At 41.2% G+C, this 1153433-nt stretch overlaps 7 protein-coding genes across 9 annotated transcripts in view; 6 read left to right on the top strand and 1 right to left on the bottom strand.

Moving 5' to 3' along the window:
* The window catches only part of EXOC4 (exocyst complex component 4), a 634255-nt gene extending 523866 nt beyond the window's left edge, over positions 1 to 110389 (top strand). Inside the window, exons 15-18 of the mRNA XM_089676875.1 lie at positions 26444 to 26585; positions 37054 to 37232; positions 51607 to 51766; positions 104455 to 110389. Of these exons, the coding sequence (XP_089533001.1) occupies positions 26444 to 26585; positions 37054 to 37232; positions 51607 to 51766; positions 104455 to 104692 (719 nt within the window). The 3' untranslated portion in view covers positions 104693 to 110389. The remainder of the gene's footprint in view (positions 1 to 26443; positions 26586 to 37053; positions 37233 to 51606; positions 51767 to 104454) is intronic.
* A 29959-nt stretch (positions 110390 to 140348) lies between these two features.
* On the top strand, positions 140349 to 237761 carry LRGUK (leucine rich repeats and guanylate kinase domain containing). Of its 2 annotated transcripts, none has more exons than XM_089676872.1 (20): positions 140349 to 140632; positions 148529 to 148636; positions 157660 to 157741; positions 160815 to 160915; positions 163647 to 163728; positions 167623 to 167747; positions 174232 to 174375; positions 186388 to 186468; positions 192693 to 192779; positions 195144 to 195250; positions 198605 to 198724; positions 211953 to 212049; positions 214405 to 214518; positions 217057 to 217258; positions 217874 to 217984; positions 219931 to 220076; positions 220164 to 220252; positions 220392 to 220526; positions 231229 to 231404; positions 236878 to 237761. In XM_089676872.1, exons 1-20 carry the CDS (start codon positions 140465 to 140467, stop codon positions 237063 to 237065), a joined length of 2463 nt encoding a protein of 820 aa, XP_089532998.1. In that variant the 5' UTR covers positions 140349 to 140464; the 3' UTR covers positions 237066 to 237761. The 2 variants fall into 2 exon arrangements, with proteins under 2 accessions (XP_089532998.1, XP_089532999.1); XM_089676873.1 differs by lacking the exon at positions 211953 to 212049 and adding an exon at positions 199338 to 199407.
* Positions 237762 to 240825: 3064 nt separating this feature from the next.
* On the bottom strand, positions 240826 to 278306 carry SLC35B4 (solute carrier family 35 member B4). Its single transcript, XM_089676874.1, has 10 exons — positions 278140 to 278306; positions 272810 to 272923; positions 272618 to 272720; positions 270732 to 270781; positions 257119 to 257200; positions 255614 to 255674; positions 253984 to 254093; positions 251672 to 251747; positions 249369 to 249444; positions 240826 to 246124 (listed from the first exon to the last, which is right to left on the bottom strand). Exons 1-10 carry the CDS (start codon positions 278214 to 278216, stop codon positions 245878 to 245880), a joined length of 996 nt encoding a protein of 331 aa, XP_089533000.1. The 5' UTR covers positions 278217 to 278306; the 3' UTR covers positions 240826 to 245877.
* A 24368-nt stretch (positions 278307 to 302674) lies between these two features.
* LOC149462378 (uncharacterized) lies at positions 302675 to 443618 on the top strand. The gene is made up of 9 exons (XM_089677007.1): positions 302675 to 302844; positions 307717 to 307749; positions 311858 to 311968; positions 336841 to 337030; positions 359285 to 359485; positions 363791 to 364065; positions 367026 to 367091; positions 369428 to 369590; positions 443193 to 443618. The coding sequence occupies exons 1-9, from the start codon at positions 302675 to 302677 to the stop codon at positions 443259 to 443261; spliced, it is 1278 nt and encodes a 425-aa protein (XP_089533133.1). The 3' UTR covers positions 443262 to 443618.
* Positions 443619 to 449131: 5513 nt separating this feature from the next.
* On the top strand, positions 449132 to 908521 carry LOC149462377 (uncharacterized). Its single transcript, XM_089676871.1, has 102 exons — positions 449132 to 449298; positions 503976 to 504133; positions 505825 to 506008; positions 507940 to 508099; positions 513162 to 513255; positions 513751 to 513924; positions 523876 to 524036; positions 525576 to 525705; positions 528420 to 528536; positions 529993 to 530148; positions 533071 to 533187; positions 558544 to 558690; positions 561368 to 561487; positions 563378 to 563536; positions 565191 to 565313; positions 565478 to 565621; positions 567382 to 567513; positions 570981 to 571127; positions 573147 to 573266; positions 579612 to 579758; positions 581031 to 581219; positions 583012 to 583151; positions 583954 to 584077; positions 584252 to 584395; positions 585796 to 585983; positions 597111 to 597182; positions 597829 to 597846; positions 598079 to 598105; positions 600854 to 600925; positions 609356 to 609436; positions 610639 to 610665; positions 610995 to 611039; positions 614263 to 614331; positions 614523 to 614618; positions 615898 to 615924; positions 616060 to 616113; positions 616719 to 616790; positions 617218 to 617277; positions 617548 to 617583; positions 617921 to 617965; positions 619945 to 619980; positions 631695 to 631739; positions 632439 to 632474; positions 633193 to 633228; positions 640699 to 640731; positions 642930 to 643001; positions 649325 to 649384; positions 651705 to 651740; positions 652647 to 652721; positions 659089 to 659124; positions 659841 to 659885; positions 661253 to 661324; positions 662079 to 662114; positions 666794 to 666820; positions 666901 to 666942; positions 667025 to 667105; positions 667462 to 667500; positions 673670 to 673708; positions 673867 to 673938; positions 674446 to 674478; positions 674768 to 674860; positions 676775 to 676804; positions 683272 to 683307; positions 686542 to 686673; positions 688793 to 688906; positions 690167 to 690433; positions 691354 to 691611; positions 695655 to 695897; positions 697538 to 697579; positions 713048 to 713125; positions 715166 to 715201; positions 715777 to 715830; positions 716214 to 716258; positions 718640 to 718684; positions 719151 to 719186; positions 747577 to 747636; positions 747781 to 747906; positions 750234 to 750305; positions 753510 to 753545; positions 755362 to 755421; positions 764887 to 764931; positions 772515 to 772550; positions 775412 to 775447; positions 775971 to 776027; positions 782830 to 782901; positions 785197 to 785268; positions 791565 to 791600; positions 811880 to 811960; positions 814451 to 814504; positions 841304 to 841357; positions 843672 to 843734; positions 848082 to 848144; positions 848912 to 849028; positions 858638 to 858715; positions 861573 to 861626; positions 868332 to 868380; positions 877109 to 877117; positions 888139 to 888195; positions 898640 to 898831; positions 900382 to 900438; positions 903360 to 903530; positions 908050 to 908521. The coding sequence occupies exons 2-102, from the start codon at positions 504055 to 504057 to the stop codon at positions 908067 to 908069; spliced, it is 8484 nt and encodes a 2827-aa protein (XP_089532997.1). The 5' UTR covers positions 449132 to 449298; positions 503976 to 504054; the 3' UTR covers positions 908070 to 908521.
* An 80555-nt stretch (positions 908522 to 989076) lies between these two features.
* UCN3 (urocortin 3) lies at positions 989077 to 1018560 on the top strand. 2 transcript variants are annotated; one of them, XM_089676869.1, is made up of 2 exons: positions 989077 to 989178; positions 1017650 to 1018560. In XM_089676869.1, exon 2 carries the CDS (start codon positions 1017665 to 1017667, stop codon positions 1018124 to 1018126), a length of 462 nt encoding a protein of 153 aa, XP_089532995.1. In that variant the 5' UTR covers positions 989077 to 989178; positions 1017650 to 1017664; the 3' UTR covers positions 1018127 to 1018560. The 2 variants fall into 2 exon arrangements, with proteins under 2 accessions (XP_089532995.1, XP_089532996.1); XM_089676870.1 differs by lacking the exon at positions 989077 to 989178 and adding an exon at positions 997065 to 997147.
* A 70074-nt stretch (positions 1018561 to 1088634) lies between these two features.
* On the top strand, positions 1088635 to 1149184 carry COPG2 (coat protein complex I subunit gamma 2). The gene is made up of 24 exons (XM_089676868.1): positions 1088635 to 1088761; positions 1096661 to 1096713; positions 1096967 to 1097047; positions 1103035 to 1103106; positions 1103845 to 1103924; positions 1106930 to 1107005; positions 1107247 to 1107339; positions 1107706 to 1107792; positions 1109742 to 1109899; positions 1113386 to 1113519; positions 1118772 to 1118839; positions 1119926 to 1120114; positions 1120284 to 1120379; positions 1123976 to 1124219; positions 1124985 to 1125060; positions 1129154 to 1129257; positions 1129409 to 1129534; positions 1131495 to 1131560; positions 1142723 to 1142862; positions 1142971 to 1143142; positions 1143443 to 1143540; positions 1144915 to 1145053; positions 1145514 to 1145612; positions 1146316 to 1149184. The coding sequence occupies exons 1-24, from the start codon at positions 1088725 to 1088727 to the stop codon at positions 1146444 to 1146446; spliced, it is 2619 nt and encodes an 872-aa protein (XP_089532994.1). The 5' UTR covers positions 1088635 to 1088724; the 3' UTR covers positions 1146447 to 1149184.
* The last annotated feature ends 4249 nt before the right edge of the window (positions 1149185 to 1153433 follow it).

Genomic DNA, 1153433 nt, shown 5'->3' with positions numbered 1-1153433 from the left:
GGTGTGGGAGGCTCATAAATGCGTCTTATGGGGCTCCTTTATTAAGCTCGGGGCTGAGGTTAAGAGGGAACATCAATAGGATATTGACTCTCTCCTGGAGGCACTGCGAATTTTGAGGTAAACCTGGGAGATTATTGGCCCTGGCTCTTCGGGTTACCAAACATAAATCTTACATCCCTATAGTAAGGTCCCCTCTGGGCACTAAACTGCATCATTCTCAAGATATTGCAAACTGCTTCTGAGACTATTACAAGAAACTTTACAACTTACCTAGTATTGGTGCCCCAACCAACTCCCAAACTCAGTCAATCGCGATAGATGCCTATCTTTGACAATCGGGCTTACCTCAACTTTCTGTGACAGGGAGGAAATGGAAGGCTCCGTCATGGCACAAGAGGTCCTAATAGCAATGCAGGGGATGGAGACAAACCGGGCCCTTGGCCCGGACGGCTTCCCCTTGCTCTACTACCGGACCTTCTCTGCCCACCTAGTACCTAGATTGGTGCGGTCTTGTAATTCCTTGCTAAACGGGGAGGCCCCACCCACAACCACTCTTGCTGCTAACATTATCTTGATTCTTATGGAGGGTAAGGATGGTTTGGACTGAGCAAGCTATTGTTCTATCTCTTTGTTAAACGTAGACCTTAAGATCTTCACCAAGATCCTAGCCAATATGCTGATATTGTACTTGCCTACCCTGATCCATAATGACCAAGTGGGCTTCAATCGGGTCAACTAGCTCTTTCTCAGACGCACTTTGAGATATATCAGTTTAGAAGCACATATGTGTAAATCGGTAGATGCAATCTATGCACATTGAACCGCAACAGTAGGGGTAAAAAAAGCCTCGTCTTCCGCATTCTCACTGAATAGTGGCACTCAGCAGGGGTGACCCCTGTCACCCCTGATCTTTGTTTTGATTCTAGAGCCTCTACTCTGTAAAATTAGGGCCCACTCAGACATCAGGGGCTTGCAGGCTGGAGACGTACAGCACAAGGTAACCGCCTATGCCACAGACCTTCTCTTCTTTATTACACGTCCAGACATAACCATCCCCAACCTCCTTCTGGAGCTGCAAACATATGCTGCATTATCAAACTACAAAATAAATGTACACAAATTGGAGGAGTAAATATCAATCTAACTTAGGAAGATTTAAACCAACTCTGCACTAATTTTCCCTTTCTCTTGGGCCCTAAAAAAAAGACTAAAATATCTAGGCATTTACTTTACCCCCTCCACGTCGGAAACATTCAAGGAGAATTTCCTTCCGTGGTTAGCGTCTGCTAGGGCCGACCTGAACTTACCTAGTATTGGTGCCCCAACCAACTCCCAAACTCAGTCAATCGCGATAGATGCCTATCTTTGACAATCGGGCTTACCTCAACTTTCTGTGACAGGGAGGAAATGGAAGGCTCCGTCATGGCACAAGAGGTCCTAATAGCAATGCAGGGGATGGAGACAAACCGGGCCCTTGACCCGGACGGCTTCCCCTTGCTCTACTACCGGACCTTCTCTGCCCACCTAGTACCTAGATTGGTGCGGTCTTGTAATTCCTTGCTAAACGGGGAGGCCCCACCCACAACCACTCTTGCTGCTAACATTATCTTGATTCTTATGGAGGGTAAGGATGGTTCGGACTGAGCAAGCTATTGTTCTATCTCTTTGTTAAACGTAGACCTTAAGATCTTCACCAAGATCCTAGCCAATATGCTGATATTGTACTTGCCTACCCTGATCCATAATGACCTGAACTGGTGGCACCAACAACATTTACGTGGTTTGGTCGCAACAGTATACTGAAAATGACGGTGTTACCTAGACTCCTATACCTACTACAAAACCGTTCCGGGTGCGCTTCCTAGATCTTTTCTTAGAGTGACCAATTGGATGTCTTGATCTTCCTTTAGGGCCACAAAATGAAGTGCATTTCCTACCATCTTCTGGCTTTACCCAAGGAACAGGGAGGCCTAGGGTTCCCAGATCCCTTCAAATATTTCTATGCAGTACATACTTTAGACCAGATCAAACATACAGTTGTGACCAAAATTATTCAACCCCCACTGAAATTGAGTGTTTTGGCCAGTTTGACATTGCTTTTGATCATTCAGTCATCTTGCTTACATTTACATTAAAGAGGCACTTGTAGGTCAGACATATATAACATAACAGTTATAATGAAATAACCACAAATGTCTTTTCTGTGCTCACAGCATTATCAGTTTTATTCAACCCCCAAGTGACATTCAATCTTAGTACTTAGTACAGCATCCTTTTACAGTTATAACAGCTTTTAAACGTGAAGCATAGCTTGACACAAGTGTCTTGCAGCGATCTACGGGTATCTTCGCCCATTCTTCATGGGCAAAGGCCTCCAGTTCAGTCACATTCTTAGGCTTGCGCACTGCAACTGCTTTCTTTAAGTCCCACCAGAGGTTCTCAATCGGATTTAAGTCTGGTGACTGCGATGGCCACTCCAAAATGTTCCAGCCTTTCCTCTGCAACCATGCTCTAGTGGACTTGGAGGTATGCTTGGGATCATTGTCCTGTTGAAAGGTCCAACGTCTCCCAAGCCTCAGGTGTGTGACGGACTGCATCACGTTTCCATCCAATATCTCCTGGTACTGAAGAGAATTCATGGTACCTTGCACACGCTGAAGCTTCCCTGTACCTGCAGAAGCAAAACAGCCCCAAAGCATGATTGACCCTCCACCATGCTTCACAGTAGGCAAGGTGTTCTTTTCATCATAGGCCTTGTTCTTCCTCCTCCAAACATAGCGTTGATCCATGGGCCCAAACAGTTCTAATTTTGTTTCATCAGTCCACAGAACACTATCCCACAACTTTTGTGGTTTGTCCACATGGCTTTTGGCATACTGCAGTCGACTCTTCTTATTCTTTGGAGACAGCAAGGGGGTACGCCTGGGAGTTCTGGCACGGAGGCCTTCATTACGCAGTGTGCGTCTTATTGTCTGGGCTGAAACTTCTGTACCCACATCTGACAAATCTTTTCTCAGTTCCTCAGCAGTCACACGGGGACTTCTCTCCACTCTACGCTTCAGGTAGCGCACAGCAGTCGAAGTCAGCATCTTCTTTCTGCCACGACCAGGTAGCGTTTCAACAGTGCCCTTTGCCTTGAATTTGCGAATGATGCTTCCTAAGGTGTCTCTTGGTATGTTTAACATCTTTGCAATCTTCTTATAGCCATTGCCCTTCCTGTGAAGAGAAATCACCTCTTCTCTTGTCTTCCTGGACCATTCTCTTGCCTTCACCATGTTTGTAACCACACCAGTAAATGTCTAGAAGGAGCTGAGTATCACAGTCATTTTAAAGCTGCCTAATTGGTGCTTATTATGCTTGATTGCTGCTCGGTGACATCCACAGGTGTTTTCAATACCTGATGGAAAGCACCTGTATGAACCTCTGTTCTTCAGAGTGGTAGTCTTTAAGGGGTTGAATAATTGTGGCAATGAAGAAACCACATAAGAACCATTTACTACTGTATTACATAAACAATTGATGTCATTTTAGTTGCATTTGGGTAGTTACAACGTCCTTGTAGGATTTGATTCTGAATACAATTCCAAATGTACACTATAGTCCCTAAACCCCTTTACAGCATTGGGGGTTGAATAATTTTGGTCACAACTGTAGGTCCAAAAAGTGATGGATGGACCTTGAGCTTTTTATGTCACCACTCCCTTTACTGACGCTCCTGAGGCAAACACTGCCTCTCCCTTCAGAGGTCAAACTGCATCCTACCATAGGGACCACTGTGACTACTCTAATAAATGCGGGCTGTTTAAGCTCTGCTGTACAGTCCTTATAGTTAATATCCCTGATCCTAGGGGCTCAGGAATTCCCCCAGGAGTGGGGGACACGAGATTTCGGGCCTTTCTATCAACCAGTCAATTTCGCGTCTGGAACTTTGTGACGCAAAGCAGATGGCAGTTCATCTCTGAGATCCAAGAGATGCTTTTCTCTCCCTCTTAACCCAAGAAGGGCTATGCAAATACGCCACTTTCTTTCTACCATCAAACTGAACAAGGCGAACTTGGGAAGGACTTGTCAATTTGAGCAACTCTGCTCACAAACCTCCCCATTATGTCACACGCTCTTGATGTCCTATTCTTTGATCTCCAAACCTCCGGAAGACTATGTTCTCCCTCTTCTCCAGAAATGGGAAAGGAACATAGCTAAAACTCTTGACTCCTGTGCAGAAAGCTTGGGTTCTCTATTTTGCACACCTGTCTTCCTTGCCCAGCCAATTCCAAAAGTCGGGCTACAAACTGCTGACCAGATGGTATAGGACCTCGGCAATCCTTCATAAGAGAACGGTCTCACCATTGTGTTGGCGCTATCAACAAGGGACTGACAACCTGTTACACATTTTTTGCACATGTTCTGTTTTCTTTCTTTCTCTTTCTTTTTCTTCTTTTATTTATCTCTTCTTTCTTTCTTTTTCTTTCTTTCTTTCTTTTTCTTTCTTTCTTTCTTTTTCTCTTTTTCTTTTTCTCTCTCTCTTTTTCTTTTTCTCTTTTTCTCTTTCTTTCTTTCTTTCTTTTTCTTTCTTTCTTTTTCTTTCTCTTTCTTTCTTTCTTTCCTTCTCTCTCTCTCTCTCTCTCTCTCTCTCCATCACTTTATCTCTCTCTCTCTCTCTCCCCCCCCCCCCCCTCTCTCTCTCTTTCTTTCCTTTCCTTTTTCTTTCTTTCTTTTCTCTCTTTCTCTCTTTCTCTCTTTTTCTTTCTTTTTCTCTTTTTCTTTCTTTCTCTCTTTTTCTTTCTCTCTCTTTTTCTTTCTCTCTCTTTTTCTTTCTCTCTCTTTTTCTTTCTCTCTCTTTCTTTCTCTCTCTTTCTTTCTCTCTCTTTCTTTCTTTCTTTCTTTCTCTTACTTTCTTTCTCTTACTTTCTCTTTCTTTCTCTCTTCCTTCTTCCACTTTCTCTTTTTCTTTCTTGCTTTCCCCCTGTTTCTATCTTCTGTCTATATTTCGCTTTGAGAATTCGCTCTAGAGGCCAAACCTGCATGGACAGGACCCAGGTTAATGCTCTGCAGGAGTGTTAGGCACTTTATCACTCCTAGGCTTGGGGGGAGGTGTAAGTGGTTAACTATACTTTATTAAATAACTTAAAGTGTTACTAAACCCTGGACCGTGCATTTACTATATCTGGTCACCCACAGTACACAGAACATAGAAATGCAATTATTTTAGAAAATATAAACTAATAAATACCTTTTCTCGTTAGCAGTTAGAGCAGTCTTTTGATTTCTATCAGTGTCCAGCAAAGCACTGGTTACAGCTTGGAGGAGGAGTTTTCATTCTCTTGTAGGAGGATGTAGGACCCCTGGCCTTTGTCTGGAGAGTTCCGATCGGTCCTGTGCTGATCGAATGCACTCTTCCAAGAAAACAAACCTCTAGCAATACACACCAAACTGAGCATGTGCAGTTACCCCCCCCCCCCCAGCCAATGTTCTCTCAGGAGATATTTAGGAAATACTGGAAGATGAGAGAAGAGAGGATCAAACATCTTTTTACATAATGTGGAAGATTAACCCCTTAGGTTCCACGGTGAGCATAACAAGCATGCTTTACTGCATATACAGACAGATTTTACTGTTGTGCGTTTAGTATCACTTTAATCCTAATGGCTCCATTCCCCACGCTAACCTCTGCACTTACCTAAGATCAGCAGTTATTATGGTCCAGGAGTCTACACTACATCTGGTGGTATAATTCAGTTGAGAAGAGCCTCCCTGCTATTGCGACTATTGCATTGTCCTTTATGAAGAACTCAGCACCCCTGCCACAGCACCCCTCTTTCTCAGCACCCCTGACACTTTACCCCCCCCCCGTTACCCAGCTCCCCTCACATTGTATCTCGCTACCAGCCAACTACTAGGATGTTGCACCTCCTTGCCACCCAGCATGTGAAAAAAGGTATAGCATCTATTTTGATGACTTAAAGTGGTTGTAGAGGCTGAAGGTTATTCATTGTATGAAGGTAAAAAAAATCTGTGTGCTGCTCACCCCACAGCCCCCCCCCCAATACTCACCTTAGCCCCCTCTTGATCGAGTGATGTGCACTGGAGCCACGGCTGTCTCGGGTATCTCTCTCCTCATTGGCTTAGACACAGTAAGGGGAGCCATTGACTCCCACTGCTATCAATCACCAGTGAGCCAATGGGAAGAGAGCTGGGGGTGGGGCGGAGCCGTGGCTCTCTGACTTATGGACACATTGAACAGGGCTCAGGAGTGAGCATGCCCCAGTGCCCTCATAGCAAGCAGCTTGCTATTGGGGGGCACTGTTCAAGGGGAGGAGCCAGAAGCATCGGCGGTGGAACCAAGAAAAAAGTCTTTATTATCACTTTAGTAAGTGTGCTAGGCTCATTATAATATTGATAAGTATTGATTTTTTTTTTATGAGAAATGCGTAGTTGTCCTTTAAAGAAAACCTGTAACAAGCCCAAGTACATCAGACTGAGCATATGGTGAAAACAATTTTCATTAGAGTTTTCCTTCACTGAAAAGCACATATCAAAATGGATCAGAATCATCCACCTATTGTACTGGTTAAGGAGGCCCTAACATCAGATCAAGGGATGAATGAGAAGGCTTGGGTCAAGTTAATCTTCTATAGGAAAGGCAAGATTTGCATATTAATGTTTAAATATTAGTATCTACCAAAGGTTCTGATTTGAGGTTTTATTGAAGATGACTTCAGCTTATGCAATTTGAAATACCCAGGTTTGTGGCAGGTTTACACTGCATTATTATTATCTTTTTTATTTGCAGAGCTATTCTGCTCTCTTCTAATACATTTAAAAAGTGTACCTATATTTGAATGATTAATATAAGACATCCACAGTACTCAAAATGAGGACGATGAGCTTTTATTTAAATGATTTTCCCCTTCAGTTTAGGCCTTCAAATCCTACATACAGTACTTATCATGATACAATAGATACAAACTAAAAAAAAATGCTTTATATTGTGCCTAATTATTTCCAAACAAGTGTGCATAGTAAGGGTTAAAACAGTGTATCATTTCATGTGACTTGCAGGGATGCTTTATGCTAATTAATGAGTTCCTCTGTCTATAAACTGATCTGCTGTAAGTCACAGATCATTACACACTCAGTGGTATTATATTTCGTTCTTTACAATTAACATTTGAAAATACAAAACACATTAATAATGGATGGGCCATTGGTTACTTTTCTATGATTTCTTGTCAGAATTACAATTTTGTAAATTATATAGAAGAACAAGAATTTAGAAGAAGTTACAAGGACTCCAATTTTCTGTTTTGTCAAAACGACAGCCCTAATATCACTGGGAGTCATACCACTGACCTGTTTGGGGTATTTTTTTTGTATAGGATATTATTTTTGGGGCATCACTGATGCCTTTGGAAAACCCCAGTGCCCTGAGTTTGAGGTGTTATACAGTGCATTGAAAAAATATTCATACCCCTTGATATTTTGCTAATTTTTTCATGTTACAACCAAAAACGTAAATGTATTTTATTGCGATTTTATGTTGAAGACTAACACAAAGTGGCACATAATTGTGAAGTGGAAGGAAATTTTTTTCTACAAATACTGTATCTAAAAAAGTGTGTGCATTTGTATTCAGTCCCCCTGAGTCAATACTTTGCAGAACCACCTTTTGCTGCAATTACAGCTGCAAGTCTCTTTCAGTATATCTCTACCAGCTTTGCACACCTAGATAGTGAAATTTTTGCCAATTCTTCTTTGCAGTATAGCTCAAGTTCTGTCAGTTGGATGGGGAGCGTCTGAACAGCATTTTTCAAGTCTTGCCACAGATTCTCAATTGGATATAGGTCTGGACTTTGATTGGGCCATTCTAACACATGAATATGCTTTGATTTAAACCATTCCATTGTAGCTCTGGCTGTGTGTTTAGGGTCATTGTCCTGCTGAAAGGTTAACCTCCGCCCCAGTCTCAAGTCTTTTGCAGATTCTAATGTTTTTTTTTCTAAGATTGCCCTGTAGTTTGCTCCATTCATCTTCCCATCAACTCTGACCAGCTTCCCTGTCCCTGCTGAAGAAAAGCAACCTCACAACATGATGCTGCCACCACCATGTTTCACGGTGCGGATGGTGTGTTCGGGGTGAAGTGCAGTGTTAGTTCTCCGCCACACATGGCATTTTGCTTTTAGGCCAGAAAGGTCAATTTTGGTCTCATCTGACCAGAGCACCTTCTTCCATACTGTATGTTTGCTGTGTCTGCTACATGGCTTCTCGCAAACTGCAAATAGACTTCTTGTGCTTTTGTTTCAACAATGGCTTTCTTCTTGCCACTCTTCCATAAGGGCCAGATTTGTGGAGTGCACGGCTAATAGTTGTCTTGTGGACAGATTCTCCCATCTGAGCTGTGGATCTCTGCAGCTCCTCCAGGGTTACCATGGGCCTCTTTGCTGCTTCTCTGAATAATGCTCTCCTTGCCCGGCCTGTCAGTTTTAGGTGGACGGCCATGTCTTGGCAGGTTTTCAGTTGTGCCATACTCTTTCTATTTTCGGATGATGGATTGAACAGTGCTCCGTGAGATGTTCAAAGCTTGGGATATTTTTTTATAACTTAACCCTTCTTTAAACTTCTCCACAACTTTATCCCTGGCCTGTCTAGTATGTTCCTTGGCCTTCATGATGCTGTTTGCTCACTAATGTTCTCTAACAAACAACTGAGGGCTTCACAGGACACCTGTATTTATACTGAGATTACATTACACACAGGAGGACTCTATTTACTAATTAGGTGACTTCTGAAGGCAGTTGGTTCCACTAGATTTTAGTTAGGGGTATCAGCGTAAAAGGGACTGTGTACAAATGCATGCCACACTTTTCAGATATTTATTTGTAAAAAAAATTTGAAAACCATTTATTATTTTCCTTCCAATTCACAATTATGTGCTACTATGTGTTGGTCTATCACATAAAATTCCAATAAAATACATTTACGTTTTTGGTTGTAACATGACAAAATGTGGAAAATTTCAAAAAGTATGAATATTTTTCAAGCCACTGTATTACATTGGTTACTCTGAGTATACTGCCATGTAAAAAATGTGCCTGATTTTTTAAATACCCTATGTAGAGATACAAGAAATTCTACCATGCAAGAACTAAGCTATGTTTTTATACTGCTAGGTTACAGAAGAAGTACAAAAAAAGTAGGTAGTTATTAATTAAAGGGGAGGTAACAACATAACAAATGTTTGTTCAGTGAATATGAACCCATTTAAGGCCATCGATTTGTCTTTGTCTGGTTGACTACACTGCAGTCTGCTGAGCTTGAAGACTTGGACCTTTTTCAGCATCCATATGTATGTAAAACTAATACACCTAAATACACATGAGCTATGGAAATGTGTAGCTAAACATGCTAATTAATCATTTGGCCCACAGTATATACACCATTTTAATTCATTGTGTTTAAAAGATTAAACAAATGCTCCTACATATTTGTCTCCATCATTAACCACTTGCCATCCCGAGGATTTACCCCCCTTAATGATCAGGCCTCTTTTTGCTATTCGGCGCTGTACTATTTCAACTGATAATTGAGTGGTCATGCAATGCTGTACCCAAATGTAATTTTCGTCCTTTTTTTCATACAAATAGAGCTTTCTTTCAGTGGTATTTGATCACCTGTGCGCTTTTTATTTTTCGCGCTATAAACAAAAAAGTAAGGGTGCTTTTTTTTAAGTTATTTTGATTTATTTATTTTTACACTGTCCCTTTCATTTTTTTTTTTAATCACTTTTAATGATATCACAGGGAAGGAAATGATCCCCTATAACGTCAATGGGCATTGTCATATATTCTTTTTTGAGAAATCTGGGGTCTATCAGACTCTAGATATCTCCTCTGCCCTTACATTATCTAATCTCACCAAGATTGGTGTGATCAGATGCTTTGCCAGTTTACAAATGGCACTGTTTATATCCTGCAAATCTGAAGTGATGAAATGCTCATAGCTTCCAATTGCTTAGGCTATAGAGATGATTGGCCATTCCGGTCTCCAATCAACTCTATGTTCAGCTAGCAGAAACTTTGGCTGCATTCTCAGGTTCCCCCGAGAAGGCCATAGAAGGCAGCGGGGCAGGGGGGCATCATCTCCCACTGCTTGTAAAAGCAATCCTGCAGCTAATTAGCCACTAGGATTGCTTTTACATGAAAGTTCATCGCCGGCTGAAAAACACGATACCAGGATGATGCCTGCAGCTGTACGCTTCATCCTGGTATAACCATTCAAAGTCCAGTGATGTACCAGTACGTCGCTGGTCCTTGTTGGGCATATATGCTGTTTTTTTTTTTTTCTATGCAGCCTGTGGGCTAAATGAAAAAAAGAGAAGAAATCTCTGCCAGAAAATGTGTGTGGTATGCCCACCATTAGAATATACCGCCCTGCATCCACCCACTTCTAATGGTGGGCACACATAAGGTCGCATGGTGCCACATGCGCCAATTCCAAGATTGTACAAATCTTTAAATAGTGGCATGCTTGAATAAACACTTTCCACGTATAAGTGGTACCCCATGTGGAAAACTATCTTGCCACTACTCCCCATGTAGTCTGGGCATCCGGGGGGCTCCACGTGACTATTTTTTCCCTCAAAAATCTGAAACTTATATGTATAGCCTGTTGCCTTCTCACAGGTCTTATATATCTTGACCCCATATCTGCCACGCTTGCTGGGGAGAAATTGTTTGAATGCAAGGTGGCCAGAAAAATTAATGTGGGACTCATCAACATAGATTTTTTTGCTGGGGAGTATAGACATCTGCAGATTTTTGTTTAAGGTGATTTACGAGGGGACGAATTTTGTGGAGCCAGTCAAATTCAGCGTCACCCCGAGGATGACAGATTGTATTGTTGAAATGCATAAAACACATTATACTCTCATATCTATGCCTGGCCATGGCAGTAGAGAACACGGGCATATGATGAATTGGGTCTGTACAACCAATACAACCGCAATTAATTTTTTTTAGTAGTGCCCGTGTTGAGGATAAAGCCCAAAAAAAATGTAAATTTGGAAACGGTAATGGGTTTCCAGGCGAATGGTCTAGCAAGGTTTGAATTTGGGTTGGCGGCGATAAATTGTTGTGCATATAAATTGCTTTGATCCACAATTAATGCATACAGATCTTCCGTGAAAAACTGCTCCAAAAAATGAACGGGAGTAGTTAAATTTGCTGTTTCCACCTGAATTCTGGGTTGGGCAGTGAATGGGGGAAGTACAGGAGCTGCAGAATTTGTGGGTTTGCGCACTCCCCCACCCGGAAATGCAGAATTCCGTATATATACGTGATCCTGCGCACAGGGGCTGCTGTGTAGCAGTAAATGTACTGTGGGCGGTCCCTATGCGGTTAAGTAATACTAGCCCAGCAGATTCAAGCATACTGGCTGGTATCCTACTACCAAGAGGTTTATAAGTATGCAAGCCTCCTGCTAAACAGAAAGTAGTCTGTCTGTCAGAAAAGAACAGACAAGAAGGTCCCAGGAAATGCATATACAGTTCTACCTGCCCCTGGTATACTTCACTCCTAGCTGTTCACCCAATGCAAAGTTAATTGTAAATAAATATTTATATATATTTAATCTTCATCTTCCATAAATATCACCAAGGTTAAATGTTCTTGGCGAATCTACATATTTCTTAAAGTAGACCACGTTGTAGATTGCACTGTCATTCTTAGCTGGAGTAAGAAAGTGTTGCATAAAATATTAGTGCATTTTTGTGTCCTTTCTTTAAGGCCATATTGGTGCAAAAGAACCAGTACCTAACAGTTATGCTATTTTACAACAAAAAGTAAAAGCTGCAAAAACGTGAAGACTGGGCCTTATGGAACATTTGTATTTGCCAGCCAAATAGTTTTAAATGTGTTAACTTTTTTTATGTAACAAAGAATCTTGTTTTTTGGACTTTAGTTGGTTCATTTTCAACATTAAGAAGCCTTTATCTGCACTATAGAAGGACATTTAGTACAATTTAACAGCTCTGGCCCCAGGATTAAGGGCTAGTATACCCAGATATTTGAGATGGCATTACCATATATTTGCCATGCAATTTCACTAATTTCTATGAAGTAATAAAATCAAAGCTCAAGCTGATTTCAACTGATTCTAAATGCCAGTACCCACTAGCCTTTAGATTAGCAACAAATTGTTTGGTAAGATTGGGGCTTGTGTACAGTCCATCTATCTCAAAAACAAAATGCCCCTACAGTTTTACAAAAATAGATCTTATCTATCTGAAACACTTGATGACTTTGATGTCCACCATCGGTCCAACAGTCCCTGAGATGCAGAAAATGTCAAACATGCAACTTACCTGTGTGACATCCCCTTCTTCTGTGCAGGTCAGTGAAGACCCTATCGTTCCTTGCCTCCGTAGAGGTGTGAATAATCTGGTCATTATATGGCACTGTGCGTATAGCATTTATTAGAACTGCAACACTAGTAAAACAAAAACATAAAAGTTGCCATTATTCTATCATTCAAGGCATTCTCCCTAGAAACAAACTTGATTTATTTGCTGAATTCTAATAATTTGCTTGTTTGTTTGGACATGGTATACTTGGATTTTGCAAAAGCATTTGACACAGCCCCCCCCCCCCCACGGCTAATGTTTAAGGTAAAGTCTACGGGCTTGGAAAAATCAGTATATAAATGGATAGAAAACTGGCTAAAAGATCGTTTTCAAAGAGTAGTGGTTAATGATTCATACTCTGAATGGTCTAGGGTTGTCAGTGGTGTACCCAAGGTTCAGTGTTTGGACCCTTACTTTATAATATATTTATAAACAGTATAGGGTCTGAGATTAAAAATACCATTTCAGTCTTTGCAGATGACACCAAGTAACGTCCTTACAGGATGTCTTCAACTTACAAGCCGACCTCAATGTACTGTTTACTTGGGCAACTATGTGGCAAATGAGGTTTAATGTTGATAAATGTAAGGTTATGCACTTGGGGGCTAAGAATATGCATGCATCATACATACTAGGGGGGGTTACAACTGGGGGAATCAATGGTGGAGAAGGATCTGGGAGTTCTGGTAGATCACAAGCTTAATAATGGCATGCAATGCCAAGCTGCGGTTTCTAAAGTGAGCAAAATCCTATCTTGTATTAAAAGAGGTATAGACTCCAGAGAGAGAGAGAGAGAGAGAGAGAGAGAGAGAGAGAGAGAGAGATTATTTTACCCTGGTAAAAATCATTGGTAATACCTCATATGGAATATGCAGTTCAGTTTTGGGCAGCAATTCACAAAAAGAACATTGGGGAACTGGAGAAAGTACAGAGAAGGGCAACCAAACTGATAAAAGACATGGAGGAGCTCAGCTATGAGGAAAGATTAGAGGAACTAAATTTATTCTCTTGAGAAGAGGAGATTAAGGGGGGGTATGATCAACATGTATAAATACATCCATGGTTCATATAGTGAACTTGGTGTAGAGGTTATTCACCCTGAGGTCATCACAGAGGACAAGGGGGCACTCTAATGTGTGGAGGAAAATAAATTTAATCTCCAAACAGTTTCTTCACATTGAGAGCTGTGAAAATGTGGAATAGACTCCCTCAAGAGTTGGTTCTGGCCAGCTCAGTGGATTGCTTTAAAAAAGGCTTGGATTCTTTCTTAGATACACAGAATATAACTGGATACTAACATTTATAGGTAAAGTTGATCCAAGGAATATCTGATTGTCTCTCTGAGGATCAGGAAGGAATTTTTTTCTCTGCAGGAGCAAATTGTATCATGCTCTGCTTTTTTTTTTTTTTGCCTTCCTCTGGATCAACTGTGTGTATAGGATTATAACTTTTTTTTTTTTCTTTAATGGTTGAACTGGATGGACTTTTGTCTGTCTTTTTTCAACCAGACTAACTATGTAACTATGTATCTATGTTTTGCTGGGGCAGCTCAGTTGTATATTAAATTAAAGCTGCAAACAGTAGCATATACAATTTTTTGCACAAAATATTTGCACATCATACAGCATAGCCAATCAAAAGTATGTAACTAATTTGGGCTAAATAGGGAGTTCAATTTATAGCAGAGCATTCAATTTATAGCAGATGTTTAGAAATGGACTGTTGCTTTTAATAATGCAGTCATCATCACTCAGTTCTGTTGATAATGAATGTGGATCACCCTTCTAGTAACAGAAACAAATTTTGGCCACTATTGTGTCATGGCATAAGTGCTGGAGTCTAGGAGAGATAGGAGAAGGTAGGAACTGCCTTTTGTATATAAATGATAGCCATATTTCAGATCAGGACTTAGATCTGTCTGTACCCTTGGCACATTGAGTAGACATAAAGCATGCAAGCAGTGAGCTTGGCTTTAAAAATCCTTGTTTTTACTGATAATCCTTTTTTATCCTGGAGCTGCAGAATCATAGAAGAACAAAAACACTTCCAGAGGAGTTATGTCCTCTTTACAATGGCTCATTTCTCGTCTGAATTTATGCCTAGAAGCAGAGGCAGCCCAACAGCACTGCAGGCAGTTTTAACGAGACAATTCATTAAACAAGCAGCACACATGGGCCGTAAAAAACATTAATTCAGCAAATGAAAAACTAATAGAGTGTTTAGTGGGCTCTTTATCACAGGTGACAGTCTGAACTCTCTCCATCATCACTGTTTACTGAAGTGATAGTGGGTGCTGCTTAATACTACTCTTATCTAATGGAATCTCCACTGTATCCTGGGCAAGGCTGCTTGCATGTTTGATTATGTTTTCAAAGTGTCTGCCATATTTTGTTTCCACTTCACTTAGCTTTACAAATGTACAGTAAGATTAATGTTGGACATACAAATGCAAATTCTTCAGCATGATTTATGCAACCATACCCGAGGTTCCTCCTGCGTATGGCCAGTTCAACTCCTCTTCAGTGTTGAAAGGATTTAGACAAATTTTCTGCTATGCTGACATTTAATATTCTTCCATATAGTGAATATAACACACAGTTTTTTCGATTTGGGCCAGGAAGAGCAGGATTAGAACCACTTCTAGTTTATTTTTTGCTGTCTGTGTCCCATTGGGGACATTCCCTTCACTTTCTGTTCAAAAGACACAACAGGAAGTTAGAGGGACTCTTTTCTTTCTTTTTTTTTTTTTTTTTTTTGTTAGACCATTTTCCAAGAAGTGGTGATCCCCTTGACAGATTTGTCCTCACTTCTTGTGCCTGTGAAAATTTTGCAAAGTTAGTTTGGTTTGCCATCATCTGGCAATCAGAGAAGTTGAATCTAATCAGCGGGGACACAGACAACAATAAAAACCTAACTGGGTTCTAATCAGTACGCATACTATTAAAAACAAAAAAGGTTTGGCTATACATAAAACGTAGGTAATATTTGAGGTATGCGTGCATGCTGGTGGTTTAAATAACCTGCTAGCTTGTTGTAAAGTATATCTTTAAACACCCCCCCACCAGTTTACTAGCACTGCTTCCCCATATCATGTAGTGTTGCTCCTACAACTGTGGCAGGTGGTATTCAGTTCTTTTGGCATATACTATGTCATCTAACAAAAACATAAATTTAAAAAGCTGTGCATAAAGACTAGAATGTAGAAAGATGCAGACTTGATCTGACTGCCTTCAAGCACTTTTTCAAACCTTCTCTTCCCTAAACACAAACTGCTTCTGTTAATGTTTGTTGGGAAAGCTGGAAAGGAACTCTACAGACATTTCTGACACAGGATTAACAGAGAAAAAAAAATATGGATTTGATGAGGTTTTGTAACCTGTCCAATCCCTGTTCTCCCAGAAGAGTCTTGACTTTGGATCTTCACCTGATCTGGGGCTGTCATCTACTGTACCTTAATACATCTTTATCATGGTAGGCAGGCAAGAGCATGGACTTTGTTCTAGAGAACCCACTTCTCAAGGCCTTCAATTGATTCTGCTTGAGAATCTATTTTTTTTTTTTTACCAAAAAGGTAATTTTTGGTTGTTTTGAAAGACCATTTGATTTAAATACATGGCCACTCAGTGGTTTATCATTAGTTGTATGGTAATAATAATAGATGAAATGTAATGTAAATACAAACATGATTTTTTAGTCCTCATGCACACTGGACATTTTTAAAGCTGCTGTTTTTGGCTTTTGACATTTTTTTCTACAGCGAGTAAACTCCCCAGCATGTTATTCTATGTGTCCATGGACACATAGACTGTAATCACCGTTTTTTGGCAGGGACTTTTTTGGCTGAAAAAAAAACCCAGGACTAGTGGGTTTCCAGAGGAGTTTTTTAGCTGTTAAAATGGCCTACCGCTGTAAAATGCTGCAAACCGACGTTTTGGGGCATTTTTTTGACCAAAAAAATAAATTTTGGGGGGTAAAAAAAGATGCTGAAAACGCAGCTAAATGCTAATGCAAAAACGCTTAAAAAAAAAAGCTGAAAAACTCAAATTTCTAACATGACTTTACACAGCTCTCCTTACCAGCGTTCTCAAAACACCCAGTGTGCATGGAGCCTTAGCTTGTTTTCAAAAGATTTTCCCTTCGGTCTCTTCACTTTCTAAAAACTTTTTCTTACTGTTAGTCATTCACAGTGAGTTCTCTAAATATATCACATTTTATTTATTTGATAACATTCATGCAGCCTGGCTTGCGTAGATTATTACAGCATCACATTACTTATAGAGAAATAAGGAACCTTGACCTGTCAAGGAAAATAACGGAGTTTTCCTGAAACATACTTTTATGGTCAATATAATTGTCTTATGATTATAGGTGACATTAGGAAATAAGTTACACTCCTTTGAACTCTTTTCAGTGTTCATTTGTATTAGATACAATATCTACACATTATATTTTAATCTTTAAGTAAAAGGGACATATTTTCCGTTGTTTCTGGTATTGCTGTGTTTTCCTAAGCAACTATAACAAATGCTTATTTTATGTATTATATTACTTTTACTAGCCTCTTGTGTTATATCTATTACTTTGACCAACACCACAGAAGACGAGCACTATACAATTAGTAATAATGTAAAAAATAAGAGGAGCTTTCTTGATTTTCTTGATAACACCATTCCCTGTCCATCAGCTAGAATGTGGAAACTGAACAAAAAGTTGATCATATACCGTATTTTTCGCTCCATAAGATGCACTTTTTTCCCCCCAAATGTCAGTGCGTCTTATGGAGAGAATATGGAGCGGCCGGTCCAGTATTCCCACCGCAGCCGCCGTGGAAGAATACCGGGCCGGCCGCTCGTCTCTTCTGTGCAGCAGGACCTTACCTATTCCTCGGTTCAGCGCTGCGCAGTCTAACCACGCCGGCATCTTTAGTGTGAGCACCCGGCTGTGACAGCCGGGGTGCCCAGTGCGCATGCGCGAGAAGCGCTGCGCTTTGTGAATGGTAAGGCGTCTTCTGGGACACATGACAGGTCCCAGAAGACGCCGGACCAATCACAAAGCACAGCGATTCTCGCGCATGCACACTGGGTACCCGGCTGTCAGCCTGGTGCCCACACTAAAGGGAGGGCAACTCCGCGGAAGTGGGAGCGGGTACCTGTCAAATTCAGGTACCCTCTCCCCCTCCCTCCCCAAAGGTACGCAGTCTTAGTCATCCCCTGTACTGTCTTCAGTCTCTGGTCATCCCCTGCACTGTCCGCAGTCTCTGGTTATCCCCTATACAGTCCGCAGTCTCCACCCACTGCGCATGTGCAAGCAGCACTGCGCTTCTTGAATGGCCCCATCGTCTTCTGGGATCTGTTACGTGTCCCACAAGACTTCGGGGAGGGAGGGTAGGAGGACAGCTTCCATTTCCTATGGCCTAGGCGATCGCAGTGGAAGTGGGAGTGGGTACCTGTCAAATTCGGGTACCCATCCCCCACCCCCACCCCACTCCCCAAAGGTGCCAATCCTTAATGGGGGCGGGGGAACAATCTTTAAAGCGGAGTTTCCTCCCCTTTTGGGTGGAACGCCGCTTTAACAGCAGAATATTGTTTTCCAGTGGTACACAAATCCTGCCTAACATAAAAAAACACATGCTATGAATAATATATCATTACAGCTTAGAACATCTAGTACTAAAGCTAGCCAGACATTGCATATATTTCTCTCAGTCAGCACACAGGTTAACAAGAGAAATCTAATAGAGTACTCCATCTACACTAAACAGCATGGATGGTGGAATCTCTACTTCCAGCTATTTTACACACAGCGGCTAGTTGAATAGCCGAACTGTAAATGCAACTGGTAGGATAAAGTCACTTCTAGGCTGACCATTTCTCCCTAATTCCTTTGTTTTTTTGATCAAAGTTTTTTAAGCCATGTGGTGCCAACAGGGTAATCTGGCTTACACATGATACAGTACGTGAATGTTTCAAGACCAGTACATTCATTTACTTAAGAATACATAAATAACAAAATTGTAATAGCAAAAAACAATAGGAAAGAAGGCCTGTCTGCACAAAGGTACATACTATAGAGTTGGTATCTATTACAAAGAAGCACTGAAAAAGGTACAAAGGACCGTAACTGATTAGTGTGGTATTGTCTCAACAGAAAGGAGTCGGTGACAGGTTCTTTACCTTTTAGAATGTTTTTGCTGTACCTTGCAAGACTGAGTAAGCTATATACATTGCATGTAGTTTTTGTGAAAGGTCCACTTTAAATAAAGAATAGTGGGTTTATTCTTTGGAACCAAATGCACACTAAGAAAGCATCCACATTTATGTTTGACATTTAGATCAGTGGTACGTTAACTTAAAACTAATTGATGCCTCAGAAAACAGTTCTTAGTCAAGACTGCCAGTTTTTTTTAGCAGATCATATTATAAAACCAGAGATTTTGGAGTACTTAACAAATACAGAACTGACTGGGAGGTACTAACCAAATGTTAGAATCATCACTTGGGATCACATATGACCCCAAACAGGCTGAATACCTGTTTGGATTTATAGATATTAAAAGAGAAGTAAGGCTTTTTCTTTTTTCCCCATTTATACTTACCTAGGTGGATCCAGCATTGGTCTGATGCTGCATCTGTCCCCCCGCTGGCTCCAAGGGTGAGACCTCAGCGATCACATGACCGCTGATCGCTGAGTTCTCACAGCCATTCTGAGCAGAAAGCGATGACTGTCAGTCACCGTTGTCTGCTCTGCCTCTCCTGGAGCGCGGGGCTTTGGAGGCGTAGGGAGCAGCTGGCTGTCAGTGGCTCACTTAGAGGCTGAGCCAAGGGCCACCCCAGACTTTGGGGTGGATGCCAACTTTAAAGTCAGGATCTTCCTCCAGCCTGGACTGATTGAGTGATGTCAGCTCATAGCAGACTTCAGGCCGCTGTCAGCTCAGAATGGATCACCTGCGTACAGAACAAAATGCAGTGATCCACAGGAGAAGTACAGGCAAAAGAGTTTTGGCTGTACTTCTCCTTTAAATATAAGTATAGCAAAGTACTGTGTATCTGGTCATGCATATGTGTTTCATACAAATTATTGCAAAAAAGCAAGCATTTGCATTAAAAACTGGTGGTATGCAGGGTATGTCACTATGGGGAATATTTTTAAAGAATTTAACATTCCCCAAATGTTCACTGCAGTTGAGTCTTTCATGTGTGTATGTTTTAGATATCAGTGATTGATACACCAACCATGAATGTTTGATGAAAGTCACCTTCACTGCTTAATAAATATGCCCCTGCGTGAAAATGCAACTCTGCACAGCTGCACCACCATTTTGCTCAATTTTTTTTCTTTATTATTTTTACAAACAGTGTATTCTAATTTTTTTATTTTCTTCTTTTCCTATGTCTTGAACAATAATTGCATAAAGCAGCTGTAAAGGGTATTAAAAAAAAAAACTAAGTTATACTCACCTGCTTTGTGCAGTGGTATTTCACAAAGTGCCCTCTTTCCTCCTCTTCTTGAGTCCCTCAGTTGCGTATCCGCTCCTCCTTCTCTGTGGATGCCCCCTCAGCAAACCATGTGCTGAGGGAGCACCCCAAGCAGGACTGTGTGCTTCTATAGACGCGCACACTGCTGCTCGGCCACGCCCCCCCTTTCTCCCAACAGGATTGGATTGACAGCAGCAGCCAATCTCTCCCACCGCTCCCAAAGTTTCCTGTGAAACCAGTACATGAGAGCAGCTGAGCCAAAGATAGGGAAATCACTGGATCGAGAGAGGGAGGGGGGTGGGGGAACAGGTGATTGAAGGGGTTTTTTGAGATTAAAGTGTAATTTCACCCTACAGGGGTTTTTTTTGGGGGGAGTGGGTACCTAGTTTTGGTAGTACCTGCTCCCACTTCCCAGCGGATTGCCTAGGAGATTTCACGGGAAGTTCACACCCCCAATCCCCTGCCTGCAGCGTTCTGGGACATGTCAAAAGTCATAGCAGGCTGCGGGACCATTCACACAGTGCAGTGCAACTTGCTCATGCACAGTTGGAGGCCAGCTGTAAAGCCGGAAGGAGTCACAGCCGGTTTCCCACACTAAACATGATGGGGACCCGAAGACCGGGAAAGAACTGGCCCTGGTGAAGACAGCACTGCATCCCTGGACAGGTAAGTTTCCTGTAGGTACACTATTTTTATTTTTCTCAAATAGAGTAATGAAACTCTTTAATGCAGAGAATGTGTTAAGGTAAAAAACCTTTTGCGTTTATAACCACTTTAATTTATTTGTCACAAAATGTACAGCACTATGATAAAATCCTCAAACCATATATTGCTTTTGAATTTGTTTTTATCTAGAATTGTGAAAGATATCATATGGAGTGCCCATGGTTCTTATGATTCATGTTTCATAACAAACCTAATTATTATTAAACATGAGGAATGAATTATGAATTACATAGAACTAGAAATATGAAATGGTTCTGAGTAAAATTTAATTCAAACACAGCTGTAATTAAAAACAAACATTTGCTTCTTTTATGCCTTTGACAGTAGTTTACACTTTGTTCTCACTTCAACTTTTCTACTTCCACTCTAGAGGTAGTCTTTGTTGCTTTTCCTTTTTTTGATTTTTTATTTAGGGCACATTGTAACCCGTTAATGCCTAAACTGAAATCTTAATGCCTGAACCCAGTTTTTCAACTTTGGCATGTGTTCGTTACTTAGTGCAGCCTTTTTCAAACAGGGTGCCCAGCTCCCCTGGGGTGCCTTTTAGGTTTCTTCAGAGGTGCCTTTGCTCAAAAATAACCTTCTAGTCGACTGTGGCCTAACAACCAATGACATCATTAGTTGATAAGGAGGACATTGGGCACCTGCGCAGCATCCTTGTTTGCCCCAATGCATCATCACTGATGTAACTTTAGTTGAATGAGGGAGAGCAACTGAGGGAGAAGAGAAACAGTGGAATACTAGTTGATACTAGTGTACAAAAGGTGCTCTTGCTTTGTAAGGATAAATCACCTCTCATGTTGTGTGTCCTAAGTGTGTGGATGTTACTGTGTTATGTAAAACTATTAAACAACATACAGCACATACATTTGCCTATTTGTCCTGGGCGCAGGTTACTATATATTATGTAAAACTATTATTTTAGCTTTTTTTACATTTAATAATGGGGTGCCTTGTGCATAATTTTAAAGGGTGCTGTGACCGAACAAAAAGTTGAGAAACACTGTCTTAGTGCATGCAGGTAAATTATACCTTAGGTGTTTTTCAGGCTAAATTAGACCTTCCCAGTGATAAATGGTAATAGAAATCTATTATTATTAAAAAAAAATGTCCAGATCAATATTTTTTTTATTTAGCAGCATATTGTTTTCCATTAGCCATTAGACATACCACCAAAAAAAACCCAGAAAAAATTCTCTTAGGCTGGCCATACATTATACAATTATCTGCAGATTTTTGGTTTAGATTTACCAAAAACCATATAATAGGAGGACAAACCTAAACAACACTTTCAGTTGTATCCAATTAGGCAGGCCCTTGCACTACATAGTTGAAGGTAAATCTAAAGGAAATTGGGCAGAAAATCTGCAGATAATTGTATAATGTATGGCCAGCCTTACTCCTTACATTCATGACAATAGCTGATCAGCTACAAGATTATCACCACAGACTGGTAAAGTAAGGAACTTTGGTTACCTTGTTATATTGCTACCTGAAAGTGAGTGGGATATATTATGCATCAAGTGAACATGTTGTTCCTGAAGTTTATGTGTTGAAAGCAGAAAAATGAGCAAGTGTAAGGATTTGAGCAACTTTGACAAGGGCTAAATTGTAATGGCTAGATGGCTGGGTCAGAGCGAATCCAAAACTGCAGCTTTTGTGGCATATTCCTGGTACCGAAAGTGGCCAGGGAAGTAAAACTGGCAAACCAGCGACAGGGTCATAGGTGGCCAAGGCTTATTGATGCATGTGGGGAGCGAAGGCTAGCCAGTGTAGTCCAATCCAATAGAATAGCTACTGTAGCTCAAATTGCTGAAAAAGTTAATGCCGGTTCCAATAGAAAGGATTCAGAACACACAGTGCATCGTAGTTTGTTGCGTGTGGGACTGCGTAGCTGTAGACTAGTCAGGGTGGTCATGTTTTCCAGTGTCCACAGCCAAAAACACTTGCAATGGGCATGTGAGCATCAAAACTGGACCACAAAGCAATGGACTTGGCCTCCACATTCTCCAGATCTCAATCCAATTCAGCATTCTGTGGGATTTGCTGGAAAAACAAGCCCAATCCATTGAGGCCTCATCTCACTACCTACAGTATTTAAAGGGTCTGCTACTGACAGCTTGGTGCCAGATACCACAACATACCTTCAGAGGTTTAGTGGAGACCAGACCATGCCTCAACAGCTCAGGGCTGTTTTGACAGCAAAAGAGGGACCTACTCAATATTAGGTGAGTGGTCAATGTTATGGCCGGTGTGTGTATGTGTATATTATTTGTTGTTTGTACCTGCCGCAGGGCCAAGAATTAATGGTGCATATTTTAAGTTTTTTTTATCCTACATAAAAGCATTGAAACTAACCCCCTCAACACTTTTCTCCCTTGACCTCACTACCACCGAAGAGGTCACTAAGATTTTCTCCGAAGCCCACCTCACAACCTGCCCCCTGGACCCTGTCCCCTCACAACTCCTGCGATCCCCCTCCTCTTCCATCCTATGCTCCCTCACTCACATCTTCAATCTTTCCCTCTGCTCCGGTACCTTCCCCTCCCCTCTAAAGCACATCACTCCCATACTCAAAAAACCCTCCCTGGACCCCACTGACCTGAACAACCTAAGACCCATCTCCCTACTGCCATTTACCTCTAAACTCCTAGAACGCTTATTCTACAATCGCCTGGGCTCCCATCTCACCGACAACAACCTTCTCGACCCATTACAGTCCGGCTTCCGCCCCCTACATTCCACCGAATCTGCCCTACTCAAACTCACCAATGACCTACTAACCACCAAAACCAATGGACACTATACTATACTCCTATTACTTGAACTCTCTGCGGCTTTTGACACGGTTGACCACCCCCTCCTCCTCAAAAAACTGCACTCTCTTGGCCTCAGAGACTCCGCTCTCTCCTGGTTCTTCTCCTATCTATTGCAGCGCTCCTTCAGTGTTTCCTATAACGCTGCCACCTCCCCTTCACTCCCTCTCTCTGTCGGGGTCCCTCAAGGTTCTGTCCTCGGACCCCTCCTCTTCTCCATCTACACTTCCTCCCTTGGCCAATTGATAAACTCCCACGGTTTCAACTACCATCTCTATGCTGACAACACACAAATCTATCTCTCTACCCCTCACCTCACCCCCTCAGTCTCCAATTGCATAACCAGCCTACTAAGTGACATATCGGACTGGATGTCACTCCACTTCCTCAAACTCAACCTCTCCAAACCTGAGCTTCTAGTATTCCCCCCGGACCGTGCCCCCCCCCCCCGACTTCTCTATCAAGATCAACAACACTATCATCAGTCCCACCCCTCACGCCAGGGTACTAGGTGTAATCCTAGACTCCAATATGTCCTTTCAGCCCTAGGTCCAATCACTGACAAACTCATGTAGACTTCACCTCCGCAACATCTCCAAGATACGACCGTTCCTAACCTCGGAAACCAGTAAGCAACTCATTCACTCCCTTATTATATCACGCCTGGACCACTGTAACTCCCTCCTCACTGGCCTACCTAATCGTAGGCTATCCCCACTCCAGTCTATCATGAATGCTTCTGCCAGACTCATTCAACTTACTAACCGCTCTGTATCTGCCACCCCTCTCTGCCAATCCCTCCACTGGCTTCCAATTGCCCAATGGATAAAATTCAAAACACTAACACTGACGTATAAAGCCATTCATACCACTGCCCCTAAATACATCACCGACCTTGTCTCTAAATACCACCCAAACCATACTCTCAGCTCCTCGCAGGACCTCCTACTCTCTAGCTCCCTTGTTTCCTCCTCCCATGCTCATCTCCAGGATTTCTCAAGGGCTTCACCCATCCTTTGGAACTCCCTACCCCAATCTATCAGGCTATCACCTACTCTGCTCTCTTTTAGGTGCACTCTGAAAACCCATCTCTTCAGGGAAGCCTACCCCGACCCCAGCTAATACTGGAATCCCCTACTCCTCCTACCACTCCATCCCCCACAGCTAATTTCCTCTTTTACCACTATCCCCTCCCTCCTAAATTGTAATCTCCAAGGAGCAGGGCCCTCCAATCCCTCTTGTATTGAACTATATTGTTACTGTACTGTCTCCCTCCATAATGTAAAGCGCTGAGCAAACTGTCGGTGCTATATAAGTCCTGTATAATAATAATAATTTATAGTTCAGCTACAATATCAGTCAGTGTTATGGGGCCAGCTACAGCAGTATTGGGGTTATGGCATCGAAATTGAATTTAGAGCCTTGAGAATACCAGTGACATTGGTGTGCTTCCCTGCACTCCAGATCCTGCTCTTTGGGTGGGAGAGGAAACAGAACCTGCGAGGTGAGACCTGCCTACATGAACGCTATGCAGTGAGTATATACAGATAGGCAGTGATAGTGCCCCAGCTCACAGGCAGCTGGCAAAATAGTCCTTTAAAGAGATAATACAGGTGAAGGTTCCTGTAATTCAGCAATATGAAATGCGACTCATCCGTGAATACGTTTTCCAAGTTGGGGTCTATACACAGGTAACAGTGTCTCCAGCTGGGGTTACAAATCAACAAGGAAGTCAACTGAATGCAGAAAAAAGGCAGTCATGTGGACAGTATATTTCCACTAAAAATGCAAGGATAATTAGAACTTCTTGGGTAAACCCTCTGTATGTGTCAAGGAGTCCAGAAGTTTCCCCTGAATTAGGCCTACGTTTGAAGACAGGAACAAAGAGGATACTTTTTTTTTACGTCTAGCACTGGGACCTGTTGTGTTGGTATCTGAGCAAGAATGACAAAAAACTCTGGATATTTAACCACTGCCCTGCTTGAGTCACCTGCCCAGTGAAACATATTGGGGCTGGTCATATATCAGTCTGGAGTAAGATACAAAGTGTACAGTAAATTTTCATTCAAAAGCCCTTAAACTTTCATAGAACCCTGTTATTTTAAAAGGATCCCAGATGTATTAAAAAGGTTTCATCACAATATGTACATTTATTTTCTGAATGAAAATCACATTCACAATGAGAATTTTGTTAGAGAATTTTCTATACTGCCACATTGACTTTGCTCATCGTCTTTTGTTCATGTCGATGGTTGAACCTGAGCCTCTGAACCATTAGAAAATCAAAGGAAGGCTAACATTTTCACCTAAAATCCTACTGCTATAAGGCCAGCTTTAGTCATAAAAGGAGCAGTCAGGATAAAAGAAAAAATATGTATTACATCTTGCAAATACATGCACATTTCTCCATGGTTTATCTCTTTCAAGGCTCTGCAGGTATAGAAAAATACATGTTGATGTACCAGAAATGCACTCCGCTCATAATTTCCTGTTGTAGCTGACAGTGTCTTTTTTTGGTGTCAACCCTGCCCTGTTGTCTCATGGTAAACTGCAGACTCTCTCCTACCTCATCACCATAGGAATTATTTATTTTGTAGTCCGAGAGAGGAACTGGAAGGGCCTATTACTCTCTTTGAGATAGCACAGGCATAGTAAACAGGACAGTGAACAGCTATGAATTTCATACAATCGACAGTTAATTTCCGGCATTTATCAACCAGACCTAGTGACATAGGTTGAAAAAAAGGACAGTAGCCATCAAGTTCAACCAATACCCAACATGACAAAATGCATTCAATTGAATGTTTACAGACTCAAATGGAAATAGGAGAAGTTAATTGTTAGGGTTTATATACGCTTTAATAGATTTTTCTATAGCAGACAAATATGATAGTTTTCACCTACAGGTATATAATGGGTGTGCAATTGTATTTTTTCTGTTTGACGCACAGGCATGCTTTTTTAAGTGTACCTGTTTCATTCCGCATTTAATACTAACATTTTATGTAATTTTTTTTTCTGCATTGTAGCAATGTCTCCTGGTTCAGACAGTATTGCCAGTGTGGACACCCCTGCTGTTTCTGAAATGATATTGCAGACTCTGAATGAGCTGGCTAAATCATTCCTGGATATGTCTGACCGTTGCCTTCTGGTTTTGCACTTGGAAGTCAGGTATGTTTGATTTCTTTACACTAGTTTGTTTAAACCCATACATTTATTTTTAGGTATTTGAAGAGATACAAAAGTCTTCTGCTATTCTATCTGCTTAGCTGTTTTTTATTGTCAACTAATAAATGAATTTGAACTCTTTTATCATTTGTTCGTAGCATTCATACACACTGGGTTAAAGATTCATACCTTCAGGTGATTGGACATTGGCAAAGCTTTTGAGGCCATGCCCCCTGTGGCATTTCCCGTATAACACTGCCTCACTCTGTGAGTCCTCCGTTTTTTGTTAGTGTCCTAAGTTGATAGACCTTTTCTCCCTTGTGGAGAAATTACTCTTAGCTTTTATTACTTTATTATTTTATCTTTGGATTCTTCAGTCAACTTCTCCCTGTCTTGTATATACAGTGGGGCAAAAAAGTATTTAGTCAGCCACCAATTGTGCAAGTTCTCCCACTTAAAAAGATGAGAGAGGCCTGTAATTGGCATCATAGGTAGACCTCAACTATGAGAGACAAAATGAGAAAACAAAATCCAGACAATCACATTGGCTGATTTGGAAAGAATTTATTTGCAAATTATGGTGGAAAATAAGTATTTGGTCAATATCAAAAGTTCATCTCAATACTTTGTTATATATCCTTTGTTGGCAATGACAGAGGTCAAACGTTTCCTGTAAGTCTTCACAAGGTTGGCACACACTGTTGCTGGTATGTTGGCCCATTCCTCCATGCAGATCTCCTCTAGAGCAGTGATGTTTTGGGGCTGTCGCTGGGCAACACAGACTTTCAACTCCCTCCAAAGGTTTTCTATGGGGTTGAGATCTGGAGACTGGCTAGGCCACTCCAGGACCTTGAAATGCTTCTTACGAAGCCACTCCTTCATTGCCCGGGTGGTATGTTTGGGATCGTTGTCATGTTGGAAGACCCCGCCACGTTTCATCTTCAATGCCCTTGCTGATGGAAGGAGGTTTGCACTCAAAATCTCATGATACATGGCCCCATTCATTCTGTCCTGTACATGGATCAGTCGTCCTGATCCCTTTGCGGAGAAACAGCCCCAAAACATGATGTTGCTACCCCCATGCTTCACAGTAGGTATGGTGTTCTTTGGATGCAACTCAGCATTCTCTCTCCTCCAAACACGACGAGTTGTGTTTTTACCAAACAGTTCTATTTTGGTTTCATCTGACCATATGACATTCTCCCAATTCTCTTCTGGATCATCCAAATGCTCTCTAGAAAACTTCAGACGGGCCCAGAAGTGTACTAGCTTAAGCAGGGGGACACGTCTGGCACTGCAGGATCTGAGTCCCTGGCGGCGTATTGTGTTACTGATGGTAGCCTTTGTTACGTTGGTCCCAGCTCTCTGCAGGTCATTCACTAGGTCCCCCCGTGTGGTCCTGGGATTTTTCTCATCGTCCTTGTGATCATTTTGACCCCACGGGGTGAGATCTTGCGTGGAACCCCAGATCAAGGGAGATTATCAGTGGTCTTGTATGTCTTCCATTTTCTAATTATTGCTCCCACAGTTGATTTGTTCACACCAAGCTGCTTGCCTATTGCAGATTCAGTTTTCCCAGCCTGGTGCAGGTCTACAATTTTGTTTCTGGTGTCCTTCGACAGCTCTTTGGTCTTCACCATAGTGGAGTTTGGAGTGTGAATGTTTGAGGTTGTGGACAGGTGTCTTTTATACTGATAACAAGTTCAAACAGGTGCCATTGATACAGGTAATGAGTGCAGGACAGAGGAGCCTCTTAAAGAAGAAGGTGCAGGTCTGTGAGAGCCAGAAATCTTGCTTGTTTGTAGGTGACCAAATACTTATTTTCCACCATAATTTGCAAATAAATTCTTTCCAAATCAGCCAATGTGATTGTCTGGATTTTTTTCTCATTTTGTCTCTCATAGTTGAGGTCTACTTATGATGCCAATTACAGGCCTCTCTCATCTTTTTAAGTGGGAGAACTTGCACAATTGGTGGCTGACTAAATACTTTTTTGCCCCACTGTATTACAATAGAAACAATAACCAAGATTATGTTTAAAATGTATTTCAGGTTCTGTGTTAACTTTTCAAACTTGGCGCTAAAATTTAACCACCTAGAGCTTAGGCTCAGGGGGATGACCAGGTATTGCATCATACTTATGCACTTTACTGCCACACAGCCTGCAACCTTTTGCCCTCTTTAGGTACGCGATGGTCTACAGTGGGGTTATTGTGTTACCATTCTGGGTGCACCTACCCTGTATTCTGTACCCTGTTTTGAGAGTACCCCAAGAAGAAATACCCTCACTTGTAGCAAATGCTCCCAATCCCCTGTGCACAGGCTACTATAGTGTCACATGATCAGTCTGCTGATAAAAAGTTACTTATCTCTGCTATTTGCAAAGACCTTAGTTCTATTGCCATTGACCCCTTTCTGTTTCATCATAACCCGTTGGAGGAAAGAGGCTTGTAAAACCTAAAGACACTTCTCCTGTTCAGAATTGAACAAAAGGGACAATTTATGAAAATTGGTGCAATCCAGGAAAGATTTTCTCTCATAAAAAAAAGTTATCACAAAACTTTATCCTATGGAACCTGAGTTTACTATGAAATGGGTGATGGCTGCAGTAGATCCAGCCATTTTATTCTTGAATAAGCATCTCACTATTTCACCAAAAGGCAGGGTCTGGTATTTCAGAACCCTGCCTTAACAGAGCAGCTTCAACAATTACCCCCTCTACTACTTCATTGTGTAGGTGCTTTAAAACCAGTCATAACGCACATTTTTAGAATGGCCTTTCCATCCACATGCATGGAATTTCATGACTTAAAAAAAAGATACCTCATATGATGCTCTGGAAAATCTAATGAAAGACATCATTGGGAAAAGTGTTATTCCTACACAGAGGGCTTTCTTAGAATTCTCTTCTTTTAAAAGCTTCTACCCCCTTTTTTCCATTCGGGTTGAAAAATATAAATCTAGATTCAACCTTCTTTTAGACAAGTGTTGAAGTCTGACTTGTCTCTTTTAGACACTTCACACACCAGTTTCTTGATACAAGTGGAATTTCCTATGTACAAAAAAGTCTTTTGAGTCAATAGGAGTATTTAGGCAGAAATGGCCTTGGTTAGGTAACTACCTCCCAAGGTCTCAATTCCATCTCCAACTTTGTCTGGAATACTTGGGCTTATCTCTATTCACAACACAGACCTCTTTTAGTACACTATATTTCTGAACACCTACACTTCTCTAGGTGATTATACATAACTATCCCAGTCCTAGATTCCTAGATATGCCCAACTCTGAAAGTGGTTTTAAACCTCAGACATGAAATATGAAAAAGCATATCCCTCTATAGTGTGGCTCAATCCAGACTACTAAGTGTCATTTCTGTCTGCTGCCTCGATCATCTGTTATCAGCATGAGTCACTTCTGGTATGTTTTCTTGACACCAAGAGAAAAAGGGTGAGAGGGGAGGGCACAGCCTGTGACTGACAGCTTCAGCTCTGTTCCTGGTAGTTGTGTGGAGGGAGGTGTGTCTCTTTCCTCCAATCAGCTCTTAGAGCTCCCCACACTGATGTAACTTCAGATCCCCACCCCTTGCTTTTCGGAGTTGAGAGATCCCGTGTAATTTCTGCACTTTGAATGGATTTTGCAGACAAACAGCTGTAGATAAACAAATACAACTTATGTAAGATGATTTGTTTCATCTCTTTGTATCACCAAAGACTAGTCACTTCACTGTGTATGCGCTGATTAACACACATGCGGTGCGGATTGAAGCTCAGGTTTCACAGCTAATTGACACAGTAGCTGTTCCCCGGTTCAGGAAAGGATCAACTCAGGATTTTATCCTGTTTACACATGTGAGGTTTAGAAACGGTTCCCATAGAAGTCAATAGCCTGTAATCCGAACCTGAACCGGACCACACTGCTCAGAAATCATACATGACTCTTACATATATGTGAACGGGCACTGTATGTAAGGGTTTTCTCTATTTCATAAGTTTCTAAGGAATGTTTAATATCTTTTTTTAACCTGATGCTAATCTATAGGGTATATAATGGATCTTAACCTTTTCTGGTCATAGGGGATCTTCTCTGAGATTTCTGGTTCTAACAAACACATCCAGCCCTAGCTGGAGGGAAAAGTTATACTCTCAAATCTATCCAGTAACGGAGTGGTTCTAGGGCAATTATGCCCTTTTTCAGTTAGGCTTTGCCATAGTAGGTAAGCTTTGCCTCTCACGCAACCTAACTTGTTAGATCTTACTGTCCTTGATCTTATAAGACACTGCCCAGTGATCTATTTATGGCACAAATACTGAATGGTTTGGATGACATATTATCCATGTTATCCATCATTATTTCAGGTAGAGGATATAGACCTCTCATCCTGACATAGTTTTTTTTTATATCAAAGCATGTTTATTAAAAAAAAAAAAAAAAAAAAGAAACATATGCCTATTAAAACAAACAGAAAAGTATGTAGTGAGCGCTTAATCCTAAAGCAGCTATGCATTCAAAGCAACCAATATATGCAGTAGAAAAAATAATATAAATTAGTGCAGAGCTAAATTCATATTAAAACATATAAAGGAATCAATAAATTAAAAACAACGTCCATAAAGTCTATGAATTGTGATTGTTAAAACTAGTGAATACTGGTGGTGCTCCTTGGGAAATTATAGAGATGTGCACTCGCCAGAAATAAATAGGGTATGAGCGTTGTATAAAAATACCTCATCGGAGGTCTGGTCAGCTTGGGCAATCCTCCCTTCCGTGTGATGACAGGACTCAGTGAAGAAGAATAAGATCCAGGTAACCAGAGGTTTCCTCAAAGGGGCTGGCTGGATGGAACTGCCTGTTTAGAGGAAATCTTCCACCTCTTGGAATAGTGCCTGGGTCTGAAAATAAGTACTCCATTTCATTTTCAAGGACCTTTACTTTGTGGCCTTGGTGGTGCAGGAAGCTGAATCCAATTACGTGCTGAATCCTGGTCCTGTTAGTCATCACAACTTACAGTTGGCTACTAGGGATGCCTTGTTGCTTCGTTTGGAGGCCTTCCGAAAGGCTATGCTGCATCAAAAACAGCATATTTTTGAACATGATTATAAAGCGGGCCACCTCCTGGCTTGGTTGGCTAGGGAACAATCTGCCCTGTCCAATATTGCTCTTATACAGGCCAAAGACGGTTCCAGGATTCTTGTTCCACTTTCCATTAACTAGCAGTTTGCTGACTATTATGCCAGTTTGTATTCCTCCAGAGCTGTCTTCACGCCACAGAATTTGTCCCGGTATCTGGATCAGGTTGACCTGCCATCTCTCTCTGCGGTCCAGAGGGAGCAGTTGGAGGCACCAATTTCCTTGGAGGAGATCCAGCAGGCGATTGGCACTCTTCAGTCGGGAAAAACGCCGGGCCCGGAATGCTTTCCAATTGCATTCTATAAAACGTACATTGACCAAATAGCTCCCGGTTTTCAAACACTTTTTAACGCACTCCTTGAGACAGGAACTCTGCCTCTGACATGCTTCACGCGGTGATAGTGATGATTTTGAAGCTGCTCATACCGGCCAATCTCCCTCCTAAATACTGATGCGAAGGTACTCGCTAAGGTGGTGGCTGGGAGATTGGGTTCGGTTATCTCTGCGGTGGTGCATCATGATCAGACGGGTTTTATGCTGGAGAAAGGGTACGGATATTAATATATGGATACTGCTCACCCATATTTCTGTGGCTCGCGATAGGGATGACCCTGGGGTGGTGCTGTCCCTGGATGCCGAGAAGGCTTTCAATTTGGTTGAGTGGGAGTATCTATGGGAAACACTACATCAATTCGGATTTAGCCCTCATTTCATTTTGTGGATTAGATGCCTTTACAGTGTGCCACTTGCGAGAGTATGTTCTAACAATATCCTTTTCCCCCCTTTTGCTCTCCATAGGGGCACTCGGCAGGGCTGTCCGCTTTCGCTGGGCTTGTTTGCCCTGGCGTTTGAGCCCTTGGTCTGCCTGATCCGTTCTTCCGATTCTTTACATGGCCTACTGGTGGGCGACTGGGAGGATAGGGTTTCCCTCTATGCAGACAACATTCTCTTATATTTGAGGGACTGTAATTTGTCTGTTAGAGAGGCGCTGAGTCTTATCGATACCTTCGGCAGCTACTCCGGTATTTGCATTAATTGGGAGAAGTCCATACTGTTTCCTCTTGCGTCAGGGCCCTTACCTGATATCTCCTTCGCCCCTATTAGATCTGTCTCTCGCTTTAGGTACTTGGGTGTAACGGTGCAACGTGACTTGAAGAAGTATCTAGTGAACAATCTTCATCCCCTTGTGCAACAGTTGTAGACTAAATGTACTGCTTGGTCTTCCCTTCCGATTAGAACCATCGGCCGGGTTGATCTTTTTAAAATTATATTTTTACCTAAGTTTATCTGTTTTTTTCAGCATACGCCGGTACAAATCCCACAATTAATTTTCTGTCATGTGGATGGATGGTGTCGTCTCTGGGTTTATTTGGGCTGGTAGGGCCCCCAGACTTTCCTACTCCATGCTGCACTTACCTATTGATCACGGTGGCATGGCACTTCCTAAACTGATTTTATATTACTGGGCAGCTGTTCTGGTCACGGTGCAATGGCTGCTCTCCCGGGCTAGGGATAATGCTGCGGTGATCCTGGAGGCAGCAATACTGGGTTTGTATGCTGCATTTCATAACCTAATTCATAGAGGTCCAAAGTCCAACTTGGCCATCACTCTTCCTATGCTGAGGACCCTGAGGTTGTGGAGTCAAGCTAGGGTTCAATTTCGGGTAAATAACTCGTTCTCCCTTCACACGTCACTCTGGGGCAACCCTCAAACACAATCATGGCCTGCCTAACCGAATGTTTTTCCGGTTTGTACAATTACGTCATGCGGTGGCCTCTAAATTTCCTTCTCCAGCGACCATTCAGATGGATCCATTAGAAAACATGTTGTTAATGGAGGATTTGCCTAAACCGTTATCCGCTCTCCATTCCCTGTTGATACCCCTCTCTACCCCTAGAATGCAGGTGCTTTTTGATAAATGGCACCCCGACCTCCCTTCGCTATAGGAGGATGATTGGGAAGATTGTCTTCTACAGTGTCTCCCTACCATGATCTCAGCCAGGGACCGCTTCATATAGCTTAAATTTATCCATAGAGTATATTACACCCCGCGGTGCTTGGCTATGGTATTTCCTGATAGATCGGTCACATGCCCTTGCTGTGATCTGGAGGTGGGCACATGTCTCTATATGTTTTGGGAATGTTCCAAGCTTCTCCCCTTTTAGGTCGGGTTGCTAGATACTATTAATGCTGTTAGTAAACTGTCTATACCCATGGATCCGCTGATTATGTTGCTAGGTCTCTTGGACCTCGTGGAGATGTCTACGCATTATAGACTGTTTGTAAAGAATGCAAACCATTCATGTCCTGGATTCACAGAATATGTACAACGTATTTAGCCAGAATAGCACATAAATTACATCATATGTGAGTAACTAGCTGTGAGCCTGCTCTCGCCACTTACTGCTCCTCAGTCCGCATCTTATAGAATATACAGCTCCACTTCTGCAAACAGACCTCCCTGTTCCAATATGTCTCCTTTGAAGCTATCTGTCAGTGTTGCTGTGGCATGCTGCTATTATGTTCCAAGTACAATTTCTCTCTATCAGGATGATGGGTCATAACCCAACGACGTCACAACCACATGACCTATGACATGAATATGGCCAAAATTGTAGTATTTCAAATACATGTCAATATATTTGGGAAGAATATTTTAAAAATATATTTCAAATATATTTTTCTTCCATATGGGAAATAAACACGAATAGTCCTGGGAGAGAGGATTCAATTAAGGCAAGCTCGAAAACAAAATATAATAATAATCACAAGGACAATAGTAATATTGGTATATCCAGTCCCCAATCCATCTGCTAATAGTACAGAGCTCTAGGAGGCACTCTACACATGCTCAGTTTGGTGTGCATTGCTAGAAAGTAGTTTTTTTTTTTTCCTTTTTCCTTTTTGAGAGGGTGCATTTGATCAGCACAGGGCCAAACAGCGCTGTCCAGACAGAGGGTCAGGGGTCATGCAGCCTCATAGGACAGTCTGGGGAGAATGGAAACTCCTCCTACAAGATTAACTAGTGCTCGACTGGACACTGATAGAAGTCACAAGACTGCTGATGAGAAAAGGTATTTAGCAGTTTATATTTACTAAAATAATTGCATTTCCGTGTTATGTGTACTGTGGGAGACCAGATATATTGACTGCAAGGTCCTGGGTTTAGTAACACTTTAATTAAAATCACCCTTTCAGGCTAGTCTTAGGACGTAGATTACTTTCACCTTAAGTCCATCAGGCTTTCCATTATGGAATTTTACAAAATGTAATGGTTTATCGGGGTCCTTCTTACGTATTTCACCCAAGTGTTCCCCGACTCTTACTCTCAACTGCCACTTTGTTTTACTTATATTTATCTTTATACTGGGGAATGTGATTATATAAATGGTGCTAGTCATTGAGCAGTTGATTAATTCTTTTATCTTGTATTATTTTTATTTTTGGGGTCAGAAAACATCAGAGTTCGATCTACGTAAGGGCATACCTGGCAATGGCCGCAGGGATACATCTCCTGGTTCTGGGGTATGATGACAACCGGAGTTTTCACAAATACCAAGTGCATTAGCAACTTCCCCAAATTTTGTGTCCTGCATGCCACCATTTTGGACTCAGGGGCAACAATTGCAGCTATAAATGGACAGCTGGTAAGGTCTTTCCAATGACTCTGGAGTACATCTCTTACCTTGCCCCATTGCATTCTATATTGAGTGATCAATCTTACCAGTCCCCCCTCATCTCGACAATCCTTTTTCTTTTGGTTGTAAAAGACCTTTCTGATCTCATGATGCTGCTATTTTACGTGCATTTCTGATTTGTGTGAATACCCTCTTTCTCTGAATCTCTGGTACAGTTGTTTCACTTCCTCTTGGTAATCAGACATCTTGGTGTAGTTATGTCAAATGCATAAGAACTGCCCCGTGGCAATGTCATTTTTAGGATGTACTAGATGGAAACTATCTGTGTGTAGCAGCATATTCACTGCTGTTTCCTTTCGATAAGTTTTTGTGACCAGTGTGTTACTTTCCACAATGATTTTTAAGTCCTATCAATGATGTCACTGCAAAACATGGCGGCGCTGGACGAAGCCCTGCCAGAAGAGAAGAGGATCTCAGCTGGACAACGCTGGATCTGCTGTGTGGGGGAGTATCTGAAATTTGCTAGACTAGAAGGGGAAGAGGAGCAATATTTACTTGTCCCCAGTATTATAACCCATGCTTCTCCGAATTTTAACTTTTACTGACTTTACTGGACAAGCATATTTATTACCTTGGCCTATAATGGATGCATTAGCTATTTCATATCTTTGATCTGTAATATCCCTGCATAAACTTTTCTACAGCCTTGATGCAGACCTAATAGTTACTAACACTTTTCTTTACAGTAACTTTAACTTTTTCTTTACATTAAACCCAAAAACAAGAATATGATATATTGCAACTTACCAATCCCAAAATGTGGTGGATGCATTAGTTTTCTTTCTAAGTCTTTTATTTTATTTTCACCTGGAGAGCCAGCACTAACATACTTCCTTTCTTAGAGTGTCTAAATGGAGAAGCAGCGGAGACGCCCGTGGACAATAGCATGTCAATCTTCCACGTGCATGTGTTGTACGTGTCAGTGATTGATTCATCAATAGTGAACCTCTTTCTTTCACTCATTTTTTCTCTCTTTTTCTCTATAATTATGTAATTACAAAAAAATAACATTGTTGTTCTGAACAATTTCACTTACACTTAACCGTTTGGGATAAAGGTTGCAGTCAGCATATTGAGTGCAGTTTGATGCATTTTTGCACGATACATTTCTATTACAAGTTCTATATAATAGGGAGGTCTATGAAAAGTTAATATAGGAAAGCGTCTCCAAAGCCTATGTGTAATGTTCCAGGCTGAGAGGCATCTGACATTTTGTGTGCGACCCGGAGGGTCAGGCTTTCATAAGAGATTTCTCTTTCTTAGTGCCTGAAATTAACAGCCTGAGCAGAGTATACTTTGAAGGCATCAATCACGGGCTCTATTTTTCAGGTGATCTTTGAAAAACTTCATGCAGGTAAATTAAAATCTGTCGTAGCGACATGGCTTGGGTTATGGAAAATGTGACCTCTGGAACGATGTCTTTAAAAGCAACTAAAATGAAATTCTCCTTAAGCTACAAAACATTAGCTGGACCTAATACTATGTTTTATGGGAAATAAGTGTTATTTTGTGCTGCTTGCATGATATTTGCAGCATTTAATAAAATTGTGAGAATGGCATTTGGAAGACAGCTGTTAAGAAGTCAGGAATGTAATACCCTGTAAAACATAATTCACTCACATTTCTATTGTTTGTTCTGTTTCAGAGTTCACTGCTTCCATTATCTCATTCCTTTGGCCAAGCAAGGGAACTATGCTATTGTAGCCAATGCAGAGAGCATGGACTATGATCCACTTGTTGTACGTCTCAATAAAGATATAAGTGGCATAGAAGAGGCTATGGGAGCCAGTCTACAGCAACACAAGTTCCAGTACATTTTTGAAGGTAAATATTTCCTGATTTTGTACTTAAAACAGTCACATTTAAAGAAATTGATTATAATTAAATATAAAACAATCTAAGTACAAACAATGGATAAGGTATGTACCATAATGTCACAGATGACGCAGCATGCTCAGGAGTGCTCTTGGATTCATTGAGGCGCACTGAAGGCACAAAACGACACAGGATGCTCTGGAGTGCACTGTAGTCCTGGGGCACACTGGGGTCATTAGATGACACAGGATGCTCTGGGGTGTGCTGTAGTATAAGGTCATACTGGGGTCACTAGGTGACACAGGATGCCGGGGGATGCACAGGAGTCAGTAGCTGACACGGTATGCTGAAGGGTGCACTGTTAAAACGGGGCACACAGGAGTCACTAGATGACACGTAGATGATCGGGGCTGCACTGGAATCAAAAGGTGCACAGGAGTCACTAGATGACACTAAAATGTTCAGGAGTGCACTGAGCACACTAGGAGTCATGGAGTACCCAGTCGCTTGGCCAGGGGACCGAGGAAGCACAAGGAATGGTAAAGTCCCTGGTCTTTATTTTCTCCTTATTTAATACAATTTAGTCCACAGTAATTAATACAGGGGTAGAGAAGACCAATTTTTTTTCCTGCCCAAGCTGGAAAAGAAGATTTGTGGATAAAGCCTTTTTTGGTATTTCTTGAAGGGAATATATTTGTCTTCTAGGAAGAGTAGTGCCAGGTATAAACTTGATGGAGCAATCGTAGTGTGTTGCAGTGGTGACTTATAGGAAATGGCTAGGTAATCCTTATAGTGAGACATTACAGAGGGGGTAACTTTGGAGATAGCCAATGGAAGAGCCTTAGCTGTCATGACCTTGGTGAGTCACAAATGACAGAAGGGCTCCAGGTAAGTAAGTGAGAGGAGAACTAGTTCAACAATGGGGAGTGTAGGTGGAACCAGGTAAAGGGTCAGGGATGAGCAGGAATGAGCATATAAGTAGCTTGTGGCCAAATGAAGAAGATGGCCTCAAGGTAAAGCATCCCTACAGACATCTTCACTGCTATGGTTCAAGAGTGGATGGGTCCAAAGGAAAGGATAGTGCCATTTATTGTGGAGATTCAAAGTTGACTCAAGGGTAACATTTTTGTCAGGGGAAATGAAAATCAAGTTGCCAATTGCTCAGGAATGTAGAAAGGCTTCCAGTTTGACAGTGGATTTCTTCAGATGCAGCTGCATGGGATTCGTGGAACACTGGGAAGCTGAATGACAAGAATGGGCCAGTTTGCCTCCCCTCAAACTTACCTAAAGTATAAACATACTTTTTATGAATTTTTCTTAAAGACACATTCCACCTTATGAGTAAAACAGTCCATGCAGGCAAGGGACCCTAGTATATTACAATGCACTTGGCCTATTTGCAAAATAGGATGTTTAATGCAATTGGCACACCTGTAGGCCTCTGCTGGCACCCCAAAGCCTGTCTTACAGTCAGGTCCATAAATATTGGGACATCGACACAATTCTAACATTTTTGGCTCTATACACCACCACAATGGATTTGAAATGAAACAAACAAGATGTGCTTTAACTGAAGACTGTCAGCTTTAATTTGAGGGTATTTACATCCAAATCAGGTGAACGGTGTAGGAATTACAACAGTTGGCATACGTGCCTCCCACTTATTAAGGGACCAAAAGTAATGGAACAGAATAATAATCATAAATCAAACTTTCACTTTTTAATACTTGGTTGCAAATCCTTTGCAGTCAATTACAGCCTGAAGTCTGGAACGCATAGACATCACCAGACGGTGGGTTTCATCTCTGGTGATGCTCTGCCAGGCCTCTACTGCAACTATCTTCAGTTCCTGCTTGTTCTTGGGGCATTTTCCCTTCAGTTTTGTTTTCAGCAAGTGAAATGCACGCTCAATCGGAATCCGGTCAGGTGATTGACTTGGCCATTGCATAACATTCCACTTCTTTCCCTTAAAAAACTCTTTGGTTGCTTTTGCACTATGCTTTGGGTCATTCTCCATCTGCACTGTGAAGTGGCGTCCAATGAGTTGTGAAGCATTTGGCTGAATATGAGCAGATAATATTGCCCGAAACACTTCAGAATTCATCCTGCTGCTTTTGTCAGCAGTCACATCATCAATAAATACAAGAGAACCAGTTCCATTGGCAGCCATACATGCCCACGCCATGACACTACCACCACCATGCTTCACTGATGAGGTGGTATGCTTAGGATCATGAGCAGTTCCTTTCCTTCTCCATACTCTTCTCTTCCCATCACTCTGGTACAAGTTGATCTTGGTCTCATCTGTCCATAGGATATTGTTCCAGAACTTTGAAGGCTTTTTTAGATGACGTTTGGCAAACTCTAATCTGGCCTTCCTGTTTTTGAGGCTCACCAATGGTTTACATCTTGTGGTGAACCCTCTGTATTCACTCTGGTGAAGTCTTCTCTTGATTGTTGACTTTGACACACATACACCTACCTCCTAGAGAGTGTTCTTGATCTGGCCAACTGTTGTGAAGGGTGTTTTCTTCACCAAGGAAAGAATTCTTCACTCATCCACCACAGTTATTTTCCATGGTCTTCCAGGTCTTTTGGTGTTGCTGAGCTCACCGGTGCGTTCCTTCTTCTTAAGAATGTTCCAAACAGTTGTTTTGGCCACGCCTAATGTTTTTGCTATCTCTCTGATGGGTTTCTTTTGTTTTTTCAGCCTAATGATGGCTTGCTTCACTGATAGTGGCAGCTCTTTGGATCTCATCTTGCAAGTTGACAGCAACAGATTCCAAATGCAAATAGCACACTTGAAATGAACTCTGGACCTTTTATCTGCTCATTGTAATTGGGATAATGAGGGAATAACACACACCTGGCCATGGAACAGCTGAGAAGCCAATTGTCCCATTACTTTTGGTCCCTTAACAAGTGGGAGGCACATATGCAAACTGTTGTAATTCCTACTCCGTTCACCTGATTTGGATGTAAATACCCTCAAATTAAAGCTGACAGTCTGCAGTTAAAGCACATCTTGTTCGTTTCATTTCAAATCCATTGTGGTGGTGTATAGAGCCAAAAATGTTAGAATTGTGTCCATGTCCCAATAGTTATGGACCTGACTGTATATACTGAGGCTGATGCATTGAGATTGACATTCGGACCTTTCTTCCTGTGATATTTGTGAGTAGCTGCATAGGCATCTCTCTGAGAGGCAAATCAGAGTACAAGGGCAGTTCAAGGTGGTGCTGGAAAGATGACTTGTCTGAGAGCGTTCCTAAAAGCAAATTTGTATTTGTAAATCCTGGGAGACCAGATTATTGAAATTAGTGGCAATCTCTTGTTCAGCCAGTTCATCCTTAATTTGCTCAAGCAAATCCTGCTAGTAATTTGATGATGTATAGCCTGAACACCAAGCCACAAATTGCCTCAAAATTTCAGTTGGCGGACTCAGGAGAGCGTTCTCCTGACTGTTTGTGGCACGGACACTCCGAATGACAGCAATCATTATCTTTAGCAGTGGAAAGAGGTATGATTGCAAAATGTGCACCATAGGTTGGACAGATATTGATGCCTTCATCACTCATGTGTAGGCAAGAGATTTAAAATCAAAGAACTATATAAAGATAACATAGGTAAAATACTATTTGGAGAAAAATTGCTTCTAAAATAGTCCCTGAATGACATCCATCTTATAATTATTAATATTAGTATTATTATACAGGATTTATTTAGTGGCAACAGTTTGTGCAGTGCTTTACAATAAAAAGGGAGAAATTGTGGTTACAATAAAGTTCAACACAGAAGGATTAGGAGGACCCTGCTCATGGTGCTTACAATCTAATAGGGAGTGGGAGGTGGTACAAAAGGTAACAGCTGTGGGGGATGAGGTGATGGCGGTGGTCAATGTACAATTTTTAGGTGGAGGCAGGGTAGGCTTCTCTGAATTAAGTTTTTTGGGAAGCCTAAAGGTGGATAGGGTAGGAGATAACTGGAGAAATTGGAGTAGGAAGTTCTAAAGGATTGGGGCAGTTCTGGAGAGGTCCTGGAGATGAGAATGGGAGGAGATGATGAAGCTAGAGAGAAGGGGGTCTTGGGAGGAGTGGACTGGACTATTTGGACGAGATGAGGTTTGTGGTGTAGCTGAGGGCAGGGTTGTAGATGGCTTTGTATGTTGTATGTAATATCTTGAATTTTATACGTTAGGCTAGTGGAAGCCAGCGGAGGGATTGGCATAGTAGAGCAGCAGTCACAGATTATTTAGTAAGGTGGAGTCTAGCAGCATTCATGATGGACTAGAGGGGGGGTAGCCTTTGTAGATGTAAGCCAGTGAGAAGAGAGTTGCAGGTGTCAAGATGCTAGATAAACGGGGTGAATAAGTTGTTTTGTGGTGTTAGTTAAGAATGGTTGAATTTTGGAAATATATGACTCCAAAGTGGGGAAAAAAAAGAAGGGTGGGACTTTATAGGTACCATCCACTGCACATTTGTATTTCAGAACATACCGCTTTCATCCTAATGAAGACTCTCTATGAGTTGAAACGTGTTGAGGTTCCAAGTTGCCATCTGAAGATTCTTCCTAAAAGGAACTTACATAATGCAGATAACCATTGATGTAGAGGGTTATTTATTGCTTCATGTATGAGAACTCTTTTTAAATCTTGTTAATAAAGCTATATGTTTTATTACAATTCTTTATGATTATTAGTACCTGTAAAGCCCCACCCTTCTTTTTTCCACTTTGGAGTCATGTATGTCTTATAGTATGTGGTACCATGACAGTGTTACTAGTCAGGATTTAGCATCAAATTTATTGTAAATTTTGGAAATGTTATGGTGGTTAAGGCCGCAAGATTTTGCCAGTGATGTGGGGCCCGAAAAAGAAATCGGACTCTAGGATTATAGGATTACACCTAGCACCCTGGCATGCATGGAGGTACCAATAGTTGTGCTATTGAACTCGATGGGGGGGGGGGGAGGAAGGATCAGAGAGGAGCTCTGTTTTAGTTTTTTAAGCTTGAGGAAGAAGTGTGACATTCATACGGATACAGTTAGGTCCATATATATTTGGACACAGGCACAATTTTAGATTTTTCAGGTATTTACCAAAACATATTCAAGCTATAGTTCTATAATGGATATGGGCTGAAAGTGCACACTCTCAGGTTTAATTTGAGGGTATGTACATCCGAATTGGAGGAAGGGTTTAGGAATTACAGCTCCTAAGATTAGCCGTCCCCCTTTTTCAAGGGACCAAAAGTAATTGGACAATTGAATCAAAAGCTGTTTCATGGCCAGGTGTGGGCTATTCCTTCGTTATTTCTTCATCAATTAAGCAGGTAAAAGGTCTGGAGTTGATTCTAAGTGTGGTATTTGCATTTGGAATCTATTGCTGTGAACCTACATCATGCATTCAAAGGAGCTGTCCATGCAAGTGTAACAGGCCATTGTAAAGCTTCAAAAGCGAAACAAATCCATCAGAGCGATAGCAGCAACATTAGGAGTGGCCAAATCAACAATTTGGTACATTCTGAGGAAAGAAGAACGCACTGGTGAGCTCAGCAACATAAAAAGGCATGAACATGCACAGAAGATAACAGTGGTGGATGATCGCAGGATCCTCTCTATGGTAAAGAAAAACCTACTCACAACTTCCAGACAAGTGAAGGACACTCTCCAGGAGGTGGGCGTATCATTGTCAAGTCTACAATCAAGAGAAGACTTCACGAGAGCAAATACAGAGGGTTCACCACAAGGTGCAAACCATTCATAAGCCTGAAGAATAGAAACGCCAAATTAGACTTAGCCAAAAAACATCTAAAAAAACCAGACCAATTCTGGAAAAGCATTCTTTGGACAGATGAAACTAAGATTAATCTGTACCAGAATGACAGGAAGAAAAAAGTGTGGATAAAGGTTGGAACAGCTCATGATCCAAAGCAAACAACGTAATCTATAAAACATGATGGAGGCAGTGTGATGGCATGGGCATTCATAGCTTCCAGTGATACTTCGTCTTTGATGTTGATGATGTGACAGAAGACAGAAGCAGCCGGATGAATTCTGCAGTGTTTAGAGATATACTATCAGCCCAGATTCAGCCAAATGTAGTAAAGTTGATTGGACGGCACTTCACAGTGGAGATAGACAATGATCCAAAATACACTGCAAAAGCAACCCAGGAGCTTTTGAAGGAAAAGTGGAATATTCTGCAATGGCCGAGTCAATCACCTGATCTCAACCCAATTGAGCATGCATTTCACTTGCTGAAGGGAAAACTAAAGGCAGAAAGACCCACAAACAAAGAACAACTGAAGACAGCTGCAGTTAGAGCATCATAAAGGAGGAAACCCTGTCTTTGGTAATGTCCATGGGACACAGACTTCGGGCAATCATTGCCAGTAAAGTGTAAGATAGTGGTAGTGAGCGCTTCTCTATAATAGCAGCTAGATCACTCAGGTAACCAAAAAAACCTTTTGCATAAACTAAACAGTAGTAAAGTGCAGCGCTAAATAAAATCAAATTAAGAACATAGTCCAAGCCCACACTGGAGATCCACGGAGGGGGCGGAGCCTAAACATGGCGGCGTCGGAGAGCACGATGTGAGTGCTCTCCGATAAACCTCCAAAACTAACCTCCGGAGACCCTCATGGAGTGAAGCCCTACCTGCTTGAGGAGGGCTCCAAGCGGGGAGAGACTGGCGCGGGGAGAGGAGAGCGGGCACGGACCTCCGGAAGGTGATCTCGCTGCGGAGACTCCAGTGCAGCTGTCGGGTTGCCGGGGAGACGAAGCAGGGCGGTGTGAGCACGCTGCTCGCCGCAAGGCATCACTGGGAGGCAGAGACGCCGGCCGGCTCCTTGTCAGAGCGGCAGCGACATGACGGCTCCCCCTGTGCTACAGGACTGGAAAGCCGTGCGGCCAGTGGAGGAGTGAAGCAGGAGAAAGGGACCAGCTGAGGAGGACCTCGGAGGGAAAGAGGAGGCTGGTTGGTGCTCTAATTAAATAAAGTGCTGCCGGCTTATAGTTGCCTGCATCCCCCTGGCCGGCTGTTTGATCCTGGGTCAGGGAGACCCATAAATATCAGGACATTTACTCTTCTTCCCCAAGACCATCCCCAAGGAGAGAGAATGGAGGTGGAAAGAAAGAAATAAAGTATCGGATACCCCGAGGAATCCCCCCCAGGACTGAGCAGCAGTGAAGGCCCTCCACATAAGCCTGGAACCACCGTCCTGAGAAGGGAAGGGTGAGTGAAAACTGTTGGGGGCTTATTGCATGGTGAACCCCTGAGTGATACAGGTGTCCAAGGGGTCAAAGAGGGGAGGATTCCCAGGGGATAGAAGAGAAGAAGAAAGGAGGCCCAGGTGTCCCAGGAGAGTAAAGGATATAGGAAAAATTGCAAGGCTATCAAGATATATAGAAGATATGAAGAACAAAGGTCCCAAGGGAGCAGGGCCCAAAGGGGCCCAAACAGGAACAATAAAGAAATTTACATCATATGGAAATACTACGCCAGAAAGGGCCCAAGGTGCAAAGGGGGAAATGGACACTAGTTCAGGAAATAGCCCTAGATTATCATGGAGCACGAACAGCAGCGGTAGCCAACAAATAGTGGAGGGCTTGGGAAAAAAAGAATTAGAAGGTGAACTACAATTACCAAATAAGAAGGAGATGGCAGAAATGTTTCAAAATCTGGAAAAAACGATAAAACATGAAATGACAGCTATTCGAAATGATTTAGGTCACCTTCTATTAAGAATGGAAGAAACGGAGGAGAAAGTTAAAATCCAGGCCCAGAAAATAGATAATTTAAGGGAAAGAATAAGCCAATTAGAAAATAACCAGAAAAAAATGATCTTTAGGATGGAAGTTCAAGAAAATAAAGAAAGAAGGAGTAATCTTAGAATACGAGGAATCCCAGAGACTGCTAAAGGGGAAATAGTATATGAACTAGTTAAAAAAACCCTAAACTCCATAAGAGATAAACCGGAATCTGATGGGATCGATTTGGACGGAGTGATTAGGGTAGGAAAGTTCAAACGGGCTAATGAGAAGGAAAGACCGAGGGACATAATTGTCCAGTTCCAAAATTTTGGGGCCAAAGACGAGATCTGGAAGAAGATCAAGGGAAGATCATTAATTAAGTGTGGAGACTTGACTATCCAAATCTATGCGGACTTAACAGTAGAGACCCTAAGGAGAAGGAGATCCCTGAAACCCCTGTTGGAGCAAATGAGAAAACAGAATGTGCAGTATAGATGGGGTACCTCAGCATTTCTGATTGGCTGGAAAAATGGGGTCACAGCGTATCTGAGATTTCCGGATGAATTAAGAGATTTCTGTGATAGACTGGACTTGCAAAGAATGGAGATACCTGGGTGGGAAGAAGAAAAAGAAGATATAGGAAACATAAATGTTATAAGAAAAGAGGACTGGCAACAGGTCGGGCTGAGGGGGGCCCCAGGGGTGGAGGGGGAGGAGAGGGAGAATTAAGTAGAAAATGAATTTTTTTTTTTTTTTCCTCTTACTTCTCTCTCTCGCCTCTGGCCTTCCCCCTCCGGATGCTGAGACCTGCTTGGAGGCTCCGATTAAGGCAGGGAGGTAAAGAGTAAAGACTCTTGTTGAATCTAGATGACAGAGAGAGGGAATCGGGGCGGCTGGAGGAGAGGTGAACCGTACATAGGTGGAGCTGATGCCCCAAATTTTAAATCAATGGTGGAAATGGACCCACAAATGATTTGTAGGCAGTTTATAGGCCTAAAAACGGGTAGGGGAAAAAGAAGGGAGGATGAGAGGGGTGGTTGGGGGGGGGGGGGGATGAGAGTTGGGTGGGAGGAAGGGAGGGGAGGAGGTATTGGGTCAATACTCTGCAGGACAGAAGGGATAAAGAGGAAGAGGCAATCTGGAAGAGAGATGGACTTAATTGGGAAAGATGGAAGAATTACAGTTTATAACCTATAATGTGAACGGGCTGAGTTGTCCAGGGAAGAGATTTAGGTAGTTTAATGAGTTACATCACAGGGCTACGTCAGTGGTATTTTTACAGGAGACGCATTTTGAGATAGAGGCAAACGTGAAATTGAAATCCAAATACTATCCAACATGGTACTATGCAGATTCTCCAATTAAAAGAGCAAAAGGGGTTGCAATAGGTTTGGCAAAGAACATGAGATTTGAGTTGGAGGATAGAAGAACCGACCCGGAGGGGAGGTTCTTATTTTTAAAAGGTAGACTTCAGGGGATTGAGTGTACTTTAGCCAATATATATTGTCCCAATAAAAACTCGGAGAAGTATATGAAGAGCTTGTTGAAAAAATTAATGGACTTTAAAAAAGGGCGCTTGATAGTAGCTGGAGACCTAAACTTTTGTATGGACCCACAAAAGGATAATACCTCTCCTGTGCAAAGAGAGGGGAGTAGGTCTCTGAGAGCTTTGAAAAAAGTGATGCATGAATATCAACTAGTGGATACCTGGAGAATAATGCATATGAAAGACAGAGACTATACCTTCTTCTCTAATGCACATGAGATATACTCGAGATTAGATTACATCTTAATAGAACATCAACTAATAGATCATCTGGTAAAAATTGACATAGAGACAAGGACGTTCTCGGATCACGCTCCGGTCGTGATGAAGTTGAGATGGGGAAGAAGGTGGACGGGAGGATTAGGGTGGAGGTTAAATGAGGTTCTTCTTCTGGATGAGGATGTAGTTCAGAAAATCGAGAAAGAGATTAAGGTATACTTTAAGGAGAACGAAACAGAGGAAGTATCGATAGCTACAGTCTGGGAAAGTCATAAGGTATTCATAAGAGGAATCTTGATTGCGGCTGGAGCAAGGAAGAAAAAGGAAAGAAGAGAGAGGGTCAGTGGGCTCTTAAAAGAAATATTGGACTTGGAGCAGATCCATAAGAAGAAAATAACAAAAGATACGAGACAGAACTTACTGGATAAAAAAGAGGAGCTAGAGAGGTTGATGGATGAGGAGAAGAGAAGAGTATATAACAGGGTTTTGAACGAGAGGTATAGATGGGGAGACAGACCAGGAAGATATCTAATGAGAGCTTTGAATAAAAAGAAAAATAGGAATTATATAGAAAAGATAAAAAGTTCAAAGGGGGAGCTGGTCCACTCAAATAAAGAGATTATTAAAGTGTTTACGGAGTATTACAAAAAGTTATATAATATTAGCCCCCAAGACCCTCTAAAAGAAGCCCAAGAGGGAATTAAGAAAAAAAAGAAGACATACTTAAAAAATGCGGGATTACCAAAACTAAGTGAAGCACAGTTGAACTCCCTAGACGTAGAAATCTCCCAGGAAGAAATTAAAATAGCATTAAGAAGTACAGGAGGGGGAAAAAGTCCAGGTCCGGATGGCTATACAGTTAGGTACTATAAGAAATTTAGTGAAGTATTGTTACCCAAGCTGGAGAAATATATGAATGCTCTGGGAGGTGGGATGGAAGTGAGGAGAGAATCCCTACAGGCACATGTAGTACTTATTCACAAGGAGGGTAAGGACCCATCGCAGTGCTCCAGCTATAGACCTATCTTACTATTGAACACAGACACTAAACTGTATGCAAAGGTGTTAGCAAACAGGTTGAGAGATCTGATGCCTGAATGGATCCACGGAGATCAGGTGGGCTTTGTACCGGGGAGAGAAGGTAGAGATAACGGCTTGAGAACCCTGATGCTTATTCAGAAGAGTAGAAGAGGGAAAGCCCCGGTGGTGCTCTTGTCAATTGATGCGGAGAAGGCATTTGATAGAGTGGACTGGGGCTTTATGATGGATAACTTAAAAGTGTTGGGGATAGGAGATAGAATGCGAGAGTGGATAAGTAAACTATATAGGGAGCCTACTGCAATCATCACGGTAAATGGGGAGAGATCAGAACCCATTGGAATGTCAAATGGTACAAGACAGGGCTGTCCTCTGTCCCCCCTGCTATATGTATTGTCACTCGAACCTCTGTTGTCAATAATAAGAAATAGTGGATCGGTAAAGGGAATTCAGATAGAATCCATAGAACATAGAGTAGCGGCCTTTGCGGACGACTTATTGTTCTACGTGGGGAATCCCCGAATAACTCTCCCAAATATAATGAAGATTCTGAAGGAGTACGGTGAACTATCAAATTTAAAAATTAATCCAACGAAAACAGAGATCCTGAATATTAATATATCAAAGAATGAAAAAGAAAAATTACAAAAAGAATTCCCCTTTATATGGAGAGAAAAAGAGATAAAATACCTAGGAATAAAACTCACTACCTCATCTAAGCATTTGTATAGATTAAACTATATCTCTTTGATAAATGAGATCAGGGAAGATTTAAAAAGACTAGAAGGAGGAAATCCATCCTGGATAGGACGTATAAACTTAGTCAAAATGGTAATTATGCCTAAAATACTGTATAGATTTCAAATGGTACCAATTAAAATTCCAGAAGCCTTCTTTAAGATAATGAAAAAAATGTTAACGAGATACATATGGAAGAATAAAAAACCTAGAATAGCATATGAAACATTGAGTAGGACTAAAGAGAAAGGGGGATTGGGTTTACCAGATGTCAAGAGATACTATAAAGCAGTGGTTTTGGCAAGAATATATGACTGGACATTTAACCATAAGGGGAAAAGTTGGGTAACAATTGAAAATGATCTTAGTGGCATTAGATTGAGTCAGATGATATGGGTCCCACCACAGTTCAGGGGAACCAAAGAAAGCACAAGTATTTACACTTTAAATGTTTTTAGGGTATGGGACAATTTACATAAAAATATGAAATGGGAATTTAATTCAATATTAATGCCTCTCACGAATTCTGAGTACTTTCCTCCGGGAAAGAACAAGATATCGGGGAGATGGTTTAGAAAGGAGGATACCCAACTGAGAGATGTATTGGTGGAGGGGGAATTGAGATCACTTAAAGAGTTAATAGAGAAGAAGGGAGACATTTTTATTAGAATGGATGAGTGGAAATACCATCAATTGAAAAGTTTTATTGGAAAACTACCGAAACCTTTGAGAATAAAACAGGAGTGGAATATGTTTGAAAGGTTGTTGGAGACACGAAGGGATGGGAAACACGGTATTTCAAAAGTGTATAGAATACTCACAGAATTAGACACAAACACAAAGTTAAACTTTATGACAAAATGGGAAAGAGATATGGGAGTTGGGTTTGATGAAGATAGACAGAGAAAGATGTTTAGATTGATACACGATAATGTTAGTATGAGAGAGGTGGAGGTTAATTATAAGTGTGTGACACGATGGCACATCACACCGAGTGTAGAACACAAGATGAATGGGGAAAGTTCAAATATGTGTTGGAGAGGATGTGGAGATATAGGCACGGTGTTTCACATATGGTGGGAATGTCCGAAAATCCAGGCTTTTTGGAAGACAATAGTCAAGTTGATTAAAGAAATAACGGAAATTGACATAGGATTAGACCCAACGACGTGTCTCCTACACAATGTGGAGACATCTGTAAATAAATATAAAGATTCAGGTATTTGGTACTTCTTGAATGCGGCGAAAGGGCTGATACCCAAGTTTTGGCGGAAAGTCGAGGTACCGAAGGAGGTGGACTGGATTAACAGAGTAAACCAGATAGGTAGAATGGAAAGATCATATCATATGCAGGAAGATAGAATGAGAGTTTATCTCAGGAGATGGGAAAAGTGGGAAAGAGCAGGATTGAAAGAGAAATATAGGAAAACATGAACAACGATGTTAACAAAAAATTAAAAAGCCTCAAGAGAATAGAATGGGTTAGAGTCTGCAGAGGGGGAGGAGAGGTGGGAGGGAGGGGTAGTGGGATGGGAAAGAAAAGAGTTTTTAGTAAGGGAAAGGCAGAAATGTTATAAATGTCTATCTGTATGAGAATTACTTCCCTTTTTGAGTTTTTGTATTAACATGAAAAATTTAATAAATATTTAAATTAAAAAAAAAAAAAGAACATAGTCCAATGCACTATGTAATTAAACAGTTCATAGTGTCAGTAAATGTATCTTTCTTGCGGTATTCCAAGAATGAAAGAATAAATGAGCAAATTATGCGCTTACCAGAAGCCCGTTGGACATGCGCATTAAAGTATCCAAAGCCAGGGGCATCAAGGTAATGTGGTATGCATCCGGGGCATCCGTCTCCAAGTGGACAGCTCAGCAGTAGCTGGATGGTGTGTGTTCCAGAGGCCTCCTTTAAGGATTAGTAGGGTCAGCCACCTCCTTGCTGTTCCTTCACATGTGTGTTTCTCTATAGGTGAGCACAGAGAAACACACATGTGAAGGAACAGCAAGGAGGTGGCTGACCCCACTGATCCTTAAAGGAGGCCTCTGGAACACACAGCATCCAGCAACTGCTGAGCTGTCCACTTGGAGACGGATGCCCCGGATGCATACCACATTACCTTGATGCCCCTGGCTTTGGATATTTTAATGCGCATGTCCTATGCGCTTCTGGTAAGCGCATAATTTGCTCATTTATTCTTTCATTCTTGGAATACCGCAAGAAAGATACATTTACTGACACTATGAACTGTTTAATTACATAGTGCATTGGACTATGATCTTAATTTGATTTTATTTATTTAGCGCTGCACTTTACTACTGTTTAATTGCCAGTAAAGGATTCTCAACAAAATAATGAAAATTAACATTTTATTTGTTATATTCATTTGTCCCATTACATTTCAGCCCCTGAAATGCAGGGACTGTGTATAAAAATAAGTGCAGTTCCTTAAATTTTTACTTGATATTTATGTTCAACCCCTTGAATTAAAGCTGAAAGTCTGCAGTTCATATTCATTTGGATTGTTTTGTTTTAATTCATTCTGGTGGTATACAGAGCCAAAAGTATGAAAATTGTGCCTGTGTTCAAATATATATGGACCTAACTGTATGCCGCCCAGGAAAATTAGTGATATGTGAGTTAATTGAGGGATTTATAATGGTTAACCATCTTTTCTGATAGATGGTAGGCATCAATAATCCTTTTTCCCAACTATTTTTCTGGCTGAAAAAAAGCAGTGCTTGGCGTGTCAAATCCATGTAGAGGTAACGTGCAAACTTTGTCTGCCACTGACAGACAGTCATTCTCTTTTCTTTGGAGAAAAAAGAACAAAGGTCACAGCTCATTTGTAACACCTATTTGACAAACTAAAAATATTGGAGCAGTACAACAATACAAAATATTATATACAGCGAAATTACAAAGCTTGCTTTGTGTGCAATGTTTTGACAATGTTATTCAATAATTATAAAAAATGTAAATCACTTGATGCATGCAGAAATTACATGGTGAAAACGCACATTAATGTTCAACTTATTTTACTATAGCCCTCTACTGTGAGGCTTACTATGAGATTTTATATTTCCTTCAGGTTTAGGTCATCTGATTTCTTGCATCCTCATAAATGGAGCCCAGTACTTCAAGCGCATCAGTGAATCTGGGATCAAGAAAATGTGCAGAAATATTTTTGTCCTCCAGCAGAATCTCACCAATATCACGATGTCTCGTGAAGCAGATCTGGATTTTGCAAGGTAGATTAAAAGCTTTTTCTTTTTTTTTGTTTAATATACTTACTATGTGGATGCCAACATTTTTCTGCGTTTGAGAAAATTCTATCAACTCCTTTTAATAGTGGGTATTTGCTAAAAGTAAAAGTTAACTTTTCTCTTCCTTTTGCTATTGTTATGTTGATTGCTGCATACATGTTAAGTGTGTTACCCTAATGCATTCTCTACATTAAAAAATGCCCCAGTACCTTTCTCTGTCTTTGAGGACATGGATCACCTGCTGATGGCATTGTGGTTCCCAGAGCCAAAGGGCGCAGTTCTGGTGGCCACCAGCTGGTTTCTTCCAGCAGATCTCAGTGATTAGGCTCCACCTGATGCTGGCTGCTGGAAAGGAATATAATTCCTCCCTTCATTTTTAGCTGTGCCTCAGTGTTCTGCCGTTGAGCTGCTTCCCTGCCTGATCCTGTGTTCTGTACCTTGCATCCAGTACACTGCATCCTTCATTCAGTACCTTGTATCCTGTTACTTCATTTCTGCTCCCCTTGTTCCCTGTCCTGATCATGCCTTGTTTATGTGTGCTTCCCTCCATTTTTACATAGTGTATTATAGTTGGGTTGTTGATTTAGATTTGCTTCCCTGACACATATATTTATTTACTTTTGCCTTGTTTATGGTCTGTTGGTGTAGGATGGGTGTTGTGTGCATTAACACACTTTGTTTCAATCATATTATGTCTGATTTCATTTTCTTTAAGTGTAGTCCACTGATCTGGTCATTGCTGCTACCACTGGATACCTGCATTTGGTATCCCTTACCGTGCCCCCTTACCTGCTTTCCATGTTGTAGGTTGCAGAGGAGGGTACTGAGAGCAGCAAAATAATAGGCTTAGCTGGCTGGGAGCATGTGCACATGGGGGTCTTCTTAGCACCTGGCTAATTAAGGAGACAGCCACAAACAGGCAGTGGGTTCCAGTGACTTGTAGACTGCAGGAGATCAGAGGAGGGACTTTTAAAAAGGAAGAATCAGTCTATTATGTACTTTTGAGCCTACTCTTCAAAACGTGAGAAAAGGTAAGTGTTTCATATCAATTTAACCATTCCTAGAAATGATTAAGAAGACAAGACCAGCCTTCCCTTGTTTCAGATATGTTCTTCCATAGGGACTTGAAAGAATGCTACACTGGTAAATATAATCCCAATTGTATTCAGTTATTTTTGTGTCTTGTGGTCTTCTTGCTGTTGGATGTTTCTAAAATACCTGCTGATTCAAAAAAGCATCAGCTCTATTCCACAGCTTTTCCAGATCTTCACATCCCTTGTCCTATTATGGTAGCAAAGCCCAGCAATCTTTTGGTGGGACCTTATTCCCAATACTTGCACACACTCCCTTCAGTGCCAAAACTGTAGGTAAAGCCAGATATGAAGAATGGTAAACTGCATGCATTGTCCAAAAGATTACCTTGCACTACTTTTTTTTTTTATTACATGTAAACACTTTCAAGGCACATACACTATATTGCCAAAAGTATTGGGACGCCTGCCTTTACACGCACATGAAATGTAATGGCATCCCAGTCTTAGTCCATAGGGTTCAGTATTGAGTTGGCCCACCCTTTTCAGCTATCACAGCTTCAACTCTTCTGGGAAGTCTGTCCACAACGTTTAGGAGTGTGTCTATGGGAATGTTTGACCATTCTTCCAGAAGCGCATTTGTGTGGTCAGGCACTGATGTCGGACACGAAGGCTTGGCTTGCGGTCTCCTCTCTAATCCTCCCAAAGGTGTTCTGTTGGGTTGAGGTGCAGGCCTGTCAACTTCCTCCACCCCAAGCTCACTCATCCATGTCTCTATGGACTTTGATATGTGCACTGGTGCGCAGCCATATTGAAACAGGAAGGGGCCATCCCCAAACTGTTCCCACAAAGTTGGGAGCATGAAATTGTCCAAAATGTCTTGGTGTTCTGACGCTTTAAGAGTTCTTTTTACTGGAACTAAGGGGCCAAGCCCAACCCCTGAAAAATAACCCCACACCATATTCTCCCCTCCACCAAACTTTATACTTGGCACAATGCAGTTAGGCAAGTACCATTTTCCTGGCAACTGCCAAACCCAGACATGTCCATCAGATTGCCAGACAGAGAAGTGTGATTCGTCACTCCAGAGAACACGTGTCCACTGCTGTAGAGTGCAGTGGTGGCTTGCTTTACACCACTGCATCTGACGCTTTGTATTGGTCTTGGCAATGTAAGGCTTGGATGCAGCTGCTCGGCCATGGAAACCCATTCCATGAAGCTCTCTACGCACTATTGGTGTGCTAATTTGAAGGCCACATGAAGATCTTTAACTATTGGAGGTCTTTAGCTATTGACTCTGCAGACAGTTGGCGATTTCTGCGCACCGTGTGCTTGAGCATGCACTGACCCCGCTCTGTCATTTTACGTGGCTTACCACTTCGTGGCTGAAATGCTGTTGTTCCCAGTTGCTTTCACTTTGTTATAATACCACTAACAGGTGACCGTGGAATATTTTAGTAGCAAGGAAATTTCACGGTTGGACTTATTGCACAGGTGGTAACCTATCACGGTACCACGCTTAAATTCACTGAGTTCCTGAGAGCAACCCATTCTTTCACAAATGTTTGTAGAAGCAGTCTGCAGGCCTAGGTGCTTTATTTTATACACCTGTGGCCATGGAGGCGATTGGAACACTTGAATCCAATGATTTGGAGGGTGTACCAATACTTTTGGCTATAGTGTATGTCAAATACTGTTGTTTCTTATACATTTACAAAGACATCCTTAATCAGAAAAGCAGTGAAATGTGAACTGGTAGATTTCAAAGTATAGTAACCCATAGCAAGCAGTTTGTTGTAGTCATACAAGAGAGCTTAAGTGAATTTGAGGGCAAACATACGCAATACATTACCCACATTTTTGGTAAAATATAAAAGACGATGTTGCACTGAGTAAATAGTTACCCAGCATGTCAAACTTAAATTTGTGTTCGCCCGTGAAATAGCAACAAACTTCAGTACTGTATATTTTCTATAGGGGGCACTTCAAAAACCCTTACAGGTCATCAATTTAGCATCATGGAGGAGGTCTTGTGTTAGAATTATTGCTCTCACTCCGGCGTGAGCAGCGATATGTAACATGTACAGTTGTGTTCAAAATAATAGCAGTGTGTTGAAAAAAGTGAATAAAGCTCAAAATCCTTCTAATAGCTTTTATTTCCATACACACAAATGCATTGGGAACACTACACATTCTATTCCAAATCAAAATGAAGAAAAATAGATCAAATTTGTGTTGTTCCTCTAAAAAAATTGAAGAAAAGTGAATATTAGACGGTTCAAAAAAATAGCAGTGTTTGTATTCTTTACAAACTCAAACATTCCCTATATAAACTGAAAAATGTTTAAAGATTTTGCTTTCCTTTGTATCACTTAATGAATATTTGGTTGCATAAGCACTGTTTCTGAGAACTGCTGTACATCTGTGTTGCATGGAGTCAACCAACTTCTGGCCCCTGTGAACAGGTATTCCAGCCCAGGATGATTGGACTACATTCCACAGTTCTTCTCTATTTCTTGGTTTTGCCTCAGAAACAGCATTTTTGATGTCACCCCACAAGTTTTCTATTGGATTAAGATCCGGGGATTGGGCTGGCCACTCCATAACGTCAATCTTGTTGGTCTGGAACCAAGATGTTGCACGTTTACTGGTGTGTTTGGGGTCGTTGTCTTGTTGGAACACCCATTTCAAGGGCATTTCCTCTTCAGCATAAGGCAGCATGACCTCTTCAAGTATTCTGATGTATTCAGACTGATCCATGATCCCTGGTATGCGATAAATAGGCCCAACACCGTAGTATGAGAAACATCCCCATATCATGATGCTTGCACCACCATGCTTCACTGTCTTCACAGTGTACTGTGGCTTGAATTCAGTGTTTGGGGGTCGTCTGACAAACTGTCTCCGGCCACTAGACCCAAAAAGAACAATCTTACTTTCATCAGTCCACAAAATGTTGCGCCATTTCTCTTTAGGCCAGTCAATGTGCTGTTTGGCAAATTGTAACCTCTTCAGCACGTTTTTTTTCCAACAGTGGGACTTTGCAGGGGCTTCTTGCAGATAGCTTGGCTTCACATAGGCGTCTTCTAATTGTAACAGTACTCACAGGGAACATTACACCTTCTTTCATCTTCCTGGAGCTGATTGTTGGCTGAGTCCGTGCCATTTTGGCTATTCTTCTATCCATTCGAATGGTAGTTTTTCGCTTTCTTCCACGTCTTTCAGGTTTTGGTTGCCATTTTAAAGCATTTGCGATCATTTTAGCTGAGCAGCCTATCATTTTCTGCACTTCTTTATATGTTTTCCCCTCTCCAATCAACTTTTTAATCAAGGTACGCTGTTCTTCTGAACAATGTCTGGAACAACCCATTTTCCTCAGAATTTCAGAGAGAAATGCACTGTAACCAGCATGTACAACATTTGCTGCCTTCCTTCCTTAAATAAGGGCAATAATTGCCACCTGTTTTTCAAAGAATGAATGACCTCACTAATAGAACTCCACACTGCTATTATTTTGAACATGCCGCTTTCAATTAGTGATTCAATTACACAGAATCAGCAGTATGCATGTCATGACTGTTGGGTCTGTTGGATTTCTATTACTCTACTGCACCTGCTAGTAAATTATTTGCCATGTAGAAATATCATTTCTACCAAAAACAGTGATTGATCAGGTTAGTGATGTCTGACTGCTATTATTTTGAATATGCCCCTTTCAATTAGTGATTCAATGACACAGAATCAGCAGCATGCATGTCATGACTGTTGGGTCTGTTGGATTTCTATTACTCTACTACACCTGCTAGTAAATTATTTGCCATGTAGAAATATCATTTCTACCAAAAACAGTGATTGAACCAGTTAGTGATGTCTGACTGCTATTATTTTGAACATGCCCCTTTCAATTAGTGATTCAATTACACAGAATCAGCAGCATGCATGTCATGACTGTTGGGTCTGTTGGATTTCTATTACTCTACTACACCTGCTAGTAAATTATTTGCCATGTAGAAATATCATTTCTACCAAAAACAGTGATTGATCCGGTTAGTGATGTCTGACTGCTATTATTTTGAACACAACTGTATATCGCAATTCATGTTTTCGCGTGTAGGGGCCCCCGGCTCGTGTTTATATTCATACGTGCGTATATGTGGGGGGCTTCAAAATTTTTCTGTAATTTGTAAAGTTATTTAGAATCATTCAAGTTGCAAAATGATACAAAATATCCCTGGTAGTAAAGGGGTTAAGGTATGGCTACTTAAAAAAGGGTAGCTGTATTTCTGCAGGCAGTTAGAAATAGACAATTAGAAATAGTGTGAAAATATGGAACCAAGTGTCCCAAACGTCTGCAAAGTCTAAAGTAACTGGCAAAAACCCATTGCTATTAAGCAGACAGGAAACTGTCTTTTTTTTAGTTTGTTACTTAGTCCGCAGCTTTATGCTGACAGTGCAAATGAGCAAAGCTTTGCTGACACCTCGGTATATGGGTTAACAGTGTTCTCAATGCCTGGGCCTGATTATGTGTATACAGCAAAATCTGCAACAATAGCTTTTCCATGAATCGATGTTCAAAAGAAAAACTTATGGCCATTTGCAGGGCACATGACAGCACAGCAATTTTAACCACTTAGTTACAAAATTGGGTCTTTCGAACATTAATATATAACACATGTTGAAGACCAAGACCAATCTGGAAACAGTACCAATGTGTGCATTTTTACTTGAGTGTCTTTGAAGCAAAGTATTTTTTACATAACTGATCAGTTTAACCAGTTCAGTGTCACTAATGAAAACTAAATAATTTGAAGAACCTGAAATCATTTGCTGAATATATATATATATATATATATGTAATTTTTTTTATTATTATTATTTTAAGTACAACTGTTGTCACAGATGGGTATTTGCTACAAAGCAAATTTTCCAAGTAAAAAAAGTAGTAAAAGTTAGAACTGGAGTACAGGCATAAAATCCCAGTGAGTTCTACTAATAGTAATGTTTGCAATAAACAAGCTGCTATCAGGTAGAACCAAACCAAAATTATCTTCAGACATGTAACTAATCAACTTACTTTTAGAAACGTCTTTAAAATTCATAAAGTTGAAACAGTGCATATTATGAAGGTCTGAAAGATATTGATAAATAATGACCCTCTCCCCTTCTATTTAGGCTGGGCTCAATCCCCCACGCTTTGCCTGAGCAAAAGCTAGTGTTCCCAGCACCAGGTTTATTTCCAATGGTTCCCTGTGATTCCTATTGGAGAAGTTTCCCAGTGTTTCCTCATGTTCCTGGCTTCCTAGAATATTCTTCGTGACTCCAAGATTCCTCATGCCCCTGGATTCCTGAGAATATTCCAGGTTACCTTACCTCTAGTTTCAGTTTATCCATATATTACCAATGTCACAACCAGTGCAGTGCATAGAAGCAGCATGTCATAATTCACAGTGACACTAATTATTATTATTATTATTATACAGTATTTATAAAGCGCCAATAGTTCGCTCAGCGCTGTACATTACAAAGGGGGACAGAACATGTGACAGAACAATACCAATACAATGTGATACACGAGGGGTTCGAGGGCCCTGCTCTTTCGAGCACTAATGACTCATTATTAGTGAGCATCAACCTCAAGCAAAGTGACAGCATCCACTGTGTACTCTTGACTTGTGGAATTGGTTTGCCCATCTCTAGATGACTGACTGTTCTAGCTATGCAGAACATATGCTGGAAAAATTTGCTGTTGTATTTAATAGGAAAATCGATGGCAAACAGAAGGAAGCAGATCTACAGCAATCAAATGGCAAGCAGCCAAAATGTTTATTGCAGAGATATTACAAAGTGGATATGCTCTTAACCCCTTTTTAACGAGAGCATTATCAAACTTTTGTGCAAGTTTGCAGGTTCCACTGATAAAAACTTTATTTAAATAAAAAATACACTTTTTTAACTTTGTCTTTCTTCTGTAAACATAACATTTCTTAGTCCAGTACATAATCATGGTTATATGCAGTCACCTTGAGGTGATTGGACACTGGAAAAAATGTAAGCTGCAGGGACATTGCCTCCTTCTCTTAGCGTGGCTTAGTTTTTTTTTTTTTGCTACTGTCCACAGGTGATGGACCTCTCCTCTCTGCTGAGAGAAACTTAACTCTTTCCTGCAGGATGGTTCTCCTGTCATGATTCCTGGTTGCACCATAGCCACTGCAGCTTCTTCTTCAGCATCCAGATTGGCTGACTCCTTGGGGGACCATACCAGGACCCCCTTGGATGAAAATATGTGGCTAGCCTGTAATGTTGCTTCTGGCGTGGTGAGTACAGGGTTCGCACACTTTGCGTTCAGAGCTGTTGTATTGGTTTCAGTGGAGCATGTGCGGCGACACTTTAAATGGTGTATAAATAGGAAAAGTCCATTGCCTTCTATATAGCAATTATAGAAAGGTGCTGTGATAAAATGGCAGATGGTACTGGCAAGACATAATGGTGTTTTGTAGCCATGTATGGGAACTCACTCTTTTTTGACAAAAGTCTTTCATATGGGGAGGCTTCACTGGACATGTGATTGCCTTCCTCTTTCTGTGCGTTTCCAGTTGGCATCAGCAATGCTCCTTCCACTGTACAGCACAGTAATTCCTGGATATATACCTGGGTACAGCAGCCTAGAGTGCCTGGCACAGTTTAACGCTTCCAAAGTCCAGTTCTGGAACAAACTTTTCTCTGAAGACATAGTCCTCCAAGCTAGCCAAGTGTGCTATCAAGCCCTCCTCTCAGTAATGGGGTGCCCCAGCTATTCAGACCGGGAGGGGGTATCTATCGTTTGGTCCCAGAAAATCTCAGATGTTTGGATCCAGTGTGTATCATTTCCAGGGACTACGAACTAGAGTTTCATACTCTGCCTCCTCTCCATTTTACTGTTGTTCAGCAGCTTTTCTGTCAGTGGATCATTGCCCCTGTTCCGCATGAGGAACACTTTTAGGGTTTATACTGCTGTTCACAGTTTCCAAGCCAAATGGAGGAGTTCAGCCCATTCTGGATCTGTAAACTCTTAAATTATTCCTATGGATTCAAAAGTTTCCATGCAGTGAGGTTGATCTCGCTAGCTTCTATAAACATTCAGGATCCTTCCTTGCATATTCCTATCTCCTCATGAGATGGGAATGTGCAAAGAAACCATAGGAGCTCTGGGAAAGCCCATCTAGTGCTTCGACCACATATCTCAGGTGAGCCTGCGTCATCCGCAAGGGTTATCTGTTTGTATATTCCAGCTGATCACACATGATCCTCTCTATTGCTACAGCCTGTTGCCCCCGAGGCTGATTAATGTGTAGTGCTCTAAGATCAGACTTGGGGGCTAGTGGATGTAGCAGTAGAGAGCTTTATGAGTGATCAGCTGGAAATAGACAATTATATTCCCCTAGTGGATGAAGCAGGCTCACCTGAGGCATGGGGTTTTCAGCAAAGCTCTGATGGTGAAAATGGGTTTTGCTGCGTGCTAATGACAGGTCACAGTGCTTTGGATTGCCCAGCAGGGAAAGAACAAGCAGGGTCAGGTAACCAATGAAGCAGATAAGGAATAAGCAGAAGCATAGTAGAATAAAAAAGCCAAAAATTTAGTAACAAGTAGTAACTGAATAGGATCAGACGGAAGCAAATTCAATTAACAAGCCAAGGGTCAATGACAAATGGTAGCGAAGTTAAGAGCAGCAGCAGGTATGCATGGAGCAAGATATCGGCTGGAGAGAGCACAATAAGCAGACAAACAGGAACTGCAGACACATGGCTTAAATCAGGAAGTTCATGGGAGGAGCAAAGACATTTTAGTTTCTTTAGGTTTACCTTACTAAATCCTGTCTTTTTCATCTATATTAAATTCATGTAAACCGTATAAAATTACTGGTTTTCCTGCAGAAAACATTTTCTAGTATCAGCTTGTTTGTAGATAATGAAATTACTACTTTATTGGATCATTTATTTTTAATTGTTATTCATGCTTATTCTCTTTCAAATGGATTTTTTTCATTGTCCATTTAAATAATACAAATAGTCTTGACCTTGTTATTTTTTATAGTATGATGGCAACTTCCCCAAGTGCAGCTGGCAAATCTTGTAAAAGGGGGGTGCTAATTGCTGCAGTTTGTCTTGTTATCCCTCGGTGACAATGTGTCAGGAGTCGTATGTACAACAGGAAATGAATTATCCATAGGACAGGAGCCTCTGGATGGGAACCCCTGCTGTTTTTGTTAATGAAAGTTGTTCCACGCATGTTCTCTGCTTGTCTGTGTTCCAGCTATCTTCTGAAAGGCTGCAGAATGCCACAGCTTGCCAATGTAGTACCTCTGAGAGTGAAAGACAAGCAACATAATAAAAGCTGCATTATAACATGCAAGTATATGTTTAGTTAGACACTAAGCTTCATAAATGCACTTTAACACAGAATGATGACAAAAAAAAAATTCAAGTAATTTTGTCATTTTCAGTTGTGGAGTTTACTGCAAAATGTCAGCAAAGCACAGTAAATAAATTCACAACACTGTTTTTATTTGTACTTGCAAAAAGATGTCTGGCCCTTAATGGGAAAGATTAGAGGTATAATAAACAAGCTAAAGAGATGCACTATGAGGCAGTATGTGCGGAATAAGTGTGTGGATGGCTGGTATAGCAGCAGGCAGTATGAGCAGGAGAGGAGAGTGGATGGCTGATATGTTATGACAGCAAGCAGTATGTGTTGGAGAGGAGAGTGGATGGCTGGTAAGATAGCAGGCAGTATGCATTTGAGAGGAGTGCGGATGGCTGGTTTGGCAGTAGGCAGTATATTCAGGAAAGGAGTGTGGATGGTATGACAGCAGACAGTATTTGCAGGAGTATGACAGCGGATAGCATAAGCAGGAGAGGAGTGTGAATGGTATGACATCTGGGGGTTAATGCACATGCTTTTGAAGCTGATAACTGAGAGTAAAATGAACATACACTGCGGACAGGTTACTAATAGGTTAACACTGGAGGTAGTTGACTGAAGAGTTAATCTTAGCTCATTCTGGGGGGGCTGATACATACATATACACTGAAGATTCATCATTGATGGGTGAATGCCCTGCTGGTGTTAAAACTGGCAAGAGAGCTGCGTGTTCTGCAATCTCGCTGCTAGCATCAATATTGTTAAGTGAAGTATATGTGTTGTGGTGGCAGAATACAAATTAAAAAAACAATATGCGTCTTAACACACATACCACAGGCAATGAGAAACAGTGACAAACTCTACTAATACAGATGGGAGGGGGAAAAGACTGCTGATTAAAGTGATTGTAAATGCTAATTTTTTTAATTAAAATTACAAAATGTTATACTTGCCTGCTCTGTGCAATGGTTTTGCACAGAGCAGCCCCAATTCTTCTCATCTCGTATCCCCTTCCGGCGCTTCTGGCTCCTCCCCCCTTCTGAGTGCCCCCAAAGCAAGCCTTTTGGCACTCATCTCTCGCTTTTGAGCCCCTTCCTGTGTGTCTATTGACACACAGAGCATGGCTCAGCCCTGCCCTCGCCCCCTCCTTACTGGCCATGGTTGACAGCAGCATGAGCCAATGGCTCCTGAGCCAATGAGAAAGGAGAGAGCTGGTGCTCTTGTGTACATTGCTGGATTGAGATTGGGCTCAGCTAAGTATAAGGGGGGGGGGGGGGTCTAGGGGAGAGCAGCATGCATTAGTTTTTTTTACCTTAATGCAGAGAATGCATTAAGGTAAGAAAAACCTTCTGCCTTTAGAACCATATTTTTAGCTGAGATTCCCTCTGAGCACTGAACCTCCAGATTGTGTGATTGTCTATCCTCAGCAATGTTTATATGAAGAACATGGACAGTGTTCAGTATGAAATTTGTTTGGTGGGAGTGTGTGATTAACCCCTTTTATGACCCGTCAACCCATATGTGCAGTAGCAAAAGGGGGGTGGGCTTTATTGTCCACACCGGCACATATGCTTCACTGGGCGGCCAATGTTTATGTGCTGAGACTGCACTCACTGTGCGCTCCCAGCACAAAGACTGAGCTGTCGATCAGCCCAAACTAAAGATTGGCAGTGGCACTGGTCACATGATCATTGATCCTTCCAGCCCCCTTGGCATTCAGAACTGTTTAAAGAGATGTCAGGGCATGCAAGAAGAGATTACATAACTGAAGTCTCTGGAGGGGAAACTGGAGATTGAATTCGCTGGGGGAAGGTTACAGTGGATCTCATTGTGTGCAGACCAGTCTGGATACTGCAATTGGGAATGCCCTGGGGAAAGACCAAAGTGTGTTTTTGCAGTTGGATTTCAGGTATTATATGGGATTGTATTTTTGATACAATGACTGGGGGAGAATTGTATTTCCCGGGGTACATAGCATATCATTATTACTATTATCATGGTTTGTTTTTTTATTTCTGACCCCATTTCTTGCATAGTTGCCATCGGTCCCGAAATGCCCAGGACACTCAAGGATTTGTGACAGCTGTCACAGACTGTCATTGTCCTTGGCAGAGTCCCAAAAATGTAGAATTATCATGGACATTGCATGTTGCAATTTTCCAACTCGGCACACTGTGACAGGCAGTGCAGCACAGCCTCGGGTGCAGTGCAGCACAGCCTCGGGTGCTGGCGTAATTTCAGCTGCTGCCTTCGCTCTCCTGACTTCTACACCTGCAGCTGCTCTCCCGAGTCCCAGCCCTGTTTACTCCACTCCTCCAGATGCAAGTCAGATAGCAAGATGGCCTTCCTCAGACTATGAGACACCCCATGAGCCCCCTCCCCTTCAGCCCTTGTTTGGCTGGCAGTGCTAAAAAAAATCCTTCCCACCTGGGTAGTAGCAGAGAGAGGAACAGGAACTAAGCACCTCCTCCAGTCTTGCAGTGTGTGCGAGATGAGGGAGAGCCAGGGGAGGAGCCGGGTGAGACCAGGGGATGGGGCCAGGCCCAGGGCCAGCAGAAGGAACAGGAGCAGCATGAGTGGCATGGCACAGCAACATGGATGAAGAAAATCATCACTGTGTAAGGTAGGGCAGATCACTGATGCTTTTAGCTTTATGATGTCTGAGTCTGACTGGCTGTATTGGCCCTGCCCTCTATAGACACATAATCTGAGGACAGAGAAGGGGACACAGGGATGGAACAGGGATCTGTGCTGCTGTCTGAATGCTTCCAACCGTTCGTAAGTTTAAGGACACTTTGTAAATTTCAGGCACCATGTCTGCAGTCTCTGACCATCACTTGTGCCCTGTACACAGTCTTCGATCATCTCTTGTACCATGTATGTAGTCTCTGACCATACCTTGTGCCATGTCTGCAGTCTTTGATCATCTTTTCTGCCATGTACACAGTCTCTGATCATCCCTTGTGCCAAGTCCGCAAAATCTGATCATCGCTTGTGCCAAGTCCCTAGTCTCTAACCATCCCTTGTGCCATGTACACAGTCTCTGATCATCTCTTGTGCGTTGCCCGCAGTCTCTGACCATCCCTTGTGCCATGTATGCAGCCTCTGACCATCCCTTGTGCCATGTACGCAGTCTCTGACCATCTCTTGAGCCATGTACGCAGTCTCTGACCATCCCTTGTGCCATGTACGCAATCTCTGACCATCCCTTGTGCCATGTACGCAATCTCTGACCATCCCTTGTGCCATGTACGCAATCTCTGACCATCCTTTGTGCCATGTACGCAGTTTCTGATCATCTCTTGTGCCATGTACGTAGTCTCTGACCAACTCCTGTACTACTCCTGCTGTCTCTGACAAACTCCTGTACTACGCCTGCAGTCTCTGAAAAACTCCTGCACTACTCCTGCAGTCTCTGACCATCTGCTGTTCTACCCCTGCAGTCTCTGACCCTCTCCTGTACTACACCTGCGGTCTCTGACCAACCCCTGTACTAACTGCAGTAACCTCTAGCAACCAATCATTGAGAGGTAATGATGTGCTGTAACCTCTAGCAACCAATCACTGTGTGTGGGCCAGTTCTTTGTTTACATTATTAAAGTTTGTCCTATGAGTCTGCATATTCCCTGACCCTCTGTCTGGACAGTACTGATTGGCCCTGTGCTGATCACATGCACTATTCCAAAGAAAAAAAAAAACCTCTCTAGCCATACAATCTAAACTGGGCATGTGAAAAGTGACCCCTAGAGCTTTGTACTATCAGTGTATGGATTGGGGACAGTAGAAGTAGGGGAGGATCAGAGAAGACAGGATCAAACTGCCTTTTTACACAATGTGGAGGATTAACCCCTTAGGTTCTGCAGTGAGTATAACAAGCATGCTTTACTGCATATACAGACTGATTTTACTGTTGTGGGTTTAGTAAGTCAAAATAATTCATTCTTCCTAGTGACTTACGCCTACAATCTCTCAGAAGTGGGTACAGAATATTAACTGAATATTTCTTGCATGGGTAGAAAGATAGCAGAGCCAGTGAACTGATGCAATTTACTGAATCCACCACTCAAGGGTAAATTTACAGTGTTTTTGATACGGAGTTACAGTATGCGAATGGGACCATATTAATGTAAATAAACTTGTTGATGGGCATTAATGATTAACAAATGTTGCTTCAGTGTATAAAGTGTACATATATATGTACTTGGGGGCAACCAGAATTGCTGATTACCTATGCTGGGTCAGCTTCCTGCTTGGAAGTATTGCACAAAGATGGTGCTTTGGTGTAAGTTTGTGCATCAAGTCGCACTTGTTTAAAACAAGAGACTATGGTGCCTATTTACAAAAGATTCGCTGGTAAATCACGTAATAGGGAAAAGACAGCACTCAGTGCTTGTGTTGTGAGTACTCTGCAAAAAGCATTATGTATTCATCCGATGTTCCAGGGACCTAAGGTCCCCCTTTATCAAGGTGACTGTCCCCTTGATAAGGGAGCACTATGTCCTCATAGCATCTGATGGATGCATAGTGTTTTATTGTAGTTTAAATGCAGTGCAATCAGGGAGTGCTACTGTCCGCCATGCACGCATAGAAAACTTCAGTTTTTTTAGGTATGTGTGCATGATGGCAATTTATTACACCTTCAAAACATTTTGCCCTCTGACACTTGATCACATTCTTTAGAATTTCATGCCCACATTCACTTGTTTTAATGGGGAGAATGTATACCAAGGAAATGTGGATAGTCTTTGTCATTTTTACAGGAACTTGTCAAAACAACTTCTAACCAAGGAGGCAAATGCCATCTTTTGTATTCTGTAGTTTGCATAAGAAACGCCTAATAGAAAAAATTATTGGAAAAAAAAAAAAACACAACTTTCCCTCCTCCAAACATAACTAGCCCAGCACAACAGGCATGCCAATCGGTATCCCTCTGACAAGGATATAAGTGAAACCACCCTACCTTGTTGATGTCCAACCTCATGCTCTTCTGCATTTAGCCAAGTGCCTTGAGAGGGCTTCCCCAAAAACGTTACTCCGCCCAAAGCGCTCATGCTTGATGTTCTCAAGCACTATTCTCTTCAGCACACTAGATCTAAATTTGTTTCAACTTGTTAACATCACAGAAAATATCTGCTATTAATAATTGATATTAGCTGTGCTCCCTTTCTTTGCTTGTACTTGAGTACACCAGAAGGGCAGTTTTAGATGTCACAGGAACCTGGGATGCAAGTTTTAGTAAAACTAGCTATATTAAAATATTGGAGTTTTTTGGTTTTTATTCGTTTTTTTAGGTTTTTTTTTTAAATATACTTTTTATGTTTTTATGCATTTACATTATCCCACACACAATAAACTAGTTTGGTGTTCACCAGGGAGGGGACAGCAACCTAGGTGCTCCCCATGGGCTGTGCTACAGGTGGGGTACACCCATTGTTGGGAAATACCTGGTAAAGCACTTTCCCAATTGGGGCCAGTGTCAGTACGGTAGAGGCTATGTGCTATCTTCTCCCTTAACAAGGGGATTCCGGAAGGCATGCCAAGTTTTCAGAACTGGATATTTCTGGAAGGGGAATGGCATGTTTTTTTTTTCAACTGAATTAAAAGCAAAGATTCTGTGCTCTGCACAAGGAAACATTGCATTTTCATTATAACATGCTGTGATTCAACATGTCAGCCCTAGTAAATTCTATTTAAAATTGTGTTCAGTGAATGTGCAAGGAAGGTAATTTCATCCTCTTCTGAATAAGACACACATTGCCTTAAACACCTTTTCCAGTTCAAAAACAGATGTTGTTAAATGTCAGTGATTGTGCATTGTTGCCAGGTAAATGTGAATGAAACTGTAGTTTATGAATAGAGTGGTGCCCAATCAATTTTTGTGATTTTTTGGTGAATGTTGGGCAAATTTTATTTTGCAATGTAGAATTTAGTGTAGAATCCAAAAGTATTAATACCCCTGTTGTGTTTTGCATTTTTTGTTTTCCTGTTGAAGTCTTTTCCTTTCAGTTCCTATCCTGGTGATTCCACAGGAATTAAGCATTTCCCCAACAGTAAAATCCTGAGATGGTTTGTAACAAGGGTTGAAAAAAGATCTGCCTAGGTTTGATTTGCTATGGGTTCAGAGAATCCTGTTTCAATTTCAGTGAACCCGTACTTAGCGGTGAATCCTGTTGAAGTCTGTGGCGGCAGGGTAGAATATTATTAGTAAATGCTGGTCCTTTATTGGACTAATAGGAAAGCTATCATCTTAAAAGGCATGTATATCTGGGCACAGTCATGGGGGACATGTACAGTGTACCAATGCCTTTTCATATGGCTTTGAGGGTGACATGGACAAAACACAAATCCTATAAATTATGGGCTTACACAGGTGCAAGAGCTGTCGGTGACATAAAGGCAGAGGGATGGAGATGGCATGCTGCAGAGAAGAGAGATCCTCAGACATCTACGGCAGGTGTTGGATGTGGATGAAAATTACAGCCCAATCCAATGACCATAATGTGGTATTTTCTATTCTGTATGAAGAAAAACATTCCAACCTGGAGAGTAAATAACCTAATAATATTTATTTTTGCCCCTAATCAGACATGCAGTTCACAGGAATAGCCCTGCATTTTGTTTTCTATAAATACGCCGTCTGGCCATTCTGAAAGTTTTATTTTAATAGTGAAGAGGCTGGCTTTTCTAAAAGTCCCTTTGTTGACTTCCCTAAGTCCATTGGCTGGGGTTCAAATCCTTGCAGTGCATTATGGTTGAAAAAAATGTAGTTAAGCGAATTTGCACATAAATTCTCCAGGACCATGAGTTTGGAATCCCACCGTTTTCACTATCAAGGCAGGCCATAGATGATGCATTTTTCCTGGTTGAACAAAAATGATGTACCTTATATTTAAAGGTGACTATATGTTCTTTGCATATGCACATTGTGCAAAACTGTTTGGGATCCAAGTTCTGCTTTAAGCAGGGAGTAATAATCATGTTTCTCTGATATACAGTTGACCAATAAGAGGTGTATAACAAATCTATAAATAAAATCTAGTTATAAAATAATGGAACAGCAGATATGTAAAAATCTGAACGTTTTTTGAGAAATTCTCTTCAGGTAAATATTGCAGATAATAACTTAAAAATGTGTATTTTCTTAAAAGTGCATTTATTAAAAATATACTGTCCTTTCCTATAAATAGGAGAATATGCATAAAAAGAACTAATTAAAAAAAGCAATAATTTAAAGCAAACCGGTCTCCAAAGCAATATTGCCATATATGGCACCGAGTCTCTGCTAGATTTTGTTATAACATTGCAGAATTTGGTTTTAAAGAGCTGATTGTCAATAAAAGTATTTTCCAGGACTATCAGTTATGACTATAACAGTTTCTTGCTGGTTTCTTGAGCGCACGCTGAGATTGGAAAATCTGTGGGACATTTATTGGTATGCTGTGAAGTTGTCAAAATAATTTGGTCCATTTATGACAAGTTGATTTTTTTTTTTTTTGCGCTCAAAAGTGCCAGATGGTTCCACAAAACGGCAAGTTATTTCTTCTGTTTGAGCAAAGTTATTATAGTTGGACTAGCACAGCTATAGGGCTATGGGGCATGTTCTATATCCACAGCATTCTGAAGAGGATTCCTTTGCTAATCCTGCCACCTAGTGTCAGCTGGGTGCAAGTCCTCTTGAAGAACATAGGCTTCTCATACTGAGTATTTAAACTCTGTTCTTCAAGTCAACGACTACTGTTGTTTGAATCACTTTTTTCACAGTAGGGCAAAAAAGAAACAGTATAGCTTATGTTGTCTCAATAATTGACCAGACAACTGATTTGAGTGACCTATCAATTTTATTTACAGCAGTTCAAATATAACTTTAGATTACTAAATGTATGGGGTATGCTCCAACTTTCAGTGTGTGCAGTAAAAAGATCTCTAGTGTCTTACTATGAAGAGAAGAGCTCAGGTTCATATGGTACAATCAGGAAACTTTCCCGGATAACATGTAGGCAGCCTGCATGGAGATGGACAGTGTAGTAACCATTGCAGTGTAGAGTTACTTATTGCCTAGTTTCATGTCAGACCTCCTGTGTGGTAGCTGGTTGCATAGAGTAGTGGGACGTCCAGTGTTTAGCCTATTGTTTTGAGAACTGTCGACCACACAGGCATAGCTAGCGTGAATGAATGTAGACAAATTAGTTTCTTTAACAAATACATTTGCAGTTTTAAACATGGTCTAAATATATCTTGGGGCATAATGAACTGGTCATTAATTGTATTTAAGGATCTTTAAAGCATTGAGGGATGTCAGCAACATTATATTTACCTTTTCATTTTGATGCATAACATATCACACACAAAAGGCAACAGGTTGTGGAGAATGTGTAATACAGTATGCGTGCAAATCTTTCAGTAAGGATATGTTTTCCAATGTGTCTAATGAAAGGCTACTTGAATTAAGCTTTTTATACCAGTAAAACCTAAGCCTTTTTCAACAAACTCTTTAGAAGATCGTGGTTTTTATTTGCAAAACTATACATCAGTAGCAACACGTATTATGCACTATACAGCTGTCTAGTGTGCTCGCAGGGGCAGATTACAGTAGTCTTCTCAACCAGGGATCCTCCTGGGCTTGCTAGGGTTTCCACAAGCAGATTGATCTTCTACGTACATGGACCACTAATTCAAGGGAACAATTTTCCACCGACCACTTACTCTGATTTCAGCTGTCTTGAGTTTCTTGTTCAGTTTCTTTTAGGATGTTTAATAATAATTGTGCTGTATAGAGCAGAGGGAAGGTAAAATAGTTTTGCCCTGTGTGTCATATATGCCAGTTATGCCACATCATTTTTTTCTTTTATTTATACCTTTTTGAAACGTATTGATCAAACTAATGCCCCATAAGCTGTAGGTATAGTCATTTTAAAGAGTAACTCCACTTTTGTTAAGAAAAAAAACAATCCCCTCTGGGTGATCAATGTACAGCACATTGCAGGAATTTTAACAAACTCTGTTGCAGATTCCTACCTTTTGTTGCTCTGAAGGAAAAGCTGTCTGTGTCAATGTGTACAGTAAATCTGAATAGGTGTGACTTTACATTTACCAGCTGATATTTTGCAGAACTCAAATGAGGAAAATTGCAGTGTCTGTTTCTCTTTAGGCATGATTAACCTTTGGAAGCATCTCTACTAAAATTAAATGTTTGCTGCAGAGGATGCCTAAAATCTGACTGGTATCTTAGTGCAGACATCTGGGTAAATCAGAGAATCAATCACTGGGCAGGAAATTACATTTCTGGGGAGTTCTGTGTACTGAACTCCTCCAGGTTACCATATTTCATTGAATTTTAGGGAAACTTACAGCACTGCAGAGTGAAAAGGAATGGTAATATTTTAGAACATTCAAATACAATATGGCTTGTGTATTTGAAAAAAAATATGCTATTTTTCCCCATGACTTTATTTTTAAAGGGTTCCTCCAAGGTGAAAAGATTGAGAAAGGCTAGACTACAGGAAGGAATATTAGTTGGGGTGAAGCATAAAAAGGAGTTTTTAAGGGCGGACCTCACAGCAAGCCAGTCTTACTCTTTTTGTAACTTGCACCAGCCAATCCTATTTTACTTTATGGAGGAGAAAATTATGTCAATGTGATGTAATTTTCTTGTCCCCCAAATAGTAACACTTCCTGGATGAAGTGTGAAGCTGTGTTGTTTTCTAACAATGAGGGAACAGCATGTTCACAACAACAAATTTGACACTTCTGCTTCTGTGTGTCTGCACAGCTAAGTGTCTGTGAATGACCAGACAGCACCCTTTGCAACTGTATTTCCCGTCCTCTCTCATGTTACTGTCGTTATATGCAGTGCTCATACCTCTCTATTACCAAAAAATAACTGTTCCTTTTTACGAAGATGAAAACTAAAACACAGACAAACGATACTACAAACACTAATGTGACATGATTTAAAAAGAAACCTGTGACTTTGTAAATTGCGTACGTACATCTGCAACGTTTCAATAAATCTTACAAAACTGGAGCCCTGGGCTTAGTAGACACCATCAACACTCAAGTTACAGTGTTCAGGCCTGGCAGTTGGTTGTGCAGGCACAAAGTGCTGCATTGTGGAATGGGGAAAAGGTATCTCTTTCCTCCCTATACTACAGAAGTTGCTTCTGGTGCTCCAATGACATTTACAAGGGATTTATGGAAGAATGCTGGAGGTACAAGTATGCACCTTATTCAGCTTTTGTTTCATTTACATTTTTCTTGTTCCAGCATTTTTATTGAAGGATCAATGTACATTTTTCTGGGAGATATACAGTTTTGCCACAAATTGAGTACCTCCTCGCAGGGAGGATCACACCTTATCAGATATACAGTTGTGTTCAAAATAATAGCAGTGTGTTGAAAAAATTAAACAAAGCTCAAAATCCTTCTAATAGCTTTTATTTCCATACACACAAATGCATTGGGAACACTACACATTCTATTCCAAATCAAAACATGAAGAAAAATATATAAAATATGTGTTGTTCCTCTAAAAAAATTAAAGAAAAGTGAATATTAGACTGTTCAAAAAAATAGCAGCGTTTGTATTCTTCTTTACAAACTCAAACATTCACTATATAAACTGAAAAATGCTTGAAGATTTTGCTTTCCTTTGAATCACTTAATATTTAGCTGTATAAGCACTGTTTCTGAGAACTGCTGTACATCTGTGTTGCATGGAGTCATCCAACTTCTGGCACCACTTCTGGCACCTGTGAACAGGTATTCCAGCCCAGGATGATTGGACTACATTCCACAGTTCTTCACTATTTCTTGGTTTTGCCTCAGAAACTGCATTTTGATGTCACCCCACAAGTTTTCTATTGGATTAAGATCCGTGGATTGGGCTGGCCACTCCATAACGTCAATCTTGTTGGTCTGGAACCAAGATGTTGCACGTTTACTGGTGTGTTTGGGGTCGTTGTCTTGTTGGAACACCCATTTCAAGGGCATTTCCTCTTCAGCATAAGGCAGCATGACCTCTTCACATATTCTGATATATTCAAACTGATCCATGATCCCTGGTATGTGATAAATAGGCCCAACACCGTAGTATGAGAAACATCCCCATATCATGATGCTTGCGCAACCATGCTTCACTGTCTTCACAGTGTACTGTGGCTTGAATTCAGTGTTTGGGGGTCGTCTGACAAACTGTCTCTGGCCACTAGACCCAAAAAGAACAATCTTACTTTCATCAGTCCACAAAATGTTGCGCCATTTCTCTTTAGGCCAGTCAGTGTGCTCTTTGGCAAATTGTAACCTCTTCAGCACATGTCTTTTTTTCAACAGTGGGACTTTGCGGGGGCTTCTTGCAGATAGCTTGGCTTCATATAGGCGTCTCCTAATTGTAACAGTACTCACGGGTAACTTTAGACCTTCTTTGATCTTCCTGGAGCTGATTGTTGGCTGAGTCCTTGCCATTTTGGCTATTCTTCTATCCATTTGAATGGTCTTTCAGGCTTTGGTTGCCATTTTAAAGCATTTGCAATCATTTTAGCTGAGCAGCCTATCATTTTCTACTCTAATTTATATGTTTTCCCCTCTCCAATCAACTTTTTAATCAAGGTACGCTGTTCTTCTAAACAATGTCTGGAACGACCCATTTTCCTCAGAATTTCAGAGAGAAATGCACTGTAACCAGCATGTACAACATTTTCTGCCTTCCTTCCTTAAATAAGGGCAATAATTGCCACCTGTTTTTCAAAGAATGAATGACCTCACTAATAGAACTCCACACTGCAATTATTTTGAACATGCCCCTTTCAATTAGTGATTCAATTACACAGAATCAGCAGCATGCATGTCATGACTGTTGGGTCTGTTGGATTTCTATTACTCCACCTGCTAGTAAATTATTTGCCATGTAGAAATATAATTTCTACCAAAAACAGTGATTGATCAGGTTAGTGATGTCTGACTGATGTTTGAACACAACTGATGTTTGAACACAACTGTAGCTAAGATTGAAGCAAATCAGAGCATCCTTTCTAAATGTAGCTGGAGGCACTTATAACAGAACAAAAGTCCTAACTTGTGATCATGTGCAGAAAAGCATCAAGGTTACTATGTTGACAACTAGGTGTCCTACCCCAGTCATAGCTCGGGGTTTTGTCGAGGACAGCTAGATGCCAGGAATTTACAGCCCTGAAGGGAAGGAGAAAGAAGAAAAGAGAGAATGGAGAGTGGTTCCAGGGGTCGTTGTAGCAGCGACACCAACAAAAGTGATCAGTGGATGAACTGGCCACCCACATCAGAGCTCCAAAATGGATGTGGAAATGTCAAAGCCAGGGGGCAGAAACTTGTCAACCTAGGGTTGCCAAATTTTGGTGTAGTGTCTAACTTTATCCTGTAGGGTTGCTTCACTTTTGGCTTGGATTATTCCTTGTGATCTGATGCTTGGTGGTGAGATTACAAGGTGCAGGTGTTTTTCAGGATCATGCTGGCATTTGTTTCTAACGGTAGTGACTTGAAGGAGGAGTCAAATTGGGTTCTTGTTAACTTCAACGGGTTACTATTCAACAAGGCAATCTGAGAGCCGGGTTGTGTATTAGTGTTAAACAGTTGGGTAAGAATTAAAAAAAATTCTGTCCAGAAGGACAACACCAAATGACAGGTCCATCAGATGTGAAGATATGAACCTGGCTCCCTGCAGCCTTGAAAGCAAGTAGACGGGTGACCAGGGGCATAGTTCACTATTCTGTGTGCTACTTGATACCACCTAGACCAGGGGTGGGCAAACTTTTTGACTTGAGGGCCACAATGGGTTCATATATTGGACCCGGGGGCCGGACCAAGAGTAGATGAATGATGTGTATGTGTGAATTAATATAAATTAAATTAAAATTTGTAACATTAAATGTTTAGATTAATTTAAGGTAGAAAAGCATAAAAAGAGTTATTTTACAAAACTTTTATGCCCTCCACTAGCTGCTGGCCGGCCCAGCCACTAACATGCCATCCATAGTAAGTATAGTAATATTCCCCCATAGTAAGCATAGTAATTAATCCCCCATATAGTAATTCATCCCCCATAGTAATTCATCCCCCATATAGTAATTCATCCCCCCTATAGTAATTCATTCCCCATATTAATTCATCCCCCATAGTAATTCATCCCTCATATAGTATTTCATCCCCCATAGTACTATTCCCCCCCAAGTAGTAAGCCAAGTCCCCCCTGTGTCAATTTACTTACCTTTGTTCCGCGCGTTCCTCTCGCCGTGTTCCCGCGCCGTTCTGGTCTTCAGGGCGGACTGTGAGAGGAGCCTAGCTCCCCTCACGTTCGTCACGCTGCCCCGCCTACACACATCCTGACAGCCAATGTTTGCCTGCCCTGGCTGTTTTTTTTTATTACGCTCCGCGGGCCGGATTAAAAGGTCCGCCGGGCCGTAGTTTGCCCATTGCTGACCTAGACAGTACTTTATGGACCATTTCTAATACTGAGATGTTTAGTGACCACATATGGGTCTCTAGCCAGATATCTACACAGTCCTTGGACATAAGGTCCAATGACAGGTCAGCCGTCCATCTGTCAACATACACAAGGGGCTTTGGATTGAACGATAAGGCCGTGTAAAGTTTAGAAAGCACCCATTTAACATTGGGATCAGATGCAGATAAATGCTCAAAAATGGTCATCGGTTAAAATTATCTGTATGCCCCAATTACTCTACTTTCTTCATAATTCCCCTGTGGTAATCCCCCTATATATATTTTAGATTAGTTAACTCTATTTTTCTAACTTTACTCTGGAAAGACAAGTCCCCCGGAATTAAACTTGAGCAACTACAATGCCCGAAAGATAGGTGTGGAGTAGCTCTCCCCAACCCGTGGCTATACTATCTGGCTGCTAAACTCCAGCACTTCATTGGTGCCTTTGTAATGGATGCGGACCCTGTAACCTGCCAGGCTCCCTCTGCTCACTCTATTATGCAGCACCACATGAAGGCATTAGACATTTCAGGTGCATTAGAATCGTCCTCCTTCCCATCATGTAATAAGGCATTTCCTACTTACTCATTAATTCAGAAGATCTGGCTCAGGGTGAGGGCCCTTCAGAGAGTAGAGGGGTTTACTGATTACAGTCTTATCTGGTACAACCCAACTTATGGGGAACTGGAGCAACTTTCAGTGTGCGGGGCTGTGGAAGTGCTATGGCATCACTCACTTGAAGCATATCTTTGATAGTGGATCTCTTCGACCCCTCGCAGATCTCTGTGGAGCGTTTTGCCTCCCTCCCACACTGCAGTTTTCATATCTCCAACTCTGTCATGTTGTTTATGCACAGGGCCCTCCAACTAATTAGTCTCTCTCCCCCACACACTTCTTTTGCTATGTTCATTCGGTTAAAGACACTTAAGGGTTTTATATCCAAGTGTTATGACATGTTACTCTTTCCATACCCAGAAGGATATCCTTGTAAGGCTAAGGAACACTGGGAATGAGACATAGGCCCTGAGATGAGGAGTTGTGGGATAACGCATTGGAATCTGTCTTGCATAGCTCCATTAATATGGGTCTGAAGCTTTCACAACTATTTATACTGCTCCATGTCCATTACACACCCATCTTAGACTTTTTTTGTATAAGGCTCCTCCAATCTCCTCTCTGTGCTAAAGGTGCAAGGGCCCAGGGAATCTCATTCACCTCTTATGGCACTGTCCTAAATTGAATTGGTATTGGGAAGACATTGTTGACACTATACATTTCTGTCCATATTACTGTCCCTATTGAAACATGCTTCATTTTGGGTATACTAGAGGATCTCCCATTAACAGATTTTCAAAAGTTGATAGGGCCCTGTTCCAAGTTTGCAGGCTTATTCTCATGCATTGCAAAATCTGACCGTGTTCCGTGTGCACAAAGAGTGGGTTGCATATGTGGGTGATACTCTTAGATTGGAGAAAATTATTTTCCAACACAGAGGCTGTCCAGGAAAATTCAACAAAGTATGGGAAGACTGATTAGCAGTTCCAGGCCTTGCGCCTACTGAATTAGTTATGGACCGGCTGTTGATTTAATTGCTTAAGGGTATTATTGTCTTTACTTATATCTGTGTTACCTTAATGCCTTGGAACGCACTTTATTGTTTCAATTTGTGTCTAATCTCATGTATCTTTAATGGATGTACCTCAATAAACGTTATTTCTGATTAAAAATAAAACAAAATATGGTCATGGAACCAAGATCTAAGTGAAACTGTATTTTTAGGGCATAAAATTGCCTAGCCTGAAGGTACTGAAAAACCTCTGAACTTTGAAGAAGACTATGCTGTTCCTGCAGGCAAGGAAATAACTTAAAACCAGTGAAGGTGACCAGATGATGCAAAAGACTTAAACACAGGTGTAACCAGTGTTGAATGGTGGGAGGTGAAACAAATGAAGGGTAAAATGCTGGATTATGAAGGAAGGATAGCAACGGGGCATGTGGGGACATTAGTTTTGGCTCACATTTTATCCAATCCCATAAGGCCAAAGAGTGTTGAGTGAAAGGGTTTAGGGATGACTCTTGATCCTGTGTAGGATGCCAAAGCACATTATCAATAGTATGTGGGTTAGAGTTCACTGCTTCCAAGCTAACCCAAAGGGGCACTTTATAAATATTGTGATATTTTAGGAATGGGGCCAACTGGGACGCTTAATAATATTTGGAGAAATGCAATCTGCCTAGTCCTCCTTCCAGTTTAAGGTGCAGTAAGGTTTACCTAGGAAAGCGATGGCGAGTTGTCCCCTGAATAAAACAAGTGCTCTTTCATTGCAATATGCAAAGAAAATAAGAAGGGACTAGAACTGGAAGGACTCTAAATGAGTAAAGAATTTTGGTCGCAAGGTCATCTTGACCGCCTAGTTAGGAGTTTTGAAAATGATCATTTAGACATTAGGATGGATAAATATGTTCGCATCAAGGGATAGTTCGCCCTATAGCAAGAGTCAGGTTGGCTAGTAAGAAATATGCCTGAATATTTCAAGATATGGTCTGATGATTGATAGGGAAACGACACACGTTAACACTTGACGTCCTGCCACCAATAGTGTAATATTTAAAAGAGAAGTCCCCCCCCACCCCAAATTATACTTACCTAGGTAGATACAGCATCAATTTGATGTTGCTCCTGTCCCGCGCCAGCTCTAAGTGTGAGAACTGAGCAATCACATGACTGCTGATCTCTAAGTTCTCACCACTGCTGTGAGCAGAGAGCAGTGACTGTCAATCACCGCTGTCTGCTCTGCCTCTCCCCCGCGGTCACTGGAGCACTGGGATGTGGAAGGGGAGGGAGAGGCTGGCTCAATCTCTCAGCGGCTCACTGAGAGGCTGAGTCAGGTGTCGCTCCAGACTGTGAGGTGGATCCTGACTTTAAAGTCGGGATCTTTCCCCAGCCTGGACCAGCTGAGTGATGTCAGCCCGCTGTCAGCTGAAATCGGGTCACAGGAGTGCAGAACAAACTGTGCTCCTGTGATCCACAGGAAAAGTACAGTCAAAAGAGCTTTGGCTGTACTTCTTTTACGGCTTTTGATTTGGTGTGATTAACCTAAAGGCCAGGAATTAAAGCAAAATTATCAAGCAAAGGAAGGAGGTTTAGGTTAGAGATAAGTTGAGGCGTGATATTTCTTTCACATTTTTAAAGGAACAGGTTTACATTGAAAGTCAAATGTTATATTTTTTCTTCTGACATGAACCCTGTGTTGTCCAGCTATGATTTTCAGAGGTACAGAATCATGGTACATAATCTCTCAGAATAAACTTGCAAAAAGCCTGTTTTTTTACCTGTTGGTTGAAGATTGTGTTTCATAAAAATCTTACACATACAGTATGTGCATTTATGCCTAGCCAAAGACACCAAGAACTTTACTGTCAGTTTTCACCTTACATTGGTCAGTACCAGAGCTTCCTCAATAATCATTTATTGGTAGGTGAGAGATGGGATCTATGCATATGCAAATTTCAACATTAGCAAGATATATTTGTATATGCGTAATGCACTAAACTACAACAGTGTGAATAGCCTTAAACCTTTTAGCAGCAAAAAGTTTTTAAAAAAAAGCCATCAATTAACTCTCTAGCTGTGTGAACTGTAAAGTTATTCATCCTCAAAGTTCAAAACAGAAACTCTGAAGTTAGTCTCCATCTGATTGTTTACTTATTAGAAGGCTGGGAATGGGGGGCTTCTAAGTTTCTGCTGTCCCAAGTCTGAAAAAAGGAGTTGTGATTTCTGTGCGTCTTGTAAATTTTAATGATGAATGAATGATGAATTTCCTTGTAATTCCTATAGCTATAGCAGTGAATGAGGACTTGTTTAAATTGCTTTTAATGCTTGTTCAGAATACATATATACTTTGATCTGCAGTCTGGGCATGGGTTTACATTGAGTTGCAGTGTGAATGTAAAATAATCCAAATGATATGTTCCTTTTTCCACAGAAGGGAGAATACAGTCCACACTGTAATGCAGCCAATACAACATCTAACAATGAACACCCCAGTAACATCTGCCCCTTCCTATAGAACAGGGGTGTCCAAACTTTTTTCAAAGAGGGCCAGATTGGATGAAGTGAACATGGTGGAGGGCCGAACATTTTTCCAAACATTCTTTGAACCATTACAATTAAATGCAAATAAATTATTTTATGCCAAGTTACCGTATTTTTCGCCGTATAAGACGCACCTGACCATAAGACGCACCTAGGTTTTAGAGGCAGAAAACAGGAAAAAAAAAATTCTGAACTAATGGACTGCAGACACAGTACAGGAGATGACCAGAGACTGCGGACAGCACAGGGATGACCAGAGACTGCGGACAGCACAGGGATGACCAGAGACTGCGGACAGCACAGGGATGACCAGAGACTGCGGACAGCACAGGGATGACCAGAGACTGCGGACAGCACAGGGATGACCAGAGACTGCGGACAGCACAGGGATGACTAGAGACTGCGGACAGTACAGATGACTGCTGACCTTTGGGGAGGTGGGGAGCGGGTACCTGAATTTGACAGGTACCCGCTCTTACTTCCGCAGTTGTTCTTTGATCTTACCTGTTTCTCGATCCAGCCGCGCGCTGTCTTCCCGGCTTCTGTAATGGCGCTCGGCATGACAGCCGGGTGCCCAGTGCGCATGAGCGAGAAGCACTTGCGCTTTGTGATTGGTCCGGCGGCTTCTGGGATCTGTCATGTATCCCAGGTACCGCCTTACCATTCACAAAAAGCACCGCTTCTTGCGCATGCGCACTTGGCACCCGGCTGTCATGCCCAGCGCCCACACTACAGAAGCCGGGAAGACAGCGCGCCGCTGGATAGAGGAACAGGTAAGGTCCCGCTGCAGAGCTGAGCGGCCGGCCCGGTATTCTGACACGGCCGCGGTGGAATTACCGGACCGGCCGCTCCATATTCGCTCTATAAGACACACTGACACACTGACATGGAGGGCCGTATTAAACCGACCCTTGGGCCGTAAATGGCCCGCGGGCCGGACTTTGGACATGCCTGCTATAGAAGAACCACACTACCTAATGTGTTTGTCAGTCACACATACCAGTAATTCCGCTTGTACACATCCCACTCACAGGATATGTCCTGCACTATAGAATGTAACAATATAAATATCCTAAATATAATATAAATTTGCTCTTTTTAAAAAGGTGTAAGGGCCCTTTCACATTTATGCCTTACATTAACAGGGTAATGCTGTAACACTAATGCATGGTTTTACCAGGCAGGCAAGTGCCATTAATGTATGTCACTGCACAGCAGCACAGTGTGGGAAAATACAATTTTTCGCACTGCATAGTATTCAACAAACATCACATCAGCATTGCGGTGTGAACCGTTTTCTATGTGCCCTTAGCTGTGACCTGCGATTGTACAGTGCACAAAACCACAGGTCACCACACATAGTATGAACGAGCCCTAATGCAAACGCATACTATAAATGGGCTCTAAAAGTATGTTAATAACTGTATCCTTGCACTCTTTTTCTTTTAAATCTAGCAACAAGGTGCAAAGATTTTCATTTCTGTGAAAGCAACAACTTTCTTTGACCAGCAAAATGCTTAAAGGCATATTCCATTTGCAAAAAATAAATAAATCCACCAACGATAATTACAAAAAAAAAAGTTATTTTTTTGCATTGAAGCTTGCAAAGAATTGCAGCTGTGATCAGTTTCAGTGCACAGCCACCTGCAGACTATGTGGGGTGGGGGTCCATCCAGGGGTGGTAGGGTTGGGGAGATTCAGGTGAGGGTGGGGAGATTGATTGGGGTGGACGGGGTTTGGGGACATGCATTGATATGTTTGCGGTACATTTTTACATCCAAAATAAATACTGCTGTTAGCTTATGAGGTGCAATATTCTTTTGGTGCTTTTTGTTTGTTGCGCCTGCATACTATGTCTCTAGCCCACACATCCATACTGATATACAGACCTTCTGTCATGGGGCTGGAGGAAGTATCAATGGATGACAAGTGTGGTGAATTCACCATTGTAGTTCAGTAAAGATGGGGATTTTGTTTTTGTGTGGACCTTCAGGTTTTCACTTGCACTTCACCTGACTAATGTCTGCTTGTCTGAAAAAAACTGCAGTTTGAGCTCCGTTCTATCTGAAAGCAAACAGTGACTGCTATGCGTTCTTTAGAAAACCCATTATGCTCTGTAACATACTGTAAGTGTCAATTACACACCTTGTTCTAGGTGTTATTTTGTAAAAAAAAGTATGTAGAATAGGTAAAACAAATATCAAAAGCCTATATTTAATATGGCTCCAAAGTAGTTTTTTGTCTTTTTTTTTAATTTTATTCAGTTACATAGTTAGTCTGACTGAAAAAAGACAAAAGTCCATCCAGTTCAACCAAAGAAAAAAAAAAAGTTATAATCCTATACCCACAGTTGATCCAGAGGAAGGCAAAAAGAAAAAACCCAGCAAAGCATGATTTAATTTGCTCCTGCTGGGAAAAAAATTCCTTCCTGATCCCCCGATAGGCAATTGGATATTCCCTGGATCAACTTTACCTATAAATGTTAGTATCCAGTTATATTCTGTGTATCTAGGAAACAATCCAGGCCTTTATTGAAGCAATCCACTGAGCTGGCCAGAACCAACTCTCGAGGGAGTCTATTCCACATTTTCACAGCTCTCACTGTGAAGAAACCTTTCCGTGTTTGGAGATTACAATTCTTTTCCTCCAGATGTAAAGAGCGCCCCCTTGTCCTCTGTGATGACCTCAGGGTGAATAGCTCTACACCGAGTTAGCTATATGAACCACTGATGTATTTATACATGTTGATCATACCCTCCCTTAATCTCTTCTCAAGAGAGAATAAATTCAGTTCCTCTAATCTTTCCTCATAGCTGATCTCCTCCATGCCTCTTATCAGTTTGGTTGCCCTTCTCTGTACTTTCTCCAGTTCCCCAATGTTCTTTTTGTGAATTGGTGCCCAAAACTGAACTGCATATTCCAGATGAGGTCTTACTAATGATTTGTACCGGGGTAAAATGATATCTCTCTCTCTGGAGTTTATACCTCTTTTAATACAAGAGAGGATTTTGTTCGCTTTAGAAACCACAGCTTGGCATTGCATGCCATTAAATATATTCAATATATATTTGTTATATAGTTCATGAATCAATTTTATTAATTGCATTTGCCCACAAATAGTTAATTGTATTTATTATATTGTTCCTGAAGCAACTTTAATTAATCTGTCCATAAATAATTAATTTTAATATATTTTCCACAAAAGCTAAAGATCTTGTCAAGTCCACAGTTATTATAAGAAAATAACATATGAGGAGGAAAGTTTTGATTGTCATTTGGGGAAGAGAGAAAGTGACAGCATCCGTGTTAGCATCAAGATTGCATATTCATGCAGAGCTGTAAAAATGTAGCGTGTGACTCTGCCAGCCCCATGGGATAATTTGATGGATTTATGCATGTGACAGCAGCATTTCTCAACGTAAATCTTTAAGGATGAACAAGGAGATGTTATAAACATTAAAAAAATGTATATTTAAAATTATATTCAAAACTTACACACTGAATCTTTACATCTTTAGGCTTTTAAAGATTTATGTATAAAGTTGGCCACACATGGTTTTTGTTTTTTTGATCAGCCAATGGTTGAATGGATGCCCCCATCCACAGAAGCTAGGTGGACGGAGGAATTCTCCCCACTGCGCTATTGTATTCCGAACAGCTGGGATTCTTCCGCTGTCAGAGTACACTGATCTGATTGGCTGCAGAACCTGATTGAGCAAAAATTTATCAACAGTCCTGTTTGAGAGACATTGAACAAAAGGTTAACTTCTCTTGAACAGAACCAACCTTTAATGGGTCAAAAATCAGTTGGCCTGTTGAACCTGCCAAATTTTGATCTATCTATGGCCAGAGGGGAGAGAGAATGATTGTGTAACCTGTATTAGGGATGCACCGTTACCGAGTATATTCACTCGTACTCGTGAAAGTGCTTTTGATACCGGAAACTGATACTTTGACAGTTTAGGCTAGATGACATCTGATTGGTCAGCACCGTTCATGTGTCACCCCTGCAAGGAGAGGAAAGAAAGCTGCTGGAATTTCAAATCTCCGCCGCTTTATCTCCTCTCCTACCACTGAGAATATGGAGCATCTGCTTCCATAGTATACATCCCTCCTCTCCAATTCTCTGCTGCGGGAAACCTCCCTGCAGCACTCCTGTGTGCACTCAGACCTATGACAAGCCTGGGTTCACACAGGAGCAGTGGGGAAACCACATGCAATTTGGACAGGAATCGCATTCTTTGCGGTGCAATTTGCGTTTCATGGATTTTTGCCTAGCTACGTCTATGAATCTGACCCTGTAGGGTGAGATCCTTTGCATGTACTATATTGTATTGTTGTTTTTTTTGTATTATGCTTTCTTTCATATATAAATGAAATTTGAAACACTGGCTATTTGGAGTGCTGCCTCTTATTTACAGTATTGTGCAAAAGTTTTAGACAGGTGTGAAGAAATGTAAAGTAAGAATTCTTTCAAAAATATATATTTTAATTGTTGATTGTTATCAATTTACAAAATGCAAAGTGAGCACACAGAAGAAAATTCTAAATCAAATCAATATTTAGTGTGACTACCCTTTGGCTTCAAAACAGCATCGATTCTTACACTTGCACAAAGTCAGGGATTTTGGATGATTAGAATCAGGTGTATAATTAGCTAATTATACCAAGCAGGTGCTAATGATCAAACATATCATGTAGTTTGACACACAGTCATTAACTGAAACAGAAACAGCTGTTAGAGGCTTATGGGCCGGTTCACACCATAGAAACGCTGTCCGGATGCGTTTCCACGTGTGCGTTTTTTATGTGTTTTTTACGCGTTCCAGTGTGTTTTGATCCTTGCCGGTTCATTTTTTCCCCTCTCTTTTTCTTCAATTTAAATAGGGACATGTGCGTTCCAATGCATTTTTGGTGTGTTCTGATGCATTTTACCATGTTCCAGTACAGTTCTGTGCAGGAAAAATGCAGCCTGTTTTACTTTTTTTTTCAGCAACTGGAACGCACAAACTGCAAGCACTGATGTGAACTATGACATTGACAACCATATAAACTACTTTCTGTGCGTTTTGGATGCAGAAAAAGCACAGTGAAACGCATGTAGTGTTAACTGGCCCTAAAACTAGGTGAGGAACAGCCAAATTCTGCTACTAAGGTTGTGTTGTGGAGGTTTCATGTCATAGGTCATACACCATGGCAAGACTGAGCACAGCAACAAGACAAGGTAGTTATACTGCATCAGCAAGGTCTGCCAGAAACAAAGACTTCAGATCAGACTGGGGTTTCAAGATGTGCTGTTTTAAGATTTTTTTGTTAAAAGGGCAACGTTGAGGAATGTAGTTGCTAAAAGAAACTTAATGCAGCAGATGAAAACACATCATGCTTACTTCCCTTCAACAACAGAAGATGTCCAGTAGTAGCATCAGCACAGAAATGGCGGAAACTAGTGGGACCCAGGTATACTAATCTACTGTCTGAAGAAGTCTGTTCAGAAGTGGTCTTCATGGAAGAGTTGCAGCCAGAAAGCCATACCTCTGACATGGAAACAAGGCTGAGCTACTCAACTATGCACGAAAACATAGGAACTGGGGTGCAGAAAATGGCAGCAAGTGCTTTGAACTGAGTCAAAATTTGTAGCAGGAGGAGTTTTCTTGCCAAAGGGCTGGAGAGCGGTACAATAATGATTGTCTGCAGGCAACAGTGAACCATGGTGGAGGTTCTCTGCAAGTTTGGAGCTACATGCCTGCAAAGTTGGAGTTTTGGTCAAAATTAATGGTGCCCTCAATGCAGAGAAATACAAGCAGCTACTTATCCATCATCACCATCCGGTAGGTGCGTGATTGGCCCCAAATTTATTCTGCTGCAGGACAATGACCCCAAACATACAGCCAATCTCATTAAGAACTATCTTCAGCATAAAGAAGAGCAATTAGTCCTGAAAGTGATGGTTTGGCCCCCACAGAGCTTACATTCACAGATCCTTGGTTAGATGTTTGGAACAACTTATCTGTCACGTTCCATCAAAAACTGTGTGCAAGTGTACCTAGAAGAAATTGATGCTGTTTTGAAAGTATAGGGTACTCACACTAAATATTGATTTGATTTTGATTTCTCTTTCCATTTTGTTAATTGATCAAAATAAACTATTAAAACTTCTATTTCTGAAAGCATTTTTAATTTACAGCATTTTTTCACACCTGCCTAAAACTTTTGTACAGTAGAGTATATTATTAGACTTCTTATTATATTGTGTCCTCTCCTCAACTGCATTGCATCCCTGTGTGTATTCCAGTTTGCTGGTATTTTGGGAATTGAACAGAGCCATGTCAGCGCTCCATCTGTCTGTTTCTGTTTGTTCACTCTTAGAGTGAGCTGTGACACCCAGCATACTGAACTTGCAGCTCTGATCTCTCAGTGATCTCAAGAACTATCAGTTTGTTGCAGTCTAGAAAAGATCTGCAAAAGTTTAAGGACTAACTAGTTTATCAGGCCTATACTAAAATGACAGTGCTCTGAAAGGCCCACAAAAGCACCTATTCCCAAGTGATATCACTCTACTGCAGTGAAGACAAATATCTGCAAGAGCCTGCAGAGAATGGCTGCCTTCCAGACCCTTTGTAGCCTTGATGTAGGCTGTTGGTTTCAGGAGCTAACACGCAGCAGTTGGGGGCAGAGGTCAGGAAAGAGGAACCCCCTTCTGTTCAGGTAGAGTATCTCTAGTCTCCTGCTACTACATACTCCCACAGGAAGCTGGCCCAAAGAGCTAACACTCATTTTGTCAGAAGCAAAGCGATTTCTTGAACATCTTTTGTAGCTTGACTGCAAATTTTTGGGAAGCTAACAATACAGAGAGCGGTATTTGTTTTTTGTGGGAGACAACCTAAATTAAGCTGGTCTTGAGGGATGTCTCCGTGCTTAACTTAACTGCTTCTGTTATGAACTCCGCTATGGATCCATTATCAGACATGGAATGTCAGGAATGGACTGGCCAGCAATGGTGGGACTCACCTGCCTTATGGGCTGCAGTACCAGGGCTGGCCAGCGGGTGCTCCCAGCAATCAGAGACTCAACCTTGCAGCCAGCCAAACACCTGAAACTGCTTATACTGGTGTATTTAAGGGATGGCCAGACCTGCAGACTCTGCCTTGGTGTGTGTTTCTCCTGGGCCCTGTATCCTGTTCCTGCTCCCTGTTCCTGTCTGATTCGTTGCTGACCCTGCTCTGATCCCTGGCTTTGTCTGACCATTCTCCTGCTCCTGATCCCTGGCTTTGTCTGACCATTCTCCTGCTCCTGATCCCTGGCTTTGTCTGACCATTCTCCTGCTCCTGATCCCTGGCTTTGTCTGACCATTCTCCTGCTCCTGATCCCTGGCTTTGTCTGACCATTCTCCTGCTCCCTGGCTTTGTCTGACCATTCTCCTGCTTAACCCCATACGTTCTGACCTCCTGTTGATAATCCCGGCCTGCCTGACGACGCTTGCATTGTATGTACTGTTATCTGTGGGTGGTTTGGTTTGGTTCATTTGCACTGTGTATGTTTTAGTATTGCACTGCGTTTATGTATTGTTAGTGTTAATAAATTATATTTATAACATATCTGAAGCCTGCGTTTCCCTGCGTCAGTCACATACCTCTGGTCATACCCTGGAGCCCTGACATTACACCAAGGCCAATCCTGACCAGAAGTGACTGCACAGGGAAGCCATCTTGGTTTGTTGATGGGAAGGATGGATCTTGATGAGGTTGTGTATTTATATCTGCTAGTGTTTGATGACAGAGAATATGCTTATCAGACTCTGAAGGAGTATCCCCGGGATGAACTGCTAGAATGTATACGGCTCGCTCATGTTCTAGTAGATCAGGGCACAGAATTCTCTGAGGTGCAGCCATTGATTCAGGTTTGTGCGGAGTTGGTATCATCTGGTACCCCCGAATGCAGGGATGAATTTTTGCCACCATTTAGTGCCGACCAGGTAGAGTCCCTGGTGTGGTTATTAGAGGATGATGTGGATTACTTTCTGGAGCGTTATTCTGCATGTTCACCACAGATACTAAGAGATTGTATAAACGCAGTGCAGTCTTTGGTCAGACAGGCTTTGTGTAAGCTCAGCTTTGTTCAACCCATACTGCAGACATGGACAGATTTGTTGCACCCAGCCTCAGTCAGCTTACAAAAACCCAGTCCTGCTTCTAATCTATTTCCTCAAAGCTCTATTCCTGCATTCCCAACAGCTCCTCCTGCCCTGCTATCTACCGCATGTCAGTACCCTGTTCCCACTCGCTGCACCTATCCTGCCTTTAACCCTGTAAAAAAGCCCTCTGTAGCAACTGCTCCCTCCTCTGTTCCATCCTCCAGCTTTTCTCTGTCTCCAGCTGCTCCATTCGTTTGCAGACCTGCGTTTTCTTGCAGTGCTCCAGTAGTTAAAAACAGAAAAAAGCGAAAATTCTTTCCAACCAGTACCATCCTGCCAGTATCCAAACCGGTGAGCCTGCCATCTGAGAACCGGCCTTCCGTGGTTCAGCCTGGTGCCTCGGCACCCGCACTCCAGCCTGATGCCTGTACCCAGCCTGATGCCTGTACCCAGCCTGATGCCTGTACCCAGCCTGATGCCTGTACCCAGCCTGATGCCTGTACCCAGCCTGATGCCTCTACCCAGCCTGATGCCTCTACCCAGCCTGATGCCTCTACCCAGCCTGATGCCTCTACCCAGCCTGATGCCTCCACCCAGCCTGATGCCTCCACCCAGCCTGATGCCTCCACCCAGCCTGATGCCTCTACCCAGCCTGATGAACTGATCCAGCCTGATGATCCTATTAGGCCAGTTTACTCGATGCCCGCTGTTGATCAAGACGATCCGGTACCTGATCCGGTGCCCGCTGTCGTGCCAATTGACTCAGAGCCCGCTGTCGTGCCTGGTGACTCGGTGCCCACTGCCTTGCCAGATGACGCGGTGCCCGCTGGCGAGCCAAATGACCTGATGCCTGGTGACCCAGTGCCCGCTGTCATACCTGGTGACCCGATACCCGCTGTCGAGCCAGACAATCCGGTACCTGATGACCGCTGTCGTGCCAATTGACTCAGAGACCACTGTCGTGCCTGGTGACGTGGTGCCCACTGCCTTGCCAGATGACGCAGTGCCCGCTGTCGAGCCAAATGACCTGATGCCTGGTGACCCGATGCCCGCTGTCCAGCCAGACGATCCAATGTCTGACCCAGTGCCCGCGGTCGTGCCAGTTGACTTGGAGCCCACTGCCTTGCCAGATGACGCGGTGCCCGCTGTCGAGCCAAATGACCTGATGCCTGGTGACCCGATGCCCGCTGTCCAGCCAGACGATCCAATGTCTGACCCAGTGCCAGCGGTCATGCCAGTTGACTCGGAGCCCACTGTCGTGCCTGGTGACTCGGTGCCCGCCGCTCCGCTTGGGGGCCCGAGACCTGTCGCTCCGCCTGGGGGTCCGGCGCCCGCCGCTCCGCCTGGGGGTCCGGCGCCTGCCGCTCCGCCTGGGGGTCCGGCGCCTGCCGCTCCGCCTGGGGGCCCGGTGCCCGTCACCCCGCCTGGGGCCCCGTCGCCCCGCCTGGGGCCCCGTTGCCCCGCCTGGGGCCCCGGCGCCCGTCGCCCCGCCTGGGGCCCCGGCGCCCATCGCCCCGCCTGGGGGCCCGGTGCCTGCTGCTCCGCCTGGTGGCCCGCTGCCTGCTGCTTCGCCTGGTGATCCGATGTGCCTCTGCCCAGAGTCCAGCCCGATGTGCCTCTGCCCGGAGTCCAGCCCGATGTGCCTCTGCCCGGAGTCCAGCCCGATGTGCCTCTGCCCGGAGTCCAGCCCGATGTGCCTCTGCCCGGAGTCCAGCCCGATGTGCCTCTGCCCGGAGTCCTGCCCGGTGTGCCGCTGCCCGGAGTCCTGCCCGGTGTGCCAGTCTTTGATATCCCGCCAGTTACCAGACCCGGGCGGTGGAACATTTTGCCCAGCTAGGACTGTTTGGAGCGTCCTGAGGCCGCTCCTTGAGGGGGGGGTACTGTCAGGAATGGACTGGCCAGCAATGGTGGGACTCACCTGCCTTATGGGCTGCAGTACCAGGGCTGGCCAGCGGGTGCTCCCAGCAATCAGAGACTCAACCTTGCAGCCAGCCAAACACCTGAAACTGCTTATACTGGTGTATTTAAGGGATGGCCAGACCTGCAGACTCTGCCTTGGTGTGTGTTTCTCCTGGGCCCTGTATCCTGTTCCTGCTCCCTGTTCCTGTCTGATTCGTTGCTGACCCTGCTCTGATCCCTGGCTTTGTCTGACCATTCTCCTGCTCCTGATCCCTGGCTTTGTCTGACCATTCTCCTGCTCCTGATCCCTGGCTTTGTCTGACCATTCTCCTGCTCCTGATCCCTGGCTTTGTCTGACCATTCTCCTGCTCCTGATCCCTGGCTTTGTCTGACCATTCTCCTGCTCCTGATCCCTGGCTTTGTCTGACCATTCTCCTGCTCCTGATCCCTGGCTTTGACCATTCTCCTGCTCCTGATCCCTGGCTTTGTCTGACCATTCTCCTGCTTAACCCCATACGTTCTGACCTCCTGTTGATAATCCCGGCCTGCCTGATGACGCTTGCATTGTATGTACTGTTATCTGTGGGTGGTTTGGTTCGTTTGCACTGTGTATGTTTTAGTATTGCACTGCGTTTATGTATTGTTAGTGTTAATAAATTATATTTATAACATATCTGAAGCCTGCGTTTCCCTGCGTCGGTCACATACCTCTGGTCATACCCTGGAGCCCTGACATGGAATCTATGTCCTCGATGAAGTAACAATCTTTTCAGGTGAATTTTAGTCTGTCACTAGTACGTTCTACTTTTGACAAATGAACAGTTCCTGCTCACACATTCTATCTTGGATCAATTGTTGCATACTGCTACATTTTTTTCTTCAAACCCTTTAGTGCTTTCACTAACTGAGAATTTCAAAATTAGTCCTCCCCTCCTGGAGTAGGCCCTCTGATGAGACATACAGCCAATAAGTGGTTGAAAGCCCTTTTCAGTTTCTCATCTCCCACCTCCGTGTGTCACTGCAGTTTAGCCTTCAAGTTCTCTCTTTCTAATCAGTGTCATTGCCCCAGTTACTATTGCAGAACAGATTTAGCTTCATATTTCCAACCTGTCCATCATTTTTTTTTTTTCAAAAACAAAAGGTATTCCCCACTATCCTAGATTTCAAAACTCTGAATATTTCTTTTGAATTTTGAGCTTCCCTGTCCTGGAGTCATTCAACTTTCCATTTCTGCAGGAGAGCTCTGTGTATGATGGTAGCTTCCATCAATGCAGCTGAATTTGTAAAGTTTCACTGCAAACATCTGTAGTGCAATATTCCGCCATTGTGAGACAAGTCAGTCAAGTGTTTGGACAGTCCACTTTATTGGTGTTGAGGAACAAGTATTCCATGGCTTAGTATTGTGGTAAATCCTCCTGCGCTGCTTTGCCTACTAGGGCTAGTGAAAAAAGCAGCTTACATCCAACCCTCACCTTTAGATGGAAATGGATAAACTATTATAATAGTGATGTAGCGCTGTATTAACTTAAAGAGCCTTAAGTTAGGTAAAACATTGCTTCTTCAATATGAAAAAAACAATATGCTGTTAATCAGAAATAAACGTATGACATTTGTAGATGATACATGCAGTATAATACAAATATATCTAAGTGATCATATTATCCTTATCGTGAAACACAGTGATACCCTGTGCAGGGGTATGTGTCACTTTAAATAGGTGATCTATATAAGTAATAAAACAGTCCACAATATCCCGTGTCTAACTTGTGTAACAACAGCCCACACACACAATGACAATCTGCATGCATCTGCATCCTGTGCAGGTGGTGAATAATGCTCCTAAATGGAAGGCATGCCCACTCACCTTCCCCCTGCAACCCACAGGGGCCAAAAAGCCTTACGGATCACCCAGGATCCTACACGATCTCTCCACACAAGGATAGGTTCCACCACCTTCAGTAAGCTTTCCTCCACCTTCCACTATTCCTCCATGGTCAGGTAGTAGTATGAACGCTCATAAATAGATATGATGTTTGGGAATCATACAATAGAAACACAGAGATCCTCCATAGTGTGACACTGTATGTATAGCTTTAATATATAAAAACCGCCAAGCACAAACTCACATTTAAGCAGCAGTACAAAACCCCTGTGTCACCTCACATGGGTGTACTGAGAACTCTCTGGTGTACCAAGATGGCGCTGGACTGGAAATACTTCATACGTTGCATCTACGTGTTACGCCACGCCCCTCATCCTGATGAAGCTACGAGGGTCAGTTAAGTAGCAGAGGGGGTTGTTAATCAGTTTCAGCTGCTCTGGTGTTAATGAAATTAACAAAAGGTGCACAATGAGATGATCCCCAAAACAGGAGTGGTGTTACAGGTGGAGGCTACTGACATTTTTTTTTTCCCTATTCATCTTTTCTGACTGTGTTTCACCAGTTTTGCATTTGGCTAGGGTCAGTGTCACTACTGGTAGCATGTGGCATTACCTGGACCCTACAGAGGTTGCACAGGCAGTCCAACTCCTCCAGAATGGCACATCAATATATGCCATTGCCAGAGGGTTTGCTGTGTCTCCCAGCACCGTCTCAAGAACATGGAGGAGATTCCAGGAGACGGGCAGTTACTCTAGGAGAGCTGGACAGGGCCGTAGGAGGCCCTTAACCCATCAGCAGGACTGGTATCTGCTCCTTTGTGCAAGGATGAGCACTAACAGAGCCCTACAAAATGACCTCCAGCAGGCCACTGGTGTGAATGTCTCTGACCAAACAATCAGAAACAGACTTTGAGGGTGACCTGAGGGACTATGTCCTCTAGTGGGCCCTGTGCTCATTGCCCGGCACCATAGAGCTTGATTGGCATTTGCCATCGAACACCAGAATTGGCAGGTGCGCTACTGGCACCCTGTGCTTTTCACAGATGATAGCAGGTTCACCTTGATGACGTGACAGATGTGAAAGGGTCTGGAGAAGCCATGGAGAATGTTATGCCTGTAACATCGTTCAACATGACCTTTTTGGTGGTGGGTCAGTGATGGTCTGGGGAGGCATATCAATTGAGGGACATACAGACCTATACAGGTTAGACAATGGCACACTGACTACCATTAGGTATCGGGATGAAATCCTTGGACCCACTGTCAGACCCTACACTGGTGCAGTGGGTCCTGGATTCCTCCTGGTGCACAACAATGCCTGGCCTCATGTGGCAAGAGTATGCAGGCAGTTCCTGGGGGATGAAGGAATTGATACCATTGAATAGCCCCCACGCTAGCCTGACCTAAATCCAATAGAACACTTCTGGGATATCATGTTTCGGTCCATTTGACCCCGCCAGATTGCACCTTAGACTGTCCAGGAGCAATCTGGGAGGAAATACCCCATCTGTCGTCTCATTAGGAGCATGCCTCAATGTTGTCAGGCATGCATACAAGCACGTGGGGGCCATACAAACTACTGAGTACCATTTTGAGTTGCTGCAATGAAATTTCAGCAAAATGGACTAGCCTGCTGCATAATTTTTTCACTTTGACTTTCGGGGGGGGTTTTGAATTCAGTCCTCTGTAGGTTGATCATTTTAATTTCCATCAAACAATGGGGCGTCCTTACGTTCCTAACACATTGCCCAGTCCATATCAGTTCTTTATTATCTTTGGTAGTAGCATGCCATACTGTATTTCTGCCAATCAAAGGCTGTGTCACACCCCTCCAGCCTGTGTCTATTGTGTGTATGTGCTTAGAATAGGAGGGAGATGATGCCTCCACCAATCAAGGTGTAATATCCCACCCCCATTGTGGTTAGTGGGCATGGAGGAGGAGGGAGGGAGTGGGCTGTCATTTACCACTGTGTATACACCCAGATGTGTGACTCTAGTCACATGAGCTCCTCAGATCTGAAAGGGAGGAAATGCTCAGGGTAGAAAACAAACTGAAAATTGAGCATGTGCAATAGCTGCCAACACTACTCTGCAGAATCCCCAGCTGCAATGGGGACATAGACAGAAGGGGGAGATGGAGAACAGCAGGATCAACCAGCGTAAAACAGCATTTATTGCTAGTTTTTAATAATGTGGGTTTAATGACACTTTAAGCAAGGTATTTTTGTACATGTTACAGCAGTTGAAGCAACAGGATTTATCCAGTGATTGGATGAGGGGCCTGAAGATTAATTCAGAGTCTAGAATCACATCTAGCACCCCGGTGTGTGTGGAGGAACCAATGGTTGTATTATTGATCTCGATGGCAAAGTGGAACATTTATTAAAAAAAAAACATTTACAGTACTGTCTTTGCAAGAGTAAAATAACTAAAAGGAAGAATAGATAATGTGCATTTTTGTATTTTGCCACATTTATACAGAGGAATTTTTGGCCTAAAAGGAAAAAAATTTTAACTTTACTTAATTGTACAATGTTTCATTCTTGAACAGGTTAATGCGCACCAATCAAAAAATGAGTAGTAAAACGACTTAGGTTTAGTTTAGCTCGTTGAGCTTCGGCTCCAGAGACTAATTTGTTAACGTCAATCTATCTTGGCTTCCTGTGGGGCCTGTGAGAGCCTATCAGCATAAACCACTTTAACCCATCGATGTCAGAGCCGCCGTAATTGGCTGCATTATCCTTGTGTTGCAGAAAGGAAGCCTGTTAGCTGTAATAATCAGTTATGTTATCTCATAATTAGCTTGGCAATAAAATTGTAACACTACATTAATTAATATGAGCTTTTATAGGCAGTTTTTACTTAGGCTTTGAAATGATTATCCAAGGCTGTAAAATGCCTGTAGAGTATCACCATACGGGACCACCATAAAGAAGGAACCACCAGGGAATCAAATTACAGACCAGCCATTTTGTGCTTTTACGTGTTTGCACATTTTCATCACATCCCACTGCCTAAGTCTCTTGATCCTCTACTGGCTGTAGAGAATGGCAGGTTAATCATAACTCCCAAAGGATAGCTCAAATCATGTTCATTTTGTGCTGAGGAAAGCTAGCTTTACAAATGCCTTATGGTGAATTGCTGACTCTTCCCTGGCATCCTCTTCTTATAAATACTCCCCCCCTAATTTATGCATAAGATGGGGAAGGACTGAAGAAATAGTTACAAAGTGGCATATGGTAGAGATAATTTCTGTTCCTTATGCAGTAAATATGCAAATGTCGTAGTGTATTTAGAAGAGGTGCCATTAATAACCCTGCCTTTAGATGGGCAGCTGGACTGGTTAAAGCAATCTTTTCAGGAACGATTACCTGCCCATTCTGTGATTTCCATACTCTGAGCCTGCTAAAACACAACACGTAAATTGAATTAAAATGTAGTGATATAAAATTCCACTTATCAACCCAAACCATTAAATTTATTATCAGGACTGCTTTTTTCAGCTCAGTCGGTTATAATTTTCAGAGCTCTTTATCTATATAAATTTAATTAGCCTTGATATCATCACTATATTATAGAACTAATTAAAGATTTAGATAAGTGCTGAGAGAGCTTATTTAATACCCCATAAAGTTCAATGTGGAAAATTAAAAAGGCTGTACTTTAGATGGTTGTGAAGTTTATGAAACCCAGTGCCCGTATCTGTAGGTTTAAAAGAAATATTTGATTTAATTGCACGTAATGGGCTTCTTAATGTTTCAAGTATCAACAATCTGTTTTATCTTGCTGAAAGGAAGCTCTTTGTACTGTATAAAGTAAATACAGGTTTGCGTTGTGAAGCGTATTTATTACTCTCTAGAAAATTAAGTGGTGGGTTAGAGAACAATTTCATCTTGAACAAAAATGTTTCTAATGGATGACCTTTTAGAAAATAGTCCAACTGTTTTTTTTAAAGGGGCAAGCTCCAAGGCTATCATGGTTATCTTTACTGCATATAGAGTACAGTATAATTATGCTTGTTAGGCGTTCAGACTTCACTGGCTGCATGCTTGTTTCCAGTATAATATGTGTCAACATATTATATAGCAACCCGGTACGTAGATCCAGTCAAATCAGTTCCTGTCCTCTGAAGCAGTCTAATATCCCTTCTACACTTGCACACACTGGGGGTCATGTGGGAGGAAGCCAAATGCCCATTACTACACTGCAAGTAGTGTGAATGGGCTCTGAACTACACTGCAAGTAGTGTGAATGGGCCCTGAATTCTCGGAATGGACTGGTTATAACCCTTTCAAACACCTCTACTATCTTCAAAAGATTGGATGAAATTTGAAGACAACCTTTTTTCTAATCTATCAGGATTCAAGGCACCATCTTTGTGAAAATCTCTCATTCCCAAATCCTCCATTAGAATCTGCCACACTGTTTCCCTGTTCATGTTCAAATTCTTCTGCCATCATTCGCACACTCGATCTGAGAGTGTGAGGGTTTGCACTCTGTCCACATTTGCATCTGTCCTTTGCATTTTTTGCTGTCCACTTCTTCATCATTGTGGACATCATCACCCCCTCCTTAAACTGCCTATGCCATTTTGAAAACACTTATAACCCCTGCCACTCCCAGCTAGCCATAATTTTTATCTTTTGGGCACTGGGTCCTGCATGGACGCTCACCTTGGTATGTTGTAAGCAAGCTGCAGGTACTGTACAGGTCCAGGGCTGTATTCCATCATCCAGCAAGCCCTGTCCCTGAAGACCCCTATGGGAAAATACCCATCGAGGAGGACAAAGCCAGGATGGGAGTTGTCTTTAATATCCTACTTCTGAAAGGAGATGATCTGCTGTAGCGAGTCCAGGCTAACAGACCTTACCTGTGTGCTAGGTTCTAATGATATGTGTGCTGTGACACTTTAAACTGTAAAAAATAGAAAGTGTTACGCAACCTACTATGCATACAATGAAACATAAAAAAAGTGCATAGCAAATAACGCATGTCACCAAATCACGCATAAATGCTTATAATAGACAAATATACTGTGATTAGTGTTCTATCCAAATATAGTCTGTGTTAATATATGCAGTGTAACTTCAAAGAAACATTATACAGTAAAGGAAATACAAGTAAATAAAACGCAAAGTGAAAAATATATGTTCTAGTGAACCATAAGTCTAGCAATAAAGTCCCTTTAAGAGTGCTCCAGTTACATGCTGTGCTTTATATGATCTTTCTATATCCTTAATGTGCATGGAAAAAAAAAACATTCACACTCCGCTCTTGCCTGTTTTTGCTAAAATTGATCAGATACGTATTCCCCTTTAAGAGGTTCACTCCAGGGCACCACTGTTCTCCCCTCACGAGATTCTCTTTAATGGTCTTTCTTAATGTATTCCTTAAGTTATTTATCGGGGTTTGTTAAAGACCACCCAGTGTTGACGAAGAGGTAGAGGCTGGGACAGTAATAAAAGGTGATTTTAGCTACCCTGAAATTGACTGGATTAAAGGCACTGATGGAACATTAACAGGGTGGAAATTTATAAATCTATTACAAGATAGTTTTATGGTACTGTTCATAGAGGCAACTAGAAATGATGCTCTGCTGAACCTGTTAATCTCAAACCATGCAGAGCTTTTTACTAATATTTATATAGGGGAGCACCTAAGTAGCAGTGACCATAACTTGATTTCTTTTAATGTAAGCTATAAACAACAAACACGTACTGTAACAATAAAAACCCTTAATTTTAAGAGCACTACTTTTCCAAGGCTGAGGGCTGCTCGCAAAGATTTAGATTGGGAGGGAATGTTGTCATTAAAAAACACAGAACAGACATGGGAATGCTTCAAATCCAAATGTGCCTCACATCCAAAGTTAAAATGGCTATAAATAATACGAAAATATTCAAGAAATAAAAAAGAAACACTATCATTTCAAAGTTAAAGAATATAACAGAATATGTAAAAAGGAAATCAAAGCTGCAAAAATTAAAAATTAATAACAGGTTGCAATAGAGAGTAGGACAAACCCTTAAACATTATTCAAAGTCAGATCTGAGCATGGTAGGCCCCTTGCTGGATCATATTGGTTTGGTTATTGAGGACAAAGAGAAGGCAAATTTATTAAATACCTTCTTCAGCTCTGTGTATACAAAGGAAAATGGGAAAGCTCAAGTCCTTAATGAGGATAGTATTGATTGTAACCTCAAATGATCCACAGTGGCTCAGAATTGACATGGTCCAGAAACATTTAGACAAAATAAAGTTGAATAAAGCACCTGGAGGACCATATGGCTTAAACCCAAAGATCCTCGCAAAGTTGAGCACCATTATATCTAAGCCATTGTTTTTAATTTTTAGAGACTCTTTAATGACTTGCATGGTACCACTGGATTGGCGTAATGCCAGTGTGGTGCCCATATTTAAAAGGGGTAAGAGTCTTTACCAAGTAGCTACAGAATAATTAGTTTAACTTCTATAGCCAGGAAGATACTTGAGAGTATAATAAAAGACCACATATAAGAGGGTATGCTAGAAAATAATATTTTAGCAATAGCCAGCATGGATTCACAAAATACCAAAATTCTCAAACAAATTGATTTCTTTTTTTTTTGTTTACAAACGTTTTTATTTTGTTTTTTGTCAAGAAATTTACTACAAAATGGCAGTACAACATCAAGTGAGATATACAACAGGAACAAGGCATGTCTGCAATGCATATTTCAAATGGTACAACCATGCAAAGTAAAAAGAGAAAAGAAATTAAGTACATGAGTGATATAGGTAGAAGGGTATGCAGAGCTATATAGCTACCAAAAAAATGACTCAATCAACCAAAATATGAGTGGACATTAGTCAGATAGTAAATGCCTGTGAGTTCCCCAGATTTACGATTTTTCTGTCAAATAAGTGCATCTTATCCAATAAAATTTGATTTCTTTTTATGAGGAAGTAAGCAAAATCTTACTAGCTAAACAAATTAGTGACTGTGGATATAGTATACTTGGCCAAAGCATTTGGCACAGTTCCCCACACACAGCTAATGTGTAAATTAAAGTGGCTCTAAAGGCTGTGTGTAACTCCCCCTCAGCAGACAGTTGATTATAAAAGGGTATTACTTAACAAAGAAAACCCCTTCCCATTTCATGCTGTCAGCAATGGCACCACATGGAAGAGAAATGTCACAAGGCTTGAGAAAGAGAAAATAATTTCTTTACACAAGAAAGGTGAAGGCTACAAGAGGATCAGCAAAGCTTCACTAATCAGTCAGAATACTGTAGCAAATGTTAAACAAAAATTTAACAAAGATGGAACTGCAACCATCTCACAGAGACGTCCAGGCCATCCACGGAGGTTAACACCTCAATAGGAGTGTCTTCTGATGAGAAGGGTTGAAGAAAATTGGCATGCAAGTTCAATGCTGTTAGCTAAAGTAGAAAGCCAAACTGGAGTGATTTTCCCTTGCCACAATATGGCATACACTGCAGAGGAATGACATGCATGGGTGTCATCCACGAAGGAAGCCTCTCCTAAAGCCCATGCATAAAAAAGCCCACCTAGAATTTGCCAGGGCCCATGCTGAAAAAGAAGACTACTGGGACTCTATACTCTGGAGCGATGAGACCAAAATAAATGTTTTTGGAACTGTTGGCTTCAAAACTGCGTCGCAATGGTGAGGAGTACTAAGAAAAATGCATGGTACCTACAGTGAAACATGGTGGTGGCAGTGTCCTTCTGTGGGGCTGCATGAGTGCTGCTGGTGTTGGTAAGCTGCATTTCATTGATGGTATCATGAATTCACAGATGTTCTGCTCTATATTGAAAGACAAGATGCTACCATCACACCATGCCCTTGGTTGTTGTGTACTTTTCCAACATGACAATAATGCAAAACACACATCTAAGGTCACTGTTCCATTTCTGAAGAAGAACAGGGTGAAAGTGATTCAGTGGCCAAGTATGTCTCCTTATCTGAACACCTATGGGGAATTCTGAAGAGACAAGTTGAGCATCACTCTCTAGCCAGCATCCAGGCTCTAAGAGAGGACATTCTTCAAGAATGGAAAAAGATCGATATTGCAATATGTGGCCAACTTGCTCATTCCATGCCTAGAAGACTTGGTGCAGTCCTTACAAATCATGGAGGTCATACAAAATACTAGATGGAGTAGTTTTTGTTGTGGGATGTATTCATTTTTGCATCAACTAATTTGAGTAAAACTGTAGATTTTGTAATCCAGGGATCCCTGATGAAGTCACGTGATGTGTGTCGCAATGCATCAGACGGAAGTGTGGTGACGTCATTTCCGGTTAAGGCTACGATTGCCACCATCTTTGTTTACCAAAATACCATGTTGTTTGAGGGAATTTCCAGCTCTTTTCCCTTGTGAGTGCATTTTGTTTGCTTCTTATGTTTTTTTAATAAAAATAACCTTACTGCACTATGAGGAGCCACTCTCTCTTGCTTATTTGTATATGATACCTGCTGTACCGATTTTGGTGATAAGGAGCTCCCAGTGACCAGGATACATAGAGGATTATTGCTGTTTTGATCTATGTGATATGATGTCACACAAGCACATTAAAGAAGAGTCACAGTTTTGTGCTATTCACGAATATGGACTGCTACATTGTACTTTATTCATGATATAGGACGTTGACTTTATTTTATTCACTGTATGCTATTGGTTTAATATGGTTATACCCTGTGCTGGAGGGGGTTCTCTGTTTATGTGGACCTTATTTACACCAGTTATTCTAGTGCAATATACACTGTATTTATTTTTTGAGGACTGTTACGTTGCACTTTATTCATGGTAAATTAAATTTCACTTTATTTACTTCATCCACTTTGTCATTGGTCCAATACGCCATTTACCCCGTGATAGGGGGGTGTTTATTCTTTTTATGTGGAGCTCTTTTTTACTAGTTAATATGGTGTAATATACATTTTCACTGCATTATTTTTATTTTTTATACTATATTAGGGTAGACTACAAGACCTAAGAGATATACTATGTGTGGAACTGAGACATTACCTGGGGACTCAAGTGGTTAAAAGTAATCATCTTTTGTAAATACATAGATCATATCAAGTTCCCTAAAGTAAGAAGGGTTAAATTTCATTCACAGTGGCCACCTGATAACAAAATTCACTGCCAACTTGTGATTCATGCACAAATTGTCAAGTGACACTTCAGATTTTGGGTGACTGACACCCCTCATTTGACCCATTGGGTGAATGTATAACTAGGGCCACCCACATTTAATTTAGTTTTGATGCCGTGTAAGAAAATGATATCTGCGGACCCTGCATAATGTTGAGGTCAGTCTGTAGAGCAGAGATTGAATCAAGTCAAGAAATTACGATTTCATTGTGAGTTCTCTGGATCTTTTTTAAAAGCTCTCCTCCCACTGTGCTGGGTGAAAGGTGAGAATTAGCATTTAAATAGAGAGGTATTAATAGCAAATGTGGGCTTGTGCAGCTCCTTGGAAGATTTTGCTACCTGTTTCTTGTTTTTGAAAAACTGAATGTATCTGATGTTTCTTTTCCTATTACTTTTCCTTCTCATTTTCTATCGATTTCAAAAGCATAATTATTTAGAAAGCTTACATTTCTATACATCATTCATTGAGGACTGTGAAGTCAAATAATGCTGGATAAAAATCTGTGTGGTAACACCATAGTACTTAAATTTTTTTCTACAGGTTTTATTATATTGCATTTTTTACGTGTTCGATAATGCGCCCCAAATGAAATGACACTTTTCCCATTAGCTTTTATCTGTAATCCACATGCCACCCATCTGGACTCATTTTTGAATCATATATTATTGATGCCTAGATGCCCAGGCTAAATTTAGCAGTGGTAGCATGTGTCGGTTAACTTGGCAATAACTGTGACTAATTTGCATACTTAAATTTGTTTTTATAAGAGCATAGAATAGTTTTAAACACTGTTTTATTATTTTGTTTTCTATATTTAGTTACATAGTTAGTCTGGCTGACAAAAGTCCATCCAGTTAAACTAAAGAACTATATCCACAGGTGATCCAGAGGAAGGCAAAAAACCCCAGCAAAGCATGATCCAATTTGCTCCTGCTGGGAAAAAAATTTCCTTCCTGATCCCCCGAGAGGCAATCGGCTATTCCCTGGATCAACTTTACCTATAAATGTTAGTATCCAGTTATATTCTGTTTATCCAAGAAAGAATTCAGGCCTTTTTTGAAGCAATCCACTGAGCTGGCCAGAACCAACTATTGAGGGAGTCTACTCCACATTCTCATAGCTCTCACTGTTAAGAAACCTTTCCGTGTTTGGAGATTAAATTTATTTTCCTCCAGACATAAAGAGTGCCCCCTTGTTCTCTGTGATGATCTCAGGGTGAATAGCTCCACATCGAGTTCACTATATGAACCACTGATGTATTTATACATGTTGATCATATCCCCCCTTAATCTCCTCTTCTCAAGAGAGAATAAATTTAGTTCCTCTAATCTTTCCTCATAGCTGAGCTCCTCCATGCCTCGTATCAGTTTAGTTGCCCTTCTCTGTACTGTCTTAAGTTCCCCAACGTTCTTTTTGTGAATTGGTGCCCAAAACTGAACTGCATATTCCAGATGAGGTCATACTAATGATTTGTACAGGGGTAATATGATCTCTCTCTCTCTCTCTGTCTGGAGTCTTTTAATACAAGAGAAGATTTTGCTCGCTTTAGAAACCACAGCTTGGCATTGCATTTAAGCTTATGATCTACCAGAACTCCCAGATCCTTCTCCACCATTGATTCCCCCAGTTGTACCCCCCCCCCCCGTATATACAGTTGCAAGAAAAAGTATGTGAACTCCTTGGGATTACGTGGAGTTTTGCATGAATTGGGCATAAAATGTGCTCTGAACGTCATCTAAATCACAATAGAAGAACACAGTCTGCTGAACATAATACTACACAAACATTAGATGTTGCCATGGTTTAATTGCACATAACATGTAAACATTCACAGTGGAGGGAAGAAAAAGTATGTGAGGCCCTAGCTTAATGACTTCTCCCAGAGCTAATTGGAGCCAGGAGTGAGCAAACCTTGACTCCAATCAGTGTGATGATATTGGATGTGTTGCTGACAGCTGTTCTGCCCTTAAAAAACACACACCTGTTTTGGGTTTACTGGCTTCAAGAAGCACTGTCTGATGTGAACCATGCTTCGTAGAAAAAAACTCTCAGAAAACCTACGATCAAGAGTTGTTGACTTGCATGAAGCTGGAAAGGGTTACAAAAGTATCTCCAAAAGCCTTGATGTTCATGTGTCCACGGTAAGACAGACTGTCTACAGATGGAGAAAGTTTAGCACTGTTGCTACTCTCCCTAGGCATGGTCGTCCTGTAAAAATGACTGCAAGAGCACAGCGCAGAATGCTGCATGAGGTAAAGAAGACTCCCAGAGTGTCAGCTAAAGACCTACAGAAATCTCTGGCACATGCTAACATTTTTGTTGACACATCTACAATAAGGAAAACATTAAACAAGAATGGAGTACATGGGAGGACACCACAGAGGAAGCCATTGCTGTCCAAAAAGAATATTGCAGCACGTTTGAAGTTTGCAAAAGAGCACCTGGATGTTCCACAGCACTACTGGCAAAATATACTGTGGACAGATGAAAACAAGATTGAGTTGTTTGGGAAGAACACACAACACTATGTGTGGAGAAAAAAAAGGCACAGCACACCAACATCAAAACCTCATCCCCACTGTAAAACATGGCGGAGGGAGCATCATGGTTTGGGGCTGCTTTGCTGCCTCAGGGCCTGGATGGATTGTTGTCATTGATGGGAAAATGAATTTCAGAGTTTATCAAGACATTTTGCAGGAAAACGTACGACCATCTGTCCGCCAACTGAAGCTCCGCAGAGGATGGGTGATGCAACAGGACAATGACCCAAAGCATACAAGTAATTCAACAAAACAATGGCTGCAACAGCACAGAATACACCTTCTGGAGTGGCCCAGTCAGAGTCCTGACCTCAACCCGATTGAAATGCTGTGGAATGACCTTAAGAGAGCGATTCACACCAGACATCCCAAGAATATTGCCACACTGAAACAGTTTTGTGAAGAGGAGTGGTCCAAAATTACTCCAGATCATTGTGCAGGTCTGATCTGCAACTACAGGAATTGTTTGGTTGAGGTTATTGCTGCCAAAGGAGGGTCAACCAGTTATTAAGTCCAAAGGTTCACATACTTTTTCCTCCTGCACTGTGAATGTTTACATGTTACGTGCAATTAAACCATGGCAACATCTAATGTTTGTGTAGTATTATGTTCAGCAGACTGTGTTCTTCTATTGTGATTTAGATGACGTTCAGAGCACATTTTATGCCCAATTCATGCAAAACTCCACGTAATCCAAGGGGTTCACATACTTTTTCTTGCAACTGTATGATGTGTGCATGTTCTTAGCCCCCAAGTGCATAACCTTACATTTATCAACATTAAACCTCATTTGCCACATAGTTGCCCAATTAAACAGTGGATTCTATCTTTTTTATTTTTTGTTTTTTTAATAGCACATCAGATCCTGTCAGTTACAATATTTAATCAATGGAAGCCTGAAGGTGGCAATGTTTTTCTTTAGCAATCATGTCTTCCATATTTCACAAACTATAATTAGGAAGATAAATATGAAGGGAATCTACAGCAACGAATACATGGACCCATGGATTATCATGAGGGATGATGTTCACAATCTGTCCACAATCATTACTTATCCTATATAATCAGTCTACTTGTGGCTGTGGGAATCTCATTCTGAGTGATAGAAACTATTATGCATGCAGGCTGAATGAAAAAAACAAAATCAGATTTCTTCATCCAGGCTTTACAGCGTGGATGGAAAAATCTCACTCTGTGGCTTCTGCATTTTTGACAGCTGGCCCTGCCAGCTTTAAAAATACCTTAACATGATTAGATGCAGCCGCTGCTTGGCCAACAATTTTCTGCTTGGCTCCTTTGACTTTTCAGTTAAAGGATAATGGGCGGGAGTGGGCCGACAGGGCATATTTCAGCCGAGTTTATCATGAACCAGCAAAACTTGTGCAGTGTATGGACTGCTTTCTTTTATTAGCTCTCTATCCGAATATTGTGTAGATCCTGTCCATTGATTTATAAGTTCTGTATCCGAACAATAGGCAGGCCCCACCCATTTGTTCTATATGTTCACAGCATGCAGGTCCCATCAGTAGTTATGAACAATCGCTAGTTTTTTTTTTGTCCTTGACACTGTGTGTGATATGGTTTTTTATCTATAACGAATAAAGATTGAAGAGTGCAGCGGATTCCAGATATTCTTTACATTGTAGTTTCACAGACGAGCTGTGCATGCACCTTCACTATAATGGTCAGTGGATGATCCATACTACTCCCCTGGAGCTGCTTTGCTGTGTGTAGGTCCCATCCCTTGGTTCATCAGTTCTGAATGTGAACAACATGCAGGTCCAATCTCTTGGCTCCTCAGTTGTGTATTGTATGAAAACATATGACAACTCTATAAGGAAGAAATGCAGATTTATATTACACTGTGACTGCAGAAACTTGTGGTATCTCAACAAAATTTACACAAATATCTTAGACAAGATCAATACAAATAAAGTTTGCTAAAAAAAAAAGTTTGGTTAATGAAAAATAGTTTTTTAAAAATGCATTTTTATGTGAACAAGAGTAATGATATTAAGTTGTATGTAGAAAACCTCAAACTTGTCTTTTTTTTTTTACAATGCAGGCAGTATTATGAAATGATGTACAACACTGCCGATGAGTTGCTGAACCTAGTGGTGGACCAAGGAGTGAAATACTCAGAGCTGGAGTACATCAATGCTCTCAGTCTCCTACATCGTAGTCAAACTGGTGTGGGTGACCAAACGACACAGAACATGAGGCTGCAACGACTTAAGGAGATCATCTGCGAACAGGCAGCTATCAAGCAAGCAACTAAAGACAAGAAGATAACCACTGTTTGAGATGATGGATATTATGTTAAATATGCCAGTAACAGCACATATTTGTTGGCTCTGTCGCTTGCCTTGTTTTTTTTCTAAATACGATATTAATGGAACATATTTTTCCATTCCATTAAATGATGATTTACTGGTGTTAGAGTTAAAGTGGAACTTCACTGTCTCAATCAACCTTGACTATTTTGAATCCTTATGCTGCTTACATTCATAAATAGATAGAAAAGTATATCCTATAAACTTGTTTTAAACTGTCTTTTGCATTTCTTTAGTTACTTTCTGCTTTCCAGGCCTAGGCATATAATTTCATACATCCCAGGAGTCTTCAGAAAAGAGTGGAGGGGTTTTCTCAGCTAAGCACACCACCCTCTTGCTTGCATGCCTGAGCTAAGGGCAGATGGATTACAGGAAGTAAATGCTACATTAATCGCCTGCCCTCACTCAAGATGGCCACGGCTAGAAATGCTAGGGTGTTTTTCAAAATGATTTCTCAGCAAAATAAAGCATGGAGACATGGATGGATGGGGGAGTTTGCTTTGAATATTAAAAATTAAATAGCAGTTTTGGTTTATGGTGCTCAGATGCAGTGCAGTTCCGCTTTAATCAAGTTTAATCATGTTGCTACAGTGCATATTGAATGTTGTGCTTTGCAGTAATTTCCCCAAATATGCATGCTCTGTGTTTTAACACATTTTGCATTTTATAAAGTAATGATTACAGATACATGGATTCTATTAATAGAAAGTAACAATACATTTTCTTTGCAGCAAACCCCATGCAGTGCTGGTCTCTGTCTTGTCTGGTTATGTTGGTCTTTTTACAGTTACAGTATCACTTTACTCTCTCTTTAATCATTTCAGTCCCTGAGTCTTTACACCCCGGTCGCACTGGGTGCGGCTTGGCATGCAATTTGCATGCCATGCGACTTGCAAATCATAAGCTAAGTCGCACCCTATCGTCTGCAATTACAGCAGTCAAGTAGGTGCAGTTCCGTCTTAGTTGGAGCCGCACCGATTTCGAGAGTAGTACATGCACTACTTTTCATGCAATTGGCATAGACATCTGTGTCAGATGTCTTGCAAATCACACCTGAAATCGGCATGTCCCCCGACTTTGGAATTGTGCGACTTCACTGTAAGTCGCACGATTTCAAAGTCAGGCTTGATGTGACCGGGGTGTTAACCCTGTAAGGGTGAAACTTATTAGAGAAGAGTAGTCCACAGACAGAAATTCTCCACCCTTGAGACCCAGACCATTTTTCCATTTTGAACACAGTTGTACATCCTACAAATTGTATCTTTTCAATATATTGTACATATTTGAGGGGACAAATAGGGCTTTAAAGTGGTAGCAGATTTGGATACGTACAGTTTTATTCCTTACTTTTAAACTAGAGAACTATAGCGAAAAATGCTTTTCCTGTAATCTTTCATATCACAATTTACAATGTATTTTACACTGCCCCAGATATTTACTGCAAAATATAATCAAGGAAGCCTTCTGATCAAAAGAATATTACATAAATATGGTATATGTAACATAGCAGAATGGTTAAAGAGTATGTAAACCTGAATAATGAATTTCTCTTGTTTGCTTTTTATTGATTTGCTGTACCATTAAAAGCATTTTGATATATCTGCCTGCAAAGTGCAGAAAATCCTGATGATCTGGTCAGAAATTCAGAATTGTTCTGTGTGCTCTCTACACTTCGGTGTTCTTAAAGTGCCCTGCTTGTTTTTGTCCTGGACTACAGAATAATTTGTCACTGTTATGGAGATTTGGGAGTAGGACTGGTCAAATATTTTAAAGTGTTGCTAAACCCAGGACCCTGCATTCACTATATCTGGTCTCCCACAATACACAGAACATGGAAATGCAATTATTTTATTAAATATAAACTGCTAAATACATTTTCTCATCAGCAGTTAGAGCAGTCTTGTGACTTCTATCAGTGTTCAGCTGAGCACTGGTTAAAGCTTGTAGGAGGAGTTTTCTCTAGGAGGATGGAAATCCCCTGATCTCTGTCTGAACAGTGCTGATTGGCCCTGTGCTGTTCACATGCACTCTCCCAAAGAAAAAAAACCTCTCCAGCAATACACACCAAATTAGCATGTACAGTATCTCCACACGATATGTCTTATCAGGAGATAAGAAGTAGACACTGGAAAAAGGGGAGGATCAGAGAAGTCAGGATCAAACAGCATTTTTACACAATGCAGAGGATTAACTCCTTAGGTTCCACAGAGAATAACAAGCATGCTTTACTGCATATACAGACTGATTTTACTGTTGTGGGTTTAGTAACACTTTAACAAAAGATCAGTACATAAAAAAAAGCTATGTTTTGTCTGCCCACAACAGGACTGTGAAGTGCAGTGCATTTCTGGATGATAAAAATGTATTTTCTTTACTTGCAGAGTCTTTAATCATTTTACATACACCTCAAGGAATGTGTGTGTACTTTTACAAACTGTCAGTTTTTTCCTGGAAGTGATTCGTGAGACTATAAAGCAGAACACTGGGCAAGGAAAGATTCAAATAGAGCACAATTCATGCTCCATTAACATAAGTGGAGGACAGGGGAGACTACAGGGGTCTAATAGATGGTCTCTGTGATGAACTGCCTGGCACCCCGCCTGGGTGCTTCCACCAGAGAACCTCACTGCTGGGACACAGGAACAAGGTATAGCTGGGCATTGCACCCAAGAACTAGACAACACTAGCTTAGGTGAAAAACTGGAACTCTTTTGAACAGAAATACAGGTTTTTAGACACTTCAGAAAAAGGAGCAGCCCCCACATGAATAAAAATAAATATTACACATTGGGATAAACACCCCACACTGATTAGGTAAAGTTGATACAAGACTAACCCCATCATGTAGGAACCTCCAGGAGGATTAGCATGGTCAGTAGGCAAGAGGCTAGCTCACAAAAGCCCCTGTTCTGGTTGGGTCTGTCACAGTCTCAATAAATAGAACATGTTCAAGTTAAATGTTATCACATAGGGGGCTATTAGTCCCCTATGTGATACCAAAAAAGGTATGTAAAAAAAAAAGTTTTAAAATTGACAGTCAGGTCCATAAAGATTGGGACATCGACACAATTCTAACATTTTTGGCTCTATACACCACCACAATGTATTTGAAATGAAACGAACAAGATATGCTTTAACTGCAGACTGACAGCTTTAATTTGAGGGTATTTACATCCAAATCAGGTGAACGGTGTAGGAATTACAACAGTTTGCATATGTGCCTCCCACTTGTTAAGGGACCAAAAGTAATGGGACAATTGGCTTCTCAGCTGTTACATGGCCAGGTGTGTGTTATTCCCTCATTATCCCAATTACAATGAGCAGATAAAAGGTCCAGAGTTCATTTCAAGTGTGCTATTTGCATTTGGAATCTGTTGCTGTCAACTCGCAAGATGAGATCCAAAGAGCTGTCACAATCAGTGAAGCAAGCCATCATTAGGCTGAAAAAAACCCATCAGAGAGATAGCAAAAACATTAAGCGTGGCCAAAACAATTGTTTGGAACATTCTTAAAAAGAAGGAACGCACCGGTGAGCTCTGCAACACCAAAAGACTCGGAAGACCATGGAAAACAACTGTGGTGGATGACCGAAGAATTCTTTCCCTGGTGAAGAAAACACCCTTCACAACAGTTGGCCAGATCAAGAACACTCTCCAGGAGGTAGGTATATGTGTGTCAAAGTCAACAATCAAGAGAAGACTTCACCAGAGTGAATACAGAGGATTCACCACAAGATGTAAACCATTGGTGAGCCTCAAAAACAGGAAGGCCAGATTAGAGTTTGCCAAACGACATCTAAAAAAGCCTTCACAGTTCTGGAACAACATCCTATGGACAGATGAGACCGAGATCAACTTGTACCAGAGTGATGAGAAGAGTATGGAGAAGGAAAGGAACTGCTCATGAACCTAAGCATACCACCTCATCAGTGAAGCATGGTGGTGGTAGTGTCATGGCGTGGGCATGTATGGCTGCCAATGGAACTGGTTCTCTTGTATTTATTGATGATGTGACTGCTGACAAAAGCAGCAGGATGAATTCTGAAGTGTTTCGGGCAATATTATCTGCTCATATTCAGCCAAATGCTTCAGAACTCATTGGACGCCGCTTCACAGTGCAGATGGACAATGACCCAAAGCATACTGCAAAAGCAACCAAAGAGTTTTTTAAGGGAAAGAAGTGGAATGTTATGCAATGGCCAAGTCAATCACCTGACCTGAATCCGATTGAGCATGCATTTCACTTGCTGAAGACAAAACTGAAGGGAAAATGCCCCAAGAACAAGCAGGAACTGAAGACAGTTGCAGTAGAGGCCTGGCAGAGCATCACCAGGGATGAAACCCAGCGTCTGGTGATGTCTATGCGTTCCACACTTCAGGCTGTAATTGACTGCAAAGGATTTGCAACCAAGTATTAAAAAGTGAAAGTTTGATTATTCTGTCCCATTACTTCTAGTCCCTTAACAAGTGGGAGGCACATATGCAAACTGTTGTAATTCCTACACAAACACATCTTGTTCGTTTCATTTCAAATCCATTGTGGTGGTGTATAGAGCCAAAAATGTTAGAATTGTGTCGATGTCCCAATATTTATGGACCTGACTGTATAAAAAATATGAAAATGCATGTGTCAGTTGTGACTTCATTCAAAAACTGCAATTTTCTACACTCGATATATATCTCCACGCATGCCAGAATAAGAACAATAATCCTGGGGGTGTTATTCATAGTTAACTAAACTGAAGACCTGTAAGAGCTTTAAAGTGTTGATTATGGATCATTTTGGGTACCAAGGTTTGTACGGTTTCACAGGTATGCAAAAATTATATGGCTTCACGTGTTGAGTGTCCATTTATTTGATGCAACCTCATCTTTTTAGTTTTCCCCAAAAAATAAGCAATATATTATGTGTATATGTACTAAAATTAAAGTGGTTGTAAAAATAATTGCCTTTTCTGGGGTCCTCAGCCAGCGCTCTAGTCTCCTCTTCTGCGGGCTCCACCATAGCAAACCACTTGTTATGGGAGCACATGTGATGGCTCACTCCCAAGGTGTGTTGTGTGGATACATAAACACCCACAGCACAGCTTAGCCCCATTCCAACCCGGTCCCTCCTCACATGATTTGATTGACAGCAGCAGAAGCCAATGGTTCCTACTGCTGCTCTGTGTCCTGTGAGAAGAGAAAGAGAGCAATTAAATCATTGGAAAACATGGCAAAAATGCATAAAGGCACCCATGGTGAGTTTTTGGTGTGTTTTTTGAGTCGCATGTCATGTTAAAAATACACCAAAAACGCAGTAGCGGATCAGTGTGAAAGTAGCCTAAGGCTTTACATTTAGAATAGCTTCTTTCAACTTTTGCCATTACATTGCAAGGGACACAGCAAAAAACTGTGTAAATTGTCAGTGTAATATTAAATATGTCAGGTTGCATGTACAGAAAATAACATCATGGAAACATTTTCACGTTTGCAACCGTTAGCATTCTGAATGACAATGCACTAGCTTATGCAAGATAACATGTTATCCAGAGTATATGTTAAAAAATGTTTTGGCTTTTAAAAAATTTTTTTGTTAATCATGGGGGTTTGTGATCAGGGCTGTAGAGCTGGCGCATTTTCACCGTAACATACTAAAAACTTGCTTATAAAATAATACCACACATCAGGATGCCTCCAGTTTTTCTTTTTTATTCAATAACAGCCAACAGGATACATTTCTAAAGCGTTTTGTGTCATGATGTAGCATTTTCATAAAGATGGGCGCGTAACTCAAGACTTACAGGAATTGTCCCAAACATCAAGGCACTTCTCCTTAAAATACAGTGCAATACAATTGTGTTGTACTATACTGGATCTCTCTTGGCAGCGACACAATAGTGACATGAAAAGACACACTGCCTGAAGAGGAGGTGGTAGTTGAGGATGGAAGTACACTGTTGTTCGTGTTGGAGTAGCTTGAGCCCATTCATCCTAGGATATGTAACAGGGCATTCTTTAAGTTTCCTAGATCAGCCAAGACTTCCGTGTATTTGCTGGTAAAGTCATGAATGGGAATCTGCCTCACTGGAGAAGATTTTTACTCAACCAAAACATTTTGCCCAATAGTATCCCAGTGAAGGATGTTTTTTTTGTAAGTGGACACATCTCGTGATGAATCCTGCTATCTTTTGTCTTAATAGAACCCTCACAATCCCTGTTGAGGATACTTCTGTGTTCATAGACAAGGTAGATGAGAGGTTGTACACTTTATTATAGCACTCTTTGACTTTGCAACCTGCAGTTGTATCTAGGGCAGTTTGTCAGACCATTACCATTTAGACATAACACACAATCCTAGCTTCATTCTTATGGATGTAACTGTCCACAGTCAGTTAAACATTTCATTTACAGCCTTACACTACTACACGAATGGCCTGGCAGATAAACATTTACAAATTCTACAATGTATCTTCTCTCCATGCACATGGGCAGGATTCTCCGGCCCTAATGCTGGTCAGATGATCTACCACACAAGCTACACCTTGTGTGGCTGCTCTTTGAATGCAAACATGTTTTTCTCTTCCTTGAATAGATATATCCAGGAATTCACAAGTGGTAAGAGCATTCTCCCACCTAGAAGAAAAGGGCCTGCACTTGACATGTTGGCCTTCTACTCCTTCAGTTAGGTGACGTTTCCTTTGTCCTTCTCAATGTGCCCATGCCATGTCTCAGACAGGAACCTATTAAGAAGACATGGCTTTCTATCATTTTTTCAATCACTCTTCTTCCTAGGATGTTTAAAAAGTTACCAGAGGAGCTGAGAAAGGTTGCAGTGTTTGTGAAAAGTAATAAACCTCTTGTAAACTCCCCATCATCCTACTCGGGTGACTCTTTCTTGAACCCTTCCCAACAATCCCACTGACACCTGGCACATCCCTGAAAATCTTCACCTACTTAGACTATGTTTCCACCCTTACCCACAACACCACCAATGATTGCTATGGCCACAATTACCCATCACACCACCTCCAACTACCCACCATTACCTACAACACCTCTTCCTATACTATCACTCTGTTGCCACACTCAACCACAACACTGCCTATACTCAAAACATCATTCCCAATCTAGCTCCCTTTACCCACAACACCTACTATACCAATCCACCCTATGGTCCCCTGTGCATACAACATCACTCACATTTGGCCATCTTTACGCAAAACACCACCCTCATTGTGCCATGGGTCCTTGGCCACCCTTACTTGCAAACCCACTTCTTTTTCTGAACTCCTTAAAGTGGACCTGCACTGCAACTGAGCACCACAAACCAAAAATTATATTTAATTCATTTTTAATATTCAAAGCAAACCCATCCATCCATGTCTCCATGCTTTATTTTGCAGATAAATAATTTTGCAAAGCTCCCCCTGGCATTTCTGGCAATGGCCATCTTGAGTAAGGGCAGATGATTCATGTCGCAGTTTATTTCCTGGAATCCATCTGCCCTTAGCTCAGGCATTGGCTGAGCTGAGAACCCTCCCCTCCTGAAGACTGCTGGGATGTATGACATCATTTGCCTAGGCATGGAAGCCAGGAAGTAACTGAAGAAATGTAAAAAAAAAAAAAAAAAAGTTTAAAACTAGTAAATATAATATACTCTATTTACTAAGGCTAGCAGCATCAGGATTGAAAGAGTGAAGTTCCACTTTAGGACACCCTTAGCTACAACACCACCTGCCTTTGTGTACTCTACCTCCATCTGGGCACTTTTACCCACAACACCATCATTCATCCACTGTTACCAACCCTCAGACCATGTTACCGTACAACCCCACGTTTCTGACCACCCTATGGTCAACCATACCAGCATAACCAATTTCATCTAGCCACCTTTACCCAGAACACCACTCCCATATGGCCACATTTACCCACAACACAACCGTTTCTGACTACTATATTGGGTAAATACCGCTTTTTTGTGGCATAATAACTCTTGAGGTATCTATGTCAGAAGTAGTCAAATCATTAAAACATGCATTGATTAACCCTTATGACCACATATATGCAAAGTGGGCTTTATTCCTGGGAGCTGCATTTATGCATGCCTCTGTTTATACTTTAAGTGCACCAAATTGCATACTCCCCGCATTGAGACTAAACTATTATTGATAGCTCCTGGTCATGTACTAATGTCCGTGAGCCAGTAACACTGCATCTTGAACATGTGGTCACTGTGATTAGCATATTACAGTGATCACTACTGTGATTGAGTTTAATGACCCGCCCCATTGTTGTTTCTCCTCTGTAAAGAGGAAAAGATGCATTGTATCTTTTCCTCCTCACTAGAGGAGAAGTCTGTGCAAAAAAGACATTAACTAGGTGCTTGATCTAGTTTAATGAGTGTTCATGTCAGTATGTCAGGTGGCAGTGTAAGTGTCAAGAATTTTAATGTCAGTGCACCAGTCTGTGTCAGTGAATGGCAATGTTGGGGTCAGTGTGTTTGAGATAAGAAAAAAAAGGTTTTAAATGTATTGTCAGTAAAAAAAAAATGCATACTATTGTTTCTTGGTCCTACTACAGGTACAAAGAACAACTAACACACTTGTGCGTTATCACCACAATTGTCAGGAGTTGATTTTGCAGGTCACTTTGGTTGTGGATCATGGTAATTTCATAAAAATAGGAATATGTAACAATTGTGCGCTGCCAAGAATGATATAATAAATGAACTCAGATATAGAAGAGCTGCTGCAAACATGTGAAATGTGTGCTCATCATAAAAAAACTTATAAATATGTGTATAGTGTTGCGCTGCTCAAATAACAAAAACACAAAGTCCAAAAACTGTATATTGTATAGGACGCGCTTGTTGGAGCCCAACCTCTGTAGCTGTAAGATAAAGGTGCTAGATGGATATAAGGGATGGATGGATGGGAGCAGTAACACTGAGGCAGCTCTTCTTAGAGTGGAAGCAAGGCTCTAATGCAGTAACAAGAAAAAGAGAGGAAGGCGCCTCCAAGTGCAGTACTGACAATTTATTCAGTAAACAATGGAAAATTTGCACTTACAAGATAAACGGTTAAAAAGGCTCATCGTGTGGTAATTAGGTCCAGGTGGGACATCCAGCCGTCCAGCAGCAGACTATGCCTATAGGATCAGGAAGTAGAGACCAGGATGTGCCTGTGCATCAAAAATGAAGTTTGGAGAGCAGAGTCAGATGTAGCAGGTGAAGGGGGCGGTAATGCATTTCGGAGCTTGCTCAATAGGCTCCTTCTTCAGACCTGAGCCCCTGTAGAACCCTGACATTTTTATAGTATGAAGGGAATGGGAGGGAGGCAAATAATTCCTGGGTCCTAAGGACCTACATGTTTTCCTGCATCTTGCAAGAATTAATACAAGTATACAAAAGATATAAAAATAGAATAAAAACACACGAGAGAATAGCTCAATTGCTTAAGGGTTAAAAAGTATACGAGTGTATATGTATACATATAATAACATATCTAAAAAATGGCATATTTGATAGAAGGGAAATAGAAAATGACAATTACATCTAAAAATAAATAGAATGGAACAATGGAGGTGAAAATAAATATTAATAATAATGAATAAATCAATGAGGTAGTGAAAAAGGTAGATTGTACCATAAATAAAAAATTAATAGAAATAAATATAAAAACAATAAAAACAAAGTTAGAAAAACGCATTATAATAAATGGGCTTGCTATAATAGTATGTGAATTTTATGTACAGTTGCAAGAAAAAGTATGTGAACCCCTTGGGATTACGTGGAGTTTTGCATGAATTGGGCATAAACAGTGCTCTGAACGTCATCTAAGTCACAACAATAGAAGAACACAGTCTGCTGAACATAATACTACACAAACATTAGATGTTGCCATGGTTTAATTGCACATAACATGTAAACATTCACAGTGCAGGGAGGAAAAAGTATGTGAACCTTTGGACTTAATAACTGGTTGACCCTCCTTTGGGAGCAATAACCTCAACCAAACGTTTCCTGTAGTTGCAGATCAGACCTGCACAACGATCTGGAGTAATTTTGGACCACTCCTCTTCACAAAACTGTTTCAGTGTAGCAATATTCTTGGGATGTCTGGTGTGAATCGCTCTCTTAAGGTCATGCCACAGCATTTCAATCGGGTTGAGGTCAGGACTCTGACTGGGCCACTCCAGAAGGCGTATTCTGTGCTGTTGCAGCCATTGTTTTGTTGAATTACTTGTATGCTTTGGGTCATTGTCCTGTTGCATCACCCATCCTCTGCGGAGCTTCAGTTGGCGGACAGATGGTCGTACATTTTCCTGCAAAATGTCTTGATAAACTCTGGAATTCATTTTCCCATCAATGACAACAGTCCGTCCAGGCCCTGAGGCAGCAAAGCAGCCCCAAACCATGATGCTCCCTCCGCCATGATTTACAGTGGGGATGAAGTTTTGATGTTGGTGTGCTGTGCCTTTTTTTCTCCACACATAGTGTTGTGTGTTCTTCCCAAACAACTCAATCTTGGTTTCATCTGTCCACAGTATATTTTTCCAGTAGTGCTGTGGAACATCCAGGTGCTCTTTTGCAAACTTCAAACGTGCTGCAATATTCTTTTTGGACAGCAATGGCTTCCTCCGTGGTGTCTTCCCATGTACTCCATTCTTGTTTAATGTTTTCCTTATTGTAAATGTGTCAACAAAAATGTTAGCATGTGCCAGAGATTTCTGTAGGTCTTTAGCTGACGCTCTGGGATTCTTCTTTACCTCATGCAGCATTCTGCGCTGTGCTCTTGCAGTCATTTTTACAGGACGACCACGCCTAGGGAGAGTAGCAACAGTGCTAAACTTTCTCCATTTGTAGACAGTCTGTCTTACCATGGACACATGAACATCAAGGCTTTTGGAGATACTTTTGTAACCCTTTCCAGCTTCATGCAAGTCAACAATTCTTGATCGTAGGTCTTCTGAGAGCTCTTTTCTGCGAGGCATGGTTCACATCAGACAGTGCTTCTTGAAACCAGTAAACCCAAAACAGGTGTGTGTTTTTTAAGTGCAGGACAGCTGTCAGCAACACATCCAATATCATCACACTGATTGGAGTCAAGGTTGGCTCACTCCTGGCTCCAATTAGCTCTGGGAGAAGTCATTAAGCTAGGGCCTCACATACTTTTTCCTCCCTGCACTGTGAATGTTTACCTGTTATGTGCAATTAAACCATGGCAACATCTAATGTTTGTGTAGTATTATGTTCAGCAGACTGTGTTCTTCTATTGTTGTGACTTAGATGACGTTCAGAGCACATTTTATGGCCAATTCATGCAAAACTCCAAGTAATCCCAAGGGGTTCACATACTTTTTCTTGCAACTGTATCTCCTTATTATCTCCTGTAATAAAAGGGATCTTAGTTAAGTGAGAAAGGGATAGGAAAGGGATATACCTAAATTAGTTGGAAAAAGTACAAACAGCTGTATAAGGATATTGTGTTGATATTTATAACCACCATTTGGAGGGAAGCGAATGTCTCTATAAAATGGAGCTTATTTCAAGCTCTTCATTTAGGCCACCAGGGGATAACACATCCATGGTGTAGATCCAAAAAGTTTCCCTCTGACAGAGACGCAAAAAACGCTCTGCCAGAGGGAGGTCCTGTGGCATTCCTTCAATGATCCACACATTAAGACCGTCAGTGGATTTTTCATGGCATTCAAGAAAGTGTCTGGGTACGCTATGCTGATCTTTTCCATCCTCTATGAGGCGACGGTGCTCACCAAAACGTTTACGAAGGGTACGTGTGGTTCTACCCACATACAGGTGAAACTCGAAAAATTAGAATATCGTGAAAAAAAGTTCATTTATTTCAGTATTGCAACTTAAAAGGTGACACTAATATATGAGATAGAATCATTACATGCAAAGCAAGATAGTTCAAGCCGTGATTTGTCATAATTGTGATGATTATGGCTTACAGCTCATGAATACCCCAAATCCACAATCTCAGAAAATTAGAATATTGTGAAAAGGTGCAATATTCTAGGCTCAGTGTCCCACTCTAATCATCTAATTAAGCCATAACACATGCAAAGGGTCCCTGAGCCTTTAAATGGTCTCTTAGTCTGGTTCAGTAGGAATCACAATCATGGGAAAGACTGCTGACCTGACAGTTGTGCAGAAAACCATCATTGACACCCTCCATAAGGAGGGAAAGCCTCAAAAGGTAATTGCAAAAGAAGTTGGATGTTCCCAAAGTGCTGTATCAAAGCACATTAATAGAAGGTTATGTGGAAGGGAAAAGTGTGGAAGAAAAAGGTGCTCAAGCAGCAGGGACGACCGCAGCCTGGAGGGGATTGTCAGGAAAAGGCCATTCAAAAGTGTTGGGGACTTTCACAAGGAGTGGACTGAGGCTGGAGTCAGTGCATCAAGAGCCACCACACACAGACGGATCCTGGACATGAGCTTCAAATGTCCTATTCCTCTTGTCAAGCTGCTCCTGAACAACAAACGTCAGAAGCGTCTTACCTGGGCTAAAGAAAAACAGATCTGGTCTGTTGCTCAGTGGTCCAAAATCCTCTTTTCTGATGAGAGCAACTTTTGTATCTCATTTGGAAACCAAGGACCCAGAGTATGGAGGAAGAATGGAGAGGCACACACTGAAAGATGCTTGAAGTCCAGTGTCAAGTTTCTACAGTCTGTGTTGATTTGGGGAGCCATGTCATCTACTGGTGTTGGTCCACTGTGCTTCATTAAGTCCAGGGTCAACGCAGCCATCTACCAGGAGATTTTGGAGCAGTTCATGCTTCCTTCCGCAGATGAGCTTTATGGGGATGCTGACTTCATTTTCCAGCAAGACTTGGCACCTGCCCACACTGCCAAAAGCACCAAAACCTGGATCAATAACCGTGGGATTACTGTGCTTGATTGGCCAGCAAACTCGCCTGACCTGAACCCCATAGAGAATCTATGTGGCATTGCCAAGAGAAAGATGAGAGACATGAGACCGAACAATGCAGAAGAGCTGAAGGCCGCTATTGAAGCATCCTGGTCTTCCATAACACCTCAGCAGTGCCACAGGCTGATAGCTTCCATGCCATGCCGCATTGAGGCAGTAATTGCTGCAAAAGGGGCCCAAACCAAGTACTGAGTACATATGCATGCTTATACTTTTCAGAGGTCCAATATTGTTCTATATACAATCCTTGTTTTATTGATTGCATGTAATATTCTACTTTTCTGAGATTGTGGATTTGGGGTTTTCATGAGCTGTAAGCCATAATCATCACAATTATGACAAATCACGGCTTGAACTATCTTGCTTTGCATGTAATGAGTCTATCTCATATATTAGTTTCACCTTTTAAGTTGCATTACTGAAATAAATGAACTTTTGCACGATATTCTAAATTTTTCGAGTTTCACCTGTAGTTCAGACCACAAGGACAAATTAGACAATAGACCACGTATTCAGAAGAGCATGTGTAAAATTCCTTAATCTGATATGATAGCCCTTTAACAGTGAACTCCTTTTGTCCATGATGAATAAACTGGCATGTCTTACATAAGGGTTTTTTGCACTGATACATACCAACAATAGGGGAAAGGGTGAGAGGAACTGTGTTCTCTTAGTTTTAAGTTTGCTGGGTGCTATTTTCCCTTTTAAGTTGGGAGCTTTCCTGTATGAAAACTTGGGTTGTTGTGGTAAAAGTGATTTGAAGTAAGGGTCTTGGTGCAAGATTGGCCAGTGTTTGCGTATAGTATATTCCATTTGCTTATGAGGACTATGGAACTGAGTGACAAATCTAATCTGTGATGGCATATTTCCAGTAGGATATTCTGATGTTGTAGGGCCATTGGTATAAAGTGTGTGGGCTTCTTCTACAATATCCAAAGGGTAGCCCTTCTCAATAAATTTATTTTTAAGTATTGTACCTTGTGAAATGTAGTTGGATTGCTGGGTGCAGTTATGGCACAATTGACAAAATTGGCTTTTAGGAATGTTTCTAAGCCAACGTGGGTGGTGGCAACTCTTATAGTGTAAAAAAGAGTTTCCGGCTGTGGGTTTGGCCTAGTTCCTGGCATGGATCTGATTGTTGCTGTGATAAATATCAAGATCAAGAAAGGCTAGGTGGTCTTTGTCGACTACATGGGTAAATGCCAGGCCCATATCATTGATATTACAGTAGGATACAAAATCCTGAACGTCAGTAATGTTCCCATCCCAAATAATTATAATATCGTCAACATAGTGACTGTAATACTCAATGTGGGATAGGTATGGGTTGTTATGCCAGATATAAAGATGTTCCCAGTGGCCCATAGTGAGATTGGCATATGAAGGGGCAAAATTAGCTCCCATCGCCGTGCCTTGTAGCTGCAAGTAGAAATCTCTATCAAATTGAAAATAATTGTAAGGCAAAATAGTGTAGCATTGAGAACCAATGTGGCCTGTCTAGGGTTAATGGTAGCATCCTCTGATAAAAAATGTTGTATGGCCCGTATGCCAATATGGTGGGGTATAGATGTATAAAGAGAGGAGACATCAAGAGACAGCCAAAGATATGTAGGTTCCCATTGATAGGCATGCATTAGTTCTAATAAGTGTATACCATCTCGGATAAATTGCAGATTTTGGGCTAACGGTTGTAAAAAAAAATCTACATATTGTGAGAAGCCGCTAGAGACACTGCTCATGGCGGCCACTATAAGTCAGCCAGGCGGATTGGTAGTATTTTTATGCACCTTGGGCATATAATAGAAATATGGCGTGTGGTAAAATTCTCGGATCAAAAATGATATTTCCATTTTAGAAATAATACCATCATTAAATGCTTGGGTGGCTAATTGGCCTCAATACTGAATGTAAGGAGTGGATCACTTTTTAATTTAGTATATGTGTCTGTATCTGATAGTAGTCTATGCGCTTCCAAAAGATAGTCATTACGGTTTAATAAGACTATACTACCTCCTTTATCAGCAGGTTTTATAATTAGATTGTCGTTGGTGGTGAGTAGTTTGAGAGCTTTTTGTTCATCCCTTGTGAGGTTGTGTTAGCTATACTTATTTTTCTTAGTGTTGTTACACATAGAAATGAGGTCAGAATAGACAATTCGATAAAAGGTTTCCAAGCGTGGACCTTTGTACTGTGTTGGGTAGAAGCTAGATTTGGGTCTCAGTGTGGTTTGTCTCATAACTGGAGAGGATAGGGATAGAAGATGTTGTGTAAAGAGGACAGCCTCCAGTTCTGATAGATGATTATATTCAGAATTCTCGGAATATAGTTCTTGTAATACAGTTAAGGCTGTTTGGTCATCGACAGAGACGTTTGGGCTAGTGTCATTGTTGTCGTCTATCTCATAGTCAGAAGGGCCTCTTTTCTCAGCCTTTATGCTGAAGTATCTTTTTAAAGTGAGATTGAGTACAAATCTGTTTAGGTCCTTGAACAATACAAAGGGGTTGCGTGGAATGGTAGGGGCGAAGGATAGTCTCCGGCTCAATAGAGTGGTCTCCTGCAAAGATAAAGGATGGTCGGATAAATTGAAAATCTTTACCGTAGGCGCTGTTTTCTGAGATGAGGGCTGGGACCTACCTCCCCTTCCCCTACAGCCTCTTCTACGTATTTTCTTTTCCTTTTTTGTACTATGGGTGGTCTTAGTGGAAGGGGAAGGCTTTGCACTAAAAAAGATACCGCAAATGTACTAGTGCCAATGGGAGTAGTGAAGTCCCCATACTGTAAATGTGTGGATCATTGAAGGAATGCCACGGGACCACCCTCTGGCAGAGCGTTTTTTGCGTCTCTGTCAGAGGGAAACTTTTTGGATCTACACCTTGAATGTGTTATCCCCCGGTAGCCTAAATGAAGAGCTTGAAATAAGCTCCATTTTATAGAGACATTCGCTTCCCTCCAAATGGTGGTTATAAATATCAACACTATATCCTTATACAGCTATTTGTACTTTTTCCAACTAATTTAGGTATATCCCTTTCCTATCCCTCTCTCACTTAACTACGATCCCTTTTATTACATCACAAAGGGATAATAAGGAGATACATAAAATTCACATACTATTATAGCAAGCCCATTTATTATAATGCGTTTTTATTAAAATGCATTTTTCTAACATTGTTTTTATATTTCTATTAATTTTTTATTTATGGTACAATAATCTACCTTTTTTACTACCTCATTGATTTATTCATTATTAATAATATTTATTTTCACCTCCATTGTTCCATTCTATTTATTTTTAGATGTACAGTGGGGATCGAAAGTTTGGGCACCCCAGCTAAAAATTTGTATTAATGTGCATAAAGAAGCCAAGGAAAGATGGAAAAATCTCCAAAAGGCATCAAATTACAGATTAGACATTCTTATAATATGTCAACAAAAGTTAGATTTTATTTCCATCATTTACACTTTCAAAATAACAGAAAACAAAAAAATGGCGTCTGCAAAAGTTTGGGCACCCTGCAGAGTTAATATCTTGTACTGCCCCCTTTGGCAAGTATCACAGCTTGTAAACGCTTTTTGTAGCCAGCCAAGAGTCTTTCAATTCTTGTTTGAGATATCTTTGCCCATTCTTCCTTACAAAAGTCTTCCAGTTCTTTGAGATTCCTGGGCTGTCTGTCACGCACTGCTCTTTTAAGGTCTATCCATAGATTTTCAATTATGTTGAGGTCAGGAGATTGTGAAGGCCATGGCAAAACCTTCAGTTTACGCCTCTTGATGTAATCCCCCGTGGATTTCGAGGTGTGTTTAGGATCATTATCCATTTGTAGAAGCCATCCTCGCTTTAACTTCAGCTTTTTCACAGATGGCATCAAGTTACCATCCAAAATTTGCTGAAATTTTATTGAATCCATTTTTCCTTCTACTCGTAAGATGTTCCCTGTGCCACTGGCTGCAACACAACCCCAAAGCATGATTGATCCAACCCCATGCTTAACAGTTGGACAGAGGTTCTTTTCATTAAATTCTGTGCCCCTTCTTTTCCAAACGTACCTTTGCTCATTCCGGCCAAAAAGTTCAATGTTAACCTCATCGGTCCACCGAACTTGTTTCCAAAATGCATCAGGCTTGTCTATATGTTCATTTGCAAAGTTCAAACGATGATTTTTGTGGTGAGGATGTAGAAGAGGTTTTCTTCTGATGACTCTTCCATGAAGACCATATTTGTACAAGTATCTCTTTATAGTGGAATAGTGTACCACAACTCCAGTGTCTGCCAGATCTTTCTGGAGGGATCGTGCAGTCAAACGTGGGTTTTGAATTGTTTTTCTCACAATCCTGTGAGCTGTTCTGTCTGATATTTTTCTTGGTCTTCCAGATCTTGCTTTAACTTCCACTGTTCCTGATGACTGTCATTTCTTAATTACATTCCCGAACAGAGGATATTGACATCTGAAAACGCTTTGCTATCTTCTTATAGCCTTCTCCAGCTTTGTGAGCGTCAACTATTTTCAGTTTCAGTTTTCTAGACAACTGCTTAGAAGAACCCATGGTGCTGATTGTTGGGGCAAGGTCAGATGAGTCTGGGCATTTAAAACCTTTGAGATTGACATCACCTGGTCTTCCCAGACGATGATTGAGAACAATCCATGACACTGGCAGGTCTCAGCTTGGCAAAGGGGGCAGTGCATGCTATAAATTCTGCAGGGTGCCCAAACTTTTGCAGACGCCAGTTTTTTGTTTTCTGTTATTTTGAAAGTGTAAATGATGGAAATAAAATCTAACTTTTGTTGACATATATTATGAGAATGTCTAATCTGTAATTTGATGCCTTTTGGAGATTTTTCCATCTTTCCTTGGCTTCTTTATGCACATTAATACAAATTTTTAGCTGGGGTGCCCAAACTTTCGATCCCCACTGTAATTGTCACTTTCTATTTCCCTTCTATCGAATATGCCATTTTTTGGATATATGTTATTATATGTATACATATACACTCGTATACTTTTTAACCCTTAAGCATTAGAGCTATTCTCTTGTGTGTTTTTATTCCATTTTTATTTCTGTTTTTATATCTTTTTTTATACTTGTATTAATTCTTGCATGATGCAGGAAAACATGTAGGTCCTTAGGACCCAGGAATTACTTACCTCCCTCCCATTCCCTTCACACTATAAAAATGTCAGGGTTCTACTGGGGCTCAGGTCTGAAGAAAGAGCCTATTGAGCATGCTCCGAAATGCATTACCGCCCCCCTCACCTGCTACATCTGACTCCGCTTCCAAGCTTCATTTTTGATGCACAGGCACATCATGGTCTCTACTTCCTGATCCTATAGGCATAGTCTGCTGCTGGACGGCTGGATGTCTCGCCTGGACCTAATTACCACATGATGAGACTTTTCAACCGTTTATCTTGTAAGTGCAAATTTTCCATTGTTAACTGAATAAATTGTCAATACTGCACTTAGAAGCGCCTTCCTCTCTTTTTCTTCTTACAAAGTCCAAAAACACCTGTGTGAATTAAACGTGAAAGTCCAAATAAAAAGTCCAAAAGAATTAAAAGAAAAACAACTCTTTAGAGAATCTTGGTGGAAAGAACCATATATCTACTGCAGAGTGAGCCTGCAATCCCGGTGAGCATATGGTAAATATGGACCCTCACCTTCATATATGGACCCATATGCAAAACAGGTCAATAGGGCATCTCCCCTCCTAATGGGGGTAATGTAGTAATCTCTTCTGTGCAAAATCCTCCCCTTATATATGGCCACAATGTCCTCCAACAAGCCCTCTGAACGATCAGGCCAATTCTGAAAATGGAATATAAAGCGACCATAGTGCAGCAGGTCTGTTAAAAGCTCATAAAAATGTATTGAAATGCACTCACATGGTAACAGTACAAAAACCGCAGCAAATAGGTAGTGGTAAAGCTGTATATTGTGTCTCCTACTGAACTGTCGGCGTTCCCGCTCTGACGTAACCCAAGCTCCTCCCCATGTGTATCGTCACGCATCACGTGACTACATCAAGGTTCTTATTAGGGGTGTTATTTGAGCAGCGCAACACTATACACATTTATAAATTTCATCAAAATATACAGATAAAGTTTAAAAATATTATTTTACTATTTTAGGCCAGTTTTCCTTTAATAATAAAACAAAATCAGGAGATATCTATTAACATTTACCATCAAATGAATGTCTAAGGTATAATCCACCTGGATTCACTAAGCACTTGCAATGGTATGTATAGTTTTACCAACAAGCCGGAGTTCCACAATTGGGTTTGGGTGTTTTGATTGTGGCCTTCAAGGACGGTTAATGCATACATTGCCATTTTTTAAAACTTCGTTTAACCTCTGTTTGACTTGGTAATTTATTGCAGACTGGATTTCCCTGCTACAGCAAGACATGAAACATTTAGAAGTGGTATATCTATTGCTGCCAAAACATCCTCCAAAGGGCTACTGGTTGTTAGGGAGCTGGCAGCCACTGGCATCCTAACAACCATGACTCATCACAGACTGGCGCATTCAGCGGTAAGCTGGGGATTCCCAGCCGACAGGTCAATGTAAGCAACGGGGAGAACTTTTTTTTAGCAAAAATAAAAAAAAGCATAGCCCCCCCAATATTTGTACCACACCCTCCATGTATGGTATGGATTTTAGGGAGATTGTCACTGAAAAAACAAGGATGGATTTCCATACCAAACCCTTTTCTGAGCATGCAGCCTGGCTAGCCAGGGAAGTGGGGATGAGGGTATGCCTCCCCTCATCCTTCTGAATCATGCCAGGCCACATTCCCTAAACATGGGAGAGGTACTTTGCTAGGGGGGACACCATGTCCCCATGTTGATGAGCACACTGGCCTTTTCCCCACAACCCTGGCCCTGTGGTTTTGGGGGTCTGTGGGTGTGGGTCTACCTGAAAGCCCCTTTTAAAAATAAGGCAGCTCCTAGATACAGCTAACCCCCCACTGTGAATGAGTAAGAGGTAAATAGTAAATATCAATAAAACACATACTTTTTGACAAGTTCTTCATTAAAAAAATAACCCCCCCCCCCAAAAAAAAAAAAGTTCTAAATATGTAAACCCCCCGTTAATAGTGTCATTGCAATGCATATCCTCATCAATCATGATGAACAATGTCCTCTGACCTACTGAAAGAGAAAAAAAAAGAAACCCGCCAACACAATTCACTCCATATGATGATTTCTAGAAATTATATGCCCTGGTCCCTGGCACAAAATGTAAACAAAGGGGGTGGTCTTCCAAGCAATATGTCAATGGTGGCAAGTGAGCAACAGGGAGCCAACTGTGCAGCGGTCGACAGGGTTTTTTCTTATTTGGTGGGTCGACTGGTAGACGTGTAATTAGTTTCATTTTGGATCGTTTTTCAGATACAAATTTCATTTTATGAAAACCTAGGCATTCAGCCAGCTTCTACAAACATTTGTGAAAGAATGGGTCGCTTTCAGGAGCTGAATGATTTCAAGCGTGGTACAGTGATATGTTGCCACCTGTGCAATAAGTTAATCTGTGAAATTTCATTGCTAATAAATATTCCACGGTCAACTGTTTAGTGGTACTATAACAAAGTGGAAACAACAGCAACTCAGCCACAAAGTGGTAGGCCACGGGGTCAGCTGAAGTGCACAGAAGTCGCCAACTGTCTGCAGAGGCAATAGCTAAAGACCTCCAAACTTCATGTGGCTTTCAGATTAGCACAACAGTACATAGAGAGCTTCATGGAATGGGTTTCCATGGCCGAGCAGCTGCATCCAAGCCTACATCAAGTGCAATGCAAAGCGTTGGATGCAGTGGTGTAAAGCACACCGCCACTGGACTCTAGAGCAGTGAAGACATGTTCTCTGGAGGGATCCAATGGATTTGTCTGGGTTCGGCTGTTGCCCGGAGAACAGTACTTGCCTGACTGCATTGTGCAATGGATTTCAGATTTGCATGCTTTTTTTTTAGTTTGTGCATGTGGTTTTGAAATTGACTTTAGTGATATATCCCACATATCATTTACACAATTTATTTTACTTTAATAAACTGTCTGTTTAATTATTGACTATAATATTTCAAAGAAAAAAATGAATATTGTATGTAATAACCGGTAGTTTATTGTCCCCACTGTAACAAAGTAACTGGGTTTTTGGCCTTCTCTGGATGATCATCCATTTACATCTGTTTGCCTATAGGAATGCATCGTTGTCTGTATTTCATCTGTCAACGGATGGATGAAAAAGGGACAGACGGAACACCCTTGTGAAAGGACCATAAATGGAATAGATTTAAATAGATGGCATCCATCTACATCCGTTCCATTTCTACGTCTCTGGATGTTGGCTGTTCTGGTCCTAACCTGAATGGAGATGGATGTAGGCGGATGTAAACCGATGACCTGTTTACATCCGCCTACCCATAGACACACATTGTGGTTCAGTCTGGATGCATCTGAAAAACTGACAGAAGGATCTAGACTGAACGCCCAAGTGAAAAGGGCCTAACAATGTTTACAGAAACTGCTGTTAAATGTGAACCAATCAGCTTATAGACCTAATGCTTTCTCTTCTGGACATCACCATCTTGTCTTACACAGAATAGCAAGGGTGAAGGCATCATAGCCCATGCAACAACTCTGCCCTTCCTGTGCTCTGTCTAGAAATGTTTAGATCCATCTGTTGGTTTTTCAGACATATACATACTGATCCGCAATGTATGTCTATGGGTGGGCAGATGCAAACGGATGATCATCATTTTACATCAGACTATATCTGTCTCTGTTCAAGTCCATTTGTTTTTTTTTTAAAAAGGAAAATGGTTGCATCTTTTCCATTTAGACAGATCTGAACAATGTAAATGGATGCCATCCATTTAAATCTGATCTGTTTATGTCTGTTTTTAGGAAATACATTTTTTTTTATAAATTTGTCACCTTTGATTGGTCTCTGTAACAACTAAGAAAAACCGGATGTAGACTGATGTAAACTGAACTGATACAAGCTGAATCCATTTTTTTTTTTTAAAAAACATAACTGATCAGATGACGTTGGTGTGAAAAGGGCCCTACTGTTGTCTGCAGTCCGTGAGCATACCCTAGTATCTAGTGGGAGTATTTAGGGGTTCTGGTGAGGCCTTAAAGCTGATTCACACATGTGGGGTGCGTATTGATGCTCAGGTTTCACAGCTATTTGATACAATAGTTGTTCACAGGTTCATTTCAGGTTTACATCAGGTTCTGGACAGGATTAGCTCTCAGGATTATCCTGTTCACACATACTGTATGCGGTTAGAAACGGTTCCTATAGAAGTCAATAGCCTGTAATCTGCACCTGAACTGCACTGTTCAGAAATCGTTCATGACTTTTTCAAACCGCACTGAATCTGCATCACCACATATGAATCCGCACTGGACAGATGTGAACAGGCACCATAGGAAGCAATGTTTTTTTCACATGTTATGTGGAAGGGGTGCGGTTGAAACCGCATCCAATCCGCATATGTGTAAACCGGCACTTAGTGGTTGACCATTGAACAAAAGTCAGAACTTTTTTTGTCTACTTAAAGTAGACTAAGTAGTTTGTACTGCTGATTGTAAGGGTAAGACTATGTTTACATGCTTGGGCAATGGGAAGGACATTTTTTTCCAATTCATTTTAATGAATTCTCCCAGGCTACATAAATAAACCATACAGATATTATACAGAAAAAAAATGCTTGATATGCTTATTATTACTAACTCTTTTCAACAGAATCACAAACATTCTATCCTGTATGGCAGGAATATTGCATAATGCTGAAAAAAGAGAGCTTTGATTATGCAGATTGCTTCTTCTGATGCTGTAAAGCAGTCAGTTGATACTGATAATTTTATCAAGTGTTGTTATCATCCATATCAAGCTTGCCTTACAAAAAAGCTCCTTATTAATCATTGTACTTTTCTGTGGATGTACACTTGAAATATAATAGAAGGTATGCTTGTAACAAAAGATTGCCAAATACAGAATGATTTTGACAGTTATGCAAGGTATACTGATCTATTCTGAATGATTAAAAGCATGTGATTCATTGCCATTGATCTGCAGGGCGAAAAATCAACTGCCCAATGTTACTTTTTAGCTTAGATACAGCTTAAAGTCAGCATAGTTCAAGAACAGAGTTGACACATGCACCATTCCTTTGTATAAACAGATATGAAAACGTGTAATGTTTAAAGTGAGAGCTTTAAAAATCCTTTCCTGCCAGAGCCATTTTTGCATTTTTTTTTCCACGTTTATAAAAAAAACATTTTAGGCCTGAAGATTGCATAAAACCACCAAAACATATAGTGGAAATGCTACATTTCAATATAAAATACATCAAAGTAAACTTGAGGGCACACAAACAAAATAAATTACCCAATTTTTGGTACAATATAAAAGATTAGATTGCATATATACCCAAAATGTCTGAACTTACATTTGCATGTGCCTGCAAAATTGTGACAAACTTCAGTACCCTATATTTGCTATAGGTGACGTGTTAAAAGCCCCCATACAGAGCATCAGTTTAGCGTTGCAGGGGAGGTCTTGTGCTTGAATTACTGCTCTCACTTCTGCATATGTGGCGCAATGTAACGTGTACCACAATCAATGTTTATGTGCATAAGCACCCCAACACATGCATTTACGTTTGTATGTGTGTGTGTGTATTGTATGTAGGGGCCTCAAAAATGTGTGGGGGATTTTATGTGCTTGAATGTAAGTTTAAGTTTTCACAATTCCCGGCCATACCAAGGGTAAGTGAAAGGGGGACCTAGAAGTGACATTATAGATGTTGCTTCCAAGCCAGCAAGAAGGGGAGGAGAGTAGACACTTAACCACCCAGCTCTACCCAGAAGCACCTGTCATGCTGGTCCTGGGACCACAGATGGGCATGCAGTGCCTGGGATACATGGTTGGGGTGCATGAGCGCCTGTTACCGGGGAATTTGGAAGCAATCCAGCTGCGAAGGCACCGGATTGCTTCCATCTGACAGCCAGAAGTCAGCTTGTCAGATATACACACACTCCCAGTGACTGCAGCAACCGGGAGTGTGTAAAACCCACCACTGTCAGGTCTGTGCAACATAATGACTTGGAAGCAAAAGGACAGATAAAAGTATTTGTTTTAAAGCATGTAATCCCTCTGCTCTTAGAATTGGGCAACAGGTGAAAGTTAAAAAAAAAAAAAAAAAAAATAGAGAATGGTTTGGTCTTTGCTATCACTATGACCATGTTCTTCCATATTATTATATGTCTAACATGCTTTTTCTTTTCTGTTGAAGCCGAGCCCAGAAAATGGTGGCAGGTCTATTTTTCTGTTAATTTTCACTCTTGTGTGGGTGACAGACGCTTGCTGGGTATGCTTATGCTGCTCTCTTCTCTGCCCCACAATCCCAACAGCTTCCACAGCCCCTAATATGAAAGTCTCTTCCCCATATGATTGCAAACTTAAAGCGTACACCTTTTTGCCTTGATTTTAAACAGCCGTTAGCTCACTTCTTGTCCTCCAGTGACAACAGCACTGAGAAGCATTGTCACTTTTGGACAAGTAGTGAGTTAAGACTACATAACTCTGGTTAGAACTACATAACTCATCCCTGTCTTCTCCACTTTAGTCCGCTGAGATTGCAGAAAACAATGCTATTTGATAAAAGTCCAGAATCAGAGAGTACTTTTCAGTTCACACGATTTTTTTTCTCTTGCTTGTTGAACAGATATTGTTAAATGCTTTCAGTGGTCTATTTAACAAACCAAAGGGAGCAAATAAGATACATTTATTGTTAGAGTTTACATACACTTTAAAATAGTTTTATGGAAAATTTTGGGCCTAAACACCCCAATTAAAAGGAAAAAGATTCTTTACGATCTTAAATGTTTTAAACCAGATATTGGGGAAATTCAATAAAGTCCTAGGGACACTTTTCTGACAGTGTGACTGTGACGATCGCAGCGTCAGACCCCTGCCCTTCTTACCAAACGTGACTGAAGGACTAGCCAATCTAAAACCGCGATGTCACGTGCGTAACAATGCCATGCTCATCTACACCCTGCACACCGATTTTCCAGCTAATGGACCACAATCTGTGTACTTGCAGCCTGAGCGCGATTGTTACTGGGTCAGGTTAATTACGCAATTAACTCTTCACTCTGCCACCACCTCCTTTTTGTAGAAAGAGGAAACTCGGCAATATCAGCAATACCACTAGGATGGTTGAAATAATCGTCTGTATACCACTGTCACCGCAGATAGGTTATACAGAGGGTTAAACACACATAGTAGTGCTCTTCAGCGGCAGGAATTTGTAAGTTGCATTAAAGAGCTTTAGAAACAGTTTAACACTTTCAGAAAAAAAGATTACTAAAAGGTCAAAAGGGTGCAATAAAAATATTTACAGAAAAAAGATGTAATCAATATATATATAAATATACAGAGAACAATAGCACAGCAAAGAGAAACAGAAAGGAGTTTAAAGGGTTAAAGTATTTGCCAATCAGCCTTGGTTTAAGCAGTTTCAAGTTTTATGAGTTCAAAATGGATTTCTTGTCTCTACTGCTAGTTTCGATGTTAAAAGCAGATCTTCTCTTCTCTCATACACACCAAGCATAACAGCCTTTTTCTAGCAAATCCCAGCAGGGTGTCTCTTTGGAGTAGTAACCAATGGTATCATTTTGGGGAGGGAAGTGTAAGTGGAGATTTAAGTTATAATCAGAAACTCTCATAGCTTATATTTTGGCCCATAACATTTCCTAGGTACATGTAACATCCCACCCACGGGTAGATTAATATGCGGAATTGTCTGCGGAAGATCTACATATGAAATATAACATACCTGCTGGGATGATTAAGGAGATTTTATTTTCTGCTCTCCTGTTGATCTCAGCTAGGGAATGTAATATACCAAACGGTTTGTCTTACCGTGACCAATCTGAAGATATGCCTGTTTTTTGTGTAAGTCCCTCATATTCCAAGATATCAAATCATAGGGGGAAAATGGATTTTTGAATGTGGTGTCTAGTTGATTACTGCTCTGGAATGTCTTTGAACTCAGTGAGGGACTCAGTTTACACTTTTACGATATGCCAGCTTGCACAGTTTCTTAGACAGCTAGGCCCCAGCTCCCTTGGGGGTTTTATAGCTCGGAGCCCTCTGCTGTGTTTTGGCTGCCTGGGACCTCTGCCAACACACAGGCCACATGTCACCCCACAGCGAGGGAGGGGGATGAGAAATCTACAAGATGGAGGGGGCAGCCTGCTTTGGGAGTGAGAAATAGTATAACATAGAAAATTCTTAACAAAATGGAGGGCCGCGCCCTTCTCTGTGTGCACGATTGCTACAATGACCCTTTAGCAGATTTAAAAAACCCTGCCATCTGTTTCAGCAGCTTTACCGGCACATGCAGCAGATTCAGGTACAGTGGGAAAAATAATTATTTGATCCCCTGCAGATTTTGCCCACTTACAAAGAAACAAAGGGTCTAAAATTTTTATCATAGGTGTATTTTAAAAGATAGAGACAGAATATCAACCAAAAATCCCAGAAAAAAACCACAATACAAATGTTACAAAATGAGTTGAAGTTCAGTGAGTAAAATAAGTATTTGATCCTCAAGCAAAACATGACTTAGTGCTTGGTGGCGGAACCCTTGTTGGCAAGCATAGACATAAGACATTTCTTGTAGTTGATTGCCAAGTTTGCACACATCTTAGGAGGGATTTTAGTCCACTCTTCTTTACAGATCTTCTCTAAATCCTTAACGTTTCTTGGCAACACGAAGCTTCAGCTCCCTCCATAAATTTTCTATAGAATTAGGGTCTGGAAACTGGCTAGGTCACTCCATGACCTTAATGTGCTTCTTCTTGAGCCACTCCTTTATTTCCTTGGCGGTAGGTTTTGGATCATTGTGATGCCAGAAGACCCATCCATGACCCATCTTCAGTGTTCTGGCAAATGAAAGAAGGTTCTCATTCAAGATTTTACAATACATAGCCCTGTCCATTGGCCCCGCAATGCGGCAATGTCGGCCTGTATCTTTAGCAGAGAAACCGCCCCAAAGCATAGTTTCCATCTCCGTGCTTGACTATAGAAATGGTGTTCTTAGGGTCATAGTCAGCATTTTTCTTCCTCCAAACACGGTGAGTCGAGTTAATGCCAAACAGCTCAATTTTGGTCTTGTCTGACCACAGCACTTTCTCCCAATCCTTCTCTGAATCATTTAGATGTTCATTTGCAAACTTCAGAGGGGCCTGTGCATGTGCCTTCTTGAGGAGGGGGACTTTGCAAGCGCTGTAGGATTTCAATCCATGGCGGCGTATTGTGTTACCAATGGTTTGTTTGGTGACTATGGTCTCAACTGCCTTGAGATCATTCACAAGCTCCTTCTGTGTAGTTCTGGGCTGATCCCTCAGTTTTCTTATGATCATCTTTCCCCCATGAGGCAAAATCTTGCATGGAGCAGACCGAGGGCATTTGATGGTTATTTTGTATTTCTTCCATTTATGAATAATCAATTTTAATTTAATTCAATTTATGAATAACCAATTTAAGATACAAATGTCTTCATAAGTTTAGGCCAAAATGTATTCTGCGACATGTCTTTGCTAAAAAAAAATCCCAATACGTGTAAATTAATTGGTTTACGTGAACGTTATAGCGTTTACAAATGGCAGTATACATACTGGAATTTTTTCTTTTATACTAGTAATGGCAGCGATCGGCGACTTATGGCGGGACTGCAGTGGGCACTGGGAGGAACTGACATCCCCAGTGACACAAAAACACAGATTAGTGCTGAAGAAAAAAAACACTGACACTGTACTAATGGCACTGGGGAGGAAGGGGTTAACAATGAGGGGCAATCAAAGGGTTAACTGTGTGATGGAAGTGTTTTACTAGGGGCAGGGGGGTGTGCTTCACTGTAAAGCACACTGATCGGGATGGCTTTGCTCAGCCATCCCAAGCAGTGTGTCCAAACTGACAGGGAGGAGGGCTGTTGGTAAACAGCGGGCGCTAGCGGGTAATCACCGGCTGGGACCCGGTGATTGACACCCGGGGCCGCAATCGGCAGCGTGGGTAGGGTGGTCGCACGCCTCCCCTACCTGGAAATTCAGAATCATGTATATATACGAGAGGGCCCACCCTGCAGCAGTAAATGTAGTGTGGGCGGGCTTTAAGCGGTTAAATTATTTATGGGCTTCACCCTTAGCATGGGGCTTATAGAAAGAAAAAAAAAAAATGAAGGACATGCATACTGGTCCACACACCCAATCAACCACATGCCAATTTACTCTGCGGTAATGCCCAGGTCACGTTATGAGAATCATGCGATTCCTTCATTTCAGTGACAAAACTCAGTGCCCTCCCAGAGATCATCCGAACAATGACAAATTATATAAAATTTGCCAGCTTCTTTTCTTCTCAAAGATTTGCTGAACTTCTTGTCCCCGATAAAAATGTATGTGTTCACATCACTGGCCGGCTAGGAATTAAGCAATATATTCCAAGTAAGAGGGCCAGATATGGAGTAAAGCTCTACAAGCTTTGTGAAAGAGCTAGGGGATATTTGTATGCATTCCCCATAAAAAAAAGCAAAGATTCCCAGCTCCACCAACCTGAGTGCCCAACCTACATTGGAACAAGTGGAAAGATTGTCTGGGACCTAGCTTATCTACTTTTCCAAAAAGACTATCACATTTACATGGACAATTTATATACCAGTCTGCCCCTTTTTCCGACACCTGTACCATGAGAAAATCTTGGCCTGCGGTACCTCCCGAAAAAACAGGAAGGCTTCCCACAATCTCTACTGAATACCAGGCTACAAAGGGGGGAATCAGAAAGCCTAAGAAACAACGAAGTGCTGGGTCTGAAGTGGAAGGATAAGAGAGACGTTTACATCTTGTCCACCATCCACAATGACACCTCAGTGGAAATTACTGGAAGATACGGTCCAATTCAAAAGCCTGTGGCCAATCAGGAATATAATCTCTACATAGCAGGGGTGAATTTTAACAATCAGATGTTGCAGCCCTATTTAGCAACAAGAAGGTCCCGTTTCTGGTATAATAAAGTTGAAATCTATTTTATTAATTTGGCTATTTATAATGCATATGTCACCTACACCAAATCCACAGAAAGACCCTCTGCCTTCCTCAAAATTATAGAAGTTGTCATGTCCCTTATCTGTCAGCAAGGGTTCCCCCAGAAAGCATTTGTTACGATTCTGTGAGCAGACTTCATGAGAGCATTCCACTAACAGAAGCAGGTCAAAGATGCCAAAAAAGATGCAGCAGAGGAGAAGTTAGAAGAAACACAAGTGTTCATTGTCCCGTGTCCCTCCCAGCCAGGCCTGTGTATCGGAGACTGCTTCCAACGTTTTCACACATTACTAAAATAATAGTCCATATTTCAAACTGCCTGCCAATTCCGTTTCAATATCTCTGCTGATCATTTGCCTGCTGCCTCAACCAACCATGCCACTGCCTTCTACCTTTACTGACCCCGGCCTGTTTATTGACTATTACTGTAACACAGAACCCCAGCGCACAAAGAGACTCTTTCAGTATAGAAAATTTGCTGCTGTGCACCAGTGTAATACACCAACATACAAAAAATATAAATAAACAGCGCAAATCAAACAACTCATTCAATACATGTTACAAATAAAATTGTAGTGAAAATAATCAATTTAAATAACGTGCCAAAAAATATTATGTTAGTGTCCACAAAAAATATATACATAAAGTCTTTTTATCCCAGAAAAAACATAAGTATAATGATTTCTCCGAAAAAACAGTGCTTCCACCATCCACCAGTGTGAAATCAAAATCAACCGCACTCACCAGATGTTGGCGAGTTATGTGCCTTTTAGAATTTAAGGGATCCTAAACCCCCTCTATATCCTCCAGAACTCCTAAATCGCTTTGCAGGGCTAGATGATTCCACTCACTCCTCATATGAACTCCACCGCAGTCCAAAAAAAAAAAGAAAAGAAAAAACATATACCATAGCGTGATACTGCTATACCTAATGTAGTATTATAAATAATACCAGGCCACTCACATGTTAAAGATAAATAGAAAGCATTGATTTATTGCCTCCATAGGCTACCAAAATATCCAAGGGATCACACTCCAATCCAGAGACCTCACAGCCTGTTGGTTTGCAGAGGATAGAAACCCAGATCCAACAATCAAGATAGCCGCTTGCAGCGCACCCCTCGGCGTGTGTTCCACTCACCGGAAGTGACGTAGGACGTAAGGACGGCAGACCGGAAATGCGTCAACTCGTTTCGCCCCTCCCACAGGGCGTTCTCAAGACCTTTTTGGCACTTTATTTAAATTAATTGAATGAGTTGTTTGATTTGCGCTGTTTATTTATTTATATATATGTTTATTGACTATGCCTTTTGCCTGCCATTTGCACTGTTTATCCGCCATTTTTCTGCCTTCCACCTGAACTGACCCTGGCCTGTTTATCGACTATACTTCTGCCTGCTGTCTGTATTATTAACCACGTTTATGCCTTCTTCCTGGACTGACCTTGGCCTGTTAATAAACCATGTTTTTTGCCTGCCACTTGGATTGATCTTTTGCCCTGTTACTGTAGTAGTGGGATTCAAAATAACACAGGGGTCTCACATATGTGAGGGGCTTCAGAGTAGAGTTCTGAGTAGAGAAAAACAGTTTTTGGTTTTCTCTGGGTTTTGTAATTTCCTAAACCGGGTCTCTTTGTCCAGAAGCTTCGAAGAGATTGGATGGGATGAAGCCTCTACCCCTGTGCCCTGGTCCTATCTGACCAAGGCCCTAAGCCTGATGTTCCTGCCTGCTGCCTGGACCAAGGCTTTGGCTGTGCTGACAATATCTCTGCCTACTGCCTGTACTGACCCAGGACCTTTTATGGGCCATGTTCCTGCCTGCTGCCTGGACCAAAACTTTGGCTGTGCTGACCATATTTCTGCCTGTAATAACCCAGGACATTTTATGGACCATGTTCCTGCCTGCTGCCTTAACCATTAGCTGCCCGGCCAATGGGCGTTTGGCGGCTTCAGAAGTGTCTCTCCGTTCCGGGTACACGCCATTTGGCGTGCTCCCGCACATGCGCCGTTTGCGCTAGTGCAGAGCAGCGCAGCAGTGCGATCTGTCATCGGCCGTGCACCTCGGACACGGCCGATGACAGATCCGAGTACCGGCTCCCGTTGCTGGTACCATGTGACCTGCTGTGACCAATCACAGCAGGTCACATGACAGTTGTATACAATGGATGGCTTCATTCATGATGCCATCCATTGTATACTAGTGCCTAGCTGTGAATGGTCACAGCTAATCACATGCACATGTCATGTGATTAGCTGTGACCAAATCACAGCTAAGCACAAAAAAAAAAAAAAAAAGCTGAATGAATCGATGTCATTCAGGTAAATGCTTGCTTATAGCAAAGTAATTCTTTGCTATAAGCAAATTGTGTAAAAAAAAAAATACCGATCACTTCCCCAAAGTAGTACAATGTTACTATGGTAACATTGTACTATTTTGGTCATAGTAAAATATGAAAAAAAATCTTAAAAAAAATTAAAAAAAATGTAATAAAAAAATGAAATAAAAAAATTTAAAAAAATTAAAAAAATATATATATATTTTTTTTTTTTTCATACTGTCACCAGTCAGTGTCCCTGTTCACCGCCATGCCAGTTATATGATGACGCTGTACTGCACTGGTGACAGTATGTAAAAAAAAAAAAATAGTGAAAATAATTTTTTTCATTTTTTCATTTTCCGAAAAATTATGACAAAAAAATACAACTTCAAAAAACTCGCCATGCCTCTTATGAAGTACGTCGGACTGTCTACTCTGCAAAAAGGGGTCATTTGGGGATATCTGTACTATTCTGACATTCTTGGACCTCAAGAAATTAGATTGGCCGTCAGTACTTCAGGATTGATCAATTTTCAGATCTATACCATAGTTTGTGAACTCTATAACTTTCCTAAAAACTAAAAAATACATCCTAATTTGGGTTATTTTCACCAAAGACATGTAGCAGAATACATCTCGGCCTAAATTTATGAAGAACAATTATTTATTTGTAAACTTTTATAACAGAAACAAAGAAAAATGTGGTTTTTTTTTTTAATTTTTGGTCTTTTTTTGTTAATTTAGCAAAAAATAAAAACCCCAGTGGTGATTAAATACCACCAAAAGAAAGCTCTAGTTGTGTGAAGAAAATGATAAAATTTTAGTTTGGGTACAGTGTTGTATGACCGCGCAATTGTCATTCAAAGTGTGAGAGCGCTGAAACCTGAAAAATGGCCTGGGCAGGAAGGTGTAAAATTGCACGGTATTGAAACGGTTAATCATACTTTGGCTGTGCTCGCCATATATCTGCCTGCTGCCTGTACTGACTCAGGACTTTTTATGAACCTTGTTCCTGCCTGGATGTTAGCCTGCTGCCTGTACTGACCTGGACCAATGCTCTCCTCATACAACTGGTAAACGTTTGTTTACATTGTTTTCTATTCAGTGTTTGTTGATTTTTGTGTTACACTTGTTGCAATGTTGGGCACATAATCTGTACAGACGTTGTAAAGGTCTCACACATGTGGTATCGCCATAATCAGGAGAGGTAGCAGAATGTATTTTGGGGTGTAATTTTTGTTATGCGCGTGCTATGTGTTGGAAATATCTTATAAATGGACATTGTGTAAAAATAATAAGTTTTCATTTTCTTTCCTCATTTTCCAAAAACGTGTGGAAAAAATTATTCATGATGCCTCACAGAAATATACGTTTGAGTGTTTGCTTCTCACAATGGGGTAATTTTATGGGTAATTCCATTTTCCTGGTGCTCCAGGGCCTTCAAAAGTGTAATAGGTAGTCAGGAAATTAAATGTGTAATTTATACCACTAGGTCACCTGACTGTGCTCCTTGCATGTTGGATCTCTATATGTGGCTAGGCTGTGAAAAAGTCTCACACATGTGGTATCCCCATACTCAGGAGGAGTAGCAGAATGTGTTTTTGGGGTGTAGTTACAAGTGTGCATATGCCATGTAGGAGAAATAACTTTTTAATATGACAATTTTGTGGAAAAAAAAAAATCTTAATTTTCAATAGAGTTGTGGGAAAAAATTACAACACCAAAAAGCTCTCTATGCCCTTTACTAAATACCTTGGACTGTCTACTTTCCAAAAAGGGGTAATTTGGGGTATTTGTCCTGGCAGTGTCTCAAGAAATGAGATAGGACATTGGTACATCAGTGATCAGGTGTGATCAATTTTCAATGATTGGTACCATAGCTTGTAGATTTAAGTTATTTTTACCAAAAAAATGTAGCAGTATACATTTTGGCCAAAATGTATGAAGAAAATTACTTATTTGCAAAAATTTATAACAGAAAAAGAAAAATGTGTTTTTTTCAAATTTGTTCGTCTTTTTTTCATTTATAGCCAAAAAAATAAAAAAAAACCCAGTGCTGATTAAATACCACCAAAAGAAAGCCCTATTTCTGTGAAAAAAGGACAAAAATTTCATATGGGTACAGTGTTGCATGACTAATTGTCAAAGTATGACCATGCTGAAAGATGAAAATTGGTCTGGGCAGGAAGGGGTATAAGTGCCCAGTAGGCAAGTGGTTAAAGGGATTAAAGTCCTGTGAATATGATCTATTTCCAGATGGATTTAGTCAATATCTGGCACCACAGAATGTATGAGAGCGGGCAATGGAGGCAATATCTTTTGCTGTTTCAGTCAGCCCTCTAATACAGAAGTTTTACTGCCTAGCACGATTCTGAAGGTTATCTATTTTGTTGTAAGCTTCATCTAGGCGATCTTGCAGGTCCGCAATCATGTTAGAATTTTGAGCCACTCTGAACTTTATCATCAGCTTTAGATTTGATATTGTCCAGGTGATTTCCCAGCTCCCTGAAATCATGTTTCAGGTCAGAGGTCAACTTAGTGGTAGCTTTATGTAGTTCCCTCTGTAATAAATCAGCAAATTGGGCGATGAGTAAAGAATCCCTTGAATAATGCAGGAGCACAGGTGGGAAAGCAGGAGAGTCCGCTGGACCATCATGTGCTGGATCATGGCAGCTGGTTTTGCTAATAAAGATATCCACCATTTCCCTATCCACCAGGAAAGAAGCCTGAGAATCATTGCCTGGGGACAGGGTTATGGCCTGTGAGGGAGACCTAGCAGGGCTAGGGAGGGAGCCATGAGGTGCAAGAAGGTCACTCATGTGAACCAGGGAGCTGAGGAGCCGTTACTTTGAGTCCCAGGACTGGAGGAAGAGGACTTGGCCTTCTGTGGCTGTGTTCCCTCTGCAGCTGAGGAGGCCTGGGAGCCGGCGCCAGATGCCATCTTGCCTCCCCCTCCCCTTGCAGCAGTGTGGGATCCTCCTGCGGACTTTCTAGCTGATCGGGTGGGCATGAGAGGAACCTCCACCCTCTCAGCAGTAGGCCCAGGTAAGTAGCGGGGAAAGATGTGGGCTGGAGCCACCTTAATTCTCCCCGAAAGTGTCGGGAATGTACGGAGCAGTCAGTGAGACATCTGGTTCTGCCGCCCCGTGCATGGGCTCTCAACACTTTTATATGGTATTACATTTTATGAATTTTTTTTTTTTTTCTACACTGTCCCTTACATTTTTTTTTAATAATTTTTATTCCTATCACAAGGAATGCAAACATCCCTTGTGATGGAAATAAGCAGTGACAGGTCCTCTTTATGGAGAGATATGGGGTCAATAAGACCCCACATCTCTCCTCTACAATGTAAAGCCTTGGATCAAAAAAAAGCATTGAACTAGTGCTTTAAAAAAAAAAAAGGCCTTGTTTACAAGGCGCTGACACCGGAAGTGACGTAATGACGTCGCTCCAGTAATCCAAGGGCATAGAGATGAGTAGAGGCCATCTTTCATTCACTGATCTCTATATCCAGCGCTGGAATCATTGAATGGGTTCTCAGGTAAGGCTGGGAACCACCAGGCAGCAGCGAGGGGCGGGGTTGTTTTCAGCACCTGTATCGGTATTTTCATATCGGCCAAAATGTTTCGGCCACCGAAATTTCAGCGCATCCCTAATAGATAAGAGTAATGCGGGAGAAAGCCGAAAAAGCGGGAAAGTCCCACCCAATCTGGGACCGTTTATACACACTTTGGCTATGTTCACACTACTGTGATCCAATTTCAATGTTTTTCAGAGCAGTTATGTCATGTGACTTGGTTGCAACTTGTCTGCATATTCCATGGGGTCAGAAATCACGGTGGAATCACACCAAAGTATTACGGGAACCTTTTCCAAAATCGCACGCTTCTGAGGTGCATCGATGGGCACTATGGAAAACAACGTGACTTCCATTGTCAGGGGATTGTGTGTGATTAAAATTGCACTGGTGTGAACCAGGCCTAACCTCCTTCATCCGCTCCTCACACATAGTGGGTTCAGTCAGAGCACCTTCTCTGACAACCAATCTACTCACTGTTCACTCTGCTGGATGCAACTTCCAAATAGATAAATATGACATTTTCCAGAAACAAAAGCCTCCAAAGACTAATCAAGACAACGTTCGCTTGCCTGAGAAAAGCGCTTCCCAACAGAGCGGGAAAAGATCAGGAAACGGCAAGAAAACCATCCTGTTCCTCGAAACTACACTTCCCAGCATGCACTGCTCATACCTCGCCCGGCGTCGCCTAGTTACCGAGCTGTATACAACATGGCGGCTACTGAATCAGCGTTCTGTCTCCTTGCAGCACAGTGAAGGAAACGCGGCACAAAGGAGTGTGGTGTCCGGCTCTGGACATGGCTGTGACCCTCCTCAGCCCCGGGCTCCGGGAGGACTTCTCCTTTGTTAGTGGCCGAGACCTGGAGGAGAGGAGTGATGGCGGGTGGGGGAGTCCCAGCCCTGACAACTGGAGGGACCCCAGGGAATCTGACTCTGACAGCGAGCAACAGGAGGACAGCATGGAGGTAAGGAGGACAGGCTGTGTGGGAGAACATGGAGGATGATCACTGGATGTGTGCTGCAGGTTAGGGCTGTTCCTGTCACTGGGGCTCATTGTGCACTAATCCAGACCTCTTCTCATTGGTTACCATGGTTACTGGAACATCTGGCCTGGCTGGCACATACATGGTTGCTGGTGATTAGTTGGTAACAAGAAATCTCCCTAAAAAGGGAATTCTAATGATAGAACCATAAAGACACTTACATTGGGAGATAATGTTGTAGGAATGGATTTATCAGATCCCCTTTCCCTCTCTTAGTGTTGCTGTACCTGAGGACAAACTATGGTTCCTAAAATTACTCATGGGCAATGCTTTAAAAGCCGCCAAGGTATGAGGCGTGACTCACAAAACAACGGTCACATGACATTTCTTTATTATTATCCACTATTTCTCGTCTTGTGGAATCCCTCCACAAAGCAGACCTTAGTGCATCTACCCTAGTGAACTCTCTAATTCCCATCGGCAACTTCCTCGCCTCCTAGAGCAATATTCTCTCGTGGCAAGGGATAGGACCCATAAAGTCTATTAAATGTAACAAGCCCTTATCTAGAGTCCTACACCCCAGACCTCCAAGAACATCTATCCCATTTGTTATGTCCTCCTCCAATGTTAAGTTTCATAAAATGTCAGATATCTCTACAGAATTTGGTCGATTCTATTCCTCCTTGTAAAATATATCTACTCCCTTTCCTTCCTCAACTCCTATCACTGCGTCTACTCTACTAGCTTCATACATCCAGAAGATGGCACTTCCCACTATTGATCCTCAACAGGCAGAGGACCTGGATATGCCTCTGTCCATCCCAGAATTTCTAGGCATGATAAAATCCTTAAAAATAGGCTCTGACAGGTTCACGCCCTAGATTATCACCTTTATTACCCGCCATTATTCATACCGACCAAGTCAGTTTTGTCCCTCGTCGTGAAGCTAGAGACAATACGACTAAAACCTTAAATTTAATTTCCTACATTCAGAAACACAATCTTCAATCTTGCATTCTGTCATTCGATGCTGAGAAGGCCTTTGACAGGGTCAGCTGGGCTTCTTTTTACATCATTCCCTTCAACAAATTGGCCTAGGTCCCAACTTTATTACCAAAGTTATGGCACTCTTTTCCTCTCCATCAGGTTTTCAGTAAATGGTACCCACTCTGAGCCTTTTAAGTTCTCAAACGGAATCAGACAGGGCTGCCCCCTATCTCACCTTCTTTTTGTACTAGTCATTGAACACTTAGCACAAGCCATCAGACAAAATGACTCTATATTAGTTATTCCTAGTTTGACTGCTCACAATAAACTTTCCTCATACGCCGAGGCTACACACACAGTCAGAGGGAGCACCAGCCTTCAAAAGTCAGTGTGCCAAAAGACATTGTCCTGTGTACATCGGAAGCTGTGTAACCGATGCTATTCTGGCCACATGCGTTACCTTCTGGCACTATATAAATACTGTATAATAATAATAATATGTGAAATTCTGCGTGAAACTAGGCAAATCTGCCACAGAGATATTTGATATGATTTGGCAAGTTTACGGTGATGTTGCAATGAGTCATTCGAGGTGTTTTGAATGGCCAGATCCCCAGTCCCCAGGCTGCTAACCCTGAGCAGAAAGAAAACCGCATCAAAGTCTGCCAAGAACTCCATCAGCGTGCTGTGGATGACCCATCCTTCATGTCGAGGATCATTGCCGGTGACGAAACTCAGGTGTATGGGTTTCAAGTGTGCTTTTTGTTCTAACTTGCTGTTGGCATATTACAAAGCTAGTCTCAAAACTTTTTGATACCACCTCGTATGTACGCTGACATGCATTTTCCTGTATTTAAATGCAGGTCACTGTTCACACAGCAATGAAGGAAACATGTAGTATATCTGTTTTTCTGCAGCACACTGGATCGCACCGTATGTCACCACACAGCAGCAAAGTGTACCGTGCTGCTGTACAGTGATGTGACTGAAATATCACTAAGTTATCAACAAAACAGAAAAAAAACAAGTGGAAATGTGAATCACACCACTCCTTTCCGGACCCCACTCCAGCACTAGCCTGCATGGTAAAACACTGTATTTTACTGTTTAGGCTAGTGTGAACCTAGCCTCCTGTTTACTGTTAGCACCAAGAGTAGAAGTTTGAGAACATCTCAACTTATGCATTGTAGCCAAAACAGGAATAGAGGGGGATTCTTCCACTGGAGACACTAGTTCTAGTTACTGCCAGGAATGACCTCACTTTGGAGGGATTTCCTCTCACCACCTGTTTTGTCTATGGGACAGGAAGTGAGGGGAAATCTCCCCAATAGGGCACAGCTTACCATACTCCTTTACTCCCTTACTTAGTTTTGCTTTTAGTTCTACTTTAAGAAAAAAGAAAAGGTAAACCGTGCCTTCCACTGGAATAAAGGCACCACCACTCAAAGCCAACATCAGCCCCCTGTTTTCCTTTGCAGGTAGTATGAACAAGCTCTTAGGGCTCATTCACACCTGCAATTTAGGGCAGGATGGCAGATTCCAGGTGTATGGGAACAGCTATCGTTGGGAAGTTTATACAAAGCAATGGCAGGCTGACAGGAGCCGCAAGTGTCTACATGTATCCGCACATTGAGCAATTATCTGCGGTTAGGGACAGATGGCTGCACAGTGGCTAAATGGTTAGCATTTCCGCCTGGCAGTACTAGGGTTGTTGGTTCATATCCCAACCATGGCACCACCTGCATGGAGTTTGCATGCTCTCCCTGTGCCTGCGTGGGTTTACTCCCGGTACTCCGGTTTCCTCCCACACTCCAAAGACATGATGTTAGGTTAATTGGATCCTGTCTAAATTGGCCTTAATATGTGTATGTATGAATATGAGTTAGGGACTTTAGATTGTACACCCCTGGAGGGTTAGGAACTGATGTGAATGTACAATATATATATATATATGTAAAGTGCTGTGTAAATTGACGGCGCTATATAAGTACCTGAAATAAATAAATGTTCAGAAGGCAGCAGGAATGGCAACCTCCATGTATGAATGTGAGTTAGAGACTTTAGGTTGTACACCCCTTGAGGATAGGGACTGATGTGAATGTACAATATATATGTAAAGCGCTGAGTAAATTGACAGTGCTATATAAGTACCTGGATTAAATCTTCCCCGAGTGCATATCTATTGCATTAAGGGCCAATCGTCTGTTCCTTACAGAGGTAAGTGCTCAGTGAGCGGATACATGCACACTGCCACAGCTCCTGTCAGCCTGTCATTGTTTTGTACAGACTTCCCGGCCACAGCTGTTTACATACATTTGTAGTTCCAGTTGCAAGAAACAGCCGTCTGGTCCTAATCAGGTGTGAATGAGCCCTTATACTTACCTCTTCAGTGGCCCCTGTCTCCTACATACCCTCTGTTACTGTTACAGCACTGAAGCCTTCATCAGACACTAAAGCATTCCACACTATTGGTAATGTTGGATCACTTTGTCCAACACACACTGTGGTTTTATCCTACAATCTTTACATCAATACAGTCTTCATTAGGGATGCACTGAAATTTCGGTGGCCAAAACGTTTTGGCCGAAAACACCCCATGCCGATATTTATTTATTTCAGGTACTTATATAGCGCCGTCCATTTACGCAGCACTTTACATATATATTGTACATTCACATCAGTCCCTAACCCTCAAGGGGTGTACAATCTAAGGTCCCTAACTCACATTCATACATATACATACTAGGGACAATTTAGACAGGATCCAATTAACCTACCTGCATGTCTTTGGAGTCCGATATGAAAATAAGAACTTATACAGGTGCCAAAAATAACCACTCAGCCTTACCTGAGAAACTATCAAATAATCCCGGCACTGGGCATAGAGATCAGTGAAGGAAAGATGGCTTCCACTCACTTCTATGCCCTTGGAGGACCGGAGCGACAACACTATGTCACTTCCGGTTGCAGCGCCTTGTAAACAAAGCTTTTTTTTTTTTTTTCGTTTAAAGCACTACATCAATGCTTTTTTGATCTAATGCTTTACATAGTAGAGGAGAGATGTGGGGTCTTATTGACCCCATATCTCACCATAAAGAGGACCTGTCACTGCTTATGTCTGTCACAAAGGATTCATGCATTGCTTGTGATAGGAATAAAAGTGATCTAAAAAAAATTTAATTTACAGTGTAAAGTGCCCCACTGCCCCACTGGGTGGGGGGCCCATGGAACACAGCCCCCTTTAGAGAGGTGGGAAGACCCCTGTCTCAGCTCCCCATATCCCACTTATGTGTAAGTCACCCTGTGCCTGTTAGGGGTACAGGGTGGAATGTCCTGCTAATGTGTAGACATGTATAGGTGGGGGTTGTTCATTTTTCACTGCCATGTGGCTGCATCCCATTGTTCTATTGTGTGTCTTGCTTGGGAGCAAACTATTATGGGATGTGTTTGTGTATTGGCTTGGTGGGGGGTGTTTCTGGCAGCCCTTCCCCCTGATGGGACTGCCTGCTGATGTGTTTCCTGTTACTGAGTGTGTATTTCCCCACCCTGTGTATATATCTTGTATCTATGTTAAAATAAATCTCCTGATTTCCTTCAAGTAAGGTGCTGTCTTGTCTTGTATGGCCAGCGGTGGTGTCCGTGGATCTGTGTTCAGACAGGGAAGCGGGAGGCTAACGGAAATACCCTAGTGCAGTCGGGGTCCGGTTCCATTACAGCCCCCATATCCCCGTGCTGACGCGTAGTGATGAATGCATATGTAGGCCACGCCCACATATGTAAATGGTGTTCAAAACATACAAGTGAGGTATCGCCATGTACGTCAGAGCAAGAGCAATAATTCCAGCACTAGACCTCCTCTAACTTTAAACTGGCAACCTGTAGAAATTTTTAAAGCATCACCCATAGAGATTTTTAAGTACCGTAGTTTCATTCCATTCTACAAGCGTGCACAATTTTAAAGCATGGCATGTTGGGGAACTATTTACGTAGAATAACATCATCTTTCATATTCTACAAAAAAAAAAAATAATCATTAACGTATATTTTTTTCCAAAAAAAATTGCTTTTGAAAAATATAATAATTTTTAAAAACTGTCCATTTCGGTTATAGGCCAAGTGCATCCTGAATTTTCGGTTTCGGCACCAGAATTTTCACATTGTTGCACAACTAGTCTTCATCAGTAACACAGGTTGGAGGGTGGAACCACAATGTGCAGCGGGGACACAGGCATCGAACCGAACACTCTTGAGTGTCTGAATGAAGTAAAGGCAGAACAGCAGGCCACAGGAGCTGCTCCTGCATCATGATCACGCCTCTGTTGCAGGGAATATCTATTTTATGAATGTGTTTTTGAAGCAACTGACGGTCACTTTAAGAAGTAATGGGACTATCGTCTAGCTAAACTCTGCTCTCAGTGTATTTATTTGTTGTGTACATTAGTTGATCTGCTTATCCTGCCAGAAATCCAGTAAACTTGTAATTTCCTCTCTGTTCTCTCTTTTGTGCTGATTGTTACCATTAAGGCACTATTAAGGCACAACTCCAGACTTAGAAGCAAGCAGCAACTAGAACAGTTACCTCTTCTGTAATGTTAACGCTAAGCACTCTGGACTCAGCTACAGTTAGAGAACACCACTTTCCCAGGTGTGCTGAGCCAGTACTACAGAGCCTGTACCAGTCGCCACCAACTCGGCAATACCTGTTGCTTCACTGTCAGTGACATGTCGATTGTTGATACTGGATACAGGAAACTCTCTTTTACTGAACTCCATGTGTGCACTCCTCCCAGGGGCCCATCTGTATCTCCCTCTCCTGTGACTCCCTGCTAGATCCCCAGGCACTCTGTGCCACAAGGTCAATCCCAGTAAGTGGGGAACTAGTTGCTAGTTAAGGGGCCAAACATAACACCCCTTTACTTCTAGAGTGGCTGTCACCTTTGCCTATCACCCATTCCCTGGCTGTTTGGCTGCTTTCGAAAGTGATACATATATGGTTGTTCCTAGCAACAGCAATGAAACAAACAAAGCTAAGTGCCCATGAGATAGTCATACCTGATTTAGCAGCAAAGTCCATAAAACAGTTCTATAGAGACAAGAGTCCATTTAGGCATTAACTCCAAAAAAGGCATCAAGTAATCCCTTTGAGTCCACAATCTGGTAAGAATCCATAAAGGGCAATAAGTTTATAAATGGTTGCTTAAGCCTAGTAGACATGATGAGAATATCGGACGAATAATTGTCTAGGGGTTTTTTTTTTGGGGGGGGGGGGGTTGCATGTTAGTCTCATATTGAAAATGAATAGGTTGCTAAAGTTACGACAGAATACAACTTTGGAATTGATGTATATTAATGTTTTCCTTCATTTCTGAGCATGTGAGGTCTTTGTCACTTAATCTTTTACGGATGATTTAAACGAAAGTTCTGTTATCGTACGAGAAACATTTTCGTGCTTGTCCCTTCGGATATTTTTGCAGGACATGATTGCCTCTCAAAAGCTGTGTACAAACGATCAGACTATCGGATGATGGCTCTGAAAGTGGTATTATTTATCCAATATTCTCATAATGTGTACGAAGCTTAAGAGTCCATGAAAAACCTTAGGTTCCCAACTCCATAGAGAACCCTGACTGGGCCCCTAGATGAGGGCACAGACTGACAGGGTAACAGCCTTCATCATATTAGTGTTTCCCCAACTCTCTTTCTGGGGCACTGAGGAGGCCCTATTTATATTGTATGACCTGCAGGGGGTGGCGAATAGCTGAGAAAAAGCAGGTAAACCCCAGCAATGTTAACCCCTTGCTCCCAGATCCACCAACCTAGCAAGTCAACCAAGGATAAAGGTTGCAGAAAGATACATTGTAACATTTGATAGGAACAAAAACACAGTTGACCTGAGAACCCCCGAACATGAACCAGCACAACAGAAAAAGCTTTAACCCTTTGAATGCAGCTGCTTACATTCTTTGTTAAAGTGAAAGTTACGCTTGTTTGCCTCCCTCCTCCCTCCACTGCCATATGCAGCACTTTTTGGAGGGGGAACGGATACCTGGTTTTGACTGGTACGCACTTCCAATCAGATGTGCCGCAGCAATCTGAACTGGAAGTTTGCCTCCCCCCTTCCTTTCCCCACAGCTTTCTGGGATGCTTCACAGGCCCCAAAAGACTGTGAGACCATTCACAAAGCACAGCACGCTTCGCACATGCACAGTAGGAATCCAGCTGTGAGTCGGCAATGCCTCACTTCCAGTTTCCCTTACTGAAGATGCCTGCTTCTGCACCCGAAGCCAATTGAATAATCGGCTTGGGTGAGGATATCTCTGGATCCCTGGACAGGAAAGTGTCGTTATATTAAAAGTCAGCAGATACAGTATTTGTAGCTGCTGACTTTTAATTTTTGGGGGGAACCTGGAACTCCGCTTTAATTAATTGGAGCAAAAGACAGAGGAAAGAATCACCACTTCTCAGTGCAGTCATTTTATTACCCATGAGTACAAAAACAAATATGCCCACATGAGATTAATGAATTGGTAGCATATCAAATTGTCCAGCAGGTGGCAGACCTCTCCCAATAGGACACAGTTAGTGGTGTTAAGGAGCCACTGTGTATGAGGTCCTGGGGGGGTCGCTGGAGACCGCAGATCAGCATTTTGCTTAAACTACACTGCCAGTGGTGTCACACATCGTGTGAGGCCGTGGCAATGCATTTCAGGCAAGGTGAGTATAAGGGGTCAGGGGATCCTTTGTAGAGGCAGGCAAAGGCACAGTGCCTTTTTAAGGATTCTCAATATGCCTCTCACAACTGTGTATGGAAGTGTGTGTACAATGTACAGTATATATAAAAATTATTATTATTTTTTGTAAAATCTAAATTACTTGATCTTTTGTGCCAAGGAACCATTCGATGGAGTGCTTACTGAAGAAAGGGTTTCTGATGGACTGTCCGTGTTGGGTTGCTCAGCTCTTGGACATGAACAAGTGTATCTGCACCTAACCATACCTGTAAGTATCAATCACAGAGTTTAACTGAGTTGAACAGTCAATTTGTATAGCTGCACATGTATATCAGGGTGGTTTGCCCTATAAACCTGTCTTACAAGACTTTTCTAAGAGTGCTCTTAACCACTTCCCGACCGGCCGTTGTATACAAACGGCCGGGCGGTGGCACTGCAGGGTCGGGTGGCCGTTAATAAACGGGCTGCCTGCACCCTGCTTGTGTGCACAGCACCGCAATCCGGTGCCTGCTGTGTCCTCCGGACACAGTGAAACACCGATCGTTGGACAGGACCTCTGTACGAGGTCCCGATCATGTGATCACTGATTGGCCAATCAGTCATCACATGCAAAGTAGTAAGCAAGATGTCACTTCTGACATCATTGCTTACTACGTTTGAAATCTGTGAATGATCACAGAGGTCACATGGTACAAGGCTATTCACAACAGCCAATCACCAATCACAGCTCACTCAGTAGTTCTCAATTGCTGCAAGAATGCAGACAGAGAGAAAGAGAAATGATTGCTTTTGCATCCTATCTGGGTGTAAAAGCAATCAGTGTGAAAAAAAAAAAATCTTCATCACCCCCCAAAAGTAGTACAGTGTCACCATGGTGACACTGTACTGCTAGAGTGACAGTATGTAAAAGAAAAATAATAATAAAATAAATAATATAAAAAAAAAGTTTAAAAATTATAATTTTTGGTTATAAACTAATTTGGCGTATTTTTTTTTTTTTTTACTAAAAAGATAACGGAATACATTTTGGCCAAGATTTATGATGAAATATTATTTATTTGCAAAATTTTATAAGAAAAACACTTTTTTTTTAATTTTTGGACATTTTCATTTACATAGCAAAAAAAAATTAAAATCCCAGCGGTGAATAAATACCACCAATATAAAGTTTTATCTGTCTCAAAAAAATGGTAAAAAATTCATATGGGTACAGTGTTGCATGACCGCGCAATTGTCATTCAAAGTGTGATAGCGCTGAAAGCTGAAAATTGCCCTGGTCAGGAAGGGGGTAAAAGTGTCCGGACTGAAAATGGTTAAAGGATATCACAGATTTCTGAATGTTTCTGTAATAGAAAATTCAAGAATTAAAGCAGAACTGTAACACCGTGAAGGTCAAGTTAAAGGACCACTTTCATACAGAATGCCTTTTTTTATGATTTGATTTTTTTTTTCTACACATTTACATGCAGACTATGATGTTAAGCAAAAGTGCAGAGCGAGAGGCTTTTGGATCAACTTGAAAACCACCAGGAGTGCTTCCAATGGTCACCTTTTATTCACATGGTTTTATTTCAAAGGGAAAAATAACTTGCTGCAAGCACTCAAGCTCCTCTGGCAGTGTTTGTCCCAACCTATGTCATTGTTATAGATAAAACAGTTCTCAAATATTTTTTTAAAGTGCTATTGGTATTCCAAAATAATAAATTGCACAAAGCAATATTGATAATTGTCACAAATCTCAAAGAAGACGAGAAATAAAGGAAAAAAAGAATACAGATCAAAGAAAGAGAAAATGACTTGTAGCATAGTTTATCATTGTATTCATCCATTAATTACAAACATTAATTATATGTAATATTAAACTGTTTGGAGTTCAGTTTTAAATATACTAAAATTTTAAATTCTTATTAAAATGAAGCTTGGTGTGCCAGTATATAAAAGCAGGGACTTTCATAACATTTTCCTAACAAGAGCTTGCCAAAGCTATTTGTAATGTGTTCTCTGGTGACATTATCAGTGTTCAATAGAAAAGTACATGGGGGATCATGGGATTTATAATAAGCTCCTGCTGTGGCTGTTATTCTGCAAAGAGAAGGAAATCCTTTTTGATGTCTGTAGCAAGGTTTCTTTTCCATGCTAGAGGCCTAGTGACGAATTCTCCTGTCTTGAATAAATCCTTCATACTGTAAAAATACATCAACTTTGATTTATGAAATATTGTCAGCTCACTTCCTTCGGCAAATATCTATAAATGCATTGGTTTGTTTGACAGCCTGCTTGAAAAGCCATCTGGCTGAACTATTCAGTTTAAAAGACGCCTGTCGTGAGGGAAGGGGCTGTCAGTATCATAACTTATTGAGTTATTAGTCAGAACTTTCATGCAGCAAGGGAAGTCGGAGGGAACTCCTGAACTGCATACATGTTCCAGATCTCTGACAAAAGCCGGACATAGATGGTCTGGATCTCAGCCGAATCAGCAAGGACTGGCCGAGGTTCGAACCATCCATGGGCAGGCTGATTGTACGCAATTCGATTATTGTACTACTTGGGTACAACTAGCCTGTTGGATTTTTCACACAATTATTGCCAGCGGCTATAGCCGCTAGCAATACTCACTGTGTTCTCCCAGCAGGGAGCCCAGGGCCCTCAGCCTGGAGAACACAATAGCTCTGTGGGAGGGATTCCGCTATCAACACTGAGTGTGTTGATGGGGGAATCTGGCAATTTTAATAGGTTGCTGGAAAGAAAATGGAATCCTCTATGGCTGAAATAAAATAGTATTGGATACAAACACACTACCAGCACTCGAATATTACAGAGTACAGGTGGACACAACACAAGAAATTCTTCTTATTCACTCATCAAGTTCATATGATGCCTCAGATTCATTCACTGCCTTGCAGCACTTTACAGATCCCGGAAATCTTGAATATACACTAAAACACACAGAATGAGAGTTCACCGGCCTCTTGCATTATCTAAGGCACCAATTTATTTAGAATCCACTAAAATATTATTAAACAAATTAATGTAGAACTGTAGGTAAAACTGTTTTCATTCAGTTTGGATACAGTAAAGAAGGGTTATAACTCCTGTCAGATTTTTCTTTTTTTTTAATCTGAGTTCTATTGAGATTTACCTTCACTTCCTGTCTCCTAGCCAAACAGGAAGTGATAGGAAATCTCTGCAAATTGAAGGAATCCCTTGGGGCTCCCTAGCTCATCAGAACTAGTGTCCCCATTGGAAGATTTCCGCTCTATTTTCTGGGGACAACCAAAAAATTGGGGATTTTTCTTTTACTTTCAATGATCATGGTAAACAGTGCAAATGGAGAGGGTGGGTCTCTCTGATAGAGACACAGACAGGAATAAATACCTAATTGGTGTTATAGTCCATCTCCACTCTATCCAAAACTTAAAAAAAAAGGTTTTGCCTTTAGTTATACTTTAAAATCTCAGGTTTGCATGGCTACTGGATTGCATAAAATGTAAAGTATAAATAAAGTGGTATCTTTGGTAATGGATGAGTCCAGTGCACTCTCCTTTGTGTTTAAGATAGTACTGGACCCTGAGACAGCCAGGCAACTAGCATTTCCAGATGGAAATCATAAACAGCTGCCTAAGTATTTCTTTCAGTACATATCTCTTTTAAATGAAACCTGACATTTTTATTGTTATACAGTATTTATATAGCGCCAAAAGGTTTGCTTAGCGCTGTAAATTTATAGTGGGGGACAGAACATGAGACAATACAGTAACAAAACAATACACGAGGGGTTTGAGGGCCCTGCTCTTTTGAGCTTACAATCTAGAAGGGAGGGGATAGTGGTAGAGGAGGAAGTGGCTGTGGGGCATGGAGTGGTAGGAGGAGTGGAGGAGATCGGCTGTTAAGTGAGGGTGGGGTAGGCTTCCCTGAAGAGATGGGATTTCAGGGTGCTCCTAAAAGTGAGGAGGGTAGGTGACAGTCTGATGGATTGGGGTAGTGAGTTCTAGAGGATGGGGGAAGTCCTGGAGAAGTCCTGCAGTCGGGCATGGGAGGAGGAGACCAGGGAGCTAGAAAGTAGGAGGTCTTGTAAGGAGTGAAGGGTACGGGTTGGGTGGTATTTGGGTATCAGGTCGGTGAGGTAGTTTGGGGCAGCGTTATGAATGGCTTTGTATGTCAGTGTTAGTGTTTTGAATTTAATGTGTTGGGCAATCGGAAGCCAGTGGAGGGAATGACAGAGGGGGGTGGCAGAAGCGGAGCGGTTGGTAAGGTGAATGAGTCTGGCCACTGAGTTCAGGATAGACTGAAGCAGGGATAGCCTGTGTTGGGGTAGGCCGGTGAGAAGGGAGTTGCAGTAGTCCAGACGTGAGATAATAAGGGAGTGAGCGAGTTATTTAATAGTGTCTGGGGTTAGGAACGTACGTATTTTGGAGATGTTGCGGAGGTGGAGTCTGCATGAGTTTGCCAACGATTGGACATGGGGTTGGAAGGACAGGTTTGAGTCTAGAGTGACACCTAGGACTTTGGCTTGCGGGGTGGGACTGATGGTGGTGTTGTTGGTCGTGATGGAGAGGATGGGGGGTGGGCACGGCTGGGGGGAAAATTAGGAGCTCGGTTTTGGAAAGGTTCAATTTGAGGAAATGGAGCGACATCCATTCTGATATGTCTTTCAGTAGGTGGGCGATACGGGCGGAGACTGAAGGGGTGAGGTGAGGGGTGGAGAGGTAAATTTGCGTGTCATCAGCGTAAAGGTGATAGTTGAAGCCGTGGGAGTGTATCAGTTTGCCGAGGGAGGAGGTGTAGATGGAGAAGAGAAGGGGCCCGAGGACAGAGCCTTGGGGGACCCCAACAGAGAGGGGGAGGTGGTAGCATTATAGGTAACGCTGAAGGAGCGTTGGGATAGATAGGAGGAGAGCCAGGAGAGAGCGGAGTCTCTGATGCCAAGGGAGTGTAGTTTGTTAAGGAGGAGGGGGTGGTCAACTGTGTCGAAGGCCGCGGAAAGGTCGAGGAGTAGGAGGATTGAGTAGTGGCCATTAGCTTTGGCGGTTAGCAGGTCATTAGTGATTTTGAGTAGGGCCGTTTCAGTGGAGTGTAGGAGACGGAAGCCATACTGTAGTGGATCGAGGAGGTTGTTGTCAGTGAGGTGGGAAATTAGGCGATTATAGACTAAGCGCTCAAGGAGCTTGGATGTAAATGGCAGCAGGGAGATCGGTCTAAGGTTGTTCAGGTCGGTGGGGTCCAGGGAGGGTTTTTTGAGTATGGGGTGATGTGCGCGTGCTTTGGGGGGAGGGGAATGCGCCAGTAGAGAGGGAGAGATTGAAGATGTGGGTGAGGGAGCGAAGGATGGAGGAGGAGGGTGACCGGAGGAGTTGTGTGGGGACAGGGTCAAGGGGGCAAGTGGTGAGGCAGGCTTCTGAGAAGACCTTAGTGACCTCCTCAGTGGTAGCAAGGCTGAAGGAGCGGAGTGTTGGGGAGGTTCTAGTGTGCGGGGTGTTAGGTGTGGTGGGGGGCAGGGCAGTTTCAAAGACAGGGGATAGGTTGCCGCCTGTTGCCCGAGACCCCAGTCCAGGGGTAGGTTGCCGCCTGTTGCCCGAGACCCCAGTCCAGGGGTAGGTTGCCCGCCTGTTGCCCGAGACTCCAGTTCAGGGGTAGGTTGCCCGCCTGTTGCCCGAGACCCCTGTCCAGGGGTAGGTTGCTGCCTGTTGCCCCAGACCCCATGAAAGAAAGACTGTCATTGCTGTCGTATTCTGAAAATTCTAGTCATCTGGTTTTCTTGCTGATCCAGTGGCTTTAATACTTTAAGTCAATGACTCAGAGTAATATGGCTAAAGGCTTTATCTTGTTCACCAACAAAAAAGCTTAACAACCAAGCAAGTAGCAGGCAGCACAGTGGCTAAATGGTTAGCACTTCCGCTTGTCAGTACTATGGTCGTTGGTTCAAATCCCAAGCACGGCACCACCTGCCTGGAGTTTGCATGTTCACCCTGTGTCTGCGTGGGTTTCCTCTGGGTACTCCGGTTTCCTCCCACACTCCAAAGACATGCTGGTATGTTAATTGGATCCTGTCTAAATTGGCCCTAGTATGTGTATGTATGAATGTAGGTTAGGGACCTTAGATTGTACACCCCTTGAGGGTTAGGGACTGATGTGAATGTACAATATATATATATATATATATATATATATATATATATATGTAAAGTGCTGTGTAAATTGACGGCGCTATATAAGTACCTGAAATAAATAAATGTTCAGAAGGCAGCAGGAATGGCAACCTCAATGCCCCTTGTATGACAGGTTTAATATACTAATATAGGTTTTTGTGTCAAACCCTGAATTGCAACGTATAAGTACTGCTTTTCGATATTTTGGTTCTTTTGGAACTTCTAGTTACAGCAATCTACCACCAAAGGTTTTGTTGGGTCTTCAGTTCCAAGAGACCAAACAATAAAAACTACCAAGCCAACTAATTTGTACCGCCACTGTGTCCTGACCAGGAACCTAAATCAAATTATATACCCCTCAAATTTCATAGACAAAAAAAATAGCCAAACTGCTTACAAGAACACTTAGAGCCCAATCACATTTGTGTGACTTTTCTCTGTGACTTTGGGGTCCAGAGTCGCAACACAAGTCACACCCCATGTTTCCCAAGGGCAATAGACTTCAATGTTAACCCTCCAAAGTCACATAAAAGTTGCACCTGAACTATATAGTACAGTGCTCAGCATAGATGAGTACACCCCTTTTGAACAGTAAGATTTTAATCAATATCTCAGAGAACACGAGCAATTTCCAAAATTGTGACACAATTGAGTTGTATAGAACATTTGTTTAGCTAATTATGTGAAAGAAAGGTTAATAATATAACTAGGATTACAAAATCTTCAGTTTGACTCAAATTAGTTGATGCAAAAATAAATACACCCCACAAAAAAACTACTACATCTAGTATTTTGTATGACCTCCATGATTTGTAAGGACAACACCAAGTCTTCTAGACATGAAATGAACAAGTTGGCGACATATTGCAACATCAATCTTTTTCCATTCTTTAAGAACGACCTCTTTTAGAGTCTGGATGCTGGATCGAGAGTGATTCTCAACTTGTCTCTTCAGAATTCCCCGTAGGTGTTCGATTGGGTTCAGATCAGGAGACATACTTGGCCACTGAATCACTTTCACCCTGTTCTTCTTCAGAAAAGCAACAGTGGCCTTAGATGTGTGTTTTTGATCATTGTCATGTTGGAAAAGTGCACGAAGACCAAGGGCACAGAGTGATGGTAGCATCTTCTCTTTCAATATAGAGCAGTACATCTGCGAATTCATGTTATCAATGAAATGGAGCTCCCCGACACCAGCAGCACCCATGCAGCCCCACAGAAAGACACTGCCACTACCATGTTTCACTGTAGGCACCATGCATTTTTCTTTGTACTCCTTTCATTTGCGGTGCCATACAGTTTTGAAGTCCACAGTTAAAAAAATATATATATAAATAAACATATAAAAATATATATAAACATGTATCTTGGTCTTATCTTTACAGAGTTACAATAGTCTTCTTTTTCAGCATGATCCCTGCCAAATTCTAGGCGGACTTTTTTGTGCTTTGGCTTTAGGAGAGGCTTCCTTCGTGGATGACACCCATGCTTGCCACTCCTCTGCAGTGTAAGCCGTATTGTGTCATGGGAAACAGTCACCCCAGTTTGGCTTTCTACTTCTTTAGCTAACTGCAGTGAACTTGCATGGCAATTTTCTTCAACCCTTCTCATCAGAAGATGCTCCTGTCGAGGTGTTAACTTCTGTGGATGTCTCTGTGAGATGGTTGCAGTTCCATCTTTGTTAAATTTTTGTATCACTTTTGCTACAGAATTCTGATTGATAAGTAAAGCTTTTCTGATCTTCTTGTAGCTTTCACCTTTCTTGTGTAAAGAAATTATTTTCTTTCTCAGGCCTTGTGCCATTTCTCTTCCATGTGGTGCCATTGCTGACAGCATGAAATGAGTAGGGGTTTTCTTTGTTAAGTAAGGCCCTTAACTGTCTGCTGGACATTAATGAATAATTAGACTCCCCTGTAGTTGAATTCATGTTAATTGGGATTTTGTTGTCTAAAATTTAGCTTTGCTCCTAAGACTTTCATTGGCGTGTATTCATTTTTGCAACATGGTCTTGAATGCATTTGTTAGAAAAAATACTTTTTTGTATGTGCAAATTAACACATTTTGATTGCAATCAATGGCCCGCATTTGGTGGAGTATTTTGTAGTATAGTGTCCCATAGAAAATGTTGATTCTGGACGAACGGTAAAGGTTTTCTGACAAATCTGTTGAGGTGTACTCAGTTATGCTGAGCACTGTACATAAAACTTGTGCATGACTTTGTAGAGCACAAACAATCATCCTTGGTCAAAGTCGCACTGTAGAGTTGCAATGAAAATCGCATGATTTTGAAGTCACACAAGTGTGAATGGAGTCTTAAAGCAGAACTAAACCAATTGAGTTAATGGTTTAGCAAAACCGTTAAATTCAAGGCATGCCATGAATGATAACTGTCACAGTTGCTTGTGCTCTCAACCAAGCTGTCAAGCCATCAAATGGCTGGTGTCATAACTTATTACGTGTGCAGCACCATGGCAACTACAGATCAAACAGAGGCCAAGATGGTGGATTCCTTGGCTGTAAGGGCTAGGAGGTTTTAGGTCAATTTCAACTTTACAGTGAGGACACTACAATGCCTGAAAAACCCAGGTTGTTTTCTGAAAAATACCCACAGCCTCCTGACCAGCCAAAACAACCTCCTTCTTTTGGATGTGGCAGGCAACTGGCCTATGTTAACACCTCTGTGTGCTTACTATCTGCACTGGGTGCTTCCATAGTATTGGTTATCATTTATATGAACTGTGTGTAAGGCACATATTAACATCATCAGACTATATAGGGAGATGACCAGGCAATCGGACTTTAACATTCAACACAGCTGATGACTGGGTCAAATCGTTTCCTGGAACAAAGATGCTCTTCTGAGAAGCTGTTTTCTTCTTACTACAAGCACATAAAACTTTATAAATTATGGACATCTTTAGACGGTTGAGCATGTCCAGGTACTATCCAGATAGGCAGCCCACAGACTTCAGGGTATATTTTTGTTTTGTTTTTTTAATAATTTCTCTGATTTATATCCACCCAATGGTATTTAGTCCTTTTCAGTAGTGTTATGACTATATGCATCATGATGGTTTAGTTAGTGATGATATAGAGCAAATGGTGACCAGCAACTTGAACAACCCTTTCTATTTTCCAATTGTAGGATCAGAAACTCAGTGATATCAAGGTTCTTTGTAGTTATGTGCACCTGCAAAATCTTGATGTGTCCAGCAATGAAATCAGTGGTATGTATCAGTAGGAATACATTATATTGTTTTTACATCTCATTTGATTTTTCAGCTGACAGCCCAAGAGACCAACATTCTGATATATAATTATGTTAAATAAATGTACTTTATAGAAATGCTATAAACATTCTGAAATGCATGCATAACCCACAATATATTTTTTGTGTTTGATGTCCCAAAAAAGTTAGACTGCTCTTACTCAATACTGCTAAATTGCCATGCACACAATGAACTGAGCTGCAGAGCTCAGTTCATTGTGTGCATGGCAATTTAGCAGTTGGTTTGATCAACAATTGCCGTAGTTGGTTTGATCAACAATTGCGATGTTGTATTATACTTGCTTTTAGTTGCATAAGTACTCATACTTTGCTGTCCTGGGTATTGGGTCTGACCATCAAGGACATGGCCTGTACAGAATGTTCTAGTGATTAGTATGCTTCTTCTGATTGTCCCCCTTTTTACCCACAACCCTAAAACATAAAAAATGTGAAAACTTGCCATGTTATACAGAACATCTAGAATTATTAATTGACCTAATCAATACCCTGAAACATTTACCTTTTTTTTGTCTTGATTTCATCATGAAAAATAGCAGAGCACTTGCTGGTATGTGAGGGTGCCTAGGCACTCCAATGCTTATAGCCTCATAGCTGTATAGATAAAAACAATAACTGCTAGGATCCTAATATTTGGAGTGGCATTTTATGTCACTACTGTGCTGCATTTTGTAGTGGAATATGTACCTTTAGAAGCTGCAGTGGCTGTATTTCTCTGCTCCTGCTTTATTCATTTTATGGATCTGTCTTTCCACTTCTTTCCTGTTGTACATTTCATACCTTACCTGTCGTTAAATTTCCAGTTTTGAGCTCTGATGGTGGGTAGCAAAGCCGGGCTCCTCTACCAAGATGGCTGTATAGAGCAGAAAGTACATTTTCAGAGTACTGTATAAACAAAATTGACATCCAGTTAATCACCTGTAATATAGCAAATCATCACTTTTTCAGTTCCAGCTTACATTAAAGAGGAACTACACTGAATCTAAACATCACAAACCAAAAACACTATTTAATTCATTTTTATTATTCAAAGCAAACTCTCCCATCCATCCATGTCTTCATGCTTTATTTTGCTGAGAAATCACTTGGAAAAACACCCCTCTAGCATTTCTGGCCATAGTCATTTTGAGTAAGGGAAGATGAGTTCACTTCCTGGAATCTGCAATCCATGTGCATTAGCTGAGAAAGCCACTCCTCTTCTCCTGAAGACTCCTGGGGTGTATGACATCATTTGCCTAGACATGGAAACCAGGAAGTAACTGAAAAAATGTAAAAAAAAAAGGATAAAACAAGTAAATATAATATACTTTCCTATCTATTTACTAATGCTAGCAGCATAAGGATTACAAATTGACAATGCTGATTGTGAGAGTGAAGTTTCGCTTTAAGTACATAATTTTAGTAAGATTTAAATATTGTTTGTAGCAGTAGCAAAGCAGAAAGCTCTCCATATCTAGCAGAAGACAAATCTTTTCACCGAAGTATATTCTGTCTTTGTCATTTCTTTTCTTTTTCTTTTTTTCTGTTTCTTTTTCCTTTCTTTTTTATGTTTCGGACTGAAATCCACAATTTAAATTGTGTTCTCTTTTATTTTTTTTTTTAAGTCTAATAAACATAAAATGCTGCATATTAGTACTATTGCATTTTTTCTTTTGTTCTAGCAGATGGAAGTTTAGATTCCTTTCTATATGTTTTCGTGTATTCTTACCATGTGCAAATTAAAATCCCGTAGTTTACACAGCTCTATAGCTCAAGCTGAACTTTACACATTTACGTGGATCAGTTAAAGCAGTAACTCATATTTGATCAGATTCTTTTTCTGAGGTTTCTTTTACATTCAGCCTACCTAAAAGAAGATGATTAATGCTGCCTTTTTAGCAATCTTATGGTGGTCTAAGAATTTACTGTTTATATAATAAAAGTTTATCTTGAAAATTAAAAAATATATTATATGCATATAGTAAAAATAAAGATGTAAACCGTTTTAAAATGCGTTTTTATTTGTAAGTAATTTCAAATAAAATTCTCCTAAAACCACTATAGTTTCCCTTTATACGTGATAAGACCAGATGGCTTTATCAATGAAAATGTCCACACCTTTGATATACCACGCTACTGCTGTCACAGACATATTTTGTGGCACTTTATTTACACCAGTGCATAGCTCCTGGATGATGTAGTGGAGATCTGAACCTAAGTGAAATGTAGTGTTACTGCAATGGCACATTAGTGAGAAGTATAATTGTAGTGAAGCCAGAAAAATGCCCTACCTAAGCCAGTCCCATTTCCTGCTGTCTTGTGTATGGGGCAAAACAGTACCTAGATTTTTCATGTGCAGTAAAACTCCATGAACTGTCAAATGTTTACACATGGCTTAGATTGTTGCTGGATGATATTCAGACACAAGACAAAAATACTCTTTCCTACAGAGAGAAGTGATCAGCTTTCTGAAACCTCTTGTATTGGATTGTATTGTAACTGTATTGTCTTGTTCTAGTTTGTAAAATACTGAGCAAACTCTTGCAATATCAAATCAATTTGTGTTTTATAGGCTATGCTAAGCAATAACACCAACCTCTGAACATCATACTAAGTCCTCATGCACACTTGACGTTTTTACAGCTGTTGTTTTTGGCTTTTGACATTTTTTTTCTACAGCCAGTAAACTCCCCAGCATGTTATCCTATGTGTCCATGCACACATAGACTGTAATCAACGTCTTTTGGCTGGAAAAAAAAACCCAGGACTAGTGGGTTTCTAGAGGAGTTTTTTAGCTGTAAAAACGCTCTAATGCTGAAAAAACTTTTTTGACTGAAAAAAACCTCTAAAATGCAAATAAAAGCGGCAAAACACCGCTAATACAGACATGCTAAAAAACACTGAATGACTCATGTTTTTAATGTCACTACACAGCTAACATTACCAGTGTTATTAAAACACCCAGTGTGCATGGAGCCTAAAAGTTTTGGAAATTAGCGATTTATGTTATGGTTACAACTCTGATTGTCTTACAGATTTATCCTGTGTCAGCCACATGCCTTATTTGACTGAACTAAATGCTTCCAACAACAAACTGACTACCTTTTTTGATTTTGTTCCTCCAAAAAATCTGAAGGTAAGCTCAGACTGACATAACAAGGCATACTCTTTGTGGCTTATATTTTGTTTTATGTACACTTAGGCTGCCCAAGGATTAATCACTTGCACTCCTGAGGATTTACCCCCCCTTCCTGACCAGGCCATTTTTTATGTTACGGCGCTGCGTTACTTTAACTGACAATTGTGCAGTCATGCAATGCTGCACCCAAATTAAATTTACGTCCTTTTTTTCCCACGAATTGAGCTTTTTTGGTATTTGATCGCCAGTGCAGTTTTTATTTTTTGTGCTAGGAAAAAAAAAACTGACAATTTTAGAAAAAAACAATATTTTTTTCAATTAAACATGTCCAGTTAAAAAAATCTAATTTTGTCATAAATTTAGGCCAACATATATTCTGCTACATGTCTTTGCTTAAAAAAAAAAAAAAAAAAATCCAAAACAGTGTGCACGAACTGACAGGGAGGAGATCCTCCGCGGGCGCCGGCGAGTAATCACCAGCCAGGACCCGGTGACTGACAGCTGTGGCCACAAATGGTATATATACATAATTTTGTGCACCCGTGCCGCCCTGTAGCAGTATATCTGTTATAGGGAGATCAGGAAGTGGTTAATTAGGCTGAACGAAAACAAAAATTGATTCACCCATCCACACAAGTGACGTGGCTGGAGGAATTCTCTCTGCTGTGATATTGTATTGAAAGGGAATCCTCTGATGCCAGAATACCCAGTTCAGTGGCTGTAGCCTCCAATCATCAAAAGTTTCCCAACCTTCCCATTCAACAGAATTCCATCATTAGACCAACTTCTGTTGAGCAATAATGGCCATAGATAGATTGCAGTTTGTCTGGTCCCTGCTGAACCAGCTGAAGTTCAATCCCTTTATGGCCAGGTTTAGACCCCACCTCCGGCCAGTATTTTTCATTTTAGTTGAATGGGGAACTGTTTTAAATTGTCTGTTTGTTTCCTGTGAAGAAGTTCCTTCACGTCCTGTTCTGTCTGACACCAAGGGAACTGCATAGCAAGAAAATTTCAACAGAGGCTCTGCAGAAAGTTAGTTTTGTTGCCAATTGATGGTATTTACTCTCACTTCCTGTTTTAACTGACACCCATCAAACATACAGGAAGCGAGGAGAAATCTCCCAAATACAGACACCAACAGTATTAACTGAGGTTAAAATGTTAAGTTCACCTTTGGAACTCGGTACATTTTCTGCTGTTATTTAGGGTGGAACATGCGACGTGTTCCAGCTCCTGCTGTCTCTCCCCCTTTTCCCCCCTTTCTATTTGACAGCGGGCGGGGGTTCTTCTCCCTGAACCCACTGTCACTTTTTAAACACAGCACAGCTGTACAGGGCTTTGCTGTGTAATTCATTCACATATTCCTGTGAATTAATCAACTAAAATACCAACTTCCACCACTGCAGACAGACCTGTAGTTTCAGTGGGCTGCGGGGGACTGATGTGCACTCTCATAGTACACTGACATGTCCTCCAGTTAAAAACAGAAAACCTGTATAAAGATACAGTCTGAAAGCCAAAAGATATGTCTGCAGGAGCCCACATTGCACCCGTGATCTACTGATCGCAGGTGCGATACTTTCCAGTCTCCTGTTGGAAAAAATAATAAATGCATGCTTTTTTCTGAAAAAATATGTGCATTTATTATTTTTCCTGTAAAGGTGAACTTAGCCTTTGACATAGGTTTTAAGCCTTCCCCATCCTATCCAAAACAAAAAAGATGTTGATTGGAGCCCAGATAAATTGACAGTGTTTTATGTGACTCATCCACCTTACCAACCGCTCCGCATCTGCCACCCCCTCTGTCATTCCCTCCATTGGCTTCCGATTGACCAACGCATTAAATTCAAACTACTAACATTGACGTACAAAGCCATTCATAACACTTCCCCAAACTACCTCACCGACCTGATACCCAAATACCACCCAACCCGTACCCTTCGCTCCTCACAAGACCTCCTACTTTCTAGCTCCCTGGTCTCCTCCTCCCATGCCGACTGCAGGACTTCTCCAGGACTTCCCCATCCTCTGGAACTCACTACCCCAATCCATCAGACTGTCACCTACCCTCCTCACCTTTAGGCGCACCCTGAAAACCCATCTCTCCAGGGAAGCCTACCCCACCCTCACCTAACAGCCGATCTCCTCCACTCCTCCTACCACTCCATCCCCCCAGCCACTTCCTCCTGTACCACTCTCCCCTCCCTCCTATATTGTATGCTCGAAAGAGCAGGGCCCTCGAACCTCTTGTATATTGTTTTGTTACTGTATTGTCTCATGTACTGTCCCCCACTATAATGTACAGCGCTGAGCAAACTTTTTGGCACTATATAAATACTGTAGTATAATAATATAAGTCCTGTTCTGTTCTTTGGCTGATTACAAGTTACGATCCATTACATTATTTTGTTCTGCCGGCAGTTTAGTTTCACTTTAAAGTATCTATTTTACAAAAAAATATTGGATCATCTAAATTGACTACATTTACATTATATACCCATTTTGCATATAAGTCAGTACAAAATATTATATTGGTTATATTGCTCTTTAAAGTTGTTTCTGACTGGCATTATTTGTAGGGTTCTTTGAGGAAATGGAACTCTGTCAGCAAAATATTCAGGATGGTCATTGTGAAATCTTAAATTTGTGAAGAGGCTCTGAATCATTTCTTGTATATAATCTGCATGCATTCTCCCAGTGTAGAAATTGTTTATACATTTCTTTCCAGGTTGTCAATCTATCGTTTAATCAGATAACTGACATGAAGGATTTATCTGCTCATAAGGCTCTGACAACACTCCTATTAAACAGTATCCTTTGCCAAGTGAAACCCTGTAAAATGTACATCAGAATAGCTTTGGGGTCAGGTTTATTGTAGCTGCTTTTTAGGCACTGTATTTACAGTCCAGCAGAAGTGCCATGGTTTAGGACAAACTGCTGGAGCAGTTGCAGCAAATGTTTTTTTTTTAAAGATTTTAAATCGTTTGAATAAAAAAGTAACCTTTAAAAGCACCTTGGGCAGTTATAGTATACAGTACTCAGCATAAAGGAGCACACCCCTTTTGTAAAGTAAGATTTTAATCAATACCTCAATGAACACAAGAACAATTTCCAAAATTTTGACAAAACTGAGTGTTCTAGAACATTTGTTTAGTTCATTACATGAAAGTAAGGTTAATAGAACTTACATTACAAAATCTTCAGTTTTACTCAATTTAGTTGATGCAAAAATGAATACACCCCACAACAAATACTATTCCCATCTAGTATTTTGTATGACCTCCATGATTTGTAAGGGCAGCACCAAGTCTTCTAGGCATAGAATGAACAAGTTAGCAACATATTGCAACATCTATCTTTTTCCATTCTTCAAGAATGACCTCTTTTAGAGCCTGGATGCTCGATGGAGAATGATGCTCAACTTGTTTCTTCAGAATTCCCCATAGGTGTTTGATTGGATTTAGATCAGGAGACATACTTGGCCACTGAATCACTTTCACCCTGTTCTTCAGAAATGCAACAGTGGCCTTAGATGTGTGTTTTTGATCATTGTCATGTTGGAAAAGTTCAAAACCACCAAGGGTATGGAGTGGTAGCATCTTCTCTTTCAATATAGAGGAGAACATCTGTGAATTCTTGACACCATCAATGAAATGCAGCTGCCCGAAACCAGCAGCACTCATGCAGCCCCACAGAAGGACACTGCCACCACCATGTTTCACTGTAGGCACCACGCATTTTTCTTTGTACTCCTCACGCAACGCCAAACAGTTTTGAAGCCATCGGTTCCAAAAACATTTATCTTGGTCTCATCACTCCAGAGTACAGAGTCCCAGTAGTTTTCTTCTTTTCAGCATGGGCCCTGGCAAATTCTAGGCGGGTTTTTTTGTGCATGGGCTTTAGGAGAGGCTTCCTTCGTGGATGACACCCATGCATGCCATTCCTCTGCAGTGTACAATGTATTGTGCCATGGCAAACAATCACCCCAGTTTGGCTTTCTACTTCTTTCGCTAACTGCAGTGAACTTGCATGGCAATTTTTATTCAACCCTTCTCATCAGAAGATGCTCTTGTCAAAGTATTAACTTCTGTGGACGGTCTGGACATCTCTGTGAGATGGTAGCAGTTCCACCTTTGTTAAATTGTTGTATCACTTTTGCTACAGTATTCTGACTGATAAGCAAAGCTTTACTGATCTTCTTGTAGCCTTGTGACATTTCTCTTCCCTGTGGTGCCATTGCTGACAGCATGAAATGGGAAGGGGTTTTCTTTGTTAAGTAACACCCTTTTATAATCAACTGTCTGCTGGACACCTGTTTATTAAATAATTAGACTCACCTGTAGGTAAATTCTTGTTAATTAGGATTTTGTTAAAATTTAGCTTCGCTCCTAAGACTTTCATTGGGGTGTATTCATTTTTGCAACATGGTCTTGTAGGAATTTGTTAGGAAAAATACTTTTTTGTGTGTGCAAATTACCAAATCTCGTTTGCAATCAATGGCCGGCATTTGTGGGAGTATTTTGTAGTATAGTGTCCCATAGAAAATGTTGATTCTGAAAGGAAAGTAAAGGTTTCTGACAAATCTGTTGGGGTGTACTCATTTATGCTGAGCACTCTGTTTAAACCACACTTTTGCTGGATTATTAGTTGCAATTTGCCCACTGTGATATGAGCCAGACTTTGGTATACAACATACACTACAAGTACTCGGTTTATACAAAGTATACACCACATATGTTCGGTAGTTACCCATTTCTTTTTCCCAGCATGCATATGTGCATGTGCAAAGTAGATATGTAAGAACTAAATGAATCAGTAACCACTATAAAGTATGGATCTACTGAATATTCTACTTGTTAACAGTATTTCATACTTGCATCTTTGCAATGCTTCAACAGCATCACAATATTTTAATGTAAACACCCCACTCTCCCACAATTCCAGCTATTAGTAAGCATATGACTCATTCCTCTTCTCCCACGTGGTTGTGCTAGATGTCTAATGATTGGCTAAGCACTGTCACATGGGGCTGAAGAAGTTGATCGTAGCCCTGTGTAAGCTCTCAGAAGTTGTTTTTGGAACTTATTTAGGGCTTGCTTTCTCTAGTGTAGATTACCAATGGGAGCAATGTGGCAGCAATCAAAGGTGACTAAATACTGTTGTGAAGCAGACAATTTAAAGTAAAACTCCAGCCAACCCCCCCTCCCCAGAAAAAGTAAAATCACCCATTGATAGTTATTTTCCACTCAGAACGTTACTCTTTTGTTAAATGTCCTCAGTCTCATGATCAGCATCATTCAGCCTTCTTCCCCTGAGTCCTGGGTCATCCTGGACCCTCCATAGCCTGTGACTGGACAGTGAAAGCAGAAGTAGCGCAGTAATGCTCGTATCTCTCTTACTCTGCTTTGTCCTCCTATCAGTGTGCTTCTTGTTGGCACATGAATTAGTTTTCTCCTTGTACTGTTTTTGTTTCTCACACTCCATTTCTGCTATGCAGGGACTGTAAGAGGCTAATACCAGGTCATATTCAAGTACTTGCACTGCCTGCATTTAAAAACAACTAAATGTCATAAATTTATTTATTTTTTCTTAAAATAACAAACGTGTTATACTTACCTGCTTACCCAAAATTTCCTCTTCTGTAGTCCCCCGCTGGTGCTCTCCTCCTTCTGTGTCTGCCACCATAGCAAGCGAGCCGGGCTGTGTGTGTCTTTTGATACATACAACATGGCTCAATTCCACTTTCTGTTCACAGGATTTGATTGACAGCAGCAGGAGCCAATGGCTCCGGCTGCTGCTTCCCTGTCCTGTGAATGCAGGGAGAGAGGAGAGGGACAGATGTTCACAAAGCTGGGATGAGCAAGGACCCGGGTAAGTATTTAGGGGGGATGAGGGGGGCGATACTACTACTGGGACGTTTTTTTATTTAAAGTGATTGTAAAGCTTCATGTATTTTTTTTTTATTAAAATAACATGTTATGCTTACCTGCTTTGTGCAATGGTTTTGCACAGAGCAGCAGCACTCCTCCTGTTCTCGGGTCCCCCACCAACACTCCTGGCTCCTCCTCTTCATACAGTGCCCCTATAGGAAGCCGCTTCCTACGGGGCACTTGTGCAGGCTCACACCTGAGCCCCTCTGCCTGCATCCATAGATGCAGACAGTGGAGTATGGCCCCGCTCCCTCGTCACAGAGTTTGATCGCTGCTATGGATCTGCTCTGTGAGGAGTGACAGAGCAGAGAGCTGCTGCTCTAATATCACAGTGCTGGATCATGATCAGGCTCAGGAAAGTATGGGGGGGGGGGGGGGAGTGAATCCCATGCACAGAAGTTTTTTTTTACCTTAATGCATAGAATGCATTAAGGTAAAAAACCTTAAGGCTTTAGAACCATTTTAATACATGGAATGGATTAAGGTAAAAAAATGTCTTGCCTTTAGAACCACTTTAATGATTACAGAACTGCATTCATTTGTGTTTTTATATCTGTCTAGAGTTCAATTTTAAGTTTTACTTTTACTTTACCTTGTATAGGCAAAGGAAGGGATCACATTAAATTGAAAAACAAAATAAAAATGTATCATTACTTTGGGTGTATTGTGTATTTCAAATTGCAATCCAACTCTCATGCTTCCTGATTTCTCTCGAACTTTTTTGCCCTTGATACAGTGAACGTTGTTTCCTTGATTGCTTGCCGTTTTCTACAGATAATAATATCCAGAAAATAACTGGCTTGGAGAAATGCATCAGTCTGACACATCTGAACTTGGCAAACAATAGAATATGTAACATCTGTGATTTTGGTAACCTACCAATCAAAACACTAAATCTGGTACGATGCCACTTTTGTTTGGATAATCTCCTTTTGACCTTTTCAACTACCCACTATATTCTTTAAACTGGCCATGCACTGGTAGAGTTTTGTACAAATGTTTATACGAAAAAAATTTTCAATGCATTTGATAATGCCATCAGAGACTTGACAAATGTTGTTCGAAATTACGTAAAAATGTTATTTGTTTTTAACATTTGAAATAGGAATGAATAGAATTTCCCAAAAAAAACCCACATTCACTGTTAGAATTTTCAGTGTGTGAGAAGTTTTAAATCCTGCCCCCTTGATTTATTTATGTATTTATTTTTCTTAGTACGGTGAAAAACGAGCTTCCATTTGATCCCATTAACTATTCTAATATCTAAAAACTAAAAATTGAATAAATATTCTAAAAATAGAACTTTTCTAACAAAATTCTACTGGTGTATGGCTAGCTTTACCCTTCCATGAAAGAGCAGTGTTTTACAAAGTTATTTCTAAAATACTACAAAATAGTATTACTGTTAATAATAAAGAAACAAAAACTAATACCATCTTTTTGAAATTCTGGGGTCAACATAGCTTATTTGTGAAGAAACATTTGTATAAACTTATAAGTAAATTACAAACCCCAGCACCCAGGAAAACCTTACATTAGACCATAAAGGTACAAATATGCTGCTGTGCACCAGTGCAATACACCAATAAAATAAAAATAATATATAAACAGCGCAAATCAAAAGACCTACTCACCAAATAAATACCATAAGTAAACAAACCAATATGAAAATCAATAAAAAATAAATATATATAATTAGTAAAGTGTCCAAAAGAAATTTAAATTAAGGTGTACAAACAAATAAAAATAAAATTAAAAAAAAGTTAAGAAGTCATTTTTTCCAAAATATATAATCAATGTGATCTTCTCCCGAAGAATTGCGCTTCCACCACCCACCAGTGCAAAGTCAACATCAACCGCACTCACCAGATATTGGTGAGTAATACGCCTTTTAGGATTTAAGGGATCCTAAAAACCCCTTTAGATTCTCCAGAGCTCCTTATCCGCCTTGTATGGCTTTATGTTCTCCTTCCACTCACTCCTCATAAGAGCTCCCCAGCAGTGCAAAAAGAAAAAAATATACCATAGTGTGATATTGCTAATACCATATGCAGTATTAAAATAACACCAGGCCACTCACATGTTCAAAGATCATAAAAAGCATTGGTTTATTGCCTTCATCGGCTCACATAGATCCACATAACAGCAGTTCACTCCAGAGACCTCACAGCCTTTTGGTTTGCAGAGGATTACCAGGACACAATTCCAACAACAAAGATGGCCACCTGGAACGCACCGCTCAGCGTGCGTTCCACTCACCGGAAGTTGGTGGTATTTATTTGGTGAGGAGGTCTTTTGATTTGCGCTGTTTATATATTATTTTTATTTGTATAAACTTGACTTTTTCTGCTTGTTGGCGGCCTCCTATCCATCTTCGCATGTCCAACTAGTGTATATAGGTCTGAACCAAAGAAAACTCTTTTGGCTGCAAACACTCAATGTAATGTTTTTGCAAACTGCTGTGTAAGTCAGAGCATACACATAATATGATCGCCTGTCTGGCTCAGCTACAAATGAGTTGCTTTTTGCTTCGAAAGGCCTATGTCAGACCAGCATTTTGTATTATCATTTTGAATTACTCCTCTTAGCATTTTTGTTGTTAGAAAGCAATGAATTGAAAAGTCTATGATTTTTAGCTCAGGCACTGAAGGCTTTTTGCAGTGTTTGGTGTCAGCTACAATATGGTGTCAGTGCTTACATGGCGTGATGAAGTAATTCCCTCCCCACCTAAGTCCTCATGCACACTGGATTTTTTTTTATAACACTGGTGACGTTAGCTGTGTAAAGTCATGTTAAAAACATGAGTTTTTCAGCTTTTTTTAGCATTTTGCATTAGCATTTAACAGCGTTTTTCCATGTTTCCATTTTTTAGGGGGTTTTTTTTACCAAAAAAATTTTTGCTCAAAAAATGTCCAAAAACACAGGCGTTTTGCCGTGTTTTTCAGCGTTAGAGCGTTAGTAGTGGGTAGTAGTGGGTTTTTTTCCAGCCAAAAAACGTTGATTACAGTCTCTGTGCACGGACACATAGGATAACATGCTGGGGGGTTTACTAGCTGTAGAAAAAAATGTCAAAAGCCAAAAACAGCAGCTGAAGAAACGTCAAGTGAGCATGAGGACTAAATGTGACAATGTTTTGGACCTAGCAATTGGCCACTAGGCCATACTGGGGGGGAGGGGGGGCATTTGCGACACATTTATGGTGGTATGTATGTAAGTAGAAGCACATTCAACAAATTAGTAGTTCTTTGTGTGACACTTTTACTATTTGTTGCTATACTTGTGATGAATGACAACAAATAAATGCCAACAATATTGGGGATGAGCAAATCGGAGATACATATTTTCTATTCCATGTTGAAGTAAATTGTTGATTATGTCAAGCAAGTAATTATTGTGTCACATCTTTGAGACGATTCTGCAATTACAATTTGTCTTTAAAGAGGCAGTCTCTATTTAAAAAAATTAAACAGTCAACAGCTGCAAATATAGTAGCTGCTGACTATTTTTTAATAAAGGGTCACTTACTTGTTCAGGGATCCAGCGCCCAGAATGGTTCTTTGCCAGTCTTCAGGTCAGGTGCCGGCTTGTTTAGTGTAGGAAGTCTAAGGTGACTTCTTACGGCTTCACATCTGGCTTCTCACTGTGCATGCATGAGTTGCACTGCACTTTGTGAATGGCTTCGCAGCCTCTTGGAACCAGTGATGTGTCCCATGAGGATGCGACCAAGGGGGTGGGCAAAATGTTCAGCGAAAGTGAGAGCAAGTACCTGCCAACACTAGGTAATCCCCCCCAAAAAAACAAAAAACTATAAGGCCTTTGCAAAGCTGCTATAAAAAACCACTTTCTGTGTGCAATTTACAAAGCACAAAGTAACCAACTGCAAAATTTGCTACAATAGCTGTGAAAGATCAAACTCTTATCTTTACCAGCAGACAAGCACCCTATGCATATCTCATATGTTTAAGCATAAAAAATATAACAGACAGTGCAGTGCTTAGTGTGCCTATAGATATATCGATAACCGTGCAATAAACAAACTAATAAAACTTAAAAATCATTAATATACAGCATTAGTAAAAAAAACTCCTTTATTTTCGAAGAACTTCTTCCACAAACTGTTCCACCTCATACAAATAGACTGAACAGAGTGCTTTATCCCTATTAAAAACTTTTATTGTATCCTTAAGGGCTAGTTCACACTAGATGCAGTTCAGTGCACTTTTTTCTGCATCAAAAATGCATGCACAGTGTTTCCCATGTATTCCAATGGCCCTGGTTCACACTAGTGCAGTCAGCTTCCGGTGCCGAAAAAAAAGAACCTGCTGCATTTTTTTCTGCACAGAACCATACTAGAACATAGCAAACTGCATCTGAACTGCGTGTGGTGTGAACTGTAAGCAAAAATGTGTCCGGAGTACATTTTTATGGTGTGAACTGGCCAAAAAACATAAAATTTACACTCACATGTAATAGTTTCCCTATCGAACCAGATGTAAACAGTGTTCAAAACTAAAGTCATTGGTCCTGTGCAATACCACTCCTACTGCCGATTAGGTGGCCACACTAGCTAACCCAGTAGACGTCATCCGAGGCCCCACGCAGATTCACAGAAGCTGTGAAGTTTTGAACTGAGCCCACAACAGGAGATCAACATGGTCCATTAAGAGACAAAAGGCGTTTATTGACCAAGTATAAATTATGTGAGGTCATATCATGGAGGTGAGCATACGTCTGGTGGTGGTGATGGTATAGCACACAGGTGAATTGAGCACAAGGTGTCACAGCACAAGAATCCATTCATTGAAGATAAAGAACTTTTTACTAATGCTGTATATTAATGATTTTTCATTTTGTTTTATTTTCTATACTGCACTGTTATCAATTATATTTATATGCACACTAAGCACTACACAAACTGTCAGTTGTAGGTGAAAAACAAAACTCCAATATTGTTAGAGGAGGGGAAGAAGAGGATTCTTAAAAGCAGAAATTCCTGTTTAGTTTGAAGTTCTATGTTATGTTTCTCTGTAACTGATGTGATACAGTTACATTACTCTTCCAACTTTTCCAAATAGCTTCTCTACCTTTAAAACTCCACCACTTGGCAGGTGAGATGGTTGCGTCAGTTTGGTCAGAGTTGCAACAGATTTAAATTCACCTTATGAACACATACATGATTCTATTACAAGATCCACCATTTGTCCCACTACCACAGATTTCTAAAGAGTACCTACACCTAATGAATTCCAGGACGTGCCGTGGCAGTATAACTAGGTTTGGAGTCTTCCCTTAATGGGCAAAATTTTATCTGCTGGAAGCTGCCGTTGTCTTACTTACACGTTAGACTAGTAATGAGCTTGGGTGTTACCTGGGTTTGGTCCAGACTCAGGTTTGTCTAATCCTGGCATTAGCTGTCAGTGCTGGGCCAATCAACTGCAGATGGGAAGTTCCCTGCCCTGCAGCTGGCATAGACAAATGGGTGGCGATGCTTGTGATATCATTGACCTAATATGGGCCCATGGCCATATTAGGCCAATGTCATGCAGCTGCAGGGTGGGATATCTCCCACCTGCCGTTCATTGACCCAGCAATGACAGCTAACCTAAAGGTTTAGACCGAACCAAAGCTCATTCCTATACAAGACTAGTGACGAAATTCAGTTTGGTCCAAACAGGGATCAGTCTGAACCCAGAGGGTGGCTTCTTCACTATTCTTGAAATAGCAAGCAGCTTATGAATTAGATAGTGCCACCACCCATAAGGAAGGTATTTAGCTTGGTAAAAAATTTTTGTTCTTTAAACAAGTTTTTTTTTTAATAGTTAAAAAAACCTCTTTTTTAGGGATGTTAGCTAATGAAATTCAATACCATTACCCTGGAAAAGGCTGGTTATAGGTATCTAGAGAGAATATTTTACCATGTTATTTTATCACTTCTGTTTGCTGCCATATGCTATAGATCTGCGTGCTCCGCTGTCATTTCCTGTGCTGTTCTGTGTGGTTAGGTCCCTGTCAGATGGTATTAAATAACAGCAGGTATCTCAAACATGATAGCTTGTATGTTTTCATTTTAAAGCCCTTCTTCAGCCTCATCATCATGTGCACAACTTCTGTTTGATGTCCCTATAAAATATGTTTTCTTGTGGAACAATCTGTGAAATCAAATCCATATTTAGGAAATGATAAATTCCTATGGCACAAATGAGAAAATAGCATAGCTAACTTTTTATGTATTTCTGTTTTAAAACATCATCTCTGTAAATATGATACCAGTTGTATACATTAGCTACTTCTGCTTTAATTACCTCTTTCTCTTCTTGATTGTACTATTTAAAGTGTAACTAAAAACAACTTTTTTTTTCCAAGTTTTGGATAGAGTGGAGAGGGATTAGAACAACTGTTTTACTGCTGTCTTTGCCCCCATTAGGGAATTTACCCTATTTGTCGTGTTTACTGTTATCATCAAAAGTAAAACGAAAAGAAAATCCCAAATTTTGGGTTGACACCAGAACAGTAATATAGGTGAAATCTTCCAATGAGGACACTGGTGACACTCCAGGATTCCCTCACTTTGGGGACGGGGGTTCTTCTTCTTTTTTTGGCTATGAGACAAGAAGTGAAGGGAAATCTCCCCTATGAAACACAGATAGTAAAAAAACTGACAGGGATTATAACAATCCTATACTCTATCCAAAATGAAAAAGAAAGTTTTGCTGTTAGCTAAGCTTTAAACCACATACGTAAAGAAGGCACTTTCTCTGCTCTTTTTTTTTTGCTCTTTTTGTTCATTTTCATGCACCACTTTGCTGTGCAAGCTAGTACAGGGAGCATTGTGATGCACATTTCAGTACATCAAACTGTATTTTTTTTCTTTTATATAACTTTAAGTGTTACATACTGACACTTCATTCATGTCATTGCACAGCAGGGTGGTGCATTGTGCTGCTGTGTGGCGACATGCAGTGCCATCCAGTACTGAATAATGCAGGTGACTGCATTGTGAGTGAGCCCTTATTACCGTTGCCTTGCTTCTCTTCTCTCTAACCATTAACATTGAAATCTCGTTTCCTCTGCATTGGCTGTAGGTGACCTTATGGACTTTCTACCTCACATAGTGTTTTAAATTAAGGCCAAGAAGTTCAGTTTTGGTCTCCTCAGACCAGAGAACCATCTTTTATTATACGTTTGCTGAGTCTCATACTCTACATGGCTATTAGCAGCTTCCACATAGTATTGGATATGTTGTATGGGTACGGTATTTTTTTTTTCTTAAGTAGTAACTTTCTTCTTGTCACCCTTGAAGAAAGCCAGGTTTTTATGGAGAAAAATTATCGTTCGCTAATATCTCTACGGTCAATGAAATTCTGTGCACCTCTAATGTTGCAGGGCTCCAATGAGATTAGGAAGATCAGTGGGTTGGAAAATCTGAAGAGATTACAATCTTTGGATCTCTCATCTAACCAGCTGTCCAGTCTCGAAGGTCTAGAGGGACTGAAACTTCTACATACACTTAACCTGCAAGACAATGAAGTATGTGACTCATCTTGTTCTTATGGTAACCATTATAATCTAAAGTTTAAAGAGTAACTCCACTTTTTTGGGGGAAAAACCCCATTCTCCTCTGGGTAATCTATGTACATTGCAAGGATTTTATCAAATGTTTGTTGCAGATTCCTACCTTTTTTATTCTGAAGAAATAGCTGTTTGTGTCCATGAGCAAAGTGAACGTGAAAAGGAGTGACTTTTTCATGAGTGATCAGGTGCTGGACTTGCAGTCTTCTAATGAGGAAAATGACAGGGTCTGCATCTCTATAGACATGATTATCCCTTTGGGATTATCTTGCCAAAACTGAAATATTTGTTGCAAAGGATGCCAAAAATCTAATTTGACTTTGCAGGCTTTTGGAAAATCAGTGAGCCAATCACACAAGCAGGAAATTACATTTGTTTACAGAACATCTTCAGGTTACCATATTAGATTGATTTTACAGATTACAGCACTGCAAATTTAAAAGTAAAGGTAATTTTAATAATGCTATATTACAATATGGCTTTTGCCTCAATTGTATTTTTTATTTGCAATATTTTTCCCACGAAAGTGGAGTGACCCTTTAAAATGGCATTGCTTTAATAAACTTCCCCAAACGGCCAAAAACTTTTGTCTTCAACCCTGTGACTTTTTATTTTGAAACATTTTAATGAACATGGAAAACATAATGTGAGACACTTTTATATTCCATATATATGTTTATTAAAATGCATAAGGTAACACGTATGACATTTGAACATAGGTCATAATACAAGCGGTTTTCTTCAAGAAAAAACACGAGATTATTAGAAAAATGACAAAGATAGTGTAAACCATTGCCTGATGAACAAGCAGAAAATAAGAATATTCCCAGACAGATGGATGTATGCAAATCAAAGAAGGCAGTCCTTGCTAGAAACAAATTACATGAACCCAGTCCACAAAGGACCAAAAACAGAACAAAATCAATTGGTAGAGGTAATATCAATAGCATAATAAATTTGTAGTATCAGTGACACAACGGGGAAGTATGGGAGAAGGGAGGGTAGTGATAGGTAGAACGTGTGGGGAGAGAGCAAATTAAAGAACCCCATTGTTCCTATGCCTGAGAATATGATCAGGGTGAAAGCCACAAGAGCCCTGAAGTCATTCTAAAACAGTCAACAATATCCAGCAGAAAAAGAAGGAAAAGAAAAAAGTCAGGAAAGAAGAAAGACAAAGAGAGGGTCAGCCCAGGACTCATCAAGGGACTGATATGTATCGGATCCATGAATCCCAAGTTTTATAAAATTTCTGGGTAGTGTTATTAAGGATACAGTCTGTCATTGACCATAATCCAGTAGTTAACTCTTGACATAGTCAAGGGGGACCATCGACTGCTTCCAATACTTGGCAATACTAATACTTGCCGCCAAAAACATATGTGATTAATTTTGTTGACCTCTTGGGAACCACATTAGGGAATTTTTGGAAAAGGGTGGTTTCGGGGGATCTATGGATATGTACTCCCATCACTGAGTAGGACAGATTAAACATCCAAATCCAAAACCTGATCACTACAGGGCATTGCCACCAGATGTGGCACATGGTTCCAACCTGGCCACAACGCCAGAAATAGGTGGGCGATACAGATGGGTGCATTCTCGCAACTCATGTAGGGATGAAGTACCATTGTAATAGTGTTTTATTATTAGCTTCTATTAGGGTTACATTATTAGACACTGGATAAAGCATAAGCAATATCTTGCCACTCAGATAAGTCAAAAGTAAGATTCAAGTCTCCTTCCCATTGAGTCATATACTTGAGTCATATAGGGAAGCTTGGAGATCGGGTCACTGAGGGAAGCATATAACAGATATGTCTCTTCAAACGGCCCTGGGATTGGCAAGAAAGTTCAAAAGTCGTAAGAGTAAGAGGTCCACCTAATAAATTGAGTTTAGATCGCAGGAAAGATACAATTTGATTATATCTAAAGATTTCACTAGGGAGTATCTGTAGCTTATCTTTGAAATGTTGTAAAGAGTATATTTGATCTACGTTAAAATAATTTTTTATCTTGAGTAGCCCTTTATTAATCCATTATTGAAATTATGTGGGTACCAATCCAGGCGGAAACTCTGGGTTGCAAAAGAGAGGGGCTAATGGTGTATGTGGAGATAACAGGGACTTAAGATGGCGTACTCTATCCCAGACAGCTAATGAATGCGATAAAGAAGGACATGTATAGGAGGGCGTAGATGGCTAGGAAGCCACATTAAGGAACCAATGGCCAAGGGACAGCAGGAAAGGGCTTCGATGGAAACCCAATGGGGTGTAGGCCCTGTAGCAGTAGTATAAGCTAATTGGGCAATTTGTGCAGCTTGAAAGTAGGCTTGTAGGTTTGGAAGGCCAATCCCACCTCGTGGCATTGAAGCATATAATGTTAGCTTGTTCATCCGGGGAATGATAGGCATCGTGGAGGGTCTGCACTGTGGATGGGCGCAATGAAACATTGAGAGCTGTTGTTTTTTTTATAGTTCAGGGAGAGGCCAGAGATTTGGAAGAATTGGTACAAAAAGGGATAGCAGATTAGGTAAAGTAACTTCGGGGTCAGTAATGTGTTTCATTTGTGTTCTTGTTGTTCACAACTGACACCGTGAATGTCAGAATGTGAGGGAATTGCCGTGGCCAGCGGTTCAATTGCTAGCGCAAAAATAAAGGAGAGAGCGGACAGCCCTGTCTCGTCCGCATCAAATGGGAAACACTGAAGATCTATATCCTCTGATGGAAACTTGAGCTGAGCGGGAACTATGTAGAGTTTGCAATAAAGAATGAAAGATGGGACCGAACCAAAAGGCCTTCAAGGTAGTAAATAAATATTCCCATGTTAAGCTAGGGAGACACTTTTAAAACCCTGTACTGCATATGTGAATTTTTTGCTGTTATCCATAGCAACAATTAGATTTTTTTTTTATTAATTACCTATAAAATCTATTTCTTTGAGTACATCTCGGGACACAGAGCAGGTTATCAACATAACTATCTGGGTTATGCGCCACCTGTAGGTGAATGGACACTGGCAGACAAAAAACAGACAGGAAGTCTGCCCCTTTATAACCCCACCTACACAGGAAGTCCCTCAGTTTTGTAGCAAGCAATAAACTCCCAGAAGGAGGATGTACCTATAAATCTATTTTATAAGGAAGTAGAAATTTTCTTTATCATACGATGCAGAGCAGACTATAAACATAACTATCTGGGATGTCCCAAAGCAATGTCCTTGAGAGGAGGGAGATACACATCACAGAAAACTGCCACTGGCCAAAGGACCTATTCTTCCACATGTAACACACTGCGGCCAAAGGCAATATCCTCTGTAGCTCTGACTTCCACTTTGTAGAACCTTGTGAATGTATGAACTGAGGGCCAGATAGCAGCCTTGCAAACCTGAGCCACCAACACCAGTAGGCAAATTGCCCAAGAAGATCCTACACTTCTGGTAGAATGCGCTTTTACCCGAAAGGGTGGGGCTTTACCCTTCAAGCTATAAGCCTGAATGATTACCTGACGGATGCAATGAGAAATAGTTGTCTTGGATGCCGCTTGCCCTTTCCTGGGCCCTTCTGGTAGCACAAACAAGGAATTCAACCTTCTGAATTGTGCTGACCTTTCCAAATAGACTCTTACAGCTTCCAAAGAATGCAGGGTCCTTTCTCCTGCCGCCCGAGGATTTGGGAAAAAGGAGGGTAGGACAGTGTCTTGATTCAGTTGAAAATTAGAAACCACTTTAGGCAAAAAGAATGGATGAGAACACACAACACCACCTTATCATGATGCAAAATCAGAAACGGCTGCTTACAAGAGAGCTACCAGCTCTGACACCCTCCTTGCCAAAATGATTGCAATCAAGAAAAACACTTTGCGCATGAAAAGGATTAGCAAAGCATTGCCAATAGGTTCAAAGGGTGGCTTCTACAAGACTGCCAATACTAAATTTTAAGTATTAACAGCACAAGGGTGGTCTTCCACGAGGGACCATATGTAGTAACCCCTGCAAAAATGTCTGAATCAACGAGTGTGAGGCAATCGTTTTTTTTTTGTTTTTTTTAAAGCTGAAATCTGACCTTTTTAATAGTGCCTTAAGGCAACTTCATCTCCACTCCTGACTAGAGAAATTAGAGAATTCTTCCAATCACATATTTCCGGGGATGCCATTTTCTGGCCTCACACCAGACAATGTAAGATTTCCACAACCTGTAATAGATGTTTCTAGAAACCGCCTTCCTGGCGTTTGGAAGTGTAGAGACCACTGTGCCTAAAATCCCCCTATCTCTCAAGATCTGGGCTTCAATAGCCAAGCCATAAAATTTAGCGAACGTAAGGCAGAGTGGAATATTGGTCCCCAAGACAGTAGGTCTGACCGGGATAGAAGAGCCCATGGACAGTCCAAAGCCATCTTCACAATGTCTGCATACCAAGCCCTCCTAGGCCAGGCTGGGGCTACCAATATTACCCAAATTATTTCTTCTTGAATCCTGCGTAAGAGACGTGGGAGAAACTGAATTGGGGGAAAGGCAAAGATTAAGGAGAACTGGTCCCAAGGAACCACCATGAGTGGATCTCTTGTCCTGGGCACACATTTTGACAATTTGCCCAATTTGTTGTTGAACCTGGATGCCAATAGATCTACGTATGGGGTTCCCCAACACTGGCAAATTGCCAAAAAAAATTTGGGGCGCAAAGACCACTCCCCTGGAACTAACTGCTGGTGGCTGACAAAATCTGATTGCCAGTTCTCTACCCCCAGAATGTGTATTGCTGATAGAAAACACACATCTAACTCTGTCCAATACAGAATGTGGTTTACTTCCTCCTGATCCAACCTTCTCCTGGTGCTACCTTGGTGGTTCATATAAGCCATGGTTGTTGCATTGTCGGACTGAATCCTGATCAGATACCCATGCAGTATGATCGTCCAAAATTTCAGAGCAAGGTGTACTGCCGGAAGCTCAAAGATATTGATGGGCAAACTGTTTCCAGACAAGACCACCTTCCCTGGACTGTGGCTCCCTCCAGAACAGCCCCCCAACCGGAGAGACTGGAATCCGTGGTCACTGTTCTCCAAATAACCGGAAGAAAAGATTTTCCTTTTTCCAAATTCCGAGCCACCAACCACCACTTCAGACTCTGTCGAACTTTGGGGTCAGAGATATACAATAACCCAATTATTATTATTATTATACAGGACTTATATAGCGCCGACAGTTTGCTTAGCGCTTTACATTATGGAGGGAGACAGTACAGTAACAATACAGTTCAATACAAGAGGGATTAGAGGGCCCTGCTCCTTGGAGCTTACAATCTAGGAGGGAGGGGATAGTGGTACAAGAGGTAATTAGCTGTGGGGGATGGAGTGGTAGGAGGAGTAGGGGATTCCAGTATTAGCTGGGGTTGGGGTAGGCTTCCCTGAAGAGATGGGTTTTCAGAGTGCGCCTAAAAGTGAGCAGAGTAGGCGATAGCCTGATGGCTTGGGGTAGGGAATCCCAGAGGATGGGTAAAGCCCTTGAGACATCCTGGAGACGAGCATGGGAGGAGGAGACAAGGGAGCTAGAGAGTAGGAGGTCTTGCAAGGAGCGGAGAGTACGGTTTGGGTGATATTTAGAGACAAGGTCGGTGATGTACAGTGAGGAACAGAAGTATTTGAACACCCTGCAATTTTGCAAGTTCTCTCACTTAGAAATCATGGAGGGGTCTGAAATTCACATTGTAGGTGCATTCCCACTCTGAGAGACAGAATTAAAAAAAAAATTCAGGAAATCACATTGTATGATTTTTAAAGAATTTATTTGTCTTGCACTGCTGAACATAAGTATTTGAACACCTGAGAAAATCAGTGTTAATATTTGGTACAGAAGCCTTTGTTTGCAATTACAGAGGTCAAATGTTTCCTGTAGTTCTTGACCAGGTTTGCACACACTGCAACAGGGATTTTGGCCCACTCCTCCACACAGATCTCCTCTAGATCTGTCAGGTTTTGGGGCCGTCGCTGAGCAACATGGAGTTTCAGCTCCCTCCAAACATCTTCTATTGGATTTAGGTCTGGAGACTGGCTAGGCCACTCCAGAACCTTGATATGCTTCTTACGGAGCCACTCCTTGGTTATCCTGGCTGTGTGCTTCGGGTCGTTGTCATGTTGGAAGACCCAGCCACGACCCATCTTCAATACTCTGACTGAGGGAAGGAGGTTGTTGCTCAAAGTCTCACAATAAATGGCCCCATTCATCCTCTCCTTAATACAGTGCAGTCATCCTGTCCCCTTCGTAGAAAAGCACCCCCAAAGCATGATTTTACCACCCCCATGCTTCACAGTAGGGATGGTGTTCTTGGGATGCAACTCATCCTTCTTTTTCCTCCAAACACGACGAGTGAAGTTTAGACCAAAAATTTCTACTTTGGTCTCATCTGACCACATGACTTTCTCCCATGCCTCCTCTGGATCATCCAGATGGTCATTGGCAAACTTCAGACGGGCCTGGACATGTGATGACTTGAGCAGGGGAACCTTCCGTGCAATGCATGATTTGAAACCATGACGGCTTAGTGTTCTACCGACAGTGACCTTTGAAACCGTGGTCCCAGCTCTCTTCATGTCATTGACCAGCTCCTCCCTTGTAGTTCTGGGCTGATTCCTCACCTTTCTTATCATCAGTGATACCCCACGAGGTGAGATCTTGCATGGAGCCCCAGTTCGAGAGAGACTGACAGTCATCTTTAGCCTCTTCCATTTTCTAACAATTGCTCCAACAGTTGATCTATTTTCACCAAGCTGCTTGGCAATTGCCCCGTAGCCCTTTCCAGCCTTGTGGAGGTCCACAATTTTGTCTCTGGTGTCTTTTGACAGCTCTTTGGTCTTGCCCATGGTAGTAGTTGGCGTCTGACTGACTGTGGGGTGGACAGGTGTCTTTAAAGAGGTCAGACAGGTGCTACTAATTTAGATTAATGAGTGGAGTAGTGGTGGACTTTTTAAAGGCAGAGTAACAGGGATGGGGGGAATACTAGAAGCTCAGTTTTGGAAAGGTTGAGTTTGAGGAAGTGGAGTGACATCCAGTCCGATATGTCACTTAGTAGGCTGGTTATGCGATTAAAGACTGAGGGGGTGAGGGGTAGAGAGATAGATTTGTGTGTCATCGGCATAGAGATGGTAGTTGAAGCCGTGGGAGTTTATCAGTTGGCCAAGGGAGGAAGTGTAGATGGAGAAGAGGAGGGGTTCGAGGACAGAGCCTTGAGGGACCCCGACAGAGAGAGGGAGTGAAGGGGAGGTGGCAGCGTTATAGGTAACACTGAAGGAGCGCTGCTATAGATAGAGGAGAACCAGGAGAGAGCGGAGTCTCTGAGGCCAAGAGAGTGCAGTTTTTTGAGGAGGGGGTGGTCAACCATGTCAAAAGCCGCAGAGAGGTCAAGTAGTAGGAGTATAGTATAGAGGCCATTGGTTTTGACAGTTCGTAGGTCATTGGTGAGTTTGAGTAGGGCAGTTTTGGTGGAGTGTAGGGAGCAGAAGCCGGACTGTAAAAGGTCGAGAAGGTTGTTGTCAGTGAGATGGGAGCTCAGGCGATTGAAGACTAAGCGTTCTAGGAGTTTAGAGGTAAATGGCAGTAGGGAGATGGGTCTTAGGTTGTTCAGGTCAGAGGGGTCCAGGGAGGGTTTCTTAAGTATGGGAGTGATGTGCGCGTGCTTTAGAGGGGAGGGGAAGGTACTGGTGGAGAGGGAAAGATTGAAGATGTGAGGGAGCATAGGATGGAGGAGGAGGGGGACCGCAGGAGTTGTGAGGGTACAGGGGGCAGGTGGTGAGGCGGGCTTCGGAGAAAGTCTTAGTGACCTCTTCGGTGGTAGTGAAGTCAAGAGAGCAAAGTGTTGATGGGGTTATTGTGTGAGGAGTGCTAAGTGGGGTGGGTGTCTGAGCAGTGGCGAAGTCCCTACGAATTGCGTCCATCCTGTTTTTGAAGTGGTTGGCGTCAATCCTGTTTTTGAAGTGGTTGGCAATCTCGTGGGCGGTAAGTGAGGTACTTGGTGGAGGTGGAGGCGGAGAAAGTAGAGAGTTAAAAGTGGAGAAAAGTTGGCGAGAACTGGAGGAGAAGGTATTATTGAGGGTAATAAAGTAGGCTTGTTTGGCAGCGTGAAGGGAGGAAGTGTATGTTAAGAAGGCAGATTTATAGCGGGTGAACGCTTGTTGGGATTTGGTTTTACGCTGTAGTCACTCCAGAGCACGATTATGTCGTTTGAGGTTTCTGGTGTGGTCGGTCTGCCAGGGTTGTAGCGGTCGGGGCCTAATGCTTCATGTTGTTGGGGGTTCGAGCGAGTCTAAAGCGGCTGAAAGCTTGGACCCTCTTTTTCCAGACAGATAGAATGTTTCTCTGCAGAGGTCTGGAATGGAACTGCATAAGGACCTGCCTCAAATGAAGACACCATCTTCCCCAGCACCCTCATGCAAAGGTGTACAGCTCTTTCCTTGGGGCAGGAAAACGTTTGCTTGAACCTTATCTAGGATCATCCCTAAGTACTCCAGGCTTTGAACTGGCTCCAAAGCTGACTTTTCGACATTTATAACCCAGCCTAAACTTTCCAGAAACCTTACTGCAAGAAGAAAATTCTGCCTTAGACCTAGAACCAACTGCTCTCTGAGCAATAGATCATCCAAATATCCTAACACCGATACTCCCTCAGTTCTTAGCATGGCCAACACTGGAGCAAGAATTTTTGTGTATACTTGGGGTGCTGTGGCAAGCCCGAAAGGCAGAGCCACAAACTGAAAATGGCAACTTTCTAATGCAAACCACAGGAAACTGATGAGGCTGTAAATTGGCACATGCAAGTAGACATCTTTGATGTCTATGGATGCTAGAAAGTCCCCCGCTTGTAGTGAAGCTACCACTGAGGAGACTAATTCCATCCAAAAAGGATGAACGTTTAAAAACTGGTTCAACACCTTGAGATCTAGGATAGGCCTTACATTCCTGTTCGGGTTAGGAACCGTGAACAGGTTTGAGTGGAAGCCCTTCAACCTGTCACTTAACGGTAGCTCCACAACTCCACAATTACTCCCTGAAACAACCTCGAGTGCTTGAAACAAGGAATTCCTTTTTTGTTGATTTGTGGGTATGTTGGATCTCAAAAAATGGAGAGGGGGCCTTGTCCTGGACCACCACTCTCCAGGCACTTGGACAAAAATAGAAGTCACAAGTGGGGGCGCCCCTTCATAAGAAGGACTTAGTATCTGCCTTAGAGGATTTTTAAACTCAGGGCTTCTTCTGCCACTAGCCTTGCAACTTTCCTCTAGTACCAGATGCTTGTGGGCACCTAAACTGTCCGAAGAACAAAGTACTAATCACCGAGGCTCCAGACCCCTTAAAGGGCGGAAGCTTAGTCTTTCTCTTTAATGCCAGAAGCGCACTCTTCACCCCCCCCCCCCCCGGAGATTTTTATATTTATCCAAATCCTTGCCAAACAGGCATTCCCCATGAAAAGGAAACCCAGTTAGCAATTTTTCGCAAGGCAATTCAGCTGACCAGCTTTTCATCCACAAGATTCTGCGCGTTTGTTCAAGGAAAAGGAAGCAATTTAACCAATCACAAAACCTGCTGTATTGAATCTTACAAGGCAACTACCGCAAAGCATAAAGCACAAGGTAAATCTGCCATATCCTCAGCAGACTCTACTTCCTGCCCAGGAGGATTCCTAAGCAACTGTTTAACACGGTCTTTCAGGGACTGACAGACTCCAATTGCTGCCACAGACGGCTGTGCAACAGACCCATCGAGAGTAAAGGAAGCTTTTTGCAAAGATTCAAACTTATCAGCTGGGTCTTTAAACACTTGAGCATTGTCCACTAGACAAGTCAAATTTTTATTCAGGGAAGAAACGGCAGTGTCCACAACCAGCATGGTCCATTTATTAACACATTTCTCCTCCATAGGATACAGAAGTGAAAATCTTTCAGGAGGTAAAAAAAATCTATCCAAGTTCTCCCATTCTGCACTGATCACCTGCTCCAACAGCACGTGCAGAGGAAAAGCCTGGGAACACTGTGGAGGCTGTAATGACCCCAGAGAGGAGTAGGAAACCTCAGAGGCCTCTTGAATCCAGAGCGGACCATTCCTGTAGAAGGTTGAACCAACAACCTCTGGGACTGAGATGCAGACACTACCTGACCCTCCTAAGGAACTGACCCTTCAGAAGTGGAGTCCTCTGCTTGGTCCTCCTCTAATTCATCAATAGCCTCTTACTCAGCCTCCTCTACCCATTCTTGCTCCAACACAGGAGGTTCAGGGGAGGGGAATCTTTCACGCTTTTTACCTCCCTGTGTAAAAAGAAGCAATCATGCCAGCAATCTTATTCTCTAAACCAGCCAATGCTGATGCTAAAACATCTTTAGTAACGTTAACCGAAGTGGATGCACCAATCATTGCCACAATTTCAGACAATCACAGTGGCTCAGATTGGCCTGTGCCTTCTGATCTTTCAGGGGAAGCTACCATAGTGCAACATCGACTAGGTTCCTCAGGACCTGGTGGAGAAGCACTGCGCCCCTTCCTGCTGTGTTCCCCCCACTCTGCTTTCTGGAAGACATTACTCACTCCAAGTAAACTGCCAATACTGTTATACTTGTGACAAATGATACTTGCTCTCCTAGCAGATTACTCCCATTAGATTTAGGCTGTGAGCCAGCTAACAACAGTGATCACAGCCCAAACTGCCAGAAGCACACTAATTAAGCCCCCAGTCTGGTCTGGCCACCAGTACCATGCACCCAAACTCATGTGACCAGCAGAATAGCCTGCTCTGTGTCCCTCTCCTGCCACTGACCATTCACGTGTATGCAGATACCCCCTAAGAAAGATGGCTTCCTGCCGCTTCCAGCCACCACTGCGCATGTGTGGGCATACCTCATGCACACCCACCGTGGCCACACGCACTCCCGTGACTGTGCAGGTGCCCTGCAGCTCAAATAGCCAGCTACTCCTCCCCTCATCCACTTGCTAATAGCAGCGGTCAACTAGAGAGGTGGCCAAATTAAGCAGATGGGACCGCATAATGGATGTAGTGCAACAAGAAAATGCCACCTTTTAACTTAATTCACTCCACCTAGGAACACAGAGTTGGCTTCTCCGCTTCCCTCTTGTGGCCAAGACTGTGAACAGGCTCTGTGCTTTTGTATAAAAAAAAAATGGGCAGCCATAGTTATAAATGAAAGCTATGGTATAACGGTTTGTCTCTACAACACATCATAAACAAAATATGTTTTCTCCTTAGCTTCATATCTCTCTTTTCCTTTTTCAAGAAAAAAGAAGAGGGAGCAAACTCGCCAACCTCGTCGCAGGATTTTGTCCACAGACAAAAAAAATCCAATTTTCACCCGTCACGGTGTCCTTTTGTCATAAAAGACCCTCATGGACTTGGCCCCCTGTCTTTTCCTGGGGACCCTGCCTCAGACCTGTATAGTACCCTGCCGGAAACACCTTGGTCAGATAACAACTGCACAGCACCGTAAGGCCTTACTACAGCCAATCCCTGAGTCTACCATCTTCTCAGCAGAGTATTTTAGCATCCAGCCATCCGAATGGATCTGATTATGCAGTCCCTTGATTCTTTATTAGAACTTTTTTGAGACTGGTGGTACTCTTACAGAGAGTGACCATCACCTTCAAGACACTGATGAAAAAACTGAGGGACTTCCTGTGTAGGAAGGGTTGTATAGGGGAGAACTTCCTGTCAGTGTTTTGTCTGTCGGTGTCCATTCACCTATAGGTGGCCCATAACCCTGATAGTCATGTTTATAGCCTGCTCTGTGTCCCTTGATGAACAGTAAAGATATACATTTGCTGGTCTGTTCCAAACTGAGCAAGAAAACCGAGTAATCAAACCAACTTGGTTACTGTAGACCACACCATAGTACTTGTCTGTTCTGTAAATGTTTTATCTGACTTCCAAAATATCTATTGATGTCTAGGTGTATGAAATATGCCCTCTATTTTTACAGATTTGTCAGATCAGTGAAATTGCTTTCATTGAAGATCTGCCTTTCCTCCATGTTCTGAATCTTCTAAAGAATCCAGTACAGGTGAGTACCGTGGCTACAAATGTCACAGATTTCCACCAATAGATACTTCTTTTAAGGGAAACCTGTGTTGAGAGAATATGGAGCCTGTTGTTTCTGACAAGAAAATGCTACTTATCTAGCCGTTAAACTGGACCACATAGTCTTTGCCATGAAACAAGCGTTCAAGTGTAAATTGTGAACTTCTGATCTGCATTCCTGTTGTGGGTCAGCAACTCGAAAAGTACTGAAGTCATTAGAGCAGCATGGCAGCCAGGCAACTAATATTACAGTTGTTGAAAACAGGTGTGCACATGGGTAATGATGATGTCATTGATGATTATGATGTACAGTAATTGATGCACCAATGATGATGTAATTGATGATTATGATGCTGTTATCGATGATGATGTAATCGATGATGTAATTGACATGTCATCTATGCATTCTGTATGCAGGCCATCTAATTGGCTGACCAACTAATCAGTAAGCACAATGTATACAGTCCCCCACTCACTCTGATGGGAATACATTAGACCTTGTTTTCTCCCATCTTTGCACTCCCTACAACCTCACAAACACCCCCTTTCCTCTCTCTGATCACAATCTCATCACCTTCACAGTCTCCTCATCTTCAAACACCTATCCCTCCGAACAGCAAACAATTACCCAAAGAAACCTTCACATTTTGAACCCTGCTCCTTTGCAGTCTGCAACTGACCAACTCAATGAAAGAATCTCTCCTCTGTCCTGCCCTGACCTGGCCACTGCTGTTTATAACAGTTCGCTTTCATCCGCATTAGACTCGCTTGCTCCTCTAACAACACAAAGCATCAGGCCCCGACTGTTACAACCTTGGCAGACTGACCACACCAGAAATCTTAAACAACATAGTCGTGCGCTGAAGCGATTGTGGCGTAAAACCAAATCCCACCAAGCTTTCACCCGATATAAATCTGCTTTCTTAACATACAATTCCTCCCTTCATGCTGCCAAACAAGCCTACTTTGTCACTCTTAATAATACCTTCTCATCCAGTCCTCGTCGTCTCTTCTCTACTTTTAACTCTCTTCTCTCCACCTCCACCCAGTACCTCACTCACTGCTCATGAGATTGCAAATCATTTCAAGAACAAGATTGACGCAATTCGTAGGGGCGTCGCTACTGCACAGACATCCATCCCACTTAGCATACATTATACTAAACCTCCCTCAACACTTTCCTCTTTTGACCTCGCCACTACCGAAGAGGTCACTAAGGTTTTCTCAGAAGCCTTTCTCACTACCTGCCCCCTGGATCCTGTCCCCTCACAACTGCTACGGTCACCCTCTTCTTCCATCCTATGCACCCTCACTCACATCTTCAATCTTTCCCTCTCTACTGGTACCTTCCTCTCCCCTCTAAAGCATGCGCACATCACTCCGATACTTAAAAAGCCCTCCCTGGACCCCACCGACCTGAACAACTTAAGACCCATCTCCCTGCTGCCATTTACCTTTAAACTCCTAGAACGCTTAGTCTACAATCGCCTGAGCTCCCACCTCACCGACAACAACCTTCTTGATGCTTTACAGTCTGGATTTCGCTCTCTACACTCCACTGAAACTGCCCTACTAAAACTCACTAATGATCTACTAACTGCTAAAACCAATGGCCACTACTCCGTACTCTTACTACTTGCCCTCTCTGCGGCTTTTGATACGGTTGACCATCCCCTCCTCCTCAAAAATCTCCACTCTCTTGGCTTCAAAGACTCTGCTCTCTCCTGGTTCTCCTCCAACCTATCGCAGCGCTCCTTCAGTGTTACCTATAACGCTGCCTCCTCCTCTTCACTCCCTCTTTCTGTAGGGGTCCCTCAAGGTTCTGTCCTTGGACCCCTTCTCTTCTCCATCTAGCCCTCCTTCCTTGGTCACTTGATAAACTCCCACGGCTTTAAGTACCATCTCTATGCTGATGACACACAAATTTATCTTTCTACCCCTCATCTCACCCCTTCAGTCTCCACTCGCATTACTAACCTACTAAGTGACATATCAGCATGGATGTCACTCCACTTCCTCAAACTCAATCTTTGCAAAACTGAGCTCTTAGTATTCCCTCCAGCCCGTGCCCCCTCCCCTGACTTCTCCATCAAGATCAATAACACAATCATCAGTCCCTCTTCTCATGCCAGTGTACTAGGTGTAACCCTAGACTTCCATCTGTCCTTTCAGCCCCAAATCCAATCACTGTCCAAATCTTGTAGACTTCACCTCCGCAACATCTTCAAGATACGACCGTTCCTAACCTCGGAAACCACTAAGCAACTTATTCACTCCCTTGTCATATCTCGCCTTGACTATTGTAACTCCCTCCTCATTGGCCTACCTCATCACAGGCTATCCCCTCTTCAGTCTATCATGAATGCTGCTGCCAGACTCATCCACCTTACTAACCGTTCTGTATCAGCCACCCCTCTCTGCCAATCTCTCCACTGGCTTCCCGTTGCCCAACGGATAAAATTCAAAACACTAACAATAACGTATAAAGCCATTTATAACTCTGCCCCAAATTACATCACCGATCTTGTCTCTAAATATCACCCAAACCGTACTCTCCACTCCTACTACAAGACCTCCTACTCTCTAGCTCCCTTGTCTCCTCCTCCCATGCTCATCTCCAGGACTTCTCCAGAGCTTCCTCCATCCTCTGGAATTCTCTACCCCAATTTATCAGACTATCGCCTACTCTGTCACTTTTAGGCGATCTCTGAAAACCTATCTCTTCAGGAAAGCCTATCCTACCCTCAGCTGGAATCTTCTACTCTTCCAACCAGTCCATCCCCCACAGTTACTACCTTTTGTACCACTAGCCCCTCCCTCTTAGATTGTAAGCTCCAAGGAGCATGGCCCTCAAATCCCTCTTGTATTGAACTTTATTGTTACTGTATTGTCTCCCGTTATATTGTAAAGCGCTGAGCAAACTGTTGGCGCTATATAAATCCTGTATAATATTAATAATAATACAAATCGTTGATAACTATTTTATAATCTATTATGCCGATCAGTTGTTTCAGCCCTAATGGCATTGTCATAATTATTGATGAAATCATCAATGACATCATTCTCTTCTATGACATCATCATGAACAATGACATTGATGATATCGAAGAGAATTATGTCATCGATGGTGTCATAAACAATAATTTATGATGATATCATCAATGATGATATTGGTGACAATGATATGATTGATGTCATTGATGATATTGGTGACGATGTGATTGATAGTGTCATCAATGACATTGATGATGATGTCATTGATGATTGTGATGAAGTCATCAACGCCGATGATGTAATTGACTTTGAATATGATGACGGCATCAATGATGTCACGGATGATTATGGTATCAATCATGATGATGATATTGATCTTTATGATGTCATAGACAATGTCATTGATTATACCAATATTGATCATGATGGTGTCATTGATGATGATCATGTCATCGATTTGTCAGAGCAAGATGGGCAGCAAACTTGGCAGTTGAAGGGCTGAGACAAACCATTTAACACTGAAAGGGGTGCTTGCCATTGTAAACTTTTATTTCTGTAAACCTTTTATCCCAAAAGGAAAAAAAAAATTGTTGCTGTAGCTTCCCAAATGTGTTAACTGAAGTTGAATTTTTTTAGTCAAGTCCATCTAACACTGCCCTCTCCAGACAAAGGGGCCTCGGTGTGAAAAAAAATAGCCAACAGACAGGATTTTTAATGTAGAAGGCCAGTTTCACACTGCAGCCTTATCAAGTCTACCTGTTAATTTTTTCAGGTGGACCTGATCAGACAGGCCTTTTACCTATATGGACTGGTGGGTGTAAGTGGAGTTTCTTAAAAAAACTAACACTGTGGGAGCTAGAGAGGTTTTTACTCATCTGTACTCATACTCAACTTTTCGTGTGTATACTCATCTTTACTTAAGGTCATTGCACACAGCCTTTAATCAGGATCTTTCTGTAAACAAGATCCTGAGTTTATGCCTCCTTACTCGGTGCTGCTTTACTGGTCTTTACTCAGCAGTGTGCATTGTGTCATAGACAGCAATGCATCTGATTAGAGATCAGTAAAAGACAAGGTGTTATTTTACTCCCATGTGCAAGAGGCCTATTGTCAGGGAATGCCTGAATGATTAATTTAGTCAACTAAATTGATCGAATCGCAGTGCTTCCAAAAATAATTTTTAAAAATAACTTAACTGACTTAATTATTTTGAGTTAATTTTAGCCAATCAGAAGTCTTTTAAATAACACAACAGTTTGGTGTATGGACTGGAGATTATGAAAATAAATTAACCAGTTTGACTGCACAGCATTTTGTTTTGTTTTGCATACATGTAAAAATCTTAGAATATCTCGGAATATTATACCCTCAAAATATTATATATTTTCTGAAAGCAGAGGCCCTGTAGGATAAAACAGTGATAATGGAGGTCTTACTCTCTTTATTTTCCCAGTGTTGAGACAATGGCAAGCTCTGGTCACGGAGGATGTCAGTTGTTTCATCCACAAGAATCACAATGCAGTGGTCTTTCCCAATACAAAAGATTAATCTCTTCTTGATCAAATAGTGTTTGTTAGTTCATAAATATATCTTAGTCTCAAGGTGCTAAAAGATTCTCTCCAGGTGTGTACAGGTGTGTATACTAAACAGTCCATTGTCCAGAGACTACAAGGAATCGGAGCTAAATGGATCAAGACTTCACTTTTTACCTCCGTTTTCATATCTGTTTACATCTGGTTTTTATCCATTTACATCCCCTGACCCACTGTCTGGATAGTGCTGATTGGCCCTGTGCTGATCACATGCACTCTCCCAAGAAAAAAAAAAAACTCTCTAGCAATACACACTGACTGAGCATGTGCAGCTTGCCCCTAAGGCTCTGTTCTGTCTGCAGATGGATTGGGGACAGTAAAAGAAGGGAGGATTACATAGGATCAAAGAGCCTTTTTACACAATGCAGAGGATTAAATCCTTAGGTTCCACACTGAGTATAACAAGCATGCTTTACTGCATATACAGACTCCTTTTACTGTTGTGTGTTTAGCAACACTTTATGTGTCCACAACTTTGTTTGTAGACTAAATTGTTCCAGTTGAAAACAACAGAATATCTCTGATGGACCCTGAGACCTAAAAGTGACCCTGAATCTTAGGGCTTATTTGGTTTTAAAACTTCCATGGTTCAAACAGGGTAAATTATGAAAATACGATTTATTTCCCCCCATAGAAATTCTAACCGCATAATGCTGTTTATGTGCTTTGTATGATGTGTGATAGGATGAGAAGTAAGAGCTTGTTCACACTTGGTTTTCTTTCTGAAGAGTGATCCATATGCAGATCACTTTTCAGAGAGCATTTGAGGCAGTGAGGAGGCTTTGTATCTTCTCCATGCCGTCTTCTTTAACTCATAGAACCCTGCACAAGCACGCCAGGGTGGTTGCAGAGCTGCCCCATTCACTTGAATAAGTCATGTTTGGCGGGTCATAGAATCTGCTATGATATATGTATGCCTCCAGCCACTGCCTCTGCAGCTAATGCGGGTAATGGTTGCGGGGCAGTAAAAGCCATGGTTCAACTGTAGAGTTTTACTACTCCCTAGCTAGTGTGAAGGAGCTCTTAGTCACTTGATTTTGACAGGTCTTGTGACTGGGCTCCCCTTCCTTCATCAGTTAGTTTTATCTTTTTATTAAAAATTATCGTAGCTACACTTGTTTAGAGTTCCACAACCAGCACGGCATCATGCACATTTGTAATGCACAAAGGCATGCTTTATAATTGTGCCAGCTATTTGGCCACATCTTTATAACTGGGTCTCTTAGGGAGCTTCATTATTTGCTTGTTTTTTTGTTGTTGTCAATACCCCAGTGCCAGAAACTAACAGGTCTAGGCTTCCAGGGCAAGGCATAATGAAAACATGTAGATTTATTGATTGGGGCAATCTGGCAGAGATCATTTTGCATAACTTTCCCAGAGTGTACACCCAGTTGTAACAAAGCGATAAAAATGTAAGTACATAGTTTGTTGCAAACTAAGCTTCTTTGAGCTTGATAAAATAGTCTCCTGTGATTAATATGTCTATGTGTTGCTATACATTATTTTGTACTTTGTGCTCTGCTGAACATGTTTGATTTCTTGTATAAGTTTAGCATTTATATCAGTTATCTGTAATAAAATATTTGATTTATCATGAAGTATCTTTGCGTGTCTGTTGCAGGAACAAGCTGAATACTGTCTGTCAGTGCTGTTTATGCTGCAAAGATTAACAGAATTGGATATGAATAAGATCAAAGTTGAGGAGAAGGTATTTATCTTAGCAGCTGCTTTCCACCTGACTTCCCAGAGCAATCAGTGTTGCCAAGTAATTACACTGGTGACTCGGTCCAGGGAATATAGCTGATCCTTGGGGAATTACATGTATGGCACCATGAAAGACATCTTGGCACAGAGTGTATCTACTGAATGTCATTCTTGGCCCAATAATTAAAAAAAATAAAAAATATTGTAATAGGCATTATGTTTATGAATACCCTGCCTTTTCTGATTTTTTTGTTTTGTTTTGTTTTCCTTTTTTTATACAACCTTGTGATTGCGGTTGCGCACATATTCACTCTAGAGCAGTGATGGTGAACCTTTTAGAGACCGAGAGCCCAACCTGCAACCCAAAACCCACTTATTTATCACAAAGTGCCAACACTGCAATTAAACCTGAATACTGAGGCTTTAGTTTATAAAAAAACAACCCATACATTAACATATATGTTTACTGCTGCTCAAGGTAGAGAGACTCCCGATCTCCAAGCACAACTCCTCCTGTAGGTGCTAGCCCAGCTCGTGTGCTGTATAGATGAGAACAAAGAAAGTCCTATCGGCTGTACTCCAGACAATCCACTTTATTGAACCAAGATAAAACCAATACAGACAGTGGAAATACAGTGGGGGACTGGCAGGTAAACACGTTTCACACTAAAGACTGTGCTTATTCATTACCCATGTGTGACCTCCACTGACCACCAGCACAGGGGGGCAAAGTTCCACTGACCACCAGCACAAGGGGGCAAAGTTCCACTGACCAGCAACACAAGAGGGCAAAGTTCCACTGACCACCAGCACAAGGGGCAAAGGTCCACTGACCACCAGCACAAGAGGGCAAAGGTCCACTGACCACTAGCACAAGAGGGCAAAGGTCCACTGACAACCAGCACAAGGGGGCAAAGTTCCACTGACCAGCAACACAAGAGGGCAAAGTTCCACTGACCACCAGCACAAGGGGCAAAGGTCCACTGACCACTAGCACAAGAGGGCAAAGGTCCACTGACCACCAACACAAGAGGGCAAAGTTCCACTGACCACCAGCACAAGGGGGAAAAGTTCCACTGACCACCAGCACAAGGAGGTCAAGTTCCACTGACTACCAGCACAAGGGGGCAAAGTTCCACTGATCACCAAAACAAGGGGCAAAGTTCCTCTGAACACCAGCACAAGGGGACAAAGTTCCACTGACCACCAGCACAAGGAGGCAAAGTTCCACTGACCACCAGCACAAGGAGGCAAAGTTCCACTGACCACCAGCACAAGGAGGCAAAGTTCCACTGACCACCAGCACAAGGAGGCAAAGTTCCACTGACCACAAGCACAAGCTAAAATCTTGTGTTAATAAAAACAAATGTATTAAAACTCCCAGCCAGTCCAATATACTGTATATATCCTTGGCAGCACACTGACCGGCCATGCGAAAGATCGGACGAGTCGTGGCTAATGAGTCGCAGCTCTTGACGTCATCACCTGGCATCGCTACTCCTTTCTGAGCATGCGCATGGCCCCTGGTGAACTGTTATCCGATGCTTGGCTGCTGGGGTGATGCTACGGTGTTTTGGCTCACGTGCAGAAAGATCAGGCTCTGTGTGCCCGCTGCCATAGGCTCGCTACCGCTGCTCTAAAGCCTCAACTCAAAAATAATATTAACCCCTCCATAATGAAGGTAAAACACGTCTTAACATCTGAACACAGCTCTGCAACTTTTTGCAACTACTATATCCTTATGATTTTCTGCCACCTGTTCTGTTCCTAGCAATCATATGTAAAGTAAACCAAGGCATCTTTTGAAGTCATACTGATGCCTAATAGAACAGGTAATGACGATGCTTTTAACTGGTGACGGAGGTATGGGAACATGGGCTGTATTAAGAGCCCACTCACACAAACAAGCTGCTGTTAGTTTTACCATGCAGCAAGGGAACTGCTTCTGTGCATCGCATTGTATGTATGTATGTATGTATGTATGTATGTATGTATGTATGTATGTGTGTGTGTGTGTGTGTGTGTGTGTGTGTGTGTGTGTGTGTGTGTATATATATACCTATATATATAGTTTTTTGGGGTTTTTTTTTATAATTGGAAGTGTACAAAGTGTAGCAATGCATTTTTCTGCATTGCTATGTGAACTGATCACAACTATGTGCCCTTCCAGATGCCTGCAGTGAAGAAAAACGCAGGTCCCTGCACATACACAATGCAACTTTCTTGTAAGATCATAGACTTTGAAACATGTAGTATGTTTGAATACACAAATTGGCAGGGCTATAAATAGAAATGCATACAGGAGTTATCTTTGGGTAGCCTGTTTTATCCAGTATTAATATTGCCCTTCTCTCTGGACATTGCTCAGGTGGCAGCAGTGAATAAGTATGATCCTCCACCAGAGGTCATTGCTGCAAGGGATCATATGGCCAATGTTATGTACAGCACGATCCAGCCACAAAAGATCTTGGACAGGTAATTTCAGTAGTGTTAATATCTCAAATGCTATAATGTGTTATTATTGATTTAATAATAGTGTCTCGTGTTAAAGTACATAGCTCATGAGAGAAATGTCTGTGGTGACATTGCTGTTTTTCACTTAAAATGCTAATTGGTTCTGTCTGGTTTCAATATTTTTAAATCATTGACCCGGGACAAGCATGCAAAAAAATAAATCTAGAAATTTAAAGAGGATCTCCAGGGTTTTTGCAAAAAATAAGTCAGCAGCTACACATACTGTAGCTGCCGACTTTAAATAAAAGGACACTTACCTGTCCAGGGATCCAGCGCTGTCAACACCTGGGCCAGTTCTTCTTCTTCTTTTTTGGTCCCTGGCTCCGGCATGTTTAGTGTAGGAGGTTGGCTGTGACCCATGTGGTTTCACAGCCAGCTTCCTATTGTGCATGCGCGAACCACGTTGTGCTGTAGAATGGTCCTGCAGCCTTATGGGAACTGTGACGCTGCTGGTGGGGTGGGGGGTCGGTGGGCGATCTGATGGAAGTGGGAATTCTGAAGGAATTGTGTCCACAGTAGTATTTGCGTAGGCAGAGCAGAGTAGGACTGGCCATTATTATGTATTGCAATGTGTGTGAACTAAATATCCCTATTTATTGCATAGTTTGCTTGAAAGGGTATATACCAGTGTGCAGAGGGTCCTTCAGAATTTCTAGTGTTAATATGTGGTTACACCCCTGCACATGATGGATAAATGCATGCACTAGCTGTTGGGATTTGAGCACAGGTATCTCTTGTTTGTTTTTCTGATGGAAGTGGGAGCACATACCTACCAAAACTACCTGTCATTTTGTTTTAAATAACAAGCAAGTCTCTACCTGCCTGCATATAGAAATGGACAAAGAGGCCCCAAACCTCCTCTTCTCGGGTCCCCCGGCACGCTTGGCTCCTCCTCTTTGGCAAGTGCCCCCAATAGGAAGCCGCTTCCCATGAGGGCACTTGTGCGGGCTGCATCCATTGACACAGACAGCGGGACTCGCCCCCTGCTCCTTCGTCACTATCTTTGATTGACAGCAGTGAGTGCCAATGGCTCCCACTACCTCAGCAAAGCCTGTGAGACCTGGAAGAGAGGGAAGAGAAGAACTGCAGACATGCACAGCACTGGATCGAATGAGAGCTCAGGTTAGTATAAGGGGGATGAAGGGCCAATACCGATACCTAAACATTTTTTACTTTAATGCAAATAATGTATTAGGGTAAAAAATGTATAGGCTCTAAAACCAAGTCTATAGACTATACCTTTATAGTTGTTCTGGGTCAGCAGCTGGGAAAGCATCAGAGCCAGAGCTTTAGCATGACAGTCAGGCAGCAAACATTCTCAGAAGGCCAGGTCAGCAGTGTCAGCCTAAATATTTATCTCATGACGGGTTGCCTTTAAACCCTCACATAATGTACTGCAATGACAAAACATTTACATTTTCTATTTGAACTATGCAAATATGTAGTCTGCAATGACACACTACAGAAGGTCAGTTTTTAATTTCATCAAACTGTTGTGAACACTGCATTATATATACAGTGGGGATTGAAAGTTTGGGCACCCCAGCTAAAAATTTGTATTAATGTGCATAAAGAAGCCAAGGAAAGATGAAAAAATCTCCAAAAGGCATCAAATTACAGATTAGACATTCTTATAATATGTCAACAAAAGTTAGATTTTATTTCCATCATTTACACTTTCAAAATAACAGAAATCAAAAAAATTGCGTCTGCAAAAGATTGGGCACCCTGCAGAATTTATAGCATGCAAAGCTGAGACCTGCCAGTGTCATGGATTGTTCTCAATCATCATCTGGGAAGACCAGGTGATGTCAATCTCAAAGGTTTCAAATGCCCAGACTCATCTGACCTTGCCCCAACAATCAGCACCATGGGTTCTTCTAAGCAGTTGTCTAGAAAACTGAAACTGAAAATAGTTGACGCTCACAAAGCTGGAGAAGGCTATAAGAAGATAGCAAAGCATTTTCAGATGTCAATATCCTCTGTTCGGAATGTAATTAAGAAATGGCAGTCATCAGGAACAGTGGAAGTTAAAGCAAGATCTGGAAGACCAAGAAAAATATCAGACAGAACAGCTCGCAGGATTGTGAGAAAAACAATTCAAAACCCACGTTTGACTGCACGATCCCTCCAGAAAGATCTGGCAGACACTGGAGTTGTGGTACACTATTCCACTATAAAGAGATACTTGTACAAATATGGTCTTCATGGAAGAGTCATCAGAAGAAAACCTCTTCTACGTCCTCACCACAAAAATCATCGTTTGAACTTTGCAAATGAACATATAGACAAGCCTGATGCATTTTGGAAACAAGTTCTGTGGACCAATGAGGTTAAAATTGAACTTTTTGGTCGGAATGAGCAAAGGTACGTTTGGAGAAGAAGGGGCACAGAATTTAATGAAAAGAACCTCTGTCCAACTGTTAAGCATGGGGTTGGATCAATCATGCTTTGGGGTTGTGTTGCAGCCAGTGGCACAGGGAACATCTCACGAGTAGAAGGAAAAATGGATTCAATAAAATTTCAGCAAATTTTGGATGGTAACTTGATGCCATCTGTGAAAAAGCTGAAGTTAAAGAGAGGATGGCTTCTACAAATGGATAATGATCCTAAACACACCTTGAAATCCACAGGGGATTACATCAAGAGGCGTCAACTGAAGGTTTTGCCATGGCCTTCACAATCTCCTGACCTCAACATAATTGAAAATCTATGGATAGACCTTAAAAGAGCAGTGCGTGACAGACAGCCCAGAAATCTCAAAGAACTGGAAAACTTTTGTAAGGAAGAATGGGCAAAGATACCTCAAACAAGAATTGAAAGACTCTTGGCTGGCTACAAAAAGCGTTTACAAGCTGTGATACTTGCCAAAAGGGGCAGTACAATATATTAACTCTGCAGGGTGCCCAAACTTTTGCAGATGCCATTTTTTTGTTTTCTGTTTTTTTGAAAGTGTAAATGATGGAAATAAAATCTAACTTTTGTTGACATATTATAAGAATGTCTAATCTGTAATTTGATGCCTTTTGGAGATTTTTCCATCTTTCCTTGGCTTCTTTATGCACATTAATACAAATTTTTAGCTGGGGTGCCCAAACTTTCGATCCCCACTGTATGTATGTGTGTATATATATATATATATATATGTTTTATTTTTAAATATAGTTGTATAGACTCAGGTCAAATGTTCTCTACATATATAAAAGATATATATTGCCTATTTACTCTTGTTCCCAAGTTCCTCATGTGCAGTTTCAGTAAAGGTTTGACATATGTCTACAAATCACACTGACAAGCCAACCTCTTGTGTTGCAGCACATTGCCCAATTTGGATACCCCCTATCCCATGCTAGTGCTGACAGGGCCCCAGTCCTGTGGGAAGCGCGAGCTAGCACATAGGATGTGCAGAGAGTTCAAGGAGTTCTTCCGCTACGGGTAAGATATATCCATCTGCCATAGGACACAGTGTGCTTTCAATTACAAGGAGATGTTAAGTGCTTTACCATCCAGAGTAAAATCAAGCAAACCTTGTTAACATAGTGGGCTAGATAAAAAAGGCTTTTGAAGTCATAATCCTAGTCATAAGCCCACAGGATTCACAGTGCTTTATCTAATGTAACAACCTTGCAGTAGTGTATTACACCTTAAACCTCTGTGGGAGAAAGCACATAGAGAATCTTAAAAATTAAATATGCATAAGGTAAGATCCACAAGAGAAATGAAAACCATTATAACAGTGACTATAACTGGATAGTTAATTGTAAAATGGAGAGATTCTATTCGCGCTTAGTTGAAGAATTCCATATTTTTAAATATTTGGCTAATTTTCAGAACCTATGCATATATAAAACGGTTTTGTAATGTGCAGCTTTGTATTCATGTAGTTCATTTCACTCTTTTATGATTGTATATTTTTCAGTATACTTAAATTTTAAAGTGTATGTGCCTCATTTTTTTTAGATGGTGTTGTAAAGGATTAGAACCCCTGGTAAAAGTTTATTGTTGTCTGTGTCCCTCCAGAGTTGATTCAACCCCTCTATTTTTACAGCTGTCACCAGCACAGCAGATCAGGGGGAATCTTCCATCAGGGTCACCTGTTCCAGTACTGTACTTTGTGGGTAAGGGAAACTCATCTTCTACTGTATTTCCAGGACCGGAAGTAAAGGGATTTAAAATATTTAAAGGGACACAGACAGCAAAAAAGAAAACAAATTGACTGCAGTTTTAAATTACAGTAAACCTTTTGGGTTTTTAAAATTTTATTTTAATAACAAATATATAATACTTACCTGATCTGTGCAATGATTTTGCACAGAGCGGCCCTGATCCTCCTCTTCTGAGGTCCCCCGCCAATGTTTTTGGGTCCCTCCCCTTTCCAATTAACCCCCTAGCACACCTCCTGCTAAGGAAGATACTCGTGCAAGCTTGCTCCCAAGCCCCGCTGCCTGCGTCCATTAATACAGACAGCAGGGCTTTGCCCCGCCCCATCTCCTCATCATAGGATTTGATTGACAGCAGCAGGAGCCAATGGTTCCCACTGTTATCAATCTGTCCTGTGAGAGGAGGGAGAGAGCAGAGAGAGCCACTGCTCTCGCGCAGAGCACTGAATCGAGATTGGACTCAGGTACGTTTAAGGAGGGGGAGGGGAAGAGTAATCCTGGACATAGAAGGTTTTCTACCTTAATGCATTGAGGTTAAAAAAAGAAATCTTAAGGCAACAAAAAAAAATCTTAAGGTTTTAGAACCATTTCAATCCTTCCCCACTCAATCAAAAAAATGTTTTTTCCTTGTGTATATTTGTTTTTAATCGAATTTTTAAAAACTGATGACAATTTTGAAAATGGGATCTCTGGCGGATTGCTTTTATACCATGTATATAGATGCTGTTTATTATCATAGAACACATGTACATGCAAAAAAAGTCTGTGTGGTGTGTGTATTATATATATATATATATACACACACACACACACACACACACTGTATATACAGCAGGACGCCATAAAAAAAACAACTGTATACTGTTTCACCTGCCAAAGAAGTTATAATTCTGCTTAGTCAAACTTGTGATCTACACTCTTTTGCCACAAGGCATTGCTAGAGAAGGAACATGCCTAGTCTCTGGTACTGCCATGCAGATTCCTATGTCAGCCCCCTACTTCAAGCCTGCTCACTGGGCAATAACTGAACATCATTACCGCAATGTAATTAGTAAGGTGATTGTCCAGGAAATAGTAGAGCAATTTTCCTGGTTATGCAGTTTGGCATTTATTTATACTTTTGACTGGAGTTCCACCTTACGTTTAAAAACTTTATACAAAATGGTGGAAAACATTTTGTAGGGTCAAATAATATCGCATTTGCTGAAGGTTCCCATAGATCTTGCAGGAGCTGCCAAGTCTGAGAATAACGGTTCCCATGTGCTAAAAAAAATCAGTATGTATGGAAAAGACCAAAAACCTCACTGAATAAACGCATATGTTATAGAACATGAAATGTACACCTAAATATAACAGGCATTTTAATTAAATAAGAGGAAACTATGGCCCACTTAAATGCCTTTAAGTTTAAAATTTTAGCAATGGATATTTGTCTGTTTATTTGGTTTGAAAAACAGGTGAAATTTAAAAAATAAACATTTATTATTGTGCTGTGGTCAATTTCTCTGTAATCCTACTGCAGTCTCACTTTTTACCACAGGGTGGCTCTTCTACTATGATGACCATGTTGTGTGCAAAAAACATTCCTTCCTCTTTTTAGGGAACCCTGCAATAACTTGTAGAGCTATCATTTACAACATTGCTGTCCACAACGTGTCAATGAAAAGATATAGAAATCCCTTCTGCTGTTTGGTAGACAGTGGTTATGTATGTGTGTGTCTTAGGTTTTTTTTCAAAAGTTACACACATTCTTTTTTCCCTTCTGTCAAATTTTCTATATGCAGTTCTAACTACCCATCATGGTTTTTCTAAACTTCACAAAGTTATGAAGACAGCTGTAAAGACCAGGGTTTCACCTTGTTACGTGCACCCCTAAATGTACATTGATTGCTAGCACTTATTAAATGTGTATACATTTTTAGCAAACAATCTGTTATCAGTGTTAACTTTATATACTAGCAGTGAATCGCTCATGGAAAACATTCACAGGGTCTCTGTCCACTACACTCATACAGACATGCATCATAAGCAGAGCCGGGTCACCCACAAGGCCATGTAGGTGGGCGCATTGAAAACAGCAGGCCATTCTATGTCTAGCAAAACTGGTTTGGGCAGCTGTACAGTCACTTAGTTGCTTCTACCTGCCTCCCAGTCACAGCACTCAACGGGTTACTTTGTGAGCCCAGAAGTGCTAACTGGCTGTTTAGGATATAGAGCGGGAAAAAACTGGGGAAATACAGTGCTTGTGGGTGAAAATAGAGATACAATATTAAATCCAAGCAAACACAAGGAGAGCATGCCTGGTGCATGCACGTAGTGATCCTGGATGGCATTAGATAATCCAGCAATAGGGTGCTATCCTAAAAAGATTGCATAGTTACTTTGTAAATATGTTCCTTATTCATTATACTTAGGACCATAAAAAAAAAAAAAAAATTAAATATACATATATGTATTTTTTTTTATGGCTGAGTGGGTGTCCGCTTTCTTTTCTGTTCTCTTTAACTAGGTTATATAATACACTGCTTGGCAAATTTTCTTTGAATCTAGGAGCCAGCTAAAAAAGTTAGGAGCCAGTTGAGGGAGGGGGGCAGCAGGACAAGAGGCAAGCAGCAGGACAGGATGGGGAAGTGTCAAGGGAGGGTGGCAGCGGGACAGGAGGGCGTAGCGTCATGGGATGGGGGTAGCAGGAAAGGTGGGGAAGCAGTGTCACACACACCTTGAGAAGCACCAGTCCTCCCAGCTGTCACCTGTCCAGTAGCAGCTCCTCCAGGTGGTGTCAGTGGAGAGGATCTGGTGCCAAGGAGGGATAGCTGAGCCTGTGTCCCATCTCCACCAGGATCTCCAGTGACAGCTTAAAACAAAAAGCGCGGGTGCTCCTCCATCCTGACCTCCTCCTCTTCTTCCTCCTCCTCTTCTTCCTCCTCCTCCGCAGGGCTCTTCATGACACCCCCTGGCCTCACACACCCCACACAGCCCAGCACACTGCTGTTCCTGACTGGAACCTGCCTTACAGAGGACCCCGACCACTCCCTGCACACAGCTGGGATCCACCCACCACTCCACCCTCCTCTGCATCCTGGCAGTCAGTCTGCTCTGACAGCAGATGCTCCGTGTTAAAGATGACCCTGGTCGGGGCCTTTCAGGATGCCTGGGCCCCCTACTTGTGTAATGGTGGCCCTACCAGCAGTGGGTGGGCTGGAGGGGACCAAGGCACAGGGATGTGGTTTCTGGTCACTGTGGTGACCTGGTACCTGGGATTTGTTGAGCCCTCGAGTAGTGAGATATGGTTTTGTACAGGGGGGTATGGGTTGGGGTATGGAGGAGATGGGGGACCCCTGTATACAGGTAGGTAGGGTGTTGGGGGTATAGGGGCCCCTGTGTACATGTTGTCACTCGCCGAGGTGCAGGGTGAGGTTTATTGGAGTGTGGGTAGTGAATCCTGGCCAGCATGGTCTGGTAATGAAAGTCCCTATCCCTAGGTGGATGTATGGGAGTAGATCACGTATGGTGGGATAAAGCCCCTGTGCAAAGGCATAGGATGTTGTCACTCACTGAGGTGCAGTGTCAGGTTTATGAAGTGTGGGTACTGGATCCCCGGCCAGCATTATAGTATCTACCTGGTTTTTGTAGTCTGTGAGGAAGTCAGCACCATACTGGAGGTGGGGCTGTCCGCTGTCACACATGTGGCAGGACTTAGTTACCCTAGTGACTCCAGTCTGCACACAGTACTCCTCTGAGGGGGGGCACATGTATTGGTGGCCACCACCATCATGTTGAAGGCGTATTGACTAACTCTGGTATACAGCGCTGCGGCCATTCAAGCGCTCATTTATGGCCACCCAGCCACCCTCCAGCAGGACTAGTATGGACAGGGCAATCAGTATGGGAGGCCCCATCCTCTGCTCCATGGGGTCTCTCGGGGGAATCGCTGTGTGATGGAAGGTGAGTCCGTGGTGTCCTCCGTGGAGCCTCCCAGTTCTCATAGGGCTGTGCAGGGAGTTTGGGAAAGTTCTTTGTCTGGGAGAAGTGTGCATTGGACAGCTCTGTCTGAGGGACAGAGGCTCCCGAGACACTGGACTGAGCTCTACTCTATGGGGCTGGAGAGAGTGGCCGGCCAAGATTACGGGGTGGAGAATGGGAGAGCACAAAGCAATGTGGGCTGGCGGGGGCACTGTGCCATCTTGGCGCCTGGGATTTGTTGAGCCCTGATATAATAGATTAATAAATTATAAAACAGTTTAAAAACCTATACATATTAAAAGTACCATGTCCCTAGAAGACACTCACATATGTTTTATATACATTATTTGCTAAAATGTTTAGCTGTTGTTCTGAATTTCAGAAGTATATGTGCCTCCTATTCATCAGTAGTGTCCATCTATTAGAACATAAAAAGGGAGTGCACACCTGTTGAATTTGGTTTGCCCATCTTTCTGCATGGTGGAATTCACATTTTTCAAGATGCTGTATCCACATATGGGTCCACGTAGGAGGCTAAACACATGTAGTACTAAATCTTACACAAGTTCACACAAATACTTAGAGCAGAATTATGTCAAGCTTAGAATTAAATGGCTTTCTTTCCTGCTAGGAAGCAGCTTGAAGCTTGAATGTCTGGAATGCCCAAAATGATGGCATATGTTATGCATTATATTTAGCCAATCAACTTAATGTAAGATGCTCTTTGGCAGTAAAAGCTATAGCCGGGATTTAGTTGTGTTATCTGAAGAAAAAAAAGTGTTTATTAATGTTGAAAAGCCCAGGCTACAATCAGAACCTCTTCAGGACTAGCAGAAACTTCAGTATAATGAATGGGTCAACACACTAAACTCGCTGTTGCTGTTTTTGTGGAATGAGGAGCTTGCTAGACAATGAAGCTGCAATAAAGGACAGGAGAGCTGTTTTTCACATGACATGCCTCAGTCTGGAAAAGTTAGCAGTTTATAATAAGTACATCCTGTATCATTTTTGGAGTTTATGCAATACAAAAAGTTGTTGGGTTTTCTGCCATTATAATGCATCACAGACCATTTTTCTTTTTATGTAAGTTTATGGATTAAAGCTGAATTTAAGGTATGCATATTTTTTCATATTTACACTGATCCAGGTTTGACCAATGTAAATATACATGTGTCATAATGTGGCTGATCCCCGAGCAAGCTGGAAGTCACTGTGGTAGACATCACTACAATGATTGCCTCTGGCTTCCGGGTCCGGGCTGCTTGCTGCTTAGTGAATACAAGAGGTCACTCGCTCGGCATGGGTGCCATTCAGAGAATGCCTTGCATTTTCTCAATGAAGGTGGAGAGGCAGAGCAGGGACATCACAATTTCCTTCTCATCCAAAAGGAGAACACTTTGCACTCATTGAGAAAATGCAAGGTGTTCTCTGAATGGCATCATGCCAAGCAAGAGACCTTCTGGGTTCGCTAAGCATGAGGGGAGCTACTCAGCATGGAACCTGAAAGCCAGGAGCAATCACTGTAGTAGCAGTGTCTACTATAGTGATGCCCAGCTTCCACAGGGATTGGCTAAGTATGACACATGTATACATATATTGGTTCAAAAATGTGCATGCCTGAGTCAGAGTAAGACTGGCCACAGTGTCAACATGAAACCAAATCAGAGAAGGGCACATAAGAAGTTTTTTGTGACTAATAAATGTGATAGCTGGCACCTTATGATGTCTCTTGTTAGGTGGAATGTTTATTTTTATAAATGTATTATTATTATTTTTTTCAAATTTGCCTACAATATTGCTTATTGCTGTATACTTGTTTCAGGACCCTGACTCACTGGGTAGTAACTCTAGGATTGGAAAGAGAGCCCAGGAGCCAGCTCTTTCAGACCAAAATCTTGATTTACTAAAGGAATTGAACATGTTCACTTTCCAAAGTGAATTTTTTAATTGGCTTGGTTAATGTGGAGAAGCTGTGCTATCCTCGAGCGCTATTAAATCCGAAGCAAAAATATAATACATTGCAGCTCTTTTTCCTTTATTTTTACCTGGTGACACTTCCTGTCTTAGGTTGTTTGCACTCCACTGGACAAGCAATGGGGACATCTTTGGACAGCAGCAAAGTCACAGCGGGTGTAATTCCTGCTGCATCCATGCAGAAAAGCATCACAGCTATGGCACCTGTAAACCCCCGGGTTCCTGCCTCTGCAGCTAAAGGGGGAGTGTTTGGGGGCAGTAAAGAACAAGTCAGTTATGGGGTTTTACTGCTCCCCAACCACTAGCATAGATGAGACCCTAAAAGGCTCTTTCACACAAGCATTGAATTTTGAAGCAGTCTTTAACGTGCATTAATACACCTACAGCATTGTTTCAGATGCATTGCACAGGTGTAGGCATTCAAGTCATGTCAGGCAACACTCCTCAATCACCCTGGGAGATTTTTTTTTTTTGTTCACATGGCTTAAGTGAGAAATGATCACTTTTGGTAATTTGCATACTTTGCAGCTGTGCCTTAAACTCGCTGTAAACTCCATAGGCGTGTTTACAGTGAGTTTGCAGGATACCAGTTCATTTCAATAAAAGTGAATTGAGCCATTTGCAAAGTCCCAATGCCTGCAAACCTCTGCAGGCAGTGTTATTTTTGCGTTGCTGTGACGCGAGGCACCACTAATTCTGCAGTTTGTACACCTCCATCTGCTTCCTATTTAACAAATTTCAGTGGCGTTAATCGGCAGTCAGGAAACGGTAAAAATGTAGCCCAACTGCCTAATTGAAATACCTATGGAAAACATCCCAAAGGAAGCTGAAAACTTACTGGCAGGATTAACAGGTGTAAATAAATGGGGAAAAGCCTAAAAACACAAATGCAGCCACCAAATCTACGAACTGGTAAACTGCAACATAATACATTTTTGTTTTTGGGTTTAATAGCACTTTTAATAATCATGTGCAAGCAAAATCTAGTTTTTTCATTTTTCCTGCATGTGATTAGGTATTGTTTGCAGAGTAAATTTTCATCGCATTTACTAAACTGTGCAAAAATTAACCTTGCAACATGAACATGCTTAACCTCCCTGGCGGACTAACTAATCAATATTTTTGAATGTCAAAACGGTACATTGTTTTGCATGGAAATTTGTTGTTTTATATTGTATGCCTGTAACTCTTAGGAATAACTCACTTAAATCTGTCCAAACAAGAGCTTAGTAAACATCCAGGGTATGATAAAGTTTGAAACACGAAATCATAAATTATAATATAATAAATACTTATAAAAAATAATAATAAATTTAATTCAATAATGTAATCAAACCAAAAACACTGACATTTGAAATATAGCGCCAAGTTCGCACATCACTGAGCTTAGTCGCAGAATCATTTTCAGTGTCTGATGAGGAATTTCCCCACAAATCATTATCGCTCAATTCTGCAAGTGATTCTAATTCACTATCACTGTCCTCTAGCTGGTCTAAAACTGCTTTTGGCCTAAAGGGGCACTGTTTGGATGCCATGAACATTCTCAAGTTTCCAGGCAGAAAGAACAGTAAAAGTGCAGGCAGGGCACTGGACAAAATTTAGGTGAAATGGTTTGATACAGTAATGTAATACTAACAGATTACAATGTATTGTGCGTATGTCATATTTTTAATTTTTTGAATTTCCCGTCGGTTTCGCCCCCCTGCATCCCAACGCTCACAGGGAACGGAACCCGGAAGATGGATGCCTGCATTGGCCGAAGGACATGGCCGGAGGACACAGCGGGAGAACATCGCGGGATCGCAGGACAAGGTAAGGATCGAGGGATCTCAGGACAAGCACTGCAGTGTACTCCCGAGTGTGGCTCAGGGTTACCACTTTTGGTACTGTAAATTAACCTCAAGCCACACTTGGGATTACCGCTAGGAAGGTTAAAGTAAACAAAAAAGAAGGAATTAAAAGAAAACTTCTCCCTGCACATTGAGAGCATAGTGTGCTAGTATGCATCTCATACTAGCACATTATGAAAGACTTGCCTGAAAACGAACCCTCCAGCGGAAAGCTGTCATGGATCTTCACATAATCTTCCTCCTAAGTTTGTGGGCAGCAGCCGACTGGCCGAGCCGCGATGACGTCACTGCTGAGCATGCATACAGGAGTTTCAGACGTGGCATGGCTCTCAAGGGATGGCACGCTGCTGCTACAGTAAATATCTCCTAAACGGTGCACGTTTAGGAGATATTTACAGTACCTATAGGTAAGTCATATTAATTACCACTAATGTTAGGAAACACCTTACTTTTACGGTATGCATTTCTTTACTATTATTCATTTAACCACTTCCTGTCCGGACACTTTTACCCCCTTCCTGTCCAGGGCAATTTTCAGCTTTCAGCGCTATCACACGTTGAATGATAATTGCGCGGTCATGCAACACTGTACCCATATGAATGTTTTACCATTTTTTTAGACAGATAAAGCTTTATTTTGATGGTATTTATTCACTGCTGGGATTTTTATTTTTTTGCTATGTAAATGAAAAAGTCCCAAAATTTTGAAAAAAAGTGTTTTTCTTATAAAATGTTGCAAATAAATAATACTTCATCATAAATCTTGGCCAAAATTTATTCAGTTATCTTTTTAGTAAAAAAAAAAAAGCCAAATTATTTTACAACAAAAATTATAATTTTTAAGCATTTTTTTTTACATTTTTATTTTATTTTTTTAATTATTTATGGGTTTTTTTTTTTTTTTTTTTACATACTGTCAACCTAGCAGTACAGTACTACTTGTGGGGGTGATGAAGATTTTTTTTTTCTTCCAATGTCCTCAACTCATCTCCTGATAGAACAAAGCCTTGGGGGCAAGCTGCACATGCTCAGTTTGGTGTGTATTGCTAGAGAGGTTTTTTTTTTTTGGGAGAGTGCATGTGATCAGCACAGGGTCAATAAGCACTGTCCAGACAGAGGGTCAGGGGTCCTGCAGTCTCACAGGACAGTGAGAGAATCAAAACTTCTCCTACAAGCTTTAACCAATGCTCAGTTGGACACTGATAGAAGTCACAAGACTGCTCTAACTGCTGATGCGAAAAGTTATTTAGCAGTTTATATTTACTAAAATAATTGCATTTCCACGTTCTGTATACTGTGGGGGACCAGATATAGTGAATGCAGGATCCTGGGTTTTGTAACATGTTAAGGCACAAATCCCTCATTTTGTTTCCACAAAGTACCATAGGAGATATGACTGCCAGATGGTGGGAATTGCTGCACACTGTTAAATAGAAAAAATAGCTCTCATATCTGGATGTGCTTGTCAGGAGCACATTCAGTTTGCCACACCAAGATGAATTTTCTTTAGACTGGAAATTGCGGCATGTAGAGTATTTTAACATGACTAAACATTGTGATCATAGACTTAGTAACCTCACAGCTGGGCACTGTGCTTAATCATGCTTAGTTTAGAAGATTAGTAAAGAAAACGTTACTTTGAAATATGATGAAGGCCATATGCACCATCTTGATTTCATTTAGCCAAGCCCAGGCATATGACACCGTATGGGAGTCGGGATCTAAACTTTGCTGAATTAAAACCATAATGATTACTTAGCTGAACACGTAACAATCTTTTTCAAGTTATACAGTGGATCTTTGGAATTTTTCTGGTTTACGTTCTGAACAGAGGCATTAATCAGCCAGTTTATGTAAGCTCAGCTGTATTCCTTTTAAGACACATATAGTATCCTGTTGGCAGTTTTTCCATGAAGGTACAGTAAGAGCGTAGTCCCAAGTGGCTTCCTTTAAAGGTGACAACGCTTATGCTTTTCATGTCACTGCTTGTCCTCTGAGTGGACTGCTGTTCTTGCAGACAATGAGGAAATGTGACATGTAAATCTGGCTTTGAAAATAACAGGGTGTGGAAACCTTAGTAGTGAGCAGTATCACCGCAAGTGACGCAAAACTTTTTTTCATATTTTACATATAATTCAGCTAAATGTTGATTATCCTCGAAAATGTGGTTTATTGTTCTTATAGTATTTTTCAAGAAAAACCTTCAGATGATTTTACCCTTAAATTATACTAAATCATAATTTTTGAGGTAAAATAAAAAAAGTTATACTTGCCTGCTCCGTTTAACGTTATTACACAGAGCAGTCCCTTACCTCCTGTTTGACAGTCCCCCTCTGGTGCTGTCGGCTCCTTCTTCTTCCAGATGCCTCCTTAGACAGCCGCTCACTATGGGGGCACTCGTTCTGCTTGCTCCTGAGCCCTACTTTGTGTGTCTATAGACAGACAGAGCGTGGATGAGCCCCATTCTCCACTCCCTGCTCACTGGCCATGATTGACAGAGGCGTCTCGCTGTTGTCTCAGCCAATGAGGAAAGAGAGAGCCAGGAGAGCTGCTGCTCTCATGCACATTACTGGATCGGGATTGTGGGGGGGAGCTGCACACAATGCTTTTTGCATTCATGCAGAGAATGCATGTAGGTTAAAAAAAACAAAACAAAAAAAAACCTTCAGCCTTTAGAACCACTCCTTAAGGTTGCATGCACACAGGCATGTTAAAGCAGTATTAAGCCCAAAAGCAAACATTTATTATATTGCAGGCTACCTATTCTTAGATGTGATGGCTGCACTAGTTTTCTTTTTTATGTTTTCTTTTATTTTAATCTGGTGATCCAGCCAGTAAGTCTGTTGTTTTTCAAAGAACAAGCTGTCCTGCAGATGCAGCAGTTGTAGAGATGTGACAAAACTCTTTTAAAATAGGGGTTCTTACAATGATCAGCTTTTATTTATGTAAAACCTTTATCCCAAAAGGGAAAAAAATACAGTAAGTCCCCTACTTACGAACGAGTTCCATTCTGGGAGTTCATTCGTAAGTCCAATTTTTTTGTAAATCCAACAAAATAAGGTTTATAATACTTTTCACACAAATAATGCATAAAAAACAAACAGAAAAAATACTGTAAAGAAAGGATGTTTAATCCTACAGTACCTTGAAAGGTACAGTAGCACAGTACAGCAGCTGACATACAGGGGCTGGCATGGAGTGATCAGACAAGACCGCTGCTTTTATGCTTGCTTCCAGACATCCTAGACTTCAAATCAACACTGTACTAGTGTACACTATTGTACTATGCAGTAAAGTACACATCAGAACAAGCGCTTGTGCCAGAGGGTGCACACAGCTGACAATGTCCGGCAAACACATGAGCTACTTTCGTGATTTGGCATGTGACTGCATGTTCACATCTTTGAAAGTCAACAACTTAAGTAGAGGATTTACTGTAATTTCCCTTTGGCATTTAATAATTTCCCTTTAAGCTTCATAAAGTATTCTGATTCAGAAAAATTGTTACTGCTTATAAAGTGTGAGCTGGAGTTCAGCTTCAATTTGTAAGTGTATTTAATTCTGCTAATACATCTAATACTTCCCTCCCCCGATTAACAATGCTGCTGTCCAGTTGTGCCCCCTGTGTTCTTTCATCCAGAGTGGGGGTACTGTATTACAGGAGGAGTGTTACTGGCCAGATTACCAGGTGAAAACAGAGGAGAAAAGCATAAAAAGAAAACTAATGCGTCCACTGCATCTAATGATAGGTAAGCTGCAATATACTACATTTTTGGTTTTGGATTTAATGCCGCTTTAAATTTCTCCCATCTATGCTGGATCTTTCTACCAGGAGTTGGCAGGAAAATCAAACAGAAAATATACTCATTTTGATGCCTAATTACACTCATTTATTCATTTTTACAGGTGTATGGCGTTTAGAAGCATGTGCGTGTAAACCCATTCTATTGGTTAGAATTTACACACAGATTCACATGTTTACACTCATATGCACATAAATTAAAGTGGAGTTCCACTCAAAAGTAGAAGCTCCGCATATTTGCCTCCTCCCCCTTCTGCTGTCATATTTGGTCCCTTTTGGAGGGGAGCGGGTACCTGATTTTGACAGGTACCCGTTTCCACTTCCGGCTCAGTTTGCCACAGCAAAGTGACCCAGAAATTCGGCCCCCTTCTTTCTCCCGCAGTCTCCTGGGAACTTTCACAGGTCCCAAGAGACTGCCGGACCAACCAGGGTGCGCGGTGCAACTTGCGCATTGTGCATTGGGCACCAGGCTGTGAAGCCGCAAGCTGTTACAGCTTGGTGCCCACAGTAGAGATGCCAGCGCCGAGAAGGAGAGAAGGGACAGCACAGGTGAGTACATAGCTGGACCCTTGGACAGGTAAGTGTGTGTTTATTAAAAATCAGCAGCTACAGTTTTTGTAGCTACTGACTTTTAATAAACCCAAAAATGGCTGGAACTCCACTTTAAGCAAGTAAGCTGCTCCCCGAAGGCAGGTTTGAGGCATTTTACTTTGTGCTGCAAAATTCTAATCTGAACACCACAATGTGCATGGATGCATTAGCTGAAATGGAGCTGCATTCAGGTATACAAAATGAATAATGCCTCTTGTGTCTTTGGGGCCAATGTGTTTTGTTGAACTAGTTTTTAAATAAAAAAACGATTGTCTCTTATATGCTAAGAATTTCTACATAAAGTGCCTTTTTTATTGTTTCAGCCCCTGTCACACCACCAGAAATCCTTACTTTGGAGAAGAGAAACGGTTTGATTACCATTTTGTTAGCCCTGAGATATTCGAGGATATGACATGCTCTGTAAGAAATTACCTGCTGTGTAGACAGGACTTTTTATGTCTTCTAATAGTGTTCTACACTAGCACAATAGAAAAGTACAATTTCAAACTAAACCTAAGTAGTCTTAAAAATGATCCTTCCCCCCACCAAAAACCAATGCTGACTGACTTTTGAGAAAAAGATATATAAAATTATGATTTTCGGCCTGCTCCAGTCTGCTCATGCGATTCCCCTGTGTCAGCCAATTGTGGCTGCAGAAGAGGAGAGAGCACTCGAAAACAGCGGGGAATACCGACAGCCTTGATGTCACTCATAGGCACCCATGTCCCAACCGTTGTTGGCGCTCCCTCCAAATGACAGTGCTCATGCCTAAAAATCAAAAAAGTACTTCTGCTGTGCTTTCGTAGTGTACAAAAAAATGTGCAGATTCCCATCCATCCACCATCCTTCTCAAACCATTTCAGCTGTGTTTTTGTGTTCTCACTACAGGGAGCCCTTCCTGCCGTGTGAACACAATGATCAGTGTTTCCAGCTATAGCCAGCAGCACTGATCATTCAGGAAAAACCCAACAGGGTGGTTGTACAGAATTCAATTGATCAGTTTCTATAGAACCAGATTGCTCATACATGGATCGAAACTTGGCCTGTCCTTGCTAAAGTGTCTGAATTTCGATCCACGTATGACCAGGTTAAGGGAGAGATATAACCTGTCAGGTTTTTTCTTTGCCATCTGTGTTCCATTTGGAAAATTTCTTCACTATTTCTGTTTAGGTAACAACCCAAAATTTGGGATTTTCTTTCACTCTTGGTCATATCGTAAACAAAACATACAGGGAAGGTGGCTCTATCTAATGGGGAAACAGGCACTAATAAAAACCCAACCATTTCAGTTTCTCTCAACTCTTTGCAAAACTAAAAAATAATGTTGCCTTCAGTTATACTGGAACTAAAGTACAGGAAATTGGTGTTACATTTTAAGCATCATCAGCAAAGGGAAGTGAAGAAACCGCATCATACTGAGTACATTTGTAGCTATTATCCTAATCTATAATTTGTATTGAAAAGTGACTATAATTATAATGTAGTAATGTGTTTTGTAATGGTAAACCACCAGACAATAGGCTCAACCAGAAAGTGTATTCTTAAAAGTGAACACATCTTTTAAGACCAACTTTTTGGCCTGTTTTGTTAGAGTAGATGAAAACCCTAACTGGGCAAAAGTTTATTTTCTGAATCACCATATATCATAGACAATTGCTATGTCTTGTTTAACTCATTACTGTACAATTTTATTTATTCTTTTGACTCTCAGCACTGCTGATCTTGACCAGCCTCTATAAAGCACTTCCTGTCTGCATGCACATGCACCAGTATTGGCTGCACATCCTTGCTCTTGACTGGTTCAACAGTGGACCACACCTGCACAATATAGCTCAACATGGCCACTTGAGTCTCCACCAGGAGTGTGTATCAGGGTGAAAATGCACTAGTACAATTGGAAGACACTCAACATACCCTGTAACCACTTATAGAGCCACTCAAGGTTCTCTGCTAGCGAACAATTTGTTGTCTCACAGAAATGTAGAGGTGGAGGCTGTTTACTGCTTGATCCAGAAAGCAAGGAAGCATGGGGCAATGGGAGATACCGCACACCACTAGCTGATTAGGTGCAGAGGAATGTGAATGGTCTCAGTCTTGAGTTCCTCTTGAGCTTCACCCCTGGTGCATTTGTCCTGCCCACTGGAGCATAGCCTCTATTACTTAGCCTCAGTGGACGGGGAAAAATGCATGAGGAGCGAGGCTCAGGAAGAACTCAAGGCTGAGACCATTCACATTCCTCTGCACCTTTTTAGCCTAGTGATGTTCGATGTCTCTCATTCCCCCATGCTTCACAATTTAGAGACAGTTGTCACTTTATAACAAGAAGTTCTAAATTACCTCCCTGGCAAGATCAACTTCAGTTATTTCAACAAGATCTGCAGATTTAAATTGATTGAAAACAATGTTTGAAATATCTCTGTGATCCCAGATGGTGATCACTGCCATTTGAGAGCAATCATCTGACAAAGCCATGTTTCAGAAGCACTGAGCACCTTGAAATGTGTATCACAGATGGCTCGCCCTGTCAGAAATCTCACTGCTGAAGTACCCAGAATATATAAGACACAGCTGGTGATTGAACACTCCAGCATTTGTTTAAAAAGGAAGTATCTAGTTTGGATGGACTGAAACTTTACTAATGTAAAAATGAGAATATCTGACTAGCAGAAATGTTTCATGTTACTTACTAATTTACATCACTTATACTTGAGTTTAATTTCACTAATTTCCAGTATTATGGTTATATTATTAATATATGGTTCTGTCTTCTTCTAGGGACTGTTTATCCTGACTTTGAAGTACAGTGGTCACTACTATGGTCTGAGTAGAGAGGCCGTGGAGTCTGTTGCTAGAGAAGGTCTTGCTTGTTGCACACACATGGAAATAGAGGTGTTTCTTGCATTGTATATTCATAAATCTAGTTATTCTACAAAGGGTGACCTTTTGTTTATTTTGTTCTGGTACTGGATCATATGGATTACTATAATATTGGAAAGAATCCAGTGCCAGAGATTTTATCCTTCCCTTCCCCCCATCCTCCATAGGCATAAACATGCATGATGAAGTGGTCCAAGCTTGCACGTTTATTGAAAGATCTTTAAGCAATTGGGTCCAGCCTGCATATCTAGCTTTATTAAATAGAGCAGTGCAAAGTACAGTAGCCTGTGCCCACTGATCATATCTCAATTTACTCTGGACAGATCAATATAACATTTTTTATTTACAGTTGTGTTCAAAATAATAGCAGTGTGTTGAAAAAAGTGAATAAAGCTCAAAATCCTTCTAATAGCTTTTATTTCCATACACACAAATGCATTGGGAACACTACACATTCTATTCCAAATCAAAACATGAAGAAAAATATATCAAATTTGTGTTGTTCCTGTAAATAATTTGAAGAAAAGTGAATATTAGACTGTTCAAAAAAATAGCAGTGTTTGTATTCTTCTTTACAAACTCAAACATTCACTATATAAACTGAAAAATGTTTGAAGATTTTGCTTTCCTTTGAATCACTTAATTAATATTTAGTTGTATAAGCACTGTTTCTGAGAACTGCTGTACATCTGTGTTGCATGGAGTCAACCAACTTCTGACACCTGTGAACAGGTATTCCAGCCCAGGATGATTGGACTACATTCCAGAGTTCTTCTCTATTTCTTGGTTTTGCCTCAGAAACTGCATTTTTGATGTCACCCCACAAGTTTTCTATTGGATAAAGATCCGGGGATTGGGCTGGCCACTCCATATTGTCAATCTTGTTGGTCTGGAACCAAGATGTTGCACGTTTACTGGTGTGTTTGGGGTCGTTGTCTTGTTGGAACACCCATTTAAAGGGCATTACCTCTTCAGCATAAGGCAGCATGACCTCTTCAAGTATTCTGATGTATTCAAACTGATCCATGATCCCTGGTATGTGATAAATAGGCCCAACACCGTAGTATGATAAACATCCCCATATCATGATGCTTGTGCAACCATGCTTCACTGTCTTCACAGTGTACTGTGGCTTGAATTCAGTGTTTGGGGGTCATCTGACAAACTGTCTCTGGCCACTAGACCCAAAAAGAACAATCTTACTTTCATCAGTCCACAAAATGTTGCACCATTTCTCTTTAGGCCAGTCAATGTGCTCTTTGGCAAATTGTAACCTCTTTAGCACGTCTTTTTTTCAACAGTGGGACTTTGCGGGGGCTTCTTGCAGATAGCTTGGCTTCACATAGGCGTCTTCTAATTGTAACAGTACTCACAGGTAACTTTAGACCTTCTTTGATCTTCCTGGAGCTGATTGTTGGCTGAGTCCTTGCCATTTTGGCTATTCTTCTATCCATTTGAATGGTAGTTTTTCGCTTTCTTCCACGTTTTTCAGGTTTTGGTTGCCATTTTAAAGCATTTGCGATCATTTTAGCTGAGCAGCCTATCTTTTTCTGCACTGCTTTATATGTTTTCCCCTCTCCAATCAACTTTTTAATCAAGGTACGCTGTTCTTTTGAACAATGTCTGGAAAAACCCATTTTCCTCAGAATTTCAGAGAGAAATGCACTGTAACCAGCATGTACAACATTTTCTGCCTTCCTTCCTTAAATAAGGGCAATAATTGCCACCTGTTTTTTCAAAGAATGAATGACCTCACTAATAGAACTCCACACTGCTATTATTTTGAACATGCCCATTTCAATTAGTGATTCAATTACACAGAATCAGCAGCATGCATGTCATGACTGTTGGGTCTGTTGGATTTCTACTACTCTACTATACCTGCTAGTAATTTATTTGCCATGTAGAAATATCATTTCTACCAAAAACAGTGATTGATCAGGTTAGTGATGTCTGACTGCTATTATTTTGAACACAACTGTAGTTGCTCATGATTATAGATTGTCAACATTCTATGTTTTAAAGAAGAACTCCATGCTATTTAAGTGGAAATAATAAATCTGAGACAAACCGCTATGACGTTAAACCATTACATGACATTACCTGTGCCCCTAAATGGTTTTTGTGCCGTGATAATTAAATGTGTTTCTGTAAACATAGTTTCAGGGTTTTTTTTGTTTTTTTTGGTTGAACTGGATGGACTTTGGTCTTTTTTCAGTCAGACTAAGTAACTATGTAAGAAATAGCAAATGTAGAGAAGCATCCAACTCCAGCTGGATTCTGCTCCCATGGTTATTCACTACGGCTGGTTGTTGATCCGGTTTGTCTTGCTGACAGATAAGTACCAAGAATATGAAAGATTAATGCAGAAACACATTGTTTCTCCGTAGATGTTAGCTTAAAATTCTTGCAGTCAGCGGCCTGTCCCTAAAGGGGATTTCGCCTTTTCTTCACATTCCTAACCATTGACTGAGCTTTCCCTGTTGCTTTGAGTTCTGCCTTAAAAAAGTAATAGTATGAAACTGATCTGGGTTTATATCTATGTTCTAGGGTGTAAGAAGTTTGAAGAATTCCTACTTTAAACCACGTTACATCTTGCTCCTGCCAATGAACAAGGAGAAGTATGAAGGCTGGTTGAGGAGGAAGGGTTTGTTCACTAGACCCGAGATAGATGTTGCTGTGTCTAGAGTGGATATATATATAAAGATACATCAGGACTGCCCAGGCTACTTTGATGCAGTCATAAATACAGGTAATAGCATTTTATTTCTTTTTGTTTTTACACTTTAGTGCAATATGAACTAGTATGTAAATTCCTTCTATGCCAAAACATTTGTGGACACCTGCCCATCAAACCTATATAACCTTGTTTGATATCCCATTAAAAACCATGGGCATTAATATGCAGTTGCCCCCCTCCTCCCTGCTGCTATAACAACCTTTGCAAGGTCAGGTAATGATGTTGGTGAAGAATAGCTTGCTTGCAATTGTTACTACAATTCATCCCTAAGTTGTTCAATACGGTTGAGCTCAGGGCTCTGTTTTGGTCAGTCAAGCTCATCTACATCAGACGTCTCAAATCATGTCTTGAAGGATCCTGCATTGTGCACGGGGTAGGATAGTCATGCTGTAACAGAAAGTGGCCTTGCACAAATTGTCGGTACAAGATTGGAATGCACAATAGTCAAAAAAAATGTAACTGTACTGTTTGTAGTAGTACTCACAATACCTTACACTGGAAATATCTTTAATCAATAAATAGGAAGGGCATCTATATACTTTTTTCCATCTATTGTATTTTTATTGATTATTAATATTAACCAAAATTTAATATAAAGATATTTATTGCCTTTTGGTCTTTGCACAGATGATTTAGATGAAGCCTACAAGGAATTGAGATTGCTTGTTAAAGAGTACCTAGGCCTGACTGAGCAAGGACAATCCAGTCAAAGCTTAACCAGAGCTAAATCTGGAACTGGTAATTATACTTATGTAATTTAAAGCAATAAAACAATATACAGTTGAGACAATTTATTTGGCTAAACAAATAAAATTGCTGTTGCAAATATTCTATATACTTCTGTTATGACCCTTAAAGCATGCATATTTTTTCCATGCTAAATCAATCATCTTGATATAAATTTTATCAATATGTGCAGATTTGTTAACACATTTTTTTCCTGGGATTGACTTGTAAATAAATAAAATAATTATATATATACAGTGCTCAACATAAATGAGTACACCCCTTTTGAAAAGTAAGATTTTAATCAATATCTCAATGAACACAAGAACAATTTCCAAAATGTTTACAAAACTAGTTGTATAGAACATTTGTTTAGCTCATTACATGAAAGTAAGGTTAATAATATAACTTAGAGTAGAAAATCTTCAGTTTTACTCAAATTAGTTGATGGAAAAATGAATACACCCAACAACAAAAACTACTCCATCTAGTATTTTGTATGAGCTCCATGATTTGTAAGGACAGCACCAAGTCTTCTAGGCATGGAATGAACAAGTTGACAACATACTGCAACATCGATCTTTTTCCATTCTTCAAGAACGACCTCTTTAGAGTGTGGATGATGGATGGAGAGTGATGCTCAACTTGTGTCTTCGAAATTCCCCATAGGTGTTAGATTGGGTTCAGATCAGGAGACATACTTGGCCACTGAATCACTTTCACTCTATTCTTCAGAAATTCAACAGTGGCCTTAGATGTGTGTTTTTGATCATTTTCATGTTGGAAAAGTGCCCACTGACAAAGGGCACAGAGTGATGGTAGCATCTTCTCTTTCAGTATAGAACAGTACATCTGTGAATTCATGATACCATCAATGAAATGCAGCTCCCCGACACCAGCAGCACTCATGCAGCCCCAAAGAACACTACTACCACCATGTTTCACTGTAGGCACCATGCATTTTTCTTTGTACTTCTCACCTTTGAGACGCCATACAGTTTTGAAGTTCCAAAAACATTTGTCTTGGTCTCATCACTCCAGAGTCCCAGTAGTCTTCTTCTTTTTCAGCATAGGCCCTGGCAAATTCTAGGCGGGCTTTTTTGTGCATGGGCTTTAGGAAAGGCTTCCTTCGTGGATGACACCCATGCATACTATTTTTCTGCAGTGTATGTTGTATTGTGTCACAGGAAACAATCACCCCAGTTTGGCTTTCTACTTCTTTAACTAACTGCAGTGAACCTTAACGTTTGGTCCCTTAACAAGTAGGAGGCACATATGCAAACTGTTGTAATTCCTACACCTACCTCCTGGAGAGTGTTCTTGATCTGGCCAACTGTTGTGAAGGGTGTTTTCTTCACCAGGGAAAGAATTCTTCGGTCATCCACCACAGTTGTTTTCCGTGGTCTACTGGGTCTTTTGGTGTTGCTGAGTTCCAAACAGTTGTTTTGGCCACGCCTAATGTTTTTGCTATCTCTGATGGGTTTGTTTTGTTTTTTCAGCCTAATGATGGCTTGCTTCACTGATAGTGACAGCTGTTTGGATCTCATCTTGAGAGTTGACAGCAACAGATTCCAAATGCAAATAGCACACTTTAAATGAACTCTGGACCTTTTATCTGCTCATTGTAATTGGGATAATGAGGGAATAACACACACCTGGCCATGGAACAGCTGAGAAGCCAATTGTCCCATTACTTTTGGTCCCTTAACAAGTGGGAGGCACATATGCAAACTGTTGTAATTCCTACACCGTTCACCTGATTTGGATGTAAATACCCTCAAATTAAAGCTGACAGTCTGCAGTTAAATCACATATTGTTTGTTTCATTTCAAATCCACTGTGGTGGTGTATAGAGCCAAAAATGTTAGAATTGTGTCGATGTCCCAATATTTATGGACCTGACTGTATGTTGTAGATATGCAAAGTATTTGATCTAATGTTATCTCCTATACATTTAGATTCTGGAAAACCTCTGACTGGATCCTCACCAAATGATGCTACTAAAGGCTCTCCGAACAACACCAACAATGAATTTCAGGATTCTGCTGCAAGAAATTATTCAGCTAGAGTCTCAGCCAAAGTTTCCTCTCAAAAAACACCTGCAGTAAATCACTCTTTTAGTCACGGCCAGACTGTATATCATTTACACAGAAATATATGTCATATGTTTAACCATGATTATTGCTTTCAGGAGGAGGCCTCTGTTCGCAGACGTCAGCAAGCAGCAAGACAGGCTTTAGCGGGGAAGACTCCTGGAACATACACCCAGCTGTTTCAGAGGTGAATTGAATAGTTTTGTAATAGAATTGAGTAAGGATGCTCATACTGTACATAGGCAACATAATGGTAACATTGGGCCTGACCTGGTAGATAATGTGAATACCTGATCTACGGTTTATTTGTGACGTTATATTTGTAGAGGTCCAGTAACTGCTCCAGCAACATTAGGCACCCACCGCCGCCTTCTAGACCCCACATCATGCTCATCGATGAAACCAAGTGGTAGTAACGTAACTGCAGATCGTAGTTTCCCACCAGCCAGCCCTGAAACCAGGTAAATAACAATATGGTATATTAGATTTTCCATTGTGTATTGGTGTTTTTGAGTGCTGCTGTATATGATTTGCAAATTTTTTTGCACTAAGTGCAGTTTTCTTCGTTTCATTGAAATTATGAAGAAATTGTGCTTGAAATGTCAGTTTGGGCAGAGTTGGCATTCTGAAGCATATACAGTTGTGCTCAAAAGTTTGCACACCCTAGCAGAAATCATAAAAATGTTGGCAATTATTTTAAAAATATGCCTGATCATGCCAAAAATACTGTAATTTATTAATGAAAAGTGATCATATGAAGCCATTTATTATCACATAGTTGTTTGGCTCCTTTTTTAAAACATATTGATAACAGAAACCACCCAAATAGCCCTGATCAAACGTTTCCATACCCTGGAATGTTTGGCTTTGGTACAGACGCACGGACACACAAAGGTTAAAATGGCAATTAAAGGTTAATTTCCCACATCTGTGATTTTGTAAATTGCAATTAATATCTGTGTATAAATAGTCAGTGAGTTTGTTAGTTCTCATGTGGACGTACTGAGCAGGCTAGCTACAGAGTCATGGGGAGCAGAAAAGAACTGTCAAAAGACCTGCATAACAAGGTATTGGAACTTTATAAAGATGGAAAAGGATATAAAAAGATATCCAAAGCCTTGAATATGCCAGTCGGTACTGTTTAATCACTTTCTAAGAAGTGGAAAGTTTGTGGATCTCTTGGTACAAAGCCAAGGTCAGGTAGACCAAGAAATATTGCAGCCACAACTGCCAGAAGAATTGTTCAAGATACAAAGAAAACCCCACAGGTAACCTCAAGAGAAATACAGGCTTCTCTGGAAAAAGACAGTGTGTTTTTTCTTTTTTGAGGGAGTGCAATACAACAAATTACCTGCATGGTCATGTGACAGAAAGGAGCCTTCACTGCACCAATTCCTCAAAAAAGCTCAGTTACAATATGTCTGAGAACACCTTGACATGCCTCACCTGGCATTTCGTGGCATTGGCTCAGTAAAGGCTTCTTTCTGGCAACTCAGCCCTGTAGCTCATTTTTGTTCAAGTGATTGAACAGTACTGACTGGCATTTTCAAGGCTTTGGATATCTTTTTATATCCTTTTCCATCTTTTCAAGCTCCATTATCTTGTTACTTAGGTCTTCTGACAGTTCTTTTCTGCGCCCCATAGCTCAGTATCTAGCCTGCTCAATGCATCCATTGTGAGAGGTAACAAACTCACTTATTATTCATACACAGACACTAGTTGTCTGTGTTTGAAAAGCCACAGATGTGGAAATTAACCTTTAACTAACCATATGTGTCACCTTGTGTGTTTGTGTCAAGGCCAAACAATCCAGGGTATGTAAACATTGGATCAGCGCTATTTGGGTGATTTCTGTTATCATTGTAAATTAAAAAAAGAGTCAAACAACTATGTAATAATAAATGGCTTCATATGATCACTATCCTTAAAGCAGATTTTTGGGATGATCACTCATATTTTCAATATAAATGCCAATATTTCATAATTTCTGCCAGGTTACGCATACCTTTGAGCATAACTGTATATGTTGGAAAGGTTAACCTATTATTTATAAAATGTAGTATTAATAGAAATCTTGGACAAAGCGTAAGCCATATCCTGCCAATCAGTTAGTTCTATCATATAAAGAAGCTTGGTTTTTGGATCATAAAGCGAAGTATATATAGTAGATATATTCCACGACCTTTCAGCATGCCAGAAACTTGACAAGAGAGTTCAAAAGAAGTAATTGTTAAGGGTTCCGTTTAAGTTTGGATTGGAAGGACACAATTTGATTATATCGAAAAATTTCACTAGGGGGTAGTTGGTGCTTATCTCGAAAATATTGTGAGGAATATGGGCGATTCCCATCTAAACAGTCCCTGATACATAGAAAGCCCTTATTGATCCACCACTGAAATAAAGATGGCATATGCCCAGGTACAAATTCAGGATTACAAAAAACAGGAGCTAAGGGGGTATGGAGGGAAGATAAGGATTTACGGATGCGCAGCCTGTCCAATACTGTTAAATGATAAGATAATGTAGGGCATAAAATGGGAGGAGGCAGTCAAATGGGAAGCCACATAATAGAGCCAATAGCATAAGGATGACAAGATAGGGCTTCAATGCTAACCCACTGGGGTTTAGGACCCTTGACTGTAGTGTAGGAGAGCTGCATTATCTGGGCCGCATGAAAATAGGCCAAGAGGTTGGGAAGTCCCAAACCGCACATACTTTTTCTTGGAATGCAATGTTGAATTATTAATTCGGGGTGTTTATTACCCCACACAAATCGAGAGACTTCGGATTTGTAATTGCAATATTTCTCCTCAATCGGTAAAGTTGGAAAAAAATAGAGTAATCTTAGTAGGAAGGTTATTTTGATAGAGTTGATTCTACCAAACCAAGACGGGGAAATCCGCCCAGCTAAAAAGGTATTCCTTGAGTCGTTTAAAAAGTGGGGGATAAAAGTGGGGGATAATTAGCATGATATAAAGTCACAAAAGAGTGTGTAAGATGGACCCCTAGATAAGGGAGGCAAGTCAAAATGGTCCTAAAGTTGTTTTGGAAGAGTTTAAAGTTAGTCCAGACGCCAGAGAAAATTGATGAAGCAGAGTCAACAAATTGGGCAAAAATGTTCAGGGATTCGAAACATACATAAGAACATCATCAGCAAACAGGGCACATTAGTGTTCTTGTCGGCCACATTGGATACCCGTAATGTCAGGGTGACAACGAATAGCAATAGCAAGGGGTTCTATTGCCAGCGCGAAGAGTAAGGGAGAGAGTGGACACCTCTGTCTAGTACCACATCTGATAAGAAGATGAACCGATTTTTACCCACGAATAGAAACCTGAGCCGAGGGATTACAATACAAACCTTGTAATAGGAAAATAAAAGTGGAGCCAAACCCAAAGGCACTCAACATATGAAATAAGTAGTCTCAAGTCAAACTATCGAATGCCTTGTGAAGATCCAGAGATAGCAGCAAGATTTCCCTTGGTAGGAAATTATCCCAGTTATTTTTCACTGCAGATATTAATGCTAAAGTTTGATGGATCTGATCAAGTGTTTGATGTCCCCGATTAAACCTTGATTGGTCATCGTGAATGTAGTTTGCCAGAAACATATTGAGGCACAAGGCCAAAACCTTAGTAAGGATCTTTAGGTCGCAATTGATCAGAGAAATAGGGCGGTAGTTAAGAACAGCAGTGGTATCTTTATTAGGCTTGGGAATAACACTAATATACGCTCTATTCTCATCATGTGGCACTACACCCCCATCCCATGGATGACTGAAGTAAAGACCCATATGTGGAACCAAAAGATCTGAGAAAGTTTTATAATAATTATGGGGAAGACCATCAGGTCCCAGTGATTTATTTTAAGAGCTAAGGTTTTAACCGCTTTCTGGATTTCCTCACTAGTGATAGGTTGGTCCATGAGTTCTCTATGAGCCTCCTGGAGAGATGGGAGAGTCAAAGATGTAAAAAAATGATTAACAGACGGGGAGGCATTTTCTCAGGGTTGACGATAAAGGTCAGTATATAAGGAATGAAATGCTTGAAGAATTTTGCAAGGGTCTTGGGCTTTGTGAACAGTCGATAATCTAATTTTAGGGAGACCTATATGAGAATGCCTGGGAGATCTCGCCACGTGAAAAATTTGTGGTTAGCCCAACGTAACTGTTTATTTGCCGAAGTAGTTTGGCATAAATTAAGTTCAGTGCGGGCATGGTCAAGTTTAGCCAACAAATCAGGGTCGGGAGTCTTTTTATGTTGGGCAGCAAGAACACTATAAGCTTTGGATTTAGCCGAAATCAATTCATCACAAGCCTTTTTGAGTCGGGAGGATAGCTGAATAAGAAAGCCCCTAACTGAGGCCTTATGGGCCGCCCAGTTTATAGCAGAATTTGTGTCCTCTGCTTTGTTTGTTTCAAAATAGAATTTCAGATGAGTAGAAATATCAAGACAATAGGATTTGTTGCTCAAGAGAGATTCATTAAGGCGCCAATCAGGGTTAGCCATCTCAGTTGTCAAGGTGGAAAGCATTAATAGGACAGGATCATGGTCAGACCAAGATGTAGAGACAATCTTGCAAGTGAGCAATTTAGGTAGCAGCCTAGAGAGGAGAAATATATGATCAATGTGGGAATAACAATTATGAGCTCTGGAGAAGTGAGAATAATCTTGGGAAGTTGGATTAGCCTCCCTCCAGGCGTCAACCAAATCATAGCGAAACAGTAACTGGGCAAACTTTCGGCTCTGTCTGGAAGGGGATCTAAGCATGGCAGCGCGAGACTTGTCCAATATCTGATCCAATGCTAAATTAGAATCTCCAGCCATTATACGTAACATCGCCCTCAAATTCTGAAGCCAAAGAGTAGAGTAGGGATTGGAAGAACCGCACCTGATTAGCATTTGGTGCATAATAACCAGAAAGGTGACCACATTTTCTCCCAGATGCCCTTTCCCAAAAGATTGCGTTCCTCCCTATCTTTAATTAACTTAGTTTCGGTGAAAGATACCACACCGTCAGCTCCTAAGGAGCGGTAATGATGGTAGGCTTTAATACATTTAGAAGGAGAGCCAAACTCCAGGACATTATGAGAAAGCAATCGACTGAGATCTCTGTCAGACTGTTGTGAAGACATAGCTAGCAACAAAGTTCCAATAGACGTGTAAGCTTACCCACCATGGCAGAGCAGCAGGAATCCTGAGTATCCAGTAGAGAACATGGCTGACCCTCATGCAATGAGAAAGAAAAGGATTAGAAAAATATAAGAAAAGAATAGAGGCTAGACACTTAGGGTAAACATCACCCAGTGTCAGAGGGAATATTACAACATACATTATGAAGCAACATGGAAAAAAATAAACCAAATAGTCCAGGGTTGCGGCCCCGGAAAGGAAGGAGTCTTCCCAAAGACCAACCTCTGGGTAGAGTCCAACAATCTGAGAGGGCACATAGACACCTCCCGGCACAAAAAGAAATACAGTACAGAACATAAATGGCAACCGATAACTCGCAAAAAAAAATCAGAGAACAGCAATAACATAGAAAACCTAAATTAAGCAATTGCAAATGGACAAATAGCTTGAAACAAAACATACTCTTGTGAAAAACAAAAAAAAAAACAAAACAGAGGAAGGGGGAAAGAGAAAAACGCACACAGGCAGAAACCAAATAAACTAACAATGGTAGCTAATGTTCAAATAGGGGACAACAGAGAAGCTACCACGTAGAAAATCCAAGGCACATCAATGGAGGATTCTCAAGTAGCTCGGCGAGATGGTCTAATCTTCTTCGATGGTGAGGCAGACCAGCGAGGCAAAAGCGGAACATTGGCCCTGGATTGGGTGTGGGATGAAGGACTATGGGAGATGAAGCCCAGCTGGAGTAAGATCTTTTCCCCTTCATGAAATATGGAAAAAGTGTAGGGTTTACCATTGTAGGTAAATTGAAGCCAAAATGGATAAGCCCAACGATAGCGAATATCCCACTGTATCAAGGAGGAGAGTAGCGGTTTGAAGGATCTTTTTTTTCTGGATGGTGGTTTGAGAGATATCTGCAAAAATTAGAATTTTGTGACCAGCAAGTTCCATGTCTGGATTTTCTCTAGCATATTTCATGACCGCTTCCTTAATCCGGAAGAAGTGTGATTTGACAATAACATCTCTAGGAGGCCCCACCGGTCTAGGGGGAATCAGGGCCCTGTGAATGCGGTCAATTTACAAATGGAGGTCATCATTCTTAGGCACTGCTGATCGCATTAACGAATTAGTAAGGGTAGTATAAGATCTTTCACCAATTCCGGGAGTCCCCAGATACAGAAATTGTAGCATTTTTAATGTAAGCTTCTTCCAGTCGGTCCTGCAACTCCGTAATCCTATTAGAATTTTGAGATACATTATGGACAGTGGCATCTACTTTAGATTCAATACTATCCAAACATTGGCCTAATTCCTGGAAATCCTGCTTTAAATCTGCTGCTAGCTTAGTAGTAGCTTTATCCAATTCCTGCTGTAACAGATCAGCAAAGCGGGCAATAAGGACTGTCTCCAGAATACTGTGGTGGGATAGGCGGAGGTGCTGGGAATCCCGCAGGGCTATCCAAATCAGGGTCCATGCCACTATTTTGGCTGAGGAAAATATCAGCCATCTCATTATCCAAAGAGGAAGTGTGGGAATCATGGCCTAAGGAGCAGGCAGAGGCCTGTGATGGAGATGCAGCAGGGCTAGAGGAGGGATGGGGGGAATTAAGAAGCTCACTCACCACCTTAGTAGAAGTAGTAGGATCCACATCACGGTCCTCAATGCAGGAAATGCGAGCCCTGGTCCTCTTTGGAAGAGGCCTAATTTGCAGGGAAGAACCGCCAGCAGTGGGACCGGAGTCGGCCACCATCTTGCCCCCCCTGCCCGCCACGAGGAGTGGGTGTTGAGAGCTGCTCCGGCCCTTTCTAGCCATATGGAGAACGGCTCTACAGTGCCCGTAGGTGACCGGATCCAGTTAGGAGCCTGGGCGAGGTCCTGTACCCGCTATAGGTCGCTGGATGTGCGGGGAGGATGCAGAGCAGTTCACCGGGACATCTGCTCCTGCAGCCCACGCTTGCGCACCTCCATATTGTGCTTTTAATGGAAAATTGTCAACTCTGCAAGTCTGTGCCATGTTGCTTAGGAATGCATTTTTCCCCATCATCAGTACCTCACTCTTGGGCAGAGGGTAAAAGATAAACTGTTGATACATTGTCCAAAATACAAAAAATTCCGAGTTACGTGGTTGCCAGTGCTAATAGATGGAGCAGTACCCTTTGCCAACTACAACAGGGTATTAAACCATTTATCATGCTTACTAGGCAAAATAGCACCAGTCAAAACATAGTAATGTGTTTTTAAGAGGTACATACTACTGGTACAGTAGCACTTAGTGTCTCACAATGCGACAAATCAACATCAATGAATAATATATTGAATAGAGCATATCAAAACAAATAAAGATGATCAGCAATTTAAAAGCTACATGAGCCATTCAACTTGCACCAGTTAGCAAATGTATGCACATGGCATAACACATAGACTATGGAAAACCATAGTTACATAGGTTACAAAAAACCACAAGACACAAGTCCATCAAGTTCAACCAAGAGGCAAAAATTAGTAAATAAATAAATAAATTGAAAACCTCCATAAACAAAACTCAATACCCACAGTTAATCCAGAGGAAGCAAAAACCCTTATAAAGCATGGTCCACTTTGCTCCAACAGGGGATCAAATTGTTCTTGATCCCCTTAAGGCAGTTGGATATTCCCTGGATCAGCAATCTCTGGTGTTATTAAATTTTAATACCCAGTTATATTCTGTGCATTTAGAGGGTCATGCAGCTTTTTTTAAACAATATACTGAGCTAGCTAGAAATAGTTGTGGAGAGTGTCTATTCCATATTTTCTCAGTGCTTACTATGAAGAAGCCTTTCCATATGCAAAGGATAAGACCTCTTTTTCCTCCAGACTCTGAGTGTCGCCTCTAAGTGAATAACTTTGTACCAAGTTCACTGTATGGACCATTTATATTACATCCCCCATAAAGCAGTAGTAAACACTGCTCAGTGACTTGTACCTAAAGTTAAGCTACAGGTTAGGAGATTTTCACTATTTCTGCAGCCGGTGACGTCAAACATACTTGTTTTTCTCAACAAACACAAAGTTCCTCTTTAAGCGTTTTACCGTTAACAGTCCAAAGATAAACTGTATTTTGCAGTGTGTTTATATACAATCGATTTTAAACATTCCTAGTTCTGTTTTGTACTTTCTGATGACAAAATTCCCTCCCAGTAAAAGTCTTGGAGAGCAACTCTCAGCACTGAAAAATTTGCTCTCTTACATTTTTTTTTATCTTTCTAGTATCTTTCATCATTTCAAGTTCGGGCTTCTATAAACTGTATCATACAATTGTCTTGTAATAAAATCATCCAAAAACAAAAAAGACAAAAAGGAGTATGCACATACTCTAGTTACCATACAAAATGTATTTATAACTGTATAGTACTCTTTACTCCATATATACGCTCCCCAAGACATAGAATTAAAACAGACAATCGTCAAAAATACATATTTTAGAGCATATGTTTAGGCAAAAGGATACTTGGATAATAACCACATTACATTCATATAATATACTGTATGTGAAAATAACGTGGTTCTTAGTTAAATATTCTTGACAGTTGTCTTCTTTAATTGTATATCTTGGTGAAAGGGGAGAGTATACAGTATATGGAGTAAAGATAACTATACATTTACATGTACGGTAATTAGAGTGCATATTTACCCCTTGTATTCCTTTTCTGTTTTGAGATGAGGTAATTTCTGTAGGGGGAATACACCCCATTATAGTTGGTGGTTGGGGAAGTGTCAAATGTTGTATTTTATTGTTGTAATAAGTTTGTAAATGCCCACCCTTTTACTGTTCCAGCATTTGGATTACACCAGTCAATTTCAGGGAAGTTACAATCACCAATCATTACCATCTTCCCAACCCTTCCAATTTGTGTAAGGAGCTGAATTTCTGCCTCCTCATTAACCTTGGATGACCTGAAACAAGCTGCAATAATTACCTTTTTAGTATGCACACCTATATGTCACTCCACCTATGGTGCCTTAACACTATCACACTCTCCATCAACAAGGTCCTCCTTTCACCTTTTTATATCACTTCTCACATAGGGGTTGATTTACTAAAACTGGAGCGTGCAAAATCTGGTGGAGCTGCGCATGGTAGCCAATCGGCTTCTAACTCCAGCTTGTTCAATTAAGCTTTGACAAAAAAAAACCTGGAGGCTGATTGTTTTCTATGCAGAACTGCACCAGATTTTGTACTCTCCAGTTTTTGTAAATCAACCCCATAGCGACAGACACTGCCTCTGAAAGAGAATACAGCCAGGAATTTTAATAGCTCTGTCATGTGAAGAATGAATCCACGATTCTGCAATACCAATTAAATTATAGACTCTTTATGCATTTAAGCTTCCAACTCTCCATTTTGCTTGGCAGATCTCTGGCATTGGTGAACAAACACATTAACCCATTGTTATGTTTTGCACTTGTATTTACCATATCTTTTTGAAGTACTGTAGTTGTCAATGTTTGTTTATAATATGGGAATCTTCTTGTCACCTTCCATAGCCCTCCCCTAACCATTCTATATTAATATTAGTGTCTGACCCTTGTCTCACTTATCATCCCTATTATAGTCTAAAACTAGCAATACAAAGAGTATTTTTTGCTGGTTCCTGATGAACTAAGCAAAATTCACTCTGCATGTGGCCCAGTCAGCACCCTCCTGCCCAACATCCTTCAACTAAAAAAGACCAGTGCAGAAAATTGTCAGCCAAGCAGCACCTGCATCCAGTCCCTCCTAATCCTCATTTTGTATTGCAACTGTACTGTTTTCCTTTATGTTGTAAAATCTAAATTACAATAATAATAATAATAATAATAATAATACAGGTATTATTTGGGAATGTTGACAGCCGGCGGCAGCAGCTGTCAGCAAACAGTAGCCGAAGCGGGAGATTCATCCATTTACACAGTTTAGCACAGGCTGAAAGAAAAACAATCTATTAATTTAGGTGCAAACCATCTTTATTATATACGTTTTGCCCCAGCAAAAAGGTGTGTGTGTGTGTGTCCCCTTGTCCTTTCAACTTACACCAGGTCTTTAGCCATATGTTTAACTCTCTAAGCTCCCTCTGTCTTTCTTGTGTTGCACATCCCACAGGCAATATTCCAGAGTTGGTAACCTTGGAGGTCCTATCCTTTTAACTTGCTGCCTAGTTCTTTAAATTCATTCTTAAGGATTCCCCATCTTCCATGAACTCTGTCTTTGGTCCCTACAGATCAAGACAGCTGGATCATGCCTAGCTCCTCCCAGTAATTTGTCTACCTGGTCCACCACATGCAACATGGCATATAATCTCCAACTGTCTAGACCTTCCTGCATTACTCTCACCACCCCTACTAGAAGGGCTGATTCCCAATTTGTTAGGAGTAGCAGTCACATCTAGGGTTGTCACCTCTGGGTTTGAGTTTATTAATGATCCCTGTCAATAAAAACACAAATGCTTTGCCAAGGATTGAGCACCAAGCACATATTTTTGTGAATTATCATAACACTAATTGTGTAAGTACTTTTTAACAGATATACAGTTTCATATTTTGCAAACATCTGGGGCCAATTTGACAATGATAAATAAGTTGTGCATTGTAACCTAAAAACTAACTGTAAATGAAAAAGTAAAGCCACAATGTAAAAAATATTCCAGTCAATGTTCTCAAAGTTTTTATTTTTAATTATTTTTTTTTAACATGATCACTTTTAAAACCCTCAAACTTTAACATTGTATATAGCTGTAGAATGTCATTATGAAAAATACTGATGGTTTTTGATTAGGATGCCATCACCTCAAGACAGTGTTGCTGTGGGCATGTAAGAGTCCTTATTAGTCCACAGTTTATACAGTTTTCATAGGCCATTTGGCCTGGATATACATCTTGCAACCAGCCCAAGTATCCAAATGTAATTATTTCTGAACGCCTGGACATGTGTATGTCATATACAACTATGTACAGTTAAGTGGAAATACAATGACTATATAAATAGTATATTTTATTTTTTGTTACCACAGTTCCAGGGACTCCAGGCCTAGTTCTGGCTTGTCCTTACTGTCCTCAGCTGGTGCCTTTTCTGCTAGAAGATCATCTTCTCAGCCAACCCCTATCATCAACATTCAGTCCCCTCCAGAAGAAAATGTAGAACCATTGGATCTCTCGGGTATTAGGCAAGAGCTTGACAGTTTATCAGGTATGCAGTGTTTCGTTGCTTAATTATTCCTGGGCTGCCAATATAAACATATATGTTACATCCATTTCTGAATCTTTTTACTGGCTATCTTAGTACATTTAAGTGTAAAACTGAATGCACCTTATGTTCTTAAAACTGATGGAGAAATTAATTGAAATATATGATATTATATACATAAAAAATATAAAGAAATATTTTTTAGAGCATTTGTTAATCAATAAATTGCATCACTTTAACTTTCTGCTGTGTTTTTCTATTGGTACCAGTATGCACAAAGTCCAAATCTAATGTGAAGTAGGACTGGATGGAATAATTGCAGAAATATTTCAGGAGTTTATTTATTGTAGATGAATTAGTTCACTTTTATTTTGCGTGACATTTCTTTCTGTATTACAGGATTCCATTGATTTTTTGAAAATATCAACAGGGTCACACACAAAAAAATAATCATGTATATACAGTCTGCACTGTAGACTGTGATTTTTCTTCTTACCTTTACAATTACACTTTTAATCACCATGTTAAAATGTTTGGAGTATTTATATTAACATTTATTTTACTATATTGATAGCATATAATATAATAAACTTGAGTACTGTTTAGACCTGAAGAAGGGGACTTTCCCCGAAAGCTTGTCCTCAAAATTGTATGTTAGTGCAAATAAAAAAAAAGTATCATGGACAGTGCTCAATTGTTCCTGTCGCAAATGCACTAATACGGCTACAATCACCTCAAGCAATAAACTTCCTGAAACACACCCATCAGTACACCAGAACTATACTGGCTTCTGATGTTAATTAATTCACTTGGACTTCAGCTTGCATAAATTAGCCCAATGCACTGGCATTCTCTAAGGTCAAAGCCAAATCAGCTAACCCCTACTTCATCAAAGAACTCTCCATCCATCACCACTTGTCCAGTTATAGACCTCTGTTATGCTCAACCAGAAATCTAATCAGTACATTAGCATTATCAGAGCCATACTGTGCACACACAGATTAAATAGCTTTCCAATCTTGTTCTTTTCACTCTCTCCAGGCATCAACCTCAACACCAATTCTTAACATTTCATGTTGTCACAAGCCCTGGTCTCCTAAGTCCACCAAGCCTACCTGGAAACCATCCTTACCTCAGAGAGGGTGGACATCTGTTGGCATTGACACCAGTCTGGATCTGAGACATCCCAAACCTCTGAGTCCAATTTGTCATTTTAAAGGGTTAGAAAACAGAGTTTCTGTCTCAATCCCCTTACATTTTGCTTTCCAATATGTAGCTTGAAGCCAAAATGAAGGCAGATTTAATGACTGCCTTGCACCATCATCAGATACAATTGGGTTTATTTACTAAAGTTAGAGAGTGCAAAGTCAGGCTTACTTCTGCGTAGAAATCAATCAGCTTCCAGGTATTATTGCAAAAGTTAATTGAGCAAGCAGAGGTTAGAAGCTGATTGGTTTTTATGCAAAAGTGAGCCCGATTTTGCACTTTCCAGCTTTAGTAAATAAACCCCGAGTGGTTGTATCAGTTCCTCTTAAAAATATTTTTTTCAGGGTTTCTTTTCAACCTATACTGTATATTGTCCCAAAAATCAAATTGGGGCATCCATCCAACACTGGACTTAGAATCCCTAAACAGATGTCTTTGTGTGTCAAAATTCCAGATGGAATCAATGAGATCTGTCATTGCATCTCTCAGATGGGAAATTTCACCCTGCTCCTGCCTCTCCCTTCCATTGAAGGATTCCTTGGCCACATCCTTGTCTGCCAACATCCTGAGGGTTATTCGTTCCTTCAAAACTTTGGCTGGATGATAAACTTTGCAAATCTACTCCCCACGTCTCACACCATCTGGGTCTAATCTTGGTAACAGTCCAAGCAAAATCTTCCTTCCTCAGAAAAAAGTTGCACTCCTGTGGTCCCACATGCAGACCCTCAAAATGGCACCCCTCAGTTTTCTTCTGCATGAAGGTTTTCAACCAAATGGTAGCTTAATTTGAGGCAGTTCTCTTTGTCCAGTTTCACTCCAGACTTTTTTAATCCAACATACACACATCTCTGAACAATCAAATCCATTCTTGGATTGCCCAGTGTTTCTGTCCAGCCAGACGAATTTCTCCCTGACATTGTGGATCTTAATGTTGCCCTTGGATTGGGAAGTCATTCCTTCACATGTCTCGGAATGTGATAACAGATGCCAGCCTTACAAGCTGGGGAAGAGTTTACAGCTCCCTGAATGTCTAGGCAATATGATCCCCAGAGGAGTCAAAACGTCAACTTTTCAGAACCGAGAGCCATGAGGTTATGTTTACAAAACTGGACCTCCCTTCTGCAATGTCACCCAGTCCAGGTATAAGCAGACAATGCAATATTGTTAGATTAAAAAAAATCAGGGGGACACCACAAGTCAAGCTTCTCTAAAGGAAACAAATATGCTATTTTCTTGGTTGGAAACTTCAAAATCTCTGTCGAAGGTGGGGAAAATCAACGTCCTGGCCTCTAGATTCAACAACAAGCTGAACAAATTTCTAGCCAAGACCAGAGATCTGTTTGTGCTCAGCTACTGGGGTATGCTGCCTGAAGAGGCTTCAAGCATAATCTGGTGCCTTCCCCTGCAGAGTCTGTCTCTGACTCTTACAAGTCCTTAAATCAAGCTGTCTATGGCCCCTGTCACCACCTTTGACTCAGGACTCAGAGTCCTAGCAATTTATCTCTGAATTGACTGTTTTTGTGGCACCACAGCCTATTGCTGTTAACTCAGATTTACAGGTGGGTGTTTCAAAGCTTTTTGATGTAGTGTGTCCTAGCTTGCATCTGGAGGATCAGCCCTCTCTTTGGATGATCGGGACACCCCTTATTAGCCCATTGGCTAACCTCTTTTGTCTGGCACCTCCTTCAGTTGCCCCTTACTATCTTTCTTGTGTTGCTGCACAAAGCAATGCAACTTCCCAGGTCTTCTTGGGTTCCCCCCACTTGGGATCCTCCCACTTGAGATCCCTTGGGCCTGTCCAAGTGTGTATATGGCTTCTGGATTCATACCCCATCCAGAGTCCCACTTCCTTTTTCAGGGTAACTTATACTCTTGAGTACCGATGAATCCCTCTTCTTGGTATCCCTGGTGTTCCTCAGAATCCCCCTATTCCAGAGGGACTCCCTGACCTACAAGGTCAAATGGGACTATGTCTGTCTCTAACTTAGCAAGGATATGATCCCTTGCCAAGGAAGGGATCTGCTACTTCCCAGAGCACTGCACCCTGTGTCTACCCTAGTGTCTTTTACTGGTATACCCATTTTGGGATGCTCAGACAACCTTCCAGTCCACTTTTTTGCAGCCAGAACTGTGCTGAAAGGGCTACACTCTGTGTGACATTGGACCTCTGTTAACAGTCAGGGATTGTCCCCCTTTTTCACCCCATCAATGGTCTGTAGGGCATTGAAGGAAATCTTAGCATGGTCTCCGCTTCTCTTGTTGACTCTTGGTCTATTTCATTGTCCCTCTCTATTGTTGGGAGCCTGGGCTTTGGACGAGATATCAAGATGGTCTCCATGCATCAGGAAGCACCTGTAATGACCCCATGCTGGGTTGTCCCTATGTCAAGGGCTTGGATCTTGTTCTCTCTGGTTTTCTCTTGGATCCCACTGTAAGTCACCATCCTGAGCTGGACTGTTGGATATCACTAATGTGTTGTAGGTGCTTCACCTTTCGGTAGGTTTATCAGTGATCCCCATGACAGAACAAATGGCCTAGTCCTTATGCTGAGAGTGCTACTTTCAAGCACTACTACTATTTGTACTACATGTCTCTCTTAGAGACAATGAATTAACTTCTAATTGTCCTCAGTTGCTTCCACATGAAAGGAAGAGATTTGCACACCTAAGTGCTTCTCATCTGCTGCATGGCAGTCAGAAGTTGTTGCTAGAAGCAGAACATGCTGGGATCCTGCTGAAGGTACCTCTTGTTGGGGATAGAGCATGTCCAGAGGCCGTATGGGCCATGAGTACAAGGTAATGGATCCTGTTTCTATGACTGTTTGCAGGCTCTTGTGGAAGTTCCTCCAGATCCTTCTCAGTTGTTCTTAACCGTGTGGTTAGATTCTGATCCTTTGTTCCATGACTACAGATGCTTTGCTGGACCTGGGTGGGTTTGCAAATTCTGGATACCATGTTCTGTGCTCAAGTTTAGGGAGATCCTGCTGTCAAGCCCCAGAGACACCTTCAGGTGTTAAAATTGATGTTTTTTTGCTCATCTTCTTATTCTTTTTGTATTCCCTTGCACCAATCTGGGGTTACAGTATACTCTTCTGTCAAGCCCCAGAGGTCTGCCTACCCTCGTGAGGTACCTCTAATGCACACTACCAACTTTTTCAGTCAGGATGACTACATGATTTGTACATTACCTGTCTCAGGGGTCATCTAGTTATCCTACCGGGATAGTATGCTGTTAGAATTCTTAAATTCTTTGGATATCTTATTTGCAAAATTGCCTAGCCTGGCAACCTCATTTTTATCATGAAACCTTCCTAGACCCTTTTAGTTTTGGATAAAGTAGGGAAAAGTTATAATCTCTACTGTTTTATGTTTTTTTTAATTTTGTCCCATTTGGGAGATTTCCCTTTACCTTTTTGTACTGGAGATGCAACAGTAGGATAGATTAAATTTTCCTAAAAAGGTAATTTCTGTCTTAGAAAGCCATCTCCCAAATTTTGTCCCAGTTGAATGAATTACAGTATAACTAAAGGCAAAACATTTTTTTTTTCTAGTGTTTGACAGTAGAGATGGATTAGAACACCTGTCAATTTTTATTGCTGTCTGTGTCCCTGTTAGGGAGAGTCACCCTCTCTATTTGTCCTTTTTACTATTATCAAAAGTGAAAGTAAAAGAAAACCCCAAATTTTGGGTTGTCCCCACAACAGTAATAGAGAGGAAATTTTCCAATTGGGACACTAGTTCTGGTGACCTGGAGGGCCCCAAGGGAAGCGCTTATATTTCCATTGATTGATTTTCTCTCACTTCCTGTTTTGGCTATGCAACAGGTAGTGAAAATAAATCTCCCCAATGGGTCATAGATGGCAAAAAAATAAACTGACAGGAGTTATAACCCTCCCTTACTCTTTCCAAAATGAAAAAAAAAGTTTTGCCTATCTTCCTTCTTGGTAAAAACTACAATTCTGCATTACAATTTTGAAATTTTATATTTTCTTTCACTTTTGTCTGGATGACAATAGTCACCAGGACAAAGAAGGTTGAATCTTGCCAGCTGGGACCCTTAAGAGGGAAATAAGAATTTGACAGCAGATTTAAAAAAAAAAAGGTTTTGCCTTTACATACACTTTAATCTGACTATGCTAAACCGAAATAAAAATAGTAATCTGGGTTAATATACTTTCCACATCATCGCTCTGTGCAGTGTTTATTTGATCAAGCCAATATGTGTGGGGTTTTTTTTTTATAATCTATAAACGCTTTTATCTATATTACAGGTGATAAAAAGAATGTGGGCAACACTCCAGACACACCACGTCTACCATCATCTACACGCTCTAATGTCAGAACATCAAAGTCCAAATCTTGTTCATCGCTGCTTTCTGCTCAAGCAAGCCGCCCAGGGTCTAATACCAAACCCATTCTACCACCTATTCCATTAGGACGCAAGAAGTCTCCAAGTTAATTCAGCTAGCCCTTCTGTACTATTTTTCTAAATTCACTCCCTAATAAAGTGATGATTTGGGATTTTATTTTTTTCTCATATGCTTTGCATTAAACGTTGTTTGCTGAATTCCTGTTTCAATGGCTATCCAATATCATATATTCAAAATGTTTGGTTTTTTAACTTTGGTTGACTTATAGAGGATAAATTACTGAGAGACCATTGAGAGTCTTTACTCAATAAATTATAGTTGTGCCCAATTTGAATACCCATTCATGTGCAGATGAAATCAATAGAAATTTGCTTTTCATATGATTGAATCTTCAATCTGAGCTTCCTGGCTGTCATGATGATCCCAGTGGCTTCAGTACCTTTTGTGTCATTGAACTAAAACAAATTTACTGTTCCACAAGCTCTAAGTCTACTTGCTGCCTGCTTCTTCTGGGTCAGTGACTCAAAGTACTGAAGCTAGATGCAGTCAGGCAACTAGCATTTTCAGAAAGTCATAAATCTGTAGCAGAAGCCTACAAAAAAACCTAGTTACTGGGGATGTTGGGTTTACTAGGATAATGATGTATCTGCGCATAATTACAACATGGCCATGTAAATAGATATTGCACTTTTGGCTGAACCTTCAGTAACCAAAATGACATTATTTATATGTACCATTTTACAAGATTAACTGATTATAATTCAATAAATTATAAACTACTTTGATTGGTCAGAATATTATATTGAGTAAATACTTAAACTGTATGCCTGTTTTACTAACATCTACGTCAAGGTTTCTCAGCCAGGGTTCTATGAAACCCTAGCGGTCCTCTAGAGCAGGGGTGTCAAACTGGCCACCCTCCAGCTGTTGCGAAATTACAAGTCCCATCATGTTTCTGCCTTTAGGCGTTATGCTTGTAACTGTCAATCTTGCAATACCTCATGGGACTTGTAGTTTGGCAACAGCTGGAGGGCCACCAGTTTGACACCCATGCTCTAGAGGTTACTAGTGGTTCCTTGAGTAATTTCTTCCTCTCAGAGAAGTTCCCACTTACACAATTGATCCTTTTAGCTATCTGTAAGGGTGATTATTTTTCCAGTGACCACAAGTGTAAGGAGCATTCTTCCCAATGACCATTACACTAATGTAATGTATCATGAGTTATAGATATAGTCATTTTTAGCAGGGGTTCCTTGAGACCAGAAAGGGTTCCTCGATGTTGGGGGGGGGGAAAAAAAAAAAAGTTGAGAGGCTGTTTTTTTTTTTTTTCTCTCTCATATTAGGGATGTCACCATTTGTTAAAAAGCCAATCCACCCAAAAACTGATAAATGCTTTAAATATTGTGGTATTTGAAACAAATAACATCACGGTCATGCTTATGGCCCTCAGGAGCTTTATACCATAATGTACTAGTATTCACTTCATATTAAAATATTATTGCAAACTTGCGTTTCACAGAATCCACTCTCATGGGCGCTTCCATCTACTCCGACTTCCTTCCTTGTTTGGACTGGTCAGCTATGATAAGGTCACCATCAATCCCATGCATGTTCACTGGAGTCAAATGATCACGACTTAGAGGGGGGTGTCATATAAATGGATGCTGAGCAAGAGGAACTGAACACTGGTAAACAAACGCCATTAGCCAGTCATGAAAACCCCTCCTACTCCCATCATGCTTCTATTCTAGGAGGATGGATGTCTTTTTTCTCTTTAGAAAAAAAAAGTTTAAAGCAGTTGTAAACCTATTTTTTTTCCCTAAAATAAAAAACATTATACTTACCTGCTTTGTGACCACTTACCTCCACTTCTGGGGGGCACACCAACATTCTCTACTCTTCTTCAAGTGCCTCCATAGCAAGCTGCTTGCTATGGGGGCATGCTCCCACATCGGGCTGTGTAAATCCATAGCTCAGCCGCACCCCCTGCTCCCTCCTCACAGGATTTGATTTACAGCAGTAGTAGCCAATGGCTCCCGCTGCTATCAGCAAAGATTGCGAGACCAGGAAGAGGATAGAAGAATTGCTGCAGATGGGACAGTGCTGGATCAAAAGAAGACTAAAAGTGTTTAAGGGGTGCTGGGGGGAAGCTGCTATTGAATAGTTATTTTTTTTTACCTTAATGCAGAGAATGCATTAAGGTGAAAAATAGTAATTTAGAACCACTTTAACTGTTTTACTAAATATTTTTTTCTTTATCAGCAATTTTTTTTTTCATTCCTGTCTTCATTGTTTTACTGCTGAGCTTTTATGCAGCTCTATGGTTCAGCTAATCCTGTACAGGACTCTGTAGGGCTTACCTGTAATGCGCTCCTTTGGGCACTGTGCTTAGCTCGTGGCATTTCTCAGACACCTAGCGTACTCTATTGTTAGTGCTTTAGATGTTCAGGGCTATGGCACATCTACTGGCATGACCTAGTCCCTAATGACTTGCTTGGCAGTATGCCCATGGCTGGACGGAACATTCCTGTAAAGTGGCATTTGATCTGCATTTAGCACTCTGATTGCCTAGTTCATTGCTTTTTCTCCTCAAAGCACTCCCCATGCCTTCAACTATAGTAAGTCTCCTGGACTTCACCCTATATGAGCATAATGAAACCTAATAATTTTTTTACTGCCATTGTTTTTCCCCAAAAGGGTTGATGCTCTGTAGAAAGCAGTGCTGTGTCAGTAACTGCAGCTTTGTGCATGCACTGTACACTAATTCTTTCTGCCTTTTCAGCAGTCGTCTTTTCACCATTGCTCCCATCATACACATACTTCCAAGGCAACCAGTTGAGAGCTGCACTCAGTTTAAATACACCAGGCAAGAAGGGGAAGGCTTTCTGACTGGCTGCAGCACGACAGGAGGAAAAGGGTGCCACTTTGATTAGCTGTGCCATGACCAAGAGACAGAAAGCCAGGCTGGGCAGGGGACTAGCCTTGTAGTTTCTTATATTAATCAGCATCCGAGACCAGCTGATGCTTACAGCACTCAGTCCTGTGTAAAAACAAAAAAACATGCTTGTGGAATCACGGGTACAACAAGAACCACAGCAGAAAGGAGGTAAGGACAAACCAAAAGCTAGTAGAAATACAGGTAGAAGAATCACAGGTGACAGATCAGATCTGCAATTTATGTGTGACTCCAATACATGTCCAGTAGGTGTCCTGGGAGTACTATATGTAGAACCCAGTGATTAAAAATCATGTTACAGGCTAGCCTCGCAATCCACAGCCCAGCAGGTCCTGGTACAGCCTTCAAGGTGCTGCTAACAGCTTGACGACTGATTGAAAAAAAAAAAACCTATATTCTCAAAGTAAGAATGGTCTCATATGAGAAAAGATGACTTCATCTTGCTAGGGCACTAGCAAAAAAAAAAATTGAAGCATTATGGGAGTGGGAGGGTTTATACTTGGCTGGTCAATGGTTTTGTTGTTAAAAGGACAAACAAAAGCTTGCAGAATATCTAGGGAAAAGGAGGTTGTCAGGAAATCGCACTCATCTAGAAAACAGCACCATGCAGAAAATGCTCCATACACTTCTGAAAATTCAACTCTTCCTGTGAAGTGGAGGTGTTTATGGGCTGGGGGAGGACTGTTTTATTGGTTAATGCATTTGGGTATGTCATACTGGTAACGTACAGTAAACGTTAGGAGGATGATATATATGTAGGGTAAACAATCGTGGACATTATACGCTACCTATAGTCAAAACCTAAGAAATGCTCTGGTTCCCACAGAACTGTTCACAAAGGCCAGGAAAAAAAACAACCTGTATCAGATTATAAATGAACATCTGGGCACGGATGACCTTGGTAAAAATATGTTGCTTTATTTGCTGCATGTTTAAACCTTCTTTCATAACAGAAAGTTCTCTTTCAAGTACAGTAAACATAAGCCACATCATATTGCAACAATACAAATTTAAGGTTTTTTTTTTTTCTAAAAACAATTAGAACACATTATATAGCGTAGAGCGGCAGCTTTATTCAAACGGAAAAAATTCAGACAGAAGCTTTCACTAAACGGTAACAAGTGACTGAAGATATGCACAGTATTAAAATAGATGTGTCTACTCAAATCATAAACTTTACAAAAATGTACAAGTTCTACTTACATAGTTTGACTAAAGGCAACAAAGCTAGTAAGCTAAAATGTCAGCTGATCAAGAACATCGTATTTTAGGAAGTTCGCTTTTTTTCAACATTAGAAGGCTGTTTATGAGGGCCTCAAAACGCATCAGCTGTTTGAGATTTAGGGCTCCTGCACATGAGTGGCTAAATCATTTCAACATAAATACCAGTGTCTTACTTCCACCTGGAAAGTTCAGGTGCACCATAAAGTGTTGGCTATACACCAGTACTACTGTAAATGTGTTTATGGCATGGGTGGATGCAAAAAGTAGAGAATTTTCTATATTGTTTTGCATACGTCTGTATACTAATACTCACATTTACAACAGCACTGCTGTACAACCAAGCATTTAATGTCTATGAGAGGCTGTACGCAGCACATGGGCTTCCCTGGCAGGGAAAAAAAAAAAGCTGTAATTACAATGAACAGGCTCAGCTGATCATGTGCAAGAGGCCTTAGGGTGGAGTGGTAAGCACTAGAACTACTGTAAGCATGTACAGAAGAAGTAAACTTGAAAAAAATAAATAAATAAATATATATATATATATATATATATATATATATATATATATGTCTTGTGCACTGCTAGGACAGCAACCACTCTGGTGCCAAATGTGATTTCAATGTCTATTGAATGAAAGAAAAAAATGTATGTAACTATGATGCTACCAAAGTGCTCTAACACAAAAAGAATTCTTTGTAATGTACACTCCTAAAATAAAGCTTGCACGGCTTTAAAAAAGAAAAAAAAATTTTTTAATTTTGCTATCTCAACTTAAAGACCAGACAGAAAAAAACAAGTATATCTGAAGGAAGAATAGCAAGATGTTTGTGAGTACATACTTGACCTTTAGTGAATGAAACAGACACGCCTACTTATTGGCCTTATGAATGGGAGACAATTCAATCTATAAACTTAATTCATAAATCATATGCAAGCATATTTTTCAAATACAGTAAACTGGCAAACAAAAAAAAAGTCCTCCTGCCAACAGTACATTGTACCTGGAGTGCATATCCACAAAGTACTTTAGATATTTAAGGAATACTTCTTTATATTAAGTTCACACAATCATAACAGTTTTGAGTTTTAGCACATAAAATATAGGTGTTTGCTTTCTATATTTCAGTTGCTTTAAACCAATATGGATGGTTTTCAATGCATTTTAACACTTTTAGGCCTAGTTAAACTGGCATTGAAAGCAGGCCTTTGAGGGGCATTTTTAATGCTCCTCAAATACCTACGCAAATGATAATGTGACCAGCACTATGTCCTGTCCATATTATCAAAACATGACGTGTTACTGCCGCTTTGCTTCACAATTGAAGCCTCATGTCTAGTCGGAAGGAGTATAAAGCCTTTCAACGTCTCCCATTCAAGTCTCTGGTATGCTCCACAAACGCACTGGCAGGTGTTTCCAGCACGGTTGCAGTGCGTTAATATCATTACAGGTTTATTCTAGGTGTTTGTGGTGTGGCTTAACGTGCATCTCATGCACCAAAATGCACATTTGGAAGGTGTTTAGTTCAGTGTTTTTAATACATGTTAAACACACCTATTAACATGCATTAACACTATATGTGTGTTTGTTAAGAGTTAGCATTTTGAGTCAAATGTGAACAGCCCTGTAGAGTTATGTAAAATAAACTGTACTCTTGTCAAGAGGTTCTTAAACAGTCTCTGTCACTTAGCCTATTCAGGACCCACTTATACTCCCCATCCCCCATTGTTCCATTTGAGCCATTACAAATACCCCAGTGAAGAAACCGGTGACAATTTTTCAGCATGCAGTGTTCAGAACTATGTGGTCAATTGCCATGTCCAAACTCTGTCACTTGGAGATTAGACATGATTGATAATGCCAATGTCAACAACACCAAGTTTACTCTAAATATCTCCAACAGAGCAACAGAATGCAGTAAAGGAGTATAAGTGGTTAAGGTGGCAGGCTTTCAAGAAACTCTGTCACTTTGTTCAGAGTTGATAAGATTCTCATCAGTAATTGGTAAACAAAGAAAATAAAGTATACATACTTATGGTTAAGATACTTCAGTCAAGGGAGAAAAAACAGAGCTCCAGAAATAACTTGGTGTCTGCAGTGTAGCAAACACTAATTGGCTCTACTAAACTGACATAAGAGTTGTCTGTGGACATCAACACCTGCCAAAACCCTCTAATAGGTTACACTATGAAACAAGTGCTGTTCATCTCACCAACATATTGCGTTGCATGATCACACTGTGCTTCTTAAAGGCTATATCTACCTTCTTTGCTGCATGTTACACCATAAATATGGGTGTAACACGGTAAAGAGCACCCCCTTCCTCACAGAGTCCAGGGGTTCTCCCTGTGGGCTACAGTGCCTGAGATCTGTAAATAAACTACAAGTCCTGTCTGCAGCTACAGAAAAAGGGACTAGTATTTACCAATAGACTACAGGCACAGTGATCAAAGCTCCTGTAGTCCATTGATACTTCCTTCAGTTCCATAAACAAAAGTCTGTAGCTCAGTACAGACATAGAGCTGGATGAAATCTGCAGAAGCCTGCGCTCCATTAATCACAGTTGCAATGCTGTACAGGCTCATATCTAAAACAAATAATAAATGCACATTTATTTATGCAAACATGGATGCATTTATTGGTTTTCAAAAGGTGGACTTGGCCTTTAAAAATTGTTCATTTAAACAAGGCTTGGTACACAGATTTGCTCACAAGGTTCCAGGAGAAAAAAAAATAAAAAAAAACAAAAAAAACTTCTGGACACTGCTGAAAATATGGTCATCAGGCACAAAGTTCAGCTGCACAGCACAGTACCCTCTAATTACTATCTATACTTTTTGCAGACATTATAAACTAACCACAGGGATCCCTTTTCATCTGACACGTCCACTGCTCAGTGCAAGTTAGAAACCACTACATAATGAAAGACAGCTCCAGTTTATCTGTGCACCAGCAGAGAATAACAGCGATATGGACATGTTTCCAATCTGAACAAGGTTCTTCCCCAGTAAATGTCAACCCTAACAGATGGGGGCATATTGGAATAGTCCACTCCAGGCAACTACTTGACTATGTATGAAGAACAAACCTTAGTTATTCTTCATGAATAGCTGCAGTGTCTCCCACATCTAATTGCAAATAAAATCATCCAAAAATATATCCAAAAGGATGAGATAACAAATGGTAAACACAAGAAATAGAAATAAATTAGAAATAGAACTTGTTTAAAAATGTAACAATGAGTATTAAGATGAGACCAATGGATGGGGGGGGGCTGTTATATATATATATATATATATATTTATTTTACACATAAATAATTTTTTTTCTTTAATGTTTTTTCTGCAACTCTTTGTGCAGCACATTTCATGATTTCATGGAATGCTTTATAAATACAAAATAAAATTATTAAGAGTGGGAATATGGACAATTTCCAAATTCTTTCAGGTACTAAAATGTTTTGTCTGGATTTTATGAAAGACAGCAAGTGTTGGTGTATGCTAGCCTAGGGTAACATGAAAGGCCAAGTCTGCAGAGTGTTAAAGAGAACGTGGGATAAGGCACTTGTCGAATATTGTATAGACTAAAGAAATGTTACTGTAGAGCGCAAAAGAGAACCATTAAATGCATATCAATCTTTCAATGATATAGTATTCTTGAATCAAATCCTTATGTACCAGGATTTTTCAGCAGTGACTTCACCATGGATTAAAAAATGTTAGCTATATAATGCCCCTCAAAAAAGCAAACAATTCTTCAAATTTGAAAGTACTGCTTGCAACAACTAAAAGAGAAGGGAGTGACAGTGTGAATTTCCAGCAGTCATAGGCAACTGTAAATGCACAGAGATATTTTTGGATCAACACCATCAATGGGGCCGAGCCTTCATTTTTTTTTTATGCAGGAATTAAAAGAACAGAGAGTATACCACTGCCTATGTTGTACAAGGATCATTTCTGGTTCCCGAGCTCAGTAATCAAGTATCCATCTTCCTACTCCTTGCTTGCTGTGAGAGATCTGTATATGGCCAGACTAAATGTACCGTATATTTACTTAGACAACCCTTCTACATATTACAAACCATGTACAGTCTATAGTGCTGATGAAAGCATCATCTAAAAAGGTCCATGCCAAGTATGCAATACATCTTGAGCTGGATGATCTTGTAGTCCAATTCAGAAATAAAAGGTAATGACCAGAACATGTAATGAAATTTGCTCTAAGTATTCCAGATCAGCTTATGTCACTGAGGAAAGAACACGGATTTGTAAGCTATCCACAAAGTAATACCTTTGACTAAACAAAATACAGACATAATAGCCCATGTTTCTCTACCTTCCCCTCTGGTTGTAACAGTAAAATAATGAGGTAAAACAAGTTAATTAACATGATAGAATCTTGAAGTTCACATCTTTGTTCAGACTGCACACTCAACAATGCATACTTTGTCATTTTTTTCCAGTCAACAACTTATTTGTTCACTCTACAAGTGAGCACATAATTTAAAATAGCCCTGTACTTAAAATCCTGAACCTTATACTCTGAGATTAACCAGTCCGATATAATAATCTCTCTAGTGCCTTATAGCTGTCACAGTATCAAAATTGTACAGGAATGAGCCATCACACAGACTCTTAAACCTACTGGAAGGAATAGAACACAGCTGTCTTGAATACCCCATACTTTCAGCTGCAGCATTCTGTATGGTACACACTAAAGTAATTTATTCCTTCTTTTTGTCCTTCTTGTCCTTGCTGGGTGCAGCCTGAATGTTGTTCCACACCTCAGTGTACAGCAGCGTACCCAAAAACACAAATATGGTACCAATCCAGTGCCATGTAGTGAAAGGATTCTTGAAATATAGGATGGAGAAGATGAGGCTGAGAAATTTACGTAGCGTAACAACTAGGGTAACTGTTAGAGAGGGACACTCCGTAGTAAGGATAAACACTCCCCTGATGCACACATATCTTGTGAAAAATGTTAAGGCAAAAAGGAAAAAAAAAAAAAAAGGAATAATCAAGAGCTTATAGTAGACATTTTTAAAGCACCCACTCCAACCTTGTGTCTTAACAGATGACGTCCACAAAACACAAAATTTAGAGTGGATGTATGACCAAAACCAATTTTTGTAAAATTTGGACGGTTAATAAGTTAATTCCAATGATGTGGACCCCCCGGTTAATTCAACCTTCTTTTTTACAGGATGCATGGAATTTTGTGATTGGAGGAGGGGGATCATGACTTTCATCTGCATCTCTTCCAACCACAGAACACCCTACATTTGGTTAAAAAAATGCAAAGCTTTTTCTTAATGAAGGATGTGACTAGGAATAAAATTCCTATGATATCTATGCTACAGCTACAAGGTTCAGCACTGGACATTCAAGGCCAATAGGAAACTGTGGGTTAAAAAGAAAAAAAAGATTTAAAGCGTTACTAAAACACTCTCTTTCATTTACATTATCACTTCTATTTCTGTATGTGGATAATGACACTAATTATTTTAATTTAAAAAAAAAACCCTTCAGGATACAGAGTAAAAGTAAATATCAATAAAAACAGTTTTAAATTGTCATACAATTACATATTTGAAATCAAATCTATTTTTTGGCAACATGGTGTGGTCTGATTTCTGCCAGTTACAAGCTGACACACCCTTCCAGCCTGTGTCTTAGAAAAACATGGAGGTGAAGCCTCCATCAATCAAGATGTAATATCCCTCCTCCATTGTGTTTAGCTGGTTAGTGGGCACGGAGGAGGAGGGAGAGAGTGGGCTGTCATTTACCACTGTGTATACGCCCAAATGTGTGACTCTATAGTCACATGGGCTGTTTAGATGTGTTAGAAAGGAAATGCTCAGCAGAGAAACTCACAGAAAACTGAACATTTGTAGTAGCTGCCAACACTGCTCTGCAAATTGACTGAATGAGTACAAAATACGTGTAATACAGAGGTTATTGATAATATTATATGATGCAGGTTTAGTGACACTAACAATTATCACATCAGAAACATGGAGATATTTTCAATAACAGTAACCTATTTCTACTGTGTAAATGTACAAAAATATTTTTAGGCCGGAGTTTAGCTGTAAAGCAAAGGTTTGGTGCATAATCAGTAAGCATATAATGTATATTGTTGTGTTATTGCAGTGTTTACCCTTTTTCTGTGACTCTCATATTTTTACATGCTTTCTTCCTTGTTTTTGTTATTGTATGCAATGCAGTGATCTGTAGACTAGCAACTAGAAGCGTGGTAGATTTGTCACTATAATTAGTCTCGGTTCACACTACTGCTACCTGAAAGTTGCACAACTTGTAGTGCAACTTTGCCATACAACTTGAGTACTACTTTGAAGCAACTTTCAGGGAATGCCTGGGTAATCTTCCTGTAATATCAGATGCAAATCACATCAATATAGATGAGGTCCTGACTTGGAGGCGACTTCTATTAAAGTCCATGGGCACAAGTCGGATAGAAGTCGCCTTGAAGTAGTACAGGAACCCTTTCTAAAGTCAGAGCGACTTCAGTAGTGCTAATTAGGATGGCTCTCATTGACTAACATGGGATTTCACATCATGCAACTTGGGGTCTCAAGTCGGATCCCAAGTTGCGGCAATGTGAACCAAGCCTTAAGATGGGTACTCGCTTTCAGTCTCTTATTTCAGCAGCTGGCTGAACAAAAAAAAAAAAAACCCAAACACTTACAAGCAAGGTGGATGTAGGAATCTTCCACAGCAGACCGTTTCATTCTGACAGCGGAGACTCTCCGCTGTCAGAATACACTGTTGAACAGGGAGGGCAATACGCAGACTGAAATCTGGTCCCTGCTGTCCCAGTTGAATTTCAATCTGTGTGGACCCAACTTAAGGTATCCTATTTATAGGCAACACATTGCTCTTTAGGTGTGTCTAAATACAAGAACAATAACGTAATATATTGCATCTTACTAGTCCGTAGATGTGGTGACTGCATTTTGTTTTGTTTTCAGACTGGGAACAGTTTCTACAACTACAGAAAAATACCTGTTGATCTGGTCAGAAACTCAAATGAGAAGTGAAGTCTAGGGTGACAGGAATGCTTTTCCATATATACAGTATAGAGAGTCATCAGTATTGTCACATAGTGTGTTAACTGGTAGAATCAACAGGTAAAAAAATATAGGAAAAATACGTGACTTGGATGAACTAGCACTTGCACTGAGAAAAGACCCAGGAAAACACAACCAATTCATTGCACTGCAAAGTAGCAAGCAAACTCTGCATATGTCCCCGGTGCATATTTTATGACAAATTATATACACAGGTTTTTTTTTTAACATTAAAGTAAACTGGTAAGAGAATTTTTATAAATCAGTAGTCTATTTTACAAACATTGAAAATATTATACATTACCCTTAATATGAAGTAGGACCACTTCAAAGTGTTTTTTTATTATACCATTAATGCATCTTTATTTGAAATCAGGGATAAAGCAGTCCCTACTTTAGTTGAAGTGGAGCTGCAGTCACAATATAAAAAAATAATGTCAGCAGCTACAAAAACTGTGATTGCTGACTTATAAAAAACAGCCACTTACCTGTCCCACGATATCCTCACCACAACCAGTTTCACTGGCTGTCCTCTCTCTCTGACGCAGGCATCTTCAGTGTAGGCACCCGGCTGTGACAGCTTGCAGCTTCACAGCTGTGTGCCCATTGAGCATGCGTGAGTAGCGCTGCACTTTCTGAATGGTCCCATAGTTTTCTGGGACCTGTCACATGTCCCAGAAGACTGCAAGGAGGAAGGGAGACAACTTACACTTCTCATTACCTAGGCGATCGCAGTGGGAGTGGGTACCTGTCAAAATTGGGTACCCACTCACCAAAAGGTGTCAATCCTTAACGGGGAGTGGGGGACAAAGCCTTAAAGCACAACTTCCCCTTCTGGGTGGAGTTTTGCTTTAACAAGGGTATCCGAAAGGAAACTAAGACAGAATATGTCTGATGGACTTCTTATATCATCACTGTATGCCACAGAAAGAAGTTTGCTATGCCAATATAAGTTAAAGCATTTAACCATGTGCAATGTCACAATGATACCACAGACATCAACAGTAAAAATCAGAATGTGCTGTGGGAATGGCATTTCTCTTAAAATTTCAAACAATGATATACAAGGTAATTAGAATGAATATTCACAGAAGTTCAGAATATCTTTGCAGCAAGGATACTGTGTAATGATGTTCATGAGCAAATAAAACCACATGATTGGCATCTGGATCCCCAAAAGAGGAAGCTGAAAGGGTTCTGGAACATAATGAACGACGACAAATCAGTATCACAGATAAAACCATTAGCCTCAGTAAAAAAACAAAGAAAATATAAAAAAATAAAAATAATGATCTGATCTGAAACATACAAATCTGGAAAGGTGGAACAAAGTCAGAAACTGTCCCAGGTCAGTGATGTCAAATACCTAAATCAAAATGACAGCATGACATTGGGGGCACTAGCACTTTCAGAAGGGAAGGTGCAAAATGTCAGCGTCCATATTTCTTATATGACAGGTCTCCACCTAAAGATGTCCCTAGACTGTCCCTGCTTGCCTTGGTGTGAATAATATGTCAAAGTGTAGTACTCTATATTGTGCTCTGCATAAGAAGTCACTTCAGCAGACAGAGGCAAGAATTCGTACTCTGATCGGGAGATCTGCTTTCATGGGAACGCTCACTGGCTTACCAGTAGGTTAGGTGCGGATTGATGCAGATTACATTACTTCCAGACTTCATTCTCCATACAGGACATCTCATTAAAAGGGAATGTGAAAAATTGGCAGTGTTTGAGCTAAGGAACCATTAAACTAGGCCTCTTGCTGAAGAAGAGTGCTTGTGTGGTCTGGAAGGTGTCAAATAGTTTTTGGAACATATATATTTAGACAAAGTAAATTCCCCCAAAAATGCCTTCTACACTTATCCATGTACAATAAATATATTCCAAGGATACAAAGAAAATGGTCTATTCTACATATCTACTTTAAGGTTTGCTATATCTAATTAATGGCAAACTCTAGACAAATAGAAAAGATGCAAATTGTTGCAGGTCTGTATTCACTAAGGCTCCTTACACTAGTTTGACACATTACCGCATGCACATTGACATGCACTCCATTAAGGCAGCCAATTCATTTTAAATGGAGTGCCAATGTACCTCAGCACCTAAAACCTTACCGTACCCTTTCTTTTGACAAGCTGGCAAACCTTAGCGCACAGTAATGTGTTAATGTGCTGCAACTCCGGTGTTTTTTTTTTTTAAATTTAAGATGAATGGCATGGCAATGCACCAACACATGCATTGTGCAGCACAGTGAAAACTTCAAACTTTGTAAGGCTAGAGACATCCTGGCAGATCTCTCCTTCATTTTGAACACAGGAATACTCTGGGCTCTGGAATTGCCTCAACAATCACAAACAGACACAAAACGATCATAAATCACATAAAGCGACCAGTGTTAGCACTTGATTGGTATAACTTGTGATTACCTCTATACTGTTCAGCCATCTCTAGTGATGCCTATTAGATCATATTGCTGAACAATGGCCGACTATATAGGTTTACTGAATGTGGAGTGTTAATTGTGCATCAATGTACAAACATAAAACAATGACATTGCTTATGTTTTGGATATGGTTTTCAGCCCTTAAGGGGTCATTTATACAGGCATGTGTGTCTTTTCTTCATGAAAAGCTAGTTCTTGTTGGCAGATGTAATAGAACTTGCTTTTAGATGCATTTGTATGCTTCAAGCATTTAGAGACCTATAGTTCTACTGATGATTGTACACCTGGCAAAAGCCCATGTGTTTACATGTGTGCACGTGTAAAATCTGCAGATATGTAGAACCCTGAAAACAGCTGCATCTTACTTTTTTACACCACTAAAGTGCAGCACACATTTTCATAGAAGCGTAGCTTTGCACAGATGCATACAAAACTATACACTGGATGCATCTAAATGTGGAGTACACGCCTGTGTAAATGAGCCCTTACAGCAGTATTCTCTCACAGACCATGTTTTTTTTCTGAAGTTTTGAAAATGTCAGCAACCATATAGAACTATACTTTCCAATGTGTAAATTTGTGAGAGACTTTAATTTCACTGTTTTGATACAGTGTGCACCATAGCTGAGCATTAGTGTACAGATCAGGACACACTTTTAGGCGAAGCCAAATCTAAATGAAGTGGACATACTTTACAGAAAGTACTGTATATTGGTGGTTTATTAGGATTTAAGTAGGGCAACTGTACATTTTGAAGAATCTACAGGATTTTCATACAAATGAATTTCAATAAGACTACACATTGTGTTTCCCAAACAAGGAGACTTGTAAAAAGTGTGCAATGTAGCACTTAAAAGAGGTGTCCCTTTTTCTTACTTTATAAAAAAAGAAAACTTAGAAGGTATTTTAGCTCTTAAAATCTGTTCCACAATTGCGATCAGCGTAGTAGATGCATGCATAATAAGATGTAATACCTACCGCTCTGAGTAAAGAGAACTGCATGGTTATATATGTCAGGTGCTAGAAGAAGGAACCCTGGAAGTGGCAATGCATGCTAGCAGAATGAATGAAAAGCAAAATTAATTTCTGGACTTAAAAAATAATTTATACTACAAATATAGCAATTTAGCTTACAAATACAGAATTGTCATCAAATGGGATGGCGAAGTATGGAGTGCAAAAGAGGAAATAAAAAAAAATAAAAAAATCTAAATACAAGGGGCGTTTAAGTTAAACCGGGATTTTTAATTTTACAGGTATAAAAAAAGGGATGCTAGCATGGCGATACTACACGTAGTAGTATGTCCTATTACTGATAGGAGGCTGTACATGTCACAGGCCAGTTCAGAAACTGTTAATCAAGATGGCAGACAACAATGTTAGTGCGTGCATGGAGCAGTGTGTGGTGATGTAATTTCTTTTGAATGAATGTGTAAAACCCATGGATAAGACATCTGAATGGTGTAAACGTTTCAAAGATGGCCATATGTCCATCAGTGACTATCCCAACCACAGTGGTTCCCAGCCCACAGCAGTCATTCCTGTGAAAACACGAATCTTTCTGTGGGAACAGTGAACACAATGATCATGAAGTGAAGCAGGCTGTCCTAGGAAGCTTCAGGCGTACGGACATATCTGTCTAGATTGTAAGCTCGAAAGAGCAGGGCCCTCGATCCCCTCATGTTTTGCATTGTATTGGTATTGTTCTGTCACATGTTCTGTCCCCCTTTGTAATGTACAGCGCTGAGTGAACTATTGGCGCTTTATAAATACTGTATAATAATAGTAATAATAATGCAGAAGCTTTCTGGGCATTAGTTAAACACAGGGATAAGTGTTTAACTAATGCAACCACATTATTTTAGTTTTTTATGTTTACTTCCCCCCTAAAAGATTTCAGTTTGTTTTTCAAATTGAGTTGTACAGTTTATAGGTCACATTAAAAAAGGTGGAAAAAGTTCTGAAATTATTAATCCTTGTCTCATTTTTTACATCACAGAAACCTGACATTTTAACAGGGGTGTGTATACTGTGTATTTGATGTTTTTTTGGGGGGGTTGGTGTTTGTTGTTTTTAACCCTCTGGTGCGGATATGAAGAAAGAAAGTTTTCTTCCTCACATCACACCAGCTTCTCTCCCAGATTCTCCAACTCTGAGCTGGAGAATCTGGGACAGAGATATTTCACACAAATGGCCAGGAAGAACTTCAGATCTCACTTTCATACACTGGCCATTTGTGTACAAGTGAATATCAGAACGGTTGTGTGTGGTGATGAGAAATGGAGAACATGTTTTCTGCTCCTCATCTCAGTTACATATACCAGTACACATGACTCCAGTGGTGTATTTATGTTTTGGGCTGCCCTAGGCAACACAAAAATTGCCCACGGAGAGACCCTGACACTGACCAACACCCCCTTCCCCCACGAAGAGAGCCTGACATTGACCAACAACACCAGCTACCCACCAGAGAGAGCCTTCCACTACCACTGCCCCCCATACACTGGAAACATCCCCCCCCGACCCTGCAAAAGAGAAGACACTCACCTTCACAGCTCCAGACATCCCAGGGAACGAGTCAGGCTCTGCATACATCATCAAGCTTGTTCTGTGCAAAACCATTGCACAGAGCAGGCAAGTATAAATTTTGTTATATTAATCTACAAACAAATGGGAGGCTTTATCACTTTAAGAAGGGGATCTTAGGAAATGTCTAAATTATTAGAGGTAAAAGCCAGTTGGTGATTTAACCTTGCCATACACTGTTTGAATATCAGGTGGTTCATCAGGAATCAGCTGAAATTCACTCAGTTGGTTCTGTCAGTCCCCTCCCGCCCGCAATCTCTTGACTGAAAAATTAAATGGACCAGATGGATAATTGTTGGTCAAACAGCACGATTCCAAAACGATGCAGACTGTTTGGGTATTTTGACAGTTGCAGGGCCAAAGTACCATAGCCGCATTGCAGCTTTAGTCTACTAATGTTCACCCATAACTTGCTGTCAACTCACCTAATATGGAAATGACTTATTCTTAATGGTTTTTTATCTACCAACTGTTAATGAACCCCCACCCCGTTCTCAAAACGGCAGAAGCACACTAATCTTCTGCCTGTGATCAACACGGATGCTTTCTGCTAATATCAGCTTTTCTCAGCTTAAAAGGTTTGAATGCTCCAAGATGTGGGTCTCTTCTACTTTAGCTAGCCAAGGAGATACATTTGCAAAAAGTAACTTATTTAAAATGTCACATTAGCTCTAGCAATCCAAAGTGCGTGAAGAATAACTTACATTATAAAATAATGCTTCCTTCGAATGTTTTCCATATTCCTTATAGAGTGTTTCCTGAAAGATTCCCATTCGGGCTGACACCAGAAGGGCAAAGGTCAAAGCAGCGATACCTGTGAGATTCAGAAGAAACATATTCATCGAGGAAAGTCCAAAAAGCCTCCATTAGCTCACAATTCTAACAAGTATGTATGCTTTACTAAGTGACATCATTTACTAAATGTTACTCAATCCATCAAAAAAGAATCTTAATAGGGTGTTTAATGTGATGTTTTAAACCTAAATGACAGTTTTATCGCTATGGTCTACTTTCCTTCCACTTCATTTTCATTTCAAATGCCACAAGCAGAAGAGAAGTTTTCCAGGCACGCATCAAGTATTCTTAGTGCAAAGAATGGCTCTGAATCATAATTTTGATTTTCCCATGTATAAAGGCTCTACAGACTAATCAATTGTTTTTAATTTTTTTAAGGGATCGTATGACAAGGCTAAAGAGGTTTTAAATAATTGATAAGATTGATTAAAAATATGTTGCCATTTTTGAAGTATCCAGATTGAAAAATGCTAATTTTCATGCAAAGGTCTTTCCTTTGATTCCTATTACTATGCACATTTTTTTCATTTTCAATAGCTCAAAGATTAACTGTATCCAATGCACATAGCAGTTTTGACTTGATGTATGGTGTGTACTGGAGCAAACCGATAGGAAGTTTAAAAAAAAAAAAGAAAATGCATCAAATAAGAAGTTACAAACCACCTGTTTCAACAACATTAATATACAAATGCAATGGCATGGAAATATAGTTTAGGACATTTTGGGTAAGTCTTTTTTTCCATTAGGTAAGGAACAGGGTTCAAATATTTTTCAGTCTGATGAATATAACTGAAGGTAGAGGATTCAACTGATAAAACACTTCTCATCCCCTTTCAGGGAACTCACACTACCTACACAGGTGGAGGGGCACACTACTTGTACTATGACATGGATTTTGCAAAAGAACAGTTAAGAATACTCTAGCTAAAATAACCTGCATTTTCACATCACAGCAGCAGCCTAAGGGCCCATTCAAGTGTGCATTGTCTTTCAGCAAGACGGTGCACACCAAAGCAAGACATTATGTTGTTATGCATTGATGCACGCTGCGATGCCTGTGCGTTTCCTTACGGTGTTGGGGTGCCATTGAAAATAAGTGGCACTGCAAAGTACACATTGTGCATTAACTTGCTTTGTAGCAATGTGCGCATTATTGCAACACAAAGCTGTAAATGAGCAATTGGAGTACATTAGGCAGCCCATTCAAACTAACTGCACCTAGCGGTTCTAAAATCACACCAGCTGTATTTTTTTGTGTCCCAGCACACTGCAATGCACATGAGTGCATTAGCATGCCTTCGAAAGTAGGTGTGGTGGGAAGTTACCACCACACAGTGGTTTGCACAGGCAGTTTTTGTGTAGCAGCTTGTATAAGGTTGCTACAGTAATGTAATAACACATCTTCACCATTTTAGGTAGCATATGTCTGACTATTTGGCTATAACACAAGTAGTATGGATCGTCACATTCAAATTTAAGCATTTTGAAGGTTTCGGCAAAGTGTAAAATTCATGGTCTATGCTAGAAAAATAAATTTACCTAAAAGCCACCAAAGAAAAGCTACAAATCCCTCTTCATCGCTGGATGTTGGCTGAGATGTCTGTAAAGCAAATAGAATGGCATATGGGACTTAGGTTAAGTACAGGGACAGTACTAGGCAGGACACAAAACATTACACATATTCCTTTTTAAACTAGTTGTGAAAAATATCCATCTCCCTTATCTGTACTATTATTGGCTTCAGCACTCTCATCAGATATACTTTTTAAATCCTCATAACTAATTAAAAGGGTCAGTCAATATAGAAGTGACATAGGAGCTTATTGGGTTGTGCGAGATTCTAACATCTTAAATGATATGGATATGCCTATAAGCCTATAGTAAGATCTGTCTACCATTAATTCCCAACTTTGTTCCTGTTCACTTAGTGGGATTGGGTATTCCTGCTCACCTTTGTACGCTCCACCGTCTCTTGTTGCGTTCTCCATAACGATACAAAAAGAAAAAAATCCAACAAAAAGAGAGTGGGATCATCCAACTACCAAAGTGTGTAAGCATACCCAAGAAAGTATTAATCGTGTACCAGAGAGATGCAAGATACTTGGATGTTGGCAAGCTGAAGCTGTGTTCTCTAGACTCTAGTAACAACCCCTAGTTAATCCCAACTGCTGCTGACACTACAAAGCAAATACAGCAAAAATAAAAAAATAAAAAAGGGCACAGGATTATATTTCCTAATTTTAATCCTATTTTATTTAATCATACAGTTCGCACTCAACTAAATTACTGTTCTAAAAAAAATGCTGGCCTGCACACAGCATTACATACAAACTAAATGGTCTGTAATCCATGTATAATTGTTCAGGCATGTAAACCTGCCGAGACCCTAGAAGAATGTGGTTTGAATGATTACAATGTCTAATTTGCAGCAACACTAAGGCCAGGTGAGATGCCTGGCTGTCATGTGGATTTTCAGGCTTCAACAATTGTTGTTCCTGGCCCGAAACACAGCACAGGAGTTCTGACTTCACTTCCTTCATGCTTGTTTCTGGCTAATAGCTTGCTAATAAAACCAGAAGATCAGCCTGACAGCTAGGTACTAGCATTTTCAGCAGGTTGTCACCAATTGAAGTGTACATATTTCTTCAGTACAGGATCTGTTTAAAGGCCTATTCAGTTTTAAACTTAAAAAACAAATGTCTGAACCTTGTAGTCTAGAAAGGCTCAAAAATACAACATTGGCACATTTTCTTTGTCATTTACACATCTGCATTTCAAGAACACATACAGTACTTTGATACACCTTTCAGTGCATGTCTGCATGCTTTATAATGCACATATGTTATAATTGCACCTCACCATGCATCAATACACTAATTAACACAAGGATTTTATAGATTTCACGTCAGCTAATAAAATATGTAGTGTGTTGCTGGAGTATGCATCAGTATAGCAAATGGCTGTTGCTCAAGATCAGATCTCCCACCTTGGTTTTTCCAATAGAAGCTGAAAACACCATTATAGTAGAGAAAGGCAAAGCTTACCACTTGCTTTGCAGACATCAGTGTACAAATAAAAATTCCAAGTGACACTAGGGCAATTGACATGTATTTGGAAAAGCTATACCTGAAAAACAAGAATATAAATACATTTAATTTTATTATAATATACCATTTCTAAAGCATTGAAGCCCCCCCCCAAACAAAATTATTATTAATAATAATAATAATAATAATAATATCATCAGTACAGCTAGAAAGGAGGTGGAACAGCAATCTTTCAAAACCATTAGAATACAGTGACCTGACATAAGTACCAACATGCTGTCATATGTACAAATTGCCTAATGGAGTTTGTCAATCCAGCATGTTTTCAGCACATTACCCATCTTTTTTTTTTTTTTTTCAAAGCTGGCTCATCGTTTGCTTATTTAAAGAACTCCAGATAGTTATGAGATTTGCTGCAATCCTTAAAGCAGAACTCCAGCCAAAAAGTAACAAGAAAAAAAATGAATACTCATTTAAAAGATAACTAGGAAAATGCTGCTTTAATTGCAATGTTGTGTCAGATATTCAAGAACCATCCATATTGTAGTTGGAAAAGTGTGCAAGACATAGACCCATCACTACTGCTGTAATAAACACTTGTACTGTAAATCTATAAACCTCAAAAGAAACAGTGCTGCGACAGTGAATAAGTTTAAACCTCACATCGAGATGTACCTTTATTACAATCAAGGATCAAAATATAAGGTGGCCTGGGCAAGGTATAAGACCTGTTTGCGCCTTAGGTGTAGCAATGCAGGGCAGAGAAAAGTGCTCCTGTGCACAGATAGTGATAAAAGATCGGCTGTCAGGAAAATTCATTAAGCACACATATACCCTTTAATGGTATCGGCACATAATTAAATTACCAGGTAACTATGGGCCCATTAAATAATACTTGTATATTGCGCTACTATCAATAGACCTATATAAAAAGTGTCTCATAAAAACCTTTCACCTATAAAGAGGACATAAATATGCGAAAGAATACAGTATGTATAAAATATATAGCATAAAATCCCATAAACAATTCAATGAAACATCAAAACCCACAGTAACATGTACTATGGAACGTCTCATGAAAAAAAAATTTAAATTAAAAAACTTAAAAAAAGTTTAAAAGATTTTTTTTTTAAATCCCTGTGTGTGCCCAGCCAGCCTCTGTGCCTGGCTATACTCCTATAAAAATGGCCGCTAACCATCTGTCCCTAGACTTGACAAGGCGCATGTGCGTGAAACGCGTTGTCTAGGTTACCGGTCCCCAGGCTTGCATTCCAAGGCAGGATCTTCCTTTCCGGCTTCTTCCGAGATCGCAGTGACGTCAGTTCCGGGACGCTGTGGTCTCGTGGCTCACCATCTGTGCACAGGAGTACTTTTCTCTGCCCTGTATTGCTACAACTAAGGAGTGAACGGTTCCTCTACGTTGCCCAGGCCACCTTATATTTTGACAGTAATAAAGGAAAAAAGGTTCAAAAAAACAACTCGCCAGCCAGCTTGCCAACAACCAAATTGACCTGTAACAGTATGCGTTAAAAACAGGGGTTTCGTTAGCACACATTTGCAAATACATACAGTTGCAAGAAAAAGTATGTGAACCCCTTGGGATTACGTGGAGTTTTGCATGAATTGGGCATAAAATGTGCTCTGAACGTCATCTAAGTCACAACAATAGAAGAACACAGTCTGTTGAACATAATACTACACAAACATTAGATGTTGCCATGGTTTAATTGCACATAACATGTAAACATTCACAGTGCAGGGAGGAAAAAGTATGTGAACCTTTGGACTTAATAACTGGTTGACCCTCTTTTGGCAGCAATAACCTCAACCAAACATTTCCTGTAGTTGCAGATCAGACCTGCACAACGATCTGGAGTAATTTTGGACCACTCCTCTTCACAAAACTGTTTCAGTGTAGCAATATTCTTGGGATGTCTGGTGTGAATCGCTCTCTTAAGGTCATGCCACAGCATTTCAATCGGGTTGAGGTCAGGACTCTGACTGGGCCACTCCAGAAGGCGTATTCTGTGCTGTTGCAGCCATTGTTTTGTTGAATGACTTGTATGCTTTGGGTCATTGTCCTGTTGCATCACCCATCCACTGCGGAGCTTCAGTTGGCGGACAGATGGTCAAACGTTTTCCTGCAAAATGTCTTGATAAACTCTGGAATTCATTTTCCCATCAATGACAACAATCCGTCCAGGCCCTGAGGCAGCAAAGCAGCCCCAAACCATGATGCTCCCTCCGCCATGTTTTACAGTGGGGATGAGGTTTTGATGTTGGTGTGCTGTGCCTTTTTTTCTCCACACATAGTGTTGTGTGTTCTTCCCAAACAACTCAATCTTGGTTTCATCTGTCCACAGTATATTTTGCCAGTAGTGCTGTGGAACATCCAGGTGCTCTTTTGCAAACTTCAAACGTGCTGCAATATTCTTTTTGGACAGCAATGGCTTCCTCCGTGGTGTCCTCCCATGTACTCCATTCTTGTTTAATGTTTTCCTTATTGGAGATGTGTCAACAAAAATGTTAGCATGTGCCAGAGATTTCTGTAGGTCTTTAGCTGACACTCTGGAATTCTTCTTTACCTCGTGCAGCATTCTGCGCTGTGCTCTTGCAGTCATTTTTACAGGACGACCACGCCTAGGGAGAGTAGCAACAGTGCTAAACTTTCTCCATTTGTAGACAGTCTGTCTTATCGTGGACACATGAACATCAAGGCTTTTGGAGATACTTTGTAACCCTTTCCAGCTTCATGCAAGTCAACAATTCTTGATCGTAGGTCTTCTGAGAGCTCTTTTCTGCGAGGCATGGTTCACATCCGACAGTGCTTCTTGAAACCAGTAAAACCAAAACAGGTGTGTGTTTTTTAAGGGCAGGACAGCTGTCAGCAACACATCCAATATCATCACACTGATTGGAGTCAAGGTTGGCTCACTCCTGGCTCCAATTAGCTCTGGGAGAAGTCATTAAGCTAGGGCCTCACATACTTTTTCCTCCCTGCACTGTGAATGTTTACATGTTATGTGCAATTAAACCATGGCAACATCTAATGTTTGTGTAGTATTATGTTCAGCAGACTGTGTTCTTCTATTGTTGTGACTTAGATGACGTTCAGAGCACATTTTATGCCCAATTCATGCAAAACTCCACGTAATCTCAAGGGGTTCACATACTTTTTCTTGCAACTGTACGTAAGCCACAGAGCCTCGTCACGGCACCCTGATAATCTGTGGTCCTAACTCTACAAATTTGAGAGTCCCCATAGTAGAGGCACATGCATTTAAAGCATAGACTAGGGGCAGGTGCACATGAAGTTAGCCCACCCCTCTTAAAGGTACAGGAGTGCAAAGAACACCCAGCATATAGCACAATGGCAGCCAATCCTTGATTGTAATAAAAGGTACACCTCAATGTGAGGTTTAAACTTATTCACTCACAGCGCGGTTTCTTTTGAAGTTTATTAAATGCAATGTTCACTTTCAATCTTGAGCTCTCTCCTGCAATACTGCTTTTATACAACATGTTCTCAGTCTTATAGCTAGCATCACTTAACCCACTTCATCTGAGCCCAGACTGTTCTGAATAGCCATCTGCCTGTGACAAGACAGTGAAAGGAGAAGCAGCACAGCAATGAGCTCATCTCTGTCACTCTTTTTTTTCTCCTAGCAGCATGCCTCTTGTCAGCACATGAATTGATTGACTCCTTGCCTCCTTCCCCCCACACTTCAGCCCTGCTGAATAGGGATTGCAAGAAGCGGTTACTAGGTCACATTCGGGTACTTTCACTGCTCTGCTTGCATTTAACAAAATACATTTCATGTTGTATTAATGATTACAGAGCTGTATTAATTTGTGTCTATTATATCTGCCTAGGGTTCAGCTTTAATATGCTACTAAGCCTCCAGCAGACCCAACAATAGATCATTTGAGTCAAGACTCTCTGAGAAGGTCAAGAAAAGAAATTATGGGAATTCCAGCATCCCAGTATCAACAGAACATGTTTTTCCCATCAAGTACTGCTGTAGATCATATAGTTTCTATGAGATTACGATTTGGTTGGAGAAGAAGCCACAGAGGCATAGTTGATTTACATTTTCTTAATTTTAGCTACTGCTAGAGCCATGTAGACCCTCAAAAGACAAACACATTGTCACACAGATATAATTATTAGTGCTTTAAAACCACTTCCCATCTGTAGGTCATTTATAAACAGCCTCATATTGAAGTGGTTATACTAGCATCATGACTGCAGCTACAATCATTATCTTGGTATCAATCATTGCAGCTAGAAATTCTCTTTGGTTTACTTGCGGCAGAAGGGGGTCACCCCCTCCCCCCACTGCCACCTTTACCAAGCTCTCCTGTTACATTGGTGATTCCAGTACAGATGTGACCAGCCACATTGGCTTCCTTGTACCTAGTGAGAGGAACTGATGTTGTTCCTCCCACTGTACGTCAGAAACTGGAAGCAACAAGGACCTGTTAAAGCCCATGCTATCACAAGGGATGTTTTGAATTATTAGAAAAAAAACAGGAGTTAGACTTACCGGTAACGCCTTTTCTATAAGTCTTCCAGGACAGCCCCCTTGAGACAGAGTTCCTCCCTCAGGACAGGAAACACATAAGCATAGCACTTGAAAAGGCAGACCACCAGGCCTCCCTCTTCAATTTTACTCAAGAACCATAGGAAGACACTAAAAGACATAACCATTTATGCATAAACATACATTACTGTACAACTTAGGGTGGGAAATCCCGGCTGTCCTGGAAGACTTATAGAAAAGGATTTACCAGTAAGTCTAACTCTGATTTTCTCAAAACGTCTTCCAGGATAGCTCCCTTGAGACAATCAAGAACCTACCCACTAGGGTGGGTCTACTGCCTGGAGGACTTTGCTCCCAAATGCCTGATCTTCGCTATAAAGCAGATCCAGGCAATAATGCTTCACAAAGGTAGAAAAGCTGGACCAGGTGGCAGCCTTACAGATCTGTTCTGGCGAGGCACCGGCTTTCTCTGCCCAGGACGCCAAGAAGGATCTGGTTGAGTGTGCATTAACAAACAGGAGCGGACCTTTCTAATATATTATCCGATTCCGCGATAGTCATCCTAATCCATCTAGCTATAGAGGATTTGGAAGCCTTGGAACCCTTCTGCACCCCTACAAAAAGAACAAAAAGAATCTGAATTGTCCGGATCTACTAAGATAAACCAAAAAGCTCCTTCTAACATCCAATAGATTTAATCTTTCCTCCTCTTTGCTTGCAGGAGCAGAACAGAAGGTCGGCTAAATTATATCCTGACAACTATGAAAAGAGGAAACCTTGGATGAAACCCAGGATCTGTTTTGAGCACAATTCTATCCTCAAAAACTGTCAAAAAGAGCTCCCTAATGGAAAGCGCCTGCAATTCACTCACCCTACTGGCTGATGTGATTGCTACCAAAAAAAGTTTTTAGAGTTAAAAACTTTATTGTAGATTTCTCCAGAGGTTCAAAAGGGACAAAGGACTAAAGCTTTTAGAACCAAAGACAGATCCCAAACTGGACAGGACCTGACCGCTGCCGGCCTGGACTTGCAAAGAGCCTTGAAAAAATCTGTTATAAAAAGGGATCTTGCTGGAGGGGGACCTGAAGGAAAACAATAAGAGCCAAGGCCTGCACTTTTAATGGAAAGACCCTAATCTGCCCCATCCTGGAAGAAATCCAACACCGCTGGGATATCCGGAGGGCTCCGACCCCTACTTAACAACCAGGTGTTGCATTTTTTCCAGACCTTAGAATAAATAGCCCTGGTAACTGGCTTGCGGCAGTTCACCAAAGTCCTTATTACTCTGTCAGAAAAGCCCTGAGCTTTCAGGAGTTGTTCTTCAGTAGCCATGCTGCCAACCTCAAGGTTCTTACCTGAGGATGTAGCACCAGGTCCTGAGAGACCAGACCTTCCCCCTCTGGAAGGGGGAACGGGGGAACCAAGGCCAGGTGCCACAGCAGAGAAAACCAAGGCCTCTTTGGCCAAATCAGAATGAGGTTTGTCTTTTCTAAAAGAAACTTCTGCAGGACTGCTGGGATCAGCCCCACTGGGGAAAACGCATAACAGAGATTGAAATCCCACGTGCTCGTGAATGCTTTTACACCCAAAGCCTGATCTCGTGGATTTAGGGAGGAGAACCAGCTGACTGACTTTCCTGTTTTCTTGGGAAGCAAAAAGATCGGCCTCCTGCATGCCCCATGCAGGTCACAAACACTTCCTGGTTGAGAGACCATTCGTCGTGTTTGACTGGATGCCGACTTAGGAAGTCTGCTATGGAATTCTGCTCTCCTTTCAGATGGCAGATATCGAGAGGAGAGGAGGGCTTCATGTACCCCCCTGCTTGTTGATGTATGCCACTGTAGCCATATTGTCTGAACGGATCTGCAGGTCATGATTTATTAGATCTGCCTGAAAGGCATTCAAAGCTTGCTGAACTACCAGAAACTCTCCCCGATTCGAGATTTTCTGAGCTTCCTCCACAGAACACAACCCCTGGGCCACTCTGTTGCCTAGGTGGGCTCCCCAACCAAAGCTGCTGGCATCGCTTGTAATGATAACCTGACAAGGTGCGTTTCACTCCAGACCTTTGGCTAGATTGTCTTGCTTCCGCTACCACCAAAGCGATCTCTTGACCCTGGACAGGTGCCGGACTGCCAGATCCAAAGCAGATCTGTCCTCGTTCCAATCCCTCAGAAGAAAGACCTGCAGTGGCCGCTGGTGGAATCTTGCCCAGGGGACAGCTGGGAAACATGATGTCATGAAACCCACTGCCCTAATGATATCCCTTATAGTCCTGGACAAATTGCTCTGCAAACCTGCCAGCACCTGACTTATCCTGATAAACTGTTCTCGTGGAAGGAAGCTCTTTCTCTCTACCGAGGAAAACCTGTACCCCACATAGGCAACTCTCTGGGAGGAAGTTAAGCATGACTTGTCCCTGTTTACGAGCCACCCCAGACTCAGAGGATCTGCGGGTTGCTCAGGACTTTCTTCAGTCAACCGTTGGTGAGACTTGACCACAAAGAGGAGATCGTCCAGATAGGGAACAATCGTAATAGACCTCATTCTTATGGGGCAACTGCCTCCGCGAGCATCTTCGTAAAAATTCTTGGCGCTGAGGCCAGACTGAAAGGTAGAGCCGGACACTGCCAGTGGTGGATCTCTGATCCCATCCTTACCGCTATTCTTAGGTATTTCTGACACGCATGTTGAATGGGAATATGAAGATACGCATCCTTCAAATCTAGCATAGCCATGAAACAATCCGGGTAAAGAATGTTCTTTACAGAGAAGATTGATTCCATCCTGAAGTGTTTGTACCTTAAAGACTTATTGAGAGGGCACAGGTTTAGCATAAGGCAAAACTTGCCCGAGGGCTTTTTCACTACAAAAACATGGGAATAACACCCCCTCCCCTACTCGTTCCAGGGAACTCGAGTAAGGACCTGCTGATCTACCAGGTCTCCAATTAGGCTACACAGAGCCTGTGCCTTTTCCCGATCCTTGGGAAGGTTGGTTACCAGATACCTGGCAGGGGGACTGGAGTCAAACTCCAAACTGTACCCCTTTCCTATCCAGTCCAGAATGTATGGGTTTGAGGAGACTGAAGCCCACTGAGGGAGAAAGGTCCCCTGTTTTCCTCCCACTGGGACGCTCAAGTCATTGAGACTTGTGGGGTCCTAAGGAGGATTGAATAAGATAATAAGATCCCCCCCTTACCCTTGTTCTTGTGCCCTGTCCGATGTTTCTTGGACTGAACATCCTTAATTTGAGGGACCTGCATCTTTTAAAGAAAAACCGTCCTGGAGTAAGATCTCTTACTCTCTTGAAATGCTCTCTTTTTATCAGCCGTACACTCCAGAGCGTCCTCGAGAACTGGACCAAAATGGTTATCGCTAGTAAATGGTAAGGCACAAAAATCACAGTTTGGATGCGGAATCCCCTGCCCAGGTCTTTAACCATAATGTCCTTCTAGCTGAATTCACCAGAGCAGAAGATCTCGCAGCTAGCTTAACTGATTCGGCCGAGGCATCCGTGAGGAAACCTACCGCTTTTTACACCAAAGGAAAGGATTTTAGAATTTGCTGCCTGGAAGTCCCTGCCGAGAGATGCGTCTAACTGGATAAGCCAACATTCCAAATTTCTGGTGACACAGGTGGCCGATAAAGCCAGCTTAAAGTAGAGGTGAAATCCCAGGCCCTCCGGAGTAAGACTTCTCTTTTATCCATAGGATCCTTTAGGGCCCCCATGTCTTCAAATGCTAAGTCCGTCTTTTTAGAGACTTTAGATAAGGGGGCGTCCAACTTTGGAATCTTGTTCCATGGTTGGGATCCATCATCCTCAAAAGGAAATCTTTTAAGATTACCAGAAAAAAAGGGCTTCCTTTCAGGGTTTTCCCATTCCAGCTTAATGGCATCAACCAGGGAACTATGGACTGGAAAGACCCTAGTCTCTAAGGTTTCATAGATAGCCTTAAGGAGGTCGTCTACATCATCAAGGGCCAATTTGTACCTGGAACCTCGGGAGGAGCAAGCTTCACCGTCGTCCTCCTCTGAGCCTGAACCTGTGTGAGGAAGCAAGGGACCTAGGATGCTCTTCTGGGTCCTCCTCCCTTCTCAATGCTTCTGATATTGCAGCAGTGACTGGGTCCAAGGCCCCAGCGGTGTCTGCATTCTAACCAGCAGGGATCGAAAAGGACTGAAATGTAGTTGTCATGTCATCCTTAATGAAGGTGAGAACCCTATGGCAGGCTATAAATGACTCATCCTTAATTGGGTTGATAAACTGCAGCACAAAAATAGTGCAACATAAAAAAAATTGCAACAACCAACATTTTATTTTCCAGGGTCTCTGCTTAAATAAAATATATTTTTTTTAGCAAGAGTATGAGAGAAATGTCTTAATTTGCCTGGACTGGGACTGGTTAACCGCATGCCGCCCAGCCACTGTACATATACGGCGGCAGGGCGGCACTCACAGGCAAAACCACGTTTTAAGACGTGTGTTTTGTAAACAAATAGGGGGCGCGCGCAAGGCGCGCCGCCGCCCTATTTGTCCCGCGGATCACCGCCGCAGATGTGAGTCACCGGGTCACAGCCGCTCGTTAGCAGCTATGTTCCGGCGATCGGCGGCAAACAGTGACAGAGAGCACAGCTGCAGTAGCTGTGCTGTCTGTCACTTCCCTGTCAGCTCGAGGATGAGCTGATCGAGAAAGAAGAGTTTCTCTTTCTCGATCAGCCTTGTCCCGTGCAGCACACACCCCTGCCCCCTAGTAAAACACTCCCCCTCACTCCTATAACCCTTCCCTGCAAAATAAAGTTAACCCCTTCCTCCCCATTACCAATTGTACAGTGTCAGTTTTTTTTTTTTGCACTGATCACTGTATTAGTGTTTTTGGGGATGTCAGTGACCCCAAGTCAGTACCCCCCAATGTCAGAATGCCCACCGCAGTCCCGCCATAAATCGCTGGTCGCTGCCATAAGTCCCTGATCGCCGCCATAATTCGCTGATTGCCGCCATTATTAGTATGAAAAAAAAACTAAAAATCCCAGTATCTTTCCCGCCATTTGTAAACGCTATAACTTTCACATAAACCAATTAGTTTACACGTATTGGGGTTTTTTTTTAGCAAAGACATGTCGCAGAATGAATTTGGCAGAAATTTATGACTAAATTTGATTTTTGCATTTTTTTTTACTGGACATGTTTTATAGCAAAAACTCCAAAATATTGTTTTTTTTCCCTCAAAATTGTCAGCCTTTTTTTTTATAGCGCAAAAAATAAAAACCGCACAGGCGATCAAATACCACCGAAAGAAAGCTCAATTTGTGGGGAAAAAAAAAGGATGTAAATTTCATTTATGTACCATATTGCATGACTGCGCAATTGTCGCAACTAGCGACTGCGCAACTAGCGCAGCGCTGTATAGCAGAAAAATGGTGTAAATTGCAGTATTTATACCATAGTTTGTAGACGCTATAACTTCCACACAAAGCAATCAATATACACTCATTGGGATTTTTTTTTACCAAAAACATGTAGCAGAATACATTTTGGCCTAAATTTATAACCAACATTGAGTTTACTATATATTTTTTATAGCTGAAAGTAAAAAAAATTGTTTTTCTTCAAAATTTTTGGCCTTTTTATGTTTATAGCGTGAAAAATAAAAAGCGCACAGATGATCAAATACCACAAAAAGAAAGCTCTATTTGTGTGAAAAAAAGGACGTAAATTTTGTTTGGGTGCAGCATTGTATGACCGCGCAATTATCAGTTGAATTAGTGCAGTGCCGAGTAGCAAAAAGAGGCCTGGTCATTAAGGGGGGTAAATCCTCTGGAGCTCAAGTGGTTAAAATTAAAGTAAAATTTTGTTAAAGGGTAACTAAACTCAAGAACAAAAATGTATCACGCTGCAGCTTACCAGTCCTTAGATGTGGTAGTGTTTTTGTTGTGATTAAGGCTGATAACATTTCCAGCAAGAACAGTTGGCCTTACCAGAAATGCTTTATTAAAGTGATTCTAAAGGAATTTATTTTTTTTAATTAACATGTGATACTTACCTGCTCTGTGCAATGGTATTGCGCAGAGCAGCCCCGATCCTCCTCGTTTTGGGTTCCCTGCTGGCAGACCTAGCTCCTCCCCCCTGCTGAGTGCCCCCAGTAGCAAGCCTCCTGTTATGGGGGCATCTAGCAGGCTCACTCCCAAGCTGCGTTGTGTGTGTTCATCCACACACAGATCACGCTCGGCCCTGCCCCCTCCTCATTGGCTCACTGGCTGTGATTGACTGCACCCAGGTTTTTTTTTTTTTACCTGAATGCATAGAATGCTTTCAGGTAAAACACCTTGAACCTTTAGAACCATTTTAACTCTGGACTTCTGAAGTTTTTTTTATAAAAGTAAACTATTAAACAAATATAGCAGGTTTTACCTATCACATTAGTAGAAGGTTTACATATGCCTTAATTAAATATGCCAGCACAAGTAAAAACTCATAAGTAGGAACAGAAAATGTCAATGGATTCTAGATTTTCTAGGTTTCTCTTTTACTAGTTGCACTGGGAGATAGCAGCATCTCTATCAATCTGCAGCAGAAAGGTATAGGTGCAAATGTGTGGGTTTATCTCCAAAAACCTTTTTAAGACAAGGTCATTAATAACTATTCAGAAAACTGTAGACTTTAGATCTAATGCAAATGAGCACCATGATACTTTTTTTTATTGCCGAAACATTAAAATAAACATTAAAAAATTTTTTAGGACATGTTTACCCCTTCTTCCTAAGTACAGCCCAAAAGATCTAAAACAATTTCCTCCAGTAAAAGCAGCCTGTGAATACTAACCAATGCACAGCAGAAAGTTAAAACTCCTCCGTTTTCCAGCACTGCTGTCTCCTGAAAAATTTCAGCACCCAGAATTGTGGAATGCTTGCATTCTCTTTGCGCACTGTGGTTTGTTTGAGGATGTAGTGGTTTTCAGGAGAAACCACAGCATGGCAGGAGGAACACAGGCACTAAACAAATTTATACACAGATCAATGAACAACTTGCACTTCTCAGATATCGTACTTGTTCACGATACAAACAAGTTGCTTGGAATTAGAACATTGACAAATCAGTAGGCATCTGTCCCTAACCACTTGAGTCCCAGGAGCCATTATAAAACAGTGCTGAGATAGTGGCTATATGTTCCTGTGAGATTTCCTTTGGGACCTGGACAGCTTCTGTGCTGGAACGGAGACAGCTGGGGTCCAGCACTAAGCCCTGAAGCTGAAATAATTAGCTCCTGGGCCTCCCATCCTGCTGCACATTACTCCGTACAGTGTCATGAAGAAGTATATTGAGCTTGGGAATCATAGGTATTTGCGTACAGCCATTGGCAGCATACAGTACAAATCAGTGACAGGCTGACAGATGCAATGGCTGGATGCATGTGATTGCACATTCAAGGAGTTACATGCATATAGGGATGTATGAACATCCCAGTTTGCATACAGGATGTGCGGTTACATTCGTATAGCTGCAGTGTCTGTAAGCCTGTCATTGATTTGTACAAGCTGTTCGCTGCTGTATGAAAATGCCTGTGATTCTCCAGTGCAGACGTACTTTGTGTGTGAATGAGGTCTTAGGGGTCATTCAAACGGGCACTGCAGCCTATACAGCATGAATCAGCAGTTGTTTATGGAGCTTCAGCCACCCGGAGATGCTTGCAGGTGGCCTATGTTACTCTATGGAGATGCAATGGCTTTATGAATACAGCAGCTAGTCCTAATTTGAAAAGCATGCAGGTACAGAGGCGTGGCACTAAACACAGACAGTTTTCATTTGGGGCCACTTACCCGTACCTGCATGCCTGTCAAATTGTGGCTGGTTCCATAGGCATGCAGCACCAGGTGGCTTCAGCCACAAGAAAAAAAAAACAAACCCCCCCCCCCCCCCCCACACTTTCAAATTACAGTGTCTATGTAAGTACTTACATTTAATAATAATCCTTTTTTACATTTAATGTTTTAAATTTCTTTACTTGGTTTTTTTCCAGCCGTTTTGTGGGAGGAATCTTACAGACCCCAGAAACACAAAGCTGCACTCAATGAATGAAAAAGTGCCATGTACAGAGACTTCCTGTTCATAAACAAAATGAAGACTTAGTAAACACAGTTTACTCTGCTTCAGTTAACACAGAAGTTACTGGTACCAATCACTCACTGTCTTCAATCAGATTGGTAAAAATGTCTTATAGCACAAGGGAGAATGGAACTGACGTAAGGTATACTGATCTGGCCAGCAAGAAGTTAGGTGCCACTGTATGCCTTACATCGGTGGCTGAAAAAGGGTCAAACTGCACAAAAAAAAAAAAAAAAAAAAAAAAAAAAAAAACACGATTTTTTAATGGAGGCTAGGCTTCAAAATATTAGATACTAATGAGAAAAAGTATTGAGTCTTTTGTGAACCAGGCAGACACACATCAAAGTGTTACTAAACCCACAACAGTAAAATCAGTCTGTATATGCAGTAAAGCAAGGATTGTTATACTCATTGTGGTTATCCTCTGCATTGTGTAAAAAAGCTGTTTGATCCTGACTTCTCTGATCCCCCCTTTCTTCCAGTGTCCCCCTCTTATCGCCTACTAAGAAATATCATGTGGAGTCACACTGCACAATCTCAGTTCAATGTGTATTGCTAGAGGTTTTCTTTTTATCTTGGAAGAGTGCATGTGATCAGCACAGGGCAAATCAGCACTGCCCAGACAGAGGTCAGGGGTTCTGCATCCTCATACAGGAAAATGAAAACTCCTCCTACAAGCTTTAACATGTGCTTGTCTGGACACTGATAGAGGTCACAAGACTGCTCTAACTGCTGATGAGAAAAGGTATTTAGCAGTTTAGATTTACTAAAATAATTGCATTTCCATGTTCTGTGTACTGTGGGAGACAAGATATAGTGAATGCAGGGTCCTTGGTTTAGTAACACTTTAAACGGCCACATCTTAGGAGAGTTTTTGAGATGTGAAAACATGAATGCCTATTTCATTGGTCAGCCCTGATGCACAGCAAGGGACACTGAATTGATGAAGATGCAACCGCTTACCTTTTATGCAAAATCACGATACCCAGGACCATGTTCGCTATCAATGATCCCTGAAAAATGTTGTTTAAATATTGTGAGCAATGTATACAGAGTCATACAATAGAAGATGTATATGATAAATAAAATAGTCAAATTTTGTTTAAAAAAAAAACAAAAAAAAAAAAAAAAAGGAAGAGGATAAAAGAAAGGTTGAATAACAGGCAGAATAAACACTTAGTTCAAAATTCTGTGTTTATACCCAGGATGAATAAGGGCGCTGTCACATTGATCCACCACAACAATGCAGCAAAAACGCATATGCATTTTTACAGTGCTTGCAGTGTTTTTTTTTTAAGGACATGTGACTTAAAAACTGCACCAAAAACTCTTCTCGGCTGCGTTTTTAGGCGGTTTCCATTGATTTTAATTGGAAGAGGTGTTTTTGGTGCTGTTTTTTGCAATGCCCTAGTGTGAAACCATACACAAACATACATAGGGAAGAGTTTTTCTTGAGCTTTGCAGGCGCTTTTTTTAACTATTGTACAGGTTACTAATTTATGACAACCACAGAGTTTATGTAATGGTTTACACGTCTGTATTTAATATTTTTGAAAATCTGTATTTTGCTTATAGCCTAAGTTTAGTAAAAAACAAAAAACAAAACAAAACTCAGCACATGGAACATTTCTTACAGACAGTATGATGCGTCCCTTGTGCCACGGTCTCCTGCGTTAGTTGAAATCCTCTCCTCTGATTCCTTTCCTCCCCACGCTGCAGGGTGGATAAGAATCCATGATTTATAAAAATAATAAATAATTAAATCTGATTTTTTTTTTTAATTTAAAACGGATTTTCTTTATTTTTATCAAATTTATTTTAATAAGATGCTTCTGGAGTACAAATCTATCTAAAGATAGTTTTCTATTTAAGATACATTAATAATTTATTTTATTCAACATAAAACATAGTTATGTAGCAGGAGGCTGTATACTCTACAATATTTACATTTTTGGTAAACTCATTCAATGAATCTAAGCTCTGCAAGCTGAGATAACATGCACTGCATTGATGCATTGACACAATTTCACAGTAACCATGAGAAAAAACACAAAACAAAAGAATTTGAGTAGTTCTCCAGCTATGTGTGATTAACCTATTAACCTAAAATCGGTTTGGATATCACTGTTTTACTAACCTGACAGCGTATTATTCAAAAAAGGAAACCTTCATTTGGTTGGAAAATATTAAAGATTCTAACTACCAGCAAAATGCGTAGGATTCCTTACATTTAAAGAACACCTGTCATTTTAGATCCATCATGGCAGCGCTTGTTAGCGAGCACCCGCTCACCTGCTGCCGCCATGTCCCTCACCTTGTTGGGTCACTGTCGAATCACCAGCCATCCCATTAAAGATGACAGTTGCTCTTTAAAAATTATGATTTAAATTGAGGCTTTTCACTAGTGATTTAAATCAAATCCATCCTGCCGTGCTGTAGTCTTACAGTGTGGTGGGATATAAGGGATATATTCACCTCACGAAGGTAAATATATGTGCATATTTTTTTTTTTTTTTATTAGACAGGAAGACTCAATGAACTACCTAGAGCACTCACCACTATGGCTGATGGTAGTTGTAGTTCTCTCATCCACAAAACTCTGTGAATGAATGACGTGTCCATGTGGGCAGAGCCCCACACAGCCGCTTTTTTTTTTTTTTAAACGTGATTGGGTTCAGGTAAGTATTGGGGGGGCTGCAGGGGGAGTTGCATACTGGAGGTTTTTTAACCTTACTGCATAGAATGTATGAAGGTAAAACAACTTTCAGGCATTACAACCAATTTAATGCTTGTGCATATCCTTTAATTTTCACCTAGAGCAAACTGTAAGGTGCAGGTGTTCTACTCACCGATCTAAATATCATGTGCAGTGGCATAGAAATATTGAGGTTGAGTGCATAATTATTCACCACGCTGACTGTAAAAAACATAGCCACCATGATAACATAATACCTTTAACAAGAAAAGAAAAATAAGTTAGGTACGATTCAATATTGCCTAAATAAAAAATGTGCTGTTCAAGACCCACAAGTCCACTATACCTTAATGCTATGGCAGGACGCTTTCTTCCAAAGTCTGACTCAAAGATAAAGCCTTCTATTGCTATAAGCAAAAACTGTGCAAACGTCACTATATTGCCACATCCTGGATACTTTCTGAAAATAAATAAATAATCCATGAAATCATTTCCACTATTGCCCTGATTTATGTGCACACTCCAAACAGAACCCCACTGCATCCTGCCCACAGACACAGCTGTTGCAGCTCAGGAACGTGCTGATGTGCATTGTGGGTGTGTAGATGTAGGTAGGTGTTCCATATACTGTTTTTGTGCATTAGCGAGCCATTGCACAGCATAATGCACGTCATAAAACTCCACAGTAGTGTGAACGGTCCCTAAAATAGTCCAGAACAAGTATAAAAAAAGAGAACACTGCACACATTCAAATATTTCAGCAATATAAGCTGGTGAAACAATGTAGACATACTTAACAATTGTTGCTTTGTAAGAAAGCATTCAAACGTCTAGGACAGTAGGAACAAAGAATACATAGACACAAATAATACAGGAGAAAAATCAATGTTTCTCATTCAGTAACCCCTTGGCGCCACGTGGCCGGATTTATGATTGTGACTGCCATGATTGGCTATCACAGCGGTCACATGACTGCATGCAGAGCACACACTCTCAGCACGTGTTTACATCTGGTATGCAAATATGTGGCCTCTCAGCGTTGAGGCCCACCCACTGAGAGGCTGTATATTTGCGTACCGCCAGCGCCAAGAGGTTAAGTTCACTAAAGTTTTGCATTAATGTATGAAAATGATTATACTAGTAGGAGAATGTCATCAGATCTGTCTATGGATGCTTTCATGCATGCTATTTTATACCAACTTTGTCAAATTTAGAAAAATTGTGATGTCATATGTCCACCTTCCACCTCGGCCAATAAGAGGAAGCCTTGTATTCATTGATAAAAATAAAAGGTTTCTCCTGAATAGCAGAGAAGCACTCAGTCCAACTCACTAATTCCAAGAGCAGACAGGAAGGAGCCCGTACTGCTGGCGGATCACTGAGCTGCTTACTGTATGTAGTGAATGCGTCTACATACTGTATATAACAACACTCAGAGGCTGCATCATTTACTAATGGAAGTAGTTTGTTTGGGCCAGCTTGGCCAAAACAAACTAAAGTTGATTGAAACCTGGAATTCTACTTTAAAAATACTGAAAATGACTGTTAAGGAAAAAATATTCAACTGAAATGAATGTGTTTCAGATTATATAGGAATTTTAGTGATGTATCCTTAATGCCAAGGTGAAAAGTGTGGGCAGTCCTATCTTGTGGGAATAGGACATTTGTCAGAAAAAAAAATACAACCTGGCTGACAGCTGTCAGAAAAAACAAATACAACCTGGCTGACAGCCACAACCATAGCACACTTATTCAATAGGAAAAGTAAATACTAGCAATATTTCAAAATATCATTACCTGGCTCACTGTATATAAACAGTCCTCAGGCAATATGGATACACAGTGTGTAGTACAGCAAAGGCTTCTTATAACAGAAGGTATTCACATCTCTTATTCCATCACCTATCCCAGAATTAAAGCCTAAATTTACATAAAACAAGGGATGTTACTTACATTTAATTTAAAGTGTCCCCTGTGCTGGTGCCAGTTGTCTTGGTTGAAGTCCAAAGTCCTCTGCTCCTCCCATACACCCACAGATTAAATCTTTGGGGGTTAATAAAGCCAAGGGACTTGTCACAGCCACTCAAAAGGCTCACGATACCTGTTACAATCTGACCATACAATCAACCTCAAATCTACCAGAACTAGGTAACAGAAGATTTTACCTAAAACTATCTAATCAATCTGCTTCCAATCAGAAAGGCTCTTGCATTATATAGTTGTTGGTAGATCGAAAAGGGATTGTAAAGTATGTGGTGACCCAAAGAGTGCCGACTATGCCTGCCATTTCCAAACCCTTCTTCCATTCATAGATGTACTACAGCTTCCTCAAATGAAAAGTGATCTATGATTGGAGGACAGGTACATGAATGCAATGTCCATCTCCTCCATTCATAGATCGCTTTTCAATCATGGAAGCTACAGTACAGCTTCTGTGAATGCAGGAGTGTGTGGAGAGGGCTGGTATAGTCAGCACTTTTGATGAATTCCTGTGACAGGTTCCTTATCTCTATTAACGCCTGTAAAGCCAGAAAATGACAGCTGCATGGTATAAGTGAAAGGGGCAAAGGACTTCAACTAGGACAGCTGGCACTGTAACTCAGATTAAATATAATTACCTTGTATGTAGTATTGCCATTATATACAATAAACGCTTTAATAAACTAAATATAATAACTGTCCCTTGTGCTGATTAAAAATAAATAAATTTATACCTAAACGTAGCCTTTAAGAGGATCATTCTTATTTCAGGACAGTAGGTGGAGCCATGAACATTATTGCCTTTTGCTCCTCTGGTCAGTTGCATATCCAGAATGACTGTTCATAGTGCAAATATAACAGTAATACTAATATTAAGAGTCATTTATTACAAAACTGCATGCTATTGCTTCAGGATATTTGGCCATCATCAGTGCAGTGTATAAAAACTATGGCTGCTGTAGTGTACGGCTGGGGGGACACAAACCAGTATAACAGGTGCTTTTACAGGCTGGAAAAAAAAATAAAGCGCTTGCAAAAGCTGTTTTTTTTGGGGTTTTTTAAGCCCAGTGTGCATGAGGCTTAAATAAAAAAAATTAATTATTTACAAACAGGTGCATTTGCTGGGCGTGTCATACTACCTGTATGTGGTCTGAGCTACATACAGTCCTATGTTCTAGCAGAGGAATGGAAACTACCCGCCTCACTGCCGAAACAAAATTGAGTCAGGATGATTGCTGCTCAGCCATTCAAGGGTAGCTTTGTATTCTAGGAATAAACAAAAGGCATCCACTGCCTGAGGTGGAGATCGCCATTGGCCTCAGCCAATTATTATACAGTATTATTATACAGTATTTATAAAGCGCCAATAGTTCGCTCAGCGCTGTACATTACAAAGGGGGACAGAACATGTGACAGAACAATACCAATACAATGCAAAACATGAGGGGATTGAGGGCCCTGCTCTTTTGAGCTTACAATCTAGGATCAAGAAAGCTGACAGAATACAAAGCTTCCTGTGATTGATTGAGTGGTGATCAGCCCGAACCTGATTTGTTTCCTGGAAGGTTTACATGCCACTGCTGGAAGACAGCTCTGTATATAGCTGAGCCTGCATACAGGTAATACAGCACCCTCTTGCAAGTGCACCTCTTAGAGCAAAAAATATTTCATCTGGGCAAGCTTGACCTGAACAAACTATTTAACCAGCTCCCGACTGTCAATAGACATCCTCCCAGGGCAAGCATCAGGCATGCTGTGTGATCACTGTGTCCTTTGGACGCTGCTAACCACAGCCTAACGTAAAGGGCCAATCAAATCAGCCCTTTACTATGTGATCAGCTGTCTCCAATCACAGCTGCTCCCATGTAAACAAATGCCAGTTATTGGCATTTCCTTTCCCCACACGCTGTCACTGTGTGAGGAAAGGAAAGCAGATAACCGGCAATCCTGTCAGCACACATATACACTGATCAGTGCCTTGATGATCAGTGCTGCTTATTAGTGTCCATTAGTGCAGCCTTATCAGTGCACATCAGTAAAGAAAAAAAATTACTTAAAGCGGAGCTCCACCCAAAAGGGAAAGTTCCGCTTTAAGGCTTAGTCCCCTCAGCCCGTTAAGGATTGGAACCTTTAGGGAGTGGGGGGGGGGAGAGGGGGTAGCCAAATTTGACAGGAACCCGCTCCTACTGCGATCGTCTAGGCCAGCCATTCTCAACCAGTGAGCCTTGAGGTTTCTTCAGGGCTGCCTTGGCAAAATGTCTAAAAATTGCCCAAAACCTGTATACAAGCCAGCGGGTGGAACAATCCTGCCTTTTAGTTACACAAAGCCATAGGTTTTCATTGAGCACCATTACGACCTTCTAGCCGCTGGCGTCCTGACAACCAATGACATCATCAGTTGATAAGGAGGATGTCAGCTGCCTGCACAGCATCCTTGTTTGACCCTGCCCTGCCCCTCTCCATCAGTGCTGGGGTCATATTAGCTCAGTGATGGAGAAAAACTGAAGGAGAAGAGAAACATTGGAATACTAGTCAGTACCAGTGTGCAAAAGTGTATTTGGTTTGGAAGAATAAATCGCCTCTAATGTTGGGTGTCCTACATGTGTGAATGTTGCTGCATTATATCAAACTGTTAGAATAGTTTTTCACATTTTAGAATGGGGTGCCTCAAGACTGTCCATAATTTTAAAGGGTGCCTCAGGAATGTCCATAATTTAAAGGGTGCCTCGATTGAAAAAAGGCTGAGAAACACTGGCCTAGGTGATTCAAAGCGGATGTTATCCTCTTCTGGGACACATGACAGGTCCCAGAAGACTAAGGGACCATTCATAAAGCACAGAGCTACTCGCACATGTGCAGTGGGCGCCCGGCTGTGAACCTGCAAGCTGTCACAGCCGGGTGCCCATGCTGAAGATGCCGACGCCAAGGACGGCTGGCGAGGACACCGCCGGATCGAGAGACAGGGGAAGGTCTGTTTTTTGTTTGTTTTTTTAAAGTCAGCAGCTACAGTTTTTGCAGCTGCTTTTTTGTTTTTTATTTCAACTGGAGCTCTGCTTTAAACACAAAATGGTATGACTGGAACTAAGAAAAACTTTCAAAATTTTTTGGTCTTTGTTTAGCAAAAATTAGTAAAACCCCAGTAGTAACTAAATACCACCAATAGAAAACCATCTAAAAAAAAAGATAAAAAGTAATGTGTCCAGTGTTGCATGACCGTGCAATTGTCAAAGTACGGCCCAGGCAAGAAGAGGCCAGTGCTTGGTATTGAGCAGGGGCGGACTGACAACTCATGGGGCCCCCGGGCAAGAGGAGATCATGGGGCCCCTGTGTCCTTGCCCAAACTAAAAAAAAAACCTATGAAAAAGGTACCAGGGGCATCTCATGGGGCCCCCTACTGACCCCGGGCCCTCGGGCAGTGCCGAGTTTCCAAATGGTCAGTCCGCCCCTGGGTATTGAGGTAGTTACAGGGACATTATACTTGGAGCTTAGCTTTCACCCCCCAGGTATACTGCCCGGTGGAGGAATACACCGCACACACCTCCTTACCACAATGCTACCATACACTTTATATGTCCCCACACACTGTCCTGGTAGACACGGACTCAGGTTCCCAATGTGGACTCTACAGGCATCAGCACGGAGGAGGAATGAATGAACACCCAGCAGTCCGCTCTTCTCCTAATGACAAGCTCTCACCTGGCTAACAGCTCTAAAAACACCACATTGCTGCAGCAGCCGCCGAACACTAGAGCCACAGCTACAGCCGGGTGCATGGTGACAGACGACCCCGCTCCACGGCAACCAGTCCTACACACTCCTCCGTCCTCTACTACAAGCCGGAGAAGCCGACACGTCCGCTCTGAGCGCACTGCATTCTGGGAGGTGTAGTCTAAGCGGAGAACGGGCACGGCGTGCAGAGTGCAGTTGCAGAGGGGAAAACTACAACTCCCGATATACACCGCAAGCCGGCGTTCGAAGAAGGAGAAGGACGGAGGCAGAGCCTGTCATTGGCTGCAGCTGATTAGGCGGAGCTAAGAGTGACGGGATGGTGTGTGCTCTGTGTGTGAGGGTCGGCATCGGCTGTGTAATGTGTACATGGAGGAGCTGAGTCTTATGCAGGCCATAGATGGGTCGAAAACCGGCCGTTTTAAAAAAAAAAAAAAAAAAAACAACAACGAAAAATCAGTCGTTCAATAGTCTGACGTTACTACCAACGGTAAAAAAAAATTGGCCGATTTTCGTCCTGACTACGGCCGGCATTTAATTACTTCTGTCCCTGCAGAGAGCTCCGCTATTATGTTTGACGTGAAAAAGTATAGCAGTTGCAACATTGTATCCATTTCAGATACAGATGTTTTTATTCGGATACAAATAGATACAATGTTGCAACTGCAATACTTTTTCACATCAAACATAATAGCGGACTGGAATTCTTTTTCTTGCAGGTCACAGCTCATGCGCAGATTTTTTATCAATAAAAAGATCAGCCAATTTGCCCATCGTTGCCGTGAAAATCGGACGATTTTTTGCCAACTTTTCAGATTAAAAAATGCCAAAATCCAGAAAAACGGCCGACTAATTTACCCATTAACATTGCAAAAATCAGACGATTTTTTTTTTCAGCTGAAAAATCGGCCGATTTTTGACCCATCTATGGCCTGCATTAGGGGCCATACCTGTACAGGACCGCTCCAAATGAATGATGGCAGAGGAGCAAACCTTAACCACTTGCCCTCCTGAGGATTTACCCCCTTCCTGACCAGGCCATTTTTTGCATTACGGCACTACATTACTTTAACTGACAATTGCGCGGTTATGCAACGCTGCACCCAAATGAAATTTACGTCCTTTTTTTCCCACGAATTGAGCTTTCTTTCAGTGGTAACTGATCGCCTGTGCATTTTTAATTTTTTGCGCTTTTAAAAAAAAAAACTGACAATGTTGACAAAAAATATTTTTGACTTTTTGATAACCATATCCAGCAAAAAAAATTTAAAAATCAAATTTTGTCATAAATTAACACCAAAATGTATTCAATTTTGAAAAAAACCCAATATTTTTAACTTTTTGCTGTAAAACATATCCAATAAATTTTTTTTTTAAAAATCCAATTTCTTCATGAATTTAGCCCAAAATGTATTAAACTCCATGTCTTTGCTAAACAAAATCCCAATATGTGTAAATTAATTGGTTTACGTGAAAGTTATAGTGTTTAAAAATGGAGGTATATGTACTGGGATTTTTTTTATCTTTAAAATTTTTACTAGTAATGGCGTCGATCGGTGACTTATAGCTGGACTGCGTCAGACATTCTGACACTGTTGGGAACTGACTTGGTGTCACTGACATCCCCAGTGACACCAATACAGTGATCAGTGCTAAAAAAAAAAGCATTGACACTGTACTAATGGCACTGGACAGGAAGGGGTTAACATGAGGTGCGATGAAAGGGTTAACTGTGCTGGGTGTGTTTTACTATGGGGTGGTGTCAGTGTGCTTTACTGTAATAACACTGCTCTGGGTGGCTGCGCTGTGCACAGCCATCCAGAGCAGTGTGCCCGAGCTGACAGGGAGGAGGAGTGTTAGTAAAAAAAACAGTCCTCCTCCCTGACAGAGATCGGAAATCACTGGGCGCCGGTGAGTAATTACCAGCCGGGACCCAGTGACTAACAGCCGCAGCGCGCCCCTTACCTGGAAATGCAAAATCACGTATATATACCAGGGGCAGACTGACAACTCATGGGGCTCTCGGGCAATAGGGGATCATGGGGCCCCTGTGTCCTTGCCCAAACTCAAAAAAGCCTATGAAAAAGGTACCAGGGGCATCTCATGAGGCCCCCTACTGACCCCGGGCCCTCGGGCAGTGCCTGAGTTTCCAAATGGTCAGTCTGCCCCTGATATATACGTATTTCTGCTATAGGGCGGACGGGAAGCGGTTAACACAGCTTGGTTGCTCTATTAGATTGTGTACACATTGCAGCTGGTTAGTGCTTTACCCTGTTTTTTCAGGACATATTGAGCCTTCAATGGACATAGATATTTCCAGATTTTCCTTTATCAAAGGAAAACTGGACCACATATATTTATATATATATATATATATATCTATATCAGTTTTTAACCACTTGCCGACCAGGCACTGTATTTAAACGGCAGCACGGCTGCGCAAAATCACGTTTTAAAACGTCATTTTGCAAAACAGGTAGCCGCGGCTGTCAATCCCCTGCTCCCTGTCAGTTCCTAACACACTGATCCTGAGAGTGGCATTTATCTCTCAGAATCAGTGTGTTACTGTGAAGTACACACCCCCGCCCTCTAGCAAAACACTCCCCTCACACAGTTAACCCTTTCATTGAATAAAAAAGTTAACCCCTTCCTCCCCAGTGCCATTAGTACAGTGTCAGTGTTTTTCTTTTCACTGATCACTGTATTGGTGTCACTGGGGATGTCAGTGACCCCAAGTCAGTTCCCCCCCAGTGTCAAAATGTCCGCCGCAGTCCCGCCACAAGTCGCTGATCACCACCATAGGTCGCTGATCGCCGCCATTATTATTATAAAAAAAAAATCCCAGTATCTTTCCCACCATTTGTAGACGCTATAACGTTCACGTAAACCAATTATTTTACACATATTGGGATTTTGTTTTAGCAAAGATATGTCGCAGAATACATTTTTGCCAAAAATTATGACAAAATTTGATTTTTACATTTTTTACTGGACATGTTTTATAGCAAAAAGTCCAAAATATTGTTTTTTTTCTGAAAATTGTCAGCCTTTTTTTTTATAGCTCAAAAAATAAAAAACGCACAGGCGATCAAATACCACCAAAACAAAGCTCAATTTGTGGGAAAAAAAGGATGTAAATTTAATTTGGGTGCAGTATTGCATGACCGCGCAATTGCCAGTTAAAGTAACGCACCGCCGTAACACAAACCGCTTCTGTAACTGCTTCCCGACCGCCCTATAGCAGAAATATTGCTACAGAGCGGCACAGGTGCACAAAATCACATATATGGTGATTTTCACGCACCTCCCAGATAGCGTCAGATTGCCCATCAGTACACCAGTCATCACATTTAACCCCTTGACTGCCAGGAACACGCTCATGCACAATAAACCTACATTGCTAGTATAGTGTCTGAACGGATCAATATCTTTGATCAGATCAGCACTATACCAGCCTTCACATTAGTATAGCATCCCCAAAAACGCAGCGTTAGCAGGATCAGCCCTGTCACCTGCCAGCGCTTGCGTTTAGCGCCTACGCTTACCTCCCCCTTCTCCCCCAGCAAGTACAGTGTCAGTAGGTCACTGTCACTTGATACATTTCACACAAAACCGCAGTGTTCGCAGAATCAGGCCTGATCTCTGTTAGCACTTGCCGGTAAATCTTGATGACTCTCATATGCAGCAGAGTGCCAGTACTAGTGCAGCGCTACCTTTTGGTGAACTGGCGAGCACCAGCTGTTAAGTACATCTTGGTCTTTCACACATCTCTTAGATTGTAAGCTCCCAAGATCAGGGCCCTCCTAACCCTCTTGTATTGAACTGTATTGTTGCTGTATTGTCTCACGTTATAGTGAGCGCCATATAAATCCTGTATAATAATAATAATAATACCAGCACTGCAGTATGACTTGGTGACGTGGTGAGTCCCATAACTTCAGTACAAGCTGGTGCGGTGGCGAGCACAAGTATTGTCCCGCAGCCACCTAGAATTCGCACACAGGCCCATAGAGCTGATAGTATCCTTCCGGATGTGCTTGCAAATCCTGATTGACAGCCCACAAATTCTGCAGCACCTGTACTTCCCCCATTCACTGCCCAACCCGGAATTCAGATGGAAATAGCAAATTTAACTGCTCCCCTTGATTTTTGGAGCTGTTTTTCATGGAATATCTGTATGTGTTGATTGTGGATCAAAGCAATTTATATGCACAACAATTTATCGCCACCAACCCAAATTCAAACCTTGCCAGACCAGTCACATGGAAACTCATTACGGTTTCCGAATTTACATTTTTTTTGGACCTAACCCTAAACATGGGCATTACTAAAAAAAATTAATTGCAGTTGTATTGGGCCACAGACCCAATTCATCATATGCCGTGTTCTCTGCTGCCATGGCCAGGCATAGATACGAGAGTATATTGTGTTTTATGCATTTCAATGACAATACACTGTCGTCCTCAGGGTGACCCTGAATTTGACCGGCTCCACAAAATTCAGCTCCTCGCAAATCACCTTAACCAAAAATTTGCAGATGTCTATACTCCCTAGCAAAACATCTGCGTTGATGAGTCCCTGATTATTTTTTCTGACCGCCTTGCATTCAAACAATTTCTCCCCAGCAAGCGTGCCAGATATGGGGTCAAGATGTAGAAGACCTGTGAGAGGGCAACAGGCTATACTTATAAGTTTCAGATTTACGAGGGAAAGATAGTCACAAGGAGCCCCCTGGATGCCCAGACTACATGGGGAGTAGTGGCAAGATAGTTTGGGACTTGGTGTCATCCTTTCTCCTTATGGGGTACCACTTATACGTGGACAATTTTTATTCAAGCGTGCCACTATTTAGACATTTGTTCAATCTTGGAATTGGCGCATGTGGCAAAGTGTGACCTAATGTGTGCCCACCATTAGAAGTGGGTGGATGCAGGGCGGTATATTCTAATGGTGGGCATACCACATACTTTTTCTGGCAGAAATTTCATCTCTTTTTTTCATTTAGTCCACTGGCTGCATACAAAAAAAAAAAAAAAGAACATAGCATATACACCCAACAAGGATCAGCGACGTAGTGGTACATCACTGGACTTTGAATGGTTATACCAGGATGATGCCTACTGTAGGCATCATCCTGGTATAATTTTTTTCAGCCGGTGATCAGCTTTCATATAAAAGCAATCCTAGTGACTAATTAGCTGCAGGATTGCTTTTACAAGCAGCGGGAGATGATGCCCCCCCCCTCCCCCGCTGCCTTCTACGGCCTTCTCAGGCAGTCCCATGCTATCGGGGGAACCTGAGAATGCAGCCGGTGTTTCTGCCAGCTGACCATAGAGCTGATTGGAGACCAGAGTGGTGCCAATCATTCACTCTTTTTGCAGATCTCATTTGTTGCCACAGGTTTTTGGAAAATGAAGAAAAAAACAAAAACATATTTTTTCTATTCATTTTTTATATCTCAAAACCTTGTGAGAAAAAATGAGATCTGCAAAATACTCAACATGCCTCTTTTTAAATTCCTTGGGGTGTCTACTTTCCAGAAAGTGGTCATTTGTGGGGGGGGGGGGGGGTTGGTGCTATCCTGGCATGTCTGGGCCTTCGAAACTGTGATAGATATTGAGGAAGTGAAATGAGGAAGTTACGCACCTTCAGGCTTTCAAAGTGGTCATTGGATTTCAGGCTCCTGTATGTGGCTAGGCTCCCGAAAAGTCTCACAACTGTGGTATCCCCATACTCGGTAGAAGTAGCAGAATGTATTTTGGGGTGTAATTCCACATATACCCATAGCTTGTGCGAGAAATAAATCATTTAAATGACAACTTTGTGTAAACAAAAAAAATGTTTTTGTCATTTTCCAGAAACTTGTGGAAAAAAATAAATCTTCCATGGACTCAATATGCCTCTCAGCAGATAGCATAGGGTGTCTACTTTCCAAAAAGGGGTCATTTGAGGGTGTTTGTACTATCCTGGTATTTTAGCACAAGAAATGAGATGAGCAGGCAGAAAGTAAAAGCTGTGTAAATTCCATTTCTATACCATAGTTTGTAGATGCTATAACTTTCACACAAAGCAATAAATATACACTTACTGGGTTTTTTTTAACCAAAAACGTAGCAGAATACATTTTGGCCTAAATTTATGATGAAATTTTAGTTTTGTTGGATATTTTTTATGACATAAATGAGAAAATATTGTTTTTTAAAAAAAAAAATGTTTTCTTCAAAAATTTTTTTGTTTATAGCACCAAAAATAAACAGTGCACATGTGATTAAATACCACCAAATGAAAGCTCTATTTGTATGAAAAAAGGACATAAATTTCATTGTACTGTATTGCATGACCGCGCAATTGTCCATTAAACTAGCGCAGAGCTGTATAGCAAAAAAATGGCGTCAATTGCAGTATCTATACCATAGTTTGTAGACGCTATAACTTTCACACAAAGCAATCAATATACACTTATTGGGATTTTTTTTTCCTAAAAACGTAGCAGAATACATTGGCCTAAATTTATAACTAACTTTGAGTTTACTATATATTTTTACAGCTGAAAGTAAAAAATATTGTTTTTCTTAAAAATTTTTGGTCTTTTTTTGTTTATAGCGTGAAAAATAAAAAGCGCACAGGTGATCAAATACCACCGAAAGAAAGCTCTATTTGTGTGAAAAAAGGACGTAAATTTACTTTGGGTACAGCATTGCATGACCGTGCAATTATCAGTTGAATTAGTGCAGCGCCGAGTAGCAAAAAGAGGCCTTGTCATTAAGGGGGGTAAATCCTCAGGAGTGCAAGTGGTTAAACAAAGTGTTACTAAACCCACAACCGTAAAATCAGTCTGTATATGCAGTAAAGCATGCTTGTTATACTCACTGTGGAACCTAAGGGGTTAATCCTCTGCATTGTGTAAACAGGCCATTTGATCCTGACTTATGTGCCCCTCCTCTTGCTCAAATGTCCACTCTGATAAGACAGACAACCTGTAACCACATGCTCAGTTTAGTGTGTATTGCTAGAGAGGTTTTTTTATTTTTTTTATTTTGGAGAGTGCATGTGATCTGCACAAGGATAATCAGCACTTCCAGACAGAGGGTCAGGGGTTCTACATCCTCCTAGAGCAGAAAGAAATCTCCTCCTACAAACTTTAACCAGTGCTCTGCTGAAGTCACAAGACTGCTCTAACTGCTGATGAGAAAAGGTATTTAGCAGTTTATATTTACTAAAATATTTGCACTTCCATGTTCTGTGCACTGTGGGAGACCAGATATAGTGAATGCAGGGTCCTGGGTTTAGTAACACTTTAAACCACTTGACCTCCCTATGGTTTTACACCCCTCATAATTAGGGCATTTTTTTTTGCTATTCAGCATTGCGCTACTTTAACATGCAATTTCACAGTCATGCAACACTGTACACAAATGAAATTTCTTATCATATTTGCACACAAATAGAGCTTTTTAAGTGATATTTGTTCACCACTGATTTTATAAATTACATAAAGTAAATGAAAAAAGACCGATAATTAAAAAAAAAAAACAAATTTTCTGTTATAAAGCATATTCAATAAAAAAAAATTTAATATCTTAATACATTTAGGTCAAAATGTATTTTGCTACATGTCTTTGGTAAAAAACAAACAAAGAGCAAAACAAACAATAGGTGTATATTGATTGGTTTGCATGAAAGTTATAGCATCTACAAAATACGATATATATACTGAAATTTACACAGCTATAGACACAATCCTGTAATGGCGGTTATCAGCAACTTATAGTAGGACTGTGATAGTGTGGCAGGCAATGTGGCACTAACAGACCCTCGCTTGGAGGTAGACTAACTGACACTTGCATCCCTAGTGACACTAATACAGTGATCAGATATAATACTGTACTCTGATACTATATGAATTACACTGTCTGGGAAGGTGTGCTTTCACTTACAGATCTGACTGTTGTTTCTCCATTTTGCAGGGAGAAGAAACAGCCAGATCACTGCTCTGTGTGCAGAGTCCTGTGTGTTTGTAAACACAGGACTCTGCTCTGTGATTGGTTACAGATGATCAGCACCCCACGGCCAAAATCATTGGCTGGGACCTGCTGACAAAATCACGCTGCAGGCAGTGACAGCACATCAGCAGGGGTATGCACACATGCACGTCTTGAACTTGGAAGCAGCTGGAAGAGGTACATGTACATGATCCAGCCTGGCTGTGCTCCCTGCCCACAGTAAATGTACTGTGGGGTGGTGGCAAGCATGTAAAGTGGAAGTATGGCTAACGCCCTACTTCTCCTATGGGTCACAGGAATGCACTTAGTTCTGCACTCCTGTGTCCCAGATTCAGCCAACAGTGGGCTAAAGTCACATAGTCGGTCAAGACTCTGGGGAGATCCTGATGATAATGTGAACTGCTGAGAGCCTGAGCCAACCGATCCCGCCCCCCTCCACAGCCTGGCACTCCAGTGAGCACTGGAGGGGCGAGCAGTGAGCCAATGACTGACAGTCACCACTCTGCTCACATAAGACTGAGAACCAATCAATCAGTGGTGTTTCATCACTCAGTTCTCAGTACAGAGGCGACAGGAGACTGTTGCAGCATAGGTTTGATGCTGCATCCACCGAGGTGATTATGTGTGTTTTTTTGTGAACCCATACTTCTTTTTTAAGCCCCCACTTTCACTTTGGCATTCTGGGAACATGTGAAAAACACTCCAAAATACTCATCGCATTCATGGTGCCATTCATTTTTAAAATGCGCTTGGCTCAGTGCCAAAAAAGAGATACACAAGCATGAGTTACATTGGCACACATAGGGCAGCCCATTCATTGTCCTATATTGTCCTGCACCAAAAAACACAGATGTGAATGTGACCTAACTGTACTGTATATTTTTTGTCATTACCCACCATCAACAAAAAAACACATAAATTCTGCTGACAGGCATAGGGATGCTATATACAGTAGCTGTGAACTGTTTTTCCCTGTAGCAAGGCTCAGAAACAATAGTGAATATTTGGCTTCTTTTTTATCTACCTGAGGGGGGTAGTAATCAAAACGGGAGCAGCAGTGCATAATAACCAATCAGCTTGGTCATCCATGCTGCTGCACATGTGATAAGTTATGACACCAGTCATTTGATGGCTTGACAGCTCAGTTGAGAGCATAAACTACTGTGACAGTTATCATTCATGGCATGCCTTGAATGTACCTATTTTAATAAACAGTTAAATTGATGGGTTATTTCTGATTTACAGCAGAGTGACAAGCTCTTTATTGTAAAAGAGACATGCAATGTCTCTTCTGCAATAAAATACACCTACCTGCCTATTCACAATCCCTAGCAAAATACATTTCCGGATTGTTTTTCTCAGTAGAAGTTGAGTTACTCTTTAGGAATACTCAAATACATAGAATCACCAAAACAAAAATCATAAAAAAGAAGCATTTTAGAATGTATGTTAGGGCAAATTTTTTCCAACAGAGTAGCTTGAGTTGATTGTAGCCGTATTAGTGCACTTGCGACAGAAACAATTACTCTCCGTGATGCTTTTTACATTTTTTTTATGTAGTAGCACTTGGACCTTGAAGAAGGGGGCATACCCTGAAAGCTTGTCCTGAAAATTGTATGTTAATGCAAATTAAAAAAAGTATCAGACAGTACTCAATTGTTTCTGTCAACAGAGTAGGAAAGGGTCTTACTGGGAAGATTTCTTACTCTCTAGTGAAAACTGTAGATTTCCCCTCACATTCTGGGTTGGTGACAGTGATGACATGGACCATTAAAGGGGTGAATCTCAGTAGTGGTAACACATGGTGTGACGATCGCGGCGTCAGACCCCAGCCCTTCTCACCAAACTCGTGACCGAAGGACTAGCCAATCTAAAACCACGCTGTCACGTGCGTAACAATGCCACGCCCAGCTGCACCCTGCACAAAGATTTTGCAGCTAATGGACCCCAATCTGTGGACTTGCAGCCTGGGAGCGATTGTTACTGGGTCAAGTTAATTACGCAATTAACCCTTCACACTGCCACCACCTCCTTTTTGTACAGAGAAAGAGGAAACTATGCAATATCAGCAATAACACTATGATGGTTGAAAAATCGTCTGTATACCACTGTCACCGTCGGCAGGGTATACAGAAGTTTAAACACACACAGTAACACTCTTCAGAGGCAGGGATTCTTAGTTTGCATTAAAGAGCTTTAGAAACAGTTCAACACTTGCAGAAAGTAAGATTTATTACTAAAAGGTCAAAAGGGTGCAATAAAAATATTTACAGAAAAGATGTAGCCAATATATATATAAATATACAGAGAGCAACAACACAGCAAAGAGATAACAGAAAGGAATTTAGAGAGATAAAGTACTTGCCAAAAGCCTTGGTTTAAGCAGCGTTCAAGTTTCAGAGCAAAAGGGCCGTCTCCCAAAGTTGGTTTCGATGTTACAAGGGAGAATCTTCAACTTCAACTCCACTCAGCTTAGCTTAGCTTTCTGCTCCAAGCATAACAGCTTTTCTAGGAATTCAGCAAGGTGTCTCCTTGAAGCAGAGAACCAATCGCCTCATTTGGGGAGGGAGATGTAGGTGGAGACCCCAGCTAGAAAAAAAATCCCTCATAGCTTATATCATGGCCCATAACTTATCCTCAGTGCATTTAGCAGCCTTGCCACTAGTATATTAATATTCTGATGCATCTGCGGAACGTCTAGCTATGAAATATGACATACCTGCTGTGATGGTTAAGGAGATATCATTTTCTGCTCTCCTCTAGATGTCAGCTAGAGGGTGTAATATATCAGGTGACTTGTATTAAAGTGACCGATCTGAATTTATGCCTAATTTTTATGTAAGTCTTTCATATTCCAAGATATGAAATCATAGGGGAAAATGGATGTTGATTGTGATGTCTGGTTTATGACTACCTGGAATGTCTTTGAGCTCAGTGAAGGACTTGGTTTTATGGCTTTACGATATCCCAGATTAAGAAGCTAACCGACATCTGGGCACCAGCTAGGTTGGGATTTTATAGCCTTGGAGCTCTCCCACTAAGCCTGATTGCCTGTGACCTCTGCATCATACAGACCACATGTCACTCAACAGAGAGGGAGGGGGGATGAGGGAAGCTGTTTTGGGAGTAGAAAATGATAGAAGATGGAGGTCTTTGCCAGAATGGAGGTTCGCATCCATCTCTGTGTGCACGATTGCTACACATGGGAGCAATAAAAACAATTACAGATGGCAAACTCAGATTTCAAGGACTGAAATCCACAAAAAGAAAATAATTGTGGAAAATAACTGCACAAAAAGAGTGGAAATTTACGCAAAAATAATGTGTAAATAAATCCAATTTTTATGCATTAATAAAATACTTGTTAAATATTTGCACATCTTTCTGCTGCTTTGTGGCTTTCTTTTTTTTCAGGATGGGACCATTCATGATAGTAGTCAGCCAGTGTGGGTTGTAGTTTTTTTTTTTTCTCCAGCAATAAAACTTGACAGACAAACTAAGCCTTTCCTACTCTTTCTAAAACCTAAAATAACAAGTCTTGCTTTTACATGCACTTTAATAGTGTTCTACACCAGTGTAGAGGATAAAGATCTGAGACACAAGAGACAGGAGTGGTATTAACCACATTAACCGCTTCCTCACCAGAAATACTGCTACAGGCAGGGGCGGACTGACCATTTGGAAACTCGGGCACTGCCCGAGGGTTTGGGGTCAATAGGAGGCCCCATGAGATGCCCCTGGTACCTTTTTCATAAGCTTTTTTGAGTTTGGGCAAGGACACAGGGGCCCCATGATCCCCTATTGCCTGGGGGCCCCATAAGTTGTCAGTCCGCCCCTGGCTACAGGGCGGCAAGGCTGTGCAAAATCACTTATATAGATATGATTTTGCATTTCTGGATAGGGGGCACGTGCCGCCCTTCCCGTGCCACCATTGGCAGCTACAGATGTTGATCACTGGATCAAGGCTGGAGATTCCCCACCGGCACACAATTAACCCTTTGATCGCCCCAGATGTTAACCCTTTCCTGCCCAGTGTCGTTAGTACAGTATCAGTGCTTTTTATTAGCATTGATCACTGTGTTGGTGTCATTGGGATGTCAGTGGCAGTTAGTCAGTTCCCACCCAGTGTCAGCATGCATGCCGCAGTCCCGCTATTAGTCTCTGATTGCTGCCGTTACAAGTATAAACATTTTTTTTTAAATTCCAGTATATATACCGCCATTTGTAGATGCTATAACTTTAACGTATACCAATTAATTTACATGTATTCTGATTTTTTTTTTTTAGCAAAGAATACATTTTGGTCGAAACTTGATTTATTACATTTTTTTACTGTATATGTTTTATAGTAAAAAGTCAACAATATTGTTTTTTTTTCAAAATTGTTTGTCTTTTTTTGTTTATAGCGCAAAAAATAAACAATGTACAGGTGATCAAATACCATCGAAAAAAAGCTCTATTTGTGGGAAAAAAAGGACATAAATGTAATTTCTGTACAGCGTTGCATGACCGCACAATTGTCAGGTAAAGTAACGCAGTGCCGTATCGCAAAAAGTGGCCTGGTCAGAAAGGGGTGTAAATCCTTTGGAGTGGTTAGAGCACTTCTTTTACAGGATTATTTTTTTATTGTTTTGGTTTTTGTGACAGAGTCGCTATAAACGAAGTCTATTCAAATATATGGGGGCTAACAATGTTAATCAGAAAATGTTAGATGACTAGCCGTTCTGCTAACACTCCAAGCAGAGGAAATAGAGGGCGATTATAACTTCACCTTTAGAAGCCTCCACTCACTTAAAGCAGAACTAAAGTCAGAGATAGTTACCTTAGCTACAATGGTCCAATGCCTTTGAGGTCCCTTGCTGGCAAGACATCTTCTCCCCAGCTTCATTCGGGTGCTGGTCGTTGGCCATCTTAATTGACTAACGTGGGATGTCATTTCAGTCACCCCAGCACACAGCATTTACAGCTCAGTGTACATTTTAAATCTGTGAGCAGGTAGGTTTACTTTATTGCAGAAGAGACATTGCAATTCTCTCCTGCGGTAAACATCTTGCCTGCTCACAGTTTTTAAAAAAAAAGTTTTGTTCCAATTTATGACAAGTAGGCCTACCTGAACTAGCTTGCCCCAGGACTTAGTCCACAAAGCTATATGCTTTGGCTGTGGAATGTTGATAATGGCCCCAAGGTAACAAAAGGGAAAGATGTAATGTACAGAAATGGAGGTGACAAGATGGTGACAAGAAAACATTAATCATATTCAAGAAGGTAGCAAAGGTCAGAGCAGGTGGCAGACAGTAGAAGAATCCATGAAGAAAGCAAAGGTAAGGCAGGCTGCAGTCCTTACAAGTATCTGTGAACATAGCAAAATGTCAAGGCTGGTGGCAAACAATAAAGGTGTCTGTGAATGTAGCAAAGGTCAGCAACAAGAACAACAGACAAACTAATCAGGTTGCACTTGGTCAGCAGGAAATACAGTCACCAGTACTGAGGCATAGGTTGGTAATATTTAAGGTGCCTCTGCCCATAGGGCCAGCTTGGTAGCAGGGGGCATGAGCTCCAACCTTTTGCTCAGCAACTGATACCCATGCTGGTGGAAATACAATGTAGCAGTGGGTAGGCACCAGGGGCGGACTGACCATTTGGAAACTCAGGCACTGCCCGAGGGCCCGGGGTCAGTAGGGGGCCCCATGAGATGCCCCTGGTACCTTTTTCATAGGCTTTTTGAGTTTGGGCAAGGACACAGGGGCCCAATGATCCTCTATTGCCCGGGGGGCCCCATGAGTTGTCAGTCCGCCCCTGGTAGGCACAGGAAAGGGATGGGAGGCACAGGTGGTGCCCTCTTACCTGACAACTAGTATGCAGGCAAGCAATAGAAGCAGAGAAGCTTCATTCCCTTGCCTGGCAACCAGACAAAATCTGTGACTTGGATGAAAAGGAACTTGAAAAAGGCAGCGGGGAGCGCCAGCAGACTGCCTTTGAGGCTGCCTAACACCTGGAGGCCTAAATGCATTCTAATTTACTGACCTGGAGTGGGTGTGCAGGTTAGCAACATCAGAGAGCAGTCAGAAGTCCTTATCTGTATTTTATTTCCAGGTCAGTAATTTAAAGGATAAGTTCACCTTTCGTAACACGTTACACCCATTTTCAGTAAGTAACATATGGCATGTTACTGTAACACCAGCCCCAGCTTCTCCAGTCCTCCATTGTGACAGCTAACAGCGGATCTTCTCCCCTGCTAAATGTCACAATTTAAAAAAAAAAATATGGTCGTGCTGGGTGTGTCATTCATTCACACAGTTCTGTAAATGGGAAACTACATGTCCCGACAACTTTTGAAGCTGTCGGCTTGTAGTTCTCAATGATCTACAACCGCAGTGTTGAGCACTGTGGTAGTTCATTGATTCTTCCTGCCAGTGTGAAACTACCTGCCCGTACAATATACTGGCTGACAGCTCACACTGACGAGTCCTGCATGGCACCAGTGATCTGCTGATTGCTGGTGCAATGCTTTCCAGGCTCCTAAAAAAATAGTAAATGCACTTTTTTTTACCTGCAAAAAAATGTGCATTTATTTATTTTTTAAGTGAACGTATCCTTTAAATAACTGACATCAAAGGGTCACTATGACACCCAGACAACTACCATTTCATTTGGAAAGCTCAGGCTCTGTGTTTCTCTCATGATGAGTAGGTAACAAGTATATTTAAGTAATGGTAAGTCAACTATTAATATGTTTCTCAGTGATCGTAAAGGTGGATGCTGTGAAAACACAAATGCGTGAGGAGCAAGCACAGATGAGAAAATAAAAAAAAATAAGAGCATGTAAGTCCTGCTATCACCATATCATGTTACAAAAAAAGGCTTTAATATTGTTTTAATTTGTGTATTTTATATCTGCCTGGAATTTATCCTTAAAGAAAACACTGAGACTGCCATTGCTGACTTCTCATTCTGCAAAAAGCTATGTGCCTGGTTGCCAAGATGACTGTAGGTTCAATATTTTTTTGTCACTGGCCCAAAACATGTATGCAGATAATGACTTCTGACTTTATTATTCTGAATACTCAATGTAGGTCAGTTAAGCTGGATATACACAGAAATTTGGCTGGTTCAACAGGAACTAGATGAATTTTGGTATGTGTGTACCCTTGTCCATTCAACAGAAGCTGGTTGTTGGACCAGCATCTGTCAAGCACTTCTGCTGGAAAACCAGCATTCAATCAGCACATGCAGCCAACGACTGCAGCTCTGATCTGTGTATTCTAGTGGGACCGGGGGGGGGGGGGGTCAGGGTGAGTCTCTGCTGTCAGAATACAGCAGCGCAGCGGGAGAGATGCCCGCATCCTCATTGCTTATGTTCATTCAGGGGCTCTGTCATGTTTTTTTTTTTCATTTAACCCGACAAAAAACTGTATATACCCTGCTTTACTTAGGAAATATTAAAACTGTTGAGTCATCATAATACCTAGACTACTAGAATTTTCAGAAGGAGGACTGCCGTGGCATTTGCATATCAATCTGTGGTATGATGGAGCCCTTAGCACTTGGTGTGCAATTGAAAATGAATGTTGCTGCACTAACATGGGCATGATGCTTTGCAGCAATGCTATGGTAAGAATGGCCTTTAAATCATCATGGTTATGAGGTTTAAAGGATCAGCTCTCCCAGCTTCAGAAACGTAGATCTAATTGTTGTTATATATAATTCAAAATTTAAAATTTTGCCATTCAGTTAGAAAGTGTACAAATGCTTTGTTCTGAAGCAATTTCTGTAAAAGTCATTGTGTGTTCCTCATCTCATTCTGCACTTCTTAAAGATATTCTATAATTTAGCTAAATATTTGTGTAGGAAGTCTCTGATGGAAGCAACAAATTTTAAATCCATAGGCCACCTTCTTGCTTAGAAAGAGTTACATCAGTAGCATTAAGGCCAACCTGATAATGCTTCACTTGCATAGAAAATGTATGTAGTTAGATAATGGTTATCTCTATTAGAATTTTCTGAAACAGGTATTTAGCTGCATTCTTAAGCTGACAAACTTAAAATGTAGACTTATCCAACTGGTTTCTAATTCTTTATGTGCTCATTGGTTCTGCTGCAAAGATTTAGCACACTTCAAGTGTGTCCTCAGGCAGTAGAGTTGTACTTAACCCTATCCATTTAGTGAAAATCTGAAATACAGTAATAAAACAGTCCAAAATCTAAAAGCAAAGTGTACTACTTAGAGAGTTGATCTGTTCAGTATAACTTCTGCTTGATCTGTCATGAATTAGATTTAAACCCTGGGAGGCAGGTTTGGATGTGACTAGTGGCTGTGAGAAGGTTTTAGTTCAGACCTTGCATTAACAACCTCCATTTTCATACATGCCTGTGTGAGGACACTTGTGATGAGGGGTGTGGCTGTTACTCAGCTCTGCCAATGCAGAGTATCTTGGGAAGGCAGAGAGCATTTACATTGAAAGGATAAGTATAAATATAAGGATAAAGCCCACCCCAGGCACATATAACTAACACTATCCCCTCTCCTTTTTTTAATTGACTCCATCATCATATGTTCTGAGCCAACGCCGCTTCTATCAGTGAATGCCTGTGATCTAGCTCTGCAGGTTCACCAACCCTTCTGCTGGAGTTTTCAGGGCTTGTTAAGACTATGCCAATGGAAAGTGTCACCTTAAATCCCAAAATATTATTCTTACACTCTGCAGCCCAGAGGAGAGAAGACCTGTCATGTGACCAATGATCTAGGTAAGTATTTGGGCATTCAGATTTTTTCTTACATTTCTTCAGCAATTTAGCAGAAGGGAGGATGTTATACCTCACTTTCTATCTGAAAGACAGGGTGTCACGGGGGCAGTAAGTGATTGAAAGTCTCTCCAATGGGACTAGAGTCAGAAATGAAACCAAAAACATGTTTTAGCTTAGTCTGGAAGGGTTAGATCCTCTGCCAAATTTGTATTGATGGCTGTACCATTCTGTCCCATTGGCACCCATTCTACTCCTTTCTTGTCCTGTTGTGACTGGGGCAAGGCGTAAGGTGAGATCTCTCCAATGGAATTACAGATAACAGTTAAAATTTGAAGATGTTCTAAGCCTTAGAACATACAGTGCTCAGCATAAATGAGTACACCCCTTTTTAAAAGTGAGATTTTAATCAATATCTCAATGAACACAAGACCCATTTCCAATATTTTGACAAAACTGAGTTGTATAGAACATTTGTTTAGCTCATTACATAAAAGTAAGGTTAATAATATAACTTGGATTACAAAATCTTCAGTTCGAATTAGTTGATGCAAAAACTAATACACCCCACAACAAAAACTACTATTATCTATTATTTTGTATGACTCCATGATTTGTAAGGACAGCACCAAGTCTTCTAGACATAAAAAAAACAATTTGGTGGCATATTGCAACATCTATCTTTTTCTATTCTTCAAGAATGACCTCTTTTAGAGCCTGGATGCTGGATGGAGAGTGCTGCTCAAAATGTCTCTTCAGAATTCCCCATACTGTAGGTGTTCGATTGGGTTCAGATCAGGAGACATACTTGGCCACTGAATCACTTTCACCCTGATCTTCTTCACAAATGCAACAGCGGCCTTAGATGTGTGTTTTCGATCATTGTCATGTTGGAAAAGTGCAAGACGACCAAGGGCACGGAGTGATGGTAGCATCTTCTCTTTCAATGTGGAACAGTACATCTGTGAATTCATGATACCATCAATGAAATGCAGCTCCCCGACACCAGCAGCACTTATGCAGCCCAACAGAAGGACACTGCCACCACCATGTTTCACTGCACCACCATGCATTTTTCCTCCTGGGTGGGTTTTTTTGTGCATGGGCTTTAGGAGAGGCTTCCTTCGTGAATGACACCCATGCATGCCATTCTTCTGCAGTGTCTGTATTTTTTTTTTTTTAATTTAAATATTTATTAATTTTTCTTATTATAACAAAAATTTCATATGACAAAACACGATACATATAAATAGTCAATATATTTCTACCTTGTTCCTTCTATTTACCTCTTTTCTTTCCCATCTCCCCACCCCCCTTTTCCCCTCCCTCCCCCCCCTCCCTCCTTTCTGCAAGATCTCAAAGTCTCTCTCGGCCCAATAACTTCAAGTGATTTCCTAGTTTAAAGTACTCTATATTTCTCTTTCACTCCTGATTTTTCCCATTTATCCCATCGCGAGTAGTATAATTTCAGCCTATCTTCCTGAGTATAGTAGGATTTTTCCATTCTGCTAATCTGGTTTACCCTATTGATCCAATCCTCCTCCGTCGGGACCTCCATCTTCCACCAAAACTTAGGTATCAACCCTTTTGCAGCACTTAAATAGTACCATAGGCCTGATTCTTTATATTCTTTTACTGATGTCTCAACACTATGTAGGAGACACATGGTTGGGTCTAATCCTATGTCATTTCCAGTTATTATTTCTATTAAATTAACTATTATCTTCCAGAAAGCCTGAATTTTTGGACATTGCCACCATATGTGAAAAACCGTACCCTCTTCCCCACATCCTCTCCAACACATTTTTGAATTCTCCCCCCTCATCCTGTGCTCAGTGCTCGGTGTAATATGCCATCGTGTCAAACACTTATAATTAATCTCAACATCTCTCATACTAACATTCTCATGAACTAATCTAAATATCTTATTCTGTTGATCTTCATCTATCACCACCCCCATATCTCTTTCCCACTTTGTTATAAAAATTAACTTCATATCTGTGTACAGTTCTGTGAGTATTCTATACATTTTTGTGACACCGTGTTTCCCATCTCTACGAGTTTCCAATAACCTTTCAAACAGATTCCACTCCTTTTTTAATCTCAAAGGTTTAGGAAGAGTTCCAGTAAAGCATTTTAATTGATGATATTTCCACTCGTCTATTTTACTAAACAAATCTCCTCCCCTTTCTTTTAAATCTTTAAATGTTCTCAATTCCCCCTCTACCAAAACGTCTCTCAATTGGATATCTTCCTTTTTAATCCATCTCCCTGATACCTCATCTTTTCCTGGAGGGAAATACTCCGTGTTTGCAAGAGGCATTAATATAGAGTTGAATTCCCATTTCATATACCTATGTAAATTATCCCATATCCTTAAAACATTTAAAGTGTAAGTGCTTGTGCTCTCTTTAATCCTTCTATAATGTGCTGGAACCCATATCATCTTACTCAAATTAATTCCACTCAGTTCGTTTTCTATTTTTACCCAACTTTTTCCCTTATGGTTAAAAGTCCAATCATAGATTCTTGCTAAAATTACGGCTTTATAATATCTCTTGACATCAGGTAGTCCCATCCCCCCTTTCTCTTTAGTCCTACTTAGTGTTTCATAAGATATTCTTGGTTTCTTATTCCTCCATATATATTTTGTTAACATTTTTCTCATTGTCTTAAAAAACACCTCTGGAAGTTTGATTGGGATCATTTGAAATCTATAGAGTATTTTAGGTATAATTACCATTTTGATTAGATTAATACGTCCTAACCATGATGGGTTTCCTCCTTCTAATCTTTTTAGTTCATCCTTAGTCTCATTTATCAGAGAAATATAGTTTAATCTATACAGTTGTTTATATGAGGTAGCAAGTTTTATTCCTAGGTATTTTATATCTTTTTCTCTCCAGATAAAGGGGAATTCTTTTTGTAATTTTTCTTTTTCGCTCTTTGGTACATTAATGTTCAGAATTTCTGTTTTTGTTGGATTAATTTTTAAATTTGATAGTTCACCGTATTCCTTCAAGATCTTCATTATATTTGGTAGTGATATTCGGGGGTTTCCCACATATAACAGTAGGTCATCTGCGAAGGCTGCTACTTTATGTTCTATATTTTCTATCTGTATTCCTTTTACTGCACCACTATTCCTTATCATTGATAACAGGGGTTCCAATGTCAAAACATACAGTAGGGGAGACAGTGGACATCCCTGCCTTGTTCCATTGGACATCCCAATGGGTTCCGACCTCTCCCCATTTACCGTAATGATTGCAGTGGGCTCCCTGTATAGTTTACCTATCCACTCGCGCATTCTCTCTCCAATTCCCAACACTTCCAAGTTGTCCATCATAAAGCCCCAGTCCACTCTATCAAACGCCTTTTCGGCGTCAATTGACAAGAGTACCACCGGGGCTTTCCCTTTTCTACTTTTCTGGGTAAGCATCAACGTTCTTAACCCATTATCTCTACCCTCTCTCCCTGGGACAAAGCCCACCTGATCTCCATGGATCCATCCGGGCATTAGATCTTTCAACCTGTTAGCTAGAACCTTTGCGTACAACTTAGTATCGGTATTTAGTAATGAAATTGGTCTGTAGCTAGAACACTGGGATAGATCTTTTCCCTCCTTGTGGATGAGAACAACATGAGCCTGAGCCTTGAGGCTGTCCAATAATTATAGATGTAGTGGTTTAGTCCTACTACAGATTTACAGTTGATGATTTGTAAGTAACTTTTGTTTTTTACCTTTGCAGTGTTGAAGCATAATCATGTTGAATTTGTTTTGGCATGAAGTAGATTAAACTTTGAGCAGGACTTTGCCAAAAGCAATTATGAGAACAGAACTTGCATTTGTCTAGTCAGCCACAAAATTGGTTCCCTTCTTTTTCTGTTTTTAACAAAATTGGCACCTTAATTTACATTTCCAATTTGGCATCCCTCCCTTCGTTCTGCCCATTCCACCTGTGAAATGCAGGAACTGAAGAAACATTCAGCTCAAAAGGCCACTACTGTAATAATTAAAATGTATAGAAACAGTCTGCTTACTCACTGTGCACCTCCCTTCCCCATTGCCAAATGCTGCAAAATATGACAGTAATTCAAAAGCAAGGTTAAAAATACTTAAATTTCCTCTGGCTTCTGTACTGCAGGTCTACTTATTCACTGTGCCCCCCCCCCACTTTGCCAAATGCTTTAATAGAAAAGCCAAGTTAGATAAACTTAATACAGGCTTATGTACTGCGAGGGGTGATGTCACCCTCTTTCTGATAAAATCATGCTTAATGTAGAGTAGCCCAAATATCAGAGATTATGCTCAAACACAGTGGAGTAGTGTGTTCTCATAAGATTTCATCAACCCAGCAGTCCTTGAGTTCTCAACAGAAAAAAATGTAACATCAACCTTGCCTGGGTGCTGTTAGTTAAAGTCAAGGGACCGGTAAGTACTGTATACTTAATTAATTGTTATCCCTGAAGGTTATCTTATATTATTATGTGCAGAATTTTGCCATGGGGAAGGGAAGCACAATGATAAACTTGACCTTGAGTTTTTAGTGTAAGGTCCACTTTAAGTAATTTTAAGCTTACATATAAAAAATGTACTGTATATTGAAGTGTCTTTCAGTTTTGCACACATCTGGCTATTTATTTTGCACTTCTGTGGTTTTATTAGGTGTTAATGTAGGGATAGACAAATTAATATGGAAAGTGGGCGCCAGTATGTCCTATCTAAGAACCAGAAGGTTTTTTTGAATCTAGCTCAAATGACAAAAATTAAAGAAAACTTAAAAAGTTAAGAGCCAGCTATAATATTTAAGGGGCATTGTCAACTTGGCTTCTGGGTTTTATCATTCCCTGTGTCAATATTTTGTAATAATTGTTGTTGCTGGTGTGTACAATTATCCAAACTGTACAACATAAAGTTGCCAAACCAGAACTAGCTAGTTAAACATATTCCTTTTGCATTAAGTCCTTAAGCCTATGGTTTGTGGAGAAATCTGTGTCAATATTTAACAGCTTAACTATATCTTGCAGAACCCCTCCCAGTTGTACCATGACTCCTAGCAACAGTAAACCTTAGCACTGCATGCTGGGCGACATAAAAGATACTCCGGATTGAGTTGTGTTTCCATTTCAGTTTTAGGTAAGCCAAGGTCTTTATATAGAATTGTCACTATATAAAAGTATTGACTAAATTGTATGAAATGGCTGTCATCCAGGGTAACCAAAGATATTTGGGGTGTTTTTCATGTCTAGATACTCCACTGTATAGTTAGGCTTCTCTACATCTGATTTTATAATTACAAAATAAATACATTTTTAAATCCACTGATGAAGATTTTTACATGTTGCTTTTGGAATTGTCATTTATGGAAGTATGAATACCTGTGCCATAGAGTAAATCCTAAAGCACTAATATTGCAACTTACTATTATGTTGTATATTAGTTTGTGGTAATACTTAATACTGCAGTAACATAACCAATTTAATAGTCTGTCAGACGTATCTAAAATATTTATTCCTGAATTATCTTGAAAGGGAGGCTTTACTTTCCTCTGGAAAATCACTGGAACTAGAGTTCCACTAATTTTAGTTAATTTTAGGCTGTTATATTACCTATATGTTTGTGTGTATTTAACAGTTTGGTGAGAAAATGATTGTAAGGCAAATAATAACTCATAATTTATAACTCATAAACTGTAATAAAAGGACACAAGCGAGCGCTAGGTATTAAGCCGCTCGCATAAAGGTGAAACCTCTTACCCTCTAAACAAATATATAAACAAATATGCAGCGCTAAAAGATAATAACGTGATTTAGTGCAGGCGCTATGGGTGATTCTTCCATGCTGTGTAGCCAGTCGGCTCTCCAGCTGGCGGTTGCACTCGGAGTGCAATGCATACTAGCACAATATGCCTTTACCTTGCAGGGGGAAAGCTTTTTTTTTTTTTTAACTTTACTACTACTTTAATCTTATTAATCAATCTGTATCCAATTAGGTCCTTACACTACAATGTGTTTAGTAGATCTAAAGGGAATTGTACAATCAGATTGTAATATGTGCAATATCCGGGCCGGTTCTTGACGCAAAACCAGCTACTTGCGTCCACCCCCCCTCAAAAAAAAAAAAATAGAACATTTCTAAAACAGTAGAAAATATTAAATCAACAAAACATGAAACTGCTACATTTCTTTTAATTTTCAAAAATAAGTGCCATAATATGCCACCAGCACCAATATTAAAGACAACAGTGTCACGGACAGATGGCAGTGGCAGGGTGACAGTTGTATTGAGTGGAGCAGTGTTTCTCAGCCTTTTTTCAGTCAAGGCACCCTTTAAAATTATGGACAGTCTTGAGGCACCCTTTAAAATTATGAACAGTCTTGAGGCACCTCATTCTAAAATGGGGTTACTCTAGACCGTCCACCCCATTCTAAAATGTGAAAAGCTATTCTTATAGTTTTATACGACATAACATCCACACATGTACGACACCCAACATTAGAGGTGATTTATTCTTCCAAAGCAAATATACTTTTGCACACTGAGTAGTGAGTAGTATTCTAGTATTTCTCTACTCACTCAGTTTTTATCCATCACTGAGCTAATGTGACTCCAGCACTGATGGAAAGGGGCAGGGAAGGGTCAAACTAGGAAGCCATGCAGGCAGCTGACATCCTCCTTATCAACTGATGATGTCATTGGTTGTCAGGATGCCGGCACCTAGAAGGTCGTAATAGTGCACAATGAAAGCCCGTGGCTTTGTTGTAACTAAAAGGCAGGCTTGTTCCACACGTTGGCTTGTATATAAGTTTTGGGCAATTTTTAGACATTTTGCCAAGGCACCACTGAAGAAACCTCAAAAGCACCCCAGGGTGCCTGGGCACCCTGGTTGAGAAAGGCTGGAGTGGAGGATGATGGATCCACACTCTGACAGATTCCAGAATGGAATTCCCCAGGCAATGGGGGGAGATAAAACGCTATGACAGCAGGCAGCTCAGCCCACACACAGAGAACACCTGAACTAAGCGATCCCATACAGTGACAGATCCGACACAACACCACTGACACAAATCAGTAGGCCCAGCAGGCTCTAGAAGAGCAGGCTGGAGGATCGTGATGATGTCATCACTCACTGACACATTGCACATGTGATGGATGTGCGGCCGGGTCACACTCACACAGACACGAGACATTAGAGTCAGACATAACCTTCCTTCACAGGCGCAGCTACGCATCTGATGATGAATGGGAAGAGAGGCTGGAACTCTGTCCATTGATCAGCAGACACCAGCCAACTTGCAGTGAGGTACTGAGTCTGAGAGGAACCGTGGAAGGAGCCGCAGATCAGCTGCTACACTTGCCCCAGACTCCTAGCATCTTCCTCTGTCCTTTCTTCCTCCCTTCTGCTGCCCCTCCCCTCGGTTGAAGGATCATTCTTGGCGTCGCACATAGAGAGTGCCGGGCCTATGATATGTCCAGGTGCCCCTAGGTGGCAATGCATCCTAGGCGGCTGTCTAGTTTGCCTAGTGGAAGCCCTTTGTGCAGTGAGCTTAGACCAGGAATGTTGGGGAAAAAAGGTGAGCACTGGCTACTGGAGGAGTGGGGAAATGTGTATTACATCTTAATCCTCTACCCCTAGATTTAATGTACACTTAACCACTGCAGTGCAGAGGGACCTCCACTGCAAGGGTATTTATCTGTAATCCCATGTATTGTTAACAACGTTCAAATTTAGACATTTTTTTTTACAGTTATTCCTATGGAGCATATGGTTAAACGCCAGTTTGTTGAAGACAGAGCTACCATATTGGATAATCTTCCAGTATCATGGAATGTAGCAGAGCCTGGACCTTATTACTGTGTTACATTAAAGATGTCCAGAATAAAGGATCTTGCTTTTGATTTTGAATTTGGATCTTTAGACTCCAGGTAGGTTTTGTGTAGTCCAACAAACAGTGATATTAAAGGCTTATGTTCCTTTGCACATAATGATGATGATTGATCATTAATAGTGTATGTGATAAAGAACATTACATAATTACACCACTCGTACTTCTTGTCTGTCAGGGGCCAGAACTTTTACAATATATTACTGCTGGTGAAATGCAGACTGTGCAGCTGGAAAGCCTTTGAAAAATTGGCTGCACACAGGTGACCTCAAGTTCCTTGACATGAGCACACCTCCTCTCTCTCCTACACCTACTCTCTCCTCATCCAGAAACCAACAAGAGAGCCATGACTAGATGCTGAGGGACTGTCAGACAATGAGAAGGATCTTTGAGTTTGGGAAGTTGAAGTTGGAGGGGCTCACTGGGTCCATCATCTTGTTGAGCTTGTACTTAGAGTGAACCTGTGCTTTGCCCATGTAGGAAAAAGCAACAGATTAAAAGAGATTATACTCACCTGAGTGGATACAGTATCAGTTCCCTGCTGCTTCTAAGACTGACAACTGAGCGATCAAAGACCACTGATCACTCAGCTCTCATTCTTCAGAGAGCCAGTGACTTCAAAAGCTAAGTTAATGGGCAATATGACCTTTCCCAAACACTAGCATATATGGTGGGTAACCAGTGGCATCGTTGTTAGTACTGTTGTATGCATGTACAGTTGTGTTCAAAATAATAGCAGTCAGACATCACTAACCTGATCAATCACTGTTTTTGGTAGAAATTATGTTCTGTGTAATTGAATCACTAATTGAAAGGGGCATGTTAAAAATAATAGCAGTGTGGAGTTCTATTAGTGAGGTAATTTATTCTTTGAAAAACAGGTGGCAATTATTGCCCTTATTTAAGGAAGGAAGGCAGCAAATGTTGTACATGCTGGTTACAGTGCATTTCTCTCTGAAATTTTGAGGAAAATGGGTCATTCCAGACATTGTTCAGAAGAACAGCGTACCTTGATTAAAAAGTTGATTGGAGAGGGGAAAACATATAAAGAAGTGCAGAAAATGATAGGCTGCTCAGCTAAAAAGATCGCAATTGCTTTAAAATGGCAACCAAAACCTGAAAGACGTGGAAGAAAGCGAAAAACTACCATTCGAATGGATAAAAGAATAGCCAAAATGGCAAGGACTCAGCCAACAATCAGCTCCAGGAAAATCAAAGAAGGTCTAAAGTTACCTGTGAGTACTGTTACAATTAGAAGACGCCTATGTGAAGCCAAGCTATCTGCAAGAAGCCCCTGCAAAGTCCCACTGTTGAAAAAAAGACGTGCTGAAGAGGTTACAATTTGCCAAAGAGCACATTGACTTGCCTAAAGAGAAATGGCGCAACATTTTGTGGACTGATGAAATTAAGATTGTTCTTTTTGGGTCTAGTGGCTGGAGACAGTTTGTCAGTTGACCCCCAAACACTGAATTCAAGCCACAGTACACTGTGAAGACAGTGAAGCATTATGGCGCAAGTATTATGATATGGGGATGTTTCTCATACTACGGTGTTGGGCCTATTTATCGCATACCAGGGATCATGGATCAGTTTGAATACATCAGAATACTTGAAGAGGTCATGCTGCCTTATGCTGAAGAGGAAATGCCCTTGAAATGGGTGTTCCAACAAGACAACGACCCCAAACAACCAGTAAACGTGCAACATCTTGGTTCCAGACCAACAAGATTGACATTATGGAGTGGCCAGCCCAATCCCCGGATCTTAATCCAATAGAAAACGTGTGGGGTGACATCAAAAATGCAGTTTCTGAGGCAAAAGCAAGAAATAGAGAAGAACTGTGGAATGTAGTCCAATCATCTTGGACTGGAATACCTGTTCACAGGTGCTAGAAGTTGGTTGACTCCATGCAACACAGATGTACAGCAGTTCTCAGAAACAGTGCTTATACAACTAAATATTAATTAAGTGATTCAAAGGAAAGCAAAATTTTCAAACATTTTTCAGTTTGTATAGTGAATGTTTGAGTTTGTAAAGAAGAATACAAACACTGCTATTTTTTTGAACAGTCTAATATTCACTTTTCTTCAATTTTTTAGAGGAACAACACAAATTTGATATATTTTTCTTCATGTTTTGATTTGGAATAGAATGTGTAGTGTTCCCAATGCATTTGTGTGTATGGAAATAAAAGCTATTAGAAGAATTTTGAGCTTTATTCACTTTTGTCAACACACTGCTATTATATTGAACACAACTGTATGACTGCTGAGATGTGCATGCTCCAGTGCTGTTTCTCTTCCTCTTCCAGCATCCCCAATATGTTGTGAATTGTGAGGTTGAATCTTTCCAGCTGTCGGTCCCTTTGAGGGTGGTAGGGGGATATTCTGGTCTTCTGAATGCCCAGCAGTTCTAGGAGTTGCCTGATGAGTTGGCTTTCAAAGTCTCTGCCTGGTCAGAGTGGGTTTGTTGCAGTAGATTATGAAGAAAGAGGAACTTTTCCTAAGACCCCTGCCACTATGCATGCTCACTAGTCTTTTGTTGGGAAAGCCTGGGAGTAAGGGGTAAAATGGTCTATCACCAGAAGGACATTTCCTTGTCCACTCATATCCGATTCCAGGTGCAAAAATCAATGCTCACCAACTCTGTAGGTCCTTAAATTTGGAAGTGGCCCATTGGGGCAGCTCTAGAGGGCAACATTTTCCTCTGGATGCAGCGTATACAGGAGTGTCAGCACCAGGGGTGGACTGACCATCTGGAAACTCGGGCACTGCCTGAGGGCCCGGGGTCAGTAGGGGGCCCCATAAGATGCCCCTGGTACCTTTTTCATAGGCTTTTTTGAGTTTGGGCAAGGACACAGGGGCCCCATGATCCCCTATTGCCCAGGGGCCCCATGAGTTGTCAGTCCACCCCTGGTCAGCACCTTTCAACTTCGGGCAGCATGCGTGGTCAGTGGAACTGGTTTCTCACTAACTTGAAAGTCCTTTTCAGTCCTAAGAGACAATGGTCATTGTGAAACTGAAAACAGTTTTCTATGTTTTTCCAGGAGAAACAATTGCAATATCTGATATTATCCTCTCCCTAGGTACAACACACTGAAGCACATCGTCCCTGCCAAGCATTACAGAACATCTTCCAGCTATGGGTTGGAGTACTAGTCAGGAATAGTCTTTCTGTTGAGGGTGCAAAAGTCAATGTATATCTATGAGGAACTGTTCTTCTGTGCCATTGCTAAGGGTTAGGCATAGAAACTCTTGGATAGCTCATGTTCTTTTCAGCTCCTCTAACTGCTCTCAAAGGTCTTCCAAATCATCAAGTGGAATCTGTCGATATCTTTCCTTAAACTGCTTGACTTTCTGAAGACAGATTTGGTGCTGGGCATTCTTGGCACCCCACATAAAACATATTCTTGGAAAATAAATTCCGCCATCTCTACAGAATTGAGCTTTTGCTCTCTCCTTCAGTTCCAATGTGATTTGGGTGTTCTTCAGATAAAATTGTTCTACCAGAATCTTGTCTTCAGCTCACAACACCAAATCATATGTTGAGACGGGTAGCAGGATTCACTTGTCTTATCAGTAGTCTAGTCTATAACAATTAGAAGGTTGACAGGGATTCTTTCTTTCATTTGTTGCAAAGTCCTTGTGGATACTATTTAGCAGGTCAGCTCCACTCCAGTGTTCTTTCCCTATGTGTCAGCTTCAAGGAAAGAATGGGCCCGGCTAGTCCCAGCTCAACTTAACTGAAGCCCCTAATTGCAAGTGGAGCTATCTTATTGGCTGAGTTTTGCATTTCAAATAGCTTCGAAGGTGGGTCCTCTTAAGCTGTCAGTGATACTGTGCTTTTTATGGGCCTCATAAATGTACCATTCATCAAAAGCATGCGTGGCCTGCTCCAGCCACTCTTTAAAGTCTTCCTCAATGGCAAGTTCTGGCTGGTGTTATGAAAAGGACCTCTCAGTAACCAGACCCAATGCATGCTAAACGACTCTTCTGGCACATTGCCATGGATTCTCCTAGGGTGACAATTAATTCAGGCCCTATCGTGGCTGTAGGCACTAGTACAGGAGCTCCTTCTGTTGGCATGGTCTGACTTGTGGTTTGGTGTTTAGCATTCTTGTTTGAACAAGTCAAGCCTCAATGTGGCTAGTCAGCTCTAAGCTAGCTCCATGAAAATTGGTTGGGATTCCATATCCTCTTACACACCAAGACTGATGGAAAAGATGTTTATTTTGGCAGCATGTTTGGCAGAGTAAATAACAGTAACAATACCTGTAAAAACAGCAAATAGTAGTTGCAATAATGACAATTTACAAAAAAGCACTCCAAACCTGGCTCAAAAAGATTATCCTTGCTTCTACCAGCAGTCATCAGGCTTGGGGGTTAGGCATTGTTCCTCAGGCTGAGTCTGCACCCAGTTGCTGCCCCTTTTTCCTACTGTCCGGGAAATGAATGGGGTGCTCCTCCAGTAGCTGCAGGAGCAGCACTTTCAATGTCCTCTCTTCCCCTCTCCTCTCTCTCTCTGCTAGACCACTTTGTAAAATAACAGCTGTAGAGAGGAATAGAAGCAGCTGCAGTATGTGTGGGTGGCTGTGTGGCAGCCCTGGGTCATGTGGCTGCAGTGTGAGTGGTGCCAAGGCCCAGGTTGCATGAGTTTGTGCTTCTAAAGAGGAAGTATTAAAGTGAACCTACTTTTTTTGCCCAGCCCAAACCCTTAGGTGCTAACTTTCTGTAAACCTTGCCTCCTGTCTCTACAAATATTATTATTGCATTTGTTCATTGTGAGATTTACTGTAGTCATATGATTATGTTGCTAAAAAGTTGTATTTCTCAAATTTGGCCAATATATCATAAAATGGCATTTAAGCTTAATGTTCATATGGAAAATAATCTTAAAATCACATTTCTTTCAGAGATAAGTTTCCAGTTACAGAGTTTCCTGAAAAGTAAGTTTTTATCCTGAGGCTCCATTCACACTGGGCATTTTAATAACGCTGGTAACGTTAGTTATGTAAAGTCACGTTTAAAACGTGCATTGTTCAGCATTTTTCCAGCGGTTTTGTATTAGTGTTTAGCGGTGTGTTGCCGCTTTTTTCCGAATTTTGCGTTTTCTAGGTTTTTTCTTTACCAAAAAAAATTTTTTTTTTGTAGTCAAAAAAAGTCTAAAAACGCTGGTTTGCACCGATTTATCGTGATTTACTGTGTTTTGCCCTGTTTTTCAGCCTTAGAGCGTTTTTACAGCTAAAAAACTCCTATAGAAACCCACTAGTTCTGGGGTTTTTTTCCAGCCAAAAAACATCCCTCCCAAAAAACGTTGATTACAGTCTATGTGTGCATGGACACATAGGATAACATGGTGTGGAGTTTACTGGCTGTAGAAAAAAACGTCAAAAGCCAAAAACAGCAGCTATAAAAACGTCCACTGTGCATATAACCATTGGTATGCCATTACCACTAAGTAAACAAAAACAAATACTGTATGTTTGCACTCAAATGTTTAAATTGCTAGGTTTATATAACTATATACAATATACAGTATAGCAGAATGTATGCAAGTCCTATGCAGCTTTCTGCGTTGTGAATGTTTACCAGTGGGCTGTACTTACATGAAACGTCTGCATGTGTTTCCATATTGGTGAGACGATCATGTAGAACCCTATGATGTTGGTACAGATATCGGGATTACGAACCGTGATATAAAATATTTTTAAGATGTAAGAAAAATGCTTGCTGTATTGGAAAGTTCATTTAGGACTTTTAATGGACATACTGTAGAAATGGATTACAAGCTATGCAAATACATCAAAATCAGAGTTCTGCGTCAGTGCTTTAAAGTTTGTTAGAATGCATGTTATTGGTTAACCACTCACCTTTAGCTTTTCCTTATAATTCTACTGTCCTGTTTTAGTATTTATGTTGGATAACCAGATAGTTTTACATTGTTCTACATTTTTTTTTTCGCTTTGTCTTTTATTTCTCGTGAACTCTTTGCTCTCCTCATGAACATCCTGATTTAAGCCATGCCTCTGCACTTCCTGTTTTCCAGATTATTGTGCTCTTTCCAGCCAATATCTTGCTCCTTTGATTATTTGCAGCTGTCCTTATCCTCACTACCATTGGTTACTGACCTTTGGCTTGTTCCCTGACTACGCTTCTAATTGATCCCAAGCTGCAACAATTTGTTACCAACCTTCGGCTTGTTCCATGACTATGCTTCTGCTTGATCCCAACCTGCAACCATTGTTACCAACCTTTGGCTTGTTCCATGACTATGCTTCTGCTTGATTCCAACCTGCAACCATTGTTACCAACCTTTGGCTTGTTCTGCGATGATGCTTCTGCTTGATTCCAACCTGCAACCATTGTTACCAACCTTTGGCTGGTTCTACGATGATGCTTCTGCTTGATCCCAACCTGCAACCATTGTTACCAACCTTTGGCTTGTTCTGCGATGATGCTTCTGCTTGATTCCAACCTGCAACCATTGTTACCAACCTTTGGCTGGTTCTACGATGATGCTTCTGCTTGATTCCAACCTGCAACCATTGTTACCAACCTTTGGCTTGTTCTGCGATGATGCTTCTGCTTGATTCCAACCTGCAACCATTGTTACCGACCTTTGGCTTGTTTACTGACTACACATCTGTTTTATACCAACCTGCAATTACTTGTTGCTGACCTTGGGCTTGTTTACTGACTACACTTCTGTTTGATCCCTACCTGCTATATCTGCTACTGGACCCTGGTTTGCTCACTTCCTGGTGGGGCAATCCTGAAGGCGGCAGCCTGGTACTAACACACAACAAAACCCATGCCCAGTCATCCACAATAGTGACCTTTTTGTATACCTAGCCTTCTGGTAGCTGGGAGCCTTTCTACTGCTGTAGCTGCTGGTCTCCAATGATAACTGTCACAGCAACTGTGACAGTTATCATTCATGCTATGCCTTGAATGTAACTGTTTTGGACAAACCATTAAATCAGTGGGTTTAGTTCTGATTTAGGTGGCGCTATTAAATTTGCATGATGTGATTTGTCCGATGATTTTTCCTTTTTGTCAGCAATAAGTGGTGAAAGGCAGTCCTCTAATGTCGGTCCTACTCAACTTTTGCCCGATTCCTGCTGAATTGTCTAAAATTTGAGCTGTGGATGGCTCTGTTGGCACCACCCAGCTTGAAAACCTTCAATCTAAAAACTGAATGAGCCGAATGGAAAATTCTTGAGCAAGCAGTGACTGTTACTAATCAGATGCAGTCACTGTATGGGTATTCTAACAGCCACAGGAGCAGCAGATGTTTAAATACAATAGCCAGCAGGAAAGATTCCTCCATACACAATGTTTGGCATGGAAAGGGAAATCTATTGATTGCTTTAATTTGGCCTGCAGGTCGGAATGAGAGAAATATTGTCGTGTGTGGCTAACCTAAGCCCTAGAGCAGGCATCACTAAATGGCGGACCGGGGTCTGGATGCGGACCGAGTAACTGTCCCATCCGGACCCATGCAGTCCTGCCATTTAAGAGCCCTTTCTTCCCCCAGCTGTCTCACGGTCATCCTCACAGAGCTGACAGTGGGAGGCAGGACAGTTCTGGATGGAGGGTGGGAGCTGCCTGAGGTTAACAAGCAGGTGATTGGTTGCTAGGATGAAGGGCAGTCCTAGCAATCAATCACTGTCTCTGTAAGGCAGGACAGTAGGGTGGGGGTGAAGTTAAAGGGGCTAAGGACATTAGTGTGAAGGGGGGACTGAGGACAGTAATGTGGGGGCCAAGGACTGTGGTGTGTGGGGGCTGAGGACATTAAAGTGGGAGGGGCTGAGGACAGTAATGTGGGAGCTGAGGACAGTAATGTGGGAACTGAAGATAATAATATGGGGGGGGGGAGTCTGGGGACAGTAATGTGGGGGGATTATTTAAAAAGGGACAGAGTAGTCTTCAGTGAAGGGGGCTGAGGACAGTACTGTTGGGGGGGGGGGTGATGTCAAGGAAGTGTGAGAACCCTACTGTGAAAGGGATGGAGGGGTGTGATTTAAAGGGGGAGCTGAGCACACAAATCAAGAGGGATCTTTCTGTGCATGAAGAGGGGACTGTGATGTGCAGTGGGGACTGAGGACACTGATATGAGAACAGGTTCAGATCTGTACATGTGCATTTGGTGCACATGTTGTGGGTAGGTCAGCACTGCCTGCTAGAAACCTGAAGAAGTCCCCGACCCTTTTTTCAAAAATCGCACCGCAGCAACATGTGGTTTGGTGCACACGAAAATGCCCCACAGGGGCCTACATGAGATTCGAACCTCTGATGCATGCAAATCTTACTTCCCGGACCTTGGTGAATTTAAATTCAATACCCCTGCCCTAGAGGTTCATGGACATCACCTAAAGGCAACAACTGAAGGAATCAGGTAGAGTACTAAATCATGACAAAATAATAGACTGATTCTGGCTAGAGCCTGGGTCAGGCATTGGAAAAATGTAGTATAGTAAAGAAATTAGGCAGAAGGTAAGGGCACACGATAGACAGAAGGCACAAAGCAGAACCAAGTCATGTTGTCATCAAGATAAACCAGAAGCAAGAGTCAGAAGACAAGATAAGTTAAAAACCAAAAGCAGGAGACCAAGAGCAAGTTCCAAAGACAAGGCGAGCAAGTAGCAAATGAGAATAATCACAGCAATAACTTCCAAGCAGTAAAATAGACAACTTTGAACAGACACAGAAACTGTTTTGTTTTGTTTTTTAAGTTAAAGCTTTCTTTTGTAGTATTGTCTTCCAAAATTATGTTGTGTTCTAATTATTTTAGGGCAAAAACTATACAAAATAGAAAAAATAATGTTATTCTGCTTTACCGGTGATAGTTTTAGAACTAGTGCTACTGTAAATACAAAAAATAAAACATATCTGCTAATTATAGTAATAATACCATTGTGTTTTCAGTATAAAATGTGGGGATGGTCTTTATAAATAAAATTAAGGCTTTTTATATTTTGTATATTTTTTGCTAATACATCAAAAAAGGACAAACAACTAAAAAAAATGACATACTGATTTTTCTTTCTTTAGAATCCTTAAGCTTGATTTATCTCTAAATGAGTTGGTTGAATTACAGCCTGACAGTTTTCATCACCTTAAAAACCTTATGGAGCTCAATGCTTCCTTCAATCTCCTGCACAGGTAACTATCTCTGTATGCCAAAAATAGAGTGATACAGTGAAAGCTTTTTTAGTCTTCATTTACAGAAAAGAAGATTGATTTGGCTTTAGCACAATGTGAATTATGATTGTTAGGATTGAAGACTTTTGAAAAACATATTGTATATCTTACTGACCTTGTCCAGTCTACAATGTAAGTGTACCAAAATATCCAAGTTTACTGTCATTTTTATCTTTATCTTTGAGATTCCTTAATTGTATATAGTATTTATTCAACAAAAATGTTAGGAAAAGGGAGTGCAGTTTAATAATTAAAGCAATCAGGCCTTTATTTTCACTTTTTAACCTGCTTTGAAAAAATGGCAGCACTCATTTCACAAGTGTAATTCTTATCTTAAGTGACATTTCATGTGTTTAAAACCACTTGCCTACCGGGCTCTTATACCCCCTTCGTGCCCAGGCCAATTTTCAGCGCTATCACACTTTGATTGACAATTGTGTAATCATGCAACATTGTACCCAAGTTAAATTTTTATCATTTTTTTCACACACATAGAGCTTTCTTTTGGTGGTATTTATTCGACACTGGGTGTTTCATTTTATTCACTATAAACTAAAAAACAGCAAAAAATGTGTTTCTATTATAAAATTTAGCAAACAGGCAATTTTTCTCCTTCATTGATATGTGTTAATGAGGCTGCACTGATAGGCAGCACTGATGGGCACTGATAGGCAGCACTGATGAGATGGCATGGATAGGCAGCACTGATGGGTACTGATAGGCTACACTGATGAGATGGCACTGATGAAGCTACACCGGTGGGCATTGCTGAGGAGGCACTGATGAGGAGGTACTGATATGCAGCAATGTTGGTCACTGATGGGCGGCACTGATGGGTGGAGCTGACTGATGGCACTGACTGGCAGCACTGCTGGTCACTGATGCGTACAACTGCTGGGAAGCACTGATGGGTGGCACTGCTGGGCACTGGTGGGAGGCACTGCTAGGCACTGGTGGGTGGCAATGCTGGGTGACACTACAGGGCACTGATCATCAGTGCCCTGATGATCAGTGCCGATCTGCTCTGTGACAGCTGCCGATTATCACCAGTACTTTCCTCATGCTGTGACAGCATGAAGAAAGTGCTGCTGATGACCGGCAACTGTATTTATTCCATTATCTGCTGTGTCATTGGACACAGCTGATCACGTGGTAAAAGGCCACTGTGATTGGCCTTTTATCTCATCACGTGATCATCTGTGTCCGTCATATGACGCCCTCCCAGAACTGGATGACTGTGCTGTAGCCGTCATTTGGCTATAGTGCGGTTAGCAAGTGGTTAAATAGCATGGGTAGTGACACAGAATGAGAGGCCTAAGGTAGATAGATACTGCAAGGCCTAAAACAGGATGGGGCAATATTGATGTGTGATTGATGTGGGTTTGGTTTTTTACGTTTTGGATAGAGTAGGGAAGGGTTAAAACCTCTATTGGATTATTTTTGCTGTCTGTGTCCTGTTGTACAGTTTCAGAAGGTTAGAGGAAATCTCCAAAACGTGAATGGAATTATCAACTTAGTTGTCACTGGAATATTTGTCCTTATTAAAAGATTTTGCTGCACCTTTTGCTCTTGTGATAACTCTATACTTTAGGATTGCTATTTCCTCTCTGTTTTAGCGACAGTGATCACCAGTAGATATAGAAAGGTAATTCTCCCCAGCAAAGACACATGCAGTGGGTGTCCCCAAACAGGTGGTAGCAATCAATAACTCTCTCCCTTTTGCAAATGTCTTGTGTGGTTGGGTCTGTCAACTGGGGACACACAGACAGGATGGGAACATGAGAGAGATTGTCCTTATATTTTTATTTGGTGCCAGTAGGAATGTAAGATATCCCTCAGTCTGTCCAGGTTGGTTGGGTTACCTCTTTTTCCATTAATGCAGTATGGACACATGATAGCTGCCTAAGACTGCAAGTTGCATTGCCTCACATTATACTTAGTGCATTGCTGGATACATCTTGCTTGAGGACAGTACATCCTGGAAATATCAAACTCACACCACCAAATGTCACACTAAGCACACTTCACACTGTAGAACGTTTCACCCAGCACAATTCACACTACGCAGAGTATGTCTCACTCTGCAAGCAGGGCACCGCATGCAGTGGTATGTTATATTTGGCATACAACCCAGTGCTTTACGTACACTGCAACTCATTACAATAAGTCAACATATATCATGCCACATTGTAAATGTGATATATCCACTTCAGTCAGTCAGAATGCTAGGCATTATCTTCTAGCATGATTTTCCAGACTCTCTCTTTCTCTACCTTCAAAGAGACTATCCTCAGCCAAAACCCAGCAGTTTGAACTACGTTCACTATCCTTGAGCCTACTAAACACTAACTGCTGAGGTGTGTCTACTTTGGGTGGAATTTTACCATGTGTGCAGCCAATTTACTAAACACAATTGTTCTGACAAGGTGAAAGTCATTTTAGATGGAACACATCATTCAGCATGATGACATGTAATATATAGCTAAACAAACACAGCACAAAAGAAATTAAGATTGCACAAAACAAAATTTGCAAATATAAATGCCCAACAAGACTACAAGACCGGAATTAAACATAAAACTGACAAAAGAGATATAAAATATAGATAATAGGAAAAGAACTGGACAGCAAGGAAGCTGTTCGACAGCCACAGCAAATTGCCATGTGTGGCTGGTAAAGATAACTATTCATAGGAAAGCTATGACAGTGCAATGCCAAAAATAGTCAAAATTCATTGTAATAAAGCAAGAAAAGATAGGGATTCCATTGTTGGCTGAAATGGTTTATAGCTCTACCCTTCTTGGAACTGAAAACCACCTGTAGATCTTAGCATTAAGTGAAACAGACATATGATTAAAGAAGAACCCAAGATAGGCAAAAAAATCACCCCTTAGTACACCCCCTACATAAAACACTATGCAGCTAATACAGTTTTTAAAATCCTTACCATTTAGGAGAAAAGTCTCATTGAATTTTCAAGACCTCATGTCTGTAATTAAAAAGATAACAGCATCTGCTCTGGCAAGGAGGAGGTGTAACATTAGGGATTACATTGTATCCTCTCCTTTCTCTGTCAGTAAAAGGAAACTACAGTTCCCAACGACCACAGGGAATTGTAGTGAATGTGAATGGGTACACTAGGCCTCTACATGTTGAACGTGTCTGAGAATCTTGGTCTGTCCACTACTGCAGGTGGGGCTGAATTACATCACCGCTTCCTGGAGAAAGAACTATAGAAGGGATGTGCAAAGACCAGTGGCTGGGGGAATAGGAGGCATAGCAGCCACTGGTCTTACAAACAGGAAACTAAAGAGAATTAATGATTTGATTTGAAAAATAATAGCCTATTTCAGAGCAACTACTAAGTGAACCAGAAGATGGATGACATATCCAGTGAAGGTAGGAAATCAGCAACAAGGACATGTAAAGATGTTTTTTCCTGGAGATCTGCTTTAAATTCTAACACAATACAATCTGGTTGTCTTCTAAAAGAATAGGGACTGTTAATTTAGCAAAGTGAATATTTACCTTTCAAAAAAGACTGTTCACTTAGCTTAGTAAACAATCTGAAAACGTGTTTAGTTTGAATACCTAATCATGTGAAAAGAAAACAAAAAACAGGATTTTTGCTTGCATGTGATTGGAGGATTTGAAGTGAACACAGCTTTCCACTAAGCTTACGTTCAATTCTCAAAGTGAATTTTCAGTTTGCCAGCTGAACAATCTTTGTTTGTGTAGTAAATCAAGCATAATCCATCTTTTACTACAGTCAGGTCTGTCTCAACACAGTCTTGGAGTGATATATAGCCTGTAACACGTTGTGGTATTGCAATAGATCTTATCATTTATCATGAGCTGCAATATTTCCATTGCTAGTAGAGTGTAATAATACAATGTAATCTTTAGTTCTACATAGTAAATATACTTTGACTGTAAGAGGTACAATAGCCATTTTCCTAATGTAGTAGTTTTTTTTAAAGGGATTCATAGATTGCAAGATTAGAGTGGTGAATGAAAATGTACTCATCAATTGTTCAAATATTACGAAGACTGTAGTACTATGAAATACAAACTCTCTTTATGCAACATTTCCAGGTATATTGACATTGTATTAGAACAAATGTTAATAATGCAGTATTGGTTAGCAGTGATCATTTATCTTTCCATATTAGCTCTTCAGGTGAGGCAGAAGCTAAAACTATGTAGCATGTGCTTGTACAACTATTTGTTTGCTTTAGGCAATCTATGATTAGTCAGTATTTGTATTTCATCACAATCTTTTAATAACTTGTCTATTAAAGCTGAAGTTTATATATATTTTTTTGGTGTACAGCACCATACAAATTAGGTGTGTGCAGGGGCGGACTGACAACTTATGGGGCCCCCTGGCAATAGGGGATCATGGGGCCCCTGTGTCCTTGCCCAATCTCAAAAAAGCCTGTGAAAAAGGTACCAGGGGCATCTCATGGGGCCCCCTACTGACCCCAGGCCCTCGGGCAGTGTCCGAGTTTCCAAATGATCAGTCCGCCCCTGGGTGTGTGTGTATCCTATTATCTGCAGATTTATTTATATATGGTACTTATATAACGCCATCAATTTACACAGCACTTTACACATATATATATTGTACATTCACATCAGTCCCTAACCCTCAAGGGACGTACAATCTAAGGTCCCTAATTCACATTCATACACATACTAGGGCCAATTTAGACAGGAGCCAATTAATCTACCAGCAGGTCTTTGGAGTGTTGGAGGAAACCAGAGTACTCAGAGGAAACCCACGCAGGCACAGGGAGAACATGCAAACTCCAGGCAGGTGGTGCTGTGGTTGGGATTTGAACCAACGACCCTAGTACTGCCAGGCGGAAGTGCTAACCATTTAGCCACTGTGCTGCAGATGATTGCTTCTGCTAAAAAATCATCCCTGCAGTGTCTCATTCATAGCTGCCAGATATTGCTCTGAGTGCTGTAAAGGTAGCAGGTGCTGCTACTACTAAGAAAAGTTTCCCTGCCTGCCAGCCCCCTTCTGCCCTCTCTGCCATTCACAGAACTCTTGCTATTATTGTCCCACAATGCTTTATGTTCTGTGAATATAGGAGTAGCAGTTGAATGACAGGATTCCTTCCAACCATTCATGGAATGCTCCACAGCAAACATCCATGGAAGGCTACACCACATCAAAGTTTATCCCACCAAACAGGCCCAAGGATAGTCCCATTTTTGTTTTGGGGTTTAGTTATCCACTAAATGTTCATTCAGTTAGGTTATGACCATAGTTTTTTTAAAAACAATGAGTCTAAAATTGCAAGGAAGGGGGCTATTAGTGAATTGCATGGGATAATGCCATAATAAATTGGGACCAAGATATTCATTTTTAGTGGCATGATTTGTTAGTAATATGCCTTGTGAAATTGTCCTCTAAACAAGTGGCCTCCAAACTGCGGCCCGTGGGCCGAATACGGCCTTTTGCCTGCCTCTATCAGGCCCTTGGGGTACTATTCTTCCCACTGACACCAAGAAGGAGGCACCATTTCTTCCACTGGCAGCAACTATGGAGCTTTGCAGATGCAATGCAGAGATTCAATGAGGTGATGCCGTGGGTGCGAAGAAGATCATATACCGTCGTACTTCCATCCATAAGACGGAACAACCTGCGAACCGGGAGCTTTATTGCCCTGACCCGCTGAGCAGCTTCTGGGATACCCAAGAGGCCCATGGCAGAGTGGCGGAGCGTAAGCAGCTTCAATTAAAGGCCATACAGAGACCTATGTTAAAAAGTCCCCCCAGCAGCAGCGTGGGGAGACGACTATCAAGAGTCCAATGGCAGAGTGGCGGAGCGGAAGCAGCTTCAATTGAAGGCCATACACAGGCCTAGGTTAAAAAGTCCCCCCAGCAGCAGTGTGGGGAGACGACTATCAAGAGTCCAATGGCTGAGTGGCGATCCGGGAAGTCAGCGTTGTGATTGCAGATGCAATGCAGAGATTCTATGAGGTGATGCCGTGGGTGCGAAGAAGATCATATACCGTCGTACTTCCATCCATAAGACGGAACAACCTGCGAACCGGGAGCTTTATTGCCCTGACCCGCTGAGCAGCTTCTGGGATACCCAAGAGTTTGGCTTCTGTGGGGAATATGGTTGAAAACTGAAACTTAAAGGCATGTTGACGGAAGGGCACCAGTGTCAGTGCTCCGGAGGGAATATAGCTTCAAAGCTGACACTTAAAGGTATATCGACGGTCAGAGACCACAGGAAGTGGAGCTTGCGTCTTAAATCGACTGAATGTGGCAGACGTGAAACGTCTACGGGCCGTATATGAAACGGTTGTTCCTCTTTCTGGAATAAGTGTTGGAAATGGCCACTCTTTTTGGTGTGGCGTTTTGTCTATTTAATTCCGATAACGGACTCTACTCCTCCGTGCAATCTAGTTACGAGACCCTGGGCAGGTCTGGGTCCAATTTGTGGTAGAGACTGGTTTTGTTCAGCAATGCTTGAGCGAGTAATAACAGGTCTGTGCTGCCCTTTGGTGTCTGGCTTAATGCGCACAACACTGAACGTCCCAGCATTTGTCAACGATTTGCCGTTAAGTGATGCAAACCCGCTGAACCACGTTCATGAGGAGCCGGTACAGGGGGCCATGAATCAGTATGGACCTGGCAGCAGTGTGAGGAGACCCGAAAGTGGCACATGGCGCAGGGTGGCGGTGGAGGCAGCAGTATTCGGAAGACATACACAGGACTAGTTTAAAAAGCGGAAGCCGTCAGCAGCGTGAGCAGACGACAGAGGCACATGGCGCAGGGTGGCGGTGGAGGCAGCAGTATTCGGAAGCCATACACAGGCCTAGGTTAAAAAGCGGAAGCCGTCAGCAGCGTGAGCAGACGACAGAGGCACATGGCGCAGGGTGGCGGTGGAGGCAGCAGTATTCGGAAGCCATACACAGGCCTAGGTTTAAAACTGGAACCCAGCAGCGTGAGCAGACGACAAAGACGCACATGGCAGAGGATGGATCTGACAGCAGTATGAGAAGGCGGTACAGGGGCCCGTGGCACAGTGTGGTGATGGGGGCTACAGCAACTGGATGCCAGAAAGTGGCCGATAGGGCTATATACTGCGTGGAATTATAAAGTTGTAAAGACAGCGGCCTATAAGGCTATACACACTATAACAATCATGACTTGATTGACCATTGGCCTATAAGGCTATACACAGCATGAATATCATGACTTATTCTGAGAGTGGTTTGGAAGGCTATATACAAAAAGTAATTCATGAGCTGTCCGGACAGCAGACAATAAGTACATATATACAAATCAATTCATCAGCTGTCCAGCCAGCGGCCTCAAAGGCGACACATATAGAAAGCAATTCATGAGCTGTTCAGACAGCGGCCTCTAAGGCGACAGATATACAAAGCAATTCCCGAGGTGTTCAGGGAGCGGCCTGAACGGCTAGGTTATTACTAAATATATTTTTGTGGCCAAACATCGGCCTATAAATAGATGTCTACACAGTGACAAAAAATTATGTCGCCAGACAGCGGCCCCTAAGGCGACAGATATACAAAGCAATTCCCGCGAGCGCACAGGGCCCACAGTGTCTGAGGATGGACGTTGGCGCAGAAAGGCAGAGACCAACTGACTACATAGGTGGTTTTTATAGTACTTTATTTTGGCCTCCCTCTCAGCAGGTGTGAAAAAGGCCACCATATTTGAACGGTAGCGAGGGTCCAACAAGGTGGACAGCCAAAAGTCATCCCTCTGTCTGATGGTTATTATTCGGCTGTCGCTACGCAAGCAACCGAGCATGCTATGGGCCATTTGTGCCAAGGAATGCGAGGGACTCCCTGCCTCCATCTCCACAGCATACTGCCACGGTGCGTCTGGGTCCTCTGTCTCCTCCTCCTCCTCTACCAGATGCTCCTGCTCCTCCACTCCTGTCCGCTGAGTGGAAAAACCACCCATTTCACTCAATAATTCCTGAGCACCAATGTCCTCCTCTACCTCCTCCTCTTCTTCCTGTCCTGCCCCCACAGGGGTCATGTGGCGTTGAGATCTGTGCGCCACGTCTACCGCACCCTGACCAGCCATTGTTAACAGCATTTGTTCCAGGACATGCAACAGAGGAATGACGTTGTTCATCTCATAGTCCTGCCGACTCACGAATAGCGTGGCCTCCTCAAAGGGCCTGAGCAAGCGGCAGGTGTCACGCATGAGCTGCCAATGGCTGACATCTAAGTTACACAGGGGAGTACCTTTATCCGCTTGTAACATCAGGAAATCGGTGATAGCCTTTCGCTGTTCGTAAAGGCGGTCTAACATATGTAGGGTTGAATTCCACCTTGTTGCAATGTCGCAGATCAGGCGATGCTGTGGAATTCCGTTCTGCCGCTGCAGCTCAAGGAGGGTGTGCTTTGCGGTGTAGGAATGGCTGAAATGCATGCAAAGTTTACGTGACATTTTAAGGATGTCTTGCAGTGGGATGGTGGATTTTAGGAACCGCTTGACAACCAGATTGAACACGTGAGCCATGCATGGCGCATGGCACAACCTTCCTTGACGCAGAGCAGACACCATGTTCTTTCCGTTGTCGGTCAACATGGTTCCGATTTTCAGTTTGCGCGGAGACAGCCATCTGTCGATTTCTCTGTTCATTACACTCAGAAGTTCCTCCCCTGTGTGACTACGTTCGCCAAGGCATACCAGGTGCAGCACAGCGTGACACCGTTGCGCCCTGCACATGTGATATGCCGGTCGGGTAATGGGACTTGGCACGGGGGTGGCGGCTGAGGACACGGCGGAAGAAGAGGTGGTAGAGGCGGACATCTTTGCTGGACCAAGGACGTGCAAACGTAGAGGCAAAAGCGGCGTGACCTGTCCAAGTTGCTGGTGCGGCTGTGCCGGCACCACGTTCACCCAGTGGGCCGTAAATGACATGTACTGTCCCTGACCGTAGTTACAGCTCCACACGTCGGCGCTGCCGTGCACTTTGGCAGAGACCGACATGCTCAAAGACTGGCCCACCATCTCTTCTACATGTGAATGCAGGGCTGGCACTGCCTTTTTGGCGAAGAAATGCCGGCTTGGCACTCTCCACCGCGGCTCGGCACAAGCCATCATTTCTCGGAAAGGTGCTGAGTCCACCACTTGGAAAGGGAGGGACTGCAGCACCAGCAACTTGGACAGGAGGACGTTCAGCTTCTGCACCGTCGGGTGCGTGCTCGCAAACTGTTGTCTCTTGGAAACGGATTCCAAGAAAGACTGCTGACGGAATCTGTGAAGAGGAGTAGCAGGAGAAGGAGCATCTGAACGAGCGGAAGATGCCAACGAGCGACAACTCCCCTCAGCAGAGGTGTTGGAGCCTTGACTGGCTGATAGAGGGCGATTGACGTCGGGTGACGGAGCAAGTAACGGAGCGGGTGATGGAGCGGGGGCTGGGGCAGGCAGAACCGCCGTATCTTTATCACGGTTTTCCCAGGCCACCGAATGGCGACGCTGCATATGCTGACGCAACGCTGTAGTCCCAACATTGGCCCCCTGGCCACGCTTGACTTTCTCGCCACATAGTCAACATACGGCTACGTTTACTTCCTCGGGCGGCTTGACGAAAAATTGCCACACCGCCGAGTAGGAAACTTTGCCCCCGCTACTCCTCACTGGCTGACTGCTACTTCCTCCGTGCACACCGGCACCACTACTGGCCGTGGTGGTAGGCTGCAGTGGAGCTGGTGCTCTACTCCGTGGCCGTTTGGCTCCACTGACACTGCTGCGACCCTGCTGCCTCCTGGGCAACCCACCAACTGTTTTGCTCGCTGGCAAGCTGGCACCCTCTTCTCCTGATGATGCGGAAGCAATAGCCTGATGACGACAAGGCTGCCAAGTGCGATCAGCCTCATCATCATCAATTAGGGTCTCCGCGTCACTACTAGCCCCCTCGGCTGCGTGTGGGTCAGGAGACAGACCTGTCTCTAGACCGGCTACCGAGCCACTCTCCTCGCCAGTACTTCTTCGCCTGGCTGCTGAAGAGGCGGATGTCTCCCCCCGTTCCTGACCGCCCTCTGTTAGCTCTTCCTCACTGTACAGTGGGGCTGAGCCCACAGCATGCGATACTTCGCTTGGTGAGGGAACACCAAAGGACAGGGGCAGGTAGAGGACACGTGATTTCAGTGGGCTTGGTCCCGGGCCATGCCAACTAACGGTTGTGTCTGACGTACCCACCGACCGTTGGCTGTAGGTGTCAGAGGTGACCTGGGAAGAGGAAGACGACCGAGTCAACCAATCGATGACGGCAGGGTTGTCGGTGGAGACACGACCGCTGGATGACACCGGGAGCACTGGCCTCTGGCTGCGACTAGTGCTGCCTCGACCCCTTCCTCTGCTGCCACGTCTGCTCGCTCCTGAAACATTGCCTCCTCTGCCACTCCTCTGCGTGTTGTCTGACATACTCTTTAATTCAATAAGCACCCCAAAAATAAAAACGGATTTAACTCTTTGAACGTACAATAGTGATTGTGAAGCAGAAAGTCAGTTTATTTAGCACAATCGGTCAATTGCAGCTTGCCGTTGGCTGTAAACTGTACGTTTATGTCACTGGAATGCACTAATCACCCAAAAAATATTACCGCCACCCGGCGTGTAAATGGATCTAACTCTTTGAACGTACAATAGTGGTTGTGAAGCAGAAAGTCAGTTTATTTAGCACAATCGGTCAATTGCAGCTTGCCGTTGGCTGGAAACTGTACGTTTATGTCACTGGAATGCACTAATCACCCAAAAAATATTACCGCCACCCGGCGTGTATATGGATTTAACTCTTTGAACGTACAATAGTGATTGTGAAGCAGAAAGTCAGTTTATTGTACACAATCGGTCAATTGCAGCTTGCCGTTGGCTGGAAACTGTACGTTTATGTCACTGGAATGCACTAATCACCCAAAAAATATTACCGCCACCCGGCGTGTAAATGGATCTAACTCTTTGAACGTACAATAGTGGTTGTGAAGCAGAAAAAAACACAGTTATTTACCTGTTAACTGTATTTCCAGGAATCTTCTAGGACAGCTCACTTGAGAGATAGGCTCCTCCCAGGAAACACCCGCTCCACCTTTTTCCTCTATAAGTAGCCTCTCTCCCAGGGGACCCTCAGTATAAGAATATGACCGAAGGCCTAGGAGAAAGCATAACAATGGTAGTAGAGACACAATGACGATTTCAAGCATGACGAAACCCTAGTACATAATCACACAGCAATCGGGAGGGAGTTACGCTGTCCTAGAAGATTCCTGGAAATACAGTTAACAGGTAAATAACTGCGTTTTCCCGAGTCATCTTCTAGGACAGCTCACTTGAGAGGAGTAGAATAGAAATACATGCTCTAGGGTGGGCCCTTTGTTCGTAGGACCTTCCTGCCGAACACCTGGTCCTTGCTGCCGATTAGGTCAAATCTGGAGTGTCTAGCGAAGGTGGCGAAACTGGACCATGTCGCGGCATTGCAGATCTGTCCAGGGGAGGCCCCCGCCTTTTCCGCCCAGGTGGCTGCGGTGGCCCTGGTCGAATGCGCCTTTAGGCTGGCCGGTGGTGACAGACGCAGCTCTATAACCTTCAGAAATGGCCTCTCTTACCCATCTTGTGATGGTGCCTTTGGAGGCACTGTCCCCCTTCCTTGGATCATCAATTCTGCTGTAGTCTCCCTCCAGGGATGGTATTATTTCTTCCTGTGACTTATGAGAATGTGACGCAACCTTAGGTAGAAACGCCGGATCCGTGCGGAGGATGGTTCTGTCCCGCAGGCTAGTGCAGTATGGTTCTATTACCAACAGATCTTGCAGTTCGCTGACTCTGCGGGCAGACGTAATTGCTACAAGCAGGATGGTTTTAGGAGTCAAAAAGTCTAAAGGAGCACACCTCCAAAGGCTCAAAAAGGTTCTTGCTGAAAAAACTCTTCAGAACTGTGCCCAGGTCCCATGTAGGGTGCTTCGGCGTGGGCAGGACTCGGCGCCTAGAGATAGCTCTCAGGGACCTGATTACTAATGGGTCTGCCGCCAATCCTAATTCCAGAAAGTTTGATAGTGCTGCTACCTGCACCTTAAGGGAATTTGCAGCCAGGTTCTTATCTACCCCGGCTTGGAGGAATTCCCATGCTGTATGTAAGATGGGAGCCCCCGGCGACCCATTCCTATCTTTCCAGGCGGAGAACTTCTTCCAAGTTAATCATATACGGTGTTTGTCGATTTCTTCCTTCTGTCTAAGATGGTGGCGACCACTTTCTCTGACAGGCCTTTCCTGGCTAGCCTGTCCCACTCAGAAGCCACGCTGCTAGGGAGAGTTCTCCTGGGTGAGGGTGTAGCACCTCCCCTTGCCCCCCGTAAATCGTGTGAGGGCGGTATCATCCATGGGTCCGTTGAGCTTAATTCCTTCAGCTGGGCAAACCATGGCCCTTTGGGCCAAAACGGTACAATCAGGATGACTTTGGCTTGGGATGACTGAATCTTCTGCATCACTTCCGGCAACAGTCTGAACGGAGGAAACCCATAGAGAAGGTCTCCCTCCCAATGCGGGGCTAATGCATCTCTCCCTGCACTCCTGGGGTCCTTCTGCAGGCTGCAGTACCTCCCCAGTTTTGTATTTTGGCTGTTGGTGAAGAGATCCGCGGAGGGAGTGCCCCATCTGGCGCAGGTTTGATTGAATGCTGTACGGCTGAGGCACCACTCTATCTGAGTGACCTCTCTCCGGCTCATTTGGTCCGCCAACTGTTTGAGATATCCTTTCAGATGCGCTGCTGTGATGGACTCTAGGTTTGTCTCTGCCCAGCTCAGGAGGGTTTCTGCCAGATCCATCAGTCTCGGGGCCCTCGTGCCCCCCCTATCTGTTTAAGTACGTGACAACCGTTGTGTTGTCGGATAAGATCTGAACTTCCTTCCCCTCTCGTACCCTGGAAAGCCAACAATTCCTTGTAGTTTGATGATCTGCCCGAGATTTCCGCGTCCCACCTGCCCTGGGCCAGGCGGTCTTCCATGTGAGCACCCCACTCAGACATACTCACATCTGTGGTGATTCTTACCGGGCTGACCTGCAGCCATTTTCTCCCAGCCTCTAAGGTGTGGATGTTCTCCCCCCCCCCCCTTTAGCGAATTCCTCATGCGTGTGAGGCGGATCCTGGAATCTAAGGCTGCTTGGCTGCCATCCCAGTGGGAGAGGACATGGTCCTGCAGTATTCTGGAGTGAAACTGTGCCCATTGCACTCCGGGTATGGCAGCTGTCATGCGCCCCACTAACCTCATTGCAGCACTGGCATACTAGGGCCAATTAACCTACCAGCATGTCTTCGGAGTGTGGGAGGAAACCCACGCAGTCACAGGGAGAACATGCAAACTCCAGGCAGGTGGTGCTGTGGCTGGGATCTGAACCAACGACCCGAGTACTGTCAGGCGGAAGTGCTAACCATTTAGCCACTGTGCTGCCCATCCGTGCAGGTCGCCATCCCCCGGAAGATCTTCGTATCTTGCTGCAGTCAGAGAGCTTTTTTTTTTTTTTTTCCCGCGTTAGGTATAAGCAGGTATTCTCGGAATCCAGGGCATACCTCAGATACGTGATCCTTCTGGGAGGTATTAGCGGGGATATTCCCCCCCTATTGATTAGCCATCCCAAGTATTCTGGGAAGGAATTTGTGCAACGTACGTGGGATTCCACACCCCTCTCTGTATTTGCAAATAAAAGTAGCGGTTCTGCTCGGACATTGGTGAATATCCTTGGAGCCGATGACAGACCGGAGGGGAGTGCATGAAAATGGGAGTACCCAGAGGAAACCCCTGCAAGCGCGGGAGAACACTCAAACTCCATGCAGGGGGCGCCACGGTCGGGGACCGAACCCACAACCCATACACCGCAAGGCAGACGCGCCAACCACTATGGCTCAGGAGAGACCAGAACTCCTGGACTCAAACAGTCTGAGAGTCTCTGCCACCAAAGGAGCTGGGATTACAGATGCACGCCCCTGCATGCTGCCTCCGTTGAACTGAAATAGAATTGTTGCCCCTGTGCCTTCCAGCGCAACCCTGAGAAACTTCTCTGATTCCTCCCTTATCGGGACATGCAGATATGTGTCCTTCAAATCCATCTAAGCCATAAATACGCCCTGGTGGCAGTAGTTCTGTTCACTGTGTGTATGGTCTCCTTGCAAAACTTTTTTTTTTTTTTTTTTTTTGTTTTTGGTCCCACGAACTCGTTCCCCTTTTTCAGGTTGAGTATCATTCCGCAGGTTCCCAACGCCTTCCTTCTAAGGAAGAAATGGGAGTAGAAAACCACTCCCCCTCTCTTCCTCCTCCAGCTGGCAAATTACATTCTGCCCGAGCATCCCATCCAGGAGGTCTACTAACATGTCCGCTTTTCCCCTGTCCCTTGGCAGGGGTGTTGCGAAGAACCTTTGAGAGGGGGGGGGGTCTTGAGAACTCTATTCTGTAGCCATTCGGAATGCATCTAAGATAAAGTGTTCCGAGTGATTTTTAGCCACTGTATGTGGAAGTGTCCCAGCCTTCCTCCCACTTGGCTCCTCCAGTCACTTGGACCGGTTCCTGGATCTATTCTGGTTGGGGTTGAAGAGGAAGTCTTCCATTCCCCTTGACTAATCCTTGATCCCCAGCCTGTGCCTAGTCTCCTTTTGTCGTATACTGCCTGTTGGGCCGAAACCCCCTCCGCCCTGTAGGCCTGCTTGGGGCTGGAAAGCCTTTCCTTCTGTTGGCTGACCTTTCCAGGACCGAATTTAGTACTGGCCCGAAGAGGCGTTTTCCCTCGAAGGGCCAACAGCAGAATTCGTATTTAGAGGCAAGATCCCCCTGCCAAGATTCTAACCAGATAGCTCTTCTGGCAGAATTTACAAGCGCAGTAGACTTTGCTTGTAAATCAAATAGCTTCCATCGATGCGTCTGCAGTGAAAGCCACAGTTTCCCCTAAGACCGGCAGCGACTTCCGGATCTCTCCTGCCGAGGCGCCTTGTTCTAGAAAGAGGAGCATCTGGCCTTGGGCAAGTTAAGAGTAGATTTTGTGCCTGAGCCTGGGTTTGAACCTGGGCCTTTTTGCAGTGATAGACTAAGTTGCTTCTCTCTGAGCCACACGGAATGCTGTCCCCACGGTGCAGCATCTTCTTCCTTGAATGGGAATCTCCACTTGAGGTATTTGGGAAAGAGCCTCCTTTTCCGGCTCTTCCCATTCCCTTCTGATGGTGGACCATAAAGTAGAATACGCATGGACTGCGTGGCCGCTCTTCTCTTTTTTTTTTTTTTTTTTTTTTTTAGACCTGCATACAGCTGGTCATGGAGGGAGAGATCCGGTTGTTCCTCCTCCAGGTCATCTCCCTGAGGTGCCTGGTTGGGGCTTTGTCCTGGGCGGGACCCGGACTCTTAGAAATCAATGCATGTACAGGGAGAGCATGCAAACCATGCAAAGCATGCAGGAGGTGTCATAGTCGGGAATCAAACCCACAACCCATTCACTGCAAGGCAGACATGCTAACCACCAAGCCTCTGTGCCACCCCCCTGTGGGCCCACCTGGGGATGAGGAACATAGGGCGCCCATCCGCCGTGCAGCCCCCTTGGGGCCCCTACGTGGCCCCCCAGCACCCAGAAAGCCCCTAGGTAGTGTAGGGAAGAAGGGCAGGGGGGAATGAGAGGGTGGGCGGGGTGGTTGTGGCAGCCAAAAAGGCCCTTACCTGCTGCAGGCCTCCCCCAGCCTTGACAGATCTGCCCCCATCCTTGCCGCGAACTCCCCCTTGGTGCGGCTGTTTTGCAGGGCTTAGCGGGCTCCGCCCTCTCCCTGGGGTCCTCATGCGCCGGCCTCCCTCTCACGGCCGCCGGTGGAAGAAGCGGCCGTGGTGTGGGCGAGTTCTACGGCCCGCCGCCCATAGCCTACATGGCGGCAGCGCCGCTTCCTGTTCCTGCGCCGGAAGTGACGTCACTTCCCGGCGCCCGGAAATGACGCGATTCCGGCGTCCTGCCCGACCACCGTCCATGCTGCAGAGATCCCGGAAAAGGTAAGCTCACCTCAGCCCAAGGGAAAGGCAATCCTGCCCAGGTCGGCGTAGCGGGCTCTGCCCCCCTGGAGAGCCCCGCTAGGACCATTTGGGGTCTGTCACCCCCACCCCAGAGGGGTTTACACGAAGGGGACCTGACTGAAGCCCCCTCACAAGGCCCCTGCCTTGCTTAGAAAAGGAGGAAAGGGGGGCCTCAGCCAGGGGGCCTCTGTACCTCGCCAGGTGGCCCTAGAAAAACAACAAAACGGGCGTAGCTCACTCCTGGCCTGAGGAAACACTAATACTGAGGGTCCCCTGGGAGAGAGGCTACTTATAGAGGAAAAAGGTGGAGCGGGTGTTTCCTGGGAGGAGCCTATCTCTCAAGTGAGCTGTCCTAGAAGATGACTCGGGAAAGTCAGTTTATTTAGCACAATCGGTCAATTGCAGCTTGCCGTTGGCTGGAAACTGCACGTTTATGTCACTGGAATGCACTAATCACCCAAAAAATATTACCGCCACCCGGCGTGTATATGGATTTAACTCTTTGAACGTACAATAGTGGTTGTGAAGCAGAAAGTCAGTTTATTTAGCACAATCGGTCAATTGCAGCTTGCCGTTGGCTTGAAACTGTACGTTTATGTCACTGGAATGCACTAATCACCCAAAAAATATTACTGCCACCCGGCGTGTAAATGGATCTAACTCTTTGAACGTACAATAGTGGTTGTGAAGCAGAAAGTCAGTTTATTTAGCACAATCGGTCAATTGCAGCTTGCCGTTGGCTGGAAACTGTACGTTTATGTCACTGGAATGCACTAATCACCCAAAAAATATTACCGCCACCCGGCGTGTATATGGATTTAACTCTTTGAACGTACAATAGTGGTTGTGAAGCAGAAAGTCAGTTTATTTAGCACAATCGGTCAATTGCAGCTTGCCGTTGGCTGGAAACTGTACGTTTATGTCACTGGAATGCACTAATCACCCAAAAAATATTACCGCCACCCGGCGTGTAAATGGATCTAACTCTTTGAACGTACAATAGTGGTTGTGAAGCAGAAAGTCAGTTTATTTAGCACAATCGGTCAATTGCAGCTTGCCGTTGGCTGGAAACTGTACGTTTATGTCACTGGAATGCACTAATCACCCAAAAAATATTACCGCCACCCGGCGTGTATATGGATTTAACTCTTTGAACGTACAATAGTGGTTGTGAAGCAGAAAGTCAGTTTATTTAGCACAATCGGTCAATTGCAGCTTGCCGTTGGCTGGAAACTGTACGTTTATGTCACTGGAATGCACTAATCACCCAAAAAATATTACCGCCACCCGGCGTGTATATGGATTTAACTCTTTGAACGTACAATAGTGGTTGTGAAGCAGAAAGTCAGTTTATTTAGCACAATCGGTCAATTGCAGCTTGCCGTTGGCTGGAAACTGTACGTTTATGTCACTGGAATGCACTAATCACCCAAAAAATATTACCGCCACCCGGCGTGTAAATGGATCTAACTCTTTGAACGTACAATAGTGGTTGTGAAGCAGAAAGTCAGTTTATTTAGCACAATCGGTAAATTGCAGCTTGCCGTTGGCTGGAAACTGTACGTTTCTGTCACTGGAATGCACTAATCACCCAAAAAATATTACCGCCAGCCGGCGTGTAAATGGATTTAACTCTTTGAACGTACAATAGTGGTTGTGAAGCAGAAAGTCAGTTTATTTTGCACAATCGGCAAACTGCAGCACCAACTGTGCACGATAGCCACCAAAAAAAAAAAGGGTGTATGTCACTTTAAATTTTCGATTCTTTGATAGCTGTGGCCCTAAGTAACGATTCTGTGTCCCTGAGTAACGATTCTGTGTCCCTGAGTAACGATTCTGTGTCCCTGAGTAACGATTCTGTGGCCCTAAAGTCTCTGTGGCCCTAACTCTGTCCCTTAATACAGACAGGTCTGTCTCTCTTGAATGACCGGAGGCTAATGGAGAATTCTAAGATGGCCGCGATTTATAGTGCTGGCTGGCTGCTGATTGGCTAATGCGATCACATGTCATGAATGCATTATGGGTCAGCGCGCCTTGTCTGCGCGCCTTCCCAGAGATCCCCGCCCCATCTTCTCTGTCCATTTTCTCCGTGGCCACACATGTCGCCGCCATTTTTGGGAAAATTCGATTCGTGCATCCGAAGTTTGCTAATCTTCGGATTCGTTGCGAATAGAATTTTTCCAAATCTTCGGAACGAATTCCACTTCGTCATGTTCGATTCGCTCATCTCTAATCCTGACAATACAAAAGAAACAAACATTTTGGTGTTCATTTTTATAAACTAAGATAAGCCACATTAGTGACCATATGTCCACTGTGCAGCAGTGTGATGAGGAGTGGAGATGATGTTCTCAGCTTCCCATTGCAGTTTATTGAGAAGCTGATATTGAATTCAATACAAACGGCCAGATTAAAGTATAACTAAAGGCAATGCTTTTTTTTTTTTTAGTTTTGGATAGAGTGGAGAGGAATTAGAACACCTGTCATTTTTTATTGCTGTCTGTGTCCCCATTAAGAAGCTTCACTTTCTATATGTCCTATTTACCATTATCATTGAAAGTAAAAGAAAACCCAAAATTTGGGGTTGTCCCTAGAAAAGTAATAGAGAGGAAATTTTCCAATAAGGACACTATTTCTGGTGACCTGGGGGTCCCCAAGGAATTCCCTTAATATGCAGGGATTTTCTCTTACATCCTGTTTGTCTATTGGACAGAAAGTGAAGGGAAATCACTGCAATGTGACACAGAGGGTGAAAAAAAATCTGACAAGGGTTATAACCTTCCCTTGCTTTATCCAAAATGAAAAACAAAAATGTTTTGCCTATTGTTCTAATTTAATAAGGTGCAATGCAAGCATCTATTTATCTTACTCCCGGCTTCTCCTCTTCAGAGGTGGCGATGGCAGAGGGAGAAGAGGGAACCAGCCACAATAATGATGAAGGATGAGAAAGTAATTAAATTATGTCCTCCAAATTATTTGTATGTACAGTGTGTGTGTGTATGTATGTATATATACATAGAGATACTGTATGTATATGCAGGGCCATGTCCCCTATGGCCTGTAATAGTTGGTAAGCTTTATCCTCTAAAAAAATACCCTAATGCTTAGGGGACCCTGGTGTTCCTGGGACCCCACAATAATGCCTGTTATATTCCTGTTAATGTATGTTAATGTAATGTACTGATATTTATTATTTATTTCAGGTACTTATATAGCGCCGTCAATTTACGCAGCACTTTACATATATGTTGTACATTCACATCAGTCCCTAACCCTCAAGGGGCGTACAATCTAAGGTCTGATATTTATATAAGTACATTCCTGTAATACTTGTAACCGAATGTCTTAATGGCTATATAAATATACATGGTTACAAGTGTTACAGAGATGTCTTGATATAAATAAAACATTATTTACAGTATATTATTTATGAATACCCCATTTTACATAGGTCTTTTATTAATAGGTGTTATTGCAAATGTTATACTCTCACTGGCCACTTTATTAGGTACACCTTGCTAGTACCGGGTTGGACCACTTTCTGCCTTCAAAACTGCCTTCATTCTTCATGGCACAGATTCAACAAGGTGTTGGAAACATTCCTCAGAGATTTTGGTCCATATTGACATCCTGAGTTCCTGTTGCCTTTCTATCATCTCGAACCAGTCTGCCCATTCTCCTCTGACCTTTGAAATCAACAAGGCATTTTCATCCACACATATGCTGCTCACTGGATATTTTCTCTTTTTCGGATGAACCATGCCACGTTTAAAGTCACTTAAAGTGTTACTAAACCCACAACAGTAAAATCACTCTGTATATGCAGTAAAGCATGCTTGTTATACTCATTGTGGAACCTAAGGGGTTAATCCTCTGCAGTGTGTAAAAACGCTGTTTTAGCCTGACTTCTCTGATCCTCCCCTTCTTCTAGTGTACCCTTCTTGTGTCCTGACAAGACATAAAGTGTGGAGTCACTCTGCACATGCTCAGTTTGGTATGTATTGCTAGCGAGGGTTTTTTTTTTCTTGGGAGAATACATGTGATCAGCACAGTGCCAATGAGCACTGTCCAGGCACAGGTCAGGGGTCCTGCATCTTCCTAGAGCAAAATCAAAATGCCTACAAGCTTTAACATGTGCGGACACTGATAGAAGTCACAAGACTGCTATATGCTGCTGATGAGAAAAGGTATTTAAAAGTTTAGATATGACTAAAATAATTGCACTTCCATGTTCTGTGTACTGTGGGAGACCAGCTATAGTGAGTGCAGAGTCCTGGGTTTAGTAACACTTTAAGTCCCCTTTCTTCCCCATTCTGATGCTCAGTTTGAACTTTAGTAAGTTGTCTTCACCACGTCTAAATGCATTGAGTTGCTGCCATGTGATTGGCTGATTAGCAATTGAACAGGTGTACCTAATAAAAAAATAAAATAAAGTGGCTGGTAAGTGTATATATGTATATATACTGTATATATATTCCTTTCTTATTATGTAAATGTAAATTTGTGTTTCTGAGACTCTTTCTCCTGTCAGGTAAAATAAAGTAAGGGTAATATCTGTCGGGTGTGTGTGTCTATATATCTGGCACTGAATGAGGTTATAAAGGGATAAGAGCAGATGATGTAAACACACTTTAAAATATAACTCAATCGTATAATAATACTATATAGTTTTATATGATAAGCAAATTATATTTTCTCTCTGGGTCTTGATTATTTATTTTCAAGGCACACTTTATATACCAGATTCTGTTATATGAGGTGGTATAAGAACATCATCACTGCAGTTTTAACAGGAAACAGACCACACACATACAAACTATAGTATGAAAGCACATATATTATTTCACTTAATTGCCTAAAGCCCTAGGAAACTATAAAGCTCTACAATGCTGCCTATTTCTTGAATCACATTGCTTTTCTATTATATTACCTAATAATACAAATGGGGGATTTTTTCCATATGGTACTTTGTATTTTGTTTTTCTACAAAAAAAGATGGCAACAAAATTATAACTATTATAGCTGCACAGTATTTTTTTTAAAAAAGTGTTGTACAAGGTAGTACGGTCATATGCACAGAAATATAAAAACAAAAAAGAAAACTGGTATAGTTTTATGTACATATGAGCTACTCTATTTACATACACTTCTGTATACACTAACTGTAGAAGGGAGGAGGGCCAAGACATATTTTCCCTGATGTTTTACAAATATATATAAGACATAAAATAAAGTCAAAGTGTAAGATTCCCTCAGGTAGATATCAGAAGAATAACTTTGATTGAATACGTTGTTATTGTTTAAAGCTGGATTCTAAGCACATACAATATTAGAGACACAAACTACGCAGTTGTGTATTTATTAATACATCACTATCTTTTTTAATGTAAGAGCAGTGTAAGTGCCTGAATTTTGACTCTGAGAACAAAGTCAATCAGTTGTGCCGCAGTGCTCATGTACTAACAAGGAACATGCTAATAGGAGGAGAGCGCAGACTAACAGATATGAGCTCATGCTGCATAGCAGGACTGTGTAAAGCCATACACAGCATGAGAATATCGGACAAATGATCTCCATATTTTTTTTGCATGCTAGTTTCAACGAAAGAAAAGAGGTTACTAATGTTAAGAAAATTCTTGTATGACAGAATAAAAATTCGGAAGTGATGTAATGTACTTGTATTGTATTTCCGGATGAAAATTGCACTGATTAAAAGAAAATCGTATGATCTGGTATCGTACGAGAAAAATTTAGGTGCTTGTCCCTTCAAATAAAACAAATTACAAAAATGTGGTGTGTTGCCCCTTTAAATAAAGCAACATAAAGCAAAAGGTCCTCCAAAAAGTCTCTTAATTTATTAGTGTTCAAATCCAATTGTAACTGTCCACTCCTCCAATAAGCAACTCTTGTGGTGATATGTGTAAATCCATACATTCATGGTCAACCCCTGTGAGTGAAATGCTTGCTCACCTTGTGACTAGACCTACAAATTAATATAGGTCAAGTTCACTGTTTGAAATAATAATTGTGCGTCTGATTTACACTTGCTCTTCAGAGGATTTACCCCCCTTCCTGACCAGGCCATTTTTTGTGTTATGCCGCTGTGTTACTTTAACTGACAGTTGCACAGTCATGCAACACTGTACATAAATGAAATTTATGTAATTTTGTTTTCCACAAATAGAGCTTTCTTTCGCTGGTATTTGATCACCTCTGCTTTTATTTTTTGTACTATAACAAAAAAAAATCGATATTTTTTTACTTTTTGCTGTAAAACATATCCAATAAAAAAATTTAAAAAAATCTAATTTCTTCATGAATTTAGCCCAAAATGTATTTTGCTACATGTCTTTGCTAAAAAAAATCCCAATAAGTGTATATTAATTGCTTTACGTGAAAGTTATCGTGTCTACAAATGGCGGTATATATAGTGGAATTTTTATTTAAATTTTTTTTATACTAGTAATGGCACTGATCAGCAACTTATAGCGGGACTGCAGAGGTCATTCTGACACTGGGTGGGAACTGATTAACTGCCACTGACATCACCAGTGACACTAATACAGTGATCAGTACTAATAAAAAGCACTGACACTGTACTAATGACACTGGGCAGGAAGGGGTTAATATCTGGGGCGATCAAAAGGTTAACACTGTGCTGTGTGTGTGTTACATTGTGTGCTGTTTTACTTGGGACACGTGCTGCTTTGTATCTCTCTGCTGTGCAGAGAGATAAAAAGCAGCATGTCCATGCTGACAGGAGAGAGACCTGTGTTTTTTTACACACAGGTCTCTCCCATCAGCTTTGCCAATGATCACCGAGTCCCAACCAAGAATCGCTGGCCAGGACCCAGTGATTGACATCCCCAGCAGCCAATAGCGCCGCAGGTAGAGCGGTGCTCCCCTACCAAGGTCCGTTCACAAAATGAATCAAAAGGAGAAAAGAAAACATTTATAGACATGTCTACTGGACCACTAGCTCTTCCATGCACATAGCTTTGAACTTCTTAGATGAGCACAGCCTTGAGCTCCTTAATTGCACATATCCTTGAGGTTCTTGGATGCACACAGCTTTGAGTCCTTTAACGCACACAGTGACTGAAGGGAGTGAAAAAAGGGACTGACCATCCATCTGGTAGCCTTGAATCACTTCATGCAGAGTTTTAAAGGCAACAGTAAAGATGTGCACCGCCTTAAAGACTGGGCCCCACCGATTAGATGGCTGAAGATTACAATTCAGGAGCCATATACTGAACAACTGCTCCACAGGTTCCCTGAACTGCGCTACTAATATATATACAGAGTGCACTCTGGGATGTTTACTGACTATTGACTGCAGAGGAACTTCTGTGGGATTCTTCATTACTGTTGATACCATTCATTACAGAAGCTGTATTGCTAGGTTAATCCTGTTATAGTAATATGTTGATTTAGACTAAACTGCTATACTACAACCTAGTAGTAACATCAGTTAGCTTACTGTGAGCAAACATTTTTTTTTTACCATCTCTTTGATATTTCTGAATTGCTATTTACTTTTGATCTATGACAATATAATTGCTTTACTTACGACAAAGTAGTCTGGTGCATATTTTCAGATACCATAAAATAGATGTGTGTAGGATATTGATACCTGTGCTCACATATGCATTTGCAGCAACCCATTATTTAACCAGATGTTTCAAAGGGGGAGAAGCTGTTCAAGAGCCGTGGTAAAGAATAGAGAACCTGTTATACCTAGCTGCTCCTCTGGGGGTAAGCGCTTCTGTTACCATAATTAACTTTGACTGCACTGTGCTGGTAGGTTTCAATATCAGTTGTAAACTAGATTTGCACACTGTCTGTCCTAACAAAGGGTAAAGATCTCAAGACTTGGGTGCTGCATTGTATATTAATACACTCTTAAACCCTCCCTGCCCTTCCTGGAGTCTCCATTTAAAAGGTTCTGAAGGGGGGGGGGAGTCTGAAGGAATGTCAATCATGTGACCACTGTGATTGACTGTCTCAGCGGCCATATGCCAGTCTTGCCGACTACTGATTTTTAGTGGGGACCAAGGGCTGTCTTCAGCAGCTCAGTCTCTGTACTGAGAGTGTGCAGTGAATGCACTGTCAGCACAGAAACATTGGTTGTCCAGTGGCGCATATGTGCAGCATATGGCTGTTAAAGACCACCCTTTTGCCTCCGCACATATATGGTATACTGGTAGCAGCCAGTTAAAAAAAATGGCCCTGCACCTGTCCCCTTATTGCATGACGCAAACTATTCTGAACGAGCTGCCTATATAGTCCTATGTATTAACTTGCTTCAAGGAAACAACTAGAAAATTATTTTTATGTATGCCGTGTGAATGGGAACACATAGAAAACATATAGTGGTTGATTGCAAAAGTAAAAATCCACTTTAATCTTAAAAGTACTTAGAGAATGACTACCACTTAGTTATTACCACATTTTTATTATTATTATACAGGATTTATATAGCGCCAACACCAATAGTGGGAGACAATACAGTAACAATTCAGTTCAATACAAGAGAGAGTTGAGGGCCCTGCTCCTTGGAGCTTACAATCTAGGATGCATTTAGGCAAAATGTTTGCAGACTACAGAAATAAGATAGGTAGCATTCTTTTGCTTTTGTGATATTGGAAGCCTAACTTGCGTAAATTATTGTAAGAAATGCATCTAGTACTAAGTTTATTATTTGAATTCATCTATAAATCTTACAGAGATGCCTGTCATTATAAAAGAATGATCTTAACCTATATGTGTATTTTTTTTTATTTTATTTAGTGTTCCTGGACTCAAAGCATTGCCTAATCTCCTAGTTCTAGACCTCAGCTTCAATGCAGTTTTTGATATGAAAGTGTTTAGGATATGCAGCCAACTGACCACTTTGATATTGTCTCATAATAAAATTAGAAGTATGAAGACCCTGCCAACCCTTGCACACCTTACCAAGTTGCATTTGAACTCAAATAAGGTAATAAGGCTTTTTTTTCTTTTATAAGAAAACAAATGTATCTAGGACTTCACTGTAAAGATAACTTAAAGTAGATCTTAAAGGATAAGTTCACCTTTTTAAAAAAAATAAGTAAATGCACATCTTTTTGAAATGAAAACCATGTGCATTTATTTTTTTTACTAGGAACCTAGAAAGCATTGCACCCATGATCGGCAGATAGTGGGTGCTATGCGGGACTCCTGCAGACTTGTCAGTGTATATGCCTGCTCATACCCAGTGGTGTATTTTGGTTTTGTGCTGCCCTAGGCAACAAAAAAATCGTACGCCACCCCCTTTCCCCAGAGAGAGAGCCTGACACTGACCAACACCATCCCACCTCCCCCCACCCCGTGGAGAGAGCGTGACATTGACCAACACCACCCTCACTTGAGAGAGCCTTCCACTAAACATACAACCCCCCTTCCTGGCGAGAGAGAGAAAGACATTCACCTTCACAGCACAGGGCATCCCTAAAAACAAGAGTTGGGCTCTGCGTACACCATCATGCAGCCTACAGCCTCTTGCAGATCCCACCTGGTCCACGTGCTGCATGTGCCTCTTCTTCTGTCTCTTCTTCCAGGGGGCCCCCCAGAAAATTCCACCCTAGGCAAGTGCCTTGTTTGCCTTGTGGTAAATAGCCCCTGCTCGTACTTAGTATGGACAAGTAGATACACACTGACTGGGAGAATCAATGAACTACCACAGCGTTCAACAGCGCTGTGGTAGTTCATGGAGAACTACAAGCCAACTGCTGCAAAGGCTGTTGCTACTTGTAGTGTTCCATTCACAGAATTCTCTGAATGACGTGGCCAGGCAGGGGGAGAAGATCCCCTGCTAGTTGTCTCTAGATGCAGCAGAGCAGGCGGCGGCTCTGTGAGTGGGAACATGTTACATGTTCCATCCTAAAAATGGGTGGAACATTTAACATGTTCCCAAAGGTGAACTTATTCTTTATCCTTCACTAGATGCCAGTTATTTTGCTAAAACACTGTGCTTTACGAATAACAGGTTTTAATTTTAGAAAATGCAGTTTATACATTTATTTTAACCTTTTTTACATCTCAGAGCTCCTACAGCCTGTTTTATTCACTTCCTGTATACATTCATGCAATTCAATAGCAACTGCACAAAATTGCTCATGGTGGGTCTCAGCAATGAGCACCGTTGTGGATGCTTGTACTCCGCACTGGAGTTTGATTCAGCTATCATCTGTGTAATGAAGCAACGTTACAAAATAATGCAAACATTGGAATGCTAATAGTCACAACAGAAATGTAGAGCCAGGGTCTTGCAAGCCAATGATTGGGTATAATTGGAGTATCTGCAGAGATTATAATGGTGATTTATTAAAGAAGTGACTTTTTGCCTAGCCTACTGCACAAGACTGGGTAGATGAAGTGAATGTGGGCTTTAAGAAGGGATTGCGGAAGGTGGCAGTGATTTTGAGAAGGTAACTGTGTGGTGTAATAACATTAGTGTACCCAGCCTTACACAAGTAGTACTGAGAAGGGGAGGGTGAATTAAATAGAACAATAAATAAAACATGCACATATTTTTTCCAGCCAAAAAAAAAATGTACACTCCCTTTTAAGGTGTGGTTCCCACTTGAGCGGAGAGCTGTATTTTCTGTCTAAGAAAAAACAACTTTTCTCAAGGGCACACAGGAAACAATGGTGGCTGTTAGCTGTGGGATAGAATGGTGTGAAAAAATGCAACATGTCTTCATTTTTCTGCACTGCTTCACAGATCTCTGTGCGACCTTGCATTTAAATGTCAAATGTGGCATTCCATTACAGTTTAGAAAAAGGGGGGAAACAGTGCCTTGCATTGTAAAAACACAAGGCACCATCCCATAAAGACTGGCAACTGTGATTACTACTTGCAGAGACAAAAGGAACATTTTCTCTGTGGGTAGCGTGAACCTACCTACAGAGCATAGCATATATTTATATCAGAGCATATATTTATGTCAAATGTATATGGAATGTCAGTGAGCGCTATGGGTGTGTAGAAAGGTATAAGCTGCTGACATTAAAGGACTGCCCTTGGTATCTTCACTAGTGAATGAAATATAAAAGGTGCAGCGCTAAAGTAATGAATGAATCAAATGAAATACTTCTAAAACGTGTATATACTGTACATAAATACATAATAAGGTTAATAGAAGCAGCAATAGAACGAATAGCAGCAATATTGAAAGACAGACACAGTGAGGCACTCTGATCAGCGCTACCAGTCTAAAGTGCGAGAGTTCATGAGTTAGAAAATAAATCCTTGAACAGGTGACATCCAGTGCTGGTGAATCCGTGAAAAGTATTCCTTTATATGCACTCACCAGAAGCGCATATAAAATGTGCATAAACAGCTGGTTTCTTCCCCAGGTATGTCAGGCAGCACACCCATCAGTCATAGGACCATGAAGGCCAGGATGATCTCAGATAGGGATGATGACACCAAGCAGCATGAAAACCGCGATGAGAAATCCTGAGGCGTTAGCTCACAAAAGAGCCAGAGAAAATCCGCTAATAGTGTAGTACTTTATTAAAGGTACAGAGTATCCACGTGGAGAGTACAAATAAACAATATAAAACAACTCACTAAGATGGCCAGCGACGTGACGTCAATGTGCAGGCTCCTTCACTGATGCGTTTCGTGCGCACGCACCTTTTTAAAGGGATATGCCTCCTCAGGATATCTCATCGCGGTTTGCATGCTGCTTGGTGTCATCATCCCTATCTGAGATCATCCTGGCCTTCGTGGTCCATTAACTGATGGGTGTGCTGCCTGACTTACCTGGGGAAGAAACCAGCTTTTCATGCGCATTTTATATGCACTTCTGGTGAGTGCATATAAAGGAATACTTTTCACGGATTCACCAGCACTGGATGTCACCTGTTCATGGATTTATTTTCTGGACTTTTTTATAACTATTGTTCATCGCAATTGTGTCATTTGATATATGTTCACTATCAGTCACTATTCATTTTATATCACCCTTATATCCCTATCCTTTATATGCACTGATAGTGAACATATATCAAATGACACAATTGCGATAATGAATAGTTATAAAAAAGTCCAGAAAATAAATCCATGATTAGGTGACATCCAGTGCTAGTGAATCCATGAAAAGTATTCCTTTATATGCACTTATTTTCTGTACTTTTTTATAACTATTGTTTATTGCAATTGTGTCTTTTGATATATGTTCACTATCGGTGCATATAAAGGATAGGGATATAAGGGTGATATAAAATGAATAGTGACTGATAGTGAACATATATCAAATGACACAATGAGTGCATATACAGTGGGGCAAAAAAGTATTTAGTCAGCCATCAATTGTGCAAGTTCTCCCACTTAAAAAGATGAGAGAGGCCTATAATTGGCATCATAGGTAGACCTCAACTATGAAAGACAAAATGAGAAAAAAAATCCAGACAATGACATTGGCTGATTTGGAAAGAATTTATTTGCAAATTATGGTGGAAAATAAGTATTTGAAACAAGCAAGATTTCTGGCTCTAACAGACCTGTACCTTCTTCTTTAAGAGGCTCCTCTGTCCTGCACTCATTACCTGTATCAATGGCACCTGTTTGAACTTGTTATCAGTATAAAAGACACCTGTCCACAACCTCAAACAGTCACACTCCAAACTCCACTATGGTGAAGACCAAAGAGCTGTCGAAGGACACCAGAAACAAAATTGTAGACCTGCACCAGGCTGGGAAGACTGAATCTGCAATAGGCAAGCAGCTTGGTGTGAACAAATCAACTGTGGGAGCAATAATTAGAAAATGGAAGACATACAAGACCACTGATAATCTCCCTTGATGTGGGGCTCCACGCAAGATCTCACCCCATAGAGTCAAAATGATCACAAGAACGGTGAGCAAAAATCCCAGGACCACACAGGGGGACCTAGTGAATGACCTGCAGAGAGCTGGGACCAACATAACAAAGGCTACCATCAGTAACACACTACGCCGCCAGGGACTCAGATCCTGCAGTGCCAGACGTGTCCCCCTGCTTAAGCCAGTACATGTCTGGGCCCATCTGAAGTTTGCTAGAGAGCATTTGGATGATCCAGAAGAGGATTGGGAGAATGTCATATGGTCAGATGAAACCAAAATAGAACTGTTTGGTAGAAACACAACTTGTCGTGTTTGGAGGAGAGAGAATGCTGAGTTGCATCCAAAGAACACCATACCTACTGTGAAGAATGCGGATGGCAACATCATGCTTTGGGGCTGTTTCTACGCAAAAGGGATCAGGACGACTGATCCATGTACAGGACAGAATGAATGGGGCCATGTATCGTGAGATTTTGAGTGCAAACCTCCTTCCATCAGCAAGATAAAACGTGGCTGGGTCTTCCAACACGACAATGATCCCAAACATACTGCCCGGGCAACGAAGGAGTGGCTTCGTAAGAAGCATTTCAAGGTCCTGGAGTGGCCTAGCCAGTCTCCAGATCTCAACCCCATAGAAAACGTTTGGAGGGAGTTGAAAGTCCGTGTTGCCCAGCGACAGCCCCAAAACATCACTGCTCTAGAAGAGATCTGCATGGAGGAATGGGCCAACATACCAGCAACAGTGTGTGCCAACCTTGTGAAGACTTACAGGAAACGTTTGACCTCTGTCATTGCCAACAAAGGATATATAACAAAATATTGAGATGAACTTTTGATATTGACCAAATACTTATTTTCCACCATAATTTGCAAATAAATTCTTTTCAAATCAGCCAATGTGATTGTCTGGATTTTTTTTCTCATTTTGTCTCTCATAGTTGAGGTCTACCTATGATGCCAATTACAGGCCTCTCTCATCTTTTTAAGTGGGAGAACTTGCACAATTGGTGGCTTACTAAATACTTTTTTGCCCCACTGTACAATAGTTATAAAAAAGTCCAGAAAATAAATCCATGAACAGGTGACATCCAGTGCTGGTGAATCCGTTGAAAGTATTCCTTTATATGCACTCACCAGAAGCACATATAAAATGCTCATGAAAAGCTGCTTTCTTCCCCAGGTAAGTCAGGCAGCACATCCATCAGTCATAGGACCATGAAGGCCAGGATGATCTCAGATATAAAGGATATACTTTTCACGGATTCACCAGCACTGAATGTCACCTGTTGAGGATGAGTGCATATAAAGGAATACTTTTCACGGATTTACCAGCACTGGATGTCACCTGTTCATGGATTTATTTTCTGGACTTTTTTTATAACTATTGTTTATCGCAATTGTGTCATCTGATACATGTTCACTATCAGACACTATTCATTTTATATCACCCAACGCTGACCACTCAGTGTCATGGATACTATCACCACAGTTATCAGTGTATTAATTATTGCTATATTAATAACTCATGAACTCTCGCACTTTAGACTGGTAGCACTGATCAGAGCGCCTCACTGTGTCTGCCTTTCAATATTGCTGCTATTCGTTCTATTGCTGCTTCTATTCACCTTATTATTTATTTATGTATATGGACATGTTTTAGAAGTATTTCATTTGATTCATTCATTACTTTAGCGCTTCACCTTTTATATTTCATATATTTATGCCAGTACCTGAGCATAGAGGATGTTTTAAGCTCCTTATTGCACCATCTGTTCTGCCACAGATGTTAAGTAATTCCTAGAAAATAGCTGAGAATCTCTGGAAAAGGTGACTTTACCTAAAGGTGTGGCTGTGCAGTAAATCTTCTCAGATGCAGTGAAATCGACCCTCCTTTCCCAGTTGTCTGAAAGTACTTTTCTTTCTTGTTCATTGAGAGACACAAGAATTCTGAAATTGTTGGGTTGTATTGCCACCTACAAAAAGATTGGACACTGGCAAAAAAACAGTATGATAGATACTGAATAATGCCTTCTCTACCCAGCATGCCCCAGCTGTTTATAGTATCCTAGGAGGGTAGATGTCTTTATTTCAGCTCTACTGAGAAAAGTCTATCCAGTCTTTGCTAGACTTTGAGTTGCATCTCAGATCCTATTTGGCAGTTGGAGATCATTTCTGGGGTTTCTATGTCTCTGGATTCAAAGACAGACAGAACAAACTAGTTTCTTGTTGCAGGTATCCTCTGCTGAGTACAGAGTATATCTCAATGCCTTCATTGGGCCTGTTCATCTGGGGAGGGGTCCTTCTACCTTGGCAGATCCCCCCCTTCTTTCTTGGCAACAGGCACTTTACAAGATTTGAGAAATCAGGAGCCTTTTTAGGCCCATCGCTGAGGTCAATGTTAGGCAAGATGGTTCTTCAGTAGAATCCTATCTGGTGGCTCTATGTCACCAGTGTGGGACTAGATCTCAGTTTTTTCTAGTGACACTGATATCATGGGATTAGAACCCTGAGTTCTCTAGAGCATGCAAGACTAGCTTCACACCCCTTGTGGGTTGTGTTGCTTTTTGCTGAATCAGGGTTTTCCCTGGCACCCCTCACCTAGCTTTCTTAATTCTAGAGAGTTCAAGAGCCTTGGACCTTTCTATAAAAATGAGCTGGTCTTTTCACCTGGAACTGTTTGATTCTAGGTGCCTTCCTGGGGTCTGTTCTTTCTAAAGGGTATGTTCATTGTTTATTGACTACATCAGGTTGTGGATCTGGAACAGGTTACAGTTTCATTTGTTATTTATGTTTTTTTTTATTCACCACCTTCTCAATAGTTCAGGTTCAGTGCTCCTTCCACATGACGTCATTCCTGCAGGTGGTGACATTTATACTAGGTCATAAAGTGATCATTAAAGGCAATTTAAAAAAATAACAAACATATCATATGTATCTGCTCTGTGCAGTGGTTTTGCACAGGGTAGCCCCAATCCTTCTCTTCTTGCGTCCCCTGCTGGTGCTCCTGGTCCCTCCCTCCCTACCTGCCAAGTGTCCCCAGAGCAAGCAGCTTGCTATGGGGGCATCCAAGCAGGCTCACTCCTGGGTGTCCCATCACACACATAGAGCCGTGGCTCGGCCCCACCCCTATCTCCTCATTGGTTCACTGGCTTTGATTGAGAGCAGCGGGAGCCAATGGCTCCCACTGCTGTCTCAGCCAATGAGAAAGGAGAGTCCCCAGATTGCCGAGGCTCTCGTGCACATTGCTGGATCGCGATGGGGCTCAGGTAAGTATTAGGGGGGCTTCTGCACCCAGAAGGTTTTTTTATCTTCATGCATAGAATGCATGAAGGTAAAACACCTTGAGCCTTTACAAAAACGTTAAGCATGAGGTTGATGCTGTGTCCTCCCTCTGGTCGTGTTAGGTTCCCATATTGGTACTGGGTTTGTCATCATCCGGTTCAGATTTAGATCTTGGTCCTTTAGGCAGCTCCTGTGCCCCAGTTGGACTGCTTTTGAACATCCCAACAGTATCAGAATTTTGGTGTCCTTTTATGGACAAGAAAGAAAGTGGATTTCTTGTACTCGCTGTCAAATTCTATTCCATTAAAAACACTCTTCACATTCTTGGTACTGCTTGCTACAAACTAGAGCATACTGGGTAGAGGAGGGATTACACTGGAGCTATGATTTCCAGTGTCCCATTCACCTGTAGGTGGCAGTATATCTCAACAATGCAAGAATCCAAGAAAATGATTTTACCATAGGTAATAAAAAGCCTATTATCATGTTGGATGACATTATAGTCATTATTCTTTTTCTTTTCTATTAGACTTATTTTCTATTGGCTGATGCCGATATTTGGGCATATGTAGCAATCAATACATTTTAGGCTCTCTTACAATTTCGGCATTATAAAATATGAGATCTGGGAACACATTAAGATATAATATAAAATGTATCTTAATGTGCTCCCAGATCACATTAAGATATAATATAAAATGTATCTTTTTAAAAGACATTTTAAAAAACTAACACATGGCCAAATTAACTTATTAAAATGCCAATGGGCTTCAGCATTGCAGTGAATGCAATCATTTATCACCAGTGATAGTACAAATGGTAATGACAGTCTCAAACAAGGAATAGTGAGAGGATATCAACCATAATGTATAATAAAATCATTCTTTAACAGTTCAAATGCAGATGAACAACTGTAGAAAATAATGTTTAAAGACATGATTTTAAGATTCAGCAAGACTACCATAATAGGTTCCAGAATATAGGTAAATAGTAAAACGATGTAGTGTTGGTTATATCCCAATAGGATTATCAGCATTAAATGACAATTGAGTCCAATCTGCTTCATGGAGTCCAATATGCCCAAATGTATTTGTAGACAGTGGCAAGACCTACAGCATAGTTGAATGGGAGAGTAGTGTGTTAAAATAGTACTGTCTAGGGTGAGACAAATGAGATCAGCATTCATTAAAACTCCTATAGGAAACATCTCAATCGAACAAAAAGTGTATTGTAATAGCTTCCTAGTTTTTGTAATATGTAGTACTACTTCCATAGAAGCCGCAGGAATGCTGTCCAGGTCCTCCCCAAATACTTTGCCCTGCGGCCAGGCACACAGGCTCATTCATATGTTTCTCCAATAACCGGTCTAGGGGTGTTGTTGTTGTTGTTTTTATTTTTGGAGAACTTGGATAGGGATGAGGGAGATGAGTGGGATACTCCGAAAATAGGAACTGTGTACACCTGAGGACTTCATCTAATCTTCAGGGCAAGCTATGTCAGAATCCGTGCTTGAATCAACAGTGGACTTCAGCTTTAAGGCAGTAGTAGAAACAGTGGTAGTAGTAGCAGTAACATAAACTTTTTCAGAGCCCCAGAGCAGTGTCCCTTTAAAAGTAGACCAGGTAGACAAGGCTCTTTGGAACAGCAGCCGGAGTTCCCTTTGCTAATCATGCAGCTAACTTCCTAGCACCAGAGGTGGTTAAACAGCACTCAGTCTCTAAGATCCTTTAACCACCTCCCGCCCGCCATATAGTAATATGATGGACACAAGGTGGTTCTGTCGTTCTGGGAGGACATCATATGATGTCCTCCCATTCTCACCGCGCATGTGCGGCTCAGGGAACGCGCAGCGCGGCGATCTGCAGTGCGCTGTGTCCCTCGGACACAGCGGATCACTGATCACAGAAAGAGTCGAAGATGTCGGCTCGGTCATGTGATCAGCTGTGTCCAATCACAGCTGATCACATGTAAACAGGGAAATGCCAGTTATTGGCATTTTTCTCCTCTTGAGCGGTCACGCTGACAGCTCGAGAGGAGAGGAGAGCCGGTAATCGGATTTCCGCGGAGGGGACATGTACACTGATCATCAGGGCACTGATGATCAGTGTGCCCTGATGATCAGTGTAGCCCCAGCAGTGCCACCTGCCAGTGTCCATCAGTGCCTTGTGTCAGTGCTCATCAGTGCCTCGTGCCTGTACCCATCAGTGCCACATCAATGACACATATCAGTGCCTACCAGTGCACATCAATGCCACATATGAGTGCCCATCTGAGCTGCCTTTCAGTGTCACCCATCAGTGCCAGTCAGTGCCACCTATCAATATAAGTCAGTGCTGCCAATCAGTGCCACCTATCAGTGCCAGTCAGTGCCGCCTAACAGTGCCAGTCAGTGCCGCCTATCAGTGCCAGTCAGTCCTGCCTATCAGTGCTGCCTATCAGTGCCATGTATCAGTGCTGCCTTTCAGTGCCCATCAGTGATACCTGTCAATGCCCATCAGTGCCACCTACCAGTGCCTCCTCTTCAGTGCCCATCAGTGCAGCCTATCAGTGCTCATCACTGCAGCCTCATTAGCGCATATCAGTGAAGGAGAAAAATCACTTCTTTACAAAATTTTATGACAAAAACTAAGAAATAACTCAGTGGTTTTTGGTTTGTTTAAGAAAAAAAAAAAAACCGAGAGGTGATTAAATACCACCAAAATAAAGCTCTATCTGTCACAAAAAAATGATACAGAATTTCATATGGGTACAGTGTTGCATGACCGCACAATTTTCATTCAAAGTGCGACAGCACTGAAAGCTGGAAATTGGTCTGGGCAGGAAGGGGGTATAAGTGCCCTGTAGACTAGTGGTTAAAGATGTCTGTACTTACAAGAGCCAAGAGCAGCTGTATGCCTGCCTCTGTGATACCAGACCAGATCTTTAGTAGACAACCCCTCAGTCAGCATAGCAGAACCCGGTTCTCAGCATACAGGCCCTCAGGTCAGGGAGGGGATCATGCCATCTCCCAAGCTGGATCAGTCCTATAAGCTAGCTATGCTTTGTCCCTAACAGATATTTACAGCCACTCTGACTACAGAGTGACAACTAAATTTACCTATCAAAAAACACAACTAATTCTATCTATCTAATCCTAGCACCTACCTAGGAGGGTGCTACAAATATATGAAAGCAAAATATATATATATATATGAAACCTAAATAACAAAGGAAGGATTCATAGCAAAGAATATTGTAATATAAGCATAGTTAAACCAAATACCTCAATGTGACCCCCTCCAGTCACGCGCACAAAATGAGATGTATCTGTTGAAATCATTTTTTACGGTGCTGGACAATCTTTCTCTCAGGATTGCCATTTTTGAGAAATTATCATTTAGGGTAAAATAAAATCTAAAAGTAAAAATAAAAGCTAAAAAATGTTTTCTAAATCTCATCATACAGGATCAACAATAATTGATAACTGACACTTACAATGACTTCAATAAACCTTCATACATTAAAAATAGTAGAAATATTTTGCATCTGTGAAACTTTAATTGAATATTACCAAATCTGAAAATTGTGACGTTTATAGCCATTTACGCCACTTGGATTTGAGTACAAACGCTTTCATTCACATGCCAGAAGTCATTACTATAATGAAACTCTAAGGGAAGCTCATATTTGTTGACTTGCCAATAAAATGCTGCATATTTGTAACTTCAAGCCTTTGATGTGTTTGGCAAAAACCAGGATATAATTGAGAGACCCTAACTGATTGGGTTAATTTCAATTATTCTGGGTTTAAAATGTTACAGCATTTATACACAATGCAATCACAGTGATGTTAGATAACAACTGATGTGTTCCTTAAATCGATGTCATTTTGACAGAACTCTATTACCTATAATATGTACAATGGCTTCTTTATAAAGTACTGTTTTACTATTTGAAAGCTGAAAGTGGTTTGGGAAAAATAACCCTAATCTAGTATCTGTCCTGACTCGCAAACTCTATAAATGAGCTTTCAAAATATTTGTCATACTTCTGGAGTGGATGGCTGAAGTGTATTTTACTGTGGAAAAATGTTACAGTTTATAAATGTTTCAAATACACAATTAGGTGACTAATCTAATTAACATCTGCTGCACCAGAGACTTTAAAAGGATCCTTCTAAATGGAATAAGGTCAAATCTGTCCATAAAAGGCCAAAGCAGGCATATTAACGGCTACATATACCTCATTAAAGACATGCCATCTATCATAAAATCTGTAACAAATGTTAAACTATCAGGATCTTTCTTTTCATGGCATTAAATGATGACAGGGGAATATTCATAGTGAATCTGAAAAAAAATTTGCACTCCTCATAGACTTATTTAATAAGCATATCATTAAATACACTGCTCTAAAAAGTAAGACCAAAACTAGTAGGTCATTAACTCCAAGCTGAATTTAAGTTTCTGGCAACTGCATAGGAAAATGCCTCAATTTAACATCCAATTAACTACCTAGTTTTTGAAAATTGTGGATGATAAGCTTTTGGTGTCTGACCTGGTAAGGTAACACATAGAACAATTAAAGAAAATGTGCAGTAACCCATGACAAACATCAGCACATTGCATAATAAAGGAAATGTTGTGGATTACTGCCTTCTCCTATCATATTGCTCTTTGTCTTGTTTTAAGACGGTGTTAAACCCAAAACCAGGGGCGGACTGACCATTCAGGCACTTCTTGAGGGCCTGTGGCCAGTAGGGGGCCCCATGAGAGCGTACTTGTCAATATTCTGGGTTAATTGTGCAGTCACCTCTTTGTCCTGGGAACTGCACTGTAAGAATTGTTAAACTGCCAGAGTGTGTTTAGTGTCACGGACATAGCAACATACAAAGTGTTCTCTTCTGTACACTTCTCCAGTGTACAGTATCATCTGTGTACATCGTATAGCTAAGGAATGGAAGGAGACATGGGTTGTGGGGCGGGGCATGGGTTGGGGAGGGGGCGGGTTTCCCAGGAAGGTACAGTTTTAATTGAATTAGCATCCGCTCATCAGCCATGCTACAGGTAGCAGCTCTTGTTAGATGCTACCCACAGGATAAGAGACACCATTTAGGCTGATGGTGAGTTCTTAAGGATTACTGAAACAAAGCCAGGTTCTCAGAGGATGGAAATCTCTCTCTTTCTCACCCCCACCACTTTTTCTTACCCCCCACCCTCTCTTTCCCACCCCCACTCTCACCCCTTCTCTCTCTCACCCCTCTCTCTCTTACTTCCCTCTCTCTCCCACCCCCTCACCCCTTCTCTCTCTCACACCTTCTCTCTCTCTCTCTCTCTCTCTCTCTCTCACCTCCTCTCTTATTCCCGCCTCTCACCTACCCCCTCTTTCTCACCCCTTCTCTCTCTCACACTCCCACCCCCTTCTATCCCCCTCTCCCTTCTCTCTCCTACCCCCCTCTCTCTCACCCCCTCTCTCGCTTACTCCCCTCTCTCTCGCCTATCCTCCTCTCTCTTTTCTGCCCCCCCTCTCCCCTTCTCTCTCACTCCCTCTCTCTCTCTCTTACTCCCCTCTCTCTCCTACCCCTATCTCTCTCTCACCCCCACCCCCTTCTCTCCCCCGCGCTACCTTCTCTCTCCTTCCCCCTTTCTCTCTCACCCCTTCTCTCTCTCTCCTACCCCCCCTCTCTCTCCTACCCCCCCTCTCTCTCCTACCACCCTCTCTCTCTCCTACCTCCCCCTCTCTCATACCTTCTGCTCTCTCTCCTATCCCCCTCTCTAACCCCTTCTCTCTCTCTCTTACTCCCCTCTCTCTCCCACCCCCACTCTCTTACTCCCCTCTTCTATTACCCCTCACCCCTTCTCACTCTCTCACGCCTTTTCTCTCTCACCCCCTCTCTCTCTTACTCTTTTCTCTCTCTCTTACCACCTCTCTCCCTTTCACTCCCTCTCTCCTACCCCCTCTCTCTCACCCCTTCTCTCTCTCTCACCCCCTCTTTCTCTTACTCCCCCCCTCTCTCTTATCCCCTCTCTCTTTTACTCCCTTTTCTCCCTCTCACCTCCTCTTTCTCTAACTCCCCTCTCTCCCCTACCCCCCTCTCACCCCTTCTCTCTCACTCCCCAATACATTTTCTTTCACCCCTCTTTCTCCCCCCCTCTCTTTCTCACCCCCCTCTCCTACCCCCTTCTCTCTTTCTCACCCTCTTCTTTCTCCCCCCCCCCCACTCTCTCTCTCTCCTACCCCGTCTCTCTCCTACCCCTCTCCCTTCTCTCTTTCTCACCCCTCTCTCTTTCACCCCCCTTACCCACCTTTCACTCATCCCCTCCCTCTCTCTTGTCCCTCTTCATTTCCTCTCTCTAACCCCCCTTCTCTTACCCCCCTCTCTCTACCCCCCCCTCTCTCTCACCCCCTTTCCCTTACCTCCTTTCTCTCTCACACCCATCTCCCCCTTAGCCCTGTTTCTCACTCCTCCTCTTTCACCCATCCCTCTCTCTCACCCCCCCTCTTTCTCTTATTCCCTCACGTACTCTCTCCCTCTTAGCCTTCTGTCTTTCACTCCCCCTCTCTCTTTCACCTCTCTCTCTCTCTCTCTCTCTTTCTCTCTCACTCCCCTTTCTATCTCTCTCATTCCCCTCTCTCTTTCACCCCACCCCCACACCTTTCTCATAATCCAATCTCTTCTCCCTTTTCCCTACCCCTTCTGTCTCTCTCCCTCCACCCCTAAGAGGAGATTTTGTCATATTTCAGGTTCTCAGTAAAAATGCACTCTCCCAGTAGATTTTCCATGTCTTTTTCAGTGTAAAAAAATGGAGAGGTAACTGGCAACCCTGTCAGGAAGGAGCTGAGTGGGAGCCAAACAGCCATACAAGGCAATTAACCTCTCAAGCATCTGGCATCTTTAGTATACTTTGTAACCAGCAGGTGTTACCAGAAAACCACACCCAATACTTACAGTACATTAAGGCTCAAAATATGATCTTGCACACAGACCCACTGGTTTCATAAAATACCCTTGGATGTATCGTAAAGATGGCTGTCGTACAATGGCCAGCTTTAAACCTGGAAATGCCCAGCAGCTTCTATGGAAAGAAGCCTGGGAACTTCCATGCTGGCTATGCTGCAGTAAATATTTAAATGCTCCCTCTATGAGGCTGAGCTGCAATATGTAGCTGGGGCTTTGTGTGGGTGTGGCTTGAGTGTGGGTGGGGACACAGGGGGGCCTATGATCTTTTATTGCCTGGGGGCCCTATGAGCTATCAGTCCGCCCCTGCCCAAAACTCCACTACTCCAGGGTTCTCTGATTCCATCACTGGTACTAATAACAGTTTAGTGGAGTTGTTCCTTTTGTTTAACTGGAACTAAGTACTACGTGCTTTTTTTAGAGGTAACTACTTGGTAGCTGGAATGTCTGTAACCCACCTGATATACATTATAGCATCCTTTTTTTTTGCCTGCCCACCTGCTTGGTTTGTGAAAACGTCAACTGCTCACTGAATGCCTGGTCATGAGTTAAAATTCAGGGTATGGCCTAGAATACTTGTGCTGGAATAATGCAGAAGCAAAAACTATACCATGGGTTTAAAAGAAAGCTAGTGTTTGACAGCAACATTAAATCTGTCACATGAGCAGACAGCATCCATACCAAGAAGAAAAATGTTTGGTCTTTTCCTAATATTAGTATATAGAATATGTACCAGCTAATCAGTGGCATCTACAGGCAGTTTGGAAGTCCTCTGTGATCCCAGCCTATTCTATTTTAATAAAGGTGACCTGGTCCTTGCACTCTGAATAAGATGATGCATCAGCAACACTGGTTGAATACAGATAATGCTTTTAAAAGCATAGACACGTAAAAGTTTTTTTATTGTATAATGATAGCTTAGTTTTCAAATTATTTTTTTTTTGGTATAATTTGCTGGCCAAGGCTACATTTGTGTACCATCTTATGCTGTAAAAAAAACAAATATGTATCCTCGTTATAGCCATTTGGTGTATGTATGTTAATTTCTTAAACCAAACTAAAATAAAATACATGGAGCGTCTACTTCAAATTGTTAACTTAAAACTATGGTCTTAGGCCTATGGTCACATGATCTACTTCAAATTGTTAACTTAAAAATTGGTCTTAGGCCTATGGTCACATGATCTGTGCTAAAGAAAAGTATCAGCCATCCTGATCCTTCATCCTTCTCTTGACAAATTACAAGACCAAAAGCTTAAAGGAGAAGTACAGCCAAAGCTCTTTTGGCTGTACTCCTCCTGTGGATCACAGCAGTGCAGTTCGTTTTGCACTTTTGTGACCCGTTTTCAGCTGTCGGCTAATGTCACTCAGCCGATCCAGGCTGGGGAAAGATTCCAACTTTAAAGTTGGGATCCACCCCCAGAATCTGGAGCGGCATCTAGCTCAGCCTCTTAGTGAGGCGCTGAGAGCCTGAGCTAGCCGCTCCCTCTCCCTACACAGCTGAGATCTCCAGTGAGCGCAGGGGGCTGAGCAGAGAGCAGTGACTGACAGTCCCGCTCTTTTCTCAGAGCGAAGAGGAGAACACAGCGATCAGCGGTCATGTGATTGCTGAGTTCTCACACTTAGAGCTGGAATGGGAATGCTGCATCTACAGTGGGGATCGAAAGTTTGGGCACCCCAGCTAAAAATTTGTATTAATGTGCATAAAGAGGCCAAGGAAATATGGAAAAATCTCCAAAAGGCATCAAATGACACATTAGACATTCCTATAATATGTCAACAAAAGTTAGATTTTATTTCCATTATTTACACTTTCAAAATAACAGAAAACAAAAAAATGGCGTCTGCAAAAGTTTGGGCACCCTGCAGAATTTATAGCATGCACTGCCCCCTTTGCAAAGCTGAGACCTGCCAGTGTCATGGATTGTTCTCAATCATCGTCTGGGAAGACCAGATGATGTCAATCTCAAAGGTTTTAAATGCCCAGAATCATCTGACCTTGCCCCAACAATCAGCACTATGGGTTCTTCTAAGCAGTTGTCTAGAAAACTGAAACTGAAACTGAAAATAGTTGACGCTCACAAAGCTAGAGAAGGCTATAAGAAGATAGCAAAGCGTTTTCAGATGTCAATATCCTCTGTTCGGAATGGAATTAAGAAATGGCAGTCATCAGGAACAGTGGAAGTTAAAGCAAGATCTGGAAGACCAAGAAAAATATCAGACAGAACAGCTCGCAGGATTGTGAGAAAAACAATTCAAAACCCACGTTTGACTGCACGATTCCTCCAGAAAGATCTGGCAGACACTGGAGTTGTGGTACACTATTCCATTATAAAGAGATACTTGTACAAATATGGTCTTCATGGAAGAGTCATCAGAACAAAACCTCTTCTACATCCTCACCACAAAAATCATCGTTTGAACTTTGCAAATGAACATATAGACAAGCCTGATGCATTTTGGAAACAAGTTCTGTGGACCGATGAGGTTAAAATTGAACTTTTTGGCCGGAATGAGCAAAGGTACGTTTGGAGAAGAAGGGGCACAGAATTTAATGAAAAGAACCTCTGTCCAACTGTTAAGCATGGGGTTGGATCAATCATGCTTTGGGGTTGTGTTGCAGCCAGTGGCACAGGGAACATCTCACGAGTAGAAGAAAAAATGGATTCAATAAAATTTCAGCAAATTTTGGATGGTAACTTGATGCCATCTGTGAAAAAGCTGAAGTTAAAGAGATGATGGCTTCTACAAATGGATAATGATCCTAAACACACCTCGAAATCCACGGGGGATTACATCAAGAGGCGTAAACTGAAGGTTTTGCCATGGCCTTCACAATCTCCTGACCTCAACATAATTGAAAATCTATGGATAGACCTTAAAAGAGCAGTGCGTGACAGACAGCCCAGAAATCTCAAAGAACTGGAAGACTTTTGTAAGGAAGAATGGGCAAAGATACCTCAAACAAGAATTGAAAGACTCCTGGCTGGCTACAAAAAGCGTTTACAAGCTGTGATACTTGCCAAAGGGGGCAGTACAAGATATTAACTCTGCAGGGTGCCCAAACTTTTGCAGACGCCATTTTTTTGTTTTCTGATATTTTGAAAGTGTAAATGGTGGAAATAAAATCTAACTTTTGTTGACATATTATAAGAATGTCTAATCTGTAATTTGATGCCTTTTGGAGATTTTTCCATCTTTCCTTGGCTTCTTTATGCACATTAATACAAATTTTTAGCTGGGGTGCCCAAACTTTCGATCCCCACTGTACCTAGGTAAGTATATCTGGGGGAAAAATACCCTACTTCTCTTTTACACTTATTGTTTTGTGAGCAGCAGTGGAGATAACATGAAGTAGTATTTTGGTGCTTATTTTTTCTGTCCCATCAAGATTATGTTACTATAGCTTTATGTTAACATCTATCAGTTTCATTTAAAGGGTTGGTTCACACAATACTAATATTGCACACGTTAGATTCAGTAGTAAGATGTCTCAGCTGATATTACCAGATCTGTCACTCATGCTACAAAGCCCCACTGTTCCTACTTAATTCTCCATTGTATAGAATTAAACATCCACAACATACAAAGTGAGACTTGATGAAAATGTTAATGACAAGTTGGTAGACCTGGGAATTCAAGTGCACCGATACTGCCACTAAAGTCTCAGAAATATATAAAGACTCTGTAAGTGATATACCACTCCAAACAGGGACATTGATAGTGCCAGACACCAGGTGATGTCGTGGGGGAGAGGGAGAATAGTACTGGGAGAAGAAGGGAATTTTTGTTTGAAAGGCATTCTGTATGTTACTTACTCCTGAACTCTGCACTCTGCGTGTTATGCCCGTCTGATCCCTGTACTCTGTGTGTTACACACTCCTGACACCTGCACTCTCTGCATTATGCACTTTTGGCCCAGAACTGAGTACGCTTTATCATGGCCAATCCTTTGGCTGCTGCATTGCCACTCTCATTGCCATTATTCCACCAGTACCCCAAGAGGAAGCCTTTCACTTCTTTCTTGTGTAATTGGAAGCTGCCCCATGTGACTATTTCCATCAGCTTCAGGGGAAGTTTTAGCATGCGGAGTGACAGCTCCTCCCCTGTTCTCTGCCCCACATAATTGGGTATCACCTTTTGGTTTTGTGATTATTATTGTTATGATTTATTATAATACAAAAATGTATTTTTCATACAGCACAGGACACAGAGCAGACTATAATTCATGACTACCTGGGTTATGGGGTGTGTATAGTTGAATGGACACTGGCAAAAATAACAGACAGGAAGTCCCCTGATATACCCCTCCCACTCTGGAAGCTCCTCAAATTTACTTCTTCCCCAGCGTCTGAAAGGTGATGGTCACTGAAATGCAGCTCTCAGCATAGTAAAACCAGATTCTCAAGCAATTCCAGCAGGGATCAGGCGATTGGTCAGCCAGATCCATTCAGATAACTTGTAGGCTAAAATGTATGGTCCCCAGGCCTCTGCTGTGATGGGAGTGGATGTCCAAGTGGGGATTGCCTGCGATGAGACCATTTGGAACTGGACTCTGCATATACGGAACCCTGTGTGGTAATAACTAACAAAGGGAATGCAGGTGGGGTGCTGTGCAGGTTCAGAGCAGTGGACCTTGGAGTATGAAGGCTTAAGTCTCTGAAGGTCCAGAGTGATGTGATGGATGAAGATTGAATCCTTGACCTCTTGGCAGGATCCTGTGGTGAGAAATGGCGAGTGTCCCTGCAGTGTGAAGGCCCTACCTGAGGTATCTTCCAAGTCTTGTCCATTAGGGGAAGTGGTGATTACTGTGTTATCTGTGCTTCTGCAGATATAGAAATTTCTATGGTGAAGGCTCTTGGTCCCCCTCCGTGCTGCAGGTGTGGCTATTGGCACGCCTACTGTGTTTTTTTCCCTGTGTATTTAGGTTTTCGGTTATCTACCACAATAGTATTGGTTGTTGTGCATGTGGGAACATGCGCACTGGCAAGGAAAGAAAGCTGGCATTTTTCCTGAGGCTATCTGGCAGCAGTAGCAGCTGAGACTAATAGTGGCGCAGCAAGGGCAACACAGGGAAGGCTCTCTGTACAGGGCTTGTGGGTACACTACTGGGGAAGTATGCTGGCAGCTGAATAGTCCCCCAAGGGTCCTGATATACTATTATACATAACAGATTCACTTAGCTGGGTAAAGTTTTCGACTTTTCCTCCTCCACAGTTTATGAAGTCAAACGTGTCAGCAGATCTGTGAAAGAAGTCCCTACTGTTTCAGGCACGCTATTATCTTCTGGCAGAGGGGGTAATCAGTTTAGTTCTGCTGGTTGAAAGATTCCTTGGATTCTATTCCAACCTCTTCACAGTCCCGAAGCCAAATGGTGGCATATGTTTGATTTTGGATATTAAAGGTCTCAATAACTTTCTAAAAATTCAGACATTTTGTATGGCATTGGTTCATTCTGTGGTGGCCTCGTAGGGAAACATCCTTGTGTAAGTGGGCATTAGGCATGCATATCTCCATATTCCAATTTTTCTTTCGCCGACACGGGTGCAATAGAGTTCTGGCACTTTCAGTTTGTGGCCCCGCCTTTTGGTCTGGCCATGGCTCCTCATGTGCTCACAAAAGTGTTATCTCCAGTGCTGGGCCTATTATGAGTTCAGGTGTTCTCCATTCTGGGGTATTTGGAAGATCTGTTGCTAAGAGAACAGTTGGTGCATCTCGAGGCAAAATGTGCCTCTCAAGGCCAGTGTGTTGGAAAGTCTGGGCTGGGTCCTCAATGTGCAAAAATCAGCACTGGAACCAGCACAGAAGCTCTAATATCTGGGTCTGATCTGGGACACTTATCAAGACAAAAGTGTTTCTGCTTATAGGGAAGTTGTGTTCTCTGAGAAATCAGGTGTCAGTGGTCAAAAGTGTCAATTTGTATTTGATGAGACTGCTGGGAAAGATGGTTGCCACATATGAGGCAGTTCCATTCCAGGCCATTACAAAGGAATATCCTGCTTTAGTGGAATAGGAGGGTTCAATTGCTGGATTGTCAAATGTCCCTAAGTCCCAGTACGATTTGGGCTTTGAGCTGGTGGATGGCTCTCTGCAGGTTGGAAGCGGGGAACTTCTTTCTTCCAGTTACCAGGAACATGGTGACTACCGATGCAAGACCAATAGGATGAGGAGCCATTCTGGGGTCTCTTTCAATGCAGGGGACATGGTCGCCTAAGGAAAGGGTTTTACCTATCACCATTTTGGGGCTTTGAGTGGTTTGTCTCACGCTGGTTCACTGGACAAGTCAGTTATGGAGGCTTCCAGTTAGAGTCCAGTTGGACAATGCCACGGCGGTGGATCAACCATCAGGGGACACCAGGAGTCAGGTTGCCCAGGTGGAAGTGGTTTGTATTCTGTCTTGGGCAGAGCATCATGTTCTAGCTCTGTTTTTAGTTCATTTCCTAAGTTTTGAGAATTGGCAGGTTACTTCCTCAGTCACCAGCAATTGATTTCAGGAGAGTGGTCTCTCTGTCCCGAGGTATTCAGGGCAGGGCAGTATTCAGGAAATTTATCCATTTTGGGGCACACCAGATGAGGATCTTCTAGTGTCCAGGTTGATTACAAAACTGGACAAGTATGTTGCAAGGACGAAGGATCCGTAGGCGATTGGGTAAATGCTTTCTTGACATCATGGGATAATTTCTTTCTAATTCATGCCTTCACACTAGTTCAGCTTCTCCTGCATCTGTTATGCAGGGTCCAGAAGAAAAGAACGCTAGTAATTATAGTCATACCAGTTTGGTCCAGGAGATCATAGTAAGCCGACATTGTGAATTTGATGGTGGATGGCCCTAGGGCACTTCCGGCTCAACTGGACCTCCTGTCTCAGGGTCAAATATTGCTCCTGCTTTACAGTCCCTGGAGTTAACAGCTTGCCTATTGAAACCCAGATGCTGAAGGATCAAGGAGTTTCTAATGCAGTCATTCCTATGTTATTGAAGGCCAGAAAACCTTCTTCTAGAAAGATTTATCACAAGACTTGGTGGACTATTGTGTCCTGGTGTAAGGCTAGAAAGTTTCATCTCGTAAATACATCATTGGTTGCATTTCTGCAATCAGCGGTGGAATTGAAAAGCCAGATATCACTCCTAGCCAATTGCTTCTCATTCCTTGATATGCTTATTTATTCAGGGGATAACCCATATGGTTCCACCTGTTAAGTCAACCTTGTGTACATGGGACTTGAATTTGGTTTTATCTGTTTGTCTGCCTTTTGAGTCAATTTGTTTGATTCCATTAGTCCTGTTGATTCGGAAAGTCATTTTTTTGGTAGCAAGAGTGTTGGAATTAGTGTTTTTTCCTGTAAGGAGCTGTTTTTGGTGCTTCATCATGACAAGGTGGTACTACGTTCTCATCCATCATTTTTGCCAAAGGTTGTTTTGAGTTTTACCAGGCCTCAGTCACATTAGATGTGGTCCGGGCTGTCAAGTTGTATTTGAATATGTATGTGGCAATCAGACAGTGAGCTTCATTGTTCATCTTTCCTGAGGGTCCTAGGAAAGGTCAGGTGGCTATGAAGTTGACCATTTCACAGTGGACCCTTCAGTTTATTGCCCAAGATTTTGACCTGAAAGATAAGGTTCCACATTTTCAAGTGAAGGCTCACTCTGCTAGAAGTGTTGGAGCCTTTTGGACTATCTGTCATCAAGCGTCAGTGGCTCAGGTTTGCAATGCTGCAATATGATCTTCGGTACACATCTTCACGAAGTTTTACCAGATGGACAGAAGGGCGACTGAGGATACTGCTTTTGGCCACAGTGTATTGCAGAGTAGTTTCCTTGGACCTGATGGTGGTGTCTTTGTTTCCCTCCCTTCATGTGTGTTGGTTTGGGACATCCTAGTTAGTCATGATTTATAGCCTGCTCTGTGTCCCAGGATGTATGAAAATTTAGGTGGAGCCAATTATTATTGTGTTTTGTTCTCATAGGTTCATATTTATTTTTGTAATATGATCCTGTGAGAACAAGACAAATCTACTCAGATATATTTGTGCAGTTGTTCATGTAAGTGCACTAGACATTGCTGCATATATTAAAGATATAAATCTGTTTAGAATACAATACATAAGACATATGTGTGGAAAATGACTATGACTAAATCTTGCTTTGTTGTTCTTACAGTTGAACTCTCTGGATGGAATTCAGAATCTTCCCAAACTCTATGAACTGTATGTTCACAACAATAAGATCAGCAGTCTTCTTCCCCTCTCCAGCTCACTAGGGCTCAACATTCTTGATGCGTCAAATAACCATATTCGCTCCTTCTCCGAGACGCTTCAAATTCTACGTGGACTTCGACGACTTACCCAGCTTAGTTTGAAAGTAATTGTTTTTTTGAGCTGATGTGTTTATATCATTTGCTGCTGTAATATAATTTAAACTGTTGTGTCACTAGTATTCCACAGGTTCTCAAACACATCATTTGTATGTACTGTATAAATATGTACGTAGGCTGCCATTTCAGGCTAGTTGTCTGTCCATCTCTGCAATGTTCTCTAGATCTCCGACAAAGTTAAAACGTTTGATCTTGTTCTGGGGCAGGCAATCAGAAAAACTTTATTTTTATGGTTGTGGTGAAATGCAATGCTCCTTAATGAAATAAGTTCCTAAGTAACATTGGGATTGGTATACTAAAGGCAAATAGACTTTGCACTTTGTAAGTGCAGTTGCACTCTGGAACTGCAGTTGATCCAGAGGAGCTTCACTTTGCAAAGAATACCCAATCATGTGCAAAGAAAGTAAAAAAACAGCATTTTGGTGTCCGTTTATGACCCAACAGTAATAGATCGCTGCTCAGTTCTCCGGCATTCTCGGAGAACACAGTTCTCCTGTGAATGCCGTTTATGAAGCATATGTAGATCAGTTCTCCAAACGAAGGGAGAACGGTCTACAAATGCTGGAAAACGGCTGATTTTACTATAATCTCGGGAGATTACAGTAAAAGATCAGTTTACTAAGCAGAGGTAAATTATCGCTGCTTAGTTTGCGGTCCCTCCTATTCTCCAACTCTGGGCTGGAGAATCTGGAGGGAGAACACAGATCTCCAGTGAAGAGCTGAACATGTTCTCCTGAGTGTTATAAACTGTGAATGACCAGAGAATAGCTGCGATCCTCTGAATCGCAGCTATTCTCTGTGTCATAAAAGGACACTATAGCTTGCACACAATTGGATGATGGAAGTCAGAGGAGCTCCCTCTCATTTAGTAAGTTCTGGAGCAAAGGCATTTGCAAAGTGCACAGACTATTTGCCTTTAGTAAATCAACCCCATTGCATCTTAATCATATAGGACACAGGTTTGATATTCATAGACCATGGGTTATAGGCCTCAGATTTTTTCTAGCATTTTAATGTGGTGAACCTCTTCTCCCTTATGGAGAAATCAATCCTAGCTTAATTTAAGTATTTAAGTATTGTACTTCAATCAGTCAGTTAATCAATCAACTCTTCAATCAACACTTCACTGTCTTCTTGAGTGGCGTGACGTTGGTATAACCTTGGGAGCTGTACCATGACTCCACACTATGGGAATGGCCTGTAATGTTTCTTTGTGAACTGGCATCATCCCAATATAACTTCTTCACTCAGGGACCCATGGGTACATCTCTGAGGCTGAAGTGTTTAATTAGGTTTTTCTTGTAAAGTAGTCTCAAATTTAGGCCCCTTTCACATAGACGTTCCAATTGGGTCCACTTTTCAGGTGGACCTGATCGGAACCTCTATTCTCCTCTATGGAGCAGCATGTGTAAACAGCCACGTGTATGTTTACTCCCGCCGACATACAATCCGATCTGCCAAAAAGAGACAGATGGGATCAGTTCCTCTTCTGTCCATTGGATCGGATCAAATGGCAGTCGGATGGAAATGGATAGGCGGTCCATTTCCATCCGATCAGCCATAGAGGACAGAAGGCTGTGTCCGTGTCAATGCCCGTTGTGCATAAGTGGATCGGACACGGACCTGTCATCAGCTTGGTCAGTGAGGATCAGCAGACATATCCCCTGCTGAGCAAGCAGATCTGCTCTGTGTAAAAGGGGCAAAAGTGTTAGCATTTTGTCCATATTCCATTTTTGTTTAAGACAATTCTTTAAGTTTATACATGTGCGTGAAACTCACCTTAATCATACAGTAATTAAAGAGTATTTTGTGGATACAAGGACTGCAACATGTGTGTGCAGTGTTACTGTCTTTAGGCTTTAATTAAATTTAACCATGCTTCTTTAGACTATGCTTATTATCTAATGCCATTTAGCCAATACCACTTTTCGCATCACAGCACTCCCTATTTTTTTTCTTTTCAAGCTGTCCCTCTTTCTTGAGAGAGGTAAGCATCATTCAACCCGATTCAATCAAATTCAGGAATAAGACATAAACATGAAATTTTTTTAATGCACTCCTAAGGTGTATGTATACATAGCTCCCAACTGTTCCTTATTTCAAGGGACTGTCCCTGATATGGAACAAAGTCCCTCTTTCCTCCTCATTTGTCCCTCATTTTTGGTCTGATCTATATACAGAACTTGAATATAAAGTGCACTATTTATCTTTCAAAAAGTGTTTCACAGTGTAAAAAAATGAATATAGTTTCTACATTTCTGCATTAGTAAATTTCAAAAACCAGTATAAAGGAATAGTAGTGGTTAAAAAAAAAGCACTTGTGGGTTTAAGTAATCGTGTATATATATATATATATATATATATATATGTATAATTCTCCTTTAATGGGGCGTGGCAGGGGGTGTGTTCTATGCCTACATACTTTTGCTAGTAGGTCCCTCGTTCCTATTGCAAAACGTTGTGAGGTATTTGTATAGCCAAAAATGTTGTTCTTAGTTTTGGACAGAACAAAGAAGAAATAGAAACTCAGTTAAGTTTTATTGCTTTCTTTATCTGGGTTGGGTAGATGCATCTGTCGCAAACGTGCGCAACACACAGTGAAGGACGCAGACTCAATTTTGTTAAGAGTATCCATTTCTCCCTTATTCTCTTTCCCCCTCCCTTCCTGAGAGGCCCAGCGACATGTGGCCAGTATGTGTGTGAGTTAGGAATGTCACAGGAGGGTCATAGGAGCTGTAAAAGCCCCCAAGAGAGTTGGAGTCTCTCTGCCCACAGAACCTGCCAATTTTAACACCTCCTAAGAGATAAGGCAAGCTTTCTCAGGAGTTGAAAGAGATTATAACCTCATAAAACCTAACTCTGTGTAGTTGACAGAATCAGATAACTTCTGGTAAATCCATTTTTCTCCTATGTCTCATATCTTGGAATATGAGAGACGTACATAAAAACTGGACACCTCGTCAGATGGCCAATGAGCAGACGAACAGTTTGATGGGTCACTCGCCTTGTCTCGGACACTCAGGGAAGCAGAAACATAGATCTTGTGAACCGTGCAGTGTATAATTTCATAATTCATATCTAATTAATCCTCAGACTTGTCTGCATAATAATCTACCTGCGGGTGGACTGTCACTGGTGCAGATGAAAAGTTATAGGCAAATATGAGTTATGGGAGATTTTTGCTCTAGCTGAGGCATCCACCCATATTTCCACGCCCTAAGTGGAGATTGGCCCTTGACTGCAGAGCCACTCCCTGCTGGGGACTTTAAAACAGGCTGTCAGATCTAAGAGGAAAGAAGTTGAAGAATTCTCCCATTTTGTCCATCATAACATAGAGAGATCAAAGCACCCTTCTGCTCTGAAACTTGGATCTGCTAACCCAGTACTTTAACCCTTTCACCTCTCTCTGATACCTTTTTGCTGTGTTATGGTTCTTTGTATATTTATATATATATCTTGGTTACATCTTTGTTCTGTAAATATTTTTATTGCTCCTGTTTGACCTTTTAGTAATAAATCTTTCTTTCTGAAAGTGTTGAACTGTTTCTATAGCTCTGTATTGCAACTCACGAATTCCTGCCTCTAAAGAGACGCTACTGTGGTTGTTTAAACCTCTGTATAACCGGCCTGCGGACCTTTTTATACAGACGATTATCTCCATCATTATAGTGTTATAGCTGATAACGCCGAGTTCCCTCTTTCTCTGTACAAAAAGGAGGTGGTGGCAGTGTGAAGGGTTGATTGCGTAATTAACCTGACCCAGTAACAATCGCTCAGGCTGCCGGTTCATCGATCTGTATCTATTAGCTGGAAAATCATTGTGCAGGGTGCAGCTAAGTGTTGCATTGTTATGCACGTCACATTGGGGTTTTAGATCGGCTAGCCCTTCGTCACGAGTTTGGGTGAGAAGGTCTGGGGTCTGACGCCGTGATCGTGACAGCATCCTATGTATTTTTCCTGATGAGCACTGTCATTAAAGTGGTTATAATTAGTAGACATGAAATATGAACAGAGCATATCCCTCTCTGCTGCTTTGTTCCTCTGTCTGCATGAGTCACATCTGATTTGTTTTCCTGACATTAAAAAAAAAAATGGTGACGTGAGTGATCTCCAGCACACTGTCTGTGATTGACAGCCAACCTTCCCTGCTTAAAAAAACTTTTGGCTATAAATACGTTTAAAATATTTTAGTTGTTGACTGACCTAAATGTTTACACTAACCAAATCGTACTTTCTGGACATGAATATTTGAGTAATTAAAATATATACTTTATTTTCTTTTTATTTGGTAGGGAAACCCATTGGCTCTTGATAGCAGATACACTCCGTCACTCAAACAACATACATCTATATGTATCTTGGATAACGGCATAATAAAAGAGGCTCTGGATATTGAATTCTCTCCAGTTTATCGTTCGTTACTGAGACAATCCATGGATGCTGTTCAAGGAAAAGACTACAGAAAAGAAAGGCTGCAGGATAATATCAAGAAAAATGTTATTCTAAAACTAAAGAATAAACAAGATGCAGTAGAAAGTATTATCCATCTTCTTCACAAGAGAATACTGTAAGCAGCTCAGTTTGTACAAGCCATATAAATTTATGCCTACATTATTCTAAAACGGAACAATGGCATAAGATGGGAATGGGCATTAGAAAACAGAAATCAGATTACTATTCTAATTTTTTCTGACACCGACATAGACAAACTAGTTTATATTCTACCAGCATAATTACACTATAAGGCTTTGTAATATTTCACGTAGCAGGAATGAGCGTTCCCGCTTGTAATTATCTTTGCGTGATTAACACACGTTTCTGCGTGTCGCTCATAGGGTAGCTTGTTCACTGGAAAGGGTTGCCCTATGCACATTTGTCATGGTAAAGAAGCTCAGGGACCAAATTTTGGCCCTGAGCCACGTGCATTTTTTGCAAGCACATTTTGTCATGCAACAATTGCTGCAAAATCACACCGTGTTTGGGATGCTATTAGGATTGAATGCATTGCTCATTTTGACGTGATTTTTGTGCTATTTGGAATTGCAAGCAGAATAGCTTCAATTCTGCCTGCGATTTCAAATTGCTAAGTGTGAATGGGGCTTTACTTGCAGCACTTCAAACAGCTAGCTTTTTGCCAAATATTTCCAACTCAACCTAAAGCCTTTTTGCTGGCTTTTCTAGCCCTATATTTTTATTCTTGTTGAAAACAATCAACAAGCAAAGCTTTTTTTAGCATCAAGGTTCTAAATAATAAATGTGAACCTCCATGTCATTTTGGTGATATGGCTGTTGTTCATATCATGCATGCAAATATTTCAGTGGAAATACAGTAAGCCTAGGTTCACACTATAAATTGTATATGAATCACAGAAGAACCACACTGCATTCCTTTACAATTCACATGCGTTTCAGTGTAGTGCGATTTGAGTGCAGTAATTTTGAATAAGCTGAAATTTCACTGCATCCACACCAAAGTTGTGCATGGATTTTGGGAAAGCACTGCAACCGGGTCGTTTTGTACCATGTGATCCGGTACAGGCAAACACACTTCGTTTGAGACCTGCATTTGGAGTGTCATTAGGATTGCTCTGACACCCGCTGCAGATCATAAAGGAAGTGCGATTTGAATGCGGTGTGGGAAACTCACATGGATCGCGGGTTTCCCCACCGCATTCTAGTGTGAACTAAATTAGAATATCTGCCAGTAGGCTCATTTTTTTCAGTGTTTCTGGATTTATAGTTGAAAAAGATGTATTAAATATTTTGGTCAGTAAAATAAAACTGTTATAGACATAAGTAAAAACATACCAAACTACATTTTAAAATGAATGAATATTTCAAAATATTGTAAAATAACATTGCTGAGAAATATATTTTTCTTTAAAGCGGTTCAAAAGGCTGAAGGTTTAGTACATTGCATTCTTTGCATTAATGTAGTAAAAAATCTGAGTGCAGTTCCCCCTGCCCCCCTTTATACTTAACTGTGCCCAATCTCAATTCAGCACTGTGCATGAGAGCACTAGCTCTCTTTGCTCTCTCCCTCCTCATAGGCTCAGAGACAGCAATGGCTCCCACTGCTGTCAATCACAGCTAATGAGGAGGGAGCGGGGAGGCCAAACCATGTGCAAGTGGGGGATTGGGAGTGAGCCCACACACCAAGTGCCACCATAGCAAGTGTCTTGCTATGGTGGGCACTCAGCGGGGGGAGTCAAGAGTACCAGCAGGGGACCCAAGAAGAGGAGGAGGATCAGGTTTGCTTTGTGCAGAACCATTGGAAATAGCTGGTAAGTATGATATGTTTGTTATTAAAATAAAATGGGATTTACAATCAGTATAAAGGTGAGTTCAATGCTGGGGATCTACAGGTACATTTTTATTTACAAAACATGTTAAAGTGATTGTAAACTTTCACTTTTTTCAATAAAATAACAAACATGTTACACTTACCTGCACTATGCAATGGTTTTGCATAAAGCAGCCCCAATCCTTCTCTGCTAGGGTCCCCTATCAGGTCAGGTCGGCTTGTTCCTGAGCTGGGCATTTTGCATCTATGCAGAGAATGCATTAAAGTAAAAAACCTTTTACCTTTACAACCATCTTAATGTTTACCTGTCATAGGAGAAATAGACGTTGTCCAATTTCAGCTGATATGCTGACGTACTACTGGCTTCAATATTTTGAGTCACTGACCAGGCAAAAATAAGCAGATCAAGAAACTCAGAAGCTTTATTTGAGTACTTATCAGCATTACTGGCTGAAGCAAGAGGACCAGCATTACATTTATGGAGGGAGATGTCAGCTATGGAAACTTCTATGTATGTACTGTATCTGTACTGTAAGACTAAACAAGACATAACCTCATGTGCAGTACATTGAAACTAGTGAGCCAGCATGAAAGTGACTGTCAGCATATAGTTAAATTGCTTAGTAGCATGAGATAAAAATCACGCAGGTATATTAAAATGATTGTAAACCCTTACATATACCGATTGAAGTGACTCGCAAAGTGAGTCACTTTGGGTGATACACAGAAATGAAAAAATCCTCCTACATAAGTTGTACCTGGTTATCTGCTTCTTCTCTTATCTATATCAGTCCAAAGTTCAGAATTTATACAGCTTGTCCGAAATTCAGCAGACAGTGGTCAGGGAGCTGAAGTTACACTCTGAAGAGCTCACTGAAGTGAGCAGAGAGCTGGTTGGAGGATGGGGGAGACGCCCCCCTTCACACAGCACACAGGAACAGACCTGAGGCTGTCATTCACAGGCTGTGTGCTGGAGCTCCCTCCCATGTTACATTTTTTATCTTGGTGTCAGGAAAACCTCTCAGAAGTTACTCATGCTGATAGCAGAGTAACACGGCAGCAGACAGAAATGACTTAGCGCTCTGGGTTGAGACCAGTCCACGCTATAGAGGGATATGCTTTGTTCATTTTTCATGTCATAGGTTAGCCATTTTAATTCTAAATGTTGGATAGTTATTATGCAGGCGTAATTAATTTATGTGTGTGTTATTTATATTATACAGAGATCTGCAGGAAGAGTTAAAGGAATTTGAAGATAATCTCAGTGGGGAGATGGAAAACTGTAGTAGGTAATGTGTTTTAGACACCTCCACAACCCAAGATTTTTTACCAAGCACAAGGACAAAGCTTTTATACCAATTTTAATTAGGAGTTACAAATATGCTGGATATACAATTATAAATCGCAGGTTCAAACAAGCCATCTGGCTTGTTAGCTTCAAATATGCATGGCCTCTCACTTTTATGTCCCCTTTTAACTTGCTATAAAACATATGGACATATTTGTGTCACATGTTTTGCGGGCCTTTGTTGCACATAAGTATACTTGCCTTGATGGCAGGCAAGCAAAACCACTGGTGCAGATACTAAATGCATGCTCTATACAAGAACAGCAGACAGATGGATCAAATAAATTCACTGAAAATAAAAAAAACAAAGTAAGTGTGAAAAAGTAAAGCGCACACTTCTTAAGCCCTGAATTTGAAATCACTCACTTGCAATATAAAAATGTATGCATGAAAATATCAAAACCGAAATCACATATAAGTTTAGAACTTGTGCTTTTTTTTTTTTTTTTTTTGTACACTGGAACAGTTCTTCATTGTAGCACCATCTGCTATCCTTACATTTAACAGCAGGAGTACATTATCCCAAATGGATTTTATTTTTGAACAGAACTTACGACTTTCCTTGGAAGATGCTAAATACCAGGTTGACATAAATTGTTTTCAGCTGCATAAGAGTATATTTACCAATAAGCTAAATATAACTACTTATAATTCATGTTGACTGTTTGCCACAGCTGGGCTAAAATGCTAATCAAAACTATGCCTTAGTGGGCACTACCCCTTTGCTCATAATACCAACAAGAATCTTCCGATTTTCTAAAATAAGAAAAATACTACACCCTCTGGACAAACAATGGGTAGTTAAGCTTAGCTCAGCCTTTCAAAGATCTAAAAATCAAGACCGTGCTGCAAAAAAGACACCTTTAGGCTCGTTCACACTAGAACGTGGTGCGAGAAACTTGTGTTCCATGCGTGTTTCCCGAACTACATTCAAAATGCACTGCAGTTGTGATTTGTAGAGGATGTCAATGTTAAGTTAACAACACCCCAGTCGCAGGTCGCAAACACAGTGCTCTTGCCTGCACCAGATTGCAAGGTACAGAACAGGGGTGGACTGACCATTTGAAAACTGGGGCACTGCCCAAGGGCCCGGGGTCAGTAGGGGGCCCCATGTGATGCCCATGGTATCTTTTTCATAGGCTTTTTTTAGTTTGGGCAAGGACACAGGGGCCCCATGATCCCCCTCTGCCCGGGGGCCCCATGAGTTATCAGTCCACCCCTGGTACAGAAGTACCTTTCAATCTGGTTTCAGTGCATTTCAAAAAGTAGTGCATGCACTACTTTTGGTGCAATGCAGTGCAATCTGAGCCCATACAAAATGAATGGGTTCAAATTGAACCACATGGGAATTGCACAGGAACATGCAGCACATCCCTGTGCGATTCCTAGTGTGAACTGGCCCTTAGGAAGTATTTGTGCAGTAAATAGTCTTGGCATCAATGGCAGTTTGCTAAGCACATGCCTTAAACAAGAAAAGCATGGGGATTTTTGTGCACTGATGTTCCATTAACTAGAGATTTATTAAAAAATGTTACCCGAACATTTCACATTCCCGATATATGTCTGTTGTATCATGTACTTGTGCTAAAAAGTGTCCTGTTATTTTTGTATTTTTTCTTGTGTGAAGTACCGAGTAATTCTGCCAGTTCCCTGCTCTCCTATTTCAAATTGACCATGCTAGACATAGAAGTACATCCTTTCCAGCGTGGTTAGTTTTCTGGCTGTGCTGGGAAAACAGCCTGCCTGCCCTCCAAAGGTCAGATTTGTACTAACACGCCCATCCCCTCCCCCCCCCCCCCCCCCGGTCAGCCATTCACTGCAATCACTGGGAAGATCAGTGTTCTGCTGCTTCTCCACCCCAACCTCTCCAAGCCTCTTATGCAGTTGAGAACCGAGATTATGTAATCACTAATAAAAAAAATGTAAAAAATATTTACAATTTATATATATATATATATATATATATATATATATATACATTTATATTTTAAACTGAATGAGTTGTTTTACAAGGTAAGGGTTCACATACACTTTAGAGATTAACTTCAGGTTGTTATGAAAATGTCTAGTTTAACCTAGTTATATATTCATTAAAAACGTAATAAATGTAGCTGTGAATAAAACCAAGCATATTTCAATTTTGAAGCTGTTGGATACTTAATAGATTACTTATAGACAATAAAACCTCTGTTGTCCTAGCAAATTCATAAAATTGTTTCCTATGCACTTTGTTACTTTTGTTTGTTTAATGCCTTTATGTATTTTGTGTGTTTACAGATATATTGAGTCCATTCCACAAGAAGATTTAGACAGTATTGACCCACATAAGGTTCAGAGAGCTACAGAACAGTATTTATTCACCACGTTTTGGGAAAGGTGGGAACATGGGAAGAGGAGGCCTGGAAATATGTCCTTCATTGACGTAGCAGATTCTGAGGAGGTAGGTTTCTATTCAAGAGATCATTAAATCATAAGCAAGCTTATTGTTGGGAGTGAGTTTTCACTACAATGTAACATATGCACAGCAGACTTGACTTGTACGTTTTGGCACACAGCTATCTCCTACTGTGCAGTCCTCCAGGGATACCAAGTCAAGGATATTGTCACTGCTGTGTCCCCCGCCATTATCTCTGCTGTCGCTTCTTTGAAGTCCTGTGGCACTCCTATTTAGCCATATGACATTTTCTCAGCACCTGGCTTTATTCTCTGCAGAAAACAAAAAGACATCAGAAGCTGTGGATACTTTTTTTGGCAAAAAAATGGTTAGCACAGTGGCTAAATGTTTAGCACTTCCACCTGGCAGTACTAGGGTCGTTGGTTCGAATCCCAGCCACGGCACCTCCTGCCTGGAGTTTGCATGTTCTCCCTGTGCCTGCGTGGGTTTCCTCCGGGTACTCCGGTTTCCTCCCACACTCCAAAGACATGCTGGTAGGTTAATTGGATCCTGTTTAAATTGGCCCTTGCATATGTGAGTTAGGGACCCTAGATTGTACGCCCCTTGAGGGTTAGGGACTGATGTGAATGTACAATATATATGTAAAGCGCTGCGTAAATTGACGGCGCTATATAAGTACCTGAAATAAATAAATAAAAATTAACTGTTCATTAAGGGACACAGGAACAGTAGAATTCAGGACCATTGGGTTATACTGCTGCCTTTAGGAAGATTTGGACATTGGCCTCCAGTTTCTATGGTAGTGAGCCCTTGTAGAAAACCAACTTGGGGGTTCCTAAAGACATGGAGCCTAAGACCCTGCCTGCTTCTTCACCAGGGCCCCTAGTGGTGGGGATAGATTTGCAACAGACTGGAACCAGGTTGCAGCTCCCAGGTATGCCCGGTTGACAATGCAGAGACTATTGGCGTGTGCATAGTACAGATGGCAGGAGGCAGAAAATGATCTGGGAAATTAGCACAGAGCACAGAAGCCAGTAGCACATATGAATGGAATCACAGGTCTAGCTGAACCACTGCAGCAAAGAGGTAAGACTTTCACAAACAGGGAACTGCAGGCTAAACCTTAACAACTGGCAAACAAAAAATAACATCGGCCAGCACAACCCAAACTCCTCCAAAACAGACTGAACCCCCAGCACAGACCGGCCTCCCCAGTACAGACCCCACTGCACAGCTAACCCCCCCCCCCCCCCAGCACAAATCCCTAAGCATAACTGATCACTCCCCCCCCCCCACAGATCCTTCAGTATTGACTGACCCTCCTAATATTCTTAAATCCCCCCCACCCCTTAGTGCACACCCCCAATACAGACACCCCTTCCCCAGTACAGATTACTCAGTAGAGAACCACCACTCAGTACAGACACCACTAGCCATCCACCCTGGGTACAAAACTCTGAGAACAGAAATCCCAAGTACAGGTTCCTCAGTACAGAACCCCCTCCTGTACAGCAGTACAAATTCCTTAGTACAGAAACCCTCACCCCCAGTACAGACACCCCTTACAACACCTCCCCCAGGGTAAAGAACCCTAAGAACAGATACTCCCTCCAAGTACAGATTCCTCAGTACAGAACCCCCTCTTACAAATAATCCCTTCCCCCCCCCAGGGCACAGAACTGTAAGAACTGACCCCACCAAGTACAGATCCCTCTGTACAGAACCCTCCCAGTACAAACACCCCCCTGCCCCCCTCAGGGTACTGAACACCTCCTCCCTTACACTCACTCACATACAGCGGGAGGAGCTCAGAGCAGCAATGTTCTGGTGTTCCTGGGTGGGATTAAAGAGGAGGAGGCTGATGTGAATCACTCAGTTGCAAGCTGCAAGTGTATAGTGTAGTGGAGGCAGTCACGGCCCGCACTAGCACAACTGAGATCTAAGTTGATTGGCTGTGGTACCCTCAAAATGTATGTACCCGGTGCTGGCCACCCCCCCCCCCCAGGTACATCACTGTTCTGATGTGTTTTACTTTGCCATTGTACCACAACATGTCAGATCCTAATCAGGTCTTACCCGTTCACAGTCCTCTAGCAGCTCTGGGATGGCTTGCAGCATTCCTCCCAATGAGCCTGATGTTGACAGCTTGAATCGTTGTCCCCTGCTTGAGTCCAGTCAATCCTTAGTCTTCCCTAGCTCTTTGGGTGTGGCTTCCTGCCCCGCTCTATTCAGAGGGGTGTTTTCTTCAGCTATGCAGGATTTCTTGACCAAAATCTCTGCCGTGATAGGATAGATGACTTACAAAACAGGGCCACAAGTGTACAGCTACACCCTCTTCTCCTGTGCCTGAGGAGCCTCAGTCTGCTGACTACTGACTCCTTTGTTTAACCGCTAGCCTACAGGGCACTTATACCCCTTCCTGCCCAGGCCAATTTCCAGCTTTCAGCGCTGTTGCACTTTGAATGACAATTGCACGGTCATACAACACTGTACTCATATGAAATTTTTATCATTGTTTTGTGACAGAGCTTTCTTTTGGTGGTATTTAATCACCTCTGGGTTTTTTATTTTTTTCTTAAACAAACCAAAAACCACTGAAAATTTTGGAAAAAAAAGTTTTTTCTTAGTTTTTGTTATAAAATTTTGTAAATAAGTGATATTTTTCCTTCACTGATATGCGCTAATGAGGCTGCAGTGGTGGGCACTGATAGGCTGCACTGATGAGGAGGCACTGGTAGGTGGCAATGATGGGCATTGACAGGCATCACTGATGGGCACTGATAGGCAGCACTGACTGGCACTGATAGACGGCACTGACTGGCACTGTTAGGCGACACTGACTGGCACTGTTAGGCGGCACTGACTGGCACTGTTAGGCGGCACTGACACGGCACTGCTAGGAAGCACTGATGCGCACTGACAGGCAGCACTGACTGGCACTGATACGTGGCACTGATTGGCAGCACTGATAGGTGGCACTGATTGGCATTGATAGGTGGCACTGATGGGTGACACTGAAAGGCAGCTCAGATGGCCACTGATATGTGGCATTAATGTGCACTGGTAGGCGCTGATATGTGGCATTGATGTGGCACTGATGGGCACTGGCACGAGGCACTGATCAGCACTGACACAAGGCATTGATGGACACTGACAGGTGGCACTGCTGGGGCTACACTGATCATCAGGGCACACTGATCATCAGTGCCCTGATGACCAGTGTACATGTCCCCTCCGCGGAAAGCCGATTACCAGCTCTCCTTTCCTCTTGAGCTGTCAGCGTGACAGCTTGAGAGGAGAGAAATGCCAATAACCGGCATTTCCCTATTTACATGTGATCAGTTGTGATTGGACACAGCTGATCACATGACCGAGCCGACATCTTCAGCTCTTTCCATGATCAGTGATCCGCTGTGTGCTCTGCGTGCTCCCCGAGCCGCGCATGCACAGTGAGAATGGGAGGATATCATATGACGTCCACCCAGAACAAAAGAACCACCGTGCGCCCGTCATTGGACTATATGGTGGGTGGGAGGTGGTTAAAGATACCATTTCAGTTCCTATGGACACGAGGAGTGCATATTTAAAACTGGATGATCATCAGAAACTATAAACAACCCTTCAGCGCTCACACAGATGATGGAACATAAATAGGAAAATAAGTGGAATATAAAATGAAACAAAATTAAAATGGAATTAAAAGGAAAGGGAATAAAACCCATTCCAAGGAATAATGGATGGGGGACAGGATTCCGGGCGAAATCGGTGTTCAGGATGCAGCAGTCAGCAGATCCATCCGATGGATGTGCAGAATGAGAGGGGAAATGGACAGAGGAGACTGAAGAACCACATGAGCGGACCGGCAGCTCCTCGCCAAGGATGGAGGGATCCCACAGAAGTATGCAAAGGAACAACAAGCAGGGCACCAGGTCAGCGTGGATAAAAACAGTAGTACTTTATTTAAAAGACATTTCCATCTAAAACTTCCTCGGCATGTGTGGCAGATAAGAACACTGGAGTCAGGGGCATCAGAAGAGCGGATTCGATGATCTGCGCATGGCCCGGGGAGACTTTTCTCTTGACAAAGGAGGCGGAGCTTCTGAAACACATTGTAGCCCGCCCCTCTTTCCATTCACAGCACCTGTCACTTCTCCCTACCACCTGCGGGAAGGCACACAGAGATTCCGTTTATCCACTGCAGCGGGTCTCTACCCCGGCCATGCACAGATCATCAAATCTGCTCTTCTGATGCCCCTGGCTCTGGTGTTCCTACCTGCCACACACTACGAGGGAGTTTTAGATGTAAGTGTCTTTTAAATAAAGTATTACTGTTTTTAACCACGCTGACCTGGTGCCTTGCCTAGAACAAAACTATGTGGGATTCTCCATTAATTCCAGAGGTCTTTAAATAGGCTACTGCAGCAATAGCTTAAACTGATGCATCGGAGAAAATATGAATCTCTCTATGGTCAGCAGTTGAAATGGAAACTGGAACATAGCAACGTGAAATCTGAAGTTTTTCTAATGACCTCAAAGAACATCTCCACCTTTCTCACTTGTGTTGTTTCTCACTGGGTAAAGGAGTATCCCAGTCTATGTTCTCAGCAGATGACTGTCTTAGCAGGCTTTTACCTTGAATGGTATCTGGAGCGATGAAACCCAGTGGATCATAGATGCTGTTCACCACCGACAAGACTCCTCTCTTAGTGAAGGGTTTATCACAAGTTGACACTTGGAAGGTGAATGTGTCTTTTTTGATGTTCCACAGCAAACCCAAACTTCGTTATATGGGAGGCACATCTGTACCTAATCAAGGTTTTTTTAGACTAGTGGCATAGTCCCCAGAAGGAAAGGCATTCATAAGTTCCTGTCTGTTAGATATAATCTTGTGAAGTCTAAGGTTTGCTACAGATTGCATTTCCTTTGTTCTGGTGAGAAGATTGATTGCTTCTTTAGCAGATGGAAATGATTTGAGTGCGTAGTCAACATAGAAGTTTCTTTCAATGAATTGGTGGGCATCAAATTCATATTCCTTTTTTCCAACCTGAGCCCTTCTCCGTAGCCCGTAAGTTGCCACTGCAGGCAAAGGACTGTTCCCGAAGACGTACCTTCATCCGATAATATATCACTTCCTTGTTGATGTCATTGTCCTTGTGCCATAGAAACCTGAGGTTGTCTCTGTTGTCTTCTTTGACAAAAAAGCAGTGAAACATTTGTTGAATGTCGGTCATTACTGCTATGGGCTCCTGTCTGAAGTGGATCAGGACTCCTATTAGACTGTTGTTCAAGTTGGGTCCATATTGTTAAGAGAAACACCTTCATGCTGAGCGCTGGAATCAAAGACAACTCTGATTTGGTCTGGTTTGCGTGGGTGATACACGCCATAGGATGGAAGTTACCAGCATTCTTCTCCCTCCTTTAGTGGGGGTGCTGGCTCTGCATGATCTCTGTCAAATCTATTTTGCATAAAGTCCACAAAGTGCCTTTGCATCTCTGGTTTCCTTCTTAAGTTGCACTTTAAGGAGGAGAATCTATTGATGGCCTGCTGCAAGTTGTTGGGCAATCTCTCTCTTGGGAGATGAAAAGGTATGGGTGTTACCCAGTTATTGGAGTTGTCTTGAAAGAACTCATTGTCCATTACTCTGATAAATTTATTTGTCTTCCATTGAAGGAGCCAGTATATCATTCATCTTCACTGGTTGTATTAAACACTGTAGAGACGAGGTCATCGTCATAGGGAAAGAAAGGGCTTGTGTTACCTGAGACACTATGTCGCAATTTGCAGCTGGCTATCTTCTCTATCACCCAGTAGTGATGCGGACATGGCTCAAAGTAAGTGTTTCGGCCATTTGGCAGAACATTTGTCTTTAATGCTGAAACGTTGGTAGGTCTCTTCATTCTGCCTATACAGACGTTGCCTCTGATGACCCAACCTAGATCTGTGCACTGGGCAAATGGGGCATCTGGGGCTCCACTGACTTGTCTGTGTACCTTGTGAACCCTTAGAATGTCTCTTCCTAACAGAAAAAGATCTGAGCATCTTTGTCAAGTGGTGGTATCTCACTTGCTATTACTTTCAGGTGAGGGTGATGGAAGGCAGCAGCTGGTGTAGGGATTTCTTCCCAGGTAGCAGGTATCTGATTGCACTCAACAAGTGTAGGTAGGAGTAATTGCAGGTTACATTTGAAAAGAGATACCATGAGTCCACAAGCCCTTCTTCCAAAAACCTCTGTACTTCCACTACAAGTACCCAAGGTGTAAGGATGAGCTTCACCCTTTATTTAAAATTGATCAAACAGTTCGGATCTTGCAAGTGATCTATTGCTCTGATCATCTAAGATCACATACACCTTTAGAGTCTTTTCTGGTTGATTTTTGTGGTATATATTCACCAGGCATACCTTAGCACACGACTTATCACAGCAGTCTTCCTCACAAACTTCAGTGCAGGATGAAGAAATTATGGTGGAATCAGGCACTTGATCTGTATTCTCCCCGCCTTGCCTTGACCTGGGAGGAGAGTTAACAGGTTGTACAGAGCTGGGCTCAAGTGGATGGAGGTCTTGCACATGTTCTTCTGAGGCACACTCTATGCACTTGATGGACATATTATAGTCCTTAGCAAAATGTTTGGCAGAAGCACAACACTTGAAACATACCCGAATGTCTTTAAAAGCTCCTTTCACTCTTCAAGAGGCCTTTTCCTAAAACTTATACATTTTTTTGAGGGAGTGTGGCTTCTTGTGAATGAGACACTCTTGGTTAGGGATTTCAATCTTCCTACTTTGTTTATTTGCAGCTACAAATATGGTGGGAGTGGAGAGGATGTCAGTCTTTCTCACGTATACTGGGCCTCTACGGTTCCTATAGTTAGCCTGAAAACTGATAATCTTAGGAAAGGATGAAGAGAGACTGTACTCATCGTAGGAAAAACTGGGGTCGTTCTTGGTCTCTGCAATGATCCTGATGAATTTTCAGAAGAAAGAGAATGGAGGGAAGGAAACGTTCTGTTTTTGTATAATGACCCTAGTCCGGACCATTATTCTTGCAAACCATACTGGAGCTTCGAGACGATTGGGTTTACCCCTCTGGCAGTTTCCAGGTAACTGAGTCCAGGTAGTTTTGGGTCTGCCTTGGCTAGCTGAAGCTCAAGGAAAAGGTCACTCAGTCTCTGGAACTCCTTGTTGTCCTTACCAGATATCTTTGTGAAAGTTTCCAGACGCACAAACAGAACATTTTTTATAGCTTCTGGACTGCCATAACTTTGCTCTAATCGATCCCATGCAGCTGTGAGGCCTGCTGTAGGATTGTCCATGAAAACTGGTCTTAATGGCTTAACACATGCAGCAGATAAAGGACCAAGCCATCTGATCAGCAGATCCAATTCTTCAGCAGCTATAATACCAAGATCATTGATTGCAGTTCTGAAAGCACATTTCCAACTTCTGTAGTTTTCAGGTTGGTCATCAAAACTTGTAAGACCAGTATTTGTGAGCTCTCTGCAAAATATGTACCTCACAAACTTTGCTGTCTCAGTTGTCTCCGACTTTATGCAAGATGTTTTGGCTGAACGGTGCTGATTGCGCTGTCTTTGACATCGCTGTTATAAGACACAGGGAAATATGGTGCAGCAGATGCATTCAGGAGAGTTTCTTGCTTGAAGTCAGTTACTCCAATGATACGTTTCTTTGAGGCTGTACTGATGACAGGAGATTAATGACTTGCTTGCAGCTTTCTCTGATGCTCTGTGAAGGAATGTTAGTTAGATAGGCAGGAAAAGTGTTGGAGCAATTTTGCATGCGGGAAGTTGCTGGAACCTCTTTAACTTGATGCCGAAAAGACGTCTCTATGTTGTCAGGAGCATTGGATACGATAGAGTGTGCACTGCAGTGGCTTATAACCTAGTCTGTAGTGAGTTTGAGGGGATCTTCCATATCCACCATGTTTAGGTTAATGCTGTCTCTCACTTGCACCTCCATCTGCACTGATAGCTTGTTCTAGGACTCTTAGTTCTGCCATAGTTGTTTACACTGTTCATTTAAGATGTCTATTGCTGCTCTTTAGCGTGATGACTGAGTTTCCAAATCTGCTCTCTTTTTTGCATATGCAGCCCGCACCTTGCTGACTTCCACTTCAGTACAGGCACTAATAAGTCACTCACTGAGTGTAGAGCGTTTGAACTATGGGATTTAGAGGACTTTTTATAATGTCTTGTAGAATTGGATCTGTGAGATGCAGTGTCTTGTTGAAGCTTTATCTTTGCTTCTGCCTTTAATTTGGTTTGCTAGATAAAACTGTCTCTTTCTAGATTAAGAACCTGGAAGCTGTTTAATACCTAATTCCGTGTTCATACTTTGTAAAACATTATTGAACTTGTTGCTGGTAAACTGGTAAGGCTCAATGAATAAACTCGCATGTTGAGGAAGTCAGATGAGGAAACTCATTTGAATGTTCCATTTAGTGGAGGATAATCATAGGTAGAAAAACGTTAATGTTGTAAACCTCATGGAAAGATGCATTCAGGAAGACAGGATACAGTGGAATGACTACCAGAGAGAGGCAGGGGAGGAGGGGTATACACAAGTACATTGAGAGAAAGAGCTCAGCTTAGGCAGAAAAAAGGCAGCTTAAAGACACAGAGCAATAATAAACAAGTGATGGTCACAGAGAAATAATAATACATCAAATAGTGTAACACAACATTTACAGTGTTGCATGGCTAGGTTATTGTAGTAAAACTATCGAGGCACTTGAAACTGAAAATGGCCTGGAAATGCATTGGTGGCACAGGGTGGTACTTAAGTGATTAAGCCTGTAGGCTTAAACAATGACATGCCAAAACTATGAAGTGCTGGAATGGGAGACAGATTATTCTTTGCGGGACCTTCATGGATCACAAAGAGAGTCAGTTTGTCTGAGAGAAGACATAGCTTAGACTTAGACATGACCAGCTCTGACTAAATCCAAGCAATGGACGGAAATCACTTTAAGAAGACTGATGGTAGGACAGGGAGATGGAAGAACAAATCACCTTAGTTAAACAAGATGCTCTGTGTCTCAAAATAAATTTGTTGTTGTAAAGAATCAGAAAGTGTTCTTTACAGGATGAGGCAGTTTACCTAGATACACCTCTAGCAGAAACACTTTATGAGATAGAGTAGACTGCTCTAATACAGTAGGTTCAAGGAAACCAGACTGAGATTCGACAGGGTCAGTAAGCTGTGCAAGTGGGTTTTTTTCCACTGAAAATGTACTGCTATACAAAAGCGGTTAGGAATTAGTTTCCACCCCAGTTAAAATGCACCAGATTTGTGAATGCTTCTTGTGCTTATAGGCATCACGCATCTGTTTCTGAGATTTGTGAGGCTTCCACCTACTTTTCTGTTTTCTGTCTGCATTTCGGGAATGCATGAACAGTTGTTCCCTTTGCCGATTTATGAGAGAAACACACTGCTCTTTAGCAGACCTGCAGGGGTGCAATTTATTAATTACTGGCACCTCCTTGCTTTGGCAAATTGTCCAAGTTTTTGTGCATGCCGTAGCACCATGCGGTTCTGTTTCTTTGGGTAGGGCAGCCCAACGCTTTCTGAAACCTGTGCTGTGCATCTTTTTCTGATGTTTCACCAATCAAATTCAAAATTTAAAGCCTGGTTTGACTTTAAATATATTGTTTCCAACATTTTAATACATAAGGCTTTCTCTATGTAAAATATAGCACAGAGGTTACAGTGGTATAGTACAAATAAGTAAGTAAAAGAGGTTCCTTATAAGTACCCATAAAAATGGAGTGGACTGTTACACTTTGCCAGTGCCTGAATGATAAGCTGAAGTCCTTAGCAGGTAAGCTATGTTCCCTGTATGCCTTTTAAGGCTTAGGTTAGGTTTACACTAGCTTGCACTATAAAACTCAACATTTTACCATGTGGACTAGTGCAGAGCCAGCCCTGTCAGCCCTGTACTGTTCATCAAACTGTTTGTTTTGTTTTTCTTTTTTTTCAACTTTATAGTGTCCCATAGTGAAACTCCATTCATGTCACTGGACAGCAGCTTGGTCGATTGCACTGCTGTACAGTTACATTGAGTGTTATCCAGTGTGGTGCATAAAAATGCAGACATGCTGAATTTTTCCACACCGCACATCACACCAGGCATTAATTGTGTGTGAACGTGTCCTTAAAGTTTAGTACTGTCCAGAGCACATGTAATTTCAAAAGACAAGATCAGAAGCATATTGCACTCTTTTCTTGTACAAGAGGGAATCCAATATTATCTTAAAGAATTCCAGGATAGGCAAAAAAAAACCATTAGTATACCCCCCTAAAAAAACACTAAACGGTTGATACATTATTGAAATTCCTTACCTTTTAGGAGAAAAATCTAACTGAATTTTCATGACCTCATCTCTGTAATTCAAAAGATAACAGCATCTGCTCTGCCTAGGAGGAGGTGTAATAGCAGAGATTACATCATATCATTTCTTCTCTCTCTCTCTGCTGTAAAAGGAAACTACGGTTCCCATCAACCACAGGGAATTGTAGTGAATGTGGGCGAGTACACTAGGCCTGCACATGTTTAATGTGTCTGAGAGTCTTGGTCCTCCCACCACTGCAAGTAGCGCTTAATTACACCACTGCTTCCTGGAGATAGAACTACAGAAGGGATGTGCCAAGACCAGTGGCTGGGAGAATAGGAGAGAATAGGAGGCATAGCAGGCACCAGTCTTATTAACAGGAAACCAAAGAGAATTAATGGTTTGATTTGAAAATTATTAGCTATTTCAGAGCAACTACTCAGTTAACCAGAAAATGGATGACATATTCAGTGAAGGTAGGAAATCAGCAACAAGGACATGTAAAGAAGTTTTTGCCTGGAGTTCTGCTTTAAAAAATACAAAGCACAATATGTACAGTACCTCCAGCATAAAAACAACAGATCTGTCATCTCAAATCACAGCTATGCCCAGGGTACCTCCACAATCAACCAGCGCACATGGCTTGAGACAACTCCTTTGCATAATACCAAACAGCACTTGTTTATTCATGAACGACCACCCAAGGGGATAACCTCCTCTTTGCCTATATGGATATAAAATCTGGGATGGTGCAGTAGTCCCACATATAACTCCAAAAGGTTCCTCTCACGTGAATTTGCTGACAAACTTATTTCTCCCAGCTAAATTCCAGAAAGTTTTTTCTCTTGCATGTTTAATGGAACTACAGGTGTTGCTACAGGTGTCCTCTATAATATTCAACAACAATCATTTGCATAGCTCACATTGCCACAATGCTATATACACATGTAGCACACCCTTGGGTGATGCTTGGCTAGATATATAGGTTCAGCTCTCACTTGAATCTGGTGACACCTCTGATTATACCCAGAACACTCTGACACTCTGAAAATATTTTTATGGGTTTTATTGAAGAAAACAAATCCTAAAAAAGAACTGGCTGATTTAACACAGGTAATGTACATAAAACACAGATACCACTTTGCATAACACAGTTAGTAAGAAATCACTCTTCATTCGCCAAAGACTCCAAAAACTGACTAGTATCACACTGAGTAGGGTGGCACATGAGATTGACGTTGACACATGAAACAATAACTGTTAATCAGGTTAAACAGCTTATTGACATTTGTTATAGCAGTACTATCTAGAGCAGAAATATCCTACCTACCCACTGGCCAGTGGGATGAAACTCAAAGTCTCTCAACACTGGGGCCCTTTAATCAGTGGAAGAGCGCTCACTCTCTGCATGAGAAAGTATTTGTAATCCAGGGATAGCAGGATAGCACAGTCTCCTTTAAGAAGAATCTTCCAGTGAACATTGCAATAGGAAAAAAACAACACTTCAGCAAATCTTTACCATACAGGTGAAATCCTGATATACTGACACTTGCTCAGTATATTCAAAGCAGCAAGCTCCTTTCTCTCATCAGAGTTCTCTCATCAATCAGCAGCAGGAATAGCTAATTCTGAGCAGCTTGGATTTTCCAAGATCTATGTCACTCTGGGAATTAGAGAGCAGGTTTTCTCATGACCATTCTCCAGAGATGAACAGCAAATGCAGCAACATCAAAATCCCCCTCACTGTTTCTTGATTGTCCTCTAGATAGCATTAGACAGCAGTAGAAATCCTCTTTCTTTCAGCAGCTCCAAACTTTGAGAGACACATGTACTTGAGTGGCTGTAATCCTGAGTGTCAGGCAGGACAATCCTTGATTTGCACACTGTCCTCCTGCAACAATTCCTCTGCTACTCACTCTCAGCCCATGCCCATGGGCTCTAGCAGCACAGAGAGTGAGACTCTGTGACTTTACACCAGGAGCCCTTGCTCCATGCGGTCCCCTGAAAATGTCTGCCTCCCCACATGTGCTTCTTCCTCCCTTTTCCTCTCTCCTTTTCCTCCACAGCCAATCATAAGTTCAGCTGCAACAGTGGATCCTTCTCAGCTGTAGCAACCACCAATCAGAGCACAGTCCTGCTTTTCCTGTCTGTCACTCACAAGGAGGGTAAAGAAAAAAAATGCTTTGCAACTGCTGTTTAAGATTTAAAGCAACCAGCACCTCTCTACACACATAGTTTTTAAGGTGCAGAGGTTTACACTGCTTGTACAATATTTCAAGACCTGACAGTATCAAACATATATCCACAATTTTTGCTATAGCACATCAGGCTCCTCTAAGGATTTTACATGCCACCTCCTCTAAGTATGTCAAAATCCAATGCGTGCCACGGTTCAAGGTTAGTCCACTAATTCCAAGTGGAAACAAAGTATATGCATTTATCAGAAAGGTGACCATCTGATTTGTAACACTTGCTGTTCACCAATATTTCCACAGCTCTATCGCAAGGTCAGTGCCCCGCTCCATTTCAAGAAATCCAGACAGGTTGCAGGTGCAGCCATAAACCACAGGGAGTGGGGAGCTTGGGTCAAAGGAAATGTTGAAGGAAGAGAAGTGGAGATGAGGTAGTGTGTTTTATGTATAGTTATGCAGGTCATAGACGGTTCGTTTATCGGCCAATTTTTCGTCCGAAAGAATAATCGGCCGATTTTCGCACTGTTAGTGGGGCAATGGCATCGGCCGATTTTTTCAGTTCCTCCTCATTTCGGTTATCGGTCATGCTGGAAAAGTTGTGAAAAATGGCTGATTTTTTAAATCATTGGTGGCAACATCGGATTACAGAACGAATGATGTTTCATTTTTCGGACCAAAAATAGGCCAATAAACAAACCCTCTATGGCCTGCATTAGTATTGTCTGAAGCATGTCTTTGTCTTTTAGCTTTGACACAATGCAGGAGATAAAGGTGAATAGGCGTTCTTTCCCTGCACATGCTATATATTTTTGTTACTAGGACGTATTATATTCTCTGTGTAGTGGAACATAAAGAAGCAGCAAAACCAACAGAAGTTTCACCTGCAGCTTCAATGTTCACAGAATCAACTTGCAATTCATTTTACTAACAGTGACCACAAAGGATCATGTTTAATCATTAGCCACCCGGCCTATAGCCGTTTGACGGCCGCAAAAATGCTTTAGCTTTCTGGGGTGTATGCCATTTGGCGTCCTCCCGCACATGCGCAGTTCGCGCAGTTGCAGAGCCGATCTGTCACCGGCCGTGTACCTCGGACACGGCCGATGACAGATCTGAGTACCGGCCCCCGTTGCCGGTACCATGTGACCTGCTGTGACCAATCACAGCAGGTCACATGACAGTTGTATACAATGGATGGCTTCATTCATGCCATCCATTGTATATTAGTGCCTAGCTGTGAATGGTCACAGCAGGTCACATGCACATGTCATGTGATTAGCTGTGGCCAAATCACAGCTAAGCACAAAAAAAAAAAACCTGAATGAATCGATGTCATTCAGGTAAATGCTTGCTTATAGCAAAGTAATTCTTTGCTATAAGCAGATTGTGTAAAAAAAAAAAAAAATACTGATCACTTCCCCAAAGTAGTACAATGTTACCATGGTAACATTGTACTACTTTGGTAATAGTAAAATATGAAAAAAAATCTTAACATTTTTTTTAAAAGTAATAAAAAATTAAAAATAATAAAAAAAATAATATATATATATATATATATATATATATATTTTTTTTTTTTCATACTGTCACCAGTCAATGTCCCTGTTCACCACCATGCCAGTTATATGATGATGCTGTACTGCACTGGTGACAGTATGTAAAAAAAAAAAATAGTGAAAATAATTTTTTTAATTTTTTCATTTTCCGAAAAATTATGACAAAAAAAATGCAACTTCAAAAAACTGGCCATTCCTCTTATGAAGTACGTTGGACTGTCTACTCTGCAAAAAGGGGTCATTTGGGGATATCTGTACTATTCTGACATTCTTGGACCTCAAGAAATTAGATTGGCTGTCAGTACTTCAGGATTGATCAATTTTCAGATATATTCCATAGTTTATGAACTCTATAACTTTCCTACAAACTAAATAATACATCCTAATTTGGGTTATTTTCACCAAAGACATGTAGCAGAATACATCTTGGCCTAAATTTATGAAGAACAATTATTTATTTGTAAACTTTTATAACAGAAACATAGAAAAACGTGTTTTTTTTTCAAAATTTTGGGTCTTTTTTTGTTAATTTAGCAAAAAATAAAAACCCCAGCAGTGATTAAATACCTCCAAAAGAAAGCTCTAGTTGTGTGAAGAGAATGATACAATTTTAGTTTGGATACAATGTTGTATGACCGCGCAATTGTCATTCGAAGTGTGAGAGCGCTGAAATGTGAAAAATGGCCTGGGCAGGAAGGTGTAAAATTGCCCGGTATTGAAATGGTTAAAGGATAAGTTCACCTTTTGTACAAAAATAATAAATGTACATTTTTTTGCAGGTAAAAAAATGTGCATTTATTATTTTTGTCCAAAGGAGCCTGGCAAGCATTGCACCAGCGATCAGTAGATCGCTGAAGCCATGCAGGTCTCCTGCAGACCTTTCAAAATATCTGCTTGCCATATGGGATGTACGGAAAAGCAGATATTCTGATAGGAAGGTTCAATGAACTACCACAGCGCTCCACAGTGCCATGGTAGTTCATTGAAAACTACAAGCCCACAGCCGCTAAAGCTATCGTGACTTGCAATTCATTAATTCCCGGAAGTCTGTGAAAGAATGATGCAGCCGTGTGGGCGGAGCCCCTCACAGCTGCACTGTTTTCAAATCTGACAGTACGGGGAAACCTCTCCCCGTATTATCTGTAGGAAGGGATGGGGGGGTGGCAGGCATGGCTGCAGCTATGGGAACCTGTTACATGTTCCACCCTAAAAACAGGCAGACATGTAAGATGTTCCCCAAGGTGAACTTATACTTTAACCTCTTCCCGCCTGCCCATTCTACATAGACAACAGACAGAAAGCAGCGCCGATGTGTGCTGAGGTTCCTGAACGTCAGTCCGCATCAATGGCTTGTGCAGATTTTTTTCTAAATTTTCGGTATTTTTAAATTAATTTTTATAAAAATAAAAAAACCCAGTGGTAATCAAATACCACCAAAAGAAAGCTCTGTCTAAAAAAAGGATACAAATTTCATATAGGTGTTGCATGACTGAGTAATTGTCACTCAAAGTGTGATAGTGCTGAAAGCTGAAAATTGACCAGGACTGGAAGGGAGTGAAAGTGTCCGGACTTGAAGTGATTAATATAACTAGTGGAATTCTAGGCTTCTTTGTCAGCAGCCTAGTCATTTGTCATGAGGATTGAACAGGAGAAATGTTTTCTCTGATAAGTATACTGTACATATGAATAGAGCTACAGAATGTAAAGCACAATGTGCATAAACTGATTTTGAGCAAAGTTTCTTATCTCTTCTTCACACAGATAGGTTTAATATCTGACGCAGCTGAACACATTTAGAGCTGCAGATAATCTAAAAATGACAATTTTCATTCCAGCAAAAAATTCTGCAAAACAATGTATTCCCAAGAACATCATGCTGATGCCTGCATCCATGTAAAAGATCAAAGGAAGAAATATTACATCCAAAGCAGATTTTTGCACAGTGCCTTTTCACTGGCTGATGTAACGTTATGACGAACATAACTAAATCATATATATCAACAGATGCTGTTTCTGGTTCACTGGGCAGATGTATATATTGTAAAGATGCCTTGCTAAAAAGTGCTATCAAGAAGTTACAGAATTTCTCATTATATTGCAATAGTTATGAGCACAGTGATGACCTTCAAATAAGGAAAATGGGAATGTGATACAATTATGATTTATTATTTTGCTCAGATCTGCTATATTGCTAGCCAAACACAATGCATGTTTGTATAGTTCGATGTTATGTTCTTTTCTTAATTTTGTTTTTACCAGTATTGAGCTTGCTGACATCAGGAGCAATCCATTTACAGGACCAATGGACTACGGGGGGGGGGGGCAAGAAATGAAAATACCGGTCTAGTGCGGGGTGGATCGTTGGGTCAGGTGATATATCTTTGGGGTGCTATTTAATTTATATGAAATGTGTTAATGATAACAAGAAAACAGTAAAAAAGATCCCCTGCATCCAGCAGCAATAAAACAATAGACCCCAACAATAGACCCCAGCAGAAACAGCAGATCCCCCACCAGCAGCCAGCATCAACAGACCTGCCAGCAGCCAGCAACAATAGACCCATCCTCAACTGCAGATCCCTTCCAGCAGTAATAGACCCCCAAATGTTAGAGGGGATTTATTTGTCCAAAGCAAATACACTTTTGCACACTAATACTGAATAGTATTCCAATGTTTCTTTTCTCCCTCAGTTTCTCTCTATCACTCAGCTAATTCAACCCCATTGCTGACAGAGAGGGGCAGGGGAGGGTCAAATAAGGATGCTGTGCGGGGGACCAACATCCTCCATATCAACTGATGGCGTCATTGGTTGTTAGGATGCCAGTGGTTAGAATGTTATAATGGTGCACAATGAAAACCGGTGGTTTTGTGTAACTAAAATGCAGGTTTGATACACCTGCAGTCTTGTATACAATTTTTGGGCATTTTTTAGGCATTTTGCCAAGATACCCCTGAAGGAACTTCAAGGCACCCTGGTTGAAAAAGGCTGGTTGAAACTAACCCTCAGAGCCAAACAGGGCCCCTTAGTTAAATGCACACTGCAAAGCCCCCACCCTCCCAGCTCTCCTATCTATTCTTGCCACTGCCATATAAGTCTTTCTTAGAGTGCCACCACCAACACAGGAACATTTTTTCCTTCCAGTGACACTATGGATATGGGACATTTTTCTTTCTGCTGTCTCCAACTATGCAGGGCAATTTTCTACTTACAGTGACACCACCAATGCCGAGACATTTTTCCTTCCAGTGACACCACTTAAGCAGGGACATTTTTCCTTCCACTGTCACGAAAAATGTAAGGGCATTTTGCCTTCCGATGACACCAGGGACCAGAGTTGGCTCTCTGACTAGGTAAATTAGGCAGCTGCCTAAGGCCTTACGCTCACAAGGGCCTCGTGGCTGCCTAAGTTGCCTAGCAGGCAGGCAGGATCGGGAGCAGTAAGGGGAGGATAAGAGGCACCCAGTGGACACTGAGGGTACCGCAGCCCTGGACAGCTTTACACAGAACCCTGCTGCTGAGGAGGAGGCAGATGAAGAGGAAAGAGTCTGGCAGTCTGCTCGGTCTGACCCTACCCCTACCCCTTCAAAGCACTCAGTACAGTGTTGGGATGACAGTGGAGAATCGGGGGACATCAGTGCTGGTTCCGAGAAGTGCAATTTAACCACAGACAGCCAACTAGGACCAAGTCCCAGGAGCAGGTCATGCAAGAGACCACCCGCAGAGTCAGCCACATCAACAGTACCTGCCTAGGTAAAAGAAACACCGACCTCCGGGGGAGTTTCATGTCATCCTGCCCCCCCGTCACACTGCCCCCCTCCTGTCATCCTGCACTCCTACTGTCACACTGCCCCCTTCTTGTCATCCTGCCTGTCCCCCTCCTGTCACACTGCCCCCCACCTGTCACACTGCCTCCCTCCTGTCACACTGCCCCCCTCTTCTCATCCTGCCCCCCACCTGTCACACTGCCCTCCATCTGTTACACAGACCCCCTCTTGTCATCCTTCCTCCCACCTGTCACACTGCCCCCCTCCTGTCACGCTGCCCCTCATGTCATCCTCCCCTTTTGTCACACTGACATCACTATTAGCCCCATGTTTTACTATGGGATATATTATCTACGTTATTAAACACATATTTTACATATGTTTTGGTGTGGTGTGTTGTAGTGTGCTGCGTGTGTCATCTCACCCTCTACTTCACCTGGGATGGGAGGGGCCCAGTTTGACATCTTCACCCTGGGCACTGGATGACCTTGCCCCAGTACTGACAGCATTCCGTATACATTAATCATTTCTGCATTTCTGAGTTTTTTGCATGTGCCAAAAAGGTCCATTACTTTCTATAGAGCATCTTAAGCATGTGCAAAGAAAAGTATAGTAGAATTCCATCATTTTCAAAATGACCTTATTTTTGGGTTGGGTTTATGAGATTTGCAGATCATTGCATTCTTTTTTTATGTAGAGTTTACACAGCGTCCCAATGTTTTTGGAATTGGGGTTGTAGGTTTTGTAGCTCCATTTAGAAATACATTTAAAGCCCAACTTAAAACATAATGAGCATAAAACTGCCCACTTAGGTTGTTTCTAATATACTTTACATACAGTATTTGAACTGCTGCATGAAAGTCCCCCAAAGGCTACTAATCAATTACTGGAGTAAAAAAAAGCAAAAGTGATGTCTTTGTTAGCGCCAGTGGCATAACATTAGCCATAGCAGCCTATGTGGCTGCAGTGGGGTCTAGGGACAAATGGGGCCCTTTAGGGAGGTTTTATGGGGGCTTTTGAGGCAAAACAAACAGAAAATCTGTGTACATGTTAAGATAACAAATCCAGAATTGCAGAGGTTGCTGTTGAAACTGGCTCTGTTCCCCCTGTAACATTTCCAATCAAGAACAGTGGACATCAGAAACAAAGGAGACATTAATAGTCATAGATCTTTCATTTTAGGCTGTGCAGTAAGGAGAATCTGTTTAACTGTCTCAGCAGCATAGTTTTATTTTCTTGAGAGCTTTTGATAACCCCAGCCAGCACTGAAATTAATTCATGACTGTAAAAAGTCCAGTGTGTCTCCCCATGTAAAAACTGACAAGATAACTGCTTGTAGCCCAATAAAAAAGCCATAAGACATTTGTATAACAGCTGGTTAACATATATGTGGATTGCATGCAATCTGCATGACATGTGAAATAACATTGCTTCCTATGGTGCCTGTTTTACATATACTATATTGCCAAAAGTATTGAGATGCTTGCCTTTACATGCACATGAACTTCAATGGCATCCCAGTCTTAGTCTGTAGGGTTCAATATGGAGTTGGCCCACCCTTTGCAGCTATAACAGCTTCAACTCTTCTGGGAAAGCTGTCCACAAGGTTTAGGAGTGTGTCTATGGGAATGTTTGACCACTCTTCCAGAAGCACATTGGTGAGGTCAGGCACTGATGTCGGACGAGAAGGCCTGGCTCGCAGTCTCCGCTCTAATTCATCCCAAGGGTGTTCTATAAGGTTTAGGACTGGACTCTATGCAGGACAGTCAAGTTCCTCTACCCTTAACTTGCTCACCATGTTTTTATGGACCTTGCTTTGTGCACTAGTGCACAGGCATGTTGGAACAGGAAGGGGCCAAACTGTTCCCACAAAGTTGGGAGCATGAAATTGTCCAAAATGTCTTGGTATGCTGTCGCCTTAAGAGTTCCCTTCTTTGGAACTAAGGGGCCAAGCCCAACCCCTGAAAAACAACCCCACACCATAATTCCCCCTCCACCAAACTGTACACTTGGCACAATACAGTCAGGCAAGTACCGTTCTCCTGGAAATCGCCAAACCCCAACACAGCCATTGGGTTGCCAGACAGAGAAGCATGATTTGTCACTCCAGAGAACGCGGCTCCACTGCTCTAGAGTCCAACGGCAGCATGCTTTACACCACTGTATCCGACGCTTTGCATTGCACTTGGTGATGTAAGGCTTGGATGTAGTTGCTCAGCCATGGAAACCCATTCCACGAAGCTCTCTATGCACTGTTGTGCTAATCTGATAGTCACACAAAGTTTGGAGGTCTTTAGCTATTGAATCTGCAGACAGTTGGCGACTTCCGCGCACTGTGCGCTTCAGCATGCGCTGACCCCGCTCTGTCATTTTATGTGGCTTACCACTTCATTGGTGAGTTGCTGTTGTTCCCAGTTGCTTCCACTTTGTTATAATACCACTAACAGTTGACCGTGGAATATTTAGTAACAAGGAAATTTCACAGATGGACTTATTGCACAGGTGGCAACCTATCACAGTACCACGCTTGGATTCACTGAGTGACCCATTGTTTCACAAATGTTTGTAGGAGCAGTCTGCATGCCTAGGTGCTTGATTTTATACATCTGTGGCCATGGAGGTGATTGGAACACCTGAATCCAATGATTTGGAGGGGTGTCCCAATACTTTTGGCAATATAGCATATGTCCGGTGCACTGGCAGTGTGGATTCAGTGCAGATTGAAAAAGAGTCCTGTCCGATTTCTGAGCAGAGCGGTCCAGTTCAGGTGTTGATTACAGGCTCATTGACTTCTATGCAGGGGCGGACTGACAACTCATGGGGCCCCCAGGCAATAGGAGATCATGGGGCCCCTGTGTCCTTGCCCAAACTCAAAAAAGCCTATGAAAAAGGTACCAGGGGCATCTCATGGGGCCCCCTACTGACCCCAGGCCCTCGGGCAGTGCCTGAGTTTCCAAATGGTCAGTCCGCCCCTGCTTCTTTGGGAACTGGTTCTGAACCGCACAAGTCATGAGTTTGTGAACAGGATTTCAGCCCGGTTTTCTCTCCTAATCCTGATGTAAACCGGACCTGATCCTGATCTAAACCTGACCTGAACCACTGAAAAACTACTGTGTCAATTAGCTGGGAAAACAGCTGTTCATTTGTGAATCCACAGATCCACAGGTTACAGAGTGTGCTCTAGTAGTACTACAAATTATGTCATAATATATTCTGATTGTTATTATTGCTGCTACTTCAATTCTTGTTTTTGCAAGTAAAGCTGGCTATACATGGTTGTTTGTTTGGATGCCAGCGGGTTCAACAAAAAACAAATAAACAAAGTGGATGAGGAATCTTCTTCGCCTGGACATTGTATTCTGACAGTAGCACCTGCCACTGTCAGAATACACTGATCATCAGCTGCAACTGATTGGCTGCAGGCACTGATCTTCCAACATGTCTCTTTGACAGAAGTTGGTTAAATAATTGACTTCTGTTGAGCATGGGGATTGCACACACTGATTGAAGTTCAGCTGGTTCCTGCTGTATTCACTAAATTTTGATCAGTGTATGCCCAGGTTGACTACTGGATGGCCTCTTTTAGAAATTCTTTCTGTGGCCATGGAAAGGGTGGGAGGGCTAAGAATACACACTGAGGTCCTGAGATCTGAGATCCTGAAAAAGACTGGAGACCTACTGAGGACAGAGTAGTTAGCTGGAAAATGAACAGCTCTGGTCTCTGTACTGACTTTACTGCAAGCTCTCCTGCTACCCCTTTCCCCGATATAGACATACTTTATGTTATGATCAGTTACGGTAGGGAGGTCACCGGCAGTCCTCATCAAAATTTTGATAAGAGGTCCCACACTCTGTAGTTATACACCTGTCAAGCACATCAATTTTTTTACAGACAAGCTAGAAAATAATCTTTGAGTTATTGATGGTAAGCAGTTTTATTCTCTTTGGGTCAGGTTGTATGCAACAACCCTTCATGTTTAAAAACATGAAGGAAATCTAACATTACTAGCTTAAACACCTAAAACCTTGAGGTTTATATTTTTCCTTTGTGTTTTAATCTGTAAAATATATCCATGTTATGTCAATGTGTAATAAAGCAGTGTAAACATTTTAAATGTTATTTAAGAACATTATTTTTTCATAAAGACCGGTCATTGTTGCTTTGTCTCCTTCTGCAAGGTGATTGGTCTTATATCCGCCCCTCCTGTAGTTTGCTGCAGGAAGTCTGTAGTGGGTAGCTCTGCTGTCTGCATGGGCTATGTACCGCACAGTGACAGCGTAATGCTATTTTCAAAAGGTAATATCTGGGTTTGAAAAGGACCCCGATCTAGGGGGGTTGAGGAGTGGGCATTGCTCCCCCCCAGTTTTTGTTGTGCTCCCTCCCCAGATTTTAGTCCCCCCCCCAGATTTCTGAGAATGGATTCACCCATCCATGAGCCAGTTTGATGGGGACATTTTATCTAAGGGGGGCTCTCACGGAGAAAATTAATGTAAGGGGTCGCTATGATGGGGACATTTGATATAAAAGGGAAATTCTGATGGAGAGCAATTGATGTAAGGGGGTACTTTGAGGAGGGCTGCTCCTGGGGGGGGGGGTTGGGGTGGCAGTTGAAGTAAGGGGGCACTCTGGGGGAGGGGGATTGATGTAAGGGGGCACTCTGATGCTGACAATTTATGTAAAAGGGAAACTGATGGGGGCACCTGGGGGGGGGGGGCTGCACTTTAGGCAGGGGGAGGGCAGTAGATGTAAGGGACACTTTGTGAGGGCTGCACTCTGGAGGGGGTCAATTGGTGTAAGAGAGCGCTCTAATGCTGACAGTTGATGTAAGGGGGTTCTGTGATGCAGACAATTCATGGAAAGGGTGTACTCTGATTGAGGAAATTGGTGTTAAAGAATTCTGATGCAGACTATTGATATAAGGCAGCACTGTGAGGAGGGTTGCACTCTGGGGAGGGGGGGGGGAGTTGATGTAAGCGCACTCTGTAGGGACATTTCATGTAAGGGTCATCCTGAAGGAGGTAGCTGATGTAAGTTGGCACTGTTTTGAGGATGTTTGATATAAGGGGGGACTTTGATGGGGACATTTGATGTAAGGGGGACTCTGATGGGAACATTTGATGTAAAGGGAGACACTAAAGTTGGCCATACATGGGCTGAATTCCAAAAATTTTTTATTAAAATCTTTTCTAAGAATTTTTGTGCGAATTTCGCACCATTAGTGGGTCACAGAAACGGGCGATTTCCATATGACCATCTAATTTGAGTGATCGGGCATGTTGGAAATTTTTTGAAAATTTTTTGATTGGGCAAGAAATGTAATTGAAAAAAAAAAGAGCATGAGTTGTGACCTGGAAAGAAAAGACAATTCTTGGCCACAAAATTTATTTTCTGTAGCAACACGAAGTGAAACTGAAGGCTTGGTTGGTTGAATTTTGAAATAAATGATGGCACCATTACAAAACGCATTAAAAAATTCCATTTTGTAAAGAAAATTTGTTCGGAATTTGACCCATGTATGGTCTGCATAAGGAGGATTCCTGATGTAAGAGGTAGCTCTGATAGGGACGCTTGATATGGGGGGGGGGGGCACAGGTTCACATATCAGATAGCACAGCTTAATACATACTGGTGTTCATTCCTGCACTGCCTCTGCACTACCGTCAGATGTTACTTCTGGGTCATGCCTTCTTGTACAGAAGCGTGTCGAGTAGACAGCAAACACTGGTTCACTGCATCTCTGTAACACTGAGTGATAGACTGTCAATGACCCATACACAGTGTGGACTTTATGCCTCCCTGATATTTTTACTGCACCCCCAGATCAGATAGGCTAGGTCGAGTCCTGCATTCCGTACACAAAAAGCAGATTATATCCTTTGTAGTCATTGAGGAATACATTTAAATGAAAGCTTTCATACCAGGTGTTCTGTTTGAAGTGTAAATTAAAATTGAGAGTGTTATTGACTAAATTTGTATTGTTTATAAACTGATAAAGTAAGCTGTTCCTAGAGATCTATGTACACCATGCTGCAATGTCCTTAAAACATCCATTGCCCTTTTAACCCCAGTAAACACCCTAAGGCAGCATACACAGCTTTCTTTTGGGGAAAAGACCATCATGTTTCTTCCTGTTTACAGTGTTCATCTAAAGCAGAAAACATAAAAACAATTGTGCTGCAGGTGTGCATGTCGTAAAACTGCCATATAAGGTGAAAGATCAGGGCAAACCGCAGCCCAACCACAGTATTCTTGGCCTGGAGCCTACTGAAAAATGTCAGGAATCTCACATTTAGATGTAGAACCGTGAGACAGATGTATGCAGGTTACTGCTTTGAATAACACCAACAACGGCACTAACACTACCATCACACACATATAAGGAACTCCTTGTAAACATCGCTTACAACATATAAAGTCTACAGGGGAGAATATTGTAACTAGGGATGAGCCGAGCTGCACTGGGTTTGGTTTGAGCAGAGTTCGTCAGACTTCAAAAAGTTTGGATGCCAAACCCATTGAAGTTAATGGGAGCCAAACCTGTCAAATTAAAACTGCCCATTTTCTGAGCTAATAGGCAATGGGATGTCAAAAAAGTAGGGGTACAGAGCACTGTTCTGGAAAACATGTACCAATACAGACAAAATGTAAAAAAAATCTATATATGCAGGAGCAGTGATTTTTGTTTAACAAAATGCTGAAAGTGAAACCTTTTAAAATGCCAGATTCCTTTAACCACTTGCCCTCCAGAGGAAGGGGGTTCCTGACCAGGCGTTACAGTGCGGAGTTACTTTAACTGACAATTGCACGGTCATGCAACGCTGCACGCAAATTAAATTTATGCCTTTTTTCCCACAAGTAGAGCTTTCATTCTGTGGTATTTGATCGCCTCTGCGTTTTTTTTTTTTGCGCTATAAAAAAAAGGCCGACAATTTTGAAGAAAAAAAACTATATTTTTGACTTTTTGCTATTAAACATGTCCAATAAAAAAATGTAAAAAATCTTATTTCATCATAAATTTAGGACAAAATGTATTCTGCTACGTCTTTGCTAAAAAAAAAAAATCCCAATACATGTAAATTAAATTTACGCAAAAGTTTTAGCCGGATTTAAATGCCGAGTCCCTGCAGAATCATGACTGTGCCTTCCTTGCCTGCTCCCTTTTGCCAGTGTTGCTGTACTTCTGCCTCTCTGTGTGTCTCAGTGTTCCAGTGTGCCAGTAAATGGCAAAGCCCCTGCATCTCTAGTGCTCCGTTGTACCAACAAGTGTGCCCCTGTGTTTCCGGTGCACTCCTGTCTTCCAATTGCACCTGTGCATCCCCATGTTTCCTGTGCGCCTCTGTGACACCCTTGTCTCCACACAATCTCTGGTATGCTACTGTAATCACTTGGAATATACATCTTTCAGTGGATACGGACCCCAGTCCACAAATCCATGTGTCCTACTTATCTTAACAAACTTCTTTCTCAAATACTCTATGCCAAAGAAGCCAGGTCCAGGTGATTCAATTTCTCCATGGATTCTCGACTTGTTTGGATCAATTACTGGCCTCTCGCTCTGCAGTTCCCAAACCTCTGATCCCATTGATGCCCCCTCCACCTCAGCTGTCTGTTACTTTTGTGGCCTCCATTCCTTACATGACAGCTTCTCTACACTTCCCCAGGGAACCCACAGGCTTGCAAGTCAGTGTAATATAAACTCTGAGCTTCAGCCACTAAACTTTCTTGCACATTATGCTAAAGTGGCCTATGTAAGGGGAAGCTTTGGACTGGGCAACTCTATAACAAACAACATTGCAGTCTTTCTGACTCTCCTCCAAAGGATCTTTGATGAATCTGCTCAAGCCTCTTTTTGGCAAGAGCCATTGTATGACTCTCTCAAGTTTCACTTACAGTAGGAATGAATAAGATCCAATAGTATGCAACTTAGTTCCAAACCTTTGCAGTTGAACTTGCCTGAAGCATTTTCTGTCAGGATTTTTCTGAGTGAATTAAAGCAGAGTTCCACTCACGCTGTCAAAAAATAAAAGTCAGCAGCTACAAAAACTGTATCGACTGGTTTTACCGACCGTCTTCTCTCCCTGGGTGCCAGCATCTTCAGTGTGGGCACCCAGCTGTGACAGCTTGTGGTTTCACAGCCGGGTGCCTTCCTGAATGGTCCTGTAGTCTTCTAAGACCTGTCACTTGTCCCAAAAGACTATGGGGAGGGAGGAAGGGAGGACACCTTCCACTTCCAATAGCCTAGGCGATCGGAGCGGAAGTGGGAGCGGGTACCTGTCAAATTCGGGTACCCACTCCCCCCCGCCCCCCAAAGGTGCCAATCCTTAATGGGGCGCGGGGGACCAATCTTTAAAAAGGAACTTCCCCTTTTGGGTGAAGTTCAACTTTATAGACAAATGGATAGATTGCACAATTCCCAGTACTCTCGATGACCTGGTCTCTATACAAATAGACATTTGCTTTAAAAAGTGCTCCCAAGAGATGTCTTGCCTGCATAAGGCTTTTTCTCTATGACTAGCACCAACTTTCCAGTGCTATCTGGCAACCATTCCCATGCAACTTGGCTGCTCTTGCTTATCCCAAAAAGACCTTTGTGTTTGCTGTGAACAAAAAGGGCACATTATGATACACAGCAGCCATGAAACTTTAATATTTAGTCTGCCTGGAGTGAGACATGCTGGACCACTTTTCTCATCCATTATGCCAACTCCCCAAGCCTTCCTAAATTCATGAGCAGCTGCCAACCTCATTTCCGTGTCTCTTTAAAACGTTTGCCTGACCCATCAAGCCTCTATACTAGTCTCTTTGAATCTCTGCAGTAGATGGCACTACCTTTATCTGTGGACCCATTCACTTGCAAACCACTCCTGTTAAGAGGTCTGTTGGCATGCTTCACCATGACCATCTCCTTCCTCATTTTACCACAATCCACTTCTTTCTTTCACACTTTAAAACTGCGCACGCCTGTGCAATGGTGACAAACGGCGTAAATCTTACTATCCACAGGCAACGCTTTAAAAGCATTTACAGGTAACACTTTAGTCTAGTGCTAGAATTACTGCCCATGATCTGACATTCATGGTGATACCTCACCTGTGTAAGATGGTCGCTTTTTGTGCGTGCGGGACCAACGTGTGTGCGTTCACCTTTGTGCTCCATGCACAGGAGGACAGGGGCACTTTAATTTTTTTATTATTAATTTATTTTATCATCTTTTATTTTTACACTGTTGCTTTCATTTTTTTTTATCACTTTTATAGCTGTCACAAAGAATGTTAATATCCTTGTGACAGCAATAGGCATGTGACTGGTACTTTTTATGGAGGAATCCAAGGTCTGTAAGGCCCAAAATCCCTCCTCTGCACTTAAAAGCATTCACAACAAGATTGCCATTTACATGCTGGCAAGCCAGAAGTGATGTCAGGTGATCGCTTCTGGCTTACCATAGTGTAGAGCTGTTCAAAGCCAATTCTGAATTTGTATGGCTCTCTAAACAGCCAGCGGACATGCACAAACTTACTTGTGCCCTTCATGCCTGCCTCTGCTGCCATTGTTGTACCTCTACCCCTCAGTGCACCTTAGTGTCCTGGTGCCAAGTGCATTCTGTATCTCCAGTGATCCCTATGCTTTCAAGTGCACCCCTGTGCACTTCTGTGACACTCATGTTTTCATGCAGCCCCCTGTAACCTTCTGCAAACATTTGGGCTTTCCACCTCCCTTTCCACCTTGGGCTAATCCATGACCCAATCCACACAAGGCACAGAGCTGATCTTCAGTAATTATCAAAGACTGCTTTTAGCATTCTTTTATCACATACCTAACTATATAATGATACAGTTTACATTCGTATAGCTCTTGTTGCTAGTCTCCAGGCATTTACAACAATTTATTTTTATGCTGCTTTTCCGGGCATGAGGATTATTGCTGTTAGCTTTTACTAAATGTTTAGAAAATCACACTTTCACAGCGAGAATAGTTTTAATGGTCCATAATGTAACATAAACTTTTTCAATATGTAGGTAGCATGTGTTTACCATATGGACACATGCATTTTGTTTTACTGTTCATTTAGGCTTGTAAAATCAGAAATAGTGTTTCTAAGTTTCTCATTAACTTGGTAGGATATGGGTTTTGATATATTATAGAACCAGCTGAAAATTTGTATTGACTATAAGTTTTAATTTTTTTTAGGACATTGTAGAATGTTGTTATTAAGTTTGCATCCAAAGTATTTATGTTCATATGTTTCAGTTTTGTAAATAATAAAAGTATAAATATAGTCCAAATTAATAGTAAAGCTCGCCATACATGGATTAAAATTTGTCCAGTTCAACAGGGATCGACTGAATTTTGATCCATGGTTTGGGTACTCTGGTTATACACAAGTTGATCTATCGATTGACTTGTGTACAACCAGCCTGTTGGGTTTTTCCCAAATGATTAGTGCTGCTGGCTATAGCTGACAACACTAATCATTGTGTTCTGTGGGCAGTGAAGACTTCCCACTGGCTGAACACAAAACTGTTGTGAGAGGGATTCTCCTATCAACACTGACTGTGTTGATGAGGGAATCAAGCAGTTTTCTTTCCTTCCACCTGTGGTGGAAGGAAGAAAATTGCATAATCTATGGCCTGCCTAAAATAGCTACTGAACATCAGTAGTTAATGAAATCATGTACACAAACTACCTATCAGATATTTTTATAATAATTTGCACATCAGCGTGTTCATGTTATTTGCCCACATAGAAGAATGGAATTTTAAATGTTACTCAGGTAACACATGCATGTTATGCTACAGGAAAGCACAAAAGTATACATATATATATATATACACACACTGCTCAAAAACATTAAAGGAACACTTTGAAAACACATCAGATCTCAACGGGGAAAAATATGCTGGATATCTATACTGATATGGACTGGGTAATATGTTAGGAACGTAAGGATGCCCCATCGTTTGATGGAAATGAAAATGATCAGCCTACAGAGGACTGAATACAAAGACACCCTGAAAATCAAAGTGAAAAAATTATGCAGCAGGCTAATCCATTTTGCTGCAATTTCAATGCAAAATGGTACTCAGTAGTTTGTATGGCCCCACATGCTTGTATGAATGCCTGACAACGTTTGGGTATGCTCCTGATGAGACGACGGATGGTGTCCTGAGTTATTTCCTCCCAGATCTGGACCAGGGCATCACTGAGCTCCTGGACAGTCTGAGGTGCAACCTGGCAGCATAGAATGGACTGAAACATGATATCCCAGAGGTGTTCTATTGGATTTAGGTCAGGTGAACGTGGGGGCCATTCAATGGTATCAGTTCCTTCATCCCCCAGGAACTGCCTGCCTACTCTTGCCACATGAAGCCGGGCATTGTCATGCGCCAGGAGGAACCCAGGACCCACTGCACCAGCATAGGGTCTGACAATGGGTCCAAGGATTTCATCCTGATACCTAACGGCAGTCAGGGTGCCATTGTCTAGCTTGTAGAGTTGTGTGTGTCCCTCCATGGATATGCCTCCCCAGACCATCACTGACCCACCACTAAAATGGTCATGCTGAACGATGTTACAGGCATCAATATTCTCCACGGCTTCTCCAAACCCTTTCCCATCTGTCACATGTGCTCAGGGTGAACCTGCTCTCATCTGTGACAAGCACGGGGCCCCAGTGGTGGACCTGCCAATTCTGGTGTTCAATGACAATGCCAATCGAGCTCTATGGTGCCAGGAAGTGAGCACAGAGCCACTAGAGGACGTCGGGCCCTCAGGCCACCCTCATGAAGTCTGTTTCCAATTGTTTGGTCAGAGACATTCACACCAGTGGCCTGCTGGAGATCATTTTGTAAGGCTCTGGCAGTGCTCTTCCTGTTCCTCCTTGCACAAAGGAGCAGATACCGGTCCTTCTACGGCCCTGTGCAGCTCTCCTAGAGTAACTGCCTGTCTCCTGAAATCTCCTTCATGCTCCTTCATGCTCTTGAGACTGTGCAGAGAGACATAGCAAACCTTCTGGCAATGACACGTATTGATGTGCCATCCTGGAAGAGTTGGACTGCCTGTGCAACCTCTGAAGGGTCCAGGTATCTCCACAGGCCAGCAGTAGTGATACTGAACCTAGCCAAATGCAAACTAGTGAAAAACAGTCAGAAAAGATGAGTAGGGAAAAAATGTTAGTGGCCTCCACCTGTAAAACCATTCCTGTTTTGGGGCAGTCTCATTGTTGCCCATCTAGTGCACCTGTTGTTAATTTCATTAACACCAAAGTAGCTGAAACTGATTAACAACCCTCTCTGCTACCTAACTGACCAGATCAAAATCCCAGGAGTTTGACCTGATGCTATACTCTGATATAAAAATGTTCCTTTAATTTTTTTGAGCAGTGTATATATACACTATATTGCCAAAAGTATTGTGACTCCCCTCCAAATCATTGGATTCAGGTGTCCCAATCATCTCCATGGCAACAGGTGTATAAAATCAAGCACCAAGGCATACATACTGTTTCTACAAACATTTGTAAAAGAGTGGGTCGCTCTCAGGAGCTCAGTGAATTCTAGCATGGTACTGTGATAGGTTGCCACCTGTGCAATAAGTCCATCCGTGAAATTTCCTTGCCTTCTGCAAATCATTAGATCTTCCTCAAGTGGAACTGCCTGACCGGTATTATTTTTTTTTCCTGACGGAACTGTAGTGTCCTGTATCCTGCAACCACTCACCTAAAGCACAGTGGAATAGAACACATAGGCATTGAATGGATCCTCTCTCACCAGCACAATGTTCCACCAGACTGGACTTTGACCATCGAAGCCCAGATGTCTGACCCCACTGACAGGCGTTGCTCCTGCTCCCGCACTGCTCAAATGTTGTTCATATACTACCCAGTGCCCAGTCATCTATGGGGGGAGAAGACCAAGAAGAACAAAAGGATAATTTTCCCCCACTCCACTTCCCCTTTTTTTTTTTTAATGCTGCTGAGTGCGCAGAAAACTGGGGAACACTCTATTCAATGCACTTGACCTCCTTACGACTAATTCCAATGATTTCTATCTGGGGACTACCACCCCTGCATGGCTATGCCTGTTTTTTGGAGATGACCCTGTTGTTCCAAAGACTTTGTACAACATTTTTGTTCATTAGCCCAACCAGGCAATGACTAGTGTATTCACTATGTATTTCTGCCTATTGTTTTCCCTCTTCAACACAGTTTTGGTTTTTCCCACTGACCTAAGGGACTCACTGTGTTCCTCCTGGCTTGTCCTGGTTTGTCCTGGCTCCTTCCCCTCCCCCTCTTCCCTTATTCCCAGATTCCCTTTCCATCCCTGGTCCCGTTTCCTCCTTTACCGCCCCTCCCCTGCTTGAATTATTATTTGTTCTGTACTGCTAATGTTTGTTTGGATGGTTTTGCTGTTGATGCAGTGGGGAAGACCCTTCAGAATCTGGCCTCCACTTGATTGCTCTGATGCCTGGAACCTTTCATGCTGGCTGCAATTTTTGCTCCTCATGCTACATGAGCTGGCTCTTGATCGGTTTTGTGTTTGGCTGAGCGACTGATGCGACTCCCCACTACTCATTTCATACCCATTGTTTTGCTTCTTATAAGAATGCTCTGCTTGTGAGTGCCTTAACATTATGCTATCTGATGACGCTATGTTAGGCCTTATTTGACTTGTCATTTGCTATGCAGTGTTATTGCTCATTAGCTGGGTAACACTATAGTTGAAGTGGAGGATTGCTCTGGGCTCTTGCCTGCACATATTTGTCTTGTTGCTAAACCCACCCCCTCACCCTTGTTGTGACAGTTTTTTTTTTTTAGTACAAGGGTTGGCTCATGGGCAGCTTCATGTGCGGCTGAGAGTTCCTTGTGCCTCCCCATTGCATATCTCATATGTTTTTTCTTCATATGCAATCACTCCACTTGTAAGTGCCTTATTATTATTATTATGACCCCCCCCTCTTTTTTTTCTCTTCTTCTTCTTTTCTCTGGTCTAATGTGTTCCAATAGATGGCTGACTGGAGTGGCGGCCATTAGAGTCTATTACTGTTTGTGTTGTGTCCTGTGGTAGAAGAAGTCCCCCCTTGAATTCCCCCCACCTCTGTTGCTTACGGTTCTCTACCAATCTTACTCATGCCTCTGGTAGATCCCTTTGCCATGATCTTTCTGCACCTGTAGTCCTCTAGGTTCACATTCACAGCACTCACTTTGTGAGATAGCTGACCCTCCGGTTCCTTATTTTCTTTTCTCACTCTCTGTTAGGTGGTGTAGCAGGTCTACCTCCATCTCCGGTACCTCTGACCTCCTTTTTTTTTTTTTTTTCCTTCTCCCCCCCGCCCCCTTCTTGCTCCCCCTCCTTTTGTTCTTAGCGATCTTTGGCCCTCCCCCTTCCCCCCTATTCCCTCTGGCTCCTTTCTGCAGACAGCCAGCCAAGATTTTGTCTTTCCTATTATTGCTCCTGGTTGTCGCATGTAACACGACCACAAAACAGACATTTAGCTTCAATATGGTGCCTAACGCCACCTCTACTGATTCTCTATCTTTAAAATGCATTTCCTTGAATGTTAAAGGTCTCAATATTCCAGAAAAGCATTCAAAAGTCTTAGCTGCCTCGACCAAACGCAGAGCCCATATCATCTTTCTACAGAAAACCCTCTTCTGCTCGGACTCAATACCAAAACCTGCTAACAAAACATTCACCTCGGCATTCCATGCCACGAACCTGCATTCTGAGACTAAAGGAGTTTCCATTCTTATTTCCAAACACTCCCAGTTCCAGCTCATGGACACATTGGACCCAGAAGGTAGATACTTGTTCCTGAAAGGCTCTTTGGCAGCTCAACCTACTACCTTAGCTAACATCTATTGCCCTAATGAACACCAGGTCTCTTTCTTCCCGAAAGTATGCGATCTCTTGCTGGAGTTTCGCTCTGGACTGCTGGTCATTGGTGGTGACTTCAACGTCCCTCTATGCCCTCTAGTAGACTCCTCTTCCAACATCTCAGCCCTGTCTTACAGAGCTTTATGTCCAATCAGGACGCAACTGCAGGACTTAACTCTACATGACACTTGGAGTAAACTTCACCCTAATGACAGGGACTATACTTTTTATTCGACTCCTCACCAAAAATACTCCAGAATTGAACATTTTTTCTTATCACAGGGGGATCTTTATTTTCTCCACCAGGCATCCATAGAGCCTATGTTCCTTTCTGACCACCATCCGGACACTGTAACCCTGGTGTTTCCTGAGAAATTTGCTCTGAAGGCTAAGCTTGTCTGTCCTGAAGGATGAGTGCAATGTGCAATACATCAATTCCTGTCTTAAGGATTACTTTTCAGAAAATGACACCCTAGAGGTTAGCCTTTATACTCTGTGGGAAGCGCACAACTGTATGATAAGGGGAGAATTTATGTCGCTATCGGCTAGACTTAGAAAAGAACACTAAGCACTGATCCATTCACTGATTGCCCGCATAAAAATCCTAGAAAAAGCTCATAAACAAACCCATGCCCAGAACACTTTGCAGGAATTAGAGCATACTCGCTCTGTTCTAATAGAAGAATTAGGCACACAAACACGACGGCGATATGTGCTTAGCCAAAAAGTGTTCTATGAGCATAATAATAAGAGCAGGAGATTACAGGTCCGTGCTATACCTTCATCACAAGCCCCTTTCAATATCGATCAGCTTAGAACTCCTTCAGGAGACATTCTCACAAAAAATTAGGACATTGCAAAACAAATTGAACCTTACTATACATGGCTCTATAACTTACCGACAACACAATCTGACCCCAACAGTTCGCAGACACATGCCCCTTTGATCGAAGAATTCCTTTCTACATATTGTCCGGTGGCTATTTCGGCCAAAAACTCCCAGGACTTGGAACGGCCACTTTCCATACAAGAACTGGAGCATGCCCTTAAACAAATGAAACCGGAAAAGAGCCCAGGCCCTGATGGCCTCACTGTTCAATATTATAAGAGCTTTGCTGGAGTTCTACTCCCATGGCTGCTCAAAATATTTAACACCCTGTCTTCTTCCCACAAGTCTATCGGTCATTTACTTGAAGCCCACATTACAGATCTTCCAAAGGACGGCAAAGACCCCACACAAACCTCTAGCTACAGTCCAATATTCTTACTCAACGTCGATATTAAGTTGTATGCTAAGATCCTGGCCAATAGGCTACTTGCTGTTCTCCCCTCCTTGATTTCCTTGGATCAAGTGAGCTTTATGCTGGGCAGAGAGGCTAGGGACACCATTAAAGCACTTAATTTGCACTACTGGCTTTCGACTAGCAAACAAGGCTTTTTCCTCTCCCTTGATGCAGAAAAGGCGTTTGAAAGGATGGCCTGGGACTATATGTCAGTGGTGCTCCGAGTGATTGGCTCAGGCCCACGCATGTGTGCTAGTATTTTGGCACTATTGTCAGGAATGGACTCAGCACTGGTGGTGGGACTCACCTGCCGTGTGGGCTGCAGTACCAGGGCTGACTAGCGGGTGCTCTCAGCAGCCAGAAGCTCACGCCTGCAATCAGCCAACACCTGGGGCTGATTGCAGGAGGTGTATTTAAGGAATGGCCAGACCTGCAGTCAGTGCCTTGGTGTATGTTTCCCATGAGCCCCTGTACCTGGTATCCTGTGTTCCTGCCTATCTGCCTAGTTGCTGACCCTGCTTTGATCCTGACCTCTGCTGACCATCTCCTGTTGAACCCCTGGCTTGCCTGACTATCCTTCTGCCTGATCCTCTGTACCGTGCTGCCCGTGAGTTACTAAACCCAGCTTGTGACTCTGACTATTATCTGCCTGCTCCTCCGGTACCTCACTGCCCGCACGTTGCTGACCTGGCCTGCCTGACTACGCCTGACGCTACCCAGACGATCCATCCATCCCGCACGGATCCAGTCACTACTGTCCAAACCTGCCAGCCCCTTCACATCAGGCTTTCCCCCGATACATACCCTCGGCAGACCCCTCTACCACAGCTGGGTGCACTCAGGGGCCGCGACCTGGTCTCAGTCCTGCGCCAAGTCCATCCCCACCATCAGGGGCTCTGGTGAAAAGGCAGACTGGGGCTTAGACTCCGCGCCCTGGGGAATCCTGGTCTGTGGGTCACTAGAGATCCCGCCGGGCGGTGCCTGACGGTACCTTACGGCCCGCCTGACCATTCCACCTCTCCAGCCCTGACTACGCCTGTGTTCCTGAAGCCTGCTACTTCCCTGTGTCAGTCCACACATTTCTGTTCACACCCCGATCCCTGACAACTATATTCTACTCCAACAGCCAGCGTTAAAGTTAACGGCAACCAGTCAAGAGTCTTTCCCATCACTAATGGCACTCGCCAGGGTTGCCCACTTTCACCTCTGTTATTTGTATTAACCCTAGAACCATTCTTGAATAAGCTTAGAGCCAATCAGAATATCAGGGGCCTTAGGGTAGGCACTGGTTAAAATGAATGTCCTTCAGGGCTTTCTTTATCTGATGCAAACCATACCAATTTCTCTTCCACCAGCTTTCTTCTCTGCATACAAAAAACATTGTACTATATTTATTTGGAAGAACTCCCCTCCCCGCATTAAATTCTCCCATCTCACCCTTTCAAAGCTTAAAGGAGGAATTGGTCTTCTGGACCTCCACAAATACTATCTTGCATGTTTGCTTATCATAGTGGTAGACTGGAGTATTCATTTGCAAAGGAAAGCTTGGGTTCACCTGGAAAACTCCTTTACATCTTCCTCTCTTCACTTGCTCCCCTGGCGTCCTCCTAGATGCACTTCCCCGCCCACCCTTTTTACTCACCCTTTCATTGGCCCTCCCATAATTGGCTTTGGACAAGCATGTAGATCCCCTGTCTTCTCGATGTGCCCTGGTCCCCTGATGCCCTGGTCCCCTGACGTCGGCACGTGGTATACTGGACTTTCCCCTGGGTATGTCTACCAATTTTTTTACCACAATTTGGCCACATAGAGACATTGAAGCATACCATTTTTTACTGGGCAAAAGCTCCTTACCTATGACAAACTGTCTGCCTTCTCTCAGACGGGCCATTTTCCATTTTGAAGATACTTTCTTTACCAACAAGGACCATTTGGGCAGTGGTCCATACCTTGCATGCAGTTTGAATCCTTATGCCTTAAAAGTGCTCCTCAGAGACACTTAATATCTACAATTTATTCTTTATTGCTACAGTCTTCCTCCCTGCCCCTGGATTGCACCATTCAATCATTGGAAAAGGAGCTCCAGCACACCCTTACAGATGAGGACTGGTCTGTCATAAATGAATACTCCCATAAAGGGTCCCTCAATGTGGCCATCCAAGAGAATTGTTACAAAATCCAAACCCATTGGTACAGAACTCACGCTCTCTTGCATAAGTTCTCACCTACAGTACCAGACACATGCTGGAGATGCCGTAAGGGAGTTGGTACAATACTCCACATCTGGTGGGCCTGCAAGCAGCTCCACCCTTTTTGGCAATTGTTTCATGATCCAATTTCGCTAGTCACCACATACACTCTGGATTTTACGCCTGAACAATATCTATTGCATCACAGATATCTCTCAAAAATGCATTATGGGAAATCCCTAGCTATGCATTTGGTCAATGCGGATAGACTTTGCATTCCGGTCCATTGGCAATCTACCCGTGTGCCCTTAATCAAGGAATGGTTCTCTAGAATAAATAAAACAGAAGAGATGGATGAACTGATCTGTATATCTCTGCATACGTTTACAACTGTCTGGTCTTGCTGGTCTCATTTTTTTTTTTTTTATAAATATTTATTAGTTTTCAATCCATATACAAGTCATTTCATCATATCTATTAAAACATTTATCAAAAACATATTTTCTCCTTATAAAATTTATTCCTATATATGACTTTCTTTTCATACCATCCCCCCCTCCCAAACACCCCCCCCCTCCTTCTCCCCGTCCCCTCCCTTCCCTCCCTCACCTTCCCACGCTCTATTTTCTCTCTTCTCTCATTTACTCCATATTTATTCTGTTATTCCTAAATCCAATTCTAAACCGACTACCCGGGACCTTATCTCTTCACCTTTTTCGCCATTTCTTTATATTCTCCCCATCCTTTCCATATTTTATTGTACATCTCCAGCTTATCCTCATGCGTATAATACAATCTTTCTGTCCCAGAAATCTGGTTTACTCTACCCATCCAGTGTTCCTCAGTTGGCACCTCTCTTTTCTTCCAGTACCTGGGTATCAAGCTCTTTGCTGCGGTTAAGTAATACCATATCCCTGACCTTTTATATACTTTCACTGGGAGTTCTGAGATATGGAGGAGGCATAATTCTGGGTCTAATCCTATATTGATTTTTGTAATCTTCCCTATCAAGTAAACTATCCTTCGCCAGAACACCTGTATTTCTGGACACTCCCACCACATATGATACCACGTGCCCACCTCTCCACAATCTCTCCAACACATCTGTGAAATTTCCGTATTCATCTTGTGCTCCAGGTAAGGGGTAATGTGCCATCTATTCAAACACTTATAATTTATTTCCACTTCTCTCATACTAATATTTTCGTGAATTAATGTGAACATCTTCTTCTTCTCCTCCTCCTCTATTTTTCTTCCCATATCTCTTTCCCATTTCTCTATGTGCATTAATTTTGTGTCTGTGTCAAGTTCCATTAATATCTTGTGTATTTTTGCCGTTCCGTGTCTACCATTTCCCCGTAACTCAAAAATTCTCTCGAATGGATTCCAGTCTTTTCTAGTTCTTATAGGTTTTGGAAGGCTTTCAAAAAAGTTCTTCAGTTGGTAATATCTTAATCTATCCATCTTATTAAAGACTTCACCCTTTCTTTCCTCCATATCCTTATATGACCCAATTTCCTCTCCAACCATTATATCTCTCAATTGCGCCTCCTGTTTTATAATCCATTTCCCTGCTATGCTATCTTTACCCGGGATAAAATATTTTGTGTTCCTAAGTGGTATTAGTTGTGAATTAAAAACCCACCCCTTTTGTCTGTGTAATAAATCCCATTCTTTTAAAACAATAAGAGTGTACGTGCTTGTGCTCTCCTCTAATTCTCTGTATTGTACAGGCACCCAGATACTATTACTCAAACTTATTCCACTCAGTATTTTCTCAATTTTGACCCAAATTTTCTCCGGATTATGAATCCAGTCGAAAATTCTTGCGATAATCCCTGCTTTGTAATATCTCCTAAAATCTGGTACCCCCAGTCCTCCTCTTTCTTTACTTCTAATCAATGTTTCATACCCTATTCTAGGCTTTTTATTCCTCCATATACATTTTATTATCATTTTCCTCAGTTCTTTAAAATATGCCTCTGGGAGTTTAATTGGGAACATTTGGAATTTATATAATACTTTGGGGACAATTACCATCTTTATCAAGTTTATACGACCTATCCACGATGGATTTCCATTTCCCAGTCTCCTCAACTCTTCCTTAATTTCATTTAATAACATTATATAATTGGCTTTATAAAGGTTTTTATTTGAGGTTGATAGTTTTATTCCTAGATATTTTAATTCTTTGTCTCTCCAAAGGAAAGGGAATTCCTCTTGTAATCTTTCTTTTTCACTATTTTTGAGATTTATGTTTAAGATTTCGGTCTTTGTCGGGTTAATTTTCAGATTCGACAGGTCTCCGTACTCCTTCAATGCTTTCATTAAATTTGGAAGTGATGTTCTAGGGTTTCCAACATAAAACATCAGGTCGTCCGCATAGGCCACTACCTTGTGTTCTCTATCACCTATCTTTATTCCTTTTATGTCTATGTTCTTTCTAATCATAGACAATAAGGGCTCCAGTGATAACACGTATAGCAGTGGGGACAATGGGCATCCCTGTCTTGTACCATTTGACATCTTAAAGTACTCTGATCTTCCTCCATTTACCATTATGGTAGCGGTAGGCCCTCTGTACAACTCTCCAATCCACCCTCTCATTCTATCTCCCACTCCCAACGCTTCCAGAGTGTCCATCATAAAACCCCAACTCACTCTGTCGAATGCCTTCTCAGCATCTATCGACATCAGTATCATTGGGGTTTTCCCTTTTTTGCCCTCCTGTATAAGCAAGAGTGATCTCAGAGCATTATCTCTACCCTCTCTTCCCGGGACAAACCCCACCTGGTCTCCATGTACCCACTCCAGCATCAGCTCTTTCAGTCTATTTGCCAGAACCTTTGCATATATTTTAGTGTCTACATTCAGCAGCGCAATGGGACGATAACTCGCACATTGTGAGGGATCTTTATCTTCTTTCTGTATCAATACTATATTCGCCTGTAAAGACTCTCCCCTTATCTTCATCCCGTTCCCCAAGGCGTTCATATAAATCTTCATTTTGGGAATTAAAAGCTCTTTATATTTTTTATAGTACAGTGGTTCTTAACCTGGGTTCGATCGAACCCCAGGGGTTCGGTGAGTCAGTCTCGGGGGTTCGGCGGAGGTGACCCACACCCGACTCATGATTTGTGATGACATGCCCAGTGGTCGGCAAGCCGCGGCTCTTGTGTGCCGGGCGCCCTCTCCCCTCCCTCCTCTCGGGCGGCAGGGACTCAAATGCAATGATTGGCCAGTCTCGCTGCCACTCACATCCTGATAGCCAGTGATTGGCTGTCAGGATGTGTGTAGGCGGGGCAGCGTGACGAACGTGAGAGGAGCTAGGCTCCTCTCACAGTCCGCCCTGAAGACCGGAACGGCGCGGGAATACAGCGAGAGGAACGCGCGGAGCAAAGGTAAGTGAATTGACACAGGGGGGACTTAATATGGGGGATGAATTAATATGGGGAATGAATTACTATAGGGGGGATGAATTACTATGGGGAATGAATTACTATAGGGGGGATGAATTACTATGGGGAATGAATTACTATAGGGGGGATGAATTACTATATGGGGGATGAATTACTATATGGGGGATGTATTACTATGGGGGATGAATTACTATATGGGGGATGAATTATTATATGGGGGATGTATTACTATATTGGGGATGAATTACTATATGGGGGATGAATTACTATGGGGGATGAATTACTATATGGGGAAGAAATTACTATAGGGGGGATGAATTACTATATGGGGGGATGAATTACTATATGGGGGATGAATTACTATATGGGGGATGAATTACTATGAGGGATGAATTACTATGGGGGATGAATTACTATATGGGGGATGAATTACTATATGGGGGATGAATTACTATGGGGGATGAATTTTCATACCGTTTGTTACAACATATCTTTGCGAGCAATCCTTTTCGAGGATGCTGGACATAAAGACGAAGCAAAGGAACAGACTTTGTTGCGAAAATGACATGAGAGTGGCACTTGCCAAGGTAATGCCGCGCATTTCTGAACTGGCCTCTGAAAGACAACAGCAGAAGTCACACTGATTTGCGGTAAATATAAATTATTTTGTTTTTGTGTGAAAATCATGTTTTAATGGTTTTGTTCTTTGTTCTTAATGGTTTTGTTAATTTTGTGCACCTATGTATAAATATATACCTATGTTTTGAATTTTAAAAATCACATTTTATTTTTCCAATTAAGAAGGGTTCGGTGAATGCGCATATGAAACTGGTGGGGTTCAGTACCTCCAAAAAGGTTAAGAACCACTGTTATAGTATTTGGCCGTATATCCATCCGGACCTGGGCTTTTCCCTCCCGCCATGCTTTCAATTGCTACTTTTATTTCCTCTGGGGTTATTTCTGCCTCTAGAGAGTTCAGTTGTGTTTCTCTTAATTTCGGTAGGCCTGCCTCCTCTAAGTATGTCTTTCTTTTCTCTCTATTTACTGTTTCAGTTTTCCTAAACGTATCCTGAGGTATGATATTATACAACTCGTTATAATACTCTTTAAATATTCTAGCAATATCCTTGGTTGAGTGTACAAATTCCCCCTTGGGGTTTCTTATTTTCTCAATGTAATTTCTATTTTTCTTCTTTCTTAAAGTTCTCATTAAATACTTTCCTGGCCTATCTCCCCATCTGTACCTTTCACTTGTTATTTTATTAAAAACTCTTCTTTTTTCCTCCTCCATTACATTCTCTAATTCTTCTTTCTTCTTTATTAACCTCTGCATAATCTCCTTAGTTCTTTCCCTTTTATGCACCTGTTCAAGATCATATATTTCATTTAATAATCTATTTATCTTTTCTCTCCTTTCTTTTTTCTTTTCTGCCCCCATTGCAATAAGTAGACCTCTGATGTAAGCTTTATGTGCTTCCCACACCGTTGCAACCAACACATCCTCTGTTTCATTCTCATCAAAAAACCATTCAATTTTTCTCTCAATTCTTTGACCAATCTCTTCCTCCATGAGAAGTGCCTCATTCAACCGCCATACATAGCCTTCTCTCCCTTCTCTACCCCATCTTAACTTCATAGCAACTGGAGCATGATCCGACAGAGTGCTTCCTTCAATTTTTACTTCCACCACCCACTCTATCACACGATGTTCTACTAATATGTAATCTAGTCTAGAATAAGTCTCATGAACGTGCGAAAAGAAAGTATAGTCTCTCTCCTTCATATTCCTGATTCTCCAGATGTCCATCAACTGACACTCATGCATCAATTTCTTTAACATTCTCAAGGATTTGCTTTCCTCCCTCCTCACAGAGGAAGTGGTATCTATCCGTGGGTCCATACAGATGTTAAAGTCTCCCGCTACTATTATACACCCACTTTTAAAATCCATCAATCTCTTCAGCACTTCTCTCATAAACCTCTCTGGTCTCTTATTTGGACTATATATATTTGCTATTGTACACTCAATTCCCTGTAGTTTACCTCTCAAAAATAAAAACCTCCCCTCCGGATCCGTTAGTCTCTCCTCCACCTCGAACCTTATATTCTTTGCAAAGCCTATAGCAACTCCTTTTGCTCTTTTAGTTGGTGAATCCGCATAGAACCATGTTGAAAAATGTCTAGTCTTCAGTCTAATCTTCGACTCTATCTCTAGATGTGTTTCCTGCAAAAATACCACTGAGGATTTTCTATGTTGAAGTTCTTTAAATAACCTGAATCTCTTTCCTGGACAACTTAACCCTTTTACATTATAGGTTATATATTGGATTTCTTCCATCTTACTCTTTTCCTACCGTCTCCCTCTTCCTCCTTCCCTTCCTCTTTCTTATTCCTATAGAGCGTTTTTATCCCTCTACCCTTTTCTCTCTCCCTCTCCCTCCCCCCCTCTCCCAATACTCCCCCCATTCCCTTTCCTCTCCCCCCCTCCCTCTCCCTCCCACCCCACCCCTCCCCCCCTCCCTCCTCCCTCTTTTTAGGCCTTTACTTTGCCTAACCGTCATTTGTGGAAGTAACATCCACCTTTGACTTAAACCTTAGGGCTTCACTCTTCCCATGGACAGCGTCCCCTCCATCCGGATCCCCCCCTTGACCCCCTCTTTACTCATCTTCCTATAGGAGGAAATGGGAGTCAAACTGGAGGGACAAGGGGAGAAAAAAAAAGAGGCAATGAAATGGGAGCAAGGAGAGAGAAAGGGAGAAGAAAAAAAAAAAATAAAAAAAAAAATAAAAACACACCTCTCTCCCCTTCACTCTCCCTCTCCGCCCCTCCCCCTCTCCCCCATCCGTCTCCACCCCTCCCTTCCTTCTGCTCTTTCTTCCCCAGATTCTTCTTCCCAACCCTTTATTTCAATTTTCTGCATTTCAAGTCTATTGCAAAAATTTCTCAAGTCCTCTGGGAACCTCAAATGGGCAGTTATTCCATTTTTCCATCCTATTAAACACTCCGGAACTCCCCATCTGTATTGCACCTTCTGTTTTTTCATCTGCTCCAGCAAAGGCCTCAGAGCTCTCCTCCTCCGGAGAGTTTCTGATGACAAGTCCGCAAATATTTGAATATCCATTTCTCCATACTTTATTACTGGTTTTCCCTTAGTGTTCCTCCAGATTTTTTCCCTTTGTTGTAATTCATAAAATTTTACAAGTATGTCTCTCGGCCTGTCTTTCTCATGGTTCCCCTGGAGTTTCCCGTTTCTAGAGATTCCTTCTATATTAGTCCTTTCGATTTCAGAGTTTCCCATTATAAAGTTCAGTATTTTGCAAACCATCTCTTCTAGTATTTCTCCTTTTAAACTTTCCGGTACCCCTCTTATCCTTATATTTCTCCTTCTTTCTCTATTTTCTTGAATTTCCACCTTGTACTGCAATTTTTCCTGAGCTTTTTCCATATTAATTATCTTCTTCTCTAATTCGGAAATAATCTGGGTCTGGCTTTTAACTTTCTGCTCCGTTTCTTCCACTCTTAACAACAACTGCCCCAGATCATTCCGAATTTTTACCATTTCTTGCTTAATTGTTCTCTCCAGGTCTTTGAACATTTCTGTCATCTCTCTTTTATTTGGGATTTGTAGTTCTTTTTCTGTCTCTGATATTTGTTGATTACTGATATCCAATTCCATTGACTGTTTAGGACTATTTTGCATACTTAAATCAGACTCTCCTTTGTCTTCTCTGCTCTGGGGCCTTTCTGGGGTCACATTTCCCTGGGATGTGTACTTTTTAATTGTCCCCGTTTGTGTCCCTTTAGGCCCGGTTCCCTTTGCACTTTTATTTTTCATTTCTTCTGTAACCTTTATTTTCTCTTATAAACTTATACTTTGCAAAACAAAGAAATTAATAAGGTGTAGAAATAGAATTCCCAGCTTTGTCTATGCCGTTGCCTGCACCTTTCGTTCTTCTCCTTATTTTTTATTCTTGTCCTCTGGGGGTCCCCCCCTTTTCTTTCTCTCCCTGCTTTCCTCCAGCTCTATACAATTTTTATGTTTGGGGCCACCGCCAGACTCACTCACCCCTCCAACGCTTCTCGTGAGACGGCTCCAGGCTCCTTCCTCCAATTCCTTCAGCAGGTCCGCTCTCTTCCTCTCAGGGGGACCCTCCAGGACTTTCCTCCATGCTCTTTTTCTTTGTCTTTGTTGGGGAGGCTCCCCATCGACCACCTGTTAGGGCTCCCTGGATTGCAGGTCGGAATCTCTCCTGCTCCGTCAGCCTCCGGCCGGGTGGCCGGCTTTCTTGCCTCCCAGAGGTGCACTGCGGCCGGTCACATGTCCCGGCCGCGCCTCCCTGTCACCCGGCAACCAGGCTCGGTGTCCAGGCTTCAGCGTCCCTGCCTCTCTCCGCTGGTCTCCACTCTCAGCTCCGGGGAGCCGCTCAGCCAGAGGAGCCCGCCCGGTCGAGGTAGGTCTCTACCCTCTAGACCTCCATCTGCTAGGGGGGAATTTTAGAGTCCAAGGGGGGATCGGTCGGAAGAGGCCCGTGCGGGAGCTCCTACCACGAGCTCTCCGCCGCCGCCATAGTCAGGCTCCGCCCCGTCCTCCTTGCTGGTCTCATTTAGGACTACTCCGCAATACAGGAACTACATACAATAGATGGCCTTAATACTATAGGTGTACTGTGATCTCATTTCCCATTCTTGGGTACATTGTATAGTTACCCCTTGTATGGGCTATTTAGGGGGGGAGTAGTTGTGGAGGCCAGAAGATGATGTGGTATACCGGCTCTTCCCCTTTCCTTTCCCTCCCGATCTCCCCCCCCACCTTTTTTTTTTTTCTTCTTCTCCTATGGAACTTTAGTATGGCCTAATGGCCTCCCTTTTTGCGGCTATGTGGTTTGCGCCTCAGATATTATTTTGCCCTTAATAGGAGATTTTTTTGTACGTGGATTGATATCATATGTTGTAGTGTTTAGGTTATCTTATACCACTTTTTGGCTATTGGACTACATTTCACTTGTACGCCCTTTTTTTTTCTTATATTGAATATACCTTATACTTTTGTTAACTCTTTGCTCATTTATTGTTTTCAATTCTTTATGGTAACATGATTGCTACTTGCACTTGTAATTTGTTGTATAACATAAATAAAAAAATTATGGGAAAAAAATTCCAGAAAAGCATGATCCAGTTTGCTCCTGCAGAGAAACAATTCCTTCCTGATCCCCCAAGAGGCAATCAGATATTCCCTGGATCAACTTTACCTATAAATGTTAGTAACCAGTTATATTATGTGTATCTAGGAGAGAATCCAAGCCTTTTCTAAAGTAATCCACTGAGCTGTCCAGAAGCAGCTCTTACTGTGAAGGAACCTTTCCGTATTTGGAGATTAAATCTCTTTTCCTCCAGATGCAAAGAGTGCCTCCTTGTCCTCTGTGATGACCTCAGGGTGAATAACTACACCGAGTTCACTATTTGAACCACTGATGTATTTATACATGTATATCATATCCCCCTTAATCTCCTCTTCTCAAGAGAGAATAAATTCAGTTCCTCTAATCTTTCCTCATAGCTGAGCTCCTCCATGCCTCTTATCAGTTTGGTTGCCCTTCTCTGTATTTTCTCCAGTTCCCCAATGTTCTTTTTGTGAATTGGTGCCCAAAACTGAATTGCATATTCCAGATGAGGTCTTACTAATGATTTGTACAGGGGTAAAATAATATCTCTCTCTTTGGAGTTTATACCTCTTTTAATACAAGAGAGGATTTTGTGATCTACCAGAACTCCCAGATACTTCTCCACCTTTGATTCCCCCAGTTGTACCCCCCCTAGTATGTATGATGTATGCATATTCTTAGCTCCCAAGTGCATAACCTTACATTTATCAACATTAAACCTCATTTGCCACATAGTTGCCCGATTAAACAGTGTATTGAGGTCAGCTTGTAGGTTGGAGACATCCTGTCAGGATGTCCACTGCAAAGCTTGGTGTCATCTGCAAAGACTAAAACAGTATTTTTAATCCGAGACCCTATTTATAAATATTTGTTTATAAATATATTAAAAAGTAAGGGTCCTAACACTGAACCTTGGGGTACACCACTAACAACCCTAGACCATTCACAGTATAAATAATTAACCACTACTCTCTGAATACGATCTTTTAGTCAGTTTTCTATTTATTTACTGATTTTTCCAAGCCTGTTGACCTTACCTTACCAATTAGCCATGTGTGGGGAACTGTGTCAAATGCTTTTGCAAAATCCAAGTATACCACGTCCACCGCTACCCCTCTGTCCAACGTTTTGCTCACCTCCTCATAAAAAGAAATCTGATTTGTTTGACAACTTCTGTCTTTCATGAATCCATGCTGTCTGTTGCTTAAAATATTTTTTTCCAGCAAGAACTCATCTATGTGGTCATTTATTAAACTCTCCAGCATCTTCCCAACTATTGAAGTTAAACTAACAGGTCTATAATTACTTAGTCAATATTTTGACCCCTTTTTAAATATAGGCACCACATTGTCCTTACTCTAATGCAGTGGTACTATGCCTGCCATTAGAGTCCCGAATATTTAGAAACAATGGCTTTGAAATGACAGAGCTCAATTCTTTAAGAACCTGTGGGTGTATGCTTTATTTTTTTTATTCACCTTTATCTTGTCTAAATATTTGTGGATCATATCACTTGTGAGCCAATGTGGATCATCTGGGGCTGTGTCAATACCATGCCTATTATGGACAAGAGTTTCTCTATGCTTCTTTGTATACACAGAGCTGAAGAAGGTATTTAATAAATTTGCCTTCTCTTTGTTCAAAGTCACCCACTCTAGATTATTTTGTAAAGGGCCTACATGCTCGGACCTAACCTTTTTACTATTAATATATTTGAAGACTTTTTTGAGGTTTGTCCTGCTACCTTTTGCAATCTGTCATTCGTTTTCAATTTTTGCGGCCTTTATTTCCTTTTTGCATATTCTGTTATATTCTTTAATGCTTAAACGATTATAGCGTTTCTTCATTTTTATAATTAATAAAAGCTCTTTTCTTATTATCTATAGCTTTTTTTAACTTTGGCCGTAAGCCACATAGGTTTGATTTTTCGCCTTTTAAACTTGTTGCCCACAGGAATATATTTTGCAGTGTGTTCACATACAGTCTTTTTGAAGAACTCCTATTTCTGTGTTGTGTCCATCGCTGCCAATATTCCCTCCTGGTCTAAGTCTTTGACAACAGCTCTCAGCCAGTCTTGAAGAGCAGCTCTCAGCATTCATGGAATGGGTTTTCATGGCCAATCGGCTGCATCCAAACCTTACATCACCAAGTGTAATGCAAAGCATTAAATGCAGTGGTGTAAAGCACACCTCCACTGGACTCTAGAGCAGTGGAGACTTGTTCTCTGGAGTGACAAATCACATTTCTCTGTCTGGCAAGCCAATGGATGAGTCTGGGTTCGGTGGTTGCCAGTAGAACAGTGCTTGCCAGATTGCATTGTGCCCAGTGTAAAGTTTGGTGGAGAGGGGATTATGGTGCGGGGTTGTTTTTCAGGGGTTGGGATTGGCCTCTTAGTTCCAGTGAAGGGAACCCTTAAGGCATCAGCATACCAAGACATTTTGGACAATTTCATTCTCCCAACTTGTGAGAACAGTTTGGGGATTGCCTCCTGTTCCAACATGACTGCGCAAAAGTGCACAAAGCAAGGTCCATAAAGACATGGATGAGCGAGTTTGGAGCAAGTTTGGAGTGGAAGAACTTGACTGGCCTGCACAGAATCCAGACCTCAACCCGATAGAACACCTTTGGGATGAATTACAGCAGAGACTGCAAGCCAGGCCTTCTCATCCAACATCAGTGCCTGACCTCACAAATGTGCTTCTGGAAGAATGGTCAAAAATTCCCATGGATACACTCCTAAACCTTCTGGACAACCTTCCCAGAACAGTTGAAGCTGTTAAAGCTGCAAAGAGTGGGCCAACTCAAAATTGAACTGTACTGGAGGATCCTGGAGGACTTGGACTCGGTGCAACCTCTGTAGGGTCCAGGTATCGCCTCATGCTACCAGTAGTGGCTCTGACCCTAGCCAATTGCAAAACTAGTGAAAAACAGTCAGAAAAGATGAGTAGGGAAAAAATGTCAGCGGCTTGAACCTGTAAACCCATTCCTGTTTTGGGGGTCATCTTATTGTTGCCCATCTAGTGCACTTGTTGTTAATTTCAATAACACCAAAGTAGCTGAAACTGTTTAACAAACCCCTCTGCTGCTTAACTGTCCAGATCAATATCCCATGAGTTTAATTGACTTGACCGCTATTCTCTGAATAAAAAGTGTTCATTTAACTTTTTGAGATATATATATATATATATATATATATATATATATTTTCATAGTTTTAACTCTATATCTTGTTCAGAGGTGTAAATGGCATACCATATCAACATTGTTTTAGAGCCTCACAGCTCGCTAACATTCATCTGAAAACAACCGTTTATATTTTAGTTGTCAGTAGTTTGGCAATTAATTATGAGGCCTGTTTTTGACCAATTAAAATTACTATTCTTTAATAGCCTTCTCCCAAAGGAGAAAGGAGATCTGGACAAATGCCATTTTTGCATGGAAGGCTTTAAAGTAGAGTAATAATGGGTTTTGAAGCATGACATGGCTTTTTCTGACCCAGAACACAGTAACTTATTGCTTGCTGAGTCTCCAAAGTTCAGGACTGGTTGTTATTTTCCCAGTAGTGGGACTTTGCAAAAGAACATTCACAAAATGCTCCTTTCTACAAATAACCAGATTCAAAAGAAGAAAATACTTATGATTAAATATATTTTTTCATGGTAGTAACTAAGTGAATGTTCCACCCACTGAATCATGAAATTAAGACCAATGTTGCAAGAAAACATATTTATTTTTCTTTACTTGATATGGTTTAGCGCAAACAAATACAACATTTTTTTAAGATAGTTCTATACCTCATTTCTTCTTTCTGATGTGCTGCTCTCGATGATATAATTTAAAGATGACTAGTATCTCCTTTGAAGTGTCTGCATGTCTTCCTAAAGAATTTTCCAAATGGATCCCATAAACTGTTTCACAATTTAAAGAAATGCTTTCTGGACACATGTAGTAATTTATAGACCTATCTTCCACTACAAGTTTTTACATCAAACTGTTTTACAATTTTAAAGCATTGGAAAATACTTTTCTTATTAACTCTGCTGGCAGAGACTCACTAAATGGTATTGTCGAGCAGCTAGTAATGTATTCACATCTTTCAAGCTTGATTATACTGTATATATAGATAGAATGAGAAAAATGACACAAAAAAATCTCACTATCCCTGTCAAATAAAAATACAGGCCATACATAGAGGACAATGATAGCATGGTCTATCTGTGTTTTAGTATTTGATTATAGCGTTCCAAAAATGAATTTACCCTTTTACTTCATGTGCAGCCAAGACTTTTTTAGTTGTTGTTTTGGATAGAGTATGGAAGGGTCAAAGCAGCTGTCAGTCTGTTTCTGCAATCTGCCACTCATTGAGAAGATTTTCCTTTACTCCCTGTCCCAAAGATGTAACAGGAAGTGAGAGGAGTACCCCTGTCCATCTCTTGTTTTGGTGACAACTCTTAATTTTTTGCCAAAATATAGGCAGCAATAAAAAGTTCTATTCAAACTTCTTCATCAAAAACTAAAGAACAAAATGTTTGCTATACATACACTTTAACTGAACCAACATATTAAGCAGTAAAGGAATACAGGAGTGGTAAAATATTTCTGTTGGCTGACTCCAAGTTTTTATTTCATGGCAAACTTATTTTTGTGCTGCTTAACACTGACCACCACTAAAATAAGCACCTACACTTACCAGCCACTTTATTAGGTACACCTTGCTAGTTCCAAGAAAATATCCCCCACATCATTATAGTACCACCACCAGCCTGAACCGTTGATATAAGGCAGAATGGATCCATGCTTTCATGTTGTTTATGCCAAATTCTGACCCTACCATCTAAATGTCGCAGCTGAAATCGAGACTCATCAGACCAGGCAACGTTTTTCCAATCTTCCATTGTCCCAATTTGGTGAGCTTGTGTGAATTGTAGCCTCCGTTTCCTGTTCTTAGCTGACAAGAGTAGCACCCACTGTGGTCTTCTGCTGCTGCAGCTTATCTGCTTCAAGGTTTGATGTGTTCTGTGTTCAGAGATGGTATTCTGCATACCTTGGTTGTAACGAGTGGTTATTTGAGTTACTGTTGCCTTTCTATCATCTTGAACCAGTCTGCCCATTATCCTCTGACCTCTGACATCAACAAGGCATTTTCATCCACACAACTGCCGCTCATTGGATATTTTCTCTTTTTCGGACCATTCTCTGTAAACCCTAGAGATGGTTGTTTGTGAAAATCCCAGCAGGTCAGGAGTTTTTGAAATACTCAAACCAGCCAGTCTGGCACCAACAACAATTCCAGGTTCAGAAGTCACTTAAATTCTCTTTCTTCCTGATTCTGATGCTCGGTTTGAACTTCAGCAAGTTGCCTTCATTGAGTTCCTGCCATGTGATTGGCTGATTAGCAATTTGTGTTACCAAGCAGTTGAACAGGTGTACCTAATAAAGTGGACGGTGAGTGTACTTTATTGTGTAACTAATTGGTTTGACTTATACATAATTTTGTTTTTATACTTCAATAAGTGTCATTTAATTTAAGCATTGTGATGTAAGTTCCTAACCTCACAACACTGAAACTTGTATTGCGTAAATATTGAACAGCAACAATTATTCAGTTGTGTTTCGAACTTGGTAAAGGGTGTTCAGATTTATATACCTGTGTAATGACTGAATGAAAAACCTGTTCATTTTCAGTTTATCCAGTAGGCAATACTCCTGTAAACTGGAGTTGGACATCTGTTGACCCGACCCTTTACTTTCATTATTATGGGATGCGAAAATTGATTACAAATGTCACATAAATACATGTCACTGAGTCACCTTTTTGGTGTTCATTTAAGACACCTGTCTCTTTTAGGGTATTTAGAAGGAATGCTCAGTCTTTTTACAAATATTGGAACAAATTACAAATGGTAGACATCTGTACTTGTGATAGATTGAACTCATATGTTGAACATATAAAAATTACATGGTAAATAAAGTCTTTGATGCTTTCAAAACTTCTTACAATATGGTCAGGGAGAATCATTTTTTTCCTTCAAGGGTTAAATTATTATTAATATTATTACTAGTATTATACAGGATTTATACAGTATAGCATAAACAGTTTGTGCTACTCTTTACAAAATTAATGCTTACTTTCTCTGTAAAGTTAAGTATGCAAAAAAGTGCAGGGCAACCATCAGTGTCTTTTGTTCCATTTCTGCTGTTTAGCCCCTTTCTTTTAAGGTCCATTTTCTATAGTATTTTCTACTTACAGTATATAACTACTGATACAAAAAAAAATTATCATTGATTTATGTATGTATAACTGAATGTTTAGTTGTGTTTATTATTACCTTAAATTCCAGTATTTATTTTTTGAAATACAGTTTATTAACTGTATTTCCTGTTAACTGTGTTAACCTTTCTTTACCCCTCTGCTCCACCCCAAAACTTATACATATCACCCTCACTTTTACCATCTCCCTACTAATGCTGTCATCACCTCCTGCTAATACTTTACTCACCTGCTGACCCAAACACCAGGATAGGAAGGCATGTGCACTCATATACATCCCACTCCCATCTTACTTTCCTTACCCTCCTTCTTCTCCTAACCTCTGGGGATATCTCCCCAAATCCTGGTCCTTTAGTATCTCACCCCCACAGCAGGAACCCTCCTTCCTCCAGGAATGGCCGCAATCCACTCAATTTAATCTCAATCCCCATGCTCCTAAAAACCACTCTGTGCACTCTGGAATGCCCGCACTGTCTGTAATACGCTCACCTTTGTCCATGACCTTTTTGTCTCCCACTCCCTTAACCTACTAGCAATTACAGAAACCTGGCTTCAAGCATCAGATTCTGCTTCTCCCGCAGCACTTTTCTATGGAGGCCTTCTCTGGACCCACTCACCCAGACCCTGTGGCCGGAAAGGAGGTAGAGTTGGTTTGGTTCTATCCCCACTGAGCACCTTTCAAGTCATCCCTAACCCTCCCTCTCTATCCTTCTCTTCTTTTGAGACTCACTGCATTCGGCTGTTTTCTTCTATGTTCTCTGAGGATTGCAGTGATCTACCGGCATCCTGGACCAGTGTTGCGCTTTCTTGATGACTTCTCTGCATGGCTACCGTGTTTTCTCTCCTCTGAAATACCTATCATTCTTGGAGATTTTAACATCACCATTAATGTGAACAACCCAGCTACATCCCAACTCTTCAACATAACCTCATCTTTTGCACTGGCACAATGTATACAGTCCTCCACTCACTCTGATGGGAATACATTAGACCTTGTTTTGTCCCATCATTGCACTTCCTACAACCTCACAAATACCCCCTTTCCTCTCTCTGATCACAATCTCATCACCTTCACAGTGTGCTCATCTTCAAACACTTATCCCTCCAAGCAGCAAACAATTACCCACAGAAACCTTCACAACTTAAACCCTTCTCTTTTCCACTCTGTAACTGATCACCTCTATGACAGAATCTCTCCCCTATCCTGCCCTGACCTGGCCAATGCTGTCTACAACAGTTCGCTTTCATCCACACTAGACTCACTTGCTCCTCTAACAACACAAAGTATCAGGCCCCGACCGTTACAACCGTGGCAGACTGATGACACCAAAAATCTTAAGCGACATAGTCATGCACTGGAGCGATTGTGGTGTAAAACCAAATCTCAGCAAGCATTCTCCCTATATAAATCTGCTTTTTTAACACACAATTCCTCTCTCCATGCTGCCAAACAAGCCTACTTTGTCACTCTTATTATTACCTTGTCATCCAGTCCTTGTTGTCTCTTCTCTACTTTTAACTCTCTACTTTCTTTACCTCCACCTAGTAACTCACTTACTATTTATGAAATTGCAAATCTTTTCAAAAACCAGATTGATGCAATTCGGAGGGGCATCTCCACTAAGTAGACATCTATCCCACTCAGCATACCTTATACTAAATCTCCTTCAACACTTTCTTCTTTTGACCTTGCTTCTACTGAAGAGGTCACTAAAGTTTTCTCAGAAGCCCGTCTCACCAAGTGCCCCCTGGATCCTGTCCCCTCTCAACTATTACAGTCACCCTCTTCTTCTGCCCTATGCTCCCTCACTCACATCTTCAATATCTCCCTCTCTAATGGTGCCTTCCTCACCCCTCCAAAGCATGCACAAATTACTCCCATACTTAAAAAGCCCTCGCTGGACCCCACCAACCTGAACAACTTAAGACCCATCTCCCTGCTCCTGTTTACCTCAACTCTTAGAACGCTTAGTCCACAATCGGCCAAGCTCCTACCTCACTGACAACAACCTTCTTGACCCTTTACACTCTGGCTTTCACTCACTACACTCCACTGAAACTTCCCTACTAAAACTTACAAATGATTTACTAACTGCTAAAACCAATGGCCATTACTCCATACTCTTACTACTTGACCTCTCTGCGGCTTTTGATACTGTTGACTATCCTCTCCTCCTCCACTCTCTTGGCCTCCAAGACCCTGCTCTCTCCTGGTTCTCCTCCTACCTATCACAGCGGTCCTTCAGCGTTACCTATAACTTTGTCTCCTCCTCCCCACTTCCTCTTTCTGTAGGGGTCCCTCAAGGTTCTGTCCTTGGACCCCTTTTCTTCTCCATCTACACCTCCTCCTTTGGTTGCTTGATAAACTCCCATGGCTTTAAGTACCATCTTATCTTGGTCCTACCCTTCCTCAGGACTTGTGCTGCTCCATGTGCTGGCATCCATCTTAGGTCTGCAAAGCATTGTGGGATCCTTTATGCTTTCAGCCCTCTGCAGCTCCACCCAAGAGGTGGCGGCTTATCACATTTAAGTCTGCTGTTTGCAGCTGTCCATTGCATTCGTGTCCTGTCTGTTGCACAGCAGCAAGCTCCTGTTCAGTTAACTCTTTGCTCTCCTGGATACCGACTCGGCTTTGGCTAAGACTCCTCCTGGCTTCTGACCCCGGCTCTGGCGATCATTCTTCCTGGCTTCTGACCTCGGCTCTGGCGACCATTTATTCCTGGCTTCTGACCCCGGCTCTGGTGACCATTCTTCCTGGCTTCTGACCCCGGCTTGGCTACGATTCCTGCTGGTTCTTGACTTGATTATCCTGGAAGACGACCTCAGCAGGAGAACTTCTGTCCTACCATGTCATCCACTGTTGCTGTTGGACTTGCATAGACTCTTGCCTTGTTTCTGTGTAAATAAACCTACCTTTAATTGCACCTCCTTATGTGTCTGGCTCCTCGCTCCCTGACACATCTCTATGCTGATGATACACAAATCTATCTTTGTACTCCTCACCTCAACCCTTCAATCTCCTCTCGCATTACTAACCTACTAAGTGACATATCAGAATTAATGTCACTCCACTTCCACAAACGAAATCTTTTGAAAACAGAGCTCATACTGCATCTATCTGATAATGTCGGTCTCAGTTTGGCTGTTCCGTTTTCTGGAGAACCACTTTAAAGATTATGCAAATCCTGTAAACCAGAAATACTACCCTTGCATGATACAACGTGGCAAACTGTACAAGGGAACTCTGCAAGGGAGGACAGTAATTTTACAGGCTTGAAATGACTAAATTTCAACAATACAACAGTATAATATGTCATTAAAACGTGTAAAAGCAGCTCCTGAGTGAAAGTAAAAATCCTTGCTATTGCTACCCAGGAAAATGATTCCCAAATTAAAGTTAGAAAGTTAATTTTTTTGTACCAAATCTAGATAAAGGTCCCTCATTCCTGCTCCAGACTTCAGAATATGGGTGCATATGCTGTATAGAAAAGCTGAATCTGGCTTACACTTGAGGGTTCAATTAGGTTAACCGTCTATGCATTTCGCAGACCAACCCACTTAATTAGGACCTTTCAAGCCTAAAGGATGTTTTGGACAATGAGTTTTCTACTGTAAGGTAGACAGAAATAATATTTCCAAATCCCATAGACATACCAACACACACTCACCGGCCACTTTATTAGGTAAACCTTGCTGTTGTCAAGAAAATATCCCCCACACCATTACACCACCACCAGCCTGAACTGCTGATACAAGAGAGAATGGATATTTGCTTTCATGTTGGTTATGCCAAATTCTGACCCTACCATCTGAATGTCGCAGCAACCAGTCTTCCTATTCTCCTCTGACCTCTGACCTCTGACATCAACAAGGCATTTTTGTCCACACAACTGCTGCTCACTGGATATTTTCTCTTTTTCGAACCATTCTCTGTAAACCCTAGAGATAATTGTGCGTGAAAATCCCAGCACATCAGCAGTTTTTGAAATACTCAGACCAGCCCACCTGGCACCAACAACCATGCCACATTCAAAGTCACTTAAATTCCCTTTCTTCCCCATTCCATTGCTTAGTTTGAACAGCAAGTCGTCTTCACCACATCTACATGCCTAAATGCATTGAGTTGCTGCCATGTGACTGGCTGATTAGCAATTTGTGCTACCAAGCAATTGAACAGGTGTACCTAATAAAGTGGCCGGTGAGTGTATGTGAACATTCAGTAACATCATCTAAGAGTATACAGTACATATAAACATCTGTCCATAACAGAAAAGCACACAAAAAAATTATATTTGATGATAGGGTAATATATTGTTTATTTTTATTTCTAGATGCTATATTTGGGCCATTATGATATAAATACTGTATATCTATTCCGTGCTCCCTTCTTTTGACACTTTTGATATTTCATTGTATTTATTTAATATTTATTTGGGCAAGCTCATGCATAAAGTTTACATTTTATCTGACAATTGCTATTTGGGTTTTTTAGTTTCTGTGGCGCATTTGAGGGTCTCCATGGGCCAGGGGCTAGTAGAGGGTAGAGGGTTACTTATTGCTTCCCGCCCTTGGATTATGCTCTATGGAGGGCTAGTTGTAAACGGACTCCTCTGTCCATTTACACCCGGTTATCTCCAATCTGATCTGCTTAAATGGAAGAAGACGGATCCCCTGGATCAGACCCAGAGGTAGGCAGGTGTAAACAGACACAAATCTGTATACACTCACCTGTCCATTGGGATGAATGAAACATCTGATGAGGTCTGCCTGAAAAACTGAAAGGTGTACCTGATCGGATGTCCTGTCAGAAAGGGGCCTCAAGCTGGGATTCTACTTTATTCTTTCTGTGGTATTACTTTTTCAAACATCCCTACCCATTGGTTGGCAGTGGTGGTGCTAATTAACCCCTTAATTTTGCATTAGTGGCCACCTACAGTGTTTATTAACCCTTTCATGCTGCAACATAAAGGGGTTAATTAACACTGATGCCACTAATGCAGCACAAAGGGGTTTGTTACCTGCCACAGATCACTAATGCATCAGTGACCAGTGGCAGTGCATTAAACCCCTAATGCTGCCTCTCCCCCAAAGAGTTAACCACTCCAGCCAGTTCAATGGAAAAGCCTTATTACTAACTGTGTAATGCAACATTACACTGTCATCGTCTCAACAAATAAATAGGTAGGACAATCTGCAATCCTAGTCCCTGCTTAAGTTGTTGCTCACCTGCATACACATTCCCTGCATCACCACTATCCTCTCCTCTTCTCCAATCCCACCTCCTGGCCTCTGAATGATGCCAGGGTGGGACTAGAAAGCATCTATCAGACGGAGATCACTCCACCTGACAGAGACGTGAATGTGTTCCTTCTAGCTAGTGCCAGGTGCTGGAGCGCACTCTGCACACTGTTGCAGCTCTGCAAATGTTATTCGATGCAGTTGATCAGTGTACCACTACACACTCAGTCACCCACAGTATACCCATAGCACATGGGAAACCGCTGGTCTGTACTTGTATAAATGTGAGTGTTCATTTTTTGGCGTTTTTTCATGTTAACAAATAAACAACATTACACTATGGAGGTCTCTTTTGTCTATCCCTCTATGGCCCTGGTATTCATCATATACTTCTGAGCTTTACCACACTGACCATTTTTAAAGAGGAATACCTTTTCTGTCAGTGGAGTCTTAGTGGAGCCAGTGGAGCCAGGTGTTTGAGATCCCTCATGGTGTGGAACATCTGTTAACCAAATGAGCTGTGGCCCCTAGGGGTCAAGATAAGGAGGTGAGGAGGCACTATAGCCACTTAAGGATAGATACACTAGAGTGTCACAAGAGCACGTATCAAGATGGAGTGGAGAAGTGAAGCACCTTATTTGTATTTTTGCACACCAATATTGTTTGCACACATTGGTTTGCACTTTACTGTGGACTGCATCTTTGTGTATTTTATTTATTGCTGTGTATCTTGAGCACTAGTCACTTTATTTTGTATTATATTTAGTGACACATCACTTGTTTATCTTTTATCTTGGTCTGGTTATCTGTTTGATTGGCATATCAGATATATTATTTGATTAGTAGTTTTTCACATTATCACCAGTGTGGATTAATTAGCACTTTATCACTGTGATATCATATTCATTTACCATCTTTATATTATCATTCATCATTTCTATATTGCACTTGTTTATTATCACGATTTACTTTATTCATGTTTATGAATTTTATATATTTTTATTTGTATAGTGTTCCACCCATTCATTTTATATATATGTTTAATTTTCTGCGGTTTAGGGACCTTAGTCTGGTCAGCCTTTTGAGTGCCACGTCATATATTTACATTTGACCAGCAGATTTTGCACAATATCACTAGTGTGGTATTACTAGTACTTTAGCACTGTGATATTTATTTATTCTATATTTCTTTATTGCGCTTTTATATTATCACAGTTTTACATTTGATTCATGGTTTGTTTATGAGTGTTCATATGCATAGTGCTTCACCATTTTTATATTTTTTTTTGTATGATATTTTTCCTGTGGTATAGGGAATAGGTGGTAGCAGCTTGAACAGGCATTTTTTAATTGCATTTGTGGAGCGCAGGGGGATTTTCCATTTTTATGTACTACTACTGGTGGTTGAAGCAGGATTTTAGCTGGCACTTCACCTGCGAGGCTGCGCCCCCCTATCTCAAGCAAACTGTTGCGCCTGGGACTTCTGCTCCTTCCCCCCTCCCCCTTGTCCCGGCCCTGTTTAACAGAATTGTTTGTTGGTTTGTAATTTTATTATGGAGGCATAATCAAAGTCCCAATTCTAAGTTCCTGTATGTACAGTATATGGGTTGTGAATACCCCAATTATACTTAGCTGTCAGATTAGAAAATAAAGTATATTTCCTCCTCCCGGTGCACAATGCTGAAAATGCTCAGCAGGCAGCTTAATTGACAAATCATCTTGAGCAGGCAAAATGCTACATCTACAGTCTCATCTCTTAATATTGAAAATAGTTAGACTGCAGAAGACAAATAATGGAGGTTACAGTCCATTTAGCACCCAGCCCCCTTGGCATGTGTGTGTACCTGGTATGTTCCTCTTCCAGCCCCTCTCATTCTGTCCTCCTATGCATAAAGACAGTAGGATGTCAACTTCAGATGATTGTAGAGGAAAAGCTTTGCCCTAAATCCAAAACAAAATTGCAAACCATGTCAAAGTGATTTAGACATATCATGGACACTAGATATACAACTTTCCCATAGAAATCTATCTTTATAGTAGTACCACTATAACACTAATGTAACAACTTATAGATATAATATCAAATGTCCTTCCAAGTGTACCATGGATTATTGGTCTGTGAACTCCTTCCATAAATTGCTGGGACATATATCAGAGAGCTAAATACTTCCCTGTTCTCTTATGTGCCCAATGAACAAATTTCTGGTAGTTAATCTTAAAGTAGCATCAAAGTCTCATTTATTATTTTCTTCTAGCTCCATTTTAGTAGGTGCACTTACAATGTACTTTTCTCTAATTTGGACACAAACACAATCTTTAGCAGTTGTGAAGATCTTCGTGCTGCAAAAGTGTGAGTGCCACTTCCCTGAACTTCTAGTTGGGAAGCGTCCACTGTGGGAGGTCATCAGCATCTCTTTTTTATTGCACATGTGGTTTAGAAAAGATTCCTTCTCTGCTGCCAGAACTGTGTGCACATGGAGCACTTGTGCATCAAAATTTCACCTCAAATTGGAGCGTATATGTAAGGGTGGCTATCCTGAGCCTTCAGGGAAACCTTGCAAGGCAGAGTAACATTCCTAAAGATCAGAGGTGATCTCTCCAAGTTTTCCAAGAGATCATTTGACTGAAAGAAAGGCTGGAATCAGATTTCAGAAAACAGCTATTACAATAATTATTAGTGTTTCCGGATTGAATAACTCTTTAAGGATTTTAAGTGTTAAACTATATTCATTTTCCATTATATATACCTTTTTATATCAATATTTACCTTTTTGCATAAGTCACCTAATAATTTCCATTTTATAATCTCTTAATTTTTGTGGTTTTTTACTGGAAGTTCACATATTTTTACTAGCAAACCCTGAAGGTCATATTGGTCTCAGCACGGATAAGTAGCAGGATCACTAGATAAAAACAGAGCACAGTAGAGGATAGTCCAGACACACAGGGGCCACAGACAAGGGCATGACAAGGAGCAAGGAGCAAAGATCAATTTGATGCAGTAAAGATTAAATCTAAACTTTAAGAGCAGCAGTCACAGGTCAATAATCCGGGCCAGGGTCAAGTAGCAAGGGCACAGGGCAACAATATGGTCAGTCAAAGGTGTCAGAAGACTCTAGGCTTCCAATAGTTCTGGCCTGATGGCTGTGTTGGTTCGGCAGAGGAGTTCATGCAGGCTAGCCAGCATAGTGGGGGGCTGGCGCCACACTTTGAGATGGGGTACGCTGAATCCTGAGAGATGTGGGTGCCCTGGCTGCAATCTCAAATTCCCCAGTCAGGAAGGAGACACAGCATGGGTAACACAGGGTAAGAGGCTCCTAGGATCTTGGGGGGCGATAATCCCAAGGATGTGGCTGCAGTGCAGGGGCTGCACAGGCTGCAAGGCAGTATAAGGCACAACAGCTACTAGACCCTGCTCAGGTATTTACACCTATGCTGGGGTGTGATCTTGTAGTCACAGCAATTAAGTCACATCCATTTCCAGTTCAGCCACATGTAAGGACACATGTCACATGCATGATGGCCACTGCTGAGCACGCGAACAGGTGAGCACCATGCCTGTTAAAACTGAGTTGCACCAGGGAGGCAGTTTGCAATCTCTATGTGATAATCTCACATGCAAGCTGCAGTAGAAGGTCAGACTGTCTGACACCCTTCACATAGGTGGTGTGGCGTGTTCTGTCTCTGGGCACTGGGCGATCAGGATGGTGGCTTGCTGGGCACTTTGGGGAGCACAAAGGGATCTGTAGTTCTGGGTCAGGGAGACCAAGGGACAAGTAATATCTGGGTTTGCAAACACTTTGGTAAACACAAAGTTGATTTTTATCCTTTGTGGCATTGTGAGGAATGTGTTTAAGGGCCAGTTCACACTACATGCATTTCAGTGTGCTTTTTTGTCTGCATCCAAAACGCACAGAAAGTAGATTATATGGTTGTCAATGTCATAGTTCACATCAGTGCTTGCAGTTCCAGTGCATTCCAGTTGCAGAAAAAAAAGTGGAACAGGCTGCATTTTTCCTGCACAGAACTGTACTGGAATGCAGTAAAAAGGATCAGAAACGCACTGGAACGCACATGTCCCTATTTAAATTGAGAAAAAAGAGAGGGGAAAAAAAGAGCTAGAAAGCATAAAAAACACACCGGAATACATCAAAAATGCACTGGAATGTGCCAAAAAACGTGTCAAAAATGCACAAGCAGAAATACATCCGGAACGCATCTGGACTGTGTTTCTATAGTGTGAACCGGCCCTAAATGAAAGTTTCTTTGCCTGAAGTTCAACTTTAACTGATGTGTGTACCCTGCTTTCCAGCCTGAAAGAAATTCATTATTAGAGGACCTAAAACACCCTAGATTTATGTTTTAAGGTATTTTGACTATTTTTATTGATAGTTACAGTGCCTTTTGTTCCTGCTGAGTAGAGGAAAGTTTTGGGAGAGTCCATATAGGGAAACTGAGCATGCACAGGGTTGTTTGAGGTGACAAAACTAGGTTTTATGCTGGAATACACATAGAAAAGGATACAGGAAATATAAGGGGGATATAAGATTTATTTCCTATTGGGCTATGTCTAAATAATATTTTTTTCATGTTATTAAAGCTTCTATTTTTTACAGAAGATCACTGTCTATCCAGGGAATTAGAATGTGAGACCCAGGTACTATTAAAGTATTGTTCACGTGGCTGGTGAGTGTAAGGTTTTGCTAGCAACTAACGGTACTGATAGACACAAAAGCATAGTCACTGTAGTCAGTAGTTCAAAAGAGAAGTATGGTATTTCTTTTCTTTTTTTTTTAAATCATAGGTACCTAGGTGGATGCAGCATTGGTGTGATGCTGCATCTGTCCCCCGACGGCTCTAAGGGTGAGAACTCAATGGTTACATGATCGCTGAGTTCTCACAGCCGCATTGAGCAGAGTGTGGTGACCAGGGGCGGACTGACAACTCATGGGGCCCCCGGGCAATAGGGGATCATGGGGCCCCTGTGTCCTTGGCCAAACTCAAAAAAGCCTGTGAAAAAGGTACCAGGGGCATCTCATGGGACCCCCTACTGATCCTGGGCCCTCGGGCAGTGCCTGAGTTTCCAAATGGTCAGTCCGCCCCTGGTGGTGACTGTCAGTCATACGTAGCTCTCTGCTCTGCCCCCCCTGCGCTCACTGGATCGCTGGACTCTGGAGGGGGAGGGAGCGGCTGGCTCAGGCTCTCAGCAGATCACCGAGAGGCTGAGCCCGGTGTCACTCCAGACTCTGGGGTGGATCCCAACTTTAAAATTGGGATCCTTCCCCAAGCCAGGACCAGCTGAGTGACGTCAGTCGACAGTGGGCTTCAGCTGAAAACAGGTCACAGGAGTGCAGAACGAACTGCACAACTGTGATCCACAGGAGAAGTACAGACAAAATAGATTTTTCTATACTTCTTCTATAAGTCTGTGTGCTCATGTTGAATGGTACTTGTAGCCGAAAAAACTTCACTGATTACTGATTCTACTGCCACTGTTTGGCTCATACACCCTCTTAAAGGTTTTAGGGCCCCGTTTTAGCCCTCGGTGCTTTCAGTCTGCACTTAAAATCTATGGTTTAGTTCTCAATGGCACTGCAGATACAATAGTTTGGACGAGGTGTAGTTTCACTTTTCTGCACATCTTTGGATGGGACTGTTTATGGACTTTTTTCATTTCAATTCAACTTTTTCACTTTAGTTTATTGTATTATGTTTAATGTACATTTTTGCTCTTCGTTTTTTTTTAGCCAAACATTTTATCTCTTCCTAAAGTGAATGGAAAATCCTGTACCAGTGCTTTGAGGACCAAGGGACGTATTTGTCCCATGTTTTTAATTGCCTGTATCATCTGATTAAGAACTTAAAATACTTTTTTTTTTTTTTTGGTTTGAGTCAAAATATTAGTTCTTATCAACAAATGGATCTAGCTTTTTGCCAATTATTTCAATAAATGGCTTAGTTACAGCAACTGAAGTGTACGAACTTTAAAAACAAAAAATTGATTCTTTTGGCGTTCCGTAATCTTATGGTCCTCAAAGGGTTAACCTGTACTATCATTTAAAGCACCTTGCCAGCTCTGTCCCAAGAGGTAGTGCTTCCTTGGTTAGAAAAGAGTTCAATGAGGACTGTAAGTGAATGTTTGGGCACTTTCACACAGGCATTGAAAATAGGCGTTTTTTTTTTATCGCTTCCCGAACGCCTCAGTGCCACTCAGAATTGTTAAAAGGGAGCAGCTGGAAGTTAGCTTTGCTTAGTGTTGTGGTGAGGCAAAAATAACGCTGCTTGCAGAGTTTGGCAGGCATTGATGCTTTGTAACTGCCTCCATTCACTTCTATTGAATTGCACCACAAGCACGCTCTAATGCACTGTAAATCTGCCTATGGTGTTCAAAATGCGGTTGTAAAGCATCAAAAGTTATCATTTCCCATTTTAGCCTTGAAAAAAAAAAAACAACACATTTAAGAGAGTGTTTGAGGAGTGTTGCTTGATGCAACATGAATGTCTGTACAACACATCCAAAAAGCTCATTAGGCCTGGGTTCACACTTGTGCGGTGTGGCATATCGCATGTGATTTGCAGAGGAACCCCACCGCATTCCTGTGCAAATCACATGCTAATTCTGTGAAGTGCGATTTGAGCCATACATTTTGTATGGCTCAAATCACACCACATCCACACCAAAAAGGTGCAGAACCCTTTTCTTGGTCCGCACTAGAATTGGATTGCATGGGTATTCACACCTATGCAATCTGATTCTGTACATCGCACCACGTTTTGCAGACCGTTTTCAGGGTGATGTTAACTTAACATACACACCCGCAGCGGTTCGCATGAACGGGGTGCGATTGTGATGCGGTGCAGAATTCGCACAGAAACCGCTGCAAATTCTGCACCACATCAGTGTGAACCAGGGCTAACAGTATAGGTGTGAAAATAGCCTAGTATTTACTACTGGAGTATGTTCTGCCACTCATTAGATGAAGAAGCTGCTTGGATGAACAGCAAGCTGTCTTCAACATTACAGAATAAGTCCAGTTGTAAGTGACACAATGGGGTTTATTTACTAAAGCTGGAGAGTCCAAAATCAGACTCCCTTCTGCATAGAAACCAATCAGCTTCTAACCTCAGCTTGTTCAATGAAGCTTTTGCAATGAAACCTGGAAGCTGATTGGTTTCTATGCAGAAGTGAGTCTGATTTTGCACTCTCCAGCTTTAGTAAATAAACCCCAATACTTCTAGTTATACTTGGGTAGGTGGGAACCTTTACAGACATAGAGAAGTGTGTTATTCAGAGAAAAGCCCACTGTAAAATCCTGAATTATTAATTCACGTTATGCAGGTGCCTTATTAGGTCTTTATATCCCTCTTCTAACTATCATACTGTCAAAAAAGATGAAAGGGAAGGAGCAGAGTGATGGTAGACTGAAGTTTCCTCAGCTGTACTAAATGACAACTACATTACAGTAGCTGTAGGCATTCATATGTCCAGTGATTCCAACATGTAAAACTCTGTACAGACAGAGTTGTATGCATGGAGGAAATGTCCTCTGCGCCATGTGAACCACTAGATTGGCACCCTTTTTTGTTCTGCTGTATGTAATAAAGAGGGATATGTCCTGTGAAAGTACTATTAAATCCCCAGAGTTTTTGTTTTAAGTGGAACTACACTGTATCTGAGCACCACAAACCAAATATGCTATATAATTAATTTTTAATATTTTTTAATATTTAAAACAAACTCCTCTACCCATCCATGTCTCCATGCTTTATTTTGCTGAGAAATCATTTTGAAAAACACCTCCTGGCATGTGGCCATCTTGAGTATGATGTTGTAGCATGCAAACTCCACGTAGGTAGTGCTGTGGTTGGGATTCAAACTGGTGATCCAAGGTGGAAGTGCTAACCACTTAGCCACTGTTTTCTATCTTCTGTATAACTATATTTGCCTTAATCTGTTTGATAATTTTTTTATGTATATTGCATGATGTTTATCTTCACATAGTTAAAGGCAGATGCCAACATAATATAAATATTATTCTTAAAGGAGAAGTACAGCCACAGCTCATTTGACTGTACTTCTGTGGATCACAGGAGTGCAGTTTGTTCTCCACTCCTGTGAGCTGTTTTTATCTGACACTGGACTATAGTGCGCTGTTGGCTGGCATCACTCAGCCGGTCCAGGCTGGGGACTTTAAAGTCGGGATCCACCCTGATATCTGGACTGGAACCTGGCTCAGGCTCTCTGCTAGTCGCTCCTGCCCCCTCTACACCCCGGGGAGAGCAGACAGCGGTGACTGACAGTCACTGTTCTCTTCTCAGAGTGGCAAAGAGAACTGAACGATCAGCGGTGTCTAATTGCTCAGTTCTCAGGATTTTGATTGGAATTCCACTTTAAGCTGATTTAGGAAACACAGTCTGGCTCTTGAGTGTTTCTTTACATTTTATACTATGATTCTTATTCTATACCCACCAAGGTCTCATTCCCATGGATGTCCAGGGTGGTACACTACCCAGATAATCATGTTTCTGCAGTGGATACAGACAGGTGTTTGCTATGATGCACTGACAGGGGACCTGTACACATCAATGACAGACTGCCACTGTCCACAGCCACTGACATGTAATTGCACAAGGAACAATTTTATGGGGTTAGTGACAGCTGAGTGGTCCTGTACACAGACTGTTTGCATCCAGCTCATTGGTCCCCAACTGTAGGTAATCACTCCATATGGTTATATCCTATAACCAGCTGCAGAACCTGTCATTGATTTGTACAGGCTGAACAGTACAACTGATTGCAAACCCATGACTGTACCTGCTGCAGGAATACGCTGACCTAGGTGGTGTACAGCCCCAGATGGCCATAGGAATGAGCCCTAACTCTCTGCGGTTACTTGGATCTATATATTCTGAATGCCTCTGGATCTGAGACTGTGAAAGTGCTGGCAATAGAGTTCTAAGGTTTAAATATTACCTTATTTGTGACTCCTACAACGGTGCTCATTCGCAGCATTAGTGGGAGGTTGCACAGCACAGCTTAGTGAAACAAGAGGCTATAGTTTTCTCCAAGGATAGAAGGTGGTTGTAAGTGTTTAAATACTGTAAGGCCCCTTTCACAATGCTGTGGATTGGCTGTAGCGTGGGTGTACCAGTGGTTTTCATGTGTGTTTTTGGTGCATTTTCTGAAAATGCACCAAAGATGCAGCATGTACCAAAACAAGGGAGATAATAGGATGTCTATTAGAAACCGTGGGTACACCCGCTCTGCAATTTGGCTACAGAGTGTCAGTGTGAAAGTGGCCTAAAGAAACACCTGGAAATTGTTAGTCAATGTCCACAACTTTCAAACCACCAGAAAATGCAAGTGCAATCAAAGTCGGAAACTAAGCAATCTACCACCTAGAATTCGGTTGATTGTGAAGGCATGGCTGGGCAATAAATTGATAGATTCAGTACAGTTTTTGATTGATCAAAAATGGAAAAAAACTACAGCAATGTCTTTGAAAGTGATAAGACTTGATTGGGCAAATTTCAATTTCATGTTCTTGTAGCTGATCAAACCATACTTTTATGAGTTTGATTGGTTTGTGGTTTTGACAAAACAAGCAATTGAAAGTCCAATCACTCTATTAAATTGTCATGTGTATGGCTAGTTTTATAAGCAAAATAGATTGTTAAACTTGTAGTTTGCTTCAGCTTAAAAAAATACATAAATAAATAAAAAGCAAATCACTGATACTTGGGACCCCAGCAAAAAAAGTTGAGCACTGCTATCATGAAGTATGTAGGTACAATGATGTCATATAAGAGAAAACAGAGAGCATTTAGTGCAATTCATTTTTGTAAGAAATGAATAGGATATAAAACATGCAGACACAGCTGGGCTTGTATGGTCGAGCCCATGCAGTATATATAGCCTAAAGGGATAGTGAAAATATATTCAGTATAATATATGACTATACTTTGCTTAGCCGGCAAGCCTTGGGCTCGAACTTGCTTGAGAAATCTTGTTCTTTTTTTTCTCTGTTTGAAGCCTCGGGTGGTTCATTGTGGTCAGCTTAGAAATTCAATCACAATGTACTTACAGAAATGACTTCATATATTTGAAAGAAGTGTGTATATGCAGAGCTTCACTGCATACTGTACATACATTGCATTATTGCCTTAAAATTTTCATCCTTAAGGTAGTATATATTTATCATGTTTCTGTTCATATAATGCAATTTTCGTAAAGAGTAATGTTGGTAACAATTCCAGCACTGTATGTAACAAACTATATTTTATTCCATTAGTTGCAAATGCTAACCCCGTCTGTTCACACAGTAAACTACTGCAGGTGCTCTGTGATTGGAATGAGTTTTTAAACATGGGTGGTGTAGTTGTTCATCATTTAAAGTATAGATTTCATATATGCCTTTAAGTAGAAAAGCTTTCCCTTGGTGACAGATTCACTTTATTTGTGCATAGTTGCTGCAGAAGTTCTTACAGTTTTCTTCTGGGCATAGCTCCTGTACACCAATCCACCACTTTTCCTTTTGTTGGTGATCTGCTGGTATGAGAATCTGTGCTTGTCATGCTGTAAGTATTGCTAAATACATCTACTGCAGTCTGCTTGCAGTTCCTGTCATACAGAGGATGCAGAAACTTTCATACTCCAAACATAGATTTAAAGGCTAAGTCCATCTTTCTGACTGTGTTTTACTTTATACCTATATTTAAAGCGGGGCCCCACCCAAAGGGGGAAGTTCTGCTTTGAGGCTTAGTCTCCGCTCTCCCTTAAGGATTGACACCTTTGGGGAACGGGGGGGTGGGGGGGGTACCCGAATTTGACAGGTACCCTCTCCCATTTCTGCTGCGATCAGAAGCAGAAGTTGTCCCCTCCACGTAGTATTCTGGAACACATGACAGTTCCCAGAAGACTATTCAGAAAGCGCAGCACTACTGGCACATGTGCAGTGGGCACCCAGCTGTGACAGCTTGCGGCTTGCCCACACTGAAGATGTTGGCGCTGGGGACACAGGACAGCCGGTGAACCTGGCTGGTGTGAAGATACTGCAGGATAGAGGGACAGGTGAGTGTTTGTTTTTGTAGCTGCTGACTTTTATTATTTTTTTTTTACTTTGACTGGACCTCTCATTTAAGGTATAACAAAAAAACATGGTCACAGTTTATACACCCCCTCTTACTGAATCTTGGGTTTTTTAGAGTGCCCATGTTTTTTTTTTAATTTAAATTTGGAATGGCGGTGTGTGACATCATTCATTCACAGGTTATGTGATTGAGAAAAATCACATCTGTCACCACAGACAAGTGTAGTCAAATCACCGCATTTGAAGTCCATTGATACTTCCTCCAGACCCGTGACCAGAGGGCTGCAAGAACAGTGACCTGAGCATTGCAACCCCATTCTATTGATCAAGGTTGTAATGCTTTGCAAGCTGCAATGCAAACAAATAATAAATGCACTTTTTGTGGGAGTATTTATTTATTTATTTTTTAAGGTGTAATTAACCTTTAAGGAAGTACAACTCTGGTGACTTTGTGTTGTGTCCTCTGGTTTCTCGCTGCAGTGCTCACAGAAGTCCAGGCAACTATATAAAACGCCATTTAACTCAGTTATGGATTCACTGGGTATCATTGTATTAATTTAGTAGGATTTTTACATACAGTTAGCAAGCATACCTACATACATCCTCACATTAGCTTTCTGAAATTCCTTGTACAGCAGCACATTGTAGCACCCTCCTAGTTGATGGAGCTAGCTAATTATTTTTTTTAGATAAAAGGCTGAATAGCAGCCTGTGGGATAGTCAGAGGGGTCAAATTAAGGTCAGGGCTGAGAGGCTCTGCAGATCAGCTTACTGGTGCCTCCCCCTGATCTAGAGACTTGGAGAAGACTCTAGAACTCAGTGGGTGGGGGTGGGGGTGGGGAGGGGCTGGTCTGCATACTTAGAGAATACTGACCATTCCCCAGGCAGGAAATGCTTGGCATGGGGTTGGGATAGCCTTTAAGTAGCAGGAGAGTTCAGGTGGAAGATGGAGTGGGAGGAAGAGATGCATGAACCTGGGAGGAGGCCCAGTGGGAGGTGGCCTATCTACAGGTGGGAAGATGGAAAGGAGGACCACTCAGACCTCATCTGCCCCCAGTGTGAGGACCACCTGTGGAGCCATGGAAAGAGCAAGCCCATCGGAAGGCTTGAAAGCAGCTACCGACCCACCAGCTCCCAGGAAAAGGACTGAGTGAGTAAATGTGCACCTCCTGTACTAGACAAGGGGAAAGAGCATTTGGGTGGGAAACCTGACTCGCTTTATACCCGGGACTATGCATTTTACAGTAGCAGCCACTGGATCCCCTTTGCTCAGGGATTCCACCAAATTGCTGGATAGAAGAGGATTTGTCAGGGATCTGAGGTTGTACGAGAGCTGGAGAGCTCTCCTAGAAGATGAAACCCTTCTTTGTGGACTTGTACATAGTTGTTAGGACGTTGTCCTCAGTTTGCAGTTCCTTGGGCAACCCATGCATCCCTCAACCCTTTCCATGTTTACTACCCCTCATATAACTTACAAAAAAAACAAGTTCAAGGACTGTTTACTGTCTCTGAAGTGCAAACATGAAAGAAAATCCATGTTGTCTGGATATGCGGGACTATAGGGGGACCCAAAATCTTCAGCGATTCCTAACTAGTGTCCAAAAAGTGCAATGACCTCATCATTGTGCTGCTACTACGTCACAGTTCAGTAACAGATTGGGGAATTTCATTAAAAGCTTCATTCATATGCAAAAGTGATGGCATAAAAACACCAGTGAATATTTTACCATTATATACAGTGCATCCAGAAAGTATTCACAGCGCTTAACTTTTGCCACATTTTGGTATGTTACAGCCTTATTCCAAAATGCATTAAACTCATTTGTTTCCTCAACATTCTACAAACAATACCCCATAATGACAATGTGAAAGAAGTTTGTTTTGAAATCTTTGCAATTTATTAAATATAAAAAATGAAAAATCCACATGTACATAAGTATTCACAACCTTTGCCATGACACTCAAAATTGAGCCCTGGTGCATCCTGTTCCCACTGGTGCATCCTGTTTCCACAACTTGATTGGAGTCCACCTGTGGGAAATTCAATTGATTGGACATGATTAGGAAAGGCATAAACCATGATTAGGAAAGGCATAAATAAGGTCCCACAGTTAACAGTGCATGTCAGAGCACAAACCAAGCCATGAAGTCCAAGGAATTGTCCGTATACCCCCGAGACAGGATTGTATCAAGGCACAAATCTGGGAAGGGTAAAGAAAAATTTCTGCAGTATTGAAGGTCCCAATAAGCACAGCAGCCTCCATCATTCATAAATGGAAGAAGTTTGGAGCCACCAGGAATCTTCCTAGAGCGGGCCGCCCAGCCAAAATGAGCAATCGAGGGAGAAGGGCCTTAGTCAGGGAGGTAACCAAGCACCCGGTGGTCACTCTGAAAGAGCTCCAGCATTTCTCTGTGGAGAGAGAAGAACTTCCAGAAGAACAACCATCTCTGCAGCACTCCACCAATCAGGCCTGTATGGTAGAGTGGCCAGACGGAAGCCACTCCTCAGTAAAAGGCAAATGGCAGCCCTCCTGGAGTTTGCCAAAAGGCACCTGAGGGACTCTCAGACCATGAGAAACAAAACTCTCTAGTCTGATGAAAGAAAGATTGAACTCTTTGGCCTTAATGCCAAGTGTCATGTCTGGAGGAAACCAGGCACCGCTCACCACCTGGCCAATACCATCCCTACAGTGAAGCATGGTGGTGGCAGCATCATGCTATGGGGATGTTTTTCAGCGGCAGGGAGACTAGTCAGGATCGAAGGAAAGATGAATGCAGCAATGTACAGACACATCCTTGATGAATCCTGTTCCTGAGCGCTCTGGACCTTGAGACTGGGGCGACTGTTCATCTTTCAACAGGACAACGACCCTAAGCACACAGCCCACATAACAAAGGAGTGGCTACTGGCAAACTCTGTGAATGTCCTGGAGTGGCCCAGTCAAAGCCCAGACTTGAACCCGATTGAACATCTCTGAAGAGATCTGAAAATGGCTGTGCAGCGACGATCCCCATCCAACCTGATGGAGCTTGAGAGGTACTGCAAAGAAGAATGGGAGAAATTGCCCAAAAATAGGTGTGCCAAGCTTGTAGCATCATACTCAAAATGACTTGAGGCTGTAATTGGTGCTAAAGGTGCTATTACAAAAGTATTGAGCAAAGGCTGTGAATACTTATGTACACATGTTTTTTTTTTCCATTTTTTATTTTTAATAAAGTGTAAAGATTTCAAAACAAACTTCTTTCACATTGTCATTATGGGGTATTGTTTGTAGAATGTTGAGGAAAAAAATGAATTTAATCTATTTTGGAATAAGGCTGTAACAAAATGTGGCAAAAGTGAAGCACTTTGAATACTTTCTAGATGCACTGTAGATGTATTATAATTCCATCAGATCATATTTATACTTGTTAGCCCCCGTACCTTCAGCAATAGCTTCAAATTAGATATTTCTTGTCATGTTAAAGTAAAAAAAAACTCCCACTGTAGCAAACATAACCCCTGAATGTAAACATTGCTCTGGTCATGAAAGGGCAAAACCCTCTGGCTGTTCATTGGTTAACTACTAAGTAAATACCAGCCATAAATTTACTGCATGCCTGTATACAGAATAGTACTGCCCTCACACTGCATTTTACACCATGAACTTTGGTAAGGAGAACAGCAACAAAAATATCCTCTTTCCAGCCTAGAAGAAAGGAAATGTCAACAGCTTTTTTTTATCTCTCATCAGTATACTTAAGGTTTACCTCCCAGTTAGTAACACTTGTCTGTGATTTTCGGGATTCTATAATGAAGACTGTTCAACACTGTATTATATAATTTACCATGGTTGCACAAAGCAGTCTTTATTTGCTGCCCCTAACTACCCTTTTGCAACCTAACCTTTATATTTTATATTCGGGTTTATTTAGTAAAACTGAAGAGTACAAAATGTGGTGCAGCTCTCTATAGAAACCAATCAGCATCCACATTTTATTGCCAAAGCTTAATTGAACAAGCTGAAGTTAGAAGCTGATTAGCTACCATGCAGGGGCGGACTGACCATTCGGAAACTCGGGCGCCGCCCGAGGGCCCGGGGTCAGTAGGGGGCCCCATGAGATGCCCCTGGTACCTTTTTCATAGGCTTTTTGAGTTTGGACAAGGACACAGGGGCCCCATGATTCCCTATTGCCCGGGGGCCCCATGAGTTGTCAGTCCGCCCCTGCTACCATGAACAGTTGTGCCATAGTCTGAGAGCACCAGTCTAAGTAAATCTACTCCATTGCGTCGTAGAATTGATAGATCCTTCATTAACTTGCCTTCTGTATCTTACCATATGATACAATATACTGGACACGCCCTAATAACTGGATGCTTATATTGTCAATGTTGTTTATGTCTTTATAAATAAAAGGCAATAGTAATAATTCATTTGTAGTGCTGAAATGTTTCCCACCTACTGTAACTTTGCATACATTTTGGACATTAAGTAAATCTCAACAGCCACTGATCTATTGGCTTAAAATGTATAAACCCGAGGTAACTTGTGTATCATCACAGCCTACTCTGTTTGTTCTGTTGCTGAATTGTTTGGCATACTATTAGGCTAGGTTCACATCGTGCGGATGGTGCCGCTGCAGATCCGCACAAAACTCTGTGCAGCCGCACCACCCGCACAGAGGAATGCAGACCCGTGGGCGGGTGCCATTAGTTCTAATGGCACACCGCCCGTACTGGAAAACGCAATCATACTGGGAATCGAGGTTCCCATGTGGGCTGCGTTTTCATAAGAAGTGCAGGGACTTCTTCTTTGCGTGTCACGGGGCACGGGAGTCCATTCAAATGAATGGACTCTTGTGCCCGCGCAAAATGCAGCCCACATGGCTGCATATATGTGAACCAGGGCTTATACTTTTTACTGGGCCAATGTTGAGTTACCACCTGTCTACCTTTGCACAATGATTTCCTTTTGTTTTGGAATTATAAAAAAATTTCTAATAAATTCGTGAAAACAAAATGTATACACCCAAGAACAAAAATTTAATATTTTGTAGTTTACCAGCCCTAGGATGTGATATCTGCATTAGTTTATTTATTTATTTTTTGGAAGGCTTTTTTATTTTCATCTGATGATCCTACTAGTAACAAGTTTCCTGTTCTAGAATGACAATGTTCACTCACTGCACTGTCTTTATGGAGAAGCAGTGTTGTCACCCTAGTATAGACAATGTGTTAGAACTACAGAACACCTCCCCTCTATTTGTCTCCATAACATGAAGGTGGAGGAGTTCTGTAGTCCACAAATGTGAACTGGGAAGGGCTGATAGCACTGCTTGATACTGCATAGAGCAGAAAACGTTAATAGCTCACTGAATTACTGACATGATCAACAGCAGTCTTTGCACTTATCAAACATACATAACAAAACACTTTCAATGGTACAGTTAAAGACCACAGCAGAGCTGATATTCATTGTTAAGATTTACATACATTTAACAAATCAGTATTCCTACAGCAATCAAGGAAAGGCAACCACAGTATAGGACCAGTTCCAGTTTGCAGGAAGCTACTTAAAGTGATTGTAAATGTTCTTTTTCTTAAAATAATAAATGTGATACCTGCTCTGTGTATAGGTATTGCACAGAGCAGCCCCAAACTTCCTATTCTGGTGTCCCCTGCTGGAACTCCAGGCTCCTCCTCTTCTGCATGTGCTACTGCCTATGGTGGCACATGTGCATGCTCTGTCCTGAGCTGGGCTCGGCCCTGCCCCCAGTTCTGTCCCCATTTGTTTTGATTGACAGCTACAGCAGCCAATGGCTCCTGCTGCTGTCGGCCAAGCCTGAAAGAGCGGAGAGAGGAGAGAAGACCATCACTGGATACAGGACTTGGGTAATTATTTAGGTATGGGAGGAGAAAGAAACAGGCACTGAAAGGGTTTTTTTTACCTTAATGCATAGAATGCATTAAGACAAAAAACCTTATGACTTTAGAACCACTTTAACTAATCCAAATAATGTGTGCCTTAGGTAGGCACCTGTGATGACCTGGGTAGACCCTACTCCCATGGTGGGAATTTAACCCAACTTGAATGGTAAGACCAGACAAAGCATTGACATTAGGCAGTTTAAAGAAAATTAGGTAAACTGTTCCTGAATTTTAAATGTAAATGACAAGCTAAACCGCAAGGATCCTATGAATCATATACTTACAGTATATATAGATATACAGTATGTAGCTGAGTGGATATTTAAATACTTGTGGTTTTGTTACAGGTTGTCAAAGCTGCAGCCTTGCTGTTGTCACAGACCCCAGGTGAGGCATCAAGAGAAGAAGGTTTCTAATCACGTAACAGTGGCAGAGGTTTGCTCCACCTCGTACATCATCTGTCCTGTGAATTCAGGAGGAAGAATTAAATGAGTGTTAGAAATGACAGTATTTATCTACTGAAGCATATGCCTGTTTTTCTACTATATGTTGATAACCTGGAATAATTAACCATTTACAAGCTGAACACATGAACATCAACTAATTATTATAGCAGTTAATTTGTCAAATGTATTTCATTTAAAATGTTCGCCCCTTGAGGGTTAGGGACTGATGTGAATGTACAATATATTTGTAAAGCACTGCGTAAATTGGTGGCGCTATATAAGTACCTGTAATATATAAGTACCTGTAATAAAATAAATGTTTAACAATTTTGCTAGCTGTTACATCATTTATGATATTTTACTGAGCAACCAACATTTTAAATACATTTTGAAATGGATATAAGCTTTTTATGATATTTTTTTTATCCTAAAACATTACATGGTGTGGGCAATTGGTAGAATGTTCCTAGTGGTTGAATCTTATTTCTTTGATTTTATGCTAGGCATAAATTGCACTGCTTGTACGCTTCTCTATTTGCATCTAATTCATTTGTCCATGTGTACTTATATTTACCATAAAGGTTAAAGGTGCAGTCCACCAAAATGGATATATATATTTTTTTAATATCAGTCATAGATTATGCTTGTGAGATATATGCACTTCTGTTTTTAGATCTCTAAACCTGCTGAGATTTTTAATATTGGTTTCAGATGTTTCTGATGGATTTTTTTCATGAGTAATGCAACAGGAAGTACAGAAACACTCAAAAAGTGGGCAAGGAGATCTCACTGTTAAGAGTCTCTAAAATATCTTCAACTAAAACATCATATTTTGATGGACTTACCTTTTAAATAACTAAAAGGTATATAGACAATCTTTTCTTGTTCTAAGATAAACAAGACACTAAGGGTCGGTACACACTACCGCGACTTGGGATCCTAATTGTGAGACCCCAAGTTGCATGACATGTGAAATCGCATGTTAGTCAATGAGAGCTGTCTTAGCACTACTGAAGTCGCTCCGACTTTAGAAAAGGTTCCTGTACTACTTCAAGGCTTGCACCCATAGACTTTAATGGAAGTCGCCTCCAAGTTGGATCCTCAGCTATATTGATGTGATTTGGATCCGACATGACAGGAAAATTACCCAGGCATTACCTGAAAGTTGCTTCAAAGTTGCTTCAGAGTTGCTTCAAAGTAGTACTCATGTTTTCTGGAAAGTTGCATTGTAAGTCGTGCGACTTTCAGGTCGCAGTAGTGTGAGCCTACTATAACGGTTACTTGTTTTGATTAAAATGACAAATAAGACTGGGTCTTGTAGCTACCTGAGGGGATGATAACAAGCATTTTAGGGGGTGATAACAGAATTCTGGCCAAAGAATGCATAAGCGCAAGACATCGGAATGTGCATTAACGTGCATGTAAAAACGCAGCTTTTTACTGCATTTTTGATTCTGAAAACTCATGTAGCTAAAAAAACATTTTTCATCTTCTCAGTGTGCATGAGACCTTAGATTGATATCAGTGACTCATGCAGATAGGAGAGAGATCAGAGAGGAATAACACTTGGTGCTTTGGATTCATGGTAGTACACACTATAACGCTGTGTTCATTTTTCACATCTGAGGTTTACAACCACTTTAGGGCAAGTGATGCCCTAAGCACAGCTTAACAGTAGGGCAACGGTTTGCTCTCAGTTGCCTGACATGACATTTAAACTCATTAAGTGCTGTGAAATAAATGTTTGAAGATTTATAAACTTTCTTCAGTTGTCTTCCAGGTCACCCTCAGTCCAGACCCCACAACTGTTGCTTAATGGTTAATCCAACTCTGGCACAGCCAGGAAAGAGAGGTCCAGAGACGGAGGACCTGCAACACAGGGTGTAAATAAACTATGCAGGTTGTAGCATTTGGGCCTTGGTATGTATAAATCTGTGAAGAGGGAGGTTCGTATCAGTTAACTCAGGGAAAAGAATAAGTGTACTTTTTTTTAAAGTGCATTTATTCTTCAATGCCATTATAGCTAGGAGAAAACTCTGGTGTCCCCTTCCCTTGGTGCCTCACATGCTTATTTTGATTAATGGTTAATCCAGCCCTGATACATTGGTTTTTGTTGTGGTACATTGGACCCCTTATGAATACTTGGTACATTTAATGTTGGTATTTGTGTCTTTAGCTATTATATTTTAGCTATATTCTTGGTTTTCTTATGCAAATATCAGGGATGTAGTACATCCCTGGTATATGACTTCTACACACCAGTTATAATGACTTCCTTGTACAGTTGTGTTCAAAATAATAGCAGTGTGTTGAAAAAATTGTATAAAGCTCAAAATCCTTCTAATAGCTTTTATTTCCATACACACAAATGCATTGGGAACACTACACATTATATTTCAAATCAAAACATGAAGAAAAATATATCAAATTTGTGTTGTTCCTCTAAAAAAATTGAAGAAAAGTAAACATTAGACTGTTCAAAAAAATAGCAGTGTTTGTATTCTTCTTTACAAACTCAAACATTCACTATATAAACTGAAAAATGTTTGAAGATTTTGCTTTCCTTTGAGTCACTTAATGAATATTTAGTTGTATAAGCACTGTTTCTGAGAACTGCTGTACATCTGTGTTGCATGGAGTCAACCAACTTCTGGCACCTGTGAACAGGTATTCCAGCCCAGGATGATTGGACTACATTCCACAGTTCTTCTCCATTTCTTGGTTTTGCCTCAGAAACTGCATTTTTGATGTCACCCCACAAGTTTTCTATTGGATTAAGATCCGGGAATTGGGCTGGCCACTCCATAACGTCAATCTTGTTGGTCTGGAACCATGATGTTGCACGTTTACTGGTGTGTTTGGGGTTGTTGTCTTGTTGGAACACCCATTTCAAGGGCATTACCTCTTCAGCATAAGGCAGCATGAGCTCTTCAAGTATTCTGATGTATTCAAACTGATCCATTATCCCTGGTATGTGATAAATAGGCCCAACACCGTAGTATGAGAAACATTCCCATATCATGATGCTTGAGCAACCATGCTTCACTGTCTTCACAGTGTACTGTGGCAGGAATTCAGTGTTTGGGGGTCATCTGGCAAACTGTCTTCGGCCACAAAACCCAAAAAGAACAATCTTACTTTCATCAGTCCACAAAATGTTGCGCCATTTCTCTTTAGGCCAGTCAATGTGCTCTTTGGCAAATTGTAACCTCTTCAGCACGTCTTTTTTTCAACAGTGGGACTTTGCGGGGGCTTCGTGCAGATAGCTTGGCTTCACATAGGCGTCTTCTAATTGTAACAGTACTCACAGGTAACTTTAGACCTTCTTTGATCTTCCTGGAGCTGATTGTTGGCTGAGTCCTTGCCATTTTGGCTATTCTTCTATCCATTTGAATGGTAGTTTTTCGCTTTCTTCCACGTCTTTCAGGCTTTGGTTGCCATTTTAAAGCATTTGCCTATCATTTTCTGCACTTCTTTATAAGTTTTCCCCTCTCTGATCAACTTTTTAATTAGGGTACGCTGTTCTTCTGAACAATGTCTGGAACGACCCATTTTCCTCAGAATTTCAGAGAAAAATGCACTGTAACCAGCATGAACAACATTTGCTGCCTTCCTTCCTTAAATAAGGGCAATAATTGCCACCTGTTCTTCAAAGAATGAATGAACTCACTAATAGAACTCCACACTGCTATTATTTTGAACTTGCCCCTTTCAATTAGTGATTCAATTACACAGAATCAGCAGCATGCATGTCATGAGTGTTGGGTCTGTTGGATTTCTATTACTCTACTAGACCTGCTAGTAAATTATTTGCCATGTAGAAATATCATTTCTACCAAAAACAGTGATTGATCAGGTTAGTGATGTCTGACTGCTATTATTTTGAACACACCTGTATATAATGCAAAGTATGACAATGGCACCTATTCATGCAGTACTAATGTGTGAACATCACTTGACTTTCTTCAAGATGCAAAGTATGCTTTAAGGACTAGGAGCATCTGGATGAAAATCTAGGGCAGCACAGTGACTAAATGGTTAGCACTTCTGCCTGGCAGTACTAGGGTCGTTGATTCAAATCCCAACCACCTGCCTAGAGTTTGCATGTTATCCCTGTGTCTGCGTGGGTTTCCTCCCACACTCCAAAGACATGCTGGTAGGTTAATTGGATCCTGTCTAAATTGGCCCTAGTATGTGTATGTATGATGTAAGTTAGGGACCTTAGATTGTACACCCCTTGAGGGTTAGGGAGTGATGTGAATGTACAATATATATATATATGTAAAGCACTGCATAAGTTGACAGCACTACAGTATATAAGTACCTGTAATAAATACATCTCTATACTGAAAAAAGAATATAAAAACAATTACACAATATCATGTGGTAGTATGTCAGAAGAAATTATTGAACAGTGGCTAAATCAAACCACTAAGTACTATGGAGTATATGTGTGAAAACCAAGATATATATGTTAAATGACAGGATATTAGTTACAAAGCCAGTTTTTAAGAATTTGCAGAGAAGTGTTAATGAAGGCTCTGCAGTAAAATGAAAGGTCTGCTAAAGTTAGTCAATCACACTCCCTCTTTTCAAATCACCTTCTAGTGTCTGTAAAATGTACCTATAAAAAAGTTAGATTTATACTTACCACCATCTTCCATTTTGCTAAGTGTGAAGTCGTCTTTCTGGGAAGATTTTGTGTAATGCAGAGAAGGCGAAACCTTGCGAGAAGACATTCAATTGCAATTTGCAAAAGTGCCTTCTCACAAGCTTTTCTTCTGTATTTCTAAGGATCTTGCAGGAAGCAGTATGATATTATCATTGCATAGCTACCACAAAGAGAATATGGGGGTGAGGTAAATATAAACCCTAAGGGTCCTTTCACACGGGCGTTCTGTATGTCCCCTTTTCATCTCTCCGTTTACGGATGAAAAACAGACACCCATGTATTTCTATGGACTAGCGGATGTAAACGGATGATCATCTGTTAACATCCGTTAATGTCCGCATACGTTAACATCAGTTTTTTTGAACTGAAGAAAACCCTATTTTTCTTCTGTAAAAAAAACCCCAGGAATTGATGTAAACGGACATATGGTCCATTTTTGTATCTGTTTTGCATTGGTAAAGAATGTAAAAAACTGATGTAAAAACTGATGAGAAACTGATGAAAAAAACGGATGTAAACGGATGAAAAACAGATGTAAACGGATATGAAAATGGAGGAAAAAGTGAAGTCTTGATCCGTTTAGCTCCAATTTTGAAAAAAAAAAAAAAAAAAGTGACTGAACTAATGAAAAAAACTGAACGCCTGTGTGAAAGGGCCCTAACTTTTTTCTTTATAGGTACATTTTACACTTACTATGTAAGTGACTTGTGAAGAATGGACGGAGGCTTGTATAATGTAAGTGGACCTTGCACTTTACTGTACATTTGTACATTTTTATAAAATACAATCAAGGAGCTTGTCTATTTCTGAATTAACGAATGAAATGCACTGTGAGCGTACTTTGAAATCTGTATTGTACAGCACTGCAGTATTTCCTCATACCTGTCCTGTGCCTTTTTAAATGATCATTTGTGTTACTTTTTGCCCCAGGTGAGTTACCTTTGAAAGTTCTGAGTTGATTTGCTATCACAAACTTGGCTCAGAAATTCCTTCTGATTGCAGAGTTATTTTCCCAGAAGGGATGTTTTTTTTTTCTCTAACATTCCTCATAAGTGTGAGGTAGTGGTCCAAAGTAGGTTACGATGCATCCTGTCCACAGACAGGGCTGTGTGTGAACATATGGATGAGGGGTGGGATTCAGCTCCTCCTCTCTGCTCATAACTTCTCCTTACTCAAATTTACAATGTCATTCCTGCCAAATCTCACAATCTAGAACACATCAAACCCACAGGATTTTTTTTTTCTCTTGAGGCACAACTTTACATGTGGTGTTTTTAGCCATCTTTTCACATCTTAAAGAAACCTGACTTTTGCACTGAGACATGTATTACCCAGGTAAGAATAATTGGACGTCACTTTATGTGGACTGTGAACTGTGTGCAGAGATATGCTGTTAAGACCATGTACTATCAGAAGAAAAAGGAAAGTTCTTAGAATGCATTTTATTAGTCAGGAACAAGTGGGCTGCATACTGAAAAGTTATTGCCTTCATTTTAGAATAATTTAGTGACAGAATATTTTAAATTTCTACAAAATTCTGAATTTTCATTAACAATCTTTATCTTGGATTGTCCTACATATTAGGTGAGAGTGAATACTGCATCCTATAATACTTATTTATTTAATACTGTTTTCAAATATCTGCTGTTTACATTCACTGTATGAAATATCAAAGATGTAGAATTGCATTAAGGATTTAGTCCTCCTGCACACTTGACGTTTTTACAGCTGCTGTTTTTGGCTTTTGATGTTTTTTTCTACTGCTAGTAAACCCCCCAGCATGTTATCCTATGTGTCCATGCACACATAGACTGTAATCAACGGTTTTTGGCTGGGACGTTTTTTTGGCTGGTAAAGAAACCCAGGACTAGTGGATTTCTAGAGGAGTTTTTTAGCTGTAAAAACACTCTAATGCTGAAAAACGTGGTAAAACACTGCAAACCTGTGTTTTTGGACTTTAAAAAAAAAAAAAACACTAAGAAATGCAAACACGGAAAAACGCAGCTAAAGGTGGCAAAACGTCACTAAGCACTAATGCAAAAATGCTGAAAAAAGATGAAAAACACGTTTTTAACGTGACTTTACACAGCTAACGTTACCAGTGTTATCAAAACGTCCAGTGTGCATGAGGACTTATATTCTTACACAAAGTAATGGCCAGCATATGTAGTTACTGCCACATCTTGCTTGCAATATGGTACACAGATGCTGTTTTCCTAAAAACCTGTTTGGTATAATTAAAAAAATTATTTGCTAAAAAAGTTAAACAAGAAGCTAAGTAAATGAACAGTTAAATCCACTTTACATTTGTAACAGTATATTTATATGAAAACTAATGAAATGTAATGAAAACACTTAAAACAGGTGATTATTTAAAGGGAAAATCTTATCATTTTTAAGCTGTAGTACACCAATAATGATGGGTTAGAAGTCTTCAGTTAGTGTCCAGTGGAATTTGGGGTGCCTTGAACTTTTTTAGCAAGGACCTCTGAATAATTTGTTAATATCTGTTAATTTGCTGACATGTTTTATATTTCTTGTGGTTTATGACTTTTCAAGTGTAGTTGAGGGGCAATAAAATAACTATAGGTTGACTTCTCCCTACATGCACTTTTGAAGCTTAGTTTGAGAAACTTATACTGTATTTTCAGTGATCACATTTGAGTTACTATTGTATTATATTCATGATTTTTTTAAAACGTGACTTCACTATTTTTACATACTTGCTGTTACACATTTTCCTATTTGTAGCTCCATAGGAAACAGTACATGGCAGGTTAGTCCACGTTGAGATTTTATTTTGCATTTTTTCAGATATTCTGAAGAGACTGAACACTTAGATCTGGTTCACACTAGTGCGATTTCAGATGGAGCTGCACAGAATCGCATGACAAGGGAAATCACAGCAGGGTTATTTACTAAAATTACATGGTGCAAAATCTGCTGCAGCTATACATAGAAACCAATCAGCTTCCAGGTTTTATTGCCATAGCTTAACTGAACAAGCTGAAGTTAGAAGATGAATGACTACCATGCACAGCTGCACCAGATTCTGAGTGCTACAGTTTTAGTAAATCTCGCCCAGTGTTTTCAATGGTGTCCATTCACAGCAATGCAACCTTTTACAAAGCATTTTTGGAAAAGGTTCATATGCACAGATAGTTTCAAAATACATATGGGGTTGATCTACTAAATTTGGAGAGTGCGAAATCTGGTGCAGCTCTTTATTATTATTATTATACAGGATTTATATAGCTCCAACGGTTTTCAAAGTGCTTTACAAATGAAAGTAGAAATTACAGTTACAATACAATTTGGTACAAGAGGAAACAGAGGGCCCTGCTCCTTAGAGCTTACAATCTAAGAGGGAGGGTTGCGTGATACAAAAGATAAAAACTTTGGGGGATGAGCTGATGGAGGATATAAAGAGCAGTTTACTAGTTAGAAGCAGGATAGGCTTCTTTAAAGAGAAGGGTTTTCAGGGATCATCTAAAGGTGGAAAGATTAGGAGATAGTCGGACAGATTGGGGTAGTGAGTTCCATAGAATTGGAGAAGCTTGGAAGAAGTCCTAGAGGTGAGCATGGGAGGAAGTGACACAGGAACTAGAGAGTAGAAGGACTTGGGAGGATCAAAGAAAGCGGTTTGGCTTATATTTTTACACCAGGTTGGTGATGTAGCTGGGGCCAGAGTTGTGGATGACTTTGTAAGAAGTTGTTAGTATTTTGAATTTTTTTTTCATTGGGTGAGTGGAAACCAGTGGAGGGATTTGCAGAGAGGGGTAGCAGACATTGAAAAGCTGATAAGGTGGATGAGCCTGGCAGCAGCACTGCACAGAAACCAATCAGCTTCCAGGTTTTTTATTTTTTAGTCAAAGCTTGAACAAGCTGAAGTTAGAAGCTGATTGGCTACCATTCACAGCTGCACCAGATTTTGCACTCTCCAGTTTTCCCATAGTAGTTTTATACTGTTACATGCATTAACAAACTTAATTTGATTACATGAATCACATTGATAAGTGTGACTGAACTCTACCTATGTAAGGAAAGCAGGAGGTTAACCCAAATGTCCCTCCCCCACATAAACCTCTGTCTCTCTCCGCCTGCTCCATTTCCTAGAGGGAATAGAAATACCTGATACTTATAGGTATGGAGAGCGTGTAATTCATATCCCTACTTTGCATGATCCAGTGTTGGGTGCAGGGGCAGACTGACAACTCATGGGGCCCTCAGGCAATAGGAGATCATGGGGCCCCTGTGTCCTTGCCCAAACTCAAAAAAGCCTATGAAAAAGATACCAGGGGCAACTCATGGGGCCCCCTACTGACCCCGGGGTCTCGGGCAGTGCCCGAGTTTCCAAATGGTCAGTCCGCCCCTGGTTGGGTGGCTGCCAGGAGAATGTCCCATTTCCTGTTTAAGCACATCTTATACAGGACCTCTTCTCCTTATTCCAATGGATAAACAGAGCAGTATAGTGAAAATTAAAAAAAAAATTAAGAAGCAAATAGTGACATTTAAGTGCACCTTTTGTTTTGACCTTCTTTAAGGTTCACTTTAAAAAGACCAAAAACTAATTATAAAAGCATTTATGAAAATATACATCAGGAGAAAAATTTCAATTTATTTAGAACTTTGCCATAAATGTAGATCTTCCCACTTTTCACTTAGGGTTGATTTGCTAAAACTGGAGTGTGCAATATCTGGTGCAGCTGTTCATGGTGGTCAATCAGCTTCTAACTTCAGCTTGTTCAATTAAGATTTGACAAAAATCTAGAAGCTAATTGGCTTCTATGCCCAGCTGCACCAGATTTTGCACTCTCCAGTTTTAGTAAATCAGCCCAATAATGTTGACCACAAGCGATGGACCTTTCTGCTTGATCGTGTACTAAAGAGATCTGTAGATCAGTTTGATACACCATATTTGCTCATCTTTGCTAATGTAGTTGTGGGTGCATAGCTGGCTGCGGGGCACATAAATAAAAAATATCCTCTTATTGGCATAGCTATGCAGGTGAGCCCCAGATTAATGAACCTATTAGCGGTATAGTTCAATTAAGTAAAAAAAATATATATTATTAAATCAGGGGCACAGGGAAAACAGCCTTTGCCTTTCTCCTACAAACATTATATGACTAACCATAAATGCCATGGAAGGATGAAAAGACTGTACCCAATCTATTATTAGGTGTGCTTATTTTTTTTTACTTCCATGCACTATACCACTAACCAGGGGTGGATTAACAACTCATGGGGCCCCCAGGCAATAGGGGATCATGGGGCCCCTGTGTCCTTGCCCAAACTCAAAAAAGCCTAAGAAAAAGGTACCAGAGGCATTTCACGGGGCCCCTTACTGAGCCCGGGCCCTCGGGCAGTGCCCTTGTTTCCAAATAGTCAGTCCGCTCCTGCCACTAACACATATATACACTGTATATAATAAGTGCCATGTAGTTTCTGCTAGTGATGATCAGCCCAGAAGGCCTTCATAAACTATATGCCAGAAGTGATTTGAAAATGTCAAGAGAGATATCGTATATAGTTTTCAGCAGATGTGAGGAAATCATGGATGCTTCAAGTTGGTGAGGTCAGAATTGCTATAAATAACAGAATCTATAAATGACACATCTATAATAATGGAATTATCCACATGTAATTACAAAACACATTCAATTTCCTGGCAACATTTTTGGCAGAGATGTAAAAGCGCTTTGCGTGACATATGTTTATTCTATTCTCAAATGATTCTTTCGTAGTGAAAACAAATGTATGAACCCACAGTGACACCTAGAAGGCAATATGCCAGTATTTACTATATGAACAAAGAATCTGTAACATCTGATTGAAACATCTTGCACTTTAACTGTCAGCAGATGTTGCTGATAGAAAACCATATTAATTTGACTGTTCCCAATTTTTTTGGGTTAGGAAACAGCACTCACCAGCTCGCATATGGTACATAAAGTGCAAGTTCAGAAATGTTAAAGGATAAGTTCACCTTTTGTAATATGTTACATGTTACACCCATTTTCAGGGTATAACATGTTATGATCAGACCACCCCCTGCTCCGCCCACATGGTCGCGTCACTCATTTACAGTTATCTGGTGGTCACCGTGGTAGGTCATTCATTCTTCTGTCAATATATCTGCTTGCTTGTATGTTCCGTACAAGCAAGCAGATATACTGACAGATCTGCAGAAGATCTGCATGGCACCAACAATCTGCTGATTGCTGGTGCAATGGTTTACAGGCTCCTGCAGACAAAAATAATAAATGCACATTTTTTTACCTGCAAAAAAATGTGCATTTATTATTTTTTACTTTTTTTTTTCGAAAAAGATTTATTGAGCAATGAAAAACAAAAACATAGACAAAGACATGGGTTGTATCAAAACAGCAATTTCCTAGAAGAATCTAGCCTTATAACGGGAGCATGTCAGACAAAAGACGTAGCATGTAATTCAAAATAAGAATAAAGGGGCGGACCACATACAATAACTTAGAGAACTAAGAGGAGGACGTTAGTCTAGATGAGAAATGAAGAGGAGTTGAGTGAATTGGTTATGAGAACATATTGTCAATATCGCACGTAGATTCATGATAGACTAAAACATGGAATCATTGACATATAGGTAATTTTTGCATCGGTGGGTGCGTAGAAGTTACGTTGAGGTACGTTAGTTGTTATTGTGATTCTAAGTTAGATATGAAAATGTTGATTCAGTGTGCTGGAGGCACCATCCCAGCGAGAGAGAGGGAAAAAAAGGAAGAGGGGAATCTATGGGCAGGAAACAGAGAGAGGGTGGGGTAGTGATAGAGTATTTTTTTTTTTATAAAAGGTGAACGTATCCTTTAAGTCCATATTGGCACACAAACAAGCCATGTTCTTGGAGATGCAAGCACTAAATACCATCATCATTTATCAGAAAAGCAAGACTAAAGAGGTCTTCTACCACTCACACTAGTTCCTCTTCAGCACGTTGTGCGCAAGAAGGCTTTCTCTCTAGTTTCAGTAGTTCTTCTTATTACCACAGTTTGCATCTTCTATTGTTATAGGAAACATTTCAACATTTTTATTGTCTCTTATGTGTATATTTATAGGAAATCTGTACTTGGAAGATCTCATTAGTGGCCTGTCATTTAGAAAATCTTAGTTTCCTGGCTTTATTGGTGATGCAGTGGCTTCATTATTTTCTTAGTAATTTTCTTAGTAATTGACCATGAACTAGTAAGCAAATCAAAAGTTCTAACTTTAGTCTGACTTCAGCAGCTGTGAGCTTGTATTTGGAAAGTGTTGTATCCAGATATAGCAAATGGTATTTTTAGGAGAACCCCAAAAGGCTTGTTATATCTTTTACTGACCTTTAAACAAGCAACCTTCTTTAATGACTGCCTCCCACTTTTGTTTTCAAGACTCCTAGGTCCTCCATGGAGATCACTACTTGAAATGTTCTTACTGCCTTCAACAAAGAAGAAGGACAGTTTACATTTCCTTCAAATACCTTAAAGTAGCTGTAAACCTTAGACATGAAATATGAGTATAACATCTCCCTCTATAGTATGTACTTGTCTCAATCCAGAGCACTAAGTGTCATTTCTGTCCACTTGTTTTTCTGTTATGAGCGTAAGTCACTTCTAATGAGTTTTCCTGAGACCATTAGAAAAATGGTGATGGGGAGGGCACAGCCTGTGATTGATAGCTTCAGCTCTGATTCTCTGTGCTGTGTGAAGGTGGGTGTGTCCCTTCCCTCCAATCAGCTCTCAGAGGTCTCCTCACAGATGTAACTTCAGCTCCCCACCCCTTTCTTTTCAGAGCTGAAAGTTCCTGTATTAATTCTGCACTTTGGATGGATGCAGGGGACAGACGGCTATGGATAAACAGGTGCAACTCATGTAGGAGGCTTTGTTTAATCTCTGTGTATCACCTGAGACCAGTCACTTCACAGGGTATATGTAAGGGTTTACAACCACTTTAAACACAGTTTTCATTGAGTTTGTTTTTGCCAACCTATACCTGACCACCTGGGCTTTTGCTCCTTGGAAGACCCTTGCTTATTAGATCTTTTAAAAGTAGATTCAACAACAGTTTGAAAACTACACACAAAACATAGTGAAAAATGTGCCATTGTTAACAAACAATTGTTACTGTATTTCAAAAGAGTAAAAATATTGACCATAGTTCATGCTCATTTTGATTTATGATTGTAGGTCTTCTTGAAACCATTTTTCAAAGTGGTATTTAAATTCTACTATCTCTAAAAATGTATTCTTACCTTGCATGCTGTGAATGCAATACCTTGGGAGCACTATATGAGAATTAAAGAATGAGCAAAGGCAAAACCTGTTTTTTTTTAAAGTTTTGCCTAGAGTTCAGAAAAATGAGAAAACCAATCAGGTGCTTATTGCCATCTGTGCCCCCCTTAGGGAGATTCACCTCTATTTTTGTCTTGTGTACCATTATCAGCCTGAAGTGAAAGCAAAAGAAAATCAGGAATAGAAAGGAAATGTTCCAATGGAGTAACTATTTCTTGGGGCCCCGATGACAACCAAGTACTCCCTCACTTCCTGCTTGGCTGTGGGACAGGAAGTGAATGGAAATCTCTCCAATGGGAAACTGATGGCAAAAAAAAAAACCTATCAGGGGTTTTAACCCTCCTTTATCTAAAATGAATAAAATGTTTTGCCCTTAGTTCTACTTTAAGGTTTCATGCACACCGGGCATTATAACCACTCTAGGACCACACTATAGCAGTTTTACTGCTATAGGGCAGCTCTCCTGTGCAAAATCACGTATACATACGAGATTTTGCACTTACTCCATAGGGGGAATGTGCATGTTGCTAGAAGCTCTCTTCTGGTGTGAACACTCACAGCAGAAGCCAATCTGTGAGTTCACTGGTGCCTGCCAATTGTCTGGCAGGGACAATGCATAGAGCTCTGCCTGTGTAGCTTTGTCCTGACATGTGGGGAGTGAAAGTTTCTCTGTGAATCTGGGAACATGATCTTTTCCTCCCACAGTACAAGCACCAGCTAAGTTACACAAATCACATAGCTAGGCACACAGTTAACCCTTTGATTGCCCCAGATGTGAACCCATTCCCAACCAGTGGCATTAGTACAGTGATCAGTGCATATTTTTAGCACTGATCACTGTGTTAATGCCACTGGTTCCCACAAAATGTCAGTTAGTGTAAAAATGTCCACAACAATACTGCAGTCCCGCTATAAGATACTGATTGCTGCCATTACTTGTACAAAATAAAAAAAAAAATTCCAGTATATATACCGTCATTTATAGATGCTATAACTTTTGCACAAACTAATCAATACACGCTACACGCTTATTGGGATTATTTTTACTAAAAATATATGTAGAAAAATACATTTTGATCTGAATTTATGAAATTAGATTTTTTTACATTTTTTTTATTGGATATGGTTTATAATAGAATAACAAATACAGGGTTTTTCAAAATTGTCGGTCTTTTTTTGCTTATAGCGCAAAAAGTAAAAAACGCAGAGGTGATCAAATACCTCCAAAAGAAAGCTCTATTTCTGAGAAAAAAGGACATAAACTTAGTTTATGCACAGCATTACATGACTGGTCAATTGTCTGTTAAAGTAACACAGAGCTGTAACGCAAAAACTGGCCTGATCAGGAAGGTGTGGTAAATCTTCCTGAGGTCAAGTGGTTAACAACTGCTTCTAGAGACATCTTACATTTTTTATTTGCCTGCAAATGCCCCTCAATATTAGCCTATAGAGTTTACAGGAATTTAAAAACAGGGGCATTTAGATGGAAAAAAAACTCCACTGCCAGTGTGTTCAGGAGCAAAAAAGTTTGATATGGTTGAGCGCCTGGTACTTAAGCACGTTTACACGCATTTAGGGACATCAGGCTTAAGCACTAGGTGCGTCAAGCACTCAGGCATTCACTTACTTTAATGACAGGAATAAATTAATATTCTGGCCACTTAAATTAATAAAAGCCCAAAAGCTTGAGACACCTAAACACATTTTCAAAAACGTGGCTTTAGGCTTGTTTTTGACACTGCTTTTCGCCTGCCAGGAGAAATGTTTTTAGAACAGCTGGGCAAGTACCTTGTGTGCATGAGGCCAACTGAAATCAAGGTAGCTACAATGTGTAAAAGAGACAGATAACACAACTTTTAATCCAGTAATAAACTGTTACATTTATTTTCCAATGCAACTAATGTAAGTACCTGAATTTGACTTGGTGTTAGCCTAATGAAATCCATGTACAGCAGCAGGGGAGAACTGGGAACTAATTAGGTTTGCTAAGCAGAAATACGTTGACAAGAAATGTAATAGGAGTAGTAATCAGAAGGAAGACCTCATCAGTCTGTTGCTTCCCTGTTACTGTCCAGTCATCAGGCTGGAGGGCAGCCCACACAAGTCAAAGTGACAATGTCTTTGCAAAGAGTCCCTCCCCACAATCCTCCTTATACTTACCTTGACTGTGCGCCTGCTTCTTCCTCCATGGTAGCCAGCACTGCAATCAGTGTTGTTGCCTACCGGGAGAGCAGTGATGACATGTCATGCCAAGTGAGAGTCCTCAGGTCTAACAATTGTCTTCAAGGCCTGACCACTGAGGTGGAAGTCATATTTTCCCTATACTCAGAAATTATAAACAGTTTATATTACTATTTTGCTATTTTTAAGGTTTGCTGATAGTTGGCTTCGTTGCTAATTCTTACACACTAAACACTCCTAAGTGATATGATTTTACCTTGATAACCTTTGCCAAGCAGTTACGGAATATACTGTAAAAAGTCATGCTTGGCTTTGGTCAATTATTTTACCAGATTATTGGACCACTGGAAAAATATACCTTTTAATATGTTCAGTATATATGCTGTTAGTCTAATCCTGCTTGACACTGCTAACCCTTCTCTATTATGCCTGGTCTCTCATCAGTCTCCTGGGTGTTTATTTCCCTTCTCTGCCAAAATGAAAATGCTGGATTATTTTACTAGCGTGTCTTCGGTAACATGACCTCTAATCTTTTTGCATATGTTTTACCTGTTTACCCCTTTTTAATTTATTTGTTTTATTGGTGCTGTATTAAGTTACAAATCAGCATATTTTATTGAAGACTTTAAAGTACCGTAGATGCCCCACCAGGGGTGGATTGACCAGTTGGAAACTCGGGCACTGCCCGAGGTCCCGGGGTCAGTAGGGGGCCCCATGAGATGCCCCTGGTACCTTTTTCATAGGCTTTTTTGAGTTTGGGAAGGACACAGGGCCCCATGATCCCTTATTGCCTGGGGGCCCCTTGAGTTGTCAGTCCGCCCCTGTGCCCCACATCACATTTTACTTGTCCAACCATCTTATGTTCTCTTTCAAGCTAGCTGTGAGGTTGGCTTGGTTAGGTAAAATGTTCCAGGCTGCACAAATAAAGTCAACCTGGTAAAGAGTTATTTTATACTGGTGTCTATGCACAAGCCGTAAATAAATTGTATACCAGATGTGGGGGACTTTACACAGAAAATGCTTTTATTTCGCCTTTTAACTGTTTCACTCAGATGAGAAAACCTGTTGCTAAGCAGCTGTGACCTGGCACAGAATTAGAGAGTGTGGTCTTAGAAAATTAAACACCTTCTGATACTATGCTGATTAATGTTTTTTATTAGTGTTCAGGATAGATAGAAGATAACCCTGTACTATTTGCAAAGGTATCCTGTGGCAAGTGTAATTAAATATTTGGATTACCACTTGTTTAACTACATGATTCAAACTAAAAATGGTGATCGAATGTATAACTGTTGGAAATAAAAACTGTAGCATCTTCAAGATGTTATCATCAAACACTGCAAAAAATAAAAAAATATATCCTAAAATAAACAAATAATCTTTGAAAGTATCTATAATCAATTAGCACAATGGCCTCCATTTTCAAATTTTTATTCCAGGTCTGTAAGTCTAGAAAAATATCTGTTCTTCAGCATTTCGTTTTTAATATGTTTATATTAAAGTGGGCTTTCACCCAAAAGTTGAAGTGCCACTTATCCTCTTCCTCCCCCCCCCCCCCCAGCCCCTAACTAATTTGCAGCATTTATTTTTTCAGGGAGTGGGTACCTTTTTTCACAGGTGCCTGCTCCAAGTCAGTTTTGGTCCTCTCACCTGTCTGCAGTCTATTGGGACATAATCACACTTCCAAGAGACTGCAGGACCAGTCTCAGTGTACTACAATGCCTCGCATATGCACAGCGGGCAGCCAGCCATGAGACTTAAGAAAGTCGCTGTCAGCTCCAAAATCCTAGATTGTGGTGCTGGGGATTCAAAGGTGAACTCCATGAACAAGTAAGTACCTGTTAAAAGTCAGCTGCTGCATTAAGTGTACATGCTGACTTTTAATTTTTAACAACCCTCTTCAAAGTTTACAAATTACAAAGCAATGGACAGATACAATGATAACAAAGGACATGGCATAGCCATGGGTACAGTTACAGGTCTGGGACATTATTAGCCAAAATCATATTGTAGCTACTACAGAACATATGCAGATAAGCTGAAAGGAAACATAATGTCCTGAGCAATTGTATGTGTAAGATATAAGTCAGTGATAGAATATATATATATATATATATATATATATATATATATATATATTAAGATCTTTTGGGAGAAAATGGGCTTTCCAAGGATCACAAACGTTTTGGAATCTGCCCATGCAGTCCCTTCTGCCATTCTTCCATTGATTAGATAAGAAGTTACTTTACACTTGACTTGAGCTATGGATGGTTGTGATTGGAGATGAGCGAATCGAACTTGGCGAAGTGGAATTTGTTTCGAATATCAGGAAAAATTTGATTCGCATCGAATCCGAATTTTAGCAAACTTCGGGTGCACGAATCGAATTTTCCCCAATCAGCCGGCAAAAGTGTCACTGCAGAGAGCTTCGCTATTTCTGACAGTTCTGACAGTTCATTTACAGAGGTTGAAACATTGTATCTATTTGTTTCCATTTAGGATACAGATGTTTTTATTCGGAAATAAATAGATACAATGTTTCAACCGCTGTAAATGTGAAGGAACTGTCAGAGAACTGTCAGAAATAGCGGAGCTCTCTGCAGATACACTTTTTGCTGTACTGGAATTCTTCTTCTTTTCATTCTTCTTCTTCTTTTCATTCTTCTTCTTCTTCTTCTTTTCATTCTTCTTCTTCTTCTTTTCATTCTTCTTCTTCTTCTTTTCATTCTTCTTTTCATTCTTCTTCTTCTTCTTTTCATTCTTCTTCTTTTCATTCTTCTTTTCATTCTTCTTCTTCTTCTTTTCATTCTTCTTCTTCTTCTTTTCTTCTTTTCATTCTTCTCATTCTTCTTTTCATTCTTCTTTTCATTCTTCTTCTCATTCTTCTTGTCATTCTTCTTCTTCTTTTCATTCTTCTTCTTCTTCTTTTCATTCTTCTTCTTCTTCTTTTCATTCTTCTTTTCATTCTTCTTCTTCTTTTCATTCTTCTTCTTCTTCTTCTTCTTTTCATTCTTCTTTTCATTCTTCTTCTTCTTCTTTTCATTCTTCTTCTTCTTCTTCTTTTCATTCTTCTTCTTCTTTTCATTCTTCTTTTCATTCTTCTTCTTCTTTTCATTCTTCTTCTTCTTCTTTTCATTCTTCTTTTCATTCTTCTTCTCATTCTTCTTTTCCTTCTTCTTCTTCTTCTTCTTTTCATTCTTCTTTTCATTCTTCTTTTCATTCTTCTTCTCATTCTTCTTTTCATTCTTCTTCTTCTTCTTTTCATTCTTCTTTTCATTCTTCTTTTCATTCTTCTTCTTCTTTTCATTCTTCTTCTTCTTCTTTTCATTCTTCTTCTTCTTCTTTTCATTCTTCTTTTCATTCTTCTTCTTCTTCTTTTCATTCTTCTTTTCATTCTTCTTCTTCTTCTTTTCATTCTTCTTCTTCTTCTTTTCATTCTTCTTTTCATTCTTCTTCTTCTTCTTCTCATTCTTCTTTTCATTCTTCTCATTCTTCTTTTCATTCTTCTTCTCATTCTTCTTTTCATTCTTCTCATTCTTTTCATTCTTCTTCTTCTTCTTTTCATTCTTCTTTTCATTCTTCTTTTCATTCTTCTTCTTATTTTCATTCTTCTTCTTCTTCTTTTCATTCTTCTTCTTCTTCTTTTCATTCTTCTTTTCATTCTTCTCATTCTTCTTTTCATTCTTCTTTTCATTCTTCTTCTTCTTCTTTTCATTCTTCTTCTTCTTCTTTTCATTCTTCTTTTCATTCTTCTTCTTTTCATTCTTCTTCTTCTTCTTCTCATTCTTCTTTTCATTCTTCTCATTCTTCTTTTCATTCTTCTTCTCATTCTTCTTTTCATTCTTCTTCTCATTCTTCTTTTCATTCTTCTTTTCATTCTTCTTTTCATTCTTCTTCTCATTCTTCTTTTCATTCTTCTTCTCATTCTTCTTTTCATTCTTCTTCTCATTCTTCTTTTCATTCTTCTTCTCATTCTTCTTTTCATTCTTCTTCTCATTCTTCTTTTCATTCTTCTTCTTCTTCTTCTTCGTCGTGCCCCGTGACTGCCCAAATGAGTGAAGTGTGCGGTGATTCTAAGATCGACGGCACTCATCTGCATGTCATACTGACTGACAGTATTATTTCTCTTCCCCAGCAGACTCCAAGGGCATTTAAATTAAAGGTACAGTGTTCTGCACTAATATAAAGGCTCTCTGAAGCCTAGAAACCCTTTTAATAAGTTAAATTCGCGGCGAATAAATTTGCATCGAATCGAATTTCTCCCGCAAATTCGGCGAATCAGCCGAATCGAATTTTTTAATAATTCGCTCATCTCTAGTTGTGATGCTTTAGTCCATGTCTGCTTAGCCATTGTGAAGATAAAAGTAAGTAATTTGATTTGGTGTTTTATACAAGCTTGAATACGTACATTTAGGAGGAACTAATACTGTATATGACCTTGACAGGTTATAATCCAAAGGAATTAAAATTTCAGACAATCTCAACTAAGCTAACAAATCATGACAAAACCTGTTCTTCAATATTTCAAGCCTGCCGTTCATTAGCAATTTTAGTTCTGCCAGTTATTATACTAAACTGTACTGTAATCATATTCTAAACTATATAAAGCAGTGTCTAATGTTTATCCAGCAATGGCTGCATTTGATGTGGGACTTTATTTAGTTTAAAACATTAAAGTGTTACTAAACATACAACATTAAAATTTGTCTGTGCATGCAGTAAAGCATGCTTGTTATACTCACTGTGGAACCTAAGGGGTTCATCCTCCTCATTGTGTAAAAAGGCTGTTTGATCTTGCCTTCTCTGATCCTCCCCTTCTTTTACAGTACCCAATCCATCTGCTGATAATACAGAGCTCTAGGAGGCACTCTGCACATGCTCAATTTGGTGTGTATGGCTAGAGAGTTTTTCTTTTCTTTGGGAGAGTGAATGTGAATAGCACAGGGCCAACCATCACTGTACAGACAGAGGTTCAAGGGTCATGCAGGCTCATAGGACAGTCAGAGGAGAATGAAAACTATTCCTACAAGCTTTAACCAGTGCTCGGCTGGACAGTGATAGAAGTCACAAGACAACTATGTGTTCAGTGTTGGGACCCTTACTTTTTAATATATTTATAAACAATATAGGGTCTGGGATTAAAAATACCATTTCAGTCTTTGCAGATGACACCAAGCTGTGCAGTAGAATAACGTCCTTACAAGATGTCTTCAACTTATAAGTCAACCTCAAAGCACTGTTTAATTGGGCAACTATGTGGCAAATGAGGTTTAATGTTGATAAATGTAAGGTTCTGCACTTGGGGGCTAAGAATATGCATGCATCATACATACTGGGGGGGGGGGTACAACTGGGGGAATCAATGGTGCAGAAGGATCTGGGAGTTCTGGTAGATCACAAGCTTAATAATGGCATGCAATGCCAAGCTGCTGTTTCTAAAGCGAGCAAATTCCTCTCTTGTATTAAATAGGTAAAGACTCCAGAGAGAGATATCATTTTAACCCTGTACAGATTATTAGTAAGACCTCATCTGGAATATGCAGTTCAATTTTGGGCACCAATTCACAAAAAGAACATTGGGGAACTGGAGAAAGTACAGAAAAGGGCAACCAAACTGAGGCATGAAGGAGCTCAGCTATGAGGAAAGATTAGAGGAACTGAAGTTATTCTCTCTTGAGAAGAGGAGATTAATGGGGGATATGATCAACATGTATAAATACATCCATGGTTCATATAGTGAACTCGGTGTAGTTATTCACCCTGAGGTCATCACAGAGGACAAGGGGGCACTCTTTACGTCTAGAGGAAAATAAATTTAATCTCCAAATACAAAGAGGTTTCTTCGCAGTAAAAGCTCTGAAAATGTGGCATAGACTCCCTCAAGAGTTGGTTCTGGCCAGCTCAGTGGATTGCTTTAAAAAAGGCCTGGATTATTTCTTGGATACACAGAATCAGGGGCGGACTGACAACTCATGGGGCCCCTCGGCAATAGGGGATCATGAAGCCCTGTGTCCTTGCCCAAACTCAAAGAAGCCTATGAAAAAGGTACCAGGGGCATCTCATGGGGCTCCTTACTGACCCCGGGCCCTCGGGCAGTGCATGAGTTTCCAAATGGTCAGTCCGCCCCTGCACAGAATATAACTGAATACTAACATTTATAGGTAAAGTTGATCCAGGGAATATCCAATCACCTCTCGGGGGATCAGGAAGGATTTTTTCCCCCTGCAGGAGCAAATTGGATCATGCTTTGCTGGGGTCTTTTTGCTTTCCTCTGGATCAACTGTGGGTATAGGATTATAACTTTGTTTTTTTTTAAAGGTTGAACTGGATGGACTTTTGTCTTTTTTCAACCAGACTAACTATGTAACTATGTATAGAAAAGATGGAGTTACAAATAAAAGATAAGTTCACTTTTTGTAACCATGTTCAGGGTGTAACAGGAACAGGTAACGTGTTACAGATGCAGCTGCCCGTGCAACCTTTCCCCCCAACCAATCCCCCATTTTAGCAGTGAGAGGGGCATCTTCCCCCCCGCTCGCTGTCACAATGAAAAAAATGTGGCCGTACAAGTTTTGTAAATGTGAAAACTACAAGTACTGACAGGCTTTGCAGCTGTTGGCTTGTTGTTCTCATAGAACTACCAGGGTGCTGTTGAATACTCTAGGTAGTGACAGTCTTCCTGTCAATGTGTATCTGCCTGCTTTGGTCAGGTAAGAGCAGACAGTTTACACAGACTGTCTGCAAAAGCCCTGCATGTGTTGATCGCAGGTGCAATGCTTTGCAGGCTTATATTACAAAAAATAATAAATGCACATTTTTTTTATCTGCTAAAGATGTGCATTTTTTTTTCACAAACGTGAACATATCCTTTAAAGGAACACAGACAGGGAAATACACAGCACTTTCAGCATGATGATTGGAGCTGTTTTTATCCTTTAGAGACATTTCCTTTCTGCAGCCATTACATGTGCTGGACCTGTTTCACTGAAAAAAAAAAATTTAAGTACATTGATCCTTTGAAGAAATGTAGAGATGCTTGCTGTCTGACCTGTGGATGATTTGCTATGTGCTCCATCTAGCTATTATTACAGTTTGCACAAAACTTGAGTTTACTAAAATAACTGTAATGTGGAGAAATTATGTAGTCAGCATGGATGATGATGGTGATGATGATGATGATGACAAAGGGTATTTTGTGTTTTTGTGACCCTGGTTGGGAGGCTTTGATTATTTTTTGCAACCCTAATTTGTCAGATATTTACATTAAATGATTGTGATCAATGTGACCATTAGTCAATGCAAGCATCTACTACCCAGACTGTGGAATCACCAGAAAATCGCCTCTTACTAAACCCACAACAGTAAAATCAGTCTGTATATGCAGTAAAGCATGCTTGTTATACTCACTGTGGAACCAAAAGGGTTAATCCTCTGCATTGTGTAAAAAGGCTGTTTGATCCTGACTTCTCTGCCCCTCCTCTTGTTCAAATGTCCACGCTGATAAGACAGACTGAGCTCTTCTGCACATGCTCAGTTTAGTGTGTATTGCTAGAGAGGTTTTTTTTCCTTGGGGAGTGCATGTGATCAGCACAGGGCCAATCAGCACTGTCCAGACAGAGGTCAGGGGTTTTGCATCCTCCTAGAGCAGACAGTAAACTCCTCCTGCAAGCTTTAACCAGTGCTCTACTGAAGTCTAAATACTGCTCTAACTGCTGATGACAAAAGGTATTTAGCAGTTTATATTTACTAAAATGTATTTCCATTTTCTGTGAACTGGGGGAGACAAGATACAGTGAGGAACAGAAGTATTTGAACACCCTGCGATTTTGCAAGTTCTCCCACTTATAAATCATGGAGGGGTCTGAAATTCACATTGTAGGTGCATTCCCACTCTGAGAGACAGAATTATAAAAAAAATTCAGGAAATCACAGTTTGATTTTTAAAGAATTTATTTGTCTTGCACTGCTGAACATAAGTATTTGAACACCTGAGAAAATCAGTGTTAATATTTGGTACAGAAGCCTTTGTTTGCAATTACAGAGGTCAAACGTTTCCTGTAGTTCTTGACCAGGTTTGCACACACTGCAACAGGGATTTTGGCCCCTCCTCCATACATATATAAATTCTTTAAAAATTATACAATGTGATTTCCTGAATTTTCTTTTTAATTCTGTCTCTCAAAGTGGGAATGCGCCTACAATGTAAATTTCAGACCCCTCCATGATCTCTAAGTGGGAGAACTTACAAAATTGCAGGGTGTTCAAATACTTCTGTTCCTCACTGTATAGTGAATGCAGGGTCTTGGGTTTAGTAACACTTTAATTTCAAATAATTGCCTACAATTGTGTACTGTAGAGTTCAAATGCATTTAAACTAAAGATGATAGTTAAAAAGGCTTATATCCTCAATTCACGGAAGGCTTGCACATTTCAGTCTCTTTCCAACAGCTTTTTATTTTTTTATTTTTAGCAGATTCTATATTTCACAGCATACATATTAAAAGGAAACACACAGAAGAAATATGGAGACCCTCTGACCTATCGAAAATGGCAGTTGCCTGGGTGTCATGCTTATTCAGTTTAACTTGCACTTTCTATGCCATTGACTCCCAATCAGGGGTGGACTGACCATTCGGGCATTGCCCAAGGGCCCGGGGTCAGTAGTGGGCCTGTGAGAGGATCACTGTTCAGTGACAGTGTGGGCAGGGGCAGACTGACAACTCATGGGGCCCCTGTGTCTTTGCCCAAACTCAAAAAAGCCTTTGAAAAAGGTACCGGGGGCATCTCATGGGGCCCCCTACTGACCCCAGGCCCTCGCGCAGTGCCTGAGTTTCCAAATGATCAGTCCGCCCCTGAGTGTGGGGAGTGGAGGAGAAGGCAATCTCAGATCCTGACCCAGAAGTAGCTCACCTGTCACTTCGCATGGTGGCAGAGTGAGTCGGGTGACGGGTCCGGACACTGCTGGTGATGGAGCCGGTGGGAAAGTGAGAGGCAGATCATCCATGGGTGCAGGGTGTTCCTGCACACACACCCCCATGGATGATATGTATCAGGAACAAAGTCGGAGGTGATCGGTGCAGTGGAGGGACAGTGACAGCTCCGATCTCCCAGCATGAATTTCAGTGAAGCAGCTGAAAGTTACGGGAGGGTGAGGCTTCCAGCTGCCTCGTTGAAATCCATGCAGGGAGATCGGTGCTGTCACTGTTCCTCCACTGCACCAATCATGCCTGACTGTGCATTGGATTACCCTCCTGGGCCCCCTCCCCCGTGCTCCTCATCCCCTCCCCCTTGCAAGTTTCTGATGCCTTGTCTTCTCTGACAGTGTCCAGCCCCTCCCCCCATCCTCCACGGCAGAGCAGAGGAGAGAGGATCTGCTCTGCCTCCCCTGTCCAGATCAGCCGGCAGCTCTGTGATGCTTCTCTCTCTCTCTCTCCCCCTCTCTCCCTCCCTCTCTCTCTCTCTCTTCCTCCATCCATTTTCTTCCTTCCTCCATTCATCCCCTTACTTCATTCTTTCCTTCCTCCATTTCCTCCCTCTTTTTTATTCCTTTCTTTTTCCCTCCCCACCTTCCTTCCCTCCGTTCCTTCATTCCTTCCATCCATTTTCTTCCTTCCTTCCTTCCTTCCTTCCTTCCTTCCTTCCTTCCTTCCTCCATTCCCTCCCTTTTCTTCTTTACCTTCATTCCTTCCTCCATCCCCTCCCCCTTATTCTTTCATTCCCTCGCTCCTCATCCTTCAATCATTCCTTCCTTCCCCCCTCCCTCCCCTTCCTTCAATACTTTCTTCCTTTCTCCCTTCCTCCCTCTCTTCATTCATTCCTTCCTTCCTCCATCCCCTCTCTTCATTCTTTCCTTCCTCCCCTCCTTTCATTTCCTTCCTTCCTTCCTTCCTCCCTCCCCTTTCTTTCTTCACTTCCTTTCCTTCATTCCTTCCATTTCCTTCCTTCCTTCCTTCCTTCCTCCATCCATTCCCTCCCTCCCTTTTACTTCCTTCCTCCATCCCCTCCTGTTATCCTTCCCTCCCTCTCTTCCCTTTCCTTATCTTCCCTTCCTTCCTTTCTCTATCCATTCCCTTTTCCTTTTTCCTTCCCTCCCCCTTCCTTCATTCCTTCATCCATCCATTTCCTCCCTCCCTTTTCTTTTCTCTCTCTCCCTCCCTCCCTATCTCTCTCTCTCCCCTCCCCCCCTCTCTCTCTTCCTTCCTCCATCCATTCCCTTCCTCCCTTTTCTTCCTTCCTCCATCCCCTCCCTTCATTCTTTCCTCCCTCTCGTACTTTCAGTTCCTTCCTTTCTTCCTCGATTCCTTCCCTCCTTCTTCCTGCCGCCTCCTTCATTCCTTCCTTCTTCCATCCATTCCTTCCCTACCTTTTCTTCCTTTCTTCCTTCCCTCCCTTCTTTCCTTTCTTCCTTCATCCATTCCCTCCCTTTTCTTACTTCTCTCCCTTCTTTCCTTCCTTCCTTCTTTCATCCATTCCCTCCCTCCCTTTTCTTCCTTCCTTTCTTCCCCTTACTTCATTCCTTCCTCCATCCATTTCCTTCCTTCCTCCATCCATTCCCTCTCTCCCTAATCTTCCTTCCTCCATCCCCTCCCTTCATTCTTTCCTTCCTTTCCTCCCTTCCTTCCTTCCCTCCCTCCCTCTCTCCATTCCTTCCTTTCACTCTCCCTCCCCTTCCTTCCTTCCTCCATTTCCTCCCTCCTTTTTATTCCTTCCTTTTTCCCTCCCCTCCTTCCTTCATTCCTTCCTCCATCCATTTTCTTCCTTCCTTCCTTCCTCCATTTCCTCCCTCCCTTTTCTTCCTTACCTTCATTCCTTCCTCCATCCCCTCCCTTAATTCTTTCATTCCCTCCCTCCTCGTCCTTCCTTCCTTCCTTCCCCCCTCCCTCCCCTTCCTTCAATCCTTCCTTCCTTTCTCCCTTCCTCTCACCCTTCATTCATTCCTTCCTCCCTCCCCTCCTTTCATTTCCTTCCTTCCTCCCTCCCCTTCTTCCTTCCCTTCCTTTCCTTCATTCCTTCCTCCATCCATTTCCTTCCTTCCTTCTTCCATCTATTCCCTCCCTCCCTTTTCTTCCTACCTCCATCCTTCCCACCCTTCCCTCCTTTAACCTCCCTGGCGGTATTCCCGAGTGTAGCTCGGGGTAACATTTCAGTACCAAAAGCGGTAACCCCGAGCTACACTCGGGCTTACCCTGCGGCACTGCTCCGGCATGTGTTCTTCACTTACCTTACCCTGCGCTCCCACGATGTGTCCCCTGCAGCGTCCCCGGCCATCTCCTCCGGCCGATGCCGGCATCCGGCTTCTGTGTCCTGTCCCTGTGACGTCGGGACGTACGGGCGCCGCCGCCGCCGGCGGCGGGAAATTTAAAAATTTTAAAAAATGTCATTTTTTTTTTTTTTACATTTTACATAGTAAAACATTGCTGTCTCAATCAATTTCACATACATATTGTCCCTAGTGCTTTGTCCTGCGCCCTGCCTGCATTTTGTCTGTTCTTTCTGCCTGGAAACTGAGAAATGTCCATGGCGTCCAAAAAGTGTCCCTTTAGGTCAAAAGCGGTTTAGATCAGCTAGAGAACAGCGATAGTAAATCAGGACCACTTGCAGAATTGAGTGATAATGATTCGTGGGGGAAATTCGTCATCAGACACTGAAAACGATTTTGCGACTGAGCTCAGCAATGTGCGAACTTGGCGCTCTATTTCACATTTCAGTGTTTTTGGTTTGATTATATTATTGAATTAAATTTTTTATTATTTTTATATTATTTTTATGATTATTTATTAAATTATAATTTATGATTTTGTGTTTCAAATTTTATCATACCCGGGATGTTTACTAGACTCTTGTTCGGACAGATTTCAGTGAGTTTTTCCTAAAAATTACAGCCTACAATAAAAAAAATACATATTTCCATGCAAATGAAATAATCATACCGCCAGGGAGGTTAATTTCCTTCCTTCCTTCCTTCCTCCCCTCTCTTCATTATTTTCTCCCCCCTCTCCTTTCATTTCCTTCCTTCCTCCCTCCCTCCCTCCCCTCCTTTCAATTTCTTCCTTCCTCCCTCACTTTTCATCCTTCTTCCATCCCTTCCCATTATCCTTCCCTCCCTCCCTTCCTTCCTTCCCTTTCCTTATCTTCCCTTCCTTTCTCTATCCATTCCCTTTTCCTTCTTCCTTCTATCACTTTCACAGGGGGGGAGGAAGGAAAGGGGGTGGGGGAGGAAGGAAGAAAAGGGAGGGAAAGGATGGAGGGAGGAAAGAAAGAAAGAAGGAATGGTAGAAAGTGGGGGAGGAAGGAAGAAAATGAAAGGAGGGGAGGGAGGAAGGAAGGAAATGAAAGGAGGGGAGGGAGGAAAGAATGAAGAGAGGGGATGGAGGAAGGAAGGAAGGAATGAATGGAGGGAGGGAGGAAGGAAGGAAGGAAGGAAGGAAGGAAGGAAGGAAGGAAGGAAGGAAGGAAATTAAAGGAGGGAAGGGAGGGAAGGATGGAGGAAGGAAGGAAATGGAAGGAGGAAGGAATGAAGGAAAGGAAGGAAATGAAAGGAGGGGAGGGAGGAAGGAAGGAAGGAAGGAGGGAAGGATTGAAGGATGAGAAGGGAGGGAATGAAAGAATCAATCCTTCCTTCCTTTCTTTCTATCTTCCTCCCTCCCTTCATTCATTCCTTCCTTCCTTCCTCCATCCCCTCTCTTCATTCTTTCCTCCCTCCCCTCCTTTCATTTTCTTCCTTCCTCCTCCCTTTCTTCCTTCACTTCCTTTCCTTCATTCCTTCCATTTCCTTCCATCCTTCCTCCATCCATTCCCTCCCTCCCTTTTCATCCTTCCTCCATCCCCTCCCGTTATCCTTCCCTTCCTTCCTTCCCTTTCCTTATCTTCCCTTCCTTCCTTTCTCTATCCATTCCCTTTTCCTTCTTCCTTCTTTCACTTTCACGGGGGGGAGGAAGGAAAGGGGGGGAGGAAGGAAGAAAAGGGAGGGAGAAGATGGAGGAAAGAAAGAAGGAATGGTAGAAAGGGGGGGACCTTCAATACTTCGTCCATCCATTTTCTTTCCTTCCTTCATTCCTTCCTTCCCTCATCCCCTCCCTTCATTCTTTCCTCCCACCCCTTCTTCCTTCCTCCATCCATTCCCTCCCTCCTTTTTCCTTCCTTCCTTCCTTCCCTCCTTCCTTCCTTCCACCCTCCCTTCCTTTTTCCCTCCCTTCATCTATTCCCTCCCCTTTCTTGCTTCCTTCCTTCCCTCCCCTTCCTTCCTTCCTTTCTTCCTTCCTTCGATCCTTCCCTCCTTCCTTCCTCCCCTTCCTTCCTTCCCTCCCCTTTCTTCCTCCATCCATTCCCTCCCTCCCTCACTTCTTAACTTCCTCCCTTCCCTCCTTTTCCTTCATTCCTTCCTCCATTCATTTTCTTTCCTTCCTTCCTCCATCCATCCCCTTCCTCCCTCCCTTTTCTTCTTTCCCTTCCTTCCTCCATCTCCTCCCTTCATTCTCTCCTCCCACCCCTCTTTCCTTCCCTCCTCTTTCTTCATCCATTCCCTCTCTCCCTTTTCTTTTTTTCTTCCTTCCTTTCCTCCATCCATTCCCTTCCTTCTGATACAAGGGGGTACAGGTTCTGTTTATTCATCCCAATCTAATGACAGCCCAACATATACTAGTGCTCCCTGTTCACTCCCTACTGACACTGTCCACTGCCTCCACAAAATCATTGTGAAAAAAATAATACATAAATAAATTTTAAAAAATAATTAAAAAATTAGATAATAAAAATTACAAAATTCTGACACCCTCACCATTGCTCTACTGACACCATCCACCGGCCACCCAAAAGCATTTTGAAAAAAAAAAAATAAAACATACTACTGATAAAAATAATAAAACATACTACTGACTGTCATACATCCCACATTGTACATCCCCTATTAAATATTACCTCATTCTGCACTATATACGTCATCGCAGACACTATTAATCACACCTCTTTTAAGCCATGCCCAATTTTTAGCGCAATTTAAAACACACCCCTCCTCTCTCATCCCTTCCTCTCTCTCACTCCTCCTCCTTCTCTTTCTCTCTCTCTCTCTCTCTCTCTCTCACACCCCTCCTCTTTTTCACCCTCTCACTCCCCTCTCTCTTTCACTTCCCCCACATGGCAGCCATCTTTAAACCTGGAAGTGCCCAGTGGCTTCTATGGAAAGAAGCCGGGAACGTTCATGCAGTCTTTGCTGCAGTAAATATTTAAATGCCCCTTCTATGCAGCTGAGCTGCAATATGTAGGTTGGGTGTTGTGTGGGTGTGGCTTGAGTGTAGGCGGGAGCCCATGAGTTGTCAGTCCGCCCCTGCTCCCAAGTATGCAGATCAGGAGTTCCAACAACTCTCTTACTTTGAAAATGAATTTAGGGCAGGTTCACACTCTGGTGTGCTGCGGGAAAAGCATGTTTTGTGTGTGTTTCCGCACCATGTTAAAAACATACTGATTTTGTGATCTGCTATGGGTGCTATGGGATCTGCTATGGGTGCCAATACATTGCTAATGACACCCCAAATGTAGATTGCAAACACAGTGTGTTTGTGGGCATCATATTGCATAGTACGACAGCGAGAACATGCGATTTGGTGCAACATGTTTTTCAAAGCTAGCGCATGCACTACAATTGTGTGTTCTGGTGCTATTTGCAGCTCATTCAAATGAATGGACCGCAAAATCACACTACAGGGGAACACAAAAAAATAGCACAGGAATGTGGACCGTGTTCCTGTACGATTCTGGTGTGATCCAGCACTTAACCACTTCCCGTTTGACACATGTTGATAGATGGCCGGACAGGAGCAGTGCAGGAGCGGGTGGCCATTTATAAATGTCCTTCCACATTCCCTGCCTGTGCATGCTTCCTGGGAGTGCGCGGCACAGCGATCCGGTGCCCGCTGTGTCTAGAGGACACAGCAGAACACCAATCGCTGTACGGGACCTCTGTATGAGGTCCCGATCATGTGATCACTGATTGGCCAATCAGTGATCACATGAATAGTAGTAAGCAAGGTGCCACTTCCTGACATCATTGCTTACTACTAGTGAAATCTGTGAATGATCACAGAGGTCACATGGTACAAGGCTATTCACAACAGCCTTGTACCATGTGACAAGCTGTGACCAATCACAGCTCTCACAGTATTTCTCAATGGCTGCAAGAATGCAGCCAGAGAGAAGGAGAAATGATTGCTTTTACAGCCTTTATGGGTGTAAAAGCAATCAGTGTAAAAAAATTAAAATAAAAAAATCTTCATCACCTCGTACAAGTAGTACAGTGTCAATATAGTAACACTCTAATGCTAGGGTGACAGTATGTAAAAACAAAACAAAACACATAAATAATAATATAAAAAAATAAAATAAAAATGTAAAACAAATTTTTGGAAAAATTATATTTTTTGGTTATAAACTAATTTGGGTTATTATGTTTTTACTAAAAAGATAGCTGAATACATTTTGGCCAAGATTTATGAAGAAAGATTATTTATTTGCAAAATTTTATAAGAAAAACACTTTTTTTCAGAATGTTTGGACTTTTTCATTTATATAGCAAAAAAATAAAAATCCCAGTGGTGATTAAATACCACCAAAATAAAGTTTTATCTGTCTCAAAAAAATGCGAAAAATTTCATATAGGTACAGTGTTGCATGACCACGCAATTGTCATTCAAAGTGTGATAGCACTGAAAGCTGAAATTTGGCCTGGACAGGAAGGGGGTGAAAGTGTCCAGGCTTGAAGTGGTTAAAGCATGACACATAGAGTATGAGCAGGCAGACTATTTATCACAGAAGCGGCATATACAATGTCTCTTCTGCAATACAATAACTCTACCTTCCTGCTCGTAGTCTTGTGGGGCATGTACACTGAGCTGCAAATGTGCAGCTCAGTTTAAGGCCTTGTAAACATGGTCCTGCACAGGGCACAGATGTCATTTCCTCAGTGTGAACAAGGCCTATTGCCAGCACAGCCCCTGTGTGCCAGGATGACTACCGTATTTTTCGCTCCATAAGACGCACCTAGGTTTTAGAGGCAGAAAACAGAAAAAAAAAAATTCTGAACTAATGGACTGCAGACACAGTACAGGAGATGACCAGAGACTGCGGACAGCACAGGGATGACCAGAGACTGCGGACAGCACAGGGATGACCAGAGACTGCGGACAGCACAGGGATGACCAGAGACTGCGGACAGCACAGGGATGACCAGAAACTGCGGACAGCACAGGGATGACCAGAGACTGCGGACAGTACAGATTACTGCTGACCTTTGGGAAGGTGGGGAGCGGGTACCTGAATTTGACAGGTACCCGCTCTTACTTCCGCAGAGTTGTTCTTTGATCTTACCTGTTCCTCGATCCTGCCGCGTGCTGTCTTCCCGGCTTCTGTAATGGCGCTCGGCATGACAGCCCGGTACCAAGTGCGCATGAGCGAGAAGCACTTGCGCTTTGTGATTGGTCCGGCGGCTTCTGGGATCTGTCATGTGTCCCAGGTCCCGCCTTACCATTCACAAAAAGCACCACTTCTTGCGCATGCGCACTTGGCACCCGGCTGTCATGCCCAGTGCCCACACTACAGAAGCCGGAAGACAGCGCGCCGCTGGATAGAGGAACAGGTAAGATCAAAGAACAAAGAAGTAAGAGCGGGTACCTGTCAAATTCAGGTACCCGCTCCCACCTCCCCAAAGGTCAGCAGTCATCTCCATAAGGTCCCGCTGCAGAGCTGAGCGGCCGGCCCGGTATTCTGACACGGCCGCGGTGGAAATACCGGACCTGCCGCTCCATATTCGCTCCATAAGACGCACTGACATTTTCCCCCCTTTTTTGGGGGGAAAAAAGTGCATCTTATGGAGCGAAAAATACGGTAACTCATGTGTATGCACAGGTGTTATGTCATCCTGAGCCAGCCAATGAAGACGTCTGAAGACCAGCACCTGGAAATGCCAGGAAGACAATGCCGGCGAGGGGCCCCTCATCATAACGTTGAAGTGGAGGTGAGTATGGTGACTTAAGTTCCACTTTAAAGTCCATCCAGTCCTGGTATTTACACAAATTTGTAACATGTCATTGCCCTGTCTGGCAGGAAAGGGGTGCAGACCCTACCTTTCTCTGTTTCAGTATCTCCTTCACTTACAACTCCCCCCCCATCCTTTACCCCGTGACTGGACAGTAAAAGAAAAAGCAGAACACCAATAAACTCTTCTTTTTCTTAGGTTCCATTCACATCTGAGTGAAGCGATTTTCAGCGTTTTTGTTGCATTTTGTCATGCGCGTTTTTGTGCATTTTCATACAGCGTTTTTAGGCGTTTTTGAACTTTGGCGTTTTTGTTTATTAGCCAATAGAGAAAAACATCATCTGTTACATCATCTGTTGCTAGGTTTTTCTTTTTTTAGTTTTTCCATCAGCTTTAGTTGTTATTATTATTATTCATTTTTTTATTATTTCGTTTTTTGTTAGAGTAAGGGGTTAGTTAAGGTTAGGTTAGAGTTAAGATTGGGTTTTGGTTTGGATTAGTATTTTATTTATTATTTTCTTATTATTTATTTATTATTTTATTTATAGTATTTTACTTATTATTTTCTCATTATTTATTTATTGTTAGGGTAATAATAATAATAAAATCAGAAAAATGAATACATAAATGTAAAATAAATACATAAATAAATATAACCATAAATAAATATTTGTAATAGTATATTAGTAATAAATAACCCATAAACTTAACCCCAAAACCTAAAAAGTAATAAAATAATAATAAATAATGTTAATTAACCTCCTTTACTTCACCTGCCCTTATTGTGCCAAGCCCTCCTATAATTGTGTCTCACACATTTTGCTTTCCAGGCACTGCAGAACACACTAGGATCAAGGAGGGAGGGAGAATTAGATTATAATGGGGTAGACAGATCAGACAGGGGTCAGTTTTTATTGGTGGGTGGAATGGGGAAAGAGGGCTATGGCAGATGATAAGAAGGCTCCCATGTTACAAACAACCATTGGAATTGGTACCATTTGTATAAAAATAAAAAATAGGCAAAATACATGTGCACAAGTTGTCATTGAATTAAAGTGTTTGTTCACCAATGCCAGAGGTCTGCTAAGCAAAATAGGTGAGTTGGAAGCGTTGGTGCATGAAGAGAACTATGATTTAATTGGTATTGCTGAATCTTGGCTTCATTCTTCTCATGACTGGGCCACTAACATTCCTGGCTATGTTCTCTTTCGGAGAAACAGGGTAAAAAGGAAAGGTGGTGGTGTCTGCCTCTATGTGAGAAGTGATCTCAGAGCGAGTGTGAAAGAGGACCTAGTTGATGCAGAGTGTGATGAGGCTGAGGCATTATGGGTGGAAATGCACAAGGGGGTGCGTACTACAAAGGTAATCATTGGAATATCATTGTTATAGGCCTCCCAGTGTTAATGAGGAGGTGGAGACTCAGCTCCTTGCACAGATTGAAAGGGCTGCAACGGCTGGGACAATGATAATAATGGGGGATTTTAACTACCCAGAAATTGACTTTAGTACTGTACTGTAGGAATACTTAAAAGGCAAAAATGTATAAACCAACTACAGGACAATTTTATGGTACAGTTCATAGAGGCCCCAACTAGGAATGATGCTCTGCTGGACCTGGTAATCTCAATACATGCAGAGCTAATTATGAATGTCCATATAAAAGAACATCTGGGTAGCAGTGACCATAACATGATTTCACTTATTGTTAGCTGTAAACATCTAGCACATATGGGAAAAATAAAAACGCTGAATTTTAAGAGAGCTAATTTTCCAAGACTGAAAGCTGCTCTCCAAGATTTAGACTGGGAGAGAATACTGGCATTAATGAACACAACACAGAAATGGAAGTTCATCAAAAAGACTGTATGTGTACACATTGCAAAATATATTCCCATGGGCAACAAGTTTAAAAGGCTAAAAATCAAACCTATGTGGCTTACGGCCAAAGTTAAAAAAGCTATAGATAATAAAAAAAGAGCTTTTATTAAATATAAAAATAAAGGAACGCTATCATCGTTTAAACACGTCAAAGAATATAACAGGATATGCAAAAATTGAAAACGAAGAATAGACTGCAAAAGATAGCAGGACAAACCCCCAAAAATTCTTCAAATATATTAATAGTAAAAAGGTCCGGACCAAGCATGTACAGTATCTCCCAGAAGTGATTACACCCCTCACATTTTTGTAAATATTTTATTATATCTTTTCATGTGACAACACTGTGACAACACTGTTATTTTGAGGGGACAGCAAATTTACACTGTTATACAAGCTGTACACTCACTACTTCACATTGTAGCAAAGTGTAATTTCTTCAGTGTTGTCACAGAAAGAAAGAAACATTTTTTTACAAAAATGTGAGGGGTGTACTCACTTCTGTGAGATACTGTAGGTATGTTACAAAATAATCTAGAGTGGGTGACTGGGAACAAAGAGAAGGCAAATTTATTAAATACCTCCTTCAGCTCTATGTATACAAAGGAGCATGGGGGAGCTCTTGTCCATAATGGGCATGGTATTGACACAGCTCCAGATGATCCACATTGGCTCACAACTGATATGAACCAGAAATATTTAGACAGAATAAAGGTGAATAAAGCACCTGGACCGGATGGCATACACCCACGGGTCCTTAAAGAATTGAGCTCTGTCATTTCAAAGCCATTGTTTCTAATTTTTAGGGACTCTTTAATGATTGGCATAGTACCACTGGATTGGCGTAATGCCAATGTGGTGCCAATATTTAAAAAGGGGTCAAAATATTTACCAAGTAATTATAGACCTGTTAGTTTAACATCTATATTTGGGAAGATACTGGAGAGTTTAATAAAAGACCACATGGATGAGTTCTTGCTGAAAAGAAAATATTTTAAGCAACAGACAGCATGGATTCATGAAAGACAGAAGTTGTCAAACAAATCTGATTTCTTTTTATGAGGAGGTGAGCAAAACCTTGGACAGAGGGATGGTTGTGGACGTGGTATACTTGGATTTTGCAAAAGCGTTTGACACAGTTCCCCACACACGGCTAATGTGTAAGGTAAAGTCTACAGGCTTGGAAAAATTGACATGTAAATGGAGAGAAAACTGGCTAAAAGTTTGTATTCAGAGAGTAGTGGTTAATGATTCATACTCTGAATGGTCTAGGGTTGTCAGTGGTGTACCCCAAGGTTCAGTGTTTGGACCCCTACTTTTTAATATATTTATAAACGATATAGGGTCTGGGATTAAAAATACTGTTTCAGTCTTTGCAGATGACACCAAGCTGTGCAGTGGAATAACGTCCTTACAGGATGTCTCCAATTTACAAGCTGACCTCAATGCACTGTTTAGTTGGGCAACTATGTGGCAAATGAGGTTTAATGTTGATAAATGTAAGGTTATGCACTTGGGGGCTAAGAATATGCATGCATCATACATACTAGGGGGAGTACAACTGGGGGAATCAATGGTGGAGAAGGATCTGAGAGTCCTGGTAGATCATAAGCTTAATAATGGCATGCAATGCCAAACTGCGGTTTCTAAAGCGAGCAAAATCCTCTCTTGTATTAAAAAAGGTATAGACTCTAGAGAGAGAGATCATATTACCCCTGTACAAATCATTAGTAAGACCTCATCTGGAATATGCAGTTTAGTTTTGGGCACCAATTCACAAAAAGAACATTGGGGAACTGGAGAAAGTACAGAGAAGGGCAACTAAACAGATAAGAGGCATGGAGGAGCTCAGCTTTGAGGAAAGATTAGAGGAACTGAATTTATTCTCTCTTGAGAAGAAGAGATTAAGGGGGGATATGATCAACATGTATGAATACATCAATGGTTTATATAGTGAACTCGGTGTAGAGCTATTCACCTTGAGGTCATAACAGAGGACAAGGGAGCACTGTTTACGCCTAGAGGAACTGAAATTTAATCTCCAAACACGGAAAGGTTTCTTCACAGTAAGAGCTGTGAAAATGTGGAATAGACTCCCTCAAGAGTTGGTTCTGGCCAGCTCAGTGGATTGCTTTAAAAAAGGCCTGGATTATTTCCTAGATGCCCATAATATAACTGGTTACTAACATTTATAGGTAAAGTTGATCCAGGGAATATCCGATTGCCTCTCGGAGAATCAGGAAGAACTTTTTTCCCCTGCAGGAGCAAATTGGATCGTGCTTTGCTGGGTTTTTTGCCTTCCTCTGGATCAACTGTGGGTGTAGAATTATAACTTTTTTTTTATATGGTTGAACTGGATGGACTGTTGTCTTTTTTCACCCAGACTAACTATGTAACAGTGGGTGGGTGTCAGCAACAGAGGCAGTGCTGTCAATACAGAAAGAAGCAGGCAGGACTAGGTGTGGCCAGGTGCTGATTGACAAGCTACAGTCTAATGAATTTGCAATAACAATGCTGGTAGCCACACACCCTATGACTTTTTTTTTCATCCAACTGTAGAGCAAGCAGACGCAGCCTAAATGAGCGTGGCAACTCTGCTCTGTATTCTGGAGCAATGCAGCATCATTGCCATGCCATTACAGAAAGCTGAATTAAGTGGGCTTAACTGGCATGATCAACAGATATTCGTGGGACTTTCTAGGGAAATAAAAGTGAACTGTAAGTGCAGAAGCATGTACACTATATTGCAAAAAGTATTGGGACACCCTTTCAAATCATTGGATTCAGGTGTTCCAATCACCTCCATGGCCACAGGTGTATAAAATCAAGCACCTTGGCATACAGACTGCTTCTACAAACATTTTTTCAAGAATGGGTCGCTCTCAGGAGCTCAGTGAATTCAAGCATGGCACCGTGATAGGTTGCAACCTGTGCAATAAGTCCTTCTGTGAAATTTCCTTGCTACTAAATATTCCACGGTCAAAGTGGAAGCAACTGGGAACAACAGCAACTCAACCATGATGTGGTAGGCCATGTAAAACATCAGAGCAGGGTCAGTGCATGCTGAAGCCACAGTGGGCAGATGTCACCAACTGTCTGCAGATTCAATAGCAAAAGACCTCCAAACTTTGTGTGACCTTCAAATTAGCACAACAGTGGATAGAGACATTCATGGAATGGGGTTCCATGGCTGAGCAGCTGCATCCAAGCCTTACATCACCAAGTGCAATGCAAAGCATCGGGTGCAGTGGTGTAAAGCACACCGCCACTGGACTCAGAGCAGTGGAACCGTGTTTGCTGGAGTGACAAATCACACTTCTCTGTCTGGCAATCTGATGGACGTGTCTGTGTTTGGCGATTGCCAGGAGAACAATATTTTCTTGACTGCTTTGTGCCAAGTGTAAAGTTTGGTGGAGGGGGGATTATGGTCTGGGGTTGTTTTTCAGGGGTTGGGCTTGACCCCCTAGTTCCAGTGAAGGGAACTCTTAAGGCGTCAGCATACCAAGACATTATGGACAATTTCATGCTCACAACTTTGTGGGAACAGTTTGGGGATGACCCCTTCCTGTTCCAACATGACTGCACACCAGTGCACAAAGCAAGGTCCATAGCGCTATACATGTACCTGAAATAAATAAATAAATATATATATATACTATAGTTTGTAGGCTCTATAACTTTCAAACAGACTAAATAATATACAGTGATTTATTTTTGTTTTATCAGAGAAATGTAGCAGAAAGTGTTTTTTTTTAATTTTCTGTACTTTTTCTTTTATATACCAAAAAAAACCAGTGGTAATTAAATACCACAAAAAGAAAGGTCTATTTGTGTGGAAAAAAAATATACATTTCATTTGGGTACAGTGTTGCATGACTAGTAATTGGCATTCAAAGTTTGATAGTGTTGAAAGGTGAAAATTGGCCTGAGCAGGAAGGGGGTGAAAGTGTCTGGTACTGAAGCGGTTAAATTTGATAAAAAAATTTTTTACTATTTTTGTCAGACAAATAACTGGCTTGATGATAGAAAAATAGAAAGAAGAAAATGTACTTCTGTATTTTATTTCTAATGTCTATGTGTTGATTAGTCCAAATGTAACTCCCTCCTCATTGGCCTACCTAATCGCAGGCCATCCCCTCTTCAGTCTATCATGAATGCTGCTGCCAGACTCATCCACCTTACTAACCATTCCATATCTGCCATCTCTCTCTGCCAATCCCTCCACTGGCTTTCCATTGCCCAACAAATAAAATTCAAAACATTAACAATAACATATAAAGCCATTTATAACTCTGCCTCAAATTACATCACCAATCTTGTCTCCAAATATCACCTAAACCATCCTCTCTGCTCCTCGCAGGACCTCCTGCTCTCTAGCTCCCTTATCTCCTCCGCCCAGGTTTGTCTCCAGGACTTCTCCAGAGCCTCCCCCATCCTCTGGAACTCTCTACCCAAATCTATCAGACTATTGCCTAGTCTGCCCACTTTTAGGCGATCTCTGAAAACCTATCTCTTCAGGGAAGCCTATCCTGCCTTCAGAAAATAACGTAATCTTCTATTCCTCCTATTAGTTCATCCCCCACAGTTACTACCTTTTGTACCACTAGCCCCTCCCTCTTAGATTGTAAGCTCCAAGGAGCAGGGCCCTCCTAACCCTCTTGTATTGAACTGTATTGTTGCTGTATTGTCTCCTGTTATATTGTAAAGTGCTGAGCAAACCATTGGCGCTATATAAATCCTGTATAATAATAATGTTCTCGGTAGTAGTACATTGTTGCTGATAGGTTGTACGTTATCGAGCTCCAGCTTTGCTGTTACAAAAACAAACAGGAGTATTAGTACATGGCTCAGCAATGTCATTGATTGTTTTCTTTCCAGTACACATTATGAAATGTCAGTCAGTGAACACATATGCCATTTAGCTTACACGCAGATCTTTTGTGAGTATTTCAAAAATATTATAGTGTATCAAAGTTCAAAGACAGATGTTAGAAAGCATACATTCCAACTGAATGAGAACAGAATTCTAAGGAAACCTGCAACGACAGGCACACCCTCAATCTGCCACGCTTTATTAAAGGGCAGGTTTACAGCCTTCACTAGTAAAAAAAATAAATACAATTGCCGTTTAGCCAAAAATCATAAGTATCCAGCCATTTCTTGTTGTGATGCCATACTGCCAGTGAGTTTATTACACTATATGTTGTTTAGCAAGGTGACATAAAGCTTTTTTTAACAAGTTCCGGAGAAATATATACTTAAAATGTGAGTCATAGGGACTATGAACTTATTTTAGTGCAATATTAGCTATCAGTGCCTAATTAACAAATATGTTATGCACTCACCGGCCACTTTATTAGGTACACCTGTTCAATTGCTTGGTAACACAAATTGCTAATCAGCCAATCACATGGCAGAAACTCAATGCATTTAGGCATCTAGACGTGGAGAAAACGACTTGCTTAAGTTGAAACTGAGCATCAGAATGGGGAAGAAAGGGTATTTAACCTCCCTGGCGGTATTCCCGAGTGTAGCTCGGGGTAAAGTTTCAGTACCACAAGCGGTAACCCCGAGCTACACTCGGGCTTACCATGCGGCGCTGCTCTGCAATCCCTAAGTCACTTACCTTGTCCTGCGCTCCCGCGATGTCCCTCCTGCAGTGTCCCCGGCAATGTAATCCGGCGGATGCCGGCATCTGTCATCTGGGTTCCGTCCTCTGCGAGCGTCAGGACGTACGGGGGACGGAACGGCGGGAAATTTGAAAATGACAAAAAGTGACATTCACTAAATTCACTAAAATTACATAGTATAACATTACTGTATCAAAGCATTTCACATACATTTTGTCCCGAGTGCTTTGTCCTGTGCCCTGCCTGCATTTTTACTGTTCTTTCTACCTGGAAACTGAGAAATGTCCATGGTGTCCAAAAAGCGTCCCTTTAGGTCAAAATCGGTTTTAGACCAGCTAGAGAACAGCGATAGTAAATTAGAACTACTTGCAGAATTGAGTGATAATGATTCGTGGGGAAATTCGTGATCAGACACTGAAAACGATTTTGCGACTTTGCTCAGCGATGTGCGAACTTGGTGCTATATTTCAAATTTCAGTGGTTTTGGTCTGATTATATTATTGAATTAAATTTATTATTATATTATTATTTTTTATGATTATTTATTAAATTATAATATATGATTTTGTGTTTTAAAGTTTTATCCTACCCGGGATGTTTACTAGACTCTTGTTCGAACAGATTTCAGTGAGTTACTCCTAATAATTACAGGCCTACAATATAAAACGCCAAATTTCCATGCAAAATAATGGTACCGCTTTCAGCACCAAAAATCTGAAATAATCTTACCGCCAGGGAGGTTAAGAGACTTTGAATGTGGCATGTTTGTTGGTGCCAGACTGGCTGGTTTGAGTATTTAAGAAACTGCTGATCTACTGGGATTTTTACGCACAATCATCTCTAAGGTTTACAGAGAATGGTCTAAAAAAGAGAAAATATCCAGTGAGTGGCAGTTGTGTGGATGAAAATGCCTTGTTGATGCCAGAGGAGAATTGGCAGTCTGGTTTAAGGTGATAGAAAGGCAACAGTAACTCAAATAACCACTTGTTACAACCAAGGTATGCAGAATACCATCTCTGAATGCTCAACACGTTGAACCTTGAAGCAGATGGGCTGCAGCAGCAGAAGACCACACAGGGTGCCACTCCTGTCAGCTAAGAACAGAAAATGGAAGCTACAATTCACACAGGCTCACCAAAATTGGACAATAAAACATTGGAAAAACCATTGCCTGGTCTGAGGAGTCTTGATTTCAGCTGTGACATTCAGATGGTAGGGTCAGAATTTGGTATAAACAACATGAAAGCGTGGATCTATTCTGCTTTGTATCAACAGTTCATGGATGTGCTGCAGTCAACAAACCTTCAGCAATTGCGTGATGCTATCATGTCAATATGGGCCGAAAACTCTAAGGAATGTTTCCAACATCTTGTTGAATCTATGCCACGAAAAATTAAGGCAGTTCTGAAGGCAAAAGGGGGTTCAATCCGGTACCAGCAACGTGTACTTAATAAAGTGGATGGTGAGTGTATAAGCATATTAACCTTTCATGAGCATAGACCAACACATCACTTTACAACCCCAATTCCAAAAAAGTGTAAAATCTACATTAAAAAAGAATGCAGTGATTTGCAAACCTCATAAACCCATATTTTATTTACAATAGAAAGTAGAAAACATATTATATTAGGTAATTTTGAAATTGATGGCAGCAACAAGTCTCAAAAAGTTGGGACAGGGCAACAAAATGCTGGCAAAGTAAGAAGTACTAACAAGGAAGAGCTGGTAGAACATTGTGCAACTAATTAGGTTAATTGGCAACAGGTCAGTACAGGGGCAGACTGACAACTCATGGGGCCCCCGGGTAATAGGGGATCATGGGGCCCTTGTGTCCTTGCCCAAACTCAAAAAAGCCTATGAAAAATGTACCAGGGGCATTTCATGGGGTCCCCTACTGACCCCGGGCCCTCGGGCAGTGCCTGAGTTTCCAAATGGTCAGTCCGCCCCTGGGTCAGTAACATGATTGGGTATAAAAAGAGCATCTTAGAGTTAGTGACTCAGGCTAGGTTCGCACCTATGCAGTTTGCCTTTGATCCGTTTCAGTGCGTTTTGCGTTTTTGCCGCATGTTTGATGCGTTTTGTGTTTTTTTTACTTGTTGCTAGGCAGATTTAAAACTCATCAAAAACTTGACAAAAACAGAGCAAAAACGCACTAATTACTTTTCTTCAGCATTTCCATTGAAGTCTATAGAACCAAAAGCGCAGACATTCACAAGTCTGTGAAAAGCTGTGTCTAAAAATTACCAGACAATTTCAGAATAGTCAAAAATATATATCCCAGCGCCAAAAAGAAAATACTAAGTGATTATGCAGCTGTGCAACAGTGAAAAACACCAATAATAAACAACAACAAAACAGCGCTGTTTTGTTGTTGTTAATTTCAGAATAGTGTTACTCAAATTCCAAATTGCAAAGACTTTTTAAATATTTCATCATCTACAGTACATAATATTATCAAAAGATTTATTGAATCTGGAAGAATCTCCATGCACAAGGGACAAGGCCGAAATGCAATATTGGATGCCTTTGATCTTTGGGCCCACAGATGGCACTGCATTAAAAACAGGCATGATTCTGTGACGGACATCACTGCATGGGCTCTGAATACTTCCAAAATTCACTGTCTATGAACACAGTTCGCTATGCCATCCAAAAATGCAAGGTATAACTCTATAATGCAAAGAGGAAGCCACATCTGAACATTATCTAGAAACACCACTGTCTTTTCTGGGCCAAAGCTCATTTAAGATGGTCTGTTGCTAAGTGGAAAACAGTTTTGTGGTCAGACAAAGCAGGAAAGGGACATTTCGGCATTTTGTCAGTGCACAGTTTAAAAACCTGCATCTCTGATGGTATGGGGGTGCATTAGTGGGTATGGAATGGGCAGCTTTCATATCTGGAAAGGCACCATCAATGCTGAAAGTTGTATTCAGTTTTAGAGCAGCATATGCTCCCATCCAGACAATGTTTTTTTCAAGGGAGGTCTTGCATATATCAGCAAGACAATGCAAAGACAATGACAAAAGTATGACTTTGTAGAAGAATCTGGGTAGTCTAGGTTTTATTTTGTTGGTTTTGTATCCATTTGAATTATTGATCCCCGCATATCTGTTAGCAAAGCTTTATGTTAACATTGCGCTTTACATTGAAGCTATGTATAATTATACATTTTCCTTTTCTTATGCTCTCTATATGAGACAACATGGAACAGCTTTGCAATCACAAATACAATCAAACTATTCAAAGGTTTGGAGGTTGTTTTATGCATTATACAAATTACGTTTTTGAGGGCATGTTGTAAATCAATATGATTTACTCTTTCAGTTAATGTTTCATAATAGAGCTTTTGCATTATCCAGCTATAGCACACTCAGATACTGGCTACACCTACAGTATCAAGAGTTATTTATTAGATTTGGGATTCTTTTTAGCAAAGCGTGCTGGAATCTGGGGGAATTGTTTAGGGTAAGAATAATGATAAGGTTTAAAAGAACTGTCCAAAACTAGAAAACCACATTATGTGGCCACCAACACTACACTATATTACCTCATTCACACAAGAACAGGGATTTGCTTCTTGTTAATTAAGCTTACCAAATGCTTTGCAAAGCAAATGCCTTTTCTTTACATAAGTGGTAAATGGTCCATATCACTTAGTGCATCTGCGTTTCTTCATGTTAGTTTTTTTTCTTTGTTCAATATTTTATTGGATTAGAATAAGACATGGTTTTCAGGATACATAAAAAATGGCAATACAGAATCTCAGAGTACAGGGTCAACATACAGTGGAACAATGACACTGGCACCAGATTGAGAACAACGGAAAACAGTAGAACTGTCATGTGGATCAGAAGGGTAGCAATGGAGAGGAGGCAAGGAGAAAAGGCAACAAAAGAATCATAGATTAGCTGTGCAAGGCTCAGAGCATTCCACATTGGATGGTGCTGGCCCTTGTTTATAGAGTGAGGTGTCCTAAGAAACCAAGTCTGAGTAAGCAGGAAAAGGAAACAGAAAGAGGAAAGAGAGAGGAGAAGGAAGGGATGGGGAGGGGAGTCCTGAGAGTCAAAAGGGGGCTGGCAGACTATGCAAATGGAAGCTAGTGGGACCAAACAAAGCTAAAAAAAGAGGTTAGGGGAGTAGCAAAGACTCATCAAAGTGGGGCAGCAAGTAGTGATCGACCCAGGGTTGCAAGAGTTTTGTGTAGTACTCTCTCCTGTAGAACTACTTCTGGCATGGCTCATAGCCCTAGTTCTATGCTTTCATGTCAATTTTGATCTTGTCTTTTAACATTCGTTTTGCATTAAGACTTACCAAATGCCTCCATTCAAGTCAGTGTCCTAAAGGCTCCAAAGATATTTGGCATATGTTTGTGGCGCACTACAAGGCACATACCTTGTTTTCCTTCCCTCTTTCCCACGTCCCTAGAAAGCTGCAAAAATAATTTCTAACATCTCTGAAATACAACTAATATGCTTCTAAAATGTGAACTAACACAATCAGTTCTAATGCCATTCTGATCTCAACCTAGGAGTAGCCTGCTGCCCTAAAATAAAAAGTTTTCAGGTAGTTTAAACATCTTTTATGTGTTTAATACCATTCATATTGTATTTTTAAAACTTTTCTAATTTAAAATAATATTAAGAGAGATTTGGGTCATTTCTTTAAAAATTTCCACCCAATCTATTGGTTAAATATTCATCCTGCTCCTAGATTGTAAGCTCCAAGGAGCAGGGTCCTCTTATCCCTCTTGTATTGAACTGTATTGTTGGTGCATTGTCTCCCTTTATATTGTAAAGCACTGAGCAAACTGTTGGCGCTATATAAATCCTGATAATAATAATAATAATCCTATTTTTGTTTTTAATCATGACCTCTGTGTTTTATGACTGGAAATCATACAGAAATACTTGTAGATAAATAAGAGAACTAGAACCTTAGCTAAGTAGAAGAGTGGGTTTGACAATAAAAATGGCAGTGTCTTCACCTAGGACAGGGCTTCTGTGAACAGAGGGGATTCCCTTTCTGGGAAATGAATCAGTAATCTAATCAAAGTAATTGGGAGCAGAGGAACTACTGCAGCCAGCATATAAACTTAACCATAAGTATATTGATGCAAAACAGTATGGAAATAATACAAGCATTAAAAAAATGAATATTAGTACATACATCCAATGTACACAGGTATTATCACCAAAGTGCCCCATAGGAGTCCTGGTGGAATTGTGCACATACACCCAGATACATACACCCAGATACACCCAGATACATATTAGAGATCCCCCCAGATGAATGTTGCAGCAAAGTTAAATTGCAGGGGTCCCTGAGGGTGATCACAATGAGGTATTTTTATGTTGGAGACCTGAAGACAAGATCAGCAGTAATGGGGAGATCTTCCAACTGTTGTCCAGCCAGCTTGGAACACAGCTTTTCACACGTGGAAACTGCGGTGTTGTGCTGGAATTCAGAGTCAGCCTATCTGCTCTGTATTTTAGTCCCTCCCTAGTAGTTTCTAATTTTACATGCATCTGGACATCTAACCAGCAGAAGTGGCTGTTGAATGCCTAACCTGGCTCTAGCCTATGCAGGTTATTGAGCCTTGAACTAAAACTAGCTATAGAATCTCAGACCAGAAGAGACAGGGTTAAATAAAATAACAAGCTGCATATAAACTCTATTGCAATAAACAAGTTTACCTACTAATATACCAGAAGGTGACCACTACACATACAGTAGCACAGACCTAGCTATCTGGCACTGTGCATGTGAGATAATAATAGGACTGACATCCACTGTCTGTCACAAGGATTTAAAAACACACTCAAGAAGCTATAGGCAGTTGCAGTTAAACTATTGGAACATAGAAATACTGGCATAATAGTCTCTTTTGGACTGGATTCAGCAGCATGGACAGGACATATGGCTGAGACTTTAGCTCTCTCTCCGTTTCCTCCTTGTGGGGTTTTTAAACCATCCCATCAGAGACCAGAAGTGCTAATACATAAATTACACATAACAATGTGATATTAACAGCTAACAGTAAAGGGCAGCAGATCCCTACATACTGTAGGTTTCAGAATATTCTTGGAGTTTCACGTTAAGTAGTTGATGAAGGGGTACAGGGTAGATTAAGCTTGCTTCTAGCTCTACCCATTTTGCTGAGGAAGCAGATGCATTTCATTGTAGAATCTGGGCAAATTGGGTGGCTAAGGGCTAAGTAATAATCTCGAAAGATGGGGAAGCTAAATCCTTTCTCTAGTACTAATTGTGCCACATGCAACATCACAGACGAAATTTGGGCAATAGTGTCTCTCATTTCCTGGTCAGTTTGTTTAACCACTTGCCCTCTGGAAGATTTACCCCCATTTTTTGTGATACGGTGCTGTGTTATTTTAACTGACAATTGTGTGGTCATGCAACGATGTACATGAATAACATTTATGTCATTTGTTTCTTCACAAATAGAGCTTTCTCTTGGTGGTATTTGCTCACCACTGCATTTGTTATTTGTTTGCGCTATAAACAAAAAGAACAACAATTTTAAACCCCCCCCCTACTATTTTTGACTTTTTGCTATAAAACATATCCAATAAAAAAAAAAACAATCTTCATAAATTTAGGCCAAAATGTATTCTGCTGCATGTCTTTGGTGAAAAAAATCCCAAGTGTATATTAACCTCCCGCCGAGCGTGCGCAAATATGCGGCCTCAGCGGTAGGGCCTCGATGCAGAGTGGCCGCATATTTGCGTACCATTTGTAAACAAATATGTGCTGAGAGTGTGTGCCCTGCGCATGTGTCATCGTCCCACAGAAAGGTCCCGATCTCTCCTTGCGATTGGGACCTTTCCGATCATGTGACTGCCACGACAGCCAATCACAGCGGTCACATGACCCTAAACCCTGCCCTGCCACCCGGTGTCAGAAACCCCTAAAGGGCTGGGAGAAGGAGGGGTGAAGGGGTTAATTACATGAATGTTATAGCGTCTACAAATGGTGGTATTTATACTGGAATGTTTATTTATTTATTTTATACTAGTAATGGTGGTGATCAGTGACTTATAGTGGGACTGCGGTGGGCATGCTGACACAAAATGATACAGGGTGGGAACTTACTAAATGCCACTGACATCTCCAGTGACTCTAATAAATAGCACTGACATTGTACTAATGACACTGGGCAGGAAGGGGTTAACATCCGGGGGGATCAAAGGGTTAAAAATGGCAATAAAGGGTTAATATGTATCTGACCATAGTGTGGGTGCAAATATGCTGCTTTTACTCAGGTGTGGTGTGTCTTTCTTTTCTCCCTGCAACAAAAGGTTCCAGGAAGAGAAGATCCAGCTAGATCCTGTGCCTGTATTTACAAATACAGGCACAGCTCTGCTTCTCTATTTGTTGCAGGAGATCAAAAATCATTGGCTGAGACCTGCTGACAAACATGTTCTGCAGTGAATGACAGCGGGAGTCATGGGGGGGGGGGCAGCTGGTCCTGTAGCTGCTGCCCAACCCCAGTACATTGCGGCCAGGCAGTCTTTAAGTGGTTAAAAAGCAGCAGCTAGAATGTGGATCTGTCATGTGTGATGGGAGTAGCAGTGGGGAAGAATCACTGTGCAGTAGAGCAATATCACCAGGTCATGGTGGTGGTGGATCATTGTGATTGATGCTGAATTTACATTGTGGGACATTATTTACATTTTTTAACTACTTGCCTCCCTGCCACAGTACGTTTACTGCGACAGGGCAGCACATGCAGACTCAGTCATGTATATATACCCACAATGCACCCCTCCTGTGACTGCTGTCCACTGGAAACAGCGGATCACTGTTACCGGTAACCAGGTATCATGTGATCGCTATGAATGGTCATAGCGATCACATGATATTATTGTAAACAACCTGTCGTGAATGACTTTCCATTCTTGAACAGCATGCTTACTGTTGGGATCTGAGTTTGACTCACAGCAATCACATGGTACTTAGCTACCTGTATCATGTGATTAGCTGTAGCCAGTCACAGATCACAACCATAGGCAAGCTGCTCATGAAACACATTCATGTCAGATAAAACTATGGCTTATGCAGTGATCATCACTGTATAAGCAATAACAGTGCAAAAAAAAAGTCCATGATCAGCCCCCAGAGTATCACAGTGTCACTATAGGGAAACTGACCTATTCTGATGACAGGGTATAAAAAATAGTAAAAAGAAAAAAAAAGTTAAAAAAGAAACAAGTTTAAAAAAATGAATTAAACATTATTATAATTTTTTTCTTTTTTACATACTGTCATCAGTCAGTATCCCTGATCAAATATTCAATACATAAATGCAGCACAACCACAAAAATTAACATAAAATAATTATAATTAACAAAACATAACGCCCCATCTACAATCTCTGTGGAAATCCACCACCAATGTGGTGTAATAGTAATCTCTTCAGTTCCTCCAAACTAATAGATGATATATGCATCCACCTCATATGCATCCAATACACTCAACTTCTTTATTTGACCTCAACATGAATTAAGGTCACAGTGCAATTGTTGCCCTACCATGGACTTTTAGTTATATGCGGCCATTGGGGATGAAACTCCTGTTTTCCTCTGACTCTCTACCAGCTTTACTCCACATAAAATAAGCACCCCAAGTGCTATGTGAACAGCATTATAAAGACATAGGCAAAAATCCACCACCAATGTGTTGTAACAGTGATCTCTTAGGCTCCTCCAAACTCTAGGTGATACATGCATCCATCCCGTGTGCATCCAATAGGCTCACCTTCCTTATTTGACCCCAATGAGCTTATTGCCCTACCATAGGCTTTTAGAAATCTATTTATATGGGAAATGGAACTCCTGAACTCCTCTGTCTTTTTACCAGCTTCACTCCACTTCAGATACGTATACATGTAAAATAAAAAACCCAGTGGTGATCAAATACCACCAAAAGAAAGCTTTATTTGTGTGAAAAAAGTGATGTAAAAAAATGTGAAAATTTTGAAAAAAAAGTGAAAATTTTGAAAAAATAACACTTTTTTTTAGTTTTTCTTTCAAAACTTTTCAAATAAGTTGTTTTTCTTCATAAATTTAGGCCAAAATTTATACTGCTACATATCTTTGCTACAAATAACCCAAATTAGTGTATATTATTTAGTCTCTGTGAAAGTTATAGAGTTTACAAGCTATGCTACGCATCATTGAAAATTGATCAATCCAGATGTACTGACTGCCTGTCTCATTTCTTGTGGCCCTGAAATGTCAGGACAGTGCAAATACCCCCCAAATAATCCCTTTTTGTAAAGTAGACAGCCCAAGGTATTTAGTAAGGGGCATGGTGAGTTTTTTTAAGTCGATTTTTTTCCCCACAAAACCTGGGAAAATTAAGAAATTATTAATATAATTTTTTTTAACACACAATTGGTATATTAACAAGTTGTTTCTCACTCAAGGCTTAGGCAAACTTGCAATTACACCCCAAAAAACATTTTGCTACTGGTCCTGAGTATGGCATTCCACATGTGTGAATTTTTCACAGCCTGACCCAACATCTAAGTAACACCTATAGGTGTTTTAGGAACATTATTATTATTATACAGTATTTATATAGCACTAAAAGGTTTGCTCAGCGCTGTACAATATAGTGGGGGACAGAACATAAGATAATACAGTAAAAAAACAATACACAAGGGGTTCAAGGGCCCTGCTCTTTCGAGCTTACAATCTAGGAGGGAGGGGATAGTGGTACAGGAGGAAGTGGCTGTGGGGGATGGAGTGGTAGGAGGAGTGGAGGAGATCGGCTGTTAGGTGAGGGTGGGGTAGGCTTCCCTGAAGAGATGGGTTTTCAGGGTGCGCCTAAAGGAGAGGAGAGTAGGTGATAACAGTCTGATGGATTGCGGTAGGGAGTTCCAGAGCATGGGGGAAGTCCTGGAGAAGTCTTGCAGTCGGGTGTGGGAGGTGGAGACCAGGGAGCTAGAAAGTAGGAGGTCTTGTGAGGAGCGAAGATTACGGGTAGGGTGGTATTTGGGTATCAGGTCGGTGAGGTAGTTTGGGGCAGCATTATGAATGGCTTTAAACGTCAATGTTAGTAGTTTGAATTTAATGCGTTGGGCAATCGGGAGCCAGTGGAGGGAATGACAGAGGGGGGTGGCAGAAGCGGAGCTGTTGGTAAGGTGGATGAGTCTGGCTGCTGAGTTCAGGATAGACTGAAGCGGGGATAGTCTGTAATGAGGTAGGCTGGTGAGAACGGAGTTGCAGTAGTCCAGACATGAGATAATAAGGGAGTGAACGAGTTGTTTAGTAGTGTCTGGGGTTAGGAACGGACATATTTTGGAGATGTTGTGGAGGTGAAGCCTGCATGAGTTTGCCAATGATTGGATATGGGGTTGGAAGGACAGGTTTGAGTCTAGAGTGACACCTAGGACTTTGGCTTGTGGGGTGGGACTGATGGTGGCGTTGTTGGTCGTGATGGAGAGGGTGGGGGGGAGGGCGCGGGCTGGGGGGAAAATCAGGAGCTCGGTTTTGGAAAGGTTCAATTTGAGGAAATGGAGCGACATTCAGTCTGATATGTCATTCAGTAGGTGGGCGATATGGGCGGAGACTGAAGGGGTGAGGCGAGGGGTGGAGAGGTAAATTTGCATTTCATCGGCGTAGAGGTGATAGTTGAAGCCGTGGGAGTGTATCAGTTTGCGGAGGGAGGAGGTGTAGATGGAGAAGAGAAGGGGCCCGAGGACAGAGTCTTGGGGGACCCCAACAGAGAGGGGGAGAGAGGGGGAGGTGGTAGCGTTATAGGTAACGCTGAAGGAGCGTTGGGATAGATAGGAGGAGAGCCAGGAGAGAGCGGAGTCTCTGATGCCAAGGAAGTGTAGTTTATTAAGGAGGAGGGGGTGGTCAACTGTGTCGAAGGCCGTGGAAAGGTCGAGGAGTAAGAGGACTGAGTAGTGGCCATTAGCTTTGGCGGTTAGCAGGTCATTAGTGATTTTGAGTAGGGCAGTTTCGATGGAGTGTAGGGGATGGAAGATGGTGAGGTGGGCGCTTAGGCGATTGTAGACTAAGCGCTCAAGGAGCTTGGAAGTACATGGCAGCAGGGAGATGGGTCTAAGGTTGTTCAAGTCGGTGGGGTCCAGGGAGGGTTTTTTGAGTATGTAGGTGATGTGCGCGTGCTTTAGGGGGGATGGGAATGCGCCAGTAGAGAGGGAGAGATTGAAGATGTGGGTGAGGGAGCGTAGGATGGAGGAGGAGGGTGACCGTAGGAGTTGTGTGGGGATAGGGTCAAGGGGAAAAGTGGTGAAGCGGGCTTCTGAGAAAACCTTAGTGACCTCCTCAGTGGTAGCAAGGCTGAAGGAGCGAAGTGTTGGGGAGGTTATAGTGTGCAGGATGTTAGGTGTGGTAGGTGGGACATAAATTACACATCTAATTTCCTGGCTACCTATCAAATTTTTGAAGGACCTGGAGCACAGTACACCCACAAAATGACATCATTTTGGAAAGAAAACACCACAACGTATATTCCATGAGGCATAATGAGTCTTTTGAAGATGTAATTTTTTTCAACAAGTTTTTTGAAAATGTGGAAAGAAAATGAAAAATTATATTTTTTACACCAAGTTGTCAAATTATAAGATACTTCTAAAACACAGCATGGACATAGCAAGAATTACACACCAAAATACATTCTGCTACTCGTCCTGAGTATGATGATACCACATGTAAGACTTTTTCACAGCCTAGCTAAACAATGGGTAAACAAAAGTTTACCTGTGGTTATAGTAGAGCAGTTGTCTGCAGAGGAGAGCACTGGCCCAGGAAGCAGACAGAGATGTGGTCAGCAACAGCCAAAGGAATCATCCAGACAGCAGGCAGGAATATGGTCCGTAAAACGTCCTGGGTCAGTCCAAGCGGCAGGCAAAAAACATGGTCAATAAACAGGTTGAGGTCAGTGCAGGTGGTAGGCAGAAACTTGGTTGAAAAATAATCCAGATGGCAGGCAGAGGCATTGACGATAAACAGGCCAAGGTCAGTTCAGGTGGAAGGCAGAAATGTGGTTTAGAAACAATCCAGACGGCAGGCAGAAGCATCGTCAGTAAACAGGCCAGGGTCAGTTAACATGGAAGGCAGAGGCATGGTCAATCAAGGCAGCAGGCAAATGATCAGCATAAATATTAGAAATGGGAAAATGACAGGCTGTTAAAAGTAAGGGAAACTAATATTTTAGGGACATGTGAAAAACGTCAGAAGCAGTCTCTGATGCATAGGCCTGGTTGGGAGGGACATTGAGGTGTCTCTCTTAACTCCCCTTCTGCTGCATACCCTACATCTTTTTTTGGCATCTTCTTCTTGTTTCTGTTGGTAGAATGTTTTCAGGGAAATGCGCTCATGAAGTTTGCTCACACAATCAGAGCAAATGCTTTCTGGTGGAGATCCTTGTTGGTAGATCATGGCATTGATGATATCTTCTATAAATTTGAAGAAAGTGGTAGGTCTTTCCATTGACCTTTGATAGGTGACATATGCATATAAATGGCCAAATAGGAAAAGTAAATTGCAACTTTTTTATACCAGAAGAGGGACTTTCTTTTGGTAAATAGGGCTGTAGCCTCTGACCATTTAAATTCACCACCCCCATAAATCGATTGTAATCATGGATACACTCCGGCTTTTGGATGGGCTTGCGTCTTCCATGAATTTCCACTGAGGTGTCATTGTGGATGGTGGACAGGATGTACACATCTCTCTTATCCCTCCACTTTATGGCCAACACTTCCTCGTTCCTCAGACTTTCAGGTTCCCCCCTTTGTTGCTTTGTTGTCACTAGACTTTTGTGGGAAGGCCTTCCGGTTCGATTGGATGGTACCACAGGCCAAGGTTTTCTCATGGTACAGGTGGCAGAAAAGTTGCAGACTTGTGTAATAATTGTCTAGGTAGATGTGATACCCCTTTTGGAACAGTGGGAATGCCACATCCAGTCAACTTTTCCACTTGTGCCAATGTAGTTTGGGCACTCGGGGGGGCTGGAGCTGGGAGTCTTTGCCTTCATACACGTGGAAGGCATGCACATATCCTGTGACCATACCTGGCCCTTTTACTGAGAATGCATTGCTTATCAGCCGGCCAAAAAAGTGGACAAGAGATTCGTCCACACATGTTTTGCTTAGGGACATAAAGTTCTGCAAATCTCTTAGAAAATCTTTTAGAAAAAAAATTAATTAGGAGGCGAATTTTATAGAGTTTGTCATAGCCAGGATGATCACGGGGAGGACACTGCGAATTATCGCTGAAATGCAGGAAGCACACGATCATGTCATAACGTGACCTGGACATTACAGCTGAATAAATGGGCATGTGATGGATGGGGTGTGTGGACCAGTAGGCATGTAATTAATTTTCTTTGTAAGCTCCATGTTGATCGCAAATCCCAAAACAATTCAAACTCCTCCAGTGTTAGATGTCTCCATTCAAATGGATGGGCATAGCATGAGTTGGGGTTGTTATCAATATATTTTTGGGCAAAAAGGTTAGTCTGGTCCACAGTGTATTGAAGAAGATTGTTAGAGAATAAAAAATGTAACAAATCAATTTTGGAAAAGTTGTCAGTTTTGGCCTGCACACCTGGCTGTGCAGTGAAAGGGGGAATTGTAGCTGATCCTGAGCTGGAAGGCAGCCATAATGGGTTTGTCAGAAAATCTGGAAGATATGTTTGGGCCCTGATTCTTGGGGTCTGACATTATATTCCAGTGCTGGTACTGGGCCTTTCATTTTGGGGTCTAGCCCATTGGTGTTGATGCCGTTAGGGTGTATGACGCTGGTGGTTGCCTGATCTCCAGATCATCTTATTCTTTTAGGAGGGGCTGTTTCCTCCTCTGAGTCGGTCACCGATCCACTATTTTCTACTGCTTTATATTCTGAATCTGAATCAGACGTGGGAGCTCCCCACTGCTCTTGTCCGTCATACTGAGGATTTTATTAGCCTCCTCACTAGTATAAATTTTTTTGACATAACGGCTGTATGACGGGTAAACTACTGATTGTTGGCTCTGATGGGTACACTGCTGATGGGCAGCAGTGATGGCGGCTCTGTGATGGCTGCTCTGATGATGGCTGCTGTGACAAGTACACTGATGGGCTGTGCTGATGGGTGCACTGACAGTTACACTGATGGGCTGTGACAGGTACACTGATGGCTGCTGTGACAGGAACTCTGATGAGTTGTGAAAGGTACACTGATGGGCTGTGACAGGTACAATGATGGGCTGTAACAGCTACACTGGTGAGCTGTCACAGGTACACTGATGGGCTGTGACAGGTACACTGATGGGTTGTGACAGGTACACTGATGGCTGTGACAGGTACACTATTGCCTGTGACAGGTACATTGATGAACTGTGACCGGTACACTGATGAGCTGTGACTGGTACACTGATGGGCTGTGACAGGAACACTGATGGGCTGAGACAGGTACACTATTGGCTGTGACAGGTATACTATTGCCTGTGAGAGGTACACTGATGAGCTGTGACAGGTACACTGATGAGCTCTGACAGGTACGCTGATGGGCTGTGACAGGAACACTGATGGGCTGTGATAGGTACACTGATGGGCTGTGACAGGAACACTGATGGGCTGTGACAGGAACACTGATGGGCTGTGACAGGTACACTGATGGGCTGTGACAGGTACACTGATGGGCTGTGACAGGTACACTATTGCCTGTGACAGGTACACTGATTAACTGTGACAGGTACACTGATGGGCTGTGGAAGGTACACAGATGAGCTGTGACAGGTCCACTGATTGGCTGTGACGGGTACACTGATGGCTGTGGCAGGTACACTGATGAGCTGTGACAGGTACACTGATTGCTGTGGCAAGTACACTGATGAGCTGTGAGAGGTACACTGATGGGCTGTGACAGGTACACTGATGGGCTGTGAGAGGTACAATGATGGGCTCTGATAGGTACACTGATGAGCTATGAAGGGTACACTGATGAGCTGTGAGAGGTACACTGATGGGCTGTGACAGGTATACTTATGGCTGTGACGGGTACACCGATGAGCTGTGAGAGGTACACTGATGAGCTGTGACAGGTACACTTATGGCTGTGACAGGTACAGTGATGGCTGTGACAGGTACACTGGTGAGCTGTGAGAGAGACAGTGATGGACTGTGACAGGTACACTAATGAGCTGTGATGGCTACACTGATGAGCTGTACAGGTACACTGATCGGCTGTGACAGGTGCGCTGATGAGCTGTGACAGGTACACTATTGCCTGTGACAGGTACACTGATGAACTGTGACAGGTACAGTGATGGGTTGTGAAAGGTACACTGATGAGCTGTGAGAGGTACACTGATGGGCTGTGACAGTTACACTGATGGCTGTGACAGGTACACTGATGGCTGTGACAGGTGTTTTGATGAGCTGTGACAGGTACACTGATGAGCTGTGGCAGGTCCACTGATGGCTGTGGCAGGTACACAGATGAGCTGTGACAGGTACACTGATGGGCTGTGACAAGTGCTTTGATTAGCCGTGACAGGTACACTATTGGTTGTGACAGGAACACTGATGGGCTGTGACAGGTACACTGATGAGCTGTGAGAGGTACATTAATAGGCTGTGACAGGTGCACTGATGACTGTGACAGGTGCACTAATTGCTGTGATAGGTACGCTGATGAGCTGTGACAAGTACACTGATGGCTGTGACAAGTGCAATGATGGGCTGTGATAGGTGCACTGAGGGGCTGTGACAGGTACACTGATGAGCTGTGACAGGTACACTGATGACATGTGGCAGGTACACTGATGAGCTGTTACAGGTACACTGATGGCTGTGACAGGTACATTGATGAGCTGTGAGAGGTACATTAATGGGCTGTGACAGGTACACTGATGGCTGGGACAGGTACACTGATGATCTGTGACAGGTACACTGATGATCTGTGACAAGTACACTGATGGCTGTGGCAAGTACACTGATGAGCTGTGAGAGGTACACTGATGGGCTCTGATAGGTACACTGATGAGCTATGAAGGGTACACTGATGAGCTGTGAGAGGTACACTGATGGGCTGTGACAGGTACACTTATGGCTGTGACGGGTACACTGATGAGCTGTCAGAGGTACAGTGATGGCTGTGACAGGTACACTGGTGAGCTGTGAGAGAGACAGTGATGGACTGTGACAAGTACACTAATGTGCTGTGATGGCTACACTGATGAGCTGTACAGGTACACTGATTGGCTGTGACAGGTGCGCTGATGAGCTGTAACAGGTACACTATTGGCTGTGACAGGTACACTATTGCCTGTGACAGGTACACTGATGAACTGTGACAGGTACAGTGATGGGTTGTGACAGGTACACTGATGACATGTGGCAGGTACACTGATGAGCTGTTACAGGTACACTGATGGCTGTGACAGGTACATTGATGAGCTGTGAGAGGTACATTAATGGGCTGTGACAGGTACACTGATGGCTGGGACAGGTACACTGATGATCTGTGACAGGTACACTGATGAGCTGTGACAGGTACACTGATGAGCTGTGACAGGTACACTGATGAGCTGTGACAGGTACACTGATGAGTTGTGACAGGTACACTGATGGGCTGTGACAGGTACACTGATGGCTGTGACAGGTACATTGATGAGCTGTGACAGGTACACTGATGGCTGTGACAGGTACACTGATGAGCTGTGATGGGTACAATGATGGGCTGTGACAAGTACACTGATGGGCTGTGACAGGTACACTGATGATTGTGACAGGTACACTGATGGGCTGTGGCAGGTACACTGATGGGCTGTGGCAGGTACACTAATGAGCTGTGACAGGTACATGGATGGGCTGTGACAGGTGCACTGATGGGCTGTGACAGGTACACTGATGGCTGTGACAGGTACACTGATGACATGTGGCAGGTACACTGATGAGCTGTTACAGATACACTGATGGCTGTGACAGGTACACTGATGAGCTGTGACAGGTGCACTGATGTGGTGCAAATTAAAAGGCAAAGTCTAATTCAAATGACTAAACGTACAATAAAACAGTCAATTTGCAAGGGATAGAAAAATATTGAAAAACAAATGTTCCGTATTTTCACTAGAGGCTACTAGATAGCCTATATAGTGCTCTCCGTATAATCCGTGATGATGTTCCAAGCAATAAAGAGAGATTGTGCACTCACCAGATGCACCACATTTATAGCGCTGCACTATTTTTTATATACTCTATATAGGGCTTTATTTGGTTTCCTTGAGTGTCCAGCAGCTTACCCCACAGAGCGCTCACTTTTATTGCTATTCGTTTATAGGTGCACTGATGGGCTGTGACAGGTACACTGATGGCTGTGACAGGTACACTGATGAGATATTGCAGGTACACTGATGGGCTGTGACTGGTACAATTCTGGCTTTGACAGGTACACTTAAGAGCTGTGACAGGTACACTGATGGCTGTGACAGGTACACTGATGGCTGTGACAGGTGCTTTGATGAGCTGTGACAGGTACACTATTGGCTGGGACAGATACACTGATGGCTGTGAAAGATACACTGATGAGCCATGACAGGTGATTAGATGACCTGTGACAGGTACACTGATGGCTGTAACAGGTGATTTGATGACCTGTGACAGGTACACTGATGAGCTGTGACAAGTACTCTGAAGGGCTGTGACAGGTACTCTGAAGGGCTGTGACAGGTACTCTGATGGGCTGTGACAGGTACTCTGATGAGCTGTGACAGGTATTCTGATGGGCTGTGACAGGTACACTGATGAGATGTGACAGGTGATTTGATGAGCTGTGATAGGCACACTGATGGGCTGTGACATGTGCAATGATGGCTGTAACAGGTACATTGATGAGCTTGGAGAGGTACATTAATGGGCTGTGACAGGTACACTGGTGAGCTGTGACAGGTACACTGATGGCTGTGACAGGTACACTAAAGAGCTGTGACAGGTACACTGATGGCTGTGAAAGGTGCTTTGATGAGCTTTGACAGGTACACTATTGGCTGTGACTGGTACACTGATGACTGTGACTGATACACTGATTAGCTGTGACAGGTACACTGATGGCTGTGACAGGTACACTGATGAGCTGTGACAGGTACACTGATGGGCTGTGACAGGTATACTGATGAGATATTGCAGGTACACTGATAGGCTGTGACAGGTACAATGCTGACTTTGACAGGTACACTGATGAGCTGTGATAGGTACAATGGTGGCTGTGACAGGTACACTGATGAGATATTGCAGGTACACTAATGAGCTGTGACAGGCACACTGAAGGCTGTGACAGGTGCTTTGATGAGCTGTGATAGGTACACTATTGGCTGTGACAGGTACACTGATGGGCTGTGACAGGTACAATGCTAGTTGTGACAGGTACACTTATGAGGTGTGACAGGTACACTGATGGGCTGTGACAGGTACACTGATGGCTGTGACAGGTGCTTTGATGATCTGCGACAGGTACACTGATGAGCTGTGACAGGTACACTGATTAGCTGTGACAAGTACACTGATGGCTGTGACAGGTACATTGATGAGGTGTGGCAGGTACACTGACGGCTGTGACAGGTACATTGATGAGCTGTGAGAGGTACACTGATGAGCTGTGACAGGTGCACTGATGGGCTTTGACAGGTATACTGATGAGATATTGCAGGTACACTGATGGGCTGTGACAGGTACAATGCTGGCTTTGACAGGTACACTGATGGCTGTGACAGGTACAATGCTGGCTTTGACAGGTACACTTATGAGCTTTGACAGGTACACTGATGGCTGTGACAGGTGCTTTGATGAGCTGTGATAGGTACACTATTGGCTGTGACAGGTACACTGATGGCTGTGATAGGTACACTGATGGGCTGTGACAGGTGCAATGATGGCTGTAACAAGTACACTGATGGATGTGACAGGTGATTTCATGGGCTGTGACAGGTACACTGATGAGCTGTGACAGGTACTCTGATGGGCTGTGACAGGTACACTGATGAGCTGTGACAGGTACACTGATGAGCTGTGACAGGTGATTTTATGACCTGTGACAGGTACACTGATGGCTGTGACAGGTGATTTGATGGGCTGTGACAGGTACACTGATGGCTGTGACAGGTACACTGATGAGCTGTGACAAGTACTCTGATGGGCTGTGACAGGTACACTGATGAGCTGTGACAGGTACTCTGATGAGCTGTGACAGGTACTCTGATGGGCTGTGACAGGTACACTGATGAGCTGTGACAGGTGATTTGATGGGCTGTGACAGGTACACTGATGGGCTGTGACAGGTACACTGATGAGCTGTGACAAGTACTCTGATGGGCTGTGACAGGTACATTGATGGCTTTGACAGGTACACTGGTAAGCTGTGACAGGTGATTTGATGGGCTGTGACAGGGACACTTATGAGCTGTGACAGGTACACTGATGGCTTTCACAAGTGCTTTTATGAGCTGTGACAGGTACACTGATGAGATGTGGCAGGTACACTGATGGGCTGTGACAGGCACACTGATGACTGTGACAGGTGCTTTGATGAGCTGTGACAGGTGCACTATTGGCTGGGACAGGTACACTGATGATCTGTGACAGGTACACTGATGATCTGTGACAGGTACACTGATGGGCTGTGACAGGTACACTGATGGGCTGTGACAGGTACACTGATAAGATGTGGCAGGTACACTGATGAGCTGGGACAGGTACACTGATGATCTGTGACAGGTACACTGACGAGCTGGGACAGGTACACTGATGATCTGTGACAGGTACACTGATGAGCTGGGACAGGTACACTGATGATCTGTGACAGGTACACTGATGAGTTGTGACAGGTACACTGATGATCTGGGACAGGTACACTGATGAGCTGTGACGGGTACACTGATTAGCTGTGACAGGTACACTGATTAGCTGTGACAGGTACACTGATGGGCTGTGACAGGTACACTGATGGGCTGTGACAGGTGCTTTGATGATCTGTGACAGGTACACTGATGAGCTGTGACAGGTACACTGATGGGCTGTGACAGGTGCACTGATGGGCTGTGACAGGTACACTGATGAGCTGTGACAGGTACACTGATGGGCTGTGGCAGGTACACTAATGAGCTGTGACAGGTACACTGATGAGCTATGAAAGGTACACTGATGACTGTGACAGGTACACTGATTGCTGTGACAGGTACACTGATGCACTTTGTCCAGGAGATGCAACTCATTGATGATTGCCGTGCTGCGCCCCCGGGGACACTCATGAGCAGCTAGACTTGGAGGACATTGTATGATGTCCACCCGGAGGGGCAAAAGGCCCGCCTAGCTGTCAGATTACTATAGAACATACTCATTCCACCGAGGGAACCTGGGTATGTTGGGGACCCTTAATATAAAAAGGATTTCCAGATTCAGATAATTCTCCCTTCCCAAAACCCCTCACATACCTTTTGAGGAACCGAATGTGGAAATGATGCCCTTGTCTCCTCAGGCTTATTTTTAAACATGCATTGTCCCAGCATGGCCAGGAAGGGGGGGGCAGCAAGTGTGGAGTCCTTCTCCCTGTACCATACCAGGCCACAATCAACATTGGGAGGGTACCATGTAAGGAAGGGGGGGGCACAGTCTTCCCCCTTTGCAAGGCACCTCTTCCCCAGGTTGAAGGGACAAGGGCCTCATCTCTCCATCCTGTCCACCAAAAGGAATGTTGGGGTTTGCAGAGGGGGGAACAATAAGTATTTTATTTGAAAAAAGTAGCAAAATATCCCTCAATGTAAATCCAACATACTGTAGATAATGTCATACAGCGATGTAGAGGCTCATTAATAACAGTGACCCACCACCTATCAATGTTACCACCGTGCTGCCACAACCCCCCACCCAACCCGATGATGTTGACCTATCACGGTTGAATTATTGTATTGTACATTTTTCTGTTAATGTCTTTTCTGAGGTTTTTCATTGTACCTTGCAGATCCTATTACAAAATATTTTCACTAGAACTTCAGCATTAAGAGTAATAAAAGCAGAAAAAGCAGAAAGAATTGGACACTATGAAGATATTACTACACTTCAGGATTTTAACACTCACAGCTTTTTTGACAAAATGGACAGCACTGGGCCAATTAGAAGGTATGACAATCAGTAAGACACACGTGAATTAATTGTAAAATGTTATATGTATGTTATGATGTTTTATTTTTTTATTTAGATATAGTGGGTAAATGTTAAAGTCTCTGGAAGCTTGTATTTTGTCTGTATGCCCAACTGGCTAATTTTCCTTTTCCTGTCCCAGTGATGAGAGGGGTAGGGGGGTCAGAGGTACTGGACATAATGGTAAATCTCACCAATGTGGAAACATACATCAACAGTAGAATTGTGATGTTTTCTTTTTTGCTATTTTTGTCTTCATGTTCTGGGGAGCCTCATTTCCCTCATTTCTTGCCCTGCTGTCACATGGAATAAAAGTTATAGAAAACATCCCTTCTGGGGTCACAGATAGCAGTGCAAACATCAAATTCTAACTCTAAAAAAAAAAGAAGAAATTCTTGGTCTTAAAGCAGGGTATACATGGACAACACTTTTTAACAGTTCTATGTGGAAATGAAGACAAAAATTGTACTGCCCTATACAGATAGCTAACCAGCTCTACCTTTTAAAACTAATGAAATATTTTTTGTTTAGATCTGAGTTTTTTTCTAAAGTGAAATAAATTTGTCTTTCATCTTGATGTTTGTTTAAATCTATTGTTGCACTACCCCGTTAAGAGACGCTGGTTTTGAGTCTCCCTTGCAACACGGATTTTCCAGCTTGTTTCCAGACACAAAGAAACAGTCCATTGGCTTGGTTTTTTGTATTTACAGTATGAGGGATTTCAACTTGAATAGAGAAAAAGGGTTATGGGAGGCCCAATTTGACTTGTAGAATGACAAAAAATGAGGACAACTTCCTTTTCTGGCATATTACTACAACAGATATTTGACTATAGAAAACTAATCTCCTCCTAGGAGTCTGGTGTGCCCCCTAAGTGGATTTTCAGCAAAGTCCCAACTTGTAGAAACTCTCGGTCCACTTACTGAAAAAAATACCAGCCCACCTGGCCATGGTATATGATCCCAAGGCAAGGGGTTGGTTAAGCAATAAACTGTCCCCTGAAGACTTGACAAGAACATGCATCTAGCAAACTTCTCCCTTATAGGCCCTGGGGGCGTAGAGGTACTCACACTGTCCTTGTCCTGCAGCTATGGATAGAACTGCTTTTAGGACTTCCGCTGGGCTGGTTCTTTTCCAGGCTGTGCAGGCTGTCCTTTCGCGGTGGACTGCAGGGCAGTAGAGCTCCCTCTTTCAGATTTCTTCCTTCCTCCAACATCCAGCCTGAAGGCTGAACCCTCTTCTCTGGATCCCCTTGCAGGCTACACAGCAGCACCGCAACCATCCATCTTCCAACTGACTCCCCTTGCTGGCCAGGCTCCCTCATATTTATGGCTCAGTATGCCACACTGCCAAGCCTCCTGCCTGGGATTTGTCAGACTTCCATGAATATGCAGAGCAGCTCCTCCTGGCCTCCACCTAATGACTTCTAGAAACTTCTCCAAGCGTCTAGAGCAGGGGAGGTACCAGAAGACTGACCTGTAGAGCCTCCAGCCTGCCCTGAAGTAAACTCTCTAACTAAACCCAGGCTCCTATCAAGCCTCTTTACCAACTATGTACACTAGAGGGTACTATACTATATTGCACAAATAAATGTTACCTATTTTTCATTGGAATTCAGCTAATAAATGGCATTGTAATACCTATGTTTGCACAATTTCCTTGTTGTACAGACTGCAGATCTGCCGAGGCAGCAGACATCGTATTCCTGATAGATGAATCGTGGAGTGTTGGAGAGGAAAACTTCCAGATTATTAAAGACTTTATAAGAAGTATGATAAGTTCATTTCAGAATACAGAGGTACTTGGGAAGGAAGGATTACGTTTTGGAGTTGCTGTTTATGGAGATTCAACAAGGTAATTAGATCCTGGGGTATTCTGACTCCAACTGCTGTATTAGTGACATCCCCTGCTGAGACCCCTATGCCTGGTCTGTATAAGCAGATACAGTTACCACAGACAGTCTTTATCAGATAGTTGAACTCACCAAACACCTTTTTCTCACCCACAAAGATCTTTATTGAATGCAGCAGGTTACAGCAGACAACAGGATGTGGCAGATGATTGAAAACACAGTATGTGCAGGTTAAAACATTGTAAAGCGTTCTCCCATGTGGGCAGATTAACATGTGGCCATGAGACTAGAAGCCATTTTTATCCCATGAAGGCAATGTGAGAAGGTAGGGGAAATACATCATAAAATGGAAAGGAACACAGAAAAAAGATGCTATAATAGCCAAAATGATCACAAGATGGCAGTATATTAGCCAACTATACTAAGGCCAATAAACAATGGCTTAAGGAAAATTAACTATATAAATTCTCAATTCACATTAATATGAACGTTAACCATGACTATGCATTGTATTACATTTTCATACAACATGCACATGAGGCCTGTTTACTAAATTAATTAGAGGCTGTTCACATAGCTACCTGTATATTCACTGTGTATGAACAAAGCCTTACCTCTGCTAAGTGAACATACACTTTGCTAAGTGAACAGTCTCTATTCATTTTCTAAAGCAACCCCCAAATAACCTCACATTTATACACTCTCTCCCCATCCTGCAATGCAGAGCTTGGTGCCTGTGTAACTTTTTACCAGGCTCTAGTACAATGACATGGGTAGTAAAGTAGATGTACCTAGCCCTTTAAAATGTACCTATTTAATTATTACCATTAGTACTGGTTACCAATGTGGTATAGAAAATAAAAGTGGGCGCTCTAAGGTAGGCAGCTGGACACTCGAGGAAACCAAGTAAAAACCTCCATCACAAACATATAATGGGAAAGTGCAGCGCTATATAATGAAAATAGGTATCTAATGTCCCCATTAACATTAGCATATAACAGTGACAGTCTATATGGTGAAGACAATATGGTGTAATGATCCAATCCAGTGGTGGTGCTCCCAGTGATAAGGTAAGAACTACGCACTCACCAGAAGCTTAATTCAAATACGCAATGTGTAAATCAACACGGATCTCCTTCACAGATACAGGTCCGGACTGGAACACAGGATAATTCTCCCTCAGGGTGGTAAGGTTATGAGCCCTCAGAGATGTAGGATGATCCAGCTTTTTCTCTCATGTACAAAGCAAACTTTCACATCCACAGCTCTCTCAGGTATGGCTTCTTGAGCCCCAGTCTTCACCATATAGACTGTCACTGTTATATGCTAATCTTATTGGGGACATTATATACCTATTTTCATTATATAGCGCTGCACTTTCCCATTATAGTACTGGTTATCAACATATTACAAAGTGATTATCCAACTTATTCATGATTAATTTATGTTTTATATTTTGTGAAGCGCTGGTATGTCATTGTAATTGGGCTTAATACAAATAGTGATATAGTCAGATCTGAAAAAGTTTGTGAAGTTCTTTTCAGTGTATTTATCCATACAGCCTGCCCACTTTGAACCAATATATTGAAATAGTCCCTGAAGTAGAATGTTAGCGTTATTTACACATTTTTGCTGCCAAGTTTATGGCAGTAAATTGCAGCAAAATAAAAAAGCTCCTGGGTTATTATTGAAAGTGACAAATTGACACACAGAAAATTCCCAGTGCTGTAATGATTTCATGACAATTGTTGCCTAAAGGATACACAATAGTCATGGTCCCCTTACCACAATTATTACCACAGTTATTAGGGTACAGATAGGTGGCTGGCTGCAAAAAAATCTTTATTGAAAAAATTCGACATGTTGTATACATGCTAGTGGGTACTAAAATTGTACATATATGAATTTTATCCACTTGTTTTAATCATTCTAGGATGAGCATTGAACTGTCAGACTATGAAACCACTCAAGAAGTGTTACTGGCTCTCCAAAGCATTGTATATAAAGGAGGTAACACCAAGACTGGAGAAGCACTCTCTTATTTAGCGAACAAGGTGTTTAATCCATCTATCTCCAGAGAAGATGTACCCAAGGTAGGTATACATGTAATTCATTTTACATTTCTCTTCTACCTGTAGCACTACTCCTTTAGGAATTGCAGAGATTTCGGATCACCCTATAGCCCTCTGCAACCAGGCAACACACATTTTCAAGCAGACTTGCATCCTGGAGTCAGAGATCAGTCCTTGAGCTTTGTTTTTGTAATTTTTTTAGGGGGGTTTGAACTGGGATAGGGGTGTACAGGATGTCCAATGGAACCGATGAATTAAGAACAACTTCCTGGAACTATTTACAAGCCTCTACTGCAACACAGTCTCTGTTGGAGAGCTAGCCAGCATCTCCTAGTGTACCACCCCAGACCCTAGATAGACTCCTATTTCTCTACCCAACTGTCTGAAGGTATCTCTGAGCAGGGGATCCGGTGCCTGTTACTTTAACCTCCCTAGCGGTATGATTATTTCTGATTTTTGGTGCTAAAAGCGGTACCATTATTCTGCATGGAAATATGTAGTTTTTTTTATTGTAGGCTGTAATATTTAGGAATAACTCACTGAAATCTGTCCGAACAAGAGTCTATTAAACATCCCGGGTATGATAAAATTTGAAACACAAAATCATAAATTATAATTTAATAAATAATCATAAAAAATAATAATATAATAATATTACATTTAATTCAATAATATAATCAAACCAAAAACACTGAAATTTGAAATATAGCGCCAAGTTCGCACATCACTGAGCAAAGTCGCAAAATTATTTTCAGTGTCTGATGACGAATTTCTCCACGAATCATTATCACTCAATTCTGCAAGTGGTTCTGATTTACTATCGCTGTTCTCTAGCTGATCTAAACCCGCTTTTGACCTAAAGGGACGCTTTTTGGACGCCGTGGACTTTTCTAAGTTTCCAGGCAGAAAGAACATTCAAAATGCAGACAGGGGACAGGACAGAGCACTAGGGACAAAATGTATGTGAAATGGGTTGAAACAGCAATGTTTTACTATGAAAAATCGTTTTAAAAAAATGAATTTTTTTTTAAATTTTCAAATTTCCCGCCGCCGCCGGCGCCCGTACGTCCCGACGTCACAGGGACCGGAACACAGGAGCCGGATGCCGGCATCTGCCGGAGGAGGTTGCCGGGGACGCTGTAAGGGACACACCGTGGGAGCGAAGGACAAGGTAAGTGCTGCAGGGACTCCCTACGCAGCGCTGCATGGTAAGCCCGAGTGTAGCTCGGGGTTACCGCTTTTGGTACAGACATTTTACCCCGAGCTACACTCGGGAATACCGTTAGGGAGGTTAAGGGATATGACAGTCCAGCAGGTGGCGAATCTGGTTTCCCACCAGAGTGCTCCTTCCCCTATTTAGACCAGGGTTTGCAGGTCTACTCACTCAGTTCTTCTCCCATGCGGCAGGTGGGTTGGTGGCTGCTACCAGGCCTTCTAGCTGGGCCACACCTTCCCTGCCACACAGGTGGTCCTCTCTCAGGGGGCCAATGAAGTCCCAAATTTTCCACCTTCCCAACTGCATTGCCTGTAGGTGAGCCCCTCTCTCTATCTGGGCACCCTCCCAGGCTCCTGCCTTCAGCCTCACATCTTCCTCTCTGCCTTCCACCCAAACTCTCCTGCTGCTGAGTAGGCTCACTTACTTTTAAGGGTTGTCCTGGCCCCTTACCAAGCCTCCTGATGGTGATTGGCCAGGATCAACAGTACAAGCCAGCCACACATCAGATCCACCCACTGCTTCTAGACCTTACTTGAAAGACATAGAGCAAGGGGAAATTCCAGAGGGTTGGTCTGCTGAGCCTCTCAGCTTCTGACTCAATTTTGAGCTTCTGACTATTACACCTGGGCTGCTATTCAGCCCCTGACTGTCAATCAGGTCTCTTAGCTCCCCCTAGCTGACTAGGAGGGTGCTACATACCTTTCACTTCTTTTTCCTAATTGCTTTCATCCCAGGTTATTCTGTTTATTATGTTCAGTAAATCACACCTTTAAGTTATGGAAATTAGGTCTTTGCAGCTATATCTAGTCCTGCCAAACAAAGCACTGTCCTTGCAGAAGATATTGACTGTGGTAGAACATGTTTTGCATGCTACAGCATGTGTTGTCATTTTTTTTTAGAAAGCCTTTAAACAGGCAATATAAATAAATATGAAAACCGTTCTGAAACTAATCCTATAGTAGTTCCTGGTTGATGCAATATTGTGTGAAAAAGGCTTTTTGGCTCTGTAGGGTCACTCCATGGAGGTGAGGGGGCATTTTGCCTAGTGTCAGATCTCCTTTTTTTTTGTGTATACACCTTTAAAACACCAGCACAATCAAAGAACTATAAAACACCTCCACCATTTAAGGTGTATTGGACTTCATGGTTTTGGCTGGATTATATGGAGTTTATGTGATTCATTATACATTGGGTCATTCATATATATCTCTTTGGGACTAATTTTGGTCCATATAGCTCTTGTCACTTACCCAATTACTTATCCACTTATCCCCAATTTAGGGGTCACTGTTCTGTGGTTTTCACTTTTATTTATTCATCACTATTTTTCACTTTTATCTGTATGTTTTGTTTGATTATTTTCTTTAGCAACAGAATTGCATTGCATAAGCCTTGTGGCTTATTTTCACTATACACAGTTTTAAATAGTTTTTTTGTTTTTCACTTCCACCCATTTTCACTATGTTCACTGTGAATGCATATATTTTGTGATTATCCTTTATAGCAACGGTTCAGTTGCGTTGCAGAAGTCTTGTGGCTTATTTTTCACATTCTAATAAGCGCTGTTCTTTTGGGATCCTATTTATGGATCATATCACTGTTTATGTTGGCACAATTTATTGGATAAAAAGTAGTATATATTTTCACCCATAGTCACTTATTTACTACTAGTGGTGTACCTAGGTTATGCCTTTTTTATGTTTGGGTGTTCTTCACTTGTATCCATATTTTTGGATGTTTCATGTGTATTCTATTCAATATTTAAGTTTGGATTTGGTTTATATAATCATTGTATTTTTTATTTTACTATGAATGATATTATTAATATATTGTGAAGAATATTTCTATAAGGAGTTTTCATCATACTCAGATAAAGCGCAGCACCAAATAGATTTCTATTTGGAATTTTCCCATTTGGTATATGGTAAGGTGTTAGCAGCTCTTTGTAATATTGATTAGGAGGCCTAGAGCACGGGAGGACCATATAGATACTGTATTTTCAGAGTGAAGAGCTCAGGACTGCACTGTGCACAGAGTTCAGGAGTGCACTGCATTCAGGGTGCAGGGTTCAGGAGTGCACTGCGCACAGGATGCAGGGTTCAGGAGTGCACTGTGTACAGGATGCAGGGTTCAGGGGTGCACTGCATACAGAGTACAGGGTTCAGGAATGCGTTACGTATAGAGTGTGGAATCAGAAATATATATCTCACAGGCAAGTTTACAACCTCCCCTTCCAGTACAGAGTTCTCCTCCCAACCCCAAGTCCTCCTTCCTATAGAGTATCAGAGAGATGAACTGCTTCAGAAGAGCAGCTACAACTTACAATAAGAGTTTAATGTTAAGTGGGGAGAGGGGTCATTATTGCTAAGAGGTGGGGAAAGGGGATGACATTGGTGCTAAGTTGGTGGGGCATTATTGCTTAATAGGGGGAGCAGTGTGCTAATTTTGGGGAGAGGGGGAACACCGGTGCTAAGTGGGGAAGAAGGGAGACATTTGGGATAAGAGCAGGGACATTGGGGATAAGTGGGGGGGAGATGAGCAACATTGCTGCTAAATGGGTGGAAAGGGCAACTATTGGTGCTAAGTGGGGGGAGGGGGGAGCCATTGGCACTAGGTGGGGGAGAGGGATAACATTGGTGCTAAGTGGGGGCAGAGGGGAGCCATTGGTGCTTGTTGGGGGGGAGCCCCCCTCCCCCCACTGGTGCTAGGTGAGGGGAGAGGGGGGCATTGGTGCTAGGTGAGGGGAGAGGGGGGACATTGGTGCTAAGTAGGAGGACTGGGGAGCCATTGGTGCTAAGTTTGGGGAGAAAGGGGACATTGGGGATCAGTGTGGAGAGAGGGTTTACTTAACCACTTGCCCCTCCAGAGGGTTTACCCCCCCCTTGCTGACCAGGCCATTTTTTGCGATACGGCGCTTCGTTACTTTCACTGACAATTGCGCGGTCATGCAACGCTGTACATAAAGTAAATGTATGTCCTTTTTCCCCACAAATAGAGCTTTCTTTTGGTTGGATTTGATCACCTGTGCGGTTTTTATTTTTTGCACTATAAACAAAAAAAGACTGCCAATTTTGAAAAAAAACCTATATTTTTGACTTTTTGCTATAAAACATATCCAGTAAAAAAATTTAAAATATCACATTTCCTCATAAATTTAGGCCAAAATGTATTTTGCTACATGTCTTTGCTAAAAAAAACCCACAGTACATGTAAATTAATTGGTCTACGTGAAAGTTATAGCATCTACAAATGGCGGTATTTATACTGGAATCTCTTTAAAAAAAATGTTCATACTAGTAATGGCAGTGATCAGGAATTTATAGTGAGACTAGGGGACTGCGGCGGGCATTCTGACACTGGGGGGGAACTGACTAACTGCCACTGACATCCCAATGACACTAATATAGTGATCAATGCTAATAAAAAGGAAGGGGTTAACATCTTGGGCGATCAAAAAGTTAACTGTGTGCTGCTTTACTGTGTGTGTTTTACTAGGGAAACATACTGCTGTGTATGTCTCTGCTGTGCAGAGACATACACAGCAGCATGTTACTGCTGGCAGGAGAAAGACCTGTTTTGTTTCCACACAGGTCTCTCCCCTGTAAGTGATACTCGGCAATCACCTGGTGCCGGCAGGGAATCTCCAGCCAGGACCTGGTGATCGACATTTGTAGGCACCAATGGCGGTGCAGGAAGGGTGGCGCGCTCGCACGCCCCCTATCAGAAAATTAACAATCACGTATATATACGTGATTTCGCGCATTCCTGACGTCCTGTAGCAGTAGTTCTGCTATAGGACAGTCGGGAAACTTTAAACTAAAAAAAAGCCCATAATAACTGTATAACAATGTATGTTTTCCTTTATAGATTGTTGTGCTGTTAACTGATGGCAAATCAGGTGATGCAGTAGAAGAGAAAGCCCGGCGACTGGAAGACAGAGGAGTCACAATATTTGCTATAGGTGACATTTTTAATTTTATTGTATAAATTGTATGGTTAAAAAGGCATTGTGTAAATTGTATGGGTAAAAGGGAAATTTATGTAGGAAAAGCAATGCACTTCGGTTTATTTTTTACTGAAAAATTAAATCAATAAAACAGCAAATTAAATTGCAACAACACAAGGTACTATTGGGCCATAATCATATACATTGGTAAGAAAAACTTTTTTAAAAAATGAAAAAAAGTCTGGCATCAGCTAGATTTTATTCAGTTGGTTTCTTGAAGCTTTGGAGAAAAGGTTACTTTATGTAGACATTTTACTTGACATCTTGCTTGTTAGCTTACTTCATAAACGTTTGTTTACATTCACCTTTTACAAACTTCAGAAATTTTCTTTTACTGTAAGAAATGTTTATATTTTTAAGGCTAGAATGTGATTTGGGCTTTGGTCCTGTTTCATGTCTATTTTTAAATTAATAGAAATATTTATAACATTGTATCTGTGTCTTATGCAGGAATAAAAAATGCAGACAGAAATGAACTGATAAAAATTGCATCTTCTCCTTATGAAGAACATGTCATCTTAGTAAGGGACTACTGGGCACTATTTGATATGCTGTCCAGGATCTCAAGAAGAGTTTGCTTTACTGCATCTGAACCTCCAAGACCTATCAAGCAGATAATTGAACGTGAGTAAGGTGAACCGTTTTACAGACAAGAGTTTTAATGGGTTATACTTTAGGAAGACTATAAACATGTGATGGTCATTGTCTAACCTAACAAATTTCAATATTGGTTGATATTCATCATGTCTTCTGCTACATTCAGAGCCACATCAGACACTCTTTGCTAACAGACATCAAGGAAAATAGTGATCGGCTGTCATAAATAATTTCAGTTGGTTGCAATTGTCATTTCATGAGGTGGCAGTTAGAGGATGTGGGTGATCTTTTCCTTCCTCCTCCATAGCCAAAATATACATGCAGGCACAGGGAGAAACCGATAACCCTAGTGCTGCCAAGCAGAAGTTGCACAAACATGGACTCTTCACAGCAATGTCTTTGTGGTTCAGTCAGAGGAACATATGGTTGCTTAGCATAGCCTCTAGAAGAATCTATAACAGCACAGAGTCAAGTTAGGAATCACTACTTCACTACAGAGTCAAGCTAAGTATCACTGTAGTTTGAAACAAAAATTGTGATTATCCTCATAAACAGTGCCCCTATCAGTGAAGTTCAGGGTAGCTCTGGTAATATAAGCGAACAGCTAGAGGGATCCAGGGTGCTAAGTAAATTGGCAACCCCACTGGGACTGGAGCACTCTGGTAACAGTTGGGTAGGGGCTCCCCACTGTACTTGGGTCTTCAGGAAAAGCTGCATGCTATTAGCATGCTATTAGGTTCTAAAGGAGGTTCTCAGTGGAGGGCTCTCACCTGGTGGCAGATCGCTTGCCCACTAGGGGTGGCCTCACTGAGCTGTTGAGGAAGGGAAGCTGAGGAATTTATCATCCCTGAGGATGTTCAGGAACCCAGGGAGTTGTGGGAAATAGAAATAAAGGGGGCTGTGCCCCTATCTGAGCATGGTAAGTAAATGTACAGTCTGCTTCACAGGGCTGTTAGGGGGTGCATAAATCTTAGGAAGAGAAAAAAAGCTCAAGAACCCCTATCTCTACTTGCTTTTAGGAAGTACTATTAATCACAAGTCAAATGCTTGTGATGCAAAATGAAAGAGTCACATACATTCTCTACTCACCTTAAGAAGCAGCATTCTCAACTCATGTTGCACCATTAACACACACAAATCAAGTATCAATATTCTCAATGCATGGTGTGCTAGGAGCAGACACATTGTTGGCACAGCAGAAATAAAATATCCAGCTTCCTAAGTTCAAAACTTTTCATGTGGCAGATGTAGTTGGTTATACTTCTTTTGTTCCTTTTAAATGCAAATATGTCATGTTTTCTTCATTCAACCCAGCGGGAAAAAACCTGAAAGATCACTGTACTAAGCAAGCAATGTTAGTGCAGTGATTTCTCCCACTGTGCTTTTGTGTTCTGACAGGGGGACTTCCCACCCCCGATACATGCTAATTAGCACTCACAGCCATTGGCTGCAAGCGCTGATTGGATGCTGGTTTTCCAGTATGTTCCTGCTGGTCCTTAGACCAACTTCTGTTGAAAGGACAGCTGTACACATGGTCCGAATGTCGGCCAGTTCCTGCTGAACTAATTGAACCATGTGTACCCCAGCTTAAGAGGCTGAAGTCTGCCTATAGTTTATAACTCTAGGCAGGTTAGCTAGGGACAAAGAGCTTATATGTTCATGGTTGCAATAGCCACAAGACAAACAAGTCACTTGCCCAGGGCGGCATTATTTAGGGAGGCATCACCTCCCCCCAGAAGAAAAGATGAAAGAAGGGACATGCATGCCATGGGAACCAGGTGGGATCAAAGAGAGGCTGCAAGCTACTTGATGGTGTATGTAGAGCCTGACTCATGTTCCTGGGGATGTCCGGAGCTGTGAAGGCGAGTGACTTTCTCTCTATCGGGGGGGGGGGGGGGTTAGTGGAAGGCTCTCCCGGGTGGGGGGCAGGGGTGTTGGTCAATGTCAGGCCCTCTCCACGGGAGGGAGAAGGGGGGGTGTTTGTTCGTGTTCGTGGGGGCAGACGATTTTTGTGTTGCCTAGGGCAGCACAAAACCTAAATACACCACTGAGTGTGGATCCTGTCAACATATATGGAATCTATCTCATAACTATGGCTGAGCATAAGTATACCAGTTAAGAATATGAGCCTATTATGAGGGTGGTGGGGTCAACTGTGAAACAATGAGCATAGTCGGAGAGACAGCTGTTAAGGAGGAAGCTTATCACAATTTGAGATAGGAGACCATCTGACAACAATTTAAACAAGAAAGCATTGCCATAAAAAGTATATAGCTTACCTGGAAAGGATTGTGTTCTCCACAAAAGTTGAGATCTGTGTAACCAATAAACCTATGAGCTGCTATTTATACATATTATTATTACATATTATATTATTATTATTTAAACCCATTAAACTATTTACGTGAACAGCTGCTCACACCTTATGACTCTCTCATACAGTATGTGCATAAACAGTACAATAAAAATATAAATTGATATAGTGCTATACGTTAAATAACATTTCACTGGTGTTACAATAATTATAAATAAAAAAACTATATAGTATGCGAAGAAAACGTGCATCAGTCTTAGACATCTTCCTTTGTTCCACTTAGTGTGCTCATACACTCTTGCAAATGTGTCCACTCTTCCATTCCTTCACCTCCACTGCATCGACAACACTGGTTGTGTTGTCACTTGGTATATATGACCCACATACAATGTAAGGTCAAAAACAGCACAAGTCCCCTTTAAATGGAATCCTCTATCTTCACTGTAATATGCCACTTGTATCCCTCTCCTCATTTTCATTGCATTCAGTGCACCCACATGTAAAAGCAATAGCAAACACAACGCTATTTAGCTCTGGCTGGCTGTAAAGATACAACACTTCCTGGTTTCACTGTGTGTGATTACATCATCCAATAAGCCCCTCCCGTACATGTTTCATCACCGGGACACAGGACTTCCTCAAGGGGATCATGATTGGATGACATCCTACACCGTTTTATAGACCCAGCAACCAGCACCATTTTATTGAAGCCAGCTCCATTATACTGTAGCAGATTCTCTTTCTTAGCACTGCCATTTTCAATGAGATCTTTCTTTATAGCTCTCTCATCATTCTCCATATTTCTGAAGACCACAATAGATGCTAAATTATTGGCTAAATGTAATTTTTAATCCTTGCTGCCACCATATATAATTATAATACATTAAAATCTAAATTCAGTAATAACCATTGATAAATATCAGAATTATTCATCTTAACCACTTGCCAACTGTGTTATAGCCCAATGGTGACTACAGCGCGGTTGTCCAGTTCTGGGAGGGTGTCATATGACGTCCCCTCAGAACGTGCCCTCTGGCGCGCCCCCGGTGATCTCCATGATCGCAGTGTCCTACGGACACAGCTGATCACGTGATGTGGTAAATGGCCAATCAAAGCGGCCTTTTACCACGTGATTGTTTGTGTCCAATGACATAGCTGATCACTGGTAAATGCAGTTGTTAGTTACGGCTACACTTTCCTCATAGTGTGAGGAAAGTACTGCCAATAACCGGCAATTGTCAGAGGGGGGATCATCAGGCCACCCACCAGTGCTGCCCACAAGTGCCCAGCAGTGCCACCCACCTGTGCCCATCAGTTCCTAGTAGTGCCACCCACCTGTGCCCAGCAGTGCCACCCACCAGTGTCCCCCTTCAGTGACAACCATCATTGCTGCCCAGCAGTGCCACCCATCAGTGCACAGCAGTGCCACCAGTCAGTGCCCAGCAGTGCCGTCAGTCAGTGCCACCCATCAGTGGTGCCCATCAGTGCCGCCTATCAGTGCCCATCATTGTTGCATATCAGTGCTGCATCATCAATGCCAGCTCATCAGTGCTGCCCATCAGTGCTGCCTATCCGTACCACCTCATCAGTGTCGCCTATCAGTGCTCATCAGTGCTGCCTATCAGTGCTCATCAGTGCTGCCTATCAGTGCAGCCTCATCAACGCATATCAGTGAAGGAGAAGAATTACCAGTTTGCAAAATGTTATAATAGAAACAACGAAAAACTTTTTTTTTTAAATTTTTTTGCTCTTTTATGTTTATAGCGCAAACAATAAAACACCCAGCGGAAATTAAATACCACCAAAAGAAAGCTCTATTTGTGTGAAAAAAATGATAAAAAATTCATATGGGTACAGTGTTGCATGACCACGCAATTGTCATTCAAAGTGCGACAGCGCTGAAAGCTGAAAATTGGCCTGGGCAGGAAGGGGGTAGAAGTTCCCAGTGGGCAAGTGGTTAATGTCATTTATCTCTACATGGTAAACATTTTGATAAGTCTATATATATTAAATCTGTTATATATCTAATCCATCTAAACTGTATCCACCATAAACTTATTTCCTTCCTCTTAACCAGTACCTAAAACTCCTATATATAATAAAAACTTCATTAAAAACCTATTTAAATCTTTATTAATATAAATATTAATTAAATACAGTAGGGAAAATAATTATTTGACCCCTTGAAGATTTTGTATGTTTGCCCACTTACAAAGAAATGAAGGATCTATAATTTCTATCATAGGTGTATTTTAAAGGATAAAGGCAGAATATTAACCAGAAATCCAGAAAAAACACGATACAAATGTTATAAATTCACTTGCAGGTCAGCGAGAAAAAAAAGTATTTGATCCCCTACCGACCAATAATAATTCTGGCTCCCACAGACTGGCTATGTGCTCATGTGGTACACAGATTAGTCCTGTCAATTTAAAAAGGTGCTCCTAATGACAACTCGTTATGTGTATAAGACATCTGTCCACAGAATCTCTTTCTTGGGCATCACCATGGTCAAGACCAAAGAGCTGTCAAAGGACATCAAGGACAAGATTGTATACCTGCAAAAGGCTGGAATGGGCTACAAGACCATCAGCAAAAAGCTTGGTGAGAAGGAGACAACTGTTGGAGCGATTATTCCCAAATGGAGGAAATACAAAATAACCATCAACCTCCCTCGGTCTAGAGCTCCATGCTAGGTTTTGACTCATGGGGTAAGGATGATCATGAGAAAAGTGAGGGATCAGCCCAGAACTATATGGAAGGAGCTTGTGAATGTTCTCAAGGCAGTTGGGACCAGTTTGGTTGTGTTACCAAAAAAAACACTGGTAACACAATACGCCACCATGGATTGAAATCCTGCAACGCCCGCAAGGTCCCCCTCCTCATGAAGGCACATATACAGGACCATCTGAAGTTTTCCAGTGGACATATAAATGATTCCGAGAAGGATTGGGAGAAAGTGCTGTGGTTAGATGAGACCAAAATTGAGCTCTTTGGCATTAACTTGACTCACCGTGTTTGGAGGGAGAAAAATGCTGACTATGACCCTAAGAACATCATCCCTACAGTCAAGTACAGAGGTGGAAACATTATGCTATGGGGCTGTTTCTCTGCTAAAGGTACAGGCTGACTTTGCCGCATTGAGGGGCCAGTGGATGGTATTATAAATCTTGAATGAGAACCTTCTTCCCCCAGCCAGAACACTGAAGATGGGTCATGGAAGTCTTTCAGCATGATAATGACCCAAAACATTCCACCAAGGCAACAAAGGAGTGGCTCAAGAAGAAGCACATCAAGGTCATGGAGTGACCTAGGCATTCTCCAGACCTTAATCCTATAGAAAATTTATGGAGGGAGCTGAAACTTCGAGTTGCCAAGTGACAGCCAAGAAACCTTAAGGATTTAGAGAAGATCTGTAAAGAAGAGTGGACCAAAATCTCTCCTGAGATGTGTGCAAACCTAGTAACCACCTACAAGAAATGTCTTAGCTCTGTGCTTGCCAACAAGGATTTCTCCACTAAGTACCAAGTCATGTTTTGCTGGGGATCACTACTTATTTTACTCACTGAACTCAATTTATAACATTTGTATCATGTGTTTTTCTGGATTTTTGGTTGATATTCTGTCTCTATCCTTTAAAATACACCTATGATAAAAAATATAGACCCTTCATTTCTTTGTAAGTGGGCAAACTTACAATATCTGCAGCGGATCAATAAATATTTTCCCCACTATATACGTAAAAACAGATCCCACCCCCTAGTGTTCAGTTTGCATATCACCTTGTATATTGCACTAAAATCATTAATGAAGCAGTTCAAATAAAATTCTACAATAAATTCAGTCTTTTTGGGGTTAAGGTTTTCCACTAGGATTCTTTTTTTTACTAAGCTATCCTATTCATCTTATTACTTACTCTCAATTTTTTCTTATATCTCCTTTATACTTATAACTCCTTATACCTTATGCTCCTTTTTGCTATCCTGTAGGGTCCTTTTTGTCCAACTGAGATATTGTAGTCCACAATGGCATTGAAGCCCAATAGACTACCCATTCAGTAGAGCACAAAATAAAATCATGTATCTCATATTCCTTGCAGGTAATATGCAGGGCTTTTTTTCTCAGGGAATAGGTGTAGCTACTACCTCCTTCTGAGTCACCCCTTCTTTGCGCCCCCTATCCACCTCCGAGCACCATCCCTTGATTCCACCCCCTACCCACCTCCCAGTACTGCCCCCTTTTAGAGAATACAGAATCAATTTGTTAGGAATGTATTAATGGTAACCAGAAAAGCAGTAACATGCAACCAGCAGCCAACCACAACAGACCCTCTTGGCAAAAATAGATCTCCCAGGAACAATAGATCCACTCTGGCAACACTATATCCCCCAGCAATACTAGATTCCCCAGCAACACTAGATTCCCTCAGCAACAATAGATACACCCCATCAACAATAGACCACCACCAGCAACAAAAGATTTCCCAGCAGGCAGCATCAATAGGCCCTCCAGCACACATCAGCAGCCCTTCCCATCACATACTTTCAGTGCTGGAGGTGCTCCTCCATGTTACTGCTGAAAAAAAGCACTGGTAATATGTGATCTAATTGATTCCCTTTTCTTCATATTATTCATCACCCTGCAGCAACTGTAACAGTGGCTGCATACATAACATCCTTCACCATCAAAAATGTGAACTGCCTCTGGACTGGAGGGTCTATCACACTCTTGACCAGCTTATCTTTTAGGGTGGGAGCTCTTCTAAACACAAATTCTGTTTTTTCCGAAATAAGACCTCAAATACGTATCGTGCTTTAGTATGTGCCAATGCCTTCTAACAATGCCTTAATTTTTTTGTATTGAACAATTTAATTCAATACTATAGCTGTCTGAAAAATGTTTTCGTTAATGTATAGCACTACACCATTTTTTATTTTTATGTTAAAGTGGAGATTCAATGCATTTCTATGAAAGCCAGGTGTCCTTTTTTTCTGTGACTCACTGTGCATGCAGTAAATGTCTGTTCTTCATCTCTAATCCAGTTTACAATTCATGGTATTTCATTATTTTTCTTTTGTTGCAGATGATCAATTTAAATGTTTCCTGACAAACAACTGAGCTGTATGTTCATATGGTGCATACTGTTTTTGCAGCACATCTGGAGTTTGTAACTTCCTGTGTTAACCCCACTTGTTTCTTAGATTTTTCCAGTTTATGGATTATTGTAAAGTGTTTTGCCCAGTCTGCCTTTTCTTTACTCATTGTTGTAAATAAACCCAAGTTTACAATATACATCCTCTGATCTATGTCTGATCTGATTTATAGGCATGGTCAGAAATTGTTTCTGTTTATGGCTCATTATATAAACTGCAATAACTTTTTAGTCTGCTGTTCCTTGGTTTGAATTTTTCATTTTTTTATCATAATTTTCCATGTATGGATTATAGAATGTGTTGTCAAATCTGTTTTATGTTTGTGACTCCAAGCTGGAGTAATTAGGATGTTGGAATCATAGGTGCAACATAATATATAGGTATGGGTACTTTACTTTATGATCCATAAAAGAACATTATTTGGAGAAGGGGGTCAAATGCCATCTGGCTCACTGTAAGGGGTAATAAATGTACAACTACAAGCTCATTAGTTTTAATCCTACTGATTTATAGCCATTAAAGCAAGATGATAGAAGAGATCACGTCTTTTAACCACTTAAATACTGGACAGTTTCACACCCTTTCTGCCCAGGCCAATTGTGTGGTCATGCAACACTATATTCAAATCAAACTTTTAGCATTTTTAGAGACAGATAGAGCTTTATTTTGGTGGTATTAAATCACCACTGTTTAAAAAAAATAAATACACGTTTTTCTTAGTTTCTGTTATAAAATTTTGCAAATAAGTAATTTTCTTCTTCACTGATGTGCGTTGATGAGGCTGCACTGATGGGCACTGATAGGCTGCACTGATGGGCATTGATAGGGTGCACTGATGGGCACTGGTGAGGCTACACTGATGGGCACTGATGAGGCTGCACTGATAGATGGCACCGATGGGCAATGATAGGTGGCAGGATGAGCAATGATAGGCTGCACCAATGGGCACTGATTGGCACTGATGGGGCTGCACTGTGTCCTGATTAACAGTGTAAACAATGTGCAGACAGGCTTGCCGATTAACGGTAAGTCTGTTTACATGTGATCAGCTGTGATTGGACACAGCTGACCACCAGGAAAAGGGGCGCTGTGATTGGTCCTTAACCCCAATCTGTGATCAGCTGTGTCAGAAGGCGGCAGGAGGCACACAGGGGGAGGACTCTAAATACTGCTGTTACATTTATGTTTTTGCCCTGCTTTGTCCTTGGTTAAGGTATTCTTTACGTGCGATTCTTCTCAAGGAAAAAAAACACAGTGCTTTGAAAAGGCACAGTAAAGAGTACTGTTTCTGGTTATGAGATGCCTTTTTTTGTTTTTTTTATTTATGAATTTTGTAATGTAGACATTTTTTAATTTCCTTGTTAATTATGGTGTTGCTGTATTTTGATCTAAATGTAACACAATACTGGTTTGTATCCCAAGCTGACAGTTTTGTAAAATAATGTTTTACTCACGGCTTGTGCCATGACAGCAGGTCAGTGAGGCAGAAGGGAGAAAATGAAACATGGGTTTTGTTAAACTTGGAATTTCCAATACTATGTTAATCATGACCCACGGAGTCTGGGCATATAGTAAAAAATAAAGCCACACACTTGCAGTCAGCCTTGTGTAAGAAAGTAAAGATGGGCTTCAGCTAGTCTTCTCCCATGCCAGGCCCTTCTAAAGCATTTCAATCTCCCACAGGCTTAATCATAGTGCTCTATGATTAAAGCCCATGGAAGGGTGAAACGCAAAAAAAAACAGAAAGAAACACACACAGATGTACACATAAATGGTTAAAAGACTAGGATTAGACTAGAGATTAGACACAGCAAAAGCAAAGAGGGGGGGGGGGGGGACAACACTCACAGAGGGAGTCATAAAACTGTTGGATAATGATTGAGGAATCCCATGTCCAAATTAAGGCCGTTATCTCTTGTGTCAAATAGAATTATCATTCTTTGTTCAAAAGTTTTTCTTTCCTGAATGGATTTGAAATTTCCTTTAAGAACTAAAATATTGAGGTCTTCCATGGTGTGGTCTGGTTGTGCGAAATGGTGTCCCACAGGTGTGCAAAAGTCATCTTCTTTATGTTCCTTGATGGTATGTCTGCAAATTCATCCTTGTTTGCAACTAGGTGTCTATTTGACCCAAGAGATAATGGCCTTAATTTGGACATGGGATTCCTCCATCATTATCCAACAGTTTTATGACTCCCTCTGTGAGTGTTGTCCCCCCCAGTCTTTGCTTTTGCTGTGTCTTATCTCTAGTCTAATCCTAGTCTTTTAACCATTTATGTGTACATCTGTGTGTGTGTGTTTCTTTCTGTTTTGTTTTTTTTTTCATCCCCCACATCTCTTCTAACATTCTGCTAAAACTTTGTAATAGTACTGCTTGGACCTTGAAGAAGGGGACATACCCCGAAAGTTTGTCCTCAAAATTGTATGTTAGTGCAAATATAAAAAGTATCACGTCAGTACTCAATTGTTTCTGTTGCAAGTGTACTAATACGGCTACAATCACCTCTTCTAGATGAAAAAATTATTGGTCCGAGAGATCTGATTGTGAGTGAAGAAAGTTACAGTTCTATGAGAGTTACATGGAGCCCTGCCACAGGGGATGTTACCGGGTACCAAGTTGTCCTCAATTCTCTCACACCATCAGGACGCCTTAATACAAATGACCAGAGACAGGTAAGGAATGAAGTGCAAAGTTGTAATTACTAGAAATGATAGACATTTATTAAAAGAGAAGTATGGGCAAAGCTTTTTTGGCCATACTTCTCCTGTGGGCCACAGGAATGCACTTACTTTTGCTCTCCTGTAACCCAGAATTAGCTGATAGTGGGCAATTGTCTGCTATCAGCTAATGTTGCAGAGCTGCTTTAGGCTCTGGAAGGGTACAGACAATATTGTTGGATCCATTCAGCTGCCCAATTAACAGTTGGCTCCACCTTTCAGTGCTCTACTGAGAGCTGGAGCTAGCTGCACCTGCTTCCTCCCCAAACGCAGCATTTCAGTGATCGGTGGGCGGGGAGTGTGGGTACGGGCAGAGCAAAGAACAGTGACTGACAGTCAGTGTTCTTCCCTCAGAGTAGAGAACTGAGTGGTGAGGGGTAATTTGATCGCTCAGTTCTCGGGCTTAGAGCCAACGTGGGACAGCTGCAGCATTATACCGATCCTGCAACATAGTGGTGAGTTATGTGTGTTTGTTTTTTTATTAAGCCCAAACGTCTCCTGTAAAGGATACGTTTTCTACCTTGCTAGGTCATGATCATAACACATCCATCCAACATTCAAGAGGAACTTCACTCAGGTTGTAAAATATTAAAAGTTAGCAGTTATAAGCTGCTGCATTTTAAGAAGCAGGTTTTTACCAGTCCATGAAGTCCAGTGCTGTTTTCCCACAGCTGATTGTTCACCATGCTTTGGTTCTCTTGCACTTCCATCTTGGATATGGGAGCCAGCTGTGACTTCCTGATGAAATTGTCTTTGAATCCACCCAAAAAACAGCCTCACGGTGCAACTGTTACCTTATACCTATGGATTTCTTTTATTCAGCTGGTCTGTGTCGCAGGTCACAGGCAAAGTTCATAGAAATGTATAACTGAGTGAGGTTGACTGACCGTTGAAAAACCTCAAGACCAGGAGGTCTGAAGATGGTTTGAATTTTGTGTGTTGTGATTTAGAAGATATATTATATATTATATAATATAATATGTTATAATATATGATATATTATATATTCTATATCACAACACACAAAATTCAAACCATCTTCAGACTTTCTGGTCTTGGGGTTTTTCAATGCTCAGTCAACCTGGCTCAATTATACATTTTTATGAACTTTGCCTATTGTAGTGACTTACAGATAATATAAGGGTGTAATGTACAATTATAATGCAGTCTTGTTTACTGCCTAAACTACAGTGGAGCTGACTACAAGATGATAGGAACCTCTGGGCCTGCGCATACTTTGTTTTTTTTTTGTGACTTTCAGTGTCCTTTACCATGATCAGGATTCCCCAAAAGCTATCTCACACAGGAACATGTATATGGAGACCACAATATGCAGACAAGTAGGGTCAATGTGGTGATGTCACTATGTTAATCTGCCATGATAGCATTCCTTCACTTATGTCTAATGAAGCAAGGAATACTTAAATTTTCTTACTGTTTTGGTTTTACATTAACTAGTCAAAGATAATATTTTGTATTTTTTATTTTCAATAGATAATGTTGGACAAAGACAAACACACTGTGCTAGTTACTGATCTTAAGCCAACCACTGAATATTTATTTACTGTGCTTGCTGTATACCCCAATGTCATTGGAGATTCAGCCACGGTCAGAGGGAAAACAAGTAAGTTTTGCTTAGCTTCATTTTGTCCTTCTCACTAAATATTTGCTGACTTGTAATTTTTGAGTTGATCAAGTTTTATTAATTTATGCATCAGATTATATTTTATATATACGGCAATGAAGGCTTGCATTGCGTTTGCTTTTACTTGTGGTTTAGCAGAATGAAGTATCAATACGAAGAAATACACATCCTCTTTTAAAACATTACTTAATAAGACTTGCATGTTGCATTTTTCCATCGACATTAATCCTTTCTTGTGTTACACCATAGCTTCTTACACATTCATTTTTACAGTAGAGCATACTTATTGGAATTATATATTCCTGTTCTTTGCATATATGTCTATTGTATTTTGTGTAATTTGCCAGTTTTCCATGTACTTTTTTAGTTTCGCAACAGCATTTTAAACTGATCTGAAATGCAAACCAAACACCTCTAAAAGCATGTTGCATTTGTCCTTCTACATTATTCATTTCTTGTGTTACATCAAAGTTTCTTACACTTTCATTTTTACAATAGAGCACTTTTATTGGAATGAAATTGCCCTGTTCTTTCCTGTACCATTGGGTACTTCAACCCTAGTTATTTTTTTGGAAATATGGAGATTACTTTTTGTTGCCTCCTTTAAAAGTCTGGCAGAGAAGTGTGGAGTGGTGTGACTTTCTCTGCCTTCACAAAAAACTGTGTTTGTCTCCAAGAAAATGGCATCCACAAGGTAAATAAAGGAAATCTGTCATGAGAAAAACATAGAGGCTGACATTACTTTACTCTTCTTTCAAAGAAGACTAGTTACCTGGCTAATATTTTGACCTTCTTACCTCAAAAACACTAGCCCATAATAGATATGCAGATAAGGACTTTTACCTTTTCTATGACTTTCCTAATCTGCATAAACAGAAAGTATTTAATCAAGAGGATCAGCATAACTACCACACAGCTGCCATTTTACAGAGGTTGTCAGCAATAACAGCCCCTTTATTTCTCTTATGATGGACCTACTGTAATTCTAAATGTATCTATATATCTATATGTGTCGTGAACGTGCGCACCAGAGGCAGGACGCAGCCTCCATTTTGTTAAGAATCTCCATTTTCTCCCCTCATACTTTCCCCCTCCCTCTCTGAGAGGCACAGTGACATATGGCAGTTGTGTGTGTGTGTGTTAAAAGTGTCACAGGCCAGAGCCCAGCAGGGGGGCTTTGAGCTGTAGGACCCCCAAGGGAGCTGGGGCCTCACTGTCCAAAGAACCTGTAAAATGTAGCACCTTGTAAAAGCTGCAGCAAGCCTTCCCAGGAGTTCAAAGACATCCCAAGGAAGGCGGGACCAGCTAACACTTTTAAAAATCAATTTTTCCCCTATGTCTCATATCTTGGAATATGAGAGACTTACATAAAAACCAGGCATACATAGGGAAGCAGAAAAGTAGATCTCGTGAACCATTCAGTGTAGAATTTCATAATTCATATGTAATCAATCCTCCAACGTGTCTGCATAATAATCAACTCGCGTGTGGAATGTCACTTGTGCATAGGAAAAGTTATGAGCAAAATAAGAGTTATGAGAGATTTTGGCTATAGTTTAGGCCTCCGCCCGACGATCCCTCCCTAAACGGGGCATTGGTCCTTGACTTCAGAGACACCCCCTGCTAGGGAACTACAAAATGGGCTGTCAGGCCTAAGAGAGCTAAGTTGAAGAATTCTCCCATTTTAACATCAATACCACCTGGGGAGACCCGTACCCTTTCACTCTGAAACTTGATCTGCTAACCCAGGACTTTGGCAAATACTTTAACCCTTTAACCTCTCCCTGTTATCTCTTTGCTGTGCTGTTGTTCCCTGTATATTTATATATATATATTGGTTACATCTTGTTTCTGTAAATATTTTTATTGCACCCTGTTTGACCTTTTAGTAATAAATCTTTCCCTCTGAAAGTGTTGAACTGTTTCTATAGCTCTTAATTGCAATTTATGAATTCCTGCCTCTAAAAAGAATGCTACTGTGTTTGTTTAACCCTCTGTATAACCGGCCTGCGGTGACCGTGTTATACAGATGATTACCTCAACCATTATAGTGTTATTGCGGATATCGCAGAGTTTCCTCTTTCTCTGTACAAAAAGGAGGTGGTGGCAGTGTGAAGGGTTAATTGCGTAATTAACCTGACCCAGTAACAATCGCTCAGGCTGCCAGTACATAGATTGTGGTCCAATTAGCTGGAAAATCATTGTGCAGGGTGCAGCTGGGTGTGGCATTGTTACGCATGTGACATCACGGTTGTAGATTGGCTAGTCCTTCGGTCATGAGTTTAGTGAGAAGGGCTGGGGTCTGACGCCGCGTTCGTCACATATTGGTGACAGCGATCTCGCGTTCGTCCCAATATGCTTACACAAATTCATGTCTCCACAAGTGCAGTCAAAGCCTTGCCCAGTTTGAGCTGATCCCAGTTCACATATAGGGAAATATGAAAATGGTTCCCTAGCACAGCCATTAAATATTTGCCAGCCAGATGAAAGCCTTGAGAATCATGACTAAGTAATTAAATATATTTGAGGACTACTGCTATTATAAATGTACTATTAGAACAGTTTTCATGGAGACCATTTATCTAATGCCAAGCTTAAATAATATGTTTATAACATGATACTGTTGTCCTAGTTGTGTAAATCATTAATAAACACATGTTAATTTTTTATTCTGATTGATTTATATTGAAAAGCTGCTGTGCCTCCTGTAACCAATTTCCGAGTCATAGAAGAAGTTCTTTTTGGTTTAAAAGTAGCCTGGACTCCTCCTTTGGGAAAACTGGAAGGTTACAAGATCTATATCCCACGATGTAAGTAGCACAGTAAATTAAATCATATTTGTGCTGGTGGGATTTGCTAATAATTTACCAAGTTCAGCATGGTTGACAGATAACAGTCTGTATTCTTGTTATCTAAAAAACCATGAAAGATCTATCTGTATATTTAAAAACTGTTATTTTATATTTGTATGTTGAAAAGAGATTTTTATTTCTCTGAAAACTATTTAATTTTCTAATTTTTTATATAATTGGCTCTAATGATGAGTTTGTTATTCAAAGTATTAAAGTGAACAATTTATTTGCATTTAAATTGTGATAACTACTACTTTATATTTGTTACATGTTCCCATTCACTTAGCGCACTTTGAAAATATTTAAAATTGCTGCTTCTATTTTAACAATTTTTTTTTACTTGCTAATTTTAAGGAGGGGCTGGGGAGGAATGTTGCCATAATGAACTGTCTACATTGTGCTAGCAGATCTCTATTATCAGTTGTAAACAAGGTGTTCATGACTGACTGTCCTAACAAAGTGTTCATTATCTCAAGACTTGGGTGTTACATTGCATGTTAGTGAAAAACTCCCCAACTTTGTCCTGCTTCTACACATTGTCATATATTCTAAGCAATAAGAGCTGCCTATAGTGTCCTGTACAGGGGCGGACTGACAACTCATGGGGCCCCCGGGCAATAGGGGATCATGGGGCCCCTGTGTCCATGGCCAAACTCAAAAAAGCCTATGAAAAAGGTACCAGGGGAATCTCATGGGGCCCCCTACTGACCCCGGGCCCTCGGGCAGTGCCTGAGTTTCCAAATGGTCAGTCTGCCCCTGGTCCTGTATATAAACTTGCTCCAATGAAACAACTTGAAAGGTAGGAAATGTTTAAAAATATATATTTTTCGGTATGTTTTGTGAATGGTAACATATAACAAACATCTAGTGGGGTTCCTAAACTTTATTGTAAATATGTAAATACATTTTAAAAATGTTACATTTCTACCTAGGAGTAGGCACCACAATGCACCTAATGCTACCTTTACTTGCTAGTAAAGCCATTCTATTTTATTTCACTTTGTTAGATGGCCTGACTTGATGGTTAAGCTCTGCTGACTATTTGACAGTCCAATGTAACCACTGCAATAGCCACTGCAATAGCCTGTTTATATATCTAAACGTTGTGCCCAACCATGATCCTTGTCTACCGCACAGGGTCTATATTATTGAAAAGAACAGACTCTCTGTAGTTACCACTGACCCTGCAAACACCTATGATGCCAATAAGAACAGACCAGATGACCTAGGTTTCCTAGTCTTTAGTTCACATAAGAAAATTTGGTAGCACAAAGTTTTATTACATTCAAAATAGTATTATCATTCAACAACGTACCCTATGTTGTGGCAAGTATGAATTTTAACAATAGCTCCACTTTGGCCTAGATAATGTTATTTTTTTTTTCTCTGACAAGTTTTATTTTACCTTCATTAGCAAACAGGCCTGGATTTACATATGAGCACATTTTAAAAGGAGATGTTTCCTCACACGTTATTGATAATTTAGAAGAAGACAAAGAATACACCGTCAGTATCTATGCAGTATATCCACAAGGGCCAAGTGAGCCTGTATCTGCAATGGGACGTACATGTAAGTGAACCAATTAACCTAGCTAAAACAGAAATGTAGAAAATATTGTGACCTATGAAGTGATTACTATGTTTGAAGACAATGCCATATTGAATAATTGCAACTAGTTAATGAATACACTCTAAAACTGTTCCTGTTTTATCTGCGGAATGTTTATTTACCATCAGTAACAATTTGCAAAAGTTAGTAAGCAATTATTAACAGTATTGACAGGCATATTATTATCAATTTAACAGACAAATCTGAAATACCAAAGAGAAGAAAAAAATTCATTTTTTGTGCTAGGTGGAAAAAATAGATTTATTCGAAAGCAAATGCCCAGTATGTCTGGTCCTAGTACTGGTCTGCCTATATAAGGGTCTTAAAAAGTGAATATAGGTATATAAGAGTCTTGAAACTAACTATTCTGCACCAATAGATACCATAGTTAAAGTGACAAAAATGCCTAATTTCCTGAAACTGACCAGTCATCAGTGCTGTTTAATTCTCTATGGTTTTAGAGACCTGTCTTGAAAATAAATAAAAATGTATTTTCAAGCCAAATTACAAACTTTTAAGCAGATTGATAGTATGGATGTAAAGATACTAAAGTAGATTTCACAGTAATTATTACACGGTTGGTGAATAAGTTCCTGTTATTCATAAACAACATCATTTAAAAAAAGAAATATGTAATCTAAAGTTGTTCTCAAAACTTTGCATACCCGGGCAGAAATCGTGAAATTTTGGCAATGATATTGAAAATATGACTGATTATGCCCTGTCTTTTATTTAAGGATAGTGATCATTTGAAGCCATTTATTATCACATTATTGTTTGGATCCTTTCCATAATGATAACAGAAATCACCCAAATAGCCCGGATCAAATGTGTACATACCCTGGGATGTTTGGCTTTAGTACAGACACACAAGGTGACACACAACATTAAAATGGCAATTAAAAGTTAATTTTAATTTCATTTGGCTTTTTAAATTGAAATTAGTGTCTGTGTATAAATAGTCAGTGATTTTGCTAGCTCTCAGGTGAATGCACTGAGCAGGCTAGATACTGAGCCATGGGGAGCAGAAAAGAACTGTCAAAAGACCTGTGGAACAAGGTAATGGAAATTATAAAGATGGAAATAGATATAAAAAGATATCCAAAGTTTTGAATATGCCAGTCAGTACTGTTTATAAGGAAGTGGAACATTCTGGGATCAGTTGGTCAGGTAGACCAAGAAAGATTGCAGCCACAACTGCCGAAAGAATTGTTCGGGATACATAGAAAAACCCATAGGTAACCTCAGGAGAAATACAGGCTGCTCTGGAAAAAGATGTGTGGTTGTTTTAAGGAGCAAAATACGATGCAACATGAACAAAAATGAGCTGCATGGTTGAGTTGCCAGAAAGAAGCTTTTACTGTACCAATGCCACAAAAAAGCCCAGTTACAATATGCCCAACAACACCTTGACAATCCTCACAGCTTCTGGCACACTGTAATCTAGAGTGACAAGACCAAAATAGAGATTTATGGTCACAACCATAAGCACTAAGTTTGGAGAGGGGCCAACAAGGCCTATAGCAACAAGAATACTTTTTCCATTGTGAAGCATGGTGGTGGCTCACTGATGTTTTGGGGGTATGCAAGCTCTAAAGACACGGGGAATCATGTGAAAATGTATGGCAAGATGAATGCAGCATGTTATCAGGAAATACTGGCAGACAATTTGCACTCTTCTGCACAAAAGCTGTTTATGGGATGCGCTTGGACTTTCCAGCACAACATTAACCCTAAGCAGAAGGCCAATTTGACCCTCCAGTGGTTACAGCAGAAAAAAGGTAAAGGTTCTGGAGTGGCTACTCTGGGGACCAAAGACTTTGCATGACCCTGAGGCATTTTGCCAAGACAAATGGGCAACTATACCACCTGCAAGAATTCAAGGCCTCATGGACAACTACTACACAACACTGCACTGTGTCATTGATGCTAAATACATAGTATTAAGAACTAAGGGTATGCATACTTTTAAACAGGGGTCATTTTATTTGTTTATTTGCTGCCTTGTTTTGCTTTATGATTGTGCCATTCTGTTATGACCTACAGTTGAATATGAATTTCATAAGAAATAAAAGAAATGTGTTTTGCCTGCTCACTCATGTTTTTTCTTTAAAAATGGTAAATACTGCATACAATTTTCCAAGGGTATGCAAACTTTTAAACACAACTGTATATTAATAAAAACAGCCTTTAAAATTTTGAGGTGGATCTGTCATTAATTTTACGAGTTTACAGGAATAATTGCTCGACATAGAACAATATACTGTATATCAGCAGTATATATTTTTTTAAAACCACTATACGTTTGATAAATAAAAAAAAAGTTGTCTTTGAGCATCATTATAACCTAACTCTAGGTTAGGATGATGTCATCAGTATCCTGTAGGCCAAAATAGGCATTACCTTAGTCTACCATCTCCAAGTAATCAGATTGTTCATTGTAATTCTGTAACACATCACAAGGTAAAAGGCTGGAGCAGGGTGCTGATCAATGTCAGATATTTGTGATCTGCACAGACATTAGGATTTACATGACTGTGTCATCTCTGAGGCATCATCTCAATTCACGGAGTAGATGCTGACCCTGGATGGTGCCTCAAATAAAGGTGGTGCCATCCATCTAGGGAGAAAAGCATGAAATGAGGCAATGTCAGGGGAGCACTGGGAAAAGTGTGAGTGGTAATATAAAACCAGTATAATATTGCACGTTATTTAGTACGCGTGCACTTGACATGTGGTAATATATCTAATATTAGATTAATTTTACCTGTTTAGAAATATAAGTTTATAATCTCATCTAATGGTGCTCTGCTAGTTCTTTCTTGACTTTATTTGGTGTCATCCAGTGTCTCCACACTTAGTTTGCTTTATTTTTATTTCCAGTAAAGCTGGTCCCTGTAAAAAGCTTGACACTGCAGAACATCACAACTGGAACAATTCAGGCTTACTGGACTAAGGTCCGAGGAGCTACTGGATATCGTCTTACTTGGTCATCTGTAGGTAGGACAACATACTTCAATTACTTTATGAAATTGACCTTGATTCTTACAGCTAAAATGCTTTGTTGAACATACTTAACTTTTTAACCTGTGGGCACTGATGGTACATAAATATGCAACCTCTTAGCAGCTGAGCCTTTATGCTGAACAGCGGCATATTCGCATACCAAAGGTGAACAAAGATGTGCCAAAAGCATGCTTCCTGTGCTTTCTTGGCATATTTACTGGCACCTCACGGAAACGTCCCGATCATTACTTGTGATTGGGACCTTTCCAATCATGTGGCCTCTGTGACAGCCATCACGCCGGTCACATGACCATAAACGCCGCCCAGCCTCCCAGCATCTCAAACCCCTTAAAGGGCTGGGAGGTGCCAAGGGGTTAAAGTAAAACTGACCCCTTACACGAAATCACACGTGCCAGTGTATATTAAAATAATGCTTGTGGCATATATATTTTCCTATTAAAAACTTCAGAGGTATTATTTTCTTAATTGTTTATTAAGAGACACATGGTCAGAAGTAATTCAGGGACAACTGACTTATATCACTGCCTACAGGAGAATTGGATACTGTCAAACAAAAAAATCTGTTGCTCAGCCAGTTATAACCCCTTCCACTTCTACCATGTTTCAATTATATGCTAGTGGCCTAAGAGAATGGTCATCTTTTCTTCTTGGAGAGCTATAAAGAACTATAAAGGCTTCTGGATCAGCTGATCCTCAGCGAGAGAGCTTGGAGGCTGCACCTGCACTCCGCCATGACGAAAATGAGATGCCTGCTTGTGACTGCTTGTGGTGCTCTTCAGACTCCTAGTATAGTGTGCGAGTTAGCTGCAGAGTTCTTTACAGGTCCAAGTCCGTAATATAACCAGTGGTGTAAATCTGTCCCCAAAGGTTCCCTGATGATTACACCCCCTAGAGGGGTGATTTAAGGGATTTCCGGCAAGAGGGAATCGCGATTGGAAATGCGCATGCACATAGGAATTCTGAGAAGAATTACCAGTTGTGCGCATGCGTGCAGAAATGCGCGATCGCGCATGTGCACACGCATGGCGAAGCTTGGCTCCAGACGGCCTATTTAAAGAGTGTCTCTGCTCATGTTGAGTGCTGACTGGTCTTCAGCTCCCCTGTGTCCTGCTTGTTCCTGTGTGATTCCTTTGTTGCTGACCTGGCTTGTTCCTCACCTGACTCTGATTGCTCTCCTGATTATTACTGGTTCCTGACTTCGGCTCTGCTCCTGACCTTGGCTTTCATTCTGATTCTGTACTGTGCTGCCCGACTGTTGATGACCCTGGCTATTCCCATGACACTGCTCCTGTCTCTTACCCTCACTACGTGCCTTGCTCTGGTGCACGCCTGGCAATCTACAAGAACTGCTCTGCTTGTTACTACTGTGCCTAAATCAGAAGATCATCGGTCTTCCAGAGTCATCATCTGCAAGAGCTGCAAACAACAACTACTGGCACTCTTGTTCCCCTGGGTCCTAGACTCCCTCTGTTCCAACTCCAGTGGGGTCAGGGATAGTGACACAAGTGAGGCCGACCTTGTCTGTCTCCCATCAGGTACGTGACAGTACCAGTCAGCCAATGATGGAGTCTGAAAGGGAGGCCTCTGCATTGGGGAACATTTGTCAATCAGTATCTGCCTTGTATTACTTGGTGCAAGATTTGCAAAGAAACCTTGAGCATCTTGAGAGTCAACTACTACCCGAGTCTGATGACCCCACAGCCACGGACCTCTCTGCAGTCTCAGATGTAACTACTCAAACAGAGTTCAGTATGATTCATGGAACTTCTCCTCCACCGGAACCCCGGGTTCCCATACCTGAGTTTTTCACGGGAGACTGCAGGAAGTTCCAAACTTTTTGCAACTCCTGCGAGCTATATTTTTTCCTGCTTCCAAGAAGCTTTACATCACCAAGCACCAAAGTGGGGTTCATTATCTCACTCCTTAAGAATGAACCCCAATCCTGGGCACACCACCTTCGTGAGCAACATGATCTGGCTCTAACTTCGGTGGACTCTTATTCACAGCAATGGCACAACTCTATGCTGATCCGTTCCTGCGTCAGACTGCTGAATCTATGCTCAGCAAGTTAGAGCAGGGCCAAAGGCCTGTTGAGGAATATGTTACCGATTTCCGCATCTGGAGTTCCGATACTCAATGGAATGAGTCTACTCTCTGCTACCAGTTCCGTCTTGGCCTTTCTGACACCCTGAAAGATGAGCTTGCCCGAGTGGGGGTACCAACCAGGCCGGATAACCTGATAGACCTGACTATCCACATTGGCCATCGGATTTGGGAAAGACAGGATGAGAAAACTAATGGGGAGATTCTGATATATTCAGAAATGGGGATCCCTGTGCCCCCCACAACTGCTGTTCCATCAGAGTTACTCATTAATAAAAGAAAACATCTTAATCCATCTAGAAGGAGCTTTTGGAGACCACAGTTGTCCGCTGCAGAATGTATTCGACGACAGAAGTTAAATCTCTGTCTCTACTGTGGTGACGCAGGTCATTATGTAGGGACGTGTCCAATAAGACCTCATAAGCCCTCTCCCAGCTTCTCCTCATATTCACAGGATGACTGGGTAGCTCTCTTTCCATTAGCAGAGTTCACATACGATAATTCCATTCACTCGGCTACCAAGCAATCCCCCTTTTACTCCAACTATGGATATCACCCCTCCTTCCTTCCGGAAATACCAGTGGAACCCGCTGTCCCGGCAGTACAAGAAAGGATGGAGTTCCTCAGGTGGAACGGTGAAATATTGCAAAAAACTATTTCCGAAGCTCAGGCGAGTAACAAAAAAGTTTTTGACAGAAGGAGAAGGGGCAACTTAAAACTGAAACAAGGGGATAAAGTCTAGTTATCCACGGCAAATCTAAAATTGAATTGTCCTTTGAGAAAGCTTGGTCCAAGATACCTGGGACCATTTACTATCAAGAGAAAGATTAACCCTGTAGCTGTCGAATTAAAACTACCTGCTAATATGAAGATTCATCCGGTGTTCCATTGCTCCTTGCTAAAACCACATATTCCAAGTGGATTTCCCAATCGAGATCCGGAGGCGCCTGCTCCACTGCTGGTTGAGGGAAATGAAGAATACGAGGTTGAGGCTATCTTGAATTATAGGAAGACGGGTGGACAGGCCCAGTTTCTCATTAAATCCCAACAACGGTACCACCTGCCTGGAGTTTGTATGTTCTCTCTGTGCCTGCGTGGGTTTCCTCCGGGTACTCCGGTTTCCTCCCACACTCCAAAGACATGCTGGTAGGTGAATTGGCTCCTGTCTAAATTGGCCCTAGTATGTGTATGTATGAATGTGAGTTAGGGACCTTAGATTGTACACCCCTTGAGGGTTAGGGACTGATGTGAATGTACAATATGTATGTAAAGCACTGCGTAAATTGATGGCGCTATATAAGTACCTGAAATAAACAAATAAATAAATAAATGGAAAGGTAATGGTCCAGAGGATAATTCCTGGGAGCCATCCACTAATGTCCATGCCCCACAGATAGTTCAAGCCTACCTCCATCTTCACCCTGAAAAACGAGTCCTAGTGGGCATCTGGAGGCTGTCCCTAAGGGGGGGCAATGTAAGGGATTTCTGGCAAGACGAATCGAGATCGGAAATTCGCATGCGCATAGGAATTCGCAGAGAAGAATTACCGGTTGTGCGCATGCGCACAGAAATGCACGATCGTGCACGTGCACATGCACGGCGAAGATTGGCGCCAGACGACCTATTTAAAGAGTGTCTCTGCTCATGTTGAGTGCTGACTGGTCTTCAGCTCCCCTGTGTCCTGCTTGTTCCTGTGTGATTCTTTTGTTGCTGACCCGGCTTGTTCCTCATCTGACTCTGATTGCTCTCCTGATTGATACTGGTTCCTGACTTCGGCTCTGCTCCTGACCTTGGCTTTCATTCTGATTCTGTACCGCGCTGCCTGACTGTTGATGACCCTGGCTATTCCCATGACACTGCTCCTGTCTCTTACCCTCACTACGTGCCTTGCTCTGGTGCACGCCTGGCAATCTACAAGATCTGCTTTGCTTGTTACTACTGTGCCTAAATCAGAAGATCATTGGTCTTCCAGAGTCATCATCTGCAAGAGCTGCAAACAACAACTACTGGCACTCTTGTTCCCCTGGGTCCTAGACTCCTTCTGTTCAAACTCCAGTGGGGTCAGGGCTAGTGACACAAGTGAGGCCGACCTCATCATTTCAGTCTCCTATCAGGTAAGTGACAGGTGAAGACTGTCTGGAATGTGATATACTTCACAGGGGTCAGCACTGGCACGCTCTACTACCTTTTTACTGTGATTGTTGGATGCAGGGCACTCTCTAAACCACTGCTGCAGTAAATTGTTAGGGCTTTGCCATTTTTTGGAGCCTGGTTAGTATTACTCTTGTCTCATGCTACATCCCCCAACTGGGTTAACACTCTGAAAATGTCTGTGCTGCAAACACAATTGAATGTGTCACAAGCCCTCTGAGGACACAGCACTACGCATCCTGCATTTGTTACTATGCTAAACTGGTCTGTGTCTCTCATGTCCTGGTTACTAGGTGTGCTGCATATACGTAGCTTGTCACATGCAAGCATTTACACTTCCTGTCCTGCCTTCAGTATATTTCACTGCTGGTTTCAAGCAAGAATCACAGAGACAGTTCATCTTGTTTCTGCCTCACAGTGGCATGGTCATAGATGGATGTATAACCATCCCGTTTCCATAGCTGGTTTGTGAGAACCCATTGCTGGGAATTTAACACCTTTACACACCTGAAGTATTTCAGATCATAAGCGCAAAGGAAATAGTCCTGCACGCCTTTGCTCATTGCGAACCATTAACACCTCTGGGTCCACTTACAGTATCCTCCCTCAAGGACCTGATGCCAACAGCCTGGACCATTGTACTCTGTCCACACACTCTTCTGAGTCTTTCCTAGCTCCTTCAGTGAGGACTCACTCCTCTGCCTTATCCAGGAAGGAATTTTATATACCAAATTTATGCCATGATAGCTGACTCAGAAGGCATTGGACATCTCCTCCAGAGTCTGTCTCTGATATGCCTGCAGCTGCAGCTGCTTCTGTACACTTGGCTGAGGATTATGAGGAGTGTAATCTGTGATTTCTGTTGGTGAGATTGTTCCTAAGGAAACTCAGTCTGCTTACATGAATCAGAGGCTTAAAGATACTATATCAGATTTTATGGATGCAGTACTCATATGTTTAGAACTGGAGCAACCTGTGTCTTGATTCTCTGAAGTTACCATTCCGTGCTCCCTTAAAAACCTGTCAAAACCTTCCCAGTACACTTGCTACTGCTACCTGTTTTGTGTGGTGACTGGCCTAATCCTAACAAGCTAGTTTCTCTTCCCAAGCATGTTACTGAGCAATACCCTATTGAGTAGACATTTCTTAGTAAGTCCTGTTGAAGACCTTCCTGTGTTTAAGAAACCTCTTGCCAAAAGACAGGAAAGCCTTGATAAGCCCTTGTTCTCCTTAGCAAGCCCTGTCAAGCAACCTGTCACTGCTGTCAAGCCTATCCGCCTAATCTTGGGGGTATGATCCCAGAATATGGCTAGCGATTCTAATGCACTATTCCCAATGCACATATTCCTGCAGAGTGGCTGTAGTGTAAGATGGGTGTTGCAACAACCACAGCTGGACTTTCAGATAATCAAAGTGAAAGAATGTCACCAGCACACCATGGATCTTCAGAATGGGTACAAAGATTTATTCAGTGATCAGATCTTTGTTACATAAGTAACATTTCAGAGCCTCGCAGGACCTATTTATCAGGGTGACACCCAAACTTTGCTTATGGTACAAAGATGTGATCACAGAATATGAATAGAGCACCTAAATTGATCTTAACTGATTATTCAATTCTAAAACAACTGGAATTCATGCCTGTTGCCCTATACTATTGTGTTGCTGGGCTAGTCAATATAGTAAATATTGATATGTTGATATAGTACATATCCAGATCCAGAATGGGTCTCCTCTCCGTGCACATGCAATAAACCCTTTGACTAAAATGATGGTCTGTGGAACAACAGTGCAAAATCACTGTTTGCGTTTACCCTTTGTTGGTGAATGATTATTTGGCATCTCCTTGGACCACTATCAAGATGTTGCCAGTTGAAAGAGCACCTTTTTGTCCAAGCAAAGGAAAACTCAGGCTGGCAAACCTCTTCTCTCTGATGCTAAAAATAAATAAATAATTGCATTTGTTTCTCTCAATTCTCCAAGTCCTAGTCAGGGACTCAATTCCATTGCAAGCCTTGTACACCCAAGTCTTCCAAACCTGCGAGCAAATCCTCCCCACAATGAGCCCCACTTCTTAAAGCTAAGGTATGTCTATTGGCCTTTGTACCCGGAAGCAACTTATATGCATAGGTAAAATATGTTAGTTCCAGGGGCTGCAAGCTTCAATTTCAATCTCTACCTCCACCTAACTTTGTGTTGTGAAACCTACCAATGTCTTCACAACGACTAACAAGCCTCCATGAGGCCCTGTGCAAATTCTCTTTCAGAAGTCATTGACATTGTTCCGGAAAAAGGTAAGTTTCAAGGTTTTTACTATTTTTAAACCTATTCGTTGTTCCTATAGTAAAAGGGGACATATGGCCTACTCTGGACATAAAAGCATTCAATGCCTTCATTTGAGTGTACAAATTCTAACTGGAACCCACCAGGTAAGTCATTACTTCCCACCTTTTGGGGAGACTTTCTACCCCCATTTTTCAGTGGAAACACAACACTACCTGATTATTGCTTTCCTTTTGATATGTGCACTGCTACATAGGTATTCACTAAGGTGTTAGCTTCCTTGCATTTACAAGCCTTTCTCATTTTGGGATATCTTGACAACCTCTTGCTGAGAGAACAGTCAGCTCAGGCCCTGTCAACCAATGCCCAAGGTACTGTTCAGACTCTTCACAAGTTTGGTTGGAGTTGGACTGAAACTTCAGAAGTCAGTGCTGGAACTGATCTATCACTTAGAATATCTAAGTCTTCTCCTAGATATTGCTATATCCAATTTCCTCTGCAAGACAAACTCCTGACTCTCCATTCCCTGTGTCCAGACTCTGCAGTGCAGGAGCCATCTCTCTTCTTTTGTATGAGAGTTCTGGTTTTGATGGTGACCTCCTTCGAGGCAGTTCCATATGCTCTATTTCACTCCAGACTGTTGTAACTCAACATTTTGCCTATGTGTGACAAGAAAAACAAATTTCTGGTTTAATCCATTTTCCTGACAATCAGCCAAAGGAAGCTCATCTCTCCATAAATATACTTGAGCTATGAGCAGTTTGGTTATTCCTTTATAGCTTGACCTCTCAACTGAATAGTCACAGCACAGGACAGTTGGACATGACATGCCAGTGGCATGCATTAACCATCAGGGGGAAACCAGACGTCTTGCTATTCAAAGGGAAGCTGACTAGATTCTGACTTGGGTGGAAATATACATTTAGGCCTTGTCTGCAATGCACATTCCAAATTTGGACAATTGGCTGGTGAACTTCCTCAATTAACAATACATGGACTCAAGATAATGGTTTGTTTACTTAGAGATGCTTCAGAATCATTGTTGCTGGTGGGAACCCCAGATGTAGACTTCCTAAATTCCAGAATCAATAAAAAAGTAGAAAGTTTGTCTCATGATGCAGGAAACCTCTAGCTATTGCAGTGGATGCTTTGGTAACAGCTTTGGATCAGTTCAACCTGCTCTATGACATTCCTTCTCTAAAGCATCTACTTCATCGTCTCCACAGGATCGAGATGGTGGGCATCCCAACTATTCACATTACATCAAACTGGCCCAGACAGGTGTGGTACCTAAACCTAGTCAGACTTTTGGAAGACTTTCTGGGCCCTTCCAGGTCATCCAGGTCTTCTGCCCAAAGACTGGTTTGGCATCTCGATTTTCATTTGCTGGCTTTTACAGCTTGGATGTTGAAGAAAAATTCCTAATAGAAGAGGTTTGGTTATGGTGCAAGGCACAGAAGTTTCATCCCAAAAAGAACTGTGTGGGGTGCATTCGTATCTTTCTGAAGTTTGGTCCAGATCAACCTTTGGCCTGGAGTACTGTCAAGGGACATATTTCATCTCTAGAAACTCCTTATTCCTTGATAAAGGCCCTTGTACAGGATGTTGCTCATATTGTTTCATCTGTACATATTCCGTGACTCCATGGAATCTCAAATTGGTTCTGTTGGCTCTTCAAAAACCACCTTTGAACCTATCAGAGGTATTCCTTGGTCTACTCTCAATCACAAGGTGGCATTCCTTATTGGTATCACCTCTGTAAGATGAGTTTGTGAGTTGTCTGCGTTGTCCTGCAAATAAACGTGTCTTGTTTCACTCAGGGACAAGACTGTCTTGAGGTCTAGGGCCTCTTTTCTTTTTAAGGTGGTTCCTTTCTTTCACATTTGCCAGGACATTATACTTCCTTCTTTCTGTTCTTATCTGGTACATCCCAAGGATATTTTACTCCATCGCTTGTATGTGGTACTAGCTGTTTTATTTTATCTGTCAGCTACATCTTTCAGAGTTATTAACTCTCTTTTTCATTATTCCTGAAGGTCCCTGTAAGAGACAACCTGCCTCTGGTATCAACATTTCTAGTTGGCTCAGACAGCTTATTATTCAAGTTTATGGGATTAAGGATAAAGTTACATCTTTTCCTGTCAGGGCACACTCTGCTAGACCAGCAAGTGCCTCCTGTTTTTTTTCAGCATCATGCTTCTGTTTCCCAGATTTTCAGGATTGCCACCAGGTCCTCTGTTCACACATTCTCTAAGTTTTACAAGGTGGATGTTTAGGCCCCAGCTAATGCAGGCTTTGAAGGTAAGGTCCTTCAGGCAGGATTCTGTTTTTCTACACCGTTGGTTTTTTGGGGCTTGTTAGAGTTTAATTTGCAGTCACAACCCCTCACTTGAACTGCTTTTAGATGTCCCAGTTGTCACAAAATTACTTCTTACTCTAGGTCCTTTAATGAACAATTAAAGTAGAACTGAAGGCAAAACATGTTTCATTTTGGACAGAGTAAGGGAGGGTTATAAACCCATATCTGCCTTGATGGACTATTGATGTATTGATCTGATGTATCTTTAATGCTTTGCACAGCATTTTCGTCATACATTGTTTTCTTTGAAATATTTATTCATGTTTTGATGTACTGATGTCATGCACTTTTTTTTATTTGCAGATTATATGTTATGGTATAATTTATTCATCTTTACGTATTATTTTTTTGTAGTGCTGTATGCTGCATATAAAGTTTTTTTAATATCATGCAGATGTTTATATAGCAGCTTAGGATGAGGGGGTTTAGGGTGAGCACATGATTTTTTGCTTTCTGAGTTTGATAATTAGTCTTGAAAATGGCCAGAATTCAACAACAAGATTCACCCACTATAGGCTTCAATGGTATTTGCCTCTATTTTGGGGTTTGCTGAACTTTGAACAAGATTTACCAAATCAAACCTGGCCGATTTGCCTATCACTCTCTGGCAGTAATAATTCTTCCCTAGGCACACCTTAATGATAGCTCCTTTTAGTACAAGCTCCATCCTTTGTGTCATGTGACTTTTTTTAGTTAAAACTATTTCTAGAATGCATTTTGAGGCAGAATGCTGCTTACTGAATATGTGGAACTACTTTTCAATTACTGTGACTTACTATGTAGACCACCACACAAGAAAAGCTAGGAATGGTTTCCAAACATTAAAGATACTTCTGAATACTGTAAACCCCCCTTTCTCTTCAACTTTTTTGCTGAATTTAGCCACATTTGTAAAGAGGGGCCAAAAGAGGAATAAAAAAAATTAAATGTACTGCCACTACTAGAGATGAGCGAAGAAATGAAAAATTCGATTCGACTGATTCGGCGAATTCGTGGACAATATTCGATTCGAGTCGAATAAATTCGCTGTGAATTTAACTTAAAAAAGGGTGTTTCTAGGCTTCAGAGAGACTTAATATTAGTGCAGAACACTGTACCTTTAATTTAAATGCCCTTGGAGTCTGCTGGGGAAGAGAAATAATACTGTCTGTCAGTATGACATGCAGATGAGTGCCGTCGATCTTAGAATCACTGCACACTTCACTCCTTTGGCCAGTCACGGGGCCAAAACCAGTGTTTGGAGCCACAGTGTGGCGGTGGAGGCAGCAGCAATGGGAGGCCATACAGCAACCTATGACAAAATGGAAACCAGCAGGAGCGTGAGGAGACCTGAAAGTGGCACATGGCAGAGTGGGAGCAATGGGAGGCGGTACAGGGACCCAGGTCACACTGTGGGCCCAGCAGCAGCGTGACCAGGCGGTACGGGGGCCCATGGCCGATATGGGGCTTGGTGGCACCTATGGAAGGCCTGTAATCTGCCAGCGACCTATGACAAAATGGACAACCGCAGGAGTGTGAGGAGATTTCAAAGTGGCACATGGCAGAGTGGAAGCAATGGGAGGCCGTACAGGGACCCAGGTCACACTGTGGGCTCAGCAGCAGCGTGACCAGGAGGTACGGGGGCCCATGGTCGATATGGGGCCTGGCGGCACCTATGGAAGGCCGCTAATCTGCCAGCAACCTATGACAAAATGGACAACCGCAGGAGTGTGAGGAGATTTCAAAGAGGTACATGGCAGAGTGGAAGCAATGGGAGGCCGTACAGGGACCCAGGTCACACTGTGGGACCAGCATCAGCGTGAACAGGCGGTACGGGGGCCCATGGCCGATTTGACCTCATTCATCCCATAGTCCTGCCGACTCACGAATAGCGTGGCCTCCTCAAAGGGCCTGAGCAAGCGCAGGTGTCACACATGAGCTGACAATGGCTGACATCTAAGTTACACAGGGAGTACCTTTATCCGCTTTTAACATCAGGAAATCTGTGATGGCCTTTAGCTGTTCGTAAAGGCGGTCTAACATATGTAGGGTTGAATTACACCTTGTTGCAACGTCACAGCATGAGGAGTCGGTACGGGGGCCCATGGCAGATTACATGTCTGGCAGCAGCAATGGGAGGCCCGTAATCTGCCAGCACCCTATGTCAAAAAATTTAACACACCAGCAGTGTGAAGAGACCTGAAAGTGGCACATGGCAGCAGAGTGTGGCGATGGAGACAGCAGCAATGGGAGGCCGTACAGGGACCCATGAGAGACTCTGGACTTGGCAGCAGCATGAGGAGGCGGTATATAGGGGCCCATGGCAGATTAGGGGCCTGGCAGCAGCTATGTGAGGCCCGTAATCTGCCTGCACCCTATGTCAAAAAATTAAACACACCAGCAGTGTGAAGAGACCTGAAAGTGGCACATGGCAGCAGAGTGTAGCGATGGAGACAGCAGCAATGGGAGGCCGTACAGGGACCCATGAGAGACTCTAGACTTGGCAGCAGCATGAGGAGGCGGTATATAGGGGCCCATGGCAGATTAGGGGCCTGGCAGCAGCTATGTGAGGCCCGTAATCTGCCTGCACCCTATGTCAAAAAATTAAACACACCAGCAGTGTGAAGAGACCTGAAAGTGGCACATGGCAGCAGAGTGTGGCGATGGAGACAGCAGCAATGGGAGGCCGTACAGGGACCCATGAGAGACTCTAGACTTGGCAGCAGCATGAGGAGGCGGTATATAGGGGCCCATGGCAGATTAGGGGCCTGGCAGCAGCTATGTGAGGCCCGTAATCTGCCTGCACCCTATGTCAAAAAATTAAACACACCAGCAGTGTGAAGAGACCTGAAAGTGGCACATGGCAGCAGAGTGTGGCGATGGAGACAGCAGCAATGGGAGGCCGTACAGGGACCCATGAGAGACTCTGGACTTGGCAGCAGCATGAGGAGGCGGTATATAGGGGCCCATGGCAGATTAGGGGCCTGGCAGCAGCTATGTGAGGCCCGTTATCTTGCAGCACCCTATGTCAAAAAATTAAACACACCAGCAGTGTGAAGAGACCTGAAAGTGGCACATGGCAGCAGAGTGTGGCGATGGAGACAGCAGCAATGGGAGGCCGTACAGGGACCCATGAGAGACTCTAGACTTGGCAGCAGCATGAGGAGGCGGTATATAGGGGCCCATGGCAGATTAGGGGCCTGGCAGCAGCTATGTGAGGCCCGTAATCTGCCTGCACCCTATGTCAAAAAATTAAACACACCAGCAGTGTGAAGAGACCTGAAAGTGGCACATGGCAGCAGAGTGTGGCGATGGAGACAGCAGCAATGGAAGGCCGTACAGGGACCCATGAGAGACTCTGGACTTGGCAGCAGCATGAGGAGGCGGTATATAGGGGCCCATGGCAGATTAGGGGCCTGGCAGCAGCTATGTGAGGCCCGTAATCTGCCTGCACCCTATGTCAAAAAATTAAACACACCAGCAGTGTGAAGAGACCTGAAAGTGGCACATGGCAGAGTGTGGCGATGGAGACAGCAGCAATGGGAGGCCGTACAGGGACCCATGACAGACTCTAGACTTGGCAGCAGCATGAGGAGGCGGTATATAGGGGCCCATGGCAGATTAGGGGCCTGGCAGCAGCTATGTGAGGCCCGTAATCTGCCTGCACCCTATGTCAAAAAATTTAACACACCAGCAGTGTGAAGAGACCTGAAAGTGGCACATGGCAGCAGAGTGTGGCGATGGAGACAGCAGCAATGGGAGGCCGTACAGGGACCCATGAGAGACTCTGGACTTGGCAGCAGCATGAGGAGGCGGTATATAGGGGCCCATGGCAGATTAGGGGCCTGGCAGCAGCTATGTGAGGCCCGTAATCTGCCTGCACCCTATGTCAAAAAATTTAACACACCAGCAGTGTGAAGAGACCTGAAAGTGGCACATGGCAGCAGAGTGTGGCGATGGAGACAGCAGCAATGGGAGGCCGTACAGGGACCCATGAGAGACTCTGGACTTGGCAGCAGCATGAGGAGGCGGTATATAGGGGCCCATGGCAGATTAGGGGCCTGGCAGCAGCTATGTGAGGCCCGTAATCTGCCTGCACCCTATGTCAAAAAATTTAACACACCAGCAGTGTGAAGAGACCTGAAAGTGGCACATGGCAGCAGAGTGTGGCGATGGAGACAGCAGCAATGGGAGGCCGTACAGGGACCCATGAGAGACTCTGGACTTGGCAGCAGCATGAGGAGGCGGTATATAGGGGCCCATGGCAGATTAGGGGCCTGGCAGCAGCTATGTGAGGCCCGTTATCTTGCAGCACCCTATGTCAAAAAATTAAACACACCAGCAGTGTGAAGAGACCTGAAAGTGGCACATGGCAGCAGAGTGTGGCGATGGAGACAGCAGCAATGGGAGGCCGTACAGGGACCCATGAGAGACTCTAGACTTGGCAGCAGCATGAGGAGGCGGTATATAGGGGCCCATGGCAGATTAGGGGCCTGGCAGCAGCTATGTGAGGCCCGTAATCTGCCTGCACCCTATGTCAAAAAATTAAACACACCAGCAGTGTGAAGAGACCTGAAAGTGGCACATGGCAGCAGAGTGTGGCGATGGAGACAGCAACAATGGGAGGCCGTACAGGGACCCATGAGAGACTCTGGACTTGGCAGCAGCATGAGGAGGCGGTATATAGGGGCCCATGGCAGATTAGGGGCCTGGCAGCAGCTATGTGAGGCCCGTAATCTGCCTGCACCCTATGTCAAAAAATTAAACACACCAGCAGTGTGAAGAGACCTGAAAGTGGCACATGGCAGAGTGTGGCGATGGAGACAGCAGCAATGGGAGGCCGTACAGGGACCCATGACAGACTCTAGACTTGGCAGCAGCATGAGGAGGCGGTATATAGGGGCCCATGGCAGATTAGGGGCCTGGCAGCAGCTATGTGAGGCCCGTAATCTGCCTGCACCCTATGTCAAAAAATTTAACACACCAGCAGTGTGAAGAGACCTGAAAGTGGCACATGGCAGCAGAGTGTGGCGATGGAGACAGCAGCAATGGGAGGCCGTACAGGGACCCATGAGAGACTCTGGACTTGGCAGCAGCATGAGGAGGCGGTATATAGGGGCCCATGGCAGATTAGGGGCCTGGCAGCAGCTATGTGAGGCCCGTTATCTTGCAGCACCCTATGTCAAAAAATTAAACACACCAGCAGTGTGAAGAGACCTGAAAGTGGCACATGGCAGCAGAGTGTGGCGATGGAGACAGCAGCAATGGGAGGCCGTACAGGGACCCATGAGAGACTCTAGACTTGGCAGCAGCATGAGGAGGCGGTATATAGGGGCCCATGGCAGATTAGGGGCCTGGCAGCAGCTATGTGAGGCCCGTAATCTGCCTGCACCCTATGTCAAAAAATTAAACACACCAGCAGTGTGAAGAGACCTGAAAGTGGCACATGGCAGCAGAGTGTGGCGATGGAGACAGCAACAATGGGAGGCCGTACAGGGACCCATGAGAGACTCTGGACTTGGCAGCAGCATGAGGAGGCGGTATATAGGGGCCCATGGCAGATTAGGGGCCTGGCAGCAGCTATGTGAGGCCCGTAATCTGCCTGCACCCTATGTCAAAAAATTTAACACACCAGCAGTGTGAAGAGACCTGAAAGTGGCACATGGCAGCAGAGTGTGGCGATGGAGACAGCAGCAATGGGAGGCCGTACAGGGACCCATGAGAGACTCTAGACTTGGCAGCAGCATGAGGAGGCGGTATATAGGGGCCCATGGCAGATTAGGGGCCTGGCAGCAGCTATGTGAGGCCCGTAATCTGCCTGCACCCTATGTCAAAAAATTAAACACACCAGCAGTGTGAAGAGACCTGAAAGTGGCACATGGCAGCAGAGTGTGGCGATGGAGACAGCAGCAATGGGAGGCCGTACAGGGACCCATGAGAGACTCTGGACTTGGCAGCAGCATGAGGAGGCGGTATATAGGGGCCCATGGCAGATTAGGGGCCTGGCAGCAGCTATGTGAGGCCCGTTATCTTGCAGCACCCTATGTCAAAAAATTAAACACACCAGCAGTGTGAAGAGACCTGAAAGTGGCACATGGCAGCAGAGTGTGGCGATGGAGACAGCAGCAATGGGAGGCCGTACAGGGACCCATGAGAGACTCTAGACTTGGCAGCAGCATGAGGAGGCGGTATATAGGGGCCCATGGCAGATTAGGGGCCTGGCAGCAGCTATGTGAGGCCCGTAATCTGCCTGCACCCTATGTCAAAAAATTAAACACACCAGCAGTGTGAAGAGACCTGAAAGTGGCACATGGCAGCAGAGTGTGGCGATGGAGACAGCAGCAATGGGAGGCCGTACAGGGACCCATGAGAGACTCTGGACTTGGCAGCAGCATGAGGAGGCGGTATATAGGGGCCCATGGCAGATTAGGGGCCTGGCAGCAGCTATGTGAGGCCCGTAATCTGCCTGCACCCTATGTCAAAAAATTAAACACACCAGCAGTGTGAAGAGACCTGAAAGTGGCACATGGCAGAGTGTGGCGATGGAGACAGCAGCAATGGGAGGCCGTACAGGGACCCATGACAGACTCTAGACTTGGCAGCAGCATGAGGAGGCGGTATATAGGGGCCCATGGCAGATTAGGGGCCTGGCAGCAGCTATGTGAGGCCCGTAATCTGCCTGCACCCTATGTCAAAAAATTTAACACACCAGCAGTGTGAAGAGACCTGAAAGTGGCACATGGCAGCAGAGTGTGGCGATGGAGACAGCAGCAATGGGAGGCCGTACAGGGACCCATGAGAGACTCTGGACTTGGCAGCAGCATGAGGAGGCGGTATATAGGGGCCCATGGCAGATTAGGGGCCTGGCAGCAGCTATGTGAGGCCCGTAATCTGCCTGCACCCTATGTCAAAAAATTTAACACACCAGCAGTGTGAAGAGACCTGAAAGTGGCACATGGCAGCAGAGTGTGGCGATGGAGACAGCAGCAATGGGAGGCCGTACAGGGACCCATGAGAGACTCTGGACTTGGCAGCAGCATGAGGAGGCGGTATATAGGGGCCCATGGCAGATTAGGGGCCTGGCAGCAGCTATGTGAGGCCCGTTATCTTGCAGCACCCTATGTCAAAAAATTAAACACACCAGCAGTGTGAAGAGACCTGAAAGTGGCACATGGCAGCAGAGTGTGGCGATGGAGACAGCAGCAATGGGAGGCCGTACAGGGACCCATGAGAGACTCTAGACTTGGCAGCAGCATGAGGAGGCGGTATATAGGGGCCCATGGCAGATTAGGGGCCTGGCAGCAGCTATGTGAGGCCCGTAATCTGCCTGCACCCTATGTCAAAAAATTAAACACACCAGCAGTGTGAAGAGACCTGAAAGTGGCACATGGCAGCAGAGTGTGGCGATGGAGACAGCTGCAATGGGAGGCCGTACAGGGACCCATGAGAGACTCTAGACTTGGCAGCAGCATGAGGAGGCGGTATATAGGGGCCCATGGCAGATTAGGGGCCTGGCAGCAGCTATGTGAGGCCCGTAATCTGCCTGCACCCTATGTCAAAAAATTTAACACACCAGCAGTGTGAAGAGACCTGAAAGTGGCACATGGCAGCAGAGTGTGGCGATGGAGACAGCAGCAATGGGAGGCCGTACAGGGACCCATGAGAGACTCTAGACTTGGCAGCAGCATGAGGAGGCGGTTTATAGGGGCCCATGGCAGATTAGGGGCCTGGCAGCAGCTATGTGAGGCCCGTAATCTGCCTGCACCCTATGTCAAAAAATTTAACACACCAGCAGTGTGAAGAGACCTGAAAGTGGCACATGGCAGCAGAGTGTGGCGATGGAGACAGCAGCAATGGGAGGCCGTACAGGGACCCATGAGAGACTCTGGACTTGGCAGCAGCATGAGGAGGCGGTATATAGGGGCCCATGGCAGATTAGGGGCCTGGCAGCAGCTATGTGAGGCCCGTAATCTGCCTGCACCCTATGTCAAAAAATTAAACACACCAGCAGTGTGAAGAGACCTGAAAGTGGCACATGGCAGCAGAGTGTGGCGATGGAGACAGCAGCAATGGGAGGCCGTACAGGGACCCATGAGAGACTCTGGACCTAGCAGCAGCATGAGGAGGCGATATATAGGGGCCTATGGCAGATTAGGGGCCTGGCAGCAGCTATAGGAGGCCCGTAATCTGCCAGCACCCTATGTCAAAAAATTAAACACACCAGCAGTGTGAGGAGACCTGAAAGTGGCACATGTTTGAGGCATGATTCATGGCGGATTTAGTCAGTTGTGTCAGGAACTGGTGGTTTGAAATCCAGACTAATCCACGCCTGATTCATTTTCACAAACGTGAGTCTCTCCACACTTTGGGTGGACAGTCGTGTCCTCCGCGGAGTTACAATACCTCCTGCCGCACTAAACACGCGCTCCGATGCCACGCTACTGGCCGGGCATGACAGCCTTTCAAGGGCAAATTCAGCTAGTTGGGGCCAAAGGTCAAGTTTCGTTGCCCAGTAGTCAAGGGGATTGTCTACCTCGGTTGGCAGGGTGCTGTCCAAGTAGGCCCAAGCCTGTTGTTTGAGCTCCTGCTCCAGGTCCACCTGATGCTGCTGCTGCTGCTGCGGCTGGTTAGTAGTTTCCTCACTGCGCTGGTGAAGAAAGCTACTCATCATCGACTGCAGACTGAGGCAGCCACTGCTGGTGGAGCTGCCACTGCTCCTACCACCCCACCCCTCCCCTGCTGCCATGCCAGCGGAACGTGAGCGCACAGGGCCCACAGTGTCTGAGGATGGACGTTGGCGCACAAAGGCAGAGACCAACTGACTACATAGGTGGTTTTTATAGTACGTAATTTTGGCCTCCCTCTCAGCAGGTGTGAAAAAGGCCACCATTTTGGACCGGTAGCGAGGGTCCAACAAGGTGGACAGCCAAAAGTCATCCCTCTGTCTGATGGTTATTATTCGGCTGTCGCTACGCAAGCAACCGAGCATGCTATGGGCCATTTGTGCCAAGGAATGCGAGGGACTCCCTGCCTCCATCTCCACAGCATACTGCCACGGTGCGTCTGGGTCCTCTGTCTCCTCCTCCTCCTCCTCTACCAGATGCTCCTGCTCCTCCACTCCTGTCCGCTGAGTGGAAAAACCACCCATTTCACTCAATAATTCCTGAGCACAAATGTCCTCCTCTACCTCCTCCTCTTCTTCCTGTCCTGCCCCCACAGGGGTCATGTGGCGTTGAGATCTGTGCGCCACGTCTACCGCACCCTGACCAGCCATTGTTAACAGCATTTGTTCCAGGACGTGCAACAGAGGAATGACGTCGTTCATCCCATAGTCCTGCCGACTCACGAATAGCGTGGCCTCCTCAAAGGGCCTGAGCAAGCGGCAGGTGTCACGCATGAGCTGCCAATGGCTGACATCTAAGTTACACAGGGGAGTACCTTTATCCGCTTGTAACATCAGGAAATCGGTGATGGCCTTTCGCTGCTCGTAAAGGCGGTCTAACATGTGTAGGGTTGAATTCCACCTTGTTGCAACGTCGCAGATCAGGCGATGCTGTGGAATTCCGTTCTGCCGCTGCAGCTCAATGAGGGTGTTCTTTGCGGTGTAGGAATGGCTGAAATGCATGCACAGTTTACGTGACATTTTAAGGATGTCTTGCAGTGGGATGGTGGATTTTAGGAACCGCTTGACAACCAGATTGAACACGTGAGCCATGCATGGCGCATGGCACAACCTTCCTTGACGCAGAGCAGACACCATGTTCTTTCCGTTGTCAGTCAACATGGTTCCGATTTTTAGTTTGCGCGGAGACAGCCATCTGTCGATTTCTCTGTTCATTACACTCAGCAGTTCCTCCCCTGTGTGACTACGTTCGCCAAGGCATACCAGGTGCAGCACAGCGTGACACCGTTGCGCCCTGCACATGTGATATGCCGGTCGGGTAATGGGACTTGGCACGGGGGTGGCGGCTGAGGACACGGCGGAAAAAGAGGTGGTAGAGGCGGACATGCTTGCTGGACCAAGGACGTGCAAACGTGGAGGCAAAAGCGTCGTGACCTGTCCAAGTTGCTGGTGCGGCTGTGCCGGCACCACGTTCACCCAGTGGGCCGTAAATGACATGTACTGTCCCTGACCGTAGTTACAGCTCCACACGTCGGCGCTGCCGTGCACTTTGGCAGAGACCGACATGCTCAAAGACTGGCCCACCATCTCTTCTACATGTGAATGCAGGGCTGGCACTGCCTTTTGGGCAAAGAAATGACGGCTTGGCACTCTCCACCGCGGCGCGGCACAAGCCATCATTTCTCGGAAAGGTGCTGAGTCCACCAGTTGGAAAGGGAGGGACTGCAGCACCAGCAACTTGGACAGGAGGACGTTCAGCTTTTGCACCGTCGGGTGCGTGCTCGCAAACTGTTGTCTCTTGGATACGGATTCCAAGAAAGACTGTTGACGGAATCCGAGAAGAGGAGTAGCAGGAGAAGGAGCATCTGAACGAGCGGAAGATGCCAACGAGCGACAACTCCCCTCAGCAGAGGTGTTGGAGCCTTGACTGGCTGATAGAGGGCGATTGACGACGTCGGGTGACGGAGCAAGTAACGGAGCGGGTGATGGAGCGGGGGCTGGGGCAGGCAGAACCGCCGTATGTTTATCACGGTTTTCCCAGGCCACCGAATGGTGACGCTGCATATGCTGACGCAACGCTGTAGTCCCAACATGGGCCCCCTGGCCACGCTTGCATTTCTGGCCACATAGTCGACATACGGCTACGTTTACTTCCTCGGGCGGCTTGAGGAAAAATTGCCACACCACCGAGTAGGAAACTTTGCCCCCGCTACTCTTCACTGGCTGACTGCTACTTCCTCCGTGCGCACCGGCACCACTACTGGCCGTGGTGGTAGGCTGCAGTGGAGCTGGTGCTCTACTCCGTGGACGTTTGGCTCCACTGACACTGATGCGACCCTGCTGCTGTCTCCTGGGCAACCCACCGACTGTTTTGCTCGCTGCCAAGCTGCCACCCTCTTCTCCTGATGATGCGGAAGAAATTGCCTGATGACGATGAGGCTGCCAAGTGCGATCAACCTCCTCATCATCAAGTAGGGTCTCCGCCTCACTACTAGCCCCCTCGGCTGCGTCTGGGTCAGGAGACAGACCTGTCTCTAGACCGGCTACCGAGCCACTCTCCTCGCCAGTACTTGTTCGCTTGGCTGCTGAAAAGGCCGATGTCTCCCCCCGTTCCTGACCGCCCTCTGTTAGCTCTTCCTCACTGTACAGTGGGGCTGAGCCCACAGCATGCGATACTTCGCTTGGTGAGGGAACAGCAAAGGACAGGGGCAGGTAGAGGACACGTGATTTCAGTGGGCTTGCTCCCGGGCCATGCCAACTAACGGTTGTGTCTGACGTACCCACCGACCGTTGGCTGTAGGTGTCAGAGGTGACCTGGGAAGAGGAAGACGACCGAGCCAACCAATCAATGACGGCAGGGTTGTCGGTGGAGACACGACCGCTGGATGACACCGGGAGCACTGGCCTCTGGCTGCGAATACTGCTGCCTCGACCCCTTCCTCTGCTGCCACGTCTGCTCGCTCCTAAAACATTGCCTCCTCTGCCACTCCTCTGCATGTTGTCTGACATACTATTTAATTCAACGATTAGGTGTCCCTGAGTAACAATTCTCTGGCACTCAGTAACAATTCTGTCTGTCCCTGAGTATGAATTCTGTGGCCCTGAGTAACAATTCTGTGTCTGTGCGAGTAACAATTCTGTGTCTGTGCGAGTAACAATTCTGTGTCTGTGCAAGTAACAATTTTGTGTCTGTGCGAGTAACAATTCTCTGGCACTCAGTAACAATTCTGTCTGTCCCTGAGTAACAATTCTCTGGCACTCAGTAACAATTCTGTCTGTCCCTGAGTAACAATTCTCTGGCACTCAGTAACAATTCTGTCTGTCCCTGAGTATGAATTCTGTGGCCCTGAGTAACAATTCTGTGTCTGTGCGAGTAACAATTCTGTGTCTGTGCAAGTAACAATTTTGTGTCTGTGCGAGTAACAATTCTCTGGCACTCAGTAACAATTCTGTCTGTCCCTGAGTAACAATTCTCTGGCACTCAGTAACAATTCTGTCTGTCCCTGAGTATGAATTCTGTGGCCCTGAGTAACAATTCTGTGTCTGTGCGAGTAACAATTCTGTGTCTGTGCAAGTAACAATTTTGTGTCTGTGCGAGTAACAATTCTCTGGCACTCAGTAACAATTCTGTCTGTCCCTGAGTAACAATTCTCTGGCACTCAGTAACAATTCTGTCTGTCCATGAGTAACAATTCTCTGGCACTCAGTAACAATTCTGTCTGTCCCTGAGTAACAATTCTCTGGCACTCAGTAACAATTCTGTGTCTGTGCGAGTAACAATTCTGTGTCTGTGCAAGTAACAATTTTGTGTCTGTGCGAGTAACAATTCTCTGGCACTCAGTAACAATTCTGTCTGTCCCTGAGTAACAATTCTCTGGCACTCAGTAACAATTCTGTCTGTCCCTGAGTAACAATTCTCTGGCACTCAGTAACAATTCTGTCTGTCCCTGAGTATGAATTCTGTGGCCCTGAGTAACAATTCTGTGTCTGTGCGAGTAACAATTCTGTGTCTGTGCAAGTAACAATTTTGTGTCTGTGCGAGTAACAATTCTCTGGCACTCAGTAACAATTCTGTCTGTCCCTGAGTAACAATTCTCTGGCACTCAGTAACAATTCTGTCTGTCCCTGAGTAACAATTCTCTGGCACTCAGTAACAATTCTGTCTGTCCCTGAGTAACAATTCTCTGGCACTCAGTAACAATTCTGTCTGTCCCTGAGTAACAATTCTCTGGCACTCAGTAACAATTCTGTCTGTCCCTGAGTATGAATTCTGTGGCCCTGAGTAACAATTCTGTGTCTGTGCGAGTAACAATTCTGTGTCTGTGCAAGTAACAATTTTGTGTCTGTGCGAGTAACAATTCTCTGGCACTCAGTAACAATTCTGTCTGTCCCTGAGTAACAATTCTCTGGCACTCAGTAACAATTCTGTCTGTCCCTGAGTAACAATTCTCTGGCACTCAGTAACAATTCTGTCTGTCCCTGAGTAACAATTCTCTGGCACTCAGTAACAATTCTGTGTCTGTGCGAGTAACAATTCTGTGTCTGTGCAAGTAACAATTTTGTGTCTGTGCGAGTAACAATTCTCTGGCACTCAGTAACAATTCTGTCTGTCCCTGAGTAACAATTCTCTGGCACTCAGTAACAATTCTGTCTGTCCCTGAGTAACAATTCTCTGGCACTCAGTAACAATTCTGTCTGTCCCTGAGTATGAATTCTGTGGCCCTGAGTAATAATTCTGTGTCTGTGCGAGTAACAATTCTGTGTCTGTGCAAGTAACAATTTTGTGTCTGTGCGAGTAACAATTCTCTGGCACTCAGTAACAATTCTGTCTGTCCCTGAGTAACAATTCTCTGGCACTCAGTAACAATTCTGTCTGTCCCTGAGTAACAATTCTCTGGCACTCAGTAACAATTCTGTCTGTCCCTGAGTATGAATTCTGTGGCCCTGAGTAACAATTCTGTGTCTGTGCGAGTAACAATTCTGTGTCTGTGCAAGTAACAATTTTGTGTCTGTGCGAGTAACAATTCTCTGGCACTCAGTAACAATTCTGTCTGTCCCTGAGTAACAATTCTCTGGCACTCAGTAACAATTCTGTCTGTCCCTGAGTAACAATTCTCTGGCACTCAGTAACAATTCTGTCTGTCCCTGAGTAACAATTCTCTGGCACTCAGTAACAATTCTGTCTGTCCCTGAGTATGAATTCTGTGGCCCTGAGTAACAATTCTGTCTGTGCGAGTAACAATTCTGTGTCTGTGCAATAACAATTTTGTGTCTGTGCGAGTAACAATTCTCTGGCACTCAGTAACAATTCTGTCTGTCCCTGAGTAACAATTCTCTGGCACTCAGTAACAATTCTGTCTGTCCCTGAGTAACAATTCTCTGGCACTCAGTAACAATTCTGTCTGTCCCTGAGTAACAATTCTCTGGCACTCAGTAACAATTCTGTCTGTCCCTGAGTAACAATTCTCTGGCACTCAGTAACAATTCTGTCTGTCCCTGAGTAACAATTCTCTGGCACTCAGTAACAATTCTGTCTGTCCCTGAGTATGAATTCTGTGGCCCTGAGTAACAATTCTGTGTCTGTGCGAGTAACAATTCTGTGTCTGTGCAAGTAACAATTTTGTGTCTGTGCGAGTAACAATTCTCTGGCACTCAGTAACAATTCTGTCTGTCCCTGAGTAACAATTCTCTGGCACTCAGTAACAATTCTGTCTGTCCCTGAGTAACAATTCTCTGGCACTCAGTAACAATTCTGTCTGTCCCTGAGTAACAATTCTCTGGCACTCAGTAACAATTCTGTGTCTGTGCGAGTAACAATTCTGTGTCTGTGCAAGTAACAATTTTGTGTCTGTGCGAGTAACAATTCTCTGGCACTCAGTAACAATTCTGTCTGTCCCTGAGTAACAATTCTCTGGCACTCAGTAACAATTCTGTCTGTCCCTGAGTAACAATTCTCTGGCACTCAGTAACAATTCTGTCTGTCCCTGAGTATGAATTCTGTGGCCCTGAGTAACAATTCTGTCTGTGCGAGTAACAATTCTGTGTCTGTGCAATAACAATTTTGTGTCTGTGCGAGTAACAATTCTCTGGCACTCAGTAACAATTCTGTCTGTCCCTGAGTAACAATTCTCTGGCACTCAGTAACAATTCTGTCTGTCCCTGAGTAACAATTCTCTGGCACTCAGTAACAATTCTGTCTGTCCCTGAGTAACAATTCTCTGGCACTCAGTAACAATTCTGTCTGTCCCTGAGTAACAATTCTGTCTGTCCCTGAGAATGAATTCTGTGGCCCTGAGTAAGAATTCTCTGGCACTCAGTAACAATTCTGTCTGTCCCTGAGTAACAATTCTCTGGCACTCAGTAACAATTCTGTCTGTCCCTGAGTAAAAATTCTGTGGCCCTAATAACGTTTCTGTGGCCCTAAGTAACAATTCTCTGGCACTGAGTGAAAATTCTGTCTGTCCCTGAGTATGAATTCTGTGGCCCTAACTAGCGTTTCTTTGTCCCTAAATAACGATTCTGTGGCCCTCATTAACAAGTCTGTGTCCCTGAGTAATGGTTCTCTGTCCCTAAGTAACTTCTCTCTGTCCCCAATTCTCGTTTCTGTGGCCCTAACTCTGTCCCTGTCCCTAGTACAGAGCGGTCTGCCTCTGTTCAATGACTGCAGGCAAATGAAGATTTCCAAAATGGCCGCTATATATACCTCGACCATTACACAGTGCTGGCTGGCTGGCTGCTGATTGGCTGATGCGATCACATGTCGTTGAGGAATGCATTATGGGGCAGCGCGCCTTGTCTGCGCGCCTTCCCCGACATCCCCGCTCCGTCGCCGCACATGTCAGCCGCCATTTTCGGAAAAATTTCGATTCGCGCGTCCGAATTAGGCTGTTTTTCGGATTCGGCACGAATCGAAATTTTTCCGATATTCGACTCGAATTCCACTTCGGATACTTCGATTCGCTCATCTCTAGCCACTACTGTCTAACATGTCAATGCCAGCTGTAAGGGCAGTAAAGCCACTTTACAAAGTGGATATATAAGGTGAGAGATACATTACCTTGCAATCAGAAAGTCTTAGTAAACTAAGCCTACATCATTTGGTCTATGTTCAAAAAAAAAAAAATTATAAAGATACAAATCATGCTAAGGGTGCCCACAGTAGAACTGGGCCCTGATCCACGCATAACAAAGATGTAAGGACATTTATAAACAAAGGTTTAATGATCATGAGTGATTGGTCATTGCTTACATATAATAAAACATTGGTGATTCCTTAGGGTTGACCTTAGCACATGCCATGGTCATCATTTGACTTACTCTTGCTGAGAAACACACATCTCAGAGTTCTACTGGAATACAGGAGAACAAAGAAGGGAAACTATCAGTGTAACTATATTCACTTCTTACCTATGGTATGTCTGTCACTCTGCATGGCTACTATCAAACAATTGAAAAATCAAGACCAAAGAAAAAAACGAGAAAGTGTGCAAATATTTGCTTTTAAATGGTAGAGTTCAGGTGAATTTTCTGTGCAGGTGTCAAATAGGTGGCACAAAGTTAAAATATAGTAGCCGTAAAAGATAATACATTACAAAATTAAACAGTTAGAACATCTAACAGGTTTATTTTGCACTGCTGTTTATGTTCCTGCCATTGAGATTCACTCTGTTTGCCTCAGTGCCCATTAGGTACCATTTTTACTAGGATAAAATTTCATCACCAGAGGTGACACCTGTTTACATGTCACTGAAAGAAGATGTTTTACAGAAACATGTACAAATTTTGTTTAAAGGAATAATAATAATAATAATATATCTTTTGATCCATACAGAGGGATATGACCAAAACGTTAACCTGGCAGATAGCTATACTCATTACATGATTCAAGGGCTGCATCCAGACATGGAATATACTGTGACTATCAACCCCATCTTTGTAGACATTGAAGGACCTGTTCTTACTGCTAAAGCAACAACCTGTAAGTGTTTAAATTATGTATTTTATTATCCAATGTGATGCAATCACAATTGTGACAGTGTGTCCTTACACCGAAGAATACATGTACCTTTGTGATTAAAATAAGCATTAAGTTTAACTAAATTACTAGTTTAAAAACTAACATTAAACTAGCATTAAACCAGCCAGTGCAATCACTTAATAATTTAATCAGTAATCCATTTGCAACTACTAAATGTGAAATGGGAAAGTATTACCTCCATTCACTTCCATTCTACTGCACTCATGCTTGAGCATTCAAAATACACTACATTGCCAAGAGTATTGGGACACCTGCCTTTACATGCACATGAACTTTAATGGCATCCCAGTCTTAGTCCTTAGGGTTCAATATTGAGTTGGCCCACCCTTTGCAGCTAGAACAGCTTCAACTCTTCTGAGAAGGCTGTCCACAAGGTTTAGGAGGTTTAGAATATTTGAGAATATTTGGCTTGCAGTCTCCACTCTAGTTCATCCCAAAGATGTTCTATCAGGTTGAGGTCAGGACTGTGTACAGGCTAGTGAAGTTCCTCCACCCACTCACTCATCCATGTCGTTATGGACCTTGCTTTGTGCTCTGGTGCACAGTTATGTAGGAACAGGAAGGGACCATCCCCAAACTGTTCCCACAAACTTGGGAGCATGAAATTTTTCAAAATGTCTTGGTATGCTGATGCCCCAAGAGTTTCCTTAACTGGAACTAAGGGGCCAAGCCCAACCCCTGAAAAACAACCCCACACCATAATCCCCCCTCTAACAAACTTTACACCTAGTTGGTGACTTCTGCGCACTGCATGCTTCAACGTGCTCTGACCCCGCTCTGTCATTTTACATGGCAGACTTCATGGTTGCTGTTGTTCCCAGTTGCTTCCATTTTGTTATAATACCACTAACAGTTGATCATGGAATTTTTAGCAGGAAGGAAATTTCACAGATGGACTTGCGCATTGCGCAGGTGGCAACCTATCATGGCACCACGCTTGAATTCACTGAGCTCCTGAGAGCGACCCATTCTTTCACAAATGTTCGTATTAGCAGTCTACATGCCTAGGTGCTTGATTTTATACACCTATGCAAATTAGTCTGAAAGGCTCATTGGATGTGTGTTGCAATGCTCACTTGTAGTGCATGGATGAGCACCCCCCCAGGTGACAACAATGCTCTTCTTAAAAGACTGCTGTCACCACAGGACTAAAGATAGGGATGGGCCTTGATTTGATCTAAGAATTTGGGCAGAGCACTGTGGATTCATTAACAGGGAATAAAAAAGAGAGGAATATTGTGATGTAACCCATAGTTTTAAAACAAAAAAAGTGCCTTTAAATGCACTTTAATTCTTATGTTTATCAATGACCTGGTAAAGCAGATAATCTTTGCAGGATCAACCATATAAAGCTATTAAAGGTCAGTTAAACTTTTTAAAAGTATCTCTTGGTTAACTGATAATTAAAGAGGTAATTACAGGATTATCAATGCACCAGGAAATAATTGTTAATAATGAAATAGTCCATTCTGTCAAGGTTACGTCTTTAGTAACTACAATATATAACTTAACAAAATAGATCTTAATGGTTAGACAGGGGCTGCGTAGCAGCCCAGGTGTAATAGCCAGAAGGATGCAGTTATGGTCAGGACTGAGAAACTGTGCAGGCCAGCCCCTCACAAATTTCCATATGCTCAGAGGTTTTTAAAGGAAGGCCTTGGAGCCAGTGAGTGGATCTGAGGAGTGGCTAGCAGCACTCTTGAGGGACCTCAACCAATCCCCAACAGAAGGCTTGGCAAGGGACTGGGACTCCCTTAAAAGTGTTAGAGCCTGCTCAGTAGTAGGAAAGTCAGGTGGAAGAAGGAGAAGAAGATGTAAGGCTGGAGAAAGAAGGCTGCCAAGAGGCATTGTGGGATGGGGCCTGCCTACGAGCCTGGAGCTGGACAGGAGGAAACCTTGAAGCTCACTGGCCCCCTGTGAGAGGACCACCTGTATGGCAGGGAATGAGTGGCCCAGGTGATAGCAGCCAACTCACAAGCAGCACAGGAGAGAATCTGAGTGAGTACACCTGCATCTCCTGGGCAGATAAGGGAAAGAGCACTCTGGTGGGAAACCAGATTAGCCCCCCACCTCTTTAAAGGAACAGGAGCCAGATCCCCTGCTCAGGAGAATCTCCAGATTTCTGGGTGAAGAGGAAGATTTCATCCAGGGTCTGGGGTGGTACACCAAGGAGATGCTGGCTAGCTCTCCAACAGAGACTGTGTTGCAGAAGAGAAGCTTGTGAATAGTTCCAGCAAGTTTGTCCTCAGTTATTGGTTCCCTTGGGCATTCTGTACCCCCCTTACCCTACCACATTTCTAAATCCCCTCAATAAACAACAAAACAAAAGCTCAAGAACTGATTTCTGACTTTGAATGCAAGCTTGTGTGGAGACTGCAGATTACCTGGCTGTGCAGGACTATAGGGGGACCCAATTCATCAGCAACCCCTAAGGATGCAGTGCTACACTTAGCAAAATGTACTACGGTAGCTTGTGAACTGCACATATTGTATGAGTGACTTGATAACTATTCCACATACTGTAAATGTCTTAATGTTGTGTTTTGTTATATCAGTGCCTTGATTCTAAAATGTTATGCATATCAAAGAGTTTTGCTAACTTTATTGTTTTTCCTAGTGGCCTCAAGTTCAGTGCAAAGTCTTAAAGTGAGCACAGTATCCATCAATACAGCAGTTATCACATGGAATGCAGTCCCTGGTGCTACAGGATATAGAATAGCATATGGCCCCACACCAGGTAATGGATGTACATAAAATACATAGAAAAATATAATATAGCTAATATCTATTTATTTAAGCCAGTCATATCATATGCTATATACAGTATATATATATATATATATATATATATATATATGGACAGGAATGGTCTGCTGCAGCTAATTTCTTTCTGAAAATGTTAGTTTCTTGACTGCACAGGCCCATAGCAAGTAGGTAGCTAATAAAGTCAGCTGATCTGAATATTTGCTTAGGGTCAGTTACTCATTGGGTGGATTATCGTGACAGCCAGCCAACTAGCTTTTTCACACTAAGATAAGCAACAACAGTCCACATATTTCTATCATTACATAAGTTCCTCAAACTGTATTCTGTAATTGTGAAAATGATAATTATAAAATATTCTGTAAAGATGTGCTTTGCTTGTCCATCAAGATTTATTGCTACATTATTATGTTTCTACAACTACTTTAACCATTATTCCAGACTCATTGGACTGGTGTGTGGAGTTCTCTTTACTGGTGAAAGATTATTCATAGGATTTTCAAACTGAATTCTTTTTCACTGACCCTGATCATCCAAACTAATATACAATTGTCTCAAGTGATGTTGACCTAGTTGCATCAATTATGTCAGAAAGTAGTCCTCTTGAAGGAAAGCTGAAACTGTTTAAAATTTATTTACTTCTTTGTTTGAAATTATGTTTTTTTTTTTAAGTATTGTTCGGTACATTTGACTTTGTTCATTTGAATTACATGACAAATGATCCCACAGTCCTGTGATAAAGAGACAACATAGCAGATACTCTCCCCTTTGCAGTAAACACATAGCAACCAGATTGCCATGGCACTTTTGCACAAAACGAAGTGTAAATCTTCACCCGCTGAAGTGGAGAATGCAAAATATTAATATCCAACATATCATATTTGCCCAACTAAACAAAGGAGAAAAATGTATTAAAAGTTTTTTTGGTTTTTTTTTTAAGTTCAGACCATCATAAACAAATAGGGAAACACTGCACAAATGCACTATATATTTCCTTTAAGTGAACTTCTTGCAAAAAACAATATTGGCCAGGGATTCAAATACTTTGTTAACCTTTGCTAATTCCACCAGTGTTCTGCTTTCGCAATCTAATAGCTGAAAGTGTGATCTCTATAACTGATCCAGTTGTGGTGAGATAGCCTAATTTACAGTCTCAGTAGCTTGGCAGACTGGGACTCAATCCAAACAACATCTTGCTGATCGCAAAAAACTTTAATCCAAACTTATAAACTAAAAATAACTCCTGCACTACCTCAAAAAAAAAAAAATCTAAGGGTTGCAGCTCATATAAATTGTGGTAGCCCAGCACCCTTCACTATTTTACGTTTGTTTAATCTAAACGTATGCAGATCAAGTCAAAAAATCATAGTGTGTCTGACTCCAGCAGAATACTGTACATGTGATGAATGGAGGCTAAATTATGAAGAAGAATGGTTAGACTAACTGTATAGAGCATCTAGTAGCTGAGGAGTGAGGTAGGGACAAAATTATTATAGGCAAACAAACAGACAATACATGTGTAATATGATAACCAACCTGCAGCCTCCTAACCTCGGTAACAGTGATTAGAGCTGACAGAGAAGGCGGTTGTGAAGAAATTGTAAAATGCAGATGTTGTTAGGACAGAGCCCCTAGGAATGACTAATATTTTTGCACTGAATGGCTTATAATATCCTAAACTTTCTTTCTTGCTTAGATGTCAACCTTTACATGGTTTAAATCTGCACACATTTTAATGTGAGGATTTAATATGTCAATTATATATTTATTATGTGTAACAATTGGAAAAAATTACAAATTGCTACAATTTTCTTTTATTATTAATCATTAACACATCACATTTTGCTTTTCCTTAACTGGTTAGAGTTTTTTGGCAGAGATCGGCCCCGTCAGCTTGCACTGAATAGTACACTTACATCTTTTGAACTGAAGAACCTGGTACATAATACAGAGTATGTCATCTCATTATATGTGCTCTTTGGTTCTGCTGTGGGACCAGGCATCTCCACCACTGCCAGAACATGTAAGTATAATTGATCTTTCAGATATTTTTTCTTGTTGATTAACTCTCTAGTTTTTCCCTTTTACTTTTATATAGGCCTTAGCCACAGTAACTCACCCACTACTGCTCAATAAGGATTTTTTTGCTTTTTTTTTTCCTTGCTCTTTGTATTTTCTTAGACACTAACTAATAAACTAGGCTTGACATATAGATTATACGTTTTTATCTTATTCTTAATGATCCACATAATTGAGAGTGTTGGTCCTTCAAACCAATTTCTCAGTGCATAGGGGATTTGCTAGTATCATACTATATATCATGAATATAGTTGTTTATGTACTACTGCAGAACAGCTACCAATATGATGGTGGAGCTTCACAGCTTAGTGCATCTGAAATATCATGCAATATTTCAAAAAGGTGACAACCTGCACTGTGAAACCACTTCCCTTTTTAATAATGTTTTACATTGGAAGAATTAGGCTTCTATGTAACAAAATATGGAAAATGTAAGGCAGCTTTAGGAACTGGTGTCATGTTCTCCAGATGGTGGCATTTCATAGCATTCCATGTTAATGCCACTTGACAAGGAGGAGGAAGAGGTTCACCCTGTGTGTGCTCCAATACAATCTGACCTAGTGCTTACATGGGACTCCTGGCTCAGATGTAGGTATGCTATGGCAGGGAAGATGAGTATTATCAGATAGGATGTTGTTCTTAGAAGACAACTTCTCTCTTTGCTTTGAATAGGCAATGAGCACTAAAGGATACATCAATCAGTAAATCTAGAAAAATAGGCTGTTGACATTATATGCAAATATTGACTTTTCTTAAAACAACATAGAGTAGCTTCCCTATTGATCAGTGCCCATCAAATTAAAAGATCAAGGCAAGGAGGCAGAAGGTGGTGTGGTCAAACTCACCTTTTACAGGAAGATTTGAGATTTGCACAAAATTTAAGCTGAGAATTGTGGATTGGCTGAAAATTCTAACTGACAGATTTCTCTAAAGTTAACCTCTGGTCATATCCTGAACTAGGTCCAGCCTCTTTCTGGTATAATAATTTATATTGAGAAAGTTTTACAAGACAAAATTAAATGGTGGAGCCCCAAGCAGGGGACTAAGGCTCAAATGAAACAATCAATTACAAACATGTCGCGGAAATAAAATATAACACAACGTGAAACAATAAGCAACCAGCAGCCTGTGCTGGAAATGACAGCATATTTCTGGGTACGGGGACCCAGGGTGTGGTAGCTTGAAAGGGAGGGTTGTTCCAACCTTAGCTGATAGCGAAAGGGAGAAAGAAAAAAAAAGGTAAGGCGGGGAGAGAGAAGGAGAGAAAGAGAGCAGTAGGAGAGCAGGAGAGGACAGGGAGAGAAAGGAGCAGAAGTAGGAGAGAACATAAAGAGGTGTCTGCGAGTCAGGCGGAGTCCCTCTATGGCCCAGAAATACCTAGGCTAGTCGGGGACAGGGTGGGAAGGGCATAGGACCACCAAGGGCTCCACATTTTAAGAAATTTGGGATGGGAGTCTTGGATGGTCCAGCCTCTTTCATCTGTTCAACTGCATAATCTAAACTGTAACATCATCTTTAAAATACAATGTTCAACTAGTGCTATAGAAGTTTTTATTTTCTATATACTTTGCCATAATTTGACCTGTTATGTTGCGCAGCACCTCTCGGATATGTATCTAACTTCAAAGTGACTGGGTACACCAGTACTTCCATATCACTGGCCTGGAGCTCAACCACTGGAGCCACTGAATATAAAGTGTCCTGGAACCCTGCATCATCAGGTTGTATCACTTTTATATTATTTATTGGTCTCATTATGCATTTTACTTCTTTTTGGAATTATATTTAGCAATTATTATTGGTCATAAAGTGTCAAATAAAATCAATGCTGTCTATATATATATTATTTTGTAATAATGGTGTATGTATTCTTTACTACTTTCAGACAACCCTAAAAGCCAGTATCTGGCACCTTCAATAAGGTCATATCACTTAACACACCTACAAGCAAACACCAGGTACATAGTGAATGTGCAGGCAGTTTACAGCAACACTGAAGGGCCTCCAGCCACCCTCATTCAAACTACAGGTAAGCAACATCCATCGTGTTTATATGAGCTGTTCATCAATTTAAATCAACAAAGTGGAAAGCGTAAAACAGTATGTCTTTGAGTACATATTTACCGTAGCTCTATATCTTCTTTTTTATGGTCCTTTTCATTGCAACATCATTTCAAATCTGTGAATTTTAGGTCCATTACAGACTACTATAGACAGTACTACTAAAAAAAGCAGTACAGAAAGGAATGAGACTATTTAGTAAATCAAAGCAACCAATCAAATTTCACTTAAAGATAGATAACAGAAAAAGATTTGTGACTGTTTTCTTTAGTTAATAATCCACCACCATATAAGGTGGTGGATTCCTTTGTTGGATCATGAGTACTCTCGAGCATTCCATCTGGTATTGCTGCACTTTGTAGTTCCACGAATACCAGGCATTGCTGTGATCTGTAGTGCCACGGAGTATTTATAATCACTACTATTGCTGAAAAGCATTCACGTACCATTTGGCATTTCTGTGACTTGTAGTGCCATGGACTATTTATATTCACCATTTATGTTCAGATTTTAAGAGATTTTATGATTCTATGATTTTATATGATCTGAGACATTCTATTAGATTTATGTCACTTGAATATTGTATGAACACTCTTATTCACATAAGCACTTTATGATTGCATTTGTCACTTATGTTTTAGCGCTGCACTTACATTTGAATTGACTAGGTCTTGTATGTTAAAGTGTTTTTGTAAAAACAAAACGGTGTCACCCAATGCATCTAATAAAATTAAACCTTCATTGTATTAAATGCAAATTAGGAATAGGAAGGGGACACCCAAAGGTGTTAACAAGACAGATTGTTTTTAACTTCACAAAGTTTTTAGCAGGGGTCTGCAAACTTTCCAAACACAGGGCCAGTTTACTGTGCTTCGGACTTGGGTGGGGCCAAACTATGGCCAGTGGAAGTAGAAAATGTCCTGATGTCAGTGGAAGTAAACAATGCCCCATACATGGTGGCCAATGGGAGGAGGAATACAGTCCCATCTTTGATGTCAGTGGGAGGAATAACACTCCATTGTTGGTGTCAGTGGGAAGAGTAGTGCCCCATCTTTGGTGTAAATGGGAGGAATAATGGCCTATCATTTGTGTCAGTTGGCAGAATAGTGCCCCATTGTTGGTGTTACTGGGAAGAATAGTGCAGCCTCATTGGTTTTAGTGGGAGGAATAATGCTCTATCATTGTTGTCACTGGAAGGAATAGTGCCCTATTGTTGGTATCACTGGGAGGAATAGTGCAACCTCATTGGTATCAGCAGGATGAACAATGCCATATCATTGTTGTCAGTGGGAGGAATAGTGCTCCATCATTGGTGTCAGTGAGATGAATAGTGCCCCATAGTTGGTGTCAGTGGGAGGAATAGTGCCCTGTCATTGGTGTCACTGGGAGGAATAGTGCAGCCTCATTGGTTTCACTGGTAGGAATAGTGCTCCATCATTGGTGTCAGTGGAAGGAAAAGTATCCCATCATTGATATCAGTGGGAGGAATAGTGCCCCTTCATTTGTGTCAGTGGGAGGAATAGTGCCCCATCATTGGTGTCAGTGGAAGGAATAGTGTCCCATCATTGGTATCAGTGGGAGGAATAGTATCCCAAGGGCCAGATAAATGCAAGCAAAGGGCCGCATCTGGCCCATGGGTCACAGTTTGGAGAGCACTGATTTATAGTATTAGTTACAAATTTTCTGATGTTGTATTGCAGTCTCTGAATATTGCCTATCTCTCTGCAGACTCCAGTTCTGTTCAGCTACTCCCAGTTAAGGACCTGCAGGTAATTGACACTGGAGTTAACACTCTCAAACTGTCCTGGAAGAAAACACCTGGAATAACTCATTATAAAATATCATGGGTTCCATTCGATGGTGAGATCTTATTAGATATCCACTAAGAAAATGAAATAATTTGATATATTCTGATCACTGATATATACAATTGTCGTGTAATCCAAATCTGAGATATTTGGTGCTTGTATGCTACTTCATTGAATTAGAATTAAAACACTTGCATTCACTTTTATTTCCAGTACTATGCAAATGTCTAGTATGTTATGAAATAACAAATGACCTTCTGCACATCTAAGATTTTTTCTTAATTTTAGTTATTTCTGAACACAAATTGGTTGCTTTACTAAAACTGGAGAGTGCAAAATCTGGTGCAGCTGTGCATAGAAACAATTTAGCTTCCAGATTTTTTTGTCAAAGCTTAACTGAACAAGCAAAAGTTAAAAGCTGAATGGCTGTAATGCAGAGCTGCACCAGATTTTGCAGTCTCCAGTTCTAGTAAATCAACCTCATTGTGTTTCCCTTTAAAAATGTAACATAGCTTTAGGGGAAAGCAAAGCTTTACACCAGATATCAGATGTCCACTGGAAAGTTGTAATAAGAGAAAATTGGGCTCTGTTTTCTAAAAAAACAAAAAAAAAACTGCTGGTTTGCCAGATTTTTAGGCTCTAAAGCACTCTGGTGTCTTTGGGTGCTCAAAACGTTGAAAACACTGATCAATAAGGGACCTAAATAAAAAATGTTAGAGAGCTATATCCAAAAGCGGTGATGTAATGATATTATACAAATGTATATACCGTATTTTTCACCGTATAAGACGCACCTGACCATAAGACGCACCTAGGTTTTAGAGGCAGAAAACAGGAAAAAAAAATTCTGAACTAATGGACTGCAGACACAGTACAGGAGATGACCAGAGACTGCGGATAGCACAGGGATGACCAGAGACTGCGGACAGCACAGGGATGACCAGAGACTGCGGACAGCACAGGGATGACCAGAGACTGCGGACAGCACAGGGATGACCAGAGACTGCGGACAGTACAGATGACTGCTGACCTTTAGGGAGGTGGGGAGCGGGTACCTGAATTTGACAGGTACCCGCTCTTACTTCCGCAGTTGTTCTTTGATCTTACCTGTTCCTCGATCCAGCCGCGCGCTGTCTTCCCGGCTTCTGTAATGGCGCTCGGCATGACAGCCGGGTGCCCAGTGCGCATGAGCGAGAAGCACTTGCGCTTTGTGATTGGTCCGGCGGCTTCTGGGATCTGTCATGTGTCCCAGGTACCGCCTTACCATTCACAAAAAGCACCGCTTCTTGCGCATGCGCACTTGGCACCCGGCTGTCATGCCGAGCGCCATTACAGAAGTCGGGAAGACAGCGCGCCGCTGGATAGAGGAACAGGTAAGGTCCCGCTGCAGAGCTGAGCGGCCGGCCCAGTATTCTGACACAGCCGCGGTGGAAATACCGGACCGGCCGCTCCATATTCGCTCTATAAGACGCACTGACATTTCCCCCCCAGTTTTGGGGAAGAAAAAGTGCGTCTTATACGGTGAAAAATACGGTAAGTGATAACTTCTCTCAGCTTTTAATTGTTAGCTGGAGAGAGGATGTCACAGAAGTACAGTGATTATTTGCACCAGTACATGGTGTCTTTACGTTTAATATGTATTTACTTAGGAAATGGCCTCTATCTGCAGATTTGGAGAAAGCTTTAAAAATCTTAATCTTTCTACTTGTGAACAATCTGAACTTTTCTGAAAATAGATTTTCGCTTGTTTTCTTTATTTTGCCCCATTTTTTACCAGGAATGTTGTCATCATTGAACATAACATGATTGTTCTGGCAATGTCTTTTATAGAGTTTGTTAATCACTTGCCTACTGGGCACTTATACCCCCTTCCTGCCCAGGCCAATTTTCAGCTTTCAGCGCTGTCGCACTTTGAATGACAATTGCGCGGTCATGCAACACTGTTTTTTTATTTTTTGCTAAATAAAACAAAAACACCTGAAACTTAAAAAAACCCCACACTTTTCTTCGTTTCTGTTATACAATTTTGCAAATTAAGAACATTTCTTCATAAATTTAGGTCAAAATGTATTCTGCTACATTTCTTTGGTGAAAATAATAATAATAATTGAATTTGTATTTTTTTTCAAATGTTTCTATTATTTTTTTATTTTTTCTTACATTCTTTTTTTACTATTTTATTTTCCAGCACATTGTGACTAAAGCAATACAATGTTCCCATAGTAACACTGAACTGCTCTGGGCAAGTGAGCAGGATTTTTTTTAACACATTATGATTGCTAATACCAATATATTTAATTGAGATTTGCAATCATTGTTACTGAATGAAACTGATTCATTTAGTCTTTTGTTGTGATTAGCTGTGATTGGGCAAAGCTGATTACATGATACAGATGGGCTGTGATTGGCCCTGTTTGTATCGTGTGACTGCCTTGACCAGTCACAGCTAAAAACATAATTGTATACAATGGATGGTGTGACAAGAAGCCATTCATTGTATACAATTGTCATGTGATCTGCTGTGATTAGTCATAGCGATCACATGACACTGGCAAAGGGCCGGTGTAGTGATATGTCATTGGCTGTGTCCCGTGGATACAGCCAGTGACAGATTGCACCAATGCACGGCTCCACGGCCGCGTGAGCAGCTCATTTTGACAGGACATCATATGACACCTAGTCACAACTGCGAGTGTCCTGCCCAGCCATCAGTCTGCTATAGGCCATGAGGGAAGGTGTTAAGTCAAAAATGTTTTTCAAGTTCTGCATAGAGTAGGAAAGGATGAGATCTCCTGTAGGTTTTTAATGCTATTTGGGGCTCAGTTGGAGAGATTTAACCTCACTTCTTGTCCTGCTGGCCACGTTTTACAAGACTGGAAGTTAAGAAAAAACTTCAACAGGGACAGAGACAGACACAGAAATCTAAAAAGGGGTTCTAGCCTTCGACTCTAGAAACTAAAAGTATTTTTAATATTGTTTGTGTTGCTGTTGGGTAGTTACGCTCATTTTCTGTCTGGTAGAATGTGGTCATCTTCACAGGAAGTGAGGATACATTTTGATAATGGAGCCCTGGATAGCAGTAGAAACCCAGCAGTTCTAATTATTATTATTATACAGGATTTATATAGCGCCAACAGTGTGCACAGCGCTTTACAAAATGAAGATAGACAGTACAGTTACAATACAATTTGGTACAAGAGTAAACAGAGGACCCTGTTTGTTAGAGTTTACAATCTAGGAGGAATGGTTGAGTGATACAAAAGCTAATTCTAATAATTTCCCATTCTATGGAAAACTAGAAAAAAAATATTTTTTATTTGACATACCCTTTTACTTGTTTTATACATTTCATAGAATTTTAGACCTTATATTAAAACTACTAAATGTCAAATACACATTTTCCTTAAGCAACTGTAACGCCTTAAGCACATTTTTAAATCTTTGAAAAACATGTATTTTATAGCACAAGTAGTAAAAATAATTTGCATCTGTGAACTGATTCTGCTTTAATACCTCTAGGTGGAGCTAGAAACTCAAAGATTGTCTCTGCAGATGCTTCATTTTTCACTATACCTGATCTAAAGGAAAGTGCCACTTACAATATCTATGTGTCGTCAATTATTGGAAACAGAGAGGGAAGTCCTGTTCTTCTTACTGCAAAAACGTGTGAGTTAACAAGATAAGCTATTAGTGTTTGTTTTGCAGTAGATATTGTGTCATAAATTGTGAACTCAATACTGAAGAAGAATACGAATATAGGTAATTAAAACTGTCAATGATGGGCAAGGGGTGAATCTAGACCCAAAAGTCAAAATGTAATAAATTGCAGCCTATCAACCTTTGAATGTGGTAGCAGCATTAGTTTTTTGGGGTTTTTCTTTTATTTTCCTCTGGTGCTCCAGCAAATAAGTGCTGTTTTTTCAATTTCCTTTCAAGGTTAAGTTAACCTTTGGAACATGTTATATACATGTTAATTCCACCGGTATTTAGGGTAACATGTTCCAGCTCCTACCACCTCTCCCACCAGTCCCCCCTCTCTGTAACAACAGGTGGGGGTTCTTCTCCCTGCACCTGCTGTCACTTTTAAAAATAGTGTGGCTGTGCGGGGCACCACCCACAAAGTCTCATCATTCATTCACAGATTCCTGTGAATAAATTAACTACATGTCCTGACTGCCACTGTAGCAGACTGACTTGTAGCTCCAATGGGCTGCGAGGGCACTGATGAGTACTTTTGTAGTCCACTGACTTGTCCTCTGGCTTTCAAACAGAAAGCTGTACAGTGGTATAGTCTGGAATCCAGAGGACATGTCTGCAGGAGCTCACATTGCACTCATGATCTACTGATCATTGGTGCAATGCTTTCCAGGTTCCTGTAGGAAAAAATAATAAATGTAAATTTTTTTTTCTGTTAAGGTGAACAAGCTATGCAGTAAAGTGAAAAGTAGAAGGTTGAGACAAACCATTTAATACTGACAGGGATGCTTACAATGGCCAATGTTTATTAATTTAATTGAAACCATTATCCCCCCCCCCCCAAAAAAGTGTGTCTGTATCGGTTTAAAAAGTATTAGCTGAAGTTAGGCTTTCAATTGAAATTGTTAGTCATTTTTGTAAAGTGCAACCAAATCTGCTAGTCCATTTAAAAAGTTACAAAACCTAGGACCCTGCATTCACTATATCTGGTCTCCCACAGTACACAGAACATGAAAATTATTTTAGTAAATATAAGCTGCTAAATAACTTTTATCATCAGCAGTTAGAGCAGTCTTGTGACTTTTATCAGTGTCCAGCAGAGCACTGCTTAAAGCTTGTAGGAGGAGTTTTCATTCTCCTCTCACTGTCCTATGAGTTTGCATAACCCCTGACCCTCTGTGTCTGGACGGTGCTGATTGGCCCTGTGCTGATCACATGTACCCTCCCAAGAAAAAGAAAAAACTCTAGCAGTACACACCAAACTGAGCTTTGTTGCTCCTCCATAGATAGAGGTGTCACTCTAAATCTGGCCATAAATGGCTTGAGAGATTTCTCAATCCACAAAAACTAGGTGGATGTAGAAATAATCCACCCCCATCTCCCGCAAGGACATTTTACTCTGACAGCGGGACTCACCACTGCCAGAATACACTGATCAGCAGCTACAGCTGCTGATCAACAAAAGTTTCCCAGCATGTCCTTCTGTCAAGCAGGGATGGCCACACACTGAAAGAAATTCATCCAGCCCCTGCTAAACCAGCAAAATTTTGATCAGTGTTGGTCAGCTTTATACAGTATGGTAGTGACTAGATTACGTGTTGGAAAAATAAAGGAAAGAAGCCTAAAAAGAGAAATCTGAAGCAGCCCCCACATCTAAGGATTGGTTTAAGGTTTATTTATGCTTTAATACAAAAGATGTATTAAGAGGATTAAATAGGCCATCTATAGATGAATGGTTAAACTGTAAAGTACCGACATCTTATTCACAAATCCCTTTTACTTCAAATTCTACTCTAAGGGCAGAGGAGAATATATAATTACTGTAGCTGCCACATAGCAAAAAATGTAGATTGAGCTGTATGTAGTTTTTGCCATAAGATTCATGTCCAGGTTCCCCAATTCATTTAGATAAGGTTTAATCTAAAAACAGCTTGGATATTGTCTTTCTTCATAATTGCCTGAATATTCTTTTTTTTCTTTCTTTTAAAGTGGATCTACCCAAAGTAGACTCATTTGAAGTTAAAGAGACCACTGGGGACACTGCATTACTGAGCTGGACTGGAGTCACTGGGGCAACATCTTATCTTTTATCATGGAGGCTTTCTTCCCGTGAGTGTTGCATGACTCGTACGTTGTATCACACCAAGCAGAATAGCAGTAATAATTGCCGATCCACCAACCCAAACTCAGGGGTATTGATCAACCAAACATATACCTAATACACAACACTGAATAAAAGGTGCAAATTTGAATACTGTATGCCACTGAACAACACTTACATAGGTATTATGTGCTGCCAAATATCAAACTGGTGCTGACTGAGTTCAGACTTTGAAGTAATATACAGTTGCAAGAAAAAGTATGTGAACCCCTTGGGATTACGTGGAGTTTTGCATGAATTGGGCATAAAATGTGCTCTGAACGTCATCTAAGTCACAACAATAGAAGAACACAGTCTGCTGAACATAATACTACACAAACATTAGATGTTGCCATGGTTTAATTGCACATAACATGTAAACATTCACAGTGCAGGGAGGAAAACGTATGTGAGGCCATAGCTTAATGACTTTTCCCAGAGCTAATTGGAGCCAGGAGCGAGCCAACCTTGACTCCAATCAGTGTGATGATATTGGATGTGTTGCTGACAGCTGTCCTGCCCTTAAAAAACACACACCTGTTTTGGGTTTACTTGTTTCAAGAAGCACTGTCTGATGTGAACCATGCCTCGCAGAAAAGAGCTCTCAGAAGACCTACGATCAAGAATTGTTGACTTGCATGAAGCTGGAAAGGGTTACAAAAGTATCTCCAAAAGCCTTGATGTTCATGTGTCCACAGTAAGACAGACTGTCTACAAATGGAGAAAGTATAGCACTGTTGCTACTCTCCCTAGGCTCGGTCGTCCTGTAAAAATTACTGCAAGAGCACAGCACAGAATGCTGCATGAGGTAAAGAAGAATCCCAGAGTGTCAGCTAAAGACCTACAGAAATCTCTGGCACATGCTAACATTTTTGTTGACACATCTACAATAAGGAAAACATTAAACAAGAATGGAGTACATGGGAGGACACCACGGAGGAAGCCATTGCTGTCCAAAAAGAATATTGCAGCACGTTTGAAGTTTGCAAAAGAGCACCTGGATGTTCCACAGCACTACTGGCAAAATATACTGTGGACAGATGAAACTAAGATTGAGTTGTTTGGAAAGAACACACAACACTATGTGTGGAGAAAAAAAGGCACAGCACACCAACATCGAAACCTCATCTCCACTGTAAAACATGGCGGAGGGAGCATCATGGTTTGGGGCTTCTTTGCTGCCTCAGGGCCTGGACAGATTGTTGTCATTGATGGGAAAATGAATTCCAGAGTTTATCAAGACATTTTGCAGGAAAACGTACGACCATCTGTCCGCCAACTGAAGCTCCGCAGAGGATGGGTGATGCAACAGGACAATGACCCAAAGCATACACGTAATTCAACAAAACAATGGCTGCAACAGCACAGAATACGCCTTCTGGAGTGGCCCAGTCAGAGTCCTGACCTCAACCTGATTGAAATGCTGTGGCATGACCTTAAGAGAGCGATTCACACCAGACATCCCAAGAACATTGCTACACTAAAACAGTTTTGTGAAGAGGAGTGGTCCAAAATGACTCCAGATCGTTGTGCAGGTCTGATCTGCAACTACAGGAAACGTTTGGTTGAGGTTATTGCTGCCAAAGGAGGGTCAACCAGTTATTAAGTCCAAAGGTTCACATACTTTTTCCTCCCTGCACTGTGAATGTTTACATATTATGTGCAATTAAACCATGGCAACATCTAATGTTTGTGTAGTATTATGTTCAGCAGACTGTGTTCTTCTATTGTTGTGACTTAGATGAAGTTCAGAGCACATTTTATGCCCAATTCATGCAAAACTCCACATAATCCCAAGGGGTTCACATACTTTTTCTTGCAACTGTAGTAATACCTCATCAAATTATACAGAGGTATGCAGTTGCAATGGTATGCTTCATATTATTGTGAAACCTGTTATTGAGGCCATTATGTTAAAGTGTTGCCTTTTGTTAATTATGTTGTAGGTTCAGAAGTAAAAAAAAAAATAGCAAAAAATTAGATACAAATTTTTAATCACAATTTTGTTAATTATCTCCACTTTTCTATGTCATGGAGTTTTAAAAAATACACTGCTCAAAAAAATTAAAGGAACACTTTTTATTCAGAGTGTAGCATCAAGTCAATTAAATTCCTGGGATATTGATCTCGTCAGTTAAGTAGCAAAGGGGTTGTTAATCAGTTTCAGTTGCTTTCGTGTTAATGAAATTAACAACAGGCGCACTAGATGGGCAACAATGAGACGACCCCGAAACAGGAATGGTTTTACAGGTGGAGGCCACTGACGTTTGTTTCCCTACTCATCTTTTCTGACTGTTTTTCACTAGTTTTGCATTTGGCTTGGGTCATTGTCACTACTGGTAGCATGAGGTGATAATTGGACCCTACAGAGCTTGCTTAGGTAGTCCAACTCTTCTAGGATGGCACATCAATACGTGCCATTGCCAGAAGGTTTTCTGTGTCTCCCAGCACAGTCTCAAGAGCATGGAGGATATTCCAGGAGACAGACAGTTACTCTAGGAGATCTGGACAGGGTCGTAGAAGGTCCTTAACCCATCAGCATGGCTGGTATCTGCTCCTTTGTGCAAGAAGGAACAGGATGACCTCCAGCAGGCCACTGGTGTAAATGTCTCCGACCAAACAATCAGAAACAGACTTCATGAGGGTGGCCGGAGGGCCTGACGTCCTTTAGTGGGCCCTGTGCTCACTGTTCAGCACCATAGAGCTCGATTGGTATTTGCCATTGAACACCAGAATTGGCAGGTCCGCCACTGGCACCCTGTGCTTTTCACAGATGAGAGCAGGTTCACCCTGAGCACATGTGACAGACATGAAAGGGTCTGGAGAAGCCGTGGAGAATGTTATGCTGCCTCTAACATCGTTCAGCATGACCGTTTTGGTGGTGGGTCAGTGATGGTCTGGGGAGGCATATCCATGGAGGGATGCACAGACCTCTATGGGCTAGACAATGGCACCCTGACTGTCATTAGGTATCAGGATGAAATCCTTGGACCCATTGTCAGACCCTACGCTGGTGCAGTGGGTCCTGGGTTCCTCCTGGTGCATGACAATGCCCGGCCTCATGTGGTGAGAGTATGCAGGCAGTTCTTAGAGGATGAAGGAATTGATACCATTGAATGGCCTCCACGCTCGCCTGACCTAAATCCAATAGAACACCTCTTGGATATCATGTTTTGGACCATCCGACATCACCATGTTGCATCTCAGACTGTCCAGGTGTTCAGTGATGCCCTGGTCCAGATATGGGAGGAAATACCCCATCCGACATCTCATTAGGAGCATGCCCTGACATTGTCAGGCATGCATACAAGCATGTGGGGGCCATACAAACTACTGAGTACTATTTTGAGTTGCTGCAATTAAATTTCAGAAAAATGGACTAGCCTGCTGGATCATTTTTTGACTTTCATTTTCGGGGTGTCTTTGAATTTAGTCCTCTGTAGGTTGATAATTTTCATTTCAATCAAACGATAGGGCATCATTATGTTCCTAACACATTTGCACATCAGTTTGCATATTTTCTTTGGGAGATTTTATGAGTATAAGATATTGCTTAATAATATGGATACTTTGTTTTCCACTGCCTGATATAGTGTGTGCTTTAAGTGAGACAAAATTGGACATAAAATCAAGATATTTACAAAACCATTTTATTTATCTGATTATGCCTCATACTGTTTTTAAAGCTGAACTCCAGGCAGATATAAATGACAGCAATGAATGCAGCTACAATTTTTACTACATCATGAAATTAATTTTTTTTTCTAAATACAAGCAGTGTGTGTACCTGAACTTGACTTGGGATTAGTCTCTAACATTCCCTGTACAGCAGAGCTCAAAAGGGGGACGGAAAAGCAGAAAAGGGCAATCAGGTGTGTGGCAGTATAGAGAGCATGCCGATAGGAGGAGAGGGCAGAGTGACATTAGACCGCTGCTACTCCTTTTACTTTCCAGTTACAGGCTAGGAATGGGGAGGAGACAAGTACGTAAACGTGAAACTGCAGCTAAATTATGACTGTGTCCCTTTACCTGTCAGACAGAACTGTGCTATGTGGCAGAGCTGTGTAAATCTCAGGACTGAAACACAAATCCTGGCAAGCAAAGAGCTCTTGTATATATATATTTCATCTTTGCCTGTAGTTTAGCCTTTACATGATAGTTTCTCTGTTTTTAGTTGTCTCTCTACAGTATCATCTGTGTAAAAACATGACCTAGCATTTTTAGAACATTATGGATAAATCATATCACATCACATTATATACTATAAGGCCTCATGCACACTGGACATTTTTAAAGCTGCTTTTTTGAGCATCAGGCATTTTTTTCTACAGCCAGTAAACTCCCCAGCATGTTATCCTACAGTTGTGACCAAAATTATTCAACCCCCAATGCTGTAAAGGGGTTTAGGGACTATAGTGTACATTTGGAATTGTATTCAGAATCAAATCCTACAAGGACGTTGTAACTACCCAAATGCAACTAAAATGACATCAATTGTTTATGTAATACAGTAGTAAATGGTTCTTATGTGGTTTCTTCATTGCCACAATTATTCAACCCCTTAAAGACTACCACTCTGAAGAACAGAGGTTCATACAGGTGCTTTCCATCAGGTATTGAAAACACCTGTGGATGTCACCGAGCAGCAATCAAGCATAATAAGCACCAATTAGGCAGCTTTAAAATGACTGTGATACTCAGCTCCTTCTAGACATTTACTGGTGTGGTTACAAACATGGTGAAGGCAAGAGAATGGTCCAGGAAGACAAGAGAAGAGGTGATTTCTCTTCACAGGAAGGGCAATGGCTATAAGAAGATTGCAAAGATGTTAAACATACCAAGAGACACCTTAGGAAGCATCATTCGCAAATTCAAGGCAAAGGGCACTGTTGAAACGCTACCTGGTCGTGGCAGAAAGAAGATGCTGACTTCGACTGCTGTGCGCTACCTGAAGCGTAGAGTGGAGAGAAGTCCCCGTGTGACTGCTGAGGAACTGAGAAAAGATTTGTCAGATGTGGGTACAGAAGTTTCAGCCCAGACAATAAGACGCACACTGCGTAATGAAGGCCTCCGTGCCAGAACTCCCAGGCGTACCCCCTTGCTGTCTCCAAAGAATAAGAAGAGTCGACTGCAGTATGCCAAAAGCCATGTGGACAAACCACAAAAGTTGTGGGATAGTGTTCTGTGGACTGATGAAACAAAATTAGAACTGTTTGGGCCCATGGATCAACGCTATGTTTGGAGGAGGAAGAACAAGGCCTATGATGAAAAGAACACCTTGCCTACTGTGAAGCATGGTGGAGGGTCAATCATGCTTTGGGGCTGTTTTGCTTCTGCAGGTACAGGGAAGCTTCAGCGTGTGCAAGGTACCATGAATTCTCTTCAGTACCAGGAGATATTGGATGGAAACGTGATGCAGTCCGTCACACACCTGAGGCTTGGGAGACGTTGGACCTTTCAACAGGACAATGATCCCAAGCATACCTCCAAGTCCACTAGAGCATGGTTGCAGAGGAAAGGCTGGAACATTTTGGAGTGGCCATCGCAGTCACCAGACTTAAATCCGATTGAGAACCTCTGGTGGGACTTAAAGAAAGCAGTTGCAGTGCGCAAGCCTAAGAATGTGACTGAACTGGAGGCCTTTGCCCATGAAGAATGGGCGAAGATACCCGTAGATCGCTGCAAGACACTTGTGTCAAGCTATGCTTCACGTTTAAAAGCTGTTATAACTGTAAAAGGATGCTGTACTAAGTACTAAGATTGAATGTCACTTGGGGGTTGAATAAAACTGATAATGCTGTGAGCACAGAAAAGACATTTGTGGTTATTTCATTATAACTGTTATGTTATATTTGTCTGACCTACAAGTGCCTCTTTAATGTAAATGTAAGCAAGATGACTGAATGATCAAAAGCAATGTCAAACTGGCCAAAACACTCAATTTCAGTGGGGGTTGAATAATTTTGGTCACAACTGTATGTGTCCAACATATAGGCTTTTATCAGCATTTTTTGGTGCATTTTCAGGCTGGAAAAACCCCCCAGAACTACTGCGTTTGTAGAGGAGTTTTTCAGCTGTAAAAATGCTCTAATGCTGAAAAACTCTGGGAGTATAGTTTTGCTAAAAAATGCTAAAAAACAAAAATGCTGAAAAACACCAATAAATGCTAATACAAACACGCTAAAAAAATAACAAAACTTGCGTTTTTAATATTATTCTACAGCCAATGCTACTGCTGTTTTTTATAACACCCAGTGTGCATGAGGCCTAAATGTGCAGCAAACTAAGACATATACATTTGTTTAATTCCTTAGAAGCCGATTCATCTGTGGAGCAGCTGGCTGGATCTTACAGGTCTTTTAGACTAAGTGGATTGCAGTATGGAAAGACATATGTTTTTGCAATAAAACCACTTTTTGGAGAGATGGAAGGTCCTGAAAGAGTAATAACCAAAACTATGCGTAAGTTATTCTACTTTTATTGCTAATTGGTTCATTAGTATGCAGTTCTGTAAGGATTTCTTCTTCCTCAACTATCTCTTAGACAGACATTACTGGACAAGCTAATTCTGTGTAACAGTTAGAAGGGATAGACATTGTTGAATATATCAGATAATCACTGCACTGGTATGAAGAAGGGATTAGTGGAGCCATTTTAGCTGAACTAATTGAGGTGCAAATTTACCAATTCTGCAGTTTTGCTAAATGCCCTGCTTAGGTGAAATTTGCTTGACAAAAATTCCGGTCTTCTTTTTTCATTATTTAGAGGCTTTTATGGTGGGTAGGGATAATAAATATTGTAATTTACTTTACAAACTACTGCTTTAAACATCCACAGGTGGTTAACCATTCTCTGTAATGTAAAACACATGTAATAGGAAGTTTCACCTACAGTGAATATTTAATGAATGTCACATTTAGTACTTTATAAATATGCCCCTATTAGTGTTTTATATATTTGTATTTTGTTTCCCTTATGTGTCCATAGATAGAGGTTGCTTTATCTTTTTTCTACATTTTTCACTGTCTATTTACTTCCATTTGTGAAAATAGTGAAAGCTTATTAATGAGGCTAGTGAAGGGGCATTTTTTCGCAAATGAACAAGTTCAGGAAAGTTGAAAGAAGCTTCCATAACCATCAGTAGCCATTTAAAACCCATTGCACCCCACAAATCCACTAAATAATATTTTTTCTTAATTTTGCCTTTCCCATTGACTCTAGTGCACTTCTCCAAAATGTAGAATTGTTTTCAAAATCTCCTTGCAAAAATTTCAGGGAAATTAAACTCTTAGTTTTGCTCATCCATAGAACTGAGATTGTTCTGTCTGTGAGAGCAGCAAGTGGCATCAGAATAGCATTATGTAAAGAATAAGGATTCCAGGTGCCACTTAAAACCGTTGACTTAAAAAAAACATAACTTTCTGCAGCCTGGAATTTATCTATTGAAATAAACATTCCAATGTATAGTAATATTACTTGTGTTATAGTGCAGTTTTAGGTGGGATCTGATATGAGCATGGTTCCCTGTAGGGCTTATATTTGATTCCACGTGACATATATAACAGGGTATGAATAGGCTTTGAAATGGAGATCTAGAATAAACTATCTAAAACATTCGGTATGATCCAGCAAAATGAAAAATATAGAAAAACACGAGTCTGAATCGATATTTGTAATATTTAATTTGCAATTTGCCTGAAAAATATGATTCCATTATTCCTCTGTCCTTACAGTCGGACCAGTGAGAAAACCTGTTCCTCCTCCTACTGTTCATGGACCTAGACTGACAACAACAAATGAAAGGACAACAACAGTGAGACCAATTGAGCGTCCACGGGCAAGTCCCCCACCAGAAACTGCCAAATTTACCAGCTCTGCCAGCTCTGCCGTTAGAGGAACAACAGCTTTTTTTTCTGAGCCAAGTAAATATTTCTATATATTTTGTATACACCAAATTAACCATTTACTCAATACAAACTGATATTGTTGTGTTTACATCCGTACTCAAAAGTCAGACTCAAGAATAAATGTTTGTTTTATGAAAATGCCCAACCATAGAAAATTGAAGGTATTTACAATAGCAACAATGGAACAACAATGAATGAAAAATGTAACGTAATTTTATTTTTACTAAAGCCCAACTTCAACCAAAATGCTTTATTTAGTTTGGATAAAGCATGAAAGGGTTAGAACCTCTCTCAGATTTTTTGGTTGATCTGTGTCCCTGTTGGGGATGCATTTTCTGTCACAGTTAAAATGGACAAAAGCAAAAACACATTTTAAGTAGTTTGAGGAAGGTTAGAACATCTGAAAATGTTTGTATTACAGCCTGTGCTTTCCTCTCGTGAGGAGAACTGCTCCCCCCATTTCATATATGGGTATCACAAGGAGAGGAAGTGAGGGGAAAATTTCCCATTAGGATCACAAACAATTTTTAAAATCTGGCAGAAATTGTAACGTTTTACTATGCAATTAAATTTAAAACAAAACCGCTGGAGTTAGGCATTAATATGAAATTAACTTTCAGATTTAATGAGGTATGGCTGAAATTCAGATTTCATGTGCTCAGCATATTCTTATATTGTGCATTACAACATTATAGCATCATTATTGAATAGTATAGCATATGTACTTTCACAGAAATGTTATGCTCATGTAGCATTACCCCCATAGGGGCTACTGGTATTAACTGGACCTTCCCTAAAAGTACAGAGGCTGCTGGTCCCTGCAAGCACAATTCCATTCACACTAGCTCCAGTAACACAGTCTACCAGGAAAGGGGTTAGGGAATGGGATAGTCCAAAATTATTAGCATATAGCAATTAGAGGACAGTCTTCTCTTTAAGCATTTGTGGGTGTTGGACAGTCTAATGCTTCACAGCTGGGTACCATGAGACAGATTTCTGTGCAGTCTAAGGCCTCACAGCTGAGGACCATGAGGCAAGTCTCATTGGCATCTGCTTATCTTGCACCAGTGCACATTGCACACTACTGGGATCCAGTGCAATCTCCAGAACACTACACTGACAGGGATCAATTTAGAGTCTTTACTCACAAGTTCCTAGGACATCTGCCACCTTCTAGCTTCCTCCAGACACGGTCCAGTGTTTGAGAAAGTTCTTCTCCAAACCAGATCTCTTGTGGTGAGTTCTTGAAATCAGCTTCTAAGATCCATCCATGCCCTCGACCCTGACACCTCTGAGGCCTCTAAACAGCTGCATTGTCCATGGGCTGCCTGAAGCAGCAGCCCCTCAGGCTCTGGAACCCTCCTGTGGAGAGAGAGCCTTGCTCTCCAGTGCTTCATACTATTTATCACCTTTTCAACACCCTACTGGACACACCACTCCAGGGAATGGCTGAAGCATGATACATATTCAGGCTGATTATTTGCCATTTTTTTGTATCTCCCTCGCTAAGCTCTAGAAGCTTCTTACAGAAGTAGGGGAAAGCAATTAAACTCCCAGCCTTTGAAACCCCGGACAGACCAGGTTAAACAATCACTGCACCCTTGATTACAGTAGGAGCCAAAAACTAAATGTACCTAATATCCTATGCTAGGAGGCCGCTACACTGAAATGATATAAACCCCATGATAATGTACAGTAGAGCAAGTGTCTTACGTTTTGTTTTCAGATATAGACTGAGTATACACTTCAATATGTTAGAATTGTGTTAACTAATTAAATCCAAATATAATATGTTATTTTTCTTTAGTTTGTGCAAAGCTGAAAGCTGACATAGTATTTCTTGTGGATGAGTCGTCCAGCATTGGACCAAACAATTTTAACAAAGTCAAAGACTTCTTGTATAGAATAGTTTCATATTTTCCTAAGATTGGATCCCAAGGAACACAGGTAGGATCAAAGTTATATTAAATGTATGTGTTTAAAAAAAAATATTTGCTTTTCTATCTGCTTCTTTAACACATGCAGTAAAGTGGTATCCTGATACTGCTGAGAGACACAAGTACATGTGAGTCTACTACTTGATCTCATTATTCCTCTTTTTGGTGAATGGGCACAAAGTCCCACAGATACAAACTAAAAACTTGTGGAAAGCCTTCCCAGTGGGGCAGAGGCTGTTCTAGCCACAGTGTTCAGGGAATGGAATGTCAAGCAAGCTCATATGGTTATGGTAAGGTGTCCAAAAAGTTTTGCATATGGGGGAGGGTTAATTTACTAATAACATATAGGCAGTTTACTTTGCAAGGAAATTATTCCCAGAGCTTGGTGAATAATGTGAAATATCACTTTGCAAATAATACCAAATCATGTGTAAGCATACTCCATAGTGTGTATTCAAAGGTGTGATTAAGAGACTTGAAGCCTTAAACATTAAACTATGTGCTTCTATGAATTATGATAATTAATAGTATAAATATATCTCTTTTTTATAACATATTATAAAAAGTGTATCCATTTAATGAATGGTTCAAATACAGGGAAAATGTATGCTTGATGTGTTTATTTAAAAAGATGTCGTCTGACCAATTTTAAATGTAATTATTGTTATGACTCTTATCTTATGTTTAAGATCATGTTACAATGTATAATGTTGTCTTCTTGCATATTATACATAAATTACTTTAGTTAAGCAGGAATATTTTCAGTTTATTTTGTCTCACAGTGTTGACATATCTTATCTATTGTTTATTAGATTGCTATTGTTCAATATAGTGAAGAACCGAGAACAGAATTTCATTTGAATGAAAACAAGGACAGGAATTCTATTTTGAAGGCCATACGAAGCATGCAGTATTTTGGAGGAAATACCAAGACAGGTGAGCAGCATGTGTTGTGATGGAGACATAAAGAATACAAGAATGAAATACTAGTGTTACCAAATATACTACAAAAAAGATGTAGCTACCTCTGTGAAAAACAAATATCTAGTCCTATCTGTGCCATAAGTGGGGTTTAAAGAAATGTAAATGTTGTACATCTCTGTCATTCAGGACGAGGTATTGGGCATGTTCTGAAGGAGCTCTTCCAGGTGTCTAAAGGAATGAGGCCATCTTCTCCTCATTTGATATTGTTGATAACTGATGGACGATCACAGGACAATGTTATGCAGCCATCCAGAGTGGCTCATGCCTTAGGTATTGTATCAATTACAAAAGACATACAAATGTACAGTACATACATATACATACACACATACAAATATATAATGTTGACCGTACTATTTTCCTTTATCAAAGGAAACATATTTGGAAAAATATAATTAATAATTGATACAACATACTTTTTGCTTTGTAAAATAAGACTTTCTTCATAGCATTATGAAACTGAAATACTGTAATTAATACATTATTTGTAAAGATTAAAATGGTTCTAAAGGCTGAAGGTTTTTTACCTTCATGCATTATATGCCTGAAGTTATTATTATTATTATACAGTATTTATATAGCACTAAAAGGTTTGCTCAGCGCTGTACATTATAGCGGGGGACAGAACATGAGACAATACAATAACAAAACAAAACACGAGGGGGTCAAGGGCCCTGCTCTTTTGAGCTTATAATCTAAGAGTTAAAAACCTTCTGTGTGCAGCAGCCCCCTAATACTCACCTAAGCCCCCTCTCGATCCAGCGATGTGCACTGGAGTCTTGGCTATCCCAGGACTGCTTCTCCTCATTTGCTGAGCTGGAGACAGGAGCCATTGGCTCCCACTGCTGTCAATCACAGCCAGTGAGCCAATGAGAAGAGAGAGGGGGCGGGACGAGCCCGGGCTCCGTGTGTGAATAGACACACGGAGCAGTGGGTGCCCCCATAGCAAGCTGCTTGCTGTGGGGGCACCCAACAGGAGGGAGGGGCCAAGAGAGCTTGCGGGGGACCAAAGAAGAGGAGGATCCAGGCTGCTTTGTGCAAAACCACTGCACACAGCAGGTAAGTATAGACATGTTTGTTATTTTTTCTTTAAAAAAAAAAATAAGCCTTTAGAATTACTTTAAGGCTGACTATAGATGTTAGAAGGAAGTTCAGGTATTTAGGCTTAATTCAGCTTCTCTCAGGCTTTTCTATAAGCTAGGAACAGAATACACATGCATGGGTTGACCATGCTTATATAAAGATTTTCTTACTATTTTGTGGGGAAAATCGAATTTATGCCATCCAAAACCAGGAGAAAGCTGTTTCCTCATCATACCTTAATTTGACAATTTCCTTATTGTTTTTTTACCATCCTGTCTACGTTTTGTTTTTTCACCTTTCAGTGCTACAACATCTAGGTAAACCCTTTACAGTCTACAGGGCAAACAATTGAAATGTATTAGTAAAATAGGGCAAATTGCAGCAAAATGAAAAGTAATTATATCACCTATATTTATTATTGTGTTTCTAAAAAGGGAATGCAAGTGCTACATGACTGTTTTTCCTTGTATTCTAGCATATCTCTTTTCTTGCTTATATGAAATTATTTAGCACCAATGTTACAAAACAGGGAGCTTTCACCACATCAATTTTTTTTAAATTGTACATGTCTTGAAACTATTTTTTAGGGATCCGTATGATTGCTGTGGGCGTGGGAGCTGCAGATATGGATGAGCTTAGAAGTATCATGATGCAGCGTAATCTGGATGACATATTCTTTGTCAACACATTTGATGACTTCCCTCTAATTGTACAAGAGCTGATAGAAACAATTTGTTTTGAGAACAAAGCAACAGTGAAAACACAAGCTGAAGAGGTAAGACAATACCATGTAAATCATATGTTAGAGAAAAAAAGACGCTATAACAACATAATTATTCTAGAAATTGGTTCTTGGTTTCTATTTCCTAGCCAGAATGTGACACAATTTTAAATTTTTGAACACTTTGCAACAGAACCTGCTGAGCACTATGCAAGGACATTGTTTAGAAGGCTGAAGCCTAAACACATATTGTACCTGTACCATACACAATCACTCTTTTCTTCACCAGGAAATGACTAAATTAACTGATCCTATGCACCAGGTTAGCTCAGTTCATTTGTAATATGAAGTGGGCAGTGCTGTATATACTGTACAGTATACACTATATTGCCAAAAGTATTGGGACGCCTACTTTTACACGCACATGAACTTTAATGGCATCCCAGTCTTAGTCCGTAGGGTTCAATATTGAGTTGGCCCACCCTTTGCAGCTATAACAGCTTCAACTCTTCTGGGAAGGCTGTCCACAAGGTTTAGGAGTGTGTCTATGGGAATGTTTGACCATTCTTCCAGAAATGCATTTGTGAGGTTAGGCACTGATGTCGGATGAGAAGGCCTGGCATGCAGTCTCTGCTCTAATTCATCCCAAAGGTGTTCTATCGGGTTGAACTCAGGACTCTGTGCAGGGCAGTCAAGTTCCTCCACCCAAAACTCACTCATCCATATCTTTATGGACCTTGCTTTGTGCACTGGTGAGTAGTCATGTTGGAACAGGAAGGGGCCATCCTCAAACTGTTCCCACAAAGTTGAGAGCATGAAATTGTCCAAAATGTGTTGGTATGCTGACGCCTTAGGAGCTCCCTTTACTGGAACTAAGGGGCCCAGCCCAAACCCTGAAAAACAACTCCACACCATAATCCCCTCTCCACCCAACTTTACACTTGGCATAATGAAGTCAGGCAAGTACCGTTCTCCTGGCAAACACCAAACTCATATACGTTCATCGGATTGCCAGACAGAGAAGCGTGATTTGTCACTCCAGAGAACACATCTCCACTGCTCTAGAGTCCAGTGGCAGCATTCTTTACACCACTGCTTCCGATGCTTTGCATTGTACTTGGTGATGAAAGGCTTGAATGCATCTGCTTGGCCATGGAAACCCATTCTATGAAGCTCTCTACGCACTGTTGCTGTGCTAATTTAAAGGCCACACAAAGTTTGGCAGTCTTTAGCCATTGACTCTGCAGACAGTTGGCGACTTCTGCATACTGTGTGCTTCAGCATGCATTGACCTCTCTCTGTCATTTTACGTCATTTTGGCCTACCACTTTGTGACTAAGTTGCTGTTGTTCTCAGTTGCTTTCACTTTGTCATAATACCACTAACAGTTGACCATGGAATATTTTGTAGCAAGGAAATTTCACAGATGGACTTATTACACAGGTGGCAACTTATCACGGTACTACGCTTGAATTCACTGAGCTCTTAAGAGCGACCCATTCTTTCACAAATGTTTGTAGAAGCAGTCTGCATGTCTAGGTGCTTGATTATGTATGAAAACATAAAGTGTATCCAAACAAATAATAATAAAACTGAGGTGTGTCAAAACAAATTAAAGTACGTGATATCACAAAAAAAAAACAATAGTGAAAAAAATATTTAAAATAATGTCCATCCACCACTAGAGATGAGCGAATTATTAAAAAATTCGATTCGGCTGATTCGCCGAATTCGCGGAATAAATTTGATTCGAGGCGAATATATTCGCTGCGAATTTAACTTATAAAAAGGGTGTTTCTAGGCTTCAGAGAGCCTTTATATTAGTGCAGAACACTGTACCTTTAATTTAAATGCCCTTGGAGTCTGCTGGGGAAGAGAACTAATACTGTCAGTCAGTATGACATGCAGATGAGTGCCGTCGATCTTAGAATCACCGCACACTTCACTCATTTGGGCAGTCACGGGGCCAAAACCAGAGTGTGGAGCCACAGTGTGGCGGTGGAGGCAGCAGCAATGGGAGGCCATACAGCACCCTATGACAAAATGGAACCCACCAGCAGTGTGAGGAGACCTGAAAGTGGCACATGGCAGAGTGTGGCGATGGAGACAGCAGCAATGGGAGGCCGTACAGGGACCCATGACACACTCTGGACCTGGCAGCAGCATGAGGAGGCGGTACAGGGGCCCATGACAGATTACGGGCCTGGCAGCAGCAGTGGGCGGGCGGTGGATGCAGCAGTATTCGGAAGCCAAACACAGGCCTCGGTTAAAAAGCGGAAGCCGTCAGCAGCGTGAGCAGACGACAGAGGCACATGGCGCAGGGTGGCGGTGGAGGCAGCAGTATTCGGAAGCCATACACAGGCCTAGGTTAAAAAGCGGAAGCCGTCAGCAGCGTGAGCAGACGACAGAGACACATGGCGCAGGGTGGCGGTGGATGCAGCAGTATTCGGAAGCCAAACACAGGCCTCGGTTAAAAAGCGGAAGCCGTCAGCAGCGTGAGCAGACGACAGAGGCACATGGCGCAGGGTGGCGGTGGAGGCAGCAGCAATGGAAGGCCATACAGCACCCTATCACAAAATGGAGCCCACCAACAGTGTAAGGAGACCTGAAAGTGGCACATGGCGCAGGGTGGCGGTGGAGGCAGCAGTATTCGGAAGACATACACAGGACTAGTTTAAAAAGCAGAAGCCGTCAGCAGCGTGAGCAGACGACAGAGGCACATGGAGCAGGGTGGCGGTGGAGGCAGCAGTATTCGGAAGCCATACACAGGCCTAGGTTAAAAAGCGGAAGCCGTCAGCAGCGTGAGCAGACGACAGAGACACATGGCGCAGGGTGGCGGTGGAGGCAGCAGTATTCGGAAGCCATACACAGGCCTCGGTTAAAAAGCGGAAGCCGTCAGCAGCGTGAGCAGACGACAGAGACACATGGCGCAGGGTGGCGGTGGAGGCAGCAGCAATGGAAGGCCATACAGCACCCTATCACAAAATGGAACCCACCAACAGTGTAAGGAGACCTGAAAGTGGCACATGGCGCAGGGTGGCGGTGGAGGCAGCAGTATTCGGAAGACATACACAGGACTAGTTTAAAAAGCGGAAGCCGTCAGCAGCGTGAGCAGACGACAGGCACATGGCGCAGGGTGGCGGTGGAGGCAGCAGTATTCGGAAGCCATACACAGGCCTAGGTTAAAAAGCGGAAGCCGTCAGCAGCGTGAGCAGACGACAGAGACACATGGCGCAGGGTGGCGGTGGAGGCAGCAGTATTCGGAAGCCATACACAGGCCTAGGTTAAAAAGCGGAAGCCGTCAGCAGCGTGAGCAGACGACAGAGACACATGGCGCAGGGTGGCGGTGGATGCAGCAGTATTCGGAAGCCAAACACAGGCCTCGGTTAAAAAGCGGAAGCCGTCAGCAGCGTGAGCAGACGACAGAGGCACATGGCGCAGGGTGGCGGTGGAGGCAGCAGCAATGGAAGGCCATACAGCACCCTATCACAAAATGGAACCCACCAACAGTGTAAGGAGACCTGAAAGTGGCACATGGCGCAGGGTGGCGGTGGAGGCAGCAGTATTCGGAAGACATACACAGGCCTCGGTTAAAAAGCGGAAGCCGTCAGCAGCGTGAGCAGACGACAGAGATACATGGCGCAGGGTGGCGGTGGATGCAGCAGTATTCGGAAGCCAAACACAGGCCTAGGTTAAAAAGCGGAAGCCGTCAGCAGCGTGAGCAGACGACAGAGGCACATGGCAGCAGCAATGGAAGGCCATACAGCACCCTATCACAAAATGGAACCCACCAACAGTGTAAGGAGACCTGAAAGTGGCACATGGCGCAGGGTGGCGGTGGAGGCAGCAGTATTCGGAAGACATGCACAGGACTAGGTTAAAAAGCGGAAGCCGTCAGCAGCGTGAGCAGACAACAGAGGCACATGGCGCAGGGTGGCGGTGGATGCAGCAGTATTCGGAAGCCAAACACAGGCCTCGGTTAAAAAGCGGAAGCCGTCAGCAGCGTGAGCAGACGACAGGCACATGGCGCAGGGTGGGCTTCAATTGAAGGCCATACACAGGCCTAGGTTTAAAAGTCCCTCACAGTTAATTCCAATAACGAACTCTACTCCTCCGTGCAATCTACTTACGAGACCCTGGGCAGGTCTGGGTCCAATTTGTGGTAGAGACTGGTTTTGTTCAGCCATGCTTGAGCGAGTAATAACAGGTCTGTGCTGCCCTTTGGTGTCTGGCTTAATGCGCACAACACTGAACGTCCCAGCGTTTGTCAACGATTTGCCGTTAAGTGATGCAAACCCGCTGAACCACGTTCATGAGGAGCCGGTACAGGGGGCCATGAATCAGTATGGACCTGGCAGCAGCGTGAGCAGATGACAGAGGCACATGGCGCAGGGTGGCGGTGTAGGCAGCATTATTCTGAAGCCATACACAGGCCTAGGTTAAAAAGCGGAAGCCGTCAGCAGCGTGAGCAGACGACAGAGACAAATGGCGCAGGGTGGCGGTGGATGCAGCAGTATTCGGAAGCCAAACACAGGCCTCGGTTAAAAAGCGGAAGCCGTCAGCAGCGTGAGCAGACGACAGAGGCACATGGCGCAGGGTGGCGGTGGAGGCAGCAGCAATGGAAGGCCATACAGCACCCTATCACAAAATGGAACCCACCAACAGTGTAAGGAGACCTGAAAGTGGCACATGGCAGAGTCTGGCGATGAAGTCAGCAGCAATGGGAGGCCATACAGGGACCCATGACACACTCTGGACCTGGCAGCAGCAAGAGGAGGCGGTACAGGGGCCCATGGCAGAGTGGCGAAGCGTAAGCAGCTTAAATTGAAGGCCATACAGAGGCCTATGTTAAAAATAATAACATGTTTGGGGCATGATTCATGGAGGATTTAGTCAGTTGTGTCAGGAACTGGTGGTTTGAAATCCAGACTAATCCACGCCTGATTCATTTTCACAAACGTGAGTCTCTCCACACTTTGGGTGGACAGTCGTGTCCTCCGCGGAGTTACAATACCTCCTGCCGCACTAAACACGCGCTCCGATGCCACGTTACTGGCCGGGCATGACAGCCTTTCAAGGGCAAATTCAGCTAGTTGGGGCCAAAGGTCAAGTTTCGTTGCCCAGTAGTCAAGGGGATTGTCTACCTCGGTTGGCAGGGTGCTGTCCAAGTAGGCCCGAGCCTGTTGTTTGAGGTCCTGCTCCAGGTCCACCTGATGCTGCTGCTGCTGCGGCTGGTTAGTAGTTTCCTCACTGTGCTGGTGAAGAAAGCTACTCATCATCGACTGCAGACTGAGGCAGCCGCTGCTGGTGGAGCTGCCACTGCTCCTACCACCCCACCCCTCCCCTGCTGCCATGGCAGCGGAACGCGAGCGCACAGGGCCCACAGTGTCTGAGGATGGACGTTGGCGCAGAAAGGCAGAGACCAACTGACTACATAGGTGGTTTTTATAGTACTTTATTTTGGCCTCCCTCTCAGCAGGTGTGAAAAAGGCCACCATTTTTGAACGGTAGCGAGGGTCCAACAAGGTGGACAGCCAAAAGTCATCCCTCTGTCTGATGGTTATTATTCGGCTGTCGCTACGCAAGCAACCGAGCATGCTATGGGCCATTTGTGCCAAGGAATGCGAGGGACTCCCTGCCTCCATCTCCACAGCATACTGCCACGGTGCGTCTGGGTCCTCTGTCTCCTCCTCCTCCTCTACCAGATGCTCCTGCTCCTCCACTCCTGTCCGCTGAGTGGAAAAACCACCCATTTCACTCAATAATTCCTGAGCACCAATGTCCTCCTCTACCTCCTCCTCTTCTTCCTGTCCTGCCCCCACAGGGGTCATGTGGCGTTGAGATCTGTGCGCCACGTCTACCGCACCCTGACCAGCCATTGTTAACAGCATTTGTTCCAGGACGCGCAACAGAGGAATGACGTCGTTCATCCCATAGTCCTGCCGACTCACGAATAGCGTGGCCTCCTCAAAGGGCCTGAGCAAGCGGCAGGTGTCACGCATGAGCTGCCAATGGCTGACATCTAAGTTACACAGGGGAGTACCTTTATCCGCTTGTAACATCAGGAAATCGGTGATGGCCTTTCGCTGTTCGTAAAGGCGGTCTAACATATGTAGGGTTGAATTCCACCTTGTTGCAACGTCGCAGATCAGGCGATGCTGTGGAATTCCGTTCTGCCGCTGCAGCTCAAGGAGGGTGTGCTTTGCGGTGTAGGAATGGCTGAAATGCATGCAAAGTTTACGTGACATTTTAAGGATGTCTTGCAGTGGGATGGTGGATTTTAGGAACCGCTTGACAACCAGATTGAACACGTGAGCCATGCATGGCGCATGGCACAACCTTCCTTGACGCAGAGCAGACACCATGTTCTTTCCGTTGTCGGTCAACATGGTTCCGATTTTCAGTTTGCGCGGAGACAGTCATCTGTCGATTTCTCTGTTCATTACATTTAGAAGTTCCTCCCCTGTGTGACTACGTTCGCCAAGGCATACCAGGTGCAGCACAGCGTGACACCGTTGCGCCCTGCACATGTGATATGCCGGTCGGGTAATGGGACTTGGCACGGGGGTGGCGGCTGAGGACACGGCGGAAGAAGAGGTGGTAGAGGCGGACATCTTTGCTGGACCAAGGACGTGCAAACGTGGAGGCAAAAGCGGCGTGACCTGTCCAAGTTGCTGGTGCGGCTGTGCCGGCACCACGTTCACCCAGTGGGCCGTAAATGACATGTACTGTCCCTGACCGTAGTTACAGCTCCACACGTCGGCGCTGCCGTGCACTTTGGCAGAGACCGACATGCTCAAAGACTGGCCCACCATGTCTTCTACATGTGAATGCAGGGCTGGCACTGCCTTTTTGGCGAAGAAATGACGGCTTGGCACTCTCCACCGCGGCTCGGCACAAGCCATCATTTCTCGGAAAGGTGCTGAGTCCACCACTTGGAAAGGGAGGGACTGCAGCACCAGCAACTTGGACAGGAGGACGTTCAGCTTCTGCACCGTCGGGTGCGTGCTCGCAAACTGTTGTCTCTTGGAAACGGATTCCAAGAAAGACTGCTGACGGAATCCGTGAAGAGGAGTAGCAGGAGAAGGAGCATCTGAAAGAGCGAAAGATGCCAACGAGCGACAACTCCCCTCAGCAGAGGTGTTGGAGCCTTGACTGGCTGATAGAGGGCGATTGACGTCGGGTGACGGAGCAAGTAACGGAGCGGGTGATGGAGCGGGGGCTGGGGCAGGCAGAACCGCCGTATCTTTATCACGGTTTTCCCAGGCCACTGAATGGCGACGCTGCATATGCTGACGCAACGCTGTAGTCCCAACATGGGCCCCCTGGCCACGCTTGACTTTCTGGCCACATAGTCGACATACGGCTACGTTTACTTCCTCGGGCGGCTTGACGAAAAATTGCCACACCGCCGAGTAGGAAACTTTGCCCCCGCTACTCCTCACTGGCTGACTGCTACTTCCTCCGTGCACACCGGCACCACTACTGGCCGTGGTGGTAGGCTGCAGTGGAGCTGGTGCTCTACTTCGTGGCCGTTTGCCTCCACTGACACTGCTGCGACCCTGCTGCCTCCTGGGCAACCCACCGACTGTTTTGCTCGCTGGCAAGCTGGCACCCTCTTCTCCTGATGATGCGGAAGCAATAGCCTGATGACGACGAGGCTGCCAAGTGCGATCAGCCTCATCATCATCAATTAGGGTCTCCGCGTCACTACTAGCCCCCTCGGCTGCGTGTGGGTCAGGAGACAGACCTGTCTCTAGACCGGCTACCGAGCCACTCTCCTCGCCAGTACTTCTTCGCCTGGCTGCTGAAGAGGCGGATGTCTCCCCCCGTTCCTGACCGCCCTCTCTTAGCTCTTCCTCACTGTACAGTGGGGCTGAGCCCACAGCATGCAATACTTCGCTTGGTGAGGGAACACCAAAGGACAGGGGCAGGTAGAGGACACGTGATTTCAGTGGGCTTGCTCCCGGGCCATGCCAACTAACGGTTGTGTCTGACGTACCCACCGACCGTTGGCTGTAGGTGTCAGAGGTGACCTGGGAAGAAGAAGACGACCGAGTCAACCAATCGATGACGGCAGGGTTGTCGGTGGAGACACGACCGCTGGATGACACCGGGAGCACTGGCCTCTGGCTGCGACTAGTGCTGCCTCGACCCCTTCCTCTGCTGCCACGTCTGCTCGCTCCTGAAACATTGCCTCCTCTGCCACTCCTCTGCGTGTTGTCTGACATACTCTTTAATTCAATAAGCACCCCAAACATAAAACAGGATTTAACTCTTCGAACGTACAATAGTGGTTGTGAAGCAGAAAGTAACGATTCTGTGTCCCTGAGTAACGATTCTGTGTCCCTGAGTAACGATTCTGTGTCCCTCAGTAACAATTCTGTGTCCCTGAGTAACGATTCTGTGTCCCTGAGTAACAATTCTGTGTCCCTGAGTAACAATTCTGTGTCCCTGAGTAACGATTCTGTGTCCCTCAGTAACGATTCTGTGTCCCTGAGTAACGATTCTGTGTCCCTGAGTAACAATTCTGTGTCCCTGAGTAACGATTCTGTGTCCCTGAGTAATGATTCTGTGTCCCTGAGTAACAATTCTGTGTCTGTCCCTGAGTAACGATTCTGTGTCCCTGAGTAACAATTCTGTGTCCCTGAGTAACGATTCTGTGTCCCTGAGTAATAATTCTGTGTCCCTGAGTAACGATTCTGTGTCCCTGAGTAACGATTCTGTGTCCCTGAGTAACGATTCTGTGTCCCTGAGTAACAATTCTGTGTCTGTCCCTGAGTAACGATTCTGTGTCCCTGAGTAACAATTCTGTGTCCCTGAGTAACGATTCTGTGTCCCCGAGTAACGATTCTGTGTCCCCGAGTAACAATTCTGTGTCCCTGAGTAACAATTCTGTGTCCCTGAGTAATGATTCTGTGTCCCTGAGTAACGATTCTGTGTCCCTCAGTAACAATTCTGTGTCCCTGAGTAACAATTATGTGTCCCTGAGTAACTATTCTGTGTCCCTGAGTAACAATTCTGTGTCCCTGAGTAACGATTCTGTGTCCCTGAGTAACAATTCTGTGTGTGTCCCTGAGTAACGATTCTGTGTCCCTGAGTAACGATTCTGTGTCCCTGAGTAACAATTCTGTGTCCCTGAGTAACAATTCTGTGTCTGTCCCTGAGTAACGATTCTGTGTCCCTGAGTAACAATTCTGTGTCCCTGAGTAACAATTCTGTGTCCCTGAGTAACGATTCTGTGTCCCTGAGTAACGATTCTGTGTCCCTGAGTAACAATTCTGTGTCCCTGAGTAACGATTCTGTGTCCCTGAGTAACGATTCTGTGTCCCTGAGTAACAATTCTGTGTCCCTGAGTAACAATTCTGTGTCCCTGAGTAACAATTCTGTGTCTGTCCCTGAGTACCGATTCTGTGTCCCTGAGTAACAATTCTGTGTCCCTGAGTAACGATTCTGTGTCCCTGAGTAACAATTCTGTGTCCCTGAGTAATGATTCTGTGTCCCTGAGTAACGATTCTGTGTCCCTCAGTAACAATTCTGTGTCCCTGAGTAACAATTCTGTGTCCCTGAGTAACGATTCTGTGTCCCTGAGTAACAATTCTGTGTCCCTGAGTAACGATTCTGTGTCCCTGAGTAACAATTCTGTGTCTGTCCCTGAGTAACAATTCTGTGTCCCTGAGTAACGATTCTGTGTCCCTGAGTAACGATTCTGTGTCCCTGAGTAACAATTCTGTGTCCCTGAGTAACGATTCTGTGTCCCTGAGTAACGATTCTGTGTCCCTGAGTAACAATTCTGTGTCCCTGAGTAACAATTCTGTGTCTGTCCCTGAGTAACGATTCTGTGTCCCTGAGTAACAATTCTGTGTCCCTGAGTAACAATTCTGTGTCCCTGAGTATCGATTCTGTGTCCCTGAGTAACGATTCTGTGTCCCTGAGTAATGATTCTGTGGCCCTAAAGTCTCTGTGGCCCTAACTCTGTCCCTAATACAGACAGGTCTGTCTCTCTTGAATGACCGGAGGCTAATGGAGAATTCTAAGATGGCCGCGATTTATAGCTCCACCATTACACAGTGCTGGCTGGCTGCTGATTGGCTAATGCGATCACATGTCATGAATGAATGCATTATGGGTCAGCGCGCCTTGTCTGCGCGCCTTTCCAGAGATCCCCGCTCCGTCGCCACACATGTCGCCGCCATTTTTGGGAAAATTCGATTCGTGCATCCGAAGTTTGCTAATTTTCGGATTCGGCGCGAATCGAATTTTTCCTAATCTTCGAAACGAATTCCACTTCGTCATGTTCGATTCGCTCATCTCTATCCACCACCATAAAGTGCTCTTGCTTGTAGCAAAACTACTCTAATAAAAATTGCCATCACCGTCTCCCAGTGAATAGAAGACTCAGCAGAAAAGATAACATCTTTTTGTTATATGTAATCTTTATTCTGTTGGTTTTTAATAAATACTACACTATTTGAAGTTTATTTGCTCTTGGCGAGCTTTATTTCACCACAGCCCGGCTAGACAGAATGACACCTACTTACAGAGTTTCATGTCAAGATACACGTGCGTCTGCTTAAACACATGGGCATTTATGCTGTTGTAGTGACAGCCATCATTTCTGGTGAGTCTTCAATTCACTTGGAGATAGTGACGACAATTTTGATTGGAGTAGTTTTGCTACAAGCAAGAGCACTTTATGGTGGTGGATGGACATTATTTTTAATGTTTTTTTCACTATTGTTTTTTTTTTGTGATATCACGGACATTAATTTGTTTTGACACACTTCAGTTTTATTATTATTTGTTTGGTGCTACACTTTATGTTTTCAGTTATTATTTAGGTTTGTATACTACCTATTGGTGTTAGCTGCTTTACACTCTCAGTCAGCACGGATATTGTTTATTTTATTTTATCTGCTTGATTTTATATACCTGTGGCCATGGAGGTGATTGAGATTTAATTTTATTTTATATTTAAAACATTTATTTTGACTGGTTGTTTTTTGTACTTTGATTTTTCAAATGGTGCCATACGGCTCAAATTAAGTGTATGATGATGAATAATAAACTTTTGTATAAATTACAGTATGTGAAACAGAACATATGTGAGCAGTTGTTACATGATGTTCTATTTAAACTACTGTCATAACTATGAAAACCCAACAGTATTTATTTTTGCAGGTTGTCAACCCAGACGAAACAGAGATACTTCCTGAGGAACCAGTGGGACCTTGCTCATCTTCATGTTCTAAAGTAATGTTTATACTGGGCAGCACATTTTTGGGTTAGCCCTGGACTGTAGTCAGTTGGGAATACATGATGTACACTTAGCTTGGTCAGAATAATATGGAGAGGTGTAGCAACTACCAGAATCTTCAAGCACCCAGTTTACCAAAGAGGGGGCAATAGTAATTGTTCCAGCAATTCCTGAATTCTGTTGGCTGGAGTTGTCTTACACTGCCTGTAGACATGACCTGGCCATTTTCAATTGGGTTCATTCACTTGGGTACACTTGAATATGCCTTTTATGCAGCTTGATTCTGAGTTTGTCTTTAGTACCTCAGAAAATGTGTATCCATTGCACTCCTTACAGTTTGCATAAGGTGCTATAGTATATTAGTGAATGGTACCACTATATCACTATAACAAAGGCGTGCATGTAAAGATGCTTATTTTTATACCACTATAATACCTGTGACATGATTTGGCTGAAACACCACCTAGAGAATTGATTCTGAGATCCCAAACATAAATTGTATTTGAAGACTACAACTTACCTAATTAGTTTTTATAAGTAAGTACACATCATTGCTCTTTTTAACTAAATGACTCAAATCAAACTTGTTCATTTTTGTTAACATTTGATTTTTAAAATGACAATATTATTTTGATTTTACAGGGCCAAAAAGGAGAAAGGGTAAGAAACAACTGGAATTCTGTGATGATTGAAATGCATACATTTATAGCAATGGATTAAAAAACATTGTTGTATTATCCTGTTGTTGAGATTGTTTTCTTAACATTTTTTACTATAAAACTTTCTGTGGATTTATATTGATGAGATAAATTCTGCATGAACCACTTACATATATATATATATATATATTACTTGTTATAAAACCTTTATACTTCTACGCTTACTTTTGTAGGGTGAAAAGGGACCACCAGGACAATCTGTGAGTTTAAAGTTTATGTATGATGAAACATTTTCTTTCAGAAAAAGCATATACCATATGACAAAGGACATACCTATAGCCATATCAAAGCACATGACTGAATGGGGTTCAGATGAACAGGAGGCCCAGAATAGTCTGTTCTTAACAATCAATCATCAATCAATAGTACACTGCAATTCTGCTCTAGAAATATAAAAGATGTTTTTATAGAGTTGCTTTGTTCAGGTGCCATCCAACACAAGTTATTTCTATCAAAACTAAGTTAGAATTTAATTTTAGAAGTATGAGTTTTAACATTAAAATGTATCTAAACCCACATTCAATTAAGGGTTAGAATCTTTGTTAGGTTTAATTGGTGTCTGTAGTCCATCTGGTCTATCCTGGTGATCATTGTTAACAGGATTGAAAGTTACCTAAAAATGTGTATATTTGAGTTGTCCCTGGAAAAGGAAAGGGTGACAAATCTTTCAATGTTCTGGTGACAACAGTCCTAGTTTGGAAAGATCTCCTTTCACTTCCTGTTACATCTTAGTACATCTTTTTGATAGTAATATGGCTTTTGTCTTTTATTTGATTTTATGGATTAGGATTATTGATTGTATACTTTATCTTTGTGAGTAAATGTTGATATTAGCCAGACAGTAATTTGTTGTTGGGGTGCTTATATGCTCTCTTTGGTTGGTCCTCTACAATTAAGCCCAATGTTGGTGGAACATGTCAAAGGGGCATGACAAATGGGCAGAGATTTGAGCTGAAACCTGTCTTACATTTACTTAACACCGAAGTTGAATACTGTGCTGCAACATTTGTATGCTACAGTATATTTTATTTTATAGTGGGATGTGCACTGTCTTTGCCAGCACCTAAATCCAGAGTTTAAATCTGGGAGACTGATACTGTGGGCTTGGAGCGGTGCTGATCTGTTATAACATTTGCTTTTTGGTTTTGTAACAAAAATAACTTGACAAAGACTTTACTGCTTTCCTGCTCTTTCCAAAGCAAAAAAGTGTCAACTTTAAATATATTTGAATTTTAACTACTGTTGATAATAAGGAAATTATTGCTTGGTTGCATACTCTATAATTGTTGTACATTTGAACATGTTAAAGATGTAGTAATCTGCATCCAAGAAAAAAAGGGCACTACAAGGTAAAGGCATAATGTACTAGCATGCATCGCATACTGGCAGATTTTGTAAAATTTACCTTAAAACGAAGCCCTCCAGCGACATGCTATCATTGCTGTAGAGCCCGGGTGTCAAACTGGCGGCCCTCCAGATGTTGCCAAACTACAAGTCCCATGAGGCATTGCAAGATTGACAGTTACAAGCATGACTCCCAAAGGCAGAGGCATGATGGGGCTTATGCAACAGCTGGAGGGCCTCCAGTTTGACACCTCTGCTGTAGCGGCTTTCATCTTCACCCGGTCTTCCTTCCAGGTTCGTGAGCTCCGGCCATCTGACTGGCTGAGCCGCGATGACGTCACTATGGTAACATTGTACTCCTTTGGTCATAGTAAAATATATAAAAAAAATCTTTACAAAAATTTAAAAAAAGTAATAAAAAAAAACAAAAAAATATATATATATATTTTTTTTTTCATACTGTCACCAGTCAGTGTCCCTGATCACCACCATGCCAGTAATACGATGATGCTGTACTGCACTGGTGACAGTATGTAAAAAAAAATAGTGAAAATAATTTAATTTAATTTTTTAATTTTCAAAAAAATTATGACAAAAAAAATACAACTTCAAAAAACTCGGCATTCCTCTTATGAAGTACGTCGTACTGTCTACTTTACAAAAAGGGGTAATTTGGGGGATATCTGTACTGTTCTGACATTCTTGGACCTCAAGAAATTAGATTGGCTGTCAGTACTTCAGGATTGATCAATTTTCAGATCTATACCATAGTTTGTGAACTCTATAACTTTCCTACAAACTAAAAAATACATCCTAATTTGGGTTATTTTCACCAAAGACATGTAGCAGAATACATCTCGGCCTAAATTTATTTAGAACAATTATTTATTTGTAAACTTTTATAAAATTTGGGGTCTTTTTTTGTTAATTTAGCAAAAAATAAAAACCCCAGTGGTGATTAAATACCACCAAAAGAAAGCTCTAGTTGTGTGAGGAAAATGATAAAATTTTAGTTTGGGTACAATGTTGTATGACCGTGCAATTGTCATTCAAAGTGTGAGAGCGAAACCTGAAAAATGGCCTGGTCAGGAAGGTGTAAAATTGCCCGGTATTGAATTGGTTAAGCGGTTAGATATATCTTTACCAGGGGCGGACTGACCATTTGGAAACTTGGGCACTGCCCGACGGCCCGGGGTCAGTAGGGGGCCCCATGAGATGCCCTTGGTACTTTTTTCATAGGCTTTTTTGAGTTTGGGCAAAGACACAGGGGCCCCATGATCCCCTATTGCCCGGGGGTCCCATGAGTTGTCAGTCCGCCCCGATCTTTACATTTTATTTCTTAGTACCTAGAGTCTCTCAACTCAGCGTTGTAAATGATAACTTAGTTCAAGTCTGGTGGTGTATAGGAACACAAGCACATACAATAAAATTGCATTTCTTTGTGTGTGTGTATGAAAGTAACCTTATGTCTTTTCTGTCTTCAGAGTTCTTCTCTGATATGTAGCTTGACTTTTTTTTTGTAATGCATAAAAAATATAGTATTGTTAACCATGCAAACACAAACTACAATTCCTTTCTTTTAAAAAGTATTTTATGTTTCTTAGACGTTCACAGGTTTACCGACTGGCGGCTTTGATCTCCTTAACATTAACTCCAAAGGAGAGAAAGGAGAACGGGTAAGAACAAATAAAAACCCTTTTTATGATATTTAGAATTAGAATGCACTGTTATTACTCACATTGTTATACTAATATGCAGAATACATACATCATATTATCTGTATAATGTGACAAGTACAGATTTTGAAGGCCCATTCTGATGAAATAATTTAGGTGGAATGATACACTTAGGGATCTATTTATATTTTTTCACACTATCAGACCCTACATGTTAGGATGTTTGCAAAATATAAATTGTGATATGGCAATTACAATCATGTTGTCTTATTTTATTATTTTTTGTGGAAAAACCATTTGAAATCTCTAATAAAGCACAACTGTATTATTTTACAATATGGTCTGAAGTTTTGACTTGATGCCTCAAAAGTCTCACCCCTGAATAAGAGATTCAGCAGCATACAGAGTACTAACAGAGTAGTAGAGCAACAATGTTTATCTTTGCTAATGCCACTCCCTGCAGCACAAAGCTTGGTTATAGTCTTGTAGTTTTGTATGCACAGAGATTTCAAAGGTGGTTTGAAATAACCTGGTAAACTGAAGTAAGGGGTGCATTATTCTAAGTATTATGTGCTGCCTGGCCCAAATATATGTTCCTATAACTAAATTGTAATGCTACTTCCATGTGTTCATAATACGTAAGCCCTGCATTATTAGTACAAACAGACTTTTGAAAATTTAGTTTGATACATACAGTTAGATAAGTTGTTCTCTTGGTTCTGCAGATACTAAATTTCAAAAATTCCGACTCAAGTAAAATTGTCACTTCCCTCCAACAATTATACAGTAAATAACACCTTTATAATCACTACTTTCAATTAGCCAAATATGAAAAACAGTAGTTTTCTTTTTTTAATTGTCATAACATCTTGCTTCTAATTAGTATTATGTATACTACAGTTAAACCTTCTCATCATTTGATTGTGCAGTACCAGACTGTTGTGCAATAATTTGTTCTAACACCTGGTATCTACTGTGGTCTTGGCAACAGTGGCTATATATATATTTTTAATGTCCTTAACTCTTTTTGTATCCCTAAGTGTGAACCTTATTTTATCACAGTTTTACACATATTGACAGATTTATTTTTAGCTTTCTTTGACTTACCTCTTCTCACTAATGTCTTTGTTTTTTTATTGTTTGTGTCTAGCTCATGATAGCTTTATAGATATTTTTTTCTTTTAAATTTACACATTCTTTTATCATATTAAATAGAGAAGGATTGCATTCGATTCTTTGCTTCGTAACATGTTTTTTCACATACATGCTACATTTCAAACTACTCATGCTTGCTCACATAACATTTTTAAAAGTTCCCTATAAATCATTAACAATAGGGGGGGTTGCAAAAGACTACCAGTCAAGCAATTAGCTAGAAAAATGTGCTAATCAAAAATTAACAGATTAGAAATGTTCCCTTAACATAATTGGTTGTTGGAACCAAAGAGAGGTTTGCTGTTTGATGAATATTTGATATATAACTGTAATACAACATGAATGTATGGAAAACACGTTGCAAAATCTTTGAAACAGCACTGGTATGTATAAAAACAGTATATTCTGCAATCAAATTTGTGTTGGTAGATTATTATCATTATGGTAATGTACTTCCATGTTACTTCTAAGGCACCTCCAGGTCTTGCTTTTCTACTCCTCTATTTCCTTTGAATATAAGGCTGGCTTTTAGATATTTATACTTAATCTGTTTTATTGAGTTTTCAAAGTTTACACAAGCTAACATAACAACAGAGAAACTGTGTATCAAAGAAAATGCAATACTTTAATAGCTAAACATAATAATAGCTAAACACAATACTTTAATAGCTGTAAAAAAAACATACAACATAGCAACAGTATGAAACCAAGTACATAAAGAGCATCTGCCAATATCCTGAAAGGAGCAAGTATCAATTTTGCAATTTATGTAGTCATAACTATGTGGTGGTGGGAGTTTAGGACCCGAGCACTACAGCTAAACAAACCCAGGGCGACTAGTTGAGACTGGCAGATAGTAGAGCACCAAATCATACATAAGAGGTATATTTTGGAGAATATCAGAAGTGATTCGAAACCAACCATATGAGGTTCTAATTACCTGTTTCCCAGGAGACCAAATTTTCCATGTGGCAGATGGAATCCATTTAACAGGCCCAAACAGCAAAAGAAGGAGTAACTATTTGACGCCAAGCCCTTGCTATCACAGCACGTGCAGCAATCAAAAACGGTGGAGGGGACTTTTCTTATTTTGTTTATAGGACCCAGGCATCATCAAGAGCAAAGTAATGAGAGGGGAGTTGTCGATTCTATCTCCCAGTCAAAGTAGAGTGGGAATATTTTGTCCCAGAAAGGAATTATACAAGGACAGGTAGTCCATATGTGTGTCGTGCCCAGGGCCTGAAAACATCTCCAGCATGTGTTGGGGATGCACAGGTCCATGGCATGTAAGGTGGTGGGACACCAATACCATCTGGTGAGAACTTTATAGTTGTGCTCCTGGGCTCTAAAGGATACAGAGGATTTATAGGTAAATTAGAGTATTTTGCCTCAATCAATGTCCTCAGAAGTAATATTAAGTTCTTGTTCCCATTTTACCCTGAAGTGGGGAGCGTGAGGTAGAGAGGACTTCAGTGGATGGTCTGGTCTAGTCTGTTGGGAGAGCACACACTCCGAGTCAGTGAGCGGTCTAGTTAAAGAAGCAGTGGGGAAATTGGTAGTAAGGTAATGTCGGAGTTGAGAGTATTCCAGTCTGGCACCAGCTGGGTAATGACTAGCCCCTAATAGCTGTGACAAGGGGAGTAGCTTACCATCCCACAAGGTTTGACACAATAATGGCTTGTAATTCTTGGTCCAAATAAGAAATTGAGAGCACGTTCACACTGCCTCTAAAGACTGGATATCTATAGAGAATGCTTGCTCGCCCTTCCCCCTGGCATCGATTCCTTGGCTTTCGCCGAAACACACGCCACAAGTTCTTCTCACCCATCCTTTGGTGGGACCTACGTTAAAAATTTTCCGTTCGGCTTGTAGATCTGCAGCCATTTCTGGCACACCCAACCCCCTGACCCCCATACGCCTCAACCCTGACTTTCCCCCTGGAATGCATAAAGACTTTTTAATGAAACACTGGCCACACAAACAGATCTTAGTGAAACATTTTCTCCACAAGGGCAAGGTGAAAACACTCCGAGAATTGCAAGAAAGCCTGGGTATTCGTGAATTCCCTTTCTGGGTATATTTCCAGATCAGACATTATCTGCTCTCTCATAAACCCCCTCATAACTGGCATCGCTCTCTTACCCCATTTGAATCTGCATGCGCGAAGGCTGAACCGCGGAAACATCTGATCTCGGAGATCTACCCACTTCTAGTGGAGAGCCGGTCTTATGACTCCCTCCCCGCATGTCGGGCTTGGAAGAGAGATCTTAATGCTGAGCTGTCGGACTCAGACTTGGACCTGGTCTTCCAATACTCTCATAAATGTTCCCTCAATGTCTCGACACAAGAAAACTCTATACGTGAATGGCTCACCCGAGTGGGTAAAACGGCAGACATGGAAGAACTGGTTGCGACTGCCCTCGACACCCCTACGAAATTCTCTCACGTATGGGCCTGTTGGACCCATTTTCTGACTACCCCGGAGTATCGATCCCTCATGGACCAGCCCGTCTGAACCTGATTTGGACTTCTCGATAGTGTTATTTAGTAGTATTTGACCTGAGGGTGCTATCATACTCCCCCCTGTGTTACACGCGCATTCTTTCGACGCCGATGAAAGCGTAGGCTCCACCCACTCCCGCTTCTGTTTGCATTGAGGATAAGATATTTTTGACGGTTGTCCCCTCTCTTATTATACCCTCCATATTTGCTTCCCTTCCTCCCCCCCCCCTTTTTTTTTTCTTTTTTTCTCTTTCTTTCTTTCCCTTTTTTCTCGCCTTCTCTTTTCTTTTCTTTTCATATGCTTACACACGTTTCGGACAATTTTTCCACTAGAACACTGAGTAGGTGGTCAGCATCACCTCCCGCAATTCGTCAGCGGTTCCCACGACAATTACTCCTACATTCGCACAATTCCATCATCGTATTCTGTAGTATTGACTTCTACTTAGGCATCGTATTTGCTCGTCTCCCCCCTACAGATTTTTACCGCAAGACAATATGGTAGGAGGCCAAACGTCTCTTTCTTTTTAGCATTTGACAAGCATACCTAAATATTACAGGCACAACCCTGTCGTGGCCTAGTTCATCCACACTGTTTGGTTTTGCGTTGGACCTCATTTGCCTTTGTATGATTTATGCTTTGCTGTATGTCCTATTTGCACTTCATCTGTACATTTTCGTGTTATAATTTGTATCTTGTTTTCAATAAACTTTGTTTTTTTTTTGGAAAAAAAAAAGAAATTGAGAGCAATAGAGGGTTGGAGGAAATGCATGAGTAGCAAGGAGAGGGGATAAAGGGCTGGGCCTAGAGGAGAGTAGCCCCTTTGTCAGATAGGAGTCCCAGATGTGAAGCGTAGACATGACCAAAAGAGGCAGAACATCCTTAGGTGGATGAATGTCCGGGTGTGTCCATAGTAAGGAAGTAAGATCAGAGTCAACCAGGACGTTTTCTAGCACTGTCCATGGTTTATATTCTGGGCAATAGTGCCAGTCAATTATCCGCAGAAGAAAGGAGGCATCGTAATATAGAAGCATGTTGGGGAAGGCAACCCTGTCCCGGGATTTGGGCAAAGAGAGGGTGGAACAATGAATTCGGAATTTCTTACGATGCCAAATATAATTCCGGAGTACAGTAGTAGTATGAAAGAAAGAGCCCAACGGAAGTGCAACTGGGATCATCTGCAAAGTATACACAAGTTTAGGAAAGATATCTATCTTGACGGCGTTCATCTGCTCAAACAATGAGATGTATGTCTTGAGACAAGTGCGGATGAGCAATAGTAATAGCACATAATTCAGATCTGCAGGGCTTGAAAGAGAGGTTGGGATATAAATTTCAAGGTATTTAATGGCCTTGCTCTGCCATTTGAAGGGAAAGTTAGCCCAAAGCTCAGAGGAGTTGTGGTGAGACAGAGAGATATTGAGGGCCTCCATTTTGTCATAGTTGATTTTTAAATTACTTACCTGTCCAAAGGCTTCAAGTTCCTTTATAATCAAACGGAGAGAGATATGTGAGACAGATACATACAGTAAAGGAGCAGATTATCAGCATATAGGGACAGTTTGTAGTGATGTGATCCCACTTCAATGACCTTGACATTATGGTTGTTAAGTAGAGCTATGGCAAGATGTTCCATAGAAAGAACATATAAAAAGGGGATAAGGGACACCCTTAATGGGTCCTGTTGCGAATCCTAATAGTGTCAGAAAGAAGCCCGTTGGAGTGCACACTTGCAGAGGGGTTTGTATATAAAGCCAGGATCTTTTGTAAGAGATTGGGTTCCATCCCTATTTGTGCTAGAGCAGCCTGGAGAAAGTCCCAATGGACCCGGTCAAAAGCTTTTTTGGCATTGTCCAATATGAGACAAGCAGGTATGTTACGTTTCTGAGTATATTAAATCAAGGAAATCCTCTTAAGGGAATTAACTCAAGCCTCTCTACCCAGTGTGAAACCAACCTGGTCATGGTGAACTAGGTCCAGGACGAGAAGCGTGAGGCAATTAGCAATGAGTTTAGAGTAAAGATGTATATCAATATTAGTGAGAGAAATGGGAAGGTAGCTGCCACATAAGGATGGATCTTTGCCAGGTTTTGGTGGAACGATAATGTGTGCCTCTAAGGCTTGATCAGGAAAAGCTGTATCCCCTGAGATTGCATTGTAAGTCTTGGTTAGGAAGGAGGAGAAAGGGCCTGGGAAGGATTTAAAAAGCCTGGATAGAAAGCCATCTGGTCCTGGACTCTTATTAGGTTTGAGCGCAGATATAGTGCCCAGTACTTTCTCCTCTGGGAAGGGTCGGTCGAGGTCTTCTACCATTGACAGAGAAAGAGTAGGAAGAGCTGTATTAGAGACATATTCTGAGATAGTATGTACAACGTTTTCCTTAGACAAAGCAGGGGAGTAGTGGGTGAAATATATAACTGGTCATAGAAGACATGAAAGAGTTCAGTGATCTCTTAAGGGTGATGTGTAATCTGGCCCCTCAAATCTTTCAGTTTTGGGATCGAGGCAGCCCACGACCGGGGTTGTCTCCATCCATGTAAAATACTTGACGGATATGATCTCTAATGGATAAAGTTTTTTGTTCCATGCTTAATGAAGACCCCTCTAAGCATGCACTCTAGAGCCTCCCATTGAATAGGCAAGGGTGTAGTATACGTTTGGTGATCAGAAATAAAGTAAGCAATGGTTTCTGCAATCTCTGTAGAACAAATGGTATCTTGGAGGAGAGACTCATTCAACTTCCAAGTCCATTCCTGGTTATAGGTGTCTGGCAAAGAGAGGGACAAATATACTGGCACATGGTTGGACCACAAGATGTTACCTATTTTGCACTGAGGTTGAAACGTCAGTGCAAATTGGTTTTCCAGGAAAAAGTCTATACGAGAATAGGTGTTATGGACCATGGGATAGTATGTGTAATCCCTATCAATAGGTCAAGAGTGTCTCTAAACATCCACTAAGTGGAATTGTAGCAAAACCTTTTTCAGCTTAGCCAAATGTGAATGGAGGACAGAACTTTTACCTGTAGTAGAATCAACGAGAGTGTTCAAAACACAATTAAAATCCCCTGCCAGATTGATCACCCCTCTTCAAAGCCCATCAGTTTACCGTGACAAGTAAGGCAGTGAACTGATCCTGGTTGAGGATATATACATTCGCTAAGGTGTAGGTTTTACCATGAAGAATAATCTTTAAAAACAAAAACCTCCTTTCAGTGTCAGAACAAGTGTCTAGCAGTTTATAAGACAGGGATTTATGAAGTGCTATTGAGACCCCCCTAGATTTAGAGTGAGCGTACATATTGTAATGCCAGGTGGGAAAATATTTATTACGTAGTGTGGGTTTGTATGGTATTGGGTCTCCTGGAGAAAGAGTTTTCAGTATTCTGACCTTAGATTTATGTAGACCATAGAGAATCTGCGACCTCTTGGAAGGTTCATTAAGGCCCCTAGCAAGTCACTCCATAGTTGTTAGTCCACGGCAATCGAGTCCTAAAAAAAAGAAGTATTGCTCACCAGAGAGGGACACAGACAGGTACTAAAGTCTTTGGTGCTAAAACAGAAGGAGACGAAGAGAAGGGAGAGTGAGATTACTCCCCGTTAGACTAAAGTGTGTGGCTACAAACAGCCTACAGTGACTTGTCCATGCTATATTATGTTAGACAGAGTTGCTGTCGCCTACAGTGCGGGGAACTAAATATTCACATTCTCAAAGAGGGAGATAAGAAAGAGGGAGTAGAGAAAGGGAGAGAAGGGATTTAGAAGAAAAGGGGGGTGGGGGAAAGAGGGAAGGAAAGTAGGAAAGGGGGAAGGGAATTAGGAACAATATGGGAGGGGGGCAGAACCTAAGGTACAAAGAACTGTGAAGGTGCCCTAAGGCTGTAGGAAACATTAGCACAAGGAAAAAATATCATATGGTGAAGGCCACTCAGGTAAGAGTAAGAGTAGTTCTGAGTATCAAACTGGATTCTAGAAGGCTGTGCACAATGTCTTCTTTGTGGCAAAGGCCTCAAGGTAGGTGATAGTTCAAGCACCAGCCAGCCTGGGAGGTCAAAGATTGCCACATCCAAAAAGGCGGATAAATCAGAAATCTGTTCAGGGTTGTGGAGAGAAAAGCTATCATTGTTCAGGCGAGTGAGAAGACTAAAGAGGTAACCCCACATATAGGTACCCCTGAATTAATGGATCTTCCCTAAACACAGCCGGCAGATCTGACAGGCTCCTCTGTGAGGGAGAAAGCTCTCCCTGTGGAGAATCACAGGAGGGAGACTGTCCTACCGCGCAGTTCAGGATCGAGGGAGAGGAAGCCACATTGTCCCTGTGGGCAGCGGGAGGTGCCATGCTGTCCCGGATGGCTGATCTAGTGTGGGGAGTTGCGGGAGCCAAATAACAAGGTTGGCAGGCTGCAGTTCTCGGGTCTTCCTGCGGTAAGTAAGTCTTGGGCATCCAATAGAGGCTAGGTAGAGGCGGCAGAAATGCTTATAAGATAGCAGCAGCCACAAAGCTCTGAGACCCTGCTTCCTCATGCCACCATGGTTAGCTATGCCTCCCCTTAGATATTTATGTGGAAGATATTGCTAAGGAAAATTGACAATGGGGGCACAGAAATTGTAATTTACTGGCTACACTTATCTACATTGGTTCCACAAATGGTCATTTGATAGATGGCATGTGTTTTTTTGTTCATCACTATAATTGTAGAAATAACAGCAATATGTTAATATTCCTTTCTTTTATCATATGCCAAATTTTAACAACATAATATCTTTTTAGGGTTTGCCTGGGCAAGATGGTGTTCCCGGTCTTCCAGGGCGTCCAGGTCGAACAGGTCCCCCAGGTCCTCTTGGCCTAATGGTAAATAATAAGTCAAGCTCTGTTTTAGTATGATCATTCGGCCTGTGCATACATAAAGACCTCAGTTAGACATAACACGTTATGTCTAAAGGTCATCTAAAGTCACAGCATACATTTTCATGTTATAACATCAACATTGTAAGAGCAATACAGATGTTAGCGTTTTTTGACAATCCAATATAAGCAATAATATTCTTCTCTTTCCACAAGTTCCTGGATACCTTGCATGCTTACAAGTTCTCTGCTCATTCCTTTGGTTTACTTTTTATTTCTAAGGACTACATTTCCCATTGTACCTTGTTGACTGGAAGCAGTGATAATGTTAGATGTGGTGTGTTACCTGAATCTCTTTCTTTCAGCACCTGCTGTAGTTCACACAGCAGGTCATGTGAAATGTGTGACACAGCAGTGCATATTCAAAAGCCATAGTTCACTGCATTCAAGGAAATAGAAAAATCAAACTTCAGGACTACTTAAATTAATAGGAGTAAGCTAGAAATAATTGAAATTCAATGTATAAATTAATATATTATTCAAAATATTGATTATAGCTAAACGTTAATTATTTGTAAATAAATAAGCAACTGCATTTAATTGATTCTTCATATGCACATGCAATTTGGCTTTAAAGAGAATCAATTAATAGACTATGGGATAGATTTACTAATACTGGTGCAGAAGATGGTGCAGCTGTGCATGGTAGCCAATCAGCTTCTATTTTCGGATTTTTTTCAATTAGGATTTGGCAATAAAACCTGGAAGCTGATTGGTTTCAGAGTTGCACCAGATTTTGCACTATCCAGCTTTAGTAAATAACCCCCACACACTTTAAAATCCAGTTTTTCATGGCACTGAACCTTCGTTATTTATTTAGCTGCTTCTTCTTGCCATCTCCTTAACTGCTTTTTCCTGATGTAAATTGGTAAGGCAGTACTTAGAGTCTATGATGCTTTGCTGATCCTGTTGTCCTTACCTGGCTTCACAAGTTCAAAGCTGCAACATCTTTGTAGCATCTCCCTTTAATGATGCAGTAGGAGCATTTGCACAATGTTTTTTTAACCAATAGTCTATATTTACTTGTTGCATATATAGTTACACGTTACATATTTCATTGTGATTTATTTATTGTGACTGTCTTGTGTGAAACATATATCATGACTGTAATGTATAGATGACTTTAAAGAACTTATGTTGAATTTCAGGGTCATAAGGGCTTTCAAGGTGATCGGGTAAGAAATTTTACTTTTAAAATGTCTATGTTTGCCATTTTGTGTATATGTTTAACCTATGTTCATGTGAATTTGCAGTCCCGAATAGGTGCCAGCTATAGTCCTAACATTAGGTTACATGCTTTACACTGATATCTTGCAGTTCCTCACAAATTAGTAACTAATAACCTGGGTACTACCTAAGCTTATATGACATTGAGAATATTATATATATATATATATATATATATATATATATATATATATATATATATATATCATATCTGTATGCTGTTTATCATATTCATATGCTAATGTTATAATATTAATTATGGTTTGGTGTATTTTAGGGATTTCAAGGGTATCCAGGACCACCTGGACCAAAAGGAGACAGAGTAAGCATTTTAGAAAAAGGAGAATTAGGATTAGAAGGTGTTTGCGATTTTTTTCTATTAACATCATTTTTTCTCTGGAAACATTAAATTGTCCATTTTATCTTGTATGTGGTGTATAGAAACATTGGCTAAGTTAAGGATAAAGACCATGGAAATGCCAATAGTGCTGCCATATAACGAGCACAGACATATCTTTTACCACTTATCACGTATTGCTGGCTAGTATCGGGGACTTGTAATTGGGCAAATGTTTGTGCCAGTTGTATCAGTCTCACCCCACTTCTTCTTAGATAGAGCACCCATTTCACTGTCTTTGTAGCCACAATTTTGGACAGGTCTCCTTGCCAGAGGTCCACACACACATTCCTCGGCGGAGTCCTAACACTTGCAAAAAAGGAATGTTCACACTTTACTGCAACTTCACAACTTCACATTACTTCCAGCACATTTCACTTTTGACATATTGGCGGAACTAGCCACTAGAATCTTTCAGCAGTCATTTCAGTGCAGAGCACAAGTACAAATCTATTAGTAATCCTCCTACCTGATTCTTCTCCTTGTAAGCACCATAGAATTGGGACCATTTTTCTATGTATACTAAGTGCAATGCCTTAGGCCAGTGGTCGGCAAGCCGCGGCTCGCGAGCCACATGCGGCTCTTTACACGCTTTAATGCGGCTCTTGTGTGCCGGGCGCCCGCTCCCCTCCCTCCTCTCGGGCGGCAGGGACTCTGCAGCGTGATCCAAAAAAAAACAGCCAGGGCAGAGCGCTCAAATGCAATGATTGGCCAGTCTCGCTGCCACTCACATCCTGATAGCCAGTGATTGGCTGTCAGGATGTGTGTAGGCGGGGCAGCGTGACGAACGTGAGAGGAGCTAAGCTCCTCTCACAGTCCGCCCTGAAGACCGGAACGGCGCGGGAACACGGCGAGAGGAACGCGCGGAGCAAAGGTAAGTGAATTGACACAGGGGGGACTTGGCTTACTACTTGCTACTTACTTACTACTACTATATGAGGGATGAATTAATATGGGGGATGAATTACTATAGGGGGGATGAATTACTATGGGGGATGAATTACTATAGGGGGGATGAATTACTATGGGGGATGAATTACTATAGGGGGGATGAATTACTATGGGGGATGAATTACTATAGGGGGGATGAATTACTATGGGGGATGAATTACTATATGGGGGATGAATTACTATGGGGGATGAATTACTATATGGGGGATGAATTACTATGGGAGATGAATTACTATGGGGGATGAATTACTATATGGGGGATGAATTACTATGGGGGATGAATTACTATGTGGGGGATGAATTACTATGGGGGATGAATTAGTATATGGGGGATTAATTACTATATGGGGGATGAATTACTATGGGGGATGAATTACTATATGGGGGATGAATTACTATAAAAACTTATTGAAACTAAAAACAGTGTACCATCCTATGTATTTTCAGTTTTAAAAATGTGGCTCTCAAAATAAATTTCAATCGTGGTTTTGGCGAGATTTGGCTCAGTTGAAAAAAAAGGTTGCCCACCACTGCCTTAGGCTATTCATCACTGAGTCACAGGGCCCACAGCTGAGGTGTCGGGGGACATGGTGTTTCCATTGGTATACCAGTCTCTTTCCAATGTCCCTATAGCTTTGGTCAGCCAGACACGCTCCCTGATGACTTCTATTTCCAGGTTTGAGCTTATACTCACATAAGAGGACTCTGCCCTGGCTTCCTGGGCTGTGCGCACACTGCTACAGGACCTGCAGAAAAAGGTATGGGGTAAACAGGGTGCCTCTAGCGAATCCTCACATAATCTGTGCCACCCCACCTGGAAATTCAGCCCTGCCTAGGACCTTTTAGATCAGCACTGTGTAGGTCAACATCTTTGCAGCTCTGGGATGTCCTGTTCCCATACTCAGACTCTCCTGGGCCCCACCCACAACTGGCATTTATATGAGCACTAACTCCACCCACTACATAACAAGAGGAGGGATTTCTCTAAATGAGGAGCTAACATCTGCTTATAACTTTCTTCTTGCCATGCCATAATTGCAGAGCCATCTAGTGGCAGGCAAGCTAACTGCACATGCCAAGAAGCTTTATGGTACCCCTAGATATAACAACAAATGTGTTGTGTTTGTTTTTGTACCTGGCATCCAATCCCGTTTCCTGTGGGCAGTCAGATTTTGCATACAGGATTCCCATGTAGATTTTGGGTGGATTTACAGTATATCTACCATATTTCTAAAATCAGATGTTAATTCCCTTGACAAAAACAGACACCAGTTTGGGTTAAACTAATATGAAATGATCATTGTGGAATATGTACAATTTATGAGACTGTAAGGACATGAACCATGAGTGTAAAGTGCACGTCTAGCCAAAACTGTTTTCTTTAGTTTTTGAAAAAGTGAGAGTAAGAACCACTATCAGGTTTTCACTGCTATCTGGGGCTCTGTTAGGCCTGGTTCAAACTAGTTCAGGCTGAGCAGCCCGCGTTTGAATGAGCTGCTATGCCTACGTTTCATGCAAGAAAAGGGTGATCACACTGCGGGCTAAGATGCGTGGGGGGGGAGTGCCATTCAGAATGAATGGCAGCCTTATGTGTCTTGTAAGAGCAACACAGTTCAGCTGGTTGCGGGTGCGAGAACCAATGCGATACCTGCACCCGCAACCAGAATGGACAGTGCTGGCTAGTGTGAACCTAGCATTAGAGAGAATTTCATCACTTCCTGTCATAACTGTGACAACTCTTTCTCCACACAGAAAGCGAGGGGAAAATTGCAAAAGGGACACAGACTGCAATAAAAAATCTGACAGTGGTTTTAGACTTCCTCTACTTAAAAAATATTTTTATTACTATCTGTGTTGCTCATTCCCTTGTCACTGGGACAGTAATGATTGGAAATCTCCCTTACAGATTTTTAGATAGCATTACAAAACCAACAGGGTTTCTAATCCTTTCTAACACTATTCAAAGGGAAAGGTTTTGGCTAGACATACACTTTAATGTCCTGTTTTACATTCTGTATTCCATACTACAACATAGCTCACTTAGGGTTCTTTTAGGATACTACAAAGTCTGTTCACCTTAAAGTATATTAAGCTAGCTACAAATGCAAAATTTATAAAAACTGGACTTAACATGACTGGACTAAAAAATACTTATTGAGTATCAGAAGATTTACATGTATTTGTTTCTCTTGTATAGGGAGAGCCAGGCTATGTGCTGGGGGGAGTTGATGGACTGGCTGGTATTGGTGGCATTCCTGGATATCCCGTAAGTGTCTGCAAAAAGAAGTACAAAATAGAATTGATAACTGTAAGCAAAGCACATGTAAATAATACGTAAAATCGTTACTCTAAAATTAGAAAGGTTTAAAATGTTTCAATAGTGTATACAGTATGTGTGTGTTTTTACATGGCAACTTATTCCTTACTGCTCTAATTGTACAACCTTTATTACTCTAGGGTTCAAAGGGTCATCCTGGGGCTCCTGGCCTTCCCGGTCCTCCTGGCGTTCCGGGATTCCCAGGTTCCCAAGGTCCTCCAGGACTTTCTATCAAGGTTTGTGTAAAATATTTATGTTTTATGCAGAATTGTAAAACATGGCCTAATTTTAAAAGGCTAGTCAAAAAAAGGATGCTTAACCTATAGGTTGTACCTGGCAATTCTAAGTCAGCCAATAACTCTTTATATTTCTCTGTTACTCCAGCAACATGATCTCATTATTTCCTACCCAACTTGTTAACTCATACCTCTGGGTAGAAGGGAGATCATTCCAGGTGTTCTCTCATCTGTTACATTTTTAAAATAATGAAGATAATGTGATGCTTTTGTAATTGCCCTGGCAAATGTGCTGACCTGGGCACCCTAGTGTACCATCATCATCCTTGAGAGGTATAATAAACCAATATATACATTATATATATATATATATATATATATATATATATATATATGTGCTTTTATCCAAACTGGACTAACCACTTAAAGCTGAACTTTCAACTAAGTATGTGTTTCAATAGCCACAGAAACTATAAATTCACTTTGTATGCACCGAATAACTTTACTAATCCAGATATTGCTATATGAACCCAGTGACATCACCATTGTGCTGTACATAAGAGATAGAGCAGCAATGACTTATCCCAGGGTTACTTACACTGAAATGTTAATTGGAAGCTATGTAAAAGTATTTCAAAAGTGAATAAATAACGAGTAATAAAAGAGCTAACATATTTAACATTTTATGGAAACAGCTGTTCTAGGTTTCTTTCAGTTCTGGTCAATATACCTAGTAAAATCATATAGTGGATAGACAAAAGTGAAAATGGAAAGATAGTTTCTAGATGTAAAAGAATGCTTGCTATTTTCATGTGTTATACAAACTGAATTTTAAACATTTTGATTCAGATAAATTGTGGGACAAATGTGTTCAATTAGCAGTTATGGATTAAAGTTAAATGTAGTTTAGGACTGAATGTATTATAATTTTCTGTTAATGTGTTGCTTAATAGGCCTTCTGTTTAAGTTCTTATGCAAGCTACTATTTGCAAATCTCTTGTAAATGTCAAAATGTTGGTTTTGTTGTAAGGGAGTGTATATTGATAGATTTTCCTATACCTTAGCTACATACAGTATGAGTTGTGCTTATTTGAAGTATTGCAGAATGATGTCCAGTGTGCATTATTATAACCAAACTGTTAGTGGCAATTTGGGTGTTTTTTGGTATTTAGTAAATTTCCTATAAAACACGGTTTCGTCTCTTCAATAAAGTTGCTCTAAATTTGGAAAGAATAACGTTTTCTATTATATTTATCTGCCTCATATCACATTCTTTCAGGGTGAACCAGGTGAAACAGGAACTCAAGTGAGTATGTTTAGTCCTCTTGTTTTCTTGTATTCATTATTATGTATATTTCACCTTTTCCCTTTTTTCCTCATTGGTTTTAGTAGAAGGTGACATTAATCAGATATCTGCTATAAGCCCAAAATGTTTTTTCAGGGCCCTCGTGGAAAGATTGGAGCAAAGGGAGACAAAGGAGATCAGGGAGAATCTGTAAGTAATCTTAAGCTGAAAGAAAGTACTATTATTTAGAGCATGACCAAACATCATTACGAGTAGTAGATCTAAGTAGATAAATATGACATTAATGGTATGTGAAAAGGGGCAACACTAAGGAGAGACAGGTGGTCAGGCATTCTGGTATAAATAACTGTTTTTCATTATTAATGATCCATCATGTATTTTTCTAATACTAGGGACACACAAGCTGTGTGTTGCCAGATTTTGTCTGACTTTGGTAGTATAGCAGAATATGGAAAACTATCACTCTGAAGTGAATTGCAGCCTCATTGCTTCATATGTGCAAATATAAACATCATGATTAAAAAGAAATGGAGCACCACAAAGGACTATCCAGGGCTTTGTTTCTCAGAGAATAGATGCATGAACCCACCCTCCCCAGCTATTTTTCTGCCCCAAACCCCACCCCTTACCTCCCAGGTAGACCAAAAGGATCTGAAGTTTGCATTGATGCTTGATATATTTGCAATTGTGTGGTGAATGTTAAGTCAGGTAAACACTTCTAGAAAGTTATTAGTCCTATACTTTACAGTACATTGCTCTCTATTTCATGATGGAATGATTTTGGTTATAAACAGGGCAGATCTGGCTTACCTGGTCCAATAGGCCTTGATGGCAATCCTGGATTTCAAGGAACAAAAGGAGAAAAGGTAATATATGTTTGGAGGATAATGTCAATGACCCTGAAAAAAGTCACCTTTATTAAAGAATAGAAAAAAAAGGGGTTACACAGTACATTTGTTATTTATAGGAAATAGCCAGTGGAAGGACCAATTACAGTTTTTATACTTCACCTTAGTAAAATACAAAAACCTATTTGATTGTAGTACTGCAGCAATAGAGCAATATATCTCTTCAATATAAATCAGTCACTTGCAATCCCCTTCCAATTATCCCCGGTTTTTAATTACATTTTTAAGGTATCCTAAGTCAAAAGTGGGTAATATTTCATAGATTGAATAGATATGGAAACATTAAAATAACTGTGAAAAGACAAGTAATGAAGGGACAAATTAGTTACTGTTGTTCTATTTCATTGGCATTAGAATGCTGTCATTTTATGCATTTCTGTTACAGGGAGAAGCAGGGATTGGTTACCCCGGAGTACCAGGTCTAAAAGGAATGCTAGGAGATAAGGTAAGAAGGCATAAGATGATCTCCGAGTATAAGAAGTGTTTTATAATGCTGTTCAACATACCTTTATGTAATTTATTTCTTGTTATAAAGTGTACGGTACCCTAACATTATATATATATATATATATATATATATATATATATATCATCTAGCATGCAAAAAAATCATTAAAAATACAGACATAGAAGACCTTTATTAGTAGCCTAAAAATCATTGTCCTGTGATGAGGAATGCAACTTTCTTAATTTCTCTTCTATTGTCCAAATTCAGGGAGCTATGGGACCTGCTGGACCTCTTGGACCAAAGGTAAATTTGCAAAATTAAAACAAATAATATTGCAGTAGCTAAGATCACAAATACTTTGTTTGGTTACTCCTATTCATTTAGGCCATTTTATTGTGCATAATAATCTTCTATTGATATATTATCATGTATATTATCAAATATAATATCTTGGTCATCAAATATTAATTTTCATCATTTAAAGAACTGTAACTAGTAATGTATTTAAGAGTCATGCGCACAGAAATCAATAGAGATTGGGATCTCTAAATAGAGATGATATTACCAACAAGAATCATTCCATAAAAAAGTAATGTCTAAATTTGTTCCTTAGAAATGTATTCTTACTTTGTTTTTAAAGGGTGTACAAGGTTTGCAAGGAATTGAAGGACAAGCTGGATTAAGGGTAAGAAAACTTGCAGCCTTTATTTAAATCAGTGCTCGGATTTATGTATTTTGTTTAGGCCAGTACAAGCCATTAATGCAAATGTGTGGATAAAATAGCAATCTATCTCTAATTATTTAGCCCATCCTAACTTTCTGAAGAAATAAAGCCTTGGTCTAAAACAATAAGAATATATTTTCACTGCTTTAACTTACGTTCGAAGAGTGCATATTCAGCCTATTTAATATGTCATAACTCATTAAATAACATTTAATAACTTAAAGCTGAACTCCAGGAATGGTCCTCTTGGTTAAATTTAATTATTTATAGCGTACACTGGCAGGGGTCACTGGGGATGTGTTCCCTTCCCTCCAAATGTAAGCTATGAAGGGTTAAATGTAACAGTGAAAACAATTTAAGTAAAAAAAGATCAGTCCTGGAGTTCAACTTTATGTTATTAAATGTTATTTAATGAGTTAGGAGTCATGAGGAAGAGACCTCCCATGTGTACAAAAGACCCCCTAATATCCATTACAATATTTTTATCATTCTGTTCAGAAATAATGGAACAATCTACTTGCAGATGCTCTAAGCATGCTCAAGCACCATCCATGACAAAATCTATTTCTGACCCTCCTCACTTCTACATATGCCTCAGAACCCTGACAGTCTGAGTGGCTTTCACATACTGACACTCTAGTCATCCACGTTAAATAGCATACCACCCAACCAAATGTTCTGATATTCTTATGGATTTCAATGACAGACAGTTGCACCCTCTACTTAGGTCTTAGTTTGAATCTTCTGGAGTGACTTTCCATCCACTGTTGGCAGTGACTCAGATTTGTTAATCCATATGATGATCCATCAAATGGCTTTTTGGCTGTGAGCTTGGGATGACCAGGATATACCCAAGAAGAATTTACTATCCCTTTAAGAGAAGATATCACTTTTGTTCTGCACTTGGCAATCTCTGGAGGAAGGATTGTACGCCTGCTTCAATGCAGGAGATCTGTGGATGGGATGGAAGAACCCTATTCTTCATCTAATGCTAACAAAGAGCAGTAACTCAAAGACAGTCACAATCTACCTCCCACGGAAGCAGCAGATCTAGGGTTAGGTATGCTAGGCTTAGGCTTTTACTCCAGTTGTCCAAATTATTTTTTCATGGGATATCTTTCAAACTTTTCCATAGGAGTTTTATCTCTGGAATTGACCAAATAAATCTTTCCCTTGTGTTGGCCTTTTTAGCTCTTGGTTTGTGTTTTTCTCTCCTATTCAGGTAGTTTATTGCTCCACCCTTTTTTGTTACAGTGGTTGAGTGGTTATTTTCCACATTGCTAAATGATTCCCACCATTCTTTAGGTAGCAGTTTGCCCTTAGTTTAAATACCTGTTCTGGTCTAGATCACCAGGTTAATACTCCCCTTTGTCATGGCAAATCCATTTTTGTTTTTTCTTTTGTACATTTGGTGATCCCTTCAGACACCATAGTACCATTGTCTCCACATCTGTCAGCTCCCTCAGTGGCCCTTGCTCAATGGGGATAAAGAAAATAAGATTTTTGTACTTACTGGTAAATCTTTTTCTTGAAGTCCATTGAGGGACACAACCCTCCCCCCCTTGTTATTGACCTTGTACTGCTTGATTACAAACCTGAGACATGACGGTTGGAGGTAGGGTCATACAGGGGCTGGCTTAACATTCTCTGTTAGAATTTTTACATTCCTATGTACCTCAAAAAACTTGATGAAAAATATTTTACGGTAAGTACAAGTATCTTTTTCTACCCAATATTTATGGTATTTATTTATGTTTTTTATGTTCATTTGGTGTATGCTGATGGCTATACTAATAACTTTTCTATGATCTGTGGACTGAGCCACACATCTTTTTAATTTTTTTAAATTGTCTCTTGCTGCTTCCTTACCATGTGATTCAAAATTCAAAGAGATTTTTAAGAGACAAAACAGATTTTATAATCTCGCACTATTCATTTAGGGCAAAAAGGGGCAAGATGGTGAAAAAGGTGAAAAGGTGAGTGCAAAATAATTTTATAATACTATATTACTGATCTGAAGGCCCTGTGGTTGACTGAAGTGAACTCTCTGAGCCCCAGGGGAGATCTCCATTCCAATCCCTCACTCATCTACTCTTTTCCCCTCTCAGTTCCTTAACTGCTTCCTTTTCATTCACTCTCTCTACTCTTTGTTTCTATTCTTTTTTCTAGCTCATCATTCCATCCAAGAACACCAGCTTTCTGGTATTTATTCTAGGGCAACACAGTACTCATAGATAGCATTTTTCTTCAGTTTGGGCATTAGGTAGAAATGAAAGGAAATGGTTCTTAATAAGGGCCTGACAGAGATTCTCATTTTGCATTAAAAAAATTGTGTAAAAAATAAGTCCAGCTTAAAAACAAAATGAAATACAAACTTTAAGCCAAACAAAAAAAAGGACAAAACCTTGTTGTCCAGCAGATAGCGACAGGCACATTAGATGCAATACAAAGCTGACAGAGGTCCAGACTCTTCCCCTTTTAGCAGATTTTTGTTAACACAGTAGTTTAGGAGTACTTATGTCCACTTTTACTCAATATTATGGAAATATAACTATATTTATTAAGATAAACAATAAACTTCTCGTATTTGCTCCCTGTTTACCGGTTAAATATGCCAATAAAAGTGTTTTGTTATATTTGTTTGATATATAAAAAATACCTGTTGATCATGTCAAGAAATCAGAGTGGTCCTATATCCAGACCTCCTGTGTTGTTTGATAGAGTGTAGTTAGCCTTTCCAATAAGAGGCGTAACTAGAACCTTCAGGGCCCCAGTGCAAGAAACCACGAAGACCCCCCCTTCCATCAATCCCAGGCCCATTTCCTCTGGTCCTGGAGCCCTTCCCTCTGAACCCAGGGCCCTTCCCTCTGAGCCTTGAGCCCTTTTCATTGATCCACAGTGGGACCTTTCTTGGGGCCCCCACAGTGGTGGAATGCCAGGGCCCAGTCAAAAGTGCGACCTTTGTGACCCTGGTGGTGCTGCAACTGCATAAACCCACATAGAAACACACATGCAGACAGACACACAAACACACACATACAAACACACATACAAACACATACACACATACAAACACCCACACACACATATACCCCTCCATACACACACAAACTTACATACAAACAGTCACAAAATATCAGATACAGATGTGAGCGCAACACTACAATCTAATGAGAAGCAGCTAGCATATAAAGGCAATCCTCAGCACCTCAGAGTTACAAATATAAATCGATATGCAACGCTAAACAACACAATAAACAAATAGTATTCTTAATTCATAAATCCTGAACATTCAGATATATACAAAATGCGTAAGCACTGATAACAGTGCAAGATTAGTGCAGTGATAACTGAAGTCAATCTTCACATTTAAAATGTTGCTAATATAAATGTTTGAATTGGATAATGAAGTGGTGGTGGTAGTGAGTCTAATCACATAAAGATAAAATTAATCAAAAATAGTGCTCGGTGTTCTGTGACTTCAATTGCTGTTGTGAAAATCCGGTACAATAATGCACTTACCAGAAGTACATATAATGAAAGCATTATATGTATATCATATATGTAGTATCATCAGGGTCTGGTTTATGGTTGCAGTATCATATGGCTCTATGATAGACTCTCAGAGAGGAGACGACTCACACTCGGGGGTCACCTCAGGCCCACAGATTTGTCCAAACCAGCTCAAAAACCCTGGTAGCACCTTCCCAAATGGCTCCACCTTATGAGGCTCGCAAGAAACGAGCCAAGAGGCAAAATGGTACTAATAGTGTAGTATGTTTATTGTAATAGAAAATAGAGGGGGGCGTGGTCTGCCGAGATCCAAGATGGTCGTGTGATACAGGAGCTCCTGCCAGCCAGAGACCTTGCATCGATATTAGTAGAGGAGCGGGTGAGACAGAGCCATTACATGATGGGGAAAGTGGACCGGAAGGTCTCCGGCTCCCGTTCCCACTCCCCACGGGCACATATCCCCCAGCAGTCCAGACATATTCAGGAGCTGTTCAGCTCTCAGCAGAGGGACAGGCCACATGCAGCATCCCCCTCTCCCCCCCTCCTCCCTCCACTACAACAACATGTGCTCAGAGCACAGACACTGGGGCTGGCATTGCATCTGTCCCACAGCATGATCTCTCTTCAGACACTCATACACTTTCTTTAAGAGATCTGCAGGCAGTTGCAGCTGACATTAAATCTACTTTTACCACAGACCTCAGTGACCGAAGGGAAGACCTTCATTTGTTAAGTACAAGAATAGAGGAGGTGGAATTCACAAGCAGATCTAATGCTGATGCCATAGTGGAGATACATCAGTTGTCAGTATCGCACACATCTCATATCCGTGATTTTTATAGACAGATTGAAGATCTGGATAATAGAGGTCGCAGACATAATATCAGATTGCGTGGCTTGCCTGAATCGGTGGATCTGAGCGACATCCCCAAAACAGTCATTGCGATCTTCAATCATCTGCTGGGCCGTTCACCTGCTGCACCCATTGATCTGGAACGTGCACACAGAGCGCTTCGCTCCAGAGGCAGAGATTCTGACCCCCCATGAGATGTGGTGTGTTGCTTGGTCAGCTTTCCAATGAAAGAAGACATTCTCAGAAGGGCCAGAGAAAGAAGACGCCTTTTATTTCAGGGTAATGAGATACACCTGTTCCAGGACCTCTTCTCCATAACCTTGCAACAAAGGCGAGAACTTCGCCCCCTGCTGGACACACTTCACTCTCATAACATACCATACAGGTGGCGATTTCCATTCTGTCTCTTCGCTCAAGCTCAGGGGCGCACAGCCTACCTGCGAGTTCCATAGGATCTCCCCAGCTTCTGTTCTGCACTGGACATTCCTCTAGTTGAGCTTCCAGATTGGTACAGATCCTTGCGTCTTCCAAATGCTACTGAATCTGGTCGAGTACCAAGTGACATGGATTGGCAAGGCCCCCATCTCTGCCGCCGCCGATCGGTCCCTTCCACTCCTCCGAGAGTTCCTGCCAGAGGCTCCACCACCAACAACAGCCTGACGGCCTCTCCTGCACATCGCAGACCCCGCCATGATGCCTAAAGGCCTTTCTTCGATCTTTTCCCTGACTTTCTCTCATCAGCAATACTTATCCAGATTATGATCTTACCGGATCCCTCTCATCCGACTCCAGGACCATGCCAGTAGCACCTCGGGTCCTATTTGGCCCCTTAACTGGACACCTTCACCCTTTCATTTTCTGCTCTCTAACCCATCCGCCCTGGTCCAGGTCTTTTGATGCCCCTGCAGATGTTGCCAAATTCGCCTCATCGATCATGAAAACCTGTTCCCTCTCCGTCTCAGCTTCTTCAATGGACCGCCAGTCCTGATGTACCTCCGCAGGCACCCTCCATGTCACTGGCCTTTTTATTGCTGCATTTTCACTACCTCTGATGGAAGCCTGGGGGATGGTCATACAGTCTTTCTCTAGCCCTGTTTGTAATGTATATACTGATTTGTCCGCAGCATAGAGTCTCTGGAGAGTATGGATCTCCAGACCCTCTATGCCCGGCCCCTGTTTGGTTGTATGGCCTCCCAGGGGTCTTTTGATGATCTTGCAGTGGTCAAAGGTGAATTCCATGCCCTCCATTACATATTGTCTGTATTTCCCTGACCATGATCCCTACTGTTCTTCATTAGAGTTCACTGTGAGAGGTTTCATACTCCAGCTCGCCTTTATAGCTTTTCCAGGGGTGGTGTGGGATGGTGGGGGGAGACTGGGTTGGGGGGAGGAGGGGATCTGGGACCCCGGCTGTCATTTCCATACTATTATTATGTTACATATCTGTTTGAAATCAAGTATCACCTTGTTACACTCTCCAGGTGTTGTTCCCTGCGGGGTCCGGCCCCCTCCTTCACCTCATGTCATAACACCCATCTAAACCACATTTACTGCTTACAAGTTTTGAAACCATCATTCAGAGTTTCTGCTGAGCTCCCCCCTGGTCCCATCCTCTTCCCTCTCCCCTTGCCTACCTCCTGCTATTTTTTCTTTTTAGACACGAGGTGTTACTTGATTTTTAGAATGTCATGGAGTCCTGCGGGAGCGGGGTGGGAGATGGATGGTTTGAGTTTTTGAGAGGGAGCCGGGAAGAGAAGAGTTAGGACAGATGAGAGATACCTTAGGGTTCCAAAAAGAAATGGTGCACTATGTCTCATTTTTACCAATTGTTTCCTTTGATGGTTGCTGTTTTTTTTTTTGAATGCTTGCCCTGCTGTTTCTGTGATGTTGCATTGTTTTTGCCATAAACAGATTATGATACGATTTGCTTTTCATCTTAATGATATGCAGGTTTTCCATCTGGCTTTCACTGATGTTTTATTTTTAGCATGGACTCGCACACTGGCCCTACCACGGCACATCTACGATACCACAACTCTGCCCATAACTTTAGGATCATGCCACGACTGCATTCCACTTAGATGTGCATTTTCTCATTTCCCTACATACAATGCTTCCACCACTATACACCCTAATGATATATATTCGGTTTCCTTGCCCTCATGACATTTATTACATTTTCTTTCTGATATCCCTAAGCTTGTTGCTGCGTCTTACCTCGCCCATTATGTCGGATGATGGTGGTTGTGCCCCCATCTATATCTTCATTCAAACGAATTGTGCTCACCCTCCCTCCCCGATTCTTGCATTTTTTAAGGTCCATGGCCCGCTGGACTCTTTCTTTATGGATCTAAGTCCACCGTGTTTCCCACACAGCGAGCTTTGAGAGCTCTCGCTGAACTTTTTCCGGCTGTCTTTACTCCCTTGTCCTCTGCCTCTCATCTCCTTTCATTCCTTGTTCCTCTTTCTGCTATTTTCCTCCTACCCCTTCTTCTTCTTTCTTGTTCTTCTTTCCTCCTTCCTGTATCTTGGTGGGTCAGCTGGTCTACCCCCACTGCTGGTTATCTCTCTCTCTTTTCTTCCCTCATTTCCCTCTCCTTTTTCATTTCCTTTCTTTTCCTTCCCCTCTCCCCCCCCCTTTTTTTTTTCTTTCCCTCTTCTCTCTCTTCCCCATACCCCCTTTCCCATCCCTTTAGGTTCCCTTTACTCTCCCGGACATGCCTTCTCTCAACTCCCTGTCAGGACATCTTTTGCTGAAAGTTCTGTCTATTAATGTGAAGGGTCTGAATACCCTTGAAAAGCGCTCTCTCCTGCTTTCGCACCTTTTTAAACAGAGAGCGGATATTGTTTTTCTTCAGGAAATGCACTTCCAACACGATGCCATACCCAAGCTTACTAACTCCCGTTTTCCGACAGTTTATCATGCTCCTAACCCTCATGCTAAATCTAAAGGTGTTTCCATTTTGATTGCAAAGCACCTCCCTCTGGTTATCTCGGAGTCACTTCCGGATCCGGATGGTAGATTCCTGTTTCTAAAAGGTAATTTTGCCAATAGGCCCATCACTTTAGCAAATCTTTACGCACCCAACACTAGACAGGTATCCTTTTTCTGCTTCATTACCTCTTCACTCTCCTCCTTCCAGACGGGTATCCTAATCTTGGGAGGTGATCTTAACGTTCCCCTATGCCCTTTATTGGACTCTTCCTCGGGAAGCTCTTTCTTGCCATATAAATCCATTAGACAGATTCACACTCAATTTCAAGATCTGCAACTTCAGGACTCTTGGCGAGTCCTCCACCCGAATGTCAAAGACTATACATTTTTCTCCCCTCCACACAACAAGTATTCCAGAATCGATTACCTCTTTATCACGCAAGCTGACCTCTCTTTCCTCCATGATTCTTCCATTGAACTGATGATCCTCTCTGATCATCACCCTATCACTATGACATTACGATTTCCGGAGAAACATTTCCGTTCTAAGATATGGCGTTTGGATGCCTCTCTTCTTTCTGACTCGGCCAATGAAGCAGAGGTTCGCTCCCAATTAACGGACTACTTTTCGAACAATCAAACTCCAGATACCTTTGTTAACTCAATGGGAGGCACATAAATGCATCATTCGAGGAGTCCTAATAGCTATGGCCACAAAACGTAAAAAAGAGAAACAGACTCGCTTACAACAACTCTTAGATCGCATTAAATTCTTGAAAAAGGCGCACAAACATAATCAGGCCGCCTCGACTTTATCTGATCTTATGGACACCCGCACACAGCTCTTAAACAAACTAGGCAAGGCAGCTAAGCACAGATTCATTTTGTCGCACAAACTTTTTTATGAATTTGCTAACAAAAGCGGGAGATTCTTAGCCAGATTCCCCCAGACAAAAAAGTCGAGTTTAACGGTTCACAAGATTAGGGGCTCGGATGGCTCTTTGGTCACCTCAAATGCGGATATAGCATCTCACTTCGAGCAATACTACAAAACATTATACAATCTCCCTCCAGAATGTCGCCCTTCTGAGGCCAATAAGCCTAGAGAAACCCTAATCTCTGACTTTCTTCACCTCTATATTCCTTCCACTCTACCTGACGATACTGTTCAGGATTTGGAACATCATATCACGGTTGGAGGAACTCTTTCGAGCAGTCCAGCAAATGAAACCTGGTAAAAGCCCGGGCCCTGATGGTTTTTCTGTGGCATATTACAAGGAGTTTCTAGATATTTTGAGTGGACCCTTCCTCTCCGCCTTCAACACTTTCTTTTCACCCTCCACGTAACATCATCCCCTCCTGGAAGCTCATATCACTGTCATCCCCAAAGAAGGTAAAGATGTCACTTTGGTTACCAATTATAGACCCATCTCTCTTTTGAACGTAGACATCAAAATCTACGCAAAGATCCTAGCCAACCGTCTCCTTCCCTTGTTACCCTCCCTAATTGACCTTGACCAAGTGGGCTTCATCCCGGGAAGGGAAGCAAGGGATAACACCATCAAGGCTCTTAACCTTCTCCCCCGGCTTCACGATTGTTCACGACTCTCGCAGTCCAGGATATATTCTTTCCCTAGATGCCGAGAAGGCTTTTGATAGGGTGTCCTGGGATTACTTAAAGGCATCCCTACAGGCGATTGGTTTAGGGGACACCATGCTCAATTTCATTATGGCACTGTATTCTGGTACAACGACTCAGGTCCGTGTGAATGGGCATCTATCTCATCCATTCCCTCTTGAAAATGGTACGCCCCCTATCCCCGCTTCTTTTTGTGATATCACTAGAACCATTGTTACGCAAACTCTGCTTAAACCCAGATATCAGGGGTATTTCCTTGGCGAACAAGGAATACAAACTTGCTACCTACGCAGACGACATTCTTTTGTTTTTGACGGAGCCCCGGATCACCTTGCCCAACCTACTTAAGGATTTTTCCTTTTTTCAATATATCTCGAACCTCAAAATTAATAATTCCAAATCCTATGCCTTAAACATTACTCTTCCTCCAGACCTGGTTTCCTTTTGTCAGTCACAGTTCCCATTTCAATGGGAAAGGGACTCCCTTACCTATCTGGGAATACAGCTTAGGAGTAACCTCTCTGATCTTTACGTCAAAAACTTTCTTCCAACCCTTGGTGCCATCCGAGCCATCGCCCATGCTTCTCCTGGTTTGGTAGGGCTGCTATACTAAAAATGAATATCTTCCCGCGCCTCCTTTATCTATTTAAAACCTTACCTATCCATTTACCACCCGCCTTTTTCGTTTCATGCAGAAGAATGTGCTCTCTTTTTCTCTGGAATCATAAACGCCCACGTATTTCCTTCTCCCAACTTGTGCTCCCCAAATCCAAAGGGGGGATTGGATTACCTGACCTGCAACTCTACCATCGGGCCTGCCATCTTACTAGGATAATTGATTGGAATATTCACTTTACCAAAGCGTGGGTCCAGCTGGAACAATCTTGTTCCACTTCCCCCTTGGCATCGATCCCATGGCTTCTGACCAAACACATTCCTCAAGACCTCCTCCTACATCCAATAATTGGTCCTTCCCTTAAAACCTTTCGCTTAGCCTGTAAATCGGCCTCCATTTCAGATGCCCCCAACCCACTAACTTCTCTTTGCCTCAATCCGGACTTCCCTCCCGGTATGCATAAGTCCTTTCCATCAGCACATTGGCCACACAGTCAAGTTTTAGCAAGCCAATTTTTTCACAAAGGTTAGCTGAAGTCTTGTTCTGCCCTGGCAAGTACTATGGGTGATCTCACCTTTCCCTTTTGGGCCTATCTTCAAATCAGACATTTTCTTCTCTCTCCTGCTTATCGCCATAAATGGGTCCGCCCTCTCACCTCCTTTGAGTCACTCTGTTCAGAGGCTGAACCACGGAGGCATTTAGTATCATTTACCTATCTGCTTCTTCTTGGTGACAGAACCTCTGATTCACTTCCCGCCTGCAAAGCTTGGAAAAGAGACTTAAACATTGACTTTTCTTCCTCTGATTGGGACCAAATCTTTACCTTTTCTCATAAGTGCTCCTTGAATGTTTCGGCACAAGAAAACGGATACAAGTTGGCGACATGTTGGTAAAATACACCTTCTAGAATCCATCATTTTAATCCATCCAGACCCAGTATTTGTTGGAGATGTGGGGCTCCTGTTGGATCTCTTCTTCATATCTGGTGGGACTGCCCTATGGTTCAGCCCTTTTGGCAGGAGGTACATCGGATTACTTCTTCGGTGTCTACTCTTGATATTAAATTCTCTCCGGCCCAACTCCTCCTCCACCACACTCCGCTTCCCGAACGTCTATATTTCAAATCTCTGGCTATGCATATGCTTAACGTGGCCAAACTCTGCTTACCGGTTCTCTGGGGGTCTCTTCACCCCCCCACAGTGTGAGATTGGTTCATATGCTTGAACAGAATTGCTGAAATGGAAGAGCTGATTGTTTCTTCTCTGGATAACCCTACTAAATTTACTCATACGTGGTCCTGTTGGATTCACTTCCGAACGACCCCTGAATATCGTTCTTTCATGGGCCTTGCTGATTGATTCTGAATCTCTCTGATACCCCTTAGTGTTTCTGGTGATATATCGGCTCTCTGTTTTTTAAAGGTTGTGATTGAGGTCCTTTGTCTCGATGTCCTGTACTGCTTGGAGCAAGATACGCTTGGCACCCTGCTACGCCTGCAACTGTCCCCAGCTCGCTTCTCTGCCAGGGTTGCGTGTATCTCTCATGCCCGGTGAGTCTCGAGTAAAGGTGACTTACCTACCCTCCTACTACTCCACTCCTCCTCCCCGTCCGACCCTTTCCCAACCCCCCCATCTCCCTCCCCCCCTTTTTTTTTTCTTTTTCTTCTTCTCCTCTCTTCTCTTCTTTTTCATGCTTATTTTTAAATTCTTAATCCCCATTTCCCTGCTTTCTTACTCAGAATTTAGCTTTCATTCTCCCCTTTCTATTTTGGTACACTTCTCTACTCATAGGAGCACTACTCCCTATCTGCAATCCAGCTGTGCATATATTTTATTTTTACATATCTCCTTTCCCGAACCCTTTACCCACGTGCTGGCAACCTGTAGTGGGTTACGTCAGTTTCATCAAAAGTACAAGGCCATATCCTACAAGCTCTTGCACCCCCCCTCCACACCTACTGTATACATTTCCAACGCATACCTTTGACTCACTGGCCCTGCTCTTTGCTGCTGCTCGGTAACTGAGATTATATATCATTGACCCTGCCAGTGCTGTGATTCCAATATGCTGAATAAGGGCTTGAGACCAGATATGCCTTTAATGTTCCTGCGTTCGCATGTTCTCATTTTTCTCTTGTTTTCTTTTCCCTTGGATGACTTACGTCTGATTCTTTGTCTATGTATTGCTATGTATCTTTTTGTTCGCTGTATGTGCATTATTGTATTTCCGACTGATACCTTGTATTACCTGTACTTATTGTATGCTCTGAGTTTATTAATAAACTTTATGGAAAAAAAAAAAAGAAAATAGAACCAAAACTGAAACAATATAATGACTTCACATGTAGTAATACAAATGGCTGCCAGGCCTTCCTCATAGGCTGTGTGCGGCTAGGTCGTCAATTTGCTGGATTCCCGTGACATGTTTTGTACATCAAGCATGTTATCAAAGGGGTAGAAGACACCCAGAGGACGGACGCCAAGTTAATAAAGACTGTCGCGCCGCTCGGGGGGACGGGCGCATGCGCGAGAACGTCACTTGCCGCATCATGCAAGACAGTGTGCTCTCTCGTTGCAACGTCGTTGGCGGTACTATACTATCAGTACCATTTTGCCCCTTGGCTCGTTTCTTGCGAGCCTCATAAGGTGGAGCCATTTGGGAAAGTGCTACCAGGGTTTTTGAGCTGGTTTGGACGAAGTGAGCCTGAAGTGACCCCCGAGTGTGAGTCGTTTCATCTCTGAGAGTCTACCATAGAGCCAGATGATACTGCAACCATAGACCAGACCCTGATGATACTACATATATGATATACATATAATGCTTTCATTATATGTACTTCTGGTAAGTGCATTATTGTACCGGATTTTCACAACAGCAATTGAAGTCACGGAACACCGAGCACTATTTTTGATGAATTTTATCTTCATGTGATTAGAGTTACTACCACCACCACTTCATTATCCAATTCAAACATTTATATTAGCAAAGTTTTAAACGTGGTTATCACTGCACTAATCTTGCACTATTATCACTATTTGGTATATATCTGAATGTTCAGGATTTATGAATTAAGAATACTACTCATTTATTGTGTTGTTTAGTGCTGCATATTGATTTATATTTGTTCCATACAAACACACACACATACATATACATACAAACACACACACACACACACACATACATACAAACACACACACACACATGCAGTCTTTCAAAACATGAGCAGTATAGTACCTTCCCTGACACAGCTGGGTACTGCACTGAAAGGGGAGGCAGAGAACACAGCACTCAGGGAATACACTTCCCTTTGCTTTCACTTTGCTGAGTGCATTCACAGTCTGACCGAGTTCCCAGTGACAATATTAGCTGAGGATGGGGAATTTGGTCTGACAGCCATTCTCTACCAGCTGCACGAGCCCCCAGAGCAGGTACGGGGTTACTGCTGTGACTCCTTAGACCCCTGTGGTTACACCAGTGCTTCCAGTCCTTATATTAAGAATGATCAGTTCTTATGTTGTGGAGATGAGAGAGTAGATGGGTCAGAATAATTTGGCAAGAGAAAACATGGCAAGGTAAACAACACTTAGTCAACAAAAATCTGCACTTTAGTATAGTGAAATCACTATAGCTAAAAACATAAAAATAACACCTCAGGCCCTCCAAAAAAGCATAAATAGGACATGACCTCATTTGCCTATTAGTTCAGTAAATCTGTTCTTGGTGTCATTGTATAGAAGAATAGGCCACATGGAATATTACACAAAATAATAATAAGTGAATCGAAAATAGTGTACACACTTCTGCATATTTTTCCCATTTGTTTTGACTAACCAAATAAAATGTAATTCTGTTTCCATTCATCATTTATCACTGTTCACCATGTACTTCAGAAACATCTCTCTTCTATATAAATTGTATATCCATATGGGAAGAAAGATGTGTTTGAAAATGATTCAACGTAATTTCATACATCTGTTGTTAATAATGAGAGTCTGGCCCCCTCTTACATCTGGAACCCAGACGAGAACTGAGCTACTATACTCTGCTGATAGTTGTTATTATACAGTATCATGTAATCTTTTATAAATCTGAACTAACCAAGTAATATTAATATTTAATATATATTTGCAGGGAGAACGTGGTGATATAGGTCCTATTGGGCCTGCAGGAAGAGCTGTAAGTATCCTTTGCTTTTTTTCTTTTTGTTTTAGTGATAATTGGTTACCAAGCATGGATATTTCACTGGCAATATCTAAATATATACCATAAATGAAAAAGCTGTTTTGCCATCCCCATTTCTGCTTAGGTGTGACCTTTAATTGCTTTTGCTTTACCATTTCATTATTATTTTGAAGCAGCAGGTTTGTCACTCAGTGCCATGATTGGCTCGCTACTGATATTTGCTGAGCTCTTCAAGTTTACTATGGGTCTTGTTTTGTCGAACACTACTCTAACTGCATATAGCAACAGTGCAGTGTGGCAGAAAAGAAATAATTTAATTTGCTGCTATATTCAACAATTATTTTTCCCTTCACATTGGGATAAATAATTCTCATATGTTAGGTAGGCATGTCATGTGTGCAATACATTACTGCACACTGCAAATGGACTGTTATATACTCTATGTGTGTATATATATATATATATATTGTATTAATATCATCAAATATCATCAGAATCTGGTGCACCTGTGCATGGTAGCCAATCAGCTTTTAACCTCAGCTGCTGAACCTTGTTCAATTAAGCTTTGGCAATAAAACCTGGAAGCTGATTGGTTCCAATGCGGAAGTGCACCTAATTTTGCACCCTCCAGCTTTAGTAAATAAACCTCACTGTATTTACCATGATATGATATGACTTTTATTTTTCTAATAGGGACTGCCAGGTCCAATTGGGCAAAAAGGGGACCAGGTAAGATAGATCATCTATGTTGTATTTCATGTGATAGACACAAAGCTAATTATTAAAATAAAATACTCAGTACTAGGTCCTTAACTCATTACTAGGTCCTTTTTTTCTCAAGTCTTAATAATGACTAGTCATATTGTATTTCAGCAAAATTCCATATGAAAGACTTAATATCTTGTGTTTTGCATGTTTAAAAGTGAAACTTAAAGTGAAACTCTAGTCAGATAGCTAAAAATGTAGTCGAAACACGTATACCTGAACTTTTTTTCTTACCTACTTTTGTTGCTCATAACATATTCCTTATTTTGTTTAATCAGTTTTATGGGTCACATGCCACTCTTACATTGGAGGAACCAACACAACTCCATTATTGCATTCCAGCTTCTCACAGTCATCTGCCTGTTTACTGAGCTATGAATAAGACGCATCCTACCATGTTCCCCCCTACCACCACAGCTTCCAGCACTTGTTCCTTAAACAATGAGCAAAGAAATACAGACCAATTGATTTAGAGTACATACATTTTCATTGTAAACCTGATTGTTCTAATGTAGGTTTTAGTGGGAAGCAAAAAAAATAATTTCAGGCAGTTTTGCTGGCAGCATTTTTAAGAAGTACTTCTACCTGAATTTCCATTACTACAAAGACTACATTTGAACACTAGCTTGACTGTACTATTTAATAGGAGCACATATTATTAGGATGTGTTTTTTCTTTACAGGGCAGTCAAGGTTTTCCAGGAGCACCAGCAATGGGGGTAAATACTGCTAAGTTTGTAAAACTGGGAGTGTGTAACACAAATTAAAGTTATCATTGATTACTTAGTATATGTTTTGAACTGAGCATTTGCAAACATACAATCAAATTAGCAAAAAAAAAAAATAGATGTAAATCAGGCTGTCTTTCATTAAGCAAAGTCTATATAGCAGTTTTTATATGTGTTTGCAAAACCTGTATTTGCAAACCTGGGCAGCCAACTACGACATATTTGCACAAGACACAGAATTAAGAAGTGGTTGAAGTCAGTTTTTATTTGGTCACAGTATAACTTTAGAGCATAATCATCTTCAAGAAGATACAGCCGGCTACACGAATGCTTCACAATGTTCTCTCTTTATTGGTCACAAGAAATATGGTACAGGATCTACTGATGCTGACATGTTTCGGGGAAAGCCTTCCTCAAAGCATGCAGTACATAAAACAAAATATAGTATATATAATAAATCAGCCCATCAAACCACAAGTGGGGGTGGAAATTACTTGAATTATTAAAACAATTAAACTTAATTGATAAAGAAACAGATACCAAACTGAAGACAGCCATCCCAGCCTGAAAAATTATGATATAACCCTTCATACTAGTAGATACAATGAAATATTCTTATCAGCAATAATGGTTATATTATCAGAATTATCCATGTTATGAAATAAAAATATCTACTGTAAAAAATATTAGAAGAATCATTCTTATCACACAAAAGGGTAAATATCCATCCTATTATTCAAACCGTGTGGAATACTAATGTCAAGAGCGTGGATCCACCACCACCACCAGCTTGAGCAGAATACAGTAACTATCACTCCCTCTTACACTCTTATTAATTTGTTCCAGACCAAAAAAAGATAAAGAACTAAGGTTGCCCATCATGTATTTCTCTAAAATGTCTGGATGTATTTGATATGATTTTTGCTTTTAGACAAGTTAAAAACCTCTATGCGGAAGGAGATGCTACTCTGGTGGAATTAATCAGGCCACGAAAAATATATTGATGAAGCATATGATACCTAGAGGTCTAAGGCTTAAAAAATGTCCATCAACAGTATTCTGATGCTTTCCTCTTGGAATGGAATGAAATTCTTACACAAAGCTCAATGAATCTTATGCGGCTCATTTTGTCTTATGAGGAAAAGCTGTTGGTGGAGATGAATCAGAATATTACTGTGTTGAAAGAATCAACCTTACCTAACCTTAATATCGGGCACTTCCCACTTATGAGGGCTTGAACCAGGAACTAATATCCAATATTAAGGATTTGGAGATGGAAATTATGGAAACTAAATGCTCTAAATTCTTGCTGGATTTCAAAGATTATGAAGATGGCCTAATATATGTACAGAAGAATAAGAGGTTTCCACATTCCATCAACCACATGCCGCCCAGCCACTGTAGAAATACTGCGGCAGGGCGGCACGGCTGGGCAAAACCACGTTTTAAAACGTGTGTTGTCAAAACAGGTAGGGGGCGCGTGCACGCGAGGCGCGCCGTGCCCTACCTGTCCCGGCGATCATGGCCGCGGATGTCAGTCACCGGGTCACAGCCGGTCGTTACCGGCTATGTCCCGGCGATTAGCGGCAACCACTGACAGAGAGCACAGCTGCAGTAGCTGTGCTTTCTGTCAGTTCCCTGACAGCTCCTGACACGCTGATCGGGACAGAAGAGTTTATCTGTCCTGATCAGTGTGTCTCTGTGCAGTACACACCCCCGCCCCCTAATAAAACACTCCCCTCACACAGTTAACCCTTTCAGTGAATAATAAAGTTAACCCCTTCCCTCCAGTGCCATTAGTACAGTGTCAGTGGGTTTTTTTTGCACTGATCACTGTGTTGGTGTCACTGGGGATGTCAGTGACCCCAAGTCAGTTCCCCCCCAGTGTCAGAATGTCTGCCGTAGTCCCGCAGTCCCGTCATAAGCAGCTGAGCGCTGCCATAAGTCACTGATCGCCGCCATAAGTCGCTGATCGCCGCCATTATTAGTATAAAAAAATTTTAAATCCCAGTATCTTTCCCGCCATTTGTAAGCGCTATAACTTTCACATAAACCAATTAATTTACACATATTGGGTTTTTTTTTAGCAAAGACATGTCGCAGAATACATTTTGGCAGAAATGTATGACTAAATTTGATTTTTAAATTTTTTTTTACTGGACATGTTTGATAGCAAAAAGTCCAAAATATAGTTTTTTTCCTCAAAATTGTCAGCTTTTTTTTTTATAGCGCAAAAAATAAAAAATGCACAGGTGATCAAATACCACCAAAAGAAAGCTCAATTTGTGAGAAAAAAAAGGAGGTAAATTTCATTTATGTACCGTATTGCATGACTGCGCAATTGTCCATTAAACTAGCGCAGCAAAAAGCATAGCAAAAAAATGGCATAAATTACAGTATCTATACCATAGTTTGTAGACGCTATAACTTTCACACAAAGCAATCAATATACACTTATTGGGATTTTGTTTACCAAAAACATGTAGCAGAATACATTTTGGCCTAAATTTATAACTAACTTTGAGTTTACTATATATTTTTTATAGTTGAAAGTAAAAAATATAGTTTTTCTTCAAAATTTTGGGTCTTTTTTTGTTTATAGCGTGAAAAATAAAAAGCGCACAGGTGATCAAATACCACCGAAAGAAAGCTCTATTTGTGTGAAAAAAAGGACGTAAATTTCGTTTGGGTGCAGCATTGCATGACCGCGCAATTATCAGTTGAATTAGTGCAGCGCCAAGTAGCAAAAAGAGGCCTGGTCATTAAGGGGGGTAAATCCTCAGGAGGGCAAGTAGTTAAAAAAGAAATCTGGCTCCACTATTGACAAAAAGGTTAACTTTAGCTCACCAGATGTTTTGGACACTCAATCAGAGCTATCAGATGCAGTTGAGTCACGATCTCCTAACACCTCCAGGAGTTCCGTAAATTTGGTCTTTTCCAGAGAACGTTCTTTAGAAAGATCTACAAAAAACTCTTCAACTACTGCACAGGCAAGACACCGAAAGGGAAGAAAAGGACAATACGGGGAAGGATCAGGAAACAAAACAGGACAAGTAAAGTTTCCAAAAAGAGACAAAAAACCGAAGGACTAGATAAAAGCCATGTCCTGAATTTGTCTTCCATACAATTGACTGAACATGAACGTTCCACAATGCTCATTGAATCTTATGCAGCTCATTTTGTCTTATGAAGAAAAGCTGCTGGTGGAGGTAAATCAGAATATTGCTCTGTTGAAATAATCAACCTTACAATATTTGGAACTCCCCACTCATGAGGGCTTGAACCAGGAATTAATGTCCAATATTAGGGATTTGGAAATGGAAATTATGGAAACTTATGGATTTGAAAGATGGCCTAATATATGTACAGAAGAATAGGAGCTTTCCACATTCCATCTTAAAAAAAGAAATCTGGCTCCACTTCTGCCAGAAAAGTGAACTTTAGCTCACCAGATGTTTTGGACACTCAATCAGAGCTATCAGATGCAGTTAAGTCACGATCTCCTAACACCTCCAGGAGTTCCTTAAATTCGGTCTTTTCCAGAGAACTTTCTTTAGAAAGATCTACAAAAAACTCTTCATCTACTGCACAGTCAACATGCCAATAGGGAAGAAAAGGACAATACAGGGAAGGATCAGGAAACAAAACAGGACAAGGGAATTATCCAAAGAAAAAAACTGAAGGGCTAGGTAAAAGCAATGTCCTGAATTTGTCTTCCGTACAATTGACTGAACATGAACTTTCCCTTTTGTCTAAAGGACTGTCATTTGGAACTTCTTGCCATTTTGATGTTTTTTTCTACTATCCTTGACATCAACCGTTTTGCCAGGAATATTATGCTCAGAAAACATTTCAAAGATGAGCCGATTGATGTCCAGGATGTACCTGAGGATGTATCCACAAATTAACAATCTTATTTTTTGTTTAATCACTTGATTGGCATATCTGTGCTGGAGAGTCTTTGCTGTGAGTCTGGCCGGGGACAATATGGCATGGAAACAAGTACTAATAATATGAGTAATACTTATTTTTACCCCTCCAAGCTCAGAGTGAAGCAGTGAATTCATTTCAACATATACTGTAGTAGAAGTAGAACTCAATGAACTCAAACAGACTTTTCATGCATTTAGTCGTCCATGTGATTTCAACCTTAGTAAGGCTGAAGTTTTGGCACTGCAGGGTTTGAAATCCAGGACTGACATAGTGATCCGCCAGGCAAACAAGGGAGGGTCTGTGGTTATCCTAGATTCAGAGGGTTAAAGACTAGAAACACTTCGGCATTTGAGTGATAGGAACACTTAATGCTCATTAGATTCCAATCCTACTTCATCAATTCAATGTAAAATGTGGCATCTTTTATATATAGGAAAACAAATGGGGATTTTGGATCAGAAAACAGTGGATTCATTGATGGTGGAGGATCCGGTAGTACCAATATTCCACCACCTTCCAAAGTCCATAAGAATACTACCCCAGTGGAAGGTCACCCGATAATAGTGGGGATGGATTCTTTACTTGAGAGGCTTAGTGATTGGGTGGATGAGCTACTTCAACCCCTTGTTGTCCATCTTCCAGGGTATCTGAGAGATACTGGTCATCTTTTAGCTCACACACATGAGATCAAGTGGTCATCGAATGGTATTTGGATAACTGTTGATGTCAAGTCGCATTATTTCAGCATACCACACCACCTTGCCCTGGAAGCCATTAAATATCTTACATGCTACAGCATTTATAGCCTGGAATAGCAGTAGTTTCTATATATGGCAGTTGAATTCTTGCTCAAGCATAAATATTTTATGTTTGATCTGATATATTATATACAGTTTCAAGGGGCCTCGATGGGAGCTAAGTTCTCCCCATCATTGGCAAACCTATATATGGGATGGTGGGAGGAGACTTTCCTATTCACTCATAACAATCCATTCAGAAGCCATATATTATGGTATTGTCAATTTTTCTACGATTTAATCCTAGTGTAGAGGGGACCGGTTACAGACATTTATCTGTTAATTTTTTATGTGAATGGGAATCATTTAAACCTAGAGTGTACATACACTTTTCATCGTGAATGTATTGCATACTGGGACCAGAGATGTTGAGAGTGGAGATGTTACCACTAAAAAATTTAGGAAAACATGCTACAAATTCACTTTTGCTTCCATCCAGCTGCCATCCCGAACACACTATAAGAGCATTATCAATGGGGGAGTTTGTAAGGAGGAATTGTACCATACAGGCAGACTTTCAACAGGAGTGTGACATTGTTGCTGATAGATTAAGAAAATGTGGATACATGGAGTCTCTAATAGACAGAGCAAGAATATCAACCTCCCAAAAAGACCACAATAATTTAATCAGTAAATCATTGGATTTAAAAAAAGTACATAATAAAACAAATAGATTTAACAGAAAGATCAATTTTGTTACAACTTACACGGTTCAATATAACGAGATAGTTAAGATCATAAAAAAAATCTTCCAATATTATATGCGGATAAAGCTTTCTGTCATATTTTGAAAGGTGGTTGCAATTTTTGAAGCAGAAGGACTCCAACTTTGGGTACTATTTATCCCCCAGTCTTTTTTGTTCTGTGAACCCTCAGATATGTAGTACTTGGTTACAGACCACCGGATCATATCCGTGTGGCTATAATACATGCAAACATAAGAGAAGTACTTCAGTTACACTTCCTTTTTCAATAATAAAACATATCCATTAAAACAGTATATTAATTGTAGTTCTAAGATGGTTGTATATTATTGAATGCAATGTCTGCCATATACAATACATAGGATGCTCTATTCAGATAAAACTTTCAGAACATTATAATGACACTAATATTCTCTAAGCAAAAAACATATCAAATGTATCCATACATTTAAGAGAAATACATGATGGCAACCTTATTTTTTCTCTTTTTTTGGTCTGGAACAAATTAAGAAGAGTGTAAGAGGGGGTGACATTTATCATATTCTGCTCAAGCGTGAGGTGTGGAGGATCCACACTCTCGACATTAGGATTCCACATGGCTTGAATAATAGGATTGATGTTAACCTTTTTCTGAGATAAGAATGATTCTTCTAATGTTTTTACAGTAGCTGTTCTTATTTATTATTATGGAGAATTCTGCTAATATCACTATTATTGCTGATAAGAGTATTTCATTGTATCTACTAGTATGAAGGGTCATATCATCCTTTTTCAGGCTAGGATGGCTGTCTTCGGTTCGGTATGTTACTTTATCAATTAGGTTTAATTGTTTTTATTATTTAATTACTGCCCCCACTTGTGGTTTGAGGGGCTGATTTATTATATATATATATATATGACATTTTATTTTATGTACCGCATGCTTTGAGGAAGGCCGAAAACCCATCAGCATCAGTAGATCCTGTACCACATTTCTTGTAACCAATAAAGAGAGAACATTGTGAAGCATTCGTGTAGCCAGCTGTATCTTCTTTAAGATGATTATGTGACAAGTGAATGCTTTCAGCCTGAGCATCGGGCTCCAGATTTTACTGAGATTAAAGCAGTAGAGCTTGGATGAGTCAAATCCTGCAATACGTTAGAGCAGGTACAGGAGGAATTTTTGAATGCATTTATGAATGAACTTACCTAATGATTATAAACGTGCAGTAAATCTATCTTGTTGCTCCTTGTACTGCCTTGCTGTGCGACAGATATGATAGATGCTGAATGAGATACCCTGTCAGAAGAAAACATTGATCTGGTTTCTGTTGCTGTGTGTCAACCATCACTGTACCCAGATACAGAAAATAGTCTAGTAATGTCAATTTAATTCACAAAACTGAAGTGATTGAAAACGTTGACATATAGGAACAGTGCTAGATTGAGAGATAGACATGCTCCAAGTCAGTGTGTCCCAGTCAGACTCATCTTCCTGCAGGAACTGCAAAGGCAACAAGCCAACTAGTTCACAATATCAGACACCTGCTCTGGGAAAATGAGCCTGTGACAACCTCTGAGATGATGATCAAATCATGCAGTTGGTAATCTGAGACCTGAGAATTTTTTTGAAGAAATGGCCTACTGGCCAAATGAGTAAAGCAAACAATGTAACAATTGCCAGACTTTCAAAAAATTACAAGAATAAAAAATATAGCATTGCCTAGTGGCTGGAAGTCTGTTGTTTTGTCAGCCTGGCAAATGAACAGAGAGCATGGTACAAAAGTAACAGATTTGGAATCTTGCAGGTGTTTTAGCTACAGTGAAGAAAGTCAACAATTTAACAAGTGTCAGCCTATGCAGAGTGGTTTTTTTTGTTGTTACAGTTAAAAAAATAATTAGTATATAATGTAATTTTTTAAGTACTATTTGTATTCAATGTATTTACTTTATCTGACTGCCAAGTGAATGTTATTCTTGTTTTTTTAAAGAAATGAGCCATTTTTGAAATCTGAATTTTAAAAACTTATGTATTGTGTGCTTTGCAGGTAGTTGGACCTACTGGCAAGAAGGGTGCTAGAGTAAGTATGAGGTTTAGGTAAATTGTCCAATATAAAAAAAACATTTGCTGATAACAGAGATGGAATAATTTACAACATAAAAAAGTGATTAGCAACAGGGTGCTTATCTATGTGTGTATGTGGTTTTCATTTCACATGACTATACACATAAAGGCTGCACAATGTATATCTTCATTCCCATTTGGGTATTCAGGCATGAAGGTGACCATACATTGCTCAATTAAGCAAATAATGCAACTAATTTGTGCACTGGTTTGGACAAATGAGTCATAAAGGCAGCTTCTGAAACCGTCCTGTCGTGGCTAAATGTTGGGCTATTCTAACAGGCAAAGCTTCAACATTGCCAGGTAGTTTCAGAGTTGACAATAAGCTGCACTAAAGCACTCTGGCAATGATGGGCTGCCTCTGAAGCCAGAGGGAATGTGACGAAGGTGGGAAGGACTAGGCAAACGTAGGCCAAAATTTTTGGTCAGTGTTGAGCAATAAAAAGAGGTAATTAGATCCTGCTCTTGCATTTTTTTTTTATATTATTATATGGTATTTATATAGCACCATTCATTTGTGCAGATCATTACAAAATAAAGAGAAACAGTACAGTTACAAAATAATTCAAGACAAAAGGGTTACGTTGCCCATAGATGGATTGAAATTCGACTGGTTCAGCAGAGACTGACAAATTTTGATCCATCTATGGCCGCTTGACAGAAATCCATTAAATGGGACTGTTGGAAAATGTTTGTCAATCAGCATCTTGCAGCCAATCGGCTCTAGTCGCTGATCAGTGTATTCGGAGGAGTATAGCTGGCAGACAATGCCACAGCGGGGAGTATTCTTCTGTCTACCTTGAATGTGTGAATGGGGGGAATAAGTTAATTTTTGGGCTGATTGAAAAAGAAAAGAGCCATCAATGGCCAGCCTTATGAGGGTTTAGCTTCCAATCAAAAAGCTTTCTTCATCTTTTTGCTGCTTTTTGCATCTTTGTACTATACATAGTACTTTGTACTATGTAGTGTTGGGACCCTTTCTTTTTAATATATTTATAAACGATATAGGGTCTGAGATTAAAAATCCCATTTCAGTCCTTGCAGATGACACCAAGCTGTGCAGTGGAATAACATCCTTACAGGATGTCTTCGACTTACAAAGTGACCTCAATGCACTGTGTAATTGGGCAACTATGTGGCAAATGAGGTTTAATGTTGATAAATGTAAGGTTATGCACTTGGGGGCTAAGAATATGCATGCATCATACATACTAGGGGGCATATAACTGGGGGAATCAATGGTGGAGAAGGATCTGGGAGTTCTGGTAGATCACAAGCTTAATAATGGCATGCAATGCCAAACTGCGGTTTCTAAAGTGAGCAAAATCCTCTCTTGTATTAAAAAGGTATAGACTCCAGAGAGAGAGAGATATCATATTACCCCTGTACAACTCCTTAGTAAAACCTCATCTGGAATATGCAGTTCAGTTTTCGGGAACCAATTCACAAAAAAAACTTTGGGGAACTGGAGAAAGTACAGAGAAGGGCAACTAAACTGATATGAGGCATGGAGGGGATCAGCTATGAGGAAAGATTAGAGGAACTGAATTTATTCTCTCTTGAGAAGAGGAGATTAAGGGAGATATGATCAACATGTATAAATACATCAGTGGTTCGTATAGTGAAGAGCTATTCACCCTGAGGTCATCACAGAGGACAAGGTAGCACTCTTTACGTCTGGAGGAAAAGAAATTTAATCTCCAAACACAGAAATATTTCTTCACAGTGAGAGCTGTCAAAATGTGGAATAGGCTCCCTCAAGAGTTGGTTCTGGCCAGCTCAGTGGATTGCTTCAAAAAAGTCCTGGATTTATTCTTAGATACACAGAATATAACTGGATACTAGCATTTATAGGTAAAGTTGATCCAGGGAACATCTGATTGCCTCTCTGGGGATTAGGAAGGAATTTTTCCCAGCAGGAGCAAATTGGATCATGCTTTGCTGGGGTTTTTTTTGCCTTCCTCTGGATCAACTGTGGGTATAGGATTATAACTTTTTTATTTTCTAAGGTTGAACTGGATGGACTTTTGTCTTTTTTCAGCCAGACTAACTATGTAACTATTTTCAAGTAATTCCTCTTCAGTCTAGAACATGTATTTACTTTTGTATACATTTTTCAAAGTTAGTAAATATATGATTCTCTTTATTTGTTAGGGTGATATTGGACCTGCTGGACCCCAAGGTCCTAAAGGAATCAAAGGAGATCAAGGAGACAAAGGAATCAAGGTATGACACAAAATGCACAAAACAAGCATAATTTCTAGCCCTACAGGTTTATATTTTGTGAATAGCTTTTGAAGTAAAAAAAGCATAAAATAGACCCCAATAACCATATGAGCACTAGAAATAGAACAGCTACAATGAAAATGTGATTGGTTATTAAGGCCTTTGACATTCTTATTCTGTGCACCAATGATCATAGGAATCTCTGATAAAAATTTGAAGGAGAGCAACAGCTTAGAAAATGAAAGCTAAAATCAAACTGGTTGATTTGGTTACCACCAGGGCTCCTTCTTTTTACAAACACAGTTTAGGACAAAAATACTGCTGTTATACATGACAGCTCCTGAGTGCAGTGACATTGCTGACAACATTCGCTTACATGGCTAAGTATCCACAAAACCCAAACATTAAAAAATCAGCCAAAAAATGCATGAGGTTCCCCCTAAATTCTATTGCAGACCCTTCACTCTGGGGATCCCCACTGACCACCAGCACAGATGATACATGCAAAGGGTGGGGTCTCCAGTAGCCGTTATTGAACATATATAGACGGACCATATATGGTCAATGACATCGCAGGGGAGGGAGTGGAGTGATGGGATCAGACATGTATCATTGGTCAGCTGATTTTTTTCTTTTAGCAGGCCAGTAGACCTCAGCCATTGTGACTGACATTATTAATGGACTTAAAAACTGTCTCTGTCTTTATTTACACTTTACATTTTTTTGTGACTGTGTAGAGGAGCTTTGGACACCTTACTCATTCACATAGGGGCAGGTATTATTTGGGGGCACCTTTATTGTTAAAGGGGGATTCAAGATTCTGATAAGCCACTGCCAACAGATCCCTATAGCCACCAGACCAGGGTTGTGGGGAAAAAGCCTTTGTCGTCATCAACCTCAGCAAGGTAACCCCTATGCTGAAGGCATGTGGTCTTGTATGGTTTAGGGGGAAGCACATGCTCAGCCCCCCCTTTCCTGGCCTGCCAGGCTGCATGCTATGATAAGGATTGGGTATGGCTTTTTAGAGAGGACTTTGCTTTTTTTTCTTGATTTGCACATGGGTTCCCCCTTAAAACTCATTCCAGACTTGAAGGGCAGGTATGAATTATCGAGGAACCCCTTGCCATTTTTTTCTTGTGTGGGGTCCTTCATTGGCATCTATATGCAAGGGTCTGGTATAGATGAGTGTATTTCCTGTCTGCTTTGTTTAAATACAGAACAAAGTGTCTGCAAGGCAAGTTATTTAAAGTGATCGTAAACCCTTACATTCACTATATTGCCAAAAGTATTGAAACACCCCTCCAAATCATGTTCCAATCACCTCCATGGCCACAGGTGTATAAAATCAAGCACCTAGGCATGCAGACTGCTTCTACAAACATTTGTGAAAGAATGGGTTGCTCTCAGGAACTCAGTGAATTCAAGTGTGGTACCGTGATAGGTTGCCACCTGTGCAATAAGTCCATCCATGAAATTTCCTTTGTACTAAATATCTCACAGTCAACTGTTAGTGGTATTATAACAAAGTGGAAGCAACTGGGAACAACAGCAACTCAGCCATGAACTGATAGGCCACGTAAAATGACAGAGCAGGATCAACGCATGCTGAAGCACACAGTGCGCAGAAGTTGCTTACTGTCTGCAGAGTCAATAGCTAAAGACCTCTACACTTTGTGTGGCCTTCAGATTAGCACAACAACAGTGTGTAGAGAGGTTCATGGAACAGGTTTCCTTGGCTGAGCAGCTGCATCCAAGCCTTACATCACCAAGTGCAATGCAAAGCGTTGGATGCAGTACTGTAAAGCACACCACCACTGGACTTTAGAGCAGTGGAGATGTGTTCTCTGGAGTGACCAATCACGCTTCTGGCAATCCGATGGCCTTCTCGTACGACATCAACGACTGACCTAACAAATGCCCTTCTAGAAGAATGGTCAAACATTCACATAGACACACTCCTAAACCTTGTGGACAGCATTCCCAGAAGAGTTGAAGCTGTTATAGCTGCAAAGGGTGGGCCAACTCAATATTGAACCCTACAGACTAAGACTGGGATGCCATTAAAGTTCATCTGCGTGTAAAGGCAGGCGTCCCAATACTTTTGGCAATATAGTGTATGCCCAGTGAAGTGACTGGTCTCAGGTAATCCAAAGAGATGAAAAAACCCTTCTGCATATGTTGTATCTGTTTATTTACAGTCTTCTCTTCTCTACATCCATTCAAAGTCCAGAATTTATAAAGCTTGCCTGAGCTTTCAGAAAATGGGGGCAGAGTACTCAAATTACCCACTGCTCAGCTCAGTGAGGAAAGCTCTGAGAGCTGATTGGAGGTGTGATGGAAGCGTAGGCAGGACAGAACATGCAAAGAAGATGGGGAACACACAAAGCTTTATTGAACTATGAAAGATAATCAGGACAGTTCAAGGCACTCCGCGACATGCGGCTTGTAGGGACACCCACGGTAAGTGGGCTCATGTGGACTCAACGGGACCTTGGCTGTGGAGTCTGGCCTCGACACAGCATGCTAGGGACGACATCAGGCACACAGGGACTCAACGGGACTTTAGCTGAGGAGTCTGGCCTCAGCACAGCTCCCACCCAGCTTTCAAGGGACATTGGGCTCACGGGGACTGAACGGGACTTTAGCTGTGGAGTCTGGCCTCCGCACAGCTCCCACCCAGCTTTCTAGGGACATCGGGCTCATGGGGACTCAACGGGACTTTGGCTGTGGAGTCTGGCCTCCGCACAGCTCCCACCCAGCTTTCTAGGGACATCGGGCTCATGGGGACTTAGCAGAACCTGGGCTGTGGAGTCTGGCCTCAACACAGCGTGCTAGGGACGATATCAGGTTCACAGGGACTCAACGGGACTTTAGCTGTGGAGTCTGGCCTCAGCACAGCTCCCACCCAGCTTTCTAGAGACATCGGGCTCACGGGGACTCAACGGGACTTGGGCTGTGGAGTCTAGCCTCAACACAGCGTGCTAAGGACGACATCAGGCTCACAGGGACTTAACAGGACTTTAGCTAGGGGTCTGAGCGCGCACTAGGGACAGTTCACGGCAGGGGTGGTCTGTGCGCACACTAGGGACAGTTCATGACATGGGTGGTCTGTGCGCACACTAGGGACAGTTCAGGACATGGGTGGTCTGTGCACACAACAGGGACAGTTCTGGACATGGGTGGTCTGTGAGCACACTAGAAACAGTTCAGGACACGGGTGGTCTGTGCACACAATATGGACAGTTTCGGACATGGGTGGTCTGTGCGCACAACAGGGACAGTTCATGACACGGGTGGTCTGTGCGCACACTAAGGGCAGTTCATGGCTTCTAGGGACACTCACGGTAGACACCTTGCAGATGCTCAGCAGCAGGCGGCTTCCAGGGGGGTAGGCGACTTGCGGACGCTCAGCAGCAGGCGGCTTCCAGGGACCCAGCAATCAGCAGACAGGACGGCTTCCCAGGGACCCTCAGCAATGGACAGCGGCCTACACAGCGGCCAGCGTTTCAGGGGACAGCAGCGATTAGCAGGCAGAGGCCCTCACTATGGCCAGGTTCTCCAGGGGCCCAGCAATCAGCAGACAGGGACCCTCACAGTGGCCAGCTTCTCCAGGGGCCCAGCAATCAGCAGGCAGGGGCCCTCACAGCGGCCAGATTCTCCAGGGGCCCAGGGATCAGCAGGCAGGGGCCCCCGCAGCGGTCAGCTTGCAAGGAACAGCAGTGGGAGTCATGGCTGTGGGACCTGACATTTGGGGAGGGGGGCTCATGCAGAGCGCTTAGCGGGGATGGCTGCGGAGGCCTGGACCTCCCACAACAGCGGTGGCGGAGGGCCGAGGGAGAACGGCTGGACAGCTCAGGAGGAAGGGAAAGAGAGGGTGAGCCTGGTCTCGCGCTGGCCTTTTAAAAGCCACGCGGGACGCTTCCGGGTTAACCCAGCAACGGCCGGCCCAGCGCTGCGTTGCCGAGGCAACGAGGCACACCCCCCCCACTCTGGCCCTACGCAGGGAGCGCAGCCTTTGTCTCTGGTGGGGCGCCAAGTGCGGGAAGCCCTGCGCCCGCCAGGGGCACGCAGAGACCTCCCAGCGGCCCCCCGCCGGGATTTCTTGCCGGGGGGGGCACAGCTCTTCCGGATGAATTGCCAGGGGAGCTGTGACCCTTGCCGCAGCGGTCCCCTCCCCTTATCCCGCACAGCCTGCTTCAAGGCTGTGTGCGGTGAGGGGGGGGGGGTAGGCGGCACACGTGACAACTGGAATGGGAAAAACTCCTTTACACAGCACACAGACACAGAGCTGTTTCTGTCAATCTCAGCATGTGATCAGGAACTTCCTCCCATGACACCTTTTTTCTCATGGTGTCAGGAACACTTGTTAGAAGTGACTCATGCAAAAACCAGAGGAATGTGGCAGAAAGAAATTACACCTACTGCTCTGAATTGGGAAAAGTACACTTTATAGAGGAACATGATTTGCTCACATTTCATGTCTGAGGTTTACAACCAATTTAAAGGAATGTTGTCTTTTTAATGTTTCAATTTAAACATTACTAGAATCTCTGTTCCCCGCCAAACAGAATATATATATATATATATATATATATATATATATTTTATAATTGTCTCCCAGGGCAGTGCTCCTTCATGCTATTAAAATAGCCATTGCTGTTGTTAATATTTGGCTTCCATTGACTCAAAGCCTCTGACATGAAATATGAACAAAGCACATCTTTCTATACTGTGTACTTACTTCTATCCAAAGCACTGACTGTAATTTCTGTCTGGTTCCTCTGTTATCTAAATGAGTCACTTCTGACAGCTTTTTCTCACACCAAGAGATAAAAAGGTGCCAGGTGAGGAGAGCTTCATCACATAGGCTGTGATTGATATCCTCAGGTCTACATGTTCTCCATTGACTGTGAGGAGGGGTGTTTGTCCCTTACTCCAATCAGTGCTCATAGCTTCATTTACTGAGATCTGCAATGTGAGACTTCAGATCACCACGCCCTGCTGCTAGAGCTGAAAAAAAAATCCTTTGATCTATGTGTTTTTTGAATGAGCTACAGAAGAAATGGCTGTAGATAAACAGGTAGAACTTATGTAAGGGGATTTGTTTCATTTCTGGGTATCACTGAGGCTAGTCACTTCACTGTGTATATGTGGGGTTTTCAGCCACTTTAAAGTTGAACTTCACTCTCTCAATCAACATGGACTATTTTTAATCCGTATGTTGCTAGCATTAGAAATGGCTACAAGGTATATGATATTTACTTGTTTTAAACTTTTCTTATTTGTACTCTTACTTTTCTTCAGTTACTTCCTGGTTTCCATGCCTAGGCAAATGATGTCATACATCCCAGCAGTCTTCAGAAGGGGAGGGAGGGTTCTCAGCTCAGCCAATGCCAGAGCTAAGGGCATTGTTTCCAGGAAGTAAATGTTACATAATCATCTGCCCTTACTCAAGATGGCCATGGCCAGAAATGCCAGGGGTTTTTTTTCAAAATGATTTCTCGCAGAAAAAGCGTGAAAACATGGATGAGTGAGTTTGCTTTGAATATTAACAATATATTAAATAGCATTTTTGTGTTGTGGTGCTGAGGTGCAGTGCAGTTCCGCTTTAAACAGGGTTCATATTCGGCACCCAAACTTGGCTGAACTTGACTCAAACCAAATTCAGAAATGCTTGGCTCATCATTAATTCTTGCAGATAAAGAATACATTTGACAGAAAAGTAGCAGTAAAAGCTTGTGCAAAATAACTGCATTGTTGCATAAATTATAGCTGAATTCCAAATAATCAGCTAAATAGGAGATGAAATACATACTGTATATGAAAGCTATTTTACCTGCCAAAGGATTTGTAGTTCTGTTCATCCAGTTCTTAGATTTATACTACTCTGCCCACATCACTGCCCTGTCTAGCAGAGGAGTGGACCTGATCTTTCTGTGTGCAGTTTTACTTATGTTTTCGGGTCCCCTCCCTACCTTGTGACTTGACAGTGAAAGAAGAAGCAGCACACTGATGAGCTTAACTTTCTGCCACTTTGTGTTCTCCTTCTAACAGCATTGCTTCTTGCCCACTTGACTGATTCTGCTGTATGAACTGCACAGTGGCCTGCAAGAGGCCGATGCCAAATTTGAATGCTCACTGTTCTTACATTTAAACATAAATAAAAAGAAATGTAATGATGATAATGATGTGTTAATGATAACAGAGCCACATTAGTTTTTTCCTTTTAAATCTTCCTGGAGTTGAGCTTTAACATACATTCACACAATTTTCCAAGTTGCTTTGTCACAGCATATTGTTAAATGTAAATTTATTTTTTTAAGGGAGAACCAGGCTATGGGATCCCTGGCCAGGCAGGGCCTAAGGGCGATCCTGGTGAAAGAGTAAGTAAACTATACATTTGTTTCTTCCAAAATACAATAGAAGGTGCAGTCACAGGTATTAAATAAAGATGTGAAGGCTTATAATAAACCTATATACCGAAAGATAGACTTACGTAAGTTATCTGCTATGGCATTCATCACAAGTATAGCCGATTCCAGATTTAAAAAGTACTAAAATTGGCCACTAAATATATTAAGTAATCAGAAGAAGATAATGAGATATGTGAAAGTTGAGGGAAACTGAGGGTTGTGATCAGGGGCAGACTGACCATTTGGAAACTCGGGCACTGCTCGAGGGCCCGGGGTCAGTAGGGGGCTCCATGAGATGCCCCTGGTACCTTTTTCATAGGCTTTTTTGAGTTTGGGCAAGGACACAGGGGTCCCATGATCCCCTATTGCCCGGGGCCCCATGAGTTGTCAGTCCGCCCCTGGTTGTGGTAAATAGCACTTATTCCATTATATTTTTAGAGAGAATGTGGGAAACTTGTACCCTTGTGCTAATATTTATCAAGTCCACTTTGACAGTCTTGCTGATGATCCATTTTCGAGCACTGTTGATTAGCTCAGAAACTACCAACACCCTGCATTGTTAATCAGTTTTTTTTAACCGCTTCCACGCCACTCTATAGCAGAAATACTGCTAAATATGTATACGTGATTTTGCAGTTCCGGGTAGGAGGCGCGCAAGCCCCCCGTCAGCACCTGGCAATCTCTGAGGATTTCCAATGGGGGAGAGACCTGTATGTAAACAGTACAGATCTCTCCCCTGTCAGCTGCTGCACACTGCTTTGTATGGCTCTGCATAGCAGAGCCATACAAAGCAGTGTGCTTACAGTGAAACAGACACACAGCACACATAGTAAAACAGCACACAATTAACTCTTTAACCACCCCAAATGTTAACCCCTTCCTGCACAGTGCCATTAGTACAGTGTCAGTGCTTTTTATTAGCACTGATCACTGTATTGGTGTCACTGAGGATGTCAGTGGCACCAAGTCAGTTCCCCCCAGTGTCAAAATGCCAGCTGCAGTCCCGCTATAAGTCTCTGATCGGTGCCATTACTAGTAGAAAAAAAAAATTCCAGTATATATACCGCCATTTGGAAACGCTTTAACGTTCACGTAAACTAACTGATTTACTTGTATTGGGATTTCTTTTAGCAAAGACATGTAAGCAGAATACATTTTGGCCTAAAGTTATGACAAAATTAGATTTTTAAAAAATTTTTTACTGTACATGTTAAATAGAAAAACGTCAAAAATATATTTTTTTTTCCAAAATTGTCGGTCTTTTTTTTTGTTATAGCACAAAAAAATAAAAAATGCACAGGCGATCAAATGTCACCAAAAGAAAGCTCTATTCGTGGAAAAAAAAGGACATAAATTTAATTTGGGTGCAGCGCTGCAAGACTGACTGCTCAATTGTTAGTTAAACGAATGCAGCGCCGTATAGCAAAAAATGTCCTGGTCAGGAGGGGGGTAAATCCTCTGGAGGACAAGTGGTTAAATTGCTCCTAAGATATGTTGTGGCACCCAGAGAAAGCCAACATCACTAAACCCTGATTGCTTTGGGAGATACATTAAATAGAAAAAGTAAAACTACCAATTTACTACTATGTTAAAGTGGAACTTTACTCACATTTTTGTGTTCAACTAATCTGACTCCTCCTCCCCACTTTCAGCAAATGTCACAGAAGAATGTTTTATGGGGAGGATCCTTTTTAGTGGAGCATTGGCACCACTTCCTTTCTGGCCTAGGTAGGAATGGCATTTCCCTACCCAAAGCCTCCTGGGATGCCTATGCCATGGATCCCAAGAGACTTTGGGACTGTTTTTAATCCCACTGCAGATATGCAGTGCAGCATCATAAGGAGGCTAGCAGCTAGGACCCAAAAGAGACAACTGTCTTCCTAATGACATCACAAACAGGACAGAGGCACCAGACCCAGCAAACAAGCAGCTTTTGGCTGATAACAGTGGGACAGAGCTGGATTCACTAAATGAGTGTATAGTGTATGTAATTTTATCTCATCCCCAGAAGATCAGGAAGGAAGGGGTTAATAGAAAATATTTTTTTATTATTTTTATTTTTTCTATTCTACGGTGGAAAAATGTTTTATTGGAATAATGGGCCAAAGCATGCCATGAAAATTATGGATGCAAGTCACATTTACTTTTTAAGTGTCATACTTTTTTGGGTTCTAGACTCTGAATCTGGAAAGTACAGAGTTAATCTAAGATCATAATAAACATCTTTATATTTTGGCTACATAGTACTCCAAAAGGCTCACTTCATGCACTTTATGATTTTATTTTAAAGGGAAACATTGGATTATCTGGAAAACCAGGTCCAAAAGTAAGTTTTAAAAATATTAAATATTTCAAATGTTTGCTAACTCTATTTGTAACCCCTGTTTACAGTATTTACCCTAAATCTCTATAATTCTTGCTAACAATTGAAGGTAACTGGGTGTGGGTGGGTGTGTGGGGGGGATTTGTATAGCTCTATATGACAAAGTCACAAAGACAATATCGTAATTACATTTCAATGCAATGGAGATGATTTACTAAAGCTTTATAGGCTGATTGCTTTGTGAAGTAAATTTTGGTAAATAGGATGTACCCGTGTTCACTTTGAATACCGCAATCATGGACAGGGGAAATTAAAGAAACTGGGTTGTTGCTAAATCTTTAATTGGGTATGCAAAGCGAACTCTGGCTCCCCTTATTGACTAGTATTTCACATTTGCAAAGTGAACATTCGTGTTCTAAGTGAACAGCTTCTATGTCTCTAGTAAATAAACCACAATATCTGTGACTACATTTACACCATGATCCAAGCATATTCTTACTAAATCATGAACGTGTTTACTGATGACTCATTTTTTTTTGATGTCTGAATAATCATAATTCTCAGTACATTTGATGACTTGATGAATGTTGTTTGAAAGTACTTTAAATTTTCATTTGCTTTTAACCCTTGACTTTGGAATGAATGGGCTGTCACAAACAAAAACTACATAAACTGTCAGAAAGTTGTTCATTTGCAAAAATGTTTCCATCCTGTTCCTTTAAATTTTCTTGCCACTGGAGTTAAAAATGAACATCAATTTGGCTCCGATAGCGATTAGAAAATTGAGCAATATTTGTAAAATGAAATTTTTTTTGTAAAATTCTAATAGTGTATGGGCCAGCTGCAGAAACTTCAGATGATGCAAACTATAAAATGAACACTGAAATATTAAATACCCTCAACTTGTAGGGAGAAGATGGTGACAAGGGACATAAGGGTGAGCCTGGAACAAGCTGGACCGTGCCTGGAATAAGAGGTAAAGATGTAAGTAGAAATGGTAGAGTCCTGGCAGGACAATCAATTCATATGCACTATTAAAAAATCCAGATATTGAATAATCTATTGGGTAATCCAGAAACACAGCATAGTGGGACGTTATTCAAAACAATCTGTCAGTTATATACAGGTACATCTAATGTAACATTGATCATCATTCTGTGTATTCATTAGTTAACATGAATAGCTGCACTTTAAAGTTTATACTTCTGAGCTTGTACAAAAAAACACCAGAAAGAAGATAAATCTTTTCACAGTATGTATGTGATCTGTGCCAAGTAATGGAAACTAACCAAGGCTTATAACTAAAGATGTTTTATAGTTTATTTATTATTCTATTCAGAATTTAATTAAGTTAAATTTTTTTATAGGTGTTTTCTTTAATTTCTACTTATTTTATTTCTACGAATTTCAAAACGATTAATTTCAGCAGTGATTCAATACATACTGGGATAGAAAGGGCTACCAGGAAAGGGGCATACTAAATTAGAAACCTATATGTATCTCATTTCTAGTCAGGGGTATTGCTAACATAGATACCTCTGATAAGAAGTTGTGGTGGTTATGAATAAATCCATGGTAACACATCTGGGTTGATTTACTAAAACTGGAGAGTGCTAAATCTGGTACAGCTCTGCATAGAAACCAATCAGCTTCCAGTTTTTTTTTTGTCAACGCTCAGTTAAACAAGCTGAAGTTAGAAACTGATTGGCTACCATGCTCAGCTACACCAGATTTTGCACTCTCCATTCTTATTAAATTAACCAATTTAGGTCTAACTTAAATAAATTGATTTTTCTGTATTCTTGTTAAAGTATTTGTTAAATTATTTGTGTATAAAACATTTCTTTGTAATAAAATATATTTTTTAAAGATTTAGACTTTCACAGCTCCTGTATCTGTTTCTATAAATTGCTGCCAGTTAAAACCAGAACACATACAAAAAAAACAAAAAAAACCCAAACAAACAAAAAAGACTGTCATAAGAAATTATAGATATAATAATTTAAAAATATTTACATTTTATTAAAGATTTTTATATATAATTTGCCATCAACCAAAATAGGTGTAGCACCATCCTAGTGTAGTGTAGGCTGCTAGACAAATTTAGTTGGCTCTTCTATAATCAGATGATCTGGGGTTGATTATTTAGGGATGTTCAGTGTCTCACAGACTGCTGCTCTTAATACATCCACCTGTATTCTAGAGAATTCTAGACTTATAGTGGGAAGGAGAACAGAGTTGGCAGCCTTAATATTAGTGACACTTCAGCCAATCACTGGAGATGTGTGCCCAGTAGGTGGATGGAGAACCATCAAATGGTCTCAGGCCAGAGGCAGCAGTAGCAGAGTTTCTGTGTCCAGTCCTGGTAGAGGAGACCCCTGTGCTGGTGGCTCTGCTCCTGGGGAAGAACACTAGAGGGAGTCAGCAGGAAGAGTCAGCAGGAAGACAATGAGTCCTAGTTAGGCTTAGCTGGGGTACTGTTCGCAAGTTTGTAGACCTAAAATCAAGTTGAGTCTGGAAGAGCTTACCGGAAAAAGCCAAGATGAAGTTGTGGAAAAGAGTCCAGCTCTCCTATGGTAGTGTCTACATCTCGCTCACTGAGAAGAGGCTGGTGGATATCGGCAGGAGGTAACCAATAATTCTGTGGCTGTGTGAGTAAATGACCCCAGTGCTGAAAAGTCAGTGGCTATGTGTGGCTTTTACATCTGAAAGCCACTGTCAGCATAGAGATTTTGTGGGACATCCTGTTTTCACAGTTCAGCAAGTTAGTTAAAGAATCCTCAGGTTGTCCAGTTCTTCAGGTGTTTTTGGTATCCCATGCTCCCCTTCTCCCCATCCAAGTTCTATGTTTCAATAAAACATAACAAATTACGCCCCTAGACTGTCCTTTTGAACCAGAGTAAAAGTTAAGAAAATGCTGTGTGCCTGGCCAACCGCAGTGAAACCGTCATTCGGCTATCTGCGGTCGGCAAGTGCTTAAGCAATAAGGAGTGATCAAGACACAAAGAGAAGGGCTTGCATTTTGTACTGCACTCCAAGACAAAGTAAGTCAACATTCATGTTATCTTAAACATACAGCACAGGACACAGGACTTGTATTCATAGACCATGGAATGTACCCAAGCAATAAACTGAGAGATGGGTAACAACATAGCAAACAAAACTGCCAACAGGTCCATAAGAATTGTTAAAGAACCTGAACAAAACACTCAGATGACAGCTGAAAACAATTTGCAGTCAAAGCTTCAATCAGCCAAAGCCAGAAATTTCACCCGGTAGAAATAAGAGAAAGTTGACTAAGCGGTGGCCTTCCAAATCTGGGAAATACTGTAGATGCTTTATGCTTGAAAACCCAAGAGATATCAACAGCCCTCGTGAAATTGGCTCTTTTAGAAAAAGGAGGAACTTTGTCCATAGGGTGCATGACTGAACCACCTAGAAATAGTGGAGCAGGACCAAGATGCCCTCCATGCGGACCCACAAGCAGAACCAAGACAGACAGTCTTGTGAACAGAGACTGTGGCTGTCAGGTAGACCCTGACAGCTCTGACCACATCCAGGTATTGTAGTACAATTTCCTTATGGTAAGGGGCGGGACAAAGAAGATGAAGAACAATATCCTCGTTAAGGTTGAAAGAAGGGACCATCTTAGGTAGGAAGGAAGGTTTTGGTCTAACTTATAAAAACAAGAAAGAGCTGCCCAACGGATGTACAGGCCACCTGGAGGGCAACCTTAGAAGTAAGGTCTTCCAACAGACTATCTCTAATCTGTTCAAAGGGGAAAGAGGGGTCTCTGATGTACAGAGAGCACCAGGATGAGATCCCAGTGGTGGTGGAATTGGGGAATTTATATAAGAAACTCCATGAAGAAAACTTAATTAGGGATTGAGAGACATTTTTCTTTAGTAAAGAACAATAAACTCCTTCATTAAACTAGCACCCGTGGCATCCATGTTACTGTAGGACCCACGCTATTTTTTAAAATTACATTAAATGTTTGTGTTAAAGAAGAACATCATCCATATCTTACAATTTACAGCAAAGGTACCTTTAAAAATGGGATTTCTACAAGCAGATACATATAGATAGTTGCAGACTTTTTATTCTTTGCATACTTTATTTTTCTGTTCCTCCCAATTCTTCTCATAGTAGCCATTTTTACTAAGGACAGAATAATCAATCTCATATACATAAACAGGGCACAGCAATCCTTCACAGATCTTCATATATCCTCATCAAAAACTCCTCAATCAAAGTGCATTATTTATCATATGATCTCCTCCCTCTTTCTCCTTGACCATCCAATCGACTGCCTCCAATCTCCAAAGCAAAGAAAACTAATATAGTGTAGTATTTATCATATAAAGTGTATTACGTGATACACCCGTGCACAATGTGAAACACTATGCAGAACGTGTTCACCACTGACCATTCTAAATACTCTTACCATCACAAAGTGAAAATGTGCATATAACTCTCCATCTCCAAAATTTACATCCAAATACAAGTGTGACCATGCTCCATCCACCTCCAATGTGCAAAGAGATAAACATGCTCATTCCCTTCCCCTTCAGGCATGCACCTTTCCCTGTATACTGCAATGAATGCTTTTCAATACCCAGTGTACTCTTTGCTCCGTGTTCTCCTCATCCACTCTTTAAAACCCTCAGTGACCATGTGAAAGCAAACATATAAGCCCATAGTGCAGCAGTAGTATAAAATTATCAATTTAATGGTAAAATTGCAATTACATGAAACAGCATTACAAACAACCTGTTCAAAAATGGCTGCCGTGTTGCTTCCAGTTACGTCTGACATCACGTCCGACTGAAAGGTTTCATCATCAAATTGAGTCCAGCACATGTTAATACTCTTGTAATTCCACAATTTGTATATGTGATAATGATGATAACTTACCTATAATTTCATGTAACATATTCTTTGGGGCCCATAATGGAGGCTTTCATGTTGTGAAAACTTCTTTTTATCTGATAAAATCACAAATACTGCATGTAAAAAGTATATGAACAAGTAGTACCTAACTAAATTTCAGATACATAGATCTACCCCATTCCTCCTCTTCTCGGGTCCCCTACTGGTGCTCCTGGCCCCTCCCTTCTGCCAAGTGCCCCCATTGAAAGCAGCTTGCTATGGGGACACCTATGCAGGCTTGCTCCCAGCTGCTGCTCTTTGTGTCCATTCACACACAGAGCATGGCTCAGCCCTGCCCCCTGCTCTCTCCTCATTGGTTCACTGGCAGTGATTGACAGTAGCAGGAGCAAATAGCTCCTACTGCTTTTTCGTCAATGAAATGTTTTGTTATTTAACCAAAAAAAACTTCCTTTAATATCACTTTAATTTCTTTTTTTAATTTCTTAAATTGTTACAAAAAAAATAATTACAACTTTACCTCACTCACCATGCCTCTTACTAAATACTGTGCACTGTCAAAAAGGGGTCCGGGGGGTATTTGTACTGTCCTGTTATTTTAGGGCCTCAAGAAATGAGATAGGCATTCAGTACAATTGATCAATTTTCAAATATATATTTACCATAGTTTGTAGACTCCATATCAATTCCTTCATCCTCCAGGAACTGCCTGCATACTCTCGCCGGGGATTGTCATGCACCAGGAGGAACCCAGGACCCACTGCACCAGGGTAGGGTCTGACAGTGGGTCCAAGGAGTTGATCCCAATACCTAATGGCATTCATGGTGTCATTGTCTAGCCTGTAGAGGTCTGTGTGTCCCTCCATGGATATGCCTCCACAGACCATCACTGACCCACCACCAAAACAGTCATGCTGATCGATGTTACAGGCAGCATAACGTTCTCCACAGCCTTCCAGACCCTTTCATGTCTGTCACATGTGCTCAGGGTGAACCTGCTCTCATCTGTGAAAAGCACAGGGCGCCAGTGTTGGACCTGCCAATTCTGGTGTTCAATGGCAAATGCCAATCAAGCTCTATGGTGCTGGGCAGTGAGCACAGGACCCACTAGAGGACATCAGACCCTCAGGTCACCTTCATGAAGTCTGTTTCTGATTGTTTGGTCAGACACATTCACACCAGTGGCCTGCTGGAGGTAATTTTGTAGGGCTCTGGCAGTGCTCATCCTGTTCCTCTTTGCGCAATGGAGCAGATACCTTCGGATGAGTTAAGGACCTTCTACGACCCTGTCCAGCTGTCCTGGAGTAACTGCCTGTCTCCTGGAATCTCCTCCATGCTCTTGAGACTGTGCTGGGAGACACAGCAAACCTTCTGGCAATGGCATATATTGATTTGTCATCCTGGAGGAGTTTGACTGCCTGTGTAGGTATCGCCTCATGCTACCAGTAGTGACGCTGACCCTAGTCAGATGCAAAACTAGTGAAAAACAGTCAGAAAAGATGAGTAGGGAAAGAAATGTCAGTGTCCTCCACTTGTAAAAGCATTCCTGGTTTGGGGGTCATCTCATTGTTGTCCATCTAGTGCACCTGTTGTTAATTTCATTAACATCAAAGCAGTTGAAACTGATTAACAACCCCCTCTGCTACGTAACTGACTAGATCAATATCCCAGGAGTTTAATTGACTTGATGCTATACTCTGATTAAAAATTGTTCCTTTAATTATTTTGAGCAGTATACTGAAACTGGAGAGTGCAAAATCTGGTGTAGCTCTGCATAGAAACCAATCTGCATCCAATTGTTTTTTGACAAAGCCTAAATGAACAAGCTGAAGTTAGATGCTGATTGGCTACCATGCACAGCTGCACCAGATTTTGCACTCTCCGGTTTTAGTAAATCAGCCCTATATGGATTACTTTGTTATCTTAAGTAATGCAAATGTATTGTCAAATAATCAGGACCATGGTAGAAATAGAAAAGCTCCTCTACATGGGGCATACAGGTGTAGTTAGATATAGAGCTGTAGTTAACAAAATAATGTAAGTAGTTAAATTATTGTAAGATGAGTTCATATTATTATGCAGAGCTGCATGCTGCTTTTTAGTGAAATAGGGAAAGGTGTACTTTTAAAAAAAATGAAATAATGGTCTTAATGGAAAGAGAAATATGTAGGTTGCTTTTGATTACCTTTTTTAGGAATTGCTAGTTACGAGTCTGTCTGTGGTTTCAATATTTTCTAGGTTACTGCCAACTGACAACCTCATAGCTAGCATTTTCAAGAGTGGTTAGCCAGGCAGCCTACATACAGTAATGTTTTTCAGTACAGGCTTCTTTTAATGTTCTAATATTCTTCAACCAGTGGGAGCTCTTACCACCATCAGAGTACTTTTTTTTAATGCCCTTAAACTATTGTCAATTGTAATATTAAAAGGACAGAAAAGTAAGTTTTATTCTTGTTTTTAGGGTGAACACGGCATTAAAGGAGATCCAGGAGAAAAGGTAATCATCTACAGTGCAATACCTTATGTTTCATGATTAGCGTTAGTCACTACCAGTTGATTCTCTTAGATGCATGAATATTGCAGTTTACCCCTGTATTAAATACTGTAACTTCAGGAAGGGTGCAGGGTGTTCGTTCACCTTTTTATTTTTTACTGAAAAACTGAACTAACCCTTTAAGCAAGGAGCTTTTTCAGTAAATACACATTATTAATTTTGTTTATAGATACATAGAAGTAGACTTTGGTTTGATTCTTTATTTTTAGTTACTTAAAGGTATTTAATATACAGATTGGCAGATTCTCCCTTTGATATGCATCTGCATGAAAGGTGAAATCAAGAACCTTTCCTAATAGGTGCTGAGAGCAAATAAATCACAAGATGTACTAGCTGAACATCAAATTGTATTCTCTGAAAATGTATTACTAGCCTTAGGATTTACTCTAAAAATAAAGCAGCAGTATAGTACTAACAGTCTACTAAGAAGAAGGGACTACATGTATATACTGTATATTGATCAAATCCACATGTAGTATAAAGGACCACTAGAGAGAAAATATTCACATCCTTTTCTCAGGCATGAGCATACCAATAAGAAGGAGCAAAAGACTGTGTAAAATGTTAAACTCTGTTAACAAGTTAAAGCATATAGTATATTAAATAAAAATGTATACATCTAAAATCTTTTTCACACATGGATATGTTTATTGCTATAGGGTGAACTTGGAACGAAGGGAGAACCTGGAGATAAAGGACAACGGGTAAATTTTTCTTCCTTGTGCATTTACTAAACTAATCAAGGTTTGCAGAACTTTAAAAAATGTACTGTTTACTAACATTTGAAGTTTCCTTTTTTTTTTTTTTTTTATTACAAAATATGATATAACCTAATGACTGAGCTTTCATTATGAAGAGGCATAAAATCATCTGGAATGTATATTTGAAAAATAGATTCAGTTTATTGCCTTTATAGCCTGACCTTTAGGAGTAAAGCGTGTACAGTATGTTTAGCTAATAAAACAGTGCAACAATGGCAATATGCAGAGTTCAGCACCTCATGACAACAAATCATATTTCAAGTTAATTGAGACAGACTGGGGGGGATTACATTTTGTAACTACTGTATTAATTACATCACTTTGCATATTGTTCTTTACCTTAATGAAAAAGTCTTATAAAATATAGTTTTTCTCAGACAACAGCTCAATTGGTGTAGCTATGGCAATGTCTAAATTCACCTTTCATAAAACAGGGAGTGCAGCGCTACGTAATTTTTAGTCAAATAAAACCCTTAACAAAAAGGAATATGTGATTGATATAAGTCCACTTATATTATCATAATATGAGTTATGTAGTCCACCATAAAATATCAATCACTGTGAGTATGGTCCGATCTTCTGTTGTAGAGGTATGAATAGATTGCCTACTCACCAGAAGCACAGTATCATTGCGCATATCTAGATCACATGCATCCTGGGGTCCCGGGTAGAAACAGCCTGGTGCTAGGATCCTCTGGTGGTCCCTCAATGGTATATAAGAAGAATACAGGTCTGGTCACAAGGTGCCTAATCCTCAGGTCTGCAGCAGTGCCTGAAATACTGGTGCTGAGGTATGGAGGCTCAGTGCCAGGTATGGGGAATAAAGGTGCTCATAGTGTAGTATTATGAATAATAAATGTATTGTATCAAATAAGAACAATAACGTACATAAGCAACTGAAAAGGTTACAAGAGGCTGCTGTGAGCAATCATAAAAAGCACCCAAACAAGCACTGACCAGTACAAATCAAGTGTAGGCTGCCGGACTTCCTGATCCGGCGGCGTGACGTCAAGGCGTGCGAGGGCTCCTCCTAGACGCGTTTCGTGTAAACACACGTCTGCAGTAGGGGTGATGTCATCTACAAAATACATCTGTAATTAGTTGCTATCGGTTAGTATATTTTGTACTATATATTGCATTATATTTGAATACGAAAAAAATCTGACATTGCTCAACAAATATAGTAGATATAAAACTCAAAAAGAGCAGATATTCTGTATAATAGATAAATATGAAATGATAGAAGCTATTAGAAGCTGGTAGTCTGGCCTGCTTTGTCTTGCATCTTGCATTTGAAAATGTTCTTCTAGGGTACAACAGGACTGCCAGGCCGTATTGGTGATTCAGGACAAAAAGGAGACATGGGATTTTCAGGTAGAGATGTAAGTAGTATTTTCTTTTCAGATTATTTTATGTTACTTGATTGAGCCGTTCCTACATAGTAGAAATAAATATACTTTAAAAAATATTGTTTAAGTATGTGTATTTATATTTAAAAACACTTTAGCATCACATATTTTTCCCTGATAGAAGGTGTTCATCAAATAGTGTAGTAGTCTTTTACTTAGGGGAGAAAATGAATCAGATTATTATTCCTTATAAGAAAAAATATTAAAAAGTAGGGATGCATTTTTAAGTAATATGTGCAAGCTCAGGTTACTCACATACAGTAACATATTCAACAAAGTTTTCTGAGTTCCACGATGCCTTATTAGTGTCTTGTGGAGAAGATTTATTTTATTTTGAAGGAGGCTTATGGTTTACCAGTCAGTTTCTGTCTCTACGTTTACTTATGGTAATGAGCTTTAGGTAAGAAACAAAAGGTGGTGGTTTGGCAGTTGTAGAAAGAAGTTCCTTTACATGCCCCTCATGGAGGTGCACCAAGCAACTGGGGCACCGCTGACCTAAAAACTTACTGGGATTCTTTTTGATGAGGTGGAATCTATTTTCAAGCAAAGGGAAATTGGAACCATTCTACACAGTCTCCTTTCCATATTAGCTAGACTAAGTGGCCCGTAAGTGATTATATTGACAAAAAGAAAATACAAAGATAAAAATTACCATATACCTGTATAATGAATTTATGAAGCTTTCTGAACTCCTCTAATTGTTGTTTAATTTGTGTTTTTACAATAGGGTACCGATGGTAAAAAAGGAAATAAAGGAGACCCTGTAAGTCATGAACTCTTATAAGACATTCCAGCATATTTATATATCAAAATACAGTAAGACACCAGGGGGTTTATTTACTAAAGCTGGAGAGTCCAAAATCAGACTCCCTTCTGCATAGAAACCAATCAGCTTCCAGGTTTCATTGCCAAAGCTTCATTGAACAAGCTGAGGTTAGAAGCTGACTGGTTTCTATGCAGAAGGGAGTCTGATTTTGGACTCTCCAGCTTTAGTAAATAAACCCCTAGCTGTCAGTATTACTACATCACAGGTTTCAAAGGAAGTCTGTTATGAGAGAAAATGAAAGCTATCACTGCCTGTAAATGCTAGCTGTCGGACTATAATGCTTGAATCAGTGACCTAAAGCAAGTCTATAAAAGAGGATTCCTGATTGACTCTTCAGATCTATGTACTTGTGTTAGTGAGTCAGGAATTATACTAAAGTCAGAGGATCGGCATAACAGTCAAGCAACTAAAAAATTTGAGAAAGAAATCCATAATAGCAGACTAGAAGCAAGACTGCTGACTTACAGTTTGTATGCACATCTTCCCAGGGCTAGTGCTACTGTTTTGCACCCTAGGCAAGACCAGCTACTTGTGCCCCCCCCCCAAAAAAAGTAAAACAGTAGAAAATATTAAATAAGTGCCATAAGATGCCACTAGCACCAATATTAAGGACAAAATCAGTGTCATGGATGGACTGTATCTATAGCTGGCAGTGGCAGGGTGACAGTCGCAGTGAGTGGAGGATGATGGATCCACACTCTGACAGATCCCAGGCTGGAATTCCCCAGGCAATGGGGAGAGATAAAACGTGGTGATAGCAGGCAGTCCAGCCCACACACACACAGAGAACACCTGAACTGAGCAATCCCACACAATGAGAGTTCGGACATAGCACACCACCATCAACATTGACACAGATCAACAGGCCCTAGAAGAGCAGGCTGTGGAATCATGATGATGTCATCACTCACTAACACATTGCACATGTGATGGATGGCTGGCCTGGGTCACACTCAGCCAGACATGAGACATCAGAGTCAGACATTAACTTCCTCCACAGGCGCAGCTCCGCTTCCGCTGATGAATCGAAGAGAAGGGCTGGAACTCTGCAGTGATCAGTGGCCACCAGCTGGCTTGCAGTAAGGGACTGAGTCTGAGAGGAACACTAGAAGGAGTGGCAGCTCAGATGCTACACTGGCCCCAGACACTGGGCATCTTTCTCTGTATTTCTCTGTACTCTCCTGCTCGTTTCCACCCCTCCCCTCAACTGGAGGATCATTAATGACATGGCAGTGTCCCACACACAGAGAGTGGTGGCTCATGGTGCACCCAGGTGTCCCTAGGTGGCAGTGCGCCCTAGGCAGCCACCTAGTTTGCCTAGTGGAAGCACCGGCCCTGCATCTTCCTATATCAGTGTCTGATGTCCTTACCACTAGTGACAAGCAATGAATGTGAACATATAATCTTTTTAAAGCTATACTTCATGCAAACAGCTGAACACTCAGATGAAAAACAGGAATTATGGGAGCCATTTTATTTGCCAAATGTTTTTCATTTCTGACCGTTCATTCATGATATTTAGTGGAGGATACCTGATTTTTCACTGCAGCAGTTAAATGATAAGAGTACTTTAAAACAAAGTGCACCCATCCTTTTTGCCTCTGTTGTCCTGACCTAAAAGATCCCACCCTCTTCCTCTGCAGATGAATTCCTACCAAAATCTGATGGGTGAGGCCTTTGGGGACTGTTTACCTCCAGCACTGCAAATTTTCTCTGTCCTGGCCACACCTGTGCATTACAGCCCCATAGACTTCTTTGGGGCTGTCTCCCTTCATTTCCTAAAGCCGGAGGCAAAAGTATATGGGCCAATAGAAGTCTATAGCACTGTAATGTACAGGCACAGCCAGGACAGAGAGAAATGGACTAAAAATCCTCGGAGGCTGTGGCCTAAGTATGGTATGGTCTAAGTATGTATGGAGTGGGAGGATGGGATTGATTAGGTCAGGGAACAGGGGGAAAATGTAAAAGTACACTTTGTTTTAAAGAGCACTTATCCTTTAGGTGACACTTACAAGCCTTGCCCTTCCCCCAGCCTGGGAAAGTGAAAGGAGAAACAGCAAACCGAGGAGCTTGTCATCCTCTTCTTTCCACTTATCAGAATATTCTTTGAGTAATGCTGCACAATTGATTGGCTCCTTGTTCTGTTCTCCCTCTCCCTGTCTGAGCTTTGCTGTACAGAGGATTTCAAGAGCCTAACATCAGTTCATATTCAAGTACTAACATCTCCCGCATAGAAATAATCATGACTTTTTTTCTCAGAGATTAGATGCAGGAACTCTCCCTTTACGAGTCCCGCACCGTGCCTTGGTTCCACCACTTACCTACCTCCCAGTACCATCCTTTTAGAGAAAACAGAGCCAAGTATCAATTTTATGAAATTTGTACTGATACCAAGAAAAGCAGTAAAATAGATCCCCTGCAGCCAGCAACAATAGACCCCACACAGCAACCCTGGACCACCTGCAACAAATTACTCCTCCACCAACAACAGACCCTCCAGCATCTAGCAACAATAGACCCCTCCCTCAACAGTAGATCCCTCTAAGCAACAACTGACCGCACAGCAACATAAGACCACCTCCAGCAACAATAGATCCCCCACCATCAACAGTATACCTCCCCAACATCAATAGAACCCCCCTCCCACAAAAATAGATCCCCTCCAGTGACAATAGATCCCCCAGCAGCCAACATCAATGGACTCTGCAGTACAACCCACCACTCCTTGCCATTACATACATGTAGTGCTGGAGGTGCCGGAACTGCATCCCCCCGCATACCAGCTGAAAAAAAGCACTGTGAAAAAAGTTATTTATGTATAATGAATGCTGAGCTGCATTCATTTGTGTTTTTTATGTATTCCTGGAGTCTAGCTTTAAAGCCATATTAAACCCAAAAGCAAACATTTATTATAACGCAGCTTACCAATTCTTAGATGTGATGGGTTCATTCGTTTTCTTTTTTAGCCTTTATTTCTTTTATTTTCACCTGCTGATCTGGTCAGTGCATCTGTTGTTTTTCAACAGTACAAGCTGTCCTGCATATGTAGCAGTTAGGGGGTTGAGACAAACCACTGTAAGGTGTGCTTACAATGAGCAGATTTTATTTATTTATATAAAACCATTATCCCAAAAGGAACAAAAGTGTTGCTGTAACTGTTTAGAAATTGTTAGGTGGAGTTTTGCTTTAGTTTGTCAATGCATACGAATCTGCTAGTGCATTTAGTATTACCCTTACTCCAGACAATGCTGCTTTTCAAAGGTGTCTCTGTTGGTCCTTCATTCAGAGTGTAGGTATTTTAATACAGGAGTTGTGTTACTGGCCAGATCACCAGGTGAAAACAGGTGAAAAAAGGCTAAAAAACTAGAGCCACCACATCTAAACTCTCAAACAGTTATATATTTTCTGAAAACAAAGGCTCTGTGGAATAAAGTTATGGTAGTTGCATTTTTATGTTGCACGATATTTTGTGTTTATCAAACACATTCTCTCAGGAAAAAATACACTAAAATTAATTTCAGTACAGCAAACACAGTAAAATATTAAATTTTTTGGTAAAATTTCAAAAGATGGCATTGAGTAAATAGATACCATATACAGTATATCAAGCCGTAAAATTGAGTGCACCCGTGTAATCACAAAACAATATGATACCCAAAATTCTCATTGTGGTTAGAATTCACCATAAATCACGGCCGTATAATTATTGCTCTCTCCCAAGCTCACTATGATATCTCAAATTTGTGGCGTTATTTATGCTTACATACATTTGAGTGTGTACAGGATGTGGGGGGTGCTTTAAAAAAAGTTATTTGTATTTGCTTTATTACAATTTAGTTTTTTTACACTTTTTACTTATTACTTCATTTACCATTATTGCTATCACAAGGGGGCTAACAAGCCCCCTATGTGATAGCATGGGCATATGATAGGTCCTTTTATGGGGAGATCATGGGTCTTTTGAACCCCCAGTATTTCCCATGCCCTCCACTGCAGCTGATCAAGCACAGAGAGTGCTTGATTAGCTGTATCCCCGGTTAAAGTAGCTGAGGAATGATAGCTGGAGTGATGTAATAAACATTCCTTCTGGGTTCTTCTGTTTTTGGCACTTTTTTTGGTGGGGTGGGGACAAATACCCCCTGCCCACAATGTTCTGGGACACACCACGGGTCCCAGAAGGCTGCAGGACCATTCAAAAAGGGGAGCGCAGCTCACGCATGCGCAGTGGGCAGCCAGCTGCAAAGCTACAAGACCGGCAAAAAAGTGGTTTAGGTGAGCACAGCGCTGGACCCCTGGACAGGTGACTATACTTTTTTTTCAAAAACTAACAGATGGACCTGATCGGATGGCCAGTGTGAAATGGGCCTTAAATACATTCTAATAGATAGCATTAGTAGCTTTTGCTTTCACTTAGAGTCATTGACCGCAATGTGAAATCACAAAAGTTGCAAGGAAGTTACAAGCCATCCACACGACTTCAGGGTTGCAGCAATGTGAACCAAGCGTAATAAACAGTTTGTCTAAAAAATCAGTTTTAGAGCTTTTATTTGGTTTGTTGTTGAATTAATCTGCATTTTAAAGTGTTAACTTTACCTTTGCTTATTTATCTTTTTCAGGGACAACCAGGAACCCCAGGAAGTTCAGTAAGCACTAAGCTTTCTTTTTTTTTAAGCTGTTTTAACATAGCAGGTGTTTTTGGCAATACTTTATTTTGATTTTGCAGATTACATCAATCGACAAGAGCCTGCTTACCAAAGGAGAAAAGGCAAGTGTTTCCTTATGCCCCTTCCTTGACTAAATGTTTGACTTAATGTAACAAGGACTTTTTTTTAAAATTTGCTGTTTAGGGAGATCCTGGAGTAACAGGCGATCCAGGGGAGGGGGGTCTTAAAGGAGAGAGGGGAGACCCTGGACCACCAGGACCGAAGGTCAGGAAATAATGTAGCTCATTAATCCTTGTGTTCATGTCCAATTTGATTTCTGTCTTGTATCAAAAATATTGTAACTTGTGGAGGATAGCTCTTGTAAGTCAATATAGAAGACAGCAGTGTCCTATTTTACTTTTTTAGTTATTAGTTGAGCATTGCATATTTTTTTTGTTGAGTATTTTTTCTGTCTTTTTGAAAAGATGTTTAAGCTCTAAGATCTCAACAAAATATAAACTATAATATAGTATATATTTTGTATAGTTTTTTTTATAGTTTTATAATGTAAACTAAAATGCATGTTATTAAGGCAGAAGACATGCTATGAAGACAATATCTTAACTGTGTTTCTTTTAAAGGGTTCAGAGGGTCGCCCAGGACCTCCAGGCAGTGCTGCGGTAGGTTTCATTAGTTAAAGCATTACATTAAGCAGGCTGAAATAAAATAGCCAGTTATTCCTCATGGCAGTTTTTGTAGAATTGATCATATATTCATGCAGGTCCAGCAGCTCCCCTCGGTCCGGCGGATAACTATTCCCTCCTCACCCTGGTCAGATCATGATTCCTTGAAACTCCTCCTTGCCCTTTCTGGGTCAGAACGGCACCCTTTTCATTGGCGCATCAATGACTCTTTGCTGACCACTCAGGCTACCTGCCAACAAATAGAATTCTTTTTACGAACATACTTTGTGGAAAATTCGGGATCGGTCTCTTCAGCAGTGCCCATTTGGGAAGCGCATAAGGCCACGATGCGGGGTCATGTTATACAGCTGGCTGCGGTCCGGAAGCAGGAGCGGGAATGCGGACTCTTGGAGCTTCAGTCTCTCCTGGCCTCTGCGGATGCGCGTTGGAAGTCATCTCCATCCGTGGCCCATAAACGCGCTCGGGACGCTCTGGCGACAGAATTGGACCTCCTCGCCTCTTCAGAGGCGGAACGGGCCCTGCGTTTGACCAGACATAAATTTTACTCCTGCGCTAATAAGCCCGGTCCCATGCTAGCCAGGAAACTCAATTCTGTGGGGAAACCCCATAAACCGATTCGACTTCGACTTTCCACAGGTGGCTGTACTTCTAATCCCCAGCAGATTGTTTCCCGATTTTCGGACTTCCTTTCGCGCCTCTATGCTGCCCCAGATCCTTTCCCTGTGGCCCAGGCAGAGGCATTCTTTCAAGACCTCCATCTTCCCGGATTAACCGAGGCAGCACAGGCGGCCGTCAACGCTGGTGTCACCGTACCGGAAGTGCTCCAAGCGATCAAATCTTTACGGTCCACCGCGGCCCCAGGTCCCGACGGCTTCTCCGGTCTCTATTATAAAAAATTCTCAGCCCTATTGGCGCCCTTTTTAGCAGTTTCAATGAGTTACGACAGGGCTCTTTGCCCTCTCCGGACGCACATAGGGCACATATCTCTATGATTCCTAAGACGACCGACGATGTCCAGGAACCGAAAGCCTTCCGGCCCATTTCTCTTCTTAATGAAGACCTGAAGATATTGGGCAAGATCCTTAGTTTTCGCATCAATAAATATTTGTGTAGCCTGGTCCATCGGGACCAAGTGGGGTTCGTTCCCGGGAGGCAGGCGGGTGATAACGTCCGTAAGGTGGTCCATCTTATACATTTTCTGCAACAACGGAAAATCCCAGGATTCCTACTGTCCTTGGACATATATAAAGCTTTTGATTCTCTATCTTGGGAATATCTGCGGTTTGTGCTGTCTCGTTGGGGTTTCGGGGATTCTATTCTCTCTTGGATTCAGGCCTTGTATTCCTTTCCTTCGGCCTCCGTTAAATACGCTGGGTATTTCTCGGATCCCTTTCCTGTTGGGCGAGGGACGAGGCAGGGTTGCCCGCTGTCCCCGGCGCTCTTTGTCCTGGCGCTTGAGCCACTGGCTTTAGCGATCCGGACCGACTGCAATATATCGGGGGTTCCATACGCGGGACAGGAGTTTAAGCTGAGCCTCTTTGCGGACGATGCCCTCTTGGCCCTTACTAATCCTCTGACGACGCTTCCTAACTTGCAACGAGTTCTTGAGCGCTTCTCCTTCATTTCGGGTCTACGTATCAACTTGGATAAAACCGCTCTCAATATTACTTTGGCTTCAGATTTGGTTTCGCGCCTACAATCCCACTTCCCTTACCGGTGGGCTTCCTCTTTTCTGGAATACTTGGGCATTCGCTTGACCCCCACCTATGACTCCCTTTTTGCTGCAAATTATTATCCTTTGCTTAGCTCTTTATCTTCTCTTATGCATTCCTGGCAATTTCTGCACCTGTCTTGGATAGGACGGGTTCATTCAGTGAAAATGACCATCTTGCCGAAATTGTTATATTATTTTTTTCGCACCCTCCCGGTGCGGGTTCCCCCTCACTTTCTTCGGTTGCTTCAGGCGAAGTTTATGGTTTTTATCTGGGCCGATAAACACCCCAGAGTCTCTAGAAATACGCTCTTTGCTCATAGACTCCAGGGTGGTCTTGGGTACCCAATGTAGCTAAGTATTATCAGGCGAGCCAGATTGCCCCGCTATCTATATTGCACGCTTCCTCCGATGTTCCTCTCTGGGTCCTGCTGGAACTACCTAATTGTTCCCCTATCGCACTGTCGACACTCCTATGGCTTCCCCCTGCCCTGCGCCCTATGGCGCTGAGTCCGATGTTGCTCCATGGCCTACAAGTCTGGGACTCGGTACGTTACTCCAGTGGCCTGATGTCACCCTTTTTGCCCTTGCTTCCAATCGTTAACAACCCTCTTTTCCCACCGGGTCTAGATTGCCCAAGGGCATTTTCTTGGTGGGTGGCTCATGGTTTCTCACAGGTGCAACACTTTTTGACTTTTCGGTCCTTTCCCGCCTGGAATGTCCTTCGGGAGTCTCGGGATGTTCCCCCAGCGGAATTTTTTCGGTACCTTCAATTGCGGCACTGGCTACTTTCGCTGAGGGCCACTTCTGCTTTCCCATATCAGAAATCTGCCTTTGAACGGCTTTGCCAGCAGCACCTGGGCCTTATCTCCCTTCTTTACGCAGCTTTGAACAGACGCTCGTCTCACACTTCTCTTTCATATGTTGTTCAGTGGGAACGCGACCTGGGAGTGGCTGTGGATCCGGAGGACTGGAGTAGGGCCTGGTCACTCATAGCTAAATGTTCATTTAATACGACCACGCTGGAAGCAGCCTACAAGGTATTGTTCGTTGGTACTGGGTTTCGGCTCGTCTGGCCCAGGCTAACCCTGCCTGTAGTGATCGATGTTTTCGGGGTTGTGGCCATCGTGGCGATGTACTGCATATCTGGTGGTCATGCCCGAGGTTGGTTCGTTTTTGGTCTCGTGTGTTTGGCCTCCTTTTCACTTTGTTCCATCTCTCCATACGCCGGGATGCTCGGTATGCTTTGGTTCATTGCCCCACACGGGCTTCTTGGCTCATCAGCAGCGGTTGGCTTCCTATTTGTTTTTATCGGCTACTAGGACAATTGCTCAGGCCTGGAAGAGTCCATTTGTACTTTTCCAGGGGGTGCGGGATCGTATGACTACTATGATGCTCAATGAACAGATGTCGAGTATATGCAACGACTCTCAACATAAATTTTTGAAAGTATGGGAGCCGTGGTTGCAATACGCCTTTCCCATGCTCCCCCCGGCCAGTGTGGGGAGGTAATGGAGTTTGGTATTAGCGCTCGTGGACCCCTGCTCTTTGGGGGTTTTTTTTCCCCTTTCTTCTCTGCTCTTCTTCTCTCTTTTTCTGTTTGTTTTGATGTGACAGTGGACAACTGTCTTTAGTTGCGATAGTCAGAGTCTTACTGATGGTATTGTAACCTATGTGCCATTGATAGCCCCTGCGTGGGCATACGTTTTGCCTTATTGGAATTAGAGCGTTGTCTGCTCTATTATGCCTTTTTTATTGGTGCAATTGATAGCCCCTGCGTGGGTGTGTTTTGTTGCCTCTGTTTTATACTGTTTAAAATTAATAAAAACCATTGAAATACAAAATAGCCAGTTATAGACTTTAGATATAGACTATAGACTATAGACTTATAGACTATAGACTATAGATTTTATGTGCTGAAATAAAATAGATACAAACTGCATTAGATAGCAAACCTAGAAAAGAAAACAGGTGATTGTTTAATCCTAAAATGTGTGTCTGGGTCACTACTGTCAGAAAACACTGATCAGCAGCCTCTACCTATTGTCTGGACTGAAATTCATCTGGTCCCTTCTAGACTAGCTGCATTTCAGTCAATCAATGGCCAGCTTTGCTCTTCTTCTTTAAGCTGAACTCCAGCCTTCCCATATTTTTTGCCAAGATGTACCAATACCTCTGCCTTCAGCTGCCTCTTTTCATCTCCATGATATACTTATATGTAATCCTCAGCTCCTCTCTGGACCTCGAGTCATGTCATGTACAAAAAATGTACAGCAACATTAAAGGAGATCTATAGTCACACAATGTAAGCCCAACTACTAACATCTTATACATGATACAAGCTTTAACATGATAACATCACTTGGAAAGCCTTTATTGATTTTACTGACTAGCTTTCATGAAAATGACAGCTGGCTGTACTGAAATAAAGGTCCTTGTTTGCGCACTTAGTGTTATAGAGTGACAACATTCTCTATCTCTCATGTTCTCCTGTCTGTAAATTGCCGTCACATTCTCAAAGCATCCAGCAGCAATTAGAAAATATGCATTGTGAAAATATACATAAAGCCAGTTATCACCATAATAGCATCTTGCTATTACTTTAGTGCGTGTAGACAGGAACATGCCATAAAGAAGCTGTAGGATATCAATAGCATTAAGATATAAAAACCTTTCCCTCTCACCTTCACCATTTTGCTCAAGATACACAGCATTTTGCTACCTTCAGGATATTCAGTAAGGGTTTATGTAACAATAATACAGTCCCATGAACCCCAAACTGAGTAAGCAGGATCAATAGTCCACTTTTCCTTCCACTGATATGAAGTACTATTCCTTCCATTGACACCAACAATGGGGCACTATTCCTCCCACTGACACCAACGATTGGGTGCTATTCAGCCCACTGACAGCGATTGGGCACTGTTCCTCCCTTTGCAACCAACGTTGGGGCACTGTTCCTCCCACTGACCTCAGTGACGGGGCACTGCTCCTCCCACTGACCCCAACAACAGGGCACTGTTCCTTCCACTGATCCCAAAGAAGGGGCGTTGTTCCTCCCACTGACACCAGCGATGGGGCACTGTTCCCCCCACTAACACCAGCAATGGGGCACTGTTCCTCCTACTGACACCAGCGATGGAGCACTGTTCCTCCTGCTGATACCAGAAATGGGGAACTAATTATCCCACTGACACCAACGATGGGGCACTATTCCTCCCACTGACCACCAAGCCTAGGGTATTGTTTACTCCCACTGATGCCAGGGCATTTTCTACTGCCACTGGCCACAATCTGGCCCCCCTAAAGTTTTAAAGGCAGTAAACTGGCCCTTTGTTTCAAAAGTTTGGAGACCCCTGCTCTAAACAAGAAACTAAAGAATCCTTGTCTTTGTGAAGTGTGCCACCATATTTTAAAGATACAGTAAATGGTGCATGTTTCCAGCAAAGCATGTGGGGGAAGCTCCTGTTTGTGTGTATAAAGGGTTAACTGTGGAGTGTTTGACCCTAGTGATCATCCCTCTCAGTCTTCTGGCAATTAGATTGTTGTCCCAGGAACTGGAAAATCTCTGTGCATTGTGAGCTTGAGTTTGCCATTGTCACAGCTTACATCTACTTTAGGAGACCAGCCAATGCCTACAAGCCCTACACTAATTTGTCCCTATGCACTTTATCAGAAGCACTTTATATGCTTTCCTTTATTAGTGATGAGCTAAATATTCATTCTGAACACAAGCTAGACTGAACATCTGACTTTTAGCCTGTTTTGTGGGAGCCCAGCATCATATATAGTAGTGTTTTTTTTTTTCTACTGCTTCTATATATAACAACTTCCTCTGTCAGTGGTTGTTAAGGGAACATCTGGTACCAGCACCTGCCATGTCCGTAGCAACCAGTGATATCAACCAACCCTATTAATTTGCTCACCTGGGAATTCCCAGCCATGTACTCAAAGGGCCAGGGATAGTGGCTGATATCAATATCCAAATTAGGCCACATGGTAAGCACATTTTCCATATGGCTTCTGGGATTCCAAACATTTATAGTCAGGGGTTTAGCTTATCCAAACACCCCCTTATTGGCCCTTTTAAACCATCTGACCTAAGTTCAAAGCTCAGAAAGTATATTGTGGATAGTTGGTATCTGTAGTTTTGAAACTGTGCATTAGTTCACCAGCTTTTCCAATAGGCTGGGTTCACCTCGAATCCTTGTTAGTCCTGAACCTAAATCTAACGCCCTACCTGTGATGTTAAAAAATGTAATGGCTAATGTAAATTGTTAGAAGGAATGATGTGCACAGTAAACTAGTCAGATAACAATATTATGTATTTATTTTGGGTGAACAAAGTCAGCATGGGGTCAGGGATTAGAAAAATGATATACTTCGTGTTATGATAAAAACAAATTAATTAACTTATGTTATCCTTTATTATAGTTGGAATCCACTCCAGAAAAAGGAATGAAAGGGGAAAAAGTAAGACATAAACAGACAATACATATTCACTGCAGAATGCATTATAAAATACAATTATAAAAAGCTTTACAGTATCAGCTATAAAAGCCTATGATTGTTGTTCTGTTGTACAATCCCAATTTTTACCTCCATTTAATACCTAATTGCTATTCCCACAGGGAAGCACAGGGTCACCTGGAAAAAATGGCATGGATGGAAATGATGGAGTTTCTGGAACACCTGGGCAAAAGGTTGTAAGGCTATCTAATGTATCACAAGAAAAACCCTTACAGTGGAGCTCCAGTCAAAATGTAAAAGAAATAAAAGTCAGCAGCTACAAAAACTGTAGCTGCTGACTTTTAAAAAACAGACACTAACCTGTCACTCAATCCAGCAGTGTCCTCACCGCAGCCGGGTGCCCATTGCGCATGTGCAAGTAGTGCTGTGGCTTATGAATGATCCCTTAGTCTTCTGGGACTTGTCACATGTCCCAGAAGACCACGGGGAGGGAGGGGGGAGGACAACGTCCACTTCAGATCGCCTAGCGGAAGTGGGAGCAGGTACCTGTAAAAATTGGGTACCCACTCTCCAAAGGTTACAATCTTTAATGGGGAGCAGGGGATGAGGCCTTTAGGTAGAGCGCCCCCTTTTGGCTGGAGCTCCATTTTAAGCTGTATCCCACTTCTGATGTGACTGACAATATAGGTATCATATAATAACCTTTACTTATTTTTTTATTTGTTTTACTTTTTTTTCAGGGAGAGATGGGGAAGAAAGGTGAACCAGGAGATGTAAGTTTTCTTTGAAAACTTCACAAAGTAAACATGACCAGTTGTTTTTTGTTTACTCTTTTTTTTTGTGCGTATTTAATGGTTATATGCTTTGCACTTTTGTTTAGTGGTTAACCTCCATAATGAGACCAGAATAATGTTAGTCAGTAATGTAATGTAAAAAATTAACTGTCACATGCAATTTATGGAAACACAGTAATTAGAAACTGCACAGATTTTAATAGTATTTACACACATCCTTTGATTGTTACTATCCACTGGAGTTAGCCAAACAATTTGTTTTTTATAGAGTGGAACATCTGTTGAAACAGTGATAAAGGGTGAGCGGGGAGATATAGGGCCAATGGGACCCCCTGGGCCTCCGGGCCCCCCAGGACCACAGGTAACAATGTGTGCAACAGTTTCTGTGTGTGCTGTATATCTCAATATTAAACAAAATGTGTTCAACACACTTAAAAGAACCCTTCAGGAATTACAAATAAATAACTAATTTTGGAGAGCCAACCTGTTTTTCCTGTGATTCCGACATCATTTATAGGCTTATTTAAAACTTTGTCAATTCTTTTTTATGCAGCAAGAAAATCCACCTTTTAAACAAACCAATTAATTCTACAATGATACTGCTATCCTTCCTACAAATGTAATAATTCTCCTATACCCTCGTTTCAGTAGCATAGTCTTGAATGGATGACCATTGGCTTATTGTGTATTCGGAGGACTTTTGCCTAGCCAACACCACCAGGATCATATCAAAGACTGTCTTCCATTTAGCTTATGACTAGGAATGGGGTTTGAGTTCAGCTCAATGCAGTATTTGACCTGAACTTTCCATATCCAATGATCACAGACCAGCCAAACTATTTGAATGGTTTGCCAACTTAAACATCCTGCTTCCTGCTGCTGGATGCAGCAAGAAGGTATTAATTTATTGATTATATATATAATGCCAAGAAATAAATGTTTCCTGCTGTGCAGGTTTCACAGTGTCATTGATTGCTAAGATGGCAACGACCACTGGTGTCTTGGCAACCACTACCCCATCAAGAAATACAAAAAATAAAAAATCACCACGCAAAAGAACTAAAACAAAATTTGTGGAAAAAAAATTGTGAAAAAGCAGCAGCACATAAAAGGTACCAAATAAATATAAACACTTCAAAACGTAGGTTACACTAATAAGGTGATAAATCTGTATATTCAAATAAATAAACAGTCCAACAAATAATAAAAGTCCATGCTAGGTAATGTGTCCACCACTTTATGATTTTCCAAATAATGGTGCTCTTCAAACATAAAATCACCCGAGTGATCCTTCCAGCACAGCACATATATGTGCTTACCACAATGAGTGAGCCAACGAGTGACCCTTTCAAATTAAAAAAAGTTTTACATTATAAATATTGTGGCTTCCTTGCACTGCAGCCATGAGGTATTCTTTGCTGTAAGTGTGCCATTAAGGAGCTTTACCTTGCCTTTTTGTCTTGTGGATAGAGGAGGAAGTGAGAAGTAATCTCATAGTTCAATAAAAACCTGTCAAGGTTCCAAAACCTTTACAGATAAAATAATATATTTTGGCTTTGGATACATCTTAACCTCATTGAAAGCTAATGAGCAGTAGCTTCAGCCAGTCTATGTTTTTTTACTATGTATTAGAGTAATAAAAGTTAGAACCTCTGTCAGTTTTTTTCTCACTCTCACTTTCCTATACATAAACTATAGATGGACTGTAAATCTGAACTCCAGATGCCAATATAATGAAACTCTCTAAATGATAATCCTTGAAAAAAATATATTTAAATCTTCACATGTACTGAAATTACCTGTCAGAATGAAAAAAAAACTGCTGTCCCCTGGTGCTTTGCACCCCCATCAATCTCAATATACTAGTCCAAGGAAGTGTGCAAATGGTGGTAATCAATCATGGGTTGTTGATAAAGTTGTCTGCTAGAAGACTCTAGTTTGAGAGGGTAGGTGAGAGACCAGTCTGCTCATTTTTAGGTAGACAGACTGGTACTGGTTACTGGTTACCATGTTAAGAGATAGGGGTGCAATGGACCGTTAAGTTACCAAAATTCAAATATAAAAGGACTAAGACACTAAGGAATAAAAACTAATTCCAACAATATTACCAGAGTTCTGTTAAAAACTTGAGGCTTTATGTGTGCCAGTAGTTCAGGTTTAGGTTCAAGCGCAGAATAAAATACCTGTAAAATCACTGTTTTGTAGTACTAGATATTTTAGGAACTAAAGCAATCTGTGCTGAATTAATTGTTTTCTTTTCTGTTTGTTTTTCAAGTATACCCCTGGAAAGAGCATTGAAATGAAGGTAAAAACATATATAAAACACAGGAGGAGATTTACTAAAATTGGTGCACGCAGAATCTGGTGCAGCTGTGCATGGTAGCCAATCAGCTACTAACTTCAGCTTGTTCAATTAGGCTTTGACAATAAAACTTGGAAGCTGGTTGGTTTCTATGCAGAGTTGTACCAAATTTTGCACTTTCAAATTTTAGTAAATACCCCCCACAGTCTAATTTGTGAAGAAATATATGAGAAAATAAAAGTAGATGTGCCTTATATAATGGTCCTGATTTACAAAAGCTTAGGCACGTTTGCTGGTGCATTGGCAGATCATATTCTTACTGCAGTGTTCAAGGTCGTCCAGTGCCCATGGCGAAGATGCCAAACTGCACTCCCTCCCATGGTGCAAACCTGATATTCTGCAGATCTTCTTCCACTTCCAGCTACCACCACACTTTTCTCAGCATCTCTGCACAGCTCTGAGTCCTCCAAACAGGTCTCACATGGACTCAGAGACACAGAGCACAGAGACAGCGTGGGACTGTCAGTAACCAGAAATGGTTCAGCGGAGACAGAAAGTGCAGTTAAAATCACACCTTTATTGAAATAACAAAAATAACACAGTTCAAGAACGTAATCAAAAGCAGAATCCAGGGTTTGGATGTCAGAGTGGGTAATCAGACGAGCCAGGGTCAGGAAACCAGAAGTCAGCATAGTCAGGAGCAAAAATCAGAAACAGGAATCGGAAGAGAAATCAGCCAGACAGCGTTGTACACAGGAACATACGCAGTAACACTGGAGATCATAGAGCACACAAGGGCAAGGAGGAAATTAGCTAAGCTGCTACAATAGCAAAAAGGGCTGGCTGTAGGCTGGACTAATGAGGCAGGTGAGTCACTATGAAGATAAGTGGCTGGTAATTAACTGACAGCTGAGCAGCTTCTGAGGAATGAAAGAAAAGAGCTGCTTGTTAAGTAGCAGGAGCCCAGCCCTGACAGGGACCTCTGTGCTTGTCTACTTGTGATGATTGTGACTAGAACAGGACCAAGGCAAGGCACAAATGTGATGAGTATACCTGGAACTTTCCAAAGTCAATGAGTCTATGATTGGGGTTGACTGATAGGGCAGAGCAATGGTGCTGATAGTGGTGCATGGAACATGTGTGCCAAAATGGAAGCAATGGGTTAATATCAGACGCATAATGTGCTGCAGGAAAATATGGGGCTAACAGGGCTGTGATTCCAAAGAGACAGTTCTTCTGAAGATTAAAATATATTGTAATATGCTCATCTAAAACAAACAGTGCTGACTTGCAAAGCAGAGGCAAAAATGCTATTCCTGAGAATACCTAAACTACAAGCAAGCAATTGTTAGAATATACAAGCAACAACTGGGCAGCAGTGACAAATACATCATGAGCACTAGTGGTGGAAACATGCACGGTTGCAAATTGTGTAGAAAGCTTAAAAACAGGTAAGATTCAGCAAACAGTTGTAACAGCAAGCAGTCTGCTAGAGAGTCTTCCTTGTGTAGCGCCCTCTGGTGTACATTGTTTGTAGTGTACTTAGAGGCTTGTTAGAAGCCTGGGTATGAGCCAGTGAGTTTACATTGAGTCAGGCTGGAGGACTCTACAGGTCAGGCCTCTGGTACTTCCTTCTGGCTCTAGAAGCTTGGAAGAAATTGAAGTTTCTAGATGCTAGTGGGTGGCCAAAAAGTGCTGATCTGCATATTTATGGGAATCTGGCCAGTCCCTAGGCAGAACGCCGGTCAAGGTGGCCTAATCAGTCCATAAATATGAGAGAGTCTGGTCAGCAGGGGAGTTGGGTGGAAGATGGAGTGCTGAGGTGTGCTGCTATGTAACCTGGGAGGGGATCCCAGAGAAGGGGGTACTGCTTCCAGGCTGGAGGTGAGAAGGATAGGAGAAGGAAGTTGACAGAGGGAACTCCACTGCCATGCAGCCCACTAAGGAAGGAGATCCTGTTAGCCTAGAAGGAAACTAGCTCAGATACAAGGCCTGAAAGCTATAGGACAGAAGGACAGTGTGAGTACCTCAACACCCCCAGAGCCTACAAGAGAGAGGGCTGCTAGGTGCCATACACAACCAGTTCTCTCTGGGACAGTGCTGCAAGTCTGTTCTAGAATCTCTTGCTCTGGGATGCTCTTCAAAAGACAGCCAGCTGGATGGGCAGTCTCTAGACTGGGTCTGAAGATGTTCATATAAAGAGGGGACCAAGTGCTCCTTACAGAGACTGTTACTGATCCATTAAGAGACCGATGTCTCTCGGGAGGGAGTAAAAAGTCCAGGATCCATCCTTTTTGTATAGAATTTAGGAAGTTTGTCCTCAATGTTATTGTTTCAAGCCTATCCAATCTGTTTCCCCTAAATAAAACAACAAAAGACAAGTCCATGAATATGGCCAAAATTGTAGCATTTCATATATATGGCAATATATTTGGGAAGAATATTTTTAAAATAAATTTCAAATATATTTTTCTTCCATGTGTGCCTGCACGAAAACAGCACATGGTGAGCCCATGCAATCCAGCTGGGCTGAGCAAGGGGTAACACAGAGAAGAGTTCCGCAAAACAGTGCTGCTGGTGCCAGTGTGTCTGGGGGAGAGGTGGGGCTGTGCCCGTATGTCCACCCAGTACACCCAGCGTGGAGAGAGAGGGAGTAAGGAGATTGTGAGAGGGTGAGGACGTGTGTGAGAAGCTAGTGCTGGACACAGAAGACTCAGGCCAGATTGGATCACACCAGGGAGCCGCAAAGAGGGTCTACAGATCACTGGTATCGCTGACAAGCAGGTGAGTAGACCCTGCAGGTAGGCAGATCATGGTATCTTGATCGAAAGAGAGAACAAGGGGGTCCTCCCAGCTGAAAGACTACCTTTTGCTCTGCTAAGACTACAGACTGGGTGAGAGGGTTCCATGTGCAGACTGTTACAAGTTCCAACTGATTCTGTTGTTTTCACTTACTTCAGTTCACCTTTCATCCCAGTTTGCCACTTTGAGACACAGACTTCCTAGTCCATTCAGTTCTGCGGCCTATTGTTTTAGTGTTTCCTCATTGCTCTGAGTGCAGGACTCTTGCTACTGCATGTGTATCCTTGCAGGCAGGAATACTGTTAGTATCGCATCTCAAACCTCTTCCAGCTGTAAAGGAACTTGTTTCATCAGGCTAATTCACCACCTACAGGGGTTCAATTCTGCTGAAGTCTACTTCTTCCCCTTCCTCAATTTTAACAATATCTGCATTTATCTTTTGTGTTAAAGGGACCTTCCCCAATTTCTCATCATCAGTCTAGGGGGAGCTTCTCTTACTACTATACCCTTTTCAGTAGATCCTGCTTCCATCCAAAAGAACTGCAGCTCTAATGTGCACCAACTAGGGCCCTATCAAGCATGCAGAAGAATCTGTTTCTATACTTGAGAGTGATACTAAAGGGGACTTTATCACATGCAAATTTACCTTGAGAGTTAAACCCTGTTTCTAGTCACTGAGAACCCATAAGTGAGTTAGCCCGACTTCTCTCTATTTCAACTCACTTTGGGAAAGAAAACATCCCAGTGCTGGAATACATTTTTAAACTCTGGTCCTGCAGGACAATTGTGTCTATTTAAAGTGGTGCTGTGTATGTTTATTTTGACAAAGTTTTCCAGAGTGATTATCTTTTGTACACAACCATCATTGTTTCTTTTGTGCTTGCATTACTTTTACTCTAACTTTAATACAATCAGTACATTGGTTCATTTTAAACTGTGATTATTTTGTGTTTCACAGCCAGGAGGTTCTCCTGGTCAAAGGGTGTACGGTGGTGTCAGCAGGGGTTGTGCTCCAAATCAGGCTCAGAGCAAACAGGGGACCCAAAATACTCAGTGGCTCCTGAGGGTTTAGTGCTACATTTAAATGAGGTAAAAGGTGTCAGTGGGCTTGTATGGGTAGAACACTGAAGAATTGGAGGGGTGTCATGATTGGAATTGTAATGGGATGGAAACAGAAAGATAGAAGAGCTGCAGAACTGTCAGTTTTGCTAATGAGGACAGGGAAACTAGCCTAACTGAATATGAAGGAATAGAAAGGAGGGGTAAAATATCATGCTATGACAAAGATACTGAAAGTGTGAAACAAAGCTGAGTGGATGAGTGACTGAGGGCTGTTGGGGAGGTTGAGTGTAGAGCTAATGGATCAATGAATGAATGAGCTCTGTTGTTATCACTGGGACTCTGGGTAACTCAATCAGTATTGATAACTAAGGCAGAGAGAATTATGAAATGACAGCTAGAAGAATTAGAGGAATGGTAGAAAGATCATAAGTCATAGGCTCTGTTTGTCAGATCAAAAGAGTGGAGTTTTGACAGGAATACAAACTGTGAATGGGAAATAGGGAGAAAGGTAAAGCTTGCCACATGGCCCTCCTCCCCTCCTTGAAAACATTGGAGCAGTTGCACCTCCTACCCCCCCCATCCCATCCAAAATCTGTCCTACTGTGTTTATTATGTTTCCATGATGTGCTTGGCACACAAGCTCCAGCATACATATGGTAAATATACAGTAGATATACCTTCTGTTGTGGTCATGGCCAGCACACATATCCAATGTCATATGCCTCTGCCTTTGTATGGGTTTCCAGTGATACATACCTGTACATATGCTGCCTTAATTTGCTGTGACAGTACAGTATACAGTGTGAGTTCTGTTGACCTGCTGCTTTGCTTGGGGTGTACATTTCTTTGCTTTGTGAACTGATTGCATTATGCTTTTTTAACTGAATTCATATACAGTAAAACATTGACATGCACGAAAGCAGAATTATTTGGGTGTTTTATGTGCACAGCAAATTACATTCATGCCAAACGCATTGAGCATCAGTGTACTTACTTAGTTTACTAGAACAGGCAATTTAAGTATGTCTTGGTAATATATCCCTGTTTTTCATTTATTTTACGACGTATTAAATGAGGTGCTTTATAATATCTTACAATCTGCCAGGTGTATATCACACATTCACAGTAAAGTTCTAGAGTACTTATTGCATACTAGTCATATGACAGCATTATTGCCATGTTGGTGTGTTGTGTTGTGTTCACAATATATATTTTCTACAGACCCTTGAGGACCATTTTACAAATTTTTAAGCTCTTACTTGAGCAGTATTTAGATTAACTTAAATGATCTAATAATATACTAAAGAAATATGCACATACACTGTATTGCCAAACGTATTGGGACACCCTTCCAAATCATTGGATTCAGGTGTTCCAATCACCTTCATGGCCACAGGTGTATAAAATCAAGCAAATAGACATGCAGACTGCTACTACAAACATTTGTGAAAGAATGGGTCACTCTCAAAGAGTTCAGTGAATTCAAGCGTGGTATCGTGATAGGTTGCCACTATCGTGATAGGTTGTGCAATATGTCCATCCGTGAAATTTCCTTGCTACTAAATATTTCACGGTCAACCGTTTGTGGTATTATAACAAAGTGGAAGTAACTGGGAACAACAGCAACTCAGCCACAAAGTGGTAGGCCACGTAAAATGACAGAGTGGGGTCAACGCATGCTGAAGCGCACAGTGCCCAGAATTCGCCAACTGTCTGCAGAGTCAATAGCTTAAGACCTCCAAATTTCATGTGGCCTTCAGATTAGCACAACAAAAGTGCATAGAGAGCTTCATGAAACAGGTTTCCATGACCGAGCAACTGCATTCAAGCCTTACATCACCAAGTGCAATGCAAAGCGTCAGATGCAGTGGAGTAAACCAAGCACCACTGGACTCTAGAGCAGTGGAGACATGTTCTCTCGAATGATGAATAACACATCTCTATATGGAAATATGATGGACGTGTCTGGGTTTGGCAGTTGCCAGGAGTGCCGGACTGCATTGTGCTAGGTGTAAAGTTTGGTGGAGGGGGTTGGGATTGGCCTCTTAGTTCCAGAGAAGGGAATTCTTAAGGTGTCGGCATACCAAGACATTTTAGACAATTTCATGCTCCCAATTTTGTGAGAACAGTTTGGGGACGGCCCCTTCCTGTTCCAACATGACTGTGCACCAGTGATCAAAGCAAGGTCCATAGAGACATGGATGAGCAAGTTTGGGGTGGAGGAACTTGATTGGCCTGATTTCAACCCCATAGAACACCTTTGGGATGAATTAGAGTGTAGACTGCAAGCCAGGCCTTCTCATCCGATATCAGTGCCTGACCTCACAAATGCGTTTCTGGAAGAATGGTCAAACATTCCCGTAGACACACTTCTAAACCTTTTGGGCAGCCTTCCCAGAAGAGTTGAAGTTGTTATAGCTGCAAAGGGTGGGCCAACTCAATATTGAACCCTACAGACTAAGACTGGGATGCCATTAAAGCTCAAGTGTGTGTAAAGGCAGGTGTCCCAAAACGTTTGGCAATATAGTATATATCCTGATTGAAGAAATGTCATTATAAACTAAGTACTAGTTTTGTAAATGTTTACTGTTTACTTTCTTCTTTAGGATCTAGAGATTTTATTTGAAGCATATGGTATAAAGGTAAGTGTGTTTTTCTTGCACTGATTCTTAATATTAAATATACATTATATGATACTAATATTCTAATCTAGAACAAAAACTTGTTTTAAGTCCCCTGAAATATTCTCATTCCAACATGCTGTTAATATTGTTTCCATAGTATACAATAAGGTATATAGCAATCATCTGCTCTGTAAAGTCTGTGACCCTTTTCAATAGATTTTTCTTCACTTCCTCTACTGCTTTACTGATGACAAGGTTGTAACTAGGATAGCAAGAAAGGGGATATACCTCTAACAAAGGCACAATAACAATAAAACACATTTTAATAGTATCCCAGGGAAAGGCTTAAAGAAGAAGTGTGGGAAGATAACAAAGCAAACATGCATAATTATCTACCGACTGGAGCATTGATCTGATGCTGCAGCTGTCCCCCGCCGGCTCTAAGCCTGAGAACTGAGCGGTCATGTGACTGCTGATTACTCAGTTCTTGGGTCCTCTCTGAGAAGAGAGTGGCAACTCTCAGTCACCGCTGTCTGATCTGCGAGTGGCTCTGTGACATCAGCTAAGAGCAGCTGACTTTAGCCCACTGTCAGCTGATTCTGGGTGACCCACATGACGCATACTTTTCTTATAAAGAGTATTTTCTTTTATGTAGCCAGATTGTAATGACACCTACTTTAAATTTGTTACATGTTCCCGTTGACTTAGCATAACTTGGAAATAAAATATTTAAAAATGCCGTTTAACCTTTTAAGCACTTTTTACTTGTTTAAAAATCCAAACGAGCTCTCCCTGACTTGTAATGTTCAGAAGGAGAAGTGGAGGAGAAGGTAGAGTAATTATTAACTTAATTAACCCTCTCTGAACTGGGCTTGCAGTTCTTTATCATTTGCAAACTAGATTTAAACCGTGTCTGTCCTAACAAAGGGTTAAACATTTAGAAACTGGTCTCCTTCATGGTATGTTAATGAGAGATAGCTTAGTGAACCCCCAGTCTGCATGGGGACAGCACCACTGTAAAACTGTCTAGAAATACATACAATCAGCCATGAGACTTTCTCCCTAGAAACACCTAAAAGGTGAGAAATATGAAAAAATACGTATGCTTTGTGAATGCGAAGACATATAGTGATATTTTCTCAAATTTGATTTAAAAAGTGGAAATATGCTTTAAACCTCCATTAGCTCTTTCTTGCTACCTATGCCCCCACTGAAGATTCCCCCTGATAGTGGCCATGCTGTTAGCAAGAGAGAAAGTGAACATTGACCTCCTCAGGGGGCACACAGGCATAAAAAAAATTAAAGCTTAATGGGACTTAGAATTTTTCCATGCTTTACTCAAAACTAAAGAAAACAAAGTTTCAGATTGAGATGCATATTTGGCTATGAATATTAATGTGGGGTGTTTGTACACATATCATGTACAAACTTGCAGTTCATGTAAAAATAAAATAGTGTTCAAGCTAAAAACAGTATGAGATGAATTTTGCCTTACTGGCTGTTTTACAGTTTAGAGTGTATGTAAACACAAAGTTTATTTTTCGGTATATTTGGTATAATTCCTTATTGTATGCAGTTTTCTAAAGCAACTTTTTGTGAATCTTTTGCAAAGTTTTTAGCTAGAGATCCTGCCAGTTACAGTACTTCCAGTTGCAAGCTGACAATGGCAATCCACTGCTTTCTGTTAGCAACAGATTTGTCAGCTTGCTATGTGTACTCCTTCAGTTGGCTGTATAAGAGAAAAAAATAATTATGAAAATGATTTATGCTATGCAGTTCCCTGTGGATTTTTGGTTTTACTGATGAATGGTTAACTAAATTGTAGTGCTTTCCTTATATTTTTTACCCCTTTTTATACGACTGTTTTTATCAGGTTTGCCTGTCAGTTTTTCACGCGGACCTGATCAGATTGTCCATTTACCCCTATGGAGCAGTGGGTGTAAATGAACTTGTGTCTATTTACACACACCTACCTCCGATCCGATCTGGTCTGCTAAAAACAAACTGAAGAGGATTCGTCCCCTTCTGGATCGGAGGGCAGTCGGGTACAAATGGGTTCTGTCTGTGGCTGCTCTGCATAAACTGAGTGGACACAGACAGACCTGTCACCTGACCACTCTGCTCTGCTCAGCAGGGGATCAGTGTACAGATCCCCTGCTGAGAAAATTGATTCTGCTCCTTGTGAATGGGGCCTTATATAGATAACTAGAAAAGCTACAATTTCTGGGGAAATTGTGTGAAGTGTTCTTGCCTCCACCAGTAGTCTACAACTGGAGTGGGCAGAGTAACTGGGTGGAGTGGCTTGTCACTCTGCTGCCTGCTCACACACCTTGGTTCCTATGGCAACTCACTCTAAAGTAAGGGCAGAGAAGAACGGTTAAAAACAAACTGCTCCAACTTGCTCACTTCACTGGCGGTTGCCATTTTCAAACGGTTGTAGTTTAAAAATTATAAATCCTACACTGAAGAGCTTTATATTGTGAGAATCACAAGACACAGACCTACATTTTGATGACACAGTCGCAGTTTAGAAATTGCCCTTCAAATTTGAGGTGGCTAGAGTGGAGTTTTAATGAATATCAATGGGCGGCGTGAGTTGAAAACAAATGATCATATTTTAAAACTATCAGGACTATGGCTTAGCCGTGGACATTTTTAGTGGCAGCAGGGATAGCTGAACATTTTGATATAAGATTTGTGTAGGTGGGCTTGAAAATGAGGGAGTGGTGGCAGTTTAGAAATCATGTCCTGATTTTTCATCTCACACGCTAGCTTTTGTCAGCTCCCACTCTAGTTTTGAACATTCCGCCATTCATTTCTATGGGAACAATTTCACCACAAAAACACCAGTATTTCGTGGACCATTCGGCAAAACGTTCCACAAAGTAATAACACACCAATCGGGAACAATCCGCACATTTCGGTATATTACTGTCTATGTAGTGTAAAAACTGTGGGAGGAGTTAGGGTGGTAAATTTGGCTATAATAATAAGAATATATATGTGAGATAACAGTAAGTGGTCTTGCCATGCAAGGACACTTAAATTACAACAAACACTGAATGATACTAAATGTTATAGTTTTTTTCCTTCGAATATACATTAAAGACTACCACTGTGCAAATGATACTTAAACTGTACGTTCCTTAATACTATCCCAGCTTTATTGGACATGCCAGCTGATTTTTTATAATAATTCACTAGATTTGTAAATCATGTCAGCCTAAAATATATTTTTTTTACTGGTTACAGCTGAGCCTTCTAAAGGAATTCTCAGACTATCTCATACAGCATGGAGTAGCAGATTTGTTTCAGCATCTATCAAGCAGCAAGAAGGATCGAATCCCAAAGAAAAAGCAGGTTTTAAAACCCATAACTGATAATGTTAGTCTTTTGCCATGCTTCTAATATACAAAAACCTGTGGACACTAATTATTAGATTTGTTTGTTGTTTTCAGATCACTAGAATTTCTTCCCTGTCCTACTGGACTTTCTAATTTGTTTTTCCTGCCCCCAAAGAAAGGTTGTGGACAGTGTGGATCTGTATTGTATTGTAATACTTGTGTAGTAAATTGGTTTCCTGTTTGGTAGAATCAGATGAAAAAGACATGTAACAGTAGTTGTTTTTTCAGTCATTCAATTATTAAAGTTTCAAAAAGAATTTATTACCATTCTACAATAAAGATCATAAAACAAAATACAGATGTAACCCCATCACATCAAAACAACCCATATTGCACATAAGAACATTCACATAATAAATAAAATACACAACCCTTTAATTCTAATTTATCTCAAAACTATTTTGGGGGTCCCTCCAGAGGTGGAACTTCTGTGAACTCTTTCTGTGCTTTTAAAATAAGATAGCGGAGAACTCTTTAAATATGAGTGACTAGCTGACCTGTTACATAAATATACAGAAGAGGCTGTGTTTGAGTACTGTGCAACTAGAATTAAAGTGTTACTAAAGCCATGATCCTCATTCACTATATCTGGTCTCCCACAGTACACACTACATGTAAATTATGTTAGTAAATAAAAACTGCTAAATACCTTTTCTCATCAGCAGTGTATAGCAGTCTTGTGACTTCTATCATTGTCCATCTGAGCACTGGTTAAAGATTGTAGGATGAGTTTTAATTCTGCACTGACTGTCCTATGAGGCTTCATAACCCCTGACCCTCTGTCTAGACAGTGCTGATTGGCCCTGTGCTGATCACATGTACCCTCCTAAAGAAACAAAAACTATTTAGCAATACACACCAAACTGAGCATGTGCAGAGTGACTCCTAGAGCGCTATACTATCAGCAGATGGATTGGGGACAGTTTAAGCAGGGGAGGATCAGAGAAGACAGGATCAAACAGACTTTTTACACAATGCGCTAGGGTACCACTAAACTAGGGTTCCACAGTGAGTATAACAAGCAAGCATGCTTTACTGCATATACAGACTGATTTTACTGATGTGGGTTTAGTAACACTTTAAATTCCTATTTTGTGTTGAATATTATAAGAGTGTCTCCTTTTCACTCACCAGCTGTACAAACACAATGTTAAAAAATGCAAATATAAGCTTTTCCCTGTTGCAGCTGTGACACTGATATGTGTTCCCACATCAACTGATCCAAAGCAAAAACAAAGTACAGCGCAACCTCCTATATGATTATTATATATGTGCTACATCAAATAATGTGTGACCTGTTCATCTGAGAAAAACAATTGTATCCTTTTTTTTCTTCTTTCTCCATTTTCATTAATACAATAAATGTATCCATGTGTTCACTATATTGTCTTTTGCCACTGACATATATAAACATAAACAATCTACCAACATAAATAAAGTGAAATAAAAAAACAATTTCATATGTTACACTAACAGTTACTAAATGATTCACATGTACCAAGTGTGATCATATCAATTTATGCGTCAATAGTTAATAAGATGAATAAATCCATAACTAAATTATAATAACTCTCATGCAATGATAGTCCAGCTCTCCAATCACCCACATGCACGTTTGTGCACAAACTAGCTTTATGCCATGATTATGTATCCAAACGTGAAATACCACCACTGATCCGTGATCCTCCACCTTCTACACCACCTGCTTACCTATGGATATGACCTGCTGCACTGTAAGGTCAAAGTGCGCTTTGCCTCTCAAGCTGGGCAGCTGTACATTTTTTTGCCCCCGGATGAACACATTATTTAATATAGCACATATATGGTAATCATATAGGAGGTTGCGCTGCACTTTATTTTTGTGTTGCTTTTGTGTTTAATGTGATATTAGCCCAAATACTGCTTTTCTGTTGCAATTTGTTGAAATTACCTTCCAATAACAAATAAGAAAATAGAAATATACAATACCACCTTTACACATCAGGATAGCAAAACAGTTGTAACAATTAATCTCCTTTATGCATATCAATCTTGTTTGTGATGGCATAGAAAATGTTTTCTACATTTCAGTAAAACTGTATTTTTATGTATCATTGCAGAGCCCCAAAAAACATGAAATTTCAAATGAAACTGATGAGGAGGATTTAAATTCTGGATCAGTCTTGGAAAATATTTCCACTTCAGAAGGGACTGAGACACAGTCTTCATCTCAGGTATCACATAAAAAATGTGGTTGTTGCTGAATAGTTCTTGTTCTTTTATATATACAAACATATAGTGTACATATACAAGCTACATGAAAATAACAAGACAATAAAGATGGGATGCCTTAAACACAACTTCTGCTTTCTGGCATGCACATTTTTTCTGTAGTATGGGTAGTCTGTTAGTATGGGTATTTACAGGGACTCTTTACTGTACTGTTATGCAGAACGTATTGATTTATACAGATTAGATTTATTTTAGGTAATAGTATATTTTTTTTAAATTAAACATCCATTGTATACAGGAAAAATCAGTAATCCATGATGTGGATATAAAGGAGTGGAGTGATTTCTGTGAAATTACTTATTCTGAAGTCAGAAAAAATTTTCCAATAGAAATTCACCCATTGACCATCATGAGTCAGAATTAGCTTTTTTTTATCTTTTTTCCTTTACTTAAATTTTTTTGGGGGGGTTTGGGGGGGGGTACATATTTTGGGTAATTTAGCTCTTTTTGGTGTTCTTTTAAAAACATAATGAGGCTGAGGAGGACCATTTTCTAACAAATGAACCGGTAAAGGATAGTTAAAAACAATTTCTGTAAACCCTTAGAAGCCATTTAACGCTTACAACGCATCTTATTTTCACCTTTTACATTGACATTAAAGCATTTCACCCAAATAGCAAATTGTTTGCAGAAATCTCCAATTTTGTACCACATTTTTGGATAAATGAGAACTTTCAATATCGCTCATTCCTAAGGTCCCATTCGCACCATGTGGTGATGTACATTATGTATGTTGGTACGTTGTGGTATCATGCATTGTGAATGGTACCCCAACGCACATCCAAAATATATGTACGATGCAACACATAGCCCAGCACAATGCACCATGTCTTGTAGGTTGCATTGCAGTGCAATTAAATGGAAACAGCAACTACTTTTTCTGTGCATTGAGGTGCATTCTAGCCCATTTATTTAAGGCTACATGTATCAATGAGTGGAAACGCATGTGCTGCAGCACACTGCGTTGTGGTGTAAATGGGCCCTAAACGTGGTCTATATCTATAATGTAATAATAATGAAGGTATTATTAGTATTATTACATCTATAATGTAATAATACATTCAATATTAATACCTACAGAAAGTGGATTTCTACTGCTGTTACTGTAGATAGATGTAACAAGCCAAATGTGGCCTCACTGTACAGTTATCTTTTGTTTTATGCCATCTTTATGACACTACAAAACTTTTTTCTTTTCCAAGGATGTAAATAAAAACAAGAAAGAGCAGAAGAAAAAGAAGAAACCACAAGTCGATGCTTTGCCCTTTGGTATTTTAACAAACGTGGTCACTGAGGAGCAAGAGGAAAACACAGAGGACCATGTACTTCAGCTAACTATTCAGGAAAGTGAGACATTTGCACTGCCTACTCAGATAACCAGCACTGTAGATGTCAATAAATTCTCAACAGTCACCCGTTCCACTACACATGCACAGCCTGAAAGGTCCACAAGGCAAAAACAGGAAAAGGTAAGGTCCTTCTAGAGATCTGGGCAACCAAATCACTTGTTGTAATTAGGTTATCGCCAATACAGAAGCACATACTAGTCACAAAATTGGTTACATTACTAAAAGACTGTTCACTTTGCAAGGGTATGTTCTCTTAGCTCAGTGGATGAGGTAAAATTCTGCTGACTGCTATCATCCAATCATGTGTAAGTGAAAATACACTTTTTTTGCACATGATTAGGTATTATTTGCAAAGTGGGTTTTCACTACATTCACTAAGCTAAGTGAAAATGAATAATCTTCAAAAAGATACAGCTGGCTACACTAATGCTTCTCAATGTAATTCCTTTATTGGTTACAATTTACTGGTACAGGATCCACTGATACTGACGCGTTTCAGCAAAAACCTTCCTCAAAGCTTTGCTTTTTTTTAAGGCTTTCGCCGAAACGCATTAGCATCAGTAGATCATGTACCAATAAGTTGTAACCAATAGAGGAATTACATTGAGAAGCATCCGTGTAGCCGGCTATATCCTTTTGAAGATTACTATGTGACAAGTGAACGTAAAGCCTGAGCACCGATCTCCAGATTTTATTAGGATTATAGCAGTAGAGCTTGGGTGAGTTCAGTTTTTCAGTACAAATTCCCTTGCAAAGATAGCCTGTATGCCTTTAGTAAATCAACTGCAATGTATAGCTATTATATATAAAATTGTTAAAACTTTTTAGATTCTTCTAGCAGTGCAATAATAAAAGGGTTTTTTTTTTACACAGTTGATTCAGATATTTGATACTCTGATATGCAGACAGTCTAAAACCAGTATTTTCATGTCACATAGTTACAGGTTAAAAAGGCATAGGTCCAGTGAGTTCAGCCAACCAAGTCTAATGTCATACAGTATGCCTGTCTTGTAAAATATATTCTTTTTGTTATTTTGTAGGAGTCTAAAAAAGAACACAAGAAAAAAGCTCGTTTGGAAAAAATGACAATTGATGTAAAGATGGGCAGCTCTACAACCACCGAAACTGTAGGAAGTGAAGCTGATGTTACTGATAACACTGGTAGCGTTATCAGAATACCCACACAAACTACAACTGAGCCATCTACTGTGGATATTGCAAAAGAGGCAGAAACAAGACTTGAACTTTCTTTTAATACAAGTGCAGTACTGGAGGCACAGCAAGTATTTTATGGAAAGGTAGGATTCTCCGTTTTATGTGGAACTATAGATTAATAGCTAAATGCATATTTTAAATACATACATTTTTTCCGGTATACCCCCTAAAGGATTTGTAATTTTCGCCAACTATTGCTGTGATACACCTACCTCTACTAGTCAGTAAAATTACCCTTTTATTTCCTGGTTAAAGTGTATGTCAACTTTAATAACCATAAAAAAGGAGGCATTAAAGGTAATAGGTATCGCTAAAAGTATAAAGTATTGCCCAATAACCAAAAATGCCTACAGAAATTCAATGTGAACAAGAAATTCACAAGAAAAAAGCGGTTACATAAAGGACAATGCGATACTCAAACTTGTAATCAAAATATGCTTTTATTAGCAAAATAGCAATGTGAAACATTGAGTAAAGACTGCTGATAGCCACCACCTCAATATATAACAGTACAAAAAACAACATAAAACCAAAAAATAAAAATAAAAAAGAAACATCATGGCTAAGCCATACAATGTAATATGCTGTAGAGAACTTTTGCTTATACAGCAAAACACATCAGGGTGGGGATATATGTATTGTACAAAAATGCAATATTAATGCATAAACCAATCATCAAAAGTGTAACCTCTACTTTCATGGAAAAAGAAGCTCAGCTGGGAAGGATACACAGTGGGAAAATAGACTGAATCACATTGTCCTTTATGTAACCGCTTTTTTCTTGTGAATTTCTTGTTCACATTTGTTTTTTAAAGTGTATGTCTGCCCAAACAATGAACTACTCTTGAGGTGTAAAAACATACCTGTTGATGACCATGTCTGTAATCCACAACTGTTCTGTGTCTTGTTCAGACTGCCTATTTCATCTTAAGAGGTCTAATCCTGTTATTTCTTATTTTGGACTACAAAACAAGTACTCCTTGTGTTTTGAGGAGTGCGGCACTGATTCAGTAGTTTGCAAAGAGACAACCAGGCAGGGCTAATACCATTTCTTGTGATTTTATTCCAAACAAGGTGATTGCATTTCTTGCATGTCAATGGGAGCTTTTCTGTGCTTTCAGTCCCCATTACAGAGGTGGTATTGTTGATTCACTCTCCAATGAGGGGGGCTGTTGGTGGTAATAAAAAGAAGCTGAATTTCTTAACCAGAAATATGATTCTTTGTTCATTTGACAGTTTTTGTATGTTCTAAGTATACAGAATGGAACACTAAAAGTCTGAGTTAGGTAAACTTACTGTATATAAGAATTATCACAAGACTCCTGTGAAGGACAGTCTACAAAGTCTAACTGAAGTTGTAATTTGCTATGAGGCACAGAATCCAAAATAAAAGCCTGTTCACATATATGTGGATTGGATGCAGTTTGAACATGCATGACATGTGAAATACCATTGCTTCCTTTGGTGCCTGTTCACATATGTCCAGTGCATGGCTGGTGCAGATTCAGTGCGGATTCAGTGCAGTTTTAAAAAGAGTCATGTCTTAGTAGTGGCTTCAGGTTCAGGTAGAGATTACAGGCTATTGACTTCTATGGGAACCGTTCCTAAACCGCATATGTGTGAACAGAAGATCTTGATCTAATCCTGTCCTGAACCTGATGTAAACCTGACGTGAACCTGTGAACAGCTACTGTATCAATTAGCTGTGAAACCTGAGCTTCAGTCTGCACTACACATGTGTGAATCAGCTTACAGTGTAGCTGTTTGTTGTGAGCAGTGATGGACTAAGAGGGGTGCAGTCCGCTCCCAGTGCTAACTCTCTGTGGTACTGTGGCCGCTCAACCATTTTTTTTCTGTGTTACTGAGTGAAAACAAATGATGGGAGGCCACAACACCCTCATAGACAATGGGAGGCTTCTCCTCAGCTCTGGTCAAATGGCAGAGCCAAGGGGAGGGCTTCCTCTGTCTTTGAACTGTCTCTGCATTTAGACTGCAGATGGATGGACGAGGGTGTCTGTACTGGGAAGGTAGGGGGGTGGTGTCTGTACTTAGAGTTCTGTACTGGGGAGATCTGTAGGGTGTTTATACTGAGATGTCTGTACTGATGGGGAGGGTTGTTCTGTACTGAAAGGTCTGTACTGATGGTGTCTGTACTGAGGGGTCTGTAATGGGAGGGTGATGGTGTCTGTACTGAGGAGTCTGTGATAGTTTGCGGTGTGAGGGGGCTTGGTCTGTACTGGAGGAGGGGTGCCTGTACTGGTGTGTGCTGGGGTATATCTACACTGAAGCATCTATACTGCTGGGGTCCATCTAAACTGATGGTTCTGTATTTGGGGGTTCAGTTTCTACTTAGGGGTCTGTGCTGGGGGGAGGGGCATTCTGTACTGAGGGATCTACACTGGGGAGGTTGGTCCATACTAAGGGGTCTGTGCTGGTGGGGTCCATCTGTACTGAGGGGTCTGTGCTGGGATGGTTGGTCTATACTGAGGGGTCTGTGCTGGGGGGTGGAGTGAAGTCTTCTGTACTGAGGGATCTGTGCTGGTGGGTTGGTCTGTACTAAGGGGTCTGAGCTGGAGGGGTGGGCTAGGAGGGGAGATTTAGGGATATTAGCAGAGATCTTTACTAAGGGGGTTAGACTGGTACTGAGAAGAGGGGGGTCATTTTTGTTTGTACTCTGCAAAATTGCCTTTGTGTTACATTGCCTTTGTTACATTGTGCACTTTTGCACTCTCTGTGTAACTTCTTCCTGACCCCTGCAATCTTTGTGATATGCACTCCTGAGCCCTGCACTGTGTGTTTTTCTACAATTACAACACCTCCTGCGCTCAGGGACCCAGATCAGTAGAGGGTCGATGGATCAATAGTATAAAGATGCATGGAAGTTCGTCCCAGACTGATCAAAGGCTTTGTAGCTCCAATACAAAGTTGTGGAAGCTTGATACAAACTGTAGTGAAAAACAAAACAAAAACAGAGCGCACAAACCGTGCGCATTACCTCAGTAAACAGTTAATAAATGTATTGATTTAGGAGATATACTCACAAGAGTAGTAATAAAACAGGCATATAAAATCCAAAAGCGCATCCTACGATAAGGAGACACATGTGAATCCCATCTGAAGGGGAAATTCTCAGAATGACGCTGACACATTTCGAAGGGGGTTCCTTCTTCATCAGAGATAGCATCTTGAAGCCATTCTCACAGGGTGTATTAGTCAATAATAATCAAGTTGTGTAAACTTTTAGCTTCTGATGGTCCAAATGGTTATGCAAGTGTTTTTTTCCTCAGAAACTGCTGAACAAGGGTGATGGAATATCAATAAATATTTTATTTTTTTTTTTTTCTCAGTTACATTGTATCTCTCTGTCCTTTCAGAGAGAAAAAAATAAATGTATGTAAAAAAATAAATTATTAATAATAATAATAATAATAATAAAAAATAAACAAAAATACCTAGATCAAACTTTGATCTAAGTCTTTGCCAGGGTTAGTGTTTGGGTCAAGGTCAGGGTCAAGGTCAGGCTCAAGGGTCAGGGTCAGTTTATTTTTTTTTCAGTCAAGGTTTTTTTTTTCATTTTTAAATTAGTATCAGTGCCAGTTAGTGGCAGCATAAAAAAAAAGCAAATTGTGCACTATTGTTTCTGGGATGTACTATGGGTACAAACAACAACTAACATGCACGCATGTGGTATTGCTGCAATCATCAGGAGCAGAAGAAATTGTTTTGGGTTGTTCTTTTGTTGTAGATTATGGTAGTAGCAAGATATATACAGCTACGTTTTAAAAAAATGTTTATTTTTATTATTTTGGGCCAGTTTTCCTTCGGTAATAAAAAAAATCAGGAGACATCCATTACCATTTACCACCAAATGAAAGCCCAATTTGTCCTGAAAAAAACAAGGTATAATCCACCTGGATGCACAAAGTAGTTGTGATGATATATACAGTTTTGCTAACATATGTCAAAGTTGCAAAATTGTGCTTAGGTGCTAAGATTTGTTTTACCCTTAGGCACAAAGGGATTAAAAAGGTGAGACACCAATTCTAGCTTGCCCTTCCATAATTTATTTTCTATGTATGCAGTATTCATTATATAAACTATATCATTTTATGCAACTTTTTTTTAGGGAAACAAAGAGAACAAGAAAGAAAAGAAAAAAAAGAATCAAGACGCTAATACTTCCGCAGAACTTGTTGATGAGCAGCACAGTAATGCAAGGTACACATCATCACATGTGCAATCAGAAAAGGATCTCCAGAACTCTGGCACTGAGCCCAGTATAACAAGCACAACACAAACTGTGAAAGAACAAGACAGTATAAGACCTTCAGCACTCACGTTGGCTGTACCAGAACCTAGTGAAGACTTTGTAAGTTTTGTTACTTTTACCAGTTATTATAGAAATATAAATATGGAAGTTGATATTGCTGATGATTTGCTACAAACTGCTAGCTCCTGGATTTATTGCCACTCTAGGGCTTCGCTATTTGCTCATTTTCTTGGTCTAGATCACACACTAGCTCAGATGAAGTGAATGACAACAAGGGATCTTGCAACTTCAGCAAAGGCATTTAATTATTTTCTTTCACACCAAGGAGCATGGGATTACCATTAATTTAATCCTAAAGAACAAGTATGTTTAAGCAAATAATATTTATGTGTGCTTTACTATTACATCTAGAACCTACCCATAATTCCTGAGTGAATTATTTGGTTGGATCATTCAGTTGTATGTTAATCCCCCCTGTTTATAGCCTGTTGGCTCACTCTCTGTGGCACTTTCAACATTATCCACTTTATTTAACAAACAATACTTGTAGGATAGGGCAACACAAGCAACTTATAGCAACCAATAAGCAATTACTAATGTCAGACAGGTACAAGTTGGATATTTATTGGTTGTTCTTGGTGTACTTAGTACTTTGCTCCTTGAACATTCAAAACTATGGGATAGATTTACTAAAACTGGTGCACTCAGAATCTGGTGCAGTTGTGCATGGTAGCCAACCAGTTTCTAACTTCAGCTTGTTCAATTAAGCTTTGGCAATAAAACTCGGAAGCTGATTGTTTTCTATGCAGAGTTGCACCCGATTTTACACTCACCAGTTTTAATAAATAAACCCCTATGTTCCTATATGTATGTGTTTTTTTGTGTTTCCTCTTTATTGCAACTCTTTATAAATGATTTGTTGTGAAACAGAGAGGACAGAGAAGGCAAAAATTACAAGTATAAGCCAGGTATACTTAGTTGCGATAGTGTACTAAAATCTAAATGTAATCTCATATGTAGAGTCTGATTTACAAAGGTATTAAACTTGTTTAGGCTGTCAATTCCAAGTGATTCAGCGAGAATACAATACTCTGAGTTACCATAAATGAATGTAGTGAGTGTAAAATACACATGCTTACTCGCTTGGGACCAGGTGTGGATGCTTGGAATTGTCAACCACACACCCCTTATTCTCTTATTGATCTTAGTGGCCTGTTTCTATTATGGCATATTTATGCCGTTTTGCAAATATTTGCTGGTGGCGAATCTTTCATTTTATATTAAAACCCGTTCAGAAAAAAATACTTGTTAAAACATTTCATGCAATCTTAATGTTGGTCATATTTTCCTCGTTATTGTAATACCAGAGGCCTTGAGATGTGTTATTACAATGTGAAAGAAAGAAATATTGTATCCCTGATTTATTTTTTAAAAAACTACTGTCCTACATATACAATAAGAATATTTATAACAATTTCACTTTTAGGATGTATGAAATCAAACGTATTTGTTATCAAACATTTCTAAAACGTGGAGACTCTCTTGTCTAGATTAAAAGTATATTAGGCATGATCAAAATGTCAAAACAATTGGGTTATCAAATAATGAAATCAATATAAGTGTGGGCTTCATATGTTAGGAATAGTCACAATTAGGCTATGGTACTAAACTTCAGCTATTCATGAAGGTTATGCAATTCTGGCAAATACAACTTTTGAAATACTTGTTTTCCTCTACAGGAGATGATCACTGAGGAACATTCAGATTCTCCAGAAACTAAGGTATCAAAGAATTATATTAAATGGATATAACATGTACAGTTTTAAACTTTGAAATGATCAATGTATTCTTAATCCCTATTTTTGCCATATTGAGCGTTCACCTAATTTTTGTACATCTTACAGTAGTGACAGTTCCCTAGACGGTTGCTATTATGGTGATATAGTTAGCAATGACTACACAACCTTGAATCTTGCTATATAATCTTGGGTATAAAAATAATACTAGCTTTAGAATCAAGCTGACTGTACATAAGATGATTCTGATGGAAACTTACAATATTTGTATCCAACAATTCTTTTTTTTAGACCAGTCTATATTGTTCACACCACCAACGCCCAACATTCAGTAAGAGAATAACATAAACTCCAACGCACAACATCTGCTTCCTGCACACTGAGGGGCATATTTCAAATTGCAGAAAAATGTTGGCACATTAATGAGACTCAGATTTCCCTGCATTTCCCTGCTGTTCTTCAGCACGTACCCTGCAGATTTTTGTTATTTATAAGTGAGACCAGACAGATGCAAATAAACATTTTAAGGCTGAAGTTCTTTTTTTGCCGCACATCAGATGTACAGTATATGAAATTTAGGTCTTTCATTTCATGAAGTCAATGATTCTTCGCCAATGAAAGGCAAATGTACTTAACCACGTCTAGGCTGTAACATTTGTCATATTTATATTTATTGAGAACTGGGTTTCTTGTAGAAGAATGGGAAATTCAGTTAAGTAGTGCATGGGTGACCAGCAAATACATTTTTTCACTAGTAACTAACCTGATGAGCATTCAAGAGTGAAGAAGTAGTAATGATAGGCAAACTGATCAGTTACAATAAATTGGTTGCTTTTATTTTTATTGCCCCATGCAATGCCTTGATTACTTAAATATATTAATGATGGTCAACCTTCTCCTATCATGTATTACATTTCAATTGTGAAAACAAACTTTCATGCACTATATTGTATCAAAAAGTGGTGTACTTTTTAGCAAAAAGAAATAAATTGCTTTTGATGCCACATTCACTGTCACACACTGTTTGCTAGGGTGTCATGCTAGAAAACTGGATTCAATTGAGATGAAAACATAATCTTGGTTTTGCCAATGCCAGTAACTCATACTTACATTGTATGTATTCTTACATTGTACATTGTATCATAGCTTTCTTTTTTGTGTAGTTCGTGTTTGCTATGCTGGGCCCAATGAAAGCTATATTGTTCAATATGGCTAGTAATGTGCTTACTTGCTATGTGTGCTTTAAAAACTAACCTGTTATTTCTTTAACAAAATTTAATGAAAAAGAAAAGACTATTGCACTTTACAGTTAAGTCACGAATGAAATCAAAGTATAGTGTTTAGAAACATTTGCTTTCACTCTTAAATCATTGCAGAGTGGGGTTAGGTTGGGAAATGTCCATATTGTACTTATGGTTTTCATATGCTTGAAACTCATGGAGCAGTCTGATACAGTGGCAGTTCTTACAATATGGCATGTTTTGTGTACAACTGCATGTGGTGCACTCTCCATAGTCACTAGAGAAAACAACATAAATGTCAGCTCATAAAATCCATACTGTTTGTCAATGTTATATAGTGAATTGTTGTAGCCATAGAGCTACATTCTAGATTTATTTCTTTCATTTATAATTATTACTAAAAAAACAAACTTGCAAATGTGTGTTAGAGAAACCAGCATGCCATTTCAAGTTTACTAGAAAATATTACCAGGGTTAAAGATATTCTTTACAGCTCTATTAAAAATACCAGGACATTTGTTTACTTTGTTTACCTTGACTAGGGATGAGCAAATCTGATTGGGTTTAGTTCACAAACTTTTCAGTGAACCCCTCCGAAGTCTATGGGGATGAATCTTTTTATTAAATTCTGGACACTTCTTTGGGTTATTAAGCAATCTATTTCAAACAAAAAATAAAATAGGATATCAGGTACTCTATGGGGAAAAAATGTACCAATACCAAAATTAAAACGAATACTTGATAAATAATAGTGGCCCTCCTTACACCAAATTGTCAGCTCTCCCTGATAGTTCCAACACACAATGGCAATATTGCTCTTGTGTGCAGTTATCCATTTCTTTAAATTATTGGCTCCTGTGTCTGAACTTAGCATGGGCATAGGCTATGAACTTCATTCCTTCCGTATGTCTGCCAGTGAACCTGCAAACGTTTTGGCCAAAAGTTTGTGAATCAAAAACACAAACATCATCCCAAACCTTGGTCTGCCAGGACCTTAGCTTTGTGATGTCATGGCTGAAAGTATTAGTAACATAACTTTTATTGGGTCAGTAATATAACTGGATGACTTGAACAAAGCCATCTGTGCATTTTGTTAATGACTTATTTGCCCAATAATCAAAGAAAGCTTCTAAAGACTGGTATTTTTTAAAAGCCAAGAGTTAGATGACTCAGAGCACTCTTATACTGGTGTGTAACCTATTGACTTCTATATAGCATAATCACTTATTTTGCCATTCTGTTGTATTTCACCACCATCCCAAACTGCCATGGTTTTGATTGATGTAAAGGGAACTCACAATCTTATTTAGTAAAGATAATCAAAGTATTAAAGTGGCTCTAATGCTAAGTTTGAGCACATAGAAGTATTATAATGGCAAGTTTAACTGTTTTAGACCAAATTATCCACAGATGTTTAGGAGGCAAGATTATATCTCTGTATGAGTATGAACTGGGTGGAGTGGAGAAAGAGTAAAGCCTTTGTCAGGTTTTTATTTTGGTTCCCAATGGAGATTTCCCCTCACTACCAGCCCTGTTGATCCCTTGAGTGACAGGATGTGGCACTGTGTGACTAAGACAGAAAGTGGACATAATTTCCCATGTGGGGGCACAGCCACTATAAATTCCTGATAGAGGTTCTAACCATTCCCCACCCCATCAGGAACTGAAGATTGTTGTGGAGTCAAGAACGTTTGTGTCGTTAATAAATTTTACTGAAGCTCTACTGTTTGATTCTGTTCAAAAGTAGTTAATAATATATATAGTTCATTATTCCACTGCGATCAGTGTGTATTTTGCTTATACTAAAGAAAAACAATGAAGTTTGTTACATCTTTATTCATGCATTGATGTTTGATGTCACTCACTAACATACAGTGGCTTATAAATAAGACAAAGGGCAATGGGCACATCCAGTAACCAGCTGGAATCAGTTATCTAGCTATATTACTAGCTATTATGTTATCACCTTTCATACTTCATACTAAACTAACAAAATATGACATCTGATTTGTTGCTGTGGGTTAGCATACATCAGTGTTGCTCAGCATCATCTTGTTAAACACGTTGGAGACTATTTCTTCATGACATGATTTATACAGTATGTTATAAATCTATATGTCCTACTTTAATCCTGATATGTGATTTTTCTTGGCATTGGTCATATTGTTTGTGTATACCTGTGATGATTATAAGGCATGGGCATAGACACTTAATTTTATATAGCTTGAATGTGCATATTAACAAGACATTTGCTTTGCTAATTTTTTAAATATATGCACGCTACAAAGAAACATCACACCTGCTCACTCATCATGTTAAAGAAATCACATGTCAAATTTTACCCCGTGGTTAAGGAAGAATCATAAGTATTATATAGGTGACATTTAAATAGCTAGATGCTGAAGATGGGGAACATTTCTGATCCTTTGTAGAGCTCTGCTCAGTTGAGTCACGTTTTAACAAAATACAGGTGAAACTCGAAAAATTAGAATATCGTGCAAAAGTTCATTTATTTCAGGTAATGCAACTTAAAAGGTGAAACTAATATATGAGATAGACTCATTACATGCAAAGCAAGATAGTTCAAGCCGTGATTTGTCATAATTGTGATGATTATGGCTTACAGCTCATGAAAACCCCAAATCCACAATCTTAGAAAATTAGAATATTACATGCAATCAATAAAACAAGGATTGTACATAGAACAATATTGGACCTCTGAAAAGTATAAGCATGCATATGTACTCAGTACTTGGTTTGGGCCCCTTTTGCAGCAATTACTGCCTCAATGCGGCGTGGCATCACAATTATGACAAATCACAGCTTGAACTATCTTGCTTTGCATGTAATGAGTCTATCTCATATATTAGTTTCACCTTTTAAGTTGCATTACTGAAATAAATGAACGTTTGCACGATATTCTAATTTTTCGTGTTTCACCTGTACATGTAAAAACCTGATCTGTGCATTTATCCAATACACTTTATTATTGCAGAATACTACAGAAGTTTAGCCAGATTTCCTGTCTTCTATACCTCTATTTTGGAGACACTGAGAAAAGGAGGTGTAATGGAATTGCTGAAAATTTTTAAATTAATTGCACGTGGAAGATTCAGCATGCCCTGTGAAGACATATATTCTAAGCATTGTATGAAATACTCTTTGTCTTTACCTCCCTTTGACTAAATATCCAACTCTAGACCATTTTTTTTAGTATTAGATAGACTAGAGAAAGATTAAAACCTCTGTTACATTTTATTGCTGTCTGTGATCCCAATGGGACAACTTCCTTTCAGTTGTCACCACAACATACCAGAGCAAGAAAAGGAGGTGCAGCTTTCACTGCCACAGCAAGACACCAACAGCAGTAAAAACCTGACTAACATTTTCTAACATTTATCCATTGTACTTAAAGAGAGTCTTTTTTACTCACTCATGCATAGATTTCGCATGATTGGGTTTGAGGAGAAATCTCTCTGTAATGAGGACACAAACACTTAAAGACTTTGACCCCTCTTCTCTATGCCCCCCAAAAAATAAACTACTCTTGGCCAGAGTTCTACTCAGCTTTTCAGAAATGAAGGAGATTGAAAACTGCCTAAATAAGGTAAACGGGCTGTATTTACCATAGTGGCATCATGAGCCAGTGCCTAGGGCAGCACCATTCCTCAATATGTGGAAATGAGCAAATCTGTCCAACTGTGTTCTCCGAATTCTGCTTGATATCCATGAAACCTAAACTTAACTGGAAACCTCTACAGCTATGTAGGTAAAATTTGGATACTAAATTATGGCCATTTTCAAGGCTAATAGAGAGCTGGAAATTGAAGAGCTGGGCACTGCTGTTATGTTAACAAAGCAAAAAAAAAAAACACTGTACAACGTGGAGAGAATACTTTCATTGCAACTTTGGAGGCAACATAGACAAATCCTTTAAATTACACATTTGGGAGATCCCTTTTAAGCTTATGTGGTGTAACGGGACAGTGTGATTTTCGCAGACAGCATCAGCAATCCCATCACATATTTTGAATACGTATTTTATTTTTTTTTAACTGTTACATTTAGTTTGGTCTAAATACAGCAGCAGCATGTCATACTGTTTGATTTCAGCTTTTCATCTAAATTTCAGCTGCAGTACCCAACATTTTTGTTTTTAAATTGCCTTTGGGTGTTGGGGCTTTTAATAGAGTGGAACTGTAATTTTTAATAAAAAGTCCATTTTAAAAGAAGGTGTGTGAAAAAAAAAATGACAACCAGCAACAATTAGGAAATATGCTCTGTGAAAAACACATGTAATCTGTTATCACTCTAGTGCATATGGACGGAGATAGGCTGTAAAAAGGCTGCAGTGTATCAGCAGCATTAAAATGTATCAAAGGATGGAAAAAAGTCAAAACTCTTTTCTCCTTTCACTTCAAATTCTCTAAGATAAACAGCATCTTCGTATCTATATAACATTTACTAAAGGCTTCCATCTACTTTAACAGACTTGCCTGTGCCTAAAAGTCCTTCACTAATCTCTCGCTATGCATTTTATCAGCACACTCCCTATTCTTTTCCTATCACAACTAAAGCACATTGTATAATGACTGCTGTGACCTCACCCTTTTGTAATTAAGGGGCTGACTTATCCAAAAGCTCCCTTATTGGTCCTTCTAAACCATCTGACCTAAGATCAAAAGTAAGGCAGTGCATTATGGTTTCTATGACGAATTCTAGCATTATTTCACATGGTCCAGGAGGGTTCATCATGCAGGAGTTGCTGTAAACCTTTGGTAGCAACAAGCCTTAACCTCATCCCTACTATCCACCTCTGGTTCAGGAAGAGAATAGTAGGGGGAGAGTGAATGTAGAGTATGCTGAAAGTCAGAAGGCTAATTATAGTTAAGGAAACATGAAACCATCCCTCTTTTCTCATGTTGGTGGCCTGTACAGCTAAAAACTTTGGAGCACATCTAGGTTATGGATATCAGAATTCCTATAGGATGTCAACAATTAGTTGAGACACATCACAATATACAGAGTTTAACCTTTTATCTACTCTGATTTAATACAGACACAGGGCACATTCTGCAAACACCTTCCCTAGCTGATAGAACTCTTTGTTGTATTATATTTGCTAAGGCATACCCCGATATAAACCCAGCTGTAATCTATTCAGGCTAACTCTAAGACTGTGCTAAAAAATGCCTGCAAACATAAAACCTGCATGACTTAACACTACAATTACTAGCATGTATGTAAGAATGCTAAATCATCCTTTATTATTTTCATTCTATGAACCAATTATATTAACATTAGTGCACCAACCCTTGAAACGATATGCTTAACATAACATTTCTGTTTAAATCACACAGGACCAATCTTTAACATATTCAGATGAGCAAAAATAAAGGAAGCATTTCTATTTACACCAACAGTCCACAGCCATTCCACAAGCCATATGGCCTTCAGTTTGATGGTAGCGGTTTGTGACCTTCTGCTGGTATAAACCATTTGACTCAAATATGGGGAGGCTACTGCGGACAGGACTGATGAACTTTATCTTCAGTTGTCCTTGGATTATTGACACAGCGATTGAAGAAAAGCCTTGCACCTAAGCTACTGACTTTATCTTCTCTGTAGCATAATAGTGACTTTGTATAAGCTAAAATTCATGGACTTTGGATACACTTTTAAAGTGATAATTTTATTTTTATCTCTAACATTTTATTCTACTAGCACAACCAACTTTGGAAGAACTATTCCTGGTGGCTTTTTAACATTGTTTTGGAGGAAGGAATGAAAGGACATTAAGTCAGTTTGCAGTCTATACCTTCACTGCATTTTTTGATGTTTGAATTTGGGTGTAGCAAGCTTCATTGTACTCTATGGTACAATTCCTTCAGATTGACTGCAGTGCATAAGACTTCTTCATCTAAGTGGCGTTGTTCAATCATGGAATAATTTACAATGAAGTAGAGAAGAATAGAGAACCTTACTTTGTCAGATACCAGTACAGTCATGATGATGCTTTCATTCTTATGTTTGATGCCTTATTGAAAATAGGCCACAGCACTGAAGTTCTAGAAAGTTTTTTTTATTTTTTTAAAGTGACAAGTGAAATATTAAACATTTACTATGATCAATTTTCTTATGATGGTAGCACTCTTTGCCATTATCTCTTCAGAGGCTTAATGACCAGTGCAAAATGGTAGCTATGGTGATTATAGAATTATACATTACATGGATAAAAGTTTATGGACACCTGACCGTTACACCAATATAAGCTTGTTGGAAATCCCATTCCAAAATATTTTGTATTAATATGGAGTTGGCTCACCTATAACTGCCTCCACTCTTCTGAGAAGGCTTTACAAAAGATTTTGAAGTGTGTCTGTGGAAATTTTGTACTAAGGGACCTGGCTCACAATAAGCTTTTTAAATAATTCAAAGGTGTTCAGTAGGGTTTAGGTCAGGGCTGGTGCAGTCCACTCATGTTCCATAACAATGACTTTATGAACATGGTTTTCTGCATGGGGCACAGTCATGTTACCATCTACTTGGAAGTTGAAAATATTAAGTGCAACGCTAAATAAACAATGTAAAGTGACAAGTGCTCAGAAATAAATGTCCATATAAACAAAATGTTCAATATATCCATAAACAAATAAAAAAGTGTTCGATGAGTGTCCATCCACCACCCTAAAAGAGTGTTCTTGATTGAAGAGAAAACAATTCAGTTGTGAATGAACCACCACCATCTCCCAGTGAATTTCAAACTCACCAGAGCTGTTAGCTGCCACTACAGCAGCACAGACGCCCATACAACTCAGCATAAACGTACATGTCTTATCAAAGCAATCAATGTAACTGTACTTGTGTATGTAGTGGCCTTATAGTAGCATTTACTCATCAGGCCGGTATGGAGGGGGACTTTCAAATGGTTTGGAAGACATTTTTGACGCTGGTCAGAGAAGGAACCTGCGTGTGCTGCTTAAAGTCTTCCACCTGTACAGCAGACAATAAGACTCCTGTACATTTTTCCCAAACCACAGACAGTCTTTAGACACATACGATTCCGGTGGGTGGTATGGACGCTTGTGCTGCTGTAGTGGCAGCTAACAGCTCTGGTGAGTTTGAAATTCACTGGAAGACGGTGGTGACAGAGGTAAGTGTGATTTTGCAATGCTATCCTTACCCTGCTTTTAAAATTTGCTTCTCAGGTTGCTTTTTTTTAACAGGTTATGGTACACTAGGTCTTTACTGTAGAGGTTTTTGTAAAATATAATGATAAAAAATTGAAGAAACAAGCTCTCAAATGTCTCTGAAACAAGGTGTAGTCATTGTCATTAAATACAGTACAAAGTTAAGCTAGTATGTTGTTACTTTTTGCATTAGTTTAAGAATTTTGAGCTTGGTCGGATCCTTTGTTAAAATGGCCTTCTTTTATTTAGTTCCATTTGGTCTGTGAAATATGCCATTGAAAGTGTTTTGTCATCTTTGTTTGATAAATGCATAAGGATACCTGTTGTTCAATCCTGAAATCGTGTCAGTTGGGAGCTTCCTTTGCTCTCTTCCTGCATTGCACTCTCATCAGGGGGCAATGTCAATGGATGCACACAGCCCTGGTCAGGAGTTAGCCCGCAGGTATGCCATCATAGGCAGTGGCTTCCTAAGGTGGCACACAAAGAAGAGGAAGAAACAAAAGTACCGGTGGGGGACCCCAGAAGAGGAGGGTCTGGGTTATTCTGTGCAATATTGTTCCACAGCGTAGGTAAGTATAACATGCTTGTTATTTTAATAATAAAACAAAAACTTTATAGCACTTTAGATTTGAGCAATCAAAGAGCATGCTTCAGATTTTTCACTCTTAAAAGTTAACTGTAAAGAATTAAACTACAAAAGAAACTCTTCATTTTTTAATATAGTACCTGTTTCTGCTGTACAATGCTGTTTATACATTTAATATGTTCCATACAACTATTACCAAACAGAGTTTTCACAGTTTAAAATGTTTAAAGGGTTAGCTTTCAGATCTTGGTAGACGTTTCACCTATTGGTTTGTTTCACCCCTCAAAAGTACTGTTGTCGAAATCTCCTATCTCAGTTCTCAGTTACCTTTCACTTGGCATCTAACTCTTCCTGCTCTGTTTTCATTATTGTAAAATGCATTAAAAATCAATAGGCGAGTAATACTTCATTTTAAAAGTTTAAACATGTTGGATTGACTAACCCTTGAGTGTTATTTTTTGTACTTAGTGTGACTTACTAAAACGTATTTAAACTTGAATAGCACTTATTAGCAGCCAAAGACTTGAAAGCTGTGGTTGTGTAGATACAGGATTGTTATAACAAACTACAGTTAACAACGACAAACATAAAAATGGATCAAACATAATGATGGAAGTTATTTCTCAGGGGCCTTTTATTCTGATGTGAATGGTAAATGTTAGGACACTGGGGATTCCAAAACAGTGCCAGTGACAGTTTGACAATTTTGCTCAGCTGAGGTTAATCTGTATTTTCAAGTTGTTTACCTTTGAATCTCAGCAATAAAACCAGACAGTTATGGTATATTGCATCTGGTACGTACACACTGACTCCAGGCTTGGAAAGAAATTGCTTCTGTATCTCAGCAGATGGGAAATCAATTAAGTGGTGTGTCATCTCGTATAAACCTGATTGTTGTAGAGGCATATAAAGTAATGGCTTAACCTTCATCATATAAGATCTCATAAAGATTTTATTGTTGAACTCATTAATGCTAACAAAAACCCATCAGTGTTCAGATGGCAGCATAAAGAGACAAAATAAACCCCTTTCTCTCACTTTTCTGAGCAAAACTATTACCTTTCTGACTCATCGCCATCATCCATGATATGTATTAGTCTAGAAGACTATATTTCTTAAAAAACACTATAATATAAATTAGAATGAAGCACAACAAAAACAACTGTATGACAGGTCTCAGAAACATGTTTGGGTTCTGAGGCAAGTAACTTGACTTCTTGGCAACTTGACTTTTTAAATTGACCTCACAGCAGGGCAGTTCTTGTCTGGGGAGAATAAAAAATGCAAACCAGGTAAGCAACTCTAGGTCTCACCCAGATTTGATATGGTCTGCTTTAAAGTATCTGGGTCACCAGTTTAATCAAAACTGGCACATTATGGAACACATTTGTTGATTTGCTAAAGGAATAGAGTATCTTCACTCTGTAAAGTATGTTCACTTTAGAAAGTGAATGTTCAGTGCGCTTAATAAATTAGGTTCACTTCAATCATCCAATTGTGTGCAAGTCATTTTGTTTTCTTTTCCCTCTTATATCACTGGGTTTTCAGAGTAAAGACAACTTTACCTTATTTACTAAGCTAAATACACACTCACTTGGCAAAGTAAAGAGCCTCTACTCTAGTAAATCAATCCTAATATCTCCTTTGTTCATAATCCAATTCCAGACAGCTACTCTTGAGAACAAAATCTCACTTCAGGCTGGTGTGAAAGTATAGTATCACATTGATTTTTACTTTGATTAGAATAGATCTGGTATTCTGGTACAAGAGCAAGCAGTTAAAGCTGAAGTAAAGAGGTAAAAAATAACTTTAGTATTTATTCTCCTCCCCTCAACATAAATTCCATATAGCTGCAGTAGCCACCAGAAAGCCTTTAAATGTAATAAGGTGCTGCTTCAGTCTTTGGGTGGGAGAAATACAGCTCCATATACACCCTGTTCCAAATTATTATGCAAATTCTATTTAAGTGTCACAAAAGATTAAATATTTTGTTTTTCAGTTTAACTCATGGATGGCATTGTGTCTCAGGGCTCTTTTGATCACTGAAAACAATCTGGGACACCTGTGATAATTAGATTGGCCGGTGAGCCCAATTTAAGGAAAAACTACTAAAGGAGGGCGTTCCACATTATTAAGCAGAGCACCATTTTCAAGCAATATGGGGAAGGAAAAAGATCTCTCTGCTGCCAAAAAGAGTGAAATAGTTCAATGGACGAGGACGAGGTATGAAAACATTAGATATTTCACGAAAACTTAAGCGTGATAATCGCACTATTAGGAGATTTGTGGCTGATTCAGAGCACAGACGGGTTCGTGCAGATAAAGGCACATTGAGGAAGATTTCTGCCAGATCCATGCATCAGACCAAGAGAGCAGCTGCTAAAATACCATTACATAGCAGCAAACAGATATTTGAAGCAGCTGGTGCATCTGGAGTCCCACGGACATCAAGGTGTAGAGTCCTCCAGAGTCTTGCAACTGTGCATAAACCTTCTATTCGGCCACCACTAACCAATGCTCACAAGCAGAAATGGCTGCATTGGTTAGAAAAATACATGAAGACTAATTTTGAAACAGTCCTGTTCACTGATGAGTGTCGTGCAACCCTGGATGGTCCAGATGGATGGAGTAGTGGATGGTTGATGGATGTCCATCCTGTTCCAACAAGGCTGTGACGTCAGCAAAGCAGTGGTGGAGTCATGTTTTGGGCCGTAATCATGGAAACAAAGCTGGTCGGCCCCTTTAGGGTCCCCGAAGGTGTAAAGATGACCTCTGCAAAGTATGTGGAGTTTATGACTGACCACTTTCTTCCCTGGTACAGAAGGAAGAACTATGCTTTCCGTAATAAAATCATCTTCATGCATGACAATGCACCATCTCATGCTGCAAAGAATACCTCTGCATCAATGGTTGCTATGGGGATAAAAGGAAAGAAAGTCATGGTGTGGCCTCAATCCTCCCCTGACCTCAATCCTATTGAGAACCTTTGGAGCATCCTTAAGCAAAAGATCTATGAGGGTGGGAGGCCATTTACATCCAAACAGCAGCTCTGGGAGGCTATTCTGACATCTTGCAAACAAATTCAAGCAGAAACTGTCCAAAAACTCACAAATTCAATGGATGCAAGACTTGTGAAGCTGCTATCAAATAAGGGGTCCTATGTTAAAATGTAACGTGACCTTTTAAAATGTTTAAAAAGTTAAAATGTTGTTAAAAGTTTGATTGAAATAGCTTTTGATTTCAGTAAATATGCTGCAAACACAACAAATGACAATTTTCAGTTCTTTACAACCTATAAAGTGTTTTAAAACTTACTGTGCGTATTAATTTGGAACAGTGCTGTCAGGGCTCCAGGTATGACCAGAGGTGTGTGGACCGACACAGGGAAACACAGACTTCAGGTATAGCGTGTAACACAATATAATTTATTAAAGACAACACAAACATAAACGCAATGCAAACAATCAAACTCAACACTTACATAAATATGTACAACCAGGTGCAATAAACCTTAAACGAATAGGTACCAGTGCAGTCAGGGCTGGAGAGGTGGAGCGGTCAGGCAGGCCGAGGCCACAGCACGGATTTCCTCAGGGCGCGGGGTCTAAGTCCCAGCCTGCTATTCACCAGGGCCCCTGATGGTGGGGATGGACTTGGTGCAGACTGGAACCAGGTCGCGACCCCTGAGTGCGTCCGGCTGTGGTAGCGATTACTGGCAGGGGAGTGCAGGAACGGAGTCTGATGGGAAGAGGCAGGCAGACTTACTAGAGGTGATCCGTGCGGGATGGATCGTTGGGTGAAGTAAGCGTAGTCATACAGGCCGGGTTGGTATCGTGCGGGCAGCGTGGTACAGGAGGAGCAAGCAGAGAATGGTCGGGGTCACAAGCCAGGTTCAGCAGGTAGCGGGCAGCGCGGTACCGAGGATCAGGCAGAAGGATGGTCAGGCAAGCCAGGGGTTCAACAGGAGATGGTCAGCAGAGGTCAGGATCAAGCAGGGTCAGCAACAAGGCAGGAACACAGGATACCAGGTACAGGGGCTCATGGGAAACATACACGAAGGCCCAGATCACAGGCCTGGTCATTCCTTAAATACACCTCCTGCAATCAGCCCAGGTGTTGGCTGACTACAGGAGTGAGATTCTGGCTGCTGAGAGCACCTGCTGGTCAGCCCTGGTACTGCAGCCCACACGGCAGGTGAGTCCCACCACCAGTGCTGAGTCCATTCCTGACTGTATTGTAAGTTTTTATGTTTAAAAAAAATACTGTTATCATTAGGAGGTTTGTTCAATAAAATTTGAATTGTACACTTAATAGTTGATAACATGAAAATTATGCTGACTGTTATTTACATCAATTATTTAGGTAAATGAGAAAAATATAATTTGCATAATAATTTGGAACCTGTACCCAGATCATGCACAATAAAGTATTAACATATTCTGAACAAGCAGTAAAAACACTTTAAAATCATCTCTGTATCTATAAGCATTCCATCAGCAGTTTTGATTCAAGACATCCCACACAGGTAGAGATTAATGACCGGTAAGCTGACAGATGGATATATCTGGTATATATATATATTGGTATGTGTTACTTAGGGCTAGACTCAATCCACACCCCCTCTGAGGAAGTACCCACAGAGATAAAACGTGCTAGGTATGGTGGATCTGTTGTTCCTTGCTTCAGGCATGCCCTACTATATGTAATACAGCCAATGCTGGTGCTGCAACAGGAGCCAGAGGATGGATTGCTCTAGTTATGAAGGTATCAATTTGGATCTGCCTGTCTGTGGACTGCTGATGCCAACAGGGGATTTATTCAAATGGTGCAGTGAGTGGAGAAGATATTCCTAATTTTTACAATGCAGGTTTGGTAAGACTGGCTATGGCTTCACTATATTCTCTCCAGTGTCTTTTTTGTGCACATGTGGTCTGTTATTCTAGGTGTATTTAACAGCTGAACCTTCTCCCATTTCTGAATATGCCTGCAGCTTTTGATGCTATGCTATTTCTGCTCCAGAAGTTTGGTATTTTTAGGTGTGATCATATATATACTGTATATATATATATATATATATATATATATATATATATATATAAACTCCCCTGCATAGATACATGCTGGCTTATACATATATATGCACATTATACAGCCACACGCTGTGATCATGAACATTAACCTCCCTGCACCTTGTGGAATTAAAGTGGAACTGCTCTGCATCTGAGCACCACAAACCAAAAATGCTATTTAATTTCTTTTTAAAATTTAAGCAACCTCACTCATCCATTCATGTCTCCATGCTTTATTTGTTAAGAAATCACTTTGAAAAACATCCTTTAGCCTTTCTGGCCATGGCCATCTTGAGTAAGGGCAGATTATTTATGTAGCATTTACTTGGACTAGATCAGCTCAGGCATGCAGGCAGGATTGTGTGCTAAACTGAGACCCCCCTTTTCTTGAGACTCCTGGGATGTATGACATCATTTGCTTAGGCATGACAACCAGGAAATAACTGAAAAATTGTAAAAGCGTCCAAAAGAAGTAAATATGTTATTCTTTCTTATCATATTACCAGAGCTAGCTGCATAAGGACTACAAATAGTCAACGTTGATATTGAGAGTAAGGTTCCACTTTAATGAACATTTCATCTTTGCCTATATTCTTTTGGATATTTAGTTGCACTCTCACACTCAGTTATTGCACGGTTCCTTGTTAGTTGAGCATTAGATAGCAATTCTAAACCAAAAGATTTGAATTCGTTTGTATTTAATCTCCTATTACATTGAATATTTATGCAGAGGCATGCCTGGCAAGGTATATTTAGATTATAGATGGTTTTAAACATTAGTTTATACTTTGGTGTTTTTCATACAAATTAAATTGATACAAAAGTCTTTATTCGTCTATATAAAGTTTGAATTTTGTATACATATATTTGCTGTGATACTTTGATGAATATTGTTTTGTTCATTCCCATTGACAATTTAGGGCTTATATTTATTAGTATTAAAATGTAAGAGTTTGCTTTGGGTGAGTTGACACTTAAGATAATTTGATATATATAAAAAAATTCACAAATTTTATAGAATGCCATGCCCTGCTTTTAAATACTTTAAACATGTGTAGATGCTTAAAAAATGAGTGCAAAAAAAGTGATTTTAACCTTAAAGTGATCCTGTGCCCTTTTAATTCACACTTAAATAGTTATGTATTTTGAACAAGCAATAAAAACACTTTAGAACAAGCCTTTATTCATCCCTGTATTTAGAAGCATTCCGAATAAATTAATTTCAAAGTTCATTGATATCTTAACTCTTTTCCTACTACTTTCTGTTGCACCAGAATCTGCTTTTTACTTGCAGTTTAAATGTATCCCCAAATATGGTCTAGTTTGGATTCATTGATTTAACATTAGGTTTGATTCTTCTTTTTAAGCAGAGCCATGGTAATTCAACATATAATGTGAAAAATGTTCGCTTAAGAAGAATGGTGGATGAGGATTACGAGAGTGTGGTAAGCACCAGAAACATCTGAAATAAACTGCCATAGAGAATTACAATGTATTATTGTTGTGTTATTAGGAAACATAAAAAGTCTGATTTTCTTTGAGCATATTAGTATGCTTGAACTACTGGTCAAATTATGTAGCAAACAGAAGGTACATACATCAGGCTTACCTATGTAAAGTAAGTTTTATGAGCTATTTTTTTAAACATTTGAAATAGGAAACTTTGAGCTGTATTTATCGTTTTCATCTAGTTTTTAAATACCAACTCCAGGAAAGCTACAAAAGGCTTTGCCCACACTGCCAGGATTAACTGCTTGTTCTGTCTAGGGGGACAGTGAAAGCAGTTTTACTTACCCATTCCTTCACTCACCTGGCAGACTGAACTTTCCCATGCTCCAATGGTGCACTGTTCCTCTGCGTCCTCACATCCATTACATGACTATAAACCTTGCATCAGTCTTGATGATGTCAGAAGACTATAGACTGCTGGAGCATGGGAGAGAAGAGGCTGCAGAGACCAGTCTAGCAGGGCAAAGGAGTATGCAGGAGCAGAGGATTGGGTAAAGAAATCTTTTTCAGATCCCATGGACATAAAATGAGCATTTAACCTTTGCAGTACAGGCACAGCTCCACTGCATGGAAAGATTTTACAGGTTTTCTGGAGTTCAGCATTATTTCTGCCAATGTGCTTTAGAGCCAATACACATGGGTAGAAAGCTTCCCAAGTATCACCATAAAAGTGGAGCTTGTTATATCTGCAAAAGAAAGGGACAACTCTATATTAATGCCCATGGTTCTGGAATACTAAAGTATGTCCCACAAGCTCACATAGGTATAATTACAACATCTTCACAAACCACAAACATTTGACCATATAGTGTAGGTAGTCTCTTTTCCTGAATAATGGCTATCCATTCACTCTCATTGGTTAAAATAAAGCATCCATTTCAGTTGGAAACTGGAGAGACTGTAAGGGGGTGACTCAATGTTAGTGAGTCTTGCTCTGCCTTTTCATTGTGTCTCCTAAAGCTAATGTAGGCATTCTCATCAATGGTCTGTTTTTATATTTTTTTTTAACCCTCCTGGCGGTAATCCCGAGTGTAGCTCGGGGTTAATTTCAGTACCAGTAGCAGTAACCCTGAGCAACACTCGGGATTACACTGCAGTGATCCCTCAAGCCTTACCTTGTCCCACGATCCCACAAGGTCCTCCCGCTGTGTCCCTCGGCCATGTCCGATTGCCTATGCCAGCATCCGTTTTCCGAGTTCCGTTCCCTGCGAGCATCGGGACGTACGGAGGGTGGCACCAGCGGGAGATTAAAAAAAATAAAAATTTTACATACACACAAAACACTGTGATCTCTTAGTATTACATTACTGTATCAAACCATTTCACATACATTTTGTCCCTAGTGCTTTGTCCTGTGCTGCCTGCACTTTTACCGTTCTTTCTGCCTGGAAACTGAGAAATGTCCATGGCATCCAAAAAGCATCCCTTTAGGTCAAAAGCGGTTTTAGACCAGCTAGAGAAAAGTGATAGTAAATTAGAACCACTTGCAGAATTGAGTGATAATGATTTGTGTGGAAATTCGTTATCAGACACTGAAAACGATTCTGCAATTAAGCTCAGTGATGTGCAAACTTGGCGCTCTATCTCAGATTTCAGTGTTTTTGGTTTGATTACATTATTGAATTAAATTTATAATTAATATATTATTATTTTTTATGATTATTTATTATATTATAATTTATGATTTCGTATTTCAAACTTTATCATACCCGAAATGTTTCCTAGACTCTTGTTTGGACAGATTTAAGTGAGTTATTCTTAAGAATTACAGGCCTACAATATAAAACAATAAATTGCCATGAAAAAAAATGTACCGCTTTGACATTCAAAAATATTGATTAGTTAGACTGCCAGGGAGGTTAAGGGGTGTGCAGGGGCTAATGGAAGTTTCATAAAATAGAAGCCCTTCTTCAGTTATTAATGCTTCTGAACTGATGGTAACATCTTCATTTATGTTTCATTTATGTTTCCAAAAGCCTTACCCAGGGACACAGGGAGGAAAGAGAAAAAAGGTATGTAACAGAGCAGAATTATGCTAATTCAAGAAAAAAGGCCAAATGAGAACTAATGTGAGTCACACAGGTCACATTTTTATTTGAAAAACACAGGAAAAAAGCCAGCCCAACAGATCAATGTGCTCTATACATGTGCACAGAGCTGTCAAAATTCACTTACAATCAACAACTCTTCGTGGCCTGCAGCAGAGCTGGATGAACCAGGACAGATGGCTTCTAAACTGGCTGGGGAGAAGGCCAAGGCACTAAGATGAATACCTCTGGCCACTCAGAGCTCACACCATACATGCTGTGCTCAGGTGCTAGTGAGTGAGATTCGTTTGGGTGATGGGGTGGTGTCCATAGTTACCAGGCAATGGGTTTTAAAGTGTGCCTTTTTTTTCAAGCCTGATCTGCTGTTCTGGGTTTTCTCCTGTGCTTTGAATGGCTGTGTCTTAGATGAACCTAACCCTGTCCATTATTTAACCCATGGCTGCAGAATTGATACTTTTTAAACTCCTCACACTACTATTTGTCCTGTTAGCTCCAGTACAAACTGTTTTCTCTGGATAATAGTTTTATTTCCATTTTAGAAACTATATTCAGTGGAAGAAGATCAAACCTTGGAATCCTCCAAAAGAGATAAGGTCAGCTAATATTCTAGAGTTAAAATAATATCATGAGCTTAAATTAAAATTGATTTTTTAAAATCTGAAAATGGTTATCATACTTCAATAAATTAGGAAAGCATTTAAATGGCCAGTCCACCCAAATATGATATTTTAGTTAAATGTGTTACATAGTTGGCTGAATCAGCCTCTTGCTTCACGTCTTGAGTTGATAACACAAATCCTCTCACTTGTCCTGTCGGAGAGGAGTTCCCTGAATAATGGTCAATGACCACCTTTTTTAATGACTGAAGCAGGTGGATGAGCCTTGTATCTCCAGAGAATAGATCATTTTTAATTAGGACTGTATTCTTCATATAGTGTTCCTTTTTAGTAATTTTTGGTTGCTCTTACAAAATCAGGAAGGAAAGAGGCGCTCAGGACCCCAGAGAGACAAAGCACAAAAGGTACCTACATACTTTTTTGACAGTGGAATATTATATGTTGCATTGTCTTTACATAGCTGTCTTTGTCCCAACTGAACATATTTGCACTAATTTCCTGTGAGGTCACAGGAATCTCTCAAGTGAGTTAGAAAGGGCTAAACTTTTTGCAAGTTTTCATAACCTTTTCAGTTATGCAGGTTCTCTTAACCTTCTGTGTGGTCAAAGGATAGAACATAAAAGATAAAGTATAACTGGGACACAAGAGAAAAAAAAAGATGTTCTAACTCCTCCCGCTCTAACCAAATCTGAAAATAAATGTATTCGTGTTTAACTTAAAGCGATTTTAACCCCCTACCTATTTGTTTATCTGAAGCCATTTCTTCTGTAAAACTTTCTAAATCAGCACAAATCAAAGGATGTTTCTCAGCAGTAGAAAGCACGGGGCAGGGATCTGATGTTGCACACACTGCAGAGCTAGTGCATAGAGCTGTAGTGTAATCTGAAAACTGAGTGGAGGGAAGGGACACATCCTCCATACAGAGGCTAATAGAAAAAACACAGAGATGAAGCTATGAATCACCTATTGAGTGCTGGATGGGGTGGCCATCTCCCTGCAGGTTGTTTTTTGGCTTAAAGTTCTATCAGTGACTCACGTAGATAGCAGAAATATCCTAGAGGAACCAGACTCTGTTTTGGATTCAGGCTAGTACACTCTACAGTGGGATGTGCTTTGTTCATTTTTCATTTCTGAGGTTTAAAACTACCTTAAGTTTCAGAATAACATGTATAAGAAAAAAAGGTTTAGTTATCTGATTACACCAAATTCACAACTGTTCATAATGAAAAGTACTAAACAAGTTGTCCTTCATTGCCACGTGTATGTATGAAAATCTGTCGTATACATTTCCACATGAAGCCATTCAGAGGTTTTCTACATCAATATAATGTCATACATTTTTTTAAAGCTATTTGAGTGATAATCATACACACTAAGTCTTTCTCGCCAACAATTCTGTGGGCTAAAAAATATTAAGTATGACCATAGTTGGGTAGAAGTTACAGACATCTGTCCACTTCAAAATAATAATCAAACTATAGATGCTTCTGATTGCTGGGAGCTTACATTCAACATGTACACAGTATAAGCAAAAAATGGCAATCCAAGATCTATACAGACCCACTATATCTGGTACTGGTTAGGATATAATCATACACTTCCCAGAAATTTAAAGGAATGCTTGAAAGAGTTAGAAAAGGAAACCATGTAATATTTTGCCAGTCTTACATAGTCAGTAAGGGAAAAAAAAAGTTTCCTAGATGTGTAGCGCCACCCTCATGAGAGCCGCTTGCATTTTTGCCCAGGTTTCCCCTGTCTTCACCCCACAGCCAGGCACAAGGTATTCTCCACAGCCAGCAACACTCTCACTTGTTGTCTTCAATGACCAGTCTAGGGGATGCTGTTTTTGTAGTTTTATTGTAGAACTGGGGATAGGGAAAGGGAATTCGGCAGGATACTCCAAAATTAGAACTATTCACACTGAGGACATCTAGCTGATCTCTTAGTTGAGCACTTTTGAAGTCCTGGCTAAAAGTAGATAGCAGACTTCTCTTTAAATTGTAGCAGCAAGTAGTTTAGGAGTGAGCAAAGTCCCTTTTTGTAGTAGTAGTAGTAGTAGTAGTTACAGTAGTTACTGGCTGAAAGTAGATAGCAGACTTCTCTTTAAATTGTAGCAGAAAGTAGTTTAGGAGTGAGCAAAGTCCCTTTTTGTAATAGTAGTAGTTACAGAGCTGAACTCCTCAGGTACAAGCCAGTTACAACAGACTGCGGCAGCCCAAAGGTAACATAGCTGAGCCAAGTCCTTTGCAGTAGCAACAATTGGACAAGCTCTTCAGAACACTAGTCAGTGTTCCCTTTCCTTTTCAGACCCAGGCTAAGTATCAAGCACCAGGAGGTAGCAAGCACACAGAGTTCCCAAATTCCTCAATGTCTGTAGGTCCATGGACAGAATGGTAGCCTCCTTCCAATATTCCAAGCGAAAACCCTTCAGCATGCAACGGAACTGCCCTCCCCTGCAATTGGCCAGGGCTGTATCCATATTCATGCTGTTCATTTGCATACCCATGTTCTGGAAGGCTCTCATAGCTTCCTGAAAGCAGGCAGAACTCAGACAGCACCAAAGCATCACTAGCAAACCTAATTAATCCATCACAGCACTCTTTTAAGCATAGAGCCCAACCAGATTTTCCTAACAGCCTCTCTGTTAAGCAGAAAAACACCTACCTAGGAGAGTGCTACAGATGTAAAGCAGAAACCTCAAGCAAGGCTCTGAGTATGCTTGCACTTGGTAAAATAAAAAAAAAACTGTTATGTATATCATAGTCTTCTTTTTTTTCTCTGGCAGGGTGAACCAGGGGAACCTGGTGATCCTGGAATTCCTGGACTGAAGGTAAGCTTATCAAATCCAAATTCTCACCTTTTACTTCTAAAGAGATCCAGGTTTTTTCCTAATTAGTTCTGGGTAGTTCTGGGTATATTTCATTAAACTTTTACAATTTCAGAATGAAAAAAATAGGAATGCTACTCATGTGTAATAACAACAGTTGTAATAACACCAGAAGACCATGGATTTAAAAAAAGAAATGTAAAAAAAATGCTCATATCCTTGAAATATAACATTAATTTCTTGCTTTAAAAATCCTTTATGTCCTAGTTAAATATCTTAACAATCCAGAAAATTTATGAGCATTTTGTCTTAATAAAAAGTGATAAAGTCTATATTACAAAATAAATCGTCCTTGCTGTGAAATAAACAACCAGTATTTTTCATGTCACACATTAGTACAATTTAAACCACATTTTGATTTTGTAATAATGATGTCTTAAATATTGCAATTCAATATTTTTTTCTTCAGGGAGAAAAAGGAGAAACTAGCGAAAAGGGGCAAAAGGTGACCAATCTATTTTAAATTTGTGTATGCTTAAAATATCTGTGCTCGGCTATATTTTTTACATAATACAATAATAATAAAAACTAGACAATCTACAATTTCTGGGGAAATTGTGTAAAGTGTTCTTGCCGCAACCTTTACCAAATGATTGATGAAATGTAAGCAGTGCACATTGCAAGCCTGATAGTGAGAAATGCATTTCAGCTTGTATTTTGAAGCTCACAGTCCAGCCTCGTGAGTCATCTGCCTCTTGAGTGACCTTTGGTTGCTGCACCTGGAGAGGGCGGAGTAGGCTCACTGTGCTGAGACAGCTGGGTTGCTATGACAACTCACTCTGAGAGGAATGTCAGCATGCCTGTTCTAAACAGGCTTTTTAAACTTGCCAAGTTCAATTGCGTGCTAAAATTAGTATTAATTAAATATTAAAGAAAAGAAACATAGTGTCTTATCCGGGATATCAATTATTTATTTTTATTTTTATTTTAATTTTTTTTTTATTTTAATTTTAATTTTAATTTTTATTTTATTTTTATTTTTAATTTTATTTTAATTTAATTTTATTTTTATTTTATTTTAATTTTATTTTATTTTTAATTTTATTTTTATTTTTATTTTAATTTTATTTTATTTTAATTTTATTTTATTTTAATTTTATTTTATTTTAAATTTTATTTTTATTTTTATTTTATGTTTTTTAATTTTATTTTTATTTTAATTTTATGTTAATTTTATTTTTATTTAATTTTTTTTTTTAATTTTAATTTTATTTTTAATTTTATTTTAATTTTAATTTTATTTTATTTTTATTTTAATTTTTATTTTATTTTTATCCAGACTGAATAATATTACCATCTCATTTATACAGAAGGAACTGTCATTCCCACTGCAAATATTTTTTATTTTTTATTTATATTTTTCATTCATAGTTTTTGTTTTTTTACATTGATAAATTAATTTATTTTATATATTTACACAAATCAAATATTTAAGTATAATTAATTGATGTAATTATTTGATTATCGGTGGTACACTTATGAATTCATTATATCACATAAGGTAGAATATATTGGAGCGCGGTACACTACTGGCATTCGTGAACATTTTTAGTGACAGCAGGGTTAGCTGAACGTTTTGATATAAGATATGTGTAGGTGGGCTTGAAAATGACATAGTTATGGCAGTTTACAAATCATGTTCTGATTTTTCCTTTCACACTGCAGCTTTCTCACTTCTCACTCTAATGTGACTCAGCTGCCCCCTGAGTGACCTCTGCTTGCACCTGTGACTCAGTCAGTCACAGGTGTGTGAGAAGCTCTGCTCTAAACAGGCTGTTTAAACTTGCCAAGTTCACTGGCGATTGCCATTTTCAAACGCTTGTAGTTTTAAAAGTATAAATGCTACCGTGAAAAGGTTTATATTGTGACAATCACAAGAAAAAGACCTAAATTTTGATATATAGTATATCTCTGCAATATTAAAAATGAAGGCACAGTCGCAGTTTAAAAACGTCCCTTAAAATGTCAGGTATCTAGAGTGGAGTTTCAATGAAAGTCAATGGAAGGGGTGAGGTGAAAACACATGGTCATATTCTGAAAACTATCAGTAGTATGTCTTAGCCGTGAACATTTTTAGTGACAGCAGGGTTAGCTGAACGTTTTGATATAAGATATGTGTAGGTGGGCTTGATAATGACATAGTTATGGCAGTTTACAAATCATGTTCTGATTTTTCCTTTCACACTGCAGCTTTCTCACTCTAATGTGACTCAGCTGCCCCCTGAGTGACCTTTGCTTGCACCTGTTACCTCAGTCAGTCACAGGTGTGTGAGAAGGTCTGCTCTAAACAGGCTGTTTAAACTTGCCAAGTTCACTGGCGATTGCCATTTTCAAACGCTTGTAGTTTTAAAAGTATAAATGCTACCATGAAAAGGCTTATATTGTGACAATCACAAGAAACAGACCTAAATTTTGATGTATAGTATGTCTCTGAAAGATAAAAAATGAAGGCACAGTCGCAGTTTAAAAACGTCCCTTAAAATTTCTTGTGTCTAAAGTGGAGTTTCAATGAAAGTCAATGGGAGGTGTGAGGTCCAAACAAATGGTCATATTCTGAAAACTATCAGGAGTATGTCCTAGCCGTGAACATTTTTAGTGACAGCAGGGTTAGCTGAACGTTTTGATATAAGATATGTGTAGGTGGGCTTGAAAATGGCAGAGTGATGGCAGTTTACAAATCATGTTCTGATTTTTCCTTTGCACACTCTAGCTGTGCTCTGCTGCCACTCTAGATGCACCATTCATTCCTATGGGAAAATTTCGCCACAAAAACCGCGATATTTCTTGAACGATTCGGCGAAACGTTCCACAAAGTAATAGCAATCCGATCGGGAACAATCCGCACGTTTTGATATATTACTTGTCTTTGTAGTGTAAAAACTGTGGGAGGAGTTAGCGTGGCAAATTTGGCTATAATAATAAGAACTAGACAATCTACAATTTCTGGGGAAATTGTGTAAAGTGTTCTTGCCGCAACCTTTACCAAATGATTGATGAAATGTAAGCAGTGCACATTGCAAGCCTGATAGTGAGAAATGCATTTCAGCTTGTATTTTGAAGCTCACAGTCCAGCCTCGTGAGTCATCTGCCTCTTGAGTGACCTTTGGTTGCTGCACCTGGAGAGGGCGGAGTAGGCTCACTGTGCTGAGACAGCTGGGTTGCTATGACAACTCACTCTGAGAGGAATGTCAGCATGCCTGTTCTAAACAGGCTTTTTAAACTTGCCAAGTTCAATTGCGTGCTAAAATTAGTATTAATTAAATATTAAAGAAAAGAAACATAGTGTCTTATCCGGGATATCAATTATTTATTTTTATTTTAATTTTTTTTTTATTTTAATTTTAATTTTATTTTATTTTTAATTTTATTTTTATTTTAATTTAATTTTAATTTTATGTTAATTTTAATTTTATTTTTATTTTTATTTTATTTTAATTTTAATTTTATGTTAATTTTAATTTTATTTTTATTTTATTTTAATTTTATTTTATTTTTAATTTTATTTTTATTTTAATTTTATTTTTATTTTATGTTATTTTAATTTTATTTTTATTTTAATTTTTTTTAATTTTAATTTTAATTTTTATTTTATTTTATTTTTAATTTTATTTTTATTTTAATTTTATTTTTATTTTTATTTTATGTTATTTTAATTTTATTTTTATTTTAATTTTTTTTTATTTTAATTTTAATTTTTATTTTATTTTATTTTTATTTTATTTTTACTTTTATTTTAATTTAATTTTAATTTTATGTTAATATAATTTTTTTTTTTTTTTTAATTTTATTTTTATTTTAATTTTATGTTAATTTTAATTTTATGTTAATTTTGATTTTATTTTTATTTTATTTTAATTTAATTTTATTTTTAATTTTATTTTTATTTAATTTTTTATTTTAATTTTAATTTTTTTATTTTAATTTTTATTTTTATTTTTAATTTTATTTTAATTTTAGTTTTATTTTTTTTTTATTTTAATTTAATTTTTATTTTATTTTTATTTTTATCCAGACTGAATAATAATACCATCTCATTTATACAGAAGGAACTGTCATTCCCACTGCAAATATTTTTTATTTATTTTAATTTTAATTTAATTTTTATTTTATTTTTCATTTTATTTTTATTTTAATTTTAATTTTTAATTTTATTTTTATTTTAATTTAATTTTATTTTTTTATTTTAATTTTATTTTATTTTTATCCAGACTGAATAATAACACCATCTCATTTATACAGAAGGAACTGTCATTCCCACTGCAAATATTTTTTATTTTTTATTTATATTTTGCATTCATAGTTTTTGTTTTTTCACATTGATAAATTAATTTATTTTATATATTTACACAAATCATATATTTAAGTATAATTAATTGATGTAATTATTTGATTATCGGTGGTACACTTATGAATTCATTATATCACATAAGGTAGAATATATTGGAGCGCGGTACACTACTGGCATCCGTGAACATTTTTAGTGACAGCAGGGTTAGCTGAACGTTTTGATATAAGATATGTGTAGGTGGGCTTGAAAATGACATAGTTATGGCAGTTTACAAATCATGTTCTGATTTTTCCTTTCACACTGCAGCATTCTCACTCTAATGTGACTCAGCTGCCCCCTGAGTGACCTTTGCTTGCACCTGTTACCTCAGTCAGTCACAGGTGTGTGAGAAGGTCTGCTCTAAACAGGCTGTTTAAACTTGCCAAGTTCACTGGTGATTGCCATTTTCAAACGCTTGTAGTTTTAAAAGTATAAATGCTACCGTGAAAAGGTTTATATTGCGACAATCACAAGAAAAAGGCCTAAATTTTGATGTATAGTATGTCTCTGCAATATTAAAAATGAAGGCACAGTCGCAGTTTAAAAACGTCCCTTAAAATGTCTGGTGTCTAGAGTGGAGTTTCAATGAAAGTCAATGGGAGGGGTGATGTGCAAACAAATGGTCATATTCTGAAAACTATCAGGAGTATGGCTTAGCCGTGAACATTTTTAGTGACAGCAGGGTTAGCTGAACGTTTTGATATAAGATATGTGTAGGTGGGCTTGAAAATGAAAGAGTGATGGCAGTTTACAAATCATGTTCTGATTTTTCTGATTTTTCCTTTGCACACTCTAGCTGTGCTGTGCTGCTCAATGCATTCCTATGGGAAAATTTCGCCGCAAAAACCGCGATATTTCTTGAACGATTCGGCGAAACGTTCTACAAAGTAATAGCAATCCGATCGGGATCAATGCGCACGTTTTGATATATTACTTGTCTTTGTAGTGTAAAAACTGTGGGAGGAGTTAGCGTGGCAAATATGGCTATAATAAGAATAAGAACTAGACAATCTACAATTTCTGGGGAAATTGTGTAAAGTGTTCTTGCCGCAACCTTTACCAAATGATTGATGAAATGTAAGCAGTGCACATTGCAAGCCTGATAGTGAGAAATGCATTTCAGCTTGTATTTTGAAGCTCACAGTCCAGCCTGGTGAGTCATCTGCCTCTTGAGTGACCTTTGGTTGCTGCACCTGGAGAGGGCGGAGTAGGCTCACTGTGCTGAGACAGCTGGGTTGCTATGACAACTCACTCTGAGAGGAATGTCAGCATGTGTGTTCTAAACAGGCTTTTTAAACTTGCCAAGTTCAATTGTGTGCTAAAATTAGTATTAATTAAATATTAAAGAAAAGAAACATAGTGTCTTATCCGGGATATCAATTATTTATTTTTATTTTTATTTTAATTTTTTTTTTATTTTAATTTTATTTTAATTTTAATTTTTATTATTTTATTTTATTTTATTTTATTTTTAATTTTATTTTTATTTTTATTTTATTTTAATTTTAATTTTAATTTTATGTTTATTTTAATTTTAATTTTATTTTAATTTTAATTTTATTTTAATTTTAATTTTATTTTAATTTTAATTTTATTTTAATTTTATTTTAATTTTATTTTTATTTTAATTTTATGTTAATTTTAATTTTATTTTTATTTTAATTTTAATTTTATTTTATTTTTAATTTTATTTTAATTTTTATTTTTAATTTTATTTTTATTTTAATTTTAATTTTATTTTTATTTTAATTTTATGTTAATTTTAATTTTATGTTAATTTTTATTTTAATTTTATTTTTATTTTAATTTTTATTTTTATTTTATTTTTAATTTTATTTTAATTTTAATTTTATTTTTTTTTATTTTAATTAAATTTTTATTTTATTTTTATTTTTATCCAGACTGAATAATAATACCATCTCATTTATACAGAAGGAACTGTCATTCCCACTGCAAATATTTTTTATTTATTTTAATTTTTTTTTAATTTTAATTTTATTTTTATTTTAATTTTTATTTTTATTTTAATTTTAATTTTATTTTAATTTAAATTTTATTTTTTTTTTATTTTAATTAAATTTTTATTTTATTTTTATTTTTATCCAGACTGAATAATAATACCATCTCATTTATACAGAAGGAACTGTCATTCCCACTGCAAATATTTTTTATTTATTTTAATTTTTATTTAATATTTATTTTATTTTTAATTTTTATTTTGTTTTAATTTTAATTTTTAATTTTATTTTTATTTTAATTTTATTTTATTTTTATTTTTATCCAGACTGAATAATAACACCATCTCATTTATACAGAAGGAACTGTCATTCCCACTGCAAATATTTTTTATTTTTTATTTATATTTTTCATTCATAGTTTTTGTTTTTTCACATTGATAAATTAATTTATTTTATATATTTACACAAATCATATATTTAAGTATAATTAATTGATGTAATTATTTGATTATCGGTGGTACACTTATGAATTCATTATATCACATAAGGTAGAATATATTGGAGCGCGGTACACTACTGGTATTCGTGAACATTTTTAGTGACAGCAGGGTTAGCTGAACGTTTTGATATAAGATATGTGTAGGTGGGCTTGAAAATGGCAGAGTGATGGCAGTTTACAAATCATGTTCTGATTTTTCTGATTTTTCCTTTGCACACTCTAGCTGTGCTGTGCTGCTCAATGCATTCCTATGGGAAAATTTCGCCGCAAAAACCGCGATATTTCTTGAACGATTCGGCGAAACGTTCTACAAAGTAATAGCAATCCGATCGGGATCAATGCGCACGTTTTGATATATTACTTGTCTTTGTAGTGTAAAAACTGTGGGAGGAGTTAGCGTGGCAAATATGGCTATAATAAGAATAAGAATTAGATTTCAAATATGGCAGAGAAGAGCGGTTAAAAACAAACTGCTTCAAATTGCTTACTTCACTGGCGTCTTCACAATTTCTGTGGAAATTGTGTGGTGTTCTGGCCTCCACACAACTGGAGTGGGCAGGTTAGCTTTTGTCTCTCTGCTTCCTGCTCACACAGCTGGGTTCCTATGGCAACTCCCTCCACACCAAGGGCAGAGTCATGGTTATAAACAAACTGCTCCAAGTTGCTGACATCACTGGCGATTGCCATCTTCAAACGCTTGTAGATTTAAAAGTATAAATGCTACCGTGAAAAGGCTTATATTGTGACAATCACAAGAAACAGACCTAAATTTTGATGTATAGTATGTCTCTGCAATATTAAAAATGAAGGCACAGTCGCAGTTTAAAAACGTCCCTTAAAATTTCTTGTGTCTAAAGTGGAGTTTCAATGAAAGTCAATGGGAGGAGTGAGGTGCAAACAAATGGTCATATTCTGAAAACTATCAGGAGTATGTCCTAGCCGTGAACATTTTTAGTGACAGCAGGGTTAGCTGAACGTTTTGATATAAGATATGTGTAGGTGGGCTTGAAAATGACATAGTTATGGCAGTTTACAAATCATGTTCTGATTTTTCCTTTCACACTGTAGATTTCTCACTCTAATGTGACTCAGCTGCCCCCTGAGTGACCTTTGCTTGCACCTGTTACCTCAGTCAGTCACAGGTGTGTGAGAAGCTCTGCTGAAAACAGGCTGTTTAAACTTGCCAAGTTCACTGGCGATTGCCATTTTCAAACACTTGTAGTTTTAAAAGTATACATGCTACCGTGAAAAGGTTTATATTGTGACAATCACAAGAAAAAGACTTATATTTTGATATATAGTATGTCTCTGCAATATTAAAAATGAAGGCACAGTCGCAGTTTAAAAACGTCCCTTAAAATTTCTTGTGTCTAAAGTGGAGTTTCAATGAAAGTCAATGGGAGGGGTGAGGTCCAAACAAATGGTCATATTGTGAAAACTATCAGGAGTATGTCCTAGCCGTGAACATTTTTAGTGACAGCAGGGTTAGCTGAACGTTTTGATATAAGATATGTGTAGGTGGGCTTGAAAATGACATAGTGATGGCAGTTTACAAATCATGTTCTGATTTTTCCTTTGCACACTCTAGCTGTGCTCTGCTGCCACTCTAGATGCACCATTCATTCCTATGGGAAAATTTTGCCGCAAAAACCGCGATATTTCTTGAACGATTCGGCGAAACGTTCCACAAAGTAATAGCAATCCGATCGGGAACAATCCGCACGTTTTGATATATTACTTGTCTTTGTAGTGTAAAAACTGTGGGAGGAGTTAGCGTGGCAAATTTGGCTATAATAATAAGAATAAGAATAAAAACTAGACAATCTACAATTTCTGGGGAAATTGTGTAAAGTGTTCTTGCCGCAACCTTTACCAAATGATTGATGAAATGTAAGCAGTGCACATTGCAAGCCTGATAGTGAGAAATGCATTTCAGCTTGTATTTTGAAGCTCACAGTCCAGCCTGGTGAGTCATCTGCCTCTTGAGTGACCTTTGGTTGCTGCACCTGGAGAGGGCGGAGTAGGCTCACTGTGCTGAGACAGCTGGGTTGCTATGACAACTCACTCTGAGAGGAATGTCAGCATGTGTGTTCTAAACAGGCTTTTTAAACTTGCCAAGTTCAATTGCGTGCTAAAATTAGTATTAATTAAATATTAAAGAAAAGAAACATAGTGTCTTATCCGGGATATCAATTATTTATTTTTATTTTTATTTTAATTTTTTTTTTATTTTAATATTAATTTTAATTTTTATTTTATTTTATTTTTAATTTTATTTTAATTTTAATTTAATTTTAATTTTATGTTAGTTTTATTTTTATTTTAATTTTATTTTAATTTTATGTTAATTTTAATTTTATGTTAATTTTAATTTTATTTTTATTTTATTTTATTTTTAATTTTATTTTTATTTTAATTTTAATTTTATTTTTATTTTTATTTTATGTTATTTTAATTTTATTTTTATTTTAATTTTATGTTAATTTTATTTTTATTTAATTTTTTTTTTTTTATTTTAATTTTATTTTTATTTTAATTTTTATTTTATTTTATTTTTAATTTTATTTTTATTTTAATTTAATTTTAATTTTATGTTAATTTTAATTTTATTTTTATTTTTATTTTAATTTTATTTTTATTTTAATTTCATGTTAATTTTAATTTTATGTTAATTTTAATTTTATTTTAATTTTATTTTATTTTTTATTTTATTTTTATTTTAATTTTATTTTTATTTTTATTTTATGTTATTTTAATTTTATTTTTATTTTAATTTTATGTTAATTTTATTTTTATTTAATTTTTTTTTTAATTTTAATTTTATTTTTATTTTAATTTTAATTTTTATTTTTAATTTTATTTTAATTTTATTTTTTTTTAATTTTTTTTTTATTTTAATTTAATTTTTATTTTATTTTTATTTTTATCCAGACTGAATAATAATACCATCTCATTTATACAGAAGGAACTGTCATTCCCACTGCAAATATTTTTTATTTATTTTAATTTTAATTTAATTTTTATTTTATTTTTCATTTTATTTTTATTTTAATTTTAATTTTTAATTTTATTTTTATTTTAATTTTATTTTATTTTTTTATTTTAATTTTAATTTAATTTTATTTTTATCCAGACTGAATAATAACACCATCTCATTTATACAGAAGGAACTGTCATTCCCACTGCAAATATTTTTTATTTTTTATTTATATTTTTCATTCATAGTTTTTGTTTTTTCACATTGATAAATTAATTTATTTTATATATTTACACAAATCATATATTTAAGTATAATTAATTGATGTAATTATTTGATTATCGGTGGTACACTTATGAATTCATTATATCACATAAGGTAGAATATATTGGAGCGCGGTACACTACTGGCATTCGTGAACATTTTTAGTGACAGCAGGGTTAGCTGAACGTTTTGATATAAGATATGTGTAGGTGGGCTTGATAATGACATAGTGATGGCAGTTTACAAATCATGTTCTGATTTTTCCTTTCACACTGCAGCTTTCTCACTCTAATGTGACTCAGCTGCCCCCTTTGCTTGCACCTGTTACCTCAGTCAGTCACAGGTGTGTGATGAGCTCTGCTCTAAACAGGCTGTTTAAACTTGCCAAGTTCACTGGCGATTGCCATTTTCAAACGCTTGTAGTTTTAAAAGTATAAATGCTACCGTGAAAAGGTTTATACTGTGACAATCACAAGAAAAAGACCTAAATTTTGATATATAGTATGTCTCTGAAAGATAAAAAATGAAGGCACAGTCGCAGTTTAAAAACGTCCCTTAAAATTTCTTGTGTCTAAAGTGGAGTTTCAATGAAAGTCAATGGGAGGGATGAGGTCCAAACAAATGGTCATATTCTGAAAACTATCAGGAGTATGTCCTAGCCGTGAACATTTTTAGTGACAGCAGGGTTAGCTGAACGTTTTGATATAAGATATGTGTAGGTGGGCTTGATAATGACATAGTGATGGCAGTTTACAAATCATGTTCTGATTTTTCCTTTCATACTGCAGCTTTCTCACTCTAATGTGACTCAGCTGCCCCCTGAGTGACCTTTGCTTGCACCTGTGACCTCAGTCAGTCACAGGTGTGTGAGGAGCTGTGCTCTAAACAGGCTATTTAAACTTGCCAAGTTCACTGGCGATTGCCATTTTCAAACGCTTGTAGTTTTAAAAGTATAAATGCTACAGTGAAAAGGTTTATACTGTGACAATCACAAGAAACAGACCTAAATTTTGATGTATAGTATGTCTCTGAAAGATAAAAAATGAAGGCACAGTCGCAGTTTAAAAACGTCCCTTAAAATTTCTTGTGTCTAAAGTGGAGTTTCAATGAAAGTCAATGGGAGGGGTGAGGTCCAAACAAATGGTCATATTGTGAAAACTATCAGGAGTATGTCCTAGCCGTGAACATTTTTAGTGACAGCAGGGTTAGCTGAACGTTTTGATATAAGATATGTGTAGGTGGGCTTGAAAATGGCAGAGTGATGGCAGTTTACAAATCATGTTCTGATTTTTCCTTTGCACACTCTAGCTGTGCTCTGCTGCCACTCTAGATGCACCATTCATTCCTATGGGAAAATTTCGCCGCAAAAACCGCGATATTTCTTGAACGATTCGGCGAAACGTTCCACAAAGTAATAGCAATCCGATCGGGAACAATCCGCACGTTTTGATATATTACTTGTCTTTGTAGTGTAAAAACTGTGGGAGGAGTTAGCGTGGCAAATTTGGCTATAATAATAAGAATAAGAACTAGACAATCTACAATTTCTGGGGAAATTGTGTAAAGTGTTCTTGCCGCAACCTTTACCAAATGATTGATGAAATGTAAGCAGTGCACATTGCAAGCCTGATAGTGAGAAATGCATTTCAGCTTGTATTTTGAAGCTCACAGTCCAGCCTGGTGAGTCATCTGCCTCTTGAGTGACCTTTGGTTGCTGCACCTGGAGAGGGCGGAGTAGGCTAACTGTGCTGAGACAGCTGGGTTGCTATGACAACTCACTCTGAGAGGAATGTCAGCATGTGTGTTCTAAACAGGCTTTTTAAACTTGCCAAGTTCAATTGCGTGCTAAAATTAGTATTAATTAAATATTAAAGAAAAGAAACATAGTGTCTTATCCGGGATATCAATTATTTATTTTTATTTTTATTTTAATTTTTTTTTTATTTTAATTTTATTTTAATTTTAATTTTTATTATTTTATTTTATTTTTAATTTTATTTTTATTTTAATTTTATTTTAATTTTATGTTTATTTTTATTTTAATTTTAATTTTATTTTAATTTTATTTTTATTTTAATTTTATGTTAATTTTAATTTTATTTTTATTTTAATTTTATTTTATTTTTAATTTTATTTTTATTTTTAATTTTATTTTTATTTTAATTTTAATTTTATTTTTATTTTAATTTTATGTTAATTTTAATTTTATTTTTATTTTAATTTTAATTTTATTTTATTTTTAATTTTATTTTTATTTTTATTTTTAATTTTATTTTTATTTTAATTTTATGTTAATTTAATTTTATTTTAATTTTTATTTTAATTTTATTTTTATTTTAATTTTATGTTAATTTTATTTTGATTTTAATTTTTTTTTAAATTTAATTTTATTTTAATTTTAATTTTTATTTAATTTTTTTTTTTTTTATTTTAATTAAATTTTTATTTTATTTTTATTTTTATCCAGACTGAATAAGAATACCATCTCATTTATACAGAAGGAACTGTCATTCCCACTGCAAATATTTTTTATTTATTTTAATTTTTATTTAATTTTTATTTTATTTTTAATTTTTATTTTGTTTTAATTTTAATTTTTAATTTTATTTTTATTTTAATTTTATTTTATTTTTATTTTTATCCAGACTGAATAATAACACCATCTCATTTATACAGAAGGAACTGTCATTCCCACTGCAAATATTTTTTATTTTTTATTTATATTTTTCATTCATAGTTTTTGTTTTTTCACATTGATAAATTAATTTATTTTATATATTTACACAAATCATATATTTAAGTATAATTAATTGATGTAATTATTTGATTATCGGTGGTACACTTATGAATTCATTATATCACATAAGGTAGAATATATTGGAGCGCGGTACACTACTGGTATTCGTGAACATTTTTAGTGACAGCAGGGTTAGCTGAACGTTTTGATATAAGATATGTGTAGGTGGGCTTGAAAATGAAAGAGTGATGGCAGTTTACAAATCATGTTCTGATTTTTCTGATTTTTCCTTTGCACACTCTAGCTGTGCTGTGCTGCTCAATGCATTCCTATGGGAAAATTTCGCCGCAAAAACCGCGATATTTCTTGAACGATTCGGCGAAACGTTCTACAAAGTAATAGCAATCCGATCGGGATCAATGCGCACGTTTTGATATATTACTTGTCTTTGTAGTGTAAAAACTGTGGGAGGAGTTAGCGTGGCAAATATGGCTATAATAAGAAAAAGAATTAGATTTCAAATATGGCAGAGAAGAGCGGTTAACAACAAACTGCTTCAAATTGCTTACTTCACTGGCGTCTTCACAATTTCTGTGGAAATTGTGTGGTGTTCTGGCCTCCACACAACTGGAGTGGGCAGGTTAGCTTTTGTCTCTCTGCTTCCTGCTCACACAGCTGGGTTCCTATGGCAACTCCCTCCACACCAAGGGCAGAGTCATGGTTATAAACAAACTGCTCCAAGTTGCTGACATCAGTGGCGATTGCCATCTTCAAACGGTTGTAGTTTTAAAAGTATAAATGCTACCGTGAAAAGGCTTATATTGTGACAATCACAAGAAACAGACCTAAATTTTGATATATAGTATGTCTCTGCAATATTAAAAATGAAGGCACAGTCGCAGTTTAAAAACGTCCCTTAAAATTTCTTGTGTCTAAAGTGGAGTTTCAATGAAAGTCAATGGGAGGAGTGAGGTGCAAACAAATGGTCATATTCTGAAAACTATCAGGAGTATGTCCTAGCCGTGAACATTTTTAGTGACAGCAGGGTTAGCTGAACGTTTTGATATAAGATATGTGTAGGTGGGCTTGAAAATGACATAGTGATGGCAGTTTACAAATCATGTTCTGATTTTTCCTTCCACATTGCAGCTTTCTCACTCTAATGTGACTCAGCTGCCCCCTGAGTGACCTTTGGTTGCACCTGTTACCTCAGTCAGTCACAGGTGTGTGAGGAGCTGTGCTCTAAACAGGCTATTTAAACTTGCCAAATTCACTGGCGATTGCCATCTTCAAACGCTTGTAGTTTTAAAAGTATAAATGCTACCGTGAAAAGGTTTATATTGTGACAATCACAAGAAAAAGACCTACAGTTTGATGTATAGTATGTCTCTGAAAGATAACAAATGAAGGCACAGTCGCAGTTTAAAAACGTCCCTTAAAATGTCTGGTGTCTAGAGTGGAGTTTCAATGAAAGTCAATGGGAGGGGTGATGTGCAAACAAATGGTCATATTCTGAAAACTATCAGGAGTATGTCCTAGCCGTGAACATTTTTAGTGACAGCAGGGTTAGCTGAACGTTTTGATATAAGATATGTGTAGGTGGGCTTGAAAATGGCAGAGTGATGGCAGTTTACAAATCATGTTCTGATTTTTCCTTTGCACACTCTAGCTGTGCTCTGCTGCCACTCTAGATGCACCATTCATTCCTATGGGAAAATTTCGCCGCAAAAACCGCGATATTTCTTGAACGATTCGGCGAAACGTTCCACAAAGTAATAGCAATCCGATCGGGAACAATCCGCACGTTTTGATATATTACTTGTCTTTGTAGTGTAAAAACTGTGGGAGGAGTTAGCGTGGCAAATTTGGCTATAATAATAAGAATAAGAATAAAAATAAGAATAAGAATATATTTGTGAGATAACAATAAGTGTTCCTTGCTATGCAAGAACACTTAATAAAAATAAGAATAAGAATATATTTGTGAGATAACAATAAGTGTTCCTTGCTATGCAAGAACACTTAATAAGAATATATATGTGAGATAACAATAAGTGTTCCTTGCTATGCAAGAACACTTAATAAGAACTAGACAATCTACAATTTCTGGGGAAATTGTGTAAAGTGTTCTTGCCGCAACCTTTACCAAATGATTGATGAAATGTAAGCAGTGCACATTGCAAGCCTGATAGTGAGAAATGCATTTCAGCTTGTATTTTGAACCTCACAGTCCAGCCTCATGAGTCATCTGCCTCTTGAGTGACCTTTGGTTGCTGCACCTGGAGAGGGCGGAGTAGGCTCACTGTGCTGAGACAGCTGGGTTGCTATGACAACTCACTCTGAGAGGAATGTCAGCATGCCTGTTCTAAACAGGCTTTTTAAACTTGCCAAGTTCAATTGCGTGCTAAAATTAGTATTAATTAAATATTAAAGAAAAGAAACATAGTGTCTTATCCGGGATATCAATTATTTATTTTTATTTTAATTTTTTTTTTATTTTAATTTTAATTTTTATTTTATTTTATTTTTAATTTTATTTTTATTTTAATTTAATTTTATTTTTATTTTAATTTTAATTTTTATTTTATTTTATTTTTAATTTTATTTTTATTTTAATTTTATTTTTATTTTTATTTTATGTTATTTTAATTTTATTTTTATTTTAATTTTTTTTTATTTTAATTTTAATTTTTATTTTATTTTATTTTTATTTTATTTTTACTTTTATTTTAATTTAATTTTAATTTTATATGTTAATATAATTTTTTTTTTTATTTTAATTTTATTTTTATTTTAATTTTATGTTAATTTTAATTTTATGTTAATTTTAATTTTATTTTTATTTTATTTTAATTTAATTTTATTTTTAATTTTATTTTTATTTAATTTTTTATTTTAATTTTAATTTTTTTATTTTAATTTTTATTTTTATTTTTAATTTTATTTTAATTTTATTTTTATTTTTTTTTTATTTTAATTTAATTTTTATTTTATTTTTATTTTTATCCAGACTGAATAATAATACCATCTCATTTATACAGAAGGAACTGTCATTCCCACTGCAAATATTTTTTATTTATTTTAATTTTAATTTAATTTTTATTTTATTTTTCATTTTATTTTTATTTTAATTTTAATTTTTAATTTTATTTTTATTTTAATTTTATTTTATTTTATTTTTTTATTTTAATTTTATTTTATTTTTATCCAGACTGAATAATAACACCATCTCATTTATACAGAAGGAACTGTCATTCCCACTGCAAATATTTTTTATTTTTTATTTATATTTTGCATTCATAGTTTTTGTTTTTTCACATTGATAAATTAATTTATTTTATATATTTACACAAATCATATATTTAAGTATAATTAATTGATGTAATTATTTGATTATCGGTGGTACACTTATGAATTCATTATATCACATAAGGTAGAATATATTGGAGCGCGGTACACTACTGGCATTCGTGAACATTTTTAGTGACAGCAGGGTTAGCTGAACGTTTTGATATAAGATATGTGTAGGTGGGCTTGAAAATGACATAGTTATGGCAGTTTACAAATCATGTTCTGATTTTTCCTTTCACACTGCAGCTTTCTCACTCTAATGTGACTCAGCTGCCCCCTGAGTGACCTTTGCTTGCACCTGTAACCTCAGTCAGTCACAGGTGTGTGAGAAGGTCTGCTCTAAACAGGCTGTTTAAACTTGCCAAGTTCACTGGCGATTGCCATTTTCAAACGCTTGTAGTTTTAAAAGTATAAATGCTACCGTGAAAAGGTTTATATTGCGACAATCACAAGAAAAAGGCCTAAATTTTGATGTATAGTATGTCTCTGCAATATTAAAAATGAAGGCACAGTCGCAGTTTAAAAACGTCCCTTAAAATGTCTGGTGTCTAGAGTGGAGTTTCAATGAAAGTCAATGGGAGGGGTGATGTGCAAACAAATGGTCATATTCTGAAAACTATCAGGAGTATGGCTTAGCCGTGAACATTTTTAGTGACAGCAGGGTTAGCTGAACGTTTTGATATAAGATATGTGTAGGTGAGCTTGAAAATGAAAGAGTGATGGCAGTTTACAAATCATGTTCTGATTTTTCTGATTTTTCCTTTGCACACTCTAGCTGTGCTGTGCTGCTCAATGCATTCCTATGGGAAAATTTCGCCGCAAAAACCGCGATATTTCTTGAACGATTCGGCGAAACGTTCTACAAAGTAATAGCAATCCGATCGGGATCAATGCGCACGTTTTGATATATTACTTGTCTTTGTAGTGTAAAAACTGTGGGAGGAGTTAGCGTGGCAAATATGGCTATAATAAGAATAAGAATAAGAATAAGAATATATATGTGAGATAACAATAAGTGTTCCTTGCTATGCAAGAACACTTAATAAGAACTAGACAATCTACAATTTCTGGGGAAATTGTGTAAAGTGTTCTTGCCGCAACCTTTACCAAATGATTGATGAAATGTAAGCAGTGCACATTGCAAGCCTGATAGTGAGAAATGCATTTCAGCTTGTATTTTGAAGCTCACAGTCCAGCCTGGTGAGTCATCTGCCTCTTGAGTAACCTTTGGTTGCTGCACCTGGAGAGGGCGGAGTAGGCTCACTGTGCTGAGACAGCTGGGTTGCTATGACAACTCACTCTGAGAGGAATGTCAGCATGTGTGTTCTAAACAGGCTTTTTAAACTTGCCAAGTTCAATTGCGTGCTAAAATTAGTATTAATTAAATATTAAAGAAAAGAAACATAGTGTCTTATCCGGGATATCAATTATTTATTTTTTTTTTTATTTTAATTTTTTTTTATTTTAATTTTATTTTAATTTTAATTTTTATTATTTTATTTTATTTTTAATTTTATTTTTATTTCATTTTAATTTTATATTTATTTTTATTTTAATTTTATATTTATTTTTATTTTAATTTTATATTTATTTTTATTTTATTTTTAATTTTATTTTAATTTTATTTTAATTTTAATTTTATGTTAATTTTAATTTTATTTTTATTTTAATTTTATTTTTATTTTAATTTTATGTTAATTTTATTTTGATTTTAATTTTTTTTTAATTTTTATTTTATTTTTATTTTAATTTTTATTTTTATTTTATTTTTAATTTTATTTTAATTTTAATTTTATTTTTTTTTTATTTTAATTAAATTTTTATTTTATTTTTTTTTTTTATCCAGACTGAATAATAATACCATCTCATTTATACAGAAGGAACTGTCATTCCCACTGCAAATATTTTTTATTTATTTTAATTTTTATTTAATTTTAATTTTATTTTAATTTTATTTTTATTTTAATTTTATGTTAATTTTAATTTTATTTTTATTTTAATTTTAATTTTATTTTATTTTTAATTTTATTTTTATTTTTATTTTTATTTTTATTTTAATTTTTAATTTTATTTTTATTTTAATTTTATTTTATTTTTATTTTTATCCAGACTGAATAATAACACCATCTCATTTATACAGAAGGAACTGTCATTCCCACTGCAAATATTTTTTATTTTTTATTTATATTTTTCATTCATAGTTTTTGTTTTTTCACATTGATAAATTAATTTATTTTATATATTTACACAAATCATATATTTAAGTATAATTAATTGATGTAATTATTTGATTATCGGTGGTACACTTATGAATTCATTATATCACATAAGGTAGAATATATTGGAGCGCGGTACACTACTGGCATTCGTGAACATTTTTAGTGACAGCAGGGTTAGCTGAACGTTTTGATATAAGATATGTGTAGGTGGGCTTGAAAATGGCAGAGTGATGGCAGTTTACAAATCATGTTCTGATTTTTCTGATTTTTCCTTTGCACACTCTAGCTGTGCTGTGCTGCTCAATGCGTTCCTATGGGAAAATTTTGCCGCAAAAACCGCGATATTTCTTGAACGATTCGGCGAAACGTTCCACAAAGTAATAGCAATCCGATCGGGAACAATCCGCACGTTTTGATATATTACTTGTCTTTGTAGTGTAAAAACTGTGGGAGGAGTTAGCGTGGCAAATATGGCTATAATAAGAATAAGAATTAGATTTCAAATATGGCAGAGAAGAGCGGTTAAAAACAAACTGCTTCAAATTGCTCACTTCACTGGCGTCTTCACAATTTCTGTGGAAATTGTGTGGTGTTCTGGCCTCCACACAACTGGAGTGGGCAGGTTAGCTTTTGTCTCTCTGCTTCCTGCTCACACAGCTGGGTTCCTATGGCAACTCCCTCCACACCAAGGGCAGAGTCATGGTTATAAACAAACTGCTCCAAGTTGCTGACATCACTGGCGATTGCCATCTTCAAATGGTTGTAGTTTTAAAAGTATAAATGCTACCGTGAAAAGGCTTATATTGTGACAATCACAAGAAACAGACCTAAATTTTGATATATAGTATGTCTCTGCAATATTAAAAATGAAGGCACAGTCGCAGTTTAAAAACGTCCCTTAAAATTTCTTGTGTCTAAAGTGGAGTTTCAATGAAAGTCAATGGGAGGAGTGAGGTGCATCAAATGGTCATATTCTGAAAACTATCAGGAGTATGTCCTAGCCGTGAACATTTTTAGTGACAGCAGGGTTAGCTGAACGTTTTGATATAAGATATGTGTAGGTGGGCTTGATAATGACATAGTTATGGCAGTTTACAAATCATGTTCTGATTTTTCCTTTCACACTGCAGCTTTCTCACTCTAATGTGACTCAGCTGCCCCCTGAGTGACCTTTGCTTGCACCTGTTACCTCAGTCAGTCACAGGTGTGTGAGGAGCTGTGCTCTAAACAGGCTGTTTAAACTTGCCAAATTCACTGGCGATTGCCATCTTCAAACGCTTGTAGTTTTAAAAGTATAAATGCTACCGTGAAAAGGTTTATATTGTGACAATCACAAGAAAAAGACCTACAGTTTGATGTATAGTATGTCTCTGAAAGATAACAAATGAAGGCACAGTCGCAGTTTAAAAACGTCCCTTAAAATGTCTGGTGTCTAGAGTGGAGTTTCAATGAAAGTCAATGGGAGGGATGAGGTCCAAACAAATGGTCATATTCTGAAAACTATCAGGAATATGGCTTAGCTGTGAACATTTTTAGTGACAGCAGGGTTAGCTGAACGTTTTGATATAAGATATGTGTAGGTGGGCTTGAAAATGGCAGAGTGATGGCAGTTTACAAATCATGTTCTGATTTTTCTGATTTTTCCTTTGCACACTCTAGCTGTGCTGTGCTGCTCAATGCATTCCTATGGGAAAATTTCGCCGCAAAAACCGCGATATTTCTTGAACGATTCGGCGAAACGTTCCACAAAGTAATAGCAATCCGATCGGGAACAATGCGCACGTTTTGATATATTACTTGTCTTTGTAGTGTAAAAACTGTGGGAGGAGTTAGCGTGGCAAATATGGCTATAATAAGAATAAGAATAAGAACTAGACAATCTACAATTTCTGGGGAAATTGTGTAAAGTGTTCTTGCCGCAACCTTTACCAAATGATTGATGAAATGTAAGCAGTGCACATTGCAAGCCTGATAGTGAGAAATGCATTTCAGCTTGTATTTTGAACCTCACAGTCCAGCCTCATGAGTCATCTGCCTCTTGAGTGACCTTTGGTTGCTGCACCTGGAGAGGGCGGAGTAGGCTCACTGTGCTGAGACAGCTGGGTTGCTATGACAACTCACTCTGAGAGGAATGTCAGCATGCCTGTTCTAAACAGGCTTTTTAAACTTGCCAAGTTCAATTGCGTGCTAAAATTAGTATTAATTAAATATTAAAGAAAAGAAACATAGTGTCTTATCCGGGATATCAATTATTTATTTTTATTTTAATTTTTTTTTTATTTTAATTTTAATTTTTATTTTATTTTATTTTTAATTTTATTTTTATTTTAATTTAATTTTAATTTTATGTTAATTTTAATTTTATTTTTATTTTATTTTAATTTTATTTTATTTTTAATTTTATTTTTATTTTAATTTTATTTTTATTTTATGTTATTTTAATTTTATTTTTATTTTAATTTTTTTTTATTTTTATTTTAATTTTTATTTTATTTTATTTTTATTTTATTTTTACTTTTATTTTAATTTAATTTTAATTTTATATGTTAATATAATTTTTTTTTTTATTTTAATTTTATTTTTATTTTATGTTAATTTTAATTTTATGTTAATTTTAATTTTATTTTTATTTTATTTTAATTTAATTTTATTTTTAATTTTATTTTTATTTAATTTTTTATTTTAATTTTAATTTTTTTATTTTAATTTTTATTTTTATTTTTAATTTTATTTTAATTTTAGTTTTATTTTTTTTTTATTTTAATTTAATTTTTATTTTATTTTTATTTTTATCCAGACTGAATAATAATACCATCTCATTTATACAGAAGGAACTGTCATTCCCACTGCAAATATTTTTTATTTATTTTAATTTTAATTTAATTTTTATTTTATTTTATTTTTATTTTATTTTTACTTTTATTTTAATTTAATTTTAATTTTATATGTTAATATAATTTTTTTTTTATTTTAATTTTATTTTTATTTTATGTTAATTTTAATTTTATGTTAATTTTAATTTTATTTTTATTTTATTTTAATTTAATTTTATTTTTAATTTTATTTTTATTTAATTTTTTATTTTAATTTTAATTTTTTTATTTTAATTTTTATTTTTATTTTTAATTTTATTTTAATTTTAGTTTTATTTTTTTTTTATTTTAATTTAATTTTTATTTTATTTTTATTTTTATCCAGACTGAATAATAATACCATCTCATTTATACAGAAGGAACTGTCATTCCCACTGCAAATATTTTTTATTTATTTTAATTTTAATTTAATTTTTATTTTATTTTTCATTTTATTTTTATTTTAATTTTAATTTTTAATTTTATTTTAATTTTAATTTTATTTTATTTTATTTTTTTATTTTAATTTTATTTTATTTTTATCCAGACTGAATAATAACACCATCTCATTTATACAGAAGGAACTGTCATTCCCACTGCAAATATTTTTTATTTTTTATTTATATTTTGCATTCATAGTTTTTGTTTTTTCACATTGATAAATTAATTTATTTTATATATTTACACAAATCATATATTTAAGTATAATTAATTGATGTAATTATTTGATTATCGGTGGTACACTTATGAATTCATTATATCACATAAGGTAGAATATATTGGAGCGCGGTACACTACTGGCATTCGTGAACATTTTTAGTGACAGCAGGGTTAGCTGAACGTTTTGATATAAGATATGTGTAGGTGGGCTTGAAAATGACATAGTTATGGCAGTTTACAAATCATGTTCTGATTTTTCCTTTCACACTGCAGCTTTCTCACTCTAATGTGACTCAGCTGCCCCCTGAGTGACCTTTGCTTGCACCTGTTACCTCAGTCAGTCACAGGTGTGTGAGAAGGTCTGCTCTAAACAGGCTGTTTAAACTTGCCAAGTTCACTGGCGATTGCCATTTTCAAACGCTTGTAGTTTTAAAAGTATAACTGCTACCGTGAAAAGGTTTATATTGCGACAATCACAAGAAAAAGGCCTAAATTTTGATGTATAGTATGTCTCTGCAATATTAAAAATGAAGGCACAGTCGCAGTTTAAAAACGTCCCTTAAAATGTCTGGTGTCTAGAGTGGAGTTTCAATGAAAGTCAATGGGAGGGGTGATGTGCAAACAAATGGTCATATTCTGAAAACTATCAGGAGTATGGCTTAGCCGTGAACATTTTTAGTGACAGCAGGGTTAGCTGAACGTTTTGATATAAGATATGTGTAGGTGAGCTTGAAAATGAAAGAGTGATGGCAGTTTACAAATCATGTTCTGATTTTTCTGATTTTTCCTTTGCACACTCTAGCTGTGCTGTGCTGCTCAATGCATTCCTATGGGAAAATTTCGCCGCAAAAACCGCGATATTTCTTGAACAATTTGGCGAAACGTTCCACAAAGTAATAGCAATCCGATCGGGATCAATGCGCACGTTTTGATATATTACTTGTCTTTGTAGTGTAAAAACTGTGGGAGGAGTTAGCGTGGCAAATATGGCTATAATAAGAATAAGAATAAGAATATATATGTGAGATAACAATAAGTGTTCCTTGCTATGCAAGAACACTTAACTAGACAATCTACAATTTCTGGGGAAATTGTGTAAAGTGTTCTTGCCGCAACCTTTACCAAATGATTGATGAAATGTAAGCAGTGCACATTGCAAGCCTGATAGTGAGAAATGCATTTCAGCTTGTATTTTGAACCTCACAGTCCAAAACTGCAAATATTTTTTATTTATTTTAATTTTAATTTAATTTTTATTTTATTTTTCATTTTATTTTTATTTTAATTTTAATTTTTAATTTTATTTTAATTTTAATTTTATTTTATTTTATTTTATTTTTTTATTTTAATTTTATTTTATTTTTATCCAGACTGAATAATAACACCATCTCATTTATACAGAAGGAACTGTCATTCCCACTGCAAATATTTTTTATTTTTTATTTATATTTTGCATTCATAGTTTTTGTTTTTTCACATTGATAAATTAATTTATTTTATATATTTACACAAATCATATATTTAAGTATAATTAATTGATGTAATTATTTGATTATCGGTGGTACACTTATGAATTCATTATATCACATAAGGTAGAATATATTGGAGCGCGGTACACTACTGGCATTCGTGAACATTTTTAGTGACAGCAGGGTTAGCTGAACGTTTTGATATAAGATATGTGTAGGTGGGCTTGAAAATGACATAGTTATGGCAGTTTACAAATCATGTTCTGATTTTTCCTTTCACACTGCAGCTTTCTCACTCTAATGTGACTCAGCTGCCCCCTGAGTGACCTTTGCTTGCACCTGTTACCTCAGTCAGTCACAGGTGTGTGAGAAGGTCTGCTCTAAACAGGCTGTTTAAACTTGCCAAGTTCACTGGCGATTGCCATTTTCAAACGCTTGTAGTTTTAAAAGTATAAATGCTACCGTGAAAAGGTTTATATTGCGACAATCACAAGAAAAAGGCCTAAATTTTGATGTATAGTATGTCTCTGCAATATTAAAAATGAAGGCACAGTCGCAGTTTAAAAACGTCCCTTAAAATGTCTGGTGTCTAGAGTGGAGTTTCAATGAAAGTCAATGGGAGGGGTGATGTGCAAACAAATGGTCATATTCTGAAAACTATCAGGAGTATGGCTTAGCCGTGAACATTTTTAGTGACAGCAGGGTTAGCTGAACGTTTTGATATAAGATATGTGTAGGTGAGCTTGAAAATGAAAGAGTGATGGCAGTTTACAAATCATGTTCTGATTTTTCTGATTTTTCCTTTGCACACTCTAGCTGTGCTGTGCTGCTCAATGCATTCCTATGGGAAAATTTCGCCGCAAAAACCGCGATATTTCTTGAACGATTCGGCGAAACGTTCTACAAAGTAATAGCAATCCGATCGGGATCAATGCGCACGTTTTGATATATTACTTGTCTTTGTAGTGTAAAAACTGTGGGAGGAGTTAGCGTGGCAAATATGGCTATAATAAGAATAAGAATAAGAATATATATGTGAGATAACAATAAGTGTTCCTTGCTATGCAAGAACACTTAATAAGAATAAGAATATACTTGTGAGATAACAATAAGTGTTCCTTGCTATGCAAGAACACTTAATAATATATTCAAGCAGACACTGGCTGCTCACCATTTAAACTAAGTTGGCGAGTTTTACATTTTGTCTTCCACTGTTCCTGGGGCCAACTCCCTTGTATGAAGCTTCTCTCAAATTACGCATTCAGTCAAGGGTAAATTCACGTCCACAGCTGCTGCTCAAATAAATGCTGCTATGCCCATTGTCGCATGGCTTCCAACGTCTGGGTGGGTAACTCTTTGGAGATACCCAGTGATGAATTTCATGTTTTCATACTGAAACCAGGGTATCCATTTATTTTTGTGACCTCTTGACCTTTGGTACTCGTTGACAGTCTGGAAGAATATGATGCAAAAAGATTGACTGATAGCAGGTAAAGAATTCTCTCCAGTACTTGTTGCATTAGAAAAGTTATGGCACTGAGGAATGTTCCTGGATTCCTGCTTCTTTGGTTTATGCCCAGCTATGGGATTGGTCTATGGCTCAGGAGGCATCCTATTTGGGCATCATTAACTTGTACTTCAGTGCTGGTGGCAGTGTTTCCTGGCTGATCAAGTGTCTTCTGTGTTACTGTTTCTGGACTGACCCTTTGCTATATTTATCAGATTGCTCTCTTTTCTTTTGCCCATCCTGGCCCTTGGCCATGTTTATTTGATTACCCTTTTGTCTGCTGCCTATCTTGACCCTCAGCTACATATCTCAGATTACTCTCTCTGCGACTTCAGCTTCTGACCACTACTTTAAAGTATGTTATCTTGTGGGACTGTGACAACACCCTTAGCCAGAGCACACAGTCTAAGCCGCAAGCAAAAGGTGAAACACAAAATAATAATATACTTAGACTGAGGTGCTTGCATACCAGGCCTTATACACAATACACTGCAATACAGTCTAATCCAGGACCTGTCCTAATCAATGATTAGACAAAAATAAAATGATTGCAGCAGTAGATAGATAAGATCTTCTCTCTGCTCTTTCCTTCTCTTAAGAATTTCTACACGTTGAAAGAATAGAACTGTGCAATGAAGCAAAGGCTTATAGTTCTGACCTTCCCTTTTTCAGTCTGGGAACAAAAGTGCTGGATATTAGGGGCGGCTACTGCAAAAAGAAATAAGGGTACTGTTGCCAGCTGTATGCCAGCTGTGTGTAAAAATATGTTTAATGAATTTTGAAACAGTCAATAAGTGAAGAAAATGTGTGTTTTTATATTCACCTAAAATTCAGCTTGAAAGGATAGGTTATATTCTGGTGCACTTACTGTATGTGTATTACGAATGTCTTTAAGAAGCCTCATATGCGTGTTTTAAAGGGGTGTCTAGAACCACTTTTGACCCCTACCAAGCACCCTACATGCACAATGATCTAATAGCCAGAACATTTCTGGGCTGTTGGTATGTAATCGTGTTACTTTTTAGCACTTTTCCAATCAATAGGTAAAGAAACTGATATTATTTAGTGTCTATCAACCACACAGAATTCATTATACTTTCCCTACAAGCTAAATATGAATGACAATTATTAAATTGATATATTAAATTAATAGGTAAAACCCTAATAATAATAATACCAATATAAGATATAATAGCCAGAACATTTCTGGGCTGTTGGTATCGGCATCGATGAACACAACACAGAAATGGGAGTTCTTCAAACAGACTGTATGTGAACACACTGCAAAATATATTCCCATGAGCAACAAGTTCAAAAGGCTAAAAACCAATCCTACGTGGCTTACGGCCAAAGTTAAAAAAGCTATAAATAAGAAAAGAGCTTTTATTAAATATAAAAATGAAGGAACGCTATCATCGTTTAACATTGCAAAGAATATAACAGAATATGCAAAAAGGAAATAAAGGCCCCAAAAATTGAAAACGAACGACAGATTGCAAAAGATAGCAGGACAAACCCCCAAAAATTCTTCAAATATATTAATAGTAAAAAGGTCCAGTCCGAGCATGTAGGGCCTTTACAAAACAATCTATAGTGGGTGACTGGAGACAAAGAGAAGGCAAATTTATTAAATACCTTCTTCAGTTCTGTGTATACAAAGGAGCATGGGGGAGCTCTTGTCCATAATGGGCATGGTATTGACACAGCTCCACATGATCCACATTGGCTCACAATTGATATGATCCAAAAATATTTAGACAGAATAAAGGTGAATAAAGCACCTGGACTGGATGGCTTACACCCACAGGTCCTTAAAGAATTGAGCGCTGTCATTTCAAACCATTGTTTCAACTTTTTAGGGACGCTTTAATGACTGGCATAGTACCACTGGATTGGCGTAAGGCCAATATGGTGCCTATATTTATAAGGGGTCAAAATCTTTACCAAGTAATTATTGACCTGTTTGTTTAACATCTATAGTTGGGAAGATACTGGAGAGTTTAATAAAAGACCACATAGATGAGTTTTTGCTGGAAAAAAATATTTTAAGCAACAGACAGCATGGATTCATGAAAGACAGAAGTTGTCAAACAATCTGGTTTCTTTTTATGAGGAGGTGAGCAAAACCTTGGACAGAGGGGTGGCTGTGGCTGTGGACATAGTATACTTGGATTTTGCAAAAGCTTTTCACAGGTCCCCACACATGGTTAATGGGTAAGGTAAAGTCTACAGGCTCGGGAAAATCAGTATGTAAATAGATAGAAAACTGGCTAAAAAATCGTATTCAGAGAGTAGTGGTTAATGATTCATACTCTGAATGGTCTAGGGTTGTTAGTGGTGTACCCCAAGGTTCAGTGTTGGGACCCTTACTTTTTAATATATTTATAAACGATATAGGGTCTGGGATTAAAAATACCATTTCAGTCTTTGCAGATGACACCAAGCTGTGCAGTGGAATAATGTCCTTACAAGCCGACCTCAATGTACTGTTTAATTGGGCAACTATGTGGCAAATGAGGTTTAATGCTGATAAATGTAAAGTTATGCACTTGGGGGCTAAGAATATGCATGCATCATACATACTAGGGGGAGTACAATTAGGGGGGGAATCAATGGTGGAGAAGGATCTGGGAGTTCTTGTAGATTACAAGCTTAATAATGGCATGCAATGCCAAGCTGCAGTTTCTAAAGCGAGCAAAATCCTCTCTTGTATTAAAAGAGGTATAGACTCCAGAGAGAGAGAGATCATTTCCCCCGGTACATATTATATGATCAACATGTATAAATATATCAGTGGTTCATATAGTGAACTTGGTGTAGGTATTTACCTTGAGGTCATCACAGAGGACAAGGAGGCACTCTTTATGTTTGGAGGAAAAGACATTTAATCTCCAAATATGGAAAGGTTTCTTCACAGTAAGAGCTCTGAAAATGTGGAATAGACTCCCTCAGAGTTGGTTCTGGCCAGGTTAATAGATTGCTTTAAAAAAAGGCCAAGATTCTTTCTTGGATACACAGAATATAACTAGTTACTAACATTTATATTTAAAGTTGATTCAGGGAATATCCAATTTCCTCTTGGCGGATCAGGAAGGAAATTTTTCCCCTGTATGAGTAAATTGGATCATGCTTTGCTGGGTTTTTTGCCTTCCTCTGGATCAACTCTGGGTATAGGATTATAACTTTTTTTTTTCTAATGGTTGAACTGGATGGACTTTTGTCTTTTTTTTGGCCAGACTAACTATGTAATTATATATGTAATCTTGTTAATTTTGTAGCAATCAATAGGTAAATAAACTGCTATTATTTAGTGCCTATCAAATACCCAGAATTCATTATACTTTCACTACAAGCTAAATATGAATGCAAAAAATTAAATCGATATATTACATTAACCGTAAAAACCCTAATAATAGTAATACCAATATAAGTGCTGAACATCAATGTCCATAGGCATTATCCATTTTTCTGTGCAAAAAAAAAATCCTTTTAAAGTGACTTGTACAATATCCAAATCTGTCAGTACCTTTAAATGCAAAAAACAGCCCAAGTTTATATCCGGCGAAATAAAGTGCATATGCAACAATTTCTGTTTGTTCTTCAATGTGGTCCCAAACATCAGATTCCCCATGTGCAGTTAAAATTCATTAGATCTCCTCCTCCATGCTCATCCAGAGACTTTCATCATGTATGTAAGCAGCAGAAAGAAGAGGAAACATCATCATCTCATAAAACTCTTCCAGGAACTTCACTCCTGATGACATTGTGGAAGATGAAATGTGTTGTGGTTGGGTGGAGTAAAGCAGAGTAAGGCATGTGACATTACCCCGCATGAGTTGAGTGCATGCACAGAGGAAGGAAGTGCAGGTGGTGATTGGCTCTGGTGCATGATTATGCTCTTACTTCCTGAGTATTGGGTTGAGAAAAGTGACCAGTCTCTTTTGAATCAAAAGGTTATATGTTCTATGTACCAAAAAAGGAATCTAACCTGACTTAACTTATTTTATCTCTATAGGGTGAACCAGGTGTTGGCCACAGAGGGCCAGTGGGACAAGCTGGACCTCCTGGTATTAAGGTAATGCCTTACATAGTTGAAGACAGGAAATTATCTTTGTAGTTGGGGATACTGTTCAGTTTGCCAATTATGTATTTTTTTAAATTACTGCTGTGTTCTTAATGCAGAATATACAGTAAACCAGTGATATATTTTCCCCCACAGGGTGAACCAGGAGAACAAGGGCATCTGGGGGTGCAAGGTATCCAAGGGATTCAAGGAAATCCTGGCACATCTGGATCTATGGGTGAAAGAGGAGCAACAGGAATGCGCGGCCCTCCTGGAACTCCTGTTAGTATAAAAATTGTGGTGTAGAGCAGTTAAGTAAAAGAGGAATAAGTTATAAAGATGGAGCAAAGGCACAATAGGGTTGTTAATCATAACAGTGGGTCAAATGTTAATTTTCAGTCTGTGACCTGTACTTTATAAGGATTAAAACACATATTTTGGTTGCCTGGCTGCTGTTGTTATGTGTTAATCCCAGGTGAAATTTGTGTTTCTTGTGTAAAAAATGTATACATAGACCCCTAACTATGTTTTTCTTTGGCCCAGTTTTTAAAGAGTTAAGCTCAGCTGCTGTACTGTAGTACAATGTACACTACTTTTATAAAGATATTGCTTTAGTATTTTTGTTCCATTTACCTTACCTTTTTAACCTCTTTGCGCTGGCCGTACATATATATGCAGCCTCTCGGCGGTTGGGCCTTAACGCTGAGTGGCCGCATATTATTATTATTATACAGTGTTTATATAGCGCCAAAAAGTTTGCTCAGAGCTGTACAACATAGTGGGGACAGTACATGAGACAATACATTAACAAAACAATACACGAGATTTTCGAGGGCCCTGCTCTTTCGAGTTTACAATCTAGGAGGGAGGGGATAGTGGTACAGGAGGAAGTGGCTGTGGGGGGTGGAGTGGTAGGAGGAATGGAGGAGATTGGCTGTTAGGTGAGGGTGGGATAGGCTTCCCTGAAGAGATGGGTTTTCAGGGTGCACCTAAAGGTGAGGAGGGTAGGTGACAGTCTGATGGATTGGCGTAGTGAGTTCCAGAGGATGGGGGAAGTCCTGGAGAAGTCCTGAAGTCGGGCGTGGGAGGTGGAGACCAGGGAGCTGGAAAGTAGGAGGTCTTGTGAGGAGCGAAGAGTACGGGTTGAGTGGTATTTGGGTATCAGGTCAGTGAGGTAGTTTGGGGCAGTGTTATGAATGGCTTTGTATGTCAGTGTTAGTAGTTTGAATATAATGCGTTGGGCAATCGGGAGCCAGTGGAGGGAATTACAGAGGGGGGTGGCAGATGCGGAGCGGTTGGTAAGGTGGATGAGTCTGGCCGCTGAGTTCAGGATAGACTGAAGCGGGGATAGTCTATGATGAGGTAGGCTGATGAGGAGGGAGTTGCAGTAGTCGAGTTGTGAGATAATAAGGGAGTGAATGAGTTGTTTAGTAGTGTCTGGGGTCAGGAACGTGCGTATTTTGGAGATGTTGCGGAGGTGGAGCCTGCATGAGTTAGCCAGCGATTGGACATGGGGTTGGAAGGACAGATTTGAGTCTAGAGTGACACCTAGGACTGTGGCTTGCGGGGTGGGGCTGATGGTGGCGTTGTTGGTCGTGATGGAGAGGGGGGGGCGTGGGCTGATATGGCCCTGTATAAACAGCTTACCATGCTTAGAGTTTGCTCCCTGCATGCTCCCAGCAGGGTAGCCAGCAGGGATCAGTAAGCTCCCAATGCATACTTGCCATCAGGAGTTTTTCGATCATGTGACCACTGTGACAGCCAATCATAGCATTAACATGACCAAAATGCCCACCTCCTTGCATCTATAAGCTCTTAAAGGGCCAAGTGGCATTGGTACGAAAGGGTTAAGGAATGTTTCCTATCCTTGCAGTGCTCACATGATTCTTGTTATGTATTGCTACATACAAATTAAAGAAGGAATTCTCAGTATGGATATTTTATACATAGCTACATTGTCCAGCTTGGACCAATGTAACTTTTTAAAAACCATACCTGATCAATGCCCCTAAAACCTGGAGATCACTGAAATGGACACTACTACTCCAGTTATCTCTATTTGCTTCTGCTTCCCTTGCTGAAAGGCTGCCCTGCTGCATTTCGGAGGTCAACTGATTGACATGGGTGCAATTCAGAGAATGCTTTGCACTTTCTGAATGAATGCAGTGTTCTCTGATTGGACGAGGTGGAAAGGAAGGGAGGTGACATCACAGTCTCCATCGCTTCATGCTTTCCATGGGACTCAGAAGCAAGTGGAGATCACTGGAGTCAACTTCAGTCATTTCCATCTTCCAGAGGCATTGGCCAGGTATGGCATGTACAAATATACCATACCTGGAATTAATCTTTAATATACAGATTTTGTTTATTTAGTTTTAGTTAGGTTTTAACATGTATGAATTATTTCTTTTAAGATAACTTCTTAGGAAAGTCTATTAATGTAAATAATTTTGTATAGATAGACATTTAGTTTGTAGTCAGGTCTGGTGCTGATATTACATCATCATGCTGTATCTGCAACATAACTGTTAATTGTTAACACTGGATGTGTTCATGATGTTGCCCGCAAGACTGGATATATTATCATTATTGTTATAACTTTTTTTTAGGGCGAAAGAGGAAAAAGGGGAAAAAATGGCAGCCTTGGACCTCCGGGAACTCCTGGACTTGCTGGTAAAGAGGTACAAAAATCTTAAAAAACAAAATCTAGGAGTTGTTTACAGGCAAAACCTTCTTCACACCATATGAAACTGACGTGCAACTGATTTGCTATCGTCTTTAGTACAATCCTAGCAATAAAACATTTCCTAAATGATTGTATTGTCCTTAGATACTATATATTTACATTGTTAATGTCATTAAGACATCTTTTTCAGACTTAACATACACAGCTTTTATCACCTTAAACTGTATGTGAAATTTGTAAGCCCTTTTTGATATAGTTGCTCACTTTTGAACTCTGTACACAATCCCCGTGTTCTTTACAAGTGGTGTCTAAAACTGGAGCCCATATTCTGGATGTTGACTTACAAGTGACTTATACCATGGCAGCAGGGTTGATATACGTATGACAAACTGACTGCTTACTTTGCAATGGTATTTTCCCCAGAGCTTAGTAAATGACGTGAAGTGCTGCGGACTTCCATAATCCAATCATGTGCAAACAAAAATGATGTTGTTTTATTTTCATTGCAGGAGATTAGGTGTTCCTTGCAATGTAATATTTTGCCACATAAGCTGTGCGCTGGGGAAAATTCTAATATAAAGTGCAACTTCCCTCGTAAAGTGAACCTTTAGTAAATCTATTTAATCATCTCCATTTTTATACAACTGAGATATTTTTGCAGCTGTCATGTGATATTGGTTGGTCTTGCAAAAACATATTGTTATCCAATATTTATTTTCCAAAAGCGTTAAATAGCAGAATTGGAACAAATATAAACATACAAACATAAAAATGGAATGGAAGGTTTTGTCAAGTCCAAATAGATTGGGTTAAACATAACATAATATAATCACAAGTAAGCACAAGGGTAAAGATTGCAGCCTACAAACCACAAATATGAAAAATAATGCAGTCAGTATATATAACTTATTGAGCATGACAGGTTAATAAAATTAGTTTATGTAAACTGTAGCCGTGATCAATTGGGTAAAAGTATAATAAGAGTTTTGAGTTTATAAGAAACTACAGTCTACAGAGCTAGGAAACAGTAATAGGGTAGAGTAAAGGGAGGGGAAAAACTAGAGGTAGGAAGGGTAGGGAATCCCAGGGGAATATCCATGGCTTATCAAGACTGGAGGAGTTTAAAATGAAATTTTATCAGAAAGACTGCTATTTTTTTTTGTTAATCATTATATCCATAATACGTAAACAATTGCATGGCCAATAACTAAATACATGCATTAATACATATGTAAACAAATTGATAGAGAGCAAAACTATTCTAGTGCAATAAATAAGGTGCAAGTAAATAAAGTGTAAAAATATTTAAGTGCAAGAAATCCTCACAAAAGAGTTTCTGAATATAAAAACTTCCAGGTCACAACAGTCCACTATAGGGTGACTCTTCTTTACAAGCAGTGACAATAATCACCAATGTATAGTAATCTTCATTCAAAAATTTGCATCACCACATGCTGTTGCATACCAGCACCCTTGCACACTCACCAGCTTTTAGGCTGCATAAGGAATGCAACAAACAGTGTAGTGTAGTAGTTTATTCATAAAATGATAATATATCTTTCCTTTAAGTTTAAAACCAAGATTCATCCCAAAGAAAGCATATCATCCAAGATACACTATAAATATTATAACAGATATACCACAGCCTCTGCATCAAAATTTGTAAGGTGGCATTAATAAAGATCCTAGAGAAAATCTTAAGAGTATGAGTGTTTCATTCTTGAAACATGTGCTGTTCTCTGTTGAGTGTAGCTCATTTTTAACAATTAAGGGTTTGCAGTAACAGCGAGGAAGGGGAGAAAAGGGGTGGGAGAGAAGGGGGGTTTCAAGGGGGTGTCAAGAAATGGGTGTAAAGAAATGTGGGTGCAAGCCTCAGAGAAAAAGGGAGGGCTTGCAGGATCAACTATAAAGTTTCCCGGTCTCAGGCTATCACCAGGCAGAAGGTATACTGTAAACGTACTCTTAATAGTGAAAATAAAATCCTTCATCATTTTATTCTCATGCATCTTTAAAAACCGTTGTACCAAAGTTGGAGGATATGCCCAATGGTGCATGCCCAGGCTGTGTTAATAAAGTGGATGAGTACATCTTCCTAGGAATCATGTTGCAATGGAAAAGGAAGAAGGCTGGACCATAAGAGACTTGAAAACCTATAATTTCCAAATAACTGAATTTACTGAATGTAGTGAAAAGTATACCTTATGGTGCCGCTCTAAACTATGGATGGAAGGAAAAGGATCACCCCACTGGCAAGTGAGAAGAGGGGAGTATGAGTCCGAGCGATTCCAGTGTCAGCCAGTACAAGTAAAGGGATGGATACTGCTTAACCAACCCCAGGAGTCCAGTGTTGAGGAACGGACTCAGCCCCCGTACTGGCCACGTGTGGCCAATACGGTGGCTGAGGCCATTCTTCAACATTGGACTCCTGGGGTCGGTTGAGCAGTATCCATCCCTTCACTTGAATTGGCTGACACTAGAATTAACTGAATGGTTGGAATTTAGGACAGCTCCAGAAAATATGTGGTATTGTACTTTCCACTTGATGGAAGCATGGGAAAGGTCTGGTTTTTGCTTGACAAGTAAGAAGTAGAGCTTGTGATTCAATTTAATATTATTATTGAATTGTTTTTCAGCTCCATTTTTGCTGACTTGATTTTGTTGCACAATTTTTTACATTCTTTTTCATTCAGTAATACAGTATCACTACTCTCAGCGTTAGGAATGTTAGTGCGTTTTTCTTTATGCCAAACCATCTGTTAAATTAAAATTTTCAGCCATACAGTTTTTTTTGTCAGCAGAAATGTTATTCCCATATGTAACATACATTCTACATTATTTTTTAAGTATTTTGTTTTTTTTAGTCTCCCTGCCCATAACTTGATATCAGTTGAAATAGTATTACATTGCAGACACTGTTGCCCAAATGTTTCTGGACCTACACGTTTGGCATATCTCATTCACTGTTTTCTAATGCTTCTTTTGGTCTTGCTAGTTGTTCATTTAGATGCAGCTAAATCACAGTAGCAATAATTTAACTGGTCTTTATGCAATATGACTGCTTTTATTACTCAATAAGCACATAATTTATGCACAATGTTTTTGAAAACTCATTTTTAACACTGGAAAAAAAATAGGGGATAAAAGGGGATGTTAAATTAGTCTTATGTCTATAATTATATCTATCTATCTATGTTTTCAGGGAAAGCAAGGCCCACCAGGTATAAAGGGTGAGAAGGTAAGAGTGTATGTATTACCTAAAATAATTCTAAAAAATATATCTTCTAAAATCAATAAGAATCTAATATAGAAAACAAATTAAAGGAAAATTTGGTTGTCTGTATAGTTTCCAAATTTGTAAATGACAGCAATCTGACTGATTATTCTCCAAGAAATATGAGTTATTTTAATTGCACCCCTTATTTTTTCTCATAAAATTTTCTGCTAAAAGTGTTTATTACATAAACATTAATATAATTTAGGATACACATGTAACAGCTAAAATCTTATTTTCTCATTAATTGTCAATTTGTGCTTTGTCATTTCATTTTCATTTGCTCTGCTTTCCTGAATGGACACCTATTCTAACTTACAGTTACAATCAGCCTGAAGAAAGTTTGTTTTAAGAAGTGACATTGTGTGCATTAATCATTGTGAACTGACGTTTACGGGTCTTTAAAATGTGCATGTCATTTAAGTGGTCCATTGATGTGCATTGGTAGCCTATTTATAATGAGTTGACCAAATAAAGAACATTACATTTTTTGGGCAGCAAGATCAACTAGTATTAAAATCATGTTACAGGGGCTCAAAAAAAGCCATTCATTGTTATGAATTACAACAGAAATCCAACAAGGTGGGACTTTTAAGATACCAGTACACAATACTAATTTATAGAATTCATAAATATATTTATCCTTAATAAAATAATTTTTTTTTAAATAATTGAAGCCTACACAACAATGTTACACATGTAACTAAAAAAGATATTATTTCATGCCCTCTATCTCTTTATACCTCCTGCATAGTATCACACACATCAGATATATACAAGAATGTCCGAAGATCTTCTATGCACTTGACACATTAAAAATTCTTCACAGATCTCATAGACTATGTTGCCTACTTCCTCAGGAGATTAACAGGGTATACATCTATAAGCAAATAGGTAGAATTACAATAGTGTACAACGCATTGAAATAATCAATATTTCAAATCATTGTATCTCACTTACAGTTTACAGTATAACACCAAAGAAAAGCCAGCCATTTTTAAAACACACATTTAGATGATACATGGCATGAGAACAGAGAAGACATCACTGTGAAGCTGCACCAGGAAAACAGAAACAGAAGCTCCTGGGCCCCCTCTCAAAAGAAAAGAAGGAACAGCGCTCCACCTCTGGGCACTCTGGGCAGTTGTATCCTAACCTTTGAGGTTGGGAGGTGGAGCGCTGTTATATGAGGAATTGCTATGAGCCATTAACTCATTCTTGTTTGTTAAATTGAATAATTGCTGTGATATTGACATACTTGTAAACTACCATTAGGCTGAATCCCAGTCAAAATTGAAAGTTAAAACCAAATTTTCCAGTCACTTTAAAAAGTTATTTTGGGCTGAGCTGGCCAGTAACACACATCCTGTATTATAAAGACATCACTCTGGATAAATAAGCCCTGGGGCAGATTTGGACAGCAGCATTTTCAGTCTGGGGGCAGAGGAGTGTTTGATAGCAGATTTAAAAACAGTAACATATTGAAGCTAAACTCCAGATAAAACTGATCATTTTAAACACCCCTGCCAGTGTTAAATGGTCTGTCTCATCCCTGTAACTGCAAGAGAGCTTTTCTGTTGAAAAACAACAGACTTACTGGCTGCATCACCAGCTGTAAATGGAATAAAGAAAGTCGAAAAAAGGAAACAAATGCAGCTATTACATCTACAAATTGGTAAGCTACAATATAATAGATGTTTGTTTTTGAGTTTAATACTGCTTTAACGTGTTTTGGCCCATAGTAAATCATATTTGAGTTGTTTAACACTTGATTTTTCAGGGTGAAGGAGTTGTAGGTGAGCCTGGTCCCCGAGGTCCTCGTGGTTTTCCAGGTCTTAGAGTAAGTCATTCTCTATGCTTCCAGCTTTTGAGTGAAACAAAAAGTATCTCTGTTCCCAAAGCATGTACCAGCACGCATGCACATAGTATCTTGTGCTTACATGTTATGCTCATCACTTGTTGACTTTTCATTACTGCCTATACACACACATTGGAACATGGTGATCACATTATGTGTCCAACCTAAATTGATCCTAATTTGTTCTGTATGAATGTCCTTTAAGAAAAGGACATCTGTAGTTAGACCATATAGCTGCTGTTATTGCTGACCTCTCTTCCATTGTAAAAGTACTAGCTGCCTGGGAGGGATACTGGTCCAGCGGCTTCAGTCATTTCTGAGTCACTCACCCAGAACAAGTATGCAGATCGGAAGTGAAGTCAGACCTTGAGATCTGCATACTTGTTCTAGGTGAGTGGCTCAGAAATGATTGAAGCCACTGGACTTCACTCAGACTTTCTGCATACTTGTTATGGGTCAGAGTAATTGAAGCAGTTGTAAACCTGATTTTTTTTTCCCTAAAATAAAAAAGATGTTAAACTTACCTGCTCCGCCCAACGGTTTTACACAGAGCACCCCTTACCTCCTCTTCTGGAGTCCCCCGCTGGCGCTCTCTGCTCCTCCACTTCTCTGTGTACCCCCATAGCAAACTGCTTGTTATGGGGGCATTTGTGTGGGTGCACTCTTGAGCCGTGTGCATTCATAGACATTCAAAGTGCGGCTCAACCCTGCCTCCCGTTCCTCCTTACAGGATTTGATTGACAGCAGAAGGAGCCAATAGCTCCCTTGCTGTCAGAGCCTCCTGTGATTACAGGAACAGAGGTAAGAGCTGCTGCAGACAGAACAGCGCTGAATTGAGAGAAGGCTCAGGTAAGTGTTTGTGGAGGACTGCGTTAAAGATGAAAAAGACTTTTGCCTTTAGAACCACTTTAAAGCAAGCTAGCATTTACATTCTGATCTCATGAGCCGTCACCATACACCCGAAAAAATGAGCCCCTTACCAGACACTTTGACCGTATAACTCCGGTCAATAGGCTCAGTGTAATAAGGAATCAGTATGGTAGGTAATCTTCCATCAATCCATTCAAGATCCATGTACATCAAGAATTTATAACCAGCATTGAATTGAAATTGTTTCAAACCAAAAACATGGCCGCCATCCCTCCAGAACACAGTTATGTCACACGTCGTTTTCAATTCAATGCTGGTTATTTTAAATTCTTGATGTACGTGGATCTTGTAACAAGTCTGCCAACACTTTAATGAATTACTGCACCATGAATTGCTTTTGTTCTTTATTCTTTATTTGAATATCGGATGGGAGTTTCTTCAAGTTTTGGAGGTCTTTAAAGTGGAGGAACCATCCTATAACTGGGAGAGGATTTCTTTTGAAGATTACCTGCCATACTGATTCCTTATTACACTGCACCTATTGACCTGTGTTATACGGTCAAAGTGTTCAGAAAGGGGCTCATTTCTAAGGGTGTATGGTGACGGCTCATGAGATCAGAATCTTCTCTTGCTATTTGTTTCATTAATTTGAGGACTTATATGGACTTTTATTTCTGACATTTCTATGCTTTTTAATTAGCACTGCATTTTTACTGTTTACATTTGCAATATCGCCTATTATGTGAAAGCTGCTTTTTTGTTTTTACTGTATTTTTGATTTTGAAGTGTGGTTACATCTAAGAGCAGATATTGTGTTTTATAGCATTTACATTATCAGCTATTGCAGCCTCCTTTCAGCATGGGTTTCTTTTTATGTGCATAAATTCATGTGATCATGTTCACCACCAACTTTATGATGCTAATTGCATTTCAGACTTCATAGAGCATAAATAGATTCACCACATAGTAACCGCACTACTGCATAATTATGCTGTGTATACTGAGTACCCATTTACGTGCAAGGAAAGTTCTGTAACATTTTTACTGTTTTCATCAATGTATTTTCATATTAGTTGTTTTTTAAAAATCTTGCAGGCTCCAGTTTTCAGAAAGATGAATGGTACTGCATTTATAATACATGTAACATACACATAAATGTTTAGATTAGTTTTTTTTTTTTTTTTAAAGAAGCTTTATTGGGTTTTATTGTACACACAAAATAACCAACGATGAGGTTTGTCAGTATTCATAGCGTGGCAACATGCCAAAACAGATGAATAAATTCCAGGATAACAATTTACTCATAAACATATTACAGAAGCCCCGAAAGAATCCGAGAGGGAATGGAGAAGTTTGGAATGAAGAGTATCTATGGGAAAATATAGCACATGTAATATGTCAGGGTACAAGGGCTTGAAGTTAAAGTATGCAGGATTTCGAAAAATCACATACAGTCATGGCCGAAATTGTTGGCACCCTTGATATTTCTCCAGGAAATCATGTATTTCTCACGAAACGTATTGCATTAACACATGTTTTGCTATACACATGTTTATTCCCTTTGTGTGTATTGGGACAAAACAAAAAAAGGGAGGAAAGAAAGCAAATTCGACATAATGTCACACAAACCTCCAAAAATGGGCTGGACAAAAGTATTGGCACCCTTTCACAACTGCGGATAAATAAGAATGTTACAAGCATGTGATGCTCCTGTAAACTCACCTGGGGCAAGTAACAGGTGTGGGCAATATAGAAATCACACCTGAAAGCAGATAAAAAGGAGAGACGTTCACTTAACCTTTGCATTGTGTGTCTGTCTGTGCCACACTAAGCATGGACAACAGAAAGAGGAGACGAGAACTGTCTGAGGACCTGAGAACCAAAATTGTGGCAAAATATCAACAATCTCAAGGTTACAAGTCCATCTCCAGAGAACTAGATTTGCCTTTGTCCACAGTGCGCAACATTATCAAGAAGTTTGCAACCCATGGCACTGTAGCTAATCTCCCTGGTCGTGGACGGATGAGGAAAATTGATGAAAGATTGCAACGCAGAATAGTCCGGATGGTGGATAAGCAGCCCCAAACATGTTCCAAAGACATTCAAGCTGTCCTGCAGGCTCAGGGAGCATCAGTGTCAGCGCGAACTATCCGTCGACATTTAAATGAAATGAAACGCTATGGCAGGAGACCCAGGAGGACCCCACTGCTGACACAGAGACATAAAAAAGCAAGACTACAGTTTGCCAAAATGTACTTGAGTAAGCCAAAAGCCTTCTGGGAAAACGTCTTGTGGACAGATGAGACCAAGATAGAGCTTTTCGGTAAAGCACATCATTCTACTGTTTACCGAAAACGGAATGAGGCCTACAAAGAACAAAACACAGTACCTACGGTAAAATATGGTGGAGGTTCAATGATGTTTTGGGGTTGTTTTGCTGCCTCTGGCACTGGGTGCCTTGACTGTGTGCAAGGCATCATGAAATCTGAGGATTACCAAAGGATTTTGGGTCGCACTGTAGGGCCCAGTGTCAGAAAGCTGGGTTTGCGTCCAAGATCCTGGGTCTTCCAGCAGGACAATGACCCCAAACATACGTCAAAAAGCACTCAGAAATGGATGGCAAAGAAGCGCTGGAGAGTTCTGAAGTGGCCAGCAATGAGCCCAGATCTAAATCCCATTGAACACCTGTGGAGAGATCTTAAAATTGCTGTTGGGAAAAGGTGTCCTTCCAATAAGAGAGACCTGGAGCTGTTTGCAAAGGAAGAGTGGTCCAAAATTCCGGGTGAGAGGTGTCAGAAGCTTATTGATGGTTATAGGAAGCGACTGATTTCAGTTATGTTTTCCAAAGGGTGTGCAACCAAATATTAAGTTAAGGGTGCCAATACTTTTGTCCAGCCCATTTTTGGGGTTTTGTGTGACATTATGTCATATTTGCTTTTCTGCCTCTGTTTTATATTTGTTCCAATACATACAAAGGGAATAAACATGTGTATAGCAAAACATGTGTTAATGCAATACCTTTTTTGTGTGAAATACTTGATTTTCAGGAAAAATATCAAGGGTGCCAACAATTTCGGCCATGACTGTATATATATATAAACATACGTAAAGCAAAAGAATAAGCGACTTGAGCAATGTTAACCATTTGTCATATCGATAGATTAGTTTTAATGTACAAGGCTGTACCCTTCCCACTGGAAAGTGCATATAAAATACACATGGAAAAATGCTGTAAAGCAAAACTTCAGTCTCAGGTGGATCATCTCCCCCCCCCCCCGGTGCAGCCATTATGGCATATGGACAGGCCTTCAAGTCCTGGCAGAGCCCGTTGGGGGCTCCAGTTTTCAGAAAGATGAATGGTACTGCATTTATAATACATGTAACATACACATAAATGTTTAGATTAGTTTTAATGTACAAGGCTGTACCCTTCCCCCTGGAAAGTGCATATAAAATACACATGGAAAAATGCTGTAAAGCAAAACTTCAGTCCACCTCTCAGGAGGATCATCTCCCCCCCCCCCCCCCGGTGCAGCCATTATGGCGTATGGACAGGCCTTCAAGTCCTGGCAGAGCCCGTTGGGACATCTGCGCAGCTGATTTTCTGTGTATGTGCAAAGATGGGCAAGGTTTGGGACTTTGCACCTTTTCTGTAATTAAGATTTGGGAATTCCCTGCTAGCTGTCCTTGTGTATGTGTGAGAAACCCCGCATGTGCACAGATGGTCAGGGAAACCAGCGCCTGTGCAGCTGTGCCACTTGTCTCTCTTGGAACCTGTAAGTCTGCACACACGCAGGGGGCGGGGAGTAAAAAACGTAATTCTTACTTTGGAGAGAAACATGGCAGTGCTGTTTTGCAGCATAAATAAATGACTTAGTTAAAATAACTAAATAAATAAATAATGATGTTCAGTTTTAAAGGAGGGGGGAGGAGGAGGCAGGGAAGCATGGCATGACCTTTATAGGTTTATGGAAAGCTTTAAAATCTCATACTTGGAAATGCTTATTAACCGCTTTCCCACCCCCTTATAGCCGATATACGACTACAGGGTGGCAGGGGTGCACAAAATCACGTAAATGTACATGATTTTGCTTTTCCAGGTAGGGGGTTTGCGCAAGCCGCGTGCGTGCCCTACTTGCGCCACTATTCACGACCTTGGCTGTCACCCGGTGATCGCCAAACATTACCGATGGGGGGCGAGAACTGTATGTAAACAATACAGCTCTCTACCCTGTCGGCTCCTGCACACTGATTTGTATGGCTCTGCATAGCAGAGCCATACAAAGCAGTGTGCTTACAGTTGAAACCACACACACACAGCTTACAGTAAAACAGCACACAGTTAACCCTTTGACTGCCCCACATGTTAACCCCTTCCTGCCCAGTGCCATTAGTACAGTATCAGTGTTTTTTATTAGCAGTGATCATTGTATTGGTGTCACTGGGGATGTCAGTGACACCAAGTCAGTTCCCCCCAGTGTCAAAATGCCGCCGCAGTCCCGCTATAAGTTGCTGATTGCCGCCATTACTACTTAAAATTAATTTACAAATATTGGGAATTTTTTTTAGCAAAGACATGTAGCAGAATACATTTTGGCATACATGTATGACGAAATTTGATTTTATAAATTTTTTTACTGGACATGTTTAATAGCCAAATGTCACAAATATTATTTTTTCTCAAAATTGTCGGTCTTTTTTTTTTTTTTTTATAGCGTCAATAATAAAAATGCACAGGCAATCAAATACTACCGAAAGAAAGCTCTATTTTTGAGGAAAAAAAGGACATAAATTTCATTTGGGTGCAGCTTTGCATTACCCTGCAATTGTCAGTTAAATAACGCAGCGCCGTAACGCAAAAAACAGCCTGGTCAGAAAGGGGGGTAAATCCTCTGGAGGGCAAGTGGTTAAAAATACAGGCATTTTTAAATGCAGAAATATAAATGGGTTCATTCTGCAACATTGCATTGTACTGTATATGATCATGCTCTTGCTATATTGTCAGTTTCTTATTTATAAGCAAGCATATAAAAGAAATACATTTCATCTCATCTTCAACCAGGGATTTTACTATTAGCAAGCGCAATGTGTACAAGCATAGTTCTTTACCACCAGATGGAGCCAGACAAACAGGTTTCGCATATTGCTTTTAAAGCAAATCCCCAGTTTTTTTTTTTTAAAAAAGAGAAAATTCCACTTCAGGTGAACAATATATTCACACTCATTTTAGCAAACTTTATATCAGATCCTTACATGCTTTATTCACATAGACATTGTGGTAAACCACAAAGGTGCACTTGCACAAATATTTCTGAGCAATGCTAAATGTGAGGATCTGCATTTGCTATAATTATATGATCAGTCTCTGTGTTATAAAAACATCACCTCCTGAGGAACCTTCCAATGCAGCAACCACATTGGTGGGGATTCCCCATTCTATGCAGGAGGATGCTGCATCAGACTCTGGGCAGACTTCTGCTACATGCAGCAAGCTAAATACAGAAGCTGGGCATCTGCCTGCTGGAAAATCAGTCCCCCAATTCTAATGCTGCCACTAGGGTCCCATGGAAAGGGCTTTTTTGGCACACTGGAATGGAATGAGTCCTTTACATTACAAATGGCACATAACGTGAAAAATGCACTAACCTAAGAATACTATTTAAAGGATAAGTTCACCTTTTAAAAAAAAATAATAATAAATGCACATCTTTTTGCAGGTAAAGAAATGTACATTTATTATTTTTACATCCTGTAAAGCATTGCACCTGCAATCAGCAGGTTGCAGGTACAATGCCAGGCTCCTGCAATCAGCAGATTGCAGGTATAATGCCAGGCTCCTGCAATCAGCAGATTGCAGGTGCAATGCCAGGCTCCTGCAATCAGCAGGTTGCAGGTACAATGCCAGGCTCCTGCAATCAGCAGATTGCAGGTACAATGCCAGGCTCCTGCAATCAGCAGTTTGCAAGTACAATGCCAGGCTCCTGGAATCAGCAGATTGCAGGTGCAATGCCAGGCTCCTGCAATCAGCAGGTTGCAGGTACAATGCCAGGCTCCTGCAATCAGCAGATTGCAGGTACAATGCCAGGCTCCTGCAATCAGCAGTTTGCAAGTACAATGCCAGGCTCCTGGAATCAGCAGATTGCAGGTGCAATGTCAGGCCCCTGCAACTCTTGTACAGGCAGGCAGCTACTGAATGGCAGAAAGAATCAACGGACTATGGGAGCAGTCACCAGCTCCCTCGCAGTTCATTGATAAATATTATTATTATTATACAGGATTTATATAGCGCCAACAGTTTGCTCAGCACTTTACAAGGAGACATTACAGCAACAATACAGTTCAATACAAGAGGGTTAGGAGGGCCGTGCTCCTTGGAGAACTATTGACATAACTCTGTATCACTAGCAGTGAATGATGAAAGTGAGCCTTCCCACCTGTTAGCTAGGTGTCTCATCACACAGCGAAAGCAAAAGGATGTTACATCACTTTCAACGCAAAACATGTCATTTTCACACCTGCAAATCATGTAGTGTTTCCATTTTTTTGTCTAACCTCTGTATATAAACAACTGTTGCAGGGGTAATGAAATTTGTTCTACATTGAGTGCCTTGAAACTCATTGGCATGTGGTTAGAGCCAGCTGTGCTGCACGTGTACTCCACTTAGAGGTCACTTTTGGAAGAAGTAAGAGGGGGAGCTGATTCAGCTTAATACTGTACCCCTCTCTTGTCTCTATTGGCTTGTGTCAACGTGCTTTTGTTCACTTTGAGGACCAGTTCACACTACATGCGTTTAAGTTGCTTTTATTCTGCATCCAAAACGCACAGAAAGTAAGTTATATGGTTTTCAATGTCATGGTTCACATCCAGTGCGTTCCGGTTGCAAAAAAAAAGTAGAACATTCTGCATTTTTTTTCTGCACAGAACTGTACTGGAACATGGTAAAACACATAAAAAATGCACCAGAATGCTCCAAAACGCAAAAAAATGCACTGGAACGCAAATGTCCCTATTTGAGCCACATCCATCAGATCATCGCCTACAGCTATCACCTTTTGTACCACCTCCCTCTTCCTTTAGATTGTAAACGCCACGAGCAGGGCCCTCCTATCCTTCTGTACTGAAATGTATTGTAATTGTAATGTCTCCCTTTATATTGTGAAGTGCTGTGCAAAACTGTTGGCGCTATATTAATCCTGTATAATAATAACAATAATAGTTTAAATTGAAGAAAATGAGAAGGTAAAAATGAACTTTAAAGCATAAAAAACTCACTTATCAAACTTATCAAAAATTCATCAAAACTGCACCGCAATGAGTCAAAAGTGTGCATGCGGAAACGCATCCAGAATGCATCTGGACTGCGTTTCTATAGTGTGAACCAGCCCTGAATCGGTTTGCATTCCCATTCATCTGTATGGGAATGCAAAATCTGCCTGAAGCAGGTCAAATGCAGGTCAGAAGGAGGTCAAATGCACCTATCAATTAATTCGGAATAGCTTCTCACACTGATGTCAAACTCATGCCAGAAGTATTTTCTTCTTTTTAAAAGAAAACTCAGCTGTCCTCAGCTTAACAAGATACATATTACAAAGTGCTCCATTTGACATTTTTTTTTAAAAAAACGGTACAGTGGATGCTGGAGCACCGTTTTACTTCTTCCGCTGTTTTTATGTTTCTAGAATCTGACATTATGCTTTATTAAACAAACATTATTCCATTCTTGACAATGTGACATAAAATGAACAGTTACAAATTCTAAATGTTGTTGTCATCCAGGCATCAAGAAACAACAAATGTAAATTGTAATGCTAAACTATCAGCCATCAGTGCATATACTGGGTTTTAAAATAAATAGTGAAATACAGGATCAATGTCAGGAAATGAAAAGCAAGATTGCTCCTTTCTATTTTTGTAGATCTCTTGACATCCACATTTCCACCTCCTCTATGTAAAGCATGGCAGTATACAGTTTTATAAAAAGAGCAAACAGGAGGCGCAAACCCCTAGTGCATTATCCAAGGCTTATTAATAAGTAAAAAGGGATAAAAACATACTCACAAACATGGCATAAAAGTAAGACTTAGTAGAAAGGTGGAGATGGCCATAACAATGGCGGGGTGTCCGACTGTCAGTATCGTCGGCTTGCTGACGCGTTTCAGGGATGAATCCCTTTCTTCAAAGCTAATTAGCTCTGAGGAAAGGGATTCGTCCCCAAAACCCATCAGCAAGCCGACTGTACTGACAGTCGGACACCCCGCCATTGTTATGGCCATCTCCACCTTTCTACTAAGCCTTACTTTTATGCCATGTTTGTGAGTATGTTTTTATCCCTTTTTACTTATTAATAAACCTTGGATAATGCACTAGGGGTCTGCGCCTCCTGTTTGCTCTTTTTCCAGTTGTTGATTTCCCTATCTGAGGAGGGCAGCATCTCTGAAAGACTATCCATAGGCAATTTCGGTCCTGGTTCCCCTGGCTTTCCTTTGGCATTTGATCCCTGGAGCGCTGGAGAGTATATTTGTTATATAGTTTTATAATGCATGTGTCATAATTTCCATTTTGCCTTGTTTTGTTAGGGGGAAAATGGAATTCCAGGATTGAATGGCCCAGCAGGTATAATGGTAAGTTTGCAAAAAGGGGGACCTATCCTCAGTTTCCTGGACAGTCCATATGAACCTGTGAGATGCTTACCTATCATTTATTAAACACTTACAACCAATTCTTTATAGTTTCTTATGATTCTGATGAAAATGTATTTTAGAAGATATTGTTTAGAGACTTACATACCCCATATTGCTTGTACCAAACAAGCATCCTTGTGTCACAAGAAAATACTGGCAGCAACAATGGCAGTACTGACTGAAGTATGGTTATAAATAAATGTTTTTGCGCACATCATTCTGTCCAGACAGATGTAGATTCTAAAATTGATGCTGAACTGAAATAACAGTCTGCCAGTGATGTCATGAACAGTGGGCACAGCTCCCATAAGCACAGACAGACGTACAAAAAATAAACTATTTTTTATGCAGTAGAATTTTTTTCTGTTTAGGTAGATGAGGACTTAGATACACCTTTTATTCAATTCCATATGCATCCTTCTTCTTGAAATGTGATTTTGTATCTACTATGCAGATTGTAACTTTAAAGGGACATGAAGTATAGAAATATGAGAGCTGCAAATGGTAGCTTGTTTTTTAAAGGTTCAAGCTTTGGTGCTTCTGTCCATGTTTCCCTCACTACTGTCACAGACCTGGATCCCCACACCTAATTTACTTATGTGTATTCCAGGTGGGTGACTCACCTCCATGGGGAATGACTTGTGTTGAGAGCAGGGGCGGACTGGTCATTTGGAAACTTGGGCACTGCCCGAGGGCCCGTGGTCAGTAGGGAGCTCCATGAGATGCCCTGATTCCTTTTTCATAGGCTTTTTCGAGTTTGGGCAAGGACACGGGCCCCATGATCCCTTGTTGCCCGGCCCCATGAGTTGTCAGTCCACCCCTGGTTGAGAGCATGATTACTGTGCACTTTCAGCACAATAACTAAGATGTCACATTAGCTTCATTTGTGACTGGGAGCTTCCGATCATGGGGCTGCTGTGACAGCCAATCACAGCAGTCAAGGGATCTGGAAGCCCACCTCCCAGCATTTAGATCCTTCTAAAGGGCCAGGGGGTGTGGCATCAAGGTGTTAACAATTTCCATTGTACAGGCAATTACGGATTCATGTCTTGCACACTCAAGCACTATCTTTGGGTAGAAACATAAGGCAATACTTGTATCATTAAAACATTATCTGGGACTGCATGGGTGCCAAAATGAATGAATACCCCAGATTTGACCATAACAGTATATAAGTGAATCAGATAAAGATCTTGCTATTACATGGTTGCATTAAACAGCTATCTAAACCATATTGGTTCAAACCTATTTTAACATATGTTCATTTGTGAAATAGTCAGACTGGACTAAACCAATAATTAGGTTCCCTAATATGATTCCAGACTCTGAGATAAACCCCCTACAAGCTTCATTTATCTCTTAGAACCTCTTGTGCTGAAATCTCTGCAATTTAGCTTTAATATTTTCCACCTTTACAGCCGTTAAAAGTCTTATTCTCCCCATTGGATTTACCTGATATAATATATTTGTCCAATAACATGAGAATGGCAGCAACGTGATTTTCCATAAGTAAGTGAAATTACATGAATTGTTAACTCTATAGTAAAGTTCACCTAAAACACTGAACCAGTTGCGTTACAATACATACTTCTGTAATCTCACCGCTTAATAGAATATCGTGTCTATGCACGTTCAAGCTCGGCAGAGAGCATATTATTCTCTTTTATAGGTTTAAATTGTTTTCATGCTTTAGTTCTTTAAATAGCCCTTTGTTATTAATTCTAGGCAGTAATATGAAGTCAGCATGGGGCCTCAAATGCTAGGTGGCTTTATTGATTGTTTTAAATTACCCACACATCTGGCAATTTTTTTTTTCTTGAGACTGTGAACCTTAATCTCATTTGCGAACATTGTTTTTTATTAATGCCCAGTCTCATTAGGATAACATGTCATAAGAATAGTACAATTACAAAGCCTTCCCCTCTTGCCCATCCACATCATATTGTGAATGTTTGCAGTTTCCATAACAACTTCTGCCTTGCTTCACAGAAACTCTTTTTTGTCCAATTCCTGTTTACATATTTATCATCTAATTAACCCCTTCACACCTGAATTTTACATCTTTAATGTATACGAAATGCCAATATAAAGAAATGACTGTCTGACCCTTTGTTCCCAAGCCTTTTCTACAGGGGCAGCTTCAGACAAATTTTTTTTGGGGTACAATGCTAGTGCTTGAAGTATGAGAGGGGGTGCTACGCACTAAGTGCACCATCTACTGTGTTCATGTGGAATTTACCAGCAAGTGGGTGTGGCCAGCAGGTTTCTTCATGGTCATTGGCTTGTAATGTAACACTTTTCCCCCTTTGTATAGACCAAATGAGACCTGGGGGTGAACTGAAGAGACTGTGGGATTAAAATAACCCCAGCTTGGACCAGAAATGAAAACCCCCAGCTTGTGTCAAAGCCAGCAATAATCCCCAGCACCACAAAATAATGAAATCCACACTAATTAACCCACAGTAGGACACATAAATTAAACCCCTAGCACAGCACAGTAATTAACCAGGGCATGGTTCAATACTCAACCCTCAGCACGGCATAGTAATTACCCCCCAGCATTACACAACAATTGTCCCCAAAAATTACACAATTAGACCCCAAAATAAACAACAATTAGTCCCAAATACTGCATAGTAATTAACTCACAGTACATCAGAACAATTAACCCCCAGCACGTCGGAACAATTAGCCCAAAGCATGGCACAGTAATAGACCCCCAGCACAACACAATAATAAATCCTGAGCACAGCAGAGTAAAGAACCTCCAGCAATATGTATTAATTAACCCCCAACATCGCACAATAATAAGCCCCCATCAGTATAGCTATCTGTTGGCCCCATTCATTGTGCAACATACACATAGCATACAGAGTGAAGAGGTTAGCACTATATGTGTGAGGGTCAGGACTACGTACAACATTAGTTCCTCAGTGTGCCCTCTTACATTGGTCATCAGTAGTCAGAGTGCCCCCTTACATTAGTTTTCATTGTGCATCTGCACAATGGTGGTTGGTGTGCCCCCTGTACAATGGTGATCAGTATGTCCTCTGTATATCAATAAAAAGCAAAAAATGCAGCACAACCCTGCACATCCTCTATAAAATTGTACAAATGGACTTATAAGTGCAATGATAAAACTTATATATTAATATCCAGTGCAAATCAAGCAATGCATTGCAAAATAGCAGTGATGGTGTCTCCCCCTTTGCAGAAATATTTTGAGAAATTGCATAGCTGCAATGTGAAAACAATAGTGAAACCCTCTAAGTACAATAATAATAGCAGAGATGGAAATCAACCAGTGCATTAGAACATAGTAGTGATGGTGTCATCCTCTCTACAAAAGATAAGAAATATTGCAGAGCTACAAAATGCAAATAGTGGTGAAACCCCCTATATATAATCATAATAAATATAAAATTGATGTACATATTTTACTTTTATTCTGAATATATATAGTGGGTTTCACCACTATTTGCACTTTGCAACTCAGCAATATTTCTTCACTTTTGCAGAGAGGGTACACCCTTCCTACTATATTCTAATGCACTGGTTGATTTGCATATCTGCATTTATTATTGTGTATAGAGAGTTGCACCATTGTTTGCACATTGCAGCTCTGCAATCTCAGAAAATATGTTTGCAGAGAGGGTGACACCATCACTACTATACTGCAATACATTGCTTGACTTGCACTGGATATTCATATATAGATTGTATCATTGCACTTTCTAGGCCTATTTTTTTTTTTTTTTTTCATTTTATAGAGGAAGTGTAGGGCTGCATTGCATTTTTTGCTTTTTATTGATTCGTGCTGGATGTGGGAACCAGATAAAAAGATTCTGTGGTTATTGCTTTTGAGATTTTTTTTGGTTGCACTGTACTTTTATTTGATTTGGTATGTCCTCTGTATACCGGAGCCAGTGACCCTACATACTGGTGGTCAATGTGCCCCTGTATACTGGTGGTCAGTAATTTTTTTTCAAAAAATAGGTGCAGAATCTCAACCACGCTTCCACCACAATACAAATGAGCCCCTTGCCAGAGGGGGAAAGCATGCCATAACAAATGATGGTTCTGGGCAAACTATACTAACAGTTGCAGGGTTTTAAAAAGGCATTGTTAAACACCAGAAGTGTGTTACACACAGGGTGCAGAGTTAAGGAGTATAATATGCACAGTGAAGGGTTCAGGAGTGTGTAATGTGCTCCTTACAGAGTACAGGGTTCAGGCTTGCACTACATACAGAGTGCAATGTTCATACGTGCGCTATGCACACAATGCAGAGTTCATGATTGTGCTACGCACATAATGCGGGGTTCAGGAGTGCTCTACACACAATGCTGAGTTCAGGAGTGCACTACATACAGAGTGCAGTGTTTGGATGTGCACTACGCGCACACTGCAGGGTTTAGGCGTGTGCCATGCACACAATGCAGGATTCAGGTGTGTACTACACAGACAATGCAGGGTTCAGGAATGAGCTACGCACACAATGCAGGGTTTAGGAGTGTGCTATGCACGCAATGCAGGGTTCAGGAGTGCGCTAAACACACAATTCAGGGTTCAGGAGTGTGCTACACACCCAATGCAGGGTTCTGGAGTGTGCTACATACACAGTGAAGAGATCAGCAGAGCACTACGTACACAATTTACAGTTCAGGAGTGCACTACGTACAGAGTACAGTGTTCAGGCACACAGGTGTGCTCTATGCACACAATACAGGGTCCGGAATGCACTTGGTACAGAGTGCAGTGTTTAGGTTTGCACTACACACACAATGCAGGGTTTGGAAGTGCGACATGCACACAATGCAGGGTTCAGGAGTGCTCTACACAGACAAACCAGGGTTCAGGAATGAGCTACGGACACAATGCAGGGTTTAGGAGTGTGCAAAGCATGCAATGGAGGATTCAGGAGTGCGCTAAACACACAATGCAGGGTTCAGGAGTGCGCTACACACCCAATTCAGGGTTCAGGAATGTGCTGCATAAACAGTGCAGAGATCAGGAACGCACTACGTACACAATTCAGGGTTCAGGAGTGTACTACGTATAGAGTTCAGTGTTCAGGTGTGTGCTATGCACACAATACAGGGTTCAGGTGTGTGCTACATACAAAGTCTATGGTTCAGGTGTACATTACGTACACAAAGCAGGGTTCAGGTGTGTGCTACATACGCAGTGCAGTAATCAGGAGTGAGCTATGTACAAGAGGCTTGGCATGTTTCTAGAGTGTAGGAAACAGAGGGTCAGCAGAATGCCTGCCACCAGAGGACACAATCCTTTGTTTTCCATCCATTCTTTTTGTATTGTGACACCAGCAATGTTTATGTTAAAGATAAAGCAAGCAGAGGGATGGATGGATGGACGGATGAACAGAACACACAGACATACTGCATTCTCTTCTCCCTGTCAAGAGTCTCTGTAGCAACCAGGACCAGTGCTGGTAGAAAGGAATGCATGATGTGTGTGTTCTGTCTGTCCCACTGAGAATCTTTACTAGAAGCGTTGCTGGTGTCAGAATACAGCATGGATGGATTGGATAAACAATCTTGTATTCTGTGACTCATTAAATGTCATTGGCTTTTGTGACCATAGCTGCTGTATCTCTCCACAGGAAAAAAAAGGGTTTTTTTTGGCAGCAATAGAGGACATACAGGCAATAAATTAAAGAAAAGAAACTGTAACACATACAAGTAATGTAATGTGCATTATGGGGTGCTTAAATAATTTTTTGTGGTGCTTTAGCACTCCCAAGCTCCTATCTAGCACCTTCCCTGCGTTTCTATATGTTAGATTGTTGTTACCTTGGAGTCAGTTCCTACATATGAGCAGTATTGTAATACGTATAAAGCAAAACTGAGTAGGAGTCAGCAGTTGTACACCTGACTGTAGTAATCAGAGTGTTACTTTAATTGGAACCTATGAATTTTGTTAAGTAAAATAACTTCAAACAATAGACAAGACCAGTAATGAAAGGTCAGAGACTGTGTAGCATATAATGATGCAGCACCAATTACACAAAAAGTACAACTAAAGATGTACAAATGTCTTAGCTCAACCAGGCCTAAGCAACTACAAATTTTCAAATTGCATTCTGATTTGAGTTTGGAAGCTGAAGGCCATCGTAGTTAGAACTGGGCAATGATGACAGAAATTGTGGTAGAAATTGTGACATGAGGTGGCAGGGGCGAACTGACAACTCATGGGGCCCCTGGGCAATAGGGGATCATGGGGCCCCTGTGTCCTTGCCCAAAACTCAAAAAAGCCTATGAAAAATGTACCAGGGGCATCTCATGGGGCCCCCTACTGACCCCGGGCCCCCAGGCAGTGCCCGAGTTTCCATATGGTCAGTCCGCCCCTGTGAGGTAGTTATCTGCCTTGTGTGGCTGTACTAGGAAAAAGAGAAACTGCATTTTGCTCTACAAATAGAATACTCTGCTTTAGACAATCTTTAAGAGGGCTGGCTACAAACATATTGCTTGCCCCATACCACAAAGCAGTTAGGTTAGCTGAAGTGATTGCATTCTATAGTGACTTGTCCCGCAGCAAGGAGGTGAGTCAAAAAATCATCCATAAGTAGAATCTAGAGCAGGGGTCTCCAAACTATGGCCCTCCAGGTGTTGAGGAAATGCAAGTCCCATGAGGCCTTGCAAGACAGCCACAGGCAAGACTCCCAGAGGCAGAGGCATGATGGGACTTGTAGTACTTCAACAGCTGAAGGGCCATAGTTTGCAGACCGCTGATCTAGAAGTCACTTCTCCGTTGTGCCATGTCCAATCATAGTACTGTGGCAAATTCTTTGAGCAGAAAAATATCTATGAAATCTTTGGAGACGTATAGCAGTTAATTGGTTCTGGGGAAGTATACATTTTGGAATGTTTTAAATGACTACAGAAAGGTCATGGATGCAACCCTGCTACTACTGAGCAAGTTGGAAATATACTGGTATAGGACCAGCAATGTGGGCACATTTCACCAGAGGGTCTATGGTGCTTAAGTAGGTGTTTGCAAGACTGTGTTTCATTTATGTTCTGTACTGTTGACTGTGTGATTCTTCCTGAAAAGGACTATGCAGCTAGGCTTTTGTATGACTAATTTTACTAAGTTTGGGATAGCAAGCCTTTAGCTACACAATAATTTTCCTGTAGCAATAGGGCATCAATGCTAAATGTATAGTAGCTGTTTAAGTTGTATACAAGTTTGCCACCAGCTCTGGTCAAATGCGGGTTTAACAGTTGTGCAGTAATTCTGACTCTGCATGTGTTTTCTACATTACCACACTGACAGCACCATCCTCTGTGTATTACTAGCAGAGAAATGAATAAATAATATTCTCACCCATTCCATGAGAGCCTGGAGAAGAATTTTCATCTTACACTCATGTGTCTGAGACAAAACCAGTTTCTTAATTTTCTTTCTTTGACATGGAGCTATTGGCATCTAGTATAATGTTCATTCTAAATACAGTACAACATCTGGGTGCTCCATATGTAAAATATGTTTTCTTTTTACAGGGCCCAAAGGGATTTCCAGGTGTGAAAGGTGAAAGAGTAAGTAATCCATACAAGCCTTAGATCTGCAGGTTGTATGTGATTATAGTTACCTCTATAGAGGGTTAGTTGGGAAAGTTTAGCTGTGTAATTTTTTATTTCCTATTGCTGTTACTATCTACCTTTGCCCATTCAGAGTGGGTTAAACATGTTATACTTTTAAGTCAGATTGAAAATTTGTCTCACATGTCACACAAGGAGAGTGTACCCTTAAAATGTATGTATAGCCAAAACATTTTTGCAGCTTTGGATAGAGTATTAGAGCATTAGACCCTTTGCCATGCTTTTATTGCTATCTGTATCCCTGCTAGGTATATTCACCCTATTTGTCCTGGTGATGATTGTCACCAAGACAAAAAGTGATGGGAAATCCAGAATGCTAAAGTTGTTACCAGAGCAAGAGATGGAAGTAAATTTTCCCATGGAAACACTTACTTTGCTTACTATATAAGACAAATCTCTCACAGACAAGAAATATGTTGATGGGGTTTTAAAGGATGAGTTCACCTTCGGGAAACATATTACATGTTCCACCCATTTTTAAGGATCATTGTGGCGTTTCCCTATTGACTTGAAAGTGTACTGTTCGGAAGGCGGCATCATCACAAGTAGGGTCAACTTTGCCTTTGTTGTGGGTGGTTGGCAGGCGGAAAAATGCAGCTCAACCACGCATTTTTGCTGCCCCCTAACCGCAAGTGTAAACAAGGTTTAAGGCTTTGTTCACGCAGGTCATACTACAGTGAGGCCATATTTAGCTGCACAGGGATGCACAGGTGTTCTGTGCATCCCCGTACAGGCTGTCCCATTGACGTCAATTAGGACACTGCAGCTGCATGGGAATGCACAGTGTTTCTATGTATTCCTGTGCAGACAGTCCCATTCATGTCAATTGGGACACAGCAGCTGCATGGACACAGCCACTACTCCCAACTTGACATCCATGTGGGTGCATGTCCCTGAAATCACTCTGTCTGGGTTTGGGGCCATGCACCTACACCCTACATCCTACACGGATGTCATAACTGTCCTTGCAGCTGCTGCGTCCCAATTGACACGAATGGGACTGCCTGCACAGGGATGCACAGAACACCTGTGCATCCCCGTGCAAGTTAACTCTGATATCCATGGGCATACACTTTAGAACACCCTATGTGAACAAGGCCTTAGTAGGAATTTAGCAGAAATGTTGTAAGTTATATTGTGTTTATGCATGCAAATAATGATTTTAGAGGTTTTTTTTTATGAAAATAGCAACTTGATAAACATTTGTCCAAATGTCATGAGGCCTTAAAAAGCACCTTTTTTATTCTACTGGTCATGTGCTTTCGGAAATGCATGGTTTGGGGGGTCTTTTACAAACACTGAAAGCTGTAAGGGAAAAAAAAAAGCAATGGAAAAATTGCAAAAATGGTCTCGCCACCTGAGTTTAAACGTTGAGAGCAGGACCAGGCAGTGAAAGGGATAACCCCCTCTTCTAAATCCAAGTTAAAAAAACGTTGTTTTGACTATACATATACCTTAAAATAAGCTTGCCTAAATGATTCTTAGTGTATTTTCACTTTTGCAGCCAAACTGGGATACACCTACTTTTTATTTGTTACATTCATACATTCCCATTTATAAAATATAAATATTTTAAAAATGTAGCTTACCTTTTCAGATGTTCTATTCTGGACCCTCTAGCAAGGAAAAATCTTACATAGTTCTCTTTGTAGGGGCAGCTGTATTACCCAAAATTAATCATATCTGTTCTGTACAGTCAGATCTTCATTATCAGTTGTAAGTAGATTTGAACACTAACAATGGGTTAAAGTTTTAGAGGCTGAGCTTCTCGCATTGTATGTTAATGAGGACAGAGTTAGGACAAATGTAAAATGTGAGGAATAGTTAATAGATTTCTATAAACGTGCTGTGTGAATGGCAATGCATAACAAACATATAGCGGGGTTTTCTCAAAATTGACTGCAAAAGTGGAAAAATGCTTTAAAGCAGTGTGTTGGACAAGAAGGGAAAGTGTTAATGGAGATTTAAGTACTATTCTTTTTTATGCTAATTAGCCCCAGTCTGTTACCTGAATAAGACTTTAGAGCTTTTCTGTTTTTGAATTTCATTTATATCACCATGGGCTTACAATGGGTTTCACTTTGGTTTGTTGTCCCCAATTATCTGCCTTAAAGGGATTATCAAGCATTATACTATGACTTTGTAAGATGTGCAAGATGTAACTGTGTCTGTTTCCTCCTTCCTACAATTTAGAGAAGAAATTAGGGTAGAACAGAAAGGAATAGATACATGTTATACTTCCATAGCTTTATTCAGATAACGCTTGCCTTTTCAAATCCCTCTAATATGGTTGCCACAGACATGTTTAGTTCTTTGTATAGATGCATGCAGAACAATGTAAAATTGAGTGCAATTAAAAAAAATACATTAAAAAAATTATGGATCATACATACCATTATATTTACAATATCCTATATTAAACTATATTTTTAAATAAATCTAGTTTAAGTCTGGAGTCACTTTCATTGGAAAATCTACTTCCAAAAACTGCATGTAGTCTCAAAGCCATCACTTGAAAACATTTAGGTGTGTTATATAATTTTCTTGAATTACTGGCCAGTAATTATTTCACATTCATGCATTTCTGTCTAAACAGAAGTTTATTTTTCATACATCTGGGTTTTTCACACCTCTCTCAGTTACTGATGCTGATATGTAAGTGTCCAATAAACTGTTGATGTGTATATATATATTTTTTTATTTATATACAATATATATGCATTAGCCGCACAATAGGAGGTTAGTTTTGTTTTCTTTCTACCATAGAATGTTAATTACATATACATTTTTTTATGTAGGGTGATCGAGGAACACCTGGTTTCAAGGGAGAAAAGGTAAAAGGCTAAAATATTTGTTTGATATTTAGGTAATCTGGCATAATGCAATGAAGCATTTACATCTTAAAAAAACTATAGCAGATTAGTTATCTAAACAGTTCTTCAGTATATGCTGTTTTGGAACCCCTTGCCTAACAGTATCAACAATATATTATTATGTCAGGAGTTTAAGGACCACAGCATTTCTGATGGCAGCATAGCTGTAAGTATAGATATTGATACTGTCATTTGACTGCTCTTTAACATAGCACAGTATTTGAGTTCAGCTGATCAATTCCAACATGTTGCACAGTGCTAAAGTTATTCACAAAAACAATTGTGGATACTGTTGAACACTGCTGTCTTTAAATGAATCATTAATAATTAAAACATACCGTGTGCTTTACTTTTCTAATGCTTTGTTAATATGAGAAAGAGAGAGTGTGACAAAAAGAGACAGACAGAGGCAATTACAGTACATCAGTGAGGCATATATGGGCAACAACCTTAATGGCATTCTACCTTGTGTCTCTCTATTTAGGCTGACCCCATGACTATAGTTGGAACTCCAGGCTACAAAGGAAGTAAAGGAGAGTTGGTTAGTAACTCTAAAACTAACATTGGTCATGGAAAGATAAATACTACAAACAAAGTGACCAGTTCAAACGTTTATGTATCATGCATTTGTGTGTGTTTTTACTACATATGCACAATGGAGATTTAACATTTTTGAATATTTCTTCTTCACTCTGTATAACACATGAACAAAATGCAGTTTGTACAAAATGCACAGATACGTGCATTTAAAATGACACCATCCCCCCTTTCCCCATTTGCTGAAATTATACTTTTTTTCTGTTAGCTAGCTTCAGCCAATGGGGAATGCAGGGATAAAGGAAGTTGAAGTGAAAGTAGGTAAAGTGGACTTCTATCATCTATTGAAGGAGAAAGGGATGCAGTAATTCTCAGACATATGGGTTATGTGCAGCTGCCTTCAGGAGATAAGCGCGAACAGAAAAAACTGCCCCATAAAATTTTGCCCCTAACTGTCCAGCCTGTTTTTTGCTAGTGCCCTAGTTTTGGATGTTTTACCTTCAGCCCTGTTGAGGAAAAAAAATCTCCCTATTTTTTTTTTTTTCTTCTCCACCAAGGTGTTTTATATTCAGTCAAGAACTCCACAGTGCTGCTGTAGTGCTTTATGAACCTTGTGTTAGTTAGATTTAAGTTAGTTAGCCACAATACGCTTTCCAGGCCCATAGCCTTGGCACAACCTCTGGTAAGACCCTGTCTCTGAAGACTTACTCAGTGGATAAGCCCATAGACTAGACAAAGAGGTTCTTGACTGCGATCTTTGGGCTCTGGGCTCTATATTATGGTTCTTCCTGATCCTGTGGTACTGTGTCTGTTAGCCACAGTATTGGTTTTTTTAGAGTACTAGTGAAATCTCTAGTGTCTACCTTTGTAAGTATATCTCAGAATGTGACACAGATCTCTTGGTAAGTAATATCTGTGCAATAAACTCCCTATAAGCCATTGAGTGCTATCTCAGAGCAGTGGTACAACATTAGGTTGATCCCAATCTCTGACAATTTCCTGTGTAAACTTTACCTCTGGAAATGTTGAAGACATCCTAGTGTATTTCCTTTGGAAATACATTAAAGTTGTAGCACCTCCCAGACCTGTGTGTTTTGAGTCAGCTGGCCAAGGAGTGCTCTCCTTATTTTAGAGCAGTAGTACTACCTCTGATATAATTACATCAATAAAAGTGATATTAATGTTAAATGTAGCACAGTAGTGATAAATCATACACAAAATACACATAAATTCAATACACTATGTGATATTAATGAACCAAAGTCTCTGCAAACAAAGATGAGAGTCACTCCTCCATAAATGAACTATCACCAGTGAAAAAAGTTCCATTCCATTCAAAATTGACAGACAATTAATATCCAAAGTGTTTCACCTCAATATCTTTATGTAATCTCAAAATCTTGATAGAGAAACACTCATCAGCTTCAATTGCCTCTCTTTTTGCAAAGATCAGCTGATAAAGCTTTTAGCTTCACTTATCCAGTTAAGTCATACAAATCTTCCTCCTCCTATTTCTCCATGGCATTTGTTCCATAAGATCATAGAAAAAACAAAGTGGCATACATTGCATGATATTGCTAAAATCATGTGTTTAAAGTAGGCATGCTCACAAGCAAACACTTGAAAAAGATTGCATAACATGTCAGTACACAGGCTGCTCCAGGATCCCTCCTCTCTCGGTCCACAGAGCTCAAGATGGCTACCCTGTTTCTCAGTGTGTCTTCCTGCCCATATGGAAGAAAAATATATTTGAAATATATTTTAAAAATATTGTTCTCAAATATATTGACATATATTTGAAATGCTACAATTTTGGCCATATTCAATATATATATATATATATATATATATATATATATATATATATATACTGCATGTTGAAATGCGTTTTTATTACAAAATATATGAAAAATATTTTTTAAAAATACATTTCAAATATACTGTATGCCTTTAAAAATACAAATCTACATTTTTGGAATGCATATTTAAAAAAATATATATTTGGGAAGAATATTTTAAAACTATATTTCAAATATATTTTTCTTCCATGTGGGTGATTCCCTGCCTTACAAACTCACATCTGTTCACCGCAAGGCCACACCCATATGAGCTTCATCAACAAAATTACTTTATCAAGAAGAACCTCAGCAGGAGCTGGTGCCTTATGATAACATCCTATCTAGCACAATTAAAAAAGGCAAAAAGTTGGAGAGAACCTTTATGAGAGAAGGGAGAGAAACCTATATGGAACTGCAATTCCCACCATGCAGGCTGAGGATTGTAGTTCCATGAAGCAAATCGTTCTCTCTTTGTTTTTGGGATTGGTGTGCCATGTTGGTAGAATTAAAAGATAGGACGGGGACCCAAAACTAGATATTTTTCCTAGGTCCACAAATATCTAAAAAGGCCTTGGCAAGGCTTCCCATTTAAGTCTATGACTTCTCGTTTCAGGGCTCAAGAAATCTGCCTGCTAGACCTGCTGGTGTTTGTCTAGCTATTTTTATGTAGATTGCCCTGCTGTATGATCTTTGTTTGTGCTGAGAATCAACCAGATCTTTCCAAAACTAGATGAGGAATATCTTTTTGTCAAATCTGCACATAAGCAGGAAAATGTATGGATCTAATACATACAGGTGAAACTCATAAAATTAGAATATCATGCTAAAGTTCATTTATTTCAGTAGTGCAACTTAAAAGGTGAAACTAATATATGAGATAGACTCATTACATGCAAAGCAAGATAGTTTAAGCCGTGATTTGTCATAATTGTGATGATTATGGCTTACAGCTCATGAAAACCCCAAATCCACAATCTCAGAAAATTAGAATATTACATGCAATCAATAAAACAAGGATTGTACATAGAACAATATTGGACCTCTGAAAAGTATAAGCATGCATATGTACTCCGTACTTGGTTTGGGCCCCTTTTGCAGCAATTACTGCCTCAATGCTGCGTGCCATGGAAGCTATCAGCCTGTGGCACTGTTGAGGTGTTATGGAAGACCAGGATGCTTCAATAGCGGCCTTCAGCTCTTCTGCATTGTTCGGTCTCATGTCTCTCATCTTTCTTTAAGTTGCATTACTGAAATAAATGAACTTTTGCACGATATTCTAATTTTTTGAGTTCCACCTGTATATGTCAATTGTTTTGCACGCAAGAGAATTGGTAATTCCTCATATTCAGTCTTGCAGTTTATAGCCAAATAGATACAAAATTATTGTGTTGTGCCCAAATAATAAACATAAAAATACAAAAACAAATTATTAAAAATATTAAATTGGCAGATACCTCTTAAATACTATACATGAAATGTCCATAGCACAGGAGCACCTACTTAAACCTGTGCAAATTTATGTGAACATCATGCCAGGAAATATACGTTAAACTAAACATCCACCATAGATATAGCCCATAAAACATCTATAACTTCCTGATTAAACACCCAAAATGCAAGTGAAAATGAAGATATTCCTGACACCATTGTTAAAGTAGAAATAATAAAAACACCAGGTGACCCATAGGATAACAGCTCCCCATCACAGTTGACCCCCAAGATTACTAGAAGGTCTAAAATGCTTTTTTATAATCCGCTCCAGACTGCCATCCTCATATAAATTCGGATCCCAGACAGATACATCAAGATGGAAATCCCTTATGCATGGAAAAAGAGGCCGACAAAGGGGATGTGTTGCTTAAAATTTTTTTATTAAAATCTTGTGTTGTAGTTTATGACAGGTGATATTTGCTGATTAAGCAGTTGATCTTACTGGTTGTGGAATTCAAATTCCTATGTCACCTTTCTATCCTCAGCCTGTTCACTGGATAATGTTCCAGCATCATCGTTTCTGTACAGTGAGTAATGGCAGGGCCAGATCTAGCTTGTCTGATGTGGGTGTGCAGTAGAAATTGCCATGAGGATGCAAGGTCAGCAGGGCAGTGTATAGGGGTTCTGCATAGCAGAGGAGATGGTCAGCAGTTTGTTTTGCAGTGTACAGAGACCATTAGTTTTGTAGGGGAGTGTACAGGATCAGCAGGGCGGAGGACAAGATCCAGTGGTCAGTGAGGCAGAGGTCTGTTTTTAGTGAAGCCTAGGACAAATTTTGCCTAACAGTGGGAGGGACTTAGAGGGGGATGATTAAACAGAATCTGTATCTAGTCGATGTATACACTGCACAATCAGTCCTTGTACCCACAAAATACTCCTACTTACTATGTCACAAGTGACAGTCTCACAGATACACATCAACCTCAGAATATAGGATCCTTTTTAAAAAATGTAAATGTTTCCATCACATATGCTTTTCTGCACACAAAAAGTGATCACTTTGTCTGTCTGAGCCTATCTTAAAGAAGAACTTCATTAAAATCAGAAACTGTTGGGACAATAAACACCTTGGTCAGGATAATGTAATGTACAACATAATGTATAGCGTGCAGAGGTCATGAGTAAGTAACACACAGAACAACATATGGAGTGCAGCATCAGGACAAGCCCACCTGTTCATATCAGATTCCAGCTTACCTCAAGAATCCCCATTGGAGCTCCCCCGTACATCAGGGTCCTCAAAGCCCCCCAACATCAGGGTCCCCATAGTCACCCCCTCATGTCAGGGTCCCCAGAGTCACCCTCCTGACACCAGCCCCCTCCTTACTTTAGGGCCCCAAGAGCCCCCCTCTTTACATCAGGGTCCCTAGAGCCCCCCTCCTCACATCAGGGTTCCCAGAGCCCCCCTCCTTACATTGGGGTCCCCAGAGTCTCCTCATCTATATCAGTCACTTCCCTTTACATCAGGGCCCCCAGAGTCCTATCCCTAAAATCAGGGTACCCAGAACCCCCTTCCTTACACCTGGGTCCCCCAAAGCCCCCCTCCTTACATCATGGTCACCAGAGCCCCCTTCTTACATCAGGGTCCCCAGAGTCCCCCCCTTAGATAAAAGTCAACAGGTCCACTTCTTTCTTACATTAGGGTCCACAGGACCCCCTTACATCAGGGTCCTCAGAGTCAACCTTCTTACTTCAGGTACCCTAGAGTCATCCCTCTTACATCAGGGTTCCCAGTGCCCCCCTCCTTACATTAGGGTCCTTAGAGCCACCCCTCCTTACATCAGAGTCCCCAGAGTCGCCCCTCAACATAAGGGTACCCAGAATCTTCATCCTTTACATTAGGGCCCCCAGAGCTGTCATCCCCCAGCAGCCCCCAGAGCTGTCATCCCACAGCATACAGGGTCTGAAAAGTTCCCTTACATGCTTTGCATCAGAGTCAATTCTGTTCTGTCACAGTACAGCTGGCAGCTAAAGGGGAAAGCTGGGAGGCGGCGCACTGGCAGAAAGTCTGGAGGAAGAAGTTACATCCTCCTCTTAATGCTAATAGGTGGAGAAAGCATGTTGGTGGGTTGCTAGGATGCTGGACAGTCCTAACAACCAATCACAGTTTATTGTAATCGTAATGGATGGAGCTAGTTGACAGCAGCTGGTGGGGGCGGGGCGTGGTAGAGGCAATGAGTGAAACCTGTGTTTCAGAGCTCCAACACAGGAAATGCCTTGGGTTTGGGGGGGGGGGGTACAACTGAAATCTGGAGGGGGGTGCAGCCCTCCCCCAGCAACCTCTCCTAGATCCAGCCATTAGTATGGAGCTGATGTAGGAAACTAATGTTAAACCACATCAGATCTTACCTACGGTACTAAGAAAAGGTTGGGTTATAACTAAAATATCTGCAGTTCCACTTAAAGTTAATCTCTGCTTAAAGTCTAAAAACAAATAAAACACACAGGGAACATAACTTACAGCCAACAGGATATGTACCTTTTGCTGATGCCTCTTCTATTAGTTAAAATCCTACTCTGTTTATGCTCTCTCCCACACACATACACTCACCCGCAATTTTCTAGTGTGCCGAGGGTTAATAGAAATAATGGGCTGTCACAGGCTTTCTAGATGAGTAGCCAACGTTGCTCGTCCTTTCCACCCAGCTCCACCATTCATAGAAGCTGTACTACATTATCTATGAATGAAACAGGATCTATGAATGCATGTGGTAGACCTATCAATCACCAACCCATCCACTATACATAGATCACTTTCCATTCATATAAGCTGTAGTACGACTTCTGTAATGAAGCAGTTGAAAGGGCATGCATAGCTGGGCTCTCCTGATGAGAGCCTGTGACAGCCCCTTAGTTCTATTAGAAGGGGCATCAGCAAAAACACTTCCTACTGCCTGTTAGTTATGTTCCTTGTGCTGAAGTTTGTGTTTTTTTATTTTGCCTGCACTTTGACTTAAGTAAAAGTATTTTTAGTATCATTCAACTCTTTTTTCTACTAACACATCTACTCCTAAGCTGAACAAAGTCCATTTTTTGCCCCCGTGACATCATCACAGGGGTTACCGAGGTCTTTAGTCTGCCTGAGCCGTATGGCAGGATCAGAGAGTGGCCTGCATCACTTCCTTCAGATGTAGCATGCCCTCTTGTATCACATATTGTGCTATGACTGGCAAGGAGCGGGAGGGATTTTTGCATTGACAATGCTGATGACTCTCCTCCTCAGTGCACATAGTGACACAGCCTTATGCAGCTGCTGAGGGTAGAAACTATGCAGTGAATTCACAGCAGGCTTTTCAGTATTGTCACCCAGGTCTAAGAAGATCCAAGGAATGCCAGAATTGCCAGAAATAACAAAATTTTCTAAGTGCAATTTTGTGCTTAGGACATTTTTCAAATGTGGGTACATTTCGAGTGCAGTCAACTATGTTCTGAAAAGTTGTCAAGTGACTTAGTAATCAAAAGCTTCTCTTAACATAGGGTGACAGAGGCCATCCTGGCTTTGATGGAGACAAAGGAGAAAAGGGAGAGGACGGACCACCTGGAGAGAAAGTAAGTGTGTTCCAACAATATTACCTCTTAATTAAAAAGGAAAATGTCCTGTACATGAAGTGTAATTATTAGTGTAAGGTTTGGTGTGAGGGAATGCTTAACTTACATTAAGATACTACCTAGACAAATTGTTTGTGACTTATGGAATTACATTGTTGTATGTTCTGGCAATTTCAAACATGCCCCCACAAGGAGATGTTCTTGAAATCCAGCACAAAAGGAGCAAGACCAGTATACAACCCTCAGAGATAGTGGAACAAGGGGTGACTGGCAATAAATCTCAAGGTAATGTTCATGAAAATAGTCCATATAATATAATGAATCCAATCGAGGAAATAAACTGTTACAGTGTCAGCAGTCTCTCCTTCAAGTGAGTTCTGGAATTTTCCTGCCAATGGTCATGTAAGAACAGAAAGCAGGGAGGGAGAGGGGAGAGAGAGCATCACTGTCTAAGCATAGTAGTGATAGGAAAATCAATTTAAAAACCTGTATAAGTATTGCTCTCACATACACATGGATTAAACATAGCATATCAATATGTTCAGTGGAGACATCAACAGATGGCAACTTCTTAAGAGTGGATATAAAATGATAAGAAAGAGGAGAGAGGGGAAGGGCATCACACCCAGTGAAGTATTAATAAGAGGCAATGTGCAAAAAATTAAGAGATGAGCTCACACAGAGATAGTGTAACCCAGGCAGTGCTCAAAGTGTTCAACAGGTGGAATCCTTCTGATGGTTCCCAATGGAAATGTGTGGAGGGTGGATAGGAAGCTGCTCATGGTGGTCGGTCTCATCAGAGAATGTAAAAAATATTGTGCAAAATTAGAAACTAAAGGGAGTGTGAGCTGCTCTTAGTGTAGTATTATTTATTAAATAAAAGGATAAAAGATAAAAATGCACTCACATTTAGTAAGTAAAGCAACAGGCAATGTACCAAAAACTTCCAGCCAGTGGCATCATATTGTGGGTTACAATGAATAGTCAGCCCTGGATGGTCATAGGTGCATAAGTATGCCAAAAAGCACTACAGTGTCTCTTAGAATGAAAGCCAGGAGGAACTCACACTGTGTATGATTGCAGGTCACTATGGAAAGCAGGAAGCAAGATCACTGACCAGAGGGGCCAGCCATAATGACATCACACTTTGAGGCGTGAGTGGGCGAAGCTACATGTTTAGGGGCGGAGTCCCCTTTGTCAGGCACCTGACCTGAACTGCCTGACAAAGGGGACTCTGCCTGCCCTGCCCTACTCCTGGAACTCATTCACCAAATCTGGTCATGGATTTACTGGATACATGGTCAATAACATCACCTAAGAGACCTAACCCCCTTGTAAATAACAGCCATCATCCACTCACCCTGTTATTCAGCAGGAGGCAAGATAACGAATTCTGATAAGCCCACCACCCTCTGGCCCCCACAACCACTGGACCAGGGCCGTGGGGAAGAGACCCTTGTCCTCATCAACATGGGCACCATACCAGCCCCCCCCCCCCAAAGAGTCTGGTATGAATTTCCTGGGGGATATCTTTTTCTGCATAAGGTACCCATTAAAATCTATACCAGCCTCAATGGGTCTGGTATACATTTTGGAAGGGCTCTACACATTTTTTTTTCATTGTTCAAATTAATTATATAGTTTAAATTGTAAAGCACACAGACCTCTCCAAAGGCCCCCAAATTACATAGCAAACCCTTTGAAGGATCTATTTCTAGAAAAAAAAAAGAATGAAGTGAGCAATAAAATGTAATTTACCAGCAAGTTAAAAGGCTTTTTTCTTTTGTAAATGTCAGTGCTGCTGCAGTTTTTTCTGAACATCAGGAGGAGTACCACTTCACAGGCAGGATGAGGACACCCTTACAGACATGATATTTAAAGGAATTGGGCATTTTTAATGTTTTAAATTAAGCATTAAAAAAAATCACTGCTGCTGCCCAAATGAAATGTTTTAAATTTTTTTTTGCTTTTGTACTTGTTCCCCAGAGCAGTGCGAACCCCCATGCACGTGTGCTTTTTTTTTTACAACCCCTTGCCTATTAGCACAGAAAGTGGGCATTTTTAAGTTAACATATTCGGTTCCCACTGATTTCCATGTGGTTGGGTTTCGGCATCCGAACTTTGAAGTGTCCCGAACCCTGCATGAACCAAACCCAGGGCAGTCTGACTCATCCTTACTTGCCAAAATTGTAGCTAGATACATGCGTTATTTTAACAATATTCTTTATTTTGCTGATTGATAAATTTCTCATGAGTTTAAATAATTTTCATCCTATTCTTTTCATTGATTTTTAGGGTGTGAAAGGTGAAGCAGGCTCCAAAGGATCTATGGGACTATTTGGAGCACGTGGCCCTGTAGGACAAAAGGTAGAGAGTTTTTTTTACAGTGGTCAAAAAAAATTAGGCCCTTTTTATTGTTATATCAATGAATAAGAACCAAAGACTGCTAAATAAGCAAAAACTTTGTCACTCAACATAATTGTTATACACATTAAAAGGCTAAATCCACTAAGATGTAAACATTAAAACTCCATTAATTATAACATCTCATGGTAATTTTCTCCTAAAATGTTTAGCTTGCCGATAAAGATTTTGCTTACATGTGTAATTGTTATTTGTTTCAGGAAATAGACATTTAACATTTGAAATCTATATGAAGAATGTAGTTAAAACAAATCATCAGTCCCAGTAAATTGAACCCATAAAGCAATAACTCATGCCTTAATCTTTATAAATTGACTTTCACAGTAAAAACAAAATCACACAAACAACACATGTGTGGCAAATATAACATATGTGGAGTATATTAAATTGATCAAAGCAGTAATGACCTTGGTGAATTTAAACAATCCCTTTTCTGTTGAAAAAAAGCAAATAATGCATAGTAATGAAATAACTGTCTTTGTGAATTGAGATAAAAAATGTTACTACTGAAAACTACATGTAAATATGTAAAAAGTTAATTTTGTCACAGCAATTGAAGATATGTTTATATTCAATGAAACACAAAAACAGACTCCTAAGCATATCTAAATAAACCAGCGTTTAGTAATACAATGGACTTCAGAAATATTATCAATGCTCAAGAGTTCAGAAGGATCCTTACAAACATTTTGCTACATATGCCATAGGCTAACACATGCATTCTAGCATCTGCTATTTATATATTGTATTCATATTGTATTTATATTGCTATTTATATTGCCACAACGTAAGATTACGTAAAGAAAGTAGAAATCACACAGGATTCACATTAAGGCTTAATGCAAAGCTCCAGAGTGTTTGTCATGAGTGGAGAAAGCTGTGCTTTAAGTTTTCTCTGGGTTTGGTAGTCCTGGATTGGGGCATGGAGCTTGAGGGTTCCAAAATGTCTTGGGTGGGATGGAACCTTCAATTCTGTGTCCAGGTTTTGCTGGATGCCTGCAGCCTGTGTGAGTACACTGGTGTGCAGGGTCATTTTTAAACAAGTCCAAGAGTAGCTCAGGGCAGTTGCTGCCGTTCAAAGACACAATTTATGTGTGAAGATAGTGGTGTGCTCCAGCCAGGAGGGGTGACTTGCTCGGAAGACAAGACCCCATGTTTGGGGGATATCTTGCCCATAGGACTGGGAAAGTCAGGACAACTACTTGGATTTGGAGAGACTAGTTAAGCTGAAGTGACTAGTGAGTCCATAGGGGCTGGAGGGAGTCTGAGCTCCTGAGAAGTGTGTGAGATCTTCTGGGAGAACCCTATCAGGAGGCCAAGAGTAACCCCGTAAAGCAAGGTGCTGTTACAAGTGAGCCTTAAGAACCTATGGTCTGGGAGACCAGTGCTAGGAGCAGTGCTGCTAAAATGTAGCCAGATGGGATGGCATTTTTCAATTTCCGATTCTCTCAGTAAACTTTACAGCTGTGTGAACTTTGCTTTGCCTTTTTCAATAAAAGTGAGCTGCCAAGCCTTTAAAAACTCAGTCTGGACTGGCGTGATATCACTTAAAAATGCCCACTACCTCTGAGTCTAATCACCCCATATCACAATATCAGTAAGCATTCTCATTGTTCTTAGACTGCAGTGGTTATACTCGTATTACAGGTGAAACTTGAAAGATTAGAATATCGTGCAAAAGTTCACTTATTTCAGTAATGCAACTTAAAAGGTGAAACTAATATACGAGATAGACTCATTACATGCAAAGCAAGATAGTTCAAGCCATGATTTGTCATAATTGTGATGATTATAGCTTACAGCTCATGAAAACCCCAAATCCACAATCTCAGAAAATTAGAATATTACATGCAATCAATAAAACAAGGATTGTACATAGAACAATATCGAACCTCTGAAAAGTATAAGCATGCATATGTACTCAGTACTTGGTTTGGGTCCCTTTTGCAGCAATTACTGCCTCAATGCGGCGTGGCATGGAAGCTATCAGCCTGTGGCACTGCTGAGGTGTTATGGAAGACCAGGATGCTTCAATAGCGGCCTTCAGCTCTTCTGCATTGTTCGGTCTCATGTCTCTCATATTTCTCTTGGCAATGCCCAATAGATTCTCTATGGGGTTCAGGTCAGTCGAGTTTACTGGCCAATCAATCACAGTAATCCCACGGTCATTGAACCAGGTTTTGGTGCTTTTGGCAGTGTGGGCAGGTGCCAAGACCTGCTGGAAAATGAAGTCAGCATCCCCATAAAGCTCGTCTGCGGAAGAAAGCATGAAGTGCTCCAAAATCTCCTGGTAGACGGCTGCGTTGACCCTGGACTTAATGAAGCACAGTGGACCAACACCAGCAGATGACATGGCTCCCCAAATCAACACAGACTGTGAAAACTTCACACTGGACTTCATGCATCTTGCAGTGTGTGCCTCTCCATTCTTCCTTCATACTCTGGGTCCTTGGTTTCCAAATGAGATGCAAAAGTTGCACTCATCAGAAAAGAGGACTTTGGACCACTGAGCAACAGACCAGGTCTGTTTTTCTTTAGCCCAGGTAAGACGCTTCTGACGTTTGTTGTTCAGGAGCGCCTTGACAAGAGGAATACAACATTTGAAGCCCATGTCCAAGATCTGTCTGTGTGTGGTGGCTCTTGATGCACTGACTCCAGCCTCAGTCTTTGTGAAAGTCCCCAACACTTTTTAATGGCCTTTTCCTGACAATCCTCTCCAGGCTGCGGTCATCCCTGCTGCTTGTGCACCTTTTTATTCCACACTTTTCCCTTCCACATAACTTTCTATTAATGTGCTTTGATACAGCACTTTGGGAACATCCAACTTCTTTTGCAATTACCTTTTGAGGCTTTCCCTCCTTATGAAGGGTGTCAATGATGGTTTTCTGCACAACTGTCAGGTCAGCAGTCTTTCCCATGATTGTGATTCCTACTGAACCAGACTGAGAGACCATTTAAAGGCTCAGGAACCCTTTGCAGGTGTTATGGCTTAATTAGCTGATTAGAGTGGGACACTTTGAGCCTAGAATATTGCACCTTTTCACAATATTCTAATTTTCTGAGATTGTGGATTTGGGGTTTTCATGAGCTGTAAGCCATAACCATCACAATTATGACAAATCACGGCTTGAACTATCTTGCTTTGCATGTAATGAGTCTATCTCATATATTAGTTTCACCTTTTAAGTTGCATTACTGAAATAAATGAACTTTTGCACGATATTCTAATTTTTCGAGTTTCACCTGTACTCTTTCAGCTGTGGTGTGCTGCATAATTCTAGAAATGTATGTAGTGAAAGGTAGATAAGGGTTTCTACAGAGACTGAGAGCATTACATTGGTTGTAGTGTTCAGTCTTCTCCTCTCAGTGAAAAAAATGGTTCTTTTTGCCATACATGTATCATAAGACAAAGCGGTTAGGTATTAGACCCCATAGGTTACGGAATCTGTATGAATACACAGGGAATCTATGGTCAATGTAAAGTCTAGGGCACAGCAAACATTTTAAAACAAAGCAGCAACTAGCAATATTTATGCTTGTGTATGAATTCATTTTAAAAATTCTGTATATAGCCCAGAGAACAGACAGTGCACAGTCCACATGTGCTTTTCTGCTTCACTGCAACAAGGAAACAGGAAAACTGTATTCAGAAAAAATACATAGAGTATACTATAGATGCAGTTACAAATTTATAAACATTGCTGTCTACTGGTTGAAGAATATATCTCCGTATCCGCCACCCCCCTCTGCCAATCCCTCCACTGGCTTCCGATTGCCCAACGGATCAAATTCAAAATGCTAACTTTGACTTACAAAGCTGTTCATAACACTGCCCCAAACTACATCACCGACCTGATATCCAAATACCACCCTAAACGTACTCTCCGCTCCTCAAAAGACCTCCCATGCCCATCTCCAGGACTTCTCCAGGGCTTCCCCATCCTCGGGAACGCCCTACCCCAATCCATCAGACTATCACCTACCCTCCTCTCCTTTAGACGCACCCTGAAGACCCATCTCTTCAGGGAAGCCTACCCCGCCCTCAGCTAATTGCCGATCTCCTCCACTCTTCCTACCACTCCATCCCCCACAGCTATCTCCTCCTGTACCACTATCCCCTCCCTCCTAGATTGTAAGCTCCAAGGAGCAGGGCCCTCGAACCCCTCATGTATCGAATTGTATTGTTACTGTACTGTCTCGTGTACTGTCTCCCATTGTAGTGTACAGCGCTGAGCAAACTGTTGGCGCTATATAAATACCGTATAATAATAATATATCTCTACTGAATACTAATATAGTTGGTAGTTGTTGCACAAAATCCATGAACACTGTATTCCATCAATTCTAAGCTAGTAAATCTAATATAAATATGTTGTAAATATCTAATATATATATGTGTTAAACAGTATGCAAAGGTATTTCTGCAATTACTGATTCATTAAAGTGTGTTGCACAAACTTAACTGAAAGGATTTGATTTGACCAAAATTTTGGTATATATACAGTATATATACCGTATTTTTTGCTCCAAAAGACGCACTTTTTTCCCCCAAAAAAAGGGGGGAAAATGTCAGTGCGTCTTATTGTGAGAATATGGAACGGCCGGTCTGGTATTTTCGCTGCCGCCGCCGTATTGGAATACCGGGCTGGCCGGTCCGGTATTTCCGCTGCCGCCGCCATGTTAGAATACAGAGCTGGTCGCTCAGCTTTTCTCTACAGTAGGATCTTACCTGTTCTTCAGTCCAGCACTGTACAGTCCTTCTGTATTATGTCCGCAGTCTCTGGTCATCTCCTGTACTGTGTCCGCAGTCTCTGGTCATCTTCTGTACTATGTCTGCAGTCTCTGGTCATCTCCGGTACTATGTCTGCAGTCTCTGGTCATCTCCTGTACTGTGTCCGCAGTCTCTGGTCATCTCCTGTACTGTGTCCGCAGTCTCTGGTCATCTCCTGTACTATGTCCACAGTCTCTGGTCATCTCCTGTACTATGTCCGCAGTCTCTGGTCATCTCCTGTTCTATGTCTGCAGTCTCTGGTCATCGCCTGTTCTATGTCTGCAGTCTCTGGTCATCTCCTGTACTGTGTCTGCAGTCTCTGGTCATCTCCTGTACTGTTTGCAGTCTCTGGTCATCTCCTGTACTGTGTCCGCAGTCTCTGTTCATCTCCTGTACTGTGTCCGCAGTCTCTGGTCATCTCCTGTTCTATGTCTGCAGTCTCTGGTCATCTCCTGTACTATGTCCGCAGTCTCTGGTCATCTCCTGTACTATGTCCGCAGTCTCTGTTCATCTCCTGTACTGTGTCCGCAGTCTCTGGTCATCTACTGTACTGTGTCCGCAGTCTCTGGTCATCCCTTGTACTATGTCTGCAGTCTCTGGTCATCTCCTGTACTGTGTCCGCAGTCTCTGGTTATCTCCTGTACTATGTCCGCAGTCTCTGTTCATCTCCTGTACTGTGTCCGCAGTCTCTGGTCATCTCCTGTTCTGTGTCTGCAGTCTCTGGTCATCTCCTGTACTGTGTCTGCAGTCTCTGGTCATCTCCTGTACTGTGTCTGCAGTCTCTGGTCATTTTCTGCACTATGTTTGCAGTCCATTGGTTCAGAATATTTTTTTTCTTGTTTTTCACCTCTAAAACCTAGGCGCGGCTTATGGTCAGGTGCGTCTTATGGAGTGAAAAATACGGTGTATATATAAAGTACTGAAGTGTTAAAACTATTGTCAGTTTTATTTTGGTTTGGTTTTTTGTTTTGTCTGTGTCTCGAGGAGATTTCCTTTCATTTCCTATCCCAGAGACTTCAGCCTGGGTTCACATATATGCAGTGTGGTATATCGCATGTGATTCACACAGGAACCGCACTGCATTCCTGTGCACATCAGATGCGATTTGTGTGCGGTTCGATTGGAGCCATACATTTTGTATGGCTCTAACTGCACCTGCACAAAAAAAGGTGCAGGACCGTTTTTTTGGTCCGCACTAGAATCGTATCACATGGGTATTCACACCTATGCGATCCGATTCTGCACATCGCACCGTGTTTTGTGGACCACTTTCGGGGTATTGTTAATTTAACATACACACCCGCAGCGGTTCGCATGAACGGGGGGCGATACTGATGCAGTGCAGAATTCGCACAGAAAACACTGCGAATTGCGCACCACATCAGTGTAAACTAGGGCTAACAGGACAGAAGAGGATGACCCCTGCATTACCCACTAATGACTTTTATTATCTTCTTTCTTGCAACAGGGTGAATCAGGGGAACCTGGACTTCCTGGAGATGCAGTAAGTAAACAAATTACTCATATCTGTGTTTTTTTTCATACATCAACTTAATACATCCAAACAGAACATATTCTTTGTTGTCATTGTAAATTAACTCTGCTTCTATAAAAACCCATAAGGGAACCGTCCGTATAGGAAGTTTTTAGTTGAATACAAATTATTATGAAGTGCATGTGTCAGCAATGTTTACAACAGGGGCGGTTGGAACTCTAACAAAAATGTGTTAATTTTATTGAATTATTGTTGTAATATTTGATTTAAAATAATATTTGCTATTACCAAAAAAAAATCATTATTTTATACAAGCATATGCACTTGTACTTTCTTGTACAAAGTACATTTGTACAAAGTACAAATGCATTTGTACTTCTCTCTATAATGGATATCTATGTTTCCACTAGTCAGGCTTCCTTAGCTACAAATGCTGACATAAATGGCTTGACTGTTGAGAATGCTCAGATATTACAGTGTATAAATACATATATACCTCAGTTATCCAATTATGCAGATGAAATAAGTAAAAAGAAATTTGCTTTTCATGTGATTGTATTATTGAAATAATAATCCCAATTTATGCTGTGAATATTCTCAACTCTGAAAAGGGTTTTGTCCCAAAAGAAACAGCCAGCAGTCTTCGAATATGTCCAAATTAGATAAAAGTTTATTACACACACTGATCAGACGTGCAAGGTGGCCAGGTGGCAACAGACAACCAGCCAATGCTTATTCTTGTGTAGTTTTTAAGTACTCTGCAATCAAGATAACCAACAAGCCACATATTATTGGCCATTACAGGTAGTTATATAATCCTTGTTAGCCAGTTATAAACTAATATTCCTGTAACACCCTGCAGAAATATTGGGTGCAAAATGTTAAATCTACACAAGATGGCAGCGTTCTGCATTTCAGTTAGACTCTGCCAAAGAAAAGCTTTGTGGGATATGTTGGCTGTTAGCAGGACTTTGCTGAAAAACTACATTTCCTAGAGGAGCTGGCTTATGGGTGGGAGCAGATAAATACCAAAGCCTGGGAATTAGAGGGGGAAGTGGACAGTGTGAGCTGGAGAGGAAAACTGTGCAGGATGCTGGAGGTACGGGCTGGGCCAGAACCGCAGAAAACGAGAGTGGAGGGAGGAAGAGCTGGAGACCACTGACTGCTGGCAAGCTGGACTGGCAACCTACTGATTGGGCAGACAGGAGTGCTGTCATCTGAGTTATCGGTGTCCAAGGATTCTAGAGGACACAGGGGGGTCCCCATTTGCAGAGAGACTATCTACCACCTGACCTGACATGATTCAGATAAGAGAGCTCCATACCCCAAATTACCTAAGTTACAAGAGACATTGCTGAACTTAATTAGTCTTTTCTCAGCTTAGTATTTTCCATTCTACAAGTTACAAGTGTTACATCCTATATTGTTTGGCCCATCTTGCCTTGCAGTGTACTAATCATTACACACTCTCAACATACTAAATCACAAGAGCCTACTGCAATATCTGCACCCTGGGTCAAGCTGCCTTGGTGCCTCGGACTTAGTTTACACCACTTACCAGAGAACCTTCCCATTCTACTACCGTACTGTGTTCTGCCCCCCCCTCTTTTCTCAATCCCAGCCTAATTCTCACTTAAGGGAGCAGCTTCTCTTACTTTATGTTCACCTTCCTTGGAGAACTCCTGCCCTTCCATCAAGAGGGATTTGAATATTTATGTGCACCAACCAGGGCCCCATCAAGCATGCAAAAGATTGAACATTGCAGTTTAAAAGGACATTGATCCATCCTTTTACAGAGCTCTTCCTCTTTTAGAGTTGAACCCAGCCATCATTTTTATTTGCTAATCCATCAATTTGATTGCTTCTCTTTCTGCTCACTTGGGAGAAATCATCTCAAGACTGAGGGTACTGTTTGAATTCTGAATTGCAGGACATACAAAATAACTGATTTGAGAGTGGTATGTTGCAACCATTTGTTTGAGTTTATTAAAAGTGTTAACTGTAATTCTCTTTCACATACCTTCTTGTCAGCCTATTGTGCTAAATGTTATTGTGCTAACCATTTGAACTCAAAAATAATCAAAGTTTAAGTTCACTCTAACCTGTGTGTGAGTCTATTTTATGGTAACAATGCCAGAGGGTTCTTGCAGCCAAAGGTTTGGTGTCAGCATGGGTTGGGCTTCCAAAGCAAGCTCAAGAATACAGGGAACCCAAAAACAACTCAGCAGCCCTCAAGAGGGCAGTGCTACATTCCATTAGTTACAAAATTGCACATGCCAGCCATGTCTACCAAATGTTTCACAAGATAAGGCTGGCATCTTCTTTATGCTTCTGGAAATTCCCCTTGATATTATGTAAATCATAAAATGATGGCATAGCAATATTCCTACATGTTAGTTAAATGTCAATCATGCATCTACAACAGCTACTATATATCCAAAATAGCTGAAATGGAGATAAACATGTGAGACAGCAAAGATCCTCCTAAAATCCCTATTAAACATTTGTAATAAATCAGTCTCAAGATCTCAGCCAAAGAGGAAGTGTACACTGACAAGGAAAGGTTGCACATCGACGATGGCATCCTGTTCAGTAAAGTTTATTCAGCCATTGAAGCTTTACAATGTGTCCCCGTCTCGAGACTTCTACTGTCTAACCTGTTTTATCCTTACAGGCTTATGCCTATAATATGGGACAAAAAAAACACATTCAAAGCCATTGTCCGAAAATCTATTCGTTACTACACCACTTTCAAGAGCCGATCATAACAGTTCATGTGTAAATATCTGTAGGGACAAGCATGGAAATTTTTCTCATAAAATAACAGAACAAACGATTTTGGTGTAAGTATAGTATTTGTAAAGAAAAAAAAAGTCGTGTGATAAAGACCGTGCATACTCGGAAATTAAAGAATAAATTACAATACAATACAATACATTATATTATTGCGGGAAGTTGTACTTTGTAAATTTAGTAACCTATTAATTTTCAATATGAGACAATCATTCGTCCGACATTCATCATGTGCAGAGCAGAGTGACATCATTGGTATGCGTCCTTTGTTTCATTGTCAGTGTACTCTCACAGAGCATGGACAGGCTCCAAGACCTGCACCCAACAGGTACGCTTAAGCTTATAGCCATGGCTCTCTCATGATTCATTCAAAGAGTAAGTGTATTGCAGCTAGTTCAAATTATTACTAGTAGAGAGAACATTAAAAAGCAATTACTGTGCAGTGCTACCAAACAGGAAGTACATCTTGCATTACCAACAAGCATGGACAACTGGGAGAAGAGCTTGTTGCTCATGGAACTGGTATTGATGGGGACAATAAAGTGGCTCCTGGAGACAGGAAAGTCCAAGACCCAGAGGTAAATAGTGTGGTTACAAGTAGCAGAAGGGGTTAAGTGAAGAGGGTCATGGAGATCTAGTGCTAAAATGGCAAACTATAATAAAGATATTGTGCCAATTGGCAAATACAGAGCGTGTAAAGTCAAAGCTGGCCCTATAGCTGCAGCAGTATGCTGTATGTTTCCTAGCAATCTACTGCTGCAGTGAGAATTGGAAAAAATTGGACATCACAGGACACAGAGCAGGCTATTCCTGACTACAGTATGTGGATTATATGCCTATAGGTGAATGGACACTGGCAGATCAATCAAACCACTACTATATAGCCCTCCTACACAGGAAGTACTTTGTAGCAAGCAATTATATTCCAAAAAAGGGGGGAGGGATCCCTGTGTCCCATGATGTACTCCAAGAGATGAATTTTACAGGTAAGTATGTAGAAAAAAAAATCCAATTTTTTTTTCTACATACAGACACAAATCCCAGACATCGTCATCAATACATGGACCTATTCTGCCATTCACAACACACCACAGTCAAGGGCAGCATCATCTGTAGTTCTAACCTCCATTCAGTAGAACTCTTTGATTGCAGGAACCAAAGATCATGTAGTGGTCCTGCAAACTTGATTCTTGACCTGTGCCGCCACACTCAAGTAAATCCTGACCACCCAACTACATTCAGAGTATGTAGCGATCTTTCCCCTGCCGACTGTGGACTAGGAATAAAAGGCAAGACACTGTCCTGATTCAACTGAAAACTAGAAACTACTGTAGGCAAGAAAGATGAATGAGGACACAACATCACCTCATCATGATGCAAAACCAAGTACGACTCCTTACATGAAAGAGCCACCAACTTTGACACTCTTCTTGCAGAAGTGATAGTAACCACAGAAGCCACCGAGTCAAAGGACTAACAAAGTCGATCCAATTGGTTAAAAAGATGGCTTCTGCAAGGACAGCAAGACCATGTTTAAGTCCCAAGGAAACAATGGTGGCCTGACAGATGGCACCGTCTGCGGTACACCCTGCATGAAGTGCAAATCAAAGAGTGAGAAACAACAGCCTCTGGGAAAAATTAGATAGAGCCGAAATCTGATTATTAATGGTTCTCAAGACCAGTTTAAATATGCATGTATGTCTGCAGTTTATGCATTAGGTATGCATGTACAGTTGCAAGAAAAAGTATGTGAACCCCTTGGGATTACGTGGAGTTTTGCATGAATTGGGCATAAAATGTGCTCTGAACGTCATCTAAGTCACAACAATAGAAGAACACAGTCTGCTGAACATAATACTACACAAACATTAGATGTTGCCATGGTTTAATTGCACATAATATGTAAACATTCACAGTGCAGAGAGGAAAAAGTATGTGAGGCCCTAGCTTAATGACTTCTCCCAGAGCTAACTGGAGCCAGGAGTGAGCCAACCTTGACTCCAATCAGTGTGATGATATTGGATGTGTTGCTGACAGCTGTCTTGCCCTTAAAAAATACACACCTGTTTTGGGTTTACTGGTTTCAAGAAGCACTGTCTGATGTGAACCATGCCTCGCAGAAAAGAGCTCTCAGAAGACCTACGATCAAGAATTGTTGACTTGCATGAAGCTGGAAAGGGTTAAAAAAGTATCTCCAAAAGCCTTGATGTTCATGTGTCCACGGTAAGACAGACTGTCTACAAATGGAGAAAGTTTATCCCTGTTGCTACTCTCCCTAGGCGTGGTCGTCCTGTAAAAATGACTGCGAGAGCACAGCGCAGAATGCTGCATGAGGTAAAGAAGAATCCCAGAGTGTCAGCTAAAGACCTACAGAAATCTCTGGCACATGCTAACATTTTTGTTGACACATCTACAATAAGGAAAACATTAAACAAGAATGGAGTACATGGGAGGACACCACGGAGGAAGCCATTGCTGTCCAAAAAGAATATTGCAGCACGTTTGAAGTTTGCAAAAGAGCACCTGGATGTTCCACAGCACTACTGGCAAAACATACTGTGGAAAGATGAAACCAAGATTGAGTTGTTTGGGAAGAACACACAACACTATGTGTGGAGAAAAAAAGGCACAGCACACCAACATCAAAACCTCATCCCCACTGTAAAACATGACGGAGGGAGCATCATGGTTTGGGGCTGCTTTGCTGCCTCAGGGCCTGGACGGATTGTTGTCATTGATGGGAAAATGAATTCCAGAGTTTATCAAGACATTTTGCAGGAAAACGTAAAACCATCTGTCCACCAACTGAAGCTCCGCAGAGGATGGGTGATGCAACAGGACAATGACCCAAAGCATACAAGTAATTCAACAAAACAATGGCTGCAACAGCACAGAATACGCCTTCTGGAGTGGCCCAGTCAGAGTCTTGACCTCAACCCGATTGAAATGCTGTGGCATGACCTTACGAGAGCGATTCACACCAGACATCCCAAGAATATTGCTACACTGAAACAGTTTTGTGAAGAGGAATGGTCCAAAATTATTTCAGATCGTTGTGCAGGTCTGATTTGCAACTACAGGAAACGTTTGGTTAGATGTTATTGCTGCCAAAGGAGGGTCAACCAGTTATTAAGTCCAAAGGTTCACATACTTTTTCCTCCCTGCACTGTGAATGTTTACATGTTATGTGCAATTAAACCATGGCAACATCTAATGTTTGTGTAGTATTATGTTCAGCAGACTGTGTTCTTCTATTGTTGTGACTTAGATGACGTTCAGAGCACATTTTATGCCCAATTCATGCAAAACTCCATGTAATCCCAAGGGGTTCAGATACTTTTTCTTGCAACTGTATGTATGCAGTTTTGCATTAAGTATGCATGCGTGTATGCAGTTTATGCAATGAGCATGTATGTATGCAGTTTATCCATTAAGTATGCATGTACAAATGTAGTTTATGCAAATATACAGTTCAAATAATTATGCATGCAATAATGTAATACAATGCTGCAACTGCATCACAGTCACAATATAAATTGCTGATCACCACCATTTCTAGTATAGTGTCTATACAGTAGCTGTTCAAATTCCAGTGTATATATATATATATATATATATATATATATACACAATATATATATATACAATAGTTTGTAGACGCTACAACTTTCACACAAACCAATCAATATACACATTTTATTGGATATGTTTTATAATAGCAAGTAGGAAACATTGGGTTTTTTTTTCAAAATGTTCAGTATTTTTGATTTACATAATAAAAAAATAAAAAACCCAGTGGTGATCAAATCCCACCAAAAGAAAGCTCTATTGGTGTGCAAAAATGGTATAAATGTTATTTGGGTACAGCGTTGCATGACTCAGCAATTACCAGCTAAATTAGCAAACTGCTGAATATATCAGTATGATGATACTCTACCTTTCATGGGCCTAACTATGCTAGCGCCATATACAGTACACTAGCTTTGAGATACAAAATGCTCAGGTTTGAATGTGGCCTAATAGGCTGGTGGAATTTTATATTTTTCAGCTTGAAAACTATCACTTCAATCCTCACTATAGGAACACATTTTTCATTCCTCACCAATAGTGTACTGTATATGGTGCTAACATAGTTAGGCCCATGAAAGGTAGAGTATCATCATACTGATATATTCAGCACTTTGCTAATTTAACTGGCAATTGCTCAGTCATGCAACGCTGTAAGAAAATAACATTTATACCATTTTTTCACACAAATAAATGTCCTGGTCATGAAGGAGGTAAAACCTTTTGGAGGTCAAGTGGTTAATGTAGCAGGTTGCTCAGTTCACCACACAATATAACAAGTGCAACAAAAGAATAAGCAGTAGATGCTATATGGCAGCAAATGAGGGCATGAGTTTAGTTTCAGTCAATATCAATAATGCCATACCACTACAATGAGATGCTTTATCGCAGATCATGACATTAATGACAAATCCTAAATAGACTGTACTGTACTGTACTGTATTTACACTTGAGTAGAGTGATTTTCATGAGTTTTAATTTCAGAGCTTTGCAAGCATATACAAGCATTTTAGAAGTGTATTACACGCATTTTACATGTGTACCGAGTTTCAGGTGTTTTTGTTTTAGCCTATCATACAGCACTAGGAGAGGAGATTTGGAGTGGAGAGCTGCTGTTTGGCTGGGAAACACACAACAAAACCGTCGTAAAACATGCTTATCGCATGTTGTGGTGCGCTTTCATTGAAGTTCATGGGGCCAAAAATCCTCCAATCTGCCTAAAAAAAAAAAGCTCTTGTACGTTTCTGTTTTGCTACAGGATACAAAACGTTCAGATGTGAACAGGAGCCATTGAAATGAATAGGATTTTGCTTGTTTAGCGTCTTGGAGCTTTGAGCTACAAAATGCTCATGTTTGAATGTGGCCTAATAGGCTGGTGGAATTTTATATTTTTCAGCTTGAAAAGTATCACTTCAATCCTCACTATACGAACACATTTTTCAGTCCTCACCAATAGTGTACTGTATATGGCACTAACATAGTTAGGCCCATGAAAGGTAGAGCATCATCATACTGATATATTAGCCCCATGTAGTAGTGCAGTATAGAATGCTGGGTACTACTAACACATTGCATGCATGTTTAGCACAGACTTCATCAGGGTGACATTATGACACACTTAACCCCAATTTGTCCTCCTCCAGCAGTGCAATGTCCATATTCCCTATTGTCCTTCTGTTCTTGGATACTGACACCTTCTGCCAGTCCTCTTTCAAATCAGATGTCTTCCAGCTTTGCCACTGGGCAGCCCTTGAATATTTACTTCTTGCACAAGTGTGCTAAAGTTACATAATCCCATCACCTGCCTCCATTCTCACCATCCTGTAGACCATCTGCCTATTTTACAGATGCTGTGGATGTACACAGAAGTGTGCATGCGCCGCAGCCTATGTACCCAGAATACAAATTTACTAGGAATAAGGAAGATTTTTCTTGCTATGTCTTCGTTACCAAAATATTCTACCTCCTAGCAGTTTTTTCTTTTCTTTTAATACTTAAGACCCACTTTAAGACATCTTAACCTTAAATTCACTAATAAACCTAAACATAAGCCAAACCTTAAAGTGTATGTAAACCCAACATCTCATATTCCTCATATGTGCTTGGTGTACCATGTACTTGTGTGAAAAAGTATCCTGTTCACTTTGTATTGTTTCCTTTGTGTGAAATCCCTGCTGTTCCTGCCAGTCCCTCTGCTTTCCTATTAAATATTTACTACACTAAGCAGGAAAGCACAGCTTGGCGTGGTCAGTTCTCTAGCTGTGCTGGGAACTCTGTGTGCTCTCCTCCAATGATCAGACATCTGTAGACACCCCCCCCCCCCACATAGCCATTCACTGGGAAGTTTATTGTATGGCTGTTTCTCCTCCCCCCAGCTCTTATACAGCTGAGAACAGAGGGAATGTGATCAAGTGTAAGATCCAAGGAGCAGGGCCCTCCTCACCCTCTTGTATTGAACTGTATTGTTGTTGTATCATCTCCCGTTATATTGTAAAGCTCTGAGCAAACTGTTGGTGCTATATAAATCCTGTATAATAATAATAATAATAATAATAAAAACAGGGAAACAAGTGTTTTTAATTTTTTATATGCATACACAAGTGTTTTATCTTTCATTTCTATTTTAAACTGAATGGGCTGTTTTACAAGGTGAAGGTTTACATATACTTTAAGCTAAACAATTACTGTAAGTCCAAACCTTTTATTTTAGTTTGGATTGAGTAGGAAAAGGTTAAAGCCTTTTTTGCTCTCTCTGTACCATGATAGAGATTTGTCTTCATGACCTTATCTTAGAGATGCATCTGTTTGACAGATGTGCAATCTAACTGCAACATGTGTTCCTTCTGACAGATTACTTGTTCTGGTTACAATTGTTAGATTTCCTATTAGTTTCTGTTTTGGATTCAGTAATTATTAGGACAAATAAGGTGAATCTACCTAATGGGGGCATGGACCACTTCAGTACCAGGCACTTTCACCCCCTTCTTGCCCAGGCCAATTTGCAGCTTACATTTTGAATGACAATTGTGCGGTCATGCAACACTGTACCCAAATGAAAAATATTTCCTTTTGTTCACACAAATGGAGCTTTCTTTTGGTGATATTTAATCACCACTGATGTTTTAATTATGTTGCTAAATAAACAAAGACTGAAATTTTAAAAAAGCAGTTAAAGAAGAAGTAGGACCAAAACTCTTTTGGCCCTACTTCTACGGATCCCAGAAGTGCACTTTGTTCTGTACTTCTGTGACTAATTTCAGCTGATAGCGGGCTACATTCCACTGACGTCACTCAGCCAGTCTAGACTCTTTAATGACTTTAATGTTGGGATCCACCCAGATACCTGGACCAACAGCTGACTCAGCCTCTCAGCGAGCCTCTGAGAGCCTGAATCAGCCGCTCCCACCTGCTGCACAGCCCAGAGCTCCAGTGAGTGCTGAAGGGGCAGAGCAGAGAGCGGAGACTGACAGTCACTGGCTCTCTGCTCACTGAAGACCAAGAACTGAGTGATCAGTAGTCTTTAAACACTCTGTTCCCTGTCTTAAAAATGTTGGGGGACAAATGCAGCATAGGAGTGATGCCACATCCACCTAGGTGAGTATAAATGTTTGTTTTTTTGCTGTTACAAACTTTTCTTTTGTTATAAGATTAAGTGGATCTAACTTGTCCCTACTTTAAAAAAAAAAGGTTAGACTGTAAATATGCTTTATTTTCATTTCTTGTAATGTAGCAAAAAAAAAAAAAAAGAACTAGATACTGATATGACCATTGGTAAATTACTATTTACTTTTAAAATATTGCACTGGGTTCTTTTTTGGTTTCTATTACCCTGCACATAGCATGTGTGTGGGTGTTAATCCCAAGTAAAATAAGACAATGTTCTCTATTTAATTTCTAGTAGTATTTTTGTACTGTACAATATAATTAAAACAGTTATAGTTTTTACCTGTGTATGTGCCTCATGTACCTAAATTGTGTCTAGACTCCTCACTCATCCCAGTCAGTTACCCCATTAACACTTCTAAACTGATTGCTATCTATTCATATTAGCCTTTACTACTCAATTGTGATTAGAAAAAATAGTTACATTTTTAAAATAATTAGATTTTATTGCTCCCTCTTGTAACTCTACATATAAATAGAAAATCATGTAGACTTCCCCTCCGCAACATCTCCAAGATACGACCGTTCCTAACCCCGGAAACCACTAAGCAACGTATTCACTCCCTTGTCATATCACGCCTCGACTACTGTAACTCCCTCCTCATTGGTCTACCTCATCGTAGGCTATCCCTCCTCCAGTCTATCATGAACGCTGCTGCCAGACTCATCCACCTCACTAACCGTTCTGTATCCACCACACCTCTCTGCCAATCCCTTCACTGGCTCCCAGTTGCGCAACGGATAAAATTCAAAACTCTAACAATGACATATAAAGCCATCCACAACACTGCCCCAATTTACATAACCGATCTTATCTCTAAATATCACCCAAACCGCACACTCCGCTCCTCGCAAGACCTCTTACTCTCTAGCTCCCTTATCTCCTCCTCCCATGCTCGTCTCCAAGACTTCTCCAGAGCTTCTCCCATCCTCTGGAACTCCCTACCCCAATCTATCAGACTATCACCTACTTTACTTGCCTTTCGGTGATCACTGAAAACCTTTCTCTTCAGGGAAGCCTATCCCACCCTCTGCTAATTCTGGAATCCTCTACTCTTCCAACCACTGCATATCCCACAGTGACTACCTACTGTACCATTCACCCCTCCCTCCTAGATTGTAAGCTCCAACCAAGGAGCAGGGCCCTCTAAACCCTCTTGTATTGAACTGTATTGTTACTGCATTGTCTCCCACTATAATGTAAAACGCTGAGCAAACCGTTGGCGCTATATAAATCCTATATAATAATAATAATAATAATAAATATGTGTGTTTCAGAAACATATAAAGTCTGGAGTAGGGATCTAAGTAATCCTAAAAGCTTGTATCTTTAATAACTTAAAAGGGAAGTTTGGGGAAAACCCAGCAGTTAAACTCACCTGGGTAGCTGCAGCATCTTTCCAATGCTGCATCTGTCTCCTGCCCCCTCTAAGACCGAGAACTGAGCAATCAAAGACCACTGATCACTCAGTTCTTAGTCTTCAGTGAGCAGAGAGCCAAGCTGTGCAGTGGGTAGGAGCGGCTGGCTTTGGCTCTTAGCAGCATGCTGAGAGGCTGAGCCAGCTGCCAGTTAAACTTCTGGGTGGATCTCCACATTAATGTTGGGATCTTTCCAGAGCTTGGAGTGGCATCAGCCAACAGCTGGATTTAGCCCGCTGTTGTAAACTAAGTGTACTCCTGTGATTCATAGGATTTAGAATTAAGATTTACTAGGTAATATCATCTGATGGTAAAGGAGAGCTCCAGACCGCTGATGCAGTCTCTCTTTTCTGGTCCCTGAGGAGCATGTGGACAGAAAAAATCTGACCAATCAAGGGGTCTAAGGAGTGGCCGATTGGATGACACAGACTTTATGATCATGCATCTGCCACTCCCTCAGATACAGTTTTTTGGAATAACTTAATTTACTCACAACATAGGCTTTTAGTCAATTATAAATTATAGCTGAGCCAGTTAAGAACTTTGACATTCCACTGCTTGCTAAAACTTTTATGATACGCTGTAAAAGCCAATTTCTGTGAGGAGAGCAAAGATGTACCATATATTACCTCAATGCCTGTTAAGCTAATTATGATGTGTCTTATTGGGTTTTTCAGTTTTCTTACATATTTTGTCTAGATTCAGAGATTACATAAAAATCTAAAATATTTTTGCAAAACAATATCACCAACAGAAAGCCTTGTTTAACTTAAAAAATGAATAATATATAAATGAGTTAACTTAAAGTTAAAGTTTATTCTGCACATTTGTTGCTCTCCTTGGTTCATCCACTCTCCCATCCCTATCAACATGCTAATGGATTTAAAAAAACAGAAAACCTTTCTGTGTTCATTACATCATCTCTAGGTCTCTATGCTTCTGTTTGCAAAACAGTATATAGCTCTACATAGCTTCTTGAAAACATCACAGCACCCTACCTAAGTATTCTTGATGCAAGCAATTGAGATACAACTTCTTAACCTAACCTCAAAGTGCCAGAAATGGCTGCAATTTCTATCTACAACTTTCAGTTCAGTTTGTCTTTTAAAGAATCATGTTGTAATAAACAATCCAAAGTAAACAATATGTGGGGCTGTATTTCCATATGTGAGCAAAAGAAAGTTCATCTGAATAAAGGACTTTAATGTGCAGTACCGTGTCCACAAAATACTGTAGTAGTAATAATAACAATAGTGATGACAATATTATAATACTCACGTTTACAATACAGATTTTTTTTAAATAAAATTGGCATTTAATTTATTGAAATCACTAGAAGAATATTATTACATTATTAAGAATAGATGGCACAACAAAGTCAACTACAAATTTGTTCAGAAGGGATATCATAGATGACTTTAAGGCCCTAATATATACAGTGTATACAAAAATCACAATACAAGAAAATGTAAAGTATACACAAGTACACTGAAAAGCATAACTCAGATTCATAGGGGTTTTTTTTATACATCAGGGCTTGTGTCCAGGGTCAGATCTAGCCTATATGATCTGGGGGGTGCAGTAAAAAAAGTCAGGGGCACAGCATGTCAGCACTGTGTGTGTAAGTCACTGACAGTCTGTCACACATTGTCGTGACCTGGGAAACACTAATATGTATTAGATTGACATTAGATTAGGGTAATGAAACAAAACCTTTTAGCAGATGTACTATCAGAGTCCCCCTTTACATCAGAAGTCCTCATCAAAGTCCTTCTTTACATCATGAATTCTCATCAAAGTCCCCCTTCACATCAGGTTTTCACCAGCATGCCCCCTTACATCAGATGTCCCCTTACATCTGCGTCCACATCAGAGCACCCCCTTACATCAGCATCTCCGTCGAAGTGCTCCCTCACATCAGATATCCTCATCAGAGTGCCCCCTTACATCAGGTGTCCCCATCAGAGTGTCCCCTTACATCACTGCATCAGTGTCCCTAATAGAACCCCTCCTTACATCAATTGTCCCCATCATAGTGCCCCCTTATATCAGGTGTCCTGATCGAAATCCCCTTTGCATGGATTGTCCCCATCAGAGTGCCCACTTACTTCAGCTGTCTGCATTAGATTGGCTCATGGATCAGCGAATGCACTCTCAGAGATCTGGGGGAGGGAGAACCCACCCCAGCATCACCCTAGATCTGGTCCTGCTTGAATCTCGAGTGTTAATTCAAACCCATGATACCTCTGTAATTAATTTTCATTAGTGATTTTAAGGACTATTATTGTCCTGTACATTGTTACCCTAAAGCCCTGTATGCACGATGAGAATTTTGGATGAATGATCGCCCTAAGCTCATACCGAAAGTAAAGAGGTTACTAAAGTTTTTGTACAACAATATAAAAATTCGGAAGTGATGTAATGTATTTGTATTGTATTTTCAGACAAAAATGGTACTGGTTAAATGAAATCGTACGATCTGGTGTCGTACAAGAAACATTTTTGTGCTTGTCCCTTCAAATAATTTTGGACGAAAGCTGTGCACTACTAATCAGATCACTTTGAAAGCGGTATTTTTCATACGATTTTCTGATCATGTGTACTAGACTTAAGTCTCCATGGAGACGTTAAATATACATTAGGATACCACCTTCTTATAGTGTTGATGCTTTTTAAGATTACCCCTGTATAGAGTCACATTTATCTAGGGCAAATAATCAAAGAACAGCTTTTTTTAAAAAAAGCAAAATGTAAGATATTGGTCTCCTTTTTTTTAAATCAAATTTTATGTATTGATTTAGTAGCTGTTTCTCTAAAATGAAGGTTGCTATAGAAACCTTTCAAACTAACATGCAATAGGTAATGGAAATAGCTTAGAATAACTTGTTACTACTGAATACTCAGAAATATAGTTAGTTGCATATCAAGGTGATTAACTTCTCAAGTATATAGGCATCAATTCAGATTTTATAATCTAGACCTCTGTTGAATGCCTCTCATTTAGCCACCCCTACATTTAACTGCTATGCACAGAGAAACATATACAGTAATTATATATGTCATGTCACTGGACAAATATAGAATTTTCTAATAATCAAAACAATGATGTTGCCCCATGCATTCTCTGCCCTTTGTCATGTAAACTGTAATGTCATAAGACTAAACAATGGGCATGCTTAGAGGGCAGTCAATGTGCTGGTTATCAGAAGCTTTTCTATGATTTGTGGACCATAAGCACATATCCACTGATAAATGTACCATACTTTTGTAATTGTGATACCTAGGCCATCTTGCATAAATGAAATAAAGTACAATATAAAAAATTAACAATGTAAAAAGGGAAAAATAAAAATAAACTTTTTTTTAAATTTAAGAACTAATGCATAAAAAAGTAAACCTGTGCTTTACTCAATCAGAGAAAACAGCAGGTTCACTTTAATGGTGGTCCCCAGAGCTGCTAATACCTAAAGAAAAATTTCACCTTGAAGGTAAAGTTCTGCTTTATGCTCTCCTCCCCCCTTCCTTTGCTTTTGCCCCTTTTTTTGGGGGGGGGGGAGTGGGTCCTTGGTTTTGACAGGTACCTGCTTCCGCTTCCGGTCAGATCACCCCAGCAATTCCACCAGAAGTTCTCCCTCCTCTGCCTGGAACCTTCTGGGACACGTCATAGGTCCCAGAAGGCTGCAGGACCATTCACAAAGCATAGCACTGCTTACACATGCACAGTGGGAAGCTGGCTATGAAGCAGCACTGAATCACTGCCGGATTCTGAAAGTAAAAATGCCGGTGCATGGGGCCTGAAGACCAGCAAAGAACTGCTCTGGGTGAGGACAGCACTGGATCCTTGGACAGGTGAGTGTCCTTTTATTAAAAGTCAACAGCAACAGTATTTGTAGCTGCTGACTTTTATTTTTTCTCAAACAGACTGACGCTACTCTTTAACTTGCTATCACTGCCTCCCATTCTGTTCAGGTGCCAAGAGCAAAAAGGAGTCATGTGCAAGCTCCAGGTTGCAACTTATACAGGGTTATACAGGGTTGAGGACTCTCTTTGCACCCCCCAGTGACAATAAGTCAGTAGGTCCCTCATACACAGAAATGCCAAAATGAGGCAATGATAGAGCAAAGGAAAGGTATGTGATGCTAAAGAGGCCCTTTTGCTTTGCCCGGTGTATGGACAAAGCACCGGTTTGCTTTAAGGTGTACACCTCCAGTACACATACACTGACAGTACACGTACAAAAAATGTGTTTTAAAAAACTCGAGACATTGGGTGTTACCCTTAGCCCCAAGTTAAGTAGAAAAGCAAGACCTGACAAACTTCCATCTCCCCTAATAAAGGCTGGCCATAAACACCCTTTCCTACCTATGCTACATGACTGCCATTTGTATTTCTCTTCTGTCCCCTTAAGGTTCTTTTCAATCACTGATTTACTGCAACCACTTATAAGTATATATACACTCAAAGTCCTTCCTGTTTAAAGAAAGTACTGCAGAAAAGTTATCCTAATTGCTTATATTAGAGAAGAAATAGCTCTCATTTAGCTCTGGTTACCATCTTATCCCCACAGAAACACACACTGATACAGTGTTGTCCTTTCTTGGCGTGATTCACAGTACGCTGAAACAGACACAGAACGTTTATGGGCATAGTTAATTTTCTTTTTATCATTTTCACGACATAAACCTTGGAGACTTGCAATTATTAATCAGAATTTTCTGGTACTTTCAAACAAAAAGATCAGGGGTTATGCTGAAGTGATAAGGATAGGAGAGTTCTACAGTGATGACTGGTTCAGAGTAATGATGACATCACATATTCAGTTTGCCTCTTCAGATAAATTTCTATTTCTATATGTTAATAAAAATTGGAAGCATTAATGAACATTCATGATTATTTTCCTTATATATTTAGTCTTAGCATTAGCTCAGTGTATAGGTTAAGAGAATTCATTGTCATTAAGGTGTTGGAACTCACTGAGGCGTATTCATAGACCGTAAAAAAATCATAATTTTAAACATCAAACATAAATCTACAATGTGTTTTTACAGTGCAGGCTTTTTTAATTAGCATGCTCTACTAATTTGCATTATCCCTATACCCCTATCATATATTTAGAGATTTATATTTTAAACGTTTCTGCTATGACTGCCTTTTACATGTCGTTTAACACTTAGCTATTCAATGCAGGCCTGCCAAAATGTATGTTAAACTTTGCTCCTGGGTTTAACATACAAAAGTTACCATAGACATCAGATGGTGGTTAGCAGTGTCTCATATAAACCTATAGACATTAGACAACTGCATTGGCAGACCCTGGCAGGACCCCTTAAGGTGAACCTGTGGCAAGGCCTGGACATTCAAGTATTTAAATATGTATAGCAATCAGTAAATGGGTGCTGAAACAAACCCTTGCTGAAATCTTTAGCTGCATGCAATGCAGAGAAATTACTATTAAAAGATAACACCATAAGCATTAGTCATTCAGATCCTCTCTCAGCTTCTCTCTCAGCAGCTCAGCTCACCCTTATCCCAGTCCAGAGCTCTTTTCTGTGCTTAGGTTAGATGTTAGAAGGCTGGAGGACAGCTAATTCACTGTTGGGAAGCGGTAGCCTAGCGGACGTAGGCATGAACTTCAGTGCTTCTACTGTCAACCTTGAGATTGGATTGCTCCATAATGTCTGCAGCTACATAAATCAGTGAGAGCTTGGTTTACACCCTATTTATTTTAGAATGTATATTTAAATGTGCATAGCTTTCCAAAAGTTACACTTTAGGCCAGGGGCATGTTCTTTTTTTGCTGTTATGAATGAAAAATTCCGACATGAAAACTTTTGACTGATAGGTTATTTTTATTTATTGCTGTTATATAGCATCAGCGCTTTACACATATATATTGTACATTCATATCAGTCCCTAACCCTCAAGGAACTTGCAATATAAGATCCCTAACTCACATTCATACATGCACATACTAAGGGCAATTTAGACAGGAGCTAATTAACATACCAGCATGTTTTTGGAGTGTGGGAGGAAACTGGAGTACCCGGAAGAAACCCATGCAGGCATAGGGAGAACATGCAAACTCCAGGCAGATAGTGTCATGGTTAGGATTTGACGCAATGACTCTAGTGCTGCCAGGCAGAAGTGCTAACCACTTAACCACTGTGCTGCCCATATGCCTGACCTTATCGTTTCATGACAACCATAGAACCACATAACTGAGCCTATTTTAGACTCCAGATACCTATAACCAGGACCATAAAAATGCTTCTACTATCATTTGGGGGTCATTAGAATATCACTATTTGACTTCTAATGAGAAATGCATGTTATAGTTAAGGTCATAGTAAAATGGGACAATATGACCTGACTACTGCTATAGGCAACACTCCTGCATTTCTGCATCATGATGTTTCACATAAAGCACAAATAGATTTATGCTCCCTCCTAGATTGTAAGCTCGAAAGAGCAGGGCCCTCAAACCCTTCATGTATTGTTTTGTTACTGTATTGTCTCATGTTCTGTCCCTCACTATAATGTACAGCGCTGAGCAAACCTTTTGGCGCTATATAAATACTGCAGTATAATAATAATAATAATGCTATTTAAATAGTAACCATTACAGCAATTATTTATTCGTTACTACTTTCTGTGTATTTATTTAGTTGTAAAATGACAATTTAAGTTTAATATTAATGCTACAACTTGTTCTTATACAGAACAATGCTATAATGGAGCTTTGGATGACATAGAGTTAAATGTGTTTTAGCGCAATAGTCAATCGTCAGGGCTAGTGGGAGGTGAATTTTTGATTTTCTAAATGCTTTCAGATCTGAGCAGTTTCAGTGCTAGGATATTTTGGTAAATAATGCAGCAATTCGCTTAGAAAGTACTTGCAAGTGATAATGGATTATCAATATGGAAATCTTTTTCCTCCCTTTCGAATAATCACAGATTTGCTGTCCTCTGAGAATTCATTTATGGCAGCAAGAAGTGGCTCTTATTCATCATCTCTTGGAATTACGAGCCATCTCCCCCATACTCATGTAATAGGTATTTTGTCATAATATGCTAACTCACTTCCATAACACACTACACAGCCACGCAGTCAAGTTTTCTCAAGAAAACTTTTTTAATTGCTCTAACAGATGTTCCTACTGTACCTAATACAAGCCAACTTGGAAACTATGCGTGTGTATTCGTACAACTATAGAAGGATGGAGAGAATAGATCAAAGAAATTCAAGTGTTGTGGTTTTAAACCTGAACTACCCATGTTGCACACAGTAGTCATTCAGCTCCCAATATAATTTTCACATGTGCCTCAAGATGTTGAAAGCTAGAATATGGTCACTGTACATAACAGAGAAATGTTTTTATTAACTATATTTCAATTATGTGGTCCATGGAAATGACCTGCAGCGAGAAAGGGGAGGTTATGGTTTCAGTACCTCAATATCTAGTATCAGAAATAGCTAAAAGAGATTAGGTGAAAAAAAACAAAACATTAAACATGTCACAATACAATGGTTGCTCCCTCTCTTCTGATATTATAAACAGTATTAATGCATCTATGAAATAAGACCATACAATTATGGCACATCAATCATTTAAAGTGGAGCTAAACTGCCAGAGGGTGTTCTTGCCAAAAGGTACAGCAGACTTACGTCTGTCTTTTCCCTTTTCCAACACTGACAATTTAATGCTATCCCTAGCTACTCTGTCCATTCCACCATCCTCATTGCAGCTTCTTCTGGATCCACCATCTTAACCCTATAGGAATTGGGTGACAACTGATGGTGTAACTCTTTAGAGATGCTAGGATTGCACTAATCATGCACCACAGGCAGTGTTGACAGATAACAAAATGGCTTGGAATACGGTTTTCTTAGCAGAAGAGACTTAAAATGTTTTACTTTTTTTTATTTTAAAAGTGTTTTAAAAATATTTGTTATTTTTTTAGTTTATTACTGCTTTAAGAGTCCAGTTTAAGGTAAACCTTAAAAACACTGAAAATAAAGATCATAATGAGGATCCTCGGTAGCCTGAATAAGTTTAGGGAAACTTACAAATCTCCAAATTCTCTAGCAAATTACAGGGTGTTCCCATCCTTTGGCATTTTTCATTGTAAGAAGGTTGTAAAACTGGCTGTAGATGGATTTAAATTCAGCCAGTTCAGCAGTGATCAGCTAAATTTTGATCCATATATTGCCATTCTCATTCCAGAGGATTTGATCTAAAGGATGAATGGAACTGTTGGTATATTTTTGGAGTGGAGGAATCCCACTGTCAGAATACAGTACAGCTGGGAGGATACCTTTATCTACCTTGAATGTGTGGATTCATCTGTGTCCAGCTTAAGATTATTCTAGAAATCTTTGTTTGTTTTTCTAATTATTAGTGGGTTCAATTCGACATTTATTTTTGACAGCAGTGATGATAAAATTAAGAATAGGATGGAATTTTTTTTCTCAAATGTTCTGAGAATTTTAATGAAAATTTTCCCAATAATTTTCTATTAATTTTCCTTTGAAATTCTACTAGCATATACTCAGCTTTATCCTTTTAATGAAAAGGGAAGAAAATTTGTTTCAAATTTCATCTTACAAGAAGTGTCCTAAGGTTAACTATCAGATTTGTTTATATCCATGTTTTTAGCTAATTGGTGTCTGAACCTGTAAAAATACAGGTATTAGATAATATGACTTGTATGATCTGGCCCGAGTAAATGAAATTATTTCTGCTGTTTATGGTGTTATTGACATTATCAATAATCTTTCCACCACTATACAAAATTCATTTGAAAGAGATAATAATAATATTATTATTATATGATTTCATCCTCAGGGTACAGCAGGTCTTGATGGACTAAATGGACAGAAAGGATCTAAGGGTGACAGAGGGTTACAAGGACAAAAGGGAGATCCAGTAAGAGTTTATCTATTGCATAAATAGCTATGCATAAGAAGCAGTGATTTGTCTTTTGCGAGGTAAATAACAGTTGTATTTAGTAATTGTATCACTGTAAAATGTTCTGACACACCAAACAACTAGATTGTCTTGATTTACACAAATGTGATAGGCTGCTTGTGAAAAGACACGCCACTATACCTAGGGAACGCTAAACATAAGATTTTTGGTTCACTTCTTCTGTTAATTATCTCTCTAGCTGCTGTTTCTTTAGATCCAATATGTTCTGTCGTATATTGTACTTGCTCACTGCATGTCCTCAGAGGTTTACAGTAAACACTCATGCAAATCAAGAATAATAAAGTACAGTAGTCTGGTTAGGCAAATCTCACTGTTTTTGTTTGTGTTAGAATAATATTAATAATATATATATACACTATATTGCCAAAACTATTGGGACACCCATCCAAATCATTGGATTCAGGTGTTCCAATCACCTACATTGCCACAGGTGTATAAAATCAAGCACCTAGGCATGCAGACTGCTTCTACAAACATTTGTGAAAGAATAGGTCACTCTCAGGAGCTCAGTGAATTCAAGCATGATAGCTTGGTGGGTTGCCACCTGTGCAATAAATCTATCCGTGAAATTTTCTTTGCTAATAAATATTGCACGGTCAACTGTTAGTGGTTTATAACAAAGTTGAAGCAATTAGGAACAATAGCAACTCCGCCATGAAGTGGAAGGCCACATAAAATGAGTGGAACAGTGTCAATGCATGCTGAAGCGCGGGGTGCACAGAAGTCGCCAACTGTCTGCAGAGTCAATAGCTAAAGACCTCCAAACTTCATCTGGCCTTCAGATTAGCACAACAACAGTGTGTAGAGAGCTTCATGGAATGGGTTTCCATGGCTGAGCAGCTGCATCCAAGCCTTACATCACCAAGTGCAATGCAAAGTGTCAGATGAAGTGGTGTACAGCACGCAATCACCGGACTCTAGAACAGTGGAGACGTGTTCTCTGGAGTGACCAATCACGCTTCTCTGTCTGGCAATCTGATGGATGTGTCTGGGTCGGGCAGTTTCCAGGAGAACGGTACTTGCCTGACTGCTTTGCTCCAAGTGTAAAGTTTGGTGGAGGAGGGATTATGGTGTGGGGTTGTTTTTTAGGTGTTGGGCTTGTCCCTTAGTTCCACTGAAGGGAACTCTTAAGGACTCAGCTTACCAAGACATTTTGGACAATTTCATGCTCCCAACTTTGTGGGAACAGTTTTGGGATTGCTCCTTACTGTTCCAACATGACTGTCCACCAGTGCACAAAGCAAAGTCCATAAAGACATGGATAAATGAGTTTGGGGTGGAGGAACTTTACTGGCCTGCTCAGAGTCCTGACCTCAACCAGATAGATCATCTTTGGGTTGAATTAGAGCGGAGACTGTGAGCCAGGGCTTCTCGTCCAACATCAGTGCCTGACCTCACAAATACGCTTCTGGAAGAATGGTCAAACATTCCCATAGACACACTCCTAAACCTTGTGAACAACCTTCCCAGAAGAGTTGAAGCTGTTTTAGCTGCAAAGGGTGGGCCAACTCAATATTGAACTCTACGGACTAAGACTGGGGATGCCATTAAAGTTCATGTGTGTGTGAAGGCAGGTGGACCAATAATTTTGGCAATATAATATATATATATATATATATATATATATATATATATATATATATATATACTTGGCCTCCTGCAAAAATTTGTAAATTTGTAAACATTTGCACTCAAAATATATCCAAATTTCATTACCTAAATACACTGTCAAGGAAATTGATCAATATAGACATTTGGAACTGCCATTTGTGATTTGCTTATTCAAGCTGCATGCTGCAGGACTGTCATCTGGACTCCCTGGATGAATGACTCCCTGGATAAGTTCACAACAGATTGATCAATGTGGATGAAGAAATCTCTACCAGAAAAAAAGAGAAAGTATATGCTGAAGAAACTACCATCTGCTGACCACCCCACGCTCCTAATGCTGGGCATGCACAGAAGGATGATCTTTCATTGGCCAGTCCCTACTCTGACTTGCAGATTTACTGACCTCTTATTTGCTAAAAAAGCATACTCTTGTGGACATATTCAATGAATATTTACTTTGTAGTTTGTTTGCAACCTATTTGCATTGCACAAATACTTTGGCTTTGATGCTTTGGTTCATGGCCGTAGCATAAATTATACCTCTGTCACGACTGGTGAGTAGTACCACTCCCAAAAGTGACTAAATCAAATGAATAAGGCTGCATGACAACTGCCCTGCAACCTTGTGCAATGCAGAGGGTTGCCTCATGGTGGTGATGGTTGTTGATGGGTAAAAACAGGCATTGCGGAGGCAGCGCATCACCTCCCAGTTGCCTGACAACTGCCTTTGGAAAAGCGATCCACAACTTTAAACTAGGCCATACACACATACTACCAGCTATGCACTACTAATAGAAGTTTTTCTTTTTAATATAGGGAGAAAAGGGGGACCCTGGATTACCAGGAGACATTGGTCAGAAAGGAGAAAAGGTATTATCTATGGTTGTTATAAGAATGTCAACTACTTTTTAAATTTCTGTGTAGTGTTAAATAAAAATAATGGCTCTATTCAGTAAAAATGTTGCATAGACTACAATCAATTGGAATTTAGTCAGATTGAAGTATAATTGATGCTGTTTAGTTGCTATGAGTTGCTGCACCTAAGAGCTAGCACTTGGGCCCTATCTACACTTCTTTATTTATAAAAGCACAGGAAATGTATATGTACTGTACCTGTTGATGTGTCTTGATTTGTAAGGTGTGCTAATATAGCACTCACCATTATGCGTTCTGCAGCAAAACACATGAAGATGCATAAAAACATGTCAGTGAATGTCAACAGGCTCATTTAAACAAGTGCTGCCTAACAGCAAATCTTGCAGCAAAAACACTTCTGTAACACTTTTTGATTTAGTTTTACTTGGGTACTGGGGCCTGACTTTTCTGACTGTATCCAATAACATTGCTTCAATGGCCAGCACCTGAATTATCATTTGACATGGAGGTAGCAATCTATGGCCATGATGTCAGGGGAAGTCAGGTTAAATAAAATATATCTAAGTCCGAAAGTGACACGGAAGTAACCTTTTCTGGCTAACTTACACAAAAGAAAGCATACTGTGCTATTTGCTCTAAGGTAAAACTATTAGAAATGCAAAAAAACTATTCAGATATATGTTAGAAGTAAACTTCCTTGCTTGTCCTTGTTGCCACCATTGTGGTGAAGGGAATGTAGTGCAGTTGTGTGTATGTTGTCTTTATTTTTTATGATTATGCTAAAAAATCAACATAAATAAATTATGTTTTATGACGTAAGTATGAAATATTGAATTATTAATACCGTATTTGCCGGCGTATAAGACGACTGGGCGTATAAGACGACCCCCCTACTTTTCCTGCTAAAATGTAGTGTTTGGGCTATACTCGCCGTATAAGACTACCCCTCTTCCAATGCACACCAGTGGGAGGAATAGTGCCCCATCATTGATGTCAGTGGGAGGAATAGTGCCCCATCATTGATGTCAGTGGGAGGAATAGTGCCCCATCATTGATGTCAGTGGGAGGAATAGTGCCCCATCATTGATGTCAGTGGGAGGAATAGTGCCCCATCATTGATGTCAGTGGGAGGAATAGTGCCCCATCATTGGTATCAGTGGGAGGAATAGTGCCCCATCATTGGTATCAGTGGGGGGAATAGGTGCCCCATCATTGGTATCAGTGGCAGGAATGGTGCCCCATCATTGGCATCAGTGGGAGGAATAGTGCCCCATCATTGGTATCAGTGGGAGGAATAGTGCCCCATCATTGGTATCAGTGGGGGGAATAGGTGCCCCATCATTGGTATCAGTGGCAGGAATAGTGCCCCATCATTGGTGTCAGTGGGAGGAATGGTGTCCCATCATTGGTGTCAGTGAGGGGTGGAATAGTGCCCCATCATTGGTGTCAGTGGGGGGAGGAATAGTGCCCCATCGTTGGTGTCAGTGGGGGGGGGAATAGTGCCCCATCGTTGGTGTCAGTGGGGGGGAGGAATAGTGCCCCATCGTTGGTGTCAGTGGGAGGAATAGTGCCCCATCATTGGTATCAGTGGGAGGAATAGTGCCCCATCATTGGTATCAGTGACACCAATGATGGGGCACTATTCCTCCCACTGACACTTGCTGACCCTGTTCTAGTACGGTGCTGCTGCAGCCAGCATATGTGGTTGCAGCAGCACCTCTACACAGAGCACTTACCTGCTGCTCCGGCACTCAATTTTCGCGGGGCCGCTCGGCTCCGCCCCCTCGCCGGTGATTGGCCGCCTGTGTGCCTTTCCTGAGCTACAGTTCTGGCGGCCAATCACCGGTGAGGAGGCGGAGCCGCGCAGCCGCACGAACATCCAGTGGCCGAACTGAAGGAGACGCCGCGCTTCCTGGACCGGATCGTCGTGGGACTGGATCCAGGTAAGAGACGTCAGCCCCTGCAAACCCCTGTACTTAATGCCGCAGCCCCCCCTAACATGTGTACCGGCGTATAAGACGACCCCCGACTTTTGAGAAGATTTTCAAGGGTCAAAAAGTCGTCTTATACGCCGGCAAATACGGTATTTCCTTTTTTTCAGCAAACAAAGCTTCAGAATACTTTTTATATGCTCATAGATTAATTTGTAGCTTCTTGTTTATAGAGCTCAATAGCTTAAGCTAAAATTTACATACAAAACTGAATTGATCCAAAGAGTGAATCATCTCCTCTCCCTCTTCCAATAGACTTATGCAGAGTTTTAATTAGAATAAAAAAAAAACCAAAAATTGGAACAAAATGGACTCAAAAACATTATAGTATACATTTAACGTTATAGTGCTTGTATATATTTAATTTATTATGTTCACAAGTAAGCATTAAAACTATATAAAATGTTTCAATTTCTTTATAGTTAGGCAGGCCACAGATTATGCAATTTTCTTTCCTAAAGTTAGTCTGCACATTGATCTGCTATTCAGAACACACTGCTGAACTGTGAAGAGGATGAACATCAACATTTTCTTTCTGGCTGCTATGGCTCTGTACGAAGTTTCAGTATAGACAAAGAGAGCCATAGAATGAGTTTCTGGTGGATTTTCTTATCACAGACCCAGTGTGATCTGCGAACAACATATCAAGAAAGCAAAACTTCTAAACATATATAAGAAAATAATTAATGCAGAATATCAAAGAAAAGTTAGAAAGTTTCCCTTTAATTTGGATCAAATTCTGGAGTAAGTAGTAAGTCATCATACCCATAAAGTTACTTAATGCCTCTATTAACCAGGATCTTGAGTACCAACATCCTTCAGGGATATAAATAAAAACTACCCTAATTTCAGAAGGAAGCCAGTGTTAGTTGTCCTCTTAAAGTATAACTAAATGCAAAACTTTTTTTTTTAATTTTGGGTAAAGTGCAGAGAGATTAGAACACGTCAGTTTTTATTGCGGTCTGTGCCCCCTGTTATGGAGATTCCAACTCTCTATTTGTCCTCTTTGCCATTATCATTGAAACTGAAAGTAAAAGAAAAATTCCAAATTTTGGGTTATCTCTAGAAAAGTAGTAGAGGAGAAATGTTTCAAGGGACACTAGTTCTGGAGACCTGGGGATTCCCAAGGAATTCCCTTAATTTGCAGGGATTTCCTCTCACTTCCTGTTTAGCTATGGAACAGAAAGTGAAGGGAAATCTCCCCAATAGGACACAGAAGGCAAAAAATAACGTGACAAGGGTTATAGCCCTTCCTTTCTCTATCAAAAATGAAAAAAAAGCTTATAGTTCTACTTTAATATATAATGTAAACATATTTTTAAATATATAGAATAAGTACACCACATGCCAAGATACTTTTACATTTAAGTTGTATTTAGCATATACGCACTCAAGTCCTATCACATCAAGCAAAATACAGCACATATTACACAGTTAAATTCATTGTAATTTAAAAAAAAGAGTACATACATGTACACAGGAAGAGTGAGAACCTAATGTTCATAAATATATACAGGAATTTAGTACCCAGGACAGAAAGGGAGCAGAGGCAGAATCTAATTGAGTTTTGTGTGCAAACTTGCCTTAACCACTTCAATACCGGCACTTTTACCCCCTTCCTGCCCTGGCCAATTTCCAGCTTTCAGTGCTCTCACACTTTGAATGACAATTATTCAGTCATGCAACACTGTACCCAAACTAAATCATTATTATTTTTTTTAAACAGATAGAACTTTATTTTTGTTGTATTTAACCACTTTCTGTCCGTCTCATGTACATAAACGGCTGGACAGGAGCAGTGCAGGAGCGGGTGGCCGTTTATAAATGTCCTCCCGGTTACCTGCCTGTGCGCACTCCCTAGGAGCGCGCGGCACCGCAATCTGGTGCTCGCTGTGTCCGGATTGCTGTACGGGACCTCTGTGTGAGTTTTCGATCATGTGATCACTGATTGGCCAATCAGTAATCACATGATTAGTAGTAAACAAGATGTCACTTCCTAACATCATTGCTTACTACTTGTGAAATCTGTGAATGATCACAGAGGTCACATGGTACAGGCCTATTCACAACAGCCTTGTACCATGTGACAAGCTGTGACCAATCACATCTCTCACAGTATTTCTCAATGGCTGCAAGAATGCAGCCAGAGAGGAGAAATGATTGCTTTTACAGCCTTTATGGGTATAAAAGCAATCAGTATAAAAAAAAGACACTGTACTGCTAGGGTGATGGTATGTTAAAAAAACATAAATAATAATATAAAAAAATAAAATAAAAATATTTTTTTTTTTTTTGAAAAATTATAATTTTTGGTTATAAACTAATTTGGGCTATTTTTTTTACTAAAAAGATAGCTGAATATATTTTGGCCAAGATTTATGAAGAAAGATTATTTATTTGCAAACTTTTATAAGAAAAACACTTTTTTTTCAAAATGTTTGGACTTTTTCATTTATATAGCAAAAAAATAAAAATCATTCACAAAGCGCAGCTCTTCTCGCGCATGCACAGTGGGCACCCGGCTGTCACAGAAGCCGCCACGGGAAGACTGGAGCGCTGGAGCGAGGAACAGGTAAGGTCCTGCAGCAGAGAAGAGCTGAGCGGCCGGCCCGATATTCTGACATGGTGGCTGCAGAAATACCGGACCGGCCGCTTTATATTCGCTCCATAAGACGCACTGACATTTTCCCCCCTTTTTTTGGGGGAAAAAAGTGCGTCTTATGGAGCGAAAAATACGGTATTTGTTTATTTATTGATTTGGTTTAGGATTGCACTATTATTTGTGGTTATTTGGTTTATCACATTTATTATTATATATAAATAAGCTATTTATACATGGAAAGTGTGATCACTGCAAGAGCATACAATATGTTGCTTTGTCGTAATTGAAATGTTTTTTTTTTTTTTAATTCAATGTAGTAAAGGATTAGTTCGGGATGTGCTGTATAAATAATCATTAATATATTTGAAGTTGTTACAATTGTAATGAGATAGAAATATATGCATTAATATGTAGAAAGCAGAACATAGTTATAATAGTTATAGCTTTCCTTACAGGCCTCTTGTGTGCCTCCCTATGATTTAGTCTGACTTCTGAGCCACACCCTAACTAATTATTGCCCCACTTTCCGTTGAGAGCATTTTATTGGTTGTTAGAGTGGTTGTAAAGGCTCATGCTTTTTTTTTTTCACCTTCGTGCATTCTATGTTGTTCGTGCTATCCTTCTGTGTGCAGCAGCCTCCCCCTAATACTTACCTGAGCCCCACCATGAACCCGCAATGTGCACGAGAGTCTCGGCTGTCCGGGGACTCACTTTCCTGATTGGCTGATACAACAATATGTTGGGGTTTTTTTGTAAAGATGATGCCTTCAATATCACTTTAAGGTCATTTTTGTTTGACAGCATGCAGGAATGTCAATAGAACGTAGGCCAGATTTAAAGAAGATCTATCATTAATTTTTACAGTTCTGTCTCATAAGGGACCAAGTACATGTAGTACCATGTACCATGTTTCTAAGTGCATTCTAACCTTACTTATGAGTACCAACCTGCCCCCTGCTGTGCTGTTGTACTTTGCACCATGGGGGGACAGAACTGTAAAATATAGATTCTAATGATAGATCTTCTTTACGCTCCTACTGAGGAAATTTAACTAAATTAAAAACCACCTCTGAATGTGCTCCTGCAACCAGTTTCCTATCAAGATACATATAAGTTCATCAATATGGGGTACTGTATCGAATACCTTCGTGAAATCTAATTACACTATATCATCAAGCCTTTCTGTATCCAAATTAAAGCTTAGATTATCATAGATTGGTAAAAGTTTGGTCTGGCAAGAAGGGTTCTTCATAAATCCATGTTGGTTACTACTAATGATACTATTTTCATCAGCAAAGACTTGGATATGGATCTATCTTGGCCCTTTTTTTTATTTAATCTTTATTTAGGGTAAAGAAACAGTACAGAGAAAATCAAATAGACATGTTTCAATCAATATGAGCAGAGAGGATAATAGCCAATGAGACAAGCTCAAGTCTTCCAGTGCCACTGGCATTCAAGCTTAAAAGATACAGGTCTCCATCACGGAATAGGGACTAATGGCATAACAAGCTAACTTGAGACAAAAAAGAAAAAACAAAACAAATGAAGGCATCCAGGGTAGCCAATATGAAATCTCATTACAATACGTAAACATTAACATGTCAACCACATCTAGGTTATGGGCTAAAAGGAAAAAGGTGTCAATAAGCACAAGTTAAAGGAAGCCCTAACTACCACTCCAAAAAGGGGACAGCGGTAGGAGGGAAAAATCATGATTGCTGATGCGCCTGGATAAGTTGTCCGAAGGTGGGATTGGCAAGTGCCAGCAGAGCTAAATCTAAGCTGGAGAAGGGTGCAGGTGATCTGGAAGTGTAGTGCCTCCAGGGTACCTATATAGCATTGAAGTGGTCTTGGGTACCCCTACACGCGGCAATCCACTCCTCAGCCTCCATTATCTCCGTCACCTTCCCAATCCAATCTTCCTGACTGGGGACATGAGAGCTCTTCTATTGAAGAGGAACAAGGCATTTTGTGGAATTGAGGACGTGAGGGAGAGCAAGTTTTTATAATGAGAAATGGGCATAGTGGGAGTTTAAAGCAAAAAATGGTCAGGAGATAGGGGGAAATCTATGTCCAAAATCTTTGCTATGCGGTCCTGGATGTCTACGCAGAAAGGCGAGAGCACAGGGCAATCCCACCAAATGGAGGAATGTACCTCTCTGTCCAACCTCTCCAGCAGCAATCACAAATGGACGGGTAGATCCGGGTAAGTGCAGTGGGCACACAGTACCATATTGACAGCAATTTATAGTTATTCTCCTGAATCTTAGTGTCAATAGACCTGGAATGCGTCATTCAGTATAGGCGTTGCAGTTGCTCATCAGTAAACTCACACTGGAAGTCTCGTTTACATTCTCTAACGTATATCAGTTTAGAATTGGAGGTAGCCAAAGCAAATAATTTGGACCAAAATCATATGTGGGACGGGGTCTCCGGCAGCCCACAGGTGCTTAAAGCTTGTGAGGGAGGGCCTAATCTGAGTTAGGTGAGGATGTGTGAAAAAGAAATGGCATAACTGGCGGTGTTTCCAGAAATCAAAAGGGAAGCCTCCCTAAGAGAGGTAAATGAAGCCAGGGTACCTCCCTCCATAAAATGAGACAAAGTTTCCATCCCATACCCGTGGTCCAAAATAAGAAAGCTGCTCCCCTGGGTGAAACCACGGGAACCCCCCCTACTGGTGTCAGAGGTGAAATAGGGGGGGCCAGTGATAGTGACCTATTCAGCCCATCCCAGACCACTAGAACATGGGTGGCCAATGGAGAGACCCAATCTGAGAAACCCCTAGCGCCTGATGAGACAGAAGGTGCGCAGGACAAGTTCCGGCCTGCTATAGTTTCCAGGGAAACCCAGAGCTTACAGGAAACATGAAATCTCCAGTTGAGGATCCACTGAAGTGCAACTGCCCTATAATAGAGTTGTATGTCGGGTACACCCAATCACCCCGTCCGTTTAGAGTGTTTCAATATATGCCAGGCCAACCGTGGCCTCTTGCCACCCCAAACAAATAAGGTAAAGTGATTGCAAAACTCAAGAAAAAAGCGTTAGGCAGGGACAGGTACCATCTGCAGGAAAAAAAGTATACAGGGCAAAATGGTGATTTTTATAACATTAATACGACCTATCTATGTAAAAGTCACCCTATCCCATGCCTGTAAGTGGCGATGAATTTTGCACACTAAAGGGGCATGGTTAGAGGCATAAAAGGAATACACGGTCAGTGAGGTGGATACTTAAAAATACTATAGTGAGTTAGATATCCAGGTGAATGAGGTACCCTTCAGGGTAGAAGCGAGATTCAGAAGTATAGTAATCGGCAACATTTTGGATTTTGCATAATTGATCTTAAAGTTGGACACTTGGCCATAGGCAATTAGATCCTCCAGCAGGTTTGGCAGTGAGACAGTGGGGTCTATGAGAGGAAAAAGGATATAATCTGTGTAGGCTGAGAGTTTGTGCTCCGTGGAGCCTACTAGAACTCCCCTGATGTTTTGGTTGGCCTAGATTTTCTGAGGTAAGGGTTCCAGGACAGAGTGAACAGAAGAGGGGAGAGTGGGCACCCCTGTCTCGTGCTATTCCTGATGGGGAACACCGCAGACAGGGATCCACTGACCTTGACCTGCGTGGTTGGGGAGGTATAAAGCGCAGCAATCCAGTTTAACATGAGGACCCAGGCTCAGCTTCTCCAATACAGCTCAAAGAAAACTCCAGAAAATAAAAAAATCAGATAAGGAGGGAGATTATCATACGTATGTGCCCCGTAAACAAGCTGGATTGCCCTGATGGAGTTGTCTCTAGCTTCATGTCCCACAATAAATCCCATTTGGTCAAGATAAATTATGGAATGAAGGAGATGTTTCAGTCGATTGGCGAGGACTTTAGCAATAATCTTTAAGTCGGCGTTAAGCAGGGAGATCGGGCGATAGTTCTGAGGCAGAGTATGGTCCTTTCCTTCTTTTGGGAGGACAGTAATGTGTGCTAAGAAGGCGCCGAAAGAGATGTGACCTTAGGAAGCTAGAGAGTTAAAGTATCTACACAGATGGGGTTGGAGCAGAGGGAAGAACTTCATATAATAAGCTTTAGTGAAACCATCAGGCAATGGGCTTTTTCCAATTGGTAGGGTCTTCAACAGCTCTTCAGGGGAGATAGGTTGTTCTAGTTCTGCCCATTGTTCAGAGGAAAGGGCGGGGAGTCCCGAAGAGGAGAGATTGGCCTCAATACGGGATTTCTTCTGCAAGGCATCTAAAGGAGAAGAAGCAGGGTCCAAATCATACAAGGCTGTGTAATAGTGATGCGTGATGTACCAAAGTTGGTGGAAAATATGATGATTTAAGAGTTTAGAGAAGAGCTTGCGTAGTTCCATGAAGCGCCGCTGAGTGTCGGGGTCAGCCTGTTGTTTATGCTGCAGCTCTGCTTTTTGTAAGGCAGTAAGGACTCAGTGAAAGTCTGCCTGCCTCTCCTTCTTAAGCCTGGAGCCCTGAGCAATGAGAGTACCTCGGAAAACTGCCTTATGGCCCTCCCAAAGAACACCATCGCTGACCTCCCCTGTATTATTCTCAGAAAAATAATGTTTTAGAGTGTCCGAGGCTTCTGCCACTGCAACAACATCATCCAGAAGATTCTCATTTAGCTGCCACGTTCATGCTCTGGCTGCAGAATGGGGTAGTAGGAGAGAAGCTATAACTGGGGCATGGTAAGAGATCTGTTCTATAGTAGAATCAGTTAAAAGATATAGAGCATTTTGTTTGACATACATTAGGTCAATTCTAGTATAGGTATCATGCACCTTGGAATAATAGCTGTAGTCCCTCTCAGGCGCATGTAGGGCCCTCTAGCTATCTACCAAAGCACTATTCTGGAAAGATTTGCAGAAGTGTTTCAGAAAAGCATAGGAATGGGTTGGGCTTTTTGAGGCGGAATCCAAAGAGGGATCTGGGCAAACGTTTAAGTCCCCACCCAGGATCAATCGTCCCTCCCTAAAATCAGACAAATGTTCCAAGACCGAGTCAAGGAAGGTAAGCTGTTGAGAGTTGCGGTCCTCATAATCGTCTAGTTTGCAAAGGAAGGCTTCAATCCTCTGATTTTGTGCATTTGTCTTTAAATGACGATAATGATTCTTCAAATTTTTGCTCCAGTGTTTCTAGCCTATTGCCAAGATGGGTAGTGTCTGTCTTCAGCTGTGCAATATCTTGTTTAAGGGCCTTCTCCACTCTGCTATCAAAGCGCTCTAGATTCTCTCTGGTAGGGAGAGACCATATATGTTTCTTCAGGTCTTGATCCCTTATGATGTCCGAAATGTCAGAGTCCTAGTCTTGAGAGATCACTGAGCGGGGAAAGGCTGGGGCAGCTGTGTCACTTACCAACCGGGAAGATGCGATCCGCGACACTCCTGGGAGTAGGGAAGGCTGGGATAGAGCTGCAGCATCGTGTTTCCGCTCCCACTCCGGCGCCATCTTGGAGGCATCCCCCTTCATCCACCCGCTCTCTCCAAAGAATGAATTTATGGAGCTCCGGTTGGAAATGGCAGTCTCCAGGGGCTGGGAAGAGGCTCTATATCGGTAGGATATTGCAGGGTGTGCTGACTGAGCCACAGGAATCCCTGTAGCAGGCTAAAGATGTGGCAGTCTGTGAGGAGCATTAGCGATGTGCCTCCTCACTCCGCCATGCCCTTTTTAGCCCTTTTTTGAATATTGGTACCATGTTTGCTTTTCACTCGATACTATTCCAGTCAGTAAGCTTTCTTTAAAAATTAGAAATATTTGCCTGGCTATGCTCTTTGACAATTCTCAGGTGTAAGCCATTCGATCCTGATGATTTCTTCACATTAACATTTTCTAGTCTTTTATGAACACTGGTCTCTGTCAGCCACATTGTTAATCTCAATATAATGTTAATAACATTACTGTCTTGTTTATTATACTCCTCCTCTGACTTTTAATAAACTGAGGTGAAGATTGTATTTACTGTAATACAGTTGCCTTCTGCCTGTCATTTGTGACCAACTTCCTCTTGGTCATCTTTTATGGGGCCAATATGTTCCAACCTTACCTTTTTACTATTAATATATTTGACATTTTTTCTTTAATATGCCTTTTTACATTAGTATTTAGCCTCCAAGATTTAATTTTTGTTCTTTTATATTTGCTGCCCATTGGAATACACTGACAAATGCAGTTGTCTAATATGTCCTTACAGCACTCCTACTTCTCTTCAGTGTTCTTCATTAAAGAATTTGATCCCATTTAGAGTCATGTAGTACGAATTAAAGCTTAGTAAAGTTGGCTCTTTTGAAATTTAGCATTTATGTCCTACCATGTGCTACCTGGTTATGTCACCTTTGAATATAATTTACTACTCTGTGAACACTGTTTCCTAAGTTATCCCTTACTTTCACATCTGCAATAAGTGTTGTTTGTAATTAGTAGCTGCAGCAAAGCATTATTCTAGTTGGGGCTTCCACCATTGGACTCATGAAAGTGTCCTGCATCACATGCAAAAAACAACAGGCCTTAGTTGAGTGAGTAGTTCCATCTGCCAATCAATGTCAAGATAGTTGAAGTCCGCCATGATTATATGCCCTGCCTCCCTGCCATCTCTAAAAACTAGATGGGTCTCTTGCTCATCTTTAACATTAGGGGGCCTATAAATATATACCAGCCACAAAGACTTAATTTCATCACTAGCTCTCTTTGCAATGTCCTGTCTCATATTCATTTCAAATCACCCCTGATATACAGGCACACCCCTCCACCTGTTCTATCTACCCTGTTCCTCCTATACAGGCAGTACCCCTGGACAGTCGCAAGCCAGTCATGTGAGCTGTCAAACCAGGTTTCTGATAATACCACAAATCCAAAATCCTCCTCATATAGCAGAAGTTTTAGTTCTTCCATTTTATTAACCAGACTTTGCCCACATCTGCACCCTTTATCCCTTGTACTGCACAGTATACCTTACTGCTCCCTCCACTGAACATCTTTTCTCCCAACAGAGCTGCTCCCTCCTCATTTAGGTGCAATCCTTCTTTGCTATAGAGCTGGCAACTGACCACAAGACTGACCTAGTTCTCCATAAACCAAATAGTGATCTCTTCAGGTTGTAAAAAGTGCCTTGGTGATTGGTGTACCATAATATTAGAAATGGTGCAGGTTTGCTTGTAGACAGTCCCCTAACATACAGTTAACAGTGTCAGCAATAACCTCGCTGGCTGAGAGAAGTGGGACAGTAATTATATCCTACTCACTTTTTCATGCAGGAATGTTGTGTTTTATGAAAATAGTTGTTTGTGGTTCTTGCTGTTCTGTGGTAACCTGTAGAGGATTAGTTGTCCTCTGTATTTCTCTCCAGAAGCCATTTTTGGGAAGCCTTGTACTCTGATTGGGCACAATTCTCTTGAGAGTTGAGCGGCTTTTGTGTTGCTCTCCTATATAAACGGAGCCCAGCCACCATGTTGAGGAGTTCTTGTGTGTATATAGAAAGGGACAGTTACCCAGCATTATGTGCTGTATATAACACATCTGTGCTTGTAGCGAGGATATCGCAGTGCTGGCAGAATTAAGCTGCAATATATATCTTCTGTGAATGTACTGTGTACCTGTGCTTTATAAGCCTATAAGAAAACTATTTATCTGCACTTTTGTAAATAGTATTTTCCACTGCTGCCTATCCAACAATTAAAGCTACTTTGTTTGCAATAACATGCAGTGTGATCCCCTCGATTAAATAGCCATGCTTTAGCCTGTCTACATTTTGGTGTAGTCGGCAGGATGTCAGAACCATCATCCATAGTGGTGGGAGCAATTAGAGTGTTAACCATGGCACCTTATGGAGCAGCTTTGACACTGATCCCTAAATTTAATGGCACAAATATACCCCTGGCTCACTGGGTGGAGAGATTGGACAGCTCAGCCCACTTGTTTCAAATACCAGTGGAACACATTGCAGATTTGGCTTTCAACGCACTAGAAGGCGAAGCCTGCCGGGCTGTGTTGGTTCTGCCAGAACAGGAAAGAAACAGCAGAGAAGCTATTGCGGCTTGGTTGGAAAGCTTGTATGGTCAGAGTACCCCTATCGCAGAACTCTAGAGGAGATTCTAGACCCGGAATCAGAATGAGTGAGAGACTATTCCTCAATATGCAGTGGCCCTGTAGGAAATCTGGTGCCGACTGGAGGAAAAGATGGCACCTGCTGGAGCAGGAGTGTCTAACCCTGATCAACCATCTGGGACCAGTTCATCTTTGGTGTCCGGTCCTCTGTAATAAAGAGAGCCTTAAGGGACAGAGTGAGGGCTGATGGCACAGTAAAATTCGCTGTCATCCTGAAAGAGGCCATTGAGAGGGAACAGGAAGAGATGGAGCATGAACAGGCTACTGCAAAATGCCAGGTTACCACCACTCATGGAGTCAGGTGGCCATTTAAGAGCGAGGAAGCGACTGTTTCATGCCCCTCACCAACCCCAAATGTTGAATTGTCTTCAAGAGAAAAAAATCGCAAAAGACCTAGCTAATTCTTTGACCTCCCTCCAACAGGAAATGTCATCAAATTCGGAATGGGGTAACCACCCAAGCGCTCCGAGCGATCCACTCCGGAGAAACTCCAATACCGATTGCAGATGTTGGCAGTGTGAACGATTAGGCCACATCTCCAGGAACTCCTACGATCATATCCTCTTGTCCAGTGGTAACTGTAACTTTCAATGGCAGGCCAGCTAATTGTCTGATAGACACCGGATCAGAGGTTGCCACTATGGCCTGTAACTTTTATCAGCAACATTTTGGGCAGACCTTGATTTTAGACCCCTCCTGGCTCCATCTGAAAGCTGCCAACAACCTGCCTATTCCAGTGGTATGGGTCACCTGGTTGTCCATGAAGGTCTATGGACAGTTCTCACACGGGTAGTGGTAGTGGTCAGGGAGGCTTCCTTCCCAGAAATTCCAGTGGTGTTGGGAATGAACATCTTGAAGGAATTGGACAATGCACCTTCTTTGTGAGACTTCATCACAGGCATCTGAACAGTCAGGAACTCAAATCCAGAATCTGATTAATGCTTGCTGAGCTGCTCAGACACAGGGTCACAAACATACAGAAAAAGTTGGAGTCATCCGCCTCCCTACCTGTCATCGGGTCACCATTCCCCCTGGTCAGGAGCTGGTGTGCCCCCTTCCAGTGATAGCTAGAAGACATGTAAGAGGAGCCACTGTGAAAGTAGAACCACAATGCGATCTAGAGATAAAAGGTGAATAGTTAATAGCCAAGTCTCTGTCTGGTGTCCAGCAGGGACAAGTAATGGTATAACTTGTTAACCTGGGGCCCACCCCTATCCTAGTGCCCACTGACTTGGCCATTGCAGATTTATATACAGTACCTAAAAGCTGCATCATTGATCTTTGCCCTGAAGTGGAAGCTGCTTGTGCTTCTTTGCAATCCGCCCTGCCTGATTTAGGCTCCGTTCATACCTATGCAGTTTGCTTTTGTCCATTTTCCATTGCTTTTCGCAGTTCGTTATGTGTTTTTCTACACTCATTTTTGACGCTTTTTTACTGAATCTTGCATTTTTGTTCAGCTCTTTTTTTTTTTAAAGTGGAATTTTTTTTGGTGGGCAGAATAAAAATGCAAAATGCAAAAGGCAAAATGTGGCAAAAATGCACTACCGTGCATTTCAGCAGATTCTCCATTGAACTCTGTTGTAGCAAAAAGGCTGTTTTTTCCTTTTAAAAAAAGTCCCTGACCCTTTCCAAAAATGCAGCAGCATAGACTTACATCAATATTATCCGAGATGGCCGCCGGCCGTCCATATGAGCTGTGCAGAATGTGGTCACTGCATTTGTTAAAGGGAGTGACAAAGTGTACTCACACGAAACGCGTTAGAGAGGTGCCCCTATGCAGTGACCACATTCCGCACGGCTCATATGGACGGCCGGCGGCCATCTTGGATAATATTGATGTAAGTCTATCCACCTGTTCTTATCTATTATACTTTTCAATAAACTACTACACTATTGGAGACTTCTCTCTTGGGCTTGTTTATTCTGTGAGCCCCCCCTCTCCTAAGGTGATATCTGCTGACCTGACGTATGAGAATGTATATGGTCCCCCTGGTGGCTGATGATTGGATACCTGGAGATGGGCTATCCCCCTCTGATGTGTGTTGTCTGGATGTTGCTGGCCTGATGACCCTTCATGTTGCAGTGTTCCAGATCCAGATGACCAGGAGTAGGTCATAATATACTCCAATGCACAAGAGATTGCGCTATCTGGTTAGTGCAATCAACATCCACTTTTCAAAGCCACAGGAGTCACAGATTTTTCACCATGCCTTTTCACTATTGGCTATATTGACTTTGTCACCAATGTCACTATATGCACCTTGGACATTGTTTTACATCATTAGTCTCAGTGCCATTTAGCGCTATTTACCCTTGGCACGTTCTTATTGATAATCATGCATCTATATGGCTAATATTTTTATGCAATATTACTGTTGTTTGTAGCGCTGCATATAGTTATGTTTATATATTTCTGGAAACACGTGGTGCAGCCCTACGGGTGTCCCAAAAGGATTTTGTCTGATCAAGGCCCAATCTTCAAGTCTCAGGTGTTTCCTGAACTGTGCCGCCTCAGTGGTATTCGGAAATCCAATACTACCCCATACCATCCTCAAGGGAATGGGGTCTGCAAACATTTTAATCGCACATTGTTGGGACTGATTCATACCTTAGAGCAAGAGCATCATGAACGCTGCCCACAGTATGTAGGAGATGTAGTTTGGGCTTGCAATTAGACTGTGCATAAAACCACCAGTAATAATCCTAATGTTTTGATGTTTGGCTGCTTGGCCATTGTGGTCATTTGCCTGTGGACTTACTTTTTGAAAGTCCAGAGCCCATCACGACAAGGACCCCTGATGAGTGGGTCAAAGATCACTGGCACCGCCTGGCTCAAACCAAACAAATGTTGCTGGAGAATTAGGATTTGGCTGAAGAAAGTACCGTTAAATTGTTGCCCTTAAAGCCTGGAGACAGAGTCTTGGTGTACAACCCTAAACACTTTAGGAGCATTAAGCTGGAGCCCAAGAGGGAGCCCTGTCCATACTGAGTCGAGCAGCAACCTTTTCCTAGATGGCCCATATACGATGTTGTTTCAGAGAAGCCAGATGGGCCTCTCAAGAGACTACAACGTAACCTACTTCACCCCTGTGTGTTCACTGCTGATTCACTATAGGCTAATCCCACTCCTGTCTTTCCTCCATCTGCCAGATGTGATAACGAGCAGGAAGTTCTCAATAGTAACTCTACAGAATGGTACCTGTCCCCTCTACCACCAGTGGAGAACGTATCCTCAGCTGAGAGAGCTACAGAGAATCAGGCTTCTACTACTGGATGGAACCTGACTGTAGGGGAACTTGATGTGCAAGCTTCTTCCACTCGTGTTGAAGATGAGCCTCTTGTGGATGAAGTATCACCTGCTGACCTGTTGCAGAGGAAAAACTGTACCCTGTTTCCTCTACTGGAGATGGAAAAATGCAAGACCCAGAGCCTCGCTTGCCCAGAGCACTACCAGGGGATAGAAACCTGTCAAGTATTCTGACTATGTTACTTGAACTGTTTGGTGTTGACTGTTTTTCTGCTTGCTATATTTGAACCTTGTAATAACTGCCTTACCTAGATGAATGCTGAGGACTGCATTCCATAAGTGTGTGTGTGTGTGTGGGGGGGGATGTAGGCAGTCCCCTTACATGCAGTTAACAGTGTCAGCAATAATCTCGCTGGCTGTGAAGAGAAGTGGGACAGTAATTGTATCATGAACAAAATACTGTAAATAGTCAAGTACAGCGCAACCCAAAGTGCAAATTTATACATATGATGTGAACATATGTGCAATGTTCATAAAGTGAATATCCATCAAATCCACATGATAGAAACTGTTCCCATACACCACTCCATGATTCTGTATAATCCTGGTATTCCTCAATGTGTGACAAACCACCTTCACCAGAAGAATTGGCCGCTCACCTTTAAAAATTTACCCCCTGAGCCAACAGGTAGTCACATGCGCTTTCCCTTTAAGGGGATATGGAAGCTCTAGGTTTAGTTCTTCAGTGTCCCAGTACACTCCCAGTATTATCCATCCATCATACAATGGAAAAAAGAGAGCCCATAATGTTCTCCATATAGCACATTTAATAAAAGAAATGGGAATACACTTACAATAAAAAACACTCCACTGTGCGAATTTACAAGCCCAATAGTCAGCGTTACCAAAGTAAGCTAAGGTAAGGTAAGATGGCCACGTAATGGCCACCCTCCTACACGCAAATCGTCCAAAAGGGGGACTTTCTCAGTTGGTGTGGAGCTGATACCAAACCCGCTCCTAAATATCCTCCACACCAGTCACACGACAGTCAATAACCACTCCACATTGACCAGAATTATAAGAACGGAAGTAAGCTAAATCAGCAACTGAAAAAAACTACTTCCACATATGGGAACACTATCAAAGGCCACTCAAATGTAAATAAATCATGCAATTACGCGGTCATCTTCAAATAGTAACAAACGCATAAATAATTTTATTACAAATAAATATAATTTAAAAAATCAATAAGAATAAAAATAAAATAATTTATGCACCTAATGAATTACCTATCACCAATAAAACAATTCAGATCCAAATCCAAATTATGACCAGTAGGGACCATAACTTTAGTCTCACAGATTCAAAAGGATTGTCTGCGGCTGGTACTTCTCATATAATTACCTCCCCTCCAACTCCTAACAACTTTACCCCAAAATTTTAGAACACTGGGATCCTGGTAATGAACATCTCTAAAATGTTTAGACACACTATGATTTTATTCTCCTTTCTTAATATCATTCATGTGTTTTCTCAACCTCATAGATTGCTGCCTAGTAGTCCTCCCCACATATTGAATCTTACAGGGGCATCCTAACATATAGACTAGCCCTTTAGACATACATGTAATAAGATCTCTAACCCTATAATGCTTTCCAGTGGCTGTAGCCACAAACTCCTTTTGTTTTTTCAAAAATTGGATGTAGCACACCTACAAGCTACACATCTCCCACATCCATAGAAACCAGCCATGTTAGGAAACATACCATTTTTCCTTCTCATGGTGGGATCTATGACACCCGGAGCTATCTTATCTCTCAATGTGGGCGCTTTACGATAAATAAACTTGGGTAGAGGTGGTAATAAGGGACCCAATACATTATCCCTTTGAAGGATCATCCAATGCTTTCTAATAATTTTTTCTATGTCTCTAAACTGTATATTATAATCAAGTACAATACTAATTCAAGCCCTTCCCTAGCTTCTTTGCGATTATCATTGATCAATTACTTTCTGTCCAATCCCTTAACCTATTGTTTCTCCTCCTCAATTACAAACCTCCTATAATCTTTCTGAATAAACCTACTAACCAGAATTTCTGACTGTTGTATAAATTCTGCCTCCGAGGAACAATTACATTGCAATCTAATAAATTGCCCCCTAGGTTATTTCTTTAATTAAACGTACTATATGGAGAACATCATGGGCTCTCTTTTTTCTATTGTATGATGAATGGATAATACTGGGAGTGTACTGGGACACTGAAGGACTAAACCTCGAGCTTCCATATGCCATATTAAAGGGAAAGCGCATGTGAAAACCTGTTGGCTCAGGGGGTCAATTTTTAAAGGTGAGCAGACAATTCTTCTGGTGAAGGTGGTTTGTCACACATTGAGGAATACCAGGATTATACAGAATCAAGAATTGGTGTATGGGAACAGTTTCTATCATTGGGATTTGATGGACATTCACTTTATGAACATTGCACATATGTTCACATTATTATTATTATTATATGTATAGATTTGCACATTGGGTTGCGCTGCACTTGATTACTTTTTTTTGTTCAACTATTGGGTTATGTGAAAAACCTATAGGTGTTCAGCTTTTGCATCCTTTATACACCTTAAATTCTGGTTTTGTTTTTGGATGACAGCGCAGATTGACACTTTTAGTTATTGAGTAATTTTATCATACTCACTTTTCATGCAGAAACGTTGTGTTTTATGCAAATAGTTGTCTGTGGTTCTTGCTGTTTTGTGGTAACCTGTAGAGGATTAGCTGTTCTCTGTATTTCTCTCTAGTAGCTATTTTGGGAAAGCCTTGTGCTCAGACTGGGCACAAACTCTCTCGAGATTTGAGTGGCCATTTTGTATTGGCTCTCCTATATAAATGGAGCCCAGCCACCATTGTGAGGAGCTCTTGTGTGTATATAGAAAGGGACAGATATCCAGCCTTGTGAGGGCAAGCTAGGCTTTACTTAGGGAGAGTGTTCCAACCTCACGGACAGAAGGGATCCTCTGAAGTCCTGCCTATCATCACTGTTGCTGCATTTGTAAAGAAAGACTATCAGAGTCTGTATATCTCCCTGCTATACCAAGACTGCTGCATTTGTGTCATCTGCTTATGGACACCAGCCTCTGGCAAGTAAACATTATGTACCGTATATAACACATCTGTGCTTGTAGAAAGGATATCGCAGTGACAGCAGAATTAAGCTGCAATTTGTATCTTCTGCGAATGTACGGTTTACCTGTGCTTTATGAGCCTATAAGAAAACCATTTACCTGCACTTTTGTAAATAGTATTTTCCACTGCCACCTGTTCAGCAGTTAAAGCTACTTTGTTTGCAATAACACGCAGTGTGATCCCCTCTATCAAATAGCCATGCTTTAGTCTGCCTACACACTTTCTTGTGTTGGCATATAATATACATGAAATGGATGTAATTATCATCAGCTCTATTTATGTGTTTCCCCTTCTCTGCTACACTTTTAATTCATTGACTTTTTTTTATCATGAATAGTGTCATTTGAGTGGGCATACAGCACTTCTATCTAGAAATTTCAGACATATGGCAAATGCAAAGGTGCTTATTGCCTATGGCAATTCACAACTAAGAGGCAGTAATTAGTCACTACATCCTTTGCAGTAAATTAATGTTGATTGAATTACAGTTGAGGTAACTCAGGCATCCCAAGGCCTTTTGTGCAAAGGAAGGTAAATGTTACAATGCTAAAGAGGACTAATTGAGAAACAAAAAAGATACAAATAGCCAGAAAAATATGGTTTAAATGCTTTTTTTTTTTTTTTGAAATTTACATGTCTCTATGCAATAAAGAGAATCTTTACTGAGGAAGTATTGAGGCTGCCACTTCCAGACGCTCCTTCTAAAATGCTAATTGATGTGGTGTCATGCTAAATCAGTGGTTTTAAAGCTTCAGATTCAGATTTAATATAGTGGTAGAGGCCATTCATTTAGCAAGAAAAATGATATCTTTGAAAAGCGAATGGTCCCTTTGCTTAGTAAACGATGAGAAACTTTGTTCACTTTGACAAAACAACCAAGATGTTTAATTGCACATGATTGGATGGATAAAGTGAACTCAGCTCCAGTTTATTCACTACTCGGAATAACCTCTACTTGTTTATTAAATCTACTCTCCACTGAGTTATAGACGTAGAACAAGTATGCAGATAAGAGGTTCTGACTTCGTTTTTACTTTCCTGATCTGCAGACTTGTTCTAGGTCAGTGATTTAGATTACATTAGATCTATAAGAGAGTTGGGCAACTGGCAGTCTCAAAAGGAGTTCAAGAATGGCAGTATCTATACTTCTAAGACTACAGGTTTTTTATCAATAGGAAACATGCTCATAAATACACTGCTCAAAAAAATTAAAGGAACACTTTTTAATCAGATTATAGATTGAAGTCAATGAAACTCCTGGGATACTGATCTGGTCAGTTAAGTAGCAGAGGGGGTTGTTAATCAGTTTCAGCTGCTTTGGTGTTAAGTTAACAACAGTTGGGCAACAATGAGATGACCCCCAAAACAGGAATGGTTTTACAGGTGGAGGCCAATAACATTTTTTTACCTACTTATTTTCTGACTGTTTTCACTAGTTTTGCATTTGGCTATGGTCAGTGTCACTATTGGTAGCCTGAGGTGATACCTGGACTCTACAGAAGTTGCACAGGCAGTCCAATTCCTCCAGAATGGCACTTCAATACGTGCCATTGCCAGAAGGTTTGCTGTGTCTCCCAGCACAGTCTCAAGAGCATAGAGGAGATTCCAGGAGACAGGCAGTTACTCTAGGAGAGCTGGACAGGGCTGTAGAAGGTCTTTAACCCATCAGCAGGACTGGTATCTGCTCTTTTGTGAGGAACAGGATGAGCACTGCCAGAGCCCTACAAAATGACCATCAGCAGGCCACTGGTGTCTCTGACCAAACAATCAGAAACAAACTTCATAAGGGTAGCCTGAGGGCCCAACATCTTCTAGTGGGCCCTGTGCTCACTGCCCGGCACCATAGAGCTTGATTGGCATTTGCCATTGAATACCAGAATTGGCAGGTCCCCTACTGGTGCCCTGCGCTTTTTACAGATGAGAGCACGTTCACTCTGAGCACATGTGACAAACATGAAAAGGTATAAAGAAGCCATGGAGAACGTTAAGCATGACCATTTTGGTGGTGGGTCAGTGATGGTCTGGGAAGGCATATCAATGGAGGGATGCACAGACCTCTACAGGCTAGACAATGGCACCCTGACTGCCATCAGGTATCAAGATGAAATCCTTATACCCATTGTCAGACCCTACACTGGTGCAGTGACCCCTGGGTTCCTCCCAATGCACAACAATGCTTGGTCTCATATGGCGAGAGTATGCAGGCAGTTCCTGGAGGATGAAGGATTTGATACCATTGAATGGCCCCCATGCTTGCCTGACCTAAATCCAATAGAACACCTCTGGTAAATCATGTTTCGGTCCATCCGACGCTGCCAGGTTGCACCTCAGACTGTCCAGGAGCTCAGTGAAGCCCTGGTCCACATCTGGGAGGAAATACCCCAGGACACCATCCGTCGTCTCATTAGGAGCATGCCCTGACATTGTCAGGCATCCATACAAGCATGTGGGGGCCATACAATCTACTGAGTACCATTTTGAGTTGCTGCAATTAAATTTCAGCAAAATGGATTAGCCTGCTGCATCATTTTTTCACTTTGATTTTTGGGGTGTCTTTGAGTTAAGTCTTCTGTAGGTTGACCATTTTCATTTCTATCAAACGATGGGGCAACCTTACATTCCTAACACATTACCCAGTCCATATCAGTATAGATATCAAGCATGATATTTCTCCCCACTGAGATCTGATGTGTTTTCAATGTATTCCTTTAATTTTTTTGAGCAGTGTGTTATGTAATATATTTATGGAAACAGTACTCTCTGACACTAAATGTTAGATGCTGGATATTGTCTTTTAGAATTCTATCGGGACCGTTTTTCATATTCCATATAGACATTTGAGCTTGGAGGCTTTGCCTCAGAGTTGTTACCCTCTACTTCAGGCTTTCTCAACTTTTTTTTTACCTCAAAAGAACTCTTGAATGCCTGTGAACAATAATATTTCAACAGCTCACAGTATATTTGCGTAATGAGTAAGTTACAAAAAGTTTTAAATTAAAGTATGGGGCATTCCCAGAGTATTTGACACCCAGAGCACGTAATCTTTTTTTAAACTATTGTTTTACACAATAAAATAACTTTTGGTAGTTATTTTGAAATACAATTAATACTAACAACGGTCAATAAAGATTCAGAGTTAGTAAACATTGTCAATGAAAAAATCCCCCCCCCTTAGATTGGTGGTCAGCATAGTAAACCCATACGTCTGATCTCAGTGAAGTTCCTTTTTACATTGGTGGTAAGTGTAGTGCCCCCTCACTTTAGTAATTATTTAATCCCCCCATATATTTGTGGTGGTGTAGTCCCCCGTAAATTTGGGATCAGCGTAGAGCCCCCTTACATTGGTTGTCAGTTTAGTGCCTTCTTACATTAATGGATAGTGTTGTGCCCCCTTACACTGATGATTTGTGTAGTGCCCCCTTGCAGCGGTGGTTAGTGAAGATCTCCCATACATTTGTGGTCAATGTAATCCCACCTTACACTGGAAGTCAGTGGAAATTTGCTCCTTACAATAATTGTTTCCCTTACTTTGGATGACTGTAGAAAATTGCCCACTTATATAAGTGATCAGTGTAGGCAGGTGATCAATTTACAGCTGCTAAAGAAACCATTAGCAAGCTCTCAAGGAGCCCTAGCTGAGAAAGGAAGTTCTACTTTTTTCAATATCTGTTGATGTATTGACTAGAACAACTTATGGAGCTGTTCCTTCACTACCTTCATACTTGTTTGGATCAGTGACTCACTGGGTAGTGGGGTATAACTTTCACCTTTAAAAATATTATGCTATAGATTACCCCTATATTCAAATATAAAGTGATATGAAACCTTTCTTCAAAAAAAAAAAAAGTTATACCTACCTGCTCTGTGCAATAGTTTTGTACAGAGCAGCCCCAATCCTCCACTTCTTGGATGCCCTGCCAGCGCTCCTGGCTCCTCCTCCCTTTTGAGTACCCCCTCAGCAATCCTCTTGCTAAGGAGGGTACACATGCGGGCTTGAACACCGCTGCCTGCGTCCATTGACAACGACTGCGAGGCTTTGCCCTGCCTCCACTCCTTATCATAGGATTTGATTGACAACAGCGGGAGCCAATGGATCTCACTGCTATCAAACTGCCTTGTGAGGAGGGAGAGAGTGGAGAGAGCCCTTGGTCTCATGTACAGCACTGGATCGAGAACTGGCTCAGATAAGTATTGGGGGGATCCTGAACACAGAAGCCTTTTTACCTGCATGCAATGATTGCATTAAGATAAAAAACCTTAAAGCTTTAGAGCCACTTTAACAGCACACAGGGGCGGACTGACCATTTGGAAACTCGGGCACTGCTCGAGGGCCCGGGGTCAGTAGGGGGCCCCATGAGATGCCCCTGGTAACTTTTTCATAGGCTTTTTTGAGTTTGGGCAAGGACACAGGGGCCCCATGATCCCTTATTGCCCGGGGGCCCCATGACTTGTCAGTCCGCCACTGACAGCACACAAACGTTTTATAAAATAAACTATTCTACTGACATCAATTTTCTAATGTTCTGAGCACTTTCAGGTCCTCTAAACATTCTTCATTCATCATTGTTAAAAATAATTACAAAATAGACTTTGACATTATACAGATGTGTATAAGAGTACAACACCCTTGACGGAAGTTAAAATCTGAGTAATCAGAATTATGTATTTTGCAGAGATGTTGAAAAGAGATATAAGACAAGTAGTAAATTCATCTCACACAAGTCACAATTTATATACAGGGCAAATGTGATTTATTTTGCAAATAATTTTGCACTGTTCATTAACCCTTTCGCTGCCTATAGCACTGCTTCCTGCTGGCCAGGTTTGTACACCATACAGACCTGATTCCTCCTTCTGGTATAAGTTCATGGCAGGGGTGGACTGACCATTTGGAAACTCGGGTGCTGCCCGAGGGCCCGGGGTCAGTAGGGGGCCCCATGAGATGCCCCTGGTACCTTTTTCATAGGCTTTTTTGAGTTTGGGCAAGGACACAAGGGCCCCATGATCCCCTATTGCCGGGGGGCCCCATGAGTTGTCTGTCTGCCCCTGGTTCATGGTCACTCCAGTGGCCATGAACTTGTAGCAGAACTGTTCAGCAGAATCTGCTGAACAAAACAATAGCTCTGATCAGCGGATGACATTCTGCTGATCAGAACTATTCACCTACAAATAAGACACTTCCCCCTCCCACCCACCACCACTGCCTGCCTGTCACCTACTGCTCTCTGTCCCTTCACCTAACCTGCTGCCCTGGCCACTAAAATGCCCCCCCCCTTCTCTGCCACTGATCCCCCCAGCAATTGTCCGCTTCCCCCCTCTGCCTCTGCCTCTGCCTCCAGCAATTGCATCCAGACACAGTGCTCAAAAATATTAAAATAATCTGCCTTTTGTGACCCCCCTTCCTTTTAGTGTCCCCCCTCTTCACCGATCCCCGGTGGCTCTATCGATGCAGCTCTGCTAGCTGCCTCTACCTCCCCCCCACCCGTCGGCTGCAGCTGCTGCCCAGGAGATGGGTGAGTATCTGGATGGAGAGCGGAGGGAGGGCTGGTAAACAAGTGTTTACCAGCCCCCTTTTTTCCTTGAATGAACAGAGCGATCGGTACCGAACACTTCTGTTCATTCATTACTGAAGTAGAGTAAACAGCCCGATGTGCATTATGTTCACACTCCAGCACCTACTGACAGGCGATGAGGAAGCGATGTACTTCTTCCTCACTGCCTGTTTTAAGCCCACTTTTACCGACAAATGCGCCGCAACCATGTGTATTGCCATCACTGCGGGGCATTTGTGGCACTTCCCCATTGACTTGAATGTGTAGCTTTCGGTGGGTGCAAAGCAACGCATTGCAGCCGCAGCATGTAAACACCCCTGTCTGCTGCCTATTGCACCTTAAGGGGGGGCGGTTAGCGGGTGGCAGAAACACAGCTCAACAGCACATTTTTGCCACCCCCCAACCGCAAGCCTAAACAAACCCTAGGGCCTCACTCACGGGGGGCATACTACAACAAGACTGTGTTTACCTGCACAGCGATGCACAATTGTTCTGTGCATCCCCATGCAGGCAGTCCCATCAATGTCAACTGGGACACAGTGGCTGCAGGGGAATGCATAGGTGCCCCATGCATTCCTGTGCAGGCAGTCCAATTCATGTCAATTGGGATGCAGCAGCTGCATAGACACAGCCACTTCTTCCAACTTGACATTCATGTAGATGCATGTCCCTGAACTCACAGTCTGTGTTTGGAACCTTGCATCTACATCTGCACAGATGTCAGATCTGTCCTTACAGCCGCTGCAGCCCAATTGGCATGAATGGGACTGCCTGCACAGGGATGCACAGAGCACCGGAGAAGGTAAACACGGCCCTCCATGGGCATACACTTTAGTACACCCCATGTTTAACAGCTTCAACTCTTCTGGGAAGGCTGTCCACAAGGTTTAGGGGTGTGTCTGTGGGAATGTTTGACCATTCATCTAGAAGCCCATTTGTGAGATCAGGCACTGACGTCGAGCAAGAAGGCCTGGCTCGCAGTCTCCACTCTAATTCATCCCAAAGGTGTTCTATCAGGACTGTGTGCTGTATGTCAAATTCCTCCATATCAAACTTGTTCGTCCATTTCTTTATGGCCCTTGCTTTGTTCATTGGTGCGGAGTCATGTTGGAACAGGAAGGGGCCATCCCCAAACTGTTCCCAAACAGTTGGGAGCACTAAATTGTCCAAAATGTCTTGATATGCTGACTTCCCTTCACTGGAACTAAGGGGCCAAGCCCAACCCCTGAAAAACAACCCCCCACCATAATCCTCCCTCCACCAAACTTAACACTTGGCACAATGCAGTCAGGCAAGTACAATTCTTCTTGCAACCGCCAAACCCAGACATGTTCATCGGATTGCCAGACAGAGAAGCGTGATTGGTCACTCCAGAGAACACGTCTCCACTGCTCTAGAGGCTAGTGGCGGCATGCTTTACACCACTGCATCCAATGCTTTGCATTGCACTTGATGTAAAGCTTGGATGCAGCTGCTCAGCCGTGGAGACCCATTCCATGAAGCTCTCTACGCACTGTTGTTGTGCTAATCTGAAGGCCACACAACGTTTAGAGGTGTTTAGCTATTGACTCTGCAGACAGTTGGTGACTTCTGCGCACTGTGCTGACCCCGTTCTGTCATTTTACGTGGCCTACCACTACGGGGGGAGTTGCTGTTGTTCCCAGTTGCTTTCACTTTGTTATAATGCCACTAACAGTTGGCCGTGGAATATTTAGTAGCAAAAGAAATTTCACAGAAGGACTTATTGCACAGGTGGCAACCTATCACGGTATCATGCTTGAATTCACTGAGTTCCTGAGAGTGACCCATTCTTTCACAAATTGTTGTAGAAGCAGTTTGCATGCCTAGGTGCTTGATTTCTATACACCTGTGGCCATGCAGGTGATTGGAACACCTGAATCCAATTATTTGGAGGGGTGTCCTAATACTTTTGGCATTCTAGTGCAGTTTTTTTTATTGATGTCTAGGGAGATTTCCCATGACTTCCTGTCCACATAACAGATGTCAGACAAAACAAGAATGCAGGATAAAAATCTCTTTAGCAGAGATTTAGAGAGCTTCTTAAATGTATCCCAGTATATTAACATAGGAATCTTTTATTTCTCAGGGAATGCAAGGCTACCCTGGCAAAACAGGTGAACCTGGCTTAAAAGGGACAAAGGTAAGCATATTCTGATTTATTTACACTGTATTCAAGGCTGATTCAAGAGAACCTCCAGCAAGAAAAAACCGGGACAATGCTGGAGGCAATTTACAGAACACACTAATTTTGGTAATTATTAATGTGGAATGTATGTTCCTTGCTAAAGAATATTATTTTTTATCAAGTTGGTGTGGGTAAAATTCCATTTAATTAGCTTGTATAACATGAAACTCTACATTCCAAGCCTTTGTTACAGATCACTTAAAATGTATAATGTACAATTAAATAAATTTATACTGTTTAAATCTGTGCCCCCTTCCCTACTGCTGAAAAACATGTTCAAATAACAATTATAGTAGACATATTATATAATAATGTCAAAAGTTGAATGGATTATCTCCCAATTTTTGGAAGAAAGCAATTTCCCATAGTAGAACACTATAAATAAATAATTTCCCAATTCAGCTTTCTTGCTCAGCAAAGTAAGACAATGGAGAACATAAAAACTGTTTAAATAACATCTATAATGGTATTTTATGGTGTGTCCAGAAATTGTGGTCACAATGCAATTAGTTATCCTTTCCTCCAGATCTTGGAAGTTGTTATGATGTGAACAACTAGCCATATATCATAACAGCTATAGACTCTAGACAGTTGGGTATGCTGATGTAATGCCCTTCAGGTTAGCAAGATAGGTTTTGTTTTCTTTTTATAGGTAGAGGTTGAGTAGCAGCCTGCGATGACTCAGCCTGGGAGTGAGGCAGGAGTTCACCTCAGTGCAGGCTGTGAGTTTCTACAGGTCAAAGCTTCTGGAGCGCTCCCACCTTTCCAGAAACTAGAGAACTTTCTGCAACAGGGGAGGAGGCCCTGTTTTGCATGTTTGAAGGACCTTGGCAACTCCCCTGGCAGGAGGCTGGGCATTGAGACGAGGGCAACCAGCAAATAGGAGAGAGCACGAGGAGCAGAGGAGTGGGCTGGAAGATGGATTGAGAGAAGGCTGGAGTGTGGAGCCTGGGAGGACTGCCTAATTACAGGCTGGTTGCTGGATGGTAAGATCTCTACTGCCCCTGTGTCTCCTGGGGTGGACAACCTGTTAGCGTAAAGCCTGGAGGCAGCCACCAACCCACCCCTCTAGCAGGCGAGGACAGTGTGAGTACTCCTACACCCCTTGGGCCAGATAAGGGGAAAGAGCTGTAAAATGCAATACCCAACTAGTCTTCACCTGGGACTGTTTAATTGCAAGCTCTGGGACCTCCTTGTTCAGGGATACCCTGAGCACAGCTGGTTGAAGAGGAGGATTCTGAGGTACACCAAAAAGGGACAGTGCTATATTTTTGCTAGTCCACCCTTTTTTGTACATAGTTGCTAAGAAGTGATTAATAAAGATTTGACAGCCCTGAGTATGTTTTCATACTTTCAGAAGGTAAAATGTCCACATGTAAACAGGTTATGTACCACATTATTCCTCATCCCTGGCCAAAATTCAAGGCCTAACTATGTTGGACCACCTCCAAATGTGTATGATGGATTTGAATTTTAGAGATTAGCTACCAGTAGGTTTTTTGTATTGCTGATACCAGTTTCTAGTAATTCACTGAATTCTATTTTTATAATTTTGGCTCAGCAGTTTTAATAGATGGGGCCACAAAGAGTAATGCATGTGGACACTTTAATGGAATTGCTTTGTAATCTGGAAAGTTAAAAGCTTCTTGTCTGTGATTAACATATGCATGGGCCCTTATACTTCTGTGCAACAACCTGAGACTGTAAAATATGTTTCCAAAAAGTGAATGTAATGGGGATAGCAGTCTGACAGGCTTTCTGCAGTGAGGAAGAGGTCAAGAAACAATGAACTAAACTTCAGATTTATCTCTGCAAACATGAAAAAAATGAGGGAACATTTCAAGACAAGGCTTTAGCAGAGAATTATCGGTGCGTGACTGTAACAGCACCAATTAAAGTCATGCACCAACACATCCCAGATCCATTTCAAAGTTATATTTTCTTTTGGTATAAATTTGATCATTTTTACATTTTATCCTATCCTTTCAGACCTAATCATTTCCTCTGGACTTTTCCATAGCTGCGTGTTATTTAATGACTTTCAGAATGTATGCCTGAAAGCTAATTGTCTGTGCCATGAACAAACTGCTATAATAGTGTTTACATGCAAAAGTACACACTTTTTCAGCTTTCTGGAAGAAATTTAAACAATGTTTTTGTCCTACTTGACAAAGGGACAATCTTAAACAGCCTTTGAACTACTGTTACCCAAAATCCCTATATCACCAAGCAATCACATATCTAAAGTTCTATTTATATCTACATGCAGGGTGAAATTGGAGGACAAGGAGATCCTGGTCTACCTGGCTCTCTAGGTCCATCAGGACCAAAGGTTAGTGAGATGAAACCTCTGCCTATAGCTAAATTAATAAAGACTCAAATATCAGGTTTGTAATATAACCTGACTGTAACTGTGCCTGTCCTTTGCTGTTAGACATTTTAAGAATAAGATTGGTTAGTTGCTACATTATATGCAATAAAGTACTAGCATTGTTACCTTGCTTTTATTACAAGATAATGTTTTTGATCTTGCATTTTAGTACAAATAAATGTGTTAAAGCCAATGCTCACATTGGGTAAAAGAGAACATCTTTTCAATAATAAAAACATTAAACAGGCGTCAAAATGCCACACTATTTCTAAACATACATTTTCTCTACAATGTTTTCTTCGTACTACAACATTAAATTAAATTAAATAATTAACCAAATTAACTAGTTATAAAATAAAATGGCATGCAGCGCTAAATAGTAAAGCAAACATTCATATAACCAGAGTGACTGTAAATAGATAAGACGTTGTGAACCATCAATCAAACGTAAATAGTCCCAAATGTGATAAAAAGATAAAGGTGAAAGATCGGCAATGCCACAGTGGTAATAAGTATATTGCAAATCCAGTCAGGCTTGTGGAAGAATCCAGTAAATTAATGCGCTTACCACAAAGACATACAAACTGAACGTTGTATGTATAATGGTGGACATTAGGGCCTGGTCAGCAAACAGGACTGCATCCGGTCACCATGTAAGACCCCCAGGAATGGTGGGAAACACTCTCCAGGGTCATCTCAGGTTTCGCCGGCAGGTCCAACGGAGTCCTCTCCCAATAGTACTCCTCCAAATCGCTCCACCTTGATGGGGCTCGCAAATAACGAGCCAAGGGCAAAATGGCAATAATGGTGAAGTATGTCTTTATTAAGTAAACAGCAAATGGTATATTAGGGAACTCACAAATATAAAGCAATGCCCAGGTCAAACAGGGAAGTACCCTGGTGGCTAGTGGCTCCCTGGTGGTTTAATGGCATCTGTTGAGTGGATCCCCTAACATGTTTCGAGCCACGCTTTGACAACGAGCGATCTTTTTATCACATTTGGGACTATTTACGTTTGATTGATGGTTCACACCGTCATATCTATTTACAGTCACTCTGGTTATACGGATGTTTGCTTTACTATTTAGCTGTCAAGGTCCTACCTTTTCCCAGAGGTTATGTTACTCCATGTGCTGGCATCCATCTTGGATTTCTGCAGAGCATGGTGGGAATCCTTTATGCCTTCAGGTCTCTGAGGTCCATCCCCCAGAGGGGTGTGGCTGATTACATATAAGCCTGTGGTCCGCACATGCTCTTTGCACTTGTGTCTTGTGTCTTGGTGTTGCTATAACTCTGTTCTGACTCTCGTGACTCTCCTGGTATCTGACTCGGCTTGTGACTCGACCATACTTTGTATTCTCCTTTGATCTGACCCTCCGTTGCTTAACCCGGCCCGTGACCTGTGATTCTCGTCTGCTGTCCTGTACCATTTTGTCCCGTTGTTGTCGACCCGGCCCGCCCGACTCCTCTATTGTCCTTTCCACCAGCTACACGCCATTGGCGGCGGCCATTACCGCAACTGGGGTGTCTCAGGGGCCTGGCTGTGGCTGTGTCAAGTCCATCCCCACCATCAGGGGCCCTGGTGAAGGGCAGCCTGGGACTTAGACTCCGCGCCCTGAGGGACTTCGGTCTGTGGGTGGTGGTTGTCGTCAGTCAGTGCGTTACATTGTTAATAGGCCTGCCTGTCCATTCCAGCATTCCTGTCCTGACATTAGCGCTGCATACCATTTTATTTTATTTTTTTCTTTTGGTGTTGAGGATTGCCTTGTGTGCTAGCTGCTATTCTGAGATTGCGCTCACTCGCCCTATTTTAGTTTGAAATTAACTAGTTAGGTTGTGGAATTCCATGATCCAAAAGCTAGTGTGATACATCTCTCCCAGGTTCAGTACGGCTGGATGCCTTAATGTAAAGACATGAGGAGTTCTGCTCTCCAATGTGTTACATTTTATGGGATTTCTTTTTTAAAGCTATGGACACCTAGCACAGAGCAGGTGTATATGGATTATAATATTCTTTAAAAAAGGGGTGAATATGTATGGGGGTGGGGGGTTGGGAATAGAGGGAAAGTTTTAATGTGGGCAATTTGTCTATTTTTATAATGAAATATTTTTAAATAGGCGCTGATTCAATCCATGATCAATTGTAGAGCACTGGCAGTGATCCATTCCAAGTGGGACGCTCCTATACAAAGGATGGCAAAGTTCCTGTCATGGAACTTGGTTCCAACTTTAACCATATATTCTTTGGGCCCTCTACAAAATGCAAATGGCCCTAATTTTGGTAAAAGTTTATAAGTCCCCTACAGTAGATATTCAGAGAAGCACCCAACAGGGTTGCTGCTTATCACCTTTGTTATTTGTGGTGGCAATGGAGCCCCTCGCAATAGCTATCAATTTCAATCCAAACAATAAGGGTGTAAATTGTGGCCAAGATGAACTCAAATGTATGTTTCTTGAGGATGATGTTTTTCTATGCATGTCCTTCCCAATAAGACTATTCCTAATCTATTTTAATTACTTCGTATGCAAGTGGGCATCCAAATCTTTTCCCTATTTAGGAATACAATTAACTATATCTATGCACATCATATCCCATCTAACTATCCCCCTCTATTCTGACCTGGATAGATGTTCAGCATTTCCGCTTGTGTGGTTAAGGAGAACACAATCAGATACAATGAATACACTACCCAGAATCATGTAGCTTATTTAGAGCTCCTCTTATACCAATTCCTAGATCAGACTTGATCCTGATGGCTGAGGAAAGCATGTAGCATGAACTGCTTTCAAAAAGACCTTAATTTGCCCCCTCACGGAAACCTTTAGATATTTCCAGATAGTTTACTTTTAAATTAGAAATTTAAACAGACATGCTGGCCCCTGACTGAGACTACAGTATATTCAAGCCAACCTGCATATCTAGGGAAGCTTTGAAAGTGAGATTTTCCACTATAAATACGCTGCTTACTAAACCTATTCACAAACAACCCCATATGTCACAATGGGAGTGGAATCTTTGGAATGTTTGGAAAATGATGGACCTTCAGGAATGGCATAAAATTGCAGATAATGTATCATAGATTTCCATTAATACAGCTTTATTAGAATCGAACTGTAAGATGCTATTGAGGTGGAACATGGTACCTATAAAGCACATCAACATCCTTAGGCCTTGCCTTAATGCTTTAGAAGTTGTGGCCAAATGGGCACAATGTTTCATATATGGTGGCAATACCCAAAATAAACTGGCTGTCAGGAAGATGCTCGCCATAGTGCACAGTGGCGCAGGCGCAGATGTGCGAGGGCCTGTTGGTACAGTCTGCTACCAACCTGCTCCACTGCCTGCCTTCCTGCTCTGCCGCCAGCAGGTCCAGCCATCCCATCTCCCAGTGAAGTGCCAGCAATTCCTGCTCAGACTACAGCACTGAACAGGCACTCATACCCCGCCGTGCTCTTGTGGTTGCTGTTCCACCATCAGTGGCCCTCGAACCGGAGCTGTACGAGAGGCCTTCCTCCTGCTATCAGGCTCACAAGTAAGGTACATGACACTGGCTTTGATTAGGATTTTCTATATGATCTGTTCTATAACTAAAGTAAATCTTCCCAAGTTGCCAGAAGACCACTCAAAAAACTCACTGGAAATGTTCAAAAGTGTCTTTTTAGTTTGTCAAGCACAAACTAAACTGAACTATGGTTAAAGGCAAACAAACAAGTTAGCTGCATAACTCAAAAAAGAAATTTGGCAAAACGTTGGGACCAATGGATCCAATATTGGTGATAGGAATTGTGAAGCCCCGGAGGAGTGACCCCTTTTTTTTCCATCACTTCTTCTTTCTTCTTGGCTACTACCCCTTTCTACTCTCGTTTTTCTGTCCTTTCATCTCTTTTTCACTTCTTCTCTTTTTGTGTTTTCAAAAAACATTTAAATATTTTGACATTTATACTCCTGCGTGCAGGTATACCTGTTTGTTATCTGTTTGTTATCTGTAAAACCTAATAAAAACAGGTTGAAAAAAATATTATATAGTGTGTGTGTGTGCGCAGGCCAGTGGATTGCTTAACCAGCACATTGGATAGCACATCAGCCAACTCCCAACAACTTCCACACATTTTTGTTTGTGTGGAACTAGAAACTATAGGAAAGACTAGTGCCCAGTAGCATCAGGCAGGCTTTGAGAGGAGGTCCATCTTTGTTGGAGCACCCCAGTTAAAACACCTACCTGGGCTGTGCTGGCACAGGGGATATTTGTTGCTCCCTCATATCTACTGCTAACTTTAAATGAAACATTCTCCTTTTCTTTTGTTTAGGGGGAAAAAGGAGAGAACGGAATTGATGGGTTCAGTGGGGACCATGGAGATAAAGGTGATAAGGTATGTATGGGTAGGCGTACTGTAAAATACCTGTAGTCCATCATTTATCATAATTAGTGTTCGGCACAATGATATTGATAGCATGGATAACTTGTGGAGAAACTTTTAAACATGGTTGTGATATCATTGTGATCTATTTTCTTCCAAGCTTCTAGATGTATCTTCCCCCATTGTATTCATTTGTTCATAGTGCAGTTTTTCATGTCATATATACTGTATATATTTATGTTGTTTGATGACAAATAGTCAGGGCTCTATGTGAAAAATTTACATTTTCATAAAGGGCATAGCTCCCTATTTGTGCTCTTTTTTACACAAGATCTTTCCTCATGCATGCTCTTCTGAACAATTCACCAAAAGAGTCCCTATACTAAAATAAAAAATTACTACCCCCCCAAAAAAAGAAAACGTAAACATGTAAAGCATGTTCAGATGAATGTCATCTTCCATGCACTACACCTACGCAGCAAGTTGATGGGTGAAGTGCTCAGCACAGGTCTTTCACACAGGTTAACTGTAGTCAAGGTGCAGACATGTATTATTCAATTTACCTTTTGTAATGATGACAGATTCACTGCTCACCACTGACCTTGCAGTTTAGTATAACAATTGTCACGTTGTTTTTGAAATTCTTAATACACAGAGTTAAAAAAAAGTGCAGAAACTTTAAGAACACTCTTAATTAATATAAATGTAGTCAGTTGTCAAAATTTGACAGAAAAGGTAATTTTAAGGAAAATTATTAGAAAATCTTTAAATTCCCCTAGGGTAATAAAGGATCCCATGGATTAAGTGGTTTCAGAGGGCCAATTGGACAACCAGGACCAGTGGGTGCCCCTGGAGCTCAGGGACCAGGAGGACAAAGAGGAGATACAGGGAAAAAGGTAAGGTGAAAGTGGAAAATAAATAATAATACCTACATGTATGTGTTCATACTATATGTATATACGGTATATACTGCATATACTGTTGCTTAGTTTCTCTGAAAATATCCTGCTTGGTTTTGATGATCAAGTGCTCTACAGTTGCTCAGAGAAAGAGGAAAATATATTTTATATATATATATACAGTCATGGCCGAAATTGTTGGCACCCTTGATATTTCTCCAGGAAATCATGTATTTCTCACGAAACGTATTGCATTAACACATGTTTTGCTATACACATGTTTATTCCCTTTGTGTGTATTGGGACAAAACAAAAAAAGGGAGGAAAGAAAGCAAATTCGACATAATGTCACACAAACCTCCAAAAATGGGCTGGACAAAAGTATTGGCACCCTTTCACAACTGCGGATAAATAAGAATGTTACAAGCATGTGATGCTCCTGTAAACTCACCTGGGGCAAGTAACAGGTGTGGGCAATATAGAAATCACACCTGAAAGCAGATAAAAAGGAGAGACGTTCACTTAACCTTTGCATTGTGTGTCTGTCTGTGCCACACTAAGCATGGACAACAGAAAGAGGAGACGAGAACTGTCTGAGGACCTGAGAACCAAAATTGTGGCAAAATATCAACAATCTCAAGGTTACAAGTCCATCTCCAGAGAACTAGATTTGCCTTTGTCCACAGTGCGCAACATTATCAAGAAGTTTGCAACCCATGGCACTGTAGCTAATCTCCCTGGTCGTGGACGGATGAGGAAAATTGATGAAAGATTGCAACGCAGAATAGTCCGGATGGTGGATAAGCAGCCCCAAACATGTTCCAAAGACATTCAAGCTGTCCTGCAGGCTCAGGGAGCATCAGTGTCAGCGCGAACTATCCGTCGACATTTAAATGAAATGAAACGCTATGGCAGGAGACCCAGGAGGACCCCACTGCTGACACAGAGACATAAAAAAGCAAGACTACAGTTTGCCAAAATGTACTTGAGTAAGCCAAAAGCCTTCTGGGAAAACGTCTTGTGGACAGATGAGACCAAGATAGAGCTTTTCGGTAAAGCACATCATTCTACTGTTTACCGAAAACGGAATGAGGCCTACAAAGAACAAAACACAGTACCTACGGTAAAATATGGTGGAGGTTCAATGATGTTTTGGGGTTGTTTTGCTGCCTCTGGCACTGGGTGCCTTGACTGTGTGCAAGGCATCATGAAATCTGAGGATTACCAAAGGATTTTGGGTCGCACTGTAGGGCCCAGTGTCAGAAAGCTGGGTTTGCGTCCAAGATCCTGGGTCTTCCAGCAGGACAATGACCCCAAACATACGTCAAAAAGCACTCAGAAATGGATGGCAAAGAAGCGCTGGAGAGTTCTGAAGTGGCCAGCAATGAGCCCAGATCTAAATCCCATTGAACACCTGTGGAGAGATCTTAAAATTGCTGTTGGGAAAAGGTGTCCTTCCAATAAGAGAGACCTGGAGCTGTTTGCAAAGGAAGAGTGGTCCAAAATTCCGGGTGAGAGGTGTCAGAAGCTTATTGATGGTTATAGGAAGCGACTGATTTCAGTTATGTTTTCCAAAGGGTGTGCAACCAAATATTAAGTTAAGGGTGCCAATACTTTTGTCCAGCCCATTTTTGGGGTTTTGTGTGACATTATGTCATATTTGCTTTTCTGCCTCTGTTTTATATTTGTTCCAATACATACAAAGGGAATAAACATGTGTATAGCAAAACATGTGTTAATGCAATACCTTTTTTGTGTGAAATACTTGATTTTCAGGAAAAATATCAAGGGTGCCAACAATTTCGGCCATGACTGTATATATATATATATATATATATAATTACCAAGCTGCAACAGACCAAAACAACACCACCACTCTAGCAACAAGGACAGATTGGGAATACAGATTATCATATTTGTTCTCTAGCATCTCTCTATATAGCTGCAGAACAGAGATGGATAACAGAGTTGAATCTTGAACCAAAAATTATGTTCTGTGTTTCTTTGTGAAAATCAGACAGGGATGAACACTTTCATCCCTGTGTAAGTGCTAAATCAAGTCATGAATATGAGATGATTATTGTCCAACCTGGTCAGCAACAGTCAGATCAGGAAACAATAGGAACCTCTGCAAGAACTCCTTGGAAAACCAGTCTCAGAAGAATTTTTTATGTAAAATTAATTTGCTTAAACTATTGCTAGCAATCCCCTGAACATGTTGCCTGACAGTAGAGTTGTCTGCTCAGTGCATAAACATGTACACTTAGATTAAACAATGATCCATGTTTATGTCTTTAAGAATGATTAGCTCTTCTGAATACGCTTGTCTAAGTACAGCTCTGGTAGGCTCCCTCTTCTGTACTAACCAAAAGTCTCTCAGGTGTGTAGTAGCCTTCTTCTATTCATAACACATCTGCATTGGGATATATTAAAGTATAACTAAAAGAAAACTTTTTTTAGTTTTGGATAGAGGGGAGATGTATTAGAATACCTGTCAGGTTGTTATTGCTGTCTGTGCCCCTGTAAGGAAGATTCACCCTCTATATTTGTCCTGTTTAAAATTATCATTGAAAATGAAAGTAAATGAAAAACGCAATTGTTGGGTTGTCCCCAGAGAAGTAATACAGGGAATATTTTCCAATAAGCACACTAGTTCTGGTGACTGGGGTCCCCAAGAGATTCCTTTAATTTGCAGGGATTTACTCTCACTTCATGTTGGCTATGGGATAGGAAGTGAAAGTAAATCTCTCCAATGGGAGATTTATCCAAAATGAAAAACAAAGTTTTGCCTATAGTTCTACTTTAAGTTGATTTATGTAGATTTTGTGGAACTACCAGATATAAACCTTTCTGTTCTGCTTTTACAGAGAAATTGTAGCAGTAGAGAAATGTGCTTTTAACAGTTTGTAAAAATAATGATGAACACATTATAGTACAAGAAGGAAATGTATTAATGCTAACCAAGAAAAAAAAATGTATGTCCTTTTAGCATTCTCTTTTTGTGGTTTTGGCGTGAATTCACTAAATTAAAAAGCATAGTTTAGCTTATTTTGAATGACTTTATGGAAAGAGGTGAGTTCTTGAAAGCCTATTAAAGAATTATTTAATTCCGAAAATTGAATAATATAAAAATAAGCCTCCACATGTGCATTAGATCATATTTCCTTTTTGGCCAGTCACATTTTCTTTCTTTGATAGGTTTAGACTCTACACTTTTTATATTGTAATCAACTCATCACTATGCTATATTTTTGCATTTCTGATAAACACTTCAGGCCATCTGAACCGTAAAAACTACTGCACAATAGTAAAATTGTAGATCAAAGAGAAGACAACGTAATGTATTCAGAGGTCTGGTTAAACTGAAGCCACAGCCAAACACTTTTGTTTTTGCCTTGATTAGTGGATATCGCTTATTTCCCCTTCTTTTAGGGAGATTCTCTTCACTTTTTGCATGGTCACCAGCACAGACAGTGAAGAGAAATTTCCCTAACAAGTACAAAAAAAATTAAAAATATATAGCCATTCCCCACTATATTTAAAAAGGACCTTCATTTTGCTTTGTGTCTCTGTTTATTACCAGTAGTGGCCATTTTCCAGGCTAATAGGCTAGGGATTGTCAAAACTAAAGCAAAAAATATTTAAAAAATAAATAAATATATACATATATAAAAATGCAATACTGTGACTGGGGGGTGCCCTTACCGTGTCTGTGAAGTGGTGCCAGCTACTACAACAAAATTGAGAGTTTCAAAGAAAAAAGTTTGCATAAATTTCCAGCAAAATGACAATTCCTGGCTGTTTGTAAGCAGAGTGGCCAGGTATCCACGTTATCTTTACCAGACCATTATTCTAGATGAGGGTTTGGTGTAGAAGCAAAAAAAAAAAAAAATACAGCTTGGATGTTCCCCCATGAATCTTTTTTTTTCCGGTGGGTTGGGGGCATTGGGCATCATGGTTGATGTAGATCTACATCACTGGACAATGTAATCAATAATGGATGTACATTGCGCAGCATTTTTTGTTTCTTAATTTATGAATGAACTTGTCAAAAACTGTGTGTATTTTTATTCATCCTGTTTTTGTAAGTAATAGGGATACTATGTACCCTTTACTCATTTACAGTTGTGCTCAAATGTTTGTACACCCTGGCAGAAATCATGACATTTTGGAATTGATATTGAAAATATGACTGATCATGCCAAAAAAAGCTGCCTCTTATTTAAGGATAGTGACCATATGAAGCCATTTATCATCACAGAGTTGTGTGGCCCCTTTTTAAATCATAATGATCACAGAAATCACCCAAATGGCCCTGATCAAAAGTTTACATACCCTGGAATGTTTGGGCTTGATATAAACATGTAGGGTGACACACACAGGTTAAAATGGCAATTAAAGGTTAATTTCCCACATGTGTGGATTTTTAAATTGCAATTAGTGTCTATGTATAAATAGTCAATGAGTATGTTAGCTCTCACATGGATGCACTCAGCAGGCTAGATACTGAGCCATGGGGAGCAGAAAAGACGTGTCAAAAGACCTGCGTAACAAGGTAATAGAACTTTATAAAGATGGAAAAAGAATATAAAAAGATATCCAAAGCCTTGAATATGCCAGTCAGTACTGTTCAAGCACTTATTAAGAAGTGGAAATTCTGAGAACTCTTGGTACCAAGCCATGGTCAGGTAGATCAAGAAAGATTACAGGCACAAATGCCTGAAGTATTGTTCGAGATACAAAGAACCCACAGGTAGCCTCAAGAGAAATACAGGTTGCTCTGGAAAATGATGGTGTGATTGTTTCAAGGAGCACATTACGACTATAAAAAAAATTAGCTGCATGGTGAAGTTACCAGAAAGATGCCTTTACAGAACCAATACCACAAAAAAAAGCCCAGTTACACGATGCCTGACAACACCTTGGCACACCTCACCAGGCTCTTTTGTGGCATTGCCGCAGTGAAGGTTTCATTCTGGCAACTTAACCATGCAGCTCATTTTGCACCACTGGAGGTACCAAGCTGACTGGCCACCAAGGGCCCAGATGCATAAACTGGTTTAGCTGGTCACAAAATGTCTGTAACCAGAAAAGTTCACAGGCCCTTAAATGGTGGAATGGGTGATGATGGCCAAGTACCTGCGGTCCCTGCTAGATGACTTGCAGTGCTGGGTAACCATTGAGACCCTGTGACCACGGACCAGCTGGTCGAGTTGGTCAAAAGGTACACAGTGGTGGAGGACCTGCTTGGGCCTGCCAAGCATCGGGAACACACACCAAGGGCAGCAAGACCAGCTGTGGAGCCTAGGAGAAAAGCCCTGCCAGACCCTGGAACCCACATCCCTGTCTCAACTTCCCTGGAACCATAGAGGTCAGTCCCTGTCAAGAGAATGGGGGACATAAAGTGTTGGCATTGCCGATCCTGGAGACATACCCAGGCACAGTGCCCACTTCAGCAGTAACCCATGGAATGTGGGGTTGGCAGGAGAGCCTCGTTTTATGCCAAATGGGCATGTGCCACCCATCTTGACCTAACTGCAGGTCAGTTTGAATGTGAGGTGTGGGTGAACTACCTATCTGCCAAGGCTAAACTGAACTCCGGCAGCATGGTTATGTTGGTACATGCCAGGGTGATCGGGAGACTCGGCCCAGTAGGTAAGACACTACGGGTAGTGTGCATTTATGGGGACACTAGGGAGTACCCCCTGGTTCCAGTGACCATTGCCTATGATCGAACCTCGATGACACAAGAAGTTGGGGTGGTGAACAGTTTGATACATGATATCATAGTGTGCCGGGACTGTCCACTGTTTCTTGAACTATTGAGCCAGGTACAGAGTGGACTTCTTGGGCAGCTAAGAGGACAGGGGACACTGGGCCGTGAAGGACCAAATTCTGAGGGGTCTTATCCAGAACTCCCCAAAGCAAATACCCCTAATGTGGAGGTACCCAATGTTGATAATGACTTTGCAGAAAATGTTAATGTGGTTGATAATGTTCATGTTTCGGGTCTCAAGATGAAAGTTGACCCCTGGGGGGGGGGGGAGTTTCTCCATTACAGATCATGTTGGGGGAGGATGAAGAGAAACTTTCACCATTGCAGCTCGCGGTTTCGGAGGATGAAGGGGAAACCTCCTTGAGCACCGCCAAGTTACAGGATACTACTCTGGTCAATGATTTTGGTTGGTAATGGGGTACCACAAGTGCCTGGTGCAGGTCAAAGGTTTCCTCATTTTGCGATGAACGGAGACTTGCTTTATCGAGTGGCTGAAAGCCGAGGGGAAACTGTAGAGTAATTTCTGGTTCCCCAGTCTTATAGGTGGATGCTCCTCGATCTAGCCCAGAACAATGCACTGGGAGATCACCTGGGGGCTGAAAAACTAGAGGCCAGAATAACCGACCGATTTTACTGGCCAGTGGTGAAGGCTGAGGTGAAAAGGTACTGTGTGTCCTGCCCCACCTGTCAGTTAACTGCCCCGGTGTCACACTACAGAAACCCCCAGGTACCTGTCACGGTATAGGGGCCTTCCAATTATTAATCCCCTTATTAATGCCATTAATGCCCTGTATCACATGCCCTCAGCATTCTTCTCTGTATCGTTCCAATTGTCCCCTGTGTCACTCAGCCAAATGGCCTAAGTCAATGGCCTAATTCAATTACTGTGGGCCCCCCTCCCTCCCGGCCAGCTGCCCTGCCAGCTCACCGCACACCTCCCAAATTGCCTTTCATCTAGGCCGAAATCATCCCTGCCCCCTGGATGTCCCTGTCACCAGCCTGATTCATCCCTGGGGTCTAGTATTCACCCCTCCCCCTCTCATCCTGGGGCCGCTGGATGAGAGGTGAGACTTCCACCACCCCGTCCTGTCTCTTCCTCTCTGGCAGCCAGAAGGTGGCGAGATTCACACCTCTCCACTGAGAAGTGCGAACCTCCCACAGGGATGGCCCGGGCTCCAGAGTCTAGCTGACGCCAGCGCTGGCCCGACCCCGGCTGCCAAAGCGTCCCGCAGGAGCTTAGAGGCTGGTGCCGGGCGCTCCGGGCGCATTCCGTTGTGCAGTCATCAAAGGATCCCCAGCGGGACCTTTGTGACTAGACTCTGCCAGCCCACCCCCACCCTCACAGAGACCCCACAGGAGGGGAGAGACGTCCAGAGACAGCCTGCCTGCCATTGCCAGAGACTCCATAGAAGGGGGAGAGACTATCACAGCCTGCCTGCCATTGCCAGAGACCCCACAGAAGGGGAGAGACTATCACAGCCTGCCTGCCATTGCCAGAGACCCCACAGAAGGGGGTAGAGACTGTCACAGCCTGCCTGCCATTGCCAGAGACCTCACAGAAGGGGAGAGAGACTATCACAGCCTGCCTGCCATTGCCAGAGACCCCACAGAAGGGGAGAGACTATCACAGCCTGCCTGCCATTGCCAGAGGCCCCACAGAAGGGGAGAGACTATCACAGACTGCCTGCCATTGCCAGAGACCACCCCCCTGATCCGGACTCCACAGGTACCTGTGTTCCGCTTCTACCCCTGGGAGACCAGGCACCCTGTTGGATCCATGAGTACCTGCTCCCCCCCCCGTGTTACCTGAACTGTTGCTGTGGTGACCCCTCGCACCCCCCTTCTTTGTCGGACTACCCTTGTTACAGGGACACCCCCTTGGCTCTCCTGGTGGACTATAAGTGGGTGGGGCCCCCTCGTTACCCCTTTTAGTGGCAAATTCACCTTCTCTGCCAACCCCCTTATTGGAGGACTGCCGTCCGTTTGTCTCAAAAAAGCTTTGTGCGTTTGCCATCTACTCTGTGTGTCCTGTCCTGCCTTTCCTCCGTCACAGTATCCTTGCCCATAATTGAGGTGCCATTTGAACAGATCTCTTTGGATCTTGTGGGGCCCTTAGTAAAGTCAGCAAGGGGACACCAATATATATTAGTAGTCCTGGATTATGCAACTAGGTATCCGGAAGCGGTCCTTTTAAAGAAAACCTCTTCTAAAGCCATTACCCGGGAATTATTTCAAATGTTTTCAAGAACTGGGTTCCCCAAAGAGATACTAATAGACCAGGGTACCCCTTTTATGTGGAAGGTGATGGCGAACTTGTGCCAACTGTTTCAAATTAAGCAGTTGTGGATGTCCGTCTATCTTCTGCAGATAGATGGCCTTGTTGAGAGGTTTAATAAAACCCTGAAATCAGTATTAAAAAGCGTGGTTCAGAAGGACGGGAAGGATTGGGATATTTTGCTCCCTGTCCTGTTGCTTGCCATCCGGGAGGTTTCACAAGCATCCATGGGCTTTTCACCATTCCAGCTAGTGTAAGGGAAAAGACCCCAGGGGTTGCATGATCTAGTATAGGAGATGTGGGAAAGTGAAACTTCACCACACAAAACAGTAGTAGAGCATATCTCCCAAATGCAAGAGAGAGTGGCTAGAGTGATGCCGGTAGTGAAGGACCAGCTCCAGAAGGCTCAGGATGCCTAAAGGAGGGTGTACAACTGGTTAGCTAAAGTCAGACAGTGTAAAGTAGCGGGTAGCTGTTCTGATACCCATGGTGGAGAGTAAGTTTTTGGCCAAGAGGCAGGGGCTATTTGAGGTAGTGGAAAAAGTGGGTGATGTAAACTTCAAAGTATGCCAGCCAGGGAAAAGAAAGCCATACCAAATTTATCATGAAACTTGTTAAAATTCTGAAGAGATAGAGAACCGCTGTGTCCGCTGTGGTAAGTGTCAATTCAGGGGAACCTGCAGGAGTTGACCTGGTGCAGGTGGCTGGTACCCTGTTTAGGCCACAAACCCAACAAGCAAAAGAGTTTTTGCAGAAAAAGAGAGAAATGTTTTCAGGATTGCCTGGCCTCACCAACGTGATCAGTATGACATGACATTGCAACAGAGACCAATGTAAAAATCCTTTTAAAGCCCTATTATATCCCAGAAGCCCAAAGAAGAGAAACGAATACTTGAGCTTGCTGTCTTTGAAGAGTCGCAGAGTGAGTGGTCGTGTCCCATCGTGTTGGTACCAAAGCCTAACGGCACCCTGTAAAAGAGAGGACTAACTCGCAGTTCTCTCTGTATTAGCAGAGATGTATTTGGGAACCCGGGGGCGGAAAATAACCTCTACTCCTGACTACGGGGACTCCAGTCCCTATTTGGTTAAGCAGCCTCCAGGATGCAGCACATAAAACAGGAAGCTCTGAAAATCAGGGATAGGGAGTAGGAGTTTTGAGAGAGACCTGTGAAATGCTGTGCGTGTGCTGAGAGCTAGCAAACAGCCAAAACTGGACTGTGTTAACCTTGGGGTAAATCCCATCTATGTACTTTATGTTTCTTTATGTTTTCTTTATGCTGTTTGTGCTGAAGATAAGCAGACTTTTCTGTTATATTTTCTGGAGTTAAGTGAATCTTGTGTTGCTGCTTTGCTTGCATTTAAAGATCAACAAACACTATATATATATATATATACACATATACATATATATATATATATATATATATATATATATATATACTGTACATAAAGCACACTTTTTATGTAGGTAGACTACACAACAGCAAGTGTCAAGATCATTTCAATGGTGAAGTCAGCACTGTAAATAAAAGCTATACTTATGTCTTGTTAACAGGGTGAAAATGGGAAGAGAGGAAAGTCATTGGCTTGTCCCAGGGCAGATCCAGGATTACCTGGAACAAAAGGAGAAATGGTGCGTAAATAAAGAAAAGTTGTTTTTATATTACTATAGCATACAATGTATATTTACATTTCTATACATTGTATATTGAAAAACCTTCTGTAAATGTTAATGTACTGCCCCTCAAGTTTAGCCAGCGGAAGCTAGACAGGATTTTATTTAGAGGCTGGATAGCATCCTGGGAGTAAGGTAGTGAGGTTACCTCAGGACAGGCTAAGGAGTTTCTGAGGGTCAGAGTTTCTGAAGCCCTCACACCCTTCCAGAAACCTGAGAGCTTTTTGGAGAAGGGATGGAGGAGGGGAGCAATCTTAGATCTACATACTCAAAGGACCTTGGCCAATCACCAGGCAGGAGGCTGGGCATGGTGATCAAGGCAACCTCTTAAGTATTGCAGAGACTAGGAGGAGTAAGGTCAGTGTCGGGTGGAAGATGGAGTGAGAAGGCTTTACTGTAAAGCCTGGGAGGGGGCTCAGGAGAGGGGCCTACCTACAAGCAGGTGCTGGAAAGGAGGATGTCTCAGCCCCATTGCCCCTGAGAGAGGACTACTTGGGAAGCAGGGAAGAAACCAGCCCAGGGTAAGGCCTGAAGGCAGCCAGAAACCCAATAAGCTTACAGGAGAGGACTGAGTGAGTATCCCTACACCCCTTGGCCAGATGAGGGTAGAGGGCAGTTAGGTGGTAAACCCTGCTAGCTCCTCATCTGGAGCTGCTCTTCTAAAGTGGTAGTTTTTGGGTCACCTTGCCCAGGGATTCCCTCAGGCAGCTGGGTGAAGAGGAGGATTCATTTTGGGTACGAGGTGGTAAACCAGAAGGGCTAGAGAGACTGTTTTTCTTTGCACTAGTGTATCGTTGCTAAGGAGTTTGTCCTCATGTTCATAGCTCCTTTGGCATCCCATACACCCCCATCAAAGTTCAATACCCCTAATTAAACTACAAAAACAAGCTCAAGGACTGTTTACTGACTCCAGTGTGCAAGTGTGAAAGAAAATGCATGTTGCCTGACTGTGCAGGACTATAGGGGGACCCAAAACTCAACGACTCCTAAGGGGGTAGTGCTAAATTAAAGTGGTTCTAAAGCCTTCAGGTTTTTTTACCTGAATGCATTTTATGCAATAAGGAAAAACACTTCAGTGTCCATGAACTCCCCCCAACCCCCCATTATACTTACCTGAGCCCGAACTCGATTCAATGCTGTGCAAGAGACCAGCAGCTCTCTCTGCTATCTCCCTCCTCTCACAGGGCAGATTGATAGCAGTGGAAGCCATTAGCTTCTGCTGCTGTCAATCAAATCCTATGGCAAGGTAGTACGTGGTGGGGCAAAGCCCTGTTGTCTGTGTCAATAGACGCAGGTAGTGGGGCTCGGGAGCAAGCCCACACAAGTATTCCCATTAGCAAGTGGCTTGCTAGAGGGGGTACTTGGAAGGGAGAAGGAGCCAGGGGCACCAGCAGGGGACCCCAGAAGAGGAGAACTGGGGCTGCTCTGTGCAAAACCATTATATAGAGCAGGTAAGTATAACATGTTTGTTATTTTTTTTTAAGAAAGGTAATCTATAGCATAATGTTTTAACAATGAAAGTCATACCCCTCTACCTAGTGAGTCACTGATCCAAAAAGTATGCATCTAGTGAAGGAACACTTCCATAATTTGTTCCAGTCAATAATTCAATACATTTTGTAAAAGGTAGAGCTTCCTTTCTTCACTAGGGCTCCTTTAGAGCTTGCTAGGGGTTTCTTTAGAAGCTGTGAATCAATCTCCTGCCTACACTGACCACTTTTATAAGTGGGCAATCTTCCACAGACATCCAATAATGTAAGGAAGAAATTATTGTAAAGCAGCAATTTTCCAGGCTGCGGGGCTCAAGAGCAAATGGCTTGCTGTGGGGAGTACTCAGCAGTAGTGATGGCAGGGGACCCGAAAATCTGGGTTGCTCTGTGCAAAGTCATTGCACAAAACAGGTAAGTATACCATGCAGGGCAAAGTAAAAAGTGAACTTACTACCCAACACCCCCCCCCCTCCCCCCAGCAGTTCAGGGCTTTCTTTCCCCAGTCCCAGCAGCGGAACAGATTGGGAGGGGAGTGAAGAAAGGTACATGCTTCTGGGGAGGGGGTCAGCTAAGTGAACTTTTAACTATGCCCTGCATAGCCAGCATTACAAAATGCCACTATCAAATATTGTTAGTAAGCAGGAAGCCAAAGTAATGCAACTGTGTGAATGAGCTGAAAGTAGTGCTGCACCCAAAATGGGAATCTCAGCTTGTTTGTACCCTCCCCCTCCACTGCCCCATGTGGCACTTTTTTGGGGGGAGGGGGGAGCAGGTACTTGGTTCTGATAGGTACCCGCTTCCACATTTTGGCTCAGCTCACCATGGAAAACTTCGGCCCCCCTCCTTCCCCCCGCGATCTTCTGGGACACTTCACAGGTTCCAGAAGATTGCGGGACCAATCACAAGGCACATGCGCAGTAGGAAACCGGCTGCAATGTCGGTGACGGAAACCGGAAGAACTGGCCCACGTGATGACATTAAATACCTGGAGTGTATTAAGTACAGAGAGCAGAGTGCAGGGGGGAAAGGAAGGTTACACACAGAGTGCAGAATTCAGGGGTGCACTAAGTACACAGTTTGGGGGGGTATTAAAAGCTCTGATGGCTCACAACCTTGCAGAAGTTGTTTTAGCCTACTAGACATACATTATGATTCTGAACATACAGATCATAAATTATTCATAAAAGTTCAAGTGCCATGGTTTAATCGTAGACTGATATGCAAAGTGATAATGCAAAGGACGTATTGCTTAAGCAGTTACAACATATCTCTGTCTTTGCTGTTATGGTTTTAATGTATCTTATAGTCTGTTTTACTGATTACAGGGACAAGATGGGCTAGAGGGCCTCAAAGGTGAAAAGGGTGATCCTGGACTTTCAGTAAGTGTACACATTCCTTTACTCCTGTTGTATTTATTTAAAAAATTAAATCTAATTTACATAGCTTTTCTTTGACTGTGCTTTGACAATATTCCCTTGATAAGAAGCAAATACATAATCTACATAACAAATTCCATATGTACACTTAAAGTGGAACGAAAACCAGGGCTGGTTCCAGTCTGTCTGATGTGGGGGTGCAGTAAAAAATGTCAGGGGGCAGAGGATGGGAGGTCAACAGGGAAGTGCACAGGAGGTCAGCAGGGCAGAGAATAGGGTAAGCTCTTTGTAAGGCTGTGTACAGGGGCCATTAGGGATGTATACAGGGGTCCACAGGGCAGAGGACAGGAGTCAGCAGAGCAGTGTACAGGAGTAAGCAGAGCTGAGAACAGGTTTCAGCAGGGTGGAGAAAAGGAGTTAGCAGGGAGGTGGACAAGAGTCACTGTTGGCAAGGCAAATGAAAGGAGTCAATTCTGGCAGGGCAGAGGACAGAGGTAATTGCTTGCAGGGCATAGGACAGAGGTAACTGCTTGCAGGGCAGAGGACAGGAGTCACTTCTGGCAGGGGAAAGAACAGGAGCTACTTCTGGCAGGGCAAAGAACAGGGGTCACTTCTGGCAGGGCAAAGAACAGGGGTCACCGCTGGCAAGGCAGAGGACAGAGGTCACCGCTGGCAGGGCAGAGGACAGGGGTCACCGCTTTTAAAAATATTTCCAGACAGTATAGTGGCAGGTTAGTGCAGTATAGTTGCAGGTTAGGGCAGTATAGTGGTGGGTTAGTGCAGTAAAAAGGTTGATTAGTGCAGTATAGTTGTGGGTTAGTGCAGTATAGTTGTGGGTTAGTGCAGTATGGTTGTGAGTTAGGGCAGTATAGTAGTGGGTTAAGACAGTATAGTAGTGGATTAGTGCAGTAACGTGGTGGATTAGGGCAGTATAGTTGTGGGTTAGTGCAGTATAGTGGTGAGTGAGGGTAGTATATTGGTAAGTGTGAGTAGTATAGTGGTGGATTAGTGCAGTAAAGTGGTGGATTAGGGCAGTATAGTTGTGGGTTAGTGCAGTATAGTGGTGAGTGAGGGTAGTATATTGGTGAGTGTGAGTAGTATAGTGGTGGGTTATTGCAGTATAGTGGTGGATTAGGGCAGTATAGTGGTGGGTTAGGGCAGTATAGTAGTGGGTTAAGGCAGTAGAGTGGTGGATTAGTGCAGTAGAGTGGTGGGTTAGGGCAGTATAGTTGTGGGTTAGTGCAATATAGTGGTGAGTGAGGGTAGTATATTGGTGAGTGAGAGTAGTATAGTGCTGGGTTAGGGCAGTACAGTGGTGGGTTAGAGCAGTATAGTAGTGGGTTAGGACAGTATAGTAGTGGGTTAAGGCAGTATAGTGGTGGGTTATGGCAGTACAGTGGTTTAGGGCAGTATAGTAGTGGGTTAGGACAGTATAGTAGTGGGTTAAGGCAGTATAGTGGTGGGTTATTGCAGTATAGTGCTGGGTTAGGACAGGCTAGGGTAGTGTGTAGTGGGCTCAGTCACTTATCCCATGGCAGGTGATTAAGACTCCCTGGGCTGCTGTGTTGGCCCCTCTTCTTTCTACTTCTTCAGCTGCGGGATCAGCCTGAGTGCAGGAGTCTGTGGGTGGAGTGGAGGAGGAAGCCACACTCCTGGCCCCACCCACCAACTCCCACTGCCTGGGGAGATATTGCAGATCCCCAAGGGACAACCTCAGTGGCTTAACAGAGGAATGGACAGGGAAAGTGCTGCTGTCTGCATGGTTCAGCAGCCAGGCACAGGGTGAAAGGGGGGCAATGGTTGGCTTTGGGGGGGGGGGGTGCAGCTGAAATTTGGGGGGGTGCTAGAATCATTGCTCCCACTCTGACATACATGGCATTACCTCACCTGAGTTTGGTGTGAAGGTAGGTTTACATACACATGGACACCCTGGACATGTGCAGTACTTTACATTTGCAGGTGTGTGCAAGTCAGTGGGGTTGTATGTACATTTTTTTTAATTGTACTTATTTATTTAAATTCTATTTAACTTTATTGATCTCACAAGGGGGTAACAAACCCCCATATGACAACATTGGGCAGGTCAAAGGTACTCTTAAAGGAGAGATTTAGGGATGCATAGACCCTCAATGTCTCCTACTTCCTCCACAGCATCTTACCAAGCAGAGATCTGCTCAGTTGCATGCTTCCATGACTGATACAGCTCCTCTCAACTTGACCCCACTAGAGAAGATGGCTCTTACATCATTTAGCAGGAATCTGAACATAACCATCCTGCCAGTGGAAAAGGGTATATGCACTGTTGTACTGAATGCATCACTCTGCTCACTGATGCCAACATTTATGATTCACTAAAGAGGGACACCAGTAGCTGTTACAAGAAAAAATATATAGAATAGCTACAAAAGCAAGAAGAGCTGAAAGCCATAGATTGGACCTTATACTACTGCCACTATGATAGAGAAGCTACAACATACTAAAAGATACACAATGAAGGAGTCATTCTAAGACTGATTGTCAGCAACATCAACTTTGTGACATATAACATTGCTATATACTGTATTTGGTTACAATGGTGTCCTATGATGTTTCATCTGATCATGTTTTCACTTGTATGCTGTGCAGAGACATTTGAGAGCCTAAAGTAGAACTAAAGGCAAAACTATTTTTCATTTTGGATAGAGTAAGGGAGGATTTATAACCCGTCAGGTTTATTTTTGCCATCTGTGTCACATTGGGGAATTTTGCTTCACTTCCTGTCCCATAGCCACAACAGTAAGTGAGAGGAAATCCCTGAAAGTGAGGGAATTACTGGTTGTCACCATATCTTATGTTCACATTCAGGGCCATGAATAAGGGGTTACCACCAGTCCTCATGTACAGGGCCCAGGCCAGCAGGGGGGACCAGGCAGCTGGGTGAATCGGATGTGGGCAGGGAGGATAAGCGGCACGGTGGGGGGATGGGGCAATTACTGGAACCTGTATGGCTTTCTCTGCAGCAGCTGAAAGCTGGCTTCTTCTCCTGTACCCACTCCACTGGCTTTCAGCTGCTGCAGAGAGAGACATACAGGGGATCAGTTCCAGTAATTTACCAGCCCCTTCCTTTCCTGAATGAACACAATGAGTGATTGGTACCAATAACTCACTGTGTTCATTCATAACTGAAGCATGGTAAACTGTGTTTTTTTGTGGGGATGGGGGGGGCCTGTTAGGTTGGCTGTAAGGGGCCCCATGGTTTCTAACAGCAGCCTTGTTCACATTGCAAGATTTCCCCCTCTATGCCTGGTTCACTGAAAACCCAAAATATGGGATTTTCTTTCACTCTAGGCGATAACAGTGAAGAGGACAAATAGAGCATAAATCTCCCTAACCAGGACACAGACAACAATGAAAACCTGATACGAGTCCCCTCTCCACACTGTACAAAACAAAGCAAAAAAATTGCCTTTAGTTATACTTTAACTGAAAGGGTCTGAAACTTGATAAGACCCTCAGCAGTAGAATTGAACTCATGGGAGACCAAGTATATTTCCTGTTGGACCACTGTTTTAAAACCACCAATTTTGACCTGTGAAAACACCTAGTCATTGATTCAGATATTTGTATGATACCTGGATTTGCATACAACATTCTGTAGTACAAGCTATTAGTAAAAATAAAGTCAGAGGATATGAATAAAGGGTGTCATGCAAAACAATAAACTACCCTTTTTTGGACTGTGTGTTGAATGTCAAGGATGGGAGTGATTGGACGTTTAAATCTGCAGGAAACCTTCCACTATGGACTAGTAGCTAAATAATAATTTACTTGCCCCAAAAGGGGGAGGAAAATACCTAAAATTATTGAATATTCACCAACTCACCAATATTATAAGGTGTGGTCCTCTATAGCCAAATGAGTTTCAGAAATTTAAAGGTGATCAAGAGGGCCCCCTTAGAAAGAGGATAAATTAGGAGAACCAACCACAGTGTGACTTTCAAAATATACAGCTTTACTGAGATATTTAAAATATAAAGATTGATTGGCCAACAATCCTACACACGCCATTAAAATAAGGTAGGATAACGTTATCACTTAATGAGAACCAAGCCCAGGCAACACACATCCACTCACACACGTTATATAGCATATAAACAATCTCATGTAAAGCATAATCAAATAGGCCAACAATCTCCAGAGTGGCAGTCAATGAGTGCTAGTCAGCACAGAAGTGACTCTATAGGCTACCCACACCTCAAACACTGAAGGTAATATGATGACTGAGGTCTGGAGATTAGGCTCAGTTATATTGATTAACGGCAGCAACATAAGTAAATAGTGGTAATTCACATTCAATTAGGACATGACTACAGTAGAACCATGGAAGGGCAAAGTAGGAAGTCCATGTCCAGACACCAAATATGATGGGGTACCCCTGAATTATGGAGGTGAACTAGCGAGCTGAAGTAATGACATTACCATCATGTTTAATTGGTGAGAGCCTGCGGGCATATTCACGCGGTGGCAATGCTGAACTTTACTGTCACCCAGACTTTATGTACTGAGGCCTCACCAGATGTAAATGCTACACTATTTATCTATGAGCTTTAATAACACTCTATTTTCACCATATCTGTGTGTGCCCTCAGGATCGCTTATAAAGTGCAGTCTGCATATGCACAGTGCTGAGCTCTTTAGTTCCTAGTTCACCTACCATCTTATGGCCAGATCATGGGCTCTGTCAATGTGTTCTTACTTCAGCTTACTAGTTCACCTCCATAATTCAGGGGTGAATTACTGCTATTTACTTATGTTGCTGCCGTTAATCAATCAAAATAACTGAGCCTAATCTCCAGACCTCAGTCATCATATTACCTTCAGTGTTTGGTCTCCTTTAAATTTCTCACTATGGACTAGTGTCTAGTCCATAGTGAACCCCGCTGATAGCTGATGACTCCTTGGCTGTTAATGATGTGGTGGTTGCCCACTCCTTAACAACCATGCTGTTTACTGGTTAAGGATGCTGGGGGCTCCTTAACTATTGCATGCCTGGACCACTACTTATTTACTGCATTAATTTATTTATTTATTTTCTTTTGTGAATTGACTTTAACTCATGTTCTATGTGGTATTTACTGAGCGTTTTTGTTTTATGTGGTTAATAATAATAGTGAATTGACATTTACAGGATCACATGTGATATTTGGGAAAACACATAAATACTGCATGTGATCTCCTTTTGTGAATGAAGCCCAATGTTTCCTTCTCCATATTGTTGTAGTCCAGCACCTGGACACTTTACTCTAATCCACCACTGGAACACAAACTGGAGTTTATTACAATGCTACAATCAGTGGTGTATTTAGGTTTCATGCTGCCATAGGCAACACAAAAATTGTCTCCCCCTCCCTGCCCCCTTGGAGAGACCCTGACACTGACAAACACCCCCTCCCCCCAGGATAACATTGACCAACAACACCCCCCCATCCCCCCCCCACTTGAGAGCCTTCCACTACCATCGCCACCCATACACTGGCGTAACCCCCCTTCACAGCTCCAGACATCCCCTGGAACAAGAGAGAGTCAGGCTCTGCATACACCATCAAGCAGCCCGCAGCCTCTCACAAATCCCAACTGGTCCCCATGCTGCATGTGTCCTTTCTTCCAGTACTTCTTTTGGGGGACAGTGCTGCCCCCCTGAAAAATTCTGCTGCCCCCCTGAAAAAATGCCGCCCTAGGCAAATGCCTTGTTTGCCCTGTGGTAAATACGCCCCTGGCTACAATACCAGGTTGAGATCGTAATAACGAATGCATAGTCTAAGCACAAAAAATATGGGCATTTCTGAAGTACTTTGAAAGTTTGAAGCTAGTCAATCTGGACTTTTTTTATTTTATTTGATCTTGTATTTTTTCCAACAAAGCTTTCAAAAAGAGGAGAGAAGCAGAACAGATAACATATTTATCCTGTGTGTGTGTCTGAAAAACAGCTTATTTTCTCAACAATCACTATTTTATCACAAAGTATTTTTTTATCACTGTATCACATGCATTGAGTAATCTATTTTTGAGGCTTGTGCATGTTCCTCTGTTTATTGCCTGTCCCTTTTCTGCTGTTATACCATTATCTCAGTCACTGTTATTATCCCACCTCTCTATGTTTCCCCTTTTTTTAATTTAATAAACTTAGATTATGCAAAACTAGAATTCCTCTTTCAATTTGTCATGTTAACATATCCTGCAGCCAGGTCATATATTTTTACATTTTTCTACCCCCTTCAGCATACCGGTAATTTATCAAGTGTGAATATAGTAATAGCAAAGCCTTTATTATGAATTCAGTTTCTATGACTGATGAATGTGCAGTAACTTATAGCAATCAGAAAATATAGTTAACTGATCTGACTATATTAAAGAGTTACAGTTATTGTTGGTTATAGACTTTGAATATCATCATAAATGATCACAGCAGAGTATTATAACACATTAATGTTATTGTTAGTACTTTGATACTGCACTAAACAAAATAGACACTATATTTTTTCATTTTAATATCCTTTTATGCTAAGTAATATAAAATAACAACCCTGACCTATACTGACAGTCAGAGATCCAAGCTGAAGAGAAATGCCTTTTCCCCAACCTGCTAACAAGATCAAGCATGCTGTATCTATGGTAGAAGCAAATTCTCAGCATACTTTTTAGCTAATACCTGTCCTTGTTAATTTGCAGGAGGAAGATGTGAAAGACTTGGTCAAAAAAGAGTTGAGTGACAAGTGTGGTAAGTTTCAGTAATTAGATCAAGATCTATCTATTACTTGCCAGATTCCTTTACTCTCTACTATATTGAATCAATTTAAATTTCAGCACAAACTACATATTAACGAAAGAATTGCACTTCATTAGAAGGTTCCTAATAGAAGCTGGAAAGTAAATGACCTGCACCTGCTTGTAGTCACAGGCTCTATTTTCTTGGTAATATTCACCATACAGTATTTTTAAAGTGCTCACTACTCCAAATCCTTTAGCACATGGATGATTCTGACTAATATAAAACAATGTATTTTCTTCCTTCAGCATTGCAATTTGCATGATATCAATGCATAAAAAACACATTTATTAGAACAATGTAAAATCAAGCATGAAATGTTTAGCTCCTTTGGAAGTTGTTCTTTCCAGCATACATCCCATCTAATACATTATGGATAAAAATATAAAATATATTCCTGCGATAAAAATGTATATTACTTAGGGCTCATTCACACTTGACTGTTTTACCAACGCTTGCCAAACGCCCCTATAGCGTTTGGCAAGCGCTGGTCTGGCATTTGCGGAGCGTTTTTTAACGCTCGGCAAATGCTCCGCAAACGCCGCATGCGTGGTTTAGCGGAAGTTGCTAGGCATTAAAAACGCCCTACAAATGCCTATAATGAAGTTTAAATGGTGTTACCGCTCCGCAAATGCCCCGCAACCGCGTCGCAACCGCACCGCAAATGCCGGCCGGGCGTTTGTGGAGCGGCACCATAGACTAGAATAGGAGGCTTCAACGCCTCCTGACTCGACCAGAGGCGTCTGTTTTGCCACGACGCGACGCTAACGCTCCCGTTAGAACAGCACCATGTGCTGCAATGTGCAGAATTGTCTGAGGCATTTGGGAAGCGGTAAAAACTCATCCCAAACGCATCTCTGCCGCCTGCACACAATGCTAGTGTTAACGTAGCCTTAAGTGAAAGAAAAGGCTTGTGTTCAATTAAATCCCCACAATCAGTTAAACAATTAAGTCCATTGTTACACAATTTTTTAAATCTATGTGAACCTTTTTTTCTTTATAATGCATGCCATCATGTGACTGCAATGCCTCTCAGTTCATACAGCTCTTGTCAGAGCACTTGTGCATCCTCATTCATAAGAAAACATATGACATAGTAGATGAGGCGGGGCTAGGTGGGGAAGGGGTGGGGCTGTGCTGCGCTGCTTGCATAAACACCAACAATGATACCAGGAAGTCTCTGTGAGCAGACGCATTTGGGTGCACATGCACACTGTTGTCAACAAAGCAGAAAAGATATGCTGAAAGTCTAGCAGGTGCCAAGTCCTGCTGGAAAATGAAGTCAGCATCCCTATAAAGCTTGTCTGTGGAAGGAAGCATGAAGTGCTCCAAAATCTCCTGGTAGAAGGCTGTGTTGACCCTGGACTTAATGAAGCACAGTGGACCAACACCAGCAGATGACAGGGCTCCCCAAATCAACACAAACTGTGGTAAATCCTGAGGAAGTCATGTGTTTCAATCGTGACGTAACGCGTAGATACGCCAGTAGGAGGGGCCGAAGGAGTTTACGTAGTGACATCATATCCGGCATGGGCGCCATCTTGGTGCACCCCAGCATTGCCTACACATGCAGTACACCCTTAGTGTGGTGAAAACTCTGATTGTTATCTGATGCAATGTGAGTAAGCACTTTTTATTTTGATGGTTTGCAATAAATGATTTTACACTATGTTGGATCTCTTTGCTTCACTGGGGATGCATATGGAGTGATACTCATCCCAGTATTAGGAGACAGCGTCTGGATACTTACCTACCAGAGGAGGAGAGAGTTGCATTACCACAGCTAAGAAGGATTCCATCCTTTTGGAGGATCTTAAAGAGGCATATCTAGCTCAATGGTCCTGAGGGGCCTGGGCAGGAAGGTGAAGGGGCACCCCTGTCACTGTGGATTCACACAGAGTTTGGAGCACTTGCATGAAGAGTTTTCTGAGTGTGTTATGCTGTTTCACCTATAGGACACTTACCTACTTGGGACTCACTCATTTGGGACTGTATGTGTCACTAGGAAAGACCCCCTGTTATGCATGAGGTTCTGCAAGGGGTATTATATTGGCATTGGATTTCCCATCTAACACCCATGTTTTTATTATGCTTTATGCACATGTATTTGTAGCACTGCACTACTATTAGACTCTGTTTTTATTGTGTTTGGTGCCTAGGTTGTGGCACTTGAGGGCTGGCTGCTTAGCGTGTAACTGGCTAATAGCGCAGGTGTTATTATACTTACAAACTGTGGAATGTTCGCACTGGACTTCAAGCATCTTGCAGTGTGTGCCTCTCCATTCTGCCTCCATACTCTGGGTCCTTGGTTTCCAAATGAGATGAAAAAGTTGCTCTCATCAGAAAAGAGGACTTTGGACCACTGAGCAACAGACCAGGTCTGTTTTTCTTTAGCCCAGGTAAGACGCTTCTGACATTGTTTGTTGTTCAGGAGTGGCTTGACAAGAGGAATACGACATTTGAAGCCCATGTCCAGGATCCGTCTGTGTGTGGTGGCTCTTGATGCACTGACTCCAGCCTCAGTCCACTCCTTGTGAAAGTCCCCAACACTTTTGAATAGCCTTTTCCTGACAATCCTCTCCAGGCTGCGGTCATCCCTGCTGCTTGTGCACCTTTTTCTTCCAGACTTTTCCCTTCCACATAACTTTCTATTAATGTGCTTTGATACAGCACTTTGGAAACATCCAACTTCTTTTGCAATTACCTTTTGAGGCTTTCCCTCCTTATGGAGGGTGTCAATGACAGTTTTCTGTCAGGTCAGCAGTCTTTCCCATGATTGTGATTCCTACTGAACCAGACTGACAGACCATTTAAAGGCTCAGGAACCCTTTGCAGGTGTTATGGCTTAATTATCTGATTAGAGTGGGACACTTTGAGCCTAGAATATTGCACCTTTTCACAATTGTGGATTTGGGGTTTTCATGAGCTGTAAGCCATAATCATCACAATTATGACAAATCACGGCTTGAACTATCTTGCTTTGCATGTAATGAGTCTATCTCATATATTAGTTTCACCTTTTAAGTTGCATTACTGAAATAAATGAACTTTTGCACGATATTCTCATTTTTTGAGTTTCACCTGTATACATCAAATACAAACTGGGATCAAATTTGGTTAATTCCAAAACCGTATTAGTGCTACAACAGAAACCAAAACATCATAATAATCACACCCAAAAAAAAAAACAACCCACATCACCCACAAGAACAGTAAGCTGCACAACCCCAAAGACAGACACTCACGGAACATGCAATCCCACCGCATTCCCCTACAACAATTGCAGGTGAGCATATAAGCAATACCGCCAAGATTCCAAGCGACCAATGTGCTTCCCACTCTCTCACTCAAAACCCACTTTGCTGCCTCAGTCGCCGCCCCAATGCAGAAATAATTTGAAGCAAAATCAGTCACATGAAGCCTTAAAGCTAACAAACCCCTCCGAAACACAGAAACGAACTGATAACAAGGCAACGCCGAGCCATCAACATGCAATAAAAAACGGCCAACCCGCCTCATCCATACTTCCAAAAACCGGGCCACCAAACAAACATCAGAACCCTGCACTGGAAATAACTCTACTTGAACCCCATGACCCACCTGGTCTGTTTTGGATCTACGAATCCAAAAAACCTCTGACCCAGCACTACACACAACATCAGCCGCCTGCAATCCATCCAACCTCCGTTTAGAAGAGCTAACCTATTCTTCCAGGTGCAAAGCCCAAAGAAGGCCAACGCAAAGGCCACCCTGAACAATACTACCTAATAGAATGAAGAGCACACCTGCCAGGGTCCTGTCCACATCAGAAGTTCTGGAAGATCTGGCATTTCCCTGCATGGCCGCAGAAGCACACATCAGCCTCCGTTTGGTGCCAGACGGCCTTTATAAATAGGTTCATCACTTCCCCAAGTTGCTGGATGATCTCTAGCTCCCCGTGACTTGTTTCTGTTTCCTGTGATTGTGACCTGTGATTTCCTGATACCGACTCGGCTTGCTCCTGGACCTATCTACTCTGCTTACCCCTGATCTGACTTCGGCTTGGCTTACGGATACTCTTTCTTTCGCTCCTCTATGTATGACCTCGGGTATCCCATCTGACTTTGTCTGCTCTGATTCCCACCTGGTACCTGACCTTGGCTTGAACCGACTACCCAGTAAACATCTAAATCCAGGAAGGGCTTGCATACCACACACAGGCGCCTCCTGTCTGCAGACCTATCTCCGTGCACCAGCTGTGCTTCTGAGTGGACCACCAACCAGCACTCCTACAGGCGACCTGTGCAACTTTGGGCCTGACTCTCGCTTTTCCACTCTCAGGGGAGTCCAGAACTTAGCCGCAAGGGAAGCCCTCTCTCCATTGGCCTCCATCACCAGGTACATGATAACACCTTAAGAAGTACACCAAACGAGGAGCACAACAACTCAAAGTACACCGGTCGACGAGCATCCACAGGTCGCCAACCCTTGACAACCTGGAAAACCAAAAAATTCTTAGTATAGTTTGCACAGCCCAACAGCTTAAACAAAAAGGCCAAACCTGCCAACTTACAGTGGACCCAGGGAGTGACATCAGGGCTCAAGTGTTCCAGAGCACTTGGGGCAGCAGGGGGCATAGAATCAGAATCCTCCTGCCCAACTACCCTCAGCAGTCCTAAGACCTGAAAATGCAGCCAGTCGGTACCTTTCTCAGCAGCATATGCCCTAAACTGAGATAGCAGGCTCTAGAAATTGCCCATGCTGTGGCCTCAGGAGCCAAAGTCAGAAGGGAGAGAACTGGCGTGAAGTTTTCCCTGGCTAGTCTTCTTTCCAACTGAAGACCCCTGCCACACCCTGTCTGACCACCCCTTTTGGTTCCACCTGCTCCCACCTTGAACACCAGGTAGAACTTCCCATCTTTCTTTCCTATATACTAATAGGACTCCCATCTCCAAACCCCTTTAACCCCTGTCATGCCCACCTTCGTTCATGGTTTTCCTCATTTTACTCCAGGCCTCCCTTTCTAGAAGTACACAATCTGAGTCACTGTTCTGGAACAAGCATGTAGATCAAAAACTACTGACTACACACTGGTTTCAGTTGCAATATGCTTGTTCCAGGACAGTGCCCTAGAATGTATTAAGATCAGAGGATCAATAATTTTACTAGACAATTAGCATTCTGGGCATTCCAGAATTGTAAGCTCCTTGATTTTTTTGAACAGGCTGAACTCTGGGTATAGAACAACTAAAGGCAACACTTTTTTTCATTTTGAATAGATTAAGGGAGGAATATAATCTCTGTCTAGGGGTTTGTGCCATCTGTGTCCCATTGGGGAGATTTCCCTTCACTTCCTGTCTCATAGCCAAAACAGGAAGTGAGAGAAAGTTTGTCACCAGGGTCACGGGAACTATTGGAGGATTTCACCTCTATTTCTGCTCTGGTGGAACTTTTGGTGCTAAATGACAGATTCCCAACCAACTTCTGTTTGTGAATAAACCAGATCCTTGGTGATATCTTTGACCAAATATATCTGATGTTTTTGATCATATCTGGTCAATGTGATGGGGATGGGGATCTGTCATTTGGAATTGAAATAGCAACTGGTTAAGATAGTTGAGCAGCAGGTTGTCATGTCGGTAGGTTGGTACAGGGTTTGTGTGCCCCGGCGTTACTCATTCAGCAAGTAAAAGTAAAAACATAAATAAAAACAAACTAGAAAAAAAAAAGTAGCAAAAAGTGTCCCCTGATGTAGATCAGCATCAATCACATTGACTGGCATAATTAATCCACAGAAATAAAGAATACCTGCCAACACAATGCCCCGCTGTGCCAATTATGTTAACCTGCTGCTACCCCAGTCATAAATAACAAATGCCCAGTTAGCTGCTGTATGTCAACAAAACATCCAGGGATGCTGGGTAGCATTTGGTCAATGACATCACACAAGATTCCCCAACTGGTCTTTATAAAAGCACAAGCAGTGCTACCACCACAAAAGACAGACTTCAGTCTGACATTTGTATACAAACATCAGCTGGGTGTTCAGGCAGGCAAACTAGCCAAAATGGCCAATTTGTTCACCTGTTTGCCAAACTGCAAACAGGCTGGGATCAGGTCAAACTCATGATCATTGAATCTCATCCCTATGCATTTTGTCTAGGGGTAGAGGAAAAAAGCACATCCAGTTTTCTGATGTTACAACCCCTGGAAAAACGTATGGAATCACCACTCATGGAAAATGTTCATTCAGTTGTTTAATTGTGAGAAAAAAAACTAATCACAGACATGCCTCAAAACTATTTTCATTTAACATTCCAACCTTATGGCTTTACGAAACACTTAAAAAAATAAAAAAGAAAGAAAACTGTAGTCAGCTGCAACTGGATTTGCAGATCAAGCAGAGGAAAAAAGTATGACATCACTCAATTCTGAGGAAAATATTATGGAATCATGAAAAAACACTACAGTACACCACTAGTACTTTGTTGCACCACCTCTGGATTTTATAACAACTTGAATTCTCTGAGGCATGGATTTAACAACTGACAAACAGTATTCTTCATCAATCCAGCTCCAACTTTCTTTTATTGCAGTTGCCAGATCAGCTTTGCAGGTTGGAGCCTTGTCATGGACCATTTTCTTTCATTTCCACCATAGATTTTCAATTGGATTGAGGTTCGGACTATTTGGAGGCCATGCCATTGACATTATGGGGTTTATTTACTAAACCTGGTTGACTCAGAATCTTGTCCACTTCTGCATAAAAACCAATCAGCTTCCAGGTTTTATTGCTGAAGCTTAACTGAACATGCTAAGGTTAGAAGCTGATTGGCTACCATGCACAGGTGCCCAAGATTCTGAGTCAACCAGTTTTAGTAAATCTCCTATTATATGTCTTTCTTGAAGGAACGTTTTCATGGCTTTTGCCCTATGGCAAGATGCATTATCATCCTGAAAAATTATGTCATCATCACCAAACATCCTTTTAATTGGTGGAATAAGAAAAGTTCTCAATATGAACTTGAGCATTTATCGAAGATTTAATGACTGTCATCTCCCCTGTACCTGTACCTGACATGCAAACCCATATCATCAATGATTGTGGAAATTTGAATGTTTTCTTCAGGCAGTCATCTTTATACATTTCATTGGAACGGCACCAAAAAAAAGTTCCAGCATCATCACCTTGCCCATGGCAGATTTGTGGTTCATCACTGAATATCACTTTTATCCAGTCATCCACAGCCCCTTATTGCTTTTCTTTAGCCCACTATAACCTTGCTTTTTTCTGTTTAGGTGTTAACGATGGTTTTCGTTTGGCTTTTCTGTATGTAAATCCCATTTCCTTTAGGCGATGTCTTACAGTTCGGTCATAGACATTGACTCCAGTTTCTGCCCATTTGTTCCTCATTTTTTTGTTGTGCATTTTTTGTTTTCAAGGCATATTGCTATAAGTTTTCTGTCTTGACGCTTTGATGTCTTCCTTGGTCTACCAGTACGCTTCCTTTTTACAACCTTCTTCATTTGATTTGTACTTGGTCCATATTTTAGACACAGCTTACTGGGAACAACCAACATCGTTTGCAACATTCTGTGATGATTTACCTTCTTGAAGAAGTTTTAAAATCCTCTCCTTTGTTTCAATTGACATCTCTCGTGACGGAGCCATGATTCATGTCAATCAGCTTGGTGCAACAGCTCACCGAGGTGTGCAACCACTCTTTTTTAACTGCAGACTAATTAGCAGCTGTAATCTGATGCAGATGTTTGTTTTAGAAATGCAAAGTACATGGAGATTCCATAATATTTTCCTCAGAATTGAGTGATTCCATATTTTTTCCCCTGCTTGATCTGCAAAAACAGTTGCAGTTTCTTTTTTTTTTAAGTGTTTCTTAAAGCTAGAAGGTTGGAATGTTAAATGAAAATAGTTGTGAGGCATGTCTGTGATTGTTTTTTTTTCTACGTAATTAAAAAATTGAATGAACATTTTCCAAGAGTGGTGATTCCATACTTTTTGCCAGGGGTTGTACTAGATTTGAGCGAACCCTCAGTGTTCACACTGCTGGTCCTGCATTGTACATGGTGACTTCGGAATGCCTCTGACTGGTAGAGTGGCGTAGGGATGCGGCTTAAGGGAATTAGTCATACAGCAGCATAGAAGAAGCCTGCAGGAGCAAGCGATAAGGTAAATATAGCTACTTATTCATCTACCTGTAGACAAAACAAGCATTTAGCCCTTGCAGTGCATAGATGGACCACTGCAAGGATACTTTTTCAGCTTTAAAGAAAAATGTATGTTCCCTCCATATAGGACACTACAATATTTTGTGTGTCTACCTAATCCTTAGAAAGCAGACCACAAACAAAATGCTCTAAGCTATGCAGTTAAATTTCAGTGTTGGTAGGAATGAGATGTGTTGCAACAAAGCACAACCATTGTGAAGCTCTGTTAATCAGGAAGTAGAGCCTGCAAATGTAATGAGCACATGACATAATTGTTTCAATGAGACTAACACACATTGGCAGCAATTGTTTTGAGACTAACACACATTGGTAGCAATTTTTACATAAAGCAAGAGTTCTTTGACACATTTACTGAAAAATACCATATACTCCCTATAACTGAAAAGTGATTAAATGAAGGATGATTTTTGTTCCTGCCACAATATTAACTAAATTCTTTTCTATCTTTTCACAGCGTGCACAGGTGAGTTGAAATCAAAGACAATGAAGGTAAAACAAAATAACACTCAAGAAAATAAACTGGTGAATTTCAGCTCCCATTCATACTAGAGCGATTTCTCCTGTGTCTGCTATCGTGCCGCATTGCACAGTGATGGAAATCGCATTGTTCTGTTTGGTATCTGTTTACATCAATGCAATATGATGCAGTGTGATTTGTGAAATGGTGCAGGTGCTTCTTTGATGTGTTTTTGGCCCCATAGATTTCAGGGGGAATGTATGAAAAGTGCATGCTTTTTGTCAGAGTTTGGTGTTTAACAACCAGTCTCCTATTCCTATAAAAAGCGCATGAAGCATGAAAATGCATTAAAACACACACAAAAACAAACTACAAAATACACTAAAAAAGCATGAATATGCAGCAGCACTAGTGTGAATACAGGCTTAATATCTTAACTACACCGTTGCCTCATTGTGTTAACATACAAGAAATTGTGCACACTGGTCACTGAAACTGCTACTGTGGCTGTGTTAGCGAGGACGTATTAGGATAAAAACTACAAACTGATATTTACGTAGAACAGATGAAGCTGCTAATAAAGGTTATCAAGTGATTGATAAATTGTTAATCTTTTGGAAAGCTGCTGCAGATGTGACTCTTAGCAGTGAGCTGGTGCTGGACACATGACTGAGCCCTTCTTGTCTTATTGGAAAACAGCAGGAACACAGAGATAGCAATTTACATTATTATGGGGCGTGGCTGGGATGTGAACCTAAGAAGACATATGCAGCCTGAACTCCGCTCCTACCTGATCCTGGCTAACATCCTGAGCGGTGAGATCTCTCTTCTCGACACAGCCTAGTCCTTGGTACTCTTATTCCAGAGTACGTCCTAAGGTGCCTCCCTGATGTCTCTGGGTAAGCCGAAGCTGATCAAACCCCCGATAGGCTCTTCCCGCACTCTGCCACTGGTGGCCATCTTGGACACGAGGTCTCCTCGCACTGCAGTCTCTGCGGGTACGCAGACTATCTTGGTGGATATGGAGGATGCTGGCCCGAGCACCGCCTACCTTCTTGCAGCTATTACCTCTTGCAAAGAGACCCTCACCTCCAAAATTGACACACGGTTTACAGATATCAGCCTCATCCACCATGACATGGAGAAAAACCAGGTGAGACTCTTGGAGGCCGAGTCCTGCACCTCTACCATGGAAGATACGGTGTGAACAGATTCAAGGGAGATCTGTGCACAGCAGCGACAGATGAAAGAACTCCAGGAGAAGGTAGTGGATATGGAGAACTGACTCAATAACCTATGGGTGTGGGTATCCCTGAATGGGCAGAAGGTGCCAAACCTGCCGAGTTTGCAGAATAGTTTCTTATCATACTCCTAGGCCTGCCTCCCACATTTGTGGTAGAGAGGGCACATAGAGTTCCCCCAGCTCCATGGATTTCAGGCTGTCCTGAGCTGCCTTTTCTTATCAAACTTCTCAACTACTGAGGTCAAGATATGCTCCTTGTGGTAAATAAGACCTGATATATGAAAATGCCAAGATCTCCATTTTTCCTGACTATTCTCCTGAGGTCCAGCAGTGCAGAAGGTCTTTTACTAATGTGCGCAAGTGACTTCATGAGTGGGGTCTCAAGTACAGTCTCCTGTATCCAAGTCGGCTTCGGATCCCGGCTGGTAGCTCGGCCCGGTTTTTGACACCCCAGCTGGAGAGCTGGCTGGAGTCCCGGTGAGTCTCCACTCACCTTTACAGCTACTCTGTTAGTTCACCCCACTTTGCTCCACAAAAGCATCTGTACTGTTACAGTGCCTATTCTTCTGCATTGTCTCCTATGACTTATGTACTCTCACGCAGCTCCTTGTCACCCCTGGGCAGGGAGTCTGAATCCTCAGTTATGTGCCTTTCATCACTGCCACTACATCTGCCTGGTATGGAGCGGTTGCCTCTGTTTGTATATTTAGAGACTTGTTCTGATTTTGATTTTTTTGTATGTTTTTGGATGCCGTGTGCCTCTGACTTTTTTTGTCTGTTCAGGAGTTCCCCACACCAGTTTTAGGAGGCTTGGAATTCCAAGCCTCTAGTTCAGGGTCAAAGCCTGCACTGCTCGTGTGTCAACCGCCCAGGGCTCCGGAAGGGAGTTATTTTTTCAGGGATGGTTTTAATGTTGTATTTTTTCTTGTTTTTGCTGCATTGGCTCTTGCACATTTTGTTTCCCATCAGAGTCTCCCATGTCCCCTCTGTCATTATCCTAGAATGGTTAAGCTGGCTGTTTTTGCAATGACTAGTAAACCTATGCAACACCCCTCAGTCCTCTCTTGGAATGTTAGAGGTTTAAATTACAAATTTAAATGTGTTCTTATGTTTCAATATCTTAAAATCCACATTCCACGTGTGATTATGCAACAAGAAATGCATTTGATGTGCAGCAAAATCCTAGCTTTGATAAACCCCTAGATCCAAAAGGTATTTCATGCCGCCTACTCCTCCTTCTCATGATCCCTCTCGTGTGATAGAGGAGGTTATCACTGAACCACAGGGCAAATTTGTACTGTTGGTACTTACTGTGTCTATGCAGAAATATATCATAGTGAATGTATATTTACCACCTCCATTTAAGGTGGATGTCTTGTACATGTTGCTGGAGAAGCTGACACCACATTGCCTGGCTAAAATCCTCTTTATGGGAGATTTTAATGGCACCCTCTCCCCTGATTTGGACAGACCTACCCCTTCATCAACTGATCTCTCCATGTGGGCCCAAGAGACTCTACTCACTGAGATAAGGAAGAATCCACAATCTAGAGCATATTCCTGCTTTTTCACGACTTACAAAACTTCCTCTAGAATTGATTTGGCCTTCGCCAACCCCTCCCTCCTTAATGATGTGCAGGAGGTTAGATACCTGCCCTCTAGTCAGATCATTGCCCCCTTTTTCTGAAAGTGCGTACTACCCAGCTACACTCCCAAAGCTCTGTGGTGGTTACATCCTCAGTGGATCCGACACCCCAGCTTTCAGGAACGAAAGCCTACCTTCTGCCTTACAGAACTACTGGCTCGCTAATGTCGGGTATACTTCTCCAAACATCATTTGGGATGCCTTTAAGGCATCAACTAGAGGGCTCTATATCTCCACCATAGCTGCTATAAAGGCAGAACAATCAGCCCGTACCTCTACTTTACAGGTCTTGGTAGAAGACAGCGCCTAGTGATATTCTGAGTCCCCTTCACCTGATAATTTTGACCACCTCATCACAGTAAGGAGGGAACTCCATCTCCATTTATCTGAAGTAACACAATTAAACCAATGTAGTCGCAAACAAGAGGTTCCTGGCTATGTTTGCACAGCTTGAGCATCCACTTACTATCATACCGGAGCTCCATAAGTCCACATGTGAGATTGTTTCCACACAGGAAGCCATATAAGACAAATTTACACTATTCTACACTAAGTTATATTCTATCTCTCTCCCATCGGACTTCCACCCAGCATCACTGGTTTACATTTTGGATCCCTTGGCACAGAGTTGGTTTTCTGATTCAGAACACACCCCTCTGGTTCAAGAGATTACCCCATAGGAAGTTATGGCTGCTATAGTTTCAGTTCCTAATGACAGTTCCCTCCCCCTCGGCCTGATGGCATTTCAATCGAGTTCTACAAGGAACATGTGGAATTATAGGCCCCAAAACTGGCTTCCTTATACAACTCTAGTTCCTTACCTTTATCTATGCAGGAGGCACACATTATCCTTGTCCTCAAACCAGCAAAATACCCCACATTATTATTACTATTATTATTATACAGTATTCATATAGCGCCAAAAAGTTTGCTCAGCGCTGTACAATATAGTGGGAGACAGTACATGAGACAATACAGTAACAATACATTACACAAGGGGTTCGAGGGCCCTGCTCCTGGGAGCTTACAATCTAGGGGGGAGGGGATAGTGGAACAGGAGGAAATGGGTGTGGGGGATGGAGTGGTAGGAGGAGTGGGGGAGATCGGTAGTTAGGTGAGGGCGGGGTAGGCTTCCCTGAAGAGATGGGTTTTCAGGGTGCGTGTCAAGGATCCAGGTATGACCAGAGATGTGTGGACTGACACAGGGAACAGCAGGCTTCAGGAATGATGTAATAATAATATAATTTATTAAGAGCTGCACAAATATATAAAACGCACAGTAAACAAAAGCCAAACCTTCAACTAATATCAATATGTTCAGGAACACAGACGTAGTCATAGATGGAGAGGTGGAGTGGTCAGGCAGGCCGGGTCAGGAACAGTCGGGCAGATATGGCACAGAGGGGCAGGCAAACGGACAGTCAAAAAGTAGAGCCAGGTCGGTGCAGGCAGAGTTCAGTCGTGGTCAGAAACGAGCAGAAGAGTCAAGCAGGTAGAAGACAGGATACAGGTTCAGAACAACAAGGGCTCATGGGAAAACACCAAGGCACTGATTGCAGGCCTGGTACTGCTTAAATACACCTCCTGCAATCAGCCTCAGGTGATTGCTTGATTGCAGGAGTAAGATCCTGGCTGCTGAAAAGCACCTGCTGGTGAGAACTGATACTGCAGCCCACACAGCAGGTGAGCCCCAGCACCACCATCGGTGAGTCCTTTCCTGACAGTGCGCCTAAAGGTGAGGAGGGTAGGTGACAGTCTGATGGATTGGGGTAGTGAGTTCCAGAGGATGGGGGAAGACCAGAAGAAGTCCTGGAGTCAGGCATGGGAGGAGGAGACCAGGGAGCTAGAGAGTAGAAGGTCTGGAGAGGAGTGAAGAGTACGTGTTGGGTGGTATTTGGATATCAGGTCGGTGAGGTAGTTTGGGGCAGTATTATGAATAGCTTTGTACGTTAATGTTAGTAGTTTGAATTTTATGCGTTGGGTAATCGGAAGTCAGTGGAAGGAATGATAGAGGGGGGTGGCGGATACGGAGCAGTTGGTAAGGTGGATGAGTCTAGCCGCTGAGTTCAGGATAGACTGAAGCGGGGATAGTCTGTGGTGAGGTAAGCCGGTGAGGAGGGAGTTGCAGTAGTCGAGTCGTGAGATAATAAGGGAGTGAATGAGTTGTTTAGTAGTGTCTGGGGTTAGGAACGAACGTATTTTGGAGATGTTGCGGAGGTGGAGCCTGCATGAATTTGCCAGCAATTGGACATGGGGCTGGAAAGACAGATTGGAGTCTAGAGTGACACCTAGAACTTTGGCTTGCGGGGTGGGACTGATGGTGGCGTTGTTGGTCGCGATGGAGAGTTTAGTGGGGGGGGGGGGGAGCGGGCTGGGGGGAAAACTAGGAGCTCAGTTTTGGAAAGGTTTAATTTGAGGAAGTGGAATGACATCCAGTCTGATATGTCGTTCAGTAGTCAGGTGATTCGGGTGGAGACTGAAGGGGTGAGACGAGGGGTAGAGAGGTAGATTTGTATGTCATCGGCGTAGAGGTGGTAGTTGAAGCCGTGGGAGTGTGTCAGTTGGCCAAGGGAGGAGGTGTAGATGGAGAAGAGAAGGGGCCCGAGGACAGAGCCTTGGGGAACCCCAACAGAGAGGGGGAGAGAGGGGGAGGTGGCAGCATTAAAGGTAACACTGAAGAAGCGCTGGGATAGATAAGAGGAGGGCCAGGAGAGAGCGGAGTCTCTGAGGCCAAGGGAGTATAGTTTTTTAAGGAGGAGGGGTGGTCAACTGTGTTGAAGGCCGCGGAGAGGTCGAGGAGTAGGAGCACTGAGTAGTGGCCATTAGCTTTGGCGGTTAGCAGGTCGTTGGTGAGTTTGAGTAGGGTGGTTTTGGTGGAGTGCAGGGGACGGAAGCCAGACTGTAGGGGATCAAGGAGGTTGTTGTGGTTGAGGTGGGAGCTTAGGTGATTATAGACTAAGCGCTCGAGGAGTTTGGATGTAAATGGCAGCAGGGAGATGGGTCTAAGGTTGTTCAGGTCGGTGGGGTACAGGGAGGGTTTTTTAAGTATGGGAGTGATGTGCGCGTGCTTTAGGGGTGAGGGGAATGTACCAGTAGAGAGGGAGAGATTGAAGATGTGGGTGAGGGAGCATAGGATGGAGGAGGAGGGTGACCGTAGGAGTTGTATGGGGACAGGGTCAAGGGGGCACTATGTGCCTCTTATAGGCCTATAGCTTTACTTAATTGTGATTTCAAAATTCTCACTAAAATTCTGAACACAAGAGTACGTAAAGTTGTCTCCTCCCTAATAGACGGGGATCAAATGGGCTTTATGCCGCACAGATCCACAAATATTAATATCCGCAGGTTATTCTCCAACATTCACACACAACATCTGAACCAGGGCTCTAGAACAATAGCTGCACTCGACATAGAGAAAGCTTTTGACACTGTTGAATGGATGTATCTGTAGGAGGTGCTGAGGAGGATGGGCTTCCCACTCTGTTTTATTGATTGGCTGAAAGCTATCTACCAAAACCCCCTGGCCCGTGTTTGTCTGGGGGGCCTCTTCCCATCGCCATTTTCCCTTTACAGAGGTTGGCTTTTTCTCTCCAACGTTGTTTGTTCTAGTGATGGAACCAATTGCTGAAGCACTCAGAGTTCCTCCCAGTATTACAGGCTTAAGGGTGGGCTGGTGAGAATTTACAGACATACGACTCAATTGGCATAAGTCACAATTGTTTCCTGTGGATGATGGGGTGCAACAGTCGATCTCTGGGGCCCTTCCACTGCAGTGGGTTTGCACGTTTACTTACCTGGGGATAGAGATCTCCCGTAATGTCTATGATTTTAAGGTGCTTAATTTACTTCCTGTCCTAGGTCAAGGGTAAACTGAAGGCATGGGGCAATCTTCCCCTCTCTCTAATTGGATGGATGGATCGGTTTCATAACTCACCTCAATGGCTTCCAAAAATTTTTTTGTTCAACTCAATCAGCTCTTCACTTCCTTTTTATGGGGCGCTAAGCCACCTATATATAGGTTTTCACTAGACCCTCTTCACAGGGAGGGTTGGCCATGACTGATTGTTACAAGTATTTCCTCGCCTTGCAATTGGTTATAGTGCATTGGTGGTTGCAACCTAAATGTACCAGCTTTTCCACCTTATTAGAGACTGCTATTCTTAATTCTGTAGAAGCTTTCCAATGCTTGTTATTTAGAGGTCAAAAGGCCCCCTATGCTTTAACCCCATCCATGCTCACCACACTGAAAGCCTGGACAATGGGTCTTCAGTATCCCACTTAGTACATTGTCTCCCCATACACCTCTTTGTCTCAACCCTTCCCTTCCCTACTTCTACACCCTTCCACATCCCTCAGTGTGGGCTAAATACAAAATAAAAACATTGGAACATAATATTGAGCATTGTAGACTACTGCCTTTCCCCTCTTATAAACTAAAATTCAACCTTCCATCCAACTAACAGTTTAGATATCTTCAAGTTGCCCATGCTCAGTTCCCTGATCTTCAGCTAGAACTCTCCTATTCTGAATTAGAGTCTACCCTGCGAGTGCCCGACTTGGAGAAGCCCACCTTCGAGCTCAACCGCTGCCTATTAACTGCAGCTTTACCTGACCTGACCTCCCTTAAACAGAAGTGGAGTACTGATGTCCCTGAGATGGATGATGAAGACTGATCTGAGGTATGGGACTTCCCCTTTAACCATCTGGTGTCCATCAGGGATAAACTAAGATAATTTAAAATGATCCATGTAGCCTTTTTTACTCCGCATAGGCTCCACAAGATGGATCCTCTATATCTCCCACTTGCTGGAGATGTTCACACTCCGTGGGGGACTACATTCATATATTTTGGTCGTGTCCTGCAAAAGTTATATGGTGGTGACAGGTCTTACAGATTTATTAATTCAGTGGTTCATATCCCTATTGCCTTATCACCCAGGCTGTGTCTCTTAGGCCTAGTCGAAGAACTGGCCCCTAATTTAGAAATCTTTTACGTCTTCTATTCTATACCTGAAAAGCTATTGCTCTGTTGGTCCTGTTGGTTAGAGAACTCCTCAACTGCCACTCCATCTGACACCTGAATGTCCACTGTTATTCATCTAGGTGACATGGTCTCTGATTGGTGATTCTGTTGTGTGCATGAGCCTTGCAAACTGTTTTTTGATTGCTTTTTGTTTTTTAAGTTGCTTCCTGTACTTTTTTTGAATTGCACTTGGGCAATAGCTCCTGCATGAGCTGTACTAATTGTATTTTGTCCATGTACATTACTATTGTACATCTGTAAATTCAAATAAACTGATTTTCAAAAAATAATTACATTATTCTAATGTATTTCAGCAAGGAAAAACATTACTTTATGCAATAATACTACCATCTAAAGGCAGAACTACTAATTACAGAATAAAATATGAGACCGGCTGTTGCACCTACTGTTTGTCTGAATAGATAGCATGCTAACATAATCAAAATGTTTACTGTAGAAGAAAAGTGAAAACATTTTAAACTCTTTCTGAACAGAGGTCAAAGATTTAAGAATGTTACTATTAAATTGTGCACCATTTTTATAAAAGGTCAGATTTCCCTGATGTATGTCCACTTATCTGAAATATGCCTTGTATATGTGCAGTTATTGCCTCCTATTTTTTTTACTTTCTCAAGCAGATAAACCCTCTGAACATGCCTAAAGTATCCTCTGGGAGAACCATACTTTTGGCAGAGTATCTGTAGTGTTGAGACCATGTAACATAGGAAAATGTTTCTGATATGTGGTACCCCAAAGTTCACTGGGAAACTTACATTTACAAACATGTTGACTTCCAGGGACTTTGCATCTGACTTCTATGTTTAAAGGAGGGAACAGTGAGAGCTGCAGGTGACCACAAAGATCGACACTCTTAAAAGTGTTGCTTTTCCAGTAGACCTCAGTGGACCATCTCTCAGCAACAGAATAGAGAACCTAAAAAAAAGAATAGCAAAGTATATTTTCTTTATAGGTTTTTGCACTCCTCAAACAATTTTTCTTTAAGTGTTGTTTAAAGGCCAAATCCACCCAAAATTTGCTATGATTTAATACCAGTGAGTTAAATCACCCTTTTTCTTCTTATGTGTCTGAAAAACTCCAGTGCAGAGCTCATTGCCATTGGTTAAAAGAAGCTATTACTTACATTCACCCAAAAACTTTGGACATTTTTTTTTATTCACTTATGTGTGATAATCTTAAAAAGACTGTTCAAATCCATTTGCATAGTATTACATAGTATTTCCACAGGATCTATACTCTATAAGTTGCCCTTAAGCCTTCCTGAAGAGTTCATTGTATAAATCTTTTCAAAGACCTAGAGCTACCTAGTTGGTTTAGTACTAGAGAGTGCAAAATCTGGTTCAGCTTTGCATAGAAACCAGTCAGATTCCAAGCTTTCTTGTCAAAGCTTAATTGAACAAGCTGAAATTATTAGCTGATTAGTTCCCATGCACAGCTGCACCAGATTCTGAGCACGCCAGTTTTAGTAAATCTGTCCCTGCGTGCTTCCAAGAGGAGATTAACACAACATAACCTATTATTACAACTCAGAGCAGGTTTCAGAATGTTATAAGTGAAATATCACTACATAAAATGTATACTTGATTATACTATTCGTGTCTCTCTTGTTTTGTCCATTCTGGTACCTGGTTTAGCCTTGCATATTAAGCACAACTGACTCTTTCTGTACTGTTTCTAAGATTACGTTCTCCTGCAAGCTTTTTCTCTTCTTCCTCCCACATTACTAGTCATTTCAAAAAGAAAGATTGAAGTAATCAATATTAACTTAAAAAGGAAGTTTTTTGCCAATATTTAGTCTATTTAATGTATGGCTACTTGTAAGCTTCTTATTCTGGTTTTTCATAAAATTTGTACTGAAAGTCAGATATATTGAACAGCTTTAAAAAAAAAAAATCTATTTTTTTTTAAGTTCATTGTAACGTGTATTTGACTTATAAGCACTCACAAGGTGTATGGCAATTTTCAATGCCTTTTCAGGAATCTTTTGGTAAAATGCATTAAAATCAAGCATTCATTTATTTTTACAGCATATTAAAGGAGGCAGCACTAGCTAGAAAATTAAAAAGTGGGTAAACCCATAAAGCCTAATTTTTATTGTGTAGTATGAATGAATGCTTGCATGTAGACAGTGTTTTCCAAACATAAAAAACACTTTTTTACTGTTTGAGTGTATCAGTGCTCAGTACACCAGTGACACCTGCTTAGCACCCGCATGGTCTTTGAATGAGTCCACTTCTTCACCTCATCTTCTTGGATTTCCCACACAAATTAACACATAATTGCTGTCTGGCATGTCTCAAATTCAGTCACATTTACATTTTTTTTCTACAACCTTCAGGCTTAACAGCAAAAATTTTGAAAATGTCAAGGAAAACTACATTTGGTGCTTCAGTAGCACCAAGCATCTAACTAATTTACAGTAGATATACACTCACCGGCCACTTTATTAGGTACACCTTGCTAGTGCCAAGAAAATACACCCCACACCATTACACCACCAGCCTGAACCGGTGATGCAAGGCAGGATAGATCCATGCTTTCATGTTGTTTATGTCAGATTCTGACCCTGGCAATCTGAATATCGCAGCAACTTTTTCCTATTCTCCTCTGACCTCTGACATCAGCAAGGCATTTTCGTCCACACAACTGCCACTCCCTGGATATTTTCTCTTTTTTTGGACTATTCTCTGTAAACCCTAGAGATGGTTGTGCCTGAAAATCCCAGTAGATCAGCAGTTTTTTAAATACTCAGACCAGCCCATCTGGCACCAACAACCATGCCACGTTCAAAGTCACTTAAATCCACTTTCTTCCCCATTCTGATGCTCAGTTTAAAATTTAGCAAGTCGTCTTCACACTATCTAGATACATAAATGCATTGAGTTTCTGCCATGTGATTTGGCTGCTTAGCAATTTGTATTACCAAGTAAATGAAGAGGTGCACCTAATAAAGTGACCAGTGAGTGTACATACAATCTATAACATCTAATAATTTTGCTTATGCAAAGACAAATCATAGCACAATTTATTTATCTGGATCACTAGTATTTTTTACCATGGTTTATTTTATTTTCACTTTCATCTCTACACATCTATAGCTGTTTTGCAAACAACACCAGCATCTCAACACAGAATAAGTGATCATATCCAGCCTGGTGAGTCCTAACCAATTATACAAGTATCATGTTTATTTACTAGTTCAGAATATGGTGTGCCTTGTATTTGCTTCAATTTCCTTCTACAATATTAATGAGTGTAAATGAATAGTCTAAAGCCCTTGACTTTACCATAATGAAAAGTCAAGGGTCATTATTTCCAACGTATCCTACAACACCCATGGCTATCTGATGGCTTGCATTTTCCAGATTTCTAGGAGGGAGACATAAATATATCCTAAACATAGGCAGTAGTTTTCTCTGTGATTGCAAGTGGCAATAAGGGCTCGGGATGACAGGTGTTTTCCTGCAACAATGCAATATCACATTGACTTTAATTAAGCAGTTCAGAAGCTGTATTTGACCTGCATTGCATTGCAATGTTTTTCTTTGGTTGCAGCATGTCCTCTTGATGTGCATTCAAACTGCAGGCAAAGTAGATCAAACTCAGTCTTTTCTTGTCACATAAACAATTTACATCCAGACACGTACATTTGCATTTGAAAAGAATGTCCATCAACATAAGCCCTAACTATGATTACTTCTTACAGTGCTGAAGTTACATTCATAACACATTTAGCACTACAGGAATGTGAGCCCCTGATAAATACATGTATCAGCCATTCACCTGTCATTCGATCTTAATATGGTGGTAGGGGCTACAGTATAGACAGCTGTTCAGGGATTAAAGATTGTCTTGCACTCCTGCTGTGGTGTTTTCTTTATTTACTCAAGTTATCTGGTAAAAAATGTAAAACCCCAATGGTATAATTTCTGAAGTCTTTTGAAGGAAGGCTTGAGAAACCATTTATCTTACAGTGAGTTTAAATCTTTTATTTTTTTCGTGTGGATAAATTAAAATTTGTGCATATGATTTTTGTGACTAAAGTAAAGCTTTGGTATATCTTTGAAATAAATATATTTAAAATTGAATGGGTCATGGGCATGGTTAAGATGGTAATTAGAGAAATGTGCAAAGTCAGAATAGCTATTTGATCTTCTCATACACAGAGGGATGTATAGATATGCACAGTTGTTTGACCCAAGTGTGAACCCCCATGCACTAGGTAGAAAAAATGGGGTTGATTTATTAAAGGCAAAAAGGCTGTTCACTTTGCAATGGAAATTGCAATTTGCAAGGGAATTTGCCCTAGAGCTTAGTAAATCAGGTGAAGGTCAACTGACCATCATCCAATCATGCAAGTAAAAATGCAGTTTTTTAAAAAATGTCCCTTGCAGGTGATTCTTGGGTATTTCTTACAAAGTGAAACTTCTTCGTATTCACTAAACTCTAGGGCAAATTAGATATATTAACAGTTATGTAGTTGAATGATCTATCATACTGGAAATAAACTGAATGGCTTGTTTAAAAGAGCCGGTGATGTGTGGCATAAGCTTCTAATGTTGGCCATGAAATGCCAGGATAGTAGAAGCAACCCCCCAAATGACCCCTTTTTTGGAAAGTAGATAGTCCAAGGTATTTTCTAAGAGGCATGTTGAGTATTTTGCAGATCTCATTTGTTGCCACAAGTTTCTGAAAAATGAAGAAAGAAAACGAAAATGTATTTTTTGTTTTCTTTATTTTCTTTTTCAAAACCTTGTGACAAAAAATGATATCTGCAAAATACTCACCATGCCTCTTATTGAATTCCTTGGGGTGTCTACTTTCCAGAACGTAATTTTGGGGGGAAGGGTGGGTTGTACTATCCTGGCATTTTAGGGCCTCTGAAACTGTGATAGGTAGTAAAGAAGTGACATGAGAATATATGCCTTTTGAAAGCCTGAAGATTGTCATTGGATTTTGGACCTGTATATGGCTAGGCTGCCAAAAAGTCTCTCACATGTGGTATTCCCTTACTCAGGAAAAGTAGCAGAATGTGTTTTGGGGTGTTATTCTACATATATAAATGGCATGTGTGAGCAATAAATCATTTAAGTGACAAAAAAAATTCTGTCATTTTCCAAAAATATGAGGCAAAAAATAAAATCTTCCATGGACTCAACATGCCTCTCAGCAAGTTCCTTGGGGTGTCTACTTTCCAAAAAGGGATCATATGGGGGATTTTTGTATTGCCGTGGCATTTTAGCACCTTGAGTAATGTGATAGGTAGTCAGGAAGTAAAAGGTGCGTAAATTCTAATATATACTGTATACCATAGTTTGTAGACACTATAACTTTCACACAAACCAATTAATTTACATGTATTGGGACATGTAGCAGTATGACTAAATTTGAGTTTATTGGAAATTTTTATAGTAAAAAGTAGAAAATATCATTATTTAAAAAATTTTTGGTCTTTTTTCATTTATATATATATATATATATATATATATATATATATATATAAAATTAAGATCCAGTGGTGATCAAATACCACCAAAAGAAAGTTCTATTTGTGTGAAAAAAATGACATAAATTTTGTTTGAGTACAGTGTTGCGTGATCATGCAATTTACCAGTTGAAATAGAGCAGTGCCAAATAGCAAAAAATTGCCTAGTCAGAAAGGGGGGGGGGACCTTTTGGGGCTGAAGTGGTTAAGCAGCTCCGCTACCTGACTGCTAGGAGATTGTATGACTGAATGACTTACAACTGGACTTTCCTTTAAAATTGAAAGACTGATAACCCTAGTTGTCTTAAAACAGCTTACATGACTTGAAGGGCAATCTGTAATATGAATATATCAATAACTTAAGAGTTAAAAATTACAATACTGTATATATCACTACTGGTGAAGAAACTTTCAGTCATATTGTATATTTTTATGATTCTTGCTAATATTTGCAAATAGACAGTAATATCATGATATATACAGTACATAGGCTAGATTGACATATTTTGGAGAAACAACATTGGTCACCAAACATTTGCATCATTTAAAGTATCTATAAAGCCAAAAAATTAATTACATTTTTGACAGAGTAGGAATTTGATTAGGACCCCTGTCCCGTGTTTTTGCAATCAGTGACCCAATGGGGAGATTTCCTGAGGATATAATATGAGGTAAAAGGAAATCTCTCCAAACATGGACTCCACTGCCATGCCCAGACAGGAGTGTAACAGTATTTACATTTCAGTATCTTCTTCAGAGAAGAAAAAGTACTCGTGTTCAGTTAGATCACTCAGAAAATAAAAATCATCAAATGTACCATGTTTCACTAGTGCCAAGGGAAATCTGTCTGTCCTTAAAAGCTCTTCATAAATCCAAAGATCATATGAGCATGCAAAAATAAACCAGGTCACACCAGTTTGGCCTGTTTGACACAGACTTTAGCTTGTATAAGAGCAGTATAAACAGCAAGCTTTGACAGAGCATTTGCAGAGCTTTCAGCAAGTTTTGTTGAAGGTTTTAAAGTACCATTCAACTCAATTTTGTAAATGTTGAACACAGATCCTAGTGGGATTACTGATTGCTACTTTAAAGCGGAGTTCCACCCAAAAGTGAAAGCTCTGCTTTTTTGTCTTTCCCCCCTCCACTGCCATATTTGACACTTTTCGGGGGGGGGGGGGGAGGGGAGCGGATACCTGGTTCTGACAGGTACCCGCTCCCACCTCCGGCTCAATTCACCGCGGCAAAGTGAGCCGGAAGTTCGACCTCCCTCCTTCCTCCTGAAGTCTGCTGGTACACTTGCCAGACCAATCAGGATGTGCAGTGCAACTCGCACATGTGCAGTGGGCACCTGGCTATTAAGCTGCAAGCTGTCAAGCCTGGTGCCCATAGTTGAGATGCCAGTGTAAGGAAGAGAAGAGAAGGGACGGTGTGGGTGAGCACATCGCTAGACCCTGGGACAGGTGAGTGTGTGTTTATTAAAAGTCAGCAGCTACATTTTTTTGTAGCTGCTAACTTTTAATAAACACAAAAAAAACTGGAACTCTGCTTTAAGCAAACAGGCTTTCAACAAGCTTCAAGAAGTGCTGAAGCGTTCCAGCAGCTTGATTAGCAATACTATCATTAGCAATGTTTCTATTGTTGGCCACCAAATACAGAAACTACATTCTTCTGAATTTGCAGAATTTCTCTTTTGTATCCTGAATAACATTTGTACAATTCAAAATTCTAAAAAGACTTGAGAGGGGTGTGCTTTCTACCTAAAGAAGCTGGAACTATAACTAGCACTTTCTGTAGAGAAGCTTACAAAATTGTACTTACCCTAATAGGGGAAAAAGCATCATAACAAGAGACAGCCAATCAGTTCCTTTCCCTCCCACAAATCCCACTCCATGCTATGACTGTGACCAGGCAGCACTGACAAACAGGAACTGGAATGCCCTTACAAGATGAATACTTAGGAGCAGGGGCGGACTGACCATTTGGAAACTTGGGCACTGCCCAAGGGCCTAGGGTCAGTAGGGGGCCCCATGAGATGCCCCTGGCACCTTTTTCATAGGCTTTTTTGAGTTTGGGCAAGGACACAGGGGCCCCATGATCCCCTATTGCCTGGGGCCCCATGAGTTGTCAGTCCGCCACTGCTTAGGAGTTGATTTACTAAAGGCAAATAGACTGTGCACTCTGAAAGTGCAGTTGCTCCAGAGCTTAGTAAATGAAGTAAATCTTCCCTTTGCCAAGATTACCCAATCATATGCAAGGAAAAGAAAAAAACAGCATTTTTTGCTTGCACATGATTGGATGATGGAAGTCAGCAGAGCTTCTACTCGTTTACTAAGCTCTGGAGCAACTGTACCTGCAGAGTGCACAGTCTAATTGCCTTTAGTAAATAACCCCCTATGACATATATAGACTTGATAAGTCAAATGACATGAGACAATTACTATTTGCTTGACCTGTTCAGATATATACTAGTATAAGATAATAAACTTTTTCTAATATGATCTGACTGAATTTCCTGTTCAGTTAGGAGTCTGACCAAAACTGCTTGATTTTTGTTAGCTAACTTCCTTCCCCACGTACATTAGTGTTGAGTACTACATGCCCTCTGGAAGATTTACCCCCTTCATGACCAGGTCATTTTTTGCTCTACTTTGACAATTGTGCGGTCATGCAATCCTGTACACAAGCGCACAAATGAAATTTATATCGCTATAAATAAAAAAACCTGAAATTAAAAAAAAATTTATTTTTTTAATTTGTGCTGTGAAACCTATCCAATAAAAATAAAAAAAAGAAATTTCTTCATAAATTTGGGCCAAAATGTATTCTGCTACATGTCATGTATGTCTTTGGTTAAAAAAATCCCAATAAGTGTATATTAAGTGGTTTTCGTGAAAGTTATAGTGTCTACAAATGGCGATATATATAGTTTAAATTTTTATTTATTGATTTTTTATACTAGTAGTAGCAGTGATCAGCGACTTCTAGTGGGACTGTGGCGGGCATTCTGACACTCACTGACACTGGGTGGGAACTGACTAACTGCCATCTCCAGTTACACTAATACAGTGATCAGTGCTAATAAAAAGCACTGACACTGGGCAGAGGAGTTAACATCTGGGGCGATCAAAGGGTTAACCGCGTGTTAGGGAGTGATTTAACTGTGTAGCATTTTACTAGGGGACATGCTGGTTTTTATCTCCCTGCTTTGCAGAGCGATAAAAACCAGCACATCTCCGCTGACAGGAAAGAGATCTGTATTGTTTACACCCACAGATCTCTCTCCTGTCAGCTGCTCCACCAATCGTCAAATCCCAGCCATGAATTGCTGGTCAGGACTCTGTGATTGACACCTACAGGGGCAAATGACAGTGCTAGTAGGACAGCGTGTGCGCCCCCTACTCAAAAATTCATAATCATGTATATTTATATGTATATTTACGTGGTTCTGCCCAGAGCAGCCGCCCTGTAGCAGTAAAACAGTCAGCAAATGGTTATAGTGATTGTAACCAATCAGGGTTTTTTCTTTTTCAAAATACCAAACATGTTATACTTACCTGTTCTGTGTAGTGGTTTTACACAAAGCAGCCCTGATCCTCCTCTTTTGAGGCCCCCTGCCAGCGCTCCTGGACCCTTCCTCTTGTCATGTGCCCCCATAGCAAGCGGCTTGCTATGGTGACACTCCTGCATGCTCACTCCTGAGCCAGCTCTGTGCATTCATTGACACACAGAGCTGACTCAGGTCTGCCCCCCTCTCTCCTCACTGGCTGTAACTGAAAGCAGCAGGAGCCAGTGGCTCCCACTGCTGCCTCTCTGTCCAGTGAGGAGACAGAGAGCAGAGAGAGCCACTGCTCTTGTGCACATCACTGGATCAAGATCGGGCTCAGGTAAGTATAACGGGGGCTGGGGTAGGGCCACTTGCATAGAATGCATTATGGTACAAAAACCTTCTGCCTTTAGATCACTTCTGCCTTTAGAACACTCGTTATTAAAAATATCGGCTTTTCTTTTGGTCAGTGTGGTGGAGGCTATTGTATATTTCACTTGAGCTAAGAGGAGAACAGAACCAATTTCAGGAAATAGTCTATAGTTATAGCAGTATTAAACCCCAAAACCAAAAATGTATTATAGTGCAGCTTACCAGTTTTTAGAAGAGGTGCCTGCATTACTTGTATTTTTTTAGGCATTTTCGCTTTATTTTGATCTGGCTAGTAAGTCTGTTATTTTTCAGTTTCCTTTAACAGACGGGTGGGACTACTAACAGGGGTGCTTACAATGGTCATCTTTTATTAATTTATATAAAACCTTTATCCGGAAAGGAAAAAACTGTTAAGTCCATCTAAATTTTCTAGTGCAGCTAACACTACCTTTCCTCATTTTGACAATGCTGCTGTCCAAAGGTGGCTCCATTGTTCCTCCATCCGGACTGCAGACACCCTAAGACAGCAAGTGTATTACTGGCCAGATCACCAGGTGAAAATAAAGAAAGAAATGTTAACACAACTAATACAGCTTCCTCATTTAAGGATTCGTAAGCTGCATAATATATATATTTTATTTTTTGGGTTTAAAATTGATTCAAGTACACTGATTATACAGGAGACACAGGGGTTTATTTACTAAAGCTGGAGAGTGCAAAATCGGGCTCACTTCTGCATAGAAACCAATCAGCTTCCAGGTTTTATTACCAAAGCATAATTGAACAAGTTGAGGTTAGATGCTGATTGGTTTCTATGCAGATGTGAGCCTTATTTTTTACTGTCCAGCTTTAGTAAATACATCCCAGTTTCTAGCCCTATCATTAACATTTTGACTGGTATGTAAAATAACACATTCAAGAACATGAGGGAAATTTAATTTCAAGGAATGTTATTGAGGAAATTAATAGCCACGGCCTTTTTTTTTGTATCAGTTTACCATCAGCAGTTTCTACAGTATACAAAAAACCCTAATATTCAGGTCAAATGTAACAGCATAGGTTTAGAAACACAATCCTCCTCTTTGGGTGTTCTCTTGTTCATATATATGTATATATGTAGGTGTGTATGTGTATATATATGGAATTTGGTCTTTGTACTAATTGTCTTTTTTTCTTTAGTATTTTTTTCTGTTTTTAATCACTACTGTACTCTGCATGCTGTAGAGTTTTGATCTGCCAATATTCCCTCTTGTTTACAGGTCAGTTGAATCTTCTTCTTTATTGTCCATTGAGGGAATGGGAATTCAGTCATTCTTAGTCATTTGGGTAAACTGTCACATACAGGATATTTGGATACTGGCAAACAAAAAATGTTAAGCCAGCCCCTTTATAGACCTGTCTTCATCATGCTATGTTTTTTTGCTAGTATTTTAGGAGGTTGAACGCCTTTTCCTCAGCTCTGCTGAGAAAAACTCCAACTATACTTTTGGCTTTAGTTTTATTTTTTTTCTTTATTTAGGATATTACATTATTAAGATTTAAGATACATTTTCCTTATTTAAGACTCTAGTATATTTCTTCATTAACTTCCATCAAGATTTTTTGGAAAATACTCCTCGGTCTCATCTCTATTCAGTAGGTATCCAGATCAGCTAAACCTAGCAACTGCTTTTGGAGGCTGTACAGTTGCTACTGTTGGATATCATTTAAAATTTCCTGTCACCACCATCTTACCATTGTAACAGTTAAAATGGCTGTCAACCATTATATACACTCAGTGAAATGACTAGCCTCAGGTGATACACAGAGATGAAAGAAACCCTCATATATAGGTTGTACATGTTTACCTACAGCCATCTCTTCTCTACAGCCTGTTCAAAATCCAGAATTTTTACAGCTTGTCTGAGCTTTCAGAAAGATAGGTGCCAGGGAGCTGAAGTTATACCCTACAGAGCTCAGGAGAGCTGAGAGCTGATTGGAGGGAAGGGACATCCCCCCTTCAAACAGCACACAGGAACAGAGCTGAGGCTGTCATTTACAGGCTGGGTGCTGGAGCTCCCTACCCAGAACCTTTTTTACCTCTTGGTGTCATGAAAACTTGTCAAAAGGGATTTATGCACATAGCAGAGGAATGGAGGGACATGTTGTTCATATTTCATGCCAGAGATTTACAACCACTTTAAGGCTGGGGAAACACTGCACCCCTTGTGGAATGTTGCATGTGCTCCAAATTATTTCTACTTGGTTCTACCCTTGACACTGTTAATCCTGAGTGTCTAGAATGTGCACCTGCCACAGTGCAGGAGATTTTGGGATGGGGTGGAGGAATCCCATTTTACATCTATTACTTCAGTTGTATCTTGTAGACGATTTCAGTCTACCTCCCACTCACACAGCAGATCTCAAGTTCAGAAGTTCTTTGCTTTGCTTTCTGCATGAAAGGTACATTTCCAGTTTTATGAGTGGAAAGTTCTTTGTTCATTCTACTGGGATTCCTTATAGCTCCTAGCAGTTTGTGGATGTTCAAGCTTCCCTTTGCATCTCCACTTTTTCCCTTTGAATCAAATATCTGCCTAACTGCTCTTCTGAGAATACTGTACCTCACTGTGTTTTTGCTCAGAACTGGTTGATGTCCCTGTACACGGGAATCTCTGCTTTTTACTTTGGTAGAATACTATCCTTGAGAGTGATTTCCCACTTAGTCCCACACTCCTGTCCACAATAAAAATGTTTTCCATTATCTTGGACTCCTTGCGGGACTTGACTTTCTGCAAGCCCCATGGTCCTATGGAGGGGTTTTAGATTTGCTAGATTGACAGGAGTCCGTTTTTGCTACTCCCTTGGCTATTGCTAGAGCATAACATTTCAGTGTGCTTTGATAATTTTACACCCTACTCATGGCACTGCCCAGTATGTCTATTCTATCTCCCCTTGTGAAATGCTCAAGGAAACCTTTTCTGAAAAGAGTCGGTGTCCTAGCTTTTTGCTGTTTCTGCTAAGCCAAGGATCATTTTTTCATTTCATGTATAGCAGATTTTTTCTCTTTTACCTGTTTAAGTACTTGTTTGGGGAACTTCCTTTTCACATATCTTTATCATTCACACTGTTTCTTTTCTGGACTCGAGTACTGATTCCAGCTTCCTGTATCTGATGTTCCTCACTTTAAACTGTGAGAGTCATCCATGTGAGTGTGCCTTCATTCCGCCTTCCCTGGAAATACCTATCTTCTCTAAGTCATGTACTTTCCTGTAAGATCAGCAGACTGGACATTTTTTTATCCAGATTCCCCTAATTTGGATACTATTAGCTCAAAGTCTTTGTGGGGCATACTTGCTGGAAAGTAGATCCTCTTCCTACCCTCTATCAGACTTTAGTTCTGAGTGCTAATACATAAATTCCTGCTTCTAGCTCCTATGAAATAACATTTTCCCCTTACAGGAATCAGTTTCCTGATTCTTGGACTAATGTATTTATTAAATAGTCAAGCTATACTATGGTTTCTGCACCTTTAACACACTTTTGGGTATGAGCTGGAAGGCCTCCTTGTCATCTTTCTGGTCCTGATGTCCATGTACACCATTTTGCATTACAGTGTTATTCCTTCCTGCCTACCTTTTCCTATAGGTGCTGCAGATCACCTCAGTCTTTTTTTTAAGAGATCTAGGATTACTACCCCTCTTTTATTTCCAGCTTATAGTTTTCTTCCCTCTATCCATCTTTTTTTGGAGACCACCTAAGGTTTTGGTCTAAATATTTTTCTCATGTTCAGGTACTTGTTGCTCTACCCGTTTTCTTATTGTGCATGATATGTTCTTCTCCACACAAACGTCAAAGAATTGCTACATTCTTGTGTCCCCTGTATGGATGATAAAGAAAATAAGATTTTTGTACTTATAAAATATTTTTCTTCAACTCTTTTGAGGAACACAGGTCCTTGCCCTCTTTGTTATTGGATCTGCAGTACTTGCATGATAGCTGCATTTTTATGGGGGCTGGCTCAATGTTTTTTGCTTGTCAGTGTCCAAACCTCCTATAGGTAGCAGTATAACCCAAATGTCAATGAATTACTACATTACTGTGTCCCTCAATGGACTATAAGAAAAAGATTGTACATTAAGTACAAAAACATTTTTGCCATGATGCAATTGATGTGATCATTTATGCAAAATAAGTTTTTCCACTTCCTCCACATTAACAGGAAAAGAATTCCAATTGATTTTGAAGTCTGTAGACCCTGATGAAGGGTATGAAGACTCTGACCCAACAGAGGAAGGGGTGACCATAGCTTCTGTAGATACTGCAGCTGGAAATACAGAAGAAGATATTTACAGTAATGAGACAGAAACTACTACAGAATATCCAAGTACCACCTTAGAGCTGAAATACAAAGGTAAAAAAATATTTACATGGGTATACAAATTTACCCACCCAGTGCAAAGCTATCAAAAAGTGCAATTCTTTCCAGATAATATACTAAAGTACTAATGTTTGCACTAATGTATGAGAGGCATATTTAAATTGCTGGCCTAATGGGTATTAAGACCCCTCCCATTACAGACCCTGGCTTATGTCTATCTAGCGGTCAGTAGTTGGGTGGTCTTGCACGGGGACCCTTTGGTGGGTCCGTTTTAGCAGGACAAAAACTGCTTCTTTAGTAAAACAGTTTCTTGGGGTCTGTTTACATGAGGTGAGAGGGTTTCACTGTGTAGCACCTAGTTTAGCAAGGGGGAGCTAGACCCTGATGGCTAGTGAGGAGCTGATTATCAGCTCAGGTGAGATAGTCAGAGGGGACAAATTTTGGTCAGGACTGAGAGACTCTGCAGGCCAGCTCCTCTGGAATTTCCCCCTGCTCTGAGGCTTTCGGAGGAGGGCCTTGGAGGCAGTGGGTTGATCTGAGGAGAGGTTGGCTGCATTTTTAATTGATCTCAGCCAATCCCTAACAGGAGGCTTGGCAAGGGGCTGGACAGCCTTAAAAAGTGTTGGTGCCTGCTCAGTAGCAGGGAAGTTGGGTGGAAGAAGAAGAGAGGAAGATGTGAGGTTGAGGAGGAAGGCTGCCAGGAGGCCTAGTGGGATGGGGCCTGCCTGTGAGCCTAGAGCTGGAAAGGAGGAGAACTCAGGACTCACTGGAGTGAGTACACCTCTAACAGCTGGGCGGATAGGGGAATGAACATTCTGGTGGGAAACCAGATTATCCCTCTGCTAGTGACTGTACACCTTACCTAAAGGAACAGGAGCCAGATCCCCTGCTCAGGAAGAAAGTCTCCAGATTGCTGGGTGAAGAGGAGTTCATCCAGGGTCTGGGGTAGTACAACTGGAGCTGCTGGCTAGCACTCCAACAGAGACTATGTCAGAGAAAAGAAGCTGTGAATAGTTTAGGAAGTTGTCCTCAGATTTTGGTTTCCTTGGGAATCCTATACACCCCTTTACCCTATCCAAGTTTAATCCCCTCAATAAAATGACAAAACCAACACTCGAGGCCTGGTTTCTGTCTGTGGATGGAAGCTTATGTGGAAAATGCTAACTGTCTGGCTGTGCAGGACTATAGCGGGACCCAAATTCATCAGCAATCCCTAAGGGGGTAGTGCTACAACCAAAGAGCGAGAGTCTCCCCAAAAGGAAAAGACGACAAACTTGTAAATAAGCAAGTCATGCTGGAAAGATTTACTGAATCTACAAGGGAAAAAGAAGCACACTGCATTTAATTTTTCCCTATCATCTTCATTGCAAGCCACTGATACCGTGCAAGTGTTTTTCTTTTGACTAATGACTGACCTTTCTGTTTCTGAAACTTGCATCCATTTAAATTTTATTACTGTCTATCATTTTTTTGTACATTTAAAGGAAGCAGGTGTTCAAGGGCACTCATTGCAAATATAATGATCGATATTTAACGTGTTGTTAATTTGCTGATACCAGTTCCTGCACTTTATTTCTCTCCAGACGGAAGTGATAAGGAGCTAATGGGACAGTTGCGCAGAAGGAAGCGGCATGTTGGTGGTATGTTTATTGACAGGGATCTGCAAATGATATCATAAACCATACACAAAATATTTTCTTTTTTAACAGTATATAATGCATGATGCCTTCCCAATCTAAAAATAGTATACCTTACATTTGTTCTCACAAGTAAAAAAATTATTATTCTTATTTAATCCTTAATTAATAACACCTAAGTGGCACAATCACCTGTTTATAGAATTGAAAAATATAATTATCGCTGATGGTGTGTAGGTCCCGTGGACAGGAGATTGCTATGTAACATTGCTTGTTACCAATAAACATTTAATACTAGACATGTGCGACAAAATTTGTGTTCTTTGGAGATTCTGATGTATCTGAATTTCTGAATCACAATAGTATTACATTTGAATGAATCCAAATTAAATTATAATGGAACAAATGATCCAAATTCACATTTGAAAATTAATTCAAAATAGAATTTGAAATGTAAATGTATTGCAATAAGTACAGTAAGGTATAAAAGTGAAATAAGATGATGATTCCTACTTAGGCTGTTGAATGAAATAGAATAGAATAGCATAAAATAGAAAATAAAAGAATATAATAGAAAATAAAGGAATGTAATAGAAAAGAATAGACTAGAACAGTACTTCTCAACCTTTTTTCAGTGAAAGCACCCTTTCAAATTCTGCACAATCTTGAGGCACCCATTACAAAATTTAAAAGACTAAACTAATAGTTTTACAAAATGCAGCAACATCTGCACATGCAAGACACCCAAAGTTAGAGGTAATTTATTTTTTCAAAGCAAATACACTTTTTCACACTATTACTGACTAGTATTCCATTGTTTCTCTTCTTCCCTAGTTCCTCTCTCTCACTCAGCTAATGAGACCCGAGTGCTGACGGAGAGGGGCAGAGGAGGGGCAAGCAAGGATGCTTTGCTGGTGCATGATGTCCTTCTTATCAACTGACATCATTGGTGTTATGTCGCCGGTGGCTAAAAACGGTTTAATGGTGCACAATGAAAACCTGTGGCTTTGTGTAGTTAAAAGGCAGGCTTGATCCATCTGCTGCCTTGTATACAATTTTTTAGGCATCTTTTAGACATTTTGAAAGGCACTGCTGAAGAAACCTGAAGGCACCCTGGTTGAAAAACACTGGACTAGAATAGAGTACAATAGAATAGAATAGAAAAAATATAGAAAATAACAGAATAGACTAGAACAGAAAAGATTAGAAAAGAAAGAAACAGAATAGAAAAAAAATTGAATAGATCAGAAGAGAAGAAAATAGAAAAGAATAGAAAAAAACAAAAAAAGCTGTCTTCTGAAATTCAAATTTCGAATTTCAAATCGATTTGAAAATAACGAATATACAAAATGAATCCAAATATACAAAACAAATTCCAAAAAAGAATCATTCTAACATAACAAATATGACAAAACAAAATTATTAATTTAACGAACAAACTTGAAACTAAAACAATTTTTCCGTCTTGCACTTCTCTATTTAATACATGACAAAAAATTCTCTCAACAAGCTGTCTGGTGTAGGATAAATCATTCCTCAATTACTTGTGTGGGCAAATTTTAGCTTGAGCTATTGAACTCTGTATACAACAGGCTTTTTCTTGATGATGGCACTAATAAAGCATAGGAAAACAGTAAGCAGGCAAGTAGGAGTATTTTATTGCAGAAGAGACATTGCATGTCTCTTTTGATATAAAAGCTTGCCTGCTTGCTGTTCCTTACAATATAACTTCAGCTCCACTTTAAGTCTGAGAGACATGAATGTAGAGCCATCTAATGGATAGTGTTAACATCTATCTATGGTCTTGCTGATATACCCTCACCGAGTGATGGAATAAGCTATGAAGCAACAAGCAATCCCCACAAATATAATACAAGATTACTGACCTTGGGATGTTGAAATATTGCCAAGATTTCCTCTAACTAATAAGGGATTGGGGGACTTCTGCCAGCATAGTAATCAATGTTATTTGAATCAATAAGATTGCTTACTACCAGTAAGATTTTGGATGTCATAACTAAGGATCTATGGGGTTTATTTACTAAAGCTGGTTCACTCAGAATCTTGTGCACATCTGCATAGAAACCAATCAGCTTCCAAGTTTTATTGCTAAAGCTTAATTGAATAAGCTGAAGTTTGAAGCTGATTGTCTACCATTCACAGGCTCACAAGATTCTGAGTGAACCAGCTTTAGTAAATAAACCCCTATGTGCTGATCAAAGAAATCCACTTTTAGTGCCAAATCTTGATTGTTTATCTGATATATAAGAAACTCTTAGGGGTGTGGAAACCAGAGTAATTTGTTGAAAAGTGTATGGGGAGATATTGAACATTGTGGTCTATCGATGTACTGAGTAGGCCTCCTATTATCTTTTTTTTTTCTCTTTTAACTTTTAAATGCATCATTATTGTAATAAGATGAAAGAGTTTAAACTGAATATATTCTTCATTTATAATGCATCCATGTAGCACCTGAAAAGTCCCAGCATGTCCTTGTAATATTTTAAATTTGTTAACTCAATGAAAAATTACAATTTTGAAAGCCTAAAAATTACAGTAATAAATAACATATCCATTAAAACATAAAAATTTTAATTGCGAATATTCAGACAAGGAGACCAGGAGATGTGCGCTCAGAAATAGGTAGACCTTGCTATAAGGATTAGAACATTCAACTTCCTGAACTGGATTGGAATTGTTTCAGGCCAGGCTATGCATGTAAATCATGCTTGCTTTTAGTAAATCAGAGTACCCTGTGACACTGCCCCTTTACCAAGTTTATGAGAGTTTGAAAAAAAAATATATGTTAGTTTTATCACACATGTGAAAATACAGCCAGAGCTAGAATCAACCAATTAGCTTTAACATATTTGTACACCTTATGTATTAAAAAGGCATGTGTATAATATTTTATTTCCTTATAGACCCCTGTCAGCTACCCATGGATGAAGGATTTTGCTCAGATTATATATTACTTTGGTATTACCATTTACAAGCCGATGATTGCCGACCATTTGTTTATGGTGGATGTGGAGGAAACCACAATCGTTTCAAAACCAGACAGAAGTGTGAACAGATATGTAAAAGTAAAACAGGTGAGCTTATGAAAAAAAAAATTCATTAAAAATAAAAACACCAAAATCATACCTACAATGTAACTCACTCAAGTGCATCTTGCTGGGAGCAATTTGTGCGGCTCTGGTTCATGACATTATTCAGATAACATGGGTCTACACTGTAGTTTGGTCAGGAAAGATAGGCATGTCTCTGTAATGACATTTTAAGGTCCCCCTGTGCCTATGGTTTCACTGATCCCATTTGCTTTGCTGACTTTACTTCCACCCCTGTTCTGTGCATTTGCTCCTAATACATGGAAACTGTCTTTCATGTTGTTCCAACATCTGCTAAAAATATTTCTACTTAACTCAGAACAGCAATAGAATCAGTTTCTATAATCACATGAGATAAAAAGGACATATGATTACGACAAGTATGTCCTTAGGAAATATTTACATGAATTTATACTTAACGTGCAACCTACAGTGTATATAAATAGAAAACATTTCACACTTTTTATATGAGTTGTTTCTTCATCTGAAAAAGAAATTTCATAAATGAATAAGCAAAGTGAGTGTGTGTGGGTGGGGGAGACTCCAACTGGCCATTAATATACCATGCTTCCACATATAATAGTGCTATGTGATTACAATTTAATCACCTGTATCTAATATTTTAAAAACAGGCTGTGGTGTCAGTGCACAATAAAATATTATATGATTTCATGCTTTGATTTTATATTTTGGACATTCAATGATTTCAGTGTGTGTGTGTTTGTGTGTCTAATGCATTTGGATTTGCTACTGTAATGTGTATACACTGGCATCTATGTGCAGTATATATAAAAATATATTACCGTATTTTTCGCTCCATAAGACGCACCTGACCATAAGAAGCACCTAGATTTTAGAGGAGGAAAACAAGAAAAAAAAAATTCTGACCAATGTTCTGCAGACATAGTACAGGAAATGACCAGAGACTGCGGACACAGTACAGGAGATGACCAGAGACTGCAGACATAGTACAGGAGATGACCATAGACTGCGGACACAGTACAGGAGATTACCAGAGACTGTGGACATACTACAGGAGATGACCAGAGACTGCAGACATACTACAGGAGATGACCAGAGACTGCGGACATACTACAAGAGATGACCAGAGACTGCGGACATAGTACAGGAGATGACCAGAGACTGCAGACAGAGTACAGGAGATCACCAGAGACTGCGGACATACTACAGGAGATGACCAGAGACTGCAGACATAGTACAGGAGATGACCAGAGACTGCGGACATACTACAGGAGATGACCAGAGACTGTAGACATAGTACAGGAGATGACCAGAGACTGTAGACACAGTACAGGAGATGACCAGAGACTGCAGACACAGTACAGGGGATGACCAGAGACTGCAGACACAGTACAGGAGATGACCAGAGACTGCAGACACAGTACAGGAGATAACCAGAGACTGCAGACACGGTACAGGAGATAACCAGAGACTGCGGACATGGTACAGGAGATGACCATAGACTGCATACATTTGGGGAGTGGGGGGCAGGTACCTGAATTTGACAGGTACCCACTCCCACTTCCACGGAGTTGTTCTCCCCCCTCCCTCCCCATAGTCTTCTGGGACACATGACAGGTCCCACAAGACTACGGGGCCATTCACAAAGCACAGCGCTTCTCGCGCATGTGCAGTGGGCACCCGGCTGTAAAGCTGCAAGCTGTCACAGCCGGGTGCCCACACTAAAGATGCCGGTGCGGGGAAGAGAAGACGGCCAGTGCAACAGGTAGGACCGAGGAGCAGGTTCTTCAGCACAGTAGAGCCGAGCGGCTGCCCGGTATTCTAACATGGCGGGGGCGACAGGGGGAATACCGGGCCAACCGCTCCATATTCGCTCCATAAGACGCACAGACATTTTCCCCTATTTTTTGGGGGAAAAAAAAGTGTGTCTTATGGAGCGAAAAATATGGTACTTCAAACATTTGAAAATTCTCATCTTTAATTATGTTTGGCATCATACCTTACTGTATAGTTTTTTGTAAGCAAATTATTGTTTGTTTGATTGTATGTGAATCTGTTGAAACGTTTCTTATATTGATATCCTGCCAGTAACAGCACTTCCTGTTTCAGGGTATACTTGTATCGAAATTTGACCATGTCAGTAGGAACTGGCTAAATTTTGGGACATGTGTACTGCTGTCTGTTCAACAGAAGCCAGTCTAATGACCAGCTCCTGTTGAACAATCTTGCTGGAAAACCAGCATTCGACCAGCATTTATAGCCAATGGCTACAGCTCTGATCAGTGTATTCTGACTGGCAGTGTCCCTTCTGTTAGAATACAATAGCTAGGGGGAGATTGTTAGAATACAATAGGGGGCTCTTCCTTGGTCCCCCTTGGCCTCTCCCCAACCCCTTAAGTATCTCTGGAGAGTTTCTAACCCCAATGAACGAACTCTCTTTAGCACATCATTACCTTTTCCTAAAATAATCTCTGTATGCCTAGAGTCACAAGCATTTTGTTTGACGTTTTCTCTCCCTATTTGTTTAAAGACATGTCTGCTGTGTACATTTTTCTCTGTATTTCACAGCCTGTACAATGTCTAATGCCAATTGTCTATGCCTTCCCCCCTACGTTTCAAAATTAATAAAATGTTTGAACAAGAAAGAATACAATAGGGGGAGATCCCTGCATCTGCATTGTTTGTGTTGATGCAAGGATCTGTGAGGTTTTTTTTTTTACTTCAACCTGCTGATTGGCTTAAAAAAAAAAACTATGCGTTTAAACACTGCTTAAAGGTTATGTTCACCTTTTGAAAAAAAACTGCACATTTTTTACAAGGAAAAAAAGTATTTTTTTTTTTCTAAAGAATATGCAGAGTGTTGCCCCCACAATCAGCAGACAGCGGGTGCAATGTCAGACTCCTGCAGACTTCCAGGATAGCTGTCTGCCCATACCTCATACAAGCAGGCAGTTACTTGAGAGCAGGAAGATCAATAGACTATGAGAGCATTCACTGGGGCCCTTGTGGTTCACTGAGAACTAAAAACCATCAGCTGCAATGGCTAACGGCACTCGTAGGCATTAATTCACAGTAAACTGTGAATGAATGACATGGCTGTGTGGGCTGTGTGGGCAGAGCTCCGCATGGTCGCACTGTTTTCAAATTGTGACAGCAGGTGCAGGGAGAGGATCCCTTCTCCCACTGTCACAGGGAGAGGGATATCGGGGAGAGAAGGTGGAGATACTGAAATGTGTTATATGTAATGTTCCAAAGGTGAACTTTTCCTTTAAATATTCCCTTGCAATTAGCAGCAGTATTGTCACGCTTGTATGTGAACTTCCTCCATTGGATTTTTGGGTCTGCACGTGACTCCTGCACACCTGAAAGGCAGCCCAATGGTCAAATGAAGAAGTGTGCAAGGAAGGCTAGCAATGATACTAACTTCAAAGCAACAAGGTACAGACTTGATAGGCGGCCCAATGGCCAACTGAAGCAGTTCAGATTGCAGGCTGACAATGTTGCTGGTTATTGCAAGGCAAATGGCTTAGTGTTGTCAACTTAAAGTGGGAACTGCTGTTTAACCACTTCCCAACAACCCTATAGCAAAGGTACTGCTACAAGGTGGCAGGGATGTGCAAAATCATGTACAGTATATATAAGTGATTTGTATTTCCGTGCCACTATTGGCTCCTCGGCATGTCAATCACTCAGTGATCATCAGTGGAGCTGACAGGGAGAGGTCTGTATGTAAACAACACAGATCTCTCCCCTGTCAGCACTGACATGCTGCTTTGTATTGCTATGCAGAGCAATACAAAGCAGCATGTTTACATAGTAAAACACACACAGCACACTATGTAAAACACAACACAGCACACTGTTAACCCTTTGATTGCCCCAGATGTTAACCCCTTCATGCCCAGTGTTATTAGTAGAGTGTCAGTGCTTTTTATTAGCACTGATCACTGTATTAGTGTCACTGGGGATGTCAGTGACAGTTAGTCAGTTCCCACCCAGTGTCAGAATGCCCACCTCAGTCCCACAGTCCCGCAATAAGTCGCTGATTGCCTCCATTACTAGTAAAAATAAATAAAAAATTCAGTATACCACCATTTGTAGACGCTATAACGTTCATGTAAACCAATGCATTTAAAAGTATTGGGATTTTTTTTTTTCAGCAAAGACATGTAGCAGAATACATTTTGGCCTAAATGTTTTTTACTGGGTATGTTTTATAGCAAAAAGTCGAAAATATTGCTCTTTTTGCAAAATTGTCAGCCTTTTTTTGTTTATAGCGCAAAAGATAAAAAATACAGAGGTGATCAAATACAACCAAAGGAAAGCTCTATTTGTTGGGAAAAAAAGGACATAAATTTTATTTATGTACAGCATTGCATGAGCGCGCAATTATCAGTTAAAGTAAAGCAGTCCGTATCACAAAAAATGGCCTGGTCAGGAGGGGAGGCAAATCCTCTGGAGGGCAAGTAGTTAAACTACAGAATGAGTAGTGGACTAATTTGTAACATATCTTTTCTTTCAGATCCTTCCCCACAGAGGTGATAATGTTCAAATCGTGCACCACACAGATCTATCATTAAGAATTGCTAACAGAAGATAATGCATTTTTCATGCATGTCAAAGTGAAGATTTTTTTTATTACTGCTGATTTCAACCAATGTGTTTTTTGTATGTAGTGTTGGGGGGAGGGGGGTCAGGTCTGGGGATTGCTAAAGTTGTAAAATCTATGTACAATATGAAAGGAACTGACACAAGATTAGTGGAAGCACAGAAAAAACAGTATTCTATGTACAGTGCAGTACTAAGCACAAAGCAGCTATAACCTGTGGTTGTTAACTACTTATTTTATATTTTTGTATGTTTTCAATACATGTGATGATGATACTATAAATTATATTGAAGCCATGAAGCAATTTCATTGGTGACATTGCAATGTCACAGAAATATATAAGAAAAGTCCAATCACATTGTTTTTAATAAATGTATAAAATCTTCTAATGGGTATTTTTTTAATTAAACATTTGGTTTGTTTATGCTAAATTACATGGATATGATAGTACAACCCTGCTGGTTCTCTTATGATATATTCTCATATCATGGTCCCCATTAACGAGATTTTATGTCAGATGTTAAATGATGTCTTTGTCCCCACAAAGGAGATTTTTTTCTTGTCTTCCTGTTCTGTCTTACACCGGTTACCTGGAAAGGAAGTGTGGGGAAATCTCTCTTATAGACACACAGGCCATAATAAAACTCTAAGGTGAAACCAATGGAGTAGGAATACTCCACACCGTCAGAAGGGGCAGCGTCTGTGTCTAAAGGAAATGCACTATACCAGACAATCTTTATACATTTGGAATGTTTATTGAAGGTGCCATAAGAACCAACACATTTCAGGGACCTGTGCCTTCATGGCTAATAATAAAACATATTTGATTTTAGTTAATAAACTATATGTAAGATACACATGTATAAACATACATACAAATATATACTGTATATATACATATCCATGCATTCCTCCAAACATCTAGCTCAATACAACAAAAATTATACTGGCAGACCAAGACAAAGATAAGCACACTAGGTCTAAATAGTGATAATGAATGATATAGTAGAATAAAATCAAATTTTCGGATAATTTTTGGATGATAAACATTTGTTGTAATGTTACAGTGTTGCAATAAATATTTCTTAATCAAATGAACTATATATATATATATATATATATATATATATACAGTCAGGTCCATAAATATTGGGACATCGACACAATTCAAACATTTTTGGCTCTATACACCCCCACAATGGATTTGAAATGAAACGAACAAGATGTGCTTTAACTGCAGACTGTCAGCTTTAATTTGAGGGTATTTACATCCAAATCAGGTGAACGGTGTAGGAATTACAACAGTTTGCATATGTGCCTCCCACTTGGTAAGGGACCAAAAGTAATGGGACAGAATAATAATCATAAATCAAAATTTCACTTTTTAATACTTGGTTGCAAATCCTTTGCAGTCAATTACAGCCTGAAGTCTGGAATGCATAGACATCACCAGACGCTGGGTTTCATCCCTGGTGATGCTCTGCCAGGCCTCTACTGCAACTGTCTTCAGTTCCTGCTTGTTCTTGGGGCATTTTCCCTTCAGTTTTGTCTTCAGCAAGTGAAATGCATGCTCAATCGGATTCAGGTCAGGTGATTGACTTGGCCATTGCATAACATTCCACTTCTTTCCCTTAAAAACCTCTTTGGTTGCTTTTGCAGTATGCTTTGGGTCCATCTGTCCATCTGCACTGTGAAGCGGCGTCCAATGAGTTGTGAAGCATTTGGCTGATTATGAGCAGATAATATTCCCGAAACACTTCACAATTCATCCGGCTGCTTTTGTCAGCAGTCACATCATCAATAAATACAAGAGAACCAGTTCCATTGGCAGCCATACATGCCCACGCCATGACACTACCACCACCATGCTTCACTGATGAGGTGGTATGCTTAGGATCATGAGCAGTTCCTTTCCTTCTCCATACTCTTCTCTTCCCATCACTCTGGTACAAGTTGATCTTGGTCTCATCTGTCCATAGGATGTTGTTCCAGAACTGTGAAGGCTTTTTTAGATGTCATTTGGCAAACTCTAATCTGGCCTTCCTGTTTTTGAGGCTCACCAATGGTTTCCATCTTGTGGTGAACCCTCTGTATTCAGTCTGGTGAAGTCTTCTCTTGATTGTTGACTTTGACACACATACACCTACCTCCTGGAGAGTGTTCTTGATCTGGCCAACTGTTGTGAAGGGTGTTTTCTTCACCAGGGAAAGAATTCTTCGGTCATCCACCACAGTTGTTTTCTGTGGTCTTCCAGGTCTTTTGGTGTTGCTGAGCTCACCGGTGCATTCCTTCTTTTTAGGAATGTTCCAAACAGTTGTTTTGGCCACACCTAATGTTTTTGCTATCTCTCTGATGGGTTTGTTTTGTTTTTTCAGCCTAATGATGGCTTGCTTCACTGATAGTGATAGCTCTTTAGATCTCATCTTGAGAGTTGACAGCAACAGATTCCAAATGCATATAGCACACTTGAAATGAACTCTGGACCTTTTATCTGCTCATTGTAATTGGGATAATGAGGGAATAACATACACCTGGCCATAGAACAGCTGAGAAGCCAATTGTCCCATTACTTTTGGTCCCTTACCAAGTGGGAGGCACATATGCAAACTGTTGTAATTCCTACACCGTTCACCTGATTTGGATGTAAATACCCTCAAATTAAAGCTGACAGTCTGCAGTTAAAGCACATCTTGTTTGTTTCATTTCAAATCCATTGTGGTGGTGTATAGAGCCAAAAATGTTAGAATTGTGTCGATGTCCCAATATTTATGGACCTGACTGTATATATATATATATCAGAATCATAAACAATACAGGTAATTGTTACCATCAATGACTATGTGCACACTTAAAAACAAAAAAAAAGTGTCTAAATGATCCTTTACACTTCATTATAAGTGAAGACCAAACAGTTCCAAAGACATCAAAAATTAAGAAAGTCCCTTAAAGTGCAATAATGAATGATTTTTTTTCTCATCCAAAAACAGTGCCAAAAATGTCCAACCGTCACTCAGATAATAATAAGATACTGTACAGGCTTACTAGATAACTATGACCCTCTAGTTAAAAAGAAGTCATAGATAGTATAATCCATATAGTTAGGCATCAATGGCATCCATCCATCTCCTCCACACACCAACACACATCTGCGCTTCCTTGGTCCCACCTTGGTCCTCAGAATTACAAACTCAGGGAAGAGATAAGCACACAAATGCTCCATATATTGTAAAAAGCATCAGGTACCATTATTACACATAAAAATAGGCACTCACATATAGTAAAACAAAGTTGCACTGTAAAATACTGCAATAGCCAATAAACACTGATAACTTCTGGTTCACTTCCGGTACGTGATGACATCAGCAAGATCCTTTTGCTGACATTTTTTATGTCTTTGGGACTGTTTGTTTTTTCTATTGAAGTATAAAGGATCATTTAGACACTGCACAATGTGCACAATTACCTGTATTTTTTTTATATGTCTATTTATATAAGATGTTCATTTTATTAAAATATATTGATCTAGCGCAACACTGTGAAATTACAATTTATGCCACTTAGTGTGATATCTCCTAGTAGTGTTTGCTGCTTATTTTCTTTTCTTTTTTTTATATACACTTATGTGGCTTCCCTTTTTGTAGATAAATATTTGTTACTGAAACTTCCGTATGTTCATCATATCATATACGTATATGAATAGGAAAATTAACAGTATCTTATTGAGTTCAATGTGATAAAAAAAATGCATTATAAAATATTAAGATCAGTGGAATCTTACAACAGTATGTTTTCATTAAGCTGCAAATAGTTACAATGATACCAGCAAGCAAATAGTCAAAATTTTAAATCATGAATGTATTTACAAATTGTATTTCAATTATTCCTAGCCTGTTCCTAGCCTACTGCTATTAATATAAACAATGTTGAAGTTTATAAACTTACTTTGTGATGATCTCTACAAATTTACTTCCTTGGTTTTAATTCCTTGAATTCACAGAGCCTGCTTCTGAACTACAGAGGTAGTGAGAGAAAGAGTTTCAGGAGTCCGTACAGGAATCATTGCTTGCAGGCAGGAATATACTGTACCATTTAAAATGAAGTCCTTAAAAATCATAAGTAAAGCATGCAGAGAATGCAAGAAGTTGTGAAAAGAGATGACAAAGCAGATAAACAGCACTTACAATAAGAAAGAATTTTTTTCAAGAAAGCTTATATTGAGTTGGCAGATGTGTGATCGGTATGCAGGCAGGGGTGTATTTACCACAAGGCAAACAAGGCATTTGCCTAGGGCGCCACTTTTCAGGGGGGCAGCACCGCCCCCTGGAAGAAGCCTTACTTTCATCATTCACTGTGTGCACTGTTAGTAATACGGAGTCATGTCAGAGCTTACTGAGCTTCAAAGAGGGCAAATTGTTGGTGCCCACTTAGCTGGTGCCTCTGTGACTGAAGTTGCGAAGTTATTTGTCATATTGCGAGGTACCGTATCAAAGGTTATTACGGCATATACAGTTTCTGAGAAGACGTCATCTGATACTGTACGTATAAGCATGGTTAACATGGTCAACTGACTGAAAGAGACAAGAAAACATTGCACAGGATTGTGACCAAGATAAGAACACAACTGCTGCAACAGTTGCTGGCTGCCCTAGTCTGGTGACAGTGGGACTGGCATGGCAGCAATCAGGAGCAATGATGATGGCATACACTGCTCTGGTGACACTGTACTGGTGTGGTTATGGATCAGGGACACTGTAGCTGGCTTACATTGGTCTAGTGACACTATGACCAGTGTGGCTAGCATTCAGGGATACTGTAGTTGGCTTAAATTGATTTTGTGACACTTTTGTGACACTTTGACTGGTGTGGCTATCAATCAGTGTGGCTGTGGCTGGCTTACACCAGTCTGTTGACCAGTGTGGCTAATGATCAGGGAGACTGTAGCTGGCTCTGGTACACAGTAAAATTTTCTGCAGGTGATCACATTGGGGAACACTCTGTTTCCTCTCATAGCTGTGCCTGACCACATGGCAGGCATTCAGAGGAGGTGTTTTTAACTAAGGGATGACAAGCTGCCACGTTCTTATTCACAAGTTGAAAATCTATTAAAAAAACTGCATGAAAGCAAATAAAATGTGCATTTTCATACACTTACATAGACTTCAGTGGACCAGAAAATGCATATGAATGCATCAACAATCGAATGCACAGATTTGAATGGCCTCACTTCACTCTGGATGTGATTTTGTGACACATCTGTTTCTATGCAGTACAAAGTGCACATAAAAACAGAAAAGGTGTGAACCAGGTCTTACAATGTGGCATCCAGGTATCAAATGTAGCGCCACCCCTGAAGGAGCTGCTTGAATGTTTTCCATGGGATTCCCCTTGCTTCACCTCACAGCCAGACACACACATATACATCCACTCGTTGTCTTCAATAACCAGTCTAGGGAATGTTTTGTTTTTGGAGTTTTATTGTAGAACTGGAATATCCCTATTTATTGCAAAGTTTGCTTGAAAGGCTATATACCAGTGTGCAGAGGGCCCTTCAGAATTTCTAGTGTTAATATGTGGTTGCACCTCTTTAGCACCTGATGGATAAATGCATGCACTAGCTGTTGGGATTTGAGCACAGGTATATCTTGTTTGTTGTATTGTTGGGTTAGTAGCCAGACCTGAACCTGGTAGCTCTCCCCCACTTTGTCTTTTCCCCTATATTGGCAGTATGTCCACAGTAGCATTTGTGTAGGCAGAGCAGAGTAGGACTGGCCATAGAGGGATTACTTTGACGCAGTTGGCCAGCTTAAGCATGTATTGCAATATGTGTGAACTGAATATCTCTATTTATTGCATAGTCTGCTTGAAAGGGTATATACCAGTGTGCAGAGGGTCCTTCAGAATTTCTAGTGTTAATATGTGGTTACACCCCTTTAGCACCTGATGGATAAATGCATGCACTAGCTGTTGGGATTTGAGCACAGGTATCTCTTGTTTATTGTAGAACTGGGAAGAGTGTTGGGGAATTGTAGTAGGATACTCCAAAATTAGAACTATTCATACTGAGGACATCTAGCTGATCTCTTAGTTGAACACTTATGAAGTCTTGGCTGACAGTAGATAGCAGACTTCTTTTGTAACATATAGTAGCAGGTAGTTTTAAGTGTGAGCAATGTCCCTTTTTGCAGTAGTAGTAGTTAAAGGGCTGAGCTCCTCAGATATAAGCCATTTATGACAGACTCCCAAAGTTAACAAAGCTGAGCAAAGTCCCTCTGCAGTAGCAACAATCGAACAAGCTCTAAAGAACACTAGCCAGTGTTCCCTTTTTCCAGACCCTTGCAGACTATCAAGCACCAAGGGAGGTATCAAGCACACAGAGTCCCCAAATTCCTCAATATCAGTACTCACAAGGACAGAATGGTTGCATCCTTCCAATCTTCCAAGTGAAACCCTCCAGTGATACCAGACAGAGCTTTGGCAGACAGCTTCCCTCAGCTAGCTTACTGAAAAACCAGGGTCACTCTATCTAACTTCAGGCCCTCAGGTCGATCCACCTGATGCCACATGGCAGCCTGTTGCCAGGCAAGGCAACCTGCCTCCAGCCTGGCTTAGTGCAATCCACTCCCAGGAAAGATACTGAACCCATGTGCTCTCAGAATATAAATACCACTTCCAGCATGCAATGGGGTCACCCTCTCCTGTAATTGACCCAGGCTGTATCCATATTCATGCTTTGCATTTGCCTAGCCCCTACCCATGTTCTGGAAGGCTCTCATAGCTTCCTGAAGGTGGGCAGAACTGAGACAAACTCCAACAGCACCAGAGCAGCACGAGCAGACCTGACTAATCAATCACAGCAGTCTGTTAAGCAGAATACCACAACAAATCTACCTGTCAGCCTTTCTGCTACGCAGAGAAACACGGCTATGCTTAACCTAACTATACACATCCTAGCACCTGACTAGGAGGATGCGTTACTTTAACTGACAATTGTGCGGTCATGCAATGCTGCACCCAAATGAAATTTACGTCCTTTCCAACAAATATAGCTTTCTTTCGGTAGTATTTGATCACCTATGCTTTTTTTCTTTTTTGCGCTATAAACAAAAAAGGACCAACAATTTTGAGAAAAAAACAATGTTTGACTTTTTGCTATTAAACATATCCAATAAAAAAATTTTAAAAATCAAATTTCATCATAAATTTAGGGCAAAACGTATTCTGCTACTTGTCTTTGCTAAAAAAAATCCCAATACGTGTAAATTAACTGGTTTACATGAAAGTTATAGTGTTTACAAATGGCGCTATATATACTTGATTTTTTTTTTTAATAGTAATGGCGGCAATCAGCGACTTATAGCGGAACTGCGGCGGGCATTCTTACACTGGGGGGGGGACTGACTAACTGTCACTGACACCCCCAGTGAAACCAATACAGTGATCAGTGCTAATAAAAAGCACTAATGGCACTGGGCAGAAAAGGGTTAACATCTGGGGTGATCAAAAGGTTAACTGTGTGCTGTGTGTGTTTTATTATGGGGCTGTGTCTGTGCTTTCCACTGTAAGCACGCTGCTTTGTACGGCTCTGCTATGCAGAGCCCTACAAAGCAATGTGCTGGAGCTGACAGGGGAGAGAACTGTATTGTTTGCATACAGTTCTCTCCCCCCATCGGTATTACTAGGCGATCACCGTGTGCCAGCGAGTAATCACCAGGCAGGACTCGGTGATTGACAGCCGAGGTCGCAAATAGTGGCGTGGGTAGGGCATGTGCTTCCTACCCAGAAATGCAAAATTACGTATATATACATGATTTTGCCCACCCCTGCCGCCCTGTAGCAGTATTTCTGCTATAGAGTGGCTGTAAAGTGGTTAAAATGGTACTAAACCCCAAAGCAGACATTTATTATATTGCACCTTATCATTTTTAGACATGATGGCTGTATTAGTTTTAATTTTATGCTTTCTTTCCTTTATTTGCAGCTGATGAACTAGCCAGTATTTGTTTTTGTTTTTTTCAAAAGGACAAGTTCTCATGCAGATTACCAGTTAGAGGGTTGAGACAAACTATTGACCACAGACAGGGGCGCTTACAATGATCAGCTTTTATTTATGTAAAACCTTTTTCCCAAAAGGAAAAAAAACTGTTGTAACTGCTTATAAAGTGTGAGCTGGAGTTTTTTCCTCTATTTGTTAGTGTATCTAAATCTGCTAGTACATCCAACACCCCCTTACCCCAAACTGGCAATGCTGCTGTCTAAAAGGTGCCCCCTGTGCTCATTCATTCAGAGTGGGGCCACTCTAATACAGGACATGTGTTACCGGACAGATCACCAGATGAAAAAGCCTAAAGAAAACAACTAATGTTGCCACCAAGGAAATAAAAAAGATGGCCGCACACCACAATGGGATGCCGTATAGTGCTTCTTTATTCCACAAAATGACAGGTAAAACAGCATAGGATTCCAAGGATTGTAATGCGTTTTACACATTATAGTGCTTAGTCACATACTATACTGTGGTAAATGCATTAACATTCTTGGAATCTTGTGCTGTTTTACCAGTCATTTTTTTTTTTTGCATAAAGAAGCACTATAAGGCGTCCTGTTGTGGTGTGCGGCAATCACTTTTCATATCCTTGGTTTAACATGGTGGCATGGCGGGCTAGCACCTGTCAGAAGGGAGTAATGACGGGATTGGCTTTTCTGCTCACCTGGAGTAGTGTTTCTTTCATGTTGGTTTGATATTGGGTTTTGGATTTAATACCACCGGATTGTGCCTGAAATGTAATCATATCTGACTATTTTTAATATATTTATAAACTATATAGGGTCTTGGATTAAAAATCCCATTTCAGTCTTTGCAGATGACACCAAGCTGTGCAGTGGAATAACGTCCTTACAGGATGTCTCCAACTTACAAGCCGACCTCAATGCACTGTTTAATTGGGCAACTATGTGGCAAATGAGGTTTAATGTTGATAAATGTAAGGTTATGCACTTGGTGGCTAAGAATATGCATGCATCATACATACTAGGGGGGTACAACTGGGGGAATCAATGGTGGAGAAGGATCTGGGAGTTCTGGTAGATCACAAGCTTAATAATAATAATAATAATAATGGCATGCAATGCCGAGCTGCGGTTTCTAAAGTGAGCAAAATCCTCTCTTGTATTAAAAGAGGTATAGACTCCAGAGAGAGAAATATCATATTACCCCGATACAAATCATTAGTAATACCTCATCTGGAATAAGCAGTTCAGTTTTGGGCACAAAAAAACATTGGGGAACTGGAGAAAGTACAGAGAAGGGCAACCAAACTGATACGAGGCATGGAGGAGCTCAGCTATGAGTAAAGATTAGAGGAACTGAATTTATTCTCTCTTGAGAAGAGGAGATTAATGGGGGATATGATCAACATGTATAAATACATCAGTGGTTCATATAGTGAACTCGGTGTGGAGCTATTCACCCTGAGGTCATCACAGAGGACAAGGGGGCACTCTTTACATCTGGAGGAAAATAAATGTAATCTCCAAACACGGAAAGGTTTCTTCACAGTGAGAGCTGTGAAAATGTGGAATAGACTCCCTCAATAGTTGGTTCTGGCCAGCTCTGTGGATTGCATTAAAAAAGGCTTAGATTCTTTCTTAGATACACAGAATATAACTGGATACTAACATTTATAGGTAAAGTTGATCCAGGGAATATCTGATTGCCTCTCGGGGGATCAGGAAGGATTTTTTTCCCCTGCAGGAGCAAATTGGATCATGCTTTGCTAGGCTTTTTTGCCTTCATCTGGATCAACTGTGGGTATAGGATTATAACTTTTTTTTTTTTTTTTAATGGTTGAACTGGATGAACTTTTGTCTTTTTTCAGCCAGACTAACTATGTAACTATGTAGCTATTATTATATAGGATTTATATAGCGCCAAAAATTTTCAGAGCTTTACTATCTGCATTTGATCGTGTTTAAACGTACAGAAAAAATCTTTCCACAGAATTAAATAAAACATTCTGCAATTTTATACTGACGGTAGGAATCATCTGATCTGTAAAAATAATATACACATCCAAAATTTTAACATACTGTACTTGTTTCAAGTTTTTTCCAACTGCAGACCAATTCCTTGTCTTTGCCAGAATAAGCAAATTAATTGCATGAGGGTGACATTACCTGCCCTGGAAACTGTTTTGTCAGAGATTTTACAGCAGCAGGAATTACGCAAAAAAAAGGGCAAGGGAAAATTTCTTTAAGTCTTGCATACCCCTGACTTCTGATGGCCTGCACGGTACGTCTGGCAATGTGCGTAAGTAGAGTTTGCGGTATAGGCTCTCATTTCTAGTAGTGTGCCATGACACTGTGACCTTTGAATGTGCATGAATAACCAATGACACTGGTTAACATATTCCAATGTCATTCTAATTAGCAGAAAAAGAAATCCAGGGCCCAGTACCTCTCTGACCTGTGGAAAAGTTAGTTTCTAATCCTGCCTATGCAATTAGTCTGCAAAATGCATATATAATTTAACGATTGCTGGGAACACTGTATAGTGCCACAAAACATCTCTTAATAATGATTTATGAGCGCTAATCTTTCCAACGGTTTCCATAAACAGAAGCATATTTGTATGAAAAAGCCAAAATGAAATATAGTCTAGCGTCTGCCCCACCAAAATGTATACGTTTTACCTTGTGGTGTTCTGAATGATCAGCATTCGTAGAAGAACATTGCTTACCGGCATGGCAATAAAGAAAAAAGATTTGGGATTTCAAAGAACCTGGCTGCCATGTGTCGAATCTTTCCAGCTTTATTTTTACTTAAAGAGACTTTGTCACCAACTTCAAAAAATGCAGGTTTAAGGTTTCTATAAATTATGCTTTATTTACTTGAAAGGTGCCTTTGAACTTGCTAGAATATTTGACTATTCCATTAGTCATTTCCCTAGCAGAGCCTCCTCTCTACTTGCATGTCATAGGTTTCTTCTCTTCTGGGAATGTCTCATTACCGTCTGTGCTGGCATTGCTCCTCCACTCTTCCCCTCACCTCCCTACATAACCTTGTGTGTAATTGTGGTGGGAGAGATAAAAGCAATGCTATAGACTGTCACAACTCTGAGTTTCCCTGGCTGCTAACATCACTTTCAAGATGGCAGCAGCCAGTTTCAGAGCCTTAGGATGTGCATACAAGAATGGCTTTTACAGGTAAATAATATGCATCACACACATTTAACACATGTCTAATCTTAGGAGAATATTTTTGATGAAATGAATGGTCTAGTGATATGGTCTTTTTAAAGTGTATGTACAGCCAAAACCTTTTTTTTTTTAGCTTTGGATAGTCTAGGGAAGAATTAAAACCCATATCAGGTTACTTTTTGCTATCTGTGTCCCCCTTCTGAGATATTCATTCACTTCTTTTCCTGAAAACACAACAGGAAATGAAAGAAAATCTAAGCAAACTGCAATGGGCAGCACAGTGGTTGAATGGTTAGCACTTTTGCCTGGCAGTACTAGGGTCATTGGTTCAAATCCCAACCATGGCACCACCTGCCTGGAGTTTGCATGTTCTCCCTGTGCCCCTATGTGGGTTTCCTCCGGGTATTCCAGTTTCCTCCCACACTCCTCAAGACATGCTGGTAGGTTAATTGGCTTCTGTCTAAACTGGCCCTAGTATGTGTATGTATGAATCTGAGTTAGGGACCTTAGATTGTACACCCCTTGAGGGTTAGGGACTGATGTGAATGTATAATATATATGTAAAGTACTGTTTAAATTGACAGCGCTACGTATATAAGTACCTGTCATACATAAATAAATAAAGAAGAATTCTAGTCTTCGACAGTTGTCACCAGTATCTCAGATGATTCCCCATAGGATGATTTTTCGTCACCTGTTCCTCTAGTGACAGCTCTAAATTTTTGCTACCCCCTTGCTTTTTGTTTAGGTGACAAGAAAAAAACGGGTGATCGCCCAAGCAGGGACACAAACTGCAAGAAAAAAAAATATACAGAATTTCTAACCCTTATCAACTTTATATAGATTTTGAAAAACAATTTGCCCTTACATACTTCACATGCATATATGTGCCTATGAAATTCCTGTTAAGGAGGAATATCGTTTTCAATACATTTATTATATTAATGAGCCAGCTTGGGTGGTCACTATGAGATTCAGATTCGGATTGGACCTGGGTTTAAGGAAGAAATGATTGATGATGGATGTACATTGAAGGACATTAACAAAGTTATCATTATTTTTTTAATTGTTATGTAATTAAAGAACTTTTTATGGTGTGGGTGTGTTTATTTACATTTAAGGCAGCCCATACATTGTTCACTTTTTTTCATTCGACCAGTGTGTTGAATGAAAAAAATGATCTGATTCTCCTATCCACACATTCCAGGTGGAGGGAGGAATCCTTCCCACTGTGGTATTGTATTCTGACAATGGGGAGCCTTCCCTGCCATTAGAATACATCTATCAGTGTTTCCAGCTGTAGCAGGTGGCACTGGTCATTAGAGAAAAACCTGACAGGCTGGTTGTATGCACACAAGTCAATCAATAGATCCACTTGTGTACAACCAGCCTGCCCATACATGGATCGAAATTCATCTGGTCACTGCAGAACCTGCTGAATTTTGTCCCATGTATGGCTTGACTTTCTGTCTAAATTAGTGATAAGGGGTACTAATGCACCTCTGTACTCATTCCCCTCCCCTTTGTCTAGATAACACTTGGTTGGAAATTTAAAAAGAACACCATACAGTTTTAGAGGAAAAGAACAGCGTGGGGTTCCCTTAAAATTCGAACCAGATCCTTATCCAGGCATGCAGCCTGGGTGGCCTGGAAATGTAGGGCAGCAGGTGTGCATCACCCTTATCCTGAACCAGACCAGACCACATGCCTTCAACATTGAGGGAGTAACTAGCTAGGAGGGAGAACAAAGTCTCCCCTTTTTTTGTAAGGCATCTTGTTCAACTGTTAAGGGAAAAAGGGCCCGTTATTAACGGGAACTCAAACCATTACCTGGAAGCTGCCTCCAAAGGGAATGTGAAAATAACTCACTAAGAGTTAAATGAAAAGAAATATAGCACACTGTGAAGTCTTTTCATCATATTACAAATAACAAAACAATTTTAAAAATGTTACTATGTTCCCTGGTGTAAATCTATCATCAATCACGTAATCTAGCAATGTAAATCTGATATCACTCACAACGTCCAGTGATGTTACATTTTCCCACCGCACTCTCATTGTTAAATGACAGATCCTCAGCACTGTGATAATATAACTGTTAGATACAGTAATTAACGAAGAATTTACATCAGTTGTCAACTTGAATGATGATGGATTTGCATTGAGGGACAGTAACAACATATTTTGTTATTGTTTCTTTTGTAAAGTAATTCATTTATTTCTAAATGTGTAATAAATATACAGTTGTGACCAAAATTATTCAACCCCCACTGAAATTGAGTGTTTTGGCCAGTTTGACATTGCTTTTGATCATTCAGTCATCTTGCTTACATTTACATTAAAGAGGCACTTGTAGGTCAGACAAATATAACATAACAGTTATAATGAAATAACCACAAATGTCTTTTCTGTGCTCACAGCATTATCAGTTTTATTCAACCCCCAAGTGACATTCAATCTTAGTACTTAGTACAGCATCCTTTTACAGTTATAACAGCTTTTAAACGTGAAGCATAGCTTGACACAAGTGTCTTGCAGCGATCTACGGGTATCTTCGCCCATTCTTCATGGGCAAAGGCCTCCAGTTCAGTCACATTCTTAGGCTTGCGCACTGCAACTGCTTTCTTTAAGTCCCACCAGAGGTTCTCAATCGGATTTAAGTCTGGTGACTGCGATGGCCACTCCAAAATGTTCCAGCCTTTCCTCTGCAACCATGCTCTAGTGGACTTGGAGGTATGCTTGGGATCATTGTCCTGTTGAAAGGTCCAACGTCTCCCAAGCCTCAGGTGTGTGACGGACTGCATCACGTTTCCATCCAATATCTCCTGGTACTGAAGAGAATTCATGGTACCTTGCACACGCTGAAGCTTCCCTGTACCTGCAGAAGCAAAACAGCCCCAAAGCATGATTGACCCTCCACCATGCTTCACAGTAGGCAAGGTGTTCTTTTCATCAAAGGCCTTGTTCTTCCTCCTCCAAACATAGCGTTGATCCATGGGCCCAAACAGTTCTAATTTTGTTTCATCAGTCCACAGAACACTATCCCACAACTTTTGTGGTTTGTCCACATGGCTTTTGGCATACTCTTCTTATTCTTTGGAGACAGCAAGGGGGTACGCCTGGGAGTTCTGGCACGGAGGCCTTCATTACGCAGTGTGCGTCTTATTGTCTGGGCTGAAACTTCTGTACCCACATCTGACAAATCTTTTCTCAGTTCCTCAGCAGTCACACGGGGACTTCTCTCCACTCTACGCTTCAGGTAGCGCACAGCAGTCGAAGTCAGCATCTTCTTTCTGCCACGACCAGGTAGCGTTTCAACAGTGCCCTTTGCCTTGAATTTGCGAATGATGCTTCCTAAGGTGTCTCTTGGTATGTTTAACATCTTTGCAATCTTCTTATAGCCATTGCCCTTCCTGTGAAGAGAAATCACCTCTTCTCTTGTCTTCCTGGACCATTCTCTTGCCTTCACCATGTTTGTAACCACACCAGTAAATGTCTAGAAGGAGCTGAGTATCACAGTCATTTTAAAGCTGCCTAATTGGTGCTTATTATGCTTGATTGCTGCTCGGTGACATCCACAGGTGTTTTCAATACCTGATGGAAAGCACCTGTATGAACCTCTGTTCTTCAGAGTGGTAGTCTTTAAGGGGTTGAATAATTGTGGCAATGAAGAAACCACATAAGAACCATTTACTACTGTATTACATAAACAATTGATGTCATTTTAGTTGCATTTGGGTAGTTACAACGTCCTTGTAGGATTTGATTCTGAATACAATTCCAAATGTACACTATAGTCCCTAAACCCCTTTACAGCATTGGGGGTTGAATAATTTTGGTCACAACTGTATGTGGTAGCATAAAAAGTGGGCTTTAATGTCCAGCCAACAGACATGTCCTTCCATGGCAGCCTGAGGTTCTGTGTTGAGAGCTTACTGCACACACCCCAAACACTGAATTCACTCTTATTTTCACTCCTCCCCATTAATTGCCTGTGAATTGCACCATCAGAATGCAATAGGTGGATGAGAGGGTATCAACAACAATAATTGTAACTAAAGTAGAAAACCCTTGTAATACAGGTAACAATGCAAATCAACAGGGTGGCCTAACTACTGACAGCAACAAATCCCCATGGCAGCAACAAGTACAATACACAGAAATGGCCAAAGGACTTCCCACCACACTGTTGCTTCACAGATGTCCTCCTAATGACAGTCTGTCCTCGAGATGGAGCTCTGGCAGGCTGGATAAAGGTTGATGCACAGTAGGTTGCTCTGTCCTGACTGGATGATGGTGGGTGGGATGTGGTTATTCTCATATTGTTTTTTACATATTGTTATATTCAGAATACATCTTGGAACATATCCATGGAATTTACTTTAGATGGATGAGTCCATATATGAATATACCTGCTACTTGTCCCTTGAGTAAGTGAGTGACCGGTTGTTGGTTATGTTTGGAATTCATTATCCCCTTTTCTTCTCCCTGTTCGATCTCCCTTGGCTGCAAGCCTACAACCCACCCCAATGAAGTCCTTTGGTCCCCACAGAAATAGAATATATATATATACAGTTGCAAGAAAAAGTATGTGAACCCCTTGGGATTACGTGGAGTTTTGCATGAATTGGGCATAAAATGTGCTCTGAACGTCATCTAAGTCACAACAATAGAAGAACACAGTCTGCTGAACATAATACTACACAAACATTAGATGTTGCCATGGTGTAATTGCACATAACATGTAAACATTCACAGTGCAGGGTGGAAAAAGTATGTGAACCTTTGGACTTAATAACTGGTTGACCCTCCTTTGGCAGCAATAACCTCAACCAAACGTTTCCTGTAGTTGCAGATCAGACCTGCACAATGATCTGGAGTAATTTTGGACCACTCCTCTTCACAAAACTGTTTCAGTGTAGCAATTATTCTTGGGATGTCTGGTGTGAATCGCTCTCTTAAGGTCATGCCACAGCATTTCAGTCGGGTTGAGGTCAGGACTCTGACTGGGCCACTCCAGAAGGCGTATTCTGTGCTGTTGCAGCCAATTGTTTGTTGAATTACTTGTATGCTTTGGGTCATTGTCCTGTTGCATCACCCATCCTCTGCGGAGCTTCAGTTGGTGGACAGATGGTCGTACGTTTTCCTGCAAAATGTCTTGATAAACTCTGGAATTCTTTTTCCCATCAATGACAACAATCCGTCCAGGCCCTGAGGCAGCAAAGCAACCCCAAACCATGATGCCCCCTCCGCCATGTTTTACAGTGGGGATGAGGTTTTGATGTTGGTGTGCTGTGCCTTTTTTTCTCCACACATAGTGTTGTGTGTTCTTCCCAAACAACTCAATCTTGGTTTCATCTGTCCACAGTATATTTTGCCAGTAGTGCTGTGGAACATCCAGGTGCTCTTTTGCAAACTTCAAATGTGCTGTAATATTCTTTTTGGACAGCAATGGCTTCCTCCGTGGTGTCCTCCCATGTACTCCATTCTTGTTTAATGTTTTCCTTATTGTAGATGTGTCAACAAAAATGTTTGCATGTGCCAGAAATTTCTGTAGGTCTTTAGCTGACACTCTGGGATTCTTCTTTACCTCATGCAGCATTCTACACTGTGCTCTTGCAGTCATTTTTACAGGACGACCACGCCTAGGGAGAGTAGCAACAGTGCTAAACTTTCTCCGTTTGTAGACAGTCTGTCTTACCGTGGACACATGAACATCAAGGCTTTTGGAGATACTTTTGTAACCCTTTCCAGCTTCATGCAAGTCAACAATTCTTGATCGTAGGTCTTCTGAGAGCTCTTTTCTGCGATGCATGGTTCACATCAGACAGTGCTTCTTGAAACCAGTAAACCCAAAACAGGTGTGTGTTTTTTAAGGGCAGGACAGCTGTCAGCAACACATCCAATATCATCACACTGATTGGAGACAAGGTTGGCTCACTCCTGGCTCCAATTAGCTCTGGGAGAAGTCATTAAGCTAGGGCCTCACATACTTTTTCCTCCCTGCACTGTGAATGTTTACATGTTATGTGCAATTAAACCATGGCAACATCTAATGTTTGTGTAGTATTATGTTCAGCAGACTGTGTTCTTCTATTGTTGTGACTTAGATGACGTTCAGAGCACATTTTATGCCCAATTCATGCAAAACTCCACGTAATCCCAAGGGGTTCACATACTTTTTCTTGCAACTGTATATATATATATATATATATATATATACACACACACTATTTTGCCAAATGTACAGAGGCAACCCCTCCAAATCATTGAATTCAGTTGTTCCAATCACCTCCATGGCCACAGGTGTATAAAATCAAGCACCTAGGCATGCAGACTGCTTCTACAAACATTTGTGAAAGAATGGGTCGCTCTCAGGAGCTCAGTGAATTCAAGCGTTGTGCCGTGATAGGTTGCCACCTGTGCAAAAAGTTCAACTGTGAAATTTCCTTGCTACTAAATATTCCACAGTCAACTATTAGTGGTATTATAACAAAGTGGAAGCAGCTGGAAACAACAGCAACTCAACCACGAAGTGGAAAGCAATGTAAAATGACAGAGTAGGGTCAGCGCATGCTGAAGAGTACAGTGCGCAGAAGTCGCCAACTGTCTGCAGTCAGTTAGCTAAAGACCTCCAAACTTTGTGTGGTCTTCAGATTAGCACAACAATCCCTAGAGAGCACTGCATCCAAGCCTTACCTCACAAAGTGCAATGCAAAGCGTTGGATGCAGTGGTGGTGTAAAGCACGCCTCCACTGGACTCTTGAGCAGTGGAGGCGTGTTCTCTGGAGTGATGAATCACGCTTCTTTGTTTGGCAATCTGATGGATGTGTCTGGGTTTGGCGGTTGGCAGTAGAATGGTACTTGCCTGACTGCATTGTGCCAAGTGTAAAGTTTAGTGGACGGGGGAATATGGTGTGGAGTTGTTTTTCAGGGGTTGTGCTTGGTCCTTTAGTTCTAATGAAAGGAACTCTTAAAGCATCAGCATACCAAAACATTTTGGACAATTTCATGCTCACAATTTTGTGGGAACAGTTTGGGGATGGCCCCTTCCTGTTCCAACATGTCTGCGCACCAGTTCACAAAGCAAGGTTCATAAAGACATGGATGTGCGAGTTTGGGATGGCAGAACTTAATTTGTCCTGACCTCAACCCGACAGAACACCTTTGGGATGAATTAAAGCGGAGACTGCGAGCCAGGCCTTCTCGTCCGACATCAGTGCCTGACCTCACAAATGCGTTTCTGGAAGAATGGTCAAACATTCCCATAGACACACTCCTAAACCTTGTGGACAGACTTCCCAGAAGAGTTGAAGATATTAAAGCTGCAAAGGGTGGGCCAACTCAATATTGAACCCTACAGACTAAGACTGGGATGCCATTAAAGTTCATGTGCATGTAAAGGCAGCGCCCCAATACTTTTGGAAATATAGTGTATATATATATATATATAAAATTAATTTTTTTAATGCTGTCAACTCGGGTCAGAAGAATGTGAGTTTTAAAAAGAAGTCGGTTTTGTGCTAGTCTGGTGAAATCTTCCAGTGCCATCCCAACAGCTGTACAATCCCCACAATGTGTCCAACCGTCTAGTAGCTAGTCTCACTCTTCTCCTGGTACCTTTGATCTTCCCAAACATTATTTTTCTCTCCAGTGATCTATTTCTTCTAACAGTGTGACCAAAATAGAAGAGTTGTAACTTCATCATTTGGGCTTCTAGTGACATAGCAGGTATGATCTCTTTCAAAACTGAAATATTAGTTTTAAGGGCTGTGCACGGCACACATAAAATCCTTCTGCAGCACCAAAGCTCAAATGAGTTTATCTTCTTTCTGTCCTGTTTAGGTGTGTCCTGCTTTCACAGCATTAATTGACAACTGAGAAAATGAGTGCATGGATGAATCTGACCTTCATTTTGAGTGTAATTTCTTTACCTTTGAATACTTTGTCAAGGTTCCTGATAGTGAATGGGGCAGTGGGGAAATAATTGGAAAGTAAGTATACGTAGCAGAGACTGCCTACTATCCAGGAAACCTTTTCCTTTGCTGTGAGTGGCCAAAGTACAGGAGCTCTTAAACATGAATTTGTGGCCAGGCTATGGCCATTCAATGTGTACATATTCTAACAGTACATGAGCTTTAAAGCAAACCCTCAGTGACCTCTGTAGCTGCAGCAGAGTAACTCATCCTCAAATGGAACAGCAGAAGTGCTTTTACTTTCACCAGCTCTGCCCACCCTGCTCCCCCTGTCTCATCAGTGACTAGGCAGCCTTTCTTCTCTAAAGTAAACACAGACAGGTGCACTTCTCTCCATGTGCAGGACAGAAGAGTGCGGAAAGCCATTCTTAACAACTTCAGTGCTTCTCTTTGAACATGAATTTGAATTTTGAACATGAATTGCTTAGCAGTGTTTGTAGCCACATAGGTCAGTGTGGATTTTTTAAAGCTCATATACTATTTGTTAAAGAGGAATTCCAGGCATGGTATATTGTACATAGTCACATTGGTCCATTGACTAATGTAACTATGTACAGTATATACTATACCTGGCCAAAGCCCATGGAAGCTGGAAGTCACTGAAGTAGACACCGCTACTCCAATGATCTCCACTTATTTCTGGGTCCCTTGACATTACCACCCCTCCTATTCCGAGTCTCATGATGTCACCTCCTCGCCTCACCACCTTGCCCAATCAAAGAATGCTTTGCATTCATTCAGAAAATGCAAAACATAACCTGAATGGCGTCCATGCTGAGAGGCTGACCTCCTGTGTTCACAATGCATCAGGCCAGCCCCTCAGCACTGGACCTGGAAGAAAATGGAGACTAGATCACTGAAATAGTGGTATCTACTTCAGTGATTTCTAGCTTCCAGGGGGCATAGTCCAGGTATGGTATACACATAGTTACATTGTTCCAAGGTGGACCAGTGTAACTATGTAAAAATATACCATGCCTAGAATTTTTCTTTAAGAATATATAAATACTTCACTCCCCATAGTTTGGTCACAGGTTCACTTTAAGACAACAGCATATGATGAGATGAAGTAGCACATTAAACAACCCACATGGTACATACATTAGTGAATTATGCATTGTGTATTAACTGATGAAAGATTATCCTAATGTCACAGGATATAAACAACATACAAAATTCATGCAAGAAGCCAAGTTTGGATCATAAGAGGGTAAGTGTGTGACATGAATTAAAAGTGTTTGCTTTTCTTCAAAATAATATGAAATTTGCCAGCAACATACATAGAAACTGCGAATAAAATAATAATATTTTCAAGCCAATACATTTTCAGAAGAAATAAACAAGTTTCAATGATAATGCTGTTTACCCTCTGTGTTTTCTTCAATTTTTGAGTGAAATTGTCCCAAAGGACTCCTGTAGCCTAATGTTCTGTGAGGGCTTATATTGTTTGTCAGTGTACTTGGTAAGAGGCCAGATACTGTAGATGCAGCCATCAAAAGCCATACTGGCAGATGTTACCCTTATCAAGCTGCAGTCTTTATTTATTCTGCAAGGTGCAATGAAGTGTTTACTGTGCAGTATTTTTTTTTTTTTAAATTTAATTTTATATTTTACTTTCCTAGTTGTTTTTTTTTAACAAATGTTGGGGGATTATACTATAAGATGTATACATCAAAATAAAATTATATCTATAAAATGATCCAAGGTCCAGTAAATGGACCACACTCCAATGCAAAAGACTAATGTGTAAAAGAAAAAGATACTGTAGATCATGGATGACCAAAATGAATTTGCTCAAAATATATCATTACTGAGGTACAGTATCAAAAGAACTTTACCTGGTAGCTATACCAAAATATACCAATTTTTATTCTATAGAAAAAAATGCTTTCAAAAAGTAAAAAAAAATGGTATATTCCCTTTTTTTTCTTTTTGAGAGATTTGTTTTTATATATAGTAAGATTGTTATATTTTGATATAAATACTAAGTAAATCTCTTTTGATTTTTCAGTAATGTTATATATAGAAGAAATTATTTTTGATTATCTATAATCTGTGCCTTTCATTGGGGCACTCTGTATTTTTTAAGTTTATGTTTTATAACCGTAATGGTTATGATCCAATGTTATCTATTTTTTTTTTGAAGAAGAAGAAGAAATGTTTTTTACCTGTTTTACACATTTACATCACAGTTACAAAAGCTTAAAAATGCCCAGCAACCAAAATCCCATGGTTTTAAATGGTCCCTGTTGACTTATGAGCATCCGGGCACCCTTAGCTCAATGCCCCGAAGCTCCAAAAATGCGAGTGGAAAAAGAATGGAAACATAGTGCTGGACCCATAAGGTTAACGTACTGGTATTACTATTTTAAAGTATTGATGTTGATGTAAAGGATCTCGTTCCCAGGCAGGTAGTTTCTACACCCCAGGGAATCTTCATGGTCCCCTTGGCTTGTAGTATGTTGGAATAGTATATTTTCCAACAGAAATGGAAACTGAAGTAACACACTGCTTCTAAGAGGTCCAGATACAACTTTATTCAAATAAAAGTCAAGGAGACAATCCAAAGAGTACCCAAGGTGTTTCAGGGGTCCAAGACCACCCCCTTCATCAGGCCTAGATAAAACATAAAGACATCTCCATATCAATACAATATCATTACAATATCTCCTTCTCAGGGACACATTTAAAATCAAATACCCAATAGCCAATGGTATTGGAAGTACAAAAATTATTGTCAGGTACCAGTGAATCAATATAAATAAACTTTCAATTCATCAACTGGGTAAAAAACAATAATAATAATGTAAAAAGTATGTATTATTTTACTTATTATTTTTGCTTTTATTATTATAATAATATATATTTTTTTACCTAATTGATTAATTGAAATGGTATGGTTTATAATTCATGTTCTCACATTTGTCTGAGGTTTTTGTATGTTGATTGTCTATTCATTGTTATCTGACATTAATTTTTATACATCCAACACTATTGGCACAATAAACAGCAAACACCAATGTATGCTGCACTGTCAAAAATAGTACATGCACATTTTTTGGTACATTTTGGTCTGTTAGGCAAACGAATGTGCTGCCTTATTACAGAGTAGTATTCAGCACTGTTCTTCAATGTACTGAACTTTGGGAGTCCATTATGGTATGAAGGTAATCCATTACTTTGCTAACACATTTAATCATTATCGATTATGCACAATTACTTGGTAATTGAATCTTCATATTCTATATTTTTGATTATAGCAGTACTAGTGAATATGCACATTGCATACTGTATACTGTAATAATATCACGTGTAAAGTCATGTGTTTAAAAAGTTAAAAAGCATAATGCAAATGCCTGCATTTTATAGTATAATAGTATAGAACATGTTTAGTTTATTACTTTTCTTTAAGGTTAAAGGCCACAAGATGTCAGTAAAGAACAAGAAAATGTGCGTTTTAAAGTGAGAAAACTACACCATCCAGTTTTATATATACTACTTATTATAACCATAAAAATAAAAAAAAATGTTTCTACCTAAGTGGAACTGTAAAACTATCACATACTATAGACATAGCAGAGCCAGCATTAACAAGTCCTAAGCAAACAAAAGAAAAAAAACAATCCCCTTCGCTTGAGAGAAGTGTACGGGCATTCAGTCAATCTAGATTGACCATTAGCAGTGGCTTTGCTACCTTCTAAAGGGCCAGGGAGACCCAGAAGGAAAACTGCAAAAAACAAGAAACAAAGGGTGCACCAGGCTAGTGCATTACCTTTTATTAGATTTTATTGAAGTTAAAAGAGCAGATGTATACTTAAAAACAACTTCAGTTTTAAGTCACATCAAACTACAGAATGAACATAGGACCACCTGGACTCCTACACGAATCCCAAGTGGGACGCTCAAATAATCTGACGCGTTTTGAGGAGTGATCACCTCTTCATCAGAGCCAATTCTGAGTATCACATAACTGGCCTTTAAATAGTAACTAGATAGGATCACATGGTTCTCTTAATAGGCCCCTCCCATCTAAGGGAGGATACAGTGGGGCAAAAAGTATTTAGTCAGCCACCAATTGTGCAAGTTCGCCCACTTAAAAAGATGAGAGAGGCCTGTAATTGGCATCATAGGTAGACCTCAACTATGAGACACAAAATGAGAAAAAAAATCCAGACAATCACATTGGCTGATTTGGAAAGAATTTATTTGCAAATTATGGTGGAAAATAAGTATTTGGTCACCTAGAAACAAGCAAGATTTCTGACTCTCACAGACCTGTACCTTCTTCTTGCTTAAGCCAGTATATGTCTGGGCCCGTCTGAAGTTTGCTCGAGAGCATTTGGATGATCCAGAAGAGGATTGGGAGAATGTCATATGGTCAGATGAAACCAAAATAGAACTGTTTGGTAGAAACACAACTCATCGTGTTTGGAGGAGAGAGAATGCTGAGTTGCATCCAAAGAACACCATACCTACTGTGAAGCATGGGGGTGGCAACATCATGCTTTGAGGCTGTTTCTCCGCAAAGGGACCAGGACGACTGATCCATGTACAGGACAGAATGAATGGGGCCATCTATCGTGAGATTTTAAGTGCAAACCTCCTTCCATCAGCAAGGGCATTGAAGATGAAACGTGGCTGGGTCTTCCAACATGACAATGATCCCAAACATACCGCCCGGGCAACGAAGGAGTGGCTTCGTAAGAAGCATTTCAAGGTCCTGGAGTGGCCTAGCCAGTCTCCAGATCTCAACCCCATAGAAAACCTTTGGAGGGAGTTGAAAGTCCGTGTTGCCCAGCGACAGCCCCAAAACATCACTGCTCTAGAGGAGATCTGCATGGAGGAATGGGCCAACATACCAGCAACAGTGTGTGCCAACCTTGTGAAGACTTACAGGAAACGTTTGACCTCTGTCATTGCCAACAAAGGATATATAACAAATTATTGAGATGAACTTTTGATATTGACCAAATACTTATTTTCCACCATAATTTGCAAATAAATTCTTTCCAAATCAGCCAATGTGATTGTCTGGATTTTTCTTCTCATTTTGTCTCTCATAGTTGAGGTCTACCTATGATGTCAATTACAGGCCTCTCTCATCTTTTTAAGTGGGAGAACTTGCACAATTGGTGGCTGACTAAATACTTTTTTGCCCCACTGTATATAGGACATTTAGAAAATCACACTTTATCATAAATATAGTCCTACAGCCTTAGCCTGATGCTTCTGGCAGTAATAATGTCCCTTTAAACAACAATAAGATACTAAAATAAAATACATTAACATGCATTATATACATTAAATTCATATTCAATGTAATGTATAAAAATAAAGATGTGTATACATTACATCACATATGAATGGGGGCAACATCATAGTGTAAATGAAGGTTAACAAAATTACCTTTCATTTTCAATATGCATCCCTGTATTTTCTGTAAATGAAATGCAATATGGCAATCTAGAAGCGTTCCATACATAGAAAGTGTATTATTATTATTATACAGGATTTATATAACAAAATTAGTTTGCGTAGCACTTTACAAAATGAAGATAGACATTACAGTTACAATACAATTTGGTACAAGAGGAAACAGAGGGCCCTGCTGGTCAGATACAATCTAAGTATATTGGAAATATAATTTTATGCTTGTGTGATTGGCTCCCAGAAGTCTGCACTAAGATAATTATCAGATTTTGAGCATCCCCTGCACCAAAAATGTAATTTTTCACCAGATACTTCCAAAGTCAAATTATGTCTAAAAGGATGCAGACCCTGCCACTTTCCTCATTAGAACTCTGCAAAGTCAGGCAGTTAATTAATAATTATAAAATCACTCCCATTTACATTCTCTTTGCACATGGACACAAACAAACATCAATTTCTTCACAATAACAAATGGTAGGAACCTAGGTAGGGATGTTCACCCAGAGGGGCATGTTTTTTCCAAGCAAAAATGGAGTTACTCTTTAAAATAGGCAATGAGGAGCTGCCTGCCAAATGCCGTCCCCCCCATGGATCACTATTCAGAGGGCAACACAAAGGGAAAAAGCCCTTGCTATATCCTCACCACTTACTGGAGGTCACTCTGGAGATTGTAGACAGTTTCTCAACCCCGTTATCTAGATATGCCTTTTTTAAGAAAAAAAAAATGACTGTCCTGAATACAAAAAGTATACATGGCTCTGTTGTATGTCACAAAATCCATTGTCCTACGTGCCCTTGTTGAAGAAAAACTCTACTACAGTATTGTGTGGGTTAAGAAATCATTTATATTATGAGTATTTTTAATTGCCAGAGATGAGTAAGAAAAGAAGCAATTAAAGCAAGGCCTGAGAGGCATGACGCTGTCAGAAATCTGATGGTATTTAGTGCACAGAGTTCTCAGAAGCCCTCATCTGACTCCTCAAGGAATACAAAGTGAACTGGCCAGACAGCTTCTTTTACACTCTAGTTGGTGTTTAATAATTAGACTTGTTTGTGCTGGTATCAAAACAACTTAGCTCATCCTCCGCACACTTTGCTTAAGTCTTTGTCGAAAGCAAAGGGCATACTATATGCAGTCCTCTGGGGTGTTTAGCTAACATCTAGTTTAATATTCCTGGTTTTAGCGAACACTCTGATCAATGAAAATTTTAACTTAATCACACTGGGGTGGCTGTGTAATCTACTTGGGTCTTACAAGCTGCACTTGCAATAGAGGACTGTTTCCTACACATAAATGTCAGCGTTCCTGCACGCCTTCCCTTTGGCAGTCACATACATACAGTAGTAAAAACCACCTTTCTTGGCACTTTCGAAGTATTGAGCATAGTGTAGACGATGTATTTTTCTAAATTTCCAAATATTTTACTATACTTTCACTGATGATGCAAAACGCTGCATATGCAGTATATGATATACTTTTGATAAAAAGAATAGGAAAAGGGATTTTTGATAAAAGAATTGGAAATGGTGTTCCTACTTTTTGTTGGTAAGGGAACCAGCTCAGATATCTGCTCCATTATGTGGAAACACCAGGCAAACAATGGTCTGCACCAGGGGTGTATTTACTACAAGGCAAACAAGGCATTTTGCCTAGGGCAGCATTTTTAATGGGGGGGGGGGGCAGCACTGTCCCTTGGAAGAAGGGACGGAAGAAGGGACACACGTGGCACGGGGACCTGGTGGGTTCCAAGAAAGGCTGCATATTTCATGACGCTCTTGTTCCCAGGGATGTCCAGAGCTGTGAAGGCGAGTGTCTTTCTCTGTCTTGCAGTGGCGGATGGTGTTTGGTGTATGGGGGTGCAGTGGTAGTGGAAGGTTCTCTCAGGGGTGGAAGCAGTGTTTTTGGTCAATGTCAGGCTCTCGATTTTTGTGTTGCCTAGGGCAGCACAAAACCTAAATAAACCACTGGTCTGCACAGAGCCCTTTAGGAAGAATTAGTACCTGATCTCATAAATGCTCTTCAAACTCATTTGGCACAGATTCCTACAGACACACTCCGAAATCTAGTGGAAAGCCTTCCCAGAAGTGTGGAGGCTATCATAGTTGCAAGGGGTTGGCCAATTCCATTTTAATGCCCATGGTTTATTCAACAAGCCCACATTGGTGTGATGGTCATTTTTGGCCATATATTGTAGATCTTCTAGAAACACCATATTACTAAAAATATGAAACCTTTTTATAGCAGAGTGTTCTGCTAACAATACCAGTATGGAAAACATAGGCCCGACTGAGCCAGGCTACGTCTCCTGTATATTATGCATTTTCATCCCCAAAAGAACATTGAGGAGGTATTTAATTTCTTACAATATGAAAGTCATATAAGCAAAAGTTGCTTCATCTCATCAAAAGTGAAACATTTTTGCAGTTTTCAACCCCCCCGACATCCCCCACTAGACTTAAGGTTTGGTTCAAACACAAGTGAGGATTGAACTTTGAAAGGGCTCATAGGTCATGTATAATGACAGCATTCCTACTGCTATTATACATGATAGCTTTGCACTGACAATGGTTGTTAGGCACACCAATGGGTGCAGGCACCACCAAGTCCACCAAGTCCTTAACAACCAGTGAAATCATTAGCTCCATTCACTTACATAGCCAGAAATGCCTGGCCATGTAAGCAAAGGGGTGGAATGGTGGTGATATCACTGATTTAATAACGCCATGGCCATAGATCAAATATGGCCATATCTATATTTCATTAGTAATGTTATAACATCCCTATACCCTTGTATTTATACATACTGACAGCTACAGGGACCTATCAGTAGCATTGGAATGCATGCACGTATGGTTGGATTGGCTCATTGGCAGGTTTTCTCTTTCAACAATCAGCGATTATCAGGATTGACGCTGCTGGATTTACAGTTCTGGATTTTTTTTTTTTGGGGGGGGGGGGGTTGTGTGCCTTTATTTATAACCGACTTTTTTGTGAACAACAGCCTGGGTGGATGTCCTCTCCAGTGTGCCTTCACATGCCTTCAGCCACTTCTGTTGTCAACCTCACAGCACGGCAGAGGGTGGAAGGTGCGGCAAGTCTGCATGGAGGGTGGGAGCTTCTCAACCTTTCAAATTAACAAGCAGGTGATAGGCTGCTAGAATGTGAGGTAGTCCTAGTAGCCACTCATTTGCTTGTTACCATGCTTGTTGCCCTCTCTGCAGACCTGCTGTGCCTCCCACCCCTTGTCCTACTGTGTTAAGGTGGGACTCTGAAGTGGGGGGGAGCTGTAATTGCAAGGGGGATTGTGGTTTAACAGGGGACTGTGATTGCAAGGGGGAACGTGATGTAAGGGAGAGCTGTGACTGCAAGGGGGGCTGTGTTGTGAGGATGAGGGTTGTGATGTGAGAATGGGGGTTGTAATCTAAGAGGGGCTGTGATGTGAGGAGGGGGGCTGTGATTGCAAGGGAGAATGTAATAAAGGGGGGCTTTGATGAAAAGAAGGAGAGTGAGGACACTGATGTAAAGCAGGACTGTGATGTAAAGGGGGTGGGTCTGTGATGTGAAGCATAGAACAGACACAAGATTCAGACCTTATTTTAGTTGAATTGCATCATTTGCTTTATGGATGGGACTATTTTTATTAATTGTAAAAAAGAAATGTCTGATTTTAATTTTTAGTGCTGCACTTCTGATCTCTACGCTTTATATTGTACTCTGAAATATTGTGTCAGCTGCTGTGTTTTACTTTTTAAGATGTATAACCAATTATGGGGGATTTTTTTTCAACAAAACACAATTATGTTTTGTTTGTTATTTATTTTACAGACCAGACCATGGATTTTTCTAATTCAGCACCCTTGTCCTAAAGGGAGCGTCTAGAATCTGATAATGCCTCCTGCACCCCCACAACCAGCTAGCCAGAGTTGTGGGGAAGAGGCCCTTGTTAAGGGCATATGGCCTGATATTGTTCAGGAGGGAAGGGGAAACATGGCTCAGTTACAAAGCACTGGTGTGAATGGACCCTAAAGATAATTTAGTTACATAGTTAGTCTGGCTGAAAAAAGACAAAAGTCCATCCAGTTGAACCAAAAAAAAAAAAGTTATAATCCTATACCCACAATTGATCCAGAGGAAGGCGAAAAACCCAGCAAAGCGTGACCCAATTTGCTCCTGCAGGGTTAAAAATATTCCTTCCTGATCCCCCAAGAGGCAATCAGATATTCCCTGGATCAACTTTACCTATAAATGTTAGTATCCAGTTATATTCTGTGCATCTAGGAAAGAATCCAGACCTTTTTAAAAGCAATCCACTGAGCTGGCCAGGACCAAGTCTTGAGGGAGTCTATCCCACATTTCTTATTGGTTACCAAGCTGCATTATTCAACAAACTGATCTTTGGTATACCCAGTAAACAAAGGAAATAAAAAGCATCTATAAAAGTTCCCATAGAAAAGTTTTTCTTTAATTTAAGAACTCAACCAAAAGTAAGGAAAAAATATTATATATACTGTACATGATATACATGTTTTCACCAGATGCATACATACGTCTTACAATTATATCCAGATCAAAGATTTAATGAAAAATTTGGCATGTAAGAGCCCTGCAACACTCCTCTCCACAATGGATCCCCCTTGTCCGTGACTTTATTATTAAATTACTTGATCTTTGCTTCACAATATATATGTTGGTAAACAGGATACAGCCGCATTGAAACTTTTGTTAAGCAGTATATATTCTGAAAATATTTATTATTACAAGTCGCTATGTGTATTGTTGAAGATGTAACTTTTCTATATGTCAAAGCAATTAAGATAAATTGAAACAGAAAAAAGATGAACAATTTATAATTAAGAACATTACTGTCCCTCTTTAACATTGTTACTTGGATACAGTATATTGTCAGTCCTTTTTGCATGACAAGTGTCGGATGTAGTATTCCTTTTTAAATTTTTGGCAATACAATTTCTTAACAAAAAAAAGAACATTACTGTCCCACACTTCATATCTCTAGATGGATTCTAATACCATAATAGAAAACCCATCATTTAAAATTGTAAAACCAAAATACCATAAACATTACACTGTATACCAAGAAAAGCATGCTTGATGTTTTTGTTTTTGAAAGAGTGGTGTCAATGTGATAATAAAAGTATGACAAACAGTAAGACAAAATCAAACCAGTAAAACATTTAGATATATCAACAAATTTTACAAAATATAAATCACTTATTAATTAATGGGGCCGTATCTGAACGGAATAAACAATCGGTAGTGATGTTGTGTGCGGTACATTAAATCTCTAAAATATGAACAGCTAGACTCCAGTAGATAAAACATTTAATTCAGTTATGTGTTCATTAATCATTGAAGGAGGATATTATAAGTGCCTGAATCTATTCTATTACTGCCTCTAGTAAGCTCCGGTAAAGTAGAACTCAGACTGGAAGAGGGAGGGTCAGCACTCTGAGCTAATCAACTTCTTCCACATGTGCATGTAGTGGAAATAAACATGTTGACAGAATGAGAAAATAGAGCACTGATCTGCTCAGTCTTTTGATAATCTTTCATTGTCCAATCATAAACTAAGGTCAGGGGGTCCCCAAGCTGTAATGCCTTTTGCTGTATAATAAAGGGAGGTTGCCAGCATGGTTAAGCTGTCTGGCAGAGCTGTGTAAATCTCAGGACTGCCAGGATAAATTTACAGATCATTTAACGGGTGATAATTCCAGTATATGGATTTCATCTGTGGCTGTGCTTAAATTTGTGATATCCAGCTTTATGAGAACTGCTCATTACATCTCAAGCACATTTTATCCAAGTGCTTTGTTACGAAATTTGGAAGAACAAAATAAATAAAAGAAATAGCAGATAATGATAACTACTGTGAATGACACCTGTATAATGTGATAATAATGAAAGGGAACGCCTTTTTTTTATCAGCTAGCAATATTATTGCCAGAACTGAACAAAAGCAATTTAGCAAAGAAAAAAAATATTTTATTAACCGAAGAAATTAATAAAAGTTATAGAATGAGTATATTATTAGAAAACCTTAATAAAAGTAATACAAATATTGTCCATGTGTCACTTTACCAGATTAATCTTTTATTAATAGCTGTAAGTTATTAAAGCTGCAAAGACAAAACATTTTTGTGTCAAAAACCTAATTTCTATTGAAAATGAACCTGTATCCTACAGCAACCATTCATAATCAGTGTTCAATACAGTGCCACCCTAATTGCTTACAGTTGGTTTTCAACTAGTTGTACGGTACTGATCTGTGCAGAATATTAATGTATACTGTAAATAGTATGGAGGCAGCACTAAATCTCATGATTTAAACTATGAGTAGCAGGATATTAATCTAAATGTCATGTGCAAGGAGCAGGATTTTTTATCAGCTGGAACTTGGTGGAACTTTGCTCCACCACCTCTGACTCAGGTCCTCTGCTCCCTGCTCTCCACTATCACTTGTAAACACAAAAGTCTGGCTTCTGTGTTTACAAACAACAGCTTATTCCAAATGGCTTCCATAGATCTGATCTCCTGAGCGGCTCCCATAGATCTGATCTCCTGAGTGGCTCCAATAGATCTGATCTCCTGAGTGGCTTCCACTGAGTGAAGGATGGAGACAAGGGAGATGAAGGTGCCTGGGATGACATGCAGATGCCCCACTGAATGATCTCCCTGCAAGTGAGAGAGGCGGAGCCATTTACAGTGTGCAGGGAGGTACTACAGCTGGCTGGGTGCTTCAGCGTAATACAGCAATAAGAGTAAGACATGTGGAAGGTGGTGCTTTAAAGGGAGGGGAAGAAGATGAGGGCAGTGGAGGGGGGGGGGGTTGCATGCAGAGGTCAGACCTGAAAAGGGGTAATGGTAAGGTGTGGATGAGGATACAGAGGTGAGCAGCTGTAGAAGAGACTGGATTCTACATTCTGTGTGTAGCACACCCCTGAACTGTGCACTCTGTATACAGCACACTCCTGAACGCTGCACTCTGTATGCAGCACACTCCTGAATGCTGCACTCTGTATGCTGCACACTTCTGAACGCTGCACTCTGTATGTAGCACACTCCTGAATGCTGCACTCTGTATGCAGCACACTCCTGAATGCTGCACTCTGTATGCTGCACACTCCTGAATGCTGCACTCTGTATGTAGCACACTCCTGAATGCTGCACTCTGTATGCAGCACACTCCTGAATGCTGCACTCTGTATGCTGCACACTCCTGAATGCTGCACTCTGTATGCAGCACACTCCTGAATGCTGCACTCTGTATGCTGCACACTTCTGAACGCTGCACTCTGTATGCTGCACACTTCTGAATGCTGCACTCTGTATGCAGCACACTCCTGAATGCTGCACTCTGAATGCTGCACACTTCTGAACGCTGCACTCTGTATGCTGCACACTTCTGAATGCTGCATTCTGTATGCAGCACACTCCTCTGTATATCATGCACTCCTGATATTTAGTGCCCTTCTAAAGTGTTACTAAACCCAGGACCCTGCAATCACTATGTCTGGTCTCCCACAGTCCACAAAACATAGAAATGCAATTATTTTAGTAAATATAAACTGCTACATACCATTTCTTATTAGCAGTTAGAGCAGTCTTGTGACTTATATCAGTGTCCAACAGAGCACTGGTTAAAGCTTGTAGAAAAAGTTTTCTTTCTGCTCCTAGGAGGATGCAAAAAACACTGACCTCTGTATGGACAGTGCTGATTGACCTTGTGCTGGTCACATGCACTCTCCCAAGGAAAAAAAAACCTCACTATAAATACACACTGAACTGAGCATGTGCAGAATGGCTAAGGTTCAGTTATGTCTTATCTGAAGATGAGAGTGGACATTTGAACAAGAGGAGGAGCAGGGAAATCAGCATCAAATGGCATTTTTACACAATGTAGAGGATTAACCCCTTATTATTATTATTATTATTATTATACAGTATTTATAAATCGCCAATAGTTCGCTCAGCGCTGTACATTACAAAGGGGGACAGAACATGTGACAGAACAATACCAATACAATGCAAAACATGAGGGGATTGAGGGCCCTGCTCTTTCGAGCTTACAATCTAGGAGGTGAACACTGGAAGAAGGGAAGGATCAGAGAAGTCAGGATCAAACAGCCTTTTTACGCAATGCAGAGGATTAACCCCTTATGTTCCACAGTGAGTATAACAAGCATGCTTTACTGCATATACAGTCTGATTTTACTGTTGTGGGTTAAGTAACACTTTAAGACCCTCCCACTGTTAGTGACATTTGACCATACCCACTATTTGATGCGGGCTGGGGTCGTGGTTGAGTTCCTGCACCTATTTTCTGTGTAAAAAGCCCTGGCAAAGAAAAAGAGCTAACTACAATGATTATTACTACATGCAGAAATCTAAAGATTCTCTAAATTTTGATGCGTTTGATATATAAGTATATGTCTGTTTTCTGATTTTTTTTCCCCCTCAAACTTACATAGAAGAATCTGCTTGTTTGGTTGTTTGTATTGGACTTCATGTATTCGGGTTACTTTGAGTGTTTGAGTAGACACAGTCAAACAAATGCTGTTAGAAACCATTTACATAAGAAGGCCTCTTAAACATTGATAACATTGTTGTATGTTGGGCTCTTTTATTGTTCTAAATTAATAATGTAACTGAAATCAACAAGTTTGGTAACCATGATCAAACAATTTACAAATTCAAACAAAAGTGGGTTGCTACTACCTGTCAAATGTATACCCCCGCAGCTATCACCTTTTGTATCACCTCTCCCTTCCTTTAGATTGTAAGCTCCACGAGCAGGGCCCTCATATTCCTTCTGTACTGAAATGTATTGTAATTGTATATAAATACTGTATAATAATATTTATAATAATAATAATTAGGTTTAAAGCATAAGCTCACTGTGCTCAACTAGCAGTCTCCATCTGCTTATAAGTACAAGTCCAATTCCAAAAATGTTGGCAACAGGTAAATACAAAAATCTTCTTTATTGCATGAAGGTGTAAAAATATTCCATGGCAAACGTATGTTAACGCGTTTCAGTCTAAAAACATTCCTTAGTTCAATAGCTTGACCTTTTTCACATATATGACCTATGGTATGTATGATACAACAGTGCCATCTTGAGGATGAATTGGGAATTGTTCTCCTATTGAGGAGACGTGTTGAAAGGGGGGCCACATCCATGTGGGGACGGTGGAACTCTCTAAATAAAAAGGCCAGCAACTTGGACTTTATAATGACGTAACACCAAGGAAGATCTGTGCCAGAACAAACTTCACCTGATGACGCTTTTCGCCGATCTCCTGCAACCGCTTGTAGAGTAAACCTGTGGTCCTGGTTGCCTACGGAGATTGTGAAGCTGCTTTAACCTGAGCTAAGTAACTTTTAGCATCTTCCTATTGTATAAATTCATGCTCATTTGCTAGGAAGGAGTTGTGTTTGTGCATGGTCATTGTAGGTACATTTAGGAGTCTATTGTTTTCCTGTAATAGTTTGTATTCATACAGCATCTTTGTTTAGTAAAGGCACGTTAATACACTACAGAGTTTTAATTGGTTCCTTGACTTATACCGCAAGTATTAACTAATTACCTGTTATTACGCCCCATTTGTTTTGTGCTCAGTGGCAAACATGGACTCCCTTTATAATAAAATGGTTCTAAAAGCAAGACTTTTTTACCTTAATGTATTCCCTGCATTAAGGTACAAAATGTCTCAGTAATTGTATCGCCCCCTGCTCCCCCCGCATCTCGATCCAGCACTGTGCCCATCTGCAGTCAGTGCTGCTCTCCCTCTGTTTTCACACAGGCACAAATGCATTGGCTCCTGCTGCCATCAATGAAATCCTGTGAGGAGGGAGCGGGGGCAGGGCAGAGCAGCACTGTGTGTGTCTATAGACACACTCTGACCAAGTTTAGGAGCAAGCCCGCAGGTGTACCCCGATAGGAAGCGGTTTTCTATGATGATACTCAGAAGTGGAGGAGCCTACAGTGCCAACAGAGAATCCCAAAACAGGAGGATCGGGGCCACTCTGTGCAATACCACTGCACAGAGCAGGTAACTATAACAGTAGTAAAGAAAAAAAGAAGACTTTACAATCACTTTAATAATTGATACCAGTCACTAATCAAATAACTTTGTCCAGCCCGTATATTAGGTAATTATGAGGGTGAAAGTAAATTTTCAGTAGACCTTGGCTAGAAAGCTGATAAAATAATTACTATAGCAATTTTGCAAATTAATTTTATAAAAAACAACCTGTTTTTCAGACTACCGATATTAGAGTCTAATCTAAAATTGTCAGATTTCACTTCTGTGCAAAATGGCAAATTGATAAATTATCGTATTGGATACTTATTCTCCACTGGGGAACACAATGGGATGATTTACTAAAGTAGTAGACAATGTTCTGTGAATTTCACTATTGAAGGGAATGTTTGCTTAGTTTAGTGAATGTGATGTAAATAAGCTTTCCTGACGGCTCCATGTCAGCACAGCTGGGGTGAGGGCTCTGAAAAGGAGGTACAACCTCGAAACGTGTCAGCCACCAGCTATCCAGAGGTTCGCAGTCCCCCACCAGACCACCTTCAGGGGTGTTGGACCACATTTCATCCTTTGTGCCATACTTTCCATTTGATCTGATTTTATTTCTCTTGTGAGTATTTTACTATTTATAAATAAATCTCACTGTTAAAGGTAATGCACTAGGCCCGTGCGCCCTCTTTTTGTTTCTTATATACAGTTCTCTTTGGATTTCCCTGGTCCGTTGAGGGCAGCAAGGCTTGCATTCCTTTCTTACTCATGTGGGGATATTGACATTGTGGAGTCCACTGTTCAGCGCAGGAGCACATGCATTCGGTTGCTTTATTCTTCTTTCCCGCCCACCCCCTGCTTGATCAGGATGTAAATTTTTAACCCACCTCAGCCTAGGCGTTCCTTTTTCTTCCTCCTGCAATTAGGACATGTGGCATCTCCCCTCCTAGCTGGTCTAATGGCTGGCTGTCCGTCCAGAATCGCTCTCAAGGTTGGATGCGGTCCCTGTACTTCTCTGCTAACAGCAGATTGACCAGGGAGCCCCGCTGCTGGTCCTCTGGGCAGCATAAGGCTGTGGTAAAGTACTGCCAGATTTTGGGGTGTTGCACTGGTGGTCAGGATTCCTGTGGTGGCTGCTGGTAGGGGTAATCTCCTTCCCTTGCGGCTGCTGGTAGAGGTATCTCTTTCCTTGGGTGGCTGCTGGTAGCGGCGGCTGCTGGTAGGGGTAACCTCCATCCTGCTGGGGGTGATGGCTGCTCATCTGCTGTGCTGCTGTAAAGAGCAGCACTGGTCTCCCTGCTTCTTACCGATGCCTCTTGGTCAATGTGTGCAGGCCAGCGTGGAGCACACGCTGCCACCCGCTCTGAGTATGCCTAGACCGCTCAGCCATTCAGGAGAGGGGAGGCGGGGCCGCAGCAGTGATAACATGCCTACCCCCTCTAAAGACCAGCGTTCTCAGAGAAGGAAGGGGAGATGTCGCCAGATGTGCATATTCTTTTTGGTGTTTTTTTAAGTCAATGACTAATTTTTGTTTTTTCGTCTGTGCTGCCCAAGCTCCTCGGGTCTTGGTCATTCCCGATGGTCAGAAGCAAGAAACTCAGAAAGGAGTAAGAGACGGTCATCGGCAAGAGAGGACCGACATTCCCGGGGAAGGACAGAGACCTCGCATTCACGTTCAGTCTCCCGGGTCAGTGCTCCCCATCACGATACGGCAGGTATTCGCATTATGACTAACCCAGAGCAGGAGGATGCTGGGCATGCCCTAGACGGCTTGTGAGACTTGCTTCAAAGAAGCAACCAAACACCAAGAGCTCGATAAGGCAGAGATGGTATCACTAATGAAGCAGGCATTTGAGGAGACGATAAAAGCGTTTGCATCACAGTCGCAGCCGTCAGCCGCCCCAGTGCCGTCCACCTTGTGCTCCTTGTCTCTGTAGATGCCACCAGCTAGTCAAGCGATTTCAGAGGTCCAGGAACTTTCAGCCTCAGAAGCTGTTTCTTCGGAAGAGGATGAGGGCCATTATGATGGTTTTTATTGTGCCTTGGTCAAGCCTTTCGTGAAAGAGATTAGGCAGGCTCTGCTTTGAGAAGACACCAGGGAAGAACCGCAGAAGAAGCAGAGGAAGTTTTTTACAAACATGAAAAAGGAGGAGGCAAATTTCCAATTCATGGAAGAAATTTAGGACATAATTAGGGATTAGTGGAACCAAGCAGATAAGAGAATCTCTTTTAAGAATCAGTTCACAAAGCTATACCCCTTCAAGGTGGAGAGTATTAAGATTTTGGACGCAGCAGTTATGCGCCTCACTAGACACGTAACCCTTCCGCTAGATGATGCAGTGACATTCAGGGACGTGTTGGATAGAAGAGTGGATGTGAATCTTAAAAAGATGTACACACTTGCTGGTGGGGCATGTAGACCTTCTATGGCTTTGGCAGCTATTTCGAAGGCCATAGAGTCCTAGGTTCAGAAGTAAGAAGTGGCAGTGGGAAGTGACCTGAGCAAAGCCAAGGTCTTGGCCTCCTTTGCCAATTTGAAGCTAACAGCTTTTTTTATGGCGGAGGCATCCATTGGCCTAATTAAGATGTTGGCCAGGATCATGCTTAATGCAGTGACAACCAGAAGAGCCCTATGGCTGAGGCTCTGGGTGGTGGACCCAGCCTCCAAACAAGGATGGTGTAAGATACTCTTTGAGGGGCACTGCCATCGCAAAAGCCACAGGGGGGAAGTCAGGATTTATTCCCCAGGATCAGAGGCTCCTGCGCAGAAGAGGTGCAGCTTACAAAAATTTGCCAAAGACAAGAGGTAGAGACGCTAAATCTTACAGGCCAGGAAGAGAATTTCATTGTCAATGGTCCAAAACGGCTGCGAAACGCAAGTCAAAGAGGCCAACTTTGTCTCTGGGACAGGGGTCCCAGAAGTCTTTTTGACTATCTGGCAGCTCAAACTTGTCGTGTAGGAGCCAGATTATTCAAATTCCGTCAGGTGTGGGCACAATAGGTAAAGGAGCATTGGGTAATTTCCACCATCCGGTTCAGCCATGCTTGGAAGTTCCTGAGGCATCCCCACAGAATTGTTGTCCCAACAAAGTTACCTTTGGCAAGAGAAAAGCAGGATGTTTTATGGAAATACATAGAAAACCTCCTGAACCAGGAAGTGATAGTTGCAGTACCCCAGCAAAAACATTTTTCTGGAATCTACTCACCTCTATTCCTAGTGCGGAAAAAGTCAGGAGCATGGAGACCAGTGATAGACCTCAGGAGGCTCAACATGTATAGTATATCAAGAAAATCAGATTAAAAATGGAATCTCTCCAGACAATTCTGAAAATCATTCAGCCAGGGGATTGGCTCATATCAGTGAACCTCAAGGATGTGTATTTCCATGTACCAGTAGCTCCAGTCTGCCAGAAATTTCTCCAGCTCCACTTCCAGTTTGTATTCCTACCCTTTGGGCTGACCACATCACCCAGAGTTTTCTCGAAGATTCTTCTGGCCCTAGTGGTGTACCTGAGGTTGCACTGAGTGCAAATATATCACTACTTGGACAACATTCTGCTCCTGAATCAAGACAGAGAGATGCTTCTGTCACACTGGAGGTTAACCATGGAGACACTAGAGAACTTCGGATGATTAATCAACCGGGAGAAGAGTGCCAACTCAGAACCTGGTATACCTAGGCGCAGAAGTGAACACTCAGGCAGCATCAGTAGCGTTACCGGGGGATAAGATGTCAGGCATCCTGAAAACAATGTCAATAGCCCAGAAGTGGCTCCACCTTCCTGCAATAGAGTGTATGTGCTGTTAGGAATTATGACCTTGGCTATTCCGATGGTCAAATGGATGCAATGGAATTCACATCCCCTTTAGGTGGGGCTCTTATGGAGATTGGAGGATCTTGGGCAGAAGATACAAATCACTCCCCAGATGAGAATGAGCCTGGAAAGGTGGTCGAGATGACAGAATCTCCTACAATGCCATTTGTTGCTTGTGATACAGTGGAAGGTGGTCCAATTGGATGCCAGTGAAGCGGGCTGGGGAGCCCTGTGCGGAGGCCACTGGGCCCAGGCCAGTGGCCATTCTGGGCTGTCAATATTGTTTCCAACATTCTAGAATTAAAGACAGCATTCCAAGCACTCCTGGCTTTCAAAAAAATCATTCAGGGTGTTCTGATGAACTTGGACAACACAACGGCAGTAGCCTACATACGCAGAAAGGTGGGCACCCACAGCATTCCCAGGCCAACTTACAATTGCTAACAGCAATGTATGTGCCCAGTCGCTTGAATACCCAGGTGGATTATCTATCCAGAACGAGTTTGCACAACAACGAGTGGAGCCTGTCACCTCAAGTTTTTCGGAGTCTAGTGGCATGGGCCTTTCTGTCAGAGATAGACCTGTTTGCCTCCCCGGAGAATACCAAACTATTTCATTTTTTCTCCAGGATCAGCCATCAACAAACTATGGGGGTTATTGCATTGACTATGGAACTTCAGGACTGCGTATGTCTTCCCTCCAATTCCAGTGATTCTTAGCTTGCTGTGCAGAATACACCAGGAGAGGGTAACAGTTCCATCAGTAATACCAGAAGATTGGCCAAAGAGACCCTGGTACCCATTACTATGTTCATTGAACATCAGAGAATCATACCCTCTGCCAGTAACACCGGATCTGCTCATGCAGAGACCCATTCGGCATCCGGAGAAACTCAAGCTGATGGCCTGGGTCTTGAAAGGCAGAGGCTGGTCAATCTAGGCTGCTTGACTAAGGTCATAGATACCTTGATGAGAGCCAGAAAGGACAGCACCAGCACAGTCTATAGCAAGATATGGGGCACGTTCGTGGATTTTGCAAACAGGCATGGCTTTGAGCCAGATACCCCGAGAATCTGCCACTAATTGGAATTCCTCCTGGCGGGGCTGGATATGGGTTTTTCCGTGAGTACTCTGAAGGTTCATGTTTCTGCCCTCTCGGCTTTTACAAGTACCCTATGGGCATCAGACTCTTTAGTGGTTCATTTCTTTAAGGCAGCTATCCGCCAAACACCACCCAAGCCTCTGATTTTCCTGAAATGGGACTTGCCACTGATGTTGGCCTTCCTCTCATCAGACACCTTTAGTCATTCTGTTTCACTATGGCATCTTATTCTGAAAACAGGATTTCTCATGACGATAACATCAGCCAGAAGAGTCTCAGAATTGGCAGCCTTGTAGTTTAAAGAACTCTTTCTGTCGTTCTTTCCGGATAGGGTCGTGCTTAGACTGATGCTAGGATTCGTACCCAAAGTTGCCTCCAGGTTTCACATAACGCAAGATATTACACTCCCAATGCTCCTTTCGGAAAATTCCCAGGACCCAAGTCCATTGGATGTCAGGCGCTCATTGAGAGACTATGTGGATGCTACTTCCAAGCTCAGGAAGTCAGAGCATCTTTTCACCATCCCTAACGTTGCATGGAAAGGCTCGAGGGCTTCTATTAGAGTCATCGCTACTTGGCTGGTCAAGACCATCTCTTTAGCTTACAAAGCAAGAGGCTTGTCTGTGCCTGAGGGGGTCACAGCGCATTCCACTAGAGGGGAATTATTGTATAGAGCCTGCAGCTTTGAGTAGAGCTGATTTCAGCAGGGGTGTCTTGGCATCTGCTTCCAGGTGAAATGAAATTGTTTTTGCATTACCCTCCTATGTGTGGCTAGTTAAATCCCATCTGTGCTGACATGGAGCCGTCAGGAAAACGGAAAATTAAATTCAAATACTTACCGTAATTTTCTTTTCCTGATGAGCTCCATGGCAGCACAAACCCCACCCAGTTTAGTAGTACGAGTTACAGAACCCCTAGGCTGAGGTGGGTCAAAAATGTATTGAGTTACATCCTGATCAGGCAGGGTATGGGCGGGGTCTCACCCCAGCTGTGCTGCCATGGAACTCGTCAGGAAAGGAAAATTATGGTAAGTATTTGAATTCAAATTTCCATTTTGCTGAGAAAACCAATCACAAGCAAGGATAATTTTTTCAAAAAAGGATTTTTTGCTTGCATATTTTAAAATATAAGTCAGCAGAGCTTCATCTAGTTCACTAAGCTAAGGGAAAATTCCCTTGCAAAGTGCAAATTAATTTTGTTAAGTAAACAGTCTATTTGCCTTTAATTGTTCAGGTGTATGGATCACCGCTGTTATCAGAAGTCTGCAGTGACATACAAGTCTATTTTCAAGCATCCCTGGCATTATAAGCGTCATTTTTGGTTATATACATTTGAGGTCATTCTCACTTGAAGGGATGCAACAACTACAACATTTCTTGTTACAACAATGAGACTGCACCAGGTATTTACAACAAACACTGACTTCAGGTTGAGAAAAGATATGACATAGTAAACAGCAATTTCTTAAGACCAGAGAAAAGTACAAATTTACAAAAGTGTATCAATCTATTTTTTACATACTGTATAAGGAATTTTTTTTTCAACAAAACAGAAGTTAGACTTTTATTAGGATTGTTGCAGACATTACAATATGTTATTATTCTCTCTTTTGTTTCTCATATATTTTGTTTGCATTCCTATTTTCTTCACGTGCTTTCCTGTAAAGAAGAATATAGAATCCTTTCCTATTCCTTTGTCCTGATGCTCTCAGATACCCTCCACTTCTAGGACCACTGTCGGTCAAAAAGTTAGAGATATGGTGCGTAGAGTCCTCAGTAAAACCATAGGTAAAACTGTTGGTGTGGGTTACTATGATGAACTGGTATACATCAAGATGTGATGTGGGCAGCACAGTGGCTAAATGGTTAGCACTTCCGCCTGGCAGTACTAGGGTTGTTGGTTTAAATCCCAACCACAACGCCACCTGCCTGGAGTTGCATGTTCTCCCTGTGCCTGAGTGGGCTTCCTCCAGGTACTCCAGCCTCCCCCCACACCCCAAAGACATGCTGATAGGCCAATTGGCTCCTGTCTAAATTGGCCCTAGTATGTGTATGTATGAATGTGAGCTAGGAACCTTAGATTGTATTGCCCTTGAGGGTTAGGGACTGATGTGAATGTACAACATATATATGTCTTTACACTGCACTGCATAAATTAACAGTGCTATATAAGTACCTGTAATAATAAGATGTAAAAAAGGTAAAGGATACCCATGGGAATTTAGTTCAAAATATAACAACTTTTTATCCAAATAAAAACTTTTTACACTTTTTTGATACAAACAATCCAATAAAAATACAGTGGCATAGTAGTAGCTGATAATATATAGTATTTTGGTAATACAATTGATCACAAATATATATCAATCCAGAAGATCTTTTAAATCTGAAATTACAGGATTTGTTGGATTTATGGGCCTGTAAATTGCCAGCTAGTGTACTGTATGATTGCAGGCCAATGGTAACTTGAGGGGGGGGGGGGTTGCCTTATAGACATTTTGTTTTGCTTTGCCTGAAGGACCACATTTAAAAAATGACAAAACAAACCCACAAGATTTTGATTAGTCTGATGCAGTTTAAAAGTGTATGTAGTGTGTGCAATTTCCAGAACAGAAATGAAAATTAGAAATTAACTATGTTTTACAGAAACACAGAGTGGCTGTAACTTGTGTTTGTGTAGTTATGCTAATTTTTTCAAATGAATAGGTGTCCTGATAAAGAATAGATTTATGGGAATGTATAGGGTACTTCCACATTGTTTTATATATAATGTTTAGGAGCACAAACTTGACAAGTGTTAGAAATTCTGTATATATCCCCACAGAATAGACAGTTCACAGTCCACATGTGTTTTTCTGCTTTACTGCAACAAGGAAACAGGAAACTTTATTCAGAGAAAGACAGAGTATACCATAGATGCAGCTACAAACTTATAAACATTGCCATCCAGGGGTGTATTTACCACAAGGCAAACAAGGCATTTGCCTAGGGCGGCATTTTTCAGGGGGGCAGCACTGCCTCTCAAAAGAAGGGAAGGAAGAAGGGACACATGCAACATGGAGACCAGGTTGGATCCGAGAGAGGCTGTGGGCTGCTTGACGGTGCTGTCCGGAGCTGTGAAGGTGAGTGTCTTCTCTCTCTTGACGAGGGGGGGGTGGCCAGTGTATGGGGGTAAGTGGTAGTGTAAAGCTCTGTCAGGTAGGGGGTCAGGGGTGTTGGTCAATGTCAGGCTCTCTCCACAGGGGGTTGGTGGTGTTGATTGGCTCTTTCTGCGGAAGGAAGGGTGTTGGGTGGCCAATTTTGGTGTTGCCTAGGGCAGCACAAAACTTAAATACACCACTGTTGCCATCTACTGGTTGAAGAATATATCTCTACTGAATACTGATGTAGTTGTTGCACAAAATACATGACCACTGTATTCCAATAACAAGGCTTTCTCAAAGCCATATAATTAGACACTAAGCATGACTAAATTAAAAGGTCAAAAAGACTTATAAGACACATTAAACTTCCTAGGAGAAACATACAAAGGAATACCTTGTGTTTGATATCTAACAAATAATACTTTCATTCTGCTAAATACTGTAATATACTGGCTGTTGGATTGTGAAACCTTATACACTGCTCTTTTCCCCCTCCTGCACTGCACTATGAACCAGAAGGGCATTTGTCGTTGTGATGGGCCAGTAAGTATTGCACAGTTGGTTACATCCAACTGCCATGCAAAAGTGCAGATTGCATGGAAAATGTTCAGTGGCTGAAATTGTTTAATTGTTTTTAGCCTTTGGAATTTACGACTAAATAAAATAAAAATAAATAGTACTAATAATTTAATATAAAAATAAAAGTGATATGCCCTGTATTCCCTGGACTCTGTTTTCTTGGATTGTTGTATTGCACCATGGAAGGTGGGTTCATCAAATTTGTTAGAAATACTAATAGTACAACTACTTATCATCTATGTTTATAATTGTAGCAGGGGAAATTATTCCTATCTGTGACTGCTGTAATCTGCTGACTGGCATCTCCAGTGTAGCCTGACACTTGGACTGGACACAGACAAGGCAGTGAGGGATTTCAGCTCCCACTTCTCCTCTCAGATTGTAATAGAGAGAGAGCCAATCAGAAGAGCCATTAAAGCCAATGACAGGGACTTTCTCAAGCAGGAGGTGCAGTTGCAAAGCATTGTGGAACAGGGGTGGACTGACCATTTGGAAACTCGGGCACTGCCCGAGGGTCCGGGGTCAGTAGGGGTCCCCATGAGATGCCCCTGGTACCTTTTTCATAGGCTTTTCTGAGTTTGGGCAAGAACACAGGGGCCCCATGATCCCCTATTGCCCGGGGGCCCCATGAGTTGTCAGTCTGCCCCTGTTGTGGAATATGCAGTCTTGAACAGAAACAGCCTAATAGGCTGATAAAGAAATAGAACTACAAAAGCCATCATGCTTAGTGAGAGCAGAGTGAAGGTCTCCATCTTGCTTTTTCCTGAGGGGAGGGAGTCTGCATGTGGCAAGGTAACAGTCTGGACCTAGCAGAGGAGTGCTTAGGGTCAGTTCACAGCATGCTGAGTTATCTGCATCAGTCAGGGGAACATCCAAACTGAGAGATGTGGACCTACAATACAGAAGCGCTCATCGTGAGGTGACCAGAGGAGCCTGTCATTTCTAGGATGATCGTTTGGGCCTTAGTCACAGGATCTGGTGAGAGGGATTTTCCCCACTGGCAGATGACAGGAACACTGCACACAGACAGACACATTACACTTTGCCCATACTCACCAGGCACTGGGTTGTGTAGATGGCCCTGCTAAACAGACACAGTATTTTCTATGCTATGCAATTATACAATTATACTTTACCATAGGAGTGTAAGTGCACCAACGAAAGTGGCTAGCTGAAAATCCCAAGACTCATCCTCTTACCAAGAGACTGAAGTTACTGGTGCCATACGGGCACGCGCATGCGTATTCAGGCCTCTATATTGCATGGTGTGTGAGGGAATAGCTTTACCTTGGAAAGTAGCTATTAAGCATCAGTTGGGTACAGTGTTGGTACAGTGTTTACCTACTGGACTTGTGGTGTCGGGGGTTAGAAGGGAAAAGTCTGACACAACAGAGAGTCATTCTTCTGCTCTCCTCTTGCTTGGACATCATAGAGCCAGATTTATGTAAAGACCCACTTTGAGGTCGCCATTTAAGTGTTTCCTCTGCTCTTGGGGTTATTCATGGTTGGAATCCCCTGAAAGCAGCCTGAGTGTAAAAGTGAGTTATATTGCTTTCGGTCACAGTATTTGCTGTTCTCTTGATTCAACTAACGAATACCTGTTGTTAATGTTTATTACTTCCCATAGAGGTCTTACAGTAAAGCTGATCTCTGTGTTTTATTATAAAGTGTGTGTTTTCATTGGTCCTTGCACTTACAGTATTGCCAGGAGTGTCAGTTGGGGCTGAGACAATTCTTGGGGTGGAGAGGCAGAGTGGCGGAGTGAATTAACTTAACCACTTGCCTACCAGGCACTTATACCCCCTTATTTACCAGGCCAATTTTCAGCTTTCAGTGCTGCCGCACTTTGATTGACAATTGCGCGGTCATGCAACATTGTACCCATATGAAATTTTGATCATTTTTTTCTCACAAATAGAGCTTTCTTTTGGTGGTATTTAATTGCCACTGGGCACTTTACTTTTTGCGCTATAAATAAAAAAAGTGCAAAAAATTTGAAAAAAAAAAAGTTTCTTTGTTTCTATTATAACATTTTTCAAACAGGTAATTTTTCTCCTTCACTGATGTGCGTTGATGAGGCAGCACTGATAAGCACTGATAGGCGGCACTGATGGGCACTGATAGGCAGCACTAAAGGGCACTGATAGGCAGTACTAATGAGGTGGCACGGATAGGCGGCACTGATAGACAGCACTAATGAGGTGTCACGGATAGGCGGCACTAATATGCAGCACTGATAGGCGGCACTGATAGGTGACACTGATGATGGGTACTGATAGACGGCACTGACTGGCATCACTGCTGGGCACTGACTGGCTGCACTGACTGGCACAACTGCTGGACACTGACTGGTGGCACTGACTGGCAGCACTGCTGGGCTGCACTGGTGGGTGGCACTGGTGGGCAGCACTGGTGGGTGTGCACAGGTGGGTGGCACTGGTGGGCACAGGTGGGTGGCACTGCTGGGCACAGGTGGGTGGCACTGGTGGGCACAGGTGGGGGGCACAGGTGGGTGGCACTGCTGGGCACAGGTAGGTGGCACTTCTGGGCACAGGTGTGTGACACTGCAGAGTGGCACAGGTGGGTGCACTGCTGGGCACAGGTGGGTGCACTGCTGGGCACAGGTGGGTGATCTGCTGGGCACAGGTGGGCAGAGCTAGTGGGCGCACTGCTGGGCACAGGTGGGTGGAACTTGCGGGTGCCACTGCTGGGCACCGATCATCAGGGCACTGATCATCAGTGCCCTGATGATCGGTGCCGATCCTCGCTCTGACAACTGCCGGTTCTCGGCAGTACTTTCCTCACGATCTGACAGCGTGAGGAAAGTGCAGCCGAGAACCGGCACTTGCATTTCCCTCTGATCAGCGTGTCATTGGACACCACTGATCACGTGGTAAAAGACCGCTGTGATTGGCCTTTTACCACATCACGTGATCAGCTGTGTCCGTAGGACACAGCGATCACGGAGATCGCCGGGTGCGCGCCCCCTGGGGCGTGCAGGAGAGCGCGTTCTGGGAGGACGTCATATGACGTCCACCCAGAACTGGCCGGCCGCAGTGCAGCCGTCATTCGGCTATCTGCGGTCGGCAACAAGTTAAGCAGCCCCTACGGGGGTATTGCTACATAATATATCCCTACAACCCTATATGAAGATCAGACCGAAGAGGTGCTATGCACTGTAGATCAAGCAGGCTCTTCTTCTTTGTACTTCATACATGCTTTCAAGCACTGTTTGCTGAATGGAGAGATGTATAGGCATCCAACATGCACTTTTAGAACCAGTTCACACTATATTCCTTTCAGTGTGCTTTTTTTTCTGCATCCAAAATCACAGAAGGTAGGTTATATGGTTTTCAATGTCATAGTTTGCATCAGTGCTTGCAGTTCCAGTGCATTCCGGATGCAGAGAAAAAAGTAGAACAGGCTGCACAGAACTGTACTGGAATATGGTAAACGCATCACAAATGCACCAGAACGCAATTGAAGAAAAAGAGAAGGGAAAAAATTAACTGGAACACGTCAAAAACAGGCTGCATTTTTCCTGCACAGAACTGTACTGGAACACGGTCAAACACACCAAAATGCACCAAAAATGCACTAGAACACACACATATCCCTATTTAAATTGAAGAAGAAAGGGGAATGATTAACTGGAAAGCATCAAAAACGCACCAGAGTGTGTCAAAAATGCATCAAAAACGCGTCATCTGGGCTGTGTTTCTATAGTGTGAACCGGCCCATATAGTACTATGAGTAGGAGGATGACCCTGGAAAAATTACAAAAATAAATAGTGGTGTTACCTCGTATAACAATATATGAGGTAACACCACTATTTACAAAAGCGCTATAAAAATAATTGGGAAATAGGGCATCACCACTATAACAGCAGAATAGTAACAATTGTATGCATCCCTGACACAAGTGCAGGGATGCATATAAATGTTCCCATTCTGCTGTTATTGTGGTGATGCCCTATTTCGCAACATTTTTTGTCTTGTGCATAATTGAGTCTTACCATTGTCAGTCATAAGAAACAAAAACTATAACTGTACACATAAACCATGTAAAAAAACATACCCATTTGGTTGATTATTTTCTGCACTCTTACTGGCCTTACAAATGTATAATTATATGTCTTTATAGAATCTATTTTTTTAAATCTGTGTTTAGGTGTGTTCATTTTAGCTGCATTAAGAGAAAATAAAATTCTATGCATCCAGGTTCAAATTAGATGCTCTAAGTGCATCTAAATGCATATACAAACTCCTCTATTTAATTGAAAATGCTTAGTCTGATTGCACTGCACACCGTGAACATGTCACAGTGTGCATTAGAAGCTGCGGCAAGTCAGGCAGAGCCTACTTTATTTTCGGCTGAAGTGCATTCATCATCATCCTCTGACACTTTCCTGCCCAGCCTGATTGGGATTTTAGTTCTCTCAATCATGGAGTCTTTCTCATATATGAGCATTACTTAGGGTGGTCTGCTTAGGAAATCCCATTGCTCCAAATTGACACCCACCCATGAAGATATTTTGATATTTGCATAACTGCTCCCAAGCGCCAGCCCATTGCTTGCATCAGGACTGTGGGTTCTTGAGAGCAGTACGAAGGCAGGGTGCTGTGATGTTTTCAGGCAGCTATGCACAGCCCCCTGCAAGCTCCTCCCACATTCCATGATCTAGCTACATTGTTTAGAAAAGCATAGAGACCTAGTGATGGCATTATTGGGTTAAAAAAAAGACATGGTTTGTTTTATTCTATAATGCCGTTAACATGTTAACCTCCTTGGCGGTATTCCCGAGTGTAGCTCGGAGTAAAATTTCAGCACCAAGAGCGGTAACCCCGAGCTACACTCGGGCTTACCCTGCGGCGTTGCTCAGGGGGTCCCTGCAGCACTTACCTTGTCCTTCGCTCCCGCGATGTGTCCCCCTGCAGCGTCACCGGCCATCTCCTCCGGCCGATGTCGGCATCCGGCTTCCGTGTTCCAGTCCCTGTGACGTCGGGACGTACAGGCGCTGGAACTGGCGTCAAATTTGAAATTTTTTAAAAATTTTATTTTTTTAAAAATGATTATTATATAGTAAAACATTGCTGTTTCAATGCATTTCACATATATTTTGTCCCTACTGCTTTGTCCTGTGCCCTGCCTGCATTTTGACTGTTCTTTCTGCCTGGAAACTTAGAAAAGTCCATGGCGTCCAAAAAGCGTCCCTTTATGTCAAAAGCAGTTTTAGATCAGCTAGAGAACAGCGATAGTAAATTAGAACCACTTGCAGAATTGAGTGATAATAATTTGTGGGGAAATTCGTCATCAGACACTGAAAACGATTTTGCTACTTTGCTCAGCGATGTGCGAATTTGCCTCTGTATTTCAAATTTCAGTGTTTTTGGTTTGATTATATTATTGAATTAAATATATTATTATTATATTATTATTTTTTATGATTATTTATTAAATTATAATTTATGATTTTGTGTTTCAAGTTTTATCATATCCGGAATGTTTACTAGACTCTTGTTCAGACAGATTTAGTGCGTTATTCCTAAAAATTACAGCCTACAATAAAAAACTACATATTTCCATGCACAAAAAATGGTACCGCTTTTAGCACAAAAAATCGTAAATAATCATACCGCCAGGGAGGTTAAGGAAGGATGCAGGAAGGGCAAAACATAAGCAAATTAAACTTCAGTGTTTAACATTTAAAAGTGTAACATACTGTAAGCCTGCCACAATTTTATTGATCACAAAAATCCTGTGTGTGTAATACGGAAACAAGCTTGATTTTGTTACTGTGGGGGTTATTTACTAAAATTGCATAGTGCAAATCTGGTGCAGCTCTGCACGTAAACCAATCAACTTCCAGATTTTATTGTGAAAGCTTAACCACTTCAAGTCTGGACGCTATCATCCCCTTCCTGTCCAGGCCAATTTTCAGCTTTTAGTGCTATCACACTTACAATGACAATTGTGAGGTCATGCAACACTGTACCCATATGAATTTTTTAGCATTTTTTGAGACAGATAAAACTTTATTTTGGTGGTATTTATTCACCACTGGGATTTTTATTTTTTTGCTATATAAATGAAAAAGTCCAAACATTTTGAAAAAATAGTGTTTTTCTTATACAATTTTGCAAATAAATAATCTTTCTTAATACATTTTGGCCAAAATGTATTCATCTATCTTTTTAGTAAAAAAAATAAATAAATAACCCAAATTAGTTTACAGCCAAAAATTATAATTTTTCATCAATTTTATTTACATTTTTATTTTATTTTTTTATATATTTTTTTTTTTTTTACATGCTCTCAATCTAGCAGTACAGTGTCACCATAGTGACACTGTACTACTTGTGGGGGGCGATGAAGGTTTTTTTTTCTTTTTTTACACTGATTGCTTTTACACCCATTGCTGCAAAAGCAATCATTTCTCCTTCTCTCTGGCTGCATTCTTGCAGCCATTGAGAAATACTGTGAGAGCTGTGATTGGTCACAGCTTGTCACATGGTGCAAGGCTTTTGTGAAGAGCCTTGTACCATGTGACTTCTGTGATCATTCACAGATTTCACAAGTAGTAAGCAATGATGTCAGCAAGTGACATCTTGTTTACTACTATTCATGTGATCACTGATTGTCCAATCAGTGATCACTCATTGTCCAATCAGTGATCACATGAATCGGGACCCCACACAGAGGTCCTGTACAGTGATTGTGTTCCGGAGGACACCGTGGGTACTGATCACAGTGCTGCGTGCTCTCAGAGAGCACGAACAGGCAATGGATGCGGGGGGACGTTAAGAAATGTCCACCCGCTCCAGCAGTGCTCCCATCCTGCCGTTTATGTAAATGGGACGGACAGAAATTGGTTAACTGAACAAGCTGAAGTTAAAAGCTGCACTCGATTCTGAATGCTCCAGTTTTTGTAAATCTCCCCCTAAGTGTATGAAATGTCTTACTTCACTGCTGAGTCTCACAGACTGCCACTTCCCTGTCCATTGATAAGATTATTATCATTCAGCTGGATAACTAAAAACTCTGAAAGTCTATAGCTCACCTTTTAACAGTTCATCTAAAGATTACTTCCTGAAACCTCAAATCTTAAAAAGCAACCACAATGCAGTACTGACGCAGGTAAAAGTAAATGATGTCGATTATGAATGAAATTCACAGGATATGCGTTGATAGGAAAATTGATATGCAAAGTGTGTATTCATATATCAGCGGAACATTTCAAAGAGTTAGAACAACTAAAATGTGGTTTTGGTCATCTGTTGTGAGCTACTAATTATTTTGGCAGGTATCCACTAGCTCCACTCAGGAAGCCCTAAATAACTGTTAGATAAGAAAGCTAACCCAGAAACAATAAAAAGCAATTGCAATTGAATGAACTTGTAAATAATATCATAAAACCTACCAGAGATAATGTTGTTGTCATAGTATCAGTGTAATTCATGTTATGACTGTGAACCATTGCCTGAATTGTTGCAATTACAAAAACCTTTTCATTTACTAATCAGACATTGACTAAAATCTGTACTACTGTAAACAAAACCCATATCTATCCTACAGAATGGCGGAAAGACACATTTTCTATCCCTGGTTCTTTACACCCTTTCTACTAGCTAAACTGTTGTTTTTGCTGGCTTACCTCAATGTATGCACAGGGAAACTATAATCATTTTGATACCATTTTCTTTATTTATTACAGGTACTTATATAGTGCCGGCAACTTGCACAGTGCTTTACATATATATTGTACATTCACATCAGTCCCTAAACCTCAAAGGGCGTACAATCTAAGGTCCCTAACTTACATTCATACATACTAGGGCAAATTTAGACAGGAGCCAATTAACCTACGAGCATGTCTTTGGAGTGTGGGAGGAAACCAGAGTGCCCGGAGGAAACCCACACAGGTACAGGGAGAACATGCAAACTCCAGGCCGGTGGTTTGGATTTGAGCCAATGACCCTACTACTGCCAGGCGGAAGTGCTAACTATTTATCCACTGTGCTGCCCATTATTGTCCATTGAGGGACGCAGGAATGAAGTCATTTTTGGAAAATTAGGTCTTACCTTCACCTTCAGGAGGTTTGGACACTGGCAAACAAAAAGTTAAGCCAGTCCTATATAATCCTACCACAACCATCATGACTCGGTTTTTGCTAGTGTCTTGGAAAGTTGGATTCACTCTACCTATAATTTAACTTTTTGTTTAATTCTTCATTTGAAATTTGGTACAGCTGTGAACGTCTCTTGTAGACAAATAAACTAGTGTTTGTAATATCTGTTAATATGTGTACAGCAATTTGTGACTGTTACGCTGAGGATATGCTAAAGGAACATTTAATTTACTTACCCTTTAAGGATAGCTGCCTCTTTGATTCTATCGTTGACACTGTTATCCCTGATGTCTATAATGTCAGGAATGTGCCCCTCTCTCAGTGCAAGAGATCTTGGGATGGGATGAAAGAACCTCATTCTTGCTCTACTGCTACAGTAGTACTTCATACTCAGTCCACTCCAGTCTTGAGGCCAGAAGTCCTCTGTCTTATCTGCTTAAACCCTCAATATCTACGTAACCCCCCACTTTTGCAAGTAGGAGGTTGCTTGCCCATTCTGCTGGTTGTCTTATTGGTATATCTTCTAGCAGTTTGGATACTCAAGCTTCCCCTCGTAGCTCCATGCTAATCATTGGATCAGGCATCATTATTTGGTTGTCCCTCCTGGCAATAATGGTCCTCACTGTGCTTTTTCCAGAAATGTGTGAGATCTCTCATTCCTATCTTGATAGAAATCTTTCAGAGTGTTATCCCATTTGATCACACACATTCTTCAGTGAAGTCTATTTACATTAAAGTATTACTAAACCCAGGACCCTGCATTCACTTTATCTGGTCTCCCACAGTACACAGAACATGGAAATGCAATTATTTTAGTAAATATAAACTGCTAAATAACTTTTCTCATCAGCAGTTAGAGCAGTCTTGTGACTTCAGCAGAGCACTAGTTAAAGCTTATAGGAGGCGTTTTCTTTCTGCTCTAGGAGAATGTTAAACCTTTGACCCTCTGTCTGGACAGTGCTGATTGACCCTGTGCTGATCACATGAACTCTCCCAAGAAAAAAAAAAAACCTCTCTAGCAATACACACTAAACTGAGCATGTGCATGTTACCATTGGTTCAGTCTGTGTCAGGTGGTCATTTCAACAAGAGGAGGGGCAGAGAAGAAAGGATCAAACAGTCTTTTTACACAATGCAGATTATTAACTCCATAAGTTCCACAGTGAATATAACAAGCATGCTTTACTGCATATACAGACTGTTTTTACTGTTGTGGGTTTAGTAACACTTTAAATTATCCTGCACTCCTTGTGAAGTTTGACTCTCTTCACGCCTTACCTCTCAGTTCTGGGGTTTCATATCTTGTTTGAGCCTGGCTCCTCAGTGTTTCCAAAAATTTAGATACTCTACTCACAGCCATATATCCATGGGTAGAGACAAGTAATTTGTATGTCAAAACAGAGATAATTGAAACAGCAAACACATCACGTCAGTACTGCAGCTTAAGTGCGCAGGAAGAACTATAGCCGAGTGGCCGACAACAGTAAAAGAGATAACAACAACTGAAATGCACACAGTATATAATTGAACCAAAAAATATGGCGCATATCATGAATCATCCCTGCGGAAGAGCCAGTAAAATGATAAAAACAAAAAAGAAAAGGAAAAGATGAGAAGGAGGAGACATGAAAGAATCTAGAGGAAAAAGTCTAAAGCGCCTGAGTCTGTGTTATGGGGCCACCAGAGTTAAAGCGAAATTAAATTATCTATTGATATGGCTGGATGGCCATGTTGAATCCATGGAGTCCATATTTTTAGAAATCTCTTGTGGGTATCAGAGAGGATGCTAGGATTTACCAAGAAAAAGTCTATGCGATGATGAACTTCGATAAAAGATATGAATTGTTGTTTCCAGAACTTTGCTATAGTTTGTTTAGCTGCCAGAAGATGTACATGGCCAACTTGAATTGGTGTTTTGAAAGGCCTGGGGGTTTCAGCTGGAGAAGGATGTGCCAAGGATCTCTAGGGAAAGGACAAGTTAGTTTGGAGTATAAGAGTGTAAGGACCTTTGACTAGAACCGAGACAGAGCATAGGGCATGTCCACCATATAGGATGTCTCCTGAGGTAGTACAGCCTCGGAAGCAGATACCAAGGGTAGGAAAGTGGAGGTGTGCTAGACGGGCCAGGACCAAGTACCATCTTGTAACAGTTTTAGAAGCTGATTCCATTGTGAGGATATTGATAGAGCAGGAGGTCAGAGTTGTCCATATCTGTGACCAACAGCCCATATCTTTGGTGCTTTTGAGGTCCTTTTCCCACCTGGAAACAGGTGTGATTATTTGGGTGGCAAAGATTAGTCAATTGTGAGTAAAGGATATAAATATGTTTGGGAGAGAGGGTCATCCGATAGCATGGGATGGCAATGGGGATAAATGAGTCTTTGTCAGTGAGAGTCAAGGTCACCCAATGCCTAATTTGTAAAAATCGAAAGAGTTTGGTGGGAGGGGCTTGATATTTATCCCTTATTTCCATCCAGGTGTAAACAGATCAACCAGTGAGGAACAAGTAAACACAGTGAAGTTTGTGGGAAACCCACCAACGGAAGGCACTGGGGGACTCAAGGCCAGGAGGAAACAGGGGGTTGCCTAAGAGGGGGAGGAGTGGCAAGTGAGGAGAAATTAGGCAACTAGAGTATTTAGTGGAGTCCCACATGCGTAACGAGTGGGCTGTTAGAGGGCTGACGGTGGTGGGCCTAGATTTCAGAGGGAGCCATAAAAGTGATCTAGGAAAAACCGGATAGCAAGAAAGTGCTCCCAAAGTGACCCATAGGGGGGCCTGCTGTGCTGCATATAATCAGATCAGAGATCAGAGGTGCGATTTGAGCCACCACATAGTATTTGGAAAAGTTAGGGACTCACAGACCCCCTTGTTTTTGGTTTATGAACATAGTGTGTTTGGTGACCTGAGATTTCTTGAGAGCCCAGATAAAACGTGGAGTGTAATTTTGAAATGACTTTAGGGCATAAGTGGGAACTGGGATAGGGAGAGTGCAGAATAGGTATAAGAGCTTTGGAAGAATAGTCATCTTCACTGCATTGATTTTACTAATCCATGGAAGGGGCTGGCGAGACCAGGACGTGAGTATGGTTTTAAGAGAAGGAAAAATTGGGATATATTTGGCTTCGTAGAGAGTGTGGAAGTATTTAGTAAGGTTAATCTCTAGATATTCTAAATGGGTAGGGGGCCAAGCGAAATTGTAGGTTAGTTTCAGTGAGTCAACTTCCACTTTAGGGAGGGAGACATTGAGGGCCGATGATTTATCCTTATTTACTATTAAGCCGGAGATGTTAGAAAAGTGGTTGAGGATGGCGAAATAGGTAGGTAGTGTAGTGTGCAGTTGAGTCAAGGTCAGGAACAGATTTTCCGCCAATGCGCTAACTTTGAAAGACTGGTGGGCAACTGAAACCCCTTTGATATCGGGATTAAATCTGATGAGATGTAGTAGAGGCTCCAAGGCCAAGATAAAGAGTATTGTGGAAAGAGGACATCCCTGACGTGTTCCCATGTGAATTGGAAAAGTGGAAGATTGTCGAGAAAGATAGCAAACCATGGCAGAGGGTCCTCGATAGAGAGCCCTCAGCCAAGATATGAAAGCAATCGGAAATCCCCATTTTTCCAAAACATAATGCATGTACTCCCAAAAGAGAAGTCAGCGTTTGCATGCTTAAGCTTCCCCATCATCAGGGAGTCTGATGATGGGGGAGCTTAAGCATACAAGCGCTGACTTCCAGAAATCTGGTGCTTTGCTGAGGAATTTCAGAGAGTTCCAGGGGAGGACCAAAAACAGGCACACTCGGACCCCTAATAGTACCTGCTGTCCATAAAATAGAGTGGCAGTGGAATCCGAGACAGGAACTGCTAGCAAAAGAGAGGGAGAAGAAAGTTTGGAAGTATCACGCTATGTGGCTATGAAAAAATCATCTGCTAAGTCTTTCTGGAAAAGGCTGTGGGGATTGATATAACGTGGACAGGACGGAAGCGAAGGCATCCACAATTTTGGAGGGGTTAGCCATAATAACTTTTTTGGGTAAGCATAATCTGATCGGTTTGGAATCTCAGGTATGGGCCTTAAGAAGATTTATTTATGTCAGGACCATCTGAGCTGTTTTTCAGCCTTATCATCAATGAAAAGATTTAGTTCCACCCTAGTTGCTTCTAGTTGTTTGTGTAAGAAAACAAAGTGGGACTCCTTAAATTAGGCGCAAGACGGGAGGATAAATTTGCCACCTGGGACCCCCTCCCCTTCTTCTTGCGAGATGCTAGTTGTATAAGTTTTGAAGCGTGACTTTATGAGCTTCCCACAAAACCGTGGGGGAGGAAGCCAAAACAGTATTGTCAATAAAGTAAATAGAGATGGAGTCCTAAATGGCTCGCACTGCTTTGCTAAATGATAACAATGAGTCGTTAAGATACTAGGAATAGTGTAGAAGGGTAGAAACCAGCGATTTACAGGTGAGTAGTAGCAGCGAGTTATCAGACCAGGGTGTAGACAAGATTCTGACATTAAGGGCATCTGGGATAAATGACTGAGTAATTAAAAAATGGTCTATTCGTGTGTGGCAATTATGGGGCGCCGAGTAGTAAGTGTAGTCTCACCCTCTAGGGTTAAATCCCCTCCAGGCATCCACCACAGCGTGTTCAGACAACAGGTCTGAGAATCGCTCCATTTGTGAGTAAGCTACAGTGGAGACCCTGGAATAGCCCGCTGAAGGGGATCGATCTAACTGTCTGTTCAATACCATGTTACTATCCCCCATCATGAACAAGGTGCCCTTCCTATGCGAGATTACCCACAATAAGTGAGAGAAAAATCGGGACTGATGAGCATTGGGGGCGTAATAGTTAACTATAGTCACTTCAATGTCTAGGATTGTCCCCTGTAGTATTAAGTGCCAACCTCAAAGGTCTGCAGTCTTGAGAGGGCATATAAAAGGAGAACTTATATGAAACGCAACTAGGACTGCACTCTGTTTTTCCTCAAAGGTGCCTGGAACAGCTGGGGGGAGTTTTTGTGGAGATATTTTGGGGAGGAGGAAGTGGAAAATCTGGTTTCCTGCAATCCAATAACATGGACGTTGAAGGCACACCTACGGTTCCGGGGGGAGTTAAAACCCTGTACATTATGGGACAACACGACAAACTTGGAGGTAGTCATCATGGTGGCTGAGGGAGGTGCATGGGATGTCAGGCTCAGAATCAAAGGATGAGTAAGTGGTGTGGTGTGCTGGGCAGTGAGGAGCTGTTTCAATGTGCGACCATCTTCGGTGGCTGCTCGACAGCACCCCCGGCAGACTTCCTTTCTATGTTCCTTTGTCACTTTTTTCCTCAGTACTTTTCAATTCTCCTCCTAGTTGTAGCAATGCACAAACTTAGCACTTAAGACCAACAACTCCACCTACCTAAGTACTGATCTCTAATAAGGGTAAAAATTATTTCCTTCCACTTTCTCTAAGTGTGGGTGGATTCTTCTTATGAAAGAATGAATTTCCCTTCTGTTTAAGCCTAGTTCATCACATCAGTAAAATTCATCCGTTAAAAAGATCTTTCTTTTGTATTTGTTTAAATACTTATTTTATTTGGCCTCTGCTGGACTTCATTAAGAGACTGTAATATCTAAAAACATTGTAACAAAAGTCCGTAATTGACCGGAAGGCTGCCTCTCTATTCTAATCAGTATTGAGTGTGTCTTTGTGTGCACACCATTTCCTTTGTATACTTAAATCGATCTCTGCATTTAATGTTCCCCACTTTAAACACTGTGAGTACTACACAAGAGCATGTCTCTTTCTTCCTTACAGGAAAATGTCCTTCTTTTGTCTCCAGCTAACCCTAATAATCCTGTCTGTGAGACGACATTGACACTGGGACTCAGAAGTAATATTTTACATGTTGCTTCCAGGTTATTACCATGAAGGGGAGATCAGTGAACAAGTGTTCGTTGACCGCCTTCCCTTCTACCAGTGGCACCTACCATGCAGGTCCCAGGTCAGATGGGAGCACAGAGCCTGGAAAGCATGGCAGAGGGGGTCTGGAAGTGATATGGAGTCTGCACAGCTACTGGATCAATTCCACCTAACAGTCAGCCTGTCAGATTTACACACACACAATGACATGCTTCCTGTTAGTTCTTATTTACACTTGTGTTTGAGGGACATTAAAAATGTTCAGCTAAGCCACACTTTTACCATCCCCTAACCACTCTTTATTATGCTGCAAAGGCACTGCCACTGTAGTATGGCAGGGGGAGTTTTACACAACACCCTGCCACTATTTCCATACTATGGTGGAAGTGCCTTTCAAGCATAATAGGGAGTAGTTGGGGGACAGTAAAAGTGTGGCTCAGACCCACATTTTTAATGTTCCTCAAATACAAGTAAGAACTAACTCAAATATAAGAACTAACAGGGAGCATCTTACTGTGCTCATGTAATTATCATGCTGATGATCACACAGTACAGAAGTTGCTGTATGTCTGTCTGTATACAGTGTATGGCTGTATCTCTGTGCCTCAGAAAATAGAAATTGTGAGCTTGCCTGTATACTGGGCTTCCATTGCTGCCTGTGCCCTTGGCCACTTCTCCGTTGAATCACCCTCCACCGGGCTACAGCCTCGCCTTCCATCCTGCTCAATGGATGAATGGACAATCACTCCACCAGTGAAAGAATCACTTCGCCAGTGAGAGGCTGTGAGCAGGCGGTGGGTGGCCGCCACTGATCAGCATTGCAAAACGCAGCATGGCTTTAGCCACCTGTACACCAAATTAAAAAAAGAGTTCCTCTCTGCTCCTCTCCTCCTGGGCCTCTCTGGAAAACTGGTGGGGCCCAGGTAAAATATAATTAATGTTACAGCAGGGCCGGCTGTACTGCCATAGCAGCGGCCCTGGCCGTGGCTACGCCCTGGACGGCTGCCTAGTTTGCCTAGTGGTAGTGCCCTGAATACAGCGTTCATGTTTATTGTGCAACAACTACATCAGTATTCAGTAGAAATATATTATTCAACCAGTAGGTGGCAATGTTTATAAGTTTGTAGCTGCATCTATGGTATGTTCTATGTGTTTTCTCTGAATTAAGTTTCCTGTTTACTTATTGCAGTGAAGTAGAAAAGCACCTGTGGACTGTGTACTGTCTGTTCTGTAGGAGATTGCCAGCTACAGCAAATAAATGGAGAATACAACAACAAAAAGAAAACTGCGACAGAATAAAAGAAAATGGCCAGTACCACAGCTGTAACAAATCTTTCATTTGCAACTCTGACAAACCAGAACTACCAGTCTTGGGAATTCAAGATGAAAATGCGGCTAATAAGAGAAGGTACATGGAAATGTATAAATCAAGCCAGGCCAGAACGCCCTTCAGATGAGTGGATAGAGAAAGAGCAAAAAGCTCAGAGCACAATCTCTCATAGCATAGAAGATGATCAAATCATACACATAGGTAAGTGTGAAACTGCTAAAGAAATGCGGGAAGGATTACAAAAGGGGTATGAAAGAATTAATCTCAGAAATAAATTGTATTTGATTAGAAAGAAAGCTATACCAAACCAAGCTGATGTAAGGCCAGGCAATGTAGAACTACATAGGACACAGCCTGGAAATGGTTGAAAGGGTTGGAAATACCCTTTAAGCAGTTGTACATAAGTATAAAAGTGCATTTATTGTATCTTCACATCACATTAAAAACATCTGCACACAAATATGTTTAATAAAAAAAAGAACTGGAACAATGAAAGGCTCTTGAGTTCTTTGGTTTCATACATTCTAAAACACATTGCCAAGAAGTTCACATATACTGAGCAAAGTTGTCAGGGAACAGGGAGTTACAGTAAAGTGGTGAGCACAGTAACCACAAGTCAGATATAGTCTGGGACGGCTGCACTTCCCATTTTGTGTAGTCATATACTGTAGGAGATAGGTATTTTCAGTTTATAATATGCAAATGGATGAATCTATTATTAACCACTGGTGAAATAAACATACAGGAGGAGCATACATGAATCTCTTCCTCTGTAGTTAGGTAGTAGAATCTGCCATTTATTCTTAAAGTGTACATTACCTCAACATTTTATATTTCTGATATGTGTTTGTATTACCATGTACATTCATCAAGAGGAGAGAAAAAGGGCATTCATAGTGTAGTAACTTTTAAAATCACTTTAATTAACAATGTAGAGGGTACTCAGAAATGTATTGAAAATCAAGCATTTAACAGCTGTGCCAATCTCAGCAGCGAGCATCTGATGTCACTGGTAAAGCTTCTCCCTGCGCGTTTCAGCCTCACAAATGTCATCCCAGGGCATGTCTACCTACTGCTTTTTAACTGGCTTTGTGCATTCCGCTTTGTAACTGGCTATGTGAGTACTGATTTTAACTTGCTTTCCAGTGCTCACAAAGCCAGTTACAAAGCAGTACGTTCAAAGCCAGGTTCAAAACAGTACTTACAAAGTCACTTACATAGCAGTACATACAATGTCATTTACAAAGACTGCTTGCTTTGCCACAGAAGAGGAGAACAAAGAATACATAATTGCCATAACAATAGGAGAGCTAACTTGCCCTTGGGCATCTGACTGCTTCACTGCACAGATTGAGAAGGGCAGAAGTGATGCCGGAGGAAAAAAGGAATTGGGAAGAGAGGTGAGTGTGAACCAGCCACTCTGCTGTCCATGTATGCAGCTGCAGACACTGGCTGGCTTTCATGTGTGGGAGGTGGGTCACCTGGGATTGCTTTCACATGCCATCCCAAGTGCAGTCATACGCCGCCTCTGGCAGAAGTGTCAAGGGTTGCCAACCCTTGGTTCGTATTAAAGAGGAACTTAATTTTTGTTTAAGTCAGCAGCTGTAAATACTGTAGCTGGTGCCTTTTAAAAATCAGGCACTTACCAGTCCCTGGAGTCCAGCACTCTATTCCTGCAGCCAGTTCTTCTTACTGCTGCAGGTCCCCAAAATGTCATTCTTGAATATGGGAGCCTGCTGTGGTTCTAGAGGAACCACTGCCAGCTCCCCACCATTGTGCATGCATGAGCTTGCATGGAACGCTGTGAATGGTCCTGCAACTTCCAGGGACTTTCAAATCCTCACCCCTTCAATTTCCTCTCGCATTACTAACCTGCTAAGTGACATATTGTCATGAATGTCACTCCACTTCCTCAAATTCAATCTTTTCAAAATGAAGCTCATACTATTCCCTCCAGCCCATGCCCCCTCTCCTGACTTCTCCATCAAGATCAATAACACAACCATCAGTCCCTCCCCTCATGCCAGGGTACTAGGTGTAATCCTAGACTCCCACCTGTCATTTCAGCCCCAAATCCAATCACTGTCCAAATCTTGTAGACTTCACCTCCGCAACATCTCCAAGATACGCTCGTTCCTAACCTTCGGAAACCACTAAGCAACTTATTCACTCTCTTGTTATCTCTCGCCTTGACTATTGTAACTTCTTCCTCATTGGCCTACCTCATCGCAGGCTCTTCAATCTATCATGAATGCTGCTGCCAGACTCATCCACCTTACTAACTGTTCCATATCTGCCATCCCTCTCTGCCAATTCCTCCACTGGCTTCCCATTGCCCAACGGGTAAAATTAAAAACATTAACAATTATATATAAAACCATTTATAACTCTGCCCCAAAATACATCACCAATCTTGTCTCCAAATATCACCCAAACCGTACTCTCCGCTTCTCGCAAGACCTCCTACTCTCTAGCTCCCTTGTCCCCTCCTCCCATGCTCATCTCCAGGATTTCTCCAGAGCCTCCCCCATCCTCTGGAACTCTCTACCCCAACTGAGCAGACTATCGCCGAATCTACTAACTAGGCGATCTCTGAAAACCTATCTCTTCAGGGAAGCCTATCCTGCCTTCAGCTAATAATGGAATCTTCTACTCCTCCTACCAGTCCATCCCCCACTGTTATTACCTTTTGTACCACTAGCCTCCCTCTTAGATTGTAATCTCCAAGGAGCAGGGCCCTCCTAACCCTCTTGCATTGAACTGTATTGTTGCTGTATTTTCTCCCGTTATATTGTAAAGCGCTGAGCAAACTGTTGGCGCTATATAAATCCTGAATAATAATAATGTGTCCCAGGAGACTGCAAGAGGGGCAGGGAAAGCTGCATCATCCTTGCCTAGGCATGGATTGCAGAAGTGGCAGTAAGTTAGGATAAAAATCATTAGTCACTTTCCCCCCAACTCCCCCCCCCCCCCAAAAAAAAAAAACAAACTTGTAACTCAGTTACATGCTGGGGGAGAGAGTGAACCAGCAGTAGTTCACTTTTTGAGTGGAGTCCTGCTTTAACACAGGGTGACACCAAATTCCTATCTTAGTACTACACATATAAGACAGCACGGTTGCTGTTTTATATATCTTCCTTCAACTTTTTATATGAGAAAATGATAAAGAAAGTCTTGTTTTCCTCTAGTAGTATGAATAACTTTCTAGCTGTGAAACTAACAAGCATGAGTGGGCGTACAAAAGGGCAGCTTTAGGTAACATGACTGATCGTGAACACAAGAAGGCTACTCTACGTATGGAATATTACAAGACATTTTGTTTATCTCTTGTAGTACTTTATGTGATGTCTAAACACGCTTTTGAAATGTTGCAAATTACCATAAATGACACGGTTATGAACATAGCTCTGGTGATAGCTCTGAAATCACGAAAAACTGTTTTTTTTTAAATTGCATTCTGTATATATAAATTTGGAACTCAAAAGATTCCTGTGTTTTCAGAAAATACTTACGATTTGTCATAAAAATGATGGGCTGCTGTGAGTCTTAATGTGGAACTTTATTAAAAAGTAAAGATTTGTGCCTAAGCAGTAGCCCCAAAAATGTACCTTCCTTTACTCCTGGCACTGCTGCCTCTGACCTCTAATCTCATGAAATTTGGAGTGAGCTTTGTTGTTGTCATTACTGTGTGCTCTCTGTTGTTCTTGTTGGTTCTCTAACATGAGGAAGCCAAGACCTGCCTCTTCTATAATTGCCACCTGCACACAGAGACACAGGGCAGACCATGGCACGGTGAGTCAGGAACAGGAAAAGATCGGCTACCCTAAGAAATCAGGCAATCCTGGGGACCAGTCCTTGTCCTCTGCCTGACTATTTGTTTGGGGCCAACTTTCTGAGTCCAGTTCCTCTTAAACCACTTGAAGACCAGACTGTTTCACCCACTTCCAGTCCAGGCCGTTTTTCAGTTTTCAACACTGTCACATTTTCAATGACAATTACTTAGTTATGCAATACTGTACCCAAATGAATTATTTTTGTGGTATTTAATCACCACTGGCATATAAAGGAAACAGAGCAGGGAGCCAGATTAGTGTATGGCAAAGGAGGCAGGACCTCGGAAATGAGTTTCGGTCTGCACCATCATACACTTGTCACATTCTCCCGCCTGCCTTCCTGTTAGTGCCGCAAGTGAGAGGAGAGACGCCGCCAATTAACCATCTTGCAGTGGGTCCCTGCTTGTGCCCTGCAGCCCTATTGGTCCATTCAGATTGCTGTATATCACACCACCACTCTGACACCCAGAGCAGCCTACAGGTCTTTCAGATCAGATGTAAGTGAGAAATGGAATTAAAGTCTTGTTTTTAAACATACACTAATCTGGCCCCCTGCTCTGTTTCCTTTGTATGCTCATGAGGGATTACCCAGATCCACTGGCTAGGAGCTGCCGGACTGACTGTTTCTCTCATCCACCTTTCCAGCCCTCCATCCACCTGCTTTGTGAACTCTATGAATTATTCACTGTGGATTTGAGCACTGATTGTGCCTGTTTAATCACAAGTTGAACTGTTTAATCACCACTGGCTCATTTTTTTATATCAAATATATATATAAATATATATAATATTTATATATAAAGAAAAGCTAACTTTTTTTGTTTCTGTCATAAAACTTTGCAAATAAATTATATTTCTTCACAAATGTAGTGCAAAATGTATTCTGCTAAATTTCTTTGGTAAAAAAAAAATAATAAAAATAAATGTTTTATATATATATATATATATATATATATAAATATATATATAATATTTTCTTTTGTATTTAATCTGTGCCAAAGTTGTAGTGTCTACAAACTATGGTATATATATTTGAAAATGTATCAGTCCTTATGCTCTGGCTGCCTATCTCATTTCTTGAGGCCCTAAAATGTAAAGTCAGCACAAATACCCCTTTTTGGAAAGTAGACAGTTCAAAGTATTTAGTAAGAGGCACGATGATTTTTTGAAGTTGTAATTTTTTTTCCAAAATCATTTGGAAAATGGTGAAAGTAGATAAAAGTATTTTTTTCACAAAGTTGTCATCTTCCACACTGTACTACAAGCTACATAAAGGTGGCAGAAAAGTGTCAGGCTGGTGTAGAAAATGTCCACATAAAGGTAGTGTCCCTGACAGGACAAGGGTGATATAAGGTTCCACATTACTTTTACACTGCTGCCCATACTGTATAACTTGGACATCCAAGGGACTCCAGCTGGCTATCTTTACTTTTGTAAACTCATAAGTCATATGTGTATCCTGTGGCCCTCTCATAAAATTAATATAACTTCCCCCTGTATCTGGCAGAATTACTGGGGATATACTGTTTGAAGCCCAGCCTGCCTGTAAAATGAATAAGGGATTCATTAACGCACATATTTGTCGGGAGTATACATTTCTTGAAATTTTTGGGAAAAGTAATTGGTAAGTGGCCTAGCTTTTTAAAGCATGTTATATATGGTATGACTTCAGGGAGAGTACAGGGAAATGCCATTAAGATGCAGGAGTCTCAAAATTATTTTATAGCATGCGCTAGTTATCATGGAGGAATAAAAGGGTATATGGTGACTGTTTGGACCAAAAGGACTGCAGTTCATGATTTTTTTTTTCTGTAAGTCCCATATTTAGGGTAACGCCAAGGAAAACTTTAAATTCTTCCACTTAAATGGACGGGCATAAACAGAATTGAAATTACTGGTGATGTACTGCTGGGCAAACAGACTACATTGTTCTACAGTTGAATTGAATAAACCTTTGATGAAAAAAAAAAAACTGGGGGGGGGGTATACCATTTTTAGTTTCTTCCTGAATGCCTGGTTGTACTGCAAATGGGGGTGGAGGGCACTAGCATCGGCCCTAATTCTTTGTGGCTGATGTGATACCCCACTACTTGTGCTTGGCCTTTCATCCTGATGTACTGTGGTGCTCTTGCTCGACGCTTCACCAGAATGTACTGCATTGCTGTTGCTTGCCTGCTGCTGTTCAGTACATCTGATTCTCTTTGTAGGGACCTTTTTATCTTATAAACCAGAGACCATTTTTAAACTGTTGATCCCCATGGGTTTATATTCTGAATCTGACAATGAGTGCTCCTTCCCGGTACTCTCATCTCTCATGCTCAGAATCTGAAAGACCTCACTCCTCAATTGTGAAGTTTTTTTTGGACATGGTGTTCAGGGCTCTGGTTCTGACTGGCGATCAGGTTACACTGGCTCTGATGGAATTGCACTGATATAATAGATAGATCTTCCTGCGCTTTAAATGGAACCCTAACCCTAAGCTGCTAACACTAAAACTTAGACCCAATAAGTGCAAATGACAAAATAATATAAATACAGTGTAGCGCTAGTAATAAATGATATAACACTCAAATAATAAAATCAAAGTGATAATATAGCGTGATATGATCTTATCAGGATCAAACGGTGAAGTATGATGATAATTGTGAAAAAAATAATAAATAATATCATTTGGTGAATGAAGACTCAATCCCCCTTAATCCACAATTGAGGGATCCAATATTCTTACGCAAATTAGTGCAAAGATACATAAAACGTGAGTCCCCTACATGGGTGTATAAAGAATGCAAACAGCGCTAGGTGTCACACACCACACTTAACGAAATACAAATATATAAATATATAATGATAAACCCCCAAATTAAAATAAAAATATAGTCCAATGTAATTAAACATAAACACGTGCTCCAACTGCAATTTCGTGCAAGTGATGATGTGTGTAGGTGGTCACAGCAATAGTGTCAATCCTTGAGTGGCCAAAATGTCCCCTCACCTCCTTGCATTGACCACAAGGGCCAGCTCAATTTTGGGATCACACCGATCCTTACAGGTATTAATTCCTCACAGGATCCCCCTCAATGGTGACGTATGCTCCTCTCCTTTCAAGGCCTCCTCCAAACAGATATCAGCAAAACCGCTCTCCCATAAAGGATCATAGTAAGACAAAAAGATCCTCCATAGTGTAATCTTGTTTAATTGCTATATGAAATTCACATTACAATAATGCCCACTCACATTTCCATCATTTCATGACAGCTTTCTACCTCATGCTATGGGTGTACTGCATGGAAATGACGTCACCGTGTACTGGAAGTTCCTCCCCGCATACCGACACGTTACGTCACGCTAGTCACGTGGCTTCATCAGGGTACCCTATACAGGTTAGGCAGGATAAGTAAGAGGAGGGGGAGGGAACATTTTTAAGAATAGTTAGGCTTTATAGTTATAGTTAGGCTTCTCTTCCAAAATTAAGGAAAGCAAACATGAAAATGAAGAACAGCATTTCACGATTGTGGTGATGGTCATTTGTAGACAAACAAGATAGAAAGATACAGGGATAATGAAATGCTTCTGCTAAATGAGATGCTACCCTCTACATATAATGTGTGACATGTTTTTGTGGTACACAGGAACAGCTGAGCAAAATAAAGTTTTTGAGAGGTAAAACTGTGTGCTTGTTTGTATTTATGTTGCGCATTTCACTGTCTGGTTGGTGTTCAAGGTCTACCCATGCTTATAAGACAACTACAATTCTGGCTATTTTAACAGATTGGACAGTAATTGGGGGCATATAAGGTTTCTAAGATTCCAGACGCCTCCAGTATGCCTTCTCTAAAACAAAGGAAAGATAGAAAACCAGTAAGACCTGATTTGAAAAAAATATTGCTCTAGTGCAGGTATACTGCTCAGTTATTTTGCCCATAATTGCAGAGTGCATATTTTTATCTTGTCTCCTGAAATAATGAGCCAGTATATTTTAGAACATCCCAAGGTTTTAATAGAAACTGATCTTATTTCACATCACAAAAAAATCTACTATTAAGATTATATTGTGAAAATTCTATCTTACATTTTGTGTGAATACAACCAAATGTACAATTACTGTGTCAAATATATTTCAAAACACCAACATAAAAAAGGCTTTACATTTAAAATAAAGTTATTGCTGGGTGAAATAGTTAGCTGGCAATGTATTTACACAAAATATATAAAACAACGATAGTATGATTCCTCTGATTATCTATTAGATGTGCCTTTTCAAACCAGTTGGTGTCCCCATTGGCTCATTGGCTCATGCTAACATACTACTGCACACAAAAATACAATGAAAATATGACATAGAGACAGAACCCAGACAACACTTGAGCTACTAAGCTACTAAGTTCACTCTTCCCAGGTATTGGTTGTGCCATACTGTCTCCACGCGACCAGATAACCAGACCAGCACATTGAAGTGGAAAGAGCAATCTAAGCCCACTTTACACTTGGAAAGTCTGCAGTGAACATGTCAGTGAGACACTACTTATCAATAAAAAATAGTGCAGAGCTAAATGAATAATGAATATCGTCTCCCAAACGCATTTGTATGATTGAGGCGTTTTGTGACGCAAATAATACTGAGAAATGTTACTCAGAAAATGAGCATATAAAATAAAAATAATACAAATATCTATGAGAAACATATAGTCATGACAAGTGCAAAGATATAAAATGTCCAAAATTGTATGAACTTCTTAAAGCTGATGATATCTTCAAAAAACTTCTATATAATCCCAGAATACTGATTCCATTTGGATGAATATATATAAACATATAGAATGCGCACTCACCAGAAGCGCTAATGAAAAGCACGTTGTATCATAAGCTCCTGGACATGCCCTGGTCCCTCAGGTATAATCAGGTGTGTAGCCGGGGATTGGATGATCTTCCCAGTGATACTGACAGTTGATAGCCAGTGCCAATAATCAAACTTTTCCGAGGTGCTGGGATATTCACTGAAGATGGTACATTCACTGAAGATGGTACTTGGATTTACTCTGAGCCTTGTTGAACTTCTTCCTCTTCCAGACAGCAGCAACAGTTGCTATCAGCTGAACCCCCAAATGTCCTGTTAGTGGATTCAGAAATTCAAAAATTTTCTGCTTCAAAGTTTTGCTGGTTTTGAAATAGACAGATGAGGAAGCTTTAATTGTCCCCAGAAGATCAGAGGGCCTCCTCTCCCGCTCCTGCTTGGTGATGACACTTCATAGGAGGGAAAGGCTATTTACAATTCGTGGAAGTTCTTCAAGTAGAGTGTTACGAGCATTCTTTAGATTAGCCGGGTCAAATGCTGAGGACTTAGCCCGTGCTGTATTTCTTAGAAAGCTTCATCACTTGCAGCATGTCTTTGGAGTGTGGGAGGAAACAGGAGTAACCAGAGGAAACCCACGCAAACACAGGGAGATCATGCAAACTCCAGGCAGTGTTACTTCTTCTCAGACAACTGACTTTTGAAGGGTACTGTAGTGCTTACAATGCTGTGCATAGTAAGCTGCTGCAACAACCTCTGCTCTTTTCTCCCAGAATGCTGAACTCAAGCCAATTCACTTGTTCTTGAAGTGGGAAAGCACACACGTATCATATTTTTTTAAAATTGTGTTTATTAAAGTTTGCATGAAAAGTACATTGGCACTATAGGCAGGCACCAGAAACCAGGCATTTACTGGTAAAGTGCGAAATCTATTCTCTTACGGGAGGAAGAGAGGAGAGGGAGGTGGGATGGAGGAGTGCGAAGGACCAAAGAGGGCCACCCACACACCACCATCCCCCACAAATAACATAAATGCTTGGTCAACTGAGTTATCAGTATTTGATCTAGCTTCACTATTAGAGGGGGATTCAAATCATATATCCCATACCTTGTGACATTTCTTAGGACATCCATGAGAACGATATGTCATTTTGTACAACAGTATCACCAAGTTAACCAGTTTCTTCCAACAGTCCAATGAAGGAGGCCTTTCCGATTTCCAAGCTAATGTAATTGCCTTCCTGTTATAGAAAAGGAGTAAACTTAGAAGGGTTCTAGATGCTCTGGTAAACGCTAAGTGCTTGACTAAACCCAGCAGACATACAGCAAGCAGTTTGGGGAACTGATATCATGGTTAGTGAGTAGATAAAATGAACAATAGAAGCCCCAAACGATGGGGGCAGGACCAAAAGACATGAAAAAAATCAGCAGCCGTGTCACCACACAGCAATTGGGTGCCACCGCAGGGCAGATTTTATGAAGGCGTTGAGGTGTAAGATAAGCCATATGCACTATTCCCAAGCATCCTCCCAGTCCTCGCTATCTATGTCCGTCACCTCTCTCCACCACTTCGACTGCAGCAGGTCAAGCAGTACGTTAACTGGTGGCAATTAGAGATGAGCGAATTATTCAAAAATTGGATTCGGCTGATTCGCCGAATTTGAGGAAGAAATTCGATGCGAATTTATTCGCTGCGAATTTAACTTATAAAAAGGGTTTCTAGGCTTCAGAGAGCCTTTATATTAGTGCAGAACACTGTACCTTTAATTTAAATGCCCTTGGAGATGAGGAAGGAGAAGGAGAAGGATGAGAAGAAGGAGAAGGAGAAGGATGAGAAGAAGGAGAAGGATGAGAAGAAGGAGAAGGAGAAGGAGAAGGATGAGAAGAAGGAGAAGGATGAGAAGAAGGAGAAGGAGAAGGATGAGAAGAAGGAGAAGGAGAAGGATGAGAAGAAGGAGAAGGATGAGAAGAAGGAGAAGGAGAAGGATGAGAAGAAGGAGAAGGATGAGAAGAAGGATGAGAAGAAGGAGAAGGATGAGAAGAAGGATGAGAAGAAGGAGAAGGATGAGAAGAAGAAGGATGAGAAGAAGAAGAAGAAGGATGAGAAGAAGGAGAAGGATGAGAAGAAGAAGAAGGATGAGAAGAAGAAGAAGGATGAGAAGAAGAAGAAGGATGAGAAGAAGGAGAAGGATGAGAAGAAGAAGAAGGATGAGAAGAAGAAGAAGGATGAGAAGAAGGAGAAGGATGAGAAGAAGAAGAAGGATAAGAAGAAGAAGAAGGATGAGAAGAAGGAGAATTCCAAGCCGGCAAAAAGTGTATCTGCAGAGCTCTGCTATTTCATAGCGGAGCTCTGCAGATACACTTAGCGGAGCTCTGCAGATACACTTTTTGCCGGCTTGGAATTCTTCTTATTTTCATCCTAATTCTTCTTCTTCTTCTTTTTCTTCTTCTTCATCCTCATCCTCATCCTCAGAAGAAGAAGAAGAGGATGAGGATGAGGAAGAAGAAGAAGAAGAAGTAGGATGAAAATAAGAAGAATTCCAAGCCGGCAAAAAGTGTATCTGCAGAGCTCCTCTATTTCTGACAGATACACTTTTTCCCGGCTTGGAATTCTTCTTATTTTCATCCTACTTCTTCTTCTTCTTCTTCTTCTTCATCCTCATCCTCATCCTCTTCTTCTTCTTCTGAGGATGAGGATGAAGAAGAAGAAGAAGTAGGATGAAAATAAGAAGAATTCCAAGCCGGCAAAAAGTGTATCTGCAGAGCTCCGCTAAGTGTATCTGCAGAGCTCCACTATTTCTGACAGTTCTCTGACAGTTCCTTCACATTTACAGCGGTTGAAACATTGTATCTGTTTCCGAATAAAAACATCTGTATCCTAAATGGAAACAAATAGATACAATGTTTCAACCGCTGTACATGTGAAGGAACTGTCAGAGAACTGTCAGAAATAGCGGAGCTCTCTGCAGGGACACTTTTGCCGGCTGATCGGGAAAAATCCGATTCGCGCACCCGAAGTATGCTAATATTCGGATTCGCCGCGAATCGAACTTTTCCTGAAATTCGAAACGAATTGCACTTCGCCTGGTTCGATTCGCTCATCTCTAGTGGCAATAAAGCCTTGTATATTACTGATATGGCCTTTTTCAAATCTACATCACACAGCAGTTTTTCCAAGTCACCTGGGTTTGTCCAAGTGGCTGGGTACCAAATTGTGAATGGTCGGCATGACGGATTTGTAGGAACATGAAGAATAGAGAATTTGGAGGTTCATAGCTTTATTTCAATCTATAAAAATTGATAAAAGAACAAACTGCACAAACATCTTTCAAATATTTAATGCCTCTTGAGCGCCATACAGTGGGATCTGGAATTGTCATGCACTTCAGGAGCCATGGGTTAAACCAGAGAGGAGTGTGTGGAGACCATTGAGTAGAGGCCAAAGAGCAAGGGGGCATATTGGTTCGCCAAGATATAATTGCAGCCTTCATAGACAAAGTGAGGGTGAAACAAGAGGTCTCCGATACGGCAGATTGCGCAGGGATTCAAACAAACCCAAATGTGGTTTTCAAAAGCCAACCTAAACACATGCCCCCTGGACCTTGTTCCCTCGCAAATACTATGGTTACCCTCTGACTCTATCCTTCATTCTTTAACTCATATCTTCAATCTCTCCCTTTCCACTGACATCTTTCCCAACTCTCAAAAACATGCGCTAGTCACCTCCATACTTAAAAAGACCTCACTGGACCCCACCAATCTTAGCAACTTAAGACCCATCTCCTTACTCCCTTTTGCCTCCAAACTCCTTGAACGTCTAGTCTACAACCGGCTGAGCTGCCACTTTATTGAGAATAACCTTCTCAATCTCCTTCAGTGTGGATTTCGCCCACAACACTAAACAGAAACTTCTCTCCTAAAACTCACAAATGACTTACTAACCACTAAAACCAATTGTCTCTATTCCGTACTTTTACTCTTGGACTTCTCTGCTGCCTTTGACACAGTTGACCACCCCCTCCTCAAAAAAAAACTCTATTTACTTGGTCTCTGTGACTGTACTCTCTGTTGGTTCGAATCCTGCCTATCTCACCGCACTTTCAGTGGCACTTTCAACTCTACTTCCTCTTTTCCTACTCCACCTACTGTCGGGAGCCCCCAAGGTTCTGTCCATGGACCTCTCCTATTCTCGATCTACACTTCTTCCTTGGGTCAGCTAATAGCTTCCCTAGGTTTCCAATACCAATTCTATGCTGATGACACATAAATGAATTTCTCTACTCCTCAGCTCACCCCATCAGTTTCTTCACGTACCACCGATTTACTAACAGACATATCAGACTGGATGTCACACCACTTCCTAAAACTCGATCTATCCAAAACTAAGCTCATAATATTGCCTCCCCCATGTGCCTCTTCCCTTGGTTTCTCGGTCAGGATCAATAGCACCACTATTAAAGCATCTCTGAATACGCCCCTTTTTAACCAATGATACCATAAAGCTCCTAATTCACTCCTTGGTTATCTCTCGCGTCAACTACTGCAACTCCTTCCTCATTGCCTTACCTTTACATAGGCTATCCCTGCTGCAGTCCATTATTAATACTGCTGCCAGGCTCATCCACCTTACCAACCGTTCAGTGTCTGCTACCCCTCTGCCAATCCCTCCACTGGCTTCCACTCACCCAACGAATAAAATTCAAAATACTAACAAAAACTTACAAAGCCACCCACAACTCTGCCCCCGACTACATCACCAACCTGGTCTCAAAATATCAATCAAACCGCTCTCTTCGATCCTCCCAAGATCTGCTCTCTAGTTCTGTGTCACCTCCTCCAATGCTCGCCTCCAGGACTTCTCCTGAGCTTCTCCCATCCTATGGAACTCCCTACCACAATCTGTCCGGCTATCTCCTAATCTATCCACCTTTAGACGATCCCTGAAAACCTTTCTCTTTAAAGAAGCCTATCCTGCTTCTACCTAGCAACTGCCATTTATTTCCTCCATCAGCTCATCCCCCCACAGCTATTACCTTTTGTATCACGCAACCCTTCCTTCTAGATTGTAAGCTCTAACGAGCAGGACCCTCTGTTTCCTCTTGTACCAAATTGTATTGTAGCTGTAATGTCTACTTTCATTTTGTAAAGCGCTGCGCAAACTGTTGGAGCTATATAAATCCTGTATAATAATATTAATAATGCTGCTCCAGGGTCACAGAAGTATTGGAGTCATCAGAGATAACCCAATGGAGTGTGTGATTAATGAGGGCTGCCAAAAAATATGTGTGGAGATCTGGACATGCCAGACCACCCTGCATCCAATGCTGACAGAGAAATTTCTTGCTAAATCGGGGAGGCTGGGAATGCCATACAAATGAATTGACAACGGAACTAAGTTGAAGGAACAATCGCTTGGGAATCCAAACAGGGGAAAGTCATAAGGCATAAAGAAGAACAGGAAGTATCTTCATTTTTACCAGATTAATACGTCTAGTAAAGTATAGGGGGAGATTGTCCCAGGCTCTCAGCTACTGTATAACAGTCTGCACAGCAGGTTTCAAAATGAAGTCAGCAACAGTCATGTAAATTTGGAGAGATAATGAGGCCCAAATATTTCATAGAACCCATCCACTGTACAGGAAGATTCAGAGCAGCTATCCCCCCTTGCACCCAAGTCTATAGGCATAATTAGGGATTTTTTTCCCAGTTAGTACAAAAACCAGAGAAGGTGGCAAAGGACAAGAGTATATCAAGGGCAGCCACAAGTTAAGGGCCAGGAACATGCAGAAACAGCATTAAGTCATCTGCATATGGCACTACCTTTCCACAGTTGTGCCCACCCGGATCCCCACAATCTGAGTTGACTGACATAGGGCAGTAGCTAGGGGTTCCATGGCAACCGCGAAGAAGGGAGAGGAGAGTGGACACCCCTGCCTAATCCCACGCAGGACTGAGAAGGGAGGGAAGGGCTCCACCCAGTTTAATTCTAGTCAAAGGCTCTAGTAAAGGAGCCTAAATCAATTACAAAAAAAAAAGGGCCAAAGCCATAGCATTCTAACACTTTAGTCAGATAATGCCAAGAGACTGAATCAAAAGCTTTTTCTATATCCAAGGCTACCAGCACCCTGGTTACAGAGTCACTACTAGGGAGTTGAAGATGGGTAAACACCCTGCGTAAGTTAATATCAGTAGATTTACTGGGCATGAAGCCTCTTTGGTCTATGCTAATTAAGGAAGGAAGGATTTTCATTATCCTAGTGGCCAGGACTTTAGTCAAGATTTTCAAGTCATAGTTTAGCAGAGAAATTGGCCTATATGAGGCACATTGCTGTACATCTTTCTCAGGTTTGGGAATTAGAACTATGTGGGCCTGGTACATGGAAGGTGGTAATTTCCCAGTTTCAAGACAGGCTGCAAACAGTTGATGGAGTTTAGGTGCTATAATAGCGGCATGTTCCTTGTACCATCCCCTGGAAGACCATCTCATTTTTACGAAAGGCAAAAATTGCAGTTTCTATTTACAATCTAGAGATCAGGGGGTCCTCAGAGGAAAGAAGAGGTAATGACAGATTCGTTAACTTCTTGTTCCAAGTCAGGTCCAGGGACACCATACAAGGCACAGTAGTAATGTCAGGGATGCGGGTGTGACCAGAAGTGTGTGGACTGACACTGGGAAACGCAAGCTTCAGATATGGTATAAATAAGACAATTTATTAAAGACTAACAATACAAACATAAACGCAGTGCACCAAACCCCAAGCTAACACAAATACATACAACAAGGTGAAACAAACCCAAACCTAAACTGATACAGATACACAGGTACATACACATATAGAGCACAACGTAATCAGGCAGGCCGGGTCGATAACTATCAGGCAGGTAGGTACAGGAGGAGCAGGCGGAGAGAATGGTCAGAGTCACAAGCCAGGGATCAAAACAGGAGAAGTCAGCAGAGGTCAGGATCAGGAAGGGTCGGCAACAAGTCAGGCAGAGGCAGGAACAGGAACAGGAACGCAGGTTACAAGATACAGGGGCCCATGGAAAAACACACACCAAGGCACAGACTGCAGGTCTGGCCATCCCTTAAATACACCTGCAATCAGCACCAGGTGATGGCTAATTGCCGAAGTGAACCTCTGGTTGTTGAGAGCACCCGCTGGCCAGCCCTGGTACTGCAGCCCACAAGGCAGGTGAGTCCCACCACTATTGGCAAGTCCATTCCTGACAAGTAATTACTAAATTCTGACAGAGTTGCAGATGGAGCCTTGACAATGACTCCCACAGGCATTAGTAGTTCTGAGACAACTGTTTGGAAGCAGGGGTCTGCTACAAGGTTGGCTAAAAGCTTCTCACTTTTATCCATATATTCAAAAGTTTACCAGCTAAATTCTGAGCATCAGTATGGGTCACTGAAGTAAAATGGGTCTGCAGATTATATTTAACCTATGCCAGGTGAGTGTGGGTGTTCGCAGAGGGAGCAGCTACAAAGGTGGCCGCAGCCTTTGCGTCACACCCCTCTAGCTGAGCAGTTTAAAGTCCCACACTGTGACTAGGGAAGCTGAGGACTATTAAATTCCCAGTAGTGGGTCAAACTTGGGGACACCAATTGTTGCACTTTGGGGTCCTGGACCCAACGAGGGGCCAGCCTCCAACAACCCAGGTTCCTCCAACCATCCACCTCCAGGATAATAGCCAGAGGGGAGATGTCAGATAGGCCCACAGGGAGGTAGGAGACCGAACCATGTGTCAACACAGAGGTAGTACCAAAGAGGAGATTAATTCTGGCCCCTGATTTGTGTGTAGAGGATAAGTGAGAACAAGCCCTATCCTGAGGGTGTTCCCAAATCTCCGTGAGCAGAATTGACTTCAGTAAAATGGCAACCCCTCTAGAGTGGCATGACTAAGTGGCATGAAAAGCCTGCTTTACCCAGCAAGGATCCTATTATCCACAAGGTGAGTCTGACATACGTATCTCTTCAACCATCACAACGTAGTTTAACCAGTCCAATACCAAGGAAATTCCCCGCACCTCCAGGGTGGAAGCCACTATATATTATAGTAAGAAAAATTCTTACTATACTGGAGTGCAGTACTCCCAGGGGCAGACTAACCATTCAAGCACTCAGGCACTGCCCGAGGGCCCAGGGTCAGCAGGGGGCTCCATGAGATGCCCCTGGTACCTTTCATTGGCTTTTTCATAGGCTTTTTTGGGTGTGGGCGAGGACACAGGAGCCCCATGATCCCCTATTGCCTGGGGGCCCCATGAGTTGTCAGTCCGCCCCTGAGTACTACACTCTGAAAGTGGGGGGGGGGAGGTCACATTGCCCTTTTCACCACTCACATAATGCTGATATACCCTCATTGTTCTCTTCCCATTCAGGCCCCTCTGACTCTCACAAACAGGTCCTTTTATCTCTTACTAAGGAACATGGTTGATGGTAATAAATGCTACCTAGCAAACTCAAGGTATATGTGCTATAGTTTGTCCTGTATGTCTGGGCATATACAGTAGTAAGTATCGCAAAGATACAATATGGCTATCCACATGATTGATGATCTGGCATGTGCACAGATCCTTTGGTATGTCAGCACTAGTGTCTCTTTAAGCTTGGCTTACATCTCACTTTGGCCCCATATGCACAGTAGCAAAATAATATTTCTTTATTTAGAATCTTGAGCTAATCTTGGTTGTGACCCCAAGCATGTGTAAGGTGTATAGTAAGAAAACGTTAATGTAACTGTAACAGTCAGCTGGTGCATCAAGGCACAGGCTCTAAATAATGCAAATCTCTTGGTAAAATCACATTATATAATGTGTTTTTAACCAAAATCCTCTATGTAAAAATGTGCACAGATTTCTGTTGTTGTTTTCCTTTCTGTGGTCCCTTTTGGCAACAGTATTGTATTGCAGATTTCCATTTCTTTGCAGCTCTCCTACATTGTTAGTGGATGTACAGTTCTGTATATGGGTGCACGTAGCAGCATACACTCATCAAAACTCCTGTAGTCATGCAACTGAAGGAATCCATCTCTGATTTGTAATTTACACCCCTTAGGCATATATTGTTCAAGCACATGCAATTTGGGCAGAGTGCCATACCCAAGCTATAGCAAGTTCCATCAGCAATATTACTGGCAAGTATAGTAAGAGAAATATAGCTCAGTGTAAAAGAGGACTCTCTTTGATTCCATGACAGAGGAACCCTTTGGTTGTGTACTGCAATCATTACTATACATAGAACCATATCAAACTTTCCCGCTACAGGACTGGAAGCTGAAACAGTTGGCTGAACTCACTACAATCCAGCTTACCATGACTGTGCAAACTAAGCAATGCATTTCCCTGGTGAGCATAGTAAGCTATGTATTTCCCTGACGAGAAACATATTCCCTACTGCAGGGGACACACAGATACACAGTCACTAAATAGAAAAGGGAAAATGAATATTCCTTCCAACAAGAGAGAAAAAAACATTAGGTGATGTATCTACATGGTCATTTTATTAACAGTGCTCCTTGAGCCTCCTGAAATACCCCAAATTTCAGGATATGGAGAAACTTTACACACCTCCCTTGCAACTTCATTCGCTGAGGCATAGTGGTTGATTTACCAAAGGAAAATAGACAGTTCACATTGGGTAAACATGGCAAGTTGAGTTAATGCCAAAGAGCTCAATTCTGGTCTAATCTGACCACAGCACTTTCTCCTGGTCCTTTTCTGAATCATTTAGATCTTCATTGAAACACTTCATATGGGCCTATACATGTGCCTTCTTGAGGAGGGGGACCTTGCGGGCAATGCAGTATTTTAAACCATGGCTGTGTATTGTGTTACCAATGGCTTTTTTGGTGACTATGGTCCTAACTGCCTTGAAACCATTCACAAGCTCCTCCCATGTAGTTCTGGGCTGATCCCTCACTTTTCTCATGATCATCCTTACCCCATGAGGAGAAATCTTGCATGGAGCTCCAGACCGAGGGAGATTGATGGTTATTTTGTATTTCTTCCATTTGCCAAAAATTGCTCCAGCAGTTGTTTTCTTCTCACCAAGCTTCTTGCTGATGGTCTTGTAGCCCATTCCAGCATTGTGCAGGTCTACAATCTTGTCCCTGACATCCTTTGACAGCTCTTTGGTCATTTGCCCATGATGGTCAGGTTTGAATGGAAGAAAGAGATGCTCAGATTTTGTGGACAGGTGTCTTTTATACACATAACAAGTTATCATTAGGAGCGCCTTCCTAAATTCACAGAACTAATCTGTGTACCACATGAGCACATACAGTAGCCAGACTGCGGGAGCCAGAATTATTGTTGGTTGGTAGAGGATTTACTCACTGAACTGCAACTCAATTTATAACATTTGTATTATGTGTTTTTTCTGGATTTTTGGTTGATATTCTGTCTCTATCATTTAAAATACACCTATGACAAAAAATTTTAGACCCTTCATTCTTTGTAGGTGGGTAAACGTACAAAATCTGCAGGGGATCAAATAATTATTTTCCCCACTGTGTATATATATATACATACAGTATATCTATATCTATCTATCTATATCTATATATATACAGTATAAATATAAAAAACAACATCAGTTTGTTGTACTGTAATAGGATAAATACCTTTTTTTTGCGTTCTGTGGTTATTAAAAATGTTTTTTTCCAAAAGGACAAAGAATAAATATTACAGTCAATTTCAAAAAGAAGAGAAACACATATAAGCCTGTGAAGTGAAATTACATCATAAACAAGTCCCAAGGTGAAAATAAGACATATGACAATATTAGATACATGTCTGAGAAATAATTGCACAATCTACACATGTGAACTGACATAGTGTCTATAATTGCAATTTAAGTAACTTTGTCAAAAATCCTCTAGTCATGAATTTGCTACTGGTACCAAAGTCTTGCCATAAAAAAAAACCAAGGAGATATAAATATTTTGATCACAATTACAAGGACTATGTCAGGCCTCACTAAATGGCAGACTGCGGTCAAGACCCCATTCAGATCATCAGAGTCCTAACAACCAATGCAGTCACATGCGTGCTCCATCCCCAGCATCACGGGGTTACAAAGGAAAACGTACTGTGTCTAGAGCTGCGGCCTGCTTCACCTCCTGATTTACGCTCTCTGCCTGCCTGGCACTAAAAGGTATGGGGGCACTCTGATGAGGACACCTGATGTAAGAAGGGCATTCTGATTTGGATATCTGATGTAAGAAGGGCATTCTGATTTGGATATCTGATGTAAGAAGGGCATTCTGATTTGGATATCTGATGTAAGAAGGGCACTCTAATGGGGACACCTGATGTAAGGGGGCAAGCCCATGCAGACATGTAATGTAAGGGAGCAATCTGATAGAGACACCTGATGTAAGAAGGGCAATCCGATGCAGACACGTAATGTAAGGGAGCAATCTGATGGAGACACTTGATGTATGGGGCACTCTGATGGGGACACGTGATATAAGGGGGCTCTCTGATGAAGACACCCAATGTAAAGGGGGTCTTTGATGAAGACACCTAAAGTAAGGGTCCACTCTGTTGGGGACACCAGATGTAAGGGGACAATCTGTTGGGGACACCTGATGTAAGAAGGGCACTCTAATGGGGACACCTGATGTAAGGGGACAATCTGATGGGGACACCTGATGTAAGAAGGGCACTCTAATGGGGAAACCTGATGTAAGGGGGCAATCCGATGCAGACACATCATGTAAGGGGCACTCTGATGGGGACACATGATGTAAAGGGGCTCTCTGATGAGGACACCTAATGTAAGGGACCACTCTGATGGGGACAACTGATGTAAGGGGACAATCTGATGGGGACACCTGATGAAAGAAGGGCACACTAATGGGAACACCTGATGTAAGGGGGAAATTCTAAAGAGACACATAATGTAAGAGAGCAATCTGATAGGGACACCTGATGTAAGAAGGGCTCTCTGATGGGGACATTGATGTAAGGGAGCTCTCTGATGGGGACATCTGATGTAAGGGAGCACTCATATGGGGAGACCTGGTGTAAGGAGGCAATTTGATGAGGATACCTGATGTACGGGGTCAATCTCATGGAGACACTTGATGTAAGGGGCACTCTAATGGGGACACATGATGTAAGGGGGCTCCTTGATTAAGACACCCAATGTAAAGGGCCTCTCTAATGAGGACACCTAATGTAAGGATCCACTGTTATGGGGACACCTGATGTAAGGGGGCAATCTGATGGGGACACCTAATGTAAAGGGGCAATCTGGTAGGGATGACTGATGGAAGGGAATACTCTGAAAGTTAACAATACATATTTTTGAAATGTTGTGAAAATTGTATATTACTTATTTTTTGATAGAAATGACTGCATATATACTAGGATCTAAGTCATAGAACAAACATGACATGTGCGTCCTGTTCCACCTCCTGATTCCCTCTTTCTGCCTCCCTGACATTAAAAGACTATGGGGGCACTCAATTGAGGACATGAATGTAAGAAGGGCACTTTGATGGGGACACCTGATGTAAGAAGGGCATTCTGATGGTGACACCTGTTGTAAGAAGGGCATTCTGATGGGGACATCTGATGTAAGAAGGGCACTCTAATGGGGACACCTGAAGGGGGCAATCCGATGCAGACACGTAATGTAAGGGAGCAATCTGATGGGGACACCTTATGTAAGGGTGCTCTCTGATGGGAACACCTTTTGTAAGGGGATACCTGATGTAAGGGGGCAATCTGATGGGGATACCTAATGTAAGGGGGCAATCTGATCTAGGCACTTGATGTAGGGACACTCTGATGGGGACATGTGATGTAAGGGGGCTCTCTGATGAGGACACCTGATGTAAGAGGACGCTCTGATGGGGACACCTGACGTAAGGGGGCACTCTGATAGGGACACCTGATGCAAGGGGGCACTCTGATGGGGACCTGATGTAAGAGGGCAATCTGATGGGGACACCTGATATAAGAAGGGCATTCTGATGGGGACACCTGATAAAAGAAGGGAACTTGGATGGGGACACCTGATGTAAGGGGCAACCCAATGGGGACACCTAATGTAAAGGGGCAATCTGACGGGGACAACTTATGTAAGGGGACACTCTGAAAAATGACATACATATTGTTTAAATGCTGTGGAAATTGTACATTACTTATTTCTTGATAGACATAAATGACTACATATATATTAGGCTTTGAGTAATAGAACAAACATGCCATTTGGACCTCATTTGGAAGAACATTTTACTGATCTGACAATTTGTAGTTTTCTCTGGACTATTAGAGCAAATATATAGCTATATAACCATTTTAGTTTGTTATCAATATTGGTTTAAATATTTTGATTAAGATTACATGGACTATATCATAGCACAGATTATTTCCACTGTGTTAATTTGTGTATGTACATAAAGGGACTAAATTTAATGGTTCAAAGTGCTTAGTGAAGCACCACAAAGGATACCAGTACTGCATGAATGAATGAAATAAAGGAGTGACCACATTTGCTTACTATTCCATAATAAAATCTTGTCTTTGTCTTTAAGTTATTGGAGACATTGTTATAGTTCCTTTTCTATCTACACAGGAGAGGGGAGCGTTTCCATAGAGAAAATATCAGAGCCCCTTCCTTGAGAGTGAGGAGGGGGGAAGAGTGAACGAGAGAGGGGGAGCAGACTTTCAAGTCACAGGCAGCTGCCTGATGAATCTCTTTATCCTGAGAGGCAGAGAGAAGGGAGCGTCACTCATCAGCACTGCCACATTCAGGTGAGTACATAGTACTGCTGACACTTCCACTACAAGTCAGGCAATGTGACATTTAGGACAAGGCATAAACTGCTTCTTCTCTCTTCAGTTTATTCCTGCTTATGATCTTGCATAGTTTTTTTTCACATCACTTGTTCCCCCTAATGTAAAAGTAGCAGAATTGAGCTAATAACTTCATTGTGATGTCAGGCGGTGTACTTGATGAGCACAGGGGGGCAAAGAAATGGAGGGAGTTGTAACTTGAATTGTCTGCTGCTGACACTGGAAACCACAGTGATTCCAACCTGAAGAATTTGCAAGATTTATGTATTTTACAGAACAGTGCTCAGTGAAATATATATATATATATATATATCGAACAGACATTTTGCAGCACCTTGTGAATTTATTAAAGTTTGCTCTTACATCAGTTTTGGATGCATATGGACACTTTAAATGTATATATATATATATATATATATATATCAGTCAGAGATTCTGCTGCAGCACATTGTGAATTTATTCAAGTTTGCTTGTATCAAAACCTGTACAACAGTTTTAGATCCAAATGGACTATTATATATATATATATATATATATATATATATATATATATAATTATTTATTTATTTATTTTTGTTTTAATTATTATTATTGTATGTATTCTGTTGGGATGCTATAAGGTGTTTGCTACATCTTAGTGAAAGGTACAAATGTTATACTCAATGACACTTTCTAACTGAATTAAACACTATAAAATGTCACTTTCTAAAAACCATAATGCCTAGACTTATGAGAATACAGTTATTCTAGTATAGTGGGAACACTAACGTAGACAACATGAAGTTGTGAAGCTGAGTGGAAAGTACATCTTCAGCCTGCCAATATCACCACTGTTGTTGATTAAGGAAAGTATGCTGTAAGTGTCATTGGTCAGAATTTATAGAGTAGAAATGCTTCTAATGGTTTGCAATTAGAAACTCCCTGTAGACACATATTTATGTATGCAAATACAGAATAAAAAGATACAGACAAATACATAGACACTTCTGTCTGACCTCTCAGAGAGGAGCATACATAAGCTGCAAACAAGCACTTCATAGGACAAATAGTATTTTTATTCTTTTTTTTTCAGATCCTAGCAGGACATTCGTTATAGCAAAATTTGGCTGCCACACAGAGCACTAACAAGTGTTAATACTTTCTTCAGTTTTACAGCCAAATTTCAGTTTTCTCAATTGTATTGAGATTCTAGAATGTATATGTATTCAGTGCAATGAGTAATGATGACATGAAAACTGCTGTAATTTTAGAATCATGAATTCTGATTGGCTGCCAAACATTTTTGCATTGCATACTGTGTTTTAAGTATTATTATGCAAACACAATACAGGCAATTTGGTGCTATCTTGTCACCAATAACTGCAGTTACATCATCTAAAAACTGGCATTATTCTTGATTTGTGTAGTGGCAGCATATTCCACAGTGCTGTATTAAGTAAGAACCTAAAAGGAAGGAATAAAACCATGCCATGTATTATTATGCAAACACAATATAGGTGGTTTGGTGCTATCTTGTCACCAATAACTGCGGTTACATCATCTCAAAGCGGGCATTATTCTTGATTGATATAGTGCCAGCATATTCCACAGTGTTGCACTAAGTAAGAACTTAAAAGTAAGGCATAAAACAATGCCATAACAGACTGTTCATGAACCAGCATGATTTAGAGCACTGCACAGAAGAACATACAACTGAACTACGTATATGAAACAAAAACACTTACATGATTTCAATATTGCCTTGTAAAGCATTGATGAGATTAAAGTACAGTGCTAAATGTATAACCATTATCATATATCAGGTAATATCTCATTTAGATTGACTGGTATTTAAAAAAATAGTAAATATTCTTTTGTAGTGGGCACACTATTCAGGCATGCAACATGTATGCAAACTGCTCTGGGTCTCAGAACCTACTTTATAGGATTGTGTCATACATTATAGAAAATGATATGTGGACACCAGAAAGCTGAAAATGAACATAAGAGCTCACAGCTGTAAAAGGAATATATTATAATCGATCATAGCAATAAAGCATTTGCTTCCTTGGTGAAGACAAAGGCAAATCAATCAGTATAAAGTTACTAAAGGTTGATGCTCATTTGCTTTTGTTGGTAAATAGTTTACACAACATGGAGGGGTGTGAAAATGATCATTATCAAAAGTATATGGCTTTAATTACAATGCACTATTCCGCTTTCATGCAATAATTTACTTTTATTTGCTTTAGTACAAAAATGTATATCTTAAAGAATCAGCAGTAGAGTATAAGTTAACAATCTGTAAATTATTAGACACATCCAACATTGTACCATTGAACAAGGAAGAGTAAGCGTTTGCAGACTGGCTTGCAGTCAGGGCTGTGAAACAGTTCCTTTCATTACTGAGACGCAAGCTATGCAAGTCTAGAAACTAACAAAAGTCGTTTAATGTACAGGCTGGTGAAGCCCCACAAACTTTTAATGAGTTGTGAAAAGACTGAATAGGGAATCATAAAGTATAATGTGATCTTTCAGTGCCATGACAATGCCAGGAGTAACTAAGGAGTATACAGATCTTGGAATTAAAAGAAAATGATATTTAATACATTTTAGGATAATGTTAAGATAATGCAAAATAGTCAGTCCACTGAAATGACCTCTAGGAGAAGCAGAAACACAAGAGGATTGATTTACTAAAGGGAAACAGGCTGTTTATTATAAATAGGCTGGGGAATTTTCCCCAGTGCTTAGTGAATGCGGTGAATTTTCACATTGTAAAGAATTCTCAATGAAGTGCAAAGAAAAAACAATATTTTTGCTTGCACATGATTGGATGATGGAAGTCAGCAGAGCTTTATTTCTTTCACAAAGCTCTGAGGAAAATTCTCATACAAAGAGCAATTTTCCTTGCAGAATGAACAGTGTATTTGCCTTTAGTAAATGAACCCTAATAAATAGCATGCAATGTAACAGATCCCATACTGCTTACATTGCTATATCCTTCTGCAGCTCCTAAATTATCTGTAGAAGTTGATATGTCTTTTTACATTTTCTCTCAGTGAATCTTTTACAGCATATCATTGCCTATTGCAAAAAATAACAAGACGTAAGGCCAGTGATTGACAGATGTGAAGTAAATGCAGCAAAAATACGTTTCCATAGCTGACACACATCTTTGGCAATGAGGTTGACCTTTTTCCAAAGGTTGACAAAGACACAATGGCTACCTGCCTCCTGGGAGTCTACAATCTGTCACCTGAACATCTAGCTCTCGTCTACATTCAGGCCACTGGGGGAATCAAACCCTAGTGCCTCACAGCGGGTTTGTGGCAATCCCATTGGAGCTGTCCAAATTTCCCAACACATGGGCCCATTTTACCAAGCCTACTATTAACTGGATGGACACCAGTGGGTGTAAAGATCATTACACACGATATATTGACTCCCTCAGAAATATTGGGTGGGATCCAGCCTGGGAGAATCAGATCATTCAGCGCCATTGTATTGCCAAGAACTCTCCACTGTCTATTTTCTTCCCTATACCGAACCTTCCATCGAGAGAATTTGGCCAAGTGAATAAGTGAATATCAAGACAGGGTGCCATTCTTAAAGAAAGTGAATTCATTGGCTCACAATTGATATGATCCAGAAATATTTAGACAGAATAAAGATTAATAAAGCACCTGGACCGGATGGCATACACCCACGGGTCCTTAAAGAATTGAGCTCTGTCATTCCAAAGCCATTGTTTCTAATTTTTAGGTTCTCCTTAATGACTGGCATAGTACCCCTGGATTGGCGTAAGGCCAATGTGGTGCCTATATTTAAAAAGGAATCAAAATATTTACCAAGTAATTATAGACCTGTTAGTTTAACTTCTATAGTTGAGAATATACTGGAGAGTTTAATAAAAGACCACATGGATGAGTTCTTGCTTGAAAAAAATATTTTAAGCAACAGGCAGCATAGATTCATGAAAGACAGAAGTTGTCAAACAAATCTGATTTCTTTTTATGAGAAGGTGAGCAAAACCTTGGAAAGAGGGGTGGCTGAGGACGTGGTATACTTGGATTTTGCAAAAGGGTTTTACACACTTCCCCACACATGGCTAATGTGTAAGGTAAGGTCTACCGACTTGGAAAAATCAGTATGTAACTGGATAGAAAACTGGCTAAAAGACCGAATTCAGAGAGTAGTGGTTAATGATTCATACTCTGAATGATCTAGGGTTGTCAGTGGTGTACCCCAAGGTTCAGTGTTGAGACCTTTACTTTTTAATATATTTATAAATAATATAGGGTCTGGGATTAAAAATACCATTTTAGTGTCTGCAGATGACACCAAGCTGTGCAGTGGAATAACGTCTTTACAGGATGTCTCCAACTTACAAGCCGACCTCAATGCACTGTTTAATTGGGCAACTATGTGGCAAATGAGGTTTAATGTTGATAAATGTAAAGTTATACACTTGGGGGCTAAGAAAATGCATGCATCATACATACTAGGGGGGAGGGACAACTGGGGGAATCAATGGTGGAGAAGGATCTGGGAGTTCTGGTAGATCACAAGCGTAATAATGGCATGCAATGCCAATCTGAGGTTTCTATAGAGAGCAAAATCCTCTCTTGTAATAAAAGAGGTATAGACTCCAGAGAGAGATATATCATTTTACCCCTGTACAGATCATTAGTAAGACCTCATCTGGAATATGCAATTCAGTTTTGGGCACCAATTCACAAAAAGAATATTGGGGAACTGGAGAAAGTGCAGAGAATGGCAACCAAACTGATAAAAACTGGCATGAAGGAGCTCAGCTATGAGGAAAGATTAAAGGAATTTAATTTATTCTCTCTTGAGAAGAGGAGATTAAGGGGGGATATGATCACCATGTATAAATACATCAGTGATTCATATAGTGAACCCGGTGTAGAGTTATTCACCCTGAGGTCATCACAAAGGATAAGGGGTCACTCTTTATGTCTGGAGGAAAAGAGATTTAATCTCCAAATACCGAAAGGTTTCTTCACAGTAAAAGCTGTGAGAATGTGGAATAGACTCCCTCAAGAGTTGGTTCTGGCCACCTCAGTGTATTGCTTTAAAAAAGGCCTGGATTTTTTCCTAGATACACATAATATAACTGGATACTAACATTTATAGGTAAAGCTGATCCACGGAATATCCAACTGCCTTTCGGGGGATCAGGAAGAATTTTTTTCCCCTGCAGGAGTAAATTGGATCAGCTTTTCTGGATCAACTGTGGATATAGGATTATAACTTTTTTTTAAAGTTGAAATAGATAGACTTTTGTATTTTTTCAGCCAGACTATGTAACTATGAATTCTTTACTTGAACTAAGGAAACATTACAAAATTCATCTGCAGACAAAAGCAGCTCTTAACCATTTTTCTTTGTACACCGTCATACCAAGGTATATCATATATCTATAAAAACTCAAGTTAACAGAGGTTCTGGCAGACATCTTTCAATTTCCTTCACCCCATGAAGGGTATCAATTTCCCTTTTTTTTTTAAATCTTCACAAGGGAGCATATCCAACTCTTCCCCTAAGGGAAGCAAACAACCCAGCACTCCTATTATTCACATCATCATGGATCTAGATGTGCACTCCTTGTGAGGAGCATTCTTTCTTAGCTTCTCTTGCCTTTCCAACCCAACCAAAAATAATCCAGTAAATCCACCTATCTGTACTTAAGTAACCCTGTGTAAGCACGAGCGTCAGGGACCCCAAACAAAGGAACCTATACTCCCTTAAACTCTGAATGTTTTTTCATTTTCTGCCCACACACGACTTAAGTACTTAACAGCATCAGTACGAGATGCTGCAATATGACAGTTGGTAGGTGCATTACAAACAGGGAGGATTCACATTAAAATGTTAAATGAAGAATTTAAAAACAATTGCACTGCAAAAACAAGTTATATACCTGACGTAGGAAAACTAATTTCAGATGGCATAAGTGTTGGTGTAAAGGGATATGGGTAAAATGAGGGAGAATGGAAAACAGAAAAATGAAGGCACGGCTTGTGGGTCTCAGGTCAATAAAGCTGTTGAAATGGAAAAACTTAACATTAAAAAGGAGATAAAAAGCAGAAAAATCCCGGACATGATTGTTTTGCTGCACATATACAATAACATTCTAAGTGGGTGATTCCAAAAAATGTACCATAACTTTTGTAATAAGTGGGCATATCCTAAACAAGCTATGTTATTAAACCCAATATGAGGTCCTTACATTATATGGTTTTAGTACAAATTAATTTATTTGACAAATACAAAATATGTTCTGTGCACAATTCAGTACATGTGAATATATAAAGATCCAGGCAGTGCTTTGCACTTTAAAATTACATATATTAAAAATGATTCTAAAAGCCAACAAAGAGGCACACTGTAAACACAGTCATACATCTGTAATGGAGCAAAACATGTTTCAGGTATAGACCCTTCCAAAGGTTCAATATGAAAAACATGTACGGTTAAGTGCTCAAATTACAGAAGCAAGCTTGTGCCAACAGAGTGCTATCCCAACACCATTCAATATTAAAAGTCTTATAGTCCAAATGTGTATATGAATGAGAGTCCTTTAGAGCGGTACCACTTTGGTCTAGAAAAATCTTCTCCACCACTTGTGAGTAATAAATACAATTACCACTCACCAAAAGGTGTTGACCCCCATAATGGATGGTTAAATATTGCTTAGATCAGTGGTTCTCAACCTGTGGGTCGTGACCCCTTTGGGGGTCGAACAACCCTTTCACAGGAGTCGCTTAAGAGCATCGGAAAACACATATTTCCGATGTGTAAAGAGCAGCTACTGTGTAGAAAGCAGCTGCTGTGTTGAAAGCAGCTACTCTGTTAAAAGCAGCTACTGTGTTGAAAGCAGCAGTATTGGAGGTAAAACAACACTTCATGAATTAAAATTACTGGATAAATAATTTTATAGGGTACTAAGAGACAAGTGCTGTAGGTAGCACGAGCAGATGCGCCCTGTATTTGAGTCCGTATTGTGAGGGAAGGTATTTGAGAGGAACCCATTGCTTGGAGGAGGATCTTGATTAAGTCGGTGGAGGCAGTGGAGTATCAAAACCCTGGCAAAGATATATTATATATATAAAGCTTTGTGACCTGCGAAGGGTCGAATGCGGAAGGTGAGGGGGCACTTTGGCTATTAATGAGGGGGGTCACATCAAGAGTATCACGAAGAGCACAATTGCAGCATGGAGTGAAGTCATAACCACCGTGTATTGAACACTTTTATTATTTTGCACAGTGTGGCATCACAAATAATTTTGAATTGATTTTGAATTTTTTTCCTATATTTATCACTTTGCACAGTTTAAGTGTCATTTTGTTGATTATCATTATTGACTACCAGGGGGCTTATAATTTATGTGTGGGGATTTTGCACTAGATATCTTGTAGATTGATGATTATTTAATTTATTATAATCTTTTTGGAAGGAGATAATTTTCACTTTTATATAAGTTGAGCGCTTCATCATTAATATAGTTTGTTTGTAAATAAACTGCATTGCCCCTTAAGATAAGCTTAAACCTATGCTAATTGTTATTCATATTCTTCAAAAATCATCCACACACATCCTCTACTTAATAGTCCTGTAATCCATTTTTCGTGAAATCATTTCTTACCATTTGTTTCTGCCTCCCTGTAACGTCATCTTTGAGCTACTGAACCTCTCCCCCCCCCCCATGAAACAGCAAATGTTAGTTGCGGTCATGTGCACTGCTCTATGTACACTACAAATCCCATAGTCTCTAGTCCATCTCAGGATCAAGCAAGAGAGGGTGGCTACATTCCTACATACATTGGGACCATGAAGACGCAATGTAGCGACCCTCTAACAGGAAGCTGGATCACAGCAGCAACAAAATAGAGATCTGAGGGAGGCTGAGAGCATTAGAAGGTATTTTTATTTTAGTTATATTGAGTATTTGAGACTATATACTTGAATAGAATATATTCTTTTAAACCACTTTAACACGTTGTTGTCCCTTTAACAGTGCAGATTAGCAGGATTTACTAATAAGTGATTATGCCTGTATAGAGGGAATGCTTTGTGTTAAACTAGCAACAAGTTTCTACAGCCACTACAGGTACTTACTGTGTTAAGCACTTGCCCTCTGGAAGATTTACCCCCCTTCGTGACTAGGCCATTTTTTGCTATATGGCACTGTACTACTTTAACCGGCAATTGCTCGGCCATGCAATACTGTACATAATTGAAATTTGTATCATATTTTTTCACACAAATAGAGCTTCCTTTTAGTGGCATTTAATTTATTATTTGTTTATTACAGGTACTTATATAGCGCCATCAATTTACACAGTGCTTTACATATATATTGTACATTCACATCAGTCCCTAACCCTCAAGGGGTGTACAATCTAAGGTCCCTAGCTTACATTCATACATACACATACTAGGGCCAATTTAGACAGGATCCAATTAACCTACCAGCATGTCTTTGGAGTGTGGGAGGAAACCGGAGTACCCGGAGGAAACCCATGCAGGCACAGGGAGAACATGCACACTCCAGGCAGGTGGTACCATGGTTGGGATCACCACTGCTATAAACAAAAAAAGACTGAAAACTTAAAAAATATATATATATTTTTTACTTTTTGCTATAAAACATATCTAGTAAAAAAAAAACATTTTTCTTCATAAATTTTGGGCAAAATGTATTCTGCTACATGTCTTTGGTAAAAAAAAAAAAAAAAAGTGTATATTAATTGGTTTAATTGGGCAGGAAGGGGTTAACATCCGGGGCGTTCAAAGGGTTAACTGTGTGCTAGGGAGTGTGATTACTGTGTACTGTGTGGTGTTTTACTGGGTGATGGGCTGGTTTTTATCTCCCTGCTTTGCAGAGATTTAAAAACCGGCAAATCCCCGCTGAAAGAAGAAAGATCTGTGTTGTTTACATTCACAGATCTCTCTCCTGTCAGTTGCTCTGCCAATTGCCAGGTCCCGGTCATGAGTGGTCATGGCCAGGACCCGGTGATTGACATATACAGGAGCCAATGACCACACAGGTAGGCATGTGCATGCGTGCCCCCTACCTGGAAATGCAGAATCACAGATATATATATATATATATATATTGCATAGAGGGGCCGCCCTGTAGCAGTAAAGTAAAGTGGTTAGTTCAATGGACAAGTCGATGATAAAAACAAGGACTCAGGTACAGTATTTCTTTATATTCTTGTCAGCTTGTCTGAAATGTGTGTGTGCATGTGGACTGAAATGTAGAAAGGACAATGAGAAACCTAGACTGGATGGAAGTAGCGCTGAACTGCCGTACTATACTGTAAGTGAAATACGATAGAGCTAACACAACTCTTCGACTTTTATTTACAGTGGAATACTGGAATATGGATTGGTGCCACACACATAGGGAAATGGAAGAATAATAACTTGAATTTTTCTGTCTCCTAATTTTTTTCAACAACTGACAAACACAGTTTGTTTAATCCATTTCTATCTTCAAAATTTTTTGTTACTTAATTCCAATTGACATCATAGTTTGTGGCAGGAAGCCAGCAATATAATATTCGATACGGTTGATGTGGAATATCTGGTTTGCACTATATGTTACATATGTAAATATGTAAGGATCCTACTTATAACTACTTCATATATAAGTGCAAAGAATGACAATACTAAAGCTGTTATGTTCTGACACCACCTTCCTGATTGTAAGTGTATGATTAGCATACTCAGGAATTCGGTGGTTGTAAGGGAGTCCTATAACCCTATACATTATAAACTGTGCAAGGAAACCACTAAAAACAAAGACTGCTGTAGAGACCAGAGCAAGAGAGAGTGGTATATCTGTTTTCATAAAAAATGTGAAAGGATGAAAAAAAGAGGATTAGATGCAAGGAGACAGGTGGATATCAGAAGCACGAAAATACACATCATAACGCTAAATTCCAGGCAAACAGTTAAACACTCAGATGAAAGACATATAAAAGAGCGGTTTTACCTGACAAATGGTTTGTATTCCTGTCCATTCAGTTCTGAAATGAACAGAGCTCTATTGCACAGTACATCCCTGTGTGTCAGGGCAGGACACCTGATATTTCCCTGCAGCAGTTAAGCTACATTTACAGGTTTTGTCTCTGCCCCAACCTGTGACTGGACAGTGAACAAAAAAGTAGCACACTAATGAGCTATTTCTCGATCACTCTGCTATCTCCTCCTCTCAGCATGCCGTTTGTTAGTACATGAAAACAGCAACACAACTGACTGGCTCCTTGTTTCTCCCTGTCCTGGTGTGAGCTCAGCAGAACAGAAGATTTGATAACTAGTCAAATAAAATTGTCTTTTTTTTGTCAGCCGGGAATTCATTAGAAAACCACTGCAAAATTATTCAGTATTTAGTTTATACGGCTATATAACAGAATTAGTAATGTATTCAAAAAACTTTCTAGCTGTAAAAACACATAACTGCTATTAATAGTAGAAGTACAACACTATAGTGTAAAGTGCAACTGTATGCAGCAACCCATTGCAACAAAATAGTCACTTTCGTCAAATTATTGAAGCTTTATTTATTATGTTGTTGAATGGATTCTGCTCAGAAGGCTGTTACCCAGGGGTGGACTGACCATTTGGAAACTCGGGCACTGCCCGAGGGCCCGGGGTCAGTAAGGGGCCCCATGAGATGCCCCTGGTACCTTTTTCATAGACTTTTTTGAGTTTGGGCAGCTCTGTGATGCTTCTGAATGTGCCAGTGATCCGGGAACCATCCAAGTGAGTCCGTCCTTTCTTCCATCCTCCCCTTCCTTCTGTGTTTCCTTCCCACCTTCCTCCATTCCCTTCCTTCCTTTCCTTCCTTCCCTCAAATCTCTCTCCCTCCCCTCCTGCTCTTTCCTATTTTGTCCTCCAGTAATAGCATTCATGAGTACAGTCAAAGAAGTTTAGTTTTGTGTCATCAGCCTGTGGTAGTAGTTGGTCCCATGTGGGGACATCTGATGTAAGGGGGATTTTGATAGGGATGTGTGATATAAGGGGGTACAGGTTCTGTTTATTCACCCCAATCTAATGACAGCCCAATATATACTAGTGCACCATTCACTCCCTGTTGACACTGTCCACTGCCCCCACAAAATCATTGTGAAAAGTAAATTGTAAAAAATAAACATAAAATAATAAAAAAAAATTCTGACACCCATTCCATTGCTATACTGACACAATCCACTGCCCTACTGATACCATCCACTAATTGTAAAAAAATAATAATTAATAAATAATAAAGAACTACTGACACTGTCCACTGCCCTACTGACAACTTCTTGAACATATTACCCACCGCCATACACTCCGCACTCCTCTCCCTGCACATACCACCCACCACCTTATACTTCAAACTCCTCTCCCTGTACATACTACTTACCATCATACACTCCACACGCCTCTCCTGCACATACTACCCCCTGTCATACACTCCACACTCCTCTCCCTGCACATACAACCCACCACCATACACTCTGTACTTCTCTCCCTGCACATACTACCCACCACCATACACTCCACACTCCTCTACCTGCACATACAACCCACCACCATACACTCTGCACTCCTCTCCCTGCACATACTACACACCACCATACAATCTGCACTCCCCTCCCTGCACATAACACCCTCCACCATTCACTCCGCAATCCTCTCCTGCACATACTACTCACCGCCATACACTCAACACTCCTCTCCTTGCACATACTACTCACCATCATACACTCCACACTCCTCTCCCTGCACATACAACCCACCACCATACACTCTGTACTCCCCTCCCTGCACATACTATCCACCACCATACACTCCACACTCCTCTCCTGCACATACTACCCACCGCCATGTGCTCCACACTCCTCTCCCTGCTCACACTGCCATACAATCTGCATTCCCCTCCCTGCACATAACACCCACCACCATTCACTCCACAATCCTCTCCTGCACATACTACTCACCACCATATACTCCACACTCCTCTCCCTGCACATACTACTCACCGCTATACACTCCACACTCCTCTCCTGCACATACTACCCACCGCCATACACTCCACACTGTACATTCACTATTTAACATTACCACATTCTGCACTATGTAAGTCATCTCAAAACACACGCCTTTTAAGCCACGCCCCATAGTTAGTGCAAATTAAACCACGCCCACATTTTGCGTGGGACATTTTTTTTCTTTATCAGTGCCTAGGCCCTACTTTTGATCTTGCACATGGGTCCACTGATTTCATGATATGCCCCTGGTTTAGAGTCAAACTCTGAGAGCTCCCAGGCATATGCATATTGTTTTACATAAACGTATACATCTTTAGGCCTTGTTCACTACAGCGCAGTAGAGTATACAATGGCAATGTTGGTTAAGCAGTATTTGCTCATGGTGTGGACAGTTCTACTACAAGCGAAAGCATATGTAGACAAAAAGCATATACAGCTAAAGTCTAATTGCTTATGTTCAGGCTTCCATGTCAAAATGTCCTACCAACTGGCCAATGTATACAGAGCCATAGTGCACACTTTTTGAGCAGGGCGTGTAAGGTCTAGGCCAGCAATGGGTAAACTACGGCCCGCGGGCCGTATACGGCCCGGCGGACCTTTTAATCCGGCCCGCGGAGCTAGGCTCCCGCAAGGCCAGTGGTCGGCAAGCCGCGGCTCTTTACAATAGATGCGGCTCTCCTGTGTGCCGGGCGCCCGCTCCCCTCCCTCCTCTCGGGCGGGCGGGCGACCTCCTCTCCTCCTCTCCCCTCCCCTCCTCTCGGATGGCCGCCCCCCCTCTAGGATGGCCGCCCCCTCCCTCCTCTCGGGCGTCAGGACTCTGCAGCTGTCAGGATGTAGGCGGGGCAGCCAGGATGTAGGCGGGGCAGCGTGACAAACTCTTCTCTCACAGTCCTCCCTGAAGACCAGAACGGCGCGGGAATACGAGAGGAACGCGCGGAGGAGCAAAGGTAAGTGAATTGACACAGGGGGGGCTTACTATATGGGGAATGAATTACTATATGGAGGACTTACTATATGGGGGATGAATTACTATATGGGGGACTTACTATATGGGGAATGAATTACTATATGGGGGACTTACTATATGGGGGATGAATTACTATATGGGGGACTTACTATATGGGGAATGAATTACTATATGGGGGACTTACTATATGGGGAATGAATTACTATATGGGGGACTTACTATATGGGGGATGAATTACTATATGGGGGACTTACTATATGGGGAATGAATTACTATATGGGGGACTTACTATATGGGGAATGAATTACTATATGGGGGATGAATTACTATATGGGGGACTTACTATATGGGGAATGAATTACTATATGGGGGACTTACTATATGGGGAATGAATTACTATATGGGGGACTTACTATATGGGGAATGAATTACTATATGGGGGACTTACTATATGGGGAATGAATTACTATATGGGGGACTTACTATATGGGGGACTTACTATATGGGGGATGAATTACTATATGGGGGATGAATTAATATGGGGGATGAATTAATATGGGGGATGAATTAATATGGGGGATGAATTACTATGTGGGGGATGAATTACTATGTGGGGGATGAATTACTATGGGGGATGAATTACTATATGGGGGATGAATTACTATGTGGGGGATGAATTACTATGGGGGATGAATTACTATGGGGGATGAATTACTATATGGGGGATGAATTACTATATGGGGGATGAATTGCTATAAGGGGGATGAATTGCTATATGGGGGACGAATTACTATATGGGGGACGAATTACTATATGGGGGATGAATTACTATATGGGGGATGAATTACTATGGGAGATGAATTACTATATGGGGGATTAATTACTATGCTTACTATGGGGGAATATTACTATACTTACTATGGATGACACATACACATCATTCATCTACTCTTGGTCCGGCCCCCGGGTCCAATATATGAACCCATTGCGGCCCTCAAGTCAAAAAGTTTGCCCACCCCTGGTCTAGGCACAGGCAGTCCTGTCAAAGAAAATAGCAGGAGAGAATAGCTTTAGCAGGTCTATCAGTGCTAGGTTGCCCCTAGGCTTAACACAAGAAGCTGTATACTCAGGCTGTAGAATGTCACTAGCAGACCCAAGGCAGAAGAAAGGTACAGTACTGCAATGTGAGAAACAAGATAGAAGCCACTCTGGAGGAGTCAGAGCTGGTCGCTTGCATGAATGTAAGAAAAGTTATGGCACGCAACAGACAAAAAATATATCCTTTTAAAAAAATTCAGGGCATGCAGCAGACAGAAGAGATATCCATTAAACAAAGGTCAGAGCAGGCAACAGACAGGAGAGATATTCATTAAACACAGCAAAGGTCAGGGCAGGCAGCAGGTAGCAGAGGGCTCTCGTAAAGTAGCAAAGATCAGTAACAGGAGTAAACAGGTAAAGATCACGGGAGCATTTTGATCAGCATGAAAATACTATCACAAGCACTGAGGTACAGGTTGGTTATGTTTAAATATGGCACCTCCTGCACCAGGGACTGATCCAGGAGCTGGGAGGCATGTAATCAGCAAAACGTGGCAAATACAAGGCAGCAGCCAGCAATCTGGAACTGGAAGGCTGCATCCTGTTGCTCAGCAACCAAGACACTAGCCAAGAAAAGGAGAAGTGCTGCATCCCATGACTTGGCAGTCGAGATGCAGGTTGCCACTCAGGGGAGAGAGACCCAGAACCAAACAACGGAAGCTGCCAGTGGACAGGTAAGTAGGGCATTTTACCAGTGTAAAGAAGACCTATCTTTAAATAGAAACTGTGTTCATTCAGTTTACTGAATAGGGTAAAGTGTGTTATATATCATACAGCAGCCCAGTGTAGGGGGTTGAATGGTATGGAGTGTGTAAATCACAGTACACAGAGTGGAATGGTGTGCAAAATGCATTGTACAGTGTACAGAGTGGAGTTCTGTGGAGAATGTATGTATCATGTTACACATACATTGTCAGTTTGTTTGCCTTTAATAATTTTGTTCCTACCTCACTCTGTAGCTAGAGGATGCTGGTGTAGTTAGTCCCACCCTTCTTCTTCATGATTTAACCTTTATTCACCACATGTACTGTATTCTGCTACAGCTAGACACACTATGATTTTTTGAGCTATATGATGTTCGTTTGTTATGATCTGCACAAGTTTTGGATTAAATCTTTCTATGACCTGCAAGATGTCATTTGGATCAAGTCACTGTATGCCAAGCTATTGAGACTGTAGGTTAAGGTATCTCACCACAACTGGATTAGTTATAGAGATCACACTTCCAGAGCTTAGTCTGCGGAAGCAGACCAGTAAGTGAGTAAAGTGGAGTGCAATATGCAAATTACAGCACAGCATAAGGGATTATGTATTGTGGGGTATTGTGGGGTTTGTAATGCAGTGTATGGAGTGAAGTGGTGTGCAGTATGCAATGCACAGCATAGTAACAGAATAGAGTGGTGTGACATACAGCATGTACAGAACAGTATGTAGTAGAGAGCAGTGTGTAGTATAGAATTGTAGATGGTGTATAGAATGGAGTGTTCTTGAATATTCAATGTGTGGTGTAGAGAGTGAAGTTGTTTGTATACAATGTTCTGCAAAGCACAAAGAGTGGTGTGAAATACAGCATGTACAGAACAGTATGTAGTAGAGAGCAGTGTGTAGTATAGAATTGTAGATGGTGTATAGAATGGAGTGTTCTTGAATATTCAATGTGTGGTGTAGAGAGTGAAGTTGTTTGTATACGATGTTCTGCAAAGCACAAACAGTAGAGCAGTGTAAATAAGATACAGAGCAGTGTACAATATCAAGCAACTCTCACAGAAGTGAAGTGAGAAACCCAGGGGTTGCATACAGACTAGAAGTGTGAAAAGAAGCTGCATACAAAAAGATTAAGATTTAGAGCACATGAAGTTGGAAAATAGCAATGATTTATGAATGGAATTAATCATTAACATTAGGATATAGGAGGTAATCATCGTTAAGAATTACAGTAGCACTGGAGCTGTTGTAAAGCATTTAGTTTAGTATATTAACCTAAAACAGATGTATTGAATGTATTGGCATTTGCTATATACAATATAGCCCAGGGCTTGAAAATTCCACTCGCCTGCTCGCCAGTGGCGAGTGGAAATTATGGTGGGGGCGAGTGTGTCCCCCAGGGCCGTCTTGCTGAGCAGGCTCGGAGCTCAGGCTGAATCTGTCATTGGCACTAGGAGCCTTCAGACTGCTCAATACCTGAGCACAGTGAAAGCAAAGCAAGGAGTGTGTGCTGTGCTCTCTGCCTCCCCCTAGAGTGCAGTACCTGGATCTTTGAGTGAACTACGAAGTACTGCAACTTTTTATGGGTGTGTGTATGTTTGTGTACGTGTACATGTGTGTATGTGTCTGTGTATGCATGTACAATTGTACATGTGTCTGTGTGTATGTACATGTGTGTATCTGTACATGTGTCTGCGTGTATGTACATGTATGTGTACATGTGTCTGTGTGTGTACATGTGTCTGTGTGTGTGGGCATGTACATGTGTGTGTTTGTGTGTATGTGTGTTTGTGTGTATGTATGTACATGTGTCTGTGTATGTATGTACATCTGTCTGTGTGTATGTACATGTGTCTGTGTGTATGTACGTACATGTGTCTGTGTGTATGTACATGTCTCTGTGCGTGTGTATTTCTCTGTATGTACATGTATCTGTGTGTATGCATGTCTGTACGTGCCTGTGTGTGTATACATGTGTCTGTATGTGTGTGTGTGTACATGTGTCTCTGTGCATGTGTGTATATGTTTCTGTGTGTGTGTATGTACATGTCTGTGTGTGTGTACAGGTGTCTCTGTTTGTGTGTTTGTTGGTGATGAGTAACTCTAAGGTCTGGCTAGTAGCTCAGGACTTGAAATTTTAAGCCCTGGTATAGCCTATTTGAACTGTGCTTGTTTACGTTATTTGACCTATTTTTAGGAGATGATTAAAAGTCTACAATATTGACGCAAAGTGGGAAAAGCAGATAAATTGGTGAAAAGAAAAAAAATTCCAAAATGATGTGGGATTTATATTTGGAAGAATTACTTCTCCCCTCTAAAATCTATCACATTGCTCTGCTAGGATTTACATAAAGATTGCTGTTTTTTATTTTTTTGCCTAAAGTGGTTGTAAAGGTTGAAGGTTTTTTTTGCCTTCATGCATTCTATTCATGAAGGTAAACAACCTTCACTATGCAATTTTTCCCCCCAGCCCCCCCTCCCAAATACTTATTTGAGCCCGATCCCAATCCAATGATGTGCATGAGAGCGGCAGCTGTCCCGGCTCTCTGCCTTCTCATTGGTTCAGAGATAGCAGCAGGAGCCTTTGGCTCCCATTGCTGTCAAGCACAGCCAGTGAAGAGGGAGCGGAGGTGGGGCAAAGCCATGCTGTCTGTGTCTATGGACACAGCCAGTGGGGCTCAGGATTCAGGATGGAGCCGCATGAGTACTCCCCCCCCCTAGCAAGTGAAGCTTTAGCAGGGGACCTGAGAAGAGGGAAAGATCGGGGCTGCTCTGTGCAAAACCATTGCACAGAGCAGGTAAGTGTAACATTATTTTTATTAAAAAATGAGCCTTTATTATCAATTTAGAATAGATATAAAAACTTACACTGAAAGACATTCAGTTTGTCAAAGCAATGTCAATTATAATAATTGCCTTTTTAAATAAAATACCTTTTTCACATTTTTCCATCTTGTTGAATTTCAGCACAGCTTCTTTTTAGCCATTTCCTGTATATATGCTTTCCAGTGATTGGCTGCATGTAATTTTTCAGGTTGGGTCTCCTGATGGTAACAATAGTGGATCATACCTGCATAATGTGTACTGAGACAGACAGACTGCCCCTCATCCCCTCATCACCATTTTCTTTACTACCACCTCTTACTTGATATGCAGGATTTTCATCAGAAAACATACTCAACTGTCCAACAAATCCAATGTTGTCCTGCTGTTCCGCTGCCACAGGCTGGGACCCATGCTGCCACCTTTCCTTACTACATCATCAGGAGCCAGCTGTTTCTTCTTGCACCCAGCCTCCAATGATGCATTGCCAGACCCACCTTCGGGCTGCTGTTTGCCTCTTTTCCTGCTGCTGTCTGGGATATGTTATGGGGATATCCATGAAGGCTGCAAAAGTAGGGACATGTCTTCCTGAACTTGGCAAGAATGGTGTCAGGAGTTGGGGTTGGAGAGAAAGAATATTTTTGGTGGAGTGCAGAAGGAAAAGTTACATTCTGGATAGAAGGTCCAGTTTAAGGGATACATGTCTAGAGGTGCTGACCTGGGTGCACTCGCTTACTATAGGGGCACTCATACAGGCTCAATCCTCATACAGGTTTTGTGTGTTTACTGAGACACACAGCGTGGCTCAGCCCCACTCCCTACTCCCTCTTTACAGAATTTGAGGAGCCAATGGCTCCCGGTGCTGCCTCTATGTCCAGAGAGAGGAGAGAGCTGGTTTTGGGCACAGCTCTGGATTGAGATCAGGCTCAGGCACGTATTTAGGTGGGACACAGTTTTTTTTACCTTAATGCAGAGAATGCATTAATGTAAAAAAAACCTTCTACCTTTAAAACCACTTTAAGGAAAACCTGAGGAAAGTAGAACAATCAAACTATGCTCAAGCTGACTACTGCTCTGCAGCACTAAATTTATGCTAGGGATGCTACTACTTAGGTAGGGTCCCTGCACAAACCTCTTAACAATTGAGTAACATAAATCTGGGACACCTCCAAAACCATACATCTGTTATAATGGGCCCTGCCCATATTTGCACGAATCTTCTATACATTTGCAGTACTGTTCCCCTTAATATGTCCAAAGTTCAGGTTGATATTATTGGAACACCCTAAAGCTAGCCACAGAGAAAGGTTCACATGCCTAGACCTTCAAAAATAATGTAGCAGAATGCCCCTTTACTCAACATGTCCAGATACAGGTGCAGGCTCTTTTAATTCCTTTTCCTGCAGTTGCCTGTAAATATATGTCTCTGATTTCCGCCCTCAGCGACTCATAGAGGTCACACTTGATAAGACAGAGATGAGTGAAGCCAGGTGTATGGTTCTCCACTATTAGTACTGGCTTGTGGGAAGCTATGCAGGAGCCCAAAAGCTTGCAGCTTACATAGAAGATCCAGCCACTGTGGAGAGCACTTCTCCAATTGCTACCAGACTACTGCCTTGAAGCAGAGTAGCTCTACATCTCCAGACACTCACCTGTGTTACCAGCCCTGAGATCCCTCCAACTGTTCACCTCTGTTACCAGACCTAGACAGGACTTCACTAGGAGGGACATAATGAGGATAGGTGCAAGTACTGTTTATTGTAGCCTTAATGAGACTGTGCCATGCTGTGTTTCCACCTATTGCCCTGATTGAGCTGCATAGATATTGCTGCGAGGAACTTCTGTTTCCATGGCTTTATAATCTGTTCACTTTATTCTGTACTGTATGTATACACTTTGCCATTGTAACCATGTTGGCGTTGTTAATCCCACTCTGTACCTATTTAGTAAACATCAGGTTACAGTTACCTCTGCCTGATCATTTGCCAAATTTATTATTGTGTTACAATATTGACGGCACTATATAAGTATCTGTAATAAATAATGTTTCAGTCATACATGTATATCCACTAGATAGTTCGTAGTAATATGAGCCTTCCATGGAGCAGTACACATACTACTTGCTGATCTGGTCTTAACCAGTAAAAGAACAATAAAAATGCTCTAACAACTAACCTGACTTGCTGATGTCTCCTATGGTCATCACTCATCTTTTACAATTGTCTTTTATCCATACGTTTTGAGATAGCTGCAAGATAGTATAGATTTTGGATTGTACAAAAATGCATGCCTATGCATTCAAATCATTCTTCATCAGTTTCTGACAATGGGTATATTTAAAAAAGCAGTGAATGTGACATTCAAGGAACATTCACAGCAGGTGAATTAGTGTCAATCACAACAAATGCACCAGGAAGATTTACCTGCAGTGAATGAGTGGTGAATATCACTACTTTATAAAGATGCCCCTTAGGTTAGTATTTTTTTTTAAACCATTGGGGACTAAAACTGGTGTGATACGTTTTCCTTTAACTAGAAACCCAAACTTTTAAGTCATTAAACTACAGAGTCAAAAGTTGATATTTAGTTTATTCTGGAGTTTTAAACTTTCAAAAGCAGATATTTATTTCAGGTACTTATTTATTTCGGGTACTTATATTTATGGAGACTGCTGTAAGATTTTATGTTAAGTAACAATAGGCTGCAATTAAAAAAAAACATGTTATTTAAAGTATCAGAACTGTGAAATCACCTGCTGTTAATAAGAATGCCATGCTGTCATGCTAATATACGTCTGTTTAGATAGTGAAATCTGTTAGTACACAGCAGTTGTTTGAATGACTTGCTTGTATAGCTATAAATGTGTGAAAGTACTGCAGACAGACACATACTTAAACACACACACAGAGGCACGTCTACAGGAAAATATTATATGATACTCATTGTACATATCAGTTATCCACAAATGATGTATTGTTTTTATAAGCTAATCATAAAAGCCAGGCATTTATCAGTACTTACAATGTTTGAAATAAAGGCAATACACTTAATTATATGTTATTTACATTTCAAATTTTAGAGAACATAAAGGTAAGGAGAGCAACAGATAAGAAAAGAGGTTGTTTATATGTGAACACTTATGAATCAAAAAGACATGCAAGATATTGACACTTTATCAAGGTGGACCTTCCTCCATTTTCCTAAATTTCACATCAGCAGCATGACATCCGGTACTTTATCTCGCACATGCACAGTATCACCAACATTTTAAAATGGCGGCATGGGAATGAGGACCCAGGCAGTGCAGAGGCAGGACAAAAATAGGTAAGTATGAAGAAAAGTTTCAGGATATAGGTAAGTATAATTGTTTATTTCCACCTTATTCGGGACGGGGGAAATGGGGAGGTGTTCTTTCAGTACACCATCAGTGTAATAATCATGAAGTATTATGAAGCACCACGCACAGAAAATAACAATCCTAACATATGCTGTGATGCATAAATGGTTTTAAAAGGACTAATGTGTGCTAAGAACCATTCCCCAACCCATTACATGGCCTTCAACCTGAACTGTTGAGATATGGATTCATGCAATAAAAGACAAAAACCAAACCTACCTGTTGAATGTCACAGGTGAAATTGAGCTTTATCAGACCAAAATGTTTGCATTCATCAGTTGCCTAGTTTTAGCAATCTATTGCCCACCTAATTTTCCTGTTCTGAACAGGAAAATTGGGAGCATAACTCAATGGTCTTGCACTGCTGTAGACAGCCTCTAGAAGGTTCCATGTGTTATGCATGTGTTATTCCATGTGGTTTTTTTTTAGCAGTTGTGGTCATCTTGTGAGCATAAATAACTCTTGTTATTTTCCTCCAATCTATCTCATTAACAAGGTGTGTACATCTACAGAAATGCCACTAACTGGATTTTTTTACATCATAATTTGTAAACGTTTTGCGATCTTGATTCCTTAGTTATCCTCTCCCCACACCAACTTGCCCATGTTTATTTTGAGCTGTTGTCACTGCAATTTGTGTGCCCAAAAGAAGACGTCTAATTCTGTTCCAGTAACTATTAACAATTATACTTTTTCCCTTACTTTCAGTGCTGGTGACAATAGCTACCAGGACAAATACAGTAGAAAGACTGATTTCCCCAGTGTGGAAACAGGCAGCAATAAAGACCTGGCAAGGTTGCCCTATCCTATTAATTTCAAAACCAAAAAATTAGTTTTGGTTTCAACCTTTTGACCTTTCATTTTTTAGACTTGCAACAATGTTCAACAGCCTTCTGAAAAGCCCTCTGCAGTGGCATTTGTCATGCAGCTCAGAGGCAATATATCACCTCCTGGATGCGTGTTTTAATCCTTAATAGGCAACAGCACCACCCCGCAACCATATGTATTACACATGGGTGGCTGTGGCATTGCCCCATTGACTTTAACAAGTCTGATTTGTCAGAGGGGCTGCCCGCCGATTGTGACCTGTGATATAAATGTTTTCCATGCCATGGCCATATCAACTAATATGCTCAGGGGCTATGTAAACTTGCTGATAGGCAGTCAGGACAGCAAAACCATGGCTCAATTGCCCATTTGTACTTCCAGCCACCAGTTTAAACAAGGCATTATAGATAGTTTGTAGGTCAGATTAACTTTACATTCATATACTTGCCATGGTAAATCAAGGGTTAGGAGGCAAAAAATTATAAAATGGAAATTCAGAGATGGGGAGGGGGTTACAAATAAGAACCCATGGGAATAAAGAAGGAATGGTTACCTGGAGTACTGAGTATTCTAATGGAGCTCAACATAAAGTTGAAATCAAAAAGAGACATATAGTACATATTATAGCTACACTTCCACTTTGTCAATACGTTGGCTTTGTGGTCAGTGGCAGAAAGGGGAAACACCTGATTAGCACAAAGGGATATAGATCTCAAGCTGTGCAATCACAGATTAATAATGAGACATTTTGCTAAATGGAGTACAGGAAAAGTGGAAGTATGTTACTGTACAATAATCAGGGAAAGATATATGGTCTAGCGTGTTATCTGTACCACGTATGATGATGAACATAGGATCACATATCAGTCAAAACATCAGATACCTACACAGGCACATAATAATATAAAAAAAAATATTACTGTGAAAGTTCCTCAGATCCAACTTTCTGTAGCCTACTTTGCTATTTTTATAAATTGTACTGTACAACAAAATAACAATTGCTAAAAATATAAATCATTACATAACTTTAATGTCTTAACCAACTTTTGGAAATTCACTTTTAAGATTTAATTATTTTTTAAATTTTAGTATAAAGGGTTGAGCAGTGTAACTATTACAAAAATAAATTATATGAAAAACAAAGATAATTAGTATGATTATACTTTGTTCAGCTGAGACTGCCTCACTTTTCTATTTAAACAAGTTAACATTCTGCTTAAACTTTGTGATTTGTAATAGTACTGTTTGGACTTTGAAGAAGGGGACATAGCCCAAAAGCTTGTCCTCAAAATTGTATGTTAGTGCAAATAAAAAAAGTATCACGGACAGTACTCAATTGTTTCTATTTAAAACTAAAAACAGAAAATTGAAGATATTTGCAGATATACAGTATATGCACACTCACATACCTAGACCATGAGGATTGATGACCCTCTGCACACAAAAGTTGACCAGGAAGTTTTATACTTTATTATTATATTTGACAAGGTTTCCAATGACTTTTGCTCACAGACCACAAGGTTTATTTTACTGTAAAAGAACAGGTTCAAACTAAGATGCACTGTGCACCCTAAATGCAGAATGCATGCTTTGATACTGGTAACAAGGAGAAAGTACAGAAGACATCTTAACACATTTCACCACCTTGATAATACCTGGCAGCATTACAAGGGCTGTTTCCACAGCAATAGAAGAAAAACTTCCAACTATTTCCTAGGCATGAAGAGCAGGTTGTTTGCTTGACATCATGAGTTGAAGAGTGAGGATTTGTAGTAGATAAGGAAATAGTTAAAAAAAAATAAAATTAGTGCACAATATATATGCGCTTGTGCAAAAAAGTCAAGTAAAAGGAATCTTTAAATCAGATCTATGCCCAAACAACTCTCCGCTTACTGGGTGGTCCATTGTGCACATCCAGTACTCACCCAACCAGAGGATCCAACGTTGTCCTGCTAAGATCAGATTGTCTTCTGCCACCTCTCTTTCCCACACCGCCATGTTAATTGAGACTTCATCAAAAGGCATGTCGCCTCTTTCTGAATGAAGCACTATGCCTCCGTGGATATTTGACCTGCATATCCCAGGAGGCAAAGGAAGGACAATGACATCATTAGCCTAGGGCAGGGCTGCACATTTTGTTTAACAAAAAAAGTAAACAAACAAACGGAAAAAAAAGAAAGCCCTATACTGGTGGTGGATACGATGGAAGTCTTTTCTGAGGGTGAAGTAATTATTTAAATTTAAATTCTTTGAAGGTCAACCAGTGTTCCTCAACTGGGGTTTTTCCAGAGGTTGCTTGAGGTTTCCTTGAGAAGTGGTGTATTAACTTCCTGCCCGATAGTGCCTTTCATAGTTCCAGGGCCAATGTCACTAGGCAGAGCTAGTGGCCTGAGCCTCTATTCTTTTCTCCCAGATGAGTAACAACTGACACAGATTATCTTTATTGTTTATAACAGTGTCATTCTTTCCATTGACCACCAAGGTAAAGGGACATTCTTCCCTCCACTGATCACCAATGTAAGGGGTTCCTCTCCCAAGGACTGGCATTTTGGCCAATTCCTGCTGAATTTGCTAAAGCTCAACAAAGAAGTCTAGCAGAAAATTCTCAGCCAAACAGTACCTGCACTCTTTTAGGTGTAGACACTGTTCAGTGTTACAGCCACGGGTGTCATGTCAATATCCTATATACAATCGCTAGCCTTGCAGATTTGTCATACCACGTTGTTTACTATGGATGGATGAATTGAGAGACATGTTTCATTCAGCTCATAGAAATTATAACTTGTATGGCCAATATAAGAGGGACATTGTCCAATAACCACCAATGTCTGGAGATACCTCTCTCACTAACCATCAATGTAAGGGGGTCCTTCTTCACTGACCACCAGTGTAATGGGGCACTTTTTCTTCTTTGTTTAATTTATTACTTTACTGCATTGAGGATGTGAATGTTAAAAGATTATCTACCTAGAGTGTCAAGTACTCTAAGTATGTCACATTATTTGTTATATCTACAGCTTATGGATCACGCTACTTTATGTTATGGGAGCAGTAGATTCATTCATTTTTACCAGGAGCTCCTGGGACCTGAAATTTTTTTCATAGGTTCCTTTGGACTAAGGAGGTTGAGAAAGGCAGATATAATGTATGCATATGTAGCCCTTCCCCCTGGAAGTAAATGTTACCATCCAGGGGTATGTAGAGAGCTGACATTCAGTTCTCAATTGGGATCCTGGGCTGGAATTGTGGGCTTGTGAATAGTAGAGAATGTAGGAAAATTGATCAGCATTACCCGTGACTACCATGCTAGCCTACACACTCTTCAGAAGCAGTTTCAAGATCTTGTCACATGCAGACTTCCCAGGATGGCAAACACAGGATCCAATCCACGTAGGCCTCTGAGGCAGACAGGCCTGAAAGAGCAATGGAGTAGCACACCCTCCCCATAAAAGAGAGCTTGCATCAGCTAACCCCAAATATTTATCCCATTACCCAGCATGCACCATTGGCACATGAACCTCCTAATGGTTTGCTAGAAAGATAAAAATATTCATAATGCAAACTTAATGTGAATCCTCTAGGTCCAGAGGTTCCAGTAACCCCTACTGGCAGAAAGGAGAACTGACAGTTAGACTGAACTTCAGAGCAACTGAGCAAGACAGAACTACAAATTAATAGTGGTGTGACCCTCCTGCGCTCCAAATAATGTGTTTAAACAATTAACAAATAAAATAAATGAACCCCAAACAGCTGCTAGCATTAAATCATATACCAGTGATCAAGTGAATATAAACCATATAAATGCTGCGCTACATTCAAAAATAAAAGTGAATGTGGAATCCAATGACATAAATCAATATAGTGACAATAAAAAACCATATAAATGCTGCGCTATATTCAAACTAATTAAAGTGAATGTGGAATTAAATAACTTAAATAAAACAATAGCAATAATAATAAATAAAATAATAAAAAATTGTGCTTAGTGATAACACAAAAATGATGGCACAACACAAACTAAAATCAATACGCATGTGCATAAAAATGCACATACATATATTACACGTGCAAAATGTGAAGTGAGGTCAATCTAAATAATACACACAAAACTCAAAATCCAATAATGGAATATTAAGGTGAAAAAAGTCCAATAATGGAATATTAAAGGTGAAGAAATTTTGGTTTTGGTAAACTGTGTTTCCAATATGCTGTAAGGTGACCACAGGTGAAACAAAACGTGCAGGTATCTGGGTGTAGATAACTTGTGAATCCAACCACCTTCTGGATTAGCCTCTCACCTCATCACTTCGACCCTTGCGGGTCACAGAGCAGTATGGATCTCTCTCACAGATCCTCCAGGCACCACAGCACTCCAAAACCACTTCTCAGGATACAATATTCCCACTCAGCTCTTCTCCAAGTGTAGATGAAATATCACTTTCCCAGAATAAAACAAATGGATCCTCCCATAGTGTAGTAAGTTTATTATACCATAGGAACATCACATGTATAATAAAAAAGCACTCACGTAGCAGCCAGTCCACATTAAACCCTCATGCTCTCAAATGAGGATATGTGTATGTAAGTTGGGTGTACAGCTGAGTCCACAGGTGTACCAAGATGGCCGCCACGCCGGAAATACGTCACCGCGCTACGCCGACGCGTTACGTCACAATGTCACGTGACTTCATCAGGGCCTGATGAAGTCACGTGACATTGTGACGTAACGCGTCGGCGTAGCGCGGTGACGTATTTCCGGCGTGGCGGCCATCTTGGTACACCTGTGGACTCAGCTGTACACCCAACTTACATACACATATCCTCATTTGAGAGCATGAGGGTTTAATGTGGACTGGCTGCTACGTGAGTGCTTTTTTATTATACATGTGATGTTCCTATGGTATAATAAACTTACTACACTATGGGAGGATCCATTTGTTTTATTCTGGGAAAGTGATATTTCATCTACACTTGGAGAAGAGCTGAGTGGGAATATTGTATCCTGAGAAGTGGTTTTGGAGTGCTGTGGTGCCTGGAGGATCTGTGAGAGAGATCCATACTGCTCTGTGACCCGCAAGGGTCGAAGTGATGAGGTGAGAGGCTAATCCAGAAGGTGGTTGGATTCACAAGTTATCTACACCCAGATACCTGCACGTTTTGTTTCACCTGTGGTCACCTTACAGCATATTGGAAACACAGTTTACCAAAACCAAAATTTCTTCACCTTTAATATTCCATTATTGGACTTTTTTCACCTTAATATTCCATTATTGGATTTTGAGTTTTGTGTGTATTATTTAGATTGACCTCACTTCACATTTTGCACGTGTAATATATGTATGTGCATTTTTATGCACATGCGTATTGATTTTAGTTTGTGTTGTGCCATCATTTTTGTGTTATCACTAAGCACAATTTTTTATTATTTTATTTATTATTATTGCTATTGTTTTATTTAAGTTATTTAATTCCACATTCACTTTAATTAGTTTGAATATAGCGCAGCATTTATATGGTTTTTTATTGTCACTATATTGATTTATGTCATTGGATTCCACATTCACTTTTATTTTTGAATGTAGCGCAGCATTTATATGGTTTATAGAACTACAAATTAGCACTGACCGATTAAAGCCATGCTGACTAAATCTGTGAGATTCCCCGTCATATTGCAGGGCAGCTACACAAACCTTTGATTACAAATTATAAAAGTTCATTGCTTTTGCCTGTGTCATGATATTGAAAGATGATTATCTTTAATACCATAGTCCTTACTTAATAAAACAAAGGGCAAAAAAGCTAAGCACAGCAATGCACAGCAATCATTTTTCATTGTTATGTGTCCTGTAAGTTGATCAATTTATTTTTGCTGAAGAAAATTATGAAAATGTGGAGTACTCATGAAGCACATGCCTTGTAAATTCACTATAGGTTATTACTATTAGTCTTACAGAAAACAACCATATACTGTAGATTTTGTAGTACTAAACTAAGGCATCCCTAAATGTTGTGCAAACAAGACCATATCCATGGAAGACCTTCAAACTAGTATGCTCAATTAATTTTTAGCTGTTCTATGGACAGACTGGTCACTGGACATGCTGTCACTCTTCTATGTTAATTAAATATCTCAGAATTTCAGAGAGTTCAAAGAAGTCCAGCCAATTAGCTTTTATTAGTCAATCTAATGTTACCTGCTATAATTGGCTCCCTGATTGGGTGCTCTGATTTGCTTGTTTTTTTACCATTAAGTAAGGTAAAATTTACCTGTATTTAATTATAACTATCACCTTATAGAGTACCTTGCTCTGTTGTGCATATGCAGATTTCATCTTGGAAAGCAGAGCTTTGACCTGCCCTTTTAAATACCTCATTGGTCAGAGAAGACAGTCACCAAACTTTGTGACCAATAGAAGGTACAGGGCAGAGCAGTGCAACATCTGCCAAGATGAAGTTGAAGTATTTAAGTATATTTATGTTTTGATATTTGTTAATTTATTTATTGTTTTTCAATTTAATACAGATTCACTTTATTAATATGTTTTCATGTGTATCTCTAGTCGCAGGGTGGAAGTATGCCTCACACTAGGCTTCTCCTGCTACTGTTCATAGTGTGTATGGCACGATCCAGTCTTCACTACAACTTTTACAAAGCAGAGTCAATTTTTACCTGCTTGAAGGAAGCGCTTGAGGAGGCCAAGAGACGGAGCTTTGAAGAAAACTCTGTTTTAAGTAAGAGAGGTTATGAGTTTGAACCAAGTGATAATTTTATGTCCCAGGAAGAAGAGGAGGAAGAAGACGAGAAAGAGAAAAGAACATTTCCAGCTGCACGTTACAGGTATCTGTCACAAGCACAGGTGAAAGGCAAGGTTTACCAAAACAAGGCAAAAAGTGACCGGCGGACCAAATTCACCCTCTCATTGGATGTGCCAACCCATCTTATGAACATTCTCTTTGACATTGCAAAGGCTAAAAACATGAGAGCAAAGGCTGCAGCAAATGCCCAACTCATGGCCCAAATAGGCAGGCGAAAGTAAGGCTGGCTAGGCCTTGCGTGGGGCATGTAGGAGGGTACATACGTTAGCACAAGACTTGTGTCATGAGAAGCCCTCCCATCTCACTCATGGCCGCATCTTGGAACTTATCTTTGTACAGTACACTGCTATATTTTAAGTCCTTCAAAGCTGCATTTACTTCCTACATGTTATTTCCCATGGGGTGATGTTTCACCCTCCTTTCAACATTTCAATTTTAAACATTTTCATTTATCTATTTTTTTTTTTTTTTTGCCCTCACTTTTCTTCTCTCTGTCTCTCTCTCTCTGAAATCTCTGTGTTTTGGCTTTATCTCATCAACATGGGTTTTATTATATCTTATTTTACTTTTTGTTACATTTTCCTTTGTAACCTCTCTTGCCTTTACATGGAGATTTTAATGCAGAAGTCGAAAATTATTAAAAAATATGTTTGCATCTCCCACTGTGATGTTTTTTTATTAAAACAAATCATTTCTGAAACCCCAGAGCTTTTTTGTTTGTATGTGAGCTCTTTGCACACCATGTGATAGAAAAATCAAAAGCTATGCAGCTATGCCATTGCCCATTTATTAGCAGGACAATTAAATGAGCAAACATTTATATTTTTAGCATTTCATCACTGAAAAGTTCCAACCTCCTAACAAGCAAAACCCTCTGTTTATTAATACACAATTCGCCCTGGTTGGATCCTATGTTGGTAATGACAAACTCCCCTTCCTTGAAATGACTGCTAAGCAGTTTCAGCAATTGCATTTTATCTCTTTTGATTCAAACGATGTTTGTTTTGTTTTTTTCAGAAAAGAATGCCCATGAAATGAGTGTATTGCTATTATATTGAAAAAGTGCACCCTTGACAAACAGAAACTTTCAGCATGCTCAACATTTCCATAACGTAGACTCTAGACTACCATAGCTTTTGGATGATAATTATTACTAGTTTATTGCACACTATTCATGTTAGTTTCAGCCATGTTCTTGAGTGTTGTGGAAGATTTCTAATCAAGTGTACCCTATTTTCTAAATATTAGTATTATCTAGGAACTTGACAACTTTGCCCTTCCCCTTTCTACCTCATTTACCTTGCCAATGGCCACTCAATATTACATGTGGCCAGCGTTGTCACCTGCCCAATATTTTACCTGCCTGCCTAGGAAATAAATGGGTTGCTAATGTTAATAATGTGAGTGTGATAACAGGACTGGCATTTTATTTTAATAAAAGATGGCAACCCTAGATGCAGGCTCAGTGACTAGCACTGATTTGAGGGAGGAAGGAGGAGTGAGCCAAAGTGCCAACTTTCTGGATCAAGTAAATAGAGTGCCACAGATTTTAAAGCTCCCAAAATACTCTTGAAGACTGATAAGTCTATCTGCAGGAGACTACAGGTGCCTACTAAGCCATGCCAGCTGTTATTTATGTACCTTTAGTCACTTATCCAAATGGAGTACAAGCAGCATTCAAATGAATACATTCATAAATGGTTTACTAATTCAAAAAGTAGAAAAACTAAACTGTGCTATATATTGATAAGGAAACATCATGAGAAGGCAGTTTGCATCTTAAGAAATTAGGCACAATGTGCCACCTCAGTTCCATTCACTGTTTGTAGTGCAAGTGATTAATGCATTCTTTTTTTTCATAGAATTTCATAAGAAAAGCATTGGCAATGCATGTATACTTATGGTATATGGAAAATGCTTGCTGAAACTTCCAATATGAACTGTGCTTGTGCTAGCTCACTGATTTAAAGTATATCTAAAGTCACAACTTTCAGATTTTTTTTCTGTCTGTGCCTTACTTGAGATATTTCTCTTCATTTTCTGCCTAAATACACAACAAGAAGGTAGAGAACATCTTTCCTGAGTGAGAAAAAATAACTTTTTTGACAGCTGTCATCAGAACAAGTGTCCTCATTAGATGATTTTCTGTTTATTCCTGTTTCAGTAAAAAAGATGTAAAATTTTAAATTTTGTACTGCTTTCCAACCCAGGTCACTGGACAAATAAAGGCAGTGAATCTCCTCAGTGGAGACATCAGTAAGTACCTACCAACAATTCCCACTCTATTCAAAAAGAAAAAAGGTTTGTCTTCAGATACACTTTAAGGAATTAAAAAAAAACTAATCAAGCTAAATAAGGGCTTGCATCAATAAGCAAAACGGAGCATGCTTTCAGGTGCATTCCACTTACATCAGCTTGAAGCACTTCTGAGGTTATTCACAGTTCATTGATACCTGTAGGTGCATTTGAGCTGCAGTTGACCTTCTTAATCCACCTGGTGCATTCACTTGCTTTGAGCTGCATTTGTGTTTCAGTTGATTTGCATAGGGACAGCCAAAGTTCTGACACTAACATAAATCTATCAACAGAGGTTAAACCTTCCAGTATCCATTGAGATGTTTGGGGTGTAATGGGTCTTTCAAAATGACTTGACTGCAACACAAATTTAACTTTTTCATGCTGACACAATATTGCACACATGATGGTAGCCACAAGCCTGGTAGCCAGAAAAGATTTTCTAATGCAAGTATCACCTCGTCTGACTCTCCATGTAAGGTTAGACCATTTGGAACAGTTCCTATTTACAGGCAAAAAACATATATTTCAAAGTGTCCACGGAATTTCATCTTCTAGATCCCTATTTTTCAAAACTGTGGACCAGCATCATGGGATATCATTTGATTGTATGTAATGCTTATTATTTGTACATTTGTCATTTTAAATGTATTGGACTCGACCTGCACAGTATAATAGAACTGCACTAGGATTGTTACTATATTGTTACAAAATAAATCTGTATTTTGATCATGTCTAGTGTCATTTCATCCCGAGAGTTAAATTCTGACTAAAGTAGAAAAAGGACTGTTGTGTTTGTGAATACTGAAGATAGGCAGATAGCCAAATATATACATGAAATACATAATGTATGCTGTTTTTCCTACTAAAAGATTTGTAGTTTTGTGCAGCCAAACTTACAATTTATGCCTCATGTATACTGGGTGTTTAACCCTGGTGTATAGGGCTTTTCCAATTAGGGTCGGGTGGATGGCACATGTGTGCTGCTAAGCTATGTATAAGTAGTCTGTATTCCAGGCTTTCGTCCCTGAGCACATACTGTCCTAAATGTTAGCAGCACTCTCCAGCTATGAAGCTTTAGAGGTTGCTGGCAGCGGGGCTGGACTGGGCCTGTCACCCACACCTAAACACCGGAGTCTTATGCACTGGAGCTAAACGTCCAGTGTGCATGAGGCATTTCACACATTTTCTACACTGCAAAGCCAGATATGGCTATGTCACCTCTCTGCCTCCTTATTGTACAATGAATCATAACCTCTGTCCAGGAAGCAGGGAGCCAACCCAGTAATAAGTAAAAGAAAGGAAGAAGTAATACTAACCCAGCGAGCCGCAATGACCTTACTAGCAGAACTGTGAAGATCATAAGAATGACTTGCCAAAATTATACATTATTTGGCAGTTAAAACATTAAACATACAGTATATGTATTTAGTTTTAATTATTTTTAATACTATATGACAGGGCTGTAACTACAGGAGTTGCAATTGCGACCTGGCCCCAGGCCTTCAGGGGGCATATAGAGGACCCGAACCCTTCCATTTTTCTGCTGCAGCTGCTGAAAGCCTGCTTTTCCTCCTCTCCCTCCTACAGGCATTCAGAGGCTGCAGGAGGAAAATGGAGGGGACCAGTTCCTGCTGCCTCCGGGCCTTCCTGTGTGCTTCCCTGGCCCCCTTTCACCACCCCGCAGCATTGCTGACAAGGGGATGTGTCAGGATGGAGAGCAGGGAAGGGGCCAGTAAATATGTAATTTTTTTTAAAGGGTAAGTTCACCTTTTAACAAAAAAAAAAATGCACATTTTTTGCAGGTAAATCATCTTTAATGTAACAACCAATAGACACAACCTGAGTAAGTGGAGGTCACATGTTTTCTGTCTAGAGTGGAGCTCCAGTGTGAGCTGCTCTGACAGGGAGATCTGAGCTTCTCAAAGCACAATGATTGCTGTGCTCAGCTTCCGCAGCGATCATTGTGCTGTGAGATCTAATATTGGCTGTGTGCCTCAGACCCTGAGACCACCAGGCACCCCATTAACCCCCAATCGCCGGTGTAGCATGAAGATGTGTATCCCATGAAAATATGTATCCCTGCAGCAACTGCACATGTGCTGGAATCATGCTGGGGAAAATTGCCGAGCTACAGCAGAATTAAACACTTAACTTCTTACATGGCGGACCAGAACACAGAATCATCATACATGGGGATACACTGGGATTTCACAGCGGCTGTAGCATGAACAATGGGTCTACCTCCCCCTCCGACCCCCAACAACCATTTCCTCCTTCCACCCCACCAAATACCACCTACCACCCATAGACCGCCACTCCCAACTACTGGCCCCCACCCACCCAATTACTACCCTTCCCCCCACCCCACCAACTACCACCCCCAACCCCCACTGAGATACAACCCCCCCTATGAGAGACCACCCCCCCAACTACTGCATTGACAGACCCCCTCAACTATCACCTCCTCCCCCCACTGACAGACCCACAACCCCAACTACTGCCCCACTGATAGACCACCATTCCTCAATTACTGACCCGCACCTCCCAACTCCTTTCCACACCTGTCCACTGATAGATCCCCACCCCTCCTACTACTGATCCCTGCCCCTGACTGACAGACTCCAAACTCCCTAAATACCACCCGCCCTTCATCCACTGACAGACCCCCAACCCCTCAAATACCACCCCTCCTCCATGACAGACCCCCAACCCACCCAAATACCACAGCCTCCCTCCACCGACAAACCCTCAAATACCATCACCTCCTCCTACTGACAGACCCTCAGCCCCCCAAATACCACCCCCTTCCTCCACTGATGGACCTCCATCTCCTCAAATACCACCCCCTCCCTCCACTGAAAGACCCCCAACCCCCCAAATACCACCCTCTTCCTCCCGTGACAGACCCTCAACCCCAACAAATACCACACCCTCCATCGACAAACCCCCAAATTCTCAAATACCACCCCTCTTCTCCTACTAACAGACCCCCACAAATACCACCCTCTTCGTCCACAGACAAACCCACAACCCCTCAAATATCACCTCACCCACTGACAGACCCCCAACCCCCCCCCCCCATCACCACTCCCTCCCCTCACTGACAGACCCCAAGACCCCTCAAATATTACACCCTCCCCCACTGACCCTTAAGAGCCTTCCTATCTTCATGCTACAGCTCCCCCTGTATCCCTGGATGCTGTGCCTGTGTCCCCACTCAGCTGTTGCAGTGTAGCATGAAGATCTGTACCAGCCATAGGTACTAGCTACCTCATCGGCTGCAGCTCAGCAGCATGTATGGGGTAAAGCTGCTCAGGTGTCACAGTATAGCATAATAAAGATCTGCAGCTCTGCACTTGGCATTTTTTGCTTGAATCCGGTGCATGGGCAGTTTCTGCAGGGTATATATAGTTTCATGGCATACACATCTTAATGCTACACTGGTACCACAGCGATCGGGGGTTAATGGGGGTGCTTGGCTGCCTCAGGTTCTCACAGCACACACACTGAGCTGTGAGCTGCAAACAGGGAAAAAGTTTATTTCTAAGTGCTCCTGTAAGGAGAACACTTTGAATTACAGTAATGAAAGACACTTTAGCTCCTCCTTCCTTTTTTACATTTTTCACAAAATTAACCCCTTTACTGCTGTCTGATCACTGCTTGTATGCAGTGGTATCTACGTGCAGACTGGAGCTACTGGAGCTCCACTCTAGACAGGAAACATGTGACCTCCACTTACTCAAGTTGTGTCTTGGTTGTTTATTACATTCAAGTTGATTAAAGGATACGTTCACCTGTCATAATATGTTATATGTTACCCCCCCCCCCCCAATCCCTCATTGTGACAGCTAGTGGTGGATCTTCTCCCCTTGATAGAGTTCGCAATTTTAAAGAAAATGCAGCTGTGCAGGTCTCCACCCGCCTTGCCGCATCACTCATTTACAGTATTCTGTGAATGAGAACCCTACAAGTTCTGACAGCCTTTGTGGTTGTTGGCTTGTAGTTCTCAATGAGCTACCACGATGCTGTGGTAGTTCATTGATTCTTCCTGTCAGTGAGTTTGTGCTTGCCCGTTTGATGTGCTGATCGCCGGTGCAAAGCTTCAGAGGCTCCAAAAACAAAAAATAATAAATGAACATTTGTTTACCTGCATAAAATTGTGCATTTATTATTTTTTGTTAAAAGGTGAACTCTAAAATAAAAAACTTTGAGTGAAGCTCCAGTCTGCAGCCATTGGTTGTTTGTTATAATAAAGTTCATTTAAACAAAAAAGTTTCAGTGGAGGTCAAATGTTTCCTCTCAAGAGTGGAGCTCCAGTCTGCAGCCAGACCCCTTTGTTCATAACAGCTGTGCTTCTGATACTAGTGAGCTGTGATTGGCCCACAGCTATCAAATGGTACCTGGGCCAATAACAGCAGCCTGTACCATGTGATTAGCTGTGATAACTGCTATGAACTTAACCTATTCATCTAAGTTCAAAGCATTGCTGGTGCAATGATCTTTATTGTTCCAGCAATCAAGTGTAAAAAAAAAATCCCTGATCACCCCCCAAGAGTAGTACAATGTTACTACTGTAATAGTGTGATAATACATTGCTTCATATGATCACTTTCCTTAAATAGACAGTTTTTTGCCATGATCAGTCATATTTTCAATATCAATGCCAAAATGTCACAACCTCTGCCAGGGTATGCATACTTTTGAGCACAATATACAGTATATATATGGCAAAACTGATATGATCCATAACTATTTAGACAGAATAAAGGTGAATAAAGCACCTGGACCAGATGACATACACCCACGGGTCCTTAAAGAACTGAGCTTTGTTGTTTCTAATTTTTAGGGACTCTTTAATGACTGGCATAGTACCACTGTATTGGTGTAAGGCCAATGTGATGCCTATTTTTAAAAAGGGATCAAAATCTTTACCAAGTAATTTATAGACCTGTTAGTTTAACTTCAATAGTTGGGAAGATACTGGAGAGTTCAATAAAAGACCACATAGATGAGTTCTTGCTGGATAAAATATTTTAAGCAACAGACAGCATGGATTCATGACAGAAGTTGTCTAACAATTCTGATTTATTTTTATGAGAAGGTGAGCAAACCCTTGGACAGAGGGGTGGCGGTGGACGTGGTATACTTGGATTTTGCAAAAGCATTTGACACAGTTCCCCACACATGGCTAATGTGCAAAGTAAAGTCTACAGGCTTGGAAAAATCCATATGTAAATGGATAGAAAACTGGCTAAAAGATCGTATTCAGAAAGTAGTGGTTAATGATTCATAATCTGAATGGTCTAGGGGTGTCAGTGGTGTACCCCAAAGTTCAGTGTTGGGACCCTTATTTTTTAATATATTTATAAACGATATAGGGTCTGGGATTAAGGATACAATTTCAGTCTTTGCAGATGACACCAAGCTGTCCAGTGGAATAACGTCTTTACAGGATGTCTCCAACTTACAAGCCAACTTCAATGCACTGTTTAATTGAGCAACTATGTGGCAAATGAGGTTTAATGTTGATAAATGTAAGGTGATGCACTTGGGGGCTAAGAATATGCATGCATCATACATACTAGGGGGGGTACAACTGGGGGAATCAATAGTGGAGAAGGATCTGGGAGTTCTGGTAGATCACAAGCTTAATAATGGCATGCAATGCCAAGCTGCGGTTTCTAAAGCGAGCAAAATCTTCTCTTTTATTAAAAGAGGTATAGACTCCAGAGAGACATATATCATTTTACTCCTGTACAAATCATTAGTTAAACCTCATCTGGAATATGCAGTTTAGTTTTGGGCACCAGTTCAGCAGTGGAAAGGTTTCTTCACAGTAAGAGCTCTGAAAATGAGGAATAGACTCCCTCAAGAGTTGGTTCTGGTCAGCTCAGTGGATTGCTTTAAAAAAAGGCTGGGATACTTTCCTAGATACATATAATGTAACTGGATACTAACATTTATAGGTAAAGTTGATCCAGGGAATATCCGATTGCCTCTCAGGGGATCAAGAAGGATTTGTTTTCAAAGTCTTATAGGAAAACATGCACGGCTGAGACTGTCAGTCATTTTCTGTGTGCTGGGAGGGGGTTGGTGGTAGGGCCTGAGATTCTGTGGTGTCATTATAACCTGTTAGAAGTAACTAATGCAAATAGAAGAGGGAAGAGAGTGGAGAAAGAAATCTTACTTGGTACTTTGGATTAAGGCAAGTACACAACTATAGAGGGATATGCTCTGTTCATTTTTTACAGAGGTTTAGATTATTGTAATGATTACAGAGCTGCCTTAATTTGGGTCTTTTACATCTGCCTGAGTTCAGCTTGAAATTGAAAACAGGCACCACATGATTATAACTGATCAATTTGACTGGCTCAATTCCTAAGCGGTATCTACCACTTTAGGAACTGAGGTACAATAAATCTTAGCATTTTTCAGCCATTCACTAAAAAACGCCACAATAATACTGCATGAGCTGTTCTATGAAGTGATGCAGTATGAAGCTATTGGTATTTTAACGCTGGCAGTAGACGGCATCCTCAACAAGCAGTGAATAACACGGTTGTTAAGGAGCATTAAGTCTGCCACATCCTTAACAACCATGACTCATCTGTTGTCAGTGGGGTTCCTCATTGACAGCAGAATGTAATCAAAAGAATTCCCAGCATTAAAATAAAAAAAAATAAAAAATCAGCGTGTAGGACCCCCCAATCCATACTAGTCCTTTCGTGCCTGGTAAGGATTTTGAGGGGAACCCCACACCAAAATTAAAAAAAAATAGTGCGGGCATCCCCTTCAAAATCTATTCCAGACCCTTAGCTGAGTATGCAACCCGGAAAAGGGGGGGAGAAAGTGAGTGCCTCCACTCTCCTGAACCAGGCCACATGCCACCCAAAGCACCTTGTCCCCATGTTGATGAGGACAAGGGTCTGTTCCCAACAACCCTGACACGTGTGGCACATGGTTGTGGGGTTGCGGTTGGGGAACTTATCAGAATCTGGAATCCACCTTTAACAAGGGGCACCCAGATCCCACCCCATGTGAATGAGTATAGGATACATTGTAAAAAAAGTCAAAAAGTAAATAAAAACACATAGACAGTTTTTAATAAGTCTTATTCAAAAACCAAAAAAAAAAGTCTCCCGAAGTAGATCCAACATAAATCCAGGGCTGTCTTAATGCATGGGCAAGAGCATGGGGGCCCCATAATAATCTTGCATTACATCATATTTGCCAACTGTCCCGCATTTGCTGGGACAGTCACACTTTTTACTAAGCTATCCCAGGATGGCCCAGGCATTGTCCCAAAACCTGTACTGTACCCTCCTGATCCCCCAGTCCATACTGAGCCCTTCTGCCTCCCCCCATGTACTGTGCCTTTTGTGTTGGTTAGTCTTTGATTTATAGCATTTACACTCTAACAGTTGATAGTAGGTGTGTAAATTGGAGCAGGCTGGTAGGGGCCTCAATGTATTACTTTGCCCAGGGGCGTATGATGCTATTAAGACGGCCCTGTGTCAATCATGATGAATGCTGGCCTTTTCGTTTACATTCTGCTGTCAGTGAGGAATCCTAAAATCAAACACATTCCTTAAATATTGCATGCCTGGACCACTACTACCACATATATTTCTATATTTATTTCCTTTTGTGAACTGACTTCTTTATGTAGTGTTTGGATTTTGAGGTAAATACCGCACAATGGAATAGTGAATTGACATTTTCAGCAATGCATGCGATATTTAGAAAAATGTGTCACATCACCTATACACCGCATGCAATCTGCTTTAGTGAATGGAGTCCTCTTTCTCATATGTACCACAGGCCAACACACATTTAGGTGCCTCAAATATTAGACCTGTTCCTGCGTATATTTGACCCGCTGATTCAAAAACATAGCACTGATTTTTCGTTATCAGCTCTAGTTTTTGAGATACAGCCTAAATGCCATATACCAATCTTCACTCTGGTTGTCCGTCAAAAATCAGGATATTTGAATATAGTGTTTTATTTAATCTTCTTGTAGCATGAAATAAATGCATAAAATAGTAGCCATAACCTCTACGGTGCTCCATCTGCAAAAATTAAGCAATTTGGGTGGTAATATACACACACACACCTCCTATACATTCATAACTATTATACAGTTAATAAATTACACTTTAGAATCCAGTGTTTCCAATGTAAAGTTACAGTTGGAAGCATGTAAACACTCTCACTATATATGCTAACTTGAGCGCAAAAACACAATCTAAGTAACAGAAAAATAAGTTAATCAGCAAGATCTTTTCAAAAACTATCTAAAATAATTATATAAATTTGACCATATCTAAGTGACTAGAGCTGATGCAATCTAGCCAATGTAACTTTCTGAATCAGCATACCAAATAACCTCAAGAACAGGTCTAAAAGGAAAAGCCCCAAGAAAAAAGATTTTTTGGGCTGTGTAATTGCAACCATTTTCCACATATACAGACTACAGTGGTGATACCCATATGGATGAAAAATATATTTGAAATATATTTTAAAAATATTCTTCCCAAATATATTGCCATATATTTGAAATACTATATTTCAAAATCTGAAGAATATATTTTAAAAATATATATTCTTAAAAATATATGTTTTTAAATATATTCTTCCGATTATTTTTAACATATAAAAAAGTCATTTTAACATATATTTTTACATATATTTGTAAATGCATTCCAAGACATACAGTATATTTGAAATGTATTTTAAAAAATAGTGTTCATTAATTTTGTAATAAAAATGCATTTCAACATGTGGTGTATATATATATATATATATATATATATATATATATATATATATATATATATTTGTTGTAGTATTTCAAATATATGGCAATATATTTGGGAAGAATATTTTTTAAATATAATTCAAATATATTTTTCTTCCATGTGGGTATACACACAATTATTACTGTGCGCCAATCAGTGTATCAGAGAGCCAGAGACAAATACCCAGCAACACGATGTAACAAATCCAGGAGAGCTCCAAGGTTTCATGCAAACACATATATTACCCAATACATTTTATGTGATTGATTTGCAGGCAATTACTACAGCTGATATGATTGACAAAGAAGATGCATCAAATTGGAAAATGACTAATCAAGGTTAGATCAATGTTTCTGAGGTTGCTAGAGATACATTAGCAAAACAAATATATAGTCAACATAGTATAGGCAATATCTCTTCGTCCTCTTCTCAATGTATACCTGCAACCTAGTTGCAGTACAAAGACAACCCTCTACAAAGTGATGTTTTGTCACAGGTCATTGGACACTGATATAAAAGGTAAATACATTTTGTACAGCAATACACCTGATGTAAAATCAATCCTTACAATGAAACTTTGGGGAAAATAAAAAATGACATATGATGCAGTCTGTCAGTAACAATAACAAAAGTAGTCAACTCTGTAACATAGTTGTGTTACCTATTGATCCTGCCAGTAAGTCTGTTAATTTACTTTAACCTCTTCCCACTGAAGAAACACATATATGCAGCAGCAGGACAAGTGGACCTTAATGCCTAGCCCCCGCCTACAAGCACTGTACAAAATAACAGTGTGCACAGCTTTTTTCTTAAACAATATGTTCAGGAACTCTCCCTTTCCAAGTCACCCCTTTGTCTCTGCCACCTACCCACCTCCGAGCACTGTTCCTTGGTTCCACCCCCTCCTTGGTTCCACCCTCTCCCAGTACCGCTCCTTTTAGAGAATACAGCACCAAGTATCATTTTGTGGTGTAAGTAATTTGTATGGAATTTGTTAATAACAAGAAAAGTAAAATAGATCCCCTGCAGCCAGCAACAATAGACCCCTTCAGCAGCAATTAATCACCCCAGCAACAAGAGATCCCCCAGCAGTCAGCAATATTAGATCCCTCCCTCAACAGTAGATCCAGCCTATCAACAATTGACTCCCCAGCAACATAAGATCCACCCCCAGCAACAATATATTCCTCCAGCAACAATAGACCCACAAGCAACAATAAATCTCCCAGCATCAATAGACCTCCCTCCCCTAGCAACAATAGATCCCCCAGCAGTCAGCAATATTAGACCCTTCTTTCAACAGTAGATCCATCCTATCAACAATTGACCGCCCAGCAACATAAGACCCATCCCAAGCAACAATAGATCCCCCACCAACATTAATAGACCTGTCCAGCACAAGAGACCCCCCTGCAAAAATATATCCCCCCAGCAACAATAGACCCCTCACAGCCAGCAAAAACTGCACACCCCAGGATCCCTTGTCATTACATACAGTACATTCAGTGCATTCCCCCTGAAAAAAAGCCCTGATAATATGTGTCCATACTGCTCTGTGGTTCTGTACTGAGAACTTGCTCACTGTGCACTCCCAGCACACTGACTGAGCTGTCACCAGTCTCTGTTTCCGATTGGGGGTCAGAAGGATCATGTGATCGTTATGCCAGCCAATCACAATGTTTGCATGACCGGGTCATTTTGTGGAGCTGTGTAGAAAAAGTAACAATTAGCCCTGGTTCACACTGATGTGGTGCGGAATTCGCAGTGGTTTCTGTGCGAATTCCGCACTGCTTCAGAATCGCACCCCATTCATGCGAACCACTGCGGGTGTGTTAAAGTTAACAGCACCCTGAAAGCAGTCCGCAAAATGTGGTGCGATGTGCAGAATCAGATCACATAGGTGTAAATACCCATGCAATCCGATTCTAGTGCGGACCAAAAAAATGGTCCTGCACATTTATGGTGCGGGTGCGGTGCGATTGGAGCCATACAAAATGTATGGCTTTGATTGCACCACACACAAATCGCATGTGATTTACACAGGAATGCGGTGCGGTTGCTGTGCGAATCACATGTGATATACTGCACTGCACATATGTGAACCCAGCCTTAGATGGTTGAGACAAATCATTTAACACTGACAGTGCTCTGTGTTTATTCACCTGTGCTTATTCATCTATGTAACAACCTTTAACTCAAAAGGGAAAAAAACTGTTGCTGTAACTGTTTAAAAAGGTGTTAGTTGGCGTTAGACTTTAAGTTGTTGGTCACTTATATAAAGTCCATCTAACTCTACTAGTCCACCTAACACTACCCTCTTCATTGGTTGACAATGCTGCTGTACAAGGGTGGCTATGTTGCTCTTCCATAGATACTGTGAAAGAGTGAGTGTAGCCACCCTAAGACAGGAAGTGTGTTGCTGGCAGTATCACCAGGAGACAATAACAAACCTTAAAAAAAGAAAACTAATGCCCCCACTACATCTAAGGACAGGAAACCTGCTATATATTAAACTTTTGTTCTTGCCTTTAAATACAGTTAAACTCCAATTTAAAAAAATAGAAACATTTGGCAGGTTTTGATGTTGGTTTGTGACCAATTGGGGATATTTTTTTCCTGTCCTTGTGCTGTTCAAATAAGAAATTGGTGCTGTGGTTGTCAATGAGACAAAATCATTCCTCGTGTATAAAAAAAGAAAAAACCAATAAATGTCACGCTCCTAATTTATTGTTAATAATGTGTACCAACTTATACTCTAATTTAATTACTGCCAATTAAGACGTAATTAATGTGAATCATTCAAAAACAATAAAAATAAATAAATTCAAATTATTAAAAACAAAACAATTTGTGCCACCTAAATAATAAATATTACTCGAAAAATTAAAGTGAATTATTTAAACAATATAAAAGTCTCTGGTGATAAATAAATGGTGACAATCCCAAAAAAATGATAATGTGATCCAAGATTAAATTAAAGTGAATTATGAAACGATATAAAAGTCTCTGGTGATAAATAAATGGTGACAATCCCCAAAAAAACGATAATTTGATCCAAGATGATATTTGTAGCTAACAAATAAAATGGCGGAGATCGGCTATATAAAGTAGTATGGGTGAAGTGAATGTCCAATCGCAACCCCCTGATGAAGCCACGTGACCTGTGGCGTAACGCATAGGGGAAGGGCTACGACGTCACTCTGCACACAGTTAAAGATTGTCATTTTGGAAAGTGATTTATATTTTTATGAGATGTGAGTACAATATTTGGGCATATAATAAAAGTCTAGTTTTAAAGGATAAGGCACTATGTCCCTATTTCTTTCCTTACACTATGTTACTGAGGAACATCTAACACAGGATTGAGGAGGAGACAAACAGCAGCAGAAGGAGGGAGAGATCCCTGCAGGGATATTGGCACATGAAGAGAGGAGTATTGAGAAGCATTTAAGGGATACCCACCATCTATTATATGGTGCAACAAATCACACCAGGTTCCATTTGTGAACAAAATGCGGAATAAGCCTAAATATTAGGTGAGCGCATAGCCTAATCATATTAAGGATTCACTGGAAGACACAAATATCATCTTGGATCACATTATCGTTTTTTTGGGATTGTCACCATTTATTTATCACCAGAGACTTTTATATCGTTCAATAATTCACTTTAATTCAATCTTGGATCACATTATCGTTTTTTTGGGATTGCACCATTTATTTATCACCAGAGAATTTTATACCGTTTAATAATTCACTTTAAATTTTTGAGCAATATTTAGGTGGCACAAATTGTTTTGTTTTTAATAATTTGAATTTTTATTGTTTTTGAATGATTCACATTAATTACGTTTTAATTGGCAGTAATTAAATTAGAGTATAAGTTGGTACACATTATTAACACTAATTAGGAGCGCAACATTTATTGTTTTTTTTCTTTTTTTATACACATTGTATGGAGATGTGATTAATCTCAGCGAACCTCATCACATTATAATAAGTGGCTCACAAGTATTATTAAACGCATTTTATTACAAAATCATTCCTTACTTTACTAAATATATGTCTTTACCTGTGTCCCCATCAGATTCCCATCACTTGCTATCCTGACAGGAAGGAAGAGGAATTCTCCACAGTACGAGCACAGATGGCCATAGAAACCTAAGAGAGGCTCTAACCCAGCCCTTATCAACCTTTTACCCCAGAGGAACTCTTGAAATAATTTTCATTGGAGATCAGAGTGAAAAATGCCCCTTACATGTGTGGCCAGTGAAAAGAATGCCATCCTTACAGGCAACTAAAAAAACCATTGATGTAATGCAGCTGGCTCTGCCAAGATGATGCAGATACTGTCAAATGAGAGGTCAATCCACCACAGATCAAGAAACCCGCATTAACCTCTGGAGCAGGGGCGGACTGACAACTCATGGGGCCCCGGGCAATAGGGGATCATGGGGCCCCTGTGTCCTCGCCCAAACTTAAACCACACCCAAAAAAGCCTATGAAAGGTACCAGGGGCATCTCATGGGGCCCCCTACTGACCCTGGGCCCTCGGGCAGTGCTCGAGTTCCCAAATGGTCAGTCTGCCCCTGCTCTGGAGGAACCCTACAGTTCTATAGTGCTTTGGTTGAGAATGGCTGTACTAACTTTTCTCTGATTTACCCAAAGTCAGACTATAATGTCTCTTAAAGCAAAACTTCAGGTCTTAACAATAAAAATATAAACTGCCTATTGGGTTAAAGTACTGTATAACGAAAGACAAAACTTTTTTTTTAGTTTTGAATAGAGTGGAGAGAGATTAGAATACCTGTCAGGTTTTATTGCCATCTGTGCCCCCGATAAGGAGATTTACACTTTATTTGTCCCGTTTACCATTATCATTGAAAGTGAAAGAAAAAAAAATCCCAGATTCTGGGTTGTCCCCAGAAAAATAACAGAGGGGAAATATTACATTGGGGACACTAGTTCTGATGACCTGAGGGTACCAAGGAATTCCCTTAATTTGCAGGGATTTCCTATCACTTCTTGTCTGGCTATGGGACAGGAAGTTGAAGGGAATTCTCCCCAATGAGATTTGAATTGAAAAACAAAATGTGACAGGGGCTATAACCCTCCCTTACTCCATCCAAAATGAAAAAAAAAGTTTTGCCTATAGTTCTACTTTAATAAGGGAGAAGGACAGCAACAGCCAAACAGTGAGGATCAGGAACATAAGGCAGAGAAAATGTCAAGATACAGGCCAAAGTGACAATGGGTAGACAAGAATCTAGCGACAGGTCAAAGGCAAGCCATGTCCTAAACAGGAAGGCAAACGTAACAGGTCAGGTCACAAGTAAATGCAGAATTAGCTGAAGAGCACTCAGCAATCTGTCCATCTCACATGCCAGCTTAAATAGGTTGTTTGTTCTTGGTGGGTGGCTAATGGTTTTTCGCAGGTGCGACACTTTTTGATTTTTCAGTCCTTCCCCACCTGGAATTTTCTTCGGGAGTCCCGGGATGTTCCCCCGGCTGAATTTTTTCGATACCTTTAATTGCAGCACTGGCTGCTCTCGCTTCCCATACCAGAAATCTGCCTTTGAACAGCTTTGCCAGCAGCGTCTGGGCGCCCGGGCCTTATCTCCCTTCTTTATGCAGCCCTGAACAGACGCTCGTCACATACTTCTCTTTCATATGTTGTTCAGTGGGAGCGCGATCTGGGAGTGGCTGTGGATCTGGAGGACTAGAATAAGGCCTGGTCACTCATAGCTAAATGCTCATTCAATACGACCACGCTGGAGGCAGCCTATAAGGTATTGTTTCATTGGTATTGGGTTCCGGCTCCTTTGGCCCAGGCTAACCCTGCCTGTAGTGATCGATATTTTCGGGGTTGTGGCCATCATGGCGATGTATTGCATATCTGGTGGTCATGCCCGAGACTGGTTCGTTTTTGGTCTCGTGTGTTTGGCTTCCTTTTCACTTTGTTCCATCTCTCCATACGCCGGGATGCTCGGTATGCTTTGCTTCATTGCCCCATGCTGGGCCTCTTGGCTCATCAACAGAAGTTGGCTTCCTATTTGTTTTTATCGGCCACTAGAACAATTGCTCAGGCCTGGAAGAGTCTGTTTGTCCTTTTTCAGGGGACCACTATGATGCTCAACGAACAGATGTCGAGTATATGTAACGACTCCCAGCGTAAATTTTTGAAAATATGGGAGCTGTGGTTGCAATATGATTTTCCCACGCTCCCCCCGGCTAGTATGGGGATGTAATGGCGTTTGGCATTGGTGTTTGGTATTGGCACTCTTGGACTCCTGCTCTTTGTTTTTTTTTTGTTTTGTTTTTTTCCTTTCTCTCTTTTTCTGTTTGTTTTTGGTGTGACAGTGGACAGCTGCCTTTAGCTGTTACAGTCAGACAGAGTTACATTAATGTTATTGTAACTTATATGCCATTGATAGCCCCTGCGTGGGAGTACCTTTTGCCTTGTTGGAGTTAGAGCACTGTTTTCTCTATTATGCTTTTTTTTTATCGGTGCAATTGATAGCCCCTGCGTGGGCGTGTTTTGTTGCCTCTGTTTTATACTGTTTAAACTTAAAATTAATAAAAACCATTGAAATATAAATAGGTTGTTTGGCACCAATACCAGTGCAGCGCGTGCGCATGCATCTACATGTATGCTACTTAGCACGCATGCTAATATGTCCATAAATGAGTGCTAACACACACCTGGAAGTAACTTTATATTAATCTTCTCAAACTGGAACACACTGGACCTAGTGGTATTGGATGAGTCCTTGGTGCAAAGACCAAATAGGAACTTACTTATGATAAACTCATTACTGGATTTCTTTGGAGGACGGGCCTAAGGTCCAAAAAGCTTGGAGGTAAGGATAAGTGCAGCATGCTGCCATTGCAGACATATCTCTACTTTAGGTTTAACATATGAAGCTCCATTGTCAAAAGAAGACCATTTGCAGGTGAGGAGCCTCAGCCTGATGTGTTCCTGGCTTTTGAAAGCTTCTGGTATCCAGTAATAAGTGGCCCTAAATCACCTGGCAGCAATCTGGTCATCTTTGCTGTCATACTCTTCAAGCTTCCCCCCAATCAAATTTAAAAAAAAAAATCAAAAAGCAAAAATACTTATAATGCAGATGAAAGAGAAAGAGAGAAACAATCTGATACAGATATTTTTGGGGAAGAGCTGTTATTAGTAAACTGGTACTACAACTAATCCTCCCACAAGTTTTATATATAGGGCACAGATTTCTCTATGGTAAAAATATTCTTGACATCATTCCATCATTCTCATGTTTTAACCCTTGCTACTGAGATCTTTATTACATCAGCACAGATGTGGTTCTCTGTAGTTGACAGGCATTTATTCTAATATCTTGCAAACAGTAATATTCTGAAAAAGACACATTAATCAATTTTTAAATGTAAAAGTAAATGTGAAATATAAAACGGCAAGTCTATACCGTTAATTGTTGGAAATACAGAGTGGTATGAATGGTAACCCTTACAAAATACAAAATGCATACATAAATCCAAGAGTAGTGTACTAGATTTTAGAGATGATATCTATTTTTTTTAAAACACAACATTAAGAGGCAAGAACTAATACATACGATTCCAGTTCATACAAATCTACTAAGTATAATACACTCTTGTGATGATAATAGGCATTCTCCCAAGAGGGAAAAAGTCAGCCACAAAACAGTAACGCAACAAACATTATTATAAATCACACCATGGAGATTGTTGCTAAGAAATAAGTGACCCCAGTTTCAAAAGACGACTTTAAATCTGAAGCTGGAAGGACTTCTGAAAGCAGTGGTACTTGCCATTTTTTGTTGGTACATATCATTGTTTTGGATGCTGACCAGTCTTACAATTTTTGTAAGTGAAGATACAGATCCAGACACGTGACAATGATGCAGGGACGGTAGTTCAGAACACTTAGATTTTGTTGCTTGATGAAACATAATTAAAAGTCAAACTGTCAGTAGATAAGCATTCAGCAGATCTACAATTATTCTACTTCAGTGACCACACATTTCTTCTGTCTGGAAGAAAATGAAATTGAAGCAAGAGACCCAGACAATCTGGAGATGCCCCAAAGTGAATAGGTATTGGTTAGATATTCTTGATAGCATAAATTCTGTGTCTGGGGTGTCCTTGGGGCTGGATCCTAAGTTATGTATATTGGGCTATATGAATGAGGGACCCTGTCATATAATACACAAATCGCAATGCATAGGTGTTTATTTCAGGCTTGGAAGCGTATTGCACAGAGATGGCTGGCATCGGACCTTCCTACAAGTATAGAATCGGTTAAATAGTAATAACATACTGTATGAAGTGAAAGGTTTATCTACACAAAAAAGGAGGTGTCTTTGAGAAAATATGGGGACTGTGGGTGGATACTATGGGTTTGACCTCTAATGGAGAGGGTGGTGAATAGAGTGTTAGAATAATTTTAAAATGTGAAAATAAGAAATGATTGTACATTATGTTTATATTTGAGAATATAGCCTAATTGGTTTAATAATATAGGTAAGAGAGTGGTACACCAATGTGTGTGTGGGAAGGGGGGAGCGGGGTATGTTATGTTATGTTATTTGTATGTATGGAATATATGTAGATGTGATTTTAAAACATTTTCAATAAAAATTATTTGATATAAAAAATAGACCCAGACAATAAGCAAACATCTGGTATGAGGTCTGTATGTGTGCATGTCAATGTGATCAGGCGGGTGAGTGGAGCATTTGAAATAATTTACTAGGAACTTTCACTTTGTATTTGAAGCCAAAAGTGAATTTGACCTGGAATTAGTATCTTGCAATCCACTGTACAGCAGAGCTCAGACTGGGAGATGAGGAATGAGATCAAGGAGCTAGTCACACCGGTGTGCAATAGGATTGATATCCCTGGAGGTGCCTGTAACATGGGACATGATTTGGCATTGCTGAAAGATTGGTCAAAGCAGCTGAAACTGCAGTTCAATATTTCTAAACGTAAAATAATGCACCTAGGGAAAAAAATCCATTAAAAGAGTAAAATATTAAGGGTTTGATGTTGGCGAGCACTATAGAGGAAAACAATTTGGAAGTACCTCATTCAGATGATTGCAAAACAGTGTGGCCAGGCAGTGGGAACAGCAAATAGAATTCTACCATGCTTTACTAGAGGAGTGACTAGCAGAATGGAGGAGGTCCTATTTAGTGAGAGTTCATGTAGAATTCTGTGATCAGTTCTGGAGACCTCACTTACAAAACTATATTGATAAAACAGAACAAGCCCAGAGACAGGCAACAGAAATGGTGAAAGGTCTGAAGGATAAAATATATCAGTAACTCAAAGTGGAACTACACTGCATCCAAGCACTACAAACCAAAAATGCTATTTATTTAATTTTTATTATTCAAAGCAAAGTCCCCCATCCATCCATGTCTCCATGCTTTATTTTGATAAGAAATCACTTTGAAAAACACCCCCTAGCATTTTTGGTCATGGCCATCTTGAGTTAGGGCAGATGATTTATGTAGCATTTACTTCCTGGAATCTATCTGCTGTTAGCTCAGGCATGCAGGCAGGAGGATGTGCTTAGCTGAGAAACCCCCCCTCCCCTCCTGAAGACTCTTGGGATGTATAATAATATAATTTGCCTTGGCTTGGAAGTCAGGAAGAAACTTAAGAAATGTAATAAAAAGTTTGAAAACAAGTAATTATAATATAATTCCTATCTATTTACCAGTGTTTGCAGCATAAGGATTCGAAATAGTCAATGTTAATTGAAAGAGTGAAGTTCCACTTTCATATGTACCATATGGATAGAAAGGGAAAGGGGTGATGTCATTGAAACCTTTAAATACATCAAGCAAAGATCAAGAACACGGGAACATGACATCAGATTAGCAGGAAGAAAATTCAAAACTAATCTCAAAAAGTATTATTTTACTGAAAGAGTAGTTGGTGCTTGAAATAGACTTTTCACAGAGGTGGTGATACTGAGCAGTAAGTGGATTTAGGACAAACATAGATCTATACTCTAGAAAAAGAAAGTACAAAAAAAATTAATATATACATTTTTTTAAAAAGGGAGGGTATACTCGATGGAGTACTTGACCATTTTTTCTGGCACCACTCTTCTATGTTTCTATATATACATTTAAAGGCTTTAGGAAGCATCAATGCAGGTTTGTATGTAGACAAACATAAGGAACCAGAATTGCTGTGGTGAACAGTCTGGCTGTCAAGTGATCTTCCCCAGTGTTGTGATATGATAAAACAACTGAGAAAACAGAGAACCAATCCTTGAGCAGGAAAAGATATTGTTCAGCAAAATAGTACTAGGGAGGAAAAATATTTTAGCAATGTTTCTAAATTTGGCAATTGCAAACAGAATGAGCATATTTTACACCATTTGAAATATCTGTATTTGTGTCTGACTAGCTAAATGGTGAGCTCCAGGTAAACAGCTAAATACAGTTAAATACCTGCCATGCTATTTGTATGTCTGCCCATGCACTCCAGCCTAGCTGGTGATATGATTTTTTTACAGTAAATTTATTCATAAAGAAGAACATGCAACAATACAGAGAATCAATGTAATGGATCAATTCCAGAAATATTGATGTCCAGGTGTTCAAAAAAATTGAAAGTGCATTATCCAGTTGAGGACTACTGTTTTCCTGGCGTAGACTAAAAATAGCTAAATTTTTTTGTTGTTTTTTTAATTTACCAAAAATACCCAAAAGGCAACATTCTGGGCTGCAAATATTAGAAATCTTACAATTCTGCAAAATAAAGGCTGTGGTTTTTAACCACAACCCTGACCTTCTCATATAAGAATAGTTGAATATGTTTATCCCTAGCAGAGATAACAGTATAAAATAGGAGCTAAAAATATCCTTCCAATCTTGGTCCGGCAAAAAAATGTGCATTTATTATTTTTTTAAAGGGTGAACTTTTCCTTTAACGTAGAAAGTCTGGCGGATGTGTCTCCCATATAGACCAGAGATCAATCAAATATGAACTAGCTGAAGTATTGCACTCTTTAGTTTGGAGGTTTGAAAGGTCACACCATTTAATCCCAGTCAGTTGAATTTTGGCTGCATGTTTAAGCTGGGGATACCTAAAGTAGAACTAAGCCCTCCTATCGTTTTCAGCCAAGGAGGCTACCATCTTATCCTGTGTTTGATCTTCAACTGCCACTGTTGCACATGTGATCAGTTATGACACCAGCTAATTGATGGTTTGATAGTTTGGTTTAGAGCCCAACCATCTGTGACAGTTACATTCCTAGCATTTGCCTGGAATGTAACTGTTTTTTTACATTGTTATATTGATGCGTGTAGTTCTGCATTAAGATGTCAGGTATTGGAAACACCCAGTTCCTGTTTAAAAAGGCTAAAAGATTTAACCACTTACAGTCCGGACACTTTTACCCCCTTCCTGTCCAGGCCAATTTTCAGCTTTCAGCGCTATTACACTTTGAATGACAATTGCGCGGTCATGCAACACTATACCCGTATGAATTTTTTAGCATTTGTTTTAGACAGATAAAGCTTTATTTTGGTGGTATTTATTCTCCACTGGGATTTAAATTTTTTTTGCTATATAAATTAAAAAGTCCAAAAATGTAGCAAAAAAGTGTTTTTCTTCTGAAATTTTGCAAAAAAATAATATTTCATAACAAATCTTGGCCATAATTTATTCCGCTATCTTTTTTAGTAAAAAAAAACCCCAAATTAGTTTATAACCAATAATTATAATTTAAAACATTTTTTTACATTTTTATTTTATTTTTTTATATTATTATTTATGTTTTTTTTTAACATAGTGTCACCCTAGTTTTTTTATCATAGTGTCACTACTTGTGGGGGGTGATGAAGATTTTTTTTTTAACATAGTGTCACTACTTGTGGGGGGTGATGAAGATTTTTTTTTTTTAACACTGATTGCTTTTATACCCATAAAGGCTGTAAAAACAATAATTTCTCCTTCTCTCTGGCTGCATTCTTGCAGCCATTGAGAAATACTGTGTGAGCTGTGACTGGTCACAGCTTGTCACATGGTACAAGGCTGTTGTGAATAGCCTTGTACCATGTGATCTCTGTGATCATTCACAGATTTCACACATATGCTTACTACTCTGCATGTGATTACTGATTGGTACAACAATCGGTGTTCCACTGTGTGCACAGTCCAAAAAGGTGGGCGCCGTTTATGAACGGCAACCCGCCCCTGGACTGCCACCGTCCAGCCGTTTATATACAGCGGCCGGACGGCAAGTGGTTAAAGGAGCCTTTATTTTATATTTGATTTACATACTTCAGTCTCACATAGAGATGGGAGAACCTGGAAAAAAAACTGAAAAATTGAGGGAAAAAACTATTTTTTCTCATTCTTTTCCGAAACCATTTTTATTTTTTCCAGCTAATTGGAAAAAAATATAAAATTAAAAAAGAAGTGTGGGATATGTTCTTTTAAATTGATAAACAATATATTTATGACATGGTATTCAAAATATACAACATGAAGACCTTAATTAAATATTTCTGAGACTTTATGTAAAGTTCTCTCAGCTGAAGACAAGCAAATCCTGGGATACAATTCAAGTAACACTGTACTTCTTAATGCAGTTCTCAGACAAGAGAAATCTGCATTTCTGCCACTAGGAGGCACAGCAGGGGAAAAGCTCCAATTTAGTTTGCTTGTGGGCTCCATCTTGCACCTCCTACATGTGGGTGACTGTTGGGATACAGTAGATGACAGTTTCTGTCCTCCTCTCAGGACTTAATTGACTTATAAGAGGGTAACTTTGACAAATTAGTTTATGCTTATAACATTTAAAACATCCCATTAATGTTCTCCACCATCACAGCATAATGTTTACCTATAGTCTGGTCAGTAAATAGTCTTTTCTTTTCTGCCTATCAGTAAAATGGTGAGTCTAACATCTAGAGCAGTGTTTCTCAACCGGGTTTCTGCAAGAGGTCCCCAGGGGTTCTGCCATGATCTGCCTCTCCATCACAAGCAGAAAACGAGTAAATCGCATCCCCACTTAGTTGACAGTTAGACTGCAGAGAGAAACAACTTGCATTATTGTCCTGTTACTGTGCCAATTCCAGCCGGTCCTCTCTGCCTGTCTGTCCCAGGTGCCTGCGTGTGACATCATTCAGAAGAGACGAGAGAGGAGGGGATCAGCGCACCAGATACCATCCAGAAGCTTTCCTGAGCTACTCTACATGAGGAAAACGGCCACAGATCCCAGTGTTGTTCTCTCAAGTATGGTTTCTGCCTGGTCCCCCTGTACTGCACTGTGCTCTCCTAGACTGTTCCTTTCTGGCTCCCCTATACTGTTCAATCCTGGCCCATCTGTACTCTCCCCTCCTGGCCCCCATGTACTATACTGTTCCCTCCTGGACCCCAGTGCTGTTCACTTCTCACCCCCTGTACTGTTCCCTCCTGGCCCACCATACAGTTCTCTCCTGGCCTTCCTGTACAGTTCTCTCCTGCACCCGCTTATACTGTTCTCCCCCCCCCGTACTGTTCCTTCCTGGATCCCCTGTGCTCTGCCCAGCGGACCCCCTGTACACTGCTTATCTCAAGTTAGATCAAGAATTTAGCATCTGTGCAAAAAAAGCATGCAAGTTTCACATTACGTAGTACGTTTAGTATTTATTCTTTTGTTTAACCCCTAGCAGCTGGCACCTCCCAGCCCTTTAAAGGTTCCAGAAGCCGGGAGGCGGGGCAGGGTTTAGGGTCATGTGGCCGCTGTGGCACTCCGTCACAGCGGTCATATGATCGGTAGAGGTCCCGATCAAAAGAGGAGATCGGGACCTTTCCGTGAGTTCCGGACATGTGTGCTGGGAGCGCGCTCTCAGCACATATGTTCTTTTTTAATAGAACTCAAATGTGCGGCCGCTCAGCCTCTAGGCCCAGATGCCGTGAGGCCGCACATTTGCGCTCAGCCGGCTTGAAGAGGTTAATGCTCTAAGAATAATTGTTATTATATCTACAGCTTACTGATCACACAAATGTTCCATGAGCTGTATAAATGAAAATTATTTCAGGGGTTTTCCAAGATCTCAGACTTTTTGCCAGGGGTTCCTCAAAGATAAAAAGGGTAAAAAAAAAACTGATCTTGAGTTTGGAAACATTTACTGTTGAGAGCAAAGCTGCAATTTGTAAGACTACTCCACACTTAATTTTTTTTTTTTTTTCTGAACATTTCCATTTTTTCTGGAAAAAAAACAGGGAAATGGTTTTTTTTTCCCATGACTTCAAAATTCCTGGAAATTTTACATCTCTAGTCCCACCCATGCCCAACCCATCAGGAATAAATTGGAAGTGCAGGATTTTGCCAGATGGGCTGGTTGTATTGTAACCTAAGATCAGAGGGTGACCTGATGTTTACAGGTTATTAAACAGATTGCAAATGGTAAGGGATTACTGTGTATGCAAATGTGAAATGATAGAAATCATCAATGAAATACTACTTTTTAATATTCAGTATGTCTACCTTTTTTGTGATGAGATGCCAGAGAAATGAAAATACCTGCTGATTTTGAAAGCTCGCCAGCTTTTTTTGCTCTTTTCTTTCAAACCTATCCATGAGTTCAGAAAGTATAGTTGCCAGACATGCGTAGCTGATCTTTAAACACTAACACACTGGTCACAAACCCGACTTTGAAATCGTGCTACTTACAGTAAAGTCGCACAATTTCAAAGTCGGGGGACATGCCGATTTCATGTGCAATTTGCAAGACATCTGACACAGATGTCTATGCAAATCGCACCAAAAGTAGTGCATGTGCTACTTTGGAAATCGGTGTGGCTCTGACCATGTCGGAACTGCAACGATATGACCGCTCTAATTGTGGACACTAGGGTGTGACTTGGCTTGCGATTTGCAAAACGCATGCTAATTCGCATTCAGTGTGACCGGGGTGTAACAGCAGAACAGCCAGCAATCCCACTGTCGGCCTGGGAAATCACAAGCTACCATACTCATAGTCCAGCCCCCTATAATGATTGACAGCAGCTCCTGTCCGGAGACACGCAGTCTAGTGCTACACAAGGCAAAACTATTTTCATTTATAGTAGAATGAAGAATGTCACAAGCAGTCTCTGCCCCATACATTAACATCCTCTCTATACTGTACTAATTGGTCATATGGCCAATTAATAAATATCTTTAAAAAATGCATTTTTAGAGCTTTTTATTTTTATTGTTGTGGATAGCGTAAAAAGGCTTTCTTTATTGAACTGAGCTATTGTCCAGCTTACAGCAGAACTAAACTCTCTCAATCATCCTTAATTACTTTGAATCCTTATTCAGCTAGCATTAGTAAATAGATACAGTAAGACGGTATACTACAGAGGCGTAGCTGTGGGGGGGCAGGGGGGTACATATGTACCCGAGTGCCAAGGTACAGGGGCGCCAAGATGAGGCTTACAACCAGGGGCGTATTTGCCATGAGGCAAACAAGGCGTTTGCCTAGGGCGGCACTTTTTAGGGGGTGGCGTGATGCCGCCGCCCCCCCTTCATACGGAAGGGACACTTAATACAGGGGCGGGCAGTGGGCTGCTGTTTCTTACCTGGCTCCGTGTCCCAGTCCCACGACGATCCAGTCCAGGAGGCGCTGCTGGAGGAGGGGTAGAGAGGTCCGCAGGTCCGGTGTCTTCTTTTCCCTGGATGCGAAGTGTGGGAAGGATGACATGCCGCCCCTGTCATCTGGCCACACCCTCGGGATCACTGGACAACCTATGGCAGCTTGTACCTCCCTCTGCAAGCTCCGCCTCCTCACCGGTGATTTGGTGCCAGAACTGTAGCTCAGGAAAGGCACACAGGTGGCCAATCACCTGCGAGGAGGCGAGGCTTGGAGAGGAGGAGCCGAGCAGCAGCGCGAGGATCGAGTGAGGGAGCGGTCGGAGCAAGTGAAGAAGACAGCTGACCGGTAAGTGTGCCGTGCAGATGGTGCTTCTGCAACCAGGTATGCTGGCTGTGGCTGGGAGAGGGAAGGAGCCTAGGCTGGAGTAGGGGTCAGCAAGGTAAGTGTCATTGGTGTTAGTGGGAGGAATAGTGCCCCATCATTGGTGTCACTGATGTGATTAAATGGGGAGGGGGGCTGGTTCGCCATTTTTATAGTTCGTCCCCGGGTGCAAAATATCCTAGCTACGCCTCTGGTATATTACAATTACTTGTCTTAAACTTTTTTCTTTTTTTTTTTTTTAATTTCTTGAGTTGTTTCCTGGTTTGTGGCCAAGGTCAAACTGATGTCACACATCCCAGGAGTCTTCAGTCTTTCTTTTATCTGGAGGAGGGGGTTTCTCAGCTAAGCACATTCTCAGCTAAGCCTGCATTCCTGAGCTAAGGCCAGATGGATTCCAAGAAGTAAATGCTACATGAGTAATCTGCCCTTACTCAAGATGTCCACAGCTAAAAATGCTAGGGGATGTTTTTCAACAAAATAATGCAAAAAAGGATGGATGAATGGATGGGCGAGTTTCCTTGGAATACTAAAAATGAATCAGTTTGTGGTACTCAGATACAGTTAAATTCCACTTTAAGGATTACAGCATCATTCAGACTGAAAGGAGGGGTAGCACTAGGAGGCAATCAGATATGCAACAGACATATGTACTGGCAAAGAACTTGCTAACAGAAAGAGTGGAAAGTGGGATGGTTCATCAATATTCTGATGCGTCTTTACCAGCCAGTTAAAGGCTGGGGGGCAGGGAGGTGACCAAGCTGTATTCCTTAACTGCAGTAGAGAACAGGCAGGTCACCAAACCTAGCTCTGCTGTCTGGATGAGATGTGAAAATCTCAGTTCTGGTCAGGGGCGGACTGACAACTCATGGGGCCTCCGGGTAATAGGGGATCATGGGGCCCCTGTGTCCTTGCCCAAACTCAAAAAAGCCTATGAAAAGCCTCATGGGGCCCCCTACTGACCCCGGGCCCTCGGGCAGAGTTTCCAAATGGTCAGTCCGCCCCTGGTTCTGGTTGGATACATTTATAAATATGTTGACAGATAAAAAAATATCCCCAATTATTTAAGTACTGTATGTACAGTATTAACTGTTTACCTGGATTTTGGCTTTATTGTACACAGAGGAAGAAGAAGTTTGCACTGGTTTCGGACATTTTATTATGCTATACACTACATTTTCATTTGTACTTTCCATAACTAGTTGATGGGGAGAAAACAATTACCCACTTCTTTTCTGACCTCACACTAATGAAATTTTACTATCACTGCTAACATAATTAATATTTACAGCTATTCTGCCTTTCCACTACATGGTTTAACCTCGATGAACCTCAGGGTTAATGACAATGGCTCTGTTGTGAAATATAAACAGCATTCTTGTTGATTCCATCAATAAAATATTATTTTTAAGCTTGCTAATGCTCACAGTGAAAATGGATTGATCATTAAGAAAAACACTGACCAATTTTCACCTACCCATAGACAATGATGTTGCTGAATGGCTTATTAAGTGTCATCTTTATTTAAGTCATCATAATAAATAAATATTGTCTTATTTAACAAAAGTTTAACATGAACAAGAACTTTAAAAATTAGGGTAATTATATAAAAAGTAATTGAGGCAAAAAACAACTAGTGGAACCCTTTTTTGTTTTGCTTGCAACAACCTCAGCTAAATGCTTCCTGTAGCATTCGTGCTGGCGTGCCAATTCCTTAGGAGGTATTTGCCTCATTTCTGTATGTTTTTGTTTCAGTATCTTTAAAGTGGTTGTTCACTCCAGGGGCGGACTGACAACTTATGGGACCTCTGGGCAATAGGAGATCATGGGGCCCCTGTGTCCTTGCCCAACCTGAAAAAAGGCTATGAAAAAAGTACCAGGGGCATCTCATGGGGCCCCTTACTGAACCCCGGGCCCTCGGGCAGTGCCTGAGTTTCCAAATGGTCAGTCTGCCCCTGGTTCACTCTGAAAAAAAAATAAAAGTCAGCAGCTACAAATACTGTAGTTGCTGACTCTTAATAAAAGCACACTTACCTGTCCAGGGATCCAACTCCGTCCTCACCCGGGCTAGTTCTTCACTAGTCTTCGGGTTCATGGTGCCGGCATCCTAACTTTGGGCAGTCAGCTATGCTGTTTTCAGCTTTAGAGCCGGCTGCCCACTGCTCATGAGCGAGTTACATAGTTACATATTTAGTCTGGATGAAAAAAAGACCTGTCCACCTAGTTCAATTATTAAAACGGAAAAAAATATATACAATTCTATATACACAATCCTATACCCACAGCTGATCAGAGGAAGGCAAAAAAACCCCCATTAAAGCTTGATCCAATTTGCTGCAGCAAGGGAAAAAATTCCTTCCTGATCCCCCAAGAGGCAATCGGATATTCCCTGGGTGAACTTTACCTATAAATGTTAGCATCCAGTTATATTCTGTACATTTAGGGAAGAATCTAGACCTTTAAAAAAAAAAAATCTACTGAGCTGGCCAAAAGCAGTTCTCAGTGGAGTCTATTCCACATTTTCACCGCTGGTACTGTGAAGAAGCCTTTCCATATTTAAATAACAAATCTCTTTTCCTGCCTTATTTTTTTAAAATTGCAAGTCCTGCTGCACATTGTGAATGGTGCCGCAGTCTTCTGGGACCTGTGACGTGTCCAAGAAGACTGTGCGGGGGGGGACTTCCATTCGGATTGCCCGGGTGATCCAAGCGGAAATGGGAGTGGGAACCTGTCAAAACTAGGCACCTGCTATCTCCCACCAAGCAAACAAAAAATGACATGCTACATGAGAGGAGGACTTAAAGCAGAACTACCCCTTTTGGGTGAAGTTCTGCTTTAAGTTTATCATGTTTAAATCGCCTGTTTTAGTTTATGCTGCAGTATTTACAAGGAGTTCAGGACTAGGCCATTCTAAGGATCTTTTACTTTTTAACCTCCCTAGCGGTCTGATTATGTCCATATTTCTGTGCTCAAAGCGGAACATTTTTTTGCATGGAAATATGCATTTTTTTTATTGTAGGCCTGTAATTTTTAGAAATAACTCACTGAAATCTGTCCGAACAAGAGTCTAGTAAACATCCCAGGTAGGATAAAACTTGAAACACAAAATCATAAATTATAATTTAATAAATAATCATAAAAAATAATAATATAATAATAATAATAAATTTAATTCAATAATATAATCAAACCAAAAACACTGAAATTTGAAATATAGCGCCAAGTTCCCACATCACTTAGCAAAGTCGCAAAATCGTTTTCAGTGTCTGATGACAAATTTCCCCACGAATCATTATCACTCAATCCTGCAAGTGGTTCTGATTTACTATCGCTGTTCTCTAGCTGGTCTAAAACCGCTTTTGACCTAAAGGGACGCTTTTTGGACGCCATGGACGTTTCTCAGTTTCCAGGCAGAAAGAACAGTAAAAATGCAGGCAGGGCACAGGACAAAGCACTAGGGACAAAATGTATGTGAAATACAGTAATGTTTTACTATGTGATTTTAGTGAATGTGACTTTTTGTCATTTTTGAATTTCCCGCTGTTCCGTCCCCGTACGTCCTGCCGCTCACAGGGGACGGAACCCAGATGACAGATGCCGGCATCCGCCGGATTACATTGCCGGGGACACTGCAGGAGGGACATCGCGGGAGCGCAGAACAAGGTAAGTGATCGAGGGATCCCGGAGCAGTGCCGCATGGTAAGCCTGAGTGTAGCTCGGGGTTACCGCTTGTGGTACTGAAACTTTACCCCGAGCTACACTCGGGAATACCGCCAGGGAGGCTACACCATTTTATTCTTCACTTATAGGAGTGAAGATTGAGAAAGTGAGGCTAATTTCCTAAAAGAGTTGAAAATTTTCACACAATGAACTGTATGAATATTCACTTCAATTAAACAAGCATGTCAAAAGCCAGTCCCCATTTATTAATCTAATCTGCACATGATTGGATAGTTGAAGTGAATATTCAAAAAATATATTGTGTGAAGATTCTTAACATCTTTAGGAAATCAGATTAATGGCATGCCCTAGCTTCTTCAGATTTTTTGATCACATACACTGCAATATTTTCTCACAGTTTTATTCCTCTATCATGCTTTGCAGTTAGAAATAAGGTTTTTATCTTCTACCAAAAACATTTTTTTCAGGCTTCTACAGCTTCCCCGGTTCCTCGCTCTCTTTTTCATCTACATGCTAATGACTTTTTTTAATAAAACCTTTCCATTTTCATGACATACCTTATTTTAGACCCAATGACATCAACACTGGATCTTTTTGTGTCTCTGTGCAATGCAGAAAATCATGGCTGGTGGAAAAATCTGGTAGGGTGAATGAAAGTGAGGGGTCATGGACAGTCAGGCTGGTTAGGAAAGAGATAGTTGATGCTGAACATTCTCAAGAAATGAAGATGGTTGTGTCTGACTTCCTGCAGTTTCTAATGCACAGTGTGAGACGCTCATAATGTACAGTGAAATCTGAGCAATTTCAATATAAGGGAGGAGCCTGTACAACCGTGAAAGAGTAAAGGTAAGGCTGGAGTTCAACTGTAGAGATGTGTGATGAACATTCTAGTGGTCTTTAAAAAACCTGAGACATACATCAACATTTTATTTGAGGAAAAGGGGTTTACTCTGTGGTTGCTACCTAAGAACATTCTTCACCAATGTTTTTCTGATGGTAGGCTCTCAAACACATAAGTTATCAGAGAGCAAAAGATGGCTGCAGGTCCTCACATGTCTAGCATTCTTTGTCATATATTTGAGCATATGATATGTATTTGCAAGTCAGATACCCATTTCTTGAAAGAACACTAACAGTGTAAAAAAGATTCTAAGTCTTTGGAAATTCCTTGAAACCCCCTTTCCAGTCTTATGAGCATTAACAAGTCTTTGTTTAGGTGTTCCATCAGCTGTTTTAGGTGTTCCATCAGTTCAGCTGTAGAGATAATTTTGTTTGATGTAAAAAAAGATACAAATTTAGTTACCTGTCTTACTGAAAAGTTTTGTTAAAATGCTAAATGAGCTAAACTGAGATTTCAGAAGGCCTCAGAAGCAATGAGCTTTACAGAAAGGATGGCATATTATCTTTAAGGGGAAACTGAAAAGCAAAATTGTAATACAAACTGTAGCCCAGTCGGCGCATTAATGATATCTCCCATAGCCTAAATAAAACTGTCAAAAAAAAAAAACACGGGTGAATGTATTTGATGAATCACGGTAATACACTAATAACCTCAATATTCCATACTACAATAGAAGACAAAAATTCTATCCACCTAACAAAAATAGCTACACATGCCATCTGCCCCTCATTGTTAATAGTGTCACATTTATGAATTAAATATTCTTAATAGAGGGCGTTGATTTTAATGAAGGAACGGAGCTGGAGGGAAAGGATCAGTGCTTAATTGTGTAAATACCCGTTGTCATTTATGAAACCTCTGCACGTTGCAAAAGGCATTTGAGTAAATTTGACAGTGGCAATATCATCTGTCATATTTGCTTTCACATTTCACAGTGATGTTTCTGGCCATCTACTGGTAAGGGATTTCATTTTACATTGAGACATAACAATTAAATGTTTTCTTTTCTACCAAATTTGCAAACTCACAGGAAGGCACATAGTATTATTGACCGGTTTGTTGTCTGGAATCTGGAGAACAATGCAGTTTACATGGATGCACATAATGCGTTGTGCGCACAGGCAAGTTTTTGACCATCATGTGCAGAAGCAGATGACAAATTACCATTTCCTTGAGGAATTTTTTTGCTGCAATTCCCTGCGTATTGCATTTATTGAATTTAAGTGTTTCTCCAACCACAAATTGATATTTTAGTTTTTGGTCAATGATCACAAGTTAAATCATCCAACACCTTTGTTCACCACTCAGAGACCCCACTGGTGAGCTTTTCCAACTGTAGTTATAAATTTTGTTCACTCTTCTGTTCTTGGAGTCTCATTTAAGCTCACACTGTTAAGGGAAGGGGTGTTTCAATTTTTCTGCTACATTTTCCTTCATGTACATTGTATTTACCAACATAGAATCAACAGCTTAAATTTAAAGCAGAACACCAGGCAAATTAAACAGTTTCACCAAAAGATTTTTGAAATCTATTGAGTAGGCTTTGCACACCCATTTCATAGTGGTGGTAGCATAATCAGACTTTCTCTGTCTCCTCTCCATGTTTTACTAGTTTATTGGAACATTATCCAACATTTTACACTGAATTTCTATTGTTCAATGCAGACAATAGATAGAAGGATAGCATTAAGTGATGTTTCCATTCAATAGTGTGCTTTACCTTCACACTATAAAAAGTCCAACAGCACTGGCAACCACCTCAAGCAATGGACTACCACTCTAAAGGAAACCATATTTCAAAACTCCTGCTGATCTCTTCCACTTCCAACCATATCCAAAAAAGTCAACAAAGAGACTATGGGGGTTATTTACTAAAACTGAAGAGTGCAAAATCTGGTGCAACTCTGCATGGAAATCAACCAGCTTCCAGGTTTCATTGCTAAAGCTTAATTGAACAAGCTGAAGTTAGAAGCTGATTGGCTACCATGCACAGCTGCACCAGTTTCTGAGTGTACCAGTTTTAGTAAATCTACCCAAGTGATATGCTCCAAATGGTGTACTACCATTTACCTATAGTTACAAATAAAGTTCCACATCATGTTGAAAACATTGCTCCACCCTTCATATATAAAGTGCTCAGCATAAATGAGTACACCCCTCTTGAAAAGTAAGAGTTTTAATCAATATCTCAATGAATATAAGAACAATTTTAAACATTTTTACAAAACTGAGTTTTATAAAACATTCGTTTAGATCATTACATGAAAGTATGGTTAATACTATAACTTAGTTTACAAAATCTTCAGTTTTAATAAAATTAGTTGCTGCAAAAACTAATACACCCCATAACAAAAACTACTACATCTAGTATTTTGTATGACCTCCATGATTTGTAAGGACAGCACCTGTCTTCTAGGCATGGAATGAACAAGTTGGTAACATATTGCAACATCTATCTTTTTCCATTCTTCAAGAATGACCTCTTTTAGAGCCTGGATGCTGGATGGAGAGTGATGCTCAACTTCTCTTCAGAATTCCCAATAGGTGCTCGATTGGGTTCAGATCAGGAGACATACTTGACCACTAAATTACTTTCACCCTGTTCTTCTTCAGAAATGCAACAGTGGTCTTAGATGTGTGTTTTGAATCATTGTCATGCAGGGAAAAGTGCACAACGACCAAGGGCATTTTCTCTTTTATTATAGAGCAATACATCTGTAAATTCATGATACCATCAATGAGATGCAGCTCCCCAACACCAGCAACACTCATGCAGCCCCACAGAAGGACACTGCCACCACCATTTTTCACTGTAAGCACCATGCATTTTTCTTTGTACTCTTCACATTTGCGAATCCATACAGTTTTGAAGCCACCAGCTCCAAAAACATTTATCTTGGTCTCACTCCAGAGTACAGAGTCCCAGTAGTCTTCTTCTTTTTCAGCATGGGCCCTGGCAAATTCTAGGTAGGCTTTTTGGTGCATGGGCTTTAGTAGAAGCTTCCTTCATGGACGACACCCATGCATACCATTCCTCTGCAGTGTACGCCGTATTATGTCACAGGATACAATCACCCCAGTTTGGCTTTCTACTTCTTTAGCTAACTGTAGTGAACTTGCATGGTGATTTTCTTCAACCCTTCTTATCAGAAGATGCTCCTGTTGAGGTGTTAACTTTCATTGATGGCCTGGATGTCTCTGTGGCCTGTATATCTCAGGTGGTTGCTGTTCCATCTTTTTTACATTTTTGTATCACTTTTGCTACAGCATTCTGACTCATAAGTAAAGCTTTGCTGATCTTCTTGTAGCCTTCACCTTTCTTGTGTAAAGAAGTTATTTTCTTTCTCAGGCCTTTTGACATTTCTCTTCCATGTGGTGCCATTGCTGACAGCATGAAATGAGAAGGGGTTTTCTTTAACCTCCCTGGCGGTATGATTATTTCAGATTTTTGGTGCTGAAAGCGGTACCATTTTTTTGCATGGACATATGTATTTTTTTAATTGTAGGCCTGTAATTTTTAGGAAAAACTCACTGAAATCTGTCCGAACAAGAGTCTAGTAAACATTCCGGGTATGATAAAATTTGAAACACAAAATCATAAATTATAATTTAATAAATAATCATAAAAATAATATAAAAATAATAAAAAATTTAATTCAATAATATAATCAAACCAAAAACACTGAAATTTGAAATATAGCGCCAAGTTCGCACATTGCTGAGCTCAGTCGCAAAATCGTTTTCAGTCTCTGATGACGAATTTCCCCACGAATCATTATCACTCAATTTTGCAAGTGGTCCTGATTTACTATCGCTGTTCTCCTAGCTGATCTAAACCGCTTTTGACCTAAAGGGACACTTTTTGGATGCCATGGACATTTCTCAGTTTCCAGGCAGAAAGAACAGACAAAATGCAGGCAGGGCGCCGGACAAAGCACTCGGGACAAAATGTATGTGAAATTGGTTGAGACAGCAATGTTTTACTATGTAAAATGTAAAAAAAAAAATGACATTTTTTAAAATTTTTAAATTTCCCGCCGCCGCCGCCGCCGCCGCCCGTACGTCCCGACGTCACAGGGACAGGACACAGAAGCCGGATGCCGGCATCGGCCGGAGGAGATGGCCGGGGACGCTGCAGGGGACACATCTCGGGAGCGCAGGGTAAGGTAAGTGAAGAACAAATGCAGGAGCAGTGCCGCATGGTATTCCCGAGTGTAGCTTGGGGTTACCGCTCTTGGTACTGAAATGTTACCCCGAGCTACACTCGGGAATACCGCCAAGGAGGTTAAGTAACGCACTTTTTTGATCAACTGTCTGCTGGACACCTGTTTAATGGATAATTAGACTCACTAATAGTTGATTTCCTGTTAACTAGGAATTTGTTAACTAAAATTTAGCTTTGCTCCTAAGACTTTCATTGGGGTGTATTCATTTTTGCAACACGGTCTTGAATTAATTTGTTAGGAAAAATACTTTTTTTGCGTGTGAAAATTAACAAATCTTGTTAACAATCAATAGTCAGCATTTGTGGGAGTATTTTGTAGTATAGTGTCCTATAGAAGATGTGGATTCTGAAAGGAATGTAAATGTTTTCTGACAAATCAGTCAGGGTGTACTCATTTATGCTGAGCACTGTATTAATATAGTCAGAATTCTTCAAGACTGTGAACATGGAGACAATGAATGTGAACATTTAGACATATAACTGAGGGACTGTACAGAAATTATTCCTCTATATATCTATTACCTTAAGTGATGAATGGGATGGTTAAAATACTAGATAATATCCTTTAAAATAATCTAACAAAATTAAAAATTAAAGGATCCTGTACCTACACATTTATATTGAACAGAGAACCTGGATGACAAAGACTTGTATCATGGATATTCATTTGTTTATATTACTATTGCAGCCTCATTTTCATTGAAAATAATTTCATGAACACATTACAATTGTGCATCACATTGAAATTTCCAGTAGCTGGATACTATGGACCACGGACACGGTGTGCTGGTTAAATCATCTAGTGATGAATCAGAAGGATCGTGAAGAGAGTGCATACACATACCATAGTGTGACCAAATGTAACTCATATAAATTAAAATTAATGAGTACTATATGACTTATGAGTGGGAGGACAAACTCTCCAGATGTAAGGGAAGCAACAGCTCAACTCATCATATTTCTGCCCTATATGTTACCATGACATCAAATTATATGTCTGTAAAAATATATATATGATTATTAAATTACTATTTATCATAGCTCAGCATTATAACACACTCAAAAAGATCATAGAGAGGTAACTTGTTTTTTTTTAAATATTTAAAGAGACGTTTAAAAAAATCAAAAAGAAGGCCTCTGGGCAAAAACAACAGTTAATACTTACATGTCCTCCTGCCTATGCTGCTGAAATCCACTATGTTATAGAAAGAGAAGCTTTAAGAATATTTAGCATCTGACACCTTTCTGATTGTGTCGGATGCCTGGACCTCCACTGCATTCTGTAGTTCCTTTTGCCAGCTCCTATATCACTACTGGGTCCTGAAGTGGAGTAGAGGCTGGCGGATGAAACCACAGAGCGCAGCAGGGGGATCCTGACATTTAACACTCCTGGATGTGTCAAATGTTATACATTCTATGACAAGCTTTTCTCTTCAAGAGAATTGAGCTCAGTGGTGCTGGCCTTTATTGTTGTCTTTGCAGAGAGGTTTCCTTTTAGTTTTTTTTAATGTTAATAGCAACAGAGTCACTTTAAGTACTAATGTGAAAATATTCTAAATTACAAGGCGCACCTATCGAAATAATTGATCTTCACTTTTATAAACCATATAAAACATACAAAATACACATAGCTACTTACTGTATGAAGCAAACTGGTGCTGTATGTTTTTGAATTTTTTTTCTTCAATACACTGAGATGTTTTACTACAAAACCAAGCAAGACTCTAGCTAACACAGTTTTCCATCCTGTTCCTTAGACACTACCGCATTTATGCTGCATTCCACTGATAAGTGACATACCATCTGTTCTGGATTACCCCACTAACCCAGATCCCTTTAATTCCTCTCTGCACTTGTTGCTGGCCTTTCCATTATTGTTAAGTCCTGTTCATGTTCCTCTTACCAGAAGACTTCATCAAGTGCTCACCTTTGTGAACAGGGGGTATCAGTAAGCCACTTAGCATCATCATTAGTGCACCACCATAAGGGCCCCAACCTTGCTGGCAGAAATAATTTTTTTCCTCTTTTTTGGAGATATTTCTTTCCTCCCTGTTCATAGTGTTTACATAGACTTTAGCAATGTTTCACTTTCTTGAACACTGAAGTCTTGTAGGCAGACCTGGACCTAAGCAAAGTCACTCCAAGGCCTAAGGCAGCATAGCCTCCAGGGCTTTATACTGTCTGTTTTTGGCTGCCCTTACTTTACTCTAGGTGACTCTGTTATAGTTTAAGCTCATTGATAAAATATGGATCCAATTACTTGTAGTTTTGTTTCTTGCACACAACTCTGGTATAGAAGTACTCTGTGTAGGAATTTATGTAATCTTATCTTATCACAGTTTGTATTACCTTGCTTCATTTAACCAATTTACTAGCAATGCATACAGTGTTTACCTAATCTGATGTTGCTAATTCAATAGAGGGCGTATGTCAGAGTGGTAAGGGCAGAGGCCCATTATCTGAAGAAAGGGAGAGTCTCAGAGAGCTCATCAAACCAGCACCTCCTTAGGGGGTGCACTAAATTTTTTTAATATAAAACCTATATCCCAAAAAGAAAAAAACTGTTGCTGTGACTGCTTATAAAGAGCTTCAATTTGTTATTCAAATCTATCTAAACCTGTTTGTCTAACACTCCCCTCTCCCCAGATGGACAATGTTGCACTCAAAAAGTGTCTATGTTACTACTATATCCAGACTGGAGACACTCTAAGGCTATGTTTACACCTATGCAATTTGCATTTGATCTGTTTCTGCAGTGCTTTTTGCATTTTTGCACATGTGTTTTTTGCCGCATTTTTAATGCGTTTTATGTTTTTTTTCATTGTTGCTAGGCAGATTAAAACGCAAAAAGCATCAAAAATGCATCAAAAACACAGCAAAAATACAGCAAAAATGCACTATATGTTTTTTTGCAGTGTTTCCATTGCAGTCTATTGAACCAAAAATGCAACTTTTTGTGTTTAAAAAAGTACCTGACCCTTTCCAAAAAATGCACCGGGTGAAAACGCAGAGATGTGAACGTGTCCCATAGGAAATCATGTTAAATGGACTGTAGTGCGTTTCTGCAAAACGCTGCGTAAAATGCTTAGGTGTGAACCTAGGGAAAGACAGGACTTGTGTTACTGGCTGGATCCCCAGGTGAAATACATTTTAAAAAGCCTGTGGCCACCACATCTAAGGATTGGTAAGTTGCAATATATTACATTTTTGTTTTTATGTTTAATACTGCTTTAATAAAAATCCAGTACACGTAAAGAAACTGAAGCTAGATCAGAAAGGCTCAGAACAGCCTTTAAGAGTCATCTTATGGTCCTCCTGGCCAGGATATTGCATTTTTAAAGTTTTACATTGAGTTGAGGTTCACTTTAAAGAAAACCTACACTGAGATCTATTTGGGGCAGAGACCACATATTGTAATCTGAGGGTGCTATCAGGAAACCCTTCTGTGGAAAAGATATAATTACTCTTTGCAAGGTCACCATGACTCTCAATTACGTAAAGGATTTAGGAAAATTAGGACCCAACTATTAGCATTTCGTAGCTGGCTATGAAAATACAGTTTCATTTTTTCAGTGATACCAATAGAGGAAAGATAGAAGTAGCAGGTTATTTAGGGGGTCTGGTTTAGGACATCAGTTAATGGAGGTCTTTTACATGTTTGTGAAGTTATGTGAAAATTATTTGCTCAATGTAAATTAATATCAGCTTGTGTTAATATGTTAAAAAAACGTATTTCTTTACATGTGTATTTATAATTATATATGGACAAGATTGTGGTCATGTTTTCATTGCCTGTACTGGCTCTGCTTTCTTCTTACTCCTTGTTGATCCTGTTATCTCACTGCAAGCCTACCAGACAGCAGCTCTCTTATTGAAAACAATAGACCATCTGCAGTCTCTAATGATGCAAAACACCCACAATGTTAGCCAAAGGCCATGAGATTTAGAGTGTCAAAGCTTTGGGTCACATGTGATCACAGGTTTTTTTAATCGTGGCATGAATTACAGCTTTTTTTTTTTCAGCATAAATGAGATTTGGTACTGTTGACATGTGCTGTATTTATTCATGTGAAGTGTGAAATTTAATGATAATTTTGATTTAATGACAAACTGACATATTCTAGAACTACAGGAAGAGGTTTGAAAAAAAGAGCCAAGCTATGTGGGTGATTTTCCATCATGCCACTCTGAGACAGAAAATCTGCAGCAGATAAAAAAATCATAAAATATAAAATGACAGTAATCCAGAATGCCTGTTTAATTGCTAGGACTTGGTGCATTTTCTTTTAAATGTGTGATCCAGATCAGTGAACAATGTGGGGCTTGATGATGAAAAATGCAATGGAGAAGGCAAAATTAATAAATTGTGGACATTGAGAGTGCTACCCACGTCCAAAAAAATGTCACCAAAGTACCCAGAGAGCGTCTAGTACGTTCTATCCTTCTGCCCCTCTGCAGCTCCCCCCCCTCCCAGTACACAATTTCCATCAATTCCCAACTGTCAAATTAACAGTCGGAAGTTGCTGTGTAAATGCAGCAGTTTCTGCTGCTGTCAAAGAACTGACACAATGCTTACAAATACTGTTCATATGTGAGATAAAGTGATATAAAGCAACATTGTTACTTTTGTATTTACTCAGTATCATTCATCTGCAGATCAAATGGATGAGCTGTGATCTGCATATGATGTTGGTTCGAATCTAGGGTCGTTGGTTCGAATCCCGGACACGGCACCACCTGCCTGGAGTTTGCATGTTTTCCCTGTGCCTGCGTGGGTTTCCTCCGCGTACTCCGGTTTCCTCCCTCGCGCCAAAGACATGCTGGTAGGTTAATTGGCTCCTGTCTAAATTGGCCCTAGTATGTGTATGTATGAATGTAAGTTAGGGACCTTAGATTGTACACCTCTTGAGGGCAGGGACTGATGTGAATGTACAATATATAGGTAAAGCGCTGCGTAAATGGACGGCGCTATATAAGTACCTGAAATAAAAGCCCAACCCCAGGCAACTACAAAGTTATCCCTTGCTGAGCCCATATTGCAAGGGTTAATTGTTTGTTTAGGGCTAAGGGAACAATGAAAGTAGATTTATTTACCCAATCCTCCTCTCTTCTATTTTTCTACACTAGTCCCATAGAATAGTCAATCTTCAGATCGTAGGAAAGTGCAATTTTCTGGGGGAGCAGAGGATCAGGTAGGTAAAAGTATTTCTACTTCCCCTATAGTACAAACCCATATATAACCCCATATTGGCCCATTCGCCTATTAGTCCCATATTAACCCTTACAATATATATATATATATATACTGCTCAAAAAAGTAAAGGAACATTTTGAAAACACATGAAAAAAACAGTTTTCCACGGCTTCTCCAGACCCTTTCACCTCTGTCACACAGGGCTGGATCTAGACGGTCTGATGTAGGGGTGTAGTAAAAGATCTCGGGCGGGGGGCAGAGGATGTGAGGTCAGTAGGGCAGTGTACAGGGGGCCAACAGGGCAGAGGATAGGGTCAGCAGTTTATAGGGCAGTCTACAGCGGTCATTAGTTTGAAGGACAGTGTACAGTGGGTTATCAGAGCAGAGGACAGTGAGCAATGGGTCAGCATAACAAAGGACAAGCATCAGCAGGGTGGAGAAAATGGGTTGTCAGGTCAGCAGTGTAGAGGACAGGAGTCAGTAGGGCATAAGACATTGGTCGGCAAAAAAGAGGACAGGGTCGCTGCTGGCAGAGGTCTCCTCTTCCCTTCCCCACACTGCAAACAGCCTGGGTATTCAGATCTCCTCCACCCCACACAGCACATAGCCGAGATCAGATTCTCTTACAGATACAGCATCCAACTGCACATTATGTAGCTGGCCTAGCACATATCCCCCCTAATCCCTCCTCCTTGCACATATCCCCCCTAATCCTCCTCCTTTCACATATACCCCTAATCCCTCCTCCTTGAACAAATCCCCCCCAACTCCCCTCCTTGCAAATTTGCCCCCTAATCCCTCCTCCTTGCACATATCCCCCCTAATTCCTCCTCTTTGCACGTATCACCCCAATCCTTCCTCCTTGCACATGTCCCTCCCAATCATTCCTCCTTGCACATGTCCCCCCTAATCCCTCCTTTCACGTGTCCCCCCTAATTCTTCCTCTTTGCACGTATCCCCCCCTAGTCCCTCCTCCTTGCACACGTCCCCCCTAATCCCTTCTCCTTTCACGTATCTCCCCTAATCCCTCCTCTTTGCACGTATCCCCCCTAATTTCTCCTCCTTGCACATATCCCACTAATCCTTCCTCTTTGCACAAATACCCCCCAACTCCCCTCCTTGCAAATTTGCCCCCTAACCCCTCCTCCTTGCACATATCCCCCCTAATTCCTCCTCTTTGCACGTATCACCCCAATCCTTCCTCCTTGCACATGTCCCTCCCAATCCTTCCTCCTTGCACATGTCCCCCCTAATCCCTCTTCCTTTCACGTGTCCCCCCTAATTCCTCCTCCTTGCACGTATCCCCCCCAATCCCTCCTCCTTGCACATGTCCCCCCTAATCCCTTCTCCTTTCACGTATCTCCCCTAATCCCTCCTCTTTGCACGTATCCCCCCTAATTTCTCCTCCTTGCACATATCCCACTAATCCTTCCTCTTTGCACATGTCCCCCCCAAACCTTCCTCCTTGCACATGTCCCCCCCAATCCCTCCTACTTGCACATATCCCCCCAATCCTTCCACCTTGCACATATCCCCTCTAATCACCCCTCCTTGCATGTATCCCCCCTAATTCCTCCTCCTTGCAGATATCCCCTAATCCTTCCTCCTTACACGTCCCCCCCAATCCTTCCTCCTTGCATATATTCCCCCCTAATCCCCCCTCCTTGCACATGTCCCCCCTAATCCCTTCTCCTTGCGCATATCCCCCAAATCCCTCCTCCTTGCACATTTCCCCCCCAATCCTTCCTCCTTGCACATGTCCCCCCAATCCTTCCTCCTTGCGCATGTCCCCCCCCAATTTCTCCTACTTGCACATATCCCCCCAATCCCTCCACCTTGCAAATATCCCTTCTAAGCCCCCCTCCTTGCATGTATCCCTCCTAATTCCTCCTCCTTGCACGTATCCCCCCAATCCTCCCTTCTTGCACATATCCCTCCTAATTCCTTCTCCTTGCACATATCCCCCAAATCCCTCCTCCTTGCACATATCACCCCCCCCCAATCCCTCCTCCTTGCACATATCACCCCCACAATCTCTTCTCCTTGCACATATCCCCCTAATCCTCCTCTTTGCACAGATCACCCCCCCAATCCCTCCTTCTTGCACATATCACGCCCCAATCCCTTCTCCTTGCACATATCCCCCTAATCCCTCTCCTTGCACATATCCCCTCTAATCCTCCTCCTTGCACATATCAACCCCCCAATCCTTCCTCCTTGCACATATCACCCCCCCAATCCCTCCTCCTTGCACATATCACCCCCCAATCCCTCTGCCTTGCACATATCACCCCCCCAATCCCTTCTCCTTGCACATATCCCCCCAAATCCTCCTCCTTGCACATATCACCCCCCCAATCCCTCCTCCTTGCACATATCCCCCCAATCCCTCCTCCTTGCACATATCCCCCCAATCCTTCCTCCTTGCACATGTCTCCCCCAATCCCTCCTCCTTGCACATATCCCCCCAATCCTTCCTCCTTGCACATGTCCCCCAAATCCCTCCTCCTTGCATATATCCCACCAATCCCTCCTCCTTGCACATATCCCCCCAATCCTTCCTCCTTGCATATGTCTCCCCCAATCCTTCCTGCTTGCACATATCACCCCCCCCCCCAATCCCTCCTCCTTGCACATATCCCCCCATTCCTTCCTCCTTGCAAATGTCTCCCCTAATCCTTCCTCCTTGCACATATCACCCCCCCCAATCCTCCCTCCTTGCACATATCCCCCCTAATCCCTTCTCCTTGCACATATCCCCCAAATCCCTCCTCTTTGCACATGTCCCCCCAATCCTTCCTCCTTGCACAAGTCCCCCAAATTCCTCCTCCTTGCACATATCCCCCCAATCCCTCCTCCTTGCACATATCCCCCCAATTCTTCCTCCTTGCACATGTCTCTCCCAATCCCTCCTCCTTGCACATATCCCCCCAATCCCTCCTCCTTGCACATATCCCCCCAATCCTTCCTCCTTGCATATGTCTCCCCCAAACCTTGCTCCTTGCACATGTCCCCCCCAATCCCTCCTCCTTGCACATACAAATCCCCCCAATCCCACCTCCTTGCACATATCCCCCCTAATCCCTCATCCTTGCGAGTATCCCCCCTAATTACTCCTTCCTGCACGTATCCTCCCAATCCTTCCTCCTTGCACATATTCCCCCGTAACCCCCCTCTTTGCACATATCCCCCCTAATCCCTCCTCCTTGCACATATCCCCCCCAATCCTTCCTCCCTGCACATGTCCCCCCCAATCCTTCTCCTTGCACATATCACCCCCCAATCCCTCCTCCTTGCACATATCCCCCCTAATCCTCCTCCTTGCACATATCACCCCCCCAATCCCTCCTCCTTGCACATATCACCCCCCAATCCCTTCTCCTTGCACATATCCCCCCAAATCCTCCTCCTTGCACATATCACCCCCCCAATCCCTCCTCCTTTCACATATCCCCCCTAATCCTCCTCCTTACACATATCCCCTCTAATCCTCTTCCTTGCACATATCACCCCCCCCCAATCCCTCCTCCTTGTACATATCACCCCCACAATCTCTTCTCCTTGCACATATCCCCCTAATCCTCCTCCTTGCACAGATCACCCCCCTCCCAATCCCTCCTTCTTGCACATATCACGCCCCAATCCCTTCTCCTTGCACATATCCCCCTAATCCCTCTCCTTGCACATATCCCCTCTAATCCTCCTCCTTGCACATATCAACCCCCCAATCCTTCCTCCTTGCACATATCACCCCCCAATCCCTCCTCCTTGCACATATCACCCCCCAATCCTTCCTTCTTGCACATATTACCCCCCCAATCCTCCCTCCTTGCACATATCCCCCCTAATCCCTTCTCCTTGCACATATCCCCCAAATCCCTCCTCCTTGCACATGTCCCCCCAATCCTTCCTCCTTGCACAAGTCCCCCAAATTCCTCCTCCTTGCACATATCCCCCCAATCCCTCCTCCTTGCACATACCCCCCCAATTCTTCCTCCTTGCACATGTCTCCCCCAATCCCTCCTCCTTGCACATATCCCCCCAATCCCTCCTCCTTGCACATATCCCCCCAATCCTTCCTCCTTGCATATGTCTCCCCCAAACCTTCCTCCTTGCACATGTCCCCCCCAATCCCTCCTCCTTGCACATACAAATCCCCCCAATCCCTCCTCCTTGCACATATCCCCCCTAATCCCTCACCCTTGTGAGTATCCCCCCTAATTACTCCTTCCTGCACGTATCCTCCCAATCCTTCCTCTTGAACATGTCCCCCCAATCCTTCCTCCTTGCACATATTCCCCTGTAACCCCCCTCTTTGCACATATCCCCCCTAATCCCTCCTCCTTGCACATATCCCCCCAATCCTTCCTCCTTGCACATGTTCCCCCCCCCCAATCCTTCTCCTTGCACATATCACCCCCCCAATCCCTCCTCCTTGCACATATCACTCCCCCAATCCCTTCTCCTTGCACATATCCCCCCTAATCCTCCTCCTTGCACATATCACCCCCCCAATCCCTCCTCCTTGCACATATCACCCCCCAATCCCTTCTCCTTGCACATATCCCCCCAAATCCTCCTCCTTGCACATATCACCCCCCCAATCCCTCCTCCTTGCACATATCAACCCCCCAATCCTTCCTCCTTGCACATATCACCCCCCCAAACCTTCCTCCTTGCACATATCACCCCCCAATCCCTCCTCCTTGCACATATCCCCCCTAATCCTCCTCCTTACACATATCCCCCCTAATGCTCTTCCTTGCATATATCACCCCCCAATCCCTCCTCCTTGCACATATCACCCCCACAATCTCTTCTCCTTGCACATATCCCCCTAATCCTCCTCCTTGCACATATCGCCCCCCCATTCCCTCCTTCTTGCACATATCACCCCCCAATCTCTTCTCCTTACACATACCCCTCTAATCCTCCTCCTTGCACATATCAACCCCCCCAATCCTTCCTCCTTGCACATATCACCCCCAGTCCCTCCTCCTTGCACATATCACCCCCATCCCTCCTCCTTGCACATATTCCCCCCCCTCCAATCCCTCCTCTTTGCACATATATTCCCCTCCAATCCCCCTTACTAGCAAATATCCCTCCCCAGTGCAAATAGTCACTAATCCCTCCACCTCTAATCTCAAACAAATTATTTTCACACAGCCTCACCGCCCTCCTACACACACAAACACACACACACAAGATCGCTAGTTCGGATTTCACACAGTTTACCTGCACCCTGCCTCCTCCAAGTCCCGGCAGAAGGAAATGTGTGCAGGGGGCACATAATTAAACTGGGTGCAGTCCGAGCTAGCGAACCTGTGTGTGTGTGTGATGTGCTGTGTGGAGGAGCGCTGCACTGACAGGAGGGAGAGAGCACAGGCTTTCTGCTGAACACTGATCACTACACCAGGCTGTGCACTGAGTGTGCGAATGGGGGAAGATACTCAACCATCAACCGTCAGACAGAGAGCACAACAGAAATCTAGGGGGGGGCGCCCACCCCACCACCCCTCTAGATCCAGCCATGTTGTCACATGTGCTCTGGGTGAACCTTCTCTCATCTGTGAAAAGCACAGGCTCCAGTGGCAGATCTGACAATTCTGGTGCTCAATGGCAAATGCCAATCAAGCTCTATGGTATTGGGCAGTGAGCACAGGCCCCACTAGAGGACGTCGGGCCCTCAGGCCACTCTCATGAAGTCTGTTTCTGATTGTTTGGTCAGAGATATTCACACCAGTGGCCTGCTGGAGGTCATTTTGTAGGGCTCTGACAGTGCTCAGCCTGTTCATCCTTGCACAAAGGAGCAGATATCAGTCCTGCTGATGGGTTAAGGACCATCTTGGCCCTGTCCTGCTCTCCTAGAGTAACTTCCTGTCTCCTGGAATCTCCACCATGCTCTTGAGACTGTGCTGGGAGACACAGCAAACCTTCTGGCAATGGTATTGATGTGCCATCCTGGAGGAGTTGGACTGTCTGTGCAACCTCTGTAAGGTTCAGGTATCATCTCATGCTACCAGTAGTGACACTGACCCTAGCCAAATGCAAAACTAGTGAAAAACTGTCAGAAAAGATGAGTAGGGAAAAAAATGTCAGTGGCCTCCACCCGTAGAACCATTCCTGTTTTGGGGGTTGTCTCATTGTTACCCATCTAGTGCACCTGTTGTTAATTTCACTACCACCAAAGCAGCTGAAACTGATTAACAATCCCCTCTGCTACTTAACTGACCAGATAAATATCCCAGGAGTTTAATTGACTTGATGTTATACTCTGATTAAAAAGTGTTCCTTACATTTTTTTGAGCAGTGTGTATATATATATATATAATATTATATACACACAGTATGTATATGATACACACAGAATATGTATACAAACATACATACACAAAAAAAAACAGGCCCATAGCAGAAATGTCAAAATTGCTCTGGTTCATTAGCTGTATACAGATGTGAGGGCTGAAGTAATTAAAGTTGTTTTTGGTGTTTTTTTAATTGGTCAATAAGGCTAATTAACCACTTGAGCCCCAGAAGATTTACCCCCCTTAATGACCAGGCCTTTTTTTGCTGTTTGGCGCTGCACTAATTCAAATGATAATTGCGCGGTCATGCAATGCTATACCCAAACAAAATTTACGTCCTTTTTTTCACACAAATAGAGCTTTCTGTTGGTGGTATTTGATCACCTGTGCGCTTTTTATTTTTGCGCTATAAACAAAAAAACCACGAAAATTTTGAAAAAAAACAATATTTTCTACTTTCAGCTATAAAAAATATATCGTAAACTCAAAGTTAGTCATAAATTTAAGCCAAAATGTATTCTGCTACATGTTTTTGGTAAAAAAAATCCCAATAAGTGTATATTGATTGCTTTGTGTGAAAGTTATAGCGTCTACAAACTATCGTATAGATGCTGTAATTTATGCCTTTTTTTGCTATACAGCGCTGCACTAATTCAAATGATAATTGCACGGTCATGCAATGCTGTACCCAAACGAAATTTACGTCCTTTTTTTCACACAAATAGAGCTTTCTTTTGGTGGTATTTGATCACCTGTGCGCTTTTTATTTTTTGCGCTATAAACAAAAAAAACACGAAAATTTTGAAAAAAAACAATATTTTCTACTTTCAGCTATAAAAAATATATCGTAAACTCAAAGTTAGTCATAAATTTAAGCCAAAATGTATTCTGCTACATGTTTTTGGTAAAAAAAATCCCAATAAGTGCATATTGATTGCTTTGTGTGAAAGTTATAGCGTCTACAAACTATGGTATAGATACTGTAATTTATGCCTTTTTTTGCTATACAGCGCTGCACTAACTCAAATGATAATTGCGCGGTCATGCAATGCTGCACCCAAACGAAAATTACGTCCTTTTTTTCACACAAATAGAGCTTTCTTTTGGTGGTATTTGATCACCTGTGCGCTTTTTATTTGTTGCGCTATAAACAAAAAAAACCACAAAAATTTTGAAAAAAAACAATATTTTCTACTTTCAGCTATAAAAAATATATCGTAAACTCAAAGTTAGTCATAAATTTAAGCCAAAATGTATTCTGCTACATGTTTTTGGTAAAAAAAATCCCGTGCATTAGCGGGCAAACTGGCGCTATCTAGGAGGGGCGCTAACACTATCGGAAGTCACCAGTGACACTAATACAGTGATCAGTAAAAATCTGTTCACTGTAATCAATGACACTGGTGACAGGGCAGTGAAGGGGTTAACTGGGGGGGGGGGCGATCAAGGGGTTAAATGGGATTTCTGGTGCACTAGCGGGCAAACTGGCGCTATCTGGGAGGGGCGCTAACACTATCGGAAGTCGCCAGCGACACTGATACAGTGATCAGTAAAAATTGGTTCACTGATCAGTGACACTGGTGACAGGGCAGTGAAGGGGTTAACTGGAGGGGGGGGTGATCAAGGGGTTAAACGGGATTACTGGTGTACTGGCGGGCAATCTGGCGCTATCTGGGAGGGGCGCTAACTCTATCGGAAGTCGCCAGCGACACTGATACAGTGATCAGTAAAAATCGGTTCACTGATCAGTGACACTGGTGACAGGGCAGTGAATGGGTTAACTGGGGGGGGGAGATTAAGGGGTTAAATGGGATTACTGGTGTACTAGCGGGCAATCTGGCGCTATCTGGGAGGGGCGCTAACACTATCGGAAGTCGCCAGCGACACTGATACAGTGATCAGTAAAAATTGGTTCACTGATCAGTGACACTGGTGACAGGGCAGTGAAGGGGTTAACTGGGGGGGGGGCGATCAAGGGGTTAAACGGGATTACTGGTGTACTGGCGGGCAAGCTGGCGCTATCTGGGAGGGGCGCTAACTCTATCGGAAGTCGCCAGCGACACTGATACAGTGATCAGTAAAAATTGGTTCACTGATCAGTGACACTGGTGACAGGGCAGTGCAGGGGTTAACTGGGCGGGGGGCGATCAAGGGATTAAACGGGATTACTGGTGTACTGGCGGGCAAACTGGCGCTATCTGGGAGGGGCGCTAACTCTATCGGAAGTCGCCAGCGACACTGATACAGTGATCAGTAAAAATTGGTTCACTGATCAGTGACACTGGTGACAGGGCAGTGAAGGGGTTAACTGGAGGGGGGGGTGATCAAGGGGTTAAACGGGATTACTGGTGTACTGGCGGGCAATCTGGCGCTATCTGGGAGGGGCGCTAACTCTATCGGAAGTCGCCAGCGACACTGATACAGTGATCAGTAAAAATTGGTTCACTGATCAGTGACACTGGGTGACAGGGCAGTGAAGGGTTTAACTGGGGGGGGGCGATCAAGGGGTTAAACGGGATTACTGGTGTACTGGCGGGCAATCTGGCGCTATCTGGGAGGGGCGCTAACTCTATCGGAAGTCGCCAGCGACACTGATACAGTGATCAGTAAAAATTGGTTCACTGATCAGTGACACTGGGTGACAGGGCAGTGAAGGGGTTAACTGGAGGGGGGGGAGGCGATCAAGGGGTTAAACGGGATTACTGGTGTACTGGCGGGCAATCTGGCGCTATCTGGGAGGGGCGCTAACTCTATCGGAAGTCGCCAGCGACACTGATACAGTGATCAGTAAAAATTGGTTCACTGATCAGTGACACTGGGTGACAGGGCAGTGAAGAGGTTAACTGGAGGGGGGGGGCGATCAAGGGGTTAAACGAGATTACTGGTGTACTGGCGGGCAATCTGGCGCTATCTGGGAGGGGCGCTAACTCTATCGGAAGTCGCCAGCGACACTGATACAGTGATCAGTAAAAATTGGTTCACTGATCAGTGACACTGGGTGACAGGGCAGTGAAGGGTTTAACTGGGGGGGGGCGATCAAGGGGTTAAACGGGATTACTGGTGTACTGGCGGGCAATCTGGCGCTATCTGGGAGGGGCGCTAACTCTATCGGAAGTCGCCAGCGACACTGATACAGTGATCAGTAAAAATTGGTTCACTGATCAGTGACACTGGGTGACAGGGCAGTGAAGGGGTTAACTGGAGGGGGGGGGCGATCAAGGGGTTAAATGGGATTACTGGTGTACTGGCGGGCAATCTGGCGCTATCTGGGAGGGGCGCTAACTCTATCGGAAGTCGCCAGCGACACTGATACAGTGATCTGTAAAAATTGGTTCACTGATCAGTGACACTGGGTGACAGGGCAGTGAAGGGGTTAACTGGAGGGGGGGGGCGATCAAGGGGTTAAACGAGACTACTGGTGTACTGGCGGGCAAACTGGCGCTATCTGGGAGGGGCGCTAACTCTATCGGAAGTCGCCAGCGACACTGATACAGTGATCAGTAAAAATTGGTTCACTGATCAGTGACACTGGGTGACAGGGCAGTGAAGGGGTTAACTGGAGGGGGGGCGATCAAGGGGTTAAACGGGATTACTGGTGTACTGGCGGGCAATCTGGCGCTATCTGGGAGGGGCGCTAACTCTATCGGAAGTCGCCAGCGACACTGATCAGTAAAAATCGCTTCACTGATCAGTAACACTGGTGACAGGGCAGTGAAGGGTTAACTGGAGGGGGGGGGGGCGATCAGGGGGTTAAATGTGTCCTAGAGTGTTCTAACTGTAGTGTAGTGCTTGTGTACTCACTTTTTGGATGTCTTCTTCTCTGTCTGGAACGGAATGTGTCCAGGCAGAGAAGAATGACATCATATCCTGCCCTGTGTATGTCAACACAGGACAGGATAGGACAGGGACCGATCATGTGATTTCAGCCAGAAATCACTGGCTGAAATCTAATGATTGATCCCTCCTGGATCAAATAGTGTCACCTGCGGGTCGGCGGGAGCGCGCGCGCGCGCCCCCTGCCGGCGAAAGTGTCGGGAGCGCGGAACCCGTTTTTAAACGTGGTTTTGCGCTCCACTCCCGCCCTGCACACGTATATACACAGTGGCAGGGCGGCAAGCGGTTAAATACAACATAACAATAGAGAGTCTAGGGAGACATGCCAAGTCAAGTCTGACCTCTGTAGCAAAAGTCACAGTTTGCACTTAAGATGTAACTGCACCTTCAAGCATATATACAAATCTGCACTTGTCTTTTCCCCACTGCTCTTTTTCTAATGCAGAAATTAAATTTTTTTTGTCTTTTTGTGTGATTTCTAGGTAGCTGGCTACGGTCAACCTGAATGTTTTATTTTGGCAAGTGTTCCTAAGCATAGTGGGGATGATTTACTAAAGCTGGAGAGTACAAAATCTGATGCAGCTCTGCATGGTAGCCAATCAGCTTCTAACTTCCGCTTGTTCAATTAAGCTTTGACATAAAAAAAATGGAAGCTGATTGGTTTCTCTGCATGCAGAGCTGCACCAGATTTTGCACTCTCCATCTTTAGTAAATCAACCCAGCAGTGTTATTTCCTCTGGCAGTTGCTGTTGAGCATTGTCCAGCAAATTGTGCTTGAGGAGTAGTAGTTTTTGTCATGAAACCCATGAGGTTAATTTATTAAAGGAAAATCAACTGCTCTCTTTGCAAGGGAAGTTTCAAGGGATATTTATATAGTTACTCTGGCTGAAAAAAAGACAAAAGTCCATCTAGTTCAACCATTAAAAAAAAAAAAGAAAGGAAGGAAGGAAGGAAGAAAGAGAATTTTCCCCAGAGCTTAGTAAATGAAATGAAGCTCTGCTGACTTCTGTCATCCAATTGTGTGCAAGCAAAAATGCTGTTTTTTTGTTTTCTTTGCATATGATTGTGTATTCATTGAAAAGTGAAATGTCATTACATTCACTGTACTCTTGGAAAAATTCCCTTGCAAATTGAAAAGCCTATTTATCTTTAATAAATTAACCCCCTTGTATCTGGGTGTGGTGGCATAAGCTGGGAGGGTATTAAAAGTCTGAAATACTTCCTACAATATGGTCTTTTCCCCTGGGCTTAGGCTGGCCATACATTATACAATTTTCTTGAGATTTTTGGTTTAGATATTCCAAAAACCATATAATAGGAGGTCAAACCTAACAACACTTTCAGTTGTATCCAATTAGGCAGGCTTTTGCACTACATAGTTGAAGGTAAATCTAAAGGAAATTGGGCAGAAATTGGACAGAAAATTGTATAGTGTATGGCCAGCCTTAGGCCCTAGGAGAATGGATGCTGCAGAAGCATTCTCTTATCCCGGGAGGTCCTTAAAGAAACAGACTTGCTGAGAGCAGAGTAATTGCCCATGAGGAAGCACTTGTGGTTGTCCCCCACTGGGTGGAATAGGTGAGAAACTGGCTGAAGAAGAAGCTGCTCAGCTGCATACCTCAAAAGTCTACGATCAAGATACCAATAGGTAGGTCCACAAGCTGAGTGTTCAGCGGAGTCTGTGAGAACAGACAGAGTTAGAGGGATAGAAAAGAAGGCCTTTGAAGAGTATTAGAGCTTAGTCTGCTGATTGAGAATGGAAACCAACTGTATTTTGGGATATTCTGATTCATTCCTCACCTTCCCATATTTTTGCTATTGTTAATAAACTGGTTACGTTTTTTAAACCGAAGTGGCTGGTGCCCATTTTTATTAGACAACCTAGAGAAGAACCACATTTAGGTGATCTGTCCATTGAGCACACATGGTGCGCATTTCTGTGTGATTCATGTGCATTCCCCTGCACTGCGATTTTCAGCCTATTGATTTGAATAGGCTGAAATCCCACCAGGTCACACAAAACATAGTGCATGAGCTACTTTTGAAAAATGTGCCGCACCATATCGCATGGTACTGTGGTGTCATGCGATTTGGTGCCCACAAACACCCTGCGTTTGGGATGCCACTAACAACATATTGGCACCTGCAACAGATTGCAAAGGCAGTAAGTTCTGCATGAGGTACTAGGAACACGCACTGAACGTGCCTTTCCCACACTGCGTTCTGGTGCAAACAGGCCCTTATTATATAGGAGATTGTACAGAATTTGTAACATTGGGTTGTACATTTTATGAACAGCTTTTTTAAGCTGATTTAAACAAGCATGGATCCAGTAAGGTCTGAAAAATCTGAATTACGGATCAGTGTGCAGTGTCAGGTATGTAATTTCCTAGTTAGGATAATGTTGAGATAATAATTAGGACTACGGAACCTTAAAAAACGAAATCAGGAATGCAGCAGGTATCACATTTTTATCCTTATAATGTAACCGCTTCTGCACTGCCCTATAGCAGAAATACTGCTACAGGGCAGCACGGGTGTGCAAAATCACATATATATACGTGATTTTGCAGTTCCAGGAAATGGCCGTGTGCGCGCCCTACCCGTGCTGCCATTCGCAGCCTCAGCTGTCAGTCACCGGATCCTGGCCAGTGATTTCTCGCTGGCACCCAGTGATCACCGAGTATCTCCGATGGGGGAGAGACCTGTGTATAAAAAACACAGATCTCTCCCCTGTCATCTCCTGCACACTGCTTTGTATGGCTCTGCATACCAGAGCCATACAAAGCAGTGTGCTTACAGTGTAAAGCACACACAGTGAAACAACACACAGTTAACCCTTTGATCACCCCACATGTTAACCCCTCCTTGTCCAGTGCCATTAGTACAGTGTCAGTGCTTTTTATTAGCACTGATCACTGTATTGGTGTCACTGGGGATGTCAGTGACACCAAGTTAGTTCCACCCAGTGTCAGAATGCTCGCTGCAGTCCAGATATAAGTCGCTGACAGGGGCGGACTGACCATTTGGAAACTCGGGCACTGCCCGAGGGCTTGGGGTCAGTAGGGGGCCCCATGAGGTGCCCCTGGTACCTTTTTCATAGGCATTTTGAGTTTGGGCAAGGACACAGGGGCCCCATGATCCCCTATTGCCCGGGGGCCCCATGAGTTGTCAGTCCGCCCCTGGTCGCTGATCACCGCCATTACTAGTAAAAAGAACAAAATTCCAGTATATACACCACCATTTGTAAACGCTATAACTTTCACGTAAATCAATTAATATACATGTATTGGGATTTTTATTAGCAAAGACATGTAGCAGAATACATTTTGACCTAAAATTATGATGACATTTGATTTTTAAAATTTTTTTACTGGACATGTTTAATAGCAAAAAGTCAAAAATATTGTTTTTTCACAAAATTGTTGGTCATTTTTTGTTTATAGCGCAAAACAAAAAAATGCATAGGCGATCAAATACCACCAAAAGAAAGGTCTATTTGTGGTGGGAAAAAAAGACGTAAATTTCATTTGGGTGCAGCATTGCATGACCGTGCAATTGTCAAAGTAACGCAGCGCCATATCGCAAAAAATGGACTGCTCAGGAAGGGGGGTAAATCCTCAGAAGGGCAAGTGGTTAAAAAAAAACCTGGGTCTTCAAGTTAAAATAGTAGCTCACCTGGGATACCTGCTCCATTTACTACACACATTACAAATTGATTGTACAATCTCATTTAGAGCTACCAACAACTATGCAGTGCAAGTCTCTGCCTGACTGCGACCCAGTTGTTTGACTAATTCATATTACTGTACATGGTTTTAGTAAATTTATAGTTGACTTTATAAAGATTGTAAATTCAGATTGCAATGTATTTGGTAAACTTAATGCCCCGTACACACTATAAGAAAATTGTAGGAAAATTTTCGTACGAGGACCGATCGTCCAATAATCGGATCGTTAATACACAGCTTTCGAGAGCCAATCACGACAATTCATGCGACAACATCCGAAGGGACAAGTGCAAAAATTGTTCTCGTACAATACCAGATCGTATGATTTTCGTTTAATCAGTACAGTAGTCATCCGAAAATACAATAAAAATACAATACAATACATGTCATCACTTTCGAAATTCTTTTCTTTCATAGGAGAATTTTTGTATCTTTAGTAACCTTTTCACTTTTGATGTGAGACTAGCAGGCGAAAAAAAAATGGGCGATTGTTCGTCTCATATTCTCATCATGTGTATGGGGCTTAAGACTTGGTATATGGTGTGATACTTAGCAGCCCATGCATATTACCTTTAATTACCTTACTTCAATTCTAATTTCTTTTTTTATTAACACGTGTTTTACTAATCACATCATTGGTAGTGTAATCCAATAACTTTCTAACATGTCTTCCCAACTAATGCAATTGATTGTTTCTTATTATGTATGTTTTGATGGTACAATTGCAGGTAATTAAACTCATAGCATACACCGTGCACGGTACGTCAATACACTTAATTCCTGGAAATGTACCAATCAAATATATAAAATCAGAAATAATCAATTACATCAGTAAGCGACAGCAAACAACAAAAATCTAACTCAGCTGCTCAAATGCAGGTATATTCTTTGTTATTATATTTATGACATACACTTTACAACTGTCATAGTTTAAAAATTATTTTATTTAGCAGAAAAATATTAATCTATGGATGCTCTAAGAAAAATGATACCTAGGAAGATGCAACAAGATATGGCACAAAGCCCTTTCAGAATAGAGGAGAAGCAAACAAATCAGACATATAAAATAGCCTATAATGCTTGTATAAAGGCTACCCTTACACAAATCAATAAACAGAAAGAAGACATGATTACATGATTTGAAAATAAGTTTAGCTTTCTTCTATAGAAATATGGTGTAATAAAGTACAACTAAAGGCAAAACTTTTTTATTCATTTTGTCTAGAGTACAGGAGGGTTAAAACACCCAATGGTGTAACCATAGGGATCATAACTGCGACCCAGGCCCATGCTGCAGGGGGTCTGTGTGGCTCCCCTGTAACATTTGTCTACACCTGGATAGGAGGGGCGGCAGGGCAGCATATAGAAGCGATCTCTTCCTGCAGCTGCTGAAAGTCCTGCAGGAGCCATGAGAAAAATGAAGGAGATCGCCCCTCCTATCCAACTTGGAGCTAAGTGATTCTGCAGCCGTGAGCAAGATCCAACATTAACAAGAGAAAAGCAATCAACCAGGACTGCCGGCTCTACCCCTCGACTCTGCCCCCGACTTCAGACTCTGGCTCTAGCTTCTTACTTACAGGTTTCCCCTGCCACTGGGCAAGGTAGGCTAACCTGCCTGGTAAGTGCACATTCTCTGCCACAGGCAGAGATCAAAAGAATACACAGTGCTCAGCACCTAAGCCAGTTTAGTGCGTCCAGGTGTCCCACTGTCACACTACCCCTTTCTCATACTGCCCTACCTACTGTCACACTGCCCCCCATCATACTGTCCCCATCTGGTCACACTGCCCCTCCCCCATTACACTGCCATTCCTCCTGCCACAATGCACCCCTTAAGTCCCACTGCCCAGATTTTGTCACAATGCCCACCTCTTGTTGCAATGCCCCCATTGTCTGTCAAAATGCCCCCCTGCTGTCACAATGCTCCCCTTTTCTGTCATACTGCTCCGCTCCTGTCCCACTGCCCTTCCTCCTGTCCCACTGCCCTGCTCCCATCACACTGCCCCCCTCCAGTCACTCTGCCCTCCTTCCTGTCACAATGCCCCCCTCCTGTCACACTGCCTCCCTCTTCTGTTACACTGCTCCCCTCCTGTCCAAATGCCCCCCTCTTCTGTCACACTGCCCCCCTCCTGTCACAATACCCCCCTCTCCTGTCATACTGCCCCCCCATCCTGTGACACGACCCCCCTTGCCTGTCACACTGCCCCCCTTTGCCTTTCACACTAACCCTCTGCCCCTCCCTTCTGTCACACTGCCCCCTCTCCTGTCACACTGCCCCCCTACTGTCACAATGCCCTCCTCCTGTCCAAATGCCCCCCCTCTTCTGTCACACTGTCCTCCCTCCTGTCACAATGCCCCCCTCTCCTGTCACATTGCCCCCCCCCTACCACCATGATAAAGGGCCCCACGAAGGGAGTACTGGTCCAGGGATCAGTGGGAAGGGCTCTGGGCTCAGAGGGAAGGGCCCATGCCTGGGGGTGTGGGGCCTTTCATGGTTTCTTGCACTGGGGCCCTGAAGGCTCTAGTTACACCTCTATAACACATCATTTTTTTCCATCTGTGTCCCCTTTGGGGAGATTTCCCTTCCCTTCCTATCCCAGGAAGTAAGAGAATCCTGGGGTGTCAACAGGCTCACCAGAACTAGTGTCCTCACTGGATGACCATTCTGGTGTCAACCAAAAATGTGGGATTTTATTTTATTTTCTATAACGGTAAACAGCAAATTGAGAGCCTGAATCTCCCTAACAAGGACACAGACAGCAATAAAAACTGACAGGTTTCTGAATCCCTCTACACTCTATCCAAAACTAAAGAAAAAAAGTTTTGCCTTTAGATAATACTTTACTTTCTATGCAATAAATACAGCTAACGCTATCCATATATAATGTTCTGTATAAGTAACTGTAGTCTAGATGTTTTAATTTTCACAAGCTAAGACTGTAAAGAAAAGTCTGAATTGTATCCACAGGTGAACTATAGACAACTCACTAACCAGCTCATAAAACAGGATAACATTCATAAAGAATGAGAGGAACTATAGCTCCACCTGGTGGAATTAAAAAGAAACATCTCAACAAGTAATATTTATAAATCTGCAGAAGATTCAATCAAATTTCATTGCGCATACCTTCTGTTTTAAGAAGGGTTTTTAGATTGCTTTAATCTCCTCTCACTATAACCTTTTGGTTAAACTAGCTAATTATCTGCAGTAAATATTGCAGTAAACTGAAAAAATACACAAACACCTATACTGTATTTATAAAACATATATTTTATATATAATATTCAACCCCCTAGCTCTTTGGTTTGTTTGGACCCTCAGCCTGTTCCTGCAGAGAATGAATTTTCCCTTAGGCATCCAACTGGTCAGAGAGTCTGTCTGTAAGACCTGTCTACACAGGCACTGCTTCTGCAACAATTTGTCTCCTTGTTAATTAAAGATTACTCCCTTTTGTAGACAACACCCACCTGACAGTCAGTTTAACACCTGTTCAAAGACACTTTGCAGGCTAAAACAGGCGCTGTCTGCATCTTTACACAGTGAAAGATTATCTCTCTGTCTATATTAGGGAAAATTGTATGCCATACTTACCATCATTTTCCTTTCCTGGTTCCTCCCCATGTTAGCCTACCATGGGTCAGCTCCGCTCTCTTTGACCCCTCCAGGACAACCTCTTTCCTAGCCTATACAGTGAAGGAAATAAGTGTTTGATCCCCTGCTGATTTTGAATCTTTGCCCACTGACACAGAAATGATCAGTCTAAAAATCAAATGGTAGGTGTATTGTAACACTGAGAGACAGAATAGCAACAAAAAATTCAAAAGAAATGTATGTCTAACAAATTATACAATACACCTACCATTCGATTTTTAGACTTTGTGAGTGGCCAAACATTCAACATCAGCAACGGATCAAATACTTATTTCCTTCACTGTAAGAGCGACTATCTCCCCTCACTCAGCGTTCAACATATTGCTCCTCGCACTGAGACTGGGTGGGAATCCCCGGCGTACATGGGGAGGTTCCAGGAAAGGAAAATTACAGGAATTATGAAATACAATTTTCCCTATTCCTGGACCTCCCCATGTCAGCCTACCACACGATCTACCAAGCAATGCTAAAAGGAACAAAGAGAGGGGGAAAAACAAGACACAAATAAACTGAATACTGCATATAAACCCCTATTACTGACAGCCTCTGCAATGACTGTAGATCCAAAAAAGACTGCACCAATGGAAAAGCCATACTCATTCTGTGGTGGCAAATAAATGCATTTGCCATGCTCTAGCTTGCTGCCCTGCAAGCTGCCTTTGCTAGCACTTTAGCGTATGCTGCCCATGAAGTTGAAATGCTTCTCGTTGAATTAGTGCAATATTACATGAATCCAATGTGAATAACAAAAAATGCCCATATACAATTCTTCAAAATGTTTTGTGTTCACTTAAATATGTAAATTTTGTGCTTCTTAATACTCCTTCTATGTGAATACACTTTAAAATACGTGCACCCCCACCGGTTGTGCTCTTACCTCAAGTATATGACCAAACCATTAAGTGAGGTCATATAAAGCCTGTGTCCCTTTAATTGGACCAAATATGGATGGGATGGTATCCTGCTGAGTGAGATCCCTTTTGTTTATCAATTGGCTCTCCTCCCATGGTGGATATGTTAAATGAGTAACCAGATCATAGTTGTTTATCCTTAACTATTTATTGATACAAAGTAGTACACTCACATGATCAATGTACAGAAAGCTCTTTGTGCAAAAAGTATTACCTCCTGAATTTGGCAGTATTGAAGTCCTGTATGTAACCTGCTGGTGTCATGGAACCATCAAGCGTCGTGACGTCAAAGCCCCTCCCCTACGTGTTACGCCACCGGGTCACGTGGCTTCATCAGGGGAAAATTAATTGATTGCTGATTTCTCCCTAATGAAGTCACGTGCCCTTGCCTCATTGTTGTCTTGGTACAGGAAAAATAGCTTAAGCTGTTAACAATTATTTTATATATGTGTGCAACCAATTCAGTTTATCTGGATACATTGGTACCCAAATTCCCCTGAAGTAATACTGAAGAGCCTTTTTTCAAATTCTAGCAGATATCCACTTCGGATGATATCTAGAATTCAAGTATCCTCTACTTCTTCCACCTAGGCCTCCCTGAATAGAGCCAATTTTGCTCCCACTTGAGAGGGCTGGGTGGAGACTCCTTCCGAAGGCCTTGTCAGAAGACCTAACTGGCTGGCTTGATTTGGACTTGACTCCCTTGGGAAATGCTGCACTGACATTCTTCCAATGTCTGAATGTCTGAAAAATGGCCCACCAGGCCTGTATGCACTGGCTTCTTTGAAACAATTCTTAACTCTTCTGAAAGAGGGAAAGGACTGACGTTGCCATCTCTTCTCCTCCAGGATAAGGCCTGAATTCCCTGGATACCTGCTGAATGACAGCTTTAAAGGTCTTGACAAAATGAGGCATTGTCAGCAGACCAATGCTTTAGCCATAAGACTCTTTTGGTGTTACTGTATGAGCCATTAACTTTACTGTCATTCTGACTAGATCCACTACCGCTTCAGCAATGAAGTCCACAGCTATACTGAAGAATTGCACTTCTCCTGAACCACAGGACTCCATTTCTACCACCCACAGTTTGAGGGCCATAGGGGATGGTCCTGCCACACTGTACATCCTCTTCAGATCTGTATCAATATTGTGGTCCATTGGATCCCTAAAAGACACCGAACCTTCAAGTGGAAGCGTTATGTGGCTAGCCAATCTCTGTAAAGAGGAGACATGTGCGGTTCGTTTTATTCTCAATCAAAATTCGGACTAATTTTTCATCATTCAGAGATTCGGATGTATCTGAATTTCCAAATTACAATAATACTGAATTTAAACAAATCCGAAATAACGAAACAAGATTTTGTCTGAAATTCATATCAAATCGAATTCAAATTGAATTTGAAAACTAAATTAAACTTGAAAACAAAAACAGAATATAATAAAATAGAAAATAAATGAATAAAATACAAAAGAAAAGAATAGAATACAAAAGAATAGAGTAAAACAAAACAGAGTAGAATAGAAAATAAAATAATAGAATAAAATAAAATAGAAAATAAAGGAATAGAATAGAAAATAATAGAATAGAATGAAAAGAATAGTTAAACAGAACAGAATAGAATATATTAGAAAATAAAAAAACAGAATAAAACAGAATAGAAAATAAGAAAATAGAACAGAATAAAATATAAAGCTTATAACCTTCTTCCAAAATTTGCATTTCAAATAGAATAGATTAGAATAGAATAGGAAATAAAAGAATAGAATAGAAAAACAATAGAATAGAATGGAAAAAAAACCAATATAACCGTGTTCTAAAATTCGAATTTCGAATAGAATAAATTCAAATTTGAAGAGGAAGTAGTAGAATAGAAGAGAAAAAAAATAAAAGAATAGAATAGAAAAAAACAATAGAGTAGAACAAAATACAAAGTATATAACCGTCTCCCGAAATTCAAATTAGATAAGAATAGAGAAGAAATAACTATAAAATATAACAAAACAGAAAGCATAATAAACGTCTTTCGAAATTTGAATTTCGAATAGAATAAATTGGAATAAGAATGCCAAATCAATACTTTTTATATTGAATTGAATTGAATTCGACTGAATTTGGAAAATTCTTATTAAATTAGAAACAAATAAATGAAAAAAAATGATTTCCAAAAACGAATTAAAAGAATTTAATGAATTTAACAAAATTAAATTATTTAATGATGAATCGAAACAAAAAATGTTTTTCATTCAATTCATTCAGCACATGTCTAGTAGCAGTTCCAAAGCACACAGACAAACACGGGCTCAGTCTAGATGTCTTTATGTAGTTTTATTGCAGTACTTAAACAGGAGAGAGTGGTGAGGGTCTAGGATACTCAAAAGAAGTACAGGGCAGATTCTCAAGCAAAAATCCTTCAGCAGCAACTCTTAAATATTGCTGGGGGTAGAGGGGACAAGGCCCTACTCAAATACTCAATACTCATTCACAGCGTTGTCTGATTTCCAAACCCACTTATGTGTAAAATAACATATAAACAATAAAATGACCATCATGTGTTTCAATCAATATCAAGTCTCTCAAGTACCAGATTATGCAAAGTGCTCAGTATATGTGAAAAAAGTCCACCAATTTAGTGCAATAAGTTCATCCATAGTGTCTCTTGTGAACAATCCATGACCCCCCTCACTCTCCGGTGATCTTTGATCCTTTGTTGCAAGCATAATAGCCAAATCAAACTTTTGGATGTCTCCTCTCCCGGGTTCTTCTCTGTACTTTGTCACTCCTCAGATATCACTGTCCTGGACTGTTCTGTGCCTCCTGCATAGACCAGTACCATTCAATTATGGGTTCAATACACGGACATTAATAAAGAAATAAAGGGGGAAAAAGACTGACATAGCATTGTATTATTCATCAAAACTGTTATCCACCATTACACTCACACAATTCTATACTCGCATCTAGACCAGGAAGTGCCTCTCTGGCGTGCGCTCCACAATCCAGAAGTGACATCAATGGAAGCTCCGTCCAACGCGTTTCAACCACTGGGCCTCCTCAGGAACAGGTGTCTTCTGCTACAGCTCCACTTATTATATTGCTTCGATGCCTCCTACTACACCAACGATCCTTCCACTACCCCCTACATGATCAGATCTTATTTCCTGTTGGGTGTACTCTGCTTCAATACAGTGGAGTTACAGTAAAGGATACTTCCTACTTTTTACACCTAAACCAAGTATCTGATGTTTTACATAATATATACTCATACTCACAATGGTCTGAGACAGCTCCCCAAACAGCTTCCCTGTGACACTCTTCAGTGAAAGGGTTCCCTATTCCAGCAGGGTTTTACAGGTAGTGTCCTCCAGCAGATTTCCTGAAGTCCAAGTTCTTCCAAGGCCCTCATCCAAACACATGCTGACGCTTGACAGTGACAGCTTTTTAGCAGCAAAGGCTGTCTACCAGGGGCATATGACCCAAGAGAAATGGGCTCTGAACAGACCTTCCCAAACATTTATCTTCTCCTCAGCCACCTTCTGGGTGCCCCCTCCCAGGGCTTGGCATAGGGAAGGTAAATACTTATAGCCCAGAACTCATAGCCACTGCAGCCCAATAGCCATGAGCGGCCACATACGGCCCTTCGCACAGGTGTACTCATAGCTATGCCCATGTGAACAAAACCTAATATTAAAGGACTTTTCAAACAGATGGAATATGGCAATATATCAAACAGATGGCTGGGCACTACCCTGATGAACATACACCAAAGCACACAAAAAAGTTTAAAAACTCAGACTGGCAAGGAGCAGCAATTTTAGTGATTTTGGTGGCTTGGGATTACCCTTAATCTACACTGGTCCTTGCTTCAGACGAGGGTCTGGTGTAGATGTTAATGGGAGAATCCCATATAAAAAAGTGGGGATTACACCATAATTCATACCAGGTCTATCTGGTCTATGGATTTTAAGGGGCGACCCCTCGCAAAAATCAAAAGGTCCCCCAAAAATCCATGCCAGACTCTTATTCGAGCATGCAGCATAGCAGGCCAGGAAAGAAGGGGGAGAGCACAGTTGCTTGAAACATAGCAGGCCCCATGCCCTCAACCTGTTCAGTGTACTTTGCCAGAGGGGCACCCCACTGCTGGCAAAGTATCTTGTTGATGAGGACAAGAGCTTCTTCCCCACAACCTTGGCTCAGTGTGTGTGTGTGTGTGTGTGGGGGGGGGGTCTGTGGACAATGGGCTTATCTGAATCTGGAAGTCTCTTTAATGAAAAGGGGACCACAGATATCACCTCCTTCTCTGTAAATGAGTACCCCTACTCATAAAAAAAATGTAAAGTGTAAATAAACACACATACACAGTTTTTGACAAGTCCTTTAATAATAATTCTAAAAAAAGTCCATCAAAGTACAGTTGTGCTCAAAAGTTTGCATACCCTGGCAGACATCATGACATTTTGGGATTGGCATTAAAAATATGACTGATCGTGCTAAAAAACTGTCTTTCATTTAAGGATAGTGATCATATGAAGTCATTTGTTATCACATTTGGCTCCTTTTTAACCACTTCCAGTCCGGACACTTTTACCCCCTTCCTGTACAGGCCAATTTTCAGTTTTCAGTGCTATCACACTGTGAGTGACAATTGCGCAGTCATGCAACACTGTACCCATATGAATTTTTTAGCATTTTTTTGAGACAGATAAAGCTTTATTTTGGTGGTATTTATTCACCACTGGGATTTTTATTTTTTTGCTATGTAAATGAAAAAGTCAAAACATTTTGGAAAAAAGTGTTTTTCTTATACAATTTTGCAAATAAATATTATTTCATCATAAATCTTGTCCAAAATGTATTCCGTTATATTTTTAGTAAAAAAAAATAACCCAAATTAGTTTATAACCAAAAATGATCATTATTAAACATTTTTTTTACCTTTTTTTTTTATATTATTATTTGGGTTTTTTTTTGTTTTTTTACATACTGTCACCCTAGCAGTACAGTGTCACCATGGTGACACTGTACTACTTGTGGGGGGTGATGAAGATTTTTTTTTACACTGATTACTTTTACACCCATAAAGGCTATAAAAGCAATTTCTCCTTTCTCCTTCTTGCAGCCATTGAGAACTACAGTGTGAGCTGTGATTGGTCATGAGCTGTGTGAGCTGTGGGTGATCACATGGTACAAGGCTGTTGTGAATAGCCTTGTACCATGTGACCTCTGTGATCATTCACAGATTTGACACATAGTAAGCAATGATGTCAGAAGTGACATCTTGCTTACTACTCTGCATGTGATCACTGATTGCCCAATCAGTGATCACATGATCGGGACCTCGCACAGAGGTCCCGTTCAACGATCGGACACAGTGGGCACCGGATCACGTATAAACGGCCACCCGACCCTGCACTGCCACCGTCTGGCCGTTTATATACATGGGCCGGGCGGGAGGTGGTTAAATCATAATGATAACAGAAATCACTCAAACGACCCTGATCAAAAATGTACATACCCTGGAAGTTTAGCTTTGGTACAGACATACAAGGTGACACACACAGGTTAAAATGGCGATTAAAGGTTAATTTCCTAGATCAGATCTGTGGCTTTTTAAATTGCAATTAGTGTCTGTGTATATATAGTCAATGCGTTTGCTAGCTCTCATGTGGATGCACTGAACATGCTAGGTACTGAGCCATGGGGAGCAGAAAAGAACTGTCAAAACACCTACGTAACAAAGTAATGGAACTTTATAAAGATGGAAGAGGATATCAAAAGATAGCAAAAGCCTTGAAAATGCCAGTCAGTACTGTTCAATCGCTTATTAAGAAATGGCATTGGCGTAGTAAAGGCTTCATTCTGGAAACTGGACCATGCAACTGATTTTGGTTCAAGTATTGTCGTATTTTGCTCCTTAAAAACAAGCACACCGTCTTTTTCCAGAGCAGCCTGTATTTCTCCTGAGGTTATCTGTGGGCTTTTCTTTCTATCCTGAACAATTGTTCTGGTAGTTGTGATCAGGGCCTGGACAAGGTAGGGGCAGGAGGGGCACTTGTCCTGCACGCAGTCTTTTGACAGGATAGGGGCACAAGATTGCAAGCTGCAACATGCATTGCTCCACCAAGTCACCGCTGTGACAGTGCCGTGACTCTGTCTCTCTTACCAATAGCATAGATTAGGGGCGTCCATTTACAAATGCCTATTCAGTGTCCCTGCTGCTGCAGCCGCAATCCTCAGCAACAATGCGGTTGTCAGTGAAAATAGCATCCACCCCCCTACTTCTGCCCACTCTGTCAGCACTAGTGTTTGTTTGCTAGGATCATCACAGCAACCAATCAGATGCTTGCCCTGGGAAGTGGTTGGGGAGTGACATCCTGGGTAGTGGGGAGTGTGAAATGGATTATGTATATCAGATTTTCCTTTCAATACATTTTTATTGAGGATTTTTCAAGATTGGAGAGTACAAACACAACTGCTGTCTTGTGTACAAGTTAGGTATAACAATAAGAGGTAACAAAAGCAGTCGTGCATAGAAACAACATATCTGTGATTGGTGACAATGTAACTGTTATGTCAAAGGATAACATTAACCTTACCATGACAGTAATATCAGCAGAAGGAGCAAATAAGGGACTATACACATATTGCCTGACTTCCGGCAATAACAAGATGTATATCAGATTTTATCTCTTTCACATCTGTAGTAATGCTTACCGCCCTCTGAAAAGCAATCTGTGATCACTTTTCAGAGGATGGTATAGCAGCAGTTGAGATGCATTCAGGGGGTACTACCATCACCTCCTGATGCCTGTTTCTTTTTTTTAACTTGAATTTTTTTGCTGAATGACAATTTTATATTGCAGGACTGTGCTGCAGCTGTGAGCTCACATTTGGCTCACAGTTACAGAGCAGCCCCATTCAACTCACTGGGCGAGTTTGACAAGCAATGCTGGGTATCAAACTCTGCAGTATTAAACACGTAGAAGCTGCAAAGTAAAGCATGATTGGGTATGCAGTTAGTGGTGGCGGTAAAACTATGGCTCAGCAGCCCCAATGTGAAAGAGCCCTTAGAGGTGATGTACAGAAATGGCTGGGCAGATATGTCTGTAAATGGGAGGATGATGTATATTCACTGACCCCTGAGCTGCAGTGGCACCCACATACTTCAAGTGAAGCTGGCTGCATAGTACACAGGCATCCTTACCTACTCTCTGCTTGCACGCTCCAGCCGGCTCCTGGCACGCTCCAGCCAGCTCCTGGCACATTCACCACCAGCTCTGAATCCTTTCAGCAGCTTAATTTCAGCCCCCCTCCACACTCAACCCTCCAGCTGTAGCCATCCATAATTTACAGAGCACAGTGTGGGGACAGGTGGAGCAGAGGAAGGAGTTGGAAGAGGCAGAAAACTTCTTTCCTCTCTCTGCACACATGGAATGTAGAGATATCGGTAAGGATCGCTGGTGGGGGAGAAGGGGAGAGTGTTGTTCCAGGACCTGGGAGAGTTGTGTCAGCATGAAAGCAAACTCCTCTAGGCAGTGCTGACGGAGCATACAGTCACAGCTTGCCCGATGTGTCTGTTATTTGGACATATGTGCACAATGCACCGGCAGCACTGTCTGTGACCTGCTGTGATTTTCGGGACACTGCGTGGGACAAGGACCTATCGGGACAGCGTTCAAACATCCTTGAGTGTCCCGGGCAATTTGTGACAGTTGGCAACTATGCAGTCATATTGTCACTAATCCCCGCCACACCAGTCATATTGTCCCTGACCGCCGCCACACCAGTCATTCTGTCCCTGATCGCCGCCACTCCGGTCATTCTGTCCCTGATCACCGCCACACCAATCATGTTGACCCTGATCGCCCCCACACCAGTCATTCTGTCCCTGATTGCTGCCACACCAGTCATATTGACCCTGATCGCTGCCACACTAGTTACAGTGTCCCTGATCGCCGCCACACTAGTTACAGTGTCCCTGATCACCGCCACACCAGTCATTTTGTCCCAGATTGCTGCCAAACCAGTCATATTATCCCTGATCGCCGCCACACCATTCATATTGACCCTGACCGCTGCCACACTAGTTACAGTGTCCCTGATCGCCGCCACACCAGTCATATTGACCCTGATCGCTGCCACACTAGTTACAGTGTCCCTGATCGCCGCCACACCAGTCATATTGACCCTGATCGCTGCCACACTAGTTACAGTGTCCCTGATCGCCGCCACACCAGTCATATTGACCCGGATCGCTGCCACACTAGTTACAGTGTCCCTGATCGCTGCCACACTAGTTACAGTGTCCCTGATCGCTGACACACCAGTCATGTTGTCCCTGATCACCGCCACACCAGTCATGTTGTCCCTGATCACCGCCAAACCAGTCATGTTGTCCCTGACCACCGCCACACCAGTCATATTGTCCCTGATCACCACCACACCAGTCATATTGTCCCTGATCACCACCACACCCGTCATATTGTCTCTGATCACCACCACACCAGTCATATTGTCTCTGGTCACCACCACACAGGTCATATTGTCCCTGATCACCACCACACAGGTCATATTTTCCCTGATCACCACCACACCAGTCATATTGTCTCTGATCACCACCACACCAGTCATATTGTCTCTGATCACCACCACACCAGTCATATTGTCTCTGATCACCACCACACAGGTCATATTGTCTCTGATCACCACCACACCAGTCATATTGTCCCTGATCACCACCACACCAAATTGACCTTGATATCTGCCACACCAGTTACAGTGTTGGATGAACTTTTGACTGCATTCCAACTGTATAGACTAGGGGTCTCCAAACTTTCTAAACAAAGGGCCAGTTTACTGGCCTTCAGACATTAGGGGGGCCATACTGTGACCATTGGGAGTAGAAAACATCCCGACGTCAGTGGGAATAGACAATGCCCCATCTTTGGTGACAGTGGGAGGGAAAGTGCCCCATTTTTGGTGTCAGTGGGAAGAATAGTAACCCATTGTTTGCATCAGTGGAACTGTGCCCTGTCATTGGTGTTATTGAGAGGAATTGTGGCCCATAGTTGTCATTGGGAGGAATTGTGCCCCATCATTGTTATCACTGGGAGGAATTTTGCCCCATTATTGGTGTCATTGGGAGGAATTGTGCCCCATTGTTGTTGTCATTGAGAGGAATTGTGCCCCACTGTTGTTGTCATTGGGAGGAATTGTGCCCCACTGTTGTTGTCATTGAGAGGAATTGTGCCCCATTGTTGTTGTCATTGAGAGGAATTGTGCCCCATTGTTGTTGTCATTGAGAGGAATTGTGCCCCATTGTTGTTGTCATTGAGAGGAATTGTGCCCCATTGTTGTTGTCATTGAGAGGAATTGTGCCCCATTGTTATTGTCATTGGGAGTAATTGGGCCCCACTGTTGTTAACATTGAGAGGAATTGGGCCCCACTGTTGTTGTCATTGAGAGGAATTGGGCCCCATTGTTGTTGTCATTGAGAGGAATTGTGCCCCATTGTTGTTGTCATTGGGAGGAATTGGGCCCCACTGTTGTTAATATTGAGAGGAATTGGGCCCCACTGTTGTTAACATTGAGAGGAATTGTGCCCACTGTTGTTGTCATTGAGAGGAATTGGGCCCTATTGTTGTTGTCATTGAGAGGAATTGGGCCCCACTGTTGTTGTCATTGGGAGGAATTGGGCCCCACTGTTGTTAACATTGAGAGGAATTGGGCCCCACTGTTGTTGTCATTGAGAGGAATTGGGCCCCATTGTTGTTGTCATTGAGAGGAATTGGGCCCCATTGTTGTTGTCATTGGGAGGAATTGGGCCCCACTGTTGTTAACATTGAGAGGAATTGTGCCCACTGTTGTAGTCATTGCGAGGAATTGTGCCCCATCGTTGTAGTCATTGGGAGGAATTGTGCCCCATCGTTGTTGTCATTGGGAGGAATTGTGCCCCATCGTTGTTGTCATTGGGAGGAATTGTGCCCCATCGTTGTTGTCATTGGGAGGAATTGTGCCCCATCGTTGTAGTCATTGGTAAGAATTGTGCCCCATCGTTGCTGTCATTGGGAGGAATTGTGCCCCATCGTTGTTGTCATTGGGAGGAATTGTGCCCCATCGTTGTTGTCATTGGGAAGAATTGTGCCCCATCGTTGTTGTCATTGGTAAGAATTGTGCCCCATCGTTGTAGTCATTGGGAGGAATTGTGCCCCATCGTTGTTGTCATTGGGAGGAATTGGGCCCCATCGTTGTAGTCATTGGGAGGAATTGGGCCCCATCGTTGTAGTCATTGGGAGGAATTGGGCCCCATCGTTGTTGTCATTGGGAGGAATTGGGCCCCATCGTTGTTGTCATTGGGAGGAACTGGGCCCCATCGTTGTTGTCATTGGGAGGAATTGGGCCCCATCGTTGTAGTCATTGGGAGGAATTGTGCCCCATCGTTGTTTTCATTGGGAGGAATTGTGCCCCAGCGTTGTTGTCATTGGGAAGAATTGTGCCCCATCGTTGTTGTCATTGGGAGGAATTGTGCCCCATCGTTGTAGTCATTGGGAGGAATTGGGCCCCATCGTTGGTGTCATTGGGAGGAATTGGGCCACATCGTTGGTGTCATTGGGAGGAATTGTGCCCCATCATTGGTGTCATTGCAATGAATTGTGCCCCTTAGTTTGGTGTCAGTGGAGGGAATTATGCCTCGTTGGTATCAGTGGATGAAACAATGCCCCGAGGGCCAGATAAAAGCAAGCAAAAGGCCACAGTTTGGAGACCACTGGTACACAGTCCAAACTCCAGGTTATCCTGTGGGCATAGTGCACACCATTAAAGTGCAGTGATAAAAAATACAGCAGGCTGAATTTTTCCACACTGTAAATGTGCAAAACCGCATGTAAACGTACGCAAAACTCACTGCATTTGCAGTGCACATAAAAGCCTAAAGAAACAAAAAAAGGAAGTGGCTTCAAACAACAAACGTGGATGCAAAAACGCTCAACTGTATGTAAACATGCACACACATAAATGTGCATGAAAAATTCGAATTGGTGTGTGTTACAACGTGCAGTGTTTGCCAATGCGTAGGGATTCCATTTACTCGAAAAAAAAAGGACATTTGTGAAAAGTCAGGCCATTTTCAGGAACAACGCACACCATCCCTGTCCCCACACAGTCAGCACACAGAGCCCTCACACTAGAGAAGACTATGGCTCTAATCCAAACGATGGGCGGGACTTCCCGAGAACTGTGCGCAGGCGCGGTGTATCCTGTGCTGACTATCTCCTCCGGTCCCGGTAGCAAAGCGGCGACATCCGGAAATGATTAAGAAATTCGATAAAAAAGACGAGGAGGCCGGTAAGAAAGGTTCTTTGTGTCGGTAGTTGGAGCGGGAGAACGTAACTGGGCTCTGCAGGCCCGGAGCCTCGGACTTTCCGGAAGCTGTATAGGCTCGCCTGCTGTTCTATCTGAACATGTGATAGACACGTAGCCTGTACTCCATTCTACCGATCTTAGTATGTGTGACTGAACAGGAGCAACCAATACCTCCTGATGTCGGGGTAGATCTAGTTTGTGTGCCCCCTCCATTCGGTGTCAGTCTATGAATGAATACAACTGGCTCCACACACCAACTCCATCCAAATATAAGAATATATACACATGAATGTGGCTACATGACAAGGGACCTATTCACACTGCTGTGTTCTCCTACATTACAAGGGGCCTATTCACACTGCTGTGTTCTCCTACATTACAAGGGGCCTATTCACACTGCTGTGTTCTCCTACATGACAAGGGGCCTATTCACACTGCTCTGTTCTCCTACATGACAAGGGGCCTATTCACACTGCTGTGTTCTCCTACATTACAAGGGGCCTATTCTCACTGCTGTGTTCTCCTACATGACAAGGGACCTGTTCTACATGACAAGGGACCTATTCACACTGCTGTGTTCTCCTACATGACAAGGGACCTATTCACACTGCTGTGTTCTCCTACATGACAAGGGGCCTATTCACACTGCTGTGTTCTCCTACATTACAAGGGGCCTATTCACACTGCTGTGTTCTCCTACACTATAAGGGGCCTATTCACACTGCTGTGTTCTCCTACATGACAAGGGGCCTATTCACACTGCTGTGTTCTCCTACATGACAAGGGACCTATTCACACTGCTGTGTTCTCCTACATTACAAGGGGCCTATTCACACTGCTGTGTTCTCCTACATGACAAGGGACCTATTCACACTGCTGTGTTCTCCTACACTATAAGGGGCCTATTCACACTGCTGTGTTCTCCTACATGACAAGGGACCTATTCACACTGCTGTGTTCTACACTATAAGGGGCCTATTCACACTGCTGTGTTCTCCTACATTACAAGGGACCTATTCACACTGCTGTGTTCTCCTACATGACAAGGGGCCTATTCACACTGCTGTGTTCTCCTACTTTATAAGGGGCCTATTCTCACTGCTGTGTTCTCCTACATGACAAGGGGCCTATTCACACTGCTGTGTTCTCCTACATTACAAGGGGCCTATTCACACTGCTGTGTTCTCCTACATGACAAGGGGCCTATTCACACTGCTGTGTTCTCCTACATGACAAGGGGCCTATTCACACTGCTGTTCTCCTACATGACAAGGGACCTATTCACACTGCTGTGTTCTCCTACATGACAAGGGGCCTATTCACACTGCTGTGTTCTCCTACATTACAAGGGGCCTATTCACACTGCTGTGTTCTCCTACATTACAAGGGACCTATTCACACTGCTGTGTTCTCCTACATTACAAGGGGCCTATTCACACTGCTGTGTTCTCCTACATTACAAGGGGCCTATTCACACTGCTGTGTTCTCCTACATTACAAGGGGCCTATTCACACTGCTCTGTTCTCCTACATGACAAGGGGCCTATTCACACTGCTGTGTTCTCCTACATTACAAGGGGCCTATTCACACTGCTGTGTTCTCCTACATGACAAGGGACCTATTCACACTGCTGTGTTCTCCTACATGACAAGGGACCTATTCACACTGCTGTGTTCTCCTACATGACAAGGGGCCTATTCACACTGCTGTGTTCTCCTACATGACAAGGGACCTATTCACACTGCTGTGTTCTCCTACATGACAAGGGACCTATTCTCCTACATGACAAGGGACCTGTTCTCCTACATGACAAGGGACCTATTCACACTGCTGTGTTCTCCTACATGACAAGGGACCTATTCACACTGCTGTGTTCTCCTACATGACAAGGGACCTATTCACACTGCTGTGTTCTCCTACATGACAAGGGGCCTATTCACACTGCTGTGTTCTCCTACATTACAAGGGGCCTATTCACACTGCTGTGTTCTCCTACACTATAAGGGGCCTATTCACACTGCTGTGTTCTCCTACATGACAAGGGACCTATTCACACTGCTGTGTTCTCCTACATTACAAGGGGCCTATTCTCACTGCTGTGTTCTCCTACATTACAAGGGGCCTATTCACACTGCTGTGTTCTCCTACATGACAAGGGACCTATTCACACTGCTGTGTTCTCCTACACTATAAGGGGCCTATTCACACTGCTGTGTTCTCCTACATGACAAGGGACCTATTCACACTGCTGTGTTCTACACTATAAGGGGCCTATTCACACTGCTGTGTTCTCCTACATTACAAGGGACCTATTCACACTGCTGTGTTCTCCTATATGACAAGGGGCCTATTCACACTGCTGTGTTCTCCTACTTTATAAGGGGCCTATTCTCACTGCTGTGTTCTCCTACATGACAAGGGGCCTATTCACACTGCTGTGTTCTCCTACATTACAAGGGGCCTATTCACACTGCTGTGTTCTCCTACATGACAAGGGGCCTATTCACACTGCTGTGTTCTCCTACATGACAAGGGGCCTATTCACACTGCTGTGTTCTCCTACATGACAAGGGACCTATTCACACTGCTGTGTTCTCCTACATGACAAGGGGCCTATTCACACTGCTGTGTTCTCCTACATGACAAGGGGCCTATTCACACTGCTGTGTTCTCCTACATGACAAGGAACCTATTCACACTGCTGTGTTCTCCTACATTACAAGGGGCCTATTCACACTGCTGTGTTCTCCTACATTACAAGGGGCCTATTCACACTGCTGTGTTCTCCTACACTATAAGGGGCCTATTCACACTGCTGTGTTCTCCTACGTGACAAGGGACCTATTCACACTGCTGTGTTCTCCTACATGACAAGGGGCCTATTCACACTGCTGTGTTCTCCTACATTACAAGGGACCTATTCACACTGCTGTGTTCTCCTACAATATAAGGGGCCTATTCACACTGCTGTGTTCTCCTACATTATAAGGGGCCTATTCACACTGCTGTGTTCTCCTACATTATAAGTGGCCTATTCACACTGCTGTGTTCTCCTACATGACAAGGGGCCTATTCTCACTGCTGTGTTCTCCTACATGACAAGGGGCCTATTCACACTGCTGTGTTCTCCTACATGACAAGGGGCCTATTCTCACTGCTGTGTTCTCCTACATGACAAGGGGCCTATTCACACTGCTGTGTTCTCCTACATTATAAGGGGCCTATTCACACTGCTGTGTTCTCCTACATTACAAGGGGCCTATTCACACTGCTGTGTTCTCCTACATTACAAGGGGCCTATTCTCACTGCTGTGTTCTCCTACATTACAAGAGGCCTATTCACACTGCTGTGTTCTCCTACATTACAAGGGGCCTATTCACACTGCTGTGTTCTCCTACATTACAAGGGGCCTATTCACACTGCTGTGTTCTCCTACATTACAAGGGGCCTATTCACACTGCTGTGTTCTCCTACTTTATAAGGGGCCTATTCTCACTGCTGTGTTCTCCTACATTATAAGGGGCCTATTCACACTGCTGTGTTCTCCTACATTATAAGGGGCCTATTCTCACTGCTGTGTTCTCCTACATTATAAGTGGCCTATTCACACTGCTGTGTTCTCCTACATGACAAGGGGCCTATTCACACTGCTGTGTTCTCCTACATTACAAGGGACCTATTCACACTGCTGTGTTCTCCTACATTATAAGGGGCCTATTCACACTGCTGTGTTCTCCTACATTATAAGGGGCCTATTCTCACTGCTGTGTTCTCCTACATTACAAGGGGCCTATTCTCACTGCTGTGTTCTCCTACATTACAAGGGGCCTATTCACACTGCTGTGTTCTCCTACATTACAAGGGGCCTATTCACACTGCTGTGTTCTCCTACATTACAAGGGGCCTATTCACACTGCTGTGTTCTCCTACATTACAAGGGGCCTATTCACACTGCTGTGTTCTCCTACTTTATAAGGGGCCTATTCTCACTGCTGTGTTCTCCTACATTATAAGGGGCCTATTCACACTGCTGTGTTCTCCTACATTATAAGGGGCCTATTCTCACTGCTGTGTTCTCCTACATTATAAGCGGCCTATTCACACTGCTGTGTTCTCCTACATGACAAGGGGCCTATTCTCACTGCTGTGTTCTCCTACATGACAAGGGGCCTATTCACACTGCTGTGTTCTACATTATAAGGGGCCTATTCACACTGCTGTGTTTTCCTACATTACAAGGGGCCTATTCACACTGCTATGTTCTCCTACATTACAAGGGGCCTATTCTCACTGCTGTGTTCTCCTACATTACAAGGGGCCTATTCTCTCTGCTGTGTTCTCCTACATTACAAGGGGCCTATTCACATTGCTGTGTTCTTCTACATTACAAGGGGCCTATTCACACTGCTGTGTTCTCCTACATTACAAGGGGCCTATTCACACTGCTGTGTTCTCCTACATGACAAGGGGCCTATTCACACTGCTGTGTTCTCCTACATTACAAGGGGCCTATTCACATTGCTGTGTTCTTCTACATTACAAGGGGCCTATTCACACTGCTGTGTTCTCCTACATTACAAGGGGCCTATTCACACTGCTGTGTTCTCCTACATGACAAGGGGCCTATTCACACTGCTGTGTTCTCCTACATTACAAGGGGCCTATTCACACTGCTGTGTTCTCCTACATTACAAGGGGCCTATTCACACTGCTGTGTTCTCCTACATTACAAGGGGCCTATTCACACTGCTGTGTTCTCCTACATTACAAGGGGCCTATTCACACTGCTGTGTTCTCCTACATTACAAGGGGCCTATTCACACTGCTGTGTTCTCCTACATTACAAGGGGCCTATTCATACTGCTGTGTTCTCCTACTTTATAAGGGGCCTATTCTCACTGCTGTGTTCTCCTACATTATAAGGGGCCTATTCACACTGCTGTGTTCTCCTACATGACAAGGGGCCTATTCTCACTGCTGTGTTCTCCTACATTATAAGGGGCCTATTCACACTGCTGTGTTCTCCTACATGACAAGGGGCCTATTCACACTGCTGTGTTCTCCTACATGACAAGGGACCTATTCACACTGCTGTGTTCTCCTACATGACAAGGGGCCTATTCTCACTGCTGTGTTCTCCTACATTATAAGGGACCTATTCACACTGCTGTGTTCTCTTACATTATAAGGGGTCTATTCACACTGCTGTGTTCTCCTACATTACAAGGGGCCTATTCACACTGCTGTGTTCTCCTACATGACAAGGGACCTATTCACACTGCTGTGTTCTCCTACACTATAAGGGGCCTATTCATGCTGCTTTGTTCTACATTACAAGGTGCCTATTCACACTGCTGTTTTCTCCTACATTACAAGGGGCCTATTTACACTGCTGTGTTCTCCTACATTACAAGGGGCCTATTTACACTGCTGTGTTCTCCTACATGACAAGGGGCCTATTCACACTGCTGTGTTCACCTACATTACAAGGGGCCTATTCACACTGCTGTGTTCTTCTACACTATAAGTGGCCTATTCACACTGCTGTGTTCTCCTACATTATAAGGGGCCTATTCACACTGCTGTGTTCTCATACATTATAAGGGGCCTATTCACACTGCTGTGTTCTCATACATTATAAGGGGCCTATTCACACTGCTGTGTTCTCATACATTACAAGGGGCCTATTCACACTGCTGTGTTCTCCTACATTACAAGGGGCCTATTCACACTGCTGTGTTCTCCTACATTACAAGGGGCCTATTCTCACTGCTGTGTTCTCCTACATTACAAGGGACCTATTCACACTGCTGTGTTCTCCTACATTATAAGGGGCCTATTCTCACTGCTGTGTTCTCCTACATTACAAGGGACCTATTCACACTGCTGTGTTCTCTTACATTATAAGGGGTCTATTCACACTGCTGTGTTCTCCTACATGACAAGGGACCTATTCACACTGCTGTGTTCTCCTACACTATAAGGGGCCTATTCATGCTGCTGTGTTCTACATTACAAGGTGTCTATTCACACTGCTGTTTTCTCCTACATTACAAGGGGCCTATTCACACTGCTGTGTTCTCCTACATGACAAGGGGCCTATTCACACTGCTGTGTTCTCCTACATTACAAGGGGCCTATTCACACTGCTGTGTTCTCCTACACTATAAGGGGCCTATTTACACTGCTATGTTCTCCTACATTACAAGGGGCCTATTCACACTGCTGTGTTCTCCTACACTATAGGTGGCCTATTTACACTGCTGTATTCTCCTACATTATAAGGGTCCTATTCACATTGCTGTGTTCTGCATTATAAGGGGCCTATTCACACTTCTATGTTCTCCTACATTATTAAAAAGGGCCTATTCACACTTCTGTGTTCTCCTACATTATTATAAGGGGCCTATTCACACTGCTGTGTTCTCCTACATTATAAGGGGCCTATTCACACTGCTGTGTTTTACATTATAAGGGGCCTATTCACACTGCTGTGTTCTCCTACATTATAAGGGTCCTGTTCACACTGTTGTGTTCTACATTATAAGGGGCCTATTCACACTGCTGTGCTCTCATACATTATAAAGGGCCTATTCACACTGCTGTGTTCTCATACATTACAAGGGGAATATTCACACTGCTGTGCTCTCATACATTATAAGTCGCCTATTCACACTGCTGTGTTCTCCTACATTATAAGGGGCCTATTCACACTGCTGTGTTCTCATACATTATAAGGGGCCTATTCACACTGCTGTGTTCTCATACATTATAAGGGGCCTATTCACACTTCTGTGTAATCATACACACCTTCCAGTGTCTTCACCTTCTCTCATAATGAAGACTGTGAAGTCAGGGGAAGTCAATAAAGCAGCGGCACCACTCTTCTGGTGGTGTGGCCCTTTGAAGTGGAACTGAAGTCCTGCTATAAGAAAGGCAGGCTTTTATTATTCAAGGTACATGCAGTGTCTATTCTTCAATAAAATATTTCTTACCTGTCTGCTCTTTGTCTTCTCCAACACTGTCATCTGAGCTGTCGATGTGTAGCTCAGCTTACAGTGCCAAGCTGGTCTCTGAGTGCCTTGACCTCATCCCCCACCGGCCATTGAAGAGGCCTAAAGAGTGGCACTCAGAAGAGGATGCTAGTGGGACCATTAGACAGGTAAGTATTTACCCTTTAGTTCCGCTTTAAGGGCTGGTTCACACTACAGAATTGCAGTTTTTGCATGCTTGTTTTTGATGCGTTCCAGTGCGTTTTTAATCCATTTCAGGGCGACTATTCCACTTTTTTTTTCTCATCCTAAAGGGATAGTTCACCTTCACCAATGAACTGCCTATGCAGGTAAGGGGTGTCTGTGGATACAAAGAAACCATGTGTCTCTGACTAAAGTTGAATAATGTCCTTGCTATATGTGTAGGCTATTTACGTAGCTTACGAAGCCTGGCTGGAATATGTCCATGCAAAGCAGTGTGCAGGAGCTGACAGGGGAGAGAACTGGTTTGTTTACTCCCATCCCCCCCCTCTCCCTCTTGGAGATACTCGGCAATTACCGTGCGCTGACGAGTAATCACTGGCCAGGACCCGGTGATTGACATCCGCGGCCATGAATGGTGGAGCGGGTAAGGCGCGCGCGCCCCCTATCCAGAAATGCAAAATCACGTATATACGTGATTCTATGCACCCTTGCTGCCCTTTAGCAGTACTGCTGTAGGGTGGACGGGAAGCGGTAAAAAAAAAGGTAAATTGTGATCATTTTAAATTACAAAATGACTTTTAAAAAAAAATCCCAAGTTGCACTAAAATATTTATATACACACACACATGTGAATGTATAATTACAACACATATTGCAAATAAATTAAATCTGTTAATTTTCAGGAAGTGGATCCAATCCATTTCAGCATTTGGAAAAGAGTGCTGTTCTTCAAGAGGTAAGACCTGTATTAAAAAATTATGTAGATCTGTAAATAGATGGCTTCTCCATTAGGTTATATGCTACCTCAGTGAAGAGGACTTAAAACCTACCCAGTTAGCATAGGTGGTTGCCATATGGTCTAGGGTCAGTATTGGAGTGTGTATATGAGATGGGGAGCATGAGAGAAAAGACAGTTGTCACCAACTTTATTTTAATTATATTTATTTAAGTTAAACAAATATAACTGTTTTCTTTCTAAATGACTACAGGCTCGATTATTCAATGAAACTCCAATAAATCCAAGAAGATGCCTTCATATCTTAACCAAGATTTTGTATCTTTTGAACCAGGTAAGGAGAACAATATCAGGTTATGATCACTAAACTTCAATTTTATTTTGATTTCTCTTTCTTAGGCCTCATGCACCCTGGACGTTTCAACAGCTGCTAGGGGAGTCGGGCGGTTTTTGTTTTCTTTTTAGTACTGTCTCTAAACTCCCCTGCATGTTACCATATGTGTTCATGCACACATAGGATTTTAGCAGCATTTTGTGACAGGAGAGTTTAATGGCAGAAGACAAAAACCCAGGGTGTCCTGGAGCTGCAGCGTTTTGGCTGAAAAAACCCTTGATGTGCTTAAACGCGTCGCACGTTTAGGTGGACCATGTTACGTTACACCCTGAATATGGGTGTAACATGTTATGAAAGGTGAAGTTATCCTTTAACCGCCTTCCGCCCGCCATATAAAGAAATGATGGGCGCAAGGCGGTTCTCCCGTTCTGGGAGGACATCATATGACGTCCGCCGACTCTAACCGCACGTGCGTGGCTCCGGCGGCTTGCAGCGCTGCGATCAGTGGTGCGCTGTGTCCCTCAGACAGTGTGCCCTGGTGATCAGTGTAGCCCCAGCAGTGCCAGCTGTCAGTGTCCATCAATGCCAGCTGTCGGTGCTCATCAATGCCACCTATCAGTGCCACATCAATGCCACATATCAGTGCCTACCAGTGCACATCAATGCCACATATCAGTGCCACCTATCAGTGCCAGTCAGTGCTGCCTATCAGTGCTGCCTATCAGTGCCATATAAGTGCTGCCTTTCAGTGCCCATCAGTGATGCCTGTCAATGCCCATCAGTGCCACCTATTAGTTCACCCTATCAGTGCCCATCACTGCAGCCTCGTTAGCGCACATCAGTGAAGGAGAAAAATCACTTATTTACAAAATTTTATAACAAAAAACTAAGAAAAAACTTTTTTTTTTTAAATTTTAAGTTGTTTTTGGTTTGTTTTGCAAAAAATAAAAAAACCCAGAGGTGATTAAATACCACCAAAAGAAAGCTCTATCTGTCTCAAAAAATGATAAAAATTTCATATGGGTACAGTGTTTCATGACCGCGCAATTGTCATTCAAAGTGGGACAGCGCTGAAAGCTGAAAATTGGCCTGGGCAGGAAGGGGGTATAAGTGCCCTGTAGGCTAGTGGTTAAAGTATACAATCTATATTTTATTTATTTTATCTTTTGCTGTCAAAGGTGGAGGAGATATCTTTCCATTAAGAGGACCTGTTATCCCTTATTTCTATTACAAGGGATGTTTACATTCATTGTAATAGGAATAAAAGTGATTAAAAAAAATTAAAGTGTGCTCACGCGCAGAAGTGATCGCATACCTAAGTCGCACAAGCATATGTAGACAGTGTTTTCTCACCACACGTGAGGTATCACCGTAAACATTAGACTCCCCAACCATAAAATTATTTACTCAGTAATTATAATTCATGAAGTGTCGTTTTATCTCCAATACAGCTGCTTTCAACACAGTAGCTGCTTTCTACACAGTAGCTGCTCTTTACACATCGGAAATATGTGTTTTCCGATGGTCTAAGGCGACCCCTGTGAATGGGTCGTTAGACTCCCAAAGGGGTCACGACCCACAGATTGAGACCCACTGCGTTAGAGCAAGAGCAATGATTTTAGTGCTAGATCTTCAATGTAACTCTAAACGGGTAACCTGTAAAAATTTTTAAAACATCGCCTTTTTAGATTTTTCAGTATCAGAGTTTATCACCATTCCATGAGCGTATGTATTTTAAAGCGTGATATGTTAGGTATCTACTCAGTGTAATATCTTTTATAGTTTACCAAAAAATTGTGTTATATATTGTGTTTTTTGCATTAACATGTATTAAACTGTATTTTTTCCCAAAAAATTGCTTTTGAAAGATCATTGCAGAAATACTGTGTGAAATTAAAAAATTGCAACAATCGCCATTTTATTCTCTAGGGTCTCTGCTTAAAAAATGTTTTAAATGTTTGGGGGTTCTAAGCAATTTTCTAGCAAAAAATACTCACTTTTACTTTTAAACATAAAGTGCCAGAAAATGCTTGGCCCCTAAGTGGTTACTTTCTGAATCCTTTTAAAAAGTTATGGAAAAATAGAAATATATGTAACGGAAAATGTATACTAGCAATTATACCTAGTGACTCAAAACCAGTGTTCCAGACTCCTCAGGAATGCATTGTAGTGTATGTATGTGGCAAATAGCCACCTTGTGGCACAACTCGGGACAAAAATATATGTCCTTGATATTACTGGATCGCAAACACCCAACACATAACTACCACTGTGTACACAAATTATTTCATCATCTTGTGTTGTGTTATAACTTATAAAAAAGTATAATATTAATCCATATTCGTGATTAAATAATAAATAATGATTAATTGTGAATCATAATTTAGTGAAAAAATAAAAATTACCGTGAATAAATACTCATAAAATAAATAAATTAATTTTTAGTGCAAAAGCATAGTCCCATTAATCATAAAAATATATACAGTCATGGCCGAAATTGTTGGCACCCTTGATATTTCTCCAGGAAATCATGTATTTCTCACGAAACGTATTGCATTAACACATGTTTTGCTATACACATGTTTATTCCCTTTGTGTGTATTGGGACAAAACAAAAAAAGGGAGGAAAGAAAGCAAATTCGACATAATGTCACACAAACCTCCAAAAATGGGCTGGACAAAAGTATTGGCACCCTTTCACAACTGCGGATAAATAAGAATGTTACAAGCATGTGATGCTCCTGTAAACTCACCTGGGGCAAGTAACAGGTGTGGGCAATATAGAAATCACACCTGAAAGCAGATAAAAAGGAGAGACGTTCACTTAACCTTTGCATTGTGTGTCTGTCTGTGCCACACTAAGCATGGACAACAGAAAGAGGAGACGAGAACTGTCTGAGGACCTGAGAACCAAAATTGTGGCAAAATATCAACAATCTCAAGGTTACAAGTCCATCTCCAGAGAACTAGATTTGCCTTTGTCCACAGTGCGCAACATTATCAAGAAGTTTGCAACCCATGGCACTGTAGCTAATCTCCCTGGTCGTGGACGGATGAGGAAAATTGATGAAAGATTGCAACGCAGAATAGTCCGGATGGTGGATAAGCAGCCCCAAACATGTTCCAAAGACATTCAAGCTGTCCTGCAGGCTCAGGGAGCATCAGTGTCAGCGCGAACTATCCGTCGACATTTAAATGAAATGAAACGCTATGGCAGGAGACCCAGGAGGACCCCACTGCTGACACAGAGACATAAAAAAGCAAGACTACAGTTTGCCAAAATGTACTTGAGTAAGCCAAAAGCCTTCTGGGAAAACGTCTTGTGGACAGATGAGACCAAGATAGAGCTTTTCGGTAAAGCACATCATTCTACTGTTTACCGAAAACGGAATGAGGCCTACAAAGAACAAAACACAGTACCTACGGTAAAATATGGTGGAGGTTCAATGATGTTTTGGGGTTGTTTTGCTGCCTCTGGCACTGGGTGCCTTGACTGTGTGCAAGGCATCATGAAATCTGAGGATTACCAAAGGATTTTGGGTCGCACTGTAGGGCCCAGTGTCAGAAAGCTGGGTTTGCGTCCAAGATCCTGGGTCTTCCAGCAGGACAATGACCCCAAACATACGTCAAAAAGCACTCAGAAATGGATGGCAAAGAAGCGCTGGAGAGTTCTGAAGTGGCCAGCAATGAGCCCAGATCTAAATCCCATTGAACACCTGTGGAGAGATCTTAAAATTGCTGTTGGGAAAAGGTGTCCTTCCAATAAGAGAGACCTGGAGCTGTTTGCAAAGGAAGAGTGGTCCAAAATTCCGGGTGAGAGGTGTCAGAAGCTTATTGATGGTTATAGGAAGCGACTGATTTCAGTTATGTTTTCCAAAGGGTGTGCAACCAAATATTAAGTTAAGGGTGCCAATACTTTTGTCCAGCCCATTTTTGGGGTTTTGTGTGACATTATGTCATATTTGCTTTTCTGCCTCTGTTTTATATTTGTTCCAATACATACAAAGGGAATAAACATGTGTATAGCAAAACATGTGTTAATGCAATACCTTTTTTGTGTGAAATACTTGATTTTCAGGAAAAATATCAAGGGTGCCAACAATTTCGGCCATGACTGTATAAAGTGACTCTGTGTCCTAAAAATCTTGAATCCGTGACTGATTGTGAATCCGTGATAAAAATATTTGTGAATCCTCCAATTAGTGCAGATGTAAGCTCACCTCCTGATATGCCTGCAATTAGGCTATATACACTTTTGGTCCACCTCCTTTGGGACCTGCTTGTTAGAATTTTCTCCTCTTTAAATTACGGAGCAGGAATATCCTTTAGAGCTGATTATCCTCTCTGGGGTTAATCACTCCTCACAGTGATACAGACCCCTATACTCTCCTCTCCATGCGTTTCTCCACATGCAGAAAACAAATGCCAGACATAGTGTTTTATCTTTTTAAAACACTGCTTTATTCCTTCCAAGTAGTACACTCACATATAGTGAAGACGGTATGCGGCAATCCAAAATATAGCGTGTCCTCCGCCGACCATTGAGTCATGCACCTGCCGTCCGTGTAGTATTCTGGCTCTCTCCGAGTGACGTTGCAGCCCCACCCCTACGCGTTACGCCAAAATATTTTTATCACGGATTCACAATCAGTCATGGATTCAAGATTTTTAGGACACAGAGTCACTTTATATATATTTTTATGATTAATGGGACTATGCTTTTGCACTAAAAATTAATTAATTTATTTTATGAGTATTTATTCACGGTAATTTTTATTTTTTCACTAAATTATGATTCACAATTAATCATTATTTATTATTTAATCACGAATATGGATTAATATTATACTTTTTTATAAGTTATTATTCTATATATGAATTTATGATCATTTATGTTTAGGTAACATTATGAAATATAATATTCACTTTGTCACTACAATTTAATAAGGAGCGCAACACAAGATGATGAAATAATATGGTTGACACTGCGATTTTTTTTTTTTTTTTTTTTTTGTGAAAAAGAGAAATTTGTGCTTTGAGGGTCAGATTAGATACTCTCAACATGTGTAAACATATGTTACATGTACAAAAAACAAAAGTGGATTGCAGTGAGCGCTCTTGTATACTACCCCCGTTTATATGTTACATGTAAATGCCGGAGAAATTGTTCTGTAAACTATAAAGTTTGTTTATACTTTCCAGATCATTTTATCCTACATTTAAATAACACAGATGCAGGAGGCCCATGTGAATGAGGGCTTACTTGTTCCATGCAGCATGCTGGCAGGGGACAGGCTTTCCTGCTCAGGCTATTGCTTTTAAAGAAAGCAAACTGTAAGACTTTGCACACCTTTTCTTTGATACATCTTGAATATAGGTAGTTGATATAAACTGAAAGTTCAGTGGGGCTTTAAGGTGGAAATTCACCCAAAAGGGGAAGTTCCACTTGTTTGTATCCCCCTCCCCTTCCACTGCCACATTTGGCACTTTTTTTTTGGGGGGGGGGGGGGGTACCTGGTTTTGATAGGTACCCACTCCCAATTCCTGTCAGGTAGGCTGTGGCAATCTGAGCCAGGAAGTTCAGTTCCCCGTCCTTCTCCCACAGTCTTCTATGACTCTTCAGAGGTTCAGAAGACTGTGGGTCTATTGACAAAGCGCAGCGCAGTAGAAAACCGTCTGTGAAACCTCACGGCTTCACTGCCAGTTTTCCTTACTTAAGATGCCGGCACCTACATCCAAAACTAATTGAAGAATTGGCTGGGGTGAGGAAATCACTGGATCCCTGGACAGGTAAGTGTCCTAATATTAAAAGTCAGCAGATATATTATTTGTAGCTGCTGACTTAATTTTTTTGGAAGAGCCTCGAGCTCTGCTTTAAGGATGCAACTGGGCCAGTGTTTTTGTTTTTAAATCAAAACAGGATTTTCAATATGAATAAAATAGCAAAGTTTGTAAATATAATTGACTATGATGTTTCCCTTTTACAGGGTGAACACTTTGGAACAATGGAGGCCACTGAAGCATTCTTTGCTATGACCAGATTATTCCAGTCAAATGATGTAAGTGATACTCAGCATCTCTATATAATAATGGTGATCATAAAGAGCTTGGTCCTGCTCCTTGTTTGACAGTGCAATGTGATGCCTTGGTAATGTCTAGGCTGCTTAAGCTAAATCTATAGGGACATTTTTAATCATTTGGGAGCAACAAATTTAAAGTAACTTATTCCATTTCTCTTGCTATTCCATTTAACAGTAACCATGATAAGAGACTGGTAGAAGCTCTTTATTGCTTCCTTTCTCATATCGCAGTTCTTTAGCAATCCCTTGATGATAGTTGTTATCCTCTTAACAAACACATTTCTTTGTAGTGATTACATTTCCCTGTAACCTGGGCCTAGTAGGTGTGCTATGGAAAAAATAAATGAGATTCCATATATTAGTAGCACTCATTACTTGCAGAGAATTTCCAGCATGCTGCAAAACCCTCCTGCTTCTCAATGAGAAGTGGATAACTAGCTGGTTGTAAAAAAACATTTTGTTTCTTGTAAAAGATTGTGGAATCTGTTTATGAAATGTGTGCCCGCTAGAAGTGAACAATGTATTCCTGCGCAGGCACATTGCATTTGGGCATGCCTATCTCTCTCATGAGCTGCAAGAAATGTGTGTAAAAAGATTACTCTGCCTATATATTTGTTTCAGAAACTAAAAAATATTCTTAGTTAGCAAGAGCTCATAGTTCACTGCATATTGTGTTTCATTTATTTCTTCTGTATAAATGACTTTGTGTGCTTTCAGCAAACCCTGCGAAGGATGTGTTATCTAACTATCAAAGAGATGGCCAATATCTCTGAAGATGTCATTATTGTTACAAGCAGGTAAAGTGAAATCCTTGTCAAATTCATATACAACATGTAATACGTTTCTGCAGCTGTAATCTAAGATCATTTTTCTTCCTATCTGTTAAGATCTGTAAAAGTATACAGTCCCATTTACATCTCTCAGTTGTGTTACTGCACGTTACATGCCCTAGTACTTTGTGATGTCAGTTATTTTTAACAGCACTCGAACGTACTAAGACCACCCACCTCCAGTGCACATGCAGTGCAGCGCTCCAGAATTCACATTAATGCAGTATAGTACGTTATGTCAGAAGGTGCATGTTTGTTTAGCTTAAAATGATTCTAAAGGTAAAAATAAACAAACATGTTATACTTACTGGCTCTGCTCAATGATTTTGTACAGAGAAGCCCCGATCCTCTTCTTTTTGGTTCCCCTCCGACTCGCTTTTGAGCTGCGCTCCTATGAATGGATATTGTCCATTCACACACAGAATGTGGCTCGGCCCTGCCCCCGCTCTCTCCTCATTGGCTCACTGGCTGTGATTGACATAGAATGCATTAAGGTAAAAAACCTTCTGCCTTCAAAACCACTTTAATCATACAGTACAGGAAAAAGGGCCTTTATTCATAGACCACGGATTATATGCAGGCTACGTTCAGGTGATTGGACATTGGAAAAAACTTTGCTAGGAGCATGCTTGTATAACTCCACCCCCTTTGTGAAACTTCTGGTTTTTTTTCTAGTCTCCTTGGGTGATGGGCCTCTTTCCCTCTGGAAAATATTTTTTACCTTTTAACCACTTGCTGACCTCAGATAGCCAAATGACAGCTTCACTGCGGCTGGCCAGTTCTGGGAGGGCGTCATATGATGTCCTCCCAGAACGCGTCCTCCCAGAACGCACCCTCCCGCACGCCCCTGGGGGCGCACACCCAGTGATCTCCATGATCACTGTGTCTACAGACACAGCTGATCACGTGATGTGGTAAAAGGCCAATGACGGCGGCTTTTTACCACGTGATCAGCCGTGTCCAGTGACACAGCATATCACCGGTAAATACAGTTGTTGATTATCGGCGGCACTTTTCTCACGCTGTCACAGCGTGAGGAAAGTACTGCCGATAATCGGCAATTGTCAGAGGATCGATCAGCACCGATGATCAGTGCCCTGATGATCAGTGCCACCCACCAGTGCCATCCATCAATGCCCAGAAGTGCCGCCAGTCAGTGCCGTCCGTCAGTGCCACCCATCAGTGCCGCCTATCAGTGCCCATCATTCTTTTTTTTTTTTTTTTTTTCAAACTTTTTTTTTTTTCAAACTTTTTTTTTTTTCAAAATTTTTGCTCTTTTTTTTTGTTTATAGCGCAAAAAATAAAAAAGTTATGGCTACTTGACAAATGCTTTGCACTGTCAATACACTGATTGATGTGGTGCGGATTAGCCTTTGTCTAGCAGCACCTGATCTTCCACAGTCAAAATATGCCCCTGTGGGTGCTAAGAGGCTGGCTAAAAAAAAAAAAAAAAAGTATTTTCCGATCCATACACAAATTGAACATGCACTACTATGTGGATTGGCTTAATCATGGAAGGATATTCACCTCTTTTAAACTTTTTGCTAAAATTCACCCTATGGAAACGCAGGGCTATCAAAGGGTTAACTATGTTGGGTGTGTTTTACTATGAGGCGGTGTCAGTGTGCTTCACTGTAAGCACACTGCTTTGAATGGTTGTGCTGTGAACAGCCATCCAAAGCAGTGTGTCCGAGCTGACATGGAGAACTGTTAGTAAACTAGACAGTTCTCCTCCCCAACGGAGATCCTCAGTAATCACCAGGCGCTGGCGAGTAATCACCAGCTAGGACCTGGTGATTGACAGCTGCGGCCGCGAATGGCACGCACGCCCCTACCCGGAAATGCAAAATCACGTATATATATGTGATTTTACACACACGTGCCGCCCTGTAGCAGAATTTCTGCTATAGGGCGGTCGGGAAGTGGTTAAAGTGATACTACAGCCTTGTTTTTTTTTTTTTCATTTTAAAATAACAAAGATTTCATACTTACCTGCTTTGTGCAATGAGTTTGCCGCTCTTTCCTCACAGGCTGTGATTTACTGCAGCATATCTCAGCCAATGAGGAGGGAGAGACCCAGAAAGTCTCCTGTGCACATTGCTGGACCGTGATCAGGCTCAGGTGAGTATTAAGGGGGACCACTGCGCACTGAAGGTTTTTTACCTTCACGCATAAAGTGCATCAAGGTAAAAAGCCTTAAAGTGATTCTAAAGATTGATTTTTTTTTTTCTTTTGGGAAAACAAACATGCCTTACTTACCTGCTGGTTGCAGTGGTTTTGCACAGAGTAGCCTGGATCCTCAACTTCTCGGGTCCCCCGCAGGCTCTCCTGGCCCATCCCTCCTGGCGGGTGCCCCCACAGCAAGCAGCTTGCTATGAAGGCACCTGCTGCTTTGTGTGTCCATTCACACATGTAGCCGCGGCTTGGCCCTGCCCCCTCTCTCTCCTCATTGGCTGACTGGCTGTGATTGACAGCAGCAGGAGCCAATGTCTCTTAGTTGCTCTCTGAGCCAGTGAGGAGGCAGAGACCCAGGACAGCCGCGGCTGTCGTGCACATCTCTGGATCACAATGAGGATCAGGTAAGTATTGATGGGGCTGGGGGCACTGCTGCACACAGAAGGTTTTTTTACCTTCATGCATAGAATGCATGAAAGTAAAAAACCTTGAGCCTTTACAACCACTTTAAGCCTTTACGACCGCTTTAATGCCTAGGTTGGATTTTTCAAATGAAAACATCCTTTTCATCCACAACTGATGGTTTGATATATGCAATAGTTTGATAAGTAGTTTGGTCTTTGACATTTCAGTAGATCATTTATCTAATATTTCAGTTTCCAGCCATGGTAATAAATAGAAGCCTTTGATGCTTGTATCTAATTTCTCAGAGCAAAGAGATACCCTAATGTTGCTTTCCAATCAGATGTCTACTGATATTTATTGAATTAACCTTTTGGATAATTTCATTCTGGCAGTCTGACCAAGGACATGACTGGAAAAGAAGATGTTTACCGTGGGCCAGCTATCCGTGCACTTTGCCGAATTACTGACGTAAGTAACCATCCAAGTCAAAGGTGGTGCTCTGGGGTTATTTTTTTATTTTTTTAAGAAGTGACTAGAAATGTTTATCGGTCACTGGTTTTTTTAAAAGGCATGCAGTGAATGGAAAGTTGCGCTTAATATAATTATGGTGATGGGTAATAAACTGAAATGATGCTAGCATGTCATAAATTTCATTTTAGGCTTATCTTTCTCCAACACAAACTAAAACTTGTATTGCTATTTGTGACAGGCCACTATGCTGCAGGCAATTGAGCGGTACATGAAGCAGGCTATTGTGGATAAAGTTCCTAGTGTCTCCAGTTCTGCACTGGTATCCTCCTTGGTATGTATGTGTACATTTCTATAAATTAAAGTTCATCTATACCCAAAACATTTTGTTTTTGATTTGGAAAGAATCAGCTCCTGTTAGATTTTGCTGCTATCTGGGGCGCCTTTCTTTAAAGAGATCTCCTGTCACATTTTACTGTATGGGAAGTGATGGAAATTCTGCAATAGGAAAAAGACAACTGATAGCATCGGGAGCCTTTTGACCTACAGGGATCTGAGTTGTGCACCCCTGAAATAAACCTTCGTAGACAGTTAGAATTTATTTTATAAAGATAATTCTAGCTAAGTCCTGCAGTGTTGTATATAATGTGATGTAAATGTTTTTTTTTGTAAGTAACCCCTCTGCACTTTATCATTTTAGCATATGATGAAAATAAGCTATGATGTGGTAAAACGATGGATCAATGAGGCACAAGAAGCTGCTTCTAGTGACAACATCATGGTTCAGGTACATTTATGCATGTAGCATATACCATATTTCCAGGGAATAGTCTTTACAGTTTATTAATATTTAAATATAGAAAAAACTAAAGTTTACTGTAAATCTGAGGCCTCCAGATCTGGTTGCTGAGCTGTCGGACTTGCCAGTATGAAGTACACAGTAGGCAACTATAACTCCTAGTGATTAGCGTGAACTGAATGAATTGTACTCTTGTTCATCCTGTCATTCTTGCCGTACTTGCCTTGTGCAGTTCTCCTTGGATAGAAACAGATCAATTCACTTGTCCTCCAGAAGTTCACAGATGATGCTTATGACACGTTGGATAGGACTGAACCCAGCTGCAGTTTAGGTATATTTTGGTCAGGCACATGTTCACTCTTCAGCAGGTTTGAGAGGGGAGGATGAGGGAGTGTATAGCTGTTGACCCCGGTGTCACCAGCACTATTATAGTGTTTATCTATAATCTGTGTTAAAGAGGAACTTCAGTCACACTTTAACAAGTTGTGAAAAAATATATGCAGCATATAAAAACTTCAGTGATGTGATTTACATATTTAAAGTGGTATTAAAGCCTCGTTTTTTTTTTTTCTTGTTATGGCAAACATGTCATACATACCTGCTTTGTGCAGTGGTTTTGCACAGAACAGCCCCAATCCTCTTATTCTTGGGTCCCCCACTGGCGATCATTGCTCCTTCCCCTCGAGCAGTACCCTCAGAGCAAGTAACTTGCTCTGGGGGCACTGATGCGTGCTCGCTCCAGACCCGCTGCTCTATGCGTCCATAAGACACATAGAGCCGCGGCTGGCCTCCCCACTCTCTCCTCATTGGTTCACTGGCTGTGATTGACAGCAGTGGGAGCCAATGAACCAATGAGGAGGGAGAGTCCCTGTAGAGCAGAGGCTCTCGTGATCATCGCTGGATTTGAGGGGACTCAGGTAAGGATTGGGGGGGGGTACTGGGAGGGACGCTGTACACAGAAGGTTTTTCAACTTCATGCATAGATTGCATGAAGGTAAAAAACCTTCAGCTTTTAATATCATTTTAATTTTTCTTAATCTGCCATTTTTTCAGTATACAAAAGCAGGCTGTAACTGCACTCACTTTATTTGTCACTGCAGCCTTTTAACTGAGGGCAGCTGAAGCCAGCTCCCTCAGTTTTCCATGGAATTCATGCCATTCCCTCCACAATGCGAGTCTGCACATATACTGTACACAATGAATCCTTCCATGCACAGTAAATTGGTACACAGCATGTCTGAGCATCTGCAGATTACATCTGAATCCGTGTCTGAGAACTACACATTGTGTCAATTCTTCCTCCTCCCCTCTCCACCCATCTTTGCCTGTCTTACGCCTCCTCCAGCTCCCCTCCGCTCTCCCCCTCTCACAATAAAAACAAAAAAAGCCTGAAGACTCCTAGGATTTCTGATGAAAATATCCCAGGAGGCAACAGAAGAAGAGTTTTGATGTCATTTGCCTCGGCAGGGAAGCAGGAAGTGGACAGGAACTATGGGGAAAAAAAGTATTTGGAGCTAAAAATGTTTTATTTTTTTCTACCATTGGCATTTAAAGAGGAGAGAATACTAATAGAAGGAAGTTTAAAAAGAGACTGAAGATCTGCTTTAATTTCTCTCCATGTGTCTGGTAAACCACAAGTGCCTGACAACTACAGGGCACTTAGCTGCAGCATGAAGCATTCATAAATGCTTTTCTGTTAATGTAATCAGAAATTGAATATGATGTCTTTTTATGACCTCACAAGTGACCTATGGGGAAAAAACTACAACCCAGTATGTAAATTTAGAAATGCATAAAAACATGTACATACACACACACCTGCATACAGTGTGTTTGTGTCTGTGTGTGTATATATATATTTATATATTAATACTTGTTTTTTTTTGGGGGGGGGGGGGGTTTTATTGTGACTAACATCTGTGTTGCCTTTTCAACAGTATCATGCATTGGGACTTCTCTACTATTTGCGGAAGAATGATCGGCTGGCTGTGGCAAAAATGATAAATAAGTTTACTAAATCTGGGCTGAAATCCCCATTTGCATACTGCATGTTGATTCGAATTGCTAGCCGGTTAATAGAGGAGTCTGATGAGGGGTAAGGCAAATTGTCTTTATATTAAGCACTTTAAAACTGAACTCTACTTAACCTCCCTAGCAGTGTGATTATGTCCATATTTCTGTGCTGAAAGCGGTACATTTTTTTGCATGAAAATACGTAGTTTTTTTATTGTAGGCTGTAATTTTTAGGAATAACTCACTGAAATCTGTCTGAACAAGAGTCTAGTAAACATCCCGGGTATGATAAAACTTGAAACACGAAATCATAAATTATAATTTAATAAATAATCATAAAAAATAATAATATAATATTAATACGTTTAATTCAATAATATAATCAAACCAAAAACACTGAAATTTGAAATATAGCGCCAAGTTCGCACATCGCTGAGATCAGTCACAGAATCGGTTTCAGTGTCTGATGACGAATTTCCCCACGAATCATTATCACTCAATTCTGCAAGTGGTTCTGATTTACTATCGCTGTTCTCTAGCTAATCTAAAACCGCTTTTGACATAAATGGACGCTTTTTGGACGCCATGGACTTTTCTAAGTTTCCAGGCAGAAAGAACAGTAAAAATGTAGGCAGGGCACAGGACAAAGCACTCGGGACAAAATGTATGTGAAATGCTTTGAAACAGTAATGTTTTACTATGTAATATTCGTTTATTAGAAAATGACAGATTTAAAAAATTTTAAATTTGCCGCCGGTTCCGGCCCCCGTACGTCCCAACGCTTGCAGGGACCGGAACACGGAAGCCGGATGCCGGCATCGGCCGGAAAAGATGGCCGGGGATGCTGCAGGGGATGCATCGCGGGAGCGAAGGACAAGGTAAGCGCTGCAGGGAATCCCTGAGCAAGGCCGCATGGTTAGCCCGAGTGTAGCTCGGGGTTACCGCTTTTGGTACTGAAACTTTACCCCAAGCTACACTCAGGAATACTGCCAGGGAGGTTAAACTGTTAACTTTCAGTTATAATGGATATCTGTGAATAATTTTGCCTACCAAAGTCTTATGATCCAGACACCCCTGGCAAACACATCCAGGTCCTGGTTTGTTCTGTAGAATACACAGTAGTTAAGTAATACTTAAGTAGGTTTAGGACCTGGCTCAGCCTGTGAGTGGGAATAATATAGTAATAACATATTACTGTGCTCTTTCTACTCTAAACATGTTTCCTGCTAATCAGTGTTGATTTGATGGACAGATTCAAAGTGGTGACCTTCCCAGTGCGAGCATCTCATTGCACAGCAAGGCATATGCAGTTTTTAGCAAAGTCAGAAGAAGTTTAGTCCTTCGTAACAAATAAAACCAGAACAGGGTTTTGTGATTTTTAAAGCCGTAAAAAACCCAGAAAGCAAACATTTATTATATTGTCGCTTACCAATATTAGATATGGTAACTGCATTAGTTTTCTTTTTAGGCTTTTTATCTTTATTTTCACCTGGTAATTAAGCCAATACGCCTGTTGTTTTTTAAAAGAACAAGCTTTTTTTGCAGATATAGCAGTTCCAGGGATGAGAGAAACCATTTACCACTGACAGGAATGCTTATAATGATCAGCTTTTATTTATTTATCCCTAAAGGAACTGAACTGTTTACTCTAACAGCTTATAAAGTATTAGCTGGAGTTTGGCTTCAGTTTGTTAGTATATTTAAATTTGCTAGTACATCTAACATTCCCCTCCCTTAAAATTGACAGTGCTGCTGTCCAAAGGGGCCCCCTGTGCTCCTTCATCCAGAGTGGGGGCACTCTAATACAGGAGGTGCGTTACTGACTAGATCAAGTGAAAACAAAGGGGGAAAAAACTTATAAAAGAAAACTAATGCAGAAACCACATCTGATTATTGATAAGCTGTGATATCAGTCAGATAAGTCATACTGAACTCTCTTTTAATGTGAAAATGCCTGATACATTTTATATTAGAGAACACAACTTTCCTCATTCTAGTGTCTCAATTGACTTAGCTTTTTCATTTTGGGCTTCTATAAGCCTGCTATTGTATCTTTATATGAAATGGAGGGAGCAATATAGACTGGCCTTTTATTTTAAGATGCCTGTCCTATAATTACATTCTTACATAGACTAAAAAAAATGAAAAAATAAAAAGAATAAACAATTAGAAAAAGAGGAAACAATTAGAAAACCTCCGTACACAGAGCCCTGCCCCACAGTTTATCCTGACAAAGATATCCATATATTATTTTCATTTAGGAATGCATCTTTCTTAGTCACCTCTTGTCAAGGGACAATACATTTGAGATTCTCTTTATAGCTGAGATCCTCCATGCCTCCTACCACCTCTGTCTCTCTAACTATAATTTAGCAGAACTGCCAGTGCTTCTCAATCATTGACTGCCCCAGTTGTACACCTCCTAGACTGTATGATGCATGCATATTTGTAGCTTTCAGGTGTATAACTTTACATTTCTCAACATTGAACCTTGTTTGCCACATACTGTAGTTGTCCAGTATATCAATACAGGTCTGCCTGTAAATTGCAGGGCTTTATTTCATAAGGGTCCCAACACTAAACCTTGGGATATATCACTAACAACCTTGAGCTGTTCAGAATATGAATCTTTAATCACTACTCCTTTTATCCATGTAAATGGATAAAAGCTGGCTTAAAAACTATATTCAGACTGAGTTTTTCAGGCCTGCAGACCTTTACATACACATTAGCCATTTGTGGGGAATCGTGCCAAACATTTTTGCTAAGTCCAAGTATACTATTTCTTCAGCCTCTTCTTTGTCTAAGGTTTTGCTTACTTTCTCAAAAAAGAAAGCAGATTTGTTTGATAACTTTGGCCTTTTGTGAATCCTTGCAGACTATTGCTTATGTAAGTGTGTTTCTTTGGGCTTTTGCTTCGCAAAAGCTCATCTATGTGTTTTTTTTTTTTCTCTCTCAAATATTTCACCGACTATAGAAGTTAAACTGACTGGCCTCTAGATACTTGCTAAAGATTTTGACCTCTTTTAAATATAGGCATCACATTGGCCTTTGGTAATAGATTAGTACCAAGCCGGTCATTAAAGGTTCTCTAAAAATTATTAACAATGTCTTAGACCTTATAGAGCTCAGCTCTTTAAGAACACACGGGTATAAGCCATTTAGTTTAGGTTGTTTTCACTGGTGTTTGCCAGTTACTGAACCATATCAATTTTGGGCCATTGGGCCCATGGGAGTCTGTGGCACAAACATCGCATTATGTACCCGAGCTCCACCATTTTGCTTTGAAAACACAGAGCTGAAGAAGGTATTTGATACATTTGCCTTTTTGTTGTCTCCAGTGACCAACTCTGTGTTATCTTGTAAAGAGCCTACTTGCTCAGGCCTGATTTTTTTGGCAATATATTTAAAGATTTTGGGGTTTGTTCTACTCTTTTACAATATGTTTTGAATGTTTGCATTCCTGATTTCTTAGCTACCCTGTCCCCACACCAACTTGCCCCTTTTTATTTTTTAGAAGCCTTTTCTTTTATAGTTCATCATTCATGTATTGTTTTTGTGTATATAGACACAACAGTCCCTTGTTTGACTTTATTGAAAGTTGCCTTCGGAACAAACATGAAATGGTTATCTATGAGGCAGCGTCAGCCATCATTCACTTGCCCAACTGCACTGCGAGAGAACTAGCCCCAGCTGTGTCAGGTAAGAGAACATCATCTTGCTTCAAACAGGCTTAGTGCTTGTGTAAACAGGTATTGTTTTGCCATGTTTGATGTGTGTGTTAAACTTGGTCCATGCACAATGGCTTAAAATAACGCTGCTTTTAGAAGAGTTTAGCATTTTGCCTGTAGAATCATCTCAGTTTTGTCCTATGTATCCATGCATATTCGGACATTTAGACTTATTTCAAGCTCTGCATTTGAAGGCAGAAAAAACCCTTCTGGATTGCGTTTTTGAGAGCAGTTTACTGGCAGAAAAAAATGTAAAACACTTCTAAACACCTTTACAAAAATGCTCTATATGTGCATTTCTTTCTGCCAAAAGAACTGGCATTTTTTAAGCCCAGTATGCATGGACCCTAATAGTAAAGTTTGGATGACAGTTCTGAGGCTGCATTTAACCTGTTTTGCTTTGCATAACTTTGGATGCAACAGGTTGCATTCAGATACATTTGCATTGCTGGCAATGCAGGTCAAACGCAGCCTTTTGTTGCTTGAACAGCTATGCATTATGACTCAAAAGGCATTTAACAGTACCAACCATGTACATGAGGAAATGGATCTGTATGTAATCTGAGAAAGATATGTAGTGTGTGTATGTGTATATATTAATATATATATATATATATATATATATATATATATATATATATATATATATCCTAGATTGTAAGCTCTAACGAGCAGGGCCCTCTGTTTCCTCTTGTACCAAGTTGTATTGTAACTGTAATGTCTACCTACATTTTGTAAAGTGATGCGCAAAACGTTGGCGCTATATAAATCATGTATAATAAATAAATTTTGTTTCTGGTATCCTTCGACAGCTTTTTGGTCTTCACCCTAGTGGAGTTTGGAGTGTGACTGTTTGAGGTTGTGGAAGGTGTCTTTTATACTGATAACAACCTCAAACAGGTACCATTGATACAGGTAATGAGTGCAGGACAGAGGAGCCTCTTAAAGAAGAAGGTACAGGTCTGTGAGAGCCAGAAATCTTGCTTGTTTGTAGGTGACCAAATACTTATTTTCCACCATAATTTGCAAATAAATTCTTTCCAAATCAGCCAATGTGATTGTCTGGATTTTTTTTCTCATTTTGTCTCTCATAGTTGAGGTCTACCTATGATGCCAATTACAGGCCTCTCTCATCTTTTTAAGTGGGAGAACTTGCACAATTGGTGGCTGACTAAATACTTTTTTCCCCACTGTGTGTATGTGTATAAATATATATATATATATATATATATATACACACACACATATACACACACCTCAAAAAAATTTAAGGAACACTTTTTGATCAGAGTATAGCAAGTCCATTAAACTCCTGGGATATTGATCTGGTCAGTTAAGTAGCAGAGGGAGTTGTTAATCAGTTGAAGATGAAACAGGAAGGCACTTCCAAGTGCAGTATTCCAAGGTCAACTTTTAATAAAAGTGATTAAAAACACTTACAATGTGGTAGTATAAAAAGGCTCTAATGTAATCCATCAGTAGCAGGGCTCTTTCCTCTAAGCGATGGAACTGCTGTGCCAGCCAGCAGCTGCAGGGGGAGCTTGTCCACGGACCGGAAGTGACGTGAGCATGGAGCGGTGACACGTTTCGGTGTGCAGAGCTCCTTCAAGACCGGTTGGTGCAGAGGATCCTGGGTTCCTCCTGGTGCACAACAATGCCCGGCCTCATGTGGCAAGAGTATGCAAGCAGTTCCTGGAGGATGAAGGAATTGATATCACTGAATGGCCCCCACAATCACCTGACCTAAATCCAATAGAACACCCCTGGGATTTCATGGTTCGGTCCATTCGCCGCTGCCAGGTTGCACCTCAGGCTGTCCAGGAGCTCAGTGATGCCCTGGTCCAGATCTGGGAGGACATACTCCAGGGCACCATCTTTCATCTCATTAGGAGCATGCCCCGACCTTGTCAGGCATACATATAAGCACGTGGGGCCATACAAACCACTGTGTACCATTCTGAGTTGCTGCAGTGAAACAAAATGGACTGCATCATTTTTTCAATTTGATTTTCGGGTTGTCTTTGAATTCAGTCCTCTGTAGATTGATAATTTTCATTTCCATCAAACAATGGGGCATCCTCACATTCCTAACACATTTCCCAGTCCATAACAGTATAGATATCCAGCATGATATTTTTCCCCATGGAGATCTGATGTGTTTTCAAAGTGTTCCTTTACTTTTTTTTGAGCAGTGTATTTGTGTGTATGTGCCCGTGTGTGTACACAGAGAGAGAGTGTGAAAAAATAACAACTAAAACTTGGACACTAGATAGAGCAGTTTAAGGTAAATATGAATTACTTTCAGTGCTGTTAGCAATCTAAAAATCCCCAATAGCTTTACAGCTGGTGGAATGTGTATATAGATTAAATACATAACAAACTAATAAAATGTATGTATCACTTGTGTGTATGTATATAAAATACATATATATAAATTTGTTCCATTTGCCAAGTGTACACATGCCTATCCTTTTGCTTTCTGTAAATAATTCTTTGATACTTTTTCTTTGTCCCTCCCCTTGCCAATTTTCTACAACATATGCACTGACTTACTTGCCAGTCTGTAGAGCGGTTTTCCTGATCCAGTATAGGTTTTGCTTTGTACATTTTTTGTTTTATATGAAATAATTAAAAGGTATTTCTTTGTCAGAATACTACACTCCCTAAGCTTTGCATCAGTTTTTTTCATAATTTTCTCACAATACATACGTAGCAGTGATCTGTTCATAGTGGCTATGGTAACATGGCTTTACTAGACTGCATATTCCAAACAGATAAAGCTTTTATTTTATTTCACTCAAAAAGCCTGTCCCTGCCACACAGGGAGCAAAGGATCCAATCTGTAGCTGGTGGCAGTGACTGAGACACTGCTTGCCTTAGAAAGAAAACAACCTATAAAGCATTTTACTTTCTTTTTTTGTTTTGATGCATCCAGAATGTATTTTGTTGATTTAAGGGGAATATTCCATTTTTTAATAGTTTTTTTATTTCGTTTTTTATTTCCTTTTTAATTAATATTGAAATTTAGTGGTCAGAATTTCTAATCAGAAGCTGAACTCCCAGCATCTAGATTTACAATAGGAAAATGTTTATCAGAATTGTTTAATTTGCCAGAGGTTTTGAAACTTTCAGCAAATCTTTTGATCCAGGCACTCCTGACAAGGAGCACAGTCCAGTGCTGAAACTTTCTGCTGACCACAGTACAGTTAAAGCCCTGTTGAATCAAGAGTGTTCACACTTCCTGCGTTCTTGATTGGAGCACAGTACAGGGGGACTCTCTGACTGCTGGAGACCCCACTGTATTGGCTTCAGTTTGGCTTACATAGTTATGCTAGGTACACACGTATAGATTTTTTTTTTTTCGTTCAACCTAGCGGGCTGAAGGAAAAAAAAAAATTGAGAGGTCGCTGTACTAACTATGCAATGTTAGCGTGGCGATCTCCCTCGCTGAGCTATTGTGTTCTGACTGGATAATGGCCCCCCAACCAGGACACACTGATCAACGCTCTCAGCCATTGGCTGCCAGCGCTAATAAGATGCTAGTTTTCCAGCATATTTGTTTGACAGTAGCCAGTCAGGAAGCTGTACACATGGGCCAAACGTTGTCCAGCTCCTGCTGAACTTACCGTTTTTCAGGTTATTTTCAGCCTGTGTGCACCCAGCTTAAGTCGTGTTTAAAAAAGACACTAATTCGTCTAGTTTAACCTTAAGCAGTACAGACTTGCCTAGGTCTTAACCTGTGATTGGACAGTCCAGGAGCTTCAGCAAATTGATGATGTTAGGTCTGTGTTTTCACTTTCTTGTGAACATGTTCATGATGTTGCTGTTAATGTTGTACAACTCAGCTTTGACTGCAAAACCTCCCTCTCTTTCTCAGTTTGTGTACTGTTGTGGGCAGCACAGTGGCTAAATGGTTAGCCCTTTCGCCTGGCAGTACTAGGGTCGTTGGTTCGAATCCCAACCACGTTACCACCTGCCTGGAGTTTGCATGTTCTCCCTGTGCCTGCGTGGGTTTCCTCCGGGTACTCCAGTCTCCTCCCACACGCCAAAGATACTGTTAGGTTAATTGGCTCCTGTCTATATAAATGAATGTATGTATGAATGTAAGTTAAGGACTTTAGATTGTACACCCCTTGAGGGTTAGGGACTGATGTGAATGTACAATATATATGTAAAGCGCTGCTTAAACTGACGGCGCTATATAAGTACCTGTAATAATAATACTGTTGTGCAGAGGATTAGAGGAGTATTATATGGTACATATAATTGTTGTATTGAAAATCTCAAAAAAGCCTGTAAAGGCTCAAGGTTTTTGGCTTTGTGCATTCTATGTATCAAGGTAGAAAGCCTTCTCTGTGCAGCAGCCCCCCCCCCTAAAACTTGAGTTACATCTTGATCAAGCAACGTGCATGAGAGCCTTGGCTTTCCTGGGTCTCTCCCTCATTGGCTGAGACAGCAGTGGTAGCCATTGGCTCCCGCTACTGTCAAGCCTGTGAGCCAATGATGAGGGGACTGGGCCGGGTCGAGCTCCACGTGTGAATGCTTGCTGTTGGGGTACTAGGCAGGTGGGAGGGGCCAGCAGCACCAGTGGGAGACCCGAGAAGAGGAGGATTGGGGCTGCTCTGTGCAAAACCTCTGCACAGAGCAGATAAGCATGACATGTTTGTCATTTCTTAAACAAAAAAAAAACACCTCTAATATCCATTTTAACTTATTTTCTATTTCTTATGAATGCATAACTGGATTAAGTGATCCAGTAAGTAAGCCTAAAGTAGCCAAATTGTTTCTTATAGTTTTTTGAGATAGTAGAGCAGGGTTAGAATCCTTGTCCACTTGGAGAATTTTCCCTTCACTTTGTTTTTCCAATGTGAGGGAAATTCAGCTGTCACTGGAAATGGTGCTCCCATTGGAATACCGATTTCCCCTTGTTCTGATGACAACTGGAAAATATTGGGATTTCTCATGACCTTCTGTCTCAGTGCCATTGGTCACCAAGACAAATGGAGAGGGTGAACCTCCCCATAAACTGCAATAAAATGTAAAATATATCTGGTTGGCTTATCCACATGCAAGTGCTAAACAAAAAAAGTAAATGTGGTTATACAGACAGTTAAGGCTTACTATATATAAGGCAAAATACAGTTGGTTTGATTTGTGTACATTGATCAATCATCATGATTTCGTGTATGATTTTTATGTGATTTTTGCTTTGTTTACTTTTAGTTCTGCAACTTTTCTGTAGCTCTCCCAAGCCTGCTTTGAGGTATGCTGCAGTCCGAACTCTTAACAAGGTAGGTTTGCTATACTCATGCCTATATGCTTGTCTTCCTACTTTTCACAATGTTAATGCTTTCCCCAGTCATACAAAGCTCTGAATAAAGCATCTGTAAGGCCCCACACTGCAGCTGTCAAACGCCCCTTTGACAGACGTTTGACTTTTTGTTCTGCCCCTAAATGTCCCTTTATGTTATCCAGGCCAAAGACGGGTCGTTTATCGGCTGGATTTTCGTCCGAACAAAAAATCGGCCAATATTCACACCATTAGTGGGGCAATGCTGTCGGCTGTTTTTCGCGGATCCTCTCGTTTCTTTTTTTCAGTCATGCTGGAAAATCCACAAAAAAACTGCCATTTTTTTGTAAGCATTGGTGGCAGCATCCATGGCAGCAATGAGCGGTTTTTCGTTTATCAGCCAACAATTTGGCCGATAAACGGCCCATCTATGGCCAGCCTTAGCCTATGTGTCTGTGCACACACAGGTGTTTTAGAGGAACTTAGTGGCAGGGCATTTAGGGGCAGAAGTCTAAATGCACCAAACTTGCATTCAGGAAAGAAAAGTTTTCTCATAAAAAACTCCCGAAGTGTCTAAATGCATCTAAATGCTAGGTGTTTAGCACTTGAGCGTTTTATTCATTTCAGTGGCCAGAATAAATTAATATTCTGGCAGTGAAATTAATAAATGCCCAAACACTTGATGCACCTGAATGCATTTAAAACAAAAAAGGCTTTTGGTGAGTTTTTAATGCTGATTTTCTCCTTTCAGGAGAAAAACATTCAGAAGAGCCTAGTGTGCATGAGGCTTAAATGTGCTATAGAAAACTAAGCTGCAAAAAGCTTTTGTGTCACATTCATCAATAAGGCACAGACTTGCACCGATCTACACCGGGCAATCCAATCTGTGATTTTCATTCATGTACTTTGCTATTTTGACAAAAATGCCTATTTTTGATCCAGATCAAACCAGCTACATACATTTCAAGGTTATGTGTACTTTTCAGCAAAGTGGTATTGCCATAATTTGAGGAATGCAGAACCCAATAAAATCTCAGTCATACATTTATTTTATTTTTAACTGTGTTGTGTTTACATTTTCATTTAGGTGGCGATGAAACATCCATCTGCAGTTACTGCGTGTAACCTGGACCTGGAAAACCTCATTACTGATTCCAACCGCAGTATTGCTACCTTGGCCATCACTACATTGCTGAAAACTGGTAGTGAAAGCAGCGTTGACAGACTAATGAAACAGATTTCTACTTTTGTCTCAGAGATCTCTGATGAATTCAAAGTAAGATAATGAGCCAGAGGGCATATTTTAAATGAATTTATTAGAAGCACAAGTGATAAAATAATTTTGGTTGAAAATAGGGTGATATACTGTATGTATAATATTTAGCTGGTTATACTGACAGCAAATCTGATCTTTCATGTATTTGTTTACATATTGTGTTTTTCAGGTTGTGGTTGTACAAGCCATCAGTGCCTTATGTCAGAAGTATCCTCGCAAACACACTGTAATGATGACTTTTCTCTCCAACATGCTTAGAGATGATGTAAGTTGTCATCAAGGGCCTCTCTGGTATTATACCCTTCATGGGTAAAAGGGTGCTGTTACAGTTGGTGTTTTTTAACCACTTCAAACTCGACAGCTACAGCGCTACTCTCTCATTCTAGGAAGGCGTCCAATGGACATCCTCCCAAAACCATACACCCCACGCACTCTGTGATCGCGGTAAAGGGCCAATCACAGTGGGCCTTTACCATGTGATCAGCTTTGTCCAATCACAGCTGACCGCATGTAAGCAAACTTGCCAGTTATCGGCATTCTTTTCCTTATACGCTGTCACAACGTAAGGAGAGGAGAGCCAGTAACCAGCAAGTGAGATGGGACATTTACACAGATAATTGGGGCACTAATCATCAGTGCCCTAATTAGCAGTGCAGCCCCATCAGTGCCTCCTCATCAGTGCCAATCAATGCAGCCTATCAGTTCCTATCAGTGCAACCTCATTATCAATTTTCAGGCTCTTTTAGGTTAGCCAAAAAAACAAAATGGTGAATAAATACCACCAAAAGAAAACTCTGTCTCAAACAATTGCTAAAAAGGTCATATTGGTACAGTGTTGCATGACCGCACAATTATCATAAAAAGTGCGACAGCACTGAAAGCTGAAAATTGACCTGGGCAGGAAGGGGGTGAAAGTGCCTGGTATTGAAGTGGTTAAATATTTTTGTTTTTAAACATTAGTTACTGAGCCATGGCTAAAATATACCACAAATAAAGGCCCAGTGAAACAAACTGAGTCATCCTTACTATCCATTTTACTGCTATTTTTACTTTTAAGTTTTTGGCTATACTCCTCCTGTGGATCACAGAAGTGCAGTTCGTTCTGCAGTCCTGTGACCAGTTTTCAGCCGACAGCAGGCTAAAGTCTGCTGTCGACTGATGTCACTCAGCCGATTCAGACTGGGGAAAGATCCTGACTTTAAAGTCGGGGTCCACCCAGATCCATGACCACTGATCCACTGAGAGCCTTAGCCAGGCGCTCTCGCCCCCTCCACAACCCAGTGCTCCAGTGAGCACTGGGGGGAGAAGGGGGGGTGGGGGGTGGGCAGAGAGTGGTTACTGAGTCACCAGCTCTCTGCTCATGGAGAACTGAGTGTTCAGCGGTCTTTGATCACTCAGTTCTCAGACTCAGAACCAGTGGGGGACAGATGCAGCAGCGAAACAATGCTGCATCCACCTAGGTTAGTATGATTTCTTTAAAAAAAAAAAAAAAAACTCAACTTCTCTTTTAACCACTTGCCCTCCAGAAGATTTACCGCCCTTCATGACCAGGCCATTTTTTGCTGTTTGGCACCTATTTCAACTGGTAATTGCGCGGTCGTGCAATGCTGTAACCAAATTAAATTTATGTCCTTTTTCACAAAAATAGAGCTTTCTTTTGGTGGTATTTTATCACCTCTGCAGTTTTTACTTTTTGCGCTATAAAATTTGTTTTCTTTCTTCGTTTTCCAAAAACGTGGCAACAAAAGAGGTCATTTGGAGGGGTTGCTTCTACTATCCTGGCATTTCAGGGCCAACATTAGAAGCTTATGCCACACATCACCCACTTTTGAAGACCAAGCCTTTTCTGACACTTTTCTTTCACATGGAAAAACATTTTTTTTGCTAGAAAATTACTTTGAACCCCAAACATTTTATATATTTTTTTAAAGCAGAGGCCCTAGAGAATAAAACGGTTTGTGTTGAAATTTTTCACATCACACAGTATTTGCGCAGCGATTTTTCAAACGCAAATTTTTCAGGAAAAATACACTTTTTAGAATGTTAATGCACAAAAACACAATATATTGCCCAATTGTTTGATAGCATAAAAGATGTTACGCCGAGTAAAGAGATAGCAAACATGACATGCTTTAAAATTGCGCATGCCCATGCATAGGCAAAAAAAGTACATACACAAGATCGGTGTGATCAGATGCTTTCCCAATTTACAAATGGCCCTGTTTATATTCGCATCATCATTGAAGTGATGAAATGCTCGTAGCTTCCGATTTCTGAGACTGTAGAGATGATTGGAGCCATTCTGGTCTCTGATCAACTCTATGGTCAGCCAGCGGAAAACTGTGGAAGGCGGGGGGAGGGAGAAATGTCCCTTCCCACTGCTCGTAAAAAAAAAATTCAGCAGCTAATTGGCCACTAGGATTGCTTTTACATGAAAGTCGGCCACCAGCTGAAATCATCCCGGTATAACCACTCAAAGTCCAGCGATGTACCAGTACATTGCTGGTCCATGTTGGGCATATATGTAACAGCAGAGAACATGGGCATATGATGAATGGGCTCTGTGGACCAATATGACCGCAATTCATTTTTTTTTTTGTAATGCACATGTTGAGGGTTAGGCCCAAAAAAGTTTTAAATTCAGAAACCATGGTAGGTTTCCATGCGAATTGTCTGGCAAGAGCTGAATTTGGGTGGGTGGCAATGTATTGTTGTTTGTATAAATTGCTTTAGCCCACAATAAATTGGTACAAATCTTCCGTGAAAAACAGCGGAGGGGTTAAACGCTAGTGCTGGCAGCGAACGGGACTGATCCTGCTAACACTGCATTTTTGGGGACACTATACTAAGCAGGCACTAGTATAGTTCTGTTCATGATCATTATCTTGATCCGTACAAACTACACTAGTAATGGGGGTGATCAGCGACCTATAGTGTGATAGTGTGCGGGCAATCTAACGCTAGCTGACCCTGGCTCGGAGGGACGCTAACTGACCCTGACGCTATCTGATGTCACTAGTGGCAGGAAAAAAGTGATCAGTGAAAAATTCTATATACTAACACTATACTAATGGCACTGACTGGGTGACAGGGCGATCAAAGGGTTAATAGGGGCGATCAAAGGATAAATGTGCTAATCTACCTTGTGTGTGTAAAATGTTGTGCATTTACATGGTGCCGTGTTCTCTCTTCTCTCCCTGGAGCGACCTGTAGGGCGCAGGCACATGCACACTCCAAAATAGGAAGCAACGCAAGATTATGTCACTTTGCCAAGAGCTGCTGCTCACCCCCAAAATGCGGGTAAGCGGTTGGCAAATAATTAAAAGAAAAAAAACCCTTAAAAAATGTTTTTAAAAATTCTCAATATGGTATTTGTTATTTTTTTTTTTCTAACCGCTTGTGATCATGTGATCGCACAGTGATCACATGATCACCAGGTCCTGTTCACCGGGATCTTCATTACGCTGTGTCTGCTGGACACAGCAGTCGCAGGGGGGAGCGCTCTGCGCTCCCCTGTGTTAGTACAGCCAGAGTGACGTACGGGTATGTCTCTTTGGCTGTAGCTGCCACCCAGCCACAGTACTTGGCAGGAGGTCGGGAAGCGGTTAATTTTCATGCCCTTGTTGCATTAAAAGTTGTGGGTTTTTTTTCCAACTATAGTATTGTAAATATTTCTTAATTTTATTGATTCCTGTAAAATTGTGCTGCCTGATTTTAGGTCCTGCAATGCTGTGTTTTGTAGCTACATATGTCTGCATGAAGAGCTGCATTTAGTAAATGTGAGAACAATTTTTTTTTTTTTAGTCTGGTTTGGGCTTATAAATGTCCCATAGTAACGTTTGATTTGTCCACAATCTACAGGGAGGCTTTGAGTATAAACGAGCTATTGTGGACTGCATAATCAGCATTATAGAGGAAAACCCAGACAGTAAAGAATCTGGACTAGCCCATTTATGTGAGTTCATAGAGGACTGTGAACACACTGTGCTTGCCACTAAGATATTACATTTCTTGGGCAAAGAAGGTCCTCGGACACCTAACCCATCCAAATACATCCGTTTCATCTTCAACAGAGTGGTGCTGGAGAATGAGGCTGTCAGAGCAGGTAAGAGCGAATGACAATGTTGAACAGAAGCCATTAGCTAATGTTTAGTATACATAATGATTTATACCATCCCTCCCCTTGTTAAAATAAGAGCTACAAATTTTGTAGTAAACTGTATGTACAGAAAGATACAACTTCTCTGTAAGTGTGCGTAGACTGTAACATAATAGACAACATCTAAGTACAGCTTGGGAGGTGATTACTTTGTATGGATACAGACAGCTGCTCCTACAGTACATGAGAACAGAAAAGGGACTTTAAGCTAATTAATGTTTATGCTAATTAATGTTTACTCTCTTTTGGGAGGTGGGCTGTAAAATAAGGGCCAGTTTACACCAGAATGCAGTGCTGAAAACCCACGTTCCATGTACACTTCCCACTCTGTTCATATCGTTCTGCACTTGCAATCTGCAGCAGGTGTTACTGTAATTCAATCAGCACCCCAAGTGCAGATCGCAAATGCAGTGCATATGCCTGCACGGGAAGTATCTGGTGATGTGGTTGCTCTCCGTTTTGTAAAGTAGTGTATGCACTATTTTTGCTGTGATCCGGCGTAATTTCATCCCATTCAAATGTGTTCTGTAGTTCAAATGAATGGTACCCGGATTGCATGTGAATCGCACAGGAATACCTGTGCAATTTGTGGTGTGAACTGGCCCTGAAGGTTCGATACTAATGTATCATAGATTTCATTTTAGGCCATATGTTTTGTTTTGCACTTTTCTGACATGTAAAAGTAAGTCGTTTTTTTTTTTATTTTAACAGCTGCTGTTAGTGCATTGGCAAAGTTTGGTGCACAGAACGAATGCCTCCTTCCCAGCGTGCTGGTCCTTCTACAACGGTAATGTCAAAATGCTTGGTTATCAAAATAATTTTGTGTAAATTAATGTGTAACTAAACCCAAGGACAAAAAAATCTAATATATTGGTGCTTACCAGTGCTTAGATGTGGTGTCTTAGTTAGTTTTCTTTTTCTGGATGTTTTTCCTTTTTTCACCTGGTGATCCTGCCATTAACACACTTCCTTCCTATGTTGAAAACTCTCAGTCACAATACTGTATTTATGGAGGAAAAGCATTATCACCGTAGGGTAGGATGTGTGTCAGGTCTACAGAACACCCCCCTTCTCATCCCCTTTTGCTGCCAAAATTGCCCTGACCTGTTGGTACAGCTCCGAGGAGTGCCTAGACACACTGATATTTTTCAAGAGAAATTCAATACATAAGTTAATACATAAATCTTTCAGGATAATACTTGTGCATAATTATTATTTATAGATCTTTCCAATAAAAAGCATACAGTATCTTCAAGGTCAACTTTAAAGTGCACCCCAGATCCGATCTGAAAAATTGCGCCGTTTTTTGGGGGGTTCTCTTGTGGGTTGCGTTTTTTTTTTTTTTTTTTTCCTTCTATCTTCTCCTGGTTGCCCACCTATCTGTGAGGCTTTGCCTTCGGACATCCCTAAGGTCGAGAATGATTCCAAGCTGTGTCCTTTTAATGAACTCTGACAAAGGGGATTTTGCGGAGAATAGCAAAAAATCCAGTTTTCGCTTGCAGTCATTGGACACAGAACCCAGCCCTCTATCCTATTTTATTGGTACTGCTTTATGATTACCTCAGCTGCCTATCGCAGATGGAAGGGGGTTTGACTACCAGTTAAGACTGCTTGCAGATAGTGCTACGTACTTTTTTCTGTCTGATATCCTACTTGTGAAGATAGCACTATAGCCCTACGATCAAGAATGATTTTGAACTGTGTCCTTCAATGGAATAACCAGGCTCCTTCTCTCAACCTACCAATGCCTCTTTCCAACTAAGGAAAGAATTCCCTAGCTTGGTGGATCTCCAGCCCAGACTTAAAAGTGATAACGTCAGATACCTTTCAGGCTGGGCCAAAGTCCCCCCCAGTCAGGGAATATGGTCATTGGTGGAAGCTAAGTTCCCTATCAGTACCCTTGAGCTCTGACCAGTAAAAATGGCTCTAGAAGATTAGACCCCCTTCTGCAATGACACCAACCCAGTCGGACAATGTGGCGACTGTGGCTGCATCAACCATGAAGGGGGCACAGGAGTCATGCAGCCTTGAAGGAAGCAAGCCAGATAATTTCTTTGATGGAAAAAGACTGTCCAGCGATCTCTGCTATCCACATCCCAGGAGCTGATAACTGGAAGACGGATTACCTCAATTGTCACCACCTGGATCAAGGGGAATGAGCCCTTCACTTATCTTCAGCCTCATATGTCAGAGATGGTAGACCCCAGATATTGATATCCTGGCCTCCAGATTCAACAACAAATTACCTTTGTAACCAGGACAGGACCAGGGATCCTCTGGCCCTGGATGCCTTGATAATTTCTTGGTCTGCGTTCAGGATAGTCTATTCTTTCCCTCCAGTGCAAATCTGCCTCGCCTGCTATACAAAACAGAACAAGAGAAGAAACTGGTGATTCTCTTTGTACCAAACTGACTCGGAGAAAAACTGGTACACAGATATTTTCAGGCTACTGGGAAACGACCCTTGGCCTCTTACCAACAGGCCAGACCTGTTGTCTCAGGGCCCTCTATTCTATCCTGCTTCTCAACCACTGGCTTTACTAGCATGGCTATTAAAGCCCAGGTCGTAAAGGACAGAGGGGTCTTCCTATTCGTCCTGCCCTCAGGAACTCAGAAGGGACATCCTGCTTCCAAGCCCACTATCTCTAGGTGGATAAGACAACTCATACCAGATGTTACACTGCAAAGGACAAAGCTTCCCTTGCACTTTTAAGTTTTCCTCACTTTTGGCTCTTCTACACACCCAGGGCCTTCATGTCTCCTGTTGATGGTAAGCCAGTACCTTGTCTTCCACTGTCCTGAGGACTATCCAGTTCTTTCAAACCTTTGGCTGGGTAATCAACTTTCCAATGCCTGTTCTTTAGCTCTTATATCATCTGGAGTACCTGGGTACTTGGACACAACCCATGCCAGAATCTTCCTCACTCATAAGATTCTCTCCCTAAGGTCCAGCTCTCAGACTCTCAAGTCACAACGGCGATCCTCAGTTTGCTTATGCATGAGAGTTCTGGGCCCTCATGGTGGCCTCGTTGGAGGCAGTTCCTTTTTCCCCAATTTAAACAAGATCTTTTTAATCCAACATTCTCAGATGTGGAACAAGCAGCTCCATTCTTTGGATTGTCCAATGCTTCTGTCCAGTCAAGCGAAGATCTCCCTGGCATAGTGGATCTCCATTCCTGCCTTTGAATTGCAAATATAATTTCTTCACAGGACTTGGAATTTGTTAAGTACAGATGCTAGTTTTGCAGACTGGGGTGGAGTCTGCACCCAACTGTCAAGAGATCCCAAAGGTATCAATACCTACCCATCAACATTGTGGAACTGAGAATCATCAGATTGTCTCTTCAACACTGAACCTCCCTTCTGCAAAGTCACCCAGTCATAGTACAATAAAAAAATGCCAAAGCAGTAGTCTATATAAATTATCAAGGAGGCACCAGCTCTCTGTGTTTGCATTCTGGGAGTGGATAATTGGCGGTGTGTTTTCTAAGCTGTCATTGTTTAGGCTCAGGGTAGTAGACTCTGCATCCTGAAATCTTCCAGAAAAAAAAAATCTGACAAAAGTGGGGAAAAGGAGATGTGGACGACATGCTCTCCAGGTTCAACAAACAAATGTGCAGTCAAGAGCAGGGATCTTCTAACCTTTGTAGTAAATGCACAAGGACAAGTTGGTTTTGAGACATTGTCCTCCCTTCCCTCTGTCCTGCCCCAAAACATGAAAAGGAAACGGTCTTAAAGCTTAAGTTTAAAGCCTAAAATTATTTCCTTTTTTTTTCCAGTAAATTGCCTTGGCCTCTTTTTCCATGATAGAGACTTTTTGTTTTATCTGGAGATCCTCTTAGACCCTGCTTCGTGCTCTGCCATTTCCAGGTGGATCTCCAGGGCCTACACCTGGTTTATTCACCTATTGCGAATGCAGCTTCTTTATCTTTTAATTATTGCCTATCTTCAGTTTAAGCTGATGCCATTGTCCCAGCTTTCCTGTTACAGGGTGGATCCTTTCTCTTGCAGCATCCTATGGAGTCACTGATCATCTCCTGTACTGTGTCTGCAGTCCATTGGTTCAGAATATTTTTTTTCTTGTTTTTCACCTCTAAAACCTAGGTGTGTCTTATGGTCAGGTGCGTCTTATGGAGCGCTAAATACGGTATTTATTTGCAAACTTTTATAACAGAAACAAAGAAAAACATGCTTTTTTTCAAAATGTTCAGTCTTTTTTTGTTAATTTAGCAAACAATAAAAACCCCAGTAGTGTTTAAATACCACCAAAAGAAAGCTCTAGTGTGAAGAAAATGATAAAATTTTAGTTTGAATGACAATTGCATGGTCATACAAAATTGTACCCAAAGTGTGAGAGCGCTGAAACCTGAAAACTGGCCTGGGTGGGAAGGGGGTAAAAGTGCCCGGTATGGAAATGGTTAAGATTCCTAGCCCACACAACACTCTTCCTTTTCGATAGAGATATTTTTGTTCAGGCCTTCACAACTAAGCTTCCATTCCTAAGGATTTGCTTAACTATTGAGGTTTGGCTTATTTTGAACTGCTTTGTTTTATCATTTGTGTCTATTCACTGTTCTTTTCCCCATTACAACTGTTATACTGACTGTTGTCTCATAGTCCTTATGTTAAATGGTTTACAGAATTGCATGTCAAGATATATTCTTGTACTTTGTGTATAAAATTCAATAAAATTTGTTTTAAAACTAAAAAAAAAAAAAAAAAAAAGGGTATACACACTTTGAGTAGGAAGTAAAACATTGCTTCTTGATTATTTACACAGGAGAAAACAGAAAGCAGATTCAATATAATTTGGGAGAGTAACATATTCGTTATTGGAAACTTGCTAGTTTGGTGTTACTTGTTGCTTCCTTGTTTTACAGGTGCATGATGGACAGTGATGATGAGGTCCGGGACAGAGCAACATTTTACTTCAATGTACTAAAGCAGAAACAGATCAACCTCAGTTCAGCTTACATTTTGAATGGTCTGTAATGGTTATTTGTAGTGTTTAGTTATTTTTTTTTATTTTGTAATCTTTCCATAGCAGTACTAGTCACTTTCACCTTTTGAACTTATTTTGCTTTATTGTTGTTGCTGTAGTGGGCTGCACTTGTTTATGAATTGGTGTTCTACAGGTCTCACAGTTTCTGTGCTTGGACTAGAAAAAGCCTTACACCAGTATACTCTGGAGCCATCAGAGAAACCATTTGACATGAAATCTGTCCCACTCTCCACTTTCCCTTTCTTGGAGCAGAAAGCAGGTAAATGCCTTAGATCCTTGATGAACAAGTTTGTACCCTAACTCATTTGTTACACAGGAACAGTGTTTCCATGAAGAGCACCTATCAATAAATTCTTAATTCTTTCAGAAGTGTTTCAAACTGATGTCAAACTTATGCCGTGAAAACAAGCACAAAGCCCATCAACACAGGTCCTAGAAGAGTCGGGGGATAAACATCCCTCAGGCTTTCAGGCTTGCCAGTGGCACACACATGACCTGGTTTGGGCCTCATGATTGGCAATAGGCCCAAAGCACATGTGCTCCCCCGTACCCGGAAGCCCATGAATGCATGAGGGCATGGCTTGGTAAGCATAACTGCCTGCGGGAGGGAAGGCTGTTTACAGACACCATCACTTTGCCCTGAACTGGCCAAGTGATAGCATCTGTTTGCAAATCCTGGAAACTGCTGACAGGTGTGAAGTGCAGGTACACAGAGGCAAATACCTGCAGCAGCTTTCAGTATCCTCAGCTTCACCCGAATGCTAAGCTGTTCTGAACAAGCGAAGCTTTGACATCTCAAGTAAATGTAAGAGTTTGTCACTAAGCCCATGCCTTCCAATTTGTCTGTTACAATGACTGGCCAATAGGAATGTGTGTGTTTGTGTTGGGGGGGGGGGGGGTTGGAGCATCAACACTGTGTAACTGAAGATGCTGGAGGCTGATTTCAGGTGTGTGCCGACACCTTTGGTGTTCTTAAGCTCTTTCCCACTGCCCTATAGCAGGTATACTGCTACAGGGTGGCAGGGGTGCGCAAAATCACATATATATATATATTTATATATATATATATATATATATACGTGAATTTGCATTTCCGAGTAGGGGGGTGCGCCTGAGCCGCTGCTATTTGCGGCCTCGGCTGTCACTCACCAGGTCACGGTCGGTGATTACTCGCTGGCACCCGGTATTCGAGGAGCATTGCCGATGGACGGAGAGAAATGTAAGTAAACAATACAGGTCTCTCCCATCAGCTGCTGCACACTGCTATGCATGGCTTTGCATAGCAGAGCCGTGCATAGCAGTGTGCTTAAAGTGAAGCCCACACACACAGCTTACAGTAACACAGCACACATTTAACCCTTTGATCGCCCCACGTTAACCCCTTCCTGCCCAGTTAACCCCTTCCTGCCCATGGTGACACTGTACTACTTGTGAGGGGTGATAAAGATTTTTTTTTTTTTTTTTTACACTGATTGCTTTTACACCCATATAGGATGTAAAAGCAATCATTTCTCTTTCTCTCTGTGCATTCCTGCACTCATTGAGAAATACAGAGTGAGCTTTGATTGGTCACAGCTTGTCACATGGTACAAGGCTTTTGTGAATAGCCTTGTACCATGTGACCTCTGTGATCATTCACAGATTTCACACATAGTAAGCAATGATATCACAAGTGACATCTTGCTTACTACTTTGCATGTGATCACTGATTGGCCAATCAGTGATCACATGATCGGGACCTCGTACAGAGGTCCCGTCCGACGATCGGTGTTTCACTGTGTCCGGAGGACACAGCGGGCATCGGATCGCGGTGCTGCGCGCTCCCAGGGAGCGCGCACAAGCAGGGTGCGGGGAGGCCGTTTATAGACGGCCACCCGACCCTGCAGTGCCACCGTCCGGCCGTTTATATGCAACGGCCGGTCGGGAAGTGGTTAAAGTAACGCAGCGCCGTATCGCAAAAAATGGCCTGGTCAGAAAGGGGGGTAAATCCTCTGGAGGGCAAGTGGTTAAAGTCTTTAAAGTGCAAGCATGTAGTATTCATTACTATAGTGAAGTGACACACAGTCTTCTATAAGTGATTTTTAATGATGCACATTGGTTTTTGTGTCAAAGACAAATAATCATCTTAAGGTTCGGACATGTTTAAATATAATTTGATCTCTTTTAAATGTTGTGTTATTTCACATAAGTTTTTCTTGTTAATTCATGTTCTGTGCTAGATCTTGCTCCAGTGGCCACCAAGCAACATGTTAAAGCAGTACCTGCTCGTCAAGACATATTTCAAGGTAAATAGAAAAAGTCTCACTCCTCAAACATAATATACATTTTTATTGATGTTCCTAGTAGGTGGTTGACAATTTTTGCCTACATATTTTTTGAAATTGTAATTGTAAATTGGTAAGGCTGAATTCTGAACTATATACACAGTTGGTTATGATCAAACTCTTTTACCTGCCAAAAGATATGTACTACCTGTAACAGAGCATGGTCACTGCTGAGCTCTCTCCTTGTGCAGGGTGACTAATCTTGTCTTTGCCTTGAGCCTGTATATTGCCTAACTGCAACATGTGTTATTCTAGACACGAGTGGAACAGTTTTGCTGTAGCTTACTTTTTGCAAATTAATTAGGGTTTGCTTGTAGTGCGCCTATAGTGCCAATATCTGCAGCATGGAGTCATGCTTATTTGAGTCTCTCCCTCTTCAGGGCCCTCTTTCATTATATCAGATGTGACTGGGTCCTCTGCCCTTTCAGGCTAGTTTTTCTTTATGGTCCTGCAAGATTTTATGACTCAAAATATTAGGTGCTGGACTGCAGAACATTCTTGCAAGAAGCATTTTGTTTGCATGGCCTTTGAGGGGCATCTCTTTGAACTGGTTCTTGATAATACAACAAACGGTAAGATCAATGTTATCTCTCTTGCTGCTGTCAAGAGGCAGCTCTTTGGTTTTTCCATTCCCTTGACTTCAGTGTTGAGGCCCTCCAAGCTTTGCTCCTTACCCATTCACAAAGTTTGTCTTCCTCCACGTGAAGACACACCCTAACTTTCTAGATTGAAAGGGGGGGGGGAGGTGAACGGGCATCCTTTGGTGCTTTGTTTCAGGTGCTTGGAAAGCCTGTATTTCAGGCGACTGGGTGCTAAAGGTGGTCCCCCAGGTCTACAAATTGGAGTTTCCTTTCCTGCTTGCTTCTTGCTCCTCTCCCTTCCTAATTTCCTGAGCCTCTGCACAGACTTTCAGATCTCTATCACACATTCTTGGGTCTTCTGGATTACGTTCTCATTGACATAGTTCCTATGGTAGAAAAATTTGGGGGATTTACTCCAACCTGTTCAGTGTTCCCAAATCAAAAGGGGGCTTATATTCAAGCTTAAATCTCAAGGTTCTGAATGTTACATTCTGGCCAAAAACGTTTGGATGGAATATATTTGTTCTGTCATTGTCTCCCTGCACCAGGGAGACATTGTGGCTTCCTTGACATCAAAGATGCTTACTTTCAAGTGCCCATCTTTTCAGTGTACTAGTGATTTCTACACTTTGCAGTGGGACCCCCTCACTACCAGGGAACAGAACAGTGAGGGCTCTGCCAGACATGTCTCTGGCTGTCCACCTGTTACAAAAGTTCAAGTATATCCATAGGGCTCCTTTACACTAGCTTCAAATCAAGGCATTGTACACGCTTTTTTAAAGCACTCTGAACGCCAGTCAAAGCACCTGTCACTAAATAAAATGGTCAGTTTTACAGTCCTGATCACACGTTATGTTTGCTTTGCTTCACTTCAAAAATTATACCTATATCCTAAAAAAATCTTCACTCATCACTTAGAGTATCTGGGTCTGGGCTTGGACATTTCTGAGGCCAATTTTGGTTGATGCCAAGGACCAGGCTATCTCTAGCTTGGTAGCTCAGGAACCCAGCTCTAGTATCCGGGGAAGTCCTTTTAGCCTGTCTTCTGAAAGCGTCTTACAATGCATTCCGGTGTGTTGGGCTGGGGAGGAGTCCTAGGCACTTTGTTGGTAGGAATCTTTTGGGATTTGGTGGTCAAATTAATTTTGTTTCTCTATGAACATCCTGGATCTTCAAGTGATTGGTTATTCTTTTAGTGTTTGACCAACCTGTTGGAGGGCCATCCAAGATGGATTCTATTGGACAACGCCACAGTGGTAGTTTACATCATTCTTAAGTTTCTCTCTGTGCCATTCTGCCTCCAGCCCTGCACAGCAGCAGTTGCTGCTTCGTCAATGCCTGTCAAAGCAAGTATTTGGGACACTTGGTGGGTTTCCTGGAGGATGTGGTACCCAACGTTACTGCTTCTGTAATCCCCTTCCCCAAAGGTCACTGGGTTTTGGTTCCTGGTGGGTGCAAAAATGTCTTAGTCTTTTCTGGTGCACCCTCACAAGAAGAGATTATGCTGACTGGGCTGTCTGGGAGAGGATATTTTCACCACTAAAAGTTTTTGCCCACCAGTACCCTTTGAGAAATAATTCTTAAAGAAATGCAGTCTTCTGGCTGTTAATGCAACTATTTCTTACGTAAACAAGACCCTGACAAGCTTGGTCCTTGAGGTCCTGGCCTTTAAAGCCAACACAGATGCCCTTTTTAAGGCATTCTTCTCTCTGGATGTAGCGGCTATGCAGTCTGAGGCAAGATTGCCAAGCTCTTCAAGTTTGGACAAAGTGTATGATCTGTGCCAGAGAATTGGGCGTGCAAGATCCTGCCATTTGCCAGCTCCTGGAAGACTTTCTGAGCATTGAGTTTCTCGGAGGATGCCTTTGAATACTGCATAAATCCGCTTTCATGGACGCTTTCAAGCCTGCATCCCAATCCTGTAAGAACTGGACCCCTAAGTCCTCTTCAGGAATCAAATGCTCCTCACAATGAAGGTGTGCACCCACTCACACAGGTGTAGGGATGTTTAGTGGATTTTGTGGCCACCTGGACTCACAGAGGACTGGGTCTGTAACATAGTGTCCACAGGCTTCAAGCCAGAGTTGCAATGCTTTCTCCTCCACAAAATTTAGGATGAAGGCCATCCAGTTCGTGATTGCTTTGCTACATCAAGGAGACTTGGCATTAGTGGATATCAGGGATATTACTTTCATGGTGTTGAATATCGGCATGTGGACATTCAGGAGAATGACCCCTTCAGTTGGAGGAAGTTGCATAAATTTGTCTGTGGTGGAGGGGCACCAGATGTGGCTGTCTTTTTTTTTTTATAATTTAAATATTAATTTTCCATTTTAATTACATTTCATCATCACAATATAAATATATATATATAAAAATATATTCTATAGTATTATATTAACCAACATTTCTACTTTATATACTCTATGCTACCTTTCCCCCCTACCTCCACCCCCCACCCCGTATCCCCTCTGCCTATTCTACCTTTTCTCTGCGTCTTCTTATATCAGCAAGTGGAATTTTTCTGTTGTTATCTTTATTCTTTCCTATACCTCATATATAATCTAGCTTTTTCCCAGTTCTCCCATTTCCCATAGTAAGCCTCCATCTTATCTTCTTGGGTATGGCACAACCTTTCCATCTTTTTAATCTGCTCGACTCTTTCAATCCAGTCCTCTTCCTTTGGTGCCGCCAGAACTTGGGTATCAGGGCTTTTGCAGCATTTATATAGTACCATATCCCTGATTTTTTATATTTATTTACCGTTATATCCGTGATGTGCAAGATACATACTTCTGGATCTAGCTTTATGTCTATTTCTGTCAATTTTCTTATTAAGTGGATTATTGTTTTCCAGAATATCTGGATTTTTGGGCATCCCCACCATATATGGTATATTGTGCCTATTTCTCCACATCCCCTCCAACACAACGGTGTACTCTCTCCACACATCTTATTTTCTACTGTTGGTGAAATGTGCCATCTTGTCAAACACTTATAGTTCATCTCCACTTCTCTCATAGAGACATTTTCGTGACTTAATCTATACATTCTCCTCTGCTTTTCCTCATCTATCACCACTCCCATATCCATTTCCCATTTTGTTATATATGTTGGCTTCGTGTTTGTGTCTAGTTCAGTGAGTATTTTATAAATTCTAGCAATCCCGTGTTTCCCATCACCTTGTGTTCCCAATATCTTTTCGAACAAGTTCCAATTGTCTCTTGTCCTTAAAGGTCTTGGCAGACTTCTAACAAAACACCTCAATTGGAAATACCGCCATTCGTCTAATTTAGTGAAAATCTCTTCCTCTTTTTTTTTCAATTCACCAAATGCTCCTATTTCATCTCCCACCAAGATATCTCCCAATTGCACCTTATCTTTTTAAAACCACTTCCCTCCTATTTCTTCTCTGCCTGGGGGAAAAAACTCTGTATTTTTTAGTGGAATCAGTGTGGAATTAAAAGTCCATTTCATACTTCTGTGTAAGTTATCCCAAATCTTTAAAACATTCAAAGTGTATGTATTTACATTGTCATTTAAACCCCTATACTGTGTTGGCACCCATATCATTCTTCCCAAATCTATTCCGCTAAGTTCATTCTCTATTCTCACCCAGCTTTTTTTATTATTAAATATCCAATCTATGGTTCTTGACAATATTACCGCTTTGTAATATCTTTTAAAGTCTGGGAGCCCTAAACCCCCTCTTTCTTTCCTCCTACTTAGCAGTTCGTATGACAGTCTTGGTTTTTTATTCCTCCATATGTATCTTGTTATCAGTTTCTTAATTATTTTAAAGAAAATCTCTGGGAGTTTAATTGGGATCATTTGATATCTATATATGATTTTTGGTACTATTACCATTTTTACCAGATTAATACGGCCCATCCATGTCGGGGTTCCTCCCTCCAATCTTTTTAATTCGTCTCTAATCTCATTAATCAATGAAATATAGTTTAGTTTATATAGATGTTTATGTGAGGCTGTAAGTTTTACTCCTAGATATTTTATATCCCTGTCTTTCCATTTAAAGGGAAATTCTTTTTGTATCCTTTCTTTTTCGTTTTTTAAGATGTTTATATTTAGAATCTCCGTTTTTGTTGGATTTATCTTTAAATTTGATAGTTCTCCGTACTCCTTTAGTGACTTCATTAAGTTTGGAAGTGTTATCCTGGGGTTTCCTACATAGAACAACAAGTCGTCTGCGAAAGCAGCAACTTTATGTTCTGTATCTCCTATCAGGATTCCCTTTACGTCTCTATTCAGCCTTATTGTTGACAATAGTGGTTCTAGTGATATAACATACAGCAATGGGGACAATGGGCATCCCTGTCTTGTTCCGTTTGACATCTCAATGGGTTCTGACCTCTCCCCGTTTACCCCAATAACCACCGAGGGGTATCTGTACAGCTTTCCTATCCACTCTCTCATCCTAGGCCCGATTCCCAAGGCTTCCAGAGTATCCATCATGAATCTCCAGTTTACCCTATCAAACGCTTTTTCAGCATCTATAGACAGTAGTACTACCGGTTCTTTTCCCTTTTTACTCTTTTGGATTAGCATCAATGATCGTACCCCATTGTCTTTTCCCTCCCTCCCTGGAATGAAGCCCACCTGATCCTCATGTATCCATCCAGGCATTAGCTCTTTCAATCTATTTGCTAGGACCTTTGCGTACAACTTAGTGTCTGTGTTCAATAGTAAAATAGGTCTATAGCTCGAACACTGAGAGGGATCCTTTCCCTCTTTTTGAATGAGCACGAGTTGGGCTTGTAATGATTCTCTTCTTACTTCCATCTCTCCACCTAGTGCATTCATGTAGTTTTTAAGTTTTGGTACTAAGATTTCACAAAATTTTTTATAGTATCTCACTGTATAACCATCTGGTCCTGGGCTTTTCCCCGACACTGTCCCCTTCAATGCTAGTTTTATTTCTTCCTGTGAGATATCTGCATCTAGGGAGTTTAGTTGATCCTCACTTAATTTTAGTAACCCAGCCATTTCCAAATATTTCTTTCTTTTCTGGCTCTTCTCATTGTCTATAGTTTCTGAACCTTCCAAGGGGCTTATATTGTACAGTTTCCTGTAATATTCTATGAAGGCTTTGGTGATATCTTTATTTGAGTGTTTCATGTTTCCTTTAGCATCTTTTATTTTTTCTATATAATTTCTATTTTTCTTTTTCCTCAGGGCTCTCATCAGATACTTTCCAGGTCTTTCTCCCCATCTATATCTCTCACTTAAAACTCTATTATATACTTTTCTCCTCTCCTCTTCTATCATTTCTTTCAGTTCTTCTTTCTGTTTTTTTTAACTTCAGCTCTATTTCTTTTGTTATTCTATTCTTATGTATTCGTTCTAATTTACCTATTTCTTCTAAGAGCTCATTCATTTTCTCCCTTCTTTCTTTTTTCTTTCTTGCCCCAATCGCCATTAATATTCCTCTTATATAAGCTTTGTGAGACTCCCACACTGTGGCCGTTGACACCTCCCCTGTCTCATTCTCCTTAAAAAAGCGTTCGATCTCCTCCCCTATTTTCTGAGCTATTTCCTTTTCCACTAAAAGTGTCTCATTCAATTTCCATCCCAGCCCTCCGATTTTCCTTCTCCCCCATTCCATTTTCATAATAACTGGAGCGTGATCTGATAGAGATATTGTCTCTATTTCTACCTGGGTCAGGTGGTCAATTAATTGATGTTCTATTAATATATAATCTAGTCTTGAATATCTCTTATGCATATTTGAGAAAAAAGTATAATCTCTATCTTGTGTGTGTGTAATTCTCCAGGCATCTACCAATTGACTTATGTGTAATTCTTTTTTCAATAATTTCAGGGCCTTACTTCCTTCTGTCTTTATATGGGAGGTGGCGTCCCTTTGTGGGTCCATACAAAAGTTAAAGTCCCCTGCCAGGATCAAACGTCCTTTTTTAAAGTCCATCAGCTTCCTCAACACCTTTTTCAGATACTCCTCCGGTTTTTTATTAGGAATTGGCCAGTAGGAATTTATTTATAAAGGAATTTATTGGCCAGTGTACACTCGATCTCCTGTAACTTGCCCCTTAAAAACAAAAATCTCCCATCTGGATCTGTTTTTCTATCTTCCAACTCGAACCTTATGTTCTTTGCCAGACCTATTGCTACCCCTTTTGCTCTTTTAACCGGGGAATCTGCATAATACCATGTTGGGTGGTTTCTAGACCTCAGCCTAACATTTGAACTTATCTCAAGATGTGTCTCCTGTAGAAATATCACTGAGGCATCTCTATGGTGTAATTCTTTAAATAATCTATATCTTTTCCCGGGGCAGTTCAACCCATTTATATTATATGTTATAAACTGAATCTCTTCCATCTTCCTTAAATTTCCTCTTTTCTCCTCCATCTATATTTTTCATTTCTCTCTCCTTCTCCCTTCTCACTTGCTTTTATATCGCCTTTTATTTTGCAGGGAAAACAACCTCCCTCTCCCATTTCCCACCCTTCCAACCTTCCAACCCCCTCCCTCCCCCCTCCCCTCCCCCCTCTTTTTAGGCCCAACATTTGCCTACTAATCATTTATGGATTAAAAAGTCCACCTTTGATTTGGTCCTTGGGCTAAGACTCCGTCCATGGACGACTTTCCCCTTATCTAACCTCTCCATAACCTCCCAGGCCCCACCTGGATTTATCACAGGCAGAAAAAAAAAAATCAGAAATGAGGGCGATAGAGTGGGGATAGAAGGAGAGAAGAAGAGAAAAAAAAAAAAAAACTATTTCTCTTCCTCCATCCCTCTCCCCCCTCCCCTCCCCTCCACCTCCTCCCCCCCACATATTGCCAGTCCTCTTTTCTCTTCGCTCTATTTTCCCATTGTTCTTCTTCCCAGCCAGGGATTTCCATTCTTTGAATTTTTAAACTCACAAAAATTTTTCATATCTTTTGGAAACCTAAGGTATGCTGTAGTCCCATTTTTCCATCCTATTAAACATTCGGGAGTCCCCCATCTATATTGCACCTTTTGTTCTTTCAACCTTTCCAATAGGGGTCTCAAAGTTCTCCTTCTCCACAAAGTCTCTGGAGCCAGATCCGCATATATCTGTATGTCTCCTCCTTCATACTTAATTACTGATTTTCCCTTAGTCTTCTTCCAGATTTTTTCTTTATCCCGAAGTTCATAGAATTTAACAATTATATCTCTCGGCCTTTCTTGCCCCAGATTTCTCAGAATTTTTCCTTTTCTAAAGGTTCCTTCTATTTTAGACCTTTCCATTTCAGAGCTGTCTGTTATATTGTTAAATATTTTACAAACCACCTCTTGCAGACTTTCTCCCTTTAAGTTTTCTGAGACCCCACGTATCAAGATGTTTCTCTTCCTGTCTTTATTTTCTTGTATCTCGGCCTTATATAACAGTTTTTCTTGGGCTTTCCCTATATTAGTTAGTTCTTTTTCAAGTTCAGAGATAGCCTGGGTCTGACCTTTAACTTTCTCCTCCGTTTCCTCAACTCTCTCCAAGAGGTGTCCCAGATCACTGCGAATGTTTACCATTTCTTGTTTTATTGTTTTCTCCAGTTCTTTAAACATTTCTGCCATTTCCTTTTTATTAGGTATTTGTAGATCTTTTTCCATCTCTGTATTGCCTGATATTTGCTGATTACTAGTATCAGGGCCTATTGATACTCTAGGGCTTCTTTCCATACTAAGGTCTGCTTCTCCTTTTTCAGATCTGCTCTGGGGTCTTTCTGGGGTTACATTCCCTTGGGATGTGTATTTTTTAATTGTGCCAGTCTGGGACCCTTTAAGCCCACTTCCTTTTACATTTTTGTTTTTCATTTTTCTCTGTGGCACTTATCCTTCTTATAATCCTTTATAAGTTCGTGGGTGGGGTGGGAAAATATTTCTTTAAACTTTCAAGTCTCTGCCCTGTCCTCCTGCTGGTTTTTCTCTTTCTCTTTTCTTCCTCTTCTTCCTTCCCTCCTCTCCCCCTCCTTCCCCCCGAGCCTCTCTTCTTCTCTCTGCGAGCCTCTTCCACCTTTTATACAGTCTCCAGGGGTCCCCCCTTTCACATACACTCTATTTCTTGGAGGTCAGCACAATAGGTCTTCAAATGCAAATCACATTTCATTCATAGTCACTCACCCTCCTCCTATGTCTTCTTCCAATGAGTGCCTTTTCACTCGATTCCTCTGAGGGTCTGTTCATGGGGGGGAACTCCCCAGGGTCTCTTCAGACTCCTTGTCCAGGTCTCGATGGTTCTCCTTCCACTTTCTATTAGGCTCCAGGGTTACTAGGGGGATAGGGGGAAAGTGTGTCGGCCACCGGCAAACAGGTCGGCGCTGCTCTCTCCCTGCAAAATGCCGGCCGGCTTCTCGATCTCCCAGAGGTGCCTTGCGGCCGGTCACGTGATCGCGCCGGCCCCTCTCGTCTCCCAGCGTCCAGGGACTCTCTCTTCACCAGTCTCCAGCCGCTCCTCTCTCTTCCCTCACCCGCATCAGCATCTCCTCCGCCGGGAGCCGTCAGACCGGGTAAGTCCCCCACCGCAGGGCTCTAACATGCCCCAGGGGATAAGCTTGGAGGCCTGGGGAGGTCAGACAGCGGAGCTCCGTCCACGAGCTCCTACATTGAGCTCTCCCCTGCCGCCATGTTCAGGCTCCGCCCTCCCGCCTCTTGCTGTTTCATAAGGCAGCCAGATGTGGCTGTCTTGTCATCTAGATTTAACAAAAAGCGGGACAGGTTTGTGTCCCAAACCAGGCTTCCTAAAATATATGGGGTGGATGCCCTAGTTACTCCGCTTTATTTATCTCTGTTCTATGCCTTCCCTCCACTGCAGATTTGTTCTTGTCTGTCATGTAGGATAAACATGGAGGGTGTTCCAGAGATCCTGCTTGTTCCTGCAGACATCATAAATCTCTTAACAGACAAGATTTGGGCTCTTCCAGATTGGCCAGATTTATTGTCACAAGGTTTGGCTGTTTATCCTGCCTTATGGTTGCTGGCTTTGATGGCATTGCTGTTTGAAACTGAAGTCCTGAAATACAGGGGAGTTTCTGACTCTATAGCCTTGAGGAGGGTAGGGGTCAAAGTCTACCTCCAGGAAGATGTAACATTGTACATGGAAGGCTTATTTTGCCCGGTGTGGGGCTTGTAAATCTCATCCCTAACAGTAAGTCATAGGGCACATTTTGGGTATCACAAGGATCTTTTCACCAGTATGGCTCCTCTTGTGTCTGTGGGGCCTTAACTTGGTCTTGTCTGTTTTGCAGACTTCTCTCTTTAAACCAATTCAGGAGATGCCCTCATCACTCCTTATGCACAAGGGTGTCTTTGCTTGCTGCTACCTTGGCTCACAGAGTCGCAGGCTTTAGCTATGTTTACCTGCAGGGAACCCTTCCTGGTTTTTCAGTAGGATGATGCGTTGTTGAGGCCTTGGTGCTCTTTAGTGGATTCTTCACCTAAATGAGAACATTATTTTGCTATCATTTTGTCCTAATCATCCTAAGCAAAAGGTACTTCACTTTTTGGATGTTGTTCAAATTTATCTGTAGTCTACAGCTTCATTTCGACAGTCCGATTCCTGTTTGTTCTGAGTTTCCTCACAAGGGTCAGGATGCTTCCCAACCCATTGTTGGATTTGTCAGCTCATTTCTTAGGCTCATGACCTCAGGGCAAGGTTTCTCTTTTTCCACCTAAGGTCCATTCCTCAGTATCAGTGCTTCCTGGGCTATTCTGCATCAGTCTTTTGATGTTCAATCTTGTAGGGCTGTTGCTTGGTTTTCTCTTTATGCTTACTAAGTTCTACCAGATAGATGTTCACATTTCTGCAGATGCCAGTTTTGGGTAGATGGTCTATCAGACAGCTTTGTAGTGGTGTTCCCCCTGTCCTATTTTGCACATCTTGGCCTGTTGCTGTTGCCCACACCTCATGTTCAGTGCTTTGGGACATCCCAGGTAGCCATGAATATCTAAGTTATATGATGTCCTGTAATGTACAAATTTAAGATTTTTGTCTTACTTATAATGTAAAATCCTCTTCTTGGGGTACATCACAGGACATAGATCCCTCCTGTTGTCTGTGACCTTCTTGCTTGCAACAAAACTGAGACTTAGCTGAACTGGCAGGGGTTACACCTGGGTGGGGATTCCTGCCCCCCCCCCACCCTTTTTTGTTCGTCTGTGTCTATTCACTTGAAGATGGAAGATGTAATCCCAGTAGTTAAGAATATCTGAGTCCTCTGTGTCCTTCGATGTACTCTAAGAGCAGAATTTTACACAGGTAAACTAAAGATACTAATACAAACTTCATTACAGTATTGCATGATGGAGTAATTTAGTCACAATCCTAGTACTGAAAGCTAAATAAACACCTGGACAGTAAGGTGGTTTAACCTGCCAGTCATCAAGCAGTTAATGTCCATAGTCTGGATATGGGTGCACTTTAACACAGCTCATGCATGCATGCCTGAGGCACAGACATGCTGGCTGTCTAGAAATTGTTGGTACATGGTTACCCCTGGCATTATGTACAGTATTTGTTACAAGGCGGTTTTCATTTCTATTTACAGAACAATTGGCTGCCATTCCAGAATTCAAAAATTTGGGTCCGCTATTCAAGTCTTCTGATCCTGTGCAGCTTACAGAAGCTGAAACTGAATATTTTGTACGTTGTATCAAGCATGTATTTACAGATCACATTGTTTTTCAGGTGAGGGGGATTTTTGCTTCTCTTTCTTCTCTTACAGTACTAATGTGCAGGGTTTTGTATGCAGGTACATGTGACATTAATTACTGTCATTTTACTTTGGATTTACAGTTTGACTGCACAAATACACTGAATGATCAGCTACTGGAAAAAGTTATTGTTCATATAGAGCCATCAGAAGGATATGAAGTGGTTTATTATGTCCCAGCTCAGAGTCTTCCCTATAATCAACCTGGCATATGTTATACGTTGGTCAGGCTACCTGAGGATGAGTCTGCTGCAGGTATGATTATTTGTGTTTTTTTATTAACTTAGCATTTACCCATGAATGCAACAGCCATAGTCAAGCCAACAAGTTTGTGTGTGTGTGTTAGATTCATGCGCTGACTTAGTCCACTAAGGTACATTATTTTATCACAAGGCCAAACAGTGACACTATGTTTATGTACTTCTTTAGTTGCATTTAAAAATGTATTTAATCTTTTTTTAATTAATAGATAATTCATCATTTTTTTTTATCTGCCTAAAGTTCACATTTAATATGTATTCACCAGTTATTCACTTAATTGTATTTAATATTTAGTGTCCTGCACATTTAACTGCACGATGAAATTTGTGGTCAGGGACTGTGATCCCCACACTGGCGTTCCTGATGATGACGGATATAGTGATGAGTATGTGGTATGTTGAGTTTTTTTTATTACAACCTTGTCTGCCTAGTGAGTATATTTTTTGTGTCATCCCCAAGAAGCAGTTTAATCTCATTATGTTCATTTTGAGGGTATTGTTTCTTGCCAAAGTGATACATTGTTTTTATATTGAAAAGAGTGAAGCGCCAGGTGCTCACACTAGTCCGATTTCATATGCGATTTAAGCGCACAAAAATGCATTACAGTGGAAATTACATTGTTTTCAATTGTGTCCATTCACATCAGTGCAAGTCAGCATGGCACAATTTTGGTTCCTGTACTAATTTAGTGTGATTTCAGCTTGATTTTTGCCCCATAGAATATACAAAGTAGCATTGCAGTTGCATCCAAGCCGCACTACATAATCGCACTAAAGTCGGATCAATATATGTTCGCAGCAGTGTGAACCTAGCATTAAAGGAGATACATAACCAAAGCTATTTTGGCTATACTTCCTCTGTAGGTCACAGTATCAGTGGTTTTTGCACTTCTGTGACCTGTTTTCAGCTGACAATGAGCTGAAGTCCACTGTCAGCTGACGTCACTCAACCAGTCCAGGCTCTGAAAAAATCCCGACCATATGGTTGGGATCCACCCAGAAGCCTGGACCAGCACATAGCTCAGCCTCTCCGTGATCCGCTGAGAGTCTGAGCCAGCCAGCCCCTACTGCCCCTCCACAGCCAGCACTCCAATGAACTCTGGAGGGGCAGAACAGAAAGCCGGTGACTGACAGTTACTGCTCTCTGCTCAGAGCGGAGGGGGAGAACTGAGCGATGCTGCATCCACCTAGGTGAGTATAATTTTTTTTTTCTTTTTAAAGTCCATACTGCTCCTTTAACATGAACATAACTGAAATAATCTTTAAATAGGTCCTTGTACGTAAGCTTTGAAAACTGTTTAACCTATGATCATATATTTTTGGAAATGATTGCTTTGGATCATATTGAAATAGAAACATATTCCTGACAGTTGAAACATTTGTGTCAAATGGTTCTCCAGACAGAATAGATTTCAGTTCTGATGTGCTTTTTTCGAGACTATTGCTTCAGTGGCTTGACCTAAACAGGCTGTATCCATACCTAAGTGTTTCATCACAACATGCAGTACTGACATAAAAAAGCTCAGTTTTCATTTTCAAGATAATTGTAGCTCACATAGCTTTTTCTTTTTTACTCTCGTGTGCTTTTGCTTGCTATGTGCAAACCTTTAATAAAATTTAAAGCAAAAAACAGTTTACTGTTTTTCAGGTGATACTATGGCAGTGTAGTCCTTAGCGTTAGCTGAAGAAGATCACGTTTGGTTTGCATGTATGACTGCCCTCCTGTGTGTATGGGAACATTCTAATTGTTAATGTTTTTTCAACAAGCTTGAAGATCTGGAGATAACTCTTGAAGACCACATTCAAAAGGTGCTGAAACCAAATTTTGGAGCAGCTTGGGATGAGGTTGGCGATGTACATGAGAAAGAGGAAACCTTTGCTCTCAGTAGTACAAAGACATTGGAAGGTAAAACAATCTGTTATGATTCTTGTGTGTTTGGATGTCATTTTCATCCTTCGAGAACATTAGTGTTGTCAGGAGTTTAAAAAGCAATTAAAGTCACAGAAATGGCTATGCAGTCTGACGACCCTATCCCTTCTCTGCTGTACTAATTTGTAGGAGAAGTCTTGTACAGAGCGCATTGCCTCTTAATTAGCTATGCCCACACAGAGAACTCCATTGTGAGGGCAGGAAGCAGAATTTTAACTTGGGGAGACATTAACGTTAAAGCATTTATGAACAAAACTCAGCAACAAATCACACCATGTAGGTATAGAGAGAGAAAAACTGGGTTAAAATAAAAAAAACCTGCACACACTTTTGGGGAAGTGTAGGGGGGCTGGTGCTATAGCTGTTCTCCTAAAAATGCTAATTGCCTGGCTGTCTCCGGCTGTGAATGACTGACTTTCTGTATTTGTTTTATCAGAGGCTGTAGCTAATATCATCAAGTTCTTGGGAATGCAGCCATGTGAGAGGACTGATAAGGTACCAGAGAACAAGAATTCGCATGTGCTTTATCTGTCTGGTAAGACAAAATCACCTTTCTTTGTTATTCCTTATATTATCAAGATAATCGATTGCTTTTGTATGTGCTCCCTTCTAATGGAATATTCTGTCAAGTATTGTAAGCAATATAACATATAATACTGTTTATGAAATAAGATTTGATGAAAAAATAGTGAAAAAAGGGCAGCGCTACATATCATAAAAACAAAACATGATCATTGACAACGTGATGAATAAATGTGGACCAAAAGTGCAGTTAGACCAAACATTACATGTGAGGTCACACTGCTGGAGGTGAGCAGACATCTGGTGGAGGAATTGAGCACTTTTTTGGTTGGAGCACTTGGTGATCACGGCAGAAAGAAAAATTCTATTTAGAAGAATTGTGTTTGGACTTTCACATTTATTCATCGTGTTGTCAATGATCATGTTTTGTTTTTCAGTTTTACGATATGTAGCGCTGCCCTTTTTTCACTATTTTTTTAATTCCCCTGATAAGAGGGTTTTTGTGCCTAGCGGCTACTTTATGATTTGGGTATTACATAGTTTTTATCACGTGCACTAGTTGTGTGACCCATAGCAGCGCTCAAGATTCTATTTATGTCAAGATTTGATGAAACGGCTTTCACCGATAAATCCTAAATTATATTGTTTGCAAATTGCTACCTTAAAACTGATGCTCTTAACATATAACTTTGTCCTTGTTGTATCTGCCTTTACAGGAGTATATAGAGGAGGCCATGATGTATTGGTGAGGGCCAAGCTTGCACTGAGTGATGGTGTCACCATGCAAGTAACCGTGAGAAGCACCGATGAGACACCAGCTGACGTCATCTTAGCCACTGTAGGCTAAAGTGCTTGGAGATAACATTTCCTTGACCAAAAACATTTCAGGACTTCTGTCCATCTCCAAATGAATAACTTGACTTTTTTTTGCTTTCAAATCTTATACAAATCACAAACAACTGGTGGAAGAACACGTATGAAACAATATGCAGTGAAACCTTGACATGGTTGCCGTATTATTCCATAATTCTGCTGTCACCTTGTCTTTGCTCATGCATCTGTTCAGGTAGGGTGTGGAGATGTTTACTAGTGTATTTAGGAAAAACTGCTTGTTTTGTAGAAAACCACCCTTTTTCTGGCTCATGTTACCCTCATGAGTAAACTAGTAATGTAGCTGAGATTATGTACATTGGAACATAGTAATGTCCCCTCAGAAGATGGCAGTTGAGTAATCTTCAGATTGTAATCACAGCCATTACCTTCATTCATATCATTTGCTGTATAACAATAATGTACTTCATACTTGATTGGTTCCATCATTCTCCCTAACTGCCTTTCTTATAGAAATATTGGACTTTCCTTTTTACATCAATACAGTGGAAAACATGGTTTTGTTCACAGCCAGCAGTGATCTAATTTGTTTTCTTTTTTTACACACACACAAAAAAAAAAGACAGAATTTAGTGGCAACACCGGACTTTTGTTACAGCTCTTTTCAGAAATGTCCCCATCTGTTCTTTGATATTGGCACAGAATTACAGTGTAAGGGTCAACTTACAAAGAACAAACGCAACAGCTATTTTGCACAACTTTGCTCGTCATATTTTCTATAGCATGTAAAGCATGAAAAAGAAAAGTATGCAATGAAACTTGTAAAGAATGTACAGAAAAATGTTCTTTTTCTGTGGAAAATAGCTGACATAGGAGAGGCTGCTATGGACAGGGAGAGAGAACTGGAGTGACTGGATGCACAAGGGCACAAATGGCAAGGGTATGCGCCTGGCAGTGTGGTGATTTGAGTAGTATGCATGGAAGTGTAAGTGTTGATGTAAATGTTCTGCCTATTGTATTTCAGGACAGGCAGAACACAAATGACATTAAAAACAATGAGTAAGAACTGTGCACAGGTCATTGTGAATGGTAGGGTGCATGCTCGTCTACTTCAAGTGATTTGTTTGATACTGGGGAGCTTGCACAGCAAAGCTTTCATTTATTAACAATACTAGATATAACTGATGTGTATTTTTATAATGTTCAGTACATATTTAGGTAAACATGTCATTTAGCCCATTCAGGGCAAAATAACAGGTTCTCTTAATGGCCACCTTCTCTGCTACTGATATTTTCCCTGTGCTCCCCTACCACCTTAATCACAAGTTTGAGCCTCTCAAAATATCAGGTACTTCTGAGTATGGGGAGCATGTGACCTTCTCCCCCTCCCCCACTGCAGTGCACAGTGCCAGAACAGCTAATTGGCAGACCTGAAGACTGTCACTTGTGAGGGGTACTTATTGCTGGGTACGAACCGAGACAGAGCTTACATAATGGAAGGAGTACAGGGACGGTAGGTTTTAGCTGCAAAGAAGGTTGGCTGTAAAGAGAAGCTATTACTTTGTTCTGAGAAGACAGTGGGGGAATGTAATAAAGTCCTAACAACACTTTTCTGGTGGTAGTTCTCTCTAGAATTACCTGCAGCTAATTCAATCAAGCATTTGCACCAGTTTCAGTAAAATGACTGACAGAGGTGACAGGTAGTTCTAACTACAATCCATTTTAAGAACCTGCTGCAATGGCAGCGGCAGATTCTTCCACATATACTGCCAGTTGCAGAGTAGGAAACTGGTAGTAAGAGCAACTCTAAGCGTACAGAAGTACCTCAGTACTCACGGTGGGGCATACCTGTGCTGTCATGCTGCATAGGGCCTTTCCCCCGACCCCATTCATTAGAGACATAGTGATATCATTACCCAGATATGGGAAATGACTTGTGTCACTGGGTGGGCAGAGCCTGAGGGCGGAACTGAGACAAGCTGTCATTACTTTAGATTGACAGTGCCCAAGAGTGGGCAGATTAAAAAAAACACTATTGGACTGAATAGCATCTATGGATCCACACACTGCTGTGCACTAACAACTGAGATTAGTTCCTCATGAGGTCCATTTGGCTGTTGATTAATCTGTCTCCACTCACCCCTACAACACAACTCCTCAGCCATGTGCCTGTTAGTGTGACACGTGCAGTGGCTGGGGAGGGAGAGAGTGCACTAGTAGGGACATTCCAACCTCCTGTCTCTGACAGGTATGAGAATCAGGTGAAAGTGACAATTTAGGTGCACAGCATCCTGACAGAATTCTAAATGGTGTCTATGACACCCTTTCTGAATGCCCGCCAGTGACTAGTTTTCTTTAAACTTTCTCCCCTGTAGAACAAGTGGATCTGCAAGGGGGTATGAGAATAAACATCTTTTTTTTCTTTATTATTTCATGTTGAACTCACAGGCAATTTTTTTTTCAGCTTATTAGAGCTTGATTCTTTTCTGTCACCATAGCAACAAAAAGAAAAGGAGTTGATGATGTTTCCCCCAGTCCCTTCTTGACAGTGCTGATATGGGCAGACTCCTTGATTCTGTAAACAAGGGGATATGCCTTACTGCTGCTTATGAGAGATGGGATTTTTTTTATTTTGCTAATCTAAGGATTCTGATTTAGGAATTTGCTGTAATATAGAAAACTTTTAACAACTTTGGTCACATCTGAGATAACTTATTTGTATGTTATAAAAAAATAAACTTTAAACCATCCAAATACTGGCTTGTCTGAGATCTTTCTTCGTACTTCTTGCCTGAATAAAAATTCTGTATTGGGACATAAGTGCACATGGTAAAATTATAACTGGTGTTACACAATATCAGTGACTTGGGAAAACTGCAGGCCTCATGATTTCAGTTCAGTACTGCCTTGTGGAAGAATATGCTATAGTGGTGAATAACACAGGAAGCATGATATTTGTCAAACAAAGAAAAATTCCCAGCTCAACTTACAACCAGCCTGAAACCAATCGAATTGTCCTAACAGTTCACATTAAAAACAGGGGTTTAGTTTGCATACATGTGTAAGCTGCAGAGCCCTTTCACAGCACCCCAGTATTCTGCAGTCCTAACTTTGTACATTTTGAGAGTCTCCATAGTAGAAGCATTATGAATAGGGGTGGGCTTCCTCCAGGCTTACCTGCCCTCAGTCTATCCATTAAAAGTGGATCAATAGTTTGGCTGAAAAAAAGACAAAAGTCCATCCAGTTCAACCATAAAAAAAAAAGTTATCCTATACCTACAGTTGATACAGAGGAAGGCAACCCCCCCCCCCCCCCAGCAAAGCATGATCCAATTTGCTTCTGCAGGGGGAAAAAATGCCTTCCTGATCCCCCAAGAGGCAATCGGATATTCCCTGGATGAACTTTACCTATAAATGTTATTATCCAGTTATATTCTGTGTATCCAAGAAAGAATCCAGGCCTTTTTTTAAAGCAATCCACTGAGCTGGTAAGAACCAACTCTTGAGGGATTCTATTCCACATTTTCACAGCTCTCCCTATGAAGAAACCTTTCCGTGTTTGGAGATCAAATTTCTTTTCCTCCAGACGTAAACAGTGCCGCGCCTTGTCCTCTGTGATGACCTCGGGGTGAATAGCTCTACAATAAAATCAGTTCTGCTGAGCTCCTCCATGCCTCGTATCAGTTTGGTTCCCCTTCTCTGTACTTTCTCCAGTTCCCCAATGTTCTTTTTGTGAATTGGTGCCCAAAACTGAACTGCATATTCCAGATTAGGTCTTACTAGAGATCTGTACAGGGGTAATATGATATCTCTCTCTCTCTTGAGTCTATACCTCTTAATACAAGAGAGAATTTTGCTCGCTTTAGAAACCGCAGCTTGGCATTGCATGCCATTACTAAACTTGTGATCTACCAGAACTCCCAGATCCTTCTCCACCATTGATTCCCCCAGTTGTACTCCCCCTAGTATGTATGATGCATGCATATTCTTAGCCCCCAAGTGCAGAACCTTACATTTATCAACATTAAACCTCATTTGCCACAGTTGCCCAATTAAACAGAGCATTGAGGTCGGCTTGTAAGTTGGAGACATCCTGTAAAGACGTTATTCCACTGCACAGCTTGGTGTCATCTGCAAAGACTGAAATGGTATTTCTAATCCCAGACCCTATATCGTGTATAAATATATTAAAAAGTAAGGGTCCCAACACTGAACCTTGGGGTACACCACTGACACCCCTAGACCATTCAGAGTATGAATCATTAACCACTACTCTTGAGTACGATCTTTTAGCCAGTTTTCTATCCATTTACATACTGATTTTTCCAAGCCTATAGACTTTACCTTACACATTAGCCGTGTGTGGGGAACTGTGTCAAAAGCATTTGCAAAAACCAAGTATACCACGTCCACCGCCACACCTCTGTCCAAGGTTTTGCTCACCTCCTCATAAAAAGAAATCAGATTTGTTTGACAACTTCTGTCTTTCATGAATCCATGCTGTCTGTTGCTTAAAATATTTTTTTACAGCAAGAACTCATCTATGTGGTCTTTTATTAAACTCTCCAGTATCTTCCCAAATATAGAAGTTAAACAGGTCTATAAATTACTTGGTAAAGATTTTGACCCCTTTATAAATATAGGCACCACATTGGCCTTACGTCAGTCCAGTGGTACTATGTCAAGCATTAAAAAGTCCCTAAAAATTAGAGACAATGTCTTTGAAATGACAGAGATCAATTCTTTAAGGACCCGTGGGTGTATGCCATCTGGTCCAGGTGCTTTATTCACCTTTTATTCTGTCTAAATATTTTTGGATGATATCAATTGTGAGCCATAGTGGGGTTTTTTTACACAAAGTTGTCACTTTAACCACCTCCCACCCGCCCGCCATATAGTAATAAGACGGACACAAGGTGGTTCTCTCGTTCTGGGAGGATGTAATATGACGTCCTCACATCCTGGAGATCGGTGGTGCACTGTGTCCCTCGGACACAGCGGATCACCGGTCCGCTGTGAAGAGACGAAGATGTCGGCTCAGTCATGTGATGAGTTGTGTCCAATCACAGCTGATCACATGTAAGCAAGGAAATGCCGGTTATCGGCATTTCTCTCCTCTCGAGCGGTCACGCTGACAGGAGAGGAGAGCCAGTAATCGGTATTCCTCGGAGGGGACATTTATACAGATCATCAGAGCACCTGTCAGTGTCCATCAGTGCCAGCTGTCAGTGCTACATCAGTGCCTACCAGAGCACATCAATGCCACATATCAGTGCCCATCTGAGCTGCCTTTTAGTGTCACCTATCAGTGCGCATCAGTGCCATATCACTGCTGCCTTTCAGTGCCAGCTATCAGTGTCCATCAGTGCCCATCACTGCAGCCTCATTAGCGCACATCAGTGCAGGAGAAAATCACTTATTTACCAAATTTTATAACAAAAACTAAGAGTTTTTTTCTCAAAATTTTCAGTGGTTTTTGGTTTAAGAAAAAATAAAAAACTCAGAGTTGATTAAATACCACCAAAATAAAGCTCTGTCACAAAACAAATGATAAAAATTTCATATGGGTATAGTGTTGCATGACCGCGCAATTGTCATTCAAAGTGCAACAGCGCTGAACGCTGGAAATTGGTCTGGGCAGGAAGGGGGTATAAGTGCCCTGTAGGCTTGAATACCTGTGTCCTGAGGTTTGCACTCAAAATCTCACAATACATGGCCCCATTCATTCTGTCCTGTACATGGATCAGTCGTCCTGGTCCCTTTGCGGAGAAACAGACCCAAAGCATGATGTTGCCACTCCCATGCTTCACAGTAGGTGTGGTGTTCTTTGAATGCAACTCAGCATTCTCTCTCTTCCAAACACGACGAGTTGTTTTTCTAAATGATCACAAGAACGGTGAGCAAAAATCCCAGGACCACACGGGGGGACCTAGTGAATGACCTGCAGGACAGAATGAATGGGGCCATGTATGGTGAGATTTTGAGTGCAAACCTCCTTCCATCAGCAAGGGCATTGAAGATGAAACGTGGCTGGGTCTTCCAACATGACAATGATCCCAAACATACCACCCGGGCAACAAAGGAGTGGCTTCGTAAGAAGCATTTCAAGGTCCTGGAGTGGCCTAGCCAGTCTGCAGATCTCAACCCCATAGAAAACCTTTGGAGGGAGTTGAAAGTCCGTGTTGCCCAGCGACAGCCCTAAAACATCACTGCTCTAGAGGAGATCTGCATGGAGGAATGGGCCAACATACCAGCAACAGTGTGTGCCAACCTTGTGAAGACTTACAGGAAACGTTTGTTATATATCCTTTGTTGGCAATGACAGAGGTCAAAGTATTGAGATGAACTTTTGATATTGACCAAATACTTATTTTCCACCATAATTTGCAAATAAATTCTTTCCAAATCAGCCAATGTGATTGGATTTGTTTTCTCATTTTGTCTCTCATAGTTGAGGTCTACCTATGATGCCAATTACAGGCCTCTCTCATCTTTTTAAGTGGGAGAACTTGCACAATTGGTGGCTGACTAAATACTTTTTTGCCCCACTGTATATATATTATTTTTTATGCGTAGTTGCCTATATGGGCATTACTTTTTATGTTTTTCTTTCCAATCCATACAGAATTATTGCTGCTTGATATCTTGAAGGAAATAAGACACCCCCAATATAAGTTATAGAAGAACTGAGGTTCTTTGGAAACCATTTGGCCATACATTCAAGTGCAATCTGCAGCCAAAGGCAATATCTGGGGTGAGGTACGGACACCCATTGGCTTGACCCCACCCATCCATTGTCCCGATTTTTGGGCCTACTGATAATTTTGACAATGGAGTATTCACTCAGTGCTCATGCATTTTTATCATATGCTTAGTCTGAATTGCCCACGCTGAAGAAATGTTTACTTTAACATACAGGAGCTGTAGATCTTGAAAGGTGAGAAATTCAAACATGGTTTTCAAATACAAGATAAGGGGGAGCGGACTCCACTCACAACCAACC

The sequence above is a fragment of the Staurois parvus genome, unplaced genomic scaffold, assembly GCF_062004578.1.
Source record: "Staurois parvus isolate SC_StPar_1 unplaced genomic scaffold, SC_StPar_1.0 ptg000175l, whole genome shotgun sequence".
Taxonomy (NCBI): Eukaryota; Metazoa; Chordata; class Amphibia; order Anura; family Ranidae; genus Staurois; species Staurois parvus.
This window is presented reverse-complemented; position numbering and strand designations above follow the sequence as displayed.

Bases quoted from the DNA above. Each gene is read 5' to 3' on its own strand.
- LRGUK (XM_089676872.1), top strand. From the start codon at position 140,465: ATGGCTGTGACCCTCCTCAGCCCCGGGCTCCGGGAGGACTTCTCCTTT. The intron at 160,916-163,646 runs GTAAGCTCAGAC...ATTTCTTTCCAG, and splicing joins TTCCTCCAAAAAATCTGAAG to GTTGTCAATCTATCGTTTAA. The intron at 220,253-220,391 runs GTGAATTGAATA...TTATATTTGTAG, and splicing joins TACACCCAGCTGTTTCAGAG to AGGTCCAGTAACTGCTCCAG.
- SLC35B4 (XM_089676874.1), bottom strand. From the start codon at position 278,216: ATGCACCCGGCTGTAGCTGTGGCTCTAGTGTTCGGCGGCTGCTGCAGC. The intron at 272,924-278,139 runs GTGAGAGCTTGT...ATTTATTTTCAG, and splicing joins TTTTTAGAGCTGTTAGCCAG to AAAGTATCCAGGATGTGGCA. The intron at 249,445-251,671 runs GTAGGTATTACA...ATTATGTTCCAG, and splicing joins AGTTCTCTTTACTCAGAGCG to AACCCTTTCAGCTTCCTCTT.
- LOC149462378 (XM_089677007.1), top strand. From the start codon at position 302,675: ATGGAGCATATGGTTAAACGCCAGTTTGTTGAAGACAGAGCTACCATA. The intron at 311,969-336,840 runs GTAACTATCTCT...TATTTTATTTAG, and splicing joins TCCTTCAATCTCCTGCACAG to TGTTCCTGGACTCAAAGCAT. The intron at 369,591-443,192 runs GTAGGTTTCTAT...GTTTTGTTACAG, and splicing joins ACGTAGCAGATTCTGAGGAG to GTTGTCAAAGCTGCAGCCTT.
- LOC149462377 (XM_089676871.1), top strand. From the start codon at position 504,055: ATGAAGATATTACTACACTTCAGGATTTTAACACTCACAGCTTTTTTG. The intron at 652,722-659,088 runs GTAAGTAGAAAT...TCTTGTTTTTAG, and splicing joins CTGGAATAAGAGGTAAAGAT to GGTGAACACGGCATTAAAGG. The intron at 666,943-667,024 runs GCAAGTGTTTCC...TTTGCTGTTTAG, and splicing joins TGCTTACCAAAGGAGAAAAG to GGAGATCCTGGAGTAACAGG.
- UCN3 (XM_089676869.1), top strand. From the start codon at position 1,017,665: ATGCCTCACACTAGGCTTCTCCTGCTACTGTTCATAGTGTGTATGGCA.
- COPG2 (XM_089676868.1), top strand. From the start codon at position 1,088,725: ATGATTAAGAAATTCGATAAAAAAGACGAGGAGGCCG. The intron at 1,107,793-1,109,741 runs GTACATTTATGC...CCTTTTCAACAG, and splicing joins GTGACAACATCATGGTTCAG to TATCATGCATTGGGACTTCT. The intron at 1,120,115-1,120,283 runs GTAAGATAATGA...TGTGTTTTTCAG, and splicing joins AGATCTCTGATGAATTCAAA to GTTGTGGTTGTACAAGCCAT.